General features: G+C 32.7%; 7 protein-coding genes and 2 long non-coding RNA genes across 10 annotated transcripts; 4 read left to right on the plus strand and 5 right to left on the minus strand.

Annotated features, from left to right (window-relative positions):
* Nucleotides 1–4,403: 4,403 nt before the first annotated feature.
* Nucleotides 4,404–20,369, plus strand: LOC126885571 (pre-mRNA-splicing factor ISY1 homolog). Its single transcript, XM_050652160.1, has 4 exons — nt 4,404–4,787; nt 13,395–13,545; nt 18,280–18,380; nt 20,136–20,369. The coding sequence occupies exons 1-4, from the start codon at nt 4,404–4,406 to the stop codon at nt 20,307–20,309; spliced, it is 810 nt and encodes a 269-aa protein (XP_050508117.1). The 3' UTR covers nt 20,310–20,369.
* Nucleotides 7,737–84,252, minus strand: LOC126885261 (importin-13). The gene is made up of 18 exons (XM_050651747.1): nt 84,004–84,252; nt 82,844–83,011; nt 80,317–80,469; nt 77,783–77,901; nt 75,395–75,532; nt 70,226–70,421; nt 66,462–66,674; nt 65,914–66,170; nt 54,220–54,404; nt 52,883–53,064; nt 52,322–52,486; nt 44,086–44,268; nt 43,896–44,033; nt 42,215–42,446; nt 31,162–31,314; nt 25,772–25,946; nt 20,492–20,591; nt 7,737–13,533 (listed from the first exon to the last, which is right to left on the minus strand). Exons 1-17 carry the CDS (start codon nt 84,154–84,156, stop codon nt 20,510–20,512), a joined length of 2,892 nt encoding a protein of 963 aa, XP_050507704.1. The 5' UTR covers nt 84,157–84,252; the 3' UTR covers nt 7,737–13,533; nt 20,492–20,509.
* Nucleotides 84,253–84,686: 434 nt separating this feature from the next.
* Nucleotides 84,687–107,079, plus strand: LOC126885262 (eukaryotic translation initiation factor 3 subunit G-like). The gene is made up of 3 exons (XM_050651748.1): nt 84,687–85,163; nt 97,147–97,284; nt 106,670–107,079. The coding sequence occupies exons 1-3, from the start codon at nt 84,809–84,811 to the stop codon at nt 107,035–107,037; spliced, it is 861 nt and encodes a 286-aa protein (XP_050507705.1). The 5' UTR covers nt 84,687–84,808; the 3' UTR covers nt 107,038–107,079.
* A 6,415-nt stretch (nt 107,080–113,494) lies between these two features.
* On the plus strand, nt 113,495–139,193 carry LOC126885263 (eukaryotic translation initiation factor 3 subunit G-2-like). 2 transcript variants are annotated; one of them, XM_050651750.1, is made up of 4 exons: nt 113,495–113,513; nt 114,292–114,383; nt 126,626–126,763; nt 138,802–139,193. In XM_050651750.1, the coding sequence occupies exons 3-4, from the start codon at nt 126,628–126,630 to the stop codon at nt 139,149–139,151; spliced, it is 486 nt and encodes a 161-aa protein (XP_050507707.1). In that variant the 5' UTR covers nt 113,495–113,513; nt 114,292–114,383; nt 126,626–126,627; the 3' UTR covers nt 139,152–139,193. The 2 variants fall into 2 exon arrangements, with proteins under 2 accessions (XP_050507707.1, XP_050507706.1); XM_050651749.1 differs by lacking the exon at nt 113,495–113,513 and having other exon boundaries at nt 114,244–114,383.
* A 17,432-nt stretch (nt 139,194–156,625) lies between these two features.
* On the minus strand, nt 156,626–935,859 carry LOC126885265 (GTP-binding protein REM 1). Its single transcript, XM_050651752.1, has 6 exons — nt 935,427–935,859; nt 467,433–467,453; nt 245,287–245,517; nt 212,020–212,102; nt 170,035–170,227; nt 156,626–166,250 (listed from the first exon to the last, which is right to left on the minus strand). Exons 1-6 carry the CDS (start codon nt 935,857–935,859, stop codon nt 165,985–165,987), a joined length of 1,227 nt encoding a protein of 408 aa, XP_050507709.1. The 3' UTR covers nt 156,626–165,984.
* Nucleotides 286,663–287,581, minus strand: LOC126885268 (uncharacterized). Its single transcript, XM_050651756.1, has 2 exons — nt 287,498–287,581; nt 286,663–287,443 (listed from the first exon to the last, which is right to left on the minus strand). The coding sequence occupies exon 2, from the start codon at nt 287,271–287,273 to the stop codon at nt 286,665–286,667; it is 609 nt and encodes a 202-aa protein (XP_050507713.1). The 5' UTR covers nt 287,274–287,443; nt 287,498–287,581; the 3' UTR covers nt 286,663–286,664.
* LOC126885270 (uncharacterized) lies at nt 789,692–790,068 on the minus strand. Its single transcript, XR_007698363.1, has 2 exons — nt 789,822–790,068; nt 789,692–789,762 (listed from the first exon to the last, which is right to left on the minus strand). It is a non-coding gene; the product is annotated as an uncharacterized LOC126885270 (long non-coding RNA).
* Nucleotides 791,868–792,241, plus strand: LOC126885271 (uncharacterized). The gene is made up of 2 exons (XR_007698364.1): nt 791,868–792,111; nt 792,171–792,241. It is a non-coding gene; the product is annotated as an uncharacterized LOC126885271 (long non-coding RNA).
* A 49,850-nt stretch (nt 935,860–985,709) lies between the features above and the next one.
* On the minus strand, nt 985,710–988,216 carry LOC114334492 (uncharacterized). Its single transcript, XM_028284536.2, has 2 exons — nt 987,437–988,216; nt 985,710–986,608 (listed from the first exon to the last, which is right to left on the minus strand). The coding sequence occupies exons 1-2, from the start codon at nt 987,881–987,883 to the stop codon at nt 986,024–986,026; spliced, it is 1,032 nt and encodes a 343-aa protein (XP_028140337.2). The 5' UTR covers nt 987,884–988,216; the 3' UTR covers nt 985,710–986,023.
* Between the last annotated feature and the right edge of the window lie 17,832 nt (nt 988,217–1,006,048).

The following is a 1,006,048-nucleotide window of genomic DNA, read 5'->3' on the forward strand; positions in this document are numbered from 1 at the left end:
AAATTCATCAAACGACATGTCTGGCGATACGTGTTCATCAAATATATGCTTCAAATTTATCTCGTCCTGCTTGAATAATACAATCATGTTACAATTGTCTCTTATTAGCTGCTTCGGTATTTTTGAATATGTTTGACATAAATAAGCGGCATCGATATTTTTATGTCTGCACATGGAATAATACTCGCGAATCTTCTGTTGGCCATCACATGCAACATCGTCAAATAAAAAAATTGAGTTTGGTTGTGCTTCATCTGGACTGATAATTTCTTCATTGTCTTTGAATGGAAAGTACCCAACACCTTTGACTTGGGCTATTACATCTTGCAGTAGTTGGTATTTCGGTTGAAAAAGGGATTTCGAATAAACATAGACATTTTTGAATTTGGCGCCATTCGGATTAAATAATAGTGATAGCATGACATTCGTTTTTCCGCACCCACTTGGACCGCAAATAATGGCTCTAAATGAGTTTGGTAGCAATTTACCATGTTTACTGACTGTCACTTTCTGGACAATGTCCAGATTATCAATTGGCAACGTCTGCTCTTGTTGAACGATCTTCATCGTGTGGCAAGTGTAGTACATAAGTACGGCAATATATTATAGATGTCATCACTTGCATGGCATCAGTCCAATGTTGGTCGTCGAAGGAGGAGGTCTCGTGAACTCTTTAATTAATAAACTGCCATTTGAGCTACATATTCCTGGCGGTTATCAGTACTGTGGACGTAAGTAACTTTGCGACAATTTTGTTGTGTTTTATAAGTAAAAAAAAATACGTTCTTTATAGCTGGAACAAAACTACAAAAACGTCTTGCACGTGGAGATCCAGGTATTAATCCATTAGACGCAGCTTGTAAACAACACGATATCGCTTACTCGCAGCATTCATCTCTCGAAGAACGTCACAAGGCCGATAAAGAATTGGAAAATAGAGCCTGGGAGCGATTCAAGTCGAAAGACGCTAGCTTTGGTGAAAAAACTGCTGCCTTACTTGTAACCGGTGGAATGAAGACGAAAAGAAAATTGGGAATGGGATGTCAGTTACGTCGTGGAAGAAAGGGGCGTTACTCTTTCAATCGCGATGTTGTCTCAAAAATTGCAAAGTCCATGAAGAGAGGAGCATCGTTACACGATACTGCTTTGACTGCTGTACGAATTGCAAAATCCATAATCAAAAGACTTGGCGGCCGAAAAGAAATTGATGTTCCTCGCGTACTACCACTAAAATCTGGAGGTTTCCTACCCCTCATACCTCTCTTTGCTGGTCTTTCGGCACTGGGGGCTTTAGCAGGAGGTGCTGCGGGGGTGGCAAAAACTGTGGTCGACGCAAAAAATGCCCAAAAGAAATTGGAGGAGGATATACGTCATAATAAGGCAATGGAACATATCGGTTCGGGTCTGTACCTACGTAAGAAACCCAGAGGCGGATTCGGCTTGTATTTGAAAAAAAACTTCCAATAAAGCTGCCCAATCGTCCGCTGTACGACTTGGACATTGCACATTACGCGAAAATACTTAACATACCACATTTTCGAGGAGTTTTCATGAATGACGCTCTGCCTAGAGACGGTCCTCGACAACGAGAATGTGCAATAGTTAACTTGGATGTGTCCGCGCATAACGGAACACATTGGGTAGCATATAGAAAGATAAACAACGACGTGGAATATTTCGATTCATTTGGTAATTTGAAGCCGACCAAAGAACTTGTGAAATATCTGGGTGCACGTGCCAGAATTTTCTACAATAATCACCAGTATCAAACTTACAATCAAATCGTTTGTGGGCATTTATGCTTAAAATTTTTATATAATGGACAGTAGTAGATTGCTTATGTCCCATATGTTTCGCGAAAAATGTTTTACGGAATATAGTGAAGAAGAACTAAAACACATACCGCTAGAGTATATTATACGGACTGTTAGACCTTCAGAATTGTTAAGTATATGGCATAAATTACCTGGGGAATATCGAGGAGAATTTAACTTGCAGATACTACTTCCGTGCTTCGTACATTACAACAGACCAGATTGGAGGACTCACTGGGATGGACCACCCGATTCTCAAGCATCTTGTCATTTATGTAAACTTGCTTTAGAACAAATAAAAAATATGTGAAAAAAAATTGGTGTTTATTCAACTATATATATAAACCTATTAATCTATCGACTTGAATCAGTCATCATGTCGCAGTTGTTGAGAGTAGTTAGCACCACTTATACATTTTCATTTCAACCACCCACACCAATCGTGTTGGATCCGAAAAAAGATTACGAAATAGCTCTTCGTGCCTTCCATTCCTACAACAGTATACCGAACATTGAAAATAACAAGTTTTATTACTGCAATGACAAAAACAAATGGCAAAACTTTGCTTTTCCCGATGGATGTTATGAAATTGCCGATATTGAAGAATACATACAAAAGAAACTGGGTGCTGACAATGAGCTTAAACCAGAATCGATATTTAGTCTAAAACCTAACCACAACACGTTGCAGTGTCAAATATTTAGCAAATATAGGATTTCGTTTAAGCAACCTGATAGCCTTGGTACAGTATTGGGATTTTCTCCGGCAATACTCAATCCTGGACGGATACATACTTCGAATCTACCTGTTAGGATTATTAAAGTATCTAGCATACGCTTTGAATGTAACATTAGTACTGGAGCCTTCGACGGTAACAGACCTGCTCATACGATCTACGAATTTGTCATACAATCAAATCCTGGGTACGCAATTGACGAAACTCCTCACAATTTGTTGTATTTACCCGTTGTGCCGCAGCGTGAACTTACCAATATCACTGTCTTGGCTCTCGATCAAGAAGGACGACCTGTAAACTTTAGAGGAGAAGAGAGCACATTGGTGCTGGAACTTAGATCAAGAGGGAAATGGGACTAGTAATAAGGTCATCTACTGCTCAAAGGACACCATTAGTTGTGCAGCCGTCCAAGCGACAACATCGTATTAAAAGAACACCATTAGTTGTGCAACCGTCCAAGCGACAATATCGTATTAAAAGAACACCATTAGTTGTGTCGAAGCGGAAACCTCTTACGTTCGCAAAAAAATTGTTTTTACAATCACTTGGTTTTAAACTAAAAAATGACAACAATGTATGGAAAACGAGCTCGTTCAAACGACAGCAGCGTAATGCCTCCAATATTCGATATTTATCGTAAGCCAATGTTTGATGAGTCGATTCGAAAGGCCGAATACCGAACTTATGCACCATTCATCAAATCATTCAACTGTAATGATATTGTAGAATTTAGCATTAATCAAGTTGACTCGTTTTTTGCAATGAGCGAAACCTTGTTGTGCATTAAAGGATCACTCGTCGATAAAGAAGGATCTGGCGTAGTCAAACTAGCCAACAATGTGGGTGCTTTTCTTTTCGATTCGTGTACGTACAGCGAAAGCGCACGGGAGATGGAAACAGTGCGGGATCCTGGTATCGTAAGTGCTGTACGTGCCATGACGTGTTACAATCAAGAAGATTCCCATTATATGGTTATGGCGGGTTGGAATTACCCTAATGATCCCATTCTACACGATGCAGATAATTCATTCAACATACAGATACCTCTTAAGCATATTTTTAACATTTTCAACGATTATCCAATGATTACGTGTGGTCGTCAAACAATAAGACTAGTTCGAGCTCGAAACGACAACGATTGTTTAATTATTACTGATGAAACTACAAAAGCAAAGATTAACATCACCAACATTGAACTCAGAGTGAAGCACATATTTCCAAATGACGAAATTAAACTAGAACTAATGAAGTCCATTCAACAAGATCAACCTATAGTTATTCCATTTAGAAAGTGGGAATTGCACGAATTGCCTACCATTACCAAAGGTGCTAGGCGTGAAGTTTGGGCCGTCAAAACTAGCACATCAGTTGAAAGACCACGTTATGTCATTGTTTTCTTTCAAACAGGCAAACGTAACACGATTACAGCTGATCCTACCTTATTTGACAATGTTAGCATCCAAAGTATTAGATTATCCTTAAATGGAGAATATTGGCCAAACGAGAGAATGCAGTTGGATTTCAGCAAAACTGACTACAACGAGGCCTATTTCAACTATACCGAATTTTATCCCAGCTACGTACATTCCCACCAAAAGCGACCTCTACTCGATTTCTCAGCTTTCAAGAATCGTGCATTGTTCGTCATCGACTGTTCAAAACAAGAAGAAAGCATGAAAGCATCCACTGTTGACGTAAAACTAGATATTGAAGCACATAATGGTTTTCCCGAAAATACCAAGGCCTACTGCATTATAATTCACGACTGCGTAATGGAGTACTACCCACTTACCGAAATTGTAAAAAGTCTAAATTAGACGCATAAAGTGTCAGTAGTACAAGAGCAGTCATCATGAGAGTAGCATTCGTAGATATTCAGGGATTCGCTGTGGACGGGTGGTTTGTTCCCAAAGAACTTACCATCGAAATAGGTTTTAAACGAAGTCATTACATCTTTTTACCTCCGAAACCATTCAATGCGCTAAGTAATGATGATAAGAAGACAGCATCATACGTGGAGAAAAAACTGCTTGGCATTCGATATTCTGATGGAGCAGTAGAATTGTCCAAAATAAATGAAATACTAGAAACCAAGTTGTTGTATGCAGCCGATTACATATACGTTCGAGGAGAACAAAAAGCAGAATTTTTAAGCAAGAAATGTCACATTTTTGGAGTTTTTCCCCTTATTATTGATGTTTGCAAGTTTGATGGCACGCCTCTTGCTACTGGAAACGTTGGTCCTGCTACAAACCCCTGTCACGCCGTTGGACTATTTTCGTGTACAGAAAGAAATGTGGATCGTCTACGTCACTGGTTTTCTTATACAATATTACCATTGTAATTTTTCTATGTATAAATAAATATTTTTAGAGAGAGATTTTTGCTTTTTTATTTAAACACCTTATTTACTGATCAAGTCTTATATTACATGAAGATTCAAATTTTCTCTTTACAATTTCAAACATAATTTTTAAAATTAAGATAAATATAGATGCTAATATTACACAAGACATTGCAAAGACATTGTCTATTTCACTTTTCACATACTCGCTGGTGTTGTTGCTGGCACCCATGGTGTAGGCTGAATACGTCTCAATGGATATGTAGCTTGTGGTAGTTTTCTAAAAGCGTAAAGACCTTGCTGCTGCTGCTGTAAATTCAACTCTTCAGGCTTCCACGTTTTGTCCTCAATATGCAAACTATCGAAATGTCTTTTAATTTGTTTTATATCCTCATATGATTTAATATCTTTATTTAACTGATTAAGTTTAGTTTGAAATTCCATAACCCTATGTATGTACTCGGTGGGATTCATATCAGTACTGAACATGCTCAGTGTCACAATGTCTCATAAATGCCACGTTCTGCGTCAAATGTCGGACGGAAAACTGAACAATGTCACATATCTACGTCAAATGTCACGTTCTGCGTCGAATGTCAGCGCTTTGCCACGTCACACATAAATGTCACGTCATACGTCAAATCTCACGTTCTGTTAGGCACTATACGGAAAAGAAGAAGAACTGACAGTTAATATTGAACGTTGACAGAAGAAGAATTGACAGTTGGCTTTTCCACGCAATCGTTGACATAAGATTTAACGGACGAAAAAAGAAGAAGAAGAATTGACAAACGAAAAGAAGAAGAAGAATTGACAGTTGGCTTCTGTGTCGCCACCGCTTTCATTTGACACCCCATACGTCAAAATCGGACCAATAGCAACGAAGATATGCTGTAATGCCCTTTTGACACTGCCGCCATCTTTTTTATGTGTTCGTTACCCCCTCCCCGTTCCGACGAGCCCTCTTACGTCAAAATCGGACCAATAGAAACGAAGATATGACGTAATGCCCTTTTGGCATATTCCGATGCGCACGCCACATACTACGTTCAACCCCCTTTTTCATCCCCTTTCCAACGATACGTCACACGTCATCCTACGTTAAGCCGTTTGGCATTTATTAATATTTAAGGGTTGCGATTTAGGGGTTGCGCCAGAAACCGCTTTGCCTATCTACTAGACTGTGATCAGAGGATACGTCTGCTCCTGGATATGCCTTTACTGCCTGAATTGAGTTTCGATATCTGTGCTTTATTAGGATGTAGTCAATTTGATTTCTGACAATTTTGTGCTCTTTTTCAGCTGGTGATTTCCATGTATACAGGCGTCGCTTAGGTAATTTAAAGAATGTATTTGCGGCTATAACATTATGCTCCTGGCAAAATTCTATTAGGCGATCTCCTCTGTCGTTTCGTTCGCCAAGCCCATATGATCCTACATTAGGGTAGCATTTTCCTTCGCCAATTTTTGCGTTGAAATCACCCATGATCACTGTTATGTCTCTAGATGCTGTGAGATGTAATGTTTTCTGGAGTTCGCTATAAAAGTTTTCTATTTCTTCTTCATTTTTGTCAGCAGTTGGCGCATAAATCTGGATTAGGTTCATTTTTCCATGGGTTGTCAATAACTGCAACATTATTATTCTTTCGGACATCGGAACGAAGCCTGTTACTGATCTCGTTACTTTTTCGCTGAGGATCATAGCAACTCCATATCTGTGTTGGGTGTCGCTGCTTCCAGAGTAATAGATTCGTCCATTGTCTGTATTGAGTTCGCCAGAGCTGACCCATCTTGTATCGCTTATCCAGCTGGAGTAAGATAATAAGTATTAAATATTTTTATACTTCACTTGATCTATTTGTCACCGTGGCTTGTAATTACGTCCGAGAAGTAGTCTAAACAAAGCCCTGATAGGTTATTGGTAGTGCATTCGACTACACTGCCGTCCTCAATTAAAACACGGTATTTGCAAAAAAATTGAAAATTGAGTTTTTGCTATATGTGGTTTCCTTGTGGTCTTATTTATGCTTCTGCAATGTCTAAAAGCCGTATAATTTTATTTACTACCACAATAAACAAATTGAAATATGCCGTATGTGCATATAGAGTCCTAAGAAAAAAATTTTGAGAGCCGATTTCTCGGTTTTAAGTTGGCTGTACATACTGATTTCTTTTCTATCAAGATGTGGTCTATTCGGTTCACATTTCTTCCAAGAGGGGACAACTATTAGTTTAAACTATAGTTCACAGGCACCAGTAACAAATGACAGTTTAGTTCTTCATCTCTACTACTTCAACTGACCACTTGACATTCATATGTGGAAGGAGGGGTGTCCAATAATAAATATTCAGAATTCATATTCGATATTGAACAGAATTATTTTATCACCCAGTAGACCGCACGAATTTATTTATTTTATATTCACGCACGTAGATTAATTAGTTTAGATACAAATTGGTCAATTATCAACAATATAATTTGGAAATGTCACGAAACTGCTGACAAAAGTAGAATTATTTACCTTAATTAGATATACAAATCACGGGGGACTAGCGTCACCTATGACCCAATTTAAGCTTCTATAAAACTAGGCTCTTGGGCCTAGAAAGAGGGTTCTCATTTAGTCTTCAGCTAATCGCGTATCATTTATCAGTTACAGTGTTCGGCGGTTCTCCCGGGATTGAAATATATCCTTGTGTTCGTCTATATCAATAAACGTATTTATCGCTACTCACGTCTTTTACATCCTACGTATTTACACAAGGGGGTAGGACTAAATTTAATTTGAGATCCTAATATAACAAATCAATAGTAGTGTGCAAGTAAATAAAACGAGAACCTTTTTGTAAGATTTTATTTAAATTAATGAGAAAATTACAGTTGAACAAATAGAAAGGCAGTACCAGATTGAATCTATGAAATTATTTTTACGATAAATTAGAACATTTATCACAAATATTGCTATTGTATGTGACAATCACAAATCTAAAATAAATGAAGGGTACAGGAATAAAAGGGGCTCATCGACATTTTTTGAGTTTTACACTTTATTATGCTAAGTTGTTTCAAATTTTATGGCGAATCATCCAGTGCTTTTAAAAGTTGATAAACGGGGCTCATTCCGCTTATATTTCATAAAATTATGCAGGCTAAAAAGCGATAGAAGGGGCTGTTTATGTGTGTTCAGCGAAAGAACACTGTCCCTTAAATATCTATTTACTCAAAACGAACAAATGTCGATGAGCCCCTTTTATTCCTGTACCCTTCAAATACATTGCTTTGAATTATTAACATCATGACTGACAAATTATATATTATATATAATTAAATAAATTTTTAGTGTTATTTGTGACATATTTTAAAATTCATAACATTTTGGAAATGTACTTTGTCATCAAAAATTCGTTTGTGCTTGTAGGCACTAAGTAATCATTTTCGAAGGTACTAGTACACTTTAGAAGACCAAAAATAAGCATTTTTTCAAGATTTTTTTCTCAGAACCTTTATTAAAAATGAACATAAAACTTTTTACATATTAATATCTTAGAGAATACAAAAAATATATCTTTTTTCATTTATGAACGTACACTAATATTTTAGAGGGCACAAAAGTCAAGGCCTCGAAAAAAAGTAGTTCCGATGGCGGACAGTTAATTTCAGGATTGGGATCTCTGAAATAAAAAAATCGTACGGCATTTCAAAAAGGGAGGTTTCTTACGTGACAATTTACCACCGTTAGTAAACAATTCCGCAAAAAAAGATTTTACGGAAATTTGAAAAAATCTTGAAATTTTCTTCAGTTTTTAATGGTTAAAAAATATTTATTTTTTATTTTTTGGTCAAATTCTGGTAAATTGTCACGTAGAAAACCTTCCTTTTTCAAATGCAGTTCTATTTTTTTGTTTCAGATATCCCAATCCTGAGATTAACTGTCCGCCATCATTTTTCGAGGCCTCGACTTTTACGCCCTCTACAATATTAGTGTACGTGCATAAATGAAAAAAAGATATATTTTTTGTACTCTCTAACCCAAGCCGCACACCAAAGAAACATGAAACGAAAAACATGAAACGAAAAACATGTTTCATGAAAAGAAAACACTGCTAAAAAAATCTCAAAGTCCGCCTACTAATGAAACGAGTGTGATTCATGCTCATGACACATTTTTATTTTCGGAGAGTCTCATAAATGGCCGGATATATATTTGTTTAGCAGTGGTTTATTTCCATGAAACGTAATTTACGTTTCATGTTTCTTTGATGTGCGGCCGGGCTAAGAGTTAGATATTAATATGTAAAACGTTTTATGTTCATTTTTAATAAAGGTTTGGAGAAAAAATTCTTGAAAAAAAATGATTATTTTTGGTCTTCTAAAGTGTACTAGTATCCTAAATGTCTAAACAAAATAAAACAAATTTTTTAAAATAGTGTGACTTGCTTTACAATTCAAAAATATACCAAGTAACTTTAACTTTAGTAACAATTACTTTTAAATGAATATGCATATACAATACTATGAATATTCATTTTCTTCATATGCTTAAACTGTTTAAAGGACCAAACTTTTTATAATTATTGTTATCCAATACAATTTTTAATTGTTTTAAAATAAAATTCAATAGTGTATTCTAGGATTAATATTTAAAAATAATATTTTTTTATCAAATCGTTTTGATAATCATTATGCCCTTGGCAATCAAAATTGAACAGGGAACATATAAACTAGATAATAAAACTGGGAAGATATAGGTAATTTCAATGTTTCGCTCAGTGAGTAATAGGATTTGTATATGTTTGCAAGAGATTCATGAAATCATTTTGTTTAAAAAAAGAAATCGAAATCACCCACAAAAGCTTTTGAACTCAAGTAAAATTCACCTGATAAAAATAGTGGACAAAACTTATTGTGAAACCAATTTTGAGCTGCTCCAAGAAGAAATTGATATAATTTTCAGTGTTTTCAGATAATGACCTATTCCAATTCCTCTCTTAAAGACTTCTATCTCTATTTGGAAATCTCCAGCTCACTTTTCCCAAAAAGTTATCAAAAACCAGAATTATATTACCATAAAAAATAAATAAATTCTAAATCGGAAACTAAAATTAGTAGAAATCTTAATTTCTCTTCCTAAAAACAAGAGACGGGTGTCATCAGATTCTTAGACTACAATATATAGAACTTATAAACCACGCACTTAAAAATCCTTGATGTTATTCACTCTCGCATATGTAGAAAATTTGGTGAAAACTTTATGTTCAGTTTGGCTTTACAAACTAACTTGAAACATGAGAAGCATTATTTTTTGTAAGTTTTGACCAAAAAGAGCTATGGATATAAACTGGCTGTTTATTTAGGCTTTATTGACTTCGAAAAAGCTTTTAACAATATTACAACATACTTCAAATATTAAAGGAATCAGTATATATGACAAAGATTTATGTTCAATCAGAAATTATAAATAATTACAACAAAAAGTGACTGTACAAATAGGCAACAAAATCTCACAAGAATTTAAAATAAAATGATGAGTTCATCAAGGCTAGATTTTATTACCTACATAATTCAATACAAACTCAGAAATTCTGAAAGGAACTTATCACAGATGCTAGGAACATATTTATGATGGGTAATAGTGTGAAGGATGAGGCCTGTGATAAATATGACATGATATTGTGCAAAAACGATAATTTACAGCACTAATTTCAAATGAATAATGAAGCTTTGGAAACAGTAGACCAAGTTACATATCATTGTCTAAATGAGAAATGGAATTACTCACACAAAGTTAGATCATAAAAAAGATGAGAACTGTCTTTAAATGCCTTAGAAACATTTTATGTAATATGCACCTGAACAATGATACAAAAACATGAGTTTTAAGAAGCTATACACTTTTGGTGGTGTCACAAAATCACTGTATACAAAGCATAAAAAACAATCTGGAAGCTATGAGTACTGTGCAAATCAGAAATATAATATCATACTTGGGTACGTGACGTGTAATGGGGACAATTTAGCTAATTTTGCAAGGTAAGAAGACAACAGAGTGTTGAATGACATTGTGTGAAGAATATCAGCCAGCAGTCAGGAATGGCGACTGTGTATTTATTCAGATGTCAAGAAACTCATCCTTAGAATAGGCACCAGTCGAAAATTATTTTGAACAGTTTTTTATATTGATTTTTTGGCAACTGCTTGGCCAAACTGCCGAATGATCATATCTTTCAAGCTAATGATAATAACTCAAACTTTTATGATTTTTAGTTATACTTGACCATAATACTTAACATTCCGACACAACTTAAAATTTTATCAATTTAATTGACTGTAAACTATATAACACATAAAACCGACAAATTAGTCCAAATAATGATGCTTAAAATAGGACAAAACCTCGCAATTTTTACAGAATGGATCGATTTGCTTCAAAATTTGAGAATAAGTAGTGGATAGTTCAAGGATCAAAATCTATATCATGCTGAAAGGCGCTTTTACCATGGGGGTGGTTGCCACCCCATCTCGGGGGTGGAAATTCGTTCTTATATTTTAATCGCAAAAGTTGCTAAAAACGTTCATTCTAAGTAAAAAACGTTCTATACATTTTTTTGATAAAATTGATAGTTTTCGATTTATTCGCTATTTCGATTTATTCGCTAAACTCCAAAAGTTTTCGTTTTATCAAAACAACTTAACAAAAATGTACCTTTTGAAAAAATAAAAAAAAACCGTTTTTTTAAATTTTCTTTAAGACCAAGAGTAATCGAGCTATACTTTATTATATGATGGATCTTCTTCGTCAAATGCTAAATATTGTAGTTTCAAAGTCAAAAGTCGAGAAAACTATGCATTTTTAGAGAACAACTTGTTGAAACTAATTTAAAGTACTTAAAAATATCTATCTCCAGAAATAAAAAAGTCTCTAGCTTAAAAATTAAGTGACTTATAATGAAAATAATGTCAGTCCATATTTTTTTCATCAAAAAAGTGATCGCAAGCAACCCCGTAATCACTACCCTAATTAAAATTGGTCATTGACATTATTTGACCTTTTTCATTTATGTATTATTAATACGTTCTAGAAGTTTGACTGGCTTAAAATGATTAGTTTTTAAAAAACTGGAGTTAAAAGTGAATGACGAATTTTTGTAGTTTAGAAAAAAATGGCCTTTTCTTCAGAATAGCAAGATTAGCATCAGAGATACGAAAAAATGTTTAAATATGAAATTGTAGTTTATGTAACTCCCAAGAACGTGGTTTGAAAAATTTTTTCTACGGTAAAAATTGAGTGAGCTATTAACAATTAAAGCTTGTAATAACATGCAAAAACCACCTTTACCAACCCTTTCAAAGTCACCTCTTTTTGCGACTGAGGATTTTAAAAAGATTTCATATTAATAGTCTTATAGATCTTGTAAAAACTTATCAAATTGTTTTTACCAAACTTTCTAAGATAAAAAATAAAAAAGTTACAGTCAAAAAATCAATATATTTTTTTGAAAAAAAAAAAAGGAGAAATCCAATTGAAAACATAATAATGTAAGTTAGCGGTGTTTTTAGTCATTGGCCTTATTCATTCTTATTTATTTATGTATTATTAATAGATTCTAAAAGTTTGACTGGCTTAGAATGATTAGTTTTTAAAAAACTGGAGTTAAAAGCGAATAACGAATTTTTGTAGTTTGGTAAAAAATACCATTTTCTTTAGAATAGAAACATTAGCATCAGGGATAGGAAAAAATATTTTAATATAAAATTGTAGGTTATTTATGCCTGGTTGCACCAACAGATCTTAAGCTTAAGTCGAGAATATCATAAGAATTAATATAATATAATATAATACATTACAATAAGAATACCATAATATAATAATAGATATAATTGATAATAAGGTAAGAATCTAAAATTATGGTGCAACGTAAGTGATACTCAAGGAGGCCCTATTTATAAGTAGAGCTTAGCTAATCTGGAACTTAAGATCTGTTGGTGCAACCAGGCATTAATTCCCAAAAACTTGGTTTGAAAAAAATTTTTCTACGGCAAAAATTGAGTGAATCATAAATGAGTAAGTATATCGAAAAACATTGATTTTTTCTATACAAAATTAACACTTTTGATAGCGAATAAATCGATAACTATTAATTTTATCAAAAAAATGTATAGAACATTTTTTGCTTAGAATGAATAATTTTATCAACTTTTGCGGTCAAAATATAATAAAAAATTTCCACCCCCGAGACGGGGTGGCAACCACCCCCATGTCAAAAGCGCCTTTCGGCATCATATAGATTTTGATCGTTGGACTATCCACTACTTATTCTCAAATTTTCAAGCAAATCGATCCATTCTGTAAAAATTGCGAGGTGAAAAGCTTCGGTTCCTGGCCTAAATATACTAAAACACATAATACTGAGAAATAAACAATTTTTGATTTTGACAACAAAGTTAACAGTATATTCATTGAAGATTTTTCAAACCATTAAAATTGCTTTTTTTTGTAAGGTGTTCGAGAACTTTTTGAGCAGGAGCCGCCTCCTCCTCCAAGGAAAAGTAGAGCAGAACTAATGAAAGACATTGATGCGGACTACTATGGATACATGGACGACGATGACGGAATTTTGATTCCATTGGAAGTTAAAGCTGAAAAAACAGGTAATATATACATACAGGGTAGCGAGAAAGTATGGAAACACGATAATTTCTCGGAAACCGCTAAAACGATTTTATAGATTTTGGTGGATAAGGGTCTTTTAATGCGGTAGATATTATACTGGTAATTACATTGTTGTCAAATTTTCCGTTTTTCTGTAAATCTAATGAAGTTTCTTATTTTAAATAGAACACCCTGTATATTTTTTACGTTTTGAAGTCCTTAAGAAATACTGATTATTTATCATGTTATATTCCCTATACCCAATTGCCGTAGATTCGGAGTTATTACTACATTTATTAAAAAAAAAAATTAAACAAATTATAAAAATTAATTTTTTCTGTCTGAGTAGACATTATTTTAGGTTCGTTGGATCATTGGGAACAAAAAAGTTCTTTCATAATTTTCTTCTAAAGTTAATCGTTTCCGAGTTATAAACAATTTAAAACTGAAAAAAATCGAAAAATGACGATTCTCTAGGTTCATAAACACAAGTAAAAAATATTATTTTTAAAACTGCGAAGAGGCTAAATTTAAATACAAACCTTATTGTATCAGATACCGATAAGTGATTTGGTTTTATTTCATTTTACAACATTGTTTTTTTAGTTGTTAATGCAGCCCGATCGCCCGTCCTCTCATATGCGCTTCATTAACAGCTAAAAAACAATGTGTTGGAATAAAACGTGCCAAAAATTCTTATAGGTAGCTGATGAATAAAGTTTAAACTTCAATTTGGGTACCTCGTAATTTCAAAAATAATTTTTTTTCTTGTGTTTTTGAACCTTGAAAATCGTCATTTTTAATTTTTTTTTCAGTTTTAAATTGTTTATAACTCGAAAACAATTAACTTTACAAGAAAATTACGAAAGACCTTTTTTGTTCCCAATGACCCAAAGAACCTAAAAATAATGTCTACCCGGGCCAAACAAATTAATTTTTATAATTTAATTTTTTTTTTATAAATGTCGCAATAACTCTGAAATTATGACATTTAGGTATAGGGAATATAACATGAAAAATAATCAGTATTTCTTAAGGACTTCAAAACGTAAAAATATACAGGGTGTTCCATTTAAAATAACAAAGTTCATTATATTTCCATAAAAACGAAAGATTTGACAACAATGTAATTAGCACTATAATATCGGCCACATTAAAAAACCCTTACCCACCAAAATCTATAAAAATCGTTCTAGCGGTTTCCGAGAAATTACCGTGTTTCCATACATTCTCGCTACCCTGTATATTATTTAATTATATTACATACAATGTCAGGTTAAGACATACATTTTGTATGTCTTAACTTGACATACAAAAATAGGTACAATATACCAATTTTTACCCTTAAATCTTACACTAAAATACTTATTACAATGATAACATAATAATTTGATTATGAACAATACAATGTAAACGTATGTGGATGCAATTCGACATCAGAGACAGGCAAATTTGAGAAAAATCATTAGAATATAATATAGATACCCACCATCTCTTCGTCGACTTCAAAGCAGCCTGTGTTTAAAAAGTCTGCACTACATAATGCAATGAGACTTTAGAAAGTTTACGAGAATCCAATTTAACAAGTCGAAGAATTCACATATCTTGGATCGCTAATAAATAAACTGCTCGTCAAAAGTTAGGGATATAGAAAATTATACTCATTTTCATAGTTGATTTTTTCGTGAACATATTAACGGATTCCGCTATTTTTTTTTATTATTTTAGATATTTCTTTAGTATTTACACAGTTGTACAGAGGTTTACTCAAAAGAAATGTTCTTCTTATGTTAACTTTGAGACACTCTGTAGGGAGGAGGAGGTACAAATGTGAGGATAAAGCAGACTCGTACTATAGTCTTATCTTTTGTGAACATTTTGTTTTTTGAATGTCCCTGATATCTTTAGAAACAAAGAAAATAGACGGTTTTGTAGTTTAACATGTGTTTTAACCGAAACAAATGTTTTAGACACCTTGTAAGGAAGAAAAGGCACAAAAATGAGTATATATCGATAATATGTTGTAGTCTCATATTTTGCGAATATTTTATTTTTTTAATTTTTCTGATATTTTTAATAACAAATAAACTAGACGGTTTTAATCTTTAATATGTGTTTTAACAGACGACATGCGACACCTAAGGAGCCCATGTCTTATCATACCACTAAGATGAAATTATTGTCTGCATATAGTGCGAAAGGAATGAAGTGTTTAAAGAAAAAAAATCAGTGTAATATACCTCTCGCTATTTAAAGAGCCTCCACTTAAGACACCAAATCCGTACTTATTCTTAAGGAAATTCCACCCCAAAACATCACAGAGCCTCCATTATACAATCTCGTCTCTCTTATGTTGCTCTGTGCTTACCGCTTACCTAGTCGACAAATAACTCTTATAAATATCGAAAAAAACCGTTTACCTTATGTGCCTTTCTGTTTTTAAAGTTTTGTTAACTGTTATTTTTTATTGTTAAAGACATGTTAAAGAGTAAAACCACCTATCTTCTTTGTTTTTAAAGATATCAGGGTCATTCGAAAAACAAAATATTCAAAAAACATAAGACACAACACGATTCCAATGTATACTAACATTTGTACCTCGTCCTTCCTACAGGGTGTCACAAACTGAACATAAGAAAAACTTTTCTTTTCTTCCACCCGGTATAAGTACAAAAAAGAAGTTTGACTAAACTTTTGCACAGCTGTATAAATACCAAATAAATATCTAAAATAATAAAAAAAATTAGCGGAATCCGTTAATCTATCCACGAAAAAATTGATTATGAAAACGAGCATAATTTTCTATATCCCTAACTTTTGACGAGCAGTTTACAACAAACACGATAAGCGATGAATAGTCTAAGATATGATATAAGGTCGATTTGCACCGATCTGTTTAATGAATAAAAATTATTGGATATGTAATTTAGCATGTTATGAACTTTATCAACTTTATAAGGAAGCATCCCTGACAGACTTCATTAGAATACAAAGATTGCAATGGGCCGGACATGTGATAAGAATGGGAGAGGATAGGCTACCAAAAAGAGCACTGAATGCTAGAATCTAGGGAAAGAGAATGGTTGGAAAGCCAAGAAAGCGCTGGGAAGACACAGTAAATAACGACGCACAAGCCCTTTTAGGAGTCCGTGTATGGAGAAGAGCAGCCACAGACAAGCAAGTGTGGAGGCAAAAAATAAAGGAGGCCAAGGCTCAATTTGGGCTGTAGTACCGTAGAAGAAGAAGAATTTAGCATGTTCACAATTACAAAAAACAAGGGTTGCCCGATCTAATCTTTAACTATAATTAATTAATAATTAAAAAATGACATTTTTTTATAAACTAAAAAAAATTTCGACGCGGGCAGATGTTATTTCAAATTTTTTAGGTCATTCTAATCAAAAAAAGGTTTTTTGTAATTTTTCTCTAAAGTTGATCATTTTCTAGTTATAAACAATTTAAAACTGAAAAAAGAACGAAAGATGACGATTTTCAAGGCTTAAAAACCTAAGTATAAAATATCTTTTTTGAAATTACGAAGTACTTAATGTCAAGTTAAAACATTATTCTATCAGTTCTTGATAAGTCTTTTGGACTTATTTCATTCTGAGACATTGTTTTTTAGTTGTTAATGCCCGTCTCCCCATAAGAAACCTTCCTCATTACCAATTAAAAAATATGTTTTAGAATTTTTGTAGTTTGAGTATATTTTGAAAGCAATACTTTATTAATAATTTTAAAAAGGTTTATGCGAGTATACGGCCTACCCTTTAATGGGAGTACCTAATGATGAATGGACTGTTCCATTTGTTATGAAATGAAAATTGTTATTATAGTCGGTTCGCTAAACTCAGACACAACTGGCTAGTGATTTTAGTAGGTAATTTTTTGTTTTTTGCCAAATTGGTAAAATTACTGACTAAAATCACTAGCCAGTTGTGTCTGAGTTTAGCGAACCGACTATATGAAATGTTGTTTGGAATAAAAAATTGTGGTCTGATATGTGCAATTTCATCCTTCTAATGGAAAAAAATATTTGAAGATTTTTCTCAAATTATGGATACCAACAACATTTTCATTTATAACTCTTTTATTTTTAATTTGACGAAGAAAAGTTATTCTTCATAAAAAGCTCTTCATGGTCTAACATTTATGATACAACCATCATATATCAAATTTTATTAATTTTATACGAGGTATAAATATTATATAAAATATATGAATTTCGATCCAGAGTAAAGTATCTTTATAGTTCACAACATTTAAATTAGAATGATATAATTGCACATTAAAACCTAATTTTTAATTCTAAACAACTTTTCATAATAGCAATTTTCCATATTATGAATTAAAATACGTAAATAAACAAAGTTTTCGTTATGATAATGTTCGCATTTTCACTTGTTTTTTTTTAATTCATAAAAAAATGTCATTTTTTAATTATTAATTAATTATAGTTAGAACAAGATTAGATCGGGCAACCCTTGTTTTTTGTAATTATTTGTACAGTAAACAAAAACAAAGAAAAATAAATATGTCTGATAAGTAATGACATGAAAACGGCCATGACGAAAAGTCACATTTTAATGTTTTGGCAGTGCTCTGATGTCAGAAATTTTGACTGACGTAAGCGTGCTTTTGTAGTAAAAAAACTATATGTAGCAATTTTTATGTGTTTTGTGATCAATTGTTATATGTACTTACAACATTTTCATTTATTATTTGTGTTATAGCCGTTCAAAATACAGTAGCTGAGTGGGTTAGTAAAAAAGAACAAAATTTGGAGAACGCAGAGAACCAAACAGAAGAAGAAAGTATATATGCAGTTCAGGAGGTAACTATTTTTAAAATGCTATTTATCTATAGGTAATTAACTGGTCACTATTAGATGATTTATTTGATAGTGATCTTTGGAGTACGCTAGGGACTGATTCTCGCAAGTCACAGGGGACGTATTTTCGAATTCATTCGAGCATCTTTCGCATACAAAATTAGAAGAAATTCGCTCGAAATCCAGTTTCTTGTATTTTCGAATACTTCGTGTACGAATTTTTTCGTATACAACGACTCGAATGGGTGTGAATCATTCGGATTTCAAAGCCCGTATACGAATTAAAGTAATAACTGGGTGCGTTCGGACGACCACAGCGGCTGACTGTCAGCACAAATCGGCTGACTTCCAGCGGTGTCGTCTGAACGCTATCGCTTACTCAGCTGTCCAGCAGCTGGGGTCGTCCGAAAGCACCCATTATCAGTTCAGTTGTCACTTGGCCCGTGTACGTCAGTAAAGTATCAGCTGATAATTTTTAATTGTTGTTGTATACAATATTTTTATATTGAATTTACATTTTAACATTGGATGCGTCTCAATAAATTCGATCAGCTCTTTTTTTGTTTGGCGGATATTAAACCACCAAATTTCATGCCATTTTTTCCTCCTTTCAGTTAATTTACCAGAAACGAATTGTTAGATGACAAAATCATCATAAAATAGGTTAAGTAAAACTGTCAATTATTCTTCTTTTTTTTTTATTTGAGTTTTGGTTGTTCGAATTTGCAGTGTTGCCGGTGCAAATCCTTCTCGTACACGTATATCATTTCGAAGGACATTCAAAAATACACATTCAGATTCGTATACGAAAATATTCGATTGATTTCGAAAATACGACCCCAGGCAAATTCGCGTGTCTGGTATTAGTAAATGCAGTCAATACCGGATTACATATAAATATCAAAATGAGTAATGGCGTGCACACATATCCAGTTTATAGCAACCCTTCTTTCAGTGCGGCATAGTTCATCGAATTCTCCCTAACTTATTAAATTGCAAGTGCCAGAAAGAACATACGCTCTGATTATTATACATAGAACACATAAAATTATATATTCGTTGATGGTAGTTGCATACTTTCACAATGTCAAAGGGTAAAATTACAATTGTCATTCTAGGTTAGAATATTTCGACATTTTATAGTGAAAATTTAATTTTATGTTTATTGATTTCAGGAAAATATGTATATGCATATTTATATAATTTATTTATACTTTCTTTTTATTGGCTTACATACTTAAATATAAATAAAAATATTCTGGCAATTGTTAAGATTTGAGTAAAATGTCATGCAATGATTTGCGAAATTCTTAAAATCCTATATGACGTCAAAATTAATGACGCATTGAAAGAAAGGTTTGGTATAAACTGTATAAATAATCGTTCCTCTCGTTGCCTCGTTTGCATGGTTGACTCACAAGTAAATGACTTTAGAGCCTTTAAGGCAGCTTGGCTGTCTGATAAAATGAAGACTCTTGTCCTACGAATGTGTCGGTTGAGACATTCTTGGGCACTAATGTCCATGGCATGTGTTTCTTCCTGAAAGATAGTTGGGGCGTTTCCAAGAAATTTAGATATTGAAATTGGGCCCAGTAACTCCCACTCCTGGGAGTACCTATCTAACTAACTTCAGTAAATATTGTCAATAAATACAAAATACAAATACAAATATTGTTTCTTGTATCACTAAAGCTGTCATCATAGTTTAAGACCTTAATGACACTTTTAATAATTACAATATATTATCTTTTTTTTTAGTCTGACGATGAAGAAAGTAAGGAAACTGTACAACAGTTAGTAGATGGATCACAGCAAAGATTTGTTGCACATGTACCTGTACCATCTCAACAAGATATCGAACAGGCCCTGCTGAGGCGAAGAAAACTTGAACTTATGGAAAAATATGGTGTAGAAGAGGAACCGAAATCGTAGTGTAACTTGTAGAAATTTAGGTCCAAAAGTTATTTTGTAACAATAAATTTTTTAAACTTCTTTTTTTTTTCTTTTATACTTAGTAATTATGCTCCAATGCTTAGTCATTATTAAAAAATAATAATGCTATGGACTCTAGGAAAGAAAGAAGGATAAAATTAAATGAACATTTAAAGCCATACCTTTTATTTTATTTGTGTTTATTCCGGTTTAAGTATCCCTCGGCATATTAAAGTAAATTCTAAAACTGTATCACATACTCTTCTTTTACTGGTTTTTTCTCTGAAACAGGAATTAACATAAAATTAGTTATGTAATAGGTTTACTTACTATGGTGTATTCCACGAATATACGACTCTTTTGGATTATCGCGACAACGAATATTTTAGTGTGCAACATAAGAAGTACGTATACAAGTATTTTGCTCTAATAATTACTCCAATAAACAACAATATAATTTGCAATTTACTTTCGTTCTTCATATTTTGCACAGTAAAATATTCGTTGTCGCGATAATCCAAAACAGACGTATATTAGTGGAATGGGGTATAGATAAAGTAATACAATATAGTTGAGTATCAAAATTGTAGACACTAAATTCCAGAAAATGTGGTGATCACAATTCTGAGATATTCTTGGTCTTCCAGTGGCGTACAAAATTTATTTGTAAGAGAGAGAGGTAGCGCTACTTGTATTGAAGAATTTTTAAAAATTATATGTACAGTAGAACCCCGATTATCCGTGCTGCGGATTATCCGTGCTATGATTTTCTATTACTCAAGTTGCGTTTTTGAGGTTTTATCAAAATAACGTTATTGTAAATCACTCGACGGAAACTCTAATGACGAAAGAGAGACTCATAATGAAAGATTTATTTTTTTCTGTTATTTTTTTTATGGTAGGTACATATGTATGTGTATACATACATATGTATTATACATAAGAAATACATGTTCAGATTATCCGTGCTTTTCAATTATCCGTGCCACCCTTCGGTCCCGAGGAGCACGGATAATCGGGGTTCTACTGTACTGCTATTCTCTCCCTAGCGCTAAGAAATTTGTAAACAAATAAGTGGGATACTGCAACTGAATAATATTTTTTGGTTAGACGAGTGCCCCTAGCAAAGATAGCCTTGTAATTTTGCGCCATTAATTGAACTAAATATGATTGCTTCATTGCTTGTTCTTTTAGTGAAAATTTTGGAGTAGTTTGTTGCGAGGCAACAGTAGAGTACATTGGATTGTTTTGAGAAGTGGTAGGAATTTCCATTGTTGATAAATTATTAATAATCATTTAATATTACTCCAAATACGGTTCTGATTTCAATTGTTGTTCATAAAAAACCAGTCCGGTGTTATATTGACATGATGATTTTATTTAGATCGATTTCCAAAATAAATATATTATTTCAATCTTCAATTTCAATCACTTAGTTAATTTGCCATGATGAAAATACATACTCGTAAAAAATTGCGAATATATCAGATATGAAATTAAACACACTATGTGGTTCGGAATCAGGTCCAGTCTCTCCCTCTATTTTGTTCTAAATTCTCGAGTGCTGTGTTCATAAGAAAATTTTCAGTACATGGCTTATACTGATAGTGCGATGATCGCTATACAGTTTGGCGTTTATTTTCTTCGGTATCATTACAAATCTTGACAGTAGCTAGTCTGTTGGTATGTGCCCTGTTTCATATATTCTATTGAAGAGGTTGAGAAGAGATTGCTTACCTTTATCGTCGAGTAGTTTGATTATTTCGGTTGGAATTTCATTTGGACCGGTTGCTTTTTTATCCTTTGATAGTTTTATAGTTCTTTCCATGTCATCAAACAGTTCCTGAATATATTTCCTTCACCTCGCCAGTTAGTTTTGTTCATCGACTATAATATTTTTTGTTTATCAAGTAAACTACTTGCAGTTGACATATATGGTCCAGGTATTTGTTGCATCTTTTTGCATATATTAAAGATGTCATTATTTTTCTGCAGTTCTTTTTCTTCTATTTCAAGACATTTGTTGCTGTGTCATCTTTCTTTTGCATTATTTTCCATCTGATTTCTTTATTGATTTTGTTGCATAGTATAGTGTTGTCTAGTGTTTATATGTTTCTGTTTTCCATTAGTCTCAGTATTTTATCAGTGATCCATTGTTGTTAAAGTTTATTAAAGGTTTTATATTTTTTGGTTTGTGTCTTCTATGATGGTTTTGATCTGATTCGACTGGTCTTCAACGTTATGTTTTTTCCAATTTTTCGAACTTCATTTCTATCTCGTGAATAATTTCTGGGATGAGTCTGTCCGAAATGTAACTAACATATTTAATACAACTAGAGACTTCTTTATGTACAATGAATGTCACGCAATTCCGTTGGTTATTGCCTTCTCCGGAATAGAATGTGTCGTGGTCGTTTAGCTGCATTTATCCTAGTCCTAGGCCAGCGCATATAGCTTATCACAAGTACTAGTATATTGAGTCTTATCATCTCACGTATAGGAATTTATATCTTTCCGGGCTTGTAAAGACTTCTCACATTCCACGTGACTGTTGCCGGATCTTATTCTTGTTTCTTTTCACAATCCCTGTGAAAATCTTGTCACAGGGATTTCGCTGGATAACGGACAGGACCTCGATTTTTGACCCTTCGCTTCGTTATCGATCATTCGCTATCTGTATACTAAACAAATACGAAGCGAATACGTTTGATAACGAAGCGAAGGGTCAAAAATCGAGGTCCGGGAAGCTATTAGACCAGGGCGCATCTGTAAAAATATTAGTACATTTGGATGTTAAGAGAAACATAAATACATATTTTTTTGCAGAAATTGCTTCAAAATATCTCATATAATAATATTTCAGTTATCCTTTCACTCAAAAAGGCCCGGAACATTGTTTAAATAATCAAAATGTCAAATAATGAAGGAAAAATTCAATTCTTTTCTTCGTTTTTGATTATAACTTTAAAAGTGTTCATTTCCGAGAAAAGTGGCACTGACATTAAAGTTGCGTAATTAAATTTCCTACAACATAGGATTAGTTAAAAATTTTAAAAATTGTCACCCTTGTTGTAAAATAGCAATAATTGCGAAAAAATCATAAAAAAACAAGTATTCGCATTTTACGTTTTTCAACCATTTATGCTACACTTAGGACCATCATGTTTTACCCAGAAAAATTTTATGATATAATAAAGCCATACTGTAAATTTCATTAAGATCGGTTCAATCGATATTGCAAAATAAATTTTGCAATCCAGCTTTCGCAAAAAAAATTCATTTTTTAAAAATGTTGCAGGTCTGAAAATAAAGCATACAGTAAGTTGATTTTTTTTTTACATATAGAAGAATACTGTACCTTTCATTTGCAATTTGTAAAATTAAAATCGGTTAACTACCACCGTGTCAGGCATTTTTTTAAATTGACATTAATTTTTGTGCTACGCGCAGGACAGCGGATACCTTTGGTCTGATTGAGCATTCCAATGACCTTTGATAATGATTGGTAAATTTTAATTTTTAGTACATTTCGATATAAATAAATAAATTTGTTGATTGCAAAATAAAAACACATACTCTGTCTTTCTGAAGCTATTTCCTTGTGGTATTTTTATGATTAACTATTTAGATGAGAAATAAGCCACAATTAAATTGAAAAAATAATTTTATTAACGTTTCGAAGCCCAAATCGGGTTTCGTTGTCAAAATACAAAATACTACTAAAATAAACAAAAATGTTGTTGCTAAGTAAAAAAACTCTTCTAATAATTTATTTAATCTGACTCATTTATATTGGCAATTCAGACGTATATTCTACATTTTAAAGTAGAAGACTTTAGTCCTTTGAAATAACACTTTTTTTAGCAAAAACTTTCTTTGTTCATTTCTCTTTTAACTTCGAGAACAAAAGTTTATTATTTTTAAACGTATGCAATTGTTTAAACAATATTTCACAAACAATAATCAAATTAGTTTGATTTTTGTTGAATTAAAATATTAAAATACAACACAATATAGAGTAAGAAAATAATATATTAGATAAAGATTGGAAGAGATTTTGGTGGAAATCAACTTGTGTGAATCGAACACCGCTGTCCTGCGCGAAGCACCAAAAATTAATGTTTATTTAAAAAAAATCCTGACGCGGTGGTAGTTAACCGATTTTAATTTTGCAAATTTCAAATTGTAAAAAAAATTAAACTTGCTATCTGCTTTATTTTCAGTCCTGTAACATTTTGAAAAAAAAAATATTTTTTTTTGCGAAAGCTTGATTGCAAAATTTATTTTGCAAAATCTATTGAACCGATCTTAATGAAATTTACAGTATTATTTTACTACGTCATAAAGTTTTTCTGGGTACAACATGAAGGTCCTAAGTGTAGCATGAATGGTTGAAAAACGTAAATGCAAATACTTGTTTTTTTATGGTTTTTTCGCAATTATTGCTATTTTGCAACAAGGGTGATAATTTGTAAAAATGTTAACCAATCCTGTATTGTAGGAAATTTAATTACGCAACTTTTATGTTAGTACAACTTTTCTCTTAAGTAAATACTTTTAAAGTTATAATAAAAAAACCAAGAAAAAATCGAATTTTCCTTAATTTTTTTTACATTTTGATTATTTAAACAATGTTGCGGACCTTTTTGAGTGGGAGGATAACTTAATTATTATTATATGAGTTAATTCCAAGCAATTTCTGCAAAAAAATATGAGTCACCTCTACACGTCCATCTCAAAACAGATGCGCCCTGGACTATATGTGCTTATCTCCTGCCGAATCTTGGCGTCCAAGGACCGAGTTAGTATACCTTTTCTTATCATATGTTAGTGTCATTATGAATGAACTAGGGAATAATAATGAAGTGGTTTTCCATTGCCTTTCCCATCGCACTACCATAACCATTTACACTGCTCCAATCATGCTCGTGGTAGTCCAGTTTCAAGCCGATCTAGGATCATTTCGTCTGCGCCTTGAGCTGGTACTAACGATCGCTGCTGCCCCTCATCAGGGAGGAATAGGAAAAAGGTAACTAGATTTTGGAAGGATAAAGAGATAAGACATGGGTGCTCTCAGCAAGGAGTTAAGAGTAAAGCATGGTTGGTGTGAGCAGGGTCGCTACCCTGAAGTAGACCTACTCTCTATTTGGATCGTAAAAAAGTGTCTACCCGCTACCCCAATTAAATCAATTTGTATTTAAAAAAAGGAATATAATTTTTTCTTTAAAAAAATCCGTATATTTTGTTTTGGTTATGCAATATCTGTTTCCTTTGGCAAACCATCCTTTTGCGCGATTTTTGAATACGAAATAGTTGCGATATTTCACTTCTACCAGGTGCATCACGCCGACTTTTTTAAATCTCGTTACCCATCTAAAAGTTATAAGTTTTTATATACAATATAAGATCAATACGTATAAAACATATTCTTAATCCATTAGTTACGTTTAACAATATCTTACCTTAAAATTGACTTAACAAATGCTTCTTTTTGAGACGCAGTAATTCTAGGAGATGGAAATCCGTCTTGGGCCAAAAGAGAGTTTAACCACCTACTTAGATTATCACAGTATTTTTTATTCAAAGCTAATAAAATATCACTAAAAATGTCTACCGAGGTTCTGGGGGCTGTACTTCCTGAAAAAAGTAATTATTAAACATAGACTTTTATGGGAAGTATAAATAATTCATGCTTATACAAAAAATAAGATTTTTTTATTTAATGCTATATTTAGGCACTATATTTTTATTTAATACTAAATTTTGTCAAAAGCAGAACTTGATTATTACAAACACATTTATTAAGCTCCCAAACAGGCGACTGTATACATGGCGATCGCCCGCAGATTCATGAGAGAAAAGAGTTAGGACCTAGATAGACTTCTTCTTCTTTAAGTACCGTGAACTTTTAGGCGTGGGTAGCTTCCATGACAATTTGCCGATATCGTTCTCGATATTCCTCGACATGTAATAATTCATCTGCTGATAAACCAGTCCACTGGACGAGGGTTTCGGAGCCATGAATATTTTTTTACCAATTCCCCTTTTTCCGTCGATCTTTCCGTTGAGTATTAACTGCAGTATCTTGTATCTGCTACCTCTCATTATATGCCTCAGATATTCAAGTTTTCTCTTTTTTATCATCCTCATTAAGTCACCTTCGCCTTGTCCTACTCTGTTTAAGACTTCTCTGTTTGAAACGCGTTGAACCCAAGATATTCTGAGCATTCTACGATATAATCACATCTCGAAGTCTTCTAATTTGTTCATCATATTAACCTTCATGATCTAGGTTTCACATCCATATAGTAATACAGGATACACGTAACATTTTAGGAACTTGATTCTTAGTTGTAAATTTAGCTGAGAATTGCTCAGAATAGATCTAAGTTTCATAAATGCCCCTATTGCAATGTCTATACGAGTTTTAATTTCTTCATCCGGATTTAGTGTCTCGTTTATCCAACATCCTAGGTATTTAAAATGGTTAACTTTTGTTATCGGTTCCTTACTGACAATTAGTTGTATAGGGCCGACGCGGATGTCTTGTTTACTAACCACAAGAAACTTAGTCTTTGTTGTATTTATGCTTAGTCCGTTATTAGAGCATTCTCTAGTGACTAGATCTATAAGGAATTGAAGATCTTCGATACTTTCAGCCATGATCGCGGTGTCATCTGCATATCTGATGTTAATAGTTTCTCCCCCGATTCGAACTCCACATTGACCTTCCAAGGCTTCGTTAAAAATTATTTCTGAGTAAACGTTAAATAAAGTTGGGGATAATACACAACCCTGTCTTTCACCTCTTTGAATGTAAATTTTGTCTGTTTCTTTGCCGTCTACCAGAATAGAAGCTTCTTGATTCAGATATAGATAGACTACATTATGGTAAATGGAAGATACCGTAACACTGTTAACCTTTAACTACACGCGCTGGCGTACTTTGTACGCCAGATATAAGAATTCTACTGGAAATATATTTAAAAATTTAATTTTTGACCTTGCTTATCTCTCTAACCTATAACTGGAATGTGCTTTACAATTTGGTTTTAGTTTCGTTATAATCAGCGTTCTGGAAAGATCGTAATTTACATTTTATTATTTGTTGTTTCCGGTGGTGGACAATATACCCCAAAATTATATTACTATAAGTCGTAATATAAGTACATATTTTAATTGTTTTTTAGTCATTATGGCACAAAATATATTTATTTTTATAAACAATACTTTTTCTCCTGTAAAAAATCACATTTAAAAAAATTTTTTATTAGTAATTTTATTTATCATGGAATCCAGTTATTCCATGATTCCAGTTATAAATCCCAATTGGCTTACTGAAAAGGAACTCCAAGTATTCACTGATGCCGAATAAGGTTTATAACAAACAACTAAGTGTATTTTTTCAAAAAAAATTAATCAAATCCGCTTTTAAGTGTATTTTCTTGTGGCGTACAAAGTACGCCACGCGTGTAGTTATGTTATAACTTGATGCGCGGGTAGTTAAAGGTTAAAGCCGTGAAAGCATATTCCGGAGCAGAGGGGGGCTCATACCACAACCCACTTATCGCCCGGATTACACTCACACTTAAAAACATCAAAAGATATAAAAGAATTCCTATAATAAACACAAGCAGGCTTAAAGCACCCAACGTAAAAGAATGCCTCCAACACGAACTGTAGCAAACTGGACATATACACCAATGATAAAGACTAGCACTGGGATCGACCAAAACATTGGCTACTGGAACCTCGTAAAGAAATACGAAAGACTTCTTCAAAAAGAAAAGGAGAATGGAGAAATGACGATACTCAATGTAATGGAACAACGTAGACAATGTAAGAATACAGATAATAAATACAGGTAGATTAGCCACGAGATCGGGAAGATGATAAGGCAGGCAAAAGAAAAATACTTTGAAGAGAAATGCTAAAAGATTAAGGAACTTAAAAAAAAGATACGATCTAGTTAACCTACACAACAAAGTTAAAGGAATGGCAGGATTAAGAAAACAAAATCTCACTGGTGCACTTCTGGATATACACGGGAATACTATAACACAGACGGATGGGAAAGTACAACGCTGGACAGAATACATCGACGAACTATTCGATGCTGAAAGAGGGGACCTGAAACACATACAGGGTGGTGAATCGGAAAACGGGCCATAGGAAACTCAATGTAAAATTTTAAACTGTTGAATTCCTGCTTCCCTAATTATGTTACATCAAAAGTCATGAGAAGTTATTTGTAGAGGATTGAAATTTGTTTTAAAAACAGAAGTTTCAATTGTTCTACGATTTAAACACATTCCAAAATTTTGAAAAATATGATGTATTTACCGCAGTAGGTATGTGTGGGCATGTTAGGCCACACGTTACTATTTAACCGACAGTGAGCACACTATTGACCGAAGAAAATATCTTTATTATTAATACTTTCTCCTTAACTGAGGGTATCTGATCAACTTTATTGTGCTTTAAACAATAAATGATAAAATAAAGAAATTGACAGTTCAAATTGTTAATATAATAAATTCATTGTCACCGAATATATTTTTACAAAATTTTGAATAATTATTGTTCGTAGAACAATATTAACAGTTGTTTTCAATACAGATTTCAATCCTCTACAAATAGTTTCTTATGACTTTTGATGTAAAATAATTAGGGAAGCAGGAATTCAACAGTTTAGAATTTTACATTGAGTTTCCTATGGCCCGTGTTCCAATTCACCACCCGATATAACTTAATTCAGAAGAAATAGGTCCAGATATTACAAAAGAAGAAATATTACACGCATTAAAAACAATGCAGAGTGGGAAAACCCTGGACTTAACATGCTTTCTATGGAAATCCTAAAAATTTTTAGTGACAACGATTGATTACCGCATCATTATCTTGATGTTTCATGTGCTAAAATTTACTATTAAAAGTCATCTTATTACTACTTAAAAGTCTATCATCAGACACCTAAAGAAACATGTTCTGAACTTTTTTCTGCTAAACTGCTTAACTCTGCCAGTAACGAATCCGCTAATAGTCTGGGAGGTAGTGTCAAATTTTTACGGTGATTTTTGCACATATTTTATGAATTTATTTTGCTAACGAAAATGCCTGTCAGCTGGTGCGATTCCGGGGTTTTTGGGCAAGAAAAAATAATATGAAAGTAGATAACAAAAATCCTACAACTTATATGTCAAATATTTATCTCCGTGCCTTATCCATATATGGTCTAGTGATTAGAATACCTGGCTTTAACCGAGGTCCGAGGCGGGTCGGGTTCGATTCCAGGCGTCGAAAATCCTTTTTGTTTTTAAAATTGACATTTTGATTCGAAATATAATTGTTTTTATAATACTTTTTTATAGTGTGTCATATAAATAATAAAAACGTGGTATTATAATAAAAAGTTCTTTTTTATAAAAGTAATTATTTTTATTATTAATTTTCCTGGTCTTTTTTCACTTTATGTCCCTGTTTTGGGCCAGCCGGCACATCATTTTTTAATAAGCTTTGGAACAACTGACTATATAAAAAAAACAGCCATGCCAAAATGATCCGGTCAAATTTGACGCTACCTCCCGGACTATAGTGAATGCACAGCTATCCTAGAGTAACAGCACTCTTACACTGAACTTGGATCATAAATCAAAGCTTTACACACGAACAGGAGGGATCGGTCTTTGTGGTTGTCCGATCCAAATGATATTTGGACATCTTAGATATTAGTGCACCCTACGTAACGCACAGCTGAATCTTATGTTTGTACGTCACAGTGTTGCCATGCCATTTCTTTCATAATTTCAATCAATGTTAAATGTTAAATGTACCTACAAGAATAATAGAATAAGAACGTTTACTTCTCGTCATTATACTAGGTAGAATGACAAATGAGGTGTCAAATGAAACCTTATAATCCAAGGATAGTACTAAAGGTGAGAAATTAGACCTAGATTGTCTGTCCCTCAAAAAATAAGCGTTATATTGGGGATTTCTAATGTCGACATTAAAAGTTGCACTATTTTTTTCTATAAAACATTTTGATCTAAAACTTACCAGAAGGCTTCTTTGTACTCTCTACTTTCAAATAAACGTGATTAAGAAGCTAAATTTTAAACTTCGTCACACAACTTTTGCGATTAAACTTTGCAATGCACAAATCCGCACCTTTTTCTTTGAAAAATTCATAACCTTTATCATGATAAGAATAAAAACTTGAAGCAGGTACCTTTGTCTTCAGAAATGTTAGAGCTATATACTGTAAAAATTTCAGAAACAAATATTAAAATGGAACAGAGTTGTAGCGAGGTAAACGCAAAAAACGTGATTTCATTTTTTTTTTTAATTTTTAGGTTAAAATTACGATTTTGACCATGTTCCCCCACATAAAATTCAAAATAAACCTCATTTTCGTTTTCAGCACCCTCGAAAATATAAAGTATGAATAAAATTAGCCATTCACCCATCCGTGGTCAGTATCTCGAAAACTAAGCGCTTTTTGTGAGGGTGTCCCGCTCGTGTATAATATCACAAAAAATTGTAACGTGATAGTATGAAAAAATAGAGGATACGGCAACGGTGTTACAAGTGATGGTCGGATCCAATGCCAAAATATAATAATATTATATAATATTATTATTATATAATAATATTAGGGTGCACTAATATCCAAGATGTCCATGATATTTTTCCATAGAGAAACTTTTCCATAAACTCTTTTACATCAAGGGATCAGCACTAATTAAATTCCTTCTTTCAGTGTCAAACCTGTTGAGTTATTCTTATTATCAAAATTTACGTTACTTTATGAACACTATTCTATAAAAGTTAGTCACAAAGGAAAAATTACCTAAATTCATGAGTATCCTTAAAACTAAACTTTCACCATACGCTTGTATCACTTGAGCGAGGGACGTTTCTCTACTTAGAGATATAAATTGTACTAAAAAACTTGAAACTTGCTTCACAGCTTGAATTTCTGGTAACACTAGACAGAGGATAGCTGAAATGAAACATACGTATTAGTAAACAATATATTGTAAATACTTTTAGCGTTTCAAGAAGCAAATGAGATCTTAATACCTTCAAAACTGAACCAACTCAGTTGGTCTTGACTGAATAAGTCTTTTACTGTTGTACATTTTCTTATTAAATATCGTCATTAGCATCCGCCAGTTTCAGGCGCCCTCTGCCGGAGATATACCTCAATACGCCTCCACGAATTTATACGTTTTTCAAAGCCGGGGACACACATGCTGGTCACAATTGCATACCAGCAACTAGCAAGCGCCAGCTACTGTACCCAAACTGGCAAATGTGAACGTTTACTGGCATGCCAGTTTCTGCAAGCAATTTGATTTTTCGTGCCAGTAGCGTGCTGATTGATTCAATGCGCATGAGTGGGGTGTGGTACAGGCCATGTGTGAACGCACGTGACAGCTACTGGTATGCCAGTAGTGTTTTGAAGTTTTAATTTTTTAAAAGTTTTTATTTAATTCGCTCAGAATATTTTCAACTTTGGTTTTAGGAAATTCAAAAATAAAAAAAATTACTTTTGATTACTTTTCACATGGAAATCAGGCTGATTACTGGTAAGTCTAATATCTACCCCTGCTGTTTTTGCCTTGCCAGTATATGCATGCAAGCTGCTGGTATGTCAATTAGTCGCCAATATGTTTTGTACATATCAGCTACTGGCTTGTGCCAGCAACTGGCACGCAAGTTACTTTTCCATTTTAAAGGCATGTGTATCCCCGGCTTCGGTGTTCTAATCCGGTATCTATATTCAGGAGTTATCAATTATAAGAGTCTTTTAGTCGATCAATAATCGTTGAAGCGTGCTCAACGGTGACAGGTATTGCCTACATTGAATTTAAACCACATTTTTTCTTTGTTGCTTTTTATCTGCGAATCTTCCCAAGAGGACAATAGGACATGCATTCTACAATGGGAAAACTTTTTACCCAAAGGAAAAACTTCAGACCACTGCCTATAAAACTCCAATACGATGTACCATTACATGTCAAAATCGGATTCTTCAAATACTTAACTCATAATTATTGTTTTTAACAATTGTATTTACGATTAAACAATGATTTGATTCATTATTTGTGCCAAAGTTGATTAGCAAATAAATAATAAATTGACACATTACTTAACCTAATATCTGGATTGTGTGCTGAATGACTATCCACAATCAAAAGTATATTTTTATTATGTTTTAAAGTGTAAAAGCATTCTATTCTCTAACAAGACTTACTGTGTACCTACATTTTTGTCTGTGTCATGTTTTGTGGTCGAAGATTTTTACAAAATCAAAAACACCCGAAAAAAAAATCAGATAGCGGAAATGCTTAGAACAAGAATTATAAGAAATTATAAAGTGGCACGTGAGTGAAAGAGAAATGCTTTTCACCTAGTATAAAATCTTGTTATATAGATATATAAATTATCATGGTATTAAGAGGCTACAGCAGCGCGTCGTCAAAAACGCGGACCAAGATTGCGGCTTTAATTTTGAATATTTTGTCGAGATATTTGGCACACATACTCGTAATATAGTAAAGAATGGCGGTACAGAGCCCAATTTGAGAAATATGTTAGAATGGGGAAATTACTCTATAATTAAATACAATATTAAAAAAACGAGCCTGTACCGCCATTAAGAAGCACAAAAAAATACACTTTCTTCAAATAAAGTTTTTCATCCCATGCCTAGATTTTGGAACTAATACCTGATTAGGCAACATACAGAAATAGTCACTGTCATTTTGACAAACCTGCGTCAGATTTATAAGTGTAATAGCCGTTGTATGTTGGTTAATTTTTATAATAGTACGTTCCTTGAAGGTAAAATATTGCAAAACCTCTAAATTTTAAAGAACTGATTGGATTGACAATGCATATTTGCTTGCAAATCGTATATTTTAACGTGCCATAACCAAAAAACGAAGCACTTTTTTGGGGAAAACTCATTTTAACTTTTTTAAAGTGTTTAAAAAAATGCTTATTTTTGTTTTTTAAAAAAATTGTTAGCATCAAAAGTAAACAAGTTACGCTCAAAATAAAGTTGGTCCCTTTTTTTTGGTAAGAAATCGGGAAAATCACCCCCTAATTAGCATTTCAAATGAACTTAATTGTCTAAGTTTTCACTCTAATGGCATACAACATATCCCACTAGAATGAAAACAATGGGAACCTTCTCTGGTTACACCTCCGAGGCTTCTACAATTTGCAAGCCATACGGATGCTGAGACTAAGGAAGATGAGGGAATTCTACAATTTACAATTCACGTCACATCTGCTCAGCGCGGTAAAATTCCAACGAGACTGGTTCCCTTCATACTCCACACAGAGTAAATGTAAATCAAAAATGAATAACCATTTTCAATTTCGTTGCAAAACGAAAATACAGCCGAACCATATTCCAGTCCAATCAGAGAGTGCTGCAAGCACCTCTACCGGTTTCGAAACTTATTAGTCTCTCATCAGGAGGCACATATGCTGCTCTCCCTGATCCAACCAAAACAAACCCCAGCGTGCAGTCCCGAATTGCAACGAACGAAATGGCATAGATGCCCTAGCGGCAACTGCTAGCAAAAGACTAAGTTTTCACTCTAATGGCACATAACATATCCCACCAGAATGAAAACAATGGGAACCTTCTCTGGTTACACCTCCGAGGCTTCTACAATTTGCAAGCCATACGGATGCTGAGACTAAGGAAGATGAGGGAATTCTACAATTTACAATTCACGTCACATCTGCTCAGCGCGGTAAAATTCCAACGAGACTGGTTCCCTTCATACTCCACACAGAGTAAATGTAAATCAAAAATGAATAACCATCATTTTTGATTTACATTTACTCTGTGTGGAGTATGAAGGGAACCAGTCTCGTTGGAATTTTACCGCGCTGAGCAGATGTGACGTGAATTGTAAATTGTAGAATTCCCTCATCTTCCTTAGTCTCAGCATCCGTATGGCTTGCAAATTGTAGAAGCCTCGGAGGTGTAACCAGAGAAGGTTCCCATTGTTTTCATTCTGGTGGGATATGTTGTATGCCATTAGAGTGAAAACTTAGTCTTTTGCTAGCAGTTGCCGCTAGGGCATCTATGCCATTTCGTTCGTTGCAATTCGGGACTGCACGCTGGGGTTTGTTTTGGTTGGATCAGGGAGAGCAGCATATGTGCCTCCTGATGAGAGACTAATAAGTTTCGAAACCGGTAGAGGTGCTTGCAGCACTCTCTGATTGGACTGGAATATGGTTCGGCTGTATTTTCGTTTTGCAACGAAATTGAAAATGGTTATTCATTTTTGATTTACATTTACTCTGTGTGGAGTATGAAGGGAACCAGTCTCGTTGGAATTTTACCGCGCTGAGCAGATGTGACGTGAATTGTAAATTGTAGAATTCCCTCATCTTCCTTAGTCTCAGCATCCGTATGGCTTGCAAATTGTAGAAGCCTCGGAGGTGTAACCAGAGAAGGTTCCCATTGTTTTCATTCTGGTGGGATATGTTGTATGCCATTAGAGTGAAAACTTAGTCTTTTGCTAGCAGTTGCCGCTAGGGCATCTATGCCATTTCGTTCGTTGCAATTCGGGACTGCACGCTGGGGTTTGTTTTGGTTGGATCAGGGAGAGCAGCATATGTGCCTCCTGATGAGAGACTAATAAGTTTCGAAACCGGTAGAGGTGCTTGCAGCACTCTCTGATTGGACTGGAATATGGTTCGGCTGTATTTTCGTTTTGCAACGAAATTGAAAATGGTTATTCATTTTTGAACTTAATTGTTATCACTTCACAAGTTTTTTACTCGCGTATGTATTGATCATACGATCTGTAAGATTTATCGGTTCAAAGTCCTTATTTTTGAAAGAGTTAAAAGGGCTTGAACTAGTCACTTATCACGAGTGTATGCAAATTTAGAAACACCGAATCTTGACCAATTTTTGTGTTACAGAAAAACAAAAAAAATACAAAATATTCAGAAAGGCAAAGCCGACTTTTTTTTATTGTTTAAGACTTTTGGTATCTCTAGCAATTTTTAAGTTATTTTGAAAAAAAGCATTTTTTTCAAAATTAAAATTTTCAAAATTTTACTTTAAAACCAAATTTTGTTCAAAAATAAGCACTTTGAATCGATGAAACTTACAGACCATATAAACACAATATAAGTAAAGTAACTTGTGAAGCGGTAACGATTAATTTCATTTAAGTTGCTAATTGGGGGGTGATCTTCCTGATTTTTTTTGCCAAAACAAAAGGGACCAACTTTATTTTGAGCGTAACTTGCTTACATTTGATGCTAGAATTTTTTTTATAAAAACAGAAATAAAGATTTTTTTAAACACTTTAGAAAAGTTGTAATGTGTTTTCCCCAAGAATGCTTCATTATTTGGATATTTCACATTGAATCAATCTATTTGGAATTTTTCAAATATGAACCTATTTATCATTAGCTATAACTCTGCTTTTGCTAGGTATAGGGACCTAATATATGCACCATTTTTTTCACTTTTTTATAGGCTATAGTTTTGCTAAGAATATTTTTTTCGACAAAATGCTTACGTTTTGAGTTATTTGCGAAAAACGGTCTAAAAACGTGGTCATTTTGTTGAAAAATGAACATATTCACTTGCAAATAACTCGAAAAGTATTGATTTGGTGAAAAAACTCTATAGAACAAAAGTTACTTAAAATTAGTCAGTTTATCCATTTCGGAACTTATCTTGAACATATATTTTTTTAGCCCCGAGATGGGGTGAAACTCACCCCCAGGGCAAAAGCACACATCGGCACCATATTACTTTTTTTTCTATGACATGTTAGATATGCGTATGCCAAATTTCATGTCAATCCAAGAGGTTCTTTAAAATTTACAGCAAAAACCGTGAAAGAATGGACTATAAATATTTATTTCATCATCATCATCATCAACCCGTACGCGTCCACTGCTGGACATAGGTCTCCCTCAGCTCTTTCCATCTTTCTCTGTTTTGTGCGGCTTGCATCCAGTTGCCGACAATACGTTTCAGATCGTCGGCCCATCTGGTTGGTGGTCGTCCTCTGCTCCGTAGTGCTTCTTCTCGTGGCCTCCACTCGACAATATGTTTTGTCCATCGGTTGTCTGACAATCTGGCGACGTGTCCTGCACAATTCCACTTGAGCGACGCGATTCTTTCGACGGCGTCCGCTGTTTTTGTTCTACGACGTATTTCTTCGTTTGGGATTCGGTCCCTCAGGGAGACACCCAACATCTGGCGCTCCATAGCCCTTTGAGTTATGCGAATCTTGTTCACTACCTTTTTTTGTGAGTGTTAATGTTTCCGCTCCATAAGTGAGTACAGGCAATACACACTGGTCAAAGATTTTCCTTTTCAGGCATATGGGTAAGTCCGATTTAAATACATAGCTCAGTTTACCAAACGCTGCCCAGGCTAATCCTATGCGACGTGGGAGCTCGCACGTCTGGTTATCTCTTCCCAATCGAATTTCATGTCCCAAGTACTTATAAGATGCAGTCTGCTCAATATTCATTCCATCAAGAACAATATTACGATTTAGCACCAGATTAGTCATTATTTGCGTCTTGCTGATGTTAATCTTTAGTCCGACCTCTAAGGAAGCGTGATATAACTTGTTCATCATTATTATTGCATCATCCATACGATCGGCTATAAGGACGATGTCATCTGCGAATCTCAAATGACTGAGCTTCTCTCCGTTTATGTTGATACCATATTCGTTCAGATCTGCCTTCTTAAAACTGTGTTCTAAAAGGGTTGTGAACAGCTTTGGTGAGATGGTGTCTCCTTGCCGTACTCCTCGCTGTATACAGAATTTATTTGTTTGTTGATTAGATAGTCTTACGCTAGCCGTTGCGTTGTGGTATATATATTTTATCATGTTAGTATAGCGATAATCTATTCGGCATTCTGTCAATGCTTTAAACATTTTCTGCTGGTTTATGGTATCGAACGCTTTCTCGTAGTCCACGAATATCAGTGCCAATGGTTTGTTGTATTCCGCAGACTTCTCGATCAAGTTTTTTATTACCAGTAAGTGGTCGTTAGTGCTGTATCCGGATCTGAAGCCAGCTTGTTCTCTAGGCTGATAGAAGTCTAACTTAGCCTCCAGTCTCTTTTTGATAATTTTTGTGAAAAGTTTATACAGGGTGGTGAATCGTCAAACGGGCCATAGGAAACTCAATGGGAAATTCTAAACTGTTGAATTCCTGCTTCCCTAAATATTTTACATCAAAAGTCATGGGAAACTATTTGTAGAGGACTGAAATCTGTATCGAACACAAATGTTAAAATTGTCCTACGAATTAAACGTACTCCAAAATTTTGCAAAAATATAATACATTTTTCAGGCTACCCCTAAAAGTCAGGCCACACGTATTGCAAGAATATATTATGACATAATGTTGCGTTTGGGCATATTGACGTTTCTGATATTTGACAATTATTTGAATTGCCAAAATATTATTTATTTTGTGATTTATTGTTTAAAAAATAAAGTTGATTCAAAAATGTACTCAGTTGAGGAGAAATTAGAAATAATAAAACTGCTATATTTAGGCAATAGTGCGCGAACTGTCAGATCTTTATTTAGTGTAAAATATCCCGATAGACCAATTCCAAGTCATTCAACAATTCAAAGGATTTTACAAAATTTTGAAAATACTGGAACCCTGATTTCTAAGTGTACCTGTATAAACAATTTTGCTGAGGTACCAAGAAATTTAGAAAATCAAAATGAAATAAATGTATTAACAGCGGTAGTAGAAAATCCTAAAATAAGTTCTCGGACTATTGCAGACCAGTTTAATATTCATAATTCCACGGCATTAAAAATTTTGAAAAAGAATAAATTCCGTTCTTATAAATTTCAACGTCATCAAGAACTAAGACAAGGAGATGCTGAGAGACGAGGGGAATTTTGTTTTGAACTTTTAGAGAAGGCTAATGCAGACAGACAATTTTTAAAAAACATTTTGTTTAGTGATGAATGTACATTTACATTGAATAATGAACCAAATGTTCAAAATTATAGGGTTTGGTCGACAAGAAAGCCTGAAAACATTATTGAAAGCCATACCCAATACCGTCGAAAAATAAATGGTTGGGAATATTTAGACACAATATTATTGGGCCATTTTTCTACGAGGAAAATTTAAATTCAGAAAAGTTCTTAGACTTGCTACAAGAAAAGATTTTACCGAGACTTGCAGAAGTAGCTCCAGATGAAGAAGAAATTTGGTTTCAAATGGATGGATGCCCTGCGCACAATAACCGTGAGGTTAAAGAATTCCTTAAAAACAGCTTTAATAATTGTTTGATTGGACCTAATTGTAACATTAAGTGGCCTCCGAGATCGGGAGATCTAGCTCCAAACGATTATTTTATCTGGGGCTATCTAAAATCAAAAATTTATTCTGATCAAAAATTTACCGATATTGAAGCATTAAAAATTAGAATTATTGAAGAGTGTGCAAAAATAACGCCACGCGTTCTAGCTAATGTTACGATAAAAGACGAGAATTTTACGATAGATTGGGATACTGTTTAGTACAAAATGGCGGATTGTTTGAACATTTATTATAGTTTTATGTTTAGAAATTATCATAATTTATTTTTATTCGTTCCTTAAATAATAAAAATGTATAGTTACAATTTAGGAATAAGGATCACAGTAAAATTATATTGAAATTCTTTGAATTGTTGTTTAACCTGGAATTGAATTGGAGTGTATCATTATGTTAAATAAAATCTGGCAGTGCTCGCACTATTGCCTGAATTAAACATTGCGATTTTTCGTCAACTGAGTAGGTACATTTCATTAACTTTACTTTATAAACAATAGAATTTATTATCTAAAAAATGTAATTATCTAAACAATACAATTTACTGTTTACAAAGTAATATTTATTGTTTACTAGTGTAGTAGTAGTATTTTTAATAAAATTTATTGTTTATAAATATTTAATCATAAAATAAAAATATTGACAATTCAAATTGTCACACATCGTACATCAATATCATCAAACGCAACACATCATAAACATTCATGCACTACGTGTGGCCTGACTTTTAGGGGTGGCCTGAAAAATGTATTATATTTTTGCAAAATTTTGGAGTACATTTAGTTCCTAGAACAATTTTAACACGTGTTTTCGATACAGATTTCAGTTCCCTACAAATAGTTTCCCATGACTTTTGATGTAAAATACTTAGGGAAGCAGGAATTCAACAGTTTAGAATTTTACATTGAGTTTCCTATGGCCCGTTTTCCGATTCACCACCCGGTATATGTGTGATAGCAGACTGATAGGACGGTAGTTTTTTAGATCTGTTATGTCACCTTTCTTGTGCAATAAAACAATGACTGCATTGTTCCATTGAGAAGGCGTTTTTCCTTGGTAAATGCATTCGGTGAAAAGTTTGGCCAAAACCTGGATAATTTTATTTCCACCTTGTTTGATTGCCTCGATCACTACTCCGTCATCGCCAGGGGATTTATTATTTTTCATTTCTGAAAGTGTCTTTTAAATTCATATGGTGTTACTTCTGGCATTAATTCTGATCCCTGGTTTGTGATTTTGGACAGGAGCTGATCTTGCTTTGCGTTGGTGCTCTCATACATTTCGCGATAAAACGATTCGACAACCTTAAGGATTTCGGCTCTATCCGTAGCAATGCTGTTGTCTTTATTTCTTATTCTGTACATATTTTTGTTGCCAATGTTATTCGTATTTCGCCGCAAAACTTTTAAACTTTTGTTTTCTTGAATTATTTGAGTTATTTCTCTTGTATTGTTTTCTCTTATGTCTTTTCGGATTGACCGGTGGATATCTTTATTTAATTTCTTCAGTGTTGTGTAGTTGGAGTCGTATTTTTCCGTCAGTTGTCTTCTTTTACTTATTAACTCTTTGGTATTTTGGCTTAATTTTTCTTTATGGGTCACGACCGTCGGGCAGCACTCGCTTTCGGTTTCTTTAAGTGCCTCCGTTATGAGATTATTTGCTAGTTCGATGCCTTCTATTTCGTTTTCTAAGTCTTGTATACGTCTGGTTAGTATATCTTCATAGAGGTCGTTGTTTTCTGGGGGAATCCATTGCTTCTTTCGTGTTTTGAAGATCATCTTTGCTCTTTCCAAGTTGACATTTAATTGTATCCTTGCTCGGATTAATCTGTGGTCGCTTCCTATCGAAAATTTGTTAAGTACTTCAATATCTTTAATTATTTCTTTTCTGTTCGTTATGATAAAATCTATCTCATTTTTGACACTGCCATCTGGGCTTATCCATGTCCATTTACGCTGAGGCTTTTTATCGAAAAAAGAGTTCATCACGGATAAATTTTCCTGGTGTAAGAAGTTAAGCAGTCTTTGCCCTCGTTCATTTCTTTCGCCGTACCCATACTTGCCCATGGCTACTTCTGCATCATCTTGTTTAAAGCCCATTTTCGCATTAAAGTCGCCCATAACTATTGTGTAGTATGCTGGTGTAGTATGTAATGCTGTTTGTAGGTCGTCATAAAATATTTCAGTTTCTTCATCCGAGTGGCTAGTCGTTGGAGCATATGTCTGGATTATCTTAAGGTTATATCTTGCATTTAGTTTGAAGATGAGGTACACAATCCTGGGACTTACGCTGTTAATTTTAGTTATATTTTGGGCGTGCTTTCTATGTATAATGAATCCTACTCCACCATTTGAAGTGTCTTCTTCTCCTCTAAAATGAAATAAGTGCCCCGATTTAAGGGTAATTTGCGCTTCTCCTCTTCGTCTGATTTCACTGAGGCCGATGATGTCCCATTTTATTGTTTTCAGTTCTTCCTCCAGTTCCATCATCTTCTGGTCCGATATAAGAGTTCTAACATTATATGAGGTGATATGCATTTGTCGTTCTTGTCGTTCTTTGTGCTGGCCTGATCTTTTCCGGGGATTCTTAGCACCCTCTGCTCTAACCCTTTTCCACCCGCTACCTTGGCTGGGGGTGTTGGTGTTGGAGCCGCCGGAGACTGAGGGCCGTTCAGTAGTTTCGTCTTTCATGGAAATTTGCCTTTGGGGTTTTAGCCATTAAAACGCCACGCTTGGCTAGTGCGTGTTGACGAGTTGGTTAGGATGTGGAAGGAGGAAATGGTGGAGATGGGAATGCTTTGGGTTTGGACATGGTTTCCCCGGTAAAGGGATGTTGGGGAAATCCATGAGCTCGCGTAGGGCAGGTGTGCTATTCCTGAAGTAGATCTATTCCCTACCGGGATCGCAGAGAAGTATCTACCCGCTACCACCTATTATAAATAAATATTTATTTACTTATAATAAAATTGTTTTCTATTATTTCCATTTAGCGCAACTATGAGTATAATGTCACAATATTCAAGTTATGTCAAATAATCCCGACGCACTGTTGCCAAATTTTCGCAGAACTTCCGAAAAAAGGTGTGCTACTATCTCCCGAAGTTATATTGATGACGCGCTACTGTTGGCTCTTAACACTTTCCGCACATCATACGCCGCGCCGGTCAATCAGTCTCCGGCCTAAGCATGAGATGTTGATTCTAACGATTTTCCCATTTGACATTTCGGTAGCCTAACCTTCAAAAACATACTGTCAAAATACTTATGTGGTTCGGATTATTATTTACCGAGTTACAGTGTTTGAAGTAACGTTACTTTTGTGATTTTTATAAACAATAGACTCAAAGTAATTATGTGTGTTGATTTATCACTGTTATTTGATGGGAAAACATACCGTCCAAACTAAGCAATTTGGTTCCACCCAAATTTTTTTGGAAAAATTTTGTTTTACTTGTTTGGACCGGGACTTGTTGACTGACGGGCTACCATATTCAATGAAAAAAATTAAAGCAATTAAAAATTTTTTCTGCGTACCGCATTGAAAGAGCGCAGCAATATCTACACCGCAAGTGGTAAGTAGTTGCGGTACTTTCTTAGCCAGAGCAGCCAACATTCCAAAAAAACCCTCAAGGACGTCAGACTTCTCTGAAAGTTGATTGGTCGTATTATATTGGGCGCACATTTGCATTGTTGTATTGGCAAGTTCGTAAAGAAGTTGCTGATTCAATCTACAGAACTCATCTTCTCTACCAAACAGTATTAAAACCTAAAAATAATTTATATATTTAGACGTCACGCTAATAATATTAAAATTAAATAATTTTATTATTATTATATATAATGTTATATAATATTTTTGTTTATTTATACTAGGACACTGTCACTAGGATAGGCAAAAACTGAACAACAATTGGAGTTTGCTTGTAAATATTGCGTAATAAAATTTTTTTGTAATGCCATCCATTTTCAAGATACAGAGCGTTGAAGAAAACAAAATTTTACATATGTAAAACAAAATGTGTGTACACAAAAATGTGTAAAATTTTGTTTTCTTCAACACCCTGTACATTGAAAATGGATGGCGTTACAAAAATTTTTTATTAAGCAAACCTCAATTATTTTTCAGTTTTTTATCTATCCTAGTGACGGTGTTACCTTTTTTGGAACACAATGTACAAAATTGTATCAAAAAGCGAAACAATGCTTTTTATTTTTAAAATTACGTTTTACCCATTTTAAAAATCTGAAAAAATTCAGGGTGAAATATTATGAAAAAATACACGTTATATATTTTTTTCGTGAGAACGAATGTCTTTATTTTTTTTTTATATTCATTTAAAATTTTAAAATCGTCCTAAAATTTAAATTTCCCGCCAAAAATTAAAAACAAAAAAAATTCAGACAGAACTTTTTGAAACTTACAACTTATTTAAAGTTGTTCGCTAGCTCTCGATGCGGCTGAGATAAAAAATAAAAATATAAAAACCCTAATTAGGCTCTAGGTGGGTCACGTGACCAACTAAGGGGGCTAAAAATTTCAGAACGTGAGTTTCTCTATATGTGCTAAACAGTGACTTATGGAGAATTCGAATCGAGTTGGGGGCATTATTCATCATCTTACCCGGCTAGGCCATTTAACAGTATTTAACTGAATTAGTAAGAAGAGGAGCCCAAATTTGGAGACAGATGAACTATATTTGATTCCTTTTTGTAAATTTTAAAATAAATTAGTGTTATTTAATATAGTACAAAGTACAAGTTGTAGTCTATGTGACACACAACTTCTGTGAGAAACTGGGTTTATTTATATTATGTACAATTAATTATTTGCTACAAATAAACTCTATTATTATTTATTAATGAATTCGTTTATATTACAATTTTTGTGTTAAGTCTATATTAGTACTTATAGGATTAATCGTGTTACCATTAAACAAATGGGCATTAAATTAATGAGTATTACCATTAAACTAATAACTGGGTAAGAAACAGAAGAGTAGAATGGAATGACCACATAGGTCGAATGACAATAAATAGAGTAGTAAGGATGGCGAGAGATTGTTCCCCAAAGGAAGACGATCAGTGGGAAGACCACGAAAACGATGGTTCGACAACTTACTGGAGGCACATTGAAAAAACAGACAGGGTCAGGTCTATACAAAAAGAAGAAGACCATTAAACTAACTTTATATTTAATACACATTGATATACTTACAGTTTTTGCTACATTTAGTATAGTAGACTGCGGATATTCTCGATATATTGTGACTATTAATTGCAAAATGTCATTTATTAAAGGTTTGCAATCATCCTTCAGAGTGCTTACACCACATTTGAAAACTACACTCAAATCCTAAAAAAATATTCAATTAACCACAATAGACTTTAGAAGTTTATTTTTCTACCTCAATAACTTCTGCATTTCTACAATATTTCTCTCCAATTATCCTAAAGATTGGCATCATCTTTTGCATTACAACTAAAATTGGCTGTTCTACTTTCTTCTCCCCACTTTCGATGCTCAACGAACTAAATAGAGCTGCAATCAGCCTCAGTCTTATTACCAAAGAATTACTTATTGCTGGCGTCTAAAATATTATAGTTAAGTATTAGCAGAAGATAAACTCAGATCTCTTAAAAATAAAATCAATCAATACTCTTTATAGATTCAATACATAAATATGATCAATTAAATAGAGAAAACAAATTATACAATGTTACTACTAACAACACACAAGTAAACAATGGAATACCAGTGTCTTAAGAAGATCATCATCATCATGCAACCTCTTCCGTCCACTGCTGGACATAGGTCTTTCCCATTTTTCGCCAATCCACGGTTTTGTGACTCTTGTTGCCATTTCTTGGACATTCGTTTAATTTCGTCCATCCAGCGTGTTGGTGGTCGTCCTCTGCTGTGTTTGTCTTCTCTTGGGCGTCAGTCAATTAGTTTTCTGGCCAATATTAAGTCTTTTAGTCTCGCAACGTGACCTGCCCAATTCCATTTCAGCTTTGCTGTACGTTCGACGATATCAGTGATACCTGCTCTTTTCCGTAGGTCTTGGTTCCTTATTTTGTCTTTTTTTGTCACGCCGAGAATCGATCTTTCGATGCATCGAATTTTTGCATTTTGAAGTTTTTTATAGTACACAAACAGTTGTTTTCACAACTAATTTTATATTGGGGTTTGAAATTTTATGGTAAGTGCACCTATTTTATTTTGCGATTAATTTTTACAACTGTAATGTATTGGCCATGTAATTATAAACCCCACTCGCGACGCTCATGTATTGCTAATTACCGTATTATATTTCAGTTAGTTTAGAGGTAAACGAATTAACCAGTTGTATTTGATATGTAGTCAAATAAAGATTTGTTTTGGGTTCATCCAAGTGTTTTTGTGTCTAACATTTCATGGCGACGAAGATAAAAACGTTTTTAAAGTGTGTATAAGTGAATACAAAATGTCGAAAAACGGAAAATTAGATTTATCGTTAAATTTGGAATTTAATCCCAGAATTTGTGAATGGAATGTGTTTATAAAAAGACTAGAACAATATTTCATCGCTAGAGAAATTACAGATGTTAATATTAAAAGAGCTATTTTGTTATATAGCCTTGCAGAAGAAGCTTATATCTTGTTATCCGACTTGTCCGTGCCTAAAAAACCTGAAGAATGTGAATTTAACATGGACGTATAAAACGAATTTTTATACGTCCATGGAATTTAATGTCACTGTAAAAAGCCTAGATAGCTACTATAACAAAACTTGTTTAGTGTGGGTAGAAAGGGCAAAGTTTTATGGTGCTTCGAAAACAAAAAGTGAAAGTGTACAAAATTGGAGTGTACGTTTAAAAAAACTAGCCGGTACTTGTGAATTTGGAAATCATTTGGAAACGAAATTAACAGATATGTTTATTTCAAAATATAATGATGGAAAAGTAAAGAATACGCTATTTGCACTGAAGTCAGATATCACATTTAATAAAGCTATGGAAACAGCACAAATTGAAGAAGCAGCAATAACTGGCATTAACGAAGTAGATAGCAGAAGTGTGGTGAAAGTGGAACCAGTAGAAGAAAGAGAGGTGTGTCAAATAACGAGTGGAAGTTGCAGTAAGGAAATATTGCAAGTATCACATGGCAGAGCACATCAACAAAAACGGCGATTTAAGGAGACTAGACCTTCAACTTCAGGGATGCAGAGACATAGTTCGGATTTTAATCGTGATGAGTTCAGTGGTAGTGTTCAAAAGTGTTTCAGGTGTGCTAAAAGACATCCGCCTTCAGTATGTCCCTATAAGGATTATATCTGCAATTTATGTAACGTTCGAGGACAGTTAAAACGGGTATGTAGAAATAGATTTTTAAATTTATTGGAAGAAGGAACTGAATCATCTGTATTATGTATATCAGCAAATAATGATCCGCCAATTTATATGGTTATCAGTATTAGAGGTAAAATGTTTAAATTTGAATTAGATTCGAGCGCCGCGGTCTCTGTCCTACCTTTTAGTATATATAACAAATATTTTAATACACTACCGTTATCTCAAGTTCATGTATCGTTAGTTAATTTTTCGGGAGACAAGGTTCATCCTAAGGGCAAAATTAACTTACCAGTAACTTTTTCAAAACAAACAAATAATTTGGATTTTTATGTTATGCATCGAGAAACTCCAGCCTTGCTAGGTAGAAATTTTATTAGGTGTTATAATATGGGTTTCAGGGAACTAAATTTTATTGAAGCAGATAAACATAATGAAATAATGGGGTGGTTAATAAAAGATTTTCCCACTGTAGTTTCTGACAAATTGGGCACATTTAATAAATTTCAGTTAAAATTTAATATTAAACCAGATGCCAGACCTAAATTTTTTAAACCCAGAGTGGTTCCTTTTTCTTTAAGAAACAAGGTAGAGATGGAATTAAATAAAATGGTCCAGGAGGGCATTATATCTCCAGTTGAATTTTCGGAATGGGGAACACCCATAGTACCGATTTTAAAAAATGATGGAGGTGTTAGGATTTGTGGTGATTTCAAAATAACTATCAATCCTTTTATCGAAGCGGATAAATATCCGTTACCACGGATCGATGATTTATTTGCAAATTTACAGGGTGGTCAAGAGTTTTCTAAAATTGACATGAGTCAAGCTTATCAGCAAGTTGTGATTCATCCAGATTTTCGGAAATATACGGTTATTAGTACTCATAAGGGATTATTTGCATTTAATCGTCTACCGTACGGAGTTGTATCAGGTCCATCCCAGTTCCAACGTATTATGGAACAAATATTTCTCAATATGCCAAGTATATCTATTTTTTTAGATGATATTCTAATTACAGGAAGGAATAGGGAAGAACACACTAAGAATTTGTGTAAAGTTTTAGCGATTTTACAAGAATGTGGTCTTACAGTAAAAAAAGAAAAATGTACGTTTTATCTTATCTTGGATTTATAATTGATAAAAGGGGCTTGCATAAAAGTCAAGATAAAATTCGGGCTATTGAGGATATCCCAGAACCTACGAATGTGACACAACTAAAATCGTTTTTGGGAAGTATAAATTGTTCATTGTTTATATAAGCTTTTAAAACAAAATGAAGTTTGGCACTGGGATGAAGAATGTCAATTAGCTTTTGACACTATTAAACAAATGTTAACTTCAGATCTAGTATTAGTTCATTACGACCCAACCTTAGAATTAAATTTAACGGTTGATAGTTCATATTATGGGATCGGAGCTGTTCTCTCGCATAGTTTGAAAGATGGTAGCGAGAAACCAATCTATTTTGCTAGTAGAACGCTCAGCGATACCGAAAAGGCTTATTCGACTCTAGATAAAGAAGCAACTGCTATAGTGTGGGGAATCGAACGTTTCTACCAATTTTTATATGGGAAGGAGTTCAATTTAATCACAGATAACAAGGCGTTAGTATCCATTTTTGGCCCTAAAAATGGGATACCGGTTACAGCGGCAAATAGATTGCAGCGATATGCAGTATTTTTAAGTGGTTCCAATTTTAATATAAAGCATGTATCGACACAAAAAAATGTAGCAGACTTTTTAAGTAGATTGCCTTCAAATAAGTCGATAAGGCTAGATTCTTCTAAGTTTAATATAGAGGAAACTGTTAATTTAAATTATTTAGCAGAAAGCGAAGAAATTCCTATAAATGTGAGTGATATAAGGAAAGAAACAAAATTAGATCCGATTTTGTCTCGTGTAACTGAATATGTTATGGCCAAATGGCCCACAAATGTTGAATTAGAAATTAAACCCTAGTTCCTTAAACGAAATGAAATATCTATTGAAGATGGCGTCTTATTGTGGGGACAAAGAGTAATTGTTCCTAGTAAACTAGGAAATAAATTACTGAATGAATTGCATTCAGCTCACTTTGGTATAGTTAAGATGAAATTATTAGCTAGGTCTTATATTTGGTGGCCATCATTAAATACAAAAATTGAAGTTCTCAGCAAGAACTGCATTCCATGTCAGCACATGCAGGCAGATCCTCCTAAGGTTCCCTTACAAGGCTGGAGCATTCCTCAAAATGTTTGGTCACGCGTGCATATAGATTTTGCCGAAACACGAAAACTCATTTTCTTATAATTTTGGATGCTTTTTCTAAATGGGTAGAAGTTTGTCCAATGTCTTCAGTCACCTCAATGGCTACGATTGCTAAACTTAGGGAGTGTTTTGCTCGTTATGGTTTACCGGAAGTACTTGTCAGCGATAACGGCCCGCAGCTAACATCGCAAGAATTTAAACATTTTACTTTAATTAATGGTATTAAACATATAACAATACCTCCTTTTTCAGCACATTGCAACGGTGCTGCTGAAAATAGCGTTAAAACAGTCAAGCATTTTTTGTTAAAAGATATTGATCAAAGTAATATTAATTTATCATTGTCTAAATTTTTATTGACATATAGGAACACAGTGCACCTGTCGACAGGTACTTCTCCCGCTAAGATATTTTTTGGAAGGACTTTGCGAACGCGTCTAGATTTAATTAAACCTGATGATTTACAAAACCAACAATCAAACCCAGTTGATTTAACACAAATTAGACGTAACTTGATGCAAGCGCAAGAAAATAATAAGAAATATTATAGGGGGAGGAGACAGGTAGAGTTTGTAGTGGGGGATATCGTTTTAGTTAAAGATTATAGAAACACCAAGGTGTCGTGGTGCAAAGCGAAGATTTTACGAATTTTGGGTAGAAAAGCATATTTGGTAAATCCGTTAGGGAGTAAACTTACGTGGAAAAGACATTGTAATCAAATTAAAATAGTTTTTAATAGTAATTTAGAAGGTATTACCTTTGCGGAGACGATGCACGATAGTTCAGAGGAAAATAATATTCAAAATAACGAGGAAAATGTTATCCAAGCCGCTACAAACTCAACAGGAAATCTAGGTGGGGAGCCTCAGCTAGACTCTCAAAATGATAGTGATGTTATCCAAGAGTCAGGCATCCCACATAGACGTCCAATAAGATCTAGAAAAGAACCAAAACGTTTTGGATTCGAAATATAGTATTTAGGAGTTTAGTCTTGTTGTGTTCCTAAATTTAGTTATAAGTAGGATTTTAGGGTGGGGTGATGTAATGTATTGGCCATGTAATTATAAACCCCACTCGCGACGCTCATGTATTGCTAATTACCGTATTATATTTCAGTTAGTTTACAGGTAAAAGAATTAACCAGTTGTCTTTGATATGTAGTCAAATAAAGATTTGTTTTGGGTTCATCCAAGTGTTCTTGTGCCGAACATTTCAACAACGTACAAAGCTAACCTCATTGACACAGTTAAGGAATAGTTGTTTGTGTTTAAGTTTCCGCCAAAGTGAATAAAATAACAAAGAAAATATGTTACTGAATTTTTTTATAAATTAATTGTTTATTTATTTATTAATCAATGATATAAAAAGAATTTATTAAGCTACTTCAAATGTAGCTGTAATTATGCACCAACATTTTAAAGCAAAACTTACAGTTGACATTCTATTTATTTGATAACGTCAAATTTTATACTATAACTCCGTGATCGGAGTAGTACCCACTTTCTGCCACTTGCTGTTGCGTTTAGTAAATTTCCGACTTATTTCGTATGCTTTAAATGATGACGCACCGGTAAAGAACCAAACTGTACTAATGGGTGCGTTCGGACGACCACAGCGGCTGACAGTTAGCACAAATCGGCTGAGTGGTTGTATCCTGCGATGATAGGGAAAGCTTAGTAAATCTCTCAGCGGCTGACTTCCAGCGGTGTCGTTTGAACGCTATAGCGTACTCAGCTGTCGGGCCGCCGTGGTCGTCCGAACGCACCCATTGTTCAGAGCAGTTATAATGCTGTCTAATTCCACGGTGTCGAAGGCTTTGTGAAAGTCTACGAAGATAAGTACCAGTGATCTGTTATATTCTATCGATTTTTCTATTAAGGTTTTTACTGTTTGTAGGTGATCGTTTGTTCCCGAAGATTTTGAGCGGAAGCCAGCTTGTCCTCGGGACTGGTAGAAATCCAACTTTTTTTTTCTAGTTTTGTCGTAATTATTCGGGTAAACATTTTATAGATGTGGTTCAATAAGCTGATTGGTCTATAGTTTTCTAAGTGCGCCTTGTCTCCTTTCTTGTGTAGTAAAATTGTTAGTGCATTATTCCATGTTTCCAGTATGCAACAATATGTTAGACAAAGGTTAAACAAAATTTTTATTTGGTGGAGAAGGGCAGGTCCGCTCATCTTTATAGTTTCTATTACGACTCCATCTTCTCCTGGTGCTTTGTTGTTTTCCATCTTCTTCATCGCGTTCTGGATTTCGCTTAGGGTGATCTCTGACATAAGCTCTGAACCCTGCGTGATGCGGCGGCTTCCAAGTTCGTTTGGTCTTCTCTTTGACTTGTGTATAGTTCTTGATAAAAGTCTTTAACTATGTGTAGTAGTTCTTATCTATTTGATGTGGGGACTCCATCTTTGTTCTTTAGTTTGTGTATTTCACATTTCACATATAGGCGTCTTTTAGAGCCTTTCGTCATTTTACTTGGGCTTATTGAATAGCTTCTACGATATTTTCGTTTAGGGCATTTACATTATTCATGCATTCATTTTGTTATTACAACAATACAACAACAACATTAAGAAGATACATGATTTTAAAGAAATGAGTATACACTGCACACACAGATAGTAAAGAACGAAAAATGGAAAAGAATTTCTTTACATATCGGAGCTTAAACATGTTTAGGAATGGTATGGAATTATCAGCGAAGCTGCATTTCAAGTAGCAGTAACTAAAATTAAAAACCGTATGTCTTATCAAAAACTTCAAACCTACATAGAACTGAAAGTTGAAGAACACAAAATAACTAGAATTTTTTATGTATTTTATATCGTTTCTATTTCAGCGTTTTAGTAAATGTTTGTTGAATGCGGAATACTCTGTTACGCCAGACCTTGCTATGGCCCTGAATATACTAGGTGAATATACTAGTGAAGAAAGTTAGCAGCAGATACGCACTACTTTTTAACATAAAGAAGACCAAATTTATGACAATTATTAAAAAAACAATACTAAACGCTCAACTTACAATCAACCAACCGAACATCGAAAGAGTCGAGCAATATACACATCTGGGCACCAATTTAAATAGCCAATGGTACCACTCAACAGAAATTAAACAGAGAATAATAAAAGCAAAAGCAGCATTCGTTAGAATGAGACCCGTTTTCAATAGTCAAGACATATCATTAAAAACAAAATACCGTCCGTTGAAATGCTACATATTCACAGTTCTCCTCTACGGAATGAAAGTTACAGGTTGACCGAATTACTAAAGTGGAAGTCCTGCGTAGAATGGGGAAAGAGTGTGAAATTCTCATGACCATCAAAACTAAAAAATTAGAATATCTAGGACATGTAATGAGAAATCAAGAACGTTACGGCCTTCTCCAACTGATTCTACAAAGGAAGGCAAATGGTAAAAGGGAACCGGCTAGAAGACGCATTTCCTGGCTTCAAAATTTACGAAAGTGGTATAACACCACTACCATTGAACTGTACCGCGCTGCGGTAAACAAAGTCAATATAGCCATGATCTCTATATCTGTTTAGTCTCTATATACTTCCGGATCTATATCCGGAACGGATAGGCACTTTAAGAAGAAGAGAAAATACTAGGCGATTCGCAAAAGGTTTAGGGTTGTTCCGATGTCATGAGAATTCCAATGAATTCTAGAAATATTCCGAAGAATGAGGAGGACTATTCATAAGGACAATTAGATTATAGGAGTTTATACTAAATTTACAATCAAGATGCAGTAGAAATAAACAAACCAAGACACGTTAAATGCTACTAGGAGCACTCCCGAATCATAATTTACAATGTATGTACATGCATTGTAAATCCCAAATAATGATTTCCAAAGTTTATACATTGTAAATTATGATTCGGGAGTGCTCCTAGTAGCGTTTAACGTGTCTTGGTTTGTTTATTTCTACTGCATCTTAAATGTAAATTTAGTCTAGTCTGATAAATATATTTGTATCGTTAAATAAATTCGTCGTGTTTAAGATTAGTAGCTTTAGTGTTAGAAGACTAAATAAATTAAAATAAACATTACAACTCACGGGGTCAGCTTCGCTGTACTTTTGAAGATCTTCAAAAGATGGCGCTAATATCATATTAAGGTAAGTCATTATCCTATCAACTGGTAACGTACTTAATACTCGTCCTATACTATACATCAGTCTTCGACACTCTGCAGGTTTTAGATTGCCACTTTGTAATACTGTCTAAAACAAAATAAATAACGTCAAAATATGCATTATAAAATTATGTATAAAGTATGTTAATGTGGTAACCATAAATACTCTATCTAAAGGCAGTCGCATCTATATTTTTTTAGAAATAATATTTCAAATATCGTTGAACACCCGTCTAGGAGTGCTAAAGTACTACGCCTGGCCCGTTCTGTTTTGTGGATGTGAAACGTGGACAATAAAAGTTAAAAACCTACATAGATTAGAAGCGTTGGTTATGTGGTGTTACCGCCGCATGCTCAAATTTTCTTCAAAAGCAAACTCTGACTATTATCACACATAATTCCAGATTAAGAACTATAAGCTCGAAAAACAATAGTTATCTACAAAATATACAGAAACAAAAAGTATATTTATAAAATTATATACCTGTGAAGCAATTAGGATATGTTCACCAAAGGGCGCTAGGTATTTTTGGCAATTTTGGGTTATGTCTTTTAATGCCATCGTGGCACTGGTTGATACTTCAGGATTGCCTAATCCCGTGAGTACTAACGGAAAAATATTTTCCAGTAAGTCCGGATGATCCATAAACCATTCTGAAAAGGCACCTAAAATAAAGAATGTCATATATAACATCGGAAGTAATTTCCGGAGTACCTGGTGCAAGGGTACCTACTGTTTACCTCGTCTTGTGGAGTTTTCGGCAAAAAATGTATTAAAAAATTAGTCAAAAAAATTACTCGGGTGTTTTTGGGGTCGCTAACGACGAATATGACATCGGAAGCGATCTCCGGAATACCTGGTGCCCAGGGTACCTACTTCTTATGGAGTTTTCGGCAAATTCATTAAAAAATTAGGCAATAATCATTACTTGGGGTTTTTGGGGTCTCTGACGACGAATATGATATCGGAAGTGATCTTCGGTGTACCTGGTGCCCAGGGTACCTACTGTTTATCTCGTAACTAATGATGTTTGACTAATTGTTTAATGCATTTGCGGAAAACTCCAGAAAACGAGGTAAACAGTAGGTACCCTGGGTACCAGGTACTCCGTAGATCACTTCTGATGTCATATTCGTCATCAGCGACCCAAAAACCCCCGCGTAATGATTTTTGGCTAATTTTTTAATGAATTTGCTGAAAACTCCATAAGAAGTAGGTACCCTGGGCACCAGGTATTCCGGAGATCGCTTCCGATGTCATATTCGTCGTTAGCGACCCCAAAAATCCCCAGAGTAATTATTTTTGACTAATTTTTTTGCTGAAAACTCCACAAGAGAGCTAAATAGTAGGTACTCTGGGCAACAAGTACTCCGAAAATCACTTCCGATGTCATATTCGTCGTTAGCGGCCCCAAAAACCCCCGAGTAATGATTTTTGACTAATTTTTTAATGAATTTTAATGACGAGGTAAACAGTAGGTACCCTTGGCAAAAGGTACTCCGGAGTTCACTTTTGACGTCATATTCGTTTTCAGCGACCCCAAAAACACCCGAGTAACAAAATTGAACTAATTTTCGCCGATAATTGACGAGTTCTGATTGTTTTATTGTCTGATTGAGATGCACTTTAAGAATGCATTTTTTGTACGCAGTTTTTCAATATTATATCATGGCTCCGGTTCACAAAGTTTCCTAGCGCATTCACGAATCGAATGCAAAAAGAATTATTAAGATCCGTCTTGTCCTTTTTTTTCGGAGGTAAGGCCAATTTTAGTGCTTTATCGCTTCGTCTATAAGTTAGGTATTGAAAGTTTTTCTTACCTACAGTTTCTAAAGCAGTCGCCATAACCTTTATGTGTAGTTCGTTAAATGGTATGTTCTTTATCGTGGTCATCAATTTGGGTAAGTAAAGGTTCTCATATTCAATACTCTCAGCGACAGCTCCAAAAGCATGAAGGACGGTTTCTACTTCGTTCCATTGAACAGGTACACTTGAATTGTTTGTCCTAAAAAGGATTATTGTACTTTTAAGTTAATATACTAATATACTGTATCGGACAGAATTTAAAGTGGGATGCGCTTACAATGGTAGGATGCGAGGGAAATATATTTAAAACGATAGAGCAATATTAGAAGGCGGGACCAATAAATGAGGTCATTTCGTAGGTTTGTTGCTGTAAGAGCAGCGTTGTCATGTCATCGAAGTAGAGATTTAACATATCGGAAAAAAACGGGAAAAATTGGGGAAAAACTAGTTTTTTTCCCGACCATTGGAAAAAATGGGAAAATTTATAGCTATTTGTATAACAAGGGAGGAAAGTGCTACTGTTCCTCCCGAGAATGAAGTTTACTGCCCGACGCGTAGCGGAGGGCAGTAAACATTCGAGGGAGGAAAAGGCACTTTACTCCCATGTTATACATATGGTTTTTCCACCTTCCTCAAATAACAAGCCATTTTTTCATTTTTACTTAATTTATTTATGTAACTAACCAACAAAATTTATTAAAACTAAAACTAACAAGTAGGTACAATATAACTGTTAACTGTCAAATATAAGTCAAATTATTAATGTAAACATTGTTAAATCAAAATAACAATTTAATGTTTTTTATCATTCTGCAAAATACAGGGTGTTTTATAAATAAACGTTAAAATGTATAGATACTTACGTAATAGAAAATAGAAATTGTACAGGGCGTCAATAAGTTATATTTCATGAATGAAATACCATGACGTCACTTTTACTTTTCCTCCCTAGGGAGAAAAAGTAAAGTGACGTCATGGTATTTTATTCCTGAAATATAACTTATTGACGCCCTGTACAATACCTATTTTCTATTACGTAAGTATCTATACGTTTTAACGTTTATCTAAAAACACTCTGTATTTTGCAGAATGGTAAAAAAACAGTAAATTGTTATTCTGATTTAACAATGTTTAAATTAATAATTTGACTTATATTTGACAGTTAACAGTTATATTGTACACTTCGCGTCAAAAAAAAACTGGTACAACTCTTATAACCCACGGTTATTAGACTTTATTACGGTTGTCTTGTCCGACGGTGGTGGGGAGACTTATATTTTTGACTTTACGTCACAAGAGTTTACATTCCAATATTTTTAAATTATTTTCGATCATTGAATGTGTGTTATTGTGTATATATGTGTATTATTTGTGTTATTATGAAATAATAAGACAAATAGTTCACATTTTATCTTATACCGGGTGGTGAATCGTAAAAAGGGCCATAGGAAACTCAATGCAAAATTCTGAATTGTTGAATTCCTGCTTCCCTAGTTATTCTACATCAAAAGTCATGAGAGAATACTTGTAGAGAATTAAAATCTGTATTAAAATCAAAAGTTAAAATTGTTCTACGATTTAAATGGATTCCAAAATTTTGAAAAATATGATCCATTTGCCACAATAGGTATGCGTGTAAAAGTAAGGCCACACGTTACTATTTAACTGACAGTGCTCACACCATTGACTGAATAAAAAAATCTTTATTATTAATCCTTTCTCCGCAACTGAGGGTATCTTATCAACTGTATTGTTTTTAAACAATAGATGATAAAATAAAAATATTACAGTTCAAAAATGTGAACATTATTGCATTGTGTGTGGCCTAAGTTTGGGCTGAAAACTAAAATGTATTACATTTTTACAAAATTTTGGAATATGTTTAATTACGTAGACCAATTTTAACAGTTATTTCCAATACAGATTTAAATCCTCTTCAAATAGTTTCTAATGTCTTTTGATGTAAAATAATTATTAGGGAAGCTGGAATTCAACAGTTCAGAATTTTACATTGAGTTAATGCAAAACTTTGACGCATGTCAAAATTCTCAATGTGTTTTAATTGTATTCAATTTTTTCGAATCCTGAGAAAACTAATAAATATTTTTGAAAAATTTAAACTCAGAATGAAAGACTACATTATTTCCGAGGGCTGAAAGTCCCTGAAAACCTCTATAATGTTTATTTTAATTAGTTAAAGGGCTGAAAATAAAAGAGAAGTGTGATATTTAATTTCAAATATTTCATTCAATAGAATCTGCTTGTTTATTCTAAGGGGCTTTCCGCCCTCGGTAATAATGTAATCTTGCATCCTGCGTTTAAATTTTTCTAAAATACTTGGTTTTCTCAGGATTCGAAAAAAATCATATTACGATTCAAATGACGGTAAACTCTCGTGACGTAATCTCACCCTTAATGTTCATTGGTTAGTCGATTTAGGCAACCGTAGTAATGTCTAAGAACCGTGCTTATAACCGAAAATCGTGTTTTTCAAGTTGTGTAAGTTGATCTTGTCACAAGTGTCATTCTAATTTCTAGGGCAACGTTGCCAGTTCAACGAAAATATTATATCAAACTAGGTAAAAACGGGGCTGAGCGACAGACCGCATTTTTTAATGTTCTAAAAACTAAAACAATGATAATTTTCCGTCATCTCAATTAAGTATCCATACATTGATTCGTGTTTTATTATAATTTATGAAAATATTTCAATTCAAAAATAATGATAGATATAAATCTTGACATGACTTTAAATTATTATGTTTAATGTCAAATCGAGAGGTGTGATTGGTTTCTCGTAAATTGTAGGACAAAACTGCATTAAGTTGTGTAGAATTAATAAAACACACTGGAAAAATTAAAAATTTAATTTGAAATTAATACAAAATGAATAACTTTTACAGTGAACAAGTATGGAATTTAAATATATGTATGTATTACAATTCGAAATATTACGTTATTTTTTTGTATTTAGATTTAGTGCAATTTCGTTATCCGTGATGGCAACAACGAAGTGATTCACGAACAATAATTGTCAGTCTGAACACAGGTTTACATTGGGAAAAAAAGTGTACCAGTTTTATATGACGCGAAGTGTATCTACTTGTTAGTTTTAGTTCTAATACATTTTGTTGGTTAGTTACATAAATAAAGTAAAAATGAAAAAATGACTTGTTATTTGAGGAAGGTGGAAAAACCATATGTATAACATGGGAGTAAAGTGCCTTTTCCTCCCTTGAATGATTACTGCCCTCCGCTACGCGTCGGCCAGTAAACTTCATTCTCGGGAGGAAAAGTATCACTTTCCTCCCTTGTTATACAAATAGCTATTTCATAGAGACTTAAAAGGGTGAAAAGTAGAAATTTTAAACTCATTTAAATATATTTTGTAATAATGATAAATATCTAAGATATAAGTACAAACATGTATATGGAGTCAAAAATTATAATTATTATCTAATAATTCAAAGTATGAACACCGAAACTTCAAACGTAGAAAGCACATTATTTAACCAAAGCGCTCAGTGGTATATTTTCATTTGAGTCTGAATCTTCAGACCAAGCATCTGATTCTGACTCGATCTCCGCCTGATCATCCTGGGTGGATAAAACAACATGATTTTTGTCAGTCTCTTCTAAAAGTGGATCTGGTCTCGTATCATAAATGAATATCTGTTTTTCGTTTATAACCAAATTTAAATGAATAGCAACAACTTCTGAATTTTATTTTGTGATAATTATATTTATTTTGCTTGTATGTATGAGGCAGTGTAAAGACCAGTTTCTTTCTGAAGAGGCGGAAGATGGAGATCCATTTAAAATTCGGGAGGCAATTGGCATAAGTGGCTGCGATGTACACAAACCTTGCCACCATATAAGGATGAGTACTATTCGCACTATCCCATAAAGAATTTCGATTAAAAGAATCCAGTTTTTGTTCTAAATTGGGCCACATTTGCCACCACCTTCCCTACATTGGGTTTAGTGAAAAAGATATTTCAGAAATATAAGCCTATAGCTTCCATGAGTTGGTCTTCATTCAATTGTTCTTCTTTAAAGAGAGCACCAAGGAGATTGGCTGCAAAGTGAATCGGCTTAGAACAAAATTCGTAGCGTTCTACAACATATTTTAGCAAGCTTTCGATAAGAGAACTAGTCTGGTCAACTTGTTGGTGAATATTTAATATATGTAATCGGTTCGCTAAACTCAGACACAACTGGCTAGTGATTTTAGTAAGTAAAATTTTTGGTTTTTGGCCAATTTTGCCAAAATTACTAACTATTTAGTAATTATTATCTATTTAGTTATTTTTTTTTGCCAATTTTACGAAATTGGCAAAATTACTTACTAAAATCACTAGCCAGTTGTGTCTGAGTTTAGCGAACCGACTATATTGTGTCTTTTATATACTTAGAGACAAAAGGCACTTCTGATAATATAGATATATCCGATTCTACTAAATTTATCATGTTGATACGTTATGCAGAATTTGTTTAGTAGGTATGTATATTGTAACAAATTTCAATTTTTCCTTTTTTTCCTGAAAAAAAAACAGGTTTTTCCTGCACCCAATTTTTCCGGAAATTTTAAATCTACATCGAAGTCAGAAAATCGTATGCCGTTGTTCAACTTATCGTATTTTATGGTACGGATTATCGTACTTATATTCTATTATTCTATTCAACAAAAAATAATATATTTAATTTCTTATACAAGAAACAGTCGAAGACACAGAAACAAATGAATTATTTAAAAAGAAAAAACTCAAAATTACTTTTGAAAATTGTCTTTCACAACTTGCATTTGAATGAAGTAAAACCAACACAGACTCAAATCAGAAAATAAGAACTACCGTCAAAATGTTTTATTTGACCCACTTTCAACTATAGGGTGGCCGGTAAGTACCTTTACACTAATGAATTGTTTTGTTATACTACAGAGGGAAAAAATAATAACACAATTTTGTTTGTAACTTATTTATTAATTATTTATTTATCTAACACATCGGTGTGCATACCTCAGCGTGTCAGGAGTTACTGACGTAAACATATCTACGTCTTCTAACCTCCTCTTTAATGAAATCCCCCATTGCATTGTGCAGCGTTGTCAAATCGGTACTTCTTAGAGGCCAAGGAATTGGAGGGCCTCACCCAATCCATCGGTCCGGGAAGAGTTCATTCAGGGGTTTGCGAACAATGAGAGAAAAATGGGATGAGGGGCCATCTTGTTGAAAATAAACAGTATCAGCTGTCACTGATAAACAGTATCAGTTCAGGGCAGTAAACAACCATGAGCTGTCAATTGCGGTAGTAACCACTCATTGATTATCTGCAAATAAGTGTATTAAGTTATGGAGCCTTCAAAAAAATATGGCCCAAGCAGATAAGTTGAAGTAATTCCAGCCCATCTCATAACATGAGGCGGGTTTTTTCACTTCCTCAAAGAAATCAGGGTTGTCCTTTGCCCAGAAATAAACTTACTCACTTGTGGCCGCCATCATATGTAGTCACAACTATTGTTGTCTGTCTGCGTGACCAAACATGTGCCCTTGACGATGCGGATGCGCCGGAACGCAAATAAACATTGGCGCAATGTTGAAACAGTATTATTATTATTAGTGTAAAGGACTTTCCGGCCATCTTATAGAATTCATCCAGATCTTCGAATTGTATTGGCATATCCTGATACTGTTGAAGTTTCCTCCATTAGCAATCGCTCTTGTGCATCGTTTTTAGATCTTGAGGATTAAGAGGATTGAATCTGCAAAGTCATTTCTTTTTTACTTCCATACAAGCTGTAATCAGGCCGTAGTAGCTCAGACTGTAGGATGTCTGACTTCCACGCAGGTAGACCGGGGATTGAGTCTGAGTCCCAGCGCCGGTGAGGACATCTAGACATTTTTAAAAATGTCTAAAGGCCCCAGGTCGACTATAGACTGAATAAAATGAGTACCTTGGATAAAACCAGGGGTAATAATAGGCGGTTGAAGCGTAGCACTGGCCATGTTACCTTCCTTTTATACCGTAGGCCCTAGAGATTAGCAGACTACCCTGCTATAATCCCAAAGTCGCGTTAGCGGTATAAAACGGGAGACTATTATTATACAAGCTGTAATCAAGAAACACCTACATCTTTCGTAAAAATCCCGTTTCAATTCATCTCCCAAATCAATAATATTTTGCGACACCGGAATTCCTAGATACATCTTGCTGTTTTGGAATGTCTCGAGGATCACTAATTATTTTAATATTAGTTTGTCTCACATATTTTGCCCTGAAAAGGGCATTTTAAAACAACTGCTGGCAACGTGGTCTATTTTTCAGGCCCAGATAACAAAAGTACAAATGGAGTCGCAATAACTGTACCCTCTAAACTTAACGACTGCATAATTGAATATCCACCAATACCCTACACCTTGTCCAGGTATACGCTCCTACAAGAGCTGCACAAGAAGAAGACATCAACAGGTTCTATGGTCGTCTAGAAGAAACTGTTCGCGCTATTCCTAATCGTGAACTCGTTATAATTTTAGGAGATTTTAACGCCAAAGTGGGGTCATCTAATGAAAATATTGAAGGAGTGCTGGGCAAAAATGGACTGGGACAGAGAAATGAGAATGGCGACCATCTAGTGGAGTTCTGTGTAGAACAACATCTTACAATTACAAACACGTCATATCAACATCATCCACGGAGATTATACACATGGCGCAGCCCAGATGGACGAACAAGGAATCAAATAGACTACATCCTAATAAGATCAAGATGGAAGTCGTAGTCCATCAACTGTAAAACATATCCTGGCGCAGACTGTGGAAGCGATCATCAACTCCTGGTATTGAACGTTCGACTTCGTTTTAAAGTCCACAAAAGAAGACCCCAGAGAAAAGTCATGTCTCTAAATCCATCAAAAATCAATGACTTCCAACAAAACCTAGAAGATGCTCTTTCTTTAGACCAAGTAGATAGTGACCCTGAGAGCACTTGGATCTATCTCAAAGATAAGGTAATCGAGGCTGCAAAAGACTGTGAGGAAGCGGGTTCCACTGGCCGTAAGCCATGGATATCCGATAATACGTGGACTGTGATTCAACGCAGAAAAGAACATAAAACTAGATACGGAACAAACGATGAATACAGAGCGTTATCGAGAGAAATCAGAAAACAGTGCCGCAAAGATAAAGCTGATTACATCTCTCAAATATGCAGAGAGATAGAGGAACATGGCTGTCGAAATGAACCGAGGGACTTATTCCAGAAGATCAAACTCCTTACCAAAGAATTTAAACCTCAAACGTGGTCTGTAATAGATAAGGAAGGTAATTTAAAGACCGATACTGATGAAATATTGGAAACATGGCGAAACTACTGCGGCGAGCTATATAAAAATAACGAGGTATCAGCATAAAATCAGTGGCCGTCTGACTACCTAATGTCTTACTCGCTGAAGTCAAAGATGCAATTAAATCACTAAAGAGAAATACATCCCCAGGCATTGATTCAATACCATGTGAAATACTACAGTTACTAGGTGACAAAGGATTACATATCATCCATTCTATCTGTGTCGCTGTTTGGAATTCAGGAAAATGACCATCTGATTGGTGTACCTCATTTATATCCCACTACACAAAAAAGGAACTACTACCAGATGTGAAAACTACCGCACACTGTCACTAATAACACATGCTAGTAAAATCTTGTTGCATATCATCAAAAACAAATTAAAAACCTATCTACATTACCAAATACCCCAGGAACAAGCGGGGTTTGTAAAGGGTAAAGGTACAAGGGAACAAATCCTGAACCTGAGACAACTCATTGAAAAGTCTAGAGAATTTCAAGTACCTATGATTATGCGCTTCGTTGACTACCAAAAGGCATTTTATTGTGTAAGCTGGATAAATCTGTGGTCAATTTTAATAGAAATGGGCGCACCAATGCCCCTGGTGACACTTATTAAAAATCTGTACCAGTCTAATATAGCGACAGTACGACTAGATCAGAAGTTCTCAAACCAATTCAAGACCGAGAGAGGTGTTAGACAAGGATGCGTGTTGTCACCTGACTTATTTAACATTTATGGTGAACATGTCATGAGGATGATTTTAGAAGGATGGGCCGGTGGAGTAACAGTAGCTGGTACGAAAATCTCCAATTTAAGATTTGCTGATGACACTACACTTATAGCAGCAAATGAGCAAGAAATGTTTGATCTTCTGCGAAGAGTTGAGTACGAAAGCAATAAAGTTGGTCTGAAAATCAATAAAGCTAAGACAACAATAATGGTGATCGACAGATTTGATACTATTCAACTGACTAACATATTACAGGAATACCAGATAGTAAACACCTTTGTCTATCTCGGGTCTCGTATAACTAACGATGGTAACTGTGAAGCAGAAGTTCGGAGACGTATTGGTATGGCAAAAAATGCGATGAGTCGCCTAACTAAAGTTTGGAAAGACAGATCTATCTCTCAAAATATCATGATGAGACTGGTGAATGCCCTTGTATTCTCAATATTTCTATACGGAGCAGACTTGGACTCTTCGCGCATGCGAGCGCCAAAAAATTGATGCTTTTGAGATGTGGGGCTGGAGAAGAATGCTACGCATACCTTGGACAGCTCCTAGGACAAACGTTTTCATTCTAAACCAACTCAATATTAAAAAAAGGCTGTCTACAATATGTCGGCAACGAATTCTGCAATTCTTTCACGTGGTTCGCAGAGGTGACGACAGTTTGGAGAGATTAACTGTTTCTGGAAACGTTCCGGGGAGAAGATCAAAAGGACGATCACCAACTAGATGGTCTGACCAAATAAAGCATTCAGCTGGAAACTCATTCTGCGAAGCTCTTAGAGCAGCTGAAGATAGAGACCAATGGAGAAACATTGTTAGGAATATTGGAAGAAATCACGATCGTCAGTAATGGGGAAACGACAGGAGAGAGAGAGCCTCTGCTATCCAATTGGTCACAATTCTTTTCAGGTCATCGGTCAATTACGTTGGGGGCCTTCCCCGACTTCGCTTGTCTGCCCATGCTCTTTACTCAAGCAACCACTTTGTACATCTGTCGTCTTTCATTCTTGCAACACGTCCCGTCCATCTCCATTTTTGCCTTGCCTTGCATAAAAAATAGATCTTTATACATTGGGATTATTTCTTTGCGCAACTTTGTAATAACTACTTTATCGCTTTGAAATATTTTTTTAATTCCACAAATTTTGGTAAAACTCATTCCAAAAATAGTTAAAAAAGCTTACATTTCAATTCATCCACTTTTGCGTTGCTTTAAGATGTTGAAGTTTAATGCACGAGATTTGTTTCTTTTCATTTCAACGTTTGTAGGTTACACGAGATAATCAACATAAAAATTTAAAGACGATGATCATAGCATCAACTCAAATTATCGTATATTTTACTATTATGGTATACATACCAGAATATGTTGCGGACAAAGTTAAAATTATCGTATAAATTCTCGTATACCTGACAACGCAGGATGTTATTTTAAACATTGTTAAATTCGATAAATGATTTTATTAATATCTGTCTATTACCACGATCATGGCAGTAAATGTAAAAAAAAAGAAAGGCCTGAGGGACCGATTTTTGAAGTTATACTTCTTTAGGCGCGCTGGGAGTAAATTTGTATGTGCGCGAATTCATCAAAAGTCTTGGTCCTCAAACGTTATACGTGCTCTGATTGGGTAATTACAATGACCTGTCAACAATTGTTCAATATGTCGGTTATTTTATTAATACGTCAATGGTTATGGGTAAACAAATGTTGTGTATATTAGTTTTTATTGTTGTGGAGACACAGACAAAAGCAAGTTTATAATTGTAGTGACTTTTTAAATAGTTTTTAAAAGCAACAGGTACGTAATTGTAAATGTTTCAGTATTGTAATAAAAAATTACATATTTAGGTACATACTTACCTATTTGTAAAATGTACCTACCTAGTAGGTACTATGTTTTGTTGTATTTTAATATTTTAATTCCACCAAAATCAAACTAATTTGATTAAATTCAGAACTGTCAAACAGTAAAACGTTCAGTTGGCCTATCTTCCCACATGACGGATGTGTGTAAGTGGGTAAATGAGTAGAGGCTTCGATTACAAATCTAAGCATACTAACAAGCGCGGGTTCGAATCCCAATGCAAGTTTTTATTATTTTATTTTTTTATACATTTTATGATTGTAAGTATATTTGTTATATGTATTTTTTTTTTCAGAAAATGCGTATTTTTGATAACAATAATTATTATTGTTCAGAAATCATATCTTTGTGGCATTTTTCAATGTGTTTGTGTGTGTTTTATTCTTTTATTTTTTTTTTAATTTTTGGTATTATTTTAATAAATATTTTAAAATTTTTGGAAAGTAGTAAGTATTCAAATTAGTTTAATATTTAAATAAAATATAAATAAACTGTTTAAAGTACATATATCAATTTCGTTGAAATCACATAATAGAAGTACATATAACTTCTTACGTGCGTACAAAGTACATACACATTCTTTTTTTTTAATATGGCAGTCAACGTGTTAAGTGGAAATATAATACTAGTATTCTTGTTCTCATGATCATTTTTCAGTGCGTCACAGTTTTTCGATTTCTCTCTAATGCATTAAGTTTGATGAGACGGAAAAAGCGGTAGCTCCGTGATTAAACACAAAAATAATGCAGCATTACAATGGTTATATACATAAGATGTCTATTCCTAACTTACGTTTGATTCGTTGATATTTAGAATGCGCGTTTTTTCTAGCCAATCAAATACACGTATTACGAACATTTGACGAAAACTTCGTCCATTTTGGCCATTTTTTAGAAGTGTCAAAGAGTCAAGTGACGGTTATTATTCAGGTCAGTATTTTGTGTACCTGTCATTTTGAAATTTCGAATTCGACTTCCCTTGTGTTAAACAACGTTTTTGTGCATTATTTTGTGTTTTGGTTTAGAATTTAGTTCGTTAAAAGTTAGTTTTGTATTTTGGTTTAGAATTTAATTCGTTAGAAGTTAGTTTATACTCCAGGTCTTTATGCAAGAAAAATATCCATAGTAAGGAGACGTAACTCATGGCTGAAGAACCTTAGGAAATGGTTTGGATGTAATAACAATGAATTATTTAGAGCCGCGGTTTCAGAAATAAAGATCGCTCTGATGATTATCAACTTTTGAAGCGGAGACAGCACCTAGAGAAGAAGATAAAAACACAGTTTATGGATAGTTTTGTGTCATTTTTTAATGTTTCCATATTTATAAATTTAATTAACATTATTGTTTACTTTTTAATTTTATTCCCCTTTATAAAAAAACCTACATGTTAACATTGTGTAAAAATCAAATCTACTAAATTACTAATTAGTTTAATTCCACAAGCTTTTCACCTATGGCTAAGTACGATTCTGGCATCTGTCAGATTCGTCAATAATTACATGAAATAAGTCTCGACACACCCAATACAGTATATGACGTCATAATTAATGACGCACTGAAAAATGATCATGAGAACAAGAATATTGCTATTAGTATCTCTCGCTAATTTTGTAATAATAACTGTAAATTGTTTTCGTATCTTTATCTTTACCGTATATTATGTATTTATTCCTTCCTTTTCTATACAGCTTTTATAAGAAATAATTTTCAAAACATGTATCGAAACATTAGAAAATTATATTCAACTAATTTACCTTAAAGCTTCAGTCAGTTTCGTCATTAAAATATCCAACATTTCCAAGTTAAGGACTACGTAACAATACATGAATGTGTCGGCTATGTCTTGTCTGTAACACCTAAATACTTCTTTATCATCTAAACTCCAGTTGTTATCATCAACTACTGGAAACATTGATTTCCTCAACATTACACAGACTAGATCTCTGTAATACGGTTTTACTGTCAGAATGAGGGAGGCACATTCAGGAGCTTCCAAAGAAATTATGTCGTCCTAGTACAAAAAGTATTTTTATTAGTATTTTATGAGTGTTATTAAAAGTCTAAGTTTTCAATCTAATAGCACATAAAATAACACCAAAAATATTACTATACATCCCACCGGATTGAAAACAATGGGAACCTTCTCTGGTTACACCTCCGAGGCTTCTAAATTTGCAAGCCATAACGGATGCTGAGACTAAAGAAGATGAGGGAATTTTCCAATTTATAATTCACGTTCCAACTATACACAAGGCCAATCAAAATTAGGTAATAAAAACTAAAATAAATCTTAAGTCCTCACCTGCAAAGTGTACCAAAATCCAAAAGTAAGTGTGCTGCTAGACTCATCTATAGGATAGAAACCAGGTAAATTTGAACATTTCAGTATGAAATTTAACAAATCAAAGCAAACTCGTTGTGCTTCAGGATCTTGTGATTTTAAATTGTCAATAAAAACTCTGGAGTGAGTGTCACCTATAGCTATTACTAAACCGTATAATGTGGCTACAACATCCTGAAATTAAAATAAATCGTAAGCATATGTGTGGTTGTGAGGAACTTTATGATGGGATGTAGGATACGTTCTTTGTTGACGCGTTTGACGAGCAAAATTTAGTTCCAATGCTGTTTAAATCCATTAATTTTTTTCTAATCCTAAGAAAACTAATAGCTATTTTTGAAAAATTTAAACGCCGAATGAAAGATTACATCATTACCGAGAGTAGAAAGTCCCTGAAAACTTTATTTATATATTTATTTTAATAAGTTACAGGGGTGAAAACGAAGAGAAAATTATGTGTGATTTTTAATTTCAAATATCTCATTCAAAAGAAAACTTTTTGTTTATTCAAAGGGACTTTCTACCAGTGTTGCCAACCGCATTTCTCTAGATTATCCGATGATCGCTCGAAAAAGATCCGATTTGTCACGAAAATATACGCTCATAGGCGTAACCAAGGGGGGTTGGGGATTATAACCCACCCCCCATTTGGATGTACTTTGGGCTCTCTACGCTTAACACCATTAATATTACATACCCCTCAGAGGGGGGCGACCCAAAATAGTGACAACTCTACATTATCGATAATAATCTACGAGAAGTGCAGGGTAAATTGAGAGACCATCCAGTAGTTGTAACCCCCCCTTAGGATAATCCTGGTTTCTTTTATCTTTTTTTATATTGAATACATTACTGAAAACCATTTGTACACTCTACACTAGCGTTTGAAAATGGTAGAATGAATAGCAATGAAATTACTTTTTTTAAATAAGGAAACAAATATATGAGGCGCTCAGAGCAACAGTGGCCTTACCCACATCCTACAATTTTACCAAAACGCTTTTAATTACATTAAAGTTATCCCTTATATAAATATTTTCAGATGCAGAGTAGATCAACCAATAGTTTCTTGAGCCAATCTTCATCTGAAAATACTAACTAATGCATAACTTTAACGTAGTAAAAGCGTTTTGGCAAAATTGTGTGATGTGGGTTAGGCAACTGTTGCTCTGAGCGCCTCATATGTTAGCTTCATTTTTTAATTTTACCATTTATCCATTATAAAAAAGTATTTTCACAAACCAAAACTTATTTCAACAGACGTTTACTTAAGCATTGCACTGTACCTACATAAAATAAAACTAAATTGTGCAATAGCTATCAAAGACAAAAAACCAATAAATAAAATCGGACGGCAGAATCCTTGTTTTTGAAATTTGAATTGGATCAGTATGCCTTAAGTGTAAACATTTGTGCACTCAAATTCTAAACAAAACAATTCGCACAGGTCCCTTTTGTCCCTTATTATCTTAGATAATTAGATACCATGAAAAGTATCGGGTGTCGCTAACATTCATCCAATATATAGGCTACTTATAGAAATTTGGGTGGAACCAAAGAAAATTAATGTGTTGGGAATATATGAATGAGAAGCGGATTTTTTTTAAGTTATTTTTGTTATTAGTCTATTATAGTAGATTGGTAGATACACTGAAAAATATACGCAAATATCCGATTTATTTAAAGATACGCCAGCTCTCAAAAAGATACGCAAATCGGATAATTATACGCCGATTGGCAACACTGCTTTCTACCCTCGGTAATGATATAATCTTTCATTCTGCGTTTAAATTTTTTTTAAAATATTTATTAGTTTTTCCAGGATTTGGAAGAAATGAACACCATGTTTGTGGTGATATTTTCCAAATCGAACATTCGCTATCCTTGTCATATAACGCAATCAGTCGAATATAATGTGGTGACAAGACAGTGACAAACAAGGCTACTAAATATTTGACAGGGCTTCAGGAATATTTTGAGTTGTTTATTAAATAATATTGATAGTGTACTTGATAAATTATTGATTTAAGACATAAAATTAATAAAAAGTTATTTATTCTTTACTAGTTACGGAATAGCGCACAAAATACACCAGGGTATATTTTGTGATCCAAGTATTTTGTTATTATAAGATGTTCAAAATTTATCTAAGCATTCCATAGTAACAATATTATTTTTCTCTTTTTATACCTTTCCTCGATTATTAGTTTTTATTGTACGTATAGTATATAAATTATTGTAATCACTGAATACTAATCAGTTAGTGAAAAATAATCCTATTAATTAACTGAAATAATAATTTAAGCGATTATACAAGTAACGGTTATCCAAGAACATTCAAAAACTGAACGAAATAGCCATCTTTATGTTAATGATGACAATGCCATTGTCAACTAATGTTTACATCTCCATACCAGTGAGAATTTTACTAGACGTAATTTACCGTGTAAAGAAAGAAAAAGTAGGGATAGCCGTAAATTTGCATCTACGCTCTTAAGGCCATCGGTACATAATTCGCAAATATTTTACGGCTATCTCTACCTTTTCTGTCTTTACACGGCAAATTACGTGTAATAAAATTCACACTGGTATAGATATGTAAACATTACTAGAATGACATTCTACTTGAACATGTCATCATTAACTTAAAGAGATGGCTTTTGAATCTTCTTGGATAACTGTTATTTGTATAATTGCAAATTATTAATTCAGTTAATAAATGTGATAATTTTTTCACTAACTATGTATTTAGTGATTGTAATAATTTATATGTAGGTACAACAAAAACTAATATACTCAATCGAGAAAATAGGAAAAAGTGTTAAAGTGATTTTTTAATAATATATTGTTATTGAACGCTTACAATTTTGAACATCTTTAACAACAAAATACTTGGATCACAGAATATATTATCCTGATGTATTCTCTGCTTGGATCTTCCACAAATAATACACCATAAATAAGTTTTTATTAAGTTCACTTCTTAAATCAATTATTCATCAAATACACTGTATATCAATATTATTTAATCAACAACTCAAAATATTCCCGATGCCATGTCAAATATTTAAAATTGTCACTGATTGTCACTGTCTGACTGACAATATGCTGACAATATTCTATTCGACTGAGTGCGTTGTAAGACAAAGATAGATTTGGAAAACATTACCACGGACATTGTGTTCATTTTTTTCCAATCCTGAAAAACCAATAAATATTTTTGAAAAATTTAAACGCAGAATGAAAGACTAAATTATTACCGAGGGCCGAAAGTCCCTTGAAATAAATAAAAAGTTTATTTTGAATGAGATATTTGAAATTAAAAATCACACTAAATTTTCACTTAGTTTTTCACCCCTGTAACTTATTAATATAAACATTATAGAAGTTCTCAGGGACTTTCGGCCCTCGCTAATAACGTAATCTTTCATTGTGCGTTTAAATTTTTCAAAAATACTTATTAGTTTTCTCAGGATTCGAAAAAAAAAATGAATCCCCATTTGAATAGCATTGCAGCCGATTAGGCGCAAGCCTAAAATACTAGAATACTAAAAAAATTTAAAAAAAATTAAAACAAATTAGAAAATTAAAAAAGATCACATCACATGATCTAGGCCTAGGCCATATAAAAGTAGCCAAGCTTAAATCTAGATTGAAAAATTCTTTACATACTCTTCAATGATTGAAAGATAATCAAAACATCAAGAAAAAAATCCTTTACTTACTTTATTCATATCCTGCTGATTCCTTTCCACATCCAATATCTTATCGAATTTGTGAAGTATTTGAGCAGCATATTTAAATACATGATTTTTATACTTGTGGGTGTTAGGATGCTGAAAAATTGCTGTAAGAGCTTCTACTGTTATTTCCATCAAATCCATTTCATCGCCAGATAATCCTTCTGGATCAGACTTATTCCTATAAAAATATTAAAACCCAAAATTTTTAACTCCGTAAATATTTTAAGCTAACTTCAAAATTCAAGTAAATGACACTCAAAACAAGTCATCTCCAAAAATCAATTTATTTACGCAGTAAGTTCACATATCTTTAAACCATGTATATTTCAAAGGGACCGATTGGCTTCACAGACCTTTTCACATATAGCCCAGTCGGGATACCATTTGACCTTGCATTAGGAGCTGCCCAAATTTTATTTTTCTAATCTTTAGGGGGGGTCAATAGTAGTATAAATTTAAAATCTCGACTGAATTTGATCGTTGCGTTAGCCGCCATCTTGATTTTAAACGAGATCCGTTTTTGCTCAATATCTCCGCCATTTTCAACTTTTCGACAAAAAATGTAGAAACTGAAATTGTTGAAAATGCGATTTTGTATAATTTCGTTTATTATAATTTTTTTCGTGCGGTCCATATTTTCCGAGTTATGGGGAAAAACAGTGACAGTTAAGAGGATCGGTACGTATTTTCGGCTGCAATGCTATTCAAATGGGGATTCATTTTTTTCGAAACCTGAGAAAACTAATAAGTATTTTTGAAAAATTTAAACGCAGAATGAAAGATTACGTTATTAGCGAGGGCCGAAAGTCCCTGAGAACTTCTATAATGTTTATTTTAATAAGTTACAGGGGTGAAAAACTAAGAGAAAATTTAGTGTGATTTTTAATTTCAAATATATCATTCAAAATAAACTTTTTATTTATTCTAAGGGACTTTCGGCCCTTGGTAATAATTTAGTCTTTCATTCTGCGTTTAAATTTTTCAAAAATATTTATTGGTTTTTTCAGGATTCGAAAAAAATGAACACAATGCGTGGCAATATTTTCCAAATCTATCTTTGTCTTACAACGCACTCAGCCGAATATAATATTGTCAGCATATATTGTCAGTCAGACACTGACAATCAGTGACAATTTTAAATATTTGACATTGCATCCGGAATATGTTGAGTTATTGATTAAATATTATTATTTTTTTTTTTATTTACATAAAGTACCTCGACAACTATGGCCATTGGTACTATATTATTGATATATAGTGTATTTGATAAATAATTGATTTAAGACGTGAAATTAATAAAAAGTTATTTATTGTGTATTATTTGTGGAACATCCAAGCAGAGAATACATCAGGATAATATATTCTGTGATCCAAGTATTTTGTTGTTAAAGATGTTCAAAATTGTAAGCGTTCCATAACAATATATTATTAAAAAATCACTTTAACACTTTTCCTCTTTTCTCGATTGAGTATTAGTCTTTGTTGTACAAATAAATTATTACAATCACTGAATACATAGTTAGTGAAAAAATTATCACATTTATTAACTGAATTAATAATTTGCAATTATAAAAATAACAGTTCTCCAAGAACATTCAAAACCCATCTCTTTAAATTAATGATGACATTTTCAAGTATTTAGAATGACATTCTAGTAATGTTTACCTATCCAAACCAGTGTGAATTTTACTACACGTAATTTGCCGTGTAAAGACAGAAAAAGTAGGGATACACGTAAAATATTTGCGAATTATGTACCCATAGCCTTAAAGCATAATTATTGATTTATTGAATTATCTCGTTTATTATTACTTTTACAACAAATTTTAACCTATACAAAAATGTAGAGAATTAGATTTTGTACAATTTTGATCTTTCATTTTTTTGATAAAATCAATATTGAAAGGTAGTACGTATGCGGTAAAGGCGCGAGCGTAAGACCCGATTGATTTTAAAGCAATTGTTTTTGTTCAATATCTTCCCCATTTTCAACTTTTCGACAAAAAGTGTAAGGACTGAAATTGTTGCAATTACGATTTACTACAATTTTTTGAAAGATCCAGTGGCGGGTCTAAGAGGGGGGGATGGGAAAATTCCCCCCAACGGGGTCCAAAATTAAAAAAAAAATTGTTGAAATATTAAAATATGTTAGCTGACATGAAACTTAATTATCGACAGACAAATTCAACCAATAAAACCAGCTAGTTAATAAAATTAAGTGAACTTATTGTATATATGTAAGTAATTATTTATGTCTTTTATGTACTTAGTTTGGTTGGTGTTTCATTGTAGGTTTCAAAAATTGTATAAAATATAATTCTCTTTATTTTTGTTTATGTACAATTATTTCGTAAAGTTAATAATAAATGAGACAATTCAATAATTATGCTTCCCCTCCGCTTCCACTATTTTCCTACTTAACTCGGAAAATATGGATCGCATAAAAAAATTGTGGAAAAGAAATTGTAGGAAATTGCGTTTCCAACAATTTTAGTTCCTACGGTTTTTGTCGAAAAGTTGGAAATGGCGGAGATATTAAGAGGATCGGTACGTTTTTTCGGCTGCAATGTTATTCAAATGGGGATTCATTTTTTTCGAATCCTGAGAAAACTAATAAGTATTTTTAAAAAATTTAAACGCAGAATGAAAGATTGCGTTATTAGCGAGGGCCGAAAGTCCCTGAGAACTTCTATAATGTTTATTTTAATAAGTTACAGGGGTGAAAAACTAAGAGAAAATTTAGTGTTATTTTTAATTTCAAATATCTCATTCAAAATAAACTTTTTATTTATTCTAAGGGACTTTCGGCCCTCGGTAATAATTTAGTCTTTCATTCTGCGTTTAGATTTTTCAAAAATATTTATTGGTTTTTTCAGGATTCGAAAAAAACGAACACAATGTCCGTGGTAATTTTCCAAATCTATCTTTGTCATACAACGCACTCAGTCGAATAGAATATTGTCAGTCAGACACTGACAATCAGCAAATATTACCCTTCTATTTGCAATCAGTGACAATTTTAAATAATTAATTGATATGAATCGGGAATATTTTGAATTGTTGATTAAATAACATCGATATATAGTGTATTTGATAAATAAATGATTTAAAAGGTGAACTTTATAAAAAGTTATTTATTGTGTATTATTTATGGAAGATAGAAGCAGAAAATACATCAAGATATATTCTGTGATCCAAGTATTTTGTTGTTACAGATGTTCAAAATTGTAAGCGTTCCATTTATTAAAAAAGTTTCCGTTAAAAGTTATTCCGTTTATTAAAAAATCACTTTAACACTTTTCCTCTTTTCTCGATTGAGTATTAGTTTTTGTTGTAGGTACATATAAATTATTACAATCACTGAATACATAGCTAGTGAAAAAATTATCACATTTATTAACTGAATTAATAATTTGCAATTACACAAAAAATAACAGTTATCCAAGAACATTCAAAAGCCATCTCTTTAAGCTAGTTATGATATTGTCAAGTAGAATGACATTCTAGTAATATGTACACTTCGCGTCAAAAAAAAACTGGTACAACTCTTATAACCGAAAATCGTGTTTTTCAAGTTGTGTAAGTTGATCTTGTCAAATGTGTCATTCTAATTTCTAGGGCAACGTTGCCAGTTCAAGGAAAATATGATATCAAACTAGGTAAAAACGGGGCTGTGCGACAGACCGCATTTTTTAATATACTAAAAACTAAAACAATTATTGTAATTTTCCTTCATCTCAATTAAGTATCCATATCCATACATTGATTCGTGTTTTATTATAATTTATGAAAATATTTCAATTCAAAAATGTTTATAGATAATAATTCTTGACATGACTTTAATTTATTATATTTAACGTCAAATCGAGAGGTGTGATTGGTTTCTCGTAAATTCTAGGACAAAACTGCATTAAGTTGTGTAGAATAAATAAAACACACTGGAAAAATTAAAAATTTAATTTGAAATTAATACAAAGTGAATAACTTTTACAGTGAACAAGTGTGGAATTTAAATATAATATGTATTACAATTCGAAATATACATTTTAAACGCTATTTTTTTTGTATTTAGATTTAGTGCAATTCCGTTATCTGTGATGGCAACAACGACGTGATTCACGAACAATAATTGTCAGTCTGAACACAGGTTTACATTGGGAAAAAAAAGTGTACCAGTTTTATATGACGCGAAGTGTACATATCCATACCAGTGTTAATTTTACTACACGTAATTTGCCATGTAAAGACAGAAAAGGTAGGGATAGCCGTAAAATATTTGCGAATTATGTAGCCATAGCCTTAAGCAACAACGGTTCTCCTTTAAAATCAATATGGCGGCTAATGCAACTGCGGAATTCAGTCGAGATTTTAAATTTACACTACTATTGATCTCCCCTAAAAGATAGAATTATAAAATTTGGGGCAGCTCGGAAAAAAGATTCAATTCAGTAATTATGCTCCCCGACCACTTTTTACTATTTTCCCTTTTGTCGAAAAGTTGAAAATGGCGGAGATATTGAGCAAACACGGTTCTCGTTTAAAATCAAGATGGCGGCTAACGCAATGGAGGAATTCAGTCGAGATTTTAAATTTACACTACTATTGACCCCCCTAAAGATTAAAAAAATAAAATTTGGGACAGCTCCTAATGCAAGGTTAGGCCTATTATTCGTCTAACCCGACTGAACTAATATTACAATGTCAAAAAAATCTCTTGTGTATACCCTATATACTTATCTTTATTCCAACAGGTCTAAACCAAGAAGGTGAGAGAGAGAGCCCCCTCTCACCTTCCATTCAGTTGATGTGTTTATTCACTTATTATTCTGTTTAGTACCCAGTTATATTTTCGATTTTGGATGTGTCTTATGTTTTATGTCTAAAGGTGTCTTTCTAGGTATTCTATCTAGGTACTACCTTTATTTTCCAATATCTTTTTGATTTTTGATTTTCCGGCTTAGCTTCTGCATTATATTTTATGCCAGGTATATAATATAGACAAGATATGTCATGTAGATTCTGATTTAGTCCCAGTTGAGTGAACCGTTTTAAAAAGTTATGCCTTATAGATTCTGATTATTGATTTGGTTTCAGTTGATTAAACTGTTTGAAAGTTGAATTTGTATTTGATGCTAAAATATCTGTACTTACCAATAAACATAACATGTAAGATCAATGAGGAGGTTATTCACTGAATTACATTCATCCATATTTAGACCCCCCAATTGTATCCATGCAGATGCGCATCTTGATGCATTTAGGTAAGTTGTTAAGTTACCCATGTTAAATCTATAAACAAATATGTACTTAAAGTTTTTTACATGATAATTATATGTTAGTTACTAAATACATATTTTATTTACCCATTCATTAGTACAATTCCATTTATTTTCAATGTAAATGTTGTTTAATAGATCATGAAATTATGTCTACAATTAGCATTCTATAGTTTTCTAAGTATATAAAGTATATCCCAAAAGTAACCTACTTTTGTTCATAACTTCTCATCAAAACATTCCAGCGTCTTCTCTGGGATACGAGCGTAATTAGCAACTCTTCAGTAGTGTTTAGTGCATAATAGCTTGCTTTTGTTTACATTGTCTTTTGAGTTCGTTGCAATTTATTATCGCTTTAAATAAGAGATGCAAACAACAAATTTGCATAGTTTTGCCTTGAAGACATTATGGCTGCACATATGTCTTCATATGGAAAAAATCCATATTCATAATATGGATTAAATTATGGAATTTATGGAATTTATGGAATTATGGATTAATTATGGAATAAATCCATAATCCAAATTCATATATCAAAAGTAATTTGTTGCACAACGAAATAAGTTTTTCATTTAACATTAGGTATCTACTATATATCTTTCTTGTATTTCTTTCCCATTTGCTTTGTTTCACCTTTTACGTGACTATACTACATTCGCTCTCGCGAGATTTTTTTTGACACTGACGTTAGTAATTTCTTTTTTGAAAAATTCAGTTGTCAGAAGTGACTGGAAATTACTACAAAACCAACGCACCTGCTCATATCCAATATTATTAATAGTAAACAGACATAAAAATAACATAAACCTTACGCCAATCAATATTTATTTATTTAAACCATTATAATGTATTGATAGCAAATGAGAAAATTATTTATTGTACAAAATAAAAATATTTTGTAGAAATAAACTTCACAAAATTTTATGAGTTTAGTAGACACTCCCACTATTTCTAATAATTCTTCTTTTTTTAATGAAAGATTAAGTTGATTTGAGTTGATTTTAGCAGTTAATAGTGTGAGGTAGGAATTTTTGTGTTGTACGTTTCCTATTCCGAATGTCTCAAAAAAAATCTCGCGAGAGCGAATGTAGTATACCTATTTTTTATGTGACTGTTTTTTCACTTTTTCTTTATTACACATACCATAATCGATGTTCCTCTTATACCGGAAGGTGTCGAGGTTTTTTTCTTTATTACACTCACCGGCACAAATCCGCCACCCAAAATTTTTGATTAAGTTTGACAATTTATAACTTTATTATTTGTGCTCCGATTTTCAAGATTCTTGCACCAGTTTGTAGGTACATGTATTGATATCGTTTGGTAATATTCGGGCACCAACAAAATTTTGCTTGCATGGCATTATACAGGGGTGAATGGAAGCGTTGTATTTTCTCCTAACTTTAAAAAAATCTGTGGAAAAATGGAAGAGCTGCTTTTGTTTTATAGTCCTGTTATAGTATCCCGGGGGCATCACTAAAATTTTGTTTTTTGAATTACCCGAATATCTATTTTATTGTAAGAGCTGTACCATTATTTGTAAATAAAAACACTGATTGGCTCATAAAATAGAGGTTGGATTGATAAGATTAGAATGACTCGCATGCAGTCCAGATCTCAATCCTATTGAGCATTTATGGGATGAACTAAAAAAATCTATTCGCCGTCATCCTCGGCCTCCAGAGGTACAGTTATGGCCCTGGTAGAGGAATATCGGGCTATTCCCCAGGCCAGAATAACACATCTTTGTTCGATGCCAAACAGATTGCTAGCAGTCGTTGCTGCAAGAGGTGGACATACCCGCTATTGAATTGTTTTGTTTTATTGTTAATTTTGTTTTGTTTTGTTAATTTTATTGCGTTTGATATTTTTAATTAAATAAACCTTCAAAGCAGTATTTCTATTTACAACTCTTACAAAAAAAGAGATATTCGGATAATTCAAAAACAAAAACTTAGTGATACCTCCAGTATACTAATAAAGGAGTATGCAGCAAAATAAACCCTTCAATTTTTCCACAGAATTTTTTAAAGTTAGGAGAAAATAAAATGTTTCCATTCGCCCCCGTATAATGCCATCTAAGCAAAAATTTTTTTTATCGGAGTAATAACAAACGACATCAATACATGTACCTACAAACTGATGCAATAATTTTGAAAATCGGAGTAAAAATAATAAAGTTATAGATTGTCAAACTTAATCAAAAATTTTGGGTGGCGGAATTTTTTGCCGCGTAAAAAATTACAATTAATATTATATTTACCCTGCAGCAGGTATGGGCATCAAACACATTTCCACGACTGTTAATATATCCTTTGAAACATCCTGAAGAACCTGCCTGACTCTATTCCTTTGGTTCAAAGCCAATGTAGTTCTTTGAAACTGAAAGCATAGTAGATATTATTTTCAACTATTATATAATTTAAAAAATAACGCACAAATTTTCAACACTGTTTATTGGATGAAAAACATCTACCAGAACAACACAATTAAAGAAGAAGTAGAAGATGCACTGACCCAATTGAAGCTGGCAATGGGATAAGACAGGGGGATTCCCTGAGTTATTTATTGTTCAACCTGCTCGTGGATGAAATAATAAAAAAAGTAAAACCTAAAAAAGATACCAAATGGGAGCAAAACAACTTGAAATAATCTGCTATGCGGACGATGTAATACTAATCTCTCAAAGTGAAGATGATTTGCAACATATGCTGCACTAATTTAATATACCCGCCCGAAAATTTAACATGTTAATTTTCCCAAAAAAGACATGGCTATAAAAACAAATCTAATAAGATATTATAGCTGGAGGATCAGATAATAGTACAAGTGATTTAGTTTAAATATTACCTAGGCATCACACTATCTAGCTACGGAAAGTTCGAAGCAGAAGTGGAAGATCCAGTGAATAGAACAAACAGAGCCGCAAGTTGCCTGAATGACACAATATGGAGAAAAAAAAATATCGGAAAAGAAATGAAAGCCAGAATTTACAAAACAATCATATGCGTCAGAAACACTACCTGACACAGAGGGGACAAAAATATTGCTCAAAACAGCAGAGATGAAAACCCTTCGAATAATCGATGGTATGACACTATGGGGTAGAGCTAGAAGTACAGATACATGACAGAGATGCAAGGTGGAGAATATTAACAACTGGGTAAGAAACAGAAGAGTAGAATTGAATGACCAAATAAGCCAAATTACAACAGATTAGTAAGGATAGTTGCTGAGGAAGAACTTGAAGAATCAGCATGTAGTCAGTGAATGGACAGTCCTAGCCGAGTTTACTACACGAGCAGTTGAAACGGAGGTAGTTTCAGGTACTTTAAAAGTTGAAGATTAAAGATCCTTCAATAAAATTTAAACTTTAACAAAAATCCTACATACATTCAAAGAGCTTTAACAATTTTCTTAACGAAGATCTGAAGATTTATGAAAAAGATATTAACGAAGATTTTCTGCAATATGTGAAGAAATATCAAAGTGCTAAGGGAATATCAACTACATCTTGCTCCAAAAGTATTTAATCACTTGCCGAACATATACAAGATATATTTTAATACTCTTAATTCATTAAGTATGGTAAAATCTATATTCAAAAAGTATGTATTGAACCTTGATCGTAATATTGTACATAAGTTATTTGATTGACTTAACAAGTGAATGAAATTTAAAAAAAATAAAATAAAAATGATAAAAAAAAGAATGTTTGCAATACAGTGGTTTGTTAAATTTACCCAGTTCCTTTATTTATAATATAAAAAAATAAAAGAAAATAAATAAATACATGTAAGATCATAGAATGTTTGTACCTTGGCATTTAGTATACACATACTATATTCAATAACTAAACATTGTCACACACTATCCCCGTGTTCGACCAATAGGTTTTAACGGGTAGTGAGTAAATGTTTCTTTATTTTCCAGGATTAACATGTAAAGTTAAAATGTAGAATGTAATAATGTAAAACGTAGAATATAAAGTTAAAATGTATGTATTTAATTCTTGTACTGTGAAATTAATAAACATTATTATTATTATTATTTTGAAAAGCTATTTATCAGAAAAAAATCAGTTCATTGGGTTTCTCACTGCTTTGTTACTGAGCAGAAGAAAAACTTCACTGTCAAAAGTAATGCATTTCTTTTTCAAATGAATAAATAAATGTGTTTAAATATTATTCTAAATTAGTGACGGCCTCAATCAGGCAGACAACCCCAACCATTGTCTACTGCAATCACAGACGAGACTAGGACAAAATAATTCCAGACCATGGTTCAGAAAACAAGGTATCATTACACTAGCCAGTTGTTTTAAAAAATTTGTATCTTAATTACCAGAGTATTTTAAAATAGAATAAAATGTTGGTTGATAATACAGATATCTAAAGATTATATTGACACTAAAGAGCAATAACAATTTTTCAATAAAAACAAAAAATGCATATTATTTTATAATATATTTAACACAATATAACTTTATAAAATAAACACAATATAAGTTATAAATTCCAATAAATAAACACAACAAATGCGCTAATGTTACTGTCACTGAAAATGATAAACGTCAAAATTCATAGTAAACAAGGTATCAAAGAGATGTCGTATTGTCTATCCTTGTTTAACTTATGCTGGTTTCTATGGACAAGCAATTTAATTTTGTGATACTAATTTCTAAATAAAAATATAAGTAAAAAAGAGACCTAGTATAAAAAGAAATCCGTGAATAATTCCATGCTTTAAACATATATAATGGAAGAACTATATTAGGCTTATGGTGATAATACTAACCTCTTCAGGTATCACAGTTAGAATTTCTAATAATATCCAAATTACTCTCTCTGGTTCAACATTTGGTAGATATTGTGGTTGAAAACTTGATACTAGCTCTTCAAATGCTTTTGGCCAGTGGTTTGGTACAGTATGAATTATATAAGCAGATAGCTACAAAATCATTTACATTTAAATAGGAACACATATATAATCTTTATTATTAATGTTTTGACTTCCAAACCAGAAGCAGTGGTCTTTCAACAGATTGGTTACTGAACACACCTATAGACACCTACAGTGTATGGGTTCCGTTTATCAAAAAAAAAAAAAAAAATGTTAGCACCAACTTGGCACCAACCAATGATATTAAAAAATGATGTTGGTTGCTGAACAGAACTATAGGTAGGGTTACCATAATTTATTAAGACCAAATCCGGACAGGGTAGTCCAAGTAAAAAAAACCTATCCTTGCCCTTGCCTTTTGATACCCCCAAAATTAGTATTGGTATCATCAGCACAAAGGCAAACTACTTTTGAATGAATAGAGTACTTTTTAATACATTTTAAAACATGTTCTACTGAAAGATCAGATGTTTCACCCGGAAGTTCATCAAAAAATAAAAGTTTCACATTGATACCTTCATTTTGCTTAAAATAACGAACACATACCAGAGTCAGTTTGATTTCGTTTCTGTTTGAACTATCAATTTTAACCGTAATAAAATTTGCATCTTTGAGATCTTCGAGTAATTTGTTAAATATGTTTTTTAAATAAGTATTTTTTTAGTAAAGAAAAAAATCCGGACATTTCCCATATCCGGACGCCAATCTGGACATGTCTTTCAAATCCGGACTGTCCGGACGTATGGTAATACTAACTATAGGTGAGCTTTTGGCTTCTCGTTAGGATGCTGAACACACCTATAGGCATGCTGCGTATGGGTTCCATTTATCAAAAGAAGAAAAAATGTTAGCACAAACAAGTGATATTAAAAAAATTTTTGGCAATCAACCTGTTACCAAATTTTGCCAATGTGCAACAGATTTTGAAGTAAAAACATAACTTTTACAAAAGATTTTATATAATTGAAGTATCATCAAAGCATGTGAAAACTGGATACTAAATCACAGGCATACTAAGTTTTAGGTATGGTACTGGGTTACAGAGCCAGATAGCTCTAGGTTCGATCCTGGACACAAAGCCAGAAATTTTTAAATTTCTAATTTATCTGAGCCACCACTGTGCTTAGGAAGGCGCATATAGTTGTAGGTCCTTGCTATGTAAGTTGTTGTAATACTCAGCTCAGTCAGATGATTACAAGAATGGTGGATGTATACTAAATCAAGTGGCTGCAATATGACCAGTTATACCACCAGATTCTCACTCACTACAAAAATCATAAAACCTTATCATATTACTCAAAATCCTCTAGCATTACTATAAAATGGAGCATATAAATAACTTCTATACTAATGAAGTTTAATAAGATTAATTTAGTATTAGGATATAATTAGGATATAAGTATTAGATTAAGAAGTAAGGAATTATCGTCATTCCAAAGCTGGGAAATGGTATGCTGATTATAAAACATGGACAGATCTATACAGACAGCTATAGGCCTAGTTCATCCTTCTTTATTTTTGAGGCTACAGAGTAAATATTGCTCTACCAAAGCATTGAATATTAAGTGATTAATCATTTTTACTGCATCATACTCAATATTCTTAAGAAATTATCTGAGAAAAGCCCAAAGTCTATGGAGATCAACAAAAAGGATCAAAGAATCAAATGATGTGTTAAACTCTACTAACATCATATTATAAAGAACAGAAATTGCCCTAATTAGAAATATATAACAACAAAAATTGTATGCACCTTTGGATATGTAGTAAATATTATACAGTGGAACCTTGAATATCCGTCTCTCCATTAACCGTCACCTCTGTTAACTGTCAGGGTACATACAGAAGTTGAATTTACTACATAAGCAAAAATTTCAATGTAAAAAAATGAAAAAAAAAGTTAATTTGATTTGTGATGAGGACACAAACGGCTATCCATTGCTGACAGATAAAGAAATCGTTGAAATGGCAACAAAGGTGGACCAAACAGATTCACAAGACTTGGAATTTTACTGTAGCTATGTTGATGAACCTATTGTAACGGACAAAGATTTGCGTAAATAATCTAGAGAAGCTGCAACGCATAATATGCAATAATTCATCGAGTGGTATTCTCAAAAAGAAGAAGCCAATAAATTAGATTGCATGATCTTGTGCCGACTAAAAAATTCAGCCGTCGCAAAATGTGAAGCAACAGTAAAACAAACAAAGATTTCAGAATATTTTAAATTGATTCGATTGTACAAATACATCTCTTATATTGTCAAACAAACCATACAAATGAAATTTGAGAGTCGTACTATGAATTTTTAATTTTTTTAATGTTCTGTTAACCGTCTTTTCGATTATCCATCATACCCTTGGTCCAGTGCCCTGACGGATAATCGAGGTTCTACTGTATACTGAATCAGATCTACATTACCGTAATACAAAGACGATTTAAAATAATTTTTGGGCCACTGGCATAACTAATTATGGAATCTAAAATTCTTTTCTTCAACAATTCATAATGATCTTCAGGAATTTCATTCCAATGCTTCATAAGTTTTGTGTGAAGTGTGGTAGCAGCAAAAAATTGAACTTCAGAACTCTAAAAAACAAATACAACATTAAAACAGTAATAGTACAAATAATACTGCAGTAATAAAAATTAACTCATACTAGAAACAATAAGTAAAATGAGGCTATGACGCAGATGACATGCAACGGTAAGTATATTGGACGGGACTGTATATTAATTTGAAAACTGCTGAACATTCATATACTTCTGTGATATCCTAGAGTTGATAATCTACGTTGGAATGGGCTAATTTTAAACTATCAAATGTCTGTTAATAAACATAGGTAGTCATGAAATAAAATATTTAAGACATATATCCGGTGAATGTATCATGTGCAAAACCTCTAATGGCTAAAATTGAAGCCACTTGTTATTTTATAATTCAGGGGCAGTAGAAACTGGGGTTCCGAAACTGTTTTCTTGTGACCTAGATAGACTTTAAGTTAGATATTGTTATATATTGGATTAACCTTTTGACTGCCACCCACAATAAGAGGTTATTCTCCATATGGCAGCGAAATATTAGACCCATAAGATGAATCGTATGAAGAACACGAGAGTTGTGTTGCCGGCACATAAACAAAGTTTGTCAAAATGTGAGAGGCGCGTTGCTAGCAGTCAATAGGTTAAGAAGAAACTATCTAGTCACAAATGGATGCAAAAAATAATGAACAGACATGAATGGACACACCTAAGGGAGGGTTACATCTCACGATGGATGGTACACCTATTGACACTGGTGAGAAACTATAGGAGATTAAGCATACAGTAGAAACTGGTGGGGTATATGATACCGCACCAAAATAAAAGGAAATATATCAACATTTAACAATTATGCAATAGACTGGGCCCTTTACTGGTTCAACACTTGTGTTGACTTCTTGAATAGAATTTTTGAGCTAATAGCCTTCTATAAATAAATAAATAAATAAATAATCATTTTAGCTTTATATCAGACATCTCATTTTACATAGACGCTACAAGTAAGGATTATTGATATGTAATAATTTTAAAAACTTTACTCTTTGAGGATTAAGAAGTTCCCAAACAAAACTCCATGCAAGGGGAGAATTTTGAGCTTCTGTTAACCACTGATGTGCTTCTGCTTGTTGATGAGCTTCAGTCCGATAAAATAAAGTAACCGCTTTTTCTAAATTATCTGCTGTAAATTCCATTTTACTGCTTTATAGATTTTCAGAATTTCAATATAAAAACATAAATATTTTTTTAGCTTTCAACATTCTCCCACAACTCCACAACCTCAAAATTTTTGACAGCGATTTCGGATTTTTCCGACCCGTACCCGTGTACAGTGTTGTCAACTCAGATATTGTTTTTTTTTCTGCTCAAATTTACAGTAGTTGTGCTTGAAATAAATATATTTGTCGATAAACGTTGAAGCTGATTAAATCAATATTAATTCTTATTATATTTTTTTGTTAATTGCCTGGTACCTTTTAAAGAAATGTCAGCATCTCCTGAATATATTGTTTTATTCATAAATAATTTACATTTACATGGGGTATAAATAAATAAATAAGACAGAATAAATTTTGGCAGTCTTTCACTGCATCTATGTTTCATTTTAATTTAATAAAATTTTAAGATTTGATTCTAGAAATCTATTCCAAGTTTCCTCCCGTCCGCGTGAAAATGCCTAAGTGTCATATGTCAATTTTGAAAGGAAGAAATCATCTTGTCAACCGTCAACCTTTTTCTTGAGGTTAGGAATAGTACGTGACATTTTCACTTTATTTTCCATACACTTTAAACAATATTGTATTCTTGTAGTTATTGCCTGGAAATAATCACTTTTTAAGATTAGCAATGCCAGCAGCTGACGAAATAAAGTCCAGCTGGGCTGACGAGGTAGAGTTAGAAGGAGGTGCCTTACCACCACCCAGTGAAGTCTTCGAAAATGGTTTCAAGATTGTAACTGAATATAAATACAATGAAGACGACAAGAAAGTTAAGATTGTCAGGACGTACAAAATTGAGAAACGTGTTGTGTCCAAGTCAATTGCTCTCCGTAAAACATGGAAAAAGTTTGGTGATGTTGCCAATGATAAACCTGGCCCGAATCCCGCGACTACCATAGTAGCTGAAGACGTTTATATGCAGTACATCACTAGTAAGGAAGAAGATAATAAGCAGGATGATGACTCTTTGGACAAACTGAAAGGTAAACTCTATTTTTCATTTTATAAGTTCAAATCTCCACCAAATCCTAGACTTGTTATTCTTAACTAATAAAGTACCTATATATTTTTGCATTATATACATAAAGCCTATCCCAAGTGGTTTATTTAAAAAAAAGCAAAACTTAATTCATAAACTCCTTTTTTATCTATGTTTCAAGTATTATTTATTTATTTTCAATGGGCTACTGCCCAATAAGATTACAAGTTTATAAGTCCAATATACAAAATACATGTGTCAATAATAATTAAAATACAATAAAATAGTAATAATAAAACAATAATACAATAAAATATAAATATCACAAACTTAATCACACAAATCAGATTTATATATCACATTAATGACTATCTATCCAACAACTACTCAAACAAATATACGTCTGAGGCCAGAGATGAATTCAGACTTCGGTGCAAAGAAATCTAAATCAGGGTGAATATTTGCCCATCTTAGTGCTCGAGATAGAAAGTTGTTATATGCATAGTTGGTTCTATGGATAGGAACATAGAATGTTTGATTTAATCGAGTTCTACGGAGAGGTACATGTAGACCAACCTGCTCAAGTAGCTGAGGACACAAAACTGTTAGTTAATTATGCCATAGAGCATCCTTGCATCCTTAATTACTCGTAGGTCACGCAATGAGAGAATACCCAATCGGGTTTCAATTTGATAATAATTTAACTGATTTAACTCAAAAGGTATACCCAGTTTATATGCTATGTACCTTAAGAACTTGTGTTGGACTGTCTCGATTTTTGTTATGTAAATATTGTAAGATGGAGACCAAACACAAGAACAATACTCTAGATGAGGTCTAACTAAAGAACAATATAGTAATTTAATTGCTTCAATATTCTGAAAGTCTCTAGTGCATCTTTTTATAAAACCAAGCATTTGTAAAGATTTGGAAATTTTTGACGTATAATGTGATTCAAATAAAAGTTTACAGTCTAAATTAATTCCCAAATCACGAATTTCAGTAACCCAGTCAACAGGAATATTCTGTATATTATAATTATATTCTATTGGGTCTCTCGATCGTCCAAAAGAAATAGCATGACACTTACATTAATTCAGGGCCATGACATTCCACATACACCACTCACTCAACCGATCAAGATCATGTTGAAGATTAATGCAATCTTCTGTTTTGTTGATAATTGTATAGAACTTTAGATCATCTGCAAAAGGCAGAGGTGAACTGTGTAGGAAGCAGTGGTGTATATCATTGATGAATATGTTAAATAACAGGGGCCCCAAATGTGAACCCTGAGGTACTCCTGAATGAACCTTAATCTCACTGGAAACAAAATCCCTGATACGCACCTTCTGAACTCAGTCAATCAAGTATGTTCTCAGCCACTCAAGAAGTGGGCCATTAACACCCATTTGTTTAAGTTTAAATATTAAAATAGTATGGTTGACCCGATCAAAGGCCTTGGAGAAATCGGTGTATAGTGCATGTACCCTACAACCCCTCTCCAATGCCTTCCTCAGGAAGTCCACAAATACTAGTGTGTTACATTCGGTTGATCTGTTATTCCGAAATCCAAATTGTTGGTCTACTAGTTGTTTTTCAAGTGAAGCTTTAAGATAGTCACATACAAAACATTCAAATATCTTTGGTATTACACTAATTATACTAATGGGCCTGTAATTATTCACCAATGAATTATCTCCCGCTTTATAAATGGGTGTTAAAAAACTATTTTTCCAACATTCTGGAAATTCACCCTTATTTAAGGATAGATTAAAGATGTGAAAAAGAGGTCTGGATAATATAAAACAACAGTTCTTGAGAAAGCTAGGAGGCAATCCATCAGGACCAGGACCCTTATTCGCATCCAGTTCTGATAATTTTAGATAAATATCAGATATAGTTATGTTGAAACCAGTCAGATTAGTAAGACCAAATGTAGGTGAGTCACTGGGTATGACACATATATGAGTGGAATATACAGTGCCGGCAAAAAAAATCTTTACATTGCCAAATAAATCACCAAATTTGAAGACAATTTGCATGCGTTGTGTCTGCGCTTGGAGGGGAGGCTAGGGGAGGGGGATAGCGTACTTGCGACGGCAATTATCTGCAGTTTACGGACCGCTTGGCGTATTTAGGGTATTCTGCGTGTTTGCACTGTAAACGGTTGGCTTTGTGCGCGTAGTCAGTGTTAAACTTCGTCTCATTTACTGCGTAAAGTTTGAGATCGTCAAATTCTAAATTGAACTGACAAATATGGGTCGAAAGAAACTCACAGAAGAGGAGAAGGTTCATGTTTTAACATCAGTGGAAAAATGAGACTCTGAAATTACCGTAGCACGTAACGTTGCAGCCGAACGTTTCAGTTGATAAATAGCCCCTCTTGAAGCACCAATATCACGTGCTACGGTTATTACAGAGTCCCCTTTCTCCAGTAATGTTAAAGCACGAACCTTCTCCTCTTTTGTGAGTTTCTTTCGACCCACATTTGTCAGTTCAATTTAAAATTTGACGATCTCAAACTTTACGCGGTAAATGAGACGAAGTTTAACACTGACTACGCACACAAAGCCAACTGTTTACAGTACAAATGCGCAGAATACCCTAAATAAGCCAAGCGGTCCGTAAACTACAGATAATTTCTGTCGCAAGTACGCTATCCCCCCTCCCCTACCCTCCCCTCCAAGCGCAGACAGAACGCATGCAAATTGTCTTCAAATTTGGTGATTTATTTGGCAATGTAAAGATTTTTTTTGCCGGCACTGTACTGTAGAAAAATATTGTGCATAAAGATTTACAATAAATTTACAACAAATTTCATTCAGTTTCAATAATTACTGGCGAAAGCACATATTTTCCTGCTCTGTTAATGATGTACAATTTAAGTGATATTTATTAGTGTTTAATGTGTTGTTTTGTATCAAAAAATCTGTAAAAGTTCAGACCCTATTAATCTGTAAGTTATCTTTCATTTTTATTAGTGAATGTTTCAGAAATTGCATTTATTTGCAATTAGAAGCACATATTCTCCTAATTGAGTTCAACAAAAACTTAAGTACTCTTCATAAAAAGTTATCAGTACTTCTACAAATAATATATTTTGAAGATAGGCCAGTGCTTGATCTAAACTTTTAAATATGTCATGCACAAAATGTTTGTTGGATGTCAGTGGTGGTGAATGTTGGGTTTGTGATGGTTGCGATCAAAATATTCATCATCAATGTGCCAATCTGACAGCATCAGAAATCAGGGTGTTGGAGTTGAAGGGTAGAAGAGTCCTTAAACTTTTTTGCGAATCCTGTGAGGATGGAATCAAAATGATTCTATGATGAAGAAACAAATAAGTTCTCTTGAACAAAAGGTGGAACAACTTATTAATAATCAGGCCATGGACATGATTGAACAAATAAAGTCTTTTAGAAGTGAGTTGGACTCTTTGAATGGCTCTTTTCAGGTAAGCTTTAATGAACTTAAATTTGAAATTCGATCTGAAATATCCAGTTTGAAAGATATAAGAGTTGCTCAAACAACTGAACCTACTGAACAAATCACAACAGACCAATCAGTGTTAAGTGAAATGATCGAGAGACAGAAAAGATCCAACAATATTATGATTTTTAATATGCCTGAGTATGGTGAGGATGACGATTTAAACAAATAGACCTGGATCCCGCGTATGAAAAAAGAGTTGATTAATAGCAAGCTGAAAATTTGTTAATAGCTTAACGGTGTCTAGTCGGACAAACATTGATGCACGGGAACACTGAAACAGGGGAAGTTTTAACGGTGGAGCATGATAAACGTGTCGTCCTGACAAGTTTATGATGGTGAAAAATAGCAAGTTGTTTTTAAGTTTATTCAATAGCCAACGTTATATAATATATGAAAAAATGTTTGTCCGACAAAAAGGTTGGGCATTTTAACGAGTCCGACACGTAGAACATGTCACATCACAGAAACTATGTTGGTGATGAATAGCAGTCTGATTTTTGCATGAGAGTTTAATGAAAGGTTAAAAAAGCAATTTTAAGTTCTGTCGGACAAAATGAATGGGAAATTTTCCTAGTCGGACATTTTAAACATGTAAGATATAGACAAAAATGTTGGTGATAAATAGCAAGCTAATTTTGATTTGTTTATGTACAAATTATATTTTGTAACGCAAAAAGTTATATGTCGGACAAAAAGTTTGGGCAAATCGAAGGAAATAAATAAAAAACATTTTTTCGGAATGACTTAGCCACATATTGATAAAGCTATTTTAGTTGTATATTATTATTTATATTCACATACTTGCATGTGCATATATATACATGCACACTCCAAAAACAGTGAAGTAAGTATCAATGCATGTATATATTGCAAAACAATTATTTTTTTGGGTGGAGTTTGTTCTAGATATTCTCAAAATGAAAATAAAAAATGTCAAAAAACATGTGAAAGCAATCTCTTAGGGTTTTCTAATTAGGCGCATCAGAAAGTACGGAAAATTTCCTACAAAAAACGTTGTATACATTTTTTTCCATACTCAAATCTTAACCATGTAAACGACATTGAAAAATGTGAAGAGTCTAAAACTTCGGTGCTTATAAGAATAGACGTAAATACGACACATTATGCTTAGAAGTTTGTATTAGAAGGCTGCATTTGTCAGTGTGACACTTTGTGCTATACAAAGTAGTATTTGAAAGTACATGGTCTCTGAGTTTCTGTTTGCCACGTGTGTCGGAAATTAAAATTTATATTAACTATGGAGTGTTTTTGTGTCTATTTTTGAGTGTCAACAGTTTAAATTTTAAGTCGCCAAATCAAAAGTGAAACCATTCAACGGAACACTTTTGAGTAATTTTCGAACATTTTACAAAGTTAGTAAAATACTTGATCAATCCAATGAGGTGCAGTTGCCAGATAATTGTGAAAGTTCTATTGAATATCATTCTTCGTGCTACAATGCTTTGCTTTATTGAAAAAGGGTACCTAAATAAATTATTACTAAAATTGTATAACGTAATTTTTCTCAACTTTCTACAAATGAAATAATAATTTAATTAATATGTCACATGGCAAGAAATAATTTGCTGCCAAAATAAATCGATTAGTTTAAATTTGAAGTTACGATTGCAATTTATTATGAATTATTGTCAAAAGTGACAGTTTTTCTTAAATGGAAATGTATTCATAGACATACGGGTAGACAGGGAATACAGTGCAAAAAGTCGATAAGTGGTCTATCTATCTCTTTTAACCAAGCGATCCCGCGCATGTGGCAGACAAAGATAGCTAGACCACTCAATCCATAATATAATTTGCCTGATCTACTATAAATGTATTACAGTGAGGTATCTAAATAATGTTGACATAAATCGAAAGATATCGATTGTAATTGATTGCAGGTACTTTTGACATAGAATAATCACCCCTTATTGAAATTTCAAAAATTATTTTTTTAAATTGTCCGACTACAAAATCTCCCCCTTATTTTTTTCCGACAACAGTCATTCTTGGTAAGGAATAATTTACTTAATTAAATTTCGTCTTTGTCGGAAAGCTATTTATCACCAGCATTTTTGTCTATATCTTACCTGTTTAGAATGTCCGACTACGAAAACTTCCCATTAATTTTGTCGGACAGAACTTCCAATTGCTTTTTTAACCTTTCATTAAACTCTCATGCAAAAATCAGACTGCTATTCATCACCAACATAATTCCTGTGATGTGACATGTTCTACGTGTCGGACTCGTTAAAATGCCCAACATTTTTGTCGGACAAACATTTTCGCATATATTAAGTACATAACGTTGGCTATCGAATAAATTTAAAAACAACTTGCTATTTTTCACATTCATAAACTTGTCAGGACGACACGTTTACCATGCTCCACAGTTAAAACTTCCCCTGTTCCAGCGTTCCCGTGCATCAAAGTTTGTCCGACTAGACACCGTTAAGCTATTAACAAATTTTCAGCTTGCTATTAATCAACTTTTCTTTCTTACGCGGGATCCAGGTCTAAAAGCCACAGACCTCTTGTCTGGATTAATGAACTCAGCCATTGATATTGCTGAGGCCGTACGAATTGGAAAAAAGAACAAAAATGGATACCGTTCATACAGAATTGTCCTTCGTAATCATAAAGACTATCTGGCAATACTCAGAAACAGAAGAAATATTGATAGGTCACTAAAGATTTTTATCGATTCAGATCTTACCCCACACCAGAGAACAGCATTAAACACTGTCAAGAGTGAACTTAAGGAAAGAGAGAGAAAGGGCGAACAAAACTTATTTATCAAGTACTTAAATGGCACTCCTAGAATAATGTCAAAAAACTAACACAGTCTTCCTCTGGACTGTGGGTTTATTTCCAAAATGTAGGAGGTCTCAGAACTAAGCTTGACCATTTGTTTATGAATGTTTCCTATTCTCACTACAGTATCATCATATTCAACGAGACCTGGTTGACATGTAACTATGCCGATGAAGAGCTGCAGTTGTTTGACCTCAACGTATATAGAACTGATCGCTCCAGTGAAACAAGTTCATTCTCAAGAGGTGGTGGAGTCCTTATTGCAGTTCATAAGGGCTTAAGCAGTAGATCTTTAAAAGTTAACGGGACAATCGAACAGCTTTTTGTCTTGGTGACCGAAGGTGCAAATAAGTTTATTATAGGAACAGCATATTTTCCACCTAAGTCTACATTGGACAAATATTCCATATTTTGTGAAACCCTGGAAAAAATAGCCGAAGATTATCCATCTGCACACTATTATCTGGCTGCTGACTTCAATTTACCAAACTGCGAATGGTTTTCAAATGATATGTGCTCTTCAACAATTCCTCTGCCAGGTGCCACAGCTTTTGAAGTTGAAGCCCTGCAGGTTGTGACTGGTATGTGTGCATACCACAATTTGTTTCAGTCCAATACTATTGTGAATGCAACTGGTAATATTCTGGACTTGGTGTTGGTCGATGATGCTGATGTAACTGTGTCCAGAGCTAATGAAGCTCTTTTGAGGGAGGGTATGCATCACCCACCCCTGGAATTTGAGATAAAGATGACCAAAAGGCGCCCCAATGATGGTGGTTTGGTTAGTGACGGTTTTTATAGGGACTTCAAGTCGGCTGACTATGTGAAAATAACTGATTTTTTGTCACAGTTCTGTTGGGATAATTTATTTTTAGGAAAAACACTGAATCAAATTGTAAATATTTTCTATGATATAGTTTACTTAGCTATAGAATTATTCATCCCCCTAAAAAGGTATTCAAAACGTAGATTCCCTCCTTGGTTCTCTTTAGAGTTAAAGAACCGGATAGTTGAGAAAAAGAAAGCTCACAAAAAATATCTTTTATCTAAATCAGTTCTGGATTATCAGACTTTTTCACAGCTGAGGGCTAATTGTAAATTGTTAAAAGCTGAAAGCTACAGAAATCATATTTACTTAACAGAATTATCAATAAGAAATAATTTGAAGGGATTTTGGTCGTTTGTGAATTCACGGAGAGGAAAGCCCTGTATGCCCGCTGTGTTGAGGTATGGTGGTGTTGAATCCGGTCATGGACCAGATATTGTAAATCTTTTTGCAGAATATTTTTCTACAGTATATTCCACTCAAATATGTGTCATACCCAGTGACTCACCTACATTTGGTCTTACTAATCTGACTGGCTTCAACATAACTATATCTGATATTTATCTAAAATTATCAGAACTGGATGCGAATAAGGGTCCTGGTCCTGATGGATTGCCTCCTAGCTTTCTCAAGAACTGTTGTTTTATATTATCCAGACCTCTTTTTCACATCTTTAATCTATCCTTAAATACGGCTGAATTTCCAGAATGTTGGAAAAATAGTTATTTAACACCCATTTATAAAGCGGAAGATAATTCATTGGTGAATAATTACAGGCCCATTAGTATAATTAGTGTAATACCAAAGATATTTGAATGTTTTGTATGTGACTATCTTAAAGCTTCACTTGAAAAACAACTAGTAGACCAACAATTTGGATTTCGGAATAACAGATCAACCGAATGTAACACACTAGTATTTGTGGACTTCCTGAGGAAGGCATTGGAGAGGGGTTGTAGGGTACATGCACTATACACCGATTTCTCCAAGGCCTTTGATCGGGTCAACCATAATATTTTAATATTTAAACTTAAACAAATGGGTGTTAATGGTCCACTTCTTGAGTGGCTGAGAACATACTTGATTGACCGAGTTCAGATGGTGCGTATCAGGGATTTTGTTTCCAGTGAGATTAAGGTTCATTCAGGAGTACCTCAGGGTTCACATTTGGGGCCCCTGTTATTTAACATATTCATCAATGATATACACCACTGCTTCCGACACAGTTCACCTCTGCTTTTTGCAGATGATCTAAAGTTCTATACAATTATCAACAATACAGAAGACTGTATTAATCTTCAACATGGTCTTGATCGGTTGAGTGAGTGGTGTATGTTGAATGCCATGGCCCTGAATGAATCTAAGTGTCATGATATTTCTTTTGGACGATCGAGAGACCCAATAGAATATAATTATAATATACAGAATATTCCTGTTGACTGGGTTACTGAAATTCGTGATTTGGGAATTAATTTAGACTGTAAACTTTTATTTGAATCACATTATACATAAAAAATTTCCAAATCTTTACAAATGCTTGGTTTTATAAAAAGATGCACTAGAGACTTTCAGAATATTGATGCAATTAATTACTATATTGTTCTTTAGTTAGACCTCATCTAGAGTATTGTTCTTGTGTTTGGTCTCCATCTTACAATATTTACATAACAAAAATCGAGACAGTCCAACACAAGTTCTTAAGGTACATAGCATATAAACTGGGTATACCTTTTGAGTTAAATCAGTTAAATTATAATCAAATTGAAACCCAATTGGGTATTCTCTCATTGCGTGACCGACGAGTAATTAAGGATGCAAGGATGCTCTATGGCATAATTAATTCAACAGTTTTGTGTCCTCAGCTACTTGAGCAGGTTGGTCTCCATGTACCTCTCCGCAGAACTCGATTAAATCAAACATTCTATGTTCCTATCCATAGAACCAACTATGCATATAACAACTTTTTATCTCGAGCACTAAGATGGGCAAACACTCAACCTGATCTAGATTTCTTTGCACCGAAGTCTGAATTCATCTCTGGCCTCAGACGTTTGTTTGTTTGAGTAGTTGTTGGATATTCATTATTGTGATATATGAATCTGATTTATGTGTTTAAGTTTGTGATATTTATATTTTATTGTATTATCGTTTTATTATTACTATTTTACTGTAGTTTTATTATTATTGACACATGTATTATGTATATTGGACTTATAAACTTGTAATCTTATTGGGCAGTGTCCCGTTGAAAATAAATAAATAAATAAATATCTGGTCCGTGACCGGATTCAACACCACCATACCTCAACACAGCGGGCATAGAGGCTTTCCTCTCCGTGAATTCACAAACGACCAAAATCCTTTCAAATTATTTCTTATTGATAATTCTGTTAAGTAAATATGATTTCTGTAGCTTTCAGCTTTTAACAATTTACAATTAGCCCTCAGCTGTGAAAAAGTCTGATAATCCAGAACTGATTTAGATAAAAGATATTTTTTGTGAGATTTCTTTTTCTCAACTATCAGGTTCTTTAACTCTAAAGAGAACCAAGGAGGGAATCTACGTTTTGAATGCCTTTTATTCTATAGCTAAGTAAACTATATCATAGAAAATATTTACAATTTGATTCAGTGTTTTTCCTAAAAATAAATTATCCCACAGAACTGTGACAAAAAATCAGTTGTTTTCACATAGTCAGCCGACTTGAAGTCCCTATAAAAACTGTCACTAACCAAACCACCATCATTGGGGCACCTTTTGGTCATCTTTATCTCAAATTCCAGGGGTGGGTTTGCATACCCTCCCTCAAAAGAGCTTCATCAGCTCTGGACAGTTACATCAGCATCATCAACCAACACCAAGTCCAGAATATTACCAGTTGCATTCACAATAGTATTGGACTGAAACAAATTGTGGCATGCACACATACCAGACACAACCTGCAGGGCTTCAACTTCAGAAGCTAGGGCATCTGGCAGAGGAATTGTTGAAGAGCACATATCATTTGAAAACCATTGGCAGTTTGGTAAATTGAAGTCAGCAGCCAGATAATAGTGTGCAGATGGATAATCTTCGGCTATTTTTTCCAGGGTTTCACAAAATATGGAATATTTTGATACCTTTTGATACCTAATACCCAATTGATACCTAATTGATACCTTTTTGGAATTGTTTATTTTTTTAACTCCTTTTCACCTTTTACTTGTCACCAATAAATGTATACCTACCTAACAAGCATGGGCGTTTTTGGTGTTAACTGCAAACCCATATTTATCTGATTTCAGGTTTCAAAATCTGTTTTCAGATATCCAACTCCAATAACGTCGAAGCTCACTTCTCTATTGGTAGATAGCTTACTTAGAAATTCGCTCCCTCTCATTCTAACCAAACGCAATACAGCCGAGTAAAAAGGAAAGCAAATATTTCTAGTTGTGTTTGGATACACAATTTGATACTGTACTGTTTGATCAGTTGCATCAACAGATCCTAGTGTTTGCGTTTATTGAAATCAGATCTTTAAGCTTAAGAAATCGATACATACCTATTGGTTTGGGTTTGAAATCAGATTTTAGATTGGATTTGATATATCGGTTGCATGTCTAATACCTATTATCTATTTATCTACAAAATATTATGAAACATCTTGTGCAATAGATTAAAACTATATCAAAAACATGTATAGGAGAGTATCAGATGGATTTACTACAGGACTGAGCAATAAATTAAATTACACAGACCTTATTCATATTCTGATATGATGATGATGACATGATGAGATACTTAGAACTTGATCCTCTCTCTACTAGACGAGTTAATTTCGATCTCATCTTCATTTTTAAATTGGTTAACGGAATCATACGTTCACCTGAACTGCTTCAATTGGTTTATTTCCACATTCCTTCCCGTGTCCTTCGTGAGAATACACTATTTCATATTCCTTTTCATCGAACTAATTATTCTGTGAATATAGGTCTGGTCAGACTTCTTGCTCATGCTAATCAGTTGCCTCATGAGACAGATTTTTTTAACTTGTCCTTAAGTGCCTTTAAACAATCTCTTAAGCGTTAAATTTAATTGTAATTCTATATACATATTTATTTTATGATTTTGTATTTTATTTATAGGTCTGGATCCCGCGTATGAAAAAAAAGTTGATTAATAGCAAGCTGAAAATGTTTTAATGCATTAATTGTGTCTAGTCGGACAAACTTTGATATGTGGGAACACTGGAACAGGGGAAGTTTTAATTGTGGAACAGGTTAAAAATTTGGAACGGTCATACCACGAAAACGGCACATGTATTTTGTCCGACAGAACAGACTTAAACTCTTCGAACAGAGATTAAACTCTCATGCAAAAATCAGACTGCTATTTATCACCAAATGGGCGTTTTAATGAGTGGAACATGTAGAATATGTCAAATGACAGGAATTATGACAGGTGATAAATAGCAGTCTGATTTTTGCATGAGAGTTTAATCTCTGTTCGGAGAGTTTAAGTCTGTTCTGTCGGACAAATCAAATGTGCCGTTTTCGTGGTCTGACCGTTCCAAATTTTTAACCTGTTCCACAATTAAAACTGCCCCTGTTACAGTGTTCCCCTATATCAAAGTTTATCCGACTAGACACCCTTAAGCTATTAACAAATTTTCAGCTTGCTATTAATCAACTTTTTTTTCATACGCGGGATCCAGACCTATTAGTATTTGCTTGTAATTTTTATAAATGTTGCTTAATTATAATATTTTTTGTCAATGGGCTTGCCCCGTTTATTAACAATAAATAAATTAAATTGATAGACAAGAAGCAAAATTTCTCTTTTTAAATAATAATTGTTTATTTCTTGTTTCAGGAATGGGTGATAAGAAATTCTTTAAATGTCGTACATGTAATGGTGAACATTGGACTACAAAATGTCCATGGAAGGACACTATGTTTGTTGGTGGAAAGCCACCAGATGATAAGAAAATATCAGCTGTTGGAGGTGCAGGTATGTTCAGTATATAATATATTGTATTATGTTTTGTTTTCTCTATTTGTTTTACCTCTGTGTTTTTTAATATACTAGGTGAGTGCTTATAAAATAGTAAGTAAAACATCGCCATGACTAGCATTTAACACTTTATCGGATATGTGGATAGGTAGTTACACTAGTGGACGGGTTAAGCCTATCAGAAACAAATTTCAAATATCATAAAGTTTATTTTTTGATTTTTTTTTCATATAAATCTTTTCAGATTAAATTTTAAATTTTTCGGGTTAAATTTTACTTCTTCTCATTTTTATTATGTTTGAAGAGTACAGGGGAAAAACAAGCAATGTCACATTTTATACGTATTGAGATTAAGACCAATAAAGGTTTAATTCTTGTGATATCTAAAAACTACTTAGGAGATTCTTAGCGGAATTCTAGCAATTCTTATTGTATATTCATAATATAATATTAATCTATATTAACTTATTAATTTAATAATGCACCAAAAAACTGCTAACATTCCTTGTATTTGTTCTGTAGCCTGTGGATAATCCTTGTTTTTTGCCTGGATACAAATTCTTAGGAAATTAACATATGTTACAGTTTAAGTTGATTCTCAGTTAGAGTTGACTCCAACTAATTGGAGTCAACTCCAACTGAAACGAGCAGTAAAAGTTGATTTTAAAAATTTAAATCAACTTTTACTAGTTCAAGTTGACTCTTCCTGGATGGATTCAGTAAATGTTGATTATACGAGAATCTCAAGTGCATTTTTGATGAGTGTGCGTTTCTTTGTTTTGACCGTTTCAACTACTTATTAGTATAGTCTGTAACGTCGCCCCCGTTGGGTAAATTATTCTGATTCGATTTTTTGCACAAACTTACTCAAAGAAATATATCCGTATAACAATCCTTATAACAAATACACAGGGTGTCACGCGGTACTGCGGTCGAAAAATTGTTTAACCAATTTTTGTTAACCAAATTCACAAAAATAATTTTTATCTACTCTATCTCATATATGTAAAGCAGCGGTTCTCAATCTGTAGTACATGTACCACTGGTGGTACATATCATTATTTGTGGTGGTACACAAAACACACAAAAACTTAAAATAGTAGTACATAGTAAGTCTTGATTATACAATCTAAAAATATAGAAATATAATAAAAGAAACTTTAGATGGTACATGACTCAAAAAGATTGAGAACCGCTGATGTAAAGGTTTTATTGTGTGAAAATTGTAAATATAGATAGCAGTACATGAAGGGTTTAAAGTGTGTCTGAAATAAGAATGTATTTTAAATCGGTTTTACTTTTTCGCACTGTTTTTTAGCACACTTTCATATAATTAAACATCCTTAACTTTTGCCTTCGGGAGGAAATCAGACACTCCCTTGCAACGGCAACTGAAATTCTCACAAAACAGCGACCACAGAAGCAAAGATGGATGACAGAGGAAATATTGGATTTAATGGATGTCAACTAAAAAACAACAAATCTGTAGGAAAAGATGAAATATCAGCTGAGCTATTGAAGTTAATCAACGAGGAAAACTTAGGCCTTCTTCTTGGACTATTTAATAATGTTTACAATACAGGGACTATCCCTAAAATATGGCTTGAATCAGTGTTCATACCACTGCCTAAAAAGAAGAACGCCAAATTATGCCAGGACTTCCGCCTTATAAGTCTATTAAATAACATTCTGAAGCTTTTCTTGCGTATCATACAGAACAGAATATATTATAAAAAATGTGATGAGGTCACTGGTCAAGAACAATTTGGCTTCAGGAAAGGTATGGGAACACGAGAAGCAATATTCTGTCTTCAAACTCTGGCACAAAGATACAAAGATCAGACCTTTTTATCTGTTTCATAGATTTTGAGAAAGCATTCGATAGGGTGAAGCACAAGACCTTGATAGAAAGATTGAACGACATCGGAGTCGACAAAAGAGGTTCTAAAATTATAGAGGCTATTTATTGGAATCAGACAGCAATCATAAAGACCAATGGTAATACGTCAAGGCCAATTGAAATACAACGAGGTGTTAGACAGGGTTGTGTGCTATCACCCATACTTTTAACGTCTACTCTGAGGTAATATTTGCGAACTCTTTATCGCACTCTTCAGAAGGAATCAGGATAAACGGGCAGAGAGTAAATAACATCCGGTATGCAGATGGCACAGTATTAATGACTGATTCGGACCATAGTCTGCAGATACTGTTGGATAGAGTTACTGAGAGTTGTGAAAAAATGGGGATGAAGGTCAATACTGCGAAAACCAAAGTTATAAGAATATCAAGGAACAAAAATTTACCTCTTCCAATAAATATGTGAAACTAGTGAAACACCAACAGCTTGAATACGTAAGCCAGTACAAATATCTTGGTTGCTGGTTCAACAATCAACTTGATTATAAACAAGAAGTCAAGAGCGAGAATAGAGGTAGCCCGACAGGGGTTTATCAAAATGAAAAGCTTATTTTGTAACAGTAGCATTAATATCAGCCTTAGATGTCGTTTTCTGCATTGCTATGTGTGGTCAATACTTTTGTATGGAACGGAGGCCTGGACACAACACAACACTGATGAACAAGTTGAACGCCTTTGAACTCTGGCTTTATAGAAGAGACTTGAAAATACCTTGGACAACCCACACCACCAACGAATATGTTCTGAGGAGAATAGGTACAGATAGGGAACTGCTAAAAATCATTAAAGTCAGAAAAGTTAGCTACCTGGGACACATAATGAGAAAAAAAGTACCGCCTCACGCAACTGATCATCCAGGGTAAGATTTAAGGAAAACAGGGTCCCGGTAGGCGCCAGATTTCATGGCTTAGAAATATCAGAGACTGGACCGGCCTTGATTCAACATCTTTGTTTAGAGCCGCATTGGACAGAGGCAGATTTGCCAGTGTAGTCGCTAACCTCCACTAAAGGAGAAAGCACCACAAGAAGAAGAACTTTCGCCTTGTCATGGTGATGATATGTGAGCAATAAATTACAAAAAAAGTTTTGACAGTTTTGTGGTTTGACAGAAGTTTGAATTTTTAAATGTCAAAATGGTGCAATGGTGCATCTCACTCGCACTCACATTGATAGCTGCGTCAATACGCTCCTAGCGCTCATTGTTAATAATTAAAAATAACCGCTTAGTAATAAAATAATAACAAAAATTTCTTCAGTATCTTCTAGGGGGGTCGTTAAAATTCGTATGACAGTAATGACAGATGACTTTTGCACATTGTATACCTACCTAATTACTAAATCTGTAAAGTTTTGATTTATTTTGTATAAATATAATTGCGAAACACTACAGAATTTTACTTTTTGACATAAATTTTATTAATAATAAGATAAATTTTGTACAATATTTTTAATAATTAAAGTAAATAAATTTTAATTTCACTCAAATAAATAATCGATTGCTGCCATTGACCACTTACATTCAATCTCGGTTAATTTGATTAATAATCGCGGCAGGTAAAGTAACATTCTTCTTTCAATACAACAAAGTGTTACTTTACTGCCGAAAATGAGGGCAGATGAGTACAATAATGGATTATTTTAGTGACGTTTGGCGATAAACAATGATTTTAAACAAATTCGCAAAAATAATTTTTTCACTTTGTACAAATTTTTTTTTTCTCTAAAATTGACTGTTGTCGAGTTATTAGCGACTTAAATTTTGAAAAACGCCAAAATAACCATTTTTAAGGTTTAATAACTCGGTTAAAGATAATTATTGTGAAAGTCGAGCGAGCGGCCGTGGAGTAACGGCATAATCGCTGGCCTCATACGCCAGTGCACGTGGGTTCCAGCCCTGCCAAAGACAAACCATTTTCATTTCCAATAATGACACGAGCCGTCTCACCGTGCCTCGGAGAGCACGTTAAGCCGTCGGTCCCCCTGGGCTAGTGTACATCGACACTAGTTACTTGAAACAGGGTTAAAGATGTAATTGGCGCCGGAACTGTCCGAAAGGCAAAAATGCCATACGATATTATATATTATCAAAGTCAGAAACTAAAAAAAATCAAAGATTAAAGCTACCTCTATAAGATCCTGAAGAAATTTTTGTCATTATTTCATTAATAAGATATTATTTTTAATTATCAACAATGAGCGCTAAGCGTGTATTGAGGCGGCCGTCAATGTGAGTGCGAGTGAGATTCACCATTGGACGGCCGGAATGGTGCATCTCTTTAGCACTCACCATTGACGGCCGCACTTAGCGCTCATTGTTAATAATTAAAGATAAAGCTTAGTAATAAAATAGTGACAAAAATTTCTGCCGGATCTTGTAGAGGGGGCTATAAACTTTGAGTTGGTCACTTTCTGACTTTCATAATAATGGATTTTAACCGAGTTATTAAGCCTTGAAAATAGCTATTTTCGCATTTTTCAAATTTTAAATCGCGTATAACTCGACAACAATCAATTTTAGAGAAAAATCACAAAATAACTTTTTTGCTCAGAATAACCCAAATGATCTAAAAAAAAATTGTCCGAAGTGAAAAAAATATTTTTGTGAATTTGTCTAAAAAAAATTGTTTAAACAATTTATCGATCAAGGTACTGCCCGGCACTCAGTAGATTTGTTATAAGGACCTCTTTTTGAGTAAGTCTGTGCAAAAAATTCGAATCGGAGTAATTATTTACCTAACGGTGGCGACGATAGAGCCTAGACTAATTTGAACATATTCAGTAACATTTAATTTCTAGAATCCGCTGTTTGTGTGAATCAGAATCAACTTTTACTAAATGGCATTGGGAAGAGTACACTTTTCCTAGTTGGAGTCTACTTTTACTAGTAAATGTTGAATATAAATCTTCATTTTATATTTATAATCAACTTTTACTGAAACCAGCCGTTAGAGTTGACTCCAACTAGTTGAATATAAATCTTCATTTTATATTTATAATCAACTTTTACTGAAACCAGCCGTTAGAGTTGACTCCAACTAGTTGGAGTCAACTCCAACTGGATAATCAACTGAACTGTAACATATACACCAACCTTTCTGGTTATTGTTCTGAAACGATAGGCTAGTTGATAGTACTGTTTTTGCTACCTCATGGCCAGAAAAGCCAAAATTCATGAAATATTGACATTCCTTGTTTTTCCCCTGTACTCTTCTTTTATTATAAACCATTTAACAAAGAAAAACTATATATCGAATTATAAAGAAAAGCACATAACACATAATTTTATTTATGACATTGTTTCTCATGAACAAACTAAAATTAACTATATTCAATGGGTACACATGAATAAAAAAAGTATAAACAAGTCGTTAAAATAAAAGACAAATTAAAAAATAAATTGACTCAAAAAAATATTTGATGCCAAATTCAAAGTTGATTATGTCTGGGCATTCACCACATCAGACAGTAATGTGCTCCATGCAAAGGCACGATTTGCTTGAAAATTTTGACTTAGTTTCCTCTTATCCTCTACTTCATTATTGGACTTACGCCCAGGGTTGGTTCTACTTAAGGGGTGAAAGCCACCTCTTCTCACGGGTGAAAAACATTTGTTCAGGATAAGTCCGGAAATGGATAAATTGACTAATTCTAAGCAACTTTTGTTTTATAGAGTTTTTTCACTGAGTTACTACTTTTCGAGTTATTTACAACTAAAAATGTGTATTTTTCAACAAAAAAACCATGTTTTTAGACATTATTTGTATACAAACTAACAAAAACGGGACATAAGCTATAATTGGGGGAATGCCCCAAGTAACTTCACATCTTGTATAGAAATTCTAAAGTACAATAATTCAATATCTTTACCTTTACCATATCGTCGGTGATTCTGCAAAACCTCGTATGAGAATTTTTTTCAGATTTTGGATGTTTGCCCTGTCAGACGCTCCGTTGGAAAATACACATGTTAACGTAATGAAAATGTCAAGAAACCTAATTACGTTAACATAATTACGAGATGACATTCTCATTACGTTAACATGTGTATTTTTTGATGGAGTTTCTGACAGGGCAAAAAACTAAGTTCTGGAAGAGAGAAATTCTCATACGAGGTTTTGCAGAATCACCGACGATATTTTTATTTATTTATTTATTTCAACGGTAGAACCATTTACAAACGAGTACAAAAAAAATAGTTAAAGTAAAAATCATGTACAAAAAACATCAAAAATCAACGAATAAAAGACAATTAAACAACACAATTTGTAAAATAAGACAGTAAATTCAATCGCAGAGGATGAAAAATATCACATATTTAAATCAATAAACTCTGAAGCTGCCTTTTGAAGACATTAATGCTTGGACAGAATGGATCAAGTAGCATTTCATTGCATAAGCTGAGCATTCTCGACAAGGGAAAATGACGAGCATACTCAGTCCTATGAAAAGGAATATAAAAGAGTGCAGTGTGTCGAGTTCTATGTATTGTGTTTAAGTACACATTATCCAATAACGAGGGACAATTGATAGCATTGTTTAGAATTTTAAATAGAAACAACATATCCGCTCTCAACCTGCGGTTCTTCAGTGTAGCAACATTAAATTGAGACATTATTCCAGAATAATCTATGACGAAATTTTCAGTATTTCTTATATTAGTATGTGCTTTATAAGCTAAAGATCTTAGAAACTTCCGCTGAACGCTCTCCAATCCATCAATGTAAACTTGATGAAATGGAGACCAAACAACAGAGCAGTATTCAAGTCCAGAGCGCACTAGAGAGCAGTACAGTAATTTGAATACAGTAGGTGAGAGATCATGACTGTTGCGATAAATAAAACCAAGATTGCGAAATTTAATTTAATTAACCCGGTTTCCTTAATTTTAAGATAATGGCTTCTAAATGTCAATGCACAATCCAATAATACACCCAAATCTTTAATCTCAGTAACTGAATCCAAGAGTACATCATTAAGAACATATCTATTAGCTGTTAGATTATTTATATGACCAAATGAAATAGAAGAACATTTAGTCGGATTTAGGCTTAAACCATTTTGTTTCGACCATAAACATATATTATTAACATCATCTTGCAGAAGATCTCTATCTGATATATCATGTATGTAACGAAATAACTTTAGATCATCAGCAAATAGTAGAAAGTGTGAGTTTTTGATAGCCTTACCAATATCGTTAATGAACAAGTTAAAGAGCAAGGGACCACAATGAGACCCTTGTGGGACACCAGAACAACAAGGAATTCTTTAGAAACATAATTGTTGATACGAACTTGTTGTGTACGTCCCATCAAAAAGCTTTTAATCCAATTGACAATGGGTTCACCAAAGCCAGACGCATGAAGTTTATGAACCAACAGGTTATGATTAACCCTGTCAAATGCCTTTGAGAAATCAGTATAAATGCTGTCGACCTGAATCTTATTCTCAAATCCACCCAACAAGTATTGTTGGTAGTTACAAGATTTGTTACAGTTGACTTTCCGTTAGAAAAACCATGTTGCTCATCAATAATTATGTTTCGGCAAGCCCAGGTAAGATTTATCGATACCAATTTATCTAGAAGTTTTGGGATTGCTGATTGAATAGTTATACCTCTATAATTATTTACACACTCGCGATTGCCAGATTTATAGATAGGTGTAAGAAAACTAGTTTTCCAATAATGTGGAAATATAGATGATGACAATGATAAATTGAAAATTTGTTGTAAAGGTTTACAAAGGGAAAACATACAGTTCTTAATAAGTGCTGCAGGTATACCATCAGGGCCTGAAGAATATGTAGTTTTTAAACTCATAATTCCCTCAAAAACATCTGTCAGACTAAATTCCAGAGTTTGGATATCTACACTGTACTCTAATTCAAAGTTAGGTAAATTATACTCACTATCATTATATGTACCCGAAAAATAATTGGCAAATAGATTGACTATTTCCTCACCACACTGAGCAATTACATCCCCACCTTCATTAGACATTACATTAGGATAAGCGTTAGACCCACGTGTAGCATTAACATGTCTCCAAATAGAGCGGGGATTGCTTGAAAGATTTGCTTGAATATTCTCTAAATAGTTTTTATAACATACTGCTAATGCTTTACTTCTTTCCCTTAACACTGAAAATTCCTCATATGAGTTGCCTGATGCTTTAAAATTCCGGTGAGCTATTTTTTTCTGTATGACAAGTTCAGTCAATTCTCGCGAAAACCAAACTGGAAAGTTCAACGATTTAAACCGATTAACAGGAACAAACATACTGATGGCGTCATATAAAATATGGTAAAAATTCTCTATGCAGCAATTAATATCTGATACATCTAATACCTCGTTCCAAGGAATTGATGCTAAATGTTCATTTAAAACCTGATAATTACATTTTTTAAAATCATGATAAAAGACATATTTAAGAAATAAATTTAAATTAGCTGCAGGTAACAATATGGTATAAGCTGAATGATGTTGAGAAGTATTCAATGGAATATCAGTAGAAATCGACACAACTTCCCTCTGCGTACAAAAAACTAGATCTAAAAATTTTTTGGTGCTATGTAATTAAATACATATTTGAGTAGGGTAAGCCTATGAGTGCAAACACCGCTACAACGCAAAACATTAAATTCCTTTTTTAACACTACAATTAGGCTATAAACTTAGCTTAAATAGTAAGAAGGTATATAGGATATAACTATCACAATGCCATATAATAAAAAGTTATTGCCAATTTTCGTAAATTCCATGTAAATATTGCCAATTCCGTGTAAAATGTAAAAAATAAAAACAATGAAAAGAAAAATACTAAAGCCAATAAAATATCTTACTGTTTTAATCTTTTATTTACCTTTATGCTACCTTTATTCTTTTTGATTGTAAATGTTTTGCAAGAATTCCCAAGTCATATAGATATTAAACTTCGGATGACCAAGCGGGGGAAATTGTGACCGCAGCGTATGTTTTTCTTTAATAAATTCAAAAGTATTTTCAATTTTTAACTCATTATTTTTTTATTTGACTTTAATATCATTCTAGATATCCTCATATTTTGAAATAAAAAAAATTCCCTTTGTTTTACGAATAAAAAATATATTCTGAAGTTGATGTTTAGTAAAATACCGTCTATTATGTGTAATTCCAAGTAGTTTTACGCTAATGACGTATAATTTGCAAAATAACAAGACACTTACTCAACATACACATTACACATGACACTAATACTCATGTTGTGACTGGCTGAATGACAAAGTCCATGCCATAAAAAAAATTAAAAAAAAACTTTATTTTTTGTTGTCATTTTTGACATTTTTGACCTGGGGTCATTTTTTCCCCCTTGGTCATCCGTGTAACAAAAAAAGGTTGGTCATCGGAAGGTTAAACCAATTATTATGTTACATATCTTTTAGTATAAAGGAACAGTTAAGAATTAAATATTTATTGTTTTAGCTGTTGGTGAAGCTGGTAAACAAGGATCCAAATATGTACCACCTAATTTGAGAGATGGAGGTGTGAAGAGAACTGATGGATCTGGTGTAGCTAAACGAGATGATAGTTCCTGTGCTATCAGAATTGCCAATTTGAGTGAATCCACAACTGAAACTGATTTGGAAGATCTGGTTAAACAATTTGGACCAATTCAAAAACTGTATTTGGCGAAAGACAAGATAACTGGTGGATGTAAAGGATTTGCTTATATACATTTCAAATTTCGTTCTGATGCAGCTAAGGCAATCGCAATGCTTCATGGACATGGTTATGATCATCTTATTCTTAATGTTGATTGGTCCAAGCCATCACCAAATTCTAACCAATAATTGTATCACCAGATTTTTGAATAATAAAAATAATTTCTAATATTTTCTTTCTTTATTATATATAATATATAGTCTTTTTACTGTCCCTTTTACTTTTCACTGTCGGGACTGACACATCCTTTCACGTGTGTACAAATGTTGACCATTGTTTCTTATTGTATGCTAATCTGCTTGCTTCTGCTATTGTTTTCCCCTTCCTTTGGATGATTTTAGTGACTACTGTATCCCAATCTTCTCTAGGTCTTCCTCTATTTCTTTTCTTTTGTATCCTGGCTTCCCATATTTTCTTCACCGGTATGTTGTTTTTCATTCTTTTCATGTGTCCTCACCAACTTAGTTGTTTTTCTTCAATATACTCAAGTACAGATTTCGTCTTAAGATCTGTGCGTATATCTGTGTTTCTTATTCTGTCTCTCATTGTCACTCTTCTAACTCTTCGTAAATACTTCATTTCTAGGGCTTGTATCTTGCTTTTTAGTTTTCTAGTTAGTATCCATGATTCACAGCCGTATGTAAGCACTGGTCTATATATGGGGTTGAATACTGTTAGTTTGGTTTGTCTTGTGATTTCTTTTTTGTTTAAGAAGCTATTTTTTATTGCATAAAATAGTTTTGATGTTTTACTTATCCTCTCTTCAACATCTTTGTCCTGCCTTCCATTATTTTCTATTGTAACGCCCAAGTATTGGAAATCGTTTACTTGTACTATTGCCTCCTCATTAATTTGCATATTTATTATGACTGGTTCTTGCGATAATACCATGGTCTTCGTCTTATGTGTATTTATCTTCATATCCTGTTTACATAATGCGTGATTCCACGCTTGCAGGTTATTTTGCAAGTCTTCTTCTTTTTCTGAGATAACGGCTACATCATCTGCGAATGCACATTCCGAAATGGTTACGCTATGGAGATTCCTGTACCCTACATGCAATTTCTTTAGTTGCGGCGTGCACTCTATCATGATTTCGTCCATAAAGATGTTGAAGAGGGTTGGGCTCATGATACCTCCTTGTCTTAGTCCTTCAGTTGTTTCAAATTCTGTTTATTTCATGTTTTTATGTATTATGTAGTTCCTATTTCTCTTATAAAGACTTGATGATTTCAACTAGTTTATCTTCAACCCCTCTTCTTATCAAGCTGTCCCACACAGTTTGTCGTTTCACCCTGTCGAATGCCTTTTCCAGGTCTATGAAGGCCATATATGCTTTCTTTTTAGACAGTAACGTTTTTTCAATTATTTGTTTTACCTTGAAAATATGGTCTTGTACTCCACGTCCCTTTCTAAAGCCGCTCTGTGCTTCATTTAAAGTAGTTTCTGTAATGTTTTTCAGCTTTCTTTCTAGTACTGTTTCATAGACTTTGAGTGAAGAACATAACAGTGTAATTCCTCGATAGTTGTTACAATCTTTGGGGTCCCCTTTCTTATATATCGGCAATATTACTCATATCTCCCAGTCCTTCGGTATTGTTTCTTGTTTGCTTGCTTCTTTGAATATTTCAGATAATTGTTGTACGCCTTTCATTCCCATGTACTTCAGCATTTCCGGTGGTATATGGTCGTGTCCGGGTGCCTTTGCGTTTTTAAGTTTGCCTATTGCTTCCATTGTATCTTCGATTGTTATCTCGATGCTTGTTTTCTGTTCTTCACTACCTGTCGCGTTACTGCTTTCTTTATTCCTATCCACTTGTGTGGTAGTTATTAATTCTTAAGTGTTGCCGCCATCTTTCAATAATTTCTTCTTCTGTGATTATTTTTCCTTCTTTGTTTTTAATACTCACATTCTTACTAAGTTTGTCTGTTCTCAGGGATTTTAATGTTCTATAAAAAAGTTTTTGATTTTCTTTGCTATTGTGTTCCAACTGTTGTCCAAATTGATGCCAACTCTTTTCCTTTTCTGTTTTTATCACATCTCTTACTGCAGTTCTTGCCTCTTTGTATTTGTTGTAATTGTTTACTGTTTTGTTTCCTAAATAATTATTCCAAAGTTTTTTCTTAGTTTTCACTTGTTTTATTTTGGCATTCCACCATTTGTTTGTTTCACCTTGTCATTCCTTTTACAAATGCCACATACTTTTTTCGCCAGTTCCAGTAATATATTTTTAAATGATTGCCATTTTTGTTCTAGGCTGTTATTATATCATTTGCATTTTCCAGAGCTGCTATTTCTAAATCAACCATTTCTTTGTATCTTAGGGCAATCGCTTGTAAGTTCTGATTGATTCGTATTCAATTTTTCTTTTGTATGTTCCTGGGGTTGTTTGTTTTTATTCTTTATTCTAGCTTCCAACAAATAATGGTCACTACTTATTTCTGGTCCTCTTCTGACTCCGTCTTGAATTACCTTTCGATTGTCGCGTTCTACTAGTATGTAATCAATTATTGATTTTTCTGATTTTCTTGGTCCTTGCCCTTGCCTAGTAAATTTATGTATGTCTTTGTGTTGTTAGTGTGTGTTTGTTACTACAGTAGACTCGCGATTATCCGAGGTAACTGGGACCGTGACTACCTCGGATACGGAAAAACTTGGTTAACACTGACATTGTTTATATTGATAGAAAAACATGTGAATAATCATAACTGTGGATATTTTAATGACAAAATTAATACAGTACTGTCTATAAAAGATAAAAACATTTACCTTATCAATATTACTGTTTAAAAAAGTATTTGATTTTGCATAAGCTTTGCTCCTATTTTTGATTTTGAGGCGGCGATGTTGCGGCATGGTTGAAAATTGTAACTCACCTGTTCTGACTTTTGCCTCGGTTAACCGAGTGGCTCGGATGACCGAGACTCGGATAATCGCGAGTCTACTGTATTAAATTATTAGTACACAGAATTCTATTAAGGTGCTACAGTAGCGATCAACAGGTGGCAACAAACGCGGTCCAATATTGCGAAAGTTCTGCGAACTTTCAAAAGTGAGGCAACAGTGCGTCGGTAATTGGCCACACTGACAGTGACGTTTATACTATCAAAAACAATAATTTTTATACACATAGGCGCGAAATGTTGCCAAGTCAGTGACGTTCGATTTCTTGTTATAAAAAAATCGATTTTTAGTAGTTCCAAGATTACACAAAATCTAGGCATGGGATAAGAAAGTTTATTTGAAGAAAATGTATTTTTTTGTCTTTCTTAATGGCGGTACAGGCTCCTTTTTTCAATATTTTATTTAGTTGTAGAGTAATTTCCACATACCAACATATTTCTGAAATTGGGCTCTGTACCGCCATTCTTTATTATATTACGAATATGTGTGCCAAATATCTCGACAGAATATTCAAAATTAGAGCCGCAATCTTGGAACGCGTTTGTTGCTACCTGTTGATCGCTACTGTTTCCTCTTAACCGTTTTCCATTATCATTTCTCACTTCTTCACCACACCTTCCAATTACATCCGTTACTGTTTCATCTTTGATTCCTACTCTTCTTTCTTTATTCGTTAATCTAATTAAATAAAAAAGATAAAACTAAAAATTAATATTTTAACACAGAGGTCGGCAACGTTTTTAATGTAAAGAGTGAAATACTAAATTAAAAATTCATGGCGGGCGCCAACTATTTTTTGACCTAACAAATATATGAATATAAACATATAAAAAATATACGTTTTGAATTTCTTGTTGATTTTTAACATGGTTGACATGATATATTTTTGCCACTCCTGGATAACAACTTTCGCGAAAAGTAGCATTTTATGAAAAAAAGTTGGATGTGGAGGGAAAGATAGAAGAGGCAATAAAAATAGAAAACAAAACCTGTGTGGTTAAAACTGAATAAGATGCAATAAAAAAAGAATGCGTGTGTACTTTGTACGCACGTAAGAAGTTATACTTCAAATTATATGATTGCAACGAAATAAATATATTAAAAAGGGTTCAAGGCAGGTTTTGTTTACATTCGATTCAGAGTTGGACTACCATCTCCATATAGCAACTATTTCAGCATCCTTATGCATCATCAGTGAAGTTTATGCAGTCACAACTCTGAAGGGAATATAAACATTCTGCCTCTTTTAAGGCAAACCATCGCGATGCAATGAACCCACCTTTTGAGACGCAAATGAGCGACATATCTCGTATTACGAGGAAAACAACGAAAAGCCCCAGATACAAAGTTTACTACTTTTTAAACAATTAGAATAATTGAAATAAAAATATAATAAACAATATTTTAAATCTAAGACTTTTCGTTAATAAACTGCTTTCTGGCTGCATCCCATATCTCCGGATTTTACAATATATAATCACGTAGAGACGACGAAAATAGGAGAAAGCAAATAGAGGACACTTAGGCCACGCATTTACCTTCTCTTCGTCTAGGAAAAGGACCGAAAAACAGTTTCTAAATACTCAAAAACTGAGTAAAATGAAAAAGATTAAAAAGGGTTCAAGGCAGGTTTTGTTTACATTCGATTCAGAGTTGGACTACCATCTTTACATACTTTACATACTTTAAACAGTTTATTTGTATTTTATTTAAAGATTAAACTAATTTTAATACTTACTACCTTCCAAAAATTTTTATTAAAACCATGATGCTATAAATAACAAGATAATATATTGCACATCCGGAAGTCGTGACGTAACTGGAGACCGGCAAGTTCGTAATGGTTCGTAATCATTCGTAAAGTCCGATTACTTTGAATTGTTCGCGTTTGTATTTTATATTTTATCTTTGACAGTTATTTTGACTGGAATCTCGACACTAAATTCTTTTCGAATATATTGAAGTTTAATGTTATTTTGCTAATTGAATAATTTCATCACATAATGCATACAAATCCCATTTAACTTTAACAAGAATTCAAATTCAACTTCCGGTCTCCAGTTACGTAATCAATGCGCGAACTCGGACGTATTTGAGCTACGGGAAAATACTATCTCTTTATTTATAACTAGTATCATGATTAAAACTACAAAAAAAAAAGAATATGGAACACTCGGATTTGAACCTCTCGATCTGCAGTCGAATACTCTACCGCTGAATTATATTCGCTATGTTTATGTTTATGTAAGGATTACAAGATTTCTCGGACGGAGTGACAAATAGACCAAGTTAAGTATAAAAATGTTTTAATAATACTTATCTTACTCCCGAGGAAGACAAATCCAAAGACACAAAAATTAGAGTAAATCCCAGGCAACCAAGTGACGTCATATAACGTTGAGGAAACGTCTTGACAACTGAGTTGTCAGTTGGCCATTGAAATCCAATATGTGAGGTTTTCTCCAAAAAACTTCCAACCATGTGGGAAGAGTCCTGTGTTGCCCTAGGTAACATCCAGGCATATCTTTAACATCAGATGATCTTTTATATAAATATGTAAAACAACCATACCATTTACATTTAAAGGGTTTTTACCCAATACATTTTGGTGGCTCAAGCATGCAATTTTTGGCTTTTAAACACTGATGATGGATTCCTTAATCCGAAAACGTTTTGTATTGTTACCTCTATTTAAGGTATTTTAATATATACCTTCTACAAAAAACTTGGTATTTTTTTTTATTAAAGACGTGATTTTACCGATGTATCAAGGCCGCGTCTCACCATCAAATAATTTGAGCAAACTGAAAGTGACAGTTAGTGACGTCACATCCGGAGTGTTCATTGTGGATAATAATGAAAAATTTTAATTTTAAATAAAGTACAAACAAGTTAGACAACTCAATCAACTCAATACAAAAAATTTGATCAAACTAGACTGATAGTGAGAGCACAGATTTTTAGAATTTCAAAAAAACTGCAATTGTGACGTCACTTTGACGTACTTCCCGAGTTTGCTCAAACTGTTTGATCAAATTATTTGATGGTGGGACGCGGTCTCCAAGGTCTTCATCTTTTTGACGTTTGAAAATTGTCACAATCTCGATGTGACAAAAACGTAGATACGATTACGTTTTAAAATAGTATGACGTCAAATCGATGAGACAAATACACGTGATTTTCAACGTCAGTACTACGTCATAGAAACACGTCAATTGTTCATTTTTATGACGTGTTATCTACGTTATAAAAACGTCGTTTGGTTGCCTGGATATATCTACTAAAAACACAACAACAGATAATCACAGGGCTGATTTCACCCCTTTATTTGCACTGATACATACACAACTTGAAAGATTTAGAAACTAACCCATACTCTTAGATTAATGAAAACACCTAAATGGGCTTCTTAAATCTATGCCCATACTAAAACATAACCTGGCCGAACTTAACGTAATCTACATAAACAATAATTCCATGTACTGGTAAACGGTAATAATTGATGAAAGACAAAATACAAATTTTTTAACAGAATGTTTTTTTGCAGAATGTTTTTTAAAATATGACAACATTGCTAGAAAAGTGACATCATGGCGTTAAGCACAGAACGACAGAAAGATGGACTGGACTGATGGACGATGACGATGTTTGAAAATTAATGTCAAAATGTCAAAACTAAACAACCGTCAAAACCGTTAAAACAGAATCACAAACCATACATACTTATAGACGTTTCACGACCATGTTAATCTTTCGGATCGAATTAACGCCATCTCTTGATTGGAATGGGAACTAAATTGACAAATTTTAGTTACATGAGAATTTCAAATTATAAATTTTGCGGAATTTTTGATGAAATTTCGCAGGAAATTAAAACAACAGAAAGACAATTCAATGTTTTATTCCATATTTTACTGAAAACTTCAAATATTCCAATTTGTTTTCAAAATGCTAAACACTACTGCTATGTGTCACCTGAAAGCACTGATGTGTATCGAGTTGAATGAAAATTTTTGAAAGAATCTTGTACATAGGATGATTGTTTAGATAAATATTACCTTATAATCTTTTACAAACTTCCAAAAATATATAGGTCCGAAATGTTGATGACACACTTGTCTATTGGAATAAACTGTTTCAGGATCTATTATATTGTTTTTTTAATGTGGAGAAACACAACACGGGATGATCAATGTAAACTAAAAATTCTACTCATAAAAATGGAGAGGAGGTTAATACACTTATTAAAATTGTGATTAAATCTAATTAAAAACGTAACACCACTATAATAAAATAATTAAGCCACAAACTGCAAAATAAAAAGTAAATAACAAATTAATTTAATTGTCAACTGTCAGTTGTTAAATATGACAAGAGAATTGACTGACAGCGACATCTCTGGATTGGAATGGTAACTAATTTGCTGTCTTGACCTTGACAATTTACGTGAAACGTCTATGAGTATGTATGGTTTGTGAACAGAATATTTTGAAATGAGGTGAGGATTATAAAAAAAATAGGAGGCATTGAATTGAAATCCCGAAGCCGTAATTTTTTGAGCATTATAAAGTGAGTACAGAGACATACATACATTTTTTTCGTAATTCCACCTTCAATTTACCCTGCACATCTCCTAGACTGATTGGTCAACTGGATGTTCCTTAAAAAGACATTAATTTTTTTTAGTGTTTAAAATTCCAGTTTAGTGTTTAGTGTTAGGCAATATTCAATAAATGTACTAGTGATGTAACGAATATTCGTATTCGCATTCGCATTCGCGAATATTCGCATGTTTTTGCATATTCGCATTCGCATCCGCATTCGCGAAATTTGTGCGAATGTTTTGCGAATATGAAAACCAGAAAAAAAAATAATTTTAATATAATATTAGGTTATTAAAATCAAAATCTATTCACTTCTCATCTTTTTTTATTAAGAAAAGGTAACTTAACCTCAAACATGCAGCTACTCTCAAATAAAAATGTGCAGGACACAACAGCAGACAAAGAGATGGAAGGTGGAATGAAGCGATAACTCACTGGAGACCATGGGACTACATAAGAGGAAGGGGCAGACCACAGACGAGATGGTCAAATGACCTAAAAAAATACGCAAGGACCAGATCAACAGGATTAGCACTGAACCGAGAAGAGTGGAAAAATAAGGGGGAGGTCTACGTTCAACTTTGGACAAATGAAGGGCAATAGATAGATAGAATTTAACTTTGTATAATCACATTATCAGCCTTCACTTTTTGTTATTATTTGGTATTATGTAATAAAGCTTAAGATTCAGATTGATTTACACTAAATATCAATTAACTTTTCATTATAAATTTAGGAAACATTACAAAAATAGAAACAAATTAAAAAAAAAACTGAATATTCGCATTCGCATCCGCATTCGCGAATGTCGGTAGTAGATATTCGCATTCGCATTCGTATTCGCAAATGTTCAAAAAATGACATTCGTTACATCACTAAAATGTACTATCAAAATTCATAACAATATAAACTATTTTCAACATGCATACTATTTTTTTTTATAAAACACTACAATTACCATATTACAGGAAAGTTCGGGTATTACCGTACTGTCACAGTATAAAGAGGGACAGTAAAACTTCTTCCATGTCGGCACTTTGATCTCAAGAAGTAATACCGGCAGTACGCAATTGGTAATTCACCAGTGCTGAATGCGGGTTTTCCCTGTTAAAACCAGTACGTTTATATGCGACTAGCAGTGTGAGAGTGGGGCAAAAGCGACTGCGAACATTGCACGGTCGAGACTAAAGATTTTACTTCTAATTTTTTGGAGAGTGGTTCTACTGTCTCTCTTTATACTGTGGTACTGTGGTGACCAGATATCATAATACTTATACAAAAGTAAATCACAAAATGTGTATAAAAACGTGTAATTTTATGCAACTAATTGATAATTACAACCATAAATTAACAAAACCCACAAATATAGTTTTCAGCCTGATCACCACCACTACGTTATATTATTTCAAAGCAGTCGGTCTAAGTTTAGAACCCTCTTGAACCTCTTTTATTGCCATTTTTATTTTTCTCGGTGACCAGGAGCATTTCCGTTTGGAACTCATCTAAAAATACATGGAAATACTGTACAGGGTTATTCACTATATTTTGACCCCCCTGTAAACTGCTTTATTTACAGAATTAGAAAAAAATGTAAAATACAAAAGTTATTCTATTTTTAAATTATGATTTTTTGACATATTATATATCGTACCAGTGACGTCATCTATTTTTGCGTGATGACGTAATCAACTATTTTTTTAAATGGGAATAGGGGTCGAGTGCTAGCTCATTTGAAAGGTTATTCAATTCCCTATTCAATAATATAAATATTAACATGATTAATTATACAGGGTGTTCACAAAATTTTTTTTAAATTAAATTAATTGACACAAAAAGAAGAATGTATGTAATTTATTTAATTAAAAGTACATTCTACTGCTGTCAGAAAACAGAAATAAATGTTTATTGAACAAATATATTATATTACTTTTCACATAAATTCATGTTTATTGATTAAAATCAATGTTTATTTGTGCAATAAACTTTTATTTCTTTTTTCTAACGGCAGTAAAATGTATTTTAAATTAAATAAATTACATACATTCTTATTTTTGTGTCAATTAATTTAATTAAAAAAAAAACATTTTTTGACACTCTGTATAAATAATTATCCTAATGTTTATATTACTGAATAGAGAATTGAATTACTTTTCAAATGAGCTAGCACACGACCCCTATTTTCATTTAAAAAAATAGTCGATTACTTCGTCACGCCCAGATAGATGACATCACTAGTATGTTATATATGTCAAAAAATCATATTTTAAAAATCGAATAACTTTTGTATTTTACATTTTTTTCCAATTCTGTAAATAAAGAAGTTTACAGGGGGGTCAAAATATAGTGAATAACCCTGTACCTACATGTATGGTTTATGCCGCATGAATTGTACAGTATTTCCCGAAAAAACTTTTAAAGACAAATAAATAAATTAGTAAATTTTAATATTAACTTTGAAATCTGCATAATATGTGATATAATGTTAATTTTGCCACTAAAAATTCTCAGAAAAATTAAATCAATCTAAATTTACAATATGTACAGTACTTACAACTTATGAAACTTCCACGATCTGTTATAGGAAACACCTCCGAAAAATTGTGCGTGCTCTCACTTCAATATCTTGCTTTTAACTAAACTCATGTTTGGTTGAGCAAGTGCTTGTAAGTATTTATTATGTAGTCATGGGTTGGACAAGAAAATTCTACGAAAACTGAGCATTAGAATACTGACCCTGTACGGCAATAGCCTCCGCTCCCCTAACCAAATATTTTTGGTTTGTAATGTTAGCAGTAAACTTTCTGATTTAGCATCAACTTGGCTATTTTTATTTTTGTAATAAACTTGACAGAATAAACTTGTCTCATTGTGGAAATTTGTTGTCTTAATGTGAAACATTTTTATTTTTGTAATAAACTTGACAAAATAAACTTGACACATTGCGGAAATTTGTTGTCTTAACGTGGAACATACTTTGGTCCACAATAAGACAATGTAGACCTTTAGACCTGTAGACCAAAAGGTTGTAAGTTGTTCTTGATCATTCTGTGTAAGTGACCAAGTTTCTGAACCATATGTTAGCACTGGTCAATTTAATTTTTCTAGGTATTTTTGATAGGTCTTCTTAAGCCATAGTAACACCATTGTTTATATTCGCGGTGTGCAAGTACTTGGAAGGGATACGCGAAACGATCGTGCGAATAGCGGAGAAATATTGCAACTTTCTTAAATAATTCATATTGTCAACTGAAATTGTCAAATTGACATACATTTCATACCTATTGTCATTTAAGAAGAAACATTATATATTGCTTCACAATATTGATATGATATGCAATTATTATATAAAGGTAAATTTAATTAATTATATTTTGCTTGCAATACTGCATTTTAATAACTAATTTTATTAACTACATACAATTGTTTACGTTTGAATAACACAACCTAAATCTTATTTTTTCTTCTTATTATTCTTTTTTGGACTATGGCCTTGACAATTATCCAGTAACCAGAACCATATGATTGGCCAATATAATTAAAAGTGCGAATAAAAGTTCAGAGCGTAGAAATAGGTGTCGCTTTTCCGAACTTGCACGGTCCCAATAGGGATAGTTGGTCAGCCCAATAGGAAAATTTGTTTGATTCAAATTGAGACAGTTACCAGATGTCCCCACAATTTCTGTCAGGGTCGCAGCATCAAAATGCATTGACACCAAGTTGGATACGATCCTATTCATAACACCCCAACTCGCATACATATTAAGAAAAATAAATATATATGGAAGATCATATTTAGAAATTGAATTAATGATGTCATTATATTATTATACAGGGTGTCCCGAAAAGATTGGTCATAAATTATATCACAGATTCTGGGGTCAAAAATAGGTTGATTGAACCTCACTTACCTATATACAATAGTGCACACAAAAAAAGTTACAGCCCTTTGAAGTTACAAAATGAAAATCAATTTTTTTGCATATATCGAAAACTCTTAGAGATTTTTCATTGAAAATGGACATGTGGCATTCTTACGGCAGAAGCATCTTAAATAAAAATTAAAGTGAAATTTGTGTACCCCATAAAAATTTTATGCGGGTTTTGCTCCTTAAACCCCCCCAAACTTTTGTGTACGTTCCAATTAAATCATTATTGTGATACCATTAGTTAAACAAAGTATTTTTAAAACTTTTTTGCCTCCTAGTACTTTTTCGATAAACCAGTGTTTATCGAGATATTTTGAATATTTGTCGAATCCACCACATATTTGTATATGGTTAAGTACCTATGATATACCTGTTAATAATCTGAGAATTTATTTATAATTTACATTTTTAGGTATATTTTGAAGAAGAGGCCACATCTCGATAAAAAGTGACTTATCAAAAAATGACTAAGAGGCAAAAAAGTTTTAAAAACACTGTGTTTACCTAATGGTACCACAATAATAGTTAAATTGGAACGTACACGAATATTTGGGGGGTTTAAAGAACAAAACCCCCATAGAATTTTTATGTAAACATATTAAAAAAGAAGCCGCATCTCGATAAAAATTGGCTTATCGAAAAAATACTAAGAGGCAAGAAAGTTTTAAAAACGTTGTGTTTAATTAATGGTACCACAATAATGAATTAATTGGAACGTACACAAAAGTTTGGGGGGGGGGGGTTTAAGGGATCAAAACCCCCATAAAATTTTTATGGGGTGGACAAATCTTACTATAATTTTGTTTTAAGTTGATCCTGCCATAAGAATGATACATGTCCATTTTCAACAAAAAATCTTTAATAGTTTTCGATATATTGAAAAAAATATATTTTCATTTTGTAACTTCAAAGGGCTATAACTTTTTTTATGGGCACATTTGTACTAAGGTAAGTTAGGTTCAATCGAACTATTTTTGACTCCAGAATGTGTGGTATAATTTATGACCAATCTTTTCGGGACACCCTGTATATACAGGGTGTCCAGAAACTCTACAGACAAACGAAGACAGGAGATTCTTCAGATAATTTTAAGACAATTTAGCTCAATTCACCTAGTCCGAAAATGCTTCTTAAGGGAGCTAGAGCTGTATAAAAATGGCATCTTGTAATTAGTTTTTCTTAAATACCTCAAGAACGCTTCAATTTAGAAAAACGAAAATCGGTGCGTATATTTATCTTCCAGAGATAAATCGATTCCAACCATTGCGAATTTCTAGTACCGATCATAGGTGTCTGTTTTGGGTAGAGCAACGTTTATTTTATCAGATAACTTTCTTGTCTTTAACTTTTAAGCATTTTTGACACTGGATTATTTAATTGTGGGGCATTCTAGTACTAAAAGGTACTCTTGCTTTAAGTCAGTAGGACACACAGTTTTCTAGAAAAATCGATTTGAAAATGTTTGGTTTTTTGATTTGAAAAAAAAATTTTTTTTCAAAAAAAAACAGTGCATTTTACCAACTTAAGCAAGAGTAACTTTTAGTACTAGAATACATCATAACTTCTGTTGACCTACCCAAAACGGACGCATTTGACCCGAACTAGAAATTCGCAATTAATGAAATGGACTCATCTCTGAAATATAAACAAACGTACCAGTTTTCTGATTTCTAAATAGTTTTTTTTTGAAATTTTTTTTAGAAATTCAAAAAATTCCTCCTTTCATGTCCCCCTACAATCGACTGTCGGGATATTGTGAAAGCATAATAGGCAAATACCAGTGTGGGTTTCGCAAAGAAAAGTATACTATCCATCAAATATTCCTTCTAAGACAAGCTTTGGAAAAAACATATGAGTATGGAATTGATACTCACCATTTGTTTGTGGATTTTAGATGTGCTTATGACAGTGTAGACAGAAACGCATTATATAAAGCCATGATAGAATTTAATATTCCAATGCACTTAGTGAGATTGGTGAAAGCAACCCTCTCAACAGTCCAGTGTAAGGTTAGAGTGCAGAATGGAATATCAAGAACTTTCCAGACACAAACAGGACTTCGACAGGGAGATAGTCTATCTATAGTGCCTTTTATTCAACATTGCCCCAGAGAAAGCTATTAGATAATCTGGAATAACAACAAGAGGGACCATTATTAATAAGAGTGTGCAAATACTAGCATATGCAGATGACATCGATATTAAAGCAGGACGATAGGCGGACCTGGTTCAATCGTTCTCGGTATTGGAAGCAGAAGCAAAAAGAATGGGGCTACAAGTTAATATTAATAAAACTAAGTATATGAAGGCCTCAAAAAATAATCAAGTAGCAGAACCTGACCATCTAACGGATGGATAGTTATAGATGGATCAATAAGGAGTAAGAGAGTTCATATATCTAGGCTCACAAGTCAACCAAAGTAATACAGTAACTGCAGAAATTAACAGATGTATATATCTAGCAAATAGAGCGTAACATGGATTAAAGAAACTTTTAACATCAAACATAGCCACAAAAAGTACAAAAATATTGATATACAGAACTCTAATCAAGCCCGTCCTCACTTACTCGTTAGAAACGCGGACATTAACAAAAAGTGATAAAGAACGGTTAGGCTGTTTTGAACGTAAAATCCTCAGACATATCTATAAAGGCGTGGAGGAAAACTATAGGCGTGGAGGAACTATAATTTTTAACTTTACCACCTTTATAGTGAGCCTAATATTGGTAGATCTATCAAAATAAATGGGCGGCGGTGGCTGGGCCACTTAGAGAGAATGAATGAGGCGGAGCCATCGAAACACATTTATTGCCAGAGACCGGATGGAGTGAGGAGAAGAGGTAGGCCTAGAAGCCTAGAGCACGATTACAGATTTAAATTTTCCGGAAAAATTGGGTGCAGGAAAAAAACCTGTCTTTTTCCGGAAAAAAACAGGAAAAATTGACATTTGTTACAATATACTAAACAAATTCTGCATCCCGTATCAAAATCTATAAATTTAGTAGAATTCGATAGATATATATTATCAGAAGTGCCTTTTGTCTTTAAGTAGGTATAAAAAAGACACAATATTAAAAAATATTCCCCAACAAGTTAACCAGACTAGTTCTCTTATCGAAAGCTTGCTAAAATATGTATGTTGAAAAACGCTACGAATTTTGTTCTAAGCTGATTCACTTTGCAGCTTCTTGATGCTCGCTTTAAAAGAAGAATAATTGGATGAAGACCAACTAATGGAAGCCATAGACTTTATTTCTGAAATGGCTTGTTCACTAAGGCCCGGTCTTTTCACCTCTGAATAACTAGTTATAGTTATCGGGATAAACTTCCCGATAACTGTTTATTCGGAGGTGAAAGGACTGGGCCTAAACCTAGATGTAGGGCAGGTGGTGGCAAATCTAGCCCAATTTAGAACAAAAACTGGATTTTTTAGTCGAAATTCTTTATGGGATAGTGCAAATATGTAGTACTGTTATATGGTAGCAAGGTTTATGTACATCGCAGCCACTTATGTTAATTGCCTCCCGAATTTTAAATGGACCTCCATCTTCCGTCTCTTCAGAAAGAAACTGGTCTTTACACGGCCTCATATATACCAAGCAAAAAAAAAATATGTTATCACAGGATAAAATTGAAAAGTTGTTGCTATTCATTTAAATTTGGTTATAAATGTAAAACAGGTATTTATTTACCATACTAGACCAGATACACTTTTAAAAGAGACTGACAAAAATAATGTTCTGTTATCCGTTCAGTATGGTGAAGCGGAGATCGAGTCTGAATCAGATGCTTGATAGACGGAGAGCTAGAGCCGAAAAATCATCGTCATAAGTAATATGGAGTTTTTCCTGTGAAATGTGTCCATTGTATATTGACAATTATGACCCCGTTCAGGCTGACACCTTAGTGGATACAGGACGTAGCAATCAGGGATGAAAGGGGAAAGTTAGTGTAGTCATTAAAGATTTTCACCTTCTATTTTGTTAAACCTTCATCGATTTGCATGAAAATTAGTGACTAGTTAGAGCATACCTCATGAAACAAAACTGATTTGGTACCACTTGCACTTTTACCCTGGTGGTGAATACCACCCCTTCCCGCGGGTGAAAACAATTTTATTAAAAATAACCCCACAAATCGATAGAGGGACAAATTTTAAATAAAATTTGTTATATCATGTTATTAAAATAAATCAATACTTTTTGAGTTATTAAAGATCAAAGATTTGTCTATTTAAAAGCATATGCGTGAAGTTACGAATGATAAAAAGAACATGTTAATTAATTGTATGTTACTAAAATATTATTTTTATATTATTTCGATATTTAATTGATTTTTTTTTCATTATAAACTGAATATGTCCAGAAACTGGGGGTGTCCAATAATGGGTACATTTGACATATTCGAATACACTTTTACTAAATTTATAATATCGAAATAATATAAAAATAATATTTTAGTAACATACAATTAATTAATATGTTCTTTTTATCATCCGTAACTTCACGCATGTGCTCTTAAATAGACAAATCTTTGATCTTTAATAACTCAAAAAGTATTGATTTATTTTAATAACATGATATAACAAATTTTACTTATAATTTGTCCCTCTATCGATTTCTGGGGTTATTTTTAATAAAATCGTTTTCACCCCCGGGAAGGGGTGGTATCCACTCCAGGGTAAAAGTGCAAGTTGGCACCAAATCATTTTTATTTCTTGAGGTATGTTCTAACTAGTCACCAATTTTCATGCAAATCGATGGAGGTTTAACCAAATGGGAGATAAAAACCTTTAAAGACTACACTATCTTTCCGCTTTCATCCCTTATTGCTACTTCCTGTATCCACTGAGGTGTCAGCCTGAAAGGGATCATAATTATCAATATACAATACACATTTCACATGCAAAACTCCATATTACTTATGACGATGATTTTTCGGCTCTAGCTCTTAGACTATGATCTGAAGATTCAGACTCGTATAAAAATATACCACTAAGCAATTTGGTTAAATAATGTGCTTTCTACCTTTGAAGTTTTGGTTTTGACACTTACAATTAAAGTCTCTTAGTTTAAGTACACTTAGTCTCAATTAAAAAATATTTTCAAATTTTCCCATTTTTTCCAATTTTTCCAATTGTCTGGAAAAAAACCTGTTTTTTTCCCAATTTTTCCTGTTTTTTTCCGATATGTTAATTCTCTAAGCACGATTTAAGAACCAGGTGTTAGGAGTGCGAAATTGGAAAACCAAGGCGGATAGGAAGGAATGGAAGCTGATTCTCGAACAGGCCAAGATCCACTATGGGTTGTAGAGCCAATGATGATGATGATTAAGTAGTACTTTTCTTTTTCCTTCCAAACTTAATTCATAAACTTATTTTTATCTATGTTTCAACTATAATTGAGGGGGCCAGACGTAAAAGGGTTTAAGTGCAGTTTTGGTAGTTCTGAGATAATCAGCTTCAAAGTTGTTTGATTTTTATAAATTCTAGGAGTCATTAAACTAAAATTTGTCTAGTGTACAATGTACTATAAAATGATAAAAATATAGGGGTATATTATTACCCTTACTATATCCTCCCTTTTTTTCAATTATTAAAAAAATGTACTTGAATCGGTACATGGTGTTGATAAATGTTACTGGTAAAACGGTTCAAGTGCAGATGTTAACTACATATTACTAATCATTTTTGTTCCAGCTGTTATCCACAGTGTAACTACAACTGGCACGTTGCATAATACTTAATCAGTCTTCAAAATTGGTCACAAATCTAATATTTATTTACTTGAAATTAATCCTGTATTAACATGTGTTTACACATTACAAAATACTAAAAATAGTTTTGTGGTAAAATGGTTCAACGCACTTAAACTCGTTTCTTACTATTTGTTTTTACAGAATATTAAAAATAGTTTTGTGGTAAAACGGTTCAAGAGCACGGATAAACCTGTTTACTACCAAAGCAAACTGCAATTGTTTTCATTGAACAAAATGTAATGGCATGACGATAGATGGCGCCTGTAAGGCGAAATATGCTTAGATCAATTTACCACCAAGTTATAATACCATTTAGGTATGCGAATCTGTACTTAGGTCAGAATTTGAAAAAAGTGCTCTTAAACCCTTTTACTTCCAAGCCCCTCAATTGATACTTTTCTTTTTGGAATTTATATCTTATCATCTTCGACTACAGGACTGAGCATTAAACTGCTATGGTTTGTTTTTAAACTAACAGGAGTAACCTAAAAAGACAAATTCACACCCAAGAAAGCCACTAGACATATCAACAAATACATCTTCTTTTTTGGTTGTTCATATAGGCTTTCGACGGTAATCCTTACATATTATATTATACTTATACGTCGCTAAAGAGTTCTAAAAACAACTGTTTTTTTTTATATAAAAGTAGACTAAAAATCTAAAAATTAAAGGTATTTCGCAGAAAATACAAAAAATCGCCGATATACAGTGTGTCTGCCTAACTTGGAACCATATGGGAAACTTTTTTAATATCAATTTTACGAAAAAAAGTTATTCTTTATAAAGTGCTCTGCATAGTCTGAAACCTAAGATACAATCATCGGATATCAAATTTTATCAATAATATACGAGGTATGTAAAAAAATATGAATTTGGCTCAAGAGTAAAGTGCCTTTATATTTCACAATAACGAAAATTGTTATTAAGAAAAGTTGTTTGGAATTAAAAATTATGTTATAATATGCATTTGCATTCTTCTAATTGAAAAAATTTTTTTTTGAAAATTTTCCTCAAATTGCGGATACTTAACATCATTTTTATTTAAGATAACTTCGTTATTATTATTTTTGCGAAAAAAAGTTATTCTTTATAAAAATGTCTGAATAGTCAAAAAACTAAGATGCAATCATAAGATATCAATTTTTTTCAATTTTTTACGAGGTATGTCAAAAAACATGAATTTGGCTCAAGAGTAAAACACCTTTATAATTCACAATATTTCAACTAGAAGGATGCAATTGCATATTGAAACATAGTTTTTAATTCCGAACAACTTTTTATAATAACCAAATTTCAATATTGTGAAAAATAAAGATACTTTATTCTTCAGCGAAAATCATATTTTTTGACATACCTCGTATAAAATTGGTAAAAGTTGATATCTTGTAATTGTATCTTGGTTGCTAGACTATGCAGACCTTTTTATAAAGAATAACTTTTTTTCGTAAAATTAATAATAACGGAGCTGTCATAAATAAAAATGATGTTGGGTGTCCGTAATTTGAGGAAAAATTTCAGTTTTTTTTTTTCAGTTAAAGGGTGTAAATGCAGATTATAACATAATTTTTAATTCCACATAGTCCGTTCTTTAACGGTAAAATATTGCAAAATCTCTAAATTTTAAAGAACCGCTTGGATTGACATGAAATTTGGCATACACATAGCTAACAAGTCAAAGAAAAAAAGTGATATTGTGCCGATATGCGCTTTTGCCCTGGGGGTGGTTTTCACCCCCTCTTGAGGGTGAAAAAATATTCGTCCAAAGAAAGTCAGGAAATGGATAAACTGGCTAATTTTAAGTAACTTTTGTTCTATAGAGTTTTTTCACTAAGTCAATACTTTTCGAGACGGTTTTTCGCAAATAACTCAAATAGTAACTATTTTGTCGAAAAAACATTCTTAGTAAAAATATAGCCTGTATAAAATTTAAAAAAATGATGTATATATCACGTCTCCACACCTAGTGGAAGCAGAGTTATAGCTAATGAAAAATAGGTTCATATTCGTCAAATTCCAAATGGAATACTTTAACGTGAAATAACCAAAAATGAAGCACATTTCGGGGAAAACTCATTACAACTTATTTAAAGTGTCTAAGAAAAGCTTCATTTTTGTTTTATAAAAAAAATTCTAGCATCAAAATTAAACAAGTTACGCTCAAAATAAAGTTAGTCCCTTTTGGTTTTGTTAAAAAAATCGAGAAAATCACCCCCTAATTAGTATCTTAATGAACTTAATCGTTACGACTTCACAAGTTTCTTGACTCGTGTATATATTGTTTATATGATCTGTAAGTTTCATCGGTTCAAAGTCCTTATTATTGAAAGGGCTGTAGTTAAAAGGGGTTGAACGAGTCACTGATCACGAATGTATGCAAATTTAGAAACACCAAATCTCAATAAATTTTTGTCTAACAGAAAAACAAAAAAATACATGATTTTTGAAAACACATTTACAAGAAAACACATATACAAGAAAAGACATTTCCCTTTTTAAATAATAGTTTATTTCTTGTTTCAGGAATGGGTGATAATAAATCCTTTAAATGTAGTACATGTAACGGTGAGTATTGTACTACAGAATGTCCACGGAAGGACACTATGTTGGTTGGTGGAGAGCCGCCAGATGATAAGGAAATACCAGCTGTTGGAGGTGCAGGTACGTATATACAAAAATATTGATTACACTCCCATTTTGTTTTCTCTATTTCATCATCAATCAGCCAATCGCGTCGACTGTTGGACATAGGCCTCACTCAGTTCTTTCCAGTGTTCTCTACAAACACTGGGCCGCTTGTAGCCAGTTTCCCGCTACTCTCCTTACGTCGTCGGTCCATCTAGTCGATAGTCGTCCTCGGCTTCTTTTATAGTTTCTGGGCCTCCATTCCATGTGGTTGAGAAAGGGCGTAGTTAAGAATAGATCGAAGGACCACCAGCCATGGGCTGGAAAGAAAAGCGGTTTACAAGTAACAAGTTTTATTGTGTGAAGAATGGTGAATAAAAAACTAGGATGGTAAAGTACGTATAACTGACGTATGACACTGACGTACGTATAACACTGACGTTGGACTGTCACTTTACTTCACTGTATAAATACTACAACGATAAGGTTTGCTGCGTACAGGAATGTTCTAGGCTACGAGTAATACTGGCAACATTTCTTTTGCGTTATTTTTAGCGGCATGAAGATTGCGATATTAAGCGACTGTTCTTTCTGAGGACTGATAGCGAACTTTTCTACTCGAGGGCTAGTAGCGAACTGCTCTGATGAAACTAGAAACACGCGGTACTTTTCGTTTTGGCGGCTTTTTAAGGGACCAGTTAGGTCACTCCTGAGATCTAGGATTGGTTTGTGTAATAAACATCATTTTTATACAGGGTGAAACGTTATTTCACCACCATGATTCGCCGTGTCCACCGTCCATCTTGTGTTCTAGCTAAGTGCCCTGCCCAGTTCCACTTAAGCGTCGTAGCTCTTTCTATGAGGTATTAAACTCATGATCTTTGCCTGATTTGTTGGTTTGTTATGTGGTCTCGAATGCTCACGTTCAGCATTGCATGTTCCATGGCTCGTTGTGTAACTCTGAGTTTATTTGCGGATTTTTGCGTCAGTGTTAAAGTCTCTGCTCCATAAGTTTGTACAGGCAAAACACATTGGTTATAAACCTTTCTCTTGAGACACATGGGAATTAAACTTTTTAGAATATGGCTTAGTTTGCAAAATTCTGCCCATGTAAGGTCTATTCGCCTCTGTATTTCATGTGTTTGATTGTCTCTGCTTATTTTGATCTCGTGTACCAGACATTTGTAAGTGTCTGTTTGTTGGATGCTTTTATTGTCAATAGTTAGGTATATTTCCACTCATTACGAGATTTATCATAAGTTTAGTTTTCTCAAAGTTCATTTTTAATCCTGCTTTCTCAGACAGAGTTTTAATACACCAGGGAAATAAGGCAAAAATATACCATGTTCGGGACACTTGAGCAGTCAGGTTGCAAATGGGTTTTTGGGTACTATATATCTAATACATTATAAATACAAAAATAGTCCAGAGAAATAAGACTTTTCTCGTGACACATCCCCCTCCAGGGCGAAACCAAATTTTTTGGGTAGTATGGACATCTATATTAATAACCTATATGTTTCCTGCAGCCGATTTTGATGATATACATAGTTATAAACAAATGAAGATCAAAAAACGCTAAATTTTCGCTTTTTTCGTCTATTATTAAAAAATGAAGCATTTTAAACAAATTTGAGAGTAAGAAGCTGATAAATCATATAAAAAACTTTAATATGGCGTTCGCTACATATGTCTATCCTTATTTGTTTCTTAGAAAATTGCAAAATAAGTCATAAATTTTGAGATTTTATAAATGTTCATAACTTATGTAAAAATTAAGTCAGAACTTTCTTATTACACGGAATGCTGAGACATCTGGTGCTTAAATTATATTCTAAATTTCAAAGCAATTGGTCAAATAGTTTAAAAGTTATTTAATTTGTTTATCCCAAATTAATATTTTTTGCAACACTATAAGTCAGAAAATGATGAGGTTACAGTAATACTTTGGACAGTTTATGAAAGAAGAAGATTTGTGCTATTAACTTAATTTTAAAAGAATGACAAAAAATAATTTTAAATAGTGTACAATTATTTTGCAAAAACATGTCGATTTTTTGCTTATAAACAATTAGAATAACTTTTTAACCGTTACCCGTAGAAAAATTATTTTTTCATATTTAAAAAGACTGAATTTTTATACACATTCAGAAAGAAAAACAATTGTCCTAGGACAATTAGGAGCAAAGTTAACCCCCTTCTATTTTTAATTCACAGCAGCTTTGTTTATAACAATTAAGAAAAAAAATTAGCCGCATGTGAAAGAAAATACTTCAAAGTTTTAAAGTAACAAGTATACAAAAGATTTCCTTTCAAGGAAATCGTCCACAAAGCTTAAAAATATGGCCCTTAAAATTGGCCGGCGTTGAAACTTTGGATAGCGACGAGAGGGGGGAAGGAGCTGTTAACTCTATCTCTGGTTCTCGATTATTTATTTCGTTGTTTCTTTTTTTAATTTGTATGTACCTTTTACGTACATTACGAATATGCGTTATTTAAATAAACTAATTGTTATATACACCATCAAATTTGTTTAAACAATTTTTTTTCAATTGTTTAAATAATATTTGATGTAACCTTTATTGTAAAACGTACACATTAGTTATACAAAGCGTAACAAAAATACAGGTCATAAATTAAATCACATATTCTGGGACCAAAAATAGATCGATTGGACCTAACTTACCTTAATACAAATGTGCACATAAAAAAGTTATAGCCCTTTGAAGTTACAAAATGAAAATCGATTTTTTCCAATACATCGAAAACTATTAGAGATTTTTTATTGAAAATGGACATGTATCATTCTTATGACAGGAACATCTTAAAGAAAAATTATAGTGAAATTTGTGCATCCCATAAAAATTTTATGGGGGTTTTGTTCCTTTACATCCCCCAAATGTTTGTGTACGTTCCAATTAAACTATTACTGCGGTACCATTAGTTAAACACAATGTTTCTAAAACTTTTTTGTCTCCTAGTATTTTTTCGATAAGGCACCTTTTATCAAGATGTGGCTTCTTTTTAATATGGTTCAAAATATACCTAAAAATGTAAATTATAAATAAATTTTCATACGATTACCAAGTCTCCATAATCGTACTTAACCATATACAAATATGTGGTGGATTTGACTAATATTTAAAATTTCTCAATAAAAACTGACTTTTCGAAAAAGTACTGAGAGGCAAAAAACTTTTAGAAACATTGTGTTTAATTAACGGTACCACAATAATAATTTAATTGGAACGTACACAAAAGTTTGGGGGATTTAAAGGAACAATATACAATTTTTTTTGAGGTGTCAAAATTTTACTATAATTTTTTTGTAACTTGCTACTGCCATAAAAATACCACATGTCTATTTTCAATAAAAAATCTCTAGAAATTTTCGATATATTGGACAAAATCAATTTTCATTTTGTAACTTCAAAGGGCTGTAACTTTTTTTATGTGCATATCTATACTAAGGTAAGTAAGTTCAATCGGCCTATTTTTGGTCCCAGAATATGCGATTAAATTTATGACCAGTATTTATTCCTATTTATTCCAATTATTCCTAAATCTAAAATTGGCTTATATGTAATATTGAATTGAAAATAAAAAATCTCAAATGAACTAGGATTTATTTCTTGATAAACATGCTACTAGCTAGATAAACGAAAAATGAAAAGTAACAAAATTAGAGAGAGGATAAAAAGAACAAAATTATTTTCAGAAATTTTCTACAATATTGTAATAATTGTATCTTACAACATTGAAAGTTATAATTTTAAGATTACAAAAAAACAAAAATTAAGATATTTCATACATTTTGGTATGATAACAAGACTATTAAAATAAAATTAAACGAGATTTATCTAGGAATACTTGTATTTTTGTGAAAAAAGTAACAATTATCAGTTACCTATTTATTATAAGTTATTGTAGATTCAAGTGCATATGATCCACTCCTATGATTGCCAACAAAGTTATCCTAACAATATCGTAAAAGAATTTCCAAAAATTGTTTACACAATTTACATAGTTAATTAAATAACCACTTTATTAACAAAAAACATATCCGTAACGTACGCAAAGAGTACATACAGATTAAAAAAAGAAACTCCAAAATAGATAATACAGTAATCCCTCGTTATCCGCGGACTCATCAACCGCGGTTTCGCTTATCCGCGGTTGCGATATTTGTTGAATCTTTAATGAGAATATTTTATTATTTTTATATATTTTTTATAATTTGACCAGTCGCGTTAAATTACTCATGATACGCTACTTGCGCGTGTTTTTAGTAGTAATACTACGGCAATTAGTTTATAGTTCAGAAGGTTTAAAATACCGGCGAATGTAGACGCTGATCTGTGCGTCTTTATTTTTGTTGATATGACCAACTGCTTATTTTATGGTTCCATTTATATATAATGTACATAATTTCATCATATTTCTTTCTATGTAGTAATATACGTATCCAAATTGGGATTATATGTCATATTCTTCTTTGGATCGTGGATCCCTCGCCAACCACGGTTTCACCAACCACACCTTTCTCTTCGGAACGTAACCCCCGCGGTTGAAGAGGGATTACTGTAGAGAAAGATTGAGGTTTTGGTTATCGAAGTCCATAAACTATTTATATCTCTGTACTAACAAGTACTCGGTGCAACCAGTTTTGCAAGAGCAGATTGTTTATTTTAATAAAATATCTGGTATAAAGAAGATCTGTTGATAGGATTGGTACTAACGGTTCTTAGCTTAATTTCCAACCCCAATCAATTACGTTTATCTCTTGTTTGGTAGTTATGTAACTGGTGGTTCAGTTTTTCATTCATCTAATAGCATGTTTACCAAAAAAATAAAACTTAGTTTATTTGAGATTTTCTGATTTCCATAGACCAATACTATTTTAAGAAACAATTGAATGGGATAATTTGTTTTTCATACTTTAAATTATTACTAAGTTTAATAAAAAACTATGTATTATTATATTATTCATAAATATTTATGTTTTGTAATTAAAATTACTTCAAATATTATTTAAAAAAAATTGAAAAAAAATTGTTTAAACAAATTTGATGGTGTATATAACAATTAATTTATTTAAATAATGCATACTCGTATTGTACTCAAAAAGTACATACAAATTAAAAAAAGAAACGTCGAAATCCATAGGCGAGAACAAGAGATACAGCTAACAGTTCCTTCCCCCTTCTCATCGATCTCCCAAGTTTCAAGGCCGGCCGATTTTAAGGGTCACATTTTGAAGCTTTGTGGACGATTTGTTTGAAAGTATATATTTTTTATATTTGGTACAATAAAACTCTGAAGTATGTTCTTTCAAATGTGACTGATTTGATTTCGTAATTGTTATAAAGAAAGCTGCTGTGAATTAAAAAGGGGGGGGGGGGCAACTTCGTCCCTAATTGTCTAGGACAATTTTTTCTTTTTTTAAATTTGTATAAAAATTCAGTCTTTCTAAATATGAAAAAATAATTTTTCTACGGGTAATGGTTAAAAAGTTATTCTAATTGTTTATAAGCAAAAAATCGACATGTTCTTGCAAAATAATTTTGCGATACTTGGAATTATTTTGTGTAATTTTTTTTAATTAAGTCATTAGTATAAATCTTCTTCTTTTATAAACTATCCAAAGTGTTACTGTAACTTTATCATTTTCTGACTTATAGTGTTGCAAAAAAAATGAATTTGGGATAAACAAATTAAATAACTTTTAAACTATTTGACCAATTATTATGAAATTTAGTGTATGATTTAATACCTAGAAGTCCCAACATTCCGTGTAATAGCAAGGTTCTAAGTATTTTTACATAAGTTATGAATATTTATAAAAACTCAAAATTTATGAATTATTTTGCAATTTTCTAAGCAACCAATAAGGATAGACATATTCAGCGAACGCCATTTTGACGGTTTTTATATGATTTATGAGTTTCTTACTTCCAAATTTGTTTAAAATGCTTAGTCTTTTGGCAATAGACGAAAAAAGCGAAAATTTAGCGTTTTTTGATCTTCATTTGTTTATAACTATGTATATCATCAAAATCGGCTGCAGGAAACATACAATAGGAAAAATGAAAGAATACCCATGAATGAACATATAAAACACGCTGTATTTTCCTGTCACCGTGTCAGACAAAAAATTGGCCAACGCAAGTACATGTAATAATTATTGTTACATTTACTTGCACTGGACAATTTTCTTTGTGACACGGTGACAGGAAAATACAGTGTGTTTTATATGTTCGTTCATGGGTATTCTTTCATTTTTCCGACTGTATAGGTTATTATTACAGATGTCCACACTACTCAAAAAATTTGGTTTCGGCCTGGAGGGGGTTGTGTCACCAACATGATATTTTTTTCCTTATTTCTCTGAACTAAAATGCCTGTCACAGTTCGGACGAGAATTTTAGTTATTAACAAATCAGTGTCAAAAATGGCAGTTTTTTGGTTTAAATCGCCACAGGTGAAAATAGGGTAATTAAATATCTTATTTATAGTATCCTTCTTTTAATAGATGAGCAAAGGTTTAAAATGGCAGTTTTTGAATTTTAGTCCGTCATTTGTTGCATCGGAAATTTCAAAATAAAACTAAAATTTCGAAAATAAAAAATTTGCTATAACTTTTGCAAACATGACCTTAAGACTTACATGTTTCACGATAAGTTGAGTCAAACAGTTCATATAATGCACAAAAGATTTTAAGACGATTCGTCGATTACTTTAAATTTTATTTAATTTGTTTATCCCAAAGAGCTTTTTTTCTGCAATGTTATTGTTCAGAAAATAATAATAATATAGCAATTCTGTGGAAACCACGTGAAAGAAGAATGGTTATATTTTCAACGTGTTTAAAAAAAATCATTAAAAAGTCATTTTTATCATCCCTTTACAAAAAACATTTTACTAAAGTAGAGTCATTTTTGGATTATAAACAATTTGAATAACTTTGTCAATATTTACTCTAGACTGAAACTACTTTGGGACTTGAAAAGCTGGTATTTTTACATGAATTTAAAAAAAATCTTTTCGCCTAGGTTAATTACGGTCAAAGTTAGCCACTTTTTTTTATTTAATTCACAGCTACATTGTATTTTGTTTGTAACAATTAAGCAACCTAACTAGCGCCATTTTGAAGTTCAAGGTATATACTTTATCTGTAGAAGTTTGAGTAAACTTTAAACTTCAACAAAGTGGTTAATAATGGTTTAAAAATTACGTCCTAAAGAAGTCGATTCGTGGTCGGTGGAAGGGAATTATTAAAATCCATGCACTCAAAAAATGAAATTGATTCTTCAAGTATATGCTGCAATTAATATCACCGGAGCTTGTTGATGGATTTTGATCATAATTTTTTTAATTTGTATGTACTCGTAGTCTTGTATAGTACGTTATGTACACATATCCCCACCTAACATTACAGAATATTAGGGGGAACCCCTTATCACTCAGGGATATGAAAAATACATTATGACCGGTTCTAAGACCTACAGAATATACATAATATAAAAATTTCTTAAAAATCTATCAAGCTGTCTTGGAGGAGTATGGCAACTAACACTGTTACAGGAGAATTTTATAGATGTAAATATATAGATGGATATTAAAAAATAGGGGTTGGTGATAGAAGAGTAAAAATTAAAGGTTGTATGTATTTTTTAATTCTACACCATATAAAATTAAGGTAGACCATTTTGTCCAAAAAAATACAAAAATAAATGTCAGGGGGCAACCCCCCTTATAAATTATTGGTATGAAAAATGGATTAAAACCTATTCTCAGTCCTACAGGATATACGTGTAAAATTTCATAAAAATCGGTCAAGCCGTTTCGGAGGAGTATGGTAACTAACACTGTTACAGGAGAATTTTATGCACATCGAAGTAACTGAATTAAATAATAAAAGTGGCTAACTTTGACCACAATTAAACTAGGAGAAAAGTTTTTTTGTTGAAAATTCGTGTAAAATTATCAGCTTTTGATATCCCAAAGTAGATTTACTCTACACTCAATATTAACAAAGCTATTCAAATTGTTTTTAAGCCAACAATGACTCTACTTTAGTAAAATATTTTCGGAATGATAAAAATGACTTTTTATAGATTTTATTAAATGCTGTGAAAATATAAATGTTCTTCTTTCATGTGGCTTCCACAGAATTGCTGTATCATTAATATTTTCTGAACAATAACATTGCAAAAAAAGCTCTTTGGGATAAACAAATTGAATAAAATTTTTTCTAATTAACGAATCGTCCCGAAATTTTTTGTGCATGATATGTACTGGTTGTCACAAATTTGGGATTAGGCTCATTTCACCCTCTAGTTCATTTTCTGTATTGAGCCGTTGTACGCTTTTGGTTTTTTAAGGGTGAAATCTACCCCTAATTGTAAAAAATTATTAAATAACTTTAACGTTTCATTCTTGTTAGTTACATAATGATTGTTTTATGCTTTAAGATATAATATCATAATATTTCAACCCTTACAACCACCCTTGTTCGAGCTATATATAAAAAATTGACTTATCCTAAAATAATAATTTCGACTTGCATCGATTTACACAAAAATTTGAGATTAGGATCATCTCACACTGTACTTCATATTCTATATCATGTTGTTTATTGTCAAATATAATACATTTAATAATAAACAGCAATAAACCAATTGAAAATATCACATATTTGCATTTTTTAAATATTTTGCTGAGCCCCCTCTAACTTTGATTACAGCTAGTACCCGTCTTGGCATACTTTGAATGCAGTTAAATTTTTTTTGCTTTAATTTGCCATTGTGGTTTCAATGATATATTAGTTCTTTAATCAAAACTATTTCGCTAGTGACCTTTTCATCGGAAATTTCTCGTTTTAAAAGCTTCCAAATATTTTCCATCTGATTAAGGTCAGAAATTCAACAAAATATTAAAAAAATATAAATATGTAATATTTTCAAATATTTTATTGTTGTTTATTATTAAATATATTATAGTTAACGCATAACATTAACATTGCATAACAAAACTAAATTTAAAAATAATATTTTAAATAAAACTTACCTAGTGGAATAGTTGATTTTTGTAAAAATTCATAGGTGGTCATAATAACATGGCCAGGGACTGTATATCTCGCTATCTATTCACTGTAATGAAAATCTATGCACAAGGAAATTTAAGCTATGAAAAAGCCACAATTTAGTAGTCTATCATTTTTTTAGTATCTCTAGTATTTTCGGAGATATTTTGAAGAAAATGGCGAAAAATACGAAATTGCAAAAAATCAATTTTTCTTTAAACTCAAATTTTTCTAAAATTAGGCCTTTTAAATGGGTCAGACTTCTTGAGTGTATTGATAATACAAATATAAAAGGAATTGCAGAAAGGTGAAGACAAATTTTTAATTAGGAGGGTAGTCAGGGGGTTGTTTTCACTGATTTTTTTTATAAAGAAAAGCAGGTACCCACCTTTTTTTGATCATAAGTCACTCAATTTTTATGCTAGAACCTTTTTGTTTTTTTTTCTTTTGAAAGGTCTAATTGTATCCTTGAATAAAGATTATCCAAGTTTTCCTCGAAAAATGCAAAGTTCTCCGGTTATTTGGCTTTGAATATTTCAAATTATACATTTGACAAAAAAACTAAACCTTTATCATGCTGTATCTCGGTTTGTATTTGTCGGAAAAATATTATAGAAATAGAATTTGATTTACGTATTTTTTATGGGAAATAAGCCACAATTTTACTAAAAAATGAATTTATTAACGTAGTCCTGTCGCCAGGGGGGGTACAACGGCCTCGTTAATTCAGATGGACTTACTCAAGTTTTTTTTATGTATTTTGACCCGTAGAACACGAATTTTTTGGGTAACAGTTGATCCGGATGTCGATAAGATTGTTATAGACCAAGAACTTGAGGAATCAAATAACAGCGATTTTTGGCAAAACAAAACAATATTTTGTATTTTTTGGGCCATTTTAAGTAAAAAATATTTCTACAAGTTTTTTCGTAGGATGCACAGTTTTTGAGATAAACGCGGTTGAACTTTAAAAAAATCGAAAAATTGCAATTTTTGAACCCGAATAACTTTTGATTAAAAAATAAAATAGCAAGTCTGCTTACCGCATTTGAAAGTTTAAGTCAAATTATATCGATTTTGATTATTTGCATTGGTAAAAATTTATTTTTTTATTGTTTAACAAAGCTATAAACACGTACGGTTTCCCGTGCTTTTACATGCGTTTTAACGCATGTAACGTAGAAATAGTCTTGATTGCACTAGTACCTATTCTACCTATTCGTTCGATTTTAAATGAGAAATCATAGAAACATCACTCACGCACTAGTTGTTTGTAGCTTTGTTTAACAATAACACAATAAATTTTTAGCAATGCAAATAATCAAAACCGACATAATATGACTTGAACTTTCAAAGGCGCTAAGCAGAATTGCTATTTTATTTTTTAATCAAAAGTTATTCGGGTTTAAAAATTGCAGTTTTTCGATTTTTTGAAAGTTCAACCGCGTTTATCTCGAAAACTGTGCATCCTACTAAAAAACTTGTAGAAATATTTTTTGCTTAAAATGACCCAAAAAATACAAAATATTGTATTGTTTTGCCAAAAATCGCTGTTATTTGATTCCTCAAGTTCTTGGTCTATAACAATCTTATCGACATCCGGATCAACTGTTACCCAAAAAATTCGTGTTCTACGGGTCAAAATACATAAAAAAAACTTGGTTAAGTCCATCTGAATTAACGAGGCCGTTGTACCCCCCCTGGCGACAGGACTAACGTTTCGAAGCCCAAATCGGGTTTCGTTGTCAAAATACAAAATACTATTAAAATAAAACAAACATGTTGTTGCTAAGTAAAAAAATTCTTCTAATAATTTATTTAATCTGACTCATTTATATTGGCAATTCAGATGTATATTATACATTTTAAAGTAGAAGACTTTAAAATCATATCGCCAATATTTATGAGTTGCGTTCCTGGGATTTGGGCTTCGAAACGTTAATAAATTCATTTTTTAGTAAAATTGTGGCTTATTTCCCATAAAAAATACGTAATTATAAAAATGCCACAAGGAAATAGCTTCAGAACAACATTAAGAATTTGATTTGTGTTACTAAAAGACACAATTTCGGTAGCTACAGTTTTTTTTAGATTAAATGCATATTTTTCGAGTTATTTTCAAAAAACTCTCTAAAAAAGTGGATTTTTTCGCCGAAAAACTTACTTTCAACCGCGAATAACTCGAAAAATATTAGTTTTATGAAAAAAATGTAAAACACATTTTTGCATTTACGTTTTACACCGATTTACATGGTTAAAATTTAATAAAAACTTCCCACCCCCGAGATGGGGTGGCAACCACCCCCAAGGTTTTAGCGTACAGCTGCATTATATAGAAAATGATCCTTGGACTATTCCCTACTTTCTGTGAAAATTTCAAGTAAATCCATGCTGGACGAAAAAATTGCGAGCCAAAATGCTTCATTTCCTCGACTAAAATCTAATAAGTATAATTATTAGATATACTGAATTCGCTCTATCGAGATTCACTTTGACACTGACGTTAGTAATTTCTTTTTTGAAAAGTTCAGTTGTCAGAAGTGACTGGAAATTACTACAAAACCAACGCACCTGCTCATATCCAATATTATTAATAGTAAACAGACATAAAAATAACATAAACCTTACGCCAATCAATAATTATTTATTTACACCATTATAATGTATTGATAACAAATGAGAAAATTATTTATTGTACAAAATAAAAATATTTTGTAGAAATAAACTTCACAAAATTGTATGAGATTAGTAGACACTCCCACTATTTCTAATAATTCTTCTTTTTTTAATGAAAGATTAAGTTGATTTGAGTTGATTTTAGCAGTTAATAGTATGAGGTAGGAATTTTTGTGTTGTATGTTTCCTATTCCGAATGTGTCAAAAAAAAATCTCGCGAGAGCGAATGTAGTATATAAAATCAATTTTGTTATGTTACATATCTTTGACTAGTCTAAAGGAATAGTTAAGAATTAAATATTAATTGTTTTAGCTGTTGGTGAGACTGATAAACAAGGTTCCAAAGATGTGCCTCAAAATTTAAGAGATAAAAGGGCGAAAAAAACTGGTGGGTCTAATGTAACTAAACGAGCTGCTAAATACCATGCTATTAAAATTGATAATTTGAGTGAAAAAACAACTAGAACTGATTTGGAAGATCTGATCAAACAGTTTGGACTAATTCAAAAACGGTATTTAGCAGAAGACAAGCAAACTGGTGAATGTAAAGGATTTGCTTATGTACATTTCAAATTTCGTCCTGATGCAGAAAAGGCAATCGCAATGCTCCATGGACATAGTTATAATAATCACGTTCTTAATGTTGATTGGTCCATTCGATAAACATCACCATATTTTTAAGTAATAAAAAGTTTTGATTTTTAATATTTTCTTTCTTGTGTTACTTTTTTTGTTATTTTATTTATTTGTTACTCGTTAATTTCTTTCTTTATTTAAATAGTGGGTGAATTTGACGCGATAAAACCTTCGATAAGATGCTGGTCGCAAGTGATACAAACTTGTGAAAGATATGAATTTATTGACTCTAAAACCCTAATAACACAAAACATTCCAGGAATGTTCCTAGAAGGTACACACAGGACATTGAAAACATTCCTGGAATGTCCCCAAAAGCACACGAACGTCCCTGGAAAGTCCCAGGAAAGTGCTGTGTCAGCATTTTAAACATTCCTTGAATGTCTTGTTGGAACATTCCATGAATGCCTACGAATGTTCTTTGAACATTCACAGTATATTGTTTAGACTGAATGTCTTGTTGAAACATTCCATGAATGTTCTTAGGACATTCAAAGTATATTTTTTAGACATTCTCTGAAATATATCGTCAGTGATGTGACAATACCTCCTATATGTTTTTTCATGAGTTTTGCAGGAGACAAAAAACATTTTTTACGGTCACCTACATTTTACTACAAAACAAATCAAAAAATATATGAAAACACGAGGTGGCCCAAACAAGTTTTTCATCTCTTACAAAATTCATGAAAAAGCAGATAGGAGGTATTGTCACTTCACCGACGATATACCAGAAGTACAGTAGGAAGAATGCAAGAATACCCATGAACGAACATATAAAACACGCTGTATTTTCCTGTTACCGTGTCACACAAAAAACTGGTCAGCACAAGTACATGTAATAATTATTGTTACTTGCACTGGACAATTTTCTTTGTGACACGGTGACAGGAAAATACAGCGTGTTTTATATGTTCATTCATGGGTATTCTTTCATTTTTCCGACTGTATTATGTAGCCATACCAAATAATACATCCTTGATAAATATAAACATTTTTATTGCACAAAATCTTGTCATATATTTTTTTCCATAATCATCACTACGATGACGATTCATTGTATTGATGTTCATTAGAATTACAATCTGGTCGTAACTCTGACCAATGATCAATTTTAATTTAACCTAAATTACTACTGTTCCTTAAAATGAAGAGCTTACCCATAGCGTCTCTTATCTAATCTATCAGGCACATAAGCACTATGCTCTGCTTTTCTAACCGCACTATTCTAACATACACATGCACACAAGCATTATGCTCTGCTTTTCACTATCACTCAAACTAGTTCAAAAGGCTTTGTCCTCTTCAATCTTCTAGTTTGCCCAGTAGTATCCAGGAGCTGGATTTCCTCAATATTCTTGTAGGTACTTACGAAGTTGTTGCTTGTGACTTCCAACTTTACTCCAACTTTAAAAACAAATCCAGCTGTAAAATATTTATGTGCCTGAAGGTTTTTGTATGCTTTCATCTATAATATCTATAATAGTAATTTGGTGGAATGCACTTTATGGTAAAATCCAATTCTGACTGAATTGTATATGGATCTAAATCCCCAATTATTTTCAGCTTCAATAAATATCTAAAACAATAAAAGAAATAATCTTATTGCTTGCAAAATTCATCAATATTGATAAATATCAGAGAAAAATGAACATTGATAAAAATTGTTTGCCCTACCTTTCTCCAAACATCTGGTGTCTCCAATAATAATTTCCTTAAATAATCACTTTGCAGTGTGGTAAAGTTTATAAAGTTCACAAAATACAGCAAACGAAATCCAAATGAATCCAAAATATGAAGATAAACAGTGAAATGATGAAATGAAATGATATTACAAACATAACCCTGTAACCTGTATGCCATGCCAACCAGAAGTCACGTGGTTTGGATTGCCTAAATACATATACACGCGCAGAAAATTTGAAAATGAATGTAAAAAGAAAAGTAAATGGCCTCTCTTAAAATATAGGACATTGGTAGTATGTTCATAGAATGTCTTGTGGTAACATTCCACGAATAACTTAATCAGATATTCACCGAATGTTCCTTGAATGTCCAGTACATTCAAACATTAATAGAACTTTGATAGTACATTCCTGGAATGTTTTGTGTTGTTAGGGAACACTAAATTAAACAGTAAAATATAGGATAAGTCCGTTACACTTTGAACTGTCTAAAGTTTGATAAACACGACACGAACCACTTTGAAGAGATGCACGCTAATTGTTTACGGATTGTTTCACCCATATGACTTTGGCCGTGGTGTTTGAAGACTCGACGAATGCTTTACGAACCTTTCTTGGCTATTGCTTCTTGGCGACTGCCCTTATCGTATGAGGACATGTGGATATATCGATATAAAAATACCACGTTGCCACGTCATAAGAAAAGGCATTAAATTAAATAAACTAGAAGAGGGCATAAACAGTGGGCTTGTAGATGGAGAATAAAAATAAACGACGAAAAATCAGCCAATGTAACTTTCACAAAATGCCGAGGTGACACACCATCAATATATTACAACAACCACCTAATACCAAAAAAAGATAGTGCCAAGTACTTCGGATTGCATCTAGACCAGTATTTCCCAACCTTTTTGTGCCATGTCCCACCTTAGCAATTTCGAAAATTTTTATGCCCCCCTGTAACATACATAATTTTGAATATTAAAAAATTAAATTGTTTACTTGGAAGATTAAATGATAGGCTTTAGGAAAAAATCACTAGGAAATTATTAACGAAACATTATTTTCAAAACATATAATGAAAAACTCAAATTCAGATTCCATACAATTTTAACATAAATATTTCTATATTAATTTATTCTTTTAATTTAGTGAGATCCTTGCTCTTGATTCTTGATGCACAGATATTTTACATTAGGTTCCAATTTGATCAGTTTCGGTCACAAGTGCCAACATTGTGGTATATTCAGCCGATTTCTTTTTTACTAGTAAATCATTTACAGCACTAAATCTACATTCAGCTAAATATGAAGATGAAGAGGATAGCCATTGTTTTCTTGCACATTTGGTTGAATTTGGGTATTCGATTTCAATTTTCCCACAAAGCCATGCCATCATTTCCTTTTATATTAAATAAAATTTTAACTGATTCATAATTTTGCAATTCTACGAGTTTTTCTTGATACTGCGTATTTGATATATCAGACAAATCCACTAACATTGGCTGCATCATCCATGTTGGAAAATCAAATTATTTTAAATGAGAAAATCTTTCTTTTAAATCAGCCTATAGAATATGCAGACGATTGACAATAAGAAGTAAAGCAGTATCAGTTACTTCACATTTTTGGAGCCAATGAAACTGTTCAAAGTTTTTGTGGTTAATAGTTTTCTGACATAATATGGATAATGAAACCAAATATCTTCGATTTTACATCGACAAGAGTTTTATTTGTTCCTTGAAGTCGCTTATCGGACTGGCTATCTGATACCCAATTTTTGTCTGACAGTGCTATATTTGGATAAAGGACCCTCCAATCTATCATTTATGTTATTCGTGTCTGAAATTTTGTAATCGCAAAACATAACTTGCCATAATTAACATATTTACATTGTCTCACTTAAGAAACGAGGCTGATGTACATTTGTCGGACAAAAAACCGACAATCTTTAGTAATTAATTATTAACATATTAAGCGCTAGACACAATATTAAAAAAATGCCCCCGAGCCAAGGCATTTCGTCATAGCAGTTTCGTCAATACACAGCGGTCCCTAGGAACCTCCATGGCGTATGGGGAACTTCCTAGATCAGTCCCTACGGACCGCCATGGCGCTTAACGTGTTAATACTTACTTTCAAGTGCAAATTAAGAGTTTGGTAATAACAAAACTGTACCGCGCTAGAGTGACATCTTGCGGGTGTCGGATTCGACGATCGTGCCCTCTTTTTTGTCCGGCAAAAATAATTTATTTTATTCTAACGCATAATCTTTTAATTAAAATTTAAAATTATAATTTTGCAATCACAAAAGCTAACCGCGCTATAGCTCCAGGTTTAGGCGTGGAGCGTGCTTGAAACTCATCCAACCTGCACTCTGAATAGGGAACTTACACATTTTTTTTATTACATAATAATGTTCAGTTTTGTATAAAAATGAGATTTCCAAAATTTCACGCTTCAAAAACTCATAATAACTTAGAAGTACAAATTTAAAGTCTTCTTTATCTTAAAATAGTTCAAACTACCCGTGACGTCACATAGTTTAACTATATGGTTCCGTTTATGGTTCATCATCATCATCATCATCATCATCAACCCGTACTCGTCCACTGCTGGACATAGGTCTCCCTCAGCTCTTTCCATCTTTCTCTGTTTTGTGCGGCTTGCATCTAGTTGCCGACAATACGCTTCAAATCGTCAGCCCATCTGGTTGGTGGTCGTCCTCTGCTCCGTAGTGCTTCTTCTCGTGGCCTCCACTCGACAATACGTTTTGTCCATTGGTTGTCTGACAATCTGGCGACGTGTCTTGCCCAATTCCACTTGAGCGACGCGATTTTTTCGACGGCGTCCGTTGTTTTTGTTCTACGACGTATTTCTTCGTTTGGGATTCGGTCCTTCAGGGAGACACCCAACATCTGACGCTCCATAGCCCGAGTTATGCGAATCTTGTTCACTACCTTTTTTGTAAGTGTTAATGTTTCCGCCCCATAAGTGAGTACAGGCAACACACACTGGTCAAAGATTTTCCGTTTCAGGCACATGGGTAAGTCCGATTTAAATACATAGCTCAGTTTACCAAACGCTGCCCAGGCTAATCCTATGCGACGTGGGAGCTCACACGTCTGGTTATCTCTTCCCAACCGAATTTCATGTCCCAAGTACTTATAAGATGCCGTCGAATCTTTAGTCCGACCTCTAATAAGTCCGTGATATAGCTTGTTCAACATTAGTATTGCATCATCCATACGATCGGCTATAAGGACGATGTCATCTGCGAATCTCAAATGACTGAGCTTCTCTCCATTTATATTGATACCATATTCGTTCAGATTTGCCTTCTTAAAAATGTGTTCTAAAAGGGTTGTGAACAGCTTTGGTGAGATGGTGTCTCCTTGCCGTACTCCTCGCTGCATACAGAATTTCTTAGTTTGTTGATCAGAGAGTCTTACGCTAGCCGTTGCATTGTGGTAGATATATGTTATCATGTTTGTGTAGCGTTGGTCTATTCGGCATTCTGTCGATGCTTCCAACATTTTCTGCTGGTTTATGGTATCGAACGCTTTCTCGTAGTCCACGAATATCAGTGCCAATGGTTTGTTGTATTCCGCCGATTTCTCTATCAAGTTTTTTATTATCAGTAAGTGGTCGTTATTGCTATATCCGGATCTAAACCCAGCTTGTTCTCTAGGCTGATAGAAGTCTAACTTAGCCTCCAGTCTTTTTTTGATAATTTTGGTGAAAAATTTATATATGTGTGATAGCAGACTGATAGGACGGTAGTTTTTTAGATCTGTTGTCACCTTTCTTGTGCAATAAAACAATGACTGCATTGTTCCATTGAGAAGGGGTTTTTCCTTGCTAAACGCATTCGGTGAAAAGTTTGGCCAAAACCTGGATAATTTTATTTCCACCTTGTTTGATTGCCTCGATCACTACTCCGTCATCGCCAGGCGATTTATTATTCTTCATTTCTGAAAGTGTCTTTTTAACTTTGTATGGTGTTACTTCTGGCATTAATTCTGATCCTTGGTTTGTGATTTTGGGCAGGGGCTGATCTTGCCTTGCGTTGGTACTCTCATACATTTCGCTATAAAACGATTCGACAACCTTAAGGATTTCGGCTCTATCGGTAGCAATGGTGTTGTCTTAGTTTCTTATTCTGTACATATTTTTGTTGCCAATGTTATTCGTATTTTTTCGCCTTTTATGGTTATATTTAGGTATATTCTTCTTCTTCTTCTATAGTTTATTGGCCTCCACCTACTTGTATATTTGGCCAGCTCGTCGTCGCGGAATAATGGAAGAATATTTATATTCTAATGACATTTCTCGTATGTCATTGTAATAATATATGCCACATATGCCAGTTTGTTGAGATTGAAGTTTGATATAGTTATTGAAGGAAAGGAAAGAAGGTTTACTATGGAAAATAAAACCATTTTGTAAAAGTACAAATTTTCTATAGTTCAAACTTCAAACAGTTCAAACGATCAAAAACACTTGTAACGTCACATAAAGGTAGAATTCCGCACCAAGCGACCGAGACAGGAGACCGCGACAGGCGACAGATAGGTAGGGAAAGGCGATAGTTGGTCGCTGGTCTCGGTCGCGGGCTGCAGCACTACCCCGATATAATTACATTGAGAGCAGTAGTGGGGAGACCTCGCAAATCTGTCGCCTGTCGCGGTCTCCTGTCTCGGTCGCGTGGTGCGGAAGTCTACCTTAACTGTATTTTCTACTGACGTCTATAATGTCTAATTTAAAATTATATACAATTTTGTTTACTTTGTTGGTTCAGAATGTAAACATATAACCCGATGACGTATAAATTGAATTTTTAATCGTCTTTAGGGGCCAAACAAAAGACAAACAAAACTTTTTTATCTTTGATACATGTTTTATTATGTTCTGTTGTGGTTCATAACATCTTTTTCGAATTTAAAATTGTATGCAAGTTCCCTATTCTTCCAGAAAGCGGTAGACTCACTCGAACTAAGCAATTAAAACCATTTTTAAGACTTTTGTAATCATTTTTGAAAATGGACGATGTACTGTGGACTATGGTGTTCACGTATCACGTTTCTGTAATGTACATTACTTATTATCAAAAAAGTTTCAACTGAAACAGATAACAAAAACAAACAACAACCACTTTCAACATTTTATTTTATACAACATACAACAAATATTATTGTCAAAAAGTTTAGGAGATACATCGATGTAGAAAAGTTTACAGAGTAACAAATTATCATAAAGTTTTATTTTTATTATCAACGCAATAGCTAAAATATATTCACTAGAATATTTACACACTTAACAATGTCTCTCAAAGAAGAAAAGAAAACGAATAATTTATTCATTTCTACATACACAATGACAGGCGTATAGTATTTACAAGTAACATTTCGTAAATATGTTATTTCATTTCATAAATATAAAAACCAATATGTATAACCTCATGTACTGGGTGAAATGTACATATCTACTTATCATTTATGATACTACAGCTGGTCTTAACTCTATTAAAAAAAGCAGCTTTAGATCGTTTAGTGAGGTATATACTTTGTTTCACGTTAAGAATAGAACGTTACGCTTACAGAGATCAGTGTTGCCAAACCTCTCGCACACGGGTGGATACTCGACTGCCGATATACGACTCATTCTAGTCAGTACGGCGTGGCATCGGTGCGCTTCTATCGCTCATAAGAAATACATGGTACTATCTCCGCAATGTTCTATTCTTAACGTGAAACGCTCTATTACAAGAAAAGAATCGACAATACAAAAAAGGACACCGCACACATCTTATGGAAAGGTATCTATTATGGATATAATGTCACTCAAATGCAATACAATTTATATGCATAGACTCGTCTCGCAATTACAATCATTTCATACTATTGCGCCAACTGTGAATTTTAATTAATAACGGCGTAAATTGTATTTAAATTTTATGGAAATCACATTTTTGGTCCATAAAACTCTCATTCATAAATACTAGATATTAGTCTAGTCCCAGATATTCCCATGAGATTTTTTTGCATAATCACGTTCGTGAGACATTCCAGAATAAGATTCAAGAAGTCGCCCACGCGAAAAGTGGTCCAATTTTTTTTTAACAATTTTTTTTAATCAAATTACAAAAATCAATATTTTTGGCCGGAACAATTTTTTTAAGTTTTTTGGACCATTCTGGATAAAAAATGTCTCTTATAATTTTTCTCTGAAGTTAATCGTTTTCGAGGTAAAAACATTTTAAAATTGAAAAAAACGAAAAATGGCGATTTTCAAGGCTTAATAACTCGGTTAAAAGTTATTACTGTGAAAGTCAGAAAGTAACTAAATCAAAGTTTAAAGCCCCCCTATGAGATCCTGAAGAAATTTTTGTCATTATTTGATTACTAAGCTGTTATTTTTAAGTAAAAATAATGAGAGCCATGCACGTATTAGGCGGCCGTCCATGATGAGTGCGAAAGGGATGCCATTCAGGCAGTCCAATGGCGCATCTCACTCGCACTCACATTTACAGCTGTAGTAATTAGTGATTACCAGATTGTTAATAAAGAACTTTATTGAATAAGCAAGGTTATAAACATTGTTGTTGTTCCACATCGAACATCGAACCCCCCTCCCGTCCAAGGGCGATGCCATGCCCCGTGACCGCTGACAACCGTCCATAGACACTGTTGCCAGATGTCATCTTAACATTACAACAACAGCCGCGTCAATACCATCTTACCACTCATTAATAATAATTAAAAATAACAGCTTAGTCATAAATTAATGACACAAATTTCTTCAGGATCATGAAGGGGGGACTTTAAATTTGATTTAGTCACTTTCTGATTTTCATATTAATCATTTTTAACCGAGTTATTAAGTCTTAAAAATGGCCATTTTCGCGTTTTCCAAATTTTAAATTGTTTATAACTCGAACACGATCAACTTTAGAAAAAAATTATAAGAGACCTTTTCTATCCGGAATGGTCCGAAAAATCTAAAAAAAATCTCAGAGCTGAAAATATAGATTTTTTGCAATTGGATTAAAAAAAATTGTTAAAAAAAATTGGACCACTTTTCGCGTGGGCGACTTGTTGAACCTTATTCTGGGGTGTCTCACGAATGTGATTATGCAAAAAAATCTCATTGGAATATTTTTTCCAACGAACACGCCGTTTTCGCATTGTCTATAAGCCGATTAGAGGAATTATATACTTTGGTACAACTCACCAAATTATACCTACTTTAGTATCTCTTTAAGAGTAAGCCTCTGGCTTAATATTTACAGAAAGATTTATGAAGTACCGATCCACAAACTCTTTTCTCTCTCTAACTCACATACCCATTTGATTTTAGATTTATTTATGTCAATTTACGCCGTTATTAATCAAAATTCAGAGTTTGCGCAAGGATATTAAATGATTGTAATTTCGAGAAGAATGTATTCATGTAAATTTTATTGCATTTGAGTGACATTATATTTTCCAGAAGATGTGTGTAGTGGTCTTTAACACTTTAAAAAATTTGAGATGTTAACATCAAATTTTATTCATCAAACTTGACAAATTTTGACAGAAAATCAAAGGAAGGAAAAAGAAAACAAAAAACAAACAAAAAGACGGCCTTGCATTTAATTTTAAATTTCATTGCTTTCTCTGCGGTGGGTTTTTTGGTAATAGTTCAAAAGAAGACAGTTCGTAACGGCGACACTTCGTAACGGCGATAGTTCGTAACTATACAAATTCGTAACGGACAATTCGTAACGTCAAAATTTAATTATTTTGTTTATTTTTGTTAACGAATCAGTATCAGGATAAACATTTTTAAGGCATTTCATATTTATAAGGCATTTAATATTTGATATTAAAATACCGCTTCATCTTGTCCAATTAACTGAACTTACGCTCACAGGAGCAAAGAGCGTGGTAAAGATCCAGAACGATTTCTCAAGACCCTTCCATTGCAAAAATGGACTAAGACAGGGTGATGGACTACCGTGTCTGTTATTTAACCTGGCATTAGAAAAACTAATTCGAGAGTCCCAAATTAATACGAATGGTACTATCTTTAACAAATCGGTACAAATTGTCGGATACGCAGATGACATAGACATCATAGGTAGATCTAAAAAATTTCTGACTGAAGCATTTCGGTCGTTAAGAGCATCTGCACAGAGAATGGGGCTAAATATAAATGTTTAAAAGACCAAATATATGTGTTGCACTAGGTCAAGCAACCCGACACCTACAAGAATAATTGACGACCTAGAACTAGAAGGTGTCTACACCTTCATATACTTAGGCTCGCTGCTAATAAAGATAACAATGTCAGTGAAGAAATTAAAAGAAGAATAGTGCTCGCCAATAAGTGCTACTATGGCTTAAGAAGACAGATGGCCTCAAAAATACCTAGAAAAATTAAATTGACTGTCTACAAAACACTAATAAGACCAGTGCTAACATATGGCTCAGAAACTTGGTCACTTACTCAGAATGACCAAGAACTGCTCAAACGTTTTGAGCGAAAAATTTTAAGACGAATATATGGTGGCATAAAAGAACAAGGTTTGTGGCGCAGGCGTTACAACTTTGAGTTGTATAGAAATTTTGGAGAACCTGACGTTGTACAATTCATTAAGGCAGCACGCCTTAGATGGATAGGTCATGTAATCAGGCGAGAGGAAGATGCCATAGTCAGAAAAGTTTTTGATCGAAGAGGGCCGATAGGACAACGAGCAAGAGGAAGACCGAGACTTAGGTACCAAGACAACATAGAAACTGATTTAAAATCTATTGGAATTAGACCATGGAGAAGAGTTGCCAGAGACAGGGGCGAATGTAGGATTGTTCTGAAGAAGGCTTTGGCTCATAAAGAGCTGTAACGCCACTGATGATGATGATGATGATGAAGGCATTTAATAAGGTAGGTAATTGTAATCTTTCCTTTACAAAATATTTACTTAGAAAGTTGGGAATGTCTAAAGACGGTTGTCGGCTTAAAGATTTCACGAATTATTTCATTATTCTTTTGTCTAGGTATATGCAACTGTAAGAAGCAATAAGAGGGATAAACTTAAAAAAATGGATTATAAAGTTTCAGAACGTTTTAGATTTTATCAGATCAATGTTTCACTGATGATGATGATCTGATAAGATCGAAAACGTTCTGGAATATTGAATGATTTTTAATGTTTTTCATAGAACAATATACCATTATACAAACGAAGCTTTTACTTCTCTGTAAGTTTTTTTAATACGATATTCTCTACCGGTTTTTTACTGAATGTGTGATATTTACGAAAGGTTATTTGTTAACTTCTTCATGCCCTGACTCATAGCTATTGAATGACACTGTACATGATATTAGAATAAATATAAATATGATTGTTTATTATTTGGTCATATTTTTTTAGATTACAATATATTATAGTACCGCTAAGAGATATCTATACAACCTACAGTCACTAGTAACTTATAGCACAAGGTTTTAATGATCCAGATCTAGATTTCCCATCAAAAATAAAAATAAATTATGTAAATAATACAGCAATTTAGATAAAAAACTGCATTACAAGAAAATAAATATGTAACTGGAGTAAAATGCCATTTAAACAAAGATAACATAATATTATCAGATATATACTATTTTAAAAAATGGTGCTTTAGACAAGAGGAGAATAGTTTGTGCAGCTTTTTGTCCCATTGTTATATGAGTCTTGTACGCCAGATTGGTTAAAGTCGATACTAAAGCTGCTACAAAAGTAAATTGCAAAATAATATATAGACTTTTACAAAAAAATAATTTAGATAGAATCGTTGTTTTGCGTTTCCATCCAATAATAACATATTCAAACCTAGTACCACTAAGTCATTTTAGGTACATGATACCACATATTTTTTTTAACCAGAGCAATATCCTGAAACGTCTTGATAGACTAGGGCATTTAGCACTGAAGACACCGGAATAAATCGATTTTTAAATACAGCATCTAGAGGCTTACTTTTTGTATTGTGTTCATGATGATGCAAGGAAAAAGTCTACTAAAGAAAAATCAGTGTGGAAATGCATAATTGCATTTTATAATATATTAAGTATGGAGAACGGTAAGGGTTTTATACCGATCGAAGACAATTGTTTGGAGGAGGAGCGGAGCGACGACTCCAATTATTGTCTGAGATCGGTTACCCTTAACGTTCGACATGCTTATAACGTTTTTTGCACGATTGATACCATTACAAATTATAAAATTAAACATTTTCGTCATATTGACTAGTTTCATTCATTTTATCAAGATAAATACTTTGGTTGTTAGGTAGTAACTAGGGTCGCTATAATAACGACAATAATTATGATGCATAAGAATAACTATGATTTTTTCATAAAAAGACACTATACCTATCTAATGTACTTTACAGAATTGAAATTGGACTATTTAAGCGGCCTCAGAAATATTTTAAAATTATAAAGAATTTTTTGGCTTATAAACAAATAAAATATCTCGGGAAATATTAAGCTAAAATAAATTGTGAAAACGGTATTCGAAAAACAGCGACAGGGCGCTTCTTCTAAAAGAAAAAACGTTTAATTATGATAAGTGGTTCCTGAGATACAATCGGTCAAAGTTGACTGGAATTTATGGCAAAGATATAAACAATAGGATCATAATTTTCAAAACCATCACCTTTTTATTTTTGTCCTCTTTCTCCACACCAATTTTCATATCTTTAAAATACTCATAACATATATTATTATAATAAAAACTATCGATAATACGTGTGAAAATTGCCAAAAATAGCAAAATTCCAATCAAAAATTAGGTTGGAGAAAATGTAACCCTTAAAGTTCAAAATCGTTAAAAAAATGCATTTTCTCGGCTTTCCATGGAGCAATTTCCTTCATTCTTTTTTTGTTCCCAAGTAACTCGAGTAGAGCCATCGAACTAACGCATTATTAAATGTCAAACTTGCTTTTGTTTTGTTATAATAAATTAATTTATTTATTATAACACAAAATTTTAATTTGTTTAAATAAAAATTGTTTAAATAATTATACAGCTTTCAAATGAGAATATTTATGTTTTTAACTTTAAAAGGTACACTTGTAGTAAGTTTATCTAAAAAAAGCCTACAACTGGAAAAAATATGTAGTTTTCTGTTCTTATAAATAAATTAATCTATTATAACAAAACAAAAGCAAGTTTGACATTTAATAATGCATTAGTTCGATGGCTCTACTCGAGTTATTAGGGAACAAAAAAAGAATGAAGGAAATTGCTCCATGGGAAGCCGAGAAAATGCATTTTTTTAACGTATACCGATTTTGAACTTTGAGGGTTACATTTTCTCCAACCTAATTTTTGATTGGAATTTTGCTATTTTTGGCAATTTTCACACGTATTATCGATAGTTTTTATTATAATAATATATATTATGAGTATTTTAAAGATATGAAAATTGGTGTGGAAAAAGAGGACAAAAAGAAAAAGGTGATGGTTAAAAAATTAGGATCCTATTGTTTATATCTTTGCCGTAAATTCCGGTCAATTTTGACCGGTTGTATCTCAGGAACCACTCGTCATAATTAAACGTTTTTTCTTTTAAAAGAACCGTCCTACCGCTGATTTTCGAATACCGTTTTCACAATTTAATTTAGTTTAATATTTCCCGAGATATTTTATTTGTTTATAAGCCAAAAAATTGTTTATAATTTTAAAATATTCCTGAGGCCGCTTAAATAGTCCAATTTCAATTCTGTAAAGTACATTAGATAGGTATAGTGTCTTTTTATGAAAAATACATAGTTATTCTTATGCATCTTAATTATGGTCGTTATTATAGCGACCGTAAATTTTTAATTAACAATTCAATTGTTGCTAAACTGTTCATTCAATTTCCATCGACTTCTGGAATTATAATCTTTATGAAAAGGGCTTTTACATTACCAAGTTATTTACAATTACATATCTAAAATTTTAGTTGAAAATTAAAGATTTTGTTGGAAAAACCCGCTTTTTCCGGGGAAAGTTTTCGTCGAAGTGAATCGGGAAAAACACGTCTCTATGCAGAATTTAATTGCGGTGAATTTTTATTTGGGTATTTTTGGTGTAAAGTTAAAATCTTTGGAGTTATCGAGCAAACATTGAAAAAAAACACGATTTTCGGGCGCCATTTTGTTTATAAAAAAGTAGCACACTATCTGCGGACTTTGCATACCTATATTATTAATACATACAATAATAAGATTCGATTCCAGCAATAAAATTGCTGGTAAATAACTTTTCCTTGTATTTTGCTAATTAGCCCAGAGTAAAATTAAAATATGAGCGAAAGTGAATTTGAAGAAATTGAACGGGCTTGGGAAGAAGGGCGTTCCGCAATTATTCCCGAAAAATCCAAAATCCGTTATCAAAATACCTACCAAAGTTTTAAAAAATGGTGCGAAGGCAAGAATTTAAGAATCGAAGAAAATACTCTATTGGCATATTTCGTTCAGACATATGCAGTTAAAAGCTCCTGGAAGCCTCTGGGCAGAATATTCAATGATTAAATCCACCGTTTTTCTTTATGATGGCATTGATATTTCCAAGTTTTCAACTTTGATCGCGTATTTGAAGAGAAAAAATGTTGGCTATAGGCCTAAGAAAGCGAGCATTTTTACACGGGAGCAATTTGAAAAATTTCTGATGGAAGCACCGGATGAAGAATTTCTAGTTCACAAGGTAATATAAGCTAGTTTAGGTAAAAGAAATACTCTAATGAAGATTTTTTCAAAATTTGTAGGTCGCAATGATATTGGGAATATCTGGTGCCTGTAGAAGAGAAGAATTATATAATATTACTATGAATGACATCCAGCAAACCGATGGTTTAATGATTGTAAAAGTATATATAGTCGTTAATAAACCAGACGATAAAATTCCATATTTAGAAATTCTGCAAAATTATTTAACAAATTGTACCATAAGTTTCAATATTAATAAATAATTCGTTAGTTTTCTTTATTCTTTCAAAAAATCAATTAAAAGTAAGAGATTTTTTAACTCAACGGTAAGTGAATTACTTACCGTCGAGTTGGAGTACTTACCGTCGAGTTGGATTACTTACCGTCGAGTTGCTAGTAAATATCACCTACTGACGTAAAATCTGTCACGGTAAACAGTCAAAAATGATCAATCGTGCAAAAAAGTGCATAAGATGCATCCAAAAGTGCAAAAACATGTCAAAATAAGCATATTAAGGGTTCGGTTTTGTTATTGGGGACGCAATTGGGGTTAAGAGAGACGCAAATTAGTAAATACGAAACCAATACCAATATGGACCCAACCTAGGGATATTAAAGAATATCAAAACGACATCGAAACCAAACTGAGAAACAACACAGACATAACTCTCAACGAAAACATAGATGCACAAAACCAACATATTACGCAAGCCATTGGAGAAAGCATGAGAAAACACTGTCCAAGAAATAAGAACGAAGAAAAACGTAATACTGACACCAGGAATTTAATGAAACAAAGAAATCTTATTACAGAAAGAAATGATCCAAATGGAGAGCAAAAGAGAAAGAGAAAGCAAAAGAAAGAGGAAGATACAGGAGAAAGAGAAGTCAAGAAAGCAATAAGAAAAGACTTAAGAAAGTACAATACACTAAAAATCGAACAAACCATAGAAAATAATAAAGGCCTAAAAAGTCTGCGAAGAAAACTAAATAATGGAAAAAGCCAGATCATTAAATTAAAAAACAAAAAGGGCGACATAACAACAAATAGAGAGGAGCTTTTAACAATAGTAGAAGACTTCTATGGAGAACTTTATAAAAGCAGACGGATGAACCAAGCACAGCTAAATGATGCAATAAACAAAACAATATTAAATCAAGGCTCTGAATTCATGCCAGAAATATCTCTCAGTGAAATTAGACAAGCGATGAATAAAATGAAATCCAATAAATCACCAGGTGACGATGGAATAGTGATCGAGGCTGTGAAGAATGGCGGTGAACCTCTAATGAGAAAAATAAAAGATCTCTTTAATCTATGTTTGACAAAGAAATCCATACCATCTGAATGGAATAGAGCCAAAACAATTCTTCTGCACAAAAAAGGAGAAAAAGCTAATCTGGAAAATTACCGACCGATCAGTTTGTTAAACCATCTTTATAAACTTTTCACGAGAGTAATTACCACAAGATTAGACAAGAAATTAGACCTATATCAAAGTAGAGAACAAGTTGGATTCAGAGCAAACTTTGGAACCAACGATCATCTCCAAACAATAAAACAACTCATCGAAAAATCCATAAAATATAACAAGCCCTTAGTTTTAACATTTGTAGATTTCCAGAAAGCATTCGACTCAGTAGAACTCAACAGTGTTGTAGAAGCACTAAACGAGAGCCGCATTGATAGCCGATATTCGAGGCTAATATGTAATATATATAAAAATGCGACAAGCTCGATACAACTACACGCTAACAGCAACCAAATAAAAATCCAAAGAGGTATCCGACAAGGTGATACTTTATCACCTAAACTTTTCATATCGGCTCTAGAAAAAGCGATCAAAACCATCGAATGGGGTGACAAAGGAGTAAATGTGGACGGAGAGATGCTACACCACCTAAGCTACGCAGACGATTGCAGTCCTGATTGCAGACGATTTGGGACAAACAAAGAAAATGTTGGAAGAACTTAGTACAGCCTGTCATAAAATAGGCTTAAAAATGAATATAACAAAAACAAAATATATGACGAACTTAGTACCAAGTAAACACCTTGAAATACAAAATGAACAAATAGAACTGGTAGACAAATATATATATCTAGGTCACGAAATTAAGATAGGTAAGGACAATCAAACAACCGAAGTATCCAGAAGAATAATACAAGGATGGGCAGCATACGGAGCTCTTAGGAACGTTTTTAAGAGTGACATTCCAACTAATATGAAGAAAACAGTTTTCGACCAATGCGTGCTACCGGTGATGATCTATGGTGCAGAAACATTATCGCTCACAAAGAAAAACGCACAAAAGCTAAGAGTAGCGCAGAGAAGAATGGAGCGATCAATGATAGGGGCCACTCTGCGAGACAGGATTAGAAACGAAGATCTACGAGCTAAAACCAAAGTCATAGACGTCATTGAAAGAAGCTGTAACTTAAAATGGAAATGGGCTGGACACGTTGCCAGAATGAAGGACGGAAGATGGACTCGTAAACTAGTTGAATGGAGACCAAGAGCCGATAAACGTAGCAGAGGAAGACCACCAACACGATGGCAAGATGACTTACGAAGGACAACAAAAAACTGGGTACAGCAAGCACAAGATAGAACACTTTGGAGACAAACAGGGTAGGCCTATGTCCAGCAGTGGATTGAGAGAGGCTGATGATGATGGAATTGATTTATCTCTTGAAGATAAATAGGTCTACCAGTTTTTATTTTTTACATAGAAGCGTTCTGGAGGTATTAAAAAACCAATTACAAAGAGCTCTAGCTCCCTTAGAAGCATTCTTTCGGACTAGCTGAATTGAGTTAAATTGTCCTAAAATTATCTGAGGAATCTCCAGTCTTCGTTTATCAGGAGAGTTTCTGGTTACCCTTTGTATTTAAATCTCATAAAAACTTAATTGTTGATTACTTTTCTTTTAGCTTACCCAATCAAGCCTTTACAATCAAATTGAATATCATTGCGTGTCTATTTACTAATTAGTTTTAAATTTAGACTTGATCGTTAAAACCTTAATATTATAGTTTTCCTAATAGAAATAGAACTGTTACATGGAAGGATTCAGATAATTTTGGTACATATTTACAATTTATTTAAAAATTTGAAAAACGTGTAGTATAGGAGGTATTCGGGAAAAGTTTGGTATGGTATTATCTCAAAATGCATTTTGTCTACATTTAGGCAGCATATAATTATATATATTATATATAAGCGTATGATGATTTTTTATAGTTTTATGACACATGAGATTTTGGTTTAGGGAGTAGGCGAAAAATCTTGGTTAAATGGTATTTAAATGCATTCATTTTTTTCGAACCCTGAAAAAAATAATAAGTATTTTTGAAAAATTTAAATGCAGAATGAAAGATTTCATTATTACCGAGGGCCGAAAGTCCTTGAAAACTTCGGTAATCTTTATTTTAATAAGTTACAGAGGTGAACAAAAAAAGAGAAAATTTAGTGTGATTTTTAATGTCAAATATTTCACCCAAAAGAAACTTTTTGTTTATTCTAAGGGGCTTTCGGCCATCGACAATAATGTAATCTTTCATTCTGCGTTTAAATTTTAAAAAAATATTTATTAGTTTTATCAGGATTCGAAAAATATGAATGCATTTAAATAACATTGGACAAAAATTTTGCTCCTCCTCCCTTAAAAAATAACGAAAAAAGTAGAACTAAGTGAAAGGTAAAACAAGGTACCTAATTAAATTTAATTTTAAATGCTTGTGTATATCATAATATATTGATATTGTTAAAAAATCACATTAATTTGTTGTTCATTGATATGTGTTTTTATATTACCTTTTGGTGTAGTAATTTGTTTACCTTGTCTTTTAATTACTTTTTAAACTTTATTCTTTTATTTAAATTATGATTTATCGTATTATTGAGTTGCTCCTTTGCGATAATTCAGCATACCCATCTTGTCATTTTTGACCCATCTCTTGTCATTTTAAAGCGTCAGCCTAATGGTGGTCCGATAAATACTCAGCCTCTCTGGCCGATGGCGCCAATATCACAAGTGAACTCTACTGTCATGTCATTGTATTACATTACAAAGAGGACCGATGTAAAAATCTGAGCCGCATCGTAGTTTTGACCGCGTGTGTAAGCGGGTGTGTCTGGGGATTTTAGAAACATGCAAAAAGTGCAATATCAGTGGCAGATTTTACTCTTGTTTTTGGAAGGGAAATCCCGCAGCGAAGTCAAAGAGGGCTTAAATGTTGTGTACGGTGACTCTTCTCCTTACATGGCGACTATCAAAAATTGATTTAACTAGTTTCAATGTGATCACACGTCGGTTTGTGAAGGTGCTCCGAAAACGGGTACCACGGAGAATAATGTAAAAGCAATCCACGATCTCACATTGGTAGACCGTACACTGAAGATTAGCAAGATAGCTGAGACAGTAGACATCTCAAAAGATATCGTCTATCGACGCGATGGGTACCGCGTTTTCTCACTCCGGGCAATAAGAGCAACCATGAGACCATTTAAGAGCAGTGTCTTAAGGCTATTTAAGCGTAATCCAAATATTTTTCTGCGTTGGTTCATAACCATCGACGAAACATGGTTCCATTGGTACACATCAGAGACCAAGGAACAGTCGATACAGTGGGCGTCACCCCGCGGAACGGGCTCCGAAGAGGACAAAGACTGTCCAATCGTCCGGAAACGTGATGGCCCCCATTTTCTGGTATTCACAAGATGTAATCTATATTAACTTCCTAGAAAAGTGAAAAACAGTCACATTTTACTGTGCCACAATATTGGGCCGATTCGACGCCGTATTGCAGAAAAAACAACCCCAATTGGGGAAGAAAAAGTACTCTTCCACCATGAGAATGCACCGGTTCACATTTCCGTCATCGCGATGGCCAAATTAGTCGAATTGGGCTATACTGCTGTCCCATCCACCATATTCTCCAGATTTGGTTCTGTACGACTCTTTTTGTTTCCAAACTTAAAAAAGTCACTCGCCAGGCAGAAATTTAAGTCGAATAAGGAGTTCCTCACCTCCACGGTGCCTACTTTGCAGACCTCATAATAAGTCGAATAAGGAGTTCCTCACCTCCACGAAGCAGACCTCGAGAAAAGGCATTTTTCAGCCGGGTTAAAGAAGTCGAAGGATCGCTGGGTCAAGTGTACAGAGCCAAAAAGACTAAGTTCAGAAATAAATCACTACTTTTCAAAAATGTTCGTTTTTTTCTTGAAGGCTAGGTACTTATCGGACTGCCCTAGTACATTTCTATCTGGATCCATAAGTATATTTTTGACAGTTGACGTGTTTGGAAAAATGACTCGTATGGAGAAAATGACTTTCATTATTACATTAAACATTATTATTTGATAAATAAAATGGCGAAGGAAACTAAAGAGAGGCTACATAAATAGTATGAGACTAATGCTTCTTCCGACTATACAGTCAAATTTTCGTTTGGTGAATTTCGTAGTGGCCGTATAGTGAAGGAACATAAATTGGGAGAGACCATAAGAATTAGTAAAGATTACAGTAGGTAGTCATATTTAAATGAAGTTCTGAATATGAAAAAATTATCCTGCTATGAAGCGAATCCGTTGGACTTTTGGCATCGATTGGTAATCGTTGGAGAAACCTGGATTCAATACTACATATTATATACCAGAGAACAAAATAAACGCACGGTAGTGGATTGCAATCGAAAGAATTTCTCCAAAGCCACCAAGAGTATCTCAATGGGTCGGAAAGGTATTGTATTTCGGGATAGCAAAGATATGATCTGAAAGGAATTAATTGACAGCATATCTTGAAAAAGGTACAAGTATATCAATAGTTAATATCATTTTGTATTATTGGACAAATTAAAGCAGGTACTCAGAGGGAAGCGGCCTCATATGCAGAAGAAAGAATAGTATTTCTCCAAGACAATGCACCGGTTTATAAGAGCGTTATGACAATGGCAAAAATCCATGAGTTGGGCTTTGAATTGCTTTCTCATCCGGCTTATTCTCCTGATTTGGACCCCATCGATTATTATGTGTCCCCAAATTTAAAGAGATAGCTCTTAGATAAAAAAAAAATTAGCTCAGACTAAGAGATAAATGACGACACAATCGCTTATTTTGCACAGCTTCTAGAATCATATTCGGACAGCATAAAGCTTTTGGAAAATCGCTACAATCTTTGTATTGAGCTAAAAAGAGACTATATTAAAAAAATAATAAAAAATAACATAGACATAGGCATCTATCTAAAACAATTAATTAAACTAACCAAACAAAATAAGATAACATCATTAGGAGCATTCACATGATTTGGACAATGTTAAGTAGACAAAGTAGAGTACCGGGGCAGGTGATAACACGATAGGTAGATAACATGATAGATATGTCAAAATAAGATATATAAGATAGAAAACAGAAATGGAAGATAAAATACAGGAGCGTCATTTGAAATTTTGATTGGGGGGGGGGGCAAGCATTATAATATACAATACATTATATATGATGTAATGATGAAAATTGATGTATTTTTTGTAAATTTCAGTCATTTTCAGGGCCGGGGGGGGGAATGCCCCCCTGCCCCTATCAAATGACGCCCCTGATAAAATATATCTAGTAAAATTCCACAAATTAAAAAGAAGTGGCTAGGACTTGTAGCAGAACAAGATGGAGAAAATGAGACCAAAATCGTAGTAGGAGAAATCTATAGAAAAGGTGGCTAGATGATATCAAAACAAGAGTAGGTAGATATTGACATCACCCAAATTTAAAAGGCCGATGAGAAGATTCTGTGACCAATGATACTGGCACATTCGCCAAATTTTAGAATGTGTACTTCATTCGCCATAATTTAAAACGCCCAAAAATACTAAACTAACAAATCGATCAGTTTTTTTTGTATACTATTTACTTGTTTTATGAAATTAAGTTTTTTCTCTTGCAGTTTGTAAGACTCGCCAACAACTTTGCATTTGTTGACAGACACAGCCGGTTAAAAATACAAACGATAAAAGTTGTGACTTAAGTCATGTTATGTTTCTTAGTTAGTATTTACCTATAGTTTTAATTTTTATAGATTTAGTTGTTCAAATAGTTAAAAACTATATTAAAAAGCCTAGGAGGAGTAAAATTAGAACCAAAATGCATTCTGGTAATCTATTTCTACATAAAAACTTGAAATTGGTCATTTGTTTATTTTAAAATTACAGAGTTTGTCTACCTTTCATGAGATAATAACAATATTACTATACATTTTGGAAAGCCTACCAATTTTTCTGTATTTCAAAAACAGATAATAACATTTAGGTACTTGCTGCTAACCTTGAATAGACCACGTGTTACATCATGTTTAGCGATGGAGTGTCATGCGTCATTACTTCAAGCTTAGGATGGTAATAAAATCTTCGTGAGCTGAAGGATAAGGAAACAATAGCAATAAAGGCAACCGCATTGCTGACCAACTAGTTAGGAACGAGACAGGTGAAAGACTCTTAGGACCTGGTGATAATTTTGGTTGGTCAACTACAATAGTCGCGGAAATTGCCAAATGTCACTGCTACACGCATACCTTGAATGTAATTCGTTCAAGAGTGAGGACTTGCCAGAGAAACTTTAAGAAACCTTGAAAGGTAAGTATCAAAGAAGTATTTGAGAATGATTTGAGGACAGGTCCTAGAGCTCTTAATTTAGTTTCGGGATAAGAATATCCCCTTTTATAAGTAGAATTTTAGGAATTGATAACACTAAATAAAGATGGAATATAATGAAAAACGGCACTAAATAAAGATTACTGAAGGTAATCCTTCAAGGCAAAGTATTCGGAAAGCAAGGAATTGGGATGGATAAAACCTAAGGAAATCAACAGCAGCAACAACAACTAATCTATTTAAAGCATCAGTTAATAAAATAATTAGAGCCAGAATGATCGTCAATATTCTAAACGAATAGGCACCAAGAGAAGAAGAAATAAAGACGAAATTTTACGAGCACGTTATATTTAAAGTAATGATTACTGTTTCTTATTAAATATAATAATATTAAATTTATTTCAATTAACATGGTAGACCTTCCAAGTTTTGTTAACCTAAAAAGTGCCTTAGTAATAGATACACACAATTTCATTCCACATCCAGTTTTTACCAATCTACATATTTACTATTTTTGCAGTGAGGTAAAAGTTATTCCAAGTTATATCTTATACCAAGGTACAGAAGTGAAGATGAATCTAGAACCAGCTAAATAAGTATGTTTTTGAGCTTTAGGTCGTACAAAAATATATCAGTTGTTTGATAGACTTTTTAGGCCTTAATATATAAAGTAGGTAGATTGTAGAAGTATTTTAAAGTCGGTAAAAAGTTATATGCCACATTTATACATTTTTTTTTCGTTTAAAGTATTTCATAACTGAATCCATCGATTTTGGTATGTACAGCCTACAATATACTAAATAAAGAAAATTGGACACATATTTCATAATATATCCAGATATGTTTTTTTTTAATTTTTAGAAATTTACAATGATCTATACTCCTACCCAACAGACGGAGTAATCACCTGAATAAATCACAATATTTCTTCAAAATACCTTAACGCACGACCTTCTACACAATACCTATAACAAAGTATTCGGTAACTGGTATTATCAGCATTGTGTACAAGGCCGTGCGTTAAGGTATTTTTAAGAAATATTATGATTTATTCACTTGATTACTCCGTCTGTTCGGTAGACGGAGTATAGTTATAAATATAGAATTTACTAAAGAAAAAATATTTATCCAAAAAGTAAAAAGAATTAACAATCAAATATTAAACCATTTCTATTTCTTAATAATAAGTAAAAAAATCGACAAAGCAATACATCAATTAAACAAAGTTGAGTTTATTTTTTCACACTTCACTTGAAATAAATACTTTAAACTTGTACATAAAATAAAAAAGAAGTGCTACAAGAAAAAATATTATTTAACAATAAAAATGCCTTTAAGAGGTACAATATTAATAATCATATAGTAGATAATAACATAGGGCTTCTTAATAAGCACTATGCATAATTTTCATCACATAAAGTAAACTATTGTGATGACGGTCCTGACCACCGAACAGACGCGGTGTTTCGAGATTCGACTATGCAATTGTTCAGGTGGGGTCGAGTTCTAGAGACTCTACCATATCTGTGTAGTAAAGGCTTATTCATATTCCAAATATGAATAAAACGGAATTTTCCTGCTTGCCCCTGAATAACAAGCAAATAACAGACGAGCCTGAGGCATATTTCAATAACAAACTGCTACGTTTTCACCCATATCTATCCGAAATATCTGGGCATCACAATACATTGTCATTAAAAAAGCATTTAGAAAACAATACCGCCAAAATAAATACTCAAAATAACATCCACCACAAATTACGCAGAACATCTCCACCACACTCAGAACAACAGCCCTAAGTCGTGTCTACTCGAGTACTGTGCTCTAGTGTGGCTGAGCAGCACCCATGTAACAAAGATCGACACCAAACTCAAACAAACCATAAAGATTACCAACACATGGATTAAAAGAGGAAGGGAGAAAAACAACTTAAAATAATCTGCTATGCAGACGACGCAATACTAATCTCTCAAAGTGAAGATGATTTACAACGTATGCTGCACGAATTTAATATAACCGCTAGAAAATTTAACATGTTAATTTCCCCAAAAAAGACTAAATGCATGGTTATAACAGCAGATCTAATAAGGTGTAAATTAGAGCTGGAGGGTCAAATAATAGAACAAGTCATGGAGTTTAAATATCTAGGCATCACACTATGCAGCTATGGAAAACTCGAAACAGAATTGGAAGATCAGGTAAATAAAGCAAACAGAGCCGCAGGTTGCCTGAATGAAACAATATGGAGAAATAAAAACATCGGAAAAGAAGTGAAAGGCAGAATTTACAAAACAGTCTTCAGACCAATAATGACATACGCGGCAGAAACACGACCTGATACAGAAAGGACAAAAAGAATGCTAGAAACAGCAGAGATGAAAACATTGCGAAAAATCGATGGTAAGACGCTATGGGATAGAGCTAGAAGTGCAGATATACGAAGGAGATGCAAGGTGGACAACATTAATAACTGGGTGAAAAGCAGAAGAGTAGGATGGAACGACCACATAAGCCGAATGACAACAAATAGAGTAGTAAGGACGGCGAGAGACGGTTCCCCAATAGGAAGACAATCAGTGGGAAGACCACGAAAAAGATGGAATGACAACTTACTGGAGGCACATTGAAAAACAGACAGAGTAATGTCTATATAAAAAGAAGAAGAAGAAGAAGAAGAAGAAGAAGAAGAAGATGGATTAAAAGAACTCATATCCCATGGTTCCCTGTTTGGGTAATATTATACCTACAGACATCCGTAGAAAATAGTCTCCTAAGGGAATATAAACATAATGTCAATTGCACTATCCATTGTCGGATGTTTCTTAGCCACGATAAACTTTTCCTTTCTAGTCCGCTCTTTCCCCCGATCTTTCTTTTCACTATTAGTTGAGCATATTCAGTATGTGGCCTAGGTATGATGTTTTTCTATGATGTATGATTTCACTATGTTGAGAAGTTCTCGTTCTTTGCCTACTCTATGCAGCACTTCTTCGTTTGAGGTATGCGATGTCCATGAAATTTTAAGGATTCTCCGGTAGATCCACATTTCAAATGCCTCCAATTTATTTACGGCCGCTGTTCTAAGGGTCCACATTTCAACTGCATAGAGAAGAGTCGACCAAACGTAGCATTTTGATAAACGTAGTCGAATTTCGAGCTTTATTCGAAAATCACATAGCAGTTTTTGATTTTTACGAAAGATTTTCTGGCCTGTTATATTCTTCATCCTATTTATAGATCAGAATTTATAGGCTGCTATTGATCCAACACCCCAAGTACTTAAATTTACTTACATTCTGATTTTTGCGGGTTGACATCACCTTGATTTTTAATGTTTATTTTCACGTTGAATTGCTCACAGATCGAGTTGGTCTTGTCGATGAGTCATTGTAGATCCAAGTCTGAATCCGCAATCAACACCGTGTCATCAGCGTATCTGATGCTATTGATGTTTACGCCATTCACCTTTACTTCGTCCTTGGAATTCTACAGTGCCTCTTTAAATAGAAATTCGCAATAAAGATTAAAAACAGAGGTCACAAAACACATCCTTGTCTAACTCCCGTCCTAATTTCTCCTTCCGCGGACGTGGAACCTTCAATCTTAATTCGGGCGTTTTGGTTCCAGTATAAGTTTTTTAGTAGTTTGATGTCTTTTCCATGTAAACCGACTTCTTGTAATCGCTCTAATAAGATCGTGTCTTACTCGTGACCAAATGGACAATTAGATGTAAATATCAGGATCGAATTGTGTTGTAATGTCCCTTTGTCAGCTTCTTCTCGATCGACGATGGTAAATAAATGTTGGAAGTGTGGAGTAAAAATATGGTTTTATTGACAGCTACTGAGTATTACACTATAGATGTTCTTCAGGTAACTTTCTATAATAGACTGCGACCCAAAATAGTCCCTTTGGCTAATTTATAATCTCGTTAAAATATACAATTCTTCAATAAGTTGCATGACAACAGTAACGAACTTTCAAGTCTTTTGAAAGTTTACAACTATAGTTTATTGAGGAAACTATTGCAACATGTACTAAGAAATACAATTGGAAATACGTTGTAGCATTTTTGGACAAGAACTAGTAAACTGAACAGGGATTCTCTCGTTCCCACACCGGCTCTGAATCCAAACTGATGGTCTCTAGTCTCTGATGATTGTTTCGCACTGTTTATAGATTTGGTTAAATACGACTTTTAATAGGTCTTTTACTGAGTGACTCATAAGGCTTATCAGACGGAACTCATGGCAGTGTTGTTAGTTTGGCTTCTTCTGTAGTGGGATGAATATCGATTCTAGCTAGTCTTGGGGCATTTTTCCTGTATCATAAATACGATGGAATAAAAAGACAAATATTTCGATTTCCTGGGCTCTTATTTCTTTTGAGTTGATTATGGTCATTTATAATTTTATTTCAGTTCTCAGAATTTTCGGTCCTTCATTGTTATTGTCCGTTTTTCTGGTTCTTTATGTATGCTGTTAAAAAGATCTTTGATATGGCTTTCCCAAAAAGGTAACCTAAATACTAATTACATAATAGAGCTACAAAAGAGAGTAAATATGAAATATCTAAAGCTAAAGGATTTACCAAACATTACACGATATATCCTACAGATATGTTACCTCAATAATGATCACATATTGCTTTGTCTAATTTTTTTACACCTTAAAATACACCTGAATGGCATATAAATTTTATTTGCAATCTTATAAAATAGGAAGAATATACTCATAACTCAATTGTTTTACGGGAAGAAAAAGAGAGCCTACACATTAGTTTGTGATTCAAATCCCATTGATTTGCTCCGCTACAGAATGTGAAGATTCTCGCAGTTTTTAAACTTGGAATCTTCTCTTCCGAATAGCCACGTGAACATTTGGCGGGCCTTCATGCTAGCTTTGACCATCCCTCTGCTTTTGTACCATTGTTGCGTATGCCCGCTTTCATCGAAGTTGTGCACTTTCAGTCTGATTTGGGTCAATATTCCTACCAAGAGCTCGTCTACGTTGTGGTTGATGCCTACAGAGATTTCTATGAATTTTGCCCGGTACGTGCAAGCTAGGCATTTGCCATCTGAAATACACAAAAGATAAGTTTAAATATTATGTTAAACATTATTATAGAATATTATGCAACGAGCATTTAATGCCAACCATTATGATGGGAGTATGAGGAATACAACAAAAGCCGCTTAGCGGCAATATCAAAATGGCAATCAAATGCGAGTAGTATAGATGATTTTTTCTATGATCATTCTTAGCAAAATACATATTCAAATTTATTTTTTTTTCAACACAAATAACTTAAGTAGGTAGTTATAGGATCAACTTAATTATTTTGTTGATATACACACCAGCAAAATTAAAGGAACACCTTAAAAAATTGACATGTTTGATATCTCGGATTTCCTAAACCAGTTGTCCGATTTGAGTGATTTTTTTAGTATGTTATAGCCTTATCATTTAAGAATATCGGTGTAATAATATTGTTGCTAGACAGGTAAAGGTCAAAAATGAATCAAAAAATAAAATGTTAAGAAAGCCTAAGACTATAATTGAGTTTTAATTTCAATATTTTGTATATTCGCGAATATTCCACAGGGTGTTCCTAACTTTAAAGAAAAAACACCGTACTCGGTTGGGAACACTCGGTATAAAATGACATTTACCTGTCTAGAAACAACATTATTACACCGACATCTTTAAATAATATGGCAATAACATACTAAAAAAAAAACACTCAAATCGATCAGGTTTAGAAAATTCGAGACATCAAACATGTACCATTTTTAAGGTGTTCCTTTAATTTTGCCGGTGTGTGTATTTATATTTTAAATATTATTATTATTATTAAAATGAGGCGATAATTTTATTGCGCTGCTTGATGAGGTTCCTGTCGACCATGGTGAATTTGCTTGTGAATCAATTTACTTATTAAATTGGTTGTATTCGAGGGAATTTAAAATTTGATTACCTACAGGGGACATTAGTGTGACAAAGTCCAATTACCCGTTTTTCGTAAGAGATACGAAAAAAAGTTATTTAGGTAAAAGTTGAAGCACAGATAGGACCACAATTTAAAAATATTTTCAAATATACAGAGGCGTGCGTATTGACAGGGTGACACAAACTTATGTTTTTTTAAATGGAACACCCTGTATATTTTTATATTTTTGGATTCTCCTCAATGTCTCCTTTCTTACAAAATAGAATTTTGTAATATTATACAAGGTAGTTTAAAAGATAATTACGTTTTTTTGTTAATTTCGTAGCAACATTTATACCCTGTAGAATTGTAGTGATTTGACATCAAATTTTTATTTTATGTTCAAACGATTTTTAATATAGTCTACTACCGACGAGGATAAACGGTCTGGATTGCAGCCTGCTCAATTCCGTTTTCGCCTTCAGAAAACTCGCTTTGTCTGTTACTGAATAAAGTACGATAAAAGCGTCTGGGGTGATTTGAGACCCCTCATCCTCTGCTTCTTCTAGGATGATCTTCGTTTAGCAATTTTCTAAAGTACTCATATAATCTTTGCTTTATTTCAACATCGGCTTTAAACACTCATCTATCCGCACAGTTAATTTTCTACTCGTGTGTTAAGTCTATTGAGAACTTTTCCCTACTTTAGCAATGCTATATAACTTTTTCAACCCCTCGAGTATTTCCAACTCTTCATACAGCTAAGCAGATGATCTTTCCTTAGCAGTAGCTACAACGCGCTTTGCTTTCCTCTTAGGTATGTTGTATATATCCTTGTTAACCTTATCTTCCTCCTTTTTAAATCTGCCATACCTCTTTCTAGTCTATTTCTTCTCTCTAACCTTCTGTTGCACTTCATCGTTCTACCACCAAGTTTCTTTGTCCATAGGAGGCCCCCACCAAGTTTCTTTGCCCGTAAGAGGCCCTATACCAGATGGATTTCAAGCTCTTTCCGAACTCTACTCATAAAGACTCTTGCAAATGCTTATCCTTCTGCTACCATCACTTTACTCTCTGGTATCCTACTTGATCTCTTTCCCATCTCAACTTTATCCGGCACCAGTATCACTGGTCTATTCATATAAACAGTCCTATCAATCGCGACTTAAAAATGTAGACTGTCAAAGAGATCATAACCAAATATGTTAGCAAGGATGAACACTATCTGTTTCAACATTATGAATGTTGAGGCAATCTAACTTTTAATGTGGATTAGAAATAATACTTTAGACAAGAAAATCTTTTGAGCTAGTGCATTGAAAATCAGTGAATGTAAAAGTAGTGCATAGTGCGGATTAGTGAAAAAGCTAAAAAGTTATAATAGTAATTAGGCTAGTCTCTACAGAAATATTAGTGAATGTCTATAGTTTCAAAGACCACATTCGAATAATTAAGTTAGAAAAAAAGGTACATTGACTTATCTGATCAGACTATAGTTACTCAATTTTTTTTTAGAAAAAATCTGATGTACTTATGTCAAACGATTTTTTATCAAAATTATTTGATATATCCAACTTCGATGAGCATGGTTCATTCTGGTACACTCTGTATACTAGACTCATAGTGCAAAGAACCGATTTACCTCTAAAACACATAATCTCGTCTTTGTTCTTAATCTTAAATGTTCCTCTGTCTTTGGCATCAAAGACTAGATATGTGTTTTGTTCTTCGGACCATTCTACTAGTGCCTCTCCATTTTCATCATTTGTGGTGTACTTCCACATTTCGTGGTGGCTGTTGAAGTAGCCGAAGAAGATGTATATAGTAGAATGTGGATGAGTCTTTAGCACTTCTGGGTTCCATGTAGTGGCTGGAGGATTATATATGTTAACTACGGTAATCTCTTTAATTTTGGTGATCACTTCATGTATATTATTCTCATTGTAAGCAGAAAGCAGGAAACCATTTTCTATATTGCTGCGAATATATTGCTGCGGCTCCCAGTAAATTGTAGCCAGGTATCTTTCCCCTTAAATTAAGCTGGACTTTGTCTTCAGTATGGGTCTCTTGTATGACAGCCAGGTCAATGTCGACAGCTGTAGGATTTTTTGCAACACTTGGAATTTTGCTTTGCTTGTGTCCTCGATTGCAGGTGACAAACTCGGATACACGGTCCGAGATATCTAGTCAGTTGGTTCTCAGAAGAACCTTTATTTGGTCCCATCGTATGTTTACGTATAAATAAGATTTCTGTTTGTGATCTGTGATGTTGGCAGGAATTTTTTTCGCTCGTCTGCCGCCAAGTTTTGCTAGTTTATTTAGTGTTACCCAGGGTTCACCACGTCAGAAATAGTTCCATCCATCCATGGTGACCTAAAAATAGAGACAGCTGAAAAGATGATAGTCAGTTATGCCAGCAAGAATGAACACAGCCAGTTTCAACATTGTGAATGTCCAGGCAGTCTAACTTTTCGACAACGCTGAGTAGAAATAATACTCAAGACCAGAAAATCCTTTGGAACTAAAATACAGTGTGTGTAAAAGCAGTCCATAATGCGGCTTAGTGAAAGCTGTAAAAAGTTATAATAGTATGCAGGCTAGACTTTATAGTATAGGAACATTAGTGAATGCCTACATTTCCAAAGACCACATTTCAATAATTTAAGTTAGAAAAAACGGTCATTTGCTTATCTGATCAGACTACAGTCACTTAAGTTTTTTTTTTATAAAAAAATGCGGTATTTATGTCAAACGATTATTTTCAAAAGATTTATGTCAAAATTATGTGATATAACCAACTTCGATAAGCGTGGTTCATTCTGATACACTCTGTATACGAGACTCATAGTGCAAAGAACCGATTTACCTCTAAGACACATAATCTCATCCTCCCTCCATCACACTTTTTTATTACCGCTCAAAATAATCTTACCTTGTGTCGACACCGCTCTGCTCCTAGCCAAGTCGATTTTATTGGCGACGAGGATAAACGGTCTGGATCGCAGCTGGTCAGTATCCTGCAGCCTGCTCAATTCCGTTTCCGCCTTCAGAAAACTGGCCTTGTCTACGACTGAATAAAGGACGATAAAAGCGTCTGGGGGGTGGTGGATCTTGTCGACAACGTCCTGCAGCAAAAAATAAGGGTTTCATGCGTGAGTGACAATAGAGCCGTAGGGCTATAGATATCAAAAAATGTTTGATGACAGAGATGAACGCAAGAGGCGTAATACTTTGTTTTTTAGTTTAGTTTGTACGCTTCGATATAAAGGTAATTTTGTTTGAAAGCAAAAAAAGTATTGTATAGGTATAGTATATTTCACGAATTTGCAGCCGTTTTGGATTATCGCTAGACTCTCGAGCCATGGCCACTCGTCACTCACTGTACAGCATAAGAAGTACAAAAGTAAATTTATCTAGTAATAAAAATATGAAAGAAGTAGCTTCTAAATTAAATAAAAAAAAAACATTTTACAATATTTTTTACGGTATTAATAAAAAGTGATTTATAGTAAATCCTCTTGATATAATTCATGTGAACTGCACATTTTACGCATACGGAAGGAGGTGTCTAATTCAACACTTCAGATGTATAATGCTCCAGGGTAATAAGCTAGAAATAGACCATCGGGACACTCAAAGATCTAGGTAGTTGACTACATTTTTAGTTATTGTAGACCTCTAGGAAAAAAACCTACCTGTTTCCTGCCTAGAGTTCGCGTCCGTTTTTTAATTATTAACAATTTAGTACAAAAATCGCAATTTTTTCGATTTTTTGCACCCCATTCAAAAGCTAAACAATTGACACAAAATTACAAAATTTAATTTTTTAGAACATTAAAAAACCTTCAAATTGCCGATTTTTGAAAGTTAAAAAGTTAATTTGTTGCTACGCAAACTGCAAAATAAGTGAAAATCGTTATTTGTTAATAACTTTTACTAAAACTACCTTAGAATTTTAGTGTTTCACCCAAAGTTGGTTATTGGGGTACTTAACAAACCCTGAAAATTTGAGACCGATCCATTAATTAGTTTAAGAGTTAATTTAATGTTTTATCCCAGAGACCTTTATTTTGCAATAACATAAGACAGAAAAGAATGAAGATAGGGCAATTCTGCGTAAACCAAATGAAAGTAGAAAACTAATGTTATCAAAATGCACTAAAAAAAAAAGATAAAAAATTATCTAATATAGTCAAAAATCCTAATGCCAAATTTGTGAAATTTTGTAATTTATAAACATTTAGAATAACTTTAAAAATATTGTCCTAAAAAAAATAATTTTAAATATTAGAAAAGCTGATACTTTACACGAATTTTTAAAAATGTAGTTCAATTGGTGACTAGTCGTGGTAAGTGAAGGGGGAGCTGGGAGCCGACAAATGCACTAGTTCAAAAACTAAAAAAGGCAACTTAAAACTACTATCATTTTCTATATCTCGTTCTTTTTTAATTTGTATGTAATTTTTCTGTACATTACAAATATGCAATTTGTCTAGACATTTATTAATTAATAAACAGTCTAATTTGTTTAAGCAATTTTTGAAAAAATTAATTTTTCCCAAAAATCCATGATCGTTATTAATCATAGAAAAAGTTAAGGCATACTTTAATAAATAAATTATCTTTAATAAATAATTATCTAATAAAAATCATTTATTTATTAAAGTGTAGTTTAACTTTGTCTATGATCATTAATGAGACTATAATTTAAAAAAAAATAGATTTTTGTAAAAAAAATATTTTTTCAAGAATTGTTTAAACAAATTAGACTATTTATTAATTAATAAATTTATAAACAAATTGCATATTTGTAATGTACGTAGAAATTACTTACAAATTAAAAAAGAAAGATCAAAATCCATTGAGTTGATCCGGAGATACAGAAAATTACATTAGTTTGAAATTGCTTTTTCGGTATTTTAACTCGGTGGATTTGTAGGTTCCTCCTAGTAATCGTTTGAACTAAATTTTTGAAAAATCGTAGAGGGTGCTGTGAAGGTGCAATGTTTGTGCAAATTTTTTAAGAAAAAATACAAATCCCATTCTTTAAAATGGCATTAATGAGATTCCTTAATTATTATAAACAAATTAGCTGTGAATTAAAACAAGAATGTGTGTGTACTTTGTACGCACGTAAGAAGTTATACTTCTACTACATATTATGTGATTTTTAAGAAAATACCAAAAATTTAAAAAAATAAAAGAATAAAACGCACACAAACACATTGAAAATTGCCACAAAGAAAAAATGATTTCTGAACGATAATAATTGTTGGCAAAAATTTTAAATACGCATTTTCTGAAAAAAAAAATTATATAACAAATATACTTACAATCATAACATGCATAAAAAAATAAAAAAATAAAACCTGCATCGGGAATTGAACCCGTGAATTTCGTGGGACTTTGATTGGTAATCGAAGCGTAGACTCACTCGTCCAATCCCACATTATTTATCATGTGGAAAAATACGGTAACTGAACGTTTTACTATTTGACAGTTGTTTTGAAAATTAAATTATGTAGTTTAAATTTTGTGGAAGAAAATATAAAAATATAACAAAACAGTAAAAAAACAATATATTAGATGAAGATTGGTAGAACTTTTGTTGGTAATCAAATTAAGTATGTAAATCAAAGCATTACATACCTACTAGATAAATAAATCTACGCCAAAAAATCATAATTTAAAAATAAAAATCGAACCTAATTTGGGATTTCTCTCTAAAATCCGCATTCTTGAGAAAATAAATGTATGTATTTCAACCTAATCCAGATGTATAATTACAATATGATTATAATAAAAACTACTCACCAAATTAGAATGAGTTTTCCTTGTCCAAAATAGTCCAAAAGTCCAAAAATATAGGTTTATGAAAACTATTTAAAAAGGCAGTATAACTATTAACTAACTTTTGTTTGTTGTTTCTTTTCACACAAATTTTAAAACGCAACAACCATAAATAATCTAACTACAGCTGTGCCACAGCCGCCATATTGAACAATTTTTGACATGTCATTTGAACATCCAATCAGAACAAAGTTATAATGCGCATGCGCCCGGTCGCTAGGTTTCACCATATAAAAAATTCACCCTCTATCGCCGGTAAAAAAGTATAACTTCAAAAAAAACATATGGCTAACTTTGTCCCAAATGAACCAAGGCTAAATTTTTTTATTTGAAAATTCGTGTTAAAATAATTATCTTTTCGAATATAATATAAAAAGATTGTTTCTACGGACAACATTTTTAAAGTTATTCTAAATGTTTATAAACTACAAAATTTTAAAAATTTGGCATTAGGATTTTTGACTATATTAATTATTTTTTTTTAACTTTTTTTAATACATTTTGAGACTATCACTCACTATTTTCATTTGGCATACTCAGAATTGCCCTATCTTCATTATTTTCTGTCTTATCTTATTGCAAAATAAAGGTCTCTGGGATAAACAAATAGAATAACTCTTACACTAATTAATGGATCGGTCTCAAATTTTGAAGGTTTGTTAAGTACGCCAATACCCAACTTTGGGTAAAACACTAAAGTTTTAAGTTGGTTTTAGTAAAAGTTATTAACAAATAACGATTTTCACTTATCTTGCAGTTTGCGTAGCAACAAATTAACTTTTTAACTTTCAAAAATCGGAATTTTGAAGGTTTTTCAATGTTCTAAAAAACTGAATTTTGTTAATAATTAAAAAACGGACGCGAACTCTAGGCAGGAAACAGGTAGGTTTTCTTCCTATAGGTCTACAATAACTAAAAAAGTAGTCAGCTACCTGGATCTTTGAGTGTCCCGAGAAAATCCTTATTACTTTTGATTAAAATAAAATACGTTCAACACACGTAGACGTTTCGGAATACATTCAGCTCACCTGTTCCTATGGGTACCTAGTTATTCCCCGTTCAACGCACACAGAATGACCACTAATGGATTTCTGTTCGGTCTTTCATATCGTCAGAGAAAATATAAGAATATATTTTGTTGAATGGATACATAACCCTACTCCAGACGATAAGAGTATATTATCGTCACAATTGCTCTACTCCTGCAAATTGAGTGAACAGTTAAAAAAAGAATATTGGATGCTTGATAGTCACATCGAAGCAATTAACCCAGTCATTTACAATCTGAAGGAAGATATCGACAACAGTGATTCTAAGTAAATACGGATCTAATTCTTGATTACAATGTAACGTAATATATGCCAGGGATGGCCAAGTTCCTTGATAGTCGGAGCCATTTTTCAAAATTTGAAATTTTTCGCGAGCTGTAATTAAACAATTATTGAAAACGTGTAAAAATGTATTAAATTTTTCTCCCAGTGTTTGGATTTCACGAATCTTAAGAGGATCGGTACGTATTTTCGGCTGCAATGCAATTCAAATGGGGATTCATTTTTTTCGAATCCTGAGAAAACTAATAAGTATTTTTGAAAGATTTAAACGCAGAATGAAAGATTACGTTATTAGCGAGGGCCGAAAGTCCCTGAGAACTTCTATGATGTTTATTTTAATAAGTTACAGGGGTGAAAAACTAAGAGAAAATTTAGTTTGATTTTTAATTTCAAATATATCATTCAAAATAAACTTTTTATTTATTCTAAGGGACTTTCGGCCCTCGGTAATAATTTAGTCTTTCATTCTACGTTTAAATTTTTCAAAAATATTTATTGGTTTTTTCAGGCTTCGAAAAAAATGAACACAATGCTGTGGTAATATTTTCCAAATCTATCTTTGTCTTACAACGCACTCAGCCGAATATAATATTGTCAGCATATATTGTCAGTCAGACATTGACAATCAGTGACAATTTTAAATATTTGACATTGCATCGGGAATATGTTGAGTTAGACGCTGTGAGCTCGTACGTAGAGGGGATATTTACAAATTCGCGAACGCCAGTAGTGACAAGTTTGTAAACGTTTACCGGAAATTTGACATAAATGTCAAAGTGATTAATTTAAAATTAAAATTAAAAACATTAATTATAAACAATATTAGTTGGTCAAAGCTGTGGTATATATTTTTACCTTAAATATACTTACGTTTTAAATACTGAATTTAAGTTTTTTTAATGTTCCGTAATATCCAATTAATTAATCTAGTTCCGTAATAAATAATCTATTATAATCTTAGCGCCATCTACACGATTATTGTGAAAGTATCCGAAGTAAGAAATTGATATTTTATCAATAGAACGTCAAAATGATTAGAAAAATCTTAAAAAAATCGATTACAATTTAATTACTTTTTTGCGTTGTAAATATTAAGCGATAACAATTAAATAATAAATTTAAAAATTACCAGTAAAAGTTGAATTAGTAACCGCTAGGAGCGACACCAGCGAAGCTCAGAGCCTGATGGCGCTAAGATTATAATAGATTATTTATAATTAGATATTACGGAACATTAAAAAAACTTAAATTCAGTATTTAAAACGTAAGTATATTTAAGGTAAAAATATATACCACAGCTTTGACCAACTAATATTGTTTATAATTAATGTTTTTAATTTTAATTTTAAATTAATCACTTTGACATTTATGTCAAATTTCCAGTAAACGTTTACAAATTTGTCACTAATGGCGTTCGCGAATTTGTAAATATCCCCTCTACGTACGAGCTCACAGCGTATAGTGTATTTGATAAATAATTGATTTAAGACGTGAACTTAATAAAAAGTTATTTATTGTGTATTATTTGTGGAAGATCCAAGCAGAGAATACATCAGGATAATATATTCTGTGATCTAAGTATTTTGTTGTTAAAGATGTTCAAAATTGTAAGCGTTCCATAACAATATATTATTAAAAAATCACTTTAACACTTTTCCTCTTTTCTCGATTGAGTATTAGTCTTTGTTGTAGAAATAAATTATTACAGTCACTGAATACATAGTTAGTGAAAAAAATTATCACATTTATTACCTGAATTAATAATTTGCAATTATAAAAATAACAGTTATCCAAGAACATTCAAAACCCATCTCTTTAAATTAATGATGACATTTTCAAGTAGAATGACATTCTAGTAATGTTTACATATCCATACTAGTGTGAATTTTACTACACGTAATTTGCCGTGTAAAGACAGAAAAAGTAGAGATACACGTAAAATATTTGCGAATTATGTACCCATAGCCTTAAACCAGATAGTTGTTTCAAATGTAAAACAAGATAGTTGTTGCAAATGTGCAAATAATAATTCTATAAGCAGCTTTTACTAGTTCAGGATACTTCGATTCTTCATCACCCTTCGATCTTTTTTTGGGCGGCCTACTGACCTTCTATCTCCCAAAAAACACTGTCTTTAACATTCTGTTTTCCTCTGATATTACCTCATGACCTGCCAATCTTATCTTAGCTTTTATATGTCTGACGATGTGTTCAGTACCATACAGAGTCAAGAATTCAGCATTACGGCGCCTTCTCCACTCTCCTGTCAATTCATCTCTTTGAGACCCAAATATCATTCTGAGTACTTTCATTCATTTCAAATACCAGCAGTTTATTTATTTCTCACTGATGTATAGTCTACGTTTCACTTCCATATGTCAGAATTGCGCGAATAATTGACATGTACAGTCTAAATTTATATTGTCTTTTTAGCAGCTTAGATCTCAATAAGGATGATAGAGAGTAAACTGCTCTATTCCCATAGATATAATAACAAGTAGATTAGGCTAGGTCCGAAAAATAGCGTAACGCGGAGCAGTTCAGGTCGGTGGTCTATCTCTCTCTCTACCAGCGCTTAGCTTTCTCTCTCTAGCATATGATGGCCGCCGCCTCTGTGTTTGTGTCGTTCCATTACTCCCACCTCTTGGTAGATACGCTCACACTCACACGACAGACAAAGATAGCTAGACCACCGTACTTGATATTGGCGTTACACCCCGATGCATTGAGTGGCATATTATAACTAGCCTGGTCTATTGTTAACATGTCTCTGTCTATTCCACGCAGCTATTCTTGCTGAGACGTATTTTTATATGTGGTTGTCATCTATAATTACCGCACCTAATCTAAATTTACAATCAAGATGCAGTAGAAATAAACAAAACAAGACACGTTAAATGCTACTAGGACCACTCTCGAATCATAATTTACAATGTATAAACTTTGGAGTTCATGGTTTGGGATTTACAATGTATATACTGTTGTATATTTTTTTTTGGGAAAAATTTAATAAATAAATTTATATCAGAGACCACGAAATTATAGATTTTCATCGCCCTGTATATGACCAAAAATTGTAATAGGATAATTTAGTTAGTAATCAGTGTTTTCGCGGAAAAGTGAAATCGTTAAGAAGGTGGTCTTTCTTAATAGGTTTTTGAAGGGACTTAAACAATGGTGCGGTCAGATTAGACAATACCGTTTATTTCGCTTTGCAATGGACAATAAGACATTTTATAAAAAATTCAAAGAAGGTTAAGCGGTAAACAAATTTATTGAGTTTAGAATGTAAGGTTTTTTGTTTAGCAGTTTGAAACAACGAAAGTAATTTGATGTCTCCGAGAATTTAACAAAATGGAACGTTGTATACAAATTAAATTGGTTCTTGAGAAATGATAATATGGGTAGTGGGTAGAAAGGATGTTTTGTGATTGGTGGAAAATGATAGATGGAAGGGATGAGCGTGTTGAGTCTGATTTTGAGGAGAGAAAAAATAGGCACTGTGTAATGAATATCTGGAGATAGCAGTCCAGTTTTTGAAAAGTAAGAAGTCAATGTAAAGTGGTAAAGTTGGCCTTTGAGAGCAGAATCGAGTTGAAATGAAATCGTTGACCGAGTGAGAAGTTAATTTTCCTTGGGTCCGAGGAAAATTCCTGTTTCTGTCTAGAACGGGTAGCCGATTGCACAAGATATCGAGCAGAGAGAAAACTGAGTCAAGAATTCGAGCGAGTCCTGTTTGTTTTTTTGAGAAGCAGTTTGGACGAGAGGGACCTTTCGCAACATCCTAAGAGTATGTGTGGGAGAATAGAGGACGACGAAATCCGGGAAAAGAAGGCGAGAAGAAACAAAAAGGTTAGTCAAATCATTTGTGAAACGGAGAGAGTTTGTTTATATCCACACCATATTTGCTTAATTTTTGTATTGAACAGTTCTATAACATAATTAGTCATTCCACATTTTAAAGAAGAAATAAGTAATCAATTCAAAAGGAGAAAAGTAACTTTTATTAAATTTTGTAAGAATAAATAACGAAATATTTAAATCATTTTTTTTTTGTTGAAACAGAGGAGATATCAGAATTAAAGCTTAATTTATTAGATGAGAAATAGTTGCAACAAATCTAAATTTTTAGCATATTTTAAAATCTTATGTTTATGGTATATTGGATAAATAAATCATATTTTTAATATTTATATGACATTGAGTGTGTTTAATTTCCCTGTATTGTCCTGGATGGAGTAAGCAACTAGAGAAACCAGAAACCACAAACCAAAGGTAAAGCATCAAAAATAAAAGAGCCCTGAGAATCAAGTTTACTAGAAAATTTAATTTAAATCTGGTTTTGTTTTACATAAGCAGTAATTAAAATAATTGAGTATTAAATAAATTAAGAATTTGCTCATCAATCTCATAAAAAGAGAGAATACAGAGCATAACAATACATTATAAATTATAAATCGGGACTGCTCCTAGTAGCAGTTAACGTGTCTTGGTTTGTTTATTTCTACTGCATCTTGATTGTAAATTTAGTAAAGATATTTAATCTTTTTTACTGTTTCGAAGTTGGGGTTATTATTAGTTATGTTCTGTTTAACTCTTGGTATTAGATTTTTGGTTACTAGCATGTATTTTGTCTTCCCTTCATTTATTCGAAAGCCCAGACTACTTGTTTCTTCTTCGAGTTGTGAAAACATCTCTCTCACGTCTCTTGTAGGATTAGCGACTGCACCTAGATCGTCAGAAAAGGTTAAAGTAAGGTCGTTTTAACCTACATTATAAGTTAGAACCGTATTTTTGCCTGTCTTCGACAGTAATTAAAATATTGGGAGAACTTGCTATTAACTTTCTCATCACGGCGGACCGTTTAGTCAAAGCTTTCATCCCTAATTCCAAATGGTCACAAATTCGTGAAATAGACCATAATACAAAACGTCCGTACGTTGTAAATTAGTGAGCTTCGTTGTTTGATCAAAATTGCATTATATGTTAACTCTCCGCACTGGAGAATCTATTTTAAAGTTCATCAAGCGTAATGATGAACAAACAGACACGATGTGGGAGCAACAATGATTATTTTGTTTTAATTAAATGAGTGGAAAGAAAGATACAACCAACTATTGAAATAGCCGCGATACCAGTGTTTTAGTTTCAGTTACATACTGAATATTTACTGATATTTTTAATAAATCTCACGTTTTTCGTAAAAAGCAATATACCATTACCAACAGAAGGGGGTTTATAATGAAACAGCAACAGTTTTAAATTTATGTCTCTTTAGTACTTTGTTAAATAGCAAGATTAACTATTTAGATGGGGAATAAGCCACAATTAAATTGAAGAAAATAATTTTAATAACGTTTCGACGCCCAAATCGGGTGTCGTTGTCAAAATACAAAATACTACTAAATTAAACAAAAATGTTGTTGCTTAGTAAAAAATTCTTCTAATAATTTATTTAATCTGACTCATATATATCGGCAATTCAGACAATAATTGTGGCGGATATTCTTGAGTTGAACTATCTTTCAGTAAAGTCGTCCCAGGAACGCCACTCATAAATATTGGCAATATCATTTTAAAGTCTTATACTTTAAAATGTATAATATTATGTCTGAATTGCCGATATAAATAAGTCAGATTAAATAAATTATAAGAAGAATTTTTTACTAAGCAACAACATTTTTAAGCTGAAGTAGTTTTCAATCCTAATAGCAATATTAATGATATTTAAAAATATTAAAATATTACTAAAAGATTTTTAAAGTGAAAACTTATTGGTCCATTTTCTTGGTAAAACCTCCATGGCTTCTAAAATTTGCAAGCCAGATGGATGCTGAAGCGAAGAAGACAAGAGGGAATTCAAAAACTTACAATTCACTACCCCGTCTGTTCAGCTGGTAAATTCCAACAGAAAATGAACCTAGTTACTCAAAGAAGTAACGACCAATATAAAAATAAAATACAAAAATTCCATTTTTATTCAATTGCAATGCGAAGGCAAAACAATCTTATTTTTCAATTTGAATACGGAGCGCAGTCCAGCCCTCTGAATCGACGATTTTCGACTCTTTTCGACTCAATTTAAAAATCCTTTAGTAATATTTTAATATTTTTAAATATTATTAATATTGCTATTAGGATTGAAACTACTTCATCATTCAATTGCCAGATGAGACGCTAGTCACCTAGTCCATTCACGTCAGTTGAGGTGTAGGGGATGAACTCTCGGTGTTGGTCAATTGGAGTATGGAGTAGCAGGCCTACGTTCTCTCCGATGAGGCTCCAACAAGAGTCGAAAATCGTCAATTCGTCGAAATAATACCAAACATGACCCCCACGGAGAGGGGTGAGGGGTAAATTTAAAATTTTAAATACAAATCCCGCGATATTTCGCAAAATAAACATTAGATCGAAAAACTGCAAAATACACTTAATCAATATTATTGAAAAATCTATCGAATGGTACCAAACACGACTCCCCCACGGAGGTGGGGTGGGGGTTACTTTAAAATATTAAATAGGAGCCCTAAATTTTTATTCCAGATTTGGATTCTATACGTAAAAATAAGCAACTTTTATTCGAAACATTTTTTCAAATTATGGATAGATGGCGCTATAATCGGAAAAAAGTATTGTTGAAAATGGAAAATTAAATTAAAAAATGGCAAGAGCCCACTAAAATGGAAAACTTTACTTAACTTTTTTTGGATTTAGGCCCTACACTTTACAACCCAATACGTCCCCAAAGCGCTCGAGTGACTACACATTTAGCAGACTTCGCTCCCCTACTATTGGATGTTTCTTTCAGGGCCCAGAATTCACTGCCATAGCATGTTATTGGTCGAATTAAAGTTTTATAGATTCTCATCTTTGGATCAATAGGGGGTCCACTTTTATTTGGATGGTTTGGTTATTGCACTGCCATTTAATTATCATTAAATAATTCATTTAATTTGTAACCCTTGTACAATAGAGGCATGTACAGTACATTAAATCGTTAATATAATTTCAGAGTTCTGTGGACTGTATGTTTTTAGGTTGCTGGTTTAAGGTAGATTAGAGAGGGATTATGATATACAAACAATATTATAAGTTTCTAAAAAATCTTACTCAAGTCACTTTTCACCATTCGCGCTTCGATCAGCGTTACATATGCCGGTTTCACACACGGTTTGCTTCTCGTACGAGGTTTAATTGTTTTAGCGAATTAGCGGTTTGTCAATATCGGATTAGCGTCTTTACTATTTTATAAAGAGAAATAGCGTTTGTTTAGCGATAAATAAACCCAGAGAAAGGTTCGCGATAATAGTTGAACCCAGAGAAATGTTCGAGTACTGAGACAGGTGTTGCATTCGAAAGATAATACAAGACAAGGTATATTTGCACGTCTGTTGCCTTTGGTGGTCAACAGTGCAGAGAGAGAATGTTCGTTTGCAGTCACAAAATGTCTCAGCAAATTGTCTGTATTGGGTAGGTATGAAACTACGTACTAATTTTTGGTCAGGGTAGCTTAAGCATTATGTAAATCTAAGGATTGTAATTATACAAATATAATATTTTTTTGCATATGAAAAAATTAAACAAGCCTTTTATAATTAATACTGTAAAATCTTATACTTATCTATTTATCTCTAAAGAACAATTCATAAATCGTATTCTCTCAGCCACTGCCACAGGAGTTGAATGGAGGAAATAGATAAAACTGAGATAATTAAAGGTAAAACCCTCGGGAGCCTATTGAAATCTCTCACGTCCCACAATTAGAACACTATGGTATTATTACATTTCTATTCTTACGGAGACGAAGAGCGATATTACAGTAACTTTTGTGTCGTATACCTACTCAAAGCTTCTAGCATAATGGGAAAATGTTTAATAATACCGTGAATTAAAAGTTAAAAATGCTTATTTTTGTATCACAAAAGAGCGATGATAGAAAATGTCACCGTTATTATTTAACTTTTATATAAGTTAGTCAGATGAAATCATGATTAGTCTTTGTTTAAAAATTTAAAGCAAAATGACGTATACCATTATGAAGATGAATTACAGTAAAATATAAACCATGACCATTATGACCAATCAACTTGAAGAACTATAGAAAAAGTAAAAGAGTATAAATATATATCTTGGACAAATTACTAAATAAAATATAGAAAATCATACTGAAGGAATAAAGAGAAGAATAAGATTGGCCTGGGAATCATTCGGAAAACTGTCTTATATCCTTAAGAAGAGAAAATACACCCAATGCCTGAAAACAAGAGTTTTCAATCAATGTATACTCCGTGCCGCTCAGATAAGGCTCTGAGATTTGGATGTTTACAAAGGAAAATATAGCAAAGACAGAAAGATTGGTGGAAAGACAAATGCTAAACACTCAACTAATAGAAAAGAAAAGAAACGAATGGATCCGCAACAACCCAAAAGTGAGAGATGCCTCAACCCAAATAGCAAAGCTTAAATGGAAGTTCGCCGGAAGTACTCAGTAGCAGGGCCGCGTTTAGGTCAAATGACGCCCTAGGCAATTCTCTAGTAGCCGCCCTTCAAACATGTACCATTTTTGCGAAAAAAATATGCAAGCTATTTTGCTATTTTATATTTTAATCAAAAGTTATTCGGGTTAAAAAATTGTAATTTTTCGATATTTTGAAAGTTCAACCGCGTTTATCTCGAAAACTATGCATCCTAATAAATAACTTGTAACAACATTTTTTGCTTAGAATGACCCAAAAAATAGAAAAAAAAAAGGTTTGTTTTGCTAAGAATTGTTGTTATGTAATTCCTCAAGTTCTTTGTCTATATATACTGTATAATTTTTTTTTAACATTTAATATTTTTTACGCCTGTTATTAAATATATTTTTGCTAAGTTGTACAAAGAATAGCTGGTTTGATGACTTTGTACAAACATTTTTTTAACTGATATTTTTCGTTTTTTGTATAACATTTTTTCATCTCTCGCAATTTTCTCAAAAAGAAGTTGCTTATTTCATATTTAAAGTAAAATAATTTGGTGCACTTTACAGACTAAATCTTAAGATTTAAAAAAAGACCTTTAAAATTGTAATATATCCGTTTAAGCTTGAGTAATATCCTCTTAAATTGGTAGTAATTCTGTAAAACTACGAAGTTTTCAAAACGTACATTTTTTGAGACACAATATAATTTGAATTAAAATTTTGAGTTTTTTTTTTAATAAAGCGTAGTTTAGTAAGATGTTTGTAAGCTAAGTTGTGTTAATTTGAGAGTTTTGTAGGTAAAATTGTATTAGTTACACATTTTTAAATCATTTTAAAACAAAATTCATGCAATTCTCACTTTCCGCTCACACCGTACATATGACCATAATTTTTTGTCTTTTTATTATAACTGTAAGATAGCCTTAATGTTTTTCTTTCATTTTCAACTTGAAAAATTTAGATTGATCAATTAGTTAAAAAATTATGGCAAATTAATTTAACCGCGCGCTTCGCAGAACTCTGTAATATTAACGCGCCAATGTTTGTGAGAGGGGCGACTTGAGCGTTATAAAAGCTGTAGTTTTAATTTTAGAAAAATCTTTATATAAAGTTTCTTGTGTAAAATTTTATGAATTTTTCAATAGCTAAAATATTGTTCAATAGAACAAAAATCACAGTATGAATTCACTTTTTAAATACCAGTGAACACAGAATGTTTTACATACTACTAATCATGAAAAATTATGATTATGAATCATTTGCACTGGTATAAGATAGGGATGTGTTGCGATAGCAGTAGCCGTTATTTTTTAACTGTTATTTCACTGAAGCTGCTTCACACTATGACACCATTTTCATAATAACTGAAATATTCCAGTAGCTGACTACTTTTTTAGTTATTTTAGACCTATAGGAAGAAAACCTACCCGTTTCCTGTCTAGAGTTCACGTCCGTTTTATTAATTATTAACAATTATTTAATTTGTATGTAATCTTTTTTAATTTTTTATGTAATTTCTACATACATTACAAATGTGTAATTTTATTACAAATGTATTAATTAATAAAGGGTCTAATGTGTTTAAACATTCCTTGAAGAAATATTTTTTTCCAAAAATCTATTTTTTTAATCATATTATTAATGATCACAGAAAAAGTTAAAGTATATTTTAATAAATAAATTATTTTTATTAAATAATTATTTATTGAACATAATTTATTTATTAAAGTCTACCTACCTTAACTTTTTCTATTAATAATGATAGTATGATTACAAAAAATAGATTTTTGAGAAAAAAATATTTTTATTATTTTTTCAAAAATTGTTTAAAAAATTAGACTGTTTATTAATTAATAAATGTCTAGACAAATTGTACAAAAGTACACACACAAAAATTGCACAAAAGTACACACAAATTAAAAGAAGAAAGATCAAAATACATTGAGTAGAACCCAAGATATAGAAAATGATAGTAGTTTTAAGTTGCTTTTATAGTTTTTGAACTCATGCATTTTTCGGTTCCCGCCAGGTAGCTGACAACTTTTTTAGTTACTGTTGACCTATAGGATGAAAACCTACATGTTTCCTGCCTAGAGTTCGCGTCCGTTTTTTAATTACTAACAGTTTAGTGCAATCAAAGCAGTAGCTCCCCCTTCATTTACCATATAGTCACCATTTGCACTACATTTTTAAAAATTCGAGTAAAATATCACCTTTTCGAATATGTTAAAAGATGTTTTTTACGGACAATATTTTTAAAGTTATTCTAAATGTTTATAAACTAGGATTTTTTATTATATTAGATAATTTTTTATCTTTTGTTAATACATTTGGATAATACCACTTTTCTACTTTCATTTTACATAGGCAGAATTGTCCTATCTTCATTATTTTCTGTCATTTGTTATTGCAAAACAAAGGTCTCTGGGATAAACAAATAGAATAACTTTTAAACTAATTAATGGATCTGTCTCAAATTTTGAGGATTTGTTATGTACCCCAATACCCAACTTTGAGTGAGACACTACAGTTCTAAGTTAGTTTTAGTAAAAGTTATTAATAAATAACGATTTTCAGTTATTTTGCAGTTTACGAAGCAACAAATTAAATTTTTGACTTTCAAAAATCGGCATTTTGATCGTTTTTCAAATCGTTTTTCAAAGTTCTAAAAAAATAAATTTTGTAATTTTATGTCAACTATTTAGCTTTTCAATTGAGTGCAAAAAATGGAAAAAATCGTGTTGGTTGCACTAAATTGTTAATAATTAAAAACGGACGCGAACTCTAGGCAGGAAACATGTAGGTTTTCATCCTATAGGTCAACAGTCAACAATAACTAAAAAAGTAGTCAGCTACCTCGATATTTCAGTGTCCCGAACATGGTCTATTTCTTGCTTATTTCCCTGGAGTATGTCTGTGCGACGACATGAACCTTATCTACTTGTAATAATACAGTTTGAAAATCCCAACTCTAACTCGATGTCCTACTGTAGACAAGTAAAATCTTTAGTTGCTGCAAAATGTGCAATATTAAAGTGTTCAATGGCCCACTGCCTTTGCCCAGCTGCCGGCGGTCTAATAATCACTAAATTTATGACTTCCGTTCTTTTTAAATGAATGGTGTTAACAGAATGCTAGGTTTTTTATTTTTGTTATGAATGCAATTTGTTTTATTATATTTAGAAATGAATGCCCACTTCTATTTCATTGGTGGATGAACATACATACTTGTTATTCGATTTTAATTTTTATATACAAATATTTTTTGTCGCAATTTGCCGCCCTAGGCAACTGCCTGTATTGCCTAACGGATAAAGCAGCCCTGCTAAGTAGGATGAAAGGCAGAAGGATTAAAGATGGACTAAGATGATTACATTGGAGACCATGGAACCCCAAACAAAAAAGAGGAAGGCCATAAATGCGATGATAGTACGATGAAGAAACAGGCCGGGTCAAAATGGATGCAAAGTGCCCAAAATAGAGAGGCATGGAAGAGGGAAGAGGAGGCTTATGTCCAAGGATCGATGTTTGGGGATTAAATAGATAGATCATTAATGTATTAAAAATATCAAGAATTGTATAGGTAATGCGGAAATAAAATAGGGACTACACACACAGGATGACCGGAAGCAAACGAAACAGAAGAATTATTTGGAATTACAACATTTTTGAAAATACCACGGACAGGGACAGGGACAAATTTAGAATTAAAGAGGCACTCATTGTTCCCATATTTTCAAATATTTTACTTTCATCCTAAGCCAGGGTAAAAATCACCCCCCGTTTATTTTTTAATGACAATCAGGGTCATATAAGGTATCGTTTGACAGCCCTTAAAATTGCTATACATTAGGCTTTATATTTTTAAATTGGGTCCAATACTTTATTTGACTTATTATTAAAAAAATACATTTTAAAATGAAACTGATAACCTTCGGTGTCCACACATTGACAAAGGTTTGTTAAAAACGTTCTTCCACATTCTGAAGTATTTGCGGAGGGATTAGTAGGCATTCGTTGACAATTAGTTGACATACATCTAAATATACGGGTGGTATTCTGTAGATTTTCCTTTTAAGGCAATCTAAAAAAATCCCAGGGCGACAAATCTGGTGACCAAGGAGGACATTCGATGCAGCCTTTCCTCCCAATCCCATGCTGTGGAAAAATTTGGTCTAAGTATTGACAAACAAGTTAAGCATAATGCGTTGTCCTGATGAAAAATCAAATGGTCTTCATCATATTGTTGATCATTTTCAATAATATCAGTCAAGGCAGAATTAATTACGTCTTCCAGTAATTTTAAATACATTTAGCCAGTCAAATTTTTAGGTAAAAAAATGGTCCCACCAGTCGATCACCAAAAATGCCATTTATGGTTTGTGGTTGCTGTGTATGCACGTCGTGGAAAAACGTGGAGTTTTCATCAGACAAAAAACGTCAATTGTGACGATTTTTATTTCCATTTACGAAAAAAGTGCGTTTATCGGGAAAAAAATACTAAAGCGAAACTGTCAATCAGTTATCTCACTAATTATTTCACAACACTGTAAACGGCGCGCGGCTGTCATAATCATCCTGATAAGTTGCTGCACTACGCGTTCTAATTAAGTTTCTTATCTTTGAGGAAGTTGTTGCATTTCCAGTATGTTCTCTTTCCTGCTGGGATTCTTTCATTGATTACTATGCTTCTATCATTAGTTCCATTAACTGAGGCCTCAAGATATTTAAGTGTCAATATTAACTGTATTTTTTCTTGAGTCTGTTAGGGATTTTGTTTTGTTTTTATTTATTGCCAAGCCTCTCTTGGATGCTTCCTTGTACAACTTCACAAATTCTTGCTTTTAAACTGATTAGGTTCCTGCTAATCAATACCTTGTAATCAACGTCCCAGGCAACCAAGTGACGTCAATAACGTCGAGGAAGCGCCAATTTTGGTTGAATATATATACGTGTTTGAATATTACGTCATATAGATGTCTTTTGAAGGTGATTTTAAATACGTAAGATTAATGACGTTAAAATATGTTTAAAAAACGTTTCCATTTCAGACAGTCTAAGATAATAAGTCCGACGTCATAAAATTGGGAGGAGCTTAAATCTTATATTGCCTCCAAACAATTTTGTTTATATCGTTAAATGGTTATAAGAAATTTTTCATTTATTGTTTACGTGCTTTGTGTGGTAAAATAAGACTTTTCATTTAGATATTTAGTTGAAGAAACGTGTTAATTAAGAGATTTTTATTCGTTTTGCTCAAGTGAGTTAGTTTAATGCAGTAATCCTTCTTGAAATTTTGAGGTTATATGATTCTTTTTGATTTAGTTGATAGCGTTAAATTAAGATAGACTGGATAATTTGTTAATAAATTATTAATTAGTTTATAGGTTGTTTCAGCTTTGACACAGTAAGTATACCTATATAAAAAGTGAAAATTCTATAAACAACTACCCTCTAAAGAGGGTAAGTAATCTTATTGTAATTCTATACATTTTAGAGAGTACCTATTCTATTAAACAGTAACTTCCAAACAGTTAAATGAAAAAATTGCAATACCTGCAATGCCCATACGAATAAATATTGTGTATTTTTAAAACCATCAAATAAAAAATAAATCTAAAAAAAAGACATAAAAACGTTTTTGATATCACCTATTTAAAACGTGATAAAACTGACGTCAATTATGGCGAGACAAATTCACGTGACTTTTGACGTCGAAAAAACGTGATAAACTGACGTGGTTTTGTGATAATTATGACGTCTTTTCATCGTTTTGTAAACGTTATTTGGTTGCCTGGGGTTCGCCATAAGTTGAGACGTCGATGTTATAATTTTGCATCTTTTGTTTCGCTAGTTCTTATTGTTCCTTCTATAGCGACGTTATAAGTATAGTAACGTTGATAGAAAATCGCCCTGTCGTATTCCAGTGGCTATTTCTATATTTTTGGTGATGGCGTTATCTATCTGCTATTATTTCTGCCGTCGCTCCTTCCATTGTCATTTTCGTAAGCTTTATAAGGTCTATTGATCGTATGGAACAATAACACCCCTTAATGTTCTAGTTACTTTCCAGAGTACATAATCAAGAGTCTAATGGTGCACACCGGAAGGTTAAAAATAAACAGCATTGTTTGAAAATATAAAGTCGCATACAAGTAGGTGAGTCATCTTGTCAATAAGGGTTAATAATAAACTCCCCCATTGCTCGTATTTGCAAAAACCATTTCAATAAAAAATCATCGATACCTATCAACTGAATATAATTTCCAAGGGGAGCGAAACAGGAAGTTAAAGGGAGAGAAATTTGGTAAAATACTACTGGGAGTGAAGTTGACAAGTCATTTCCATACATTTTCTAAAAATGAAAAGGAATAACTCTGTCAGATTTAAATAACAAATAGCTTCAATGAAACAAGAAAATAATGTTTCGCATCTGTCATGACTTAATCCCGAGCCACGCTCGTTTTGTAGAGACGGCCATTAAGGTTTTTCGAATAAAAAATATATTTTTAGTGTACAATTCGTCTTTTTTGTAAGAGAGGCTTCAACGTAGTTATCACGACACTAATTGAATCATTTATTTCAGAAAAGGTTTATCACTTCTAAGAAAAATAAGAAGATTAAGAGATATAATCATCAAAACATCAAAAGAAATAATTTTTACGTCTTAACAGCTAAAATTCTTTAACCTTTTTTTTTTTTTAAATATAATTTAATGATTTTGGGTAGGAGACCTCGTGAAAGTAATAATGTGTGCTTTCTGGTAAGCTAATAAAAAAGATATTTTAAGGTAAACCACGAAAACTATGATTTACTAGAGTCTATCTGCGAAAAATTCATCGATTTCATGTAAAAATATTACAGAGCTATTATTTATTTTTTCTATTCTCATACTATAATATATCAATTATGATTTCACTACCTGTATCATAATGAACTTCATTATGATACAGATTTTCATTACGATACAGATTTTTAACCAATAGAATGGCATTCGCGACGAAGGTGGCACACGCGCAATGATCAATGGCGAGTCAAATACATACGCTTTGACATTTCTCAATATGTAAACAAACTGACAAACTACTTAATTTGTTTGCGTTACAAAATTAATAAACTTGAATATATTTTTTGCTGTGAATGATCATAGAAAAAATCGTGTATACAACTTGCATTTAATTATCATTATGAAGCTCGTATTCTATAAGAAACTCGCCGCTAGGCGGCTCGTTTCGTATCACTCATACTCGCTTCATAACGACCATCATTAAATGCTCATTGCATAATATACTATTAAACAATTGTAATTTTCTTGCAATTATTTTTACTTTGATTTGACTTTTATATATGATTTTAAGAAACAAATTGTCATCTTGGTTCCTATTATTCACAGAAGTCTCTTTTTTTTAAGATTGTATTTTTCGTCATATTTTCAGTGAGCAGTTTAGAAGCACATGGCATAAATATCAAATTTATTATAAGCTAAAAAGTCAGACCTTTTTCAAGCGGTTTTTTGAAATAGGAATTTTGAGAAAATGTTGAAATTTTTTAATATAGGTACCTTAAAATTAAATACCTCTAAGTCACTGTTTCGACAAGTACAATATTGTTTAAATACTGGTTTTCCGGTAAAAAAAAATTGAATAATATGAACACCAAATAAGGATTTTTTTTTCATTATTTTCGATCAATTGTTTATGTATTTTAATTTAGAAACTCACAAAATTAAAGAACTTGTTAAGATCTACCTATGTATAACTTTTATTTGAATTATTTTTCTCTAAACTGTATAAGAATCCTTGTAAAAAATGTTGTTTATTACAAAGGGGGTAGCCGCAAAATTTCGGCTCTGCTGCTTTTTAAATAATGCATTCATGTTTTTCGAATCCTGAGAAAACTAAAAAGTATTTTTGAAAAATGTAAACGTAGAATAAAATATTACGTTATTACCAAGGGCCGAAATAGTATGGTATAGTTAGACCCAAACCCAGACATCCAAAATGAAAGTTATACACCAACACCAAATTGTTCTATATGGTCCACATAATGTTCAGAAAAAAGTCACACCATTTTGAGCGTCGGGTTTGGGGGGAGAGGGGGAGAAATCTGTAAATTCGTAGTTTTTTAGGTTTTTCGTCAATATTTCTAAAACTATACGCTTTATCATGAACAACCTTCTATACAAAATTGTTCTACATTAAATTTGAAATAAAAAAGGCCCTATGCATAACCCTTCTAAAATGAACGGTTTCAAAGTTACGGAGGTAAGTATAGTATAATTGGTCCAAAAAAAGGCCTAACCCAGACATCCAAAGTAAAAGTTTTCCTTCAACACCAAATTGTTCTATATGGTCCACATACTGTTCAGTAAAAAGTTACACCATTTTGAGCGTCCGGTTGGGGGGGGGGGGGGGAGATGGGGGAGAAGTCGGTAAATTAGTAGTTTTTTTAGGTTTTTCGTCAATATTTCTAAAACTGTGGTTTAGCGTAAAGAATGTTCTATAGAAAAATATTCTACATAAAATTAAAAACAAAAAAGGTTCTATACATAATTGTTATAAAATCAACGATTCCAGAGTTACGGAGGCTGCAAAGTGGAGGTTTTCGATACTTTTTATATTTACCGATTTCTCCCCCCTCTCCCGCCCAAACCCGACGCTCAAAATGGTGTGACTTTTTCTGAACATTATGTGGACCATATAGAACAATTTGGTGTTGGAGGATAACTTTCAATTTGGATGCCTGGGTTTTTGGTATAGTTATACCATACATTGCCCAAAAAATATAAAAAGTATCGAAAACCTCGACGTTTCACCCTCCGTAACTCTGGAACCGTTGATGTTATAACAATTATGTATAAAAGATTTTTTGTTTTAAATTTCATGTAGAACATTTCTGTATATAACATTGTTTACGCTAAAGCATAGTTTTAGAAATATTGAACGAAAAACTTAAAAAAACTACTAATTTACCGACTTCTCCCCCATCTCCCCCCAAACCGGATGCTCAAAATGGTGTAACTTTTTACGAAACAATATGTGGACCATATAGAACAATTTGGTGTTAAAGGAAAACTTTTACTTTGGATGTTTGGGTTAGGCCATTTTTTGGACCAGTTATAATATACTACCTCTGTAACTTTGGAACCATTCATTTTAGAAAGATTATGCATAGGACCTTTTTTATTTTAAATTTAATGTAGAACAATTTTGTATAGAAGGTTGTTCATGCTAAACCGCATAGTTTTAGAAATATTGACGAAAAACGTAAAATACTACGAATTTTCCGATTTCCCCCCCATCTCCCCCCCAAACCCGACGCTCAAAATGGTGTGACTTTTTTCTGGACATTGTGTGGACCATGTAGAACAATTTGGTGTTGGAGGAGAACTTTCACTTTGGATGTCTGGGTTATGCCATCTTTTGGATTAACTATACTATACTAAAAAGTCCCTGAAAACTTATTTATTTTTTTAGAATTTTTAGATTATTAATTAGAATATTTATTTTTTTAAATTACAGGGGTGAAAAAAAAGGAGATAATTTAGTGTGATTTTTAATTTCAAATATCTCATTCAGAAGAAACTTTTTGTTTATTCTAAGGGACTTTCGGCCCTCGGTAATAATATAATATTTCATTTTGCGTTTAAGAGGATGGGTACGCTGTTTCGGCTCTAATGCTATTCAAATGGGATTTATTTTTTTCAAATCCTGAGAAAACGAATAAGTTCTTTTTGAAAAATTTAAACGCAGAATGAAAGATTAGATTCTTACCGAGGGCCAAAAGTCCCTGAAAACTTCTGTAATGTTTATTTTAATAAGTTACAGGGGTGAAAAATTAAGAGTGAATGTAGTGTGATTTTTAATTTCAAATATCTCATTCAAAAGAAACGTTTTATTTATTCTAAGGGACTTTAGGCCCTCGATAATAATTTAGTATTTCATTACGCGTTTAAATTTTTTAAAGATATTTATTAGTTTTTTCAGGATTCGAAAAAAATGGTGATCATGTCCCTGGTGATATTTTCCAAATCGAACATTCGCTATCTTTGAATATGGTGAGAAACAAGGACAATTTTAAATATTTGACATGGCATCGGGAATATTTTGAGTCGTTGATTAAATAATATTGATAGTGTATTTGATAAATAATTGATTTAAGATGTGAACTTAATAAAAAGTTATTTATTGTTTATTATTTATGATCTATGATTTAATATCCAAGCAGAGAATATAGCAAGAGATATTCTGTGATCCAAGTATTTTGTTGTTAAAGATGTTCAAAATTGTAAGCGTTCCATAATAACAATATATTATTAAAAAATCACTTTATCACTTTTCCTCTTTCTCGATTGAGTATTAGTTTTTGTTGTACAGTAGAGAAATTATTACAACCACTGAATACATAGTTAGTGAAAAAATTATCATATTAATTAACTGAATTAATGATGCAGTTATACAAGTAACAGTTATCCAAGAACATTCAAAAGCCATCTCTTTAAAGTTAATGATGACATTTGTCAGTAATGTTTACATATCCATACCAGTGAGAATTTTACTACACGTAATTTGCCGTGTAAAGACAGAAAAGGTAGGGATAGCCGTAAAATATTTGCGCCTATGCCCTTAAGTTTTTCAAAAATATAATTAGTTTTCTTAGGATTCGAAAAATGAATGCATTTAAAAAGCATTGGAGTCGAAATTTTGCGCCTATGCCCTTAATACTCTTCTGAATACTTTTGGATGTTTATAGAACTATTAACTCTCTTGTTGATGATATTGCGAATTTTTTGAAATTTTTTTAGATTTTATATTTAAAAAGCATATTTGCCATAATTTATGCAAACTCCTTTGTAAAATTATTTATTTTGTTGTGGTCGAAATGTTTGTAGTTGTTTTTATTTTCCATCTCTTATAACAGCAAATATCAAAGGATATACCTTGATCCTCACATACAACACGAGCGTATAGAATCCCCACAAAGTAAATATGTATGGAAAATCGTGGCAGAGATTATCTTGTACAATTTAATTTATTCTAACATCCCCTATTTCAAAACGTTATTTCCGTTTAAAGCCTTACGTTTATCCAGTAAACAAATATAGAAACTCAAAAGGAAATCGGAGCTTCGAGCCGTAGCGTAGGCTCAGATGGTTTCATTAACAAAACGAATGGGCTAATTTACTAGATACGTATTGTAAATGGAAAAACAATAATCCTCACTTTATATTAAGAATACCGTCACGGATCAATAATATTATAGTAGAACCGTGCCAGAATAATGTAAAATACTGAACTGAAGCACAGGGGCGTCATTTCAAATTTTGATTGAGGGGGGCAAACACAAAAAGTAAAATTCGCTGTTGCCGAATTTTTCTTTTTTTTTTTCGAAGCTGCTATATTTTATCAGCGATAGTTATGATCATTCAGAGATGGGTATTTATACAAAAAAAATAGTATTTGCCGCTCACCGGAATATCAAAATAATTTAATCGATGCGTATTCTTCAATACTGCTGAAAAATATTATGAGAAATGCTAATCAAGTCAAATACTTCGCTATAATGGCTGATGAAACCAAAGATACGTCAAAATCGGAACAGCTTGCAATTTCAATCCGTTATCTTGCTTCTGTGGGCACAAAAATTAATGAACCTGCTATCCTAAGCACCATCTTAAGGACTGTTGTAGTGTTCACTGTAGTTTTCTACAGTTCAAACTCTATCGATTCATACCAACACTGCTACTCGCCATGAGCTTTTCGTAAAAATACAACAGAGGATGAATAAACCAGTACTGAATTTGGAAAGAACTGGAACAAGATGGTTCTACTGGTTGAATGCAGTATCGAAAATTCGAAAGACATGCCAGACCATTTTGCTGTTCTAGATAAAGGAAGAAAGGACAGGGCAGAGAGTATCGGAATAAAAGCGCAGATAATGCAGAAAAGCTTCATATTTCTGCTTTTTGCTATGGAGAAAATATTAGGCGTTACTCTGACGACACATACCGAGAGGTTTTAGAAAAGGCTAAATCTTTGACAGACAGTAGTGGTGTTGTACCTATTTGATGAACAAAAAAGAACGAAGACTGTTCCTCATAGACTCCCTGCAAGCATTTTAATGTCTACTACTGGCCATAAATATACTGAAACAAAGGCCATATACTTCGAAGTTATCGACAGCATTCTCGTGGAATACAATCGTCACTTCTCAGAAAATGAAGGTTTGTTCTCAGTAATGGATGCCTTTAAGAAAGAAAATCAAGCGTCCACGGCGGAAGAGAAATTAAAGACATTAATAGAAAACTACAAACATTTTCTAAATGTATAACTTCTACATTTGCAACTGTCTATAACCAGGAATCATTTACAGACATGCGATGGAGACTCCGTTTTGTCATTATTTAGATCTCTAAGAGTGCTTCTAGTGGCATACTCAGAAGTGATAAAACTGTTTCATATTTTTGCTACACTGCCTATCACCACAGCTGGAAATGAAATATTTTTCTCTGCGCTAAAAATAGTAACAGAGTAGGTACCTGCGGAAATTCTACTGGTGATGAAAGATTGTCCTCACTTATGTTGATGGCGGATGAAAGAGGAGAAATGAAAAAAATACTACTAGACCAAGTGGTGGATGATTTTTGGTGCGAGTAAACTACGACGGTACCCATTACTACTCTAACGTGATATTGAAATGCACTGTATTTATTTTGTTCCGTTAGTGTAATGAATCCTTAGCATATATTATAAAGTTTAATTTCCTAATTACATATTACAAATAAATCATTATGTAGTAATAAAATTGTTGTATTTGTTGTAAATTCCAATATTATAGGGGGGCAAATGCCCCCTCCTGCCCCTATCAAATGACGCCCCTGCTGAAGCACAACCCAACATAATGGTAAGCCACAATTTTACAGAATTTTACTTTATTGCAGTATGTATGTATTAAAGGAACATAATATGTTAACGTATATGTATTATGTTAACTCACAGAAGAATTATTTGGTGATCATTGCAGTACATGGCTGAATTCTTTTATATCGTATATCAATTAAGTCAACCGTTTCTGTTGACATTTTTTGCGTAAAACGCGGTAAACCATATCAAAATGGTGTCAACTTTACATTACCGTGCTGAATTAATAGAGGCTTTAGGTAAAAGTTTACTTTTGTATGGAACGGAGGCCTGGATACTCAACATAATGCTGATGAACAAGTTAGAAACCTTTGAATTCTGGCTTTATAGAAGAATCTTGAAAAAACCTTGGAAACCCACGCCACGATGGCTGATAGTAGCTGTGAAGCATCCTATTCAAATTTCGCAGAAGTTCAGTGTGGAGTTCCACAAGGGTCTGTTTTAGGACCAACACTGTTTCTTATCTATATCAATGACTTGGTAGCTAGTTTCCCGAATACCACATTTTCACTTTTTGCAGATGATACGAGTATAGTAACTAAAGGCGATAGTTCTGATACGTTAACATCCTGTGCCGCTACTACAGTTGAAGAGATATCAGACTGGTTTCTCGCCAATAAATTGGTTCTGAATATTAGTAAAACACAAAGTATCCGTTTTAATTTGTATCAAAATGTGGAAGATGTTGTTATTAAAGTAGATCAAGGAAGCATTACTTCTTGTCATACAATTAAATTTTTAGGCATAAACATAGACAGCAAACTTGATTGGAGTTACCACATAACTGAACTTAATAAAACCCTCAGCAGAGCTACATATGCCATAAGAGCAATTAGACAAAATACAAATTTTTGTGTGGCAAAAATAGTTTATTTTGCTCAATTTCAAAGTATTATGCAATATGGTGTGGAATTTTGGGGCGCGGCTAGCACAGCAGAATCCACATTTGTGGCTCAAAAACGAGCAATTCGAGCACTATTCAACTTAACAAATAGAACTTCATGTAGACCTCTCTTCAAAGATCATGGAATAATGACGCTCATTAATATTTATATTTATAAGATGTCTCTACTTATACATAGAAAACGACATGAATTGTTAAAACCTTCTGATATACACAGTCACAATACACGCAGGCAAGATATAATTCTTCACAATTATAATTATAGACGTACTCGAAATGGTCCATTGTACTCCGGTATCAAAGTATACAACCATTTGCCCACTGGGACTAAAGCACTTTCAATATGTAAGTTTAAAAAAAAAATTAAAAAATTGTTAGGTCAATATGTTTTTTATAGTCTGGATGAATTCTTTTTAATAAATTTTAATGATCTAGACGGTTCCAACGCTTAGGCTAAAATCACATATTGTTCTTGTACAAATATTTTTGTTAAAATTATATTTATTGTAAATTTGTGATTTTTTGGAATAAAGATAACTAACTAACTAACGAACGAAAATGTCCTGAGGACAATAGGTATAGATAGGGAACTGCTAAAAATTATTAAAGTCAGAAAAGTTACCTACCTGGGACACATAATGAGAAACGAAAAATACCTCCTCGCGTAACTGATCACCTATGGTACGATTGAAGAAAAACGGGTCCCGGTAGGCGCCATATTTGATGGCTTAGAAATATCAGAAACTGGACGGGCCTTGATTCAACGTATTTGTTTAGAGCCGCATTGGATAGAGACACATTATTTGACAGTGTAGTCTTTAACCTCTAGTAAAGGAGAAAGCAACACAACAACAAGAAGAAGGCAAAAGTAGCACTGTAAATGTAAATTATTTCATTGATGATAGTGATTAGTGATGACAGTATAGCAGACGAAGATGTTAGGCCAAGTAGCGGATGCTTTTGCGCCTAAATCTAGTGAGGTAGGCATTTTTTTTGGCTAACCATTTTTTTCTAGAAAAATATTTCATGTATATTATATTAAAAAAGATGGTGTTGGTCATCTAGTTATTGATATAGATGATATATTTTCGACGGCATGTTTTCTAGGGTAAGCCGGAATCAGAAGTGTTATGCTGTTTTTGTTTCTGTTATTTCTTTTCTTCACCTCCTCCTAAACGTGCGACCCGTGCGATGTTTTAATCTATACGCGTCATCGTCTTTCATTATTTTAATCATTCGAATATCCGTGAGTAAATTTACTTGGGAGACCTTCAGTGCTTTTATATTGAAGGACTAGTTAGGACTCAATTCATGCACTTGATAACGTAGCAGTTTTCATTGCCATTACATACTGGGATAGCAAGTATATTGGTCCGCTATGGCCTTTAATCAGAAATTGATGCGTAATTCATTTTATATGGTTGTCGATGTTGTAACCGCGTATTTGTATGTCACCATCATGTACCTAGGCGTTTTTTTGCGCCCCGCAACATTTGTTACTATAAAAGAATACGTCAAACGCATTCAGCTTTGCCATTAAAGCAACGCAAATATTTGAGCACACAGCTTGTAATTTTTCTGGCCCCTCGTTTCCTTCTGATTCATCCCAGGTGTAGTATTGCACAATTTTGTCATCCTTCAATTCCGCAATCTTAAAATTATAAACGGCTAGTTTAGATATGTAATAAAATAATGAATCCTCTCTTTGCGGACAAGGAAGCACTGTATGAAGTGCTTTGAATTAGGTGTTTATGATTCGCCTTTTCTTGCCTGGACAAGTCTTTTTCCAAAATATGATTTTCATATTCCACACGATTATTTTGATAAAATTCGCTTTGCTCTTTTTGGATTTGTAGAAACTTAGACTGTCTGATCGAAAGATAGCTCTGTATTAGCACGGGGTGACTTTTGGAAGGTTTGTCTTGCTCGTTTCTTACTTAATAAGTTTACTTCTCGAAGTAATCTCTGTGAAGTTCGGAGATGGATTTTTTTACTACGTATATACTCCCTTAAAATTGTAGACCTACAATGATCCTTTGAATCCTTGGAAAATCTTTTCTATGTGATTTACAAGTTCTTCATCCAACTTCAGATCATTTTCGTGTTTCATCTCACATTTCTTCATTTAGCCTACCTGTGTTTACGTCTGTTTTTTCGAAATATGTAAACTTTGCATTGGTCCTTTTTGAATGTGTAGAAACTTAGGCTATCTCATTGAAAAATAGCTGTGTATTTGCTGTAGCCGACTTTTGGAAGGATTGTCTCCTTCCTTTTTTCAGGTAATCCCTGTGAAGTCCAGAGATGTATTTGCCACCACCAATATACTCTCGTGAAGTTTTAGACCTGCAATAATGACTCGGAATCCTTGGAATTTTTTCTATGTGAACTTAGGCACTATTCACGAGTTCTTAACGCTTCCGATCGTTTCCATGCTCGTCTCCAATTTCTTTTCATTTTTTTATTTTCAGAACGCCTGTGTTTAGGTCTGTTTTTTCAAAAGTTGTATAAATTGCTCTGTCAGAGAGGCCAAAGGTGTTAAACATTTTTAGACACGAATTTTTTCTCCTTCTTTAGGGCTTTTGTTGTGCTCTGTTGATACAAAGTTGCTATTGGTCCGAGAGCTGTTAGACATTTTTGGGTAGGTATTTTAGGCAATCTGAAAATTTTTCAGGTAACTCTTCCACGATAATCTAATTCAAAAATGTCTGTCTAGGTGAAGGGTAGCGGTCATTTTCCCCAAAAATCCCAAATTTAAAAAAAGGGTAAAAATTGATATTAAAAACATATCTTTAAGGCGACTTTAAAGTAAATTTAAATATTCAAATATAAAAGAAAATAAACCAGCCAGGCGATTTGTGAGGGATTTTAACTAACTGTGAGGGATTATTTTCAGGGAGTGCATGCTGAACTTCAGGGGATTGCATCTGAATCTACTGGGACCGTGCAAGTTCGGCAAAGCGACACCTATTTCTACGCTCTGCAACTTTATTCGCACTTTTAATTATATTGGCCAATTATATTAGTCCTGGTTACTGGATAATTGTCAAGGCCATAGTCCAAAAAAAAATAAGAAGAAAAAATAAGATTCAGGTTATGTTATTAAAACGTAAACAATTGTATGTAGTAAATAAAATTGTTATTAAAATGCAGTACTGCAAGCAAAATACAATTAGTTAAGTTTACCTTTATATAATAATTGCATATCATATCAATATTGTGGAGCAATATATAATTTTTCTTCTTCAATGACAATAGGTATAAAATGTACGTCAATTTGACAATTTCAATTGACAATATGAATTATTTAAGAGAGTTGCAATATTTCTCCGCTATTCGCGCATGATGGTTTCTCGGATCCCTTCCAAGTACTTGCACACCGCGAATACATACTATTAACCAGTACAAAATATACAACTATACGCTGTGATCTCGTACGTAGAGGGGATATTAAAAAATTCGCGAGCGCCAGTAGTGACAAGTCTGTAAACGTTTACTGGAAATTTGACATAAATGTCAAAGTGATTAATTTAAAATTAAAATTAAAAACATTAATTATAAAAAATATTGGTTGGTCAAAGCTGTGGTATATATTTTTACCTTAAATATACTTACGTTTTAAATACTGAATTTAAGTTTTTTAATGTTCCGTAATATGTAATTATAAATTAATCTATTAATCTTAGCGCAATCTACACGATAATTGTGAAAGTATCCGAAGTAAGAAATTAATATTTCATCAATAGAACGTCAAAATGATTAGCAAAATCTAAAAAAAATCGATTACAATTTAATTACTTTTTTGCGTTGTAAATATTAAGCGATAACAATTAAATAATAAATTTAAAAATTACCGGTGAAAGTTGCATTAGTAATCCGCTAGGAGCGACACCAGCGAAGCTCAGAGCGTATAGATGTGTAGCTATATGCACTTTCTTTCCGGACAGGGAGGTGCAATTGCTATTTTGACAGAGTATTTTTTAATATTAAAATAAGTAATCTAAAAAAGATAGTTTTTTTTTGTGAGATTTTTTACCTGCCAAGTAATCAAAAGAGTTACGCGTGCATGTGAATGAAAAGCGCTATAGGTAAGCTGCGGTGTGAGATAGATTATATTTTCGATAGCTGTTTGCGTCCTAGTTCACAGTGATTCGAATTGCTTGAGCAAAATAAAAAAAAGACCGAATTGTACCAAGTTTCATAGTGTTCTGGTGTAAGTTTTAAGACTAGTATCAATCTGAGTAGCTTAGGAGAGCTTAGGAGGTAGGATAGTTTAGGAGGTAGGAAGTCTGGACCTCGATTTTTGACCCTTTGCTTCGTTGTCGAACGTATTCGCTTCGTATTTGTTTAGTGTACAGATAGCGAATGATCGATAACGATGCGAAGGGTCAAAAATCGAGGTCCTGACTTCCACGCAGGTAGGCCAGGGTTCGAAATCCAGCGTCGGCGAGAACAGCTAGACATTTTAAAAAATGTCTATAGGCCCAGGTCGACTCTGCCTGAATATAAGTGAGTACGTTGGGTAAAACCACCGTAAAACCACAGGTAAAACCAATAATAACCGGTTGAAGCGTAGCACTGCCCCTGTTACCTTCCTTGTTAGTCTGGGCTGATTATCGGAGAATAGACTATTTTTGGGAAAAGTTATTTACCAGCAATTTTATTGCTGGAATCGAATTTAATGATTGTATATATTAATAATATAGGTATGCAAAGTCCGCAGATAGTGTGCTACTTTTTTTATAAACAAAATGGCGCCAGAAAATCGTGTTTTTTTTTCAGTTTTTGCTCTATAACTCCAAAGATTTTAACTTTACACCAAAAATACTCAAATAAAAATTCACCGCAATTAAATTCTGCATAGAGACGTGTTTTTTACGATTTACTTAGACGAAAACTTTTTCCGGAAAAAGCGGGTTTTTCCAACAAAATCTTTAATTTTCAACTAAAGTTTTAGATAAGTAATTGTTAATCAATAATTAAATAACTTGGTAATGTAAAAGCCCTTTTCGTATAGATTATAATTCCAGAAGTCGATGGAAATTGAATGAACAGTTTACCAACAATTGAATTGTTAATTAAAAATTTACGGTCGCTATAATAACGATAATAATTATGATTAATAAGAATAACTATAATTTTTTTATAAAAAGACTATACCTATCTCATGTACTTTACAGAATTGAAATTGGACAATTTAAGCGGCCTCAGGAATACTTTAAAATTATAAAGAATTTTTTGGCTTATAAACAAATATAATATCTCGGGAAATATTAAACCAAATTAAATTGTAAAAACGGTATTCGAAAAACAGAGGCAAAACGCTTCTTTTAAAAGAAAAAACGTTTAATTATGATGAGTAGTTCCTGAGATACAACTGGTCACATTTGACCGGAATTTACGACAAAGATATAAACAATAGGATCATAATTTTTAAACCATCACCTTTTTATTTTTGTCCTCTTTCTCCACACCAATTTTCATATCCTTAAAATACTCATAACATATATTATTATAATAAAAACTATCGATAATACGTGTGAAAATTGTCAAAAATAGCAAAATTCAAATCAAAAATTAGGTTGGAGAAAATGTAACCCTTAAAGTTCAAAATCGTTAAAAAAATGCATTTTCTCGGCTTTCCATGGAGCAATTTCCTTCATTATTTTTTTGTTCCCAAGTAACTCGAGTAGAGCCATCGAACTAATGCATCATTAAATGTCAAACTTGCTTTTGTTTTGTTATAATAAATTAATTTATTTATTATAACAAAATTTTAATTTGTTTAAATAAAAATTGTTTAAATAATTATACAACTTTCAAATGAGAATATTTATGTTTTTAACTTTAAAAGGTACACTTGTAGTAAGTTTATCTAAAAAAAGCTTACAACTGGAAAAAATATGTAGTTTTCTGTTCTTATAAATAAATTAATCTATTCTAACAAAACAAAAGCAAGTTTGACATTTAATAATACGTTAGTTCGATGACTCTACTCGAGTTATTAGGGAACAAAAAAAGAATGAAGGAAATTGCTCCATGGAAAGCCGAGAAAATGCATTTTTTTAACGTATACCGATTTTGAACTTTGAGGGTTATATTTTCTCCAACCTAATTTTTGATTGGAATTTTGCTATTTTTGGCAATTTGCACACGTATTATTGATAGTTTTTATTATAATAATATATATTATAAGTATTTTAAAGATATGAAAATTGGTGTGGAGAAAGAGGACAAAAATAAAAAGGCGATGGTTTAAAAATTATGATCCTATTGTTTATATTTTTGCCGTAACTTCCGGTCAACTTTGACCGGTTGTATCTCAGGAACCACTCGTCATAATTAAATTTTTTTTCTTTTAAAAGAAGCGTCCTGCTGCTGTTTTTCGAATACCGTTTTCACAATTTAATTTAGTTTAATACTTACCGAGATATTCTATTTGTTTATAAGCCAAAAAATTGTTTATAATTTTAAAATATTCCTGAGGCCTCTTAAATAGTCCAATTTCAATTCAGTAAAGTACATGAGATAGGTATAGTGTCTTTTTATGAAAAAATTATAGTTATTCTTATTAATCATAATTATTATCGTTATTATAGCGACCGTAAATTTTTAATTAACAATTCAATTGTTGCTAAACTGTTCATTCAATTTCCATCTGCTTCTGGAATTATAATATCTACGAAAAGTGATTTTACACTACCAAGTAATTTAATTATTGATTTACAATTACTTATCTAAAATTTTAGTTGAAAATTAAAGATTTTGTTGGAAAAACCCGCTTTTTCCGGGGAAAGTTTTCTTCGAAGTGAATCGGGGAAAACACGTCTCTATGCAGAATTTAATTGCGGTGAATTTTTATTTGAGTATTTTTGGTGTAAAGTTAAAATCTTGGGAGTTATAGAGCAAAAATTCAAAAAAACACGATTTTCGGGCGCCATTTTGTTTATAAAAAAAAGAAGCACACTATCTGCGGACTTTGCATACCTATATTATTAATACATACAATAATAAGATTCGATTCCAGCAAAATAAAATTGCTGGTAAATAACTTTTCCTTGTATTTTGCTAATTAGCCCAGAGTATGTATACCGTAGGCCCTAGACATAGCAGACTACCTTGCTATAATCCCAAAGCCGTGTTATGCGGTTTAAAACAGGAGACTATTAATCTGAGTATATGAGTCTGAACTCCTTAACACATCACGAAGGAGAGAATAAATGCCAGTAAAAAGGAGAAGATCCTAAAGAAATAGAATAAAACAAGATCCGTATCTATGAAATCAAAAATATTTGTCTATAATCAAAACTAAGATTTACACCTTTTTTAACAATTTTTTTTATTTACATAAAGTACCTCGACAACTATGGCCATTGGTACAAGAACACTAACATTATATACATTATCAAATAACGAAAACATATATATATATATATATATATATATATATATATATATATATATATATATATATATATATATATATATTCTTCTACTAAATGTAAAGAAAAAAGAAGTACTTTGTTGACTTGTTTATAAAAAACACTTTTGAGTTTCGGTGGGTTGGAGTCAATAAAAAGAGGCTGTTAGAATACTATTTTTTATTACTCGAGCTTTCGAATGTGTTTACATTCATTTTCAAGAGCTAAAAAGTAACTGATAAAGTGGAAACAAAGATCATGTAAAAATATAACTCACCAGATAAATCTAGATTGGTTATTAAAACTTGCTAACATTAATACATATAAATAAGAGGAAAACTATTAATATCCATAAAATGAATTCTTCCCAGACTGCATAATATAAATTAATGGCCAAAAGATTTAAATTTTTTTTGAAATGAATTTTGAATTTGTATGATCGGTAAATTGGAAAAAAATTTTAATACAAAAAGTCAATGTCAGTGAAAAAATCAGCCTACATCGACAAGTAGCTAAAAGTAATTTATTTAAATATATTATTGGGACCGTGCAAGTTCGGCAAAGCGACCCCTATTTCTACGCTCTGTACTATTATTCGCACTTTTAATTATATTGGCCAATTATATTAGTCCTGGTTACTGGATAATTGTCAAGGCCATAGTCCAAACAAATAATAAGAAGAAAAAATAAGATTCAGGTTATGTTATGAAAACATCAACATGTAGTAAATAAAATTAGTTATTAAAATGCAGTACTGCAAGCAAAATACAATTAATTAAATTTACCTTTATATAATAATTGCATATCATATCAATATTTTGGAGCAATATATAATTTTTCTGCTTCATTGACAGAAGGTATGAAATATACGTCAATTTGACAATTTCAATTGACAATATGAATTATTTAAGATAGTTGCAATATTTCTCCGCGACTCGCGCAGGGTCGTTTCTCGTTTCCCTTTCCAAGTACTTGCACACCGCGAATAACGTGATGATTTGTTAAAAAAAAAAGAAAGAAGAAATAAATAAGTAGAGAAAAAAATATTTTAGTAGTTTACAGAAGTACAAAAGAAATGTAATAAGGATGTGAAAAAAGTGAAATATTTATGGTGCTCTAAATATTATTTAAAATTATAAGGAAATTATGTAATTATAAATTTTGCTTAAATTTTGAATTTCTGATCTTTTATTTAAACTATGATCACTTCTACTAATAGATACCATTTCCAAAAAAGTCCTTTTGAATTTATTACCTTCATTGCACAAAATTTTTATGTTGTCAAAATCCATGATATGATCTTTGTCAATCACATGCTCTGCCAAAGCACAAGACGGTTTTTTGATTCGGCAATCACTTTTGTGGGAAATTACGTGACTAGATAAATTCCTGCCAGTCTCACCAATATATACAGCCTCACACTGAGTGCAACTAATGCCGTATACTACATTAGAGAAATTATAGAAATGCCTATAGAAAAATTAGAGAAAACTAATGTAGTATACGGCATTAGTTGCACTCAGTGTGAGGCTGTATATATTGGTGAGACTGGCAGGAATTTATCTAGTCGCGTAATTTCCCACAAAAGTGATTGCCGAATCAAAAAACCGTCTTGTGCTTTGGCAGAGCATGTGATTGACAAAGATCATATCATGGATTTTGACAACATAAAAATTTTGTGCAATGAAGGTAATAAATTCAAAAGGACTTTTTTGGAAATGGTATCTATTAGTAGAAGTGATCATAGTTTAAATAAAAGATCAGAAATTCAAAATTTAAGCAAAATTTATAATTACATCATTTCCTTATAATTTTAAATAATATTTAGAGCACCATAAATATTTCACTTTTTCACATCCTTATTACATTTCTTTTGTACTTCTGTAAACTACTAAAATATTTTTTTCTCTACTTATTTATTTCTTCTTTCTTTTTTTTTAACAAATCATCACGTTATAATATATTTAAATAAATTACTTTTAGCTACTTGTCGATGTAGGCTGATTTTTTCACTGACATTGACTTTTTGTATTAAAATTTTTTTCCAATTTACCGATCATACAAATTCAAAATTCATTTCAAAAAAAAAATTTAAATCTTTTGGCCATTAATTTATATTATGCAGTCTGGGAAGAATTCATTTTATGGATATTAATAGTTTTCCTCTTATTTATATATATTAATGTTAGCAAGTTTTAATAACCAATCTAGATTTATCTGGTGAGTTATATTTTTACATGATCTTTGTTTCCACTTTATCAGTTACTTTTTAGCTCTTGAAAATGAATGTAAACACATTCGAAAGCTCGAGTAATAAAAAATAGTATTCTAACAGCCCCTTTTTATTGACTCCAACCCACCGAAACTCAAAAATGTTTTATATATATATAAATTATATAACTTTAACTAATGCCTATGATATTAAATCTTCTTGTAGAGCTGAGCGGTTTTTAAAAACGATATAGTTTTAATTTTATCTCTGTAGGGTTGTTGATCTCTGTATGCATTGACCAGCAAAGAGAAAGAAATAGAAGATTTAAGAAACAACCAATAATAGACCAACAAAAATTAAAAGAAAATGGCGAAGCGTTCAGAGAAATCATTAAGGAAAACCGAATATTAAGTTATACAACAGACATTAATGCGATTAACACTACATTAAAGAATAACCTTATACAAGCAGGAATAAAGGTTGCTAAGAAAACAAAACAAAGAGACAACAAAATAAGCAGAGAAACGAAAAAACTTATGGAAAGAAGACAACAACTTCTAGCAACAAACAGTAGATACAGCACAGAATATAAAGAATTAAACAAAACCATTAAAAGGAAGGTAACGGTAGACATCAGAAAATATAATGAAACAGAAGTAGAGAAAGTAATAGAAAGGTATCGCGGAGTAAAATGTCTAAAGCCATCACTAGGAAAAAACGTCATAATATCACTTTAAAACAAAAATGGAGAGGAGCAAAGCGACTCAAGGAAAATAACAAATATAGTAGAATCCTTCTATAGCGAATTATATGACACAAAACAGGAGCCTGATAATAACTCAAAAGAAAATCTAAAAAGAAGAATTAAAAATGTCAACTCTGAAATTCTACCCGATATAGACGTCCATGAAATCGAAACTGCCCTATCTCAAATGAAAAATAACAGTTGCCGGTCCAGATGGTATCCTTGCTGAAATGCTTAAGGAAGGTAACCAAGCTAGTGTAGAGGAGCTAAAACTCCTATTTAATCTATGTCTACACAAGGCAGAAATACCTCACGACGGGAATGAGAGTATTACAATACTGCTATTCAAAAAAGGAGACAAAAGAGACTTAAAAAACTACAGACCTATCTCACTACTCTAACAAATGTACAAACTATTTTTTAAAATTATAACCAATAGACTAACAAATAAAATGGACAGTTATCAGCCAGTTGAACAAGCAGGTTTCAGAAAAGGGTTTAGTACCATAGATCATCTCCTCACTATGAAAATATTGATAGAGAAGGCAAACGAATACAACCTAGATTTATGTTTAGCCTTTGTAGACTATGAAAAAGCGTTCGATAGTGTCGATATATGGGCGATAGAGAAAGCTCTAAATAACAGCAGAATAGACTCCAGGTACAGGCAACTCTTACATAACATTTATAAAACAGCAACTATGACAGTCGAATGGGAAAATAAAACAAACAAAACTAATCCCATAGAAATACGTAGAGGCGTAAGACAAGGAGATGTAATATCCCCAAAACTCTTCACCTTAGCTTTGGAAGACGTCTTTAAAGAACTGGAATGGGAAGACATGGGTATCAACATAAACGGGAAAAATCTCAATCACCTCCGATATTGCGATGATGTTGTCCTTGTTACAACCAACCAAGAAGAACTAGCCACAATGCTGACTCAACTAGCACACGCATCGGAGAAGATAGGATTAAAAATGAACATGATTGAAACCAAAATCATGACAAATACAAACGACAGGTTGTTGACGAATATATGTATATACCTAGGTCAAATAATCAAAGCTAATAAAGAGAACCAAAGTATTGAAGTCAGTGGCGGCTCGTGACCTCAGTATGCGGGTAGGCGACAAATATACCTTTATATATACTCCATACTCTACTATACACTACATATTATATACTCGTATACCTATATACACAGTGTGTCGCATTTAAGATGAAGACACCCCTATATTGCGGCTATCAAAATAAATACAGATTTAAAATTTTGCAGTCAAGCAAGTGTGATGGTTTACATTTTTTAAGATAGTCATAGTCAACTCAAATTTAAATTTTAAACGCTATCTACTGCGAATCTACAAACAGGGCGAATTTTCGATATTTTGCTTCGCGTTAAAGATATCGGAAAAAGTTATTTGAAAAAGTTGTTCCAGATATTATTCTAATCCCACGTACCAAATTTCATGACAAAATTCGCACTTTTAGTTTTTTCAGTATTTGTAGTCGGGATCCTAAAACATACAATTGGCTATCCCGAGATGCAGCTCGGGACAACCATTGCCGAAGGCGCAAAAAAATATAGCCTAACCTAGCCCCAAAAAGTTCCCGGAAATTCTCGTCCACTAGGGCTAGACAAGCCACAGACAGTGCTGTGCTTAGCGTAAGAATGAGAGACGCATATCATTCTGTTCTGTTCTTTAGGTTAGGCGGATTTTAAAGTGCCTGACCATAGGGTAGTGCGATAATAATAGAAGTGAGTACTACTACGAGGAGCGTACAATAATTACAACTTCGAAGAGAAATTAAAAAGTAGCTTTTTTTATTTTAGATAGGTACTTACGTATTGTGTCAAAATTTATAAATTACAATTTTGAAATAAGTAATTTATATTAATAAATAATTTATTATTGTATTGTACATTTGAAGAGGTTAGGCAGCGCCTACCTTGCCTACCCCGACGGGCCACCCCTGATTGAAGTACAGAGAAGAATCCGATTGGCGTGGGCAGCATTTGGAAAGTTAAGATGGATACTAAAAAGCACAAAGATACAACAGTACCTAAAAACCCGTGTATTTGACCGGTGCATCCTTCCTGTTCTGACGTATGGCTCAGAAACATGGACATTAACAAAGGCCAACATAAACAAAATTGAAATAACTCAGAGAAAAATGAAAAGATCCATGTTGGGAATGAAACTACAAGACAGACAATCAAACAAATGGATAAGAGAGAAAACAAAAGTAAAAAATGTAACTGAATATAACAGGGTTAAAATGGAGATTTGCGGGCCACAATGCGAGACAGGAAGATAAAAGATGGAATGCTGAAATACAAAACTGGAGACCGTGGACAGAAAGAAGAGGAAGAGGAAGACCTCAGATGAGATGGAAGGACGATATTGTAAAAGCTGCAGGAACTAACTGGAAAAGCGCAGCCAAGGACAGACGTAAATGGAAAGATTTGGGGAAGGCCTATGTCCAAAGTTGGATAGAAATGGGCTAAAAGAAAAAAGAAGAAGAAGAAGGGTTATTGAGCATTTATTTAACAGTAGGTTTCATATCAAGTGATGTATACAGGTTGTTGAATGAATTACAGTCGGATAGAATGTGTTTCACAGTCAGGAAAACATTGCAATGGAGGCAAGTTGGACGAGTTTCTGAGGACATCAAGAAACCCTGAGTAAGTTTGGTGTGGTTAATTCGGAATCTTCTAATAATCGATGAACGTTACATTATTTAATAATATTCGAATGCTAAAAAATTTTAATATTATTTACTATTTTTGATGGGTATTTAATTTTCATAAAACCATATTTTTCCATTATGGGAAATTATTGGAAACCATAATTTTCATAAAAAAGGAATTTTCAACTGAGATTGTGGACAATTCCCATTAAGATAATAAGCTACATTATTGACTTGGACAACATATGAGAGCGAAAATATTCAACCTGACAAGGTGAATTATAAAAGTTAAATTAAAGGCAAATATGAATACAGACATGATCGACGTCAGATGTTATGGCTGGGTATTTTAGAAAGTGATGGACAAAAGCAGAAAACCACAGGTTACAGTACAGGTATTCTGTATCAGTAAATCAGCAAAAAATTCCTAATTTAATAAAGAAATATATTTTTTACGAGTCAATCGTAATGAGAATTAAGCGGTTCTTCATATTCATGAACTGATAGAATGAATGTTTGTTTCAGCCAGAATAAAATAAGCTCTCAGTCGGTAAAATTTCACAGATAGATATTCAATGCCATATTAAATATTACGATCTTCACATCTTCGATTTTAGAATCAAGTATGTATATTCAAATGGGAAATAAGCCACAATTTTACCTAAAAATGATTTATTAACGTTTCGACGCCCAAGTCGGGTGTCGTTGTCAAAATACAAAATAATACTAAATAAACAAAAATGTTGTTGCTTAGTAAAAAATTCTTCTAATAATTTATTTAATATGACTCATTTATATCGGCAATTCAGACACGTATTATACATTTTAAAGTAGACGATTTTAAAATGATATTGCCAATATTGATGAGTTGCGTTCCTGGGACGACTTTACTAAAAGATAGTTCATTCGATTACATGAAATCAATCCTAACTTAAGAATATCCGCCACAAAAAATCATAGCATGTGATCTGTCTTTAAAAAGACAACCAAATGCAACGGTGGCACTGAAATTCTCGCGTTAGAGATTCGCGTTAGAGGAAAAACCTCGTGATACTATCCCGACATCGCAAGTATTTGGGTTTACATTTAGTTTACTCTCAAAACCAATACCAAATTCTGACTTGATATTTTAAATTTTAAATAATACTAAAATACTAAATATGCACTAACTCGATATGTTACTGATTTACTAATTGTGGTATTTTCTTTCTATTGACTTCCTCCTTTAATATGGGTAACCACATCCTACTGCATTCTACCGAGGAATTTGCGACACAATTGGTTTCATTTAGCATAATTAGAGCCGCTTCTTTGATTTTTCTCTTTTTACTATCTGCTTCTTTTAGGACTATACTTGAATCTCTCCACTGAACTCTATGTTCATTATCCCATGCGTGTTGACATATTTGAGATCTATCAAATTCTCTGTTTTTTTATATAAGACTGATGTTCATTTACTCTAACGTCTAATGGTCTTGACGTTTAAGTTAAGAGGTTTTTCCTGGTTTTCCCTCGTGATTTACTATGGAATCTCTAACGCGAGAATTTCAGTGCCACCGTTGCATTTGGTTGTCTTTTTAAAGACAGATCACATGCTATGATTTTTTGTGGCGGATATTCTTAAGTTAGGATTGATTTCATGTAATCGAATGAACTATCTTTTAGTAAAGTCGTTCCAGGAACGCAACTCATCAATATTGGCAATATCATTTTAAAGTAGTCTACTTTAAAATGTATAATACGTGTCTGAATTGCCGATATAAATGAGTCAGATTAAATGAATTATTAGAAGAATTTTTTACTAAGCAACAACATTTTTGTTTATTTAGTATTATTTTGTATTTTGACAACGACACCCGACTTGGGCGTCGAAACGTTAATAAAATCATTTTTAGGTAAAATTGTGGCTTATTTCCCATTTGAATATACTTGATTATAAAAATGCCACAAGAAAATAGCTTCAGAACAACATTTCGATTTTAGAATCTGTATATACCCCGATTTTATTTTCAGTTCTTTTCCTGAGTAATCTTGTGTGTTTTAATTTGTAATAAGAGACATATTTTATTCCTAATGCATGCACAATATAACAAATTTGGCATTTTATGATCGAAAGTTATTGTCACATTTCTGTTCGTCCCTTTTCAGTAATTCTTTGTGAGGAATAAAACATATAAGTGTCAAACGATTTCATTTCTTTAAAGAATCCCACACAAAATAAATTTTTCCAATAAATTTCTCCTTTTTCTCCTGCGACATCAAATTTTACCGTCGAATAATTTTCTTTGGGCGTCTTTTATTGAAAAGTGAGAACCTAATAATCACTGTCATCGATTCAGTAATGAAAATGAATGAATAAATTAAAATAAAATAATAATAACTTACCTTTAACGTCCCTGTGTTTTGAAATGTTAATTCGGATTCTTCTCCGTTTAGCATAATGGACACCGTTTGAGCTCCCCGCAGATCTGCAAACATAAGATATTGATATAGTCCAGGGCGCATCTGTTTTGAGATAGACGTTGAGAGGTGACTCAATTTTTTTTTGCAGAAATTGCTTGAAACTAAATCAAATAATAATATTTGAGTTATCCTCCCTCTCAAAAAGGTCCGGAACATTGTTTAAATAATCAAAATGTCAAAAATTGAAGGAAAAATTCGATTTTTTTTCGTTTTTTGATTATAACTTTAAAAGCATTCATTTCCGAGAAAAGTTGTACTGACATAAAAGTTGTGTAATTAAATTTCCTACAACATAGAATTGTTTAAAAATTTAAAAAATAGTCACCCTAGTTGCAAAATAGCAATAATTGCGAAAAACCCATACAAAAACAAGTATTCGCATTTTACGTTTTTCAACCATTTATGCTACACTTAGGACCTTCATATTTCACCCAGAAAAACTTCATGATACAGTAAAACAATACTGTAAATTTCATTAAGATCGGTTCAATAGATTTTGCAAAATAAATTTTGCAATCCAGCTTTCGCAAAAAAAATTCATTTTTTCAAAATGTTAAAGGACTGAAAATAAAGCAGATAGCAAGTTGAAATTTTTTTTGCTTATAGAAGTGTACTGTACCTTTCATTTGCAATTTTCAAAATTAAAATGGATTAATTACCACGGCGTCAGAAAATTTTTGAAATAAACAATAATTTTTGGTGCTACGCGTAGGACAGCGGTGTTCTATTCACACAAGTTGATTTCCACCAAAATTTCTTCCAATCATTATCTAATATATTATTATCTTACTCTATATTTTGTTGTATTTTAATATTTTAATTCCACAAAAGTCAAACTATTTTTATTATTGTTTGTGAAATATTGTTTAAACAATTGCATATGTTTAAAAAAAATTATTATTTAAGTTAAAATATATGAACAAAGAAAGTTTTTGCTAATAAAAGTGTTATTTTAAAGGATAGAGTTATGTTTTTATTTTGCAATAAACAAATTTATTTATTTATATCGAAATGTGATAAAAATTAAAATGTATCAATCATTATAAAAGGTCATTGGAATGCCCAATCAGAGCAAACTATCCGCTGTCCTGCGCGTAGCACCAATAATTAAGGTTTATTTAAAAAAATTCCTGACGCCGTGGTGTTAATCGATTTTAATTTTGCAAAATTGCAAATGAAAGGTACAGTACACTTATATATGCAAAAAAATTTTCAACTTGCTATCTGCTTTATTTTCATTCCTGTATCATTTAGAAAAAATGAATTTTTTTACGAAAGCTGGATTGCAAAATTTATTTTGCAAAATCTGTTAAACCGATCTTAATTAAATTTAAAGTATTGTTTTACTGTATCATAAAATTTCTCAGGGTGAGATATGAAGGTCCTAAGTGTAGCATAAGTGGTTGAAAAACGTAAAATGCGAATACTTGTTTTTGTATGTTTTTTTCACAATTATTGCTATTTTGCAACAAGGGTGACTATTTTTTTAATTTTTAACCAATTCTATATTGTAAATTTAATTACGCAACTTTTATGTTAGTACAACTTTTCTCGGAAATGAACACTTTTAAAGTTATAATCAAAAAACCAACAAAAAAATCGAATTTTTCCTTAATTTTTTGACATTTTGATTATTTAAACAATGTTCCGGACCTTTTTGAGAGGGAGGATAACTCAAATATTATTATTTGATTTATTTTCAAGCAATTTCTGCAAACAAATTTGAGTCACCTCTCAACGTCCAAATGTACTAATATTTTTACAGATGCGCCCTGGTCTAATAGACCAGGGCCTTTAGGAAAAAATAAATCGATTTTTAAATACACAATTTATCGACTTGCAACTTTTTTCATTGTGTACGGGATGACGTCAGGAGAAAAGTCCAAAATAGAAAAATGGGCGGAAACGTATAATTGCATTTATAGTGCAAAAAATGGATCCAAAAGTGCATAAACATATCAACATCAGTATATTAAGGCCAAGATTTTGTTACTCGGGAGTTTTTGGGCTGCCAAGCAGGAATACGTCATCAGAACCGGAGCACCTGGTGCCCATGGCTACTGCTAAGACACGTCATCTGGAGTTTCGAGTGTTCTCGACACTAAATTGATGCAAACAGATTACTCGCGAGTTTTTGGAATCGATAAACACGATGGAAACAAAAATGTAGAACAATGGGGATACCACTCACCAACACTATGGTAAGATACTCATAACTTTGCAGACAATCAAGTAATAATGGCTCAAGATTATGACGATTTAAACTATATTGCACGAAAATTAATTGAAAAGTATGATATATGGGGTCTAGAAGTAAACAAAAAGAAAACCGAATACTTGTGCATTGGAGGAGAACAAAAAGATCTAGGCCTGGATCCCGTGTACCAAAAAAAAAGTTTATTAATAACAAGCTGAAAATTTGTTAATAGCAACGGCGTCTAGTCAGACAAACTTTGATGTACGGGAACAGTGGTACAGGGGAAGTTTTAATTGTGGAATAGGTTACAGATTTTGAACGTCAGACTACGAAAATGCTCCATGTATTGTGTCGGAGAGAACTTCCAATTGATTTGTTACCCTTTCATTAAACTCTCATGTAAAAATCAGATTACTATTTACCAGCAACAAAATTTCTGTCATTTGACATGTTCTACGTGTCGTACTTTTTAAAATGCATAACATATTTTTTGGACAAACGTTTTTCATATATTAAAGAAAGTTTGCTATTGAATAAACTTAAAAACAGCCTGCTAGTTTTCACAATCATAAACTTGTTAGGATGACGTTCAACAATTAAAATCACGTTCCACAATTAAAACTTCCCCTGTTTCAGTGTTCCCATACATCAAAGTTTGTCTGACTAGACGCCGTTAAGCTATGCCGCGACTACAAGTATCTAGGTATCACTATTTCGCTCGACGAAACACTAGTCAAAGCCATAAGAGAGAGAAATACGTCAAGTAGAAAAGCCATCACAATGTTAAACCGCATTTTATAGTCTAAGAGCTAGTGAACCCTCCGACTAACGGTCTTCCTGTAAGGCTTGAAATTTGTATAGTGATAATTCATAGCACACCAAGGCTAAAAACCATGACCTGGCAGGCGTCAGCCGTGCACGTGTATCTACCAGGTGAATCGAAAAGTGCACAGTTTAGGGGAAAAATAAACATTATCCTGTAAAGTTTAAATTTAAGTATGTGTTTGAGTAGGTCATTTAGAAGAAATGTGTACAATGACAGGCGATTCTGAAGAGCATAAGACCTTGCCAGGCGAGGGGAAAGATTAGGGGTTATTCCTAAAATTGTTTTTTGACATCGAACAAAGTTTTTTTAGGTTTTTTTAAATCATTCCAAACATTAAAGGTCTTTAGTGATTTTTCTCTTAGGTTAATAGTTTTTGTTATATAAGCGATTATAAATTTCGAAAATTGCGAAATCGGCCATTTTTAACCCTAAATCGGACATTTAACTAAAAATTTCAATATTGCCAAGGTAGGTAGATATTCTTTAAACATTGATTGATGAAATCCCGAAGAGTTTTTTGCAATACAATATCGAAAACCCCTTTGTTTTTTAATTGTTAATCAAGCGGGCGTGACAATGTAGTATAAGTGAGGACGTTTGAGTTTGCATAAATTCATTATCTCGAGAATGGGCAAATTTGAAGAGAAATCCTCAGACAGGTCGATTTTTATTCCTAAATTAGGTCTTTTTGGCATAAATATAATACTAGTGACGTCACCGTCTGGGCGTGGTGACGTAATCGATGATTTTTTTAAATGAGAGTAGGAATTGTGTGATTGCTCATTTGAAAGGTTATTTAATTCTCTATTCAGTAATATAAACATTAACATAATTATTTATACAGGGTGTACAAAAAAAATTTTTTAATAAATTAATTTAGACAAAAAGAAAAAAAAAAATTGTACACCCTGTATAAATAATTATGTTAATGTTTATATTACTGAATAGAGAATTAAATAACCTTTCAAATTAGCTATCACACAACCCCTACTCTCATTTAAAATAATCATCGATTACGTCATCACGTCCAGATGGATGACGTCACTGTATTATATATATGCCAAAAAGTCCTAATTTAAGAATAAAAATCGACCTGTCTGAGAATTTCTCTTCAAATTTGCCCATTCTCGAGATAATGAATTTATACAAACTCAAACGTCCTCACTTATACTACAGTGTCGCGCCCGCTTGGTTAGCAATTAAAAAAACAAAGGGGTTTTCGATATTGCATTGCAAAAAACTCTTCGGGATTTCGGGGAAGAACTCTTCGCTTATATAACAAAAACTATTAACCTAAGAGAAAAGTCACTAAAGACCTTTTCTGTTTGGAATGATTCAAAAAACTTAAAAAACTTTGTTCGATGCAAAAAAAATTTAGGAAAAACCCCTAATCTTTCCCCTCGCCTGGCAAGGTCTTATGCTCTTCAGAATCGCCTGTACACATTTCTTCTAAATGACTTACTCAAACACATACTTAAATTTAAACTTTACAGGAGAAAGTTTATTTTTCCCACAAATTATGCACTTTTCGATTCACCTGTTAGATACACGTGAAGGGCTGATGCCTGCCAGGTCATGGTTTTTAGCCTTGGTGTGCCATGAATTATCACTATACAAATTTCTAGCCTTACAGGAAGACCGTTAGTCGGAGGGTTCACTAGTTCTTATACTACTTATTATGGAACCAACTTATGATCAAAGAAAATAAAAAGAGGATAATATATTATATTATATGAGATTATAGTGAAAAGTATCACTCTATACAGCTGTGAGGTATGGCCACTTAAAGAAAGAAAACTGGCAACGAAAGGATTACCAAGGAACGCATTAGAGAAATAATGGAGGTCAAAATAACAATAAGGGATGACCTATTAACAAAACAACTTATCTGGTTCGGACATATATAAAGAATGGATGAACAACGAACACTAAAGGAAATACGAAAATGGAAACTGGATCTTCTGGAGCTTTGAGGGTTTTCGGTACTAAATTGATGCAAACAGATTACTGGGGTTTTTGGGGTTGCCGAACAAGAATGTGACATGGGAACTGACCCTCGGAGCATTTAGCGCTTATGGTGACTGGTATGCACGCCATATTATGGAATTTCCGAGGTTTCCCGACACTAAATTGAGGCAGGCTACTCGTGGGGTATAAAAAAAATAGCAAACCCCCCAGTAGTCCGCTTACATCAATTTAGTGCCAAAAACCCTCGAAACACAACAAGATGACGTACCTAAGCAGTGACCCTAGGCACCAGGTGCTCCGGGGGTCGGTTCTAATGACGTATCCATGTTCAGCGATCCCAAAATTTCTCCGAGTAATCTGTTTGCATTAATTTAGTGTCGAAAACCTTCGAAACTCCAGATAACGTACCTTTTGATGGCGTATTCATGATCAGTGGCCCCAAAAATCCCAGCGTAACAAAATTTGGCGTTTAGTATACCGATTTTGACATGTATTTGACATGAATGCGCTTTTGGATGCATTTTATGCACTTAAAATGATGCAAAGAGTTTGCAAGTCGATATAAGTGCTGCATTTAAAAATCGATTTATTCCGATGTATTTTGTTCTATGCCCTATAAATGCCCTGGTCTATGAAAGAGAATTTGAATTCGACTGAATTAATTTTATCTTTGCTCTTCTCAATTACTGTTTACTTATTCACCTAAATTAGAACAGGGAAAATAATATGACTCGTTACCAATTACTCTAAGCAAGGAACCATTTTTAAACAGCATGATTTATTTGTTGAAACATATTAGGGGTGTAGAATCAAAACTCGCTTTCTCCAAAATTTTGTTTGTCACAAAATGCTAATATGCAATCCAACTTTCGCCAATAATTAAATAAATGGCTTTTTTGCTTGGAGAAAGAGAGTTTTGAGGCAAAATTTTGGAGATAGAAAGTTTTGAGACAAACACGTTTGGAGAAAACAAGTTTTGAAACAATTTTCTTTATGTAATGTGCAATTTTACAACTTAGAATAACTACTGTAATTAGATCGGAAAAGGTAAAATTGATCTTACACGAGTTGCAATGCCGGTATAGTTCTTGAAAGGTCATACCTGTAATCCCGAATATGTAAACCCGTACTTTTAAGGGGGGGGGGGGGGCAAACTTGAAGATCTTGCACATTACATGCAAAAACAAGGTCTTTATTCCGTACCCATAAATAAAAGTCTAAAACAGTTGTAAATGCTTGCATCGAAAATGATGGGCAACAATTTGAACATTTAGGCAATAAGACTAAGTAAGTAGTTGCTTTAATTTAGTGTTTTTGTCTTATTGTTGTTCTAATTAATTATATACGTTTACATCTGGAAAATGTTTATTTGTTTTTTCCATAACACACTACTTTTCCTTAACCTCGTTTTCCTGTGACAGTAACAGGTTTAAAATTTACACATTTCTTAAGATATCTCGAGATAGAAAAAAGGTATCGACATGCGGTTTCGGTATTATGTTGCTAATTTGGTCTAATTTTGTAATACGAGATTAAAAATGCATACTTGTATTTAATATTTTCCAAAGAAAACTAGATTTCTGAAAATAATTAAATAACGCCTCCTTGCTTACATAATACTTATTAGGCTATTTCGAAAATAAGACGCTTACATTAAAGAAAAAGATCTGTTTTCAACAAGACCAAGTTTGCAAAATTCGATTTAGCAGAACCGGATTTACAGCCATTTTTTCATAAGAAGGTTCCCACTCACCCCCACCTCATATTTGCAAAGGTAGACTTAAACTTGTGAAATCAAATATGCGCAGAATTTTATGAAGAATACGATGACTGGATTTCCAGTGCCCTTTCATTAGGTAAATTTTGTAAAATTTTGATATTTTAATTTTTGATATTCAATTACGCCCTCTAGCGGTGGACCTATATGTATGAAAATAATTTATAGGCTTTTCCCGAGGCAACTGTTGTTATAAATATAAAGGTTCAAATTTAGATATGAGGCCATTTCAGATTTTGCCTTTTACAAAAATGGCGGGCATTCAAAATGGCGACTATACATATGTGACTAATAGCACGATAACTTTTAAACGAGACGTCAGATTTTAACCAAATTTGGTATGTAGGTTCTTTTTTTGATTTATAAGATCGAGGTCTTGAACCGAAAGAACGGTTTACCAGAAGTTGTATTTTTCCTGATTTTTATGTAAAAATATGTTGTTTTTTTTTCAATTCTTTCACCCTGTATGTATTAATTTTTCAAAAAGTTAATACAGCCATTGAAAAGAGCGTAAAAATATTTTTTAGAAAATATTTTGAACTTTTTGGTTATGTTAATTTAATTACCATTTAATAAATACATATCGCATCTTCACATGTACCTATATGCGGCAGATTCGTGCAAATATTATAAGAATTATTGTGCATTTAATGGTAGAAGCATATGATTTGGACCAACCACATATACTACACATATAAAGGTTCAAATTGAGATATAAGGCCATCTCAGTGTTTGTTCCTTTTACAAAATTGGCGGGCAGTCAAAATGGCGAATATTCATATGTGACTAAAGGCTGATTCACATAATAGCTCAGGTCACGCTCCGCTCACGGTCAGCTCAAGCCACGATCAAAATATTCTCTCGGAGAAACCACGCAGTCAAAAAAAAAAGGGCCGGAACTTGACCGTCGTGTTTAGTGCGGACAGCATGATTAAGATGCGTGTAAGAATAGTTGACCGAACCTTGAGCTGAGCGTGAGCGAACCGTGACCTGAGCTATAATGTGAATCAGCCTTAATAGCACGATAACTTTTGAACGAGACGTCAGATTTCAACCAAATTTAGTATGTAGGTTCTTTTACTGATGAACACGATTGAGGTCTTGAACCGGAAGAATCGGTTTACCAGAAGTTGTGTTTTTACTGTTTTTTTTATGTAAAAATATGTTGGTCTTTTTCAATTCTTTCACCCTGTAGATATAAATTTTTCAAAAACGTAATACCGCAATTGGAAACACTGTAAAAATATTTTTTAGGAAATATTTTGAACTTTTTAGTTGTATTAATTACCATTGATTAATTTATTAATTTGTAAGTTATATTAATTACAAGAGGAAAATCAAGATCAAAATGGTTGCAAGAAGTTAAAGAAGACTTAAAAAACACAGGAGTCAGAGAATGGCGAAGAAAAACTAGAGACAGGAAAAAATGGAGAGAAATCGTTAAGAAGATAACATAAGCTAAAGGGACTGATCCTCCCAAGAAATAGGATCTAGAAATCTTTCGCGACTTAGCCCCATATCGGGGTGTACAGTCACTATATATATAATTACCATTTATTAAATGCATAACGTATGTTCACATGTACCTATGGGCGGCAGATTCATTTTGAATGCCCGCCATTTTTTTGAAAGCCAAAATCTGAGATGGCCTCATATCTAAATTTGAATATTTGTATGTGTAGTATGTATGCTTTTTCTCATGAGGATTTTTCAGTGCGTCACAGTTTTTCGATTTCTTTCTAACGCGTTAAATTGCATGTGACAGAAAAAAACGCACGTCGGTGATTACATTTCGTCGGTGACATTTATAACATTTATTCTAGTTGTCAATAGATGGCGCTATAATCGAAATAAAAATTATTTTCGAATTATATAATATATCTACCAATATAACCTGTACAATTTATAAGACTATACAAATCAAAGAAAATAGCATTTTATAAATGCAATAAACAGAATTGAATTTATTTTTATGCCAAATTGCAAATAAAATTTGACAACTGTCAGATTTAACTAAAATTTCATGTCACTAAAATGTATATTATCACGGACTTGCCTTTTTTTCTATCATTTGTGACGCACTGAAAAATGCTCATGAAAAGAAGCATATGATCCAAATTATATGCTTCTACCATTAAATGCACAATAATTCTTATATTATTATTTGCACGAATCTTGCGCACATTTATGTTATGCATTTATTAAATGGTAATTAATATAACTAAAGAGTTCAAAATATTTCCTAAAAAATATATTTACGCTCTTTTCACAGCCGGTATTACCTTTTTGAAAAATTAATATAATATACAGGGTGAAAGAATTGAAAAAAAATCAACATATGTATACAAAAAAATCAGAAAAAACACAACTTCTGGTAAACCGATTCATCCGGTTCAAGAATTCGATCTTATACATAAAAAAAATATCCATTATACCAAATTTGGTTGAAATCGGACTTTTAGTTCAAAAGTTATCGTGCTATTAGTAACATATGCATAGTCGCCAATTTGAATGCCCGCCTTTTTTGTAAAAGGCAAAATCTGAGATGACCTCATATCTTATTTTGAACCTTTGTATGTGTAGTAGGTATATGTGGTCCAAAATATACTCCTAACATTAAATGCACAATATTTCTTATAATATTTGCACGAATCTGACGCACATAGGTACATGTGAAAATAAGTTATGCATTTATTACATGATAATTAACATAACTAAAAAGTTCAAAATATTTCCTAAAAAATATTTTTACGCTCTTTTCAATGCCGGTATTACGTTTTTCAAAAATTAGTATATACAGGGTGAAAGGATTGAAAAAAAACAACATATTTTTACATAAAAATCAGGAAACACGCAACTTCTGGTAAACCAATTCTTCCGGTTCGAGAACTCCATCTTATACATCAAAAAAGAACCCATATATCAAATTTGGTTGAAGTCGGACTTTTAGTTTAAAAGTTATCGTGCTATTAGTCACATAGGTATCGTCGCCATTTTGAATGCCCGCCATTTTTGTAAAAGGTAAAATCTGAGATAGCCTCATATCTAAATTTGAACCTTTATATGTGTAGTATATGTGGTCCAAATTATATGCTTCTATCATTAAATGCACAACTATTATAATATTTGCACGAATCTGCCGCACTATTTTGAAATAAAACTAATTTATGAATATTTAATTAACTGACATCAACAAAATATAGAATTTATATTTAATACCTTTTTGCACGATTGATCATTTTTGCCTGTTTACCGTGACAGATTTTACGTCAGTAGGTGACATTTACTAGCAACTCGACGGTAAGTAATCCAACTCGACGGTAAGTACTCCAACTCGACGGTAAGTAATTCACTTACCGTCGAGTTAAAAAATCTCTTAATTTTAATTTATTTTTTGAAAGAATAAAGAAAACTAACGAATTATTTATTAATATTGAAACTTATGGTACAATTTGTTAAATTATTTAATGAAATCCCACTTGTTTGGGCTGTGGTTTCACTTCTAACAGAAACTCCTGCAGAATCGCATACATTAGTAGTATCCAACATTTTTTCTCTTCAAATACGCGATCAAAGTTGAAAACTTGGAAATATCAATGCCATCATAAAGAAAAAAGGTGGATTTACTCATTGAATATTCTGCCCAGAGGCTTCCAGGAGCTTTCAACTGCATATGTCTTTGAACGAAATATGCTAGACCCTTTCCTTCGATTCTTAAATTCTTGCCATCGCACTATTTTTTAAAACTTTGGTAGGTATTTTGATAACGGATTTTGGATTTTTCGGGAATAATTGCGGAACACCCTTCTTCCCAAACCCGTTCAATTTCTTCAAATTCACTTTCGCTCATATTTTAATTTATAATAATCAAAATTGTACTTAAAATTATTGACAACTAAATAAAAACTCAATTCTCCATTGTTGTTATGCACCCTAGTTACTACCTAACAACCAAAGTATCTATCTTGATAAAATGAATGAAACTAGTCAATATGACGAAAATGTTTAATTTTATAATTTATAATGGTATCAATCGTCCAAAAAACGTTATAAGCATGTCGAACGTTAAGGGTAAGTTGTTTGGAGGAGGAGCGGACGACGACTCCAATTATTGTCTGAGATCGGTATAAAACCCTTACCGTTCTCCATACTTAATATACTATTTCGCTTCAACGCTAGTTAAACAAACCGTATCAGCCATGTCATGCTGTATTTTATTCAGCCAATTGTAATATGACAAATCTGCTTTTAGCATCTTTTGCACGATTTTAATTAAAAATAATGCTTGAAGCAAAAAGAAAAATACAAGTTTGTATGTTACAAATGAACATGAGTTCGTTGCCACTGACCCGAAAACAAGTTCATTTTGCCAGCATGTATTTAATTTAGAAATAGATTATATTTTTGGAACATCAAAGTGTAATACCTAACGATCTCGATTCTGTATGACAACGTTTTGCATCTTGGCTAAGCGCAGGCAAGGGGAATCTTTATGAATGTTGATTCAATTACGGCGAAAAAGACAAACGTGACATTTTTTATAAACGTGCTGTAATTATTGATGTTTTTTATCGGTTTTAATTAAGTACCTACAAATTTATAATACATACTACTTTGAGAAAATGTTTTTTATTGCCAGAAAGGGATATACAATTAATAACGAGAGACTTTAATAAAGTTATTGGAAGCAGGGCCCCGTAAGAACTACTGGCGCCTGTTTGCAAAAAAGGGTTTTTTTCGCCCCTTAAGGCATTTTGATAATGTTTTTTATTTATTTTTTGAAGGTAGGTAGGTAGGTAAGTGCTTTAAATAAAGCAAATTAGGTACAAATAACACCATAGCAAACCTTAATTGAATAAGGTTTAAGGGGCTTTATTGAATAAATTCTGCTGGACCATCTTGGTTTAAACTTAACCCGAGAACATTTTTTCTCACCCCACCCACAACATCCCACCTTGTTGTGGATGACGAACCCAGAGTACCGCGATGTTCAAATTTTGTCCATTTAGAGGGGTCTGTGTCGTCGCCCCCCGTTAGCGAAATTATTCCCATTCTATTTTTTGCACAAACTTACTCAAAAACAGGTCCCTTATAACAAATCCACAGGGTGCCAGGCGGTGCCTGTCGTCGAAAAATTGAAACATTTTTTTTAAACAAATTCACAAAAAAATGTTTCATTTCTAACAAAGTTTTTTTAGATAACTTGTAGGCCTGAATCTCACGTACCAAAAAAAGTTGATTAATAGCAAGTTGAAAATTTGTTAATAGCTTAACGGTCGGACAAACTTTGATGCACGGGAACACTGGAACAGGGGATGTTTTAATTGTGGAACAGGTTAAAAATTTGGAACGTCAGGATATGAAAACGTCCCATGTATTTTGTCGGACAGAACTTCCAATTTATTTGTTGCCCTTTCATTACACTCTCATGCAAAAATCAGACTGCTATTTATCACCAACCTGTCATTTAACATGTTCTACGTGTCCGACATTAAAATGCCAAATTGGTGATAAATACCAGTCTGATTTTTGCATGAGAATTTAATGAATGGGTAACAAATCAATTGGAAGTTCTGTCCGACAAAATACATGTGACGTTTTCGTAGTCTGACGTTTCAAATTTTTAACCTGTTCCACATTTTAAACTTTCCCTGCTCCAGTGTTCCCATAGATCAAAGTTTATCCGACTAGACACCGTTAAACTATAAACAAATTTTCAGCTTTAATTAACTTTTTTTTGATGCGCGGGATCCAGGTCTATTGGGTTTTTCTGAGTAAAAAGGTCCCTTATCATTTTTCTCTAAAATTGATTGTTGTCGAGTTATACGTGATTTAAGATTTGAAAAATGCGAAAATGACCATATAACTCGACAACAATCAATTTTAGAGAAAAATCACAAGAGACCTTTTTTGCTCAGAATAACCCAAATTATCTAAAAAAATTGTTTAAAGTGAAAAAATTATTGTGGTGAATTTAAATAAAAAAATTATTTAAACAATTTTTCGACCAAGGTACCGCCTGGAACCCTCAGAATTTGTTATAAGGACGTCTTTTTGTGTAAGTTTTTGCAAAAAAAATCTAATCGAAATAATTTCGCTAACATGGGCAACAATACAGGCTGGACTATAGCGCTAATTGATAATAATTAAAAACGATAGCTTTGTAATAAAATAATGACAAAAATTTCTCCTGGATCTTCATGGAGGGGTTTTAAACTTTGATTTGACTTTATAATTCACTTCTTGACTTTCATAATTATAATTTTTAATCGAGTTATTAATCCTTAAAAATGGCCAGTTTCGCATTTTTTAAATTTTAAATCGCGTATAACTCGATAACAATCAATTTTAGTGAAAAATGACAAGAGATCTTTTTTACTCAGAATGACCCAAGTGGTCTAAAAAAAATTATTCGAAATGAAAAGATTTTTTGTGAATTTGTTTTAAAAAAATTGTTTTAACAATTTTTCAACCACGGCAACGCCTGGCACCCTGTGGATTTTATATAAGGACCTCCTTTTGAGTAAGTTTGTGCAAAAAATCGAATCTGAATAATTTCGCTAACGGGAGCGACGATACAGCTAGGTCTAATTAGTTATTTGATAGGTATGCGATTTTTAGATCTTGTTGATTCATCATTTGAGCGCCACATAATCGTCCGCTTATCGATGAGATAGAATTACCGCCCACACACTATTGCTCCACCAATATAAAACCTATATGTCTGGAATTTTTCCACGAAATCAGGCTATAGTTAGGTATTTGTTATCTACAGAATGGGTGTTTGTTATTTTTATAGCGGGATTTTTTATTTTATATCTATAGAAAGACTTATAATGCCATCCAAACTTATCTAATTTCTCAACTTTTATTTTAAAATAAATTTTTGCTTTTTGATTTTTTTGTAAATATTTTTGCAATTTTTGACCCTCTGTTTTGGCGCCCCTAAAGGATGGTGCCCGTGTGCATTGCACACTTTGCACATATGGTAGCGGGGGCCCTGAAGGGAAAAATGTGTAGACAAATAATGGGGAGATTCATGAAGTACGAAATTACCAGCAATCACAGTCAAAGATTAATAGCAACAGTATTACCATCAGTTATAAGTATTAAGTTTGACATGGAAAATGTATACCCTCTAAAATCCGACAAAGGATTCCGTAACACTCCTTACGGAAAAGTGGCCATACTCAAATTTAACAAAAGTTCGGCCAATGTTAGTTCTAAGTGTGTAGATTAAAAAAGTCCAGGGGACCTAGTAGTCGGAGAGATAGAAGCCGATTTTGTGCGTGATAAGTAATATGGAAAAACTATACGGGGATATGTTGAATTAGTTGTGTACATGACTTTCACCAACGGCTGGAAACCAGAGTGGGGGCCGAGGGTAATTATAAGGGGTCAAAGTCGCGGTTTTTATTATTTTTTTGTGACGCTCATGATCGAGATCTCTCTCTCGTTCCATCCCTCCTTGTGGAGTATTGGGCGCTTATGCGTTTCTTGGCCAAAAGTGTAAGATTGCTGTCTGGCCGGGACAGCGCATCTTCTTTTGTTTTTATTCTCTGGATAAATTGTGAACTAATTCCCTCCACTCTCTTCTATCTTTTGCTCTCTTTTTGACTTCGCCCCATCTTAGTCCAATTTTTTCGTGTTCTCTCGTTGTTGTTCTTTTCCAGCTGTTGTCTGGTCTGCCCCTCTTTCTTTTTCCCTCTGGTTGGTATTCAAGTGCTTGTCTTGCTATGCTGCTTTGGTCTTTCCTTAAAGTGTGGCCGATCCATTTCCATTTTTTTTCCTTGACTGTAGTAGATACGTTAGTTTGCTTTGTCCTTTCCCATAGTTCTGTATTAGTTATTTTATTTGGCCAGTATATTTTTAGGATTTTTCTTAGAGATTTGTTTACAAATGTTTGTAGTTTTTTAGTTGTATTTTCGTCCTGTTTCCATGTTTCTGCTCCATAGAGCAGTATACTTTTAATGCAACTGTTAAAGATTTTAATTTTTGTTGTTTCCGATATTTCGTTTGTTTGCCAAATTTTATTTAAAGCGTTGAATGCGTGTTGCGCCTTTGTTATTCTCGTCTGTATATCCTTTTTACACCCCCCGCTCCTTTCCATGACAGATCCCAGATATGTGAACTTGTCTACCTCTTCTACTTCTTTACCGTTTATCATTATTTTATTATTTGGATGGTTATTATTTTTTAGAAGTTTAGTTTTTTCTGTGTTTATTCGAAGTCCGATCGTGTCGGAGTACTGTGCCAATTTGTCAATTTTTGCTTGCATATGATTTCGGTGTTCAGTTATAAGGCAGATGTCATCTGCAAATTCGAGATCTTCTAGCTGTTTAAAAAGGTTCCACCTGATGCCTGTTCGATCGTCGATTACTTTCCTCATTACCCAATCTATCATAATAAGAAATAGGGTAGGGGATAGTACACAACCCTGTTTGACTCCACTTTCTATGGATATCTCTTCTGTTACTTCACCTGAATGTTCTAGTTTGGCTTTGTATCCTTCGTAGAAGAGTTTAATAAAGTTTATGATTTTTTGTGGTATCCCATATAATCTAAGGATTTTCCACATCTGTGCCCTATTTACACGGTCAAAGGCCTTCTCGAAGTCGATAAAACTCACATCTATATCTTTATTCCATTCATTTGTTTGTTCCAAGATAATTCTAAGGGTGCAAATGTGATCAATAGTGGAATGGTTGGAACGGAAGCCTGCTTGGTTGTTTCTCAGTTTTTTATCTAGTTCCGGCTTCAATCTTTCCAAAATGATTTTGGTCAGCACTTTGGATGTGGCACTTAGTAGTGTTATTGCACGCCAATTGTTGCATTTGCTCAGGTCTCCTTTTTTGGGTATTTTTATAATCAATCCCTCTTTCCACTCCTTTGGCAATTCTTCGTCCGTCCATATTTTATTCAAAAGTGTATGTAGCATCTCTACTGACTGCTCGGTGTCTGCTTTTATTATGTCAATGGGTATATTGTCGATTCCTGCGGCTTTGCCATTTTTTAGTAGTTTTAGAGTGTTTCCAATTTCTTCCATTGTAATTTCTCCAATATTCACTTCTAGCTCTGGTGATTCTACTTCATCTTCTATGATTTGAGTTATTTCATGCTTAGCATATATCTCTTCGAAGTATTCCTTCCATCTTTGTATTATTTCTTTCTCATTTTTTATTCTATTTCCTTGTTTATCCTTTACTTCTCGTATATTTCGTTGTGCTTTTCCTGTTAAGTTTCGTATGATTGTATATTGTGTTCGTAAGTCGTTTTCTTTCGCTGCTTCTTCTGATATATTTAGCATCTCATTTATATAGTTTCTTTTATCTTTTCTGGCTTGTTTTTTTACTTCTGCGTTTTTTGCCTTGTATTTCCTTTCAAGTGCCCTCTCTTCTTCCGATCCTTCCTTTTGTAGAATTTCTTCTTTGATCTTTTTTCTTTCTTCTATCAGTAGTAGAGTGTCTTTGGTAATCCATTTTTTATTTTGTCTTCTTTTTAATCCGATTGTTTCTTTTGCTGTATTCATCATCACTTCTTTAAAATATTTCCATGTTTCTTCGACTTACTCTCCAGTTTGTTGTGATACTGTTCGGTTAATTGCCAGTTTCTCACTAAATTTATTTCTTATACATTCTTGTTTTAGGGCATCAACGTTGTACTTGTTCCTTCTGCTGATTTTTTGGTTTTTATCTCTGGCTAATTTCATTTTTAGTCTCGCTTTGATTAGCATGTGGTCTGATCCCACATCAGCACCTCTTAAGCTCCTGACATCTTGCAGCCAGCTTCTCCATTTATATTCAATTATTATGTGGTCTATTTGATTCTTGTATCTCCCTCCCGGTGATTTCCATGTTTCCTTATGTATCCGCTTATGTTTAAAGATGCTTCCGCCTATTAAAAGTTCATTTTGCTCACAAAATTCGATTAATCGATTTCCATTGTCGTTTCTCTCTCCGATTCCCTCCTTTCCCATCACATGTTCATGTCCTTTATTATCATTTCCTATTTTTGCATTAAAGTCTCCGATTACTATTTTTATATCTCTTCTATATTTATTATTAATCTTATTAAACGTTGTTTGTAGTTGCTCGTAAAATTCTTCCTTCTCATTTTCGTCGTTTTTATTTGTGGGAGCATATACATTTATTACTATTATGTTATAATATCTTGCCTTCAGTCTCGCCCAAATAATCCTTTCTGACACTGGTTCCCACTCTACTAGAGCCTTTCTCCCCTTTTGGGCTAGCAGTATTGCCACTCCCTTTTCGTGTTTGTCATTTACATCCGTATTCCCAGAATATATCATTAGCTGTTGGTCACCTACTCGGGTTGATCCACTACCATTCCATCTTGTTTCGCTTAGTCCGACAATGTCTAATTTGTACTTATCAATCTCTTGGCTTACCTGCTCCAATTTGCCGGTTTCGTGTAGGGTTCTTACATTCCATGCACCTATAAATATGTTCTCTCTTATGTCTATTTCATGTTTATCTTTCGTTTTTGCTCTATTTCTATTTTCGTCCTTGCTCAATTCCTTTTTCTGTGCCTTGTCTGTCGTGATTTGTGCTTTTGTTTGTGTATTTTCATCTTCTGTTAGTTTTTTGGATTTCCCTGGTCTTCTTCTAGCTGGTTGCTGTATTGATTCCATTTGTGTGTTTTTCCATCTATTATTAATTTATTATATTTTATTGTAACACTTTTACCCTTATTAATTTCTTCATTTGCGACTTGTCTTATTTTTTTCTGTGTTTGTAGTTCTTCTTTTGTTATGTCATTATTTATATATACTTTATTGCCTTTTATGTGTTTTAGTTTAGCTTTATTTTGCATGATCTTTTCTTTTTCAAACTTGTTCTGTAGTTTGACCAAACATGTTTTTTCTCCCAGTTTGATAACTTCTTCGATTTGAACATTGATATTCATTTCTTTTTCCATGAAGTTTCCTACAGTTTGTTTCAGTGCATTTCTATCGATTGTATCTATTGGCAAGCCTTGTATTACAACATTATTTACTTTCCTTTCCTTTTCTAGTCTTTGTACACGTATTTTCATATAGTTTAGTTCTTTTTTCATTTCTTCCTTCTCCTTGTGTTTAGTTTGGTTTTCTTGTTTAACTTTCTCCAATTCTGTTTTCAGGTCGTTTAATTCCTCCCAGTACTTTCTCTGTTCATTCTTTATCTCTTTTACTTCCGTTGTTAAATTTTTTGTTTCTGTGGTTAAGTCATGCATCATTTTAATAATTTGATCGAGCTTATTATCTTCGTTACGGGTTTTGTTAGGCGATCTAGACACTTTTTTACTTTTTTGGAACAATTCTTCCTCTTCTTCTCTGTTCCTCTTTCTATGGTCTTCTGATGTGTCGTCGTCCGAATCCACTTTGTATCTATCCATTATTTTTACCGGTGTTAACAAATTCGAAGCCATTTTTTGTGGCGCAGCGTGCATGTATTACTCACTCCCGTTACTTAATAGTCCAATCGGTGTTTTGTCACTGTTCGGTTTGCGAAAAAGTGCCGAGCCCGCCTCAAAAGCGCGGAGGCTCTTCACCTTATCAAACCTAAATAGTTACTGTTATTTATAGTTCGTTAATTTGCATACGATATTTTTGTTCTTTCCCAATAAATATAAGAAATTGTACACATACAGATTTTTTTCACTTACTTATATTCACTCCCGTTACTTAATAGTCCAATCGTTATTTTGTAACAGTTTGGTTTGCGAAAAAGTGGCGAGCCCGCCTCGATGGCTCAAAATCAAGTCACCTTATCAGAACTAATTGGTTTCTGGTTTTTATAGTTCTTTAATTTGCAAGCGATATTTTTGTTCTATTCAATAAATGTAAATATAAGAAATTGTACTTACAAATTATTCTGCTTGTTTTCTTGACTCACTTTCTGCACAATTTCACTTTGTCAGTTTATGGTTTCTTTGGCGCTTTAAAAGCTTTTTAATTATAGCCGTAATAATCACAAAACTTGATAAAAGTTACGAGCACTCATAAACACGTCTTACCTGATCGAGATAGTACACCAAAATTTGGGAATAAGTAGGTCATGACGTAACTAAGTAAAACCTCTAGGGGCGGAACGCTGCGTGGCCGACAAAGGGGTGGGGGTAGGGGTGAATATAAACAATATAAAGGGTTTTTGCGACGTTCGTGATTGGGATAGTGGACCAAAATTTGGGAATAAGTAGACCATGACATTACTAAGTAAAATCCCTAGAGCTGGAAACCAGAGTGGGGGACGAGGGTAGTTATAAGGGGTCAAATTCGCCGTTTTTATTATTTTTTTTTGTGACGCTCATGATCGAGATAGTGCACCAAAATTTGGGAATGACGTAACTAAGTAAAATCTCCAGGGCTGGCACGCTGCGTGTCCGACAAAGGGGTGGAGCAGAGGTGAATACAAAAAATATAAGGGGTTTTTTGCGACTTTCGTGATTGAGAGAGTGCACCAAAATTTGGGAATAAGTAGACCATGACATAACTAAGTAAAATCCTCAGAGCCGGAAACCCGAGGTGGGGGACGAGGGTAGTTATAAGGGGTCAAAGTCGCAGTTTTTATTATTTTTTTTGTGACGCTCATGATCGAGATAGTGCACCAAAATTTGGGAATAAGTAGATCATGAGGTAACTAAGCATAATCTCCAGGGATGGAACGCGGCCTTGCCGATAAAGGGGTGGGGATAGGTGTGAATACAAAAAATATAAGGGGTTTTTTGCGACTTTCGTGATTGAGAGAGTGCACGAAAATTTGGGAATAAGTAGACCATGACTTAGCTAAGTAAAATCCCCAGAGCCGGAAACCAGAGTTGGGGATGAGGGTAGTTTTAAGGGGTCAAAGTCGCAGTGTGTATTATTTTTTTTGTGACCTGGCACAACATTTGCCCCCACGCAGCGTTCCACCACTGGAAATTTTACTGTCAATGATCTACTTATTTTGAAATTTTGGTGCTCTATTTCGATCACGAATGGCAAAAAAACCCACATATGTTTTTATACTCACCCCTGCCTACCACCCTTTGTACCCCAAAGGTTTGCTTTTTTTGTAGATTTTACTTAGGTATATCATGACCTACTTATTCCCAAATTTTTGTGCACTATCTCGATCATGAGCGTCATAAAAAAAATATTAAAAACCGCGACTTTGACCCCTTATAACTACCCTCGGCCCCCAGTCTGGTTTCCGGCCGTTGGTGAAAGTCATGTACACAACTAATTTAACATATCCACATATAGTTTTTCCATATTACTTATCACGCACAAAATCTGCTCCCAGCTCTTAGACTATAGGTCTGAAAAACTATTATTCTGAAGCATATTATATGAAGCAATGTGTGAAGAATTCACACATTGAATTTTTGAGGATGTCGAATATGAGTTTTCCAAAACTAATGTGAATTGGTACCGCTTCAATATAATTGCTTTGCCATTTAACGTAAAGGTACACTCGTCCATAAACTAGATATTGTATCGTTCCCATCCTTTTTAATTTTTTTCGATATATCTGTTTCATATGGTATTGTTATAATATTCAAATCCCTTCTTGTGAGGATTTCTAGAACGTTATTCGTGATTTGTTGCTTTCTTTCTTCAATCTTGCCCAGTGTTGCCAATCGCATTTCTCTAGATTATCTAATGATCGCTCGAAAAATATCCGATTTGTCACGAAAAGGTACGCTAGATCAAATATTATTCTGTTATTAAAATCAATGTTGCTAATGTTATTCTTTTAGTCCCCTTAACAACCATCAAATAATAAAATCCGTTGTTCGTACGCCAATCAGTTGATTGCAATCAATTATCATTATGATAATTAACATAATTAATTGAATAATTAATTATTAATTATCAATTAACGTAACCATTATTAACATAATTAATTAGTTAATCAATTAATCTCCTAATTGTAATCAATTAGGTATGTTTTCAGCAACCCAATCAAAGTTGACATTGACAGTAATTAAATATTTGATAATGATCAGTTGATTCCATTTCTGATTAGCGTTCGAACAACCGGCCCTTTAATCTACTGGATTCTCTGTTTCACAGTTTAAAAATTTTAGTTTATAGATGAAAATCTCGTATCCTAGCTGATTACCTAATTCATGTATGTAAGTACTATTTACTTACTATTAATATATTATTTGTATTTTGTATTATCGTAAGTGTTAAATTCTAATAAGGTAGGTAAAGTAGGTAAATTAAGACTAATAATAAATAAATCAATACAAAAAAACTACAGCTACATTAATAGCATAGACGCAAAATTTCTGGTCAATGCTTTTAAAATGCATTATTTTTTTCGATTCCTGAGAAAGCTAATAAGTATTAGTTAAAAAATTAAACGCAGAATGAAATATTACATTATTACCGAGGGCCGAAAGTCCCTGAAGACTTCTATAATTTTTATTCTAATAAGTTACAGGGGTGAAAGGAAAAGAGAATATTAAGTGTGATTTTTAATTTCAAATATCTCATTCAAAAAAACATTTTTTTATTCTAAGGGACTTTTGGCCCTCGGTAATAATGTAATCTTTCATTCTGCGTTCAAATTTTTCAAAAATATTTATTAGTTTTCTCAGGATTTGAAAAAAATGATTACGTTTAAAGATTATTGGTCCGAAATTTTTCGCCTACGCTCTTTTAACAACTAAAGATTTAATACAACTAAAACAATAGAAATGTATTTGACAGTCTTGTAGTTATTAAGATATCAAGGTTATTATCCATAATACCCGTGGTGCGTTCAACGTTTAATGCCCGACTAAATAATTTTTATAAGCAAAAAATTTGAAGAATTTTTGAGTTAATTAGTAGATATTGCTAGTTTCAAATAAGTAGATTTTTCTACAACCACTATTCCAAATGCATTTTTCTGCACAATTTTATGTTAACAAACTTAATATTTTCTCACAGAATAACTGACAGTATTTCTGACAGACGTTTATTTAAGCACTGCACTACAAAGACGAAAAACTAAAAACTCATAAATAACATCGGACGGCAGACGGTTTTGAAATTTGAATTATTAGTATGCCTTAAGTGGACGCAATTGTGCATTTAAATTCTAAACAAAAGAATTGGCACATGCCCCTTTTGTCAGAAGATGAAAAGTATCGGATGTCACTAACATTCATCCAGTATAAAAATTTGGGTGGAACCAAACAAAATCAGTGTGTTGTTGGTGTTGGGAATATATGGATGAGAAAGTTTTAGTCGATGTTAGATACACTGAAAATATCCGCAAATATCCGATTTATTTAAAGATACGAAGAAGATACGACAACTCTCAAAAAGGTACGCAAATCGGATAATTATCCGCCGATTGGCAACACTGATCTTGCCAAAGACCTTGTTTATAAATGTCAATGGATCATCATCTTTTGGTAAAATCTTTGTTAGGATGTTTTTTTACTTCCTTAAATACATTTTTGTTCGGGTAGGTTTATTGGGTTCTCTCATATAGTGATTTGATATTTATGTTGCAGTTTTGATTGATAATTTAAATAAGTGTTGATATCTGTTAGTTTTCTGTAGACATTACATATTCCATATCATTTGTGATTAACACCACAGAAAGCTTAACTTCCACAATAACATCAGTGGAAAAATTGAGGACACAACGTAAAATGGAGAGATAATTGCTTAGAATAAGCTAAGAAATAGACCAAACAACGATAAAGCTCTTAAACGAACCAAGGTGGAAGATATTGTCGAACGTATTACAAGACAATAATGGGGATGGGCGGGACATGTTGCAAGAATTAAAGACGACAAGTGGATAAAAATTTGGATGAGTGGGGACTACGGACGGACAAGCGAAGCCAGGGAATGCAGGGAATTCAACGCAATGGACCGAAGACCTCAAAAGAATTGTGACCAGTTAGATAGCAGAGGCGCAGAACAGAAGATGGAAATATCTGGAGGAGGCCCATGTTCAACAATGGATAAATCAGGGCTGATTGATAAGGATGAGTAGGGTTTTCATATTTGCCATTTATGAACAATGATAATATGTACTATTAGTCCAGAAAGCCACTGCGCATCCGCTAAGGAAAATATTCTGATTAGCATTTTTGCACAATCTTACTCAAAAAGGACCCCTTTTAACAAATTTGCATCTTGCCAGGTCCAAAAGTGAGTCAAAAATTTTTTAAACGATTTTTTTTATTTTGTTCTTCAAACAGAAAAGGTCTTAAGTGACTTTTCTCTAAAGTTGATAGTTTTTGACATATGGACGATTCTTCTTCTTCTTTCTCGAAACTCCTTATGCTCCTTAGGGGCGTCGGAGGTTTTATTCATCTTCTATCCATCTCTTCCATTTATTGCGGTCCTTTGCTAACTCCTTCATTTGTTGATGTGTTTTTCCTTTTTCCTTTCCAATTTCTATAATCTGATCGATCCATCTCTTCCTTGGCCTCCCTTTCCTTCTTTTACCATATCTTTTCGATTCCATCACCTGCTTTGGTAGTCTTCCCTGGTCCATTCTGTTAATGTGTCCATACCATTTTAATTTTCTTTTGTATCTTGGTTATTATCGATTCCTGTTTCAGTCTTTGTCTAATATCTTCATTTCTTATAAAATAAAAATTTTATTTTTAATTCAGTTGCAATGCGAAGGCAAAACAATCTTACTTTTCAATTAGAATACGGAGCGCAGTCCAGTCCCTTGAATCGCGATTTTCGGCTCTTATTGGAGCCTCATCGGAAAGAACGTAGGCTTGTTCTCCATATCCCAGTTGATCCGCACTGAGAGGTTTTCCCACCCATTGCAACTGAAGTGAAAATATTAGGTGACTAGCGTCATCTGGCAATTAAAACTTCATCTTTTTTTTCTTCATTTCTTATTCTGTCCAATTTCGTTTTTCCTGCTATTTTTCTTAGCTGCTTCATCTCCGCTGCGTTTATTGTACTGTCTATTTTTGCATTGTTTACCCATGTCTCACTTGCATATATTAAAGTTGGCACAGAGATTGCGTTGTATATCTTCAGTTTTATTTCTTTATCTATTTCTTCCTTTCCAAATATTGTTTTATTTAGTGCATAGTAGATCTTATTTGCTTTTTTCGCTCTGTATGAGATTCCTTGATCTATCTTTCCATCCTCTGATATTATTACTCCAAGGTATTCAAAAGTCGAGACTGTTTCTATTATTTCGTTTTTGCACCTAAATATCGTTTGGTTTATTTCTTCCCTTTTCTTTTGGGTTACTATCATGGTCTTCGTTTTATTTACATTTACCTCCATTTTCAAATTTTCTATTTCCTCCACCCATATATTGATTAGATTTTGCATTTTCTCTTTATTGTCTGCTCTTATTACTAACTCATCTGCATATAGTAATCTCTCCATTCTTACTGGTACTAAATTCCTGTACCCTATTATTGACTGTAATTGCCTTGACCTTCTTTTAGCGCTCTTCATTACTCTATCCATTACTAATATAAACAAAACTGGGCTGAGACTGTCCCCCTGTTTTATTCCTCTCCTTATGTTTATTTTTGGCGACCTGTTTCCATTTATTTGTACTTTAGCAAGTACGTTTCTATACGTACTTTTTACCACGCTTATTATCTTTTGCGGGATTTGCAGATCTTCCATTACTGACCATATTACTTCTCTATTTATAGAATCAAAAGCAGCTTTAATATCTATAAACGTAATATATAAGTCTTCTCCTATTTCCTTTTTCCTTTCAATTATATTTCTCAGTATGTATATATTATCTGTTGTTCCTCTTTCCTTTCTAAATGCCGCTTGTTCTTCTTCTAGTTTTCCTTCCAGTTCTTTCCTGAGCTTCCTTTCTATTATCCCGGTGTAGACTTTATTTGCCACTGATGATAAGCATATAGCCCTATAGTTATCACATTCCGCTTCATCTCCTTTCTTGTGTATTGGTATGAATAAATTTTCTTCCCAGTCTTCCGGTATCTTTTCTGTTCTCCATTCTTCCCTCATTATTTCCAGCAGCCAAAGCTTGCCTCGTTCTCCCACGTACTTCATCATCTCCGGATCTATGTCATCGGCACCTCCCACTTTTCCAATCTTTATTCTTGCCAATCCTTCTTTCGTCTACTCGATTGTCTCTATCCATTTCTCTTGCCTACTGTCCTCTCTCCTCATCTTGTTGGTTACTTGCCTCGAATTTTTCTTTATAGTGCTTATTCCATATGGTTAGTATGTCTTGTATGTTTGTTTTCAATTCATTTCGCTTATTTCTAATTCCTCTTATTTGTTTCCTTTTTGTTCCTTTCATGGTTCTTATTTTATTCCAAAACTGTTTATTGTTATTCCCAAAACCTTCGTTCAATTCTTCACCGAATTCCTTCCAGCTCTTCTTCTTCGCATCTTTTACTAGTTCTTTCACTATATTTCTCTGTCTTCTGTATTCGTCTCTGTCTTGCTCTTCATTTGTGTTTATGTATCGCTTCCACATTTCTTTCTTCCTTTTTACAGTTTGTTTTATTTCCTTATTCCATCATCCAGTTCTTTTATTATTGTTACCATTCTTTCTTATTCCACATACTTGTTTCGCAGTGTTTCATAACGTGTCTCTCAATTTTTTCCATCTCTCTTCCATATTCCATATTTCCTCATTGTTTTCATACTGTTCCAGTATTTTATCTGTCTCTCTTTGGTATAACTTCCTCATTTCCATATTTTTCATCTTATATATTGCTATTCTTGTATATTGAGGACTCTCTATTATTATATGGACGATTAAAAATTAAAAATTGCGAAAGCGGCCATTTTTAACGTTCTAAAACTATGTGAAAAACTGAAAATTTCAGTGTTGGCAAGGTAGGTAGATATTCTTTAAACTTCGATTAATGAAATCCCGAAGAGTTTTTTGCAATACAATATCGAAAACCCCTTTGTTTTTTAAATGCTAATCAAGCGGGAGCGACACTATTTTCAACCGTTGCATGTAAGTAAATGTAATAAGCGTAAATATACAGCGTGAGTTTTATGTATGGAAACACTCAATTATCTCGTAAACGGCTTGCACGATTTTTATAGATTTTGGTAGGTAGGAGTTTTCTAATGCGGCAGATATTACAGTGCTAATTACATTGTTGTCAGATCTTCCATTTTTCTGGAAATCTAATAAACTTTCTTATTTCAAATAGAATACCCTGTATATTTTTTGCGTTTTAAAGTCCTTAATAAATACTGAATATTTTTCATGTTACATTCCCTACACCTAAATGCCACAATTTCGGAGTTATTGCTACATTTATTTAAAAAAAATTAAGCAAATTATAAAAATCAATTTTTTCGGCCCGGGTAAATATTATTTTAGGTTGTTTGGATCATTGGGAACAAAAAAGATCTTTCGTAATTTTTCTTTAAAATTAATCGTTTCCGAGTTATAAACAATTTAAAACTGAAAAAAATCGACTAATGATGATTTTCAAGGTTAAAATAAGCAAATAAAAATATTATTTTTGAAACTGCGAAGTGCTCTAATTTAAGTTCAACCCTAATTTTATCAGCTACCGGTAAGTAGTTTGGGCTTGTTTCATTTAAAACATTGTTTTTTTGTTGTTAATACAGCCCGATCGCCCGTCCTCTCATATGCACTTCATTAACAATAAATGAAAAAGCAATGTTTTAGAATAAAATTAGCTAAAAAGTCTTATGACAATCTATTAGAAGAAGAGTTGAGCTTAAATGTAGTTACTTCGTATTTTCAAAAATTATATTTTTTACATGTGTTTTTGAACCTTGAAATTCGTCATTATTCGATTTTTTTCAGTTTTGAATTGTTTATTACTCGAAAACTATTAATTATAGGGAAAAATTACAAAAGACCTTTTTTGTTCCCAATGATCTAAAGAACGCAAAATAATGTCTACCTGGGCCGAAAAAAATGATTTTTGTAATGTGTTTAAATTTTTTTTTAATAAATGTATCAATAACTACCAAATTATGGCATTTAGGTAGAGGGAATATAACATAAAAAATAATCAGTATTTCTTAAGGACTTTAAAACGCAAAAAATATACAGGGTATTCTATTTGAAATAAGAAAACTCATTATATTTCCAGAAAAACGGAAGGTCTGACAACAATGTAATTAGCACCGTAATATCGGCCGTATTAGAAAACTCAAACGCACCAAAATCTACAAAAATCGTGCAAGCCGTTTTCGAGCTAATTGAGTGTTTCCATACATAAAACTCACTCTGTATGTGCGGAAAAATATTCTGATTTAAATTTTTTTTACCATCTTGCTTGAAAAGGTCTCCTTTTCACACATTTTAATGTTGTCAGGATCAAAAGGCAGTCAAAAATTTTTTTAAATGTTTTTTTTGTTTTTTTTCTAAAATAATTTTTTTTGCATCGGACAAATATTTTTTAGGTTTTTTGGATCATTCCAAATACAAAAAGATCTCGAGTGACTTTTCTCTAAATGTGATAGTTTTCAAGATATAAGCGATTGAAAATTTAAAAATTGCAAAATCGGCCATTTTTAACCCTCAAAAACTAAATGAAAAGCCGAAAATTTCAATGTTACCAAAGTACGTAGCTATTCTATGAGCATCTATTCATGGAATTTCGAAGAGCTTTTTGCAATACAATTTCGAAAACCCCTTTGTTTTTTAATTGCTAATCAAGCGGGGGCGACACTATTTTCAACCGTTGCATGGAAATGTAATAAGCGTAAATAAATGTGCGGAAAAATATTCTGATTCAATTTTTTTTCACCATCTTTCTTGAAAAGGTCTTCTTTTAACACATTTTCATGTTGTCAGGATCAAAAAGCAGTCAAAATTTTTTTAAATGTTTTTTTTTGTTTTTTTCTAAAATAATTTTTTTTGCATCGCACAAATACTTTTTAGGTTTTTTGGATTATTCCAAATACAAAAGATCTCGAGTGACTTTTCTCTAAATGTGATAGTTTTCGAGATATAAGCGATTGAAAATTTAAAAATTGCAAAATCGGCCATTTTTAACCCTCAAAAACTAAATGAAAAGCCAAAAATTTCAATGTTACCAAGGTACGTAGATATTCTATGAGCACCTATTGATGGAATTCCGAAGAGCTTTTTGCAATACAATATTGAAAACCCCTTTGTTTTTTAATTGCTAATCAAGCGGGAGCGACACTATTTTTAACCGTTGCGTTGCATGTAAATGCAATAAGCGTAAATATATGTGCGGAAAAATATCCTGATTCAATTTTTTTTCACCTTCTTGCTTGAAAAGGTCTCCTCTTAACACATTTTCATATTGTCAGGATCAAAAGGCAGTCAAAAAATTTTTTAAATGTTTTGTTTTTTTCTAAAATAATTTTTTTTGCATCGGACAAATATTTTTTTAGGTTTTTTGGATCATTCCAAATACAAAAGATCTCGAGTGACTTGTCTCTAAATGTGATAGTTTTCGAGATATAAGCGATTAAAAATTTAAAAATTGCAAAATCGGCCATTTTTAATACTCAAAAACTAAATGAAAAGCCAAAAATTTCAATGTTATCAAGGTACGTAGATATTCTATGAGCATCCCTTTTGTTTTTTAATTGCTAATCAAGCGGGCGCGACACTATTTTCAACCGTTGCATGTGGAGGTAATCGGAAAACATTTGAAGTTAAAAAAAAATTGTTTCAATTTTTTTTGACCCATTTGTGACTCTGGCAGCATGCAAATTTGTTAATAGGGAACCTTTACTTTAGAAAAGAAATCAACTTTAGAAAAAAGTTACTAAAGATCTTTTCTGTCTGGAATGATCCAAAAAACCTAAAAAAAATTGTTCCATGTAAAAAAATTAGGAAAGAAACAAAAAAAAAACGTTTAAACAATTGTTGACTGACTTTTGGACCTGACAACATACAGATTTGTTAAAAGGGGTCCTTTTTGAGTAAGATTGTGCAAAAAATCCGCATCAGAATATTTTTCCTAGCGGATGCGCAGTGGCTTTCTGGACTATATTGTGGTTTTCGGAAAGTAATTTAATTTAGTAGGTATTATATTGTACCCTCGGAGATCGCCGGGAAAATTTACACTCAAAATAACAAAATTTAGTTTGGCAACACTGTGTGAATGTTGATAGTAACATATCCCTTTTAAGATAAACAGAACTGTAATTCAGTCCAGACAAATTAATATATTTTTTTTGCCAAAAGAATGAGATTTTTCAACCAAATAATGTTTCAAATATTATGTGCAAAATAATTTTTAATTGGGTTCTGCTAATGAGCTTGCATTTTTTGTTATTAAAGTAGAAAAAACTTTAAATTTCACTCATTAAATCATTATCATCCAATTATCGTCTTAATTATTTTAACTGTACTAATATCCGTCGACTAATTCTGAATGATTAATGGGTTGTTAAAACATATTATCTTTAGCGGCTTCTGGAATGTCTTAAAAATATCGAATTTCATTGATAAAATGCGCATATCCCACCGATCTTCGCTTCGATTCTACTATTCCATTTATCGTTTTATCTATGTTTAATCTTTTGGTAAAATACTAAAAAGTCCTTACAGTATTTTCTTGTATTTAATTTAATATTTCGCAAACTACATTTTTTTCTCCATACAATAAACTACATACCAAATCTTACTCAAGAACTCGTAACACGAATTCCACGATGGCACTTGTTAGGTTGTTAACTTGTCTGGGTAGCAAAAAAAGATTTTATTAAATTGCGAAACTTTTTAAGTCACATTTTGAAGAAGAAAATGCGTCTGTAAATTACCTTTTGAGGAGCTGGGAATATGGTCGTTAGGCGAATAGATGGCGTACAGAGAATACAAACATGTTTTATAATGAGGGAACAGCCCCGGATTAAAAAATAAGTAGGAATAAATTGGGGGTAAATATTTTCGTGTTTGTTGTTTACATGTTTGGTTAGATACAAAATTTTTAATGTATGTTTTTATATTTATTGAAGAATATTGATTTATCTGAAGCGATTATCATCACCCTACTTTTTCATTTTGATCATATTATACAGAGAAGTCAGGAAAACATCTAATTATCCAGTTCAACCGTAAACAATAATTTGAATGTTCGAAATGTTTGCCAAAATGTTCGAAATATACCTCCGTCCTAGAAGATGGATAGAACCGCCTTCCAGCCTCGATTGTGCAGAATTCCTCCAACGTTGACACGATGAGGATATCCGAGACCTATCTGCTAATAAAACACCTCAGTCCCTTGTTATTTGCGTTATTTCTTGCAGACATCGAAGATTTTTTTAAAAGCCGCGGAGCAGAAGGCATCAATGTTAATAACGTAAATGAAATTCTTATGCTTTTATACGCTGACGATTTGGTAATATTAGGTCACTCGGAGATCGATATATCAAAAAAAATTAAAAATGTTGGAGGATTACTGCAAACAAAACAAACTTACTGTCAATACTGCTAAAACTAAAATTATGTGTTTCTCTAGGGGTCCTTATAACTTAAAAAATAATATTAAATTCACTTTCAATCAATATCCCATTCTATTAACTAACACCTATAATTACCTTGGAGTGACTTTTGCCTCTTCGTCTCTATTCCGTGAAATGGCAGATGTGAGTAATGCGAAAGCTAAACAAGCAACTGGAGCACTTATACCTGTTCTAGCTAAACTTAAAATTGACTGCATGCAAACGAGGCTACAACTTTTTGATGCATTAGTAACAAGTACAATCTCCAATTGTATTTCTGTATGGGCACTCCGTTATGTAGATGTTCTCGAACAAGTTCAAGTACAATTCCTAAAACGAATTCTTATGCTTCCCATATCCACACCCGGTTACATAGTCAGAGTAGAATGCGGCAGAGTCAAACTCTTGTATAATATATTCAAGTGGACACTAAACTGGTTAAAGAAAATTTATATGATGGACGATTCCCGTTACCCCAAAATGTGCTTTTTTCGTCAACTACAACTGATGGAGACCGATAGCAGGTATAACTGGGCAGCGCAGGTAAAATCACTTTTTACTTTTATTGATGCTGAACCTATTTGGAATAATCTCTCCCTTCATTCCCTACAACTGAATAGAAAAGCCTTGTTAATCAAATTTAAAAATAAGCTCTCAGAATTAGATATTTCTCTTTGTCAGCAATCCAATTTTCTCCCCTTATATAAACACCTAGCTCTTTCCGAATTAAGTCAAAAATACTTATGCCTAAAAATGCCCATCCAGATTACAAGAACTATTGCACAGCTTCGATTATGTAATTCATTCTGCTTAACGTTCACTTATAAGGATTCTACATATAAAATTAATCCTAATGAAATCTGTACTATTTGTAACAATAAGGAGTTAGAAACAATTGAACATATACTTTTTGATTGTCCAATATATTCTTGTATGAAACAATCATCCATTAATTATATAGCCGATATTGATACTGTAACTCATACCTTAAATAACATTACAGTATATTCAGCTAAAATAATAGCTGGCTATATCTGGAATGTTCTAAAACTTAGGTCTTTCATCATAAATGAATAGTTAAATACGTAAATTATACTTTGTATCTTTAATTAATTCTTATATAACTCGTTGTTTTTTTTTTTTTTTTTTTTATTTATTTCTTTCTTTTGTTTATCCCTAAAATAAACATATTGTGTGTTTCTTGGGATGAAAAAAAGGAACGAAATATTTGTTCTCACCCTTTCCATAAAATTGTAAAATTTTAAAAGGAAATAAATGTATCTATCTATCTATCTATCTATCGTTTTATCTATGTTTAATCTTTTGGTAAAATACTAAAAAGTCCTTACAGTATTTTCTTGTATTTAATTTAATATTTCGCAAACTACATTTTTTTCTCCATACAATAAACTACATACCAAATCTTACTCAAGAACTCGTAACACGAATTCCACGATGGCACTTGTTAGGTTGTTAACTTGTCTGGGTAGCAAAAAAAGATTTTATTAAATTGCGAAACTTTTTAAGTCACATTTTGAAGAAGAAAATGCGTCTGTAAATTACCTTTTGAGGAGCTGGGAATATGGTCGTTAGGCGAATAGATGGCGTACAGAGAATACAAACATGTTTTATAATGAGGGAACAGCCCCGGATTAAAAAATAAGTAGGAATAAATTGGGGGTAAATATTTTCGTGTTTGTTGTTTACATGTTTGGTTAGATACAAAATTTTTAATGTATGTTTTTATATTTATTGAAGAATATTGATTTATCTGAAGCGATTATCATCACCCTACTTTTTCATTTTGATCATATTATACAGAGAAGTCAGGAAAACATCTAATTATCCAGTTCAACCGTAAACAATAATTTGAATGTTCGAAATGTTTGCCAAAATGTTCGAAATATACCTCCGTCCTAGAAGATGGATAGAACCGCCTTCCAGCCTCGATTGTGCAGAATTCCTCCAACGTTGACACGATGAGGATATCCGAGACCTATCTGCTAATAAAACACCCTCCTCAACCATGAATTACTGGCCGGACCGCCCTGATTGGGACGCAACTTCCGCACGGCTTTCACCCGATGTTTCATTCACACACACAATTCTCACACATTCTCGCACTTTCTAACTACAACTGCTTAATCTTTCTCTCTCTCTGTTCGTCTCTGTTCATGTTCAATCTCAACACCTCTCGTTCTACCTTGTCTTCGTGCTTGCTCCTGGCACCATGCCTCCCTTCGGGTCGCCTTTCTTCCTGTTGCTTTCTATTCAGCGTTCTTTTCACATGTCTGTGAATTGCTCTCCACCGATCTGCTAACCTAAGCATCTTTTCCACCAGCTCCGTGACTGATTGTACCCTGCTACTTAGCTTTCTCTCAAGCAGGCTCCTCTGGCTATCCATCTATCGCATATCAACAAAGTGTGTGAGACAGTATCCGGTGATATTCCACAGTATATGTATCTGTCACTTTCTGTCTTTCCAAATCTGCTCTGTATGGATTACTTCTTGCGTCAGGAAGAACTCCAAACGCCGAAGCCCGTAGTCCATCCATCTCCTTAGATTAGGCTTGAACGCCATCTTTTACTCCTTATTGTCCAGTTTCCTCAGGAGTTTCCTCCTTTTTATACCATTAACTTATGTATAGAATAATGGTTTTGGGAAAGTATTGTTAAACGAGTTGGCTACTTCACTATAAGATCTTTTTCTATCGCCGTTTACCCTTCATCATTAAAACAGTAATTCGCCCTATGTCATTAAAGGAATTAAAAAAAAAACTATTTAAAACACCAAAGTGACTACTTTGGATAAAAAACATTTAAGAGATAATTAGACGTTTCCAGACTTTTAGCCACTCTGTATCTGTATAGCAGGTCTATCGAAATCCTAGACTTGTATAGGACTTGTATAATACTTAATGGAAGATGTACAATAAACCGGTTGGCTACAATTCCAGTTGTAAAACAGAAACCTTCCGGAAAAGAATAAAATATAGGCATTAGTAATGATTTTTAAATTATCTTACCTTTTTGCCTATCATAGGCATTTATACATTCTGATGTCATAAATTGACTGATCAAAGCTGTTTTACCAACTCCTTGAGCACCTAATAATGATACGACATATGATGATACTTCTAACAGATTTTGGTCGGGCATGTCTAAGACGGGCGAGGGAGTGCCACCTATGGATGGTGGGATTAAGCTGTTACTTCTTGAGCGCCGTCTTCTAAATGAGTCACCTCTATTTACAATACCTGGAATAAAAAAATAAATATAAATAAAATGAATAAAATAAATAAGAGAAGAGTAATGAATATTTATTACAATTGCACAGAAATATCTGAAATCGCGAAGGTCACGCAGGTAGCAAATGAAGGAGAGGGGGCTTCAGTTGAACACGTTAGTGCAAAAAGACCCGGCACAAATTGACCCTAAGCGAGACACAACCTTTGAGACTCAACCGGCGGGACGGGTGACCCGTGCATTAATTTTTTTTAGCGCACCGCATATTAAACCCAACCCGACCCAACCATTGGCTGTCGCTGTGGCGAATAGAGACGGGCAAAATCAGTGTGGACGTGTAACGGTTACTTTTGATACCGGTTCTCAGTGGTACTGAGTACAAATACTGATTACAAAATACTGATGTATCTGATCCTTTGCGATAGGAAATGCTTTGCCATCTGTACTTGTGTTTCTCAGAATAAGATATAATGTGTTTTTCTTGAAAGGTGCATCTCCTGGAAGCCTTGCACTAACTAGACAGACAGGTTGGATTATGACGTTATAATGCTAACGTTATAATGCTAACCCAAATGTACTTGGTCAACATATTTGAATCATATGGTCTCTCAATGCACGTTAATTCTGCTACAAGGATTACAAAAACTTTATCTACCATAATTGACTATATTGTCTCAGATTTCTCACCCCTTGATGTCTGATCTACAATTATTAATGCGGGATTATCGGATCATGAAGCAGTCTTTACGAAGTTTAACATCTTCAGAAAACCCTCCTAGAAAACCCGACGTTTAGGTAGGATTTTTTCCGCTCGGAATTTTCATAAATTTCAAAATTTATGCTTAACTTCTGAGTGGCATTTTCCTTCTGCGGACGTGGACTATAATTTCAACGATTTTATAGAAAAGCTTGTCTCTATCTTCAATAAGGCATTTCCTTTAATTTCAATTAAGCCAAAACATCACAAACCCTGGGCTACCAAAGGTATCCGCATATCAGCCAAAAATATGCGCTCACTATTGTATATCAAGAAATTTGCTACCAACGTCTCGGTCACTCAATATATCACCAAGTAAAGGGTAACATATCTAAAACTCATCAAATCAGCTAAAAAGCCTACTATCAAAATCGTCTGGAAAGCTCTAAAAGTGTTACAAAAGAAACTTGGTCCATAATAAACGATCTTCGAAATAGAACTCACGCAGTTCAAACATTTGCCCTTACAGACCCGGAAAATCTAAACGAATACTTCGTTAATGTGAGTAAAAATATAACTTCTACTATTTTGCCACAAAAAGATCCCATTTCCTATCTCCCTAATTCAGGAGTGTTCTCGAATTCATTCTTTATAAGACCAATCGATACATCTGAACTGATCCAAACTATCAATAGTATCAAAAGCAAATCATCCTGTAGTACTGATGGTCTATCCATAAAAATCTTCTCAAATCTCACAGAAAATGTGTTGGAAATCCTCGTCTCACTAATTAATGATTCCTTTGAAAGAGGCAAATTCCCAGAGTGCCTAAAGATAGCCATTATTATTCCCCTTCATAAGGGTGGTAAAAAATCTAATGCTTGCAACTATAGACCTATTGCATTACTACCGGTACTTTCAAAAATTATTGAGACACTCATAAAAACCCGTCTTATATCCTTTCTCATTGATAACAACATCTTATCCCAAAATCAGTTCGGCTTTTTAACTAATAAATGTACCACTGATGCCATGTTTTCTGTGCTTCATGAGGTTTACCAAGCACTAAACAATAATCTTTATACTGCCACTGTTTTCTGTGACTATGCCAAAGCTTTTGATTGTGTAAATCACGACATTTTGATTAAAAAACTAAATTTGTATGGGATTCGAGGTATTTCTTTGAATTCGTTCTAATCTTACTTGAATAATAGGAAACAACTAGTTAGAGCAAGTGATACTGACTCTAGTCTCAAAAACATTGTATGTGGAGTACCACAAGGTTCAGTATTGGGTCCTCTACTGTTCCTTATCTTTATAAATGACATCACTAGCTTAAAAATCGATGGAAAAATTTTTCTTTTTGCTGATGATACCAGTATCACTTGGAGCAACTCAACTATTGCATCTCTTCATGCAACTATAACTTCTAATTTGCTTACGATAAAAACCTGGTCTGACTCTAAGTTACTGTCTTTTAACGTGGATAAGACAGTAGCATTATGCTATAAAAGTGCTCTTCAACCCCTGCTTGTTAATAACGGCCAGATTTCTACCGTTAATTCTGTAAAATTTTTTGGTATTTTTTTAGACAGCAACCTCAAATGGTCCCTTCATATCGATTTGTTAAGTAAGAAACTCGCCTCAGCCTGTTATGGTATAAGATCTGTTTCGAAAGAACTCAATTTAGCATCTTCTAAACTAACATATTTTTCCTTGTTCGAGTCTCATCTTCGATATGGTCTTCTTTTTTGGGGTTCTAGTACAGCTGCCCAATTAGATGTTATTTTTAAATTACAAAAAGGAGCAATAAGATATCTGTGTGGCCTCAGAAGAACAACACGTTGCAGAAGTTACTTCAAAGATCACGGAATTTTAACCCTTATATCTTTATATATTTTAGAAACTGTTTGCTTAATTCGTAAACACATGCATATCTTTCCAGCAAGGCCTCATCAGGACTACTCCACCAGAAATTCAAATTTTGATGTATATTTACCGATCCCGTCCTCTGAGTTAATAAAGAAATCTATATTATATTCCGCAAAAAAATTATACAACCATCTTCCTTTACAACTCAAATCTGCAACATCTTTCCCCAAGTTTCGTAAAATGACAAAAACTCATCTATCTAAAAGACCATATTATTCAGTAGAAGAGTTTCTTAATGACTAACTAAGAAATTACAGTAATGTACAAGTAACCAAACTTATCTATATTTGGGTGTCACATGCAGCAGCTTAAACTTATTAGTTCCTATGTCTGTAGTTTACTTTGTTGTATGTTCACTTTGCAACTTCTATAAATTGTTGCAATATACCGATTTTGTTTTTTTCTTTACTTTATTAACTTATATTTTGTATTTTTGTATTTTTTTTATATTGACGATTTATCGAATTTCAGAAAATTGTATTTGTTATTGTTATTGTTAGATATTATCTATTTATTTTTTCTGACTTTATATTAAGCTTTGTCCATAAAATTTGTATAATTTTCAGTGACAATAAAGCATATTTATATTCTATTCTATACGTTTCCACCACATTGTAGCCACAGATTTCAACTCGTCGATGTGTCGGTATTTGGCCCATTTAAAAGTCAATATAACACAGTTTGTAGGTGCTCTTGTGGGGCAATCTTACCCTTTTGCCGTAACTCTACTCTATCTACCTTTTTAACAGTAAGCCATTCACCGAAGCAGAATTTCTAATGTTTTCAGTAACTATCGGCCTCCTCCATCTGCACAACTTACTGGTACTTCTTTCTCAACGGAACAAGAATATCCTGCAATTGAGCATACATCCATTTGACATCATTCCTCAAACATTCCTTCTACATCTTTTAAAAAACCATCAACTTCTGAAGAATCTAACGTGACTCAATACCCCCTCTAAGAGAGCCTGCCTTTGGATTTAGAGGCCGTGAGTTCGATTTTCAGCTGAGTAGGAAATTTTTTGTTTATTAAAAATTAATGAATGAAAATAGTTTCTATTCTTCTGAGAATGGAAACGCAGACGTTCGGATACAATTAGCGTCTCCTTGTAAAGACAATGAAGTCGACTTTTCAAAGTAACAAGACATTTACTTAACACACACACACACATACACACATACTACACTAGGTATCTGATTGCAAAATCAACTGTACCATGCCAATGGCCATTAGTTGTCGAGACATTAAAAGCTAAATAAACAAAAATAACGTGACTCAAGATCCTACAATGCCAATTAGTACAAAATCAAACTAAACTAAAAAAAGCTTGTGAAGATTCTGAGTCTTTGTCCGAGGAAGTACAGATTACATATCAATCCATATCAATTCCATGATGACCCAGAAATATCTCTGAGTTCTGAGGAGGATGAAAAGGAATAAATATATTGAATTGATAGATAGATTGGATGGTTTTGTGAATCTTAAGACTGATGATTTTATTCCTGTTAAATTTTGTACTAACAAGTCTCTTGTTTGTTATGTTGGGATACTATTGAAGTGTGATACAATATTGATGAAGTTACAGTTTCTTTGTTTAACTCTCTGTATACCTATATTGTACTCTTTTTTAAATGTAATAAGATTTGGTAAAACGAGTTCCGGACTATCAAATGTCAAAAACATGTAATTCTAATTTTAATTTATATCCAACAAATATAAAATATTCAAAAAGAAATACCAACTTATACAAATTATGAACATTCTGTTTCCAACTTGTTAACGACGTAACCGAATTTTTTCATTGTACTATGCAGGTAATCACCAAAATTTCTGACATATACATGATTGTTGACAGACAGTATTTGGGTTATACGTGTTCTGTATTAATATAAAAAAATTAAAGAAACTCAATACAATCGTCGTCAATTTATATTGTGGGCTGGGAATAGCCAAATTAAAACAGGTGGGAATTGTTACGAAAGTAAATTATTATAATCACTGAAGTGTAAAGAATATTAAAAAACGGGGATAAGTAAAGAGATCCGTGGAATACCACAATGGCGCATCAATAAAGTAACCTTCCGATGACCAACCTTTTTTTGTTACACGGATGACCAAGGGGGGAAAAATGACCCCAGGTCAAAAATGTCAAAAATGAGAATTAACAAAAAAATGAAGTTTTTTTAATTTTTTTTTATGGCATGGACTTTATGTCATTCAGCCAGTCACAACATGAGTATTAGTGTCGTGTGTAGTGTGTATGTTGAGTAAGTGTCTTGTTACTTTGCAAAGTCGACGACATTAGCGTAAAACTACTTGGAATTACACATAATAGACGGTATTTTACTAAACATCAACTTCAGAATATATTTTTTATTCGTAAAATATAGGGAATTTTTTTTATTTCAAAATATGAGGATATCTAGAATGATATTAAAGTCAAATAAAAAAATAATGAGTTAAAAATTGAAAATACTTTTGAATTTATTAAAGAAAAACATACGCTGGGGTCACAATTTCCCCCGCTTGGTCATCCGAAGTTTAAACAATAAAAAAAGATAATAACTTATACATATACGTAGGTTGAGATTTTTATTTATTTAGCGAATGGCTACAATAAGGATACATAATTGAAAAAAACAATAGAAAACGTTAAATGGAGTATTACAAATGAACACCTAATATATCAATCAATACAACTCAAATCAGCTCGTCAAAACTCCAGGGAACCGACTTCAGGTAACGGCACTTAGGGACATTCGTCAACAATGTGACATACAGTATGTCGTTGCGCACCGCAGTCACACTCATGAGTAGGGACTTTTCCCATCTATGTAAGCTGTCAGTACATCAACCGCTGCTTGTTTTCATTCTGTTCAGGGACAGTTCAAAGCCTGGCAGTATCTGATCAATAAATACCATTTGGTGTACTTTCTATCGTGAGCCACTCTCCCAATATCTTTTCCAGGTGTTGGTGAGGCTGAAATATTCCTGATGTAAGGAGGTAGCCTTAAACAATGGAGGATATCTGGATTCCAGTCTATACATTCCGATATTGTGTGTTTGTGTGCATGTGTATTGTGTGTGTATGGGTTGTTTATATACAGTTAGTCTAGATCTAGATTGTTCTATATTCTCTGAGAAGAGAATGGCTTCGTCGTAGTTTCGGAGGTGGGATGTAACTCAGATTAGGAAGCCAATAGTTCCGTGTTAGTCTAATTGTACCTGAGTTCATTCGTATTGTGTGGTTTAATTTGACGGTTAACAAGCTTCATGTGTTTGCTATTAAACCACATCGGAGAAGCGTATTCTGCTTCTGAATGTATAAGCCCGAGAAAGCGGATGATCTGAAAATGGAGTTTGAGAAACTCCATGTGGTGCTAAATAGCTTTTGCATTATATTATAATTGCGCGTTTTTAGTTTTGCTGCCGTTCTTTGGAGATATTCTTTCAAACTTAAAATTCTGTCAAGAGTTACTGTTTTCAAAGTAAACTGCGTATTTTTTGTTAGTTTGAGCATTATTTTGATAGAAACAGAAGACCTAGGTATTTGTTGCATTAGGCCGTAGCCTTCGTTTGCAGACATATTCTCCCATAATGTCAAGGTCATCCTTGTATACTTTCTGTAACATTCATGTTATTATGACTTGCTGCAATGATTCAGTAGCCAAATTCCTGGAAAGTGGGCAGGTCCGCGATGTATAAATTAAACAGTGCCAAAACAGATCCCTGAGACAGTCCATTTCTGAGCTTCATTTGGATTTTAACATTGCCCATTGTGAGTTGAAATGGTCTTAGGTTGAGGAATAAAATACTGCTTCTTCTTCGTCTTTCTTGTATGTAGGCTGTAAAGCGTATTTCTTCTTCAATATTAGCCTACTAAATTGTTTAAATTATCGCACCATTTTTTCTTGGTCTGCCAATACTTCTTCGTCCATTTGGTGACTTACCTAGCGGTATTCGTACTAGTGATGTAACGAATATTCTTATTCACGTTCGCATTCGCGAATATTCGCATATTTTTGCATATTCTCATTCGAGAAATTTGTGCGAATATTTTGCGAATATAAATATCGGAAAAAAAAATTTGAAGATAATATTAGGTTGACAAAATCAAAATCTGTTAATTTCTTATCTTCTTTATATTAACAAATGGTAACTTTACCTTGTATAATCACATTATCAGCCTTCACTTTATTTTATTATTTGGTATTATGTAGTAAAGCTTAAGATTCAGATTGATTTACACTATATATCAATTAACTTTTCATTATAAATTTAGAAAACATGTCAAAAATAGACACAAATTAAAAAAAGAGAATATTCGCATTCGCATCCGCATTCGCGAATGTCGGTAGCAGATATTCGCATTCGCATTCGTATTCGCGAATGTTGAAAAAATGACATTCGTTACGTCACTAATTCGTACTATCCTATCCTCTGCCATTCTATTAATGTGTTTGTTTCACTTCTGTTTCAGTCTTGTCATCCATCCATTTATGTCTTCTACATTGCATACTCTTCTTATGTTTTCGCTTCTCTCCCTGTCCAACAGACTTTTCCTTGATATTCGTCGAAGTATTTTCATCTCTGTTGTTTCTACTAGTCGTCTCGTTTTACATATGTCAGGTCTTCTCTCCGCCGTGTATATCAATATAGATCTAATTGCTGCTTTATAGATTCTTGCTTTGGTGTCTTATCTTAGGTGTTTGTTCTTCCAGATTGTGTGATTAAGAGTTCCCGCTCCTTTACTTGCTTTTAATCTTTGTTGTCGTAGTTCTTCTTCATCATCTCCGTAACTAGTTACATCTATTCCCAGATATCTAAACCTTGCTTCCTGCTTTATTATTTTCCCATCGATTTCGCTTTTACATCGTAGTGGATACTTAGATGTTGTCATACATTTGGTTTTTTTCTGCTGATATTACCATATTGTATTTATTCGCTGTTGTATTGAAGATGTGTGTTAATATTTGGAGATCATCTTCTGTCTCTGCGATTAAAGATCGATTCTCACTATACATTCCGTTTACTTTCCATACCCTTTACATACACCTCCCATTATGTGGCGTCGTCTGCATAACATAATGTTTGGATTTCTTTGTTCCCCATTCTGTAACCATGACCTTTACTTTACGTACTGCTTGTATTATGTAGTTCATTATTATATTAAAGAGAACTGGGCTTAAGAGTCACGTTGTCTGACTGCTTTGTACTGGTATAAACACTGTGTTAGTTTTCCATTTCCAGAAATAAAATATAACTGATTTTAGTATATAATACTGATATATAAAACTGATTTTAATAAAATAGGAATACACTAAATAAACGAGTGAAATAGAAGCAGATCTTCTTCTTTTTGATGTGTCTACCCGTGACGAATGTTGGCAATCACCATGGCAATCTTTATTTTATCTGCGGTAGCGCGGAAAGCTGCACATATGTTGTGCTAAGGACCTCCTCATTGGTGACCCGGCAGTCCACGGGATTTTAAGAATTCTCTGATATAGCCACATCTCAAATGCTTCCAATTTTCTACAAGGTATACGATTCTTCGTTCTTCTATCTTCGTTCAAGGTATACGATTCAACACCATAAAAGAGGACAGAGAAGACGTAGCATCGCAGCATTCTTACTTTTATATTACGAGAGAAAAACAGATAGAGATAATTAAATTAAGGTGTAGAAAAAATGATCTGTATAATTTTTTTAGGTACATAAATTTGGCATCCTTGATGTCACACTGAATTTATATTGAATGTGTGTAGGTATTTTAAGCTTGATTATGCTAAAAATACAAGATACATTTCATTTGAAATTTGTTTATCTTTGTGTAATGTAAATATTTTCGGAAATGTTGGTCTGGATAAATATTCAGGAAGCTGCTCTGCTACTTGACGTGAAATTTTTAGCGAGATCGATTCTTATCTATTCTATTTTAAAATTCACTTGACACTTATATAGTTTTTCTTAGACTTACCGGGTTATTTTTAGCAAGCAGGGCAAATTAAGTGGGCAGGTTATTACACTACACGTTGCGTATGTCTGTTTAGTTGGTTGAATAACGAATAAGCAAACTTTTTTAAATGAGTAAAATAATTACTTCAATAAAAATAGTGTAAAAATGTAGGAACACTCAAAGCACAAGTAAAATGCTTATGCTCTTCTTCTTCTTTTACTTCTTGGAGATCTTTCGATCTGTTTAATTCTAAAGCTGCCTCTGGTTAATTTCCTGGGAGGTAGATTGTCAACTATCCCTCCATCTTTTAGGTGGTCTTGCCTTCCCCATCTTACAATATCTTGAATTTTGCATTGCTCTCTAATGTCTGTATTTCTAACTCTGTCTCTTCTTGTTTTCCCCACTATTGTTCTTAGGGTTTTCATTTCGGCAACTCTTAGCATCTGTTTCAATTTGGTGGTGTCTTCGCGCACTTCTATGCCAGATGTCATGATCGGTCGTATGCAAGTCTTGTAGATTCTAATTTTACTATCTGTGCGCATATACGGATTTGACCAGACTATCCCCGCAGACATCCTGACAATGCAGATGCTTTGTTGATCTGACTCCTCAGGTCCTTTACTGGGTCGTGAGTGCTTGATATATCTATGCCCAGATATCTGAATTGCATGACCTGTTCTATGGGGTCGTTCTCAACCACTAACTTACATCTGAGCGGATATTTTGCTATTGTCATACATTTACTTTTGTTGGTAGAAATGTTCATATTTAGTTGGCGGCTTACTTGAAAGAACTGAAAGAGCTATCTCTGAAGATTATCTTCTGATTCAGCAATAATTGCTGCATCATCTGCGTAACACACCATACCAATTCTTTTGTTGCCCATTCTATATCCGAGATTAAGAGATGTTACTTTGTTTATAATTTTGCCCATGAGTAGGTTAAACAAGAAGGGGCTTAAACTGTCTCCTTGTCTAATTCCTCCCGGTGTTGAAATATTTTCAGTGAACTGGTCTTCTGCTCCAACTTTGGTTACGTTGTTGTTATTTAGGTCATGGACTATCTTTGTTATGCTGGTCGGTGTTTTATTTTCTCTGGCGAACTCTTTCAAACGCCTTCGTCAGATAAATGAAGCAAATATACGCTGGCATGCCCAGGGCCGGACTGGCTCATGAAAAAGGCGCCAACCCAAATCCTAAAAAAGGCGCCAACCTAATCTCTAAACAAAGGCGCCAGACCCCCCTCCTAAGCTTTTACATCAAACTTTTTATGTCAAGTAAATCAATATTACTTGTGAATTTTTTTAAATGTAATTTAAATTTAAATCCATAAAGTAATTTACTATTTTTATTGGGAATAGTAAATTATATTAAGATGACACAAACATATAGCTTCAGTTTTCAAGTATTCCTTTTACTCCGTTACGCTCTTTGGTTTTGAAAAGTGCTAATAATTTTTCAACTGCTTTTACAGAATAATCTACTGGTTCAAGAACATTTGACAAAAATCATGATGATTGGTGTTAGTGATGAATGGTCTAGCGGTCTAGCGTCAGACGGCCGCAAACGGAGCCCTCGGAGAACTGACGAAACCCTTTGTAATTCAAGCCTTAGTGTGGACAAGGGCGCACTGCCTTGCCGGATAGTATAATTCGCTCCTACTTGTGGGAACTATATGGATACGTATTTAATCACGCAGGAAATAAAACAAAACGAAGAAACAAACTATGAATGTAAAAAAAGGAAAGTACTCAGTGAAGAGGAAAAGAGGAAGGAGGAGACTATAATCTTCGGAGAAGGGGGTCTTCGGTTAGAAGATCGTCGGTCAGGGGTAGGGACCTGACCAAGACGGATCTTCCAAGGAGGCAAACTTGAAAGGAGCTCCTCATTTGGGGAAAAAAGATCTAGAGAGAAGGAAGAGGGCTCCGACATAAGGCTATGATAAGAGCAATGGAGAAACTTACCAGAGTTACAAATAATTTAGTGAAACTAATGTCCCAAAAATACAGACACGAAGGTCGAGATCAAGAATGCGGTAAAAACCTTAAGAGAGTCACCGAAGACATGGAGGGCACTTTCAGACAAGTCGCCCTCAGCAGTATTGAGAAACGAGATAGAATAGTGGAAAAATCCGGCGAGGAATGAACGACTAAGGAGACGGCAAGCGTGTCCACACATATGGACATCGAAAGTTGATTTACAACGAATGCTGCACCAATTTTTAACATAGCCTTCAGAAAATTTAACATGTTAGTTTACCCAAAAAGACAAAACGCATGGTTAAAACAGCAAATCCAATAAGATGTAAATTGAAGCTGGATGGTCAGATAATGGAACTGCCCTTGAAGACCATTTTTACGATTTGGGCGCTTTTCGTAGGTATAAATATTCGCTATTTCTATTATAATAGAAACAGCAGAAATTGATACCTACGAAAGGCGCCCGAATCTTAAAAATTGTCTTCGAGGTCGCCGCGCGTTGCATCTTAACTATTTATTATAATAGAATGATCGGAAATTGATACCTATGAAAAGCGCCTAAATCGTAAAAATTGTCTTCGAGGGCGCCGCGTCTAAGCTATGTATTAGAATAGAAACAGCTGAAACTGATACTTACGAAAGGCGCCCGAATCGTAAAAATTTTCTTCTGGGGCGCCGCTCCTTGCATCAAAGCTACATATTTATTATAAAAGAAACAGCGGATATTGATTGCTACGAAAGGCGCCAAAATCGTAAAAATGGTCTTCGAGGGCGCTGTATCTAAGCTATTTGATTATCTGATACCTGATATCTGGTATTTTGTTGTACCGACTGGCTTCATTGTGTTTCTGGTGCGCCCTCGGGGCTAAACGGCGAAATCAGAGGCAAGTAAAAACATTTTTAGGGGAATAATAGCTGCATCATCTTTGTGTAATGGTTCAAAAAAAATTTTTTTCCAGCATTTAATTTTTTTATGGATAGATACTAATTAAGGCAAAAGGCGCACCGGCCCAAGGGCCGGTGGGCCAGTCCGGGCCTGGTCATGCCGAACTCTAAAGCTTTTTCTTTTATTTGTTTTATTATAAATCCTGCGTCTGTTATAGATCGCCCCTTTGTAAAACCTTGTTGTTCTTCAGCATTAGTGATTTGTCTTTCCAGTTTGTCCTTAAGAATACCCGTGAAAAGTTTCATCGTTGTATTTAAGAGGGTTATTCCTCTGTAGTTTTGTGGGCAAATTTTTTGTCCTTTTTTAAATATGGGGATTGTGATGCTCTTATGCCATTCTTCTGGTGTTTCTGTTTCGTTTAAGATTTTTTTAAAGAGTTGCCACAGTTTACTTGCAAGTTCAGGGCCTCCATATTTTAAAAGTTCATTGGGTATACCATCCGTTCCAGGTGATTTTCTGCTTGTTGATCTTTACTTCTACCTCTTCGTCATTGATTATAGCACTTATATGTGTCTCGTATTCATTTATATTCAGCGTTTCTTTAGCATCATATAGCTCTTTAAAATGCTGTTGCCATGTCTCTATAGGTACTCCCTTGGTCTGCACGAAGGTTAATTGGTTTTTTCCTGTTCCGAAGCATTTTCCATACTTTCTTTTGGGCACCATATAGGTCGTAGTCTATGTCGCTAGTGAATTTAGCCCAATGTTCTCTTTTGATTGATTTTATTCTTGCGTTTACTTCGTTTCTTACTTGGACATATTCTGCGAGAGCTTCTTCAGATTGTGTGCTTTTATATCTCAGGTAGCATTTGCATTTCTTTCCAGATATATTTATTCCTACATATGGTTTCATTCAAACACCTTGCGGCCAGTGGCGGCTGGTGGGGTAAAATTTTGGGTAGGCCAAGCCAGCAAATTACATATAGCTATGTGTAATCAGTGAGGTATCCAGAGGGAGGGGTCACGGGGTCATGACCCCCCCCCCCCCAAATATTTGAAAATCCACTTATCCTATTGGTGGTAAGACTAAAAGTGACCTTGCATCAGAGAAAAGTAATCACCCTCAAGATCCATGATCCCCCAAAAAAATAGCCGCCAGTGTGTGTAATACATATTTTTTTTGTGTGAGAGTGGGAATCTTCTAAAGACCGTACCAGATAAATCGTACCTGGGGTGTGTTGGATTCAGAGTAAACGAAGTACATCCGAACGCAGTTCCCCGTTCCCCCACTGGGGGCCTTGCCCCCGGATGAATCCGTGTTACAATGCCTACCAGCTACCAACTAAACCCACTCTCGGCTTACGCGCGTGGCACGTCTTTCCAGACCGTTCTCTCGCGCGCACAGCCGCTCTTTTTCTGTTTTTTTCTTTTTCTCTCTGTTGCTTACCCCTGTTGTCTCTCTCTTTCTATAATCTCTCTTTCTATATATTTCGAAGAGACTCCGAGAAGAGGTGACTTTATTCGCTAAGTGGAGAAGGTTCTTTCAACTGAAGCGCTTGTTGCAGGTATTGTAGCAAGTAAACAAAATAGCTTGTAGCTTTCAGGAAGCATTTCATTGGTTTCGTTGTCAAACATACTTTTAATTAGTTCTAACAAACTCGTATCGTGAAAATTTTCACGATGAATAGCAGAAAAATTAATTTCCAGTTCAGTTTTTAATAAGGATTTATTAAAAAGTAGTTCATATGTATCCATCAATGAGTCCAAAGCTTTTTGTGGAAATTTAGCGCCATATTCTGTGTGAATCTTTTATTATCGCCCAATTCTAGAAATAAATTCCGTTTGTTTAAAAATATGTTACAATTATAGATTATGTTACAGTTACATATTTTTTTATCATAATTTAAAAGAAAATTTTATATTACAATTCGATAATTACGTTACAAGTGGCAACGATGGTCAGCGAAGGCCCGATCGTCTGGTGCCTAAACAGCAAGCATAACACGACAATATAAATCGTTGTCCGGCAAGCGACTTAACTTCAAAAGCTTTTTGTAAGGAGATCTTATGTGAGCGGGGTCGGCCGGCTCCGAACGGGCCTATTAATGATATTTAAAATGCCTGGATACGATTCAATGCTTTCTGTGATAATATATAACATAGTTGTTTTAACGAAAGCTAATGTATTGAGTGATTTAGTACATTTAAAAGTTATTTACATGCATTAGAATAAATTTTTGAATATATGTTTTTCAATTTTAAAGCTGTTAAAATTATTGGGTAGGCCCGGCCTATCCTGCCTACCCCCAAAAGCCGCCACTGCTTGCGGCTCTGTTTGTTTGATTCTCTTAATCTTCCACTTCTGTTTCGTACTTTCACTAGCTAGACAGTGTGATGCCCAGCTATTCAAATTCCATTAATTGTTCTATTTGCTGTTATAACCATGCATTTGGGTTATTTGGTGAAATTATCATATTAAATTTTTTGGTGGTTCAATTAAGTTGGTGAAGCATACGTTGTAAATTATCTTCACTTTGGAAGATTAGTATTGCATCGTTTGCATGGCAGATTATTTTAGGTTTTTTTTGTCTCCCATTTGATATCCTTCCTTTGTTCTTAGTTTTTTATTAATTTATCCATGACCAAGTTGAACAATAGAGAACCCAGAGAATTCCCCTGTCTTATCCTACTGTTAGCCTCAATTAGGTTGGGTCAGTTACTTCTTCTACTTACTTTTATTTTTATTGTGTTGGTCTGGTGGTGGTGTTCTAAGGGGACAACGCCCTTTTATTAGACCCTTCAAAACGCCTCTTTCAGATCTACAAAACAAATATGCCGGTTTGTTTAATTCTAGTGATTACTCTTGCGTTTGACTTATGGATAAATATAGCATGATCTTCCCGATTTGAACTCTTCTTGTTTTTCTGCTAGTGTTATATTTTTATTCAGTCTATTTACTATTTGTTATCACTTTAGTTGTTAATTTTAGTGTTCTGTTTAATAGATTGATGGTGTGTACTATTTATCCTGTTGTGTTCTATTATCTTTTGGATTAGTTTTAATAGTGGTTTAGTCAGATCTGATCCTCCCTACTTTAGGAGTCCGTTCGGGAGTCTGACCTCTCCTGGCGATTTCCTATTGCTTAATTTCCTCTCCCTCCTCAATGTTTATTTCTTTGTTTCTCGTCATTTCTGGTGTGGGTGGTTCATTATCGTTAATTTTAGCGAATAGGGCTCGAAAGTAGTCTCCCCATGTTTTGTTCTGAATGTGCCGTTTTTACTAGGTAGTTCGTTCATCTATTTTCTTTGTCTTCTGATTCTTCTTCACATCAACTCTCCCTCTCTCTTTCCCCACCACTTTTGCCTCGTTGCATTGCTCAGTGTCGGCTTAGCAGCCTTCGAAGATGGAGATCCCGGTCGCGGTTACCCCAATTTCACATTGGCGATGTGTGCGAATGCAGCGTGGCCAAACTGATAGGGTAAGAGAGGGAGAGTTGATGTGTAAGACAGTGTTCCCCTATTTCTCCCAGCAAGTCTCACTCTTTCTCAGCGGTATAGGGAAACTTTCCAAGTAGAAAACACGTTCCATTTAAGTAATTTGATGAATAATTAACCTAATAATGATTTTCATTAATTTATAGATCAATAATTAAATTACTTAAGAAGAACATTTCTTCTACTTCCTGAAAAACGTTGATTTGTGGGTTACAACCTTTTACCTTTCAATCGTCGATATGTTAATAAACAGCAGAAATAAATTATATAGATATTCGTGTTCATGAATACTTTGCAACACAATACGTGTGTCTACGTGTTATGCTTATGTCATTATTATGTAAATATGAATAATCAATAATAAGCTATCGAAAACTAATAACGGTAGGTACATACCACCGAAGATAAACTCTTTAACTCTTCACTGTTGACGTATATTTGTTGTGCCATAGATAAAACCACATGTTTAATCTAAAAATATCATAATAATGTTTGCCAGACATCTTTTGGAGTGGCAGTTTTATTGGTTCATATTCTGAAATGTTATTAAAAAGTCTAGATATGAAATATATATTAGATTATGAGATGCTTATCGGTGATGGAGTAATGTATCTAGTTGGGTACAAATTTATATACGAAGTGACGTGAAATAATTATAATGTATAAAGTCACACGCCAAGAGCTAATGGGAAACTTCTTTGAAGCAATCTATTTCTTAGCGATGATTCAAAGTGTAGAAAAGCACTTGAATACTTTGTGGTAATTGTTTTGTTTTTTTGAAAATCAAAGCTTTTCAAATAGTAAAATTAACCAGCGTACGTTGGCAAAATTACTGGTATAACAAGAAACTATTCAAATCATATAAATATTAAAATATTATTCACGAGGAATATGATTAAGTAATGCGTACTTATTGGCAATACGTCAATATAGAGAAAACCAAATATTTGCCTATAGGAGGAGAGAAAAATGAGTTACAACTAGAGGATGATCTGGTTATCGAACCAAGCTCTGGGTATGTAGGTATACCTTGAAACGAGAATCAACTATTTTTAATGGGAAATAAGCCACAATTTTACCAAAAAAATGATTTTATTAACGTTTCGAAGCCCAAATCGGGGTTCGTTGTCAAAATACAAAATACTACTAAAATAAACAAAAATGTTGCCAAGTAAAAAAATTTTTCGAATAATTTATTTAATCTGACTCATTTATATTGGCAATTCAGACGTATATTATACATTTTAAAGTAGAAGACTTTAAAATGATATCGCCAATATTTATGAGTTGCGTTCCTGGGACGACTTTACTAAACGATAGTTCATTCGATTACATGAAATCAATCCCAACTCAAGAATATCCGTCAAAAAAAATCATAGCATGTGATTTGTCTTTAAATAGACAACAAAATGCAACGATGACAGTAAAATTCTCGCGTTAGAGATTCCATAGTAAATCACGAGGGAAAACCAGGAAAAAACCTCGTGATACTATCCCGACATCGTAAGTATTTGGTCTTACATTTAATTTTCTTTCAAAAAAACTAATACCAAATGCTGACTTTAATATGTTTAAATTATAAATAATATTAATAATACATAGATATACAATCAGTAATACTAAAATATAAAATTTGTACTAACTCGATATGTTATTTCTTACTAATCGTGGTATTTTCTTTCTATTGACTTCCTCTTTCAGTATGGGTAACCACATCCTACTGCATTCTACCGAGGAATTTGCGACACAATTAGTTTCATTTAGCATATTAGAGCCGCTTCTTTGATTTTTCTCTTTTTACTATCTGATTCTTTCAGGACTATACTTGAATCTCTCCACTGAACTCTATGTTCACTATCTCATGCGTGTTGACATATTTGAGATCTATCAAATTCTCTATTTTTAATATAAGACTGATGTTCACTTATTCTAACGTTTAATGGTCTTGATGTTTCACCTAAATAAAATTGTTCGCATTCACAAGGTATTTTATAAATGCAACTCTTTGTTCTTTCTTGTTCATTGTTAGGTTTAGTTTTAGATAGAATAAATCTCAATGTGTTTGTTGTTTTGAATGTTGTTGAAATGTTGAATTTATTTCCTATTGTTTTAAGTTTAAAAATAAATATTGCATATAATAACATATAATAATCGTCCAACTTAAGTTTTTGAAATTTTTGTGAGTTTTGGGGACGAGAACGAAAAACAGACCCTAAGTGGGAAGGGCCCGTAAAATCCACACCCTTGGACCAAAATGAATGGTTGACATATGGATGGGCGAGTCTTTTCATATACTTTAGGATGAGGTTTGGTCCAATTTTCAATTCAGTCAGATTTAGAAAATCGAAAATTTCCTGTATATATAGTGTCGCATGTACGGGGGTTGTGCGCCACTGGCGAGAACTGCCGTTCTCTGGGATAGCAAACCATATTGATTAAGTTAACAACATATAAAAAATTTACAATTTGTTGTAACATCTCTCCTTTTTGGCATAGACTGGATCAAAGTAGTAATCTAGTTTTGGACTATTTGGTTGGCACTCGTTCACTAGCGCCTGTTCTATCGTACCACAGTTTCACCCTCCCTCTAATTTTGCCTAACTATTCTTCAAAAGTTTTCCTACGAATACCCTATGGCGTTAATGTCTGGACTTATAGGAGACTGGATGGAGATTGGATGGTATCTCTAGCTATGTGGAATCGAGCATTAGCCTGAATTTGGAGAAAATTTTCACCCACAGAATGCATATAAAGTACCAAATGCTCTTTCAGACATTCTCTAACGTACATATCAATATTAAGGCATCTTATTTCCAACATTTGTAGTAAAAATGTATAATATGCTTTCAAATAAACGCCGTCTCATACCATTATACATCCACCATCAACCTGTACACTAGGAGAGAAACAATATTGAGTATAGCACATATTATGATAAAGGACCCCGCAAGAACCTTATGGGAATTGGCTCTCTGTCAAATGCTCTGAAACTTTGGGTTCTGGTAGTCCTTGATATGTAGAACAAGACTCAATGGGCACGTAGCTCCAAAAAATCATGGTTTTAAGATATAAGCCTCTGAAGTTATAATAGTGCAAGATATAAATCGATGATTTTTTAAACAAGAATAGGGGTCATGTGATAGCTCATTTGAAAGGTTATTCAATTCTCTATTCACTAATATAAACAATAACATAATTATTTATACAGTGTGCCCAAAAACTTTTTTTAATTAAATTAATTGAGACAAAAAGTATGTATATAATTTATTTAGTTCGAAATATATTTTACTGTTGTCCGAAAACAGAAAAAAATGTTTATTTGATAATGATAACTTCTTGGCAGTTTGAACATTTAATTTAAGCAAAAAGCAATGTTTATTTTTCAAATTAACATTTTTTTCTGTTTTCTGACAGCAGTAAAATGTATTTCGAATTAAATAAATTATATTCATTCTTCTTTTTGTCTCAAGTAATTTAATTAAAAAAAAAAAAAAAAATTGGGCACTCTGTATAAATAATTATATTAATGTTTATACTAGTGAACAGATAATTGAATAGCCTTGCCAATGAGCTATCACACGACTCCTATTCTTATTTAAAAAAATCATCGATTGCGTCATCACGCCCAGATGGGTGACGTCACTAGTATGATATGTATGCCGAAAAATTATAATTTAAAAATAAAAATCAATCGGATTCGTAATTTATCTCCAGAGTTGCCCATTCTCGAGAAAATGAATTTATTCCAACTCAATCGTCTTCACTGTACCTATAACTTCAGAGGCTTATATCTTAAAACCATGATTTTTGGAGCTACGCGCCCATTGAGTCTTTTGTTGTACACATCAAGGACTACCAGAACCCAAAATTTCAAAGCATTTGACAGAGAGTCATTTCCCATAAGGTTTCTGCGAGGTCCTTTATTCACTTATTCTTCTGCGCATGGTATGAGGTGCCATAATCATCTGCCAGTCTCCTAGCTAGGCATAGGCGTAACCAGGATGATCCTAAGGGGGGGGTTACAACTACCTAAAAGGGGGGGGGGGTTACAACTACTGGAAGGTCTCTGAGGGCTATGGTGTTAAGCGTATAGAGCTCAAAGTATATCCCAATGGGGGGGGGGGTTACAACCCCCAAAACCCCCCCTGGTTACGCCTATGTAGCTAGGCAGTAGTTGTAGTAGTAATTCTCCTCTCTCCGAAGTACTTGAAGTCGAAGAAGGAGGAGACAATGATAACTTATATGCATTAAGTTGTTTTAATTTTCCTAACCAGAGTGTACGCTGTTGAATGTCTAGCTTCAACTCTAATATAGTTTTATATTTCAACAATTTCTTTCTTTAATTTTGGAAAATTTTCCCTTTTCCCACGTAGATCCGTCACTGTTACCGTATACTTTTTGTATGGCGTCGTAACTTTAGAGCTCTTCTTTTTTTTTTGTAAATGTTGATTAGATTTTGGCAAACAACAGATATTTGCAAATAACGGTTTTAATTTAGTTAAGAAAACAGCGTCAAATGAGGAAATGGAATTCGAAAAGTTTTCTAATTGAAATCGATACTTTCGCTACAGGAAATAAACAGTTAGTGCTTAGAACCTGATCCTAAGTTTCGAGTTTTAGATCAAGAGAAAAACAATAAAATGAGATATTATTAAAATAAAACAGGAGCAAAGCGGTTTACGCCATTCCGCATATAAAACAATTTTGATAACTATTCTAATAGTAGGGGAGGCAAGTCTGCTAAATTTCCAGTCACTCGAGCGGTATGGGGACTTATTGAGTTATGAAGATTAGATCCTAGAATCAAAGAAAGTCAAATTAAGTTTTCCATTTTAGTGGGGACTTTCCATTTTAAAACGTTTTTGTATACTTTGCTGGGTTATTGTCACGGTCTCTGCAAATTTTGTAATCCATTTTAAAAATAGTTCTAGGCTACCTAGATGCCTGAACTTTTCAGAATAGCTTAGAACTAGCTAACAATGCAATATTTAACTGGTATTATACAGGGTGATTGTAAAGAGGGTAATGGATAGCGATAAAAGTTAATAACAAAAATTGTAGCCAACTTTGAACTTCACATTATAAAATTAGTTAGAATGTTACAGGGTGTTCGATAACATAGTGACAGATCAAAGTTATGTTTTTTAAATGGAATACTCTGTATTTTATTTTATATTCAAAATCTTCTTAACTTCTCCAATACAAAAATATAAAGGTTCGGTAAGTTATACAGGGTATTTACAAAGTTATAACCAATTTTATATGAAAATCGTAACAAGTTTAACTCCCTGTATAAATAAAAATAAGCACAACGGCAATGGTTTATTTATGCTATATTTTTTGTTTATTGAATACAGGGTGAGTAAAAACACAGGTACATTATTTTCTCAGTAATTTTAAATAAAACACCCTATATTTTATATCACTATCGAAAAGTACCGCTACCTTACTTTAATTTTTATATAACATTCCCTATGTCTAAATTTATTAGTTTTTGAGATATTTTCATTTTTCAGAGCAAATTATTAATTACGGATCTAAATCTATCCAAATTTTAGGCAAGCCATGACTGAATTGTCTAAAACTGACAATTTATGATTACTGCTTATCAATCTGTAATCAAAGTTGGTTACAATTTTTGTTATTAACTTTTATTGCTATCTATTACTATAACGGATTTACGGAGCTTTACCCCACTAATAAATCACTTTGTATGGATAAATCGATTTTTTTTATTTCAAACTGTTTTAAAAATGTGACTAATGCAATAAAATTTAAAGTACGTTAATAAATCGATATCTACAAATTGATGGTGGGTCAGTGGCATTAGACTGCAGATCGAGCGTTCCCTAGTTGGAACACGGCTGTTGCTTGTCTTTTTTTAATAAATAATTAAAAGTTGATAAATTTAAAATTAATATTTTATAAGTTAATTATTATATATACCATTTTAAATAACCGTGGTATTTTAAAAAGTACTTTTCAATACTAGTGTAATTTTTGGAATTATAATTTTAACATTTAATACACCTACTAAAAATTCATATTGTATTCTTTCGAAACATATTGTGTCTTTTATACAGAGTTGGGATGAAGTATGGAACCAAGCAAATATCTTTGAAACAAAAAGAACAATATTTATGAAACTTTGCATGCAAGTACAGTGACGCAAAAGGCATCTGATGCCATATTTTTTGTTACTACTCCACTTACGGTTTCACCGGAAATACCCTTAACTTATTTACTTTAAGAAGGACACCCTGTATATTTTTTCAGATTTTAAAAGAACTTTTTATTTTTAATTCATACATACCAAGTTTGGAAGAAAAAACTATCTGTAATAAATATCTGATAAAAATAAATCTCTTTACAGTTAAAAATAGGTTAATTTATTTACGTTAGACCAATGATATTAAAAATAAAAAAAAAATAATTTCAAATGTTGAAAATGTTTGCTGTTCACCTCGTGACAACGTGCAAGCCTCTAAATAAATTCGTGAGTCACTTTTTGCAAGATTTCTCCACGTATTCGTTCACATTCATCAATTATTATTCTTTGTCTCAAATGCTGCAAGCATGTTGGTCGCCTGACGTAAACACGTAATTTTAGATAACCCAAAGAAAAAAATCTAGCGGGTTGAGGTCCGGAGAACGAGCGAGCCACTCTATGAATCCTCTACGTCCAATCCATGGATTTGGAAAATTCACTACCAAAAAATGAAAATTCACCATAAACTATTATCATTAATATTTCAATACGATCTTTTCCACTTAAATGAACCATTTTTAATACAACTTATTTCTGTCAATTAGTTCAGTAACAGTTTTACCTACTATACTAAATTCAAATAAGTCATGCAGTGCATGTAAACAACAATTTTAGTTTACAGTATAAATGGTACTCGTTTATTTCCTATTACGATGTATTATTACAAAAAATTATCTACAGACACTTTTTAACAAATTTTCTTTACCAAATTTGGTATGTGTGAATTAAAAACAACAAGTTCTTTTAAAATCCGCAAAAATATATAGGGCGTCCTATTTAAATTAAATAAATAAGGCGTATTTTCGGTGAAACCGGAAGTGGAATATTAACAAAAAATATGGCAGCAGATGCCTTTTGCGTCACTGTACTTGCATGCAAAGTTTCATAAATATTGTTCTTTTCGTTTCAAAGATATTTGCTTGGTTCCATACTTTATCCCAACCCAGTATAACAAAACCGTGTTATTATAAAAAGCACTTTTTTATTATAGTGTAATTTTTGGAATTTTAAGAAGTATTTTATATCGTCAAATTATTTTATATTCTCTCCTACAAAAATAATAAAAACGTTTTATTATAAAAAAGTTCTTTTTCAAAAAAGTGTAATTATTTTAACTTAATTTTCCATTTCCAACAATCGTTTTTTCGATTATAGCGCCATCTATCCATAAAGAAATGTCTCGAATAAAAGTTACTTATTTTTACGTAAGGAATCCAAATCTATAATAAAAAATGGGGTCTTCTATTTAATATTTTAAAGTAACCCTCCGCTCCACCTCCGTGGAGGGTGTGTTTGTTGTAATTCGATAGATTTTTCAAAAATATTAAATATGTGTATTTTTCAGTTTTTCGATCTGATTTTTATTTCGCGAAATATTGCGGGGTTCCTATTTAAAATTTTCCAGCGGGGCACCCCTCTACCCGTGGAGGGTCATGTTTGGTATCATTAGATAGATTTTTGAAAAATATTGAACAATAATTTTTTAGTTTTTTGATCTAACGTTCAATTCGCGAAATATTCGATTTTTTTGTGAAACTTTGTGACTCGGCCATTTTAATACGCCGCCACAAATCGTCAGATTTTGAAATATACACTGTTCTGCATGTACTTAACTTTAGGGATGGCGGTTTTTGACAAAACACCGGTTTTCGGTTATACCGGTTTTTTTGCTTACGGTTTAACCTAGCGGTTATAACCGGCCAAATAAACCGGTTTTTGAAAAAATCGGTTTTCAGTTTTTTTAATCCAATAGGTTACAAAATTACATTTACAATACTAGTCCAGGGCGCATCTGTTTTGAGATGGACGTTGAGAGGTGACTCAAATTTTTTTGCAGAAATTGCTTGAAAATAAATCAAATAATAATATTTGAGTTATCTTCCCTCTCAAAAAGGTCCGGAACATTGTTTAAATATTCAAAATGTCAAAAAATGAAGGAAAAATTCGATTTTATTCTTGGTTTTTTGATTATAACTTTAAAAGTATTCATTTCCGAGAAAGTTGTACTAACATAAAAGTTGCGTAATTAAATTTCCTACAATATAGAATTTGTTAAAAATTTAAAAAATAGGCACCCTAGTTGCAAAATAGCAATAATTGTGAAAAAAACATACAAAATCAAGTATTGACATTTTACATTTTTCAACCATTTATGCTACACTTAGGACCTTCATATCTCACCCAGAAAAACTTTATGATACAGTAAAACAATACTGTAAATTTCATTAAGATCGGTTCAATAGATTTTGCAAAATAAATTTCGCAATCCAGTTTCGCAAAAAAAATTCATTTTTTCAAAATGTTACAGGACCGAAAATAAAGCAGATAGCAAGTTGAAATTTTTTTTGCTTATAAAAATGTACTGTACCTTTCATTTGCGATTTGCAAAATTAAAATCGATTAAATACCACGGCGTCAGGAAATTTTTTAAATAAACATTAATTTTTGGTGCTACGCGCAGGACAGCGTTGTTCGATTCACACAAGTTGATTTCCACCAAAATTTCTTCCAACCTTTATCTAATATATTATTTTCTTACTCTATATTTTGTTATATTTTAATACTTTAATTCCACAAAAATCAAACTAATTTTATTATTGTTCGTGAAATATTGTTTAAACAATTGCATATATTTAAAAATAATATACTTTATTCTCTAAGTTAAAATATATGAACACAGAAAGTTTTTGCTAATAAAAGTGTTATTTCAAAAGATAGAGTATGTGTTTTTATTTTGCAATAAACAAATTTATTTATTTACATCAAAATGTAATAAGAATTAAACAATCATTATCAAAGGTCATTTGAATGACCAATCAGAGCAAACAATCCGCTGTCCTGCGCGTAGCACCAATAATTAATGTTTATTTAAAAAAATTCTTGACGCCGTGGTGTTAATCGATTTTAATTCTGCAAAATTGCAAATGAAAGGTACAGTAACATTTCTATATGCAAAAAAAATTCAACTTGCTATCTGCTTTATTTTCAGTCCTGTAATATTTTGAAAAAAAAAATGAATTTTTTTGCGAAAGCTGGATTGCGAAATTTATTTTGCAAAATCTATTGCACCGATCTTAATGAAATTTACCGTATTATTTTACTGTATCCTAAAGTTTTTCTGGGTGAAATATGAAGGTCCTAAGTGTAGTAATCATGGTTTAAAAACGTAAAATGCGAATACTTGTTTTTGTATGGTTTTTTCGTAATCATTGCTATTTTGTAAGAAGAGTGACTATTTTTTTAAATTTTTAACCAATTCTATATTGTAGGAAATTTATATACGCAACTTTTATGTTAGTTCAACTTTTCTCGGAAATGAATACTTTTAAAGTTATAATCAAAAAACCAAGAAAAAAAATCGAATTTTTCCTTAATTTTTTGATATTTTGATTATTTAAACAATGTTTCGGACCTTTCTGAGAGGGAGGATAACTCAAATATTATTATTTGATTTATTTTCAAGTAATTTCTGCAAAAAAATTTGAGTCACCTCTCAACGTCCAAATGTACTAATATTTTTACAGATGCGTCCTGGTCTATACACTTTAGTTTGCGATACTCCATTCGACTCGATATCAATATGATCAAAATTAGTACATACTATCGAAAGAACATGTATTACTTTTAACACGTTTGTATATTTGTAGAATAGGTACATTTTAACTCATTTAATACTTCCTGTATGAGTGTATCGTTTTGAAAACGTAGCGAAATTCTTGGAGATTCGTATTCGTAATCAGTAATTCGATATTCATAGTCAGAGCATTATTTTTGGTAATCAGAAAAAGTCACTCACCCACTTTCAATGTCAAGAGTTAAGTGTGAAAAATAGATGATATTTGCGTCTAATTCAACCAGATCACTTCTTACGTAAATATTATGATTACAAATACCTTTTCAACGAAATATTATAATAAAACTTAATAATTTTTTCTGGCTGATGTGAGATTGCACTTTCAGTTTGCTTCTGTATTTTATAAAATAAAATAAAATTTTAATTATGGTTTTGTTTGGAATAATTACTTGAGAATAATAAATATGATTGGGATCCAAAGTAATACCTAACCTAATCCTAATCACCGTAAAACCTAATAACCGGTTTTTACTTTAAAAAGAAAAACCGGTTATAACCGGGACAAAAAACAACCGGTAAAACCGGTTATTGCGAAGTGAAAAAACCGGTTTTAGGTTTAAACCGGTAGGTTTTTCCCATCCCTACTAACTTATCTTAATCTGACGATTTCGAGTTTTTCTAAGGATATATTTTTTTTGGACCCCCCTTAACGAACTACCCTGTATTAAGATCCAATATATGGTAGGGGTACATTTACAGGGTACCAGGTTTCTCCGCATGTGATTTTCTGACGCGCTCGAGTAACTGCAAAAATCCCTGCTTGGGCTTCTCTACCATTATAAAAGAGGAGCAAAGCGGTTTACGCTATTCCGCATATAAAACAATTTTGATAGCTATTCTAAACCTGTCGATTACAAACAGAATTTGTATTGAAGTCTCTCATATGTGAAGGAAAAGCGGCTTACTGCGAAAATTTTAGTTTTCCAGGAAATAGAGTTGAATATTTCAACCATTTATTGTTGCAATATTATTTAACGCTCTACTTTCAGTTGAACAAAAACATAATTTTAAATTTTACATTTTTGTAGGCTTATTTTGCAGATTATGTAGGAAAATAATTGGGTGTAATAGTAAATATATTGAATTGTAGAAAAAAAAATTTCTTTATGTGATCTGTTGTACATTGTAATATAAGGACACTTGGTAAATGTATAAAAGGATTCATTTGTTCAGAGGTGTGTACATGATGAAAAATTACGAGAAAAATACGGCACGATGGCCACTAAGTAAGACGTTAACGGATTTGCGGTTATTGTTTTTGTAACGAACGTAATTTCCTTTTGAGTTTGTCATTTAATTATGAAACAAGGCGGTTAAGCGCCTAAAAACTTAATGATGAAAAATAGGCAGAGCAGTGTTTCCAAAGATTACCTTTTATGGTAGGGAGAAAAGTATGCTAAATGTGCAGTCACTCGAGCGTTGTGGGGACCTATTGGGTTGTGAAGAGTAGGTCCTAAAACCGAAAAAAGTTAAGTAAAGTTTTCCATTTCAGTGGGAGCTTAACTTTTTAAAATTTAATTTTCCATTTCCAACAATCGTTTTTTAGATTATAGCACCATCTATCCATAATTCGAAAAAAGTCTTGAATTAAAGTTAGTTATTTTTACGTAAGGAATCCAAATCTGGAATAAAAAATGGGGGCTTCTATTTAAAATTTTAAAGAAACCCCCTCTCCAACTCCGTGGGGGATCGTGTTTGGTGCTATTCGATAGATTTTTCAAAAATATTGAAATAAGTGTATTTTTCAGTGTTTCGATCTGATGTTATAATATAATTTTTTTTTTTTTTTTTTTTTTTTTTTTTTTTTTTTATTTTGGCTTAGACTTACCGTCATACTGCCAGACACATAAGGAATACAAGTTATCAAGTTATACAAAATAGGTTTAAAACAAAGATAACAACTAAAAGGTATTAAGTAACACTAAGCTTAACAGCTAAAACTACTAACTACCAAAGGTATTAATTAAAAATGTTTAAGGGAATTATAATGATAATTTGCTGTCTTTTAAAAAGTTAATTAAAGAGTTGTATACATCTACAGAACCAAGTGATAATAAATATAGTATATTCCAAGGAGTTGCTACTTTACATTTTAATAAATCATTTATTAATTTAGATGAGTAAATTGTATTTTTAGAACAACCAAAAAATATATGATCTAAATCACTTTCCTCTTCACAATGTTCACATTTATCATTATCCAAAACCTGTATTTTAAATAAATGCTTTGGATAACATGCGTGCCCGAATCGTACTCTAATAATAGAAGTTATGTACTTTCTAGAAGCTCTACAAGACTTGTACCAAGGAAATTTGGGAATATCGGGCTGAATTAACGAGTATCTATTTTGATTCACAAAAGAGTATTCCTTCCACAGGTAGCTCCACTCCCGATGCAGTGTTGACTTGAAAGAGATTATACTATCAGTCAGTGTTATTTTATGTAGAATACTGGTATCGGATGAAACGCTTTCTTTGGCTAATAAGTCGACATACTCATTATGTTCAAATCCTGCGTGTGCTTTGATCCAGATAAAATGTACATTGATTCCTTTGGTTAAAAGATTTTGTTTAATATGTTTAATTTTATAAATGTATGGGCAGTCTTGGATGTTTGGGGGTCCATATTTACCAAGAGATTTCAATACTGCTAAGGAGTCAGACAAAATTATAATATGGGCGAAATCAAATTCAGCTACATATAGTAAAGCTTCATATATTGCAATAGCCTCTGCTGTATAAATCGAAGTCTCCGGTTTCAGTTTGAATTTCTTTTCTGTATGTCCCGATGGTATAAAAAAGGCGCATCCAGTTCCATCTGCAGATTTAGACGCATCTGTATATAGAGCTATTGACTCATTGTAACTATTCGTTATGGATAAAAGAATATTTTTATTTAAATATATGTTTTCACTATAATTTGGTACAATAATATCTGTAGGAGAAAAGAAAGAAGAGTACGCGTAGTTTTTGAATAAGTCGTTCGTTTTATCTATATTTTTTAAGAGTACTATATTTTGATTATAAGCTTCACACAGTAAGGGAGATTTCTTTTTTTGCCAATATTTATTGGTTAGATCATGGCAACTTAAAGTCACTATTTTTTGGTATAGAAGAGGGTTAATTAAGTATACTTTCATTAAATATTTTTTGGACAAAAAACTTCGTCTTAGATTTAAAGGAGGTTCCAAGGCTTCCAAATATAAAGCTTGTACTGGAGTGGATCTCATAGCTCCTAGACATATTCGTAAGGCTGAATTCTGTAAAACGTTGATTTTGTTTAGTAGTGCATTACTTGCTGATCCATACAAAACACTGCCGTAATCGAAAATAGATCGTATGTAAGCTTTATAAAATAATAAACTTACTTCAACATCCGATCCCCACCAAGTTCTATTAATTGATTTAAGAAAGTTTATTCCCTTATTACACCTGTTCAACATGTCGTCAATATGTAACTTCCAGGTCAATTTTTGGTCGAGTATCATTCCAAGATATTTAATTTTATTTTTAAAAGAAAATTTATGCCCACCTAAGGTGATTGTGCTAATATTAGGAAAGTTATGTCTGGTAAATAAACAAACTTGTGATTTACTGCATGATAATTCAAAACCATTTTCAATAAACCATTTGTTATGGAGACCATAGACACTATTCAAGTTTTCAATGGATTGCTGATATTTCTTGTGTTCTGTGTACAAACAGAAATCGTCAGCATATTGTACAACATTAAATGCAATATTGTTAATAGTGATGTTGTGTAGATCTGCTGTGTAAATGTTAAATAAAATAGGGCTCAAAACGGAGCCCTGAGGCAATCCTTTATTATTAAGTCTAGGGCCTATAAGAGTATGATTATTTTTTAAATAAATTATTCTATTTTTATACAGGTTTACAATGTTAGAAGCAAACTGTGATGGAATATTAAAAAATGTAATCATTTTTTCTTGGAGAATTGAAAGAGAGACAGAGTCATAAGCACCTTCGATGTCTAAAAATAAAGCGGGCACATAACTGTTCCTGGAAAAACTGTTCTGAATGTCTACAACAAGAGTTGTTAAGGAATCTAAAGTTCCATAACCTTTTTTAAAACCATGTTGGTTAGCGGGTAAAGGATTTTGATCCCTTAGCCACCAATCCAACCTAATCTTAACCATCCGTTCGAGAGTCTTCAATATACATGATAATAATGATATCGGTCGGTAAGCTTCAGCTAATTTAGGGTCTTTCCCCGGTTTGGGAATAGGAACGACTATAATACGCTTAAAATCTATTATGCTGTTGCCTTCAATAATTATCTGGTCAAATATATTTAAAAGTAATTGTTTTGCGTTATCTGGTAAATGTTGTATCATAGGATATTTGATTGCATCGTATCCTGGTGAGGTACTAACGCGATTATCAAGGGCAAATTCTAATTCAGTTCTCGAAAAAGGTGTAAGGAGAAAATGATTCTGATCAGATGGAAGCGTTTTAGAATTAATAACATCTAACTGGTTATTTACGTAAGGTGGAGCTATTTTATCGAAAAAATCGTCTACCCATGAATTACTTAGAGGTAATGAAAAATTAACTTTTTTCCTATTCATTTTTCTTGCTTGATTCCAAATAAGACTAGATGGAGTTTGTTTATTTAATTTTGAACACCATGCAACCCAACTTTGTTTGGCCTTTAATTTTAGGAATTTTTTGACACGAGCATTTACTTCTTTGCATTTACAAAAATTTTCAGGAGAAGAATTGTTTTTATAGTTTATTAATGCCTTCTTTCTTTCTGCAACGGATTGATCACATTCCGAATCCCACCACGGAGGGGGAGTCCGTTTGCATTTAAATGGTTTATATTCAGAAATAGATTGTTTAGAAGCTTCATTAATACAGTCAATAAGGAAATTATATTTTTCTTGGGTATTTAAGGATGTGTGAGGTTTTTCGTTTAATAAGGTATCAACAAGCTGAGAGTATAATGACCAATTTGCTTTTTTAATGTTCCACTTAGTACTGGGATAAATGGTATTAGCATTAGTTCCCAAGACATCGATCACAACCTTTATAACGAAATGATTTGATCCCAAGGTATCAAGATCTACAGACCACGAAGTTTTATCAAAAAGGGATGGTGAGCAAAACGTGACATCAATCATGGAATCTGAGTTTCCTGGACTCGTTTGGCAAGTTGGTTGTCCATTATTCATTACTACATAATCTAAATTCTGAATTGTCTCCACAATTTGATGGCCTATATTATCATTTTTATATGAGCCCCACAAAGAATTATGTGCATTCATATCTCCTCCAATGATACAAGGGTGTTTTAGTTGAGAAAATAACTTATCCCAATCTTCGGTTTTGGTTTTAGTTTTTGGGCACCTATATACAGAGAGTAAACTTAAATAACTTTGTTTATAGTTGATTTTAATACCACAAGCAAGCAAGTCTTGAATATAATTTTTTTTAATTGTTATGCGCTCAAAAGGAATACCAGTTTTAATTAAAATAGCAACTCCAGAATAGCCGTCATCGCGATCTTCGCGTATCACATTATAACCTCTATAAATATATACAACATCCCGTTTAAACCAAGTTTCACTTATTAAAGCTATGTCAATATCTTCGGTTATTAAAAAGTTAATAAGGCTGTTTTTGTTAGCAACAGCTGATCGAGCATTCCATTGTATTATTTTGAGTTTAGATTTGTTCGTCATTAGATGAGTTATTTTTTAAAATATTATCTAGAACATTATTAATACCTTTGGCTAACAAATTCATGTCAAGTGATTTTGCCTCTTCTAAACAATTAATATTTTGAATAAAACTTGAGAAAAGAAGTACTAAGGAATCTACTAACTTATTTTTATCATTGTCTGTATTAGGAAAACTTTCCTTATTTAAGGGAGGTAAAGGTTGAGACGGTCCAAATCTGAAAGGGATGAGATATGGTGTAGGATCTTCGGAAGTTGGAGATGATACTTTTCTTTTTTTATTTGCACTATACTCAGTGCTTGATGTACTACAGCTTGGTTGGCTAAAACTTTTGGGTTTCTGTAGGTGAGGCCTCAATGGCTTGAAATAAGGAGATGTACTAACTTCAGAGGAGTTAGTTAATTTTGGAAATTCTTTGTCTGAATTTGACAATATTTCAAATCTGTTATTAGAAATAAGACCAGAAAATGATGAGTCACTCAAATTTTTTGCCTCCAAATATGAGATTTTATGTTCAATCATGATATTTTTTATTTTTTTTTGATGTTCGAAAAAAGGACAGTTTTTAGAGATCGATATATGCTTATCAGTTTTACAGTGTATGCAATACTTTTTTGTTTCATCACATGTATGTATGTCATTTTTAATTTGTCCACATTGTATACAGTATTCCTGTGTACCTTTACACTGTCTAGAAATATGTCCATATTTGAGGCATTTATAACATTGCGTCACTTTACCCAACAATTTTTCCACTTGGAAAAATACATAATTTATCACAACAAAGTTTGGCAAACAATTACCTTCAAAAGTAATTATAACATTACGTCTAGGGACGTATTCTGTATTTCCATCCTTTTCTACTTTCCTGTGCATTCTTTTAATATCAATAATTGGTGAACTAGAGTTCATATATTTTTTCAAATAGTCAATATTATATTTGGTATCAACATCGCGTATCAGTCCTTTGATTTCCAAGAGGTGATTTGGAATGTACGCTTTTAAATTATCGTCCTTTAAGTGACTATTATTGACTAAATTGTTTGCATCCAAAATAGATTTGAGGATTACTTTAACACGGTTTCTTCCTATACTTTTAATTTGCTTAATATTATTAATCTTTAATTTTTGATGTAAAATATCTGCAACAACCATTGGATGCAAACGGGAAATATTCTGATCATTGGTCTTCTCAACATAAACACAACAATTTTGAAAGTCGTAACTATTACAATTAATATTAAAAAGTTTTACCTCCCTTGTAGCAGAAGAATTTGTGGTGATAGTTCCTGTATCCATGTCTTGATTACTATCACTAATAACTTCAGCAGTATTTAGTTCGCACACTGGCGTCTTTTTTATATTCTCCCCCATCTGGGGAGAATATTTTCACTTTTGTATCACTATTCTACAATATGTAAATGTTTTTATCCACGATGAAATTTAAATGTTTTAATTGTCACAAAAACTGCGAGCTGAATGTCAATATTTAGGTACGTTTAACCATGGCCAAATTTTAAACTGTTCACACAAAAGTTAAACACCGTGAAAAGAAGCCTAGGCTGTTTAACCCATAGGACTGAAACTTCTTATCAATGATAATTAAAACCACTATAAAATTAATTTAAGTTAAACTACTAAAAAATTAATTTTTTCTGGAGCTATTTTAGATGCAACTGTATTTGACGTTTATTAATGTCAAAAAGTGGATCTGATGTTAATTTCGCGAAATATCGCGGGATTTGTATTTAAAATTTTAAATTTACCACCCACCTCTCTCCGTGGGAAGTCGTGTTTAATATCATTCGATAGATTTTTGAAAAATATTCAGAACATATTTTTTTTAGTTTTTGGATGTGTCATTCATTTCGCGAAATATTCGCTTTTTTCTTGTGAAATTTTGGGACTTACCCATTTCCTTACGCCCCGCTCAAATCGTCAGATTTTTTAAATATACACTGTTTTGCATGTACTTTACTTACTTTATCTTAATGTGATGATTTCGAGTTTTTCTAAGGTTAGATTTTTTTTCGGCCCCCCCTTAACGAACTCCCCTGCATTAAGAGCCGATATATGGTAGAGGTACATTTTCAGGGTACAAAGTTTCTCCCCATGTAATAATGTGACTCGCTCGAGTAACTGCAAAAATTCGCAGCGTTCTGGGAAGATCGTAATTTACAGTTTATTATTGGTTGTTTCCGGTGGTGGACAATTTACGCCACGAATTTATTAATATAAAAGTAGTAATATAAGTACATATTTCAATTGTTTTTTAGTCATTATGGCACAAAATATATTTTTCTTTATAAACAATACTTTTTCTTCTGTAAAAAATCACATTTCAAAAAATTTTTTATTAGTAATTATTTTATTTATCATGGAATCCAGTTAGTCCATGATCCCAGTTATAAATCCCAATTGACTTACTGAGAAGGAACTCCAAGTATTCACTGATGCCGAATAAGGTTTATAACAAACAACTAAGTGTATTTTTTCAAAAAAAAAAAATAATAAAGAAATCCGCTGTTTTAAGTGTATTTTCTTGTGGCGTATAAAGTACGCAACGCGTGTAGTTATGTTATAACTTGATGTGCGGGTAGTTAAAGGTTAAAAGGAATTAGTCGAAACCTTATTGTGCCAAGAAAAGTTGAAATTGACAGGATGTTACTATTTGGGATATCTGTTTAATAAGATTCCACTCATACATTGTTGAACTATTGTTTATGTATATATTTGTTACGCTTATAATAGCCTTAACAATTTCTTCTAGCTGAATAAATCTTTCCAACATATAAAATGACGAATTACAACGTGTGGAAACATCTTGCAGTAATTTGAAAAGATTCCCATTTTCTGGATTTTTTGAAAATCTAAAAGTTTAGCAGTTGCTTTTAGAACTCTTTTTAAAGTGGCTTATGGTATTTTTTAGTTTGGTTAAATTTTTAATGATTTCCTCATATCATTTTTGATAACGACATCCGAGGTGGTAGTCAATACGTCAATAAAATAATTTTTTAAGTTAAATTGTGGCTGATTTCCTCATACTTTAAGCCATCGTTCACAATAAAGTGTAATGTGTGTGCAAAGCATCCAAAATGTTTCATTTTCATATCATTTTGTATACCACCTTTAACATTTTGTGCATTATAGGAAACAATAATGTATTAAAATTTTGTTTTCTACGTTCTCCAAGTTTTATAAGATAGCTTTATCTTACAAATATTGCATGATGCATAATTATCATCCACTTATATAAAAACGTTCCATAAACTACTAAATTTTTCTATTTTTGTTTGGCACTGGTGGCATGGTATGCGTTCTAATAGCAAACCCAATTTTATAATAGTGACCTAAACAAAATAATAACACGTGTAGAGTTTTACGATGGTCCATAGTGCTAACACTTTCTATTAGGAGTTTAACATACGAATATTTCGTTGCTCTGTTAAATCACAATTACAGACAAAAATCACAATGAATAAAATATCACTTAACCCAATTTAGCCCACCTCTAGACTCGTTCGGCTAATTTAAAACAGACTGAAATGGTAAATGTGAGGCGGGCTTTTGTATTTGCGTAATTTAGTTCAGAATCCAGCAGTCGACTGAAGTATTGGACTTTTATAATATAATAATTATTTGAAAACCTTTTGTTGGGCAACCGCCTAGAGCCGAAATACATGTATTTATTATGATCCCTTTAAAGCTCGCTGGTCCTGTATACTAGGTACTATAAACAACAGAGAGATCGAAAGAGCAGTGAAGACATTAGAAGAAAATGTAACGTACAGCATATAAACGAATGGGCATCCAATAGAATAAGAATGGAATAAAATAAGCAGAATGGGGGAGACCCGTGTGTTTAAAATAACAAGAGATCCAAACGGTGGAAAAAGTATCGGACGACTGAGTTAGAGATGGAGTGACAACCTTCCATAAAAGTCTCAATCCGCCAATGAATAAACAGAATTACTTAATTGAGGAGAAAGAACAAGAAGAACTATTGATGGCGATTCTCGTGGTTTTAGAGTTTTGATATTACTATTCCCAATGGTTTATTGCTTTTTGTTTTTGTCTTTGCAGTGACATAATTATATTGCCGTTATATTTATTTTTGTTTTTAGACTACTATCCTCGTACTAATTTTATTAGATTTTTTTGAAGATATTCTTCTTTAGCGGCGAATCGATTGAGGGTAAAATTTGATTGATCCGCGCGGATGCGCACACCGACAGTATGGTATTAGTTGTTATACGGGCTCTGATTGGGTGTTGAAATTTTGAAATGATCTGTCAATAATTGTTCAATATGGAGGTTATCGGTAAACAAAAATATTGTATAATATTAGTTTTTATTGATGTGTGGACAGAAATAAAATCAAATTTATAATTATAGTGACTTTTTAAATAGTTTTGAAAAGCCGCAGGTACGTAATTCTAAATGTTTCAGTTAGAAATACCTAATAGTTTCAATACCTATCTATTTGGAAAATGTAAACATAATAATGTAGTTACCTATTAGTAGGCAATGCTTTAATTTACATAATCTGATTACGAACAAACTTTCTACAAATCTTCATCTCATATATCGTTTTCTTACTCTATATTTTGTTGTATTTTATTTCGACAAAAATCAAACTAATAATTTTATTAAATTCATATAAATTTATGGTGTAAACGTTTAGTTTGTGTATATTCCCACATGACGTATACGAGAGTTTGGTGCAGTTTGAAATGGCGTCAACTTTCGTACGGCGCGGTAGACGTGAAGTGGGTTCAAGCCCAAGCAAGTTATTATTTTTTTTATTTTTTTTATAGATTTTATGATTGTAAGTATATTATTATATAATTTTTGAAGATATTCTTCTTTTTTGAAAGTGGTAGATAAGAAAGTTAGTTTGATTTTTAAATAAAATAAGTACAAATAACCTTTTAAGTATATTTACTTCGTTTAAATTACCTATTATATAATAGAAGAATATCTTCTTACGTGCGTACAAAGTACACACACATTCTCTTTTTATAATTTGTTTTATATCCATATTTTATTTCATTTTGTTTTAAGCTATTGTAACTAAGAAATCACTTTCTTTACTCTTTACATACAAACGAATACAATGGAAAATAGAGTGCATTTTCGAACAAGACATTCAACCAACTTTTCTTGTTGTTACCTTTAAGGGATAGAATGGTAACTTGGTGCTGATATTAGTTTAGTAAGTACGGCTATATATTCAAATAAAGAAGAGGTGTCGTTTTAATTCAGTTAAGAATACGGAGCCCTGTGGCACGCTGAAAGTTTGAAAGTTTTCTAATTGAAATCGAAACTTTTAGTATGGATAACGGTAATAAGAGTTGAGGGAGTTTACAGAGTTGTATAATTTCGATACTGTAAATTTATGTTGTAGCCGTAATGGTGAAGTTGAGGATTTATTAAGGGGAACTCTGCGAAACCAGCTATTTAAAAGTTTATCTTCTTTTCGAAATGATTTATTTAAGATATTAACGTTCCTTTGAACTTTGATTTAGGTCGTGTGCTGATGAAGCGGTTGAAAAATTTCAAAGGTTTCGAGATTGATGATTTCACTGGGTTTGAAATTACTGAATTTTGATCATCATACCGATATGATAATTCAATTTGTATAAAGTATTTTTTCTTTTTATGATGTATTTATTAGAATTACGGTGTCTGTAAGGAAGTATGTGTAAGGAATATTTCATGCAAATTTTTAATTATTCTTTTATTATTCCGAGTATTCTTCTGACGTCTTTATATACAGTTTCCGCGAGCAAATTTCGGAACATACAAAATACATGTATTTCGGCACAACTCTGCTCTAGGCGGTTGACCAACAAAAGGTTTTAAATAATTATATTATAAAAATCCAATGCTTCATCGGGCTGCTGGATTCTGAACTCATTCAAAAACAAGTCAAAATTCCACTCCACCCAAATAGTTACCCCGGGCCCGCCCATCACGCTGCTAGACTAACCTCTAACCTGACTAACGAGTCAAAACTGTTTCCTTTAAGGGGCGTTTAAACACGGCGATAAGTTGTGAAACTAGTTGTGATGACAAGTTGCTGTGATTTGTTGATGATTGCAATGCTGTTTAGACGCTGCGATAAGTTGACCACAACAAGTTGAAGAGGGGACCATTGTGTACATTAGACCCTTTTAGACCCTTCAATGAATTTTAACTAGTTTCCATCCTAAACAAATAGATCCTGTTACTTTCAAAATATAAAGGTTGGGTATGTTATACAGAGTATTTACAAAGTTATAACTATAACCAATTTTATATGAAAATCGTAACAAGTTCAACTCACTGTATAATAGCCTAATAAAATAAAAAAAAGTCAAAATGTAAATTCGTACAGGTTAAAACAAATTTTATATCAAAGTTTAGGTGGGTACAAAAGATATGTTCAAGAAAGTATCCAAATCATACAAGGGGATCATTGTTTAAATAATTAAAAAGGGGTCATTTTTGCAAAAAAATTACGTTTTTAACAGCTGAGGTAATTCACTTATTAATGAAGGCCTATGGGATTTTTTCTGCAAAGTTGAAGGGTAAATCTTTCACATAGGACTTACTAATTTAAATTTGACCCCCTATTTATTTAAATAATTGTATATAAATCTTTAAAAAAACAAATTTGCAAAAATATATTTTTAGCGTTTTAAATAAGCGCTATAAAATATTTTATTTTACAGACTAAGTTGCGCTATATTACCAGTATTAAGCAAAAAAAAATTGGTCGAAAAATATTTTAATATTTTTTGAGATGTTGAATTTGTTTATTAAATGTTACTATATTTTCAATTCCAAAAACGCGGTTGTTGCCAAAGAAATATTCACCTGCTTAAGATCTCATTATTTTTATTTTTATGTATGTTTTCGATAACTGTATTGATTAATTCAAATTTCAATTAAACTTCCCCCTAAAATGGCATTTGAAAATTATTCAAATTTGTTTATAATTTGTTTTTTTAATAACGTCGCGGGGACTAAGTATTTTGAAATGCAGTTTCGATAATTGGGTTCCTGGGAATTTTTTACTAATTAAAAAAATTTTTCTGTCGTTTTTCTTCTTCTTTTTTTTTCTTGGAGTTATATTATTACGGGCCCTTTTAGGGTTAAATTTTATTAATAATGTCGAATCTCTGAGTTGTAGATTCTAGACCTAAAAATATTAAGATTTAACTAAAATCTCATGAATAAAACGTGGCTACTTGCTGAGTTACAGGGTGTTTTATTTAAAAATTTAAAAATTATTGTTTTCAAGTTCTTTAAAACTATTTGACGTATCCTTATCATACTTGCCAGCAAGTGTGGCTATTATACACCCTACTAAATTGTGATTAATAAACGTTTCTAGCTAGTGCCAGAGGCGTACGACAGGGGATAGTGAATGATTGACCCTTCCCAAATTCTACGCCACTGAGTGAATTACTATTTTAGCGAAATTTTTCCATTCTCCAATACTTTATATGTAAATAACTTTATTGGTATCGATTAAGTCATCAGTTTGAGAGATATTGGAAGTTTAAAATGAATGAATGAATGAATCAAAATAAATATGCCGTTTCATTGTTAATGTCCAATATCTCGAAAACTAATGACTTAATCGTTACCAGTAAAGAGTATATTATTTACATAGAAAGTATTGGAGAATCTAAAAATTTCGCTAAAATAGTAATTCCTTCAGTGGCGTAGAATTTGGGAAGGGTCAACCATTATCTATCCCCTGTCGTACGCCTCTGGTAGTAGCTAGAAACATTTATTGATCGCAGTTTAGTAGACTGTATAGTACCCATACTTTCTGCCAAGTATGATAAGGATACGTCAAATAGTTTGAAAGTACTTGGTAAAAATAATTTTTAAATTATTAAATAAAACACCCTGTAACTCAGTAAGTAGCCACATTTTATTTAAGTGATTTTAGTTAAAGCTTAATATTTTTAGGTCTAGAATCTACAACTTGGAGATTCGACATTCTTAATGAAACTTAACCCTAAAAGGGCCCGTAGTAACATAACTCCAAGAAAAAAAAAGAAGAGGAAAAAAAAAACAAAAAAATTTGTTAATTAGTGAAAAATTACCAGGAACGTAATTATCGAAACGGTATTTCAAAATATTTAATCTCCGCGACGTTATTAAAAAAACAAATTATAAACAAATTTGAATAATTTTTAAATGCTATTTTAGGGGGAAGTTTAATTGAAATTTGAATTTGTCAATACATTTATCGAAAACATATATAAAAATAAAAATAATAAGATTTAATACAGGTGAATATTTCTTTGGCAACAACTGCGTTTTTGCAATTGAAAATAGAGTAGCATTTAATAAACAAATTCAATATCTCAAAAAATATTAAATATTTTTGGACCAATTTTTTTTACTTAATACTGATAAAATAGCGCAATTTGTCCTGTAAAATAGGATATTTTATAGTGCTTATTTAAAACGCTAAAATAATTTTTTGCAAATTTGTTTTTAAACTTTTTTGTATAATTATTTAAATAAATAGGGGGTCAAATTTAATTTAGTAAGTCTTATGTGAAAGATTTATCCCTCAAATTTGCAGAAGACAATCCTATAGACCTTCATTAATAATTGAACGACCTCAGACGTTAAAAAAGTAATTTTTTTTGCAAAAATGACCCCTTTTTAATTATTTAAACAATGACCCCTTTGTATGATTTGGATACTTTCTTGAAAATACCTTTTGTACCCACCTAAACTTTGATATAGAATTAGTTTCAACTTGTACGAATTTACATTTTGATTTACATGTAGTGTAATTTTATTTTACTAGACTATAAATAAAAATAAGCACAACGGCAATGGTTTAGTCCTGTCGCCAGGGGGAGTACAACGGCCTCGTTAATTCAGATGGACTTACCCAAGTTTTTTTTATGTATTTTGACCCGTAGAACACGAATTTTTTGGGTAACAGTTGATCCGGATGTCGATAAGATTGTTATAGACCAAGAACTTGAGGAATCAAATAACAGCGATTTTTGGCAAAACAAAACACTATTTTGTATTTTTTGGGTCATTTTTAGCAAAAAATATTTCTACAAGTTTTTTAGCAGGATGCACAGTTTTCGAGATAAACGCGGTTGAACTTTCAAAAAATCGAAAAACTGCAATTTTTAAACCCGAATAACTTTTGATTAAAAAATAAAATAGCAATTCTGCTTAGCGCCTTTGAAAGTTCAAGTCAAATTATGTCGGTTTTGATTATTTGCATTGCTAAAAATTTATTGTGTTATTGTTAAACAAAGCTACAAACAACTAGTGCGTGAGTGATGTTTCTATGATTTCTCATTTAAAATCGAACGAGTAGGTAGAATAGGTACTAGTGCAATCAAGACTATTTCTACGTTACATGCGGTAAAACGCATGTAAAAGCACGGGGAACCCTACGTGTTTATAGCTTTGTTAAACAATAAAAAAATAAATTTTTACCAATGCAAATAATCAAAACCGATATAATTTGACTTAAACTTTCAAATGCGGTAAGCAGACTTGCTATTTTATTTTTTAATCAAAAGTTATTCGGGTTCAGAAATTGCAATTTTTCGATTTTTTTAAAGTTCAACCGCGTTTATCTCGAAAACTGTGCATCCTACGAAAAAACTTGTAGAAATATTTTTTACTTAAAATGGCCCAAAAAATACAAAATATTGTTTTGTTTTGCCAAAAATCGCTGTTATTTGATTCCTCAAGTTCTTGGTCTATAACAATCTTATCGACATCCGGATCAACTGTTACCCAAAAAATTCGTGTTCTACGGGTCAAAATACATAAAAAAAACTTGAGTAAGTCCATCTGAATTAACGAGGCCGTTGTACCCCCCCCTGGCGACAGGACTAGTTTATTGATGCCATATTTTTTTATTTATTGTCAAAATTTTAAAAAATGATTGATATTGCTGATTTACTTTATATCTAATAAAGGGTGAGTTAAAAGTCAAGTACATTATTTTTTCAGTAAAATTTAATAACAGCAATAAGTATACAACATTACCTATGCGTACGTTCAGAGTGGAGCGAAGAAAGAGTGCGAGCAAATAGCACAAGCAAAGAGCAAAGAAGTGCACGTTCAGAGTGGAGCGAAGAAAGAGTACGAGCAAAGAGCAAAGAAGTGCTAAACCAGAGTGGAAGCTGGTAGTTACGCGAGACGAGAGTTTAGTTCTTTCCCACTCGGCAGTCATAGATAGTTATTTTCTTTTTTTTTTAGAAAACTCCTCATTGAAAACGTGGTACTTCCTAACTCGCAGAAAATGTTAGAGAATTCATCGTAAAGGCAGGTATAGGGGAGACCGGGGTTAGTAGGCCCACTTTTTGGATTTTGATTTTTTTACAATTACATGAAACCAGATTACTTTTTCTGAACTATTATAAAATATAATACAAGGTGTGAACACTATATTACAGTAGAAATAAATACTCAAAACAAATTTTTAAAGGGATTATACGTATTTTTGTTCGGCTGGTCCAGTGGGCGAACTAACCCCTGAAGCGGGGCAAGTGAGCCACATCATTGGGGTAAGTATGCCCATACTTTTAAATGAATATACAAAACGATAATATCAATTAAAATATATTTGTAAAAATATACAATCACTAATCCGCATCGGACAAACAGTTATCGCACACAAAAAAAGGATATCTCCAGCTGTGCAAGCTTCATGAGCCCATTCTTTACATTTAGTGCACTGTACCCATTTCTCCTTACTAACACTATTAGAGAATAATTCGAAACATATTAGATAGAAGCATTCGTCCTCTTCTGAAGATGAATCTATCTCTTTAGCTTTCGTTTTTTTAGAACATATGTCTCTTTTTACATTCTTTAAACCTGCTTTACTTTGCTTTGTCTTCTTCTTTTTTCTCTGCTGCTTCTCTAACTCAAGCTCATCTTTTATTGGTGTATCCGTTAACATTGCTGTGGTTCTACGTTTTCTGCCTCCTGTTTTACTTGTTCTCTCTCCTGCTTTTGCTAACGGTCTGATTTCTTCCAAATATTTCTCACAAACGGGAGAAGGAACATGTGACGGTCCGGCTTCTAACAGATCTTTCAAAGAGATGTCATTATTTATAGCACCCATCAAATTCTTCTTATCTTCAAGATGATTGTTTATTTTTTTTTGAGTAGTTAATTTGGGGGATGCATTAATTTCTAATGTGCTATTATTCATCTAATTTGGTGCAATCACTGTATTTGGAGGCCCATCGGTTGTATACCTACGCAGGTAAGAAATCTTGCTCCCCAAAAATATTTCTATTAAAGGGACATCCAGTACAAACAAATCTCGATTTTATATTTTGGGGGGTTTCTTGGAAGTTCTTCCTGTTCAGTAGAAAACACCTACAAATTTTAATCGGCTGAAGAAAAAGAAAATAAAATTAAGTTAAAGAATACCTGTCGGCTTTTAGCGTAACCTATTTGAATATTTATCAAATTTCCATTTTGTTCCTGAACTGCCATAAATTTTTTGCAATTTTTTTCTGAGGTTCTTCTTGGTATCTCAAAATTTTTTGCAGCTTTTCTGACCGAAAAATTTTCTTCAAGGACAACCTTCACTGCTCGCTTCATAATATCGTACGGGGTTTTACCCTTCTCACTTTTCCTTTTGTATGTTCTCATTTTTTTTTCTAAAAAGTAAAAGATTTCGTTTTGTATGTAAGCACAATAAAAGACCAGGGTTTAGTTCGCCATATGGCTAACTAACCCCAGCTAATATGGGCCAACTAGCCCCGACTAGAATATTTTACAAAAATGGTAGCCAGTTAACAAAATAAGCGATATTTTAAAACTACAATTCTACCAATATATTACAATAGTAGCATGTATTTGCATATTTAAAAATAAAAACTTGTAGATTATCTATATACCTACACAAACATTAAAAATGTAACAGAGGTAAAATTTACTCACCAATTCGAAAAACACTTAAACAGCGGTATGCACGCAACGAAGTCTTATAGATAACTAAAACGGAACTCGCAGTTGCCGGGCGAGGTAACAAAGGAGTGGTCAGGCCATTGGCGCACTATCGTGATTTACATAGGAAATACGGCATGTGGGCGAACTTGCCCCTATGGCACACTAACCCCGGTCTCCCCTACATATGCGCTCTGCTCGGTGTGCGAGCCGCTCGTGCGAGCATGTTCATCAGATTAGTACGTGTTTTCAAGTGTCGCACAAACGGCACGCACACGGCGCACCACAATCTAACTTCTGTCGGTTTTTCAACAAAAGCTTTGATGGTTCGCAATACGTATTTGGACGGGTTTGCGAGTGGTGTGTTGGTTTTGGCGCGCCTTAGTTGAAAATATCAAAAAAAAAACATTCATAAATTAAAAATATAACTTTGTTTCTGGTGAAGCAACACAGTTGGAAACAGCAGATATAATATTATAATTGTCACCAGAAAGCGAAAAAGGTAACGCACAACTTGAAAGAACCTATAGATTTCTAGCTTCATTTCTGGTGAAGCAACGCAGTTGGAACAAGCAGATATATTATAATTTTGTCACCGGAAAGCGAAAAAGGTACCTCACAACTTGGAAGAGCCTATAGTTTTCTAACTTCGCTTCTGGTGAAGAAACGGAGTTGGAACAAGCAGATATATTATAATTGTGTCACCGGTAAGCAAAAAATGTAACGCACAACTTAAGAACCTATAGTTTTCTAACTTCGCTTCTGGTGAAACAACAGGGTTGGAACAAGCAGATATATTATAATTGTGTCAACGGAAAGTGAAAAAGGTAACTAACAACTTGGAAGACCCTATAGTTTTCGAACTTCGCTTCTGGTGAAGCAACGGAGCTGGAACAAGCAGATATATTATAATTGTGTCACCGGGAAGCAAAAAATGTAACGCACAACTTGGAAGAACCTATAGTTTTCTAACTTCGCTTCTGGTGAAGCAACAGGGTTGGAACAAGCAGATATATTATAATTGTGTCAACGGAAAGTGAAAAAGGTAACTCACAACTTGGAAGACCCTATAGTTTTCTAACTTCGCTTCTGGTGAAGCAACGGAGTTGGAACAAGCAGATATATTTTAATTGTGTCACCGGGAAGCAAAAAATGTAACGCACAACTTGGAAGAACCTATAGTTTTCTAACTTCGCTTCTGGTGAAGCAACAATGTTGGAACAAGCAGATATATTATAATTGTGTCAACGGAAAGTGAAAAAGGTAACTCACAACTTGGAAGACCCTATACTTTTCTAACTTCGCTTCTGGTGAAGCAACGGAGTTGGAACAAGCAGATATATTATAATTGTGTCACCGGTAAGCGAAAAAAAGGTAACGCACAACTTGGAAGACCTATAGTTTTCAGGGACTACCTTTTTCGCTTTCCGGTGACACAATTATAATATATCTGATTGTTCCAACTGCGTTGCTTCACCAGAAACGAAGTTAGAAAACTATAGGCTCTTCCAAGTCATTCGTTACCTTTTTCGCTTTCCGGTGACACAATTAAAATATATCTGCTTGTTCCAACTGCGTTACTTCACCAGAAACCAAGTTGGAAATCTATAGGTTTTTCCAAGTTGTGCGTTACCTTTTTCGCTTTCCGGTGACACAATTATAATATATCTGCTTGTTCCAACTCCGTTGCTTCACCAGAAACGAAGTTAGAAAACTATAGGCTTTTCCAAGTTGTGCGTTACCTTTTTCGCTTTCCGGTGACACAATTATAATATTACCTGCTTGTTCCAACTGCGTTGCTTCACCAGAAACGAAGTTAGAAAACTATAGTTTCTTCCAAGTTGTGCGTTACCTTTTTCGCTTTCCGGTGACACAATTATAATATATCTGCTTGTTCCAACTGCGTTACTTCACCAGAAACCAAGTTGGAAATCTATAGGTTCTTCCAAGTTGTGCGTTACCTTTTTCGCTTTCCGGTGACACAATTATAATATATATGCTTGTTTCAACTCCGTTGCTTCACCAGAAACGAAGTTAGAAATATATAAGCTCTTTCAAGTTGTGCGTTACCTTTTTCGCTTTCCGGTGACAATTATAATATTCTGCTTGTTCCAACTGCGTTGCTTCACCAGAAACAAAGTAAAATTTTTAATTTATGAATGTTTTTTTTATATTGATAACGATTTCCGAAGTGAAAGTCGAAACGTCAAGTAAACTTATTTCAAACTCGAATTGTGGCTTATGTCCAAATAAAATAGTAAATCTTATTTTATATTTCTCACGCCGCCGGTAAGAAGACAACAATGAAATTACCTTTTTTACATTGGTCCACATGTATATTTTTTATTTCAGCTTCGAGATGGATGACGTCACTAGTATGTAAATGCCACAAAATCATAATTTAAAAATAAAAATTGACCTGTTTCCGGATTTTTTAGTCGTCGGTTTACGAAATAATGAAGTTATTCCATTTCGTTTTGCCACACTGTAGAACGTAGAACTTTGGAATCCTGAGAAAACTAATAAGTATTTTTGAGAAATTTAAACGCAGAATGAAAGATCTGCCTGAATTCAGGTTGCCTGAATGACACAATATGGAGAAATAAAAATATCGGAAAAGATATGAAAGGCAGAATTTACAAAACAGTCAGAACAATAATGACATACGCGGTAGAAACACGACCCCACACAGAGAGGACAAAAAGATTGCTCGAAACAGCGGAGATGAAAACCCTTCGAAAAATCGATGGTGAGACTGTATGGGACAGAGCTGGAAGTGCAGTTATACGACAGAAGACAGGGTAAAAAACAGAAGAATAGAATGGAATGACCACATAAGCCGAATGACAACAAATAGGGTAGTCAGGACAGTGAGAGACGGTTCCCAATAGGAAGACGATCAGTGGTAAGACCATGAAAACGATTGAACGACAACTTACTAGAGGCACATTGAAAAAACAGACAGTCATGTCTATACAAAAAGAAGAAGAAGAATTTATGAAAATTTTGATAATAAATAAAAAATTATAGCATCAATAATCCATTGCTTTTGTGCTTATTTTTATTTATACAATGAGTTAACTTGTTACAATTTTCGTATAAAATTGGTTATAACTTTGTAAAATACCCTGTATAACATAACAATCCTTTATACATTTGTAATGGCGAAGTTAAGAAGATTTTGAATATAAAATAATATACAGGGTGTTCCATTAAAAAAAAAAACATAAGTTAGGTCTGTCACTATGTTATCGAACACCCTCTGTAACATTCTAATTAATTTTGAAATGTGAATCTCAAAGTTGGCTACAATTTTTGTTATTAACTTTTATTGGATAGAAGGCCTTAAAAGGCCTTCTATTAAAACTTTTTCTCTAAAATGAATGGATATTTTTATAAATATTAGTTGTCAGTATCAATCAAGTACCATTTTCACTTATTTTGCAGTTTGCGTAGCAACAAATTAACTTTTTAACTTTCAAAAATCGGCATTTTGAAGGTTTTTCAATGATCTAAAAAATTGAATTTTGTAATTTTATGTCAACTACACACACCGGCAAAATTAACCGAACACATTAAAAATGGGACATGTTTGATGTCTTGAATTTCCTAAACCAATGGTCCGATTTGAGTGATTCTTTTAGTATGTTATAGCCTTTTTATTTAAGAATATCATTGTAATAATATTGTTGCTAGACAGGTAAATATCATTTTATACCGGGTGTACCAATCATACTGTGTTTTTTTCTTAAAGTTTGGAACACCCTGTGGAATATTCTAGCATATGTAAAATATTAAAATTAATACTCTATTGTAGACTTAGGCTTTTTTAACATTTTGCTTTTTGATTCATTTACTTATGTGAGATAATAAAAAAGTTATGTGCGTTAACAACTTTCCATGTTTTTCATCAATAAATCCTCATAGTAGGGGAGGAAATTATACTAAATTTGCAGTTACTCGAGCGTTATGGGGACCTATTGGATTGTGAAGATTATGTGCTAAAATCAGAAAAAGGTTAAGTTAAGTTTCCCACAAAGTGGGGGACTTTTCATTTTTTAGCGCTATTTATCGATAATTCGAAAAAATGTGTCGAATAAAAGTTGCTTATTTTTACGTACAGCATCCAAATCTGCAATAAAAATTGGGGGCCCCTATTTAAGATTTTAAATTAAATCCCCCACCCCACCTCCGTGGGGGCTCGTGACACCCCACGGTGAGGGGTGGGGGGTAAATTAAAATTTTTAAATACAAACCCTGCGATATTTCGCGAAATGAACATCAGATCGTAAAACTGCAAAATACACCTATTCAATATTTTTCAAAAATCTACCGAATGGCACCAAACACGACCCCATCACGGTGGTGGGGTGGGGAGTTACTTTAAAATCTTAAATAAGAGCCCTCAATTTTTATTGCAGATTTGGATCCTTGACGTAAAAAAGCAACTTTTATTCTCAACATTTTTTCCAATTATGGATAGATGGCGCTATAATCGGAAAAAAGGATTGGTGGAAATGGAAAATTAAATTAAAAAATGGAAAGTCCATACCAAAATGGAAAATTTTACTTAACTTTTTTTTGATTTAGGACCTAATAATCACAACCCAATAGGTCCCCATAAAGCTCGAGTAACTGCAAATTTAGCATACTTTGCTCCCCTACCATTACCTTACACCCACACTTTATAGAAAACTTACTTAACTTTTTTTGGTTTTAGCACCCACTCTTCACAATCCAATAGGTCTCCATAACGCTCGAGTAACTGCAAATTTAGCATACTTTCCTCCCCTACTATGAGGATTTATTGATAAAAAGCATGGCTAGTTGTTAAAGCACATAACTTTTTTATTTTCCAACATAAGCAAACGAACCAAAAAAGAAAATGTTAAGAAAGCCTAAGTCTACAATTGAGTTTTAATTTTAATATTTTATATATGCTAGAATATTCTACAGGGTGTTCCGAATTTTAAGAAAAAAACACAGTACGATTGTAACACCCGGTATAAAATGACATTTACCTGTCTAGCAACAATATTATTACAACGATATTCTTAACTAATAAGGCTATAACATACTAAAAGAATCACTCAAATCGGCCAACAGGTTTAGGAAATTCAAGACATCAAACATGTCCCATTTTTAAAGTGTTCGGCTAATTTTGCCGGTGTGTGTATTTAGTTTTGAATGGAGTGCAAAAAATGGAAAAAATCGCGATTTTTTGCACTAAATTGTTATTAACTAAAAAGCGGACGCGACCTCTAGGCAGGAAACAGGTAGGTTTTCTTCCTATAGGTCTACAATAACTAAAAAAGTAGTCAGCTACCTGGATCTTTGACTGTCCCGAGAAAATCCTTATTACTCTGGACTATAACGTTATTGGCGGGATTTACGTTATTGCCCGTAACATATTTAATTTGATTGTATAATTTATTACTCCAACAAGGAAAAAATAGACAAACGTAAACAAAAGCATATCTAAACGGGGAATGTTTTTATGTTAGTAAATTTCTCATGTTTGTGGGTTCTTATATCTCACACTAAATTGTTAAGTAACGAAAAATCTTCGCACAAACGAATTTCTGTTCGCCAAATGAAACACTCTACTATTCAGTGGCGTATCAAATAATAAAAAATCATGGCAAGTAATATTTTCTTAGGCATTACTAGAAGAAAGTACATTCCAATATGTGACACACCATCATTCAATCTTCACTTGTCCACTGCTGGACATAGATCTCTCTCACAATTTTCCATCTATTTCGATCTTGTGCCCCTTTCATCCAATTCCTATGACAACGTTTTAGATCGTCAGTCCCACGTGTTGGTGGACGACATCTGCTTCGGTAGACATCATCTCTTGGTCTTCATTCCAGTATCCGCTTTGTCCATCTGTTATCTATCATTCGAGCCATGTGACACATGATAATTTACTTTTTCGTGTCTGGAACCGACTATAGTTTTTCTGCCCAATATCGGGCTACATCTACACCCTTTGTATTTTCGAGCCATAAATCATTGAGGGTGCACTGTGATGGGCAAAGTCTGCATACTCTTAGATGCTCCACGCTCTGTATTTCCCCACATTCACAGAGTGCGTCGTTATCTGTTTTGATGCCCCATTTAATAAGGTTCTGTTTTACAGGGGCAACACCTGTGCGTATTCGGTTGAGTGTCCGCCAGGTTCTCCAGTCCAGGTTCGTTCCATTAGGTCGTTCTGGATGTAGGGGGAACAGTTCGGATGGTTCGACGCTGACATTTCGCATAAACCTTTTCCTTGATTTAAGTCAGCTGATTCCTGGCGGTTCGTCAAACCCTTATAATTGGTGCCTTTCATCGAAACTTTGCCTGAACTTCTCCACATATTATGAGGCGCATCTACGGTCGTCTGGTGATGCGAATCCAGCTGCCCTGTACAGTAATGGTAGAGGGATAGGCTTCATACAACGTAGACGGGACAAGCATATTCCCCTGTTGAGAAACATAAGGCCTCAGCTGTTGACTTTAAGACCTGGGGCTTTGCACCCCACTTGCCCCCTAGAAGTTTCCGGAGAAGGTTGTTTCTCGTAAAAACCTTTTGTCTTTTGCTCTGACAGTGGAATTTATACGTTAGTGACCGCTCTAGTATCACTCCAAGATATTTGGGCTTATCAGTATGTTCCAAGCGTTGTCCCTCTAAGGAAACATTCAGTTTTACATGCGCCAGATGGTTGTTGAGGTGGAATGCACATACTTGGGTTTTAGTAGGGTTTGGCTTTAATGAGTTTTGTTTGTAGTAAGTTGACATCGTGTTTAAAGCCTCTTGCATTGCCGACTCTACTTGTGTCAGTGTTTCCCCTTTACGGCGATACCAAGGTCGTCAGCGTACACAAAACTTTTAGTCCGAGGATGCATTGGTTGGTCATTGGTGTAGATGTTAAATAGTGTGGATGCTCCTTGAGGTAGGCCATTTTTGGGTTCTCCATCTGCTCTTCTTTCCATTTAGCACAACGTAGAAGCGTCTATTACACAACAGTGATCTAATGATATTTACCAGGTCATAGTCAAGCACAGTGTTATAGATCTTAGTTAGCAAGGTTCTGTGGTTTATCGTATCGTAGGCCGCTGTGAGGTCTATCAAGGCTACTCCCACTATCTCCCTCTGCTCAAATCCCTCCTCTATGTGCTCTGTTAGGTTCAGAACTTGTTAGGCCTGTGCATGATTTACCTGGTCTAAAGCCTGCTTGTTGTGGGATTAGTTTTGCATCTAATGTTTCCTGGATGCGGTTCAAAATAAGGCGTTCATACAATTTATATAAATGACATAGAAGAGATATCGGACGGTAGCTACTCGGTAGTTCAGGGTCTTTACCAGGTTTCAGAAGAGCTGCTACTTTTGATTTACGACACATTTGTGGAATTTATGTGACACATGATATTACGATATCAATGGCGACTGAATGGCGAAGCTGAAATCACAGAAGAAGATATAAACAAAGCATTTAAAAAAACTAGAAGAAACAAAGCACCCGTGACAGGAAATATAAAAATGGATTGTTGACATATGGAGGAGAAGAGGTCGTATCATTTAGTCGAGTGTTATTCAGTAAAATTGTAAGAGGAGAAGACATTCCAAGTGAATAAAATGTATCACACATGTCATCCATATTTAAAAGAGGAAACAAGAGATCGAGTAATAACTATAGAGATATTAGTGTAATACCTTCAATTGCAAGAATCTTTTCCACAGAAATAAAAGATAAAAAGAAACAAAATATGGGTAACTACAATGAAGAACAATTTGAATTCCGGAAATTCAGATCATGCTACGACAACATATTTATCATGAGACAAGTCATACCATTGAGAAAAACAAAAGAAAAATATTGAAACACACGTATGGTCCTCACAGATTTGTAAAAATCGTATTACAGTGTACCCAGAAAACAAATACAGTGGAACCTCGTTAACTCGGATTAATCAGGACCGCGGCCGATCCCAGTTATCGAAAATCCGGGTTAGCCGGAGAAAATGATAAAAATTAATAAAATACGGTATACTTACAGATAAACTCCGTTATAATTGAAATAACATGAAATATATATGCACAGTACACATCTAAATTACGTATCAATAATTACGCCTTTATCAATTCTACCTAATGCTTGTAGTTTCTTTTCCATTGTCACTACAACATTTTTAAGTTTTGTAGCCATTACGTAGACAAAAAACACGCAAACACAAAATCTGAATAGATTTACGAACGATTACAGAACGGAAGCGAACAATACGACTGTACTACACACAATACGGTCTCAATCGCAACGATGTTATGTTATTTAATAACAGTGAAGACAAGACCATTGTTTAAAAAATAATTTTTTAATAGTCTTTTGGTCTTTTTAAACAATGCTAAGTGCCTGTGGTTTCCGATAACATGACAATGAACGTCGCGTCGTGTGCCATGAGTCCTTTTTACTATCGTATATTATGTAGTTCAAATTACACAAATACCCATTATCTCTCAAATATTATATTAAATACATTTTTATTGTTGAAATGTTTGTCTGATAAAAATGGGTCCGGGTTAGCCGGACTTCCGGGTTATCGGGGGTCGACTTATCGGGGTTCCACTGTATATGCAATGAGAGGGATTTTCTTTATTGTAGGGGGGCTCAAGCGGGGATTTTTGCAGTTACTCGAGCACGTCAGATTATCATATGGAGAGTAACCTGATACCCTGCAGATGTACCTCTACCATATATTGGATCTTAACACAGGGAAGTTCGTTAAGGGGGGCCCGAAGAAAAATTCTATCCTTAAAATTACTCGAAATTGTCAGATTAAGATAAGGTAAGTTAAGTACATGCAAAAGGGTGTATATTTAAAAAATCTGACGATTTGAGCGGAGCATAAGGAAATGGGTGAGTCAAAAAGTTTCACAAAAAAAAGCGAATATTTCGCGAAATCAACGTCAGATCGAAAAACCAAAAAATAAGTCTTTAATATTTCTTAAAAATCTATCAAATGGTACTAAACATGACCCCCCACGGAGAGGGGTGGGGGATAAACTTAAAAATTTAAATACAAACCCCGCGACATTTCGCAAAATGAACATCAGATCGAAAAACTGCAAAATACATTTTCAAAATGTTTTTGAAAAATATACCGAATGGTACCAAACACGACCCCCACGGAGGTGGGGTGGGGGGTTACTATAAAATCTTAAATGAGACCCCCAAATTTTTATTGCAGATTTGGATTCTTTACTTAAAAATAAGCAACTTTTATTCGAGACCTTTTTTCGAATTATGGATAAATGGCGCTATCATCGAAAAAAATGATTGTTGGAAATGGAAAATTAAATTAAAAAATGGAAAGTTCCCTCTAAAATGGAAAGTTTTACTTAACTTTTCTTTCTTCTTTTACTTCTTTCTTCTTTTACTTAACTTTACTTAACTTTTTAATAATCACAACCCAATAGGTCCCCATAACGCTCGAGTGACTTCAAATTTAGCATACTTTGCTCCGCTACCATAATGTTGTTTATTTAATTCTACAATCTATTAATCAAATACCAATCAGTAACTTTTTTATAGGTCCTAACTTACTATCTAATTTAATCTAAGAATCACCCAATGGTGTATTCTTAGCTTTTTAATTTTTAAAGCACTTTTGCTTGTGCACCAATCACGATAATAGCTTTTTCACTGAACTTGCACTATGTACTAAAATAACTCGTATGGCTTTGTCCTCTTGAGTCTTTCCTTTTTGGCTAAATTTATCCAGAAGCTGGATGGCCTCGACGTTTTACATGGTTTTACGGATACCTACGAGACACCTCGTAGGTATCTTGGTTGCGGATGTACCAAGAAGCATTAACAATGTACCTCAGTACTTTATTTTGGAAAGTCTGGGTTATTTTAATATTAGTTTTTTGGTACAATACGTTCACTCAGGTTTTAGAATCTGGTTGAATAGTAAAAGCTTGTTATAAATTAACAAGGCTGACTGTCTTTTCAGAAGCCAATACACATTTTTGATCCGGTACCCAATTCTTTCCGTTTTTTCTTTACGTATGCTTTCCAGTTCAGCTTTGCATCTAGGGTTAAACCTAGGTACCTATCTGTCTCTATTAGCTGGCTGAACCGGTCCCAGGACCCTACCCTGCGGAACACCCGTTTTAATTTCGTTGAGGTTTAAAAGCATTATCTTGTTTGACCCTGAAATGTCTGTCAGATAGATATGATTTCATTATCTCACAATAGTAATGAGAAGGATAAATCTCGGCTGCAAAAATGGATAAATATAACGCAAAGATTATAGAAGGCAACAAAGGCACAAATAAAGTTGTGCCAAAAGATCTTAAACAAGGATGTGGCCTATCACCTACACTTTTTAACAAATAGAGCGTGTCTATTAAGTTGGCAATATATGAGAAATATATAATATGAGAAATATATTATAAGGTATATTAAAAAATATGAATTTCACTTGAGAGTAAGTATCTTTACACTTCATAATATCGAAAATTGTTATAATGAAAAGTTGTGTGCAATTAAAAACTATGTTTTAATATGTAATTATACCCTTCTAATAAAAAAAAAAAAATGAAAAATAAGTTATCTCGGTTAATTGTTTATTTATTCTAAATTAGCATTAATTAACAAACTTAATCTACAATTTTTATTCGGACCATTTTTCTCTAAAATATATAAGAAACGTTTTATAGTAAAAAAAAAATGAAAAATTTGTAGGCGATGACAATGTATTAAAAAAAATGCTTTCTTTTTTCTTATTGGCCATAGAAGTTCTGTTTATTTTTTTGGAAATTATATTTCTCACCAGCTTTTCATTGAGCCTACTTTTAAGCTTATAACATAAAAAAATGTTATTACAATTCTACATAAGCTAAAAAGTCCGCCCTGTTCAAACTGTTTTCAGTAACTAATTTGAGATAAAGTTTTTAAAGCTGTTTTTAACAGTCCGTGAAAAAGAAGCCTCAAAGAATCGATTATGATTTACAAAATATCTCTAGAATGACTGTTTCGACAAGTATAGCTGTTTAAATAATCACAAAACAAAAGTTATTAACATAGTTATCTTCACAAATAATAGTTTCTTGCAATGATCTCGGTCAATTCTTTATACATTTTAATTTGGAAACCCTCAAAATTAAAGAAATTTTTATTATCTATAACTTTTATTTGAACCATTTTTCTCTCAAACGTGTTACAAGTGTTTTATAGTAAAAAAATATTTTTTTTACTTTAAGATTGTAAAAAAAAACAAAATCAGTTACTTTTTTACAGATTTTGCATCAGCTACCCTATAAGATTTTTACATGAAATCAATGAATTTTTCACAGAGAGACTGGTGTACATATACTAAAATGCACTATAGATATAAAAGTCAGACTAGTGAAATTAGTCACTTTTTAATTAATTTTTTTTTTTTATTCTGGCCTTGGTTTAGAACCTTTAGTCACGTAATTACATATAAAATTATTATTCGTTCATACAAAATTGTCCAGTATACACTTAAAAATAAAGAATAATAAAAAATAAAGCCTACAAATAACAATGTCTACTTACTATGTTAATAAATACAACTACGCTAATATTTTTTTCTTTTTTTTCACTACGATAGGAACTAAACCCGATTGAACCTCTCGGAGATTTAGAACCTCTTAGTGATTTTTTTTAAATCTTTTTTTTTTAATATTTTTTTTAATTATTTTAATTTTTTTTTTAATTTTTTTTATACATTTTTTTATTTTTTTTAATAATTTCTTAATTCTTTTTTTTATTATTATTTTTTAATCTTCTTTTATTATTTTTTTAATCTTTTTTTTATATAATTTTTTTTTTCGAACATAGGTTACAAAATAATATAATTAATAACAGGAAATATCTCATTCATACATAATAGAAAGGGGATACCTATCCATTCAAACGATTAGTTTAACATTCACACCTTTAATTTAATTTTTTGCAGAAATATCATAATTAGTTTAAAAAATTTTATGTTATCTTCACTTAGTAGTACATTTAAGTTTAGGGGAGTATTTAAACCTGCTTGCAGCAATTCTTGTAGCAGCCACATACTTGTATTGAGATGTAAGGGACAGTTAAAAAATATGTGATTTAGATCAGCTATGCTAGTTCCACAGTCACATCTGCCTGTTGGAAGAACTCCGATTTTATGTAGATGCTTCGGAAAACATCCATGATCTACTTTTATTCTTAGGATGGTCGACACTGTATTTCTACTTAGTGAAACAACTTTGTAAAATTGGTTAACAGCTATTGTTGGTTGTAATTTATACAAATTAGTGCCTGTACTTTCACCGAACTGAATCCGACGCCTATCCCATTTACATTTAATATGCTGTTTAACATATTCAAAAAGATCACATGTGTTAAGTTCTTCAATCAATATATGAGGGTGCTTTAGTGGATTTTTAGCTATTGAATCCGCAATACTATTACCATTGTATAACTAGACCATTGCGTAGATAAACAATGCTATTATCCAATATGTCTGTTTATTAATAGTAATTTAGTTAATATAATAATAGTAATAGTAATTTAATTAATTAATCATTTATTTAGTAATAAATTAAAATTTAGTACTTTATTATTACAAGTACCCGCCACTGATTCTGTTAATTCCCTTGAAGATAGCGTTAGGTATGAAATGTGTGGAAATGGGGAGTCTGCTGAATAAACACAAACCTTCATACATTTGGATTACCTTTAATACCGAAACGAGTAAATGATGGTGTTCACAGGTGGAATCCCCAGTGTAAATTATCAGTTGGTAAATTACCGAATCTGCCAAATTCATTTATAATTATACCCCAAAAGGTACGGTATAAAATCCCCTACACTAAGCTATTTAATTAACTTGGATATCATTGATATTTATATTTTTAAATGATATGTTTCAATAAATTGCATATATATCTTTTACTTTCATTAAGATATTAGTTTTTGGGATGGTTTATGTTATACAGTGCGTCCATAAAGTAACGCGTAAATTCATTATTTCGTAAACCGGCGAATTTAAGGGAAAATTCCGAAACAGGTCGATTTTTATTTTTAAATTACAATTTTTTGGTTTATATATATCATACTAGTGACGTCATCCATCTGGGCTTGATAACGTAATCGATGATTTTTTTAAATGAGGATATGGGTCATGTGATAGCTCATTTGAAAGGGTATTTAATTCTCTATTTAGTAATACAAACAATAATTATTCACAAGGAAAAATTTTTCCTGTCGTTGGCTGTATACCATGTAATACAAAAAACAGTAAAATCTTGTATAAAAGGTATATTATTTAAAAACCCTCAAAAGGGCCACATCAAAATCACATAACTAGTTTTCGACTGGTTTACCAGTCATTATCAGTGCTTACGTGCAATGTACATGCTAACCACCAAGATAGTATTTAACAAAAATATGTGGGTCAAAGCTCAGTAAATGAAGTCCGTCAAGGAAACATTGATTTAAAAAGCTACATTAAGTATGGATGTTTAAAATATTTAGCTAATCTGCCCCAGGTAACATCTGAGCTGTGGATTTGACTTGTTTACATGTTGAAAGTATGACGGCAAGTGAATACTTGCCGTCAGACTCACTTGCCGTCATACTTTCAACATGTAAACAAGTCAAATCCACAGCTCAGATGTTACCTGGGGCAGATTAGCTAAATATTTTAAACGTCCATACTTAATGTAGCTTTTTAAGTCAATGTTTCCTTGACGGATTTCATTTACTGGGCTTTGACCCACATATTTTTCTTAAATACTATCTTGGTGGTTAGCATGTACATTGCACGTAAGCACTGATGATGACTGGTGAACCAGTCGAAAACTAGTTATGTGATTTTGATGTGGCCCTTTTGAGGGTTTTTAAATATACCTTTTATACATGATTTTACTGTTTTTTGTTTAATAACATAATTATTTATACAGGATGTCCAAAAAGATTTTTTAAATTAAATTAAATGAGACAAAAAGAAGAATGTATGTAACTAATTTAAGTCAAAATTCGTTTTACTTTTGTCAGAAAACAGGAATACTTCTTTATTTGACAAATAATAAATATTGCTTTTCGCTTAAATTCAATGTTAGAGCTGCCACCCACCTGCCTCTTGGAGGTTTAACATTACGCTTAAGCGAAAATCAATGTTTATTTTTTAAATAAAACCTTTTTATGTTTTCTGGCACCAATAAGAATTAAACAAATTACATACATTCATCTTTTTGTACCAATTAATTTAATTTAAAAAAAAATTTTTTGGACACCCTGTATAAATAATTATATTAATGTTTATATTACTGAATACAGAATTATATACCCTTTCAAATGAGCTATAGCTATTACATGACCCCTATCCTCATTTTAAAAAATCATCGATTACTTCATCACCCCCGGATGGATGACGTCACTAGTATGATATGTATGCCAAAAAATCGTAATTTAAAAATAAAAATCGACCTGTTTCGGGATTTTTCCTTAAAGTCTCCGGTTTACGAAATTATGAATTTATGCGTTACTTTATGGACGCACTGTATAATTTTTTGAAAAGGACGTCCTGAAGCTAAACTTTTATAGTGACGTTGTATTAATTTTTCTCCGTAGTAAAACCAAAAATCGTCACGATACGCGAAATAGATGGAATAGTCAATCGACTCAACATGGATCTTTTGCCATATTTTGTCGATATTATACGATATTAGGTGAAAATATACAGAGTGGGCCAAAGAAAATAGTCCACCTCGATATTTGGCAGTATTTATTAGATTTTAAGGAAATAACGAAATAGGTCGATTTTTGATCTATGGGGACACATTTTTACGGTACATACATCTGTCATTTGTCAACCCCCTCCATTCCACATCCCCACCACTTATTTTTAAATAGGGGATAGGGGTCGTGTGTCAGCTCAATTGAAAGGTTATTCAATTCTCTATTCAGTAATATTAACACTGACATAATTATTTATACAGGGTGTCCAAGAAAAATACACAAGACCTATTCCATTTTTAAAAATAAGGGATGGGGGAAGTGGTAGGGAGGGGGTTGACAAATGACAAATATATGTATCGTAAAAATGTGTCCCCCTTAGATCAAACATCGACCTGTTTTTTTATTTCCTTAAAATCTAATAAATACTGCCAAATATTGATGTGGACTGTTTTCTTTGGCCCATTCTGTATACTTATTTCTCTATTAAAATTGACAATCCGCTAAATATATATTGGATCCTCTGGATAGTGGTAAGTAACATCATTTGAAAAATACATATTTTTTAAAAATAAATGTATATTTTCTCAGAAAATCTTTTATTTTCTTCGATATAGTCACCTCTTAGCTTTTAGTGCATACAAAGACTTAATGAAAAGTAAGTTATTGAATCGGGAGTCTAAGCTTAGAATCTACAAAACAGTCGCGTACTCTCTCAACCACTGATGAAAATTAACTGGGAATATTTGAGCGCAAAATACTACGTGGAGAATTAAAATGAACTACGAGCTAGATGAACAAATGCCAAGCGCAGATATTGCTAGATTTGTAAAGTCACAAAGACTAAACTGGCTTGGTCACCTAGAAAGAATGTGAGAATAATCAAGCTGTGAAAGTAATCCAGAGATGGAAGCCCCAAGAAAATAGAGCAAGAGGAAGACCCCGTAAAAGATGGATAGACGACTTAGTGGAAGCTCTTAAAACTATGAACATCAGGCACTGACAAACGAAAGTATCCGAGAGGGCAGAATGAAAGAACATTGTTAAGCAGACAAGACTCACAAAGAGTTGTACCGCCATTAGAATAAAAAGAAGAATTCTCGTCTTAGCTCAATAAAATGATTCCAGCGATGTTCTGGAAATTCTGGAAGTTCTGCAAAATAGGTGTTTATTTGGGCAATTTTCGTTCGAGTTGAATTTTTATTTACTAATAGCCATATCTTCAGATATGGGAACACATAATAATCGGAGACAATTTTTGATATTGTTACAACGCTCTTGTACTCTTGTGAGTCGATACATTGTGTTGGAGAAACAAAACTTTTTTCTTCTGCATTTTTCTTCTGTACTTTTTTCTTCTGGAGCTGTTTCTCACTGAGTTCCTGCTTCATTTTGTCAAATCAGTAGCGTAACAAACTCCGTCAGGTCCCCCGCAGAATTGGAAATGGGGCCCCCTTTAAAAAATTACTAAATGCGACATATTGTAACAAATACCTGTATGTGTTACAGCCCAGTAAAAGAAGGTAAAACTTGGCGATACCGTGTAATTTTCATTGTCACCACCGAAGTGGCCAACTCAAGATTTTTCGAGTTATTTATGAGTAAAAATATTTATTGTTCAACAAAAAAACCACGTTTTAGGCGATTTTTCGCAAATAATTCAAAGTGTAAGTATTCGCTCGAAAAGAATATTGTTAGCAAAAATGTATCTAGCTTATAAAAAAATGAAACAAAAATGAAGTCTATCGACTTGGTAAAAGAAAAGTTGTAGCTCATAAAAAGTTTTTCTTATTCGTAAAATTCCAAATCGAATATTTCAACGTGAAATAACCAAAACATGAAATAGTTTTCGGGAAAACTCATTAGACCTTTTTAAAAGTGTTTGAAAGAAGCTGTATTTTTTACAAAAGTTTCTAGCATTAAAACTAAGCCAGTTACGCTCATAATACAGTTGATCCAGTTTTTTGGTAAAAAAAATGTAAAAATCTCCCCTATTTAGTACCCCAAATGAAACTAATCATTATCGTCTTACAAATTACCTAACTTTTTTATATGACCTGTAAGTTTCACCGGTTCAAAGTGCTTATTTTTAAAAAAGTTCTATTTGAAGGACTTGAACGAGTCATAAATTTTAAACAGCCATATCTTAACCAATTTTTATCTTACAGAGAAACAAAATACAGCCAAAATATTTATAAAAGCAAGACTTATATTTTTTTTACTCTTTAAGATTTTTCATATTACTAATACTTTTTACGTTATTTTGAAAAAAAGACATTATTTTTCCAAAATAAAAAATTCATTCTTTGGTTATTTCAGGATAAAATATTCCATTTGAAATTGGACGAATAAGAATAATTTTTCATGAGCGTTAACTGCTTGTACTGTATCGATAGACTTCCTGAATAAGTACACCATTTTTTTTGTATCTTATAAGCTACAATTTTGCTATAAATATTTTTTCTATATCTAATATTTAATTCGATAAATACTTATTTTTGAGTTATTTGCGAAAAATCCGTCTGAAAACGTTGTTTTTTTTTGTTGAAAAATAAACATTTTCACTCGCAAATGACTTGAAAAGTATTAACATTGATAAATAAACTCTATAGAACAAAAGCTGCTTGTAACTAGTCAATTTATATATTTCTGGACTTATTTTAAACGTATGTTTTTCACCCCAAGGAAGGGTGTCACCCCCGAAGTAAAAGCAACCAAAGGCATAAATCCAACTTTGAAGTGGAGTGGAACTAAAACCTAAATCCAAATTTTCAAGCAAATACGTCCGTTGTGACGCTGATAATTTCACTCCAAAACTGTCATTTACTGAGCTATTATTGGTGTATTCATGCATTGTTTATGACGACTTATATTTTTCTTCTTTATTGGTATAGAATAAAATAGAACAAAAATTATTAAATGATATCATTAGTATTATTCTATGAGATGAACAACTTTCTTCGTGCACTATCTACTATCAGCGAATATATCTACAATTTTATTAATTCGGATGGACAACTTCATTTTCAATACTGCACTGCTTAAAAAACGTATGTATGCAAATAGTATAACAAAACAACACATTTTTACATATATTAGACAACAAAATGGGGCCCTTGACATATTGGGGCCCCCCGTAAGCTTCATGCTGCGGGAGCCTCTGTTACCTGGATGCCTCTGGATTGCCTGGTGGAGAGCCTCTGGAGGCCTCTGGATAATCGTATCGAAATACTAAAACGTAGGTAAAGATTAAAGAGAAAACCCATTTATAGATTTAGAAATATTGTTCTAAACTTCGGAAAATTGCAATTCTCAAATCTTTCAATAGTCACGTACAAAGCATTATAGATTATTGTCGTCACCCATAAAAGTTGGTGAGACCGGAAAGGATTAGGTTTCTAGATATGAGATGATTCACATGCCGAATACGCCTATTTAGAAATTTACGTTTTTAAATTTAAACACACAAAGTATCATATTATATACCTATATGACACAAATAATATATTTACACCTATACCAGATTTCTACATAATATCAGACGACAAGATGGGGCCCCTGTTCGATTGGGGCCCCCTGCAAGCTTCACGCTGTGGGGGCCTCTGTTACGCCCATGTGTCAAATAATGCACATACTATTGGCTGTTGGTAGTTTTATGTACTTTTTTTTTAAGAAAGATGGTTAATTAAAATTATGACAATGACAATTATGGCAGTGACCTTTCCGACCCATTGATCGACTCTGGTCTGCTATACGTTTGTTAAAGATTCTATTAATTTGACCGATGTAAGGTTTTGGGCAGTCACCGGTTAAGATGATAGAACCTTTAACAGACGTATAGTAGAACACAAAACGGCTTTCAATAATGAAAAAAAAAGAATTTGTGTGTACTTTGTACGCACGTAAGAAGTTATACTTCTATTATATGATTTCAACCAAATTAATATACTTTAAACTGTTTATTTATATTTTATTTAAAGATTAAACTAATTTTAATACTTAATACTTTCCAAAAATTTTTATTAAAACAACAATACCAAAAATTAAAAAAATAGAAGAAGAAGAAGAAGAAGAAGAAGAAGAAAAGAAATGATTTCTGAACAATAATTGTTGGCAAAAATTTTAACTCAATACTTATTTTCTGAAAAAAATAATTATATAATAAACATACTTACAATTATAAAATGTACAAAAAAAAATGTGTGTGTACTTTGTACGCACGTAAGAAGTTATACTTCTACTATATGATTTCTTAAAAATAAATATACTTTAAACACTTTGTTTTAATTTTTTTTAAACACCAAACTAATTTTGTGCTTACCGCTTTCAAAAAAATAAAAAAAGTATAGGATTGCTCCGGATTCGAACTCAAGACCTCTCGATCTCTAGCCGAATGCTATACCAAATACGCTACGAGGACTGTGTCTGTATCGGTTCGGACGTACCTAATGACAATTCACGGTAACAAACAGATAAGGTGAAGTATAATAAATATACAATAAAATGTTTTAATAATACTCATCTTACTCCCGAGGAAGACAAATCCAAAGACACAAAAATTATAATAAATATATTTACTAAAAACACTAATTAGTCGAGGTATTGAAGCACAAAAAAGGCCTTACTGTCGATTTTTGGCGCAGTAAGACGGATTTTAATGCAGTTTGGTGCGTTGGATTCGTGAGAATGTCAGGAAATTTTGGGAACTAATGTAATGAATAAGAAATCTGAAATTGCATTTGTGCATAAGAAAAATGCATTTCAAAAGTGCATTTTGAAATAGGCAATTATTATAAATTTGCAACTCGGTAAATAGTTGGGCAACATCCCGATTAATTATTTTAAATATTTTTAATCATTTTTTAAGTCCATATAATAGTCTAAGATGTCAATAACTATTAATAATAAACAAAAAATTTTTCCTTGTGGGGAATCGAACCAAGTACTAACACGTCCGTAACTAGATACACATACCGCTAGCATACGCAGACACTTGCTAGACACGGGCGATATTAGGTATAAAAAAACAAATAGGTAAGTAAAAATTGTAAAGAAAATTACTACATACTTAAATGTATTATAAAATTAATACATTCCTAAATTTTAGAAGAAACATTCGTAAATAAGTACATTTATACAAAACATTCGTAAACACAAAAGCATGTAGGTACCTGCACATAATAATTGCCTATTTCAAAATGCACTTTTGAAATGCATTTTTCTTATGCACAAATGCAATTTGAAATTTTCTATTCATTACATTAGTTCACAAAATTTCCTGACATTCTCACGAATCCAACGCACCAATCCGCATTAAAATCCGTCTTACTGCAAAAAAATCGACACTTCAATCCTTCAATGCCTCGACTAAATATATTCTTTTCACACCTTTTCTTGCACTGATATATTTATACATAACTTGAAAGATTTAGCAACTAAACGCCATACTGTCTGTGTGCGCATGCGCGCTGTATTATGAAATTTTACTCTCAATCGCGCCTAAAGAAGTATAACTTCAAAAAATAAAAAAATAAAAATTTGCATTGGGGATTGAACCCGCCTATAGCAGTGTGATTTGTGATTTGATTTGTAATTAGAGCACCTTACCGTTTAACCACTTACACATACCCGTCATATGGGAAGATAGGCCAACTGAAGGTTTACTGTTTGACAGTTCTGGATTTAATCAAATTAGTTTGATTTTTGTGGAATTAAAATATTAAAATACAACAAAACATAGAGTTAGAAAACAATATATTAGATGTTGGTATCAAATTTGTTGGCAATCAAATTATGTAAATCAAAGCATGACTTATTAGGTAGGTACATTTTACATTTTCCAAATACCTAGGTAAGTAAGTACCTATGTAATTTTTTATTATAATACTGAAACATTTACAATTACGTACTTTTTGCTTTTAAAAATATTTAAAAAGTCACTACAATTATCAGGAAGCTGCATGGCAATCAACACCTCCACCAACAAAAGCAAAACAAAAAATTAATTGTCCAATAAATGTCAGAGAAAAAATAATTGAAAAAAGGTATCTGAGTAGAACTTGGAAGCAAACTAGACATCTAGATGACAAGTTAAGGCTCAATAGAGCAGCACGACAATTGAAGGAACTACTAAAACAACTAAAAAATAAGAGCGTTCAAGAATACCTAGAAAATTTAACGCCGTCAGATGCCAGCGATTATGCGCTATGGAAGGCTACAAAAAAATTAAAACAGCAACATCGTCATATCCCACCAATTAGAAAATCCAACGGAACATGGGCCAGAACAAACAATGAAAAGGCAGAAACTTTCGGCGAATACCTAGAAGAAGTTTTCAAACCTATACCAGCTGCTGCAAAAAATAACGATCAAGAAATCTACAATTTCCTACAGAACCAAACCCCGACAGGAGAAAACACACTACACGCTTCACCCAAAGAAGTTCAAAACATAATCAACAATAATCTAATAAAAAAGAAGGCACCTGGCTATGACTTAATCACAGGTGAGGTAATTAAAAATCTACCTACCAAAGCAATTAAAATGCTAACTCAATTGTGTAATGCGGTACTAAGGCTAAAACACTTCCCAATGCAATGGAAAATTGCGGAAATTATCCTTATACAAAAATCAGGAAAACCTCCAAATGAGCCCACTTCATATTGGCCAATTAGTTTAATGCCAGTAATGTCTAAGATCATGGAAAAAATAATAGAAAAAAGACTTCTACAAATACTAACTGACAGAAATATGATACCCGACCACCAATTTGGCTTTAGGAAAGAGCATGGCACCGTTGAACAAGTTCACAGAGTGGTCAACGTTATAAATAAAACATTTGAAGAAAAAAGTTACTCTTCAGCAGCATTCCTCGATGTTAGCCAGGCTTTTGATAAAGTTTGGCATCAAGGACTGTTGTATAAACTGAAAAAGAACTTACCAGAGGAACTATATACACTCCTTAAGTCGTATTTATCAGAAAGATACTTTCGAGTGAAGTTTGAGTCAGCCTATACAAAACTATATCCCATCAGATCAGGGGTACCGCAAGGAAGTGTTCTGGGACCACAACTGTATCTGATTTACACAGCCGACTTACCCACAAATCGTGATACAACGACCACCACCTTTGCAGACGATACTGCAATCCTAGCAGTACACAAAAATCCCGTCGAAGCTGCTGCAAAACTCCAGAGAGTATTAAATCAAATAAATACATGGTCACAAAATTGGAGAATTAAATTGAATGAACAAAAATCAAACCAAAATGTCACGGTGAATCACCTACAGTAACAATAAATAAGGTAATTCCCTCAGTTACCTCTGTAAAATATCTGGGCAGGCACTTGGACAGGGGATTAACCTGGAGAACCCATATACGGAACAAACGGAAACAACTGGGCATAAAATTTAGTAAGCATTATTGGCTTCTAGGGCGTAAGTCTAAGCTCACGACAAGAAATAAACTGCTAGTCTACAACACAATATTCAAATCAGTCTGGGCATATGGTCTGCAGCTCTGGGGAACAGCATCCAAGTCGAATGTATCCATAATTGAGAGATTCCAGTCCAAGGTGTTACGTTCAATAATCGATGCTCCGTGGTTTGTTACTAACTGGGACATTTACAATGATCTAGAAACCAAAACCGTCAGTGAAGTGATAGTGGAGTTAAGTGCAAAATACATCGTACGTCTTGAAAGCCACGCGAATGTGCTTGCAATTAATTTGTTAGACAACAGTCAGGAAACAAAACGGTTAAAGAGACAGACACCATTAGATTTACCGCACAGACATTAATATTGTTACATTAGCTAAGTTAATATATGTAATACAGTAATTTAATATTATCTCTATAGAGATGTGTGGCGCTGGTCACAATCTCTTCATGTCATTATTTCTCAGATAAAATGTGCCTATTGTTATATGTTATAACAGATTGCCTAATAAACAAAAAAAAAACTACAATTATAAACTTGCTTTTTCTCTATCCTCACAACAATAGAAACTAATATACACAACATTTGTTTACCCATAACCGACATATTGAACAATTATTCACAGGTCATTGTAATTACCCAATCAGAGCACGTGTAACATTTCAGCTGCGTCCAGGACCAAGACTTTGATGAATTCGCGCACATATACATTTACTTCAAACGCTCCTAAAGAAGTATAACTTAAAAAAAAGAAATAGATCTACGTACGCACTTGAGAAACGCACTCTGTCGAAACAGCTGTTGTGACATTGATTTGTAATACATTTTGTGGAAGTAATGAAAACAAAAGTTTTCAGTGCTTTATTCTTAGATAAAATGAACTTCCATCAAGTAACAGTCGAACGCATCACTTATTCTGGTGCCTTATGTACCGGGTGTCCCAATAAGAATGGCTCTCAGCCATATCTCAGGAACCGCTTATAGTACAGCTTTGAGAAAAAAATATTTATAACAAAAGTTGCCTCGGGAAAAGCCTGGAAATTACTTTCATATTTGTAGGTCCACCGCTAGAGGGCGTAATTAAATATCAAAAATTAAAAAATCAAAAATTAAAAAATCAAAAATTAAAAAATCAAAAATTAAAAAATCAAAATTTTACAAAATTTACCTCATGAAAGGGCACTGGAAATACGATCATCGTATTCTTCATACAATTCTGCGCATATTTGATTTCACAAGTTTAAGTCTACCTTTGCAAATAAGAGGTGGGGGTGCGTGGGAACCTTCTTATGAAAAAATGACTGTAAGTCCGGTTCTGCTAAATCGAATTTTGCATACTTGGTTTTGTTGAAAACAGCTCTTTTTCGTCAATGTAAGAGTCTTATTTTCGAAATAGCCTAATAAGTAATATGCCAGCTAGTAGGCGTTATTTTATTATTTTCGAAAATCTAATTTTCTTTGGAGAATATTAAATAAAAGTATGCATTTTTAATCCTGTATTACAAAATTAGACCAAATTAGCAACATAATACCGAAAACCGCATGTCGATAGCTTTTTTCTATCTCGAGATATCTTAAGAAACATCTAAATTTTAAACAACTGTTAATGTCACCGGTAAACAAAGTTAAGGAAAAGTAGTGTGCTATGGAAAAAACAAATAAACATTTTCCTAATGTAAACGTATATAATTAATTAAAACAACAATAACACAAACAACACTATAAAATATAACAAAGAAATAAAAGCAACTATATACTTACTCAACTATTTTTAATGGGAAATAAGCCACAATTTTACCAAAAAAATTATTTTATTAACGTTTCAAAGCCCAAATCGGGGTTCGTTGTCAAAATACAAAATACTACTAAAATAAACAAAAATGTTGTTGCTAAGTAAAAAAATTCTTCCAATAATTTATTTAATCTGACTCATTTATATTGGCAATTCAGACGTATATTATACATTTTAAAGTAAAATACTTTAAAATGATATTGCCAATATTTATGAGTTGCGTTTCTGGGACGACTTTACTAAAATATAGTTCATTCGATTACATGAAATCAATCCCAACTCAAGAATATCCGTCACAAAAAAATCATAGCATGTGATCTGTCTTTAAAAAGACAACCAAATGCAACGATAAAGGTAAAATTCTCGCGTTAGAGATTTCATGGTAAATCACGAGGGAAAACCAGAAAAAACCTCGTGATACTATCCCGACATCGTAAGTATTTGGTCTTACATTTAATTTACTTTCAAAAAAACTAATACCAAATTCTGACTTTATTATAATATATTAACTAATATATTAACTAATACCAAATTATCCATTAATAATAGTTGATTATAAAAATGCCTCAAGGAAATAGCTTCAGAACAATATATATTTACTTAGTGGCGACCCAAATGTTCAAATTGTTGCCCATCATTTTCGATGCAAGTATTTACTCTTTCAAGAGTACATTGAACAGCAGTCTCAATTTCTGCTTTCGTAATGCTTTGAATGGCGTTTCGTATTCTCTAGACTCTAGATTCTAGATCATGTTTTCTCGAGTAGTGGTCCAAGCGGCAAAAAAAAGTCTTTAATCCGTCGCCATAAATAAAGGTCTAAAACAGTTAAATATGTTGCTATTCAATCTACACTTGAAAGAGTAAATGCTTGCATCGAAAATGATGAGCAACAATTTGAACATTTAAGCAGTCACTAAGACTAAGTAAGTATGTAGTTGCTTTTATTTCTTTGTTATATTTTATAGTGTTGTTAGTCTTATTATTGTTTTAATTAATTTAATACATTTACATCTGGAAAATGTTTATTTGTTTTTTACATAGGACACTGCTTGTTTACCGGTGACAGTAACCGTTATGTTTAAAATTTACTCTTTTCTTAAGATATCTCGAGATAGAAAAAAGGTATCGACATGCGGTTTTCGGTATTATGTTGATAATTTGATCTTATTTTGTAATACATGATTTAAAATGCATACTTGTATTAATATTTTCCAATGAAAACTAGATTTCTGAAAATAATTAAATAACTTTATAAATACTTATTAGATTATTTCGAAAATATGACACTTACATTGACGAAAAAGAGCTATTTTCAACAAGACCAAGTATGCAAAATTCGATTTAGCAGAACCGGACTTACAGCCATTTTTTCATAAGAAGGTTCCCACTCAACCCCACCTCTTATTTGCAAAGGTAGACTTAAACTTGTTAAATCAAATATGTCGAGAATTTTATGAAGAATACGATGACTGGATTTCCAGTGCCTTTTCATTAGGTAAATTTGATAAAATTTTGATTTTCTAATTTTTGATATTCAATTACACCCTCTAGCGGTGGACCTACAATTATGAAAATAATTTCCAGGCTTTTCCCGAGGCAACTTTTGTTATAAATATTTTTTTCTCAAATTTGTACTATAAACGGTTCCTGAGATATGGCCGAGAGCCATTCTTATTGGGACACCCGGTACACCTATTTTCTAAGCTCTGCGGAATTTACGTTATCCAAGTTTATTTGGGTCTATCATAATTATATTATCAAACTCTCTGTATAATTAGCTCTAGTGAAGCTTAAATCATTGCAGCTTGGAAGGTAAACTGTTAAATGCAAATACCAAAGAGAATTGTTAGATAGATAGATGCCAGGAGTTTAATTCGAGCATAAAGTGTTCAGAAGTTACATCTATGCATGATAGAATAAGAATAAATCAAAGGTTTGTTAGTCGACAGAATTAATAAACTCTTCATATACATATTGATGGAAGAGATAAAGCTAAGGTGTAGGTCGTGGCAAAATATAAATTGAATTTTCGTGTAAATGTAAATATGGTAGAAAGCATGCATAATCGTGTATACTAAATTTACAATCAAGATGCAGTAGAAATAAACAAACCAAGACACGTTATAGAATTGAACACGTTATTAAATGCTACTAGGAGCACACCCGAATCATAATTTACAATGTATAATATGTTACCTGCCAAACCCGATTTCAGGAGAAACTAGTTTCGCCTAGGCCAAACTAGTTTCTCCTAAGCGCGTTAGGATAAACTAGTATGGCCTAGGCCAAACTAGTTTGTTCTATCGCGCGTAGGCCAAACTAGTTTATCCTAATATAAATACACACACTTCAGCCCAAACTAGTTTGGCCTATGCCAAACACACCCCCTCTGTGGCTCAGTGGTAAGAGCGCCTATCTTTGAATCGAAAGGTCCTAATGGTCGTGAGTTCGAATCTCACCAGGGTTACAAATTGTTCGTTTATTATAAATTAATAAATGAAAATAGTTTCTGTCCTTGTGCGGTTGGTACTCACCGGAGGGACCGCAGACGTTCGGATACAAATAGCGTCTCTTTGCAAAGACAATGACGTCGATTTTGCTAAGTAACAAGACACTTGTTCAACACACCCACTACACATGACACTAGGTACCTAACTGCAAAGGTTCACCGTACCTACCATGCCAATGGCCATTAGTTGTCGAGGCATTAGCTAAATAAAAAAAATATTCTTGTATAATTAAATAATATAAAAAATAATAAATAAAAGGATGAGGTTTTCTACAAAAATTAAAAGAAAAGATACACTTACGAATAAAATCGAGTACGAATTAATATTGTTTTCACCAATTTTGAAAAAATGTGAAAACGTTGAATTATCCACGTCCGTCCGTCTGTCCGTCCGTCCGTCTGTCTGTCAGTCCGTGAACTGCACTCGTCCGTCATTGTACCAGGTAGAATGCCAAATGAGGTGTCAAATGAAAGCTTATAATCCAAGGATGGTACTAAAGGTGAGTAATTTGACCTAGGCTATCTGTCTGTCCGACCGCGAATATAACTCAATATTATTGTTTGTTTGTTACGAATAATTATAATTTTAACAAAAATGATTATTTTTCCAAGAACAAAGCATTTTATTCAATTTATTATTTATATTAAGGCGTAGGTACTAGTTCGCTGAATTACTTTCTTTTTCTTGGCTTTTTCCCTTATGAGTTTGCCGTTTTCGTCTTCCATAGCACTCTATTCTCCCAGTCGATATCTCTGAGGTCTCTATCTATCATAGCATTTCCTATGTGAGTTTTCCATCTCACAGCAGGTCTTTTTCTTCGTCTTCCTCCCCGCGGGTCCCAGTCCAGTAATCTTTTCGCCCACCTGTGCTCCGGCATTCTTTGTACATGCCCGTACCATTTCAGGGCTCCATAACTTTTTTGAAATTGATCATTCTACTTCTATTCTGTTTCACATTTCCTCTGCTCATATTCTATTCTACCTGGTAATTTGTAGACACCTTCTCATAAACTCTAATTCAACTGTTTGTATTTTATTTCGTATTATTGTTGTCACTGGCCATTCATACTCTCTTGTAGGGTAATATTCAGCACTATGCCCTGAAAAATCCTTTTTTGTTTTCTTTAGTTAGAGTGTTCTTCCATATCACTCCATGGAGTGCTTTCGTGGCTTGTTCTCACCGTACTATTTTCATTTCTATACCTTTCATACAAGTGCCATCTCGGCTTATCATTTACCCTAAATACTTAAAAGTCTTACAACTCTTAATAGTGTCTTTTAAACTTACGTTTAAATCAGCAACCAATCTGTAATCAATTATGTACTTTCAACTAGATTAAATTGGTTTAGACTAGGCTAAACTAGTTTATCTTAACGCGCTTAGGACAAACTAGTTTGGCTTAGGCCAAACTAGTTTGTCCTGAAATCGGGTTTGGCCGGTAACATAAATACACATTGTATATCCCAAACCATAATTTCCAAAGTTTATACATTATAAATTATGATTCGGGAGTGCTCCCAGTAGCATTTAACGTGTCTTGGTTCGTTTATTTCTACTGCATCTTGGTTGTAAATTTAGTATAGAATGTGAGTTTCATCATGATAAATATTATCAATAGTAATTGCACAAGAGCTCTAAAATTATTGAATTTTTTTAGAGTGACACTTTGACAGTTTCACGAGCCGAAGGCGAGGGAATTTATGCCAAAGTGTCACGAGGGCAAAAATTCTATATTAATTTTAGAGATCGAGTGCAATTTGTTGCGATTATTTCATGAATAAAACTGTTCAAAACCAAAATTTTATTGTAATTTATTTATGTAAGTACAAATTAGTACTGTTAAACACACAGTTGATATAAAATATTTTACGGTTGAAGGTCATCACTTTTATAACTTTTAAAACATTAATTGTCATTAATGTCACTGAATGTATTTTTTCGTAGCAACGAAGGGCATCTGATGTAATATACTCGACGACGGGATATTATCAAAAATTATCACTAGTAATACCACTAGAGGTCAAATTATTTCCGGAAATTTTTTTGAGATCATGAATATTTTGAAAATTTCCCGAGTCGCAGACGAGGGAAATTTTCTAAAAATATTCATGATCAAAAAAAAATTTCCGGATATTAATTTGACTTCGCGTGGTATTCGGTAAGAAAATTCCACACCAAATTTGCATTTGAAAATCCAAAGCTGCATGAACAGATTAATAGCGCGCCATAGCTTTGTCAGCAATTATTTAGGCTTTCAAATTCGTAATTTCTACTCATTGTAGTTGCATGGGAATACCATTTCAAGATAGAAAATAGTATATTCTTCAATTTTACATAAGTTTTGAGTAACTACAAGTGATAGAAAATTATTTTTTGGCGTTTTATTTTAAATTATGTAAACAAATAAAAACCAGTCTGTCAAAAATGTTCTGTTATTGTAAACGTCAAAAAATTTCCACTATAATTCGCTGTTGGGTACCCCAAGAGCAAAAAATTTCCGATAAAATACCTCCGTTGCCATGGTGATCTGTCAAAATAACGTATTTTGATTGGTTCAAAAGTACAGGTGTGGAATTTTCACCTTAATTTGCATTTCTGTAGCTTTCTATTGGTCAGAATCTCCTATGAATGAAATAATCAAAGGTATTTCTATCTTTATACTATCAGTAGTTGGTGTAGGGGTGAGTCGGCTATTGGTGCGCACCTAAGGCTAATTCAGGATATTTCACTAACTTGAAACATTTCAGTTTCTACTTTTTTTGAAGATATATACTTCGAAGACTTACGTATATTAACCCAGTAAATCAACGAAAAATACGGCAAAACCGTGTAATTTTCAGGGTCAACTCCGAATTGCATGAAAATTTGGATTTATGTTCTACTTACCCTCCAGTTCAAAGTTGAAATTGTGCCGTTAGTTGTTTTTGCTTGGGGTGACAGTCACCCTTTCTGGGGGTGAAAAAACGCGAGTTTAAAATAAGTCCGGAAATCAATAAATTGAATAATCCTAAGCAACTCTCGTTCTATAGACATTTTTAAGTAAGGCAATACCTACTTTTCGAGTTATGTATTTGCGGTTGAAAATGTAAATTTTTCGACAAAAAATACGTTTTCAAGCGGTTTTTCGCAAATAACTTGAAAACTAAGTATTTTATCGAAAAAAATATTCTTAGCAAAAGTGTAATAATCAAATTATAATAAAATTTCAACGCGAAATAACCAAAAAATTAAGCACGTTTCGGGAAAACCCATTGAAACTTTTTTAAAGTGTTTAAAAAAGCTTTATTCTTATTTATTATAAGAGTTTTTAGTGTCAAAACTAAGCAAATTTCGCTCAACATAAGGTTGGCACCTTTTTTAGGTAAAAAAATCGTTCTTCTTAAAATTTTTCGCGTCTTTCTCGAGGTCTTCTTTGTGTATACTGTACGTCTAGTGCATTTCTTTTATCTATTGCTTGTTTACATTCTTCATCAAACCAAAGCTCTATTCTTTTATGTTTTTTAATTTCGATCGCCATTTTCGCCGTTTGCCATGTTATCCTTTTCATCTTATTCCATTCTTCTTGTATTATTAAGAATAAAATAACAGTTTAAAACTAAAACCCGTTTTACCTACTTAAACCAATTGTTGGTTTGTTGACTTCTAAACCTCCCATAATATATTAAATAATGGCGTACTTATTACAAAAATACTTTCAAAAATTTTTACTATACATATGTACATTATATGTACTAACCTAACAACAAGCTGCGTGGTTGATGAGTTAGCTTAAAATTTCCGATTATTTCATTCATAGAGATTCTAACCAATAGAAACCTACCAGAATAAAAATTACAGCGATTATTTCATTCATAGGAGATTCTGACCAAGGGAAAGCTACAGAAATAAAAATTAAAGTGATAATTTTTGATAATATCCCGTCGTCAAGTATATTACGTCAGATGCCCTTCGTTGCTACGAAAAAATACTTTCAGTGACAGTAATGACAATTACTGTTTTAAAAGTTATAAAAGTGATGACTTTCAATCGTCAAATATTTATAACAACTGTGTGTTTAACTGTAGTAATTTGTACTTACATAAATAAATTACAATAAAATTTTGGTTTTGAACAGTTTTATTCATGAAATAATCGCAGCAAATTGCACTCGATCTCTAAAATTATTATAGAATTATCTCCCTCATGCCACTTTGACATAATTTTACTTCCCTTCGCATCGTGAAATTAAAACTGTCAAAGTGTCACTCGGGAAAAATTCGATAATTTTAGAGCTCTTGTGCAATTACTACTGCTTATTTTTTAATGATTTTAACTTCCAATTAACCAGTTTCCTAGTTTTGACAACTGTCACATTTAAGAAAATATCCATAATAAAATTTTAGTTCTGCATCTAATGTCAAATTGTCACAACGAGAACACAAATCAGCAAATCTAAGCGCTCGAGTTTCCTTCTGTAAAATTATTTCATGAATAAAACTATATTTATAACCAATTTCAATTAATATTTTATTAATATCTTCGTCTAAATATTTGCTAAACTGTGCTGTTCACTTTGACAAGTTGAAAAATGTGTGTCACATTAATTGAGATTACCTGACAGTAATCACACGACAGTAAGAATAAATAAAAAAATAATGCTCCACTTTTTCTCAAACTTGTTGTCATTGGGCAATAGCCACTCGAGCCCTGTGGGCTCTCTTGTCTATTGCCAGGCAACAAGTTTTCTAAAAATTGTCGCAATATTGTCAATTTGTTCCCACTCTCTTGCGATATTAATGCCGATAATTTTTGATAATGTCCCGTCGTCAAATATTTTACGTCAGATGCCCTTCGTCGCTACACAAAAATACATTCGGTGACATTAATGACAATTAATGTTTTACAGCTTGTCACATAGTACACCAAGAAACAGGTTTAGCAAATATTCAGGTGAAGATATCAATGAAATATTAGTTAAAATTATTTAAAAAGACAGTTTTATTCATGATATTATCTCAGCGAATTACCCTCGATCTCTGAAATTATTATCGACTTGTTGCCCTCGTGACACTTTGACATAATTTCACGCCCTTCGGGTCGTGAAATTAAAACTGTCAAAGTGCCACTCGGGAAACAAATCGATAATTTTAAAGCTTTCATGCAACTACTACTGAGAATTTATCTCTTCCATTTTAATGCTACATTCTATCAGTAATTAATTAACGTGTTCTCATTTAAAATCTTACTTGACTTTACAACACCTTTTTTTACGTTTTGCCGAAAGAGAATATTCAAATTGCTTTCCTTTGCCATATTTCATTTACCTTACCCCAATAAAGGGTTGTTGGTATATAATTATTCTATACCGACAAGGCAGGTTACGAATTTGGGAGGAATGAATTAAGGTTATTGCAGGAGAAACTAGAATGGGATGATAATTTCGGGCTGTATAATTCAGCCGTTTCTAAATTGATACTAAAAATAGAAAAGGGTTATATGCTAGTACTTATCACCGCTTTAAAAGAGATTACAGTGTAATTTTATAATACTTTGTAAATTCGGGTATATTTAGTGAAATATTTAAATGTTCTGATGATATTTAATCGTTGGAAAAACGATTATATTATTAGACGAAATAGTTATTTTTCTACAACCACTATTCAAAGTGCACTTTTCTGCACGGTTTTATGTTAGCAAACTTGATATTTTCTCACAGTATAAGATATTTGACATAAGTGTGCAGAAAAGTGACATTTCTGTGCCGCAAAGTGACGTTTCTGTGCCGCAAAGTGACGTTTCTGTGCCGCAAAGTTCTTTTCTGCACAGTTGACTACCTCATTCTGAGTAACGTTATATTCTGTTTACATCCGTGGACTACCGCATTCTGAGTAACGTTATATTCTGTTTACATCCGTGGTTAAACTTTAGACAAATATATAACCTATAAGACAATTATTATATTTAACTATAGCCTAGAAACTAAATTATGGATGTTACAACTGTTTTATTTTACAATTTTATTCTTATTAAACATTTTATAATTATCAAATAACCAATAAGGATTTAGCAACCTGTGCAAGAGACGTCGAATGAAGTAGGTTTTGTGTAAATCCGTGACTGCATAAATATAATGTCAATAATGTGTAATAATTGTTTAAATTTAAACAAATTAAGGCAGTGCATTAATTTTTTAACTGATTTCTGTGCAATTTATTTAGGTATAAGGAATTTAAATTGATTAGTAGGTATTAATTAAATACAGTTTAAAATTTATCACATAGGTACCTATTATAATTAATCGTCGTTTGGAAATTGTGATTTTTATTTTTAGGAAAAACTGTGCTTGTAGAAAAAGTATAGTGTGAAACACGTGCAGAAAGGTAATTTCTCACTCGTTTGAATTGCGGCACTCGCTTGTGCTCGTACCGCAACTTTTCAAACTCGTGAGAAATTAGTACCTTTCTGCACTTGTTGCACAATATACTATTTCCTAACTAGTGCGGAAAGTGATACTTTCACGCACGAGACTGCCGTTGAGACAAGAAGTCGAGTGCGGGGAAGACACTTTCCGCATAAGTTAGGAACAATATTTTTTCTAGGGCCGTACGTTTGGAAAAAAAGCCACAAAAATAGAGTTATATCAATTTTGATTTAGAAGTGAAAATACACAAATTAATTCTTTGACAAGGTTGTCAAAACCAAACTTTCAATATAATGGGTTACCACGATGACGATATTGGTTTCCATGACGACGATTCAAAACCATTGTAATTGTCTACTGATCTGACTTTTAAATATTATGTCAAAATAATTTTATTTTATCGAATTATCAGTAGTAATTGCACAAGAGCTCTAAAATTCTATATTAATTTTAGAGATCGAGTGCAATTTGTTGCGATTATTTCATGAATAAAACTGTTCAAAACCAAAATTTTATTGTAATTTATTTATGTAAGTACAAATTAGTACAATTAAACACACAGTTGTTATAAATATGTATTTGACGGTTGAAAGTTATCACTTTTATAATTTTTAAAACATTTGTCATTAATGTCACTGAATGTATTTTTTCGTAGCAACGAAGGGCATCTGACGTAATATGCTTGACGACGGGCAATTATCAAAAAAGTTATAAGTTTAATTTAGATTTCTGTAGCTTTCTATTGGTCAGAATCTCCTATGAATGAAATAATCGCGCTAATTTCATTAAAACATGAACACAATAAGATAAATTTGAAATGTATTAGTAAATAACATCTAAATATTAGTTTATTGCATGTATTATAATATTTTATTATAATGCCATATTACAAGGTATTTTACTTTTCCGCACGCCGTGCGGGAATGCCATAGTGCAACTTTCGGAAACGAAATGCGTTCGTGAAAGTGGCTCTTTTAGCACGGCCGTAGAAAAATATATTTATCTACTCTATGCCATATTATGTATAAGTTTTTAGTTTGTGAAAACTGTCATTATAGATAGAAGTGCGTGAAGAGTTTAAAGTGTGCGTGAAATAACAATGTATTTTAAATGGGATTTACTTTTTTGCACTGTTTTTGACACACTTTCATGTAATCAAATATCCTTAACTTTCACGTTGTAATGGTGATGACATAATGAGCAATAAATTACAACAAAAATTTTGACAGTTTTGTGGTTTGAAAGGAATTAGAATTTTTAAATGTCAAAGTTCTAAAAATTGTAGAATAGAAATGAATTCCAGTGACGAAGAGTTACAGTTTTTTTATTTGTTTATCGTAGATAAAATATTGTATGAAACTGTGCGTGAAGTACTTTTTGCGAACTTACGCGATGTATAGCAGTCGCTCCGTTGTCGCTCGTGCTCTAAACATCGCGTGCATTCGCAAAAACTTCACGAACTGTTTCATAAATAACTATTTTATTTCTCTATAAAAATTGACAATTCACTAATATTGCATTACCTATTTATCGTGAATTTTTTGGAATCTGCAACCTGGGCACCATATTGGAAGAAAGGGTGCATAGGGTTTGCTCGCTATGTCTGGTAAACTAGCAAACCTACTAAAAAGAGATTATTTGTGGCAAATTAAAGTGCATAGAACTTTATATCCACTACTATTTATCGTAAAATCGAAAAAAAAAGAATGTGTGTGTACTTTGTACGCACGTAAGAAGTTATACTTCTATTATATTATATTCTAACTTCATATTATGATTTCAACGAAATCATTATACCTATCTACTTTAAACAGTTTTTTTGTATTGTATTTAAATATTAAACTAATTTTAGAAAGAACAAAAAGAATACCAAAAATTAAAAAAAATAGATATGACTTTGTCAGGATTAGAACAGGGGACCTCTCGATCCGTGGACGAATGCTCTACCGATCAGCTACCACCGCTTCTGTATTCAGTCGATCATTTCTCGGACATAATTACAATCACGGTGACAGATACATTAATCGAAAATAAACATTTTCAATAATACTTATAAGGAGGAAGACAAATCCACAGATATAAAAATTATAATAAATATATTTACTAAAAACGTTAATAATATATTCTTTTCACGCACACCTTATTTGCGCTACATAACTTAAAAGATGTAGCGACTAATACCATACCTACTGTCGGTGTGCGCAGGCGCCAGGGAATGTAAAAATTCACCCTTGTGCCTAAAGAAGTATAACTTCAATAAAAAAGAAAACAAGGATACCTAAAATTATTGAATAAATAATTTTGTCCCATAAAACTTTTTTACACTTAAAAGTACCGTTTAAACTTATCTATCGTTCTAATAGTTATTTATGATATAAGTGTTAAAAGTACAATTTTAAGGCACGCATGTAAAGGTTTGCAGAATGAACGAAGCGAATTCTGCAATTCACATGGGTGCCTTAAAATATACTTTTAACACGTATATCATACAATATTTTTTCTACCAACGTGTTAAAAATGCAATAATACAGTTTAAATTAAATTTTACAAAACCTTTTAAAAAACCTTTTTCTATTCTCATACTATGATATTTCAATTATAGTCCAGAAAGCCACTGCGAATCCGCTAGGAAAAATATTCTAATTCGTATTTTTTGCACAGTCTTACTCAAAAAGGACTCCTTTTAACAAATTTGCATGTTGCCAGGACCAAAAGGTGGTCAAAAATTTTTTAAATGTTTTTTTTTTGCTTTTTTCATAAAATTATTTTTTTTGCATGGAAAAAAGTTTTTTTAGGTTTTTTGGATCATTCCAAACAGAAAAGGTCTTTAGTAACTTTTCTCTAAAAATGACAGTTTTTGACATATCAGCGATTAAAAATTGAAAAAATGCGAAATCGGCCATTTTTAACGCTCAACAACTATGTGAAAAACTGAAAATTTGAATGTTGCCAAGGCAGGTAGATATTCTTTGAACTTCTATTGATGAAATTCCGAAGAGTTTTTTGCAATACAATATTCAAAACTCCTTTGTTTTTTAATTGCTAATCAAGCGTGCGCGACACTATTTTCCACCGACAGTATGGTGCAAATTAAAGGAATAAATTCGTAAATTATTTCGTAAACTGGCGACTTTAAGGAAAAATCACGAAGCAGGTTGATTTTTATTTTTAAGTTATGATATTGTGGCATATATGGTATACTAGTGACGTCATCCATCTGGACGTGATGACGTAATCGATGATTTTTTTAAATGAGAATAGGGGTCGTGTGCTAGCTCGTTTGAAAGGTTCTTCAATTCTCTATTCAGTAATATAAACATTTACATAATTATTTATAAAGGGTCTCCAAAAAATTTTTAATTAATTAAATTATTTGACAAAAAAAGAAGTAGAAGGACACCCTGTATAAATAATTCTGTAAATGTTTAAATTACTGAATAAATAATTGAAGAACCTTTCAAATGAGCTACCACACGACCCCTATTCTCATTAAAAAAATCATCGATTACGTCATCACGCCCAGATGGATGACGTCACTAGTATACCATATATGCCACAATATCATAACTTAAAAATAAAAATCGACCTGTTTCGGGATTTTTCCTTAAAGTCGCCGGTTTACGAAATAACGAATTAATTCCTTTCATTTGCACCATACTGTCGGTGGAAAATAGTGTCGCGCACGCTTGATTAGCAATTAACACACAAAGGAGTTTTGAATATTGTGTTGTAAAAAACTCTTCGGGATTTCATCAATCGATGTTTAAAGAATATCTACCTACCTTGGCAACATTCAAATTTTTAGTTTTTCATATAGTTTTTGAGGGTTAAAAATGGCCGATTTCGCAATTTTTCAATTTTTAATCGCTTATATGTCAAAAACTATCATTTTTAGAGAAAAGTCACTAAAGACCTTTTCTGTTTGGAATGATCCAAAAAACCTAAAAAAACTTTTTTCCATGCAAAAAAAATAATTTTAGGAAAAAAACAAAAAAATAACGTTTAAAAAGTTTTGACCACCTTTTGGTCCTGGCAACATGCAAATTTGTTAAAAGGAGTCCTTTTTGAGTAAGACTGTGCAAAAAATCCGAATTAGAATATTTTTCCTAGCGAATGCGCAGTGGCTTTCTGGACTATTATGGTGTCACTACCTGTATCATAATGAACTTCATTATGATACAGATTTTCATTAAGATACAGATTTTTAACCAATAGAATCGCGATATGGCATTCGCGATAAAGGTGGTACACCCGCAGTGACCAATGGCGAGTCAAATACATACGCTTTGACAGTTCTCAATATGTAAACAAACCATCAAACTGACAAACTACTGAATTTATTTGTGTTAAAAAAATTAATAAATTTGAATATATTTTTTATTGTGAATGATCATAGAAAAAATAGTGTATACAACTTGCATTTAATTATCATTATGAAGCTCGTACTCTATACGAAACTCGCCGCATACGGCTCGTTTCGTAACTCTTATACTCGCTTCATAATGACCATCATTAAATGCTCGTTGCATAATATACTATTAATACATTGAAAGGAGATAGTTTTAAATTACATCGTATATTACGGATCTTAGCAACCATTGTTGACTTAATTGTTTACGGAAGTTTTGCAGCATCTTTCAGACGTCTGTTAGTTTTCTTAAAATGCGATTGTGGATTTTTCGTTAAAATTTAAGAAAATATCGTAGAAAAGATCAATTTCAAGATATAGAGCTAGCGGCCAGTCGAGTTATCCTGGATTTGTTGCCGAGGAAATCCAGAATGCAATATGATATCGCTTATAATAAGTTTGAGAAATGGTGTGAAGCAGAAGGCGTTTCTGGAAAATATACTGAAAATGTATTTCTGGCGTATTTTGAGGAGAAAGCAAAGGTGTCAAAGGCATCATCTTTGTGGTCGAATTATTCGATGATCAAATCTGTGCTACGTATAAATAGCGAGGTACATAGATATCAGCAAATATTTTAAGCTTATCGCGTATTTAAAGCGTCAAGCAGAAGGTTACCGGCAAAAAAAATTAAAAATCTTGACTAGAGACCAAATTGACCACTTATTGAAGTGTGCATTAGATGATGAGTATCTTCTAACGAAAGTAGCTGTGATTGTGCCTATTTGGTGCCTGCCGCAGGGAGGAGTTTTGTCAGTTGACAGTTGACGATGTAAAAGATATGGGTACTTGATTATTGATTAAAATACCAGATACTAAAACCAATGTTTCACGAAGTTTCACTATCATTGAAAAAATCTATATGGATATTTATCGAAAATATGCGGCTCTTCGACCAGCAAATGTCGGACATCGGCGATTTTTTCTGAAATACGTGAAAAGTGAATGTACCAGTAATCCAATTGGAATTAATTTGTTTGGAAAAATTACTGCTGCTATTGCAAGATTTCTGGAACTTTCAAATCCGATCCTTTATACGGGGCATTGTTTTTACTTTATCGTACTACATACGCAGTATGAGTATAATAGATAAAGTTATAGGATCGTGCAAAAAAATTTTTTTCAGATTTCACTTTTTTTCGACGTTTTGAGTCCCCCTGAGTCTAAAAAGCAAATAAAAAAACATGTCGGAAGTATGTACGTACGTATGTACGTACGTATGTCGCCACCGCCCAGCAAAAACTACTGGACCGATTTCGATGAAATTCGGTATGAGTAAGTTTAAGAGAATTTTGTCGAGAAACTAAGCTTTTGAAAAAAACCTCTCAAAGGGGGGCCGAAATAGGGGGGTTATTTAGGGCCCATTTTTGCAAATTTTGACCGAAACGAATGAAATTTAACTTAAAGTTAGCTCATCGATAGATAAATAGAAATACGGAATTTGACATTTCCAAATCCAAAATGGCGGCCAGCATGGCCGACCGCCCACCCGACACATTTCCCTACCAATCTAAAAATTTGTTTAAGATAAATTTAATTTGAAAAAACATTTATATAGCCTAAAGATGGGGCTATAACAAGAATATTATCGTTTTTCAGAAAAAGTTATGGGTTGCCTATATTTAAGGGGCCAAAATTTGACATAAATTTGAACTAAATTTTCTCAAAAATGACTCCAAGGAATTTGTTTATTTTTTGATATATTTTTGATATCCTATCGGTAAATTGAATAACATTAGTCAGGTTTCTTAACTCCTCATAGGAGGGGAGTTATGAATTTTTTATAAAAAAATATTCGAGTGCCCGTAACTACCTCTGTAATAGAAACTAAAATTTGAAATTTGGCAGACATATATAGTACTTTATTATCTATTAGCACAATAAATTTTACCCACAATATGGCTTCCGGTTTAACCGGAAATGAAAAATAAATCTTAATTTTTTACATACGCCCTGTATATTTTTACATATTTTGAAAGAATGTAAAATTATCTTTCCAATGACATAAAACTCGTTGCTGTAACTCAAAAACTCGAAAAGTTACAGAAAATTGAAATTTTGCTAGAATCTTGTGTGTGTCCTCTCACGCGATCATAGCAGAGCATTATTATAGGGCAGTCAATGAGGGTATTTGGCTCCGAATTCCATCCTACTACATCGATGTACTTGATATTTTCACAGTAAGTAGGGAATAGCTCAAGAAACAAAATCTACCCTATATACTATGGCGCTTTTATCTTGGGGCAATTCCCACCCCTTCAAGGGGGTGGAAAATTTATTGGTCAAAATAAGCATGGAAGTGGCTAGAGAACCTATTTTTAAGCAAAAACTGATCTATACTTTTTTTTGAGAACTCAATACTTTTTGAGTTATGCGCAGTTGAAAATTGGCCATTTTCATTTAAAAATGACACGTTTTAGGACGGTTTTTTGTGAATACCTTAAAAACTATGCATCAAACTAAAAACACTATATAAATTTTTTTTTAATTATAAATAACAAAGAGATTCGTTCCTTCGTAAATTTTCTATATATAATACAAAAAGAGATATGGTAGGTAAAAAGAGTTTGGTTTTTGGTGCATGCTCAAATTGCTCATGCTTTTGTAGTGTTTGAAAAGGCCTTTAAAACGAGCACTGTTAAATGTCGGTTACATTCAAACTAAGCGAGATATGGTGCAAAAAAATATATGACTAATGTACTTTAAGGAAAAATGAGAAGTACATACATTTAACCCCTCATTCACCAGAATTTAAATGCATTGTTTTTCTTTTGCAATACCTCTTAATATAGTGTTATTTCTACTTTCAAAAAGTTGGACGGGTGAAAAAAATAAGATCAAATTATAGGGCGCATTTTTAAATTTTCTTAAAATTCTTCCTTTTGCTCCATGCAATTCGCAAATAAAAATGTTCTATCCCCGAGAAGTGGTGAGAACCGCCCCCACGATAAAAGCGCCATAGTATATAGGATAGACTTTGAATTAGGTGATTGGGCTTTGTGCTACTCCCAAAATTTCATTACAATCCATGCAGTAAAATGCAAATATTGTAAACTATTAATTTCTCAGAAAAATGGACTAATTTGAAATGAAAGTATGACTAATATTCTATTGATTTATGCAATAATCTATAGTGTGTCCCCGAACATTTTCTCAAATGCGGGAATTAATGATGCGTAGAACCATAAAATATTTTCAAGTATACAAGGTGTTTCTAAAATATCAAAATAACGAGTAACTTTGTTATTTTTATAGAATGGCAGTATCTAGTACGATAACGATAATAGATCGGTACGATAAAGTTCTCGGGCGGCCCTTCCGTCCAGCGTTTTTTTCGTCGCTCTTCAGCGACCTTACTTGCCGATTCTGGTTGCAAATTTGACGAAAATTAAGCGTCATGGGGGGGGGGGATTCTTCTACCGTTGCGCGTTGCTGAGGGGTACATCGAGGATTCTTTGGAAAATAAGAATTTGATTACCCGAAAACGGCAAACATCACCAACAACATCCGAAGATATTATGGCCTCAACTTCGACTGGAAATTCAGTTATTTCTACTCATTTCGCCTTAACCATGAAAAATGGTAAAACTGCAGTGCAAGAAATTCATTCTTCAAATTGCGTAAATTGTACTACTAATATTATAGTGCAGTCACTGAAGGTGGATCTGAGCTATTACCTCCTATTTCGTTGAACCTCCATCGATTTGTATGAAAATTGGTGAGTGGTTAGAGGATATCTCAAGGAACAAAGGTGACATGGTGCCAACTTGTGCTTTTACCCCGGGGTGGATGCCACCCCTCCTCTGGAGTGAAGATTATTTTATTAAAAATAACCCCACAATTCGATAAAGGGACAAATTATAAGCAAAATTTGTTATATAAATTTATTAAAATAAATCAAACCTTTTTGAGTTATTAAAGATAAAAGATTTTAATTTTTCTTGAGAAAAATGTATGTTTTTAACCGATTTTTCATAAATAACTCAAAAACTATAAGTTTTTATTAAAAAGTTATTATTGTCAATATTGAGGCTAATAAAAAATCAAATAAACTCCTTACTAGAAAAACCTTTCAATGTTAACTAAAAGTGAGTTATAGGTAATTGAATGTATATTTCTTTCGTCGAGTACTTAAATCTAAGTATTCAAGCTTAAATACCGGGAAAATGGTGCATTTAATAACATAAACTTATTAAACATTTGTCAAAGTTCATAGAAATATCTATCAAACAAGCCCTCGAACAAGTTGATAGCATAACAATTTATGCACCACAAATGTTTCAAAATGTTTCTTTTAAAAATTTTTCCAAAAAATGTTATTGATTTTTTGTAAATAACTCCGTTAATTTTTAAGATATACGATTCACCTAAAAACTAGTTAAAAGTTGATTCCAAGAGCTATTAAAAAACGTCAAAATTAGTCTTTTAAACCTCTGACTTTTTTAAAAATAAAAGGTCAAATAGCCCCGGTTACATGGTTCTCGCAGCAAAATTGAAATATTAAACGTTTCTATCTCGGTTATCTTTTACTCTACGGAAATACAGTCAATCCCAGCTTACTAGAATACCTCTTAAAGGAATATCCCGGTTTAAGGAATAAAATTTGAGGTCCCGAAACGTTTCTACTAGCGACCAATGATCGGTTATTAGAATATCCCAGTTATAGGAATACTTTTGATTGGCACGAAGGCTATTCCAATAAGCGGGTTCGACTGTAGTAAAATGGATAGAGTATTTTAAACAGAAAAAACTGAAATTTAGTTATATATAATTTTTTACGTATATTGAGTATTTTTGGAGTTATTATCAAAATAAAATAAAAAGTACGATAATTTTAAAAATTCTGATTTTTTTAAATTATATCTTTTTTTTTTCAAAAATATGCATTCTAAACCGGTCAAAATTGTTGAAATCTTTAACTATGTTAACCTAAAGAAATTCTTTTGAGGATTACTACAAATTTTAATTTTTGTGGAAATGGCGTGTTTTATTTTTCACTTTTTCCTAAAAAAATCGAAAGGGTTCTCTTATTTTCATCATAACTTGCTTAATTTTGATGCTATTAACTTCTACTGGAGTTCATTTGATAGGTATTCCGAAGTACTTTGACAAGTGTTTAACAAGTATATTATATAAAATTATAAAATGCATCGTTTTCCCGTTATATAAGCTTAAATACTTAGATTTGAGTACTCGTCGAAAAAAATATTCATTCAATTACCCATAACTCACTTTGAAATATTATTAGTTTAGTTCTTTAAGTGGGGAGTGTATTGAATTTTTTATTACCTTTAGTTTTGGAAATAATAGCTTTTTTACAAAAGGTTATAGTTTTTGAGTAATACGTGAAAAACAGCTTTAAAACATGCATTTTTTTTAAGAAAAAATAAAATTTTTGATATTTAATAACTCAAAAAGTATTGATTTATGTTAATAACTTTATATAACCAATTTTGCTTGGAAGTTGCCCCTCTATCGATTTCTGGTATTATTTTTAATAAAAAAAATTCACCCCTGAGAAGGGGTGGCATCCACCCTCAGGGTAAAAGCGCAAGTTGGCATCATGTCACCTTTCTTCCTTAAAGTATCTTCTAACTACTCACCAATTTTCATGAAAATCGATGAAGGTTCAACGAAATCGTAGGTGAAAACCTTCAGTGACTCCACTATTAATGTTAATAAATGAAATATAAATATTTTGAAGTTCGCTTTCAAAATTTGACATTTCACTTTTAACTGCAGTGCCTTAAAAATTTTAAAGCACCCAGTGCTTTAAAGTGACATTTTTAAGGCTCCTATGGAGTGCTAAAAATTGCATTTTAACACGTTTGTAAAAAAAAGTATTTTATCGTTGGTATTTATTTTTATTTTCATTGCTATTCTTCCTTCGTAACGGCTAAAACTATCTCTCCAGACACGTTTTCGGTGTAGTGGCAACTTTGCGGTTTTCTGCACTTGGAAGTTTCTCTGCGAATCTGAGAAATGTGCAATCTGGTTTTCTGGCTCCTCTAGTCATGTTTATATATCAAATTCTCGACTCACTGCAGAGCTCTTCCTCTTCCAGTAACGCAACGGTCGCATTTAGCTAAATTGAAATACAAAAATTTTTATATGAACTCTCTCTGAACTGGGAGACATGAGTATATAGTTTAAATGAAGTTTTATTGTATACACGTGTCAATAAAACTTCTGGGCCCGTATTCTTGAATTTCAGGGAGTAGAAATGGTAAGAGAAAGTGGCGTAAAAGTAGGCGTGGCTCCCTAAAACCGAAAATGCTGTATTCTTGAAAAAAATTCTCTTAATCTTTGAGAGAAATGTCACTCCCCAAGGGAGTAATAATTTCTACTGGTAGTATGTAAGAGAAATTGAAAATGGGAGTGAAAATAACAATACATAACCTTAAAAAAGCGGAGAGTCTTAAAAAAGTCTCAAAACCGTTTATTTTATTTCTATATCTGCTTTCTTCAATATCCATGTTTCGAATACCTAATATTATGTGGCTATGGGAAAAATTAGAGCTCTTACCAGCTTTTACTTTGTTTGCATAGTTATGGTTAAATTTTTCCAAATTGTTACGTTTCATCATATTCATAGCTGTTTTTGTGATAGTTTCTATGCATCTCTCTATCACATAATATAATCTTTTCTGTCTGAAATATTTTAGCTGATCCAATTGTATCAAACTCTGGTTTTTAATTACAATTTAGAGAGGTTTTTTTATTGAGATTTCCCAATGTCAGATTTTGTTGTTTGACCTGAAAGTCCACTGATTGAAGTTTACACTTCAATCCACATGTAGATGTTATAATGTAACTTCTATAAATATACAGATTTATGGATAAATTTCTATCTATCTCCATATCTATAGAATAATGTCTATTAGATATCCATACAAAGCTATTCCAAGTCTTGATTATAGTGACTTCGAAGTAAATACATATTGAGAAGTGCTTCAATAACCAATATTTACGAATTACAAATGGTAACAACTCTATAACGTTCAGTGAAGATGTCACACGTATAGTTTGTCATAAAATGGTAATTGTTTTAGTTCCATTAGTGTAACAATTCGAGTTATTTCATTTTGTAACTGATTTTTTTCCTAAGCGTTTTATTTTCTCAGTTGCAAACAGTTAGATTTCTAAATTTTACTCTTCAGAGTTAGCTTTGAATGTTAAAAAAATTCAAAGACTGAATCTCCAAGGACAGATGATGAAAGAAATATTTTCGCAAGAAGGCATATATTTATATTCTTTTCCTGTAATGGAATCTCATTACTGCTGAGCTCGCACACAGATAATATATTTACAGGGGGGTTGAACTTATCTGAAATGTATCGGTTGTATCTAAAGCAGTGCACAGAAAATAATTGTCAGTCTATTAAAGAGCATTTATATGGAAATATTTTTCAACTTCAATACTCAAAGCTGTAGTATGTATGTTGTTTTGACTTGTTAGCAGTTCAGGTTGTTCCAAACGAAGATAGAAGTGACTTTTTTTATAAAAGAGGACTTGCCTGTTACAATTACACAATTTACGATATACATAATAAACAAGGATATTGTTTTTTATGGCACGACGGGTAGTTTGTAGGGGTGTTAACAAAATAGTTTGTTAAAATATTTGAGCGATCATGTTATAGTAAAATGTCATATTTGATTTTATTTTATTTATTCAGTTAAGCTCATTTGTACCTTTCGGCATTGGGCTCAAAAACGTCATATTTTACTCAGATAATTGCACTGGGCAAAATAAAAATAAATTTATAAGGGCTCTTTAATCATACATTGTCTGAAATACACATATTACAGCATTACTCGTAAGTTCTTTGTGGTAGGACACATCCGAAACTAGGGCGATACAATGCATGCTCTTATAGAATGTGAAAAATAAAATGCTCTGAAAGTAGGACCACTGTATGTGCCTTCACAACTAACACCTACATTAAATTTGGCAAATAAAACTGGAAAACCCTATATTACTATTGAATTTCGAGATTTCATGGATATTTTTTTTTTAATAATAACTTTAGTTAAAAACACAGCTAACTACACCAAAAATAACAGCGGGGAAACAATGAAATGGAATGATGTGCATATTGTTAAAGTAGAAAAATTAGCCCCCTACACAATTTTATACAAAAAAATCATTTTTTGAGAAGAAATTCCAAAGTATAAATGTTGACTGGAGAACAAGAGGATAGCGAACACATATTGATATCAGACTTCTCATACATGTTAATCAGTTATAATCAACATATAATTTTATTATCGATAAATAAATATCATCGCCTCAAAGTAACAGTAGGATATGTCATATCCTACTGTTGCATGAGTGCACTGATCAACCAGTTAAGTGATATTGGACCGATGTGATGTGTGTGTATATACGCATATACGGTGCAATCATGCAACAGTAGGATATGACATCCTACTGTTGCTTTGAGGCGACAATATGTAAGTGGGTGTACAGATACTCCACCCCTCATAATATTCTTTTTTATACATACAAAAGTGTACGATCTCTCATTTTTTCGTTTTAACATAGTGCATAGTATTTCATGTAGCCAAGTTATAATCATATTTTTTGTGCTATTAAAGTCATCTTTTGTATTATTTTATCCTGCTGTATAACAAAATGATTTTAAATAAAATAGATTAAAAAAATATGAATTTAATTTGTTGGTTACTTATTTATTCTACAAAGTTAGGTAGTAAAAAAACAACCAATAGAGACACTGAATAACAAACAAAACATGTAACTTTAGTGAGAACACGAGAAATCTTTGTCAACGTTGTGTACATACAGAAAGAGAAAATAAAGGCTGGCTTAAACACAGTTTAATGTTGAGTTTAAGAAACCTCAACAAAGAAATAAAACTGGTAAATAATAATACTACTATCACAGCATGTATATGCAAAGAAATTGAAAGCCACAATCAAAACAACTAGCCAAGAATCTATTTACGAAAATACTCAGATACTCTACAGAAAAACTGTTTCTTTTTTGTTTGTCGAAGTCGAAAAATGGAAAAATTATGTAATGTAAACAAAAACAAATTATTAGGTTGACAGTGACAGTTGACGGTATTATGTCATTTGCCAATATTTAACTTTTGTGATTGGTTCAAATTTTCAACAACAATCCGGCAACACTGTTCGCAGTTTCTCTCATTCCTTTCTACTCCCTCGATTCAAGAATACAGCTTTTTAAAATCGAGAGAAATTGTGAAGGAGTAGAAAAGTGAGTTAGCGTAGTGGGGAGTAAAATTTTCTCTCGATTCAAGAATAAGCGCACTGAAAGGGAACTACAAGGAAGATATTTTTTAATTTTTTTTAATACCTTGTAGATTTTCTTGCTTTGTAATTGGTGCAGTTGGCAGTACGATTTTCCGAAATTGAACACTGGTTTCTTGCCGAATGTCGCGTACAGTGCCGTTTTAATGGACCAAGAGCTAGCAACGTCGGAAAAAAAGTTATTTTAAGACAACTGGTTCTTTAATATTTATATTATTTCCTATGCTTCCTCGAACACCGTACCGGCCATCTGGCTACTGATACAGGTTGCGTTCATTACTACGCAGCACACTTGTACAGGAAATAAATCGAATTTAAAATTATTGGGAATAAGCCACAATTTTACCAAAAAAATGATTTTATTAACGTTTCGAAGCCAAAATCGGGTTTCGATGTCAAAATACAAAATACTACTAAAATAAACAAAAATGTTGTTGCTAAGTAAAAAAATTTTTCTAATAATTTATTTAATCTGACTCATTTATATTGGCAATTCAGACGAATATTATACATTTTAAAGTAGAAGACTTTAAAATGATATCGCCAATATTTATGAGTTGCGTTCCTGGGACGACTTTACTAAAAGATAGTTCATTCGATTACATGAAATCAATCTTAACTCAAGAATATCCGTCACAAAAAAATCATAGCATGTGATCTGTCTTTAAAGGCAACCAAATGCAACGATAACGGTAAAATTCTCGCGTTAGAGATTCCATAGTAAATCACGAGGGAAAACCAGGAAAAAAAACCTCGTGATACTATCCCGACATCGTAAGTATTTAGTCTTACATTTAATTTACCTTCAAAAAACTAAACAAAAAATATTAATAATACAGAGATATACAATAAATAATACTAAAATATAAAATTTGTACTAACTCGATATGTTATTGACTTATTAATCGTGGTATTTTTTTTTCTATTGACTTCCTCTTTCAGTATGGGTAACCACTTCCTACTGCATTCTACCGAGGAATTTGCGACACAATTGGTTTCATTTAGCATAATTAGAGCCGCTTCTTTGATTTTTCTCTTTTTACCATCTGATTCTTTCACGACTACACTTGAATCTCTCCACTGAACTCTATGTTCATTATCCCATGCGTGTTGACATATTTGAAACGTTAATAAAATCATTTTTTTGGTAAAATTGTGGCTTATTCCCATTAAAAATAGGTAGTTTATTTTTCAATAAATTTAGTTCGATGTTGGAGAAAGTAAACTGCAGAAAGCGAATGCTATTATTAGCAGCGCTATGCTGTCTAAGTATTCTTTCAGATCAAGACACTGGTGCCTGACACAGGTGTCTGCCACCGGTGTTCAATTGCCGCAAAGCATTGTTGAGCCACTAAAATCAGACAGACACTCAAAGTGGCTCGACTCTAGTCGTTCATTTAAAACAATGCTTTGTTGCCGGTGGCGGACACCGGTGTCAGACAATAGTGTATTAGTCTGAAAGGGTACTAAGTCTTCATTATTCACTTTATGCTCATCTCTGGTAGCTCTCTCGTTGCAATAGCAGCAACACGAAACAAAGCGGCAACGTGCCTCGTGATTCAAAAGCTTCGCAGAGTATTTCAAAGCTGCTGATAACATTTACTTATTATTTGTTTTGTATATGATGCCGTACGGTGACATAGCATATTGGATAATATTATATAGTTTATAGGTATGCTGCATTTGAAGTTACAAAATGAAAATCGATTTTTTTCAATATATCGAAAACTATTAGAGATTTTTTATTGAACATGGACATGTATCATTCTTATGACAGGAACATCTTAAAACAAAATTATAGTGAAATTTGTCCACCCCATAAAAAATTTATGTTTGTGTACGTTCCCCAAACGTTTGTGTACGTTCCAATTAATTTATTATTGTGGTACCACTAGTTAAACAAAACGTTTTAAAAACTTTTTTACCACCTAATATTTTTTCGATAAGCCAGTTTTTATCGAGATGCGGTTTCTTTTTCAATATATTTACGTAAATATTGTATGGGGGTTTTGTTCCTTTAAACCCCCCAAATGTTTGTGCACGTTCCAATTAAACTATTATTGTGGTACCATTAGTTAAACACAGTGTTTTTAAAACTTTTGCCTCTTAGTCTTTTTTTCCTAAGTCACCTTTTATCGAGATGTACTTCTTTTTCAAAATATACCTAAAAATGTAAATTATAAATAAATTTTCATATTATTAACAGGAACAGGTATCTACATAATATACAGTGCTAGTCAAAAGTCCGTACCCCCCTCTTATCTTTTGAATGGTTATACCTATAATAATGAAATTTGGAGGGAGGAAATAAACGGTCGTAAGCTTCTTAACTAGTCATGACAGGTGACGTAACAGTGACAGATGACGTTACAGAGGCAATGTGACCGATAATTTTAAATGGGACCTAATAGCAAGTAATACCTCGTTTGAAAGGTATTCAAAATATCTATTCAGTCATACTAATTTTTTTGGGTTTAAGTTGATTTTGATTTTGGTGAATAAATTAAATAAATATAATATTGTAGTTTCGCATTTAATTAATAAAAATTCAAATGTCCGCCTATGGTTTTTTTGTCAAAAAAGTTGAAGTTTTTCAATTCTCTAGTAGTTTTTTCGACAACATCAACCTTTTTGACAAGTAATCCTAGGCGGAATTTAGAATTTTTATTAATTAAATGCGAAGCTACAATTTTATATTATTTCATTTATTCATCAAAATTCGCTTACAAACAAAATTAGTATGTCTGAATAGGTATTTTCAATACCTTTCAAACGATGTATCACTTGTCATAAGGTCCCATTTAAAATTTTCTGTCACAGTGGCGCTGTAAACTCATCTGTCACTATTACGTCACCTGTTATGACTAGTTAGGAAGCTTACGTCCGTTTGTTTCCTCCCTCCAAATATCACTATTATAGGTATAACCGTTCAAAAGATATGAGGGGGGTACGGACTTTTGACTAGCACTGTATAATCGTACTTAACCATATACAACAAATATGTGGTGGATTCGACAAATATTCAAAATATCTCGATAAATATTGGCTTATCGAAAAAGTAGTAAGATGAAAAAAAGTTTTAAAAACATTGTGTTTAACTAATGGTGCCACAATAATAATTTAATTAGAACGTATACAAAAGTTTGAGGGCGTTTAAGAGAACAAAACCCCATACAATTTTTATGGGATGCACAAATTTCACTTCAATTTTTTTTAAGATGTTGCTGCCATAAAAATGCCACATGTCCATTTTCAATAAAAAATCTCTGAGTGTGTTTGATATATGAAAAAAACCGATTTTCATTTTGTAACTTTAAAGGGCTGTAACTTTTTTTGTGTGCACTATTGTATATAGGTAAGTAAGGTTCAATCAACTTATTTTTGGCCCCACAATCTGTGGTATAATTTATGACCAATCTTTTTGGGACACCCTGTATAATTTGCACGTTTACTTATGCATTTACTCAGTATGTAATTTTGTTTCTGTAGCCAAAATTGTGTTACTCTGGTGATTGTGTAGTGACGCAGAGACACACGTCTTTTATTTAATCTTTGGACTAATGAACGAATTGTATGTATGCAGGAGATGTTTAGAAGAAGCATTTCCAAATTTACCAGACAATGCACCCAGGAAATTAGCTATTTTTCACCCTGTCTAGGGTGTCTTTGACGCCGATGTTCCAGTTGATAGTTATACTAAAACTTAAAGTAACCTAAAAGTAAATAAATTAAAACTCCAAAATAGAACACTGAGGGTCTGAATTCGAGCCTCTCTCCAAGGAGCACTATTTGTTTCCTCGAATGTTAGTATCAAAGACGGCCAGGATGTCTGAATAAGATAGTCTGGGTTTTGGAGGGGTTAAGTGTTACTCTCCATTTGCTGTACGACTTTACAACTTTGATTTTTAGCTCTATCGAATACAGATGAGTGTCTCAGCGTCTCATGAACGGTACCTGCGGATAGGAGTGCAGTATTATCAGCATGTAACCGGATAGTCTCGGACCTGTTTAGGGAGTGTTGTCACTGTTGTAGACTGTGTATAAAATTAAACCTAAAATAGAGCCCTGGACTAAGTATATGGACTTGTAAACTTATATATTGAGCCAACTTCTTTATATAGTACGGCTGGGAGATTATCTATTCCCAGTGACTTGTTTCTGGTTAATATTTGTTAGTGGTTTACCCGGTGAAGGTATTCCACCCATAGATTTAATACATCTTTCCTTGTTGTTAATCCATTCAAACTTCTGCATTGGTTTGAATGATTTTCAGTTGATGTTTTCTTCATTATAAAATCCTCTGAATTATTTCTCCCTGTTCATGTTTTCTATATATTTAGTCCCTTATTTAAGTGGTATTGTTTATTTCTGTTGAAAGTTAAACATAGTTCATATATTTTTTTTAATTATGAAAGTAAAACTGTCAATTATAGGGAATACTTTAACAAAAATATCCCATTTACAATGTCGAAAACACGAATCCATTCCTAATATAACTCTTGAATTCACTCATACTTATTCTCGAATCATCCTCATACATTTGTTCGCTTGTCGAAATTCAGCAAATAACTCCAATAAGTTTCACTTATTCCCAGTCTACTGTCCTCAATAAATTTAGTTCGATGTTCGCAGAAACTGCAGAAAGCGAATGCTATTAATAGCAGCGCTATGCTGTAAGTCTTCGTCACTATTCACTTTATGCTCAGCTCTGGTAGCTACCTCGTTGCAATAGCGGCAACACGAAACAAAGCGGCGACGTGACTCGTGATTCAAAAGCTTTATAGCTATTTCAAAGCTGCTGATAACTAGCTCAAAGACTCATGTTGTTGAAGTTTCTACTTCTGGTCGAGATAATTAATTATGGAACTCGTTTTAAATATCTCGGAGTGACAATCCCTGCAGATAACGATATGACGGAAGATATAAAAGGGAGAATTCTTATAGTGTATAGGCTCCACAACACTGTTAAATTCAAGAGCATAACATGAACATAAAAAATCAGGACATATAACATTGTGATTAGACCAAGGCTAATGTATGGGTGTGACAAAACCAAATGGAAAAGGACCTCGAATGTTACCAGTTATACGTTGGAACGACTCTTGAATCAGACTCTTTAATATTTATCTCTGATATTGGAGCTGTCTATCGTAAGTAATACGTATCTTTTGCTGAGAGATATGAATCTGTACTCTATAGTGGCGATTTTGGCGAGGGTGGATTAATACTGATGGATAATTTGCACGTTTCCTTATGCATTTCCTCAATATTTTTCTTTCGGTAGCCAAAAAGGTGTTACTTTGGCGATTGTTTATATTAGCGACGCAGATACACAAGTCTTATATTCGATCTTTGGACTAATGGACGAATTGTATGTATGCAGGACAGTTTTAGAAGAAGCATTTCCAAATATACCAGACAATGCATCCAGAAGATTAACTCCTTTTCACTCTGTCTAGGGTGTCTTTGACGTCGATGTTACAGTTGATAGTTCTACTAAAAGTTAAAATAACTTAAATAACCAAAACTTAAAATAACCTAAAATTAAATAGACTAAAACTCCCAAATAGAACACTGAGGGTCTGAATTCGAGCCTCTCTCCAAGGAGCACTATTTGGTTCCTCCAATATTCGTATCAAAGACTGCCAGGATGTAAAATAAGATAATCTGGGTTTTGGAGGGATTATGTGTTACTCTCCATTTGTTTCACGACTTTACAACTTTGTTTGATTGATTTTTAGCTATATTGAATACATATTCGTGTCTCAGCGTCTCATGAATGGTACCTGTGGAGATAAGTGCAGCATTATCAGTATATAGCAGAATAGCTCGGACTTGTTTAGGGGGTGGGGATGTCACTGTCGTAGACTGTGTATAAAATGAAACCTAAAAGAGAGCCCTGGACTAAGTATATGGACTTGTAGACTTATATATTGAGTCAACTCCTTTATATAGTTCTGCTGGGAGATTATCTATTCCTGGTTTCTGGTTAATTTTTGTTAGTTGTTTACCCAGTTAAAGTATTCCACCCATCGATTTAATACATCTTTACTTGTTGCTAATCCATTCAGACTTCTACATTGGTTTGGATGATTTTCAGTTGATGTTCACTTCATTATAGAATCCTCTGAATTCTTTCTCCCTGTTCAGGTTTTCTACATATTTAGTTCCATATTTAACTGGTATTGTCTATTTCTGTTGAAAGTTAAACAGAGTTCTTCTATTTTATTTATGAAAGTATATCTGTCAATTATAGCGAATACTTTAACAAAAATATCCCATTTACAATGTCGAAAACACGAATCCATTCCTAATATAACTCTTGAATTCACTCATACTTATTCTCGATTCATCCTCATACATTTGTTCGCTTTTCGAAATTCAGCAAATAACTCCAATAAGTTTCACTTATTCCCAGTCTATTGTCCTCAATAAATTTAGTTCGATGTTCGCAGAAACTGCAGAAAGAGAATGCTATTAATAGCAGCGCTATGCTGTAAGTCTTCACTATTCACTTTATGCTCAGCTCTGGTAGCTACCTCGTTGCAATAGCGGCAACACGAAACAAAGCGGTTACGTGACTCGTGATTCAAAAGCTTCACAGACTATTTCAAAGCTGCTGATAACATTTCAATCGCGTCGAAATCAGAACCTGTCGAACTAAAAGTCTGCATTGGAGGTTAATGAAAATTATTTCTTATTTCTGATGGAGATGGAATTTCAACTAAATGATAATAATTGTTTAAAACTAAATATTGGATTATTTGAACTTTGAGACCGATGTTGTTGAAGTTTCTACTTCTGACGGGGTTAATTAATTTTGGAACTTGTTTCAACATTTATGCGAAGTTATTCTAATCGATTTACTTTGCAATACCTATAATAATACTATAGCCTAATAAAATAAAAAAAAGTCAAAATGTAAATTCGTACAGGTTAAAACAAATTTTATATCAAAGTTTAGGTGGGTACAAAAGATATTTTCAAGAAAGTATCCAAATCATACAAGGGGATCATTGTTTAAATAATTAAAAAGGGGTCATTTTTGCAAAAAAAATACTTTTTTAACTGCTGAGGTAATCCACTTATCGATGATGGTATATGGGATTTTTTTCTGCAAAGTTGAAGAGAAAATCTTTCACATAAGACTAACTAAATTAAATTTGACCCCCTATTTATTTAAATAATTGTATATAAATCTTTAAAAACAAATTTGCAAAAAAATATTTTTAGCGTTTTAAATAAGCACTATAAAATATCTTTTTTTATGGACTAAGTTGCGGTATGTTACCAGTATTAAGCAAAAAAAATTGGTCCAAAAATATTTAATATTTTTTGAGATATTGAATTTGTTTATTAAATGTTACTATATTTTCAATTGCAAAAACGCGGTTGTTGCCAAAGAAATATTCACCTGCTTAAGATCTCATTATTTTAATTTTTATGTATGTTTTCAATAAATGTATCGATAAATTCAAATTTCAATTAAACTCCCCCCTAAATTGGCATTTGAATATTATTCAAATTTGTTTATAATTTGTTTTTTTAATAACGTCGCGGGGATTAAGTATTGTGAAATGCCGTTTCGATAATTGGGTTCCTGGGAATTTTTTACTAATTAACAAAATTTTTTTGTCGTCTTTTCTTCTTCTTTTTTTCCTTGGAGTTATATTATTTCCGGCCCTTTTAGGGTTAAATTTTATTAAGAATGCCGAACCTCTGAGTTGTAGATTCTAGACCTAAAAATATTAAGATTTAACTAAAATCTCTTAAATAAAATGTGGCTACTTACTGAGTTACAGGGTGTTTTATTTAAAAATTTAAAAATTATTTTTACCAAGTACTTTAAAACTATTTGACGTATCCTTATCATACTTGGCAGAAAGTGTAGCTATTATACACCCTACTAAATTGTGATTAATAAACGTTTCTAGCTACTACCAGAGGCGTACGACAGGGGATAAGGAATTATTGACCCTTCCCAAATTCTACGCCACTGAGTGAATTACTATTTTAGCGAAAGTTTTCGATTCTCCAATACTTTGTATGTAAATAACTTTATTGGTATCGATAAAGTCATCAGTTTGAGAGATATTGGAAGTTTAAAATGAATGAATGAATGAATCAAAATAACTATGCCGTTTCATTTTTAACGTCCAATATCTCGAAAACTAATGACTTAATCGTTACCAGTAAAGAGTATATTATATATTTACATCGAAAGTATTAGAGAATCGAAAAATTTCACTAAAATAGTAATTCCCTCAGTGGCGTAGAATTTGGGAAGGGTCAACCATTAACTATCCCCTGTCGTACGCCTCTGGTAGTAGCTAGAAACTTTTGTTTATCACAATTTAGTAGACTGTATAGTAGCCACACTTTCTGTAAAGTATGATAAGGATACGTCAAATAGTTTGAAAGTACTTGGTAAAAATAATTTTTAAATTTTTAAATAAAACACCCTGTAACTCAGTAAGTAGCCACATTTTATTTAAGTGATTTTAGACCAATCTTAATATTTTTAGGTCTAGAATCTACAACTTAGAGATTCAACATTATTAATGAAACTTAACCCTAAAAGGGCCCGTAGTAATATAACTCCAAGAAAAAAAAAGAAGAGGAAAAAAAGACAAAAAAATTTGTTAATTAGTGAAAAATTCCCAGAAATCCAATTATCGAAACGGTATTTCAAAATGCTTAATCCCCGCGACGTTATTAAAAAAACAAATTATAAACAAATTTGAATAATTTTCAAATGCCATTTTAGGGGGAAGTTTAACTGAAATTTGAATTTATCGGTACATTTTCGAAAATATACAAAAAAATAAAAATAATAAGATTTAATACAGGTGAATACTTCTTTGGAGACAACCGCGTTTTTGCAATTGAAAATAGAGTAACATTTAATATACAAATTCAATATCTCAAAAAATATTAAATATTTTTGGACCAATTTTTTTTTTGTTAATACTGATAACATAGCGCAACTTCTCCTGTAAAATAAGGTATTTTATAGTGCTTATTTAAAACGCTAAAAATAATTTTTTGCAAATTTGTTTTTAAAGATTTATGTATAATTATTTAAATAAATAGGGGGTCAAATTTAATTTTGTAAGTCTTATGTGAAAAATTTACCCTTCAACTTTGCAGAAAATAATCCTATACACCTTCATTAGTTATTGAATGACCTCAGCAGTTAAAAAAGTAAGTTTTTTGCAAAAATGACCCCTTTTTAATTATTTAAACAATGATCCCCTTGTATGATTTGGATACTTTCTTGAAAATATCTTTTGTACCCACCTAAACTTTGATATAAAATTTGTTTCAACCTGTACGAATTTACATTTTGATTTACATGTAGTGTAATTTTATTTTACTAGACTACTATGAGAAAAGTTAATATTGTAAAATCGTAGTAGTTATAATAATAATATAATAAACAAGAATAAAAAACTATTCCAGCTACAAAAGAGCTGATGTGAGTATTACGTGGCGCAAAAATGTATTTTCATTTTGATTCAAAATAAAATTCTAGTTTTATTTTGAAAGATTTTTTCCATAATATTTGCTAAATTTGAAGTAAAACGCGCCACAAAAGAGTAACTTTGATACAGTTTGCATTTTGAGGCTCTTTTGTGGCGCATTTAACTTCAAATTTAGCAAATATCCTGGAACAAATCTTTCAAAATAAAACTAGAATTTTATTTTACATCAAAATGAAAATACATTTTCGCGCCACATAATATTCATCTCAGCTCTTTTGTAGCTGGAATATTGTATGCGCCACTCATTTTTACGGCGTTTAGCGGTTTTTTATTCTTGTATCAGGAGTTTTTCAAAGTTTTTTATAAATTAAATGTATGAAGTTGAATGCAATTTTTCTCGATTACAAGTTAAGCGTTATAAATGGTCGCCTTTATCGCATTCTCTTCCAAATGATCTAGTAGTTGCGACACCAGACTTGTGATAAGACAGTCCGAGTTCATATCCCAGCCATCCTAATAATTATGGCCGGTAAATGAACTCAGATTGCACGATCAATCTTAGCGTAGTAACCACTACAACTACATAAAGTATTTCAGTGATAATGGATTATACATTTGGAGCTCGATTACTCCTGAACGACTTAACTGATTTTGATCATTAAACATGAGTTTGAAACGTATTGGCAAGCAGTATTTGATGCATCCAAGGTCAAGTATGATAACTGAAGATATTACAGGAATAATTGAACATGAAAAACCGTTTCCTCCATAAGAAATAGATTTGATCATACTTATAAAGCCTATAACTTAAAAATTCGAAATTTCTCAGGTATAAGGTATACACCGTTAGACGGGTCTAGAGTCCTCCTACAAAAGCTCAGTTATTGTCGTAATTCGTAGGTTGAAATTTTGAGTAATTGTCAAAAAACCAAAATTTTCAAAGTTTAGTTTTTCAGTTTTTCGGCCATACTGAGCCGTGTGTAATGTGTGTATGTCTGATCCTAACCGCTTAGACACCGTTCGAAAGCTTAACTCAACGCTATTGATTTGGTGTATTTGCGGTTTTCCTGTCTTTCGTTGAACCTAAGATATATACAGGGTGAGTCATGAGGAACTGTACATACCCGTACCTCGTATAGAGGCCCCTATGGGGAAAACAAATGACCATTAAAAAGTGTCTGCTCCCATTGTTTAATAATATACAGGGCGAGTTTTGCATTTTGACAGAAATTTATATTCGTGATAATTTTTGAACGGTCAGATCGATGTGTCTCTTATTTTGGTCAATCGTTACACTATTACCACCTAATCAACTGATTTATTCAAACTAGAAAAAAATCAGGTCAGGCTTTAAAAAATTAGTTCCTTTGGGTCTTAGAAAAAATTTCACCATGTATACGCTTTTTGAAAACTCTCGTATTAATTTTACAAATTGGACAAATAGGCAATTAAAATGGCATATTTATTTTTCCCCACACGATCACTTAGTTTTTTATAAAAAAATCAAATTTGACTATGAATTAAATATTTGGTAAAGTGAACCATAGATTTAAAAAAAATTAACTTTTATTACAAAAATTATTTTTTTAAACAAATATTTGATTTATGTTACCACCCAATCAACTGATTTATTCAAACTAGCAAAAAATCAGGTCCGGCTTTAAAAAATTAGTTCGTTTGGGTCTTAGAAAAAATTTCACCTTGTATACGCTTTTTGAAAATTTTAATATGAATTTTATAAATTGGACAAATAGGCAATTAAAATGGCATATTTATTTTTCCCCACACGATCACTTAGTTTTTTATAAAAAAATCAAATTTGACTATGAATTAAATATTTGGTAAAGTGAACCATAGATTTAAAAAAAATTAACTTTTATTACAAAAATTATTTTTTTAAACAAATATTTGATTTATGTTACCACCCAATCAACTGATTTATTCAAACTAGCAAAAAATCAGGTCCGGCTTTAAAAAATTAGTTCGTTTGGGTCTTAGAAAAAATTTCACCCTGTATACGCTTTTTTAAAATTTTAATATGAATTTTACAAATTAGACAAATGGGCAATTAAAATGGCATATTTTTTTTTTCCCTTTATAGGGAAACTTAAAACAAGGTTTGGAAACTTAAAACAAGGAAGAAATGAAAAAATCTACGAAAGAAATATAAGATATTAGAGTATTCACGCTATAGTTCCGATTTATAGCTCTACGCTAGCTTTTTCACATCTTTGTGCCACTGAGAATGGCGTTAAAAGCTAATCGTTTCCAGATGAACAAAGAAATACAAAATGCCGTTAAAGAATAATTATTCTTCTTCTTCTAAAGAAGAATTATAATTCTTCTACCTACAGCTACAAAAATTCTTGAAACAGTGTTTGCATCGGTTGGTGGAACAATGGAATATATGCCTTGAATATAGTAGTACTGTTTATCCAAAGTCAATTGAAAATAGAATTTTCAAATATATTATTTAACAGATCTGCTTTACAACGGTAATACGAGGATATGTTGTAATACCTTGGTTATGTTGCGTACAGCGCATTGTGTATGTAGTAAAATAGATTTGTTAATTAATATATTTGAACCTCCTCATAAAATTTCAATTTTTAATTGACTTTGGATAGACAGTAATTACTTATTAAATTATAAACTTTCTGGATCAAAGAAAGAAAAATCAGTAGGAAAAATGAAAGAATACCCATGAACGAACATATAAAACACGATGTATTTTCCTGTCACCGTGTCACACAAAAAATTGGCCAGCGCAAGTACATGTAATAATTATTGTTACATGTACTTGCACTGGACAATTTTCTTTGTTACACGGTGACAGGAAAATACAGCGTGTTTTATATGTTCGTTCATGGGTATTCTTTTATTTTTCCGACTGTACGTTTCAATTGAAAAAGCCTAGTATGACTAATTTTTTGAACGCGTCCTATTAAATTAGATTTTATCAAATAATACTGCTACTATATCTCTTCAATTTTTTCAGCACCATTGAGTGATCTAAATTGTCGATTGCCTTTAACAATTCTAGAAGCATGCCCAATAAATGATCTTAAACCAGGGCGGATCTGTGAAAAAAGGTCTATTTTTGGATGTGCGAGGTGGCATTCGGATTTTTGCAGATAAAGTTAGGTAAAAACTTCAACAATAATAATTTACGTATGCTCCTTCTCAAATATGCCCGGAACATTAATAAAAAAATTAAAGTATTTAAAAATTTCGAAAAACATCAATTTCTTTCTACTTTCTTTGCTTATAACTTTAAAACGATTCATTTTGGAACAAAGTCGTAGGGAAATAGAATAAAGAGAATTAAATTTTGTATGTTAAACGACTAGTTAAAAATGTCTTAAATTATTACCCTTTCTGCAAAATAGCAATAAATACAAAATAAGGGGGCAAAATAAGTCTGTTTTTATTCATTGTTTTTCAACCACTTTGGTTGCTTGGTTGCACTTAGAACTTTCTTAAATCGCTTAGAAAATTTTTACAACATACTTAAATCGTTCACCAAATTTCATTAAAATCGACCTGATTGATTTTGCAGAATAATTTTGCAATCCATTTTTTTTTAAAAGTTCAAATTTTTTAAAGACTTTCTGAAGAAAAAGTAGACCATTTAGAAGTTTGCTAATTTTGTTACATATAAAGAAGTTCTTTTCCTATCTAATACACTTTACAGAATTAAAATCGGATTATTTAAGCGGCCTCAGCACTGCTTTAAAGTTATAAACAATTTTTTGGCTTATAAACAAATATAGTGAGAACGTTTGAGTTGGCATAAATTAATTTTCTCGAGAATAGGCGTCTCTGCAGATAAATCCCGAAACAGGTCGATTTTTATTTTTAAATTCTAATTTTTTGGTATATATATATATATATATATATATATATATATATATATATATATATATATATATATATATATATATCATACCACTGATGTCATCCATCTGGGCGTGATGACGTAATCTATGATTGTTTTAAAAGAGGATAGGTGCCGTGTGATAGCTCAATCGAAAGGCTGTTCAATTTTATATTCACTAATATAAACATAAAACTATTTATACAGGGTTTGAAAAAAGTTATACTCCTTTAGGCACGAGGGTAAATTTTTATTTTTACTGGGCGCATGCGCACACTGACAGTATGGTATGAAACGTTATACGGGATCTGATTGGGTGTTAAAATCATCTGTCAATAATTGTTCAAATGGAGATTCTGGATAAACAAAATGTTGTGTATATTAGCTATTATTGTTGTGAGGACAGAGACAAAAAGCAAGTTTATAATTTATTGTAGTGACTTTTTAAATAGTTTTTAAAAGCAACAGGTACGTACCTTATTTTAAATGTTTCAGTATTGTAATAAAAAATTACAAATTAAGTAAATACCTATTTGGAAAATGTACCTACCTAGCTAGAAGGTAATGCTTTGATTTACATAATTTGATTACCAACAAAAATATCCATCTATTATATTGCTTTTTTAGTCTATTACTATTATTGCTATATTGCTATTTTGTCGTATTTGAATTCCACAAGAATCAAACTTATTTGATCAAACTAACAGAATAAGCAACAAACTCAAAAAAAATTTAAAACGTTTAGTTGCTAGGTATATCTTCCCACGTCATTCACAATGTCTCGGGAGTTAAATTCTGCGTGGGGTGAGTTCAAAATAATCTAAACGTCATAGACGCAGGTTCAACTCCCAATGGAAATTTTATTTTTTTTAAATTTTTTTATACATTTTATGACTGTAAGTATATTTATTATATTTTTTTTTTCAGAAAATACGTATTTAGTTAAAATTTTCTCAACAATTGTTCAGAAATAATTTCTTTGGTTTCATTTTTCAATGTGTTTGCGTGTGTTTTATTCTTTTATTTTTTTAATTTTTCGTATTGTTTTAATAAAAATTTTTGGAAAGTAGTAAGTATTAAAATTAGTTTAATAATAGAAGTATAACTTCTTACGTGCGTACAAAGTACACACACATTCTTTTTTTTTTTAATTAAATTAGTTTCAATATTTAGATTACGTCATCACACCCGGATGGATGACGTCACTAGTATGATATTTATGCCAAAAAATTATAATTTAAAAATAAAAATCTATCTTTTTCGGGATTTATCTCCAGGGTCTCCCATTCTCAAGAAAATGAATTTATTCCAACTCAAACGTCCTCACTGTATTTGTTTATAAGACAAAATATTGTTTATAACTTTAAAACAGTGGTGACGCCGCTTAAATAATCAGATTTTAATTCTGTAAAGTGTATTAGATAGGTAGAGAACCTCTTTATATGTAAAAAAATTAGCAAACTTCTATATGGTCTACTTTTTGTTCAGAAAGATTTCAAAAAATTTGAACTTTTTAAAAAAAATTTAGATTGAAAAATTATTATGCAAAATCTATTAGGTCGATTTTAATGGAATTTGGTGGACGGTATAAGTATGCTGTAAGAATTTTCTAAGTCATAGGTCTGGATCCCGCGTATGAAAAAAAGTTGATTAATAGCAAGCTGAAAATTTGTTAATAGCTTAAGAATGTCTAGTCGGATAAACTTTGATATATGGGAACACTGAAACAGGGGCAGTTTTAATTGTGGAACAGGTTAAAAATTTGGAACGGCCAGACCACGAAAACGGCACATTTGTTTTGTCCGACAGAATAGACTTAAACTCTCCGAACAGAGATTAAACTCACATGCAAAAATTAGACTGCTATTTATCACCTGTCATAATTCCTGTCATTTGACATATTCTACATGTTCCACTCATTAAAACGCCCATTTGGTGATAAACAGCAATCTGATTTTTGCATGAGAGTTTAATCTCTGTTCGGAGAGTTTAAGTCTATTCTGTCGGACAGAATACATGTGCCGTTTTCGTGGTATGATCGTTCCAAATTTTTAACCTGTTCCACAATTAAAACTGCCCCTGTTCCAGTGTTCCCATATACCAAAGTTTGTCCGACTAGACACCCTTAAGCTATTAACAAATTTTCAGCTTGCTATTAATCAACTTTTTTTTCATACGCGGGATCCAGACCTATCAATTATGAGGTTCTAAGTGCAACCAAAGTGGTTGAAAAACATTGAATAAAAACAGTCTTTTTTGTCCCCTTATTTTCTATTTATTGCTATTTTGCACAAAGGGTAATAATTTAAGACATTTTAGACCAGTCGTATATTATACAAAATTCAATTATCTTTATTTTCTTTCCCTACGACTTTGTTCCAAAATGAATCGTTTTAAAGTTATATGCAATGATAGTAGAAAAAAAATCGATATTTTTCGAAATTTTTAAATATTTAAATTTTTTTATTAATGTTCCGGGCATATTTGAGAACGAGCATAAGTCAATTATTATTACTGAAGGTGTCACCTAACTTTATCTACAAAAATCCGAATGCCACCTCTCATATCCACCTCAAAACAGATCCGTCCTGGTCTATCTCTATTTTAGATTATTGTTTTTCTAAGCGAGTATTAAAAATCAAAAATCAGTAAATCTATAAGCAGTACGTGATGACATGATAAATTTTATTTTTAATGACTGATTTTAATTTAAACACAAAACTAAATTGAATATGCAACAAGTAAATAGATTTCGAACAATCTTCCAAGTAATCTACTTAGCATACCGGGAACACCTTATCTTGACTTATCGACTAGTCTATGCAAATAATTCCTTAATGAAACGTTGGCCGGATAGCTAACCTCTGAATAATTAGACGATACCCCCAAAAGGTATTTACATTAGCTCTATTCCTGTCGGCTTCTCTGGTCCCCGATTCGAAGCACAGAAAATTGTTTAGCGTACTTGGTGATGGGATATTCTAAGAGGATTATAGGATGATCACGGTATAATTTTGAGATATTTTCACTTTATTATTATAATTAAGATTTAGTTAATGAACTAATTACTAATGTTTTTATTTTTATAATTTATACTTTTTTTGTGAAAATTGATGATATATATTTGGTAAATACTAACAGGGTTAAATAAATATTGGCATAGTCAATTCTACCTCTAAAACACAGATATTATATGAAACACAGTTTCAAATGTGTCACTAAAGTCTCTCCTTCCAATTCCAAAAAAAAATTCCCAATATAGTGTCGATAAATGGTGACGATAAACATACTGATGCGGGAGCACGCCAAATAGAATTCTATTTTAGTGACTCACGTTGCCTAGCAACCGTCGATTCTCCCATTATGAAATTCTATTTTGTGACGTCAGCAAAATAGAATTCTATTTGGCCCGCTCTGGGCCCTGGTCGTCCAAAAACAAGCCGCTCAAAAATGTCAATATCTCAGTAGTAAGTGGTGAAGCATATTTTCACCTTCAATTTTAACCCACCTGTGCCTGTCTAAAAAAGCTGCATCCACAAAGTGTCACTGTTTGGTGCGGATTTTGGACTGAAGGCATCATTGAACCATATTTCTTTCAAAAAGGGACACTTCAAGCAGTGACGGTTACTGGTGTTCGATATCGCACTATAATAAGAGAGTTCCTGCTGCCTAAATTGGATAATATTGATGTGAACGACATGTGGTTTCAACAAAACGGTGCATACAGCTCGTGAAACAATTAACCCTTAACTACAGACATCCCAATATTAGCACGTAATTACAGATCCCCGGTATTTTTTACCGGTCATCATAAAATAGAGTCAAAATATAAAGTCAATAATAAAAAACAAAAAAAATTTGCATTATGAGTTCTTATGGAGTCTCTAGATATGGGAAAAATGGTAAAATGAGTGGTTTTAATAATATAATACAAGATTTTTGAAGAATAATTTATTAAACCAGAATTTTGGTAACATTTTTGGTCTATTGAAACAAACGGCCATAAATGCTATGAACAAAAATTTAAACTTTTTTTTAACAAATAAACGTAACATAGAATCACAAAGGAAACATAAAATAACATTTACAAAAATTTTTACATCCATGAGAAAAAATCTGCAAGGGGTAAAATTATCACAGAATTAAATGGCAATTCCATTTTTGCAAAGAGGCCTCAAAATTTTTATCGTCAAATTTAACCTTCATTGAAGGTCCAGGATGACATCCACAGTCCATTTATTTACTTTTTTCCTAAAAACACAAAAAAATAATATAAACATTTCAGATTTACAAATATAGTACTCATATAAAAAAACTTACTTAACACAGACTTCCGGTACTTTTTACCGGTTAAGATTTTTGATTTGTGCTAGAAAAGAAAATATTGACACTATACACTATACGCTTTGACTAGCATTGTTATACAAACTACCCGAGAGGTACAGAGACACATGAACTTGTAAGTGGTGAGGTTACCATGAAATCCACATTTTGGGAATGCCCGCCGGTAAAAATACCGGATCTCTGTAGTTAAGGGTTAAATTACTACATGACACCTTTTCTGGACGTGTAACCTCTTATTTAGATGATCAGAATTGGCTCCCTAGATTATGTGATTTGACACCATTTAATTTCTTTTTATGGGGTTATATCAAGTTAAAGGCCTATGCTAACAAGCCTACAACTATCCGTGCATTCAAGGGGGAAATTGAACGCTGCATCAACGAAACTTAGCAACACTTATGCAAAGTAGTCATGGACAATTTCGATAAAAGATTGTGTATGTGCCAGCAAAGCCGTGAAGGCCATTTGCCTGATGTGCTGTTACATGCATAAGGGTACGAACAGAACAAGTAGGTCGAGGTGGAGGTGTAGGTCGCAGTGGATGCTACTAGTTAAGTCGTGGTCGATGTCGATAGCACATAGCAAGGAGGTTACCTGCGCTGCCCAGTCGAGCTAGGACCACTGTCCAGTGAAGTAGTATGATGAAATTTGAATGACAAAAGGATTGTGCTTTTGCGATGATGTATCAGTCAAGTGATGATAGTGATGAAATGCCAGTTATCGCCAAGTGGTGACTGATAGGTAATATACCCAACCGTGCATCCGGGTCTTGTCCCACTTGTTCACAATTATTGCTATCAGAACCTCCTTCATATATTTAGCAGTTGAACTTTAAAAATAAACTGAATACGCAAATAGATTATAGGTAGACACTCGAGTACCGTAGCGCATGAAATGGCAGCAGGCAGGGGGAAAGGGAATGACAATGACCGCACAAACCACAGGAAAGCATCACAGTAGGCATACATGTAAAACAAACTGATTTGATTTTCAAAAGTCTTCTTCTTCTTTTTCCTACTTTATAAATAGGCTTACGCCTGTTTTTCTTCGGTTTTTATCCTCAATTGACGTTGACTGACCATCTTTTTCTCGGTGGTCCCAATGATCTTCTTCCATTTGGCGATTTGTCTTTTGCTATTCGTACTATTCTATTTTCTGTAATTCTTTCTATGTGTTGATTCCATTCTATTCTTCTTATTTTGGTCCACATATTTATTTCTTCTATACCACATCTCGCTCGTATTTCCTTACTTCTTACTCTGTCTCTTAGAGTTTGGTTTGTTATTTTTCGTAAGACTTTTATTTCCGCTGTTTCCAGCAGTCTTCGTGTTTTCGCCGTATCTGCTCTTGTTCCCGCTGTGTACGTCATTATCGGTCTTATTGTTGATTTATATATCCTAGTTTTCGTTTCCGTTGTGAGCTTTTTGTTTCTCCAGATTGTGTTGTTGAGACATCCTGCTACTTTGTTCGCCATGTACACTTGTTTTTGTACTTCTTCTTCCACTTTCCGTAGCTTGACAGTTTTATTCCTAACTATTCCGTTTCCATCACTTGCTTTATTATTTTGTTATTTACGACCAGCTTACATCGTCTCGGTTCAGCTGATATCACTATCGATTTAGTTTTATCTGTTGAGATCACCATGTTGTATATGGGCGCCGTGTCTTCGAATTATTTAATTAATCTTTGTAAGTCATCTTCATTTTCGGCTGTTATTATGGCGTCGTCGGTGTAGCAGATTAGATTTTCAAAAGTATCTATGTAAACCTCCTGGATGGCATCGCGCTAAACCTCCATCGCGACTTACCTGCTCTGTTCTCTTCCATTCACTACAATGCGTTTGTTTTACATGGATATCGACATCGACCGCGACCTCCACCTCCACCGCGACCCACTTGTTCTGTTCTTACCCTAACCCTGTCCTATCTACTTTATGATTCAATAAATGAATTACAATCTAAAAAAAAAGAAAGAGAAGAGAATTACAATCCATTCAAATCTTTCGTAAATTTTGAAACACCTCTTACTTCTGTTGAAAAAAATATCTTGGCGCTAAAAAAACTGAAATAAGTTTAGAAAAAATTGTTTTTATTGTGTGTATATTTTCCATTTCATAATTTTCACCTTAATCAAAAGAAATAATTTATACAGTACAGCTAAATCACGTATTATTTGACACTTACCTCCCATAACCATTTGTTTTGATCTTTAAGTACTTCAAGTAACAAGTGAATTGATTCCCGTCTATTTTCAGAAAAAATTGGAGGCTTTCCAACTGGTGGGAAGCAGTTGTAAACAAATTCAGGAAAGAAAAATAATTCAAAACATTAAAAATGAACTACCGATCATCTGACATACACATTAACAGCTTCGTTTTTTACAGATATTAATCATTCAAGCAAGGAAATCCTATAAATTATGTTGTTATAATAACCCATAAAGAAACAGGTTTGTTTAGACTCCTCGATTTTAATAGTAACTTTAATGTGTGTTATACTTTACTCCAATGATTAAAAATTCTTGTGGATTGTAAATTTCTCGTATAGAAATTGCAAGAGGAGCATTTATGAAACTTAGATCTATTCTGAGCAACTCTCAGCTGAACTTACAACTAAGAATCAAGTTCCTAAAATGTTATGTGTATCCTGTATTACTATATGGATGTGAAACCTGGATCATGAAGGTTAACATGAAGAACAAATTAGAAGCCTTTGAGATGTGGTCGTATCGTAGAATGCTAAGAATATCTTGGGTTCAACGCATTTCAAACAGAGAAGTCTTAAACAGAGTAGGTCAAGGCGAAGGTGACTTAATGAAGATGATAAAAAAGAGAAAACTTGAATATCTGGGGCATATAATGAGAGGTAGCAGATACAGGATGCTGCAGTTAATACTCAATGGAAAGATCGACGGAAAAAGAGGAATTGGTCGAAAGAAATATTCATGGCTCCGAAATTTTCGTCAATGGACTGGCTTATCAGCAGATCAATTGTTACATGCCGCACAAGATCGAGAACGATATCGGCAAATTGTTATGGAAGCTACCTACGCCTAAAAATTTGGGCACGGTACTTAAAGAAGAAGAAGAAGTAAATTGTAAAGGGTTCCTTTCGCCTCGTAGATTGTATCATAATATAACTTAAACGATCTTTTATCTGTGTTTTATTCCAAAAGATCTAGACTCTAAAAAATCCATTTCGAAACTATGTTTGTTACCAGATAATGTTTTTAAAAAGAGCTGTTCCAGGTGTTTATGACACTTCTGTTGAGCTATGGTCGTTACAAGGTCTTCTTTAATCTCCCTCTCCTACTCCTTCTGCAGATCAGAAATTCCTTGTATTGGGTCATTAATGTTTACACATTGAACATGGCCAAACCATCTTAACCTATGCTCTCTTATTTTGGCATCAATTAGTGCTACCCCTACACTTCCCCTAATATACTCATTGTTAATTTTATATTTTTTGTCACACAACATATTTTAAAGTGCCAACTTTTTAATTTCTATTTCTTATTTTATTTTATTTATATACGGGATTACCCCCACTACAAAAAAATATATGCTAACATACAGTATAAAATCAATCTCTATAATTTCTTATAAACTAGAGTAAAATTAAAGTCTTAATTACACATTAAACAAAATATTAATAATATGTAACACAAATTAATTAAAATAAACAAAAAGTACCTGCAACTGTCAAGCTCTTTTAATCCGATTTAAGGGGTTACATAGGTCTTGCGGGTAAAAAAAGTGACTTTAAAAAAATATATTAGTTATTAATGTTATACACCTTGCATCTCCGTCGTATATCTGTATTTCTAGCTCTGTCCAATAGAGTCTTACCATCGATTTTTCGAAGGGTTTTTATCTCCCCTGTTTCGAGCAATCTTTTTGTCCTCTCTGCGTCGGGTCGTGTTTCTGCCGCGTATGTCATTATTGGTCTGATGACTGTTTTGTAAATTCTGCCTTTTATTTTTCTTTCCGATATTTTTATTTCTCCATATTGTGTCATTCAGGCAACCTGCGGCTCTGTTTGCTCTATTCACTTGATCTTCCACTTCTGTTTCGAGCCTTCCGTAGCTAGATAGTGTGATGTCAAAGTATTTAAACTCCATCACTTGTTCTATTATCTGACCTTCCAGCTCCAATTTACATCTTATTGGATCTGCTGTTATAACCATGCATTTTATCTTTTGTGAGGAAATTACCATGTTAAATTTTCTGGCGATTATGTTGAATTGGTGCAGTATACGTTGTAAATCATTTTCACTTTAAGAGATTAGCATTGCATCGTCCGCATAGTAGATTATTTTAAGTTGGTATTCAAATTCAAATTCAAATTTATTCAAAAATATTTGTGTACAACATTTTACATTTAGATTCTATATTATTATTAGTATCGACTGACTCAGCACCATGCCTAGGCAAGAGTTCCTGTTTTGCACTGTACTATGTCAATCGAAACTGTATCAATTGTACATAAAAGTAGTATTAAGGTTGGAACTAAGAAGTAACATACCTAACTATCGAAGAAATAATGCAACAGAACAAGACGGACGGTAAACCTCTCTAGCTGCTGAATACTTTGTTAATTATAATACCAATATACACCCAAATTTTACTCTGATTATGCTGTCGTTCATACATTAAGACATTGCGTCCAAAAATAATTGTAAGTGGGTTTTTAGATAGGTTTTTATGTATTTTTTAAATTTAAATAATTTAGGTTCTTGTTTGATATGTATAGGAATTATGTTATAAAATTTAGGTCCAAAGAACATTAGGTATCTTTGTGTTACTGATTTTTTGAACTGCTGAATACTAATATCCATATTTGTTACTGATCGAATTAATCGGTTGCTTTGAAATTTAAATTTTTTTGAGTTTATATAAACATTTAAAACACAGTTGGGTACACAGGGTATTCTTTTTTATTTCTTACTTTTTTTATTATTTCGTCCATGATGAGGTTGAACAATAAAGGACTCAAAGAATTCCCCTGTCTTATCCCATTGTCGGCTTCAATTGGGTCAGTTAATTCATCGTCCACTTTTACTTTTTTTGTGTTGTTCTGGTAGATGTTTTCGATCATTTTAATTATTCCTAGAGGTACCTCTCTCGAGTATAACAAATAGATAACGTCCTTTAATGTAACCCCTTTCAAATGCTTTCTTAAGGTCCACGAAACATAAATATGCCAGTTTGTTGTATTCCAATGATTTCTCTTGAACTTGCCTCATTATAAATATAGCGTCAGTGCATGACCTTCCCGACCTAAAACCTTGTTTTTCTTCATGTAATGTTATAATTTCATTTAATTTGTTTGTTATCACTTTGGTTGTTAATAAAGATTTGTTTAATTTGTGTGCACAATATCTCAAAAATTTGTTCTGCAATCTCTCCAATGTAGTAGAATGAGCTTGGTATAGTAATTTCAGTATTTAAATTACATCTCAACTGAACTAACTTTTCTTCATTATTGATATTTTATGGACTTTACGGTCTTTAACTGTTTACTCTTCCTGATATATTAGTCATGTTGTGACTGGTTGATTGACATATAGTCCATGTCAATAAAAAAAATAAAAAAAAAACATATTTTTAAGCATTCTCATTTCCACTAGATGCATTCGTTGTTCGTCGCCTTTATTCTTAAGTGCAACACATTACGTCATAGCTGACCTTCATGACTGTTTTATAGAATTTTCCTTCAGCTTTATTGGAATTTTTCTGTTACATGACACACCACTCGCTTTCTTTCACCCTTATTTTTTTTTCCCATAATCATCACTACGATGATGATTATTACAATTACAATCTGGTCATACTTGACCAATGAGCAATTTTAATCTAACCTAAATTATTACTGTTCCTTAAAATTAAGAGCTTGCCCCATAGCGTCTCTTATCTAACCTAACAAGATAGTGCACTATTCTAGCATACACACTAACGCTCACAAGCACTATGCTCTGCTTTTCACTATCACCTATCACTTAAACTAGTTCATAAGGTTTTGTCCTCTTCAGTCTTCTAACTTGCCCAGTAGTATCGAGGAGCTGGATTGCCTCAATATTCTCGTGCATGTGAAGTCGTTGCTCGTGACTTCCTGCCATCTTCTTGATGATTATATCCACAGTTTCCATTCCTAGGTCCTTATGGAGATCACTGTTTGTAACATACCAAGGAGCATCTACAATATTTCTTAGTATTTTGTTCTGGAATCTTTGTATTACTGTTATATTACTTGGTCTAGTACACCCCCATAGTGGGCATCCATAAGTCCATACAGGTCTCAATATTTGTTTGTAAATTAGTAACTTATTATGCATCGACAGTGTGGAGTTTCTTCCAATTAGCCAATACATTTTTTTATATCTTATATTTAGCTCTTCCCTTTTTTTCTTAACGTGCACCTTCCAGCGTAGTTTTGCATCTAATGTTATACCCAAATACTTAGCAGTATCTGCATATGGTACTTGGATATTGTTGATTATAACTGGTATATATTGTATTTTTTTGTTGGTGAAATTAACATGGACAGATTTAGCTTCATTTAGCCTGATTCTCCATTTTTGTGTCCACTTATAGATTTGGTTAACTGCTATTTGGACCTTGTTGGTCGCCTCTTCACTTGTCGTCCCTACTGCTTGAATAGCTGTATCATCAGCAAAGGTGGCAACTGTGTTGTTTTCCAGTACAGGTATATCACACGTGTATAGTAGGTATAGGACCGGACCCAACACACTGCCTTGTGGAACACCTGCTCTAATTTCTTTTAAGTCTGAAAAACAGTCTTCTTGCTTAATTCTAAAATGTCGTTCTTTTATGTATGACTGTAAAAGTTTTGAGTACTGTATAGGTAAAAAACATTTTAGTTTGTATGTTAAACCTTCATGCCAGACTTTATCAAAAGCCTGTGCAGCATCAAGGAATACAGTTGAACAGACTTTCTTTTCTTCTAGGGATCTTTCGATAATATTTGTGATTCTGTGCACCTGGTCAATTGTTGAATGCTTATTTCTAAATCCGAATTGATGTGTTGGTATCAAATTCCTTGCTTCGATAATTGGTTTTATTCGCTTAAGGAGCAGTTTCTCAAACAGCTTCGATATTACAGGAAGCAGAGATATCGGTCTGTATGACGAAACCTCATGTGCTGGTTTTCCTGGTTTAGGAATCATAATGACTTCCGCCATCTTCCATATCATTGGTACATATTTTAATCTGAATGCACCGTTAATGAGGTTTGTTAATTTTACGATAGCTCTTCGGGGAAGATTTTTCAACAGCAGCTCACCCGTAATTAGATCATAGCGCGGAGCTTTCTTCGGATTAATATTTTCCCTTATTTCTTCAAGTACTTCTTTTGGTGTAGTTAGCCGAATTTCTTCCTCTAATTGAACAGGTTCCTCCCATCTTTCTTCATCCCCTTGAGGTTCATTTGGTTTGAATGTATTTTCAAGATGTATGGCAAATAGCTCTGCTTTTTGTGCACTACTTCTGGCCCAGTTACCATTTTCTAGTTTAATAGGAGGAGAGTGCATAATAGGTCTTTTCAGTCTTTTAGTAGCTTTCCATAAGGAATAATCTGTACTACCGTCACCTGTTAGCTCCTGTAAGTAAGAATTAATCGAGTCATTCTTTAATTGTAGGATAGTTCTTTTGAGTTGTTGACTTGCACGATTTAGTTTAGTCTTATCTTGAGGAGACCTTGTTTGTTGCCAGATTCTTCTCAGTTTTCTTTTTTCAATTATCATGTTCCTTATTTCCTTTGGATAATTATTTCCTTTTAGCCTAGGTTTCAGCGTAGGAGTGTTTTCCCATGCTGCTTGCTGGATATTGTTCACCAACAATTCTGCTTCTTTATCTAATTGCTCTGCGTTTTGTATTGGTACACTTAGATTTATTCTCTCTTCAAGGCTTAGCTTAAAACTATCCCAATCCGTCCATTTATTTGTTAATGTGGGGTTACTTTGTTTTTTAATAATCCTGTCACTCATGGTTAGTACTATAGGGGAATGATCAGAATTTAAGTCCCAACAGTCATCAATGTCTATGAAATTAGTTGAAATATTCTTAATAATAAAGAAGTCTATTAAATCAGGGGTCTTGTTTCTATCCGTAGGCCAGTAGGTTGGTCTACCAGTTGATAGTGCTTCACACCTCTGTTCTTTAATGGCTATCAAAAGCTCCTTTCCCTTAGTAGTAGTGATTCTAGAGCCCCAGTGTGTGTTCTTTGCATTGAAGTCACCTCCAATAATGAACCTTTCCCCTAAGCTTTTCAAGAATTCATTATACTGCTCTTTTTTAATGGAATGTTTAGGTGGGCAGTATATTGAACTTATATTTATTTTAAAACTTTTAGTTTTTATGTGTACTGTAGTGGCTTGAATATGTTCAGTTTTATATTCCAACTCTTCATGATGACATATATTATCCTTTATGATGATTGCACTGCCTCCTTTGGCCGCATTGTCAGGGTGTATTGTATGATATACCTTATATCCTTTAAATTTGATGTAGGATTGATTTGTGAAATGCGTTTCAGAGACAAGAAACAAATCAATTTTTTCGATGTACACAGGGTATCCTTTTTTATTTCTCACTTTTTTTATTATTTCGTCCATGATGAGGTTGAACAATAAAGGACTCAAAGCATCCCCCTGTCTTATCCCATTGCCGGCTTCAATTGGGTCAGTTAATTCATCGTCCACTTTTACTTTTTTTGTGTTGTTCTGGTAGATGTTTTCGATCATTTTAATTATTCCTAGAGGTACCTCTCTCGAGTATAACAAATGGATAACGTCCTTTAATGTAACCCTCTCAAATGCTTTCTTAAGGTCCACGAAACATAAATATGCCGGTTTGTTGTATTCCAATGATTTCTCTTGAACTTGCTTCATTATAAATATAGCGTCAGTGCATGAACTTCCCGACCTAAAACCTTGTTGATCTTCATCTAATGTTATAATTTCATTCAATTTGTTTGTTATCACTTTGGTTGTTAATAAAGATTTGTTTAATTTGTGTGCACAATATCTCAAAAATTTGTTCTGCAATCTCTCCAATGTAGTAGAATGAGCTTGGTATAGTAATTTCAGTACAGTGGAACCTCGATATCTTGGATTAATCGGGACCGCGGCCGATCCGGGTTATCGAAAATCCGGGTTAGCCGGAAAATATGGTAAAAATTAATAAAATACGGTATACTTACAGATAAACTCCATTAGAATTGAAATAACATGAAATATAAATATGCACAGTACCTACACATTATCTAAATTACTAAAAACACGCAAACACAAACGTAAGCAAACGGAAGCGAACAATACAAGACTGTACTACACACAATACAGTCCCTACAATCGGAACGATGTTATGTTATTTAAGAACAGTGAAAACTAAAGACCATTGTTTAAAAAAGAAATTTTTTAATAGTCTTTTAGTCTTCTTTAAACAATGCTAAGACAGTTTGAAATAAATATGTAAAGGAATACTACACAGACAGGTGCCTGTTGTTTCTGTCGGCGTGTGCCATGAGTCATTTTTACTATCGTATAGTTCAAATTACACAAATACAAATTATCTCTCAAATATTATATTACATACATTTTTATTGTTGAAATGTTTATCTGATAATTAACTATTTTGATGGGAAATAAGCCACAATTAAATTGAAAAATAATTTTATTAACGTTTCGACGCCCAAATCGGGTGTCGTTGTCAAAATACAAATGTACTGAAAATCAAAATGTTTATCTGATGAAAATCGGTCCGGGTTAGCCGGACTTCCGGGTTATCGGGGGCCGACTTACCGGGGTTCCACGGTATTTAAATTACATCTCAACTGAACTAACTTTTCTTCGTTATTGATATTTTATGGACTTTACGGTCGTTAACTGTTTACTCTTCTTGATATATTGGTCATGTTGTGACTGGTTGATTGACATATAGTCCATGTCAATAAAAAAAAATAAAAAAAAAACATATTTTTAAGCATTCTCATTTTCACTAGATGCATTCGTTGTTCGTCGCCTTTATTCTTAAGTGCAACACATTACGTCATAGCTGACCTTCATGACTGTTTTATAGAATTTTCCTTCAGCTTCATTGGAATTTTTCTGTTACATGACACACCACTCGCTTTCTTTCACCCTATGATAATAAATAAGCACTAAGCAACGCGATTTGGTGCAATCCTAATTACACATGAAATTTTCCACTCTCTCCTACATGTACTAACACTAGTTGTAACTCCCTCGTACATACATGTCTCTTACAATCTTTAAATATTTATTCACCGGGTCTCCTTTCGTATAGTGCCCATCACAGAATCTCTCGAAGAACTTTATCACAAGCTTTCTCAAAATTAATGAATACCATACTGCTACTACATGAAACCGTTGGTTTCTATATTCCTGTATTTTTCTATCAACTGCCTTACAATGAAAATTGAATCATGACTGTGAAAATGTGAATCCACCCCATTTTTCAATAGTCCACTGTATTTGACTGTCAATTTTCCCACAAATTTACCAAATAAAAAACAAAAATAAAACAAGAAGATTGTTTCGTCCTGGTGTTCTTGTGCTGTTTGTTTTTAATGTTGATGTTTTAGGTGTTTTATTGCATCCCGTACTTCTTGAATTGATGGAGGCTCTAATGGTGTATTGTTGCTTGCTCCTGGGGGTGGTTGATTTGGATCTTCTACTTCGATGGTAAGTAGTTCTTTATAGTGTTCCACCCACTTTTTTAATATTTCTTCTCTTGTATTGAGTATGTGCCCCTCCGTATCCTTACATAGTCTTAGCCTTAGTTTGAATTCCTTTCTTGCATTATTCGGAGTTTTATAGAATTTTCTTCTTTGATTTTCCATTATTAATGCCTCAAGTTCTTCCAGTATTCTATTTTCATAAATTGGCTTTTCTCTTCTATGAATGCACTTCCCTTCTCTTCTAAGGTCTTTATATTTTTGATGTTTTCTCGGGTTCTTCTTTGCTGCATCAGTTTACATGCATCGTTCTTTGTTCTCGTAATGTCGTCACACTCAGCATCGAACCAGTCATTGCGTGATGCTAGTTTTTCTGGCCCTAGAATAATATTTGCTGCGTCTTTAATATTATTGTGTTAAATTACCTACAATGAAATTTTGATAAATCTCAGAACTCAGAACCATCGTCTGTTACTGTTCGATCGGTTGTGCAAATAAAATAAATTGCATTATTGACTAAAAAAATGTGTAAACGATATTGATTCAATATATAATTTAACAACACGCCATTGTCAGTTGAAATGGACGTCATCAAGTTGTTTATTATTTCGCCGATTACCCATCAAGTCTTCAGTATTTTCCTGTTTTTGAGTTAATTAAGAAACCAACCCACGCATATCTTGTACGTGTAATAGACAGCGAATTAGTGAAAATCTTGTATAAGCGTGGTAATGAGAATCCAATTAATGAAGGTTAATCCTTCGAGAGGCAATAAATCTGTAGCGGTTGTGCCCAGGCCATCCAATAATGGAAATGTCTTTCATGCTGTAATTAAGTTAACAGCTCGGTGAAAATTCAACATGTTCGCTTATTTGAATATTTCAAATGGGAAAATTGAGGCTAATATGTTGTTAAATAGAAATAACTGCTGTAAAAAATATTGTACAGTGAAACTTTTCCATAACGGACACCAACGGAGAAAACAATTTGTCCGTTGTGTAGAGTTGTCCGTTTGGTAGAGTTATCGCTTAATCAATTCAAATAAAAAAGAAGTTTCGTATTTACTTAAGCATATACACAAATAAGACAAATAAAATACTAATGTAAAAAAGGTAGGTATTACTTCTTAGAAAATATATCAATTTTGGGTTTGCTTTTTGTTTTGAACATTATTGTTACAATTTATGACTCAACATTTAGAATTACGAAGACCAATCTCTCACGAAGACCAATACAAAAGAGGAGGAAAGGCAGGCCAAGGAAAAGATGGAAGGACAGTGTGTATGAAGACTTGAAGAAAAGTAACATTGAGAGATGGAAAGAACTAGCATTGGACAGAAGGAGATGGAGAGAGGTGGTGAAGAAGTGTATAAAAAAACTGAAATGTAATTAAATAAATTTGTAAGCTTTATAAGTTATGTAAGTTATATTAAGTTATTTATTATATTATTTATGTAATCAGAAATGTAAACATTTTAGCCCTAGGCCTACAAGGCCTGTTGCGCTTAATAAATATAAAAAATTTAATTATTTGGCTTATTCTTGCATCATCTTTATGTATAAGAAATAATTCTAAGTCTCTTAGTTTTAGGTAAGCATCATTTTAATTACTGTTGTAGAAAGTTCTAGTTCATCGTTACTCTCATTGTCGGAAACATTTGACACCTGTTCATTTTCTTTAAAATCATTAATACAAGTCATTTCAGGATTTTATATCAAAAAGGCTGCATTAATCTCTAGGTAGTTCAAAAAATTTTCAGTTCCAAGACTTTCCCGAAAGTTTGACAGTGGCAATCATTTTCTAGGTGTTGTAGCTCCAGATTTTCCACAATTTCTTCTCCATTACTATCGTTTTTTTTAAACCGCACCTACTGAAACACTTTTCAATTGTTTTGCTTTAAACATCTCTCCATGCTGCCACAGTCCAAATTAAGGCATCAGCAATCGTTATGGACTTCTCCAGTTCAGCAGTTGATACAGAACATTCCATAGATGATAACATTCTTCTCATCAAAAACTTTTTATACCGGGATTTGAAGTTTTTAATTACTCCTTGGTCTAACCTAACATGTCTAACGGTTGACAATGTGCTGCAGTATTAGGTGGCAAAAATATTAATGAAATGTAAGATAACTGAATATCCAGATGGGATGTTGCGTTGTCTAGCAATAAGAGAATTTTTCTTTTTTGGCGTTGCAGTTTTCTGTCAAATTTGTGCAGTCAATCTGTCATGATATTTCTGGTCATCCAGGCCTTCTTGGTTGTAGTACCAGTCGACTTTGAGTTTATTAACATGTAAATTTTTAAAACATCGAAGATTTTTACTTTTACCAATCATCAAAGGTTTTTCTTTTTCCCCATTTAAATTTGCACACACTAATACGGTTAGCCTTTCCTTCTCAGATTTACCCCCAGTGCACTTTTCCTTACGAAATGTAACAGTTTTACTTGGTAAGGCTCGATAATACAGACTATTAGTACTGTCAGCGGTATAAATATCTCCAGATAGCCTCTTAATAAATTTGTCAGTTATCTTTGCCAATGTGAAACGTAGTCAAGGTTAACATTTGCAACTTCTCCAGAACTTGCTCTAAATTTAATGTTATGTCCAAAACTTGTCAATGCAACCATTGGAAACTTTAAAATTCAAATTGAGTTCTTTCGCCGCCTCTAAAGCTCTTTTTTTATTATCGGTCCAGATAATGGAATGTTCTTACTTCTCACTTTACAAAACCAATCGTACACTATAGTATCGATGGCAACACCTTTAGTTTTAATCCCCTTTTTTTGAGTTTTTCCTATTTGAAAGTTTTTGGCCAAAACTTGAACCCTATAATTATTTCTTTTCAGATGCTTCTATCACCGATATTTTTTCTTCCGAACTTAAAAACTATCGCAACTAAATTGGAAATATGTATGTACAGGATGAATAAAATACTAATACAGAAGTAAAAAACTTCGATTTGTATAATGGTATAAAAGGTTTATTAAAAAACTTCGTGAAATGTCATCCAAAAGGTTTGCAAAACGTTTTCGGTCAGAGTCAGACCATCTTCAGTGCATTCTGCTAAGTAGATGAAACTAGCACACTATTAAAAGTGGTAACCTTGAAATATATAGTTTACATAATATGATTGTATAAAATATAGCGACTCCAAGTCGATGTTCCCTGCTCGAATAGAACGCGTGGTTCTTGCCAGTTCAATGGGCACATACCAACGAATGAATAAAATCTAATCAAATTTGATGTACCTTAAGTACCTAGTTTTATGACCATAAGTATCCACCTCCTCGACACCATAAGGTACAAGAGGACGGCTTAAGAAGAAGTATCTACATATATAATTAGTTTTCAAACTAATTATATCAAAAAAGCGTCAATAAAGGAAGAGGATACAGAATAGAAAATAAAGAAGTAAAAATACTCTGTTAAGCAGACGACGCAATATTGATAGCCTAAGATGAAAATGGTCTGCAAAGATTACTCCACAGAGCAAAAGAATTCAATATGACAATTTCATCTCAGAACAAAAACAATAGTAATCAGTAAAGTACCAATCAGATGTAAAATAGAAATGGATGGTATCAGTATTGAACAAGTAATGGAAATAAAATACCTTGGAATTACATTGTCAAGCTACGGAGACCTAGAGAAAGAAGTCAGTACAAAAAGCAAATAGACTGGCGGGATATCTTTAACTTAATGTCCTTAATATCCATATAATGCAATAACACTATACGGCGAAACCTATATATTAATACTGAGGTGAAGGCAAGAATTTATAAAGCCAGTTTAAGGCCAATAATGACATATTCATCAGAAAGAAGACCCGATACCGATAGAGCCACAATACGAAGAAAACTGTAAACGGCAGATACGAGAGTACTGAGAAAAATCTGAGTCATCGAAAGAGGAGTGAAGATAGAAGGAAATGTAACGTAGAATGTATAAATAAATGGACACTAAATAGAAAAAATATGGAATAACCACATAAGCAGAATGGAAGAGACACGTGTGGTCAAAATAGCAAGAGACAAATCACCAATAGATAGAAGAAGTATCGACCGACCGCGCAAAAGATGGAGTGACAACCTTCCATAGAGGTATCAATCCGCCAATAAACAAGCAGAATTGCTTATAAATAGGAAGAAGAATAAGAAGAAAATCACTTTTTGTCCACATTGGCAGGGCCGGATTTATCAAATTTTTCACTATAGGCCCGTCTCCAATGGCGCCCCTCCCTAGATGCCCCCCCCCCGCCGGTGTGCAAGTTAAAAGCTGCATATGTACCAATTGAATGAGCAAATGAATAGTGAAAGGAAGGGTATTAAAAGGCTTACTTGGACGAATAGGATGAGAGGATTAACCTTTAATAAAAAAAACATAGGAGGGGTGAATTAAAAGTTTTATTTTTACGATTAAAACATACAAGTATACAGAGAAAATCGAACTTTAATTAATAATAATAAAAGTATTAGAACATTTTCTTCCTTGCCTTCTTTTCGGCAAACACATTTATTATATTTTCACAATCCAAGTTTTTTGTAATACTTTTTTCAATCGTGAGGAGCACTAGAGGACTTAACCTTTCATCGCGAGTAGTGGAACGTAAACAATTTTTAATGCGTTTCAGCACTGAAAACGATCTTTCTCCTGAACAGTTAGTCACTGGAATACTAAGTAATATTCGCACAGCAATGTTCACATTTGGGTAAACATCCCCTAAATCTTTCTTATGAAGAAAAGCGTTGAGTTCGGAGGCTGATGTACCTTTGTAATTTGAAATCTTTAAATGCTCCTTTAAGTGCATGCACTCGTCTGCCAAAACAGACTCTAAATCTTCCGCATAAAGTTCCACAAGTTTGTCAGCAAATTTTGTAATTGTACGTCCATCGAGGTCTAACAAGTTTTCTAGAAAATGAAATTTTTCCCAAAGGACAGTGTAAGCCTCGCTTCGCCGTTTTAGCTCTGCATTTAAAACATCCAGAATCACATTAAATACTTTGACTCGAAAGTTTTCTGTGCCGTCAGATGGCACATATCCTCCCTGCTTTGTCTCGTCACTACTTGTTTTTCTTAATGGTTTCCTTTTAAGATCGTACGAATATTGGGAAATACTGGTTAACTCTTTGGCTTCTTTTTCATAAATAGCAAAGTTGTCTCTCAGCGAAAGTACGAATTCCGCTAAGGAAGCGTAACATTCAACTTCTTCTTCTTCTTTTGGTATCATAACCCTGGATGGGTCTTTGCCTGTCTGGCTATGTCCTTCCATTCAGATCTCTCTTGGGCCTTCTCCTCCATTGTCTTATATTCATGGTGTAACATTCAACTACAGTGCTTAAATTCGTACTTACTTTTTGGAGCTTTTCGCTGACAACTTTAAACCTTTTTAAAATCGCGTTCGAAAATACAACTAGAATAGCAGTTTGCCGACGGGGGTGACTGCTGAACCGCGTTGACACTTTGCGTGTAATCAGCACGCTGAGTCGAAGTTAAAATTCTGTTGTTCTCAACATTTAAGGTGTAATTTGAAGAACATTGAGCATTGTTTTCATCATTAGGTTTGACGTACTGAAGCTGCAAGTAAAAATCTTGTATTAATTTAAATGCACGATTAAAACAAAGTCTCAGTTCTACTTTACTGTACATGGCAGTCAAGTACCAAGTACCGGTACGCATGACGGAAGGCCTAACTGACGAACGTGTCTCAAGTCTTTAATTGTATTAAAATTTACTATGGTTCCTTTTTTACAACTAACATTAAGTTAACATATGTATGCCTAGCACGCTACGTCACAGAAAGTTACCATTGTACCAAATCAATAGCCTGTTTAATAAATTTTTCTTACCTCAAGTTGCTGATGATTGTCGCTGTCGATTTCGCTACCAGCAGTGCAAACTTTAGTGTTGTTATCCGACTTAATTCTTGAATCAGGATCAGGGCGCACACTAAGCATCTCGTCAATTTTACGGCATTTTGACAGGGTAACTACGGCTTTCTTATCCTCCTCTGCTTTGCGAACACGGTTTTGGTAACCTGATAATTTCTTGCTACCCATTATTATAAATTGGTAGCTTAATTGTAGGAGTTAGCTCTCACAGAAAACTATCTTAAAAGCAAACAAAGCACAGGCATAACCAATACGGAGCGGTACTACAACTGATGCAATCTCAGCCGCAGCGAGACGTTTACTGGCGGACGGGCGCGAGGTGGAGGAGGGCGTGGGCGAGGCGGTTACGCATGTTCGGTGTATTCAACATGGTATGGCCGTTGGCGCCCCACGATAGTGTGTGTACCGTGTCTGCGTCCGAGGAACAATTTAAAGTGTTTTTTTTTTAAATTGCACTTCCCTATTTCCTTCATGGTTTTTCCTTCCCTAAATTATGGATGCTACAAATAAGCATTCATTTTGAAACTTTTGTCAATTCATGAACGGTTGTTGTCGGTTGCCTAACAAACGCGGGGCGCCGCGGGCGCCCCTCAAACCTCAGCGCCCCTAGGCCCGGGCCTAGTTGGCCTTACGGTAAATCCGGCCTTGCACATTGGGCTAGTTATCGTTACACAAAATCGCTAAAACGCGTAAGGTGATTATCATCTTTTGGTCGTTACAGCATTAAAGAAATGCTTATTCTTCTTCTTCTTACTACTTTATAAATAGGCTTAATGCCTGTTTTGCTTCGATTTTTAGCCTCAATTGACATTGTATGACCATCTTTTCCTCGGTCGTCCCAATGATCTTCTTCCATTTGGCGATTTGTCTCTTGCTATTCGTACTAAGCATTAAAGAAATGCTTATTGATTCGAAAAATTTATTTTTCCACTAGTGTGCAAAAATGTCTGCTTTCGCGCACGCGTTTTAGTTTAGAAAGTTTTACTTTTTCGCACGCGTGTTACTTTTCCGCACGCGTTTTACTTTTCCGCACGCGTTTTACTTTTCCGCACGCGTGTTAATTTAGATATGTTAATATGGCCTTAAAGTAATTATAATACATGCAATAAACTAATTATTAGATATTATTTACTAATTTATTTCAAATATATCTTATTGTGTTCATCTTTTAATGAAATTAACGCGAGCATTCGATGAAATAAAATAATTTTGACATAATATTCGAAAGTCAAATCAGTAGACAATAACAGTGGTTTTGAATCGTCGTCATGGAAACCAAGATCGTCGTCATGCTAACCAATTATGCTGAAAGTTTGGTTTTGACAACCTTGTCAAAGAATTAATTTGTGTATGTATTTTTATATTAATTAAATTAATTGATTAAGATTTGGTCATTTTTTAAAGACTCGTAGAAAAAATATTGTTCCTAACGCTTGCAGAAAGTCTCTTTTCCGCACTCGACTGCTTGCCGAACGACGCGAAGCGGGAGTCGCGTGCGGAAGAGTATGACTTTCTGCACTTGTTAGGAGAATTTAGTCGCTATTTAGCGACTGGATCAGAGAAGTATCATTGGCCCTTTTTTATTTTTGATTTTCGTCAATGATTTAAATCAACTAATAAACTATAGCTCAACATGTTTGGTTCGGAATCCATTAGATAATTTTTCTGATGCAATAAGCGTTCGAGTAGAAAATGTGGGACAGCAATCAGGCTGTTATGTCACTCAATTTGCTGACGATACCACAGTTGCACTAAATTCCAATACTTTTTTTCATGTAGTACAAAAAGCAAACTGCCTTGTAAAAAGTATGACTCATTACTGTTTAAATAATGCCCTAATCTTAAATGGATCAAAGGACAATATGGTAACCTTTTCACCTTTACTATCCAGATGAGTCCATTAGTAAAACTTGACAATGGGTCAGTGGTAAATAGCCACTCCACTAAGTTGTTAGGTGTTTACCTGGATTCTAATTTGTCTTGGAGCTTTCACGTTGATTATGTAGTGGGAAGATTGTCTGTGCACTGGTATGTTCTATGGCAACTTAGGAATTTTGTCTCCCTAGATATCTTAAAACTTTACTATTTTGCTCATGTACAGTCAATTTTGCAATATTGCTTAGTGTGTTGGGGAAATTGCTCGCGAATTAATGAGGTGCTTGTTCTTCAAAAAAAAAAAAAAAATATATATACAGTGCTAGTCAAAAGTCCGTACTCCCCTCTTATCTTTTGAACGGTTATACGTACAAAAGTGAAATTTGGAGGGAGGAAATAAACGGACATAAGCTCCTTAACTAGTCATGACAGGTGACGTAATAGTGACAGATGACGTTACAGAGCCACTGTGACCGATAATTTTAAATGGGACCTTATGGCAAGTGATACCTCGTTTGAAAGGTATTTAAAATACCTATTCAGCCATACTAATTTTTTTGGGTGTAGGTGGATTTTTATTTTGGTGAATAAATTGAATAAATATAATATTGTAGTTTCTCATTTAATTAACAAAAATTCAAATGTCCGCCTATGGTTTCTTTGTCAAAAAATTTGACGTTTTTCAATTTTCTAGTAGTTTTTACGTAAACTTCAACCCTTTTGACAAGTAATCATAGGCAGAATTTTGAATTTTTATTAATTAAATGCGAAACTACAATTTTATATTTATTTCATTTTTTCATCAAAATTAGCTTAAACTCAAACAAAATTAGTATAAATGAATAGGTATTTTCAATACCTTTCAAACGAGGTATCACTTGCCATAAGGTCCCATTTAAAATTATCTGTCACAGTGGCGCTGTAAAGTCATCTGTCACTATTACGTCACCTGTCATGACTAGTTAAGAAGCTTACGTCCGTTTATTTCCTCCCTCCAAATTTCACTATTATAGTTATAACCGTTCAAAAGATACGAGGGGGGGTACGGACTTTTGACTAGCACTGTATATATTCGTACCATGACGTTTAGAAGGCGGTTGGAGTCCTGTAGACCAGTTTTTAAACAATTAAATATTTTAACTGTAATTTCGATGTATATTTTCAGTTGTGTTGTTTTTGTAAAGTCACATAGATGCAATTTTATTTGCAGAAATGATGTTTCCTTAATGAGTGGCTACAATTTTCGTTACAGAAATAATTTGGTGACCCCTGTTCGCCACTTGACCGTTGTGGGCAAGGGTCCTTACCCAACATGCGTTCGTTTGTATAATAAATTACCTAATTATGTTAAAGAGTCAAATATTTATGTATTTAAGAGAACCGTTAAGGACTTACTTCTGGTAAACACTTTCTATTCGTTAGAGGAATACTTGCAGGCATCTTTTTAACAATTTGTATGTTTTTGGGTATATTTTATATGTTTTTATGTTAAATGTTTTTATGTACTTATAGTTTTTACTGATCATATATTGTATTTGACGCATTTCAATACTTATAAAAGTCAGATGAAATAAAGAATATTGATTGATTGGATCTTTTTTTAAATTAATTTTCGGCATTGACAATTCAAGATTATTGTAATTGAAATATATAGATTTAACTAAAGGGGCAACAAAGGCAGTATCTCTCATTTATCCACTCCAGAGTATTCTCTTTATCTTTTTTGCAGAGTATTTAGTGTGCTTTAATAATTAAAAAAGATATCTAAGACAAAGGTACCGCTATATTATACTCGGGGAAAAACTATTTTAAATTTAGATTAGAAATACATTCTTTATCAAAGAAATATCTGGGGATCTAGGGAGTCCAGAATTTCAGAACGGATGCTTTCTTTCTGTAATATCCAATTTCCATCATTTCACACCCGATTATTCCGCATGACCTTTACCCGACGAGAAATTAAACCTTTATATACTTTTTAATATCGCAGTTATTGTTTCCCTACTACAATCGGGAGAAATATTTTTATTAAAGGGTTCGTGGGTCTTCTGGATTTTAAGGGTTTACAGGTATGTGAATGAAGAGTTTCGTAACCAGGCTTTGCTTTTGATCAAAGTCATATATTACGGCATGTTTTTAGTCAAGTTGCCATTGCCAAATCGTAAATTGGGCGATGCTTTCAATCGAGAATTGGAGCGTGATGAAAGTTAATATGGTACGTAGATATTTACGTGAGTACGTCAGTTCCCACAAATTGTACTTTTATCAAAAAATATCCAACAAATTATGAATTACTGTTTTTTATTTGATAGTTCTTCTTCTTACTTCGTGTACGTAGGCTTCAAAGCCTGTTTCTTCTTCTTCAATATTAGCCTCCTAAATTGTTTAAGTCACCGCACCATCTTTTTCTTGGTCTGCCAATACTTCTTCGTCCATTTGGTGACTTATCTCGTGCTATTCGTACTATCCTATCCTCTGCCATTCTACTAATGTGTTCGTTCCACTCCCGCTTCCGTCTTGTCACCCATCCATTTGTGTCTTCTACATTGCATGATCTTCTTATGTTTTCGCTTCTCTCCCTATCCAACAGACTTTTCCCTGATATTCGTCGGAGTATTTTCATCTCTGTTGTTTCTAGTAGTCGTCTCGTTTTAGATGTGTCAGGTCTTGTCTCCGCCGTGTATGTCAATATAGGTCTAATTGCTGCTTTATTGATTCGTGCTTTTGTGTCTTGTATTAGGTGTTTGTTCTTCCAGATTGTGTCATTAAGAAATCCCGCCGCTTTATTTGCTTTTAAGCTTTGTTGTCGTAATTCCTCTTCAACATCTCCGTAACTGGTTATATCTATTCCCAGATATTTAAACCTTGTCTCCTGCTTAATTATTTTCCCATCAATTTCGATTTTAAATCGTAGTGCGTACTTAGATGTTGTCATACATTTGGTTGTTTCTGCTGATATTGTATTTCTTGGCTATTGTATTGAAGATGTGTGTTAATTTTTGTAGATCGTCTTGTGTCTCGGCGATTATTGCGGCGTCTTCTGCATAACATAATACATATTTGGATTTCTTTGTTCCCCATTCTGTAACCATGACCTTTGCGTACTGCTTCTATTATTTCGTCCATTATTATATTAATGGGTAGTCAACATTCTAACCCTGGATGGTTCTTTACCTGTCTGGCTATGTCCTTCCATTCAGATCTCTGTCGTGCCCTTCTTCTCAATGGTCTTATGTTCATAGTTTTCAGGTCGTCTTCCACGTCATCCAACCATCTCGTTCTGGGCCTTTCTTTTTTTCGCCTTCGTATCGGCTTCCATTGTAATATTTTTTTGATGTTTTTTCATCGTTTGGTCTCTACACATGTCCCAGCCATGACAGTCTTTGAATTTTTACAAATCCTACAACATCGTAAAACTTCATTCAATTTATTAACCTCGTTGTTTCTCCTGGTTCTCGATGAGCCGTTTTCGTCTTGCACCGGGCCATATGCTTTTCTCAGTATTTTTCTCTCGAATGCCCTGAGTTGGGTTTCATCCCTTTTCGTCATTACTCAGGTTTCACAATCATAGGTTACTCTAGGTCTAATCAATATTCTCTAGATTGTCTTTTTTGTTCTTTTGTCTAATAATTTCGATATCATCAATCTTTTATTAGCACACGATGTAGGATTCCCGCTGGAAATATGCGCATTAATTTTGCTACATACGGAATTCTTCTGATTGATTTCTGTGCTCAGATATTTGAAGGCATCCAAACGTTTAATAGTATAGTTGTCTATTGTTACGCCAGGCAATGGAAGCAAGAATAGGATATTACCTCCGAATTCTATCCTACTGCATGGATTTTAATGAAATTTTGGGAATAGCCTCTACTCATCTAATTCAAAGTCTACCCTATGCCGATGTACGCTTTTATCTTGGGGGTGGTTCCAACCCTTCTCGAAGGTGGAAAACTTTTCGGTTAAAATAACCACGGAAGTGGCTATAGAACCTAATTCTAAGCAAAAACTGTTCCATATTTTTTTTGAAAACTCAATACCTTTTGATTTATTCGTGGTTGAAAATTTGCCATTTTCATTAAAAAATGACACCTTTTCGGACGGTTTTTTACTAATACCTTAAAAACTATGCATCTAACTAATTTAACTATATAAACCATTTTTGTAGCTTATAAGAAAACAAAGAGAGTCGTTCTTTAACTCTTCTAGTTATAATACAAAAATAAATATGGTAGGTGAGAAAAGTTTGTTTTTTTAGTGCATGCTCAAATCGATGTATTCAACTTGAAATAACAGAGAAACGGTCGATTTTAGGTGTATAATGCTACCAATACCTTTTGTAGTGCTAGAAAAGACCTTTAAAATGAAAAATAACAAATGTCGATTACATTCAAACTAAGCGAAATATGTTGCAAACAATTTGATGACTAATGTAATTTAAGAAAAAATGGGAAGTGTATTTAACCCCTCATCCACCAGAATTTAAATCCATCGTTTTCCTTCTACTATACCGTTTATTATAGTGTTATTTCTATGTTTAAAAAGTTGGAGGGGTTTAAAATAAATGGTTTTTGAAAAAAAAAAAAGAAATTATATAGCGCATTTTTAAATTTTCTTAAAAATCTCCTCTTTTCTCCCTGTAACTTGAAAACAATAAGAGATACAGTAATGAAAAATAAAAAAAAAATTTTACCCACAGAAACCCTACATTTTTGTTCGATATCTTTATTCGTATCTCTTATCATTTTCGAGTAAAATGGAGAAAAACTAAGATTTTTGAAAGATCTCTATGAAAATCTCTGTAATTTGATCTTACTTTATTCACAAACTATTCATTTTAAACCCGTCCAACTTTTTGAACGTAGAAGTAACACTATAATAAAAAGTACTGTAGCAGGAAAACGATGTATTTAAATTCTGATGGATAAGGGGTTAAACATATTCTTCCCATTTTTTCATCAATACATTAGTCATCAATATTTTGCAGCATATCTCACTTAGGTTGAATGTAATCGATATTTAATATTGCTCATTTATAAGGTCTTTTCAAGCACTCTAAAAGGTATTGGTAGCATTATACACCTAAAATCCACCGTTTTTCTGTTATTTCAAGTTGAATGCACCGATTTGAGCATGCACAAAAAAAAAACAAACTCTTCTCACTTACCATTTCTCTTTTTGTATTGCAACTAGACGAATTATGAAGGAACGAATCTCTTTGTTTTTTTATGAGCTACAAAAATATTTTTTATAGTTTTTTTCGTTAGATGGATAGTATTTAAGGTATTCGCAAAAAACCGTCCAAAAGGTGTCATTTTTCAAGGAGAATGGAGAATGGCCAATTTTTAACCACGAATAACTCAAAAAGTATTGAGTTTTCAAAAAAAAATTATAGAAAAGTTTTTGCTTAGAATTATGTTTTCTAGCCACCTCCGTGGTTATTTTAACAAAAAAAATTTCCACCCCCCGAGAAGGGGTGGGAACCCCCCCCACCCCCAAGACTTTGTTTCCTCATTTATTCTCTACTTACTCTGAAAATATCAAGTAATCGATGTAATAGGATGGAATTCGGAGCCAAATATCCTCATTGACTGCCCTATGTGATATAAATTTCATTTTCAATGTTCCTATTATTATCTTCTATAATTTTACGGTTTTATATTTTTCTACCCGGATGAGTAACTTGTGGAAATGGGTTTGTCATGTTTGCACATTCAGGTTCGGAGAAAACCTCTTGCTGCTTCCTTTGTTTCTTCGTAGAAGGATTTTATTTATTTTTTTTTACTTTTCCTTTATCACTTCCCTGTTATTTTGTTTTCACCCATTTTTAAAAAATGTGAAAAATGTTGAATTATCCATGTTAATTTGTCCCAGATAATTTTTAAACACAACCCTTCTGTCATTAGGACTCGTCCATAGTGCACGCTGGTTTCCGAGTCAGCTTTTTTACTTAGGCAGAGAATTAGACGCAACAGATGCAATGAAAGACCAAAATATACAGGGGTATGCAAAAAACTTGTATGAATCAGAAGCATGAAGAGAACTGGCGAAAGTACACATGGAATATGCTTTCGAAGATCGAAAGAAACATTACGATCTAAAGCGAAGGGACTGTCATCCTTATCCAGGAGATCGGGTCATGAAAAAGAACACCATCTATCCTTGGCTAGCGAAGCTTTCACCAGCAAATCGGCACCAAAATATTCAGGACCATACATCGTAGTATGTTATATCACCGGTAATAGTAAAACAGAAATTGTCTGATATGTCTGCATGTCGAAGATTGAAAACACTGGTAGGGGGAGACACCTCTAAAGAAATCCTGTTCCCACCAAAGGCAAACAATACTTAAGCAACAAATTTTGAAAGCAGAACTGAGTTTTATCACAGCAATGGAAAACATCATCTACATTCTTGAGCAAATGAGCCCTCTGGGAACACCAGAGCTACCTGGGCTGCCTGTTATGTCAGGCGATGGAACGAATATTCTGCTGTTCCGAACGCCACCATCCCCACCAAGGAACCCACGCATATCGGACATGCTGACGGGGCATGAAGCCTCAACTATGAGGATTCCTAAAGAGCCACAGTCCGGAAAAGACTAGGATTTGTCAGATATCGTCCTTAGAACACTGGTGAAGAAGGGGACAAAGAAGTATCGGGTGTTCTGCAATAACGCCAGGAAAATCAAAATAAAACTAGCACGAAGGCTGGATGGCATCACGCCGTTGTAAGTTCCGCACCAAAAAGGTATGCCACACTTTCTTTTTCCAAACAGAAGGGGATGTAAAAATAGTGCTTCTGATTCGACTAACAAATGCACTAGATTTGCTCGCTCCAAATATTCTCTACTACTATTATTAAAGGCGAAAAGTGGGACGCAGGAATAATATAAAAGAAGTGGAAGAAGAAGATTCGGTTCGGAGAAAACCTTTTACTGCTTTCTTTGCTTCTTGGTAGAAGGATTTTCTTTGTTTAACTTTTTAGCTATCACTTCTCTTTTATTTTTGTTTTTTTATCTCGTTTTATTACCCATTTTGCACAGATTTTCCATTTTTTCTTTCTTATTACTTTATACCTTTGTTCAATCTATACGTGTTCATTATCTACATCACTGATTATACACAAAGCTGAATATACCTTTAGGCAATTGTACTATTTCCAATTATGCTCTTTTGTTCCAAAATATAATTTGCCGTTCATTTACATAGTTCTATTGTACCTGATCGACTGCTTTGATACAATACCAAATTCCAAAATTCTCTATCCCGCTTAAAACCCACCTTGTCACCAATACACTCAACAGGAAGATGACTCCTTGACTAACAGATCCCTATAATAGGAAATATAATATGTTCATTTGTGTGTGATAACGGTTCGCATTTCACAAGTAGCAATTTTAAGACGTTCCTAAAGACATTCAATATAAATCACGTTACACCACCTAACTACATACAGTGGAATGAACTAACAAGGTACTGAAAACAGTGATCGGTACATACGTGGAGGATAATCATAAAGAATGGGATATATTTATACCGGAATGTTGCTACGCCATAAATTCGTCAAGACATGATTCGACAGAATTTCCACCAGCGCTTTTTTAGTTTGGCAGAGAATTAGACGAAACAGACGCAACGAAAGACCAAAATATACACGGGTATGCAAAAAACTTGTATAAATCAGACGCATTAAGAGAACTGCTGAAACTACACAGGGAACACGCTTTCGAACATCAAAAGAAACATTACGATCTAAAGCGAAGGGACTGTCATTTGCATCCAGGAGATCGGGTCATGAAAAAGAACACCATCTATCCTCGGCTAGCGAAGCTTTTACCGGCAAATCGGCGCCAAAATATTCAGGACCATACATCGTAGTATCAGTTGTATCACCAATAATAGTAAAACAGAAATTGTCTGATAGTAGCAACCGCAAACAGGTGACAGCGCATGTCGAAGATTGAAAAACTGGGAGGGGGAGACACCTTTAAAGAAATCCTATCCTCACCAAAGGCAAACAAGACTTAAGTAGCGAATTTTGAAAGCAGAACTGAGTTTAATGGAAAACATTCAACTACATTCTTGAGCAAATGAGCCCTCTGGGAACACCAGAGAGAACTGGGCTGCCTGTTACGTCAGGCGACGGAACGAATATTCTACTGTTCGAAACGCCACCATCCCCACCAAGGAATCCACGCATATCAGACACGCCGACGGGGCCTGAAGCCTCAACTATGCGGACTCCTGAAGAGCCACAGCTCGGAAAAGACTAGGATTTGGTAGATATCGTCCTTAGAACACTGGTGAAGAAGGGGACAAAGAAGTATCGGGTGTTCTGCAATAACGCCAGGAAAATCCAAATAAAACTACCACGAAGGGTGGATGGCACCACGTCGTTGTAGGTTCCGAACCAAGAAAAGGTATGCTACACTTGGTAAACGTATGCAAACGCACTAGATTTGCTCGCTCTATATATTCTCCACTATTATTATCGAAGGCAAAAAGATGGGACGCCGGAATAATATAAAAGAAGCGGAAGAAGATTCGGTTAGGAGAAAACCTCTTACTGCTTTCTTTGTTTCTTGGTAGAAGGATTTTTATTGTTTAAATTTTTTGACTTCTCACTTCTCTTTCAATTTTTGTTTACTATCTTTCCTTTTTGCACAGATTTTTAATTTTTTTTTCTTATTCCTTTATAGTTTTGTTAAATCTATACATGTTCATTATCTACATCATTGAATATACACAAAGCTGAATATACCTTTAGGCAATTGATACTATTACCACTTGAATTATTCTCTTTTGTTCCAAAATATAATTTGCGTTCATTTACGTAGTTCTATTGTAACTGATCGACTGCTTTGATACAATACCAACTTCCGAAATTCTCTATCCCGTTGAAAACCCACCTTGTCACCAATCCACTCAACAGGAAGATCAAAGTTAACACGATACATAACCCATTCAACATCAATTTTATACTAATTTAGCTCTTTTCATTCGACCATCAGTATACGCACAATTGAATCCCTTCTAACAATAGCGGCTCCGCTCAAATATTCACGGGAGTGGCTGCTCGACCGAAAGTCAGAGGAGAGGGTAAGTACATGCAGAGTAAATTGATCCTTGGCTAACAGATCCCTATAATAGGAAGTGTATGTTCATTTGTGCGGTTTGATAAACAGGAGCGCCGTGGGCAGCGAATGCTGATGATGCTTGCTGGGCTTGTATTAAACTGTAACAGTTAATCACTAGAGTTTCCGCTCGAAGGAAATCGTTTAGGTTTCATACAGTAAAAAACGAAGAGTTTTTAGAGCATGTGAACCCTTTTTTACTTTAAGCAAATCCCGGTCCCAATTCAGATCTAAGTTTTTATATTCAGATATAATATAATCTTAGAAAATATTTATATACAGTTGCTCCAACGGATATTTGTACATATAAGGTGGCCGGAAAGTCTTTTTACTCTAAAAATAATAATGTTTCAACACCGCGCCAATGTTTGTAGGCGTCCCGGCGCATGCGCATCATAAAGGGCATCTGCCGGGTCAGGTAGACAGACAACAATAGTGGCGATTAAAATGTAATGGCGGACACAAGTCAGTATATAACTGAAGAGCGTTTGGTCGTTTTAGTGTGGATACACGAACGTCGTCATAACAATAAAACCATGGCCGACAGTATGAATGATTTTGTTTTTCGTTTTCAAAAACCATCAACATCCAGACCAAGTTGGCTATTTCATTTGGAACCGTGCTCGATGCACCAAGAAGTGGAAGACCAAGCATCCGAAAATATGTGCTGGCAATGAGGATCTCATTGAACGTTCACCGATGAAGTCGACGCGGAAACTCAACAGAGTTTGATATTGCACGATTAACAATGCAGGATCACATGCGAAAAGATTAACAAGTGAAGGCCTTATTTATTTTGAACAAGATGGCGCCTCACCCCATTTTGCTGTCGCTGCTCGCAATCGCCTGAATGAAATTTTACCGGACCGATGCATGGATTGGGCGAGGTTCTCCAATTTCTTGGCCTTCAAAAAGTCCAGATTTGACAACGCCGGATAATGTATTCATTAAAGAGGAGATTAGAAAACGCACATATGTTTCAAATGAGGACTTGCAAAACGGAGTTCGCCAAGCTTTTACGTCAGTAACTCCGGATATGCTGAGACGGATGAGCATACAAACATGGGGAGTAGGGGACGTATCAAGTTGTGTTGTGACAATGGATGTATGCACACCGATATTTTAGGTAAATAAATAAGTAGTTAATAACGTTAAAACAAAATTGTTTTATTATTTTTTCCCTCTGTAGTATAACAACAGTAATTCGTTAATAAAAAGGGCCACCCTATAGGTACATGAAATTATTCACGAAATATTTTTTTTACTAATTCTCTTTTTTTGACTCACAGAAACTAGTGTCGCAAAATTAAGCCATTTGTCCATAAAAACCACAATAAGTTAAACCAGTGGCGGCTGGTCAGAGGAGGCAAGGGAGGCTTAGCCTCCCCATAAAATTTTTACACGTGCTACACTGTTTTGTTTACTTTGCTATTTTGCTTCGCGTTAGAGATATCGGAAAAAGTTATTTGAACAAGTTATTCCAAATAATATTCTAACCCCACATACCAAATTTCATCACAAAATTCGCACTTTTAGTTTTTTCATTATTTGTAGTCAGGATCCTAAAATCGCAGAGGAGGCTGCTGGCCGGTTTAAGCGTTTAAGCATGGAAGTTTAAGGACATCCGGTTTCCTTAGAGCTGCATTATCGCTTAACGCACAGCCCGGAGATTGGGCAAGGGCGGCTAATCGGCCAGCACCCTCCTCTGCGATTTTAGGATCCTGACTAAAAATAATGAAAAAACTAAAAGTGAGAATTTTGTGATGAAATTTGGTATGTGGGATTAGAATAATATTTGGAACAACTTGTTCAAATAACTTTTTCCGATATCTGCAAAGCAAAATATCGGTAATTTACCGTGTTTTTGGATTCGCAGTAGGCCGCTTTTAGAATTTAAAAAATTCAGTTGAGTATCTAAAAAAATGTAAACTTTCAACCTGAATGGACTGCAAAACTTCAAATCTCTATTTATTTTGATACGCATATCTACTTACAGAGATAGAATTGTTAACAAATAAGCGACACAAACTTTGGTAATACACTTTTACAATTAGACTAACTATTTTTAAAATGATATGATATTGATAATCTAAATAAAAAATGGGGCCTTAAATTAGATTTTTGTGGCGGATTTTTTTTGCTAGTGCAAATTTGTCTAGATATTTTACAAATAGGTATAGCCTCCCCTATTGTAAAAATCACGAGCCGCCACTGAGTTAAACAAGGTTAAGCGATACGGCATGTCTTTGAGACACTATTTACTAAGAATGTTGATGTTTATCATTTTCAGTGAAATTGGCGCATTTGTTTTGTTTAAAAATGGTTTTTCATATTATTTAAACTTTCAGTCTTTGTTTGTATTTCATTGTAATTTTTATTTTCAAACATAATTTTTAGAACGACTAACTGTTGCTCTCTTATTTGATTACTTCCGGTAATTATTTATATTACGTACCTTTAAACTAATGAGACAAGTAATATTTTTTGACCTACATGTTGTCATTATACTACATGAGTCTGGCTATAGTTCTGATGAACTTAGACTTATTTGTTGATTTTAGAAATTACTGTTTAACTTTTTGATTTAAATTTATTTATTACCGTTTTATATCCTGTATAAGTCCTGTACCTGTACCTAGTGCCCGAAGACCTAAAAAAAGTGACCGAATGTCCAAACGAAATTAACTGGCTGAAAGCTCAAAGGTCAAAAGGTTTCATTTAATATTAGATTTAAAAAACACGCCCTTTTGAAACCATAGACATATTAACAATAGACCAGGCTAGGGATATGCCACTCATTGCATCGGGGTGTAACGCCAATATCAAGTACGGTGATCTAGCCATCTTTGTCTGTCGTGCGAGTGTGAGCGTATCTACCAAGAGGTGGGAGTAATGGAACGACACAAACACAGAGGCGGCGGCCAAACACAAGCTTAGCACGGCTAGAGAGAGATATATAGACCACCGACCCGAACTGCTCCGCGTTACTCTATTTTTCGGACCTTGCCTAAAGTATGTCTTATTATATCTATGTATGAAACACCCAAATTGCAATGCTGTTTTCCATATAGTGCTGCTGGAAGGAAAGTTGATGATGTTGACGATGTTATTACCAGGTCTCCTAGTAAAATAGTACATGGTGGAGCTTGGCGATTGCAATGCACTATCGGTGTTTTTGAAAAGATGAATTTTCCAAGTTTCGGTAAAACATAAAGCACCTAGACCTATTGAGAAATTCACACCGAGAATGCAGTACGGCTAAGATATGGCAATACATTTCTAATGGGGAATAAACGCACAGGGTTGTCGGTCTTCACCAGTTGTTGATTGCTCTTTCAAGAGCGTCGCACAGGAACTGTGGCAACACTGAATGCGCATTCCTATCTTAACCGTACTGCAATAATTGACATATTAAGCCTAGACTCGGCATACTCACCAAAAAAGCGTAACGCGGAAACAGCATGGAAACAGTCGATCGGTGGTCTATCTCTCTCTTTTAACCAAGCGACCCCGCGCATGTGACCGACAAAGATGGCTAGACCACTCAATCCTATGTCGGCGTTACACCTCGATGCATTGAGTGGCATATCACTAGCCAAATCTATCCTCTTTACATGTCTCTGACTGCAATACCAGTGTGAATTTCACGTTAGAAGATCTACGACGTTTTTGCTGAGAAGATATTGAAAACGGAAAAAACCTCTTCCTTTCGGAATAAAAATTTTAAGTTCAAAATAAATGCTATAAATCACAACAGAACATAATTTAAAATATTATACATAAATCAAAGAAAAAAATATTTGTTATTTTCTTTCGTTTGGACCCTAGAAATGATTAAAATCGAGAGAAAATTCAAATTATAGCGGCCACTCCAAAACACGCCCTCGTTGGTCGTGACGTCAGATCGCTAGAATATTTAATAAAGGTCCACGCCATTTATTCATTACGTTTGAAATTCGTTCTGACACTCAGTTTTGTAAATCTTTAGATAGTTTAGAGTGTTTTTGTTAAGAAAATTTCTACCTTATAATAATGTTTCTAATAAGACAATTTTTTTAAAATAACCGAAGAGGATTTTTTTAAGGCCTGTCTGATAACTTACCCATTGTAAATATATTTATGATAGCCACATATTTTGAAAACGGTGAAAAGTTGTGAACAATTTAGGGATATTCCAGCTTTTGTTAAAATTTACTTCATCAGAACAGGCCATGTATAGTGAGTTTTTTGAATTTTTGTTCAATTAATATGAGTAAGGACGTATTTTCAGAAGCTGCCGTAAAAACTATTACACAGTTCGATAGTAGTGTATTGTTCGAGTTACGATATGGCTGAACAACTGCATCAAAACTTTACCATGCAGCTCACTGTAAAAAAATGCAATGCGACATTTGTTGAACTGCGGTTAAAAAGTTTAGAGCAACTTCTGCATTGAATACCGGTAAACAGTTGGAAGAAAGTATGGAGAAATGTGAGGAAAAAGTATTTAAAATAAAATTCAACCGTACTGGCTTACAGTTAAACACAAATTTTCCAATTTTTGACGCTTCACCTGATGCCATATGTGAGGAATATATTTATCGTGGAAATAAAATGTCCTCAGACTGGTAAAACTGTAGCTAACTATTTAACAAATGACAATAAAATAATTATTAAATATAATGCACAAGTTCAACTTGAAATATTTTTGTTTGCTAAAAAAAGTGTTTATTTTGTGTTGCTGATCCACAATTTGAAAATAACTCTAATTCCAATTATACATGGGTGGGTTATGATCACTAATAAGCCATACACTCAAAATATTTCTAAAGGTGATTCATGGAAGATTATACAGAAAGCTAGAAAATGATATCGATGATACCCAATTTGGGTTCCGCAAAGGACTTGGAACAAGAGAGACATTGCTTGCATTTAATGTCCTCTCTCAAAGATGCTTAGATATGAACCTGGATATTTATTCCTGTTTCATCGACTTCAAAAAAGCGTTCGACAGAGTCCGACATGAAAAACTAATAGAATTATTGAAAAACAGAGATATAGACAGACGAGACTTACGAATTATCATCAATATGTATTGGAATCAAAAGGCCAATATAAAGGTAGACGAACAAGAGTATGAGAATATTGATAAAAAGAGAGGGGTAAGACAGGGTTGTGTACTGTCGCCGCTACTGTTTAACGTGTACAGTGAAGCCATATTTCAGGAAGCGATAGCGGAAATAAGTGATGGAATCTCTATAAACGGAAGAATAGTAAATAACATAAGATTCGCTGATGACACCGTTATAATGGCAGACATCCTGGAGTCGCTACAAGAATTGTTAAATAGAATTGACGATTATTGCATTCGATATGGACTCAAAATAAACAAGAAAAACTAAATTTATGATTGTCTCAAAAACACAATATGGAAATGAAAGGTTAATAGTAGAGCAAACCCAAATAGAAAAAGTAAAGACATACAAATATCTGGGAACCTGGGTTGATGACAAAAATGACCAAAGCAAAGAAATTAAAGTCCGAATTGAAACTGCAAGGCAAGCATTTATAAAAATGAAGACACTGCTTACAAACAAAGACCTTCAGTTGCCTCTCAGATTGAGGGCTCTAAGATACTACATATTTTCTATATTACTATACGGAATGGAAGCTTGGACATTGAAAAGGCAACACATAAGAACAATATAAGCGTTCGAAATGTGGTGTTACAGAAGAATGTTGAAAATTCAGTGGGTTTAAAGGATTACCAATGTTGAAGTGCTACGACGTTTAAATAAGGAGTTAGAAATTTTGAACAGTATAAAAACAAGAAAACTAGAATATTTGGGTCACATTACCAGAGGAGAGAAATATGAGCTGCTTAGAGTTATTATGCAAGGAAGGATCCAAGGAAGAAGAAGCATAGGAAGAAGACGCATCTCCTGGCTGAGGAACCTTAGAGAATGGTTAAACTGTAGTTCATTACAACTGTTCAGAGCAGCAGCCAACAAAGTGACCATAGCCATTATGATATCCAACCTCCGCTAGGAGATGGAACTTAGAAGAAGAAGGGTTATGATCAAAATCATGTTAGACCGGGGCGCACCTGTAAAAACATTAGTACATTTGGACGTTGAGAGGTGACTCAAATTTTTTGCAGAAGTTGCTTGAAAATAACTCAAATAATAATATTTGAGTTATCCTCCCTCTCAAAAAGGTCCGGAACATTGTTTAAATAATAATTAAAATGTCAAAAAATGAAGGAAAAATTCGATTTTTTTCTTCGTTTTTTGATTATAACTTTAAAAGTATTCATTTTCGAGAAAAGTTATACTGAAATAAAAGTTGCATAATTAAATTTTATACAATTTAGAATTGGTTAAACATTTAAAAAATAGTCACCGTTGTTGCAAAATAGCAATAATTGCGAAAAAGCCATACAAAAACAAGTATTCGCATTTTACGTTTTTCAACCAATTATGCTACACTTAGGACCTTCATATTTCACCCATAAAAACTTTGATACAGTAAAACAATACTGTAAGTTTCGTTAAGATCGGTTCAATAGATTTTGCAAAATAAATTTTGCAATCCAGCTTTTGCAAAAAATTCATTTTTTCAAAATGTTACAGGACTGAAAATAAAGCAGATAGCAAGTTGAATTTTTTACGTATAGAAGTGTACTGTAACTTTCATTTGCAATTTTCAAAATTAAAATCGATTAACTACCACGGCGTCAGGAATTTTTTAAATAACCATTAATTATTGGTGCTACGCGCAGGACAGCGGATAGTTTGCCCTGATTGGGCATTCCAATGACCTTTGATAATGATTGATACATTTTAATTTTTATTACATTTCGATATCAATAAATAAATTTGTTTATTGCAAAATAAAAACACATACTCTATCTTTTGAAATAACACTTTTTTTAGCAAAAACTTTCTTTGTTCATATATTTTAACTTAGAGAATAAAGGTTTACTATTTTTAAACATGTGCAATTGTTTAAACAATATTTCACAAACAATAATAAAATTAGTTTGATTTTTGTGGAATTAAAATATTAAAATACAACAAAATATAGAGTAAGAAAATAAGATATTAGATAAAGATTGGAAGAAATTTTGGTGGAAATCAACTTGTGTGAATCGAACCCCGCTGTCCTGCTCGTAGCACCAAAAATTAATGTTTATTTAAAAAATTTTCCTGACGCTTTGGTAACTAATCGATTTTAATTTTGCAAATGAAAGGTAAAGTACACTTGTATAAGCAAAAAAAATTTAACTTGCTATCTGCTTTATTTTCAGTCCTGCAACATTAAAAAAAAATGAATTTTTTTTGCGAAAGCTGGATTGCAAAATCTATTAAACCGATCTTAATGAAATTTACAATGTTTTTTAACTATATCATAAAGTTTTTCTGGGTAAAATATGAAGGTCCTAACTGTAGCGTAAATGGTTGAAAAACGTAAAATGCGAATACTTATTTTTGTATGTTTTTTTTCGCAATTATTGCTATTTTGAAACAAGGGTGACTATTTTTTAAATTTTTAACCAATTCTGTATTATAGGAAATTTAATTACGCAACTTTTATGCCAGCACAACTTTTCTCAGAAATTTAATAGTTTTAAAGTTATAATCAAAAAACCAATAAAAAAATCGAATTTTTCCTTCATATTTTGGCATTTTGATTATTTAAACAATGTTCCGGACGATTTTGAGTGGAAAAATAACTCAAATATTATTATTTCAGTTATTTTCAAGCAATTTCTGCAAAAAAATTTGAGTCACCTCTCAAGGTCAATCTCAAAACAGATGCGCCCTAGACTATGTGGAGAGTTTGATGATAGCTGCCGAAAGTTTTTGGATGCCGAAAGTATTTGGAATATTTTTCTCACTTATTAAAATCTGTAGATAGACAATAATAGTATCTTCTTCTTCTTCTTCCTCTTTTTATTTGCTTGCATACAAATAGTATTTTTATTTCTATGAGACTTGTCATTACAGAAAATTGCTATGTGCCGTCTCAAGAGTTGATGCGCTTTTTCGATCGGTTGAAATGATGTAAATACACAGAATATTTTAAATTTGTATTGTTAAGTTATCATGAGTTTTGAAGCGTGAAATTTTGGAAATCTTATTTTTAAACAAAACTGAACATTATTATGTAATAAAACAAAAATCTGCAAGTTCCCTATTAGATTAATAACAAGTATAGATTACATTAAAAACAGTTTACCCTAATATGTAAATATTAGGTGTAAATTGTTAAGCATTACATTCAAATCGAGAAAAGCACTGATGATATCAATGATCCGTTTAAAGGCATGTCATCCTCACGCTCAGTTTATTATCTGGGATTTTCTCGTTTTCAACAGAAAACCGAAAACCTTTCATTTTTCATCAGGCGGTTTTCATCGATACGTCAAAAGCATAACTTTGATTTCGGTATAATTATTTGTTGAAATAATTGGTTGTCTGTTGATTTTAAAAAGTGCTATTTACGTTGGTTGGTGTTGTTTATATCATATCGATTCCATCTATATATAGACACATTAACAAAATAAGTGAGTAGAAACATTTGTCTCCCTCAATTTATTTTCTGTTTTCGAATTTCTGTTTACTTAAATAATTTGAAGACGGCAAAAAGTTTAGTTATAAAAAAGGTAAAAAACTAGCTTTTATTATTTCTAAGCATAAATATTTAAAAATATTAATAATCCAGAAATAGTTATTTTCCTAACAAGTGCAGAAAGTCGAGTTCGGCAAGCAGTCGAGAGACTTTCTGCAAGAGTTAGGAACAATATTTTTTCTAAGAGTCTTTAAAAAATTACCAAATCTTAATCAATTAATTTAATTAATATGAAAATACATACACAAATTAATTCTTTGACAAGGTTGTCAAAACCAAACTTTCAATATAATTAGTTAGCATGACGACGATCTTGGTTTCCATGACGATTATTCAAAACGACTGTTATTGTCTACCAATTTGACTTTCGAATATTATGTCAAAATAATTTTATTTCATCGAATTGTCGCGTTAATTTCATTAAAACAGGAACACAATAAGATATATTTGAAATAAATTAGTAAATAATATCTAAATATTAGTGTATTGCATGTATTATAATTACTTTAAGGCCATATTAACATATCTAAATAAACACGCGTACGGAAAAGTAAAAACCGCGTGCGGAAAAGTAACACGCGTGCGGAAAAGTAACACGCGTGCGGAAAAGTGAAACTTTCTAAACTAAAATGCGTGCGCGAAAGTAGACATTTTTGCACGCTCGTAGAAAAAATAAAGTAAACAAGTATTCTGATGAATAATAATTCAACCCGGCTAGGACAAGTTTTTTGAGTTTTATAGACGTCCATAACCAAAATATCTATGTTTCCTCTGGTGGGTTCGGTGGACTTTTTAAATTATTAACAATTTAAAGCCAAAAATACACCATTTTGAGAATTTTCGTCTAGTAGTAAAACGTAAAGTATTTTGAACGGATTTTGAGGTAATTATTTGAAAAAATCATCTGTATAGCAATAAAATAGCGATGAGTGTTGATTTCCTAATACGGGGTGATTGATTAGTGGGGTAAAGCTCCGTAGATCCGTTATACTCCAAGGACATAAGCTAGAAATAGACCATGTTCGGGACACTCAAAGATCCAGGTAGCTGACTACTTTTTTAGTTATTGTAGACTTATACGAAGAAAACCTACCTGTTTCCTGCCTAGAGTTCACGTCCGTTTTTTAATTATTAACAATTTACTGCAAAAATCGCGTTTTTTCGATTTTTTACACCCCATGCAAAAGGTAAATAGTTGACATAAAATTACAAAATTTAATTTTTTAGAAAATTGAAAAACCTTCAAAATGCCGGTTTTCTAAAGTTAAAAAGTAAATTTGTTGCTACGCAAACTGCAAAATAAGTGAAACTCGTTATTTGATAATAACTTTTACTAAAACTACCTTCGAACTTTAGCGTTTCACCCAAAGTTATTGGGGTACTTAACAAACTTGGAAAATAATGAAGATAGGACAATTCTGCGTATGCCAAATGAAAGTAGAAAAGTGATACTATCAAAATGTACTAAATAAGATAAAACTTATCTAATATAGTCAAAAATGCCAATGCCAAATTTTTGAAATTTTGTAGTTTATAAAAATTTAGAATAACTTTAAAAATATTGTCCGTAGAAAAAATCATTTTACATATTCAAAATGATGGTATTTTACATAATTTTTAAAAAATATAGTTCAATTGGTGACTAGTCGTGGTAAGTGAAGGGGGAGCTGGGCGCCGACAAATGCACGAGTTAAAAAACTGAAAAAGGCAACTTAACACTAAGTACTATCATTTTCTATATCTCTGGATCTAATGAATATATTTGGATCTTTCTTTTTTTAATTTGTATGTAATTTTTCTCTACATTACAAATATGCAATTTATCTAGACATTTATTAATTAATAAAGAGTCTAATTTGTTTAAACAATTTTTGAAAAAAAAATTTTCCCAAAAATTCATGTTTTTAATCATATTGTCATTATTAATCATAGAAAAAGTTAAGGTACACTTTTATAAATAAATGATCTTCAATAAATAATTACCTAATAAAAATAATTTATTTATTAAAGTGTACTTTAACTTTTTCTATGATCATTCATGATACTATGATTTAAAAAATATATTTTTGTAAAAAATATGTTTTTAAGAATTTTAACTATTTATAATGGGAAATAAGCCACAATATTATTAAAAAATGATTTTTATTTATTATTATAAATAAAATTTTATTATAAATAATATTTATAATAATTTTATTATTATAAATAATTATGATATTATAATATTATAATATTATTATATTATAATATTATTATAATTATAATTATTATAATATATTATAATATATTATAATATTATAATATTATAATATATAAATAGCTTATTTCCCATTATAAATAGTTAAAATTGTAAAGATGCCACAAGAAAATAGAACAACATTTTCAAGAATTGTTTAAACAAATGACTGTTTATCAATTAATAAATTTATAAACAAATTGTATATTTGTAATGTACGTATAAATTACATAGAAATTAAAAAAAAAGATCAAAATCTAGCACTATTCAATCACTATTCCCAACTCAACTTTTTTTTTAAATAATCGTTTTTCCAAGTCTTCTACAACCCGGTTTTCTGAATTTATTTTAAATTTATATTTACCCTGATATTCTATCTGTTTATAGGCCAATAATATTTTGCCTACAAACGGTTTGTTGCCTTTCATTATTGTGTGCAAACCCTTCTGAGAAAAGTTTATGGTATTGTTTAGCCACACATGTATTCACCACCGACAAAAAATCTCTACTTAGAGAATGAAACACATAAATCAGAAAAATAATTATTATTTTAATGTTACAAACTAATACTTTGTCATATCAAGTTATTATTTTAGTTGGGAACGAACCATGTAAAATTTAAATATTAATTCTTCCGGTTTATGGATTTTATTCACTTTGTAAAGATTTTTTTGACGGCGGCGCTGTAATTTTATATAGATTATACACCGCATCCCTCGGTAAACCGCAAGCTATAGCAGAAATCCGACGGTAGACCGCGTATTATACTATAGTGGCACCGAAAATTTAATTATCTCTATTATATTTCATTACGACTGCTTTGAAATGAATCGTTTTAAAGTTATAAGCAAGGAGAGAAAGGAAAAACGATATCTTAAATAATTTTATGAAAAGAAAAAAGGAAATCTATATATCCATATTTCTCTTATTTCCTAAACCTGTTGTCCGATTTTAGTGATTTTTTTAATATGTTATAGCTTTATTCTTCAAGAGTATTGATGTAATAATATTGTTGCTAAACAGATAAGTGTCATTGTATACCGGGTGTAACAATGATAGTGTGTTTTTTCCTCAAAGTTTGGAACACCCTGTGGAATATTCTAGAGTATATAAAATATTGAAACTAAAACTCAACTGTAACCTTAAGCTATCTTAACATTTTGCTTTTTGATTCATTCGCTTATGTTGGATAATAAAAAAGTTAGGTACTTTAACAACTAGCAACGTTTTTCATCAATACAGGGTATTTCTAAATAAGTGCGACAAACTTTAAGAGGTAATTCTTCATGAAAAATAAAGGCCGATTGCTTTATAAACATATGTCCGCAAATGCTTCGTTTCCGAGATACGGGATGTTGAATTTTTTTGTACAAACTGACGATTTATTTATTGCTCTAAAACCGGTTAAGATATGCAAATAAAATTTGGTAGGTTTTAAGAGGTAGTTATTGGTCATTTTTTGGCATACAATTAAGAATTTTATATTCACCATTGGCGTGCATACGGGTAATATGACCGGGTAATATGACCCGTATGCACGCCAATGGTGAATATAAAATTCTTAGTTGTACGTCAAAAAATGCGCAATAACTACCTCTTAAACCCCACTCAATTTCATTTGCATATCTCAACCGGTTTTAGAGCAATAAATAAATAAATAGGAATAGAAATCAATTACCTTTAAAATGGTCTAGTCTACTGTATAACGTTGTACGACTTTTTCTTTTCGAAAGAGATTATGGGTTTTCAAGGTTTTATACTTTTAACGATTTTTTATAATATATTATAAAAATAAAATAATATTAGTATATAATATATTATATAATACTTATATATTATATAATATTTATATATTATATAATACCTAATATAAAAAAAATATTATTTTTTACATTTTTTACATTTTTTACGATTATTTTTGAAATTTCTCATTATAATTTTTTTTCATTACGACTGTTTTGAAATGAATTCTTTTAAAGTTATAAGCAAGGAGAGAAAAGAAAAACGATATCTTAAATAATTTTATGAAAAGAAAAAAAAATCTATACTTTTTCTGCAAAAATCAGAATGCCATCTCCCACATCTACCTCAAAACAGATCCGCCTTGGTCTATTTATGTTGTCATAAATACATAAATGTCATGTCTTTTATCACGCCATTTTCCTATTTGTACACTATTATTACTCCAATATTCTTGTTCGAAATTTCCGCTAGTGTCGAGATTATCCTTCAGCACAACATCCTTCCTGAGTTAAGTTGAGGTTTCAGAAGTTTGAGTACTATTTGAGTTTTCAACGATATAGTTTGTGGAGATTGTGCTTTCTTGGAATATGCTATAAAAAACTTAAATAATGCGTAGACGGTACGTTATATAGATTTTACTACCAAAGATAATCAATATTCTGCAACTAAATCATAAAAAAATTTATTGAAAATCCTTTATAAAAGGTATACAATTTAATTAAAATCCCTTCAAGGGCTACCTATATCAAATCACAGAACGTTATCGATATAAAAATATCATCATCAGTGCTAGTATAGGTTAATCACACGCTGAACTACCAAAAATATTTGGGTATAAACCCTTTAAATGTTATGAAAATGTTTTAATTTTACATTATTACTTAAAATTCCTAACGATGGATGAAATTATGAAAGATATGGCCCTAATGTAAAGAAGGATCCATCCCATCTGATCAGCAACCCACGTGGTGTGAGGGAGTCATGCAATGGTGTCAGGTATTTTTGGTGGCCCAGCATGTGATTAACCTGTAATAGCACTGATGATATTTTTATATTGAAAACGTTCTGTGATTTGATGTTACCCTTGAAGGGATTTTAATAAAATTACATACAGGGTAGCGAGAAACTATGGAAACACGGTAATTTCTCGGAAACCGCTTGACCGATTTTTATAAATTTTGGTGGGTAGGGGTTTTCTAATGCGGCCGATATTATAGTGGTGATTACATTGTTGTCAAATCTTCCGTTTTTCTGAAAATCTAATGAACTTTTTTATTTTAAATAGAATACCCTATATATTTTTTGTGCTTTGAAGTCCTTAATAAATACTAATTATTTTTTATATTATATTCCCTATACCTAAATGCCACAATTTCGGAGTTATTGCTCCATTTATGAAAAAAAAAAAAAAAATAACAAATTATAAAAATCAATTTTATCGGCCCGGGTTGACATTATTTTAGGTTCTTTGGATCATTAGGAATAAAAAAGGTCTGATGAAATTTTCCTCAAAAGTTAATCGTTTCCGAGTTATAAACAATTTAAAACTGAAAAAAAAAATAGAAAAATGACGATTATCTAGGTTTAAAAACACATATAAAAAAATATTATTTTTGAAATTACGAAGTACGTAAATTCAAGTTCAAACCTTATTGTATCAGATACCGATAAGTGATTTGGTCTTATTCTATTTTAAAATATTATTTTTTAGTTGTTAATGCCCGATCGCCCGTCCTCTCGTATGAGCTTCATTAAAAATTAAAAAACAAAACAATATTTTAGAATAAAACATACCAAAAGTTCCTATTGGGATCTGATACAAGAAGGTTTGAGCTTGAATTTAGGTACTTTCTAATTTTAAAAATAATTTTTTTACTTGTGTTTTTGAACCTTGAAAATCGTCATTTTTCGATGTTTTTCAGTTTTAAATTGTTTATAACTTAGAAATAATTAACTTTAGAGGAAAATTACAAAAGGCCGTTTTTGTTCCCAATGATACAAAGAACCTAAAATCATATCTACTCGGGCTGAAAAAATTGATTTTTTATAATTTGTTTAAAATTTTTTTAAATAAATGTAGCAATAATTTTGAAATTATGGCAGTTAGGTATAGGGAATATAACATTAAAAATAATGAGTGTTTCTTAAGGACTTTAAAACTCAAAAAATATACAGGGTGTTCTATTTAAAATAAGAAAGTTCATTAGATTTCCAGAAAAACGGAAGATCTGACAACAATGCAATTACCACTATATTATCGGCCACATTAGAACATCCGTGCCCACCAAAATTTATAAATATCGTTCAAGCGGTTTCCGAGAAATTACCGTGTTTCCCATACTTTCTCGCTACCCTGTATATACCTTTTATAAAGGGTTTTCAATAAAGATTTTTGTGATTAATGGTATACAGCCAGCTACAGGAAAATTCATTCCCTGTGGATTTTCTAAATCGTTTTTTAAAGGTTATTTTTTTTTAAATTCGTCATTAACTATATTTTTACAAAGGTATAAATTGTAGAAAAGGTATTCAAATCGAATATGAATTTTAAATTTTCGGAATTTGGAATTATTTCTCCACATAATTTATTACCACTTGTGAATTTGAAGTTTGTTTACAATTAAATAATATATCAAAATTTAGTTAAATAACAGAATCATCATGAACTTCACTAAATTCATATCCAATACCACTCATATTTTTTTACCATTCACTTTGTTACTGCACATTAATCAAACGAGCACACATGCGTGTAGGCAAATAGATGGTTTAATACTAAACATTTCCACCAGAATTTACCCACAAACTGAACAACCAATATAAGCCTTTAAACTTGTTGCTGTTGTTGTGTGTATATGTATAATGTACACATGAGATAAAATCATTGTATGTTTCGAGATCATATACCCACATTCAGTTTGTTGGTAAATATGTAATATGTACCACTTCCGCTACATGGAGTTTGTGAAAATATACAAAACGTAGCTCAGTTTGTGTAAAAGTATATTTTGCGAGTAGTTAAAATGTTGATGAACAGCTCTTCAAGAAAAATGATTACCGATTCTTTAATTTGTAATAATGTTGACGAACGTCATAACAATCCGCAGTTTGATCAATCACGTTCTGATGGATAGAATCATGATAATATTTTTCTCCCATTTTCTCTCCTCTTTTGCAGCTATCTCTAACACATGTAATGGTGTTCCTGCTGAAATAGTCCTCGCGCAGAGGAGCAAAAGTCGATACATGTAACATTTACAACCCGTAGAGGAACCTGTCCACCTGTATGTATTAACTGCAAACAAATACCACAGCAAGATGATGTAAAGTACCTTGGGATACACCTGGATAGAAAACTGACCTGGAAAAAACACATATTTTCCAAGCGAAAACAATTGGGCCATAAAGTGAGAGACATATACTGGCTAATAGGAAAACAATCCCAGTTATCAACACAAAATAAATTACTCCTATACAAAGCGGTGTTGAAACCAATTTGGACCTATGGGATAGAACTGTGGGGAACAGCCGCAAATTCTAATATAGAAATTATACAAAGGTTCCAATCCAAAATACTAAGGATGATTTTAAATATACCGTGATATATCACCAACAACGCCGTACATCGAGACGCAGAGGTAACTTATGTAAAGGAAGAAATTACATATCGAATAAAAAAATACAAGGACCGATTGCGGGAACACCCAAACCACCTAGCAAGGAACTTGATGCAGATGTGTGCAGTGCGCAGGTTAAAACGTAAAGTGACTAGTGATTTAGTGTGAGCTAAAAACCAGTGTAGTGCTTGCTTATTTATGTTTCTCCAAAACCAATAATAGTTTAGTAGACTAACATTAAGAGCGGCATATTAATGGATATGTTCGCCACATGTCAAAAGTTTAGCCGACATAAATATTACTTAATGCTTATTACTTTGTAAAAAGGCAGATTGTAATAAATGGGGATGTCAATAAAAAAAAAGAAATCTGAATGGAAGACGAAGGAGATATGCCATCATTTCAGTATATATCTTATTACATTGGAGAAGGCCAATTTTAAGAGGGGTGCGACAGGGGTGTATTTTGTCTTCTGTGCTGTTCAATCTCTATGTGGAAAATACTTTTGCACAGGCACTTGAAGCCACTGACTGTGGTATAAAGGTCAACGGGTACCCGATAAATAACATTCGTTATGCCGACGACACCGCGATAATCACAGATAACGAACATGACAAGCAGTTATTGGCTTACCTCTTACCTGCTCTGAAAAACAAGTTTTTAGCCAATTTTACTGAGATATGGTCTCAGGAAGCTTATTTTGGAGTAAATGCTCGGCGTTATTTAGATCAGACATTCCCGGACGATGGATTGGTAGATTAGATAGCATTGGATGACCTCCTCGTTCACCGGGTTTGAATCCCAAAGAATATTTTTATTGGAGACACTTAAAAAGTAGAATTTATAACACTGAATCAGCAAGTGTTATAGTGCTAAGGCAAAGAATTATTATCGACGAATCCATAAAATGCCAAGAGAAATATTTTGTTTCTACAGGAACATGGTGGAATGTACGTGTACGTAATAGATGCAGTCTACCATCGCAACTTTTAGGATACTAACAAATTCACAACGGAAGACATTTTAAACACTTGGTTAGATAATCAATAATTTAGCATTGTATTAAACTTTTAACTATTCTGTTCAAATTTAGGTCTACATAGTTTGAATAAAAAAATATATCGAGAAGATTAGGCATTTTTAGGCTTTTGTTTTATCTCCTTAAAATTTTCCTGACTACATTAAATCGTAAGTATTGGCATTGAATTGGATATTTCAATAAGGGTACAATATAGAGTAGGCCGGGCCGTATTTTTTTTATTTTTCTACAAGGCTAGTTGCCAGAAGTTGAAACTAGTACTTATATCACCCTATACCAAATTTGGGCCAGTTTAAAAAATAATTAACCGGGTCCCCTGGCCCTTAAATATTTTTTTTGAACGATTTTTTTTTTAATATGTCTACAAGGCTAGTTGCCAAAAGTTGTAACTAGTATTTATATTAAGTAAAATAAAAAGTAATTAACCGGGCCTCTTGGCCCTTAAAGAATTTTTTGTCTGTAAAAAAAGGATTGGGGCTAGTAAAAAAGCTTTTGTTGTCGTATTCTATTCTTAAGCGAAAGGATGGTTTCTCAAACTTCTAAAGCTGTCGATTTGACAGGTGTATCTAATAGAGTTGCTGTAAAAATTGCAAAAGCTGTTTTAAAATATCTAAACTTAATTTTCAAAAATAATACAGCGCTGGTCATCGATAAAAAGAAAATTCGGAGAGCAGTTAAGCAAAACAGGCGGCAACTCCAGCATGAGACCAAAAATTTAAACAAGTCAATTGAAGAGCTATACTTCGATGGAAGAAAAGACCAAACCATTGTCTTCGAAAACGGGAGACGAATTTTAATTTAAACCCTTAGAAGCGGCCCTGTCTTTTGTCAATGAAAATAATCTAATCACGACATATCAACAGTATTTGTGTACAAACTATCTAAAGCAGTTAGAGATGGAATATGTTAAAAAACCATACTGAAGTAAAAACTTCTTTTGTTGGAATATGTTCTCTAAGTTTGGCAGAGAGCAGCCCACGGAAGATGGCACACTCACTTTGGTTCACGACAGCTAACCGCATTCTTACAGTTTATGTAGCTACAACTGATCCTTGGGAAAGCCTAAAGATTTTCGCTGAGTTTGGAATAAAAGTATATCCTCGTATTTTGTTTGATACAAAAACGCAGCCAAGATTGGAATATGGTACCAGGCATCTATGGAAGTTAATGCAGGTCTCGACAGATTTTCTGAATAATGTTTGATCAATTATCAATAAAGTTTTTCTAACCAATGTTTATTTTGCGCACCCGAAAATCATTCAAATTTTTATGTTAATATATTTACGTCAACATATTAGAAGAATTTTAAAATGTAGGAAAGCTGGCCTAAAAAATCGCACTTTTACAGTCCCCCAAATCAATTTAGATGCAGAAGATTACATAGATCTCATAGACTGGATAAATAGTACTATAACAGAGCCTCCTCTAACACATCATTTGGCCGACGAGGAATTGTGAGATATGGTGAAACAAGTTCCAAAATTTGACAATTTTCATTGCCGTACTCAAGCGATGGAGAGATGTGTTAAGATAATAATTACTGATGCGTCAATAAAAGTGTGTGATGAACAATCTAGCGATGGTTACATCCGAGCTAAACTTGATGCCAGAAACAATTTGCCAATATTTGAAAGTAAATACTACGCTTCAAGAAGTAGTAAGTAAAAATATTGAGCAAAGGAGGGTGGGTTGGTAGTACTCGCTGTGCAGCTACCTTATCGTGGTGAGTTTTTAGTTGAACGAATATATGAAATAATGTATATATGAAATATTTGCATAATATTTTAATGTAAAGAACCTTTCGTGCTGAATATAGATTCAAGTAAAGAGCTGCACAGTTCACAGCGCATGCATTGTTTACCCATCTTTTATATAATTTTTTGTCCTGGGTGCCGGTTAAATGATTTTAGATCTTGATGAAAATTTTTTAACGAGATAATAGCATCGATTTTAATATTTTAGACACTAGCCCGTCCCAAAAATAAAGCAAAAAAAATAAATTTAGTAGCCCGTTTAAAATTTCCCAAAACAATTTTTTTGCCCTTTTTCGGCCCGGCCTATAGAGGGCGTTGTATCTAAAATACAGGGGCGTAACAGAGGCCCCCGCAGTATGAAGCTTGCGGGGGGCCCAAATATAACAGGGGCCCCATCTTGTTGTCTATCATATATGTAAAAATATGTCATTGATATATTTTTTAAGCGTGCATACGCAACGTTTTTCAGCAGTGCCCGGAAATGTTCAAAAACTTCCCTCGATTCGATTTAGCAAACAATGCAGAAAAACCTCCAACCAAAATCGCTTACTCTAAAAACGTTATCGGTGACTAGGTGGTCATCCAGATTACAGACTGTGCTTGGTGTAAAGCAGAATTACATGATAATTTTATAAACATTGTCTAAAATAATATTAACTACCACAGATCGTGAGTAGAGAATGACAACTAAAAATTATGGAACAGTTTGTATTTGTCTTCCCATCTATTTTACAAAATAAAGTACTACTTTTACATTACAACTGTAAAGAATTTTTATCAAATCTTTAGACAAAACTATACGTCATGTTTTTCGGAAATCTCGATGTAGTCATGGAACAAATTGAAGCTGGATTTATAAGTATGTACAAAATGAACAACGATTTTAAAATCTTACATCCTAGAAGTTGATATATTTTTAAATCGGATCCAGAAGTTTTTGCAGGAGTCAGTAAATTAGTTGCTGTGACACAGTTGGAATCGGCGAACTCTATTATTTATGATGCAACCAAAATTATTCTTATAGACTTTCATTGCACTAGTGCTTGCTTCTTGCATACCAGAAGTGTGTCATGTGTACATTTTGTTTTCAACTTTACCCATCACGAGCACTAGTTCAGAGAGATATTTTTATGATCTTAAATTAATAAAACCATATCTTAGTAGTACAATGTCAGAAGTTCTCTAGCGCTATTAGAAGTATTGAAAACGAAGTTGCACATAAGATAAATATTAATAATATAAGTGTAGATATATTCGCTGATAGTAGTACGCGAAGAAAGTTGTTCATCTCATAGAATAATACTATGTAATATTGTAATAATTAAAAAAATGTAGGCGCAAAATTTCGGAGTAATGATTTTTAAATGCATTCATTTTTTTCGAATCCTGAGAAAACCAATAAATATTTTTGAAAACTTTATACGCAGAATGAAAGAACATTATTACCGAGTGCTGAAAGTCCCTTAGAATAAACAAAAAGTTTCTTTTGAATGGGATATTTGAAAATAAAAATCATACAAAATTTTCTTTTATCACCCCTGTAATTTAATGAATTAAACATTATAGAAGTTTTCGGGGAGTTTGGGCTCACGGTAATAATGTAATCTTTCATTCGGCGTTTTAATTTTTCAGAAATACTTACTAGTTTTCTCAGGATTCGACAAAAATGAATGCATTTAAAAAGCATCGGCACGAAATTTTGTGGCTACGCTCTTAATTTTTGTTCTATTTTATTCTATACCAATAAAGTTGTTGTAAATGATAGTTATATACCAATAAAGTTGTTATAAACAGTGCACAAATATGTATACGTTTTTGTTACACAAGTCGCATTTTAGTAATTTTTTAAAAGGGCCCCATTTTCAATTCTGCGGGAGGGCCCCGACGGAGTTTGTTACGCCACTGCTAAAATACCAAAGTGAGTATTGATATCAGAAAAATGCAGATCTTGCAACGTTACAAACATCAAGTTTCAAATCTTAATATTGAAAGCTAGGTGTATTTCTTAATTTACGAGATAATTAGACGTTTCCAGACTTTTGGTCTACTCTGTATATCTTGAGAACTCAACCGTTTAATTAGTGAATTTAGTTTTCTGCTATTAATACTTAATACTTTTGGATATATGCCAATAGCAAATCGCCTCTATTTGAGACTCTTTTAGACTAGCAATCAGGAACACTAATGCATTCAGTAAATTTCTACGGTTGATAAATTATTGAGTACTTTCTTAAACTCAGCTTTAAATATTGCTCTAATTAAAATGAACGACGTTGTTCCACTCCAATCTCCTTTGCAGATCTTAATATAATCTGTCAAGCTAGGACATTAAAGAGAGCGATATTTTCACTACATTGTGTATAAACTTACACATTAATAATTCATGTTGAAAAAATTTTATTCAAATAAAATCATCATGTAAGAAAGAATAATTTTACAAAAGACCAAGTTTTCAATCTAATAGCACATAAAGCAACATCATAAAATGTTGCTCCACATCCTACCAGGTTGAAAACAATGGGGACCTTCTCTGGTAACACCTCCAAGGCTTCTACAATTTGCAAGCCGTAACGGATGCTGAAACTAAGGAAGATGAGGGAATTTTACAATTTATAATTCACGTCCCATCTGCTCAGCGCGGTAAAGTTCCAACGAGAATGGTTCCCTTCGTACTCCAATCAGAGTAAACATGTAACTCAAAAATGAATAACCATTTTCAATTTCGTTGCAACACGAAACTACAGTCGCATCATTATTCTAGTTCAATTAGAGAGTGTAGCAAGCACCTCTACCGGTTTCGAAACTTATTAGTCTCTCATCAGGAGGCACATATGCTGCTCTCTCTGACCCAATTAGGACAAACCCCGGCGTGCAGTCACGGATTGCAACGAACGAAATGACAGGGATGCCCTAGCGGAAACTGCTAGCAAAAGACTATGTTTTCAATCTAATACCACGTAAAGCAACATCAAAAAATGTTTCTCCACATCATACCAGGTTGAAAACAATGGGAACCTTCTCCGGTAACACCTCCGAGGCTTCTCCAATTTCCAAGCCATAACGAAATGGTTATTCATTTTTGATTTACATGTTTACTCTGATTGGAGTACGAAGGGAACCATTCTCGTTGGAACTTTACCGCGCTGAGCAGATGGGACGTGAATTTTAAATTGTAAAATTCTCTCATCTTCCCTAGTCTCAGCATCCGTTATGGCTTGCAAATTGCAGAAGGTGTTACCAGAGTAGGTTCCCATTGTTTTCAACCCGGTAGGATGTGGAGCAATATATTTTAATGTTGCTTTATATGCTATTAGATTGAAAACTTAGTCTTTTGCTAGCAGTTGCCGCTAGGGCATACCTGCCGTTTCGTTCGTTGCAATCCGTGACTGCACGCGGGGGTTTGTCCTAGTTGGGTCAGAGAGAGCAGCACATATGACTCCTGATAAGAGACTAATAAGTTTTGAAACCGGTAGAGGTGTTTGCTGAATTCTCTGATTGAACTAGAATAATGATGCGGCTGTAGTTTTGTGTTTGCAACGAAATTGAAAATGGTAATTCATTTCTGAATAATTTTACATATAAATAGAGAAAACAAAATTTCTCTTCTTCATTAATATTTTTTAAAAACGATTTCCGGAGTGGAATTCGAAATGTAAAAATTTTTTTAGGTTCAAATAATATAATTATCATTACAAACTTCTTATTCTTTAGGGACCGTATCCGTATTCAGACGTTGCCCATCGTCATCGTTACAATTTCCTGAAGCCATTCTCTACCGGCTGCTGCGTGAATAAATTATTCTTCTACCGTGGAACCACACCATTGTCTAATATTACGCAATGAAAAATTCTTTCGACCAATCCATCTCTTTCCCTTCACTTTTCCTTATATTATAAGGCGAAGTAGATGATATTTAGGTCCTCTAATTATATAGCCGAAGTACTCCGTTTTTCTCCTCTTTATGGTGTTTATAAGCAGACGTTCTAAATTCATCATTTGAAGATCATCTTCATGGAAGTATGCGAAACCCACGATATTTTTAGGATTAGTCGATAGCACCACCATTCGAATGATTCTAATTAATCATTACAACCAAATGTGGCTAATCCCAAGTAAACAATATTTAAACTTCTTCTTCTTTTTCTTCTTCTTCTTCTTCTTCTTCTTCATGCGACTAGGATTACTCCTGTTTGTCTGCCTCTTATTCTATTTCAGTTGTTGACTGTACCTACATTGCCTTTTCACCTTTTCGGCGGCATTCCAACGGGTCTTCTGCTATACGGCTTGTTGTTTTTACAAATGCTCGCTAATATATCTGGTTCCATTCGGTTTACATGTTTGTTCCAGTTTTTCTTTCTTGTTTTTATCCACCTGTTAATATTTTAAATTTTGCATCGTTCTCGTATACTTCTGTTGCTTTGTCTGTCTCTTAATGATATGCCCGCTATTGATCTTAATACTTTCAGAAACGTAGACCTGCCAAAAGAAAACAGTTTCAGAACCTTCTGGTTCTGAAATCGGTTTCAGAACAGGAGAACCCGAGCCTTCTGGATGAAAGTCAGGTATTCTAGCCACTGGAGCATATTGGATGTTAGGTATGGAGATAAATACTGAGCTTATAAGTTCTAGAGCAACAGTATTAAAATAACTAAGATTTTTTTGAACAACAAAACTCAATGAATCTATGTAAAAGCTGTCGAATATTGCATTATCATCGAGTTGTGAGCTATTCTGATAACTAAAGATCTTTAGCTAGTTGCGAGTATGTTTAAAATCGATTAAATGATTTTTTCCGGACAAAGTTACAAAGAGACAAAGAACAAGTGAAGTATATCAAATCGTTTAAAAAACAAGACTACTTAATAAATATGCAGATAAATTCGCGTGTGACATGTGCGAAAGTGTTTTAATGGTAAAATATTGTTTATTGTATTGTCTCAGTATGAACTGTATACAACTGAACATCGCAAAATGTATAAAATACCACTAACAGTAAAAAGTTGGAAAAGAGAGTGATATAAAAAATCTTTTCGCCTTCCTCGGACACTGGATACTTCTATCAAAAAATCTAGTATTATAGTTTTTTTATAGCACTGGGTATTCTTCTTCTTGTAGTGTCTATCTATTTTGGATGTTGGCGACCATCATGGAAATCTGTACTTTACATATTGCTGGTCTGAAAAGATTTGTGGTTGCTGTGTTGAACCACGTACCACGTTGAACCACGAGCCAGAACATCCTTCCTCTTCCTGGTCCACGTTTTCCGTCTACGTTTCCCTGTCAGATTATTTGCAGCAGTCCATATCTCTCTCTGTTCATCATGATGTTACCGAAGTATTTGATTTTGGCTGGTTTTATTATGGTTAACAGATATTTTTCTTTTTGCATTTTCAACAAAACACCCTGATTAGTAACGTTCTCGATATAAGACATCTTTAGGATTCTACGATAAAGCCATATTTCGAATGCCTCAATTTTCTTGCAGGTGGCGTTTTTGAGAGTCCACGACTCAATTCCGTACAGGAGTATAGAAAAGATATTACATTGTAGTAATTAGTAACCTGATTTTTATGGGTATTAATAAATCATAACATTTGAATAGCAGCAATTTTTTGAAATCTAGATCTAGCTTTCTCTACCTTACATTTAATTTCTAGGGAATGGTTCCAATTTTTATTGACGTTCGTACCAAGGTAGGTGTATGTTTTTACTATTTTTATTTGTTGACCGTTCATACTGATCCAAATTGCTCTTCCTTCTTAGAGATCACATCATACTTTTTTTCTTAGTGTTAGTGAAAGTCCATATCTCTGACTTACTCCTATGATTCTATTCGTATACTCCTTGATGATTTCAGAACTGTCAGCAAATACTATCGTATTGTCTGCGTATTATGTTATTGATAATTACCTGTTAATTCGAATTCCAGCGTCAACATCATCCACTGCTTCATGAAAGATTTCCTTATGCCTTAGAGTATATGTTGAATAGCAGTGGTGTTCTTTCTTAGAGATCATCATACCTTTTTTGAAGTTATACTTCTTTAGGCGCGATTGAGATTGAGGGTGAATTTATATTGATCTGCGCGCATGCGCACACCGACAGTTTGGTATTAGTCTTTATACGGGCTCTGATTGGGTGTTGAAATGATCTGTCAATAATTGTTCAATATGGAGGTTATCGGTAAACAAAAATGTTGCATAATATATTTAGTCGAGGAAATGAAGCATTTTGGCTCGCAATTTTTTCGTCCAGCATGGATTTACTTGAAATTTTCACAGAAGGTAGAGAATAGTCCAAGGATAATTTTCTATATCATGACGCTGTACGCTAAAACCTTGGGGGTGGTTGCTACCCCATCTCGGGGGTGTGAATTTTTTATTACATTTTAACCATGTAAATCGATGTAAAAAGTAATTGCAAGAAAAAAATGTTTTTTACATTTTCTTCGTAAAACTAATATTTTTTGAGTTATTCGCGCTTGAAAGTAACAGTTTTCCGTCGACAAAATCGACTTTTTTAGAGGGTTTTTTTGAGAATACCTCGAAAAATATGCATTTAATCAAAAAAACTGCTGATAACAAAATTGTATCTTTTAGTAACGCAAACTAAATTCTTTTTCTATAATATCTTTAAGAATAATACAAACCGAGATACGGCATGTTAAAGGTTAGCTTTTCTCGTCAAATGCATAATTTGAAATATTCAAAGCCAAATAACGGGAAAACTTTGCAGTTTTCGAGGAAAACTTATTATTATTTTTTGAAGTATACAATTAAACCTTTCAAATAATAATAATAAAACATTCTTATCATGGAAACTAAGCGACTTATGATCAAAAAAAGGCCGGTACCTGCTTTTCTCTACAAAAAAATCAGTGAAAATAACCCCCTAACTACCCTCCTAATTAAAAATTGGTCTTTATCTTTCTGTAATTCATTGTATATTTGTATTGTCAATAAACCCAAGAAGTTTGACTTAGTTAAAAGGCCCAATTTTAGAAAAATTGGAGTTTAAAGAAAAATTTATTTTTTGCAATTTCGTATTTTTCACCTTTTACTTCCAAATATCTCCGAAAATACTGGAGATACGAAAAAAATTATAGATTACTAAATTGTATTTTTTTTAATAACTAAATTAATATTTTACATATATTATCATTACAGTGAATAGTTAGCGAGATAGAGCTGTGTAAAACCTCTATTTACGACCAAACACCCCTTATTCGAGCAATTTAAACCCACCTCAATTAAAAAGTAAGGGATCTAACGGAATTTAATTTACACAGTCTTATAGTTCCTCAAAAATCCTACAAAACCATTTTTGAAAAAACTTTTTATCGCCAAAAATCAAGGAGCTATGTTCATAAAACGAACTTTTTTTTTTCGAAATATTCGAATAGTCCGCTTATGGAACATTTTCAATGCATGTATGTATAATACCACAGAACTGGTTCGTATACTGGAAGATGACTTAAAAACTATTTGTGTTTGTACTTCTACATATTTGTAAATTCGTATTTTGGTGTAAATAAATGTTTTTGTAATTCTTTAATTCTACTTTTTTTCTGTATAGATCTATTTAATTATCTACTTATAAAAATTGTAATGTTCTTCAGGGTGGTTTTTAAGGGTTGAAATAATATAATATTATATCCTAAAGCATAAAACAATCATTATTGTTAGCCAATCAAAACCAAATTTTACCCATATTATAGTTTACAATATTTTTATATCATTTTCGACAATAAGGGGTAGTTTACACCCCTAAAAATAATCGACGCCCTTGAGCATGTTATAGAATATGAAGTACAGGGTGAGATGATCCTAATGTCAAATTTTGATGTATATCGATGCAAGCCGAAATTATTCTTTTAGGATAAGTAATTTTTTATATATAGCTCCAACAAGGGTGATTTTGAGGGTTAAAATATTACGATAGTATATCTTAAAGCATAAAACAATCATTTTGTAACTAATAAGAACCAAATGTTGACAATATTAAAGTTTAAAATGTTGTTTTATACTTTTTACAAGTAGTTTTTTTAGGGGTAGTTTTCACCCCTAAAAAACCAAAAGCGTACAACGGCTCAATATAGAAAATGAACTAGAGGGTGAATTGAGCCTAATCCCAAATTTCTGTACAAATCGATGCTGGACGAAAACATTGCGAGGTTTTGCCATTTTTTCAGTTTCATTTCCTCGACTAATTAGTTTTTATTGTTGTGAAGACAGAAATAAAATCAAATTTATAATTATAGTGACTAATTAAATAGTTTTGAAAAGCCACAGGTACGTAATTCTAAATGTTTCAGTTGTATTCCAATAAAAAATTATCTTCATACCTATTTGGAAAATGTAAAAAAAATGCACTTACCTAGTACTTGCTATGCTATACCCCTAGTAGGCAATGCTTTAATTTACATAATCTGATTACGAACAAACTTTCTACAAATTTTCATCTAATGTATCGTTTTCTTACTCTATATATTGTTGTATTTTAATTCGACAAAATCAAACTAATAAAAATTCATATAAACAAATTGTCAAAAAGTTGTTCAGTTTGTGTATATTCCCACATGACGTATACGCGAAGGTGGTGCAGTTTGAAATCGCTTCGACTCTCGTACGGCGGGATACACGGGAAGTAGGTTCAAGCCCAATGCAAGTTATATAATTTTTTTATTTTTTTATAGATTTTATGATTATAAGTATATTATTATATAATTTTTTTCAGAAAATACGTATTTAATAAAAATTTTTGGCAACAATTATTGTTCAGAAATCATTTGTGGCATTTTTCAATGTGTTTGTGTGTGTTTTATTCTTTTATTTTTTTAATTTTTGGTATTGTTTTAATAAAATTTTTTGGAAAGTAGTAGAGAAACTGTTTAAAGTACTATATTGATTTCGTTGAAATCATATAATAGAAGTATAACTTCTTACGTGCGTACAAAGTACACACATTCTTTTTTCTTAGTGTTAGTGAAAGTCCATATCTCTGATTTACTATTGTGATTTTATTCGTTAACTCCTTGAGCGCTTCAGAACTGTCAGCAACTACTACCGTGTTGTCTGTGTATCTTGTGTTATTGATATATTCTCCATACATATGTATTTATTCCAATATTGGTTAACATCTCCACCAGCTTGTCGTGCTTTACTGTATTGGGTAAAAAAACGATAAAATCCTTTATAAAAGGTATATTTTTTGTTAAAATCCCTAAAAAGGACTACATCACTGAACAGAACTAGTTTTCCATCGGATGACCGATCATCATCAGTGTTTACCTAAAATATGTATAACCTGATAAGATAGTGCAAAGTATTTAAAATTTTGACTAAGGTTTTAAAAAATTATAGGTTATACTCACGTGCATCTAACAGGTCAACCACCAAAATAAAAAAATATGTGGGTAAAAACCCTTTACAATTGATCCGGCATAGGAACATAGATAAAAGATGTGAAATTAAACATGGATGTTTAAGATTTCCAATATTTTATGCTCTAGGTACCATTGAGCTCGAGTTTGACTTGTTCACATCATGACTGTGTGGTAGCAAGTGGCTAAAGTGGCAGTGATAGCTGAAATTCCGAACGACGACATGACAGAAATGACAGTTCCATAGGAAGTTAAAATTTCCCTGTTAGTTATGTGAAATCTATTGTTGTAAAGCTTGTTAAATTGAGAACAGTGACAACTTCACTCCTACTGTGGTGAATAATCAATTAAAATTAAAATAAACTTGATGTTGTAGGTAGAATGTTTGTAATGAAGAAGGTAGGCAAACCACATTACACATTAAATCTAAACTGTGATAAATCGAAATTAAGCCCTCTTGTTTATACATCTGGGGTTTGAAAAAGCAATTTTATGTTGATTTCAACTTATCGATTTTATTTGAATAGTTAGTAGTTGTTGGAGTATGTGTAAGTTCAAGAAAAGATCACAGTAGAGGTGACAGAGGTGTAAAAATGTCTCAATAATCTAGAAAGGATGCATAAAACCAGCTCAGACTTATGCGACTAATTCCCAAGGACCCCGAACACCCCGCAGGCTACCCTGATCTCAAAGGGTTCCACAAAACAAACCGTCATATGATGTGGTTAACAGTAGGGGAGAGGGGAGAAGGTGGAATGTAAGAAGTATATGAGATAGTTAATGAAAATGTGACATGAACGGGACCCAGAAGGAGAAGTGAGACTATTAGATTTGGTTTTAGTATGAATGAGTGTTATCCAGTGGTGTGTTATGGTGATGGCAGATTGAATAAGTGGGGTGAAAATAGTCATAGATAGTATATAGATGAAAAGTTAGAGATGGAGATGTATGTGGATGATGACAGCAGATGACAGTTTATATGTGCATTACTGGATAGATGATAGTGGTTTGATGGATGGAGATGAAAAAAGAAGATTATTGTGAATTGTACCAAATCAATTGTAAATGTGACTAAGAAGGTGAAGGAAGTAATAAAGTGGTGGAAAGTAATATTGTAACTAAGAGAAAGAGTTAAGAAAAAAGTTGTCGATGAAGTGGATGGAAGTCCCGGTTGAACGAAACATGGCTGTTGACACAGTTTGGCCTTTTTTGTTTTTCTTTGATTATTTCTAGCTCCTCGTACAAGTCCAATTTTAAGAAGTCTTTTTGTGGGATATTGTGCAGTAGAGAGACGTCATCTGGAATATTCAGAGTATGATTTTTCCGTTTAAGTTGTTGTGAAAAGGTAGAGGTGTTCTCTCTTTTGGTGTGTCCAAGAGAGCGAGAAGCAAGTGATCTACAAGTTCTTCCTATGTAAGTAGCATCACAGTCAGAATATTGTAGTTTATAAACACCTGAACTGATCGTTTGGAATTTTCGCTATCACTGCCACTTTAGCCACTTGCTACCATACAGTCATGATGTGAACAAGTCAAACTCGAGCTCGATGGCACCTAGAGCATAAAATATTGGATATTGTAAACATCCATGTTTAATTTCACATCTTTTATCTATGTTCCTATGACGGATCAATTGTAAAGGGTTTTTACTCACATATTTTTTATTTTGGTGGTTAGCATGTTAGATACACGTGAGTATAACCTATAATTTTTTAAAACCTTAGTCAAAATTTTAAATAATTTGCACTATCTTATCAGGTTATACATATTTTAGGTAAACACTGATGATGATCGGTCATCCGATCGAAAACTAGTTCTGTTCTGTGATGTAGCCCTTTTTGGGGATTTTAACAAATATAAATTTTATAAGGGATTTTATCGTTTTTGTAATACCAACATATCGTTTTTGTAAGCCAACTACAGGAAATCTTTTTCCTCGTGCGTATTGGGTACACTTATAATTTTTTACTTGTAAGTAATATTTTTTTAACACAATCTTTACACGCTAATAACCCTGCCAGATTGATGCGTCATGCAAAGAAAAAAATATTCTTAAATCGATACAAGACAGAAACCCAGCACCTCGTAATGTACAAAAAATGCTAAAATCTATTCTATTTTACATTATAACCATAAAATATTCCGCCTCTGGCAAGTTTTTCTACTATGATTTATTTCAAGAAAACTTTCTATTAAGTGTAAAGTATGAGTTCTAATCCGGTCAACTTAGACATCAAAATGCTTGGCAAATAACAAAAATTGCCGGAGAGCCAAATTTTGGTGGAGAGCTAGGGTATACCATAACAAATAAAGTTTAAAAAGTCCCCATCGATCCCATGTGTGCGTCAAAAGTTATTCGGGGTTAAAGGTCAAAATTTGAGATTTTTTGGATTTTTTTCGAAAACGGTAAGTTTTATCAAAAAAAAACCTCCAACCAAAGTTGTAGATCTTAACATTCTCTACAAAAATTGTCCTTACAATTTTTTTCCTAAGTGTTACCATTCCTGAGATATCGCGATTTTAAAAGTTACTTTATACATTATATGCACATATAAGCCACGTATATATGTGGCCCTTAAGACAAGTATAAATGCCTATTTGTGTCTCTTTTATATAGTATATTATACTATTCTGAAAATATTTCTTCAAAAGGTAATCAGTCCCAAACTGAATTTCCTCTATCCACGTGGCCTTGAAAAACATTTGGCTATACCATTGTTTAAAAAAGAACAAATTGTCTATTATAGGCAATGGCTACAGTATTGTCCGTAGGTCTGGTTCATAATATTATCTGTTTCTTTTAGTGCTAAAGGTTCAGTTCAAGTGAATATAAGTACTTATTACAAGCGTCTACCATTTAGTACCGTTACCGTTATTTGTACAATTTTATAGTTTTAAAAATGTCTCAGTTTTGCTTTATTTGCAATAAACTTTTAAGTGAAACTAAAACAGTTGTGGTTGATCGTGGAATGCCAAATTTAATCGAGGCTGGTGTCGAGAGAGGTGATGAGTTTATTGAGTATTTAAGAACTCAAAAATCCGTTACAATACACGTGAATTGCAGAAAATCATACATTCGGAAAACTTCAATCGCTGCAGTAAAAAGACAATGTGAGGAGGAACAGGCTAGTACTTCAAAAGTAAGTCCACCTCATACTAGAACGCGAGTAAGTAAATCACATTTTTGTTTAAAAAAATACTGTTTATTTTGTGGGAATGAAGCCAATGAAGAATCTGAGATAAAGAAAACACAGCATCTTCGAAAAATAATTCGTAACGTGACTACACTAAAATTCAAAGAATCCCTGTTGAAATTAGCTAAAGATCGTTCTGATGATGTTTCGAAGGCTGTTCTTGAACGTATTAATTTTGAGTATGATTTAGTCGCTGCTGATGCAAAATACCATGACAGTTGTTACAAATCTTTCTTAAAACCTAATACTGGTCGTAAAATTGGCCGTCCACAAGATGAAACTGTAAACTCTGCGATGGAGAAAATGTTTCAATTCATAGAAACGAGTGATGATTGCCAGTTTTCGTTGGATGAATTAAGGAATGTTTGTCAAGATGTAGTTTTAGATGACAGAACTATAAAAATACGATTGAAATTGAAGTATGGTAGTAGAATTATTATTACAGAAAAGCCTGGAAAATTAACATTTATTTGTTTTATTGACAATTACCAAGATATTTTAAGTAAAGTCTGGTCTGATAAAAAATACTTGGATGAAAAAGACAAGCGGTTAAAAACTTTGAAAGACGTAGCAGCAATCGTTCGTGAAGAATCTTGTGTTTTCGATAATACTATGTACCCCACATCAGGTAGAATGTTCGAGGATATAAATAACGATATTCCCGAATCATTGTCATATTTTTTGGAACAAGTCATCTTAAAAAACAAGCGTAATAATTTAGATCATCTAAAATTAGTTTGTACGAATATTAGCCACTGCATCATGACAGCTGTTCGGCCTAGAACCTTTAAATCTAAACCATTTTAATGAGAGACCAATGGGTGCGTTCGGACGACCACAGCGGCTGGACAGCTGAGCCAGCAGTAGCTGTCAGACGTCACCGCTGGAAGCCAGCCGCTGAGAGATTTACTAAGCTTTCCCTATCACGGCTGGATGCAACCACTCAGCCGATTTCTGCTGGCAGCCAGCCGCTATGGTCGTCCGAACGCACCCAATGACTCAGTCACATTTGAACAATTTTTGAACATCCAGCAAGAGGAAGAGGAAGAAGATGAAATCGAAGAAGACTTGGCTGTTGAAGTAGACTTTCAAGAATATGAATCTGATTAAAATATCTAAAGAAATCAAAACAATAGTTAACCTAATAATCAATAGCAATGTCAATAATCAATATCAATAATAAGGTAATATCTAGAACTTGACCGGTATTGTTTCCTTAAATTATCCTAAAATTGTCAAAACAGTTAGTGGAGTAGGCCTACAGGGGAAACCACGGTAAAAAACGCGCCGAGTACACTACCTCACAGGTGAGGTGGTGTGGAAACGTGTGCATATCATGTATAATGTGACTCTTTGAATCGCGATATCTCAGGAATGGCAACTCTTAGGAAAAAAATAGTAAGGACTATTTTTGTAGAGAATTTTAAGATCTACAACTTTGGTTTAAGGTTTTTTTTTGATAAAACTTACCGTTTTCGAAAAAAATCCAAAAAATCTCAAATTTTGACCTTTGACCCCGAATAACTTTTGACGCACACATGGGATCGATGGGGACTTTTTAAACTTTATTTGTTATGGTATACCCTAGCTCTCCACCAAAATTTGGCTCTCCGGCAATTTTTGTTATTTGAAATGTCTATATAGACCGGGTTATTCTGTGATAATTTTTTTGAAAGTGAACAGATCAAGCTAAAAGCTTTTGAGATTTTCAAGGGCGACGGAGATTCATATCATTCTGAAAGAAAAGACTGTATTCGGGAGACATCAAAATGCTTTTTGTTTTTATAGTCATTACAATTTCTCGGTGGAATAACGCTGCTTCCAATATGATCCAATGTTTCCAATTTATTTTTATCATAGGCGTACATTTTTCAACAAGTTTGACTGTGACTTGAATAAAAGGACATCGCACACATCTTATGAAAAATATAATGTGACTTAAATAAAATAAAATTTACATTAATAGATTGGTCTCGAAATTTTACTAACATTTATTGCGCCAACTCTGAATTTTGAATCATAACGGCGTAAATTGGTATAAATTAATCTAAAATTAAATGGGAATGTAGGTGTGTCAAGGAGAGAAAAAAGATTTTGTAATTCGTTACTCCATAAATATTTCTGAGGGATTAAGGCAGAGGTTTACTCTTATCTTATATCTATTATTATTATAGATCATAAAGTAGGTATCATTTGGTCAGTCGTACTTCCTCTAATCGATTTAGCTTAAGCCGGGCAATCTTTCTTCAATAGCCACTAGATTAGTAGTATTTGAGAATGACAGTTTTATGGACTTCAAAAATGTGATTTCGATAAAATTTAGTTACAATATACGCCGCTATTAATAAAAATTCAGAGTTGGCGCAAAGATGTGAAATGACTGTAATTTCAAGACCAGTCTATTCATGTAAATTTTATTTCATTTGAGTGACATTATATTTTCCATAAGATATGGAAAGATAAGATTATTTTATGATAAAACCAAAAATGAAACTGAACAATGAACACTTATTAACACAATAAATTTACGATAATTTACTTCTATACTACGGTTTTGTTTGAATATTTCCGCTCTTTGTTTGACTTAGGATAAAAATAATTTAGATAAACATCGAAACCCTCAAGTTAAAGCTTCACTTTAAATTTAATTATATATCCCCCATATTGAGCCATTCTTCTTCCTCTACTACACTATTTACACTTTTTCTGTTTTTCAAAACTGACTTGAGTTTTGTCTCACTAATACACAATGCACCACACACACACACACACACACACACACACACACACACACACACACACACACACACATGTGTATGTACAGATTGAACTGGTCACAAAGTGACTCTATTAAATTTTTAAATAAGTAGTAAAATAAGCGTGCAAATTAAATATTACTTGATTTATATGTATCTAAAACACGTCTCGCTATGTTCGCTGAACTACACTAGAACTACATTAAATTCTAGGTAATAACTAAACTGGTTGTAACAAATACTTTGCAGTTAAATACAAAATATACAAATTACAGTAAATACAAAAAGTACAGTAGAAATGATCATTGGCTGTTGAGTGTATAGACCAGTGTTCAATTTTCACATGTCAAAAATATTATTATATTTCTTACTGTGTTATATCTCTAATTACAACCCTTAACTTTAAATAAGTACCAGGCCAAACCTGTCCTGTCTAGGACCATCATCCCTCCTTGTTCCTACCCTTACTCTTAACCATACAGACAACTACGGCGTGGACAGTGAAGTGAAAGAAAAAACCCCTCTCTTTCTCATCAGCCGGTCGAACGGTCAACACGTACCACTTACCACGAGGGTGCAACGTCTTTTTTCTCTACGACCTTTCGAAGGGTCAACACGGGTACCGCCTCATCAATCTCTTTGCGTAGCAGCCACCCAAGCTAGTCATAACCGTTACCCGAAACGAACAGTCAAGAGTCGCGCACGAACAGTTAATTCGGGAGTGACGCAAGCCACGTGGAACGGGAACAGTCAACTCGTGTGTGACAGGCTCTAATGTTCAACAAGGATTCACAGCTTGGTAAGACTCTTTATCAACATATCAATATTGTCTGTATAAAACCTTTATACTCCCACTTGAACCAGTAAACTAGCAATCTTTATACAGTTTAACCCTGAGAGTGTATTCATACTCTCACATATGTACTAGCTTTATCGTACAACCAGTGCATTTAGCACTAAAAACACCGTAATAAATCGATTTTTAAATACAGCACCTAGAGATTTGCAACTTTTTCCATTTTGTAGAGGATAATGTCAAGAAACAAGTCTACTATAGAAAAATGGGTGGAAATGCATAATTGCATTTTAAAGTGCATAAAATGCATCCAAAAGTGCATAATCTTGTCAAAATAAGCATACTAAGGGCCAGATTTAGTTTCTTAGGGGCTTTTGTGGTCGCTGAACACGAATACGCTATCAGAAACCATCTTCGGAGCAGCTGACGCTAAGGTCACTAAGGCACGTCATCTGGAGGTTCGAGGGTTATTGGCACTAAATTGATACAAACAGATTACTTGAAGGTTCTTACGCCGTAAGAATCGACCCCCGGAGCACTTGGTGCCGTGTCACTGCTAAGTGTCACGTCATCTTCTAGAGTTTCGGGGATTTTCGGCATTAATTTGATGCAAATAAATAACTCAGGCTAATTTTGGGGTTGCAGAAAACCAATACGCCACCAGAACCGACAACTGGAGCACCTCGTGTATAGAGTCACATCATCTTTTGGATTTTCGAGCGATGTTGGCACTAAATTGATGCAAACATCTTACACAAGGGGTTTTAGCGTTACGGTCACTGCGAAGGCACGTCATCTTCAAGAATTTCGAAAGTTTTCGGCCTTGAATGCATGCCAATAGATTACTAGGCGGTTTTTGGGGTCACTGAATACGAATACGCCATCAGAACCGACCACGGACCACCTAGTGCTCAAGATCACTGCTAAGGCAAGTTTTCTTCTAGAGTTTGAAGGGTCAGCGACCCCAAAAACCTTCAAGTAATCTGAGTGAATTAATTTAGTGCAGAAACACCTCGAAACTTCAGATGACGTGCCTTAGCAGTGGATCTGGGCATTAGGTGTTCCGGTGGTCGGCTCTGATGGTGTATTCGTTTTTAGCGACCCCAAAAACCACCGAGTAACAAAATCTGGCCCTTAATAGACGTATTTTGACCCTTTTATGCACTTTTGGTTGCATTTTATGCACTTCTATGCATTTCTACCCATTTTTTATAGTATACTCTTTTCATGACATCATCTTGAACACAATGCAGAAAGTTGCAAATCTCTAGGTGCTCTATTTAAGTGGTTACCAATTATTTTCCCTGCGAGTTCGTTTCGAAAACCTTTGACACTTCCGGGGTCCGGGCCTAATGCTACCTATGTCCGGTTGTTCTGATTCGGTTTCTTTGCGGATACTTGCTAAAATATCATATCCATCATAATAATAAATCAGAAGGGTGCCGGCGAAATTTTTAGGCAGAAATTTTTGTTAAAAACTTTTTTTTTAACAAATTCAAAACATCACGTTTTTTGCCCCAAAAATATGTTTTTAGCATTTTTGGGCCATCTTAAACAAAAAAGATCTTTTTTCTCAAAAGTTGATAGATTTCGAGTTTTAAGCGATTTAAAATTTGAAAAATGCGAAAATAAGCATTTTAGAAGCTTGAAAACTCATGTGTAAATTATTATTTTTGAGGTTGTAAAGTGCCGAAATTGAAGTTTAAACATTCGGTTTTAAGATTCTGCGAGTCGTTGGGGCCTATTTCAATTAAGACCGTTGTTTTTAATTGTTAATTATACTCGTCCTCTCGACCCTTAATCCGCCGCGGCGGCGCGTCGCACTATGTGGTGCGGATCGCACTATATGATTGGCGTATTTAATTAGCACATTGGCAATAATTAATTGAATAAATACATAAATTATCTAAAAAAACTATGTTAATAATATATTATAAAATTTTAATAAATATCCAGTATTTGTTGGGAATTTTTCGCATAAGTACGTATAATATGTACACATGCGACAGAGACGCATCATAAAGTGCGACGCCCGGCGATTAACAGTTAAAAAAAAACAACGCGGTCTATATTGAAATAAGACCCGATTACTCATTAGAATCTTGAAACTGAATCTTGAAACTGAATGTATAAGCTTCAATTTAGGCACTATTCAACCGGAAAACTAATAATTTACACATGAGTTTTCAAGCCTCGAGAATGTGTGTGAGTATTTTCGAATTTTTCACATTTTAAATCGCATATAAGTAAAGACCGACCTATTAATCGGCTTCGGCATCGGCTTCGGCCACCTTCGGCCAATATTTAAACTTTCGGCCAAAATTCGGCTTCGGCCAAAACGAAGCCGAAGGTTTCGCCGAAGGTGGAATAATAAAATGCTCTGAGTATACTATACTATATAAATAATCTCTAAACAATATGCTTCGGCGAGCCTTTGATAATTTGACTAATATTTACACCCTATTTTATACCTTAATAAACTAAAACGTTTTACAAACTTTCAGGTAGTAGGTAGGATATACATTTTAAAACATACATTAGTAAAATTCTGAGATACTATATAGGTCTGGATCCCGCGTATGAAAAAAAAGTTGATTAATAGCAAGCTGAAAATTTTTTAATAGCTTAAGGGTGTCTAGTCGAGTAAACTTTGATATATGGGAACACTGAAACAGGGGTAGTTTTAACTGTGGAACAGGTTAAAAATTTGGAACGGTCACAGCACGAAAACGGCACATTTATTTTGTCCGACAGAACAGACTTAAACTCTCCGAACAGAGATTAAACTCTCATGAAAAAATCAGACTGCTATTTATTACCTGTCATAATTCCTGTCATTTGACATATTCTACATGTTCCACTCATTAAAACGCCCATTTGGTGATAAATAGCAGTCTGATTTTTGCATGAGAGTTTAATCTCTGTTCGAAGAGTTTAAGTCTGTTCTGTCGGACAAAATAAATGTGTCGTTTTCGTGCTGTGACCGTTCCAAATTTTTAACCTGTTCCACAATTCAAACTGCCCCTGTTCCAGTGTTCACACATATCAAAGTTTATTCGACTAGACACCCTTAAGCTTTTAACAAATTTTCAGCTTGCTATTAATTAACTTTTTTTTCATACGCGGGATCCAGACCTAATAATAACTTTATTGTATTTGTTAAAACTCAAGATTACTGGTGTTTTGACTACCTAAATATCAATGGCAAAACATCGACCATCGACTATCCCTACTATGAATGCAAATATTTAGTCACCTTCGTCTTCGGCTTCGGCTTCGACCGAAGGTATCCTACAGGCCGAACTTCGGCATCGGCTTCGGCTTCGGCCAAAAAAATCACATTCGGTCGGTCTCTAAAGTAACTCGAAAACTGTCAACTTTTGAGAAAAATGACAAGAAACATTTTTTGTTTAAAATCACCCAAAAAAACCAAAAATACATTTTCGGGGCAAACACATAATTTTGAGACGAAGTAGTTTTCAATCCTAATAGTAAATTATTAATATTGAAAATATTAAAAATATTACTAAAAGATTTTTAAATTGAAAACTTATTGGTACACTTTCCTGGTGACACCTCCAAGACTTCTACAATTTGCAAGTCAAATGGATGCTGCAGTAAAGACGAGAGGGAAGGAATTCTACACTATGCAATTCACATCCCCCGTCTGCAGCTGGTAAAGTTCCAACGGAAAAATGCACCTAGTTACTCTATGGAGTAATACGACTATAAAATAAAAATGTATACCATTTTTATTCAGTTGCAATGCGAAGGCAAAACAATCTTACTTTTCAATTAGAATACGGAGTGCAATCCAGTCCCTTGAATCGCGATTTTCGGCTCTTATTGGAGCCTTCATCGGAAGGAACGTAGGCACTGTTCTCCATATTTTAACTGATTCGTATCGAGAGGTTTTCCCACCCATTGCAACTAAAGTGATGATAGTAGGTGGCTAGCGCCATCTGGCATTGAAAGACGAAATAGTTTTCAATCCTAATAGTAAATTATTAATATTGAAAATATTAAAAATATTACTAAAAGGTTTTTAAATTGAAAACTTAAAGTTAAGTTTAGTAAGTTAAGTAAATTAAGTTTTCAATTTAAAAATCTTTTAGTAATTTTTTTAATATTTTCAATATTAATAATTTACTATTAGGATTGAAAACTACTTCGTCTTTCAATGCCAGATGGCGCTAGCCACCTACTATCATCACTTCAGTTGCAATGGGTGGGAAAACCTCTCGATACGAATCAGTTAAAATATGGAGAACAGTGCCTACGTTCCTTCCGATGAAGGCTCCAATAAGAGCCGAAAATCGCGATTCAAGGGACTGGACTGTACTCCGTATTCTAATTGAAAAGTAAGATTGTTTTGCCTTCGCATTGCAACTGAATAAAAATGGTATACATTTTTACATAATTTTGAATTCACTTTAAAAACAATTTTTATGTAAAAAATTGTTACAATCGGTTTGAAGTCTGGATTGAATTTAGTGCAACTGATTTTCATCGGGTAGGGGTAGGGAGTTGAGATTCATCTGTTAGCTGAGGTCTGTACCGATTTTAATAAAGTTCATTCTTGAAAAAGCGGCTTCGCACATATAAGTTAAGCAAGCAGTACACAATTTCATGGTCAAACATTTTCAAAATTCCAAAACAATATATTCTGAATTTATTTGCGGTCCGCACAAAACTAACCTACGGTCCGGATGCGGACCGCGGTCCGCTAATTGGTAACCCCTGCTCTATTTAACAACCGATTTAGGTTGTGCTAAATTCCCTGGTGTAATAGTAGTATGTAGCAATTATCCAAAAACCGTCACAAATTCGTGAAATAAACTTTAATGCTTCTAATGGTAGGGGAGCCCAAGCGGGGATTTTTGTAGTTACTCGAGCTCGTCAGATTAGCATATGAGGAGAAGCCTGGTGCCCTGCAGATGTACTTCTACCATATATTGGCTCTTAGCACAGGGGAGTTCGTTAAGGGGGGCCCGAAAAAAAATCTATCTTTAAAAAAACTCGAAATTGTCAGATTAAGATAAGGTAAGTTAAGTACATGCAAAAGAGTGCATATTTCAAAAATCGGACGATTTGAGCCGGGCGTAAGGAAATGGGTGAGTCCCAAAATTTCATAAGAAAAAAGCGAATATTTCGCGAAACGAATGAGAGATCGAAAAACTAAAAAATATGTGACCAATATTTTTTTAAAAATCTATCAAATGATACCAAACACAACTTCCCACGGAGAGGGGTGGGGGTAAATTTAATATTTTAAATACGAATCCCGCGATATTTCGCGAAATGAAAATCATATCGAAAAACTGTAAAATACACTTATTCAATATTTTTGAAAAATCTATCGAACGGCACCAAACACGACACCCCATGGATGTGGGGTGGGGGTTACTTTAAAATCTTAAATAGGAGCCCTCAATTTTTATTGCAGATTTGGACTCCTTACGTAAAAATAAGTAACTTTTATTCGAAACATTTTTTCGAATTATAGATAGATGGCGTTATAATAGGAAAAAGCTATTGTTGGAAATGGAAAATTAAATTAAAAAATGGCAAGTGCCCACTAAAATGGAAAACTTTACTTAACTTATTTTGGTTTTTGGATCTACTCTTCACAACCCAATAGGTCCCCAAAGCGCTCGAGTGACTGCACATTTAGCATACTTTGCTCCCCTACCATAATGCTGATATATCAATCAGGGTCGGAAAAATAAAATGTATCAAACCCGGATTTCCGATTTTGTAGTCTTTCCCATTAACTTCTCACTTTCATTATCGATTTTTTTTTTTTTCGTAAGTCACAAGCAAGATGTGAATTTCGGCAATTGGAGCAGTTAATCAAAACCGAAGGAATGTTGATATATAGCTTAAGCGTTGGGTTGCGTGCTTGTGGATTGCTTTTGTGAATACGTTTCCTCACCATCGGCAATTTACAAACTGCGTTTACGAGCCTAGAAGTGTGTTTATCTGTGAATTATACTTTCTGTGATCGTGGGAGTTATAGGTATCAGCAGGGTGGGCATTTCTCAAATAACCAAGAATTAAAATAATGGAACGTTAGGTGAATGTTGGTAAAGCATTATTGATAGCGATGTGATAAGAGGTTTTGTTCTCTATAATTAGAGAACAGCTTTGTCTTAATTTGTTCATATAAATAAAATACGCTACTAAAGTGGCATTTAAAAGAAAATTGTGAAAAGATAATTCACTTTTTTAAAGAAATATTCTTGTGTTTAACAAAGAGCTATCGAAAAAAAGAATGTGTGTGTACTTTGTACGCAAGTAAGAAATTATATTGCTATTCTTATGATTTCAACGAAATTAATATACTTAACAGGTTATTTGTATTTGATTTAAATATTAAACTAACTTTCTTTACCTACCACTTTTAAAAAATTTTTATTAAACCGATACCAATAATATAAAAAAAAAGAATATGAATCGTCCGGGATTTGAACCCGGGACCTCTTGATCTCCGGTCACACGCTCTACCACTGAGCTATATCCCTTTTGCTTTGACAGGTTACAAGATTTCTCATACATACTGACCAAGTGAAGTATACAGAAATACTTTAAATATCGACGCTTGAAAGGTAAAATGTATAATACGCCACTTTTTGTAAAATAGACTTTATATACCATTAGATTCAGTGAATTTTTCTACGTATGTATAAAGGGGATTTAGGCTGTTTGAACTACTTTTTTGGCGTATTGAACATTTTATTTTTGGGATGGTTTTGACAGCAGCTATGTCTTATGCGCCAAATTTCAATACAAAAATATGTTATCAGTCGTATAATACACCCACCACGTTTGATTCTAGCAAATAAGTCAATTTTACTTTTAGGTATTAGAGCCTTAAAGTAGAGACCGACCGAATGTGATTTTTTTGGCCGAAGCCGAAGCCGATGCCGAAGTTCGGCCTGAAGGATACCTTCGGCCGAAGCCGAAGCCTAAGCCGAAGGTGACTAAATATTTGCATTTATAGTAGGGATAGTCGATGGTCGATGTTTTGCCATTAATATTTAGGTAGTCAAAATACCAGTAATCTTGAGTTTTAACAAATACAATCAAATTATTATAGTTCCTCAGAATTTTACTGCGTGAGAAATATTCAAATGAAGATCTTTGAGACATCTTGGCCTATTGTTAAAATTGATATCCTACCTACTACCTGAAAGTTTGTAAAACGTTTTAGTTTATTAGGGTATAAAATAGGGTGTAAACACTATTCAAAGTATCAAAGGCTCGCCGAAGCATATTGTTTAGAGATTATTTATATAGTATAGTTAGTGTATACTCAGAGCACTTTATTATTCCACCTTCGGCGAAACCTTCGGCTTCGTTTTGGCCGAAGCCGAATTTTGGCCGAAGGTTTAAATATTGGCCGAAGGTGGCCGAAGCCGATGCCGAAGCCGATTAATCGGTCGGTCTCTACCTTAAAGCCGTGTTAGTCATTTCATATGGCAGAATATTTTTGCATAGTGGTGCTTAAACAGTTTTGTTTACATCAGTTACGGGTACAGGTGGCGTATAATACATTTTATCTGTTTAAAATAATATCAAACGTGCTACATTATTCACCTCGATGACGGTCTTTCCAAAGATAGAAACTATTTCCAAACAAAATTTCAAACATAACATCAACACAGAAGTAAAGACATAGTTTATTAACATTTTGCGAAAAACACTTATAAAAATATAAATTAGTTATGTCTGATATGCAAATAACATTTTTTTTAATTCTGACTTTAGCTACAGAAACTCGATTTTATGGTAGTTATATGTACCGGGTGTCCCAATAAGAATGGCTCTCGGCCATATCTCAGGAACCGTTTATAGTAGAGCTTTGAAATAAAAAATTTTATAACAAAAGTTGCCTCAGGAAAAGCCTGAAAATTATTTTCATAATTGTGGGACCACCGCTAGAGGGCGTAATTGAATATCAAAAATTAAAAAATCTAAATTTTACAAAATTTTCCTAATGAAGGGGCACTGGAAATCCGATCGTCGTATTCTTCATAAAATTCTACGTATATTTGATTTGACAAGTTTAGGTCTACCTTTGGAAATAAGAGGTGGGGGTGAGTGGGAACCTTGTTATGAAAAACTGGCTGTGAGTCAGGTTCTGCTTAATCAAATTTTGCAAACTTGGTCTTGTTGAAGACAGATCTTTTTCGTCAATGTAAAAGTTATGACTTCGAATTAACTTACTGAGTAATATGCCAGCTAGAAGGCGTTATTTAATTTTTTTCAGAAATCTGGTGTTCCTTGGAAAATGTTAAATACAAACATGCATTTTTAATCCCATATTACAAAATTAGACAAAATTAGCAACAGAATAGCGAAAACCCCATGTTAATACCTTTTTTCTATCTCGAGATATCTTACAAAACGTGTAAATTTAAAAACATAACTGTTACTGTCACCGGTAAACGAAATAATTCATTAAAAGTAGGGTGCTATGGAAACAACAAAGAAACATTTTCCAGCTGTCAACGTATATTAGGTCTTTTCAACGCTTCTCATTTGTTTCGAGCCTCGTTCATATCTCGTATATTAATATTATACACGGATTATACGGCATATGACAGAGGCTCGAAACAAATGAGAAGCGTTGAAAAGCCCTATTACAAAGAAATAAAAACAACTATTTAGTGATGACATAAACGTTCAAATTTTTGCCCATCATTTTCGTTGCAAACATTTACTCTTTCAAGAGTAGATTGAACAGCAGTCTCAATTTCTGCTCTCGATATGCTTTGAATGGCGTTTAGTATTCTCTGGATAATGTATTCTAGAGTAGTGTATGATGGGCAACAATTTGAATATTTAGGTCGTCACTAAGTAGTTCTTTTTGTTCTGTGTTATATTTAATTTTAATAGTATTGTTTCTCTTTACATTGTTGTTTTAATTAATTATATTTTTATACGTTGACATCTAGAAAATGTTATTTTGTTTTTTTCCACAGCATACTACTTTTCATTAACTTAGTTTACCGGTGATAGTAACAGTTATGTATAAAATTTACACGTTTCTCGAGATATCTTGAGATAGAAAAAAGGTATCGACATGCGGTTTTCGCTATTCTATTGCTAATTTAATCTAATTTTATAAAGTATCATTAAAAATGCATACTTGTATTTAATATTTTCCAAAGAAAACTAGATTTCTGAAAAAAATTAAATAACGCCTCCCAGCTGGCTTATTACTTATTAGGATGGTTCAAAATTATCACGCTTACATTGAAGAAAAAGATCTGTCTTCAACAAGACCCAGTTTTCAAAATTTGATTTAGCAGAACCGGACTTACAGCCATTTTTTCATAACAAGGTTCCCACTCACCCCCACCTCTTATTTGCAAAGGTAGAGTTAAACTTGTTAAATCAAATATGCGCAGAATTTGATGAAGAATACAATAATCGGATTTCCAGTGCCCCTTCATTAGGAAAATTTTGTAAAATTTAGATTTTTTAATTTTTGATATTCAATTACGCCCTCTAGCGGTGGACCCACAATTATGAAAATAATTTCCAGGCTTTTCCTGAGGTAACTTTTGTTATAAAATTTTTTATTTCAAATCTCTACTATAAACGGTTCCTGAGATATGGCCGAGAGCCATTCTTATTGGGACACCCGGTACATACATGTACAGTGCGAGCCAAAATGTTCACGGCAAATGAGAAATGTTTTATTATAAATCTCTTAGAAATATTTCTTCGTGATAAAAGTTGGTGCTTAAGAGAATTTCAGTTTTGGCAATAAAACATTTAATTTTTATACACATAGCATTCTCATAATAAACTCAAAGTTTAAAATATTGAAAGACTTACAACACAAAAATTAGAGAGTGTCATACATAATAGTATGTTATGCAACGAGCATTTAATGATGGTCATTATGAAGCGAGCATGAGGGATACGAAAACGAGCCGCCTAGCGGCGAGTTTTGTATAGAGTTCGAGCTTCATAATGATAATTAAATGCAAGATGTATACACGATTGTTTCTATGATCATTCACAACAAAAAATATATTCAAATTTATTAATTTTGTAACGCAAACAAATTAAGTAATTTGTCAGTTTGTTTACGTATTGAGAACTTTCAAAGCCATCAAAGTATGTATTTGAGTACTGCCATTATGCCTGTATGTACTTGAGTATGTATTTGAGCCATTGGTCACTGCGCGAGTGCCACTTTCATCGCGAATGCCATATCGCGATTCTATTGGTTACAAATCTGTTTCGTAATGAAAATCTTTATCATAATGAAGTTCATTATGATACAGGTAGTGAAATAGTAATGGATATACCAGGTGTCCACTTATATTTTCCTCCATTTTTGCTGCCTATAACTTTTAAACGGCTCAAGATAGAAATATGTTGTTTTCGCTGAAATTTTTTTTAGTAAATTAGTAGTTTTGTTTGAATGTACCCTTGCAATATCATAATGAATATCCAAATCTACCTAGAGGTAATACTGTAAATGATGTCCTTCCAGAGACTGACGAAGAAGATTGAGTTAAACTTTAATATTGCTGATGTGTTTGTTATTGTTTTTGTCATGAACCTCACTTGTTTATTCGTAGAAATAAAGTATTTTCTAGTAACTTGAACTATTTCTTTTTGCTTTTTAATGTAAAATGTCTAGAATATCTAATAATTATGCAATAAATATAATAAAATAATATTAGAATTTAAACCGAGAACGACTTATACCTATTTTTGTAATTTTCCCAAAAGACACTTCTAATAGTTTGCACTCATAAGATAAATATATAATAAAACATTTCACGTTCTCATAAAATTACTCATATTTGGTAAATTAGCCGTTTTCAGTTACCTGATTATACAGGGTGTCCCGAAAAGATTGGTCGTAAATTATACCACAGATTCTGGGGTCAAAAATAGGTTGATTGAACCTCACTTATCTATATACAATAGTGCACACAAAAAAAGTTACAGCCCTTTGAAGTTACAAAATGGAAATCGATTTTTTTTCATATATCGAAAACTCTTAGAGATTTTTTATTGAAAATTGACATGTTGAATTTTTATGGCAGCAACATCTTACAAAAAAAAATTAAAGTGAAATTTGTGCACTCCATAAAAAATGTATGGGGGTTTTGTACTCTTAAACCCCCCCAAACTTTTGTGTACGTTCCGATTAAATTATTATTGTGGCACCATTAGTTAAACACAATGTTTTTAAAACTTTTTTGTCTCCTAATACTTTTTCGTTAAGCCAGTGTTTATCGAGATACTTTGAATATTTGTCGAATACACCACATATTTGTATATGGTTAAATACGATTATAGAGACCTGTTAATATGTAATCTGAAAATTTATTTATAATTTACATTTTTAGGTATATTTTGAAAAAGAAGCTACATCTCGATAAAAGGTGACTTATGAAAAAAAGACTAAGAGGCAAAAGTTTTAAAAACACTGTGTTTAACTAATGGTAGCACAATAATAGTTTAATTGGAACGTACAGAAACATTTGGGGGGTTTAAAGGAACAAGACTCTCATAAAATTTTTAAGTAAATATATTGAAAAAGAAGCCGCATCTCGATAAAAACTGGCATATTGAAAAAATACTAAGAGGAAAAAAAAGTTTAAGAAACGTTGTGTGTAACTAATGGTACCACAATAATGAATTAATTGGAACGTACACAAAAGTTTGGGGGGGTTTAAGGGAACAAAATCCCCATAAATTTTTTATGGGGTGGACAAATTTCACTATAATTTTGTTTTAAGATGTTCCTGCAATAAGAATGATACATGTCCATTTTCAATAAAAAATCTCTAATAGTTTTCGATATATTGAAAAAAATCGATTTTTATTTTGTAACTTCAAAGGGCTGTCACTTTTTTTAGAAGCATATTTGTACTAAGGTAAGTTAGGTTCAATCGAACTATTTTTGACCCTAGAATGTGTGGTATAATTTATGACCAATCTTTTCGGGACACCCTGTATAACGCATTATGCTTATAATACATTTCTCCTGATTGCATTCAAGAATCACTTTGTATAATGCGCCATTAATTTTAAAACAAGATAATATTTCTTTTAGAAATTTATACCATGAAAGCATTCTACTATAAAACATTTATATTCCTAAGATTTGTCAAGTTAGTAAGCTTACAACAAAAATTATAATTTTTTTATAAAATTTCAAACTTTAAACGGTCCTCCTGTAAAATTCGTAATTGGCGTATTAACAGTTTTACATTTCAAGCGTCGATATACTTATATTATTATAAAATATCTTATTCCTGAGGAAGACAAATCCAAAGACACAAAAATTATAATAAATAATACATTTACTAAGAACACTAATATATCCTTTTATATGATATAATATGACTTATTTGCGCTGACAGCGCTGATACATAGGTACATATCTTGAAAGATTAGCAACGAAATACATACTGTCTGTGTACGCATGCGCCCGGCATGTGATAAAATTTCACTCTCGATCGTAAAGAAGTATAACTTCAAAAATTATAATTAGGGCCCGCTCTGAAGTTAAATTTTAGACAAGAGATTTCTGCAATTTACTTGACCACCATTTTTCTGTATAATGTCCCAGCCTTCTACGGTCAAAGTTGAACATAGACCTCTCCGAATTTCTTCCAGTTCTGTCGGTCTTGACCTTCCTGCAACCTGGCGACTCTTCTGACTTCGCCTGTCCATGGTGTAGGTGGTCTACATCTAATTCTTATCTCTACTCGTGGTTCCCACACTGTGGCCCGCATGGGCCCACATGGCCCGCCCAATTCCACTTCAGCCCTGTTGTTCGCTCTATGACATCTGTGACGCCTATCTGTGACAACTGTCTCTGAGAGTCAGTCCAAGTAGTGACCGCTCCATTCTTCTTTGGGCCACTCTAAGTTTGGTTGTTGTGGCCTGGGTTAACGATAGTGTTTTGGTGCCGTAATTCATGACTGAAAGCAGATAGTGGTCGTGTAATACTTAACTGTAATACAGGGTGTGCCGGAAAATAGTGCGTCCCTTAAAGGTGTGGGTAGAATGCACCATTTAAAAGAAAACTTTCTTATACATTTTTTTTCTAAAGTCATCTGTTGCCCCAAAAAATTAAAATAATGTGTTTTACTAAAATTTATATGCGCAACACGGCAGTTTTATTTATTTTAACACAGCGAAGATAAAAATATACAATAATTGTAAACACAGTCATATCATAATCACCTGTAACCCCAGAATAGGTACATCGTATTGTTATGATATTGTCATGATTTCGATCGCGAGTATCATGATTTTATGTTAATTATGTTTAGTGTAAGATTTAAAGCAAGGATATTTGTACCTCGAAGAAAAACAAAATCTTCAGAGAACCCGAATTTCTGTGTAAAGTGTGGTGTGCAGATAAAGTTTATTTTACGAATGGTGTGTTTAATTTTCATGATTGCCAAAAGTATGAATTTGTGGGCTGGGATTATTACTTATAATCATCTGATTGAACCATTCGAACTTCCTAGAAGACTGAATGGAGAAATGTACTCAAATGTTTTGCAACATGTTCTATCGATATTTCTTGAAGACGTAGCTTTATTGTAATAAAAAATTTTCATGTAATTTAAAACACTATACAAACCTTATTTATTAGATATTTAGTAAACACAAATATTATGAAAAAATGAATAACCATTTTCAATTTCCAGTAGAATAGCATTATGTTGTTTTATATGAAATTAGATTGAAAACTTAGCATGTGAAACAACACACAAAAAGATGACCTTGGAATTGAACCGTATAAAAAACGGTTGCTATATTTTGTCCAATGCTAGTTTATCTTATTTAACTTTAATCTATTTAAATCACCCCATATCTACATTATTTTAATTCCTAATATTTTTTCACGAAACCATTTATAGAAGATGCTAGTGGGTGGTCTTATTACCGATACCTTAACCAATAGTTTTTCCTATTTCATGTTCCGCTATGCATTATGTAGTGAAAGTTCGACTTGTGTCTTTACGACCCCTGTCAAAGGGTAAGATATGTTTTATACCTTTCGTATTTCTTATCATCTAATTATGATCCAAAGTCAGTCCAGAGTAAATTCCAACGTTATTCCAAACGTGGCACAACGTTAATCTCAAGTTTGGTCCAAACATAGTCCCAGGCTATCTCATATTTTGCCCTGAAACGCAATCACGTCTACCCTTAGCTAAGTATGAAGCCCCCTTCTCTACAATAGTTTACTATACAAAAGATCAACTTCCACTTGATCTGTTTAATAGCTCAATTTGAATTGTGAGTAAATTTACACATACAAATAAAAAGATGAAATAGAGTTACGTCATGAAACTCAATACTTATAATCATTTATTGAAACAGTGCATATTTCATTATTTTTATTATTAAATATTTAATATTACTTAATATTCTTGGTATTATCTGTACGTCTGTACTTTAAACATATTCAACCCGAGCAGGGCCCCCGCAAGGCTGATTGGCGCCCGCGTGCGGGACATATTTAAGCGCCCTTTAAATTTACTATACAGGGTGAATGGGGAGGAACGCACCAAACTTTAAGACTACGTAAAAATAATCAAAAATAACTCGTATGTTGTTATTCGATTTTCAGTTGTTTCCGAGATACAGGGTGTTACAATTTTTCTTACAAACTGACGATTTATTTATTGCTCTAAAACCGGTTGAGGTGTGCAAATGAAATTTGGTGGGCTTTAAGACATAGTTGGTGCACATGTTTTGACACACAACTAAGAATTTTATATGCACCATTGGCGCGCGTAACTCATATGTTGGCACGAATAACAACATATGAGTTATTTTTGATTATTTTTACGTATATTATACAGTTTGGTGCGTTCCTCCCCACTCACCCTGTATAAAACTAATAAATATTTTTGAAAAATTTAAACCCAGAATGAAAGACTACATTATTACTGAGGCCGAAAGTCGTTGAAAACTTCTATGTTTATTTTAATAAGTTACAGGGGTGAAAATAAAAGAGAAAATTTAGTGTGATTTTTAATAATTGCAAACATTTAATTCAAAAGAAACTTTTTATTTATTTTAAGGGACTTTCGGCCCTCGTCAATAACGTTATCGTCCATTCTGTGTTTAAATTATTTTTTAAAACTACTTATTAGTTTTCTCAGGATTCGAAAAAAATTTAAAACTATTTTGCGCCTTTTCCCTTAAATGTTTTGCAACATTAATGAAGCACCCTGCATATTAAATTAAAAATATACATTTAAGTAAATAAACAATAATATTTTGTCATTTTTAAGTTTTCAAACAAATTTTATACAGGGTGTCTACATAACTAGGAACCATATGGGAAACTATTTTATTATTAATTTTACGAGAAAAAGTTATTCTTTATAAAAAGTTCTGCATTGTCTAGAACTCAGAATGCAACCATCAAATATCAAATTTTATGAATCTTATACGAGGTATGTCAAAAAATATGAATTTCGGTCTAGAGCAAAGTACGTTTAGTTTTCACAATATTGAAAAGTTATTATGAAAAGTTGTTCAGCATTAAAACTATGTTTCTATATGTAATTACATCCTTCTAATTGAAATATATTGTGATCTAGAAAGGCACTTTACTTTTGATCGCAACTCATATGTTTTTAAATATATGTATCTCATATAAAATTGAAAAAAATTGATAGGATTTGATGGTCGCACCTTAGATTTTAGACCATGCAAAGCTTTTTAGAAAGAACTTTTTATCGTACATTAATTGTACTTTTCAACAACGCCCTTTTCATTTATTAGAAATAATGTGATTAGTCTTATATTATTAATGATTAGCCCTTTTCAGTTATTACAAATTAACTCTTTTATCCAGATTTAGCCATACGGCTCACACTCCCTCTGAGGGGAAAATTGACTCATCCCAGATACCTACGGTATCAAAAGGATTGAGCTCTGGTGGGACTCTTTCCGTGTTATCGAGCCCTAGGTGACTTGGAATGCAGGTGTATCTCCCAAAAATTTTCTTACAATTCTGGCCGTCGCAAGTAGTACAGCTTTCTGCATGGTCTTATAAATATGTTCATTGAGACCCAGCTTTTTTATGCTTTCGAGGAGGGTCTTCGGAATGACTCCAGTAGTAGACATAACAATAGGTATCGTCTGCGTACTTTGCATTCTCCATTGTCTCTGTATTTGAATTTCCAGATCTCTATACTTGGCGATCTTTTCAGTAAATTTACTACGTAAATTATTGTTGTTAGGTATCGCCACATCAATTAGTGTTGTTTGTCTTGTTAATTTATTAACTAGTACGAGATCTGGTCTATTATGTGCCACTGTTTGGTCTGTGAGCACACTGCGGTCCCAGTATAGCTTGTAGTTGCCATCCTCAAGCATACTCTCAGGAACGTATTGATAATATGGGAGATGGTCCGTTTGGAGAAGTCCCAGCTTGTTAGCTATCTCTTGATGAAGGATTTTTCCCACTGCGTCATGCCGTTCCTTGTATTCAGTTGCAGCAAATGCCTGGCAGCCCCCTGTAATATGTTGGATGGTTTCTTGGGCTTGACATCCATATCGGCATCTGTCGTTTTGAACCTGAGGGTCTTTGACGATATATTTCAGGTAATTTCTGGTTGGTATAACCTGATCCTGAATGGCCAGTAATGAACCCTCCGTTTCAGGGAACATCTTTCCTGATGTCAACCAATAGTTCGACGCTATATTGTCGACATAGTCTTGGCTAACTTCATTGGGATGTCGCCCGTGCAGAGGTTTACCCATCCAGGTGCGCAGTTTTTCGTCCTTAGTAAGGTGGTTTATGCGCATTTCTGGTTCCCTCAATTTGACCGGTGTTGTGTCATCTACTGCGCAAATTGCGCGGTGTAGAGTAGATGTCTCAGCCTGCATCTGAAAATAAGTTCTTAAATTAGCAATCTGTTTATCTAATTGCTCACCTATATCCATAAGTCCTCTTCCTCCTAAATACCGGGGTAATGTCGTTCGTTCTACTGCACTTTTAGGGTGGTGTTTTTGTGCCTTTGTGAGGTGTGTTCGCACTTTTCGCTGAAGATTTTCTATATCCGTTTTTGTCCACTTAACAATACCAAATGAATAGCTAAGCGCGGAACAAGCGTAGGTGTTCAGTGCCTTAAACAAATTTTTACTGTTAAGCTGTGAACGAAGTAGCTGTTTTACCCTTCTTATAAACTCAGTAGTTATCTCAGTTTTCATTTGCTTATGGTCAATTTTCCGCGCCTGCTTTACTCCAAGATATTTGTACATATCGTTATCGCCCATGGCCTGGATGTTCTGGCCATTTTGCATATCGAATCCACCGGGCTGTACCTTTCCTCTGACTATATTCAAAACACGGCACTTGTCTAGACCGAACTGCATACTAATATCATTAGAGAATGTTTCTACAGTTTTTAGCATCTCTTCTAGGTGTTCTCGAGTGGAAGCCATTACTTTCAAATCATCCATATACAACAGATGATTGAGCTTCGCTACTACAGTATTATTGCTTTTAATGCTAAAACCTGAGTCAGTGGAGTTTAATAGCTGGGAAAGGGGGTTCAAAGCTAAACAGAACCACAGTGGACTCAACGAGTCTCCTTGAAACAGGCCCCGGTTGATTGCGATATTTTCGGTTTCAATATTTTTTTCACCAGGTATTTGGAGGTGAATTTTAGTCTTCCAATCTCTCATTATATGCCTTAAAAAGGTCACTATGTTATCATCGACTTTGTATATTTTCAAAATATCTATTAGCCATTCATGCGGTACTGAATCAAAGGCCTTTTTATAGTCAATAAAAGCAGTAAAAAGGTTCCTTTTTTTAGTGAATGCCTGGTTAGAAATGACTGAATCGATGATAAGCTGTTCTTTGCAGCCCATGGAACCCTTAGCGCATCCTTTCTGTTGAGGCTCTATGATATCGTTTAGAGCACAGTGTTGGTAGATACGCCGGGTTACACAGGATGTGACCAATTTATACAAAGTTGGAAGACAAGTAATTGGGCGGTACTTGGATGGATCTTGGGTGTTATTTTGATCCTTGGGTATTAAATAAGTAGTTCCCTGAGTTAGAAATGATGGTAATTCCTGCGGATTAGAAATAACATGATTAATTAACGTTGATAAGCACTCATGAATACTCCAAAACTTTTTAAGCCAGAAGTTCTGAACTCCGTCTGGTCCAGGAGATTTCCAGTTATGAAGCTCTTTGATGACATTTGAGACTTCTTCAGTCGTGAATGGTTCGTAGTTAGCAGTGACGTAGTGGTGACAGTTGTGCGTCGTATCTTCTATCCAGCCAGCATTGTTGTTAAAAGCAGCTGGCGTGGAAAGTTGATTTCCCCAAAACTCATGAATTTCTTCTTGGCTTGGGTAAGACTTGTCGACACTTTCTACGGTGGAATTGAGTTTTCGGTAAAACGCCTTCTCAGAGTTCTCAAAAAGTGCATTGTCACATTTTCGGTTGTTACTAACTTTATACCTTCTTAATCGTCCTGAATAGACGGAGAGTTTTTGTTTTAATGTATCCAGACACTGTTGGGCTGTGTTATTTTCTGGATCGTATCTCGAGTGTCTTGCAGTGCTCCACATTATTTCTTCAGCTCTCTTAATGACTTTTCTACTTGTTACACCTCTTATATATTCTGTGACTTGACCAATATCCCTACGCAGTAATTCAATTTTTCCGAGAAGTCTTTTTTCCCATGGTGCAATTCTGTTACCAGTCCTTCCGTTATTAGTACCCCGTCGTGTTCTGATCTTAACGCCCATTACATTGGCAATTGCTGTTGCTGCACAATAGATTAGCATATGCAGATATTCCAATGTGTGGGCTTCTACGACATAATTGGGTAGGACTTCAGTGTTCACAATTTGTAACAGCGCACCTAGTTTCTTACAAGAGTTTATTCGTGGTAGCGGTGGTCTGCTAAGTGGATTTGTTCCATTAAACTCTTGTAAGGCACGAGCCATTTCGTTTTCTAGACTATGGCGCCACTCGTTGTTTTCCTGCTGTGTATTGTCAGGTTGAGTTTCTGGTATGGGAATCTCAGGAATCTGCTCCTCAAGGATTTCATTAGGGATTTGATCTAAAACTAGCTCTTGGTTATTAATCTCCCGTTCGACTTCGCTTTTGATGGCATCGCGTCTAGTCTCTGGGATAAGATTATTTCTTATGATTACCCGGTATTGATCTGATACTCTTTGCTCCGATACTTGAATATCTGGGTACTCCCTGCAAAATTCGGCATACAGCTGTTGTCTGTAGCCGATCGTTTCTTGACCGAGGTTTGTCACCTTATAATAGAAGCGCAAAATGCTTTCATTGATGGACACAGTCCATTTCATGCGCTGCCTCGGTCGTCCCGCTTGAGTGAGCGCCGGCTGATGATCCAGCGCAGCACCTTCGGCGGGTGGAGCTCTTGTTGTTATTTGGCTCGCTTGTGGTTGTGGTTGGGCTGTAGCTGATTGTATGACAGGGGCCCGCCTCCTCAACACCCTGCCACCGACGTCCCGCATGCTGTCACGTCCAGCGCCGGCTCCAGACGTGCCCTGGCGATCCCCAGGCAGCGATCCTAAACACAAATTATTATTCTCCATTCTCATGGGTGTGCATTTTATACCTACTGCCAGGTGTCAGTTTTTGTTCCACGGCAAGTATTCCTGCTACTCTCTGGGTATTGGCGCTACGAATACCCAGAAAGCATCCCCCATTCGCAGGGGGCCGCGCCTGATAGAAGAACTGACAAAAAACTCCCACAGGTAACTCTTTTATTATTATTATTATTATTATTATTATTAATTAATTAATCAATCAATAACAATAAAAGGGTTGTCGCAATATTCGTAATACAGTAGAACGTCAATAATCCGGATTAATTGGGACCGGACCCCATCCGGATTATCAAAATATCCGGATTATCGAAATTACCTCAAAAAAGGCCAGTATACACATTAAAGTACAACAAACGTTTTAAAATTTTATGTTTTCTCTTGTACAGTAATGTGTCTAGAGGTGAAATTAATCAAAACTTTTTTTTATGTTTAAACACTGTATTGTAATTAATTTATAATAGCACCATGTGTACAGTAAAAACATCAGACACTATTTGGGCTTTTAAAAAAATGTGTAAAATATTTTTTAACTGCGGTAGAGGTTCGTTTTTGCAGCGAAGTTCTTAATTTATTTTAAAAGAATCAGATATTTTTGCTAGATACAAATCCGGATTATTGACGGTCCGGATTTTTGACGTCCGGATTATCGACATTCTACTGTAAATGAAAAGGGCGTTGGGTATCTAATCTGTAATTTGAGAAAAAATTCAATTAAAAGGATGTAATTGCATATTAAGACATAGTTTTTAATTAATTCCAAACAACTTTTCATAATAATAATTTTCGATATTGTGAAATATAAGGTACTCTTGATCGAAATTAATATTTTTGATACTCATAAGATTGACACAATTTTATATTTGGTTGCATTTTAGTTTTTAGACTGTGCAAAACATTTTATGAAGAATAAATTTTTTCTGTAAAATTAATAATAAAAAAGTTTCCCATATGGTTCCAAGTTACGCAGACACAATGTCTTAATTATTTTCTTTTTTTTTCAAAATAAATTATAAATTGTGCAAAATAAATGCAAATAATACATAGAGTATTACTTAAGGGTAATTATCATAAATTCGAGTAAGATTCACTTTATAAGAGTAAAAAAGTTGCGTTTTATGGGTGTTAATTTATGTTTCTACTTGTCAAGGATTTGTGATTTGTGTTTATTTCACTATTTTGATTTTGAGTGTCCCTTTAGTTTACGACATAAAATCGATTGGATGGTATGCCAAGCATAATTCAATCTACTTCAAAGAAAAAAATTAGGAAGGAACAACAAAATTTAATATATTTTTGACGGAGTAAGTTCAACATTTCAGGAGGGGAAAATTATTTTTTCAGTAATAACACAATGTTTGATTTTTGAGATTTCTCTGGCTGTTCATGAAATAATTAAAATTGTATATAAAAAATGATTATCTCATTTAAAATAAATATTTCTTATTTACCAAACCTTTGGTTTGGCGCCCCTTTGGAGTTACGCCCGCGTGCGCCGCACGCGTTGCACGCCCGGTTACGGGGGCCCTGAACCCGAGATGGATTAACTAGGATGTAAATTTTTGTGATCCTTTTGCATATATAAATTTAATTTAATCATTTTTTAGAAAGAGTTTAGTAATATAGTTATCCTGTGTTTATGATAATAACTTAAACTTTTTATTTCTCTTCAATTGTCACGCGTATCTTAGATTTAACTAGTGAGCCTATACCAAAAATATTTTATTACACAATAAACTCATATGTACATTCCTTACCCTTGGAGTCTCCATGAAATATTTGTCGACTGATATATTTATAACGGTTGACATGTTTCCGATATCCTAGATGGAGATATCCTCTCCACGATACCACAATAGCTACATTTTAGGGCTTTCCAAGTGATTTATTCCTAAAATCTATCGTATGTCCCATACGTTTCGCATTCTTTTCGTTCGTTATTGAAAAATGTTGATTTTGTCGGATTCCGGATTCGATACTTGACTTCGATGTGGGGAATATGTTTCTCTTGCTTTTCAATGCAGCCTCTATCGCAAAAAACGTTTCTACACCAATAAAAGAAATTTGATAGATATCAATTTTTTGTACGTATATTTTGCATTACCAACAAATTAATATTAAACATATTTATATGCATGAATATATGGTCGTAAGAAAACAGTTAAAGTCATAAGTAATAGACCAAGAGGCAGCGCTGAAATAGTTATTTTCCTAACAAGTGCAGAAAGTCATTCTTTTCCGCACGCGACTGCAGTTTGCCGAACGACGCGAAGCGGGAGTTCGGCAAGCAGTCGAGTGCGGAAAAGAGACTTTCTGCAAGAGTTAGGAACAATATTTTTTCTAAGAGTCTTTGAAAAATTACCAAATCTTAATCAATTAATTTAATTAATGTGACTATTTCACTCATGTTAAAATTTTCACATAATCTGACCAAACACAAACCAAAGACAGCTTGTGTTATCGCGAAAACACCAACTGTCTTTCAATTCTGATTGGTCTATCAGCTTCGTGTTTTCAACGACGTAACCATGGATACCGATCGCAAAGCAAAGTTTGACGTTTGCCAAAAAAATTATTGTAGCTGTATACGTCAAAATGAGTCGTTTCAGTGGTACTTCAAACGAAGTTATAAACCAAAACATTGAAGAAAATATACCGAGTAACACAAGAAAATCTAAATCTTATATATGGAGACAATTTATGATGTTCTGTGTGGATCGCAACTACAAATTAGATGCAGAAAATAACAAAGAAAGACTAGCATTCATTCTAAAAGACTGGGCCTTCAACATGCGAAAAATTGATGGTAGTGATTACAAGGAGAGTGTTATTAAAACCATCTGGAACACTACTGAAAAATTGGTACAAGAAAAATATTTCAGTGAGTATCAGAGACATATTGATCACTTCAAAGATATAACCTTCAAGGAAGCGAGAGCGGCTCGTGATAGTAAGAGAAAATTGTTGCAAACTGTACCCGATAAAAGGAAAATGAGTTTTGTATTATGACTAATCGTGAATTATTCAAAAAATGGGTAGATTTGGGTTACCTATATCAAATGTGTTATTATTAAATTCCTTCCTCTCATTCTACTGAATTTTTGACCTATCACTTTGTTCGTGAAATAGTCTAATAAAATACCACTCGTGATTTAATTTATCTTATAAGTCTGTCTTTTATTTCTAAACTCAACTGAGTTGCTTTAAGAAAACACCACTCGTCCTACGGATTCGTGGTGTTTTCAAGCAACTCAGTTTCGTTTAGAAGTAAATCGACAGACTTATCGCAAAAATTGAATCACTAGTGGTATTACTATTGACTATTTCACTCATCTTAAAATTTTCACATAATCTGACCAATCACAAACCAAAGACAGCTTGTGTTATCGCGAAAACACCAACTGTCTTTCAATTCTGATTCGTCTATCAGCTTCGTGTTTTCAACGACGTAACCATGGATACCGATCGCAAAGCAAAGTTTGACGTTGTTCTGAAGCTACTTTCTTGTGGCATTTTTATAATCAAGTATATTCAAATGAGAAATAAGCCACAATTTTACCTAAAAATGATTTTATTAACGTTTCGACGCTCAAGTCGGGTGTCGTTGTCAAAATACAAAATAATACTAAATAAACAAAAATGTTGTTGCTTAGTAAAAAAATTCTTCTAATAATTTATTTAATCTGACTCATTTATATCGGCAATTCAGACACGTATTATACATTTTAAAGTAGACGACTTTAAAATGATATTGCCAATATTGATGAGTTGCGTTCCTGGGACGACTTTATTAAAAGATAGTTCATTCGATTACATGAAATCAATCCCAACTCAAGAATATCCGCCACAAAAAATCATAGCATGTGATCTGTCTTTAAAAAGACAACCAAATGCAACGGTGGCACTGAAATTCTCGCGTTAGATATTCCATAGTAAATCACGAGGGAAAACCAGGAAAAACCAGGAAAAACCTCGTGATACTATCCCGACATCGTAAGTATTTGTGTTTACATTTAGTTTACTCTCAAAACTAATACCAAATTCTGACTTGATATTTTAAATTTTAAATAATACTAAAATACTAAATATGTACTAACTCGATATGTTACTGATTTACTAATTGTGGTATTTTCTTTCTATTGACTTCCTCCTTTAATATGGGTAACCACATCCTACTGCATTCTACCGAGGAATTTGCGACACAATTGGTTTCATTTAGCATAATTAGAGCCGCTTCTTTGATTTTTCTCTTTTTACTATCTGCTTCTTTTAGGACTATACTTGAATCTCTCCACTGAACATAGAGTTCAGCTCGTCCTACGGACTCGTGGTGTTTTCAAGCAACTCAGTTTCGTTTAGAAGTAAATCGACAGACTTATCGCGAAAATTGAATCACTAGTGTACTAGCGCTGTGTAAGTACTTGGAAGGGAAACGAGAAACAACCGTGCGCGAGTCGCGGAGAAATATTGCAACTATCTTAAATAATTCATATTGTCAATTGAAATTGTAAAATTGACGTATATTTCATACCTTCTGTCATTGAAGCAGAAAAATTATATATTGCTCCACAATATTGATATGATATGCAATTATTAAATAAAGGTAAATTTAATTAATTGTATTTTGCTTGCAGTACTGCATTTTAATAACTAATTTTATTTACTACATACAATTGTTTACGTTTGCATAACATAGCCTGCATCTTATTTTTTCTTCTTATTATTTTTTTTGGACTATGGCCTTGACAATTATCTAGCAACCAGGACTAATATAATTGGCCAATATAATTAAAAGTGCGAATAAAAGTACAGAGCGTAGAAATAGAGGTCGCTTTGCCGAACTTGCACGGTCCCAATTGATAATTCAATGAAATAAAATTATTTTGACATAATATTTAAAAGTCAGATCAGTAGACAATTACAATGGTTTTGAATCGTCGTCATGGAAACCAATATCGTCGTCGTAGTAACCTATTATATTGAAAGTTTGGTTTTGATAACCTTGTCAAAGAATTAATTTGTGTATTTTCCCTTCTAAATAAAAATTTATACTCTATTTTTTGTGTTTTTTTTCCAAACGTACGGTCCTAGAAAAAATACTGTTCCTAACTCATGCGGAAAGTGTCTTCCCCGCACTCGACTGCTTGCCCGAACTCCGCTACCGCGTCGTTCGGGTCAACGGCAGTCTCGTGCGTAAAAGTATCACTTTCCTCACAAGTTAGGAAAATAACTATATACAGAATTAAATTACGGTGAATTTTTAAGTATTTTTGGTGTAAATTTAAAATCTTCGGAGCTCTAATTTGTTTATAAAAAAATAGCACACTATCTGCGAAATTTACGTACCTGTATTCTTAATACATACAATCATAAGATTCGATTCCAGCAACAAAATTGGTGATCAATAAGTTTTCATAAAATTGCCTATTTTCCGATAATCTGCCCCGACTAATATAAAATGCGCACACATTGATGGTTGAATATTCTAATATGTAGGTGCAACGTAAGTATCTCAGGCATGAAAATGTATAGGAAACATCATAAAATAAAATAGAGTTATAATGTATTATAATATATTAAAATAGAAAAAGAAACGAATATATAAATTTACACTCAGCCGATGAGGTAATACCAATAAAGATTGAAGACATATGACAAATCCCGCAGAAACTAAGAATTGGGAAAGCCCTAGTATCTGGAAACATCCCTATAGAATTGATAAAAAAGACGGACCAGAAGTCCAACCATAATTTTTGTCTCAAACCTTTCTAAAAGGTCTAGTATTACAAGAAGACATTCTAGAAATTTCGAGATTGGAAATAATCAGACAAAGTTGGCGTATATAGATTCTTTGCACACATTTCTTAAATAATCTTTTGAACACGATTTCCAGGGTAGAAACTGAAACGTCAAATTGTTTAGTTAAAAATGTAACTTTAATTACACAATTGTAGCTTAATCCCATAAAAATACAATTTCGATTTATGGTTTGTTTCCTTCGTTAGTCCCGCGACGGAACAAAATTACTGGCGATCTAATATTTCAGCGATCTAAAATGCCGGGGGGCATAAACGTGCAGATAAAATAGAGGGATTCATAAAGGGATTGGTCGGTGTAAGTCCAAATCTTTTAAAAATCACCTTCGTTTGTGCCCTGCTAATAGATTATCGTAAAGCATTCGACGGGGTCGAATGACAACAGTTATGGTAGATAAAGGTAGGCTTAAACGAATTTCATCCAGAACAAGGTGTTAGACAAGCATGTATAATGTCTCTATAACCACTAAACATATGTGTGGAGCATATTATAAGAAGAGTACTTGGAAGATGGGAAAAGGGTATCTCAATAAATGGCCGAAAAATAAACAATTTACGTGACAACCAGTCATATGATAGAGCCCGTATGACTGGTTGAAAACGAGAGTCAACTGTTTGGTTTGCAGTTAAACATCTCAAAACCAAAGATCATGATAGTGGGTAGACTGGGTAACAACCATAACAACCACCCACACATAATCACGATTGACCGGTTTGAGGTTGTGGGCTCATACTTATACATATATGAAATCATTGATCACAAATAAAGGGTCACTAGAGGAAGAAATAAAACGTAGTTGTGATCTAGCAAAAGTGGCCGTAGGCGGCCAAAATATGGAAGGACTTTCAAATTTAATGAGCTCGAAAAGTGAGCTGTATCAACTGCTTAATATTCCTGATACTGAACTACAGATGCAAGTCTTGGACTCTAAAACAATAGGAAAGAAGAAAGATAGATGCCACTGAAATGTTCTGTGTCAGAAGAATGTGTAACGTTTCAATGTTCCATCTCCTTTCTCTAATTTCTCCTATTGTCTTCCTTTGTGTTTTACTTCTCATATATAGATTTTCTCTTCATTTTGTTTCTTTGACATTTGAGTTAATTTTCGTTCCAAGCCTTTTCGTTTTAGTTTACACTTCATTCTGTAGTCTTTCCTTTCAAATTAAGTTCCCATTCGCTATTCAAAAATTAAGTTCGGCACTTCAATTGTTCTAGCTCCTGTCTTATTCCTTTAACGTACTTCAAATAATAATTTTCTAACACCCGAACTATATATTGCAATTAGCGAGCATACTATAGCGAGCAAATATATTCGTCAGTACTAGTTTTTCTCCAATATGTTAACCACTTAACAATGAGTGCCTTGGTATAATTTGTTCTCTTCCGAATAAAACTTGAAACAAGTAAAACCGATGCAATACTATCTACAACAAGAAGTTTTTCTCAACTTGTTTGGGGTGAGTATTTTCTTAATAATTATAATTTACAGCTGAGTCCATGAATCTTTACCCGTGCGTCATCACTTAAAGCATACGAAATAAGTCGGAAATTAAAATTTACTAAACGCAACAGCAAGTCACTATTAATTGTCACTTGCTGTTGCGTTTAGTAAATTTCAATTTCCGACTTATCATCGACTTATTTCGTATGCTTTAAATGATGCCGCACGGGTAAAGATTCGGGGACTCAACTGTACCTTATGCTTTTCTGCTAATATTTTGGTGAGCGATTCTTAGCAATGCTTGAGATTTTTTTATTTTTTATTATCTTTATTTTTTTTACGCTTATTGCTATCATTAATTTTTATTCAGTTTTTAATTACAATTTTTACTTTTGCGTATCTTCGTTGGGTAAGTAAATTATGTTCAGTGGTATTAGTTGCGACCGTTTGACTTTAGTAGGACGGTCTACTTATACGCGAACTGGGTCTACTTGCCAAACGTGGATCTCATGTGCTCGTATACCCATAGTAATACGCACTGTTTTTTTTTCTTAGTCGCTGGGGAGAGCCTATATTCCCATGCTGTATGCAGCAACTACAATCTAGCCGCCGTTCCGCACAGGTGCCGACGCAACTGCAACAAGGGCCTGCATCCGAACACCTCCAGTCAACAGAGGCTACGTGGAGCCGAAGTCCCTCCAAGACCTGAGGACGGCAACGGAGATCCCTCGACGGACGCAAAAGATAAGTAGCCCTCTTGCAGTCAGGCGTTAGAAAAGTGCTACTGAAAAAATTAGTTTCCTTGACAATAAATTTCCTTTGTTAATAATCTTCAATTTCCTTTCTTTAGTATATTAAAATAGCAATAATGCGTATATTATTGTTTCACCTGGGTCAATAAACGATTATGTGGAGTTACTTTTAAATTTTATTGATTAGCCTCCCTTAGATCCTTGGAAAAGTGATTTATTGTTGCACAGCACAGGACCTTCGCCAGACTGAGCTAGCCATAACCTTTGTTTGAGTTACACTTGGCGCCCAACGCCAATTATGAATTCCGTGGAGCGCCAATTATGAATTCCGTGGAGCGACCACATGACAAATAATTCAATTTTAAATGAGCTAGAGGTTAGCAAACGGCTCTACAGTAAAGTCCGTCTTCAAAAATTAAAATACTTTCGACATGTTATGAGTTATGAGTACAGACACAGAAAACATAGAAATTACATAGAAGTGTTTTACTTCATGTTAGAGTTTTTTAACTATATGGTATACAGCCAACCTAGGGAACTTCCATTTTAGTTTATAGAAATACTTATTATTAAGAAAGGTAGAATGCCGAAGATCACAAGGAAGATCCCAACAAGATGGATCGACCAAATAGTAGGAATATGCAAATTACCAATAGAAGAGCGACAGAGAGAGAGAGAGAGAGAGAGAGAGAGAGAGAGAGAGAGAGAGAGAGAGAGACAGACAGACTATACTATTTTCTATCGGTATTTAATATAATTAATTAGCCGTATGAATGATCCCTATATAAACACATATTTCCAAAACCATTTCAAGCACGTTTTCCTCCTTTGCATATCAAATACCAAAGACATCAAACGCATCTGCGTTGTATAAAGTATTGCCCAACGAAATGCCGTCATAAAAGACCTGAAATAAACTACTATTTATTAAAAATAATACAAATAACATTTTCTTTGTTGAATTATAATATAAATAAATCCTCTATCCACAAACGAATTAATTAAAATCAAAGTAGCAAAGAGAAATGATACTTTTTATTAGGTTACGGAGCGAACAATGTCAGCAGAGAAAATTTCACAAACAGCAAAATGGTTTTGTATTTTACTCTTCAATTGAGGCATTGTAATGCAATTATCTTGCTCTTAGCATTTTCTGGAGTACGCATCAGAGATGTGTTTAATTATTACTTTGTTGCATTTTCCTCGGAGGTGGCATTATTTTCTACAAGTAAAAGAGTAAATAAAATAAAGGTTTTAATTAAATTAGAAGGATTTTTTGAAAAAGTTCAGTAACTTAGCTTGAAGGTGTTAAGTAGTAGTAGAATTTATTTTTCAATTTTAATATAGGGCGGATCTGTTTTGAGATGGACGTTGAGAGGTGGCTCTAATTTTTTTGCAAAAATTGCTTGGAATTAACCCATATAATAATAATTGAGTTATCCTCTCACTCAAAAAGGTCCGGAACATTGTTTAAATAATAAAAATGTCAAAAAATGAAGGATAAATTCGATGTTTTTCTTCATTTTTTCATTATAACTTTAAAAGTATTCACTTTCGAGAAAAGTTGCACAAAAATAAAAGTTGCGTATTTAAAAATTTCCTACAATTAAGATTGGTTAAAATGTTTTAAAATTGTTACCCTTGTTGCAAAATAGCAATAATTGCGAAAAAAAAACATAAAAAAACAAGTATTGGCATTTTACGTTTTTCAACCATTTCTGCTACAACTAGGACCTTCATATTTCATCCAGAAAAACTTTATGACATGATAAAACAATACTGTAAATTTAGTTAATATTGGTTTATTGGATTTTGCAAAACAAGTTTTGCAATCCACCTTTCGCAAAAAAAAATATTTTTTCAAAATGTTGCAGGACTGAAAAAAAAATATAGGAAGTTAAAGCAGATACCAGTTTTTTTTTGCAAATAGAAGAATACTGTACCTTTCATTTGCAATTTGCAAAATTAAAATCTGTTAACTACCACGGCGTCAGGATTTTTTTTTAAATACACATTAATTTTTGGTGCTACGCGCAGGACAGCGGTGTTCGATTCACACAAGTTGATTTCCACCAAAATTTCTTCCAATCTTTATCTAATATATTATTTTCTTACTCTATATTTTGTTGTATGTTCATATTTTAAATCCACAAAAATCAAACTAATTTGATTATTGTTTTTGAAAAATTGTTTAAACAATTGTTTATGTTTAAAAATAATACACTTTTATTTTCTAAGTTAGAATATAATATGAACAAAGAAAATTTTTGCTAAAAAAAGTGTTATTTCAAAGGACAGAGTATGTGTTTTTATTTTGTAATAAACAATTTTAGTTATATATTTCGAAATGTATTAAAAATTAAAATTTATCAATCATTATCAAAGGTCATTGGAGTGCCCAATCAGAGCAAACGTATTCGTTGTCCTGCGCGTAGCACTAAAAATTAATGTTTATTTAAAAAAATTCCTGACACCGTGGTAGTTAACCGATTTTAATTTTGCAAATTGCAAATTAAAGGTACAGTATTCTTATATATGTAAAAAAAACTCAACTTGCTGTCCGCTTTATTTTTAGTGCTGCAACATTTTCAAAAATAAATTTTTTTTGGAAAGCTGGATTGCAAAATCTGTTAAACCGACCTTAATGGAATTGACAGTATTGTTTTATCATATCATAAAGTATTTCTGGGTGAAATATGAAGGTCCTAAGTGTAGCATAAATGGTTGAAAAACGTAAAATGCAAATACTTGTCTGTTTATGGTTTTTTCGAAATTATTGCTATTTTGCAACAAGGGTGACAATTTTTAAAATTTTCTGGTAATCCTATATTGTAGGAAATTTAATTGCGCAACTTTTATGTCGGTACAATTTTTCTCGAAAATGAATACTTTAAAAATCAAGAAAAAAATCGAATTTTTCCTTCATTTTTTGACATTGTTGTTTATTGCAATAATTATTAGAGTCATTTACTTTCGTACTTCTTATGTTGTACACTAAAATATTCGTTGTCGCGATAATCCAGGAGAGTCGTATATTCGTGGAATGACCCACAACAACTTGTATCTTTTGTAGGTCTTTTTAGTTGTTTCGATTTTATAAAGTTTTGAAGGGCATAAAGACATCTGTTGACGGCTTGTATCCTTTTGTTTAATTCTTGTGATCCTATACTGTCTTCAGTTATTGTTGTTCTAAGATACTTAAATTCTCTAACGCGCTCAAAGTTAAAGTCATTGATGGTGATGTACTGACCGATTCTCTCTCTATTTTGTTTATTGCGGATAATATACATGTATTAAGTTTTATTTTAATTAATTAGGAGCCCCATCTTCTCTGCTTCCTTCTCGAATCTGGTACATTTGATAGAGCTCTTAGAAAAGTTGAGCGCCAACTATGTTTAGAAGAAAACTAGTAAAACAAAACAGAAGATTTACAAATGAATATCTTCAAAAGAAATTGGAATAAAATAATTATTTGGACAAAATAACAAATATGTGACGCTTATAACGTTACAATTAATAAAACAAATTGAAAAATATTAAGGGGGTATCCGGGAATCCGGAAAAAACTAACAAATATTTTTGAGGAAAAAACGCAGAATTAAAGATTATATTACCATGTAATAAACAAAAAGTTTCTTTTGAATGAAATATTTGAAATAAAAAATCACACTAAATTTTCTCTTTTTTTTCACCCCTGTAAATTATTAAAGTAAACATTATAGAAGTTTTCAAAGACTTTCGGCCCTCGGTAATAATGTAATCTTTCATTCTGCTTTTAAATTTTTTAAAAATCATTATTAGTTTTCTCAGGATTCGAAAAAATGACATTTAAATAGTATTGGACAAGATTTTGCGCCTACCCCCTTAAAATATTTGTTCGAACAAAAATATCCAAATCTAGAAAAAGAAAAGGACTCTAAATGAAGGAAGAAAGAAAAATTTAAAAACAAATTCTGTATCGAACAGTAATATTATGCAATAACTGCACTAATCATTAAAGTAAGAATAGAGACCAGGCGCATCCGTAAAAATATTAGTACATTTGGATGTTGAGAGGTGACTCATATTTTTTTGCAGAAATTGATTTTTGGCGGAGATATTGAGCAAAGACGGTTCTCGTTTAAAATCTCGGCTAACGCAACGGCGGAATTCAGTCGAGATTTTAAATGTACACTAGGGTGGTGTGAAAAAAGTCAAGTTGATAATTCCGTGTCGCTATAGTGCGGAAAAGTTGCGATTGGTAATTACAAGAAAAACAAAACAAAATTATTCAAATCGGACTTTACCTTCCGATCCCGCAACAGGCCTAAGATTATGAAAACAATGAAATTTTACCTTTTTTCAAAAAAAAATTATGTATCCTTCGTGTACATTTTATTTATCGCTATAGTAAAATTTATTTACTGTTTGCATGGTAGAGTAATAAAAAAAGTAGATTTACGCATTTAATGAATATCTTCCGATCCCGCAAGATCAAGCAAAATTTATAAAAATTTGACATTTTTGATGATTTTGATATAGTTATTTTCCTAACAAGTGCAGAAAGTCATACTTTTCCGCACGCGACTGCAGTTTGCCGAACGACGCGAAGCGGGAGTTCGGCAAGCAGTCGAGTGCGGAAAAGAGACTTTCTGCAAGCGTTAGGAACATTATTTTTTCTACGAGTCTTTAAAAAATGACCAAATCTTAATCAATTAATTTAATTAATATGAAAATACATACACAAATGAATTCTTTGACAAGGTTGTCAAAACCAAACTTTCAGCATAATTGGTTAGCATGACGACGATCTTGGTTTCCATGACGACGATTCAAAACTACTGTTATTGTCTACTGATTAGACTTTCGAATATAATGTCAAAATTATTTTATTTCATCGAATTCTCGCGTTAATTTCATTAAAACATGAACACAATAAGATATATTTGAAATAAATTAGTAAATAATATCTAAATATTAGTTTATTGCATGTATTATAATTACTTTAAGGCCATATTAACATATTTAATTAACACGTGTGCGGAAAAGTAAAACGCGTGCGGAAAAGTAAAACGCGTGCGGAAAAGTAACACGCGTGCGGAAAAGTAAAACTTTCTAAACTAAAACGCGTGCACGAAAGTAGATATTTTTGCACGTTCGTAGAAAAAATTAAAAAACATTTAGTTATCTCATTTTTCTGTTACATTGTGAAGCTTTTCGCTTGTTGAGATATTGTATGACAATATTTAAACAACCCAAAAACTCAAAACGAGGGGGTGGTTGCAGTGTTAGCTCCACACGCACCCCTCTCTCCAACCAACCAATGAGTGTGTGTTTTTACATTATTTACATAATATGTACATTTCTTTTTCATCCGTTTTAAACATCAACTTTGTATTGTAATTTCTTGGTAAAATCTGGCAGCATGGACCTTGATTTAAATGTTTTCCTGATGAATCCATCTTTTGATTGGGGCCGACATACATTAGCATTAGACATTAGACGATGCTTCCGTGGGCAACTTTAGACACCGCTCGTCAGCTTGCATGTTGCAGGGATAGTTTTGTACATTCCAGTCTGGCATGTCTCCCGATGTAATGCAAGAAGTTATATCTTCATTTGAAACTCTTCGAAGAGCTGGTGGAGAAGATAGTTTTGTAACATTCCAGTCTATTATTTTAGTCCCGTGCTTGAAAATTTAAAGTAGGAGGGATGAAATTTCTAATACTTTTGCCCTTCGCTTTAGTCTGTCAGGCTTTTAACACTCTCTCTGGCCCTAGCTCTCTAATGTGTTTCCTTTCTCCCTACTGCTTGAAATTTTGAAGCACAGGACTAAACTAAAATAATACACTGAAATGTTGCAAAACTATCTTCTCCACCACTTCCTCGAAGAGTTTCAAATGAAGATATAACTCATTGTATTACATCGGGCGACATGTCAGACTGTAATGTACAAAACTATCCCAGCCACAATCCGGCTGATGAGCGGTGTCTAAAGTTGGCCACGGAAGCATCGTCTAATGCTAATGTATGTGGGCCTCAATCAAGAGATATATGCATCAGAAAAACACTTAAATCAAGGTCCATGCTGCCAGATTTTATCAAGAAATCACAATGCAAAGTTGGTGTTTGTGAGCAGGACACAAACAGATGAAAATGAAATTTACATTATGTAAATAATGTAAAAAGCACAAACTCATTGGTTGGTTGGAGAGAAGGGAGCGTGTGGAGCTAGAAGTGCAACCACCCCATCGTTTTGAGTTCTGGGTTGTTTAAATATTGTCATACAATATCTGAACAAGCGAAGAGCTTCACAATGTAACAGAAAAATGAGATAACTAAATGCTTTTTAATGTATCAAAATCATCAAAAATGTCAAAATTTTATAGATTTTGCTTGACCTTGCGGGATCGGAAGATATTCATTAAATGCGTAAATCTATTTTTTTTTCATAATCTTTAGGCCTGTTGCGGGATCGGAAGGTAAAGTCCGATTTGAATAATTCTTGTTTTGATTTTCTTCTAATTACCAATCGCAACTTTTCCGCACTATAGCGATACGGAATTATCTACTTAACTTTTTTCGCACCACCCTAATATACACTACTATTGACCCCCTAAAGATTAAAAAAATAAAGTTTGGGGCAGCTCCTAATACAAGGTCAAATGCTATCCCGACTGGACTATACCGCTTTGTAAAATATTCGCCTGCTACAATTTGCTCAAATATTCTGATGAATCTCTTTATTTTTATATTTCTTTTATTAAGAAATTTGGTCCCTTTTGGTACAAATTGTTCTTTGAGAAAATTGATAAGATTATCCTAACACCACCTTCTCCCATGCTTTACCAGCGCGGCACGCTCTAATAGTGTCTCCCAATATTCCCGCGATACAGATGGACTGCAAGATAAAGAAGCTATTAACTAAAATGGAATTCGGCAGAATAAAAATGTTGTCACGTGAGTAAGCTCCGTCTGATTCAAAGTCGGGATTTTTATTCAATTCAGACAGAGGGTTTTGGCGCGGGTTTGCTGATATATTATATTGGAGGTAATCTATCCCCTTATATACACCGAAAAGGGCTTTAGGTGTGATGTTAGGGAATGGTCGGGATGTATGCAAAATTTTCACATTTTTATTCAGGACGTGGATGTGTTCCGCTCAGATATATTTATATTCGAGTCTGTTTTCCTAGCGGAAAGAGGAAAATTTTGACTAAACCTTGCTGAACTATAAATTGATTTACGATAATGCTGATTTGCCCTTTTATCGAACAATTTTGATATTGATTTTTGATTATTGACTTGATTTTGATATTGAATATACGCTCGAATATTGGAATATTGTTTCGAAGTTAAGTTTTATGTCTTGAGTTTCGAAGTTAATAGTCCGATCAAAGAACAATCTGACCCCAAAAAAATAAAGAAAGGATGAAAATTTGGAAATAGGTAGTTGAAATTGTCTGTTATTATACATATAAGAAAAAGTTTACAATTCTACATCTACATTTTACAAAAATGGGGGGATACCCCTTCTCGGGGGTGAAAAATAACATTCAAAATAAGTCCGGAATTGGATAAAATGACTAATTATAAACAACTTTTGTTCTATAGAATTTTTTTATTAAGTCAATACTTTTTGAGTTATTTGCGGGTGAATAATATTCAAAACTAAAATAAACATATTATGTTCATTTTTAACAAGAAAAAACATGTTTTAGGACGGTTTTTCGCAAATATCTCAAAAAGTAAGTATTTTATAGAAAAAAATATTCTTAACAAAAATATAGCTTATAAAAAATTAAAAAAAAAATGGTGTACGCATGAACTCTGTAGACCCAGTAAAAGCAGAGTTGTAGCTAATGAAAAGTAGGTTCTTGTTCGTCAAATTCCAAATCGAATATTTCAATGTGACATAACCAAAAAACAAAGCACTTTTCGAGGAAAATTCATTACAAATATTTTAAAGTGTTTAAAAAATGGTTTATTTTTGTTTTTCAAAAAAGGTTCTAACATTAAAAGTAAGTGAGTTACGCTCAAAATATTGTTGGTCCCTCTTATTTTTTGGTAAAAAGAATAACGAAAATCACCCCCTAATTAGCACCCCAAATAAATTTAATCGTTATCGCTTCACAATTTACTTTGGTTATGTGTTATCTATATGATCTGTAAGTTTCATCGGTTTAAAGTGCTTATTCTTGAAAAGGCTGTAGTTAAAATGGCTTGAACAAGTAACTAATCACGAGTTTAGGCAAATTTTGGACAGCCATAGCATAACCAATTTTTGTCTAAGAAAAAAGCAAAAAATTCAAAATATTCAGAAAATCAAAACGTACATTTTATTGCTTTTATTGAACAAGTAACTAATCACGAGTTTAGGCAAATTTTGGACAGCCATAGCATAACCAATTTTTGTCTAAGAAAAAAACAAAAAATTCAAAATATTCAGAAAATCAAAACGTACATTTTATTGCTCTTTGAAATTTTATTACTCTTTGAGAGATTGTTCATATTACTAACAATTTTTAAGTTAACTTAAAAAAAATTGGAATTTTTTTTCAAAATAAAAAAAATGTTTTACTTTAAAACCATTTTTTTAAATGAGCACTTTGAACCAATGAAACTTATAGATAATATAAATAATACGTAAGTAAAATAACTGTTAAGCGGTGATTAATTTTATTTGAGAAGCTAGTTAGGGGACGATTTTCGCGATTATTTTATCAAAAAATAAAAGGGACCAACAATATTTTGAGCGTAACTCACTTTAAATGTTAGAAGTTTTTTTTTAAAAAACAAGAGTACACCTTTTTTTAAACACTTTAAAAAAGTTATAATGAGTTTTCCCCGAAAAGTGCTGCGTTTTTTGGTTATTTCACGTTGAAATATTCGATTTGGAATTTGACGAATAAGAACCTACTTTTTATTAGCTACAACTCTGATTGTACTGAGTCTTCATGCATACACCATTTTTTTCATGTTTTTATAGTCTATATTTTTGCTAAGAATATTTTTTTCGCTAAAATACTTACTTTTTGAGTTATCTGCGAAAAACCGTCCACAAACATGTTTTATTTTTGTTAGAAATCAACATATTCACTCGCAAATAACTCGAAAAGTATTGACTTAGTGAAAAAACTCTATAAAACAAAAGTTGCTTAGATGTAGTCATTTTATCCAATTCCGGACTTATTTTGAACATATGTTTTTTCACCCCCGAGAAAATATTTTTCACCCCGTATTTCCCAATTTTTGTAAAATGGAGGGGTTGTAGAATTGTAAACTTTTTCTTATATAATAATAGACAATTTCAACTACCTATTCCCAAGTGGATCTAAAAATTTTTTTTGGGAGGGGGGGGTCATGGATCTTAAGGCTGATTTAATAATTACTTTTCTCTGATGAAAGGTCACTTAGTCTTACCATCCCTAGGATAAGTGGGTTTTCAATTATTTTTTGGATAGGCCTAAATTTTTCTTTGTTTTACAGCTCTCGGTTTATCTTTTTTTAGGCATTATTGAATTGATATTTATTTTCGTTTGGGGTGAAGGAGGGGGTCATGACCCCGTGACCCCCTCTGGATCCGCCACTGACCGCCAGAACATTTAACATATTAATTTCCCCCTGTATAAGTTTATGTCAGAAATAGTCAGTGTTGTAGGCTAAGTTTTAAAAAAGGGGTGCATCACTGGATGCCTCCCTACATGTCATTCCTAATTATTGTCAGTCCTATTACTTATTGTCTGTTATCTACCTAAACATTTAGGTTTAGATTGTATAGATAGATTGTAATAAATGTGGGGTTAAAATAAAAAAAAAAAAAAAAAATTTCCCCCAAAAAGACAAAATGGATAGTTATAACAGCAAATCTACTAATATAAGATGTAAATTAAAACTGGAGAGTCATAATATATTAATAGAACAAATGATGCAGTTTACGTATCTAGGTTTCACACTATTTAGTTACGCAAAGCTTGAAATAGAGGTGGAAGATCAAGAAAATACAGTAAACAAAGTCACAGGTTGCTTGAGTGAAATAATATGAAGATATAAAAATATTGGGAAAGAAAGGACGGCCAGAATTTACAAGACGGTCATCAGACTAATAATGACATATAAGTACGGCAGAAACACGATCTGGCACATGACACAGGGAACAAAAAGGAATGCTAGAAACACTAGAGACGAAAAATCGATGGTATTACGACACTATTATGGACCAGATAATATGGGCATTATATCTATATTTTTTATACGACACTATGGGCCAGAGCTAGAAGTACATATATACAATGGAGATGCAAAATGGAGAATATAAAGGACTGGGTAAGAAATAGAACAATAGAATAAAACGATTATATAAGCTGAATGACAACAAATAGAGCAATAAAGACGGTGAGAGATGGTTCCACAAGAGGAAGACAACGAAAACCATGGAGCGACAACTTACTGGAGGCACACTGAAAAGGGACAGAGTCATATTTAGAGTATTTTATCTGATCTAATTTACAGTACGTGGCAAAATAAACAATACTGGAATGAATATCGCAATTTCGGAATATCAGACGGTGGAACGGTCTGCCTCCTGCAGCATTCCCCATATGTACCCATAATGTGGCATTAGATCTAGTGAGAGATAATCTCCCAAAATGATCTCGCAGTATTCGAAGTGATTCCCTGACCGTGTGACAGGTTGCCCCGTCCTGCTGAAACCATTGTTGATTTTAAGCTTAGACGTTTTTGCGACCTTTTCCGTTTGACCGAAAATAGCACTTAACGACAAAAATTTTTTCTGCAAAACTGAGAACCATCCTGAAGCACCTCACCTTAACACGACATTCACATAGATACGTTATAATAGTAGAGGAAGCAAGTATGCCAAATTTGCAATTACTCGAGCATTATGGGGACTCAACTAAGGTACAAATGACCACCCACAGTGCATCAAAGTCTTGATTAAAAACTCAATTGAATACAATAGACCTCTAGTTCTAACGTTTATAGACTTCCATAAAACGTTTGATACTATCAAACTACCCGCACTACTTAAGGCATTGGAAGAGTGTCGAATTGATCATAGGTACACCAATATTGTAGAAAATATATACAGAAATGCTACAACAACTATAAATCTACACGGTCCTACCAATAAGATATATATCAAGAGAGGTATTCGACAGGGAGATACTATGTCGCCTAAGTTGTTCATTACTGTATTTAAACTTCTTCTTCTTTACGTGCAATCTCCGCGACGAAGGTTGGCAATCATCATTGCTATTCTCACTTTCGACACTACAGCCCGAAAGAGTTCAGTTGAGCTGCATCCAAACCATTCTCTGAGATTTTTCAGCCAGGACATTTTTCTCCTACCTATGCTGCGCCTTCCTTGAATCTTTCCCTGCATAATTAATTTTAGGAGTTCATATCTGTCACCACGTGTTATATGACCCAAGTATTGAAGTTTTCTTATTTTGATGGAATCCAGTATCTCCCTGCTGTTCTGTATTCTCCTTAGTACTTCCTCATTGGTTATTCTGTCTGTCCAGGAGATTCTCAGCATTCTTCTATACGTCCACATCTCAAATGCTTCCAATCTATTGAGGCATTGTTTATTGAGAGTCCATGTCTCCACACCATACAAAAGAACAGAAAATACATAACATTTTAGTACTCGCTTTCTAAGATCTAGGCTGAGGTCTCTACTACACAATATTTGTTTCATATTAGTGAATGCACTTCTAGCCTTTTCTATTCTAATTCGGATTTCTTTGGTATAATCGTATGTTTCACTAATGTTCGTCCCTAAATAGTTATAATTCTGAACTCGTTCTATCGTCTTATTATTTACGTGTAGATTGATGTTTTTAATATTTTTCTTTGATATAACCATGAATTTCGTTTTCTTTATGTTTAGTGACAGACCAAATTCTTCACTTGTTGCAACAACCTTATTTAAAATTCTTTGTAGATCTGTAATAGTTTCTGCTATTAGTATTGTGTCATCGGCGTATCTAATTTCACATATGGGTAGGCCATTTATTTTTATGCCTGCTACTTCATCTTCTAATGCTTTTTTAAATATTTCTTCCGAGTATGCATTAAACAGTGATGACGACAAGACACAGCCCTGTCTAACGCCTCTTTTGATTTTTATTTTATTGGTGTTTAAATTATTTATTCTTATGACAGCTTCTTGTTCATCATACAGATTATTTATTATTCTTATATCCCGTGTGTCGATGTTCTTTGTTCTCAGTAGTTTTATTAACGGATTATGTTTCACCGTATCGAATGCCTTGTTATAATCTAGGAAGCAGACATAGATGTCCTGCTTTACATCTAAACATCTCTGTATTAGCACATTTACTGCAAATAATGCTTCTCTGGTACCTTGAGCATTTCTAAATCCGAACTGAGTTTGTCCAATGTCTTGTTCTAACTTTTTGTATATTCTACGATGAATAATCTTTAGAAATACTTTGAGTATGTGGCACATTAGACTGATGGTACGGTGTTCGCAACATTGTCTGGCGTTTCTCTTCTTCGGTATAGTCACGAATGTCAATAGAAGCCATTCTTTAGGTAATATACCTGTTCTGTATATGATATTAAATAATTCGACAATTACATGTATATTGCAGTCGGCTATAAGTTGCAATAATTCTGTCGGTATTTCGTCCGGTCCTACAGCTTTCCCAGTTTTCAGTTCTTTAATGGTGTGTTTTACTTCACTTTCTGTTATTTCTGGTCCAGTCTCTTCAACGAAATATTCGTTATCTATTGTGCCTCGGTTGTCGTTAAACAGCTGTTCTATATAGTTTGTCCATACCAACAATATTTAAACATGAACTCTGAAATCGCTGGAATGGGAAAATAAGGAATAAATATCGATGGTAAGATGCTTAGTCATCTAAGATTCTCAGATGATATTGTTCTGATTTTAGATGACCTAAAATCTGCCAATGATATGTTAAATGAACTCAGCGACGCAGCACGTAAAGTAGGTCTACATATCAATTACCAGAAGACAACAATGATGACGAATTTAGTTCCGAGTTATCCTTTAAATGTAGAAGACGTGGAAATTGAAGTTGTTGACAGCTACATATACCTTGGACATACGGTAAAAATTAGCAGAGACAATCAAACTGCAATACTAATCTCCCAAAGTGAAGATGATTTACAACGTATGCTCCACCAATTCAACATAACCGCCAGAAAATTTAACATGTTAATTGCCTCAAAATAGACAAAATGCATGGTTATAACAGCAGATCCAATAAGATGTAAATTGGAGCTGGAAGGTCAGATAATAGAACAAGTGATGGAGTTTAAATACCTAGGAATCACACTATCTAGCTACGAAAGGCTCGACACAGAAGTGGAAGATCAAGTGAATAGAGCAAACAGATCCGCAGGTTGCCTGAATGACACAATATGGAGAAATAAAAATATCGGAAAAGAAATGAAAGGCAGAATTTACAAAACAGTCATCCGACCAATAATGACATACGCGGAAGAAACACGAACACAGAGAGGACAAAAAGATGGCTCGAAACAGCGGAGATGAAAACCCGTCGAAAAATCGATGGTAAGACTCTATGGGACAGAGCTAGAAGTACAGATATACGACGGAGATGCAAGGTGGATAACATTAATAACTGGATAAGAAACAGAACAATAGAATGGAATGACCACATAAGCCGAATGACAACAAATAGGGTAGTCAGGACAGCGAGAGACGGTGCTCCAATAGAAAGACGATCATTGGGAAGACCACGAAAACGACGGAACGACAACTTACTAGAGGCACATTGAAAAAACAGACAGTCATGTCTGTACAAAAAGAAAAAGAAGAAGAAGGCAATCAAACTGCTGAGCTAAGCTAAGATATGGAAGACTCCGTGATATTTTTAAATGTAATATACCTAGCAGCTTAAAAAGAAGAGCCTTTAATCAATGTATCCTGCCTGTTCTTACATATGGCACAGAGACTCTTACTTTAACAAGGACATCTGCATGAAAACTACAAGTGACGACGTAGAATGGAAATATCATTGTTAGGCATAACGTTAAGAGATAGGGTAAGAAACGAAGAAATTCGTAGAAGTGGTGTAAATGACATTATAAAAAACATAGCCAAAATTAAATGGAAGTGGGCAGGACACGTCGCTATAATGAAAGAGGATAGGTGGACCAAAAAAATCTTGGATTGGAGACCGAGAGCGGATAGACGAAACCCGGGAAGACCACCCACAAGATGGACTGACGACATAAAGAGGATTTGTACCAACTGGATTGCAGCAGTGCAAGATAGATCTGAATGGAAGTTTTTCGAGGAGGCCTATGTTCAGCAGTGGACGACTATGTGCTGATAATGATGATGGGGACCTATTGGGTTCTGAAGATTATTTCATTATTTTTACGTAAGGAATCCAAATCTGCAATAAAAAATGGGGGCTCCTATTTAAGATTTTAAAGTAACCCCCCACCCCACCTCCGTGGGTGTCGTGTTTGGTGTTATTGATACATTTTTCAAAAATATTGAATACGTCTATTTTTCAGTTTTTCGATCTCATGTTCATTTTGCAAAATATCGTGGGGTCCCTATTTGAAATTTTAAATTTACCCCCCACAAGTGTCGTGTTTCACAAATTCGTGAACACGAATTTTTTAGTTTTTAGATCTGACGTTCATTTTGCGAAATATTCGCTTTTTTTTTGTGAAATTTTGTGACACCCATTTTCTTACGCCCCGCTCATATCGTCAGATATTTTAAATATACACTGTTCTGCATGAACTTATCTTACCTTATCTTAATCTGACGATTTCGAGTTTTTCTAAGGATAGATATTTATTTCGGACCCCCTTAAAGGACCCCCTGTATCAAGAGCTAATATATTAAGTTAGGGGTACATTTACAGGGTACATTTACATCGTTTCTCCCCATGTGATTTCCTCACCACTCAGAAACTACTCAGTACGTTTCGGCGCATATAAAGGGGCATACTCATTTCAATTTGATACAAATAACTAAAAGAAAAGACGCTTAAAGTAATTTTATGAAAATAGTTACACTTACCTACTGAATTTTAATGGCAAATACATATTGTATATTCCATTACTATCCTCGTTGATTGATGAACATGACATAAATATTTAAGGCTCAATACCATGTCTTTTCTATTTTTTAGTAGTTAATTTCGTGATTCCCAGCTTTAACTAAACCGCGTATTATTTTCGAGGGTTTTCAAATTAAAACTCTGGTCTCTCAGGGATGGTATTTACTACTCCACCAAAATATCTATTTAAACATCACCACCACGCGGTGCGAAAACAAGAGAATTAGCATGAACACGGAAAGTCTGATGAAAACATTGAATAATTTACGCCATGTTGACAATTTCATCGAATATTCCTAAACAGAGTTTGTTGAGCTTTGTTGAGCTTTGTTGAGCCTATCATAAATAAATTAATCATGGATTTACGTTGCAAAAGGGACTGAAAATACCGTTTAACAGTAATCAGTTAAACAACTATACTTATGGTGGCATTAATTTGAAAAGCTGGAAACTATAACTTTTTTCTTTTGCTAGAGATTACATTATGCTTATTTATTTATATATCCTCTTACCGCTTAATAGGTATTTTTTTATATAAAATACACTTTTCTTGGTTTTTTATTTTATTTAAGTACCCATTTAATTATGACCATCCTGAGACTCAAACCAAACAATACTTGGAGGTCGAATAATGTATTTAATAGCCACACAGATACTACTAAGACTATTCTTGAGGAATCTGACACCAGAAATAATCTTCACTGAGGAAATTAACATAATTATACCAACTAGGGAACTAAAAGTCCCAAATATTAATGGGAACCTAATATGGTTCACCGATGGATTTAAAAGTGTCCACCTGATCTAAGAAGAAGAAGAAGAAGAAAGACCCATTTAATTCATGATGCAAAGAGTGGGTGTGTCTCAGAGTGATGGAGCTTCATAAAAATATCTCAGAGTTATGTCTCACGGATATGGAACAGGTTTCTGGAGACAAATTCGATACAGAATAGTCTATGGTAGACCCCAAGTTACTAATGCGCAACAGAATAGATATATCAGAATTTCCATTTAAAGAAATTCTTCTATGTCCATACCAGCCCTTCAATGAGACTTCAGGTACGCTACAGGAGTCAGAGTATCATTAAATACAATAAGAAGAAGAACTTTAGACTCAAATTTGAGGAGTTATCGACCAATAAGAGTTCCTGAGCTACAACTTAGAATTGTTTTGCACCACCTCCAGTGGTTTCAAGAACCTCAGTTATATATTAAAAACCAGAAGATGGTAACAGATCGCCAAAAACCGAACATAATGGCGACGAATTTTAGAGCAGATCAGGAACCACAAAGGACTATCGAGCTAAACATAATGATGGTGAAATAATAATCTTAATTAACAGCATAAACGACTAGCAACGACTAGTAGCCCAATAAATGACCGTTTTGGAGTGTAATTTCCAGGGGCAACTCCGAATTGCATGAAAATTTGGATTTAGGTTCTACTTACCCTCCACTTCAAAGTTGAATTTGTGCCGTTGGTTGCTTTTACTTGGGGGGTGACATTTACCCCTTCTCGGGGGGTGAAAAACGCATGTTTAAAATAAGGCCGGAAATGGATAAATTGACTTATTTTAAGCTGCTTTTGTTCTATAAAGTTTTTTACGTAAGTCAATACTTTTCGAGTTATTCGCGATTTAAAATGTTGATCTTTCGATAGAAAAACTACGTTTTCAGACCATTTTTCCCAAATAACTCAAAAATTAAATATTTTATCGAAAAAAATATTTTGAGCAAAAGTGTAGCCTATAAAAAACGAAAAAAATGGTGTACTAGTCTACGAATTGAGTAGAAGCAAAGTTGTAGCTCAGGAAAAATACGTTCTTATTCGTCTAATTCCAAATCGAATAATTCAACGCGAAATCACCGAAGAAAGAAGCGTTTTTCGGGAAAACCTTATTAACATTTTTAAGGTATCTAAAAAAGCTTATTGTTTGTTTTTTACAAAAGTTTACAGCATCAAAAATAAACGAGTTACACTGAAAAAAAAAGTTGGCCCCTTTTTTTTTTTGGTAAACAATCGTGAAAACCTCCTTCTATTTAGCACCCTAAATGAAATTAATCGTTTGGCTTTACCATCTGTTTTAACTGTATGTGTATTGTTTATATGATCTGTAAGTTTGATTGGTTTAAAGTGCTTTTTTTGAAAACATTTGGTTTTATAGTAAAAAAAAAAATTTTTAAATTTTATTTTTTCAAAATATCTTAAAAAGTATTAGTGATAAGAAAAATCTTAAAGAGTAAAAAAATGTAGGTTTTGCTATTATAAATATGCTAGTTTCATTTTGTTTCTCCGTAAGACAAAAATTGGTTAAGATATAGCTGTTCAAAATTTGCATACACTCTTTCTTTCTCAATTATAACCCTTTCAAAAATAAATACTTTAAACCGTTAAGACTGACAGATCATAAAAAAGATAGATAGGTAAGTATATTGTTTCTAAACCGGTAGCGATTAATTTCATTTGGCGAGCTAAACACGGTGAGATTTTCATGATTTTTTACAAAAAAAAAGAGGGCCAACTTTATTTTGAGCGTAACTCGCTTATTTTTAATGCTAAAACTTTTGTTAACAATTAAAACAAAGCTTTTTTATAAACACTTTAAAAAAGTTTAAATGGGTTTTTCCCGAAAAGTGCTTAATTTTTCGGTGATTTCACCTTGAAATATTCGATTTGGAATTAGACGAATAAGAACGTATTTTTCATGAGCTACATCTTTGTTTTTATTTAATTGATAGACTTTACTGATACACCATTTTTTTGGGTTTTTGTTAAGCTACACTTTCGCTAAGGATATTTTTTCGATAAAATATTTACTTTTTGAGTTATTTGCGAAAAACCGTCTGAAAACGTAGTTTTTTTGTCGAAAAATCCACATATTCAATGGCAAATAACTCGAAAAGTATTTACTTGCGTAAAAAACTCTATGGAACAAAAGTTGCCTAAAATCAGTCAATTTATCCATTTCCGGTCTTAACTTGAACGTATGTTTTTTCACCCCCGAGAAGGGGTGACTGTCACCCCCCAAGTAAAAGCAACCAACGGCACAATGTCAACTTTGAAGTGGAGGGTAAGTAGAACCTAAATCCAAATTTTCATGCAATTCGGAGTTGCCCCTGAAAATTACACGGTATCGCCGAATTTCCCGTTCATTTACTGGGCTATAGAGGAAAAACACCAAATTAGCGTAATATAAATATTGAATGAAAAAAAGACAAATAAGTAATACTTAAGTAAGAAAACTAAAATAGAGTAGACATTCTAATACTAATCACACCAAAGAAGGCCCATCCTTAAAACTTTTGCTACAAAATTACTTCGCATTTGTTAAGAATATCCGTAAGGATAACTAAAAGCTCTTTGTAAAGGATCTTTCAAGAAGTTAACTTGTATGGTTTAATCAATACTAAACTTTAACAAATGATGTGTAGAAAATTTGGAGGGAGTTTTGAAGGTACACACTTAATTGCGTTATCGTTTTAAACTTCAAATACAGTTTACTGTTCTAATCATTGAGAAACTAAACAAGGAATTTCAATTTTGACTAAAATTAGTTCTCTGAACATGTCTTTTGTTAATACTTTCTTAGACACACACAAAACAGAAGTCATAAGCTTATTATAGTCACTCAAAGCTAGCTGATTAATTTGTAATGTCAATTATTAATACAGTTGGATAATTTATTAGTGTAATATGTATCTCGATAAACTGATAAGACTGGTTAAGGCTACAATGCGTAAAGTTGTTTGCAAAGTTGAAATACAGGGCGAACAATCACAGGCGTTTGAAATGCATGTTGGGTTGCGACAGGGAGATGCGCTGGCGTGTCTCCTTTTCAACATAGCTCTGGAAAAGGCGGTCAGACATGCCCGAATACACAACAGAGAAAATATTTTTAATAAATCATCCCAAATTTTGGCATATGCAGATGACGTGGACCTAGTTGCCCGCACAAAACGCAATCTAGAAGAAATGTATACCACCTTCTCAAATCAAATGACTCAAAAAATATGGACCTGCAAGCAAATGAGGAGAAAACTAAGATGATGGCATCAACACCCAACAATAGAGCCAGAAATATCGGTCACCAATTCACGGTTGATAACTCTACCTTTGAAGTGGTGGACAAATTCACATACTTAGGCTCATTGATCACCAAGGAGAACGTTATGACGGAAGAACTCAAGCGAAGGATAATCCTAGCAAACAAATGCTATTTTGGACTGAGTAGACATAGAGAAGCAGAAGTCAAAAAACAAAAATAACCATACAGGGTGATTGGTAAAGAATGGGCCAGAGCTTAACTATAGATTCCTGAAGTTAAAATAGGTCGATTTAAGCTAACTTACCTTAGTACAAAAGTTGATAATAACCTAAATACAGACTGTCAAAGTTAAACTTTTATTTTATTTATTTTTTAATATTACCTGACAGGCGTGAGACAACAGCACGAAATTCGGTAAGTGGTGCTGGTATTGTACAATCTACTAAATTCTGTTAAACAAAAAGCTGCATTATGTTAAAGCTCCTGGCGAGGATCATATAACTTCTGAAATGTTAAAAATGGGTGGCAACACCGTTGTAGAGGTTGTGGAAGTCTTGCTGAATAGGTGTCTAATAGAGAAAAGAATACCCAATCTGTGGGAAAACGCCGAAATAATACTTTTACACAAGAAAGGAGACACTACTAATATTGAAAACTACAGGCCTATCAGTTTGTTGTCACATTTATACAAATTGCTAACAAGAATAATAACCAACCGCATAACACAAAAACTTAATTTATATCAACCGGTTGAACAGGCGGGATTTCGAAAAGGGTTTGGTACTAACGATCACTTACAAACCATCAGAACACTGGTAGAAAAAACCACAGAATATAATGTACCCTTATATATGGAATTTATTGACTTTCACAAGGCTTTCGATAGTATTGAAACCTGGTCCTTTTTGTCAGCCCTCAGGGATGCTCGAATAGACTCACGGTACACTACACTCATTAAAAACATTTTTGAACAGGTAACATTCTACATCAAAATCAATGAAGACCAAAAAACCGAAAAAATACGTCTTGGTAAAGGTATTAGACAAGGTGATACTATTTCACCAACACTTTTTATCTTAGCATTGGAAAATGTATTCAAACAGCTCAACTGGGAGAAAAAAGGTCTAAACATTGATGGTGTACGTTTGAGTCATTTGAGGTTTGCGGACGACATAGTATTATTCAGTACAGATATCAAGGAACTGGAGCAAATGATGAAGGAACTAAACCAGCAGTCAAATAAAATAGGTCTCAAAATAAATCTTCAGAAAACAAAAATAATGAGTAATGTACAAGCTAATCTTGTTATTGACAACGTCAGTCTTGAAAATGTAGACCACTATATATATCTTGGACATACCATTAAAATCGGCAAAGAAAACCAAATAGCCGAAATAAAAAGACGCATACAATTGTCTTGGGTAGCTTTCGGCAAGTTAAGCTTTATCTTGAAGAATAGAGATATACCAATGTGTCTAAAACGTAGAGTTTATGACAAATGTATCTTGCCTGTAACTACATATGGACTGAAGACCATGGCCTTTACAAAGAAAACCTTAGAGCAGCTCAGTACAACTCAAAGAGCGATGGAGAGGGCCATGCTAGGGGTTAGTTTGAGAGACAAAATTCGAAATATCGACATTCGTGAAAGAATAAAGATTACTGACGTCGCAGAACGTATAGCAAGGCTCAAGTGGCAATGGGTCGGACATGTTGCCCGAGATAATCCCGAAAAATGGACACAGTGACTAACAAACTGGAGGCCAAGAGAGAACAGGCGAGGAGTAGGCAGACCGCAGAAGAGGTGGGCAGATGATATCAAACAAGTCGCGGGCAAACAGTGGATGAGAATTGTCAAGAGTAGAAATCGATGGAAGCAAATGGAAGAAGCCTATGTCCAGCAGTGGACGAACACAGGCTGAAGAAGAAGAAGAAGAAGAAGATGTTAAACAAACGTTTCTTGCTACTACCAGAGGCGTACGACGGGGGAACATGAATGGTTGACCCTTCCCATATTCTACACCAGTGGCCGAATTGCTATTTTAGTACAATTTTTTGATTCTCAAATACTTTCTATTTAAAAAACATACTCTTTATTCGTAACGATAAAGCCATTAGTTTTCGAGATATTTGAAGCTGAAAACGAAGGAGCATAATACATTATTAAAATAAGTGTGCCTTTTCATTTTTAACTTCAAATATCTCGAAAGCTAATGACTTTATCGTTACGAATGAAGAATATATTATTTGCACAGAAAGTATTGGACAATCTAAAAATTATGCTAAAATAGCAGTTTCATCAGTGGCGTAGAATTTGAGAAGGGTCAACCATTCACTTTCCCCTGTCGTACGCCTCTGGTATTAACCACAAACGATTATTTAACATAATTTAGTAGGGTGTACAGTACCTACACTTTCTGCCAAGTACCATAAGGATATGTCAAATAGTTTTATAGTACCGGGCACACATAGTTCTTAAAGTTTTAAATAAAGAATAAATTAATAAAAAAAAAAGAATACTTTAAAATAATTTGACATATCCGTGTGATACTTGTCAGAAAGTGTAGGCACTGTACACCCTACTAAATTATGTTAAATAATCGTTTCTGGCTACTACCAGAGACGTACGACAGGGAGGGGAAAGTGAATGGTTGACCCTTCCCAAATTCTACACCCCTGATGAAACTGCTATTTTAGCATAATTTTTAGATTCTCCAATACTTTCGATGCAAATAATATACTCTTCATTCGTAACGATAAAGTCATTAGTTTTCGAGATATTTGATTAATGATATTATACCACAGATATAAACATATATTTGCTGGTAAAGACGTAGTATCTCTTATAAGAATAGCAACACTAAGATGGGCAGGACATCTAGCAAGATCACAGCAGAACAACCCTCCTAGAAGAATCCTTATGTCACAACCTGTGGGAAGTAGAAATAGGGGTAGGCCAAAACTCAGATGGAAAGATAGTGTGGATGAAGATGGGAGAAAAATAGGCGCAGCAAACTGGCAACCAACGGTTGGAAATGGATAGGACTGACTGGCGTAATAGACTTGGGAAGGTCGGGGCTTTTTCATAGGGCTGATTAATTGATTTTAAAAGTGCATTTGATAACATATTTGGACGAATAATTAGGGCAAAATTAGAGGATCTCATAAAAATTAATAAAAATGCTGAGTCTAAAGTCTCTAATCAACGCCGCACGTCGCGTATAACGTTACTACATACGTCCCGTCTGTCTCCTTGTACAGCAATTGCATGCGGTATTGAATTTATTAAATAAAGCATACAGACCCGTTGTACAGCAGAATATCTATAAGCATAAGTTTGGTGGAAAATAATTACCACTATAATTAAACGAAATCGTCAGCGGTAGGCAAAATGTGTAGCTCGGGCCTTAGAATCGAATATGTCAAAAAGATTTTAACAGCGGTGCCGATTGCAAAGAAAAGGAATGAGAAGGTTAGACCAAAGATGAGGTGGATAATCAAGGTAACACAGGACGCTCTGAAATTCAGTGCTGCCAACTGGAAAATACAAGCAAGAAACAGAGCAGACTGGTGAAGAAAGCTTAAGAATGTCGAGGCTTTTAAGCGATGTAGCACTATGATGATAATGACGCATCTTTCCACTTTTTTTCTGAGTGATCAGAGTATAAAGTTGCTCCTAGTATTATTTCCAATCCAATTCCCTTTAAATTTTGTTTCCCGTTTTCTCTACAGTTTCTAATATTTTCCTCTATACTTTCGAAATTGAGTTCGTTTCTTATTTCATCTTTGCAAACTCTGTCAAATCTTGTTCAATACCATACCTAATCCTTCTGAGAAATTTTATTTCCAAAACGTTAAATTTGCTGTTCTGCATTTTTAAGTGGTTATCCAATATTTACTGCAGTATGTTAATACAGCGCTGGTTATATTTTTTATAGATTTTAGTTTCTTCTTCCAGTATACACATAACCAACAGCGGCTAGATCATACAAATTGTACACATCATCTCTAAGAACTCTCAGCCGATTTGACACAACTGTCAAGTACCAATTTCAGTGCAACATTTAATAGCGATAGACTGTCCAGTGTACTCAAGAACAACACCGACAGCGGAAATACAACAAAATCTGAAAGTAGCGCTAATAGAAGACATTATACTAAAAGACTAAGTTTTCAATCTAATAGCACATAAAACAACACCAAAAATATATCTCTACACCAGACTGAAAACAATGGGAACCTTCTCTGGTTACAACTCCGAGGCTTCTAAAATTTGCAAGCCATAACGGATGCTGCGACTAAAGAAGATGAGGGAATTTTACATTTTATAATTCACGTCCCATCTGCTCAGCGCGGTAAAGTTCCAACAAGAATGGCTCCCTTCGTACTTCAATCGGAGTAAACATGTAAATACAAAATGAATAACCATTTTCAATTTCGTTGCAACACGAAACTAATGCAGCATTATATTCTAGTTCAATCAGAGAGTGCAGCAAGCACCTCTACCGGTTTAGAAACTTATTAGTCTCTCATCAGGAGGCACATGCTTGTGCTTGCTGCACTCTCTGATTGAACTAGAATTTAATGCGGCTGTAGTTTCGTATTGCAACGAAATTGAAAATGGATATTCATTTTTGATTTACATGTCTACTCCGATTGGAGCACGAAGGAAACCATTCTCGTTGGAACTTTACCGCGCTGATCAGATGGGACAATTATAAATTGTAAAATTCCCTCATCTTCTTTAGTCTCACCATTCGTTACGGCTTGCAAATTTTAGAAGCCTTGGAGGTGTAATCAGAGAAGGTTCCCATTGTTTTCAGTCTGGTAGGGATGTTGAGTAATATTTTTGGTGTTGTTTTATATGCTATTAGATTCAAAACTTAGTCTTTTGCTAGCAGTTGGCGCTAGGGTATCCCTGCCATTTCGTTCGTTGCAATCCGTAGCTGCACGCCGGGGTTTGTTCTGGTTGGGTCAGAGAGAGCAGCATATGTGCCTCCTGATGAGAGACTAATAAGTTTCGAAACCGGTAGAGGCGCTTGCTGCACTCTCTGATTGAACTAGAATATAACGCGGCTGTAGTTTCTTGTTGCAACGAAATTGAAAATGGTTATTCATTTTTTACATTAATAGTACAATTATTTATTTCTCAGAAACTGCGTGACAAACTGTATTATTTCACAAAATGTTTGTATTTTTCAAAACTACTATATCAATGCAAATATGCTATGTACAAAATACTTTTTCTAAAATAAAAATAAACCACCCCGCTAATAACCCTAGGGGTTGATGCATTTAAAAAAATTAAACCTAAAATTTTTTTTTTATATATTTCTCAGAACTATGTAGATTTATAAATTGCAACTGATAATTTTTCCAATTAAGCTAATGGTTGCCTTGTGGATATTTATTGAACGGTGTAGTCATGCATGACAATGATATACTGTATACTAAAGGGTTAAAACTAAAACCAAATTAATCAAAACGCCTGTAAATCTGGGTGTAGCTATACCTGCACCTTGTATCAAACTAACACTCGAAAGTTATCAAAATATTCTACCAAACTCACTAAAACTACAAACCAAACTCACCTGTTTTTGACGTAAAAACTCCTATAAAAATTAAGTTATTAGAGTAAATATTTATAACACAGAAATATATTTTTCTAGGTATTACATGTGATAGATAATTTGGTTTAAAAATACATCAATCATGAGGTCAGATCTTTTATTTCTTTTGCTAAATACTACATGTTATCAATAATATTTATACAATTTTTGTATAATCAGCTGTTTATAGGTATATCAGGAAATCTATATATTTTGAATGTGCCACGAATAGCGGAAAGAAAAAATTTTTATTTTTTTTCTAGGCTATTGATTATATATTTTAACAACGTTAGCAGGGTTTTATTGTTTCATATAGTCAATGTACCTCTATATTGATTTGAAAAAACCGCGGAGTGCTACCATTTTAATGGGTGCGTTTTTGAGAAAGGGGTGAATTAGTGACTAGGCACAGGGCTAATTAGAGTAAGTTCTATGCACATTTAGTACAAACACGTCTATAGCAATATTGTTCCAGGTTAAATTTACTATCTAAATATCACATTTTAAAGTCAAAAACATGTTTTTTTACAAAAATATATCCAAAAAAGCAAGAAAAAAACATGAAAGATAGCAATTTTTGTATTTTGCCCCTAACTTATTTCCACGGGGATATAGGTATAGGCATCGCTTCACAGAAAAAAAAAACTTCCATCCTTCCTCTTTAAACTGGCGTTTGGTAGAGATCCCTGTGATTTATAATTTCCAAATATGATTTTTCAAATTTCGCCACTCACAGCGATTTTGGAATATTTTCCTTGTTGCTTCGCAAACATTGTTCTGTAACTTTTTTTCAACGCATCTCTAGGTATACGAAATAGTACATTTAGTAGAAAGATAAGTCAATTACTGTTCTTACGATGTCAGTTGGACCAGAAGCATTTTTGGGGTCCGGTCAATAATTCTACGAAGAGCATAGAAATAAAGATAAACCATATAAACATTTGGTTGCTTCAAAATTGATCACTCCTTGTATTAGTCCACATGGACGCGGGTGTGGCTTACTACTTTCTAACGTATCTTATTGGGCAATACTGAAGAGTAATTGGTCAAATTGTTCGGAAGTGCTTAGGCTCAAATCATTTCGTTATCTGGTCAAAATACCTTCTCATGTTTCAAAGGCGGCAAGCAATTTATAAACACTAAATAGACAGTGTCGTCGTCATAACTTACAATTATTTTATTTTTATAATACGTCAAAGTTAATTTAAATTTGGAAATCTCTCCGAAAAATATTAAATTTTGGCGGATTATTTGATTTATACCGTTTTAATTTAGTTTGTTTAGTTTTGTTAAACTTTTCCTTATTTAGTTTACATTTTGAAAGTGTTCATAAGTTAAACGTTACTTGAAAACTCCTCTATGGAGTCATCTAGTGGAGGCGAACCGCCTGATATTGAGAATTCGATGGATAGTAGCTGTGATTTACAAGATTTAAATGGATTTCTACCCAACCAGCCTCAAAATAAGATAAGTAGTAGTATTAATCTTAACAATATTAATGAAAAAAAAAAATACTTTAGTAAACTCAGATCAACCAGATAAAACCAGGCCTGTTTATTTATACGAAAAAATTGATTTAGGACCTTTTTACATTTTCATTGAAAACTCCAGTTTAAATTTTACAGGAAAATTAAACGCTGTTAAAATAGGCGAGATCCTATTTACGTTACATCCAGAAATTGACAATTATATAAAAAAAATTGACTCAATCGGACGCAACCGAGTTAGGGTCTCATTTAAAAATTATAGTAGCGCAAATGCTTTAGTTACTTCCAAATTCCTTATTCAAAAAAATCTGACCGCATACATTCCAAAATTTCAATTGTTTAAACTAGGTGTAGTAAGGGATATAGATTCAGATATATCGGAAGAATATCTTAAAAATAGAATAAAGGAATTTGATCACCATTGCAAATTCTCGGTTGAGTATGTGAAACGAATAACAAGAAAAATAGTAGCAGATGACAAAGTAATATTTAATCCAACAAAATCAGTTATTGTGTCTTTTAAATGCCAGAATATACCAAAGTATGTAGTAATTAATCATGTCTTACACACTGTTGAAAAATACCAGCAAAAGGTAATTATCTGTTACCACTGCTATAGGTATGGGCACATGAGTAAGCAGTGTAAAAGTAATCCTCGCTGTTTTAAGTGTCATGAATCTCACCTTTCCGATTCTTGTTCTTTATCATCGTTTAACAAAAAATGTCTATCCTGTGAAGGTGAACAATTCACTAATGAATGGGAGATATGCCCAGAATTTGATCGCCAAAAGAAAATAAAACATTATATGTCTGAAAACAGCTTATCTTTTAAGGAAACAATTAAACTCTTTCCTAAGATAACTTATGCATCTATAGCAGCCAATAATTCCTCAATAAATTCTCATCAAACTCCAAATATGAATGCACCATCCTCTTCATATTCCTTTACTCAATTGTCCACGTCTCAAACATCTTCCAATCAGTTCGCTCTACCTTCAGTTTCAAATAGATATACAATAATAAAACCACCAAAATACAAACGACCTATCTCTTCCTCACCAGACCAAGTAACAATGGAACATCAAAAAATAATAAAGTTAAACCCCATGTCCAACAGACCTGGTGGTATTATCACCTCTTCTTCGTATCAATCTACATTTAATCCAGAACAAGGATCTAAAATACATGAACCATCAAAAGAATTAACAGAATTAATATCAAATATAGTTACAAGTATTATCTCTAATATAAATCACAAAAATTTTGAAATTCCAGAAAAATCAGTTCTAATAAATTCAATTCAATCAGTTTTAAGTTCTCTCTTATATAATAATGAATAGATTGGTAATTTGTCAATGGAATTGTAGATCGGCTAACTCTAATAGAGAAAACCTTATCCACCTATTAGAAGACCAGAAAGTTGATATCGCATTATTATCAGAAACTAGATTTAAACCAGAAAAGTATTATAACTTTCACGGGTACAATATTGTCAGAGACGACCGCTTTTCAGTAACTGTTGGCGGTGGCTCAGCAATTTTAATAAATTCAAACCTATATTACGAGGAAGTCACCATGAAAGTAGATTTAATAAACGTCAATAAAGTAGCAATAAAAATAAAGTTTAAGTCATATACTGTCACATTTATATCTATGTATGTTCCCCCAGGAACCAAGTTATTGTTACAACAATGGAACAATTTCATAACATCTATAGAAAGACCATTTATAATAGGAGGTGACCTTAATGCTCACCACATTGCCTGGGGCCTAGACAACCAAACAGATATGAAAGGTAAAATCTTGATGGACTGTATAGACGATAATAATTTAATATTCAAAAATGATGGCTCTCCTACTTTCTTTAGGAACTTCTCGAAATCGGCAATAGACCTGACCATTTGTACTCCTGACTTAAACCACCTGATCACTTGGAAAACACTTCAAGACCTATTTGGTTCAGACCATACACCTATAAGAGTAGAGTTAGAGGATCAACCAACTCATACATATAATCCATATTCACAAAAGTGGAATTTAAAGAATGCCGACTGGAAATTATATGAACAGTATTCGGAAGATGTATTCTCTCAATTTAAAGATATAAATTCTTATGAACAAATTTTGCACAATATAAATACAACTGCATCCTACTGCATCCCCAAATTTAAAATAAAAAAACCGACTTCCAGAGGAAAATACTGGTGGGATTTAGAATGTGAAGAAGCAGTCAGAAGAAGACAGGAAAGTTTTTGTATATTCAAAGAAAATCCAAACCATGAAAACCTACTTAAGTATAAAAAAGATGATGCACATGTCAAGAAGATCACTAAACAAACTAAAAGAAATAGCTGGAGAGATTATGTCGGATCCCTAAATAGGTCAGTCCCTATTAAAGATGTATGGTCAAAAGTTAACCGAATAAAAAATAGAAAAACAAAGAACAAAGTCCCTGTTATTCTGTCGGAAGCTTCGTGGATAGAAGAGTTCCATCAAAATATCACACCGCCGTCTGCAGAATTAGTAATTTCTGATTTACAACTAAATGCTCTGTACGACTATCCAGAACCAATCCGTTTCCTAGTCAAACCATTTTCTGCCACTGAACTAAACTTTGCGTTGAAGAAAAACTCAAATTCAGCACCAGGTGCCGATAATATCCATTACTCGATGCTATCAAATCTTTCAAGAATTGGTAAGGCTGCACTACTAAATATATATAATGAAATTTGGATGCGCCGCATAAAGATTCCTGACGATTGGCACGTTTACACTATTATCCCGGTTTTAAAACCAGGAAAATCATCAAAGAATTGGGATTCTTACCGTCCAATCGGTCTGGCTTCCTGTATACTAAAAACATATGAGAGACTTATTAAAAACCGTCTGGAATTTTGGCTAGAAAAGAACGACCTATTACCAAGAAGTCAGTTTGGTTTTAGAAAAGGTAAATCCACACAAGATAGCCTCTGCCACTTTTTAATAGACATTTATAGTTCCTTTACTTATAAGAAAGCAGTTAGTGCTTTGTTCTTAGATATAAAAGGGGCTTACGACAACGTTAATCTTCACATACTATACGCGAAAATGTTGGAAATAGGAATACCCGAGATAGTAACATGGAACATCATTAACTTATACATTAATCGAGCAGTTCACGTTAGATTAAATGGAGATCAATCTAACTCCCGATACACATCTTTGGGACTACCTCAGGGTAGCATCCTAAGTCCTATATTATATATACTGTATACTGCTGACTTAGAAACTAAACTTCCTCAACACATAAAAATCCTACAGTACGCTGATGATGTTGCGATATATGCAGAAAATAAGTCAATAGATAGATGTAATAACTACCTTAAATCGACATTGAATATTATAAAAAAATGGGCTACCGATAATAACTTAACAATATCAGAGAGTAAATCAACCATTGTTACCTTTACTAAAAAACGATATGTTCCTCAAAGCCATCTACAATTTGATAATACTAGTATTCCTTATAAAACTTCAATAAAATTTCTTGGCGTATTTTTAGACTCCAAATTAAATTGGAAAGAACACACAAATTACATATTACGAAGAATGGAAAATGCAATGAATATCATGAAGACTGTAAGTGTCAGTAACTGGGGAGCTGATCCAAACATATCAATATTACTATACAGAAATTTGATAAGATCAATCTTAGACTATGGATCTATTTTTTATGGCTCAGCATCAAACTCTGTACTCCAAAAAATCGAGAGGATCAAAAATAAGGCACTTAGGTTATGCACTGGTTATCTTCGTAGCACACCTATATTGGTCATGGAATGTGAGCTTAATGAACCTCCACTTTCATTACGCAGGGAATACCTAAGTGAGAAATTTATAGTTAAAACAGCGGTTAACGATAAACTGCTATTAAATAAAATTGTTCATTTAACCACCTCATACCTAACTCATTATTACTGGGAAAAAAAGAAACTGCTTTTAGTTGTGGAAAGCTTCCTCAACGTTTCTAATTCCATTGGCGACATACACCAAATTGAACAAAGCTCGTCTCGAAAGCTAAATTATGAAGATTATTTATCTCCAGTTAACTGTCATTTAAGTAATATTCGTGCGACAGACTTCCTTACTAAAATAGACCACCTTCAGTGTGTACAAAAAAACTGGGGGAGTTATCAGAAATTATATACGGATGGTTCAAAAATGGAAGGAAAAGTTGGATATGCTATATATTACCCACAAAAAAGTATAAAAATAAACAACAGATTACCTGATAAAATGACAATTTTCACAGCTGAACTCATTGCAATCAAAGAAGCATACAAAATATGTATTAATCAAAAAGAACTCAATTATGTTATATTTACAGACTGCCAAAGCATTGTAAAGACATTGAAATACAATGTACATAATTTTGCAGAAAATTATATCATCAGTGACATCATAGCAATGAACAGTGAAGCTTTGAAATCGGGCAAAAATATAATATTGTGTTGGATAAAAGCACACATTGGTATAAAAAACAACGAAATAGTAGATGATCTGGCTAAAAAAGCAACAACGAAGGAATCCACTCTGCATACTTATCAACTTCCTATGGGAGACATAATTTCTATTATGAGATCTATCAAACGGACGAAATGGCAGGAACAATACAATAATTCAGACAAAGGAAATTATTACAAAAAAATCCAGCCTACACTTCCCATCAAGACATGGTTTAATCAAGTTTCCAACAAAGGCTTTATCAAAACTATTTGTCGAATAAGAAGTAATCACTGTCTGACTCCAGTCTACAAAAGAGAAATAGGACTTGTAGATAATGATGAATGTTTATGTGGAGAGCTAGCTGATCTACAACATATGCTGTTAGAATGTCCTTTACATTTTATTGAAATATCAAACTTTTTTGCCAATCTAGTTCAAGTTAATGTACAATTTCCTTTTAATCTTATATACCTTTTACAATCAAACAATCTAGATGTTTATAAAATTTTGTACAACCATGTTAATTGTTTAAAATTAAAGCTCTGAGAAAAAAATAAAAAAAAAAATAAAAAAAAATAATTAAATAAAATTACTAAGATCTAAACCTCCGCGAGGTTGAATCGGGTTTAGGTCTTAGCGCGATAAAAAAATATACAAAAAAAAAATATACAAAAAAAATATATACAAAAAAAAATATATACAAAAAAAAAAAAAAAAAAAAATAAAAAATGTAATAAAAAAATGTTAAAAAATATAATAAAAAAAATAATAAAAAAAAAACAGAGTAAAAAAAACAGTAGTACTAATAGTTTTAAATTTAGATACTAAGCATATATTTTGTAAAAGAGAGAATTCAAAACACATTGACTGGCCAGTTGGTTGCTTAAACCAGTGCCAATAAAACATAAACACACACACACACATTTTTATAATACATTTTTTGTCTCATTTCTTTAGTACTTAAAAAATGAATAAGCACATTAAATTGCATTTGTAAGTATTATATACTTTTAATGATCAATTTTAAATTTTATTGTATTGTATTATACTGAAACTGTATTGTTTATACAGGATGTCCCATATATTATGCGAGATTTAATGACGTCAATTTGCTCAGTCCGCTGATTGGATAATGTAATTAATGGAATTTTTCATGTTTCATATTTTTATTTTTTCCATATTTTCCTTTGTATGTGTCCATGTCTAAGAGCCATATATGAGGAGAGGGAGTGTACATTGATTGAAGACTCTTGATTTTAGGTATTGGGGGTATTTTTTTTTCTTTAGAATAAAAGACAGTTTTCCGAGTAATGCCCAGGCCAATCTTATTATTTTTTTTTATTTCTTCGGTCTGATTTTTTTATTTAATTTAGTGATTTGTCCTAGAATATCTCTTTTACTTGCTTTATTCTTGTTTGTGCCACTGTAATTATTGGTTCTCCTTGTTGATTGGTCATGGCTTTTGTTTTACTGTAAGCGATGTTCAGTCCCATCTTTGTCGATTCACTATCTAGTGCTTCCATCATTCTTGGTAATTCTTCACTATTTTCTGTTTTAATACAATATATATACTTACAAGTCAAAAGTGACATTTGGAAAAATTGTGTAGCTCAAGTTCAAGTAAAATAAAAATATTATCTTGCTTTGTCACCAATATTAATGTCTTCTTCTTCTTTTCCTTCTTCTTCTTCTTGTGTAGACATGACTGTCTGTTTTTCAATGTGGCTCTAGTAAGTTGTCATTCCATCGTTTTCGTGGTCTTCCCACTTAGTTTTGGATCCCGCGTATGAAAAAAAAGTTGATTAATAGCAAGCTGAAAATTTTTTAATAGCTTAAGGGTGTGTAGTTGGAGAAACTTTGATATATGGGAACACTGGAATAGGGGAAGTTTTAATTGTGGAACAGGTTAAAAATTTGGAACGGCCAGACCACGGAAACGGCACATGTATTTTGTCCGACAGAACAGACTTAAACTCTCCGAACAGAGATTAAACTCTCATGCAAAAATCAGTCTACTATTTATCACCAAATGGGCGTTTTAATGAGTGGAACATGTAGAATATGTCAAATGACAGGAATTATGACAGCTGATAAATAGCAGTCTGATTTTTGCATGAGAGTTTAATCTCTGTTCGGAGAGTTTAAGTCTGACCGTTCCAAATTTTTAACCACAATTAAAACTGCCCCTGTTACAGTGTTCTCATATATCACAGTTTATCCGACTAGACACCGTTTAAGCTATTAAGAAATTTTCAGCTTACTATTAATCAACTTTTTTTTTCATACGCGGGATACAGACCTAACTGATCGTCTTCCTATTGGGGAACCGTCTCTCGCCGTCCTTACTACTTTGTTTTTTGTCATTTGGCTCATGTAGTTGTTCCATTATACTCTTCTGCTTTTTACCCAGTTATTGATGTTGTCCACCTTGCATATCTGTCGTATATCTGCACTTCTACCTCTTCCCATATCTCATCGATTTTTCAAAGTATTTTCATCTCTGCTGTTTCTAGCATTCTTTCTGTCCTTTCTGTATCAAGTCGTGTTTCTGCCGCGTATTTATGTCATTATTGGTCTGATAACTGTTGTGTAAATTGCGCCTTTCACTTCTTTTCCAATATTGGTGTGGTAGTTATAAACACGACAAGTGTCGAATCAAGTTCTGAACACACGGATAGTGATATATTTCAACTTGTCAAAAATATGTCCTATGTATAGTATTTTTACTACAAAAGCGATATTACGTAGGTCAAAGTTTTTGACGTAAGAGAACTGTCAAAACATTAGAATGTGAATTTTCATTATTGCCATGTTTATTATAAACATGGATATAATGAAGAGTCACATTCTAATGTTTTGACAGTTCTCTTACGTCAAAAATTTTGACCTACGTAATATCGCTTTTGTGGTAAACATACTATACAGTAGTAAAAGTGATCTCTTCATTAGTCATGAATTAGACAATTCGACTGGAAGAGGAATTGTTCGTTTTCATGTATTTTATGTGTATATTCAAAGTGTAGTCTTATTTCTTTAGTTCTCAAATTAATAAGCACGTTAAATTTCATTTGTATTATGTATTTTTAATTATCTTTGGTGTCAATTTCATAAAGAAATGTGAACAGTTAACAACATTATTACTGTTTAACAAATATTGAACCATAATTTAAAAATAAAAGTTTACTCATTCATTTCTATTGCGCCGCCTATGTTTTACAAACGGTGCCGACAATCGGTGTCGAATTTTGTTTTTATACTGGTCCAACTGACATCGTAAGAACAGTACCTTTAAAATGTTCTATCGTAGAAGGCCGTGTGGCTATATTTAAGCAAGATATGGTTTTTCAAAATTTTATACTTTTAATGATTTTTTATTATATTTTACGATTATTTTTAAATTTCTCATTATAACTTTTTCTATTGTATATTTGCTCATTTTCTTTACTTTAAAATGGTGTACTGTAAAAAATTCTAGGACTATTTTTAACAAGATATGCTTTTTCAAAGTGTAACATAATATACACATGCAATAGTTGGAACCATATGGCAAACTTTTTTAGTATTAATTTTATGAAAAAAAGTTATTCTTTGTAAAATGCTCCGCCTAGTCTGAAACCTAAAATGCAATCATCAGATATAAAATTTGATTAATAGTGTACGAGGTATGTAAAAAACATTAATTCAAAAAGTGTTATTAGGAAAAATTATTTTGAATTAAAAATTATATTTCAATATGCAATTACATTCTTCTAACTGAAAAAAAAATAAATTTTTTTAGATTTTTTTAAATTACGGATACTCTTGGATATCTCCTACGGATATCTTGTTTAAAAATAGATTTTTAGATTTTTTTTGGAATACACCATTTTAAAGTTAAGAAAATATGTTGTTTTCTATTATACAATGTATATCCCTAAATGTACAAGAAAAAAGTCATAATGAGAAATTTAAAAAATAATCATAAAAAATATCCAAAATCATTAAAAGTATGAAACCTTGAAAAACCAGAACTTGCTTCAAAATAGCCAAGCAACCTTATACAATAGACCACTGTAAAGGTAATTGACTCCTCTTTCTAATAAATGTACCAATGCATATACCTAGAAATGCGTAAAAAAGATACAGAACAATGTTTGCGAAATAATGCGGAAAATGGCCCAAAAATGCTGTAAGCGGCGTATTTTGAAAAATCCTATTTCGGAAAATATAAATCCTAGAGCTATTTAACGTCATTTTAAAGAGACAGAATGTAAGTTATTTTTTGGTGAAGCAATGTCCATACCTATATCCCTGTGGAAAAAAGTTATGGGACAAAAAAGAAAATTGCTTTCTTTCGTGTTGTTTTTTTTGCTGTTCTTTTGAATATACTTTTGTAAATAAAAATATTTTTGACTTTAACCTGAAACAATTTTCCTGTAGACGCCTTTGTACCAAAAGTGCATAGCACTCACCCTAATTCACCCTGTCCCTAGGGACTAATTCACCCTCAAAAACGTACCCTTAAATGGTAGCACTCCGCGGTTTTTTCAAATTTAGAGGTCCGTTGACTATATGAGACAATAAAATCCCCGTTAACGTTGTAGTTCCTTTTAGCTCCCTTATTTTGAACATAATCAATAGCCTATTCTGTATAATCATAAGCCTAATGATCTATACCAGAGGTTCCCAAACTTTTTTGTCTCGTAGACCACTTGTCATTTTTTTAATTTCAGATAGGCTCCCAAAGTTCGAATCTCACATGGGTGGATAATTTTCCATTTATTAAAAATTAATAAATGAAAATAGTTTCTATCCTTGTGTTATCGGTACTCATCAGAGGAACCGCAGACGTTCAGATACAATTAGCGTGGCTTTGCAAAGACAATGATGTCGACTTTGCTAAGTAACAAGACACTTACTCAACACACACCCTTCACATTAGACTAGGTACCTGATTGTAAAAAATCCACTGTACCATGCCAATGGCCATTAGTTGTCGGTTAGTTGTCGAGGAATTAAGCTAAATAAAAAAAGAACGAGGTGGTAAGAGGTACTATCTATCGATAGTCGCCAAGGCTTTCAGGATAATGAGTAGGGCACCAACTGGAAATTATTAGATACTGAGGTCACCAAAAATGTGTCTTGTATCCTGGATAAAATTGTTATAGCGAGCTGAGATAATTGCAGTAGGTAAAAGGAAGTGCATTTATTTAGCCCTACCGGAATGCGTTAAAACGCTATAGAAAAAATACTAGTGCCTTCGTTGGTTTGGCCTGCTTCTTTTATAAACCTGAGTTATTTTTTTGAAGTTATATTTCTTTAGTCACGAAGGTGAATTTTTACATTCCCTGGTGCATGCGCACACCGACAGTATTTTGTTAGTTGCTAAATCATCCAAGTTATGTATGTATCAGCGCAACTAAGGTTTGAAAATAATATAATAGTGTTTTAGTAAATATATTTATTATAATTTTTGTGTCTTTGGATTTGTCTTCCTTGGGAGTAAGATAACAAGTATTTTAAACATTTTTATATTTAATACTTCACTTGATCTATTTGTCACCATCGTTTGTAATTACGTCCCAGAAGCCGTAAAAACAAAACCCTGATGGGTTATTGGTAGAGCATTCGACTACATAACGCAAAGGTCCCGGGTTCAAATCCTGACACGGACCATTGTTATCATTTTTTTTTTTAATTTTTGTTGTTGTTTTAATAAAAAATTTTTGAAAGTGGTAATATCAAAATTAGTTTATTAATTAAATAAAATACAAATAAACTTTTAAGTACTTATCTTTATTTCGTTGAAATTATATAATAGAATGTTGTTCTGAAGCTATTTCCTTGTGGCATTTTTTAATAAACTGTTTTTAATGGGAAATAAGCCACAATTTTACCAAAAAATGATTTTATTAACGTTTCGAAGCCCAAATCGGGTTTCGTTGTCAAAATACCGGTATTTTGACAACGAAACCCGATTTGGGCTTCGAAACGTTAATAAAATCATTTTTTTTTTTGTAAAATTGTGGCTTATTTCCGATTAAAAATAGTTTATTATATAATAGAAGTATAACTGCTTACGTGCGTACAAAGTACGCACACATTCTTTTTTTTAATATTAGTATCTTTTACAACCAAGAGTAAGTTTTCATTTCAATATCTAATTTTTTGCATCTAAAACAAAACTACAACAAACTGAAATAAGTATTGCTTTGATATAAGAACGCCGTTTCATAACATTCAAAATAGTTTCAATATGTTTCACGCCGAATGGAGGAAATAAGTATTTCGTCTGGTGTAAACAAGTTTTTTTTATATATAATATGCACTTTCGACAAATCTGTTGGCTGTTATTCCTATCTGTTGAGAGTGTAGGTTGTGTGAATGTCGTCCAGATGTGCATAACAACTATTACTCAATTTTGAGTTTGTACGTCACGGGTAACCAGGAAATTACTGACATTAGAAATTGGGATATTATACTAGCTTTAATGTAAAATTTTCGTAATTGAGATAGGTTAACCTTCGTAAGGCGGTGCGGGGTGCAGCTGCACCCCAGACCTTCGCTTTCCCAGCAATATTTTTTAATAATTTTGTTTGATTTTTGTCCATTTTTTTATTCACATTAAATTCAATTCTAAACGCATTCCATCCATTACAGTATTTAAAGTTCATCGCGTTTACGTGATTTTTTGTAAAAGTGACGGTGAGCGCACCGTCGGCGTCGTTAAGGCTATGGGTACATAATTCGCAAATATTTTACGGCTATCCCTACTTTTTCTGTCTTTACACGGCAAATTACGTGTAGTAAAATTCTCTCTGGTATGGAAACTGCAGATGTAAACATTAGGTTGACAGTGACATTGTCATTAGAAAGGTAGAGATAGCTATTTCGGTTTCGTTCAGTTTTTGAATGTTCTTGGATAACCTTTACTTGTATAAATGATAGGATTGAAAATGACACGAATGAAAAATTACTGAAAATAATAAACACACGTCCTCATCTGGTCAATACTATCAAAATTAGATAGACGTCATATCTAGGACACATAATGCGCCATAGGGAATTTGAGCAGCTCCAGGTAATATTAGATGGCAAGAGCGAAGGTAAAAGGGGTTAAAGAAGAAACAAAAAATCTTAGCTCCGAAATATCAGAGATTGGACCCACACAACAGGAAATGACTTAATTCATCAAGCCCAGAATAGAGAGAAATTTGCCATATTGACCGCCAACCTCAATAGAGAAGTCACTTAGGAAAAGGAGCCGAAAATATCATTTTATTATTTTTCTTCGAGAAAAAAAAGTGTTAAAACTCTCCGTAAAAAGCGAAGCCTTTAATTATAAATCTGAAAATCATCTTTATTAAAATATGAAGTCAACATTTAATAATTCACTCAAGAAAATGGGCGGAATGCATAAAACTTAGTAGATGCTATTGCTTCAGCAAATAGTCACTACTTTGTAGCATTTTCTTTTACATAAAAGTAGGTGCTTTTGTTAAGAAGAACTTACTACACAACAGAAATACCTACTACTGACCAGAAGTATCTACTACAAAGCGTAGCGCCAGCCATGTCTGCATTACACCAATCGTGATGGAATTAGTTTTTTCTACAACCACTATTCAAAGTGCACTTTTCTGCACGGTTTTATGTTAGCAAACTTGATATTTTCTCACAGTATAAGATATTTGACATTAGTGTGCAGAAAAGTGACGTTTCTGTGCCGCAAAGTGACGTTTCTGTGCCGCAAAGTTCTTTTCTGCACAGTTGACTACCTCATTCTGAGTAACGTTATATTCTGTTTACATCCGTGGACTACCGCATTCTGAGTAACGTTACATTCTGTTTACATCCGTGGTTAAACTTTAGACAAATATATAACCTATAAGACAATTATTATATTTAACTATAGCATAGAAACTAAATTATGGATGTTACAACTGTTTTATTTTACAATTTTATTCTTATTAAATATTTTATAATTATCAAATAACCAATAAGGATTTAGCAACCTGTGCAAGAGACGTCGAATGAAGTAGGTTTTGTGTAAATCCGTGACTGCATAAATATAATGTCAATAATGTGTAATAATTGTTTAAATTTAAACAAATTAAGGCAGTGCATTAATTTTTTAACTGATTTCTGTGCAATTTATTTAGGTATAAGGAATTTAAATTGATTAGTAGGTATTAATTAAATACAGTTTAAAACTTATCACATAGGTACCTATTATAATTAATCGTCGTTTGGAGATTGTGATTTTTATTTTTAGGAAAAACTGTGCTTGTAGAAAAAGTATAGTGTGAAACACGTGCAGAAAGGTAATTTCTCACTCGTTTGAATTGCGGCACTCGCTTGCGCTCGTACCGCAACTTTTCAAACTCGCGAGAAATTAGTACCTTTCTGCACTTGTTGCACAATATACTATTCCATGTGCTTGTGATTTTTGAATTCACATTTTTACGTACCAAATTATTAGAATTGTACATGAGTAAAAATGACTGACTCAGATCCGAAGCGACAAAAGAGTTACGTGAGGATAAAAATGAACAATTGTTATTTGTTAATTTTCTTTCCAATTATTAAATTTTATTTGATAAAAGAATGACCCAAAAATGAAGAATTTTCTTCTTAGTTTGTAAATTTTTCTATGACACACATTCATAAATGCTGCCATATTGTAACAAAAAAATACCTACGCCGAAGACGTCCACCCACCAACTTCACTTAAACTGAAGCAAAATACTACTAAACAAGCACATACTTCAAAAGCGTAGTACATTCTTCTATGTAGGCTGGTAAATAGTAGCAAATACTACGGAGAAAATCAAATGCTTTTTAAGTGTAGTGAAATCTTCAAAAATGTAGTACGTACTTGAAGCATTAGCATTTACTACATTTTATGCCACCATGGGCACTTTACTTTATAGCTAAACTCGTACCTATTTACGGTTATCGGAACAAACTCTTATAAAATAATACTTTTATTTGAACTTTAATGACTTGAAATACTTGGATTTTCCATAAATAATGTATAAACAATAAATAACATTTTATTAATTGTACGCCTTAAATCAATTATTATTTTTCAAATACACTATCAATACTATTTAATAAACAACTCTTTGATTGATTTTATTATCATCGTAAAAGCGTTAAAAAGCAGTAGCAGAATGAACTGCTATATCAAAATAGCGAGTCGGACACATCTCTACTTGTCACTGTCTTGAGTCTTGTCATAACATTATATTTCGAATGAGTGCGTTGTATGACAAAGATAGCGAATGTTCGATTTCCACGGACATGGTGTCCATTTTTTTCGAATCCTGAAAAAACTAATAAATATTTTTAAAAAATTTAAACACAAAATGAAAGACTAAATTATTATCGAGGGCCGAAAGTCCCTTAGAATATATAAGAAGTTTCTTTCGAATGAGATATTTGAAATTAAAAATCACACTACATTTTCTCTTAGATTTTCACCCCTGTAACTTATTAAAATAAACATTATAGAAGTTCTCAGGGACTTTCGGCGCTCGGTAATAACGTAATCTTTCATTTTGCGTTTAAATTTTTCAAAAATATTTATTAGTTTTCTCAGGATTTGAAAAAAATGAATCCCCATTTGAATAGCATTGGAGCCGAAAATACGTACCGATCCTCTTAAGGATGGGATATCTTAAGATTTATAATTTCTCAAATGTGTTTTCGAGAGAAATATTAAAATTTAACGTTTCTTCTGTTTGAAATAGTAATGCCAGCTTGTATTACAATCCACAAGAATTTAAGATAAGTCGGTGCGATTTCTTCTATCGGAGGATTGATAACGGAAGCTTCTATCCGTAACTATATCAATCGAATTCACCACTACACGTGTAAAAATTATTTGATTGAAATAGTAATATCAGCTTGTAATACAATCCGTCAGAATTTACTATAGGTCGGTGCGACTTCTTGCGTAGGAGGATTGATCAGCTGTAATATTACTGCCGATGGAACATTTTGATGAAAAATTTGGTGAAAATGAAGACGCTTATAAACCTGAAATGATACCTCATTATAATAAAATAAAAGGTGCTGCTACCGTAGTGGACAGACTGTCACAACACAGCGCAGCGCCAAACACTCAGATGATCCATGGCAATGTTTTATGTGCTTTCAAAATTTGGAAAATAAAAAATTCAAATTACAATGAGAGCCGTTTGCATGCAAAACAAAGTTTTTTGTTAGACTTAGGATGGGAATTGGTGTAAGAAAATGCTATCTATAGATATCAAAATACAAATAATATGCACTCTCAGTTACGTCAAATGATGATAATTACATATCCTGAATTGTATGTTCGACCTGGAGCTCTGGTTTCCGCCTCTGGAGATTTTGCTTAGTTACGTCATGATCTACTCACTCCCAAATTTTGGTTCACTATCTCGATCACGAACGTCACAAAAAATCTCTTATAATTTTTATATTCACCCCTGCCACCACCCCTTTGTAGGCCACGCAGCATTCCGCCCCTGGAGATTTTACTTGGTTACGTCATGCACTATTTATTCCCAAATTTTGGTGCACTATCTCGATCATCAGCGTCACAAAAAAAATTAATAAAAACCGCGACTTTGACCCTTTATAACTACCCTCGTCCCCCACTCTGGTTTCTACTATCTCAATCTCCAACGTCACAAAAAACCCCTTATAATTTTTATATTAACCCCTGCCACCACCCCTTTGTTGGCCACGCAGCATTCCGCCCCTGAAGATTTTACTTAGGTACGTCATGATTTATTTATTCCCAAATTTTGGTGCACTATCTCGATCACGAGCGTCACAAAAAAAATAATAAAAACCGCGATTTTCACCCCTTATAACTACCCTCTTCCCCCACTCTGGTTTGCGCCTCTGGGGATTTTATTTAGTTATGTCATGGTCTACTATCTCAATCACGAACGTCACAAAAAACCCCTTATATTTTTTATATTTACCCCTGCTCCCTTTGTCGGCCACGCAACGTTCCGCACCTGGAGATTTTACTTAGTTACGTCATGACCTACTTATTCCCAAATTTTGGTGCCCTATCTTGATCATGAGCGTCACAAAAAAAAATAATAAAAACCGCGACTTTGACCCCTTATAACTACCCTCATCCCCCACTTTGGTTTCAGCCCGTTGGTGAAAGTCATGTACACAACTAATTCAACATATCACCGTATAGTTTTTTCATATTACTTATCACGAGCAAAATCCGCTTCTATCTCTCCAACTACTATGATTTAATATGCGAAATAAAACATTATTATTATTATTATCTCGACAAACCTTTGGTCTTTCAGTGTATTCTGGCTATGTTGCCGATATTTATTATTCAGTAGAATCCGATCAGTCTACTGTAACGGTCCACCCGTTATAATATCATTTTTAGCTCTTTAATTATTTTTATAATTATTTTCTCGTGATCTCTTAATTAAATTCCCTAATTTTCGCGTAATTTACCATTTCTGATTATTATATTTATATTTAAAATTTTTTGCGACGATGCCACACCTAATTATGTGTGGTATCACTGGTTGACTTGTATGACGCCATACCACAACACGCTTAAAACTGCTGTGAGTTTCGTGAGTTGGTAGCGAGAAATATTCTTGCATGTTCTGAAAATTTGACAAGGCGATCGTCGTTTAATTGGCTGTTAAGTGTGCTGGAAGTCGGTTCGGTCGATGAACTTTTGGGTTCCATAATGGCGGAAGGTCTCATTTTTTTAAAGTCATTCATTGGGAAATACAGTTAAATGGGAAGTGTAAATGGTATCCCAGGGGTTTGCAGAATCCATCCAGCGTGTTCGTGAGGAAAAACAGTAATCAATAAAAGAGATTCCGGTAAATATATATTTTTTTGAAATATAAAGGTTAGGTTGGATATTAACACTAGTTTTTCATTTAAAACATTCTTTCTTAATTTGGTTTCTCTTAATCATTCCACTATGTAAAATATGTGTTCGGAAAAAGTTCTCATAGTCGCAATTTTTGGTTAGTAAAGTTTAAAATCTGTCCACACCCAATATCTGATAAATTGTGAATAAGAAGAAAATCTAATGCTATACTCATATCACACTGGAAATATAATTATCCTATAATATTTTATTCTAACTATCATATTCTGTGTCCAAATTGTACCTCAAGGTTAAACTCATACCTTTTTACAATTGCTAATTGGTGTTTTTTTATTTCTGTTCATTCTAAAAACCTCTTCTTCATTACTTCTTCTGTTGTTTTTTACTCACACATGTCCGATGGGAAATTGAAACTAAGACTGGGAAATGTTTGTTTTAGCCATTTGGGAAGAATATTAAACCCTACTATGTAGACCCTTCGACCACCTGGAAGGAGCCGATTCCAGCCACAGCCACAGCCAAGTCAATCTGGGAGTAAGTCATTTTGAGGAATAAGTTTTAGGGGCATTCCAGCTCCTTTTCGTCTTCGCACCTGGGTCTACAGGAGGCCTAATTTGGCGCCATCCTGGTGCTCATTTTGGGGACACAGTAGCAGACTTTTTAGGAATCATTGGGATTCGTTTGGGAACAATTAGTGTGGTGACTTTAAGTAACTATGGTTTTTATATTTCAGACATTTATTTGATACACTATGTATATTAATTACTTTTTTCAGATTTAGCGTGCCTTTGTTTTTTATATGACATATTTGTATATTATTGTATTTGGTTCCCAAACTTTGTATCTACGGTAACTTCTTGTGCACAGGAATATGCCTAGAAAATTAGGTTTTATAGGTACTTTATTATTGGTTTGATATTTATTTTGTAATATTACTTGTTTGTTCCCCAAATATTTTCTAATTTATTCGCTTTATTTCATTTGTTCGGTTAATTCGTCGTTACTTTATTGCATTTGTTCTATATTGCATATCTATTTGTATTATTTGCATCTTTGTCAGTTTCAATTTAGTGGTACGTAGCAAGCGTACTATAACCATTTGGTAGAAGACTCATGTGAGTTGTACCCTATATGTAAGTAAGAGGTACTATACCTCTAATTTTGTAACGGATAACATTATTGTTGTTATCTTAGATATAACCTCTGTATAACTTTTGTCATGTTAGAGTCACAGTATAATATGCTTTGTCTAGCTCGGAGATTGTTAAAAATCTGGTAGTTAATTTTAATAAATGTTTATTTATTTTGTATATCATTTATTCTTATTCCCTTTATATTTACATTTACTTACAGATTTAATATATTTAATATTTGACAGCAGTGTAAGATACCTGGGAGAATGATCGAAGATCATTTTCATGGCGCCCATGATTTGTTAGTTTATTTATTTTGTTCGTCTTTAGCAATTATTCATCTTCATTCAGTTTCAGTACCTTATTCTTATTTTATTATTGTACCTTTTAGTCAGCATTACTATCTACTTTGAGCTACTCTTCTTCGACAGGCATGCAAACGAGCCGTATCTATCCTTGAGTGCCAAGTTGTTCTCTTGCATCTCTTGCTAGCCAAATCTATTTAGTTTGCCTCTGTCTCTTCCCACTTCTACGTCTATCCCTTTTAATAACCCCTTCTCTTCACTTCTACATCCTTCCACTTTCCTCCACTAATACTACTGGAAAGTAGTATTTTTCCTACTTCGGCTTCTCAACGTAAAAGCCACTTCACTCTCTTCCTTACCCCCATCACTTCATTTTTGTCCCATTAGTTATTTCCTTTTTCCTTACTTCTGTTGGAGTATATCTTTCTTTTTACTTTCACTCCAACAGAAGTCTTCTTTTTTGTTATACTACGAATGTATACAGGGTGAGCCACGCTCAACGGGACGGAGCCTACCGGGAAAACGGCTAAAGATATTAAAAATTCCTTCTGTAGGAATACGTAGGTCAGTACCGGCGACAAATTAAAATTTGTGAAATATATACAGGGTGTCCCAATTTAGCGTAATGATATAAAGTTATATATTTTTAAATGGAACAACCTATATTTCACTTTAATTTTCAATTCTACTGAACAAAATAATGTTATTTTATTCAACATTCCCTATACCTATTTTTGACAGATTTCGATTTATTTGGGTTTTTCTGAAAATGTACTATTCGTGAAATTAATTAATTACACATTATCGCCTGAATTTTAATTAACGTCTTTTTGTCAGTTTATTGTCAACTGTCCATGCTTTACATCAAAATAATTACCATTTGAAACGAATCTACAGAGTGTTCGCAATCTGAAGTGTCAGTGCTGTACAATATTTTGTATAATTACTTTCTTAACTTAAATGGGACACCCTGTGTTTTACTTTAATTTTGAATTCTAATCAAAAAAATAATATTACTTTATTAAACAATCCTTATACCTATCTTTGATAATTTTCGATTTATTTGCATTTTTTTGAAAATGCACTATTCCTGAAATTAATTAATTATACTTTACTACATAAAGTTCTAACTTAAACAAAATACCCTATATTTGAATGCTGTAACAATTATTATAATCAAACTGTTATAAAATTTTATATTAATATCTAGTATCTTCAGATCTATTTGCATTATGTTACCTGGAACATTAAATGTCGTTAATTACATATCTGATTATACATTATAAAGAATGCCATGCAAAAACAAAAGGTACCTAGCTGTCAAACTAATAGTCAAACTATTAACTGTATTGCTTTCAATTAATAGAAATGGCAGATTATTCAATTGACGACCGAGTAAATATGATTTTAATACTGGGTGAATGGGATCAAAACAGTTTGTTAGCATCAAGAGTCTATGCTGAGATTTCCCTTAAAACGTCATCCTCGTAAAGACAAAAGTTTTTAAGATTTCTACGAAGAGACTTTTGGATACTATTGCAAAATATCTCTTTAAATATTAGAAGAACAATGTTTCTGCAGCTAGACCGTGCTCCAGCACATTACACGCGTAATGTTAGAGAATATTTAGACAGAAAATTTCCCGGAAAGTGGATAGGTAGGGGTGGTGCTGTCAATTGGCCTCCTAGATCACCTGGGTTAACATCAATTGACTTTTTTTGGGATATATTAAAAGTTTGGTTTATCAAACTCCACCTACAACCGCGGAAGACATGAAAACGCGTATTCGTAATGCATTTGCGACAGTTACTCCAGAAATATTAAGAAAAGTAAAACAAAATTTTGAACACAGAGTGAGGTCATGTATTGAAGAAAATGGACACCATTTTGAACATTTAATGTAAATTATTTTCCAGTGTGTTTTGTTTAACTTTATGTAACAAAGTGTAATTAATTAATTTCAAGAATAGTGCATTTTCAAAAAAAAACGCGAGTAAATCGAAAATTATCGAAGATACGTATAGGGACTGTTTAATAAAGTAATATTATTTTTTTGATTAGAATTCAAAATTAAAGTAAAATACAGGGTGTCCCATTTAAGTTAAAAAGTAATTATACAAAATATTGTACGGCATTGACACTTCAGATTGCGAACACTCTGTAGATTAGTTTAAAATGGTAAATATTCTGATGTAAAGCATAGACAGTTGACAAGTAAGTGACAAAACGACGTTAATTAAAATTCATGCGATAATGTGTAATTAATTAATTTCGCGAATAGTACATTTTGAGAAAAACCCAAATAAATCGAAATCGGTCAAGGATAGGTATAGGGAATGTTGAATAAAATAACATTATTTTGTTCAGTAGAATTCAAAATTTAAGTGAAATATAGGTTGTTCCATTTAAAAATATATAACTTTATATCATTACGCTAAATTGGGACACCCTGTATATATTTCACAAATTTTAATTTGTAGCCGGTACTGACATACGTATTCCTACGGAAGGAATTTTTAATATCTTTAACCATTTCCCCGGTAGGCTCCGTCCCGTTGAGCGTGGCTCACCCTGTATACACAGAGCGTTATTAAATAACCGAGAGGTCCAACTCCCTATGATCGCATAAGACAGAAACGAAGTCGGCTAGAGGGCGCTACTTTTGGACAAAAAATAAGGGGGCAATAATTAGAAAATTAAACCTGATACTTTAGCAGTAAGAGCAGATAAATACTGAAGAAAAAACACAATATCTATGCGTAAAAAGGAAAGGAGCGGAGAACCTGTACCTGGAACAGGAGACAATTCTAGTTGCAGTGAATATGTAGATCTGGGAATAAAACTTAAAGGATAGTAAAGGGAAGACAGGTGATAGTAGCACTTAATTTGGTACTTTGGCAAAAAAAAATATAAGAACAGGAAATACAAAACGAATTTACAATACAATATTAGAAGTATTAAGATAGTATTGACCTATTGAGCTGAAGTCAAGCAGTTAACCAAGAAGTAAAACGCTAAATTACTATCCACTGAGATGAATTTTTGGGGGAGGTCAGAAAGAAGATCTACATCTATAGCGTATTTCAGACATAAGATTTAGTATACGAAGGAAACTTCTATGCAAATTAAATAAGAATTTTCTTGAAAACGTTGTCGCTCTTCACGTCAGCGGCCGTGAAAAGTAGTATTAGGCAGGTCCTTGTAGAGGATTATCGCTGTTAACTACCGTCGAATAGAAAAGGAGGATTTATTTATGATAATTTTCAGAATGGACGAAATATGGCAAACCCGCTTGCAATATACAACCATACTGATTCTAACGTTTGAAACGCAATATAGACTAGAATACTAGAACACATAAGAAACGACATTAGATAACAAATAAGTATATAAAGAACGATCATAGATGACACAGAAAGACAACAGCTAGTATGGTACGGGTACGTAAGACGAGTGGATGAAAGAAAGATCTCCAAAGAAGTGTTAGAATGGACCAACACGGCCATTAACAATGACATTACTTTATCAGAATGACGTTAATAATGGCCGTGTAAGGTTGACATCGAAAGACAATAGCTAGTACGATACGAGTATGTAAGATGAGTGGACGAAAGAAAGATCTCCAAAAAGTGTTGGAATGGACCCACACAGAAAAACGAAAACGAGGAAGACTACCAACCACATGGATGAAGGTAATTTTCAAGTCCATGTCGAAAAGAAATTTAATAGGGACCTTACACGGTCATTAATAATGACATTACTTTATCAGAATGACATTAATAATGGTCGTGGAAGTTTGACAAAGTTGGAATGACGAACATTAATGATACAATTTCGGCACATCATTACTGTAAACGGGAGGGGATACTGTCATTACTAATGATCGTGAACGGTGCGGTTAATCATTGTTTCATCATTATTCAGTGTATCCACTTGGGAAAGTATGCAGTAGGTACTTATTTAAATAGTTTGCATTCTTATTTTTAATATTTTATATTATGACTAATTTAGGCAATAATATAACACAAAGAAAAAGTCCGGCCCTGAACGACCTACCGAATGGCGTGTTTACTTCTGGTCTCAACAAAATTACAAATTTTGTGTAGAAAAAGTAATAGTTACAACACATCGAATTTTCTTATCTCAAGAAACTATGGCCTGTTATACCTGCAAAAAGTCTGGACACATCGCCACAAATTGTCCCGATAAAATGGAATCAATAGCAAGTTCAAGTAACAGTCAACCTATCTCTTCTTCCCTACCCGAAACTATGCCTCAACCTACAGCTACATTCCTATCTAACGAACAAATTCCTATCAAAGAAAGCTCAACAAATAATCTGAATAATCCTAATATAGAAGAAAATCAAGAAGTTAGCAACATGGACAGCTCAATAGCCATTAATGTCGACCTTCAGTCGAGACGTAGTATCAATGAGTTTCTCACTTCTCCAGAAACAAGTCATACAGAAAAACCCTTTACTCTACCTTCACATAAACCTAATACAAGAAGATTAAAAGCAACGAGGAGCATGTAGCAATGAAATCATCAAAATCGTATAACCTTGAAACTGCCAAAAATTTTTTCGAAAATCATTCACCCGCATTTGTCCTCAATTTTGACCAACTGAATCTTCTTATAAGCAATATTAGTGGCGCTCAAAATCCTATTGATATAATTATTCAAGATTTTACTTCCGACCTAATGCGATTACAAAATATGTTAACTGAAATTTATACACAATTGAAAGACAGATCATCCGAACGTTTTATCACCACTCTCAGAAAAAAATCCTATGGCACTTGGGTAACGAGGTCTCTGAATCCGAGGGCGAGTCATCTCAGGGTAACCAGTAAACTTATATTTCCACATAATATTTATATGGACACCATCAATGGATTTGCATGCAAAGAAAAAGCTGACCAGTGCGCGAGTGAAATTGCCGTACGTGCCGATTTACCGCGAGTGATATAAAAGTTACTGTTAACCATTTGACAATATTGTAAAGTTTCTAAAATTCGTTGGAATATTTTATAAAATTTAACTTTGTATACTGTAGCCGCTGCTAATCACCATTAAGGTGGATGCGGCTGTATTTTCTAAATAATAAAAAAATACAAAGAAACATAAAACAAAGTCCAGAAATATACCGAAGAAAAGTAATGGCAGCAATATTGATTCTTTGAAGTTTGAAGAGTATCAATAATATAGAATGATGTGAATTTCGAAATTAATGTCATTATTAATGATCGTGTACAGGCCGTGGAGATGAGGACCGCCACAATAGAAAGGAATGGCGATTAGAAACGGAAAGACGTAAATATTCATTGTCGTATTAGTAATAACATATTTTCCCCTGCATTTTCATATAACAGTAAAATGATATAACAGATAAATAAAGCATTACTGGGTTATCAGGAAGGCTGACATCAATTCAATATTCCGCACAACAAAAATATTGCTGTTCTACGCGTATAATCAATTCTGACTGCACCGTAAAGTATTTATGTCTTTCTAAAATAATACATGAAATAAATAAAGCATTGATCATTCGTATCGTATGCATTCCATGTGAAGAGTGGAATAATGGAAAACAAACAATGTGGAAAGACAAACCGTTTGATTTCAGAAGGTTTCATTCATCGGCGTTTCATCGGAAATTTTATGATGTCGATTTGATTTATTTCAAGATAAATGATTATTTCACACAATACCGATTGAAAATTTATTATAATGGTATGTAGAGAAGGAATAATACTTAGTGTTCAAGCTCTATATAGTATAAAAGCAGTTCTCCAAGTAGTACAAGTAAAGCACAACAATTGTTGTTTATTATATTTCTAATGAATTTTAATATTTACGAAGTTTTTTTTTATATTGTAACGCATCAACCGTTTTTTTTACACTAATATTCAATATGTAAAGTTAGAATTTATTTAAACAGTTGACAGTCTCTAATATAAGCCGGCAATTTTTGGTTATCCGCTTTTTTCTAGGGTAGGGATTTTTTATTTCTGTTTTTTTTTGTATAAGGGTGGGGGGTAAGGTTGGAAGTCTGGACTTTTTTATTAATTTAAATGAAGGTAAGGAATTTCAAAAATGCCCTCCAAAAATTTCCAAAAAAATGATTGATCAGGGCAACATTACCAGAAATACAGCAGCATGTTGAATAACCCTACCGTCGACTCGCCTTGCTGCAGCTTCGCGCTGGCGCTCTTGAATGTTGTGAGAAACGTTCGACAGTTGTTCCCCTTCTCTTTTGTAAATTACTCAGCGATACAAAGACATATTTCGGTATACATCACTTTATGATTTGACAGAAAAAAAAAGAAATAGAAAATAAAAGTTGTGAAAACTTTAAACACGTTTTTCTCAAAACTGCTTTTTTCAAAGACAGTGGACATTGTAACTCAAACCCTACTTGACTCATCCACTGAAATTTGGCACATATTTTCTTTAGACATTTCGTGAAGGCACTATGTTGAGATGTTTTTTGTTTTATGCTTATTTTTTGTTTACCTAACAATAACAAATATGTTGATTTTTACCCTTTTTACAACAAATTTAGTTATTTTGACTTCCGTGTGATACCAAAAATTCAAAAGTCAATAAAACTAAAAAAATTGACAATGTTACCTCGAGAAAATCATAAGCTAATAAAATATTCTTAAATTTTTTATTTCTTTGATCCAATGATGAGTTCTGATGTCCACCGCAAAATCTATTTTTCAGGGTGTCTGTAAAAAATTGTTTCCGTTGGCTTATTTTTCAATATTTGCCTCGAATTTTTTTGAAGAGTCGTTAAATTGTACTGAATATGTTTGTTTGATTTAAAAATAAAATAATTTTAACATAGTTTCAAAGAATATTCACAAAACTGGGCTTGAAATGTTGATTTCAAACCATAATCGCATCCCTTAAGAGCACACAGTAGCGAACAACAGGTAGCAACAAACGCGTTCTAACATTGCGGCTGTAATTTTGAATATTTTGTCGAGATATTTGGCATACATATTCGTAATATTATAAAGAATGGCGGTACAAGCCCAATTTCAGAAATATGTTAGTATGTGGAAATTTCTCTATAACTAAACAAAACATTGCAAAAAGGAGCCTGTACCGCAATTAAGAAAGAAAAAAAATAATCTTTCTTCAAATAAACTTTTTTATGCCGTGCCTAGATTTTGTGTCACATTGGAACTACTAAAAATCGATTTTTTTATAACAAGAAATCGAACGTCACTGACTTGGCAACATTTCGCGCCTATGTGTATAAAAATTATTGCTTTTGATAGTATAAACGTCACTGTCAGTGTCGAATTACCGACGCACTGTTGTCTCACTTTTGAAAGTTCGCAGAACTTTCGCAATCTTGTACCGCGTTCGTTGCTACCTGTTGATCGCTACTGTTTGCTCTTAACATATTTATGAAAAAATTAAAAAAAAGTTCTAAACATAAAACTATAGCAATGGTTCAAACAATCCGCTATTTTGTTCTAGGCGGTATTCCAATCGATTGTAAAATTCTCGTCTAACATTGTCTATAAAACGGCGTTCAGACACAGCGATAAGTCACAGCAACTAGTTGCGATGAAGTTGCTGTGATTTGTTGATGATTGAAACGCTGTTTAGACGCTGCGCTAAGTTGATGTGGATTTATCGCGATGTGATTGACCACAACAAGTTGAAGAGGGGAGCATTGTGTACATTTTAGACCCTTCAATGAATTATAACTAGTTTTCATCCCAAACAAATAGATCCTGTTACTTTTTTCATAACAAAAATATAAAGGTTGGTATGTTATACAGGGTAATTACAAAGTCATAACCAATTTTATATGAAAATCGTAACAAGTTCAACTCACTGTATAAATAAAAATAAGCACAAGGGCAATGGTTTATTAATGCCATTTTTTTATTTATTGTCAAAATTTTAAAAATGATTGATATTGCGTATTTACTTTATATCTAATAAATGGTGAGTTAAAACTCAAGTACATTATTTGTTCAGTAAAATTTAAATGGGATACCCTGTATTTTATATCCCTATTAAAAAGTACCATTACCGTACTTTAATTTGTATACAACATTCCCTATGTCTAAATTTATTAGTTTACTTTTATTTTTCTTTGCGTTTAAATTTTTCAAAAATACTTATTAGTTTTCTCAGGTTTCGACAAAATGAATCCCATTTAAATAGCCTTGAAGCCGAAAGTACGTACCGAAAGTTCGTACCCATCCCCTTAATGGTAACCATTTAATTTGATAGGTAAATAAATTCTAATTCGGTATTATTCTACCATATTGATACAATCCAACTCCAATTTCGATAAATCGGGGTACTGTTTAAACACGACGATAAATTAAAACAACTCGATCATCACAACAAATTGATTCAATCCGATACCAACTTCAACCCAATTCCAACTTTGATAAATCGCTGGATGCACTGTTTACACACAACGATAAGTTGCAACAGCTCGACTGATATGGATAAGTTGCTTGATTTATCGCTGTGTCTAAACGACGCTTTAAATTGGAGCTGGAAGGTCAGACAATAGAACAAGTAATGGAGTTTAAATACCTAGACATCACACTATCTAGCTACGGAAGGTTCGAAACAGAAGTGGAAGATCAAGTTAATAGAGCAAACAGAGCCGCAGGTTGCCTGAATGACACAATATGGAGAAATAAAAATATCGGAAAAAATATGAAAGGCAGAATTTACAAAACAGTCATCAGAACAATAATGACATATGCGGCAGAAACACGACCCGACACAAAGAGGACAAAAAGATTGCTCGAAACAGCAAAGATGAAAACCCTTCGAAAAATCGACGGTGAGACTCTATGGGACAGAGCTAGAAGTGCAGATATACGACAGAAGACAGGGTAAGAAACAGAAGAATAGAATGGAATGACCACATAAACCGAATGACAACAGAGTAGTCAGGACAGCGAGACACGGTTTCCCAATAGGCAGACGATCAGTGGTAAGACCACGAAAACGATGAAACGACAACTTACTAGAGGCACATTGAAAAAACACACAGTCATGTCTATACAAAAAGAAGAAGAAGAATAATTTATGAAAATTTTGATAATAAATAAAAAAAATGGCATCAATAATCCATTGCTTTTATGCTTATTTTTATTTATACAATGAGTTAACTTGTTATAATTTTCATATAAAATTGGTTATAACTTTGTAAAATACCCTGTATAACATAACAATCCTTTATCTACATTTGTAATGGCGAAGTTAAGAAGATTTTGAATATAAAATAAAATACAATGGTGTTCCAATAAAAAAAATTAAGTTTGGTCTGCCACTATGTTATCGAACACCCTCTATAACATTTTAATTAATTTTGAAATGTGAATCTCAAAGTTAGATACAATTTTTGTTATTAACTTTTATTGCTATCTATTACTATAACGGATCTACGTAGCTTTATCCCACTAATCAATCACCCTGTACATTTAATTGGATATGTAAATAAATTCTAATACGGTAAGATTCTCATAAATTTATGCAATCCAACTCCAATGATAAATCGCTGTACTGTTTAGACACGACGATAAATTTAAAACAACTCGATCGATAATAAGTTGATTCAACCCGATACCAAGTTCAACCCAACTCCAACTTTGATAAATCGCTGGATGCATCGTTTACACACAACGATAAGTTGCAACAGCTCGACTGATATGGATAAGTTGCTGGATTTATCGCTGTGTCTAAACGACGCTTAAGTGGACGTTCACATACACTGCTATGGCGCGATCAGCGATGCGATGCTATGCTATGCGATGATATCAAACACTTGTATCTTAAGCACTTTGTTCAAGTATTTTTATTTATTTATTTATTTATAGTAAATATAAGTGACCTGGCCTCTTGAGACTAATCCAGGTAGTTTGCTGATGGGATTACAGTGGTTGATACATATAATTTTTATTTTAACAATTTTCTAATTTAATGTAACTAATTAATAATGTCCCTAATCTATTACTAATTATGAAAATTATAAATTATAGATAATTCTAATAAATAATTCTAATAAACAATTTTAATAAACAATTCTAAACCTTGTTCAAATAGCGCGCAATTTAGTGCGATGTGATGCGATGCTGATAGCGGCTAGTATGCGCTTTGGTTTGGTTTTCAAGAATGTTTGATTCCATATTCCATCGCCAGTAGTCGCATGTCCAATGAGCGATATGGATGTGGAGAGATTAATAAATAATTATTAATTTAAGTTATATTTCTCTGAATGTAGTGTAATGTTTCTAAAGACATCCTAAATATGTTTTTGAAATTTTTTAGAAGGCCTATTGATTATTACTTTAGCAAATAAATGATAAAACTCCCCAAATGTCGCCCTTTCTATATTCTTATCCGAAATTTATCAGGATGCAAAATTAGTTTAGCACATAAATGATGAAACTCTCCAAATGTCGCTCTTTCTGTATTAATTTTATGAACCCATTTACGTTTTATGTTTAGATAGATTTTGAAAATATTGTACTTTAACGATGAATTTTCCGTCAATATGTAATTCAGTTTTCATTTCATCGTTACGTCCGACACAGAAAGGACTACGGTGGCGACTAGCTCACAATATCTTTGTATGGAAACACCCACATATAATTGCTTGCTATGTAACGCATAGCATAGCATCGCATCGCTGATCGCGCCATAGCAGTGCATGTGAACGTGCACTTTTAATGCTTCAATATTTGTAAAAGTTTGGGAAGAATAAATTATAGATTTTAGATTTCCTCAGATAAAATAATCGTTTGGAGCTAGATCCATAGCAAATCCCCAAATCTCCCGGCTATTCTGCCTTGTTAAGGTAAAAGGCAGTAAGTGACAATTTTGTCAAAGATGAGATATTAATGTATCCTACCTAAGTAGTAACTGCTCTTACTTTTACAAAGGGTTTGGTGCACATTTATAGTCAACTTATTCCAGAACTACCAATGGCAAAAAGCAGTAACTAACAAAGTAACTCTCAATGGGATGGTAACGGGCAGTATCCAACGTAATAAATAACTAATTACTGCTGTTTGCCTACACAGAGATCTGGAACATAATTTTTAATGTGAATTTAAATGGCAGTATCTATTTAGTAAAGTAGATTCTGCTATTTTCCTTCACATTTGTATTCAAAGTTTGTATTATTATCATGACATAAGGCAGTATCTTCTCAGATACTGCCATTTAAATATCACCTGATTTAACATCCGTTAAAATAAACACATAACAGAAAATAAACTTGAAATTCCTAGTAAATTACGCGATAATTGTAGAGGTGTCCCTACGCAAAAGAAACAAGGTATAATTTCGCAACTGTGCCCTCTCATACCTGAAAACAGACGGCATTTTTTGCTTTCATTAAAAGAAGATGAAGTAGAAGACTTAATAAATCTCGGATAGTTTTTTCAATATTATGTAATTAATTAAGACTTTCTTTTTCTAATATGAGTTACATTTAATTACACTACCGCTTTATTCTGCATTTTTGTTTTATTTTTAAAACCGATATTTACATAAAGCTGACAACGCTACATTTTTGCTTAAGAAAACAACTTCATTATTAGGGTAAAAAGCAGTAACTGTTGAATTTTCAGCCAAAAAACAAGTAACACAGTTGTTTGATTTGTCAAAAATTAATGCATATTTTTTAATGTTTTTTAACGTTTTTCTGCTATAAAATTAAAGAAATAATAAATTGTGTGAAAGAAACAGTCTTAAATTACAAATAACTCAAAACCATTATTTTGGCACTTACTGCTTTTTACCTTATCACGGCAGTATTATGCACAGGGCACTCATCCATTTGAAACCAAAGGGCCTAGCCGGGTAAGATGATGAAAAGTGCCCCCAACTCGATTCGAATTCCATATAAATCACCGTTTAGCTTATATAGTGAAACTAACTTTCTGAAATTTTTAGCCCCCTAGGTGGTGATGTGACCCACCTAGAGCCTAATTAGGGTTTTTATGTTTTAATTTTTTACCTCAGCCGCATCGAGAACTAGCGAAAAACTTTTAATAAAAAAGGTGTAAGCTTTAAAAAGTTAGGTCCGAAAAAATTTTTTTTTTAATTTTTGGCGGGAAATTTAAATTTTAGAACGATTTTAAAATTTTAAATGAGTATAAAAGAATAACTAAGACATTCGTTTTCACGAAAACAATATATAACGTGTATTTTTGCATAATGTTTCACCCTAAATTTTTTAAAATTTTTAAAATTGGTGAAACGCACCTTTAAAAATAAAAAACCGCATTTTTTGGGTTTTTTTTTTGTTTTTTGATACAATTTTATACATATTTTTCAAAAAAGGTAACACCGTCACTGGAGTAGGTAAGAAACTGAAAAATAATTGGGGTTTAATTAATAAAAAAATTTTGTAACGCCATCCATTTTCAAAATACAGGGCGTTCAAAAAAACAAAATTTTACAAATTTTTGCGATTTTGGCGAAGCTACTGGCAACATTGTAATAAAACTTGGCGGGTTTTAAGAGGTAGTTATTGTGCATGTTTTGACATACAATTAAGGATTTGATATTCATCATTGGCGCGCTTAGGGGTAATGGTCTGAACTTTTCAAAGAATAAAGATAGTAAGCCACTGACATATTTCAAATTAACAATCATTTTTGAATTCCTCGTTCAATTTGCGATAAAAACACTATCTTCTCATTTTTTCATACGAGGCGCCGTTTTGCTGCAAAAAATAAAATATCTTAACGCTTCCAAAGTATTCCGAATATCCGAATTAGTTTTTATAATGAACCAGTTTATGTAGATGTAGAAACTACTAAAGTAGTATTTTATTTCATAGAAGTTCGAATACTTTGTAAGGGTTAAGATGTTTTATTTTTTGAATAAAAATGGCGCGTTGTATGAAAAAATAGGAAGATAGATTTTTTGTCACAAATTGAACGTGGAATTCAAAAACAATTATTAATTTGAAATATGTCAGTGGCGTACTGTCTTTTTTCTTTAAAAAGTTCAGACCATTACCCCTATGCGCGCCAATGATAAATATAAAGTTCTTAATTGTATATCAACAAATCCACAACAACTACCTCTTAAAACTCGCCAAATTGTATTGCAATGTTGCCAGTAGTTTCGGCAAAATCGTAAAAAATGTGTAAAATTTTGTTTTTTTCAACGCCCTGTATCTTTAAAATGGATGGCGTTACAAAAAAGTTTTATTAAGCAAATTCCAATTATTTTTCAGTTTTTTACCTACTCCAGTGACGGTGTTACCTTTTTTGAAAAATATGTATAAGATTGTATCAAAAAACCAAAAAAAAAACCGAAAAAATGCGGTTTTTTAATTTTAAAGGTGCGTTTCACCAATTTTAAAAATTTAAAAAAATTTAGGGTGAAACATTATGCAAAAATACACGTTATATATTTTTTTCGTGAAAACAAATGTCTTAGTTATTTCTTTATACTCATTTAAAATTTTAAAACCGTTCTAAAATTTAAATTTCCCGCCAAAAATTAAATAAAACATTTTTTTCGGACAGAACTTTTTAAAGCTTACAACTTTTTTATTTAAAGTTTTTCGTCAGTTCTCGATGCGGCTGAGATAAAAAATAAAAACATAAAAACCCTAATTAGGCTCTAGGTGGGTCACATGACCACATAGGGGGCTAAAAATTTCAGAAAGTTAGTTGCACTATATATGCTAAACGGTGACCTATATGGAATTCGAATCGAGTTGGGGGCACTTTTCATCGTCTTACCCGGCTAGGCCCTTTCCTCGTCATCTGGAGTTAATTCTGCAAGTTTTGATCAAATCTCTTTAGAATCTTTTTGGTTTTGATCGGAATATTTTTCTTTTCAAAATTATTTTTAAGGCTGTGAAATTATGAATGTCAAACTGGTTTGTAGTGGTCCGAGAACTTATTGTAGGATTTTTAACTACTGCTGTTCATACTCGGATTTTGTTTTGAGTGTCTCAATTTATCGGTACCTTGGCAATATTAATAATTGTACAGGTACACTTAGAAATCATCGTCCCAGTATTTTCAAACTTTTTAAAAATTCTTTGAATTCTTGAATGACTTGGAATTGGACTGTTGGGATATCTTACGCTAAACAAAGAATTGGCAGTGCGTGCACGATTGCCTGAATAGAACATCTTTATTAATGCTTATTTTTTCTCAACTGAGTACATTTTATTAACGTTATTGTTTCTTAAAGAATAAAGCATAAAATTGAAATATTGTCAATTCAAATATTATCTATTTATATTTAATTTCATTGTGACCGAACTCAATCCTTATACACATTTTGTACTACGTGTGGCCTAACATTTACAACAATACTCTGGCGTTTCTACGAGCGTGCAAAAATGTCTACTTTCGCGCACGCATTTTAGTTTAGAAAGTTTTACTTTTCCGCACGCGTGTTACTTTTCCGCACGAGTTTTACTTTTCCGCACGCGTGTTAATTTAGATATGTTAATATGGCCTTAAAGTAATTATAATACATGCAATATACTAATATTTAGATATTATTTACTAATTTATTTCAAATATATCTTATTGTGTTCATCTTCTTCTTCTTCTTCTTGTAATAGGACTATGTCCTGTTTCTTCTGTTACAGTCTTTGCTGCGATCCGGAGCTCCAACTCTCGTACCATCGGTTTTTGGGTCTTCCTATGGGTCGCTTGGTGTTGGGCTTCTGTGTTTTCGCCCAATGCGCCATACGTTCAGGGTCCATCCGATCTACGTGGTCCCTCCACATGCGTCGTCGCGCTCTTGTCCATCTCACTACGTCCTGAACGCCTAGCTCTCTCAATGTGTCTTCGTTTCGTGCTCTATCTCTGAGTATTTGTGTTCATGTTTTAATGAAATTAAGGCGAGAATTCGATGAAATAAAATAATTTTGACATAATATTCGAAAGTCAAATCGGTAGACAATAACAGTCGTTTTGAATCATCGTCATGGAAACCAAGATCGTCGTCATGCTAACCAATTATGCTGAAACTTTGGTTTTGACAACCTTATCAAAGAATTAATTTGTGTATGTATTTTAAGTAGTAATTGCACAAGAGCTCTAAAATTCTATATTAATTTTAGAGTTCGAGTGCAATTTGTTGCGATTATTTCATGAATAAATCTGTTCAAAACCAAAATTTTATTGTAATTTATATATGTAAGTACCAATTAGTGAAAGTAACCATACAGTTGTTATAAATATGTATTTGACGGTTGAAAGTCATCAGTTTTATAATTTTTAAAACATTTGTCATTAATGTCACTGAATGTATTTTTTCGTAGCAACGAAGGGCATCTGACGTAATATGCTTAACGACGGGAGATTATCAAAAATTATCACCTTAATTTGCATGTCTGTAGCTTTCTATTGGTCAGAATCTCCTATGAATGAAATAATCAGTAGTAATTGCACAAGAGCTCTGAAATTATTGAATTTTTCCCGAGTGACACTTTGACAGTTTTAATTTCACGAGCCGAAGGCGAGTGAAATTATGTCAAAGTGTCACGAGAACAAAAATTCTATATTAATTTCAGAGGTCGAGTGCAATTTGTTGCGATTATTTCATGAATAAAACTGTTCAAAACCAAAATTTTATTGTAACTTATTTATGTAAGTACCATTAAACGCACAGTTTTTATAAATATTTGACGATTGAAAGCCATCACTTTTATAATTTTTAAAACAATAATTGTCATTAATGTCACTGAATGTATTTTTTCATAGCAACGAAGGGCATCTGACGTAATATGCTTAACCACGGGAGATTATCAAAAATTATCACCTTAATTTGCATCTCTGTAGCTTTCTATTGGTCAGAATATCCTATGAATGAAATAATCATATTAATTAAATTAATTGATTAAGATTTGGTCATTTTTTAAAGACTCGTAGAAAAAATATTGTTCCTAACGCTTGCAGAAAGTCTCTTTTCCGCACTCGACTGCTTGCCGAACTCCCGCTTCGCGTTGTTCGGCAAATTGCAGTCGCGTGCGGAAAAGTATGACTTTCTGGACTTGTTAGGAAAATAACTATTTCAAAATTTTGGAACGTGTTCAGTGAGTAGAAAAATTCTCAAACTTGTTTTTACTAGGTACAGATTTCAGTCCTCTACAAATATTTGTCTCATGTTTTTTTGTTATTTACGTTAGTAACCTAACCTATAGAAGTAAAAATGCAGCAAAGATATAGCGGTATTATTTGAATTTCAACTAGTCATCTGTACTTGTTAAACATCTTTAAATCACACCACTATTAGTTCTTTCTTGTCATGGCAGAGTGGATACAATTAAAAATAAATAATTTTATGACTTCAAAACTTCCAAGATAATAACTCAATTAGTATAAGTTTCTGCTTCGGCTACTTTGTCTGTCAAACTAACTTTTTCAGCTTGTGTCTCTTTGAGGTATACTTCAAATTGCTTAACGGCAATAATTGTATTAGACGCTTTTGGAAGTTATAATGAACTTAAATTTTTCGGCAGCTATCATGAAAAATGAAATAAATTACTCTCTTAACAGGCGACCTAACGGATTGAAAAATAATTCATAAAAAGGACAAAGAAATAAAATAAGGTTTATGACTATCGATCATTTTTGGTTAGCTCGGTTAATTTTTTGGTTACATGGATCGTAGTGAAATTTTTATTTTTTATTACAAACTATCTCTAAATGGAAAAAGATTCACCTATATCACAATATTTTTAAAAGCGCTGTACTTTGTGAATGTGAAACCTGGCAATAGCCCAATAAATGAGCGTTTTGGAGTGTAATTTTCAGGGGCAACTTCGAATTGCATGAAAATTTGGATTTAGGTTCTACTTACCCTCTACTGCAATGTTGAATTTGTGCCGTTGGTTGCTTTTACTTGGGGGGTGACAGTCACCCCTTCTCGGGGGGTGAAAAACCTGTGTTCAAAATAAGCCCGGAAATGGATAAATTGACAGATTATGAGCAACTTTCGTTCTATAAAGTTTTTTACGTAAGTCAATACTTTTCGAGTTATTCACGATTGAAAATGTTGATTTTTCCACAAAAAAACTAAGTTTTCCGACCGTTTTTCGAAAATAACTCAAAAAGTAAATATTTTATAAAAAAATATTCTTAGCAAAAGTGTAGCTTATAAAAAACAAAAAAAAATGATATATCAGTAAAGTATACAAATTGAGTAAAAGCAAAGTTGTTGCTCATGAAAAATACGTTATTATTCGTCTAATTCCAAATCGAATAATTAAACACAAAATCACCGAAAATTTAAGCACTCTTCGGGAAAAGCTTAGTAACATTCTTAATGTATCTAAAAAAAGCTATTTGTTTTTTGCAAAAGTTTCTAGAACCAAAAATAAACGAGTTACACTAAAAAAAATTGGCTCCTTTTTTTGGTAAAAAACATTGTGAAAACCTCCCCCTATTTTTAGCACCCTAAATATAATTAATCGTTACTGCTTTACCATTTATTTTAACTGTATGTGTATTATCTATATGATCTGTAAGTTTGATTGGTTTGAAGCGCTTATTTTTGAAAAAATTTGGTTTTAAAATAAAAAAAAATTCTAAAAATTTTTGAAAAATTTCCTTTTTTCAAAATAACTTAAAAAGTATTAGTGATAAGAAAAATCTTAAAGAGTAAAGAAATGTACTTTTTGCTATTATTAATATGCTAGTTTCATTTTGTTTCTCCGCAAGACAAAAATTGTTAAGATATGGCTGTTCAAAATTTGCATACACTCGTGATTAGTGACCCGTTCTAGTTTTTTCAACTATAACCCTTTCAAAAATAAGCACTTTAAACCGGTGAGACTGACAGATCATATAAAAAAATAGATAATTAAGTAAATTATTTTTAAAGGGGTAGCGATTAATTTCATTTTGGGAGCTAAACACAAGGAGATTTTCATTTTTTTACCAAAAAAAAGAGGGCCAACTTTATTTTGAGCGTAACTCGCTTATTTTTAATGCTAGAAACTTTTATAGACAATCAAAAAAAAATTTTTATAAACGCTTTAAAAAAATTTAATTGGATTTTTCCCGAAAAGTGCTTAAATTTTCGGTGATTTCACCTTGAAATATTCGATTTGGAATTCGACGAATAAGAACGTATTTTTCATGAGCTACAACTTTGTTTTTACTCGAATGATAGACGTTACTGATACACCATTTTTATCGGTTTTTTATAAGGTACACTTTTGCTGAGAATATTTTTTTCGATCAAATATTTACTTTTTGAGTTTTTTGCGAAAAACCGTCTGAAAACGTAGTTTTTTTGTCGAAAAATAAACATTTTCAATCGCAAATAACTCGAAAAGTGTTGACTTACATAAAAAACTCTATAGAACAAAAGTTACTTAGAATCAGTCAATTTATTCATTTCCGGTCTTATCTTGAAAGTATGTTTTTTCACCCCCGAGAAGGGGTGACTGTCACCCCCACGTAAAAGCAACCAACGGCACAATTTCAACTTTAAAGTGGAGGGTAAGTAGAACCTAAATCCAAATTTTCATGCAATTCGGAGTTGCCCCTGAAAATTGCACGGTATCGCCGTATTTCCTGTTCATTTACTGGGCTACAACTGTAACAGAACAAAACTACTTGTTCTGGAAATGGATTTTTGGGACAGATCAGCAGAGATATCCAGAATATAATAACTTATTTAACTTATTAAACTTATTCTTTCTTAAGGTTGATTATCTGCAATGTATTTAAATTTTGCAATATATTGTTTTTATTTTATTTCTTTGTTACTATTTAATTTATACTGACGACTTACGTAATTTTAGTAAATTGTATTTGTTATTGTTTTGTTTGTTTACTTTTTGAAAGCTGTGTCTATAAAATTGTACAATTTTCAACGACAATAAAGCATATTTCTATTCTATTCTTATGATGGACATAACAGATGGCAGAATAAAAAAAATCATGGGCAGAACAACCACCATCATAGAAGAAATATGGCACACCAAGCTTATGTGGAATGTATGCAGATAATGATAGACAATCGCCTACCGAAGTTAATATTGAATTGGAAGTCATCTGAGCGAAAAAATGGAGAAGATTGAAAACAACATGGCTTGATAGCGTCCAAAAGGCAATGTCCAGGAGACATTTACGACCAGCAAACTGGGCTGACAAATTTGAATGGATACTGGGAACCGGAAGGCACAGGGCGCTATAAACCAGACAGATTATATATTTCGTGATATGGTCGAAGTGAAACAATAAGGCTCACACGCAATTTTCCCATTGTTGCCAAATTTTAAATTTAAAAAAATATAAAGGGAATATCAGATTTTCTTGACATACCATTCCTATTACAGCGAACATTTCATTGCCTAGAAGTTTTTTTTGAAACGTTTATTCAGCAATCTGTTAGTTATAAAAAATTCTAACACGTCTTTGGGGTTTGAAGTAAAAAAAATTGACGTTAGAGAGGCCAGCCCAATGACTGGACCTCTAGTATGGAACAAACATGACATTCCGATAATATGCTACATACAAACATACATTTTACATTTACAAACAATACATATATCTAAAACATAAACCCAATTACGATGAGTTATAAAACTTAATTTCGGAATCGACAGGAGTGGCGACTTCTTTGTGAGCAGGCCAAGATCCACAACGGATTGTCGAGCCACTTATGATGATGATGATAAAAACTTAATTATAAATAAGGTCCAGTGGATTTTTACGTTTTAGTCTGTGAGTTTTTTGACTATTATCAAGCAAGTTTATTGCCAGGGCATTTGGATGGCTTTCTAGGCGTTTTATGTACCGAATACTGCACTGAATTATCACTTAACTGATCGTAGGTGCTTCTAGATCACAATAAATGTCTTTGTTTGACACGAACCATGGAGCGTCTGTTATAGAGCGTAACACTTTGGATTGTAATCTTTCCATTATGGATATGTTGGAATTTGCTGCTGTACCCCATAGCTGGCTATCGGTTTGAGTATTGTATTGTATACCAACAGTTTGTTCCGTAGAGACAACTTCGATGTTCTCCCCAGTATCCAATAATGTTTACGAAATTTTAAATTTAACTGTTGGCGATTTTTCCATATATGTGTTCTCCATGCCAAAGTTTTGTTCAGGTGCATACCAAGGTATTTAACGCTTTCGGCTTGTGGAATTACTTTGTTATTTATTTCTATATTGGGCGATATTTTACGACATTTTTTAAATATGATGTTGTGATTTTGATTCATTGATCTTTATTCGTTATTTCTTTGTCCACTTTTCAATGTTCCTAATATGCCTTTGAAGAGATTCGGTAGCTGTTGCGGGGTTTTTATCTGTGACTAACATAGCTGTGTCGTCTGCGAATATTGTAGTCGTTACATTTTCGTTTGTTGGTATGTTGTGTGTAAATATTAAATATAATATAGGAACACTACCCAGAACACTACCTTGAGGGACTCCAGATCGTATAAGGTAGATTTTTGATGTATCTGCTTCATGCTTGACACGGTAGTACTTTTCCTCTAAATATGATTTTAGTATAGTAAACATTGGATCAGAAACGTTCATTTTTATTTTGAAGAGCAACCCTTCGTGCCAGACTTTATCAAAAGCCTGACTGACGTCAAGAAAAAGTGCAGAACAGTACTTTTTTTCTTCAAAAGTTTTATTTACTATATCAACGACTCTATGAACTTGTTCTATTGTTGAATGCTTCTCTCTGAAACCAAACTGGTGATCCGGAAAAAGATTGTAATCAGTTATTATCTTCATTAGCCTGGGCGCTAATAGCTTCTCAAATAGTTTAGCTAGTACCGATAAGAGACTAATGGGACGATAAGAGGTATGTTCGTGAGTTGCTTTACCATGTTTATGGATCATTATTCTATCAGCAATTTTCCATTGCGTTGGTACAATTTTGAGCTTTATTGCGGCGTTGAATAGTTGTGTTATCCTAACTACACCTTTATTGCCTAGAAGTAGTGACGAGTATATATGACGTCGATATTATATTTAGTAAGATGGTAAATGGTAACTGACATCTGTTATAATATTAGAGGTTAAATATAATGTCAAATTATTGGTTTCAAATTATATTTTTTTTTTATTTACAATTTGCTTCAACCACAAGGGTTATTAGCAATGAACTGTATTTACATCAAATTACAAAATTTAGGTATATTAAATTTGGTTAATGAGTCCTATAGTACGTAAAAAATTAAGAGTCTTACATGAATTACTTTCACTTAAACAATCTTTAATTGTAGTTGGTAACTGTTGATGTTGCCGTTCTATAACGTAGAGGGGACAGTCTATTATTATATGTTGCACTGTTAGTTCACTATCACACACATAACACATCGGAGGGGCTTCCTTCTTTAATAAAAAGTCGTGGGTGATCTTCGTATGACCAAGTCGCAATCTGGACATGAGCACTTGGTCTCTTCTCTTTGTAGGATGTTTCGACGGTGATATACTTTGTTTGATTGTTCTTAATGTAGAGTTTGATTCGTTCCAATTTGTTTGCCATTTTGTCATGATCTTGTTTTTAAAATATTGCTTTAGATCAGTATGAACGCAAGTAGTTATGATGTCTGTTAAGGGATTCTCACTCGCATTTTTTGCTAATGTGTCAGCTTTATCATTTCCACTTATCTCGCAATGTGATGGTACCCAGAGGAACTGAACTAATCTTTGATTTTGTTGGCATATCAAGAGTTCCGCCTTAATTAAGAGGAGGATAGGATGTTTGGGGTATACCCGCCTCAAGGCCGTTAATGCACTTAGGGAATCGCTAATGATTATTGAGAATTTGATGTCATGTGTGTTAACAAACTTTAATGACTGGAGGATAGCAAAGAGTTCAGCTGAGAATATGGAGGTTTGGGGAGGGAGCTGGTAGGAACTGTTATAGTTATCTGTTGTGAAAGCCGCTCCTACTCCATTTGCAGATCTGGATGCATCGGTATAAATATGGATGTGATCATTAAAACCATTTAATATCTCTAATAATCTCTGATTGAAGATTTTTGCTGGTGTGTCACCTTTCTTGAATGCAGATAGGTTTGTATTACAAGCAGGGAGAGCAATTGTCCATGGTAATATGTGTTGGCTGACTTTAAAAGTATTGTAAGTGTGTGTAATTATTGTGTCTAAGCTCTGTAACGTTGCTCTCACTCGATGATAAAACGGAGGATCCAATCTTTTCCCACAATTAAATGTCGATGGAAATCTATCTGTAAATGTGTTTTTATAAACAGGTACATGTGGGTTAGTTGATACTCTTAAGGCATACATGAGGCTAAGGTATTCTCTCCTGAGTTGAAGGGATGGTTCGCCTGATTCAACATACATACACTCAACTGAGCTTGTGTAGTGTGCTCCCAGTGCAATTCTAATTGCTGAATTATGAACTGTGTCTAGCACTTTCAATAGTGAACCTTTGGCTGAGTTGTAGGCAACAGCAGCATAATCTAGTTTTGAACGAATTAGGGTTTTGTATACAGTCATAAGAGTTTGGAAATCGGCACCCCATTGTTTATGAGAGATACTTTTCATTAAGTTAAGGCCGTTTTGAACTGACAGACGGAGAGAGTGGATGTGGTCTTGCCAAGATAGTCGGCTATCCAGTTTTACTCCCAAGAAGTTGATCGATTCTGAATACTTTATTGGTAAATTTTTTAGGAAGAGTTTCGGTGGATTTACTTGTTTCTTTGGAGTTTTACTGAAGATCATTGCTTTCGTTTTAGTGGGTGAAAATTCTAGGCCAGTAGTATTCGACCAATTCTCTAGTTTGTAAATGGCTTGCTGTATATGGGTCGTCATTGTTGATATATTTTTACCACGACAGAATATAACAAGATCATCAGCAAATAGACGGGCTTTGACTAATGGGCTAAGTGACTTAGCGATGTCATTGATGGCAATAAGGAAAAGTGCAACACTAAGAGTAGACCCTTGAGGAATACCGTTTAATTGGATTTTAGAGTCTGAAAGAAAGTTGTCTATTCGAACTTTGAAGTTTCGCCTATATAAAAAATTATTAATAAACTTGATAATATTTCCTTTAATCGACCAACTTGACAGGATTCTTATGATATCTGATCTCCAGATTGTATCATATGCACGCGTTATATCAAAAAATACAGCCAGACATTCTTGACCACATCCAAATGACTCATGAATTACAGATTCAATATCCACTATGTTGTCTAATGTAGATCTGGACTTTCTAAATCCACTTTGTATAGGGCTAAGTAGCTGTCGATCTTCTAGGTACCACATTAGTCGGTTGCTTGCCATTTTTTCAAGTACTTTGCACATATTAGATGTTAGGGAGATTGGTCGGTAAGACTCTGGGTCCGATTTATTCTTGCCCTGTTTAAGAACTGGTACAATAATGGAATCGTACCAATCAATGGGGAAAACATTATTTGTCAAAATGAAATTATAAAGATCCAAAAGATATTGTTTTCCTTCCGTAGGCATAGCTTTTAAAAATGTCGTAGGGATGTTGTCAGGCCCTGGGCTAGTGTCTTTAACTTTGTTTAAAGTTTCTAACAGTTCATCCATCGTAAATATGGCATTTAGAGGTAAATTATTGTGGTCATCAAGATTTATACATGCATTATTAAATTTATTTTTATGGGCTAGGAAACTTGTAGATAGATTTTCGTCACTGCTATGTTGTTGGTATACGTTTGCTAGTAAGGAGGCTATTTCTTGCTTAGTTGAATAAATATGGTTATGATGTTCTAGGTAATGAATGGTGTTAAATGATTTTTTCCCGTACATTCTGCTTATCATTTGCCAATCCTCAGAAGTCGGGGTAGATGAATTTAAAGATGATACATAATTTTTCCAGGCTTCTCTCTTACTCTTCTTTAAGGTGTATCTACAATACGCCCTTAATCTTTTGAATTCTAGCTGGTTATTTAAAGTTGGGTGCCTTCTTAATTTATAAAACGCCTTTTTTTACTCTTTAATTGCTGCTTCGCAGTGGGAATTCCACCACGGGACTGGAGCACGTTTTTTTGGAAATTTTGAATAACCTATGGACTCGTGAGCTATTGACGTTAAAAAATGTACGAGATGGAGTACTTTGGAGTTAATATCAATGTCTGTATCAAAGGGCTGAACCAACTGAGAAATTTTTTGTGAAATTAAAGAGGAATATAGAGACCAATCTGCATTTTTCAGACACCATTTATTGGATGGAATTGATGAGGAGATATGGTTATTGTTCGTAATTAGGATAGGAAAATGATCGCTTCCATGCAAATGGGATGTCACATCCCACGACAGAGTTGGTTGTAAGACAGGGTCACAGAGGGATAAATCTATTGGGGATCCATTGCCGGTGGAAATATTGAACCTTGTGATTCTTCCATCGTTAAGGATATTCATATTAGAATCTGTAACAATTTGTTCGATTTTACGTCCCAAGGAATCTGTTTTTTTACCTCCCCAAAGTATATTGTGGGCATTAAAATCGCCTAATATAATACGCGGTTCTGGAATTTGATTGAAGAGTTTAGTTATTTCTTTTATGGACGGGTCTAAGTTCGGAGGAAAATAAATATTACATATATTGACTTTGTGGGGGCCTTTTATAGATACTGCTGTTGCCTCCAACTCAGTTCTTAAACGTATTACTTCGGTATTAAATGAGTTATGGACATATATTACTACTCCCCCACTAGCATGGCTAGCAGTTATTCTGTTCTTATAGTACGGAGTATAGTTTCTTAAATTATGACAGTTATCTTCTTTGAAGTGGGTTTCTTGTAGGCATATTACAGATGGTTTAAACTTAGCTATAATTAATTTAAGTTCTTCTAAATGGGTGTAATACCCATTTAGGTTCCATTGCAGTATACAGTTGAATGTTGTTTTAAATTTCAGCAGAGGCGTCGCTGCTGTATTCACTGTGATCAGTAGAGAAAGCGGATAATAATAGCTGTTTATTAATCTTAGTTTTTAATCTTGTACAGCGACTTTTCAGATACTTGGGAGTTAATGCTGGATGGATTTTAGTTAAAAAATTGAGTAGTCCTTCGATATCTTCTGTATACGTTTTTGCAATGCTGAGAGGATCTGCAGAGCCGTATGCATTTTCAAAGAAATCAATTAGTTCTTCCTGGGTTAAATATCCGTTGTCAGAATTATCTTGGAAAAAAGAACTAGTGCATTTAATAAGATCTTCTGCTAAAGTCTTATTATCTTCAGGAATAGTTTTTGCTTTCTTAGATTTACGCAGAGGTTCTTTAAATGGGTTCTGGTCTACTGATGTTGAAGGAGACGTTATTTCTGACACCGCTCGTTTAGACGATTGAGTGTCAGAGGGTGTAGGAAGTTGATTTTGGCTGTGATTATTCATTTCAACATTATCTGGCTGGATAGGTGTTTGAATGGGATTTGAATCAATTAGAGAAGTATTGGTTGTTTCTTTTGATTGTGGACTGGTGGATTGTTGCGAAGATTGTGAAGGATGGATAGTTGGCTGAGCATCTGTTATGATAGGGTGGCAATTTTGGATATAATTTGGTTGAGCAGTAGGTGATGAATTTTCGATAGATGTTTGAGTGTTTGTATTTTTTTTGCACTGAGAGGCTAGATGACCTTGTTCCTTACAAATGTAACAAGACTGTTTTTCAAGTGAAAAATAAATTCGATAATTGATTTGTTCATAGTTAATTAATATAGACTCAGGAATATTTTCCAGATTTTTAGGAGAAATGTAAGTATAGCGTCGGAAACTCAAGATATGCTTAAATAAAGAGTTAGTTGTACCTATTCTTAGAAAATCCAATGGAGTTATTTGATGAATTGCAAAATTTTGTAGTTGAGTCTCTATAATACTGTGAGGTATTGATGGGGGGACATTAGAAATTATCAGTTTTTCGCTTGGTGTGACTAACTTCCTGGCTTGGATACGTTCCTGGTTGATTACTATTGTTCCATTATCTGTTCTTAAAAATTCGGTGACTGTTTCTTCAGTAGTAAAATATACGCAAATACGATCATTTACAATCCTGGAAATGGCGAGAATTTTATTGGGATCGACTTTAGTTGCTATGGCATTTAAATAACCTTCAATTTTTGTATTTGGAAGTGAATTGAATAAAATGGCTTGGTTTTTGCTTGCGAATTTTTTGTTAGGTTGAGTCAGAGCGGTTGAATATAATTTTGATTGATTGGATGGATTAATGACATCTTGAGAATTTTGAAGTTCAGAAGATCTCTCCTCTGAAATTTCCTGCATATTGGGCCTATGTTGCCTGATTACGGCCCTTGTGCTTGGACAGGTTCATTAGTAATTAAGCTACTTAATTACCTCGTTACTGGTATTTATAACCGTTGTTTACTGTTTGTTGATTAAAAAATAGTAATAAAGATGATCTAACTCTCAGTTTGATCCCAAAATCGGATTAAGCACTATATAATACACTATTATACCAACTTTGATAATTTTCTAACAAGTAAAACCACCTTTTTTTTTTTTTTTTTTTTTTTTTTTATTTAATGGCATAGACATTAGTCATTCAGCCAGTTGCAATAAACAAAATACAATCCTAATCCTAATACAAAATAAACAGAAACAATATATACAAACACAATAAATAATACAATACAATAATAATACAATAAAAACAATAATGGAACTCTGATAAAGTGATAAAACATTTATGACAAAAAAAAAGATGCAAATCTGAACTTAAATCATAAAAAATCTCATGCCCGCGTACAAATCTTATAGGACTGTGCGTGTATCTGACAAGAATAAAACCACCTTAATTTTGATAAAAACTAAGAGCTAATCGGAAACACTGTTTACTAGTTAAGAAACCAGTTTCGAATCCCAAATTATATTTTATTTATTTAGTTTATATTTTAATGACAGTTTATTTTTTAACTAACTTCACTTTCTTTTCCCTATCCATGATTTGTCGATTAGGTTCGTAATAGTCTTGTTGTATGGTAGGCGTTAATATTAAGAAATATTACTGGTAAATGGGTACAGCTCTCAAAGGCCATAAAAGAAAAAGAAAAAATAAACAAACAAAAATCTTACATAACCTTCTATAGGAAAACATGAATTTTCGCAATATCTGTCGACTTTTTTGGTTTTGTTCATCTCATGACATATTTTCGCCCGTGTGTTTCAGAAATTTTCTGTAGCAGTTCTTGCACATTTTCCTTCTGCTATGTTTATTTCCTTCTTTCTTAACTTTAATATGTCTTTATTCTCTATGTGGTGCCATGTGTTTCTCACTGCAGTGGGACCAACGGCGTGTAGAGGCAACGAAGTGCTTCAAGAGGCCGCGTTGGTCCGATTTTTAAATTTTTGGTAATAAACATTAATTTTGACAAAATAATCAAATGGCAAGGCTTTATATACAAAATACTACAGTAAAATAACATTGGCCTGTAGAGGCACACATACAAGAATATAGCTGACAGGGAATTTGTTAAAATCCACATCAAATTTTGCAATAATTATTATAGGATACACATGAATTTGTTTGTAAAATTACAAATGTGACATCTTTGCTATTTTATTTTTAAATAATTGTTTTACTTCATTTTATTTAATATTTTATTAGTAATAATCTTCTTCCATGTGTTTAACCTGTTTTCTTCGTTAAAAACTCGTTGGCGCCCGTTCTATAGTCAACTCTCTTTTCACCTAATCATTTAGTCACAATACCGAACATGCTTACCCATCTTTTTGTACTTGGTCATTTCAAATGTCGTTTTCAATGACAGTGACAACCCCATATTTCATACACAAAGGATTTGGAGTATTGGAGTGGTGGTAAAATTAATTTATAAAAGCCAAAGAGCTTCAAAAATAAAACATTTTATTTCATCAGACTTTCATATTCTCTTGGGGTGAGTAGTTTCCGATATACTGTATTCATCGTTCATTACCTTTTTTGTTTCTATACCTAACCTCGACTCTCCACGTGTCTTGATACAGTACGTAAATCGTTCAGCTGGACATAGGGAACATACATTGTATATATTTAGATACATAAATACATACGTTGTATTTTATTAAGAACATTGTGGCAACTTCGCTCTCTCAATGGCAATAATAGTTGTTAGCATTAAGGGGCATTAACCTCAAAATTGACAATTCATTTCGGGTGACACAAATAAACGTCAAAACATGTCATTGTAGTAGAACTATTTTTGACCTAATGGGAAAACTGTGTCTGTTTAATTTGGAAATTAATTTTTAAATAAAAGATATTTTAAAAATTAAAGTTAAATTATTAATTCATCAGTAATAATCTTTGTTTTTGATTTATTTGTGGACTGCCTTGCAGTGCCAGATTAAGGGGGGGCTATGGGACTATTAGCCCCCGGCGGTAAATTTTGAGAGGCGGTAAGTCACGCCGCTCCCACCACGTTTTAATTGTGTATGTGGATATTTCAAATTTATGGGGTTGCAGCAGAATTCACTATGGAAAGTACTTCTTTTTTTTAGTTGCTGAAGAAATTTATGTTTTTTTTCCATTTGTTCCAAAAAGATTTAGTGTGACTCGATGGTCAGGACGATTTAATGCATTAAAAGCTCTTAATTTATGCTATCAAGATATAAAACAAACACTTTTAGAGTTATCTTCTAACGACGACGAGAAGATGCCAGTTGGCTGTCAAGCAAACAATTGACACGAAACGATGGCTACGTTAGAATTTGGTATTTATATTGCCTTTTGGTTCGAAGTACTGGAAAGAACTGACCTAGCAAGTAAATCTTTACAAAGCGCAAATATGGACTTACATACATGTTCGTCTTTGTATAGCTCATTACAACATTTCTACGAGTCTCTTACGAGTGATAAATGTAATTTATTGGAACAAAAGGGACAAGCTCTTATGACAACAAACGGAATACAGCAAAGAAATTAGAAGTCGCAAAGAAAATTACAGTTTGACGAAGCAGATACAGAAGAGATCCTTACACGACAAAGTACGATTACAACCCAAGTGCTATATAAAACAAATGATTATTTGGCAAATAATCTGAAATCTAGAGGAAAACCTTATGAAGATCTTGCCATCACTTTCTCATTTTTACTTTCTCTACCTCTTTCAGAGGATAACGTGATTTCAGACACAGCGTCGGTATAGGGCTTCTCATTCAGTCATTTGTTTCGAGCTTCTGTCATATGTTGTATAATCCGTGTATATTAATATTATATTATGTACACAGATTATACAACATATGACAGAAGCTCGAAACAAATGACAATCGATGAAAAGCCCTATTAGTGAATATTTATTCGAATGACTTGGCTACATCTCTAGCAAGTGAGTGTATTCAATTAAAACATTTTATAATGTCACTACTAGGACAAGTTGAGTATAAAACTCCAACAACTCACAGTGCTACTTTTGTGATGGAGCTTTTGCATAAAAATAATAAAGTAATTGCAACCTTCTCACACGTAGAAATAGCACTAAGAATCTTCTTATCGTTGATGGTTACTAACGCAACTGGTGAAAGATCATTTTCCACTTTAAAACGGGTCAAAAATTATTTGAGAAATACGATGACGGAAGAAACATTAAATTCGTTCGCTGTTTTAAATATTAATAATGATCTGCTTACAAAATTAGATTTTAATAAAATCATCGACCTGTTTGCAAGTAGGAAGTCCAGGAAAACTTGTTTGTAAATAATTATGTTAATTCACTTTATAAGTTGTGAGTTTGTGTCTTTGTGGCTTTTTGTATATTTGTAATAAATTACCTAATAATATTAAAATAGTTTTAATGAATTGTTAACCTAAAACGCATCTATCAAATCACTCATTCTATTCGTTCTAACAGCTCTATTGCACCAGAAACTCGTACTCGAACAGAAGTTTCAACTAATACAGGTTAGCGCAGTTGCCACAATGATCTCAATGTATATTCCGTATGTCCAGCAGAACGATTTACGTACTGTATCTTAATTTTGCATATTTCATTTCATCTATTAATATGCGTTTAGTAATCAGATAATTTAACTAATAATCGTCACTATTAATTTTATCTTATTCATTTGCCATTGGCCACTTTTTACGATTATTTGGCAAAAGCTCGTTTTAGTTTTTACTTCTTGATGTTTGATATGTATTTTATCTTCTAGTTTTTGGAATAACATCACCTTTCTCCCTTAGGGAGCCTCAATCATGAAGCCCCATCGCCGGCGATGCCACTACAAGGCTGACAACAACGAAGAGACCATGTCATCTAGACTGCAACGACTAACATCTCCAGCTGCAGGGGTCTGAGGCCATAACGTCTGCCCAGGTCTACAAGTCTACAGCAGCACCATTCGACATCAAGAAGTTACCATCGAACCAATAAGCCATAAGTATAATCCAGAAATTGTTAGTTTTTGGCAAGAATATGAATATATGTTATTGCATTTGATAAGTCATATTTTAATTATATCTTTATTGAACAATAAACATGATTAGTTAAGTATTGTTTTGTTTGCTTCCAATCCAGACCTTCATAATTCATATTTTTGATTAGTATAAGACGAACACACACCTTGGGTGACTGAGCCAGGCCAGGGTGAACGATAGCTATCATGGATGATTGAAGTATTATTCTTCAATGTTATTTAGATTATCTGGGGTAGTTTATCCTGTCGTTTCACTGGCGCCCAACGTGGGGCACGAATGAAACGGTTACGATAAATTACCCCAGATAATTGAAATAACATTGAATAACTTTCCACAACTAACATAGGTTTTCTGAACATTAAAGCTAACATCGGTGTCAGAGACCAACATAAAAAAATGTTTCCATTGACTTTCAAGCGTAGGATTGTATTTACTCATTGAAGGAATGAAATTAAACAAGAAAGATACCTATTTTTAATTGATTAGACCTCTTAAACATTAGCAAAATACCAAAGAAAATAAAAACAATTATATAACACCTCATTTGTGAAAAACAAGCTCAATTTTTCCATTGATGTTTCCTTGTACCTAGCTTCACCTTTCACTCCTGGCAATTGGGTTACTAAATTATCAGCACTTGTTCGCACGTTTTTTCGTTAATATAAATATTTTTTCCATCGAGTATGTCAAGTCCAACATTGGTCTCTGAGACAAAATTTGCCGATAATGGCATAATCACATGATACTGAAGATTCAAACTTCAACACTAAAAACATACACCTGAATCAGGCAGCTACTGATGGCGGTGAAGATACATAACGAACAATTTGGATAAAATCGTAAACACTCTAAGTTGCCAGTCTGACAGACTGAATGTTAGCCACGGAAGGATAATAATACTGCTTAGTTTAAGATAGCAATCTTGGATGATTGAAGTATTATTATTCAATGTTATTTCAATTATCTGGGGTAGTTTATCGTAATCGTTTCATGTTTACGGTTATACGATATCACTTTAATGTAATTTTCAATAATTTGATATATCGTTATGATACTTGTTTCCACTGCGATAGTGCAATTAGAACATATCAGTTATAAAAAATATTATTAAATTTTGGAAATAATATTCATTTTTGGTACTAGTTGTTTTCGCGAATACTGTATAACGAGCTATAAATAGCCAATCATTTATTACTGCTATTATATTGCTAAAACCTCATTTTAGTTTTAGAGCACAACATGTTGAAATATTTCACGCGTGATTAAATTTAATATAATATATAATATATATAATAAAATAATAAAATAATGAAATCCGTTACACACAAACAAGTTTAATAAACTCTCATATACCATCTATTTACCATAATTTAAAATACCGCCACCACCACCACCGTCGATGCGTATATAATTTTAATAAAACCAATAATGTCTGCCCTTCATGCAAATAAAGCCGCATTTATGAAAATTTCTATCCGCAGTCGACAATTTATTATCCGTCCTAAATCCCACGAAAAATATCTGTAATAACCCTCGTCTTTCGGATAACACTAGAAGTGGGGAAAAGTATTTTTCGTCGATTCGAAAGCTGAGAGTTTGGAAGTTTAATTAACTCTTTATTAATCAGGCTTGGTCTCACAGGTAAAACAATAAAACGTTGGCAAAAAAGTCATCTTATTTTGATCTGAAGTAAATATCGTCTCCGAAAACGCTTTCTTATAAAGCTACAGCATTTTAAGATCGTTTTGTTTTGTTGTAAGTGTTTTTTAATATACAGTATGTCCCTGTCAGTTGGAACCATATGAAAATCTTTTTTATTATTAATTTTACGAAAAAAAGCTATTCGTCATAAAAAGCTTTGCATGGTCTAAAACCTAAGATTCAACCACCAGATATCAAATTTTGTGAATAGTATACGAGGTATATACAAAAATATGAATTTCGCTCATGAGTAAAGTTTATTTTTCACAATATTGTACATTGTTATTATGAAAAGTTGTTTGGAATTAAAAACTATATTCTAATATTCAATTACATCCTTCTAATTGACCTTTTTTTTTGAAAATTATGGATAATTAAGATTATTTTTAGTTATTTCAATTATGATAACTATTTTATTACTAATTTTACGAAAAAAGTTAGTTTTTATAAAATATTCTGTATTGTCTGAAACCTAAAATAAAACCATCTTATATCAAAATTTATCAATTTTATACGAGGTATGTCAAAAAAGATGAATTTCGATCAAGAGTAAAGCACCTTTATTTTTCACAATATCGAAAATTTGGGTAAAGGAAAGTTGTTTAAAATTGGAAACTGTGTTCCAATATGTAATTACATCCTTCTAATTGAAATATTCTAAACTATAAAGGCACTTTACTCATTATCGAAATTCATCTTTTTTGACATACCTCGTATAAAATTGATAAAATTTGATATAAGATGGTTGTATTTTCAATTTTAGACCGTGCAGAATTTTTTATGAAGAATAATTATTTTTCCGAAAATTAATAATAAGGGAGTTATCATAATTGAAATAACTGAAAATTACGTAGGTTATCCATAAATTTTCAAAAAAAAAAAATTTAAATTAATAATTAATTACCACCAATTATTGGTTCTCACCAAAGCCACAAATTACACAAAAAAAATAAAAAAAATTAAAAAAAAAATAAAAAAAAATACACGCATTACTACGATCTTTGATGCACTTACGAGTGGAAAGCAATGTTGAAAAATTTTTCATCAAGTTATCACGGAAATGAATAAAATGTGAGATTTGTCTCACTGCGCGACTGCTCCCGGGTTAAATAATGAAAACAATCACGCCGTAGAAAATAACAGTCAATTAATAAAATTAAAACTATATGCTGTTATTAATTAGGGCTTTATTTTAAATAACAAGCTCTTTTAATCGAAAGAGATGTTTTAAATTGATTAAATATATAATTGGATTACTCCATGGTGCGATGTTATACTGTCAGATTTAAAATATATTGCTCTAATGGAATATAATCAAAAAATATTTTTATTTTTTTTATAACCTTTTATGTTAGTTAAGTTATTTATTGTACACAATATTATACAGGGTGTAACAAAAAGACAGGTCATAAATTAAGTCACATATTGTGGGACCAAAAATAATTCGATTGAACCTAACCTACCTTAGTACAATGTGCACATAAAAAAAGTTACAGCCCTTTGAAGTTACAAAATGAAACTCGATTTTTTCCAATATATCGAAAATTATTAGAGATTTGTGATTGAAAATAGACATGTGGCATTCATATGGCAGAGACATCTTAAAAAATATTAACAGTGAAATTTGTAAACCCCATTAAAATTTTATGGGAGCTTTGTCCCCTTAAACTTCCCCAAACTTTTGTGTACGTTCCAACTAGATTATTATTGCGGTACCATTAGTTAAACACAATGTTTTTAAAACTTTTTTGCCTCCTAATATTTTTTCGATAAGCCAGTTTTTAGTGGGATGCAGCTTATTTTTTAATATGTTTACATAAACATTTTATGGGGCTCTTGTTTTTTTCAACCCCCCCAATATTTGTGTAAGTGCCAATTAAATTATTATTGTGGTACCATTAGGGCCGGTTGTTCGAACGCTAATCAACAATGATCATTATCAAATATTTAATTACTGTCACCAACTGTCAATGTCAACTTTGTTTGGGTTGCTCAAAACATATTTAATTACAATAATTGTGAGATTTATTAATCGATTATGTTAATAATTGTTATGCTAATTGATTAACTAGTATCATAATTGTAATCAATTATGTTTTCAACAACCCAAACAAAGTTGACATTCACAGTTGGTGACAGTAATTAAATATTTGATAATAATCATTGTTGATTAGCGTTCGAACAACCGACCCTTAGTTAAACACACTGTTTTTAAAAGTTAGATGCCTGTCAGTATTTTTTCGATAAGCCAGTATTTATCGAGATGCAGCTTCTTTTTTAATATGTTTCAAAATATACCTAAAAGATGTAAATTAAAATAAATTTTCATATTATTAGCAGGTCTGTAATATATTATTACTTACCATGTAAAAATATGTATTTAATTTTACAAATGTTCAAAATGTCTCGATAAAAACTGGCTTATCGAAAAAATACTAAGAGACAAAATAGTTTTAAAAACATTTTGTTTAACGGTACACCACAATAATTTTTTTTATTGGCTTTAAGATTAGACCATGCGGCCAGAAACAAAGTAAATAGTACATACATAAACATAATATATCTTATCTAAACTATCTAATTACTAATCTAAGTTAAGGTTATCTAAGTCTGACCGACCTTTTTGTTAAGAATAGATATAATAAATATTTTATTTTCAAAGTGAATTTTTGCTAAATTAATCTTAATAATAATTTTGGGATAAGGACAAGGTTCACACTTTTCTCATTCAAGGGTTTTCCTTTTTTCTTAATAAATATTGATTACCTATATACCCACCCCACACGGTAAGGCAGGCATGTAGGCAATCAAAAGGAAAGACATTTAAGGTTACAAGCCTAATCTAGTCATTTTATAACTTAATTTTACAGTCATATAGGAAAAACAAAATAAAATCAAAAATACGTTTATCACTCAGTGCCAAAAGATACATCACATTATAGGGACCGTAAACGTTTAAACTTCTTAAATTTTTTGTAAGAATGTATTATCACAATAATAAATTTATTGGCACGTACACAAATATTTGGGGGGTTTAAGGGAAGAAAAAGCCTACATAAAATTCTTGTGCACAATTTCGAAAAACGAACTTGAGCAGTCGAAAAGAAGCAGTTTTAAATGTTTTAGATCGTTTTAATGTGAAATTTTAAATTCAGCTTTTTTAGGCATATTTCAAATGTATTTGTCGTAAAAAAATCAAAATCGAAATTTCATAATAACTTTATGAAACTGACTTCATTTGCCGAAAAATATAAAAATTGCATACGAAAGCCAGCTGGACTCTACACCTTTTAAATAAAATTTTTATTTTTGTCGATACGATTCTGATAAAACGATATATCGAATTTTTACCGTCTATGGTTCATTTTTTAAATAGGAGGAGTCAACTCAAAAGACAGATTCAAACCCAATAATGTCACTTAAAAATAACCAAATTCGTCTTCTTTTTTGATTGAATATATCGGCCTTCAACGGGAATCCATAAATATTATATTATACTAATAAATCGCTAACGCGATAGCGGACTGCAACTAGGACAATTACTTGGTAAGAGCAGAATACAAAATCGAGCATAACATAAAAAAAAACAATAAAACAAAACAAGAAATTGGAAAACAATTCAACATAGGACTATTAAAAGATAATAACACACAGAAGAAGTGTGAACAGGGAATAACCAACAGACTAATAAGGGAACAAGAAACGTCAAACCCAGACAAACAATGGAAAAATATAAAAGAAGCAGTATTGAACACAAGTAAAGTAATCCTAGCGAAAACCAAAAGAAAACACAAAACAAAATATTAATATGATGAAGAATGTCAAGAAGTAGCAGAAGCCATAAGAAAGGTAAGACTAAAAAATCTCACAAATGACGAAGATAGATAGCAATAGAGAATTGAGAAATACAGAGAGAAATACAGAGACTTAAGAAAAATCACGAAAAGAGTGTAGAGAATGTAGAAGCAAAGAGAGAAAATACAACGAGAACAAACTGAAAGAAATAGAAGAAAAATTAAAAAAAGAAAAGAAATAAGATCATTCTACCAGGAAGTAAAAAAACTGGAAAGAGGATATCAGAAAAACAACCCATATATGAGAGACGATAAAGGGATATTGCTAAATGAGCCAGAAAAAATAATGGGAAACTGGCAAAACTATTTCACAGAACTGCTAAATAAGAGCGAAGTACAAAAGGAAACAAACCATGAAATTGAAGATGATGAGAACAAGAAATAGAAAACGAAATAAAGAGCTTGAAAAAAAAAGCCCAGGAATAATAGAAATATCGGCCGAAATGATAAAATCAGGAGGGAAAAGACTACAGAAAGAGATATATATGATCTGATAAAAAAAATATGGGAAGTAGAAAAAATGCCAGAAAAGTGCACCATAGCAAGGATATGCCCTATACATAAAAAAAGTGATAGAATGCTATGCGAAAACTACAGAGGCATCGCTTTACTAGACATAGTTTACAAAATCTTGGCACAAAGGATACGGAAAAGGCTAAGCCAATATACGGAAAAAATACTGGGAGAATACCAGGCAGGTTTTAGAACCAACAGATCAACGACTGACCAATTATTTGCCTTAAAAGAAATACCGACTACCTGTCACGAACACAAAACAGTACTATATGCTTTGTTCATCTACTTTAAGCAGACCTTCGACACAGTAAACAGACAGCAGATATACGAACTGTTGAAAGAATTGGGGATACCAAGTAAAATTGTCAGGATGGTAAAGATAACGATGGAAAACACAACAAACGAAATAGCTTGGAGAGGGTATACATCCAAAAAGTTTGAAACCAAGGAAGGATTACGACAAGGAGACCCACTATCAACAACTGCCTTCAATCTAACATTGGAAGGAATAATCAGGAAAAGCAGAATAAACATGCAAGAAACGGTATTTAAAAACGGTCACCAATGCATAGCATTTGCAGATGATCTGACGCTATTAGCAACAAGCAAAAAAGAACTACAAAAGTTAATGAAAAACATAATAACAGAAGCTAAAAAGTTCGGACTTAAAATAAATGAAGAAAAGACAAAGTATATGATAATGGGAGAGATCCAAAAAGAAAAAGAGAATAACATCATAGTACAAATAGATGGAGAAAAAATATACTCGTTCAAAAGAACCAAAGAAATTATTTACCTGGGAGCCAAAATAGATGAAAATGATCATGAAGAAGGGGAGATAAAAGCAAGAATAGCTAAAGGAAATAAAAAATATGGAGCATTATGCACACTATTAAAATCCAAGTCCGTATCAAGAAAAACAAAAATAAGAATTTATAAGACTGTTATCAGACCTACAGTAACATATGCATGCGAAACATTGGTGCTCAAAAAACCAAAAACAGACCTTTTAGAAAGATGGGAGAGAAAAATTCAAAGAGCAATATATGGAGGTGTAAAAATAGAAGGTCAGTGGAGAAGAAGAATCAATAAAGAATTGGAAGAACTATATCAAGAGCCAACGATCACGACGACGATCAAAGCACAGAGAATGCGATATTTGGGGCACATCGAGAGAATGGGAAGTAAACGAATGCCAAAAATGGTACTCTCACGAAGACCAATTCAAAAGAGGAGGAAAGGCAGGCCAAGGAAAAGATGGAAGGACAGTGTGTACGAAGACTTGAAGAAAAGTAACATTGAGAGGGAAAGAACTAGCATTGGACAGAAGGAGATGGAGGAAAATGGTAAAGGAGTGTATAAAAAGACTGAAGTGTAATTAAATAAAATTTATAAGTTGTGTAAGATATATTAAGTTATTCATTATTTATGTAATCAGAAATGTAAACATTTTAACCCTAGGCCTACAAGGCCTGTTGCGCTTAATAAATAAATAAATATAATAAATGGCTAAAAACAACTTTTATTTATATAGATTCAGACTAAAAATCTAAAAATTAAAGGAATATCACAGAAAACAATTTTTTCTACAAGCGTGTTAAAAATGCAATTTTTAGCACTCCATGCGAGCGTTAAAAATGCTACTTTAAGGCACTAGTGCTTTAAAAAATTTTTAAGGCACTGCAGTTCGTATTGACCGTATATGCAATTTTGATGTAATGTTAAAAAAATATAAAATTGGAATGTCAGTCAAGTTCAAGTAAAAGTTTTTGTAGATATTGTCCTGTAATTACGTTTGTAGAAAAAATATTGTATGATATGCGTGTTAAAAAGTACATTTTTAAGGCACTCATGTGAATTGCAGATCTCGCTATCGCTCATTCTGCAAACTTTCACATGCGTGCCTTAAAGGTGTACTTTTAACACTTATATCATAAATAACTATTAAATCCCCTTAGTGTCCAAATTTCATAAATGTCAATAGTGTCAAAATTTCATAAATTAGCGGAGTACACTTGCCTACGGTTGGACCAATTACAAACAAGCATTATGGCGCGGTAAATTTGAATTACTCCTCCTATTTAAAAAATGAACCATAGTTGATATAAATTTTATTCATACAGACGGTTTATTCTACATACATAAAAAGTACTAATAAAAGCTAAACAATAGTTAAAAAAAATCCGGCTGATATTTAAAATAAATGTTATATCAGTTTACGGTTATTAAATTAGCAATTTGTACTTTGCAAAATTAAGTTGATTTTACATACAACTAAACATTTTGGCCCAAAAATCTAATACGATTAAACAATAAATTATATAGTTTTTATTAAATTTCATAGCTTCTACATTTGTGTAGACATTGTATAACCTATAACCATCTTCCTTTACTACATATACATATGTGGCAATGATGCTGCTACCTGAATGGAAGATTTTATTGCACATAAAATTTTACTTCTTTACTATTTTAAAACTCTCTTGGTCGGGAATTTGTTCAGCGAGATATATAAGGCACAATGTAACAATAACTGCTTCCTGGAGTTTTTAAAGTTTCGTTAAAAACGCAATTTAAATGTGAACTAATATAAATACTTTGTAAAGTAATGATGTATAATCTCGATTGTTGCAGATATTTTTTTGCCATAATTGAATAGTAATTTAACCCTTATGGTAGGGGAGCAAAGTATGCTAAATTTGCAGTCACTCGAGCGCTTTAAGGACCTATTGGGTTGTGAAGAGTAGGTCCTAAACCAAAAAAAGTTAAGTAAAGTTTTCCATTTTAGTCCATTTTTAATTTAATTTCCCAATTCCAACAATCGTTTTTTTAGATTATAGCGCCATCTATACATAATTCGAAAAAATATTTCAAATAAAAGTTACTTATTTTTACGTAAGGAATCCAAATCTTTGATAAAAATGGGGGCTCCCATTTAAGATTTTAAAGTAACCCCCACCCCACCTCCGTGGGGGGTCGTGTTTGGTGCCATTCGATAGATTTCTCAAGAATATTGAATACGTGTATTTTTCAGTTTTTTATCTGATGTTCATTTCGCGAAATATCGCGGGATTCTTATTTAAAATATTAAATTTACCCCCCACCCCTCTCCGTGGAAAGTCGTGTTTGGCATCATTCGATAGATTTTTGAAAAATATTGAGTACATATTTTTTAGTTTTTCGATCTGTCATTAGTTTCGCGAAATATTCGCTTTTTTCTAGTGAAACTTTGGGGCTCATCTATTTCCTTACGCCTCCTTACTGCTCAAATCGTCAGATTTTTGAAATATACACTGTTTTGCATCTACTTAACTTACCTTATCCTAATCTGACGATTTCGAGTTTTTCTAAGGATAGATTTTTTTGACACCCCTTAACGAACTCCCCGTCATTAAGAGGCAATATATGGTAGAGGTACATTTTCAGGGTACAAGGTTTCTCCCCATATGATAATCTGATGCGCTTGATTAACTGCAAAAATTCCCGCTTGGGCTCCCCTACCATTAATAGTCTAAGATCCGAATATAGGTCGATCTGTAGCCATCTGCTTACCAAATAAAACATTTTCAACGTAAACATTTCGTTTATAAATTCGCAAAAGTATGTGTGTTATTGCGTTGCCGCTCCTGCAATATTCAGATCAGATGTATCGATGGATTCTTATGTAGTATTTTCTTCTGAATCCAAATCTGAAAACGGTATTTCGATATTTCTAACCGTCTTCGAGATAATCGACCTCATCTTTTATTTTCTACCGACACACTACACGTCCAGCTGAAATCGTTGCTATTAATCTTTAACTACACGCGCTGGCGTATTTTGTACGCCAGATATAAGAATTCTACTGCAAATATATTTAAAAATTTAATTTTTGACCCTGTTTATCTCTCTAACCTATTACTGGAATGTGCTTTACAATTTGGTTTTAGTTTCGTTATAATCGGCGTTCAGGGAACATCGTAATTTACAGTTTATTATTTGTTGTTTCGGGTGGTGGACAATATACGCCACGATTATATTAATATAAGTAATAATATAAGTGCATATTTCAATTGTTTTTTAGTCATTATAGCACAAAATATATTTTTCTTTATAAACAATATTTTTTCTCCTGTAAAAAATCACATTTCAAAAAAAATTTTGTTATTAATTTTATTTATCATGGAATCCAGTCATTCCATGATTCCAGTTATAAATCCCAATTGGCTTACTGAGAAGGAACTCCAAGTATTCACTGATGCCGAATAAGGTTTATAACAGACAACTAAGTGTATTAAAAAAAAAATAAACAAATCCGCTGTTTTTTAGGGTGTTTTCTCGTGGCGTATAAAGTACGCCGCGCGTGTAGTTATGTTCTAACTTGATGCGCGGGTAGTTAAAGGTTAAGTAGGCTAGTTTTTAAATCTCGATTTGTTAAGCAAAGCATAGGTTATTTACATTTGAGTTTGACACTTCGTGAATGTCAAACTAAATTTTAAATTAAGTATTAATAAAACATCAATGACATTTATGACATTTGATAGTATATTTAATTATTATATAAAATAAATAAGATGTTCATAAATACAATTTGAGTATAATATTTTAAAAGCAATAATTTATTAACAGTTTTAAAAAGGTTTATACCAGTATACGGCCTCCCCTTTATGATAAATGGACTGTTCCATTTGCTATGAAATTAAAATATACCTAAACCACATTCAAATAGCAAATTCCCAACTATAAAAAAACGCACGTGTTACTATTCGCCGTCTCATTCGTCAAGAGGCTGTTAAATGTCATTTATTGCCCTAAACGAGGCGGATTCTCATTTTACAGGTCCAAACTGGTCAGTCTGCAAATTCAAATTGTAGGGAGTGTGTTGGTTTTTAAGATACACTTCAGGACGACCCTGTTTAGCTTCCATGCGCGTTTGTTTACAGTTGGGAATATGTAAAATGAATGGACTTTAGTCGGTTCGCTAAACTCGACACAACTGGCTAGTGATTTTAGTAGGTATTTTTTTTGTTTTTTGAGAATTTTGCCGAAATTGGCAAAATTACTAATAGTCCTGTCGCCAGGGGGGGTACAACGGCCTCCTTAATTCGGATGGACTTACCCAAGTTTTTTTTATGTATTTTGACCCGTAGAACACGAATTTTTTGGGTAACAGTTGATCCGGATGTCGATAAGATTGTTATAAACAAAGAACTTGAGGAATTACATAGCAGCGATTTTTCGCAAAACAAAATATTTTTTTGAATTTCTTGGGTGATTCTCAGCAAAAAATGATCTTACAAGTTTTTTTGTAGGACGCGTAGTTTTCGAGATAAACGCGGTTAAACTTTCAAAAAATCGAAAAAGTGCAATTTTTGAACCGGAATAACTTTTGATTAAAAAATAAAATAGCAATTCCGATTACTGCATTTGAAAGATCAAGTCAAGTTCCATCGGTTTTGATTGTTTGCATTGCTAAAAAATAAGTTTTTATTTGTTAAATAAAGGTATAAACACATAGTGTTTCCCGGGCCCAATGCATGCGTTTTAATGGACGTAATGTACGTAGAAATTCTGTATGCGCGCCTACTCGTTCGATTTCAAATTAGAAATGCATTGAAAACATCATTCAATCACTATGTGTTGATAGCTTTGTTTAACAATAAAAAAATTAATTTCTAGCAATGAAAATAATCAAAACGGATAGAATTTTACTTGAACTTTCAAATGCGGTAAGCATAATTGCTATTTTATTTTTCAATCAAAAGTTATTCGGATTCAAAAATTGCAATTTTTCGATTTTTTGAAAGTTCAACCCCGTTTATGCCGAAAACTATGCATCCTACCAAAAAACTTGTAAAATAATTGTTTGCTTAGAATGACCGAAAGAATACAAAAACATGTTTTGTTTTGCGAAAAATCGCTGTTATGTGATTCCTCAAGTTCTTTGTTTATAACAATCTTATCGACATCCGGATCGACTGTTACCCAAAAAATTCGTGTTCTACGGGTCAAAATACATAAAGAAAACTTGGGTAAGTCCATCTGAATTAAGGACGCCGTTGTACTCCTACTGGCGACAGGACTATAATTATTTAGTAATAATTAACTATTTAGAAATTAGTTTTTTGTCGAATTGGCAAAATTATTGACTAAAATCACTAGAAAGTTGTGTCTGAGTTTAGCGAACCGACAGTTTATGAAATAATATTCTTTGGTATAAAAAATTATGGTCTGATATGTGCAATTACATCCTTCTAATGGAAAAAAATATTTGACGATTTTTCTCAAATTATGGATACCAACAACATTTTCATTTATAACTCTTTTATTTTTAATTTGATGAAGAAAAGTTATTCTTCATAAAAAGCTCTTCATGTTCTAAGATTTATGATGCAACCATCATATATAAAATTTTATTAATTTTATACGAGGTATATAAAAAATATGAATTTCGATCAAGACTACTTTCGATCAAGTAAACTACCTTTATAGTTCATAACATTTAAATTAGAATGACATAATTGCACATTGAAACATAATTATTAATTCTAAACTACTTTCCATAATAGCAATTTTCCATATTATGAATTAAAATATGTAAATATACAAAGTTTTCGTTATGATAATTTCAGCTTGTTTTTTTATTAAATTTCATACATAGATTTCTAGCATGGCTTGCCTATCAAAATCGTGCCATAGCTATCCTTAAGGGGGGCCGTGGGGGTTGAAATCAATATTTCAAGCCCATTTTTTTTAAAGTATGGTAGAATTAGTTTATTTTATAATTATGGTAGAATTATAATATTATTTTATATTAATTAAATAGACGTATTGAGTACAATTCATAGATTATTTATAAAAAATTCAAGAAAAAATATTGAAAAATAAGCCAACGCGCAACGGTGGCAAATTTTTGAAGACACCTCAAAATATAATGAATTTTGCAGTGGACATCGGACCTCATCATTTGATAATGGTAATCAAAAAATTCAAAAAGATTTTATTAGCTTATGAGTTTCTCGAGGTAAGGCTGTCGAGTTTTTTAGTTTTATCGACTTTTGACTTTTTAATATCACTCAGGGCCTAGATTCCGTGCACTGTAGATATCTACAATCTACACGTCGCTTTCTATCGATGTCAATTGTCGTGAAAATATTTGAATTTTTAGCTTTAAGTGAATTATTTTCTAGTTTTGCTATGTTATACTCTAATTGATGCTGAAGTGACACTTAGTAAAACAAGAAAATATTTTAATTAAAAATAAAAATTCAAATATATTGACATTGATAGAAAGCGATCGGCGTTAGCGATTGTACACAGAATCCCACCCCAGAAGTGAAAAAACGATTTTTTTTTGCAAAAAGGGTGAAAATCAACATATTTATTATTGTTAAACAAAAAATAAGCATTAATCAAAAAATACATCGACAGTATTACCTCAAAGAATGTCTAAAGGAAACATATACAAAATTCCAGGGGGGTCGGTCAAGTAGTCTTTGAGGTACAATGTCTACAGCCTTTGAAAAAAGCAGTTTTGAGGAAAAAACCTTTAAAGTATTGTGGACTTTATTTTCAATTTTTTTGTCTGTCAAATCGTAAAATGATGCACACTGGAATATATTTTTGAATCGCGGAGTAATTTACCAAAGAAAATGAGAACAGCTGTTGACCGTTGTTCAACAAGCGAGACGAAGTTAGGGATATTCAATACTATCCTCTTACCTCCCTACCTTCGACTTGTTTTGCAGCAAGTTCGCACCCCCGCGCTTGAGCGTGTTCAGAAACGGTCAACAGCTGTTCTCATTTTCTTTTGTAAATTACTCCGCGATTCAAAAACATATTCCGGCGTGCATCACTTTACGATTTGACAGACAAAAAAAATTGAAAATAAAAGTTGACAATACTTAAACGCGTTTTTCTCAAAACAGTTTTTTCAAAGGCTGTAGACATTGCAACTCAAAAATTACTTGACCAAACCACCTGGAATTTTGTATATGTTTCCTTTAGACATTCCTTGAGGTAAAGCTGTCGATGTATTTTTTGCTTTATGCCTATTTTTTGTTTAACAATAATAAATATGTTGATTTTCACCCTTTTTTGCAAAAAAATCGTTGTTTTGACTTCTGAGTGATATCAAAAAGTCAATAATACTAAAAAAACTCGACAGCATTGTTACCTCGAGAAACTTATAAGCTAATAAAGTCTTTTTGAATTTTTTGTTTACCATGATCCAATGATGAGTTCTGATGTCCACCCCAAAATTCATTATATTTTGAGGTGTCTTCAAAAATTTGCCACCTTTGTCTTATTTTTCAATCTTTTTCCTTGAATTTTTCTTTAATAATCTATGAATTTTACTCAATATGCCTATTTAATTTAAAAATAAAATAATTCTACCAAACTTTCGTTGGAACTGTATATTGCCATATTGTATAATATATTCGTTTGCTAAAGTAGTGTTTTTCATTTCTGTTAACAATAATTAATTGAAATGATAAAAGAGATTTTTGCTGTCTAATTAATAAAGGTGGAATTTACTATTTGGCCGTTTAACAAAAATTTCAAAAATTATACGCTTTTAGATTTTGCGGCATCGTTTTGTGCATTCATTCAAGCCTAATATTCAAAAATGGCGCCTGCTTTCTGATTTGTTAATAAGGACTAAGATAATTGTGTTTTGATTAAATAGATTTTTAAGATGTACACGACACTTCTTATTGCCCGCTGTCATCATCTTGTTACATTAAACAAATATGCAACACTGGACTGAATTGATTGGGGATACTATAAATAACAAACAAGCTTAACCACGGACCGGTTCCAATGTTGCAACTGGAGGTATTACTGTGTTTAGTTGTTTAGTCGCCAGAATAGTACAAGTTCATTTTAGAGTTATTTAGAGTTTGTTTTCTTCTTTATCTGCTTTTTTTTATCATTTGTTGTTTAGTTACTCCTTGTTTGTTTATTTCTAATTGGATTTTATATTTAACCCAAGTCCAATTACTTATACAAATACCTCGGACAGTTTCTCCTTTCTGTCCAATGCGGTTCTAAACAAAGATGTTGAATCAAGGCCGGTCCAATCTCTGATATTTTCAAGCCACGACATCTGGCCCCTACCGGGACCCCGTTTCCCTTCGATATTCCCTTAGATGATTAGTTGCACGAGGCGGTATTTTTCGTTTCTCATTATGTGTCCCAGGTAACTAACTTCTAACTTTGATGATGTTTAGCAGCTTCCTACCTGTACCTATTCTCCTCAGAACATTTTAGTTGGTGGTGTGGGTTGTCCAAGGTATTTTCAAGATCCTTCTATAAATTCAGAGTTCAAAGATATCTAACTTATTCATCAGTGTTATGTTGAGCGTCCAGGCCTCCGTTCCATACAAGAGTATTGACTAGACTTAGGCAAATATGCAAATAAAAAAGTATGAAATATGCGCATAAATATGCAGTATTTTACGCAAAAATATGCAGTATTTTATGTAAAATATGCATATTTATTTAGAAAATATGCATATAATAAAAAATGTTTACAATATGTTTTTATTTACAAAAATACTTACAACATTATAAATACATAACATATACAATAATTATTTTAACATATAAATATTATTTTGAATTGTGGTAACAATAGATTATCAAATAAAATGGTGTTCAAAATTGTCTAATAAAAACTTATGGCTTCTATCTGAATACATATATTTGTAAATAGAAAAACTTCTTTCGACATCAACTGAGGTAACTGGGGCATTTTTCAAATTTACTATAATAAATGGTTCTAAATTAAGTGGTTCGGAAAATGTCCCACCTAGTACTTGAACCACTTCAGAAAGAACCTGGTTACCACTATTTTTTCCATGGTTACTTAAAATTTTTGAAAAATTTCCTTTCCAATAGTACCTTTAACGTTTTGACACAATGACTCAAATTCTTTTATTAAAACTGTACTCTCTAACAATGATAATTTGGAGGATTCTAATTGAGTTATAGTTTTCTGGACAAAACTATAATCTGATTTTATGAATGACAGATGCTGTTGGAGGATGTTATTTTGGAAGGCTTGCTTAGCTTCCAATAAAGATTGGCAACTATCATCCGTTAAAAGGGTAATTATTTTTTTTAAATCAACAAAATGATCTGCATAAAAATTAGCTGCTTCCAACCATGTTCCCCAACGCGTTAAAATGGGTTGCGGTGACAGTGGAACAGCAGGAAGCATATCTCTGTAACATTGTATTCTTACAGGTGATTTCTGGAATACCTTTTTGACGCTCGCTATTAAACAGTTAACTAGTGGAAAATTTTTTCTTACTTCCTCCGCAACTCTGTTTATTCCATGCGCTAAACAAGTGACATGTATTAAGTTTGTATAAAATATTTTTAAATTTTGTCCTGCTTTCACCATACAGGGTGCGGCATCAGATAAAATAAGCAATAATTTATCATTAGGCACAGCAGCAGGAAGAAAAAAGTTTGCTAATGTTTCTTGTAGAAACCGTGATATTGTTAGAGCGTTGGTTTTTTCCACTTACTTACAGGAAATTAAATACAATTTTGGAAAGGTTTCATCGCTAAGTACACCAATCAATAAGTGCACAATGTATCTTCCTGACGAGTCAGTGGTCTCGTCCACACATATGTAAAAGTAAATATTACCTATTTTGGATTTTATGTTGTGGATAACTGAGGAGTATAACAAATTGACATTATTTCTCTTTAGAGTTCGTTCACTGGGAATGATTTGTTTGCAATATTTTTTTAAAAAATGGACTAAAGTTTTCATTAGATAATTTTGAGAGCGGTATATTAGAAGATACTAATGCACGACACAAGTCTTCGTTAAAAGTTTCTTGTTCGGTTTGTTTTTTGGACCTTGACTGAAAGCACTTGGACACTTAAGGTTGATATTTTTCACCGGATGTGGTTATTACTGTTTTATCTAAATTACTATTTTGCGGTTCTGACATGCTGATCTATTTGAAATTTTTTTTTCAGATGAAATCTAAAAAAGAATATAAATATTCTATAGTTGTACCCATTTTTAAAATCTAAGATTGTAGAAATAAACAAAAATGAACCGTTTTTGCATAACAATTAAGATATTTAAATTAAATCAAATAAAAATCGGTGTAATAATCTTGAAAATGTCAAGAAATGACTGTGCAAGAACGAAGAAACCCCAAATATTTACAAGAGGCTCTTGGTCTTTTCTGTTTTCATTTAAAGAAAAAATACTGTGAGCATAAATTAAAGGCACTTAATTAATTAAGTCCAATATATGATATGTTTTTGTTTTTAGCAAAATTAAAGCAAACTATGCTATTGTTAGAGAAAAAATGTTAGCGACCTTTCAGTAGACTATTGAATGATTTTGATTTGAATTTTAAATAGGTATCCTATTATTTATCGCAAGGAGTTTAAAAAAATGATTAAAAAAACAAAAAAATACATCTATTTATTGCGAACTAGCCTTGTGTCGGTACTTTTCTTAAACATAATCTCCAATTTTAAAATCTTTGTTTGTACCACCGTGTAAATTTTTAAAATAAAATAAAAAATAATACGTATGTACTTACGGTTTTGCCACAACATGAGCAATAAACTTTATCCATATCCATAGATAGCTCTTTGTAAGGTTTATCCAAGTTGAAACATTGCTTACAATGTTGAAACAGTTGAAACAATAATTATTCACAATTAGAAATACACGTTGTTTACGCCTCCAATTTTACAACAAATGTGAAACCAAGTGAATCTGGCCGTCAAAATAAAAATTTTTACCTAGAGACATAAACTGGCAAACACAAACCCTTAATTCCAGGACAAAACGTGACAAAACTATAAGCCGCTGTCTTTTATTAGTTACAATACCAATAATTTGAATACCAAGTGATTATAAAACAAAATTAAATATTGGAATTTTCATGCCATCTATAAGTTTGAATATACAAATATATAGTTAACACCAAATTTTCAAATTATATGCACTTATGCTCACTTTTATAAAAATATGCAAAATTTTACATTTTTGCATTTTTTATGTATTATATGCAAAATATGCAAATTGCATATTTGCCCTAGTCTAGTATTGACCATGCATAGCAATGAATAAAACGACATCTAAGGTTGATATTAATTGCTACTGTTAAAAAATACCTTTTCAGTTTTATAAAGCCTTGCCGGGCTACCTCTGTCGGTAGTATAAAATCTATATTAAAATATACTAACCACTGACATGCGGTATGCCATACCGCACTGAAAATATATTTTATAGTAAAAGGAGGTTTTATAAAAGATTCCTAGAACAGCATCTGTGTATCTTCAAATGGTGTGTACTTGCTCTCCACTGCTGCAGTTATAGTATGGTTTAGTCTTTGAGCTACGTTGACGTAAAGTTTTCTTGCGATATCACATACCACAGGTCAGTGTGTACGTTTCTATAATTAAAAGCAGTCCAGTGTATTCTTTCGCTATTAGTATGGCAGCAAGTTCATCCAGTTGTTCTATCTAACTGATATCATCATTATTTTACTATTTTTTAGTTACCAATACTCAAGTTTTTTTGTAATTCAGTTTATAAAAATTGTAAGAACCTCCACCATTTTTTAAAAATATTTATGCATGCGTTCATAATTTTCTTGAAAAAATAAAGTTGATCGCCTACCGTCACTAAAGTCATTCATTATTGTACTCATTTGCCCTCATTTGCGGCAGTAAAGTAACACTTTATTGTACTGAAAGAAGAATTTTACTTTACCTGCCGCGATTAATCAAATTAACCGAGATTGAATGTAAGTGGTCGATGGCAGTAATCGAATGGCGAGTATTTAAGTGGACTTACAATTTATTTACTTTAATTATGTTAAAAAAAAGTGAAATTCTGTAGTATTTTGTAATTATATTCATATCTAATAAATTAAAACTTTACCGATTTAGTAATTATTCCATATTGATAAATATATCGATTAAAAATCGAAAGCGGCCATCTTGCAAGATATCTGTCATCACTGTCATGATATTATTATGACGTCTAAAATTTTAAAAGTTCTTAAATTGTAAATTTCAAGTAAGTGTTAAAACCAATATCAAATTATGTTGGCAAATATTATTTTATATCAATAAAACATATCTTAACCGATTGTCAAATATACCTACCAGCAAACGAGAAGTAAACTCAACCTTCCCAGGGACATATCTGAGCTTCTTAGAGACAATACAAATATCAACAATATCATACAGTTTTTAACGGAAATAGGAATAAAAGACATTTAATTGTATCACAAATTTTTCAAGTATACTTTTTGTTAGTACATATATGTATTTACTTAATATTACAATCTCTTTTTATTTTTAATATGTATTTTCCATTGTTGTCGTTTATAACCCCAGTTGTTCGGACGACATTAAATTTAAAAAAAGAATGTGTGTACTTTGTACGCACGTAAGAAGTTATTCGCGGTGTGCAAGTACTTGGAAAGGGAAACGAGAAACGACCCTGCGTGAGTCGCGGAGAAATATTGCAACTATCTTAAATAATTCATATTGTCAATTGAAATTGTCAAATTGACGTATATTTCATACCTTCTGTCAATGAAGCAGAAAAATTATATATTGCTCCATATTATCATATAAAGGTAAATTTAATTAATTGTATTTTGCTTGCAGTACTGCATTTTAATAACTAATTTTATTTACTACATACAATTGTTGATGTTTTCATAACATAACCTGAATCTTATTTTTTCTTCTTATTATTTTTTTTGGACTATGGCCTTGACAATTATCCAGTAACCAGGACTAATATAATTGGCCAATATAATTAAAAGTGCGAATAATAGTACAGAGCGTAGAAATAGGGGTCGCTTTGCCGAACTTGCACGGTCCCAATTTAAACGAAATTAATATACTTTTTATTTATATTTTATTTAAATATTAAACTAATTTATACTTACTACTTCTCAAACATTTTTATTAAAACAGTGCCAAAAATTAAAATAATAAAAGAATTAAACACACACAAACACATTAAAAATGCCACAAATGATTTCTGAACAGTAATTGTCGGAAATTTTTTTAACTAAATACGTATTTTCTGAAAATAAAATTATATAATAAACATACTTACAATCACAAAATATATAAAAAAAAATAAAAAAATAAAAGTTTTTATTGGGATTCGAACCAGCTATCAGCGCGGTTGGTATATTGGGGTTCATTCGCCTTAAACGCTTCGCCACGGAGGCAATGTGTCATTATGTGCGAAGATCGACTAACTAAACGGATTAAGCTTTTGATATTATTGAATTAAATTAAATTATTTTGATTTTGAATTGAAACGATTTAGAATTGAAAAAAAAAACAACAAAACATAGAGTAACAAAACAATATATTAGGTGAACATTGATAGAAATTTTGATGGTAATCAAATTATGTAAATAAAAGTATTACATACTATGTATTTTGGTAGGTTCAAATAGGTAGGTACCTATGATACATTTACAATTATTATGTACCTGTTGCTTTTAAAAACTATTTAAATGTCACTACAATTATAAACTTTTTTGTTTCTGTCCTCACAACAATTTATTATTGACAGATCATTTCAACACCCACTCAGAGCCCGTATAACGACTAATACCATACTGTCGGTGTGCGCATGCGCGCAGATCAATATAAATTCACCCTCAATATCAATCGCGCCTAAAGAAGTATAACTTCAAAAATATATATGTTGGCGATAAAATTTTGTATGCACCACGTCAGTAAAGACTCCTTATCGAACTCGTCTGTTACTTGCCTCGCTCACTACTCTCGCTCTTCTCGTAATAACAGACTTGTTCGATAAAGAGTGACTTTACTGACTTGGTACATAAATAACTATTATTTTAATTGGAATAGTATTTTATTCTACAGCAGTATGAAGAATCATTCCGCAGTTGATGTAAAAAACAAATACAGTGATATAAGACAAATTCATATTAAAAACAAAGGAGAATAGGCAACGGTATGACATACCGCATGTCAGAGTCTACGTCCTGAAACATTCAGGGGTGATACAGTAGCGATCAACAGGTAGCAAAAACGCGTTCCAAGATTGCGGCTGTAATTTTGAATATTTTTTCGAGATATTTGGCACACGTATTCGTAATATAATAAAGAATGGCGGTACAGAGCCCAATTTGAAAAATATATTAATATGTGGAAATTACTCTGTAATTAAATACAATATTAAAAAACCAGCCTGTACCGCCATTAAGAAGAACAAAAAATACACTTTCTTCAAATAAACTTTTTTATCCGATGCCTAGATTTTGTGTCATTTTGGAACTACTAAAATTTTTTATTTCATTAGTAGTTCCAAAATGACACAAAATCTAGGAATCGGATAAAAAAGTTTATTTGAAGAAAGTGTATTTTTTTGTTCTTTTTAATGGCGGTACAGGCTCATTTTTTAATATTGTATTTAATTACAGATTAATTTCCACATATTAATATATTTTTCAAATTGGGCTCTGTACCGCCATTCTTTATTATATTACGAATACGTGTGCCGAATATCTCGAAAAAATATTCAAAATTACAGCCGCAATCTTGGAACGCGTTTTCGCTACCTGTTGATCGCTACTGTTTCCTCTTAAGGAATATAATTACAGTTTACACAACTTTATTGTTGTATTCTACAGTATTCCTTGCTTTTGAAATTAATCTCCTGATTCAATAGAAAATTGTGAAAGTTATTTACTTGTTTCTAAATTTTCAATAATTTCGTAAAAAGTTACGATATCAGTTCCACGGTACATACATCAAATATTAAATATATCATAGATAGTTTTTATATATAGTTTTTAGTATTTACTGGAGCTGTCAAAGGAAGATGAAAAACTGTAAAAAGCCGCTTGTTGCCACAAAACACGGGAAAATGAAAAATCGTATCTACAGATCAAACCGCTTTGATGTTTTTCTGTTTTAACAAATTGATTTATAATTTTGAAAACAAGCTAATATTTTAAAACATTATCGGAATATTAAATAAAAACCCAATGTTGCGATTCTTTGAAATTGGAATATTTTAATAATAGTTTTTACACAATACCTAATTTATGGTTTAATAATTTTCAACGAAAACTTTGTTTTCAAATTAGCAAAATCTGTTCGTTCGTTCGAACGCGACTTTCTATTGTGCGTTGCCGTCCCTGCAATACTTGGAGCCGATCTACTGAAGGATTCGTATGCAGTTTTGTCTACTGAATCCAAATCTGAAAACGGCATTTCGATATCTCCAACCGGCTCCGAGATAACCGACCTCAAAGTCGAAAAATTGAATTTTTGACTTGAGACGTATGATATATCAATTAAGAGGCTACAGTAGCGATCAACCGGTAGCAACAAACGCGGCCCAAGATTGTGGCTGTAATTTTGAATATTTTGTCGAGATCTTTGGCACACATATTCGTAATGTATTAAAGAGTGGGGTACAGAGCCTGTTGGGTTTTTTCAACATCAAGAAATAATTTTTCACTGGTTTTGAATTTCGGAAGCTAGGAATAACTAAAGGCACTTTTCACTAATTTACTTAACTACAATAATACAAACTTTTGGTATTAACGTAATAATTTTTGTGGGATCGGACACAAGCCCTACTTTGCCGTTTGTATATTTTTTTATTATATCTAACAAAACCTTGGGAACGAACTTTTTTTGTTCTGAATATTGCGCCTTTGTATAAACTTTGAATCATAGAACATAAAAACGTAGAAAAAACTTTGTGAAATGTACACAAGGTGCAAACCACTAAATAAAATATTGAAATAAAGTATAGTTTTACTAAACATGTTCGGAATTTATTTCTCCAACAGAGCCTAATTTGAGAAATATAATATTAGTATGTGGAAATTACTCTGTAATTAACAACAATATTAAAAAAAACGAGCCTGTACCGCCATTAAGAAGAACAAACAAATACACTTTCTTCAAATAAACTTTTTTATTCCATGCCTAGATTTTGTGTCAATTTGGACCTATTAAAATTTTTATTTCTCGCAAGAAATCGAACATATTATAACTAATAACTAATTAGGCAACATAGAGTAATTGTCACTGTCATTTTGACAAACCTGCGTTAAATTTTCTCTTATCTGTTCTGTTATCTTTATCGATATCTGTTCAGTGCAGTAGTGTATTATTTTAAGAATTCGTTATTGTTGTTTCTTAGGAAAGTAGTGTTTATTTATAGTTAATTTATTAAATTTTTGTGTAATAGAACTAAGTTGTTAACCTATTTGAAAAAAAAAATAGATTATTGTTAATTGTGAGTTTTAGTTATATCTATGTAGGTAGGTAAGTATATTTTACGTAAAAATATTTCGAATTCTAATGCGAGTATATAAAGTTAGAGTGCCTTTGGCGCTCTATGAATTAAATAAAATAAGACAGCTCTTGTTTCGCTTCACAACGAAAGTATTATTTATTATTATTATTTCGTGCAAATACCTATGTTAACATAAAATTTTCACATATTTTGGTTTATTTTTATAAATATTTATTTACTAATAACAAAATTGTTCTCTATTACTTCCATTTATCGCGCTTACGAGTATAAAGATGTGTCAGACAGGGTTGTGTACTATCCCCACTGTTATTCAATTTATATTCAGATAGAATATTCAAGGAAGCGCTGCATAATTTGGAATGGGGTGTGAAAGTTAATGGAATTCTGATAAATACAATCAGATATGCAGACGATACAGTTATTTTAAGTGATGATATGAATGGATTACAATACCTTTTAAATGCCATTGACACAATGGGAAGAGAGTTTGGCCTAAACATCAACTGTTCAAAAACAAAATACATGGTATTTAGCCGTTTGGCTCATCAAGATTCACGGTTATATGTTGATGGTCATATAATTCACAGAGTACCCAGTTTTAAATATCTTGGTTGCCATATAACTGAACAACTGGATCCAGATAAAGAGATAAAATGTAGAATCGAGATAGAAAGCACGACATTTTTAAAAATGAGGTCATTCTTCTGTAATGATAACTTGCAACTTCAACTTCGAAAGCGCATGATTAAATGTTACATTTGGTCAGTACTCTTGTATGGTGTAGAAGCATGGACATTAAAAATATTCACCATTCATCGTTTGGATGCCTTTGAAATGTAGCTGCACAGACGAACACTGAAAATACCAAGGACAGATATGCTGACAAATGTGGCAGTCCTTAAGAGAGCAAATGCTGCCCGCGAGCTGCTTGATAACATCAAATACAGAAAGATGGTCTATTTTGGACACGTAGTAAAGGGAAACCGGTATAATATTCTTCAACTTGGTATGGTATGCCATACCGCACTGAAAATATATTTTGTTGTAAAACTTGTTTTATAAAAGATTCCTAGAACACCATCTGTGTATCTTCAAGTGGTGTGTGTATCTGCCCTCAACTGCTGCAGTTTTAGTATGGTTTATTCTTTGAGCTACGTTGACGTAAAGTTTTCAAAGCATTAGTATGACAGAAAGTTCACTCAGTTGTTATACTTTCAACGGCTATCAACATTATTTTACTATATTTTAGTTACCAATACTCTCAAGTTCTTTTTGTAATTCAGTTTATAGAGGATTTTGTAAGGACCTCCACCATTTTTTAAATATGCATGCGTTCATAATTTCCTTGAAACAATAAAGTTTATTTTATTTTGAGCAGTATTTTATTTTACAGCAGTGTGAAGTATTGTACAGTAGTATTGTATGTTAAAAACAAATACAGTAATAAAAGACAAATTTATATTGCAAATAACGAAAAATTTGCCACGGTATGACATACCGCATGTCAGTGTCTACGTCCTGAAATATCCACGTCAGTAGTTAAGGGTAAAATAACTAATAAAAGAGACTATGAAAATGACTACGGTAACTTTTAACACAGTTCAACTGAAATGATTCGACTAAAAATGATAGAAAGATACAAAATATATTTTAGTTTATCTGAATTGGCAAATCTTACTCCTTTGAGTAACACGTTATTCAAATAACGTGTCATTGTGTTTTTCCATAGTTTATAAACACGAAATATCGTTTAGTATCATACTAACTTGCCAGACGCTGAAAAATTTCTCAAACACAAAAATATTGGATTGCCTCCAGTCAAATTACCTGGTATTTTATTTTTATCCGTTACGTTTTACTACTTCCGAAAAATGTAATAATGGTGTGACACAAGCTAATCATTCACCTGCTTCTGGCAACAAAAGTGAGTTTTTGTCAAGTAATCCGATGGAGTGAGTATAAAAAGGCGCTAATTTGAGTTTTGGAGAGTATATTAAAAATCACATAATACAATATTTGTGAAAAAATATGAAAAATTACATTTTATCAATTTTAGTTAACAACGTAATATCGAAGTAAAGACTTCTGTTGTATATTGGTATATGAATTTATTAAAATTCTTTACAAACTATCCAAAAGATAATAGAAAATCACAAAACGGTTTCGGTCAAAACTGACCATCTTCATTGCAAAACGTCCAGTGGACAGGTAGTTGAAACTAGCTACTTTGGAAGGTCTAAAAACTTTTCAGTTACATTGTTAAAATATATAACATTAGAAATAATGCGACATTAAGTCGATGGATTAAGATTTTTGATACAACATGTGCATTTATTTCATTCCCGCTCGAGGCAACCTAACTGAGTAACTAACTTCAGGATCATCAAAGGGACATCGAAAATTATTTGTTTATATATCACACACTCAACGGAGCCTTTTTTCGAAAAAATTATAAGATCATTTACCAATGGAAACAGATTTCTTATCTTTTTTCTTCAATTCAATTTACTGCGTGTAATGTGTATTCTGTGCAATACAAGTGCAATGAATTAAGTTTGGATCAAAACTATTTAAACTTTAAACTAACTGCAGCATTTAATATATTATAAATATGCTGCAGAATCTGAAAGCGTCAAAACTATTTTATTCACTGGTATAGGGTTGGGTAAAAAGATGTTTCTTAAACCATCTTACATAAGACTATTTAGATACAGATAGTTAAATTAAACAATGTTTTCGCGCAAAATTTTCGTTGAAAATTCCAATTATCATATTAGCTATCTTCCTGTCGCTCACATATTGTCGCATCCACGATAATATACAGTGAGGACGTTTGAGTTGGATTAAATTCATTATCTCGAGAATGGGCGAATTTGGAGAGAAATCCTGAGAAAGGTCGATTTTTATTTTTAAATTATGACTTTTTGGCATATATATCACACTAGTGACGCCATCGATCTGGGCTTCACGACAAAATCGATGCTTTTTTAAATGAGAGTAGGGGTTGTGTGATAGCTTATTTAAAAGATTATTTAATTCTCTATTCAGTAATATAAACATTAACATATTTATTTATACAGGGTGTATAAATTTTTTTAATACATTAATTTACACAAAAGGAACAATGTAAGCAATTTAATTAATTCAAAATACATTTTACTGCTGTCAGAAGAACAGCTAATAATGTTTATTTCAAAAATAAACATTGCTTTTCGCCTAAATCCAGTATTCAAACTGCTAAGAGACATGTGGGTGGCAGTTAACATTGAATTTGGGCGAAAAACAATATTTATTTGTCAAATAAACATTTCTTTCTGTTTTCTGACAGCACTCAAATGTATTTTGAAATAAATGAATTACATACATTCTTCTTTATGTCTCAATTAAAAGAATTGAAAATATTTTTTTGGACGCCCTGTATAAATAATTATGTTAAGGTTTATAATGCTGAATAGAGAATTAAATAACCTTTCGAATGAGCTATCACACGACCCCTACTCTTATTTAAAAAAATCATCGATTACGTCATCACGCCCAGATGGATGACGTCACTAGTATGATATATATTCCAAAAATTCATGATGTAAAAATAAAAATAGACCTGTCTCTGGATTTCTCTCCAAATTCGCCCCTTCTCGAGATAATGAATTTATTCCAACTAAAACATCCTCACTGTATAAGAATTGGCCTTCCAACTCCCGCTTATTTTGTTTTTTAAATAAATTCCATATTATAACCTTTTCCATAATTTATTTTCTCAATATACTCTCCTCTGGTAAGGTTTTACTACAATGTTAAAAAAAACACTTAAAACTAGGGTGATTGACTTTATACAGACGAATCTTGGATGCAATCATCATCTGGCATAAATCAAAATGTAAATGTGTCTTCCTCCGTTTTTTATTTGCTTAAATTAGCCATGAAAGATATTTGAACTAACTTCTTTGCTGCACGGTTTACAAAATGCTTCATCTTTATGCGGTTTTAAAATGTGTGTTCTTTGCTTTTCGGTATATGCTAAAAACCTAACTCTGATACAGTAACCAACTGTGGAACTGATAAATTGTTTATTAAACAAGGGAAACGTTAGGGATTTCCTAATAGTTAAGCCTCAAGTCTCGATCAGATACAGTTTCCTATAAATCTATTATTAACAACTAATTGATATTTTTATCATTGACCCAAAATTTGAAAGGTTTCGTAATAGTATCTAGTATAAATAATATAGGCGGCACAAAGGCAAATATAGACGGAATTTACGAAAAAGGCAAAATGGGCAAAAACACTTAGAATAGGCACAAAAGACATAAATTTGCGTATAATCTGAGATTTAGTAATATGTTTTTTATACATTTTTTGTAACTAGCTCCTCTACATGTTATATGTAATTTTAAATGGAAAATAATAAAAAAATCTAACTTCTTTAGTTTTTCTGTTTGTTTCAAAACCTTTTTATTTTTAAGTGAAATTTAATAAAAAATTTTCTTCTTGGTAAAAGGTATATTAAAGATCTTAAGATAAGGATCGAGAAGGCAAGATCAGCTTTCGTCAAAATGAAAAAAATCTTTAACAGCCACGATATAAAATTGGAAATAAAGGTTTGTTTACTAAAATGCTACGTATTCTCCGTTCTTTTATATGGCGTGGAGTCATGGACCTTAACTGAAGCATCACTGAAGAGACTCGAAGCATTTGAGATGTGGTGCTATAGACGCATGTTGAGGATTTCCTGGATAGACAGAGTTACCAACGAAGAAGTTCTACATAGAATGGGTAAAGAGCGCGAACTAGTCGTAACCATAAAACGTCTCAAACTGGAATACCTGGGCCATATAATGCGCAATGAACAACGATATGACCTACTTCGGACCATACTTCAAGGTAAAGTGCATGGGAAAAGAGGTCCAGGACGAAGAAGGATATCCTGGCTGCATAACCTGCGAAAATGGTTTAACTTAACCACTACCGGACTTTTCAGGGCAGCAGTCAACAAAGTCAGAATAGCCATGTTAGTGTCCAACATCCGTAACGGATAGGCACCATAAGAAGAAGAAAAGGTATATTAGTTTAAAAAGCCCTAAAGGGCTACAAACATATGAAGATGGGCGTATATTACCAAGAAGAAAATTTTTTATTAAATTTCACTTGTAATTAATGGTATAGCCAACTAACTTCTCTAGTTTTTCTGTTTGTTTCAAAACCTTTTTATTTTTAAGTGAAATTTAATAAAAAATTTTCTTCTTGGTAAAAGGTATATTAGTTAGTTAGTTAGTTTAAAAAGCCCTAAAGAGCTACAAACATATGAAGATTGGCGTATCTTACCAAGAAGAAATTTTTTTATTAAATTTCACTTGTAATTAATGGTATACAGCTAACTAACTTCTTTAGTTTTCATGTTTGTTTTAAAACCTTTTTATTTTTAAGTGAAATTTAATAAAAAATTTTCTTCTTGGTATATTAGTTTAAAAAGCCCTAAAGGGCTACAAACATATGAAGAAGGGCGTATATTACCAAGAAGAAATTTTTTTTTTAAATTTCACTTATAATTTATGGTATACAGCCAACTACAGGAAGTTCTTCCTTGTGGATCTTTTTATTTTTCTACAAATTTCTATATCTACACAGTTTTCGTAGATTAAAAATTTTTATCATCCTGTGCAAATCGAAAAAAAAAATATCTTTAATCATTCTATTCAACTTTCATTTTAAACTAATTCAAACTAATTGTTTGAACACAATTTCTATCTTAAGTTTCACATAAAACTTAATCAGATATGTTCAGTAGGACATCTCGCCTCTTTCAAAGTTCATAATAAAAATTTCCAGTTTCGGCCCGATCTATTCAATTCTGCAGTTATTGTTGGAGGCAATATTGGCTTCTTAATTGTGCAAAAAATGTTTTCGCTTTTCAGTTGAACGCACAGGACACCTTCACTTGCAGCAAAATCGATGTGAAATCTGCCGCCGGCAGTTTAATCAGAAGATGGTTACTTGATCAACTTTTTGCTTGCCTTACTTTAAAATCGAATTACTGCTGGTGGCGGGTTTATAAGCAGCAGAATTCTGCTAAAAAAGTTAGAGGGAATTTATTGTGTGGGCTCAAGGCAACTGAAATAATGTGATATAAATTTCGCAAAAAATAATTTGAAAAATACTAATTGAAACAGAAGAATCATTTTCTTTGTTGTTGATTCCATTATTCTTTTTGTTATACTTGTGGTGTCCTGTTTCTGCAATGTGCGTTATAACGGACTGTATTATTGTCGTGTAAACTTTAGTTTTTATAAAAATGAAAATGAAAGACCGCTTACATTTTAATTAGTTTCAGAGGTGACCAGCATTCTCTTTCGTAAGTTCTTTAGGGATCATAAGAGAAGTTCTTCAGGGATTATCAGAGAAGTTCTATGGTCTAGGTACTTTGAACCGAAAAAAAAAAAGTGTGTGTACTTTGTACGCACGTAAGAAGTCATACTTCTATTATATGATTTCAACGAAATAAATATATTTTAAACAGTTTATTTTTATTTTATTTAAATATTGAAATAATTTTAATACTTACCCCTTTCCAAAATTTTTAACAATACCAAAAAACGTGGTCAGAAACTTTTGAAAGCGTATATTGTTTATACACTTCGGAATTACTTTCGTTCCTAAAGGTTTTTGGTATCGCTGATTAAGAATCTAACATTATTTTTTCTGAAAATATCAATCAAAACGCAAGTTTTTTTGTCAAATTTGGTAGTTTACGGTCGCTGATTACAAATCTAACTACTTTTTTTTAACAAAATGGCGGATCCAATATGGCCGAAAGATATTCGAAAATTTTATTTTAAACGCATATTTGTTTAAAATTTTATAGTATAAGGGATTTTTGAAATTGCTGATTACCAATACATTTTCTTTATGAAGTACAATATTTAGAACCTACCTATTACTTTTGTACAACCGCCAATACATACTTAACAAACGCCAGAATCGTGTAATATGCGTTAGTTCCCACTATTCTATTCAAACAATGCCAGCAATGCATAGGCAGTTATAGGCAGCTAAGCCAAAGTGATTCTGTATATTCTTACTATATATTTTAAGATTAATAAATATTAGTCGCAGAATTATGCAGAATTTTGTACTTTTTGAATGTATCTCTACAAAATTTTGATTATTTTAAGTATATTTTTGCTATTTATGCATTAACAAATTTAGGTCATTTATTGTTACTAAATCTTAAGTTAACTTACATCTTACATTACTATATACTTCAAAAGAAGAATCTGCTTTACAGCGATAAAATTAATAAACTACAAAACGTTTTACATCGTTTTCAATATATGCCATCCATCTATTTCACTTCCTCCGCCGGGCCAAAATAACCTCGGACATGGCTGACTTGTTCTTAAGCTATGAACCAGAATACATCCAGTCTGACACTTACACCAGCTTATTACGACTCTACGATAGTATGAGAAAACCACTGTAAACATGAAAATCACTAGATAGGGACATTTTTTTCAACTCATGACCAAGTTTTCAGCATTTGGAACCACTGTGCGACGGCACTATTCATGCGGTTTCTCGGACATAATGACAAATCACGGTAACAAATAGACGAAGTGCAGTATAAATATAAAAACGTTTTAATAATACTTATTCTCTTACTTCCGAGTGACAAATCCAAAGGCACAAAAATTATAATAAATATATTTACTAAAAACACTTATATATTCTTTCCACACCTTTTTTGCACTGATACATACATAACTTGAAAGATTTAGCAATGAACACCATACTGTCTCTGTGCGCATGCGGCGCCCAGGAAAATAAAAATTTACTCCCAATCGCGCCTAAAGAAATATAACTTCAAAAACCGTATAATTCCCAATGCCGAATTATAGAAATAATTTGGTTACAGACGTAGCCACATCTACTTAACCTTTGTCGGGCGGCATAGGTACAATTGTAACTTTTGAGTTTTCAAATTGTGATAACTTTCTTTTTCAAAGAGGTAGAGACTTGAAACTTTGTGACATCTCCACATTTATCCAGTAGATTATGTGAGCCAAATATAACAAAAAAATATTTATTCAGTTCCTAGAAGGAGGCCTAAAGAGTTACGACCCCCATAAAAGACGGCATAGATACATTTGTACCTTGTTAATTTTTTTAAATAAAGGCTATAAAAAACAATATATTTTGGGAGTAAATGATAGTTTATTTAAATATAAATACAAAACTGAATGTTATTGTGGAGTCTCGCAACACATACATGTCGTTTTAGACAAAGAATATTCGTCACACACAGGTAGAGAACACACTACACAAATTTTCCTCGTTTTACGCTGTTTTTTCCGTTCGTTCGGACACACATGGCAACTTCCGGTTATTGTCGTAGATTCACGAGTGCTGTGAGATACTTGAGGTGGAGCAACTACAGAAAATATTATGTTTCGACCAAGGACCATTTCTACAGCACTACAAAGAAAATGACTCCTCATCATCATCCGGTTTTTACTTCGAGATTGAACTGCAGTCAAACAAAGATCTTTAGCAAGATTCTTCAAAAATTTCCTGCGTTGGTCCTTTGTTTTTAGTGATGGATTGTGCTCTCGATATATAATATAGGATGCTAAGCCAGTGACGTCAATCATATTATAAAAAAAGGCCAAGGGCCAACGTAATGTTCGACGCTTGACCGTATACTCACTCAGCATTTTATCCATGGTATCAATCCCCGCTTTGGTTTCATTGTAGTACTTAATTATTTCCGGCTTCACTACTTCAGTGTCTTCTACTTTGCCTGTAGTATGTATGGACGAAAGTAACACTACTGCTTTATTTTTCTTTGGCACATAAGAACATATAGTAGCATAAGGATTGTATGCGAAATTAGTAGAAAAAACAGCTCTTTCCTTATTTACTTGCATATTGGTAGGTAAAAATCTTTTGTTCTTTCTAACTGTGCCCACTAAAGTCATTTGCCATGAGTTCAAGACTTTAGCCAGTTCAAAACTGGTAAAAAAGTTATCTGTTGTAACATACTGACCAGAACCTTTATAAGATGTGACCAGATCCAAAACTGTTCATTCGCCAACGTTAACTTGTCGTGAACCATCTGTTGCTTTTCCAATATAAAGCTGACCTTGTAAGGGATACGCATTTGATGCATCACCAAGCCCAAATAACCTTGGGTTATTTGGCCTTGATTTGACCTTGATACCATATTCAGCGGGTTTGGAAGGTATGTATTGCGTAAAATTTGTACGGCGTCTATACGGAAACAATTGTTCGTCAATGGTTATGTCTTCGAATGGTTTGAAGCCTTGTTGCAAATTTTTATTTGGCATTGTCCAGATATCTCTTATGGGTGCAGCCTTATCGGTTTTATTGCGTTCTTCCCGGGTACTTTCATTGTCCAATCTGATAAATCGTAACATGGTCTTGAAACGATCACGAGACATTGCTGCACGTATTAATGGCAGAGAATCCATACTCCACATCTCACACCAGTTTTCTTTGTTACTTCTATGTACACCAGCAACAATTAGAATACCAAAAAATGCGTTGAGCTCACATTCAAATGTGGAGTGTAAATTGTTCAATTTTTTTTTTGTGGAGGTCGTCTTGAAGCATTTGGGAATCTTTGCGCCAATTCTTTGTTAAAAGCCTCACAGACTTCTTGCCTTTTCTGTTTGTTTCACGCAGAATTATGTCACAAATTTCTGGGCTCATTATTGACATAAATACTTCTCTAGGTGTAAATAAATTACTCTTAGCTGCAGGCCCACCTTTTTGTCGTAGGAGGTTGCGAGATTTTGTTAAAGCACTACGCATTGGATCATTACTCCATTCAGTTCCATTCTTGGATTTCAAAATGTTGCTTGAAGATTGAGGTTCATTCTCTATAGGTTCGTCTGAGTCGTACTCGTCTGCCTGTTCTATAATAAATTCATCTTCAATGTCGGACTCCTCAGCATTTGCTTGTGGAACATAGCTTTCATCATCAGATGCAATAAACACTTCTTCATCTGAATTGGATTCTTCAGCCAATTTTAGTAGTTCAGCGAACGTTAACCTGCAACAAAACGTTACATCTCATGTTATGTTAATAACCTAGTGTGTCGGATATCTAGACTTGATCGCATCCCAAGTGAAGAAATAAGAAGAAGAACAGAAAGAATGTACAATACAGGTAGATACAATAGAATCCAAACAGCTTTTATGGTACGGGCATGTAATGCAAATGAATGATGAACGAGGGCCAAAACGGGCTTTAAACTATGTTCCATGGAATATAAGAAGGAGTGGAAGATGGAAGATCCACTGGAATGGAGAGAAGGAATTAGAGAAATAATAAGAGATAGAGCCATAAATGAGGAAGAATGGACCGACGGAAAAAGGTGGAGATCGAAATGCGGGATGCGACAGAGGCTGTATAGGCCCCTTGTAGATATATCTGTTAATAACCTTTATCATTATTTACCGTCATTTTGTGTACTATAATATTATCAAGAAAAAATATAAATCTACTACTAACCTCTTTCGTCGCCATTTCGGTAAACTAGATGTAGAATTAATATTATAATAACTCATGATAATTTTTAGGTATTATATACATAAGCGTTTTGGCAAACAACCACCAACTAAATATAGATAAAATATCTACGTTTCCAATTGAAATACAATACAATGCTACTCTTCATATTAATCTTAAAATCAACACATATTTCCCTTTAGATTAAGGAATTTTTAAGAAACTATATAATAGGTACAATTGTACCTATGTACCAAAGGTTAAAACAATTCGAAGTTTTAGATCCTAAGAACTAAAGCCTTCTACTGGTACCAAGTTCTGGTAAACAACCCTAATTCGTGCATTCTAAAAACTTGCCGAGCAAATAAACGATGGATCAGAAGAAGACGGGTGGAATCTAAAATTGCATTTTACTACCTGTCTATCCATTTAGGTAAAAATTCCAATGAATCTTTGTTCCCTGTACTCGAATAGGAGTAAAACTAATACAAAATAACACTGAAAGACAGCTTATATTTTAATTCATTTCAGTAGACAAGGCGAAAACGGCGGGTTCGTTGGGAAAAATATTCCCATGAGATTTTTTTGCATATTCGTGAGACATCCCAGAACAAGGTTCAAGAAATCGCCCACGTGAAAAGTGGGCCAAATTTTTTTTAACAATTTTTTTTAATCAAATTGCAAAAATCAATATTTTTGGCCAGGACAATTTTTTTATAGGTTTCTTGAACCATTCTGGATAAAAAAGGTCTCTTATAATTTTTCCTAAAGTTAATTGTTTTCTAGTGATAAGCAATTTAAAATTGAAAAAAAAAAAAAAACGAAAAATGGCGATTTTCAAGGCTTAATAACTCGGTTAAAAGTTATTATTATGAAAGTCAGAAAGTGACTAAATCAAAGTTTAATGCCCCCCTACAAGATCTCGAAGAAATGTTTGTCATGATTTTATTACTAAGCTGTTATTTTTAAGTAATAATATTGAGCGCCATGCACGTGGTAGGCGGCCGTAAATGTGAGTGCAAGTAAGATGCACAATAATTGGACTGCCGGAGTAGCATCTCTCTCGCACTCAGTATTTAAGGCCGGCTACCACGTGCATGGCGCTCAATATTATTACTTAAAAATAACAGCTTAGTAATAAAATAATGACAAAAATTTCTTCGGGATCTTGTAGGGGGGCATTAAATTTTGATTTAGTTACTTTCTGACTTTCATAATAATAACTTTTAACCGAGTTATTAAGCCTTAAAAATCGCCATTTTTCGTTTTTTTCAATTTTAAATTGCTTATGACTCGAAAACGATCAACTTCAGAGAAAAATTATAAGAGACCTTTTTTATCCAGAATGGTCCAAAAAACCTACAAAAAAATTGTCCGGGCCAAAAATATTGATTTTTGCAATTTGTTTAAAAAAATTGTTAAACAAAATTTGGCCCACTTTTCACGTGGGTGACTTCTTGAACCTTATTCTGGGATGTCTCACGAATGTAATTATGCAAAAAAATCTCATGGGAATATTTTTTCCAACGAACCCGCCGTTTTCGCGTTGTCTAATCAGCATTCTGTTACGTACGTTTCACCCTCTTTCGGGATTATCAGAGATGCTCTGTAGAATACTCTGAACCGAAAAGAAAACAAATTTTAATATAATATTTGTCTTAAAATAAATTCTTTTTTTAATAAAAATGAATAAACATTTTCAATTTCATTGCAGTACTAAACTACAGCCATATTATATTTTAGTTCAATCATAGAGTGCGGCCAGCACCCCTACCGGTTTCAAAACTTATTAGCCTCTCGTCAGGAGGTGCATATGGGGCTCTCTCTGACTGAACCAAAACAGTCCCCGGCGTCTAGTCACGGATTGCAACGAACGAAATGGCAGGGATGTCCTAGCGACGTCTGCTAGAAAAAAGTCAAGGTTTTAATCTAATAGCACATAAAATAAAATAAAATTTAACATATTATTTTACATTCCACCAGATTAAAACTATTTTGACCATTTTCTTGTTACATCTCCGAGGCTTTTAAAAATGCAAGCCATAACGGATGCTGAGACTAAATTCCCCCATCTTCTTTAGTCTCAGCATCCGTTACGGCTTACATTTTTAGAAGCCTCGGAGGTGTAGCCAGAAAAGGTCCCAATAGTTTTAATCTGGTGGGATGTAAAATAATAAGCATACGTGCATAGAAATCGGCCCACTTAAAAATTTGGTCATTTTTGATGTCTCATATTTCCTAAACCTGTTTAAGCCGATTTTAGTGATTTTTTGAACATACTATAGCCTGATTCTTTAACAATACCAGTGTAGTAATATTGTTTTTCCCAAAGTTCGCATAACCCTTTGGAATATTCTAGCATTTATAAGATACTGAAATTAAAACCCAACTACAGCCTCAGATTTTCTTAACATTCTGTTTTTTGATTCATTCATTTATGTTGGATAATAAAAAAGTTAGGTACTTTAACAACTAGACATGTTCTTCATCAATACACGGTGTTTCTAAATAAGTGCGACAAACTTTAAGGGATAATTCTTCATGAAAAATAATGACAGTTGGCTTTATAAACGTATGTCCGCAAATTTTTCGTTTCCAAGATACGGGATGTTGAATTTTCTCTTAAAAACTGACGATTTATTTTATTGCTTTAAAACCGGTTTATATATGCCAATGAAATTTGGTGGGTTTTAAGACGTAGTTATTGCACATTTTTTGACATACAATTAAGAATGTAATATTCACCATTAGCGCTCATACGTGTAATATGACCGATCATATTACCCGTATGCACGCTAATGGTAAATATAAAATTCCTAATTTTATGTCAAAAAATCTGCAATAACTATCTCTTAAAAATTACCAAATTTCATTTGCATATCTCAACTGATTTTAAATCAATAAATAAATCGTCAGTTTGTAAGAAAAAATTTAACATTCCGTATCTCGAAAACGAAACATTTGCAGACATACGTTTATAAAGCCAACTGTCATTATTTTTTCATGCAGAATTACCCCTTAAAGTTTGTTGAACTTATTTAAAAACACCGTGTATCGATGAAGAACATGTCTAGTTCCTAAGTACATACCTAACTTTTTTATTGTCCAACATAAACCAATGAATCAAAAAACATAATGTTAAGAAAACCTGAGGCCTTAGTTGGGTTTTAATTTCAGTATTTTATAAATGCTAGGCTAGAATATTCCACAGGGTGATACGAACTTTGAGAGAAAAACACAGTTTGATTGGACACCCGGTATACAATGAAAATGTACGTGTTTAGCAACAATATTATTGCAGTGGTATTGTTAAAGAATCAGGCTATAACATGTTCAAAAAATCACTTAAATCGGCCAACAGGTTTAGGAAATATGAAACATCAAAAATGACCAAATTTTTAAGTGGGCCGATTTCTACGCACGTAAGTTTATTTTAAATTTTATTTTATGTGCTATTAGATGAAAAGCTTTTTTCTGGAAGATGTCGCTAGGGTATCCCTCCCATTTCGTTAGGCCTCCAGAAAATTTGGTACAGTTATGGCCCAGGTAGAGGAATATTGGGCTATTCCCCAAGCAAGGATAACACATCTTTATTCGATGCCAAACATATTTCGAGCAGTCGTTGCTGAGAGAGGTGGACATAATCTCTTTTGAATTGTTTAATTTGGTTGTTAATTTTAGTGCGTTTGATATTTTTAATTATGTAATCCTTCAAGCAGTGTTTTTACTTACAGCTTTTAAAAGAAAAGAGATATTCGGATAATTCAAAAAACAAAATCTTAGGGATACCTCCAGGAGTATGTAACAAAATCAGCTCTCCAATTTTTCCACAGAATTTTTTAAAGTTAGGTGAAAATACAGTGCTTCCATTCACCCCCTTATAATGCCATATAGTCCAGGGCGGATCTGTTTTGAGATGTGTGTGTGTGTTTATGTTTTATTGGCACTGGTTTAAGCAACCAACTGGCCAGTCAATGTGTTTTGAATTCTCTCTTTTACAAAATATATGCTTAGTATCTAAATTTAAAACTATTAGTACTACTGTTTTTTTTTACTCTGTTTTTTTATTATTTTTTTTATTATATTTTTTAACATTTTTTTTATTACATTTTTTATTTTTTTTTTTTTTTTTTTTTTTTTTTTTTGTATATTTTTTTTTATCGCGCTAAGACCTAAACCCGATTCAACCTCGCGGAGGTTTAGATCTTAGTAACTTTTTATTTTATTTAATTATTTTTTTTTTATTTTTTTTTCTTTTTTTCTCAGAGCTTTAATTTTAAACAATTAACATGGTTGTACAAAATTTTATAAACATCTAGATTGTTTGATTGTAAAAGGTATATAAGATTAAAAGGAAATTGTACATTAACTTGAACTAGATTGGCAAAAAAGTTTGATATTTCAATAAAATGTAAAGGACATTCTAATAGCATATGTTGTAGATCAGCTAGCTCTCCACATAAACATTCATCATTATCTACAAGTCCTATTTCTCTTTTGTAGACTGGAGTCAGACAGTGATTACTTCTTATTCGACAAATAGTTTTGATAAAGCCTTTGTTGGAAACTTGATTAAACCATGTCTTGATGGGAAGTGTAGGCTGGATTTTTTTGTAATAATTTCCTTTGTCTGAATTATTGTATTGTTCCTGCCATTTCGTCCGTTTGATAGATCTCATAATAGAAATTATGTCTCCCATAGGAAGTTGATAAGTATGCAGAGTGGATTCCTTCGTTGTTGCTTTTTTAGCCAGATCATCTACTATTTCGTTGTTTTTTATACCAATGTGTGCTTTTATCCAACACAATATTATATTTTTGCCCGATTTCAAAGCTTCACTGTTCATTGCTATGATGTCACTGATAATATAATTTTCTGCAAAATTATGTACATTATATTTCAATTTCTTTACAATGCTTTGGCAGTCTGTAAATATAACATAATTGAGTTCTTTTTGATTAATACATATTTTGTATGCTTCTTTGATTGCAATGAGTTCAGCTGTGAAAATTGTCATTTTATCAGGTAATCTGTTGTTTATTTTTATACTTTTTTGTGGGTAATATATAGCATATCCAACTTTTCCTTCCATTTTTGAACCATCCGTATATAATTTCTGATAACTCCCCCAGTTTTTTTGTACACACTGAAGGTGGTCTATTTTAGTAAGGAAGTCTGTCGCACGAATATTACTTAAATGACAGTTAACTGGAGATAAATAATCTTCATAATTTAGCTTTCGAGACGAGCTTTGTTCAATTTGGTGTATGTCGCCAATGGAATTAGAAACGTTGAGGAAGCTTTCCACAACTAAAAGCAGTTTCTTTTTTTCCCAGTAATAATGAGTTAGGTATGAGGTGGTTAAATGAACAATTTTATTTAATAGCAGTTTATCGTTAACCGCTGTTTTAACTATAAATTTCTCACTTAGGTATTCCCTGCGTAATGAAAGTGGAGGTTCATTAAGCTCACATTCCATGACCAATATAGGTGTGCTACGAAGATAACCAGTGCATAACCTAAGTGCCTTATTTTTGATACTCTCGATTTTTTGGAGTACAGAGTTTGATGCTGAGCCATAAAAAATAGATCCATAGTCTAAGATTGATCTTATCAAATTTCTGTATAGTAATATTGATATGTTTGGATCAGCTCCCCAGTTACTGACACTTACAGTCTTCATGATATTCATTGCATTTTCCATTCTTCGTAATATGTAATTTGTGTGTTCTTTCCAATTTAATTTGGAGTCTAAAAATACGCCAAGAAATTTTATTGAAGTTTTATAAGGAATACTAGTATTATCAAATTGTAGATGGCTTTGAGGAACATATCGTTTTTTAGTAAAGGTAACAATGGTTGATTTACTCTCTGATATTGTTAAGTTATTATCGGTAGCCCATTTTTTTATAATATTCAATGTCGATTTAAGGTAGTTATTACATCTATCTATTGACTTATTTTCTGCATATATCGCAACATCATCAGCGTACTGTAGGATTTTTATGTGTTGAGGAAGTTTAGTTTCTAAGTCAGCAGTATACAGTATATATAATATAGGACTTAGGATGCTACCCTGAGGTAGTCCCAAAGATGTGTATCGGGAGTTAGATTGATCTCCATTTAATCTAACGTGAACTGCTCGATTAATGTATAAGTTAATGATGTTCCATGTTACTATCTCGGGTATTCCTATTTCCAACATTTTCGCGTATAGTATGTGAAGATTAACGTTGTCGTAAGCCCCTTTTATATCTAAGAACAAAGCACTAACTGCTTTCTTATAAGTAAAGGAACTATAAATGTCTATTAAAAAGTGGCAGAGGCTATCTTGTGTGGATTTACCTTTTCTAAAACCAAACTGACTTCTTGGTAATAGGTCGTTCTTTTCTAGCCAAAATTCCAGACGGTTTTTAATAAGTCTCTCATATGTTTTTAGTATACAGGAAGCCAGACCGATTGGACGGTAAGAATCCCAATTCTTTGATGATTTTCCTGGTTTTAAAACCGGGATAATAGTGTAAACGTGCCAATCGTCAGGAATCTTTATGCGGCGCATCCAAATTTCATTATATATATTTAGTAGTGCAGCCTTACCAATTCTTGAAAGATTTGATAGCATCGAGTAATGGATATTATCGGCACCTGGTGCTGAATTTGAGTTTTTCTTCAACGCAAAGTTTAGTTCAGTGGCAGAAAATGGTTTGACTAGGAAACGGATTGGTTCTGGATAGTCGTACAGAGCATTTAGTTGTAAATCAGGAATTACTAATTCTGCAGACGGCGGTGTGATATTTTGATGGAACTCTTCTATCCACGAAGCTTCCGACAGAATAACAGGGACTTTGTTCTTTGTTTTTCTATTTTTTATTCGGTTAACTTTTGACCATACATCTTTAATAGGGACTGACCTATTTAGGGATCCGACATAATCTCTCCAGCTATTTCTTTTAGTTTGTTTAGTGATCTTCTTGACATGTGCATCATCTTTTTTATACTTAAGTAGGTTTTCATGGTTTGGATTTTCTTTGAATATACAAAAACTTTCCTGTCTTCTTCTGACTGCTTCTTCACATTCTAAATCCCACCAGTATTTTCCTCTGGAAGTCGGTTTTTTTATTTTAAATTTGGGGATGCAGTAGGATGCAGTTGTATTTATATTGTGCAAAATTTGTTCATAAGAATTTATATCTTTAAATTGAGAGAATACATCTTCCGAATACTGTTCATATAATTTCCAGTCGGCATTCTTTAAATTCCACTTTTGTGAATATGGATTATATGTATGAGTTGGTTGATCCTCTAACTCTACTCTTATAGGTGTATGGTCTGAACCAAATAGGTCTTGAAGTGTTTTCCAAGTGATCAGGTGGTTTAAGTCAGGAGTACAAATGGTCAGGTCTATTGCCGATTTCGAGAAGTTCCTAAAGAAAGTAGGAGAGCCATCATTTTTGAATATTAAATTATTATCGTCTATACAGTCCATCAAGATTTTACCTTTCATATCTGTTTGATTGTCTAGGCCCCAGGCAATGTGGTGAGCATTAAGGTCACCTCCTATTATAAATGGTCTTTCTATAGATGTTATGAAATTGTTCCATTGTTGTAACAATAACTTGGTTCCTGGGGGAACATACATAGATATAAATGTGACAGTATATGACTTAAACTTTATTTTTATTGCTACTTTATTGACGTTTATTAAATCTACTTTCATGGTGACTTCCTCGTAATATAGGTTTGAATTTATTAAAATTGCTGAGCCACCGCCAACAGTTACTGAAAAGCGGTCGTCTCTGACAATATTGTACCCGTGAAAGTTATAATACTTTTCTGGTTTAAATCTAGTTTCTGATAATAATGCGATATCAACTTTCTGGTCTTCTAATAGGTGGATAAGGTTTTCTCTATTAGAGTTAGCCGATCTACAATTCCATTGACAAATTACCAATCTATTCATTATTATATAAGAGAGAACTTAAAACTGATTGAATTGAATTTACTAGAACTGATTTTTCTGGAATTTCAAAATTTTTGTGATTTATATTCGAGATAATACTTGTAACTATATTTGATATTAATTCTGTTAATTCTTTTGATGGTTCATGTATTTTAGATCTTTGTTCTGGATTAAATGTAGATTGATACGAAGAAGAGGTGATAATACCACCAGGTCTGTTGGACATGGGGTTTAACTTTATTATTTTTTGATGTTCCATTGTTACTTGGTCTGGTGAGGAAGAGATAGGTCGTTTGTATTTTGGTGGTTTTATTATTGTATATCTATTTGAAACTGAAGGTAGAGCGAACTGATTGGAAGATGTTTGAGACGTGGACAATTGAGTAAAGGAATATGAAGAGGATGGTGCATTCATATTTGGAGTTTGATGAGAATTTATTGAGGAATTATTGGCTGCTATAGATGCATAAGTTATCTTAGGAAAGAGTTTAATTGTTTCCTTAAAAGATAAGCTGTTTTCAGACATATAATGTTTTATTTTCTTTTGGCGATCAAATTCTGGGCATATCTCCCATTCATTAGTGAAGTGTTCACCTTCACAGGATAGACATTTTTTGTTAAACGATGATAAAGGACAAGAATCGGAAAGGTGAGATTCATGACACTTAAAACAGCGAGGATTACTTTTACACTGCTTACTCATGTGCCCATACCTATAGCAGTGGTAACAGATAATTACCTTTTGCTGGTATTTTTCAACAGTGTGTAAGACATGATTAATTACTACATACTTTGGTATATTCTGGCATTTAAAAGACACAATAACTGATTTTGTTGGATTAAATATTACTTTGTCATCTGCTACTATTTTTCTTGTTATTCGTTTCACATACTCAACCGAGAATTTGCAATGGTGATCAAATTCCTTTATTCTATTTTTAAGATATTCTTCCGATATATCTGAATCTATATCCCTTACTACACCTAGTTTAAACAATTGAAATTTTGGAATGTATGCGGTCAGATTTTTTTGAATAAGGAATTTGGAAGTAACTAAAGCATTTGCGCTACTATAATTTTTAAATGAGACCCTAACTCGGTTGCGTCCGATTGAGTCAATTTTTTTTATATAATTGTCAATTTCTGGATGTAACGTAAATAGGATCTCGCCTATTTTAACAGCGTTTAATTTTCCTGTAAAATTTAAACTGGAGTTTTCAATGAAAATGTAAAAAGGTCCTAAATCAATTTTTTCGTATAAATAAACAGGCCTGGTTTTTTCTGGTTGATCTGAGTTTACTAAAGTATTTTGTTTTTCATTAATATTGTTAAGATTAATACTACTACTTATCTTATTTTGAGGCTGGTTGGGTAGAAATCCATTTAAATCTTGTAAATCACAGCTACTATCCATCGAATTCTCAATATCAGGCGGTTCGCCTCCACTAGATGACTCCATAGAGGAGTTTTCAAGTAACGTTTAACTTATGAACACTTTCAAAATGTAAACTAAATAAGGAAAAGTTTAACAAAACTAAACAAAACTAAATTAGAACGGTATAAATCAAATAATCCGCCAAAAATTAATATTTTTCGGAGAGATTTCCAAATTTAAATTAACTTTGACAATTATTTTGACGTATCTCCATCTGTTTTGAGATGGACGTTGAGAGGTGACTCAATTTTTTTTGCAGAAATTGCTTGAAAATAGCTCAAATAATAATATTTAAGTTATCCTCCCACTCAAAATGGTCCGGAACATTGTTTAAATAATAAAAATGTCAAAATATGAAAGGAAAAATTCGATTTTTTTATTGGTTTTTTGATTATAACTTTAAAACTGTTCATTTCTGAGAAAAGTTGTACTGACATAAAAGTTGCGTAATTAAATTTCCTACAATATACAATTGGTTGGAAATTTAAAAAATAGTCACCCTTGTTGCAAAATAGCAATAATTGCGAAAGAAAACATACAAAAACAAGTATTCGCATTTTACGTTTTTCAACCATTTATGCTACACTTAGGACCTTCATATTTTACCCAGAAAAACTTTATGATTTATTAAAACAGCACTGTAAATTTCATTGAGATCGGTTTAATAGATTTTGCAAAATAAATTTTGCAATCCAGCTTTCGCAAAAAAAAATTCATTTTTTTAAAATGTTGCAGGACTGAAAATAAAGCAGAAGCAAGTTGAATTTTTTTTTGCTTATAGAAGTGTACTGTACCTTTCCTTTGCAAAATGCAAAATTAAAATCGATTAATTACCACGGCGTCAGGAAATTTTTTAAATAAACTTTAATTTTTGGTGCTACGCGCAGGACAGCGGTGTTCGATTCACATAAGTTGATTTCCACCAAAATTTCTTCCAATCTTTATCTAATATATTATTTTCTTACTCTATATTTTGTTGTATTTTAATATTTTAATTTTACAAAAATCAAACTAATTTTATTATTGTTTGTGAAATATTGTTTAAACAATTGCATATGTTTAAAAATAATAAACTTTTATTCGCCAAGTTAAAATATATCAACAAAGAAAGTTTTTGCTAAAAAAAGTGTTATTTCAAAGGATAGAGTATGTGTTTTTATTTTGCAATAAACAAATTTATTTATTTATATCGAAATATAATAAAAATTAAAATGTATCAATCATTATCAAAGGTCATTGGAATGCCCAATCAGAGCAAACTATCCTTTGTCCTGCGCGTAGTACCAATAATTAATGTTTATTTAAAAAAATTCCTGACGCCGTGATAGTTAATCGATTTTAGTTTTGCAAATTGCAAATGAAAAGTACAGTACAAAGGTACTTCTATAAGCAAAAAAAAATTTAACTTACTGTCTGCTTTATTTTCAGTCCTGTAATATTTTGAAAAAATGAATTTTTTTTGCGAAAGCTGGATTACAAAATTTATTTTGCAAAATCTATTTAAGCAATCTTAATTAAATTTACAGTATTGTTTTATTGTATTATAAAGTTTCTTTGAATGAAACATGAAGGTCCTAAGTGTAGTATGAATGGTTTAAAAACGTAAAATGCGAATACTTGTTTTTGTATGGTTTTTTCGCAATTATTGCTAGTTTGCAACAAGGGTAACTATTTTTTAAATTTTTTACCAATTCTATATTGTTGAAAATTTAATTTCGCAACTTTTATGTTAGCACAAGTTTTCTCTAAAATGAATACTTTTAAAGTTATAATCAAAAAACGAAGAAAAAAATCGAAATTTTCCTTCAATTTTTGACATTTTGATTATTTAAACAATGTTCCGGACCTTTTTGAGAGGGAGGATAACTCAAATATTATTATTTGAGTTATTTTCAAGCAATTTCTGCAAAAAAATTTGAGTCACCTCTCAACGTCCAAATGTACTAATATTTTTACTGATGCGCCCTGGTCTAATATGAGCCAAAAATTTACCGAAATAATAACAAACGACATGAAAACAAGTATTATACCTACAAATTGATGAGAAAATCGGAGTACAAATAATACAGTAGTTATAAATTGTCAAACTTAATCAAAAATTTTAGGTGGCGGAATTTTGTGCCGGTGATTGTATATTATGTGAGTATGGGTCTTATTAAGGTTTCGTATATTTGGCAGTTCGTGTTTCTTGTGATATTGTATGAACTAGTGGCTTAATTAATCCGTGGTAGTGGTAGATATTCGTCTCATCACTTCCTCATGAACTTTGTAGTCGGATGTAATTAGGAATACTAAACATGTATAGTTTTTAAACTTTCGTTGTTGTACTATGCTAAAATTAGGTTTTGAAGTTGCTTAATACATATTGTTCTACTTGCATGCATGTCTTTTGTATTAGTTTGATTAATTTTCAAGGCAGTTTTTTGTGCAGTATACCCGTCAACATCATCTTAAAGAGCTAGTATTTGCACACTTTTACTTACTATAAACTCTCATATTAAAGTATTTTCTATGCTTTTTAAGTAGTCACTGTTCCATATAATTTACCAGTTTTTCACCGTAAGCATTTAATATTAAATATCGATCTTACATTTTTTATATGTTATTTAGAAGTAAAAAATTAAGTTTAATCTTTTACACATTCTGTTTATTATATATTGTTATCACCAAATTTATTAAAAACTGTAGTTATACCTGTATAACTGTCTTGGAAAAATCATTACTTCTTTGGTCAAGAAGCAATGATGTTAATAGACTCTTAAATATTTTTTTAGAATTTTCGAAAAATTTACTGCGTACGCACATGAGATGTTTGTAAAGGTATGAACAATTATTTTGGTTAAAATGGAATATTTTGGATAGTTAACATATTATTAACATTTTAGGATTTTGGCTCAAATTCGCAAATTAAATTGTTTTAAAATCAAAGTTTCTATATAAATTCGTGACTATGTGAATATTTTGAACTAATTTAAAACAGCCACAATATTAGTCCTGTCGCCAGGGGGGGTACAACGGCCTCGTTAATTCAGATGGACTTACTTAAGTTTTATGTATTTTGACCCGTAGAACACGAATTTTTTGGGTAACAGTCGATCCGGATGTCGATAAGATTGTTATAGACAAAGAAGTTGAGGAATCAAAAAACAGCGATTTTTCCCAAAACAAAACGATATTTTGTATTTTTTGGGTAATTTTAAGCAAAAAATGTGTTTACAGGTTTTTTCGTAGGATGCATAGTTTTTGAGATAAACGCCGTTGAACTTTCCAAAATTCGAAAATTTTGAATTTTTGAACCCGAATAACTTTTGAATAAAAAATAAAATAACAATTCTGCTTGCAGAATTGGAAAGCTCAAGTTAAATTACACCGGTTTTGATTATTTTCATTGCTGCAAATAAATTATTTTATTGTTAAACAAAGCTCTAAACACATAGTGTTTCAGCGTTTCGACGCGTGTCCGCTATGAATTCTACGTAGAAACTGCCTGTTTGCAAGTGCTTGACTTGTTCTCTACGTGGTCGCGTTAAGTAGAACACGAATTTTTTGGGTAACAGTTGATTCGGATGTAGATAAGATTGTTATAGACAAAGAACTTGAGGAATTACATAACAGCGATATTTCGCAAAACCAAACAATTTTTTGTATTTTTTTAGTCATTCGAAGCAAAAAATGTTCTTACAAGTTTTTTCGTTGGATGCATAGTCTTCGAGATAAACGCCGTTGGACTTTCAAAAAATCGAAAAATTGCAATTTTTGAACCCGAATAATTTTTGACTAAAAAATAAAACAGAAATTCTCCTGGCAGAATTGAAAATTTCAAGTCAAATTATACTGGTTTTGATTATTTGCATTGCTAAGAAATAATTTTTTTATTGTTAAACGAAGCTATAAACAAATAGTGTTTTAGCGTTTTGCGTGTGCCCACTATGCAAGCTACGAAGAAATTGCCTGTTTTCAGGCACTTTTAAATTGGAGATGCATTGAAAACATCAGTAAATTCAATTGTCGAGTAAGTAATTTTTATTTGTTAATAAAAAACAAAAAACAAAAATAATTACTGTTTATTTGTGCAAGTATTTTTTTCATGCAAGCACAAAAGGTGCAGCAAAGTATTTTCAACTTGCGGCAGTTACATCTTGGACCGCAAACTGAACAGTTACAACCAGCTGGTAACTTTTCAGCTGGAGGAATCAAAATATGTACTTTCTGTGGCATTAATAAATTATCGTCCATAAAAAATCCATATGATGTCGGATCTAATTCATCCATAGCTGAATTTAAAACATTTGTCTGAATGTGTACAACATAAAAAGCTCTTAAAATGTGAAGTTTAATTGAATTGGAAGTGGGTGGCAAATTTTCTATTACTGAATTTTTGTGTTTATAAATCCAAACTCTTAATTCATTGAATGAGGTACAATTGCAGTCTACAGTCTTGGTAATGTTAACTAAAAATTTTTCTGCATTCTTCGTGCATTTTTCTATACTAAATGGAGAACAGTCTGTAAAATAATTGATAAATTAAATATATGAAAGAATCATTTGTAACATAATTGGTAAAAAGTATATCTACATAGTACATATATATACCTCTTGCAAAATTTTGTAAATATTGGGTGGGATTTTCTTTTAAAGCTCTAGCTTTGTGCCCACTTTACTAGTATAATCACCTCCTGTGAGGTGATGCAGGGCAGGCAAAATACTGCAAACTTGTTTTCCATGAAAGCGTGCTAAAGAATGTATGGCTATATTTCTTGTGCATTTGCCAGACCCACCTTGAATCCATAGAGTCTGTAACAACATTTTAGTAGATGTACTCAACTTTAAATTGATATTAAATTAATATTTACCTTTAAACCTAGATTTTTGAATGACTCAAAAAAGAATAAAGCTAACTAATACCATAACATCTGTATTTGACGAAATTAAATATATGTTTTCAAATCCATTTAAAACGGCATGATTTATATGAATTATGATTTTCACGTCAGCTTCTTCGACGTCGCTGCGTTGTAACTGAAAATCAATTAAATTAATGATATTGGAAGTACTTGGGTCTTCATTAATGGTACTAAATACAATGTCATAGTTATTTAATACTGTCTGTTTTTCAATATGCCTTTTCAAAAATTGTTGCAATAAAATTTTATTTCTAGATGAACCCCAAAATTTTTTCTCTTGTTTAGGTAATTTCGTATGATCATCAATAGAGTGAAGAATAATACATTCTGTTTTAGATCTTCTTAAGTGCTCTGTTGATTTCACTGACTGCTCGAAATAAGAGTCAAAAATGAAGTCGATTCTTTGCGTTTTTTGTGCAGAAGCCTTTTGTATTACATAAAAACAAAATTTGTTAGCTAAATCGGTAAAAGTTTCACAAGATTTCCAAGTAACTTTTCTGATAGAAAGCATTACATCAAAAACTAAGCAAGTAGCTATATCAGTATTAAAAATTTCATTTCTATCGTAATTTTCAATTTTCTCCAATTCGAGTACTAACTTACTTTTAGCAGTTTCTTTTTTAAATAAATCATCTTCATCAAATAATTTATTTTGAGAAGTAAATTCATATGACAGGAGTTCTTCCAAAGGAAAATTACGTTCTTGAGCTAAAGCTAAAACACGTTGAGTGTCAGATGCAGTCATCTTTTTTACTTTTGATTTAACTTTTTCTGAATTTGGAATGGATTTAAAGTCAGGTAAATTATTTTTTTTTGACTGTTTCAGTAAGTGGCTTAATCTTAGTTACAAATCGTTCTTCAAAAAAATTACTGTAAAGATTGATACCTTTTTCAAATATATTTAAAATTTCTGGACGAATTGATTCATGTACAAGTTCTTCAGTAATTAAATTTCTTAAAGGTTGATCGCCTTCATGAAATGGGTTGACGTTTTTACAGTGTAAATAATCTAATATTTTCTGCACAGCTAGTTCTGAATTAATGGATATAGTTTCGGATGATTCGTGATGGGAAAATATCTCTTGGTTATTTTTTAAATTAGTAATCTCTTTAAAAAAATTGTTTGTAACAATAAATTCGTGATAAGTTAAATTCCACAAAGCAACAGATTCATTTTTACGCGTAGTACCAATAACACCACCAGGTGCTTTGGCAGTACGATTAATTGACTGCTCCAAAGCTTGATCGGTGGCAACAGATGTATAAGGAACATCTGATTTTTTAACGGTAAATCTACCACTTAAAAATTCCTCGTATACTTCTTTAGCTATGGTTGGCAAAGAAAGCATTTCTTCGAGATAAACTGCACACCATTTTAAATAGTTGGTTCTATCCATTACATGAAATACAGGTTGAAGCTTTTCAACACAAGTCAAATGCAATAGCCAGTTTCCTGTCCGGTCTGCTCTAATTAAATCGAACATTATATTTATTAAAATTAGTACATTATTCCAATATTTGAACATTTCCGATTTTTCACATCTTTCAATTACAAAATCATTAAAATCTTTCAATAAATCTATACTTTTAGGCTGTAACCCATTAAAAATGTGTAGACATTCATTGCTGTCCTTACTTTGAAAGCTTTCTTGAAGTGTTATCAAATAATTTATAGTATTATTGTATTTCAAATATCTGTCTTCGGTGAAAAATTCTTTTAGCTGCAATCTTCTTAGAGCCTCAGCTAAATACGTGAATGCTTTAACAGACCTGGCATAGTTACTTCCCTCAAGCAATTTTTCAGTTACATAAGCTCCAAACAAATTAGTCTCAATAAAAACATTTTCAACACCGCTATTTTTCAAATATTTGCCAATGCATGCCAATACAACTTTGATCAAATGAAAACCACCAAGGCATATCACTAAATTTTCGAATTCTTTTTCATTTTCAAATTTAATTTGTCTAGTTATTTTATAAACACCTTCGTCACAAAATATCGGTAAATATTTTTGTTTCAATTGAAGGGATATGTTTACAAAACAGTATCGTTTCGACAATCATAGAGTGAAGGTCGCTCCAATATTATTGTCTTCGGTGTTTTCAAAATAATTGCTATTGTGATATTTTGTGAATTTATTTAATTAGTGCTAATAAACTGATACATTAGAGTCATAAAGTTTTTCAACAAAAACTAGGTAAATATGGAAGCAGAGTCAATAGGTTCTGGCGAACCGCCTGACCAAAACAACTCTAAAAAACTAATATGGATAACAACAGGTCTGTAAATAATTTAATCGATTTTGATAATAGGTATAAATCTGATGACAAGGCACCATTCTTTGTTTATATTGAACATAAAAATTCTAGTATTGGAAGATTATTTCCAATCAGGGTCGGTTCTTTTTTGTTAAATGATCCTTTAATAAAACATGATGTAGTAGACATAAAAACGGTAGGTATTAGTAGGGTAAAAGTCATATTAAAAACTTATTCTGCAGCAAATAAATTAATTAATCATGAATTGATAATTAAAAACGATCTAATAGCATATATCCCTAAATTTTACACGCACAGAAAGGGCGTAGTCAGAATGGTTGACACGTTCTTTTCGGAGGATTACCTGAAAGACGCAATCATTTCTGAAAAGCAGGTGGTGAATGTACAAAGAATGCAAAGAAAAATAACCAACAGCGACGGTACTACTCAATTAGTACCAAGACAAATAATTATTGTAGAATTTTTGGGCAATGAAGTTCCCCAAAACATAATAATTAACTTATGTAACTTCGTAGTTGATCCTTACGTGCATCCAGTGGTCCAATGCTACAAATGTCTTATGTACGGACACAGCTCTAGATTATGTAAATCCAAGGAGAGTAAATGTAAAAAATGTACAGACACTTCTCATACAGAAGAAAATTGTAGTGGAAATAATCTATGCATATATTGTAAAACTAACGAGCACACCTCGTTGTCAAGAAAGTGTCCAATATACGAGAAACAGAGAAAAATCAAGACAATAATGGCAACAGAAAATATAAATTTCAAAGAAGCAGAGCAACTACATAACAACCCATACTACGCAAAAATAACTACTAATAATAGATTTGCTATTTTAAATAACATTACTAATTTTCCAAGCTTACCTAACCCAACTAACAATACCTCTAATTTCACATTAAATAATCCGGCAAAAAGATTTAGTAACACAACAAATACAGCTAATAAACGTAAAGCAACTTCTCCTCCAATTCTACCCCATTCCTCTGCCTCAACTAGCAAAAGACCCACCCCTAAATCTAATCCGATTATCCCTAATCCTTACAGGGACGAATTTATTGACTATAAAGAGAAACTTATATTACTTGTGACATCTCATATAAACCAACTCATAGATACTACTAATCAATCTCAACCCATATGCAATTTAGAAAATGAATTAAGAAAACTTATTTCTAATAATCTAGAAGATACAGGTACTAACACAGAAACGGATAATATAGGGACTAGTCTTAATGACAGCAGTCATTAACTTCCAAATGGATAAACACAATCAGCCTAGTCAATCATTATTAAATATTTTACAATGGAATTGTAGATCTTTAGTTAGCAATAGGGATAATCTTGTAAATTATATTAATAATTTTCATGTAGATATTATTATTTTATCCGAAACTTGGTTGAAAAGCCAAATGGATTTTAAATTAAAAGGATATAATTTTGTTTCAAAATGTCGTGACAGCGGATATGGTGGCGTAGGTATTTTCATATTAAAGAGCATTGATTATCAAATAATAAACATTAACTATAATTTTAATAGTGGAATAGAAGTGTGTGCAGTCTTACTTAATAAAATTAATATATCTTTTGTGTCTATATATAGACCTCCTGACATCAGAGTAGATAAAACAGATTGGATACATTTATTCAAACAATTTGATTTTAATAAAACAGTTTTTTGTGGTGATTTTAATGCCCACCATTGCATGTGGGGCCCGATCCCGGATGAACGTAATGGTAGAACTTTAGTCGAAAGTATGGATTTTCTCGAACTAGTCTTTCAAAATGACGGAACACCTACTAGAATCGGTCCAAGTGGGAATCAGTCTGCCGTTGATTTGACTATCACATCAGCTACATTAACAAACCGTATAAACTGGTCAGTACATTCTGACACACTGGGATCCGATCATTTTCCTATTAAAATAGAACTTAAAATTAATCCTTCTTCTTTTCTTATTAATCCATCAACCAAATGGAATGAATCCCGCGCTGACTGGAAACTGTTCCATACATATTTAGAGAATCAACTTTCTACCTTTTCAACAACCGATGATCTTTCAAACGATGAGCAGACAGCTCAACTTTTTCAAACTATTTCCATTGTCGCCTCTAAATCTATGCCCATAAAGAAACCCTTTACTCCTTCAACCCCAAGGCCCTATTGGTGGGATGAGGAATGTACACATATAATAAAAAAACGATCAGAAGCTTTAAAAGCATACCGAAGGCAAAGTAACTATAATAATTACATAATTTATAAAAACATTGCAGCCCAAACCAGACGGTTATTTAAAATGAAAAAAAAATGTAGCTGGATTCATTTTTTAAATAGCTTGAACAAAAGTACTCCTCTCTCAAAAATTTGGAGAACTGTAAGATCATTTTCCAACAATAATCAATACAATAAGAAACCACAACTTTCTGAAGATCTCATTAATAAATTACTAGATCAACTTGCACCTTCATCTGCCCCAGGTAATATTGCTGATAATAACATAGACATTTTTCGTTTTAATACTAACATAGATCACATGTCAAAACCTTTTACTTTTTCAGAACTAGAGTTTGCTCTTAAAAAAAGCAGAAATACAGCACCTGGTTTAGATGGTTTTACCTATAAAATATTGGACAAATTGCCATTAAATGCTAAACACATTCTCTTACAAATCTTTAATAATTGGTGGTTGAAACAAGAATATTGCGACACTTTAAAAAATATAGTCATATGTCCTATACTTAAATTCAACAAAAATCCAGAACTTCCATCATCTTATAGGCCCATCTCCTTATTATCATGTGTAACAAAATCTCTTGAAAGACTAATAAAATTGAGAGTAGAACATCTTTTAGAAAGTAAAGCAGTTTTTCCCTATTCACAGTATGGATTTCGTAGAGGTCGAGGCACAATTGATGCTCTCATACATTTAGTTTCGGATATTCAACTTTGCTTCTCAAAGAACGAATTTATGCTATGTTTGTTTATAGATTTAAAGGGTGCGTATGACGTGGTTGATTTGGATATATTATATTCAAAAATGGCGGCATGTGGTATCGATAAAAGATTATCTGTGAATATATTAAATTTGTATGTTAACAGAAAAATATATTTACGTGACCATAATAATGTATTACACGGTCCAAGAATATTATATAACGGTCTTCCACAAGGCTCAATTCTAAGCCCTTTGTTATTTAATGTTTACACTGCAGATCTGCATGACCTGATAGATGACAAATGTAAAATAATACAGTATGCCGATGATATATGTTTATATACCAGCCATAAATCCTACGATGATTGTATGTTTAATCTAAAACGTAACTTTAGGAATATAGATAGGTGGGTTAAAAACATGGGATTTAGCATATCAAAAGATAAGTCTTCGATTGTATGTTTTACAAGACGTAGACAAAAAATCAGAGGCAAATGCCATATAGGTGATTATGCTTTTCCCTTAGAAGAAGAGTATAAGTATCTGGGCATGATCCTAGATAAAAAACTCTTGTGGTCTAGCCATATAAAATATGTGAAACAAAAGTCAGAGCGTGGAATTAACCTTCTGCGTTTCGTTTCCAAAAAAAGTTGGGGTGCAGACCAATATATTTCCTTAATGTTTTATAGATCCTACATACGATCCATTCTAGATTATGGCTGTATTCTTTATGGTTCTACTTGCAAAACAAATCTTTTAACACTAGACAGAATACAATATAAATCTATAAAAATCTGTCTAGGAGCTATGATGTCCTCACCAAGTCATGCAGTTCTAGCAGAAGCTCAAGAACCACCTTTATACATACGTAGGCAAATATTAGCAAACAAATGTCTAATAAAATACAGAACGTTTAATACAACTATGGTTCACAAAATAGGTCTGCTTTCGACAGAAAATTTAACAAATTCTTACTGGAGGATAAAAAATTCGCCTCCTCTTACAGAATCTTTTATCGATACGAATCTTTACCAACCTTATATTTCACAGCTACCAAAATTTCCTATTTTCGAACATGACTTTGAAGTTCTGATAGACAAACCAACCATTATAATGCCATCTTATTCAGACTTGCCAACTTTAACAAATCTTATATTTAAATCCATACTAAACAAATTAGGGAAAAATTTAACAGTAATTTATACAGATGGATCAAAAACAGATGAAAGTACTGGTTTCGCATTTTTTGTTTCAAACAACAATTATGCAGAAAAATACCGAATTCCGGATTGCTGTTCTATTTTTACAACCGAGGCTGCTGCCATACAGAAAGCACTAACTTGGTGTGCTTCTAATTATTGCGAGAACGTTGTAGTAGTCTCAGACTCTCAGGCAGTACTACAAGCTATTTGTAGCCATCCATTAGATAATTTCCAAAACTCCAGTATTCTTGATATCAAAAAAACATTACATAATCTAAAATCCACTAAAAAAACAGTTACTTTACTGTGGGTTAAAGGACATAGCGGAGTGGTTGGAAACGAAATAGTGGACGGAATGGCAAAAAATACATCCGACATACCAGAAATCACAAACATTTTCAACTTCAAAGACCTATTTTCTGTTATCAGAAGTGTTGGCAGGGAGAGATGGAGGTCCAAATACGAAGATGTTCAGCAGACATCAAGAAATCATTACTTTTCTATTCACCCATTATTACCCAAATGTATACCTCATTTTAACTACAATTATAACAAAGTACATTCCTCATTAATAACCCGGCTAAAACTTAACCATGGCCTTTTTCCAGAGCATCTACATAGGATTGGAATCTATGAAACTCCCTTCTGTCCGTGTAACTATGAGTCCATCGGGGATCTGAACCATGTATTCTTGGATTGTCTTAATCATAGGGATCAGACTCAAAACTTATATTTAGGTTTAATTAACCTTAACATTAGCCTTCCAGTTAGCATCAGCAATCTTTTATCTTATTCTGACAAATCTATATTTAATATCTTAATCAAGTTTATAAATGATTCTAAGATAAAAATTTAAACATATCTATAACAAAATTCTGTGGCAAAAAGACGCTTTGTCTAATGCCATCTCTTTCCACACACACACATGTTTACAAAAGTTTTCATGCACGTATATATTGTGCTAGGATCTGTTGCAGGAGATGGAATGACCGGAAAGTAGCCAATTTTTTGATTGCAACGATTATCTTCTGTAACGACTGAATTAAAAGCACTCCATGAAGGTATACATTGGCACGTTTGCTTGTCAGATGTACCATTACGATTTTTTGAAAAATCCATTCGCAACAAATACCATATTAGATCAGTAGCATTTAAAGTGTAAAGGAAATCATTAATCGATAATGCCTTTTTGTCTGCATGAAGAGAAAAATCATTGGGTATTGTAATTTTTTCATTCCTCTTGATGTAGTTAATAATTTCTTGACATTTAAGTGTCGAATTTAAAGCTCTTAGGCGTTTTTCCACTGCTACTTCTGAGACCCTTGGTTTTCTATCTTGAAAATTAGAATTTTCATTTTGAAAAAGAACGATAACGGTACCGTGAGAGCTGTCTAACCCTGAAATTGTCGATTCATTATGATCGAAATTGTCGAAAGCAATAGTAGTATATGTATTTCGATCAAAATGATTTGGTATTGGCGTATCATCTATACAATTCAGCATTGTTAATGATGCTAGTCGCACTCTTATTCTTTGAATTTCATCGTAAGAAATAGAAAGACCGAGACGGTTCAAAATAGTTAAAGCATTTTTACTTTTAGTCGTACTATATACATATAAACCTAAAAGAACGTTCTGAGTAGTTTTTCTATTACCATGTATCATAGTAACCATAATCTGATATAAACTTTTAATCTTCAACAATTTTAACCAATTCTTGTTGTATGAATCATCTCTATCTAAATAGTCAATAAATAAATCTGCATATGGATTGTATTTTTCTTCTGCTAAGAGATTTTCTATATTTGTATCAAACAATATGGAATAAAATTTCTTAAAACATACCGGTATACTTAATTTATTCCAAGAAAATCTCAAATCTGTCTCGTCGCAGACAGAATCTTCTAGCTCAAAATTAACCTCTTTTAAATTTTTTCGAAAATCTGTTGCACATTCAGTTACACAGTCGTGATAATAAACTGCTTCAATCACTTTATTAATATTGTCACAATGAAATAATGTGCCTTTTTTATGTGTGGGTACAACAAATTTTATTCTTTCCCCAAAGTAATCTATTAAACAAGATTTAATTTTTGATGATTTTATTGGGTCATTCTGTTTTTGCTTTAACAGTTTTGCAATATCCTCTAAGGAAAAAATTTTTCCTAATAAAAACTGAGGTTCGATCGACTTAATAACTTCAATTATGAGAAAGCGGGAATCATTTGATGTATTTAAATCAGAACAATGATAATTTGATGGTTTCTCTTCATAAGAAAAATTGTCTTCATTTTCGCAATTTGAAATTTGTAATTCGTAATTTATAATTTTTTGTTTGAAAGTCTTATACTTATATTGATATGTTAATATGCAATTTTTGTGGTAGAATAAGTTACTTTCAAAAAATGACTTAGCAGAAAGTAAATCAGCAGTGTTAACGAAAGCTTCATCTAGAAGATGACGAGTTGCTTCAAACATGAAGTTTGATAAATCACGATCAGACAATAGATGTAGATGTTCATCGTTAGTTTTTCTTTTGCAACTGCATATGAAACATTTATTATTACCGTTACCTAGTGAATAATCTAATTTTATTCGCTTAAATCGTTTTTGCGTAGAATTCGGTTCATCGTCTTCAGGTTCTATTTTTTCTTTTATAGTCGAGTCTACGTCTACAGTTATTATGGAATCTGGTGTTTGAATCCGCTGCAAAACTTGCGCATTCGTGTATTTCTTATAACAGTTAGCCAAATTATAGTTGAACGTAAACGTATCTACAACAAAACAGTAGTGTCACATATTTTAAGAAAATATCTTATTATCATCATATATTATGTTGTCACTTAAAAAACAATAATAAGTGATTAGATCTTTTACAGTAAAAATTAAATATACTTACTTTTATCTAATAAAACTTGAAGTCTGTTATATACTTCATCTTTGCGAACTTGTGCCGCCTGAATAATTTTATTTCTACCGTTTTCCGTACTAGTCACTTTAATGTTTATATTCTTTTCACAAATGATACAAAGATCTGAATTAATTAAATTATTCATCTTATTAAACTATCTATATTCTATTTCATGGGCAATTTTATCTTCTAATATTACAACTTTCAAACTACCAACAATGCAATGCCTGGTAATGCATGTACCTATAAACGAGTTTAAACAAGTGAAAATTGTTTACATATTAGGTTTGTTCTAGTATGTAATTTTGTATGGTTTTACACGAGATGCTTTCAGTACATCTCATATTTAAAATCAAACGTAGCGCGACCACGTAGAGAACAAGTCAAGAACTTGCAAAACTACAGGCAGTTTCTAGGTAGCATGCATAGCGGACACGCGTCGAAACGCTGAAACACTATGTGTTTAGAGCTTTGTTTAACAATAAAATAATTTATTTGCAGCAATGAAAATAATCAAAACCGGTGTAATTTAACTTGAACTTTCCAATTCTGCAAGCAGAATTGTTATTTTATTTTTTATTCAAAAGTTATTCGGGTTCAAAAATTCAAAATTTTCTAATTTTGGAAAGTTTAACGGCGTTTATCTCAAAAACTCCTACGAAAAAACTTGTAAACACAGTTTTTGCTTAAAATTACCCAAAAAATACAAAATATCGTTTTGTTTTGGGAAAAATCGCTGTTATTTGATTCCTCAACTTCTTTGTCTATAACAATCTTATCGACATCCGGATCGACTGTTACCCAAAAAATTCGTGTTCTACGGGTCAAAATACATAAAAAACTTGGGTAAGTCCATCTGAATTAACGAGGCCGTTGTACCCCTCCTGGCGACAGGACTATATTCCTTCAACAGAATTTTTTGTTAAATACATTGCGCGTAAGAGATAACGGGCACCCCAAAAAATGGGTCATTTTTGATGTGTCGAATTTCCTAAACCTCTTCTCCGATAAAAGTGATTTTTTTAATATGTTATAGCCTTATTCTTCAACAATATAGCTGTAATAATATTGTTGCTAGACGGGTAAATTGTCAATGTATGTCAATGATGTAAAAAACAAACGGTGTTTTTTTCTCAATTTCCCAACACAGTGTGGAATATTCTAGCCTTTATAAAATACTGAAATTAAAATCCAATTATAGCCTCAAGTTTTCTTAACATTCTGTTTTTTGGTTCATTCACTTGTGTTGGATAATAAAAAAGTTAGGGACTTTTACAACTAGCCATGTTCTTTATCAATACAGAGTGTTTCTAAATAAGCGCGACAAAATTTAAGGGGTGTATGAAAAAATAATTACCGTTTGCTTTATACACATATTATGTAATATGACGATTTATGTATTGCTCTAAAACCGGTTGAGGTAATATGACCGGGTAATATGTTCAACTGTATTTTTTTTTTTATTTTTAACACTAGGTGGTGGTGGGGTGGTTTAAAAGTGTTAAATTATTTAGCCAACCAACAATAATGTCTTAAAATATAAAAATACCTTTATCTAACTTCATTAAATGCTATTAAGGGGATAAGCGCAAAATATTGGTCCAATGCTATTTAAATGCATTAATTTTTTTCGAATCCTGAGAAAACTAATAATTATTATTGAAAAATTTAAACGCAGAATACAATAATACATTATTACCGAGGCCAAAAGTCCCTTAGAATAAACCACAGGTTTCTTTTGAATGAAATATTTGAAATTAAAACTGACACTAAATTTTCCCTTTTTTTCATCCCTGTAACTTATTAAAATAAACATTATAGAAATTTTCAGAGACTTTCGGCACTCAATAATAATGTAATCTTTCATTCTGCTTTTAAATTTTTCAAAAATACTTATTAGTTTTCTCAGGAGTAAAAAAAAATGAATGCATTTAAATAGCAATGGATAAAGATTTTGCCCTTACCACTTAAAGCCTCAAAGTATTTTATTTACGTTACAACTATGTAGTTTCATTCAATTTTTGCAATAAGAGGTAGTTTTCACCCCTAAAAAATAATAAGCCTACATGGGCATAGGGTAGACTTTGATTAGGAGGTAAGGACTTTGATTTAGGAACAATTCGCAAAATTTCATTATTCCATGCAATAGAATAGAATTCGGATGTAATATCCTATTTTTTGCTTTCATTGACTGGCCCATAAGGTTGTATTAAGCAATTTGCAATTTATTTAAATTTTGCGATATATCATTTTAGTTCTGCCGCCAGGAGGGGTACAACGGCCTACTTTATTCAGATGGACTTACCCAAGTTTTTTTTATGTATTTTGACCCGTAGAACACGAATTTTTTTGGTAACAGTTGATCCGGATGTCGATAAGATTGTTATAAACAAAGAAGTTGAAGAATTATATAACAGCGATTTTTCGCAAAACAAAACTGAATCTTGCCGGAAGGTGCGATGGTGCCTTGTTACCCCCCTCCCGACCCGGTATGTTACGAGTAGATAAAAAGCGATTTATCGCAAAAAAATATTTTTTTCTATTTTTTGGGTCATTCTAAGCAAATAATGTTCTTACAATTTTTTCCTAGGATGTATAGTATTCGAGATAAACACGGTTGAACTTTCAAAAAATCGAAAAATTGCAATTTTTGAACCAGAATAACTTTTGATTAAAAAATAAAATAGCAATTCTGCTTGCCAAAATTGAAAGCTCAAGATAAATTATATTGGTTTTGATTATCTGCGTTGCTAAAAATGAATTTTTTATTGTCAAAGAAAGCTATAAACAAATAGTGTTTGAGCGTTTTGACCTGTGCCCAGTACATGTGTTTTAACGCATACTACGTAGAAATTGCCTGTTTGTAGGCACGCCTCCTCGTTCTATTTTTAATGAGAGATGCATTGAAAACATCACTCAAGCACTGTGTGTTTATAGCTTTGTTTAACAATAAAAAAATTATTTTTAGCAATGCAAATAATCAATACCGGTATAATTTGATTTGATATTTCAAATGCGGTAAGCAGAATTGCTATTTTATTTTTTAATCAAAAGTTATTCGGGTTCAAAAGTTGTGCATAAAAAAACTATGCATCCTACTAAAAAACTTGTAAGAATATTTTTTGCTTAGAATGACTATAAAAATTACAAAAAAAAAATATTTTGTTTTGCGAAAAATCGCTGTTATGTAATTCTTCAAGTTTTTTGTCTATAACAGATCGACATCCGGATCAATTGTTACCCAAAAAATTCGTGTTCTATTGGTCAAAATACATAAAAAAACTTGGGTAAGTCCATCTGAATAAAGGAGGCCGTTGTACCCCCCTAGCGACAGGACTATTTTGTTCTATTTCATTATCTTTTATTTTGTAATATTGACGATTTATGTAGTTTCAGTAAATTTTAATTGTTATTGTTATTTTCTGGCTCTTTTTAAGCTTTGCCCATAAAAGTGTACAATTTTCAGTGACAATAAAGCATATTTCTATTATGGTAAACGATAAAAAATGGCCGATATGAAACTTTTATTATCCAATAAATCAGAAAATCAGCAATTTTTCCGATGTTTATATTTTTTTTGTTAAAGGGATATTGGAAATATAATACAACAAAAATTATATTTCATGTTTACTACAACCTAAAATAGCAACGAAACATTTTTATTTTTTAATCAAATTTTAAGGGTTAAAAAAATTAAATTTTGAGTGATCTACAAATATGACGAAATAAAATATCATGGGTTAATGGCCCGATACACGACTCTGCTAAAATCGGTAGAAGTACTTTTATAAAATCAACACCGTTGTGTATTTTTTCCTGAGCCTGTTTTTCTAAACGAGAACCCCAAATACCCTACCTGCGAACGGAAAATGTTAAAAGATTTTCCAACGCCAATATTTTCCCTGTTCCATCAACCTCATTTACCTTTTTATAATTTTCGGAGCTCTAGTGAAACATCTTCAGTTCAATCACGTTTCGAACTTTATGGACGTCATGTTTATTCAGGATCTTGTCAACACAACGGCAAAATAAAATGAGAGTGTCAACAGTTATTCCATTTGGAGTTTAAACAATCCTAAATTTTGAGTATTGAGAGGCACAAAACGTTTTCGATAAAAAAAAATAGTCTTGTAGAGCTGAAAGACGTTGAATGAATTATTTTTTAAACTTTAAACTTAATTGGGGGATTCAAGACCGTCATTCACAAATTACTTAATTATTAAAATAAAAAAGAAGAGCTCGTCGTTCCGAAGGAAAAAATTAAAATGAAATATTAAGATGATTATTTCATTCATAGAGATTCTGAAAAATAGATTATTCTACAAGAATAAAAATTACAGCGATTATTTTTTAATGATTTTAACGTCCAATCGTAAAGTAAGATTTTTGATCACGTGTTTAATTCTGTCCAATCAGATTATTATTTCATCGGTAATTTTTTACTGTAGAAAATTATAGTGATTATTTCATTCATAGGAGATTCTGACCAATAGAAAGCTACAGAAATGCAAATTAAGGTGATTTTTGATAATATCCCATCGTCAAGTATATTACGTCAGATGCCCTTCGTTGCTACGAAAAAATACATTCAGTGACATTAATGACAATTAATGTTTTAAAAGATATAAAAGTGATGACTTTCAACCGTCAAATATTTTATATCAACTGTGTGTTTAACAGTACTAATTTGTACTTATATATATATCCGGGGTGTCATATCGGCTGACGCCGCATCCCCACACCTAACCGCCATCTATTTCTATCCTGGGCATCTTCCTCTTCCAAATCTCGGTGTTCCATGGCCTTCCTTATCGTGTCATTCCAGGATAGTCTTGGTCTTCCCCTTTTCTTCCTACCTGGGGGTTTCCATTTCAGGAGTTTCTTTGGCCATCGTTGGTCGTCCATTCTAAGTAAGTGACCGAACCATTTTAGGCTTCTTCTCTCGAGCCTGTCTACCGCTGTATCGTGTGCCTGCCTAATTTGTACTTACATAAATAAATTACAATAAAATTTTGGTTTTGAACAGTTTTATTCATGAAATAATCGCAACAAATTGCACTCGATCTCTAAAATTAATATAGAATTTTTGCCCTCGTGACACTTTGACATAATTTCATTCGCCTTGTGTCACTCGGGAAAAATTCAATAATTTTAGAGCTCTTGTGCAATTACTACTGATTATTTCATTCATAGGAGATTCTGACCAATAGAAAGCTACAGAAATAAAAATTAAAGTGATAATTTTTGATAATATCCCGTCGTCAAGTATTACGTCAGATGCCCTTCGTTGCTACCAAAAAATTAACATTCAGTTTCATTAATGACAATTTAATGTTTTACAACTTGTGAAAGAGAACACCAGGAACAGGTTTAGCAAATTTAGCAAATATTCAGGCGAAGATATCAATAAAATATTAGTTACAATTATTTAAAAACCGTTTTATTCATGAAACAATCTTATCAAATTACACTTGAACTCCTAAAAATTATCGATTTGTTTTGCCCTCGTGACACTTTGACATAATTTCACTTCCCCTCGGGTCATGAAATTAGAACTGTCAAAGTGACACTCGGGATACAAATCGATTTTAGAGCTCTCGTGTAATTACTACTGACAATTCGATTTTTTTTGAATGACTTTGGATTGCTTGATTCATTCAGCCACGATAGATTAAATACTTTTTGCCACGATATTGAATATAAGGGATATTATGTATACTAACGCCATACTTCCTACTGTCGTGTTTATCTTGATCTCGTTCAATAAATTGCTGAGCTATCATTTTGGCACATTTATTGTTCATCAAATACAATGAAACAATAATGGTATTTGTTTTAAATTAATGAAATACAGATACCAATTTTGTAAACTCAGTATCAATATATTGGGTTTGTATTTAATTTCTTGACGAAAATTGTAGATACATAATTTTCTAATTTCACCTTGTATTATTCATATTACATAATATAGTTTGTTAAGATCATGTTGTTTTTTCAAAGAGCTTTTAAAAACATAAAAATTTACAGGGTGTTTCATTAAAGTAATGATGATGAGATATACGAGAATTACGTTAATCACCCTATACTTTTAAAAGTATGTTTAAAAAGCCCACATTTATATACTACAGGGTGAGTCATGAGGAACTACTGTACATGCTCCTACCTCGTATGGAGGTCCCTAAGGAGAATAACAAATGACCATTAAAAAGTGTCTGCTCCAATTGTTTAATAATGTACAGGGCGAGTTGTTACTTTTTACAGAAATTTGTATTCGTCATAATTTTTGAACGGTAAGATCGATGTGTCTCTTATTTTGGTCAATCGTTACACTATTATTACCACCTAATCAACTGATTTATTCAAATTAGAAAAAAATCAGGTTCGGCTTCAAAAGTCATTCGTTTTGGTCTTAGAAAAAAATTTCACCCTGTATACGGTTTTTGAAAACTATAATAAGAATTTTAAAAATTAGACAAATAGGCAAGTAAAATGGCATATTTATTTTTTCCCCACACGATTACTTAATTTTTTTTATAAAAAATCAAATTTGAGTATGAATTAAAAGTTTGGTGAAGTGAATGTTAGGAGGATATGATAATTTGACATTTTCGTTGTTTGAGTACATAATTTGACTTTTCGTTCGCCATCGTTATTATTCATTTGTGTATCTTACGCTATTTTTACTTTTTTACATTATCATATTTTACAAAATATTTTGCCGAATCTACTTGCCAATGTAGCCGGCCGAGGTATGTACTTTTTACACGATGGGGCATCACCACATTTCTCAGTTGCTGTTCGTCAACGTCAACATCTTTACGTAACTTATGGAAATAGGTGGATAGGACGCGGATGGCCTCATGCATGGCATCCTAGATCACCTGATTTTAACCTTGTCGACTATTCCATATGGGGTCGATTAAAAGAAATGGTTTATCGAGAAAATATCCATACGCGACAAGAACTAAGTAATTGATAAAATTATTGATTCTTGTATCATTATTAGAAATGTTCCCTTAACTCTCAGGAGGCCTATTAGACAGTTCATCGTCCGACAAAGGTGGATTTCATTTCGAAAATCTACTATAAATCTCAAAAAAATTGTTTTATTGTTTTATTTGTTTCTTAAGTTCTTTTATGTATGCATACAATTGTTGTACACTGGCCTAATCGAGCTAGAACGAGTTATTTCGCATTGGACGACCTCTGTAATATTTTGCAGTTTTGGTGGAGGAAAAGTTGATGTTAATTGATAGGAGTCACAGTGAAGTGAATTTATTGTGTTGTGCCCCTGCTGGTGATATTTCGGTGAGTGAAATTTAGTTTTACTGCACTTACTGGCACTAAATATAAACATTCACAACACCATATTTGCTAAACAACTTTTTGCTTCTCTTATCAATAATCACAACAAACCTATTATTGGAACAACTAATCAGCTGTCGATAGGCAGCCAGAATTACGATGAGTAATTACTGGTTGCTGAATATAATATACACAAATAGAAGCCAAAAATAAAAGATCATCTCTAGGGTTGCTTTTGACACGAGGGCACCCTAAATAAAAAAATATGAGTTCACCAACCGAAGATACCACCATAATGACAAACACCTCACAGCCTTCCACTTCGTACACAGCAGCAGTAAAGAAAAATATACCACCGAAAGTATCCTTCCCCAGCAAACAGCAAGCCGTAGTGATGCACTCTGAAGAAGACCTTAAGTTATACGACTACGTCAAATCCATAGGAGACATTATCGGACCAAGAAATATATGCTTCGCCTCAAGGATCTCAAACAGCAGAATATGTATTTATTTAACCAAAACCGACCTAGTTGAGCAGCTTATTTCCACAAACCCTACTATTAACATCATCGGAAGCCATATCCTGTCAGTAAGAAAATTAGTCACACCAGCAAAACGACTGATCATATCTAATATATGTCCCTCAATACCACATGAAATGTTAGAGACCGCCCTGAAAAATATAGGACTTCAGTTAGTTTCTCCAATATCATTTCTACGAGCTGGTATTCCAGGAGATGAATACAACCATATTTTGTCCTTCCGTAGGCAAGTATATTTTGTGCCACCCCATGATAATCCTGAACTTGAAACATCCCTGATTATTCCATTTGACAATCTTGATCATAGAATATTTTTATCCACAGATAAAATGATTTGCTTCTTATGTAAAAAACCTGGCCACACTGCATCAAATTGCTCCACTCCTGAATCTAATCAATCAGAAAATTCGAACAAAACACCTTCCCCTCCTTCTGATATTTCCCAAGCTGCAAGTCTAAACAAACCACCGGTAGCTCCACAAGACCATAATTCGGAAACTCCCAATGACACGCAAAAAATGGATGTAGATTCAAAAGGTGCAAAGAGACCAAAGTCATCTGACTCGTCAGAAATAGAACAACCAACTAATTCAGAGTTTATCAGACCAGAGCAAGCCACAAAAAAAGCAACTCAACCCAAAAAGAAAGTCAAAAGGGACTCTTCAATTCACGATGACTGCAAAATATCTTTGGAATCCAAGAATGCAATCAGAGACCACTACCAAAAAGATTCCTTTATGTTACCGGTCGATAACTTCATAGCTTTCTTAGAGAATTGTTACGGTAAATCCAACCCACTGAGTGAAGCACTTCTGTTTACAAAAAATATAGAAAATCTCCTCTCTGATATTTCCAAGATCCACAAATCACTAACAGATAGATCTCTCAAAAATCGACTCACTAGAATTATTAAAAAAATTAAAATGGAACTAGGCTCAAGTAATTCTGACGCAGAAAGCATAATCTCGGTATCCTCACAGGACAATTTCGAAGAAGACCATTTCTCTGAAGGTCCAGCCACATCAGAAATATAAAGTAATCATTTTCAATTTAATCCAATGGAACTGCGACGGGTTTTACCCCCGTCTAGAACGTATTCAACAATTAATTATGGACACCAATGCTGACATTATCTGCCTACAAGAAACAAACTTCAAGCAAACGGACAAGGGTTATCTTAATGGTTTTGAAGCACATCACTTTTTAAGAACAAATTACATTAGAGCTAGCGGAGGCACTTCGATATATATTTCTAAAGACTACTATTGTCAAGAAGTACACTTAACTACCACACTAGAAGTCATTGCGGTTACTCTTTGGTGCCCAAATATAATTACTATCTGTAGCATTTACATACCACCTTCCCACAATCTTACTGAATCTGAACTAATAAATTTAATTAATCAACTTCCAGCCCCCTTTATTTTAGTAGGTGATTTTAATGCCCACAATTCACTTTGGGGATCGGAAAGAACATTTGGTAGAGGAAAAGTCGTTGAAAATGTTCTAAACTCCTCGAACATCTGCATCTTAAATACTGGATCCAAAACACACTTCAACATTTCTAGTGGTACTTTCTCCTCAATTGATCTCAGCTTATGTGATCCAAGGTTAACACCACTTCTAACTTGGACCACAATGGACTGCCTTTATGATAGTAACCACTTTCCTATCTTGATTTCTAATTCTATCAGCAAACCCAGAGCAAAAATTTCAAGATGGAAATTATCTCAAGCTAACTGGAAAAATTTTTCAGACTTCATTGAAAACAAGCTCAACCAGGTACAACTGTCAGAAGATCCTGATACAGCACTAGACTCCTTAGTGAGTTTAATCTCCCTAGCCGCTGAAACACACATTGGAACATGCACAATATCGGCTTCTCGAAAAACTGTACCCTGGTGGAATACTGAATGTAAGAACGCTATCCGAGAAAGCAAAACGGCATTAAATAAATATCGTAGAACCAGAACCGAGGCAAACCTGATCAAATTCAAACAACTAAAAGCTATAGCGCGACGAGTCAAAAAACAAAGTAAAAAAGACTGCTGGAATAAATATATATCTTCCATATCTGTCGATGCTCCTTCCGGTCAAGTTTGGAAGAAAATCAAACAAATGCATGGGAAAACAACACACTTGTCAATTTCAGCCCTTAGTTTTCATAATTCAATAGTAACGGAAGACGACCAAATTGCTAACATCATGGCAACTCATTTTCATAATAAAAGCAAAAATGACCACTACAAAAATACTCTAATTCCCCATAAAGTTATGTCTTCTACTACAGATCTGTCAGATGACCTTCACGCTTTAAATTCACCTTTTACCTTTCAAGAGCTTACTTTTGCGATATCCACGCTAAAAAATTCTGCGGCAGGAACTGACAATATACCATCCATATTCCTCAAAAATTTAGCTATCAATGGACTTACAAAATTACTTTCATTTTATAATTCTCTTTGGATCAACGGAAAGTTTCCTAACTTATGGAGACAATTAATCATTCTTCCAATTAAAAAACCCGACAAACCTTCAATAGAGCCATCCTCTTATAGACCCATCTCATTAACTTGTTGTATGTGCAAATTAATGGAAAAATTAATCAATAATAGACTTATCTGGTTTTCTGAAAAGCATAACATAATTAGCTCGGTTCAGTCGGGATTCAGACCACAGCGAAGCGCAATGGACAATTTAGTATTACTACAAAATCATATAACCGAGAATTTCAATAAGAAACATGATACAGTTGTGGCAGCCTTCGATATTGAAAGCGCCTTCGACAATATTCCAAAGAATGTAATATTACAGAAACTCATCGATAATAATATTACAGGCAATATTTACGCATTCATAGATAACTTTTTAAATGACCGTAAATTTAAAGTTAGAATAAATGGAAGTGAGTCGCATGTTCTCGAACAACTCAATGGTGTACCTCAAGGCTCTGTTTTAAGTCCAACTCTGTTCAACTTAACAATTAATGATATTTCAGAAGAAGTTAATCAACCGGTAAAAGCTCTACTATACGCTGATGATCTACTTATTTACTGTAGTGGAGCAAGCATATCCAGTACATCAAATCTTATTCAAAACGCTGTAAACAACGTATATTCCTGGTCAACACAACATGGCATCAAACTTTCCAACTCAAAATCTAAAATACTAAGATTTACCAGAAAGCAATCAAGTGCTCATAACCCGGAAATATATCTAAACGATGTTGCTTTACCCACAGTAAATCATCATAAAATCTTGGGGCTAGTATTCGATCAGAAGTTAAATTGGAAAATACACTTAAAAAATCTAAAGGACAACTGTGCTGGTAAACTAAACATCTTGAAAACACTTGCACATCATCAATGGGGAGCAGAAGAGAAAATGATGCTGATAATATACAGATCCCTGATTCGTTCCAGGTTAGATTATGGTTGTTTTTTGTACATGACTGCATCAAAATCTGATTTAAAGAAGTTGAATCCGATACACAACAGTGCTCTGAGGCTATGCTTGGGAGCATTCAGATCCAGTCCCTCAGATAGTTTACACGTTGAAGCTGATGAAGCTCCACTTTGGGTCAGACGCCAGCAGCTACTACTTAACTACGCTGCTAGGATATCAGCCACTCCCAGTAATTTAGTACATTCTTTGATAGCTAACCCCCAAGAAAATATTGGTCTTACTTCGGGCAAACTACCCACGATTCGACAGCTACTCTCACCGCTTTTACAAAATATAGACTTGACAGCTACTTCCCCCAATAAGATCTCCTCCGTTCCTCCTTGGAATAAAACTGTCCCCAAAATAAATACTACCTTAAGTCAATATCCCAAACATGAAACTCATCCGTTAATTCTCCAACACATGTTCCTAAATATTGTTAGCCAATTACACTCTGACCTAATAATCTACACTGATGGCTCCAAGAATAATGGCAGAGTTAGTTGTGCAGTCACAACGTCAACAGAAATCATCAAAACATCGACCCTCCCATCATTTTGCAGCATTCATACAGCTGAATTAGTAGGAATACTTCACGCAATAAACTCTTTATCACATAACTACGCATCTCCAGCAATTTGCACTGACTCCTTAGCATCTATCAATTCCATAAAAAATATTTTCACAAGACATCCAATTGTTAAAGCCATCCATGACTCAATTAACTCACTGACCTCTCAAGGAGTCTTCCCGACAATCATCTGGGTACCTTCCCATGTAGGTATTCAGGGAAATGAAAGAGCAGACGCCGCAGCCACATCAGCACTATCATCAACCAGTGATCCTGAATGTATCCAAATAGACAAAGATTTAAAATGTCATTTTAAACATTTAACAGGCAATTGCTGGCAAACCCATTGGGATAGGCTGCCTTCGAAACTGAAAGAAATTCAACCGAATATTGGTACATTTACACCGCCGAATCTCTGCAGAAAATCAACCGTAGTACTTAGAAGACTGAGAATTGGGCATACCAGACTAACCCACGGATATTTAATGGCTTCTGAAGACCCTCCTATGTGCCAATATTGCCAATGTCAGCTGTCAGTGAAACATATCCTATTCGATTGCCCAAAATATCAACATGAACGACGATTTCATGGACTAAAGAGTAGCCTGAATGAAGCACTAAACTCGCCAACTGATATTCTCCACACCATAAGCTACCTAAGAAGCATAAATATTTTCAATAAAATATAAATGTTCATGTAATATAAATCACTAGTGTCTATGTATTAATTGTATGTATGTATTGTTCAATAATGTATAATTGTACCTGTGTCAATGATCATTGTAATCGAGACACGTTAATTCAATAAAAAAAAAAAAAAAATTGTTGTACACACATACAAATTCTTAAATTAACTTAAACATGTAAATAAATCCGTTTAAGTTTAATGTTCTACATAGTTATTTTCTGTTCGTTAATTTAAGGTACTAGTACATTTTAGAAGACCAAAAATAAGCATTTTTTCAAGATTTTTTTTCTCAGAACCTTTATTAAAAATGAACATAAAACTTTTTACATATTAATATATAACTCTTAGAAAATACAAAAAATACATCTTTTTTCATTTAAACAGGTACACTAATATTGTAGAGGGCGCCAAAGTCGAGGCCTCAAAAAAAGTAGTTGCTATGGCGGACAGTTAATCTCAGAATTGGGATCTCCGAAACAAAAAAATCGTACGGTATTTGAAAAAGGAAGGTTGCTTACGTGACAATATACCACCGTTAGTGAAAAATTCCGCAAGAAAAAAGATTTTACGCAAATTTTAAAAAATGTTGTGAAAAAATCTCCCGTTTTTCTTCAGTTTTTCATGGTTAAAAAATATTTATTTTTTATTTTTTGGTCAAATTGTGGTAAATTGTCACGTAAGAAACCTTCCTTTTTCAAATGCAGTTCGATTTTTTTGTTTCAGATATCCGAATCCTGAGATTAACTGTCCGCCATCATTTTTCGAGGCCTCGATTTCCGCGCCCTCTACAATATTAGTGTACGCGGGTAAATGAAAAAAGATATATTTTTTGTACTCTCTAAGAGTTAGGTACTAATATGTAAAACGTTTTATGTTAATTTTTAATAAAGGTACTGAGAAAAAAATTCTTGAAAAAAATGATTATTTTTGGTCTTCTAAAGTGTACTAGTACAAACAATAAATTAATATACAATAGTGTATTTTTTGTTAAATAATTCATTTAAGACGCGAACTTAATAAAAAGTTATTTATTGTTTATTATTTATGGAAGATCCAAGCAGAGAATACACCAGGATATATTCTGTGATCCAAGTATTTTGTTGTTATAGATGTTTAAAATTGTAAGCGTTCCATAGTACCTAACAATATATTATTAAAAAATCACTTTTCCTCTTTTCTCGATTGAGTATTAGCTTTTGTTGTACAGTATATACATTACTACAATCACTGAATACATAGTTAGTGAAAAAATTATCATATTAATTAACCGAATTAATAATTAAGGCAATTATACAAGAAACAGTTATCCAAGAACATTCAAAAGCCATCTATTTAAAGTTAATGACGACATTGTCAAGTAATGTTTACATATTCATACAAGTGAGAATTTTACTACACGTAATTTGCCGTGTAAAGACAGAAAATGTAGGGATAGCCGTAAAATATTTGCGCCTACACTCTTAACAAATTTTCAGCTTGCTATTAATCAACTTTTTTTTGGTACATGGGATCCAGGCCTATAACTTTAGACACGCAATATAATTTCTATAATCAGATATGTAGTCGCTTTAATTGCGCTAATGTTAATAATTCTCAAGCTTTACAGTTATGTAAATACCAGCAAACCGATTCCAGTTAATTAAATTACGTAAATATATTTTCTGAGAAAGCCAATGCAAAGGAGAGATGTATAAATACAAAAGAGAAATGTATAAATACAAAGGGGAAGTCCTTTATGATACGGGAAGTTTTAGTTTAATCAAATATTTAATAGTTTGTATATTTCAGTCTATAAAATACGAGTTATAAAGCAATCTATCAATCCATTAATTAAGGAGTTAATAATTTAATTAATGTAATGATTCGAACGGGGCTATGAATTATTGGAATATTAATTGAAACTACATACTTAGTGGAGTCACTGAAGGTGGATATGAGCTATTACCTCCGATTTCGTTGAACCTCCATCGATTTGCATGAAAATTGGTGAGTGGTTAGAGGATATCTCAAGGAACAAAGGTGACATGGTGCCAACTTGCGCTTTTACCCTGGGGGGTGGATGCCGCCCCTCCTCGCGAGTGAAAATTATTTTATTAAAAATAACCCCATAATTCGATAGAGGGACAAATTTCAAGCAAAATTTGTTATATAAAGTTACTAAAATAAATCAAAACTTTTTGAGTTATTAAAGATCAAAGATTTTAATTTTTCTTGAGAAAAACGCATGTTTTTAATCAATTTTTCATCAATAACTCAAAAAGTGTAAGTTTTTACAAAAAAGTTATTATTACCAAAATTGAAGCTAATAAAAAATGAAATAAACCCCTTACTACAAAAACCTTTTAATGATAATTAAAAGTGAATTATTGGTAATTGAATGTATATTTTTTTCGGCGAGTAAAAAACTCTAAGTATTCAAGCTGAAATAACGGAAAACTGATGCATTTTATAACATAAACTTATTAAACATTTGTCAAAGTACTTAAAAATATATATTAAATAAGTTCCCGAACATTTTGATAGCGTTAAAATTTATGCACCAAAATTTTTTCAAAATTTATCTTCTAAATTTTTTTCCAAAAAATGTTATTATTTTTTTTAATAACTCCGTTCTTGTTCACGATATCAGGTCCATTCAAAAACTATTTGAAAGTTAATTCCAAGTGCTATTGAAGCGCTTTAAACCTAATCTCTTAAACCTCTTACTTTTTTAAAAATAAAAGGTTAAATGACCCCGGTTGCATGGTTCTCACAGCAAAATTTAAGATTTAAACGTTTCTATCTCGGTTATTTTTTACCCTATGGAAATAGTAAAACACGTAAAATATTTGGCACAGAAAAAACTAAAATTAGGTTATATGTAAATTTTTTACGTACATTGAGTATTTTTGGAGTTATTATCAAAAGAATATGAGAATTAAAATAATTTTAAAAATTATATATTTTTTTAAATTGTATCTTTTTTTTTTCAAAAATATGCATTCTTAACCGGTTAAAATTATCGAAAACATTACTTATGCTAATATAAAGAAGTTTTTGTAAGGATTACTATAAATTTTAATTTTTGTGGAAATGGCGGATATTTTATTTTTCATTTTTTCCTAAAAAATTCGAAACGGTTCTTTTATTTTCATTATAACTTGTTTAATTTTGACGCTATTACCTTGTTCTGAAGCTTATTTGATAGGTATTCCGAAGTAATTTGGCAAATGTTTTGCAGGAATATTTTATACATTGCTTCGTTTTCCCGTTATTTAAGCTTGAAAACTTAGATTTGAGTACTCGTCGAAAAAAATACACATTCAATTGCCAATAACTCACTTTGAACTAACATTAGTTTAGTTCTTTATGTGAGGAATGTATTTAATTTTTTATTGTCTTCAATTTCAGTAATAATCACTTTTTTGTAAAAGCTTATACTTTTTGATTTTTACGTGAAAAACCGATTTAAAACATACATGTTTTACGAAAAAATAAAATCTTTGGTATTTAATAACTCAAAAAGTGTTGATTTATTTTAATAACTTTATATTTTGCTTATAATTTGTCCCTCTATCGACTTATGGTATTATTTTTGATAAAATAATTTTCACTCTCGAGAAGGGGTGGCATCCACCCCCAGAGTAAAAGCGCAAGTTGGCATCATATCACCTTTGTTCCTTGAGCTATCCTCTAATTACTCACCAATTTTCATGAAAATCGATGGAGGTTCAAAGAAATCGGAAGTGAAAGCCTTCAGTGACTGCACTAACTAATTAAATTATAATTTAAAATAAGCAATTGGACTTCGTAAGCCCTAGGTTTTCACCCAACATGCCCGGAAGTAGAACCGGAAGTCGATATTTGAATTCTTAGTGAACTTTGCGTCCATTGATATACGACTTCACTAATTTTGAGTAATTTTTGCTAAACTTTCGGTCATAACTTTTTAACCGGAAATTACATGAAAACTGAAACTAAATACTCGAGCTCGTCTTTCCAAACACGTCGACTGGTATATAACATGCACTATTTCTGCGACTATAATGTAGCACTTCCGGTTACAACCTTTTAACCGGACGATATATAAAATCGGGAAGTGTATATTTGTTCCCGTCTCGCTATGGTCTTTCAAATAATAAATCGCTTGTAATATTTAAGCGACTTTAAATTACTTTCGGTTTCAACTCTAGAACTCTAGAAGTCCGAGGTCAAATTGCTCACCTTTAATGGCATCTTTGGGTTATAAGCTCTCATTCGATACCTCATTTGTCATTATATGTCTTTCAATAGCGTAGGAGTTATATTCGCGGACAAACAGACGGACGGATAGACATGAATGAAACCGGAAGTATATATTTGTTTTCGTGTTGCTAGGGCGCGTCTAATAATATATCGCTTATACTATTTCGGCGCCTTTAAAATAGTACGTCTCGGTTGCAACCCTAAAACCGGAAGTCTGAGGTCAAATTTCTCACCTTTAAAGTTACTCTTGGGCTATAAGCTTTCATCCGATACCCCATTTGTCATTTTATCTGGTATAATGACGGAGGAGTGGTGTTTACACAGTTGTGTGGACAGAGAGATATGGATAATTCGACATTTTCACATTTTTTTAAAATGGGTAAAAACTGTGAATGGTTTTGCCGGTTATAATGGTGAGAATTGCCGCCAGCTCTATTGAAAATCCAAAAATGTCTTCTGTAGTACTTTACTCAACTTTTTATATTACCTTTTCAGAACTAGTCCTGTCGCCAGGGGGGGTACAACGGCCTCCTTAATTCAGATGGTCTTACCCAAGTTTTTTTTTTATGTATTTTGACCCGTAGAACACGAATTTTTTGGGTAACAGTTGATCGGGATGTCGATGAGATTGTTATAAACAAAGAACTTGAGGAATTACATAACAGCAATTTTTTGCAAAACTAAACATTTTTTGTATTTTTTGGATGATTCTCAGCAAAAAATGGTCTTACAAGTTTTTTCGTAGGATGCATAGTTTTCGAGATAAACGCGGTTGAACTTTCAAAAAATCGAAAAAATGCAATTTTTGAACCCGAATAACTTTTGATTAAAAAATAAAATAGCAATTTATTCTACTTACTGCATTTGAAAGTTCAAGTCAAATTCTATCGGTATTGATTATTTGTATTACTGAAAATTAAGTTTTTATTTGTTAAACAAAGCCATACTAGTTCGATTTTAAATGAGAAATGCATTGAAAACATCATTCAATCACTATGTGTTTATAGCTTTGTTTAACAATAAAAAAATTAATTTTTAGCAATGAAAGTAACCAAAAGCGATAGAATTTGACTTGAACTTTCAAATGCGGTAAGCAGACTTGCTGTTTTATTTTTCAATCAAAAGTTATTCGGGTTCAAAAATTGCAATTTTTCGATTTTTTGAAAGTTCAACCGCGTTTATGTCGAAAACTATGCATCCTACGAAAAAACTTGTAAAAACATTTTTTGCTCAGAATGATCCAAAAAATACAAAAAAATGTTTTCTTTTGCCAAAAATCGCTGTTATGTGATTCCTCAAGTTCTTCGTTTATAACAATCTTATCGACATCCGGATCGACTGTTACCCAAAAAATTCGTGTTCTACGGGTCAAAATACATAAAAAAACTTGGGTAAGTCCATCTGAATTAAGGAAGCCGTTGTAACCCCACTGGCGACAGGACTAAACATGTCGGCGCGAAATTTTAATTTTAGTTCTAGTTCTAACTGCAGACAATCAGGCATTTCCTAATATTTTGACTTAAAAATTTGATGACGATTTTTTAAAACAAAGTTCCCATCATTTCGAAAATCTTTGTATAATTTTTTAAGACATACTGTATCCAAACAAAAAAAAATGGGAACAACCTAAAAAACAAAAAAAAACTGGGAAACATGCGAAACAAGAATAAATCAATTAAACTTAAATCGAATAAAATAAAAATCGTAAATAAAATTCAGAATTTAAGTGCAAGCTATAAAAGCTGAAAACAAATTAAAACAGAAAAAAACTAATAAAAGTTTATCTAAAGTAAATACATAGCATACATTACCTTTAATGGTCTAGAATTAGTTGAACAGAAACAAAGAATTGTACTTTACTCGTAAATATTTGAGTAATTTTAAAATACATGCAAACTGTTTCATACTGCATTAAGAAACTTGGGGTTCAAAGAAAGGCAGGGATTTGTTCGGGATTTTATTAACAAGGATCGTATTATAAATGCACGAGCATAACAGCAGACGTACTTTTTGTAATAGCATTTCCGTCTAAGCGGCTCAAGTATACTACTGATGATTTTTAGATGATTTTATTGTTAATCCAACATAATTTCGGATAGGTTTTAGTTTCTTACTTCTCTGTTTTACTGCAGCATAAACACAGTAAGATATTTATTAAGGTTAATTTTCCAGAGCCTTATACTTTGTTTTGCAGCTTTGTAACGTTATAAACGTCACACATTTATTATATTTTTCTTAAAATAAATATTCTTTTCCAATTTATTTTGATTTTATTCATTTGTGAACTTCTTGTTTTATTTTACTCTGTTTTGTTTTATTTTACTCTTTTTCGCTGCAAAACTCTGTTTCTGCAAAATTTTGTTTTCATTTTTCTTCAATTTAAAGTTTCAAACAGTTTTATTTTGACTCTCTGTATACTCTTCGTATTCATACCCAGTATGCTAGTTTAACTAACGGTAAAGTTCATATTTACTATATATGTTGGTACATGTGAACCAGAATACGGATAGACGTGACCATACTGTGAGCGCTAACAGATTTAGAATTACGGTAAGAGCGCTCAGTTGATCGAGAGAAGCGATTCGCGATGTTGACCAATTTTGGGTAGATCTTACTTTTTAATACTTTTTAATAATAGTGGTCTTGAATCTTGTAATTTTTCATTTTAAGCCTTTATTATTCATGATAAATAGCAAAAAAATTATACATGGGATGACGGTATACAAGTTGGAGATGTCTACTATTACTACTACTGGAGAAAGTAGAAGATATCGTATTTCTCGGCAGTATTATCAATGAGAACTGGGATCCAACCGTACAAATTAAATATCGACTAGAACGACTGGACTAGAACGTAGACCTACATTTGTAAAAATGAGTATCTTAGTATTGGACTACGCATTCGAATGACATATTGCTATATTTTTCCGGGACCACTGTATGAAGTGAAAGTGTGGACTATAAGTAAGCCTATTCTTAAACGCTTGGAAACCTTTGAGATTTGGGTATACAGACGACTACTAAGAATAAGCTGGGTCGACAGAGCATGAGAAGTGAGGATTAGAAGTGAGAAGGTTGTTAGACGGCTGGACCAAACAATACAACTCAACAATGAAATAGAGAGATGCATCTGATCATTCATAAAAAGATGCAATTTAAACGAGTTCCTTTTAAAAGAATATTATGGCTGAAAAATCTAAGGTATTGGTACGGAAAACCAACTACATCATTATTTAGAGCTGCTGTCAATACAGTGACGATAGCTAGTACCAACATGATATGAAACAATAGATAACGCTTATGGAAGTAGAAGAAGAAGAATTTTGCAAGCAGTATTTACACTTGCGAGTAATATTTGTAAGTCTTCTATTTTTATTAGAAATTATACCGTATTGTACACTTATCGAATATTATTTATAACTTATCCGCTACTATTCCATACTTAGCTTGAAAAATGACTTCCACGTTAAAGCTTAGATAGAAATGGTGACAAGATTCACTCCTGTCGTACTCTTTCTAAGTACCTATTTTTTTATATCCTCCTCAGTCCATAGGTCCAGCCAGCTGGACAATGTTTACTAATTTATTACACGGTGACTATTCGGGTTGGGCATCGCTGCATCCTATATTGCAGCATATTGGACTTCCTATTTATCAGTCAAATTTACTCATTTAAAAAATTCGACAACAGCGCCTACATCCAGGGCCGCGCCAAGGCTTTCAAGCGCCCCGGGGCAAGTAATTTTAGGCGCCCCTTTCCCCTTTGCTCCTTCCTTTGTAAGTAGTTTTTTGTAGCTTAGTGATTCGTTATACGGTATACCTACAAACAATTTTTTATGTGTTAGGAAAGTATCATCATCATTATAATCTAACCGTTATCGTCCACTGCTGAACATAGGCCTCCTCTAAGTTTCTCCATGACTCCCTATCTTGAGGTTCCAGCCAGGGGCGTAACAGAGGGCCCCGCGGCATGAAGCTTGCGGGGGGGCCCCAATCGCTTAAGGGCCCCATCTTGTCATCTGATATTATGTAAAAATCTGTTCTTGTTATATTATTTTACGTTGTCTGTTTAAATTTAAAAACGTAAAAATTTCTAACTATATAGACGTATTTGCCAAGTGAATCATCTCATAATATCTAGAAACTTAATCCCTTCCGGCGTACCGAAATTTTATGACAGCGACAATAAACTGTATAATGCTTTTACGTGACTATTGAAAGATACTAGAATTGCAATTTGCCGAATTTAAGAAGAATATTTTTAAATCTAAAAATGGGTTTTCTTTCTCTCTGTTCTTTACCTACTTTTAGTATTTCGATACAATATTATCGCCAGTAATTTCATATTGGTTGTTTGCATTGAATGTTATTTATGTTTGTGTTTGGTACGCATTTATTTATCAATTATTGACGACTTTTCTAGTGTAATCATTGGACAATCTCTCAACAGATAAACGGGACACTTAACGCTTTAGGGGAGTCAATGTAAAAAAACTTTGCAATGCATTGTTTCGGTTTCGGAAAAAATCAAACAAGCTTATATTTTTCTAAAACATTTTTTGTTAGTTTATATATATATCTTATCTTAAAGTGAAAAGTTCTACTCACAGATGCCTCTAATTGTTTATTAATTCTTTAAACAATAAAACTGTTTTATATTAAATAATTTTAAAAGATATCGGTGAATTCATCATTTTACTTTGTTCAAAAATGTTTCTATTTGCTTTTTGATTATGCTGAATTCGAATATGACATTAAATCAGGGCCATAAGTACGATGTTGGGGGCCCCAGGGCAAACGTGATCTGGGGGCCCCCTACCGGGGGTCTGGGGTTAATCACCCAGCAGAAGGAGTCCGGGAAAATTGATACTTAACCATTTGAAAACGCATTTTAATGTACCCCATAACTGAAGTTTCCTGTACCTATCTACATATTGCTATTTTAGTTGACCAACACAAAAAAAAATTGAAATCACATTATTTTAAGCTAAATATTTTGCAAATATTTACCATCAATATAACATATTTTCTGTTTTCATAAAAAATATACTACATATAATGTTACTTACATTCTTCGGCTATAATGTAGGTTTTTAATCGCATTATATTGCCTATAGGCAGTATAATACGATTAAAATATCGGGGCCCCCTACGCCGGGGGCCACGAGGCACTGCCCCGGTTGCCCCAATGATAGTTACGGTCCTGTCAGACATTACAATTTGAAAATTCAAAATAAATTTTTTTGAGCACTTATACAGTATGTCTGCGTGTCTTCGAACCATATGGGAAACATTTTTATTATCAATTTTACGAAAAAAGTTATTCTTCATGAAATGCTCTGAATGATCTTAAATCTGTGATACAAAATAAGCCAGATAAACCATCAGATATCAAAGCTTATCAATTTTATACGAGGTAAGTCAAAAAATAGGAATTTAACTCAAGGGTAAAGTACTCTTATATTAAACATACGCCTGTTTTGGATTATCGCGACAACGAATAGGTATTTCAGTGTGCAACATAAGAAGTACGAAAGTAAATGGCTCTAATAATTATTCCATTAAACAACAATGTAATTTTAAATTTATTTTAGTTCTTCATATTTTGCACAATAAAATATTCGTTGTCAGTAGTGATTGCACAAGAGCTCTGAAATTCTATATTAATTTCAGAGGTCGAGTGCAATTTGTTGCGATTATTTCATGAATAAAACTGTTCAAAACCAAAATTTTATTGTAATTTATTTATGTAAGTACCATTAAACACACAGTTTTTATAAATATTTGACGATTGAAAGTCATCACTTTTATAATTTTTAAAACATTAATTGTCATTAATGTCACTGAATGTATTTTTTCGTAGCAACGAAGGGCATCTGACGTAATATACTTAACGACGGGAGATTATCAAAAATTATCGATTTAATTCAGATTTCTGTAGCTTCCTATTGGTCAGAATCTTCTATGAATGAAATAATCGAAATAATCCAACACAGGCGTATATTCGTGGAATAGGGTATAATATGTAATTACATCCTTGTAAATAAAAAATAAATTTTTCCAAATATATATTTCTCAAGTTACCGATAACCGACATCATTTTATTACAATTATAATAACTATTTTATTATTAATTTTTTAATTTTACGAAAAACTTTTTATAAAATTCTTATCAGATTCTTTATAAAAAGCTCTGCATTATTTCAAAACGAAGATTCAATCGTAATATATCACATTTTACCAACTTTATACGAGGTATGTCGAAAAATATGAATTTCTCTCTAAGAGTTAAGTACCTTTATAGTTCACAATATTTCAACTGGAATGATATAATTGCATATTTAAACATAGTAGAGCTTGCTTAGAACACTGATGATGTTCTCTTTAGAGCGAAAACGTTCTGTATTTTAATGTAGCCCTTTGTTGGGGTTTTAAACTAATATACCTTTTACGCAGAAGATCTTTTTCTTCAATTTTTGTAATTAATGGTATACAGCCGGCTACAGGAAAATTTTCCTGTATATGGATTTTAACATATATTTACGTTTTTATAATTTTTATAATTTCCTTACAAAATTTTTGTGTTCTCTAATCTATAATCTACTTAAGTTAATCTTTAATCATATATTTATGTTTTATAATTTTTATAATTTCCTTATAAAATTTTTGTTTTTTCCCTATATTAGGGCGGCTGGCGCTGCCCCCTTGCACCCCGGGTCGGAATGGGTCTGTATACCAATAAAGATGAAAAATTTAAGTTGTTATGAACAGTGAATGATAACGCTAACACAAAAAAGTTTTTGTTAAATAAGTCTTATTTAGTAATTGTTTAACGCGGGAGCAGTCGCGCTCACTTCTGTTACGTAAGCAGTCGCGCGTAGAACAAAACCTAACAATATGAATTTAAAACAAATTTCAATTTTATAATATTTCTGTTTGCTTGTTATGTTAAAAATACCTATTTCTAACAATTCTAAAACTAATTGGTTCCCAGCAAAGCCATAAATTCCACAAAAAAAAATAAAAATGAAATTAAAAAAATAAAAAAAAATCCTACGCATTACTACAATCTTCTTCGAGGCACTTACAAGTGGAAAGTTATGTTGCAAAATTTTTCATTAGGTTATCACGGAAAATGATAAAAAGTTGGATTTTTTCTAACGGCGCGACTGCTCCCGGGTTAAAAGGGGCCCCACTTTAAATTCTGCGGGGGGGCCCCGACGGAGTTTGTTACGCCACTGGTTCCAGCTATCCAGTTCCCAGCAGTTCTCTTTACATCGTCACTCCAGAGCGTTGGTGGTCAATCTCTGCTTCGTTTATCCGATTGTCCGCCCGCGGTCGCTATTCCAATAATCTTCTAGTCTAGCTGTTGTTCGGTGTTCTTGTTCTTGCCACATGACCTGCACATCTCCATTACATTTTTGCTACATGTTCTACTATGTCTTTGATTTTTGTTCTTTGCCTGATATTATTTGGTATTATGTCTCCTTGTGGTTCTTAGCATGGCCCATGGCCTTCTGGGTAACCCTTATTTTCTGCTCTTAGATTTTCAGCAGCAGGAAAGTAATATACTGATTTTGCTATCATTATTATGAATCCTATAAATATTTACAAAAAACAACGATTACATTATCAGAGAACATATAAATATATAATTATTATTATAGTCCATTTGCTCACGGTTTTTGCTCCGTATTTTAAAGAACCGCTTGGATTGACATGAAATTTGGCATACGCATAGCTCATAGCTAATTTATAACAAAGAAAAAAATTGATATTGTGTCGTAGGGGATGAAAAATTTACGTTAAAATTAAGTTAAGGAAGTGGATAAACTGACTAATGCTAAGCAACTTTTGTTCCATATACAGTTTTTTCACTATTTCAAGTCAATAATTTTCGAGTTATTTGCGAGTGAATATGTTCATTTTTCAACATAAAAATCACGGTTTTAGACGGTTTTTCGCAAATAACACAATAAGTGTGTATTTTATTGAAAAAAAAATGTTCTTAGCAAAAATATAAAATGTTCTTTTAGAAAAAATATAATGCTTATAAAAGAATTAAAAAACTTATGCACGCATGAAGGCGGTAGATCTAGTAGAGGAAGAGTTGTAGCTCTAGAAAAGTGGGTTATTATTTGTCAAATTCCAAATCGAACATTTCAACGTGAAGTAACCAAAAATGAAGCACTTTTCGGGCAAAACTCGTTATGACTTTTTTAAAGTCTTTAGAAAAAGCTTTATTTTTGTTTTCTAGCAGCAAAAGTAAACCAGTAACGCTGAAAATAAAGTTGGTCCTTTTGTTTTTGGTAAAAAATATCGTAAAAATTTCCGCTTAATTAGCATCACAATTTAAAATAATCGTTACAGATTTACAATTTACATCACTTATGATTTATATAATCTGGAACTTTCACCATTTCAAAGTGCTTGTTTAAAAAAAAAATGGTTTTAAATAAAAAATAATAATTTGAAATTTTGAAGGAAATGCCTTTTTTTCAAAATTTTTCCTAAGAATATATTTTCGATAAAATACTTACTTATTCTTTGAGTTATTTGCGAAAAACCGTCAAAAAGGTGTTTTTTTTTGTTGAAAAATGAACATATTCACTCGCAAATAACTCGAAAAGTAGATATTGACTTATGTAGTATAAAAACTTTATAGAACAACTTAACTTTATAGTTACTTACAATTCGGCCGTTTATCCACTTCCGGACTTATTTTGAATGTATATTTTTTCACCCCCGTGAAGGGGTGATACTCCCCTAGGGCAAAAGCACACGTCGACACAATAACATTTTCTTCTTTGACATTATAGCTGTGTGTATGCCAAATTTCATGTTAATTCAAGCTGTTCTTTAAAACTAAGAGGTTTTGGAATATTTTACCGTGAGTAAATGGACTAATAGTTCAGTTTAATGAGAGAAATAACGGTTCGTACACTTAGAGGATCAAAGTAATAATAACTGCTATTTTTATATCTACCTACGATTGGTAAATTTTCAATTTTACAAGATAATAAAATATTACTAATATTTCTGGTAATTTCGGTATTGTCAATTTTTTTTTTCAGCACCTGCCGGCGCCTTTTTGGTTCGGCGCCGGGGGGCACCGCCCCTCTCCGCCCTTATGGACGGCGCGGCCCTGCCTACATCGGTAGTTTGTTGTTACATGTGGTGAAACTTTTTAAGTTATGATGGTGGCTTCACAAAAATACAGTAAGTTGTACTGTTTTTCTGTACTTTAAAGTATTGATTGTTTTTAATGTATGTTACTTGATGATTGGACGTATTTGTGGTAAATACATATTGGAAAATAATTAAAACTGGACACGTTAGCGGTCCTCTAAACTTTTTGTCCAGCATTTTGGACATTGGGACTTAGTTAGCCAAATATGTTACCATACTCACATTTTTTTAAGTTTAGTTACAGATAGTAAAAGGATATTGATGGAAAGTGAATTGGAGGCTATTTTGACAGATAACGATTTTTTCGTTAGTGAAGATAATGATAATGTTCAAAGAAAATGGATTTACAGGAATTTAAGCTGTATGTTGGAAGGTCACTAGCTTTAGGTGGTAAGACTGCAAGTGAGAGACAAGCTAGTGCGTCTATTTCAAGAAAACCGGAGACATTTGAAGATGAAGTGCCCATAATTCCTGTAAAAAGATCTACAGTTTTCCAGTTACCGCCTATAGATGTAAGAAAAAACCAGTAATGACCATTTGCCAATATGCTCTGTCAGCAATAGAAATTCTTATCGCGTTGCCTAATCCTCTTGAATGCATTAAGAAGACGAGATTCTTTTGAACAAAATGCAAAATATATATGTGTATTTCTCCTGAACCAGAATGTTTTTTCAGTTTCATACTTAAACTATATGAAAGCTAAGTCCTGATGTCCATTATGCTGGACCTGTCATATTATGTCTGTCAAATAATTTTTTTATAGTTTTTATAGATTTTCGTTTATTGTTTTCACAAATGAGGAGAGAAAATAGAAAATATTTTTAAAATAATAAAAACTTTTTTCTTGGGGCTGAAGAGGATATAATGGTGGGTATAAGTTAGCTGGCATCCTCGGACCGACACATGTCAGGGAAAGAGCTTCGCTCTTTCCCCCGTTCAGCGTTCCTAAAGGCGCAGTCTCTCTTATGCGATTGTCGCATGCGTTCGACGCAAGCAGTAGTCGCAAGCAATTAACGCAGTGGTTGGGGTGGTCTCTCTTGTGCGTTTAGACGCATCAGATAGAACAGCTGATGAAAAGCGGGAATTTTAAAAATAATAGGTTAAAGGTTATGTTATATATTATCTGATAAAGGATAGCACCGATAACAGTAAAATTGCTTCATAGTAATTTATAATACTATTTTTAATAATTTATAATTATAGTAATACTTAGTAATTAATAATAATAGGAATATTTAGTAATTTATAATAATAGTAATCCTTAGTAATTAATAATATTCATTAGTCATTTATAATAATAGTAATATTTAGTAATTTATAATTAGTAGGTAGTAGTAATAGTAATAACGCTTATTGATGAATATACCCCTCTATATTTATCAATCAACGGTAATAGTAAGTAGTAATTAATTTAGTGATAATAATAATGGGGTATCTACAGAGACAGGTTTATCTTCACATATTAAAAGAGCAAGAATTGGAAGAGAACCTTTTAAAAATGATGCTCTCATATGAAGGTAAACCAAAAAAGAGTAAAACTGATGAAATGTATGTAAATAGGGTTGAAGAAGGATACCAAACCAATTTAATAAGTAAATATATGGTTGATAATGAGACCAAGTTTCATAGTTTCTTTCGCGTGACGAAGAACCAGTTCCATTAATTTCTTGTTATGTGCTATTAAGGAAGACATAACGAAATCTCCTACAAGAATGGTAAAGAGAGTGATAACACCAGAAGAAAAACTTGGTGTCACATTAAAGTGCAAAATGTTTATTCTCTGTGCAATTATGAAAACAACAGCATATTGCTTATTTATATCTGGAATTACGTATTATTAAAATATTAATTAACAAAGCTTCTTAACCTCGAACCTCATTATCATAAGTTGATAAACAATAAACAACAAACTTTTAAATTCTATGTCAAATTTTTTGTTGTTTTATGAAATGGACGCATGCAGTCACTGCAAAGCACTGCTATCATCACCAGTCGATGCAGCAGGCGCATGCGATTCCTCGCGTCGGACGCACAAGACAGACCGGCCGCATAAAGTTTACATTTGAGGAGTGCACAGAACATCGCTTGCTGCTTGCGTCAAACGCATGCGACAATCGCATAAGAGAGACTGCGGCTTTACCTAGCAACACGACAAGCTGGGCATAAGTCAGTTAGTCAGTATATTATTCGACCTCAAAACGAATAGCGTTCTTTGTTCGTCCTTTATGTCTTTGTGTTTCGAGTTAAATGGCAGAGAACATTTGCGTTAAGTTTACTTGTGTCTTTATTAAAACAGTTTTACTATCAGGATCGCGATTACGAAGCTAGATTATAAATTAAACCAGAATTTTCCTGGATGGATCGGTAGATATGGAAACAAAACGTGGCCTCCAAGGTCGCTGGACATTACTCCTATAGATTTCTTAATTTGGAACATGCTTATGAACAGAGATTCTGCGGTAAGATCGAAAACGTAGAAGACCTCAAACTTTGAATATCAATCGAGTTAGATATCATGATTGAAGGTCTGTTGATGTTTACTAGGATTATTAATTCGATTGAAAAACTTTCTTTGAAGTGTACTGAGATCACGTACAGAACGACAACTGCTATGCACAATTAAACAGAGAAAAACGGCATACCTGGGGCACCTTACTAGAAACAAAAGATACCAGTTTCTGCAAAACTTAATTGAAGGAAAGATCGAAGGAAGAAGGGAATGGGCAGGAATAAAATGTCATGGCTCGGTAATGTCAAACAATGGACAGAGCTAAGAAACATAGGAGACCTAATAAATACTTCAAGGGATAGAGAAAAATAGTCAAACGTGATCGCGAACATCCATTAGTGGACTGCATAAGAAGAAGAAGAAAAAAGAGATGAATGGTGAACATTTTGAACATTTATTATAAATGTTGTTCTGAAGCTGTTTTCTTGTGGCATTTTTGCAATTAACTAGTTTTACTGGGAAATAAGCCACAATTTTACTAAAAAAATGATTTTATTAACGTTTCGACGCCCAAATCGGGTGTCGTTATCAAAACACAAAAAATATTAATGAATTAAACAAAAATGTTGTTGCTATTTAAAATTAAATGAAATTTATTAATTTTATTTAATAAATCTATTATATTTAATATCATTAAATCTATTCTATCTAAAACTAAACCTAACAGTGAACAAGAAAGAACAAAGAATTGTATTTATAAAATACCTTGTAAATGCGAACAATTTGATTTAGGTGAAACACCAAGACCATTAAACCATAGAATAAGTGAACATCAGTCTTATATTGAAAATAGAGAATTTGATAGATCTCAAATATGTCAACACGCATGGGATAACGAACATAGAGTTTAGTGGAGAGATTCAAGTATAGTCTTGAAAGAAACAGATAGTAAAAAGAGAAAAATCAAAGAAGCGGCTTTAATTATGCTAAATGAAACCAATTGTGCCGCAAATTCCTCGGTAGAATGCAGTAGGATGTGGTTACCCATACTAAAAGAGGAAGTCAATAGAAAGAAAATACCAGGATTAGTAAGTCAATAACATATCAAGTTAGTATATATTTTATATTTTAGTATTGTTTATATATCTATGTATTATTAATATTATTTATAATTTAAAATAACATATGTACATATTAAGGTTAGAATTTGGTATTAGTTTTGAGAAACTAAAGTAAGACTTTACGACGATGTCGGGATACTTATGAGATACTTACGATGAGATACTTACTTACGATGTCGGGATAGTATCACGAGGTTTTTTCCTGGTTTTCCCTCGTGATTTACTATGGAATCTCTAGCGCGAGAATTTTATTGTCACCATTGACTGTGGTTGTCTTTTTAAAGACAGATCACATGTTATGATTTTTTTGTGACTGATATTCTTGAGTTGGGGTTGAATTCATGTAGTCGAATGAACTATCTTTTAATAAAGTCGTCCCAGGAACGCAACTCATAAATATTGGCAATATCATTTTAAAGTCTTCTACTTTAAAATGTATAATATATGTCTGAATTGCCGATATAAATGAGTCAGATTAAATAAATTATTAGAAGAATTTTTTACTAAGCAACAACATTTTTGTTTAATTCATTAATATTTTTTGAATTTTGACAACGACACACGATTTGGACGTCGAAACGTTAATAGAATCATTTTTTTAGTAAAATTGTGGCTTATTTCCCATCAAAACTAGTTAATTTATTATAAATACATAACAATTTTTCGAAAATTTGCCGACTGACTTTTGCACACTCCTATATTTAACATGATATTTTGCAAGAAGGAAAATTAAATTAAAAATTAGCTCCTTTTTCTTTTGCTAAACAAAATATGCTAAAGACATATCCATTTATTTTTAACGGTTATATAATTATCCCAATTTAGCAACATTGTAGAGTATTTTATAATTTGCTAAAATTGACTAAGGATTTGTCTTTAAACGCTCTATATTTAATGAAACGTCTTCGTCAACAAACTGTTGTAAACTCGTCAAAAGGCAATTCAAAATGATTTTGATTAAAGCGTCTTCATCATGCTTTCGTGTACGTCATTTTCATAAAACTGGATGATTATGACTTTAATTAATTAAGTTAATGTAGACGAATCGGATAAAATGATGTAAAAGTGTATAATTTGTGAAATTTGTTTTTTTCTTGAAAAATTATAAATATTGTTTTATTTGATTACAGTGAATATTGCAAGAATATTATCTAATCTTATAAAAGCCTAATACGACAAGTCGTGCTGTCTGACCGGGACATTTGTCGATAAATAAACATTAAATCACGTTTAATAAATGTCCTTTCCTTTTTGTATATGTTTTTTATAACAGCTCCAGTATTACTGAACCAATTTGGCAAATAATGAAATGGATATTAATGAAATTGTAAATAATTAATAAATTGTATATTATATTTAACAGATTTTGAAAATTACTGAAATCATTAAACAATATTTTTTAAGAAAAAAATTAATATTTTTACGAACAATGTGTGGCGTATTATAAAACAATATTAACAATTCAGTAATAAGCAGACATTAAATTTCATTAACCCATATAGTAATAGCCCATTATAAGCAGTAATCACTTCCGTCGGTATTCCCCAAAGAACACGCACCGCTCTTTATTGTCTTTCGTTTTTGAAATCTACAGCGTGTCTACTTAAGTTGGAAACATATGGGAAACTTTTTTATTATTAATTTTACGAAAAAAAGTTATTCTTTATAAAAAGTTCTGCATACCCCAAAACCTAAGATTCAATCATCAGATATCAAATTTTCTCAATATTATACGAGGTATGTCAAAAAATATGAATTTCGGTCAAGGGTAAAGTACCTTTATTTCTCTCAATAACGAAAATTCTTACCATAAAAAGTTGTTTGGAATTAAAAACTAAGATCAAATATGCAATTATATGCTTCTAATTGAAAAACAATTTTTCTCAAATTTATGGATACCTAACATCGTTTTTAATTATTACAAATATGATAACTCTTTTATTATTCATTTTACGAAAAAAATTTATTCTCCATAAAAAGCTCTGCATGGTCTAAAATCTAAGAAACAACCATGATATATCAACTTTTATTAATTTTATACGAGGTGTGTCAAAAAATATGAAATTCGCTCGAGAATATTTCCTTTATACCTTTATATTTCACAATATTTCAATTAGAAGGATGTAATTGCATATTAAAACATAGTTTTTAATTCTAAATAACTTCTTTTAATAACCATTTTCAATATTGTGAAAAATAAAGGTACTTTACTCTTGAGTGAAATTCATATTTTTTATGAAAAAACAAAAGATGTAGATCTTTGAAACACACTCAGTGATCAAAAGATCCATAGGTACTGGTTTAACGACCACTCGTACGAAATCAAACAAATGAAATAGAGAATGTGGAAAAATCCCCTTACGAATAACTCACACATCCACTATTTCTGGCTGGGAAATTTTTTTTTTTTTTTCGAATAGAATCAAAGATACAAACACCAGTTCTTAGAAATGTGTTTCGCCCTCTTCAACCTCCGTGGGCTCATCGGTAAAGATGAGAGGTTGAATATCTTTAGACACATTCCATCAAAAAACAACATCCGAGACATAGACATAACAGGAGCGTAAATCTACGCCCAACCTGAAAATGACAGTCTCAAGTTTTAATTCCCTAATTACTTTAGATTAATTAATTAATTAATTTGTTTGATTTCGTACGAGTGGTCGTTAAACCAGTACCTGTGGATCTATTGATCACTGAGTGTGTTTCAAAGATCTACATCTTTGGTTTTTTCATAAACATTATCTTACTTACTCTAAAGTAATTAGGGAATTAAAACTTGAGACTGTCATTTTCAGGTTGGGCGTAGATTTACGCTCCTGTTATGTCTATGTCTCGGATGTTGTTTTTTGATGGAATGTGTCTAAAGATATTCAACCTCTCATCTTTACCGATGAGCCCACGGAGGTTGAAGAGGGCGAAACACATTTCTAAGAACTGGTGTTTGTATCTTTGATTCTATTCGAAAAATTTTTCCCAGCCAGAAATAGTGGATGTGTGAGTTATTCGTAAGGGGATTTTTCCACATTCTCTATTTCATTTGTTTGATTTCATATTTTTTGACATCCCTCGTATAAAATTAATAAAATGTGATATCTGACGGTTGCATCTTCGGTCCTAGGATATACAGAGCTTTTTATAAAGAATACCTTTTTTTCGTAAAAGCAATAATAAAAAAGTTATCGTATGTGTAATAAATAAAAACGAAGTTAAGTATCCAATGAATTTGAGAAAGATTTGGAAAATATTTTTTTCAAATTAGAAGCATGTAATTGCATATTTGATCTTAGTTTCTATTTCCAAACAACTTTTCATAATAAGAATTTTCGATATCGAGAGAAATAAAGGTACTTTACTCTTGAATGAAGTTCATATTTTTTGACATACCTCGTTTAACAGTGAAAAAATTTGATATCTGATGATTGAATCTTAGGTTTTAGAGCATGCAGAACTTTTTATAAAGAATAACTTTTTTTCGTAAAATGAATAACAAAAAAGTTTTCCATATGTCTCCAACTTAAGTAGACGCGCTGTATATATAATAAATAGTATATTAAGTATGGAGAACGGTAAGGGTTTTATACCGATCGAAGACAATTGTTTGGAGGAGGAGCGGAGCGACGAAGTAGGACAAAAATATAGTATTTGAAATATTCTTTTAAAGATGAAGTAACCACTACAAATCAACTGAAAGCTTTGAATGGTGAAATTATTATGAACAGTACTTAAGAAGCGAACAGTTTCAAGTACCTAGGATCGGTATTACGTATAGCCCGGGAGGTAGTGTCAAATTTGACCGGAGCATTTTAGCATGGCTGGTTTCTTTTTATTTAGGTAGGTGTTCCAAACTTATTAACAAATAATGTGTCAGCTGGCCCAAAACCGGGGATTTTAGACAAGAAAAGGTAAAATATGAAAGTTGATGGACCAACGCTACACCTTAAATGTCAAATATTTATACGCGTTATTCAGAACATTTGATAGCCTTGCTTACTTAAATACTTCCTTTCACTCAAGAGATCCAGGTTCAAATCCTGGCGCGGAAAATTCTTTTTGTTTTTTAAATTGACATTTTATTTTGAAAAATAATTATTTTTATAATATCACGTTTTTATTATTTGTACGAGACAATATAAAAAAATCTGTTTGTCTTTTATAGAATCGCAAACTAGCATTTTTGGTCATAATATTATGATTGATCTTAATAAGCAAATTTGTTATACATGAACCTCTGAAGGTTCGTGAGTCGGTAAGACCAACAATCTAAGTGGAAAGGGAGACATTATTTGTTATTTTTTTGGGAAAACTGTTTCTTCTTAATTTTATATGTTGTAGAACCGAAAGATACAACCCTAAATTTTTACTTTTCTCTTACCAACCCCCATTTTTTAATAGCAATCTAAATATTTCCCTATTCTCTATAATACATAAAAATGAATGTTTGTTTGTACCTACGTCCCTTATAGAATCGTAAACTATGCATTTGGTAGAAAAAAGTACAGGTACGCAATATTTTTTAGTATTTTTTGGCTTTCGGGTAATTTTTAGGTATTAAACTTTCAAACATTATTTAGTTTTAAGGCGGTACGAAGTTTGCCGGGTCAGCTATAGTTAATAATAAAAAAATATTCTTGGACTAGTGTGGCAAAGATTAAAAAGTATAAATCAATAATTTATGAATTTTAGATTGTAATAAAAAAGCGTCAGCTGCATCATGTACGTTGCAAAAAATGTTAGCTGGCCAAGTGGACATGCCGTGGTATTATAAAAATAACTATTTTTCAAAATAAAATGTCCATTTAAAAAACAAAAAGAATTTTCCGCGTCAGGATTTGAACCCGGATCTCCTGAGTGAAAGGTAGGAGCCAAGTAAGCAAGTCTATTAATCAAATGTTGTGAGTAACGTATATAAATATTTGACATTTAAGTTGTAGAGTTTGTCCATCAACTTTCATATTTTACCTTTTCTTGTCTAAAATCCCCAGTTTTGGGCCAGCTGACACATCATTTGTTAATAAGCTTTGTAACACCTACCTAAATAAAAAGAAAACAGCCATGCTAAAATGCTCCGGTCAAATTTGACACTACCTCCCTGGCTAGTAGTAATGTGAAAATATAAATATGGAGATGCATGCAGTGGAGTTAGACTAAAAGAAAATTCTATAAAACTGCCATAAAACCAGCTACGATGTATGGAACTGATGTTGGGAAGTTAAAAAACGAGGAACAAAGAACAAAGTCTATTCCCGTAGTAAGAGTAGACTATTTATTAGTAGTGTGTAGTAGTGTGTTGTGTGTGTGTAGGAGCAGGTATATTAATTTTGTACATCGGGATCGATCATAACAATACAATAGAAAAAAAAAAACATTCTCAATTAATTACTATGGAAAGTTTAGTAATTTTAAAATATTACGAGTTTTGTTTACATAGAAACTGGCTCAACAAAATTTGCAAATATAACATTATTACATATTATTGTATTTTACGATTCGTTTAAAAATATACACATACTTTGGCTTCCAGCTGTTCATTTATATTCTATATAAATAAACCTATTGGGGTCAGATAATCAATTTTACGTTATATTTTTAAAAATCTGATTTTAATTACGAGTCTAAAATTAAATAAAAGTATTTAAGGCATTTTTATGGTTTTGCGGAAAATTATTTTTACGCATGTAGAGAATATCTAAACATATTAAAGTTTCCCAAATGAATACAAAAATACACATAGAAATAAAATATTAAAGGAAATGTGTAACCCTAGAAAAGTTTTTTAACCAATTCAATTTTACGAGGGACGATACCAAAATTTTACATTAGTGGTCTCTCAAACAAGCGTTAATATTATTTGAATTTTACTATCAAAAATTTTCAATCGGAAAAGCTAGATCAACCTTCGCTTGGACGAGGGCCTTTGCAAGAACCACAACCTCTTTCTTGTCATGAGAGTAATGCTCTGATGCTACGTCTTCTCTGTCCTTTTCTATGATGTTGAATCGTGGACCTTGAACAAAGATATGTGCAGAAAATTGGAAGCATTCGAGATGTGGCTATAGCATTTGAGATGTGGATATTTGGAGAATTTCAAAGATTGTGGCATTTGAGATATTTGGAGAATTCCTAAAATCCCGTGGGCTGACCGAGTCACATATCATCAGTTCAATAAGCAAATTTTCTAAGTCACAAATTGAATATTTTACAGGAGAGACAAAAAACTTTGGAAATTGCCTATGTCCAAAAGACAACAAAAGTAATAAAAAAGAATATTGCCTAACTTCATACAATACATAATTGACCAAAATTAATTAAGCAAAATATTTACACAAACTTTCTACTATTATACTATATATCCATATTAATAGTAATAATCGAAATATATTTATTTACTTGAAACGTTTTCAATCAAAACAACTTCAGAAACACTGCTACGTACAAGCGAACACCTGATCAAACAATGGACATAGGCAATATTCGTATGAATGTGAAAATAACGTTGGACTTTAGCAAACTTGGTTTAGTGAAATTGGCGCGAAATAAAATAATAATGGCGCTTGTGGGAAAAGTCAAGCGGCAGCCTTTACCGTCTAATACTAGATGGCACCAAGAAATAATTTTCGCCAAAAATGGACTTGGGCAATTTGCTTATTAGACCGACGATATGAGGAGGTCCTCAGAAGAATGAAGAAGAACCGAGAGAATACTTCGGACCATAGCCACCTTTACTTTACAAGCCATGAAGAGAAATAGGCAACGTCGCAATTGATGACGTCGGTAGTCCGACTCTCGGACTGCCGCCTTCGAAACCAAAATTTTAAAGTACAAATTCTGGTAAAATTTATAGTATTTTATGAGTCGAACAGGAACATATTATATTAATTAGAAGTTTGTACAAAATAAAATTAAAAGTAATTCCTTGTAAGTAACGTTTATTGAGGGTCTATTGAGAGTCAGTAACTGACTCTAACCAAGGCAACAGCGTCGAAAATGCGGGTTGCTCAAAGGCGCATGGAAAGATCCATGCTGGGCGTAACTCTACGGGATAAAATAAGAAATGAAGATCTCAGACAAACAACCGGTATCGCAGATGTTGTAGAACGTATCACCAGGCTCAAATGGAACTGGGCAGGACACGTCGCCAGGCTGAAAGATTCAAGATGGGCACGAAAGCTGATGGAGTGGAGACCAAGAGAAGATAAACGAAGTAGAGGAAGGCCGCCTACACGATGGGCAGATGATATCAGGCGGATTAGTAAAAACTGGCAAAAATCAGCACAAAACCGTGAAGTGTGGAAACAATTGAGGGAGACCTATGTCCAGCAGTGGACGTGAATTGGTTGGGTGATGATGATGATGAACGTTTATTATACAAAAAAAAACCAATGACAAGAATATGTGTAATAGTACATTGTTTACCGGGTAGGAAAAGCTTAACATTCCTGGACGACTGTGAAGATTGCTAAGTCGAGGCGCAAGCCGAGACTTAGCAACACAGAGTCCAGGAATGTGGCTTTTCCTACGAGGTAAACATACTATTTTTCCGCAAATCGTTTAAAATTCGACAGATATTGATTGATTTAAAAAAAACGCGATAATTTTATTCCCAAATAAATGGTGCTTTGAAATTCCTAATAAAATTACTTGGGTTACTGTGGAAACGTATTGAGGTTGAATTGTCAAACTTGACGCTTATAAATTTAATTGCTGGTGTTCTCGAAAGTAAAATGATAAGTGATGATGAAATTTCCATTCCTGGGACTCCTCCAGAGCTGGTTGAGGCAGTGAATACTGCTTCATTAGAATTATTGCCAAAGAAATCAAGAGAAAAGTACGAAAATGCATACAGACGTTTTATGGATTATCGCATGAGTAAAAATATGTATTATCATTTATGTAGAACACTAACAACTGTACGGAAATATCATTTCCTTACAGTAAGGAAATGACATTTCCTTACAGTAAGGAAGTCCTGACTTTTTCTTCAAGAAATTTTGACAGGAATGTCAAAATTTCCTGGCGATTTGCGGAAAAATACTTTATTTTAAATAAATAATAGCTTATTTTAAATTATATACAAAATATCGCTAGAAATAACTATAACAACAATTACAATAACAACAATAAAACCTACCAAATTTCATTTGCATATCTCAATTGGTTTTAGAACAATAAATAAATCGTCAGTATGTAAGAAAAAATTCAACATCCCGTATCTCGGAAACGAAACATTTGTGGACATACGTTTATAAAGCAAACTGTCATTCTTTTTCATGCAGAATTACCCTTTAAGGCTATGGGTACATAATTCGCAAATATTTTACTTGTATCCCTACCTTTTCTGTCTTTACACGGCAAATTACTTGTAGTAAAATGCACACTGGTATGGATATGTAAACATTACTAGAATGTCATTCTACTTGAAAATGTCATCATTAATTTAAAGAGATGGCTTTTGAACGTTCTTGGATAACTGTTATTTTTATAATTGCAAATTATTAAGTCAGTTAATAAATGTGATTATTTCATTCATAGGAGATTCTGACCAATAGAAAACTACAGAAATCTGAAATAAATCGATAATTTTTGATAATCTCCCGTCGTTAAGTATATTACGTCAGATGCCCTTCGTTGCTACGAAAAAATACATTCAGTAACATTAATGACAATTAATGTTTTAAAAATTATAAAAGTGATGACTTTCAATCGTCAAATGTGTATAAAAACTGTGTGTTTAATGGTACTTACATAAATAAATTACAATAAAATTTTGGTTTTGAACAGTTTTATTCATGAAATAATCGCAACAAATTGCACTCGACCTCTGAAATTAATATAGAATTTTTGCTCTCGTGACACTTTGACATAATTTCACTCGCCTTCGGCTCGTGAAATTAAAACTGTCAATGTGTCACTCGGGAAAAATTCAATAATTTCAGAGCTCTTGTGCAATTACTACTGATAATTTTTTCACTAACTATGTATTCAGTGATTGTAATAATTTATTTGTACAACAAAAACTAATACTCAATCGAGAAAACAGGAAAAGTGTTAAAGTGATTTTTTAATAATATATTGTTATTATGGAATACTTACAATTTTGAACATCTTTAACAACAAAATACTTGGATCACAGAATATATTATCCTGATGTATTCTCTTCTTTGATCTTCCACAAATAATACACAATAAATAACTTTTTATTAAGTTCACGTCTTAAATCAATTATTTATCAAATAAATATATATCAAAAATATTTAGTCAATAACTCAAAATATTCCCAATGCAATGTCAAATCTTTAAAATTGTCACTGATTGTCAGTGTCTAACTGACAATATATGCTGACAATATTATATTCGGCTGAGTGCGTTGTAAGACAAAGATAGATTTGGAAAATATTACCACGGCATTGTGTTAATTTTTTTCGAATCCTGAAAAAACCAATAAATATTTTTGAAAAATTTAAACGCAGAATAAAAGACTAAATTATTACCGAGGGCAGAAAGTCCCTTAGAATAAATAAAAAGTTTATTTTGAATGAGATATTTGAAATTAAAAATCACACTAAATTTTCTCTTAGTTTTTCACCCCTGTAACTTATTAAAATAAACAATATAGAAGTTCTCAGGGACTTTCGGCCCTCGCTAATAACGTAATCTTTCATTCTGCGTTTAAATTTTTCAAAAATACTTATTAGTTTTCTCAGGATTCGAAAAAAATGAATCCCCATTTAATAGCATTGCAGCCGAAAATACGTACCGATCCTCTTAAGGGAATGGGTAGGAGCTTTCGGCTTCAATGCTATTTAAATGGGATTAATTTTTTTCGAATCCTGAGAAGACTAATAAGTATTTTTGAAAAATTTAAACGCAGAATGAAAGATTACGTTATTACCGATGGCCGAAAGTCCCTGAAAACTTCTATAATGTTCATTTTAATAAGTTACAGTTGTGACAAACTAAGAGAAAATTTAGTGTGATTTTTAGTTTCAAAAGAAACTTTTTATTTATTCTAAGAGACTTTCGGCCCTCGGTAATAAAGTAATCTTTCATTCTGCGTTTAAAATTTTTCAAAAATACTGTATTGATGAAGAACATATCTAGTTGTTAAAGTAGCTAACTTTTTTTTATTATCCAACATAAGCGAATTAATCAAAAAAACAGAATGGTAAGAAAACCTGAGGCTTATAGTTGGGTTTCAATTTCAGTATTTTATAAATGCCCGGTACACAATAGTCCGGTAGTTTGCAACAATATTATTACAGCCGTCTTGTTTAGGAGGAGGTTTAGGAAATATAAGACATCAAAAATGACGAAATTTTTAAGTGGGCGTATTTCTATATGCACGCAAGTTTATATAAAAATATATTATATTAAACTAAAATCATCTTAATAACCTACCTTTTAAATAATTTGGAGCACGAAATATTGTAAAATGTTTTAGTTTCACTGTGAATACGGTGAATATTATTTAAAAACAAATGAGAACGGACAGACTTAACCGGTCTACCATTAGTTGCCAAGTTTCAACTTCATGGCTTGTTAAGTAAAGGTGGCTATGTTCGGGCACATAATTTTTTTTTTAATGTTGTAATATTTACAATCTGTCCTCAACTAAGAACAATAGGTAAATTATTTGACAAAAATTGAAAATTTGACCTGTAGCGGGAGATCCAGTGATCACCCTCTTTACATAAATTAAATTAAAACAAATTAAAATAAGTTTAGTTATCACAGATTATTCGAATCTTCTTGCTAGGTCCACTACTTTGAATCTCTTCAGGCGTCGTACATCATTGTGGTCATCAGTGAGGTTGCTGGCTAACTCGTTTGGATGAGATTCTAGTCTCTTGGAATATTTTTTGTAATATTCCGTTATTACTGTTTTTATGGATGGCACATTGAGGTCTTGCTCTATCACATAGTTTGGCACGTACCAAGGAGCATTCAGCATTGTTCTAAGGACTTTGTTCTGGAATCTCTGCAATATTTCTAGGTTAGTTTGACTGGCTGTCCCCCAAAGTTGGATACCATAGGTCCACACTGGTTTTAATATAGTTTTACATATCAGCAGTTTGTTTTCAAGTGATAGTTGAGATTTACGACCGATGATCCAGTACATTTCTCGAAATTTTATTCCTAGTTGTTTTCTTTTTGTAAAAATGTGTTTTTGCCAAGTTAATCTCCTATCAAGATGGATTCCTAGGTACTTGACAGTATCAGTTTGTGGGAGTTGCGTTTCATTTAGTGTTACAGATGGACATGTTTGTCTTCTCATGGTGAAGGTTACATGGATGGATTTACTCTCATTCGCCTTTATCTTCCATTTTTTAAGCCATATTTGTATATTATTAAGGTCTTTCTGAAGGGTTCTGGATGCTGTATTTGGATCATGGTGAGAGGCTAGTACAGCAGTGTCATCAGCAAAAGTTGCACACATTCTTTTGTTACTTGTGGGTAGGTCAGCAGTGTAGAGCAAGTACAATATCGGTCCCAAGACACTTCCTTGTGGTACTCCGGCTTTTATTGGTCTTAGGCTTGTGTATTCATTATCCTGCTTGACTAGGAAATGTCGGTTGGAAATATAGCTTTTTAGGATTTGATAAAAAGAATGGGAAAGTTTTTCTTTAGTTTAAAGAGCATACCAGCATGCCATACCTTGTCGAAGGCCTGACCAATGTCCAGGAATGCAGCAGAACAATACCTTTTATTTTCTAGATCACTTCTGATGTGTTTTACCAGTCTATGTACCTGTTCTATCGTTCCGTGTTGTGTTCTGAACCCAAATTGGTGTTGGGGAATTAGTTTCCTTTCTTCTATAACTGGGGATAATTGTTTAAGGAGAAGTTTTTCCAAAATTTTTGATAGAACAGGTAGCAGGCTTATTGGTCTGTATGAAGTCACCTGAGTTTTATTTTTCCCTGGCTTAGGTATGAGAATAATTTGAGCAACTTTCCATTGTTCTGGGTAGTAACCTAGCCTAAATATTGCATCGGGCACATAAATGCGAAATGAATCCAGATATGCTCTCCTGCAAGCCATCCTGCAGGGAACAATATTTGGAAAGCGAAGTCCAGGAAGAAGAACATCCTAGTTAAGAACCTCAGAACCTCAGAACCTTGTTCAACACAACATTATGTGCAGCTTATCCGCGCTGCTGCAGATAAGATAAAGATTGCCATGATGATCGCCAACATTTGTCACAGATAGGCACATCAATAACAAGAATGTAATCACATACATTTAGAGCATGGTAGTAGCCTAGTCACTATGCTGAATAAAGTGAGAATTACAGTTTAAACTTATCAATGTAGAGTTTGTTTATGCAAAGTATATTTTTAACAAATATTTTTGGGAAAGTTAAGTAATATTTAACACAGTAATTATAACGGACATTAGTTCTATGTAGATGTAAAATAAACATCTAGTCGCAAAATCCTTTGAATGAGTTTTTACCTAAATAATGTGCCAATTAGAACAACAGACAAATTTGTTCAGGTTTTCAGATAATTTCTAGAGATATACATAATACTGATTAAAAAACTTTGTACGGAGAGAATAGTATATAGCCGAGAATAATATTCTCTTACCATTTTTTAAAACACACTTATTGCTGTGCAATATCACAATGATATAGAGAATTAATTAATAGATCTACTTGATGATGAGCAATTTCATAAGGTTTCTTACTAATTATAATTTAACACACAAGATTGGAACACTTATGATAGGTTCCATCTCCAAATAAATATTTATTTAAACATGTCATGATTTTAAATGAACCTTTATAAAATATTTCTTTTTTCATCACCAAGTCACAATATTGAAAAACACAGAAAAAAATTTAAATCAAAAAAGGTTTCAAAGTGTTATTTCATTTGTTTTAGAAAAGATATTGTATTTTTATCTTCAGACTTGAGTGGATTAATTAAAAAAAATTGTATCAAGTATTAAATAATGAATAAATAGTCTAACAATATAATACTGAATACTTTTGTTTTTAATACTTAATACTTCCAAAAACCTATTTTGTATGGAAACCTATTTTCACACTACAGCTCTTTCGGCGGAGTGCCCTTTTCAGGTGATGTGTTTTAATGTGTGTGTGTGCACTTTAAAGTTTATTACTAAATAAGTTCATGAGTATAAATTCGCTTGTCTCAAGTTGGTCATCTCAAGTTACCCCTTCCTTGACAGTCTCCATAGATAGAGGAGTGAGGCAAGGATGCATTCTATCCCCGGTGTTGTTTAATATAACCCTGAATATGTCTTCGAGCAAGCGCTGGAAGAACTACAGGAAGGCGTATTAGTCAACGGAGTGCGTAAACAACATTAGATATGCCGACGACGCAGTAGTTTTTGCAGATGGTCTAGATGGTTTGCAAAGAATAATGTCGCGCATATCAGATATAAGTAGAGAACACGGACTTGATCTCAATACGAAAAAAAAAAACAAAACAAAGTACATGGTAGTCAGTAAGCAGGAAATATTTAATACACAGCCTTTGGTTAACAACTAACGAATTATTGACAGGAACCAGGGTGGACAGCTACACATACCTTGATACCAACATAAACAGTTAATGGGACCACTCAAGTGAAATAAAACAGCGCATAGAAAAAGCGAGATCAGCGTTCATAATGATGAATTCTCTATTCAGAAGTCATGATTTACCAGTTGATACCAAAATCTGGATCATTAAATGCTATGTATTTTCTACCTTATTTTACGGAGTAGAGGCCTGGACACTTTCCTAAGCTTTTTTAAGAAAAGTCGAGGCATTCGAGATGTGGTGTTACAGACTCATTTTAAGAATTTCATTTGTGGATCGTGTGACTAATGTTGAGGTCCTCCGTAGAATAGCCATGGAATGCGAGATTAACATTAACACCATTAAAGAGCGTAAACTAGAATAACTTGGCCATGTTATAAGTTATAAGGAACGGGCAGTGATATGCCTTGTTGCAACTCATTCTTCAGGGCAAGGTATTTGGAATGAGAGGACCAGGGAGAAGAAGAATATCTTGGCTTCAAAACCTGAGAAAGTGGTTTAATACATCGACCACTGTACTCTTCAGAATAGCAGCAAGCAAAGTTAGGATAGCCATGCTGATCGCCAACATCCGGAACGGATAGTCACTGTAAGAAGAAGAAGAAGAAGTTAGTCATTCAGGAGTATATCTGTATTTTTAAATTTATTAATTTCCATAATATATTCTAATATAAATAGCTTAACGCCTTTATTTTGAATATGAAGAATTTGAAATTGTTTATTAATATTTTCTATTGTTGAAAGCCCTTTAGTGTTCTGCTGTGCATTTGTCAAATGTTCCGCCAGTCTGGCCAATGTAAGCTTTTGGACAGTTACCACATGTCAGTTTTGTATACACCATATACCATTCTGGAATTGCTTTTTACTGGCAGAATCTCTGACAAACGTAAATAGCAGAACACAAAAGGGCTTTCAATAATAGAAAAACAGATTCTACGTTGATAAGCAGTTCACCTTCTAGATCAGGGGTCACTAATTAGCGGACCGCGGTCGGCATCCGGACCGTGGGCTAGTTTTGTGCGGACCGTCAATAAATTCAGAATATACCTATTGTTTGGCAATTTTGAAAATGTTTGGCCAAGAAATTGTGTACTATGTTTGGCTCAACTTATGTATGCGAAGCCACTTTATCAAGAATGAACTTTATTAAAAATCGATAGAGATTTCACTTAACAGATGAATATCTCAACTCCCTAATGAGACTCAGTTGCACTAAACTCACTCCAAACTTCAGACAGGTTGTACATAAAAAAATGTCATTTTTCTCTCTGATAATTTAATTTTGTAAAGAGCTTTCCCCCTTATTGTTATACTTACTAATAATTCATTTTGAAATTAGGTAAACTGTAATATAAAATTGTCATGTGCATTTTTATACTAATTTCCTCTACTATATGTTAAGTAGGAGTACTTTTCAGATGTGCATTTAATTAAAATAATTTTCAGATTTAATAAGTTTGCAACAAACACCTTGCATTGAAACTAATGTAGAAAAGATAACATGATAATTAGCATTTTGTACTATGATTATTTATTTTAAATTCCTCAGTTTCAGCTCTGTGAAGTTGGCACCTCCAAATACGATTTTTTCAAAAAAAATTTTTTTTTTAATTGTCCATCAAATGTCCACTCTTGTCCAGCAAACAATTTTTTTTGTCCACCTTTTGTTTACGAGATACTAAAAAAACGTGAAATAAGGCCCAACACCCCCAAGTCAAAAAAACGTCGTAAAAACTGATACGTTTGATTGTCCAACTGTTGTCCACACTTGTCCAGGCATTTTTTTTAATTGTCCACCTTTTATTTATTTAAATTAGCAATAATTATCGTTTGCTAGTAAAAATGACAAAAAAATGAGAATTTTTGGAATTTTTTTTTCACGTTTGCTTGTCCGTCGAATGTCCACCCTTGTCCAGCAAAAAATTTTTTTTGTCCACCTTTTGTTTACGATGTACTAAAAAACGTGAAATTAGGCCCAACACCCCTAAGTCAAAAAAACGTCGTAAAAACTGATACGTTTGATTGTCCAACTGTTGTCCACACTTGTCCAGGCATTTTTTTAACTGTCCACCTTTTATTTATTTAAATTAGCAATAATTATCGTTTGCTAGTAAAAATGGCAAAAAAATAAGAATTTTTGGAAATTTTTTTTTCACGTTTTATTGTCTATCGAATGTCCACCCTTGTCCAGCAAAAATTTTTTTTGTCCACCTTTTGTTTACGAGATACAAAAAAAAAGTGAAATAAGGCCCAACACACCGAAGTCAAAAAAACGTCGTAAAAACTGATACGTTTGATTGTCCAATTGTTGTCCACACTTGTCCAGGCATTTTTTTAATTGCCCAGCTTTTATTTATTTAAATTAGCAATAATTATCGTTTGCTAGTAAAAATGCCAAAAAATAAGAATTTTTGGAAATTTTTTTTCACGTTTGATTGTCCATCGAATGTCCACCCTTGTCCAGCAAAAATTTTTTTTAGTGTACCTTTTGTTTACGAGATACCAAAAAAACGTGAAATAAGGCCCAACACACCGAAGTCAAAAAAACGTCGTAAAAACTGATACGTTTGATTGTCCAACTGTTGTCCACACTTGTCCAGGCATTTTTTTAATTGTCCACCTTTTGTTTATTTAAATTAGCAATAATAATTGTTAGTAAAAATGCCAAAAAATGAGAATTTTTGGAAATTTTTTTTCACGTTTGATTGTCCGTCGAATGTCCACCCTTGTCCAGCTAAAAGTTTTTTTGTCCACCTTTTTTGAAAAATATAGTTTAAAATAATTTTTCGGACTGGGAAAAAGTGCAGTTTTCCGAATTCGAGATAAAGTCGTCAAAACTGACAGGTTTCGATTGTCCAATAGTTGTCCACACGTGTTCAGGCACAAACGTATTCAGGCACAAATATGAAAAAATTTTTCAAAAATAGTATATTACATAACTAGGACTTATTTTATTTACGAGTGTGAAGTTTGTACCCAGAGGCGAAGCCGAGATTTACAATCATACGAGTAAATATTAGATTTGTTTTTTTTTTCTTGACATTTCTATTAAAAACTACAACTATTCCTATAATGAAGAAAAAAGTGGAAAAGTAAAAAAAATGCCTGAACACGTGTGGACAACTATTGGACAATCGAAACCTGTCAGTTTTGACGACTTTATCTCGAATTCGGAAAACTGTACTTTTTCCCAGTCCGAAAAATTATTTTACACTATATTTTTCAAAAAAGATGGACAAAAAAGCTTTTAGTTGGACAAGGGTGGACATTCGACGGACAGTCAAACGTGAAAAAAATTTCCAAAAATTCTTATTTTTTGGGATTTTTACTAGCAAACGATAATTATTGCTAATTTAAATAAATAAACGGTGGACAATTAAAAAAAATGCCTGGACAAGTGTGGACAACAGATGGACAATCAAACGTATTAGTTTTTACGACGTTTTTTGACTTCGGTGTGTTGGGCCTTATTTCACGTTTTTTTAGTATCTCGTAAACAAAAGGTGGACAAAAAAAATTTTTACTGGACAAGGGTGGACATTCGATGGACAATCAAACGTAAAAAAAAATTTCCAAAAATTCTTGTTTTTTTGGCATTTTTACTAGCAAACGATAATTATTGCTAATGTAAATAAATAAAAGGTGGACAATTAAAAAAATACCTGGACAAGTGTGGACAACAGTTGGACAATCAAACGTATCAGTTTTTACGACGTTTTTTTGACTTGCGGGTGTTGGGCCTTATTTCACGTTTTTTTTTAGTATCTCGTAAACAAAAGGTGGACAAAAAAAATTGTTTGCTGGACAAGAGTGGACATTTGATGGACAATAAAAAAAATTTTTTTTGAAAGATTCGTGTTTGGAGGTGCCAACTTCACAGAGCTCTCAGTTTCCTTTATACAGAATTGAAGATGTCTAAAAACTGATTAGCATTCAAAATATAAATTCCTAACTTTTAAAATATTCTCAGTAACAATTTACAATACTGTTGTTCTCAAAATATACTGATAATAATATCAAAACAATACACATTGAATTTATATTTTATTTATTGTACCAGGATAACTTACAGAAAAGTATCCAGTAACCAAAAACAATAAGATATTATTAGTTTTCTTTTCCACATTAGTCCATGTGTGAGGCCAATTTCGTATGAAAAATGTTTGTGACTTGATTTCTTTGCGGATTCCTGTTCAAAAATGCCCCCTTTAAACAAATCAGAAGGGTGCCGGGTGAAACAATTTTTTTAAGCAAATTCAAAATTACTTTTTTGCCTCGAAAAATTTTATAGGTATTTTTAGGTTTCTTGGGTAATTATAAACAAAAAAGGACTCTTGTCATATTTCTGATTGATAATTTTCGAGTTATAAGCGATTTAACATCTGAAAAATGCGAAAATATGCATTTACGATGCTTGAAAACTCTTAAGTTTTAATAAAATGAGAGATCTTTTTTGTTTAAGATGACCCAAAAATGCTAAAAACATATTTTCGGGGCATAAATAGTGATGTTTTAAATTTGTTAAAAAAATGTTAAACAATTTCTGCCCAAAAATTTCGCCACGATACTCTTCTGATTTGTTTATAGGGGATATTTTTTAACAAGAATCCGCAAAGAAACCGAATCAGACCAACCAGACACAGGCATCCGGACCCCGAAAGTGTCATAGGTTTTCGAAACGGACCCTCAGGGAAACTAATTGGTGACCCCTGTTCTAGAGCATGATCATTCTTTTAATCAACAGTTTCAACTTCTTCATATTCAAAATAAAGGCCTTAAGCGATCTTTATTAAATCCAGATATAATTCTAAATGACCAACTTGAGACAAACAGCTTCCCACTCTTTATAGCCCAGTAAATGAACGGGAAATTCGGCGATACCGTGTAATTTTCAGGAGCAACTCCGAATTGCATGAAAATTTGGATTTAGGTTCTACTTACCCTCCACTTCAAAGTTGAAATTGTACCGTTGGTTGCTTTTACTTGGGGGGTGACAGTCATTCCTTCTCGGGGATGAAAAAACGTACGTTCAAGGTAAGACCGGAAATGCATAAATCGACTGATTTTAAGCAACTTTTGATCTATAGAGTTTTTTACGTAAATCAATACTTTTCTAGTTATTTGCCATGGAAAATGTTGATTTTTCGACAAAAAAAACTACATTTTCAGACGGTTTTTCGCAAATAACTTAAAAAGTAAATATTTTATCGAAAAAAATATCCTTAGCAAAATTGTAGCTTATAAAAAACCCAAAAACATGGTGTATCAGTAAAGTCTATCAATCAAATAAAAACAAAGTTGTAGCTCATGAAAAATACGTTCTTATTCGTCTAATTCCAAATCGAATATTTCAAGGTGAAATCACCGAAAAATTAAGCACTTTTCGGGAAAAACTCGTTTAAACTATTTTTAAAGTGTTTATAAAAAGCTTTGATTTAATTGTTAACAAAAGCTTTAGCATTAAAAATAAGCGAGTTACGCTCAAAATAAAGTTGGCCCTCTTTTTCTTTTGTAGAAAATCATGAAAATCTCGCTGTGTTTAGCTCCCCAAATGAAATTAATCGCTACCGCTTTACAAACAATTTACTTACCTATCTATTTTTTATATGATCTGTCAGTCTCACCGGTTTAAAGTGTTTATTTTCGAAAGGGTTATAATTGAGAAAGTTTGAATGGGTCACTAATCACGAGTGTATGCAAATTTTGAACACCCATATCTTAACCAATTTTTGTCTTACGGAGAAACAAAATAAACTAGCATATTTATAATAGCAAAACCTACATTTTTTTACTCTTTAAGATTTTTCTTCACTAATACTTTTAAGTTATTTTGAAAAAATTATATTTTTAAAAAAATTTTAGCAATTTTTTTTTACTATAAAACCAAATGTTTTCAAAAATAAGCACCTCAAACCAATTAAACTTACATATCATATAGACAATATTATACATACAGTTAAAATAGATGGTAAAGCCAAGCGATTAATTTCATTTAGGGTGCTAAATAGAGGGAGGTTTTCACGATTGTTTTTACCAAAAAAAGGGGCCAACGTTTTTTTCAGTGTAACTCGTTTATTTATGATGCTATAAACTTTTGTAAAAAACAAATAATAAGCTTTTTTCGATACTTTAAAAATGTTAATAAGGTTTTCGCGAAAAACGCTTCTTTCTTCGGTGATTTCGCGTTAAATTATTCGATTTGGAATTAGACGAATAAGAACGTATTTTTCATGAGCTACAACTTTGCTTCTACTCAATTTGTAGACTTAACTGGTACACCATTTTTTTCGTTGTTTTATAGGCTACACTTTTGCTAAAAATATTGTTTTCGATAAAATATTTACTTTTCGAGTTATTTAGGAAAAACGGTCTGAAAACGTAGTTTTTTTTTTTGTCGAAAAATCAACATTTTAAATCGCGAATAACTCGAAAAGTATTGACTTACTTAAAAAAACTTTATAGAACAAAACGTGCTTAAAATAAGTCAATTTATCCATTTCCGGCCTTATTTTAAACACGCATTTTTCACCCCCCGAGAAGGGGTAAATGCCACCCCCCAAGTAAAAGCAACCAACGGCACAAATTCAACTTTGAAGTAAGCAAGCAAGCAATTTGATTCAACCCGACCTGTGGGATGTGTCCACCCTATCGAAAAAGTACATTCGGGTGTAACAATTCATTGGAGCGAGGTGTTTTGACCCGAGTATGAACAGGGATCACCCCACCTCGCTCCAATGCCCCAGGCCATCCCTTTCCCCCCCATAGCACGCTGATGCGCGATGGGGGCACAACTATCGTAGCCAAGTGCTCTTCACAATGGAATCCTGGGTAATAAGATTCCATGTGGTACCCTAATCGAATGCAAAAAACTAGGCCAGCGTGAAGCGCTCTATGCCTTTATCTTCTTACTTACTTATCCGCGGAAACTAAAATTGCTTGCTTGGGCCCCAAGTCATTGTACCGAGCCCCATTGAGCTCTGTCCAATGACTTGTTGCTCGAGTTTTTTTTTGAGTGTTTTTTGGTTTTTTATTTTTTTTTTTGGGGCTTACGCCTTTTTTGTATTTTATATATTTTTTTGGGGGCTTACGCCCTTCTATAATTTTCTATTACTGTCTTACCTTGAGGTGATCGTGGTATTGAACCTACGTGTGTTACGTTATCTTCGGCACTTGTTGTTTTCGAGCTACGAACCGTTCACTGTTTTCACTATTTTTCCCATTTCACAATATTTGCTGTTTTGGACGTTTGTGTTTCCATCGGTGGAACGCATCGTACCCTAGCATCTCTCGCAGTATGTGACTTGGGTGGTGCTCCAGTTCCGCGAATTTGACCCTTGCCTTGTCTGTCATCATTTCGGTGACTCTCACCTGTTGAAGTTCTCTGAACAGGAATCTTTCTGCTACGTATCTTGGGACTCTGGCTGCTTCTCTTAAGCTGCTGTTATGGACCGCTTGTATCTTCTTTTTGTGGGTGTTACATACTTGTCCCCATGCGAGAGATGCGTATGTTAATACCGGTAATATTATGCTGTTTATTAATCTTAACCTTGTTTTTAGTCTTAGTTTACTTTTTCTTCCTGTGAGTCCTCTTAATGTTGCTCTCGCTATGTTGGCCTTCTGGACTGTGGCTTCTACATGTTTTTGGAAGGTTAATCCTTTGTCCATGATGACACCTAGGTATTTAGCTTCATTTTTCCATTCGATGGGGGTGTTCTGCACTGTCAGCTGTTCTTCTGGCTGTTGTCTTCCCTTCTTGTATAGTACCGCTTGCGTCTTTTCTGAGTTTATGACTATCTTCCATTTTATACTCCATTCCTCGATGTCTTCTAACGCTGTTTGCAGGTTGGTCACTGCTATGTCTACATTTCTGTGTTTGGCCGCTATCGCTGTATCATCGGCGTAGAGGCTCATTAGGGTCCCTGGTGTTCTAGGTACGTCAGCGGTGTATATTGTGTACAGCAGAGGTGACAGGACCGCTCCCTGTGGCACTCCAGCTTCCGGGCTCCCGAGCTCGGACAGGACTTGTCCTATCCGGACCCTGAAACTCCGGTCGCCCAAGTACGAAGAGATCAGTCTCGTCATCGCCCCGCTGTACCCATATCCTCGCATTTTATAAATGAGCCCCTTATGCCATACTCTGTCGAAAGCTTTGCTTACGTCCAGGAATGCCGCTCCAGTGTACTGCTTATCATTGAAACCAGCTGCTATGTACTCAGTTAGTCTGAGTACTTGTAGCTCACTGGAGTGCTCTGCTCTGAATCCAAATTGAGCTTCAGGGATTATCTCTAATCTATTTGTTTCCGCTTGCAGTCTGCTGAGGATGATTCTTTCCACTATCTTGCTGATAGCTGGGAGTAAGCTGATTGGCCTGTAGTTCTGCGGGAACGTGTGGTTTTTGCCAGGTTTTGGGATCATGATGACATGGGCCTCTTTCCATCTGTTTGGGAATCTTTTATATCTGAGTATAGCGTTCACTATGTTTGTAAAATACACTATAGCTTTTCTGGGAAGGTATTTCAGAGCTCTATTTGATATTTGGTCTAGACCAGGCACTTTTCTCGGAGAACTGTTTCTTATATGTTCGTTAATTTCTTCCGGTGATGTTGGGGGAATAATGTCTTCCGGATCCTCTGGTACCTCTTCTTGCTCTTCTACTTCTTCCAAGAAGTCATCGTCTTCGTCTACATGGAAGTTTAGCCTGCATTCACTTTCGAGTGTGGACCTCATCGCCTCAGCTTTTTCTTCTATGGAGTATACTATGCCGTTTACTCCGTGTAATGGGGGGATGGGTTTTCTATCGCTTTTTAGCATTTTCTGAAGCTTCCAGACGTTTTTCATGTTTGAGTCTGTTTCTTCCATCTCTTGTACGTAGTTTTCCCATTTTTTGCTGCGGTGTAGTCGAAGAGCCGTCTTCACCTCTCTATTTAGTGTATTTGCCCAGGTTTTGTCTACTCTGTTTCTCGTTCTTCTGGCTATTTGCTTCGCTCTGTTCTTTTCCCTTATAAGATCTTTTATTTCTTGTGTTATGTCTTTGAACCTTCCCGTGTGGATCTCGACTTCTTCTTCCGTTGTGCTGTTTCTAATTGCTTCTTGTATGGTGTTTTCTAATTCTAGGACTTTTTCTTCTATTTGTTCTGGGTCGGTTAGAATTGGTACTATATTTATTCTTTCACTAACTAGTCTTTTGTAATTTGTCCACTTTATTTTCTTTTTAGTTCTCTTCGGTTTGTTTGTTTCTTCCCATGTTCCTATTTCTAGTAGAATGGGGTTGTGATCTGTGGTTCCTTCATTTAGTGTGATTAATTCTGTTTGGAGTCCTAGGTTTTTAGCAACAACGATGTCTATGTGGGTGGGAAGTCCATTTCCTGGGAAGTGTGTTGGATCTTCTGGGCCCATTGCTACTGTATCTTCGTTGTTTTCTATGTAACTGTTTAATAATCTTCCGTTTCGGTTCGTAGCTCTATCATTCCAGTTGGGGGATCTTGCATTAAGGTCTCCTTCAACTTTGAAGTGGAGGGTAAGTAGAACCTAAATCCAAATTTTCATGCAATTCGAAGTTGCCCCTGGAAATTACACTCCAAAACGGTCATTTATTGGGCTATTAACCTATTAAGTTAGAGACATTAAGATGCAGACACATAGTAAAACACATTAGTTGAAAAAGGCTGTAGTGCCATTAAATTGTAATAAATCTTATGGAAGTATTGAAAAAAAAAATTTCAGGCTTTTATTGTTAGACAGAATTAATTTCCATCAAGTAAGGGTCGAATCCATAAACTAAATACTTTAGCGTGTATACCCAAAATGTTTAAAGAACTTTTTAATATCCACTACAGTGACATAATAATCTATATATAAGTGAACAACACTATGGTATATAACTAAAGATAAACTCATGTATTGTTGTTTTGTTTTACATTTGTTCCTCAACTGAAGCCATCCTAATATAAAGGCCACAAAAAGGATCGCCGGTATCTTGTAATGTAGTAATGTCACAAAAAGACCGAAGGGTCGTTGATTCGGGTGTAAAATGGGCTTCTCTTGTTTTGCGGCTCTGACAATTCACCATTTGAAAGTAAAATAAGCAGGCAATTCATTATCTCCAGCACTCGTCTGTATAATTGGGCTTAGGAGGGATTAGGGGTGGATTTATTTTCACTTTTACAGGAGCTCTTGTTAATAATAAAAGAAGTTAAATTTGGCGCTGTCGGTATGCGAAATACTTGAATGTAATTAAACGATGAGATAACGAGCTTGCGGAAATTTTACATTCCCTTTTTGAAGCCTCAGATTCATATTTTATAACGTTTTGGGTAATATTTAAATCGAAGAGAAATGCGAACTCGTTACTGTAATTACAATATAAAGAATAAATATAAACAAGATAGAAAACAATAATAAAATATTTAGTGAAATAAAAGTTTCAGAGTATAATATACTGTTTTTTTAATATAATTCTTTGTGCCCATCGAATGTACACTGGTTTTTTTTCTAATCGAAATAGACTGAAAAAAATATTGGGATGGCGGGCAAAAAAAAAACGGATTGCCCGATCAAATTTAGCGTCGTAAGATCAAATTTAGCGTCGTAACTAGTAGAACTACATACATAAACCATTTCGGCGATAATGGTTAAATGGATTATACTTTTGGATCTCGATAACTTTTAAACGTCTTAATCGATTTTGATCATTTAACATGAGTTTGAAACGTATTGACAAGTACTATCTGATGCATCCAAGGTCAAGTATGATAACTGAAGGTATTACAGGAATTATTGAGCTTGAAAAACCGTTTTCCCCATAGGAAATAGATTTGATCACATTTTGAAGCCTATAACTTAAAAATTCGAGTTTTCCCAGATATGAGGTACACACCGTTAGATGCGTATAGAGTCCTTCTACAAACGCTCAGTTATTGATGCAATCCGTATGTTGAAATTTTGAGTAATTGTCGAAAAATCAAAATTTTCAAAGTTTAGTTTTTCAGTTTTTAGGTTATACTGAGCCGTGTGTATATCTGATCCTGACCGTTTAGTCACCATTTGAAAGCTTAACTCAACTTTATTGATTTGGTGTATTTGCGGTTTTCCTGTCTCTCCTCGAACCTAAGATTATATACCCCCAAAAAATATGCCGTTTTGTACCTACCCAGTCCTAGAGCTAGCTTATGGGTGGTCAAAAGTCACAAACTACAACGGTTCTGAATCGGCCCTGTCCCCTTCTTGAAACACAGAAAAAAAATTCAGATGGGTGTAACTTTTCCACACACATACCCACAAACATTTCCCCATTCGAAATAGAAATTGAGTCATATTTCTGAGTTCGGTAACTTTTGAATGGTATAACCGATTTTCAAAATTAGACATGCGTTGGAAAGCTAATGATCAGTGATATCAGATTCCGTAAAGATCGGACGAAAAACAGACCTTAAATGAGATGGGCCGTAAAATCCACACGCTTGGACCAAAATGGATCGTTGACATATTAATGGGCGAGTCTTTTCCTAAACTTTAAGATGAGATTTAGCCCAATTTTCATTTCAGTCAGATTTAGAAAATCGGAAAATCAAAAGGATTTGGTTTTGTTTAAGTTTATTTTAATAGGTACCCATTTCCTCTCCTACCTCGTGAATACGATCTAGCAGAATTTGGAGACCTTCAATATTATCTGACACAATAATAACTGTATCGTCTGCTTATCTAATCACATTAAGTAGTTTCCCGTTGATTTTTATTACATATGGCTGTCTCTCAAGTGCCTTTTTAAATAACCGGTCCGAGTAAACATTGAACAATGTTGTCGACAAAATGCAACCTTGTCTGACTTACCGTTGTATGGAGATTTCATCGGTGTAGATATCTCCAATTTTTACGATAGCAGTTTGATTCCAGTACAAACTTTTAATGACATCAATATCTTAGTCATCTATTCCTATATTTTTCAGTATCTGCAATAATTTCACATGCTGTACTTTATCCAATGCCTTTTCGAAGTCCACGAAACATGCAAATAATCTTTTCTTTGGTCACGGCATTTTTTAGTAGGAAGTTTAGCGCAAAATGTGCCTCCCTGGTTCCCGTAGCATTTCTAAAACCAAATTGGGTATCTTCGAGATCTTCTTCGCATTTGCGTCTAATTATGTTGTGAAGTATTCTTAGGAAAATCTGGTGGCTCACTCGGCTAATTAATCGATATTCTGAGCATTTTTTCGCATTGTATTTTTTAGGTATTGCGACAAAGATGTATTTGAGCCAATCTCTGGTGGGAACCACTCCAATGTTCTATATTGCATTAAAAAGTCTTACTACTACTTTTTTTTGAGTTATAGTTATTTATGTACCAAGTCAGTAAAGTGACTCTTTATCGAACGAGTCCGATATTACGAGAAGAGGGAGCGTAGCGAGCGAAGTGAGTAATAGACGAGTTCGATAAAGAGTCTTTACTGACGTGGTGCATACAAAATTTTATCGCCAACATAATTTGACATTGGTTTTAACACTTACTTGCAATTTACAATTGAAGAACTTTTTAAATTTTAGACGTAATAATAATTTCATGACAGTGATGACAGATAACGTTTTGAAAATTTCCGCTTTAGATTTTTAATCAATAGTTAGCAATATTGAATAATTACTAAACCGGTAATGTAAAGTACGAGTTTTTCGAATACTTATATAAAACTATTTTTTCTACGGATAATATTTTTTATATGAATATAATTACAAAATACTACAGAATTTCACTTTTTGACATAAATTTAATTGATAATATCGCAAATTTTGTACAATCTTTTTAATAAATAAAGTGAATAGTTAAGTTTTCTTCTATATACATAATTCACAAGTGGGCGTTTTTGTAGCTCCGGAAGTACGAGGTGAGAAGATTTGAGCTTTTCGGGTTAAGCTTTTTGAATTTTTCGATGATTTTTGGTGGGGATTTGGATTTGGTCAGGGGCGTGCTTTCGGATTTTTTAAGGGGTACGAGTTTTGATTAGGGGTTGGGGGTGAGATTGCCTAAGGCGAAAAAATTTCATTGGGTTTTAAAGCCAAGGGTTGGGAATAAGTGTCACTTTTGACCCGGTGGCGCTAGCTCGAACAGGGGCGTCACACAAAATTATCAAACTTGCGGGTTGGAGAAAAAAAGGGTAAAAAAGTTGAAAAAAAAAATTCAGATGGACGTAAATCGGGTGTTTTTGACCGGGGAGGTTTGTGTGTTTAGACTTAAGCTTTCTAAATTTTTTGCGATTTTTTGGTGGAATGTTTATCCCTCCCAGGGGCGTACTTTCTTTTTTTCTAAAGGGAGCGAGTTTTTTATAGGGGTGCGGGGTGGGTTGGTCGTATGTGATATAATTTTAGTGCGTTTTGATGCTAAGCGTTAGGAATAAATGTGATTTTCGACTGGTGCCGCTAGATCGAACAGTGGCGGCACAAAAAATTCGTAAAGGGGAAATTTTGATGAAATGGCCAAAAATCACGATGTCGTCTCTCGTGTGCCCAGAGTTTTCAAACTTTTGTAAGATTTCCACCATAGCCCAAATATTTCACAGTTCCCATACTTACGAAAACTTGTAAATGGTTTGATGTGGCGGATTCGGAAAATCAAGTTTCAATCAGTGGCGCATCCATGGGGAGAAAGAAGGGGAGGAAATGGCGATATTTTCAACAAAAATGCAAAATGAGATTGGTGCTTTTGGACTTAAGCAAATTGAATTTTTTGCGAATTTTTCGTGTCGATTTTAACTCGGTCAGTGGCGTGGTTGCGGATTTTTTAGGGGTGCGAATTTTGCATAGGCCTGAAATTTAGAAAAAAAATCACAAAATGAGATTTGTGCTTTTGGACAAGCTTTTTGAATTTTTTGCGAATTTTTCGTGCTCGTTTAAACCCTGTCAGTGGCGTCGTTTCGGATTTTTTTAGGGGAGCTACTTTTGTATAGGTGTGTTAGTAGCAATATGAGGTATGTGCTCCTGAACTTAAGCTTTTTGAATTTTTTGAGAATTTTTCATGTCAATTTTAACTCTGTCAGTGGCGTGGTTACGGATTTTTTTAGGGGTGCGAGTTTTGCATAGGCTTGAGATTAAAAACAAAATAAAAAATGGTATTTGTGCTTGTGGAAAAGCTTTTTGATTTTTTGCGAATTTTTCGTGCCTGGTTTAACCCTGTCAGTGGCGTCGTTTTGGATTTTTAAGGGGTGCGAGTTTTGTATAGATGTGTAAGTAGCAATATGAGGTTTGTGCTTCTGGACTGAGGCTTTTAAAATTATTCGAAATTTTTTTGTGCCGATTTTAGCCATGTTATGGGCGTACTATCGTTTTTTTAAGGGGTGCGTAGTTTTGAATATATATGGGGATGGTAATATGAGATTTGTGCTTTTGGACTTAAACTTTTTCAATTTTTTGCGAATTTTTCGTGACCGTTTTAACTCTGTCAGTGACGTCGTTTCGAATTTTTTAAGGGGCGCGGGTTTTGTATAGGTGTGTAAGTAGCAATATGAGGTCGGTGCTTCTGGACTTAGGCTTTTAAAAATTTTTGAGAATTTTTTATGCCGATTTTAGCCCTTTCATTGGCGTACTTTCGTATTTTTTAAGGGGTGCGAGTTTTGAATAGGTGTGGGATGGTAATATGAGGTTTGTACTTTTGGTCTTAGGCTTTTTGATTTTTTTGCGAATTTTTTGTGTCGATTTTAACCTTGACAGTGGCGTGGTATCGGATTTTTTAAGGGGTGCGAGTTATGGATACGCCTAGGAGGGCAATATGAGGTTTGCACTTTTGGACTTAATCTTTATGAATTTTTTGCGATTTAATTTTGCTGGTCTCGACCCTGTCAGTGGCGTATTTTCGTATTTTTAAGGGGAGCGAGTTTGGTATAGGCGTGGGAGGGCAATATGAGGTTGGAGTTTTTTGAATTTTTTGCGATTTTTTTTGCCGATTTCGACTCTGTCAGTGGCCTACTTTCGTATTTGTTTAAAGGTACGAGTTTTTACTGAAAACGTGAGAATTTTGATCTCAAAAATAAGGTTTTCGAGTAGTATATAGAAGTACCGTTTTAAACTCACTAAAATAGTATAAGCGATATATTATTCGACGTGACTTAGAAAATCATTTCTGATTAAAAAGTTTTAAACAAAAGCGCCGTAGTATGGTATCGTATAGTATATTGGAGTATAGTATATGCTAATTCAAATTGGGGCGATTTTGTAGCTCCGGAAGTACGAGGTGAGAAGATTTGAGCTTTTCGGGTTAAGCTTTTTGAATTTTTCGATGATTTTTGGTGGGGATTTGGATTTGGTCAGGGGCGTGCTTTCGGATTTTTTAAGGGGTACGAGTTTTGTTAGGGGTTGGGTGTGAGATTGTCTAAGGCGAAAAAATTTCATTGGGTTTTAAAGCCAAGGGTTGGGAATAAGTGTCACTTTTGACCCGGTGGCGCTAGCTCGAACAGGGGCGTCACACAAAATTATCAAACTTGCGGGTTGGAGAAAAAAAGGGTAAAAAAGTTGAAAAAAAAAAAATTCAGATGGACGTAAATCGGGTGTTTTGACCGGGGAGGTTTGTGTGTTTAGACTTAAGCTTTCTAAATTTTTTGCGATTTTTTGGTGGAATGTTTATCCCTCCCAGGGGCGTACTTTCTTTTTTTCTAAAGGGAGCGTGTTTTTTATAGGGGTGCGGGGTGGGTTGGTCGTATGTGATATAATTTTAGTGCGTTTTGATGCTAAGCGTTAGGAATAAATGAGATTTTCGACTGGTGCCGCTAGATCGAACAGTGGCGGCACAAAAAATTCGTAAAGGGGAAATTTTGATGAAATGGCCAAAAATCACGATGTCGTCTCTCGTGTGCCCAGAGTTTTCAAACTTTTGTAAGATTTCCACCATAGCCCAAATATTTCACAGTTCCCATACTTACGAAAACTTCTATTTTTTTCCCATCCCTACGGTAAGGGTGGGGGTGGCTACCAAAGGGGGGTCATTTTTTTGACTTCACGCCCCAGTAGCGCCCTTATGGCAAAACGCATCGAGTCGCGCGAGGCATCAAAATTTGCCCATCAACGAGGCGAAAAACGTGTGTTTTTTCGAAATTTTCGATTTTTGACAGGAAATGTCAAAAAAAATTGAAAATTAAAAAAAATAAAAAAAAAAACAGAAAAAATGACATACCTCCGCTCCTATGGCTTCGATTTTTGCCAAACTTTTATTGTTGTAAATGGTTTGATGTGGCGGATTCGAAAAATCAAGTTTCAATCAGTGGCGCATCCATGGGGAGAAAGAAGGGGAGGAAATGGCGATATTTTCAACAAAAATGCAAAATGAGATTGGTGCTTTTGGACTTAAGCAAATTGAATTTTTTGCGAATTTTTCGTGTCGATTTTAACTCGGTCAGTGGCGTGGTTGCGGATTTTTTAGGGGTGCGAATTTTGCATAGGCCTCAAATTTAGAAAAAAAATCACAAAATGAGATTTGTGCTTTTGGACAAGCTTTTTGAATATTTTGCGAATTTTTCGTGCTCGTTTAAACCCTGTCAGTGGCGTCGTTTCGGATTTTTTTAGGGGAGCTACTTTTGTATAGGTGTGTTAGTAGCAATATGAGGTATGTGCTCCTGAACTTAAGCTTTTTGAATTTTTTGAGAATTTTTCATGTCAATTTTAACTCTGTCAGTGGCGTGGTTACGGATTTTTTTAGGGGTGCGAGTTTTGCATAGGCTTGAGATTAAAAACAAAATAAAAAATGGTATTTGTGCTTGTGAAAAAGCTTTTTGATTTTTTGCGAATTTTTCGTGCCTGGTTTAACCCTGTCAGTGACGTCGTTTTGGATTTTTAAGGGGTGCGAGTTTTGTATAGATGTGTAAGTAGCAATATGAGGTTTGTGCTTCTGGACTTAGGCTTTTAAAATTATTCGAAATTTTTTTGTGCCGATTTTAGCCATGTTATGGGCGTACTATCGTTTTTTTAAGGGGTGCGTAGTTTTGAATATATATGGGGATGGTAATATGAGATTTGTGCTTTTGGACTTAAACTTTTTCAATTTTTTGCGAATTTTTCGTGACCGTTTTAACTCTGTCAGTGATGTCGTTTCGAATTTTTTAAGGGGCGCGGGTTTTGTATAGGTTTGTAAGTAGCAATATGAGGTCGGTGCTTCTGGACTTAGGCTTTTAAAAATTTTTGAGAATTTTTTATGCCGATTTTAGCCATTTCATTGGCGTACTTTCGTATTTTTTAAGGGGTGCGAGTTTTGAATAGGTGTGGGATGGTAATATGAGGTTTGTACTTTTGGTCTTAGGCTTTTTGATTTTTTTGCGAATTTTTTGTGTCGATTTTAACCTTGACAGTGGCGTGGTATCGGATTTTTTAAGGGGTGCGAGTTATGGATACGCCTGGGAGGGCAATATGAGGTTTGCACTTTTGGACTTAATCTTTATGAATTTTTTGCGATTTAATTTTGCTGATCTCGACCCTGTCAGTGGCGTATTTTCGTATTTTTAAGGGGAGCGAGTTTGGTATAGGCGTGGGAGGGCAATATGAGGTTGGAGTTTTTTGAATTTTTTGCGATTTTTTTTGCCGATTTCGACTCTGTCAGTGGCCTACTTTCGTATTTGTTTAAAGGTACGAGTTTTTACTGAAAACGTGAGAATTTTGATCTCAAAAATAAGGTTTTCGAGTAGTATATAGAAGTACCGTTTTAAACTCACTAAAATAGTATAAGCGATATATTATTCGACGTGACTTAGAAAATCATTTCTGATTAAAAAGTTTTAAACAAAAGCGCCGTAGTATGGTATCGTATAGTATATTGGAGTATAGTATATACTAATTCAAATTGGGGCGATTTTGTAGCTCCGGAAGTACGAGGTGGGGAGATTTGTGCTTTTCGAGTTAAGCTTTTTGAATTCTTTGATGGTTTTTGGTGGGGATTTCGAATCGGTCAGGGGCGTGCTTTCGGATTTTTTAAGGGGTACGAGTTTTGCTTAGGGTAGGGGGGTGAGATTGTCGAAGGCGAAAAAAATTCATCGGGTTTTAAAGCTAAGGATTAGGAATAAGTGTCACTTTTGACCCGGACAGGCTAGCTCGAACAGGGGCGTCACAAAAAAATCGCGAACTTGAGGGTTGAAGAAAAAAAGTTGAAAAAAAAATTCAGATGGACGTAAATCGGGTGCTTTTAAAAGAAGAACGTTGTGCTTTTGGACTTAACCATTCTTAATTTTTTGCAATTTTTTAGTGGAATGTTTATCCTTCCCAGGAGCGCACTTTCCTTTTTTTAAGGGGAGCGAGTTTTTTATAGGGGTGGGGGGTGGTTTGGTCGTATGCGATATCATTTTAGCGCGTTTTGATGCTAAGCGTGAGAAATAAATATGATTTTTGACTGGAGCCGCTAGATCGAACAGGGGCGTCACAAAAAATTCCCAAAGGGGAAATTTTGATGAAATGATCAAAAATGACAAACTCATCGCTCGAAGTACCCGGAGTTTTTAAGTGTTTGCAAAATTTTCGAAATGACCAAAATATTCCACAGTTCTTACGTACCAGGCAACTGCGAATGACGTTCTACCCCCTACGGTAAGGGTGGGGGTGGCTACCAAAGAGGGGTCATTTTTTAAACTTCAAGCTACAGTAGCGCCCTGATGGCAAAACATATCGAATCGGGCGAGGCATCAAAATTTGCGCGTCGACGAGGCGAAAAATGTGTGATTTTCGAAATTTTCAATATTTGACAGGAAATGTCAAAAAAAAATTAAAAATTAAAAAAAATAAAGAAAACAGAAAAAATGACATAGCTCCGCCCCTATGGCTGCGATTTTGGTCAAACTTTTATAGTTGTAAATGGTTTAATGTGGCGGATCCGAAAAACTAAGTTTCAATCAGTGGCGCATCCATCGGGAGAAAAAAGGGGGAAAGTGGCGATATTTTCAACAAAACCTCAAAATGAGATTGGTACTTTTGGACTTAAGATTTTTGAATTTTTTTCGAATTTTTCGTGTCGATTTTAACCGTGTCAGTGGCGTGGTTTCGAATTTTTTAAGGGGCGTAAGTTTTGCATAGGGCTGATATATTAAAAAAAAAACAAAATGAGGTTTTTGCTTTTAGACTTAAGTTTTTTGAATTTTTTAAGATTTTTTCGTGGCGGTTTTAACCGTTCCAGTGGCGTCGTTTCGGATTTTTTAAGGGGGGCGACTTTTGTATAGTGTGTAAGTAGCAATATAAGGTATGTGCTTCAGGAATTAAGCTTTTAAAAAATTTTAAGAATTTTTTGTGACGATTTCAACCTTGTCATGGGCGTACTTTAGTTTTTTTAAGGGGTGCGAGTTTTGAATAGATATGGGGATGGTAATATTATGAGGTTTGTGCTTTTGGACTTAAACTTTATTTTTTTTTTGGGAATTTTTCGTGCCCGTTTTAACTCTGTGAGTGGCGTTGTTTCGGATTTTTTAAGGGGTGCGGGTTTTGTATAGGTGTGTAAGTAGCAATATGAGGTCGGTGCTTCTGGACTTAGGCTTTTAAAATTTTTTAAGAATTATTTGTCTCGGTTTTAGCCCTTTCATGGGCGTACTTTCGTATTTTTTAAGGGGTGCGAGTTTTGAATAGATATGGGGATGGTAATACATATGAGGTTTGTGCTTTTGGATTTAAATTTTTTTATTATTTTTTTGCGAATATTTTTCATGCCCGTTTTAACTTTGTCAGTGGCGTTGTTTCGGATTTTTTAAGGGGTGCGGGTTTTGTATAGGTGTGTAAGTAGCAATATGAGGTCGGTGCTTCTGGACTTAGGCTTTTAAAATTTTTTGAGAGTTATTTGTGTCGATTTTAGCCCTTTCATGGGCGTACTTTCGTATTTTTTAAGGGGTGCGAGTTTTGGATACGCGTGGGAGGGCAATATGAGGTTTGCACTTTTGAACTTAATCTTTATGATTTTTTTGCGATTTGATTTTGCCGATTTCGACTCCTGTCAGTGGCGTACTTTCGTATTTGTTTAAGGGTGCGAGTTTGTACGGAAAATGTGAGAATTTCGACTTCAAAAATAAGGTTTTTGAGTAGTAAATGGAAGTACCGTTTTAAAATCACTAAAATAGTATAAGCGATATATTATTCGACGTGCCTTAGAAAATAATTTCTGGTTAAAAAGTTCTAAACGAAAGTGCCGTAGTATAGTATAGTATAGTATAGTATAGTATATTAGAGTATAGTATATTATAAAATTATAGTATTCTATGGATTTAGTACGGCCTAACTAGTTCAAATAAATAATCGATTACTGTCATCGACCACTTTACATTAAATCTCGGTTAATTTAATTAATAATCGCGGCAGGTAAAGTAAAATTTTTCTTTCAGTACAATAAAGTGTTACTTTACTGCCGCAAATGAGTACAATAATGAATGACTTTAGTGACGGTTGGTCATAACATATTTTAAATGTTCTTATTAGATTCTTTTAATGTTGTTCTAAAGCTATTTTCTTGTGGCATTTTTATAATCAATTACTTTTAATGGGAAATAAGCCAAAATTTTATCAAAAAAAAAATGATTTTTTTATTAACGTTTCGAAGCCCAAATCGGGTTTCGTTGTCAAAATACAAAATACTACAAAAATAAACAAAAATGTTGTTGCTAAGTAAAAAAATTCTTCTAATAATTTATTTAATCTGACTCATTTATATTGGCAATTCAGACGTATATTTTCCATTTTAAAGTAGAAGACTTTAAAATGATATCGCCAATATTTATGAGTTGCGTTCCTGGGACGACTTTACTAAAAGATAGTTCATTCGATTACATGAAATCAATTCCAACTCAAGAATATCCGTCACAAAAAAAAAAAGAAATCATAGCATGTGATCTGTCTTTAAAAAGACAAGCAAATGCAACGATGACAGTAAAATTCTCGCGTTAGAGATTCCACAGTAAATCACGAGGGAAACCCAGGAAAAAACCTCGTGATAGTATCCCGACATCGTAAGTATTTGGTCTCACATTTAATTTACTTTCAAAAAACTAATACCAAATTCTGACTTTAATATGTTTAAATTATAAATAATATTAATAATACATTGATATACAATAAGTAATACTAAAATATAAAATTTGTACTAACTCGATATGTTATTGACTTACTAATCGTGGTATTTTCTTTCTATTGACTTCCTCTTTCAGTATGGGTAACCACATCTTACTGCATTCTACCGAGGAATTTGCGACACAATTGGTTTCATTTAGCATAATTAGAGCCTAATAGTTTCATTAGCATAATTCATAATTTTCTAACGAAAATTCATTGTTAGAAGAAAAACGATTGTTAACATCTGTTTTATTAAAAAATGATTATCCTTTATCGTTTATAAATAAGGAATTGTCAAGACTGGATCGAATAGAACAGAACCACGTAGAACGGGATCCTATAACCTCCACAAGAAATAATACGAGGAAAACTTAAAACAATAGGAAATAAATTCAACATTTCAACAGCACTCAAAACAACAAACAGATTGAGATCTATTCTATCTAAAACTAAACCTAACAATGAACAAGAAAGAACAAAGAATTGTGTTTATAAAATACCTTGTGAATGCGAACAATTTTATTTAGGTGAAACATCAAGACCATTAAACGTTAGAATAAGTGAACATGCATGGGATAATAAACATAGAGTTCAGTGGAGAGATTCAAGTATAGTCCTGAAAGAATCAGATAGTAAAAAGAGAAAAATCAAAGAAGCGGCTCTAATTATGCTACATGAAACCAATTTTGTCGCAAATTCCTAGGTAAAATGCAGTAAGATGTGGTTACCCGTACTGAAAGAGGAACTCAATAGAAAGAAAATACCACGATTAGTAAGTCAATAACATATAGAGTTAGTACAAATTTTATATTTTAGTGTTACTTATTGTATATCTATGTAATTAATATTATTTTTAATTTAAACATATTAAAGTCAGACTTTGGTATTAGTTTTTTGAAAGTAAATTAAATGTAAGACCAAATACTTACGATGTCGGGATACTATCACGAGGTTTTTTCCTGGTTTTCCCTCGTGATTTACTATGGAATGTCTAACTCGAGAATTTTACTGTCATCGTTGAATTTGGTTGTCTTTTTAAAGACAGATCACATGCTATGATTTCTTTTTTTTTGTGACGGATATTCTTAAGTTGGGATTGATTTCATGTAATCGAATTAACTATCTTTTAGTAAAGTCGTCCCAGGAACGCAACTCATGAATATTGGCGATATCATTTTAAAGTGTTCTACTTTAAAATGTATAATATACGTCTGAATTGCCAATATAAATGAGTAAGATTAAATAAATTATTAGAAGAATTTTTTTACTTACATAGCAACAACATTTTTGTTTATTTTAGTAGTATTTTGTATTTTGACAACGAAACCCGATTTGGGCTTCGAAACGTTAATAAAATCATTTTTTTTGGTAAAATTGTGGCTTATTTCCCATTAAAAGTAATTGATTAGATTCTTTTACTTGCATTTACATTATTGATCAAATAATTAAAATAAATTAAAATAAATAAATACAATTTCTATTCTAATACAGATAGTTAATATTCATAAAGTAATAAAACTCAGTCTCAGTCCATTAAGCTGCAAACATACTTTGCACGATACTCACGAACTATGCCAATATCTGTACACCGTACCGTATCCTATTCTCTTCCACCACAACATCGGAAGTACATACTAGAAAGCATAAAGGAATAAAGCTCAACGTTCTTCATACGTTACGTTTGTCAAACTAAAGTTCCTGGCTAATTCCCTATTGGCACGTCCAAGGGTTCACACCACAGTTCCGTATATTGTTTTGCATAAACGTGTTTTACGTGCAAAGGAAATACCTAATCCTAATCGATAGGTCGCTAAAACGTTTGATAGCCCAGTCGAGATATCATTTGACCTTGCATGGCGGGCTGACCTAAATTTGATTGTTCTAACCCTTAGGGGAGGTCAATAGTAATGTGTATTTAAAATCGCAACTAAATTCGTGAGGAACAAGGTTTTCAGAAAAATAGGTCCACAATAGACGCCATACTGGAATATAATAAACCTGCATTTATGTGCTTTATAGATCTGACTAAATCCTTTCGATTGTGTAAGATTAGAAGATGTGCTAATATTGCTAAAAGAGAAAAATCAGCCCAACAAGATGACAGGAATAATTAAAGACATTAATATGAAGAACAAAATCTGAATAAAAGTCGAGACTGAACAGTGACGGTTTATCCACTGGGCGCTTGGGCGGGCGCCCAGGGGCCCGGGCCCCGGAGGGGCCCGAAGGGACCCTTTTCTTTTATAAATTAAAAATTAAGTTTGCTAAATAATCTAGGCACATATTTTCCGAAATAGAGAAAAAGACGACGAAATACCTGTGATTTCAAAAAAAGTCTGATTTTAAGACTGATGACTTTAACTGTGATAACTTTTAATCCAAAAAATAATTCCTTAGAAAATTGGAAAAAATGCATGAAGCTGGAGACAAAGCTTATTATAGAAGATTATATAGAACTAAATGAAAGCAACTTTTATAGAATAAAACCCAATGAAGGTAAAAAGAAGAGAGATTGGCTGATATACGACGCAAGTGTTGAAGATATTTATTTTTAACGATGCAAATTATTTTGTATTGAAAAAAATAGTTTAACTGATTTTGGATGTATCCATTGGCAACATTTAAATATATTGCTCAAATCTCACGAGGAAAGTAAATTTCATATTATTATGAACTCTATGGTTATATTAATAACAATAAATATCATCATTAATTGGAGTTATAGACGCTGGCTTGAAAGAGAAAATAGAACGCGAAGCTGACTATTGGGTAAAGGTCCTAAGAAGAGTTGTTGTCACCTTTAAATTATTTTCTTTTCAAGGACAAGCACTTCGTTGATACCATGAGGATTTAACGGGTCGTTATAAAGGAAATTACTTAAGTTTTCTTGTATACTTGGCTTTTGACATCTTCTTATCTGAGCATTTACAGAGGAATGCGATTAAAGGAAAATATTCAGTTAGCTGCGTGTGACCAAATTTGCAATGAATTCCAGTTAAGCAATAATAAAGACAAAAGATTAGCAGTTAAAATTGAAGCCAAGGCAGTGCAGAATAAAATGGATACTTTTGAGACAGCTCTATTGACACTGATTTGGGCAAGAATTTTAAAACGAGTGAATGCAACAAGAAAAACGTTAAAAACTGTGGACTTAAACGTGTCAATTGGAGTAGAAGTAATAGCATCTGTTTTGACCTTTGTTGGAGACATAATAAGTTCAGCAAAATTGAACTAGAAGCCAAAAATATTTTGGCGAGGATATCTCAAACATATCCTTTAAAATTAACCTTCAGAGAACAAAGAAAAGAGAAACATTTTTCGATGAAGCAGGTGAAAGTGAAACAATTTTAAAGGGGCAAGAGAGATTCAGAATTGAAGTATTTAATGTTTTAAGCGACAATATTACTCAAGATCTTTTAAAGAGAAATGAATGATACAAAGGTGTTACATTAGCTGTTAGATGTTTTTTGAGCTAAATAAGTAAAGAAGAAGTCAAGACATCAATTGATTCTTTATGCGAGAAATATAAAAAATATGTTGATAAAACCAAAGAGAACTTGCATAATGAAATTACATACTCATTTTATAACGTTATGCCAAAATTTAAATAAACATTTGGTGTCATACAGGATGTAAACGCAATTTTTCCCTATATTTTAACTTTATTGTAAGTTTATTTTACGATACGGTCGAACCCGCTTATTGGAATAGCCGTCGTGCCAAGAAAAAGTATTCCTATAACAGGGATATTCTAATAACCGATCATATAAGCCTAGTAAAAACGTTTTGGGACCTCAAATTTCTATTCCTTAAACCGGGATATTCCTTTAACCGGTATTCTAATAAGCGGGTTCGACTGTACCAATTTCTAATGCATTAGGCTTTTAGTCTTTTTCGGCCCTAAAAAGAATAAAGATATATTTAATGTCAAAGGACATCGCACACATCTTATGGAAAATATAATGTCACTCAAATTCAATAAAATTTATACGATTAGATTCGTTTTAATATAACGATCAATTCTTTTCATTGCGCCAACTCTTAATTATGATTAATTACGGCGCAAATTGCAATTAAAGTTTATCGAAATCACATTTTTGGAGTCCATAAAATGTTAGTTTACAATCATTATTGCTCTGAGTGCTATTCATAACAGCTTCAATCCAGCTGGACCTAAGCGGATTAGTGAAACTAATCCGCTGATTTATGGAGTACCGAAAATCTGGGTATTTTAAAATATTTTTTCTCTCTCTAACTTATGTACCTACCAATTTGATTTCAGATTTATTTATATCAATTTCTGCTCTTATTTTTGAAAATAGAGAGTTGGCGCAATGATAAGATTTGATCGTTAATTTAAAACGAATCTATTGGTATAAATTTTATTGAATTTGAGTGACATTATATTTTCCATAAGATGTGTGCGATGTCCTTTGTGTTAAGAAAACCTAGACGCATTATCATCATTATGGTATTATAGAAAATGAAGAACTGGAGCAACTGAACGTTGATAGTTGGATAATGTCATGAAAAAAAGTGATCTAATTTTGATCTTATGTATTTTTTAGAATATGTTTGTTTGTTTGTCATGTGCTGTTTTGCGAAAATTTCTTTTTTTATATATTTTTAAATGATTTTTTGGAATATTTTTTTGCTATTATTTATGTTTGTTTTACAAAATTTATTCTATAGATTTTACAATAAACATTTACAGTTAATGCATGTGTTTTCTTGTTAAAAAACTGATAACGAATAGCAATGAAGGAGGCCCCTAAATATCCAGCGCCCAGGGCCCGAAGTTAGGTTAAACCGGCACTAAGACTGAACTAACATCGGAAGTAGAAATCAACTCGGTAATCCAACAAGGGTATAGCTTGAGCCCATTGCTTTTTAATTTAGTAATGGACAAAATCATAGAAGACATTAAAGTACAGAAAAAGGATATAAGATGGCAGAAAAACAAATAAAATTCCTTTGTTATACTGACGACGCAATCTTAATCTCCGATAATGAGGATAACATACTGCAAATAACACAGACTTTAAATACAGTGGCGAAGAACTACAGCATAAAAATATCAACAGCTAAAACCAAATTCCTGGTAGAGTTAAGGGAACCCATAAGATGCAAAATAATAATTAACAAGGTATATATATTTATTATATTATTCGAATATAATATCTGGTAGTCGAAAGATGTAGTTATGGAGATGTTAAAGAGAGCGTCCCAAAGCAAGGAAATAAAGCCAATTTCGTGTCAGGATGTCTGAGGGATGTCATCTGGAGAAATTAAGATATGAGGCTGGAAGGGAAAGTACGCATATACAAATCATGTGTAGGACCGATCATAACGTACGCGATAGAAACAAGATGTGACACAGCAGAAAGCAAGAGTATACTGAGAACGACACTAAGAGACAGAATACTGAACGTTAGTATAAAATATCTCTGTAACATACAAGATATAGTACGGTGGAGAAAATAAAGAATATATCCACTATTTTGAAACACCTTCTTCTTCTTCTTCTTCTACGGCACTACAGCCCAAATTGAGCCTTGGTCTCCTTTATTTTTTGTCTCCACACTTGCCTGTCAGTGGCTGCTCTTCTCAATATACGGACTCCTAAAATGGCTTGTGCGTCGCTGTTTACTGTGTCTTCCCAGCGCTTTCTTGGCTTTCCAACCGGTCTCATTCCCTGCATTCTAGCATTCAGTGCTCTTTTTGGTAGCCTATCCTCTCCCATTCTTATCACATGTCCGGCCCATTGCAATATTTGTATTCTAATGAAGTCTGGCAGGGGTGCTTCCTTATATAGTTGATAAAGTTCGTTGTTGTATCGACTTCTGAAGATTCCGTTTTCCCTCACAGGTCCTAGTATTCTCCTCAATACTTTCCTTTCGAATGTGTCGAGTTTATTTTTGGATGTTTCTTTCAGGACCCAGGCTTCACTGCCATAGCATGTTATTGGTCGAATTAAAGTTTTATAGATTCTCATGTTTGTATTTCGGTGAACACTTTTAGACCGAAATATATGGGAGAGGGCAAAATAAGCTCTGTTTGCCTGCGGTATTGTCTTCAGTATTTCTCCAGCTTCTGATCCGTAGGCATATATTTCTACTCCCAGGTATGTAAACTTTCCAACCGTTTCAATGTCATCTTCATGTATGTTTTGTGGGACTATATTTCTTCTCATCTGAGTCATTATTTTTGTTTCTTCTGTGTTAATTTCCAGACCTAACATTTTTGTTTGTGGTTTTAACTATGCGTATGTTTCCTGTGCTCCTGTTGATTTTCTACACATAATATTAATATTATCGGCATAAGTGGCCAGTTGAACCGTTCGGTTTGTCAGTAGGTTTCCTCGTCCAGTTTTCATTTGCCTAACCGCATACTCCAGTGCCAGGTTAAACAATGTTGGGGCCAGCCCATCTCCCTGCTTTAGTCCCTGCGGAATTTTGAAAAAGTCTGTCCGGTGGTTTTGTATTCGTACACATGGCTGAGTTTCATCCATTGTGGCTTTAATGAGTCTTATTTAGACCGGGCAGTATCGTCGCCCCCGCTAGCGCAATTATTCCGATTCAATTTTTTTTGCACAGACTTACTCAAAAAGAGGTCCTTATAACATATCCACAGGGTGCCGGGCGGTGCCGTGGTCGAAAAATTTTTTAAACAATTTTTTTTAAACAAATTCACAAAAATAATTTTTTTATTTCCAAAATTTTTTTTTCAAAGAATTTGGGTCATTCTGGGCAAAAAAGGTCTCTTGTCATTTTTCTCTAAAATTGACTGTTGTCGAGTTATACGCGATTAAGAATTTGAAAAATGCAAAAATGGCAATTTTCAAGGCTTTATAACTCGATCAAAAATCATTATTATGAAATTCAAAAAGTGACAAAATCAAGATTCAAATACCTTCTTCAGAGTTCTGAAGAGATTTTTGTCATTAATTTATTACAAAGCTGTTATTTTTAGTTATTATCAATTAGCGCTATAGTCCAACTGTATCGTCGCCCCCGTTAACGGAACTATTTCGATTAGATTTTTTTGCACAAACTTACTCAAAAAGAGGTCCTTATAACATATCCACAGGGTGCCGGGCGGTGCCGTGGTCGAAAAATTTTTTAAACAATTTTTTTTAAACAAATTCACAAAAATATTTTTTTTTATTTCCAACATTTTTTTTAGATAACTTGGGTCATTCTGAGCAAAAAAGGTCTCTTGTAATTTTTCTCTACAATTGATTGTTGTCGAGTTATATGCGATTAAAAATTTGAAAAATGCGTAAATGGCTATTTCAAGGCTTCATAACTCGATTAAAAATGATTATTATGAAATTCAAAAAGTGACAAAATCAAGATTGAAATCCCTTCTTTAGAGTCCTGAAGAGATTTTTGTCATTATTTTATTACAAAGCTGTTATTTTTAGTTATTAACAATTAGCGGTATAGTCCAACTGTATCGTCGCCCCCGTTAGCGGAACTATTTCAATTAGATTTTTTTGCACAAACTTACTCAAAAATAGGTCCTTATAACATATCCACAGAGTGCCGGCCGGTGGTCGAAAAATTGTTTAAACAATTTTTAGACCACGGCACCGGCCGGCACCCTGTGGATATGCTATAAGGACCTCTTTTTGAGTAAGTTTGTGCAAAAAAAATCTAATCGAAATAGTTCCGCTAACGGGGGTGACGCACGATACAGTTGGACTATAGCGCTAATTGTTAATAACTAAAAGTAACAGCTTTGTAATAAAATAATGATAAAAATCTCTTCAAGACGTTGAAGAAGATATTTGAATCTTGATTTTGTCACTTTTTGAATTTCATAATAATAATTTTTAATCGAGTTATGAAGCCTTGAAAATGGCCATTGTCGCATTTTTCAAATTTTTAATCGCGTATAACTCGACAACACTCAAGTTTAGAGAAAAATGAACACAGACCTTTTTTACTCACAATGACCCAAATTATCTAAAAAAAATTTGTCGGATTATTTTTGTGAATTTGTTTAAAAAAAATTGTTTAAAAAATTTTTCGACCACGGCACCGCCCGGCACCCTGTGGATATGTTATAATGACCTCTTTTTAAGTAAGTTTGTGCAAAAAAATCTAATCGAAATAGTTCCGCTAACGGGGCCGACGATGCAGTTGGACTATACCGCTAATTGTTAATAACTAAAAATAACAGCTTTGTAATAAAATAGTAACAAAAATCTCTTCAGAACGTTGAAGAAGGTATTTGAATCTTGATTTTGTCGCTTTTTGAATTTCATAATAATCATTTTTAATCGAGTTATGAAGCTTTGAAAATGGCCATTTTCGCATTTTTCAAATTTTTAATCGCGTATAACTCGACAACAGTCAATTTTAGAGAAAAATCACAGGAGACCTTTTTTGCTCAGAATGACTCAAATTATCTAAAAAAAATTGTTGGAAATAAAAAAATTATTTTTGTGAATTTGTTTAAACAAATTGTTTAAAAAATTTTTCGACCACGGCACCGCCCGGCACCCTGTGGATATGTTATAAGGACCTCTTTTTGAGTAAGTTTGTGCAAAAAAATCGAATCGGAATAATTGCGCTAGCGGGGGCGACGATACTGTCCGGTCTAATTAGCTTGTGTGGTATTGCCAATTGAGCCAATATATTGTATAGTTTGTTCCTTTTCACTGAGTCGTACGCCTGTTTGAAGTCTACAAACACGTTGTGAACATCAATATCATGTTCCCATGATTTGCTCAAGATCTGTTTGACTGTAAATATTTGATCCAGTGGATCCAAGTATAATAGTTTTTCTTTGATACATGTCGAAACAAATGAGATACCAATGAGATTTTGCATACCTACACAAGTCCTCACATTTTATGTCTCTTCACTAACTTAATCGGCATTTATACTTTTTCAAAGCCGTTCTGCCTTTGAACGGGACCAAACTTTCGTTAATTGACAACTTTCTTAACGGTGAAATTGCTTAAAAAAATTTTGTTTTGAAATACGTTATGAGAGGTAGTATTTTATATAACCTATTAAAAAAAGGGTCTCCTTTATGAGGTATGTCTGAATTATCGTCGTTGTCCAACAGCCTCAAAACTTTTAAGCACCTTAGGACCAACAGGATTTCATCGTAGGTAACGTATGAAAACCCATAATTACCAGGATATCAAAAAAGGCGCACAGTTCTTCTACAAATATCAAATGATATTACTAGCTGCAGTGCATAGATATTTGATTTCTTCACCATTTTTCACAGATTTTATCGTTGAAAAGAGCACTGAAGAAATCTATGGGGGTGGCATTTTCTAGAAATTTAATATTTACTTATAATTTTTCACTAAAATGAAATGAACTAGTCTAAAATTGGATCTGTCTTTTTGGATCCCTTAAATTCCAATTTTTTGGGAAACGAAACGTACACATCGTCGCTGTGAAATTAAACCGGCGTAAGTGCAAAAACTCGATTTTTGAGATATTGGTATCAAAATATTTCTCTTACTTGCTTGCTTGGTTATTGGCCTTGCCTTGCTTTATACAATGTGGCCAGCTCGATCAGGTTGGCGGTCACAACTTTGACTGGCTCAGGACCATGTCGGGCCCACCGAATATGTCTACTTCTTGATTTTTTGAAGTAAATTGGCTATGGTGATAACTTTGACTAAATATTTTCTTTTTGTACAAAGTTAGTCAGTGAACGTATGGGAGTTATGCAATAACAAACACAATCTATTAGTAATATGCATGAATTAGGTATAAGTTGTAGTTAGTTGAGCAGTATAGTTTTATTCTGTTTATGCTAAGAAACTTCATAATTGCTTTGATTGATTCTTCACGTATGTTATGTAAAATTGAATATATTGTTATCGGGGTTGGAAGTCCTTTATTGGAAAAATTGTAGGTATCCCAGTTTGGAATGTAGTTAATAGGGCATTTCAAAAATATGTGATTAAGCTTCTTAATCACATATACCTAATAATAATTGTCTGTTCATCCTATACAAGTTTTCTTTTGTTAGGATACTAAAATCCACAGTGCCCTGTACGTAACGTAATAATTTATTGTAGTGATGTGTCTTCGATCTATGAATGGAAGAATGGCAAACCATTTATTATTAGGAAAGGTAGGTTGTACTTGTCGGTATTGATATTCTTTGATTCTTATTAGGTTGTTCCATTTATTTCTAAATTCATCATACACTTTGGACTTAATGTCAGTATATATGCCTTAAACATCGAGTGACATGGCCATTGGTATGTTCAAATATTTCTCTTATAGACCAGTGCAGATAGCTCTAAAATGGACCAAAAAAATAAAAAATTAATAGCAGGATGAGACCAATTTCAAATAAAAGTACACATATAAGATAACATGTGGAACATTTTTCACCAAATCTGGATGAGGGCAACATGGGTTGGGGGAGCGTTTTTAGGGGTGAAAACGGTTAATTACGATTTGCGGCAAAACGGCACATCCTATCGAAAAAAGGCAAATCGCAAAGTTGTAGGCAATAAAAAGATCTACAACTTTTGTAAATAAACATTTTTCACATAACCTCAAAATATCTGAGAAAATCGGAAATTTCGATGTTTTTGATTTTATTGTTTTCTCACTGAAAATTTTTTTTTTTACCAAATATGGTGGAAACTTACCTCTTTCTGTCCCAAACACGCTGTAATTTTTCTGTATAAAAATATTTTTTAAAACTCTTGTTTTTTATGTTTAAGGGAAAATGTAAGCATTTTTTCAATTGAAAAATCTCCCGAATTTTTTTTAGCTTTTTTTAAATAAGTTGGCATTTTTTTTGTTTATTGAAACCTCTATAATGGTGTAAAAAAATATATACGTTACTGTGGAAAATTTTGTCACAAAAGGCAAAATCGGAAATTTATTTTCAACCTCTCACCATTTTCAGATTCTCAGACGTAATATAAGTTGCATAGCGAGCAGGAACCAACGAACCTCTGTTAAAAATTTACTACACTAATGCCGTTGTCTGTGATTTTTAATTTTGTGAATAAATGAATGTGAATTTCATTGATTAATTGAGAATAAGACACAGGTAGTATTTACTTTTTATGTAGATTCCACAATTTCCTTTAAAATAAATAAATTTGTCACTAAATTCTTTTCACAAAATTATGTTTAACACATACGTTTGATTCACTGTATGTGTCATCATGGTACACATAATCGCCGCGGCGTGGCGCGGCGTCTGGCTAGGCTGCACCTACACGCTACGCAACTTACATTACGCCTGAGAATCTGAAAATGGTGAGGGGTTGAAAATAAATTTCCGATTTTTGCCTTTTGTGACAAAATTTTCCACAGTAACGCATATATTTTTTACACCATCAGAAAATAGAGGTTTCAATAAACAAAAAAAATGCCAACTTCTTTAAAAAAGCTAAAAAAAATTCGGGAGATTTTTCAATTGAAAAAATGCTTACATTTTCCCTTAAACATAAAAAACAAGAGTTTTAAAAAATATTTTTATACAAAAAAACTACAGCGTGTTTGGGACATAAAGAGGTAAGTTTCCACCATATTTGGTAAAAAAAAATTTTTTTTCAGTGAGAAAAAAAATAAAATCAAAAACATCGAATTTTCCAATTTTCTCGGATATTTTGAGGTTATGTGAAAAATGCTTATTTACAAAAGTTGTAGATCTTCTTATAGCCTACAACTTTGCGATTTAACTTTTTTAGATAGGATGTGCCGTTTTGCCGCAAATCGTAATTAACCGTTTTCACCCCTAAAAGCGCTCCCCCAACCCATGTTCCCCTTATCCAGATTTGGTGAAAAATGTTCCACATGTTATCTAATATGTGTACTTTCATTTGGAATTTGTCTCATCCTGCTATTAATTTTTTATTGTTTTTTTGCTATTTGCACTGGTCTATTATTTTTGTGTATTTTTATGTCAAACCGCGATAAAATCATATCAAAAGAAAGCCCGTCAAATGGCGTTAGGCCGGTTTGTATAATAGTTTGTTTAACAGAACACGGACCTATTGTCCAATACGTCAGCCGCTTTCTAAACTTTAAGATGAAAGGTAACGCGTCATGTAAGTAAAACTGAATTATCTCACATCCTAAATCTGAAGTATTGGCAGATAATCAGTTGTCTCTGTGGCTTAAATGCAAACAGTAATCACATTTTATAATATATATTATCGGTTTACAACGTTCTCCGTCTTCGATATCCGTTCGCCATTCCTCTCTGTCCGCACATTGATCTACTTGCAGACGTCTTTCATCCATGGCTTTGTTTATTCCTGCTTGCCAACTTTTCCTCGGTCTATCCCTTCTTCTTCTACCATGCGGTCTCCAGTTTTGTACTTGTTTTGGGATTCTGTCTTCGTGCATTCTTTGTATGTGACCAAACCATCGTAGTTGCATTTCGTTGATTTCATCATTTATTGTATGTGTGACCTTCATTATTTATCGTATCCGTCCATTGGTAACATGTTCTCTTCTTGATCTTCCTGCAACTCTTCTCCAGAAATCCATTTCGGTGACCTCTAACATTCGTTTTGATTTTCCCTTCATAGGCCATACTTCGCAGCTGTATGTTATAATGCTTTTCACTACGTCGTTATAGATCTTTTTCTTGTTTTGGTTGTTTATCTGCTTGTCCCAGAGTACTGAGCTTAGGAGCGTAATCGCTTTCCTGCTCTGAGTATTTCGTTCTTTAATGGCTCCGTCCAGTGTTCCATCATTCGTGATTTTCATACCCAGGTATTTATATTCGTTACATTTACTGATTGTTTCTCCTCCTTCTACTATCAAGTCCTGGTGCGTTCCACCGATATTCATATATTTGGTTTTTCTATGTTGATCTCTAGTCGCCATTTCCTGTATTCCTCTATTAGCTTTATTGTCATGTAACAAATATCATCGTAGTCTTGTACTATTAGTATTTGGTCATCTGCGAAACAAAGAATAATCACATTTTAAACATTTGAAAGTCATCTGCATATTCTTCTGGATTTAGTCAACAACCTGGTTATTTGCTACCAATACTTCAACAAGCAAAATAACTTTTTCCAAGTAAATCGTATTCCTAGTGTGAATTAAACGGTAGTAAGCGATAAACAAACTAATTAAAAAATCTTTGAAACTCTCGCGCTCTGGTGAAAAATGTCTCTTGCATTTATGCCGATTTAATTTCACATGGCCCCTGTTCTCTCTCTTCTATGGCGCTACAGTCCAAGTTGGGTCCTGGCCTTCCCTAGCATCAGCCTCTAAGTATCTCTGTCTCTGGCTGCTCTCCTCTAGTTGTTCACCCTCAATATCTCTTTAAAATCGGCTCTCACTTCGTCTTTCTTTCCTTCTTCTCTTTCTTGGTCTTCCACTGGCCAACTTCCCACCATAGTTCCGCTAAGCGTTCTACTAGGTGTTCTGTCGTTATTAATTCCTATAAGGTGACCTGCCCAGAGCAACTTTGTATTTTTGCATAACTTGCTATAAAGGGTTATCTGTAATATTGGTATAACTTGTGGTTGAACCTTATTCTCCATATACCATTGTCGCAAATGGATCTTAGTATCCTCCTCAAAATCTTTCTTTCAAAAGTATTAAGGTTTATTGTCTTTCCACTCATGATTAACGTTTCTACACCATATGTTGCATGGTCCTTGTTACTCTTTACTTATGGCTCTGAGTCACTGTAACACCAGTGTCTATCATATATGAATGGTGTGTCTATTTTTCTTAATAAAAAGTCGCGTCCTCCCTGGTAAAAATTTGTGACGAACCTGCTGTTTGTCGCAAATATTTGCGTGTTCGAAGTAAATTGTGCTAATGTGGACGTGTTCGTCGCATAAATCGGACGCAAGAATTTTCGAAGCACACAACCCGCACGCTCCATCGGTTGTCGGTATTTGAGCGAAGATCAAAGGATTTGCGTCGCATATGGTTTACAGTGTGGACGTTGCGTTATTTACTTCACACAACTTGAGCAGACGCGCACAACGAACGATAAACAAATTTTCCATGGTCAAGCAGTTACATTTGCGACGCAAATTCTTGCGACGAACCATAAGAACGCAATCAATACGCACGTAAAAATTTATCAGTGAGAAAACATTTTCTAATATCTTTATAATATCATCGCATTATTAGACTTTTTATATTTTATGTAGTACTCAGTAAAACACAAACCATCTCTTTATTGATATAGGGCTCTATACTTTTTCAATAAAAAGAAAAATAAAAACGTCTTTGTCGTCAGCTCCACAGCAAATACAGTTAATCTTTTGTGTCAAAACTACCTAACTTACTAAAAGAGATTTAAAAAAGTTTACAGAAAGAAGTTCATGGATTTATGTTATTTCATTTATCTGATTCTCACTGTCCTTTGAGATTACAAGATATCAAGTCTATTGGTTTATTACACCAAATGTCATACATAGGATAGCATTAACAATAAGGGAGGATGGAATATATTTTAAAATACGTATTTTATTAAAAAGATGTAATCATAATACTGATAGCATACGTTTCTTTTTTCTATCTTATCCATTATTTCTCAAAGTAAAAATAGATCAAATCACTTTAAAAAATACATAGCAACTGCAATACAACAGGATACGTAATCTGAGAAGTTGATGTAAATGCTAAAATCGGAAAAAACACCTATTTAACAAGTCTTCTTCTTCTTCGTTATAAGTTATAGACTTAGGCAAATATGCAAATTGCATATTTTGCATATAATGCATAAAAAATGCAAAAATGTCTAGTTTTGCACATTTTTATAAAAGTGTGGATAAAGTGCATATAATTTGAAAATTTGGTGTTAACTATATATTTTTATATTCAAACTTACAGATAGCATGAAAATTCCAATACTTAATTTTGTTTTATAATCACTTGGTATTCAAATTCTTGGTATAGTAACTAACAAAAGACAGCGGCTTATAGTTTTGTCACGTTTTGTCCTGGAATTGAGGTTTTGTGTTTGCCAGTTTATGACTCTAGTTAAAAATTTTTATTTTGACGGTCAGTTTCAATTGGTTTCCCTTTTGTTGTAAAATTGAAGGCGTAAACAACGTGTATTTCTAATTGTGAATAATTATTGTGCTTTGAAAATGCTGAAAATATGCAATGTTTCAACTTGGAAAAACCTTACAAAGAGCTATCTATGGATATGTGTAAAGTTTATTGCTCATGTTGTGGCAAAACCGTAACTACATACGTATTATTTTTTATTTTATTTTAAAAATTTACACGGTGGTACAAACAAAGATTTTAAAATTGGAAATTATGTTTAAGAAAAGTACCGACACAAGGCTAGTTCGCAATAAATCGATGTATTTATTCTTTTTTCAAGCATTTTTTAAACTCCTTGCGATAAAAAATAAGATATCTATTTAAAATTCAAATCATTCAAATATTCTACTGAAAAGTCGCTAACATTTTTTTTCTAACAATGGCATAATTTGCTTTAATTTTGCTAGAAACGAAAACATATCATATATTGGACTTAATTAATTAAGTGCTTTTAATTTATGCTCACAGTATTTTTTCTTTAAATGTAAACAGAAAAGACCAAAAGCCTCTTGTAAATATTTGGGGGTTATTCCTTCTTGCACGGTCATTTCTTGACATTTTCAAGATTACTACATCGATTTTTATTTGATTTAATTTAAATATTTTAATTGTTATGCAAAACGATTCATTTTTAGTTTATTTCTACAATCTTAGATTTTAAAACTGGATACAACTAAAGAATATTTATATTCGTTCTAAAAAAAATTCAAATAGATCAGCATGTCAGAACCGCGAAACATTTAGCTGAAAAAGTAAAAACCACATCCGGTGAAAAATATCAACCTTCAGTGTCCAAGTGCTTTCAGTCAAGTTCCAAAAAACAAACCGAACAAGAAACTTTTAACGAAGACTTGTGTCGTGCATTAGTATCTTCTAATATACCGCTTTCAAAATTATCTAATGAAAACTTTAGATCTTTTTTAATTAAAAAATTATTGCAAACAAAACATTCCCAGTGAACGAACTCTAAAGAGAAATAATGTCAATTTGTTATACTCCTCAGTTATCCACAACATAAAAGCCGAAATAGGAAATAATTACTTTTACATATGTGTGGACGAGACCACTGACTCGTCAGGAAGATACATTGTGCACTTATTGATTGGTGTACTTAGCGATGAAACCTTTCCAAAATCCTATTTAATTTCCTGTAAGCAAGTGGAAAAAACCAACGCCCTAACAATATCTCGGTTTCTACAAGAAGCATTAGCAAACTTTTTCTTCCTGCTGCTGTGCCTAATCACAGTATATAGAGTATATAGAGGTTCCATATGGAACCTCTATATACTGTGCAATTATTGATTGGTGTACTTAGCGATGAAACCTTTCCAAAATCGTATTTAATTTACTGTAAGCAAGTGGAACAAACCAACGCTCTAACAATATCACGGTTTCTACAAGAAGCATTAGCAAATTTTTCTTCCTGCTGCTGTGTCTAATGATAAATTATTGCTTATTTTATCTAATGCCGCACCATATATGGTGAACGCAGGACAAAATTTAAAAATATTTTATCCAAACTTAATACATGTCACTTGTTTAGCGCATGGAATAAACAGAGTTGCGGGGGAAGTAAGAAAAAAATTTCCACTAGTTAACAGTTTAATAGCGAACATCAAAAAGGTATTCCTGAAATCACCTGTAAGAATACAATGTTACAGAGATATGCTTCCTTCTGTTCCACTGCCACAGCAACCCATTTTAATACGTTGGGGATCATGGTTGGAAGCAGCTAATTTCTATGCTGATCGTTTTGTTGATTAAAAAAAAATAATTAACCTTTTAACGGATGATAGTTTCCAATCTTTATTGGAAGCTAAGCAAGCCTTCCAAAATAATATCCTCCAACAGCAACTGTCATTCATAAAATCAAATTATAGTTTTGTCCAGAAAACTGTAACTTAATTAGAATCCTCCAAATTATCATTGTTAGAGAGTACAGTTTTAATAAAAGAATTTGAGTCATTGTGTCAAAACGTTAAAGGTATTATTGGAAAGGAAATTTTTCAAAAATTTATGTAACCATGGAAAAAATAGTGGTTACCAGGTTCTTTCTGAAATGGTTCAAGTACTAGCTGTGACACTTTCCGAACCACTTAATTTAGAACCATCTGTTATAGTAAATTTGAAAAATGCCCCAGTTACATCAGTTGATGTCGAAAGAAGTTTTTCTATTTACAAATATATGTATTCAGATAGAAGTTTTTATTAGAAAATTTTGAACATCATTTGATAATCTATTGTTACCACATATTTGCATAAAATACTGCATATTTTTGCATAAGGTTGTCACACCATCTTCTACGCGGTCGGTCGATACTTCTTCTACCGATTGGTGATTTATATCTTGTTATTTTGACCACACGTGTCTCCCCCATTTTGCTTATGGGGTTATTCCATTATTTTTTTTTCTATTTAGTGTCCATTCGTTTAAACAGTAGGTACGCTACATTTTCTTCTAATGTCTTCACTCCTCTTTTGATCTCTCAGCGTATTTTCTTTAATGCTTGTCAGTACTTTCATTTCTGCCGTTTCTATACTGAAGTTCACATTCAGATGGCAGCGTTACAGAGATACACCTGTGCTTTCTATATGACAGAAATAACTACAATGTTGTCAAAGTTCTTAATGGTACGTTATGGGCCGGCTTCTATAAAATATTTATAATTTGGGAAATATTTATGAATGTAAAATGGAAAAATACTACACTTTTGTGAACTTTTTTTTTCGAGTTTGGCCTTGCTTATTTTAAAAAAGTAGCAACATTTACAATTGCAGTAGAATTGGTAACACTGTTATCCTATATCCATACACTGCCATGTGAATGTGACTTCCACTATAGTAATCTTTGTGTTGCGGTTGTATCGGGTATTGTTTCTGATGTATGTCATTATTGGTCTTACACTGGTTTTATAAATTCTTGACTTCATCTCAGTGTTAATAGGTCGGTTTCGCCATATTAGTATTATTAAATCACCCTGCTAGTCTATTTGCTTTTGGTACTTGATTTCTCACTTCTTGTTCCAGGCCTTCGTAGCTGGACAGTGTAATTTCAAGGTATTTTATTTCCATTACTTGTTCAATACCGATGTCATCGATTTCTATTTTACATCTGATTGGTTCTTTCCTGATTACTATTGTTATAGTTTTCTGAGATGAAATTGTCATATTGAAATCATTTGATCTCATGCTAAATCTCTGGACTAATCTTTGCAGACTATCTCCATCTTGGACTATCAATATTGTCTGCGTAACAGAATATTTTTACTTCTGTGTTTCCCATTCTGTATCCTCTTCTTTGTTTACGCTTTTGATGATTTCATCCATGATTAAATTTAAGAGCATAATATACAGAGTTGGGATAAAGAATGGAACCAAGCAAATATCTTTGAAACAAAAAGAACAATATTTATGAAACTTTGCATGCAAGTCCAGTGACGCAAAAGGCATCTTGCCATATTTTTTGTTACTACTCCACTTCCGGTTTGACCGGAAATACCCTTAACTTATTTACTTTAAGTGGGACACCCTGTATATTTTTGCAGATTTTAAAAGAACTTGTTATTTTTAATTCATACATACCAAGTTTGGAAGAAAAAACTATTAAAACAAGAAATAAATCTCTTTACAGTTAAAAAATAGGTTAATTTATTTACGTTAGACCAATGATATTAAAAATAAAAAAAAAATAATTTCAAATATTATAAATGTTTGCTGTTCACCTCCTGACAACGTGCATGCCTATAAATAAATTCGTGAGTCACTTTTTGCAAGATTTCTCCACTTATTAGTTCACATTCATCAATTATTATTCTTTGTCTCAAATCCTGCAAGCATGTTGGTCGCCTAACGTACACACGTAATTTTAGATAACCCAAAGAAAAAAATCTAACGGGTTGAGGTCCGGAGAACGAGCGGGCCACTCTATGAATCCTCTACTTCCAATCCATGGATTTGGAAAATTCACTTCCAAAAAATGAAAATTCACCATAACCTATTATCATTAATATTTCAATACGATCTTTTCCACTTAAATAAACCATTTCTGTCAATTAGTTCAGTAACAGTTTTACCTAATATACTAAATTCAAATAAGTCATGCAGTGCATGTAAACAACAATTTTAGTCTACAGGTACTCGTTTACTTCCTATTACGTTGTATTAATACAAAAAATTATCTACAGACACTTTTTAACAATCTCTACCAAATTTGGTATGTATGAATTAAAAATAACACGTTCTTTTAAAATCCGCAAAAATATATAGGGTGTCCCATTTAAATTAAATAAGTAAGGGGAATTTCCGGTGAAACCGGACGTGGAATAGTAACAAAAATATGGCAACAGATGCCTTTTGCGTCACTGTACTTGCATGCAAAGTTTCATAAATATTGTTCTTTTCGTTTCAAAGATATTTGCTTGGTTCCATACTTTATCCCAACCCAGTATATCTGTCCTCTAGTGCTTTCAAACGTGTATTTTTATGGGAAAAACACTTTGTGAGGGAAAAATGTATTGTGAATACGTATTTCATTTTCGCTGCACAGGTCTGTCAGATGGTTTCCGTTTTTATTTCTGATATTTTCATTATATCGTTTATTCCCGGAAATATATCATTGCCAACGTGGGCGTTAAAATAACCCATCATGTTTATTATATTTTTTCACAAATAACGGACACAACGGTGAACAAACAGCACATAAATGATAATAGATCAGAATAGAGACAATTGTCTACCGAGAACAAAATGAAAATCACGAATGTTTTTTTCAAACATAAAGATATTGATAAACGCAGAGGAGTGCTTGGGGCTGTAGGTAGGATAAACTATATTATATTGTTCTGAAGGTATTTCTTTGTGGCATTTATGTAATTTACCATTCTAACTGAGAAATAAGCCACAATTTAACTTAAAAAATGATTTTATTGACGTTTCTACTTCCACCTCGGACGTCGTTATCAAAATGCAAAATATTACTAAATTTAACATAAATATTGTTGCTTAGTAAAAAAAACCTTCTAATAATTTAATTTAATCTGACTCATTCATATCGGCAATTCAGACATATTATATTATACATTTTAAAGTAGAAAACTTTAAAATGATATTGCCAATATTTATAAGTTGCGTTTCTGGGACGACTTTATTGAAAGATAGTGCATTCGGTTTAGCTTTAAAAAGACAAATCACTTGTTATGATTTTTTTTGTGACGAATATTCTTTGGATTTTTAATTAATTCTTGAATTAAATAGGTACTTATCCTCCCCTTCGTTCCTCCATCTTTCTCTATCCTGAGCCATGTGCATCCATTTTGAGTCGGCTTGGTGTTTCAGGTCATCTACCCATCTCATCTGTGGTCTCCCTCTCTTTCGTTTGTATGTCCATGGTCTCCACTCTATAATAATTTTATTCCATCTTTCGTCTTTTTGTCTAATAGTATGGCCGGCGAATTTCCAATTTAGTTTAGCTGATTGACGAGTAGCATCCTTAACTTTTGGGACGTTTCTTAATCAGGAATTTCTTTTTCTACCTGGCAGTCTTATGTTGATCATTTGTCTTTCCATTGCTCTTTGTGTTTTCGCAATTCTGTCCATATTCGCTTTTGTGAACGTCCATGTCTGACATCCATATGTAAGGACCGGAAGAATACATTGGTCGTAGAGTTTCGTTTTCAGATATTGAGGGTATTTTTTATTCTTCAATATGAACCTGAGCTTATCAAACGAGGCACACGCTAACTTAGTTCGTCTCTTTATTTCTGCTGTTTAGTTGTCTCTATTCAATTTTATTATTTGTCCCAAGTATATGTATTCATTCACTTCTTCTATTTGGTTTTGTTTAACTACGATTCTTAACTCATCTTCTTGATTTGTTATCACTTTTGTTAGGTATATTTTGTTATTATATGTTTTGTTAAATAGGTACTTACACCATGTTTTAAATATCCATGTTTTAAAAGAAGTGGATTCCGAAGTTGAATAATATTTGTTTCAGTTTTAAATATTAAATACTGATCCATTTCAATTCTAAATTCTGGTGACACCCTGTCTGCCACTCTAGTTGAAGCTTGAGTATATCAAGGGAATCCTTACTTTGTATTCACTTGAAAGTTTTCGCGTATAAACCAAGTTTAACATACTTGGGATCAACTTTAGTTGCATATGAATGACACCGGTAACTCTTCTGCTGTCGAGAGACCTTAAGTTTGCTGATGAGAATCAGCCAAGATGTGCCTAACAATATGTTTACCAAAAAGTTTTTTTAAGGTACAGAACAGAAATCAATTATTGAACAACGTGGAGGATACAATATGTATTAAAAAAAGTATGTGTGTGTACTTTGTACGCACGTAAGAAGTTATACTTCTATTATATGATTTCTTAAAAATAAATATACTTTAAACAGTTTGTTTTATTTTTTTTAAACACCAAACTAATTTTGTGCTTACCACTTTCAAAAAATAAAAAAGTATAGGATGGCACTGGATTCGAACTCAAGACCTCTCGATCTCTGGCCGAATGCTATACCAAATACGCTACGACGACTGTGTCTGTATCGGTTCGAACGTACCTAATGACAATTCACGGTAACAAACAGACAAGGTGAAGATACAATAAAATGTTTTAATAATACTCATCTTCATGGTCAAATCCAAAGACACAAAAATTATAATAAAATATATTTACTAAAAACACTAATATATTCTTTTCACACCTTTTCTTGCACTAATATATTTATACATAACTAGAAAGATTTAGCAACTAAACTCCATACTGTCTGTGTGCGCATGCGCGCACAGTATTATGAAATTTTACTCTCAATCGCGCCTAAAGAAGTATAACTTCAAAAATATTTGATTTTTGAAATGAGTCAGATATTCCATGAAATTTCCTTAGTTTTAATTATTTTAACATGGGGAATTTTTAATTTGAAAAATTTTTGGCATTAAAAAGATGTACTTACGTTAATTTTTTTCAAAATAAAGAATTGCTTATTTGGTATTCTGATACTGCTGAAAATGAAAACGAAGACCTTTTGACAGGCCTCTGCAATGTAAACGAAATACGTAATAATAATACATTTTTCCCTACAACAAAGAATAATACAAATACACTTTTGAAAACACTAGAACACAAAGATCTAGGATAGATATACATTTTTCGAATGGAGCGTTACACCCGTTTCAAATCTTGGGTGTAAGAGCACTAACAACATCAGAAATAGAAAGCGATCATGAATTGATATATGGCAAAATCAGAATAAAATCACATATTTTAGATAACAAAACACCAGAATACTACTGATGTTGAAAAAGTAACTATTCGTTACAAAGTACTCGTTACTTACGAATACCGAAAGTAACGATTACTATACAGAGAGGCAAATCGTTACTTTGATTACTCTGATTACTTCGTAACTTCGTACCAATCGTATCAGAGCGAGTAACGACTATTGTATCTACTTTCATTACTCTGATTACTTCGTACCAAACGTATCAGAGCGAGAAACGACTATTGTATCTACTTTTATTACTTTGATTACTCTGATTACTTCGTACCAATCGTATCAGAGCGAGTAACGACTATTGTATCTACTTTGATTACTCTGATTACTTCGTACTTCGTGAAGGTTGTTATTATATCGGAATACCTATACAAAATACCTACTTACTGAGAAATACGATTCTCGATATGATTACCGGTACTCAAATACAAAAGTAATTATAGTAATCAAATCATTTTTATCTCTTAAACAGATTGGTGAAGGTAGTTGTTATATCGGAATACCTATACAGACCTACCTACTGAGAAATAGGATTCTCGATAAGATTACCGGTACTAAAATACACTAAAATACAAAAGTCATCATAGTAATCAAATCATTTTTATCCCTTAAACAAGTCGTTGAAGGTCGTTGTTATATCGGAATACCTATACAAAATATCTACCTACTGAAAGATACGATTCTCGATATGATTACCGGTACTCAAATAAAAAATAACAAAAGTAATCAAAGTAATCAAATTATTTTTATCCCTTAAACAGATCGGTGAAGGTCGTTGTTATATCGGAACACCTATACAGACCTACCTACTGAAAAATACGATTCTCGATATGATTACCGGTACTCAAATACAAAAGTAATCATAGTAATCAAAGTAATGAATACTGTAAATGATTAGTTTATACAAAATACCTACCTACTGAGAAATGCAATTTTCGATATGATTACCGGTACTAAAATACAAAAGTAATCATAGTTATCAAAGTAACAAATACTGTAAATGATTACTTTATACAAAAGTAACGATTTGTAACGAATACTTGAAAGTAACTATAATCAACATCACTACAGAATACACCACGAATATATATCACAGAAAGTGAAGAAATCTAAGAAAGCTGGAAAAAATTAAATCTAACATCTTAAGCCGGCCTCAAACGACTCGTGTACTTTGCAAGTAAATACAGAATTATTCGCCTACTTGAAAAGTATACTAGTTTGCGATTGCAATGACAAACAGTGCACTCACACGACGTGCACAATCTACAAGTACGCGAGCGTAAACATTTGGCTTAACGACCTTGACAAATGAATCAGTGGTGTAATAAATAGACCAGGACATTTAGGAAAAAATAAATAGATATTTAAATACGGCACGTAGAAAGTAACAACTTTTTTCATTATGTTCAGGATGACACCAGTAAAAAAGTCAACAGTAGAAAAATGGCTGGAAATGGATAGTGATAGTTGCATTTTAAAGTGCATGATATGCATCCAAAAGTGCATAAACATGTCAAAATAAGTGTATTAGGGAAAGATTTTGTTACTCGGTGTTTTTTGGGTCGCTAAAATCCTTAAAACCCCAGAAGATGACGTGCTTTAGAAGTGACCACGGGCACAAGGTGCTCCGGGGGTCGGTTTTGATGGAGTATTCGTGTTCAGCAGCACCCCAACCCCCGTATAATCCGTTTGCATTAATTTAGTACCAAAAATCCCTCGAAAATCCAGAAGATAACGTGCTACAGCAGTGACACTGGGCAATAGGGGCTACGGGGGTCGGTTCTGATGGCGTATTCATATTCAGCGACTCCACAAACCTCCAAGTAAACTGATTGCATCAATTTAGGGCCGTTAGCTCTCGAACCTCCAGATATAACGTGCCCTCTGGGCACCAGGTGCTCCAGGGGTTGGTTCTGATAGCGTAGTCATGTTCAGCCACCTCAAAAACCTCGCGATTAACAAAACTTGGCCCTTAATATGCTAATTTTGACATGTTTATGCACTTTTTAATGCATGTTAAGAACTTTAAAAAGCAATTATTAATTAGGCATTTCCACCCATTTTTCTATTGTAGACTTTTTTCCTGACATCATCCTGAACACAATGCAAAACTAGCAAGTCTCTAGGTAGTGTATTTAAAAATCAATTTATCCCTAGTGCTAAATGCGCTGGTCTAAATGAATAGTCGCAGTAAATGCCAATTATTTATACATTTCGTTTGACCGCCTCTGCAAGTATAGACAAGTATGTACTTCGCAAGTGTGCGAATAATCGTGATCCCTTTGACTCGGGTCATTTTTACCGACAAAAGTTGGAAGACGAACGAGTGGCAACGAATGACAAATAATTGTACAAGTAACCCACTCAGGCGACATGGCAAGTATACGCAAGTGATGATTATTCGCCAAGTACACGAGTCGTTTGAGTCCGGCTTTAGCCTTAGCCAGGCAAGTTCTTGGCGAAAGAAACATTAATAAAAATAAATCGCTCTCAAGGCGAAGAAATCCATGGATATTTGTATAGAAGTGAATGAAAAGTGAAGGAAAAGAAAAAAAAGCTTGTCTGATATACATGTCAACTCAGACACAAGAGGCATCATACGATAATTACAAGACAATTACATTTATTATAATAATATAATTACAAGACATTTATTTGTAAGACAAATAAAAAATTATCACTGGGAACGCTTTTCGAAAGAAATGGAACATGATTTTTATGGCATTCAAAAGGAAATATGGAGCTTTATAAGAAGTCAAAGAACAGGAACAAAATGAACTAATACACCGAGGGAACAATTTCTTTTCTCCTAAAACACCGATTTCTTTGAGCAATATTTCTTAAAAGTTAACATATCCTATTAACTTAAACATACCGGTTCACATATAAAGAAACGAGTTTTTTAAACACAACTCAATAATTTCTTACAAATAATTTCTTCAATACCAAGAAATGCATTAATGGTTACATTTAATCTTCTTATCCTAAAGTTTTTAGTTCTTAAATTGAAAACTACAAATATTTTGCAGTATAAGAAGTATAATGTTAAGTTAATCCATATTTATATTTGTGAACAAGAAATTTTCTTGCAATCAAATAAATATTTTAAACCACAAGAAATAATTCTTCAGAAATACCCTCTGTAGTAACTGTGGTTATAAAATAAAAACTTTGTCATTAATGCCGAAATGTTACTTGCAAAGAGATTTTCTTCCACAAAAGAATTGCGCAGATTAACTATTTATGATTTAGTCGTCAGTGTTTGTCAAGATGGCGTGATATGTTCATGTTCATATAGATGGATGTTGGATTTATTGGTGTACTTTAAAAATTAACGGATATTTTGAAGGTACGTACATATATAGGTATTAAAGTAAATTGAGTAATTTAAGATGTAATAATAATATTGTTGCGTATCCGAATGGTTAAAAAAGAAACATAATAGTATCTTTATATGCTTTTTAGGTATAATGATGGACGACTCTGAAGTAAAGGAGCTTATTATTCTAACTGGAAAATATGCCACAATTTAAAGCTGTGACAGAATGATATAATATGTATATAGCTTCAGAACAATATTAAGAAAGGAGTTATTAAAAAACTGCGGGGCCTTCCAGAAATGGTAGAACTTCATACATGTAAGTACCTTTTTAAAAATGTGTATACTTATGTATCAACTATAATAGGTTTCTTGAATGTATCGTTTTATATAAAAATATACAATACAACGCTATATCAAACATGGCTGGTGCATCGCTGAGGATTTTTTCTGTTAATTTATTTGAGATAAAGAAATCAGTTAGTCTAAAAGAAATATATGTTTATGGTTAAGAAATGTTATTGCCGAAAATCGTGAATTAGTTAATATGTATTAAATGACTTAGATGTAAACTAATAATACTTTACCGTAATAAAATTTCTTAATGATTAGGTATGCTGTCTCTTTTAGATTATAAAAATTAAGAAAATTACATATTATTATGTCTACTTCAATGTTTTACATTGGTTGTATTTTCCCTCTTATTTTAGTTAAACAATGTTTATTGTGTGACTTAATATTACATAGATAAATAATTAATATTTAATTAACAAAAGAAAAAAATAAACAAAGATGTGTAGGTTAAATAATGCCATGTTTGAACTAAATATGATTGATTATTATTAGTATTAATAGTTCTTATGTGGGGCCGTGTTTGTTTTTTTTTGTATTTCCTAAATTTGTCAAAATAAATATCTATATCTTTATAAAAAAAAATTTATTAAAGTAAGTTTACTCTTTCTACATAACGATTTTGTTTTAGTGAATAGCTGATATACAAAGTGCTATTAACAAAAGAAGGAAAATTTGAGGAAGTTGGATTTGCCTCTCCATCCTTTTATTGTTGTGTAGAAGCCAGTGGTTTAAGAGTGGAGGAAATATTTGTATGTAATAATAACGTTTTATATCTTGTTTTATTAATAAATAATGATTTTACCTTAACACAATGATTTATTTCGCCGTATGTAATATCACTTTATTTTTTAATAACTTCATACATGTAAGTACCTTTTTAAAAATGGGTATACTTATGTATCAACTATAATAGGTTTCTTGAATGTATCGTCTTCTATAAAAATATACAATACAACGCTATATCAAACATGGCTGGTGCATCGCTGAGGATTTTTTCTGTTAATTTATTTGAGATAAAGAAATCAGTTAGTCTAAAAGAAATATATGTTTATGGTTAAGAAATGTTATTGCCGAAAATCGTGAATTAGTTAATATGTATTAAATGACTTAGATGTAAACTAATAATACTTTACCGTAATAAAATTTCTTAATGATTAGGTATGCTGTCTCTTTTAGATTATAAAAATTAAGAAAATTACATATTATTATGTCTGCTTCAATGTTTTACATTGGTTGTATTTTCCCTCTTATTTTAGTTAAACAATGTTTATTGCGTGACTTAATATTACATAGATAAATAATTAATATTTAATTAACAAAAGAAAAAAATAAACAAAGATGTGTAGGTTAAATAATGCCATGTTTGAACTAAATATGATTGATTATTATTAGTATTAATAGTTCTTATGTGGGGCCGTGTTTGTTTTTTTTGTATTTCCTAAATTTGTCAAAATAAATATCTATATCTTTATAAAAAAAAAAATTATTAAAGTAAGTTTACTCTTTCTACATAACGATTTTGTTTTAGTGAATTGCTGATATACAAAGTGCTATTAACAAAAGAAGGAAAATTTGAGGAAGTTGGATTTGCCTCTCCATCCTTTTATTTTGTGTAGAAGCCAGTGGTTTAAGAGTGGAGGAAATATTTGTATGTAATAATAACGTTTTATATCTTGTTTTATTAATAAATAATGATTTTACCTTAACACAATGATTTATTTCGCCGTATGTAATATCACTTTATTTTCAAGAAATATTAACTTAACTCTAAATATACGCTTACCTCTGCGAAATATATTTCTTAACAATAAATAAATTAATTATTAATAGTAAAATAATAATATTCCTTACTAAGAAATATTATTGCTCTGAAAGAATAGTTTTCTAATGTGTAGAAAATATATTTTAATGACTAATAAAATTAATTAACATCGAGTGTAATTTCTTTCTGATAAATGGGTTTGAAGTTTGCCAGAAAGTGATAGTTCAATCATGTTTAAGATATATTTCTTTGGCATTTGAAATATTTTAGAAAATTATATCTTACATACAAAGATATATTTCTTAGGCAATATGCCAAGTCGATCTTTCTTAAATATTAATAAAGTTTCTTTAGGTCAAGAATTTTTTTCTCTCGGTGTAGAACCAAAACACATAGACAAGGATACATGGATTTATTATCTTAAAAAGCTCGATACAGAGCAAGAACAAATAACGCTAGAACCGGAAACTCCAGAAACTACCACAAATGTAGAGGTTAATATAAGTACACAGGAAGTTATAAAAACGCTTGAATAGCTGGATAAGAGAAAAGCTGCAAGTAAATATGGATTAAAAAATGAATTACTGAAATATTGTGACCGGTAATGACAGAAAAATTAACATTATCTAACAGAATTATAAAACACAATCAAATACAGAAAAAATGGAGAACGAGCGAACTAATTCTACAATTCCAAAAAGGAGATAAAAACAGCCAATAAACTACAGAGGTATAAACTTGTTACATACTGCCCTAAAACTTACAAAAAAAATTACAAGAAGTAATGAATCAGAGGATAAGTTTAGCGGATGAACAACAGGGGATTTCGTACTGGAAGTTTGTGTACAGATGCAGTATTCGTCTTAACCCGCGAGTAGTCGCGCGGTGAGATAGAATGTCAATTTTTATCTTTTTTCGCGATAACTTGACGAAAATTTTTGCAAGTTTAAAAAAATTTTGTAAGTGCCTCGAGGAAGGGTGTAGTAATGCATAGGCATTTTTTTTCTTCTTTTTCTTTTTGTGGAATTTATGGCTTTGGGGAGAGCCAATTAGCTTTAACCCGCGAGTAGTCGCGCCGTTAGATAGAATTTCACATTTCATCCTTTTTCGTAATACAGTACCACCTGTCAGTAACGGCCACTAAAAATGAAAGAACTATTGGCCGATATAGAAAGGTGGCCGCTATTGCCAGTTTTTGTAGTCTACATATAATTGGTTTGGGAAATTTTTAAACTGGCCTTTAGGGCAGGTGGCCGATGTTGGCAAGTGGCCGTTAACACAGGTTTTACTGTACAGTAAAATTTGTTAGTTACGGCCTCTAAAAATGAAAGAACTGTTGGCCGATATAGAAAGGTGGACGGTATTGCCAGTTTTTGTAGTCTACATATAATTGGTTGGGGAAATTTTTAAACTGGCCGTTAGGACAGGTGGCCGATGTTGGCAGGTGGCCGTTAACACAGGTTTTTTTAATAAAATTGTTAGAAATATATATTTTTAAAATAAAAAGTAGATAAAAATAGTACAAAATAAAATTTGTTTTAAATTCGTATTTTGAGATAGAATCTCACACGCGACTATCGACGTTACAGAAGTGAGCGCGACTACTCCCGGGTTAGCAAATTACTGAGGAATCGCTAGAGTATAATAGACCAGCATTTCTATGCCTGATTGACTTGAAGAAAGCATTTGGCAGAATGCGATTCAAAGATGTAATCCATCGTCTGCATAATAGAGAATAATATTCCCTTATACATCATAAAAAATATTGAAAACATCTACCAAAACCACAAAATGGAAGTCAGAATAGATGGACAATTTACAGAACCTATAGACATGGTCAGCGGAATAGAGATATGGGACACATTGAGCCCTAGTCTCTTCCATTAATTCATGGATGAAATCATCAAAAGCATCAACAAACGAAGACGATACAGATTGGGAAACAAAGAAGTAAAAATACTCTGTTCGCAGGCGACGTAGTATTACTAGCCCAAGATGAAGATAGTCTGCATAGGTTAGTCCGCAGATTTAAAATAAGATCAGAAGAATTCAATATGACAATTTCATCAGAGCCATCAGAGCACATCTTTTTAATATGATGCAAGTCTTCGAAATGCCGCCCCCTAAATATTATTGAAACAATATTAGTATTTAGTTTTATTAAATGAAATTAAACATAATGAACGAAAACTTTTATTTTAAAAACAGAACATACTTTAAATTAAATGAAATAATATATGTATTAACATTAAATAACATTTTATGAAAATTACAATTTTATCCCAATTTTGGCAAACTCGTCAATAAGATTGGTGTAGTCTAAAGTAGCAGCTAGTGAGGACTCTATTGAAATAAGTGCTAATTTTTTTTAGTTTTGTTTGTCTTATGGAGCTTCGTAAATAGTTTTTAATCATTTTTAATTTTGAAAATCTTCTTTCCCCAAGCTACCGAGACAGAGAGTGTTCTTAATAAAATTCTTAGGGCCGGTACTTTCTTCACCTCGCATGACAAAATTCCTCTAACCGGGTTTTAATCGTAACAGATAATACCGGCCCTTAGTGATACAACTAGATATATTTGGGTATAAAGAAATTAGGTTATTTTGGCACAAATAGTTCAAACCTTCAAGGTTTCATGGAGTATGGTATCATTTGGAATAAATCATGCAATAAATCTTCTAGAAAATTATTTGCCTTTATATCCGATTCTTTTTCTATGAAAAGTATTGAAAGAATATTTTCTAATACCTACTTTTCTAGTATTTTATCATCTTTCCCTTTTTTATATTTCCCTCAATTTAAAAATATATAAAAATTTAAAATTTTTATTATGAGTTTTTAAAAGCGAAAATCGATCAATCAAAGAATTAAAGGCAATTTTTAAAATATAGATGAAAAAATTTACTTTAAATTTATCTTTCTCTGTTAAGAACTACTCCACAGATCAAATTAATAAACATAACCTTTTTTACAAGATTTTCTGCAATTTCTTTATCAGTAATTTTCATTTGGTCATAGCCAAATTGTCAGAAAATTTTCATTTTTTCCATAGTTTCTGACATTTTTACACAATTTGACAAATTTACAGTTACAAGTTGCAACATCTTCGAGACTGAATTTATATAAAGTAAAATATCATGCCAAAGAACTACACGGCATATAAATTTATAATTTTTAATATTTTTTACTAATCCTCGTGCTTTGACATTAGTTTCTGAATTATTGTTGACGTCTTCTATTATTTCGAATAAGGCATTATGTATTTCACAAAATTGAAATCTTAGAGGTTTTAATGCATATATTCGACTTAATCATCTAGTAGTACTCAACGGTTTTAGTGTTAGTTGTGAAACATGTTTTTTTCAGAACTTCCCAACGCTTTGTAAAACCAGAAAAAGTGTACAGTTCTTGTATAATACAAAACAAGTTTTTTGTTTCTGTAGAAGAAGACGCTGCGTAATTTATATCTAAGGTGGCATGCGCAGGGCACGTAAAACGCCCTCTGATATTTTTCAAATATTCTGTTTTGCACACCCTTTCTTATTCCTTTCATATTAACCCCCTTATCATAACCTTATCTTCTCAGCCGTTTTAAATTGAGAACTATTTTTTCCAAATTTGTCAAAATAAGGTCTGTTAAACCTTCACCAGTTAAATATTTTCGGCTGACACTTGGTCATATATATACTTTTAATTATTGAATGGCTCAATTTGTATTTTGATTTTACTGATTATGCCGCCCCCTTGTGATGCCGCCTGATGCGGCTGCCTCACCGCATCATAGCACCGCACGGCCCTGAATTTCATCTCGGAAAACTAAAACAGTAGTAATCAGTAAAGAACCAATCAGATTTAAAATAGAAATTGATGGTATCAGTATTGAGCAAGTAATGGAAATAAAATTCCTTGGAATTTACATTGTCAAGCTACGGAGACCTCACAAAGAAGTAAGAAATCAAGTACAAAAATCGTTGCATTAGACTAACAAAGTTCTATCTGCCTCAGGTGCCATTTTTAGTTATGACTGTTTAAAGTTTCTATGTTATGTATTTATTTTACTATTATCGCCACCTGTATGTGTTAACAATGTAAATTAAAAAAAAATAATATATTTTTATTAACCGTAAAAGGTTACTTCAATAGTTAATACCTACAAAGGAGTTCTGATTTGAGAAATGATGTAAACTTATTTAATAAAGGTTTATCTTCCACATATACACTTGTTTAACAATAATTATATAATAAAACAACTTCAAGTTATTTGGTAAAGTCTTATTTTTAACTTATAAACCCTGTTAGTTCTTGCAGATAGGACCTTGTATACTTAGTTGACTGTTTTTTCTGTCAGTTAGAACCTTGTAACTTACGTATTTCAGCCACCTATTAATAGATGTCAGTGAGCGATATTAAGGTTGTAACGATATGATACCTCGGCAAGCGATGAGCTGCTATTACCAGAGACGACCGATGGAGTGTCCGTGTTTGCGCATTCCTTCTTCATAGCACCTCTGGGGGGAAACCGAAGGAGAGGGCATCGAGAGCATATTTAAGGCGAGCTAGGAGAATGAGAAAATCAGTCATGGTTAGCGTATTGAACTAACTATGGCTCAACAGCTGATGCTCGCGTATTGAACGAGCTTTAGCTGGCTTGGCAAAGATGCACCGTTTGTGAGGTGGAACTATGCCTAGGTAGACGCCACCGTAGTGACGTGGAGTTTTGCCGCAATCGTTATCGCAGTATGCGGTAGTAGCAAGGAGCAAGTGACTGCATTGTAGTGAAATGCGGTCTCCAGGCTATGTTGATTTAACGTAGCAATGTTGTTATTGTACATATGGTTTATCGTATTATTTTAATGTTGCTGATATGATCGGATGGATATAATAAAGTTTAATATTGTTTTTCCTTTGCAGAAGATGGAATTATATTTTATTTTATTTGTTTTAAACTGTATATAATTATCTTTAATATATTTGATTTATTTCTAACTTGTGTTTTACTGAGTCTGTCGTCCTTAAAAGAACTACCCGTTACAAGGTAAAGAACATAAAATAAAACCAAGTTTAATCCAGAAAAATCTCAGTTTATACAAAAATATTGCAGAGAGAGAGAGAGAGAGAGAGAGAGAGAGAGAGAGAGAGAGAGAGAGAGAGAGAGAGATCGAATGAGGAGTGAGGTGAGACCCGTGTGGTCAAAATAACAAAATAACAAGAGATAAATCACCAGTCGGTAGAAGAAGTATTGGCCGTCATGTCAGCCCAAAAAAATAAAGTGACAACCTTCCGTACAGGTATCACTCCACCAATGAACAAGCAGAATTGTTTATAAAGAGGAAGAAGAAGAAGATAATTCACGTTACAAATAACCTGCTAGTTTTTTGCGAATTATATTCGAAAAACATTTTTTATTAAGTAAACAAAGCCCTCTCCTTAATTAACACCCACTCTGAAGATGATTGTTTTTTAATTAAAAATTTACCGGCTCGGCGATGAAAATAATAAAGATCAATATCACTCCAATAACACATTGAACAATTTGGAGATCAGGCTATAAAAACACTTGGAGTAAAACGGAGGATGAAATGCGAACCACCTGTTCCATAGTTTTTATGCCGGAGTAATTTACAACTCAACTTAGCCTCGAGGGAAAAAGCTCTAATGAAAACAGTTCATGGTTGGACAATTGTTGTTTTTGTAGTTAGTTTCTGAGTAATCGGTAGTGAGTTAATGGTTGGAAATTCAAGCATATTTTTAAGGAAATAAGATAAAAACGAATATCTTAATAGAAATGAAATTCATTTTCCTTTAAGTACAATATGCGGCAAAATAAACGGTATCTACTGAAATGAATATTGAAATGTTTATGATATATTATATTTAGTAATGTTGTTCTGAAGCTATTTCCTTGTGGAATTTTTTAATTAACTATTTAGACATGGAAAATAGGCCACAATTAAATTGAAAAAAAAGTTTATTAACGTTTCTCCTAAACGTAAAATTCTTCTAATAATTTATTTAATCTGACTCATTCATATCGGCGATTCAGACATAGATTATACCTTTTACATTTTAATGTAGAAGACTTTAAAATGATATTGCCAATATTTATAAGTTGCGTTCCTGGGACGACTTTACTGAAAGATAGTTCATTCGATTACATGAAATCAACCCCAACTCAAGAATATCCGTCATAAAAAATTATAGCATGTGATCTGTCTTTAAAAAGACAACCACATGCAACGGTGACATTAACATTCTCGCGTTAGAGATCTCATAGTAAATCACGAGGGAAAACCAGGAAAAAACCTCGAGATACTATCCCGACATCGTAAGTATTTGGTCTAACATTTAGTTTACACTCAAAACTAATACCAAATTCTGACTTTAATATATGATATATATGTTTTTTAAATTATAAATAATATTAATGATACATATATATATTTAGTATACATGATATAGCCTTGCAAACGTTATTCACGACGATGTTTCCGATAAAACAGATGTTAAAGATGTTCTATGGCAAGAACAATATCTCTAATTCTAATCTGCGATTCCGAAATATCAGACAGTTGATCTTTCCGACTCCTTCAGCATTCACCATATGTACGCATCAGGTGGCGTTAGGTCTGGTGAGTGCAATACGTTTCTTCTTCTTCTTCATGTGCCGTGTTCGATTATTGAGCGTTGGCTATCAAATTGGCTATAGTAATTTTGTTGACGGCAGCTCGGAAAAGGGAAAAGAGAGGATCTGTTAAAACCATTCTCTCAGGTTTTTAAGCCATGACGTTCTTCTTCGACCTGGCCCACTTCTTCCATCTACCTTGCCTTGTATTATTAAATGGAGTAGATTTTGGAGTAGAGTTTTCTCAAATCGTCATTTTTGAAATATACACTGTTTTGCATATACTTAACTGACCTTATCTCAATCTGACGATTTCGAGTTTTTCTAAGGATAGATACTTTTTTCGGACCCCCAAGGTTTCTCCCCATGTGATAATCTGACGCGCTCGAGTAACTGCAAAAATCCCCGCTTGGGCTCCCCTACTATTATTAATTTTCCTCTATGTCTATGACGTCTATACGTCTTCGCTGCTTAATGTTTTAAATTGAAAACTGTAATGAGGGCTGTTAGACTGGCAAAAGAGGAAGGGAATGAAAATTATTACCTCATTATCTATAATCTTTATTACTGAATAATTTATGAATTAGCATGAGAGTGCCTAATTACTTCTATAAAAATTAGTAATTATAAAACAATTGTTGGTATTATAATGGGTGTTATATTAGAGGTATAATAAAATTTTGAAATGAAATAAAACAAAGATGCTTTTTTAAACGCTTTTCTTTACTTCAATAGTTTGCATCAAATCTTTAGACGTTAATTTGACTGACTTTTCTTCAATGCAAATGAATAAAAATTTGCAGAAATATGCATTCACGGGAACAATACACGAATAGTCAATAATTTTTTTTATGTTTATTAATTGTTTAAATAAAAATAACGATTTTAATGGAAAATGCATAAACTCTATTGTTTTTTACAATGTAGAAACTTGAAACTTTTACGGATTGTAGCTAATGATATGAACTATATATAATTTCACTTTTTTACGTTAATTGTTTACGTTAGGCTTCATAAATGAACAATAAAATTTCAAATTTTGAACGCTCATATATTTGTTTATATATAAATCGGCGTTTATTCGTGTCAAATTTCAATACGATACGAAACAAAACTTCAACCAAAACTCGAATTCAAAAAACTCCTGTTTTTATCGTAGTCTTAGAAAAACCACCGGTAGAGACGTTTTGTGCTACAATTAACATTAGAATTCGTTTTGTCGTATTAATTAATTTTAACGCTTTTCTTTAGTTTAATCCTTTGGGTCAAATTTTTGGATGGTAATTTAACTGACTTTTCTTCAATGCAAATGACTAAAAATTTGCAGACATATGCATTCGCGGGAACAATACACGAATAATCAATAAAACATTTTTTTTATTAATTTGTGTAAATAAAAAAAAATTTAACGGAAAATGCTTAAATTCTCTTGTTTTTTACAATGAAGAAACTTGAAACTTTTACAGATTGTAGCTAATTATATGAACTATACATAATTTTACTTTTTACGTTAATTGTTTACGTTATGCTTCATAAATAAATAATAAAGTTTCAAAATTTTTGCCGATTCCGACTACTTTTTATGTTTGTATATCATGTTTTATATACATATTTTAATAAACATGACGATATATTTTAATGTTTGAAAAGTGTAAGACCAAAAAGTAAAAAATAAAAACATGAAAAAAATATTTTTAAGTAACGCTTTTCTTTAGTTACTAGTAACCAAAATTAAACATATTATAAAAAAATCAACGAAAAAGCAAAAAATAAAAAAAATTTAAAAAATCTAACAAATTCGTTAAAGAAAAGCGTGGTGCGAAAACCGTTTATTTGATGAAGACGCGCCACGTGTTTCTTTGACGAATGTGTTAGATTTTTTCAATTTTTTTTATTTTTTGCTTTTTAGTTGATTTTTGATAATATATTTAATTTTAGTCACTCGTAACTAAAGAAAAGTTTTTCTTAAAAATATTTTTTTCATATGTTTTTATTTAAATTGACATGAAATTGACTGTATTCGAAAGATAATCTTATAACATTACAATAATTTAAATATATGGTTTCTGGGCATATGACTTACTCCGACGTACTCTATTCTTGAGGTACAAATTTCGATGACTTTTCCATTATTTGTGGCCATATATCGGTAATAACAAGGTAAATGTTGTCCTTCAAATCCCCACAGAAAAAAAGTCTAGCGGAGTTAAATCGCACGATCTTGGAGGCCAATTCATGGGTCCGAAACGTGAAATTATGCGGTTACCAAACGTTTCCTTCAATAAATCAATTACCGCACGAGCGTTGTGACATTTTGCACCGTCTTTTTGAAACAACAGCTCCTGCACGTCAAGGTTGTTCAATTGAGCAATGAAAAACTCAGTAATCATATGTAGCACTCTATAGCGGTCACCATTGGCTGTAACGTTCTGGTTAGCATCGTTTTGGAAGAAGTACGGAGTAAGTAAAGAGTAGCGGAAAACTGGCTACAAGCGGCGCAATGTAGAGAACACTGGAAACAACTGAGGGAGGCCTATGTTCAGCAGTGGATGCGATTGGCTGATTGATGAAAATGATGATAACGGACTAATGATCCCACCAGCCCACCAGCCCACCAGGACACCAAATAGTCACTTCTTCTGGATGTAATGATGTCTCAACGTACATTTGAGGATCATCTTCACTCCAAATACGACAGTTTTGTTTTTTGACGTAGCCACTTAAGCAAAAGTGAACTTATTCGTTAAAAAAATCGATTATAAAAATCGAAATCAACTGCAGTCTCGTTTTGAGGCCATTTACAGAATCTACGCCTTGCTAGGTGATCGTGTAGCTTCACTTCTTGCTCGAGTTGGATTTTGTAAGCACGTAAACCAAGATCTTTCCGCAGCATATTCCATGAAGTGGATCGAGGCATAACAACTGGTGTGCATATTGGGGGATAGTCTTGCTCTATGCTGCGCTTTACAGCAGCAACAACTTATGTACGCACGGACGGGCTGCGAAAACGTTGCGATGATTAATCTAATTAATTGGTCTCTGATGGATAAAAGAAATTCCACCCTCCAAAAAGGTCCAAAATTAAAGAAAAAAATTGTTGAAACATAAAAATAGATTAGCTGATATGAAACTTAGCCTTAGAAAAGCATAGCCAGACAAATTCAGCCCCAGTACATCCGCTAGTTAGGAAAATTAGGGGAACTTGCATAAGTAGTTATTATGAAGTTACAAAATGAAAATCGAATTTTTTCAATATATCGAAAACTATTAAATATTTTTTATTGAAAATGGAAATATCATTCTTATGACAGGATCATCTTAAAACAAAATTATAGTGAGATTTGTCCACCTCATAAAAATTTTATGGGGGTTTTGTTCCCTTAAAGCCCCCCAAACTTTTGTGTACGTTCCAATTAATTAATTATTGTGGTACCATTAGTTAATCACAACGTTTCTTTAACTTTTTTCCTCTTAGTATTTTTTCGATAAGCGAGTTTTTATCGAGATGCGGGTTCTTTTTTAATATATTTACATAAAAATTGTATGGGAGTTTTGTTCCTTTAAACCCCCCAAATGTTTGTATACGTTCCCATTTAACTATTATTGTGGCACTATTAGTTAAACACAGTGTTTCTAAAATTTTTTGTCTCCTAGTCTTTTTTTGATAAGTCACCTTTTATCGAGATGTGGCTGCTTTTTCAAAATATACCTAAAAATGTAAATTATAATAGTTATTTATGATATGCGTTAAGTAATAGTACACGTTTAAGTCACGAATGTGAAAGTTTGCAGAATGAGCGATAGCGAGTTCTGCAGTTCACATGAGTGCCATAAACATGTACTTTTTAACACGCATATCATACAATATTTTTTCTACAAACGTAATTACAGGACAATATCTACAAAAACTTTTACTTGAACGTGACTGACATTCCATTTTTATAATATTTTTTTGACATTACATCAAAATTGTCTATACGGTCAATACGAACTGCAGTGCCTTAATAGTTATTTATGATATAAGTGTTAAAAGTACACGTTTAAGGCACGCATGTGAAAGTTTGCAGAATGAGCGAAAGCGAGTTCTGCAATTCACATGAGTGCCTTAAAAATGTACTTTTTAACACGCATATCATACAATATTTTTTTCTACAAACGTAATTACAGGACAATATCTACAAAAACTTCTACTTGAACTTGACTGACATTCCATTTTTATATTTTTTTGGAGGAGTAAACTAAAAAGACAGATTCACACCCAAGAAAGTCACTAGAATAATAACCAAATATATCTTCTTTTTTCGTTGATCTAGTTGGCTTGGCCCTCAACGGTAATACATAAATAATATATTCAATTAATACGCCGCTAAAGAGTTCCAAAAACAACTGCCTTTTATCTAAAAGCAGACTAACAATCTAAAAATTAAAGGAATAACACAGAAAACAGAAAAATCGCCGATATAATTTAATTAACCTATGAAATGTCACTAGTGTCAAAATTTGATAAATGTCATTGGTGTCAAAATTTTATAACAGTGGAGTAAACTTGCCTGCGGTTGGACCAATTACAAACAAGCAATACAGCGCGGTAAATTTGAATCACTCCTCTTGGTTAAAAAACAAACCATAGTGCCTTAAAGTAGCATTTTTAACGCTCGTATGGAGTGCTAAAAATTGCATTTTTAACACGGTTGTAGAAAAATACATTTTTAGATTATTAACAAGTCTCTATAATCGTACTTAACCATATACAAATATGTGGTGGATTCGAAAATTATTCAAAATATCTCGATAAACAATGGCTTACCGAAAAAGTCCTAAGAGGTAAAAATGTTTTAAAAACAGTGTGTTTAACTAATGGTGCCACACTAATAATTAAATTGGAACGCACACAAAAGTTTGGGGGGGTTAAAGGGGACAAAACCCTCATAAATTTTTATGGGGTACACAAATTTCACTCTAATTTTTATTTAAGATGCTGCTGCCATAAAAATGCCACGTGTCCATTTTCAATGAAAACTCTCTAAGAATTTTCGATATATGAAAAAAAAATTGATTTTCATTTTGTAACTTCAAAGGGCTGTAACTTTTTTTGTGTGCACTATTGTATACTTATAGGTAAGTCAGGTTTAATCAACCTATTTTTGACCCCAGAATCTGTGATATAATTTATGACCAATCTTTTCGGAACACCCTGTATAATAATAATATGTCTTTTACACAGTTTGGGTTTATTTTTTTTATGGGTCTTTTGGTAGGGGTTTCATCGGAAGTTCTTCCCGCCTCCAAGGAAAATGTCTAGATCCACCACTGTACTGACAAGGACGTAGAAATAAAACTCATTATTTTTTCGGAACTGGCGTAAACGACGAGATTATAAACGTCTGCTAAAGATTATTTATCTTTCGTTTTAATTTATATACTTTGCGAGAAAACGAAATCAGAAGCAAATCGTCAGATAAAAATAATTGGAACTTAAAATGTAATTAATAAAATTACTGCAGATATTGAGTTATAAATTAATGCCTCGACAAATAATGGTCATTGGCATGGTACAGCGGATTTTTACAATCTGGTACCTAGTGTAACGTGTGGTGTGTGTGCTGAGTAAATGTCTTGTTACTTAGCAAAGTCGACGTCATTGTGTTTGCGAAGAGACGCTAATTGTTGCCGAACGTCTGCGGTCCCTCCGGTGAGTACCGATCCCACACTGATAGAAATTATTATTATCATTACTCTTTCTCTATAAATAAAAAATAGAAATAATTTTATTATTGTTATTTGCTTTGTTTCAGCCAGAATTTTCTTTCTGTTTACAAACTTTTTACAGTAATATATATTTCACTCATTTCATTCTGTTTACTCCATTACTCCCTACAGAATTCAAATTCTTAGTTCGCTAATTCAGATAATCAGTTAATTTAGATTTTTCGCTTCATATTATTATTAACCACCTTAACCATCATATTAGGCAACCAACATTACTCTTTATTTTAATTTCCATAAAAAATTTTGCTTTACTCAGCTATTTAGTTCTTTTCTTTCCGTTTATAGGTTGTTTACATTGAAGTATATTTCTTTTTTTTTTTTTCTTTCAAAGTAAATTTAAACTTTCGTCTTTTTTAAACTGCCATCCATGATGTCATAAATTTTACCAAGAATAATACTTTTATCAACCTAACAATTCATATGTTCTTTCTGTAATAGAGGGTTGCCTTTTTTAGACTTATTTATTTATGCAATAGATTCTGATTTAAAATAAAAAAAATATTTAAATTTCATTTTAAGACAGGTATTAACAACCATTACAGCATAACTAAAATCTAAATTCAAAACTTCACTCATTTTAAAGTCATAACCAAAAATTGACTATACCCTATTCTACGAACATACGCCTATTTTGGATTACTTCGACAACGAATATTTTACTGTGCAAAATAAGAAGAACGAAAGTAAATTGCAAATTACATTGTTGTTTAGTGGAATAATTATCAGCGCTATTTACTTTCGTACTTCTCATGTTGCACAGTAAAATATTTGTTGTCGAAGTAATCAATAACAGGCGTACGTTCGTGGAAAGGCTTATACCTGACTTGTCATGTCACTTTTGTCTTGTCAAATAGATTTTTACTCATAGATATAATAACACAATAGATTAGGCCAGGTCCGAAAAATCGCGTAACGCGGAGCAGTTCGGGTCGGTGGTCTATCTATATCTCTCTACCGGGCTTAACTTTCTCTCTCTAGCATATGAAGGCTGCCGCCTCTGTGTCACTGTCGTTCCATTACTCCCACCTCTTGGTAGATACGCTCACACTCGCACGACGGACAAAGATAGCTAGACCACTGTACTTGATATTGGCGTTACACCCCGATGCATTGAGTGGCATATCCCTGGCCTAATATATTGTTGACATATCTCTGTTTTTACTTCCTACATCTTAGTCAGTGTTGGTCTGTGGTCTGTGTCCATTGAACAGGGCTTTTCATTCACAGTCATTTGTTACGAGCTTCTGTCGTATGTCGTATAGTCCGTGTAAATTAATATTTTACATAGATTATACAACATATATGACAGAAGCTCGAAACAAATGACAATCGATGAAAAGCCCTACTGGCAAGAACCACGCGTTCTATTTGAACATGGAACCATGCTGCCTTTTGAGCACTAATACATACAACTCTTGACATTTCCCATTAATTTTGAGGAAGCAAACCAATGGCGCCATCTAGAGGTATGAGTAGGATAACCAGACCAATCTAACCTTACATTTATAAAATTGCTTTATTATTGTTTTTGTATAAGTGTTTGAACTATTTTTATTTTAATTTAATTTAGCAAAATTAGCTCGTTATTCAAAAATTTATAAAATTAAATTAGAAGGTTTACGTCAAATTTTACGTTGTCAAAACGTAGTTCAACTCCAGCCGACAGTGGCGCTAGTGGAAACGTGCTTCCAGATTTCTGTGGGAGTTGGATGTATTAATTTGCTAAAATGGTATATAATCTATTGACATCGACTTTTAGTCACTATATTTCGTATAATCATACCATGTAAATCTTATCTCGATTTTACCACTTTTAATAGTGTGCTAGTTTCATCTACTAAGCAGAACGTAAGTATTTGCCACTTTTTTCTTTATCAGTCACAATTTTAACCTTTTGCTTTCAATCTAACGTGGAAATGCTTCGTTCTAGGCACCGAAGACGATCTAATTCAGATCGAAAATGTTTTGCAATCCATTTGTATGACATTTTAATAGCTTTTAATAAACTTTTGATACCAATATACAAATCGAAGTTTTTAACTTCTGTATGAGCTTTTAACTATGGTATACAGCCAGCTATAGTCGTTTATTAATTTTTAATAAATAATTTTAACCAACTATTTTAATCTATTAAATCAATCACTTAATAATTACATTCAAACTACATTTTACATAATAGCCCAGTAAATGAACGGGAAATTCGGCGATACCGTGTAATTTTCAGGGGCAACTCCGAATTGCATGAAAATTTGGATTTAGGTTCTACTTCCCCTTCACTTCAAAGTTAAAATTGTGCCGTTGGTTGCTTTTACTTGGAGGGTGACATTTACCCCTTCTCGGGGGTGAAAAACGCGTGTTTAAAATAAGGCCGGAAATGGATAAATTGACTTATTTTAAGCACCTTTTGTTCTATAAAGTTTTTTAAGTAAGTCAATACTTTTCGAGTTATTGGCGATTTAAAATGTTGATTTTTCAACAAAAAACTACGTTTTCAGACGTTTTTTCGCAAATAACTCAAAAAGTAAATATTTTATCAAAAAATATCCTTAGCAAAAGTGTAGCTTATAAAATTAAGCACTTTTCGGAAAAAAACCAATTAAAACTTTTTTAAAGTGTTTATAAAAAGCTTCGTTTTAATTGTTAATAAAAGTTTTAGCATTAAAAATAAACGAGTTACGCTCAAAATAAAGTTGGCCCTCTTTTTTTTTGTAAAAAATCATGACAATCTCGCCATGTTTAGCTCCCCAAATGAAATTAATCGCTACCGCTTTACAAAGAATTTACTTACCTATCTATTTTTTGATATGATCTATCAGTCTCACGGGTTTAAAGTGTTTATTTTTGAAAGGGTTATAATTGATAAAGCTTGAATCGGTCACTAATCACAAGTGTATGCAAATTTGAAGAGCCATATCTTAACCAATTTTTGTCTTACGGAGAAAAAAAAATGAAACTAGCATATTTATAATGGCAAAACCTACATTTTTTTACTCTTTATGATTTTTCTTATCACTAATACTTTTTAAGTTATTGTGAAAAAATGAAATTTTTCAAAAATTTTTCGAAAAATTTTTTTTACTATAAAACCAAATGTTTTTAAAAATAAGCACTTTAAACCAATCAAGCTTACAGATCATATAAAAATACACATACAGTTAAAATAGATGGTAAAGCCAAACGATTAATTTCATTTAGGGTGCTAAATAGAGGGAGGTTTTCACGATTTTTTTTACCAAAAAAAGGAGCCAAATTTTTTTTCAGTGTAACTCGTTTATTTTTGATGCTAAAACTTTTGTGAAAAACAAATAATAAGCTTTTTTTCGATACTTTAAAAATCTTAATAAGGTTTTCCCGAAAAACGCTTCTTTCTTCGGTGATTTTGCGTTGAATTATTCGATTTGGAATTGGACGAATAATAACGTATTTTTCATGAGCTACAACTTTGCTTCTACTCAATCTGTAGACTTTACTGGTACACCATTTTTTTCGTTTTTTATAGACTACACTTTTAATAAATTATTTTTTTCGATAAAATATTTACTTTTTGAGTTATTTGGGAGAAACGGTCTGAAAACGTAGTTTTTTTGTCGAAAAATCAACATTTTAAATCGCGAATAACTCAAAAAGTATTGACTTACGTAAAAAACTTTATAGGAGAAAAGGTGCTTAAAATAAGTCAATTGATCCATTTCCGGCCTTATTTTAAACACGCGTTTTTCACCCCCCGAGAAGGGGTAAATGTCACCCCCCAAGTAAAAGCAACCAACGGCACAAATTCAACTTTGAACTGGAGGGTAAATAGAACCTAAATCCAAATTTTCATGCAATTCGGAGTTGACCCTGGAAATTACACTCCAAAACGGTCATTTATTGGGCTATATTCCAAAACTGCACTTCGCAACATATTCAAATAACAATTTATATAGCCCTATGACAGCAATATTGCTCATGATTCGCAATAAAGTTTAATTTATTCAAATGGACAGATCTAATTTATAATTCTGTCGAATACACTGTTTTTGGCGTTAATACATCATTTGCAACATCTAAAAATTGTTGTCCGGTAACCCCAGCATCAAATTGATATGGCTGAAGTAATTGGTATTGACGTCAACTGTGATTAATGGGATTAACCGGCTACTAATGAATCTGTAAGTTCATGGTTGCTTGTTTGTATGTTAACAATTTTTTGAAAATACGTTATGATTACACACGTCTAAAGTATTTAGAGCAAATTGGATAAATTATGAGGGCCATTAAAAAAATTATATACAGGTGCTGGCATTTTAACGAACATACAACTGAAGAAAAATTCAGTTGATAATGGACAAATTGTTAAATAAAATAATAATATTCGAATTAAAGTTATAAAAATTTACCATTGCATTTACTTATACAGTGCGTCCATAAAGTAACGCATAAATTCATTATTTCGTAAACCGACGACTTTAAAGAAAAATCCCGAAACGGGTCGAATTTTATTTTTAATTTCGGATTTTTTGGCATATACATCATACTAGTGACGTCATCCACCTGGGCGTGATGACGTAATAGTTAATTTTTTTAAATAAGAATAGGGGTCATGTGATAGCTCATTTGAAAGGGTATTCAATTCTCTATTCCCTAATATAAACATTAACATAATTATTTATACAAGGTGTTCAAAAAAACATTTTTTAATTAAAATAATTGAGACAAAAAGAAGAATATATGTAATTTATCTAATTCAAAATACGTTTTAATGTTGTCAGAAAACAGGAAAAAATGTTTATTTGACAAATAAATATAGTTTTTCGCTTAAAATCAATGTTAAAGCTGCCACCCACCTGCCTCTTGCTAGTTTGAACATTTCGTTCAAGCGAAAATCAATGTTTATTTGTCAATTTTTTTTCTGTTTACTGACAGTAGGAAAACGCATTTTGAATTAAATAAATTACATACATTCTTCTTCTTGTCTCAATTATTTTAATTAAAGAAATATTTTTTGAACACCCTGTATAAATAATTATGTTAATGTTTACATTAGTGAACAGAGAATTGAATACCCTTTCAAATGAGCTATCACATGACCCCTATTCACATTTAAAAAAATCATCGATTACGTCATCACGCCCAGATGGATGACGTCACTACTATGATATATATGCCAAAAAATCGGAAATTAAAAATAAAAATCGATCTGTTTTTGGATTTTTCTTTAAAGTCGCCGGTTTACGAAATAATGAATTTATGCGTTACTTTATGGACGCACTGTATAACACCTTTGTAAAACTAATTATAATATATTTATTTATATTTAATTTACTAAGTAACAAGACATTTACTCAACACACACTACACGTTGCTCTGTAATCTGATTGCGGCCGGCTGAATGATTAATATCTATCCAATTAAAAAAAATATTCATAATGATCAATAGTTGATCAGGACAAGCTCATAGAAAATATTTGTTCCACCTTCGCTATGCTCTCTTACATATAGTGTGTATCATTAAGAATCTCCAATCTCCGAGTTGTAGATTCTAGACCTCCAAATATTAAGATTTAACCCAAATTACTTAAATAAAATATGGCTCCTTACTGAGTTACAGGGTGTTTTATTTAAAAAAATTTTTACCCAGTACTTTAAAGCTATTTGACGTATCCTTATCATACTTGGAAGAAAGTGTGGCTACTACACACCCTATTAAATTGTGATAAATAAAGGTTTCTAGGTACTACCAGAGGCGTACGACTGGGGATAGTGAATGGTTGACCTTTCCTAAATTCTACGCCACTGGGGATACTATTTTAGCACAATTTTTCGATTTTCCAATACTTTCTATGTACATCAATAGTATACTCTCCATTGGTAATGATAAAGTCATTAGTTTTCGAGATATTTGGAGTTAAATATCAAACGGCACAGTTATTTTGATTAATAATTTATATAAATCACATTTAAACATTATTTATACCCAGTATTTTAAAACCATTTGACGTATCCTTTATCTAACTTTTAGATTTTTGAATACATTTTATGTAAATAATATTAGACCTGGATACCGCGTACCAAAAAAAGTTGATTAATAGCAAGCTGAAAATTTGTTAATAGCTTAACTGTGTCTAGTCCGACAAACTTTGATGTACGGGAACACTGGAACAGGGGAAGTTTTAGTTGTGGAACAGTTTAAAAATTTGGTACGTCAGATTACGAAAAGGTCCTATGTATTTTGTCGGACAGAACATCCAATTGATTTGTTACCCTTTCATTAAACTCTCATGATGCAAAAATCAGACTCCTATTACCAACCAACATGATTCCTGTCATTTGTCATGTTCTTCGTGTTCCACTCATTAAAATGCCCAGTTGGTGATAAACAGCAGTCTGATTTTTGCATGAGAGTTTAATAAAATGGTAGCAAATCAATTGAAAGTTCTGTCCGACAAAATTCATGGAACGTTTTCTAGTCTGACGTTCCAAATTTTTAACCTGTTTCATAATTAAAACTTCCCCTATTCCAGTGTTCCCATACATCAAAATTTGTCCGACTAGACACCGTTAAGCTATTACCAAATTTTCAGCTTGCTTTTAATTACCTTTTTTGGTACGCAGGATCCAGGTCTATATATTTTTCATTCGTAATGAGTTTTTGAGATATTTTAAGTTAAAAATGAAGCGACACTATACATTAATCAAAATAACGTTGCCGTTTTATATTTAACTTCAAATATCTTGAAAACTAATGACTTTATTGTTACCAAGCAAGAGTTATCTATTTACATAGAAAGTATTGGAGAATCGAAAAATTGCGCAAAAATAGTAATTCCCTAAGAGGCGTACAATTTGAGAAGGGTCAACCTTTCACTGTCCCTTGTCGTACCTCTCTAGTAGTAGCTAGAAACGTTTGTTTATTACAATTAAATAGGGTATACATAATAGTAGCCACATAATAGGAGCCACACTTTTTGACAAGTATGATAAGGATAGTTTTAAAGTACTGGGTAAAAATAATTTTTAAATTTATAAATAAATCACCCTGTAACTCAGTAAGAAGCCATATTTTATTTAAGTGATTTGGATTAAATCTTAATATTTTGAGGTCTATAATCTAAAACTCAGAGATTAGATATTCTTAATAATACACCCTGTATATTTGATACTTCACTCAAAGTATAAACCTGATAAATCATTTATCCGCTCAGATTTTATCTTCGAGATTTGTCAACGTTTCCAAGTTTTAGTAAACGACACGGTTTCAGCACAACTTTCATAAATGAATTATCCCTTTTTGTAATCTCCTCGTTATATTAATGAATTTTATTTACACTTTTATTGCCTTTACTACTTTAGACATTATAACTCTGAAGTTGTCTCTTAATGTTGCTTAGGAACTTAGCTAATCCTTTCGAATTAAGTTCCAGTTCGAATTAATCCCAGTTTTAGAATGTTCTAAAACCGGGTAACTACGTAACAGTAAGAATTTTTAGTCTTGATATATTTAAGCAACGATTTTTTTGCATATAAATTTGTTGAAAAAACATTTAGTAGGGGAGCAAAGTATGCTAAATGTGCAGTCACTCGAGCGTTACGGGGACATGTTGGGTTATGGAGAGTAGGTCATAAAACCAAAAAAACTTAAGTAAAGTTTTCCATTTTAGTGGGAATTTCCATTTTTAATTTAATTTTCCATTTCCACTAATCGATTCTTTAGATTATAGCGCCATCTATCCATAATTCGAAAAAATGTCTCGAATATAACTTGCTTATTTTTACGTAAGGAATCCAAATCTGCAATAAAAAATGGGGGTCTCATTTAAGATTTCGAAGTAACCCACCACCCCACCTCCGTAGGGGGTCGTGTTTAGTGCCATTCGATAGATTTTTCAAAAATATTGAATAAGTGTATTTTTCAGTTTTTCGATCTGATGTTCATTTCGCGAAATATCTCGGGACTCGTATTTAAAAAATTAAATTTACCCCCACCCCTCTCCGCGGGAAGTCGTATTTGGCATGATTCGACAAATTTTTGAAAAATATGGAGCACGTATTTTTTAGTTTTTCGATCTGTCAATCATTTCGCGAAATATTCCCATTTTTCTTGTGAAACTTTGGGACTCACCCATTTCCTTACGCCCCGCTCAAATCGTCAGATTTTTGAAATATACACTGCTTTGCATGTACTTAACTTACCTTATCTTAATCTGACGATTTCGAGTTTTCTTAAGGATATATTTTTTTTGCTCCCCTTAACGAACTCCCCTGCATTAAGAGCCAATATATGATAGAAGTACATTTTCAGGGTACAAGGTTTCTCCCCATGTAATAATCTGACGCACTCGAGTAACTGCAAAAATCCCCGCTTGGTCTCCCCTACCATTATGTGTTGACTAAAACGACACTATATGTGGAAATATCTACTACAAATTTGTCTACATAAACTCATTACTTAACATCGCTAAGAGGGATAGAATATCTGCCACATTAAAACCTTTTAGTGCTAACGTGAAGTATTTTGACATAAGTGCTAACGTCCGTCTCTGGGACCGTATGTTTATACATGCCCTAGTACTGTAAATTTTACAAATTTTTAAAATTTAATTATTTCAAGGGTCTTATTAAATATTTTTTTATTTAAAATAAATGCAGTTTTATTTAAAAATTATATTTATAAACATTTATTTTGACAAAAATAATTCCTTAACAAAAACAAGAAACTATTCTAAAAAGTGAGAAAAAAAACCCTAAAATGTTAATATAAACAAAAAATTTGCTGTTATTTTTAAACTAAAGATGAAATTATCCACTTATAGTAACCACATTTAAGCAATTCTAATAATACGAAGTAACTTTAAACTTAAAAAAAGTCTATCTTTTTCTGAACATTCCACACATATACCCTTTATGTGTTCTAAGCACATAAATTTATTACACGAGTAACAACTGTACTTTGTTTTTCGATTTTTCGTAATTCATTTCTATTTCTAAAAAGTAAAAAAATAATATTTTATTCACTAAAAATACAACGCTAAAACATAGAATCCTTACCTTTAGTACAGCCGCAAAAGCTAACATCCGTCTCTGAGACCGAAATCTTGTGTAACGAACGAACTATGTATCTACGTCCAACAATATTTTAATACTAACAAGCCCGAATATCGGAATAGATCGTTAAAACCTTCCGTTACTCGCGCCAACTTTTTGTGATCGAATACTCGCGCACGGTGCAGAAGACCGGGTCCAAAAATATGGGTCAGCAATATTTGAAAAAAAATTTTTTTTTGCAAAATTGTGTACAATTATATTATTTAATGAATATATGATCATATAATTGTGTAAATATGCGTTTGTGTCAACATTATATTACTTTAACTAAAAGTAATTTTGTTAATCATCATCTTCATACGTTTCCTCGTCAGTCGATACTTCCTCAAATAATTTTAATAATCTTTGCTTCTCCTTCTCGTAATCCATATCTAAATATAAATAAACAAATATATAAACATTAAAAATAAGAAAAAGACCTTAAATTACCTGACTAATTAATAGGTCTTGCCTAATAATAAAAGTACAATACTCTTTTTTACACTGCACGTGGACTTCACACACAGTTGACTGATGACTAAAGCGGTATATGCAGCACCAATTGAAAATATGCACTACAATTAGAGTTACAGGCAGTTATTTAGAAGCCCGGTCTCATACACTGTGTGCGAGTAACGGAGGGTTAATTATCGGTATGAATAGGTTAGCTCCGTCTATGAGACCATGCGTTAGCACTGTTAAAAGTCACCGTCTCAGTCAAATTAAGTAAATGTAAAACCCTTAACCACTGACATGCGGTATGTCATACCTTGCCGAAAATATATTTTGTTCTAAAACGTGATTTATAAAATATTTCTAGAATACCATCTGTGTACCTTCAAGTGGTATGTAATTGTACCTGCTCCCAACTGCTGCAGTTTTAGTACGGTTTAGTCTTTGAGCTATGTTGACGTAAAATTTAATTGCGGTATCACGTACCGCTTGTCAGTTTTCACGTTTTTATAGTTAAAAGTAGTCCAGTGTATTATTTCGCTATTAGTATGGTATAGTTCATCCAGTTATTCTACCTTCAAATAGTACTTCATAGGTATTTTACTATTTTTGAGTTACCAATACATACTCAAGTTTTATTGTAATTCAGTTTATAAAGGATTTTGTTAGAACTTTCATCATTTTGTTTAATATTATGCATAGGCATGCGTTCGTAAGTTTCTTTAAAAAATAATGTTTATTTTATTTGGACCAGTATTTTATTCTACAGTAATGTGAAGAACCATTCCGTAGTTGATGTAAAAAACAAATACAGTGATATAAAACAAACTCATATTGAAAACAAAGGAGAATAGGCAACGGTATGACATACCGCATGTCAGAGTCTACGGTCCAGAAATATTCATGTAAGTAGTTAAGGCTTAAGGTAGTAAAATTTATGTTCAAATAGCCAGCCCCAACCCGAGATTACTAAATGAGAAATGAAGATGGAGAAGAAAATGCTGGTAAGGTTGCAGAACAATGCATTGGTAACGGTAAATACATACTTAAAAAATATTATGAAATGTCTTTCGACTGACCAACTATCGGTTTTACCAGAAAATCCTAATCAAGAACGGAATACGGTGAGAAAAAGTATCCAACGCTTCCAAACTGGTTCTTTGAACTCAGGGGAGAGGCTGCTAAAGAAGTCTTCCTCCTCTTCCAGGGTGGGAGGACAGGCATCTGGTTAACTTCTTAATACTGACAAAAAACTAAAATGTTAAAAAACCCAGCAGCAAGCCTCAGAACGAATATGACTTACGAATACAACCCTATATTATTAAAAGGGAAAATGATTTTTGGAACATTTAAAATCCAAGGCATCTCCAATAAAATAAATAAAGTACTATACGAAATTGAGAAAATTACGAATGATAGTAGTTAAGAGAAATAAGGAAAAAAAATATGCTCTTCGTGACACAACCCCCTCCAGGCCGAAAGCAAATTTTTTGAGTAGTATGGACATCTATATTATTAACCTATATGTTTCCTGCTGCCGAGTTTGATGATATACATAGTTATAAACAAATGAAGATCAAAAAACGCTAAATTTTCGCTTTTTTCGTCTATTACCAAAAAGTTAAGCACTTTAAACAAATTTGAGAGTGAGAAACTCATAAATCGTATAAAAAACTTCAATATGGCGTTCGCTGAATATGTCTATCCTTATTGGTTGCTTAGAAGATTGCAAAATAAATCATAAATTTTGAGTTCTTTTAAATATTCATAACTTATGTAAAAATTAACTTAGAACGTTCTTATTACACGGAATGCTGAGACTTCTGGTGCTTAAATCATATCCTAAATTTTAAAGCAATTGGTCAAATAGTTTAAAAGGTATTTAATTTGTTTATCCCAAATTAATTTTTTTGCAACGCAATTTTTTTATAAGTCAGAAAATTATGAAGTTACACTAATACTTTGGATAGTTTATGAAAGAAGAAGATTTATACTATTTATTTAATTAAAAAAAATGACAAAAAATAATTCTAAATACTGCAAAATTATTTGGCAAAAACATGTGAATTAAAAAAAGGGGAGCTAACTTTGTCCCTAATTGTCCTAGGAGAATTGTATTTCTTTCTAAATGTGTATAAAAATTCATTATTTCCAAATATGAAAAAATAATTTGTCTACGGGTAACGATTAAAAAGTTATTCTAATTGTTTATAAGTAAGCAAAAAATCGACGTGTTTTTGCAAAATAATTTTACACTGTTTAAAATTACTTCTTGTCATTTTTTTTAATTAAGTCAATAGTATAAATGTTCTTCTTCCATAAACTGTCAGAAGTCTTACTGCAACCTCATAATTTTCTGACTTATAGTGTTGCAAAATAAATAAATTTGGGATAAAAAATTAAATACCTTTTCAACTATTTGACCAATAGCTTTGAAATTTAAAATATAATTTAAGCACCAGAAGTCTCAACAATTTGTGTAACAAGAAGGTTCTAAGTTAATTTTTACATAAGTTATGAATATTAAAAAAATTCAAAATTTATGATTTATTTTGCAATTTTCTAAGCAACCAATAATGATAGACATATTCAGCGAACGCCATATTGAAATTTTTTAGGCGGTTTATAAGTTTCTTACTCTCAAATTTGTTTAAAAAGCTTAACTTTTTGGTTATAGACGAAAAAAGCGAAAATTTACCGTTTTTTGATCTTCATTTGTTTATAACTATGTATATCATCAAAATCGACTGCAGGAAACATAAAGGTTATTAATATAGATGTCCATACTACTCAAAAAATTTGGTTTTGGCCTGGAGGGGGATGTGTCACGAGAAAAATCTTATTTCTCTGCACTATAGAAAATCTCGGACAATACGACCATTTCTATAGTGACGTGATTAAAGACAAAAGAGCCCAACAAGGAGTACAAATATTGCTCACCAATAAGCCCATTTTAGCATGGGAAGCAATCAGTAGTATAGAAAATAATAGGTACTGTATGTAGGATAACTAGTAGGAGATCTGGTCTACCATGTGTCGTTAGCTGATGGTTGATGAGCACTGTGGGGTCTCAATATAGCTTGTAGATATCATTCTCAAGCATACTCTCTGGAACGTATTGATACGTAGAAGTCCCAGTTTGTTAACTATCTTTTGATGAAGGATATTTCCTGGCAGCCTCTGCTATCGTGGGTTTGACATCCATATAGGCGTTTTTCATTTTGGATCTTTTACGCTACATTTCAGATAAATTTTAGTCGGCATATCCTGACCTTGAATGGCGAGTAACGAACCTTCTTATTTCAGAGACATGAAGAACATCTTTCCTCATGCCATCCAATAGTTCTACGCTGTATTTTCGACGTAGTCTTGGCTAACTTCATTGGAATTTCGCTGAGATAGAGATTTACCTATCCAGGGTTTTTTGACCCTTCGCTTCGTTATCGAACGTATTCGCTTCGTATCTGTTTACTGTACAGATAGCGAATGATCGATAACGAAGCGAACAGTCAAAAGTCGAGGTCGTGGTGCGCATTTTCTCGGCATTAGAAAGGTTATTTGCACATTTCTGATTCTCTTAGTTGAAGCGGTGCTGTGTGATCTACTGCGCAAATCGCGTGATGTAGATTAGGTGTCTCAGCCTGCATCCCAAAATAAGTTTTTAAATTAGCAATCTGTTGGTCAAATTGCTTACATTCATCATCATGAAACCTCTTTTGTCCACTGCTGGACATAGGTCTCTCCCATTTTTCACCACTCTCCACTGTTCTGTGCGTCTTGTTGCGATTTCTTGCACATTCGCTTAATGTCGTCCATCCAACCAGGGCCCCCGCAAGGCTGATTGGCGCCCGCGTGCGGGACATATTTTAGCGCCCTTTAAATCTACTATACAGGGTGAGTGGGAAGGAACGCACCAAACTTTAAGACAGTATAATATACGTAAAAATAATCAAAAATAACTCATATGTTGTTATTCGATCTTCATTTGTTTCTTCTTCATTAATTAATAACAATAAAAAAGTTATCGCATTATTCGTAATAAATGAAAAGGGCGTTGGGTATCTGTAATTTGAGAAAAAAATTTCAATTAATAGGATATAATTGCATATTAAAACGTAGTTTTTAATTAATTACAAACAACTTTTCATAATAATAATTTTCGATATTGTGAAATATAAGGTACTCGTGATCGAAATTAATATTTTTGATACTCATAAGATTGATACAATTTTATATTTGGTTGAATTTTAGTTTTTAGACTATGCAAAGCATTTTATGAGGAATAAATTTTTCCGTAAATTTAATAATATTCCAAGTTACGCATACACAATGTCTTGATTATTTTCTTTTGTTTTCAAAATAAATTGTAAATTATTATGGATTTTATTAGAGAAAACCCGATTATAACTACCTAAAATGAACTATTATTATTCTATGCAATGATTATGATAGGTACCTACCATTTTCACAATTAATTTAATTTCAACACCACTTAAAATAACAACAAATAAAAAAGATTGTCCAATATTTTTTACACGAAAACAGAAGTTTAAAATCAAGGCAGAACAAACCCAAGGCTATTGCAATAATAGTCGTAGGTAATTATTAACACCAATATAAAATAAAAATTTAAACCTTTCACTGCAGGAAACCACCCGTTCACCAGTAACAGTAAATAATGTTTGTGCCTAATAAACGCATAGACGAGAAGGGAAAATATACTCAAGTCAAATACATAATCATAATTTATAGAGTATTTGTTTACTTAAAGGTAATTATCATACATTCGAGTAAAAGATTAACTTTATACGAGTAAAACTGCTTGATCCAGCAAGTTGTGTTTTTGTTGGAGTAAAACTGCTAAGTTGCGTTTTATGGGTGTTAATAATTTATGTTTCTACTCGTCAAGAAGTGTGATTTGATGTTTATTTGACTATTTTGAGTGTCGCTTTAGTCTGTAAAATCGATTGGATGGTACGCCAAGCGTAATTCAATCTACTTCAAAGAAAAAAATTAGGAAGAAACAACAAAATGTAATATATTTTTAACGGAGTAAGTTCAACATTTCAGGACGGGAATAATTATTTTTTCAGTAATAACACAATATTTGATTTTTGAAATTTCTCTAGCTGTTCATGAAATAATTAAAATTGTATATAAAAAATGATTATCTCATTTAAAATAAATATTTCTTATTTACCAAACCTTCGGTTTGGCGCCCCTTTGGGGTTACGCCCGCGTGCGCCGCACGCGTTGCACGCCCGGTTACGGGGGCCCTGCACCCAACATGTTGGTGGTCGTCCTCTGCTGCGTTTGTCTTCTGTTGGGCGCCAGTCAATTAGTTTTCTGGTCCATCTTGAGTCTTTTAGTCTCGCTACGTGACCTGCCCGATTCTATTTTAGCTTGGCTATACATTTGATGAACTCAGTGATAACTGTTCTTTTACTTGTGTGTCACTCGTGTGTGTCCGTTATGCCACGCGCATTTTTAGTGCTGTAGGTTTTGTGGGCGTGAGACTTTCTCCTTCGTATGTCATAATAGGAAGAACGCATTGGTCAAATGTCTTCCGTTTCATAGCTATCGGGATGTTGCTCTTAAATATGTCTCTTACCGAGCCATATGCCGTATGGTTTACTATAACGACAATTGCTCACATATATATCCATAAGTCATCTTCCTCTTAAATGCTACGGTATTAGGTCTGGATCCCGCGTATGAAAAAAAAGTTGATTGATAGCAAGCTGAAAATTTGTTAATGGCTTAAGGGTGTCTATTCGGATAAACTTTGATATATGGGAACACAGGAACAGGGGCAGTTTTAATTGTGGAACAGGTTAAAAATTTGGAAGGGTCGCACCAGGAAAACGGCACATTTATTTTGTCCGACAGAACAGACTTAAACTCTCCGAACAGAGATTAAACTCTCATGCAAAAATAAGACTGCTATTTATCACCTATCATAGTTCCTGTCATTTGACACATTCTACATGTTCCACTCATTAAACCAATTCGGTGATAAATAGCAGTCTAATTTTTGCATGAGAGTTTAATCTCTGTTCGAAGAGTTTAAGTCTGTTCTGTCGGACAAAATACATGTGCCGTTTTCGTGGTCTGACCGTTCCAAATTTTTAACCTGTTCCACAATTAAAACTTTTCATGTTCCAGTGTTCCCATATATCAAAGTTTGTCCGACTAGACACCCTTAAGCTATTAACAAATTTTCAGCTTGCTATTAATCAACTTTTTTTTCATACGCGGGATCCAGACCTACATTGTTGTAATTTAAATATTAATATTGGTATTATGTATTAATTATTATTTTCTACAAACGTGTTAAAAATGCAATTTTTAGCACTCCATTTGAGCCTTAAAAATGTCACTTTAAAGCACTGGGTGCTTTAAAATTTTTAAGGCACTGCATGTAAAAGAGAAATGTAAAATTTTGAAAGCAAACTCAAGATATTCATATTTCATTTATTAACATTAATATTAATAGTACCGGGTGTCCCAATAAGAATGGCTCTCGGCCATATCTCAGGAACCGTTTATAGTAGAGCTTTGAAATAAAAATTTTTATAACAAAAGTTGCCTCAGGAAAAGCCTGAAAATTATTTTCATAATTGTGGGACCACCGCTAGAGGGCGTAATTGAATATCAAAAATTAAAAAATCTAAATTTTACAAAATTTTCCAAATGAAGGGGCACTGGAAATTCGATCGTCGTATTCTTCATAAAATTCTACGCATATTTGATTTGACAAGTTTAGGTATACCTTTGGAAATAAGAGGTGGGGGTGAGTGGGAACCTTGTTATGAAAAACTGGCTGTCAGTCCGGTTCTGCTTAATCAAATTTTGCAAACTTGGTCTTGTTGAAGACAGATTCTTTTTGTCAATGTAAAAGTTATGATTTCGAACCAACTTACTGAGTAATATGCCAGCTAGAAGGCGTTATTTAATTTTTTTCAGAAATCTAGTATTCCTTGGAAAATATTAAATACAAACATGCATTTTTAATACCATATTGCAAAATTAGACAAAATTAGCAACAGAATAGCGAAAACCTCATGTTAATACCTTTTTTCTATCTCGAGATATCTTACAAAACGTGTAAATTTAAAAACATAACTGTTACTGTCACCGGTAAACGAAATTCATTAAAAGCAGTGTGCTATGGAAACAACAAAAAACATTTTCCAGCTGTCAACGTATATTAGGCCTTTTCAACGCTTCTCATTTGTTTCGAGCCTCGTTCATATCTCGTATATTAATATTATACACGGATTATACGGCATATGACAGAGGCTCGAAACAAATGAGAAGCGTTGAAAAGCCCTATTACAAAGAAATAAAAACAACTATTTAGTGATGACATAAACGTTCAAATTTTTGCCCATCATTTTCGTTGTAAACATTTACTCTTTCAAGAGTAGATTGAACAGCAGTCTCAATTTCTGCTCTCGATATGCTTTGAATGGCGTTTAGTATTCTCTGGATAATGTATTCTGGAGTAGTGTATGATGGGCAACAATTTGAATATTTAGGTCGTCACTAAGTAGTTCTTTTTGTTCTGTGTTATATTTAATTTTAATAGTATTGTTTCTCTTTATATTGTTGTTTTAATTAATTATATTTTTATACGTTGACATCTGGAAAATGTTATTTTGTTTTTTTTCACAGCACACTACTTTTCATTAACTTAGTTTACCGGTGATAGTAACAGTTATGTATAAAATTTACACGTTTCTCGAGATATCTTGAGATAGAAAAAAGGTATCGACATGCGGTTTTCGCTATTCTATTGCTAATTTAATCTAATTTTATAAAGTATGATTAAAAATGCATACTTGTATTTAATATTTTCCAAAGAAAACTAGATTTCTGAAAAAAATTAAATAACGCCTCCCAGCTGGCTTATTACTTACTAGGATGGTTCAAAATTATCACGCTTACATTGAAGAAAAAGATCTGTCTTCAACAAGACCCAGTTTTCAAAATTTGATTTAGCAGAACCGGACTTACAGCCATTTGTTCATAACAAGGTTTCCACTCACCCCCACCTCTTATTTGCAAAGGTAGAGTTAAACTTGTTAAATCAATAAATATGCGCAGAATTTGATGAAGAATACAATAATCGGATTTCCAGTGCCCATTCATTAGGAAAATTTTGTAAAATTTAGATTTTTTTATTTTTGATATTCAATTACGCCCTCTAGCGGTGGACCCACAATTATGAAAATAATTTCCAGGCTTTTCCTGAGGCAACTTTTGTTATAAAATTTTTTATTTCAAAGCTCTACTATAAACGGTTCCTGAGATATGGCCGAGAGCCTTTCTTATTGGGACACCCGGTACAATTTGCGCAATTTGAAAAATGAATTTCTTGCACTGCAGTTGTTTTACCATTTTCCATGGCGGAATGAGTAGAAATAACTGAATATCCAGTCGAATTTGAGGCCACAATATATTCGGATGTTGCTGGTGATGTTCGCTGCACCGGCAGCAGTTTTCGGGCAATCAAAGAATCCTCGATGTACCCCTCAACAACGCTAGAAGATCACCCCCATGACACTAATTGTCGTCAAATTTGCGCCAGCATCGGCAAGTAAGGTCGCTGAAGAGCGACGAAAACAATACCCCGTATGAAGGATCGAATTTGGAAATTCCAGAAATCTTGCTATAGCAGCAGGAATTTTTCCAAACGAATTAATTCCAATCGGATTTCTGGTACATTTACCTTTCAGGTATTTCAGAAAAAATCGTCGATGCCCGACATTTGCTGGTCGAAGAGCCGCATATTTTCGATAAATATCCATATAGATTTTTTCAATAATAGTGAAACTTCGTGAAACATTGGTTATAGTATCTGGAATTTTAATCAGTAATGAAGTACCCATATCTTTTACATCGTCAATTGTCAACTGACAAAGCTCCTCCTTGCGGCAGGCACCAAATATTCCCATAATCACAACTACTTTCATCAGAAGATACTCCTCATCTAATGCACACTTCAAAAAGTGGTCAATTTTGTCTCTAGTCAAGATTTTTGATTGTTTTGGTCGGTAGCCTTCTGCTTAACGCTTTAAATACGCGATAAGCTTAAAATATTTGCTGATATCTATGTACGTCGCTATTTATACGTAGCACAGATTTGATCATCGAATAATTCGACCACAAAGATGATGCCTTCCACACCTTTGCTTTCTCCTCAAAATACGCCAGAAATACATTTTCAGTATATTTCCCAGAAACGCCTTTCGCTTCACACCATTTCTCAAACTTATTATAAGCGATATCATATTGCATTCTGGATTTCCTCGGCAACAAATCCAGGCTATTTTCTTGGATTTTAACGAAAAATCCACAAACGCGTTTTAAAAAACTAACAGCAGACGTCTGACAGATGCTTTAAAACCTCCGTAAACAATTAAGTCAAAAATGGTTGCTAAGGTCTGTAATATACGATGCAATTTAAAACTATTATCCCCTTTCAATGTATATTAAATATTTTTTAAAAGTTTTTAAAAATTTAATTTAAACTGTATTATTGCATTTTTAACATGTTTGTAGGAAAAAATATTGCATGATATATACGTGTTAAAAGTACATTTATCTACTCTATGTCGTATTATGTATGTTCTTAGTTTGTGACAACTGTCATTATAGATAGCAGTGCGTGAAGTGTTTAAAGTGTGCGTGAAGTAACAATGTATTTTAAATGGGACTTACTTTTTCGCACTGTTTTTGACACACTTTCATATAATCAAATATCCTTAATTTTCGCGTTGTCATGGTGATGACATAATGAGCAATAAATTACGACAAAGTTTTGACAGTTTTGTGGTTTGAAAGAAGTTAGAATTTTTAAATGTCAAAGTTCTAAAAATTATAGAATAGAAATAAATTCCAGTGACGAAGAGTTACAGTTTTTTTATTTGTTCATCATATATAAAATATTGTATGAAACTGTGCGTGAAGTACTTTTTGCGAACTTACGCGATGTATAGCACTCGCTCCGTTGTCGCTCGTGCTCTAAACATCGCGTGCGTTCACAAAAAGCATACTTCACGAACTGTTTCATAAATAACTATTTTAAGGCACTCATGTGAATTGCAGAATACTCTTCGCTCATTCTGCAAACCTTCACATGCGGGCCTTAAAATTGTACTTTTAACATTTATATCATAAATAACTATTAAATTATTATTTTCTTTCACTAATACATCTACGTAGTTTGAGTGTACATGTAATACTGTGGATAAGAGATAATCCTATTTACCCTGTTCAATGGGGATATTAGCCCGCTAATTAATTAAGTCCATGTTGATCGTATAGCTTACCTGAAACAAACAAAACTGAATTAGTCTTCTTTAATAGTTTTAAATTTTAATATTATTAAAAATGAATGTTAATAATGTATATAGAGTTGCACAAGTTTGACTTGAATCTTTGAACTTGACTTGAGTTTGACTTAATTTCAAGTCAAACTCAAGTCAATCCTTCCGACAAATAATTCAAGTCAAGTCAAACTCATCAATCGTACAGGTTTGAAAATTCAAACTGTTTGTCAAACTAGTTTGAAAAAGTTTGAAAAATAATTTATTTCGTAGAGATATACTTTTTTGTTGAGATAGACATATTAGTTGCCAATTAAGATAAGAACTGTAATAATACATTGAGTTCCATATAGTATAAGAGCTAGAGGCGAGAAATCATCGTCATAAGTAATATGGAGTTTGGCATGTGAAATGTGTCTACTGTATGTTGATAATTATGACCCCTTTCAGGCTGACACCTCAGTGGATACAGGGAGTAGCAATAAGGGATGAAAGGGGAAAGTTAACGCAGTCATTAAAGGTTTTCACCTCCTATTTGGTTAAACCTCAATCGATTTACATGAAAATTGGTGAGTAGTTAGAGCATACCTCAAGCAATAACACTTATATGGTGCCAACGTGCGCTTTTACTCTGGGGGTGGATGCCACCCCTTCTCATAGGTGAAAACTATTTTATTAAAAATAACCCCACTAATCGATAGAGGGACAAATTTTAAGCAAAATTTATTACCTCTAATTATTAAAATAAATCAATACTTTTTGAGTTATTAAAGATCAAAGATTTGAATTTTTCGTGAAATAAATGCATGATGTAAAGCGGTTTTTCGTAAATAATTCAAAAACTGTAAGTTTTATCAAAATAGTTATGATTACCAAAATTGAAGATAATAAAAAATAAAAGAGATTTCTTATTCGAAAAACCTTTGAGAATTAATAAAAAGTGAGTTATAGGTGATGGAATGTATATTTTTTTCGGCTAGTACATAAATCTATTATTCAAGCTCAAATAACGGGAAAACGGTACATTTAGTACTTAGAAAAGTACTTAGAAATATGTATCAAATGAGCACCCGGAAAAGTTGATACAATTAAACATTATGCTATAAAATTTTTTCCAAGTTTAGGCTCCAAAAATTTGGAGCTTAATTATTATATTATTTATATAAGTTTTTAAAATTGTTTTAAGACATTTATATCAAATATAGCAAAAATGTATTTGAATATTATGTCAAATGTGCACATTATTGGACACCCTTAGTTTCTGTACATATTCAGTTTGTACAGGGGCGGTTCTAGACCAAAAAAAGTGGGGGACAAGGGAACACAACCGGTGACTAAACAAGATAACGTGCCTTTTTAACGAAAATTATAGTACAAAAGTACTGTAAAAACTGAAGAAGGGGGGCAGCTGCCCCCTGCCTCTGGCTAGAACCGCTACTAAGTTTATATCGATAGAAAAAATTCAATTAAATATCGAAATAATATAAAAATAATATTTTAGTAACATACATTTAATTAGTAATAATATTTTTAATAATTAATAATAATTTTTAATTCTAAACAACTTTTCATAATAGCAATTTTCCATATTAGAAATTTAAATACATAAAAAACAAAGTTCTTGTTATAATAATGCTCGCATTTTTAACTTGTTATATTTAAATTGTAATAAAACGAACTTGATAATAAATTATAATCCTAATTTCATTCCCGAAATTTCTTTAAAAATGATTCTGTTAACTAATTTCAAAATAAATATATAAATAGCGTAGTATGTTTTAATTTTCACTTTTTCCTAAAGACTCGAAAGGGTTCTCTTATTTTCATCATCACTTGCTTAGCTTTGACGTTATAAACTTCATCTGGAGCTCACTTGATAGGTATTCTTGAGTAGTTTGACAAGTGTTCAGTAAATATATTTTATAAAATGCACCGTTTTCCCTTTATTTGAGCTTGTATACTTAGATTTGGGTACTAGCCGAAAAAAATATACATTCCATCACCTATAACTCACTTTTTATTAATTCTCAAAGGTTTTTAGAATAATAAATCTATTTTATTTTTTATTATCTACAATTTTGGTAATCATAACTATTGTGATAAAACTTACAGTTTTTGAATTATTCACGAAAAACCGCTTTACATCATGCATTTATTTCACGAAAAATTAAAATCTTTGATCTTTAATAACTCAAAAATTATTGATTTATTTTAATAATTAGAAATAACAAATTTTGCTTAAAATTTGTCCCTCTATCGATTAGTGGGGTTATTTTTAATAAAATAGTTTTCACCCCCGAGAAGGGGTGGCAACCACCCCCAGGGTAAAAGCGCACGTTGGCACCATATCAGTTTTGTTTCTTGAATTATGCTCTAACTACTCACCAATTTTCAAGCAAATCGATGGAGGTGTAACAAAATAGAAGGTGAAAACATTTAATGACTGCACCAACTTTCCCCTTTCATCCCTTATTGCTACTTCCTGTATCCACTGAGGTGTCAACCTGAAAGGGGTCATAGTTATCAATATACAATAGACACATTTCACATGCCAAACTCCATATTACTTATGACGATGATCTCTCGTCTCTAGCTCTCCGTCTAATATAAAAGTAACTTGATATAAGAAGCGATTATAGTCAAAACAGGGTAATAAATTTCTTAAAAATGATTGCTGTATGCTTAGAATAATTGCTTGCAAGTTTCGTTTTATCGATATCACTGTTTTATATTTTTATTTAAGTGTTATTACAAAAAATTCGTTGAATGGCTTTTTTTATCATAAACAAGTGTAATTTAGTCTACTTTCACAAAAATTCATGAAGGAACAACAAAATATAATATTTTTAAGAGAGTTTTAATAATTGGAACTACAAACTAATTTGCAGAGTAGGCGGATATTTAAAAATTTTTTTTGGCAAATTTCAATAAACATCGAAATGTATTAGCTGAATATGATATTTAAACCACAGAAAGACAAATAAAACCCAATAAACTCGCTATTTAGGATAATTAAGAAAATTGAATGCATCTACATTAATTTATTTAATTTAAACCCAAACATAACATTATTTGTAGCCTGTATCCAAAAAAAATATAAAACCAATAACCCTATGGTCAGTTTTGAATTTTAAAGAAATATTTTTGTATTGTCATGTTTTCCAGCGAACTACAGGTTGCTACCAGATGTTGTTTTCGATGAGATAAATGCTGTGTTAATAAAAGAAAGTCACAAAAACTCAAAATGATTATTTTGAATTGTCCATTGATCAACCAAATAATATTTTTTTGCAACCATTAAGGGCATAGGCGTAACATGTCCCCTGTCAAAATATTCAATGTGTTTTAAATGTATTTATTTTTTTCGAATTCTGAGAAAACTAATATATAATTTTTGAAAAAGTTAAAAGCAGCATGAAAGATTACATTATTTCTGAGGGCCGAAAATCCCTGAAAACTTCTATAATGTTTATTTTATTAAGTAACAGAGTGAAAATAAAAGGGAAAATTTAGTGTGATTTTTAATTGAAATATTTCATTCATAAGAAACTTAGATATTATTTATTATAAGGGACTTTCGGCTCTCGGTAATAACGTAATCTTTCATTCTGCGATTAAATTTGTCAAAAATACAGGATTCGAAAAAAATGAATATCTACATTTAAAACACATTGAAAATTTTGACAGGCGACATTTTGCACCTTTCCTCTTAACGAGAACTCGTGGTAACAAAGTGCTTTATTCCTGTTCGAAAGTCAAATTATCCGTGTAGATTCATTTCTTCATATTACAAGTTGTAAGACTCCCGTTTAGTAAAGTTCTTTATATCTTGAATGTATTAATCTGGTTACTGGTTAGTTTTTTTAAGTGAAACTTTTTATTAAATATAATATATTAGATTATAAACCTGGTACATTCCAGGTCAAATCACTCAGACAAAAACTTTTGGATCTCAGATTTGTCTGAAACTTAGTGTATAGCTTCTGCTTATATTAATTCTACTTTTTTCTCTCTAAATACCATTTTAAGCGATTTTACAGTGATTTGGTATTTATTTAAACAAATTTGCATTTTTTATTGTAAATATCAATAGAAAAAATAATGTTTTAATAGTACGGACTCAAAAATTCATTATAACGCATTATAACAAGTTATTTTAATTAAAAACAAGTTTTTGATAAAATGTTTGACGACACAAAAAAATTATAATAAAAGAAATTATACGAAATCATATTTTCAACCATTTCAGTACTTACTCTTTTTGTCAACATGTTAAAAATAGCGGAGATATTGAGCAAAAACAGTTCTCCTTTAAAATCAAGATGGCGGCTAATGTAATGGCGGAATTCATTCGCGATTTTAAATTTACACTACTATCGACCCCCTAAAGATTAGAAAAATAGAATCTTGCTTGGGTAGCTCGGCATGCAAGATCGAATACTAACCCGACTGGACTATATAATTTTGACTCTGATATTATTGCATGTAACTTTTCTTGTATTGTAAAACTATATAAATTTTTCGAACCACCTAAAGTCCTGTGTTTTGGCTATGTGTGGGCAAATTTTTAGCCAAATCGAAGATTTTATATTTTGGGAATGGAGGAACATGTAGAAAACAGTATTTTAACGTTTTCTACACTAAAATTTGATCAAAAACTTGTTTTAAATAAAAAAACTTGTTATAATGCCTAATACTCACATTTTTGAGTCCCTTCGATTAAAACATTGTTTTTCCATTGATATGTTACGATAAAAAAATGCAAATTTGTTTAAATAAACACCGAATCACTGAAAAATCGCTTAAAATGAAAGTTTGAGAAAAAGAAGAAGAAGAAGAAAACGGTTCGACCATCAATGTCTAATTTTTACCATATAGATCCGCCATTGGCGGAGTAGCAGAGAGAATTGGAAATAAACACGTTGCCCAATAAAACTTCAATTCAAGTCAAACCTAAAAATATCGAAATCAAGTCAAGTCAAACTTTTTTACAAAAAAGGTTTGGTTTTCGAGTCAAGTCAAGTTTGCTGAATAAAATCAAACTAGTTTGACTTGATGCATCTCTAAATGTATAGATTCACAATAAATAAAATTTATTAACATCATTTTGAACTATAAAAAAATCGTTCTCACAGTTTCTAAAAGGTTTTATCCATAAATATTTATTATGAATACCTACAACTGAACCGTAATAATATAAGCCATTGGAAAATTTATAACAACAAAATAACCCTTTAACTAACGGTATTTAAACCCATGGACGGGTAATATTTTTAACGATTTCAGTGATAAAATACGATTAATCTCTTTTGCTCATCTACTTGTTCATGTTCTGCTACTCTGTTTTTAAACCAGGAGAAGTAATTCAAATTGACCGCACCATAATGTTCATTTTCTGCTACTCTGTTTTTAAACCAGGAGAAGTAATTCAAATTGATCGCACCGTAATGCTGGCTTGTAGTTGGTCCAACCTTAGGCAAACTTACTCCAGTTTTGTGAAATTTTGATACTACTCATGAAGTTTTGACATTTGGCATTTCATAGGTTAATTAAGTTATTTCAGCGATTTTTTTGTGTTTTTTGCGTATTTCCTTTAATTTATAGATTTTTAGTCTGTTTTTATATAAAAAGCAGTGGTTTTTAGAACTCTTTAGAGACGTATAATTATTATAATATAATATTTATGGATTATCGTCGAAGGGTGACATGATCAACCAAAAAAGAAGATATATTTGGTGATTTATCTAGTGACATTCTTGGGTGCGAATCTGCCTTTTTAGTTTACTCTTCCTGGTTTAAAAACAAAGCATAGTAGTTATGTTTGGAATTGTCTTGCTTGAAGTTTAGATATTTCGAATTCGAATGCTACTCTGACGTGTTCACTCTTTTCCCCATCCAATGACGTATTTCCAGATATTCTGAGTTCCACAAGCACGTATTGACAAAAAAAAATTACTGTAAAATTTATGTACTGTCGTACTGTTTTAGGTATACTCGATTAAGTATTTTATATCATACCACATTTCAAATCTTGCCTGCATGTCCCTTGCATTTTTAGTCACATTGTTGTGCATAATAGTAATTTACGTAACAAGTTCCGAAAGTGATATTTTACGAGACGAGTAGGAAGTTTCCAGGGCGAGCCGTAGGCGAGTCCTGGAATCCTGCGAGTCTCGTAAAATCACTTTTGGATCGTGTTACGTACAATATTTTTTCTCTAGCCGTTTTGTATGTTAAAAAGAATATATGGATAAACTTTACTTATAAACTTTTATTAAAGACTTTAAAATTACTCTCGTGAATTCAACATTAGAAAAATGTACTTATGAATATTAACAACACAATTATAACAATTATTTACATTGATATTTAGTTTCCCTAATAGATTTCGGCTTCACTTTCACTGCTGATTTCCATTTCTTGGAATTGAAAAACGAAAAACTTAGCGAAAACACACACGAATCTTAAATGACAAGCGTTGTCATAATTAAAGCTCGGATTATAGGCAAAATGCCTTTTTTTGCCTATTTTGCCTATTATAATTGTTTTTTGCACTTTTTGCCTTTTTTCGTAAATTCCGCCTATTGTGCCTTTTTTAAAATTTCATGGTACTACCCATGATATTATTCTATTACTCAACCATTCTATAATAAAATTTTGGGTCAATAATAAAATAACAATGGTTTGTTTATATAACAGATTTCTAGGAAAATGTACCTGATCGAGACTTGAGGGTTAACTATTTGGAAATCCCTAAGCTTTATTAGTTTATTATCAGTTGTACAGTCGGTTACTGTATCAGAGTTTAGTCACCAATTGCTATATCCTAGTTTAGTTTTGTTGCGTATACCGAAAAGCAAAGAACATGTTTTAAAACGTTTTAGATATTTGTGTGAAAAGATGACATCTAAATTAAGGCTATGGATCGCACCTTATTCGGAACTTTCTCTAGAAGGAGATGGAGCATTTTGTAAACCATGCGGCAAATCGGTAAGTTTTATTTTTTCTCTTTTTTTCTCGTACCAAAACATAACTAAATTCTAAAGCGGTTTTAGAATTCTAATTATTTTTTTTTAAATTCTCAGATTTCAAGTAGAAAAAAGTACTTTATTGACCAGCATTGTGGAACCCCACTTCATAAACGTAATTTGGAAAAATTAAATTCCTTTAAGTTAGCCCAAATATCACTGCGGGATATTTTACGCAGTTCAAAAAAAAGGAGGAAGACGCATTTAAATTTGATTTATGCCAGATGATGATTGCATCCAACATTCCTCTATATAAAGTTAATAACCCTAGTTTTAAATGCTTTTTCGAAAAATATCTTAATAAATCCTTACCGAACGAGAGTACATTGAGAAAACATACTGTAGAAAAATGTTATGTGGAATGTATTTCAAAAATTAAGCGGGAGTTAGAGGGAAGTTAGAGAGAATTTTTTGTATATTATCGTGGATGAAACGACAGATGTATGCGGCAGGTATATAGCTAATTTAATTATTAGAATTTTGAACGAAAACTTTGCGAGAAAACCTTATTTAGTTGCTGTTAAAGAATTGGAAAAAACAAACAATTTAACAATAAATCGATTTATACAAGATAGTTTAACAAACCTCTTTTTACCCAACCCTATACCAGTGAATAAAATAGTTTTAATACGTTCAGATGCTGCGGCATATATGTTAAAAGCTGCTGTTAATTTAAAGATTTTTTATCCTAATTTAATTCATTGCACTTGTGTAGCTCACGGAGTAAATATAATTGCTGAAGAAATAAGAAATCTGTTTCCGTTGGTAAATAATTTTATAAATTTTATGAAAAAAGTTTTTGAAGTCTCCGTTGAGGGTGCAAATATATAAAGAAAGACTTCCCGGTGTCCCTTTGCCACCTAAACCAGTAACTAAAAGGTGGGAACCTGGCTCGAAGCAGTTTTTTTTTACTTTGAACACTGCAATGAAATAGAATTAGTTATGTCAGAATTTGATGATGATATTTCCGAAGCCATTCGAGAAGCAAAAAAAATATTAAAAAATCCCAAATTGAAACAGGAACTCGCTTATATCAATGACAATTATAAATTAATAGTTACCACAATTACCTTATTAGAAAAACAAGAGATATATTTATGTGAGTCAGTAAAATTAATAGATAATTTAAAGACGAAAATTAAATCGGCACCTGGAAGTAACGGTCAATTAATTTTTAAAAAAATGAAATATGTTTTCGACAAGAATGAAGGCTTTTCGTTTTTATCTAATGTTGCTAAAGTTTTGAATGGGACATTTTCCGAGGAATTACAAATTATGCCAGATTTATTATCCGCTCTGAAATATGCTCCAATTACATCTGTCGATGTCGAACGTTCGTTTTCAATGTACAAATTAATTTTAAGTGATCGAAGACATAGTTTTAAGACCGAAAATATTGAAAAACATTTAGTTGTTTCTGTTAATGATAAAATTTTAAGTGGTTACAATGTTTAATTATTAATTAACAGTTATTTAGTTACTAGTTTATTTATACTAATGTTGTGATTATGATGTGTAAATATACCTGCCTTAAGTTAATATTACGTTAATTCACTTTGTACAATAAATAATAAGTTATATTCCTTTATTGCCTATATTTTGCCTAAATGTTAATATTCCTGCCTTTTTTAATAAAAATCTTTGCCTATATAGGCGCCTTTTTCTTCAATTTTTGTTGCCTATAAATCCGAGCTTTAGTCATAATAGTAGGGAAGCCCAAGCGGGGATTTTGCAGTTACTCGAGCGCGTCAGATTATCATATGGGGAGAAACCTGGTACCCTGCAGATGTACCTCTACCATACATTGGCTCTTAACACAGGGAAGTTCGTTAAGGGGGGACCAAAAAAATATCTATGGTTAAAAATACTCGAAATTGTCAGATTAGGATAAGGTAAGTTAAGTACATGCAAAAGAATGTATATTTCAAAAATCTGACGATTTAAGCGGGGCGTAAGGAAATGGGTGAGTCAAAATTTTCACAAAAAAAAAGCGAATATTTCGCGAAATCAGATCGGAAAACTAAAAAATACGTCTTTAATATTTTTCAAAAATCTATCGAATGGTAATAAACATGACCCCCACGGAGAGGGGGGGGGGTAAATTTAAAATTTTAAATACAAACTCCGCGATATTTCGCAAAATGAACATCAGATCGAAAAACTGCAAAATACACTTTCAAAATGTTTTTGAAAAATCTATCGAATGATTCCAAACACGATCCCCCCACTAATGTGGGGTCGAGAGTTACTTTAAAATCTTAAATGGGACTTCCACATTTTTGGATTTGGATTATTTACGTAAAAATAAGCAACTTTTATTCGAGACATTTTTTCGAATTATGGATAGATGGCGCTATAATCGGAAAAAACGATTGTTACAAATGGAAAATTAGATTAAAAAATGGAATGTCCCCACTAAAATGGAAAATTTTACTTAACTTTTTTTGGTTTTAGGACCTAATAATCACAATCCAATAGGTCCACATAACGCTCGAGTGACTGCAAATTTAGCATATTTTGCTCCCCTATCATAATAAAATACAAAGTTGATGTTATTTGCAAAGCCGTTACCTAGCTACCCAAAATCGTCCCGAAAATTAAAAAAAGCGTCCCGAAAGTGAAAAAATTAGTCCCGAAAGTAGCTACTTTCGGAACGAGTTGTGTAAAATAGTACTTTCGATTTAATTCTATATAATTTCTGTTCCCAGAAAACCAAAACATCCCTATTCAGAACTTTCTAGTTTTGTTAAGGAGTTCATTAATTCTAATATAACTAACAAGAATAATGCGCAAGAGTTTTGTACAACAAAATTAATCCTAAGGAGTTTGGATAACTTGTATAATTTTACCAAGACCAGCCACAACTGGGATGAGAAAGCTTTCGTTTAATTTACGAACCAGTGTGTTTGTATTCATAATTTTCCCTTTACAGTAAATATTAAGCCCAAACACTCTAAATCTTATTATACTAGTAGAGAAATAGTCGAGCGAGCTTGAGAATCTACGCTAGGAACTTCATTGAATCGGATAAATATAAGATAATCGGAGTTTAAAACTTACTTAAAACTTTGTTGTTATGAACTAAGAAACATCATAGACATATTTTAAGTATACAGTCTAAGCTCCAGCTAGGTCATCGTGGCCTTTTTAATTTTGATGGACAAGTCTCTTATTAGTATGTACATTCTTTCACGGCTTTTGCTGTAAATTTTAAACAACCGCTTGGATTGACATGAAATTTGGCAAACGCATAGCTAACAGGTCAAAGAAAGAAAGTGATATTTTGCTGATGTGTGCTTTTGCCCGGGGGGAGAGTTTCACCCCCTCTCGCGGGTTAAAAAATATATGTCCAAAATAAGTCCGGAAATGGATAAACTGACTAATTCTAAGGAACTTTTGTTCTATTAATTTTTTTCAGAAAGTCAATACTTTTCGAGTTATTTGCGAGTGAACATGTTCATTTTTCAACAAAATAACCACGTTCTTAGACGGTTTTTCGCATATAATTAAGCAAGTAAGTATTTGATCGAGATAAATGTTCTAAGTAAAAATATAGCCTGTAAAAAAGTAAAAAAAAATGGTGTATGCACAAGGTCTCTACACCTAGCAGGACCAGAGCTATAGCTAATGAAAAATGAATTCATGTTCACCAAATTCCAAATAGAGTATTTTAACGTGAAATATACAAAAAATGAAGTACATTTTGGGGAAAACTCATTACAACTTTTTTAAAGTGTTTAAAAAAAGCTTTATTTCTGCTTTTATAAAAAAACTTTCTAGCATCAAATGTAAGCAAGTTACGCTCAAAATAAAGTTGGTCCCTTTTGTTTTGGCAAAAAAAAATCGTAAAGATCACCCCCTAATTAGCATTTTAAATGAAATTAATCGTTACCGCTTCACAAGTTCCTTTACTTATTTTGTGTTTATATGATCTGTAAGTTTTAATAATTCAAAGTGCTTATTTTTGAAAAAAAATTGGTTTTAAAGTAAACTTTTAAAAATTTTAATTTTGAAAATTTTTATTTTTCCAAATAACTTAAAAATTGTTGGAGATAACAAAAATCTTAAACAATAAAAAGTCAGCTTAGCTTTTTTAATTCTTCTGTATTTTTTTGTTTTTCTGTAAGACAAAAATTGGTTAAGATTTGGTGTTCTAAATTTGCATACACTCGTGATTGGTGAATCGTTCAAGCCCTTTTAACTACAGCCCCTTCAAAAATAAGGACTTTGAACCGATAAAACCTACAGATTATATAAGCAATACATACACGAGTAAAGAAACTTGTGAAATGGCAACGATTAAGTTCATTCGAGATGCTAATTAGGGGGTGATTTTATTGATTTTTTTACCAAAGAAAAGGGACCAACTTTATTTTGAGCGTAATTTGTTTACTTTTGATGCTATATTTTTTTTATAAAACATAAATAAAGCTTTTTAAAACATTTTAAAAAGTTGTAATGAGTTTTCCCCAAAAAGTGCTTCATTTTTTGGTTATATCACGTTAAAATATTCGATTTGGAATTTGACGAATATGAACATATTTTCATTAGTTAGTAACTCTGCTTCTGCTACGTATAGAGACCTAATATGTACACCATCTTTTTCACTTTTTTAAAGGCTATGTTTTTGCTAAGAATATTTTTTTCGACAAAATACTTACTTTTTGAGTTATTTGCGAAAAACCGTCTAAAAACGTGGTTATTTTGTTGAAAAATGAACATGTTCACTCGCAAATAACCCGAAAATTATCGACTTGGTGAAAAAACTCTATAGAACAAAAGTTGCTTAAAATTAGTCAGTTTATTCATTTCCGGAATTATTTTGGACATATATTTTTTACCCCCGAGAGGGGGTGAAACTCAGCTATAGGGCAAAAGCACACATCGGCACAATATTACTTTTTTCCTTTTTGACTTATTAGCTATATAGCTGTAGGTATATATATTGTTATGATCTGCTTTCTATTACTTTTATATTAATTATTATTTACTTGATCAATTATTTAATTAACGCAAATCATACATAAAAATTAAGAAAGAATCTCAGGGTGCCTTTTTATAATATAAAAAAATGTCTAAATTATCTTATGTTATACTTATCTTCCCTCGTGGTTTCAGTATCTCGTAGTTGATCCTTATCGGGATAAAATAAGAAAAGGAAATAAATAGAAAAATCATAAATAAAAACATACAATTACCTTTATTATCAAAAGCAATGTTCTGTAAATTTATCAATTAAATTCTGTGGGCATAACTGTCCAAAAGAAACTTTTACCATATAAATTAATCTAATTCAAACAAATATTTATCGCTTTGTTCTTGATACCATTAATAAACCCAGCTAAACAAACAAATTTGGTATTCGCAAAATTACTTATACTTCCTATTAAATTTTTGAAATGTTGGAATCTTAAATTCATATGCTTTTACGTAAAAAAATTAACTTCTGATTACAAAAAAAATCTATCACATAGGTTATTGACTGACCTTTTTGATTCACACACAATGATGTCTCCTCTTGACCCAAACAGTTCCTCCTTGTTGATTATGTTAGGCCACCAATTAAAGCCCTCTCCGTTCTCAGCAAACAATCCAGCAGGATACCAGCAACTATTTCTCCAAAACACAAGCCAGGCCTCTTTTTTTTTGCCAGTACTCGTTCAATAAACTCCAAAACTCTTTCTATCAACAATAATCTCCTGAGACCCAAGTATCTTTTTTACTTGGTGTCACAAATAATTTTTATAATGATAATTCTTGTAACATACTCTCTTGGATAATCAAAGAGATATTTCTTCTCGATTTGATTTGTCTTTCGTACCACTTTTCGGCTACTCCCACTATCAAAACAAAACACTAGTACTTGCTGCTGAACTACTCACGAAAACTTTTGACTGCCCCTTTTGGATGCCGGTAACACAATGAATTCCTCTTTCCAAAACTATCTCAACGTTCAAACAAAACTTTCCTCATTCCAAATTGCGAAGCCAATCAGAAACATTTCTCTCTCCACCTTCCTCTGTTTTAATCGAAAAACCCAGTCATTCATTCAAACAATACTTCTACTCAAAACTAATGACTTTTCGGAAACATATTTAAAATTCCAATTCTCTTTACCTCTATTTTTCTAAAAACCAATAATTACATCTACCTGTGGATTTCCCTTTCCGTAATAAACAATCGGTTTAAAATTATAATCCTAAATAACTGTCACTCCACTTTTATTTACAAAAATGTTTTTAATTCTTCATGGAAAATTTCATTAAGGAGAAACCACCTTGCGTGACAGCTAACTTCTAATAAATATTTACAAATCAATATACAGGGTGTCTCAAATTTATGTGCCCGCGTTATATTAAAAAATAAAATTTTTTTTCTATCTCTGATTGATAAATTGATACACAATAAAATACCCGCCTTGTTTGGAGATAAAATCGTTTTTAATAAGTTCAACGAAAAAATGATTTTCTCTCGACAATAACAGTTTTCTCTTATGTCAAAATATTTATTCCCGCCTGTGAAACGAAATATGAAACGAAATTCGAAAATACCTTGTATGCTGTAGAGACGAAAATTTTTCTCTCCCCAAATATCAAATTTATCACACAAATTTTTAAATTTATCAAAATTCAAATCAATCAAAAATAAAATAAATATGTAAAAACTGCACCTAGATAAAAAAAAAATAAGTTAAACAAAATATTTCAAAAATTTTAAATATATCAACTTTTTCCGACGTGCAAATAAATTTTCCTTCACCTGTTTTTCCCTTTCCTATCCCTTCAAATTCACAACCAGAGATACTTTCACGCCTTATGTTGACTCGCCATGTTGTTATGATCTGCTTTCTATTACTTTCATATTAATTATTATTTAGTTGATCAATTATTTAATTAACGCAAATCATACACAAAAATTAAGAAAGAATCTCAGGGTGCCTTTTTATAATATAAAAAAATGTCTAAATTATCTTATGTTATACTTATCTTCTCTCTTGGTTTCAGTATCTCTTAGTTGATCCTTATCGGGATAAAATAGGAAAATGAACTAAATAGAAAAATCATAAATAAGAAACATACAATTACCTTTATTATCAAAAGCAATCTTCTGTAAATTTATCAATTAAATTCTGTGGGCATAACTGTTCAAAAGAAACTTTTAGCATATAAATTAATCTAATTCAAACAAATATTTATCGCTTTGTTCTTGATACCCTTAATAAACCCAGCTAAACAAACAAATTTGGTATTCGCAAAATTACTTATACTTCCTATTAAATTTTTGAAATGTTGGAATCTTAAATTCATATGCTTTTACGTAAAAAAATTAACTTCTGATTATAAAAAAAAAATCTATCACATAGGTTATTGACTGACCTTTTTGATTCACGCACAATGATGTCTCCTCTTGACCCAAATAGTTCCTCCTTGTTGATTATGTTAGGCTACCAATTAAAGCCCTCTCCGTTCTCAGCAAACAATCCAGCAGGATACCAGCAACTGTTTCTCCAAAACACAAGCCAGGCCTCTTTTTTGCCAGTACTTGTTCAATAAACTCCAAAACTCTTTCTCTCAACAATAATCTCCTGAGACCCAAGTATCTTTTTTACTTGGTGTCACAAATAATTTTTATAATGATAATTCTTGTAACTTACTCCCTTGGACTGTACATAATCAAAGAGATATTTCTTCTCGATTTGATTTGTCTCTCGTACCACTTTTCGGCTACTCCCACTATCAAAACAAAACACTTGTACTTGCTGCTGAACTACTCACGAAAACTTTTGACTGCCCCTTTTGGATGCCGGTAACACAATGAATTCCTCTTTCCAAAACTATCTCAACATTCAAACAAAACTTTCCCCATTCCAAATTGTCAAGCCAATCAGAAACATTTCTCTCTCCACCTCCCTCTGTTTCAATCGAAAAACCCAGTCATTCATTCAAACAATACTTCTAGTCAAAACTAATGACTTTTCGGAAATTATCTAAATATTCCTGTCATTAAACAAACATATTTAAAATTCCAATTCTCTTTACCTCTATTTTTCTAAAAACTAATAATTACATCTACCTGTGGATTTCCCTTTTTCCGTAATAAACAATCGGTTTAAAATTATAATCCTAAATAACTTTCACTCCACTTTTATTTACAAAAATGTTTTTAATTCTTCATGGAAAATTTCATTAAGGAGAAACCACCTTGCGTGACAGCTAACTTCTAATAAATATTTACAAATCAATATACAGGGTGTATCAAATTTATGTGCCCGCGTTATATTAAAAAATAAAATTTTTATTCTTCAATCTTTGATTGATAAATTGATACACAATAATATATATAAATTTTGCAATATTTTACCGTTAAAGAACGTACTATATTATGTATTTTTTCCTGCTGATTACGAATTTAGAGGGTGAATTTCGATGCGAGTAGTCAAAAGATTGTTAAAAATGATTTAATCATTTATAAATTGTTTATAAGGCTCCAGCTCGTAAACTAAAAGATATAAAAAAATGTTTCAAATAAAATTTGTTTCCTAACAAAAAACAAGGCGTTTACCAAACTTAAATCCAATAATTAAATTGCAAAATTAGTACCTAATGCAAATTGCAATTTGCAAAATAAATATTTTTCGAAGCTTTTTCGATCGTAACTCGGTTTCTACGGATACAAATGAGCTTTACAGGTCTCATTTTAAAGTCTGATTCATAGAGTTTGTTAAATTAGTATATCTTTATTTGTTTAAAGTTATACCCGTTTGAATTATTGATTAATTATAATAACTTGATTATTCCGGAGAACCTTGGTATAATAATTTCACCCTCTTTCGCAAATACATATCCAACATCAGTAGAATTAGATTTGGACATGTATGTTATCCTGCACATTTATTTAAAATAAACATATTAGATTCGAATATTTGTCAAGAATGTGAGGTTAAAAGTGACTTGAACCACATATTTTTTGAATGCAAGAAAGATAAACAGCTAACCAATCACCTAATTAAAAGAATTATAGACCAGAACATCCCACTCACTGTAAATATTCTCTTTATTCTGTCACTGAATAAAAAGAAAATTTTTGACTGTTTGATATCTTTCTTGTAGGATAGTAAAATATTATTGTAATTAGTTATATGTATTTGTAAAATATGTTTCAAAAAAAAATAAAAAAAAATGATTTAATTAAAAAAAAAAGATTAAATTAAAAAAATCTACTATTTTAAATTATCTAGTAACTAAAAAAAAAATACAAAAAAAATATAAAAAAAAATTTAAAGAAAAAAAAATCACTAAGAGGATTTAAATCTCCGAGGGGTTGAACCGGGTTGACATCTTATCGTAATGACAAAAAAAAAACAACAAAAAACAATACAAAAAAGGTTATTGCATTTATATAATGATAAATTTAATGCATTTATTTTATATATTAACATTAATAAATTTTATTTGTAAAATGTATACACTATGTGTTCTTGATAAACATTAAGTATAATATATTTATAATATTTATTAAAATAGTATGTAAATTAGCTGTAACGAGTAGGTAAAATAAGAAGTAAAATATTGTAATAATATTATAATAACCATGTTTCACTAATTGGCAATATCTTTAATACATTTACTTTTGATTGAGCCTGGCTGAATGACTATAGGTAGTCCAAGCCAAAAAAAAAAAGATATCCGTTTGAAGGTATAATTTTCTTTAAAGTGCATTAATTTGTTTATGGGGGTTTTAAGCAAATAAAAATTTATACTTAAATTAACATTAATGATAAAAAAATTCAAAAGAAACATTTTGAGCTTAGGAAAATGTTCTTAAGTTTATTTTAATACCGCCAAGATATCGCCGAGGATGAGCGCCGCTGCGAAAGCGCCAACGTATCCACTTTGTGGAGCAGTTACACGGAGCACGGAGCGCCAATGGATACGTGCCTTTATTTAGCGAGCAACTAAGTCTCACACATCCGGCGTAATATGCAGTGACAGATGACAAGCCAACAGCTGTTTCTCGAGCACTGTTTCTATCGATATTGCATTATGTGCCTACCCCATTTCATGGAGTTATTTACTGTGACGCTATTTCGATAAAATCTCAAAAATGCAATTTCAGTAACGGAAAATCATAGCACGGATAATCCGCAGCCCGGATAATCCGCGCACGGATTCTACGTGATACAGTAAGCCCCGGCGCAAATTTATCCTAAGCGAGACACAACCTGCACCGGCGAACTGCGTAGACAGTTTTGCGCATCCTACGATCAGTGCATGAGTTCGCAGGTCTCGGTTGGAAACGTTTGTCATCGGCGTACAGTTTTCTTGGGCCGTGGGACGCGTGACTCACCGCCAGATGTTTATTTTTACTTGTTTTTGTTTGGAGTTGGACATATCTGAAATGAATACGGATGGTGCCTAAGTACAATTTATTGTAATAAATAAAAATATTAGCATAGTCAACACCCCGAGTGAAAACTGCGTTGTCTTTGTCATTAAATTCTGATAACTTTTGATAGACTAAATAAGCGGCGATACGAAATTAATAATCAAAGTTATGCCTTTACAAAAACATATTCTTAGAAAAATACGGCGAAAAATGATTCATGTTACTTAAAACCGTGATCGATAAAAATATCGTATTACCCTCAAATTCAACTTGTCGGCATATTACATTTTTGTTTATTACATATTACATTTTTGTTTATGCTTGAAAATTAAAAACGAAATATGCAGATAGTGTTATTTTTTATGACCGATCAGTAGAGGAGGGATTATGAAGTATGACTTGCAGTAATTGTAAATGATTGTGATCCGAGCAGTAAATTAAGGAATATTAGTTATGACCGAGCAGTAGGGGACAGATTATTTTAAATATGTAGGTATTATGTGCAGAAATAAAATACTCAGTGTAAGATATCTTTTTATGCACCCCCTTATCATCAAACTCGATGTTTTCGAAAGTCATACCGCGACGACTACTAGGGACGTGTAAGATATTTTTAAAACGTTACTAGTTACAAGTACGGAAATACCGATTTTAAGTTGCCTACTCAATTCAGTACAAGGATCAGATACATCAGTATTTTGCAATCAGTATTTGTACTCAGTACCACTGAGAACCGGTATCAAAAGTAACCGTTACATGTCCGCACTTATTTTGCCCGTCTCTATTCGCTACGCCGACAGCCAATGGTTGGGTTGGGTTGTGTTCAATATGCGGTGTGCTAGAAAAATAAATGCACGGGTCACCCGTCCCGCCGGCGCAGGTTGTGCCTCGCTTAGGTTCAATTTGCGCCAGGCCTAATGGGCTATTATAACCTGAAAATCAGTTTTATCTAACAGAAACCTGTCGCAGGAATTCCTGAAATATTATGTGTGGTCTACCTATTATAATATTATATGGTTGTGAGAGATATACATTAAAAACCGCAATGCTTAAAAAATTGAAAGCATTAGAATTGTGGTGTCATCGACGGATCCTGAAAATATCGTGGGTTTCGCACATATATAAATTAGAGGGCCAAAATACCATCTACTTCACCTTACAATACAAGGAAAAGTGGAGGGAAACATATGGATATGTTCAGTGGCGTGCTGGAACTTTTCAAGCGGCCCGGTGATTTTATAGAAAAGCGGCCTCCTATCCTCATTTTACCTTCTATTACCAGGATATTTTATTCGTTATTTTAAAAAAAAACAAAAAAAAAACAAAAATATAAATTATTTTTGAATCAAACATAAAACTTCGAATTCAACGATTTTTTTAATTTGCTATATTATTTCATTTAAGAATAAAAATCTTACAAATAATAAATGACATGAATGACAATATTGTACGCAGTATCGCAGAAACCATAATTTCCTGAATAAATATAATATGAATTTGATGTAATTACGATAAAAGTAAAATAAAACTTTGAGAATTTTTCAATTATGTATTAAGCTCAATTATCTTAGTAAATTAATTATACAAGAGAGTACAAATGCAAGTAGAGTGCAAATATTTTAATTTAAAAATATTTAAAATATTTAAAAATACAACGCAATAATTGAGCAAATAGATTTTTGAGCAAATACGTCGATTATTCCATCATTTTTAAGCTCATACAAAGCTTCTTTCTCTATAGCCATTAGCACGTAACTAATTAAAGTACTTCTTAACCGATTTTTTTTATGTATTTCAATGATAAAAAGCTTTTTTTGCAAGATACTGGTGTCATCGAAAGAATTAATAAATGCTTTATATTATACTATTTAAATTTGGATAAGCACACAGCACACTGATATAAGTTGTACTTATGCAAAACAGCGTAACAGCAAGCTATACAATCTTTACACTTTTTAGTACCACACGGAGGTGAAGTTTTTACGATATCAACATTGTCATTTGTTACTTCAATGTTCATTTTCACTTAGATTAATAATGTCATATTATCATCCTTCATATTTTCTGTAGACTGAACATATTCATCATTAACTCGATCTTCTATAATCTCAGTATGTATGTATTTTGAAAAATCCTATTTTTAATACAATCCATTTATCAGAAAAATCCACGAGTTCTTCTCTAATTGCAGTCGCAAATATGGTAGGATAAAAATTTCTCAATTTTTCAGTATACCATTTTTTATTGTATCAAAATTTCTAGGATGTAGAGTGCTTAGATCATCATAAAACGATTTGATTTGTCTTGATCAAATCGTTTTTCGATACTTCCAATAATTCGGTCAAAAATGTGCAAGACGTTTTTCCATTTTTTATTCTGCAGAATACATACATGTTTGAAGGAAACTGGAAAACCATAAATATACTTGTGTATATGAAAATAAGTAATATTATCTGTAGCAATCTATTTATGTATATAGACTATAGAGTCTTATTCATTTACTTAAGCTGTATTTCACAATTAAAAAAAATTAATTTTGTTTAAATGTTTTATTAATATTATTAACAAAATTAACATCCGATTAGAAATTTAAAAAATATATTTTTTATTACATCTAAAAATATTTGTGAAAACCTATCTCTTGCGGCCTCTCGGTGATTGCACCGATTCATTTATATGGCCAGCACGCCACTGGATATGTTGAATGACAATAGTCTGGTTCCAGAGTTATTTGTGCGGCAGCCGAAAAAGAAGTGTTTCCGGAAACGATTGTTTTTTTCATGCTATATATTTTGTCTTATTTATTTCTCCTACTTGTGTTCTATTTTTATTTCAGATTTAATAATAAATACAGGTTTGCAAAGTTACTTAGTTTTAATTCAATATTTATCACATGTTATAACGCTTTAAAATTGTTAATATTGTTTAGGGCCAATAAGTACCTCAGATTATTTGGCAGTGGAATTTTTAGATTGCAAGTACAATGTGCCAGTGTGTGTTAAATTTAATGGATATTTTGGGGGATTATCTACCTACCTCAAAGCAGTAAAACATTTCCAACAATAATATTATACCTCTATGAAACTGTTCATTTCTAGAATAATGATTTAAAAATACTTACTTGAAATGTTTCTGACTTACACAAATTATGTGCAGTTTTTGCATTAGACGTTTTTCGTTTCATCTGTTATTTCGAACTAACAATATACAAGTAATAATCAAAATTTTCGTCACATACATGAATTTATGTTAGAATGAGTAATGAGAATTACAATTTGCTACATAGTTACAATTCTATTTTTGATTCTTAACCCTTTCACCACTGTGCCTCTCAGTGGAAAAGAGTTAGAAGAATCTGTAAATAATATACAGTCGAACCCGCTTATTGGAATAGCCTTCGTGCCAATCAAAAGTATTTCTATAACAGGGATATTCTAATAACCGATCATTGGTCCCTAGTAGAAACGTTTCGGAACCTCAAATTTTTATTCCTTAAACCGGGATATTCCTTTAATAGGTATTCTAATAAGCGGGTTTGACTGTACCTGACTCAGAAGAACAACAATTTTTAACATATGATGAAGTCTGAATATATTCCAGGAGACTGCGTAGATGGAAGTCAAGGAGGAGCTCAAATGAGCGACGAAGAGGAGGCGATGATGAACGCCATTCAGTGATATTTAGACTTAGGCAAATATGCAAATTTCATATTTTGCATATTATGCATAAAATATGCAAAGATGTAAAATTTTGCATATTTTTATAAAAGTGTGCATAAATAGCATATAATTTGAAATTTTGGTTGTAACTATTTATATTCTTGTAACAAATAGCTTGGAAATCCCAATAAGTATTTTGTTTTATAATCCCTTGGTATTCAAATTTTTGGTATCGAAAGTAGTAGGTAACTAATAAACGATGGCGGCTTATAGTTTTGTCCTTGAATGTAAGGGTTCCAAAATCTGCCAGTTTATATCTATAGGTAAAAATTTTTATTTTAACGGCCAATTTCACTTTTGTTGTTGAAGTCGAAAAATTGAAGCCGTGAACAGGTGTCTTTGTAATTGTGAACAATTGTACTTTGAAAATGCCGAAAATAAACTGTGATAAAATTTTAAAGTGCTTTAACTATTATAAAACCTTACAAAGAGGTATTTATGGATATGGATAAAGTTTATTGCTCATTTTCTGGCAAAACCGTAAGTACCTACGTATTATTTGTTATTTTATTTTAAATATTTACACGGTGGTACAAACATACATACACAAGGCTGGTTCGCAAGAAATCGATGTATTATTTCTTTTTTCAAGTATTTTTTAAATTTCTTGAGATGAAAAAATCTTCAATATTCAAATCATTCAATAGTCTACTGAAAGATCTCTATTCCTTTTTTCTTGAACAATAGCATTAATTGGCCTTTATTTGACTAAACGCAAAAACATATATTGCACTTAATTAATTAAGTGCTCTTAACTTATGTTCATAGTATTTTTCCTTTAAATACAAAAAGAAAAGGTTGAGGCCTCCTGTAAATATTTAGTGGTTCTTCTTCTTGCGCAGTCATTTCTTGACATTTTCAAGATTACTGCGCCAATTTTTATTGAATATTTTTAATTTAAATATTGTAACTGTTATGCAAACAAAAGTTAAAATATTTTGATAATTTTAAGATTCCTACATCGATTTTTATTTAATATTTTTAAAAGAATTCGCTGCAAAACGAAAATGAGAGACATCTTACATTTTAATTCGTTCAGAGAGGACCATGAACGCCCTTAGGTACGTTTCACCCTTATTCGTCTGAGGGGTCTATATGGTTCCTGTGTGATTTACCTATACCGGGTGGTGAATCGTAAAACGGGCCATAGGAAACTCAATGTAAAATTCTAAACTGTTGAATTCCTGCTTCCCTAATTATTTTACATCAAAAGTCATGAGAGAATATTTGTAGAGAATTGAAATTTTTGAAATCTTTATTAAAATCAAAAGTTAAAATTGTTCTACGATTTAAACGCATTCCAAAATTTTGAAAAATATAATACATTTGCCACAGTAGGTATGTGTGTAAAAGTTAGGCCACACGTTACTATTTAACTGACAGTGCTCACAGCATTGACTGAATAAAAAACCTTTATTATTAATACTTTCTCCGCAACTGAGGGTATCTTATCAACTGTATTGTTTTTAAACAATAAATGATTAAATAAAAATATTGACAGTTCAAAAGTGTGAAAATAATAACTTCATTGTGACACATTGTTGCACTGTGTATGGCCTAATTTTGGGCTGAAAAACTGAAAAAGTATTACATTTTTACAAAATTTTGGAATATGTTTAATTCGTAGAACAATTTTAACAGTTGTTTTCAATACAGATTTCAATTCTCTACAAATAGTTTCTAATGTCTTTTAATGTAAAATAATTAGGGAAACAGGAATTCAACAGCTTAGAACTTTACATTGAGTTTCCTATAGCCCGTTTTCCAATTCACCACCCGGTATACCCCTCCAAAACAGCATTTAATAATTTATTGTTACGACAATTCGAAATAATATCCTTTGTTTGTTAAAATACTTAAACTTAGATATTTAATTACATAAACTTAGTTTGTAAAATACATAGGTAGGTAAATGTTAATTAATATTTTATTACATGCATATTTTCTAGATAAACATGCATATTTTTGCGTAAAATACTGCATATTTATGCGCATATTTCATACCTTTTTATTTGCATATTTGCCTAAGTCTAGTGATACATACAATTAACGCACCACATTAAAAATGCGACATTTTTGATGTCTTGTATTTCCTAAACCTGTTGTCCGATTGTAGTGATTTTTTTAATATGTTATAGCTTTATTCTTCAAGAATATCGGTATAATAATATTGTTGCTAAATAGATAAGTATCATTGTATACCGGGTGTAAAAATTACAGTGTGTTTTTTCCTCAAAGTTTGAAACACCCTGTGGAATATTCTGGAGTATATAAAATATTGAAATTAAAACTCGATTATAGCGTTATGCTTTTACGTACTTTAGTAAAGTTACGTACTTTAACAACTAGCGACGTTCTTCATCAATACAGGGTGTTTTTAAATAAGTGCGACAAACTTTAAGGGCTAATTCTGCATTAAAAAATAATGACCGTTTGCTTTATAAACATATGTCCGCAAATGCTTCGTTTCCTAGATACGGGATGTTGAATTTTTTCTTACAAACTGACGATTTATTTATTGCTCTAAAACCGGTTACGATATGCAAATTAAATTTGGTAGGTTTTAAGAAGTAGTTATTGCGCATTATTTGCCATACAACTAAGAAGTTTATATTCACCATTGGCGTGCATACGGGTAATATGATCTGGTAATATGACCCGTATGCACGGCAATGGAGAATATAAAATTCTTAATTCTATGCCAAAAAATGAGCAATAACTACCTCTTAAAACTTACCAAATTTCATTTGCATATCTCATCCGGTTTTAGAGCAATAAATAAATCATCAGTTTGTAAGAAAAAATTCAACATCCCGTATCTCGGAATCGAAGCATTTGCGGACATATGTTTATAAGGCAAATCGTCTTTATTTTTCATGCAGAATTACCCCTTAAAGTTTGTCGCACTTATTTAGAAACACCCTGTCTTGTTGAAGAACATGGCTAGTTGTTAAAGTACCTAACTTTTTTATTATCTAACATAAGCTAATGAATCAAAAAGTATAACGTTAAGAAAGCATAAGGCTACAGTTAAGTTTTAATTTCAATATTTTATATACGCCAGAATATTCCACAGGGTGTTCCAAACTTTGAGGAAAAAACACACCATCATTGTTACACTCGGTATACAATGACACTTATCTGTTTAGCAACAATATTATTACACCGATATTCTTGAAGAATAAAGCTATAAAATATTAAAAAAATCACTAAAATCGGACAACAGGTTTAGCAAATACAAGACATCAAATATGTCCCATTTTTAAGGTGGTGCGTTAATTTTGGTGCTTAGTGTATTTAAAAGAATAATTTGAAAATTATAACTGCGAGGAGAGATACACGTATGAAATTATGATAGTATTTGGCTACACTCATAGTCCAGAGAAATAAGGTTTTTCTCGTGACACATCCCCCTCCAGGCCGAAACCAAATTTTTTGAGTAGTATGGACATCTATATTATTAATCTATATGTTTCGTGCAGCCGATTTTGATGATATACATAGTTATAAACAAATGAAGATCGAAAAACGGTAAATTATCGCTTTTTTCGTCTATTACCAAAAAGTTAAGCACTTTAAACAAATTTGAGAGTAAGAAACTCATAAATCGTATAAAAAACTTCAATATGGCATTCGCTGAATATGTCCAACCTTATTGGTTGCTTAGAAAATTGCAAAATAAATCATAAATATTGAGTTTTTATAAATATTCGTAACTTAGGTAAAAATTAACTTAGAATCTTCTTTTTACGCGGAATGCCGAGACTTCCTGTACTTAAATTATATTTTAAATTTCAAAGCAATTGGTCAAATAGTTTAAAAGTTATTTAATTTATTTTTCCCAAATTCATTTTTTTTGCAACACTATAAGTCAGAAAATTATAAGGTTACAATAATACTTCGGACAGTTTATGAAAGAAGAACATTTATACTATTACCTTAATTAAAAATAAATGACAAAAAATAATTTTAAACAGTGTAAAATTATTTTGCAAAAACATATCCATTTCTTGCTTACTTATAAACAATTAGAATAACTTTTTAACCGTTACCCGTAGAAAAATTATTTTTTCAAATTTAGAAAGACTGAATTTTTATACACATTTAGAAAGAAAAACAACTGTTCTAGGACATTTAGGGACAAAGTTAGCCCCCCCCCCCATTTTTTTAATTCACATGTTTTTGCAAAATTATTTTGCAATATCTATAATTATTTTTTGTCATTTTTTTTTAATTAAATTAATACTGTAAATTTTCTTCTTTCATAAACTATCCAAAATATTACTGTAATTTCATCATTTTCTGACTTACAGTGTTGCAAAAAAAATTAATTTTGGATAAACAAATTAAATAACTTTTAAACTATTTGACCAATTGCTTTGGAATTTAGGGTGTAATTTAAGCACCATAAGTCTCAGCATTTCATATAATAAGAAGGTTCTAAGTTAATTTTTACATAAGTTATGAATATTTATAAAAACTCAAAATTTATGATTTATTTGGCAATTTTCTAAGTAACCAATAAGGATTAGACAAGGCGGAAACGGCGGGTTCGTTGGGAAAAATATTCCCATGAGATATTTTTGCATAATCACATTCGTGAGACATCCCAGAATAAGGTTCAAGAAGTCGCCCACGAGAAAAGTGGGCCAATTTTTTTTAACAATTTTTTTTTAATCAAATTGCAAAAATCAATATTTTGGCCCGAACTAATCTTTTTTAGGTTTTTTGGACCATTCTGGACAAAAAAGGTCTCTTATAATTTTTCTCTAAAGTTGATCTTTTTCGAGTTATAAGCAAGTTAAAATTTGAAAAACGCGAAAATTGCCATTTTTAAGGCTTAATAACTCGGTCAAAAATTATTATTTTGAAAGTCAGAAAGTGACTAAATCAAAGTTTAAAGTCGCCGTTACACGATCCTGAAGAAATCTGTGTCATTAATTTACTACTAAGCTGTTATTTTTAATTAATAACAATGAGTGGTTGTATCGTATTGACGCTGCTGTAAATGTGAGTGCGAGTAAGATGCACAATTGGACTGCTGGAATAGTTTCTCTCTCGCACTCAGCATTTACAGCCCCGCACACGTGCATGGCGCTTATTATTATTACTTAAAAATAACAGCTTAGTAATAAAATAATGACAAAAATTTCTTCAGGATCTTGTAGGGGGGGCTTCAAACTTTGATTTAGTCATATATTGACTTTCATAATAATAACTTTTAACCGAGTTATTAAGCCTTGAAAATCGCCATTTTTCGTTTTTTTTCAATTTTAAATTGCTTATAAGTCGAAAACGATCAACTTTGAAAAATTATAAGAGATCTTTTTTGTCCAGAATGGTCCAAAAAATTAAAGAAAAAATTGTTCGGGCCAAAAATATTGATTCTTGCAATTTGATTAAAAAAAAATTGTTAAAAAAAATTGGCCCACTTTTCACTTGGGCGACTTCTTGAACCTTATTCTGGGATGTCTCACAAATGTGATTATGCAAAAAAATCTCATGGGAATATTTTTCCCTTCGAACCCGCCGTTTTCGCCTTGTCTAGATAGACATATTCAGCGAACGCCATATTGAAGTTTTTTATACGGTTTATGAGTTTATTACTCTCAAATTTGTTTAAAATGCCCAATTTTTTAGTAATAGACGAAAAAAGCGAAAATTTACCGTTTTTTGATCTTCATTTGTTTATAACTATGTATATCATCAAAATCTGCTGCAGGAAACATATAGGTTATTATTATAGATGACCATATTACTCGAAAAATTTGGTTTCAGCCTGGAGGGGGATGTGTCACCAACACGATATTTTTTTTCTTTATTTCTCTGAACTATCATGTGATTTCTTATACCAGGGCGCTAAGTTTTCATCATTAGGTACAGTGTCAGGTCCAATAATGAATCGTTGTTAAAAAGGATAATAATAAATAATGATATCGATAGAGATCAATGTACTTTCCTACTTTCAAAAATGTATTATACTGAGCCAACAAAACCTGAAAGTTGTTCTAACACATATTATTTAGAAAACGTCGTACACTGGCAGGGTAAAAGGCAAGGTCTGAATTTTCTTCCCAATCCATTTATGAGACTCTGGTAAAATTCAAAGGCTTATCATCAAGCAATACATACCTAATAAATCAGTCAAGAGAGATATCATAACGATGCAATTACATGACTGATTACATAATACGACTTTAACATCTACTCAGTTAAGGAAATTACAGCACTAGAAAGGACTCCTGGTGAGAGGGTGGTGGCGAAACTATGCCAAATAGACTAAGATCCGCTATAGGTGAAATTTCTTAATCATTTTAGGCACGATGGGACCCTATAACTTAAATAGTAGAACCTAAAAGAAAACGTTTGAACACTGTGCCGACACTTTTCAGTGGCACATGCGTCGACAGTGGCGCATCAAACTTTCCACTTCTGGACGGGATAAATAAATTAAAAGTTACCCTCCCTTACTAACATAATTATTTTTTTTTATTTTTTTAAGTTCTATGTGATTAACACATAAAATTCAGCGTAATTTTTACCCACCAACCCCTTCCCCCTACCCCCACCATCAAAAACTTCATTTTTCATTTTTATTTTTTTTTTGGTGGGATGCAATCAATTTTAAAATTTCAAAAAATTCACAAGCATAGCTGAGGATTTTATAAAACATGCCTATTTTTTATAGACCCATAGACAGAGTGTACATAACCTCAAAAAATTAAAAAAAAATTTTTTTTCAAAAAAGCGTTTAACTTTTTTTGAGGAATAGCTACAGGTCTAATTTTTTCTTAATTTTGTGTGTTTTATCAAACACTATATTTTTAATTTTTTTCAGATTTTTCTGTAAGGCTCCCCACCTTCAAAAATCCGAAAAACTGTTTTTTGGGGGGTTTTGGGGGATTTTCCCTATTTTATAGACTTCATAATATATCAAATCAATTTTGTTTTTATAGGTTATATGTAACTTGAAGTAAGTGAGTCCTTTAGAATATTTAAAAATCAGAAAAACACGTTCAAACCCTCCGAAACCCCCTTAAAAAACAGTTTTTTAGATTTTTAAAGGTGACCAGCGTTACAGAAAAATCTGAAAAAAATTAGAAATATAGTGTTTGATAAAATACACAAGACTAAGAAAAAATTAGATCTGCAGCTATCCCCAAAAAAAAGTTATATACTTTTTTCCAAAAAAAAAATTTAAAATTTTTTTGAGGTTATGTACACTTAACCTACAGGTCTATAAAAAATAGACGTGTTTTATAAAAGCCTTAACTATGCTTGTGAATTTTTTGAAATTTTAAAATTGATTGCATCCCACAAAAAAAAATAAAATCGAAAAATAAAGCTTTTGATGGTGGGGACAGGGAGAAGGGGGTGGTGGGTTAAAATTACGATGAATCTTATTTCTTAATCACATAGAACTTAAAAAAATGAAAAAAATTAAATTCTGTTAATAAGGGAGCGTATTTTTTAATTTATGTATCCCGTCCATAAGTGGAAAATTTGATGCGCCACTGTCGACGCATGTGCCACTGAAAAGTGACGGCACAGTGCTCAAACGTTTTCTTTTAGGTTCTACTATTTAACTTATAGGGTCCCGTCGTGCCTAAAATGATTAAGAAATTTCACCTATAGCGGCTCCTAGTCTAAAACACTTGAATCAAAAGAGGTTTGTTTGTGTATTGATCGTTTATTTACCACTGTTGATTACATGAACAATCTTGAGTTTCCATACGTTGGTACATACTTGAAGCGTAGAAAGAATACGTCCCAATTTATTGAGAAGAAACTATCTACAGGTGAATCTTCTGCTCCTTCTTCTTTAGCCTGTTTGCATCCACTCCTGGACAAAGGCCTCCACATGAGTTCTCCATTATTCTCTGTTTTGTAGTATTTGGTACAGATGCATCAAGTCAAACTAGTTTGATTTTATTCAGCAAACTAGACTTGACTTGAAAACCAAACTTTTTTTGTAAAAAAGTTTGACTTGACTTGATTTCGATATCTTTAGGTTTGACTTGAAATCAAACTTCTTCAAACAGTTTGAAGTTTTATTGGGCAACGTGTTTATTTCCAATTCTCTCTGCTACTCCGCCAATGGCGGATCTATATGGTAAAAATAAGACATTGATGGTCGAACCGTTTTCTTCTTCTTCTTCTTTTTCTCAAACTATCATTTTAAGCGATTTTTCAGTGATTCGGTGTTTATTTAAACAAATTTGCATTTTTTTATCGTAACATATCAATGGAAAAAACAATGTTTTAATCGAAGGGACTCAAAAATGTGAGTATTAGGCATTATAACAAGTTTTTTTATTTAAAACAAGTTTTTGATCAAATTTTAGTGTAGAAAACGTTAAAATACTGTTTTTTACATGTTCCTCCATTCCCAAAATATAAAATCTTCGATTTGACTGAAAATTTGCCCACACATAGCCAAAACACAGGACTTTAGGTGGTTCGAAAAATTTATATAGTTTTACAATACAAGAAAAGTTACATGCAATAATATCAGAGTCAAAATTATATAGTCCAGTCGGGTTAGTATTCGATCTTGCATGCCGAGCTACCCAAGTAAGATTCTATTTTTCTAATCTTTAGGGGGTCGATAGAAGTGTAAATTTAAAATCGCGAATGAATTCCGCCATTACATTAGCCGCCATCTTGATTTTAAAGGAGAACTGTTTTTGCTCAATATCTCCGCTATTTTTAACTTGTTGACAAAAAGAGTAAGTACTGAAATTGTTGAAAATATGATTTTCTATAATTTCTTTTATTATATTTTTTTTTGTGTCGTCGAACATTTTATCAAAAACTTGTTTTTAATTAAAATAACTTGTTATAATGCGTTATAAGGAATTTTTGAGTCCGTACTATTAAAACATTATTTTTTCTATTGATATTTACGATAAAAAATGCAAATTTGTTTAAATAAATACCAAATCACTGTAGAATCGCTTAAAATGGTATTTGGAGAGAAGAAAAGTAGAATTAAGCAGAAGCTATACACTAAGTTTCAGACAAATCTGAGATCCAAAAGTTTTTGTCTGAGTGATTTGACCTGGAATGTACCAGGTTTATAATCTAATATATTATATTTAATAAAAAGTTTCACTTAAAAATACTAACCAGTAACCAGATTAATACATTCAAGATATAAAGAACTTAGGAATTACTAAACGGGAGTCTTACAACTTGTAATATGAAGAAATGAATCTACACGGATAATTTGACTTTCGAACAGGAATAAAGCACTTTGTTACCACGAGTTCTCGTTAAGAGGAAAGGTGCAAAATGTCGCCTGTCAAAATTTTCAATGTGTTTTAAATGTAGATATTCATTTTTTTCGAATCCTGTATTTTTGACAAATTTAATCGCAGAATGAAAGATTACGTTATTACCGAGAGCCGAAAGTCCATTAGAATAAATAATATTCAAGTTTCTTATGAATGAAATATTTCAATTAAAAATCACACTAAATTTTCCCTTTTATTTTCACTCTGTTACTTAATAAAATCAACATTATAGAAGTTTTCAGGGATTTTCGGCCCTCAGAAATAATGTAATCTTTCATGCTGCTTTTAAATTTTTCAAAAATTATATATTAGTTTTCTCAGAATTCGAAAAAAATAAATACATTTAAAACACATTGAATATTTTGACAGGGGACATGTTACGCCTATGCCCTTAATGGTTGCAAAAAAATATTATTTGGTTGATCAATGGATAATTCAAAATAATCATTTTGAGTTTTTATGACTTTCTTTTATTAACAGAGCATTTATCTCACCGTAAACAACATCTGGTAGCAACCTGTAGTTCCCTGGAAAACACGACAATACAAAAATATTTCCATAGGGTTATTGGTTTTATATGTTTTTCGGATACAGGCTACAAATAATGTTATGTTTGGGTTTAAATTAAATAAATTAATGTAGATGCATTAAATTTTCTTAATTATCCTAAATAGCGAGTTTATTGGGTTTTATTTGTCTGTCTTTGGTTTAAATATCATATTCAGCTAATACATTTCCATGTTTATTGAAATTTGTCAAAAAAAAATTTTGGACCTTCTTGGGGGGGGGGGGGAGAATTTCCCTATCCCCCACCCCCGTAGATATCCGCCTACTCTGCAAATTAGTTTGTAGTTCCAATTAAACTCTTTTAAAAATATTATATTTTGTTGTTCCTTCATGAATTTTTGTGAAAGTAGACCAAATTACACTTGTTTATGATAAAAAAAGCAATTCAACGAATTCTTTGTTTTAATCTAGTAATAACACTTAAATAAAAATATAAAACAGTGATATCGATAAAACGAAACTTGCAAGCAATTATTCTAAGCATACAGCAATCATTTTAAGAAATTTATTACACTGTTTTGACTATAATCGCTTCCTATATCAAGTTACTTTTATATGGAACTCAATGTATTATTAAAGTTCTTATCTTAATTGGCAACTAACATGTCTATCTCAACAAAAAAGTATATCTCTACGAAATAAATTATTTTTCAAACTTTTTCAAACTAGTTTGACAAACAGTTTGCATTTTCAAACCTGTACGATTGATCAGTTTGACTTGACTTGAATAATTATTTGTCGGAAGGATTGACTTGAGTTTGACTTGAAATTAAGTCAAACTCAAGTCAAGTTCAAACATTCAAGTCATACTTGTGCAACTCTAGTATTTGGTGCCAGCAAAAATGGGGAGAAGCTGGCACCAAATAAGTGAATTTAATTCATTGGTAAAGGATAAAAGATATAAAGGCAGTTAAATAACAGGATCCCAAAGAAGTTTTACTTTTACCAAACTGCCACTCACTATCCATATCACATATTTTGGCAAATAAATTTTTGGCACTTTTTGTGTGTGTTTTATTGGCACTGGTTTTCACGGCCAGTCAATTTCATAATGATTTTTTAGACTATAACTTATCACTAACTATCTACTTGCAAAGTCGACGTCATTGTCTTTGCAAAGAGATGTTAATTGTATCCGAATGTCTGCGGTCCCTCCGGTGAGTACCAATCCCACAAGGACAGAAACTATTTTCATCTATTAATTTATAAGGAAAATTTCTGAACCTGGTTAGATTCGAACTCAGGACTATTCGGACCTTTCGATCCAAAGGTAGGCGCTCTTACCACGGAGCCACAGAGGGTTTTTTTGGCACTTTGAAAAAAACTAAAAACAGGCGAACAATGTATATTTAATTTCCCTGCAGCTATACCTAGTATTTTACAACTTGGAGGGATTGATTTGACTAATCAAAAGATTGCCACCTATGATCTAGAGAGAAGATCTAATAGATGGTGGCGTAAAGTTTTCTACGAATTGTTAATGGAATCTGTAATCTTCTCCTATATGTGCCTATCCGCGATTAATGTTGGCGATCATCATGGCAATCTGTATCTTATCTGTAGAATCCCGAAAAATCTGCACAGATGCTGTATCGAACCAGGTTCTAAGGTTCTTTAACCAGGATGTTCTTCTTCATGGGCCTCGCTTTCCAAATATTTTTTGGATTCATTTCGCATAATGTGTCTGAAGTATTGTAACTTTTGAGATTTGATGGTGGTCAGTACCTGATCTGTGATCAATTCATGGAGAATATTTTCGGAAATTCAGAATCAAAGGAAGAAAGTTCTTCTTAATTAATTAGTACCTGTAGCCGAACAGTTGATAAGCTTGGGGAGATCCAAAGCCAAAATTAAAAGAAGTGTCACTGGTCGTCCAGGTAGAAATACCAAATTGATGACAAATATTGAAGATCACCTTTCAAAACAGACTTGCAATCAAAGAAGGTTTTCAGTTGTTTCAAAAAGAAAGAGTAAAGCCCAATACACCCAATACATGGCAACACTGCTTTTCCGCTTCCCACACCCGAGTCGCACGGATTTATTCAGTCATTCGTCGATTCTACAACGGCAATGCAACTCATTCTCATAAGCATCGTTGCCGATTTTAACATTTCCTTAGTTGCCTATATCTAATCGAAAACTAAACGTATGGTATATGCAAAAAGTGTTGTTTAACATTCAACTTTTAATGACATCGCAATTATACCTTATTTTTTAATAAAAAAAGTATATTATAAGTGATCTTTTGATTATTGATAGAAACTTAAAATTTCAGTCAAAAATACTGATGGAGCATCTCCTTAGAACGGACAAAGAAGAATTTTATTACTTACTAATATACGAGAGGGACAAACCTATGGAATGAATTCATTTTATCTAAAATAGACCTTTGCATCATCCATCTGAGTGTCATGACGTAATCGATTATTTCTTTAATGGGAGTGGGGCACGTGTGGTAGTTCATTTGAAAAGTTGCTCAATTCTCTATTCAGTAATATATACATTAACATGATTAGATATTTATACAGGGTGACCAAAAAAATAATTTTTATAATAATTTAATTCAAAATGCTGCTGCCAGAAAATAGAAAAAAAAATGGTAATTTCACAAATAAACCTTTCTTTTCCCTTAAACTAAATCTCAAACAGCCTCTTGGCAGTTTCAACATTTAATTTAATCGAAAATCAATGTTCATTTGCAAAATAACCAATTTTTGTATTTTCTGGCAGCAGTAGAATATATTTTGAGTTAAATAAATTACATTATTTTTTTTTGGGGCAATAAATTTAATTCAAAAATTATTTTTTTGGCCACCCTGTATAAATAATGATGCTATTGTTTATATTGCTGTTGAACGCCTTTTCAAATGAACTACCACAAGACCTCTATTCCCATTTGAAAAAATCATCGATTACGTCATCACGCCCAAATGGAACACGTGACTAATAGGAAATGTATACAAAAAAGAAAAGAATGTGTATATACTTTGTACGCACGTAAGAAATTATACTTCTATTATATGATTTCAACGAAATAAATATACTTAAAGTTTATTTGTATTTTATTTAAATAATAAACTAATTTTGATATTACCACTTTCAAAATTTTTTTGTTAAAACAACACCAAAAATTAATAAAAAGGATAACAATCGTCCGTGTGACGATTTGAACCCGGGACCTTCGCGTTATTAGGTCTGGATCCCGCGTATGAAAAAAGAGTTGATTAATAGCAAGCTAAAAATTTGTTAATAGCTTAAGGGTGTCTAGTCGGACAAACTTTGATATATGGGAACACTAAAACAGGGGAAGTTTTAATTGTGGAACAGGTTAAAAATTTGGAACGGTCAGACCACAAAAACGTCACATGTATTTTGTCCGACAGAACTTCCAATTGATTTGTTACCCTTTCAATAAACTCTTATGCAAAAATCAGACTGCTATTTATCACCTGTCATAATTCCTGTCATTTGACATGTTCTACGTGTTCCACTCATTAAAATGCCTATTTGGTGATAAATAGCAGTCTGATTTTTGCATTAGAGTTTAATGAAAGGGTAACAAATCAATTGGTCAAAGTTCTGTCGGACAAAATACATGTGACGTTTTCGTGGTATGACCGTTCCAAATTTTTAACCTGTTCCACAATTAAAACTTCCCCTGTTCCAATGTTCCCATAAATCAAAGTTTGTCCGACTAGACACCCTTAAGCTATTAACAAATTTTCAGCTTGCTATTAATCAACTTTTTTTTATACGCGGGATCCAGACCTATATGTAGTCGAATGCTCTACCAATAACCCATCAGGGTTTTGTTTTACGGCTTCTGGGACGTAATTACAAACGACGGTGACAAATAGATCAGGTGAAGTATTAAATATAAAAATGTTTAAAATAATTATTATCTCAAATTTTAGATAAAATGAATTTATTCCATAATTTTACCCCTCTCTGTACACATAGGGTGTCTAAATTAATTATCCGCTTAAGGTGCTTACCCGAGTTAACTCGGTTTTACACTACGTTTCTACTTTCGCTTAACCGAGAACTCGTGTTTAAAATATTTGTACGATATATAAGGCGCCTACGCGTTTTTACTCTTCTAGCGCTAAATAACTGTATCCCCACTTGCGCATGGGCGCCCATACCTATGGGCAGGGGGGGCCGTGCCCCCCCCCAGCTTTTCGGGTGCTTTAAGCTATATGGTTATCCGAAGTATATGAAATGTAATCTGCAACATCTTCACGTCTGGCTCCCCTAAAAATTTTTATATGGGCTCCCCGGGCCCACTTGTTTTTTCGTTTCTAATTTTAAACTTTCTACGATCGACTTGCCGACTGGGGTGGGATCACGATGAGTAGAATTCTATTTTGCTGACGTCACGTTCTGCCCTGACTGTGACGTACCTCTCTGTGTAACCCCTTGTTTTAGAGTGTATCACACTGTTAGCAATATTTAACATTATTATACTTTACTTGAATAATTGCGATTTTCTTCTCTTATTTGTAGTATTTTGTATGAAAAAAGTTACGACCGAGTTAACTCGGGTGAGCGCACGAGGGTATTTGTTATTTTACATTTTTCTAATAAAACATGCGTTTTTTACCTTAGATTATGTCTAGTGACAATAGTCTTGTTCGTAGTTTATTTTACTGTAATAAAATAAATAGGTAATTTTTTGACGTATTTTTGCAAATAAATGTGTGCGTTATATTAAGCGGTTATTCTGATTATAAAAGTGGATAGTTTCAGTCTTTTACATCTAAAAACATAAACAATGGTGAATGAGTTAAATTTTACCTGTATTTTCTTAAACATTAGATTATCTCAGGTAACGGTGAAGCTCAAGCTCACAGAAAGCTGCGATTATTTTAACAATAGACTCAGTTAGGTTGTTATTTATAGTAAATCCAATCACCATCACTTTGAATGAAAGTTTTTATACTCTTCTTGCGCGAAAGATTTTCTTTCGCGTCTTTTATGTCTCTTTTTGTCGTGCACCTATGATTGATTACGGAAACACTATCCATTAGAATGTCAGCATCCTACCTGCCACATTATTATTTCTTTATTTTTAATATTCACGTATATATCATCCTCCAGACAGTTATCTCTCTGTCGGGAGATTTTAATAGTCTCCTGACTGCATTAAAAGATCATCTTTTTGTTCCTTTTCGCAGCAAATGGGAATAAATTAATGTTTAACGGAAACAGTTGTAGGTGTGAGTCAATAATATTATATTATTTTGTTAATATTGAAAGTGATATTTGACACACTTCAAGAAAGCTACATATATATATTAGTCCAGGAACCGAAGTTTTTCACCTCGCAATTTTTACAGAATGGATCGATTTGCTTGAAAATTTGAGAATAAGTAGTGGATAGTCCAAGGATCAAAATCTATATGATGCTGAAAGGCGCTTTTACCATGGGGTGGGTGCCACCCCATCTCGAGGGTGGAAATTTTTTTATTATATTTTGACCACAAAATTTGGTAAAAATATTTATTCTAAGCAAAAAATATTCTATACCTTTTATTGATAAAATAATAGTTTTCGATTTATTCGCTACCGAAAGTGTTAGTTTAATATCGAGAAAATCACCCGTGTTGAGCTGCCCCCCCCCACTTGCAAAAATCAAAAAACAAATAGCCCTGATTTATGAGCTATTTATGACTTCTCATATTCCGCAAACTAAAAATTTTGAGCTCGTTCCACTGAGCAGGAATTTGATACTTTAGTGCGGGGGGGGGCTGAGTCAGCCCCCCCCCCACTACTTAAAAATAGGAATATTGAATCGGTTTTTGCGGCAGAATTACGAGCTATTTATGAGCTCTTGAAATTATATAGTTTCGATTTTTGAGCTCATCCCCTTCACCTCCAAACAACCGTTAATTGATTTAACATAAGAGAAAAATGCTGGGAAAACTTAAAATATATCATATTGCGGATATAATTCCTATAACTTATATACTCTAAGAATAAACTATTAAATCACGTGCATTTCGATTATTGAGCTACAACCCCTTCGCAAGAAAACCACCCTATCTTCCCGGCTTAAGAGAAAGTTGTACTTAAAATGCATTAAACTAATTATTTGGCGACGACATATCATTGAATGATTTATAAGCTTCCAAATTACGCGAATTTAGATCAGTAAATTGCAATTTATTTTGTATAGTGCAGTCACTGAAGGTAAAAATCAACGATTACCTTCAATTTCGGTGAACCTTCATCGATTTTCACGAAAATTGGTCAGTGGTTAGAGGATACGTCAAGAAACAAAGGTGACATGGTATCACCTTGCGCCTTTACTCTGAGGGTGGATACCGCCCCTTCTCGGGGGTGAAAATTATTTTATTAAAAATAACTGCACAAATCAAAAAAAGAACAAATTAAAAGCAAAATTTATTATATAAAGTTAATAAAATAAGTCAATACTTTTTAAGCTATTAAAGATCAAAAATTTTAATTATTCGTGAAAAAAATGCATGTTATGAAGCGGCTTTTCGTAAATCACTGAAAAACTGTAAGTTTTTACAAAAAAGTTAATAGTAGTTTAATTCGTAAAGCTTATATTCTAAGAATAAACTCTTAAATCACGCGCCTTTCGATTATAGAGTTACAACCCCTTCGCAAGAAAACCATCCCATATTCCCGGCTTAAGAGGGAGTTGTAATTAAAATAATTTAAGTTAATTATTTGGAGACTACATATCGTTTAATAATTTATGAGCTTGCAAAATATACGCATGTCAATTATTGAATTGTCATTTTCTTTCTATAGTGCAGTCACTGAAGTTAAAAATCAACTATGACCTTCGATTTCGGTAAATCTCCATTCATTTTCACGAATTAACAATAACAATTTGGGGTTTTAACCTGGGGTATATGTCACCTCTTCTCGGGGGTGAAAATTACTTTATTAAAAATAACCCCACAAATCGAGAGAGGGACAAATTGTAAGCAAAATTTGTTATATAATGTGATTAAAATAAATTAATTCTTTTTGAGTTATTAAAATCAAATATTTTAATTTTTGTGAAAGAAAATGCATGTTTTAAAGCGATTTTTCATAAATAACTCAAAAACTGTAAGTTTTTACAAAAAAGTGTTCATCACGAAAATCGAAGCCAATAAAAAATATAATAAATTGCTTACTTGAAAAACCCTTTAATGTTAATTTAAAGTAAGTTATTGGTAATTAAATGTATATTTTTTTCTGCGACTGTTCAAATCTAAGGATTCAAGCTTAAATAACGGGAAAGAGATGCATTTTATAACACTTAGGTACTAAATACTTATCAAAGTACTTAGAAATACCTATCCAAAATGAGCTCCAGAAAAAGTTGATAGCATAAAAATTCGCTCACCAATTTTCGTGAAAATGAATGCAGATTTACCGAAATCGAAGATCATAGTTGATTTTTACCTTCAGTGACTGCACTATAGAAAGAAAATGACAATTCAATAATTGAGATGCGTCTATTTTGCGAGCACATAAATTATTAACGTTATCTAGTCGACAAATAATTAATTTAAATTACTCTCTCTTAAGCCGGGAATATGGGATGGTTTTCTTGCGAAGGGGTTGTATCTCAATAATCGAAAGGCGCGTGATTTAAGAGTTTATTCTTAGAATATAAGCTATACGAATAAAACTACTATTAATTTTTTTGTAAAAACTTACAGTTTTTCAGTGATTTACGAAAAACCGCTTCAAAACATGCATTTTTTTCACGAATATTTAAAATTTTTGATCTTTAATAACTTAAAAAGTATTGACTTATTTTAATATTTTTATATAATACATTTTGCTTATAATTTGTTCTTTTATAGATTTGTGCAGTTATTTTTTATAAAATAATTTTTCACCCCCGACAAGGGGCGGTATCTACCCTCAGGGTAAAGGCGAAAGGTGGTATCATGTCACCTTTGTTTCTTGAGGTATCCTCTAAAAACTGACCAATTTTCGTGAAAATCGATGAAGGTTCACCGAAATTGAAGGTAATCGTTGATTTTTACTTTCAGTGACTGCACTATATAAAATAAATTGCAATTTACTGATTTAAATGCGCGTAATTTGAAAGCTTATAAATTATTAAATGATAATTAATTTAATGCATTTCAAGTACAACTTTCTCTTAAGCCGGGAAGATAGGGTGGTTTTCTTGCGAAGGGGTTGTAGCTCAATAATCAAAATGCACGTGATTTAATAGTTTATTCTTAGAGTATATACGTTATAGGAATTATATCCTCAATACGATATATTTTCAGTTTTCTCAACATTTTTCTCTTAAGTTAAATCAATTAAAGGGTTGTTTGGGGGTGAAGGGGATGAGCTCAAAAATCGAAACTATGTAATTTCAAGAGCTCATAATTAGCTCGTAATTCTGCCGCAAAAACCGATTCAATATTCCTATTTTTAAGTAGTGGGGGGGCTGAGTCAGCCCCCCCACTAAAGTATTAAATTCCTGCTCAGTGGAACGAGCTCAAAATTTTTAGTTTGCGGAATATGAGAGCTCATAAATAGCTCATAAATCAGGGCTATTCGTTTCTTAATTTTTGCAAGTGGGGGGGGGGCAGCTCAACAGGGGTGAGAAAATCAATGTTTTTCGACAATTCTCACTTACGATTCACTCAATTCTTGTCGTAGAAAAAATTTGTTTATACCGTGTCCTTGGAAATTAAATAACCTACAATTTCGTATTGAAAAATTTCCTCGTATCTCTGATGCTAATCTTTCTATTCTGAAGAAATTGGAATTTTTTACCAAACTATAAAAATTTGTTATTCACTTTTACTCCAGTCTTTTAAAACTAATAATTCTAAGACAGTCAAACTTCTAGAATCTATTAATAATACATAAACAAAGAAAAATGAATAAGGCAAATGACTAAAAACACCGCTAACTTACATTATTAAGCTTCCAATTGGATTTTTCCTTTTTTTTAAATATATTGATTTTTTACCCGTAACTTTCTTATTTTTTATCTTAGAAAGTTTGGTAAAAAAGAATTTTGTAGGTTTCTACAAGATCTATATGACTATTAATAATAAATCTTTTTAAAATCCTCAGTTGCAAAAAGAGGTGACTTTGAAAGGGTTGGTAAAGGTGGTTTTTGCATGTTATTAAGTTTAAATTGTCAATACCTCACTCAATTTTTGCCGTAGAAAATTTTTTTGAAAACCTGGTTCTTGGAAATTAAATAAGCTACAATTTCTGATTGAAACATTTTTTCGTATCTCTGATGATAATTTTTCTATTCTGAAGAAAAAGCCATTTTTTCCAAATTACAAGAATTCGTTATTCGATTTTAACTCCATTTTTTTTTAAACTAATCATTCTAAGCTTGTGAAACTTCTAGAATCTATTAATAATACATAAATACAGAAGACCAAATAAGGTCAATGACTAATTTTAATTAGGGTGGTGATTAGAAGGTTGCTTCCGATCACTTTTTCGCTGAAAAAATAGGGACTTATATTATTTTCATTGTGTCACTTAATTTTTGAGCTAGAGACTTTTTTATTTCTGGAGACTGATATTTTTAAACACTTTAAATTAGTTCGAACAAGTTATTCTCGACAAATCCATACTTTTCCCGTTTACTACAATATATTATATTTGACGAAAAAGAGCTAACATATAATAAAGTATTGCTCGATTACTAATATTGCTCGATTACGATTGATCTTAAAGAAAATAAAAAAAATCGGTTTTGTTTATTTTTTAAAAGGTATATTTTTGTTAAGTAAAGTTGTTTTGATAAAACGATAACTTTTGGAGTTATTAGCAGCAAACTTATTAAAAACATTAATTTTTTCGATATAAAACTAACACTTTCGATAGCGAATAAATCGAAAACTATTAATTTTATCAAAAAAATGTATAGAACGTTTTTTGCTTAGAATGAATGTTTTTACCAACTTTTGCGGTCAAAATATAATAAAAAAGTCCCCCCCCCCGAGATGGGGTGGCAACCACCCCCATGGTAATAGCGCCTTTCGGAATCATAGATTTTGATCCTTGGACTATGCATTACTTGTTTTCAAATTTTTAAGCAAATCGATCCATTGTGTAAAAAATGCGAGGTTTTGCCCTATTTTAACCTTCATTACTTGGACTATATCCCTTTATGCTAAGTTAGATGGTTATTACATTTTTTTCTTTTTATATTTAGTATACGTATTAGTCTAGAGGCGCCAAATAGAGGTCACCGTGGATTTTTCAATTCTGATGAGCAAACTCAACGGTTTTTTTATTGATTTTTGGCTAACGATTAGGAATTTGAGGGTGAATCTCGATGCGAATGGTCAAAAAATTGTTATAAATAATTAAACATGTTTATAAGGCTCTAGCTCATAAACTAAAAGAGGTAAGAAAAAGTTTTTCAAACAAAACTTTTTCCTTAATAAAAAAATGGTGTTCAATAACCTTAAATCCAGTCATAAGAACTCAATATATTGTAAAATTAGTGCATAACGCAAATTGCAAATTGCAAAATAAGTATTTTTCGAAGATTTTTCGAAAATTAGCTTTAAAGCAAAGTCTTATTTTAAAGCCTGATTTATAGACTTCCATGAAAAGTTCAATAAATTATTTTATCTCTATTTGTGTTTGTTGAAAACCACCATGTGTAACTGTAAAAATAATTGCTCTAAAAACTTTTGTAGACCTAAAAAGCTGAGATTTCCTGTATATCTCGATGCAGATGTATGAAAGAAAATGCTTGTAAAAATAGTATAACTTTTGAAGAGAATAACTTTCTTGCAAGCTATATTTCCCAAATCTTAGTTTTTAATGTTTTTTATAATTAAATACAAAACATCTAAGAAAAAGTAAATTATATGTAGAATGAAAGGTGATACGAGACACTTTATGATGATTTAATTAAACAATTAAAGATAAAATTGTATTAGAATCTTCAAAAATTAAAAATGAAGATAACGTACGCATACATACATTATAATTTGTATCGAGACGTTGGCGACCGAAACTTTACGCTGTGAGCTGATCTTGCGCCTCAGAGCGCGCCATTAAAATATCGATATCTAGGCCAAAAATAAATCAACGAACATTTTTCTGAGTTAAAAATGTTCCTTTTGAGTTCTTATATCATTATTATTAATTAAAGTATAAATGTTTATTTTACTTTATACTTTATAGTTATACTATATATCTTCTACGGCAATTGTTTAAATTTGTTTTTCTAAGGTCGTTCCTTGTACATTGAGGTATATACATTGCAAAATAAGAAAAAAAGCTTATTTTCTGTACCCTAAAATGGTGTATTAAAAAATATTTTAGGACTAACGATAATTAAGTTATTGTTGATCAAAATGTGCTACTTGCAACGATTTTGACTGTTTCGGATTTTTTTATGTTACGGCAATGTATATTATACCTAAATGTGCAAGTAAATACATTATACAGGATGTCCCGAAAAGATTGGTCATAAATTATACTACAGATTCTGGGGTAAAAATAGGTTGATTGAACCTCACTTACTCCTATACAATAGTGCACACAAAAACAGTTACAGACCTTTGAAGTTACAAACTGAAAACCGATTTTTTTTATATATCGCAAATTCCTAGAGATTTTTTATTGAAAATGGACATGTAGCATTCTTATAGTAGCAACATCTTAAAAAAAAATTAAAGTGAAATTTGTGCACCCCATAAAAATTTTATGGGGGTTTTGTTTCCTTAAACCCCCCAAACTTTTGTGAACGTTCTAATTACATTATTATTATTGCACTATTAGGTAAACACAATATTTTCAAAACTTTTTTGCTTCTTAGTACTTTTTCGATAAGCCAGTCTTTATCGAGATATTTTGAATATTTGTCGAATCCACCACATATTTGTATATGGTTAAGTACGGTTCTATAGAGCTGTTAATAATCTGAAAATTTATTTATAATTTATACTACATTATTATATTTATATTACATTATTAGGTATATTTTGAAAAATCTCGATAAAAGGTGACTTATCAAAAAATAGACTGAGGCAAACAAGTTTTAAAAACACTGTGTTTACCTAATGGTACCACAATAATTGTTTAATTGGAACGTACACAAATATTTGGGGGGTTTAAAGGAAGAAAACCCCCATAAAATTTTTATGTAAACATATTTAAAAAGAAGCCGAATCCCGATATAAACTGGCTTATCTAAAAAATACTGAGAGACAAAAATTTTTAGAAGCGTTGTGTTTAACTAATGGTACCACAATAATGAATTAATTGGAACGTACACAAAAATTTTGGGGGTTTAAAAGTACAAAACCCCATAAAATTTTTATGGGGTGGACAAATTTGACTATAATTTTGTTTTAAGATGTTACTGCCATAAGAATATCCCATGTCCATTTTCAATAAAAAATCTCTAATAGTTTTCGATATATTGAAAAAAATCGAATTTCATTTTGTAACTTCAAAGGGCTGTAACTTTTTTTATGAGCACATTTGTACTAAGGTAAGTTAGGTTCAATCGAACTATTTTTGACCCAAAAATGTGTGGTATAATTTATGACCAATCTTTTCGGGACACCCTGTATTATATCTGTAAAAGTTAGTAACAATCGTTGCAAGCATCACACTTTGATGAACCATATTTTGGTTACTGTTGTCCTAGAATCCTTTAAGAAAGACCATATTAAAGCAGAAAATAAGCTTTCTTTCTTATTTGACATTTGTATATACCTAAATGTACAAGGAAAAAAATTAAAACGAAAAATTTTGAAGAACCACATTTTATTGCTCAAAATTAGTCCTATATATTACAGTGTACTATTTGAAAGATAATTGGTTGTTTTTTCTAATAAATGTACCATTGCATACACATAAAATAGCGTAGAAATCAGTTGTACATAGAACTATGTTTGCGACAATAAATTGTTTTGCTTTGTTTTCTTTTAATATATTTTTGTCATAAACATTATTTTGGACCATAGAAAGTGACATTTTGATGTGAAATGTAATTTTGAACAGCTTTTCTGTACAAAAAGTGCATAATATGTAATTCACACTAATGCACCTCAGTTCATAGGGACTAATTCACTCCTTTCTCAAAAACGCATTTTTTTTAGATGATAGCAGTCCACAATTTTTTCATATTTTTGGGTGTTCATTGAACATATGAAACCATTTAGGAAAAATTAAAATAACCGTTAATAAAACACAAGGCAGGATAAATTTGAGGAATATATTGCTAAACCATATCGAATAACATTTATTTTGATAGCAGCTACCACCCCTTATAGTATTTAATTAAATAAGTGGCACATGGTGTAAATCATAAACGTGCGTTATAAATGATCATTACTTTTTAATCAACAAGTTGTCACAAATTGGAACGCTTCACCGAATAGTCGAATTTACTAACAAATCAATACGCACATTGTCTGTGGTTGCGAGTTGGATACACTGTCAATACCATATATTATTACGGTTACCTACCCCTATTTTACCAATATAATTAGAAATCACTGAGGGCTTCCTGAATAGATCGATTTTTATTCCTTAATGTATATAGAAATTATTTGGGTTAAAACAATACACTCCTACACTCCTCTGAAAACGATATTTTTTGTGTAGCGTTTATTATCTACCATCAGTAAAAAAGATTACCAGATATTCAACAAAATTGATTATTAATAATATTAGTGTATATGTTACCGGCCAAACCCGATTTCAGGACAAACTAGTTTATCCTGATATAATAAAATCTCACACTTCAGGATAAACTAGTATGGCCTAGTCTAAACCAATTTAGCTGAGTCGAAAGTAATTTAGCGAACATGTAACGATTTTTTCTACGAGCGTGCAAAAATGTCTACTTTTGCGCATGCATTTTAGTTTAAAAAGTTTTACTTTTCCGCACGCGTTTTACTTTTCCGCGCGCGTGTTAATTTAGATATGTTAATATGGCCTTAAAGTAATTATAATACATGCAATTAACTAATATTTAGATATTATTTACTAATTTATTTCAAATATATCTTATTGTGTTCATGTTTCATTGAAATTAACGCGAGAATTCGATGAAATAAAATAATTTTGACATAATATTCGAAAGTCAAATCAGTAGACAATAATAGTGGTTTTGAATCGTCGTCATGGAAACCAAGATCGTCGTCATGCTAACCAATTATGTTGAAACTTTGGTTTTGACAACCTTGTCAAAGAATTAATTTGTATATGTATTTTCATATTAATTAAATTAATTGATTAAGATTTGGTCATTTTTTAAAGACTCATAGAAAAAATATTGTTCCTAACGCTTGCAGAAAGTCTCTTTTCCGCACTCGACTGCTTGCCGAACTCCCGCTTCGCGTCGTTCGGCAAACTGCAGTCGCGTGCGGAAAAGTATGACTTTCAGCACTTGTTAGGAAAATAACTATTACATGCGGGAAATTCCCAAATCACGTCCCAACAGGGATGGCAAAAAAATTATACATCGATATACTGTATCATATGATACATCGAATTTAGATATTGATACATGCTATAAATCAGCGGTTCTCAACTTTTTGTGTCATGTACCACCAAATACTTTTTATTATTTTTGGTACCACCTAACTGAAATACATATCTAACTAGGTGATCTAATTAACTATAATAGTGGTGCTGATTTTGGCTGTTTTTGCGTTTTGTGTACCACCTCAAAAAATGAAATGTACCACCAGTGGGACATGTACCACAGATTGAGAACCGCTGCTATAAATCAATAAATTCTTGTATAATTAAATAATATAAAAAATAATAAATAGAAGGATGAGGTTTTCTCCACAAATTAAAAGAAAGGATATACTTACTAATAAAATCGAGTACGAATTAATATTGTTTTCACCAATTTTGGAAAAATGTGAACACGTTGAATTATCAACGTCCGTCTGTCCGTCCGTCCGTCCGTCTGTCTGTCTGTCCGTGAACTCAACTCCTCCGTCATTATACCAGATAGAATGATAAATGAGGTGTCAAATGAAAGCTTATAATCCAAGGATGGTATTAACGGTGAGAAATTTGACCTAGGTTGTCTGTCCGTCCGACCGCGAATATAACTCAATATTATTGTTTGTTTGTTACGAATAATTTTAATTTTAATAAAAATGAATATTTTTCCAAGAAGAAAGTATTTTATTCAATTTATTATTTATATTAAGGCGTACTGGTTCGCTGAATTACTTTCTTCTTCTTGGCTTTTTCCCATTATGAGTTTGCCGTTTTCATCTTCCATAGCACTCTATTCTCCCAGTCGCCATCTCTGAGGTCCCTATCTATCATAGCATTTCCTATGTGAGTTTTCCATCTCACAACAGGTTTTCCTCTCCGTTTTCCTCTCCGCGGGTCCCAGTCCAGTAATCTTTTCGGCCACCTGTGCTCCGGCATTCTTTGTACATGCCCGTACCATTTCAGGGCTCTACTTTTACTACCACAACTTTTTTGTAATTGAGCATTCTGCGTCTATTCTGTTCCATATCTCCTCTGTTCTTATTCTATCCTACTTGTTAATTTGTAGACACCTTCTCATAAACTCCAATTCAACTGTTCGTATTTTATTTCGTATTATTGTTGTCACTGGCCATTCTTCCGCTCTTGTAGGATACTATTCAGCACTATGCCCTGAAAAATCCTTTTTTGTTTTTTTAGTTAGAGTGTTCTTCCATATCACTCCATGGAGGGCTTTCGTGGCTTGTTTTCTCTGTACTATTTTCATTTCTATATCTTTCATACAAGTGCAATCTCGGTTTATCATTTACCCTAAATATTAAAAGTCTTACAACTCTTAATAGTGTCTTCTAAACTTACGTTTTAACCAACTACGAATCTGTAATTAATTACTTTCGACTAGATTAAATTGGTTTAGACTAGGCTAAACTAGTTTATCCTGATATAAAACATACACTTTAGGATAAATTAGTTTGGCATGAAGTGTGCTTATTTATATTAGGATAAACTAGTTTGGCCTGAAGTGTGTGTATTTATATCAGGATAAACTAGTTTGGCCTACGCGAGATAGGACAAACTAGTTTGGCCTAGGCCAAACTAGTTTGTCCTGAAATCTGGTTTGGCCGGTAACATATACATTTCAGCATTGAACTTGACTGAACTACTCGCATAATGAACTTGGATACAATTTTAAATTCGAAAAAATGCTATAAATCACAACAGAACAGAATTCAAAATATATATCAAACAAAAATAGTTGTTTTTGTCCTTTGTTTGTGTTAAAAATTCAAATTATAGCAGTCACCCCAAAACTCGCCCTCATTGGTCGTGAGGTCATATCATTATAATATTTGAAGTCCGCGCTATTAATTCATTACGTTTGGCATTCGTTCTGACACTCAGTTTTATAAATCTTTAGATAGTTGCTGTGAACTATATTATTATTTCTGATTAAATTTGAGCGTTTTTGTTAAGACAATTTCGAAATAATATTAAGTGTTTTTGTATGACAATTTCTACCTGATATTTATAATTTTTCTTTGTCTTTTATTTAGGCACTACTGCCTGTTTTTCTTTAACGGTGCTTTTCATTCTGCCCCTAAATTGTCGTTCCATTTTTCCTTGGGCGTCATATACTTCTTTTGCCTAACGGTGAATTGTCCCTGGCTATTCTTACTATCCTGTTTATGTGTTGATTCCACTCTTCCTTTCTGTTCTTTACCTAGGTATTTATATTATCTACCACACATATGCGTCTGATTTCCTCAATTCTTACCCTGTCCTGTAATCCTTTTCCAAAATTCCTTCTTAAGATATTAATTTTGTTGGTCTCCAGATGTCTTTGTGTTTTGTTTGTGTAGTTCAGAGAAATAAGGAAAAAAATATCCTGTTGGTGACACAACCCCCTCCAGGCCGAAACTAAATTTTCTGAGTAGTATTGACATCTATATTAATAACCTATAATATGTTTCCTGCAGCCGGTTTTGAAAATATACATAGTTATAAACAAATGAAGATCAAAAAACGGAAATTTTCGTTTTTTCGTCTATAACCAAAATGTTAAGTATTTTAAACAAATTTGAGAGTCAGAAACTCATAAATCGTATAAAAAACTTCAATATGGAGTTCGCTGAATATGCCTATCCTTATTGGTTGCTTAGAAAATTGCAAAATAAATCATACATTTTGAGTTTTTATAAATATTCATAACTTATGTAAAAATTAACTTAGAACGTTCTTATTACACGGAATGCTGACACTTCTGGAGCTTAACTCATACCCTAAATTTCAAACCAATTGATCAAGAAGTTTAAAAGGTATTTAATTTGTTTATCCTAAATTAATTTTTTTGCAGCGCTATCAGTCAGAAAATGATGAAGCTACAGTAATACTTTGGATAGTTTATGAAAGAAGAAGATTTATACTATTAATTTAATTTAAAAAAAATGACAAAAAATAATTCTAAATACTGCAAAATTATTTTGCAAAAACATGCGAATTAAAAAAAGGGGGGGCTAACTTCGTCCCAAATTGTCCTAGGACAATTGTTTTTCTCTCTAAATGTGTATAAAAATTTAGTCTTTCCAAATATGAAAAAATAATTTTTCTACGGGTAACGGTTAATTATTCTAATTGTTTATAAGTAAGCAAAAAATCGACGTGTTTTTGCACGACGTTTTTAATTAAGTCAATAGTGTAAATGTTCTTTTTTCATAAACTGTCAGAAGTCTTACTGTAACCTCATATTTTTCTGACTTATAGTGTTGCAAAAAAAAATGAATTTGAGATAAACAAATTAAATAACTTTTATTAAACTATTTGACCAATTGCTTTGAAATTTAAAATATAATTTAAGCACCAGAAGTCTTAGCAATTCGTTTAACAATAAGGTTTTAAGTTAATTTTTACATAAGTTATGAATATTTATAAAAACTCAAAATTTATGATTTATTTTGCAATTTTCTAAGCAACCAATAAGGATAGACATATTAAGCGAACGCCTTATTGAAATTTTTTAGACGATTTATGAGTTTATTACTCTCAAATTTGTTTAAAATTCTTAACTTTTTGGTTATAGACGAGAAAATCGAAAATTTACCGTTTTTTGATTTTCATTTGTTTATAACTATGTATATCATCAAAATCGGCTGCAGGAAACATAATAGTATATTAAGTATGGAGAACGGTAAGGGTTTTATACCGATCGAAGACAATTGTTTGGAGGAGCAGCGGAGCAACGACTCCAATTATTGTCTGAGATCGGTTACCCTTAACGTTCGACATGCTTATAACGTTTTTTGCACGATTGATACCATTATAAATTATAAAATTAAACATTTTCGTCATATTGACTATGGTTTGTTTTTTAACCAAGAGGAGTGATTCAAATTTACCGCGCTGTATTGCTTGTTTGTAATTGGTCCAACCGCAGCCAAGTTTACTCCACTCTTATAAAATTTTGACACTAATGACATTTATCAAATTTTGACACTAGTGACATTTCATAGGTTAATTAAGTTATATCGTGCGATTTTTGTGTTTTCTCTGTTATTCCTTTAATTTTTAGATTGTTAGTCTACTTTTATATAAAAATCAGTTGTTTTTGGTACTCTTTCGACGCATTAATTTAATATAATATTTATGGATTACCATTGAGGGCATAGAGTTATATATTAGCATAGAGAGAGTGTCATTCAGAGCGAAGTGACGACACCATCTTTTTTATTTGGATTAGTGCTGTTTCACTCTTACGCATAGTAAAGCTGCTACAGTTGTCCTCCTCTTCCGTGCCTATATTCACACTGAATGTCATCATAGATTTTCGATACAATGTGTTAGAAAGAGATGCAGCAAACCAGTCCATGAGATCTTGTCGTCAGGAAGCGCGGAAGGTAGGCTCCCTCTATGTTAATATTACCCTCTATGATTGAGGGCCGACTAGATCAACCAAAAAAGAAGATGTATTTGGTTATTATTCTAGTGACTTTCTTGGGTGTGAATTTGACTTTTTAGTTTACTCCTCCTGGTTAAAAAATAAACTATAGTTTCATTCGTTTTATCAAGATAGATACTTTGGTTGTTAGGTAGTAACTAGGGTGCATAACAACAATGGAGAATTGAGTTTTTATTTAGTTGTCAATAATTTTAAGTACAATTTTGATTATTATAAATTAAAATATGAGCGAAAGTGTATTTGAAGAAATTTAACGGGCTTGGGAAGAAGGGTGTTCCGCAATTATTCCCGAAAAATCCAAAATCCGTTATCAAAATACCTACCAAAGTTTTAAAAAATGGTGCAAAGGCAAGAATTTAAGAATCGAAGAAAAGACTCTATTGGCATATTTCGTTCAAAGACATATGCAGTTGAAAGCTCCTGGAAGCCTCTGGGCAGAATATTTAATGATTAAATCTACCGTTTTTCTTTATGATGGCATTGATATTTCCAAGTTTTCAACTTTGATCGCGTATTTGAAGAGAAAAAATGTTGGCTATTGGCCTAAGAAAGCGAGCATTTTTACACGGGAGCAATTTGAAAATTTTCTGATGGAAGCACCGGATGAAGAATTTCTAGTTCACAAGGTAATATAAGCTATGTAGAAGATTCTCTTCAAAATAAAATAGATTTTGCCGAAAAAATATTGTGCAATACTAGTAATACTACTAATGTATGCGATTCTGCAGGAGTTTCTGTTAGAAGTGAAACCACATCCCAAACAAGTGGGATTTCATTAAATAATTTAACAAATTTTACCATAAGTTTCAATATTAATAAATAATTCGTTAGTTTTCTTTATTCTTTCAAAAAATAAATTAAAATTAAGAGATTTTTTAACTCGACGGTAAGTGAATTACTTACCGTCGAGTTGGAGTACTTACCGTCGAGTTGGATTACTTACCGTCGAGTTGCTAGTAAATGTCACCCACTGACGTAAAATCTGTCACAGTAAACAGTCAAAAATGATCAATCGTGCAAAAAGGTTATTAATATAGATGTCCATACTACTCAAAAAATTTGGTTTCGGCCTGGAGGGGGATGTGTCACGAGAAAAATCTTATTTCTGTGGACTAGTGTTTGGTTTTGCTTCGCCCATGTAAGTCATAACTGGCCTAATAACTGACTTATATATTCGGACTTTTGTGTCCACTCTTAGGTGTTTGTTTTTCCAAATTGTATCGTTTAGGCATCCGGACGTTCTATTGGCTTTAATTATTTGGTCTGTTACCTCTTCTTCGATATTATTGTCGACTGATAGATTAATCCCCAGTTATTTTGAAGTCATTACTTGTTGTATAATTTGATTGTCTTACTCCAATTTGCATCTTATTGGTTCTTTAGCAACCGATTTTCAAAATTAAACATGCGTTGGAAAGGTAATGATCAGTACGATCAGAAATCGCAAAGGTGGGACTTAAATTTTCGAAATTTTTGGGAGTTTTAGGGACGAGAACGAAAAACAGACCCCAGACCCTAAGTAAAATCCACACCCTTGGACCAAAATGGATGGTTGATATATGGATGGGCGAATCTTTTCCCAAACTTTAAGAAAATCGAACACTTTGTGTATATATAGTATATAGTATTGACTCGTGGTATAATTTACTATAAAATTTAAGCTTAATTAATTCCAAAGCATTAAATCAAACAAAATATAAAATACCAGTATTTTGCACGCGGTGTATAGCATACTAGCAATCTTTCCACACTTAATGTCACATGGTAGACCATGCATTAAAAATTTATACGAAACTACAAATCATACAAGCTAATAGAATATATAACTTTCAGATATAGCGCTTAAATAAGGGATTTTATAGTTGTTATAAAGTCTAACCACACGCGGTTACATCTGGCGTACTTTATTGGCTCGTAATATGTTCCCATAGAGCCAACCTTTTTCCGTTTAACGGGGCAATAATCTTAGAAAAAAATGTCAATTAGGTGAAACGGTGTTGTTTTATGGTGTCGGGGTTACGTGCTTTGTTGTAAAACAAAACAATTATCCTTCAGGAAGGTATGATTTGTATGTTTAAAGCTTTTATAGTTTAGAAAGCTTTTAGTCCTGGATCCCGCATACCAACTAAAAGATTATTAATAGCAAGCTGAAAGTTTGTTCATAGGTTAACGGTGTCGAGTCGGACAAAGTTTGATGTATGGAAACACCGGAACAGGAGAATCTTTAATTGTGGAACGTGTTAAAAGTGTCATCCTGACAAGTTTATGATTGTGAAAAATAGCAGGCGGTTTAAGTTTATTCAATAGCCAACGTTATATTATAATGTAAGAAAAAATGTTTATCCGACAAAAATATCCCGCACTTTAACCAGTCCGAGACGTAGAACATATCAAATGACAGAAATTATGTTCGTATGATAACTAGCACTCTGAGTTTTGCATGAAAGTTTAATGAAAGGGTAAAAAATCAATTGAAAGTTTTGTCCGACAAGATTCATGGAAAGTTTTCGTAGTCTGACGTTCGAAATTGTCTATATCTTACAGGATTCAAACATTAGACTACGAAAACTTCCAATGAATTTTATCGGGCAAAACTTCCAATTGATTTTTTAATCTTCTATTGAACTCTTATACAAAAATCAAACTGCTATTTATCACCAACACAATTCCTGTCATATGACATGTTTTACTTGTCGGACTGGTTAAAATGCCCCACATTTTTGTCCGACAAACTTTTTTTCGTATATTATATAACGATGGCTATTGAATAAACTTAAAAACAGCCTGCTATTTTTCACAATCATAAACTTGTCAGGATGACACGTTTATCACGTTCCACATTAAAGATTCTGCTGTCCCAGTGTTCCCATACATCGAAGTTTGTCTGACTTGACGCCGTTGAACTATTAACAAATTTTCAGATTACTACATATTAATATTTTTTTATTTGGAACGCAAAATCCCGAACTATTTTTTTGTATAGTGTAGTTTGTAGCACAAAAATGTTGTTGAATTTTGAATTGAAATTTAATTACTCTGAATTTTAATTGCCTTCTAAATTTAAGGTTTATTTTTAAATAATAAAAAGAGATAATAATCTAAGAGATAATAAAAAAACAGAATGTGTGTATAGCATTACACTATAATTACTATTTCTGCTAATTTTCTTTTCTTATTTTCTTTTATTATTTTTTCTCAAAATCGAAACGACGTTAGTCATTCGAAATGCACATTCAAATACAAATGTTAAGAGAGACATGGCCTTACCCTGTCCACCATCTGTTTTTCTCACCCACATAAATTAGTTACCATATCAGACGTTTATGTCAACAACTCACTATGCTTTCGAGAGTGTTTTTTGTTGTAACTGCGAAAGTATACACCAGACCTAATAAATTATTTATTGCTCAGTCATCTGGTCAGAGGGAAGAAAGATAACAGTAATCGTTGTGGTTTTTCTATTTAGTAACAGCTCAGCAGGCAAACGCGTCGAACCACACCCAACGCTCTCACTAACAATCGACCCTTCTTCCGAGTGTCTTAATCGAACCACATTTTCGTAACCACAATAAATAAAATATTACCGTTCGTTATGTAACATTTATTTCTAGGATTAAATTAATTCCGCCATCCACCAACCGGAATATTGGTGACCCCGCGTGTATTTAAACCGCCGCGAAAATTTAAAAATTAGTGTTAATAATATTATACTTTTGCGGTTTTAAATACAGTGAACATCGAAAATGACGGACGCTAACACCAGTGAAAAAAAAAAACAAGTGCTTCAGTTGATCGGATTTCAGTTAAAATCCCACCTTTCTGGCCCAACGATCCTGAAACATGGTTCCTGCAAGTAGAAAACCAATTTACACTGGCAAATATAACAAGTGACGCAACCAAATTCAACTATATAGTTGCCAATTTAGACACAGCCTACATATTAGAAGTTAGGGACATCATTGTTTCACCACCAGCCACAGAGAGGTCAGCCACAAAATTAAAGTCAGAATTAATTAAGAGACTTAGTGCATCACAGCAACAAAAAATTAAAAGACTAATTGAGCATGAACAACTGGGCGATCGAAGACCTTCGCAGTTCTTACGACATTTACAGTCTTTAGCAGGCACAACGGTAACTGACAATATTGTAAGGTCTCTGTGGTTAGGTAGACTGCCAGCTTCTACACAGGCTATTCTAGCTACTCAAGCTAAAGCTAGTTTGGACGCAGTTGCCGAGCTAGCTGACACAATATCTGAAGCTATAGCTCCTAGGGCCCAAATTTCAGAAGCTTCTAACACTCTTGAAAGTACTATTGATAAATTGACAGCCGAATTAGCTGACATGAAAATCCAGCTAGATAACTTGTCGCAGGTTCAAGCACAAACAACCACATACCGTCGCAACCGCAGCAACTCAAGACGCAGACCATATCCTAGAGACAGTAGCTACAGTAGGGAACATAGTAGTGACATATTATGTTGGTATAACTACCATTTTGGTGACCAGGCTCAAAAGTGGTCTCCTGCATCAGGGAAACATCGCGGGCAGTCGGTAAATGCGGCATCCGATCGAAGCCCAAAGTCTCGCCGCCTTTTCGTAACAGACTATGATACAAAAAAACAGTTTTTAATCGACACCGGAGCCGATCTGTGCGTTTTCCCGCGAAAATATGTACGGGGTGCACGCGAAAAGACTTCATACGAACTATACGCGGCCAATGACACTAAAATCGCGACGTACGGCTATGTGAACTTGACATTAAACATCGGACTACGGCGTGATTTTACGTAGTGGCGGACATTTCAAAGCCCTTTATCGGAGCCGATTTTCTTTCCCATTTCGCTCTCCTAGTGGACATTGCTAACCAGTGCTTAGTAGACAGTACGACAACCCTTCGAACAAAGGGACTCGTTAAAGAGTGTTTCGACGGCAGCGTCAAGACTATCGCGGAAGCGTAGCGTTACCACGAACTGCTGCTACGATTTCCGGAAATCACGCGACCCGCCGGTATCGTGAAAGACATTCAACATCAAACCAAGCACCACATCGATACAACACCAGGTCCACCCGTTTTTTCGAAGCCTCGACGATTAGCACCTGACAAACTACAATGGGCTAAAAAAGAGTTCGAAAATCTTGTACGACTAGGCATCATAAGACCATCAAAAATAACTGGTCTACTCCACTGCCCATGGTCCCGAATAAAGGTGAGGAATGGAGTCCCTGCGGAGATTATCGACGTCTAAACCAAAAAACAGTTCCAGATCGATATCCAATTCCGCACATCGAAGATTTCGGTCAAGCGCTAGCTGGTAAGACAATTTTCTCTACAATAGATTTAGTGAGAGCATGCAACCAGATACCAGTAGCCACCGAAGACATACCAAAAACCGCCGTTACCACACCATTTGGGCTGTACGAATACTTATATATGCCTTTTGGTTTACGAAACGCAGGACAGACATTCCAGCGTTTCATAGACGAGATTTTACGTGGTCTAGACTTCGCCTACGCCTACATCGATGACATTCTCATTGCATCAGAATCCGAAGAGAGCATAAGTCGCATTTGGAAGAGATTTTCAAAAAGCTCAAGCAGTTTGGCGTTGTGATAAATCCAGCGAAGTGTCAATTCGGCAAAAACGAGATTACCTTTTTGGGATACACAGTATCAGACGGAGGACTCACACCTCCACAAGAAAAAGTAGCAGCTGTACAAAATTTCACTCAGCCAAAAACAGTGAAAAACCTACGCAGATTTCTAGGTATGTTAAACTTCTACCGAAGGTTCACACCCAATGCAGCTGAGCTACAAGCACCACTACATGATGCCCTAAAAGGTAATGTCAAAGGAAAAGCACCAATCGAATGGACACCACAGCGAATCCAAGCCTTTGACGACTGCAAAAACAGTTTAGCTAACGCTGCTTTACTGAGCCACCCTGTAAACGATGTTGATATCTTCATCACTTGTGACGCTTCCGATTTTTGTGCGGGAGCTGTACTACAACAAAAAACGGATACAGGTATGAAACCTTTAGCTTTCTTTTCTAAGAAATTCTCACCTAGCGAAAAGAAATATAGTGCATACGACAGAGAACTATTAGCTATATATCTAGCCATAAAACACTTCAGACGTATGATCGAAGGCAAGGACATAACGATATACACAGACCAGATACCAATCACCTTCGCCTTTACTCAGAAGCTAGATAAATGTAGTCCTAGACAGTTTAGATATTTAGACTATATAGGACAGTTTTGCACTAAGATTCAGCACATTTCTGGATTAACAAATATTGTGGCAGACGCACTATCTCGAGTCGATAGCATCAAGAAAGATATCGACATCACTGACTTAGCTCTCGCACAAGAAACTTATCCAGAACTGCAAACTTTTTTAAGTGAGAAAACATCACTTTAAATCAAGAAAATACGCTTTTCCGAACAAAACTTGAGTGTGTACTGTGACATATCAACATCTACAGCCAGACCATTTGTACCGAAACCACTTCGAATGGCAATTTTTCGCACCATGCATAACCTAGCACATCCCGGAATCAACAGTTCTGTGAAGATGATCACACAGCGATATGTTTGGCCATCCATTAAATCAGATGTGAGGAAATGGACTCGAGCGTGTCTACAGTGCCAAAAATCGAAAATATCGCGCCACATTGTTTCACCTTCTGGAAGTTTTCTACCACCTTCCAGCCGATTCGAACATGTCCACATACACATTATAGTGATGCCGGTCTCAGAAGGAAACAGATACTGTCTAACATGCGTTGACCGTTTCACACGTTGGCCAGAAGCTTTCCCGATGCCTAATCAAGAAGCAGACACAGTAGCCAGAACATTTTTTTCTGGTTGGATAGCTCGTTTCGGCAGCTTTGGATAGCAGATCAAGGCCGACAATTCGAATCGCATTTCTTTAAAACAATATGCAAATTAACTGGAACTACCCATTTAAGGACAACCGCCTATCATCCGCAAGCAAATGGTATGGTAGAAAGGTTTCATCGACAGTTAAAAGCAGCAATTCGATGTCATGAAAACATCCGATGGACCGAAAGCCTACCTTCAGTGTTACTGGGCATACGATCAGCGTGGAGAGAAGATTTAGGTACTTCAGCCGCCGAAATCGTGTACGGAGAACCATTGTGTTTGCCAGGTGAACTATTGTTTTCGTCCCAAAAAACACCGACGACAATGCTCACATTTATTTAAAAACGCTTCGAAACCATTTCGAAAACCTCCGTCCTACGCAACCGTCGCATCATGGATCCAAAAGTACCTTCATTTTCAAAGACATGAAAACCACCTCTCACGTTTTCATCCGCCGTGATACAATCAAAAGCAGCTTAGAAAACCCATATCACGGTCCGTTTCCAGTTGTTAAGCTAGGTGACAAGACTTTTGTCGTCCGGGTAAATGAAAAAGAAACAACAATTTCCATAGACAGATTGAAACCAGTTTACGAGCTTCACGAAAGTACCCATCACGAAACAGAAAAAATGACAATATCCAGCAAAACAAAAAACAGACCGAAGAGGAAAGAAAGATTTACTGGAAGTTACCAAGAAAGTGTCAGTTCACAGTGAATCAAGTGATTTTTCTTTCTCCTCGTATAAACTTTGCATTGTTTTTTTATCTATTTTTATTTTTCATTATAATATGTATATTTATATTATGTACTATTTTATTGTCTTGGTCACTCGGAAGGGGGGTATATAGCATTACGCTATAATTACTACTTCTGCTAATTTTATTTTCCTATATTTTTATTATTTTTTCTCAAAATCGAAACCACGTTAGTCATTCGAAATGCACATTCAAATACAAATGTTAAGAGAGGCATGGCTTTACCCTGTCCACCATCTGTTTTTCTCACCCACATAAATTATTTACCATGTCAGACGTTTATGTCAACAACTCACTATGCATTGGAGAGTGTTTTTTGTTGTAACTGCGAAAGTATACACCAGACCTAATAAATGATTTATTGCTCAGTCATCTGGTCAGAGGGAAGAAAGATAACAGTACTCGTTGTGGTTTTTCTATTTAGTAACAGCCCAGCAGGCAAACGCGTCGAACCACACCCAACGCTCTCACTAACAATCGACCCTTCTTCCGAATGTCTTAAGCGAAACACATGTTCGTAACCACAATAAATAAAATATTACCGTTCGTTGTGTAACATTTATTTCTAGGATTAAATTAATTCCGCCATCCACCAACCGGAATATGTGTTTAGTTTATAGGGATAGGTTTATAAAACAGTTAATATATTATATTATATAGTACTACAGTATACTATAGTATTAATAGTTTATAACTCTATTTGTTGTGGTTTGGTTCCAAACGTACGGCCCTAGAAAAATATTGTTCCTAACTCATGCGGAAAGTGTCTTCCCCGCACTCGACTGCTTGCCCGAACTCCGCTATCGCGTCGTTCGGGTCAACGGCAGTCTCGTGCGTGAAAGTATCACTTTCCGCACTAGTTAGGAAAATAACTACATATTTCAAAATTCCAAAACGTCGTCTTTACACTTGGAAATCACCAGCATATACATCTGGACGAATAATTCATAACCAAGTAGATGTACCAACAGATCACAATATTTTGGTGGATAAAATAAGAATTAGATTGAAGAGGGCTACAAGTGCGAATAAGCAAACTATTACTTTTGGTTGATATAATATATGTCAAATGATACCTTAAAACAAGAAATAACTAGTGTATTAGAATATAAATAAAGTTTGACATCAAGCAAAGTGGAAAGTACTGAGGAAAACTGGACGATATTTAAAGATATACTAAAGAACGATCAAGAAACAAAATTAAGTGCAGTAAAAAACAAGAAAAAAACAAGGGTGAACAAACGAAGAAATACTGAGACTCATGGAGAAAAAATAAACATAAAAAAGAATATAAGAGGATCCACGCAATAATCAGGCACAGGATATGACATGCGAAAATAAATTTATAGAGAATAATGTAATGAAATTGAACACTAGGAATAGAGACACGATATATTTGAATAACACAAGAAATTGAAGAGATCACCGGAAACTAACAGAAACAGCTCAATCTCGAAGTTTGGAAGACAAAAGGAACACAGAATATTAGATATGAATGAACTGTTAAAATATTGGAAATACAAACGGCAAAAAATGGAAAAACACTTGGTCCTTATGAAGTGATAATGATAGTGATCAAATAAAATTATACATATACATAATAAATATACAAAATTATACAGTACAGCGCAAATAAACGGAATAAATTCGTTATTTCGTAAACCGGCGACTTTAAAGAAAAATCCCGAAACAGGTCGATTTTTATTTTAAAATAATTATGATATTATGACATATATCTCATACTAGTGACGTCATCCATCTGGGCGTAATGACGTAATCGATGATTTTTTTAAATATAAATATGGGTCGTGTGCTAGCTCATTTGAAAGGTCATTCAATTCTCTATTCAGTTATATAAACATTTACATAATTATTTATACAGCGTGTCCACAAAATTTTTTTAATTAAATCATTTGACAAAAAAAATTAGAATGTATTTAATTTATTTAATTCAAAATGCATTTTACTGTTGCTCGAAAACAGAAAAAGATGTTTATTTCACAAATAAACATTGATTTTCGATTAAATTCAATGTTCAAGCAAGCTCCCGCCAGCCACCTGCCTCTTGGAAGTTTGAACATTTAATTTAAGCGAAAGAAATGTTTATTTGTGATATAAATATTTTCGGAATGGGACGTTTCATCGCCGCCGGTTCATCGCCGCCGTTTCGATGCCGCCGGTTCATCGCCAGTCCATTTCATCGCCGGCCGTTTAATCGCCGGCCGTTTAATCGCTGGCCGTTTCATCGCCAGTTAGTCAGTTGATCTTGTATTATGGGAGATGACACGACGCGACGTTAAATTCAGTTTAAAACTTATGACAAATAAATAGATAAAAAATATTATTATATTAATTTACTGTTCTATTTCTACTTCCCCTAAATTTGATACTAAACAACATTAAATTTGTAGTGTTAAATTATATTTTATATTATAAAAGTTTAAAAGCCTATTAAAAGTATGGCAACGGGAATGGTCATATCTCGCATTTCCTAGAATTCCTAATTAATACTAAAAATAAATAATAAGTGTAACTGTCGAAAATTGGTCGAAAATTCGGAATTAGTGATTAACTGACTGGCGATGAACCGGCGGCATCGAAACGGCCGGCGATGAATCGGCCGGCGATGAACTGGCGGCATCGAAACGGCGGCGATGAACTGGCGGCGATGAAACGTCCTAGACCCAAATATTTTTGTCTAATTACTGACAGCAGTAGAATGTATTTTAAATTAAATAAATTACATACATTCTTCTTTTTTTGTCAAATAATTTAATTTAAAATATATTTTTTGCACACTCTGTATAAATAATTAGGTAAATGATGATATTACTAAATAGAGAATTAAATAACCTTTCAAATGAGCTATCATACGACCCCGTCATCTATGGATGACGTCACTATTATGACATAAATATGTAAAAATATCATAATTTACAAATAAAAATCGACCTCTTTCGGGATTTTTTCTTAAAGTCGCCGGTTTACAAAATAACGAATTAATTCCTTTCATTTGCACCATACTGTATATTATTATGTACATACAGTCTGTTCCAACGAAAATTTGTATACAGTGCGCTGGAATAAGTGTTACCCCACACAGTAACTTATTTATTTTTAGCACATAAGCAAAACGCTCGGAGAGGTCGATTTTTAAAATAATTATAGTATATTATAGCATCAATGTTTCGAACTTTACGCGATCCATCTTCAAGCGGCAGTCATAACTTTGATTTTTTTAAAAGGAAAAGTACACCATGTGATACCTCATTTAAAAGCTTTTTCTACAACCGTGTTAAAATGAAATTTTTAGCACTCCATACGAGCGTTAAAAATGCTACTTTAAGGCACTAGCGCTTTAAAAATGTTTTCGTGCCTTAAACGTGTACTTTTAACACTTATATCATAAATAACTATTAAAATACTGATTACAAAAATGTATTTCGGTCAAATGCTTTTTAAATGCATTCTTGTTTTTTTTGTATCCTGAGAAAACCAATAAGAATTTTTGAAAAATTTAAAAGCAGAATGAAAGATTACATTACTACCGAGGGCAAAAGTCCCTAGAAACTTTTATAATGTTTATTTTAATAAGTTACAGGGGTGAAAACGAAGAGAAAATTTAGTATGATTTTTAATTTCAAATACATCATTCAAAAAAGACTTTTTGTTTATTCTAGGGGACTTTCAGCCCTCGGTAATAATGTAATCTTTCACTCTGCGTTTAAAATTTTCAAAAATACTCTTTAGTTTCCTCAAGATTCGAAATAAATTAATGCATTTAAAAAGAATTTGACCGAAATTTTGCTCAAGTATTATACATTTTTGTGATCAGTATTTCAAAAGCTTTTAAATGAGGAGTCACGTGATGTACTTTCCCACTTCAAAAAATCAAAGTTATGACTGCCACCTGAAGATAGATCGCGTGAAGTTTGAAACATTGATGCTATAACAGAGGCGCGCGGTCCATGGAAGCGGAGGAAGCGCCGCTTCCCTATACCTACTTCGATATAAGAAAATATATCTATTATTAATTAATACCTATTTAATAACAAATTTTTTTCCCTAATCCAAATAAACTACATATTATTACCTAGGCATACGCATTGAAAAATATTAAAAATTAATCGCGTACGAACGAAATCAACATGCACACAATTCAACTACAATATTATTCGGTCCACTCCTGACAGAAGGGCATCTCAAAATCGCCGCTTGTCATGCAGTTGTCCGGTTTAAAAATTGGTCAGGGTTCAATGACCGCAACCCACTAGTTGCGCGAATTTTGGTATCCTGTGGAAGCGATCGTCCTAGCGCATCCTAGCGCCTTCCGACTGTTACTGCTGCAGCGGTGGTTAGGTACGTACATGTACATTCGCTTAAAGAATATGTATTTCGATTTAAATTTTTTGCAGATATTTTTCCTTTTACTGATCTTTTATTTGACATTTTACAGATGAAATCAAATGACATTGCATTTTGTATAAGACAAATTGATGACTTTATTAATACGATAATTAAAAAACGAGAGCAGTTTAAAAATATTTGGGATAAAACTGAAAATATGGGGTTTGAACATAAAAGAAAAATAATGAAGATTGATAATGTCGGCAACAGAGAGACCTTTTGATAATATTCTATAACAAATGAATTCTATCGATCAAAATTTTAACGATTTAAAATTTGTAGAATTATATATAATCTTAATATTTCTAATTATAATTCATCGAAATTTCCCACAGAGGAATTTATTTCACTACGATTAAATAATGAAAATCTTTTGATATCTCAGCTTTGCATTCTCAGTTAAGTGTCGTTTATGAAACAACTGACATTAGTGATAAAGAAATACCCAGAAATCTGGGTATTTCTTTACAACTACTGGTTTAAACATGTCACTGTGTGAAGTGGTCAAGTTGTGTGAAGTAGTAAGTACTAACTATCCCAGCCACAACTGCATCAGTTGAACGAAGTTTTTCATTATTAAAATGCATTAAAAGTTTCAAATTAAGAGTTTAAAAGAAATTCAACAAGCGAAATTTAGCCCTATTATCCATTGAAAAAGACTGCATTCAACAATTATCAGAAGTTGATAGGAGAATAGACCTCAAGTATAAATAAGTGTCATATTGTTGAAAGTTGTGTGTTGTGGAAAATGCCTCGGAATATAATTTTTTTTAAATAGAAATCTTCTTTAGGAAACAAAGCCCGGCGCGAGGACTCAAGGCCCGAGCTAGCAATATAGATCAATGATAGGTCACTAGTCACTAGAAATAGCGGGAATAGAGTGCCTCACGCATTGATAGGGGTAGGATTTAGTGTGTAAGTCCTTGTACCTAGGACGTCTCACATAAGCACTTTTCTGATAGAGAGCCCCTATAGCTCATCAGAGTGTTATCAGGTGGGAAGTGGCTCGACCCTCGACCCTTAAGAAAATATTTTTATATCCTTATTGAATCGCTTCCTCTTCTGAAAAAGTCACCGCACGCCACTGTGCTATAATGTACATTTACCAGATTGTTACATTTACCAGAAATATGTATACACACACCACACACCCAAACTTATATGGAATCATCTGATATTTATTATTATTTCGTGCGAATTTAAAAAAACGAACACATAAGTCAAACATAACTTATATTAAAGCAATTTAATAACAAATACGTAACAATTAAATAAAACAATATAGTATTTAACAAACAAATTAAAACTAGTTGTTTTAAAGAAAATAGAATAAAAAATTTCAATGTAAAAGTAATAATGTTAAAATTGTTTTTATTTATTTTTTTTATTTTTTTTATTTTTTTTTTTGGTAGTCAATGTTATTACCTCTAGTCCTATGCAAGTTTCAGTTTGCGTGGGCTCGCTCCTAATCCAATTATCAACATTTTGTTTTGGTAGTGCTCCATTCTTCAAGAGCAGCTTATACTAGCCGTGCGGTGTTTTGTGGATTATCCCGGCGAGCTCTAATTTTTCTTTTAAGCATATCCCACAAATACTCTATAGAGTTAAGCTCGGGTGAGCCAGCAGTCCACTCAAACCAAAAGATACCTTTCTGCTTCAATGATGTCACTAGTCACTCTAATGGTATGTGGAGGTCCATTATCGTGCATGGAAATTAAACGTTATCCTGTTGCATCTCTCCAGAGCCTAACTACAGGTTATCAACATACCCGTAAGCGGTTAAAGTTGATTGGATGAAAATTAAAGGAGTTTTTTTTACGGATCACAATTTCTCCAGAACATTATACTTCTCCTTGTATATTTTTGAACAGTTTTCGTTCTTGCTTCCTCTAAGCGACCTCTTGCAACCTCTAAGTACACGATTTCGTGGGTCATCTGATTTTACAGCAATCCTGACTTTTTTTGAAAATAGCACATTTTGTCAATTCCCAATGTTCCAGTTTTGGTGGTGAAGACATCGATTTAGGCGATCAATTTTGTGCTGCCTGGATAACTCGGGAACTCATAACTGTCTCCTGCTGTATACTTCTTGACACGAACTCTTCTTCTTATCGTTTCAACTGAAAGAGTTACACTGTAGCTTTCAAAAGCTGCCTTTGGAACTTCAGGTGAGAAATGATTGGGTGTCTTCCAGCTCATTGGACAATTAAACGATTTTGACGAGCCGTTATTACTTTTTGGCGACTTTCCATTGCTTTATTTTTAAGCTTTCCTAGTTCCTGTTACCTAGCATTGGTTTTGGACAGACGTCCTCTGTTACGCATAGCTCTACAGCTATGTCCCTCTGAGAACATTACTTTCTCTACAAGACCAATATCTTTCCCCGTTGTAATTTCTATAACCCCTCATGAGGCATATTTTCGTTTTTGGACGCAAAAGTTAGTTTATTTATTTTCGTTCAATTTGCAACTAAAGCAAATAACCTATACCATAGCGAGCTGTACTATCTGATTTTCTTATCGATTTGTTTATTTTAACAGAAATCTTTATTCTTCGCAACAATAGCAAGTTTTTTCAAAAGAAATAAATATTGCTTTGAAATACGTATATATTAGGTCACTATACCTAATAGAAGCAGAATTATAGCTAATGAAAAATAGGTTCATATTCGTCAAATTCCAAATCGAATATTTTAACGTGCCATAACCAAAAAACGAAGCACTGTTTTGGGGAAAACTCATTTTAACTTTTTTAAAGTTTTTAAAAAATGCTTATTTTTCTTTTTAAAAAAAATTTAGCATCAAAAGTAAACAAGTTACGCTCAAAATAAAGTTGGTCCCTTTTTTTTTGCTAAAAAATCGGGAAAATCACCCTCTAATAATTAGCATTTCAAATAAACTTAATTGTTACCACTTTACAATTTTTTTACTCGCGTATGTATTGATCATATGATCTGTAAGTTTCATCGGTTCAAAGTCCTTATTTTTAAAAGAGCTGTAGTTAGAAGGGCTTGAACGAGTCACTTATCACGAATGTATGCAAATTTAGAAACACCGAATCTTAACCAATTGTTATCTTATAGAAAAACAAAAAAATACAAAATTTCATAAAAGTAAAGCCGACTTTTTTTTATTGTTTAAGATTTTTGATATCTCTAACAATTTTAAAGTTATATTGAAAAAAAAGCATTCTTTTCAAAATTAATATTTTTAAAAATTTTATTTTAAAATCAATTTTTTTCAAAAATAAGTACTTTGAATCGATGAAACTTACAGATCATATCGCACCTTGTAAACCATAGGACAGTAACTGCAAAAATCATAATATCGAGTTATGAGCATTTTAATTTTTTGTAAAGTTAATTTTACTTCCTGTAGTTCCAAAAATTAAGCTACAAACTTTGTATTTGATATAATTGTCTTTAATTTGGCATTTTTTATATGAATTAAGAAGTACATAAAATTTCCTCCAGGAAATAGGTATTTTAGCACATACGGCCATATGGTTTTAAAAAATATATCAATTTTCGCAAATGACGCAGTAAAAATGCATATCAAATAACAGTTTTTTTTATTTAAGATTGTACTTATTTATTACAAATTTTTATTGTTAACTCTTAATCAAAGTCTTGCATACTGTAATCTGTCTGTTCGGTTTATATTGTTGCATAGGTCACGTGTAAATCTGCATAAAACCTATGATAGTGCTCTTGAATAACATTAGCCTTACATAGTGATAGTCTACATCTTGTTTTTTGAGATTGCATATTCCTGGTGGATGCAAATATGCTTTACTTAGTTCCATATGAGCCACCATCCCTCGTTATCTTTGCCTTATATTAATGGTTCTGAACTCTGTATCGTTGAAGCTTGCCTTAACCTGAAACTTATTTTTAAATGTCTTCTCCACCTAGCTCATCTTATGTCATTCCAGACGACCTGATTTCCTTCTTCGTCAATGTTATAATTGGTCCCCATTTCCTTACATCGTTTTTTAAAGTCCAATATATCCGATGTACACCTTTCATTAATTTTATAAGATTCACCTGGTTTTTTCGCTGTTTGAACTACTGTGAACCATTGAGCAGCCAGGTAAATTGGTTATCTTTTAAAGCCTTTTTTTGTTTCTCAATCAAAGAATGCACGTTATCTGCCGTATTTTGGGAGTGACACGTTATCAAACATTTGTGGGTAATTTTAGGTATGTTCAATTTCTGTACTGCATATTGATAAAGATAGACAATATACTTGTTCTTATTTTGCCCACAGTAGTCATCTGAGTATAATATTATTTCCTTTTCCCTGGCATGGTTCCTCAGAAATTGTAACAGGAACGACGCTATTTCATTTGAATCACGATTAGCAATTCGCTCGAACCAAAGACAGAAGTGTCCTGCATTTGTGGTCAGGTAAAAAATTGTGAAATTAGATAATGTTGATAATCTCCTTTTGTAATAAAATAGACTTCGCCTGAAGGCGTCGGTAGTAATGATTGTAAATCAAAACAAGCAGTGATGCAAGTGTTGGATTTTGCAGATTTTAAGTCATTTATTTCTCTTTCCTATTGAGTTCCACTTCCTGACGGTGAGTATTATAGGCTGTTTCTAATGTCGATTTATCTAATTAATTTCTGTAACTTTCTCACAGCAAGCAAAGGTATTTTGGGGCTTAAAGAAGTCTATATTAAATTCCATGTGAAATATGGTCATCATCGTGGCGTAATTTCCGAACACCGAACCTTTTTCTTTGCAAAATTTTATATAATCGCGATGAATATCAGCAAGAGTTTTGTCATCGCTGGCGAATAATTATCTAGTAGTTTGTTTCCTTAGGTAGTGAGATTCCACTCTAGGAATGGACTCGATGTAAATCATTATGTTTTGTTTCACGACTTCGTTGATTCTGTTTCCATTCTTATGAGTTCCTCGCTTTTCTTTTGGGATAAACCCATCTGCAGTACGACGTTGTATATTAATTTGTTATAGTCTTGTCGCTTATTTCCAGTGTTGCAATGAAATCTCTATGCAGCACTCTATGTTTTGTTGCATTCAAAGGATTTTTCCTTAGTACATCTTGCTTTTATTTTACGAGCGTGGGTCACATTTTGCACATACTGCCATATAGATCTGAGTTTTTGTTCCAAATTTAGAACCGTAGAGCATCAACCACAGATAATGCCTGATGGTATAGAAAGAAGAATCGATTTTTTAAAAAAGCCATAGGGATGTATCTTTCTGGTGCCGAACTTAAAATTTTTTGCAGATGCTGCTCTATAGCATTAAAAAATAGATTTTTTTTCCTATTAGACTGCATTCAAAGGCCATTTCATGAAAAAATTGCAGTTATTGCTATATGGTTTTCAAGGTGCGATATAAACACAACATAAGTAAAGTAACTTGTGAAGCGGTAACGATTATTTTCATTTAAGTTGCTAATTGGGGGGTGATCTTCCTGACTTTTTTTTTGCCAAAACCAAAGAGACCAACTTTATTTTGAGCGTAACTTGCTTACGTTTTTTATAGAAACAGAAATAAAGCTTTTTTTAAACACTTTAAAAAAGTTGTAATGTGTTTCCCCAAGAATGCTTCATTATTTGGATATTTCATATTGAATTATTCTATTTGGAATTTTCCGAATATGAACCTATTTTTCATTAGCTATAACTCGTCTTTTGCTAGGTATAGAGACCTAATATTTTCACCGTTTTTTTACTTTTTTTTACAGGCTACAGTTTTGCTACGAATATTTTTTTCGACAAAATGCTTACGTTTTGAGTTATTTGCGAAAAAACCGTCTAAAAACGTGACTATTTTGTTGAAAAATGAACATATTCACTTGCAAATAACTTGAAAAGTATTGATTTGGTGAAAAAACTCTATAGAACAAAAGTTACTTAAAATTAGTTTATCCATTTCGGTACTTATCTTGGACATATATTTTTTCAACCCCAGGGTAAAAGCAAATATCGGCACCATATTACTTTTTTTCTTTGACATGCTAGCTATGCGATGCGTAGCGTATGCCAAATTTCATGTCAATCCAAGCGGTTCTTTAAAATTTACAGCAAAAACCGTGAAAGAATGTACTATATTATGAAGTACGTACGATTGTTGCTAAGGATGCGAATTATTTCGAAGCATATTTCGAGAGAATCATTTCGAAACGAACTCAGATTTCAAATTGATATCTTGATGTCACGTTTGTAGCCTCGTGGATCGCATTTCGCATTTAAGTGTCTGCATTCTCCAGATAGGAAGCGGATTTCGTAGTTGAATATTGCTTTATTGTTTCCAAAGCGTTTTACGTATGACAGGTACGTACGCAACAGAAGAACGAGGAATTTTGGAAGCGGTTTATCAGTATATCAATCAAAACAGAGAATTTAACGAACTCACACAAGAGACCAAAAATAAAATATAGCTAAATAAATAAAGTGAAATACAAAGCATATTAGAAGATTTACGGGGGACGGTGAATAATAAATTAGGATGGAGATCTTACTACCGTTTAGAGCGTAATAAGCAGTGGCGGCAGGTCAGAGGAGGAAAGGGAGGCTTAGCCTCCCCATAAATTTTTTACACATACTTACACTGTTTTGTTTACTTTGCTATTTTGCTTCGCGTTAGAGATACCGGAAAAAGTTATTTAAACAAGTTGTTCCAAATATTACTCCAACCCCACATACCAAATTTCGAAGTCACGAGCCGCCACTGGTAATAAGCAATGTAATACATTACAATTCGAAGGACAACCCACTAATTTTGAAAAATATTTTAAAAGTACTAACAATATATCACAAAATAACGGCTAACTTTATTACTATTACTAAATTGAGATCTGGTCAAAGTTTTTTCGTAAAGTTCGTATATTTGAACCGCTAAATTCACTGTACAATTCACACTGGTCCGCGAAACACAAACACAATAGCACTTTTACAGTTTAAACGTCATTAACTAGAATATGAATTAAGAAGATTTTTTGTACACTAATCAAATTAATTTATAAAAAGCGTCTGCGTAACGTGTACCTTTTAAACAATAAGTGAGATACACAATAACTATCAATTGCTTCCAAACTCGTCGATAGCTAAGCGATTACATTTTTCACAAACAAACGAGAGTTGTAACTCTAAAACGAATAAGTGCGATGTCCAGAGCAGACGAATTCTAAGTTCATACTTATAATACAAATGCGAGAGAGTTGTAACTCTAAGCTAATAAAAGCGGCATTTAGATACGCAGACCTCTAAATTGATACTAACTGATTCCAATTATAACTGTAAGTTTTATCAGGGATTGGCGAGGCAACTGTTAGGTACGTAAAACCACCATTTAAATGCATTATACCCGGGTTTTTTTGGAAATAAGTTACTCGGTAGGTTTTATGAAAGTAGAAATTATTATGCTACCAGTGGAGTAGGAACACTTGGATTCATACAGAAATTTATTGATTTATTATAATATAGTTATTGGTATTATTGCAATTCGTAGTTTAGCGAGCGTTGAGTCTATATTAAAAATAAATAAAAGTACAGTAAATAGAAACAACCATAGCGCCTCCTAATGCGTAAAATTCATACGTGGAATGGTGTATCTACTCAGAAATTCTGACATCTGAGGATAAAATATACTTTATGTATCTGATCAATAAATTACGTGATACATGTAAAACAAGAACAGAGACTCACTCGAATTAACTTATATCTTAATTCTTTATACAGATATTTAATTGCATAGTTTATAGTAAACGTAGAAGAAGAACTATGTGGTCCATTTGAAACTAGCAGTGAAATAAGACAGGGGTTCCTAACTCCTCTACTATCCAACCTCATCATAGATGAAATAATATATTAAGTAGGAACGAAAAAAGCATACCAAATGTAAGAAAAACTTAAAATGAACTGCTATGCAAATGATGCAATGTTACTACCTTAAAATGAACTACAACGTATGCTGTACCAATTTAATAAATCCGCCAAATATTTAACATGTTAATTTCTTAAAAAAATGCATGATTGTAACAGTAAATCTACTTAGACATAAATTGTAGCTGGAAGGTTATTAATATAAATGAGGGAAGATCTAGGCATCGCACTATCTATCTACGAAAACCTCGAAACAGAACTGGAAGATCAAGTGAATAGAGCAAATAGAGCAACAGGGTGCCTGAATGAAACAATACGGAAAATAAAAATATCGGGAAAGAAATGAAACGCAGAATTTACAAAACACATGAGACCAACATAATAATGATTTACGCGGCAGAAAACTAACCTAACAGAGAGAGTGGCAATAATAGAGTAGTAATAACGGCGAGAATCGATAGAATGACAGGAGACTCATTGAAAAACAGACATAGTCATGTGTACACAAGAAGAAAAATGAGAAGATAATTTATACCAAAATAACTAGAAGGTGTGAAAGGAAGATGAGTTATGGACGTTATGGTATAGAATAATTCGGCTTTTTAAGTTTGAGGAAGCAGATAAGTTCTTTTTGCTTCTTTCTATTACTCTTAATACAACCCATTTGTAGATCGTGTAGTATTATCATACTTCCTTTCTACCCATTTAAAAGTGAAATTAGTTATTAGCTAATCGTGAATTTGCTATTATTTAGACTTAGGCAAATATGCAAATAAAAATGTATGAAATGTGCCCATAAATATGCAGTATTTTACCCAAAAATATGCATGTTTATCCAGAAAATATGCAGGTAATAAAAACAATCTTTACAATATTTTTTTATTTACAATCTTCACATGTCGTATTAATTAACATAGGTACCTATGTATTTTAAAAACAAAGCTTATGTGATTAAATATTTAAGTATTTTAACAAATTAATGATAGTATTTCGAATTGTGGTAAGAATAAATTATCAAATGGTGTTCAAAATTTTAATTTTTTTTTTAAATTTAGATACTATAATAGTTGGTTCTATATTAAGTGGTTCGGAAAATTTCCCAGTTAGTACCTACTTTTGAACAACTTCAGAAAGAACCTGGTAACTGGTAACCACTGTTTATTTCCATTGTTGCTTTAAATTTGTGGAAAATTTCCTTCCCAATACCTATGTATTACTTTTAATGTTTTGATACAATGATTAAAATTCTTTTATTAAGGTGATACAGTAGCGATCAACAGGTAGCAAAAACGCGTTCCAAGATTGCGGCTGTAATTTTGAATATTTTTTCGAGATATTTGGCACACGTATTCGTAATATAATAAAGAATGGCAGTACAGAGCCCAATTTGAAAAATATATTAATATGTGGAAATTACTCTGTAATTAAATAAAATATTAAAAAACGAGCCTGTACCGCCATTAAGAAGAACAAAAAAATACACTTTCTTCAAATAAATTTTTTATCCGATGCCTAGATTTTGTGTCATTTTGGAACTACTAAATTTTTTTATTTCATTAGTAGTTCCAAAATGACACAAAATCTAGGCATCGGATAAAAAAGTTTATTTGAAGAAAGTGTATTTTTTTGTTCTTCTTAATGGCGGTACAGGCTCGTTTTTTTAATATTGTAATAAATTACAGAGTAATTTCCACATATTAATATATTTTTCAAATTGGGCTCTGTACCGCCATTCTTTATTATATTACGAATACGTGTGCCAAGTATCTCGAAAAAATATTCAAAATTACAGCCGAAATCTTGGTACGCGTTTCGCTACCTGTTGATCGCTACTGTTTCCTCTTAAGAGCACACAGTAGCGATCAACAGGTAGCAACAAACGCATTCCAAGATTGCGGCTCTAATTTTGAATATTTTGTCAAGATATTTGGCAGACATATTCGTAATATAATAAAGAATGGCGGTACAGAGCCCAATTTCAGAAATATGGGAGTATGTGGAAATTACTCTATAACTAAATACAATATTCGCAAAAGGAGTCTGTACCGCCATTAAGAAAGACAAAAAAATACACTCTCTTCAATAAACTTTTTTATCCCGTGCCTAGATTTTGTGTCACATTGGAACTACTAAAAGTCGATTTTTTATAACAAGAAATCGAACGTCACTGACTTGGCAACATTTCGCGCCTATGTGAATAAAAATTATTGTTTTTGATAGCATAAACATCACTGTCAGTGTCGAATTACTGACACACTGTTGCCTTACTTTTGAAAGTTCGCAGAACTTTCGCAATCTTGGACCGTCTTTGTCGCTACCTGTTGATCGCTACTGCGTGATCTTAAAAATTTACTTAAGAATTATTTATTAAAAATGTAATGTTTTCTAAACAAAACTATAGTTTGATTTTATGAATGGCACTGAACTGTTTATTTTCGGCATTTTCAAAGCACAATAATTATTCACAATTACAAAGACATTTGTTCAGTGACTTATTTACAAAGACTTATTTTACGACAAAAGTGAAATGGACCGTCAAAATAAAAATTTTTACCTAGAGATATAAACTGGCAGACGTTGGAACCCGTGTATCAAGGACAAAACGTGACAATAATATGTATAAGCCGGTATCTTTTATTAGTTACTACATTCCGATACTGATACCAACAATTTGAGTACCAAGAGATTATAAAACAAAATCAAATATTGAGATTTTCAAATTATTTGTTATATGAATATAAAAATATATGTATCTATAGTATATATCTATAGTATGCAACCAAAATTTTAAATTATATGCGTTTTATGCACATTTATATAAATCTATGCAAAATTGTAAATTTTTGTATTTTTTATGCATAATATGCAAAATATGCAATTTGCATATTTGCCTAAGTAGCTATTATTAAGTAATATTGGTGAAAAAAACTGTATTATTAAGTAAAATTGGTGAAAAATTGGTGCAAATTTCGTGCACTAACAATTGAATTGAAAACAAACTCATCTAAAGACAACTAAACTTATCTCAAAATGACGTCATTTGATCGCTTTATAATCACCAAAATCTTTTGCATTCACCAAAAGATACGAGCAATTTTAATATTCCACCTCATGCAATCATGCTAAAATTTACTCAATACAATCTTCAGAGAAAATAAATTGAAAGCTTTTGTGCGACCAAATTCTCGTAACGTTCAAGTAATACTGTAAATAAATAATAACACTGTAATAGATAAACTTATTTACCCTGTTCAATGAGGATATTTGACCTCCAATTACTTTATTCCTTGTTGATTGTATAGCTTACCTGAAATAAAGAAAGTAGAGTTAGTTTTCTTTGATAGTTTTAATATTTTTATAAATAAATATGACTGTTTATATTAGAACTGAGTCAATAGAACTTCATAAAGATAAACTTTGTGAAAAATCCTTCATAAAGTTTATAATACACTGCGATGCAAAAAAATCGATCCAATAAATATTATCCAATATAAGCGAATGAATCAACAGACAAAATGTAAAAAAAACCTGGGGCTATAGTTGGGTTTTAATTTCAGTATTTTATAAATGCTAGAATAGTTCACAGGGTGATGCGAACTTTGAGAAAAAAGCACAGTTTGATTCGTACACCCGGTATACAATGACACTAGCAACAATATGATTACAGCGATATTGTCAATGAATAAGGCTATAACTTGGTAAAAAAATTACTTAAATCGGACAACAGGTTTAGGAATTTCTAAAGTTCAAAAATGACCAAATTTTTAGTGGATTGATTTTTTGCATGGCAGTGTAGTTAAAGTGACTAAATTTTCAATCTAATAGCATATAAAACAACATAATGTTACTCTACTTCCCACCAGACTGAAAACAATGGGAACCTTCTCGGGTTACACCTCCGAGACTTCTACAATTTGCAAGCCATAACGGATGTTGTGACTAAGGAAGATAGGGGAATTTTACAATTTATAACTCACGTCCCATCTCCTCAGCGCGGTAAAGTTCCAACGAGAATGGTTCCCTTCGTACTCCAATCAGAGTAAACATGTAAATCAAAAATGAATAAGCATTTTCAATTTCGTTGCAAAACGAAAATACAGCCGCATCACATTCTAGTCCAATCAGAGAGCGCAGCAAGCGCCTCTACCGGTTTCGAAACTTATTAGTCTCTCATCAGGAGGTACATATGCTGCTCTCTCTGATCCGACCAAAACAAACACCAGCGTGCAATCACGGATTGCAACGAACGAAATGGCATAGATGCCCTAGCGGCAACTGCTAGCAAAAGACTAAGTTTTCAATCTAATGGCATATAAAACAACATAATGTTACTCTACATCCCACCAGACTGAAAACAATGGGAACCTACTCTGGTTACACCTCCGAGGCTTCTACAATTTACATCCGTTATTGCAATCCGTTATGGTGCACTCTCTGATTGGACTAGAATATGATGCGGCTGTATTTTCGTTTTGCAACGAAATTGAAAATGGTTATTCATTTTTGATTTACATGTACGAGGGGAACCATTCTCGTTGGAACTTTACCGCACTGAGCAGATGGGACGTGGATTATAAATTGTAAAATTCCCTCATCTTCCTTAGTCTCAGCATCGGTTATGGCTTGCAATTGTAGAAGCCTCGGAGGTGTTACTAGAGAAGGTTCCCATTGTTTTCAGTCTGGTAGGATGTAAAATAACATTTTTGGATGTTGTTTTATGTGCTATTAGATTGAAAACTTAGTTTTTGCTTGCAGTTGCTGCTAGGGCATCCAGCCATTTCGTTCGTTGCAATCCGTGATTGCACGCCGGGGTTTGTCCTAGTTGAGTCAGAGAGAGCAGCACGTGTGCCTCCTGATGAGAGACTAATAAGTTTCGAAACCGATAGAGGCGCTTGCTACATTCTCTGATTGAACTGGAATAATGATGCGGCTGCAGTTTCGTGTTGCAACGAAATTGAAAATGGTTATTCACTTTTGATTTATAATTTACATTAAATGTAAATTTATTTCCTTTTTAAAGATCAGTATTATAAGAGTATTTAACCAAGCTGTGAATAATTAATTTCATCATTTTTTTAATTTTTATAACATGTCCTGCATTCTTGATAATTCCTAATACTACTCCGTCTTCACCTGAAGCTTTTTTATTTCGCACAGTGCTCAATTGCTAATCCGTTTCTTATATTTCTTCCTTAATTATATCTGTTATATCTTTAGATCCAACACTTTTTACTATTTTTTTATGTTTTTCGTCTTTAGCTGGTGGTGGATTTAATTTTGACCCATAAAATTATATTTGATAGTAATTTTCCTTTATAAAAAACCTTTATAAATAACTTGTATTAATCATCAGTCAGTCTATTTTTAATTGTTATACCTATTTAAACTATTCTGGGATATTTTTATGGCCTGTTTTAAAACTAGATTTTAATTATATCTACAAACGTTTAACAATAGAAACCGATAAAACCACAGTAATTCATTTCCCTATTTACATTGTTGTGCAAGGTACACTTTTTGGCAACCGGTGCAATGACGTAAATCTTTGAGATAGATATATTTATGTAAGATAAAGAGCAATAAATAAACGAAAAATAAATGATTTAGAGTTACAGTATATTATTGTGCCATGGTTTTCATATTTATTACTCATAAAATTTATTGTGAGCTTGGTTTGTGTTCTTTATGAAAATAAAGCTCTGACATAAGTTTTCTCAGATAATAGTAATACGGAAAGTTAAGCACGGAAGCTGTAAACTTTAAGAGTGATACGTTTTTTTATGAAAATGAGAAAATTTTTATTTATTTAGCTTACTAAAAGTTTAAAACAAACTCTAAAACTTAAATAAACCGAAAAACTATCATAAAGGAACATAGAAATGTATCTACAAACAATATTGATCGTGGTGAGAAATTATTTGCCACAAATTATAATGTATAAATAGCCAAGAAGACTTCGATACAATGTTATTAATAACTTAAATCCTACTATTATAAAGATATTCTTCTTCTCTATTACGTCCTCAGGCGCAGTAATGTGGAAGTAGCTATATGTGTAACCATGTATACTCCATCTAATTTACTTACCGTTGCACGTCATCCGCGTCATAGCCCGTGACGCCACATGATACCAACACGAAATATTTAGGCGGTAGGTGTGTTCTTTTTTAGAATCACTTTTCCGAGTACACTGGCGTTACAGTTACTAGACATATTTTATTATATACGCGAAGAAATAATATTTAAAGATTTCTATTAATGTTAACTGAAAATAATACACAATAATATGTTTAATTTAATTTGTATAAATGGATTATAAAGCGTTTTTATGAAGCACATTTGTTCGGAATACACTGTAACTATAATCGAACGAAGGTGATATTTTGGCATAAATTGGTAACATTTATTTGACAGTTGCGGTGATGACATTTCATATTTGTTTATATTCTTTACTATAAGTATTTGTTTCATTATATTTACTGTTTTTATTATATACTTTAACGTAAAATTATAACTTAATTATTGCTTTATATTTCTAAATTTTTTATTTATTTACATTGAATATTAATTTGTTTTGCTGTATAATCCACTTCCGCAAAAATTGTGTGATGTATTTGATTTAAAACGAATTCAAGAATTTTTTGTAATTGGGCAACAATGTCAACTTAGATCTCTAACGTAGATAATGACGTGCAACGATAAGTAAATTAGACGAACTGTATACATTTGGGATCGCATATTGGTACCGGCACAGTATATAGAGGTTCCACAGTAAAACCACTCCTCTGTCGGCGCTTTGATCTCAAGAAGTAATACCGGCAGTACGCAATTGGTAATTCACCAGTGGTGGATGCGGATTTTTCCTGTTAAAATCCTTACGTTTCAATGCGACTAGCAATGCAAAAGTGGGGCAAAAGCGACTAAGAACATTGCGCGGTCGCCATGCGTGACTACAGATTATACTTTCAATTTTTCGAGTGGGTCTACTGTACCTCTTTATACTGTGGTACCGGTTCCATAAACTTGTTGGTGTACCTGTTTTGCCTAATTCCTAGGCAATTTCGAATCCCTTCACTTCGGTTTATATGAAATTCGTAGCAGAGCCACCAATTTTTCCTAAGCTACTTTATTCAATTTCCTACACATTTCTACAATAATACATGCAAAAATATTTTAATAAACAGCAACAAGACCGATTGAAAAAGACAGTCCCTACGGTCCAGATACACCAAATTAAGAAGCAACCATGGCCCTTGAGATAATTAAATATGGGAAATCACCAGGACCTGATAAAGTACATTGTGAAATTTTAAAGCTGTGTTTGTGAGAGAGATCCTGGCATCAGACAAAATCTATTTGCCACAAAACATAATTTTAAAGCTATTAGAGGCACACCAAATCACAGGCTATTGCAAAGCTATTCAACAACATATATAAGACTAGTTAATTACCAGAACACTGGCAATTCCACTTCCCAAAAAAGCCAACGCTAGGAAATGTGTAAAACCTAGATTAATTGGTTTACTTTACGACGAGCCATGTACTTAAAGGGATGGCGGTTTTTGACAAAACACCGGTTTTCGGTTATACCGGTTTTTTTGCTTACGGTTTAACCTAGCGGTTATTACCGGTTTTGGAAAAACCGGTTTGCGGTTTTTTTTAATCCAATAGGTTGCAATGTTACATTTACAATGCACTTTAGTTTGCGATACTCCACTAGACTCGATACTCGATATCAATATGATCAAAATTATTACTATCGAAAGAATATCAATATCAATATAAATAAACACAATTTTTATAATTTTATTCTATTAATTATTATATTTATTTATTATTTTACCATTATTATATATTTATTGATTATTATTAAATATAATATAGCGTAAGATTAATATATACATATTAGAATAATATACAATTTAACCCAACTATTTCAACTTATAAATTTCCCAGACTCATTCAAATGGGATTTAAAAAAAATAATATCAACATAAATATTTTACTTCAAAATAAATTGGATATTGCAATTTATCTTTTATTTTTACTACCATCAAAAAAAATTATCATGTATTTCTTTTAACACATTTGTATATTTGTATAATAGGTACATTTTAACTCATTTAATACTGCCTGTATGGGTGTATCGTTTTGAAAACGTAGGGAAATTCTTGGAGATTCGTATTCGTAATCGGTAATTCGATATTCATAGTCAGAACATTATTCTTGGTAATCAGAAAAAGTCATTTACCCACTTTCAATGTCAAGAGTCCAGTGTGAAAATTAGATGATGTTTGCGTCTACTTCAACCAGATCACTTCTTATGTAAATATTATGATTACAAATACCTTTTCAACGAAATATTATAATAAAACTAAATTGTTTCTGGCTGATGTGAGTTTGCACTTTCAGTTTGCTTCTGTATTTATAAAATAAAATTTGAATTATGGTTTTGTTTGGAATAATTACCTACTTAAGAATAATAATTATGATTGGAATCCAAAATAATACCTAACCTAATCCTAATCACCGTAAAAATATAATAACCGGTTTTTACTTTATAAAGAAAAAACTGGTTATAACCGGGACAAAAAACAACCAGTAAAACCGGTTATTGCGAAGTAAAAAAACCGGTTTTAGGTTAAAAACGGTAGGTTTTTCCCATCCCTAACTTATTATCACTTACTCGCGTATATACACCAGCGATCAATTCAGAGCAGAACTCGAAACAAGAGAAGCACTTATCAGTTTCCAATTTATAATACAGAGAATCAGGGATGTCAATTGCGATGTGTATGCATGTTTCATCGATTTCGAAAAGGCATTGCACAATATACCACATGGAGAACTAATCGATATTCTAAAGACATCAGGACTCGATGGTAAGTTTATACGACTAATCTCAAACTTATATCTCCAACAACTGCTAATATTTATCGGAATAAGTCCAGTTACTGCTTCTTTATTCAATAAAGGTGAAAGAGTTACGACCATGTGAACACTATTTTCTGCATTTCGCGATTTATCATATGACGTCCTTTTTCTCGCTAAAATAAATCTATGTACAATTTATTTTGCCATTATACTCTATTACTGCTTATTATACTCTATAATTTGCCTATGTTATAGATATTACTCTTAATGTACCTATACACAGGTCTTCTCCTACTTCTTCTTCTTCTTCTTGCTCTTTTTAAGCAATTCTGCTTATTCATTGGCGGATTAATACCTCTACGGAAGGTTGTTACTCCATCTTTTGTGCGGTCGGCCAATAATTCTTCTACCGATTGGTGATTTATCTCTTGCTATTTTGACCACACGTGTCTCTCCCATTCGGCTTATGTGGTTATTGCATTCTTTTTTTATTTATTTTCCATTCATTTATACACTGTACGTTACATTGCCTTCTAATATCTTAACTCCTCTTTTGATCTCCTAGCGTATTTCCTGTAATTATTCTCAGTACTCTCATATTCTGCTGTTTCTAGTAGTCTTTGTATTATGGCTGTATTGGGTCGTGTTTCAGATGCATATGTCATTATTGGTCGTCCACTGGCTTTATAAATTCTTGACTTCATCTCAGTGTTAGCATGTCGGTTTCGCCATATAGTTATTAAGACATCCTGCCAGTCTATTTGCTTTTTGTAGTTTATTTCGGACTGTCCAAGTCTCCGTCGCTTCACAATGTAATTCCACGGTATTTTATTTCCGTTGCTTGTTCAATACTGATACCATCATTTTCTATTTTACATGTGATTGGTACTTTACTAATTATTATTGTCTAAGTTTTCTGAGATGAAATTGTCATAATGAAATATTTTGACTTAAAAAAAAACAATAAATCCTGTATAAAAGGTATATTTAAAAAACCCTCAAAAGGGCCACATCAAATTCACATAACTAGTTTTCGACTGGTTTACCAGTCATCATCAGTGCTTACCTAAAATAAATATAACCTGATAAAAAAGGCAAAGATGTTGAAATTTTGACTAGGGTTAAAAAATATTAGGTTATACTCACGTGCAATGTACATGTTAGCCACCAAGATGGTATTATACAAAAATATGTGGGTCAAAGCCCAGTGAAAGTAGTCCGTCAAGGAAACATAGGTATACAATGCTACCTTAAGCCTGGATGTGTAAAATATTATCTAATTTGCCCTAGGTCTCGTTCTTGTTCCTTTCACTAATTCCCTCACAGGCATCTCATAACCACCCTTCCACCCAGCAACGGCGGATCTAGCAAGCTTGCAAGGTGGGGGCAATGAAATACAAATTTTCTCGTAACTAGGGTACGCAGGATTCTTTTTCGGGATGAGCTGTTATTTTATTAATCTTCATGTGCCATGCCATTTCAGAACGTTGGTTACCATCATAGATATCTTAATTTTATTTATTGCCACCCTAAATCAACCATGAAGTTCTTCTTCGTCCTGGACTGCGTTTGCCTGCTATTTTCATTTGAAAAATATTTTGTAGCAACCTATATTTGGGACCTCTCATTAAACGTCAGAAATAATCCAGCTATCTCTTCTTGATGCTTTTTATAATCGCAGTAGTCTTGCTGAGACATTCTAGTATTGTGGAGTTTCGAATCTTCTCGATCCAAAAAACTCTTAAAATTCTTCTATTGCACCACATTTCGAAAGCCTCAAGACCATTTAGATCGATTTTATTCACAGTCTGAGACTTCACACCATACAGTAAGACCCAGAACACGTAGCAGCGAAGTAGTCGGATCCTTAAAGCCAATTTTAGGTGTCTGTTACATAATACTTTGGACACCCTTCTAAAAGCGGCTCTTATTCGGGGGTTTTATTAAATAATCAAATTACCATAACATAGCACCAGCAATTACTATTTTTATCTGGTCTCTGGCATTGAATTGAATAGATAGCAATAAATAGATTATTGTGGGACTTTTTCATTTATTGTGTTCCAAAGACTTTTAATAATTTTCGATTAATGTTTCAGTTATTCAGTTATCAACAGGACACAAAATTCACTATTTATGTTCAATCGTAATCTCTTTCTTAAAAACAGTGTCAGTAGACACCAGGCGAGGTCTCAAGGAGGGGGCAATTGACTCCATTGACCCCCCTTGAATCCGCGCCTGCCTCCCAGTCCCTACTATCATCATCATATTACGGTTTTGGTTTTTGGACCCTTAGAGATCCGGGCAGCCTGCACTGCCTTTAGGAAATAGTCGTCTCAGTCTGAGTTTGTGCTTTCATAATGATACATCTCCTAGATTATTTAAGACATTTTCACACCTCAGACACCCCCATTGTGATTTTTTACACACTTACACAAATTCCAACAGCTACTAATAAGTTAAATAAATTCGATAACTCTAAATCACCACAAAATTGCTTTTTTAAATCTTAGATCTCTTGATAATAAGATTTTATTACGGTATTTGTTGTCGAGCACTAGACTCCTGTGTAAAGTGGTTTGCCTAACTAGTTCCACTTACAGTATACGAGAATCCTTTTTACTACAACAACTAGTTTAATGAATTTTAAATGATAATTTTCACATTGGGTGTGTTGTTACATCATTTCTAATTTCAACAATATGTATACCTTACTCTTAAATATGACAGGTTATGTTAAACTACCTGTGGAACTGTCGTTTGTCTTGTCATCGTTCCGAGGTTCCCAACCATTTCATTTTCACTTGCCGTCTCACTTCCAACATGTGAACAAGTCATATCCAGATCTCAGATGTTACCTAGGGCAAATTAGATAATATTCTAAACATCCAGGCTTAAGGTAGCATTTTATACCTATGTTTCCTTGACGGACTACTTTCACTGGGCTTTGACCCACATATTTTTGTATAATACCATCTTGGTGGCTAACATGTACATTGCACGTAAGTATAACCTAATATTTTTTAGCCCTAGTCAAAATTTCAACATATTTGCCTTTTTTATCAGCTTATATTCATTTTAGGTAAGCACTGATGATAACTGGTGAACTAGTCGAAAACTAGTTATGTGAATTTGACGTGGCCCTTTTGAGGGTTTTTTAAATAAACCTTTTATACAAGATTTATTGTTTTTTGTATCACATGGTATACAGCCAACTACAGGAAAACTTTTTCCTTGTGGATTTTGACTTTATGTGAAATCTGTGGACTATTTTTTGCAGACCATCTTCATCTTGGACTATCAATATTGCGTCGTCTGCCTAACAGAGTATTTTTACTTCCTTGTTTCCCATTCTGCATCCGCTTTTTGCGTTGACGCTTTTGATTATTTCATCCATGGTTAAATTGAAGAGCATAGTCCTCAATGAGTATCCCTGTCTTATTCCGCTGCCTATGTTTATAGGTTCTATAAGTTGTCCATCTATTCTGACTTCCATTTTGTTGTTTTGGTAGGTGTTTTCAATGATTTTTATGATATTTACGGGGACTTCTCTATAATGCAGAAGATGGATTACATCTTTGCGTCTTACTCTGTCATTTGCTTTCTTCAAGTCAGTCAGACATGTAAATGATAGTCTGTTATACTCTAGTGATTTCTCAGTAATTTGCTTTATGACGAATATTGCATATGTGCACGATCTTCCAGTACGAAACCCTGTTGTTCATCTGCTAAACTTATCCTCTGAATCATTAGTTCTTGTAGAATTTTAGTTGTCTATAGAAACAGGATTATCAACATTTATTCTTTAGAATGTCTTACGAAAAAGAAAATGATGGAAAACAATTTTCGCCGACTTTGGTGGAGAAAAAGCAGACTACGATGATAACGAGCAGGAACTTTCTGACAGCAGCGGGATGATAAAGAAGAAGATTTTATTTTGGACGATTTACCAAAGACGTAGACCTTGACGGAAACTCCAAAACTCCTTTTCATAAGAGGAAAACAATAAGATTCCGGGTGATGAGTTTGTGGGGAAGAGCTAAGAAAAACTAATTGGGAGAAAACAGCAAATTCTCGGGTACGTACACGCACACATAATATTGTAAATAAAATGAAGAGCTCGGGGCAATAAGGGACCTAAGCCACATTTTTTGAAATTTGAAGATTTCAGTAAAACGGGCTCTGTAACAATAGTCTCAAGCCACCAGCGAAGTTTTACGGCTATTGGGCAATAGATGTGGCCACCAAGCTATAACGACCTTGTTGCCGACTTGCAAAATCATGGAAAATTTTGAAGCAAGAAAGTCATAAGCCACAGTAAAATCAACATGGCGACACGTGATCGAAGAGTGTTAAAAGAAAAACAATTATTTTATAAGGAGAAAGACAGTAGTTGTTCAGGTTCGAATTTTGACTCTGACGATTCTGTAAAGAATCGAGAATATTCTCCGCACACGAGTTCCAGTTAAGTGAAAGTGATTAATATTCTCCGATAAACGTTTTAGTGGCTTGAGACCTTCTTGCTGTAGGATGTGGCTTGTGTCTTAATAAGTTATAATAACATTAAATTCACTTTTTTAGTAAAACGTAGTCATAAATAAACTGTTTTTAATTGTTTTATTGATAAAGATCTATTAACACATATATTCTATTTAAATTCGCTTAGACCAAAGACCAAAGACCAAAAAAGTATTTTATTTAGTAGGTGGCTTGGTCCCTTCTTGGTTCGATAGCAAACACCAAAATTTCATATTTATTAAACACACCCTAACCCTAAATGGAGCATTAGATGAAGTAAATGTTGGTGAGAGGGGTGTAAAATTAGTTTGGTGACAACATATTAACAACAGAAAATTAAAAAAAATATATGGAGAACCAATAGTAGAACCAACATCAAAAAAATTCAGGATATAAAGAAACTTTTACAATATATTCCTCCCATAAACCAGCTTTTATCTCATGATTATTGGAAACAGTACAAGTAACATTGAACAAGACTATAACCAAGTTGATGAAGGAGAGGAAGTAGACAGGGATGATGAAACCGATTTTTATTAATAAAAAATTATATTGTAGGCATATTTTTGATTTTAGAAATAACATTCATTTTGTTATTTTCAAGAGGGTCATAAGCCACATGTATTTGTTTAATAATTTTTTTCTTAAAACTGCAGTTTCATTTCGTACCTTTTCTTGAAAAAATATATTTAATAATTTATTATGCATGTAAGGAATTAAGGTAAACATTATAAAATAAAAAAAATATGATTTCAGGATTTTGTCAAAAACTTTAAACGTGATTTACTCAAAACTTTTCAAATAAGGCTTAGGTCTCTTATTGCCCCGACCTCTTTAAATACCAGGACTTGTATGACTTTATCATGATTTACTTGATGTTGCTATTTGGAAGTGCTTCATATCCATTGAACTGTTTATTTACTTTAATCAATTGAATTTACTTGTTTAGTATACAAATATTTATATTAACAATAAAAAGAAAAATATTCAGAATACAGTAAAACGAGGTATACATATTGTCTGATTTCGCTTTTTATTGAAGCTTTTAACTAATTACCTTATACACATATTCCACACATTTCAGACAAACATCTTACAAAAATACACAATATACTTAGACACTCATGGCATACAACTTGGATTTTATTATAACTCTATTCTTTTTTATTAAAATCTTCAATAAACTTTTAATACACTCGCTGCAAGGATTAATCTTAAAAAAATCCTGCTACACTCTGAAAATCTGAACATCTCTTTATATTATATAACATGTTTGTGCGGCTAAGAGTAGGCCGGCGGAAATGTCCTGATCCCTTTGCAAACATCGTTTCTTAGGTTAACCTTCCGATTACGTAAATATTTTAGCTGCACAGGGAGTAAATGGCTGAACGGTAGGATATGATCCCATGTTTCTTAGCCAGTTTCGTAAATATTTTTTTTACCATCAAGTACGGTTCAATCTCTTAAAAAAATAAGAATCGATCTGTTTACTTAGTAGTAGCGAGTGGTTTCTATTATGTAGAAAACTAAAACACGATGCCGTAATATTCACAGAAGACTTAAACAGAAGATTTGCAAATATTGTACAAAAAATACACATTTTTCAATCAGAAAATGTAACAGAAATAATCATAGAATATATTATTATTAACAGTGATAAAAAAAATCATACATAAAAGAATAAAACGGGATAATACCCGAAGGTTGGCTGTATACCATCTAGTTAAATAAAATTTAACGTGAAGTAAAACACTCCCTGGTGTAGTTGGTATATTTTATTAAACATTTAAAAAAATTTAAAATCCAAAAGGATGACATTCAAAACGTTTTCGGACTTACCAGTCCATCATCAGTGAACTCTCTGTCCTTGCTAAATAGCCACAATGCTAAACACTGGTTAAGTTATATGTTCCAACTACATAGTAAAAATCCGCAATAAACGAATCATAGAGCTTGAGTAAGAGTGGCAAACACTCAATCAGGAATGAAAGGCCTTGGTGATGAATACATATATAAAGTTTAACTTATTGGTTACATTTCTTTTGATAGTCTTTAAAGTCTTCCAACGACGTAACGAGGATGATTGTAAGAGGGGGGTTACATGTTGATTTGTCAGCAACACCTTTGAATACTCATAATGGTGCTCCCAAAACCCCCTGGTTACGCCAATGATGTCTTCCTATTCTCTACGAAACTAGTCTTCTTTATAGTATTTTAAATTCATTACAAATCCTATTTAAAAATATTTCAAATCGTAAGTCTCACTTTGTGTTAAAGTATCTACATAGTGATTCCTATTTTGAAGTGAATCCCAATATCACAAAAACTCAGCTTTGAACTTCTTAACCCGAGTAAAGTGCAGGTACGTGAATATTTGTTCAAGCCTCCCAATCATCTATTTTCGTCCTGTTTATGAGTTACAAAACACCAAATAGCTTTTGGATAGTCTCATATAAATCATAAAGGCGAATGACGTCATGCGCTAGATGAAAGGAAACAGACAATCTCTGATCTCGGTTGTACGTTGAAAAATCTGTAAATATTATTTTCGGATAATAGTGTATGTAGTGCATATGAAGTGAAGAATGATGATCTTTATTAATTTCGATTTTTAGATGATTAATATAATATACGAAAAGACGTAAACATGGAAAATTTATGTAATAAAATATACAATAGTCTCAGGGGCGTGCGGTGAAATTTGAAACAGGGGAAGCAATTTATAAAAAAATTGTAAAAACACCTATTTATAATGTAATTCAATTCTTCTACAATTTTTCGAAAACTTGCCTATAACTTCCTTGTACAAACGTGGATATTGTGACATTTCTTTAATCAGATTATATTTAATTGAAAAATAAAACAAGTAAAATCCTTTATAAAAGGTATACATACTACTAGGTATACTCCCTAGGTAGTAAAAGTACTTTGCAACCCTAGGAACGAAAAGTAGGTACGACTTTCCTCCCTACAATCAGGTCAGGAAATGTATACTTTCGGTAGAGGTAGGTGGAAAAAAATATTAGTAACTCACTGGTAATATTTTTTGTGTCAATACTCAATATCCTCAGTCTCATATAAAGCTGTTAGTTCTGAACGTAATGAAATCAAGTCAAAATATTGTCCATAAAGACGCATCAAAGATTTTGTTTGTTTGTCAGGAAAATGTGTTTTTTTTAATGTATTAAAATTGCACAGCTAAAGAAAGTCTTGGTTATCAAAATTCTTAAAACCTATTTTCCATTCGTTGGCATATTTGATCTAAAATCTGGTAAATAGTATAGTCAGCGGTAGCACGATTCGACATCTCCAACATTATCAGTGCGTATCTATTCGTTTCCTTTTGGGCTCAAAACTTCTTGCCATCATATTATTCGAGCATTTTTCAAAGTCATCTCTCTCTTTGTTAAAAATATCTTTAAATACGCTAATTTTTTTACACAGAAACCAATCTAGTTTATCTTGCATTGCAATACATTAAATAAATTATCTGAGAATAGAAATATTTCTGAAAAAAGCTAAGTTAAAAAGTAAAATCAAATAATCTTTTAAACTATCCAAAAATCCTCTCGAGCTATTTATGGTTTCTGTATCCCACTTTTCACATTTTCACCATTTTCCAAAACACTAATACATATTTTATTTTATAATATATTTATATAAATAATATTTAGTATTTATAATATAAATAATTCTATGTATTTATTTATATAAATAATTCAATAAAATGCATCTTCATACTTTCAAAAAATCAGTCAACGAAGCCCGTCATCGTCAAACGCTGGTAAATCCCATTTAAATTCACGAAAAACATCTTCGTATGCAATTGACAAAACTGCTTATAAGCTAAAGATATGCCCGAAATTTGAACTCACAGCTCACCGTGTAACCCCGATGATTTTTACATAGGCTGGAGTCGCTGGAGAGAAGCAACTTGAAAATCAGATTATTATGCCGATATAACTCCGAATACCACCGTAGAAATACGATCATGGTCCAAGTACGGAAGGATGCAGCATGCAGCGCTGCTTATAGGAGTATGAGAATATGAGTACCTATTTCATTGCTTTGTTATTTACTCTATGACAAAAATAGAGTAAAATACGTTTGTCTTTTCTTATTAGGTAGGTACTTGCTGCTTGTACTACATAATTAAATATTCTCGTATGCAACTTAAAATCATGCTTATTATGTGTTTGTTAATTTTTTTTTTAATTATCTCAGTTACTCAGTTGGTACGGCATTACTACGGAAACCAAGGGAAGCAATGCTTCCCTTGCTTCCATGGACTGCACGCCCCTGAATAGTCTCCATTGTACACTTAACTTTAACAGTTATGCATCACCCAAAATATTTGCTATTTTTACTATTTTCAGAAACTACTATTATAGATCATTTATAAAAAATATCATAACGTTGACAGATATTTTTTGTTTTAAAAGAGATAGGTACTGTTTTTTATTAAAAAATTAAGATTGTTCTGATTAAAAAAAATAAGAACTAAAAATTTATTTCTAATTAAAAAGTATTTTAGGGGAGTCTTATCATACCAGCCGACGAGTAAAGACGTTAAATTCTAATTAATATTAGCTTACAGTTTTTGCAAAAGTTAAAAACGCGTTTTGTGAATGTGTTATTTTAACGATAAACATTGGTAAGGTGACTTTATTTAAATACATATTATAGACCACTTCAAAAATAGGCCAGTATTTACTGGCCCCAAATAATTGATATTTTGGCATACAAAATATCAATTTCTACATCATGGCATCCTCATCTACGTTAACTAAACCTACTTCTACACCAGACCAACAATCTCTAGAACCTAAAAGCTACTCTTCCGTAACCAGACAACCAACCACTAATGTTTTTCCATCAAGAAACCAAGCAATTGTGTTCGACGCAATTGACAACACCAAAATTGAAGATTACCTCCACAGTTTAAGCCAAATTATTCGACCAATAAATATTATTTTCTGTTCAAAGCTATCCAACAACAGAAAGTGCATTTACTTAGCAAATGAAAAATTAGTGGACGACTTTATTACCAACCACAGAAAAATAAAAGTTAATCAACAACTCTTACAAGCACGACGACTAATCACACCCAGCCAACGACTAGTACTCTCAGGCGTATGTCCATCTATTCCACACTCAATCTTAGAATCCGAATTGCAAGCACTTGGTGTCAACCTTTTGTCACCCTTATCATTTCTCCGTATAGGGACTTCCAGTCCTGAGTTCCAGCATATATTAAGCTTTAGGCGACAAACCTATATATCCCCTTTAACCAACCATACCTTACCCGATTCTTTTATTATAACCCACGAGGAGACATCATATAGAATATGGATATCTTTAGACAACCAGACTTGTCATATATGCAAAAACACCAAGCATTCAGCAAAAGACTGTCCAACAAAGGCATCTGTATCAGGTGACACCACTTTAATTCCTCAAAACACAGAATCAGGTGAGAACTCTATTGAAAATAATTTCAATCAGGCGACTAAAGAACTAAGGAGTGGCATCCCACAAAATAAAACCGAACTTAACGATCAACTTGTACAAAATGAAACACTAAGCACAGAACTCCAAACTAACCAAATAGAAACAGATCCAATATCACAAAAACGCACAGTTTCTGAGCGTTCTCCAACTCCTTAATCACAACACGCTTTTGAAGTACCAAAAAACAAAGAGAAAAAGACTAAATTAAACCAAGGCAATAAACCAAAAAAGACGTTAGAGGAAATGCTCAAACCTACAGAAGAATTATTTAGAGACCAAAATTCCAGTTATCCCTTAAACTATGATCAACTAATAGATTTCTTCGAAAATTGTACAGGCTCTTCCGACCCAATAAGCATTACAAAAATGTATACCAATGAAATTTCTGAAGTTACAGACCTACTGACAAAAATTTATCCTAAACTAATTGACCGAAAAATTAAAAGTACATGCACCCGAATAAGAAATAAAATTTTACGACAGATTGATCCGGACTTCCATGCCGAACCAGAAAGCGACACCTCTACGGAAACGTATTAAAATATCAATATCATTCACTAGTTTAATTCAATGGAATCTGAATGGGTATTACACCCATTTAGAAATGTTGCAAATACTAATCTCAAAATACAGACCAATGATTCTATGTTTACAAGAAACTAATTTTAAAAACAACACTGCACATAAACTAAAAAACTTTAAAAGACTAAGTTCCAGTTATGTGCCTCCTGATGAGAGACTAATAAGTTTCGAAACCGGTAGAGGTGCTTGCAGCACTCTCTGATTGGACTGGAATATGGTTCGGCTGTATTTTCGTTTTGCAACGAAATTGAAAATGGTTATTCATTTTTGAAAATGGTTATTCATTTTTAAAAAACTTTAATTGTTTCTTTAAAAATCGACAACATGCTAAAATCGCCAGTGGAGGAGTAGCCATATACATAAAGGACGATATTAATAGCACAGCAATACCACTAGAAACAAACATTGAGGCAATTGCAGTCAGAATCAAAGACGTAACTAGTTTTTCCCTATGTAACATATACATCCCCCCAATCAAGAACTTATCCATAACGAAATATCGGATTTTTTAGAACAAATACCTACTCCACGATTAATTGTCGGGGACTTCAACGCACATAATCCTTTATGGGGTTCAAAAAAATTAACACATCTTGGTAGAAAAATAGAAGTACTTCTGGAAAAACTCAACCTAAATTTACTTAATGATGGACAAGATACCCGTTTCGACATAAGAACGGGCGAGGGTTCTGCTATCGACCTATCTATATGTGAACCATCAATAACGCATACACTTTCATGGGATGTATTACCAGAGCCATACGACAGCGACCATTATCCTATTTTAATCCATAACGAAGATGCATCTACAGCTATACCAGAAGCAAAATGGAACTTAAAAAATGCGGATTGGACGAAATTTCAAAATCATATCGAACGCAACGTGCATGCCATAAATGAAAATAGTATTGTGAACGAAGAGGTAGATTTCATTACAAAACTAATAATAGAATAATAGAAAAAACTAATAATAGAAAAATATTGTAAAAATTAACTTCAATAGTAAATTCCATCCAGTTCCTTGGTGGAATCATGAATGTCGACAAGTAATACAACAATCCAAAAAAGCGTTTAATAAATTCAAACGACAGAAAAATGAACAAAACTCTTTAGAATGACAACTGTATGGAAATACAACTGTATGGAAAAAAGTAAAAAGAATATCTGGTGCAAAATCACACAAGTCAATAAATCTGGTAGAGCAAAATAATATAATATATAAATCCCAAAAGGAAATATCAAATATACTGGCATTAGTTTATGAAAAAAATTCAAGCGACGCAAACTATTCACCAAATTTCTTAAGGAACAAAAGATATGAAGAAAGATATACCATAGATTATGAAGATCAAAATAATAGTGAAATAAACTTTCCACTATCGATGGATGAATTAGAAGCGGTAATAAAAAACTGTAAGAACTCGTGCCCTGGACCAGATAATATACCCACTATTTTTCTAAAAAACCTCACTTACCCATCTAAAGAACACTTACTCAGCATTTTCAACTTAATCTTCTCGAAAAGTTTATTTCCAAAATCGTGGAGAAATTCAATAATAATTAAGGGAAAATGAAAATGTAGTATGTCAAAGTGTGTAAATAATTTTATTTCCTTAGCTGAGCGCTTTCGACATAAACGTCATCATCGGAGCTAATGCTAAAATAAAAAAAGAGATCTTGTAAGAACAAGAAGTACAAAACTCTTTTTTTACTTACGTCAAATACTAAAAAAGTACCGCTACATAGAGGTGTAAAAAAGTGCATCTTAGGAATGTACATTTGATTTTTAAATTTTGAATGCTAGCTTAGTCCTCCGTACAACAGCAAACAGCAAAAAAAAAAAAACAGAAAGAAACGGCCACATACACGTTGCACAAAAAAACATATAAACTTTTTTCATGGTCCGGGTGTCGATATCACCCGTCCATCCTTGGCCTAGTAACAACAGCTGACTGACAAGGTCGGATATTCAAATCTGCTTTTATCTGTTCTGCGTTGACGTTGACAGCTGACGTTGAAACATGAATATTTTAAACATATTGAAAGAAAAATTGAAAATTTTTACAATGAAATTGATAAGGAAATGTACCTTAGATGTTTGTACTAATCAACTATTAAATTAATTGATGACATGCTTGATTTTGAGACTAATTGGCCCAACTTACATACACTGTGTTAAGTTCAAAAATTAAATTAAAAACAAAAAAAAAAAAAAAATTTATTAAACAGAAAGTAATGAGAAAGATCAATTTTGATTGTGAATTCTCAAATTCAATATTCAGAAGATGTTAGCTTGTTGAAGTTAAAGATTGAGATAATATTAAATTGTTGTTATTTATCATCTTTTTGTCATTTATGTAAGTCATTGCAATCACCTTGACTTGGTGTATGGATATTTTATTAAGTTGAAAACCTAATGTTTATGTAGAAATATTAAATGATTTTATTAAATGCTATGATGTTAAAATGGGTATATTCAGTGTCTATTGTTGTAAGAGGTTGATGACAAAATAGAAGGATATAGTGTTCGGTGGAATTCAATTTTTAACAAAATAGTTTCGAACACTTTTGTTGTTAGGTGTTTTATTTCTAAGGCTCTCATTACTTGTTGGTAGAATCTGTATTAATAATGTATATATAAATCTGACCAATAGTCAAATGTTTTCCTTTTTTTATATAAAGTTATAAAATTAAATTTTGAATAAAAATACAATAGTTTTTATATACATAAAAGATTGCAAGAGGTCACTACTCAACTGTCTCCCACAGATACTTGAAGAGAGGTTTATAATTACAATTTAAATTGATCTGAGTATTAACACAAAAATCAGGATTAGACTTCATCTCTCTAGAAATCTCCAGGTCCTCCTGGATTCCAGGAGAGATGAAGTCTAATCCTGATTTTTGTGTTAATACTCAGATCAATTTAAATTGTAATTATAAACCTCTCTTCAAGTATCTGTGGGAGACAGTTGAGTAGTGACCTCTTGCAATCTTTTATGTATATAAAAACTATTGTATTTTTATTCAAAATTTAATTTTATAACTTTATATAAAAAAAGGAAAACATTTGACTATTGGTCAGATTTATATATACATTATTAATACAGATTCTACCAACAAGTAATGAGAGCCTTAGAAATAAAACACCTAACAACAAAAGTGTTCGAAACTATTTTGTTAAAAATTGAATTCCACCGAACACTATATCCTTCTATTTTGTCATCAACCTCTTACAACAATAGACACTGAATATACCCATTTTAACATCATAGCATTTAATAAAATCATTTAATATTTCTACATAAACATTAGGTTTTCAACTTAATAAAATATCCATACACCAAGTCAAGGTCATTGCAATGACTTACATAAATGACAAAAAGATGATAAATAACAACAATTTAATATTATCTCAATCTTTAACTTCAACAAGCTAACATCTTCTGAATATTGAATTTGAGAATTCACAATCAAAATTGATCTTTCTCATTACTTTCTGTTTAATAATTTTTTTTTTTTTTGTTTTTAATTTAATTTTTGAACTTAACACAGTGTATGTAAGTTGGGCCAATTAGTCTCAAAATCAAGCATGTCATCAATTAATTTAATAGTTGATTAGTACAAACATCTAAGGTACATTTCCTTATCAATTTCATTGTAAAAATTTTCAATTTTTCTTTCAATATGTTTAAAATATTCATGTTTCAACGTCAGCTGTCAACGTCAACGCAGAACAGATAAAAGCAGATTTGAATATCCGACCTTGTCAGTCAGCTGTTGTTACTAGGCCAAGGATGGACGGGTGATATCGACACCCGGACCATGAAAAAAGTTTATATGTTTTTTTGTGCAACGTGTATGTGGCCGTTTCTTTCTGTTTTTTTTTTGCTGTTTGCTGTTGTACGGAGGACTAAGCTAGCATTCAAAATTTAAAAATCAAATGTACATTCCTAAGATGCACTTTTTTACACCTCTATGTAGCGGTACTTTTTTAGTATTTGACGTAAGTAAAAAAAGAGTTTTGTACTTCTTGTTCTTACAAGATCTCTTTTTTTATTTTAGCATTAGCTCCGATGATGACGTTTATGTCGAAAGCGCTCAGCTAAGGAAATAAAATTATTTACACACTTTGACATACTACATTTTCATTTTCCCTTATTCATTCAAGTGTGTACAAACTTATCAGTCTTTCAACTATTTTTATCAATAATAATTCCTATTCCTAAGCAAAGTAAATCAAAATCAGATCCCGAAACAAATATGCCAATATCTCTTACTTGTAGTATGGACAAAATGCTAGAGAAAATAATAAATAACAGACTAATGTGGTATCTGGAATCAAAAAAATTAATTATACCAGAACAGAGTGGCTTCAGAAAACATCGTTCTACTGTAGACAATCTTATTGACGTAGAATCGGAAATACATGAGGCTTTTGCAATTAAACAACATTGTATCGGAATATTTTTCGACATTCGTAAAGCCTACGATATAGTGTGGAAATTATCAATATTAAAAACTCTTAGCGAATGGAAAATTAGAGGTAATATACTCAAATATATATCAAACTTATTAGAAAATTGACAGTTTCAAGTCAGAGTAGATGGCGTATATTCCTCAACAAAAAATCAAGAAAATGGTATACCACAGGGCTCGAACCTTAGCACCACTTTGTTTCTTATAGCTATGAACAGCAAAAATTAAACATCCTGTAAAAGCTAGGCTATATGCAGATGATTTGGTTATACTTTGTAGAGGAAAGAACCCAACAACCATCCATAACCATGTCCAAAAAGCCATAAATCATATTGAAGAATGGTCATCCACAAGTGGACTTCAGTTTAATAACTTTAAAACCAAAGCAGTGTGTTTTACGAAAAGCCACCAAATACAACTGAAGAACTTATACTTAAATGAAGCACAGGTTAAATATGTAGACGAAGTTAGATTTCTCGGTATGATATTTGATCAAAAACTAACTTGGAAAATACATTTAGAATATTTAAAAAAGACATGTCAGCCTGGAATAAATTTGTTACGATCACTTGCAAACAAAAAATGGGGCGCCGACTCGTCTACATTACTACATAATATCTACAAGGCCCTAGTACGTTCCAAACTTGACTACGGCTCAATCGTTTACAACTCCTCAAAAAAGACGTACTTAAAAACAATAGATGTGATTCAAAATACAGGTCTTCGAATTTCCTTAGGAGCACACCACACAAGTCAAATACAAACTCTATACTGGGAGACTGGAGAGATCCCACTCACGTTTAGAAGACAATATCTAAGTCTTTCTTATGCCGCTGCAGTATCCTCTAATCAAGATAACCCAGTTATACACAACGTATTTGCTTACCGCTTTAAAAGTTGTTTCCAAAATTCAAATAGAACTGATCACCCTTTTTATTACCGCATACAAACTTACTTATCAAAAATAGGTATTCATTTTCCAGACACCTACGATATTTCCGCAATCCAAACCCCTCCTCCTTGGACAATTCGCCTTCCCTCTACTGATACCAGCTTATTGCGACTAAACAAATCAGAAACGCCTGCAAGTCAAATCAATCAAGAATTTCTTAAAATATTAAGCAAATATGGTAGCTGCTTCAAAGTTTACACCGATGCCTCCAAAAACGAAGACGGAACTGGCGCAGCAATCTACTCGTCAGATTACACAGCAGCTTATAAGTTACCTTCATATACAACAACGTTCTCCGCTGAACTGTTTGCTATTCTAAAAGCATTGGCTCTGATAGTTAACAAAAATAATAAGAGAAACATCATTATCACAGACTCTCTCAGCTCAATATTGGCATTAAAACAACTCTATTCTGATCATCCATTACTACTTTTCATTAAAAAGGAACTGAAATATGCAGAAAATATGAATATTAAAGGTAATTTTATTTGAGTACCATCTCATACTGGAATCGAAGGTAACGAGGTTGTGGACAAAATAGCAAAGAATGCACCTATTAACCCAAACGCAGAAGAGAACATGAAAACCCTACACACCGACCTGAAAGCATATTTCAAAGTAAATACTTTTAAAATATGGCAGGATACATGGAGGGACTCATCAACCAAGCTATACGAAGTTGACATTAACCACAATCAAATTCCACAATTCAAAAACAGAAGAGAGCAAGTAATCTTCACTCGTCTCCGGATTGGCCATACTCGATTAACCCATGACTACATACTCCAACGTGCCGATCAACCTGTGTGTGATTTGTGTAGAAGTGTCCTTACCATAAAGCATTGTTTATTGCAGTGTCCGAAGTATAAAGTGCAACGAAAAAAGTGCAACATACCACCAGCATTAAATAGTGCACTCGGAAAAGACAATGACACAAAAAGCATCTTCACATTCCTCAAAGACTGCAACCTCTTACCAAAAATATAGTATTTTACTTTACTTTGTATAGATTTAGAGCTTTTTATAATTTCTTATTGTTATGTTTAAAATCTATTTTTAAGTTATAATTTTGTAACACAATCCATACACGCTAATAACCCTGCGTGGTTGATTATAATGTAAGTAAAAAAAAAGTATTTTATCTACTTTATCTCATATTATGCATAAGTTTTTAGTTTGTGACATTATAGACAGCAGTGCGTGAAGGATTTAAAGTGTGCGTGAAGTAACAATGTATTTTAAATGGGATTTACTTTTTCGCACTGTTTTTGGCACACTTTCATAAAATAAAATATCCTTAACTTTCGCGATGTCATGGTGATGACATGTGAGCAATAAATTACAACAAAATTTTGACAGTTTTGTGGTTTGAAAGAAGTTAGAATTTTTAAATGTTAAACTTCTAAAATTTGTAGAATAGAAATGAATTCCAGTGACGAAGAGTTGAAGTTTTTTTATTTGTTCATCGTAGATACAATATTGTATGAAACTGTGCGTGAAGTACTTTTTGCGATGTAGGGCACGAGCGACAGCGGAGCGAGCAAACCTCGCATGCGTTCGCAAAAAGCATACTTCACGAACTGTTTCATAAATAACTATTAATTTTACAATTAAACAATTTTGATATCTTGTATTTCAACTAACGGCAGATAGAAGCCTGGATTGGGGTTCTAATACTGCTAATAAGTGGATCAATAATTTTCTGTTCCCATTCTTCTCATAAATTACAAAGGCAATAATTGTAAGTTCCTGATGAGTTTTAAGACGATTCCGTCAGGCATAAACAACTCTGCAGTGCACATCCCATTCGTGTTCAATGTGGTTCATGCCCGGAGACATAGCAAGTTCCAAACGGCGGATATCTCCTCTACCAAGATAGTCATTAATCGCTTAACTCCTACATGGACGGACGTTATCATCCATAAATATTTTCACCCACAGCTCCTCGTCATAATCTCACATGAGGTTCTAAAATTGCGTGTGATGTACCTTTGTCCTGTTAGGGTCCCGCCAATAATCATCAATTCTGTGCGTCCATTTGCCATAATACCTGCCCAAAACATAATACTGCCATCAGCGAAAAGAAGAATGAAGAAGAAGTATGGGACGGACATGTGCTCGTTGTGCAGGTTTTGTTCGCTCTCTTATTTTCTTACTTACTCCGTGGCGTTTCAACCCTTCGTGGGTTTTAGCCGACTCGACAACATGCCTCCACTGTTTTCTGTCTTGAGCAACCTCCATCCAATTCTCCACGCCCATCGCGCTTAGGTCTCCTGCTATATTATCTCGCCACCGGAGTCGAGGGCTCTCGCATGGTCTTCTTCCAGTTGGGACTTCCTCCCAGACCAGTCTTACTGTTCTTTGGTCAGAACGTCTTCTGAGGTGTCCCGCCCATTGGAGTCTTCTGGATTTTATTCTTTTATGATGTTGGCGTCTAGGAAAGTTCGTCGAGCTCTCTGTTAGTTCTTATCCTATATTGTCCTGATGCTTCATCCAGCACAGGACCAAAGATCTTCCTTAGGATTCTTCTTTCCCAAACAAGTAGTCTCTCTTCGTTTGCCTTTGTTATCGTCCACGTTTCGCTTCCATACATCACAACGGGTCGTATGATTGTTTTATAGACTTGTATCTTCGTACGTCTTGTCAACTGTTTTGATTTTATAAGGTTCTGGAGGGCAAAAGGACATCTGTTGTCGGCCTGTATACTGTTGTTTATTTCTTGTGATCCGTTATTGTCTTCAGTTATTGTTGTTCCAAGATACTTTAATTATCTAACGCGCTCAAAGTTAAAGTCATCGATGGTGATGTTCTGACCAATTCTGTCTCTGCTGTGGTTATTGCGGCTCATATAGATATATTTTGTCTTGTTTTCGTTGATTTGGAGCCCCATCTTCTCTGCTTCCTTCTCGAACCTCACGAAAATCTCATCCTTAATCGTGTGTTACCTATTAGATCGATATCGTCTGCAAATGCCAGTAGTAAGTTTGGTCCTTCTCGATGAAATACTGTATTGGGTTTTTATATTCTTGCACTTTTGATTATGTACTCCATAGCTAAATTGAAGAGTTGTGGTGAAAGTGCATCTCCCTGTTTTAGTCCATTGTTTATTTCAAATGTCTCCGAGTATTGTTGTCCACCTCTCACCTTACATCGTAACTATTCCATACACATCCGTATCAACCTGATTAGTTTTTTTGGAAAGCCAAGTTCCTGCATCGCTGTCCACAGTCTATCCCTGCATACTCTATCAAATGCTTGTTTAAAATCTATGAACATCTGATGAAGCTCACGATCAAATTCCCAGCATTTTTCCATTATCTGTTTTATTGTGAATATCTGGTTAATAGTAGAGCGGGCCGGTCTAAATCCGCATTGATAATCTCCAACGATTTCTTTTGTGTATTTTTTGGTTCTTTCTAGCAGGATGTTTGCAAGGATTTTATAGGTAGTGCTTAGGAGTGTTATTCCCCGGTAATTAATACATTGCTTTTGTTTCATTTTTTGTGTATTGGAACAATAACTTCTTCTTTCCATTCATCTGGCATCGTTTCTTCTCGCCAAATGTCTTGAATTAGCTTGTATATAGAACTGTCCAACGCTTCTTCTCCATGTTTTAAGCACTCTGAGGGTATACCGTCGGTACCTTGTGTCTTATTATTTTCAAGTTTTTTAATTGCCTGTATTAATTATTCGTATGCCGGGTATTGGTCTTCTATTTCAGCTGTATGTACTTCTGTGTTTGAAGTATTTCTGTTAGCTTGGTTGTTAATAGTTGATAGAAGTATTCCTTCCAGGTTTTTAGGATTTCCTTGTCGTCAGTGATAAGCTGCCCGCTGTCGTTTTGAAGGAAGTTTCCTGTTTTTGCTTGGTACCCGGTCTTCATATTTAAAACTCTTTTGAAGAACTGTCTCGCTTGTTTGTTCCTTCTTTTTTCTTCTATATCTCTGATTATTTGTTCCTGATACTCCCTCTTCTCCCTTCTCATTAGTTTTCTTGTCTCTGTTCTTCTTTGTTTATACATTTCATTGTTGTTGTGCGAGGGGTTTTGTAGCATGTACCTTCTAGCCATATTTCTTCCTGTTATGGATTTCAGGCAATCATCATCGAACCATTTTTTTGTTGTTCTCTTTTTGTGTCCTAGTATTTCATCTGATACGCTTGTCAGAGCTAATTTTATATTTTCCCAAGCTGAGTCTATGTTGTTATAGTCCTCTGTCTGTGTTAGACCTATTTTTATAGCCTTTTGAAATTTCTGTTCTGTCTCATTATCATGTAGAACTTCGGTATTCCATAACTGTGTTGGTATATTCTTGTGTGTTTTTTGGGACGCTATTCTTGTCCTTCTCTTCGTTTTTACAAGAAAATGATCCGTGTATCCATCAGCTCCTCTTGTTGGCTCTTCCCAAACACGAATTCGCCGGCTATTACCATTTAAACAGATTCTGGGATAAGACAGGGGGATTATCTGAGTTCTTTATTATTCAACCTGATCATGGTTGAAGTAATAAAAAAAGTTCTTCTTCTGAGGGTGCCTGTCCGTTCCTAACGTTGGCGACCATTCTGGCTATGATGACTTCGTTGGTTGCTATACGGAATAGTTGTGTTGAGGTCTTTCTATACCATGCTCTCAGGTTAGCAAGCCAGGATATTCTTCTTCATGCTGGGGCCCTTTTTTCTTCAATTTTACCTTGTAAAATGCATTGGTGTGGCTCGTATCTGCCTTGATTTCTCATTATATGTCCCAAGTAATGCAGCTTACAGCACTTCACAATGTTGTGAACCTGTCTCAGGATTTATTTCCAAAATCGCTTACTCATGAAAAAATGAATTTATTTTAACCCTTACATGCTCACTGTATAATATATTCGAATTTCTATGTATATTACATTATTAAGCCAATTGTAAGTTTTTCCTCTTCAATTCCCATATATTTCCCCTTTTTACAAATTCAATAGCATTATAAAATGGCCGATATATTTCCTAATTTGATGTATTTTCCCGTTCCTGATTTTAAAAGCAAATAAAAAATTGCTCCTGTATAAAGTTTGCAAAGAAAAAAAGTCTCATTTTACCTCGCCTACAACCATAAAATGCGAGATTAGTCAAGACATTCAAGTCTTGATAAGACTCCGGAGTTTTGTGAGCACTTCTCTCATCGTTACTTTTATTTTAAAATCCAAATAAGTATGCAGTTACTTTATAATGTTTTCCACAGAATCGGCTTCTTTACTTCGACATTTACGTCGATTTTTATGTCGAGAAAAGACTACTCATATAACGAAAATCGCTTTCTTTAAGAAACGGGTAGAGTATACAAAAATATAATTAGTTGTTTGGAACTATAGTTTTGTAAAATATATAAAGACAGGGAAGAAAAATATGTCAAGGGTTAAATAACATTTTCAAAGATAGAACAAGAAATATTAGATACAATTTCAGTTTTTTGTCAATCTTAGTTTTAATATTTTGATCAACATTTCTCTAATAGTCCAGGGCGCATCTGTTTTGAGATGGACGTTCAGAGGTGACTTAAATTTTTTTACAGAAATTGCTTGAAAATAACTCAAGTAATAATATTTGTTTTATCCTCCCGCTCAAAATGGTCGAGAACATTGTTTAAATAATCAAAATGTCAAAATATGAAGGAAAAATTCGATTTTTTTATTGGTTTTTTGATTATAACTTTAAAACTATTCATTTCTGAGAAAAGTTGTACTGACATAAAAGTTGTATAATTACATTTCCTATAATATAGAATTGGTTAAAAATTTTAAAAATAGTCACCCTAGTTGCAAAATAGCAATAATTGCGAAAAGAACCATACAAAAACAAGTATTCGCATTTTACGTTTTTCAACCATTTATGCTACACTTAGGACCTTCATATTTTACCCAGAAAAACTTTATGATATAGTAAAATAACATTGTAAATTTCATTAAGATCGGTTTAAAAGATTTTTAAACGCTTTTATTTAGTTCAATAGATTGCGTCAAATCTTTGGATGTTAATTTGACTACCTTTTCTTCCATGCAAATGAATGAAAATTTGCAGACATATGCATTCGCGGTGACAATACACGAATAGACAACAAAAAATTTTTGTTTATGTTTATTAATTGTTTAAATAAAAAAAAAACGATTTTAATGGAAAAAGGCCTAAATTCTCTTGTTTTTTACAATGTAGAAACTTGAAACTTTTACGGATGGTAGCTAATGATATAACCTATACATAATTTCACTTTTTACGTTAATTGTTTACGTTATGCGTCATAAATAAACAATAAAGTGTGAAATTTTGAACACTCATATATTTGTTTATACAGTACGATGCAAATGAAAAGAATAAATTCGTTATTTCGTAAAAAGGCGACTTTAAGGAAAAATCCCGAAAGAGGTCGATTTTTATTTTAAATTACGATATTTTGGCATATATTTCATACTAGTGACGTCATCCATCTGGGCGCGATGACGTAATGGATGATTTTTTTAAATGAGAATAGGGGACATGCGATAGCTCATTTGAAAGGTCATTCAATTCTTTATTCAGTAATATAAAAATTTATATAATTATTTGTACAGGTGTCCAAAAATAATTTTTTAATTAAATTATTTGACAAAAAAGAAGAATGTATGTAATTTATTTAACCCAGAATACATTTTACAGTTGCCCGTAAACAGAAAAAATGTGTATTTCAGAAATAAACATTGCTTTTCGATTAAATTAAAAAATATTCAAGCCAGCTCCCGCCAGAAACCTGCCTCTTGGAAGTTTTAACATTCAATTCAAGCGAAAATCAATTATTATTTGTGATATAAACATTTTTGTCTGGTTTCTGACAGCAGTAAAATGTATTTTAATTTAAATTTAATAAGTTACACACATTCTTTTTTTTTTAAACGCTTTTCTTTAGTTCAATAGTTTGCGTCAAATCTTCAGACGTTAATTTGACTGCCTTTTCTTCAATGCAAATGAATGAAAATTTGCAGACATATGCATTCGCGGGAACAATACACGAATAGTCAATAAAAATTATTTTTTTTATGTTTATTAATTGTTTAAATAAAAATAAACGATTTAAACGAAATAAACGACTGTAACTAATGATATGAACTATACATAATTTCACTTTTTACGTTAATTGTTTACGTTGTGCTTCATAAATAAACAATAAAGTTTCAAATTTTGAACGCTTATAACGAAATATTGAACGAAAATATATTTGTTTACTTATATAAAAATCGGCACTTATCCGTGTCAAATTTCAAAACAATACGAAACAGAACCTCACCCAAAACTCGAATTCAAAAAATTCGTGTTTTTATCGTAGTCTTGGAAAAACCACTGGTGGAGACGTTTTGTGCTACAATTAACATTAGAATTCGTTTTGGCGTATTAATTAAACGCTTTTCTTTAGTTCAATCGTTTGGGTCAAATTTTTGGACGTTAATTTTACTGCCTTTTCTTCAATGCAAATGACTAAAAATTTGCAGACATATGCATTCGCGGGAACAATACACGAATACTCAATAATTTTTTTATGTTTGTTAATTGTTTAAATATAAAAACGATTTTACCAGAGAATGCTTAAATTCTCTTGTTTTTTACAATGAAGGAACTTGAAACTTTTACAGATTGTAGCTAATTATATGAAATATACATAATTTCACTTTTTACCTTAATTGTTTACGTTGTTTCATAAATAAACAATACAGATTGTAGCTAATTGTATGAACTATACATAATTTCACTTTTTACGTTAATTGTTTACGTTATGTTTCATAAATAAACAATAGAGTTCCAAATTTTTTGCCGATTCCGACTACTTTTCATATCTGTTCATCATATGTTTTATACATATTTTAATAAACATGACGATATATTTTAATGTTTGAAAAGTGTAAGACTAAAAAGTAAAAAATAAAAAAATATGAAAAAAAAATTTTTAGGAATCGCTTTTCTTTAGTTCCGAGTGACTAAAATTAAAAATATTAAAAAATCAACTAAAAAGCAAAAAATAAAAAAAAATTGAAAAAATCCAACACATTCGTCAAAGAAAAGCGTGGGGCGAAAACCGTTTATTCGATGAAGACGCACCACGCTTTTCTTTGACGAATGTGTTGGATTTTTTCAATTTTTTTTTATTTTTTGCTTTTTAGTTGATTTTTTAATATTTTTAATTTTAGTCACTCGGAACTAAAGAAAAGCGTTTCCTAAAATTTTTTTTTTTCATATTTTTTTATTCAAAATAAATTTTGCAATCCAGCTTTCGCAAAAAAAATTCATTTCTTTAAAATGTTTCAGGACTGAAAATAAAGCAGATAGCAAGTTGAATTTTCTTTTGCTTATAGAAATATACTGTACCTTTCATTTGCAATTTGTAAAATTAAAATCAATTAATTACCACGGCGTCAGGAAATTTTTTAAATAAACATTAATTTTTGGTGCTACGCGCAGGACAGCGGTGTTCGATTCACACAAGTTGATTTCCACCAAAATTTCTTTCAATCTTTATCTAATATATTATTTTCTTATTCTATATTTTGTTGTATTTTAATATTTTAATTCCACAAAAATCAAACTAATTTTATTATTGTTTGTGAAATATTGTTTAAACAATTTCATATGTTTAAAAATAATAAACTTTTTATCTCTAAGTTAAAATATATGAACAAAGAAGCTTTTTGCCAAAAAAGTGTTATTTCAAAGGATAGAGTAAATAATATGTGTTTTTATTTTGCAATAAACAAATTTATTTATATCGAAATGTAATACAAATTAAAATGTATCAATCATTATCAAAGGTCATTGGAATGCCCATTCACAGCAAACTATCCGCTGTCCTGCGCGTAGCACCAATAATTAATGTTTATTTAAAAAAATTCCTGACGCCGTGGTAGTCAATCGATTTTAATTTTGCAAATTGCAAATAAAAGATACAGTACATTTCTATATGCAAAAAAATTTCAGCTTGCTATGTGCTTTATTTTCAGTCCTGCAACATTTTGAAAAAATGAATTTTTTTTGCGAAAGCTGGATTGCAAAATTTATTTTGCAAAATGTATTGAACTGATCTTAATGAAATTTACCGTTTTGTTTTACTGTATCATGAGGTTTTTCTGGGTAAAATATGAAGGTCCTAAGTATAGCACAAATGGTTGAAAAACGTAAAATGCGAATACTTGTTTTTGTATGTTTTTTTTCGCAATTATTGCTATTTTGCAACAAAAGTGACTATTTTTTAAATTTTTAACCAATTCTGTATTATAGAAAATTTGATTACGCAACTTTTACATCAGCACAACTTGTCTCGAAAATGAATACTTTTAAAGTTATAATCAAAAAACGAAGAAAAAAATCGAAAATTTCCTTCATTTTTTGACAATTTGATTATTTAAACAATGTTCCGGACCATTTTGAGCGGGAGGATAAAACAAATATTATTACTTGAGTTATTTTCAAGCAATTTCTGTAAAAAAATTTGAGTCACCTCTCAACGTCCAAATGTACTAATATTTTTACAGATGCGCCCTGGTCTATATAATAATTGGTTGTGAAACTATTTTTGTGATATTTTTTAAATTTGCTCTTGAATTAAAATAAGAAACTCAAAACCAAACGGGCAAACGAAAAAAACTATTTATTCCACTACAAACTTTGCTTGTTTGTTTCTTTTTCCGACCCGAATAAGATTCTGAAGACAGTTCCAAACTAACTTGGTGTCAAGACGATTCTGGTACCTTTAAGAAAATATATATATATAGAAACTGTGGAAAATACTAAGAGAAAAAGGAATGGACAACGAGATACTAAGAATGATACAAAAAATATATAATGAGAACAACAATGCTGTAATTAGTAATAATTCAACATCAGATACATTTACCTTAAATGGAGGTTTCAGACAGGGAAGAGCAGTTAGCCCAATACTATTTTTCTAATATATCCATATATTATATGTACGAAATTATTAAGAAATATATAACAAGGAGGAAAAACCTGAATGTAGGGTATAGAAATCTAAAAAAAATTGAAATCTCGGTAGGAGCATTTACTGACGATCTGGTGCTAATTGCATAAAATAAAAAAGAATTTCATAGGAACTAAAAAAAGGAAAGAAGTACTTAATGAAAAAGGAATAAAGATAAATATCAACGAAATGAAAGTTATGCAGATAGGAGAAACAAGAGAAGACCTTAATATAGAAATTGATGGAGCAAAAATAGAACAAGTTAAAGCTTTTACATACTTAGGATTAATAATAGAGGAAACAGGATCGTTAGAAGCAGAAATCAATGCAGAGTAGAGAAAACGCTACAACTGTATCACACAATGAACAAAAAATAGATACGCAGAAAAGAAATATCACGGAATACAAAAATGAAAGTTTTCAAAGCAGTTTATAGGCCTGTGCTTATTTTTGGTAGCGAATCATGGATACTAACGTAACGGCAAAAAAGCAAGCTAATGAAGAGCACAGATGAAGTTTTAAAGAATAGTGAAAGGTGTTACTAGAATGGATAGAATTAGGAATACGGATATAAGGAGCGAACTGAAAATACAATCCATGTTAGAGTTTATAGAACATAGACAGATTATAAGCAACTTTTGTTCTATAGAGTTTTTTCACTTTTCGAGATAGTTTTGGGTGAATATATTCATTCTTTAATAAAAAAAACACGTTTTTATACGATTTTTCGCAAATAACTCGAAAAAAATTATTAAAAAGAAAATATTCTTGGCAAAAATATAGCTTATAAGAAAGTGAAAATGGTGTATGTGTGAGGTACGTAATGTAGACCCAGTAGAAGCAGAGTTGTAGCTAATGGAAAATAAGTTCTAATTAACCAAATTCCAAATCGAATATTTCAACGTGAAATAAAAAGAATGTGTGTGTAACTACGCACGTAAGAAGTTATACTTCTATGTGATTTCAACGAAATTGATGTATGTACTTTAAACAGTTTATATTTTATTTAAATATTAAACTAATTTTAATACTTACTACTTTCCAAAAATTTTTATTAAAACAATACCAAAAATTAAAAAAATAAAAGAATAAAAGACACGCAAACACATTGAAAAATGCCACAAAGATATGATTTCTGAACAATAATTGTTGGCAAAATTTTTAACTAAATACGCATTTTCTGAAAAACAATATACTTACAATCATAAAATGTATAAAAAAATTAAAAAAATAAAAACTTGCATTGGGGATCGAACTCGCGCATGTTAGGGTGCTTATAGATTTGTAATCGAAGCCTCTACTCATTTACCCACTTACACGTATCCGTCATGTGGTAAGATAGACCAACTGAACGTTTTACTGTTTGACAGTTCTGAATTGAATCAAATTAGTTTGATTTTTGTGGAATTAAAATATTAAAATACAACAAAACATATTATGTAGAGTAAGAAAACAATATATTAGATGAAGATTGGTAGAAATTTTGTTGGTAATCAAATTATGTAAATCAAAGCATTACCTACTAGGTAAGTACATTTTAAATTTTTCAAATAGGTAGGTACCTATGTAATTTTTTATTACAATACTGAAACATTTACAATTACGTACCTTTTGCTTTTAAAAACTATTTAAAAAATCACTACAATTATAAACTTGCTTTTGTCTGTGTCCTCACAACAATAAAAACTAATATACACAACATTTGTTTATCCATAACCATTGACGTATTAATAAAATAACCGACATATTGAACAATTCGCACACCTAGTTCAATAGTGCCACAAGTGCAAAACACAATATTCTCGAGAAATGAGCAAAACGTTCTGTAGTAAACGCGCTTTGCCCTGTAAATAGTTTATTTTGAGAATGACTGGCTTCAAAATTACAATTTAGGTAGCAAATTATACACTTATTGGCTGGATCTTATTACAATTTATTAAAAATAAAACGGTATTATTATTTTGATAGTTATGGCGATATTGCATTGTGAAGAAAGTCATTTATAAAACGATACCTAGGAGATACGGCGGCAATATAATGAAAAAATCAATTAATTTTTGCAGTTGTGGCCGTATTGAATTATATCGGTTGTATTGTGGCAGTGTATATTATCGGCACATCTCTCTTGATTTTTGCAGTTGTGGCCGTATTGAACGTATTGAATTACATCGGCTGTATTGTGGCAGTGTATATTATCGCCACATCTCCCAGTTATGGCCATATTGCATTTTCAAAACCTCCAAAAACCCTACAGTAAAATACCGAAGTAACTTACTTTATACTTATCCAAAAGAATATTTTAGTTCAGGCTGTATTGCATTAGATGGGCCATTATAGAGGCAATATTTTACAGCCTTAACCCAAAATTCGAATTTTTTGCAGTTGTGGCACAATTGAACTAGGTGTGCGAATTTTTGACAGGTCATTGTAATTACCCAATCAGAGCACATACAACGTTTGAGCTGCGCCCAGGATCAATATTTTTGATGAATTCGCGCACATATAAATTTATTCCCAACGCGCCTAAAGAAGTATAACTTCAATAACCAAAAAATTAAGCACTTTTGAAGATAATGATACGTGATGGAAAAAACTATTACCATTTTTAAATTTGTTGTAAAATGTCTTCTTCTTCTTTTTTTTGTATAGACATGACTCTGTCTGTTTTTTCAATGTGCCTCTAGTAAGTTATGGTTCCATCGTTTTCGTGGTCTTCCCACTGATCATCTTCCTCGGGTCGTGTTTCTGCCGCTTATGTCATTATTGGTCTGATGAATGTTTTGTAAATTCTGCCTTTCATTTCTTTTCCGATATTTTTATTTCTGCGTATTGTGTCATTCAGGCAACCTGCGGCTCTGTTTGCTCTATTCACTTGATCTTCCACTTGTTTTCGAGCCTTCCGTAGCAAGATAGTGTGATGCCTAGGTATTTAAACTCCATCACTTGTTCTATTATCTGAACTTCTAGCTCCAATTTACATCTTATTGGATCTGCTGTTATTACCATGCATTTTGTCTTTTGTGAGGAAATTAACATGTTAAATATTTTCTGGCGATTATGTTGCCTCATTATAAATATAGCGTCAGTGCATGACCTCCCGACCTAAAACCTTGTTGTTCTTCTGCTAATGGTATAGTTTCATTTAATTTGTTTGTTAAAAGTTTGGTTGTTAATTTTAATGTAGTGTTTAATAAGTTAGTTCCTCTGTAATTCTCTGGGTCCGATTTGTCTCCTTATTTGAAGAGAGGTATTAGGATGCTTGCTCTCCATTCTTGTGGTATTCTGTTTTGTTCTATTATTTGTAAAATGTTAAAATTTGTTTTGAAATGTATCTACTATAAAGATCAGTCAATAAATCTTTTGGGTCAAAATATTGTATTTTTTTATTGCACAGTATATTTTAGTGCCTAGAAGAATATATCATAAACATCTGTAGAATAGAATGTAGAGTAGGTGTAGAAATTTTAGATAACTTTTACTTTAATGCATAAAGTTATATACGACATGTTAGTTTATTTCTAAATAAAGAACACGGCATACATCTTATGGAAAATATAATGTCACTCAAATGCAGTAAAATTTACACGAATAGTTTAGTTTTGAAATTACAATCATTTCATATTAGTGCGTCAACTCTGAATTTTAATAAATAACGGTAAATTGTAAATAAAGTTTATAGAAATCACATTTTTGTAGTCCATAAAACTTTCATTCGTAAATACTATTAGTGTAGTGGCTATTGAAAACAGCTTAACCCAGCGTGAGGTAAGCCGATTAGAGCAACTATATTTATATTTTGTACGTCTGACAAAATTATACCTACTTTAATATACCTAAATAAGGAAACAGTAGCCTCTGCGTTAATACCCGAAACAGGTATATGAGCTGGCGATTCACAAAGTCCCTTTTTCCTTTTTGACACACGTGCATTCCCATTTGATTATCAATTTATGCCGTTATTAATCAAAATTCAGAGTTGGCGCAAAGATGTGAAATGACTGTAAGTTCAAGACGAATCTATACATGTAAATTTTATTTCATTTGACGGACATTATATTTTCCATAAGATGCATGCGGTGTTCTTTGCATAGAATTAGCAGTCACTGCTTATAATAAACGAGAAATAACATAACGTCTGTCCACATTTTAATACTGTGAAATATCTAGCCTATTATTACCCCATCGCTTGGTAAAAACCGTGCCTGACTTCATAAAAACAGTTATTCCTCAATGTCGTATATTCTGTGTAAAAATTGAGCTGTCACTGGTCGTGGACTTCATCCCTAAGGCATACTGAAATAGAACAAAAATCACCATTGTCACACATTTTTCAACTAAAATTTTTCAATTGCAAAATATTTTCGAATAAAGCGCCATCCAGTCAGTTGAACTACAATTTAATCAATTTCAGTTCCATTGATAATTTTCAATGGGTTTATTTGGTATTTGACCTGAAATTTTATTAGCCGATATGTGAGTTTTTGTTTGAGAATGTTGGAGGATTAAAACTGTCAAAAGTAATCTTCTAAACAAGGTAATTTTCGTAATGAAAGAGTTAAATGAACAACAACAGTACTAATAAGAGAGTATAAAAGGTTGTTACAATAAAAGTTTTAACTTTGATAGTTAAATGATTAGAAGTTAAATAAATATTGATAACCATTTTCATTTAGTTGCAAAACGAAAACAAAGCCGTCTTATACTTTAGTTCGTTCAGAGAGCGCTACAAGCACCCTAACCGGTTTCAAAACTTATTAGTTTATCTCTTTGGCCTCAGAAGAACAACACATTGCAGAAGGTTCTTCAAAGATCACAGGATTCTAACACTACTTTCTTTATATATTTTAGAAACTGTTTGCTTAATTCGTAAACATCTACATGTCTTTCCAGCAAGACCTAGACATGACTATTCCACCAGAATTTCTACCTTTGACATCTATTTACTGATCCCGTCCACTGAGTTAGTAAAGGAATCTTTAATATATGTATTCTGCAAAAAATCTATACAACCATCTCCCTCTACAACTTAAATCTGCAACATCTTTCCCCAGTTTTCGTAAAATGACAAAAGCCTATCTATCTGAAAGACCATACTATTCGGTAGCAAAGTTTCTTAACCAATAACTAAGAAATTACAGTATTCTTATGTATGTATAAGTAGAATTTTAATCTATATTTGAGGCGCTCAGATGGCGCTAGGTTTTGTAGACCCTTGTTAATCCGAAAATTTAATGTTGCTGCTTTTATTGATATATTAATCTAAAAATGCTCAATTTGTGGGTTAGGCCACTGTTGCTCTGAGCGCCTCATTTAAGTGTTATATGTAGCAGCTTAAGTTATTAAATTCCTTCAAGTAGATAATGCAATTTGCAATTTTTGAAGTTATACTTCTTTACCGGCGATAGAGGGTAAATTTTTATATGGGAAAACCTAGCGACCGGGCGCATGCGCATTATAACTTTGTTCTGATTGGATGTTCAAATGACATGTCAAAAATTATTCAATATGGCGGCTGTGGCACAGCTGTAGTTAGATTATTTATGGTTGTTGTGTTTTAAAATTTGTGTGAAAAGAAACAACAAACAAAAGTTAGTTAATAGTTATACTGCCTTTTTAAATAGTTTTCATATACCTATATTTTTGGACTTTTGGACTATTTTGGACAAGAAAAACTCATTCTAATTTGGTAAGTAGTTTTTATTATAATCATATTGTAATTATACATTTGGATTAGGTTGAAATACATACATTTATTTTCTCAAGAATGCGGATTTTAGAGAGAAATCCCAAATTAGGTTCGATTTTTATTTTTAAATTATGATTTTTTGGCGTAGATTTATTTATCTAGTAGGTATGTAATGCTTTGATTTACATACTTAATTTGATTACCAACAAAAGTTCTACCAATCTTCATCTAATATATTGTTTTCTTACTGTTTTGTTATATTTTTATATTTTCTTCCACAAAAAACTACATAATTTAATTTTCAAAACAACTGTCAAACAGTAAAACGTTCAGTTACCGTATTTTTCCACATGATAAATAATGTGGGATTGGACGAGTGAGTCTACACTTCGGTTACGAGTCAAAGCGGCACGAAATTCAAGGGTTCAATTCCCGATGCAAGTTTTATTTTTTTATTTTTTTTATGCATGTTATGATTGTAAGTATATTTGTTATATATTTTTTTTTCAGAAAATGCGTATTTAAAATTTTTGCCAACAATTATTATCGTTCAGAAATCATTTTTTGTTTGTGGCATTTTTCAATGTGTTTGTGTGCGTTTTATTCTTTTATATTTTTAAATTTTTGGTATTGTCTTAAAAATCACATAATATGTAGTAGAAGTATAACTTCTTACGTGCGTACAAAGTACACACACATTCTTGTTTTAAATTTTGCAATAGATTGTTATTGTTTTTAGCTTTCCTTCCTTATTTTTTTATTATATTGACGATTTATATAATTTTAGTAAATTGTATTTGTTATTGTTTTTATTTATGACTCTCGTAAGCATTGTCTATATAATTGTTAAATTTTCCATAACAATAAAGCATATTTCTTTTCTATTCTATTCTATTCTATTCTATTCTATTCTATTCTATTCTATTCTATTCTATTCTATTCTATTCTATTCCTATTCTATTCTATTCTATTATATTCTATTCTATTCTATTCTATTCTATTCTATTCTATTCTATTCTATTCTATTCTATTCTATTCTATTCTATTCTATTCTATTCTATTCTATTCTATTCTATTATATTCTATTCTATTCTATTCTATTCTATTCTATTCTATTCTATTCTATTCTATTATATTATATTCTATTCTATTCTATTCTATTCTATTCTATTCTATTCTATTCTATTCTATTCTATTCTATTCTATTCTATTCTATTCTATTCTATTCTATTCTATTCTATTCTATTCTATTCTATTCTATTCTATTCTACTCTATTCTATTCTATTCTATTCTATTCTATTCTATTCTATTCTATTCTATTCTATTCTATTCTATTCTATTCTATTCTATTCTGTTCTATTCTATTCTATTCTATTCTATTCTATTCTATTCTATTCTATTCTATTCTATTCTATTCTATTCTATTCTATTCTATTCTATTCTATTCTATTCTATTCTATTCTATTCTATTCTATTCTATTCTATTCTATTCTATTCTATTCTATTCTATTCTATTCTATTCTATTCTATTCTATTCTATTCTATTCTATTCTATTCTATTCTATTCTATTCTATTCTATTCTATTCTATTCTATTCTATTTTATTAGGTCATAAAAGGACGCGTTTCGGCTCATCATCAGCTTAAAATACAAGAACACAAACAACAAAGGACTGACCAGACCAGGAAGGAGGAAGAATCAACTAGTTTACATTATACCTATAGTTCCACAAACTTCATTATTAGCTGTTAGGGTATTTTTAGCATTTTTGTTACAATTTGACTGTAAAAATTGTGTAAAACTTCTACATGGGGACTAACCATCTTGTGGACAAATTTGTCCACATTTGTCCGTATGTCAGAGTCTACGTCTTGAAACATCCACGTCAGTAGTTAAGGGTTAATATAATCGAGCATAATATCAAAATACAACAACCAGGGAAAATTTGCCGTAGAGGCTATAATGAAGAGTTTTCATAATGAACTATTCATCATTTTGTAATTTAGGGGTATTGTCCTTAGCCATTCTGTTAAAATAGCACAAGTATTAAACAAGAACATATATACAAGCTTACCGCTATTTCATTCATAAAGAACAATATCCATTGAGACTTCATACAACAAAGGGAGGACTAACCCACCCTAAGAAATGTGTGCTGCGAATTTAAAGGGAATTTATGCTGGCCTGGGGCTACGTCGAATTTGTTCTGTACCTGCTCACCGAAGAATTTTCCGACCTTTCATTTAGTACGTTTTTAAGGAATAAAGAAAAGAGGTGAATTGGAGGAAACGAGTCTAAACATTCATGAAAAACTTGAGAAGAGGGTTCGAAATATATCAAGAGTTACTGGATTTTGATTAAATGCGGCCGAATTTTTATTTATGTTGGAAATAACTGAAGTAACGAACGTTTATTCAAAACGGGTTGAAAATATATCACGCAATTATTATTCAGTTGTTTTCAGAGTCTCTTAAACGAAAGAAATGTGCATATATTCAATACAATATTCAATACAATTCTTCAATAATACCAATCTTAAACCTGGCAAGTTTTTTTCAGCTGCGTTCGTAATTGTCCAGGCTTTAACTCCTTATAAAAAACAGCCAATACGTAGCTCCTTAATGCTCTAGTTCTGATTTCTATTTCCCGTTTCTTATTGCAAAATAATTCTTTCACCTTTTTGAAAGCGCTTTTGGCCATCTGGCCATCTCAAAGCGTCGTTTTATTTCTAGGCTACGATTTCATTGTTCATTTAGCTCACATCCCAAGTATTTGTATCTGGGTACTTTCTCTAAAGCTTTTCCTTTAACATATAGTGTTTTGTCTCCAATCTTGTTCTTACGGGCGGAGGTAAATTCCTCACCAACCAGTAAAAACATATAATCCAACAGGTATTTTCCTCACCAAATTTAAGGGTTCCTATTAATCCGGTAGGTATTTTCCTCACCAACCCACTCAGGTAATAAAATAAAAACATAGATTTAATTTGGGAATGTATATTATGAAAGCATCCGAAATCCGAATACAAGACATTAATTTCCTTAAATTATAATAATAGTTTATAATATAGATAATATTATACAAGACGTATAAATTATTATTTAATATTTACTATAATAAGACAGACACTTTACAAAATCCATTCTAGTCATTTGATTAGACTGATATCTTTTTAATAAATTTTCTAAATTTTTCAATTTCAGTTTAGCTTGTTTATCTTTTATATGTTTTGCAATATGCAAACTTTAAATTTTAACATACGTATCTACCTGAAATTCTTTAATTTTTTCAAAGGAAATATAATATTATATGGATGGATGCGTATTACAAAACGATAAATTAAAATGCCAATGAAAAGATTCGCAAGCATTCGTAATACGAATAACACAAGAATTGACATGACATTAAATCAAACACAAAACAAGCTAATATGTCTTCTGGTTTTATATGTAAGGCCAAAAGTATGTTTGAGCCACTTGCCTCCTACAGAATAATTTTTATATTCTGATTCAGGAAACCAAAACATTTCTATACCAAGCTTGGTGTAGGTGAAATTTACATGTGTATTTCAGTGTTCGGACACATTTCAATGATTGCATTATGTATAGCCTTTTCAAAATCTTCAAAAATTTTACTAGCATTAAACTCAATTTTGAGAGCTTTAAAAATTTCTGATTTTAACAAATAAAAAATATTTTAATTTTTTTTTTGTTTGGCAGTAAAAAGTATAATAAAGAAATATAATGCCCATTAATTAGCCCATGAATAGTGAATAATTACAAATAATATGTAGTACAGTAAGAAAATGTGCCATCCATATAATAAAATTCAATGTGGCTAAAAGTCTTATATTTGTTTCACAACTAATAGGTCTGGATCCCGCGTATGAAAAAAAAGTTGATTAATAGCAAGCTGATTATTTGTTAATAGCTTAAGGGTGTCTAGTTGAACAAACTTTGATATATGGGAACACTGGAACAGGGTACGTTTTAACTGTGGAACAGGTTAAAAATTTGGAACGGTCAGAACACGAAAACAGGGCACATTTATTTTGTCCGACAGAACAGATGTAAACTCTCCGAACAGAGATTACACTCTCATGCAAAAATCAGACTGTTATTTATCACTTGTCATAATTCCTGTCATTTGACATATTCTACATGTTCCACTCATTAAAACGCCCATTTGGTGATAAATAGCAGTCTGATTTTTGCATGAGAATTTAATCTCTGTTCGGAAAGTTTAAGTCTGTTCTGTCGGACAAAATACATGTGCCGTTTTCGTGGTCTGACCGTTCCAAATTTTTAACTTGTTCCACAGTTAAAACATCCCCTGTTCCAGAGTTCCAGTATATCAAAGTTTGTTCAACTAGACACCCTTAAGCTATTAACAAATTTTCAGCTTGCTATTAATCAACTTTTTTTCATACGCGGGATCCAGACCTATAAATACAATTATCCTACTTTTGACACAGTTTATAAAGAGAAATTTTTCCCTCTTGGTCTTGGTTATTTTTTGAGCACACCTCTTCACAAATTCTTGAACCTCATCAATATTGGAAGTAAGTCGACCAGGCATCATTTTTCGTCGATAATTATATATTTTTTCTTATGTAACTGACAACAATCGTAGTAATTGTTTCAGAAAAATTAGCTGCAAGCGCTTGGCGTATAATTTTTGCTGGTTTTTCAATAATATTCTCTTTGGCTTTACGTTTACAATAGTTAGAAATAATTTTTCGATCTAACTTCTGACAATCTGGTTTATGATTATGTTGTAGGCTATTTCTAGATACAGTCGAACCCGCTTATTAGAATAGCCTTTGTGCCAAGCAAAAGTATTCCTATAACCGGGATATGCTAATAACCGATCATTGGTTGCTAGTATTAAAGGTTTCGGGACCTCAAATTTCTATTCCTAAAACCGGGATATTCCTTTAAGAGGTATTCTAATAAGCGGGTTCGACTGTATTGTAAAAGTTGCACCAATAGTAAAAAATTTCGCACTACAAGTTGTTTTATCCGCCGGAACACTTCTTCACTTTTTAAAACTTTCACTTTATAAAAAATAAAATTTTCAAATACCACTACCGTGTAAAGTTTACCGCGATCAGTTTCTATTACATGCCATTTTTGTCAAAATTCCAATTGGGACTAAAAATAATATAATATAATTAATTCATTCATTGTTATAGGTACCCACTGTAATTTAATAGTAGATAAATAATTCAATTGAATGCCTTTTATTAAAATCTACCTGAAATAACTGAAATAACCATTTGGGTCTTGGTGAGGAAAATACTTGTGGGATTATGACATACCCTTCTAAACGCAGGTAAAAGATTATTTTGGTGAGGAAATTACACCCGCCGGTTCTTACTTACAATCCTGATTTTTCTTTTTTTGTATGTTCAGAGCCATCCCATACCTCTCGCAATGCTTTATTCCTATACCCAGGGAGGTAGTGTCTTTGACCGCAGCATTTTAGCATGGCTGTTTTTACTTTATCGTACTACATACGTAGTATGAGTATAATAGATAAAGTTATAGGATCGTGCAAAAATTTTTTTTTCAGATTTAACTTTTTTTCGACGTTTTGAGTCCCCCTGAGTCTAAAAAGCAAATAAAAAAAAACATGTCGGAAGTATGTACGTACGTATGTACGTACGTATGAACGTACGTACGTAGGTATGTCGCCACCGCCCAGCAAAAACTACTGGACTGATTTCGATGAAATTCGGTATGAGTAAGTTTAAGAGAATTTTGTCGAGAAATTAAGCTTTTGAAAAAAACCTCTCAAAGGGGGGCCGAAATAGGGGGGCTATTTGGGGCCTATTTTTGCAAATTTTGACCGAAATGAATGAAATTTAACTTAAAGTTAGCTTATCGATAGGTGAATAGAAATACGGAACTTGACATTTCCAAATCCAAAATGGCGGCCAGCATGGCTGACCGCTCACCCGATACATTTCCCTACCAATCTAAAAACTTGTTTAAGATAAATTTAATTTGAAAAAACATTTATATAGCCTAAAGATGGGGCTATAACAAGAATATTATCGTTTTCAGAAAAATTTATGGGTTGCCTATATTTAAGGGGTCACAATTTGACATAATTTTGAACTAGATTTTCTCAAAAATGGCTCTAAGGAATTTGTTTATTTTTTGACATATTTTTGATATCCTATCGGTAAATTGAATAACATTAGTCAGATTTCTTAACTCCTCATAGGAGGGGAGTAATGAATTTTTTATAAAAAAATATTCGAGTGCCCGTAACTTCCTCTGTAATAGAAACTAAAATTTGAAATTTGGCAGACATATAGAGTACTTTATTATCTATTAGCATAATAAATTTTACCCACAATATGGCTTCCGGTTGAACCGAAAATGAAAAAAAAATCTTAATTTTTTAGATACTCCCTGTATATTTTTACATATTTTGAAATAATGTAAAATTACCTTTCCAATGAAATAAAACTTGTTGCTGTAACTCAAAAACTCGAACAGTTACAGAAAATAGAAATTTTGCTAGAATCTTGTGTGTGTCCCCTCTCACGCGATCATAGCAGAGCATTATTATAGGGCAGTCAATGAGGGTATTTGGCTCCGAATTCCATCCTACTACATCGATGTACTTGATATTTTCACAGTAAGTAGGGAATAGCTCAAGAAACAAAATCTACCCTATATAATATGGCACTTTTATCTTGGGGCAATTCCCACCCCTTCAAGGGGGTGGAAAATTTGTTGGTCAAAACAAGCATGGAAGTGGCTAGAGAACCTATTTTTAAGCAAAAACTGATCTATACTTTTTTTTGAGAACTCAATACTTTTTGAGTTATGCGTAGTTGAAAATTGGCTATTTTCATTTAAAAATGACACGTTTTCGGACGGTTTTTGTGAATACCTTAAAAACTATGCATCAAACTAAAAACACTCTATAAAATTTTTTTAGATTATAAATAACAAAGAGATTCGTTCCTTCGTAAATTTTCTATTTATAATACAAAAAGAGATATGGTAGGTAAAAAGAGTTTGCTTCTTGGTGCATGCTCAAAGTACTCATGCTTTTGTAGTGTTTGAAAAGGTATTTAAAACGAGCACCGTTAAAATGTCGGTTACATTCAAACTAAGCGAGATATGGTGCAAAAGGATATATGACTAATGTACTTTAAGGAAAAATGAGAAGTACATACATTTAACCCATCATCCACCAGAATTTAAATGCATTGTTTTTCTTTTGCAATACCTCTTAATATAGTGTTATTTCTACTTTCAAAAAGTTGGACGGGTGAAAAAAATAAGATCAAATTAAAGAGCGCATTTTTAAATTTTCTTAAAATTCTTCCTTTTGCTCCATGCAGTTCGAAAATAAAAATGTTCTATCCCCGAGAAGTGGTGGGAACCGCCCCCATGATAAAAGCGCCATAATATATAGTATATAGGATATACTTTGAATTAGGAGATTGGGCTTTGGGTTACTCCCAAAATTTCATTAAAATCCATGCAGTAAAATGCAAATATTGTAAACTATTAATTTCTCAGAAAAATGAACTAATTTGAAATGAAAGCATGACTAATATTCTATTGATTTATGCAATAATCCATAGTGTGTCCCCGAATATTTTCTCAAATGCAGGAATGAATGATGCGTAGAACCATAAAATATTTTCAAGTATACAAGGTGTTTCTAAAATATCAAAATAACGAGTAACTTTGTTATTTTTATAGAATGCCAGTATCTAGTACGATATCGATAATAGATCGGTACGATAAAAGTTCTCGGGCGGCCCTTCCGTCCAGCGTTTTTTTTTTTATTTAGTTAGGTGTTCCAAAGCTTATTAACAAATTATGTGTCAGCTGGCCCAAAACCGGGCATTTTAGGCAAGAAAAGGTAAAATGTGAAACTTGATGGAAAAACGCTACAACTTATATGTCAAATATTTATCTCCGTGACTTACATTTATTAATGGCCTAGAATACTTAGCTCATAGCTTTCACTCAGGCGATCCGAGTTCAATTCCTGCCGTTGAAAATTTTTTTGTTTTTAAAATTGACATTTTATTTTGAAAAATAATAATTTTTTGATAATACCACGTTTTTATTATTTAGACGATACAATATAAGAAGTCTGTATGTCTTTTTTAGAATCGTAAACTAAGCATTTAATCCTATGATGACCTCAAACAAGTTTTTTTACAATCTAAAATTCATAAATTATTGATTTATACTCTTTAATCTTTGCCACACTAGTCCAAGTATATTTTTTATTATTAACTAGCTGACCCGGCAAATTTCGTACCGCCTTAGAACTAAATAATGTTTAATAGTTAAATACCTAAATATTACCAGAAAGCCAAAAAATACTCAAAAATATTGCGTATCGATGGTGAAAGTTCCCAACCTCCTATGTCAATTTTTGGATATTTTGTTTTGTTACCCTAAATTAAAGAAAAATATGTATTTTTGCTATTTACAGCTCCTATGCCGTTATTTCATTAATTGACTTATATATGGCCATACATGAATTAACGACATAGGAGCTTGTAAACAGTCAAAATACATATTTCTCTTTAATTTTAAGGCAACAAAACAAAATATCCAAAAATTTACATAGGAGGTTGGGAACTTTCACCATCGGTATACTTCTTTTTACCAAATGCATAGTTTACGATTCTATAAGGGACATACAGACAAACATTCATTTTTGTATATTATAGAGAATACGGAAATAATTAGATTGCTATTAAAAAATGGGGGTTGGTGATAGAAAAGTGAAAATTTAGGTTTGTATCTTTCGGTTTTACAACATATAGAAAATTAAAAAGAATATATTTTTTTCCAAAAAAATAAAAAATAATGTCGCGGGGGCACTCCCCTTTTCACTTAGATTGGTTGTATCAACTCCACATGATGAACTGTACATGAACCTTCAGGGGTTCATGTACAACAAATTTGCTTATTAAGGTCAATTATAATATGATCAAATACATAGTTTACGATTCTATAAAAGACATACATACTTTTTATATTGTCTCGTATAAATAATAAAAACGTGGCATTAAAAAAAATATTATTTTGCAAAATAAAATGTCAATTTTAAAATCAAAAAAAAATTCAACGGCAGGAATTGAACCCGGGTTGCCTGAGTGAAAGCTATGAGGCAAATATTCTAGGCCATTAATAGATGTAAGTCACGGAGATAAATAATTGACATATAAGTTGTAGCGTTTTTCCATCAAGTTTTTCTTGCCTAAAATCCCCGGTTTTTTGCCAGCTAACACATCATTTGTTAATAAGCTTTGGAACACCTAACTAAATAAATAGAAAACAGCCATGCTAAAATGCTCCGGTCTTTGACACTACCTCCCGGGCTAGTATTATGGCTTTATGATATCGGTATAAATTCGTTATGATTTTCAAAATTACCATTTTAAAAACGCTTCCAGAACGATTCGGTGGGAAAGAAATGTTATCGTATCCGGGAAGATAACTAAATGGCTGGAACGAATTATCTTCACAGCTCATACGCGTAACCTATCAGAGAACAGTAATTTGACGGGTTGAAACAAACTCATATAATAATTTTCCTTCCAATTGATAGACAATAGTAGTAAGTTTGAATTTTTTTGAAATGATAAAATAACTGGACATAGAAGCTGGAAAGATAGGCCTTAATAAGAATTACAACAAGACCAATACCATAACAAATACAGATCAGGACATCACAGTGAGGATCGGACAAGAGAAAATATAACAAGTTCACGATTATTTATGTCGAGGTCAAATTATATAACTAAACAAGGAAAACTAAACAGCAGAGATCAAAAGAAAAGTTAGACTGGTATGGGTGGCATTTGACAAACTAAGCTACATCCTTAAAAACAAAAGATATCCACATCTTAACCTTCGGAGTACGGAGATAATTTGACTTACTTAGATTACGATGATGGGTCAAGCGTGACCCATTCTCATTTTATTTATAAGGATGTTTTAAATAGTCAGTATTAATAAACAGTATCTTTAATTCAACAAAAAACAAACAAACATAACAATTATAATCCTAAGTTATTGTATTTAAAATTTTTAAATGGTTTCCCATGGGCATATACTAGTTCGCTCCGGCGGCCAGATTTTAATACCTTACAGAAAACGGGCATAGGTAAATTCGCTCCGGCCATATATTTGAATACGTATACCCGTAAACAGAGACGGCTGCGATTTACGTGTACCTACAAACGTATTGAAAATATTCTTTGAAATCCGAATACCGGGTCAGGACTGACCCGGCATCATAGATGTTACGTAGAGGAAAAACTGTAATTTGGATGTTTACGAATTATATACGAAAAAATAGATTGAAACAAATAAGGAGAACTTACGATCAATCGGATGTGTAAAAAAATTATTTTATAAAATATTAAGAAATAAGTGAATTTCGGGTCACGCTTGACTCAGTCTTCGTACTCCGAAGGTTAAGACCAAGGTATACAGTTAATGCGTACTACCTGTTCTCACTTATGGTTTCCAAACGTGGATATTTACAAAAGAAAACATGGACAAAATCATATAAATGCAAAGAGCAATGGAAGGAGAAATATTGTACATAACACTAATGAATAAAAAGAGAAACGAGTGGATAAAAATGAACACAAAATGAGGGATGTTAGACAAGAAGTTGCAAAATTGAAATGGAGATTTGTCAGACACACTATAAGACAAAAAGAAGACCTATGGAACAAAATTATCATCAATTGGAGACCGTGGGAATATAAACGAAGCAGAGGAAGGTCTCAAATGAGATGGGCAGGTGATATCAAGAAGCATGTGGGCTCTAGGTGGATAACTGTAGCGACAGACAGAGAAGAATGGAAAAGGATTGGGGAGGCCTATGTCCAAAGATGGGCAATTAACCGAACAGTATCACAACAAACTGGAGAGTCAGTCGAAGAAACATGGAAATATTTTAAAGAAGTGGTGATGAATACAGCAAAAGAAACAATCGGATTAAAAAGAAGACAAAATAAAAAATGGATTACCAAAGACACTCTACTACTGATAGAAGAAAGAAAAAAAATCAAAGAAGAAATTCTACAAAAGGAAGGATCGGAAGAAGAGAGGAAATACAATGCAAAAAACGCAGAAGTAAAAAAACAAGCCAGAAAAGATAAAAGAAACTATATAAATGAGATGCTAAATATATCAGAAGAAGCAGCGAAAGAAAACGACTTACGAACACAATATACAATCATACGAAACTTAACAGGAAAAGCACAACGAAATATACGAGAAGTAAAGGATAAACAAGGAAATAGAATAAAAAATGAGAAAGAAATAATACAAAGATGGAAGGAATACTTCGAAGAGATATATGCTAAGCATGAAATAACTCAAATCATAGAAGATGAAGTAGAATCACCAGAGCTAGAAGTGAATATTGGAGAAATTATAATGGAAGAAATTGGAAACACCCTAAAACTACTAAAAAATGACAAAGCCGCAGGAATCGACAATATACCCATTGACATAATAAAAGCAGACACCGAGCAGTCAGTAGAGATGCTACATACACTTTTGAATAAAATATGGACGGACGAAGAATTGCCAAAGGAGTGGAAAGAGGGATTGATTATAAAAATACCCAAAAAAGGAGACCTGAGCAAATGCAACAATTGGCGTGCAATAACACTACTAAGTGCCACATCCAAAGTGCTGACCAAAATCATTTTGGAAATATTGAAGCCGGAACTAGATAAAAAACTGAGAAACAACCAAGCAGGCTTCCGTTTCAACCATTCCACTATTGATCACATTTGCACCCTTAGAATTATCTTGAAACAAACAAATGAATGGAATAAAGATATATATGTGAGTTTTATCGACTTCGAAAAGGCCTTTGACCGTGTAAATAGGGCACAGATTTGGAAAATCCTTAGATTATATGGGATACCACAAAAAATCATAAACTTTATTAAACTCTTCTACGAAGGATACAAAGCCAAACTAGAACATTCAGGTGAAGTAACAGAAGAAATATCCATAGAAAGTGAAGTCAAACAGGGTTGTGTACTATCCCCTACCCTATTTCTTATTATGATAAATTGGGTAATGAGGAAAGTAATCGACGATCGAACAGGCATCAGGTGGAACCTTGTCAAACAGCTAGAAGATCTCGAATTTGCAGATGACATCTGCCTGATAACTGAACACCGAAATCATATGCAAGCAAGAATTGACAAATTGGCACAGTACTCCGACACGATCGGACTTCGAATAAACACAGAAGAAACTAAACTTCTAAAAAATAATAACCATCCAAATAATAAAATAATGATAAACGGTAAAGAAGTAGAAGAGGTAGACAAGTTTACATATCTGGGGTCTGTCATGGAAAGGAGCGGGGGGTGTAAAAAGGATATACAGACGAGAATAACAAAGGCGCAACACGCATTCAACGCTTTAAATAAAATTTGGCAAACAAACGAAATATCGGAAACAACAAAAATTAAAATCTTTAGCAGTTGCATTAAAAGTATACTGCTCTATGGAGCAGAAACATGGAAACAGGACGAAAATACAACTAAAAAACTACAAACATTTGTAAACAAATCTCTAAGAAAAATCCTGAAAATATACTGGCCAAACAAAATAACTAATACAGAACTATGGGAAAGGACAAAGCAAACTAACGTATCTACTACAGTCAAGGAAAAAAATGGAAATGGATCGGCCACACTTTAAGGAAAGACCAAAGCAGCATAGCAAGACAAGCACTTGAATACCAACCAGAGGGGAAAAGAAAGAGGGGCAGACCAGACAACAGCTGGAAAAGAACAACAGCGAGAGAACACGAAAAAATTGGACTAAGATGGGGCGAAGTCAAAAAGAGAGCAAAAGATAGAACAGAGTGGAGGGAATTAGTTCACAATTTATCCAGAGAATAAAACAAAAGAAGATACGCTGTCCCGGCCAGACAGCAATCTTACACTTTTGGCCAAGAAACGCATAAGCGCCCAATACTCCACAAGGAGGGATGGAACGAGAGAGAGAGAGATGTCCAAAGATGGACCGAAGAAGGTTAATTAGATAGAATAGTAAGTTAAACTTAAATCTAATCTAAATTATATCTGAAAAGTTTAAAATAAGCTGTTAACGCCGACCGATTATTCTGTCTCTTTAGATATAATAATCACAATATATCATGTGGAATCCCTTTTTCTTCTTCAGGTGCCATCTCCGCTACGGAGGTTGGCAATCATCATAGATATTTTAGTTTTTGAGGCAGTAGCTCTAAATAGTTGTTTTGAGCTGCATCCAAACCACTCTCTCAGGTTCTTCAGCCGTGAAATTCGTCTTCTTCCGATGCTTCTTCTGCCATCTATCTTTCCTTGCATTACGAGTCACGGGATGCCATACTTCTCGCCCCGCATCACATGTCCGAGATAGAAGTTTTCTTTCTTTAATTGTAAGTTCAACTTCCTTCTCTTTGCCTATTCTTCTCAGTACTTCGTTGTTCATAACTCTATCTACCCAGGAAACCCTCATAATCCTTCTATAGGTCCTCATTTCAAAAGCGTTAAGTCGTCTCATTGTTTCTACATTTTACGTCCATGATTCCACTCCATAATATAGTACACTGTATACGTAACATTTTGTTAGGCGTACTTTAAGTGCTAATGTTAAATCTTTGCTACAGAGGACCTTTTTCATTTGTGGAATCTCATGTTACTTTAATATCCAAGCCCCCATTTTTTTGTTTTCCCAATATCCATACTATTATCCCTCACTAAAATCCCATCCTGGATATAAATGGACTCTTTTTAGCCTTGATGATTACTGAACTTGATGATGAAATATTACTTTTTGATGTTGATCCATTTTTCCTAAGGTCAACGGTATTACTCTAATACCCGAAGGAATAACAGGAGTTTTTTTTTATAAAAACGTTACAGCGCACAGAATGAAAGTTTCAACGGTTAAGATTTATTGATGGTAGAAATTGTGAATAAATGGTGGATATAACGAGGAAGTTATTTTAAACTTCGTGATTTATTGAACGGTTTCTGTAGTTTGGGTATTACTAAAGTGGCAGTTGTGTGATATACTACTTAAGTGATTATACAGGGTGTTTCATTGGGAAAGTAACATACGTTAACTGCAAAAAACAGAAAGGGGACACTTAGTCGGTCCCAAAAATACCATACTTAATGGGTCTTACATCATCAATAACAAAGTTACTGGCTGTTTTATCTATTTTGCCATTTTCTTAAGTATTTGGGTTCATAACTTTTTAACCACATTGTATATTAATTTTATATTTCACACGCGAGAATTCTTTGAGGTGTCCAATCAATTAATTTATTTATAATTATAAAAAATTCGGGTACGGATACAAAAATATTCCGATCCAAAAATAACAGCTTGTAGATTAATTTTTTTTTCTACAACTGTGTTAAAATAGTTATTTATGAACCAGTTCGTGAAGTATGCTTTTTGCGAACGACGCGATATTTAGAGCACGAGCGACAGCGGAGCGAGTGCTATACATCGCGTAAGTTCGCAAAAAGTACTTCACGCACAGTTTCATACAATATTTTATCTACTCTACCAGAAACAAATAAAAAAACTGTAACTCTTCGTCACTGGAATTCATTTCTATTCTACAATTTTTACAACTTTGACATGTAAAAATTATAACTTCTTTCAAACCACAAAACTGTCAAAACTTTAGTCGTAATTTATTGCTCATTATGTCATCACCATGACAACGCGAAAGTTAAGGATATTTGATTATATGAAAGTGTGTTAAAAATGGTGCGAAAAAATAAGTCCCATTTAAAATACATTGTTACTTCACGCACACTTTAAACACTTCACGCACTGCTATCTATAATGACAGTTTTCACAAACTAAAAACTTACACATAATATGACATAGAGTATGTGTAGAAACTGTGTAGAAACTGTGTCATATTATGTATAAGTTTTTAGTTTGTAAAAACTGTCATTACAGATAGCAGTGCGTGAAGGATTTAAAATGTGCCTGAAGTAACAATGTATTTTAAATGGGATTTACTTTTTCGCACTGTTTTAACCTTCGCGTTGTCATGGTGACAATCCTTAACTTTCACGTTGTCATGGTGATGACAATATGAGCAATGAATTACAACAAAAGTTTTGACAGTTTTGTGGTTTGAAAGTAGTAAGAATTTTTAAATGTCAAAATTCTAAAAATTGTGAATAGAAATGAATTCCAGTGACGAAGAGTTATATTTGTTTATCGTAGATAAAATATTGTATGAAACTGTGCGTGAAGTACTTTTTGCGAACTTACGCAAACTTTTTCCGTCGACCGTCCATTTATGATCAATTTTAACACCCTCAAAATCATTGATATTAATGAATGATTTTCTATTAATGCACGATTTGATTATAGGCAACACAACACACATTGCTTGCATAAATTAAATAAACGCTCTGTGATTGGCAGTGACCTGTGGTGTAGGCAACCAAATATATACCTATTTATATTTCCACTAAAAAATTTAAAATCAAGTAGCCGCTGTTATTACTAAGTATTTGTCATTATTTACTTTATTGTTTAAAATTTTGTGTATTTGAAAAATCGAAAGATGGATATATCTTTTTTCTACGAGCGTGCAAAAATGTGTACTTTCGCGCACGCATTTTAGTTTAGAAAGTTTCACTTTTCCGCACGCGTGTTACTTTTCCGCACGCGGTTTTTACTTTTCCGCACGCGTGTTAATTTAGATATGTTAATATGGCCTTAAAGTAATTATAATACATGCAATAGACTAATATTTAGATATTATTTACTAATTTATTTCAAATATATCTTATTGTGTTCCTGTTTTAATGAAATTAACGCGGCAATTCGATGAAATAAAATTATTTTGACATAATATTCGAAAGTCAAATCGGTAGACAATAACAATCGTTTTGAATCATCGTCATGGAAACCAAGTTCGTCGTCATGCTAACTAATTATATTGAAAATTTGGTTTTGACAACCTTGTCAAAGAATTAATTTGTGTATGTATTTTCATATTAATTAAATTAATTGATTAAGATTTGGTAATTTTTTAAAGACTCTTAGAAAAAATATTGTTCCTAACTCATGCAGAAAGTCTCTTTTCCCACTCGACTGCTTGCCGAACTCCCGCTTCGCGTCGTTCGGCAAACTGCAGTCACGTGCGGAAAAGAATGACTTTCTGCACTTGTTAGGAAAATAACTATATTTCTGAAAAGTACGGTCGACGGAAAAGTTTTGTAACGAACTCGTGAATTAAAATGGCGATTAACAATCTCGAACATTAACGCGCTCGCTTCGCCCACGCGTTAAAATATCTCAATTGTTAATCGCCCTTATTATACACTTGTTGGTTAAATAACTATTTACTTTTAGTTAAAGTATGAAGTTCCTCCAATTTCATAAGTAATAACTCAGACTGCCATACACGTGCCAAAATAAACTGATGTGAGATTAGGTAATTTCATCGTTTTATGATACCAGTGTTGCCTATTGGCGACAGGAGACTGTATATTACCGAAATATCTCATTTATATGTAAAATCGGATTCATTTGTATCCATCAGTAAACATAAACTAGCGGTAGGGAACTAAAGTTCCCTAGAGTTGTGAAAGGGTTAAAACATTTAATTTGTTTGATTTTAATTAGCATGTTGAGGTCATGTTTGCTGTGGGGGTCTTCAATAGGGGCTATGCGGAACAATTTTACGATTTTCGAGAATATCGATTAACGTACTATTTCCTATATAAAAAGAAATTTTCTTCTTAATGTACGAAATGTTATTTTCGTTAAAAAGTAAAAATCTATAAGCAGATATACCTAATTTTCCACTACATTACAGCAATTCCTTTATTTTATTACCCTCCATAACTTCCTAATACCTATACAAGTTCAATAGGCTCAATAAGCCCTGCCATTAAAAAAATGACGCTATCTACCAACGTATAGGCAATTCCAAATAAAATATTTCCTTAATATCCCATTTAATGGAAAAGTACGCCGTTCTTTCCGCCTCTACCGAAAGAGAACCAATAAGATATTTTATCGCACTTATAAATCTTTATTCCCTCGTGTCAGCTTAATTAAATACACCACGTATGAATATTGTTTTATTATGTCTAAATTGGGAATAGGAAACATGTTAACAATATAATTTATCGACGAAACTGAAGGGTTGCAGAAATTAGATGAGGTCTGGCCAGGAATAACAATGTGGCTGAAATCGTTAAATTAACAGCAAGTCAATGCTGTTAACAAATAAAGAAATAATTATTCTTGATACATTTTTCTTTTTCGATTTTTTTTTAACTTAAGTCTCTTCGTGAATTTTATATACACAACAAGGGGGTCGACACGTTGAACACCCAGGTATCAGCCACCAATAGGGTAAGGGCAGAAGGAAGCCTAACAGGAAAATTTGAATTTAAAAGGGGATTAAAGAAGGGAAATCCGCTGTCCACAGTATACTTCAATTTCTTGTTAGAGGCAACATTGAGAGAAAGTGAAATACGAACGAAAGGTATGATTTATGACAATAGAAGCAAGGTCCTAGCCTTTGAGTACGGTGTAGTGTTAATTGCAAAAACTGAAAGGGAACTACTGAGGATTTTGAGAAATTTTTTGAAGCGAAGTGACTGACCACATATGAATACACACAACTGAAGACTACCACAAAACAACGAGAATAAATAGTATTGCTTCAAAAAAGTGACGGAGTATGATATAAGAGTATGATATATGTAGTAACCCTAACAAATATAGAGGAAGAAAGCCAATAAATTGAGAAGCGAATTTCGAAAAAAAAAAGAAAAGAAGACTTTCGGAGCCCTACACAAACTACTCTTCTTCTTATTCAAGTGGCATCTACGCGACGGAGGTCGGCAACCATCATAGCTATTCGGACTTTGGAGACGGCTGCTCTGAAAAGTTTATTTGTTGTACATCCGTACCATTCTCTCAGATTGCGCAGCCACGATATTCTGCGTCTTCCTATGCTTCTTTTTCCTTGAATCTTTCCCTGCGTAATCAATTGGAGCAAGTTGTATCTCTCTCCACGTGTAATATATCCGGGATATTCCAATTATATGGTTTTTATTGTATTTAAGACTTAAATTTCTTTATTCACTAAAAAGTAAAAGAAAAGAAAAGATTGTTCAGATTTGATTACAGTACATAGCCTCTACTATGTGCTTATACATATTTCGGAATAACCGTTTCCTCGTCGGAGCACCTGGGTAGACGCACTGAACTGAAATCAAATCCTTTCATTCTTTCTTGGTAATTATCAAAATAATTACCAAATATGCTACTAGCACCATCTATGAATCAAAAGTCTAATAAGCCAGGAAATAAAATTCGAAATTATTTATCCTCTGAGCTTTTTAAGTTGGAAAAATAAAGCATAACAGAGTGGCGAAATACTCGACTAAGGAAATCTAAATTGCATTTCACGTCTTGTCATTCACCGTGATAATATCACGGTGATTTATATTTGTCGATAATATTATTATTATTATATTTATCGCTATTTATATTTATCGCTAAATATAAATGTATATTTAGCGCTATTTATATTTATATTGTATTTATATTTATCGCTAAATGCAGTTCGCTCGCAAATATCTCTGTATAATGTTCTTTCCAAGTTCCGATTATGTCCATTTTCTCCGGGAAACTTAATCTTTTTATATAAAACGCAGTTTTTACATTCCCTTAATACTTGTAAAATACAATTATTATGTTCTTAACATTTTCCTATAAGTTTCTAAAATACTACAGCTTAGACTCCTTTGAAAAACTTGAAGCTTAAAACCATCAAAAGAGCACCGTCGCGTTGCGAGTAGCTCAATATAAAACTATTAGGTCTGGATCCCGCGTATGAAAAAAAAGTTGATTAATAGCAAGCTGAAAATTTGTTAATAGCTTAAGAGTGTCTAGTCGGATAAACTTTGATATATGGGAGCACTGGAACAGGGGCAGTTTTAATTGTGGAACAGGTTAAAAATTTAGAACGGTCACACCACGAAAACGGCACATTTATTTTGTCCGACAGAACAGACTTAAACTCTCCGAACAGAGATTAAACTCTCATGCAAAAATCAGACTGCTATTTATCACCTGTCATAATTGCTATCATTTGACATATTCTACATGTTCCACTCATTAAAACGCCCATTTGGTGATAAATAGCAGTCTGATTTTTCCATGAGAGTTTAATCTCTGTTCGAAGAGTTTAAGTCTGTTCTATCGGACAAAATAAATGTGCCGCTTTCTTGGTGTGACCGTTCCAAATTTTTAATCTGTTCCACAATTAAAACTGCCCCTGTTCCAGTGTTCCCATATATCAAAGTTTATCCTACTAGACACCCTTAAGCTATTCACAAATTTTCAGCTTGCTATTAATCAACTTTTTTTTCATACGCGGGATCCAGACCTATATAGCGGTGTCGTTCAGTACGAGATTTCTTGAAAAACGTGCGCACTTTTGTTTCCTTTGTTGATGGCAAGCAAGAAGTGCTCGGCTACGCTAAGAGAAAGGTTCTCTTCGAAACAACGCAACAGGGAGAATAATAATGAATCTTGTTTGCTTGGGAAATGTCGGTATAGTATTGAAAGTAATGTTTTACGAATGATACAAAAGAAATCAGTATTAGTTAGCGCTAATTAAGGTAGGTATACTTAACAAAAAAGTGGTACTATTCTAGGCAGTACTGTAAAAGCTATATTTTCTTGTTTTTTAAATTTAAACAATAAAACAATTTCATAACCTATTTATTATTTTTTATTTTACGATTTTTTACAATTATCGAGATACAAAGTGTAGGTATGTATAGTTATATATTTATACAATTATTTGTTCATTTGAAAATACATAAAACCGCTGTTAGTCCTTGTTATAGATTTTAACAAAATTGAAAAATTTGATCTACGTGTTTTATAACGGACTCCCCTCATAGTCTAAGATCCGAATAAGAGGTCGAAATGTACCCATCTGCTTGCCGGATGAAACATTTTTTTTATTAAATTTTATACATAGACAAACACGACCAGCATGGGTTGCCTATCAAAATCGTCTCATAGCTATCCTTAAGGGGGGCGGTAGGGGTTGAAATCAACATTTTAACATATTTTTGTGAATTTTTTTTTGAAAGTATGATAAAAATATTTTATTTTTAAATTAAATAAGTGTATTAAGTATAATTCAAAGAATACTCAAAAAAAATTTAGGGAAAAATATTGAAAAATAAGCCAACGGTGGCAAATTTTTAGACACCTCGAAAAAAAAAATGTATTTTGCGGTGAACATTCGAACTTATCATTGGATCATGGTAAACAAAAAATTCAAAAATATTTTACTAGCTTATATGTTTATCGAGGTAACTCTCTCGAGTTTTTTTAGGTATCACGATTTTTGACTTTTTGGTATCACTCAGAAATCAAAACAACTAAATTTTTTGCATCAAAAAAGGGCGAAAATCAACATATTTATTATTGTTAAATAAAAATAAGCAGAAAACAAAAAATACATCGACAGCGTTACCTCAAGGAATGTCTAATGAAAATATATACAAAATTCCAGGTGGGTCGGTCAAGTAGTTTTTGAGTCACAATATTTACAGCTTTTGAAAAAAGCAGTTTTGAGGAAAAAGCGTTTAAAGTATTATCAACTTTTATTTTCAATTTCTTTTTGAAGTTATACTTCTTTAGGCGCGATTGAGATTGAGGGTGAATTTATATTGATCTGCGCGCATGCGCACACCGACAGTTTGGTATTAGTCTTTATACGGGCTCTGATTGGGTGTTGAAATGATCTGTTAATAATTATTCAATATCGAGGTTATCAGTAAACAAAAATGTTGTATAATATATTAGTTTTTATTGTTGTGTGGACAGAAATAAAATCAAATTTATAATTATTATTATAGTGACTTTTTAAATAGTTTTGAAAAGCCACAGGTACGTAATTCTAAATGTTTCAGTTGTATTCCAATAAAAAATTATCTTCATACCTATTTGGAAAATGTAAAAAAAATAATGTACTTACCTAGTACTTGCTATGCTATACCCCTAGTAGGCAATGCTTTAATTTACATAATCTGATTACTAACAAACTTTCTAGAAATTTTCATCTAATGTATCGTTTTCTTACTCTATATATTGTTGTATCTTATTTCGAGAAAAATCAAACTAATAAAAATTCTTATAAACCAAATGTCAAAAAGTTGTTCAGTTTGTGTATATTTCCACATGACGTATACGCGAAGATGGTGCAGTTTGAAATCGCTTCGACTCTCGTACAGCGGGATACACGGGAAGTAGGTTCAAGCCCAATGCAAGTTATATCATTTTTTTATTTTTTTTATAGATTTTATGATTGTAAGTATATTATTATATAATTTTTTTCAGAAAATACGTATTTAATTAAAATTTTTGGCAACAATTATTGTTCAGAAATCATTTGTGGCATTTTTCAATGTGTTTGTGTGTGTTTTATTCTTTTATTTTTTTAATTTTTGGTATTGTTTTAATAAAAAACTTTGGAAAGTAGTAGAGAAACTGTTTAAAGTATATTGATTTCGTTGAAATCATATAATAGAAGTATAACTTCTTACGTGCGTACAAAGTACACACATTCTTTTTTTTTGTCTGTCTAATCGTAAAATGATGCACACCGGAATATCTTTTTGCATCGCAGAGTCATTTACAAAAGAAAATGAGAACAGTTGTTGACCGTTGGTCATGTCATTACGTTCAAGCGTGGTGACGCGAACCTACTGCAAAGCGAGTCGAAGATAGGGATATATATTGAACACTATCTCCCTACCTTCGACTCGCTTTGCAGCATCTTCGCTGCAGCGCGCTTGAAGAGAGAAACGGTCAACAGCTGTTCTCATTTTGATTTGTAAATTACCCCGCGATTCAAAAACGTATTCCGGTGTGCATCACTTTTCGATTTGCCAGAAAAAAAATTGAAAATAAAAGTTGACAATACTTTAAAAGCGTTTTTCTCAAACTGCTTTTTTCAAGGCTTTTAGATATTGTAACTCAAAAACTACTTTACCAAGTCATCTGGAATTTTGTTTGTACATATTTTCTTTAGACATTCCTTGAGATAACACTGTCGATATATTTTTTGTTTTATGCTTATATTTTGTTAAACAATAATATATATGTTGATTTCGTTGTTTTGACTTATGAGTGATACTAAAAAGTCAAAGATCGTTAAAACTAAAAAAAACTTTACAGCGTTACCTCGAGAAACGTAAAAGCTAATAAAATCTTTTTTAATTTTTTGTCTACCATGATCCAATGATAAATTCTGAGCTCCGCCGCAAAATTCATTGTTTTTTTAAGGTGTCTTTAAAAGTTTGCCAACGTTGGCTTATTTTTCAATATTTTTTCTTGAATTTTTTTTTAATATCCTTTGAATCATACTTAATATGTTTATTTAATTTAAAAATAAAATTATTCTCTCACACTTTCAAAAAATATCACAAACATGTGCTTAAAATGTTGATTTCAACCCCTACGACCCCCCTTAATTAATAGCTATGACATGATTTTGACAGGCAACCCATGCTGGTCGTGTTTATCTATATATGAAATTTAATAAAAAAATGTTTCATCCGGCAAGCAGTTGGGTACATTTCGACCTCCTATTCGGATCCCGTACTATCATCGCGTAAATGTTTTCTTCTCACGACTTCGTGACGCGTATATTCTACACGAATAAAAAAAACCGCTAAACGTGTTAAAAATGAGAGGTGCACACAATGTTCGAGCTACAAAAGTGCTGATATAATTTTAAGCGCAAATACAAGCGCTAATAAGCGCTGGTAGTTGCATTTTTAAGCATTTGGTAAGAGCAATGCAAAATTCAAGATATTATAAGATGGGAAAGGCAGTGCAATATGATGTGGTAAACCATGTAAGACGAATGGAAAATAATAGACTCCCAAAAATTGCCCTAGAAAACAACCCGCCCGGTTCAAGAGCCCCCGGGAGCCCCCTAAAAGATGGAGGGATAGTCTACCTCCCAGGAAATTGACCAGAGGCAGCTTCAGAATTAAACAGATCGAAAGATGTCCAAGAAGTAAAAAAAGAAGAAGAAGAAGAAGGGAACGCGCCACAAAAGAACCTCGAACTGTAAAATTTATCAAAGGTACACTGGGCACCAGCTGTTCCGGGGGGCCGGTACTGATGGCGTATTCGTGTTCAGCGACTCCAAAAACCTCCAAGTAATCTGTTTGCATCAGTTAGTGAATATACCGCTCGAACCTCTAGGCAACGTGCCTTTAGTATTTGTCCAGATTCTCCGGGGGGTCGGCTCTGATGGCGTAGTCGTATCCAGCGACCCCAAAAACCTCCGTGTAATAAAATATGGCCCTTAATATGTTTATTTTGACATGTTTATGCACTTTTGTATTCATTTTATGCACTTTAAAATGCAATTATACATTTTCACCCATTTTTATATTAAAGACTTTTTCCTGGCGTCATCCTAATACAATGCAAAAAGTTGCAAGTCTCTAGGTGCTGTATTTAAAAATCGATTTATTACGGTGTCTTTAGTGCTAAATGCCCTGGTCTATATTGGGTGTACACTTGCTATAAAGATACAGTGTGGAAACCTCTGGAATAACATTGTTTTTTTCCACAACCACTATTCAAAATGCACTTTATCTACTCTATCTCATATTATGTATAAATTTTTAGTGTGTGAAAACTGTCATTATAGATAGCAGTGCGTGAAGGGTTTAAAGTGTGCGTGAAGTAACAATGTATTTTAAATGGGGTTTACTTTTTCGCACACTTTCATAACGACCGATCCACAATGATTGGGATCAAAGCTAGCCGTGCAAAAAATTACTTATGTCCTGTTTTATTCTGAATTTATATCATGGGTTTATTAATTAATTTTGATTAATATTATAAAACATAAAAATTCAGTCAAAACTTTTAACACAGAACTTTAATCAAAAATAAAAAGAATTAACAAAACAATAATAAATAAAATAAATCAATATGCTGTATATTTATGTCCATCACCAACATCTCTACATAACCTAACTTTTCTTGTTAAGTTGACGTCCACTGCAAAGGTGAGGTAAACTGGAAAGTATATCTGAATTAAGAATAGACATGCACTGTATAGCTATTTCGGTCGTTATAATCAAATATCCTTAACTCGCGTTGTTATGGTGATGAAATTTGAGCAATAAATTACAACAAAAGTTTTGACAGTTTTGTAGTTTGAAAGAAGTTAGGATTTTTAAATGTCAAAGTTCTTAAAATTGTAGCATAGAAATGAATTCCAGTGACGAAGAGTTACAGTTTTTTTATTTGTTTGTCGTAGAGTAGATAAAATATTGTATGAAACTGTGCGTGAAGTACTTTTTGCGAACTTAAGCGATGTATAGCACTCGCTTCGTTGTCGCTCGTGCTCTAAATATCGCATGCGTTCGTAAAAAGCATACTTCACGAACTGTTTCATAAATAACTATTTCTGCAGTTTTTTATGAACAAAGTTGATATTTTCTCACAGTATAAGATATATGACATTAGTGTGCAGAAAAGTGACGTTTCTGTACCGGAAAGTTCTTTTCTGCACAGTAGACTACCTCATTCTGATTAACGTTATATATTCTGTTTACATCTGTGCTTAAAGTGTAGACAAATATAACCTGTAAGATAATTATTACACTTAATTATCGAATAGAAATTAAATTATGGATTTTACAGCTGTTTTATTTCACAATTTTATTCTTAATAAATATTTATAATTATCAATTAACCAATAAGGATTTAGCAACCTTAGCAAGATACTTCGAATGAAGTAGGTTTGGTGTAAATCCGTGACTGCGTAAATATAACGTCAAATGTGACAATATTTTATAATAATTATAATGTTTAGTAGTGCGGCCGATATGTGAAACAATTGCACATTTAATGATACAAGTATATAATTTGGACCACATATACTACACATAGAAAGGTTCAAATTTAGATATGAGGCCATCTCAGATTTTGCCTTTTACAAAAATGGCGGGCATTCAAATTGGCGACTATACATATGTGTTTAATAGTACCATAACTCTTGAACGAAAAGTCCGATTTCAACCAAATTTGGTATATAGGTTCTTTTTTTGATCTACAAGATGAATGTGGTGAACCAGAAGAATCGGTTTACCAAAAGTTGTGTTCTTACTGGTTGTTTATGTAAAAATATGTTTTTTTTTCAATTTTTTCCCTCTGTATGTATTAATTTTTCAAAAAGGTTTGAAAAGAGCGTAAAAATATTTTGTAGAAAATATTTTGAACTTTTTAGTTATGTTAATTACCATTTAATAAATGCATAAGGTATCTTCACATGTACCTATGTGTGGCAGATTCGTGCAAATATTATAAGAATTATTGTGAATTTAATGGTAGAATCATATAATTTGGACCACATATACTACACACATCAAGGTTCAAATTTAGATATAAGGCCATCTCAGATTTTACCTTTTACAAAAATGGCGGGCATTCAAAATGGCGACTATACATATTATGTGACTAATGGCACGATAACTTTTGAACGAAAAGTCTGATTTCAACCAAATATGGTATATAGGTTCTTCTTTTGATGTGTAAGACCAAGGTCTTGAACCGAAAGAATTGATTTACCAGAAGTTGTGTTTTTCCTATTTTTTATGTAAAAACATGTTTTTTTTACCAATTCTCTCACCATGTATATATTAATTTTTCAAAAAGGTAATACCGGCGTTGGAAAGTACGTAAAAATATTTTTTAGAAAATATTTTGAACTCTTTAGTTATGTCAATTACCAATTAATACATGCATAACGTATCTTCACATGTACCTATGAACCTATGTGCGGCAGATTCGTGCAAATAATATAAGAATTATTGTGCACTTAATGCTGAAAGCATATAATTTGGACGACATACACTATACATACAAATATTCAAATTTAGATATAAGGCCATCTCAGATTTTGTCTTTTACAAAAATGGTGGGCATTCAAACTGAATCTGCCGCACATAGCTACATGTGAAGATACGTTATGCATTTATTAAAAGGTAATTAACATAACTAAAAAGTTCAAAATCTTTCCTAAAAAATATTTTTACACTCTTTTCAATGGCGGTATTACCTTTTTGAAAAATTAATATATACAGGGTGGAAGAATTAAAAAAAAACAATATATTTTTACATAAAAAACAGTAAAAACACAACTTCTGGTAAACCGATTCCTCCGATTCAAAACCTAGATCTTACTCATCAAAAAAAGAACCTTGGTGCCAAATTTGGCTGAAATCGGACTTTTCGTTCAAAAGTTATCGTGCTATTAGTCACATATCTACAGCCGCCATTTTGAATGATCGCCATTTTTGTAAAAGGCAAAATCTGAGATGGCCTCATATCTAAATTTAAACTTTTGTATGTGTAGTATATGTGGTCCAAATTATATGCTTCTACCATTAAATGCACAATAATTCTTGTAATATTTGCACGAATCTACCACACATAGGTGCATGTGAAGATACGTTATGCATTTATTAAATGGTAATTAACATAACTTAAAAGTTCAAAATATTTCCTAAAATATATTCTTACGCTCTTTTCAATGGTGGTATTAAAATTTGGAAAAATTTATATATACAGGGTGAAAAAATTGAAAATAAATTATTTACATAATATAAAAGAGTTTTACATAAGAAACCAGATAAAACATAACTTCTGGTAAACCGATTCTTCCAGTTCACGATGTCGATCTTGTAAATCACAAAAGGAACCTATGTAGTAAATTTGGTTGAGATCGGACTTTTCATTCAAAAGATATCGTGCTTTTAGTCACATATGTATAGTCGCCTATTTTAAATTACCGCCATTTTTGTAAAAGGCAAAATCTGAGATGGCCTCATATCTAAATTTGTACCTTTATATGTGCAGTATACGTTGACCAAATTATATGCTTGTATCATTAAATGTGCAATTCTTATAATATTTGCACGAATCTGCCGCACTATAGATAATAGTTTAAATTCAAACAAATTAATGTAATGCATTAATTTTTTATTGATTTCTGTGTAATTTGTTTAGATATAAGGAATTTAAATTGACCAAATTTTAATTAAACACAGTTTAAAATTTATAATTTATTTTTATAATGGAAATTCGATTGGAGATTGGGATGTTTAGTTTTAGCAAAACATGTGGTTGTAGAAAAAGTATAGTGTGTAACACGTACAGAAAGGTAATTTCTCACTCCTTTGAATTGCGGCACTCGCTTGCGCTCGTACCCGTGAGAAATTAGTAACTTTCTGCACTTGTTACACAATATACTATTTTTTTCTTATTTTCAGAAGTTATAGACAGTTGACCAGGAATATTTATTGTATATTATTATTGTTAAAGCTCAATAAAATATAATTTATGTTAAAAAGCGAAGTCTTCTTTTATAGTAAGCAGAGATATCGTTTCAAAAACTTAAAATTAAAATTTATTCACTTCTAGATAGTTCCACACACTTTTTAGTTGAAAAATTACTGGTCCAACTGAGTAATACTCAAAAGGGCCAACTCTACTGTTTTTCTCCAGAGACCATTTTTATCACGCGATTCGCGCTTAGATATCATTAATAATGTTCCCGGGAAAATATATTGGTATAACGTTCATTTAACATCAACTAAGAATGTCTTAGTTCCTTACGAATCTTTAAGAATGAATAATATACTTTTCATTCTTAACAATAAAATCATTCGTTTTCGAGATATTTGAAGTTTAAAATTAAGCGGCACAATACATCAATCAAAACATCTGTGCCGTTACATGTTTAACTTTAAGTATCTCGAAAACTAATGGCTTTATCGTTACGAGCGAAGAGTATATTATTGAAGTTATACTTCTTTACCGGCGATATGAGGGTGAATTTTTATATGTTAAAACCTATGATCCCGGCGCATGCGCATTATAACTTTGTTCTGATTGGATGTTCAAATGACATGTCAAAAATTATTCAATATGGCGGCTGTGGCACAGCTGTAGTTAGATTATTTATGGTTGTTGCGTTTTAAAATTTGTGTGAAAAGAAACAACAAATAAAAGTTAGTTAATAGTTATACTGCGTTTTTAAATAGTTTTCATATACCTATACTTTTGGACTCTTGGACTATTTTGGACAAGGAAAACTCATTCTAATTTGGTAAGTAATTTTTATTATAATCATATTGTAATTATACATTTGGATTAGGTTGAAATACAGTAGAGCGTCGATTATCCGAACTAATTGGGGGACATAGGTGTTCGGAAAACCGATTTGTTCGGATAATCGAACTACAATATATTGATACATATTTATAGTCATACATATTTATCCACAAGTGAATAAAAGCCATAAATATTTATATACCTACATATTTATTTATATCTTGATAATGACAACTAACAACTAAACAAAAAAGTGCAGTCTTTGCAACAACATAATTATTTTTGGATACAATATTGAAGAAAATTGAAGATATTTTAAGCGTCAATTACTAACGCTTGCTCGGTATTCTAGTGCGTGACGCGGGAGTCGATAGTTCGAATAAGCGGTCGTTCGGTTGATCGACGTTCGGATAATCGACGCCCTACTGTACATTTATTTTCTCAAGAATGGGGATTTTAGAGAGAAATCCCAAATTAGGTCCGATTTTTATTTTTAAATTATGATTTTTTGACGTAGATTTATTTATCTAGTAGGTATGTAATGCTTTGATTTACATACTTAATTTGATTATCAACAAAAGTTCTCTCAATCTTCATCTAATATATTGTTTTCTTACTGTTTTGTTATATTTTAATATTTTCTTCCACATTTAAACTACATAATTTAATTATATTCAAAACAACTGTCAAACAGTAAAACGTTCAGTTACCCTATTTTTCCACATGACAAATAATGTGGAATTGGACAAGTGAGTCTAGGCTTCGATTACGGATCAAAGCGCCCCGAAATTCACGGGTTCGATTCCCGATGCAAGTTTTTATTTTTTTATTTTTTTATGCATTTTATGATTGTAAGTATATTTGTTATATAATTTTTTTTCAGAAAATGCGTATTTAAAATTTTTGCCAACAATTATTACCGTTCAGAAATAATTTTTCTTTGTGGCATTTTTCAATGTGGTTGTGTGCGTTTTATTCTTTTATTTTTTTAAATTTTTGGTATTGTCTTAAAAATCACATAATATGTAGTAGAAGTATAACTTCTTACGTGCGTACAAAGTACACACACATTCTTTTTTACATAGAGAGTATTAGAGAATCGAAAAATTGCGTTAAAATATTCGTTAAGATAAGCTGAACCATTCGCTTTCCCCTATGGTACGCCTCTGGTAGTAGCCAGAAACGTTTATTTATCATAATTTTGTAGAATGTATAGTACTTACACTTTCTGCCAATTATGGCAAGGATATGTCAAATAGTTTTAAAGTACTGGGTACAAATAGTTTTTAAATTTATAAATAAAACACCATGTATCTCAGTAAGGAGCCATATTTTATTTAAGTGATTTGGGTTAAATCTTAATATTTTGAGGTCTAGAATCTACAACTCAGAGATTGGACATTCTTAATATATCATCCTGTATAACACACGTAACATAAATGTTTTTAAAAAGGCGAAGTTTTCACTCTAATGGCATATAAAACAACACAATGCTATTCTACATCCCACCAGAATGAAAACAATGGGAACCTTCAATGAGAACAACCCTGAAAACAATGGGAAATTGAAAATGGTTATTCATTTTTGATAAATGTTTTTCTAATATACACTTCAATTGTTGAGCAGTGTAGTTTGTGCAAATTAATTGTTTTAATACATTGCTCGTAATTATTACGTATAGATTTTTTAGCATAACTCATTGTGAACCAATGAGTGTCAAATATTTTATGTGAAGTAAAAGTTTAAAGCATATTCTACAAAAGCTAACCCGCCTGATATTTTTTATTTGTAGTTAGAAATTACTTTAATCAAAGCCTTTGAACATTTAACACGTGCAGTCTTTTTTGCCATTTATTTCGTAAACTAGGTTAAAATCTGACAAAAACATAATTCGCAGCACAAAACGTTGAATATTTTTGTTGTGAGCTTTATTTACGAAAAATCACTATTTTGTATAGTAAAAATTTCATTCTACTGACAGGTTTTAAATTAAAAAAATGAATGTGTGTACTTTGTACGTACGTAAGAAGTTATACTTCTATTATATGATTTCAACGAAATCAATATACTTTAAACAGTTTCCCTACTACTTTCCAAAAATTTTTATTAAAACAATACCAAAAATTAAAAAAATAAAAGAATAAAACACACACAAACACATTGAAAAATGCCACAAATGATTTCTGAACAATAATTGTTGTCAAAAATTTTAATTCAATACGTATTTTCTGAAAAAAATTATATAATAATATACTTACAATCATAAAATCTATAAAAAAAAATAAAAAAATTATAACTTGCATTGGCCTTGAACCTACTTCCCGTGTATCCCGCCGTACGAGAGTCGGAGTGATTTCAAACTGCACCACCTTCTCGTCTACGTCATGTGGGAATATAGACAATCTGAACAACTTTTTGACATTTTGTTTATATGAATTTTTATTAGTTTGATTTTTGTCGAATTAAAATACAACAATATATAGAGTAAACAAACGATACATTAGACGAAAATTTGTAGAAAGTTTGTTCGCAATCAGATTATGTAAATTAAAGCATTGCCTACTAGGGGTATAGCATAGCAAGTACTAGGTAAATATGAAGATAATTTTTTATTGGAATACAACTGAACCATTTAAAAACATTCAAAACTATTTAAAAAGTCACTATAATTTTAAATTTGATTTTATTTCTGTCCTCACAACAATAAAAACTAATATATTATACAACATTTTTTTACCGATAACCTCCATATTGAACAATGATTGACATATCATTTCAACGCCCAATCAGAGCCCGTATAAAGACTAATACTAAACTGTCGGTGTGCGCATGCGCGCGGATCAATATAAATTCACCCTCAATCTCAATCGCGCCTAAAGAAGTATAACTTCAAAAATCAGAAAATGCATATAAGGCTTATACATTTTATATTTTTTTCCCAGCGAGTGGTAGAGAAAAAATAAACAATCACAAAAATGATACTATAAATGCATTCAATATACAGTTACGGAAAAAGCTTATAGTTAGTATTAGAAAATTATTATAGGGCTTTTCATAGATTGTCATTTGTTTCGAGCTTCTCTCATATGTCGTATAATCTGTGAATAATATTAATATACACGGATTATTCGAGATATTATGACAGAAGCTCGAAACAGATGACTGTGAATGAAAAGCCCTATTGCAAAATGTTTATCACTTAACAAGGGATAGGACAATTTTTGCTTAAAATTAGTGTTTTTATCGACTTTTGCGGTCAAAATATAATAAAAAATTTCCACCACCGAGGTGGGGTGGCAACCACCCCCATGGTAAAAGCGCCTTTCAGCATAATATAGATTTTGATCCCTAAACTATCCACTACTTATTCTCAAATTTTCAAGCAAATCGATCCATTCTGTAAAAATTGCGAGGTGAAAAGCTTCGGTTCCTGGGCTATTTTCCCGGATGGGGTAGATGTGAAATTCAGAATTTGCTTCCGAAAAAAATCTTTTAGATTTTTAAATGTTTTAAGTTTCTTGTTTTTTTAATATACAAGTAATTTACTGAGAATATTCAAATACTTACTTAAGGACGTAGGCTCAAAATTTCGCGCCAATGTGTTTTAAATCCATTTATTTTTTTCGAACACTGAGAAAACTAATAAGTATTTTTAATAATACCTGGTTGCACCAAAAAATCTTAAGCTCCAGCTTAGCCCAGCTTAGCCCAGCTCAGGTTATAGATAGGAAAACGTTAAGTCTCACATACGTTCCACCATAATTTTAGATTCTTATCATTCTTATCATTCTGGAAATCCATTGTGACAAGCTGAAAATTGATCTAAGACTCAAGGGTGTACCGCGTAGTTTTCATAAGCTAAGCTTAAGGGACGTCTTAAGATTAAGATCTCTTGGTGCAATCAGGCATAAAAAATTTAAACGCAGAATGAAAGACTGCATTATTACCGAGGGCCAAAAGTCCCTGTAGTCCAAGTAATGAAGCTTAAAATAGGACAAAACCTCGCGATTTTTACAGAATGGATCGATTTGCTTGGAAATTTGAAAATAAGTAGTGGATAGTCCAGGGATCAAAATCTATATCATGCTGAAAGGCGCTTTTACCATGGGGGTGGTTGCCACCCCATTTCGGGGTGGAAATTTTTTTATTATATTTTAATTACACAAGTTGGTAAAAACGTTCAATCTAAGCAAAAAACGTTCTATATATTTTTTTGATAAAATTGATAGTTTTCGATTTATTCCCTATCGAAAGTGTTAGTTTTATATCGAAAAGATGTTTTTAATGTTTTTAATAAGTTTCCTGCTAGTAACTCCAGAAGTTTTCGTTTTATCAAAACACCTTTATTTAATAAAAATGTACCTTTTGAAAAAATAAACAAAAGCGTTTTTTTTATTTTTTTTTTTAAGACTAATAGTAATCGAGCTATACTTTAATATATGTTGGCTCTTCTTCGTCAAATGCTAAATTACTCCAGGGAAATAAGGTTTTTGTCGGGACACTTGAGCAGCCATGTTGCAAATGGGTTTTTTGGGTACTATATACCTAATACATTATACATACAAAAATGCCCGTCACAGTTCGGACGAGAATTTTAGTTATTAACAAATAAGGGTCAAAAATGGCAGTTTTTTCGTTTAAATCGCTACAGGTAAAAATAGGATCATTAAATATCTTATTTATAGTATTTTTCTTTTAGTATATGAGACAATGTTTAAAACGGCAGTTTTTTAATTTTGGTCCGATCGTTTGTTGCTTCGAAAATTGCAAAAGAAAACTAAAATTTTGAAAATAAAAAATTTGCTATAATTTTCGCGAAAGTGACCTTACAACTTTTATATTTCACAAAAAGTTGAGTCAAAGAGTCCATATACTGCACAAAAAATTATAAGACGATTCGTCAATTAGTTTAAATTTTATTCAATTTGTTTATCCCAACAAGCTTTTTTTTGTAATGTTATTGTTCAGAAAATAATAATTATATAGAAATTATGTGAAAACTACATGAAAGAATAATAGTCTTGTTTTCAAATTATTGAAGAAAATCATTAAAAAGTAATTTTTGTCACTACGAAAACATTTTACTAAAGTAGAGTCATTTTTGGCTTGAAAACAATTTGAATAGCTTTGTTAATATTGACTGTAGAGTAAATTTACCTTGGAATTTCAAAAGCTGGTATTTTTACACAAATTTTCAAAAAAAAACTTTTTGCCTATGTTAATTACGGTCAAAGTTAGCCACTTTTATTATTTAATTCACAGTTACTTCAATATACATAAAATTCTCCTGTAACAGTGTTAGTTACCATACTACTCCGAAACGGCTTCGCCGATTTTTATGAAATTTTACAAGTGTATCCTATGGGACTGAGAATAGGTTTTAATCTATTTTTCATATCCATAAGTTATAAGGGGGGTTGCCCCCCTGACATTTTTTTTATTTTTTTGGACAAAATTGTCTATATTAATTTTATATGATGTAGGGTTAAAAAATACATACAACCCTTAATTTACACTTTTCCATCACCAACCCCTATTTGTTAATACCCATCTATATATTTACATCTATCAAATTCTCATGCCACAGTGTTAGTTGTCATACTACTCCGAGACCGCTTGACCGATTTTTATGAAATTATATATATGATTATTCGGTAGGTCTTAGAATCGGTCGTAATCTATTTTTCATATCCCTGTGTGATAAGGGGAACTCCCCCTAACATGTTGAAATGTTAGGTGGGGATTTACGTACATAACGTACTCTACAAGACTACGAGTACATACAATTTAAAAAAATTATGATCAAAATCCATCAACAAGATCTGGAGATATTAATCGCGGCATATGTTTGAAGAATCAGTTTCATTTTTTGAGTGCACGGATTTTAATATTTCATTTCCACCGACCACAAATCGATTTCGTTAGAACGTTATTTTTAAAGCTTTATTAACAACTCTGTTGAAGTTTAAAGTTTACTCAAACTTTTACACATAAACTATATACCTTCAACTTCGAAATGGCGCTAGTTGGGTTGCTTAATTGTTATCAACAAAGTAGTTGTCAATTAAATAAAAAAGGCGGCTAACCTTGACTGTAATTAACCTAGGCAAAAAGTCTTTTTTGAAAATTCGTATAAAAATACCAGCTTTTCAAATCCCAAAGTTGTTTTTATCTAGAGTCAATATTAACAAAGTTATTCAAATTGTTTATGAACTAAAAATGACCCTACTTTAGTAAAATGTTTTCGGAATGATAAAAATGACTTTTTAATGATTTTTTTTAAATACTTTGAAATCATGACTTTTCTTCTTTCATGTGGTTTTCACAGAATTGCTATTACATTACTGTTTTCTGAACAATATTATTGAGAAAAATAAGCTCATTGGGATAAACAAATTGAATAAAATTTAAACTAATTGACGAATCGTCTTAAAATTTTTTATGCATTATATGGACTATTTGTCCCAACTTTTACTGCAATATGAAAGTCTTAAGCCATTTTCACAAAAGTTATAGCAATTTTTTTTATTTTCGAAATTTTAGTTTTATTTTGCAATTTCTGAAGCAAGAAATGATGGAACCGAAATTCAAAAACTGCCATTTTAAACCTTGGCTCATCTACTACGAGAATAATAGTATAAATAAGATATTTAATTACCCTATTTTTACCCGTAGCGATTTAAACGAAAAACTGCCATTTTTGACACTTATTTGTTAATAACTAAATTTCTCGTCCGACCTGTGACGGGCATTTTTGTATGTATAATGTATCAGGTATATATTACCCAAAAAACCCATTTGAAACCTGGCTGCTGAAGTGTCCCGAACATGGTATATTTTTGCCTTATTTCCCTGGAGTAAATATTGTAGTTTCAAAGTCAAATGACAGGAAATCTATGCATTTTTCGAGGATAACTTGTTCACACTAATTTAAAGTATATAAAAATATTTATCTAAAGAAATAAAAAAAAGTAGTTAGCTCAAAAATTAAGTGACTTATAATGAAAAGAATGTCAGTCCCTATTTTTTTCAGCGAGAAAGTGATCGAAAGCAACCCCTTAATCACCATTTCAATTAAAATTAGTCATTGACCTGATTTGGTCTTCTTTATTTATGTATTATTAATAGGTTCTAGAAGTTTGACCGCCTTAGAGTGATTAGTTTTAAAAAAAATGGAGTTACAAGCGAATAACCAATTTTTGTAGTTTGGATAAAATGGCCTTTTCTTAAGAATAGAAAGATTAGCGTCAGCGATACGAAAAAATGTTTGCGCCAATATGAATATATATTTCATTTATTTTAATTCGGGAACGTCTTGGCAACACAGTTCTAAGTAAGCATAATCTTCTGTCCTTTATGTTAAATCAGTCAGTCGTTAACAGACATACGGTCGGAACGTATAGTACACTTTGACAATTTTAATTTGATTTTGTGTGTGTTTTCCGTGAGACAAATTGACGATACCAGACAACATATTTTCGGTAAGTTCCCTTCTTTTATCCCATCCTTCATTTTCCTTAATGCCACCGAAAATAGTGCTTCAACATTTAACAACACGAAGAAAATCTAAGAAAATCTCGGTAAGTTATTATAATTAAATTTTTTCCATTTGGTTTGCTAAAAGCCAAAACAAATATGAAATTGTAGCTTATTTATTTTCCCAGAACATGATTTGTAAAAATTTTATTTACGGAAAAATTGAGTGAGCTATTGACAATTAAATATTCTATAAACATGCAAAACCACCTTTACCAACCCTTTCAAAGCCACCTCTTTTTGCAACTGAGGATTTTAAAATAATTTAATATTTATAGGCTTATATTATATCTTGTAAAAACCTACAAAATTAATTTTTACCAAACTTTCTAAGAGAAAAAATAAAAAAGTTACGGCTAAAAATCAATATATTAAAAAAAAAGGAGAAATCCAATTGGAAGCATAATAATGTAAGTTAGCGATGTTTTTAGTAATTGGTCTTATTGATTCTTATTTATTTAGGTATTATTAATTGATTCTGGAAGTTTTACTGGCTTAGAATGATTAGTTTTTAAAAATATGGAGTTAAAAGCGAATAACGGATTTTTGTAGTTTGGTAAATAATGCCACTTTCTTCAGAACAGAAAGATTAGCATCAGAGAGACGAAAAAATGTTTTAGTATAAAATTGTAGTTTATTTATTTTCCAAGAACTTGATTTGAAAAAAAATTTTCTATGGCGAAAATTGAGTGAATCGTAAATTAGTATATCGAAAAACATTGATTTTTTCTATACAAAACTAACACTTTCGATAGCGAATAAATCTAAAACTATTAATTTTACCAAAAAAATCTATAGATCATTTTTTGCTTAGAATGGATGTTTTTATCAACTTTTGGAGTCAAAATATAATAAAAAATTTCCACACCGAAATGGGGTGGCAACCACCCCCATGGTAAAAGCGCCTTTCGGCATGATATAGATTTTGATCCTTGGACTATCCACTACTTATTCTCAAATTTTCAAGCAAATTGATTCATTCTGTAAAAATTGCGAGGTGAAAAGCTTCGGTTCCTGGCCTACTAATAACTTCTATAACGTTAATTTTAATAAGTTACAGGGGTAAAAAAAAGGGAAAATTTAGTGTGATTTTTAATTTAAAATATCTCATTCAAAAGAAACTTTTTGTTTATTCTAAGGAATTTCGGTCTCGGTAATAATGTAAACTTTCATTGTTTAAATTTTTCAAAAATACTTATCATTTCTCCCAGGATTCGAAAAAAAAATGAATGCACTTAAAACACATTGGCGCGAAATTTTGCGCCTGTACCCTAAGTTTGAAGTTTGATATCCTTGGAATTACTTTCTATTAAAAAAACATTTATGTATAACAAATTACGCAATAAATCATTGCAGACATTATCGCCTGTTTCGAAATATATAAAATGAAATTCCCAATCTTAACTGCGAAGGCCTGCCCCAAATAACCCTATTACCTGGATCTAAATGTCTCGAATATAGGCGTTGATTTCGTGTATTGTAACATACCTAGATTTCTTTTTGATACGACGAATAACCCCAAAAGGGCACTTTTGTCAAAGGCGATAAAGATCTTAGTAGTAAGCGTGAATACACTCACGAACAAAAATAAGGAATAAACATATAAAAGTATATTATTTGAAAAGAAATTATGAAAAATTGGTTATAGTATTTTCTTCAAAAGACACTTAACATGAAATTTTAGGACTTAAAGTGGTAAATAAAAAAGATGTCTGTTATTTATATTGGTTAAAAGTTGGGGTAACAACAATGTTAAGGGAAAAATACAGGGTTAGCCACTCAAAAGGCCCACCCCGCTATTTAGCTATATTCGGTGGATTTTGTGAAAAACAGGTCGATTTGTGTGCCAAAGGGTTATCTTTTAATGATATAGACATCTGCTATTTATCAACCTCCTCCCTGTCACTGCAAAACCTTATTTTTTATTAGGCAGACCACGTGCTTCACATCAATAGACAGGTACTTTGCAGGTAATTCAGGCATCTGTAATTTTTCTGATCGTATTGATTCTGTTAAAAGTGTTGCAACTCTTAAAGCTAAACGTAACTTTTTTAAACTGCCAATGACAAATTTTTGCTTTACGTAAAAAATTACATTGAAGGAAATTTGCAAAAAGCTTCGTTATTTAAATTGTTGTTTCATGTAAATTATTGAGCAGAGGGGTTGTAAATTTATGGACTGGAAATGAATTACCCAAAAAACAGAACAAAACGCGGGTGGTTTGATACCAGAGTTTTTGAGGACTGGAACTGGATGGAATTTACAGTGCTCTAGATGTTGAAGAAACAAAATGGAGTAAACGTTTTTAAAAGAGACAATTTAAGTTATCATATTAATCTGCGTGTCCTGTGTAAGGAAAATAATGTTTATAATCATTTATTCCAAACACTAGATGTTACGTTGTTTGGCCCACTCGCATATGGAGAGAGGTTCTTGGTCGGTGGAAAGAAACCACTGACGGAAGGAAACTTGCCACTCTTCACAAACCGTTAATTCCAATATTGCTTTAGAAATTGATGGGTGAAATGAGGAAGAACAAAGCGAGCAACATAGTGTTGAAAAAATTGTGTAATTAGGTTGTAGAATAAGCTAATAAGGATAAAAAAATAATAGATTTGTTGTAAAAGGCTGTAAAATTTTGACATTCGGGATTGTGGCTGTCGGGATTTTGGGAGTAGAACCAACTGCGACGGACCCCAAATAACACAATCTGTGATATCAATGATATCAATGTTTTAGAGGCTATAACTTCGTTTTTCAATACCATTTATACCAGCGGACAATTGGGTCTATTCCAAAATCCCGATAGGCCAGAATCCCGACAAGTTTGATAAGTTTCTTTTTAACATAAGATTACATTTATTTCTTGTTTTTTGTTTATGGCCATCTGTTTTTATTTTGTGTTACTAACAAAAGTATTTACCATTTAATATGAACTAATTTGCTAAATAAAATTTTTAACATGGGTATATGAATTAAATTATTTTTTTGCCAATATATTGTCCAATAATATAATGTATAATTAAATCCTGAATTCAAGTTTACTTCATATAGGCCTGGAAACCGCGTATGAAAAAAAAGTTGATTAATAGCAAGCTGAAAACTTGTTAATAACTTAAGGGTGTCTAGTAGGATAAACTTTGATATATGGGAACACTGGAACAGGGGCAGTTTTAATTGTGGAACAGGTTAAAAATTTGGAACAGTCAGACCACGAAAACGGCACATTTATTTTGTCCGACAGAATAGACTTAAACTCTCCGAACAGAGATTAAACTCTCATGGAAAAATCAGACTGCTATTTATCACCTGTCATAATTTCTGTCACTTGACATATTCTACATATTCCACTCATTAAAACGCCCATTTGGTGATAAATAGCAGTCTGATTTTTGCATGAGAGTTTAATCTCTGTTCAGAGAGTTTAAGTCTGTTCTGTCGGACAAAATACATGTGCCGTTTTCGTGGTCTGACCGTTCTAAATTTTTAACCTGTTCCACAATTAAATCTGCTCCTGTTTCAGTGTTCCCATATATCAAAGTTTGTCCGACTAGACACCCTTAAGCTATTAACAAATGTTCAGCTTGCTATTAATCACCTTTTTTTTCATACGCGGAATCCAGACCTAATATAATAGATATTATCATGTCACTTACAACCTTCCATTTCAGTAAGTATATCTTTTATATTATAAAATGAAGTGTTTCAATATTTTTTTCTTTTAAAATACATGGTAATTAGTACCCGTACTTATTAGTGAGTAATAATTTTTCAATTTCAATACTCTATAATATGATTTAGTATTGAATTTGAAAAGAAAACAATAAATATTCAAAATGTAGTGGTCGGAATTTTTACTTATGCGAGGATTGTTGCATGTCGGGATTTTGGCCTGTCGGCATTCTGACGTGTCGGTGTTTTGGCCGTCGGGATTTTGGCTGTCGGGATTTTGGCTGTCGGGATTTTGGGCGCCATCGGTCGCAGTAATAGTAATATCCGAAGGTGAACTACTCCTATCGTCTTCGAATAGATTTGTGACGTAATTTTCCCATTCTTTAAGTTTGTCCTCTACTTCAAATATTACTTTGCCTTGTTCATCATGTAGTTTTGTAGTCTTTGCATTTTGTTTCTTATTGAACGTACCAGCCGTTTCTTTCACTTTTTATACATGTTAAACGTTTCTTATCTGTTTTCAAGTACAAAATTGACCCATCAAATAATTTTGAGGGTGTAAATGATTCATTTATTGTTGAGAAAAAATTTAAGTTTTTTTACTATTTCACTCTATTTTTGTTGTTTGGTCAATCTGACTAAAATTTTAATTACGTTTAATTTTTTTAATAGTATTTTGTATTCTTAAGCATTGTTTTTACCTACAGTTGAAATAAAAATTGAAATAAAGTTATTTTTACCTAAAGCTCAAATGCAAATAAAATTTGTATTTAATTACTGAAAGATTTATTACTGATTTTCTATTTACTTTTTTTGAAGCCTGTACGTAAAAGTTAAAATTAACCAGTCCTTGTTTATTATTTAACAGCGCCTTCATCAAAATATTTAGAATGATGATTAATTTCCAAAAAAGTGTTTTTTTGGTTTTAGAAAAAATTGTGGATATCAATAGTAAAGTGACAATTTATATTTCAGAAATAATGGGGTGAGAATAAGAAGACTTGTTTTCCGTGTTCTATACGCAGAAAAAGTTGGTGAAAAATTTTCATAAGATTTTACCACAAAAAAAATATCTCACCTCCAGTGAAATCTTTCTTGGCACCAACCTAAAGTTGAAATGTCTAACTATAAAGTGATGAGCGCGCTAATAACCGGTAAAATAGCGCAAAAGATGGAAAACATAATACATTGCGAAACAAAAAGAGACGAAACTAGTGGAGGTGGAAATGATCGTTATAAACGTGTAAATTAACATTACACTACATAGTTTCCCACCTTTAGACGTCTGTGACGGGAGAATTTTATAAAATTCTACTATCACAGTGACAGTTGTGATACTCCTCTAATACGTCTAAAAGTGGGAAACTATGTAAAGTAATGTTAATTTATACGTTTCTAACGATCATTTCCATCTCCACTAGTTTCATCTCTTTTCGTTTCGCATTGTTTCTTCCATCTTTGCGCTATTTTGCCGGTTATTAGTGAGCTCATCACTATATATTAAAAATACCCAACCAAAATAAAACAATAGTGGTTCTGATATAATCAAAAAAACTCAATAATTAAAAAAAATATTTCTATCTTTATGCTTTAAGTATACCCAGCCGCTATTTTCCGAAAAGTACACCGACCTTGTTTATTGCGAATGGTTTAAACGGATAAAATAGACAAAAAAGGCCCACATTTGTTAACGTCAGACAGCAGTTTCCTTTTTTATCCTGTCACTAACGACACAAGATCGACACTGCGTCGATAAAAATGTTTGTTGAAGAAGGCACAAGTACTCGCTGTATTTTATCTCGGGAATGACTTAGAAAAGCTTAAAAGAAAATCTCGATGCGCTAGCAAAATACCACCAATTCTCGTTACGTTTATATTGTAAGTGGGAAGCTGTGTGGTGTGAAGCTGTATCGTGGTCAGTTAGTGGAAGCTGTAAGAACAAGTTGCAGAGTTGCGGCATATATCTAGGTAATTGATACCCTTAATCCATCAGATGAGGTAATGGCATATTATGTCTTATAAGCTCATTACACATATTATTTCCCTGTAATACGCCAGTCAATGGGAGCAAGAATAGGATATTACGTCCGAATTCTATCCTACTGCATGGATTTTAATGAAATTTTGGGCCTAGCCTCTACTTGTGTTCTAATTCAAAGTCTGCCCTATGCCGATGTGTGCTTTTATCTTGGGGTGGTTCCCACCCCTTCTTAGGGGTGGACAATTTTTTGGTTAAATTAACCACGGAAGTCGCTAGAGAACCTAATTCTAAGCAAAATCTGTTCTATAATATTTTTTTAAAACCCAATACTTTTTGAGTTATTCGCAGTTGAAATTGGCCATTTTCATTGAAAAATGACACCTTTGCGGAAGGTTTTTTGCGAATACCCTAAAAACTACGCATCTAACGAATAAACTATATAAATATTTTTGTAGCTTATAAAAAGGCAAAGAGATTCGTTCCTTCATAAATCTTCTACATATAATAGGTACAAAAAGAGATATGGTAGGTGAGAAGAGTTTTTTTTTTGGTGCATGCTCAAATCGGTGTATTTAAAAATAAATAACCTGAAATAACAGAGAAACGGTCGATTTTACGTAAACTTTTGTAGTGCTTGAAAATACATGTAAAACGAGCAATATTAAATGTCGATCACATTCAAACTAAGTGATATATGCTGCAAAACATTTTATGGCTAATGCAATTTAAGAAAAAATGAGAAGTATATCTAACCCCTCATCCGTCAGAATTTAAATGCATCGTTTTCCTTCTACAATACTTTTTATAATAGTGTTGTTTCTATGTTCAAAAAGTTGGACGGGTTTAAAATGAATGGTTTTTGAAAAAAATAAGATCAAATTTACTAATTCAGTGTGGTGTCCGGTTCTTCAGCGTGACGTAAATATGCTGGAAAATGTACAGCGACGAGTAACACGGATCCCGTTTTCATTGGCGCGTCCCTCATATGAAGATCGTTTAAGGATCATGGATTTAGTTCCGTTATCCGCCCGCAGACTTAGAGGCGACTTAATTACAACATTCAATTCATTTCATTACGAAACTTTTTCACTCAGAAATTTCTTTACAGTAAATACAGATGAGGGGTTAAGAGGCCATCCCAGAAAGCTAAGAAGAGAACTCTGCAGAACCAACATCAGGTTAAACTTTTTATCAAATAGGGTTTTTCATGATTGGAATTCATTACCGGCTTATTATATATATGTCGCTATGGCTCCTAGTACAAATAGTTTTAAGAATAGACTCGATAATAATTAATTGTATTTTTAATTTAATTTTATGTAATTCAGCTTAAGTGTAAAACAGCTAAGTACCAAAATTTGTTTTAGTCCAGAAAGCCACTGCGCATCCGCTAGGAAAAATATTCTAATTCGGATTTTTTGCACAATCTTATTCAAAAAGGACTCCTTTTAACAAATTTGCATGTTGCCAGGACCAAATGGTGGTCAAAAATTTTTTTTTGTTTTTTTCCTAAAATTATTTTTTTTGCATGGAACAAAGTTTTTTTTAGGTTTTTTGGATCATTTCAAACAGAAAAGGTCTTTAGTGATTTTTCTCTAAAATAATAGTTTTTGACATATAAGCGATTAAAAATTTAAAAATTGCAAAATCGGCCATTTTTAACGCTCAAAAACTATGTGAAAAACTGAAAATTTGAATGTTGCCAAGATAGATAGATATTCTTTTTTTGCAATATAATATTCAAAGGTCCTTTGTCTTTAATTTCTAATCACGCGTGCGCGACACTATTTTCCACCGTTGCATGTGTATGCAGTATGGTGCAAATAAAAGGCATAAATTCGTTATTTCGTAAACCAGCTACTTTAAGAAAAAAACCCGAAACAGGTCGATTTTTATTTTTAAGTTATGATATTGTGGCATATATGGTATACTAGTGACGTCACCCGTCTGGGCGTGATGACGTAATCGATTATTTTTTTAAATCAGACTAGGGGTCGTGTGGTAGCTCATTTGAAAGGTTCTTCAATTCTCTATTCAGTAATGTAAACATTTACATAATTATTTATACAGGGTGTCCAAAAAATTTTTATTAAGTTAAATTATTTGACAAAAAAGAATTAGGACACCTTGTATAAATAATTATATAAATGTTTATATTACTAAATAGAGAATTGAAGAACCTTTCATATGAGCTAGCACACGACCCCTATTCTCATTTAAAAAAATCATCGATTACGTCATCACGACCAGATGGATGACGTCACTAGTATATCATATATGCCATAATATCGTAACTTAAAAATACAAATCGACCTGTCTCGGGATTTTTCCTTAAAGTTGCCGGTTTACGAAATAACGAATTTATTCCTTATATTTGCACCATACTGTCGGTGGAAAATAGTGTCGCGCACGCTTGATTATCAATTAAAAAACAAAGGAGTTTTGAATATTGTATTGCAAAAAACTCTTCGGGATTTCATGAATCGATGTTTAAAGAACATCTACTTACTTTGGAAACATTCAAATTTTAACTTTTTCACATAGTTTTTGAGGGTTAAAAATGGCCGATTTCGCAATTTTTCAATTTTTAATCGCTTATATGTCAAAAACTATCATTTTTAGAGAAAAGTCACTAAAGACCTTTTCTGTTTGGAATGATTCAAAAAATCTAAAAAAACTTTGTTGCATGCAAAAAAAATAATTTTAGGAAAAAAACAAAAAAAAAACGTTTAAAAAATTTTTGACCACCTTTTGGCCCTGGCAACATGCAAATTTGTTAAAAGGAGTCCTTTTTGAGTAAGATTGTGCAAAAAATCCGAATTAGAATATTTTTCCTAGCGGATGCGCAGTGGCTTTCTGGACTATTTAGCTTTTAGAGTATAATAGGATTCTAATCCTCTACTCTTATTAAACGTTAATAATAATAATAATAATAATAATAATAATAATAAATGGCCAGAACATCGAGGCCATGGGCGATAACGATATGTACAAATATCTTGGAGTAAAGCAGGCGCGGAAAATTGACCATAAGCAAATGAAAACTGAGATAACAACTGAGTTTATAAGAAGGGTAAAACAATTGCTTCGTTCACAGCTTAACAGTAAAAATTTGTTTAAGGCACTGAACACCTACGCTTGTTCCGCGCTTAGCTATTCATTTGGTATTGTTAAGTGGACAAAAACGGATATAGAAAATCTTCAGCGAAAAGTACGAACACACCTCACAAAGGCACAAAAACACCACCCTAAAAGTGCAGTAGAACGAACGACATTACCCCGGTATTTAGGAGGAAGAGGACTTATGGATATAGGTGAGCAATTAGATAAACAGATTGCTAATTTAAGAACTTATTTTCAGATGCAGGCTGAGACATCTACTCTACATCGCGCTATCTGCGCAGTAGATGACACAACACCGATCAAACTGAGGGAAGCAGAACTGCGCATAAACCACCTTACTAAGGACGAAAAAGTGCGCGCCTGGATGGGTAAACCTTTGCACGGGCGACATCCCAATGAGGTCAGCCAAGATTATGTCGACAATATAGCGTCGAACTACTGGTTGACATCAGGAAAGATGTTCCCTGAAACGGAGGGTTCATTACTGGCCATTCAGGATCAGGTTATACCAACCAGAAACTACCTGAAATATATCATCAAAGACCCTCAGGTTCAAAACGACAGATGCCGATATGGATGTCAAGCCCAAGAAACCATCGAACATCTTACAGGGGGCTGCCAGGCATTTGCTGCAACTGAATACAAGGAACGGCATGACGCAGTGGGAAAAATCCTTCATCAAGAGATAGCTGTCAAGCTGGGACTTCTCCAAACGGACCATCTCCCGTATTATCAATACGTCCCTGAGAGTATGCTTGAGGATGGCAACTACAAGCTATACTGGGACCGCACTGTGCTCACAGACCAAACAGTGGCACATAATAGACCAGATCTCGTACTAGTTAATAAATTAACAAGACAAACAACACTAATTGATGTGGCGATACCTAACAACAATAATCTACGAAGTAAATTCACTGAAAAGATCGCCAAGTACAGAGATCTAGAAATTCAAATACGAAGGCAATGGAGAATGCAAAGTACCCAGACGATACCTATTGTTATATCTACTACTGGAGTCATTCCGAAGAACCTCCTCGAAAGCATAAAAAGGCTGGGTCTAAATGAACATCTTTACAAGACCATGCAGAAAGCTGTACTACTCGCAACGGCCAGATGTGTACGAAAATTTTTGGGAGATACACCTGCATACCAAGTCACCTAGGGCTCGATAACACGGAAAGAGTCCCACCAGAGCTCAATCCTTTTGATACCGTAGGTATCTGGGATGAGTCAATTTTCCCCTTAGAGGGAGTGTGAGCCGTATGGCTAAATCTGGATAATAATAAAATCATTTATTGTACATGGATGATTTGAAATTAATGGCTTCCACTCGAAACCAACTAGATAGAATAGAATAGAATAGAAATATGCTTTATTGTCATGAAAAATTGTACAATTTTATCGACAAAGCTTATAAAAAGTCAAGACAACAAAACAATAACAATCCAATTTACTAAAATTACATAAATCGTCAATATATTTACAATAATAACAATAATAATGAAGTTAAACAGAAGTAGTCAATTGCAAAAGTTAAGTAAATTGCAAATACATAGTCTACCTAGTAATTAATAAGTTTAAAAGTTAAGCTGCTGCATATGACACCCAAATATAGACAAAAAAATGATAATAAAAATACTACTTGTGCAAAGGGTACTGTAATTTCTTAGTTATTGATTAAGAAAATCTTCTACTGAATAATATGGTCTTTCAGATAGGTAGGCTTTTGTCAGTTTACGGAATTTGGGGAAAGATGCTGCAGATTTAAGTTGTAGAGGGAGATGGTTGTAAAGTTTTTTTGCGGAATATAATATAGATTTCTTTACTAACTCAGAGGACGGGGTCGGCATATAGACGTCAAATGTAGAATTTCTCGTGAAGTAGTCATGATTAGGTCTTGGTGGAAAGACATGTAGATGTTTACGAATTAAGCAAACAGTTTCTAAAATATACAAAGATGGAAGGGTTAAAATTCTGTGATCTTTGAAGTAACTTCTGCAATGTGTTGTTCTTCTGAGGCCAAACAGATGTCTAATTGCTCTTTTTTGTAATTTGAAAATAACATCGAATTGGGCAGCTGTACCAGAACCCCAAAAAGGAAGACCATAACGAAGATGTGACTCGAACAAAGAAAAGTATGTTATTTTGGAAGATGCTAAATTGAGTTCATTCGAAACAGATCTTATAGCATAGCAAGCTGAGGATAGTTTCTTCCTTAACAAATCGATATGGTGGGACCATTTAAGGTTGCTGTCTAAAAAAATACCAAGAAATTTCACAGAATCAACGGTACTGATCTGGCTGTTATTAAGAGGTAAGGGTTGAAGGACTCCTTTATAAGACAATGCTACTGTTTTATCTACGTTAAACGAGAGTAAATTAGAGTCAGACCAGGTTTTTATTGTAAGTAGATCAGAAGTTATAGTAGCATGAAGAGTTGCAATATTTGAGTTGCTCCAAGTGATACTGGTATCATCAGCAAAAAGAAAGATTTTTCCATCGATTTTTAAACTAGTGATGTCATTAATAAAGATAAGGAAAAGTAGAGGACCTAATACTGAACCTTGAGGTACCCCACATACAATGTTTTTGAGACTAGAGTCTGTATCATTTGCTCTAACCAGTTGTTTCCTATCATCCAAGTAAGATTGGAACCAATCTAAAGAAATACCTCGAATTCCGTAGAAATTTAGTTTTCTTATCAAAATGTTATGATTTACACAATCAAAAGCTTTGGCGTAGTCACAAAAAACGGTGGCAGTGTGAAGATTATTGTTCAGTGCTTGATAAACCTCATGTAGTACAGAAAAGATGGCATCAGTGGTGCATTTATTATTTAAAAAGCCGAACTGATTTTGTGATAAAATGTTGTTTTCAACTAGAAAGGACATAAGTCGGGCTTTTATGAGTCTCTCAATAATTTTGGAGAGTACCGGTAGTAGTGCAATAGGTCTATAATTGCAGGTATTAGATATTTCACCACCCTTATGAAGAGGAATAATGATGGCTGTCTTCAGGCACTTTGGAAATTTACCTTTCTCAAAGGAATCATTAATTAGTGAGATGAGGACTTCTAACACATTTTCTGGGAGATTAGAAAAAATTTTTATCGATAGACCATCAGTACTACAGGAGGATTTGCTTTTAATACTATTGATTGTTTGGATCAGTTCAGATTTATCGACTGGTTTTATAAAGAATGAATTCGAGACCTTTCTTGAATTAGGGAGATAAGCAATGGGATCTTGTTGTGGCAAAATATATATATATATATATATATATATATATATATATATATATATATATATATATATATATATATATATATATATATATATATATATATATATATATATATATATATCCCGTTCACAGCGTAATACGCCTTTGGGTTCCCGTTCGCCAAGCCTGTCTATTCTGCCAGTCTTCTTCAGATAGATTTCTTGCTGACATTGCTTTTGAGATTCCTTGGATCCATGTTGTTGGTGGTCGTCCTCGTTTTCTTTTCTCTGGTGGTACCCATTCTAATATCTTTTTGGGTAGTCTTTCTTCCCCCATACGTCTAACATGTCCGTACCATATTAGTTGTTGTTTTTCGATGTCTTCTATAATTGATCTTTGTACTTTCATTTGTCTCCTGATGTCCTCATTTTTCACATGTTCTAATCTAGACTTTCCCGCTGCTCTCCTCCAAAAATCCATTTCAACTGCCAATAGGTTACCTTTAAGTTTTTGTGATAACTGCCACACTTCTGAGCCATAGACGATTACTGGTTTTAATATGGTATTATATATTCGTTTTTTCGTTTCCGGTCTTATATTTTTTTGCCATAATACTGAATTCAACGCACCTATAACTTGTTTTCCTTTGGTTATTCTGTCTTTTATGGCTTCATCACTTCGTCCTGTCTTTGTCAGTTTTACCCCCAAATATGTACATTGGTCACATTTCTTAATAGTTTCATCTTCTAAGTCGAGGTCATCTGGATTATTTTCTCCTCCTACGCAAAGATATTGTGTTTTTTGGACATTTACTTCGAGGCCCCATTTTTTGTACTCTTCCATTAGTTTTCTAGCCATATACTCCAGATCTTCTTTGTCTTGGGCAATAACTACCTGGTCATCTGCATAGTGCAACGTATATAACGTTTCATCCCCAATAGATAGCCCCATCCCTTTACACTTCTTCTTCCAGTGCCTGAGTGCTTCATCGATATATATGTTGAACAGTATGGGAGATAAACAACAACCTTGCTTAAGTCCTTTTGTTACCTGAAAACCATTAGACACCTCTTTTCCTATTTTAACTTTTGCTATTGTGTTCTTATAAAGCTCTTTAATAGCATCGATTAGTGTAACGCTGATACTGGTTTTCTCCAATACTTTCCACAACTTCGCAACAGGCACGGTGTCATATGCTTTTGTTAAATCGACTAAGAGTAAATGCACTTCTCGAGATCTCAGTGTTCTTTTCTCAAGTATTTGGGATAAGCAGAAAATACTATCTATTGTGGATCGTCCTGCTCTGAATCCGTTTTGTTCTTCTGACTCAAAAGGGCGGTATTCTTCGCATATGCGTTCTTTTATAATTCTTCCATATAATCTGCTAAGCGTACTCGTAACAGTTATACCCCGATAGTTATTGCAATCTTCCTTATTTCCTTATGGCACTTTCCTGTGGCAAAATAGTTGATGTAATATTTTTACTCACATTAACAAAGTATTCATTTAGATTTTCAGGGTCTGGAAAGGAAATTGTTTTAGCAGTGTGGGTTTTATTTCGAAGATCCTTTATTATGGACCAAGTTTCTTTTGCAACACTTTTTGAGCTTCCCAAACGGTTATGGTAGTAGTCTTTTTTAGCTGATTTTATAAGTTTAAGATAGGTTGCCCTGTACTTGGTGATATATTCAGTGATAGAAACGTTGGTAGTAAATTTCCTGATATAGAGAAGAGAACGCATATTCTTGGAAGATATTCGGATACCTTTAGTAGTCCAGGGTTTGCGATGTTTTGGCTTAATTGCAATTAAAGGAAATGCTTTATTGAAGATACGGACAAGCTTATCCAAAAAAGCACTGAAATTATTATCCACATCCATAGCAGGAAAGCGCCACTCAGAGGTTAAGCATAAATTTTGGAAATTACGAAAGTTCCGGGTGGAAAAAATCCTGCCTAAACGTCGGGTTTTCGAGGAGGGTTTGCTCAAGATATTAAACTTCGTATAAACTGCTTCATGATCAGATAGTCCAGCATTAATAATTGTAGAGTGGACATCAAGGGGTGAAAAATCTGAGACAGTATAATCAATTATGGTAGATGAAGTTTTTGTAATCCTTGTAGGAGAATCAACGTGCATTGTTAGACCATACGATTCAAATATGTTGACCAAGGATATTTTTTTGTCCCCGCATAAAATTTTTCTACTTTTATGGGGCAGGTCATCTAACAAATTTAGCAGGTTCTGAAAAAATAGTTCCACGGAAGAGTTAGGTGATCTATAAATGCAAATAATATAAAGATTAAGATTCTTATTGTAAATTAACGAAAACTCAAAGACGGCTTCACTTAGCAGAAAGTCATATTTTGTTACCGAAGAAAAATCATTGCTCGTAGATAGAATTAGGGTGCCTCCGTAAGCTGAGCTTGGACGATCATACCTAGCAATTGTGGTGTATTTTTCTACAAAAAAAGGCTCGTTGACTTCAAGCCAGTGCTCTGTAACCGCAACTACCGGGGGAAATCCTAATTCCTCTAGGAACAAAAATAATTCATCAGTTTTGTACCTTATAGAACGAATATTAATCAGAAACATGCTAAAGTTGTTATCACTAAAACAATTTGAGGATTCTAGTCCCTCAGAACACGTCGTGATGTTTAAAAATTTCGTTTTGGAGAGGCAGCGGAATAGTAATTTCGGTGACATTCCCTTGATTTCTGCAGGTGAATAATTCTTTCAGAAGTGAGAAAGGATCTGTAAGCATCAAGATCAGCTTCCATCTCATCTGGACCAATCCCATAGGCATTGTTAAATTCAAGCAGAATTCGTCGTAGATCTTCAGTCTTAGTGGGAAGTCCCTCGGAAGCCAAAAAGAGTTTAACGCTTGTATTGGTAAATCCATCGTAAAACACTGAAGCTGGTTGGTCGTGTAGATAAGCAAGATGAAGTTTAATGGCTTTTAAGATATCCGGTTCCCTTAATCTGGCTAGAAGATATCGACTATTCGAGTTATTGGTTAATCTAACTCTTGGTGGGGTCAAAGAATCCAGATTTATCGAAGGTTCTAAAGTATCCTTCTTAATGAAATTTACAGGCGAATGGAACGGATTCTTAGATTTACAAACTTCGATGGCCTGCTTGTCTGTACGTATGTTTGTGTTTTCTACTTCATCTTTGTTCTTGCGAGAATTGGTAATTGGATTTTCCAAGGTGACAGGACTTCTGAGATTCTTCGGATTCTTATGTGACTCAGATGAAAGCGTTGGTTCAGAATTGGATGATTCTATAGACCATTTGATGTTAACACCAGGTGGCCAAATTTCCTTATTAAATAATAGGTTAATAGCTGTTCTAGATTTTATACCTATTTTGAACGAAGAGCCAGTTGCTGTGTCGGCATCTTTAAGGAGTGTGTAACATCTAATGTATTCCTTAATGCCTAGCCTCTCTTTGATATAGTGCACAACTTGTATAGGGGTGTACGTTGGGGTCAAGTTACTAATAACTCCAAAGTGACATTTATCTTCTGAAATTTTTGGCTTTTGCTCTGGACTTGGTTCGAGATATCGGGGCTCTTCAGTTTGGGTACTTGCGGTGGCATAAGATGTATTTTTCTTCAATATCTCTTTTTTAGTTGGTATATTAGATAGATTTTTTGTAAGACTGCTCATTTGATTTGACATTTACGTTGCATTGGAATAACAAAGTTCTATCTGCTTCAGGTGCGATTTTTAGTTATGACTGTTTAAAGTTTCTATGTTATGTATTTATTTTAGTATTATCGCCACCTGTATGTGTTAACAATGTAAATTCAAAAATTAATATATTTTTATTAACCGTAAAAGGTTACTTCAATAGTTAATACAAAGGAGTTCTGATTTGAGAAATGATTTAAACTTATTTAATAAATGTTTATCTTCCACATATACCTACACTTATTTAACAATTATTATATAATACAACAACTTCAAGTTATTTGATAAAGTATTATTGTTAACTTATAAACACTTTTAGTTCTTGCAGATAAGACCTTGTGTACTTAGTTGACTGTTTTTTATGTCAGTTAAAACCTTGTTAACTTATCAACATTTAAAATTCTCCGAGATAGAACCTTGTGACTTACGTATTTCAGCCACCTATTAATAGATGTCGGAGCTAGTAGAGAAAAGTCGCCAATTATAGAATACCATTTTGTTTTGGGGATATAAAATAATACCTTTATAGAAATGAAAACAATTTAATGTTATGACACATCAGTCATACATTTTTATGTAGTAATTAAAAGCCTTCTATTAAATATCTTAATTAACAAAAAAAATCGAACACAAAAAAAATCCCAAATGAGTAACCAAATATGGAATAGGTACCCATATATGGAATATAGACATAAAACAACATATCAATAACAAAAATAGACATAAACATCTGAGATCAAATTAATTTAAATAAGAAAATTGTGAAAAATGAAAGAAGTAGCTTAATTCACTTGCAGACATCACAGATCCATGTATGAAACTATGGACCATCACAATCATAATGAGCTCACTTACACTTAATCCACTATTCCATAATTAGGCACCAACGATTGTCCATATTTGGATTTGTACATTAGTTCAAACTAGTATCAACATTTTTTCAAGTCGCAATGTTTTAATTACAGAAGGTCATAAAATAGAGGATCTTGTAACAAGATCGTTTCCAACTTATATTTTCGAAGAAATCAAGGAATTCCATGTTAGGGCACTATTCCATATTTGCTTACTTTCCTCTATCATATTAAGGTCAAGAACATAAAATAAAACCAAGTTACATAAAAATCTCAGTTTAGACAAAAATTGCAGATAGAACCTTAAATGTGTTTGTATGGGATGAAGCCATAATTGATTGAAATGACAATGACATTTTTGATTAAAATATTGACGTTTCGATTTCCACTTTTGAAAAGTGGAAATAGTTTTCAAAAAAATTATTAAATAATTGTGAACAATTCTTTGTACAAGAAATTATATGCATAAAAATCCATATTCATACTACTTCACTGGTTTATTTTACCAAATATCTTCTTCGAATCGGCAGAAATAGACATTATTCTTAACTTCATTGCAAATATACAAAGCATTGGCACTGATTTCGGGTTTCTTATTAACAAAGGACTGTTTAGAAACCGTTGACTCACTTAATCTTCTGTTTTTGTTCGCGATACAAATGTACCTCAAAAGACGCAGCTGTCTTTTTAAATTAATAATCCTGGCTTTAAATTAAGATATATGTGATTAATTATACCACGATTTTGGTTTCTAGAATTTTTGCATAGGCGACAAAAATAACTTAATCATATAGATCTCTATTTCATCCAAAAGATATCTGGGAGTAAATTATTATTAACTAGAGATAATTATTATTCTTCTACACTTCTCCAATAAATTAACGCACCACTTCAAAATTGGTGATTTCTGATGTCTCGAATTTCCTAAACCTGTTTCTCGAATTTTTTAACAATACCGCTGTAATAGTATTGTTGCCAGACAGATAAATTGTCATTGTTTACAGGGTGTACCAACCAAACTGTGTTTTTCTCAAAGTTCGCAACTCACTGTGGACTGTGGAATATTCTAGCCTTTATAAAATACTGAAATTAAAACCCAACTATAGCCTCATGTTTTCTTAACATTCTCGTTTTGGATTCATTCGCTTATGTTGGATAATAGAAAAGTTAGGTACTTTAACAACTAGCCTTGCTTCTCGTCAATACAGGGTGTTTTTAAATAAGTATGGCAGACTTTAAGGGGTAATTCGGCATGTAAAAATAATGACAGTTTGCTTTATAAACGCATGTCCGCAAATGCTTCTTTTCCGAGATAGGGAGTGTAGAAATTTTTCTTCACAACTGACGATTTATTTACTGCTCTAAAATCGGTTAAGATATGCAAATGAAATTTGGTGGGTTTAAAGACTATTGCACATTTTTGATATGCAATTAGGAATTTAATATTCACCATTGGCACGCATACGGATAATATGAACGGCTAATATGACCCTTATGTGTGTCAATCGCGAACACAAAATTCTTAATTGTATGTCAAAAAATGCACAATAACTACCTTTTAAAACGCACCTAATTTCATTTGCATATCTCAACCGGTTTTCGAGCAATAAATAAATATTCAGTTTGTAGGAAACAATTTTAACACCCCCTGTCTCAGAAACAAAGGATTGGAGGACATATTTTATGTTTATAAAGCAAAATGTCATTATTTTTTCATGCGGAACTACCCCTTAAAGTTTGCCATACTTATTTGAAAACACCCTGTCTTGATGAAAAACAAGGTTAGTTGTTTATTATCCTACATAAGTACCTAACTTTTTATTATCCAACATAAGCGAATAAATCAAAAAAACAGAAAGAAAGCCTTGTGTTAAGAAAACGTAAGGCTATAGTTGGGTTTTAATTTCAGTATTTTATAAATGCTAGGATATTCCACAGCGTGACGTGTGAACTTTGAGAAAAAATTACAGTTTGATTGATACACCCGGTATAGAATGACAATTTACCTGTCTAGTAATAATATTATTACAGCGATATATATCTTTTCATTCCCAGTCATTTGTTTCGAGATTCTGTCATATGTCGTATAATAGGTGTATATTAATATTATACACATATTATACATAATATGACAGAACCTCGAAACAAATGACAATCGATGAAAAGCCCTATTGTTAAAGAATAATGCTATAACATGTGAAAAAAATCACTTAAATCAGACAACAGGTTTAGGAAATTCGAGACATTCAAAACAAATAATTTTTAATGTAGTGCGTTAATTTCTTGGATGAGTGTATAAAAAATATTGATCATCTTTATTATCAAAATTATTTATTATCTTTTTTACATGTTATACGCTTTAAAATTATTTCATAGAACATTTGACTCATTATTGGGACCGTGCAAGTTCGGCAAAGCGACACCTGGTTTCGCACTTTTATTTATATTGGCCAATTATATTAGTCCTAGTTACTGGATACTTGTCAAGGCCATAGTCCAAAAAAATAATAAGAAGAAAAAGTCAGATTCAGGTTATGTTATTAAAACATAAACAATTGTATGTGGTAAATAAAATTAGTTATTAAAATCCAGTACTGCAAGCAAAATACAATTAATTAAATTTACCTTTATAAAATAATTGCATATATATAATTTTTCTTCTTCAATGGGAGTAGGTATGAAATATACGTCAATTTGTCAATTTCAATTGACAATATGAATTGTGTAAGAAAGTTGCAATATTTCTCTGCTATTCGCGCACGATCGTTTCTCGTATCCCTTCCAAGTACTTGCACACCTCGAATAGATAAGATACAGTACGTCAGAAGTCGGAGTACATGAACTTAGAGTCAGAAACAAGAGTGAACCTACTAGAAAAATTTGTAGAAGACTCAGAACTAGTTCTCACCAACACATTTTTTCAATGACCACCTCGAAAGCTGTACATGTCGAGATCCCCTCAAGACAAACTCTGGACAATAAAAGATTCCAAAACATCTGCCATAACCTATCCGAAAGCAGACACCGTAAAACTCAAAAAAGCGTAGAAGAGGAAATCACAAGCTTAGGAGATACGTATGCTGAAATTCTTAAATAGGTACCTAAATACGAAAATGGAAGTCCAAGCCATGTTAAACGAGCAAGTGACTGAGATAAGGGTTTAAATAAATGAAGAACAAAAGATCCAACAAATTTCAAAAATAGTTCAAAATGTAATTTTGGGCAGGGAAAGATATTTAGAGAGCGAGCTCCAGAAAGAAGAAGAACATGCGGTTAAAGTACCTCAGAATCTGGTTCAACACATCATCTGTAAAGCTTTTAAAGATTGCTATGATGATCGTAAAGATTTGTCACGGATAAGCACATCAAGGAAAAGACCTCCAAAACATAAAAAATAAGAAATATTTTTGGGTGCTTAGTATGGGGTCTAACTGTCCCTATAGTCAAAGAGCTGGGAGCGGATTTTGTGCGTGATAAGTAATATGGAAAAACTATACGGAGATATGTTGAATTAGTTGTGTACATGACTTTCAGCAACGGCCGGAAACCAGAGTGGGGGCCGAGGGTAGTTATAAGGGGTCAAAGTCGCGGTTTTATTATTTTTTTTATGACGCTCATGATCGAGATAGTGCACCAAAATTTGGGAATAAGTAGGTCATGACGTACCTAAGTAAAATCTCTAGAGGCGCAACGCTGCGTTGCCGACAAAGGGGTGGGGGTAGGGGTGAATACAAAAAATATATAGGGTTTTTTGCGGCCACCAAAATTTTGGTATAAGTAGACCATGACATAAATAAGTAAAATTCCCAGAGCCGGAAACCAGAGTGGGGGAGGAAAATAGTTATAAGGGATCAAAATCCCGTTTTTGATTATTTTTTTGTGACGCTAATGATCGAGATAGTGCACCAAAATTTGGGAATAAATAGGTCATGACGTAACTAAGTAAAATCCCCAGGGGCGGAACGTTGCTAGGGGTACAAAGGGGTGGTAGGCAGGAATGAGTATAAAAATATATGGGGGTATTTTTGCCGTTCGTGATCGATATAGTGCACCAAAAATTTGGGAATAAGTAGATCATGACATTATTAAGTAAAATCCCTAGGGGCGGAACGCTGCGTGAGGGACAAATGTTGTGCCGGGTCACAAAAAAATAATACACTCTGCGAATTTGACCCCTTAAAACTTCTCTCATCCCTAACTCTGGTTTCCGGCTCTGGGGATTTTACTTAGCTAAGTCATGGTCTACTTATTCCCAAATTTTGGTGCACTATCTTAATCTAGCACGTCTCAAAATACCCCTTATATTTTTCTATTCACACCTACCCCCACCCCTTTATCGGCCACGCAGCGTTCCACCCCTGGAGATTGTACTTAGTTACCTCATGAACTACTTATTCCCAAATTTTGGTGCACTATCTCGATCATGAGCGTCACAAAAAAAATAATCAAAACGGCGACTTTGACCCTTATAACTACCCTCGTCCCCCACTCTGGTTTCCGGCTCTGGGTATTTTACTTAGTAATGTCATGGTCTACTTATTCCCAAATTTAGGTCCACTATCTCAATCACGAACGTCGCAAAAACCCTTTATATTTTTTATATTCACCCCTACCCCCACCCCTTTGTCGGCCACGCAGCGTTCCGCCCCTAGAGATTTTACTTAGGTACGTCATGACCTACTTATTCCCAAATTTTGGTGCACTATCTCGATCATGAGCGTCATAAAAAAAATAATAAAACCGCGACTTTGACCCCTTATAACTACCCTCGGCCCCCACTCTGGTTTCCGGCCGTTGGTGAAAGTCATGTACACAACTAATTCAACATATCCCCATATAGTTTTTCCATATTACTTATCACGCACAAAATCCGCTTCTATCTCTCCGAATACTCCGAATATTATAGTATGCAAAATAAGCCAATTTTATGACTCATTCCAAACTAAAATAGCAAATTGATATGACAAAGTATCAATTTGTAAAATTAAAACAATAATTCTTCTGATTTATGCGTTTTATTCACCTTGTAAAGATTTTTTTGCTGGTGCTGTATTGCTACCAGTATGGCTAAATAATAACATAAACATAAACTTTTTAATCTGTTTTCAGAAGGGTTTGCACACTACAATGAAAATCTTTACAAAGTGAATAAAACGCATAAATCAGAAGAACCACCATTACAAATCCACAAATTAATACCTTGCCATATCAATTTATTATTTTAATTGGGAATAAGCCACAATATTTATTTATTCTCAACCAAAATACTAGAGATATACCAAAGGATGATTTGTAAAACTAAATAATAATTCTTCTTATTTATACGTTGATAAACGCGACGATAGACCGCATACTATAGTAGCACCCATTTTTGACCTGTTTTACATTAAAATTATTTTGAGCTTTTATTCAATCTCTAATTCCTTAAGAGGCTACAGTAGCACGTCATCAAAAACGGAAAACGCGGTCCAAGATTGCGGCTTTAATTTTGAATATTTTGTCGAGATATCTGGCACACATTCGTAATATAGTAAAGAATAGCGGTACAGAGCCCAATTTGAGAAATATGTTAGAATGTGGAAATTAGTCTATAATTAAATACAATATTAAAAAAACGAGCCTGTACCGCCATTCAGAAAAACAGAAAATACATTTTCTTCAAATAAACTTTTTTAGCCCATGCCTAGATTTTGTGTCATATTGGAACTACTAAAATTCTTTATTTATAACAAGAAATCGAACTATTATAACTAATAACTGATTAGGCAACATACAGAAATATTCACTGTCATTTTGACAAACATGCGTCAGATTTCTAAGTGTAAATAGCCTTTGTATTGTGGTTTATTTTTATAAATATTTATTACTTCCATTTAGCGCAACTATGAGTATAATGTCACACTATTCAAGTTATGTCAAATAATCCCGACACACTGTTGCCAAAGATTCGCAGAACTTTCGACAACAGGTGTGGTACTATCTCCCGAAGTTATATTAATGACGCGCTACTGTTGGCTCTTAATGTTTTACCCTTTTTACTACAATCGATTAGTTGTTAAATTGATCTTTGTACTTATTTTTAATTGCTAATTTAGATGTAGTAATAATTCATAAATTGATAAAGTAAATATATCTTACCCTTTTAAAACAAAACTTCTAATGTATTTCAATCAAAACACTTTAAACACATAAAAAAGCTTTGATTTGCTTTAATTCGGAGCCAAAATGTTATTTGAAATCAGTATCTTAAAAAAGCTTTTAAGTAAATTATCGCGTAATGTATTTTTTCGTTGTAAACCCGAAATTACGACTGTCACGTAAAGGAGGATAATGCAAAGTACAAAACTTTTGATTTAAACCGTCACAATACTAAATAAATACTAAGAATATTTTAAAAGTAAACTTTTCTGATACTTTTCTGAATTAGACAAATAGGGTTAGACCAGAAAAATTAGCAAAATAAAAGCCTTTTGGTGGTAATAATATGTTCCCGTAATACACAAAATATTTTTATTTTTTTTTATTTACCTTAAATACCTCGACAACAACTACAAGTTGAGTCCCTGAATCTTTACTTTAATAATATTGAAAAATATTAAAAATATTACTAAAAGATTTTTAAATTGAAAACTTATTGGTCCATTTCCCTGGTGACACCTCCATGGGTTCTAAATATTACAAGCCAAATGGATCCTGAAGCGAAGAAGACAAGAGGGAATTCAAAAAACTTACAATTCACGACCCCGCCTGTTCAGCTGGTAAATTCCAACGGAAAATGGAACTAGTTACTCAAAGGAGTAAAGACCAATATCAAAATAAAATAAAAATTCCATTTTTATTCAGTTGCAATGCGAAGGCAAAACAATCTTATTTTTTACTCAGAATACGGAGCGCAGTCCAACACTCTGAATCGACGATTTTCGACTCTTATTGGAGTCTCATCGGAGAGACGTAGGCCTGCTGCTCCATACTCTGAGTGACCAACAACGAGAGTTTATCCGGAGTGCTGGACTGCGCTCCGTATTCTGAGTTAAAAATAAGATTGTTTTGCCTTCTCATTGCAACTGAATAAAAATGGAATTTTTATTTTATTTTTATATTGGTCTCTACTCCTTTGAGTAACTAGGTCCATTTTCCGTTGGAATTTACCAGCTGAACAGACGGGGTCGTGAATTGTAAGTTTTTTGAATTCCCTCTTGTCTTCTTCCCTTCAGCATCCATCTGGCTTGCAATTATTATCTATACGAAAAGAGCTTTTATATTACCAAGTTATTTAATTATGGATAAACAATTACTTAACTAAAATTTTAGTTGAAAATTAAAGATTTTGTTGGAAAAACCAGCATTTTCCGAGAAAAAATTTTCGTCGAAGTAAATCGGGAAAAACAAGTCTCTATGCAGAATTTATTTACGGTGAATTTTTATTTGGGTGTTTTTGGTGTAAAGTTAAAATCTTTGGAGTTATAGAGCAAAAATTGAAAAAAAAAACACGATTTTCGGGCGCCATTTTGTTTATAAAAAAGTAGCACACTATCTGCGGACTTTGCATGCCTATATTATTAATATACACAATCATAAGATTCGATTCCAGCAATAAAATTGCTGGTAAATAACTTTTCCTTGTATTTTGCTAATTAGCCCAGAGTATAGGTAAATCTGTAATTATTGTCATTACAGCCAACTGTGGCTAATCCCATATAAACATATTCAACTAAGAAAATGCCATTAATTTCATAATAAAATTTTAAGATAATATTTAAGCTTTTTTCTTTTTTACTTCCCTGTGATATAGCCAGCCTTATAAGATTACCTTCCATTTTCAAACAGAAAGTTAGTTAAACAAGATGTCGTGTGGAAAAATTGGATTGCACATCTTAATAACACCCATATTCTTGCGAAAATTTTTCAACTCTCCCATGCTCTCGTTAGTGCCTTTTCTGCTTTGATTGTACCAAATTTTAAACACGCAAACGCATTTTTCAGATAAAATTGGGATGCTGAAATCTGAAACGTGCTCTAGACGCCGATGTATATCGTGGAGGGTTGTTAGGAAGGGTCCGACAACTTCTCTCAAAACTTTTCGTCTTTTATATACTTTCCGGAGTAGGGCACAAATGTTGTAGTAAAATTGTAATTAGAGACTTTTTCAAGTTGTGTATACTTGGAAAATTTTCTATGTGACACAGCTGGCGAGTTGGAAATTTTTTTGAATTAAATTGCTTAAAAAGAAACTTTATACATTTGTATATTCTACAGTGCGCTGGAATAAGTGTTACCCCCCTCACTAAATTTATTTTTAGCACATAAGGAAAACGCTCGGAGAGGTCGATTTTTAATATAATCATAGTATATTAAAGCATCAATGTTTTGAACCTAACGCCTTCAGGTGACAGCGATAACTTTGATTTTTTTAAATGGGAAAGTACATCATGTACCACCTGATTTAAAAGCTTTTGAAAGACTGATTACAAAAATGCATAATACTGAGATATATATATATATATATATATATATATATATATATATATATATATATATATATATATATATATATATATATATATATATATATATATATATATTGTTATATTTCTATTTGATATAAAAATTAAAATTTGATAATTATAAACAAAATTCACTTTAATATAAAATATTTTTAATTTTCTCAACCTCGGGCATATAAATTTAGAACAACCTGTATACAACAAATTGTTATATTTAATTTTAAGAAGTGATTAGAATAAGCGTACGAAACTCGGAACAATGTGCTTAGATAAACAAAGTGAATGACGCGTACCATTATCGTTCTTCTCGGAAGGTCGATCATTAGCCTATGCTAAATAAAACTCAGTGAAATAGATGATAGTTCATTATCGTTTTTCACGGAAGGTTTCGATCATTAGCCTATGCTAAATAAGACTCATTTGAAAGAGAGAATATGTCATTAAAATTTGTAAATAGTTAGAAAGTATTTTAGAATGGGAATTAAATATTTTCTTTTGAAATCCATTAATCATATTTAGAAAGATTAAAAATTGGTTTTGAGGAATATTACGAATGAGAGTTGGTGGTGGAAGATTGATTTGTGAATCTGGAAGGGATATTTAGAAAGTAGGGGAATGGATGACAAAGTGAGAGCAGAATGTTTTGAGCTGTCGAGAAGTGAAGTCGAGTAGTAGACGGTAGTGTACGGAGAGTGAGAAAGCCGGTAGTTCCGTGAGTGTGGAGTATCTATCGTGGAACGAGAAGTAGGCCAGGTCGAGAGTAAAAGAACCTCCTTGAGCCAAGAGTGTCCCGGTAGCTGATAGCAGTTTCGAAAAAGGTAGAACACAGCATCACGACAAAAGCAGGAACGAGAGCTATTCGAGCTAGTTTTTCAAAGGAGAACATTACTGGAAGCCAGGAAGAGGTTTGATCGCAGCCAAGGATAGCAGGAAACGGGTCTTGTGTGAGGACATTTTCAGTTCACCAGGAAAAGGTCAGTCTCATTTGTTTGGACATGAATGTATGGGTTTTTCGTATTAAATTCCACATAAAAAATTGAATAACATAATCAATAATATCAGAAAAGCTTCATCAAAGTTAAATAGAGTTGTTCCTAATAACTCCTAATAGTTAAATGTTAATAAAAACTTTCAATTGAAAACCAAAAGGAAATAAGAATCCCATTTGTAAATGTTATGTTTAAGAATAATAAGAAATAGCAAATATTAAGCATTGATTGCCTTTTAAATAAAATAAAAAATATTTTGATTATAATTGTAATCCATATGTGTATTTTTTTACTCTTTTCTTTTCTATCCCGATTAGGAACCATTAAGAAATATTTGAAGCCACGAAAGTAAGTAATTAATTTATAATTCGCCCTGAGATTGAAAACATATTGATATGTGATCTGGTTAATTAATTAGATTAGTATTAATACATTGATTAAATTAAGTGACATATAAGAATATTATCTCATATCAATAATCAAGATCACATCAACTGGCGCCCAACGTGGGGCATTGAAAAATATTTCTAGTGGCAAATTTGAAGGATAGAAAGAGTAAAGCCGGTATTTGAAAATTTATATGCCTGTGGTAAAAAGTGAGATACTTACATTGGATAACATAAAATTTTAGATCTCTTTAGGTACAAATTTTGCATAACTGATTTAATATTTTAATTTTACGATATTTACATTTGATATATTTATTGACAATTTATAATATTTGGGTGAGAAAAAGTCGTTTTGGGTAACATACTATTAAAATTTCACATTTGGCGGGGATAGTACTTCTTGAAAACAAATGTCTGTGACAAGAAGCCAAAGCAAAGACAACAAAAAACAAAAAGAACATTCAGATCAAGAGGAAAATTCAGACCAAGAAGATATCTTAAACACAACAATCATGGAAACAGGAAAAAAAGAATTGTCAGAATTAGAAAAGATATTACAACTTATGCAACTCCAGTCACAAAAAATGGATGAAGCAAAACGAACAATGGATAAAAATCAGGAAGAAACATCAAAGAAAATGGATGAAACACAACAAAAATTGGATCAAAAAATGGATGAAACATCAAAGAAAATGGATAAAGTGGATAAAAAAATGGATGAAACACAACAAAAAATGGATGAAACACAACAAAAATTGGATCAAAAAATGGATGAGACACAACAAAAAATGAAACAAGCAATAGAAGAGAACAACAAGAAAATGGAGGAACGCATAGAAAAGTATGAAGTGAAAATTAAAGATCACATGCAACAACAAGAGACAGAGATTAAAGAAATCAAAAGCAAAATAAATGAGATAACGAATTGCCAGAAAAAAGAAATGGAAAGTTTGGAAAACAAGTTGCAAAACGCTATTCAAGCAGACAGAGAAGAAGTGGAAAAAAGAATCACAGAAATAGAAAAACAAGTCACCGAAAACCGGACGCAACAAAATGTCGGAGAAAGAAGAGAAATGGTTATACATAGCACAGATGACGTGAAGATAAGGTTTGGCGGGGATGTAAGAAGATTACACCCAGTGCCGTTCATACATAGCCTGAAAAAGAAAATACAGCACATCGGAAATTTCGAAACAGCAAAAGAAACTATCAGAAACCATCTCAAAAATGAAGCAAGCCTATGGTTCGATTGCAAAGAAGAAGAATTTGACAGTTGGCAACAATTTGAACAAAAATTTTTGAATTATTTCTGGGGAAAAGTCCAACAATTGGAAATTAACAAGGAATTGCAAAATGGGAAATACAATGATAGGATGGGTATATCAGAAAGGACATATGCATTACAAATTTACTATAACGCAAAACATTTACAATATAATTACTCATCGGAACAATTAGTCGAACTGATTGCAAGACATTTCGAAGAAACGCTGGAAGACCATATCACATTGCAAAACTACAAAGACATAGATAGTTTATGCCAATTCCTACAAATAAGAGAATTACGTGTAAGAGAAACAAAATCAAGAAGGTCGCGAGAAGATTACAGGCCCCGAGAAACACAGGATTACAGAGATAGAAATCAAAATAGGAGGGACTATACAAGACGAGATTTTAATCCCAGAAGGGAAAACGAAAATAGAGACAACGGAAGAGGAAATTATGAACAAAGAAATAGGCAATGGAATGAGGACAGAAATCGAGAATACCAGAATAGAAACACCACACGCTCAAATCAAGAAAACAGAAATAATGGTAGACAAAATGAACAGGGATATCAAGAAAACCGAAACAGATCCGACAGACCAAGAGAAAATAGAAGAGAAGTAAATAATACCCAGACAGATGGATATGACGGAGAGAGACATTATGACGAAAATATAAACAACGATGAGCAACCGGCGTTTTTTCACGACGGCGCTCACTAAAAACCAAAAATCAAACAGGAATCTTTTGTAACCCCAAGGAGTTTATTAAATTGGCAAGAAACAACGAAAAGAAAAATGGAGTTAATTTAAAATTTGTGGATGGATTTATCAACGAGAAACCAATTAAAATTATGATAGACACTGGATCTGAAATAACATTGGTCAACAGAAAACTAATAGAAGAAGTTAACTTAACAAATTTAATTTACAAAATACCTAGGGTAAATTTAGTGGGCGCAAACAAACGGACATTGGCAACTATAAATGAAGGCATACGAGTAATGGTACGACTGGGTAAGAAGATGTATGCACTACAATGTGTAATAATGCCAAACATGTCACATGACATGATAGTAGGAGTTGACGAATTGGCAAAAAAACATGTAGTGATAGATTTTAAAAATAATACGATGAATCTAACAGAAGAAAAAGAAGAAGAACAGGACAAGGAACAGGAGAAACAAAATACGGACGAATCAGGTAAAGAACAAACAGTGGAAATGAATTTGGCAACGAAGCAAGGACAAAGAAGGAAAGGGAGAAAAAGTCAGAAAAAGACAAAAGAAAATGAAACCTGTGGCTCCTCAAAAGAAGAGTTGAGCCCAGAAGAAGAAAATTTGAGAGTATCACAAACAAAGGAAACCTGGGATTTCTCAAAAGAAGAGACGAGCTCAGGAGAAGAAGAAATAAAGCAAAAAAATGAAAGCGAAAAAGATATGATCGAAACAGTGGCATTTGAAGAGGAGGCATATGAAAACGAGGATGCAGAATACACGATAAAAGTATGTGAAAAATCTGAGGAAAAAGACAGAAGACTAATATGGGAAAAAGGGAAAGACAACATAATAGCCGACACTCTAACACAGGATGAGGACACTGAAAATAAGGAAACAATTACTCTACAGGTGGGACTAATTAGAGTAATACAAGAAGAAGGGGTATAAGACGTAGATTAAAGTAAGGAAATATACAGGGAGTTGGTTTTGCCTCGAGAAAATTTATTTAAAAATGCAGATAAATTTTATCGAATACAAGGCGGGGATTTGTTATATTTCTATTTGATATAAAAATTAAAATTTGATAATTATAAACAAAATTCACTTTAATATAAAATATTTTTAATTTTCTCAACCTCGGGCATATAAATTTAGAACAACCTGTATACAACAAATTGTTATATTTAATTTTAAGAAGTGATTAGAATAAGCGTACGAAACTCGGAACAATGTGCTTAGATAAACAAAGTGAATGACGCGTACCATTATCGTTCTTCTCGGAAGGTCGATCATTAGCCTATGCTAAATAAAACTCAGTGAAATAGATGATAGTTCATTATCGTTTTTCGCGGAAGGTTTCGATCATTAGCCTATGCTAAATAAGACTCATTTGAAAGAGAGAATATGTCATTAAAATTTGTAAATAGTTAGAAAGTATTTTAGAATGGGAATTAAATATTTTCTTTTGAAATCCATTAAGCATATTTAGAAAGATTAAAAATTGGTTTTGAGGAATATTACGAATGAGAGTTGGTGGTGGAAGATTGATTTGTGAATCTGGAAGGGATATTTAGAAAGTAGGGGAATGGATGACAAAGTGAGAGCAGAATGTTTTGAGCTGTCGAGAAGTGAAGTCGAGTAGTAGACGGTAGTGTACGGAGAGTGAGAAAGCCGGTAGTTCCGTGAGTGTGGAGTATCTATCGTGGAACGAGAAGTAGGCCAGGTCGAGAGTAAAAGAACCTCCTTGAGCCAAGAGTGTCCCGGTAGCTGATAGCAGTTTCGAAAAAGGTAGAACACAGCATCACGACAAAAGCAGAAACGAGAGCTATTCGAGCTAGTTTTTCAAAGGAGAACATTACTGGAAGCCAGGACGAGGTTTGATCGCAGCCAAGGATAGCAGGAAACGGGTCTTGTGTGAGGACATTTTCAGTTCACCAGGAAAAGGTCAGTCTCATTTGTTTGGACATGAATGTATGGGTTTTTCGTATTAAATTCCACATAAAAAATTGAATAACATAATCAATAATATCAGAAAAGCTTCATCAAAGTTAAATAGAGTTGTTCCTAATAACTCCTAATAGTTAAATGTTAATAAAAACTTTCAATTGAAAACCAAAAGGAAATAAGATTCCCATTTGTAAATGTTATGTTTAAGAATAATAAGAAATAGCAAATATTAAGCATTGATTGCCTTTTAAATAAAATAAAAAATATTTTGATTATAATTGTAACCCATATGTGTATTTTTTTACTCTTTTCTTTTCTATCCCGATTAGGAACCATTAAGAAATATTTGAAGCCACGAAAGTAAGTAATTAATTTATAATTCGCCCTGAGATTGAAAACATATTGATATGTGATCTGGTTAATTAATTAGATTAGTATTAATACATTGATTAAATTAAGTGACATATAAGAATATTATCTCATATCAATAATCAAGATCACATCAATATATATATATATATATATATATATATATATATACATATACAAAAATGCATAATGCAAATCCTTTTTGAGACTGTAGGCGCAAAATTTCGGTCGAGTTATTTTGAAATGTATTAATTTTTTTCGAATCCTGAATTAACTAATAAGTATTTTTGAAAAATTTAAACGCAGAATGAAATATTCCAGTATTATCGAAAGTAAAAAGTCCATGAGAACTTTAATAATGATTATTTTAATAAGTCACAGGGGTGAAAAAAGAAAAAAGAAAATTTAGTTGGAATTTTAATTTCAAATATATCACTCAAAAGAAATTTTTGTTTATTCTAAGGGACTTTTAGCCCTCGATAATAATGTAGTCTATTATTCTGCGTTTCAATTTTTCAAAAATACTTATTAGTTTTCTCAGGATTCGAAAAAAATTAATGCGTTTAAAAACAATTCGATCTAAATTTTGCGCCGACGCTCTTAAAAAGTATTATACAGTTTTGTAATCAGTATTGCAAACGCTTTTAAATGAGCTATCACATGATGTACTCTCCCATTTAAAAAAATCAAAATTTTGCCTGTCACCTGAAGAGGGATCGCGTTAAGTTCGAAACATTGATGTTATAATATAATTTGATTATTTTAAAAATCGACCTGTCCAAGCGTTTTGCTTATGTGCTAGAAATAAATAAGTTATTAAGGGGGGGGGGCACTTATTTCAGCGCACTGTGTATGTATTATATCAGAAAGTATTTTGATATTATCCAGATATTGGAGCCAAGAAAGTACAAAATTCCATACATTTGGAAAAAGCTACAAAGGATATAATATAAAAATCTTAAATGAAATAAAAATTGAAAATCCGAGATTAAAGGACCCCAGCAGTTTTCTTATGCAAAAGTAGTTTGAGTTAAATTGGCTGAAACTTTAAAGAGAGGTAGCTTTGGTCATGCTGATCAAAAGTTCTGATTTTCCTCAGACTCAGAAATCAATTGTTTCTCAGTTACAAAGGTTTAAAATGTCGGTTTTCAGTCCATTTGAATAATACAGACTTGTATAATATATAGGGTGGTGTTATGGTAATAAATATCTACAACAAACTTTAAGGAGTGATTTCGCATGAAGAAATATTGACAGTTTTCTATATGTATGTCGGAAAATGATTGGTTTTTCGAAATACGGGGTGTTGACGCTTTTCGTACAAACTGACTATCTATTTATTTCTCTGAAACTGGATGAAATATGCAAAAGAAATTTGGTGAGTTTTAAGAGGTAGTTATTATGCATTTTATTCCATAAAATAAAAAAAAATATTTTCATCATTGGTCGCATCGCGGTAGAATATTTACAGATGCTAGGTGTGTTTGCACCAGTGTGTTGATATCTATGAGGTTTTGGAAAAACAGTACTAACAGATTTGGACACCAGAGTGTTGAAATCAGTAAGCTTTTGTAGTGGCTTTATATGCACAGACTGTAACGGCTATTGATACGGATTTTAATATCTTCTTCTGTGGAAAAATATTTACCTAAGTTATTTAGATATTAATAAACAATTAAACGTTGTTGGGATATTCAAAAATATTAAGAAAAAACAACAACATAAAAAAATAATATTAGGTTAATGAGTAGATCCCTGCCCTTTAGCGTTAGATTGGGTCTGTGTGATGTGTCTCACCAGGTGTCTAGTTCTTTTTTTTTTCTTTTGCTGCCTCGGTTTTGGACGGATTTCCAGATTGAATCCGACGAGATCCGGAAGAAAATCCTTCACGATGTTTTCTTTTATTGACAGCAGTTGCTTGAACATTAATTTTTCTGCCTTTGAATAGTGTCTGATTATATTGAGTGACGTGCAAAAATAAAAAATAAATCTAATGGATTTTTGGTTTGCATTAGCTTATTGTTAAATAGGCCTAGCATTTTCTTTATGTGACTGCCTTGATTGGAAGTAATTATGTTCCTCATGTTTTCTATGTTTTGCTCGAAATTATTAATTTCTTCTTTACAACTCTCGTTATCAGATCTCCCATATTAGTCTAAGAATGTAATATAGGTTGATCTGTACCTATCTGATTTCCGGATGAAACAGTTTTTTTTATTAAATTTCATATATTATAAACAAGTATGTCTAGCATGGGTTGCCTATCAAAATCGTGTCATAGCTATCCTTAAGGGGGGGCGTAGGGGTTGAAATCAATATTTCAAGCACATTTTTTTAAAAAGTATCGTAAAATTATCGTGAAATTGGCATATTCAATACAATTCATAGATTATTAAAAAAAATTCAAGAAAAAATATTGAAAAATAAGCCAACGGTGGCAAATTTTTGAAGATACCTCAAAATAATGAATTTTGCGGTGGACATGAGAACTCATCATTGGATCATGGTAAACAAAAAGTTCAAAGAAAATTTTATTAGCTTATGAATTTTTCGAGGTAACGCTGTCTATTTTTTTGCTTTATCGACTTTTGACTTTTTGATATCACTCAGAATTCAAAACAATGAATTTTCTTGCAAAAAACCATGAAAATCAACCTATTCATTATTGTTAAATAAAACATAAGCAAAAAACAAAAAATATCTCACCAGCGTTACCTCAAGGAATGTCTAAAGAAAATATAGGTATACAAAATTCCAGGTGGGTCGGTTAAGTAGTTTACGTTAGTTTAAGTAGTTACAATGTCTAGAGCCTTTGAAAATCTCAGTTTTGAGGAAAAAGCGTTTAAAAGTATTCTAAAAGTTTAAAAGTCAACTTTTATTTTCAATTTTTTCTTGTCTGTTAAATCGTAAAATAATGCACACCGGAATAATTTTTGGGAATCGCAGAGTAATTTAAAAAAGAAAAAGAGAACAGCTGTTGATCGTTGTTCAATAAGCAAGTCGATGGTAGCGATATTCAACAATATCTCCCTACCTCCCTACCTTGCCAGCGCGCTTGTTGAGCGTGGTGAGAAACGGTGAACAGCTGTTCTTATTTTCTTTTGTGAATCACTCCGCGATTCAAAAACACATTCCGGTGTGCATCACTTTACGATTTGACAGAAAAAAAAATAAATTGAAAATAAAAGTTGACAATACTTTCACGGGTTTTTCTCAAAACTGGTTTTTTCAAAAGCTGTAGAAATTGTAACTCAAAAACTACTTGACCAACCCACCTGGAATTTTGTATATATTTTCTTTAGATATTTCTTGAGCTAAGTCTTTCGAGATTTTTTTGTTTAGTGCTTATTTTTTGTTTAACAATACTAAATATATTGGTTTTCAACGTTTTTTGCAAAAATTCGTTGTTTTGAATTCTGAGTGATATCAAAAAGTCAAAATTCGATAAAACTAAAAATACTCGACAGCGTTACCTCGAAAAACTCATAGACTAATAAAATATTTTTGAATTTTTTGTTTACCATGATCCAATGATGAGTTCCGATGTCCACCGCAAGATTCACTGTTTTGAGGTGTCTTTAAAAATTTGCCACCATTGGCTTATTTTTCAATATTTTTCCTTGAATTTTTTCTTGAATAATCTATGAGTTGTACTGAATATGACTATTTAATTTAAAAATATAATAATTCTACCATAATTTCAAAAAAAATGTGCTTGAAATATTGATTTCAACCCCTTCGACCCCCTTTAAGGATAGCCATGACACGATTTTGATAGGCAAGCCATGCTAGAAATACTTGTCTATGTATGAAATTTAATAAAAAAAATGTTTCATCCGGAAAGCAGATGGATACAGATCGACCTTCGGATCCCGTACTATATCCTCCCAATATTTTTTGGAAAACCAGCAACGCGACAACTGCCATGAACCGCATTTAAAATCAGTCTTAACTGGGTTTCAACACTTCGATGTCCAAATTTGTTAGTATGTGCAAATGTACTATTTTTCCAAAACCTAACAGATTTCAACACCCTGGTGCCAACACACGCTACCATCTGTAAATATGCATCCGAGTAAAGGTCTTAATTTTTATTAAATGGTACGCCACTAAAACATTTAAAATTTAAAATGATTTTTGAAATCTTCGTTTATCTTTCTTATTTTTTTGAGGTGCCATTTTTATGCAAGAAAAACGTACAAAAGCATATTTTTCATTTCATTTATACATCCTCAAGAACTATCTAATGCAATGACATGAAACTCCTCACTCTTTTGTGCATTTATGTATGCTTCATTTCATGAGCATTTTTCAGTGCGTCACAAATGATACAAGAAAAGCTAAGTCCGTGATAATATACATTTTAGTGACATGACATTTTAGTTAAATCTGACAGTTGTCACATTTTATTGCAATTTGGCATAAAATCAAGTCAATTGTGTTTATTGCATTTATAAAATGGTATTTTCTTTGATTTGTATAGTCATATAAATTGTTCAGATTATATTCGTAGATAACACTGGTAAACACACAGTTTGCTGCCGGAAATTTTTTTACTGTTACTAGGTAATTTGGGTCTGCTGAATCCAAAAATGCCACCAGATTTGCTCCATCAGATCGTTTTCAGAAAATACGCCAACAGATCACATTTCTAACATATAGGGTAATTTAACGCAGCACTATCTACATATATGTAGTGCTGCTACCCATGAAATAAACCAAATACACCAGTTAATAGGGAAAAAAATCATCGATTTCACGTAAAAATGTTAAGCAGGGTTTTGAAGGTTTTAAACGATAGATGAGGGATAAATGATGATAATTCCGTGAAGACGTACAACTAATTTTTCTTCTTCTTTTTTTAAACAGTTACAAAGAATGAAAAACTCAGTTTTTTGACTATAAATCGTTTCTTGTGCATTTTAGAGAAAAATGTTTCAAATAAATATTGTAGAGCTTAAAAAGTTCTTTAATTTCGTTGGACAAATATTGAAATATATAAATAATTAACCGACATAATTGTAAAAAACTCTCATTTTTGCACTAATTTATAAAGGTTAATTACTGTATTTTTTGCACAACGATATTTAATTTAACTACTTTATATTATGCCAATTAAAGGGTTATTTTAGCGTGCTAAATTTCAACCAGATTGACCAAATAGTTTATGAGTTATTCAATTTGTTTATCCCAGAGAGCAATTGTTTAAACAACTGTTCTTGCCCTAATAGTGACTCTAGAGATATCTTACAAATCTCAATCGATTATTTGAGACTTTAATTTTAAGATGTATTGAAAATGTTTTAAGATTTTATCAAAATTGTTATTAAAAAAACCGTCTGAAAAAGACCCTACTTTTTAGGTTATAAACAATTGGAATAACTTTGACAGTTTTTATGATACACGCTTGTATGTAGGCTCACTGAAAAGCTGGTGAAAAAATACACATCAAAATTGTAAAAAGAATTTTATATGACCAATAGAAATCAAGTTAGAATTTTTTTTTCAATAAATCATATTTCCATTGTTTATAAACATTAAGAGCTGAAAATTGAATGAGTTGTTTAAGAAAATCTATATTTTATGATCCACTTCATATATTGCATATTATGCAGTGAAGAAATAAAAAGTCATGACCCGTTAAACTGATGGTACTAGTGAAACACCGCCAACGAATGTGAAGGTGAGAATAGCTTCGTTTTATTTTTTAGAATGGAATCCCAATTTAAAACAATCTACAATTAATTCAACTTTTATGTGCAGAGCTCAACAAATCTGGGTACCGAACTAAAGTAGCAGATGAAGATGCAGACGTATTAATAGTGCAGACATCTCTTTACGAACATACATATGAACCTGACAAGATCGTTGTAATAATTTGTAATGATACCGATATAATCATAATATTGACGCAACTCTCTGCTCCGGACAATAACATATATTTTGAAAAAAAAAGCGAAAAAGGACAATCTATCTATCTATTATAGTTGTAATAGGTTTAAACATTCTCATATAAGAAAATAGGTTGGGTTCTTATATATTTTTACTGGGTGTGATACAACTTTTTAGATCTGATAAATATTTTTTATGACGAGAATGCTAACAAGGACGACATCATGAAAAACGGATATCATATTATCATTGTTACTTTGTATTCTGCTGCAATTGATGTTACATACAGTGCGGTGGAATAACTGTTGCCCCCCCTGTTAACTTGTTTATTTTAAGAATATAAGAAAAACGCTCGGACAGGTCGATTTTTAAACTAACCATACAGTTATAGCATCAACGTTTCGAACTTTACGCGATCCCTCTTCAGGTGACAGGCATAATTTTGATTTTTTTAAATGGTAAAGTACATCATGTGACACCTCATTTAACAGCTTTTAAAATACTGATTTCAAAAATGTGTAATACTTTAATCCTTTTTGAGATCGCAGGCCCAAAATTTCGGTCGAACTTTTTTAAACGCATTTATTTTTTTCGAATTCTGGGAAAACTAATAAGTATTTTTGAAAAATTTAAGAATGAAAGATTAGATTATGACCAAGGGCTGACAGTCCCTTAGAATAAACAAAAAGTTTCTTTTAAATGAAATTAAATTTGAAATTAAAAATCACACTAAATTTTCTCTTTTTTCCACCACTGTGACTTATTAATATATACATTATAGGAGTTCTCAGGGACTTTGGACCATCGAGAATACTGTAATATTTCATTCTGCGTTTAAATTTTTCAAAAATATTTATTGGTTTTTTTCAGGATTCGAAAAAAATGATTGCATTTAGAAAGTATTCGACCGAAATTTCTCGCCTACGCTCTCAAACAGGATTAAAGTATTATACATTTTTGAACTCAGTATTTTAAGGGCTTTTAAACGAGGTGTCACATGATGTACTTTCCCATTTAAAAAAATCAAAGTTATGGCTGTCACCTGAAGAGGTAACGCGTAAAGTTCGAAACGTTGACGCTATAATATTCTATGGTTAGTTTAAAAATTGACCTGTCCGAGAATTTTGCTTATATTCTTAAAATAAACAAGTTAACAGGGGGAGCAACACTTATTCCACCGCACTGTATAAAAAAAACACAATAACATATTGACATTAAATGAGTTACGATTTTTACAATTTATAAGAAATACAGGGAAAAAAATTTGCGTTTATCGTCAATTACAACACTGGTTAGGTAAAAAACTGAATGCTACCCATACCCAATATGGACAGAAAAAAACTGATATGGATTTTGAACCCATTTACACCTTGGATTGTTTGACTCCTGAAGTGATATTAAAACAAATAACACGTAAATGTTCAACGGGTTGCAAAAGTACAAGATGTGGCTGTAAAAAATATGGTATAAACTGCACGGATCTTTGCACAAACTGTGCAGTGGAAGAAGAGGAGTCAGACTTTGTAGACGATGAACTAACTGTAACTTGCCGAGAAGTTTAGAAGTTGTAGATGTTCACTAGAATAATCAAATTAAAATGCATAAACAATGTTTTATTTTTTATTTTTATACTTATTAGATGCCTACCTAGACAAATATTAATAGCTTCTTTCAATTAAATCATAATAAAAAAAATTAATTTTTTAAAAACTATTAAGGACTTTAATATACTTTTTAATTATTGCAATTAAAATAAATAAATAATGTATTGTACTAATTTATAATTATTTTATATTTAGATAAAAAATATACTTTATTTAATAAAATTTAAAGAATCTTTACGAAATACTTGTAAAATTCAATAACTTTTATAGTATAATTGAATTAATTTATTTTCACGGGATTTTCCAATTTTCCCGGAAGGTGAAATTTGCACAATTTTTATTATTTTCTTGAGCTACCCCAGTTAAACAAAGAAGGTGGCGCGTGCTATGGAAGGTGATAATTTATTGCAGTTTTTTTTTCCAAAAAAGGAAGCGAAGCTCGAACAGTTCCCACCTTCACTTTCGTTGGTGGTGTTTCACGAGTACCGTCAGTTAACGATACCGTTATAATAATAAGTTTTTATTATTTCACTGCCTATGCAATCTATACACTGGATCATAAAATATAGATTTCCATAAATACAATATGTTCAATTTTCAGCTCTTAATGTTTATAAACAAGGCAAAATTGATTTATTAAAAAAAACTAACTTGATTCCTATTACTCATATAAAATTATTTTTTCTTTTTTAATATGTATTTTTTCATCAGCTTTTCAGTGAGCCTACATGGAAGCGTGTGACATAAAAACTGTCAAAGTTATTCTAATTGTTTATAACCTAAAAAGTAGGGCCTATTTCAAACGGTTTTTTTAATAACAATTTTAATAAAATGTTAAGTTTTGTTAATATATCTTAAAAATAGAGTCTCGAAAAACTGATTGCGATTTGCTAAATATCTCTAGGGTCACTGTTAGGGCAAGAACAGTTGTATAAACAATTGCTCTCTTGGAAAAACAAATTGAATAACTTATAAACTATTTGGTCGATCTGGTTGAAATTTGGCAGATTTAAATAGCCCATTAAATAGCATAATTCAAAGTAGTTAAATTATATATCATTATGCAAAAAGTAAAGTTATTAATATTTATAAATTGGTGCAAAAATGAGGGTTTTTTGCAATTATCTCGGTCAATTGTTTATATATTTCAATATTTGTCCCACCAAATTAAAGAACTTTTTAAGGTCTCCAATATTTATTCGAAACAAATTTCTCTAAAATGAACAAAAAACGTTTTATCGTCAAAAAACAGACTTTTTCATTCTTTGTAACTGTTAAAAAAAAGAAGAAGAAAAATTAGCTGTACGTCTTCACGGAATTATCATCAGTTATCACTCATCTACCGTTTAGCACCTTCAAAACCCTGTTTAACATTTTTTCATGTTTTTTTACCTATTAACTGGGGTATAGAGCTGATACAAAGAAAAGGTTTGTATTTTTGGAATCAGCACAGATGAATTAACTAAAATCAGTTGATTTTTGTTTCGGCAGCAAGACAAAAATTTTTTTTGTTGGGCTGTGTAATATGTATATTATATTATTCGCAAATTATTTTATTTTCGATTATGGCGCCATCTATTGACAACTAGAATAAATGTTATAAATCTCACTGACGAAATGTAATCACCGACGTGCGTTTTTTTCTGTCACATACAATTTAATGCGTTAGAAAGAAATCGAAAAACTGTGACGCACTGAAAGATCCTCATGAGAAAAAGCGTATCATGTATTTACAGTTCTTCCCAAACCATTTTTTCAGTGCGTCATTTATTTTGACGTCATATAGGATTTTAAGAATGTCGCAAATCATTGCATGACATTTTAGTTAAATCTGACAGTTGTCAGAATATTTATAGTTATATTTACCTAAACATCAATATTTAAAAATAAATAAATATAAAATCAAATTTCACTATACAATGTCCGAATATACCAATGACATAAAATATTTATATTTACGTCGCGTCGCTGGAAAATACTAACTTAGAAATTATAATTGTCATTTTACCCGTTGACATTGTAAAAGTACTATCACGATCGATTACTTTTGTGTCAAATTATCTTTATTTGCATCATTCATTGGTTATTTATTTAGAGTATTTTATTCGCCAACCAATTATACATCCATAAGTCATAAGTCGTTTTAATATGCTATAGGTGAAAGGAGACACATCAGTATGAGGGATATGAAGAACCTGGCCACCAATAGAAGCAATTGGAAGAAGTGGATAAAAGGCGGAACCCGACATCCGACGCCCTGAAGGGCACTAAGGATTATGAGAAAGAAGAAGAAGAAGAAGTTTTAATATGCAAATTTAATACCCGTCAACGAATACACAATTTTCTAAGTTTAATGCATTAGAGAGAATTCGATAATCTATGACGCACTGAAAAAAGGGTTTGGGATGAACTCTATTTTAAATATTATTCTATTTATAATTTATTATTCTATTTAAACTTTACTGAATGCCACTGACTCCAGTGAACTATGACGTCGTAGATATAAAGGAGGTGATTATGACGTGTTGGCAGATATCAAGATTATTTCTGGTGATCTAATTATTCTAGACGTTGGGAAATCCATACTATCCGTTCTTTTTTTAGATTTTCTCCCAATGTTAATAATAGGTGCATAATACGTTTTCATATTTTAAGTAGTCTGTCGTATGAGAATATCCCATGTTGACATCATTAATATAAAAGTCGTTGCTGTAAGTGATAAAAAAATATATATAGGTATAAAATTATTTGTCCAAAGTTTTTTTTGTTTTGTACTGTAACGTTATATATGTCTCATGTTTATTAATTTATATTTAAATAATTATTTTATTTAAATTTTTATTGATTTTATTCATTTCTTAACTTTTTGTTTTGGTTTACTATTTCTCTTCTAAAAATAGTTGGTGATCAGTTTTTTATCCGGTAAGTATTATATCCTAATCTTTTCAATTAACTACTATCCTTATCTTTTCCCTGCATTGAAACGCAGTACCTAGTTTAATCACAGATATAAAATTTCGATGGTTCTGTGCATGTTCTGTTTCTATTTGTGAGTTGGCCACTCTTAACTTCCCTTTTCTACGTTATTCCAGTCTCAGTCTAACTGGTACGGAACGTTTTTATAATGGTAGGAGAGCAAAGTATGCTAAATGTGCAGTCACTCGAGCGCTTTGGGGACGTATTGGGTTGTGATTATTAGGTCCTAAAACCAAAAAAAGTTAAGTAAAATTTTCCATTTCAGCGGGCGCTTGCCATTTTTTAATTTAATTTTCCATTTCCATTAATCGTTTTTTCCGAATATAGCGCCATCTATTCATAATTCAAAAAAATGTTTCGAATAAAAGTTGCTTATTTTCATGCATAGAATTCAAATCTACAATAAAAAATGGGGGCTCCCATTTAAGATTTTAAAGTAACCCCCCACCCCACCTCCGTGGGGGGTCGCATTTGGTACCATTCGATATATTTTTCAAAAATATTCAATAAGTGTATTTTGCAGTTTTTCGATCTGATGTTTATTTTGCTAAATATCGCGGGATTTGTATTTAAAATTTAAAATTTACCCCCCACCCCTCTCTGCGAGGGGTCGTGTTTGGTATCTATCGATAGATTTTTGAAAAATATTGAACGTGTAGTTTTTAGTTTTTCGATCTGATGTTCATTTCGCGAAATATTCGCCTTTTTCTTGTGAAACTTTGTGACTCACCAATTCCCTTACGCCCCGCTCAAATCGTCAGATTTTTTAAATATGCACTGTTTTGCATGTACTTAACTTACCTTATCTTAATCTGACAATTTCGAGTATTTTTAAGGATAGATTTTTTTTTTCGGGCCCCCCTAAACGAACTCCCCTGTGTTAAGAGCCAATATATGGCAGAGGTACATCTGCAGGGTACCACGTTTCTCCCCATATGATAATCTGACGCGCTCGAGTAACTGCAAAAATCCCCGCTTGGGCTCCCCTACCATAATGTCTTGTGTCTACTCAAGAAAGTGGTTCTCAGCAAAAAATTCATTTATATATTCTTGAGTTTCTTGGGATGAGTAGTATTCTATTGTATACTATTGTATATTATATTGTATAGTTGTTTATTTAATAATTCACCAATATTAATAATTGTTTTTAATATTTCTTATTTTTTGGGCTTTATACCTTTTTGGACTTTTTAAACATAATCTTCTCTAACCCACGTATCTTTTTAACTTTGTTCAACCTTTCTGCATTTTAGTCTCTTTAATTAAATTAAACTTATTCTCTTAATAATTATTATATTCACTGGATCCTTGCCAATTTGCTATTTTATTTAATAGTTTTTTTATATGGTGGATTCGCTAATCTGAGACACAACTGTCTAGTGATGTTAGTAATTTATTTTTTGGACAGTTAGGTTTCTAGACGTGGCTGGAAGTTACTACACAACCAAACATACCAGCTCATAGCCAATATTATTAATATTTAACAGAAATAAATAACATAAACCTTACGCCAATCAATAGTTATTTATTTACACCATTATAATATATTGATAACAATTGAGAAAATTATTTATTGTATAAAACAAAAACATGTTGAAGAAATAAATTCCACAAATTTTATGAGATTGGTATACATTCTCACTATATCCAATAATTCTTCATTTTTTAATAAAAGATTAAGTTGATCTGAGCAGTAACTAGTGTGAGGTAGGAATTTTTGGTTGTTAACTCTGAACGTGTCAAAATGAATCTCGGCTTAGCAAATTTACTTTAACGCCGTTTTCTCCGAAAGCATGGCAAGGGAATATTTAAAAAATTTTGATGTCTCTAATATAGAATTTTTCTTCTAGTTTTTTGGCCTAATAGTAGGGAAGCGAAGTATGCTAAATGTGCAGTCACTCGAGAGCTTTGGGGACCTATTGGGTTGTGAAGAATAGGTCCTAAATCCAAAAAAAAGTAAAGTTTTCCATTTTAGTGGGGACTGTTTAAAAACTGTTTAAAATATATTTATTTCGTTGAAATCATAATAATAGAAGTATAACTTCTTACGTGCGTACAAAGTACACACACTCTTTTTTCATTAGAAGGATGTAATTAAGTAAGTGTTAAAGTTTTTTATGATTGGCGATAAAACTTTGTATGCACCACGTCAGTAAAGACTCTTTATCGAACTCGTCTGTTACTCGCCTCGCTCGCTTCGCTCCCTCTGCTCGTAATATCAGACTCGTTCGATAAAGAGTCACTTCACTGACTTGGAACATAAATAACTCCATAAGGAAAAATTTCCTGTAACTGGCTGTATACCATTAATTACAAAAATTGAAGAAAATCTTCTGTGTAAAAGGTATATTTATTTAAAACCCCAATAAAGGGCTACATTAAAAGTCAGAACGTTTTCGCTCTAAAGAGAGCATCATCAGTGTTCTAAGCAGGCTCTACATGCTAAGCCACCAAAAATATATGGGTTAAAACCCTTAAAACGCCGACGAAAAGTCTTACATTGGCGTGTTATATATTATACCCTGGCGATGGGTGAAATTTAAACAAGATATACCTCAAAGTATGACATGACTACATATACCACGTGTATGTGGGTGGTTGAGTTGATTTCTCTGTCTTCACAAAGAGAAAGGTAAAAGCAACCAAGAGTTGGCTTTTACCTTTCCCTTTAACTCAGAACACTTATGATGCTCTTTTTAGAGCGAAAACGTTCTGTCTTTTAATGTAGCCCTTTATTGGGGTTTTAAATAAATATACCTTTTACACAGAAGATTTTCTTCAATTTTTATAAATAACTGTTTTAATGCCAAAAAACATGATTATTTAATTATACAGGGTGTTTCAATAATAATTTTCCATATAGTAACTGGAGAAACCTTAGCACAAAATACGAAGATTTAAACCTAAAACACTTAATGTGTTAATGAGTTACAGTGTTTTATCTAAAAATTTAAAAACTATTTTTGCTCAGCATTTTAAAACTATTCGACATATCCTTTTAATACTTGGCAGAAAGTGCGACTACTATACACCCTACTAAATTATGATACTCAAACGTTTCTAGCTACTACCAGAGGCGTGCGACAGGGGATAGTGAATGGTTGACCCTTTTCAAATTCTACGCCACTGGAGGACTTACTATTTTAGTGCCATTTTTAGATTCTTCAATACTTTCCACGTAAATAATATACTCTTTATTGGTAACGATAAAGTCATTAGTTTTCGACATATTTGAAGTTAAATATGAAACGGCACAGTTATTTTGAATATTTTATGATATGATTCATATGATTAAAATTTAAAAATTATTTGTACCCAGTACTTTAAAACTATTTGGCGTATCCTTATCATATTTGGCAGAAAGTGTAAGTACTGTACACCCTACTAAATAAAGATAAATAAACGTTTCCAGCTACTACCAGAGGCGTACGACAGGGGATAGTGTCTGGTTGACCCTTCTTAAATTCTACGCCACTGACGAAATTGCTATTTTAGGGTAATATTTTGATTTTCCAATACTTTTTATGTAAATAATATACTCCTCATTCGTAACGATCAAATGATTAGTTTTCGAGATATTTGAAATTAAAAATGAAGTGACACAATACATTAATCAAAATAACCGTGTCGTTTCATTTTTAACTTCAAAGATCTCGAAAACTAATGACTTTATCGTTACGAATGAAGAGTACATTATTTTTATAGAAAGTATTGGAGGATCCAAAGATTGGACTAAAATAGTAATTCCGCCAGTGGCGTAGAATTTGGAAAGGGTCAACCATTCACTTTCCCCTGTCGTACGCCTCTGGTAATAGCCAGAAACGTTTGTTTAACATAATTAACTAGTTCGTATAGTACCTATATTTTCTGCTAAGTATGAAAAGAATACGTCAAATAGTTTTAAAATGCTGAGCAAAAATAATTTTTAAATTTTTAGATACAACATCCTGTAACTCAGTAAGGAACCACATTTTATTTAAGTATTTTAGGTTAAATCTTCGTATTTTGTGCTAAGGTTTCTCCAGTTACTATATGGACAATAATTATTAACCCGGCACCTGCCACGTGGGGTGCTACCAGCACCCCATAACACATTTTTATCAAATATTTGGTATTTCAAGTTTGGTAACCGAGCTGTGCGTCATAGTAGCTTTCTATGATATTATATAGCATATACGTGTTAGTGTCTGAAGTGGTTATTTAGTGTCATTCTGAACTTATAAGTAGCCCTAAAGTCGAATTGGGGTGTCATCATCTGGCACTTTAAGTTTTAAATTTTTTTTGTATTTTTGATAAACAGGTCAAATTTACATTTTTTATTGAAATAACTGATTTAAATTATTAATATAGACTCTATACTCACTAAATCTTAATTTTTTTTTAGACATTTTACTCGACTTTATTTATTATGACTTGGTACTTGCTAATTTGCTTATAACATCTTTTTCATTTTATTTTTTAACTTTTATAACATATTAGTGGCTAATAAGTTAATAAAACATGTTTATTTATATTCTTGTGTTACTCAACACATTATTTTGTTTTTTAAACAAGTAGATCACAGACAATTCCACAGACAGATCCACGTGGCAGTTGGCGCCTTGCAAAGCCACGTGGCAGGTGCCGGGTTAATGAAACACCCTGTATACTTCACTTATTCCTTCCGAAACTCACTGTTCACTTTTTTGACTAAAATAGGATGAACTTACACCTGAGTCATTGAGCTAGGCGAAGCTTTAAAAATGGCCTCCCCGTTAGTTGAAATTATATTGTTATACATTATCTTCCCAACTGTATTCTGGTAATTCGAACTGGTATTCGAATGTTACAGTATACATATTTTCTAGTTGATGAAGATCTTTTGTTATTATACAGTAGAGCGTCGATTATCCGAACTAATTGGGGGACATGGGTGTTCGGAAAACCGATTTGTTCGGATAATCGAACTATATTGAGATAGTCATACATATTTATCCACAAGTGAATAAAAGCTATGCATATTTGTTTATACCTTGATAATGAAAAATAGCAATTAAACAAAAAAGTGCAGTCATTGCAACAACATATTTTTGGATACAATATTAAAGAAAATTGAAAATATTTTAAGCGTTAATTACTAACGCTTGCTGGGTACTCGAGTGCGGGGTGCGGGAGTTCGGATAACCGGCCGTTCGGTTGATCGACGTTCGGATAATCGACGCTCTACTGTAATAATAATTATGTTGTATTGTTTTGGCGATAGTTTCTCCTTTAAAAATGTTATATGTAGATATTATGTGAAATTCGATTTAAATGTGCTCTAAGCTTTATATCGCTGGTTCATCAAGTTTTGCCTGAAAACGAAAAAGTAGGTATTTTTGTATATTTCATATTTTGCATTTTGCATATAAAGACTAAAAAACGAAAAGGCTATAGGAATCAAATTGAGCCCCAGGCAGTTGTTTTTAAATTAACATAAAATGATAATATACCTGGATCCCGCGTATCAAAAAAAAGTTTATTAATAGCAAGCTGAAAATGTGTTAATAGCTTAACGGTGTCTAGTCGGACAAACTTTGATGTACGGGAACACTGGAACAGGGGAAGTGTTAATTGTGGAACAGGTTACAGGTTTCTAACGTCAGACTACGAAAACGTCCCATGTATTTTGTCGGAGAGAACTTCCAATTGATTTGTTACCCTCTCATTAAACTCTCATACAAAAATCAGACTGCTGTTTACCACCAATATATTTCCTGCCATTTGACATGTTCTACGTGTCGGACTTATTAAAATGCCCAACATATTTGTCGGACAAACATTTTTTCATATATTATAATATAAAGATTGCTATTGAATAAACTTAAAAACAACCTGCTAGTTTTCACAATAATAAACTTGTCAGGATGACACGTTCCACAATTAAACTCAAGTTCCACAATTAAAACTTCCCCTGTTCCAGTGTTCCCATACATCAAAGTTTGTCCGACTAGACACCGTTAAGTTATTAACAAATTTTCAGCTTGTTGTTAATAATTTTTTTTGGTACGCGGGATCCAGGCTTATAAACAGGAGATCGAAATTGTAATATTAACATTTGTTTACTTAATTGAATTGAATAAGTAAATTAGAGTAGCAGCAAATTAAATTCTTCTGCTACAAAATATTAAATTAACTACTATGCAAAGCAGTAGATGAATGAAAAGTAAATAACTCTTTAGTACATTATGTAAATGATAAATTCTGGTTGTTAAATTCCAAATCTACGTAATATTGGTTTTAGGTAATAAAAGAATGAAACAAACATAATTATTATAATAGGGGAGGAAAGTATGCTAAATGTGCAGTCACTCAAGCGTTATGGGGACCTATTGGGTTGTGAAGAGTAGGTCCTAAAATCAAAAAAAAAACTAAGTCAAGTTTTCTATTTTAGTGGGCGCTTACCATTTTTTAATTTAATTTTCCATTTCCAACAATCTTTTTTCCGATTATAACGCCATCTATCCATAATTCGAAAAAATGTTTCGAATAAAAGTTACTTATTTTTACTTAAGGAATCCAATTCTGCAAAAAAAATGGGGGCTCCTCTTTAAAATTTTAAAGTAATTCCCCCTCCTCCGTGGGGGTCGTGTTTGGTGCCGTTCGATACATTTTTTCAAAAATATTGAATAAGTGTATTTTACAGTTTTTCGATCTGATGTTCATTTTGCGAAATATCGCGGGATTCGTATTTAAAATATTAAATTTCCCCCCACCCCTCTCCGTGTGAAGTTGTGTTTGGTATCATTCGATAGATTTTTAAAAAATATTGAGCACATATTTTTTAATTTTTCGATCTGTCATTCATTTCGCGAAATATTCGCTATTTTCTTGTGAAACTTTGGAATTCACCCATTTCCTTACGTCCGGCTCAAATCCTCAGATTTTTTAAAGATACACTCTTTTGCATGTTCTTAACTTACCTTATCTTAACCTGACAATTTCGAGTTTTAAGGATAGATTTTTTCGGCCCCCCTTAACGAACTCCCCTGTGTTAAGAGCCAATATATGGTAGAGGTACATCTTCAGGGTACAAGGTTTCTCCCCACATGATAATCTGACGCGCTCGAGTAACTGGAAGAATGTCCGCTTGGGCTCCCCTACCATTAAAAAATAGCGGTTTCGCTATTTAATTTAAACAATTAAATTGTGCTATATTGTTGATTACATTTGAACATTTGGTTCATCGAAATATTGTTGGTGAAACAAAAGGATAAGATATAGGCTCAGACGACATTTTAGTGGAAATTAAAACAAAACAGATTGATAATACTTATAAATAGAAACAAATTAGTCAGGTTTCAAACGAAAAAAAAATACGCATTGACACTTAACAAAAAATTGGAACATATTACAGAAAATGACAGTGTAGAACATGGAGTATAGTTAAAAATATTGTAAAAGCATTAACACTAGTTAATAGTAGTGGGAAAATACCCAAGAGATTAGATGTCGCATCGGAAAGGCAAGAACTGCATTCTGGACTATGAGCTCTGTGTTCAAGAGCCATGACCTTACCCTAAAAACAAAAATAAGGATCCTTAAATGTTACGTGTTCTCAGTGCTTCTGCACAGAGTAGAAACGTGGGCATTGAAAGCGAAAACTTAATCGAAACTTCAGGATTTTGAGCTATGGTTGTACAGAAGGATCCTGAAGATACCATGGCCAGACAAAGTGACCAATAAAGAAGTATTACGGAGGATGAACACAACCGCACATTTGGTAAACATCCATAAGACGTAAAAAGGGCAGTAAGCTGCAGTACTTGGCACATATAATGAGAAATCAAGGCAGATATGAGCTACTCCAATTCATTTTGCAAGGTAAAATTGAAAGAAAAAGGGCCCCAGGACAAAGAAGGATATCCTGGTTTGCTAACCTGAGAGCTTGGTATAGAAAGACCTCAACACAACTATTCCGTATAGCAACCAATAAAATTATGATAGCCGGAATTATCGCCAAATTTCGGAACTGATCAGCACCCTAAGAAGAAGAAGATTAACACTAGCAAGTCTATCAAGAAACAACAAAAATCACGCTTCGATAGTTTAAGACTAAAAACCAAAAAGGCGGAAATACGTTACATAGAGAAAAGAATAAAACCAGTGCAACATTACGAAACAAAAGAGAAAGTTTTATGATGATATAGTAAAAGATAGAGAGGACAACTACAAAAATAATTTAATTAAAAATGTATATCAACACATTAAAAAACATAAAAGGGAACACAAACCGCAGCTCACTTATTACAAAGATAAAGAAGGAAAATTTATATTTTTTTATGACCAAGCAATACTAAGATAATGGAAACAATATTTTAATTCATTGTGAAGTAGGGAGTACACGTAAAGAAAGTACAGATAATCGCAATGAAGAAGATATAGACCATGGTAATGCAGAATATACAATACAGACTTAACAATGGATACGCAAAACTACTCTACGGAAGATCTAGTGCCATTCCTAAATGAACTTGGAATTATTATTAAGTACAAAAATACTAGATTTGCTGTAAAAGGTATATTTCGAAATACCCTAAATAAGGGTCACATTAAGGCAAAACGTTTTCGGATTAAGAAATCCATCATCAGTGTTCTAAAAGCCAAAAAATTAAGTATAACCTAAATGATTGAGAAAAAGTTAAAAAGTTGACAGAGGTTTTAAAAAACGAGAGGCCATACTTACAAAAAATAGCATGCCTGAGCCACCAAAATGTGTTGGGTAATAACCCTTTAAATGTGAACGGTTATGCTACACATTTATGGGTCGTTCACATTTAAAGGGTTTTTACCCAACACATTTTGGTGGCTCAGGCATGCTATTTTTTGTAAGTATGGCCTCTCGTTTTTTAAAACATCTGTCAACTTTTTAACTTTTCCTCAATTAATTTGGTTATACTTAATTTTAGGGCCTTTAGAACACTGATTATGGATTTCTTAATCCGAAAACTTTTGTCTTAATGTGACCCTTTTTAGGGTATTTTAAAATATACCTTTTACAACAAATCTAGTATTTTTGTGATTTATGGTATACAGCCAGATATAGGAAGTTTATTTTCCTCGTGGATCTAATTAGGATGTTGAAGATATTTTCTCTAGATTCTTGAAGCATTTTAAAATATACCTTTTACAACAAATCTAGTATTTTTGTGATTTATGGTATACAACCAGCTACAGGAAGTTTATTTTCCTCGTGGATTTTATTATTAAGAACATAAAAAACATCCAATGCCCTGAAAGTGATTCTGTAATAGGGGAAATGTTTAAATATGGACAAGCGCGGCTGAGAGACAAAATACACAAACTGTGATAACACATACGAAAATAGAGAATATAGTGAAGGTAAATAATAACCTTACAGAAAAAATGGAAGTACGGGAAGAAGTAGGACAATGATATCCGTTGTTATAATCTGTTCTTTAATGTAGTATTGGAAATGTTAATAGAATTGGCAGAACAGGGAATTTACTGCAAAATAAATCGATTTTTAAATTTAGTACCTAGGAACTTACAACTTTTGCATTGTGTCCAGAATGATATCAGGAAAAAAGTGTACTATAGAAAAATGGATGGAAATGCATAGTTGCATTTTAAAGTGCATAAAATGCACCCAAAACTTCAAAAACATGTCAAAATAAGTGTATTAAGGGCCAGATTTTGTAACTCGGGGGTTTTTGTCGCTGAAGACAAATATGCCATCAGAACCGATCACCGGAGCACCTAGTGCCAAGGTTCACTGCTAAGGCACGTCATCGGAAGTTTCGAGTGTGTTCGGCACTAAATTGATGCAAATAGGTTACTCGGGAGTTTTTTCGGGTCGTGAGCAAGAATACGCCATCAGAACCGACCCCCCGGTGCACCTGATACACAGAAATCTTCCAAACTCCAGAATATAACTTGCCTTAGCAGTGACCTTGGGCACCAAGTGGTCCGGGTGTCGGTTCTGATCGCGTATTCGTAGTTAGCGACACCAAAAACCGCCCAGTAATCTATTTATATGCATTCGAGGTTGAAAACCTTCGAAACTCCTTAATATGATGTGCCTTAGCAGTGACTTTGGGCACCAGATGCTCTGGGATCAGTTCTGATGGTGTATTCGTGTTCAGTAACCCCCAAAATCCCCTGTGTAATCTATTTGTTTGTTGGTGTTTCTCGAAACTCCAGAAGATGACGTGACCCTAGACACCAGGTGCTTGGGGTGTCCGGGTTCTGGTGACGGATTATATTTTAGCAACCACAAAAACCGCCTGAATAAGCTATTTGCATCAGGATATCAGGATATTTGCATAAGATACAGGATGCAGCCAAAAAGCAGTTTCTTAACGAATAGTCTTGGGTTTAAAATATTGTTTATTATTTTTATTTCAATTATTTTAATTGTTTAAATGTAGTAAACTTTGTATCTAGGGCTTTTCGTCTTCCTCGTATTACGAGAGATGTCGCTGGTTTTGCGTCTCAAAAAGTGGAATCATTGCATCGCGATGTTTTCCCTTAAATAGACAGGGTGTTTATATTTGGTTTAGAGTTGTGACTGCATAGCTCCACTGAAGACGCCTAGATGCAGAAATAGTTATCTGAAGATGGTGGTCCAACTCTGAATCAAATAAAAACAAAAACTGCCTTTACCTATTTGTATCAATTTAATGCCGAAAACTCACGAAACTCAGAAGATGACGTGCCTTAGTTAGCAGTGACACTGGATACACCAGGTGCTCAGGTGTCGGTTCTGATGGCGTATTTGTGTTCAGCGACTTCAAAAATCTCCAAGTAATCTGTTTGTATCAATTTAGTACCAATAATCCTCGAACCTTCAGATGACGTACCTTAGCAATGGATCTGGGCACCAGGTACTCCGGAGGTTGGTTCTGAGAGCGTAGTCGTGTTCAGCGGCCCCAAAAACCCTCGAGTAACAAATTCTGGCCATTAATAGATATGCTTATTTTGACATGTTCATGCACTTTTAGATGCAGTTTATGCACCTTAAAATGCAATTATGCATTTCCACCCACTTTTCCATAGTAGATTTTTTCCTGTACATCATTCTGAACACAATGTAAAAAGTTGCAAGTCTCTAGGTGCTGTATTTAAGAATCGATTTATTACGGTGTTTTTAATGCTAAATGCTTTGGTCTAAGCAAGCAAGCAATAGCGATTTAACCCAGCCTGAGACACTTAGCCAGCCCTAGAGAATAACATTTGGGTGATACAATTCATTGGGGTGAGGAGGATTAAGTCATGCAAGCAGGAATCACTCCACCCCGCTCCAATGCTCCAGACCATCCACTTTTCCCCGATGGCATTCTGATGCACTATAGGGGCTCTTAATGAGCTAAGTGCTTATCAAATGGGAGTCCTGGGTACATGGACTCCCACATGAAATCCTACCTCGATCAATGCAGACCAGCGTGCGGCGCTCTATTCCCGCTATCTCTAGTGACTTATCTTCGATCTGTATTGCTTGCTCGGGCGCCGAGTCGCCGCTCTGGACTATGTCCAGTTCGGTGACTCGGCTATATGATCAAACAGATCATGTTACATAATTTCTAATAAAAATCATCAATATTTGGCATTTGAGGGTGATGTAATAATTCTGTCTAGTAGCAAGAAAGAACTAAAAAAGTTAGTGGAACAACTAGAAACTAGAAAAAGTAGCTCGTCAACAAGGACTCATAAACTGTATGTTTGTATCGGTTTTAGAACGTCTTTCGACGTTGTCCAATGCCTAACTTCCACGTCCTTCTATCATCCCATTGGCCATCGCTTGTACTCATTGCTTTGGTTACCCCTTCTTTCCATGTCTTTTTGGGTCTTCCTCGTTTTTGCGGTTTGATGGTACCCACTGCATAATCTTTTTGGCAATCTTGTGTCTTCCATTCTTTGAACATGACCATACCAAATCAACTGTTTCCTCTCAATGTTTGTTGTTAAGTAACCATCTATTTCAATTCGTCGTCTTACTTCCTCATTTCGAACTCTTTCCCTACGGGATATACCTAACAATCTTCTAAACACATCCATTTCTACAGCTTCTATGTTTTCATGTTGTTCTCGGTTATTCTTCAAGTTTTTGCTCCATAAAGTAGGCTGCTTTTAATAAGTGTTTCATAGATATTGTATTTTCGCTGTATTCCTATTTCGGAGCTCTAAAGTATTCCATTTAGGCAGCCAATTGTTCTTCTAGCTTGTGTTACCCTTTTCTTTATTTCCTCATCGTCTTTTCCCGTTTTATCGAAGATTACTCTCAGGTACGTATATTCACTACAGGATGGGATTTCTTCATTATCCTCTAGTTCAATATTGGATAACCCAGCTCCTATGGGTAGGTATTTAGTTTTTTCCACATTAATTTCCAAGCCCCACTGTTCATATTCCTCCTTTAGTTTTCTTGCCATATACTGTAGATCGTCTTTATCAATAGCTATGATGACTTGGTAATCAGCAAATTGTAAGGTATATAAACTAAAGAAAAATAATTACATGGTATAGTGATCACCGGATTTTATCCCATTAGATTTTTTCTTGTGGGGTTACCTAAAGTTCAAGTTATAGCAGACAAACCCACGAAACACTGCTAATTTACCCCAGAAAGTTATATAAGAATGTAACAACGTAACTAGAGAAATATTACAGAATGTTGAATGTGGCAAAAGTGACAAAAAATAGATTATACAGAATAATTGATACAATTCTTGTATTAATTACTTTCCTTATACAGACTTTTAATAATTCCATTAGAGGAGAGACTACTTTTATTTAAAATTTCCAATTGGTATCTAACAGTCTGTAAATTAACAAAAAAACTCAGGATACAATTTTAAAATCATCTCTTTTTTCTCTTGCTATAATTATAAACTAATTGTTCTGTCTGCAGTTTGACGTTTTTTCGTCTTTTCAATTTTTCGTTTAACAACTGAAGTTACTTTTATATCCGTATTTTTTATTCCCTCTTTATAAAGAATTGTATCTGACTGAATTTTTCATTTTAATGAGATTTCACAATTGAAGTTCTTACAGAAACCGAAAGAGATTTTTCCAATTAATAAGACTGGAAGCAGTGGAAAATATAAATTACCCAGAGTTAGCAGGGCAATTCTAATTAATCAGGCTCTGAAAAACAGTCTGTATAAATGTTGGACTGCCGGTTTTACAGAAAAAGCAATATAATGTTAGAAATATTATACAGATATGTAAAATTTCAATAATTTTGCACTAGTAAAATCATTAAAAAATTTTAAGTTTGCCATACCCAAGAGTATACGGCAGTGGTGCTCAAAGGGTCGATCGCGATCGACCGGTCGATCGCCAAAGATTTTGAAGGCGATCGCGATTCACGGAAAAAATACAAATACAGGAAAAACATTGATTAATCAAATGAACAGAAAGGATTTAAACAATTTTCCATCGTTGAAAAAAAAGGGTAACCGCTTATAATTAAGTAGATATGTTTATTACGAGATGGAGCTGCAAGCACATAGCGAGTTTAAAAGACGCCTCGCTGATTTTAAAAAACTGACAAATATTGTAACATTCGTGTATAATCCATTTTCTTGTGAAGACGTAGAAAAAATTACTACAGAAATATTCATTACTTTCAACATGGACATCATTTCCGCCCAAACTGAGGTACTGAAAATAATTTCGCATGTACACCGTAAGTCCAGAGCGACCGATACGACATGTTGGTCTTTCATATCGTCTTAGTCCAGAAAGCCACTGCGCATCCGCTAGGAAAAATATTCTAATTCGGATTTTTTGCACAATCTTACTCAAAAAGGACTCCTTTTAACAAATTTGCATGTTGCCAGGACCAAAAGGTGGTCAAAAATTTTTGAAACGTTTTTTTTTTGTTTTTTTCCTAAAATTATTTTTTTTGCATGGAAAAAAGTATTTTTAGGTTTTTTGGATCATTCCAAACAGAAAAGGTCTTTAGTGACTTTTCTCTAAAAATGATAGTTTTTGACATATAAGCGATTAAAAATTGAAAAATTGCGAAATCGGCCATTTTTAACCCTCAAAAGCTATGTGAAAAACTGAAAATATGAATGTTGCCAAGGTAGGTAGATATTCTTTAAACATCGATTGATGAAATCCCGAAGAGTTTTTTGCAACACAATATTCAAAACTCCTTTGTTTTTTAATGGCTAATCAAGCGTGCGCGACACTATTTTCCACCGACAGTATGGTGCAAACGAAAGGAATAAATTCGTTATTTCGTAAACCGGCGACTTTAAGGAAAAGTCCCGAAACAGGTCGATTTTTATTTTTATGTTATGATATTGTGGCATATATGGTATACTAGTGACGTCATCCGTCTGAGCGTGATGACGTAATCGATGATTTTTTTAAATGAGAATAGGGCTCGTGTGGTAGCTCATTTGAAAGGTTTTTCAGTTCTCTATTCAGTAATGTAAACATTTACATAATTATTTATACAGGGTGTCGTTCTACTTCTTTTTTTGTCAAATAATTTAATTTAATAAAAATTTTTGGACACCCTGTATAAATAATTATGTAAATGTTTATATTACTGAATAGAGAATTGAAGAACCTTTTAAATGAGCTAGAACACTACCCCTATTCTCATTTAAAAAATCATCGATTACGTCATCACGTCCAGATGGATGACGTCACTAGTATACCATATATGCCACAATATCAACTTAAAAATAAAAATCGACCTGTTTCGTGGTTTTTCCTTAAAGTCGCCGGTTTACGAAATAACGAATTTATTCCTTTCATTTGCACCATACTGTCGGTGGAAAAGTGTCGCGCACGCTTGATTAGCAATTAAAAAACAAAGGAGTTTTGAATATTATGTTGCAAAAAACTCTTCGGGATTTCATCAATGGATGTTTAAAGAATATCTACCTACCTTGGCAACATTCAAATTTTCAGTTTTTCACATAGTTTTTGAGGGTTAGAAATGGCTGATTTCGCAATTTTTCAATTTTTAATCGCTTATATGTCAAAAACTATCATTTTTAGAGAAAAGTCACTAAAGACCTTTTCTGTTTGGAATGATCCAAAAAATCAAAAAAAACTTTTTTCCGTGCAAAAAAAAATAATTTTAGGAAAAAAACAAAAAAAAAACGTTTAAAAATTTTTTGACCATCTTTTGGTCCTGGCAACATGCAAATTTGTTAAAAGGAGTACCTTTTGAGTAAGATTGTGCAAAAAATCCGAATTAGAATATTTTTCCTAGCGGATGCGCAGCGGCTTTCTGGACTATCTGACAACTAACCGTCTTAGAAGCAAGTAGCTCTGGAGCTTACATTTTGGATCAACGTACTTGTGTGAGCCTGCATTTTCCCAAATGAAGGTAGTGAAATCAAAGTAGCGTAATAGGCTGACTTACGAACATCACTCATCATGCTATTGCCTTTGGCCCTCGGTAATTACTTACCATCATAAGAAAAACTAATTACAATTCCCTGTAGTTACAACCTTTTATCAAATATAAATGTGCAATAAAGTTTTTTATTTTCAAATTTTTTTTTACTTGCAGTCGATCGCTGGACGCTTGCAGTTTATGTGGTAGATCCCACGCAGTGTAAGTCTGAGCACCACTGGTATACGGGATTTGATTCGATACAAAATAGCGACCAATGGCGTAGATTGTACACTAGGGTGGGGCAAAAACAAAGAAAAATTTTTTTTTACAAATTGATATGTCCTATATGCGGAAGAGTGGTTAGATATTATTGCAATACGTTATCCAAAATCTGAGATTTATAGAACAATATCTTCCGGTGCCCCCAGAACTTTAAAAATTTACAAATTAAAAAAAATATTGAAAAAAAACATATCTTTTTTATTTCATATTAATGTTTTTTTTGCTTGATTACAACTCAGACCTTACTACAACATAGTTTATTTAATTATTTACTGTAAAGTTTGTCAAAAATCGGATTTTGTTTCAAACTTAGGTAATACTTGTCTTGACGAAACTCGATTTCTTATGAATCCATCTCTTACTTCAGCTCCACAAACCAATAATGATGCTTGTGTCTCTAGTTTGACACATCTTTCCACTGCTTGCGAATGACAAGGAAATTAAGGAATTTCAAATTTATTTGAAGTCGTGTTAACATTCATTTTTCTAAGTTCATCTGTTGACAATTGTTTTGTTATTGGTGATTTTGATATTACACTAGTTTGCCAATTAATTAAGTCAAAATACTCTTTGGGTCCAAAATTTATCGTTGGAATTTTAAACTGGCGAATTTCCTTTTTTTCTTGCCCATTCTTATACTTTAATATGCTCCTCAAACGTAGCTCTCGGATGTGGGGTCGTTTATCACCCAACATGGCTACGAGAATATTCTCTGGATGTGCAAAATATCAATTACCTTGAATGACTTTGTTTACTATTTTCTTTAGTTTTAGTGATAAATATTGCGAGCATTGAATCATATTAAATAAATGAGTTGGTCCATATTTAACTTCTGGCTTTACTTTGATTGAAAACCAAGTGGGAACATACACGTTTTGCAGATAAGTTGCCAAAATATTTAAATCGGTAGTCGGATTTAAAGTTCCTACATAAAGTCTGTTTGCTGTTGTAATCCATCTCGAATGAGCCATATTTCCCGATTGTCGATATTTTAAGCTCCCTGATACGGTACCATTACTTACAGCTTTGCTTATTTCGTACAAATATTTTTGGTCTGTACTTAATATATTAATATCTACTTCAGGAAGTTCACCTTAAATTTTTCAAAATTCAAAAACAGCTAGGGTTTCGCAAGTTTCTACATCTAAAAGCTTTCTTATTTCACCCAAAAATACGGTAGGTCCTGCGGTTTCTCCATCTAAATACTTCATCTAATGTCGTAATGGTAGCACGTTTCCATGTAAAAGATAAACAGAACCACTGTAATGGTTTCTTAATTTGAAGTTCTAATTTGCGAGTTGCACTATTCTGAACGCCAGTATTTACTGCTGTTCCATCGCATCCAATTGCAACCAAAGTAGAAAAGTCACATTTCGATTTTAAGAAATTGAATAAATTGTCTGTAATATTTTTTGCTGAACCAGATTGTAAAGTAAGATGTCCAAAATACTCAGAGTTTGCTTCTGAAACTAACACAATATGTTTTTCGGTAATCAACTATTCTAAATGGGAAATAAGCCACAATTTAACTAAAAAAATGATTTTAATTTTAATTCATGAGAACTTTACTGTCATCGTTACATTTGGTTGTCTTTTTAAAGACAGAGCACATCCTATGCTTTTTTGCGACGGATATTCTTGATTTGGGGTTGATTTCATGTAATCGAATGAACTATCTTTCAGTAAAGTTGTCCCAGGAACGCAACTCATAAATATTGGCATATCATTTTAAAGTCTTCTACTTTAAAATGTAAAATATATGTCTAAATTTCCGATATAAATGAGTCAGATTAAATAAATTATAGCAGAATTTTTTACTAAGCAAGAGAAAGCGTCTATTCATAAATGTGGGTTGGGTCACCACTAAATAACATCCGATTGAGTAAAGATTTTAACACAAGTTAAGATTCAATCCTAGACCACTTTTCCGGATATAGGCACATTATTATTTGATAATCGATTTTTTCGCTCCACCCTATTGTACACGCATTGTCAGAACTCACGCGAAATTTGAATCAAAAGTATTTTTAATAAAAATGTAATAGAAAATTTGTAAAAGTTGTATAGTGTTTTTTGTGCTAATCTACCCTACATTTCGAACGTGAAATATTGAGGAAAGTGTTGATAGTAAAGATTTTAAGTGCGAAAACTGTGACATTCTCGACAACACCTCCTATGAGGCACCTGAGGATTTTTCAAGTACGTTTAATCAAAAATGTCTATCTACACCTTCAAACATTCAGTTAATGAACAACACATATATAGTTCAAGCAATCTATATAGTGTAATAGGTAAGATGTGTAGCTTTCTTTGGGTTGTTCTTCTCTAATATTAGGCCGGCGGCTGGTGTTTTCTGGTAATTAAATATGTAGGTAAAAATATTTATTTATACTTAGGTAAATACCGTTAAAGCAGGACATAATATTGTATGTGTTAAAATTAATTTTATCAATTTTTTAATAACATTTAACCTCACAGGGACCTCCCTCTTACCGCATGCTTGCATTAATAACTGATGTAGAATAGCTTTTATAATTAATCTTGTTATTGTTAGAATTACTGATACTAAAAGAACTTTATAAAAACACAGTTAGATCTAAAATTACTTTAGGTATACAGTTCAAAACTTTTAAAATTAAGCACAAAATGCAAGCATGTCCCCGCTCTTTTTTTATTAAAAATACAAAATCTAAAAATATTTTTTTAACCGAGTCTTTTCATTAGTACACTTATGCTTGGAAAATGAATTGCACAACACAACAATTAAAATACTGATACACTTAACTCATTTTCTCCTTCTTCCGTATTTTCTTCGTCACTATCATCGCCCAATTCAATAATAAATTTATTTCCACCATTAATGTGGAAGTGCCCAATCTTCTTATAATATTCTTCCACTTTGATCACTTTGGCGATTATTTTCTGCCAGTCTACTTTGGTAATATTGGCTACTTCTTTTTTAATGATCTCAATTACCTTTTTGTCAAATTTAGGAAATTTATTTGAACGCCTTATACTTGGTTTTAATTGTCCCCAAATTAACTCAATAGGATTGAAAACACAAAAATAGGGGGAAAGTCTCAATATAGTGTGTCCATGCTTTTCGGCAATACTCTCTAGAGCAGAGGTCGGCAACGTTTTTCATGCAAAGAGTGAAATACTAAATTAAAAATTCATGGCGGGCGCCAACTATTTTTTGACCTAACAAATATATAAATATAAACGTATAAAAAATATACGTTTTGAATTTCTTGTCTAAATTAACAATAGTTTAAGGGCGCATTAAAATTTACTGAAGGGCGCACTGGCGCCCGCGGGCGCCGCGTTGCCGACCTCTGCTCTAGAGCGTATAATTTTCTAAATTGCTTCGTGTGTAGAACTTCAATAAGTTGTTTTTTTTGTGTAAAAATCTTCAAAATACAAATCATTTTCCATTAAAAAATTTTGCAGGTCAGCTTTCTTTGAAGATGTATTTGGTATTTTAGTGAGTTGTCGGGAATGATAGGAAGCGTTGTCAAGCACTATTACGCTGTTTTTCTCCAAGTTTGGGATCAGCGAGTTTTCAAACCAATCTTCAAAAATGTCAGCTTCCATATTCTTGTGGTAGTCAACATTACAATCTTCCATTTTCTTCCCACATAATTTTAAAGCATTCGGAACCCATCCCTCACTTCCTCCGCAATGTACAATAATTAGTCGCGAGCCTTTATTTGCAGGCATTTCTGGTATGCACATGCTTGAACCATCTGTCCATCCTTTCTTTACTGTATCGTGGGTATCATACCAAGTTTCATCTAAATAATAAATTCTCCTATTTTCTTGCCTATATTTAGTAATTTCTTCTAGGTACATATTACGTCTGTTGACTATTCTTTGGCTTTCCATAATTGCTTGACGTTTATTTATTTTTTTGAACTTAAAGCCCATTTTTTTTATCCAATTTTGAAGAGTTTTCTCACAGCAGTTCATATTTCGACCGGTTGTTTCCAATTTCTTTATTATTATTTCTATTGTAGGTATTTCATTGCTTTTGTAGCAGTAGTATATTGTGGTTTTCAATAGTTTTACAAGTGAAGGATTTAAAGGTCTTGAAAATTTGTAGTCACATCGTTTCTTGCGATGATAGGGTTCATTTTTAACTATTTTATATACAGTAGAAAGTGGAATTTCTGTTAAATCAGAGGTGGCTTGTGCCAATAGTGTTTCATCGAAGCCGAATTTCGTACGTAGATTTTTGTATACATTCAAACATACTTGCTGTGTTTCTGCATTTAAATGCATTCGAATCTTCTTTACGATCTCTTTTTTTTAGTAATTACATTCACACTAGCACTGGCAATTTCTACAATATCAGCGTTATCGTACGCGATATTTACATTATCCCACGGGCGCCACATCACTATTCACATTAATTAAATTACAATAATCAACTTGACACTCTCCAAACGAAATACTAAACCAATATTCAAAATAATTACAGCAAACAAAACACTCGTATCACTTAACACACCTACACTCCAGTACTAATACACTGCTAGGCTACCGAACTAGAACTAATGTTTTGCACGAAACTTGTGAATAGATATGCGGGAGGTCTGGCCGTAAAAACACAGATGCTTTCACAAAGGGCCGCTTCTTAAACATTTGACCTAACATCTATATTTGAAGAATATCATATTTCACCGGCTTAAAGCTATTCTACAGTATTTTTACTTGGACAATACTCAACTTAGCATGAATACTAAACTATAGTTGTAATTTTATTACAGGAATAAAAAGCGCACACAACATTCCAGCTACAAAAGAGCTGATATAAATATTACGTGGCGCAAAAATATATTTTCCTTTTGAAGGCAAATGTATTTTGACAACGACGTCCAATTTGGACGTCGAAACGTTAATTCCTGATTGTTGTTCTATTTTTACAGCCGAGACTGCTGCTATACAGAAAGCACTAACTTGGTGTGTTTCTAATTATTGCGAGGACGTTGTAATAGTCTCAGACTCTCAGGCAGTACTACAAGCTATTTGTAGCCATCCATTAGATAATTTCCAAAACTCCATTATTCTTAATACCAAAAAAATATTACATAATCTAAAATCCACAATAAAAAACAGTGACTTTACTGTGGGTTAAAGGACATAGTGGAGTAGTTGGAAACGAAATAGTGGATGGAATGGCAAAAAATACATCTGAGATACCAGAAATCACAAACATTTTCAACTTCAAAGACCTATTTTCTATTATCAGAAGTGTTGGCAGGGAAAGATGGAGGTCCAAATACGAACATGTTCAGCAGAGAAGAAATCGGTACTTTTCTATTCACCCATTATTACCAAAAAGTATACCTACTTTTAACTACAATTATAACAAAGTACAGTCCTCATTAATAACCCGGCTAAAACTTAACCATGGCCTTTTTCAAGAGCATCCACATAGGATTGGAATCTATGAAACTCCCTTCTGTTCGTGTAACAATCAGTCCATCGGGGACCTGAACCATGTATTCTTTGATTGTCTTAATAATAGGGATCAGACTAGAAACTTATATTTGGGTTTAATTGACCTTAACATTAGCCTTCCAGTTATCATCAGCAATCTTTTATCTTATTCGCAAATCTATATATCTTATATATCTATATATCTTAATCAAGTTTATAAATGATAATAAGATAAAAATTTAAACATCTTTATAACTAAATTCTGTGGCAAAAAGACTCTTTGTCTAATGCCATCTCTTTCTCTTCACACACACACAAACGTTAATAAAATCATTTTTTAGTTAAATTGTGGCTTATTTCCCATTTAGAATAGTTAATTAAGGAAAATGAAATTCTAGTGTTATTTTGTAATATTTTCCATAATAGGTATTTGCTAAATTTTAAGAAAACGCGCCACAAATTGCCTCAAACTGCAAATTTTATGAAAAAGGTACTCCTTTATGGCGCATTTACTTCAGATTTAGCAAATACTATAGAAAAATCTTTTTCCACCTACCTCTATCGAAAGTATACTTTTCCGGATCTGATTGTAGGGAGCAAAGTTGTACTTTTCCTCCCTAGGGAGGAAAATATTTTTCCTCCCTAGGGAGGAAAAGTAAAAGTGACGTCATGGTATTTCATTCATGAAATATAACTTATTGACGCCCTGTACAATATATATTTTCTATTACGTAAGTATCTATACATTTTAACGTTTATTTAAAAACACTCTCTATTTTGCAGAATGGTAAAAAACAGTAAATTGTTATTCTGATTTAACAATGTTTACATTAATAATTTGACTTATATTTGACAGTTGACAGTTATATTGTACCTACTTGTTACTTTTAGTTCTAATAAATTTTGTTGGTTAGTTACATAAATAAATAAAGTAAAAATGAAAAAATTACTTGTTATTTGAGGAAGGTGGAAAAACCATATGTATAACATGGGAGTAAAGTGGCTTTTCCTCCCTTGAATGATTACTGCCCTCCGCTACGCGTCGGGCAGTAAACTTCATTCTCGGGAGGAAAATTTGCACTTTCCTCCCTTGTTATACAAATAGCTATTTCCACCTACCTCTACCGAAAGTATACTTTTCCGGACCTGATTGTAGGGAGCAAAGTTGTACTTTTCCTCCCTAGGGAGGAAAAGTAAAAGTGACGTCATGGTATTTCATTCATGAAATATAACTTATTGACGCCCTGTACAATATCTATGTTCTATTACATAAGTATCTATACATTTTAACGTTTATTTAAAAACACTCTGTATTTTGCAGAATGGTAAAAAACAGTAAATTGTTATTCTGATTTAACAATGTTTACAATAATAATTTGACTTATATTTGACAGTTGACAGTTACATTGTACCTACTCGTTAGTTTTAGTTCTAATAAATTTTGTTGGTTAGTTACATAAATAAATTAAGTAAAAATGAAAAATGACTTGTTATTTGAGGAAGGTGGAAAAATCATATAGTCCTGTCGCCAGGGGGGGTACAACGGCCTCCTTTATTCAGATGGACTTACCCAAGTTTTTTTCATGTATTTTGACCCGTAGAATACGAATTTTTTGGGTAACAGTTGATCAGGATGTCGATAAGATTGTTATTGACCAAGAACTCGAGGAATTACATAACAGAGGTTTCTCACAAAACAAAACATTTTTTTGTATTTTTTGGGTCATTCTAAGTAAAAAATGTTCTAACAAGTTTTCCTGTAGGATGCTCAGTTTTCGAGATAAACGCGGTTGAACTTTAAAAAAATCGAAAAACTGCAATTTTTAAACCCGAATAACTTTTGATTAAAAAATAAAATAGCAATTCTGCTTAGCGCCTTTGAAAGTTCAAGTCAAATTATATCGGTTTTGATTATTTGCATTGCTAAAAATTTATTGTGTTATTGCTAAACAAAGCTACAAACACCTAGTGCGTGAGTGATGTTTTCTATAATTTCTCATTTAAAATCTAACGAGTAGGTAGAATAGGTACTAGTGCAATCGAGGCTATTTCTACGTAGCATGCGTTAAAATGCATGTAAAGGCACGGGAAACACTATGTGTTTATAGCTTTGTTAAACAATAAAAAAATAAATTTTTAGCAATGCAAATAATTAAAACCGATATAATTTGACTTAAACTTTCAAATGCGGTAAGCAGACTGGCTATTTTATTTTTTAATCAAAAGTTATTCGGGTTCAAAAATTGCAATTTTTCGATTTTTTGAAAGTTCAACCGCGGTTATCTCGAAAACTAGCCATCCTACGAAAAAAATTGTAGAAACATGTTTTGCTTAGAATGACCCAAAAAATACCAAAAAATGTTTTGTTTTGCGAGAGATCGCGGTTATGTAATTCCTCAAGTTCTTGGTCAATAACAATCTTATCGACATCCGGATCAACTGTTACCCAAAAAATTCGTATTCTACGGGTCAAAATACATGAAAAAAACTTGGGTAAGTCCATCTGAATAAAGGAGGCCGTTGTACCCCCCTGCCGACAGGACTAATATGTATAACATGGGAGTAAAGTGCCTTTTCCTCCCTTGAATGATTACTGCCCTCCGCTACGCGTCGGGCAGTAAACTTCATTCTCGGGAGGAAAAGTAGCACTTTCCTCCCTTGTTATACAAATAGCTATTAAAGTAAAACTATAATTTTATTTTCCATCAAAATGAAAATACATTTTTGCGCCACGTAATATTCATATGAGCTCTTTTGTAGCTGGAATATTGTGTGCGTCACTCATTTTTACGGCGTTTGGCAGTTTTTTATTCTTGTATCAGGAGTTTTCAAAGTTTTTTATAAACTAAATGTATGAACTTGAATGTAATGTTTCTCAATTACATGTTAAGCGTTATAAATTGTCACCTTGTCGCATTATTGCCATATTAGTGCTTATGACACTAAACTTGTGGTGGGGCAATCCGAGTTCATCGGCCATCCCAATATTTGTTTTTCAATGTAATTCTTTGTGTCCGTAGAATATTCACTCGTTTTTTTTTCTAATCGGAATACATACATTGAAAACCAAAAATATTGGAATGACTGGCAAAGGTACTCGGATTGCTCGATGAAGTTTAGCATCGTGACTACTAGACTATTTTGGCGATAATGGTTAAATGGATTATACTTTTGGAGCTCGGTAACTTTTAAACGACTTAACCGATTTTGATTACTAAACATGAGTTTGAAAGGTGCTGACAAGTAGTGTCGGACGCATCCAAGATTAAGCATAATAGCTAAAGGTATTATAAGATTTATTGAGCTTGAAAAACCGTTTTATCTTATAGGAAATGGATTTGATTATACTTATGAGGCCTATGATGAATTTTACCAGATATATGAGGTAGACACCGTACGATGCGTCTGGAGTCCTCCTACAAATACTCAGTTATTATCGCAATTAGTAGATGAAAATTTTGAGTACCCAATTGTCAAAAAATCAAAACTTTTAAAGTTCAATTTGTCAGTTTTTCGGCTATGCTGAGCCGTGTGTATCTCAAGCGCTATTGATTAGTACGGTTTTCCTACCTCTCTTTAAATCCGAGATACATTAGCCCAAAAAATATGCCCTATTTTACCTAGCCAATCCTATAGCTGGCTTATGGGTGGTCGAAAGTCACAAACTACACCGGTTCTGAATCGGCCACGACCCCTCTTAAAACATAGAAACATAGAAATTCAGTCAAGTTGACAGAATTAAAAAATGGGTTCCATCTTAAAGTTTAGAAATAGACCCGCAAATCCATATGTCCAAGGGTATGGGTTTTACGGCCCTACCCATTTGTCTGTTTTTCTTTCTCGTCCACAAAACTTCCACAAATTTCGAAAATTTAAATCCGACCTCTGCGGCTTCTCATATTATTAATCATTTTTTTCCAACGCATGTCTAATTTTGAAAATCGGTTATACTATTCAAAAATCTCCGAGCCCAGAAATTATATATTATAGTGTCGCATGTAAGGGGGTGTGCGCCACTGGCGAGAACTACCGTTCTCTGATAATAGTTTGAAAAACAATCTCTCCCTATAAATCAGAGATCGAACGGGAGGGTGAAAATAGTGTGGCCTCATTAACCCTAAAATTTAAATGAGATTAATTATTATCTTACGTGTCTCATTATTATCGTATAGGCCTGGATCCCGCGTACCAAAAAGAAGTTGATTAATAGCAAGCTGAAAATTTGTTAATAGGGCTTTTCATCGTTTGTCATTTGTTTCGAGCTTTTGTCATATGTTGTATAATCTGTGTATAATATTAATATATACGGATTATACGACATATGACAGATGCTCGAAACAAATGACTGTGAATGAAAAGTCCTATAGCTTAACAGTGTCAAGTCTGACAAACTTTGATGTACGATAACACTGGAACAGGGGAAGTAGAACGTGATTTTAATTGTGAAAACTAGCAGGTTTTTTATAAGTTTATTCAATAGCAAACTTTATATAATATATGAAAAAATATTTGACCGACAAACATGTTGGGCATTTTAGTGAGTCCGACACGTGGACACGTAGAACATGTCAAATGACAGGAATTATGTTGGTGATAAATAGCAGTCTGATTTTTGCATGAGAGTTTAATGAAAGGGTAACAAATCAATTGGAAGTTCTGTCCGACAAAATATATGGGACGTTCTCGTAGCCTGACGTTCGAAACCTGTAACCTGATCCAAAATTCAAACTTCCCCTATTTCAGTGTTCGCATACATCAAAGTTTGTCCGACTAGACACCGTTAAGCTATTAACAAATTTTCAGCTTTCTGTTAATCGACTTCTTTGATACGCGGGATCCAGACCTAGTAGTAACAGGCCCTACTTTCTGTGGTAAAGTATTTATTTTCCAAATAAGTTTAATAGGGGAAACTCGGATAGCTATTGTGACTTTTTCCTCTTAAAAACGTTTTAAGATATTTTAAGTGCAAGCTGAAAACCTCCATTAATTACTAGGAACACTAGGGTCGGTTTTAGAGAAAAATTAAATGCATTATAGTCATTAGTAGTATAAAAAATGTGATTTATATAGTAGACTGGGTTGTAAAATAAATGATTCTACGCTTCTACGATTGATTCTGCGGTCACTCAAACTGCTGACTGATTCACATTGCAGGATTCTTGGTCTATCGGAGTGAAGTGGTAATAATTTAAGTAAAACTCTGGTTGAATCTGACCTAAAGAAACGAAATTTCTTTTCAGAGTACGAGGGTTGAGTTATAAATTTTGAAGTAATGTAACATTGGGTACAAACCTAAAAAATATTCGGTATAAAGTATTCGGTGTAAAATTTTTAAAATGGTATTGAATAAAAGACTGAACCTTATAGTCCAGGCAAATAATTTTGTCTCTGGGTCGTCTCAAAATCTAGGTTTTTAATAAGTTTTCCGATAATATATACAGGGTGTTTTATTAAAAATAACCAATTTTTGAGTTGTTGATTCCAGATCTCAAAATATTAAAATTTAACCCAAATCAATTAAATAAAATGTGGCTTCTTACTGAGTTACAGGGTGTTTTATTTAAAAATTTAAAAATTATTTTTGCTCAGTATTTTAAAACTATTCGACGTATCCTTCTCTTAACGGTTGTTCCATCCCAAATACTACGCCACTGGCGGAATTGCGGTTTTAGCGCAATTGTTTAGAACTCTTCACTCGTAACGATAAAGTCATTCGAGTTTTCGAGATATTAGAAGTTAAACATGTAACGGCACAGTTATTTTAATTAATGTATTGTGCTGCGTAATTTTTAATTTAAAATATTATTTCGAAAACTAATGATTTTATCGTTAAGGGGAAACAGTAGCGATCAACAGGTAGCAAAAACGCGTTCCAAAATTGCGACTGTAATTTTGAATATTTTTTCGAGATACTTGGCACACGTATTCGTAATATAATAAATAATGGCGGTACAGAGCCCAAGTTGAAAAATATATTAATATGTAGAAATTACTCTGTAATTAAATACAATATTAAAAAATTAAGCCTGTACCGCCATTAAAAAGAACAAAAAATTTCACTTTCTTCAAATAAACTTTTTTATCCGATGCCTAGGTTTTGTGTCATTTTGGAACTACTAAATTTTTTTATTTCATTAGTAGTTCCAAAATGACACAAAATCTAGGCATCGGATAAAAAAGTTTATTTGAAGAAAGTGTATTTTTTTGTTCTTCTTAATGGCGGTACAGGCTGGTTTTTTTATATTGTATTTAATTACAGAGTAATTTCCACATATTAATATATTTCTCAAATTGGGCTCTGTACCGCCATTCTCTATTATATTACGAATACGTGTGCCAAATATCTCGAAAAAATATTCAAAATTACAGCCGCAATCTTGGAACGCGTTTTCGCTACCTGCTGATAGCTACTGTTTCCTCTTAAGCATGAATAATGTACTCTTCAATCTCAACGATAAAATCATTAGTTTTCAAGATATTTGGGGTTTAAAATTAAGCGGCATAATACATTAATCAAAATATCTGTGCCGTTAGATGTTTCTTCAAATATCTCGAAAACTAATGACAGTAATGACTTTATCGCTGCATGTAAAGAGTATGTAATTTACATAGAGACAATTGGAGAATCTAAAAATTGCGCTAAAATGGCAGTTTCGCCAATGGCGTAGAATTTGGGAAGGGTCAACCATTCACTATCTCCTGTAGTATGCCTCTGGTAATAGCCAGACACGTGTATTCAACATAATTTCATAAGGTGTATTATAGTACCTATAGTTTCTGCTAAGTACGAAAAGGATACGTCAAATAGTTTTAAAATTCTGAGCAAAAGTAGTTTTCCAATACCTAAATAAAACACCCTGTAACCCAGTAACTGATTTGGTTTAAATCAATATTTTGAGGTCTTGAATCTACGACTCAGAGATTGGATATTCTTAATGAAACACTCTGTATACCTATAATAAACTATCCTACAGGTTTACTGCAAACATTTCGCCGTAGTTTTTTAATTATCAATTAAATATTTTTTTCCAAAAACAGCTAAATATGACAAAATCATTAATTATTTACTCGTATAACATTTTTAAAAATTAAGTAATATTTTTGTGATTGCTCTTAAAGCGGGGAATTGTAGGGCTTAACAAATTCTCAAAATTTCAGTTCGAGCCATCAGTTATTTTGGAAGATTTTTAAATTATTATTCTCAGATTTTTTTGTAATAACATAATATATTAAATAACGAGGATATGGTAATTCTACTGATTATTTCATTCATAGGAGATTCTGACCAATAGAAAGCGACAGAAATAAAAATTAAACTGATAATTTTTGATAATTTTCCGTCATCAAGTATATTACGTCAGATGCCCTTCGTTGCTATGAAAAAATATATTCAGTGACATTAATCACAATTAATGTTTTAAAAATTATACAAACCTATACGATCAACTTGATACCGAGGAAGGCGAAACGAAGATATATAAAATAGCCAAACAGAGAGCAAAGAAAGCAAAAGATTTTAATCAGATTAGATGTATCCGAGATGAAAATAATAAAATACTAGCTCACGAAAGGGATGTCAAAAAGAGATGGAGAAAGTACTTTGACAGCTTAATAAATGAAGAATTTGACAGACAGCCTGTAGAGTCAACGGAGACAGTAGCAGCAATGGTCACCAAAATAACCAACGAGGAAGTGGCTCAAGCGCTTCAAAAAATAAAGAAAAGAAAAGCGGTAGGACCAGATGATATTCCTGGGGAAGTATGGAGAGCATTGGGAGAGACAGGAACAAGGTGGCTAGCAGGTCTATTTAATAGAATTATGGAAGTCGGACAAATGCCAGACGAATGGAGAAGCAGTATACTGGTACCTGTTTACAAAAACAAGGGAGATATACAACAATGTACAAACTACAGGGCTATAAAACTGCTTAGCCACACCATGAAAATATGGGAAAGAGTAATTGATAGACGGATACGTGAAGAGTCCGAAATATCCGAGAATCAATTTGGCTTTATGTAGGGTAGATCAACAATAGATGCAATTTTCATTATAACGCAGTTGATGGAAGAATACAGGAGTAAAGAAACAAACGCTCATATGGTATTCATTGATCTTGAAAAAGCATATGATAGAGTTCCTCGAGAGATTCTGTGGTGGGCACTCAATACGAAAGGAGTCCCTGGTGAATATGTAAAGATTGTGAGGGATATGTATGAGGGAGTAGCGACTAGTGTTAGGACAGGTGTGGGAGAGACTGATAAATTTCATGTGAAAGTAGGATTGCACCAAGGCTCTGTGCTTAGTCCGTATTTATTCTCATTAGTTTTGGACCAGAGAACAGCGAAACTACAGAGTAACATTCCATGGTGTTTAATGTATACTGATGATGTCGTGTTAGTAGGAAATAGTGAAAGAGACTTAGAAAAAAATCTGGAATAGTGGACACAAGCTCTGGAGGCAAAAGGTTTAAAACTTAGTAGGACAAAAACAGAGTATTTGGAATGTTCATTTAAAGATGGAGCTACTACAAATAAAATGGTATCTTTGGATGGTGAAATGATTGTGAAAACCAATAGTTTTAAGTACCTAGGATCGGTATTACAGAGTAATGGAGAAATAGATGGAGATGCATGCAGTAGAATTAGGGCTGGATGTATGAAGTGGAAAGAAGCGAGTGGTGTGTTGTGTGACAGAAAAATTGCAATGAAGCTGAAGGGAAAATTCTATAAAACAGCCATAAGACCGGCTATGATGTACGGAACTGAATGTTGGGCAGTGAAAAAGAAAGAGGAGCAACGAATGCATGTGGCGGAAATGAGAATTCTTAGATGGATGAGTGGAGTGACAAAGAAGGATAAAATTAGAAATGAGTATATTAGGGGAAGTTTAGGTGTGGCACCACTGATGCCAAAATGAGAGAGCATGGGTTAAGATGGTTTGGTCATGTTCAACGTCGAGACGTTAGTCACCCACTACGAAGAATATCTGAAGTGCAGATTCCTGGAAGGAGTAGGAGAGGAAGACCAAAAGAGACCTGGGGGAGACGATAAGGCAGGATATGTTGGTGAAGGGGATTAACATTGATATGACCCAAGATAGAATTGTGTGGAGAAATGCAATTAGGGAAGCCGATACCGCATAGGGATAAGGCAAAGAGAATGATGAATGAATGTTTTAAAAATTATAAAAGTGATGACTTTCAACCGTCAAACATTTATAACAACTGGGTGTTTAATTGTACTAATTTGTACTTACATAAATAAATTACAATAAAATTTTTGTTTTGAACAGTTTTATTCATGAAATAATCGCAACAAATTGCACCTGATCTCTAAAAGTAATATAGAATTTTAGAGCTCTTGTGCAATTAATATTGAATATTTCATTCATAGGAGATTCTGACCAATAGAAAGCTACAGAAATAAAAATTAGACTGATAATTTTTGATAATTTCCCGTCGTCAAGTATGTTACGTCAGATGCCCTTCGTTGATATGAAAAAATACATTTAGTGACATTAATGACAATTAATGTTTTAAAAATTATAAAAGTGATGACTTTCAACCGTCAGATATTTATAATAACTGTATGTTTAATTGTACTAATTTGTACTTACATAAATAAATTACAACAAAATTTTTGTTTTGAAGAGTTTTATTCATGAAATAATCGCAACAAATTGCACTCGATCTCTAAAATTAATATAGAATTTTAGAGCTCTTGTGCAATTACTACTGATAATATACAAGTGTCGTATGTCTTTACGTTAGAGACTGTGGGTAGCAACTACGTAGAAACAGTTGGTACACATCGTCTGTAATGTAAAGATATACGACACTTCAAACAAGCAACCCACGTACTTTGTGGGGAGCCATAAGACGCCAAAGGCCGTATCCATACGGATTTTTATCCATCACTTGGATTTTTTTATAATCATGTATGTATCTCTAACATGTTTTTAACATTTAAAGGGTTTTACCCATGTATTTTTGGTGGCTCAGCATGTGATTTGTCTATATTAGCACCGATGATGATCTATGTAGTTCGAAAACGTTTTGTGATTTAGATATAGCCCTTTTGGAGTTTTTTTAACAAATATATAACATTTATAAAAGATTTTTCAATAATTTTTTTATTGCCTCATTTCCTCGCCTAATAAAATAATGCGTACGTACATTTTTTATTCTTCTTTTAACGTATTGTCAAAAACCTTTATTATCTGTAATCATTAATGAAATTGGAAACAGGTCCTTAGCGAAAATACATGCTTATATTCTTTTGTAAGTAAATTTAAAAGCTATTAAGAAAATTAATAACACCATTGTGTTCACTTTGTGTATTTTACGTTAATGAATCAGGCGCTCTAAGGGAGATATAGGCCCGAAAAGGGGCCTCAGGTATTATTTTTTAAATTAAATCTAATTAAAAGGTTAAAAAAAGAGTTTGAAGGGATGATCGTTTATATTTGAAAAGCGCAAGGCGTTAGATTAGATTTATACTTAAAAGCTTTATTTGGAGAAATTGTGTCAGTTTTTTATCTCATTCAACACCAAATATTAGTGGCAAATATTATTAGAGAGACGGCTATTGAAATACTTGGGAAAACGTCAGGAAAGAAGTTTGAGGACAAAGAGACTTGGTGGTGGTCAAATGAAGTACAAGGAAATATAAAAGAGAAGGGAAAATTGTATAAAAAGTGGCATGAAACCAGATCGGACATAGATCTTCAAAACTCTATGGTCGCCAAAAAGGAAGCAAAAGTAGGAGTAGCAAAAGCTAAAGCAGAAGCGTATTCAAACCTATACGATCAACTTGATACCAGGGAAGGCGAAGCAAAGATATATCAAATAGCCAAACAGAGAGTAAAGAAAGCAAGATAGTTTAATCAGATTAGATGTATCCGAGATGAAAATCACAAAATACTAATTCACGAAAAAAATGTCAAAAAGAGATGGAAAAAGTATTTTGACAGTTTATTAAATGAATAATTTGACAGACAGCCTGTGGAGTTAACGGAGACAGTAACAGCAATGGTAACCAGAATAACAAACGAGGAAGTGGCTCATGCGCTTCAAAAAATAAAGAAAGGAAAAGCAGTCGGACCCGATGATGTTCCTGGGGAAGTATGGAGAGCATTGGGAGAGACAGGAATAAGTTGGCTAGCAGGTCTATTTAATAGAATTGTGGAAGTTGGACAAATGCCAGACGAATGGAGAAGCAGTACCTATATTAGTACCTGTCTACAAAAACAAGGGAGACATACAAAAATGCACAAACTACAGGGCTATAAAACTAGTTAGCCACAGCATAAAAATATGGGAGAGAGTAATTGATAGACGGATACGTGAAGAAACAGAAATATCTGATAGTCAATTTGGCTTTATGCAGGACAGATCAACAACAGAATCAATTTTCATTGTAAGGCAACTGATGGAAAAATACAGTAATAAAGAGACCAACGCTCATATGGTATTCATTGATCTTGAGAAAGATTATGATAGAGTTCCTCGAGAGATTCTGTGGTGGACACTCAATACGAAAGGAGTCCCTGGCGAATATGTAAAGATTGTGAGAGATATGTATGAGGGAGTGTTAGGACAGGTGTGGGAGAGACTGATAAATTTCAGGTGAAAGTAGAATTGCACCAAGGCTCGGTGCTTAGTCCTTATTTATTCTCATTAGTTTTGGACTAGATAACAGCGAAACTACATGTTAGCATTCCACGGTGCCTAATGTATGCTGATGATGTAGTGTTAATAGGAAATAGTGAAAGAGACTTAAAACAAAAACTGGAACAGTGGAGACAAGCTCTGGAGGAAAAGGGTTTAAAACTTAGTAGGACAAAAACCGAATATTTGGAATGTTCATTTAAAGATGGAGTTATTACAAATAAAATGGTATGTTTGGATGGTGAAATGATTGTAAAAAGCAATAGCTCTGTAGTACCTAGGATCTGTATTACAGAGTAATGGGGAAATAGATGGAGATGCGTGCAGTAGAATTAGGGCTGGATGGATGAAGTGAAAAGAAGCGAGTGGTGTGTTGTGTGACAGAAACATTCCAATGAAGCTGACAGGACATGTTGGTAAATGGGATTAGTATTGATATGACCCAAGATAGAATTGTGTGGAGAAATGCAATTAGGGAAGCCGACCCCGCATAGGGATAAGGCAAAGAGAATGATGATGATGATATTAGTGGAACTATGTCGGGACTTCGGCCAGTAGGAAGGTCAAGAAAGTGGTTGATAGAAGAGGTGAGAACAGATGCTAAAGAAATATTTATGATGGATGACTGGAGGAGACCAGCCAAGGAAAGGGAAACTTGTGAGCAGATGATGGAGGAGCCGAGCCCGACTTAGCGCCATGGAAGGATGGTTACTTAAAAATAAATTATAATGGTTTCAAATACTGTAGGACAGTTTCGACCGTGTTAACAAATAGGACAGACTGAACATTTTCAAGTCCAAGAACAAGCCTGAAAACTGCAAAGAGTCAAACGTACAGCGATAGTGATTCACAAGTTTTCAAATATTTCCATTACTAGACACTTACTTAAGCTTTAACCTTTAACTACATGCGCTGGCGTATTTGGTACGCCAGATATAAGAATTCTACTGCAAATATATTTAGGAATTTAATTTTTGACCTTGTTTATCTATCTAACCTATCACTGGAATGTGCTTTACAATTGGTTTTAGTTTGGTTATAATCGGCCTTCTGGGAAGATCGTAATTTACAGTTTATTATTTGTTGTTTCCGGTGGTGGACAATATATGCCACGATTTTAGTAATATAAGTAGTAATATAAGTACATCTTTCAATTGTTTTTTGATCATTATGGCACAAAATATATTTTTCCTTATAAGATTTTCTTTATAAGATTTTCTTTATTTATATCTTTCTTCTATATCAAAATATAATTTTATTTATCATGGAATCAGCGCCTCTACCGGTTTCGAAACTTATTAGTCTCTCATCAGGAGGCACATATGCTGCTCTCTTTGACCCAACCAGGACAAACAACGGCGTGCAGTTACGGATTGCAACGAACAAAATGACAGGGATGTCCCAACGGCAACTGCTAGCAAAAGACTACGTTTTCAATCTAATAGCATATAAAATAATATTAAAAATATTACTCTACCTCCCACCAGATTTAAAACAATGGGAAGCTTCTCTGGTTACACCTCCGAGGCTTCTAACATTTTCAAGCCATAACGGATGCGGGGACTAAAGAAGATGAGGGAATTTTACAATTTATAATTCACGTCCCGTCTTCAAATTTTAGAAGCCTCGGAGGTGTATCCAGAGAATGTTGCCATTGTTTTTAATCTGGTAGGATGTGGAGTAATATTTTTAATAATATTTTATATGCTATTAGATTGAAAACTTAGTATTTTTTTCAATAATAAAATACTTAGATTAAATTGTATTTAATAAACCATTATTTCTACTCTCTATTCGCATAACAAACAAAGAAAATTCTTTGCACATTCCTGTTTCTTGGCCTGCCTCAGTCCTTTCATCTGTTCAAGGCATCGCATTCACGGCACTGTGGTTTTTGTTTTATTACCTACTATACAAGTGACAATACTCTTTCTTTGCTACGCCAAATTTAACCTATCTTAATAAGAATCAGCGAAAATACTTTTGCTAATTTACTGCCTTTTAACGCCAGAGCGTTAAATAATTAAAGCATATAATTCTTAACAGGATTATTTTCAAGTATTTTGTCATCCATTTTCGTAATGTTTAAAACGTTTTAACTTACACAAAGCAGCAGACTATACCTCGTTTCAAACAGAGGCAAGTTTACTCCACTTATGAAATATTGACGCTATTGACATTTATGAAATTTTGAAACTATTGACATTTATGAAATTTTCACACTATTGAAATTTAAAATTCATAGGTTACTTACGTTATATTTGCAATTGTTTGTGTTTTCTGCGTTATTTCTTTAATTTTTAGATTTTTAATCTGCATTTATACAAAAACCGTTGTTTTTAGAACTCTTTTGCGACGTAGTAGTGTTAATAACATAATGGTTATTAACATATGGTTTGACATGGTCCACAAAAAAAGAAGATGAATCTGGTGATGTTTATAGTGACATTATTATTGGCTGTGAATCTGTCTTTTCAGTTTGCTCCTCCTAGTTTAAAAACAGGGTAAAGAGTATTTCAATGTTCCTGTTTTTGTTTGTTCTTTTTCTATTAGTGCGGGATCCGAATCTCGGTCAACCTTTACACATCTGCTTTCCGGATGAAACATTTTTTTTATTAAATTTTATACATAGACAAATATGACTTTCATGGGTTGCCTAACAAATCTTGTCATAGCTATCCTTAAAGTCGCGTTTACACGATGGCAATTGTAAAGGCCAGTAGTGCTGTCTTGTTTTTTGCCAGTTCCCTCTAGATGACGAGCAGTCGGCCTTGTTTTAGCTGTCTACTGCCATGGCAATAGTTTGCCCCGTGTAAACATCTTCTCTTTCAACTGGACTGGCCTCCGACAATCCGCAACCACGTGATGACAATTGTCCAATGACAATTGTCTCGCCAATTGTCATCACGTGGTTGCGGATTGTCGGAGGCCAGTCCAGTTGAACGAGAAGATCTTTATACGGGGCCAACTATTGCCCTGGCAGTAGACAGCCAATGAGCTAGACAATGTGCTAGAAGAGGAGTTACATAAGAACAGTGAGTGGACAAGGAACTGGCTTCGTCACTCCACTTTGGTGCCATTTTGCTAAAGAATAACCAGACGTAACACAAATAACACAAACCACGTGTATGTTTTGACTGACACAAGAAAACTAGAGGGAACTGGCAAAAAACAAGACAGCACTACTGGCCTACACCGTTCACATGGCGCCAATTGTCGCGACAATTGAGATTTCGAGTGGTGGGGGCTCACTGGGCGCAGCTTATTGTCCTGTCTACTCCCGAAAACAACTGAATTTTGGGCCAATTGTGAGGGCAGTTGGCAAGGCAATTGGCCTGAAGTGTTTAAACCGCGTTTGCACGATGACAATTGGCGAGACAATTGTCATTGGACAATTGTCATCACGTGGTGCGGATTGCCGGAGGCCAGTCCAGTTGAAGGAGAAGATGTTTATACGGGGCCAAATATTGCCATCGCAGTAAACAGCTAAAACATGGCCGACTGCTCGTCAACTGTTGTGTCCTGTTTCACATATCGACAGCACTACTGACTACTGGCCTACACCGTTCACACGGCGCCAATTGTCGCGACAATTGAGATTTCGAGTGGTGGGAGGGCTCACTGGGCGCAGCTCATTGTCCTCAGTCTACTCCCGGAGACAACTGAATTTTGGGCCAATTGTGAGGGCAATTAGCAAGGCAATTCGCGATTGAAACGGAATATAGAGGGCAGGTCGAATGCAAGAAAATGGCCGATATAAATGGTATAAACAAACATTCAATTGAGGAATAGAACAATACCGATTTGATTTAAAATATTTTAATGTATTCATAATGCTGAAATTTACTAAAAATTTCTTAATATTGACCAAATTCCATTCAAATCAACAATTTACTGGTTTGTTTATACCACTTATAGTAGTTTAAACTTATTCCACCAGAGGTCAGCTACTTTGTTTTTCATCGCGAATTGACCTGAAGTGTTTAGACGAAGACAATAATTTCATGCCAGTCAGTTGTCTTCTGACAATTTTCTCGCCAATTATCATCGTGTAAACGCGGCTTAAGGGGCATAGATTTTGAAATCAACCTTTCAAGCACATTTTTGTTAATATTTTTGAAAGCATGGTAGAATTATATTATTTTTAAATTACGCGTAAATAAGCATATTATTCAATAACATTTATATATTATTCAAAACAAATTCAAGGAAAAATATTAAAAAATATGCCAACGATGGCAAATTTTTAAAAACACCCCAAAAACAATGGATTTTGCGGTGGACATTAGAACGCAACACTGTATCATGTTAAACAAAAAATGCAAAAATAATTTATTATCTTATGAGTTTCTCGAGGTAACGCTGTCGAGTTTTAGTTTGAACGATTTTTGACTTTTTGTTATCACTCGGAATTCAAAACAACGATTTTTTGCAAAAAAAAGGGTGAAAATCAACATATTTACTATTGTTAGACAAAAAAATCAGCATAAAACAAAAAACATCTCCACCGCTTTACCTCACGAAATGTCTAAAGAAAATATATAAAAAATTCTAGGTGGATCGGTCAGGTAGTTTTTGAGTTACAATGCTTACCGCCTTTGAAAAAAGCAGTTTTGAGAAAAACCCGTTTAAAATTTAGTCAACTTTTATTTTCAATTTCTTTTTATCTGTCAAATCGTAAAGTGATGCACACCGGAATATGTTTTTGAATCGCGGACTAATTTACAAAAAAGAATGGGAACAGCTGTTGAACGTTTCTCACTACGCTCAAGCGCGCTGGCTGGCGCGAAGATGTTGCAAAGCGAGTGGAAGGTAAAGATATTCAACACTATATCATCGCGTTTGATATTTAAATTTAATTATTTAATATTATTTAAAATTCTTTAATAATCTATATTTTGATATATATTTTGATATATATATATATATATATATATATATATATATATATATATATATATATATATATGTATATATATTTTGATTGGTAAACATATCGGTGCAGTCACCTACATTTGCTTACCTGTCTACACAGCTTGCCTGGCAGCCATGAACGATATTTTTTTAATTAAGGGGGCCTTGAAAATTTTGAAATTTTCGACTGATCGAATGCTTTTATTATTTTATATTAAACTACAGAACTTCATGAATGCTCTCTGAAAATTTCAGATTGGTTGGAGGAAGGTTACCGGAATTACAGGATGTTGAATATCCATACCTTCGACTCACTTTGTAGCAGGTCCGCGCTTGAGCGTAGTGAGCAACGGTCAACAGCTGTTCCCATTCTCTTTTGTAACATACTCCGCGATTAAAAAACGTATTTCGGTATGCATCACTTTACGATTTGAAAGACAAAAAATAAATTAAAAATAAAAGTTGACAATACTTTAAATGCGTTTTTCTCAAAACTGCTTTTTTCAAAAGCGGTAGATATTGTAACTCAAAAACTACTTGACCGATCAACCTGGAATTTTGTATATATTTTCAGACATTTCGTGAGGCAATGCTGTCGAGTTGATTTTTTGTTTTATGCTTAATTTTTGTTTAACAACACTAAATACGTTGATATTCATCCTTATTTTTTGCAAAAAAATCGTTGTTTTGAATTCCGAGTGATACCAAAAAGTCAAAAATCGTTAAGACTAAAAAAATCGGCAGCGTTACCTCGAGAAACTCATAAGCTAATAAAATATTTTTGAAATATTTGTTTAATATGATACAACGATGAATTCTGATGTCCACCGCAAAATCCATTGTTTTTTGACGTGTGTTTAAAAATGTACCACTATTGGCTTATTTTTCAATATTTTTCTTTGATTTTCTTTAAATAATATAATTCTACCATACTTTCAAAAACAATTCACACAAATGTGCTTGAAATGTTGATTTCAAACCCTACGCCTCCCCTTAAAAATACCTATCGATGGCTTAGTGTGAAAACCTCGTATCTCATTTTTTTTTCGAAAATGACATTTTGGTGGTTTTAGTTTGAAAACCTTGTATCTCACGATTTACAACTGTTAAAATAAATCCAAATATACTAGACTATTTTCTACAGCCGAAAAAAGAAACCACGTATATCAATTGCTCTCTTGATTTAGTGTGAATACCACGTATATTTATAACCAAGATTTTGGTATCTAATTTGGAGTATTAGTTTGAGAGATTCGACTTGGAGAAATGTTTTTTGTAAACAGTAAAAGGTAGTCCTGCGTACAGAAACATTTTATGAACCTTAAATCAAAAGATTTGTACTGTATCAACCTAGTATTTGAAGGTGTGCAATAAGCTATGAAAAATGAAAACCTCGTAAATAATAATAAACACAACCTCATTTAAGATGAAAAACACGTATATCAAGATATACGAGGTTATCATAGTTACTTGGGCAAAGGCTCTATGTACTGCAAGGATATTTACGTGTTTTTCCTAGTTAATATTTGTATTTCCAACTTAATAGCAACATTTAACACTTCTAGCTCTAGGCCAATATCAGATATTTGTCTCAATGTGCTCGAATTAAAAATATGTAGCAGTAATTTTTGTTTTTAGGCTATATTATGCAGAAAATCAGTTTTTTGCCTCTCCTGTAAAATTGTAATTTAATGAGATACGAGGTTTTCACACTAAGCCATCGCTATGACAAGATTTTGATAGGCATCCAATACAAGTCATATTTTGCAATACAAAGCAGATGGGTAAAGGTCTACCTATATTCGGATCTTAGACTATATTATTATTATGTACTTTATTTCTAAAATAATTAGATTCAGCTTTCTATTCTTTCCATTTAAAAATAATAAATAATAAATGTGTCCCATGTAAGAGCCTTCATTGATATAGCTACTTCACGTACTTAACTACATATTTATTTTTCCTACTTTTCCGATTTTATCACTAAAATATGTTAAAATAATATTTATAAGTCTCTTTTATATCAGTAGAGAGATAAGCTTTCACAAAGCTTTTTAAAAATCCATTCCAAAGAATGAAATAGCGAGTCGGAACATATTGCACCAGAGCCAATTAGGGTTGCTGTAGAAGATTTAAAGCGTCATATGTGAAATGTTTTGAGGCATAATTCCGTTATCTGGAATTATTTTAAAAATCACAATTTTTTTAAATATTTATCCGGCAGATATAAAAATATAAGCAACTACACTGCGGTGCAAAAAAATCGATCTACTAAAAATTTGGTCATTTTTGATGTTTCGAATTTCCTAAACCTGTTGTCCGATTTAAGTGATTTTTTACCACGTTATAGCCTTATTCATTGACAATACCGCTCTAATAATATTGTTGCTAGACAGTCAAACTGTCATTGTATAGGTAACGGGTGTACGAATCAAACTGTGTTTTATTCTCAAAGTTCGCATCACCCTGTGAATTATTCTAGCATTTATAAAATACTGAAATTAAAATTCAACTATAGCCTCAGGTTTTCTTAACATTTTATCTTTCGATTCATTCGCTTATGTTGGATAATAAAAAGTTAGGTACTTTAACAACTGGCCATGTTCGTCATCAGTTCAGGGTGTTTCTAAATAAGTGCGGCAAACTTTAAGGGGAATTTTACATGAGAAAATAATGACAATTTGCTTTATAATCATATGTCCGAAAACGCTAGACAAATTTGGGGGGTATTAAGACGTAGTTATTGCACATTTTTTGACATACAATTAAGAATTTAATATTCACCATTGGCGCGCAAACGGGTATTATGACCGATAGTATTACCCGTACGCATGCCAATGATGAATATACAATTCTTAATTGTATTTTAAAAAATGTGCAATAACTACTTCTTAAAACCCACCAAATTTCATTTGCATATCTTAACTGGTTTTAAAGCAATAAATAAATGGTCAGTTTGTAAAAAAAATTTAAAACACCCGTATCTCCGAAACGAAGCGTTTGCGGACATATGATTATAAAGCAAATCGTCATTATTTTCTCATGTAAAATTACCCCTTAAAGTTTGTCGCACTTATTTAGAAAACACCCTGTACTGTTGACGAACATGGTCAGTTGTTAAGTACCTAACTTTTTTATTATCCAACATAAGCGAATGAATCGAAAGACAAAATGTTAAGAAAACCTGAGGCTATAGTTGGGTTTTAATTTCAATATTTTATAAAATGATAGAATAATCCACAGGGTGATACGAACTTTGAGAAAAAAACGCAGTTTGATTCGTGCACCCGGTATACAATGACAGTTTGACTGTCTAGCAATAATATTATTACAGCGATATTTTGAATGAATAAGGCTATAACGTGGTAAAAAATCGCTTAAATCGGACAACAGGTTTAGGAAATTCGAAACATCAAAAATGACCAAATTTTTAGTGGATCGATTGTTTTGCACTGCAGTGTATATGACCATCTTAATATTTTGATTTGTATTGTTGTAACTGGTAAATATAGCAGTAATATTATATGTATATTTCTGGTAAACATTACAACAGTTGTTTTTTTTTGGGCTAACCACCAAGGTTAACCCTTGGTCTTTACCAAAACCATCAAAATACGGTATGCGGCAAAAGAAACAGTACTGAAAAGCGTATGCCTCAAGATGCTTTCGCAAAGACGCAAAAAATGCTTTTTTCAAAATAACTTAAAGATTGTTAGAGGTACCAAAAATCTCAAACAATAAAAAAAGTCGGCTTTGCTTTTCGGAATATTTTGTATTTTTTGTTTTTCTATAAAGAAAAAAATTAATATTTGGTGTTTCTAAATTTGCATACACGCGTGATTAGTGATTCGTTCAAGCCCTTCTCTACAGACTACGGACTACAGCCCGCTCAAAAATAAGGACTTCGAGCCGATGAAACTTCTTCTTTTTCATGTGCCATCCCCTCTAAGAGGGTTGGCAACCATCACGGCAATTTGCACTTTCGATACCGCTGCTCTAAAGAGTTCAGCAGAAGTGCAATTAAACCAAGCCCTCAAATTGTTTAACCAGGAGATGCGTCTTCTTCCGCGACTCCTTCTAGCCTGTATTCTTCCTTGTATTATTAATTGTAACAAGTTATAATGCTGGCCCCTCATAACATGTGCCAGATATTGCAGTTTCCCGACTTTAATTGTATTTAAAACCTCTTTATCTTTTCCCATTCTTCTCAACACCTCGATATTCGTGACTCTATCCACCCAACTTATTCTTAATATCCTTCTGTAGGCCCATAACTCAAAGGCTTCTAATCTGTCCGAAACATCCTTCTTTAATGGCCAAGCCTACAACCCATAGAATAATACGGAGAACACGTAGCATGTCAGAAGTCTTATCTTTAAAGAAATTGTAATGTCCCTGCTACAGAGTACTTTTTTCAGTTTGTTGAAAGCATTGCTTCCCTGTCATATTCTTGCTTTAATCTCTTCTGTGTACTCATTAGTTTCATTAATTATTGTACCCAAATATTTATATTTTCAACCTTTTTAATTTGTTGATGAAACTTACAGATCCTAATAAACATTACAGACACGAGTAAAGAAATTTGTGAAGTGGTAACGATTAATTTCACTTGAGATGCTAATTAGCGGTGATTTTAAGCGTTACTTGTTTACTTTTATATATTAAAAATAAATCTTTTTTTGAATACTTTAAAAAATTTGTAATGAGTTTTCCCCAAAAAGTGCTTCATTATTTGGTTATTTCACGTGTAAATATTCGATTTGGAATTTGACGAATATGAATCTATTTTTCATTAGCTTTTACTCAGCTACTACTACGTATAGATACACTATTTTGTTCACTTTTTTACTGGCTATATTTTTCATAAGAATGTTTTTTCCGACAATTTACTTACTTTTTGAGTTATTTTCTTACTTTTGGAGTTAACGTGGTTATTTTCTTGAAAAATGAACATATTCACTCGAAAATAACTCGAAAAGTATTGACTTGGTGAAAAAACTCTATAGAACAGAAGTTGCTTAGAATTAGTCGGTTTATGCATTTCCGGACTTATTTTGGACATATATTTCCCCCCCAGAGGGGATGAAACGCACCCCCAGGCCAAAGCACACATCGGTACAATATAACTTTTTCTTTGACTTGTTAGTTATGTGTATGCCAATTTTAATGTCAATCCAAGCGGTTCTTTAAAATTTAGAGGTTTTGCAATATTTTAACGTTAGCGAACGTAAGTATCATAATGGCAAGTGCATCTGAAAAAAACGGTTATACCAGCGTACATATATCAAGCTATAAGTTATTCTTTTATGAGTTACGTTTGTTTTGGAAGTAAGATCCATTGTCTATAAAATAATTTCATCAATAAAATCCAATTTCATGAGTTATTAGTGATTTATATGAATCTCCAAAATATTATCGTTGGTGTAAAAGGGATAGTTCCCTATAGTAACGCTGTCGAGTTTGGGTATTGAGTAAAAAGTATTGTACTAGTATACATTATTGAATATTTTAACAAAGAAATTCAAAATTAAAAAACAAAGCATAATATAGCAAATTAAATGTAGGCTTGAAAAATATTACGTATTTTTTTTAATTCTTTTTTATTTCAAGCGAAAGAAACAGCGAATAGGGCTTTTCATTCACAGTCAGTTGCTTCGAGCCTCTGTCATATGTCGTATAATCCGTGTATATTAAGATTATACACAGATTATACAACATATTATGACAGAAGCTCGAAACAAATGGCAATCGATGAAAAGCCCTATTGTATACGACCAAAAACTACTAATAGTCTAAGAGCTAGAGCCGAAAAATCATCGTCATAAGTAATATTGAGTTTGGCATGTGAAATGTGTCTATTGTATATTGATAATTATGACCCCTTTCAGGCTGACACCTCAGTGGATACAGGAAGTAGCAATAAGGGATGAAAGGGGAAAGTTAGTGTAGTCTTTAAAGGTTTTCACCTCCTATCTTGTTAAACCTCCATCGATTTGCATGAAAATCGGTGACTGGTTAGAGCATACCCCAAAAAATAAAAATGATTTGGTGCTAACTTGCACTTTTACTCTGGGGGTGGATACCACTCCTTCTCGGGGGTGAAAACTATTTTATTAAAAATAACCCCACAAATCGATAGAGGGACAAATTATAAGTAAAATTTATTATATCATGTCATTAAAAAAAATCAATACTTTTTGAGTTATTAAAGATCAAATATTTGTCTGTTTAAGAGCACATGCGTGAAGTTACGGATGATAAAAAGAACATATTAATTAATTGCATGTTACTAAAATATTATTTTTATATTATTTGGATATTATAAATTTAGCAAAAATGTATTCGAATATGTCAAATGTACCCATTATTGGACACCCCCAGTTTCTGACATATTCAGTTTATATTGATAGAAAAAATTAAATTAAATATCGAAATAATATAAAAACAATATTTTATTAACATACAATTAATTAATATCTATGTTCTTTTTATCATCCGTAACTTCACGAATATGCTCTTAAATAGACAAATCTTTGATCTTTAATAACTCAAAAAGTATTGATTTATTTTAATAACATGATATAACAAATTTTACTTAAAACTTGTCCCTTTATCGATTTGTGGGGTTATTTTTAATAAAATTGTTTTCACCCGCGGGAAAGGGTGGTATTCACCACCAGGGTAAAAGTGCAAGTTGGCACCAAATCAGTTTTACTTCTTGAGGTATGTTCTAACTAGTCACCAAATTTCATGCAAATCGATGGAGGTTTAACAAAATAGGAGGTGAAAACCTTTAATGACTGTACTAAGTTTCCCCTTTCATCCCTTATTGCTACTTTCTGTATCCACTGAGGTGTCAGCCTGAAAGGAGTCATAATTGTCCATATACAATGGACACATTTCACAGGAAAAACTCCATATTACTTATGACGATGACTTTTCGGCTCTAGCTCTCCGTCTATAAGTTTCAAAAGCTTCGTAACTTATAGATGCGTTACCATAATAATATTTATTATAAATAAAGCAGTAAAAGCTTTTATTAAAATCCAAATGATTGGTAATTTATTGTGCTGTAAATGTTTATTCAACTAATACTTTAATAATCTTTTATTGTTTCTTTATTCTTGGCTATTACTATATGATGTTCCGCAGAAGATTTTTTTGTCCCACCCAAAATTATGCTCGTCTTCATAGTTGATTTTATCGTGAACGTATTAACCGATTCCGCAAATTTTTGTTTATCATTTAGATTTGCGTTTGGTATTTGCACTGCTGGTAAAGGTTTACTCAAAAGGCTACGTCAAAGGAAGGAAGAAAAGAAAAAATGTTTTTTTATGTTAAGTTTGAGACACTCTGTAAGAAGGACAAGCTACAAGTGTGCATATACATCAAAATTATGTTTTAGTCTTATGTCTTGTGAACATGTTATTTTTTTAATATCCCAGCTGTCTTTAAAAACAAAGCAAATAGAGAATTTTATTGTTTAACATGTGTTTTAATTGAAACAAACTAAATTAGTTACAAGACTGATAAGTTTTCTACATACTTGAATGAATGAAGGAAGTGAAGAAAAGTATATTAAAGTGTGTAACTATATTTAATTAGCTTAGCTAAGCGATTTCGACAAAAATGACGCTAATGATCAAAGTATAAAAAAGTACCACTACTTGGAGTTATGTGTGTGTGCATCATATTAAGAAATTTTGTCTGATGCGATGGAAAATGAAAACTCCGGATGATGAAAAAATTAATTAACTCATTAATAATAATTTTAAACATTAAAAAACAACCACTTAAACGTTACAACATATAAAATTTGTGTATGGTAATGGATAGGTATCACCCAACCATTTTAAGTGATGTCTAGCAGTTGACTGACCTAGGTCAGTAATCACTTAAAATGGTTGGGTCATACCTACCCATTACCATACACAAATTTTATATGTTGTAACGTTTAAGTGGTTGTTTTTTAATGTTTTATAATTATCATTAATGAGTTAATTAATTTTTTCATCATCGGGAGTTTTCATTTTCCATCGCAGCAGACCAAATTTCTTAATATGATGCCCACACTCACAACTTTAAATAGTGGTACTTTTTTATACTTTGACCATTAGCTCTGAAGATGACATTTTTGTCGAAAGCGCTTAGCTAAGGAAATTAAATATATTTACACACTTTAATATACTTTTCTTCACTTCCTTCAATACTAAATGAACAATAACAAATAACAACAATTAACAACACTTATAAAACAGAAATCAACATACAGCTGCACATCGCCTAGACATTTTTATTTGGGTCTATGGAGTTTCAGACAGCAGTAATCATAGTTTCTATATCTTGCAGGAAACAGGAAGGTGCTCACGAAGTCTTAATTTGTCTACCGATAATATCCCATAAATGAATATTACATGAGGATGCCTTATCATGCATTAAGCTGAAACTATTTCCTATAAAGGATGCGAAAAGAACAAAGTATTCAAAGAAAAAAAATCTATAGTAATGTACCTTTCATCACCTTTTTTGCTTTCAAAAAAACTCCACCCCAAAATATCACAGAGCATCCATTAAACAATATGGTCGTATAGGTGTCAATCAAAACTGTTTATATTATGTGCCTTTTTGTTTTCAAAGTTTTGTAAACTTTTAATCTTTATTTGTTAATTTAGTATTGTTTCAGTTAAAACATATGTTAAAGAAAAAAACTGTCTGTTTTCTTTGTATTTAAAGATATCTGGAAAATTCAAAAAACAAAGTGTTCACAAAACATTAGACTACAACATGATTTCGGTGTATATCCACACTTTTGTAGTTTGTCCTCCCCACAGAGTGTGTCAAACTTAACATAAATAAGAAAATATGAAAAAAATATTTTTAAGAAACGCTTTTCTTTAGTACGAGTGACTAAAATTAAACATATTATAAAAAAGTCAACCAGGGGCAGAAATTTTTCGTTTATTATAAATTAATAAATGAAAAATAGTTTCTGTCCTTGTGGGATCGGTACTCACCGGAGGGACCGCAGACACACACTACACATTACTCCCCTGACTTAGTAATAAGTCATACAATTACGTGGCTAAAGGTTCTAGTTCTAAACCAAAGCCAGAATCAGAGAAAAAAAATCATCAATCTTTCCTTATAAACTTTTTATTTCTTTATAGAATAAATTATATATATTAAAAAAATATTTTTAAAAAACGCTTTTCTTTAGTTACGAATGATTAAAATTAAACATATAAATAAATCAACTAAAAAGCAAAAAATAAAAAAAATTGAAAAAATCTAACACATTCGTCAAAGAAAAGCGTGGCGCGTATTCATGGAATAAACGGTTTTCGCACCACGCTTTTCTTTCGTTTCGAAAAAATCGTTTTTTTTTATTTAAACAATTAATAAACAAAAAAAAAATTATTGACTATTCGGGTATTGTTCCCGCGAATGCACATGTTTGCAAATTTTTAGTCATTTGCATTGAAGAAAAGGCAGTCAAATTAACGTCCAAAGATTTTACCCAAACGATTGAACTTAAGAAAAGCGTTTAATTAATTAATACGACAAAACGAATTCTAATGTTAATTGTAGCACAAAACGTCTCTACCGGTGGTTTTTCTAAGACTACGATAAAAACACGAATTTTTTGAATTCGAGTTTGGTTGAAGTTTTATTTCGTATCTTATTGAAATTTGACACGAATAAAAGCCGATTTATATATAAACAAATATATGAGCGTTCAAAATTTGAAACTTTTTGTTTGTTTATGAAGCATAACGTAAACAATTATTAACTAAAAAGTGCAATTATGTATAGTTCATATCATTAGCTACAATCCGTAAAAGTTTCGAGTTTCTACATTGTAAAAAACAAGAGAATTTAAGCATTTTATATTAAAATCTTTTTTTTTTATTTAAACAATTAATAAACATAAAAAAATGTTTTTATTGACTATTCGTGTATTGTTCCTGCGAATGCATATGTCTGCAAATTTTCATTCATTTGCATTGAAGAAAAGTCAGTCAAATTAACGTCTAAAGATTTGATGCAAACTATTGAAGTAAAGAAAAGCGTTTTTAAACATTTCTTTTCTTCCACCCGGTATAGGCCAAAACATTCCACCCCAAGCCCAAAACAAAGTTTTAGTAAACTTTTGCTCTACAGTGTAAATATCAAAGAAAAATATAAAAGAATAAAAATAAATTAGCGGAATCCGGTAACGAGAAAACTTTTATATTGAGCATAATTTTTGGTGATTCAAAACTGTTGCAGTTAAGTATAGTAGAAGTATAATCAGGTTAGTACAAAATAAATAAAAAAATATTATTACGAAACGCTTTTCTTTAGTTACGAGTGACTAAAATTAAACATATTATAAAAAATCAAACAAAAAGCAACACATTCGTCAAAGAAAAGCGTGGCGCGTCTTCATCGAATAAACGGTTTTCGCACCACGCTTTTCTTTAACGAATGTGTTAGATTTTTTAAATTTTTTTTATTTTTTGCTTTTTAGTTGATTTATTTATATGTTTAATTTTAGTCATTCGTAACTAAAGAAAAGCGTTTTTTAAAAATATTTTTTTCATATTTTTTATTTTTTACTTTTTAGTCTTACACTTTACAAACATTAAAATATATCGTCATGTTTATTAAAATATGTATAAAACATATGATGTACAAACATGAAAAGTAGTCGGAATCGGCAAAAAATTTGAAACTTTATTGTTTATTTATGAAGCATAACGTAAACAATTAACGTAAAAAGTGAAATTATGTATAGTTCATATAATTAGCTACAACCTGTAAAAGTTTCAAATTTCTTCATTGTAAAAAACAAGAGAATTTAAGCATTTTCCGTTAAAATCGTTTTTTAAACAATTAATAAACAAAAAAGTTTTTTATTGACTATTCGTGTATTACTCCCGCGGATGCATATATCTGCAAATTTTTAGTCATTCGCATTGAAGAAAATGCAATCAAATTAACGTCCAAAGATTGACCCAAACGATTGAACTAAAGAAAAGCGTTTAATCAATTAATACGACAAAATGAATTCTAATGTTAATTGTAGCACAAAACGTCTCTACCGGTGGTTTTTTTAAGACTACGATAAAAACACGAATTTTTGAATTCGAGTTTTGGTTGAAGTTTTGTTTCGTATCGTATTGAAATTTGACACGAATAAACACCGATTTATATATAAACAAATATATGAGCGTTCAAAATTTGAAACTTTATTGTTTATTTATGAAGCATAACCTAAAAAGTAAAATTAGGTATAGTTCATATCATTAGCTACAATCCGTAAAAGTTTCAAGTTTCTACATTGTAAAGAACAAGAGAATTTAAGCATTTTCCATTAAATCGTTTTTTTTTATTTAAACAATTAATAAACATAAAAAAAGTTTATTGACAATTCGTGTATTGTTCCCGCGAATGCATATGTCTGCAAATTTTCATTCATTTTTATTGAAGAAAACTAAGTCAAATTAACATCTAAAGATTTTATGCAAACTATTGAAGTGAAGAAAAGCGTTTAAATAAATGAATATCAAAACATTTCTACATATTTATAACCAACCTTTAGAGGTGAAACTGAAAGATCTCAATCTGTATGAATCCTCATCTTCTTCTTCGGGATTAAAATTATTCTTGGAGCGCGTATCCGGTACGTCCAAGAACGCCGTAGACTTTCTTTGATAAACGGAAGTACCTCTCCTCTGCGAGCCTTTCCTTCTGATATGTGGTGATACTTCCGGCGTGATATCGTCAGTCAACTTGGGTTCACTGTTACTCTGGCTTTTGACACTGTTAGCGGTCGAGGTGACTGGTCTGTTTTTGACCGATCTTCTGTTGTTCGTCAACCTGGCACTCTGAGACCGAGCGGCCGGTCTCCTTCTTCTGCTACTTTCCGGGGAAGCACCGGAAGGCGGAATCGCTTCCAAACTCGTAGCGCAGATCGAGGCCGAGCGGCCCTTAGCGCGCGGCAGTACGTGTGGCCTGTCGTCCGTCATGGCGAGAACTGACGCTCCGCGACGCTGAAAACGCCGACAAACGACGCCTCTGACGCCGTCGGTTGATGCCCGATTAGTTGGTGGGTTATTTCGGGAATCGACATTTACATTGCGTTCGTTGTCTCTAATTTCTCTTCGGTCAGTTCAGGAGGTTGTCCGAAAAGAATTATCTTGCGGTTTTTTCTTTGTAATGGAAAGGTGTTCAAAGAAGGTGTGAATAATAGTATTGTTGTCTATCTAAATTTCTCTTCAATTCACTTTAATGGTAATTAACCACAATTTCACTTAAAAATACGTGTATTTTAAGGTTTCGATATCTGAACGATTTCCTAAAAGTGTTTTCAACTGAAATTGAAATGATATTCAACATGTATATTGAAATAAAAAGCTTAAAAGTATTGGTAGGGGAGCCCAAGCGGGGCTATTTTTATGGGGGTTTTGCTCCTTTAAACCCCCCAAATGTTTGTGTACGTTTCAATTAAACCATTATTGTGGTACCATTAGTTAAACACAGTGTTTTTAAAACTTTTTTGCCTCCTAGTCTTTTTTTTTATAAGGCACCTTTTATCGAGATGTGGCTTCTTCTTCAAAATATACCTAAAAATTTAAGTTATAAATAAATTTTCAGATTATTAACAGGTGTCTATAATCATACTTAACCATATACAAATATGTGGTGGATTCGAAAAATATTCAAAATATCTCGATAAACACTGGCATATCAAAAAAGTACTAAGAAGCAAAAAAGTTTTAAATACATTGTTTTTAATTATTGGTGCCACAATAATAATTTAATTGGAACGTACACAAAAGTTTGGAGGGGTTTAAGGGAACAAAACCCCCCATAAAATTTTTATGGGGTGCACAAATTTCACTTTAATTTTTTTTATGATGTTGCCATAAAAATTCTACATGTCCATTTTCAATAAAAAATCTCTAAGAGTTTTCGATATATGAAAAAAAAAATCGATTTTTAGTTTGTAACTTCAAATGGCTGTAACTTTTTTTGGCTGCACTATTGTATATTATAGGTAAGTGATGTTAAATCAACCTATTTTGACCCAAGAATCTGTGGTATAATTTATGAGCAATCTTTTCAGGACACCCTGTATAATGTCGCATATACACTGATGATCGCGCTAATAATCGGCAAAATAGCGCAAAAGATGGAAAATGTAAAACATTGCGAAACAAAAAGAGATGAAACTAGTGGAGATAAAAATGATTGTTATAAACGTAAAAATTAACCTGTAATTACATAGTTTCCCACCTTTAGACATATCAGAGGAGTATGACAACAGTCACTATGACAGTAGAATTGTATAAAATTCTCCTGTTACTGATGCCTAAAGGTGGGAAACTATGTAATGTAATGTTAATTTGTACGTTTATAACGATCATTTCCATCTCCACTAGTTTCATCTCTTTTTGTTTCGCAATGTATTATGTTTTCCATCTTTTGCGCTATTTTGCCGGTTATTAACGCGCTCATCCCTGTAGAGGGAGGGAGCTCTGCGCCACTAGCGAGAACGGCCCTAGTTATTTGTATTAGACAGTTACTTTTATTATCCGACATTATCAATTCCATTATTACGATTATTACGTATAATCAAAATTAACAAGCAGATTTCTAATTGTATCAGTTTATGACATCAATTAAATTTAAACTTCATGTTCATCCTCAGTTATATTTCATCAAACCTATACGCTAAAATATACTTGTAAACGTGAATAAAGCCGTCTAACTATACGTAACGCTAATTACAGAACATAACAGGCCAACAACTTTCGATATAATTTCTCTTAATTCGAAAATTTTCTCTGTAATGAATCCAAAACAAATTTTAATAAGCACCTGCTTAATTAGAAACTATATAACCTGAAACAGCTTTACAAAGTTACGTATTATAAATTTGATTTCAAAAGTTTCTTAAATTAATAGTTAATTTCAGAGCAGGTGATGCAATAGTAAATTTGATTGCGAATGCAATTTAACAAATTGGTTGATGATGAAGTGAGGTTAATTTACATGGAAATCATTATTTGTAATACATATTCCAGCTGCATAGTATTTTAGAAACTCTATAACAGGGGTTCCCAAACTTTTTTGTACCACGCCCCCTTTTGTTGAAATGAAAGCTTCTCGCGCCCCCCCTCCCCTTTAAAATAAATTGTATGAGCCTAAATAGGAACAAAACAAAAACAAATAAGTATTAGCTTGAAAACAAAACATTTATTTATTCTGCCATAAGATACAACAATATCAGTTTCCATTAAATACAAAAATTATTAATAAAAGAAAAATAGATTAGGTTGGTTAGTGCGATGGATATGCTTGCATTTTATTTACTAGTATGCTTATTGGTGGCTGAATTTTAGTAAGTGCACAGTACAAGTCACTACCAACATCAAGTTTATTCCGATACTTTGTTTTAATTGCCACGGGTGTTGAAAATCGCACAAATAGTTACTTGAAAAAGGCAAATATAAATGAAGAGCTTCCCGTGATACACTAAGATACACTTTGAAATATTTGAACCAAAATGAAGGTTTGTCAATTATAACAAAGTATTTGGCAGAGGAATCATGCAAAAAATAATTTGGATTTATTTGCAAAGCATCTTCTTGAAGCGATTCAGGCAGGGAGTCTATGTTGACATGAAATGGATCAGTTGACATTCTGTAAATAAAATTGTCACAAGTGTTTGGGAAGTATTTCTGGAACTCTTCAATTAGGCTCTCCAAATGGTTTGATATTTGGATTTTCAAACTTGATCCTTCATAAATGTCCTTGAAGCGTGTTTCTTCTGAGATTGGCTCTACTTTAGAGAAATTTGAATAATTTCAGGGGTTTGCTGATATTTTACGCCTCCAAAGTTGAGTAACTAAGCCTCAATCACAATGAGTAACTACTATATTTGAGTCTCCACCCTGCTGTTTTAGGTTAAGGCTGTTCAACGAGTCAAAGATGTCTGACAAATAAGCCAATATTACTTGGGTACAATGTTTTTTGAAGGCCATGTTTAGCTCATTTTGCTTTTGATGTTCCAAGGTGATTACTTCATCTCAAAGGTCAAATAATCTTGCCAACATGTTTCCTTTTGAGAGTCGTCATCGTACTTCTGTATGAAGTAACAGTGTTTTGTGATCACTTTCTAAATCTTCACAAAGAGTTTTAAACAGTCGAGTATTCAACGCACTGTTTTTTTAATGTAGTACTTTAATACACAACTTTAAGACAGCCATAAGTTCATTTGGAAGGGTTTTTGCTGCCAAGGCTTGTCGATGTATAAAACAGTGTATCCCAATCACATCAGCATTTTTCTCTATTACTAATTGTAAATAGCCTGAGCGAAAACCAAGCATTGAAGGTGCGCCATCTGTACATAAACTGATCAGTTTTTGCCAAGAGAGTTCATGTTTGTCAAAAAACTCTCACACTGCTTTCATAACATTAATAGCTTTTGTTGTGGTCTCCAGTCTCCAACTCTGTAGAAAAGAGTAGCTCGTCTTTCATTCTTTTGTTTTGAATATACCGAACATAAACAATTAACTGATAACATTGTGATATGTCAGTACTCAATACTCTCGTCTAGTTGAATAGCAAAAAATGGCGATTATTTTACTGCATCAACTATCTAATTTGTATGTCTTCGGTCATATCATCAATGCGGCGTTTCACAGTGTTGTCGAAAAGAGGTATTTGAAGCGGTTAATTTTTAATTTTAGAAAAATAACTAAATTTAATTTAATGTTCAACTTCTTTCGCGCCCCCCCCCCTGATATGTCCTCACGCCCCCCAGTTTGGGAACCCCTGCTCTATAATAATTGTAAAACTTGACAAAGTAAATAAGAGATATTGAAATACAGGGCGCTATATACGAGTACTTGTATGTATAGTAGCACTTCTAAGAGGCCCTTGTCATTGATACACTTGATTAACCCTTATCCGGTCAAGGTGGATCCAACAGGACCGAGACGCCCATTCTTTTATCATAAACTGATAAAAAAAAATTTATTGAATTTTATGCATCACTGAATTTGTTTAGTACGTTTCCTTCAACATAGTCATGAGCTATTCAAAATATTCATTATCATTTTTGAAATTATTGCGCCGAAAGAATTTTGTCACGTAAAGGGGCAACACGGGCCCGCCGTTGCATTTATACCTAAAGTCTAAATATTTGTTACATAGGTTAATCTGACAGTCAGGTAATGTTTTGTAGATTATCTTACGACTTTTTTGATTTCGGAAATCCAATAATAAAGTCTAAACGTGTACAAACAATGTAAACATCTCTTTGATGTGAACATCAAAGAGATGCTTACAATAGGTGTTATATCTATTCTAAATGAATTTTAAAAACTGATAATCATTGTTGGAATGCAATAATATTGTTAGCTAGGTACCTATACATATTTTGAAATAAATAATGCATCTGCTATCAGTGGTTTGATATCGATGTTTGTGTCGACAACTAAGCTCCTAAAATTATATTGAATTACAGTAAAAGTAGATAGTGCGAATAAAATGTCCCGAAAACTGATCTATGTTTTTTTTTATTTTTATTGTTTTTTTTAACCTAATACTTAATAATAATTTAATTTTTCATCTCAATTTGCTATTCTAGCTGGGAATAAGCTAATCTTGTGGCCTAGTCCCAACTAAAATAGTAAATTGATATGATAAAGTATTAATTTGTAAAAGTAAAATAATAATATTCTTCTGACTTATGCGTTTTATTCATTTTGTAAAGATTATTTTTGTCGGTACTTTATACATGAGCTGCTAATTATCATGATCTTTTCTCAAAAGGGTTTTCACACAATAATAAAAGGCAACAACATCGTAATCTTTTTTCAGGGTATGCGTAAACATCAACCCATCTTTTCAAATAAAATGGCCTTATAGATTTACAAAAGTTTTTATTGATTTATTAATTAAGTCTTTATTTGGCTCCAAATATTTTTTCTACAAAAGATTTCTTGTATTTCATTATTTTGTGCAAATTCTTCAGGTAGATCGCACCCACGAGGTAAACCGCATACTATAGTAGCACCTTTTCTTTAATCTAGACAATTTAAATTTAACTTTAATAAAAAATCAAAAAAGAATATCTTCGTATAATCTGTAAACTGCGTAACTCCATAATTTTCTGAAAATGAGTTATTACTGCCAGCTGTTTCAAAAAGTCCCTACTTATCGTTTAAAAAGGTAGCACATGCATATTTTTACCAGGTGAGTGAATAGCGACCTCTTCGTATACACCGTATCTCCCTTGTCGCCAAATTTAATACGAAAAATTCGTAACTCCCTAGTTTGTCATCCCACACAACAAGAAAAAGTTGGTGTTAAGTAATATTAAATAGGTACTTTTTAAACAATATACAAAATGTTAGTAATATGTATATCTACAAAATATTTCCGTTTTACCATCCTATCTCTTAAAATGGGAGATACGTTCGTAGTATTCGCATTAGTCTTTGAAGAAATAGTTTTTGCGTCTCCTGTAAAATTTGGATAAATGAAGTTACGCAGTTTACAGATTAGGTCGATGATATTAGAAATATATGGGTAAATATGAATAGTACATTCAAGAACAGTGGTGGGCTCAACGGACCCGAGTTGCCCGGTTTTGTAAGTAAAATGTGTTGCCCGGATAAGGGTTAAATTCTTTCACTTTTCCGGTACTTCGCTTACCCCTCCAGTCCCTTCTTTCCATTGCCTCTATGTCAGTCCAGACGACGTCAAACGACTTCCTTCGTGGTCTCTTTCCTCTTATCTTTCCTTGTGCTCCTGCTAACTTTATTTTTTTTCTTGATCCCCAGAACAGAGATTCCCAAAAAAGCTCTTGAGGGTAAAACAGCTGGAAAAAGGTAAACGGAGTTCCCATTAATAGCATTAGATATTCGGATGACCCTGTAACCTTAGCCGAAAATATTGAGGATTTTGAGAGACTCGTGACCAGATTAGAGGAGTATGGACAAGAATACGGTCTATCAATAAACGTCAAAAAGAAAAAATTTATGATATTATCGAAAACACAAAGAAATAACGAGAATCTTTTCATAAACGGAACCAATGTCGAACGAGTAGACCAATATGCATATCTTCGACCAATGATTAACTCCACGAATGATTACTTCCACAAAATCAGAACAGAAAAGGCTAAAGCGAATTTTAACAAAATGAGAAAAGTGCTCTTCACCAGAGATTTAAAATTGGAACTAACAGTTAGTTGGCTAGGTGCTACGTTTTATCTACTTTGTTTTATGGAATGGAAACTTCGACCTTGAGTGCAGCATCAGTGAAAAACTGGAATCATTTGGGCCTACAGAGAAATTCTGAAAATAAATGGACAGACACGTCACAAACAATGTTCTGATAATGATGAATAAAGAAGTGGAATTAGTAAATACCATCAAAACAACAAAAATTTGAATATCTCGGACATATTACATGTGAAGAGAGATAAAACTTGCTCCAACGAATTATGCAGGGAAAGATCAAAGGAAAATGAAGCAGGGAGACGTAGACTGTAGACTATCGTGGCTGCGCAACCTGAGAGAATGGTATGAACGTACATCAAATGCACTTTTCAGAGCAGCCGTTTCTAAAGTCCGAATAGCTATGATGAGTCCACGACCACGCTTCGTGAAGATGGCACTTAGAAAAGAAGATCCCTCATAATACCTATAGATACCTTTTAAAACTTTCAAAAACCGTATAAAATGTTTACGTGAAATTGATGATTTTTTTATAGATAAGCTGGGGTATATGGCCAACAGAAAAGAATGATAGTTTTTATCATTAACTGCAGACATAAATAATGAATTAAGTTATTATTAAATTGTTACTTAAATTTAATTAAAACATTAATTAATAACAAACATAATGATCAGTTATAAAACATAATGACATCAACTTGGTTATTTTTTTTACAAAAAAAAAGAAAAGAAAAATAACAAAAAAAAAAGAAGCAAAAAAGTGTTTACCACAAATTAAAATATATATAAAAAAACACAGTAAAATAATTAAAAAACAAAATAAAAAAAGAAACACAAGGTACCTATGTATATAATATAAAACTAATATTGTACTAAATATGTACATACTTACGTTATGAAATAAGAAATTTATGACTATGAATCTGCAATCAATCAAAAACAAGTCTGGCTAATTGGCTCTGCCAAAGCCATTTTTCAAAAAAAAAGTTTTTTTGGATTTTCCAATTGAATATGCATTATATGTATCAATTTAGTCCATGTTGGAGGCCACTCACGTATAAAAAAATTTCTAATTCTGTTTCTTTGTTGATTCCTGCACAAAAATGCCCCCTTTAAACAAATCCGAAGGGTACCGGCAAAATTTTTGAGCAGAAATTGTTTAAAAATTTTTTTTAACAAACTCAAAATGTTACATTTTTAGATTAATATCAAAGTATACTCAAAATAATTCGTATTCTCGCATTTTTCAGATTATAAATCTAAACTCGAAAACTATTATGGACGTATAAACACAGATGGACCCAGCAATAAGATACCTTAAACACACATGTTTTGAAGCTTCGATAGAGTGTGATGCTTCCTCAATGAGCATAACCGTGCTTGAATTTTTACTCGTGGGGATAATTATTCAGACGTTAATAATTGGAAGGTAATAATTTATAAAAACACGTTCAAAGAATTTCATTAAGAAAAACAGAGTATAACTATTAACAATCACTTTTTTATAGAATAAATAAAATACAATAATTTTATTTGTTAATTAATACAATGTCAATATAGTTAAGCTCAATTTCATTTTTTGATAGGTATCAAATAATGCTACGATAAAACAAATCAATTAAAAAATATTTAAAATCTTTATGTTTTCTCCTAAATTTGCTACCTACATAGAAAAATAAATGATTTTTTATTCATTTCACTAATTTATTTGAATCCATGGAAAATGTCAAATTAAAAAGCTACTAAACAGATCTTTTTTAATGATGTCTACCATAGAGAAATAACAACAAGGTTAGGTTATGATGTCTACTGCTCTATGATGTCTACTTAAAATTTAAAAATGTCTATACTAATTTAATTAGCTAATATCTTGTTCAATACATTAATATGAAGGAACCCATTGGTACGCCTATGAAAGACATATTTTAAAATGTAAACAGACTTCCTCATCTTCTATAATTTAAATAAACAGTACTTACAAATGAAATGAGAAATCGGGATATAAATATTTCGTTTTTTTGCAAATGCAACACTGTAGCACCATTATTATGATATGCTTCTTTTCATGAGCATTTTTCAGTGCGTCACAAATGATAGAAAAAAGGTAAGTCCATGATAATACACATTTATGACATTTATTTTAACATGACATTTTAGTTAAATCTGACAGTTGTCACATTTTATTTTCAATTTGGCATAAAAACAAATCAATTATTTATTTCATTTATAAATGGTATTTTCTTTGATTTGTATAGTCCTATAAATTGTACAGATTATATTCGTAGATAAATATTATATAATTAGTAAATAATTTGTTTTCGATTATAGCGCCATCTAGTGACAACTAGAATAAATGTTATAAATGTCACCGACGAAATGTAATCACCGACGTGCGTTTTTTTCTGTCACATACAATTTAATGCATTAGAAAGAAATCGAAAAACTGTGACGCACTGAAAGATCCTCATGAGAAAAAGATGTTTATTTCAGTTTTCACAAATATCACTCAAAATAGAGACAAAAAAGCGAAAAGAAACTCTTCCTCATCTACCTTAAATAGTGCACAAAGATGGAGCAGCATTTGAAGTTTGACATGGACGTTTGTAAGACAGAGAAATGTAAACACCGTTGAAATTTATAAATAGTTTTCAGTGCTTATACATATTATACAATAATTGGTTGATATCTACTATTCAATGATATGAACACTTGATATTTTAATTACAATTCAATATGTAATTTAATTTAACTGAAAAACTATTACTATGTTAGTTCGATAGCATTTGTAGAGTATAAAATGAGGAGTGACATTTCCAGCGATACGCGAATAAGAAATTTTAATAAAAAAACGTAACAATATGTGAAGTTGCTTAGATTGTGACCTATTAAATTAATTTTGGCTTCACAATTTTATGTAAATAACTGAGTCCATCTGTGTTTATACGTCCATGCAGGGGCGTAACAGAGGGCCCCGCAGCATGAAGCGTGCGGGGGCCCAATCGCTTAAGGGCCCCATCTTGTCATCTGATATTACATTAAAATCTGTTATTGTTACATTATTTTACGTTGTCAGTTTAAACTTAAAAACGTAAAAATTTCTTACTGCGTAGACGTATTTGCCAAGTGAATCATCTCATAATATCTAGAAACTTAATCCCTTCCGGCCCACCGAAATTTTATGGCAGCGACAATAAACTATATAATGCTTTGTACGTGACTATTGAAAGATATTAGAATTGTAATTTGCCTAATTTAAGAACAATATTTTTAAATCTAAAAATGGGTTTTCTTTCTTTCTGTTATTTACCTACTTTTAGTATTTCGTATTTCGATACAATATTATCGCCAGTAATTTCATATTGGTTGTTTGCATTGAATGCTATTTATGTTTGTGTTGTTTTACGGTTATAGTTGCATCAGTTTGGTACGCATTTATTTAATAATTATTGACGACTTTTCTTGTGTAATCATTGGACAATCTCTCAACAGATAAACGGTAAGATAAGGAAATTATAACACTTACGCTTTAGGGGAGTCAATGTAGAAAAACTTGCATTGTTTCGGTTTCGGAAAAAATCAAACAAGCTTACAAACAAGTTTATACGAGGTAAGTCAAAAAATAGGAATTTAACTCAAGGATAAAGTACTTTTATGTTTAACAATATACAATTTTAATTTTAATATGTAATTACATCCTTGTAAATAAAAAATTATTTTTTCCAAATATTTCTCAAAATACCGATAACCAACATCATTTTATTTCAAATATAATAACTATTTTATTATTAATTTTTTAATTTTACGAAAAAATTTTTTATAAAATTCTTATCATATTCTTTATAAAAAGCTCGGCATTGTCTCAAAACGAAGATTCAATCGTAATATATCACATTTTACCAACTTTATAAGAGGTATGTCGAAAAATATGAATTTCTCTCTAAGAGTTAAGTACCTCTATAGTTCACAATATTTCAACTGGAATGATATAATTGCATATTTGAACATAGTTTTTAATTGCGAACAACTTTTTATAATAAAATTTTTCAATGATGTAAAATATAAAGGTAGTGTAGGTACTATTGAGCGAAATTAATATTTTTTGATATACCTCGTATAAAATCAATAAAATTTAATATATTATTATTGAAACTTAGGTTTTATACCATGCACAGCATTTTATGAAGAATAACTTTTTTTCGTAATATAGATAATAAAAAAGTTTCCCATAAGTTCCAAGCTACTCAAACACACTGTATAAGAAATCAAGAAAGAATTGTTTTAACATTTACTATTTTTAAAGCTGATTATTAAATGTATTGTAGGTAAGTTGTACAGAAAACAACAAAAGAAGTTGTTTATTTCATTTTCAAAGTAAAATAATTACATTTTAAGGATTACACCTTAGGCTTTAAAAAAGCACCAATACAATTGTAATATGTATAGTCTAGTAAAATAAAATTTCACTACATGTAAAACAAAATGTAAATTCGTACAGGTTGAAACAAATTTTATATCAAAGTTTAGGTGGGTACAAAAGATATTTTCAAGAAAGTATCCAAATCACACAAGGGGATCATTCTTTAAATAATTAAAAAGGGGTCATTTTTGCAAAAAAATTACTTTTTTAACTGCTGAGGTCATTCAATTACTAATGAAGGTCTATAGGATTATTTTCTGCAAAGTTAAAGGGTTAATCTTTCACATATAACTCACTAAATTAAATTTGACCCCCTATTTATTTAAATAATTATACATGAAACTTTAAAAACAAATTTGCAAAAAATTATTTTTAACGTTTTAAATAAGCACTATAAAATATCTTATTTTACAGGAGAAGTTGCAATATGTTATCAGTATTAATCAAAAAAAAAATTAGTCCAAAAATATTTAATATTTTTTGAGATATTGAATTTGTTTATTAAATGTTACTCTATTTTCAATTGCAAAAACGCGGTTGTTGCCAAAGAAATATTCACCTGTATTAAATCTTATTAGTTTTATTTTTATGTATATTTTCGATAAATGTATTGATAAATTCAAATTTCAATTAAACTTCCCCCTAAAATGACATTTGAAAATTATTCAAATTTGTTTATAATTTGTTTTTTGAATAACTTCGCGGGGATTAAATATTTTGAAATGCCGTTTCGATAATTGGATTTCTGGGAATTTTTCACTAATTAACAAAATTTTTTGTCTTTTTTTCCTCTTCTTTTTTTTTTCTTGGAATTGTATTACTACGGGCCCTTTCAGGGTTAAGTTTCATTAAGAATGTCGAATCTCTAAGTTATAGATTCTAGACCTAAAAATATTAAGATTGGTCTAAAATCACTTAAATAAAATGTGGCTGGTTACTGAGTTACAGGGTGTTTAAGTTAAAAATTAAAAATTATTTTTACCAAGTACTTTCAAACTATTTGACGCATCCTTATCATACTTGTCAGAAAGTGTGGGTACTATACAGTCTACTAAATTGTGACAAATAAAAGTTTCTAGCTACTACCAGAGGCGTACGACAGGGGATAGTTAATGGTTGACCCTTTCCAAATTCTACGCCACTGAGGGAATTACTATTTTAGCGAAATTTTTCGATTCTCCAATACTTTATATGTAAATAATATACTCTTTACTGGTAACGATTAAGTCATTAGTTTTCGAGATATTGGACGTTAAAAATGAAACGGCATAGTTATTTTGATTCATTCATTCATTCATTTTAAACTTCCAATATCTCTCAAACTGATGACTTTATCGATACCAATAAAGCTATTTACATACAAAGTATTGGAGAATCGAAAAAATTCGTTAAAATAGTAATTCACTCAGTGGCGTAGAATTTGGGAAGGGTCAATCATTCACTATCCCCTGTCGTACGCCTCTGGCACTAGCTAGAAACGTTTATTAATCACAATTTAGTAGGGTGTATAATAGCCACACTGTCTGCCAAGTATGATAAGGATACGTTAAATAGTTTTAAAGTACTTGGTAACAATAATTTTTAAATTTTTAAATAAAACACCCCGTAAGAAGAAGAAAAAACGACAAAAAAATTGTGTTAATTAGTAAAAAATTCCCAGGAACCCAATTATCGAAGCGGCATTTTAAAATACTTAATCCCCGCGACGTTATTTAAAAAAAAATTATAAACAAATTTGTATGATTTTCAAATGCCATTTTAGGGGGGAGTTTAATTGAAATTTGAATGTATCCATACAATTATCGACAATATATATAAAAATAAAAATAATGAGATCTTAAGTAGGTGAATATTTCTTTGGCAACAACCGCGTTTTTGCAATTGAAAATATAGTAACATTTAATAAACAACTTCAATATCTCAAAAAATATTAAATATTTTTCGACCAATTTTTTTTTGCTTAATACTGGTAACATAGTGCAACTTAGTCTGTAAAATAAGATATTTTATAGTGCTTATTTAAAACACTAAAAATAATTATTTGCGAATTTGTTTTTTAAGTTTTATATACAATTATTTAAATAAACAGGAGGTCAAATTGAATTTAGTAAGTCTTATGTGAAAGACTTACCCTTCAGCTTTGTATAAAAAAATCCCATAGACCTTCATTGATAAGTGAATTACCTCAGCAGTTAAAAAAGAATTTTTTTTGCAAAAATGACCACTTTTTAATTATTTAAACAATGATCCCCTTGTATGATTTGGATACTTTCTTGAAAATATCGTTTGTACCCACCTAAACTTTGATATAAAATTTGTTTTAACCTATACGAATTTACATTTTGACTTTTTTTTATTTTATTAGGCTAGTATAGGAGTTTACATTTAAGTAATATCCAGTTAAAAGTGGTAGTTTTTTTGTAAAACTACGAAGTTTTCAAAAGTTACATTTTTTGAGACGTTGTATTATTTGAATAAAAGTTTTGATATGTTTTTTAAAACATGGTTTAGTACGATGTTTAAAAAATAATTTGTGTAAGTTTCAGACTTATATAGGTAAAATTGTATTAGTACCTCATTTTACACCCACACTGTACTTATGCACATACTTTTTTTTTCTTTGTGATATATTTATAAGATATCGTTAACGTTCTTTTTTCATTGCCAATTTGTAAAGTTTAATTTGATTAATTAGTGAAAGAGTAATGAAATTAATGTCGACTCGATTCGGCAGGAGACAGATTTAAATCAAAACGAAACCGTAAATTTTCTAATTTTAAAAAGTAATGTTAAATTAACTCAATTGCTCGCTACGACGAACGCTGTCATACAGTGCGCTACTGCCAATGTTTGTGGGAAGGGTGACTCGAGCTTTATAAATAAAAAAATATAGAAGCTGTAGATATAATTTTAGAAAAACCTTTAATTTTTTTGTTATGTAATATTTTCTGAATTTTCACTGGCCGAGTCAGTTTTTTCTAAAATTTATATTTTCGTGTATATTAAAAAAACTAATTTCGCAGTTAATTTGTTTAATAAAAAATTAAGCATCCATTTTTTAATAGAACTTTTTGATATATGCTGTTTATTAATTAGAGTACGTTTCTTAATGAAATTATAAAAAGTTTTATCTTGTTTGATATTTTCGGTGAGCAAAAACTCCGTTGACTCCACTACTTTCAATAACGCTGTCATTGTAATCTATCTGCAGGAGACAGAATGAGTTCCAAGAGGGAATATAAAAGTAGTGCAGAAAAACTAAAGTTACGTGCTCAAAAATCCGAGCAAAAACAAAAATTACCAAAAATTTCATCATTTTTTGTAACCACTGGTGAATTAAAACTGCAGCCTAGTGAAGTTGGTGAAACATCAATAGACGTAGTTGGTCTTGGTCAGGAAACAATATTTACTAATCCTACTCAAAATGAAAATGAAAACCCAGAAATAGAGTGAGACGTCGAGCAGATTAATTACGCTCGTTGTAGTTCCAGGTAACGTTTTATTTTTATTTGGGTAGATAGACTTATTTAAAAAATGCTTTTTAGTTCCCACCAAAGCCATAAATTCCACACAAAAAAATGAAAATGAAATAAAAAAAAAATAAAAAAAAATCCTACGCTTTACTACAATCTTTTTCCAGGCACTTACAAGTGGAAAGTTATGTTGCAAAATTTTTCATTAAGTTATCACGGAAAATGATAAAAAGTTGGATTTTTTCTAACGGCGCGATTGCTCCCGGGTTAAAAGGGGCCCCATTTCAAATTTCTGCGGGGGGGGGGGGCGACGGAGTTTGTTACGCCGCTGCGTCCAAAAACTATCAACATTTGGGAAAAATCAAATGAGACTTTCTATGTTTATAATGATCCAAAAGACTTAAAAAATAGTTTCGGGAACAAAAAGGTAATCTTTTGAATTTGTTTAAAAATATTGTTTAAACAATTTCCATCCACAAATTTCGCCCGGAACCCTTCTGATTTGTTTAGAGTGGACATTTCTGAACACGAATCCGCAAAGAAACTGAATCAGAAAATTTGTCATACGAAAGCAGCCTCACAGCATAGACTAAATCTTCTAATTAGTTATATAAATACGGATTGTTGTCCTTCAATAAAGTAATTCAGCTCAAAGAAACTGATTGCTCGTATGTTTCAGCGTTGGTGACCCGAAAAGAAATCCTTACAAATTCTATCCCCTACAAGTGATAATTAATTAACTGTCAAGTATATCTGTTATTAAAGATATACTGAAAAGGGTTAATTAAACAATTACTAGTTCCAGAAAGTTTTAAGATCAATTTTGGGAAAATAAATAATAACGTGGATATTTTAAATACTTATAGAAATAAAAAAAAAACAAAATTACGTTGATATGATGTTAAGCGATATTAAGGAATTTTTCTTCTTCTTCCTGTAGCTCTTATTCGTTTCGGATGTTGGCGACAATAATGGCAATCTATACTTTGTACACTGCTGCTATGAAAATATTTATGGTTGCTGTGTTAAACCACTAGGTAGATTTTTCAGCTAGCAAATCTTATACCTACTTTTCTTTATAAAATAGGTGTTTGATTTTTAATTCAATCAAGCTGTGTTTTGGCTAGGAAAATTTTGGAGTAGTTCTGATTTCTTTCATTATATGTATATTTATTTTGGGCTGCTGAATCTGAATATGAGGTTTGCGGACAAAATTTCGTGACGGAACATTGAGTAAATCGCGAAAAAAGCGAAAAATTTCTGCTTTTTCCCGCTCTTTTACTTAAATCTCGAAAACTATTAACTCTTAGTAAATGGTCTGTTAACAGAAATTAAAGTACTTAAAATTCTCTACAAAAATTACTGTTTACTTTTTTTTCAAACGAACTTTTAGGTCTAAAGTACAAGTCGAAATTTGCCAATTTTTAAAGGTCTCTGCAAAACTCACTTTTTACATTTCAAAACATTATTTTTTATTAGAAGGCTCTCATTTGATAAAATTACATCATCCATCCTGTGGAGGATGCTGATATCCTAATAATCACAACAGCTCTTGAGATGGCACCGTCAAATGAACATGTGAGAATGTTGAGGGAAATATCGACCTTCTGGTTTGGACTATATCTGGACCATTTTGATTGGCCTGTGTAGTCCTAACACAAAAAATGTATTTTTTCTGAAAACAAGTAAAGAAAAGGTTTCGCAAAGCTTCTACAACCCTCATCTGGCTGCTGAAATAATCCTAATGGACGATATCTTATTCCTACATGCGATAAGTAATTGTGATACTACTTCTGCATTGTTTAATTAGAGAAAACTGAAATTTTTTAAATTCCTGCAGAAGATCACAAATTTGCAACCAACCATTGAGGCTTTTAAAGACCCTAATGAACATCAGGATAAGCTTGCCACAGAGGGAAACATGTTTCTCACTGCTCTATATGGAAGAAAAAAGAGACCAGTCTGAACGATTTGAGATACAACTAATACGTATCTTCATCATACCAAAAAAAAGACCAACATTGCCTAATTACGCCCTACCGAATCTGATGCACGGGAACATTCACATAGAGTTTACTATCAGGTGCAGCAATGGTTATCTTTATGTCAAGCCACACTTGACGAGTAATAAAAAGATCTAAGTGAGTGGGGTTAGAACAAAACTACTAGTGGTCCAGTGTCAACCACTTTGGACCCTAGACCAAACTCACTACTACGGTATATTTGTTGAAAATGTAAAAAGGGCTGCCAACGCAATTGTGGATGCAGGAAGGCGGGACTCCATTGTTGTTCCCCAATTTGCATATTATGCGAAGGCCTCTCTGTGACAATGTTGAGATCTCTCCTTGATACATGATCACAAGTCAGTATCTCACTTTCTCTTTTATTTTTCGATCGTGACGCTGACGATGGAGCAATCAGACCCTGAGCCAGAACATGATGCCATCGTAGAACGTCAGCACAATGCAAAAGGTATGTTTATCTATTTTGCAATCGTCATATCTCCTTTAGAACTGACACCATCTCTTTTATTTTCCAGAACAAGCAGATTATATATACAGGGTGTCCCGAAAAGAATGGTCATAAATTATACCACACATTCTGGGGTCAAAAATAGTTCGATTGAACCTAACTTACCTTAGTACAAATGTGCTCTCAAAAAAAGTTACAGCCCTTTGAAGTTACAAAATGAAAATCGATTTTTTTCAATATATCGAAAACTATTAGAGATTTTTCATTGAAAATGGACATGTATAATTCTTATGTCAGGAACATCTTAAAACAAAATTATAGTGAAATTTATCCACCCCATAAAAAATTTATGGGGATTTTGTTCCCTTAAACCCCCCCAAACTTTTGTGTACGTTCCAATTAATTCATTATTGTGGTACCATTAGTTAAACACAACGTTTTTAAAACTTTTTTGCCTCTTAGTATTTTTTCGATAAGCCAGTTTTTATTGAGATACGGCTTCTTTTTCAATATATTTACGTAAAAATTTTATGGGGGTTTTGTTCCTTTAAACCCCCCTAATGTTTGTGTACGTTCCAATTAAACTATTATTGTGGTACCATTAGTTAAACACAGTGTTTTTAAAACTTTTGTCTCTTAGTCTTTTGTTCATAAGTCACCTCTTATCGAGATGTAGCTTCTTTTTCAAAATATACCTAAAAATGTAAATTATAAATAAATTTTCAGATTATTAACAGGTCTCTATAACCGTACTTAACCATATACAAATATGTGGTGGATTCGACAAATATTCAAAATATCTCGATAAACACTGGCTTATCGAAAAAGTACTAAGAGGCAAAAAAGTTTTAAAAATAATGTGTTTAACTAATAGTGCCACAATAATAATTTAATTGGAACGTACACAAAAGTTTGGGGGGGGTTTAAGGGAACAAAACCCCCATAAAATTTGTATGGGGTGCACAAATTTTACTTAATTTTTTTTTAAGATATTGCTGTCGTAAAAATGCCACATGTCAATTTTCAATAAAAAATCTCTGAGAGTTTTCGATATATGAAAAAAAAATCGATTTTCATTTTGTAACTTCAAAGGGCTGTAACTTTTTTTGTGTGCACTATTGTATATAGGTAAGTGAGGTTCAATCAACCTATTTTTGACCGCAGAATCTGTGGTATAATTTATGACCAATCTTTTCGAGACACCCTGTATATCGGGACCCATCGCCATCGGAGAACCACAACCAGGACCTTCCTAAAGACAACGGCTCATATAATTTTACATTATACAACATTTTATTTTACTTTGTTTTGTATTTTAATATGTAATATTAATAATCACGATATTTTAAGTTTTATTTTGTTAGAGTCCTACCTTTTGTGATACCGAATTGGTACAATTTTGACCTTTTTTTTCATTTTAATTATTTGTGCAGAAAACTGGGAGAAATTTATCAATTGACAACATTCTAATAAAAAATATAGTTTTGAAATGTAAAAAGTGGGTTTTGCAGAAACCGTTAAAAATTTCAATTTTCAACTTGGACTTTAGACCGAAAGGTTCGTCTGAAAAAAAAGTAAATAGTGATATTTTTAGAGAATTTTAAGTACTTTAATTTCTGTGAACAGACCATTTACTAAAAGTTAATAGTTTTCGAGATTTAAGCAAAAAAGCGGGAAAAAGCAGAAAATTTTCGCTTTTTCCACGATTTACTCAATGTTCCGTCACGAAATTTTGTCCGCAAACCTCATATTCAGATTCAGCAGCCCAAAATACATATGTATTGAAAGAAATTAGAACTACCCCAAAACGTTCCCACTAGGGGGCTCGTAGAGTATAAATTGACTGAATTATTTGGCTGTTTTTATTACGGTTAGCAGCTCTTCTTATTGTATTTTTAATAAAACGTCATCATTAGTTACGTGGTCGGTATAATATATCTTGACGATTCGATGATAAAGCCACATTTCGGAAGTTTCAATTTTCTTGTAGGTAGCGTCTGTGAGATACCACGACTCAACTCCCTACAACAATATAGGAAAGGGAAAGATATAATATCGTAGTAACTTGATTGTTATGGGTCTTCTTTTGCCCTTTAATTTGTCCAATTTTGAACATAGGCTTCCCCCAGTTTCCTCCATTCGCTTCTGTTTAGTGCTTTTTGTTTCCAGTGCATTCCTCCTATATTTTTAATATCGTCTCCCAATATCATCTAGGGTCGTCCTCTTGTTCTCTTTCCTGTCCATTGTCTCCCATGGTATTCCACCTATTGTCCGTTTGTCTAGCGTTATGATCTGCGACGCTCCATTTTAACCTGGCTATATGTTGTCCTGCGTCTTTGATTTTTGTTTTATTTATTACCAAGTTGTTTTGCTTTTTGTCTGTTAATTTTACTTTTAACATTGCTCTCTCCATGGCTCTTTGTGTCTTCATTATTTTATTCATGTTTGCTTTGCTCAAGGTCCATGTTTGGCATGCGTATGTGAGAATTGGGAGCATGCACTGGTCAAACACTCTTGTTTTGAGTATTGTTTTATTTTTTTATTCTTTAGGACCCACTTTTAATTTCCCAAATCCTGCCCTGGCTAATCTGACCCTTCTTTTTACCTCCGCTGTTTGGTTTTCCTTATTTATTTTTATTATCTGTCCCAAATATATAAAATCATTAACCGCTTCTATTGTGGTGTCGTTTAGTATTACGTTTCTATTATCTTGTGTGTTTGTCATTGTTTTTGTTTTGGCAAAATTCATTTTTAGACTTATTTGTTCTGATTCATTTTCTAGTTCGGTTAGCATGGTTTGTAGTTCTTCAAAACTTGATTATATTACTACTACATCGTCTGCATTAACAACTAAAAAACAATGTTTTAAAATTAAATAAGACCAAATTACTTATCGGTGACTGATAAAATAAGGTTTGAACTTAAATGTAGGTACTTCGCAGTTCCAAAAATAGTATTTTTTTAATTGTGTTTTTGAACCTAAAATAACGTCATTTTTTAGTTCTTTTCAGTTTTAAATTGTTTATAACTCGGAAACGATTAACTTCAGAAGAAAATTATAAAAGACTTTTTTGTTCCAAATGATCCAAAGAATTTAAAAGATTGTCTACCCAGGTCGAAAAAATTGATTTATATAATTTGTTTAAAAATTTTTATTAAACAAATGTAGCAATAACTCCGAAATTATGGCATTTAGGTATAGAGAATATGACAAGAAAACTAATCAGTATTTCTTAAGGACCTTAAAACGCAAAAATATACAGGGTGTTCCATTTGAAATAAGAAAGTTCATTACATTTCCAGAAGAACGGAAGATTTTACAACAATGTAATTACCACTATAATATCGGCCGCGTTAGAAGACCCTTTAGTACATTCTTCCACGGTTTTTGCTGTAAATTTTAAAGAACCGTTTGGATGGACATGAAATTTGGCATACGCATAGCTAGCATATCAAAGAAAAAAAGTGATATGGTGCCGATGTGTGCTTTTGCTCTGAGGGTGATTTTCACCCCATCGGGGGTAAAAAAATATATGTCCAAGATAAGTCCCGAAATGGATAAACTGACTAATTTTAAGCAACTTTTGTTCTATAGAGTGTTTTCACAAAATCAATACTTTTCGAATTATTTGCAAATGAATATGTTCATTTTTCAACAAAATAACCACGTTTTTAGACGATTTTTCGCAAATAACTGAAAACGTAAACATTTTGTTGAAAAGAATATTCTTAGCAAAACTATAGCCTATAAAAAAGTGAAAAAAAAACGGTGTATATATTAGGTCTCTCTACCTAGCAAAAGCAGAGTTATAGCTAATGAAAAATAGGTTCATATTCGAAAAATTCCAAATAGAATAATTCAATGTGAAATATCCAAATACTGAAGCATTCTTGGGGAAATCACATTACATCTTTTTTAAAATGAAAAAAAGCTTTATTTCTGTTTTTATAAAAAAAATTTCTAGCATCAAATGTAAGCAAGTTAGGCTCAAAATAAAGTAGGCCCCTTTTGTTTTGACAAAAAAAAAATCAGGAAGATCAGCCCCCAATTAGCAACTTAAATTAAATTAATCGTTATCGCTTCACAAGTTACTTTACTTATGTTGTGTTTATATGATCTGTAAGTTTCATCGATTCAGTGTACTTATTTAAAAAAAAATTAGTTTTAAAGTAAAATTTTTAAAAATTTTAATTTTGAAAATAATTCTTTTTTTCAAAATAACTGAAAAATTGTTAGAGGTATCAAAAATCTTAAATAATAAAAAAAGTCGTCTTTACTTTTCTGAATGTTTTGTATTTTTTTGTTTTTCTGTAAGACAAAAATTGGTTAAGATTCTGTGTTTCTAAATTTGCATAGACTCGTGATAAGTGACTCGTTCAAGCCCTTTTAACGACAGCTCTTTCAAAAATAAGGACCTTGAAAAGATGAAACTTACAGATAATTTGATCAATTCATACGCGAGTAAAAAGCTTGTGAAGTGGTAACAATTAAGCTCATTTGAAATGCTAATTAGGGGGTGATTTTCCCGATTTCTGACCAAAAAAAAAAGAGGCAGACTTTATTTTGAGTGTAACTTGTTTACTTTTGATGCAAAAAAATTTTTTTAAAAACAAAATAAGCATTTTTCAAACACTTTAAAAAAGTTAAAATGAGTTTTCCTCCAAAAAGTGCTTCGTTTTTTGATTATGGCACGTTAAAATATTTGATTTGGAATTTGACGAATATGAACCTACTTTTCATTAGCTCTAACTCTGCTTCTACTAGGTATAGTGACCTAGCATATATACACCACGTTTTTCACTTTTTTACGTGCTATATTTTTGATCAAAGTTTTTTTTTCGACCAAATAATTACTTTTTGAGTTATTTGCGAAAAACCGTCTGAAAACGTGGTTATTTTGTAGCAAAATTAACATTTTATTCACTCGCAAATAACTCGAAAAGTATTAACTTGGTGAAAAGCCTTTATAGAACAAAAGTTGCTTAGAATAAGTCATTTTATCCATTTCCGGACTTATTTCGAACATGTATTTTTCACCCCCAAAAGGGGGTAAAACTCACCCCTAGGGCAGAAGCACATATCGGCACAATATCACTTTTTTTCTTTGACTTGTTAGCTATGTGTATGCCAAATTTCATGTCAATTCAAGCGGTTCTTTAAAATTTAGAGGTTTTGCAATAATTTACCTTTAAGGTGATACAGTAGTGATCAACAGGTAGCCAAAACGCGTTCCAAGATTGCGGCTGTAATTTTGAATATTTTTTCGTGATATTTGGCACACGTATTCGTAATATAATAAAGAATGGCGGTGCAAAAACGAGCCTGTAGGGGAAGGGGGGGTATGATGGGGTAGCTAAGGAAAATAACAAAAATACAACATAATTACTACGTTTATTACTATTATTAATTGATGGCACGTTACGTCATTAATCTAACTATGATTTGGTACAATCTTTGGAAAATCAACCTATCACATTTTCCAACAATTAGCCATTAATAAGAACATTATGAAAAACCATCTTGCCCCATACTATGGGGTATGATGGGGTAATGGAATTGGGGCACGATGGTGATGCTAATTAATTCTCACAAAACAAACAAAAATGTGTATTTGCTCCAGATCTTCATTGTCCACCCTAGCACAAGCATTGTGAGCTCAACATCCACAGATCTGGCAGCCTACCCAGGGTTCTGACGATGTCACTTTATCTATGGCTGTTTTCATAGCATCTCCCGACCACTCTCCTCTTTTTGTTTTTTTCTTGTAAGTACGTACCATGGTATTATCTAAAATAATAATCGAATGTTATTTATTAAGAAATTTAAATTAACCCAGACTTACCACCAATGTCCCATCATACCCCGCACCCAATACCCCATCTTGCTTCAAAAGGTAACTTTGAACAAAAAAAAAATTCACTAATTAAATGTTTAACGTATTCACACAAACAATATGCCATTATCAAAATAAGAATACTAGTAAACAACGATAAAAAAGACATTAATGAGGTGATCATAATTACCTTCAAATAACGATGGTTGTCCTTGCACAAAATTAGATCAACTGATCGCTAAAACAGTTTTCCGTTTGTAAACAAAAAACGCGTGCACTCTCATTCACGGTTTCTCTGCAGGGACCATTAGTCGAATTACTCTTCATATTGAGTTACTGCATGCTATTCACCAACGTGTAGTTTCTTGTTTGTGTGCGGTACCCCGTCTTACCTCGAGACCCCGTCATGCCCCCCATTCCCCTACCGCTATTAAGAAGAACAAAAAAATACACTTTCTTCAAATAAACTTTTTTATCCGATACGTAGATTTTGTGTCACTTTGGAACTACTAATGAAATAAAAAATTTTAGTAGTTCCAAAATGACATAAAATCTGGCATCGGATAAAAAAGTTTATTTGAAGAAAGTGTATTTTTTTGTTCTTCTTAATGGTGGTGCAGGCTCGTTTTTTTAATTGTATTTAAAGACAGCGTAGTTTCCACATATTAATATATTTTTCAAATTGGACTCTGTACCGCCATTCTTTATTAAATTACGAATACGTGTGCCAAATATCTCGAAAAAATATTCAAAATTACAGCCGCAATCTTGGAACGCGTTTTCGCTACCTGTTGATCGCTACTGTTTCCTCTTAAAGAACGTACTACTTACTCACCAAAATCTATAAAAATCGTTCTAGCAGTCTCCGAGGAATTACCGTGTTGCAAGACTTTTTCGCAATCCTGTATAAGCTAGGTAAGGGAGCCTTGGGTGCTAAATTTGTAGTTACTAAAGCATCAAGAGACCTAGTGGGTTGTGAAGGTTAGGTCCTAAATTTGAATAAAGTCAAGTTTTCCGTTTTAGTATGGATTTGCCATTTTTTAATTTAATTTTTCATTTGCGAAACTCGTTTTTTCCGGTTATAGAGCCATTTATGCACAATTCGAAAAAATGTATCGAATACAATAACTTATTTTTTCTACGGCCGTGCTAAAATAGCCCCTTTCGCGTACGTGTTTCTTTCCGAAAGTTGCACTATTGCGGGAAAGTAGAATACCTTGTAATATGACTTTATAATATGTTATAATACATGCAATATACTAATATTTAGATATTATTTACTAATTTATATCAAATTTATCTTATTGTGTTCATGTTTTAATGAAATTAACGCGATTATTCTATTCATAGATATTCTAACCAATAGAAAGCTACATAAATAAAAATTACAGCCATTACTTCATTCATAGGAGATTGTGACCAATAGAAAGCTACAGAAATAAAAATTTAAGTGATTATTTTTTAATGATTTTAACTTCCAATCGTATACGCTGTGAGCTCGTACGTAGAGGGGATATTTATAAATTCGCGAGCGCCAGTAGTGGCAAGTCTGTAAACGTTTACCGGAAATTTGACATAAATGTCAAAGTGATTAATTTAAAATTAAAATTAAAAACATTAATTATAAAAAATATTAGTTGGTCAAAGCTCTGGTATATATTTTTACCTTAAATATACTTACGTTTTAAATACTGAATTTACGTTTTTTTAATGTTCCGTAATATGTAATTATAAATTAATCTATTAATATTATAGCGCCATCTACACGATAATTGTGAAAGTATCCGAAGTAAGAAATTAATATTTCATCAATACAACGTCAAAACGATTAGCAAAATCTTAAAAAAATCTGTTACAATTTAATTACTTTTTAGCGTTGTAAATATTAAGCGATAACAATTAAATAATAAATTTAAAAATTACCGGTGAAAGTTGAATTAGTAATCCGCCAGGAGCGACACCAGCGAAGCTCATAGCGTATAGTAAGAAATTTGATCATGTGTTTAATTCTGTTCAATCAGATTAAAATTATACTGAGAATTATCTGCTGTAGAAAATTACCGATAGAATTTTTTTAAGTAGATTGTTTCTGTTTAATGGCAACCAGTTTCCTAGTTTTGACAACTGTCACATTTAAGAAAATATCCATAATATACGTATTAAAAAATAATCTTACGAATATCACACGACAGTAAGAATAAATAAGAAAATAATGCTTCATTTTTACTCAAATTTGTTGTCATTGGGCAATACCCACTCGAGCCCTGCGGGCTCTCCTGTCTATTGCCAGACAACAAATTTTCGAAAAACTGTCGCATTATTTTCAATTTATTCTCACTCTCTTGTGATATTATACCCGATAATAATTTTCGGTACCTTCCCATCGTCAAGTATTACGTCAGATGCCCTTCGTTGCTACGCAAAAATAAATTCAGTGACATTAATGACAATTAATGTTTTACAACTTGTCACAGAGAACATCAAGAAACAGGTTTAGCAAATATTCACGCGAAAATATCAATAAAATATTAGTTAAAATTATTTAAAAATATTGTTTTATTCATGAAATAATCTTACCGAATTACTCTTGAGCTCTTAAAAATTATTGATTTGTTTTGCCCTCATGACAACTTGACATAATTTGAGTTCCCTTCGGGTCGTGAAATTAAAACTGTCAAAGTGTCACTCGGGATACAAATGGATAATTTTAGAGCTCTTTTGTAATTACTGCTGATAATTCGTTGAAATAGAATTATTTTGACATAATATTTAAAAAGTTAAATCAGTAGACAATAACAATGGTTCTGCATCGTCTTCATGGAAAGAAATTTAATTTTATTGATTATTTTTTAATGATTTTAACTTCCAATCGTATAGTAAGATATTTGATCACGTGTTTAATTCTGTCCAATCAGATTAAAATTATGCTGAGAATTATCTACTGTAGAAAATTACCGATAACATTTTTTGAAGTAGATTGTTTCTGTTTATTTGCAACCATTTTCCTAGTTTTGTTAACTGTCACATTTAAGAAAATATCCATAATATACGTATTAAAAAATAATCTTACGAATATCACACGACAGTAAGAATAAATAAGAAAATAATGCTTCATTTTTATTCAAATTTGTTATCATTGGGCAATAACCACTCGAGCCCTGCGGGCTTTCGTGTCTATTGCCAGACAACAAATTTTCGAAAAACTGTCGCATTATTTTCAATTTACTCTCACTCTCTTGTGATATTATACCCGAAAATTTGTTTTTGACAACCTTGTCAGAGAACGTCTGAACAATTCAAGGATCAGCTTTAGACCGGCGGATATTATACAGAAGTTCAGCCACGATTTTCTAAGTCCTGCCATTTGCAATACGGGAAGAGTAGACGATGTACTTACAATCTGCGGAAACATCCACAAATTTCCTGTGACATTTTTCTGTAAAAATTAGATTTTCCCAAAAAATAAAAATAGGGCTTTGCGATGAATTTCTAAGTCCTGCCATATCCGTAGATAGACAAGATACTATCGATTTTATGAAGAAATTTTTTTGGGCAGGAGGGTTGCAAACGGGGTAACGGAGTATATATGTATACAAACATGTAAGGAAAATAATGAAATTTTCATGATTTTCTAGGTCCTGCCAACTAAATAAACTAAACATATTTACTTCAAAATGATCAAAAAAAATATTGGAATGACGTCCCCTAATGTTGAAGTATACTTGTCCCTTGGAAAATTCTGCGGAAAATTTTCACCCTGATTCCGTGATTTTCTTAGTCCTGCCTTTAAAAAGTTATAATACTCAAATACAATCAATACCTTTTCGGTACTCGGCAGGAAGGTTAAACGGTTCTTGTAAGACGGCAGGAGTCCTAGATTTGTAAGAAAATCCGTGAAAAAGTCAACGATTTTCTGAGTCATGCCATTTTGCACATGTTTCAAGAATCTTAATATAAGTCTATTTACAAAGAGGCAGGATGGTTTTATGGTTATTTTGTATACAGGGTGGGGCATTAATGTGACAAAGTCCAATTACTCGTTTGTCGTAAGATATACGAAAAAAGTTATTTAGGTAAAACATGGGCCACAGATAGGACTATGATTTAACAGTATTTTCTATTATACAGGGCTACTCGTTTTCACAGGGTGACACAAAATTATGTTTTTTTAAAAGGAATACCCTGTATATTTTTACATTTTTGGATTCTACTCGATGTTCCCTTTAATAAAACATAGTGTTTTGAAATATTAAACGAGGTAGTTTAAAATATAATTACGTTTTTTTTTGTTAATTTTGTAGGAACATTCACACCCCATACATATTGTTAGTGATTTGATATCCAAACTTCTATTAATTTATGTTTAAACGATTTTTAATATAGTCATATATTTAATATATTTTAATAATATAATATGTAATAATGTAATAATGTAATATATTTAATATTGTCAGTTATTAATAGTATACCAAAATGTTTAATTTTATTATACGGGATTGGTTGAAACTCGGAATGAGTATTTTCTGAGTTTTCTTAAATGGGACACCCTGTATTTTAGTATTATAATAAAATAATATTTTATGGTACCTTTTTATTTGTTAAGCATTTTCTATACCATATTTATACATTAATTTCGACAGTAAATTGATACAGACAGATTACTCAGGTGGTTTTTGGGGTTTCTGAACAAGAATGTCACATTAGAACAGATATCTTCCCTAAGGCGAGCCGCACACCAACGAAACATGTAACGTAAAACACGGTTCATGAAAATAAAACACGGCTAAACAAATCTTAAAGTCCGCCTACCAATGAAACGAGTGTGATTCATGCTCATAAAATATTTTAATTTTCGGAGAGTCGCATAAATGGTCCGACGTCTATTTGTTTAGCAGTGTTTTATTTCCATGAAACGTGATTTAAGTTTCATGTTTCTTTGATGCTTCCAATTCGAAAGACAAAAACTGGTCCGCCTTTTTTTCTTCCAGAGATAAATCGATTCCATCAATTGCGAATCTCTAGTACTGGTCATAGGAATCTTTTTTGTCTTTCCCTTTTAGGTATTTTTGACACTAGATTATTAAATTGTGAGGTATTCTAGTACTAAAAGGTACTCCGGCTTTAAGTCAGTAGGATGCACGGTTTTCTGAAAAAATCCATTTTAAAATTTTTCGTTTGTTGAATTTGAAAATTTTTTTTTTAAATAAAAAAAAAAACGGTGTATTTGCAGACTTAAAGCAAGAGTAACTTTTAGTACTAGAATACCTCATAATTTAATACTCTACTCTCAAAAATGTCTCAAAAATTTAAAGACCAATAAGTTATGAGATAAAATATCTGTTAATCTACCCAAGACGGATGCCTATGACCAATACTAGAAATTCACAATTGATAAAATCGATTCATCTCTGGAAGAGAAATAAACGTAGCAGTTTTCGTTTTCCTAAATAGAATTTTTCTAAATTCTTTTAAACTCAAAAAACCAAAAAACGAAAAATTTTTCAAATCGATTTTTCTAGAACACTGCGTATTTTTCTGAGTTAAAGCAAAAGTACCTTTTAGTACAAAACTATCCCAGAATTTAATAATCCAGTGTCAGAAATGCTTAAAAGTTAGACAGAAAAGTTATTCGATAAAATATCCGTTTCCGTACCCAAAACGGACCCCTATGACCGGTACTAAAAATTGACAATTAATAATTGACATTTGACAATTGACCTCTGAAAGATAAATAAGTGTACCAGTTTTCGTTTTTCCAAATAAAAGCGTTCTGCAGCTATTTTAAAGAAACTAATTACAAGACTTCGATATGCTTCTTCTAGACGAAGCATATCGAAGTAGAGGCCGTCCGCCAACCAGATGGTCTGATGACATCAAACGGATCGACAGAAACTTGATGCAGACAGCACAGGAGAGAAATGCATGGAGAAGACTGAGGGAGACCTATATCCAGCATTGGATAGATCCGGGTTGAATTATGACGATGATGAATTACAAGACGCCATCTTTAAAGAGCTCTAGCTTTCCACGGAAGCATTTTTGAACTAGGTGAATGGAGTTAAATTTTCTTAAAATTATCTGAGGAATCTCCGGTTTTCGTTTGTTATGAGAGCATCTGGACACCCTGTATAATATAATGGGTAGGTTTCCCTACTATAACCAATAAAATGTAAAAATTGTTTATTTATTTTATTGCGTTTATTAGATAAAAATATTATCTAATCACTTAAAACAAAGATGTTACAGTTTGCTATTAGATTTGAAAAATGTGTGAAAATTCCGAGATATTATTGAGAATAATAATATTTAATAGTATACGATTGTTTTAATGATATACAAATTAATTTTTTGTATTATTCACATTTGCGGTTATCCTGCCAAGTTGTAAACGGTTTTAGATTAGTGTTTTTTAAGCATACTCGACATGGTATGACTCAGAAAATTGTGGTGATATGAATATGTTTGTTTAACACCCTGAAATAATTTTACAGACACACAATTTAATTTTTTTATACGAAATAACTATACAACCATCCTGCCTCTTTGAAAATAGATTTATATTAACCTTTTTGAGATATGTGCGAAATGGCATGACTTAGAAAATCGTGTAATTTTCCACGAATTTTCTTACAAATTTTTAAACTATATATAGTAAAAAAGGTGTAACTAAACATCCTGCCATTTTGAATAATGTTTACTGAAATTATTTATTTTATAACAAAATTTATTTTATGGCAACAGGTGCAGTTAAACATTAGGTGACGTAATGCCAACATTTTTTTTTGGTCATTTTGAAATAAATATGATCAATTTATTAAGTTGGCAGGACTTAAACAATTAAGAAAATTTCACTATTTTCATTACATGTTTGTATATCTCTATACTCCCTTAGTCCTTTTGCAACCGTCTTGCCCAAAAAATTTTCTTCATAAAATAGATAGTATCCTGTTATTCTATGGATATGGCAGGAACTAAAAATTTATCGCAACTCCCAATTTTTTTTTCATGGAAAATCTAATTTTCACAGGAAAATGTCACAGGAAACCCGTGGCTTTTTCCACAAGTTGTAAGTACCTTCTCTAACTTTCCAGTATTGCAAAGGGCAGGACTTAGAAAATCGTGGTTGAACTTCTGTTAATATCTCCCGGTTTACTTGCATCAGTGATACATTTTTAAAAAGGCACGCAAATTGCTCGTCGACATTTAATATTACCAAGCGATAGGTAAAAAAGGCATTCTTGCTTTTCCAAATGCTTAAATTTTCATAGATATTGTATTTACTCGTAAATAAAAATTGATATAACTCTATTTGTTGTGGCTTTTTCCAAACGTACGGCTGTAGAAAAAATATTGTTCCCACCTCGTGAGGAAAATGTCTTTCCCGCACTCGACTGCTTGGCCGAACTCCGCTATCACGTCGTTCGGGTCAACGGCAGTCTCGTTAGGGAAAGTATCACTTTCCGCACTAGTTATCAAAATAAGTATAAATTTTTGAAAAATATTGAATACGTATTTTCAAGTTTTTCGATTTGATGTTCATTTCACGATAATATATCCGCTTTTTTGTGACTCGCCCATATCCTTACGCCCCGCTCAAATCGTCAGATTTTTGAAACATCCACTGTTCTTCGGGTACTTAACTTATCTGGTCTTAATCTGGCGTTTTCGAGTTTTTCATTTTTCTACCGACTGCTTCTACGCACGGCCTGTATTAAGAGTCCATATATGGTAGGGGTAGACTTACAGGGTACAGGGTTTTCCTCACGTGATTTTCTGACGCTCTTGAGTAACACGCAAAATCCCCGCTTGGGCTCCCCTACCATAATGTCTACAAATCAGAAACATTCTCTTTGTGTCACATCAAATTTTTATAATTTTTAAATGTAAAAAAATCATTTCTCTTTTCACAAAACATTTACTTAGATTTGTCTTAACTAAACACTGCAGAACATTTTTCATTTTTCATTTTTCTTATAAAAATAAAAACAAATCAAAAATTTTCCTCAGCACAACGATTTCTAAACGAAATGACAATCGTATTTCTTAACTAGAACAGTCGAGAGAATGGATGGGATTGGATTCGATAGATGATCTATTTTGTACTTCAATGAACAAATTATATGTGATAAAATATTACCCATCGAAAGAAGAGACACTTCAAGAGAATAAGAGAGAACGAACCGTCAACTTGATTCGATTATAAATCTGCCGCTCTTTTGCTGTTTGAAGTTGGTAATAATGTCGATTTTTTATTACTTCCTCAATTTGATGGAGTAATAACGTATAGTTCGATGATCTCTACTCTGTGATAAACAAATATGTGATTTTAATTGAAGAGTTTATTGCCAAAAGTCCAATCCAGGAACTGGTATGTAATGAAACTTAGAAATAATTGAGGCCATGAGAGCCAGACTGGCCTAACTAATTTTAACATTACTTTACATAATCAAAGAAAATGATCAGAAGCTATCAATGTCCGATTGTTTTAGTAATTGTATGTTGATCAATAATGATTCTTGGTCAACATAAAACTACTAATAGTTCAGAGAAATAAGGAAAAAAAATATCCTGTTGGTGACATAACCCCCTCCAGGCTGAAACTAAATTGTTTGAGTAATATGGACATCTATAATAATAACCTATATGTTTCCTGCAGCCAATTTTGATGATATACATAGTTATAAACAAATGAAAATCAAAAACGGTAAATTTTCGCTTTTTTCATCTCTTACTAAAAAGTGAAGCATTTTAAACACATTTGAGAGTAAGAAACTCATAAATCATATAAAAAATTTCAATATGGCGTTCGCTGAATATGTCTCTCGTTATTGGTTGCTTAGAAAATTGCAAAATAAATAATAAATTTTGAGTTTTTATAAATATTCATAACTTACGTAAAAATTAACTTAGACCTTTCTTATTATACGGAAGCTGATACTTCTGGTGCTAGAATCATACCCTAAATTTCAAAGCAATTGGTAAAATAGTTTAAAAGTTTTTTAATTTTTTTATCCCAAATTAATTTTTTTTGCAACACTATAAGTCAGAAAATGATGAAGTTACAGCAATACTTTGGATAGTTTATGAAAGAAGAAGATTTACACTATTAATTTAATTTAAAAAAAAACACAAAATAATTCTAAATATTGCAAAATTATTTTGCAAGGACATGTGAAAATTAAAAAAACGGGGGAGTGGGCGGGCTAACTTCGTCCCTAATGGTTCTAGCACAATTGTTTTTCTTTCTAAATGTGTATAAAAATTCAGTCTTTCTAAATATGAAAAAAATAATTTCTCTACGGGTAACGTATAAAAAGTTATTCTAATTGTTTATAAGTAAGCAAAAAATCGACATGATTTTGCAAAATAATTTTGCACTGTTTAAAATTACTTTTTGTCATTTTTTTTAATTAAGTTAATAGTATGAATGTTCAATGTTCTTCTTTCATAAACTGTCCGAAATATTACTCTAACCTCATAATTTTCTGACTTATAGTGTTGCAAAAAAAAATGAATTTGGGATAAACAAATTAAATAACTTTTAATCTATTTGCCCACATGCTTTTAAATTTAAAATTTAATTTAAGCACAAGAAGTCTCAGCATTCCGTGTAATGAGAAGGTTCTAACTTAATTTTTACATAAGTTATGAACATTTATAAAATCTAAAAATTTATGAATTATTTTGCAATTTTCTAAGCAACCAATCAGTGGCGTAGCGTGAGTGTCGGCCGCCCGGGGCGGAAGACAATTTTGCCGCCCTCTTATTTAGGTAGTTTAATTTATTGTATACTATACATTACATACATTAATAATTAATGTATATAATGTATAGTATACAATAAATTAAACTACCTAAATAAGAGGGCGGCAAAATTGTCTTCCGCCCCGGGCGGCCGACACTCACGCTAGAGAACTTTTCGGCGAGAACAGTCATCATTATTTTGCATTATACAGGTTGGATTTTAAATAAAAAAAGGTTTATCTAAGTTTTACAATCACGTTTATTAATACAAAAATTCTTTTACTTTAACCAATTAGATACATTGATATAACTTAGGTACCTATCACTTTAAATTAGGTAGGTACACCTTGGCGATCGGCAAAATTAAATAAAATCAATTTTTAATTGGAACTAGAACGTTACTATAATGTTATATTTTTATCTTTATTGAAAAGTAATATGAGTATTTGTTAGAATTAAAAACAAAACTTCCATCTTCAATTAAAAATTTATACGTCTACTTCTTTTAAGAGCAAAGTCTTTTATTGCACCGTGAATGTCTATCGCATCACACACCTCTTGCTCAATAGACAAAATAGCCAAATTAGTTAGTCTTGCAATACTTATTGTCGATCTTAAATAATTTTTAATCAGTTCCAATTTTGAAAAACTCCTCTTACAGCTGGCATTGCTTATAGCAACTGTGAACAATATTCGGAATATTATTAAAATATTTGGCAGACTATCTTGCAGCTTGGATTTAACAATAAATTTAAATAATTCAAGTGAGTCTGCATTAATCAATTTCGTTGCCTGTAGCAGCAACAGCAACGAAAGTCCACAGTCGAAGTTTTTATAGCTTGAAACCCTGCTCTTCAATTTCGTCAGATGCGTAGTCTACATTTCTACATTCAGTGTTGTCTGGATCTAATAATATAGCCGGCTAGCCGGCGTTAGAGAAACAAACTTATCCGTTAAATTCTGTAGCTGTTGAAAACGCTCACGAATTTCTACAATAACTCTATCTAACGAAGAAAACAGTTTTCGTCTCAACTCATTTTCACAAGACAAGTTAGTACCTCTAGTTCCGTCATCGAAAATATGCTTTCTTGTTATGCGCCTCCGAGGTTTTATGGAAATTCCAAGTTCTTCACTCATATTTTTGCATAACCTACAGTGCCATTTGCCCATTCCTTTCTTTTCTCTGTCAATATCATCTACAAGGCATTTACTTTCTGAGCGCACAATCTTATGTCAAGTCCCTTTGTTTGTAAAAAGTGACGACAATGGCTTTATGATGCCATGTCACATTTACGGCATCGCCTCTTGCACTCCACCGGGTGTCTTGAATCCTTCTTATGCCTGTAGCGGCTAATATCAGAACTTCCCCAACGATGTGTCGGAAAAAAAAGAATAGCAACGTTCTAAAGTGCCGAAAAAAGTTGTGCTGATTATTAGTCATAAACGGGGAATTCCCATAAGTTAGTATAGACGTTGTTGCCAGTCGCTACAAAATATCATTCAAAGAAAAGAAATTCCCCGAATTCGTCACAAAATAAGTAATGAAAAATTCCGTGCTCCTTTCAATCGGTCCGAATTTGTAGTTGGGATAAAAATATAAAATGGTTCAAATATTTACAAAATATTTTTATTATTTATTGTTAAATTTTGCCGCCCCCTAAAAAGTGCCGCCCGGGGCGGGCCGCCCTTGCCGCCCCCACTACGCTACGCCACTGCAACCAATAAGGATAGACATATTCTGCGAACGCCATATTGAAGTTTTTTATACGGTTTATGAGTTTCTTACTCTCAAATTTGTTTACAATGCTGCACTTTTTAGTAATAGACGAAAAAAGCGAAAATTTACCGTTTTTTATCTTCATTTGTTTATAACTATGTATATCATCAAAATTGGCTACAGGAAACATGTAGGTGATGGTAGGGGAGCAAAGTATGCTAAATGTGCAGCCACTCGAGCGCTTTGGGGGCCTATTGGTTTGTGAAGAGTATGTCCTAAAACCAAAAAAAGTTAAGTAAAGTTTTCCATTTTAGTGGGCGCTTGCCATTTTTTAATTTAATTTTTCATTTCCAACAATCGTTTTTTCCGATTATAACGCCATCTATCCATAATTCGAAAAAATGTTTTGAATAAAAGTTACTTATTTTTACACAAGGAATCCACATCTGCAATAAAAAATGAGGGCTCCTATTTAAGATTTTAAAGTAACATTCATCATTCAGTAAGATCCATTCGATAGATTTTTCAAAAATATTGAATAAGTGTATTTTACAGTTTTTCGATCTGATGTTCATTTCGCGAAATATCACGGGATTAGTATTTAAAATATTAAATTTACCCCCCACCCCTCTCCGTGGGAAGTCATGTTTGGTATCATTCGATATTTGGTATCATTTCGCGAAATATTCGCTTTTTTCTTGTGAAACTTTGGGACTCACCCATTTCCTTACACCCGGCTCAAATCGTCAGATTTTTGAAATATTCACTCTTTTGCATGTACTTAACTTACCTTATCTTAATCTGACAATTTCGAGTTTTTTTAAGGATAGTTTTTTTTCGGGCCCCCCTTAACGAACTCCCCTGTGTTAAGAGCCAATATATGGTAGAGGTACATCTGCAGGGTACCAGGTTTCTCCCCATATGCTAATCTGACGCGCTCGAGTAACTGCAAAAATCCCCGCTTGGGCTCCCCTACCATTATTAATATAGATGTCCATACTACTCAAAAAATGTGGATTCGGCCTGGAGGGGGATGTGTCTCGAGAACAATCTTATTTCTCTGGACTATAAAATAATCGGACATTGTTAGCTTCTGATCATTTTCTTTGATTATGTAAAGTAGTGTTAAAAGCAGTTAGGCCACTCTGGCTCTCATGGCCTCAATTGATTTTTATTTAGAAAAAATAATTAAGATACAACTTTAGGAAATATTATAATGTTTCGCAAATAATTTTGTCAATCAACGAGAAATAATATCCCAGAGAACGGCAGTTCTCGCCAGTGGCGCACAACTCCCGTACATGCGACACTACAATATATTGTTGTGTTTCATTTATTTATATGTGATGATATTCTTATATGTAATTTAATTTAATTAATGCATTAATGATAATCTAATTAATCAACCAGATCACATATCAATATGTTTTCAATCTCAGGGCGAATTATAAAATTACTTACTTACTTTCGTGACTTCTAAGTATTTCTCAGTGGTTCCTAATCGGGATAGGAAAAAATAAAAAAATACACACATATGGGTTACAATTATAAATCAAAATTTTGTTTATTTTATATAAATGGCAATTACTGCTTAATATTTGTTAGATCTTATATTTATTTAATACAAACATTTAAAAATGGGAATCTTATTTCCTTTTGGTTTCCAATTTAAAACTTTTATTAATAATGATACTATTAGGATTTATTAGCAACAAATTGATTTAAGTTTGATGAAAATCTTCTGATATTAGCGATTATGTTCTTCAATTTTTAATGTGGTATTTAATACAAAAACCCATACATTCATGTCTTGACAAATGAGACTGACCTTTATCTGGTGAAATGCGAATGTCCTTACACAAACCCGTTTCCTCCTACCCTTGGTTGCGATGAAAAACTCGTCCTGGCCTCCAGTAATGTTCTCCTTTGAAAACTACCTCGTATCGCTCTCGTTCCTGCTTTTCTCGTGATGTCGTGTTCTACCTTTTTCGAACCACTTCAATCAGCCACCGGGATACTCTTTACCCAAGGAGATTCTTTTCTCTCGACTCGGCCTACCTCTCGTTCCGATGGGTACTCAACACTCACGGAACTATACCGGCGTTTTCACTCTTCGTACACTACCGTCCACCACTGGACTTCACCTCTCCACTGCTCAAAACATTCTGCTCTCTCATCCTCATTCATTTCCCTACTTTCTAAATATCCCTTCCAGATTCAAAAATCAACATCCCACCACAAATTATAATTCGCCGTATTCCTCAATACCAACTTTTAATCTTTCTAAATATGTTTAATGGATTTCAAGAAAAAAATAATCATTTCCCAATTTAAACTTACTTTCTACTTTTTACAAAACTTAATGACCTATTATCTATTTCACTGAGTCTTATTTAGCGTAGGCTAATGATCGAATCTTCCGAGAACACTATAATGGTCCGCGTCACTCAAACTTGTTTATCTTGGCGCATTGTTACCGAGTTTCGTCCGCTTCTTCGAATCACTTTCTTAAAAACTAAATATAATAATTTGTTGTATACAGGTTGTTCTAAATTTACATGCCCGTGGTTAAGAAAATTGAAGATCTTTTATATTAATTTGAATTTTGCTTATAATTATAAAATTTTAATTCTCATATCAAATAGAAATATAACAAATCCCCGCCTTGTATTCGATAAAATTTATCTGCATTTTTAAATAAATTTTCTCGAGGCAAAACCAACTCCCTGTATATTTCCTTACTTTAATCTCTTGTCGATACTTGTATGGAATCGGGTAAGTCTTTGATCGAAAATTTCCCAAGTTTTTCACCTCAAATGAATGTTCGTACTTTTTCGCCACTCTGTTTTCCTCATTGATCAAATTTTCGTAGTTTCTTAACATCAACCGCAATTCTTTTTCTTTTCCTTCTCCACATATCAATTTTCTGTCTTTTTCCTCAGACTCTTCACATATGTTTACCGTGCATTCTGCATCCTCGCATATTCTTTTCGCTTTCATTTGTTAGCTTTATTTCTTCTTCTCCTGAGCTCGTCTCTTCTTTTGAGGAATCCCAGGTTTCTTTTGCTTTTGATACTCTCAATTTTTTTTCTTCTGGGCTCAACTCTTCTTTTGAGGAGCCACAGGTTTCATTTTCTTTTATCTTTTTCTGACTTTTTCTCCCTTTTCTTCTTTGTCCTTGCTTCGTTGCCAAATTCATTTCCAATGTTTGTTCTTTACCTGATTCGTCCATATTTTGTTTCTCCTGTTCCTTGTCCTGTTCTTTTTCTTTTTCTTCTGTTAGTTTCATCGTATTATTTTTAAAATCTATCACTACATGTTTTTCTGCCAATTCGTCAACTCCTACTATCATGTCATGTGACATATTTGGCATTATTACACATTGTAGTGCATACATATTCTTATCCAGTCGTACCGTTACTCGTATGCCTTCATTTATAGTTGCCAATGTCCGTTTGTTTGCGCCCACTAAATTTACCCTAGGTATTTTGTAAATTAAATTTGTTAAGTTAACTTCTTCTATTAGTTTTCTGTTGACCAATGTCATTTCCGATCCAGTATCTATCATAATTTTAATTGGTTTCTCGTTGATAAATCCATCCACAAATTTTAAATTAACTCCATTTTTCTTTTCGTTGTTTCCTGCCAATTTAATAAACTCCTTTGTGTGACAAAAGATTCCTGTTTGTTTTTTTGTTTTTAGTAAGCGCCGTCGTGAAAAAACCGCCGGTTGCTCATCGTTGTTTATATTTTCGTCATAATTTCTCTCTCCGTCATATTCTTCTGTCTGGGTATTATTTACCTCTCTTCTATTTTCTCTTGGTCTGTCGGATCTGTTTCGGTTTTCTCGATATCCCTGTTCATTTTGTCTACCATTATTTCTGTTTTCTTGATTTGAGCGTGTGGTGTTTCTATTCTGGTATTCTCGATTTCTGTCCTCATTCCATTGCCTATTTCTTTGTTCATAATTTCCTCTTCCGTTGTCTCTATTTTCGTTTTCCCTTCTGGGATTAAAATCTCGTCTTATATAGTCCCTCCTATTTTGATTTCTATCTCTGTAATCCTGTGTTTCTCGGGGCCTGTAATCTTCTCGCGACCTTCTTGATTTTCTTTCTCGTAGACGTGATTCTCTTATTCGTAAGAAATGGCATAGACTATCTATGTCTTTGTAGTTTTGCAATGTGATATGGTCTTCCAGCGTTTCTTCGAAATGTCTTGCAATCAGTTCGACTAATTGTTCCGATGAGTAATTATATTGCAAATGTTTTGCATTATTGTAAATTTGTAAAGCATATGTCCTTTCTGATACCCCCATCCTATCATTGTATTTCCCATTTTGCAATTCCTTGTTAATTTCCAATTGTTGGACCTTTCCCCAGAAATAATTCAAAAATTTTTGTTCAAATTGTTGCCAATTGCCGAATTCTTCTTTTTTGCTATCGAACCATAGGCTTGCTTCATATTTGAGATGGTTTCTGATAGTTTCTTTTGCTGTTTCGAAATTTCCGATGTGCTGTATTTTCTTTTTCAGGCTATTTATGAACGGCACTGGGTGTAATATTCTTACATCCCCGCCAAACCTTATCTTCACGTCATCTGTGCTATGTATAACCATTTCTCTTCTTTCTCCTACATTTTGTTGCGTCCGGTTTTCGGTGACTTGTTTTTCTATTTCTGTGATTCTTTTTTCCACTTCTTCTCTGTCTACTTGAATAGCATTTTCCAACTTATTTTCCAAATTTTCTAGTTCCTTTTTCTGGCCATTCGTTAACTCCTTTATTTTATCTTGAATTTTCATTTCATACTTTTCTATGCGTTCCTCCATTTTCTTGTTGTTCTCTTCTATGGCTTGTTTTGTTTCCTTCTGATTTTCTTGCATTATTCTTTTTGTTTCATCCATTTTTTTATCCAATTTTTGTTGTGTTTCATCCATTTTCTTTGATGTTTCTTCCTGATTTTTATCCATTGCTTGTTTTGTTTCCTCCTGATTTTTATCCATTGTCCTTTTTGCTTCATCCATTTTTTGTGACTGGAGTTGCATAAGTTGTAATATCTTTTCTAATTCTGATAATTCTTTTTTTTCTGTTTCCATGATTGTTGTGTCTAAAATATCTTCTTGGTCTGAATTATCCTCTTGATTAGAATGTTCTTTTTGTTTTTTGTTGTCTTTGCTTTGGCTTCTTGTCACAGACATTTGTTTTCAAGAAGTATTATCCCCGCCAAATATGAAATTTTACTAGTATGTTACCAAAACGACTTTTTCTCACCCAAATATTATAAATTGTTCATAAATATATCAAATGTAAATATCGTAAAAATAAAGTATTAAATCAGTTATGTAAAATTTGTACCTAAAGAGATCTAAATTTTTATGTTATCAACTGTAAGTATCTCACTTTTTACCACAGGCATATAAATTTCCAACTACCGGCTTTTCTCTTTCTATCCTTCAAATTTGCCACTAGAAATACTTTTCAATGCTTACCACGTTGGACGACATTTGTTGTGTTTCATTTATTTATATGTGATGATATTCTTATATGTAATTTAATTTAATTAATGCATTAATGATAATCTAATTAATCAACCAGATCACATATCAATATATTTTCAATCTCAGGGCGAATTATAAAATTACTTACTTACTTTCGTGACTTCTAAGTATTTCTCAGTGGTTCCTAATCGGGATAGGAAAAAATAAAAAAATACACACATATGGGTTACAATTATAAATCAAAATTTTGTTTATTTTATATAAATGGCAATTACTGCTTAATATTTGTTAGATCTTATATTTATTTAATACAAACATTTAAAAATGGGAATCTTATTTCCTTTTGGTTTCCAATTTAAAACTTTTATTAATAATGATACTATTAGGATTTATTAGCAACAAATTGATTTAAGTTTGATGAAAATCTTCTGATATTAGCGATTATGTTCTTCAATTTTTAATGTGGCATTTAATACAAAAACCCATACATTCATGTCTTGACAAATGAGACTGACCTTTATCTGGTGAAATGCGAATGTCCTTACACAAACCCGTTTCCTCCTACTCTTGGTTGCGATGAAAAACTCGTCCTGGCCTCCAGTAATGTTCTCCTTTGAAAACTACCTCGTATCGCTCTCGTTCCTGCTTTTCTCGTGATGTCGTGTTCTACCTTTTTCGAACCACTTCAATCAGCCACCGGGATACTCTTTATCCAAGGAGATTCTTTTCTCTCGACTCGGCCTACCTCTCGTTCCGATGGGTACTCAACACTCACGGAACTATACCGGCGTTTTCACTCTTCGTACACTACCGTCCACCACTGGACTTCACCTCTCCACTGCTCAAAACATTCTGCTCTCTCATCCTCATTCATTTCCCTACTTTCTAAATATCCCTTCCAGATTCAAAAATCAACATTCCACCACAAATTATAATTCGCCGTATTCCTCAATACCAACTTTTAATCTTTCTAAATATGTTTAATGGATTTCAAGAAAAAAATAATCATTTCCCAATTTAAACTTACTTTCTACTTTTTACAAAACTTAATGACCTATTATCTATTTCACTGAGTCTTATTTAGCGTAGGCTAATGATCGAATCTTCCGAGAACACTATAATGGTCGGCGTCACTCAAACTTGTTTGTCTTGGCGCATTGTTACCGAGTTTCGTCCGCTTCTTCGAATCACTTTCTTAAAAACTAAATATAATAATTTGTTGTATACAGGTTGTTCTAAATTTACATGCCCGTGGTTGAGAAAATTGAAGATCTTTTATATTAATTTGAATTTTGCTTATAATTATAAAATTTTAATTCTCATATCAAATAGAAATATAACAAATATTGAATGGGTTGCATATGTGAGTCCATATTAAATATAGTAATGAAACACAGACATACTCACAATCATTTAAATATACTTTGACGACGGGTTTCGATCTCTACAATATACAGATCATCTTCAGGTCGGCGTTACAAGTAGTTAAATGCTACAATAAGAGAAAACCTGTGTTAGAACAGTGTCTGATTGAAGAGATGTTAATAGAAAGCCAAATTTAAAGAATTTTAAAAAATTTTATAAAAATTTTTTAGAAATAAAGGTTTGTAACTGTTGACATTTCAGAATATTGTTATATACAAAGGCACACCTATGAGTAAAAATGCTCATAGGCATGTATGTGCAAATGGGTGCATACAGTTTGTGAATTTGTTGAGATTAAAATTTTTTTTAACCATTAAAAAACAAAATAAACATAAGCTGACTTAAATATGCTTCCAAATTCAAAGTAGTAATAATAAAAGAGATAGTAATATTGTTCTAATCCACTTACATGCCGTTACAAGGATTTCGTTGCAACTTAGTTGTTGTCATATTAGTACGTCCAAATTATGCTAATTGGTTTGTTAGGATAGTGATAGGGTAAACAGACATGTTACGTAGGTTAAAACACAGTAAGATTTCGAATTTGGAATGGATCCTGAAGGAAGATGCGTATGTGAAACGGTTTCACATACGCATCTTCCTTCAGGATCCATTCCAAATTCGAAATCTTACTGTGTTTTAACCTACGTAACATGTCTGTTTACCCTATCACTATCCTAACAAACCAATTAGCATAATTTGGACGTACTAATATGACAACAACTAAGTTGCAACGAAATCCTTGTAACGGCATGTAAGTGGATTAGAACAATATTACTATCTCTTTTATTATTACTACTTTGAATTTGGAAGCATATTTAAGTCAGCTTATGTTTATTTTGTTTTTTAATGGTTAAAAAAAATTTTAATCTCAACAAATTCACAAACTGTATGCACCCATTTGCACATACATGCCTATGAGCATTTTTACTCATAGGTGTGCCTTTGTATATAACAATATTCTGAAATGTCAACAGTTACAAACCTTTATTTCTAAAAAATTTTTATAAAATTTTTTAAAATTCTTTAAATTTGGCTTTCTATTAACATCTCTTCAATCAGACACTGTTCTAACACAGGTTTTCTCTTATTGTAGCATTTAACTACTTGTAACGCCGACCTGAAGATGATCTGTATATTGTAGAGATCGAAACCGGTCGTCAAAGTATAATTAAATGATTGTGAGTATGTCTGTGTTTCATTACTATATTTAGAAATATAACAATATACACGAAATTTTCGATTTTCTAAATCGGACTGAATTGATAATTGGGCCAAATGCCATCTTAAATTATAGGAAAAGACTCGCCCATCCATATGTCAACCACCTATTTGGGTTCAAGGGTATGGATTTTACGGCCCTTCCCATTTATCGTGTGTTTTTCGTTCTCGTCCCAAAAATTTCGAAAATTTATGTCCGACCATTGCGGGTTCCGATAGTACTGATTACTACCTTTCCAACGCATGTTTTAACAAAATGAGAAAAGTGGTATGCACAAAAGATTTGAAGTTGGAGCTAAGAGTAAGGTTGGCTAGGTGCTATGTTTTCACGACTTTGTTTTATGGAATGGAAGCTTGGACCTTGAATGCTGCATCAATGAAAAAACTAGAATCATTTGGGCCTTGTTATGCAAAAAGCAACCAACCCACATTTTTGAGGAAAACAAGATAATGTCACATATCGATTTAAAAATGTGTATTCTACATTGTGTAAAAAGCAGCCAAGCCATTCTAAATATTAAACCATGAAAAATACTACTCCAAATTATTTCTGTTTAATAATAGTTCACTTAAGATTTCGCATAAGACAACCAACCCACTTGGATTGTTTGTGTGACTGAACATTCTATTACATTCTACTGTCGAAAAGTACCAGCCAAGTGGGTTGATATTGTTATGCCGATTACGGTTCCTGGAATGTTGCATCTTTTTGTTTTTACGTGAAGGTACTGACCAATAGTAGTTAGTGCTTAAATATTAAAATATTTGTTGTGTTGTATCTATTATAATATAATATTATTATGAAGAAATCTTTGAATATTTAATGCGAAAAATATGTTTAAATTAAGAACTGTTAAAATAATTAAAGCGGCTCGCGAAATTGCAGAAAATAGTAAGTTTTAGGATTAAGGCTATGTTTATCTTACTTTTTAAATATTATGGTTTGTTGTTTTGACTGATTATCGCATATTTTTTATTTGTATTGGTATTATGTTTAATAGTAGAAATTCTACTGTATTGTATTACTGAGTTGACTGAAATTATTCGGTTTTATTCATGGATTTTGTGGGTTGGTTGGATTTTGCAGATTGCATTTTATTAGATATATTTCCAACAGCAAAAAGAAACCAACCCTCAATATGGCTATTTTTTTTTGTAAAAATTTATTAGGATAATTTTGATACTACTATGATAAAATTGCTCTAAAATTAAACTATTGATTAGTGAAGTTATCGTTTAAAAAAATACGACGGAAAATTAAATATTTAGAAAAACATAAAAAGTTAATTTTCTCTTAATTTACAAATTGAGGGTTGGTTGCTTTTTGTTTAACATGGCCCATTTGAGCTGTGGGTGTAGAGAAGAATTCTAAAAATATCGTGGACAGAACACGTCACAAACAAAGAGGTTATGAGAAAGATGAATATAGAAATGGAATTCCTAAATACCATCAAAACAAGAAAATTAATATATCTCGGACATATTATACGTGGAGAGATACAGCTTGCTCCAATTGATTATACAGGGAAAGATTCAAGGAAAGAGAAGCATAGGGAGACGCAGAATATCGTGGCTGCGCAACCTGAGAGAGTGGTACGGATGTACATCAAATGAACTATTTAGAGCAGTCGTCTCTAAAATACGACTAGCTATGATGATTGCCGGCCTCCGCCGCGGAGGTGGCACTTAAAGAAGAAGAAGAAACGCATGTTTAATTTTTAAAATCGGTTATACCACTCAAAATTTACCGAGCTAAGAAATAATATTTAATTTCTATTTAAAAAGAGGAAAATGTTTGTATGTATGTGTGTATGTTGGTGGAAAAGTTACACCGATCTGAATTTTCTTCTGTGTTTCAAGACGGGGTCAGGGCCAATTTAGAACCGGTGTAGTTTGTGACTTTTGACCATCCATAAGCCGGCTATAGGAGTGGGTAGGTACAAAACGGGATATTTTTTGGGGGCGTATATCTTAGGTTTAAGAAAAGACAAAAAAACTGCAAATACACCAGATCAATAGCGTTAAGTTAAGCTTTCAAATGGTGCCTAATCGGTTAGGATCAGACATACACACGGCTCAATATAGTCGAATAACTGAAAAACTAAACTTTGAAAATTTTGGTTTTTCTACAATTACTCAAAATTTCAACCTACGAATTGCGCCAATAACAGCGTTTGTAGGAGGACTCTAGTCACGTCTAACGGTGTATACCTGATACCTGGGAAAATTTGAATTTTTAAGTTACAGGCTTTGTAAGTGTGATCAAATCTATTTCCTATGGGAAAACCGGTGTTTCAAGCTCAATAATTACTGTAATACCTTCACTTGGCCTTGGATGCATCAGATACTACTTGCTAATACCTTTCAAACCCATATTTAGTGATCAAAATTGGTTAAGCTGTTTCGAAGTTATCAAGCTCTAAAATATAATCCATTTGACCTTTATCGCCGAAATGGTTTATGTAGTTGTAGTGGTTAAGACGCTAAATTTGATAACGCAATCCGAGTTCATTTACCGGCCATCTCCCAATATTTTTTTTCAATCTATTTCGAATAGAAAAAGAAATCTTAGTGGCGCATTCAATATTCCAGCTACAAAAGATCTGATATGAATATTACGTGGCGCGAAAATATATTTTCATTTTGATGGAAAATAAAATTCTAGCTTTATTTTAAAAGATGTTTCCATAATATTTGCTAAATTTGAAGTAAAACGCGCCACAAAAGGGTAACTTTGATAGAGTTTGTATTTTGAAGCTCTTTTGTGGCGCGTTCTACTTCAAATTTAGCAAATATTATGGAAATATCTTTTAAAATAAAACTAGTATTTTATTTTCCATCAAAATGAAAATACATTTTCGCGCCACGTAATATTCATATCAGCTATTGTGCAGCTGGAATATTGTATGCGCAACTCAATTTTACATCATTTGGCGGTTTTTATTCTTGTTTAAATACACAAGCAAATCCTGCTTATAGCTTTACAATAAAATTATTTAAATGATACTAATAGTAGTAATGTTGGATTGCTTGCTTCGGGATATGACGGATGTAGTTGTACGTTTTGGGCTCCAGATGATGTAGGTAGGTCCTAGAGGTTTGCCATTTTAATGTCTTCAAGTAGTCGTTGTGGTCTTGAATACAGCTGCATTATTATCTTAAACTGGTTTATTACACGTGGTTGTTACCCACCGTCGGCGATGAACAGCAGGCAGACCCCTTCCGAGAAGAAGAAATAAAAAACTGAGCATGTGGCTTCTTCTTCTTAACGTGCCCTATCAAGTCCACTTGACGTTGGCGATTAACATGGCGAAACTGTCTCTGTCTCGAGCTATTCTAAATGGTTGTTCTGCTTTCTTTATTCCTGTCCACTCCCGGATATTCTTCAACCAATAGGCCTGCTTTCTACCAAGTCCTTCGATTTTACCCATCATAATAAGATGAAGAATATTATACCGGCCTCCCCTTACTACGTGTCCAAAATAGGCTATCTTTCTATACTTGATGTTATCATGCAGCTCGCGGGCAGCATTTGCTCTCCTAAGGACTGCCACATTTGTCAGCATAGCCGTCCATGGTATTTTCAGTGTACGTCTGTGCAGCCACATTTCAAAGGCCACATTTTTAATGTCCATGCTTCGAGACCATACAAGAGGACTGACCAAATGTAACATTTAATCATGCGCTTTCGAAGTTGAAGTTGCAAGTTATCATTACAGAGGAATGACCTCATTTTTAAAAATGTCGTGCGGGCTATCTCGATTCTGCATTTTATCTCTTTATCTGGATCTAGTTGTTCAGTAATATGGCAACTATTTAGATATTTAAAACTAGGTACTTTTTGAATTATATGACCATCAACATATTTATAACCGTGAATCTTGATGGGCCAAAGGGCTAAATACCATGTATTTTGTGTTTGAACAGTTTATGTTTCGGCCAAACTCTCTTCCCACTGTGTCAATGACGTTTAAAAGGTGTTATTGTAATCCATTCATATCATCACTTAAAATAACTATATCGTCTGCATATCTGATTGTATTTATCAGAATTCCATTAACTTTTACACCCCATTCCAAATTATGCAGTGCTTTCTTAAATATTCTATCTGAATATAAATTGAATAACAGTGGGGACAGTATACAACCCTGTCTGACACCTTTTTCTATTTTGCATATTTCTGTTGATTTTCCATTTATGCTAGCTGTCGCTGTTCTCCGCCATTATAATTTTTCTATGATTCGTACATCTTGACTATCAACTCCTTTATACTTTAATATTTTAATTAATTTGTGATGTACTCGATCAAAGGCCTTATCATAGTCAATAAATACAGCAAAGACGTCTTTTCTTTGATCTCGGCATTTCTGCAATAGTACATTTAGTGCAAAGAGTGCGTCCCGGGTTCCCGGTCCATTTCTGAAGCCAAATTTTGTTTCATCCTGGTCTTCTTTACATTTATCTCTGATTCTACTGTGGATGATACGTAGAAAGATTTTCAAAGTGTGGCTCATAAGGCTTATCATTCTATAATCGCTACAGTTTTTCGGACGTTGTTTTTTTGGTAGGGTTATGAATTCGGACTTTAACCAATCTTCAGGGATATAACCAGTCGAATAAACATCATTGAAAAGTTTGACTAGTATTCCAATGTTTTCCTCATTTATGAGCTTTAACATTTCTGTAGGTATGTTGTCAGGACCAACGGCTTTCTTGTTTTTTGCCAATTTTATAGCATGTAGTATTTCTGATTTTAGTATTTCTGGTCATTCACCTTCATCTAAAGTCTCCAGTTCTTCGGATCCATCATCATTATACAGTTCATTTATATAATTATACCAGGTAGTTCGAATTTCGTGATCGTCTATTATCATTTTTCCCGATGAATCGGTTATAGTACGTGGAGTGTTCTTATGATAAAGACCAGCTACTTCTCTAACTTTTTTAAACATATTAAACGTATCATGTTTTTCGTTCAACTTTTCTAATTCCTTGCATTTATCCTCCATCCATTTTTCTTTAGCTACCTTTTTTTGCTTAATTATTTTCTGTTTTTTTTTGTATTCTGTCTTGTTATGTGGCTATATTCAGGATTTGTAGCTCCAATTCTCAAACATGTTATTGGTGACATCAATTTCTATCCTAGGTTCTGGAGAAGATTGCTCAATATTTCATGTGGTATTGTTAGACAAAAATTAGATAAGAGAAGACGTTCTGACTAATCTACGTGCTGGAAGTACTTAATTATTTATTTTTATACCTAAATCCTGTTTTATTTAGAAGGTCATCAATTACAGCTTTACTTGACATCATCTACCAAGCAATACTCCACGCAAATGCGAATAAGATGAACAAAATATTAATCGTTACAGATTCTATGTCATCATTACACGTAATCAGGAAAATATACACGCTGCATCCAATAGCTTCACTAATAAAGGAAGAAATATATTGCATACTGAAGATTTAAGTATCAAGTTTCTCTGGGTCCCATCACCTTTTGGAGTAGCAGGTAACGAAGCAGCAGACCGAAATGCCAAAGAAGCCATAAATAATAACAGCATTCCCATGGAAACTGGAACAATAAATGGAAATCCACACCATCAAAGCTTCAAGAGATAAAAAATAAGGTTGGACCATGACAACCACCGGAGGTATCCAGACGACAGCAAACAATTTATTATTTCCCGTTTACGACTTGGACATACCCAGTTTTCTCATGAACCTTTGCTTAAAAAAGAAGAACCTCCAATTTGTTATGAGTGTGGTTCACCCCTTACAATGAAGCATGTGCTAGTGGAAAAGTTTGAAAATTTAAATAGACATAGAATTAAATACCATTTAGCAAAAAATCTTCCCAGATAACACAAAAACATCTTAAAGAAATCTAAAAGATAACTTACTAAAGATATTTTAGACGTCTTAAAAATGTCTGGTATTACCGGAAAGATATCTTTACGACGTCTTAAAGATGTACGGATGTTACAAATCCTTACATCTTAAAGATGTCTTTTTTTGTCTATTATTAAGGTGTTTAGGATAACTTTCTTTTTAATTTTTTATGAAATATTTTAAATCAACTTTTAATAAAAATAATTAGGTTCTAAAAATACCTTTATTGCTATTCAAATTTTACATGCACGTACTTAAAATATTAAAAACTAATTTTTATGTTAATTTTTTGTTATTGATTTTATAGTTTCCGTCAAATGCTCTTCTTAACCATAACTGAATAGCTGATTGTGCTTCTTTTGTTGTTTTTACTAAAGTTGCTTTTAATGCCTCTAAAAAAGGTATCTACGAACATTATAAAATGTGGAATAAGCGTTACCAATTATCAGATTGGCAATTCTGGTATCACAAAACTTTTGCTTGTCTTTTTGTCCCAGCCAACTGTACTGTAAAGCTTGATCATTGCTAATAATTAATTTTCCAACTCTTGATAATAATTCATAGGCTTTTGATCCTCCTACTTTAACGAGCTCCGATACCTAAAAAATATATTTTATAAAGCATATTATTGTTAAGGGAAGCTGTTGAATTAGGAGACATGCATTTACTCTTGGTAACAAACTTAATTTTTTAATTTAATTATATAACAATCTAAATCTAAACCTACTGCATTATTAAAATCTGTGGAGTCTTCTAAATATCCCTCAAATAAAACCATATCTTCATCACAAGATATGGGAAATACCACTGAAGTCACTGATGTGAAAAAGCGTTTGTTTGGAGTTTGTCTTTTAGCTACCAGCTCTTGTCTTAATTGTTTTACTAACCTAACCTAACTTTTAAATTCGTAATTATAACCTATTTTTAAGAAAAAAATGTCTTAAATATGATGTTTCAAAGATATCTTAAATTTGGCGTTTTAAAGATATCTTAAATTTGGCGTTTTGAAGATATCTTTTAAAAGTCTCAAGACATTAAGACAATATTTGGTTCTAAATAAGATATCTTAAAAACGACCTGTGCTGTATGGGTTAAAGACATTTTAGACAATAACAACACTAATAAATTACTTTTTTATCTAAAAGACTGTAATCTGCTCAACAAAGTGTAATCAACTTTTAACTACTATCCTGCTAATAACCTTCTTAGGTTGAAGCGGATTTTTGTAAATAAAAAAAAGAATTTCTTGTCACAAAATTATGTTCTTAAGACGCGTCCACACTGGAGCAACATTTTCCAACATAATACAACAAAAACTTGTTACAACATAAAATGTTTATATTTGTTGGAATATGTTGTGTTGCGTTGCATAAAGTTGGTGTTGCGATTCAACACAAGTTGTAGTATGTTGTATAAATCCGTTTCTAGCGGTAAAGATCAAAGGATAATATGAAACAAAGTGAAACATTTGTCAACATTGCTTCGATGTGGACGGATTGTTGCGAGTTGAGACCTGTTGCAAATTGAGTGACTAGACAGTAGACAGACCGCCGCGTCTATATTTAGTGATGGCGTTTAAGTGGACTTCGGAGAATTGTTTAAATTTAATTGAAAATTATAGACAACATCCATGTATTTGGAATCCTAAAAATGTTAAATATAAATGCAGAGAATCAAAAAATGATGCATGGAATGCAGTTTGTTCAGCTGTAGGGTGCTTATCTCAGGAAGAGGCAAAAAGAAAAATCCGTAATTTGGTGGCTCAGTTTTATAGAGAGAAAAAAAATATCGCAGCATGAAAAAATCTGGAGCAGGCGCTCAGTTTCATTCCAAGTGGTTTGCCTACGATGCATTAGTATTTCTTCGAGACAAAAACAAAGTCCGCCCATGCAAGGAAAGTGAAGCTGAGAACGTGGTAAGTAAACACACAATGTTTTTAGATATTAACTTTTCTGTTATTAATTATTCAAACAAATAAATAGGCAATTTCAATTTATACATGAATTATAATTCAATAATTATTCTGCCACGGCACCATCCCCAAAGGTGTAACGAAAAAATCTGCAAACTCTTGCCTAATATCTTTTGCTTCAGTTGATGCATTTCGTGCAACTTTCTTGTATGAAGTAAATGTATTACTCTGAGTTTCTCTTCTCCACGATCCTTCTAAAACACGTCCTGTATCTTTATCTTCACCGTCATATGTACCTGGGGGATTGTAGGAATTTTTAGATCTTGAACTATTCCTTAAAAATTATGCAAGTAAATGCAAGCCATAACAACAACTTCTGCAGTTTCTGGTTCTAAAAGTAAGGGTTTTCTAAATATTCTAAAAATCGAAGATAACATTCCAAAAACATTTTCTGATATTCTTCTCGCTCTACTGAGACGGTAATTAAATATCCTTTTGGGAGACCCTTTGTCCTGCGCCCCAGGGTAGGGTTTCAGTAAATTTGGTGATAATGGGAAGGCATCATCCCCTAAAAATACGTGAGGGACTAATTTCTCACGTCCTGGTAAAGAGCTATATTCTGGAAGGTTGAGTTTGCAGCGAGTTAATAGTTTTTTGAATAATGTATTTTCGAAAACTCCTCCATCAGATATTCTCCCTTGGGAGCCTACATGAAAATACAAAAATCGGTAATTAGCATCCATTACGCCGAACAGAACAATGCTAAAAAACGTTTTGTAATTGAAGAAATCACTTCCACTGTTTTTTGGTGCTTGTATTGCAATGTTCTTGCCATCCATGACGCCTACACATTTTGGAAAATTCCAAAGAACACTGAAACCATTAGTAATTGTTTCCCATTCTTGAGCAGTTTTAGGCATCTGAAATACAAAGATATTATTACTTATGCTAAAAATGTAGATCACTGTAGTGTTTACATTTTATACAATGTATTTTTATTTTCAGGATGACCTTAATGACTCTTCCTCCGAAACGGATTTAGATGATTCACAAGTAACAGATTGTGATGAAGGTGGAAATGAGACCCAAGAATTTCAAGATGCAGAAAATGGCAACGAAGGCATGAAAGACTTGTATAACGATGGTTCTCAAAACCCATCAACATCTAACGCTGCTTGTGAGAAGCCTTCGGAGCCTCTCAAGAGCCTCGTAAAAAAACCGTGGAAAATCCTTACAGCACAAATCTTGATGAATTTAAACACCCTAATAAAACTAGACGTGTCACACAAACACTTACAAGAAAAATCGATGATAACGCTCGAAAAGAAGAGGCATATAAAATAATTCAAGACATACAAAATAAAAGACAGCGAGACAAATTCGATGTATTTGGAGAACATATGGCGTGTAAAATTAGGGATTTGAATACCACCTGCGCACAAAATATTGTAGAACATCTTATAGGTAATATTTTGTTCGATGCAAGTATGGGTAAATATGATTATGGAATGCCACAATCAACTAACACATATGAGCCAATTTTATCAATGCAACCTTCCACGAGACCACAATCACATTCATCGTATTGCAGCACACCAGCTATATCACCAGCGGAGACATACATACAAAACTCTTCAGACTCCTCTACTGCTTTTGGTTCCTCAAACATTCTCGCAGAGGCATTTCAATTAAGTAACATGTAAAACTTCTAAAGTTATCAATAAAAAAGTACAATAAAGTTTACTTACCTTAACTTGGTCTTTAATTGCATTTACTAGCGCAGCACATACTTCTGGTACTATCTTTGAGATAGCTTGTTTCGAAATCTTAAATAAATACATCAAGCTGCTGTAGGAATCTCCAGTTGCCAGAAAGCGCAATGTTACAGCTAATCGTTCTTGTGGAGGTATAGCCTTTCTACAGTTAGTATCTGGTTTTCTTATCACTGGTGCAATTTTTTGCAGCAAAAATTCCATATCTGAACTACTCATGCGCAAAAAATTTTTGAAGCACCCATCGGTTCGAAGTTCTAATAAAACGTCATCTTTCTTTAAATCCGATAATATTTCCTTTCCACCATATTTTTCCCTTTTCTTCAAACTTGGACGGACCCAACATTTACGCTTCCGTTTTCGTGAATCACCACACAAAATTAGAAAGCACGCGGTAGCAGTTAATAAGTCTTCCTCCATCATGTCACAAAACTACAGCAGTATGGACAGAATGTTGTACTCAACTGAATTTGTGATTCAACAAGTTCAAACATTCATTAACATTGTTGCACTAGTGAGGACAGTTTGTTTTATGTCAAAAGTTTAATAAATTAAACATTTAGCAACTTGTTGCAACATAAAATTGCTACAAGTTGCCAAATGTTGCTCCAGTGTGGACGCGCCTTTACACATGACAAAACAAACAACAAAAACTATTTTACATCGCTTGTGGATATCGCTGGATACTATTACCCTTTATTTAGTTTACAACATAGTTTAACAGCTTTGAAAGTTGATACTATTGCCTTTGTTTGATGTCACATAATTACTTGACAACCAAAAGGAGAAGTGTGATAGTGTGAACACTGCATGTAAAAACAGCCTTTAAAACGTGACTAATATAAGTTTGTAGCATGTACTTTTGTTTTATTGGCGTTGAGCTGCGATATCTCTTAAAATTTGCGTTGCATTATAATCATTTTAAAGTTAATTAAAATAACATTTCGTGATGATAGTAAAGAACGTCAATAAGATCTAGAAATAATTAAAAAAAAGTTTTATTAACTATTGTGCAATAACTGTAGATGTTTAGAGATATCTGAGTAATTTTGCTTACAGACGCCAAAATTATTAATTAGATTTTTATTATTACCTCAGGGTTATTATTCGAGTTCAGAAATACCTTTGTCTCTATCTTTAGTGTTCCATATCAAATAAAATTAGAAGGAAGTAAATACAATTCAAATCTGTTGAATACAATTATTCAGTATAGTATAATGGTCAAATACCTTAGTAGTGATGAGAGAAAGTACTACAAATATGTGAATAAGAACAATCTGTTGCAGAGGCTCTGACTATCATATGGCGAAAAATACAATGTGTGAGTTTTGCCGTGTTTAATATTGCCTTCCATGTTTGTCGGTTCGGTGCCACTATTTCCCATTGTCTCACTTCCATTTTCTCCAGATTCATATTTCCACCTTTTTATAGGCCTTCTTACAGACCCTCTCCCATCTGGTAAAGCACAAAGGCGTTCCCATAAGTACATGTATCACAAGTCCCACTCCTCTTAGTCTATTGTACTTTTTATATCTTACTCATTTTATTTAATTTAATTTAATTTTTTTTTTATAGAAAACCGTTGTTTAACGATATTACAAATCGACACTTCATTAAAACCTTAAATAGAGCAAGGAACAAACATGGTTTACATCCAGTCCACAAAAATAAACTAGGGTTGGCCACTTCTCAAAACTGCACTTGCGGGGAGTTGGGTACATTAGGGCAGTGGTTCCCAACCTTTTTCCCTCGAGGACCACAAGATCTATAAGAAAACGTCTGCGGACCACATGATTTTATAACTAGGTAAATTAAATTGAGAACTAGAGAAATATATTTTAAATCCTTTAATATACATTGTATTAAGAGTAAGTAATTAGAAAAAAAAAACATAGTTATAGTCTTAATATAGTTATAGAAACATTATAAATCTATTGTAAAACGCTTACAAAATATGACACTAAGTCTCTCAGTGACTTCCTTGGTTTTGCATTTTACTGGCAAGATCTTCGATATTTGGCTTCAAAGAGGTCAAACTCAACCTGAATGGAGCATCCAATTTCAACAAACTGTTACGATGCTTATTCTTAATAACATTTAGTGTTGAAAATGCTGTTTCACAAAGATATGTAGAATTGAAAGGAAGTAGAATTTTCAAGGCTTTTTGGCTGAGGGTTTGGTACTCATCAAGTAACTTGATCCAAAAGCTTGCAATATTGTCACATTGTATTTTGACAACTTCAAGCTGAGGATCAGAAGATATCTCAATAAGTTCTTCCTGTTCATTAAGTGTAAGATCAATATCCTTGAGTGGTAAAAAAGGATTTGCCACCCACAAGTTTTTAGAACTGACGTCAGAACTGGCAGGGAAATAGTTGTCAAAATACCCTTGAAGCGATGCTATGTAAGCCTTTACCAAAGATGACAGCTGTTCTTTATTTATATTCATACCTTCCGTTTATTATAAATTCAGAAAACAGATTAAACATAGCAAAAGATCCTTTCTCTACTTCAGTTTGCCATAACTTTAACTTTTGTTTGAATGCAGCAATTTTTTTCCACAGATCGAATACTGTGTGTGAGGGCCCTTGAAGACCAAGATTCAGCACATTTATAATTTCAAATATATCAGTCAAAAAAGCAAGTTTAGCCACCCATTGTCCATCCCGAAACACAGCCGCTAGTTCTGGATTGTTTTTGTCAAGGAACATACAAACAAGTTCATAAAATCTGGCCAATACACGCCCTCGGGATAACCATCGTACTTCAGTGTGGAGGAGAAGTTTGGAATGAAGCGAGCCCATATCATCACAAAGCGTAGCAAACAATCTTGAATTAAGAGCTTTGCTCCGGATTAAATTCACAGCCTTTACAACTGTAAGGAGGACTTCATTGAGTTCAGGACTCAACTGTTTGGTTGCTAGCATTTCTCTGTGAATAATGCAGTGTGTTATTTGTACTTCGGTTCCCGCTTCTTTCAGTACAAAACTTTTAAGGCCTTGTTTGGAGCCTGTCATAGCAACCGCGCCGTCAGTACACAATCCAACACAGTCTTTCCAAGATAGTTTATGCAACTTTAAATACCCATCAACAGCATTAAAAATGTCCCGACCTTTTGTATGACCTGGCAGTTCAATAGATGTCATGTATTCTTCATTTAATTTCTTTTCTTCATGATCAATGTATTTTACATACACCAGTAAAATTGCTTTATTTGTAACATCGGTAGACTCATCTAATTGCAAAGAAAACCACTTAGATTGGTGAAGCTTTATTATGAGTTGGTTTTCAACATCTGCTGCCATCGATTCAACTCTTCTAGTAACTGTATTATTTGATAGAGCTATGTTTTTCATTTTTTTAGCTGACTCTTCACCAAGTACTTCTTTAGTGGCTTCAAAAATACAGGGTAAAATTAAATCTTCTCCTATTGTAAATGGTTTTTTGCTTTTGCTATTTTCAATGAAATTAAAAAAGATGCTTTTAAAGCAGCCTTATCCTGAGAAGAATACTGTTTCATTACTTGTTTTGCATTTTTAAGCTGAGTTTCCTTGCGCTTGAAAAAATCCAATGGTTTTTGAACAAGTTCTTTGTGTTTTGTCTCAAAATGACGCATGAGTTTGGCCGGTTTCATAGCTTCATTGCATAAAACCTCTGAACATACAACACACTAAGGCAAATGAACATCTCCATCTTCTTTAACAGTAAATCCATATTTTAAGTATTCTGGGCTGTACTTACGATTGGCTGGTTTTCTACTTTTAGGTTCACTTGAAACAAACCTGTCACTAACACTCGTACTAGCACTAGGTCCGGGTTCACTTTCATCATGTGCTCTTTTTAAAAACTTAAACAAATTCACTTGATTACTCATTGCAGTCTCTCACTCTGTACATACGGTACGTGACACTAGACACTACGACAGACAAATGGCCATGGAACTCAGGAGAAGGTAGACAATGCTGGGCGGGGGTGCGGCTACACAGCGGCGGAGGGGAATGACCGAGCTTGAGAGTGGTGGAAGCATGTGTCCGCCCGACCCGCAGTGACTATTAATAGCCTACCCTCTCCGCGCTCGCGCTGTGCCACTGTCACTCCACGCCTAACATCAGCAATAAAAACAGCATTACTCATGTGGCATACTTTCATAACAAACGTATCTCCGAGGATGAATGTCTCATTATATAGCCAGTAAAAACATTGTTATACTCGTATTGGTGAAGAAAACCGTGAATTATAAGACGTACTCTGAAACAGCCCGCGGACCACACGTAAACTCGGCGCGGACCACAAGTGGTCCGCGGACCACGGGTTGGGAACCACTGCATTAGGGCATGTGATTTTCGATTGCGCAAACTTCCAGATGCTGAATCAACAGTTATACAAGAATCTACAAACAGTAGGAGTTACTCTCCCAACCAATTTAAATTCTATTCTTTGTACACGTAATATAAATTTGTATAAAATTGTTTATAACCACTTAAAAAATATGAAAATTGGTATTTAAAAACAATATAAAAAAATCCAAAAAAATATATACAGCGTGTCTACTTAAGTTGTAAACATATGGGAAACTTTTTTATTATCAATTTTACGAAAAAAACTTATTTTTCACAAAAAGTTCTGCATACTCTAGAACCTATGATTCAATTATCAGATATCAAATTTTATCAATAATATACGAGGTATGTCAAAAAGTGTCAATTTAGTTCAAGAGTAAAGTACCTTTATTTCTCTGAGTATCGAAAATTCTTATTATGAAAAGTTGTTTGGAATTAAAACTTAAGATCAAATATGTAGTTACATGCTTCTAATTAAAAAAAAATATTTTTCAAATTTTTCTCAAATTTATGGATAGGTACTTAACTTCGTTTTTATTTATTACATATATGATAACTCTTTTATTATTAATTTTACGAAAAAAAGTCTATAAAAGCTCTGTATGTCGTAAGACCTAAGATGCAACCATCATATATCACATTTTATTAATTTTATACGAGGTATGTCAAAAAATATGAATTTCACTCAGGAGTAAAGTACCTTTATTTTTCACAATATTGAAAATAAATTGTTATTAGAAAAAGTTGTTTAGAATTAAAAACTATGTTTCAATATGCAATTACGTCCTTCTAATTGAAATATTGTGAAATATAAAGGTACTAATACTAATAACCGAAATTCATATTTTTTGACACACCTCGTATAAAATTAATAAAAGTTGATATAATATGTATCATGGTTGTATCGTCGATTTTAGACCATGCTGAGCTTTTTATGAATAAAAACTTTTTTTTTGTAAAATGAATAATAAAAGAGTTATCATCTTTTTTTAATAAATAAAAACGATATCTGGTATTCATAAATTAGAGAAAAATTTGTAAAATATTTTTTTTACAATTAGAAGCATGTAACTGCATATTTGATCTTAGTTTTTAATTTCAAACAACTTTTCATAATAAGAATTTTCGATATTCAGAGAAATAAAGGTACTTTACCCTTGAACGAAATTTATATTTTTTGACACATCTCATATAATATTGATAAAATTTGATATCTGATGGTTGAATCTTAGGTTTTAGAGCATCTAGAACGTTTTATGAAGAATAATTTTTTTTTGTAAAATTAATAAAAAAGTTTCCCATATATTTCCAACTTAAGTAGACACGCTGTATATAAAAAAAGCAATAAAAATAGAATAAAAATAACAAAAACAAGAAATAAATAATAAAAAACAAAAAACAACAAAAAAAAAAAACAAAAAATAATCACAAAAAAAATTGCAAAGAAGGTCTAAACCTCCCAGGTGTTGAATCGTGTTTAGGTCTTAGCGCTGAAGAAAAAAATTAATATCCATTAGTGGTTTAGTATAAGTATTTAGTAATAGTGTTTAATATTAGTATGTATTTGTAATGTAATGTATGTACCTACATAATATATATGTAGGTATGTATTTATTAAAATATAATGTATATCAGTTAAAAGTAGGAAATTGTGTCCATGAAATAGATAATAAAAAAAAATTGAGCTGGCCAATTGGTTCAAACCAAGGTCATACATCTAAACACACACACAGAGACACACATATCTTACTCGATTTTTCTTTCCGAACACAGACTCGTTGTTGTGTCTATGCCTACATTCGTTTGCCTCGCTGTCTCTGCAAGAATTTTACAATCCCACACCAGCAATTTATTTTTTCGTCCATGTTTCGCATCTATACGCGACTACTGGTCATATTATCTTGATTTTTGCACTTCGTGAAAGAAGTTTTGACTTCATTAGATGTTGCATTGCAAAGAAAGATCTGTTTCCCGCCATTATTCGCGTTTGAACTTCTCGTTCTACTTTGTAATCATTGGTAAATGTTGTTCCCAGATATTTAAAATATTTAACCATTTCGAAGCTATGACCGTTTATAGTAAAATTTTGCCTTATTCGCCGTCGTTCTTGTTTTTAAACGTTTATCTATTTTGTTTTGTCTTAATTTAAAATTTATATAAATTTATTGAAATAGGCTTTCTCTATAAAACTCCATCTATTTCTGCTATGTGCCTCTGTTATCTAATTGGTCGCAATTCTTTTGAGGTTGTAGGTCCATCGTGTTGGGAGTCTTCTCCAGCTCCACTTGTCAGCCCATGATGCTAGCCATATATTAAGACTTCCTTCTTCTTCCAACTTTTTAAATAGGTTCAATGCATGTTTTAATTCGGTTTTTAGCCTCAATTGACATTGTCTAACGATCTTTTCCTCGGTAGTCCCAATGATCTTCTTCCATTTGGCGATTTGTCTCTTGCTATTCGTACTATTCTATTTTCTGTCATTCTTTCTATGTGTTGATTCCATTCTATTTTTCTTCTTTTTGTCCACATGTTTATTTCTTCTATACCACATCTCTCTCGTATTTTCTCACTTCTTAATCTGTCTCTTAGAGTTTGGTTTGTTATTTTTCGTGAGACTTTCATTTCTGCTGTTTCCAGCTGTCTTTGTGTTTTCGTCGTATCTGCTCTTGTTTCCGCTGTATACGAATTTATCGGTCTTAATCTTGATTTATATATCCTGGTTTTCGTTTCCCTTGTGAGGTATTTGTTTCTCCAGATTGTGTCGTTGAGACATCCTACTGCTGTGTTCGCCATGTTCACTTGTTTTTGTACTTCTTCTTCCACTTTTCCGTAGCTTGACAGTTTTATTCTCAAGTATTCTCTTTCCATCACTTGTTCTATTATTTTGTTATTTACGACCAATTTAGGTAGGTACATCGTCTCGATTCCGCTGATACCACTATCAATTTAGTTTTCTCTGTTGAGATCACCATGTATATGAGAGCCGTGTCTTCGAATTGTTTTTAACCTTTGTAGGTCATCTTCATTTTCGGCTGTTATTATGGTGTCATCGGCGCAGCAGATTATCTTAATTTCCTTTTCTCCCATTCTATATCCTCTCCTTTTTTTAACTTTATTTATGATTTTATCGATTATCAGATTAAATATTCATGGGCACAGCGAATCTCCTTGTCTAATGCCAGTTTTATACTTGATATATTGCGATAGTTTTCCCTTACATCTTACCATAATTATGTTTATATCTTTATATATATTCTTAATATATATTAATACCTAGGGCATTTTTATAAAAGATAATCTTAAGATTAACCAATTACAATTAAAAGGTAAAGTTTTCAATCCTAATAGCGACATTAATAATATTGAAAAAGATTAAAAATATTAGTATTCGGTCTTGACGGTCCAGTTAGCTGGGGGCTCAGTCGATCGACAAGTTTAGTGGATTTGCGATTTGCGGTCGCTGGTTCGAGCCTCAGCTAGGTCATGAAATTTATAAAAGGCCAACGCCATAGTATAAAACTCAATAGAGTCTACGGCTTGGTCTGGAATAAACTGGCGTCTGATCGGCCTATGGAGGAGCGGTACGGGAAGGGATAAGGGCTTCCGGCTTGGTGATACTCCTCCATAGATCCCTACCGAAGGGCGTTGACGCCTAAGAACGGTGTATACATACTAAAAGATTTTTAAATTGAAAACTTATTGGTCAATTTCCCTGGTGACACCTCCAAGGCTTCTACAATATGCAAGCCAAATGGATGCTGCAGTGAAGACAAAAGGTAAGGAATTCTACACTATGCAATTCACAACCCCCCTCTGCAGCTTGGTAAAGTTCCAACGGAAAATGGACCTAGTTACTCTATAGGAGTAATACTAATATAAAAATAAAAATGTATACCATTTTTATTCAGTTGCAATGCGAAGGCAAAACAATCTTATTTTTGACTTAGAATACGGAGCGCAGTCCAGCACTCTGAATCGACGATTTTCGACTTTTATTGGAGTCTCATCGGAGAGACGTAGGCCTGCTAAGACTCCAATAAGAGTCGAAAATCGTTTATTCAGAGTGCTGGACTGCGTTCCGTATTCTAAGTGAAAAATAAGATTGTTTTGCCTTCGCATTGCAACTGAATAAAAATGGCATACATTTTTATTTTTATATTAGTATTACTCCTATAGAGTAACTAGGTCCATTCACGTCAGTTGCGGTGTGGGGGATGAACTCTCGTTGTTAGTCACTTAGAGTATGGAGTAGCAGGCCTACGTCTCTCCGATGAGACCCCAATTAGAGTCGAAAATCGTCGTTTCAAAGTGCTGGACTGCGCTCCATATTCTAAGTGAAAAATAAGATTGTTTTGCCTTCGCAATGCAACTGAATAAAAATGGTATATATTTTTATTTTTTTATAATTACAATTATTTTAAACAAAACTCAAACTTAAGTATATAAAAAATTATACTACTCTGAAGAACCTGATGGACAATATTTCTCCACTCACTTCTATTTTGTGCTTTTCTTTTCTAGTTCTTCACCTTCACGTGGTTAATATAAGGTCTTCCTCCGCTTTATGCACCTCGTTCTGGGTCTACCTCTTCTTTTGAGACCGATTAGTTTTCTGGTCATAACTAGGCATTCTGTTCACTACCATTCTTTCTGCATGTTCCAACCATCTGATTCTTTGTGTTTGGCGAACCGGGTGATGGTAGGTTCTTTGTACAAATCAATAATAATTCGTTGTTGGTTCTTCTCTCCTACCCGTCTTCTGTCTTCCGTACTCCGAATACGCGTCTCAATATTTTCCTTTTTCATCTTTTCAGAGCATCCTTTTCCTCATTGATCTTCTTTAAATACCGTGCCCAAATTTTAGGCGTGGGTAGCTTCCATGACAATTTGCCGATATCGTTCTCGATCTTGCGCCCCATTAATAATTCATCTGCTGATAAACCAGTCCATTGACGAAGGTTTCGGAGCCATGAATATTTCTTTCTACCAATTCCTCTTTTTCCGTCGATCCATCCGTTGAGTATTAACTGCAGTATCCTGTATCTGCATCCTCTCATTATAATATGCTCCAGATATTCTAAGTTTTCTCTTTTTAATCATCTTCATTAAGTCACCTTTGCCTTGACCTACTCTGTTTAAGACTTCTCTGTTTGAAATGCGTTGAACCCAAGATATTCTGACCATTCTACGGAATGACCGCATCTCAAAGGCTTCTATACTTTGTTCAACATGTTAACATTCATGATCCAGGTTTCACATCCATATGGCAATACAGGATACACATACCATTTTAGGAAATTGATTCTTATAGTCCAGGAACCGAAGCTTTTCACCTCGCAATTTTTACAGAATGGATCGATTTGCTTGAAAATTTAAGAATAAGTAGTCAATAGTCTAAGGATCAAAATCTAAATGATGCCAAAAGGCGCTTTTACTATGGGGGTGGTTGCCACCCCATCTCGGAGGAGAAATTTTTTTATTATATTTTGACCCCAAAACTTGGTAAAAACATTCATTCTAAGCAAAAAATATTCCATACGTTTTTTTGATAAAATTAATAGTTTTCGATTTATTCGCTATCGAAAGTGCAGAATGCCTCTGGGCAGAATATTCAATGATTAAATCCACCGTTTTTCTTTATGATGGCATTGATATTTCCAAGTTTTCAACTTTGATCGCGTATTTGAAGAGAAAAAATTTTGGCTATAGGCCTAAGAAAGCGAGCATTTTTACACGGGAGCAATTTGAAAAATTTCTGATGTAGGCACCGGATGAAGAATTTCTAGTTCACAAGGTAATATAAGCTAGTTTCATCATCATCAATGGTGCTACAGCCCTATGAAAGAGCCTCGACCTTCCCAAGTCTATTACGCCAGTCAGTCCTAGTAAGCTAGTTTAGGTAAAAGAAATACTCTAATGAAGATTTTTTTATAATTTGTAGGTCGCAATGATATTGGTAATATCTAGTGCCTGTAGAAGAGAAGAATTATATAATATTACTATGAATGACATCCAACAAACCGATGGCTTAATGATTGTAAAAGTACCCAATAAAAAAACGAACATCCAGCGTACTTTTACAGTCGTTAATAAACCAGACGATAAAATTCCATATTTATAAATTCTGCAAAAGTATATAAAACTTCGTCCATTACAAGTAAAATCAAATCATTTGTTCTTAAGATACGCCAAAGTAAAATGTTGTGCTCAAGTAATAGGGAAAGGGACAATCGGGGGCTGGCCTTCTCAAATTGCCAAATTCTTAAATTTGCCTAATCCCGAGAACTATACTGGTCATTCGTTCAGGAGGACATCAGCAACGCTTTTGGCTAATAAAGGTGTTGATGTCCTCGGATTAAAGCGTCATGGAGGTTGGCGTTCATCGACAGTGGCAGAAAGCTATGTAGAAGATTCTCTTCAAAATAAAATAGATTTTGCCGAAAAAATATTATGCAATACTAGTAATACTACTAATGTATGCGATTCTGCAGGAGTTTCTGTTAGAAGTGAAACCACAGCCCAAACAAGTGGGATTTCATTAAATAATTTAACAAATTGTACCATCAGTTTCAATATTAAAAAATAATTCGTTAGTTTTCTTTATTCTTTCAAAAAATAAATTAAAATTAAGAGATTTTTTAACTCGACGGTAAGTGAATTACTTACCGTCGAGTTGGAGTACTTACCGTCGAGTTGGATTACTTACCGTCGAGTTGCTAGTAAATGTCACCTACTGACGTAAAATCTGTCACGGTAAACAGTCAAAAATGATCAATCGTGCAAAAAAGGATTGTATATTAATAACCTTATAGATCTTAAACACCTACAAAATTACTTTTTACTGAACTTTCTAAAATAAAAAATTGAAAAGGTAACGGTTAAAAAATTAATATATTTATTTGAAAAAAAAAATGGAGAAATCCAATTGGAATCACAATAATTTAATCCTCCTTAAACATTTTTTGAGCAATTTTGAGCAAATTTGAGCAATTAGGGGTAGATTGCACCTTTAAAAATGAACTTTTAAAGGGTCGAAATAGCCAATACAGACGATCCTTATGTAATGCACCTGAACAAATTTCACTCTTTTTCAGCTTTTTTATGGATAATAGCCATAAGGGGTAGCTTTCACCCATCAAAAATAAATTTTTAAGGGGTGAAATACTCAGAAATTATATTACGACTATCAGACCAATATTATACATAAATGATCCGAATCAAATTTTATCCTCCTACTCCTAATCCTAGCAATAAGGGGTAGTTTGCACCCTTAAAAATGAACTTTTTAAGGGTCGAAATAGTCCATAAATATAGGTAGAGTATTAGATAATCATTATGTAATGCATCTGAACACATTTCATTCTTTTTAATCTTTTTAATAGATTTTGGCAATAAGGGGTAGTTTTCACCCTTAAAAAATAAAAAGCGCCCAATCTAAATTTTGAACTAGAGGTTAAGGTGAACTTAATTCCAAATTTTCATGCAAATCGATCTATTCTGTAAAAATTGCGAGGTCTTGTCCCAGCTTCATTAATATTTTGGACTATTAGTTGTAAATTCAGCTGAGAATTGCTTAGAATAGATCTAAGTTTCATAAATTATTGCAACTTCTGTAAGAGTTTTAATTTTTCATCCGGATTTAGTGTCTTGTTTATCTAACATCCTAGGTATTTTAAATGGTTAACTTTTAGATCCTTCTTAGTCATATGTATATTATTTCTTGAAATAAAAAAATAATACATTATTTTGCGTTTCTTATATATAAAATGTCTTTATTAAAATTTATCATCTCAAGTCTTATAAATAACTTCAAAATAGACACAATTCGATTGAATGTAGGATGTTACGATATTTTTCAATTTCAATAAAAAATACCGAATGATAAATGTCAGTAATTACCGAAAAATTTTAAAAAGCGGCCTCATCCGCGTGACTTAAAGTGCTTTACAGAGAAGTCCAAAATACAAGCGTGTAGCGTATTTCAAAGTAACACAAATAAATTGAATACCTAAATTTAGCATCCATTACCAAAAACAACCTTTTTATGGCCCATATATTATATTCATTATAAATAACGTATAACGAATTTATGTGCGAAGTTTAAGTAAACTTTTGTTTAAAAAACAATGGAGATTTTACAAGATTTGTTTTCATTCGGCCACTGATAAAATTGTTAGAGACCGTTTTTTTGTATTCCAAGGTTTGCTTATGTTTTCTCTGAAAATGAAAGTAGTTAAACATGTTGTTTTAAAAACCAAGTTTATATTTTGGTTAATTAAAAGCCATTGTTATTTTAAATTTGGCAAATATGATAATAAATATTGTACGTATCTACATAAATGTAGGTATTCAAGAAGTTTTTAGGTCGGGAAGATCATGCACCAACGCTATATTATTATTTTTAACCCTCGTAAGGCGGTGCTTAGATTCTTACGTAAACAACGGTGCGGGGTGCATTTGCACCCCATCCGGTATATCCATTTTTTTATATGTGAACGTTGGGGAAATTGATTTGAAAGATAATTATGACTTGTTTTTCATATTATGAAACATAATTTTACAAACAAAGTACTCATAATTTCTTCTTAAAAACGCTGTAGACAAAAACATCGCTGTAGACACACACGCTTATCGCTGCAAGACAAACACATGAAATTTTTCACAGTGTGAGCAACACAAAGTTGTTATGGTAGGGGAGCAAAGTATGCTAAATGTGCAGTCACTCGAGCGCTTTGGGGACCTACTGGGTTGTGAAGAGTAGGTCCTAAAACCAAAAAAAGTTAAGTAAAGTTTTCCATTTTAGTGGGCGCTTGCCATTTTTTAATTTAATTTTCCATTTCCAACAATCGTTTTTTCCGATTATAACGCCATCTATCCGTAATTCGAAAAAATGTTTCGAATAAAAGTTACTTATTTTTACGTAAGGAATCCAAATCTGCAATAAAAATTGAGGGCTCCTATTTAAGATTTTAAAGTAACCCTCCACCCCACATCCATGGGGGGTCGTGTTTGGTGCCATTCGATAGATTTTTCAAAACTATTGAATAAGTGTATTTTACAGTTTTTCGATCTGATGTTCATTTCGCGAAATATCGCGGGATTCGTATTTAAAATATTAAATTTACCCCCTACCCCTCTCCGTGAGAAGTCGTGTTTGGTATCATTCGATAGATTTTTAAAAAATATTGGGCACATATTTTTTAGTTTTTCGATCTGTCATTTATTTCGCGAAATATTGGCTTTTTTCTTGTGAAACTTTGGGACTCACCCATTTCCTTACGCCCGGCTCAAATCGTCAGATTTTTGAAATATACATTATTTTGCATGTACTTAACTTACCTTATCTTAATCTGACAATTTCGAGTTTATTTAAGGATAGATTTTATTTTTCGGGTCCCCCTTAACGAACTCCCCTGTGTTAATGGCCAATATATGGTAGATGCACATCCGCAGGGTACCAGGTTTCTCCCCATATGCTAATCTGACGCGCTCGAGTAACTGCAAAAATCCCCGCTTGGGCTCCCCTACCATTACACACAATACAGTTATGTCGGGATTTTCGGTCTTTTTTTTCTGGCATAAATAACACCGACATTGTCCCATAGCTCTCTTAGTTCCAGGTGGAACAGCAGAAACGTCTAATACAGGATAGTCTAGGCGCCAAATAGAGGTCACCGTGTCATTTTCAATTCTGATGGACAAACTCAACGGTTTCTTATGGATTTTGGGCTGCTGATTACGAATTTCGAGGGGGGATTTCGATCCGAGTGGTCAAAAAATTGTTATAAACAATTTAATTGTTTATAAATTGTTTATAATGCTCTGGCTCATAAACTAAAAGAGAAAAAAAAGTTTCAAATAAAATTTGTTCCCTAATAAAAAACGAGGAAACAACCGTTTACTAAACTTAAATCCGACAATTAGAACTCAAGATATTGTAAAATTAGTGCACAATGCAAATTGCAAATTGCAAAATAAGTATTTTTCGAAGCTTTACCGATCATAACTCGGCTTCTACGCATGCAAATGAGCCTTATAAGGTGTCCTTTTAAAGCTTAATTAAGAGGCTTCCAAACAAAGTTTATTAAATTATTTGATCTTCATTTTTTTTAAAGTTATACCCGTTTGAAGTTATAATTTTCTTAAAGAAATTGTACATTAATTTGTTTATAAAGGTTTCAAGCAAACTTGAGCTATAAACATTTATACTTTAATTAACAATAATGATAAAACAGCTCAAAAGTAACAATTTGAGCTTACGAAAATGTTCGTAAGTTTATTTTTGGCTAAGATGTAGATATTTTAATGGCGCGCTATGAGGCGCAAGATTGGCTCACAGTCAAGTAAGTATGTATTCTTCGACGCTTTATCGATCGTAACTCGGCTTCTACGCATGAAAATGAGCCAATATGTGATATCCATATAAAAATGGATCGAGTTATTTTGCAGCATCATCATTGCATATAAAACGAGCATTTATGATGTGGCGGCACAATTGACGGGACTTGATGATGCTGCAAAAGAACTAGATCCACTTTATATGGATATCATATAGATAATTAGACTCTGAAGCCTCAAAAAGTTTTAGTTTTACTGCCTACAAGAACAGACTTGTACCACCATGTAACTGTTAAAATTTCGCTAAGAACTTATCCAGATGTAAAAAAGCTGATATTCCCTGTATATCTCTATGCAGATTTGCAGATGCATGAAAAAAATGGTTGTAAAAATAGTATTAATAAACAATATCAACTTACTTTTTAGTTATACTTCTGAAATATTAGTTTTTAATGTTTTTTTTTTCTCATTTAGTGCAAAAAATAGAAGACAATGTAAATAGAATGAAAGGTGACACGATGATTTAATTATAAGAATTATATGATAAAATTTTATTAGGATCTTCAAAAATGAAAAATGAAGATAACGTATGTAAACATAGAAATTATAATTTGCATCGAGAAGTTAGCGCGTGAACCTTTACGCGGTGAGCCGATCTTACGCCTCATAGTGCGCGCCATTCAAATATCGACATCTTGGCCAAAAATAAATTTATGAACATTTTCATAACCTCAAATTGTTCCTTTTGAGTTTTTCTATCATTATTGTTCATTAAAGTATAAATGTTTATAGCTCAAATTTGCTTGGAACCCTTATAAACAAATGAATGTACAATATTTTTAAGAAAATTGTAACTTCAAACGGGTATAACTTTAAAACAAATGAAGATCAAGTAATTTATCAAACTTTGTTTAGAAGCCTGTTAATTAAGCTTTAAAACAACGCCCTCTAAGACTTATTTGCATGCGTAGAAGCCGAGTTACGATCGATAAAGCTTCGAAAAATACTTATTTTGCAATTTGCAATTTGCATTGTGCACTAATTTTACAATATCTTGAGTTCTAATTGTTAGATTTAAGTTTAGTAAACGGTTTTTTCTTCGTTCTTTATTAAGGAACAAATTTTATTTGAAACATTTTTTTATCTCTTTTAGTTTATGAGCCAGAGCCTTATAAACAATTTATAAACAATTAAATTGTTTATAACAATTTTTGACCACTCGAATCGAAATCCCCCCTCGAAATTCATAATCAGCAGCCAAAAATCCATAAGAAACCGTTGAGTTTGTCCATCAGAATTGAATATGACACGGTGACCCCTCTGGCGCCTAGACTAGGATGAAATTTTCATCATTTGTACCTTACAGTCATTTTTCAAAAAAAAAACACGTAAACGCAGAGTTTTAAATGTCTTATGGGCGGAATGCGTTTAGAATTTAATTTAATGCGAATAAAAAAATGGACAAAAATCAAAAAAAATTATTAAAAAAGATAGGTGAGAAAAACGAGGTCTGGGGTGCACCTGCACCCCGCACCGCCTTAGGAGGGTTAATGAGGCAAATTCAATTGAAATTATAAGAATACAACAAACTAGCATCGTTTTGCTTCGTGACCTTAAAAAGGCATTTGACAGAGTCAAATTAAAGGAAATTATTAATTTATTGTCCGCAAGAATAATTGAAACGATGGAAAATGACTAACTGACTCAATTATTATACAACAGAAGGACTCCCAGAGTCCTCTATTGTTGAGCCTAATCATGGATGAAGATATGAAAAAGTAAGAACTAAAAAGGGATACCAAAGGAGAAAAAAACATCCTAATAGCTACAGTAGGGCGTCATCAATATAACTTCGGAAGATAGTATCATACCCTTTTTCGAAAGTTCAGCGAAACATTGGCAATATTGGCAATATTTGACATTACCTAAGATCAATATTATGACTATATACTCATAGGCGCGCTAAATGGAAGTACTAGAAAACAATTTTATTATTAGTAAATAAATATTTATAAAAATAAACCAAAATGGGTGAAAATTTGATGTTGACATGTGATGAGGTATTTTCACGAAATAATATTAAAACAATAATAAATAATCACCCAAGTAGCACAATAAAAACATTTTAGTTTTATTTAAGGTTTATAAAGGTTTTATTGTGGTAAATAAGAAGATAATGGTTTTAAAGTTACCTTGTAGATATACTGCCAGAACTTTAAAACTGTTAAGCATTTGTCACTAGTTTTAAACTATCTAATAAGAGTATCAAATAAGACTAACTATCCTTAATAGGTAATTTGTCTTATTGTAGTTTTAAAATGGTTTATTTTCAGTTCACTTTAAAACTAATCAGTTTTATGAAGAACTTCCGGACTGTTTGGTTTTATTAGATTCTAGTTTGTTACCTTTTAAACATTTTAGTTTTAAAACATAAAAACATTTTAGTTTTATTTAAGGTTTATAAAGGTTTTATTGTGGTAAATAAGAAGATAATGGTTTTAAAGTTACCTTGTAGATATACTGCCAGAACTTTAAAACTGTTAAGCATTTGTCACTAGTTTTAAACTATCTAATAAGAGTATCAAATAAGACTAACTATCCTTAATAGGTAATTTGTCTTATTGTAGTTTTAAAATGGTTTATTTTCAGTTCACTTTAAAACTAATCAGTTTTATGAAGAACTTCCGGACTGTTTGGTTTTATTAGATTCTAGTTTGTTACATTTTAGTTTTATTGCAGTTTTAAAAATTCTCCTAATATGACTAATAAAACCTATTATTAAAACTACTTGATCTCAAGACTATTATGTCAGTAAAACATATGCCTTAAAACTATTTTTTAGTTTTCTTTAAAGTTGCTTTCTTAAAAGCAATCAGTAGGCTATATTAAAACCAAACGCTCTTAACTGAATTAATTTGGTAATCGTAAAGACTAAACTATGCTTCTTGTTAGAAACAATAAAACTAAACTGATCCCCCCTTCTTCCTTGCCCAAAATGGTCGGCCATTTGTTTTAGAGCGAAACAGTGGTATAGTGTGTTGTAGAAAGTTAGTACAGCTGGTATGGAAGAAATAAGTCGCAAGTACTTAAAATATAAACGGACTGGTTATTTTAAAATAAAAACACAACACACACAGCACTACTACGCCTCGATTTTAGGTTAGGTTCACATTAAAACCGAGTGGCATTATTGACAGCAGCATTAAAACTAAACGGTTTTAATTCCAAGGCAACCTCGCTTTTATGTAGGATACTATGCTCTTGAAAAGGTATAAAATAAAACCACTTGATCTTAAAAATTCTGTGTCGATAGACCAAATAGTTGGATTTCGGTCATATTGCTCTCTGGAGATGCTGAAAGCCATGATAGATTACAATATAAGGCTTACATAAAAATTATAAATAAGCGACTTAAAGACAAATTCGATTTATTTTAACATTAAAACATTAAAATTGTGGATAAAATTATTTTTTTCTTCAAATTAATATTTTTCGGATTTAAATTTTTTTAACCGCCAAAAGTCAGAAATTTTAGGGCGCGTGAGTTATTTAGACCTATTTTTGTTAACATTATCAATAAAGTTGGGTGCGCAAGTGTTTTTCTACCCTGACTGTCCGAAATAACCAAGTATTTTTATTATTTTATGGTTACAAATACGTATCTACCTATCATAACACATGTAAAAATTTGTTGGCCTATCTAGAGTATATGGGTTTAAAGGATCATTTAATATGGTAAACTGTCTTTAAAAGTCTACATTTAAGAAACCTTTTTGTTTGCTATAAAACTGCCTGCACTTAAAATATCTTTTAACATGGTTTTAAAAGCACCTTCACAGCAGCTTTAAAACCAGTTGCTTAAGAAAACAAAGTTTTAAGAAGGTTTTTATTTCTGGTTTTATGGACCTCT

This window comes from Diabrotica virgifera, chromosome 5 (assembly GCF_917563875.1).
Source record: "Diabrotica virgifera virgifera chromosome 5, PGI_DIABVI_V3a".
NCBI lineage: Eukaryota > Metazoa > Arthropoda > Insecta > Coleoptera > Chrysomelidae > Diabrotica > Diabrotica virgifera.

Excerpts from the sequence above, each read along its gene's own strand:
- LOC126885571 (XM_050652160.1), top strand. The coding sequence starts at position 4,404 with ATGAGAGTAGCATTCGTAGATATTCAGGGATTCGCTGTGGACGGGTGG. Across the intron at positions 4,788-13,394 it reads CGCCTCTTGCTACTGGAAAC|GGTGTTCGAGAACTTTTTGA; the intron begins GTTGGTCCTGCT and ends TTTTTTTTGTAA. Across the intron at positions 13,546-18,279 it reads AGTTAAAGCTGAAAAAACAG|CCGTTCAAAATACAGTAGCT; the intron begins GTAATATATACA and ends TTTGTGTTATAG.
- LOC126885261 (XM_050651747.1), bottom strand. The coding sequence starts at position 84,156 with ATGGAATTTACAGCAGATAATTTAGAAAAAGCGGTTACTTTATTTTAT. Across the intron at positions 66,171-66,461 it reads GATTTTGGTACACTTTGCAG|GACGACATAATTTCTTTGGA; the intron begins GTGAGGACTTAA and ends TTTTTGTACTAG. Across the intron at positions 31,315-42,214 it reads TGCTGCGCTCTTTCAATGCG|CTATCCTCTGTCTAGTGTTA; the intron begins GTACGCAGAAAA and ends GTTTCATTTCAG.
- LOC126885262 (XM_050651748.1), top strand. The coding sequence starts at position 84,809 with ATGCCAGCAGCTGACGAAATAAAGTCCAGCTGGGCTGACGAGGTAGAG. Across the intron at positions 85,164-97,146 it reads CTCTTTGGACAAACTGAAAG|GAATGGGTGATAAGAAATTC; the intron begins GTAAACTCTATT and ends TTCTTGTTTCAG. Across the intron at positions 97,285-106,669 it reads ATCAGCTGTTGGAGGTGCAG|CTGTTGGTGAAGCTGGTAAA; the intron begins GTATGTTCAGTA and ends TTATTGTTTTAG.
- LOC126885263 (XM_050651750.1), top strand. The coding sequence starts at position 126,628 with ATGGGTGATAATAAATCCTTTAAATGTAGTACATGTAACGGTGAGTAT. Across the intron at positions 126,764-138,801 it reads ACCAGCTGTTGGAGGTGCAG|CTGTTGGTGAGACTGATAAA; the intron begins GTACGTATATAC and ends TAATTGTTTTAG.
- LOC126885268 (XM_050651756.1), bottom strand. The coding sequence starts at position 287,273 with ATGAATAATAGCACATTAGAAATTAATGCATCCCCCAAATTAACTACT.
- LOC126885265 (XM_050651752.1), bottom strand. The coding sequence starts at position 935,859 with ATGACGGACGACAGGCCACACGTACTGCCGCGCGCTAAGGGCCGCTCG. Across the intron at positions 467,454-935,426 it reads TTTCAGTTTCACCTCTAAAG|GAGTTTTTACGTCAAAAACA; the intron begins GTTGGTTATAAA and ends TAATTTTTATAG. Across the intron at positions 166,251-170,034 it reads CAGAGCGGTGTCGACACAAG|ATGGCAAATGCCTAGCTTGC; the intron begins GTAAGATTATTT and ends TGTGTATTTCAG.
- LOC114334492 (XM_028284536.2), bottom strand. The coding sequence starts at position 987,883 with ATGATGGAGGAAGACTTATTAACTGCTACCGCGTGCTTTCTAATTTTG. Across the intron at positions 986,609-987,436 it reads CAATTAAAGACCAAGTTAAG|ATGCCTAAAACTGCTCAAGA; the intron begins GTAAGTAAACTT and ends TTTGTATTTCAG.